The 975175-nt window shown below is 50.8% G+C and overlaps 34 protein-coding genes, 4 long non-coding RNA genes, 6 other non-coding genes and 1 pseudogene across 120 annotated transcripts; 24 read left to right on the top strand and 21 right to left on the bottom strand.

The window, feature by feature from the left end:
- The first annotated feature begins 439 nt into the window (after positions 1–439).
- Positions 440–18843, top strand: PKM (pyruvate kinase M1/2). Of its 3 annotated transcripts, XM_048081476.2 has the most exons (12): positions 531–596; positions 4972–5031; positions 5244–5413; positions 5841–5932; positions 8267–8398; positions 8615–8801; positions 9623–9893; positions 10150–10300; positions 11128–11280; positions 15103–15269; positions 17569–17750; positions 18056–18843. In XM_048081476.2, exons 2-12 carry the CDS (start codon positions 4991–4993, stop codon positions 18160–18162), a joined length of 1653 nt encoding a protein of 550 aa, XP_047937433.1. In that variant the 5' UTR covers positions 531–596; positions 4972–4990; the 3' UTR covers positions 18163–18843. The 3 variants fall into 3 exon arrangements, with proteins under 3 accessions (XP_047937436.1, XP_047937433.1, XP_047937434.1); XM_048081479.2 differs by lacking the exon at positions 4972–5031 and having other exon boundaries at positions 440–596; XM_048081477.2 differs by lacking the exons at positions 531–596; positions 15103–15269 and adding an exon at positions 14435–14601.
- Positions 18844–19010: 167 nt separating this feature from the next.
- GRAMD2A (GRAM domain containing 2A) lies at positions 19011–27017 on the top strand. Its single transcript, XM_067004005.1, has 11 exons — positions 19011–19137; positions 19344–19457; positions 19661–19709; positions 21883–21955; positions 22034–22137; positions 22885–22983; positions 23917–23988; positions 25092–25154; positions 26493–26646; positions 26719–26818; positions 26906–27017. The coding sequence occupies exons 1-11, from the start codon at positions 19031–19033 to the stop codon at positions 27015–27017; spliced, it is 1047 nt and encodes a 348-aa protein (XP_066860106.1). The 5' UTR covers positions 19011–19030.
- Positions 27018–28806: 1789 nt separating this feature from the next.
- LOC125185084 (uncharacterized) lies at positions 28807–35906 on the top strand. The gene is made up of 3 exons (XR_007170032.2): positions 28807–29636; positions 29978–30092; positions 34826–35906. It is a non-coding gene; the product is annotated as an uncharacterized lncRNA (long non-coding RNA).
- SENP8 (SUMO peptidase family member, NEDD8 specific) lies at positions 30125–36703 on the bottom strand. Of its 5 annotated transcripts, XM_067004008.1 has the most exons (4): positions 36548–36703; positions 36143–36280; positions 35015–35106; positions 30125–32762 (listed from the first exon to the last, which is right to left on the bottom strand). In XM_067004008.1, the coding sequence occupies exon 4, from the start codon at positions 32717–32719 to the stop codon at positions 32081–32083; it is 639 nt and encodes a 212-aa protein (XP_066860109.1). In that variant the 5' UTR covers positions 32720–32762; positions 35015–35106; positions 36143–36280; positions 36548–36703; the 3' UTR covers positions 30125–32080. The 5 variants fall into 5 exon arrangements, with proteins under 5 accessions (XP_066860109.1, XP_066860108.1, XP_066860111.1 ...); XM_067004007.1 differs by lacking the exon at positions 35015–35106 and having other exon boundaries at positions 36122–36280; XM_067004010.1 differs by lacking the exon at positions 35015–35106 and having other exon boundaries at positions 36145–36280.
- Positions 36704–36794: 91 nt separating this feature from the next.
- On the top strand, positions 36795–225069 carry MYO9A (myosin IXA). Of its 14 annotated transcripts, none has more exons than XM_067003998.1 (44): positions 36795–36894; positions 72336–73256; positions 101821–101915; positions 105632–105694; positions 108126–108225; positions 110961–111017; positions 115140–115237; positions 117901–118027; positions 125611–125700; positions 145434–145550; positions 152766–152900; positions 168238–168359; positions 169561–169702; positions 170490–170685; positions 174971–175090; positions 180006–180081; positions 184496–184639; positions 185465–185504; positions 187211–187333; positions 191189–191269; positions 192367–192477; positions 193761–193883; positions 194210–194359; positions 194615–194925; positions 195906–197564; positions 198851–198929; positions 199475–199687; positions 205494–205606; positions 206035–206192; positions 207287–207510; positions 208005–208121; positions 208812–209003; positions 209976–210023; positions 210753–210864; positions 211756–211817; positions 214570–214762; positions 215201–215329; positions 216136–216241; positions 216357–216488; positions 217762–217885; positions 218958–219011; positions 221673–221875; positions 222075–222217; positions 222399–225069. In XM_067003998.1, the coding sequence occupies exons 2-44, from the start codon at positions 72414–72416 to the stop codon at positions 222848–222850; spliced, it is 7977 nt and encodes a 2658-aa protein (XP_066860099.1). In that variant the 5' UTR covers positions 36795–36894; positions 72336–72413; the 3' UTR covers positions 222851–225069. The 14 variants fall into 14 exon arrangements, with proteins under 14 accessions (XP_066860099.1, XP_066860098.1, XP_066860096.1 ...); XM_067003997.1 differs by having other exon boundaries at positions 199472–199687; positions 208812–209000; XM_067003995.1 differs by having other exon boundaries at positions 199472–199687.
- On the bottom strand, positions 109671–114980 carry LOC136791722 (uncharacterized). The gene is made up of 3 exons (XR_010834284.1): positions 114809–114980; positions 111635–111839; positions 109671–109789 (listed from the first exon to the last, which is right to left on the bottom strand). It is a non-coding gene; the product is annotated as an uncharacterized lncRNA (long non-coding RNA).
- Positions 225070–225540: 471 nt separating the features above from the next.
- NR2E3 (nuclear receptor subfamily 2 group E member 3) lies at positions 225541–228094 on the bottom strand. The gene is made up of 7 exons (XM_067004012.1): positions 228037–228094; positions 227376–227724; positions 226911–227014; positions 226579–226833; positions 226319–226500; positions 225756–226168; positions 225541–225673 (listed from the first exon to the last, which is right to left on the bottom strand). The coding sequence occupies exons 1-7, from the start codon at positions 228092–228094 to the stop codon at positions 225541–225543; spliced, it is 1494 nt and encodes a 497-aa protein (XP_066860113.1).
- Positions 228095–234961: 6867 nt separating this feature from the next.
- LOC136791674 (uncharacterized) lies at positions 234962–236962 on the top strand. 2 transcript variants are annotated; one of them, XM_067003651.1, is made up of 4 exons: positions 234962–235785; positions 235871–236103; positions 236181–236216; positions 236519–236962. In XM_067003651.1, exons 1-4 carry the CDS (start codon positions 235617–235619, stop codon positions 236558–236560), a joined length of 480 nt encoding a protein of 159 aa, XP_066859752.1. In that variant the 5' UTR covers positions 234962–235616; the 3' UTR covers positions 236561–236962. The 2 variants fall into 2 exon arrangements, with proteins under 2 accessions (XP_066859752.1, XP_066859751.1); XM_067003650.1 differs by having other exon boundaries at positions 235871–236216.
- An 824-nt stretch (positions 236963–237786) lies between these two features.
- AP3B2 (adaptor related protein complex 3 subunit beta 2) lies at positions 237787–248664 on the top strand. Of its 3 annotated transcripts, none has more exons than XM_048081516.2 (28): positions 237787–238129; positions 240023–240098; positions 240182–240256; positions 240364–240459; positions 240545–240705; positions 240898–240964; positions 241122–241304; positions 241455–241631; positions 241866–241963; positions 242196–242250; positions 242406–242477; positions 242643–242705; positions 242927–243059; positions 243141–243250; positions 243327–243503; positions 243602–243788; positions 243889–244007; positions 244220–244331; positions 244593–244791; positions 244866–245043; positions 245127–245181; positions 245731–245837; positions 245933–246164; positions 246263–246347; positions 246867–246964; positions 247063–247086; positions 247767–247905; positions 248232–248664. In XM_048081516.2, the coding sequence occupies exons 1-28, from the start codon at positions 238017–238019 to the stop codon at positions 248380–248382; spliced, it is 3342 nt and encodes a 1113-aa protein (XP_047937473.2). In that variant the 5' UTR covers positions 237787–238016; the 3' UTR covers positions 248383–248664. The 3 variants fall into 3 exon arrangements, with proteins under 3 accessions (XP_047937473.2, XP_047937472.2, XP_047937474.2); XM_048081515.2 differs by having other exon boundaries at positions 237788–238129; positions 244866–245046; XM_048081517.2 differs by lacking the exon at positions 247063–247086 and having other exon boundaries at positions 237788–238129; positions 244866–245046.
- Positions 248665–249757: 1093 nt separating this feature from the next.
- Positions 249758–286008, top strand: CPEB1 (cytoplasmic polyadenylation element binding protein 1). Of its 12 annotated transcripts, none has more exons than XM_067003638.1 (12): positions 249758–249810; positions 254512–254689; positions 263673–263861; positions 278066–278292; positions 279258–279507; positions 279759–279872; positions 280170–280259; positions 281225–281361; positions 282230–282428; positions 283809–283903; positions 284111–284191; positions 284747–286008. In XM_067003638.1, exons 1-12 carry the CDS (start codon positions 249796–249798, stop codon positions 284855–284857), a joined length of 1686 nt encoding a protein of 561 aa, XP_066859739.1. In that variant the 5' UTR covers positions 249758–249795; the 3' UTR covers positions 284858–286008. The 12 variants fall into 12 exon arrangements, with proteins under 12 accessions (XP_066859739.1, XP_066859738.1, XP_066859743.1 ...); XM_067003637.1 differs by having other exon boundaries at positions 280170–280274; XM_067003642.1 differs by lacking the exon at positions 249758–249810 and adding an exon at positions 249978–249996 and having other exon boundaries at positions 280170–280274.
- Positions 286009–286409: 401 nt separating this feature from the next.
- Positions 286410–289191, top strand: RPS17 (ribosomal protein S17). Its single transcript, XM_067003722.1, has 5 exons — positions 286410–286560; positions 286761–286912; positions 287234–287339; positions 288902–288967; positions 289066–289191. The coding sequence occupies exons 1-5, from the start codon at positions 286558–286560 to the stop codon at positions 289144–289146; spliced, it is 408 nt and encodes a 135-aa protein (XP_066859823.1). The 5' UTR covers positions 286410–286557; the 3' UTR covers positions 289147–289191.
- On the top strand, positions 287909–288041 carry LOC125185091 (small nucleolar RNA SNORA71). The gene has a single exon (XR_007170039.1). It is a non-coding gene; the product is annotated as a small nucleolar RNA SNORA71 (small nucleolar RNA).
- A 687-nt stretch (positions 289192–289878) lies between the features above and the next one.
- TERB2 (telomere repeat binding bouquet formation protein 2) lies at positions 289879–297529 on the bottom strand. Of its 2 annotated transcripts, none has more exons than XM_013198915.3 (7): positions 294967–297529; positions 293830–293911; positions 292280–292425; positions 291954–292015; positions 291389–291501; positions 291203–291294; positions 289879–290693 (listed from the first exon to the last, which is right to left on the bottom strand). In XM_013198915.3, the coding sequence occupies exons 1-7, from the start codon at positions 295028–295030 to the stop codon at positions 290548–290550; spliced, it is 705 nt and encodes a 234-aa protein (XP_013054369.2). In that variant the 5' UTR covers positions 295031–297529; the 3' UTR covers positions 289879–290547. The 2 variants fall into 2 exon arrangements, with proteins under 2 accessions (XP_013054369.2, XP_047937495.1); XM_048081538.2 differs by having other exon boundaries at positions 291389–291498.
- Positions 297530–297678: 149 nt separating this feature from the next.
- B2M (beta-2-microglobulin) lies at positions 297679–301095 on the bottom strand. Its single transcript, XM_048081539.2, has 4 exons — positions 300936–301095; positions 300548–300826; positions 299734–299775; positions 297679–298391 (listed from the first exon to the last, which is right to left on the bottom strand). The coding sequence occupies exons 1-3, from the start codon at positions 301009–301011 to the stop codon at positions 299762–299764; spliced, it is 369 nt and encodes a 122-aa protein (XP_047937496.1). The 5' UTR covers positions 301012–301095; the 3' UTR covers positions 297679–298391; positions 299734–299761.
- A 251-nt stretch (positions 301096–301346) lies between these two features.
- On the top strand, positions 301347–307586 carry PATL2 (PAT1 homolog 2). 3 transcript variants are annotated; one of them, XM_067003721.1, is made up of 19 exons: positions 301347–301456; positions 301960–302062; positions 302256–302548; positions 302758–302826; positions 302913–302978; positions 303065–303232; positions 303413–303496; positions 303892–304046; positions 304358–304441; positions 304524–304662; positions 304839–304959; positions 305038–305135; positions 305443–305487; positions 305616–305749; positions 305983–306142; positions 306481–306621; positions 306703–306800; positions 306879–307028; positions 307269–307586. In XM_067003721.1, the coding sequence occupies exons 1-19, from the start codon at positions 301433–301435 to the stop codon at positions 307306–307308; spliced, it is 2172 nt and encodes a 723-aa protein (XP_066859822.1). In that variant the 5' UTR covers positions 301347–301432; the 3' UTR covers positions 307309–307586. The 3 variants fall into 3 exon arrangements, with proteins under 3 accessions (XP_066859822.1, XP_047937493.1, XP_047937494.1); XM_048081536.2 differs by having other exon boundaries at positions 303410–303496; XM_048081537.2 differs by lacking the exon at positions 301347–301456 and adding an exon at positions 301494–301665 and having other exon boundaries at positions 303410–303496.
- A 2915-nt stretch (positions 307587–310501) lies between these two features.
- On the top strand, positions 310502–323950 carry SNX1 (sorting nexin 1). Its single transcript, XM_048081531.2, has 15 exons — positions 310502–310673; positions 312659–312761; positions 313681–313817; positions 315095–315161; positions 316304–316347; positions 317287–317428; positions 317954–318032; positions 318767–318842; positions 319793–319906; positions 320030–320123; positions 320684–320889; positions 322143–322286; positions 322629–322709; positions 323138–323209; positions 323539–323950. Exons 1-15 carry the CDS (start codon positions 310539–310541, stop codon positions 323587–323589), a joined length of 1545 nt encoding a protein of 514 aa, XP_047937488.1. The 5' UTR covers positions 310502–310538; the 3' UTR covers positions 323590–323950.
- A 64-nt stretch (positions 323951–324014) lies between these two features.
- Positions 324015–326854, top strand: SNX22 (sorting nexin 22). 4 transcript variants are annotated; one of them, XM_048081533.2, is made up of 6 exons: positions 324015–324554; positions 324835–324918; positions 325042–325146; positions 325216–325310; positions 325390–325460; positions 325602–326854. In XM_048081533.2, exons 1-6 carry the CDS (start codon positions 324486–324488, stop codon positions 325703–325705), a joined length of 528 nt encoding a protein of 175 aa, XP_047937490.2. In that variant the 5' UTR covers positions 324015–324485; the 3' UTR covers positions 325706–326854. The 4 variants fall into 4 exon arrangements, with proteins under 4 accessions (XP_047937490.2, XP_013054390.2, XP_013054389.2 ...); XM_013198934.3 differs by having other exon boundaries at positions 324099–324554; positions 325387–325460; XM_013198936.3 differs by lacking the exon at positions 324835–324918 and having other exon boundaries at positions 325387–325460.
- PPIB (peptidylprolyl isomerase B) lies at positions 326247–328273 on the bottom strand. Its single transcript, XM_067003723.1, has 5 exons — positions 328086–328273; positions 327609–327722; positions 327425–327518; positions 326707–326891; positions 326247–326617 (listed from the first exon to the last, which is right to left on the bottom strand). Exons 1-5 carry the CDS (start codon positions 328239–328241, stop codon positions 326495–326497), a joined length of 672 nt encoding a protein of 223 aa, XP_066859824.1. The 5' UTR covers positions 328242–328273; the 3' UTR covers positions 326247–326494.
- Positions 328274–329764: 1491 nt separating this feature from the next.
- Positions 329765–480123, bottom strand: CSNK1G1 (casein kinase 1 gamma 1). 4 transcript variants are annotated; one of them, XM_067003977.1, is made up of 14 exons: positions 480024–480123; positions 462243–462350; positions 390291–390707; positions 384405–384445; positions 379589–379658; positions 359510–359661; positions 352233–352467; positions 349993–350078; positions 347816–347900; positions 346432–346580; positions 344747–344851; positions 340766–340873; positions 338306–338412; positions 329765–333048 (listed from the first exon to the last, which is right to left on the bottom strand). In XM_067003977.1, exons 3-14 carry the CDS (start codon positions 390466–390468, stop codon positions 332994–332996), a joined length of 1371 nt encoding a protein of 456 aa, XP_066860078.1. In that variant the 5' UTR covers positions 390469–390707; positions 462243–462350; positions 480024–480123; the 3' UTR covers positions 329765–332993. The 4 variants fall into 4 exon arrangements, with proteins under 4 accessions (XP_066860078.1, XP_047937348.1, XP_066860079.1 ...); XM_048081391.2 differs by lacking the exon at positions 480024–480123 and adding an exon at positions 463441–463811; XM_067003978.1 differs by lacking the exons at positions 462243–462350; positions 480024–480123 and adding an exon at positions 393662–393684.
- Positions 480124–486049: 5926 nt separating this feature from the next.
- Positions 486050–518373, top strand: TRIP4 (thyroid hormone receptor interactor 4). Of its 2 annotated transcripts, XM_048081385.2 has the most exons (14): positions 486050–486208; positions 486982–487148; positions 487356–487492; positions 490303–490536; positions 491460–491538; positions 493286–493415; positions 493741–493956; positions 494494–494620; positions 495350–495537; positions 496709–496833; positions 498021–498112; positions 514262–514364; positions 515724–515892; positions 518139–518373. In XM_048081385.2, the coding sequence occupies exons 1-13, from the start codon at positions 486123–486125 to the stop codon at positions 515867–515869; spliced, it is 1830 nt and encodes a 609-aa protein (XP_047937342.2). In that variant the 5' UTR covers positions 486050–486122; the 3' UTR covers positions 515870–515892; positions 518139–518373. The 2 variants fall into 2 exon arrangements, with proteins under 2 accessions (XP_047937342.2, XP_013054355.3); XM_013198901.3 differs by lacking the exon at positions 515724–515892.
- A 1504-nt stretch (positions 518374–519877) lies between these two features.
- Positions 519878–575231, top strand: ZNF609 (zinc finger protein 609). 5 transcript variants are annotated; one of them, XM_067004117.1, is made up of 10 exons: positions 519878–520048; positions 531899–532771; positions 558290–558515; positions 566406–566493; positions 566615–568967; positions 569265–569628; positions 569930–570105; positions 570589–570805; positions 570920–570989; positions 572792–575231. In XM_067004117.1, the coding sequence occupies exons 2-10, from the start codon at positions 532025–532027 to the stop codon at positions 573132–573134; spliced, it is 4584 nt and encodes a 1527-aa protein (XP_066860218.1). In that variant the 5' UTR covers positions 519878–520048; positions 531899–532024; the 3' UTR covers positions 573135–575231. The 5 variants fall into 5 exon arrangements, with proteins under 5 accessions (XP_066860218.1, XP_066860217.1, XP_066860221.1 ...); XM_067004116.1 differs by having other exon boundaries at positions 531896–532771; XM_067004120.1 differs by having other exon boundaries at positions 519880–520048; positions 531896–532771; positions 570920–570998; positions 572792–572915.
- OAZ2 (ornithine decarboxylase antizyme 2) lies at positions 573987–587534 on the bottom strand. The gene is given in 6 exon segments (XM_067004121.1): positions 573987–575472; positions 577096–577181; positions 578915–579090; positions 584345–584425; positions 584427–584502; positions 587500–587534. Coding segments are annotated over 6 exon segments (573 nt in total). The 5' UTR covers positions 587520–587534; the 3' UTR covers positions 573987–575338.
- Positions 587535–587675: 141 nt separating this feature from the next.
- On the top strand, positions 587676–595497 carry LOC125185069 (uncharacterized). Of its 2 annotated transcripts, none has more exons than XR_010834321.1 (2): positions 587676–593451; positions 594340–595497. It is a non-coding gene; the product is annotated as an uncharacterized lncRNA (long non-coding RNA). The 2 variants fall into 2 exon arrangements; XR_010834320.1 differs by having other exon boundaries at positions 587676–593804.
- A 14651-nt stretch (positions 595498–610148) lies between these two features.
- On the top strand, positions 610149–635468 carry RBPMS2 (RNA binding protein, mRNA processing factor 2). Of its 4 annotated transcripts, none has more exons than XR_010834172.1 (9): positions 610149–610547; positions 621506–621583; positions 622612–622650; positions 623212–623274; positions 624137–624287; positions 624893–625041; positions 627890–628052; positions 633967–634036; positions 634279–635468. XR_010834172.1 is itself a non-coding variant. In XM_048081542.2 (8 exons), exons 1-7 carry the CDS (start codon positions 610488–610490, stop codon positions 634027–634029), a joined length of 603 nt encoding a protein of 200 aa, XP_047937499.1. In that variant the 5' UTR covers positions 610149–610487; the 3' UTR covers positions 634030–634036; positions 634279–635468. The 4 variants fall into 4 exon arrangements, 2 of the variants coding, with proteins under 2 accessions (XP_047937499.1, XP_047937498.1); XR_010834171.1 differs by having other exon boundaries at positions 633967–634040; XM_048081542.2 differs by lacking the exon at positions 627890–628052.
- A 19191-nt stretch (positions 635469–654659) lies between these two features.
- Positions 654660–676197, top strand: SORD (sorbitol dehydrogenase). Of its 2 annotated transcripts, none has more exons than XM_067003611.1 (9): positions 654660–654875; positions 658652–658685; positions 659407–659571; positions 661742–661901; positions 664206–664324; positions 664781–664846; positions 671039–671169; positions 671986–672107; positions 674924–676197. In XM_067003611.1, exons 1-9 carry the CDS (start codon positions 654816–654818, stop codon positions 675087–675089), a joined length of 1023 nt encoding a protein of 340 aa, XP_066859712.1. In that variant the 5' UTR covers positions 654660–654815; the 3' UTR covers positions 675090–676197. The 2 variants fall into 2 exon arrangements, with proteins under 2 accessions (XP_066859712.1, XP_066859710.1); XM_067003609.1 differs by having other exon boundaries at positions 654674–654875; positions 670994–671169.
- A 554-nt stretch (positions 676198–676751) lies between these two features.
- DUOX2 (dual oxidase 2) lies at positions 676752–702063 on the bottom strand. The gene is made up of 34 exons (XM_067003608.1): positions 702002–702063; positions 696881–696969; positions 696128–696211; positions 694750–694914; positions 693738–693925; positions 692182–692383; positions 691336–691502; positions 691203–691263; positions 690983–691079; positions 690743–690830; positions 689917–690019; positions 689411–689574; positions 688819–688985; positions 688491–688609; positions 687217–687354; positions 686951–687061; positions 686047–686249; positions 685424–685609; positions 684772–684997; positions 683988–684081; positions 683581–683756; positions 683250–683316; positions 682660–682755; positions 681677–681855; positions 680626–680856; positions 680320–680419; positions 680153–680202; positions 679934–680061; positions 679595–679748; positions 678840–679072; positions 678527–678685; positions 678242–678397; positions 678032–678160; positions 676752–677621 (listed from the first exon to the last, which is right to left on the bottom strand). The coding sequence occupies exons 2-34, from the start codon at positions 696939–696941 to the stop codon at positions 677499–677501; spliced, it is 4605 nt and encodes a 1534-aa protein (XP_066859709.1). The 5' UTR covers positions 696942–696969; positions 702002–702063; the 3' UTR covers positions 676752–677498.
- Positions 702064–702091: 28 nt separating this feature from the next.
- Positions 702092–709798, top strand: DUOXA2 (dual oxidase maturation factor 2). Of its 3 annotated transcripts, none has more exons than XM_067003613.1 (8): positions 702092–702131; positions 703232–703326; positions 704809–704972; positions 705094–705151; positions 707021–707155; positions 707344–707557; positions 707845–708059; positions 708510–709796. In XM_067003613.1, the coding sequence occupies exons 3-8, from the start codon at positions 704826–704828 to the stop codon at positions 708707–708709; spliced, it is 969 nt and encodes a 322-aa protein (XP_066859714.1). In that variant the 5' UTR covers positions 702092–702131; positions 703232–703326; positions 704809–704825; the 3' UTR covers positions 708710–709796. The 3 variants fall into 3 exon arrangements, with proteins under 3 accessions (XP_066859714.1, XP_066859713.1, XP_066859715.1); XM_067003612.1 differs by having other exon boundaries at positions 704676–704972; positions 708510–709794; XM_067003614.1 differs by lacking the exon at positions 704809–704972 and having other exon boundaries at positions 702113–702131; positions 708510–709798.
- Positions 709799–712069: 2271 nt separating this feature from the next.
- LOC106047427 (dual oxidase maturation factor 1) lies at positions 712070–718677 on the bottom strand. Its single transcript, XM_013198893.3, has 7 exons — positions 717750–718677; positions 717132–717286; positions 716240–716297; positions 715507–715641; positions 715174–715387; positions 713207–713421; positions 712070–712472 (listed from the first exon to the last, which is right to left on the bottom strand). Exons 2-7 carry the CDS (start codon positions 717276–717278, stop codon positions 712258–712260), a joined length of 984 nt encoding a protein of 327 aa, XP_013054347.3. The 5' UTR covers positions 717279–717286; positions 717750–718677; the 3' UTR covers positions 712070–712257.
- A 7317-nt stretch (positions 718678–725994) lies between these two features.
- On the bottom strand, positions 725995–730215 carry NMB (neuromedin B). 7 transcript variants are annotated; one of them, XR_007170022.2, is made up of 6 exons: positions 730033–730214; positions 729400–729602; positions 728539–728580; positions 728320–728406; positions 728038–728211; positions 725995–726270 (listed from the first exon to the last, which is right to left on the bottom strand). XR_007170022.2 is itself a non-coding variant. In XM_048081457.2 (3 exons), exons 1-3 carry the CDS (start codon positions 730166–730168, stop codon positions 726223–726225), a joined length of 387 nt encoding a protein of 128 aa, XP_047937414.1. In that variant the 5' UTR covers positions 730169–730210; the 3' UTR covers positions 725995–726222. The 7 variants fall into 7 exon arrangements, 1 of the variants encoding a protein (XP_047937414.1); XR_010834101.1 differs by lacking the exon at positions 728539–728580 and having other exon boundaries at positions 730033–730215; XR_010834102.1 differs by having other exon boundaries at positions 728038–728406; positions 729295–729602.
- An 11635-nt stretch (positions 730216–741850) lies between these two features.
- Positions 741851–750873, bottom strand: SEC11A (SEC11 homolog A, signal peptidase complex subunit). Its single transcript, XM_048081456.2, has 6 exons — positions 750714–750873; positions 750512–750621; positions 747957–748106; positions 744148–744267; positions 742490–742547; positions 741851–742330 (listed from the first exon to the last, which is right to left on the bottom strand). Exons 1-6 carry the CDS (start codon positions 750762–750764, stop codon positions 742280–742282), a joined length of 540 nt encoding a protein of 179 aa, XP_047937413.1. The 5' UTR covers positions 750765–750873; the 3' UTR covers positions 741851–742279.
- A 110-nt stretch (positions 750874–750983) lies between these two features.
- Positions 750984–792889, bottom strand: ZNF592 (zinc finger protein 592). 2 transcript variants are annotated; one of them, XM_067003516.1, is made up of 10 exons: positions 792735–792889; positions 791694–791805; positions 785358–787696; positions 769696–769874; positions 765147–765323; positions 764201–764360; positions 759577–759855; positions 758068–758180; positions 754178–754313; positions 750984–752886 (listed from the first exon to the last, which is right to left on the bottom strand). In XM_067003516.1, the coding sequence occupies exons 3-10, from the start codon at positions 787686–787688 to the stop codon at positions 752356–752358; spliced, it is 3906 nt and encodes a 1301-aa protein (XP_066859617.1). In that variant the 5' UTR covers positions 787689–787696; positions 791694–791805; positions 792735–792889; the 3' UTR covers positions 750984–752355. The 2 variants fall into 2 exon arrangements, with proteins under 2 accessions (XP_066859617.1, XP_066859618.1); XM_067003517.1 differs by lacking the exon at positions 754178–754313 and having other exon boundaries at positions 752555–752886.
- A 15546-nt stretch (positions 792890–808435) lies between these two features.
- Positions 808436–836686, bottom strand: LOC106047451 (mucosa-associated lymphoid tissue lymphoma translocation protein 1-like). Of its 5 annotated transcripts, none has more exons than XM_067003920.1 (16): positions 836569–836644; positions 835697–835785; positions 835431–835534; positions 834829–834947; positions 834331–834484; positions 833496–833674; positions 831908–832004; positions 829618–829644; positions 828595–828798; positions 823612–823789; positions 819965–820039; positions 819241–819368; positions 818838–818969; positions 818558–818709; positions 812254–812379; positions 808436–810727 (listed from the first exon to the last, which is right to left on the bottom strand). In XM_067003920.1, the coding sequence occupies exons 3-16, from the start codon at positions 835438–835440 to the stop codon at positions 810401–810403; spliced, it is 1908 nt and encodes a 635-aa protein (XP_066860021.1). In that variant the 5' UTR covers positions 835441–835534; positions 835697–835785; positions 836569–836644; the 3' UTR covers positions 808436–810400. The 5 variants fall into 5 exon arrangements, with proteins under 5 accessions (XP_066860021.1, XP_066860020.1, XP_047937385.1 ...); XM_067003919.1 differs by lacking the exon at positions 836569–836644 and adding an exon at positions 835942–836001; XM_048081428.2 differs by lacking the exon at positions 835697–835785 and having other exon boundaries at positions 836569–836686.
- A 312-nt stretch (positions 836687–836998) lies between these two features.
- On the bottom strand, positions 836999–843590 carry LOC106047418 (uncharacterized). The gene is made up of 5 exons (XR_010834263.1): positions 843224–843590; positions 842555–842611; positions 842181–842445; positions 837943–838041; positions 836999–837510 (listed from the first exon to the last, which is right to left on the bottom strand). It is a non-coding gene; the product is annotated as an uncharacterized lncRNA (long non-coding RNA).
- ALPK3 (alpha kinase 3) lies at positions 842995–877437 on the top strand. The gene is given in 15 exon segments (XM_067003914.1): positions 842995–843045; positions 843047–843249; positions 853069–853107; positions 856271–856392; positions 863411–863528; positions 864787–865813; positions 868887–871152; positions 872116–872263; positions 873724–873851; positions 874123–874158; positions 874266–874540; positions 874880–874968; positions 875198–875415; positions 875616–875664; positions 875824–877437. Coding segments are annotated over 15 exon segments (5076 nt in total). The 5' UTR covers positions 842995–843009; the 3' UTR covers positions 876146–877437.
- A 228-nt stretch (positions 877438–877665) lies between these two features.
- On the bottom strand, positions 877666–887782 carry LOC106047460 (sodium/nucleoside cotransporter 1-like). Of its 3 annotated transcripts, XM_067003915.1 has the most exons (18): positions 887230–887782; positions 885911–886034; positions 885735–885832; positions 885538–885629; positions 884912–885101; positions 884414–884555; positions 883545–883658; positions 883074–883151; positions 882671–882751; positions 882240–882320; positions 881981–882106; positions 880653–880783; positions 880278–880446; positions 879900–880097; positions 879373–879454; positions 878769–878867; positions 878299–878410; positions 877666–878005 (listed from the first exon to the last, which is right to left on the bottom strand). In XM_067003915.1, exons 2-18 carry the CDS (start codon positions 885992–885994, stop codon positions 877888–877890), a joined length of 1995 nt encoding a protein of 664 aa, XP_066860016.1. In that variant the 5' UTR covers positions 885995–886034; positions 887230–887782; the 3' UTR covers positions 877666–877887. The 3 variants fall into 3 exon arrangements, with proteins under 3 accessions (XP_066860016.1, XP_066860017.1, XP_066860018.1); XM_067003916.1 differs by lacking the exon at positions 884414–884555 and having other exon boundaries at positions 884974–885101; positions 887230–887781; XM_067003917.1 differs by lacking the exons at positions 884414–884555; positions 885735–885832; positions 885911–886034; positions 887230–887782 and having other exon boundaries at positions 885538–885655.
- A 60-nt stretch (positions 887783–887842) lies between these two features.
- On the top strand, positions 887843–887914 carry TRNAH-GUG (transfer RNA histidin (anticodon GUG)). Its single transcript has one exon. It is a non-coding gene; the product is annotated as a tRNA-His (tRNA).
- A 478-nt stretch (positions 887915–888392) lies between these two features.
- On the bottom strand, positions 888393–888464 carry TRNAH-GUG (transfer RNA histidin (anticodon GUG)). Its single transcript has one exon. It is a non-coding gene; the product is annotated as a tRNA-His (tRNA).
- Positions 888465–898922: 10458 nt separating this feature from the next.
- On the top strand, positions 898923–917744 carry SHF (Src homology 2 domain containing F). 3 transcript variants are annotated; one of them, XM_067003922.1, is made up of 7 exons: positions 898923–899572; positions 907261–907390; positions 908409–908627; positions 910075–910212; positions 913065–913236; positions 913572–913705; positions 916962–917098. In XM_067003922.1, exons 1-6 carry the CDS (start codon positions 899102–899104, stop codon positions 913693–913695), a joined length of 1254 nt encoding a protein of 417 aa, XP_066860023.1. In that variant the 5' UTR covers positions 898923–899101; the 3' UTR covers positions 913696–913705; positions 916962–917098. The 3 variants fall into 3 exon arrangements, with proteins under 3 accessions (XP_066860023.1, XP_047937501.2, XP_047937503.2); XM_048081544.2 differs by having other exon boundaries at positions 898926–899572; positions 913572–913691; positions 916962–917744; XM_048081546.2 differs by lacking the exon at positions 910075–910212 and having other exon boundaries at positions 898927–899572; positions 913572–913691; positions 916962–917744.
- Positions 917745–925418: 7674 nt separating this feature from the next.
- On the top strand, positions 925419–936861 carry LOC125185080 (mitotic-spindle organizing protein 2B-like). Of its 7 annotated transcripts, none has more exons than XR_010834261.1 (6): positions 925419–925600; positions 925690–925835; positions 927154–927301; positions 928829–928990; positions 929084–929254; positions 936598–936816. XR_010834261.1 is itself a non-coding variant. In XM_067003924.1 (3 exons), exons 1-3 carry the CDS (start codon positions 925470–925472, stop codon positions 936753–936755), a joined length of 435 nt encoding a protein of 144 aa, XP_066860025.1. In that variant the 5' UTR covers positions 925419–925469; the 3' UTR covers positions 936756–936861. The 7 variants fall into 7 exon arrangements, 2 of the variants coding, with proteins under 2 accessions (XP_066860025.1, XP_066860024.1); XR_010834262.1 differs by having other exon boundaries at positions 929070–929254; XR_010834260.1 differs by lacking the exons at positions 929084–929254; positions 936598–936816 and adding exons at positions 929326–929952; positions 930042–930239.
- A 2716-nt stretch (positions 936862–939577) lies between these two features.
- Positions 939578–939649, top strand: TRNAM-CAU (transfer RNA methionine (anticodon CAU)). Its single transcript has one exon. It is a non-coding gene; the product is annotated as a tRNA-Met (tRNA).
- A 305-nt stretch (positions 939650–939954) lies between these two features.
- TRNAI-AAU (transfer RNA isoleucine (anticodon AAU)) lies at positions 939955–940028 on the bottom strand. The gene has a single exon. It is a non-coding gene; the product is annotated as a tRNA-Ile (tRNA).
- A 131-nt stretch (positions 940029–940159) lies between these two features.
- On the bottom strand, positions 940160–940231 carry TRNAM-CAU (transfer RNA methionine (anticodon CAU)). The gene has a single exon. It is a non-coding gene; the product is annotated as a tRNA-Met (tRNA).
- A 5170-nt stretch (positions 940232–945401) lies between these two features.
- LOC106047428 (olfactory receptor 10A7-like) lies at positions 945402–946510 on the bottom strand. The gene has a single exon (XM_067003880.1). The coding sequence runs from the start codon at positions 946362–946364 to the stop codon at positions 945402–945404; it is 963 nt and encodes a 320-aa protein (XP_066859981.1). The 5' UTR covers positions 946365–946510.
- Positions 946511–962801: 16291 nt separating this feature from the next.
- LOC106047430 (olfactory receptor 10A7-like) lies at positions 962802–963821 on the bottom strand (annotated as a pseudogene).
- A 4715-nt stretch (positions 963822–968536) lies between these two features.
- Positions 968537–972502, top strand: LOC106047431 (olfactory receptor 12D3-like). Of its 2 annotated transcripts, XR_010834278.1 has the most exons (3): positions 968537–969547; positions 971112–971171; positions 971789–971918. XR_010834278.1 is itself a non-coding variant. In XM_048081558.2 (2 exons), the coding sequence occupies exon 2, from the start codon at positions 971114–971116 to the stop codon at positions 972143–972145; it is 1032 nt and encodes a 343-aa protein (XP_047937515.2). In that variant the 5' UTR covers positions 968537–969547; positions 971112–971113; the 3' UTR covers positions 972146–972502. The 2 variants fall into 2 exon arrangements, 1 of the variants encoding a protein (XP_047937515.2); XM_048081558.2 differs by having other exon boundaries at positions 971112–972502.
- The last annotated feature ends 2673 nt before the right edge of the window (positions 972503–975175 follow it).

Genomic DNA, 975175 nt, shown 5'->3' with positions numbered 1-975175 from the left:
GGCGTGTGCCCCCCGCTGCCTCCACCTCCCGTGGGGTGCCGCGGCGTGTAGGGCACCGTGCGGGACCGAGCTGCGTGGGCACGGGGCCTTTTTTTCCCCAGAACGGCTGTTTTGTCCCCAAAACTTGGGGACAACCATAAGGACAGCCGGGGGACACCGCGGGGCGGCCGGGGGGGCGGCGGGAAGCACCCCACGGTGCCCCCCGGCCGCCCAGCGCTTCTGCAGGTACCGCGGGCAGCGGGCGCGGGGGGGGTCAATTGAGGGGCGCGGCGCCTTTAAGAGCGGCGCGGCCCCTTTAAGATAGGCGCGGCCCCTTTAAGAGCGGCGGCCACTCTCCTCCGGCGTGCCCGCCTGCTGCGCCGCCGCCTGATTGGCTGCGGGGCGCGTGAGCCGCCTCGCTCCTCAACCGCAGCTTGCGCGTCCGCCGGAGAAAGAAGTCCCCGCTTCTCCCCCGCGGCGCGAAGCCGGCGGAGGGATCCGTGGGGGCGGTGCTGCGGCCGGGATCACCTTGGCGGCGCGGGGCGGCCACGCGCAGAGGAGCGGCGGCTCTCGGGCAGGACGGGTGCGGGGCGTGGCGGCGGGAGCAGCACCAGGAGGTAACGGCGGCCCCGGACAGGGAAAGAAGAGGCGGCGGGCGGGCACCGGGGGCCGCCGCCATCTCCGGTGCCCGTGGGTCCCCGTGCCGAGCCGGGGGCCTCCCCGCGGGGCCGGCCACTAGGGGGGAGCGGCCGCTGAGGGGAGCGGGGCCGCTGAGGGGAGCGGCCGTTAGTGGGGAGCGGTCCCTGAGGGGCCGCTGAGGGGCGCGGGCGGCCCCGCGTGTCCCTGGAGGGGTGCCCGGCCTTGCGCCGCCGCCCCGAGCCGCTCCCTGCCCCCGGGCGCTGAGGCAGAGGCGCGGCAGCGCTCGTGTCGGCGGCCCCGGGCCCTTCCCGCTGCCCCCCCCCAGGCCGGGGGCTCCGGGGGCCGCTTCGCAGCGGGTTTGGGGCCGGGGGGGCGGGGATGGGGCGGGGGGGGAGGAGGGGGCGGGCCGCGGGAGCCCCTCGGCTGCCTCCCCCGAGCAGTAAAAGCAGCAGCCGAGGTCTGAAACGTGCTTTGTTCCGGCCTCGGCGCTACCCATCCGGCAGGCCCGGGGATGCGTCCGGGGGAGCCCCCGGGATGTCGGTGACTAACGCGCCGGGAAGCGGCCGCCCCCCGCTGCCAGGACGGCTCCTGACGGCGGCTGGCACCGGCGCCCGAAGGCTGGGCTGGGCGGCGAGGAGCTGCTCTGCTGAACTTAGTGCCTCCGGGGAAGCTCCGGGGCCGGTTGTGCAACCCCAAGGGCTGAACTGAAAAACCCCACCGTCGTAAGCACGTTTTTGTGCCCCGTTTCCGAAGCAGGACTTAAGTTAAAGTATCTCTAGGAAGAAGCCCGCACGTGGTGCTGCGAGAGCGCTAGGTGTGCTCGAGGGAGGGACAGCCCTGCGGTTGCGGTTCGGTGGCCCCATGTGCCGTGCTGCTGCGGCCGGGTTAAAAACCATCTTTTCTTTCAGCACAGGGCGCTCTGCTGCTGGCCAGGTGTTGGACGCCGTGATTCAGGGCAAAACCCTCCCCAGAAACTTTGCTTTCACTCGAAAGCACGCTTCCTGCTGCTGGCAGAGACCGCAGTGCCGCATCCGGGCCTCCCACTGGAGCCGTCTGTTTTTTCTCCAACTAAACACACGTTTTATTAAAACCTTTAATTTATTGCCGTTAGCCGGAGCGCCGCGAAGCCGGCGTTAATTCCCCTTCTGTGCCCCGAGCTGGTAATTCAATTTAACACAGACAAAATGTTCCTCCGGCTGAGCAGGCGGGATGGGCCACGTGCTAATCCTTTATCTCCCTGCGTCCCTGGCCGGGGCTGTCCCTGAGGGCAGCCGGTGGCTGCTGGGAGGGGGCCGGGGCGGCTGCAGCATGCTGTGATGGCCGGCACGTAGGGAATGGGGCTGCAGTACCCTGCTGCCGCCGCTGCCAGACCCTGCGCACAACATCTCCATCCCCAGGCTGCTCACGCGGTTGGGCAGCGTGTGGCTGGGGGAGCTCAGTTTCCACCCCCAACTATGCATAAATTTAAAGGAAAAAAGGCCTTTTTTTGTAGTGTTATAAAGATCTCCACTTGATAGCGGGCAGGTTTGGTTTGTGCTGGTGTGGCTGGAGGGCTGCTTGGCCTGTGCTGGAGCACCGCAAGGTGAAGTTGGTAGGTGTGTTTGCTCCGGCTGTATCCTCTAGATAAGTTCTTCCTTGTCACCAGCAAACACCTGATAATCACTGATAGTACTGATTTATTTTACTTTAAGCCTGCTGCGTACCTTTGCCCTCTGGGGAAGGCAGGCGCAGCCAAGCCGTATGTGGCTCTGACAGCTCACCCACTGGCACACAAGGAAAGCGCCGGTGTCACCCAGCACTGTTGGGGTGAGCACGTCCTCCCCAGTCCCAGCAACCAGTTTACTGCAGCCCAAGCCATGGGAGAGCTGCGGGCGTGCTTGGGGTCGCAGCCGGTCTCCAAAAGCCTCGCATTTTGGGAGGCATCCCACAGTTGCGTAAGGATGTGGCGTGGCATCCTGCTGCAGCTGGGAGTTGTCCTTCCCTCCCTGGAAGAGGAGCTGACCCTGTTAAAAGCCTGTTTTGCAACAGAATTTGATTTTTATTGCAGCTGAGACCCTGAAGCAGGGAACCATCGTTGCCCGGCGTTGCGGTGGTTAACGCCGGCCATGCAAAGTCACACTTCCCTCTGTTGCAGGCTGAGATAACAGCGAAGGGGGTTGCAGCAGCGGGGATTGCCGCTCTGCGCAGCCTCTGCTTTCTTCCTCCCCCGGGGCAGGGCTGGAGATGCCGTAGACGTAACGTTTCTTGCTGCCGACCGCAGGATGAGGCGGCTCGACTTAGTCACCTTGCTGCTGAAACCGGTCACGCCGATCTCAAACGGTCCCGGCTTTCTAGAACGTTCAACGGCAAGGGAGACGCCAGCCATCTTTAGTGCACCCTGCCTGAAGCACAGACAGCTCGCAATCAGCGTGGGGATTTATGAGTTGTGCCCCGAGGAAGGAAATGAGATTTATCCAGGGAATCAGGCTTTGCAGGGTATTACTTTCCCCCTTCCTAGCTCCGCTCAGACTGAGTGCACAGTGCCTTCAGGTGTCCGTGAAGTCCTGCTTTCCCATTACTTTTATGAAATGCCAGACATTCCTGCCAGTTTTATAAAACTGGTCCTTCCAGGAGAATTCAGTAGGCGCTTTGTGAACGCGTGGTAAAGGGAGGCAGGAGGAAGTAGAAGAACAAGAAGCTTGCTGGTAGCAGGCAGATGAGTTTTTTGGTTTTTTTTTTGCTGCTGCTTTTCTTGTCTCCCCCTCAGACAAGGCCACAGCACCGCAGTTTTTCTGATCTCCCTGGGTTTGCAGGAAAATCTTGGAAAGGGGATTCTGACTCAAGGCAATTTCACTTTCCCTTTTAGTAAATTTGTAGAGCCTTTGGGGGTTAAAAAATTAGCATTACAAATGGCTCGAGTGGGTGGGGGACTTCCAGGAGACAGGAGCCGCTTATGAAATAGCGAGGCAGAGCTCCTCCGCGTGTTCTCAAAGTTGCACCAGTGGTGCTCTGGCTGCAGCCTCTGTCTCATCTTCCTCCACATCCTCTTCGGAGGTGCGTGGAGGCCGTTTCCCAGCAGAGCCTCTTAGCTCGTGCTTGGTGCTGTCAGACAGGTGCTCCGGGATGCGGCAGCAGCAGTTAGAGGGCTGAAACACAGTGTTCAGGTCTGACCAGCGGGCATTCCCGTAATAACGTGACTTTGTCGAGGCTTTTTATGTGGGCAGGCTTTCTTGTTCTGACTGCAGTGAATCAGCAGCTTCTGGCAGGGCTGAGGTGAAGGACGCTTGCCAGGACAAATTATGGTTTTTGCTGGCCTGTCTCCTCGCTCCGTTCGGCGAGGCGATGAGGCGAGGGTGACTCAGGGCTGCCTGCGAGAGGATCCGCACGTAGGTGGGGAGGGAGGGAGGGCCTGGCAGCACAGCGCCGGAGCAGGCAGGCGCGGCGGGGTCTCGGGGGACCTCCCTGCCCCTGCGTTAGAAGCACGGTTTCATTCTTCTGCAGAGCTGTCAGCTTCCTAGCGCTCTGCTTCAAAGCTGGAGGCCCTGGGCTACCTGGCATGCACAGCGAGCACCATTTTGTGTGCTCGGGGCAGGCAGAAAACCCCATGTTGCTTAACGAAACCTCGCATCACACGTTTGCTGACAGCTTTTTGAATGCAGAGGTGGTGAAATACTTCTGCAGGTGATAGCACCAGCAAAGCAGCTGAGCCTTGCCCAGCCAGAGGGTAGGAGTGCAGCCAGGCCGTCTTTTACCTGGGTGTAAAAGCAGAAGGAAGATGGGAGGTAGAAGAGGACACGGTTGTGAACGGGGTGCCCTCCCATCACAGTAGACATCTGTGAGATTCATTTTTGCTTTCTTATGGGATGGGGATCTTCCCCACTCTTCTGGGGATGCTGTTGTCCTGTACAAGTGAGCAGGCGGAGCTCACAGTTTGTTATCCCAAAAAAAAAAAAACAGTCTCGAGCCCTGCGGTGGCTTTCTGCCACCCTGGGTGAGGGTGAACATAGGGGGTGGGAGCAGCCATGTTGTGTCTTTGGTTTGAAGAGAGACCTTGAGGAGGATGTTAAAGGAATCTTCAGTCCTTTCCATGTTCTCTGCCACGGTGTTGTGTTTAATCAACTCAAGTCTACTTATCTGTGCAGGCTACAGGACGGGTGTTAAGCTTAGGTGGACCCCGCTGTGATTAGGTGCATCCCTGCAGAAGATTGCCTGCGTAGAGCACGTCTGCGGCCGCGCTAGCAGCGAGCTGCTGTGGCCACACTTGGGACAGGCACCGCAGTCGAGGCTTGTAGGAGAGAGGACTTGAGAGCTGGGAGGGAGGAGGCAGAACGCTGCCTGTGTGCTGAAGTGCTTGAATTTTGTTGCGTTGTGTAGCTCCAGGGGAAGACTGGCAATGAAGAGAAGCTATGAAGGGAACTTCTGCATAGAAGGCAGGTGAGCTTTGGGTGGTCTATGTGGGGAATGACATTTGAATAGAAGTGTGTCTTGCCTGTATCCGAGACTCTCAAGTAGGAACATAAAGATAGTATGACCCAGTAGCAGCTTTCTTGTTACCTCCATATTCATCACGTGGGTGTGTTGGTGTCTCTGCTTGACGAGCAAGCGTGGGTGATCCCTAAACCTGGCAAGGCTTCCTTCTCTTCCAGACACAAGACTCCAGTAACGATGTCGAAGCACCACGATGCGGGGACTGCTTTCATCCAGACGCAGCAGCTGCACGCTGCCATGGCGGACACCTTCCTGGAGCACATGTGCCGCCTGGACATCGACTCCGAGCCAACCATTGCGAGGAACACCGGCATCATCTGTACCATCGGTAGGTGGTTCCTAGATAACAGGGAGCTGCAGCTCTCCGCAGCAATTAAGCTGCGAACCCCTGTGCTGGTGAAACTTGCTGCGGAAATTGTGGGACGACTTGAGCCTTCATCCCTTGCCAAGGCTGGCTCCGTGTGTTGAAACAGCACGACTTTCCCATGCCTGCCCAACCCGTAGTATTGCTAGGAGTGGATCCAGTAGCCAGGGAAGTCTGGACTGGTTGGGTTCAAATGCACTCCCAAAGGCAAGTTAAAACAATACTTGCTGCTGTAGAAATGAGCTGTTTCGGCGTTGAGTAAGTCTGTATCCACCATGCCTTACTTATCCCTTCCACATGAAACGGTCTTGACGTCTGTGGGTTATCTCATTATTATATTTTTCTTTTTTTTTTTTACAAAGTTAATATTCTAACTGCTTCCTTCTTCCAGGCCCAGCCTCCCGCTCCGTGGAGAAGCTGAAGGAAATGATTAAATCTGGAATGAATGTTGCCCGCCTCAACTTCTCTCACGGCACCCACGAGGTAAGGGTGGCGGTTGAGCTGATGCTGCCCTGAGCAGGCCCTTACGTGTGTCTGCTGACCCCTTCCCTCGTGGAAGAGGATACAAAGGGAAGCCCAGCCTGCTCCAGAGCAGCCATAGTCATGAGGCAAGACAAGACTGAGCTCTGCCTTTGGGGAAAGCATGCCAGATGTAAATACTGAGCCTGTGAGACTGCTAGTAACACCTTAGTGCGCTTTCCAAGCCCTTTTGGACGCAGATCAGGTTGGTTCCACACCCTTCTGTGCACCCACCTGTACCCGGGAGCCAGGTAGCTGATGTTAGAGACGTGTGTGCCAGCTGCTCGCCGTGAGGTCCTTCACTTCTTCCTCATGCCCTGCTGCTCACTTCACGAGGCTGCTGCTCCCCAGTTAATTGCGGAAGCTGAGAGCTATTTCACGGTGCTGGGCACCTCAGCAGGAGTACACAACTGTCCTGTTGATCTTGCTTTACTGCTGGGGGCTTTGCAAGCGGGTGATCAATGAGTGACCTTGTCTCAAAAGAAAACTATTAGCAGTTTGAAGTCACAACTGTGCCTATTTGGAAGAGCTGAACTCCTGGGTTTGCTTGGCTAACCAGCTGCTCAGGTTATGCTCCTGGTGGTCATGGGGCTAGCACCACGGTACGCAGGTCTTGGGGCGATAAACTTATAAGAATAAGGTCAAAAGAAATCAACACTGAGGACGACGAGCCCTTATTGATAAAAATAGATGAGATCCTTAGCGATGCTGGGGGAGCCAAGGATCCCATTCCAGCTTGCCTCGAATGCTGCCCTGAGTGTTGAGGCTGCGTTTTTACGCTGGCTGCCCTCCAGCTTTCAAAATGTCAAACAGTAACCAAGTGACAGCTGTAGGTGGCTTTGCTTACTGAACCAGGAGCTTCGAGGTGCGTAATAGCTCGGCCTGTCACCCTTGTGGCCTTTAAAGGCCACAGGGCACTGTAGAAACCAAAAGGTCTGGTGCTTAGCTGTGGACAGCCGTCGGACCTTGACTCGATTAAATACTGAATTTTCACACAGTGCTGCCACTGTGGCTTGTGTGCTTGTTAGCTGGGGTGAAGGACAGGGAGTGTGGCTTGCTTTTGGGTGAAGGACAGGGAGCGTGGCTTGGTTTTGGGTGAAGTCCCTTCTAATTGTGTGTTTCGTACAGATGAGGTTAGGTGACAGCAGTTTGTCTTGCTGTCATCTCTTGTTTAGTCTGACTGTCAAGTGTAGCCAGGCTAAGTCTGTGTTCCCTGCTGCTTCCTCTGAAGCACTCAATTCTCCAGTGAAGTCAGGGGTTTTCATGTGCTGCATGTGTTTCAGTTACAGTGTTTATCCTAAAACACTCAATAAGGCTTGAATTACCAACTTAAAGCCCCAGCACCTGGCAGCAGTTGTTTTATAGAGGAAGTTGGCTTTTACTTCATCTGTCTGCATTCCTGTTTGGCGTACGTCATTCTTCAGGAAGTCAGCCTCCCTAGGAGGCAGTCATTGATCTGTATCAAAAATAAATAAATTCCAGGTGACTAGGGCCAGATAAACCTAATGGCTCTGTTCAGGCGCATTTCCTGTCCTGCGTCTCTATAGGCTGTGGCATATGGAAGGATCAGGGGCCTCCTCAGTCTCAGCTTGCACGCTTGATCAGTAAATACCTTAATTTTTCCTTCCTCTAAAGAGTTAGCTGCGGCATATCTCTGGCCGAGGGCATGCAGCCCAACTTGAGCACAGTCTGTTCCTGTTCCTTGCTGGTGCTGGATTCTGGTCCCGAGGCCGAGCACGAGGCAGGTTATTATGGGGGCAGTCGCACGTTTCCGGGTGAGCCAGGCCATGCACTGTCAGCCCGTGGCACGGAGAGGGGAAAGGACATTTCTTATCTTCAAAAGTTGTCAAGTGTTGCATCACTTTGTCAAGGTTATCTCTAATATTGTTTAAACTAGAAAGTAAATTGACCTGCTGATCATCTGAAGCTCATTCAAGGTAATTGAGATGGGAATTTCCCCGCAAAAGTGTCTGAAACCAGCAGTATTAGCAGGATGTGAGCACGTGAAAGGGTTTTGAAGCCTGGTGCACGGTGCTGGAGTCCTGAACTTCCGCCTGCGATTGCTTTAGCTCCTGAAATATAATTGGATAATATCCTCTGAGTAAATCCCTTATCTGTACAGGAGATTTAAGCCAGAGCTGTAAAAACTAAAAACGTTTGTCCATCTGCCTGACAGTGGAATCCTAGACCCGGTCATGCTGCTGTTCTGCCACGTTGAATGGTAGCTTGGGCGGTTTTTGGGGTACACAGTGGTAGAGTAGAAGTGAGGTTAAAGTTTCCATCTCTTTTCCTTGCCAGTATCATGAGGGCACAATCAAGAACGTGCGAGAAGCTACAGAGAGCTTCGCCTCTGATCCGATCACCTACAGACCTGTGGCTATTGCACTGGATACCAAGGGACCTGAAATCCGAACTGGACTCATCAAGGGAGTAAGTTGATTTTTTTCCACCCTTTTCAGTGCATAAGACTACATAATGTTGTTCCTGTGTCCTGCTTTCCCCAGACAAATGACGTTTTGTGAGAACAAAGTAACTGTGTGCATTATCTGGCATTTGTACCAAAAGTTAAGATGAACTGCTGCAAGCTGGGAGGCAGTTGGGTGCCTGTTTGTGCTGGTTTTGCTGAAAATGTGTGTTTTGACACAGAGTGGCACAGCAGAAGTGGAACTCAAGAAGGGTGCAGCTCTTAAAGTGACCCTGGATGATGCCTTCATGGAGAAATGCGATGAGAACGTGCTGTGGCTGGACTACAAGAATCTCACCAAAGTTGTAGATGTTGGCAGCAAAATCTACGTGGATGATGGTCTCATTTCCTTGCTGGTTAAGGAGAAAGGTGTGTAACAGCCCTTCCAGGATTTGCCAGCTCTGCTTGTTTGCTCATTCCTAAGAACATCTTTGTGACTTTTCTTTCAGCAACTGTTGTTTAACTTGCAGTTTTCCATTAAAGAAGGGAACACTTTGCTGCCAGACTTAATGCTGTAGCAAGACTTTGAGCAAAACTATCTCTACTTCAATTGTAGCAAGCTCTCAGTCACTAACTTGAGCAGGGTTTCACCAGACTGATCTAAAACTCTCTTCAGAGGTGTGGGGGGGGTGTACCTGTGCTTGTAACCTACACCTGTTCAGGCAGGCTATTTCATTCTTTTTATGCAGGATTTAATATTTTATAACATAAACCCCAAGTTTTGTAGCTAGAGATGGAACTAGCTTTAGTGGTAATGTTGGGGCAAGGTGAGTTCCACGCCACTCCCTTGGTGGTGGTGCATAAACTGTTTCAGCGTGGAGGTGTTGCCTCCAATCCCAGAGGGTGCAGGAGTGGGGAGGTGAGGCTCTCGGGTACTCGGTTTGATGTTACGGGGTGCCTACATGCAGAAATGCAGCCTGGCAGCCCTTCAGGGAGGCAGCCCCATTCCTGCATGGAACAAATGGCGTCTTCCCCCAGAGCAGCATAGAAGTGGTTTTAAACTGGTCTGCTGTGCTTCTCTGGGTGAATTGCAAGTTCGTGTGTTACACGAGCCCACTGAAGAGAAGCACTGGTGTGCATTCATCGCATCGATGCTGTTAGTGGTGCTGTTCTCAGGCAGGTGGTGGTGTGGGAGCTGGCAGCGGGGAGCTTGCTGGTAAACGCTGACTGTGGGAGCACTTCTGTTCCAGGCAAGGACTATGTCATGACCGAGATCGAGAACGGTGGCATGCTTGGCAGCAAGAAGGGCGTGAACCTCCCTGGTGCTGCGGTCGACCTGCCTGCCGTCTCTGAAAAGGACATTCAGGACCTGAAATTCGGTGTGGAGCAGAACGTGGACATGGTGTTTGCATCCTTCATCCGTAAAGCTGCTGATGTCCATGCTGTCAGGAAGGTGCTAGGGGAAAAGGGAAAGAACATCAAGATCATCAGCAAGATTGAGAACCACGAGGGTGTGCGCAGGTGAGCGATCAACTCATGCTCCTCCTGATGGGTTTTTTTGTATAGCTTTGTAAACTATCTATGTCCTATGGTCTTGTTTTTTTCCCTCTTACTGCGGTGTTACAGGGTACCAAAATGGCACCTGGAAGGGCAGAGTGCCCATGGCATTGCAGTGCACTGCGCTCTAGAGCAGTGCTCCCTTTCAGAAGGGGGAGGACAGAGCAGGCAGTCTGCCCTCAGGACAAAAGGGATAACGAACCTCTTCTCTTGCTGCCAGGTTTGATGAGATCATGGAGGCCAGCGATGGCATTATGGTGGCCCGTGGTGACCTGGGAATTGAGATCCCTGCTGAGAAAGTTTTCCTTGCCCAGAAGATGATGATTGGGCGCTGCAACAGGGCTGGCAAACCCATCATTTGTGCCACTCAGGTACTTGAAACATAAAGCTAGCTCGTAACTGCCAGAGTGTCTGTGGGTCTGGCAGGGCATGAGTGTCAGTAGCTGTCACCCCGTGCTGTGGGGGGCACGCTGGGGGCACGTCCTCGATGGCATTTGGTAGAGGATGAGGAACCAAGAGCAAAGAGGCATTGCAGTGGCTGAATAGCTCAACTTGAGGCACTTGTTCAGAGATTTGTTATCTGTCCCAGTAAGGTCACAGGGACTCTTGCAAGGGACATGGCAACTCTGAGCAAGTTGCACCCACACTGCTGCATCAGAAGGAAATGGGGGAGGGAAGTCACCTTAGCCTGGGAGCTGCCACTCCTCAGCTTTATGTATTCCAGTAGGGATCATGAACAAATATTTTTCAGACAGTTTTCAGGTGCTGGCAGGGCTCACTTCTGAGCTGTGCTTCCTCTGTGCACACTGCAGCGGGGGTAAAGCTGAGCACCTGAGGAAGACACGAGCTGGCCAGCCTGTGATACAGCAATATGTGGAGTTGCACCAGCTTCTGGGAGAAGGGTAGGAAGAGCTCTGCTCAGGAAGCAGTCTGATTTCATGCTTTAGTATGGGTGCTGACATTATCAGCTGTACTAAGGTTGAGCCTTTACATACCCTGTATTAAAAAAAAAAAAACATCCTGTGTTAGATGAAAATTACTTTAGTTGGTGCAGACCTGCTGTTGACCTGGTTTTAGATGAAAAAACAACAAACCACAACCCCAAAGCAAACCTCCTCGATGCCATCAGTCAAGTGTCTAGTGAAAAAGCAGCTGATTCCTTCCGTGGTGCCCTGACTTCGGGTTTTTTCTCCTGCAGATGCTGGAAAGCATGATCAAGAAACCTCGCCCAACCCGTGCCGAGGGCAGTGACGTTGCCAACGCTGTCCTGGACGGAGCGGACTGCATCATGCTGTCCGGAGAGACCGCCAAGGGAGACTACCCGCTGGAGGCTGTGCGCATGCAGCACGCTGTGAGTAGCGCTCTGGGTGGGAGCCCAGCCCGCAGGTGGAGGTGGCAGCACGCTGTCTTTGATCTGAGCCTGCATCTGAAGATCTAAACATGTCTCGTGCTAGGTGGCAGCACCTAGCAGCATAAACCAGCCATTTTTTGGTTCATGCTCCCTCTATGGGGTTTCCTTTACTGTAGCATGGTCCTGAGGGGCCTGAAACCTCACAAGGTGTGCTGCATGCTATTGCCAGGCAGAGCTGAGCACTGCTTTGCAGTGCTCTGAGTCCTAAAATTTTCCTAATGCTAATTTTGACTTAAGGCCAAGGTCAAGTTTTTTTGCTGTTACCTTGGTATAGGTTTCTTCAAAGGCCCTCTTCCTTTTAGTGTATTAAATTCCTTAAACTTCTCCAAGGTCAGGAAGCTGCTTAAGCAGTTTATCTCTAGATACTGAAAAGTATCAGCTAACTCCTCTGGGTTGTGGGAGGGAACGAGGGAGGCTGGTGAGTCTGATTTACAGCACTGTTGTTGCATTTGGCACCTGGTGCTTTTGGTGGGGGTGTTTGTTGCATGACTACTGACAGCACCGTATTTTTACATGCCTGAACTGCCAGAAACCTCTGCTCTGCTTCAAGTTCACCCAGCTTGTGTTTCAGTTGATAAAAAGCGTGATGCCAAGCATCTAGAGATACTGGTTCTCCCCAGTTACCAGGGCTGTGAATCACAGCAGCTTCACCTGCAGTTCAGGTTATATAGATGAATAAACCGAGCGACTGTTTGTGTTTGCAGTGCGTTACCTAAATGCCTTTTATCTGGCCAGTATGGAGTGGTGTTCTTTGCACATGGCAGATGCAAAATATGACCTGATGATCACCGGGCAGTGACTGCTGGCTTACAAGCCAAATTCTAACCTAAAAAGTTCCTCAGTTTTTCACCCCGAAATTGTGGTGGCTGACTTCCTACAAAGATTTGGAAACTTGCTACAGCAAATTGTGGCATTAAAGCTTCAGCACAGGCAGGTTGTGCTGTGCCTGTAGTCTGAGCCCAGTACCCACTGCCTGTGCTTCCCTCTTCTCTGGACCCAGGAGTAACAGTGTTCGTTCTGCCAGGCCCCCGGAGAAATACAGAAGGTTTTTACCCTAATATTTCTATCTGAAGTGGCCAGGCAGTCACAGTGCAGAGAGAGCACCTTGCCTCAGGCATGGAGCAGCTCTTGTATATGTTGTCTGGTCTCAGGCTGGTCTAGGCTCATGGTTTGCTTACCCAGCCCTGCCACAGGAGTATTTCAGGTAAAGCTTTCTCCCTAAGGAGATGCAGACCACAAACATGGGCTGTGACACTGAGAACAAGCAGCGTCTGCTTTGTAGTGCCATTGCACCTCTGTCTCAGTGACTTGACCTGTCTATGCCAGTGGTTTGTGGGGTTGCTGCAGTGGTTTCAAGTAGCAATCGCTTTCCAGCCAGCTTCCCAGAAGTGAGCTTCCTGTTCCCTGACTGGCATCTCTGTGACAAAAACAATTGCCTTGAGTTTGGTAGCAAGTTTCCAAATATTGGGCAGGCCGTTTCCTACTTGTGGGAGTGGGCTTCCTTCCAATTCCAGTTCATGATCCACGATTGCCTTAGTCTTCAAGTGCTGCCCTGGCCATTTGACAGGACCAGGGTGTACAGGGTGCTCCTCTCCTTCCACTTCTCCCACTTCTACCCACTATCTCTGCCCGCATGCCAACTGCAAACCCTGTAGCCATTTCCATGCAAATAGAGCCAGCTGTGGTGTGGAGTGAAGAATTGCTGTGCCCTTCTGTAGCCATTGTCAGAGCAGGAACACGTACACACGTATTCTGACTCTGCAAACGGGGGATGTAGGCTTCCTGCTGAACTCAGGCTCACTTTGCATGTTGTGCAAAGCTGCCTGCCTCTGGACCAGGAGCTGACGACGTACTGCCTGGCTGCCAGCGCTTGTGTTTGGAGTAAGTGTTGTGAGGTGGACACGCACGTTTCATTTATCTGACAGAAGCGTGAAGCCGGCAGTAACAAAACTGACCACTTCAGTCCTGGTGTTGGCACTGCACTCCTGTTCTGCCAGTCACGTGTGCAGTTATATTTAGCCATAAGACACTTAACTGCTTTGGCTTAAACTGATATCTGTGGAAGAGGGATAATTCTCAGCATCATGAAAAGTAATCCATTAACACTAGAGTAGCAAAATTCTTATTTGGAAGGGGTCTAACTACAAAGCTTTCATGACAATGGCACTACAGTCTCTGCTTAAACATCAGCTTGTCATGCTTTGTGTAGCAGCTGTTCAGCTTTGGGAGTAACTGAATGAAGTTGTCCTTGAAAAGATGATCAGCCTTTGCATGCTTTTCTAGTCTCTGCAAGCCTTCTTTATCGGGTTGTCAAGGGCAAGTGCAGCCTTCTGAGATGAGAGTTGTCCTTAAATGTGAGCAGTTCTCAGCACAGCGGGATGAATGAGTTACAGAGCTTGTTGCAAATGCGTGGTCGGTGACCAGAAAGCCCTTCTTTGTGCACTTCTGGTCTGAATCTGGCACTGCACAAACACCCCAGCATATGCGGTGTGACAGCCCTGTAAGGAAGGCTTGTTTCTGTTGTTCCTCTCTTACTGGAAGAAGTTGGTATAGCACTCAGAGGTGAAACTTCATTGGCTCTGAAACTAAACAAAGGTGGGAAGGAGCCCATCTCCCCTTTCTGGGGGTGAGGTAGGAAACAAGTTGCTCACCTGTTGGCTCAGAGTATGAAGGGGGCATGAACAGCTTCAGAGAGTACTTTAAAGGCATTGTGGGCAAGGAAGTAAAACAAGCACCTGCAACAAAGTGTTTTCTGAACTGGCTTGCTCTGGTCCTTGAGAAGCGATCTGCATTTGGTTGCTCTGAAAGGACTCCAAATTACAGCCAGAATGCCACCTTCGAAATGCCTGCCTAGCTCACGGGGGCCCCCGGATAAATGGTGTGGTGGAGCAGCCTGTGCAGCCCTGGTGTGGTAGACAGTTGCATTCAACTAGCTCACAACCTGAGAGCCAATGAGCGTTTCACAGCCTGTCCTTTAGTATCCTCTTGCATGCATTACTATGAAAATTAAGTAAATTAACGTGATCTCATGTTACTCTGGTCTACCTTTCCTTTTCTTTCCTCTTTTCTCCTCCCTTCTTACTTGGGCCTGCAGATCGCTCGTGAGGCTGAGGCCGCAATGTTTCATCGTCAGCTGTTCGAAGAAATTTTCCGCCTCAATGTAAACAACAGGGACCCTGCTGATGCCATGGCAGTAGGCGCAGTGGAGGCTTCTTTTAAGTGCTTAGCTGCAGCTCTGATAGTTCTGACCGAGTCCGGCAGGTAGGGCTCAGAGAGGGGAGAGGTTTAGGCTCTGTAAGATAACTGACGCTCATTCCCAGCATGTGGGTTAGGTGCTCAGAGTGCCAACACGTGCTTTGTGACAGTTGTTTCAGGAAATAAAATCACGCTCCATGCTAACACTGCAAACATTCAGCAAGCAGCATGCAGCTCTGTGTCAGCTGCGCATACCCGCAGGGCAGGACTCAGGTAGGTAGGAGCAGAGCACGAGTGCCTGGCAGTTGGGCATGGATGTCACCTGAGTGTGGGATCAGCGGGGTGAGGTGCCTCCAATCCAGAAGAGAAATCTTGAGAATCAAAGGGTTCCTTTGCTGGGGTGGTGACCCCATCACCATGGCGCAGAGCTGAATTTGGCTAATTGGCGACTCTTCTGAACATCAGCAGCTGGCAGCATTCGCTTGCTGACAGCACCTCACCTTCCCCTGTGCTGTCCTGAGTGACTGACGTGAGTGTTGTCTTCCCGAACGCGTGTTGCTCTTGTAGATTGCCCGCGAGGCCGAGGCCGCCATCTTTCACAGGCAGTTGTTTGAGGAACTGCGTCGTCTGACCTCCCTGAACTGCGACCCCACTGAGGCCGCTGCTGTTGGCGCTGTGGAAGCGTCCTTCAAGTGCTGCAGCGGGGCCATTATTGTCCTCACCAAGTCTGGAAGGTAGGAGGCGACAGGTTCCCTCAGGTCACACGGACTTCGTGACCGGGTGGGGGAAGGAGACGTGCAAAAAGAGCTCTTTGAAAGCCCAGAGCTGTAACGGTGAAGCTTGGGTTTTGGCAGCGACTCAGAGCCCGGGCTGCCTGTCTGCAGTGCCAGTTCCTCGGGAGATGGGCAGACATCTCAGACATCTGCACGTACGCAAGCACCGAGTTGCTGAGCCTGCCCCTGCCAGCGTGGCACCAGCACCAGGCCCTGCCTCCTCTTCCTGTTCTGCACGGCATCTCTGCCAGCAGTGCTGGCTGGAAGAGTAGAGGGAAAATAAGTGTTGCAGCTTCATTCAAACATCTTAGCAAGGAAAGCAAGGAATCGTCAACTTAGCTGTAAGACAGAAGTTCAGCAGAGGCAGATTTTTATTATTATTTTTTTAATCAAGGCCTTAGCCTTTCATTGTATCGTCCAAACTAGACGTCCCTTGCTGAACCTTCCGGGCATCAGCACAGCTTGCCTAAGCCCTGGGGCGAAGAGGGAATGTGAAAGTGTTGCAAGTTTCCTTCCTCATGCCTGCCTGCGAGTAGCCTCGCTGAAAGAGGCGGGCACCCAGCAGCCAAGTGCCTGCCTGCACTGTGAGGTTAGCTCAGCGCCTTGGCTGCAGGTGAGCTGCATAGCTGGGGATTTCTGTCCAGCGATGGTGACAACTGCTGTGTAGAGACTCGCTCTTCCAGTTGTGGAGAGGAAGCAAAGTAGAGAGCTGCAGCCTTGCTGCGATCAGCTCTTCCATCTAGAGGAACCAGGCTGCCCCATGTTCAAAGCGCGTTGGACCGTAAGTCTCGGGCTGCTTTCTGGAAGAGTCTGAATTTGGAACAGAACTAGTGCTGCGGCAGAGACGTGACAGTGTGCATGCTGGGCACGGTCTACCTGAAGAACCAGACCATCAGTGAATCCTCCACGTAAATTTACAGCTTAAAATGATTTGAAGTAGCTGCTTTCTGGAGAGATGAGGAACGACTGAGTTTCGGGATACTCCTGTACTTCTAAAGTTTCTTTGTAAAAGGTTCCAGTCTTACACTTGACCTTTTTGAAAAGACTTGAACTCTGATATTTGAATATTTTTAGCCTTGGATTCTGTTACAGCTTTTGAGTACCTGGGTCCCGTAGAGCTACTGGGCAGCTCCGTGGTCAGTGTGGGAAGGATTGTCTGAGAGCTGGCACGTGTGACTGGGCGCTTCAAGCAGGCTGCTGCCTATTTCCAAGCAGCGGTCTTTGAATCAGAGTGTTGCTGAGCTTGGCTCTGGGAAACGAGGTCGCAAAAACTAGCAAAGCTGCTGGCATGCTAGTCAGAACCATGGAGCTCTAAATGTCCTGGCCTTGCAGCTTTAACCTCATTTTTTTGCAGGTGCCTTCTGTAAGCAAGCAGTGTCGGAGGGGCGAGCTGCTGTCCCCGCCCAGAGCGTGCTGCTCGCCATGTTAAGGCATCGGCGTCCCCACCCGGGGGTGGCAGCAGTTCCTCTTGGAGAGGAGCCTGGTGGCTGCCTGGCTCCCCCGGTGTACGGGACCCCCATTTTGGGATGAGAGGCACTTGTCTGCATGGCTTCCAGAGGGGAATGGCTTTGTTTCTGGCTGGGTGGGAGTACAAATGTACGGGGTTGTACATTGGCTGCCACTCCTCTGGGATCAAGCGATCGGTGTAGTCAAACCCGTTTCTGGGGCAGCTCTGCTTTTCCCTGACACAGTTTCCCCTGTAGCGATGCTTCTGAAAGCATCCTCCCTGGCAAGCTCTGGATAGCCCTGCTGGCGCAGGCGCTCGCCATCCCATAAAGCGGGAGCTCATCAAAACAGCAGGAACTTGCAGGGACCCCACTGAGATGCCAAGGGCTGCTTGCAGAGGCCGGAATAAATGGCTCCTAGCCACCTTTACATAGCAACCGAGACAAATAAGCGCTTGTTTTCGGGACCAAAATGTGCAGATGGCACTGCCGGAACTCGGTGCTGAGGCCATCTCCCTCCCCAAGACTGGAGTAGGGTCTGTTGCCTTCTGGTGTTGATCCACCCAGTTGCTAAATTTGGAATTCACTTGAGCATCAAGCTCTGTCGGTAGAGCTTGGCTCTTGCGAAACACTGTGCCAGCATCCCCCTGGTCATCCCCAGCATGGTTTTGGGGTTGCAAAGGCCTCAGAGGAGGGGCAGTTTGCTCCTGGTGCTGGAGTGGAGGTGCCCCTCGGGTTGTACAGGGGCTCCCTCAAGTGCTCTGGGACAGCTGTAACGTGATGCTTCACCTCGTGCCTGCTGTCCTTCCTTCCAGGTCAGCGCACCTGGTGTCCCGGTACCGCCCGCGGGCTCCCATCATCGCTGTCACCCGCAATGACCAGACGGCACGCCAGGCCCACCTCTACCGGGGCATCTTCCCCGTCCTGTGCAAAGAGCCGGCCCATGACGCCTGGGCAGAGGACGTGGATCTCCGCGTGAACCTGGGCATGAATGTTGGTGAGTGGCGCTGCTCCCACCTTGGCTTTCCTGGTCTGGGGTCGCCCTGAGCCCAGAAGGGGTGCTCTGGGAACCCTCATTTTGGGGAAGGCAGGCAGCTGCTGGTTGGGAGATGGGGGCCAGCGGTTGCATAAGCGCACTGCATCTAACTAGGAAATGGGACGGGTTTCGTCACGGCAGCCTTTAAATAGCATCCAGCAGAGAACCAGGTTTATTTTAACAAGCACATGAAGGGGGGGTGATGCTCCCCTCGCTGCGAAGGAGCCCCTGAGCCCTGACATCTTCCTCCTCTCCTTCTCCCCTAGGCAAAGCGCGTGGATTCTTCAAGAGCGGCGACCTGGTGATCGTGCTGACCGGCTGGCGCCCCGGCTCTGGCTACACCAACACCATGCGGGTGGTGCCCGTTCCCTGAAGCGCTGCCTCAACCAGCACCGTCTTCCTTCCCCCCGCTCCCCCTCCCCGTGCATTAGGCCAGCAGTCGCTTGCGATGTTCTCCTTGTCTCTAGAGTTGGATTTAGGTTGCTCCACGCCACCGAGTGCAGCAGCAGGGGGAAGAAACCTTCCATCACTACCGATACTTGAAGTGTTTAGTTTTTTTCCACCCTCTCCCCGTAGTTTCTCTGTCGGAGCAGGTTCGGGAGGATCCTGCATGCTGATGGGACTCTGCTCCTCCACCTCCCCGTAGCCTAGTGCCTGTCCTCAGGGTGTGCCGTGCCTCTCCTTGCCCTCGTAGTGGGTGATGGGGGAGGGAACAGGCGCGGTGTGGTGAACGGTTCCGCTGTAACACTCCGCAGCTCCCCCGCCTTGTGCCCGCAGCAGCACCTCATGTGGTTTGGTCCCCGTGTGCGCGGGGTCCGGGTGGCCTCGGCACACCCCGACCCCGCGCTCGGGACACGCTGCTATTTGTCCCCGTGGGGGGACGCGAGGCTGCAGCGGGCTCGTGGGCGCGCTTCCCTCGCCGTGTCGCAGCCGTGCGTGTCGTCGCCTTCCCCCGAGTCTCTCCCTGCCCGCGTGTCCGGGCGCTGCGCACTCCCGCGGGTGTACGGGGCCGCGGGGCGCCGCGCGCGTCAATAAAGAGCTGAGCACCCCTGCACGGCCCGGCTGCTGCTGCTGCGCGCGGGGCGGGGCGGGGCGGGCCCTTTAAGGGGCGGGGCGTGCGGCGGAGGGGGCGGGGCCTACGGTAGAAGGGGGCGGGGCCGTAGCAGGCTCCTCCTCCCTGCCCCGAGGGGGCGGAGCGCGCGCGTGAGGCGATGCGGGGCGGTGGCGGGGGGCGGCGGCCAATGGGGGCGCGGGGCGGGGGCGGGGCGGAGCGGCGGGCGGCCAATGGGCGGGCGGCGTGGCGCCGCGAGGCAGCGACGGCGCCGGGCAGCGCGGGGCGGCCGCGCAGGTGGGGGCCGGGGCCGGGGGGCGCTGAGAGGGGCGGGGGGGGGCGCGGCGGGGGCCGGGGTCCCGCGGGGCCGCGCTCGTCCCGGTGCGGGGCCGCGGGCGGTGCCCGAGCCCGGTCCCGGTCCCGGCCCCGGCGCCCCTTTCCTTCCCCGGGCGGTCGGGCCCCGGTGCCGCGGCCCCCGCAGCGCTCAGCGCCTCCCCCCGCAGCGCCGCGCCCATGCACGAGAAGGCGGCGCCCCCGCGGAGCCCCGAGCCCATGCCCGGCCGCCACAAGCTGGAGGCAGCGCGCGGCCACCGGAGCCTGGAGTCCCTCGACGGCAGGTGAGGGCCGGGGGGCGCGGACGGCTCCTGCGGCCCCCCCCCCCCCTTCCCGGGGAGCGAGGCTGTGGCAGCCGCGGCCCCGTCCCCGTAAGGCCGCTGGGCTCAGCGCACGGGGCCCGGCCCCTCCCCGTGCCCCCCAGCCTCCGGGGGCGGGCGGCAGCCCCGCGGCTCCCCGCTCACCCGGCTCTCGTCTTGTCGCGCAGCCTCGAAGCCCTGAAGGACGAGGACATCAAGAAATGCCCCCGGGAGGCGGTAAGTCGGGGCACAGCCCCCCGTGCCCGCCGCGGGGCCGGAGGTGCCCCACGCAGCAGAGCCAGACCCGCGGCACCGCCCCGCGCCCCGCGCCCCGCACCGCTGCCTTCCCGAGCTCGGTCCCTGCAGGCCCGGCTCCTGCCCCGGCCTGCTCCCCGCTGACGAAGCCAGCCCCGCGCTCCCACCTCCCGCACCTGCAGGCGCGGAGGCTGGCGGCTCCCCACCCGCGGCCATCTGGGCCCTCTGCATCACGCCTGCCCCGTGCCCCTCGCCGGCAGCCCCGGCTCCGGCTGCTTGCCGCGTCGCAGAGCGCGAGCGTGCCAGAGGAGAGGAGCCCGCGGGGCCTCGGGCTTCGCCCTGGGCTGCGGGAGCTGAAGGTGAAGCAGCAGCGGCCTGGGTCAGGGGGAGCCGGCGGCCGTTTCGTGTCTGTGTGCGACCCACGACCTGCCCTGCAAACGTTTTGGGGGTTTTCTCTCCAGAGCAAAGGAGGAAGCCGAAAGTTTGACTGTAAGCGAATCAATTTACTTCCAGTTGAGCCTTTTTGGCTGCTCAAATCGCATCTGAGGTAGAACTTTTCACTCACTGACAAAAGCAATTCAGGAAGAGAAAGGAGTGGAGGAGACCTCTCCCCGCTGGGCTTTGCGGCTCTGAAAGCAATTCAGGGAGGACCTGACCAGCGGACGGAGCCCTGTCCCCACGCAGCAGCTCCCCAGACAGACCCCGCTCCGTGTGCTCGGACCAGGGCAGTCCTTGGCCGTGGGACCATGGTGGCAAAGCCGAACCCGCTCCAGCTGGCGGCGTGACGCAGGAGATCATCCCAGGTAATCCAAAGCCTCCGTACGAGCAGGCGGACATCTGGAGCGGCAGCAGACCCGTGCCCAGGAGAAGCTCTTTAACGTAGCAGGAGCCTGGGGCTGGCACCCGGGCTGCCCCGCGTGGCGGGGTGTCGCTGCGTCGGGAAGGGGCTGGCATGGAGAAATTCCTCTTCCCCCACACACAGAGCCACCCCTGCTTGCTCCTAATCCCGTCGTTTATTTTTCATTTTTTGAGGGCCCGGGTGTGTTTTCTTCGGAAATGAGCCCAGCCTTGCTGGGAATTGACCCCTCCTTCGGCCTCGCTCGGGGGTTTCTCAGGAGAACAGGCGGCCTGTCCCACTTCTGCCTCGCCTCCTGCGCTTGGCAGGGAGCAGGCGCGTTGCTGCCCGCGCCCGGCGAGGACGTTCCTCATCCCGCTGCGCCGGAGCGGATATATTTAGCAAAATATTTTGCCGATTATTCAGAGGCATCTGGGAGGATTCTGAGTGCCGGGCAGGCCGCCAGGCCAGCTGGGTGCTTCTCCTGAGATGGCAACGGGTTTGTGCTGGGACTGGAGGTGCTTTGTGGGCTGAAGAGACGTCCAGGGGTGGCTTGGTCCCCTTTGTCCCCCCTAAAAGCCCTGAGAAGCTCCCACCGATGTTCACCACCAGCCTGGCGGCTCTCTGGAGGGTGCCTAAGCCGCCCCCAGGTGATGCTGAGCCTTGATCCTCTTAAAACCCAGCTCATCCAGTGACAAGGTGCGCGGGGCGGGGGTGACCTTGTCGCAGGAGGGCTGTGCTGGATTTCTCCGTGTCCTGGGAAAGCATCTTTTCCCTCGTGCATTTGCCCTGGATTTCAGCTGTGCCGGCGGAGGGACAGGGGTGCAAATCTGCCCGCACAGCCTTGGAGGAGCAATTGAGCGGATGTAACGTGAAGAGCTGAACTTCCGCTGTGCATTTACCTGGCGTTCAGCGTTATTTAACCGCCGTGTCAAGGCGCAAACCGCTGCCGAGCCGCACATCGAGGAGGCACCAGGACTATAAATAGCGGGATGGCGCGGCGCGATGGGCGCAAAGCAAGTGTCGTCGCCGTGCCCAGCATCGGGGGAGAGCTGGCGGAAGGAGAGAGAATCCGCTGGGCAAAATAAATGGGCTGCAGATGAGCCCAGCAGAAAACTATCCTAGCAGAAACTTGGGCGTCTCCTTAGATAAACGCTTGGTGGAAATGTTTTTGGGAGGGCGGTGTTTGCTGTTGCAGATCCTCCTGAGCCCCTTGTCCTCGTGGTGCCGGGTCCCGATGTCCCCAGCCTGGGTACATTTGCAGCAGGGTGGTTTTGGGTTTCCTCATCATCGGGTAATTTTGCTCTGCTCTCTTTCCAGGCCGCCAGCAAGTACAACTCGCAGTACCACAAGCTGTTCAAGGACATCCCGACGGAGGAGAGCGTGCTGAAAGGTGGGCAGCGCGGCGAGGGGAGGGCAGCGAGGGGCCGACGGGGTCTGGCGCCCGGCCTGACCCTGCTCTGCCTTGCAGTTTGCTCCTGTGCGCTCCAGAGGGACATCCTCATCCAGGGACGGCTTTACATCTCCCCCAACTGGCTCTGCTTCTATGCGAACCTTTTCGGGAAGGACATCAAGGTAATGCTGTGCATGGGTGCAGGGTGCCCCGCGTGTCCCTCGCCCCGTCCCAAACAGCTCTTGTGGCAGCCTGCTTATCCCTTCCCACACCCAAGTGCCACTGGAATTGCCTTCAGAAGCCTCCGATGCAACGGGGAGAGCTGCTTGCATCGAGTGTGGCTCTGCCTCTTCCGATAACCTGCAGGATCCGCCTCGGGAAAACAAATATTGGTTTGGTGTAAAATTCCCCAATGCAAAACCTCATAAAAGCCGCAACGGTGTCTGAAGGAAGATCAAAGGTTTCCAGAGGATTCGGGGGGAGATTTGAATCTCTTTTCACTTTTCTGCTTGATTTACATTCTGACGTTTCCCAGTTAACGTTGTGGCTGACGGGAATCTTTGGGAGAAATGACTTCCTTTAAAGCTGGGCTGAAGAACTGAATTATTTATATTGGCAGCTTTAAACAAATATATCTGATGGAAGTGAGGTGCTGCACTTCCAAAGCTAAGCACGTTTCGATGAAGTTATTCTGCCACAGATTGCAGCTTGCCTTGTTTTTAACCCTGCTTACAGGAACTCTTGCAATGAGCCTTAAGGACTTGCTGTGTTTGTGTTGGGTGATGGTTTCCCCGCGTCCTCGCTGTTTTCATCAAGCAGAGATCGACTCCACGCTGAGCTTAACGTTGGGGGGTTGCCATGACCTTTAGTGAAGACAAACCCATCTCGGGGAAACGCTAAATCCCCTCGCCCTGTGTTTTCCCCTCCAGGTGGTCATCCCGGTGGTCTCCGTCCAGCTCATCAAAAAGCACAAGACGGCGCGGCTGCTGCCCAACGGCCTGGCCATCACCACCACCGCCAGCAGGAAGGTAACGCGGCCCTCCCCGGGGATCCCTGCGGCGTTTATGGGGGGACGAAGGTCTCGCATCACTGGCTGAAGCCGCGGGCTGTTTAGGGAGTGAGCGCAGCTCTTTGTGCTGGCAGCTGGCCAGGGCAAACACTGCAGCTCTGCTTTTGTTCCTGAATTTCACTTTGTTTCTGGCTGAAGCAAACCCCAAGCAAAACCCGGCCGAGCCTGGCAGATCCTTGCCAGGCTTGAGTAAAACCTTTAAACTTCTTAAACCCGAGGAGGGGATAGGGTTTGGGCCACAATACAACCTAAGCTGGCGGAGAACTTGGTTAATGGGCTGAGTCTGAGCTGTGGTTGAGCTTTTAAAATGCGCTGCTTGTTTTCTGCTGAAATGTGCTGACGTAGTCCTGCTCAGTGCTCCGAGTCCTTGCCTGCCAAGGCTGCTGCTCGTGGCAACGTTACGCGGATGGCATTTTAGCAGGGGGTAACACAGCACAGGATTTGGGCATTTAAATCCATCTGCCCTTTGCAGCCGTCCTGGCTGCGCCGTGCATCCTGTGGGCTCTGCGTGTCGGACCGAGCCATGGTCTGGGGGATGCTTTTGGTCTCTCCTGACCCCGTTCTCCACCACGTCCTGCTCAGAGCCTGTGGGGACAGCAGCTGAGCAAAACTGGCCCTGAAAAATCTGCTCCGTGTTTTAGCAGGCAGCAAAAATAGCAGCTGAAAAACTCAGCAGGGAGATAAATACCTGGGGGAGGGCAGGGGGACGCAGCTCCCGAAGGGGGAAGATTGAAGGGCGGGACGTCTCCGCCTGTCCCTGTCTTTGGAGCACTGGTGCTCCAGCAAACCCCTGGCAGCAGAAATTGTTCGGCCACGTCAGACCGCTTTTGGAGGAAGGATCAGACTCGGGGTGGTGGGAGACGTCTCCCAGCATCTTCTCTCTGTTTTTCAGTACATCTTTGTGTCGCTGATCTCCCGTGACAGCGTGTACGACGTGCTGCGGAGAGTCTGCACGCACCTGCAGGTACCCCATGCCACGCCGCGGCTCCGCGTCCCGCTGTCCCCGTCCTGTGTCTCAGTGTCACGGTGGCTGTGTCCTGCTTTGGGACGTGCTGGTGAGCATCGCGGGGCCAGACCCGCGCTCAGCATCCCAGCAGGACAGAGCCTGTCCCTGTCGCGTGGGTGTCACGGAGGTGTCCTGTCCCCGTGAGCCACCAGGGACCTGTTCTGGGTCACGGTTGAGTGGGGCAGAGCCCGCAGCGTTTCTCCTCTCGCTTTCCCAGGGTGTGTAGATGCAATATTTATAATCTGCTAGCAGTACTTGTTCTGCCAGTATGCGCATCGCTGACTTTTCCCCAGATCTTCTAAAGTTTGTGGGGGGTGGGAAATGCCATAAAGTAAAATAAAATTAAAAAAAAAATCTGAATTAAAAAGCCTGCGGTGGGGAAGAAATCCATCAGTCCTCGGGCTGGAGGTGAGGATTACCACGAATCTCCTTCTCCCTGCCTTTGAAGTGCGTGGGAAGTGGTGCTGGAGCCATTCCTGCCCGGATGGGTGTCCCCTGGGTGTGCGGGGACAGCGATTTGGGTGACTCAGCCCTGTCCCTGACCCAGTGGGACACAGCAGCTCTGCCCCCGAAACTCCTGCGTGGATATTTATCCAGTGGAAATACTGGTTTGCCATTAAGAAACATTTTACAGGTTGTGTGCTGCCAGAAGCTCAGTGCGACTTCCCAAATATGAGATTTCTCAGGGTAGCTTTTCACCTGGTGGATGAAAAGTTGTGAGAAACCTGGGTCAGAAACCCAGCTCTGTTCTAACATTCCCTTTTCCCCCTATTTGCTGGTTCATCCCCTCTGCCTGGCTGGGACCCTTTGCATTTCACTGTTTTTTGGGTTTTGGGTGTTGTGTTTTTGTTTTGTTTTGTTTTGTTTTTTTGAAATGGGAAGCAACTCCATCAGATGCTTGTAAGCTTTAAAGCAGCTCATCTTCATAGACTCGCTGGAACCAGTGAACCAGTTGAAAACCTCAAAATCTAATTTTGTAACTCCAGCTGGAGCAGGGAGAGGGGTGGCAGGCGGTAAGAGGAGGAAGGTGGGTCGTAACGCCCGTCTTGTTCTCCCTCCAGGTTTCGAGTAAGAAGAGCTTGAGCTTGAAGGAGTTCACGGAGGAGCCTGATGCCGTGTCCCTGGTAAGGCTTGGGGCTCACCCACGGCTCTGGCAGAGCCCAGGGCACTGCAGGAGCAATCTGTCGTGATGGGGCAGAAACAGCTTTAAAAAAAACAAGAGAGTCAAGAGAAGGATTTGGGAAGTCTGCAGCAGAACGCCAGCCACCGGCACAGCCAGCCACTCCCTGGGGTTTGTTTATAGCCATAAAATTCCGACTGGAGTGCAAAACGCTTCTCAGCTCTCACTGCGACCTCTGAAACTGATGCAGCTCCCAGCTGCGAACACCGATAATACTTTGTGAATGTGATTGGATTACCCCAAAAAAAGAAAGTGTTTTATTTTCTGTTCTGGCTGGTCCTCAGGGAGCTGCTGGCTGGAAGTGCCCGGCGGCTGTGGCAGCGTTGTGCTGGTCCCGCGTGGCTTTGGGAGCACGGTGACACTGCTGGGAGCACCGAGCCATCGCGGGGCTGGGCTGCAGTGGGGCTGCTGGTCCGAACCTTCGGCGTTGTACCCACGCTGGACCAGGAGGTGACAAGTGGGGTGTCTGCTGTGTCTTGGTGGCCCTGCTGCGTCCAAAAGCAAGGGCCGTGCTGGTCCCTGGCCCAGCAGGAGGCAGGCAAGGGGCTGCGACGTGAGAGGCAGGCTGGTGACAAGGACAAGGCGAGCTCCGAGCCAGGCGGTAGGCGAAGGGGACGAACCGTTTGCTGCCCTCCCCAGCGTCTCTTGGCACCGAACGCAGTTTTGGCTGGGAGTGGGTTTTCCGCTTAGCCTGGGATGAGCTGTGCAGCGTCTGTGTAATTTTTCTGTCAAAACATTTAGAAAGCGAGTGCGTTTCTGCGGCGCGCAGCTTGAGAGGAGCTGTGGGCGCGCGGCTAGGTCTGGCAGGTGTGTGGTGGGCGAGAGCTCGGCTGGCAGCTTGGAGAGCAACGCGAAGGTCCTCGACTGCACTGGGGAACAGCCCTCGGGTGTTTTAAATGCGGGTTTAAAGGTGAGGGGAGTGCCGTGTCCTCTGCTGGACATGCTCAGGAGGCTGCTGTGGTGCCAGCAGCTCCCCAGTAAACGTGATGGAGATGTCCCAAAACTTTCCCTAGCCCAAGCTTGGGAAGTTCATCACTCCTTGGCGAGGCCACGGGTACGCAGCTGGGAGCTGCATGGGGCATCCCAGGGGTTGAAAACATTTTTCCAGGCGTGACTTGTGGCTGGCAGCAATCTCCTGGTGCTTCCACGGGACCTTTGTCCCTGTGGAGGACATCACGGAGGACGTCACGATGATGCATTGGACGTGGTTGTGCTCAGTGGAGCTGCGTGAGGGTTCGGGTGTGAATCCGGCCCCCTTGGCACCGCCGGTTCCTCCCCACAGGAGGTGATCGTCCCCGAGGGCAAGTGGAGGAAGGTGTCGCCTGCGTCGCTCTCCCTGTCCCTGCCGGACGCCGACTACCAGTGCATCCACCGGGCCTCCGTCAGCAGCCTCAGCGCCAAGGAGAGCTTCACCTCCGAGGAGCCCCTGGCCTCAGGTGAGGGCTGCGCCCGGCTGGGGACGCGGTGTGGGAGGAGGCGCGGAAACTGACTCTCGGCTTGCGTTGCAGAAAGTGCAATAAACACGGAGGAGGAGCTGGAGGTGGAGCAGAGCTGCGTGGCGGAGCTGAGACCCTCCGACTACCAGCTCCTGAAGATCTTCATCGTGCTGTAAGCGTGCCGCGGGCGGCCGTGGTCTGGGGAGGGTGGGGCACGCAGGGTGTGCTTGAGCACTGGTGCTTGTTCCTCCTCTCCCAGGATCTGCCTCCTGGTCGTGTCCTCCTCCTACCTGGCGTTCCGCATTTTCCGCCTGGAGCAGCAGCTCTGCTCCCTGAACCGGGACTACCTCTCCCGCGGGCACAGGAGGTGAGGACCCTCGGGGCAGCGCGAGCGCCGCAGACGGGGTTGTTTTTGGGAGGCGGGTTGTGCTCACCCCATCTCACCCCGCTCTCTGCCTCCAGGTGACCGTCACCCCCAGCACAGGACGAGGACCAGACGGTAGCACTTTGTGTACAGGGCCAGCATGGCTGTGGCGTCCCTCCAGGGGGGACCGGTGCCGTCTTCCAGCCGAACCCCGCGACTCGCACGCGGCCCGGCTTCCCCTCAGCCGGTAAAACGGGACCAAACACCTCTCCTCCTGCCTCCTGCTCCCCGCAGGACTGCCCGGCCGGCTCGCGGCCGCGGGTGCCAACTCCCCCTACCACTACGAACCCCTTTCCTCCCCGCGACGCCGATGTGCCCTAGCACCGGATGATGGCTCGGGGAGGGAAGCGAGCCCCCCCTTAAGACTTGCTGCTAAAATGGTCACTGGTTTTTACTCCAGACGTGGGTTTTTGTGTTGAAAGATGACCTGAGGCTCACCGGGAGCCCTGTAAACATGGATGAGCTGCGTCTGCCCTGGGTGAAGCTCTGGGGCACGTGCAGCTGCACCGGCCTGTTTGTCCCTCTCTGTGAGCCCCTCCTGCAGCCCAGACACCGCGGGGATGGGGGCGCAGCCTGGGCTCCCCCCAGCCCCTTCTGTCCTGGAGTAAAGGGGCCTCTTGGGGCGCGCGGCCCCACGCAAAGCACTTTAGGGTCCTCCACAACAGGCGTCCTCTGCAGGGACCGTGCCTGGGAATGGTGCTGGACCAAGGGCTCGTTAGCCCCGCTCGCCTCGTTAAGATGTCCCAAAAGGCCTGGCTGTCACGGGTGAACAGCCGGGATGGCGACGTCCCCTTCGTGTGTTAACCCTCGTCACTGCGCGGAACGAGCAGGATTTGTCTGAACCCTTCCCTTGTGTGGCGTGTCGGGAAGGCAGGGGATACCTGTGCTATTTCTTTGTGTTTTTTTTTTTGTTTTTCCTGTTTTTTGGGAACTAAAAGTGCTGATGGGGCCAAATCCCTGAGCCCTGGGGAAAGAGCTCGCTGCCTGGCTCAAGGCTGTGAAAGTATTTTAAATGAAATAAAACCACGATTTTCTAGCACTGCCGCGAGCATCCTTGTGTCGATGCCGGGGTTGGGGAAGGGCTGCGAGCCCTGGGGCGGGGTGCTCGGTGCTCCCGCGTGTTTGGGCTGTCCCAGGAGCTTTGGCTCATTGCTGACCGTGTCCCTTCTGTGCAAGGAGGGCGAGGAGACAGCTTACATTTTGGTGTTGGGAGGAGGTCCTGGTTATCGTCCTCATGCCATGGCTTGGGACCGGTGGCATCCCTTTGGGCCAGCCCTAGCTGGGCCAGCCCTGGCAGACGTCTCTTCAGCCCCAAACGTCACCGTGTAGGAGAGGCCAGGAGGTACACGGAGTGCTCTGGCACCGTTTGGGGGACGCTGGGATGTGCGTGGGGCGCTCAGTGCCATTTCTCCAGCGCCAGGTAAGTGCCACGAAGGGTCCTCAGGGATCTCCGGACAGGTTCCCCGGGGTTTATCTCCAAATTACAGGGCCAGGGACAGCTTTTGGGAAACCCAGAGCATGGGGAGCAGGGGGTGAAGTGCTAGGGAGGGATTTTTCACTAGGTGGCAGCAAAGACTACGGGACTGCCGCTACAGCGCGTGGCAGGGGCACCTTGGGGACAGTGTCAGCCTGCTGGTGGGGTGCTGAGCTGCTGGGGCCCGGGGGGACAGGCTCGAGCTGCCTCTTCCTCCTCCTCCTCCTCCTCCTCATTAAGCAACCACAGCAGAAATCCCCCTCCCAGCCTGGCCCTACAGTACTCAGCGCCGCCCTTGACCCTCAGCACGTGTTTTGGGGGCACAGCAAGAATGGGATGAGGCCAGGTGGCACCTCACCACCTTGGTTTTTGGGGAGATTTCAGCACCCTGGGGTGCTCCTCATCCTTCACTGGCACAGGAAAGGCACCGCGATGCTTTCTTCAGGGGCTCGTTCTCGTTTGGCTGGCACAGCTCCCTGAATGGTTATTTGTGCAATGCCAAGCTCTTTTTGTTATTATTTTCTTGTATTTGCACAGTTCTGGGTGGTTTTAGCCCAGCAGGGAGTGTGTTTGGTGGCTGAACCGAAGGCAGGGATGCTGCAAAAAGGTTTTGGCTCGGTCACGGCAGTGGGCAGGCAGAAGCGAAGGGCCGTTTGGGTAAATGCAGGACCTGGCTTATTTGGGCTAGCACCGCAGGGACTGGATAAAACCTCACATGGGAAAGGAGGCTTCTGGAGCAGGTTTCCATGCTGACCTGTTTGTACTTCAGGAAGGGCATCCCACAGCGAACGCAAAGTAGGAGAAACTGAACCATCTCCCCCCGCTTCTCCCTCAAAAACCACCTTTTTGGGTTTTGTTTCCCAGCCATGAAGGTGAGCGCAGCGGCGAGGTGCCTGGCCAGAGCCACGGGGCGCTGCCACCACCCCGCGCCTGCCCCATGGGCGTACGCAAGTGCTCACGGGGTGATTAGGTAAGGCGTGTGTGAGCACTGCACGCACTCTCTGGAGGCTGTGTAGGAATTTTCTCTGTCCCAGCACTGGGAACTTGCCCCTCCTGGTTTCCCCTGCTCTCCCGTATATGCTTGCAGAGAAGGTTTGGAGTTTTTCTAATTTTTTTGGGACCCTGGTGTGATTTGGGAGCTCCTTTCTACCGGAAGCCGGTTGCTTTCTTTTCTGGAGGGTGTTTGTCTGCTCCTGTTTGTTCTCCTGAGCTCGGTGACGCCTGGTTGAGCGTATTTACTTTTCTTTGTGTAAAGAAACACCACGTAAAAGCCTGGGGTGCACCAACCGTCTCCGGCAGCCTCCTGGCGTGGGACAGAGGCTCGGGCAGGCGGATGTCCATCGTGAGCGGTTGAATCAGACCACACAGGCTCCACGAGGTGCTGGTGGAGTTTCTGCACTCACCGGCTCCACAAATCTCTACTGTTTTACCAGCCCCAGGAGCGGTGCCTGCACAGAGGAGGACTCTACCACCGAGTCACAGCCACCACAGACGCGATGCCACGGTGCTGCGGGACAGCCGGAGCCACCGCTCTGCTAGGTGCTGGCTGTAAGTACTCTCAAAAGAAAGGACGACAAGTGTAGGGCTTAAATTAAATTTTATTCATGGTTCCCCCAGGAAGAAGGGGGACCCAGGAGGTGTTTTCTTCCTTCACTCCCTCCTCTTGCTTGGGCAGGGAGGAAGATGAGGGAGTTGATGTTGTCACAGCACAGACAGAAGTATTCATTTGCATTCGATGAGCAGCTCATCTGCAGTCTCTGAGCAGTGATTGTCTGCACTCAGTGCTGCGGGGCAGGCGGTGGGGCGTGGAGGTGTTACACCTGGGTAATGGCACTCTCAGCCTTGGCGGCAGTGGTGTAGCTCCGTCTCAGCCACGTGGGCCCCGTGCTCAAAAAGAAATCGCCTTGGCAAGCAACTCGATGCCCTTTTGGGCAACTTTTGTGTTTTTGGATCTGTCTGAGGGGTGGAGGTGATTTTCCAGGGAGGGCTGGTGCTGGGAGGAGAGCCCCGTGCTGCTGGCTGCTTGCTGTCAGTAATGGCTCGGAGCCTCGTTTCACCCCACCACTGTCTGTGATGGTTTGCTTGGGTTCTGGAGGAGCCTGTGGGGCTGCATCTACTTACCTTTTTCTTAAAAACAAGGGAAATTGATGTTTCCGCCCCATCCTACAGTTGGCCATACTCTGTGCTGGTACCAGCACTTCGGGGGCTGGGCTGTGGATGAGCCAGGTGAGGAGCTGCAGGTTGAAAACAAACCCTCACCTCTTCCGCGGGTTATTTTTACCCTGGATTTCCCTGATCCAGTTGGCACCAGAGGTGTGGTTGCTCTGCCAGACACCACCCAAACAACTGGCTCCTCGTTTCTCAGGAGGTTGTAGGTTATTCCTTATCCTGCAACGCCATCTTGTTTGCTTTCTCGCTGCCAGTCCTGTCTCTTACTAACAGGATCTGCTCTTAGATCCCCTTTGGAGTCCAGCACTGGAGGAAAAGGTGTGTTTCGTGTAGGCCGATCGTGAGAGAAGTATATTAAGGACTGAATCTTGAGCTTCAAGGAGACCGCGCTTATCTTTGGCTTTTATACCTCAAATTCTGCCCCTTTGTTCTCCCTGGTATGTTTTTTTTTTTAATCTGGAGCAATGCAAGAACTGGTTTTGTGCTAGAGAAAGCACAGCAAATGATAACAAGAGTTGGGGGAGCACTGCAGAACCCTCCCCACCAAACAGAGATGACCTAAAATTGTAATGAGAAAAGAAACTTCAAAGCCTGAGTGTCACTTTCCATCTCAATTAAGTTTCCTTTCCTAGGATTTGTTTTCTCAGCTTCCTATTAATCTTCCAGCAGCTCAGAGGCAGGCTTTAATTTGTAATCAGAGCAGGCAGGGGTGGGGACGGGGGAAAAAAGGGTGAGGGGAAAAAAAAAAAGGCAACCTTCACGCAGCTTAGGAGCACCTATCTGAAGAACACAGCTTTTTTTTTTTTCCTGCCCCAATCTTTAATTAATCACAGCATTCTTTTTTGAGTCTCACTACTTGACACAATCATCTCAGCGTCATGCATTCTGCAGCCTTGCTGCTAAATCCTAGGCTTCTCAAACACACTGAGCTGTAGGCACAAATTAGGAAAGCCCATAACAAAGTGTTTTGGACTTGGTTTTAAAGGGGATTGCTAAACCTGGCCAGAAGAGCAATGCCCACAGCTAATTAAAGCCACCTAATGAGGGCGTGTTGCCTGCTGGGCAGAGGTGGAGAACTATCTTTAGCACCTCATTTTGCCACAGCAATTAGTGTAAAATAAATAAATAAATAAATAAATCAGCACTGATAGGAAGATTCCTTTGAAAGCAAAGGGGCTTTACTGGTGGGAAGTTCAAAGGCCAGCGATTTCCAGAGGAGACTAAGGCTTTGGGAGGAGGGCACTGCGGGTTGTGGCAGTGCTGGAGGGGTTACATTCTTCTTTGGGGGAAAATCCTGCGCGTGGGCACCTCCCTCAGGCACTGGGGGGGGTGACTGCGGACAGGAGAGGCGGTGGTGGGGACGAGCATCACTTCTGGGCGAGCTTGGTGATGAGGGCTTTCCAGTCTGCTCTCTTCTGCGTGATGTAGGAGGGGGTGAGGAGCTGCAGCAAAGGCTCTTGGTGGCCCCTGAAGTATCCCTGGCACAGAGCCTCAGCGTTACATATCACATACATCCCACAGTCATAGCTGTTCTGCTGGGCCGGCGCCTTCTCCTCCACGAAGGTCACTTTGCCCCCTTTTTTGCCCAAAAAGGCCTCCAGCTTTCCCGCCACCTGCTTGGCGTGGACAGAGTTGCACTTACTGTGGGAATCATAGTGGGCGAAGCACTTTTTGTCCCTGAAGTAAACCAGCAGGCTCCAGTGCGTGCCCCCAGCAGCCTGGTTGGAGTTGTCGTTGATGGGCAAGAACACCAGCTTCTTGTGGAGAAGGTCTAGCGGTTGAAGGAATATGGCTATTTCTTCCTGGCTAAGGGCACATTTGATGAACTGAGCCACTTCGGGGCTGATAAAGCAAACCTGATCGCTAAATTCTTGGAACTGGTCGCTGGCAAAGTACTCGAAGGCAAAGCCAATGATGTGATCGTTAAGCCAGTTCGGGGGCTCCAGCAAGGCAAGGTCTGACTGCCGCAGCAAGCTGTCCATGTAGCTGAGAACAACAGGGTCCATCCTGCGCGGGTAGGGGCCGCTGCGCTCCAGGAAACTTCAGAAGCTGCAACACAGAAAGGGTAGAAGAGAAATTAGGCAATTAGACCATGCCTTTGACAAGACACAGAGCCACAGCTGTCTCGTGTTCCTTCTCAGCTAGCAGAAGACCAAGTCTCCCAGGCTGAAAGAGCAGCACTGGCACCACCTGCCAGAGGGCAAGGCTGAGGACGGGCTCCTCGTCTGCAGCATGTGACAGGCTGAGCTGGCCCCTCGTGCTGCTCTAGGAGCAGTGTGTGTCTCTGATGAGATAAAAGTCTCATGGTTACAATCTTCATTTGTGCTGTGGGTGATTTCAAAGCAGTTCCTGCTCAGAAACTGCCGGCATTCCTTCAGCTCCGTGCTTTGCACAGAAAAAAGAACCACATAAATCTTCACCTAGGAGAAATCAGTCACTATTGCAGTGTTTTACCTGCGTAGTGACCACCACTGTAATGCTTTGCACCACTGGTATTCATTAGAAAAAGTCTTTTCAAGTCTGACTGATGGCATACGTCCCCCTTCGCCCAGCAGACAGTACCGCAGCTCTGTGCCAGACGCATGAGCTGTTCCAGGAAAACCTGCTGGTCCACCAGCACAGGAGGCACGGCAGCGGTGAGTAAGGAGAAGCCAAGCACAACAGGATCACAAACAAACCAGTTCCCTACTGTGGGAATTTTTAGGACAATTCTCTAGATACCTGCTAGAGATATCAGTAGTTCTTGTACTAGCGAAGCTCTGAAGTCCGCCAAGTATCTCTGTCTTTCAGCTTGGGTTTTAACTCACCAAAATTTTGCTCATAAAAGACATCTTATACCGATTATTGTAAGCTTCCTGAATTTTGGTTCAGGAAGTTCTCTTGCACCAGGTGTATTATCATGGCTATGAAGGTGTCTTGAGAAGGGAAGAGTGTCAGTACTGCGTCAGACCCTCCCATCTCTGGTAGCAGGGAAACCTGGTGAAGGGCACAGCAACCGGCCACATGGATCAGATGCCTCAAGCTCTCCCAGCTCCAAGCTGTTTTGAAATTGAGCACGGACACAGGTTGAGTCACTCCATCTTGTTTTTGAAGCCCTTTTGCTCGTCTTCGCTGTTGGCCGTCGCAGGCAAATGCGGCCACCTGGCTGCTCACCACCCTCCCCCATCAGTCTGGACGCGCTGAGCGCTCACATCCCTCCAGACAGAAGCGGGGCCTCGCCCTGACCCGCTCTGTTCGAGCTTTTCCTCCTTGTTTGTCCAGGCTACACTCTGCCCTCTTAATCTGTGCCTGCTTACCACAAACAGTGGCCGCTTATCCTTAGGAGCCATCTGGAAATGCGAGCAGACGCTAGCACCTCGGTCTCCCCACCCACATGTTTGAGGACATCTCCAGGGGACTCGCCTGGGTTTGCCAGGCAAGCCGTCTGCCTCTTTTCTGCTTTGTTTTATTTGTGCACCCACTAATTCTGTTCTTTCCTGTTTCCTACCGCTCAGCCCAGCGACAGGGCCACCTCTATCTTACATACAGCTCCTTCTCAGAAGCTGCTGCCTTCCTGGCTGGGAGGATTAAAGTGTTTTCAGGAGAAGGTTGGGCAGCACGCTAGGAGGTGCTGCTCAGCAGGCGATGGTGAACCATCTGCGACCAGAGGGGGGTTTAGCCATTGGATCTTATGAACAGAAACAGCTGCTTTCACCCCACTGCAGCAGCCCTATTTTCCTTCCACTCCCCCGTCCTCTGCCTGGGCTGCTCCGCTGCTGCAATGCACCATCGGCCCCCAGGCTTCTCTTTGGCCGTCTGGGAGTAAAGCGGCTCAGGACGGCAGCAGTGCTGTTGCCTCACCCTTTCCTCGTCTGTGTGAAACGCGGCACGAAAACATCTTGGGGTTTCTTGAAGCGCTGTGTGCAAACTAATAATGATAAGATTGCTTCGGTATGATTCACTGTAAAGAAGACACTAATTATCCGTTATGATAGGGGAAAGAAATCACGTGTTGTTGTTTACACCTCAGGAAGATGATTTGTGCTTCTCACTGCAATGTGAATCATGAAAAAGCCTTTCCTGTCCAGGTATGCATAAACTGAGAGAGATTTATATCTAATAACTCTTGGCAGGGCCGCAGCACACGTGACTTGCAAGTAACAGAACGGCTGAAACATGCTGCATGTGTCATACGTCGGAAGGAAGGGCCGAGGTAGAACGTCTTGACGAGCTAATAACTATTTGTGTATCACCGATAGATCCAGCACATGCCAAGCTGCAGGAGTCACTGAAAAGGAAGGGGAGCACTCATTGTTACTTACACTGAGTCAAGCACAATGGTATTTGGACACGCTTCCTATGTTAATGAACTCAAACCATTTCCAAGTTTATGGAGCAAATCCTTTGCAACAGCCTGTGGTATAAAAACAACACAAAAAATCCAAACCAAGTCCCAGAAACACAGTACCGTGCCTAATTATAACCCTGTTTCTTGCACCGTACATCACGCAAACCTAAAGTGACCAGTTTAAGGGGGTCAGAGGATCACTGCTCACATAATTTTACACATACCCATACGGAGCCCCAAGTTCTCCTTTACCACATTTTTTTTCTGCGTCATTATCTCCCAGAGATGTACAAAATACACCCAGTAGCTTTCCAGGCAAGTTGAAATGAGATTATAGGCAATGGACAGATGCGGGCATCCTGTGTTCTGTTAATTTTCCACTCTGCAGCAACACAGCCTTATTTATTTTTTTGTCAAGGATAAAAAAAAGAGACATTTGGCCTCCTCCTACAGTCAGGAAGGGAGAATGGTTATAGCAAGTGCCTTACCACCACGAGCTACTACTTGTAATTTCGCCGCCATCTGGCACTTGTGAAGCTGCTTGTGAGTTGCGTTGGGTACCTCACAGGAAAACCCTCCGCAGCCCCACGCGCCCTTCAGAGTTGCTCGAGGCCAGCGGCAAGGACCAAAAGCACCGTGTCGCGGAAGGCATCCGCTGTTGGAGAGCTCCCGCTGATGGTAAAGGCGAACTCACAGAGGAGCCAGGATGTGGATCCCATTGCATCCAGCATTAAGGGGCTTTGGGCTCCAAGTGTCTCGGCTCGAACCCAGCCAGGATTTGCCTCCTTGAAGGCTTTGGCATGCTCTGTTCAAAGATTTTCATGAAAATAGGAATAAACACTGATGCAGGCCTGGAACGTTTGTTCTGGGTTGGAGTCTGGCAGGAGTCTGGCTCCTTCGCTTTATTTGCGCGTCAGCAGCTGGGATTTGTGAAAGCCGTCATCCCCTGCTCCTCAGAGCCGTGTTGGCTTACCTGATTTTGACAGGAGCAGTGGGGAGAGGGATAAAGAATCACTTCAGCCACAACCCAGCCCCAGGAGCAAGCCCACCCGCGCGCTGGGACCCCCGCAGGGTTACCGACCCGACAAGGCCGCGCTCTTACACGGGTCCCGCAGGCGGCCGCCGTCCTCGCATCTCCGGGTCGCCGCGGCGGGACGAGGGGGCCGCGGCTGCCGGCCCCAGCTTGCTCCGTGACCGGCTGGGGCTCCTGATGCGAGGCAGAGCCTGGGTTTTGAAGCAGCTGGCAACAGAAGGCGCAGGGCTGTTGTTTTGGGGCGTTCCGGGCACCGCCTCACGCTGCCTGCGGCCGGTTCCTGAGGGCTGAGGAGGGCCCGGGGGGGCTGGGACCTGCGGGGCCGCCCCTCCCGCTCCCCCCTCAGCCTCCCCGGCAAGCAAACACCCCCAGAGCAACGCGGGCACCCCGCTGCCCGTCCCCATCACCCGCCCCCCCCCCCCCAGCCCCTTTTTCCCCGCTTTTCGCCCCAAAACCGCGGGGCCGCTCCCTCACCTGCCGCCTCGGCGCCGGCCGGTTGCCGGGCGCTGCCGTAAAGCGAGCGGGCGGCGCGTCGTAAAGCGGGCGGGGCCGGGGCGAGCGGGGCGGGGCTGCCCGGTAGTGGGCGTGGCTAGCGGGGGTGGGCGTGGCTCGCGCGGGGTGGGCGTGTCCCTCCCCAGCGCCTCCCCCCTCCCCTCCCGTCCCCACCCGGCGGCGCGCGGGCAGGCGGGCGGGCAGCGCGCGAGCCGCCCCCCCCCGCCCCTCCCTCCCTCCCTCCCTCCCTCCCCGCCGCCCCCCCCCGCCCGCGGCGCGAGGCCCCTCAGCGGCGGCGGCCGGGATGCGCCGCGCCCGGCACCCCCCAGGTGAGCGGCGGGGGCTGAGGGGGGCCGAGGGGGGGCCGGGGGGGGTCCCCCCGCACCCCGCGCCTTTGTTCCGCCCGCGGAGGTACCGGCGGGGAGGGAGCGGGAAGGCGCTGGGGGGGGCTGACAGCGCCGGGGGAGCGGCCGTGGGGCCGGGCGGCGTGTCCGGGGGAGCGCCCCGCGGCGAATCGGTCCTCGGCGCGGCACCCCGGTGTCCTCCGGTACCCCCCCGGTGTCCTCCGGTATCCCCCCGGCACCCCTCGTCACCCCCCGGTTCCCCCTCGGCACCCCCCGGTCCTCCCTCGGCATCCCCCGGTCCCCCCCCAGTCACCCCCGGCACCCCCCGGCCCCCCCCCTTGATCCCCTCCCCGGTCCCCTCCGCCTCCCCCGGGACCCCCCCGGTCCCCTCAGCACCCCCCGTCCCCCCGTCGCCCCCCCGCCATCCCCGTGCCCCCGCTCCCCTGCGCCTCCCTCCGCGGCCCCCCAGACCCTTCCCGGGGAGGTGCGGGCACTGTTGCTTTCTGGAATTTTCCTAAATCTGTGAGAATCGTCCCCTTTTTCGCTCCCGTCAGGAATACCCCTCGCGACGAGGCGGGGACGTGCCCCGAGCCGGGCACGCGGGCGGCTGGTTGCCTTTTGTTGCGGGCTTCGCCTCGCAGATCCTCGCAGCCTCCTTCTGTGGCGCTCCGTGCCCCGGAGCCGGGCCGGGCATTGCTCGGAGCGGGGGTCGCGGCTCGCCCAGCCCCTGCTGCAGCCCACGCCGCCCGGTGCGCCAAGGAGGGAGCGATTTCAGGAGAACTCGGCGTGGCGGCGAGGAGAGCTCCGTTCCGGGGAGAGAGCCCCAGCGCGGCGTTGCGCCAAACCCATAACGCGGCCGCCCGCGCTTGAACGAACCGTTCCGTCGCCGTAAATAGGTTATTAGCTGGGGAAATGGCTTTCGGGCTGACTTTGCGGGTTCTCCTCCCCGAGGAGCGCTTGGAGGCGACGCGTGAGTGTCGCCTTCCCGTGCGTGGCGGCGGCGGGGATGACGGGAGCGAGGGACGAGGCCGGAGCACCGCCGTGCCGGGCTGCCTTTGGGGTCAAAGAGGCAGGCGTTATCGCCAGGCGGCATCTCCTCCTCGGTCACTTGCTCCGGGGCCGCGTGATAATCACGCTTGCCCTGACGTTTTTGGGTAAATGTCAATTGTGGCGGCTTATCCAGTCGTTTAAATTTAAGTGAAAAATTGCGCTCTTCTCCCTTATCGAGGGCTGTTCTGCGCCGGGATGCCCGCGCCGTGCTCTGGGGTGTTTCCCTGTGCTTCCTGCCCTAGAGGACCTGCGGGCTGACCTCCTTGCTCTGCTCATGGCAGCTCTCCCTTCTGGCCCCGTTTTTCCATCCTCAAGGCTGTTTTGAAAGCTCTTGGTCCGGGCTGCTTGGAGCAGGGGAGATAATTGAGCAGCGTGACAGGCGAGTGATAAGCTCTTGTTTCCCGGTCTATCAATGATGGTGCGACTCGATACTAGCAGTGTACGAACGGGGATGACGTTACAGATTAAAATCCCATTCAGTGGCAACTTTGATGAATCTGAAGGGAACCAAGCTGCTGCCTCATTTGGGTCGCTTGATTCTCTTATTTCTTAAAGAGTATGAAAATGTAGATTCAGCTTTGCAGTGTGTGCGTGCCTCAGAGTTATTTCTTCTATGCGCCCACAGCTCCAGTTATGATTTGTAAAGTTCAGTTTTGCCTTTTTTCTTTTTTCTTTTTTGGGGATCTGCATTGTAAGATTTAAAGGTATCAAGTGGCTGACATGACGTCTGCTGTTGCAGTATCTTTTAAAAACACGGGTGCTTCCATGTGCCACCTAGTAGTACTCTGCTCAAATCTTTGGGAACCTTTGATTCCATTTTTCATATTGGGCCAAACATCTAAATGCTGTGCGCCGGAATTATTTCTTCTCATGTCCGTTTTAGTGAGCATTCATCAGGTTTGCAAGAAAACCTCTGAGAATGTTAAGCATGCGAGGTCAGGCGCCCGAGAAACACGAAACCTGAGGTTACCTGTACAGCCATAATTTAGCCCATTTCGAGGCAGGGCTGTACCAGAAATCCTAATTGCCTGTCCGCCACTTGATTTCCCTAAGGATGGTTTCCAGCTCCGGCACCTCGGGATCCCAGTGGGGATGGATCCATCGCTCCTTCGCGTCGGCCGCGAGTCAACAGGGGGAGTACTGGGAGCACAGGGACGATGCTGCTCCCCGCGCTGGTTCCGCGGCTCCACACGCAAAGCCAGCAACGAAGAATGGGGTCAGGGACCAAGCTTGCTCCATAATCCCGAAGTTTTCGTGGTCTCGAGCTGCCAGCGTTTAGCAAAACTGTGAGCAGAAGTGATGTGAGTGTTTCTCAAGGCATTTGTCAGGTTTGGAGTTGTTTTTTCTTAGTGGGCACAACAAGCAGCGTGTCTCTGATTAGAAGGCCATTTTCTGCCAAATTCTGGTTCTCATTCAAACCGTGGAGCTGTTGAGTACAATTCCTTTAAAAGTACATTTATTGGGGGGGGAACGATGCTGTTGAGCTATTTCCGCTGAAGCGTCCTAGCTGGTTTAACTTGATTTGTAGAAATTCCCACTTCCAGTTCTTTCCTAAATAAAATGGAATTGCGGTTCCGCTGGCATGTGAAATACTTGAGAAGTAGTAACACAAACCAAGTGCTTCAGAAGAGCTGCTGTCTGCAGGAAGAAACCCGACCGTTCCTTAGATGAATTGTTTTGCTGCTGTGTGACCGTGAGGCTCAAAACACGCTCGTCGGGTCGTTTATGAGACGTTTGGCCGCGTTCTGCAGGCTGGCTCCCCAGGAGGGGATGGGTGCAGGTTCCGGCTTCAGAAGAAGAGATTTTTTTTTTCTTTTTTTTTTTTTTTCTGAGGTTAAAAAGAGTGCCTTATTTTCTCAGGCTTCAGTCCTGTGTGCCTACATTTGCTTAACTTCCTCTTAAGTGAATGGGATTTCTCTCTTTTCTAAAAGTAAACATGAGCATAAATATTTAAAGGCTGGCGGCTCAAGTTTGCAAATTCGAGACTTTCTCTAGCATTCCTTTAGACAAGAGCAGGATAATAAGAGATTTTCGGTTGTGTCTGGAGAGCTCCTTGCTCCGAGGCGCAGCTTGTTAATTGTTGGGACTTCCTCCTACGTGGTGGTGGTTAAAATGCTGCGCCGTGTTTTCAGGTGGGGCGGCTGGGATTATCGCTCGCAGGGAGCCGTGAGAGTCAAGTGCTGCTGATGGGATGTGCGTAGAGCGTCACGACTGTCTCCTGGTCGAGGTCAATTTTATGGTCAGTTTTCTGTGTTTATTTTTACACAGGCCAAATTTTTCTGTATGCTTCCGATAGGTGTGGACACACAGGTGCCTGGGATTTAGCCTATGTAAGCTACACAGGTGAAATGCTTGTCAAGGATGAAGGGGGAAAAAAAGGAATTGCAATTGTCTTTGTGTTCTGGGTAGGACTTGGTATTATCTTGCCGTCCTGGTCAGCAGGTTGAGCACCACAGTGATGCACTTCTCACTGGTGTGACTGCACGAAATGCTTTACCTCTGTATCTTAAGCAAACACAAGCCATGTGTCCTCAGAAAATGTCAAAATTCAAAAAGGGAGGCACATTGCGGGGTGATTTTTAGAACTGAAGTGATTCGTGTATCTGTTCTAGAATATTAGCAAGAGTTGGGGCTCTGTGAGTAGCGATTTTCTTCTGTGGGGAGGAACTGTGCAGCAAGCAGATACCCACGGAAAAGTTTTATAGGCAAGGTGAGACCTGTCCGTCTTTGCCACAAATGCTTTTTGTTGTTTTTTTTTTTTTTAAACCACAAACTTTAATGCTGCGCAATTGTGTATTGTTGCTTCTAGCTTTTTTTCCTCTACAGTGCAACCACTTTCCTTCCGATGGAACAAAAGCTGCTTTGCAGCGAGTGGGGTGCCGATGAGCTGCCTCATCATTTTCCCTGCACCCCCTTGCATTCCTGCGTTCACAGGACGCAGGGATCATCAGGGTCGGAAGCGACCCGAGCAGGTCACTTGGTCCAAAATCCTGCCTGTGGCTGTAGCTGGCTCACATCGGTCCTCCTTGCCCTGTGGCTTGCAGGTTGCAATAAAAGAAGGGCAGGGAGCAGTACGGGCATCCGAGTGCTGGATGAAAAGTGTCGGGGGAGAGCAGGGTTATCCCTGATCCCTGCTTTGTGGAGCTCTGCAGGGCGCATCCCTCGCTTGCTGCCCACCGGCACGACGTGCTGCCACCTTGCACGGCATTTCTGTGCTGCCGTTAAGCTGATGGAGCTGTAGACTCCTGCCCAAAGAGGATCTGAGCTGGCTGAAGTTAATCGTGGGAGGGGAAAGGAGAGAGCTCTCAGCCGGATCAGTTTGCTGATACCTCCTCGCTCAGCGGTCTGAAGCTGGCAGGCGGGCAGCTCTGCCCGCTGACGGTGCTGAGCTCTTTGGGGGTGAAACGATCGTGCTCCGGGTGGTCGTGCTCCATTTTTCTAGGTGAAACGACACAAATAAACAATACACACCTGCTCCTTCAAGAACTGTCATTGCTCACTACTTGCCATTAAATTGAGGGGTCTCATTGTTGCTTTTGAGCCCCACTGGGCACCCACGCAACCCCGGGCACCTTGGGTGCAGCACGGTAGGCTTTGGTGCAGGACAGGGCCGTGTGTTATGTGTGCTCACGTGCCGCTTCCGTGCGGTTGGGAGAGGATTAGCAGCGACTTCTGCATTTGCGTTTTCTGGTTTTCCTTTTGCCCTTGTGACTGGGAGCCGAGTTAAGCCTTTGAAACGAAATGGGCCGAGAGCCCCACGATGCGAGGGATGCTCTGTCAGTCCCATGACACCGCAGCTCGCTGGGCCGTTGACTGCTGTAGGCTGCTCCATTTCCTTGCTCTGATTTCGTTTTGTCGGCAGGGCCTCAGCACGGCACCGAAACAACACGTGTAGTGTTTTAACAGTGAGGTCCCCACCGTTCCTCACCGTGGCACAAGCCTGCCGCACGGGGAAGAGGGCTGAAGCTCGTTTTCCTCGCCTTGGGAAATGCACCGACTCGGCACACGATGCTGTTGCAGAGAAGAAGGTGGGTGGGGGCAATGCGAACTGGTGAGGCACCAACTTATCCCGCTCTTGTCATGCAGCCAGACGGATTGCGTGTTCCAGTTTGGCTGCGGCCTCGAAACCCGCTCTCAATTTGTGCGTATCGGGCCCTTCCAGCCCCTGCTGGTGTTGATACCAGTGTTTTTTTTAGGGCTGGTGGGGAACAAGCCAGTGGGCTGCCCCCTTGGATCCTGCGTGCAGCAGCAGAAGACAAATGTGTTATAAAAATAACCAACGTAATGCGTGTAGGTACTGCGTTCGGTGTGTAATGGGCTGGTGTTCAATATTTCTGCTACCTGAAACTAAAGTAGTGAGGACCTAACTAAACATACAAAGAATGCTTTATTATTTTTATGATTTATTATTTTTTTCTCCTGTGTCAGCTGCTGCTTTGGTTACCGTCTTTATTAATGTTAAGGAAAAAAATAATCTACGGGCTTCTCTGTCAGGTGTGAATCTTCTCTGCTGCTGTCTCACCTTGAATCACATCTGGTGTACCGCAACGTGACCTTGAGTCTGTTGTAGAGTTGTTCCCTCTCCGGATGGCTGTTTAGAGTCCCTGCTTATGTCCATCAAATGCTGATCATCTGACAGCCTCTATGCTGTTTTTAATCAAAATTCTCAAGACTATATTACTTGTAAAGAATGACCTTTAAGTTACACACGATCCCAGATATACTGTGTTGGCCAGTGGTGGCTGAGTGTTAATGGGAGCGGAGTGTCTAATCCATGCAGATATCTTTGAAAAACCTGAACTCTTAAGGAAAAAGAAATAAAAAACAACCAACAACGCACATTATGAATGTTTTTGATAGACAGCCAAGCATTCTTTTATTGTGTTCCACATCTTCGTGTTGGTTTTGTTTAGAGTGATGAACTTAAAACAGTTAAAATATTTACTTTAGAAGGCTTCCGTAAGCCTACTGTTTTTTCTTCCGTTGCATAAGTACATAGACTGAAGTACAATTCTTAAAAACATTGACGTTTTTACTTTTGTAAGGCTTGTCTGAGGTAAAGAACTGTTACGTTGGTTTGTGCTTGTTGGGTGTGTAGGACAACCTCTCCTGGAAGGAATTAGGCAATGATTTAATTGTGGAGGAATGTGGTCCCATTAGGTGCAAAAAAAAATTAAAAAAAATTGAAGGCAATAAATCATTAGAAATTTAGCACTCGATTGAAATGACGTTAAGCAACTTTTTAAGTTTTGGAATTAGTGCCGTTGGAAGAGCAGGGTTGTGTTTGTAAATAATCCTTTTGGGGGTTTCTTTGACAAACCAAGTGCCGGAGAGCTGTGTAGGAGGCTGCTCCCCGCACCTTCGGGCTGTGTTCAGCCTCCATTTGCCAATCATTCAGCAAGCGGTGGATAATTTTGTGGGTTTTGTTGCTGCTGTCGGTGGCAAGGGCCTCTGAACAACTCCTGTTTGAAGAGGGATTTTGGTGGGTGTCATCTAAAAGCGGGACCATTTTTTCTTCCGTTTCTTTTCATCAGAGAATAAAGATACTGCCGGCTGAGATGGCCAGGGCCTGCAGGAATTTGGAGAAGGATGCAGCAGGCAGGCAGCTTGTTTTGGGTTTGGGCCATCCTACTTGCAGAGTGAGGTGAAACGTCTCGGTGAGCAAAAAGGGCACGCGTGACGTGCTTATCCTCCGAAGTTCCATGGGAAGACTGTTTGAGAGGTAATCCGTGCGGGCAGGCGTTTGGGCTTCACGTCAGGAGAGCAGACTTGTTCGCCGTGGTCATCACCTCAGATAATCTTATCCAGAGACACTTCGCCGTGCCTGGAAGGTAAGCACGGAGGTCAGGAGACAATGCAGAGCAGAGGCTGGGGTAGATTTGCTTGCGGCAGATAAATCCCTGAGGAGAGGTTTGTGCTGTGGGGGGTTTCTGATGGCTGCAGCTGGATTCGGGACATTGCTGCAGACAGACCCAGAGGTGGTTCAAATAGGTAGAAGTGAGGGAGGTTTGTCGTTTTTTGGGGGGAACATGGGCTTTCCTTGCCAGCTGAAGAAGGTGGGAAGCAGTATGCGAGCTCGTTGCTGTTTAGGAATGTAATGCCAGTGAGGAATCTTAAGAGTCTCACTAAATCATGAATGGAATTAACTACCCAAAAGCAATCAAGGAGTCTGCAGGTATGATTTTCTAAACAAAGAATTGCTTTTCCTGCTGACTACATACCCTTGTCTTGTTCACCTCTAAATAGGGGATTGTCAAATTCATCATGACTTGTCAAAGCACAGGATCCATTTCAAGGCTGATGCCGTAGTTATGCTTCTCCTAATACATCTCTGTGATCTCACTGCTCTATGCAGAGATTTGATGAAGGAATTTATTAACCTTGAGCTGTAATATTTCTTCCTGCAGGACTGAAATCATACCTCTAAGCAGTAAATTACCAAGAGGAATTACTTACCAGCAATTGCCCATCACTTGCCCCTACCACTCTGTAGAAGTGTTGTGGATTCACGTGCATTGTTTCACTCTCAAATCCCTTTTTAATTACAGAAAGGGAATGGCGAGCCTGCTTCGAAAAGTATTGTTTCTGAGTTCAGTTTTACTATACATTCTGTTCCTATCCCTCTCCCTCCATTTATTTGATTTAAATGCTTTTCCAGTGCTGTTGCTATATTCAGCTGTGATAAACAATACAATAAACACGAGGGAAAATAAATAAAGCACCTCCAGTGAATGGGGGAAGAATAATGAAATACAGAATAAGCTGAGCACTGAAGAACATGCCTGGTTTGGGGTATTGAGAATTCATCATCACACCTAAAAGTCTTTGCGGGAGAGAAAGATGATCTGAAAACTAGAACAGGGAAAGACGTATTCCTATATTTTTCTTGTATTTTTTTTCTTCCTGAAAGAAGATCTGAGCATCACCTGTAGTGTTGGAGGGCCACTTGGCTTTTGGATTTTTATATTTTGTTAAGGTTTCCTCTTCTGGTTTACCTCTCATCAGTGCTGCTGCCCTATTTTAATGCAAGCCCTCATGCTGCTTTCATTTTTGGTTTGTTCAGGAGCCTGTGAAACTTGAGGATTAAAGCTGAATGAAGAGTTTTATGCAATTGTTGTTGTTTGAAGAATGGCTCCGGTGTGAGCTCTCTGGTGCTGAATATGGATGCTTTTCAATTACACAGAAAGCTCATTTAAACCTCAGTTTAGAAGTAGCTCAGTGTCTGAGACTTGGTATGAAGATTGCACTCTTGTCTCTTGCACTGTGTTTTTTTAGTAAAAGTGAATTCCTTGGAAGAATCTCTTCTTTCGAGCAAAAAACAAACAAACAAAAAAAAACCAGTGCCTTTTTGAAATTAAACCCCAACCTGTAGACATGGATTGCAAGTGTTTTGTGTGCAGTTTTTCTGTATGCCACGTGCTTTTTAAGTTTACTCTACTCAAGCGTGGACTGAAAGGGAGATTTTGGAGGACTTTGGTGTGGAGTGACTTTCTCTTCTTGTGTTTAGGTTTTCTGGGAGCGTTAATCTACATACTTTTGTTTCAGGTATGCTGTTCAGGGGGTGGAGGGGACAAGTATTCAAAAAACTTGAACAATTTTCCTTAGGTGAAGGATCATTACAGGTGTAGATCCCGCTGTTATTAGTGAGACTCCTGTCAGCTACCATTTAACTTTCTACATGTCAAAATTCCTGCTTATGATATGCTCTCCTGCATCTTGATGTGACCTTTTCTAAGAGTCCTTGAGCTTCTTAAGGTCTGGAGACTTGAAGTGTCTGTTGAATGCTGCAGGATGAGCAAGAAAAGTGACTATTTCAGTTAAGTTGCACAAACATTTCCATTGTAAAAAGTTATTTTTGGCTGCGCAGGTTTGTTGGAGCTGATTTTAAGATGGGGCTGAGCAGACACTTTCAGCTAAGGAAGAGTTTTCTTTTCCTTCTCCCTCCATCCCCATTTATCCCCTGAATTCGTTTGTAGTCTAGGCTATATTGGACCATTTTAAGGTAAGATATGAGATTGGAAGCTTTGTGGATCTAGATTATAAATTTAAAACCACAGGGACTTCTAAAGCAAGAGAGAGACAAAGGTGAGAAAATTCCCACTTGAGATGGGAGTAATCCTTACTTATAAGCATGTCCTGTTTGATCTGAGGGAAAACTAGATGGGTTACGACTCTTACCCTACGTGAACATTGAACTGTGACTTATAATTAAAAAGGTTTTTTGCTGCGCGGGGCAAGCTGGAGTCTGGGCAGCATGGGGCATTTTCCACTGGCAGTCCTTTAGGATTTTACTGCGTGTAATCTTCATGTTTCAGAGCTAAAAACCTCATTTTAGAGTAAGCGAAGACTGTGTGGCCATTACAGAAGCATGCATATTTGTGTGCTTTAGGGAGCTATAGCTCTGAAAGTCTGGAATAATATTTAGCTAAGTACTGCAGATGAATTCGAAGACGAGAACTTCAGTCTCAGCTGTGATTAGGCAGTAAGTACGTGGTAATGCGAGTTCATCTTCCAAAAGGCAAAGGCTTCTGGTTCTGAGCTCTGTGAGGCTAAAAGCTTCGTGGGGCAGTCTGTCTGCAGAATTATGGTAAAAATTCGAGTTGCAAAGGCAAGCGTGAAAACTGAGCAGCAAGTTAGCTCTTCGCTGCACCCGGTATCATCCCCATTTGAGCCCAAGCATCGGGGCAGTTGTTAATTTCAAAATTCTGTGATCTTCCTGCAGGTACTGGGAGCTGCTCAGCGCTTGGGGAAGAAGCAGGCGACCTCAGCGCTTCGCCTCTCCCCAAGTGTGGGGTTACAGGCTGCTTCTACCTAAGCTGGAGGGAAACAAAGCTCAAAATCCTCTCATTTAGCTGAGATTTGTTGGTTAGGCTGTAGTGTTATCCTTACATGAATGCAAAGATGAAGATGGAAAGACCCACGGGGTGATGGAGGGTGCTGAGCTCTGGGCTTTTCCTCGAGCTCCCCACGTTTTGCTGGCGCTACTGGGGCCAATGCTGTACCTGCTGGGGCACAGCACCTCTGCCAACTGGGGCCCGAACTGGCTTTTCTGCCCAGGTACCTGAAAATAAACAAAACTTTGGTCACCTGGCAGGGATCATAGCCAATTGTAGAGGCAAGTAGGAAAATAAGACTTTTTTTTTTTTGCATTTCCCTTCCTCATTCTCTACGTGCCGTCTAATTTCTCAAGCAAATAAGGTGTGGGTCCTTCTGGTGCCTTACTCGACGCGTAGCTGAGTTGTTCTCTACATTTTGTGCTTGTTAAAATATGCAGCAGTGCAAGTCGTATGTACGTGAATTCAGTGCTGGCTATTATTTTGTATTTGTATCAGTTACGCTCGTGTTGTTCTGAAGTATCCCCAGCAGATTAGTGTTGCAGGTGAAATTTTCACTTGGGTTAGCTGCCTCGGTTACTCCACTGTGCCTGAAAATGATGGAGACACGTTTGCTCTTTCTTTTTTTTTTTTTTTTCTTTTTCAATTTTGTTTCTGTCCCGAAGCAGTTAATGCAGAGAGATGTTGATTTGGGCAAACAATACGAGCCAGTTGCTGTGGTCTGCAGGGTGTGGCTGCGAAAGGTCTTGTTTCTGGTTCTGTTTGCTAGGCTGAGCTGGAAAGGGCTAATTATAGAGACAAACTGGGGAAGGAAGAGAACAGGGTCAATTAGAGCATCCAGCACAGCTTCCTTTAAATTAGTAGTTGGGCTGAAGAGATAAAAACAATAAAGAAGCATGGAGTGAGATTTCAACTGCTCTGGTGCGGAGTCCTGCCAGCAGCTACAGCAGATGATGTTTTGCAATTTCGGTTTGGTTTGTAAGTAAAGAACGTGTTGAATGAGTAGTTGTGTTACTGAATTGCCAGATTGCTTTGGGACTGAAAAGATGTTACCACTGCTTTTCCTTTAATAGGCTTCCCAACGGCAACCGGTCGTGACCGTGGTTTGAATGAAGCGAGGGAATGCCATGCCCCCAGCATATGAGTAATGTGGACTTGTGTGAGGAAGGAATTGTCTTCTGCACTCAAGATGCTGTATTTTAATTTATAAAAAAAAAAAAAAAAAGACTAAGCCATATGTCTATGTAAATGTGAAATGGATCAATCTGAGGTGTGTTTTATCCCCAGTTTGAGAGCATACTGGGGGTAGGGTTGTCTTTCTTGACGTTGTCTTCAGGGTTTAGAAGCTTTTTTCCTGGATTTATGTGTGAACTAACTCCGATTAGAGGAAATGGTATTTAAAGAGGTGATGTAGAAGCAGTATGAGCTTTTGGCTTGTAGTTGCACAGGTGTGGAAAGTAATAAACTGCTGTGCTGCCTGGAATTCATAATTCATACAAGCCAGTAAAGAAGACCTTCTGCTGCACTCTTACCAGATGACCCTTTAGTCCTTTAACACACCCTTGTCTCAGTTTTTCTCCTTTTAGGAAAAAAAAAAAAAAAAGGCACAGATTGGCACACCCTCCCCACTTCTGCGGTGTATTTTTGCTTTTCTTTGGCTGGTTTGACCATCCTGCAGCGTGCAATTACTCAGAATTACTGTGCAGGAACTAATATGGTGGAGCAGGGAGGAAAAGCGGGGAGAAAATGCAAAGTTCTGTTCATGCTTTTCCATCCAGATTGGCAAGTTCCTTCTGCCGGTGCTGTGACTCATCCCAGGCTTCCTCGCTGGAGGCGACTTCTGGCAGCGCATCAAAGCAGAAGCCCATGCTTTTAGACCGTAGTTGAACCAGGACTTTCCTTGAGTGAAGGCTGTTTTGCTTGTCCTGGAACCTTTCATGTGCAGGAGACTGCAGGATGCGCCCATCTCTCAGGGAAATTCGTGGTGAAGTCGGGTAATTCAGGTCGAGAAAGGTTTCTTCTCGCTGCTTTGAGCAAGGCACCTGCTTGTCCAGAGGGTCTTGCCCACCCCTCCCAGATCTATGATACCATTGGAGAGCAGAGCTGGTTTTCCTCTTTGTTTCTTGTTTTCGTAGAGTTCATATTTAGGGTTTTAGCTCAATTTCCAGGCTAAAAAAATTGTCAGCTAAAAAATTCCTGGACTAGGAAGGGAATTTATTTTTCCTGAAGGTACAGGTAGAGCTGCTCTCTGCTCGGAGCTATGATGCCAGCAGAGTTTCCTGCCCTCCTCTCCTTCACCCTGGCAAAACTAAAAATATCAACGCTTCTCTCTCATTATAGTTAAAACCAAGATTGCTGTAAGCCTTAAAAATGGCATTTTTTTTTTCATAAGCTTATTCTGAGCAAGATGGCTCGGGAGCATGAGCAGTTCCACCTGGAGGAATTTGGGATGGTGCCACCGGCAGGGAAAGACAGGGCTGGATCCAGGAGAGGATGTCAGTCTGCAGCTTGAAGGATGTGCAGCACGGATTTTGGAAGAAGGTTTGTTTTGGAATTTAGGGCTGCCTTGTGGAAAGCTTGGGGATTTTGGGGAATATATTGCCAGTGACTTGCATGATACAAGCACCTCCTCATTATGGGGCCTACTCCAGTTCTTAGGGATTTTTTTCAACTGAAATGTACTCTTAATGTTTTGAGGGATTCTTTTATGGCTTACAGTATTATATAGTATTTGTAGACTTTTTTTTTACTTACTGCATAGCCTGTGTGTCCCAGTTACAACCCAGCATCTCTTAGAGAGAAGAAAAGTTGGTTGCTGCTGCGAACAGCTTCATCACATGCATAGGGCAGCGAAACAGCAGCCAAAAGGTCCGGGTAGGTGTGGGCACTGCCCTAACTGGGGGATTTCTTTTCTGTAGGTGTCACGCAAGGAAGGGAAATGCTGGAGAGAACGTGAGAAGGATGGGTAAATGCTTAGAGGCTGCTTCTCTCAAACGGGCAAAGGAAGGCTCTTGGAAAACCATGAAAGTGGTTGTTGTTTTTTTCGTAATGGGTTGGAAATGGAGATTGGCATCCTGAGCCGGCAGAGGAGCCAGCCTCTCGGTAGGGATCTTAAGTTACACACGAGGAAGAGCCTTAAAGGTGCAGATAAAAATGTAAAATGAATTCAGTAAGAATGCATTAGGGTGCAAGAAAAGAGTGTTGTGGTCATAGAGAAAAAAATAAATTATTTTTGCAGCAACTTTTTGTCAGGTTGAGACAGAGTTAGATTGCCATGGTCAGAGGGAAGCTGCTCAGGCAGCCAACATTAGTGCCTGTGATGAGAGTTTTACAAGTGTGGATGAACGTGAAAAACCTTTATCTTTAGATTTTTGTATGCTAAGGGAAAAGGACAAAACTGGATAGATGTGGTTTTAAATACTGGCATCGTGAAGTTGTATCTGAGCTCCAGAACTTGGTCTGTGCTGTTCTTGCTTAACAGTGAGACCTTTTTTTACTGTCTCTATTATATTAGCCCCCTCAATTTTTATTTTGAAAGTGACATTTTAATGATGGGATCGTTCTGGTTCCCCTTTTGCTGCCACACTGCACACACATTTCTTTCCTTCACCCACATCTTAATTGTTTCCTCTGCGTGACAAAGTCCACAGGCCAGAGCTGCTTGGGAGAGGTGTGGTTTTTTTTTATCACCTGCTTACCCTGCATCTGACATTGGGCAATCCCTGGAGTTTTGGAGGGCTGCTATAATACTTACAGGTATATTTAAGCACTTTTTCGTCCTTTTTTCAGATGGTGTTTGTGTGTCGGTTTGTGTGTTCCCTTCTCCGTTTGTGTGCTATGTTTTGGGACAATCAGGGCATTTTACATCCAACTTTCCTACAAAATCATCAAAGCTTCAGGTTTTATTTAGGCTTGTTTTCTGCAGAGAGCAACGCGCGATTGGCAGCGACAGCACTGAGTTTCTTTTCCACGTGCCTCTGATCTGTCAGCACAACTGTTGAGAAGTGTTTGAACAAGTGAGATTTCACTGCATTGCAGTTCTTAAACTGCATTATTTTTACACTGTTAGTACAGAATACAGGGTAAGCTTTGGGGTATTCGAAAGTCTGCAGTGGTTGAAGCATGTGCTTTCCTGGGAGCAGAGTCAAGTGAAGAACTGGAGATGTGTATTATTCCTGTGGCTTAACCTGTGGTTCTTCTGCCAGTCAGTTTTTCAAGTATTCATTTAGGTGAGAGCATTTAATAGCAACGTATTAGGATTTGTGAGATGCTCAGGGTAGCTGACAACCAAGATAGCTCTACTTCTGTCTCTAATTGAGATTTTTGCATGGTCCCCTTTAGAAAGGAACACTTTAAAACTACCCAAGCCTGCAAAGTGGCTTTCAGTAGGTATGTGCGCTGAAGAAGATAATTCTCACTACTTTGCTAGGTCTGTGTTAATGATTTGAATAAATGAGGGTCTTATTTAATTTTGTATGACTCTAGGTTTCTGGTCAGGCTCAGCACTATGATTGATAGACTTTTTTTTTTCCTCCTACAATATGCTCAGCCCAGTCAAAATGTTATAACCAGCTTTAGTTTTCTCCGTTTCCTATGATTCTGAGTTAACCCTCTTTTCAGGAAATTAGTGGCTTCCTGTAGACTATTTGTAGTTGCTGCTGGCGGAGAAGAGTGAGGTGATGTCTATGCAATGAAATATGATAAAGTGTTTGGGAGGATTAGCTCTTTCCTTTTCTAGGATTAGCATGATACAGCCGGGCACGATAGCGGTTTGAGACAGATGCCACGTGCGATTTCTGCTCCCGTTAGAGTGCTCCGCTTGGGACGGCGCAGCTGCCAGCGGCCGGTGGAGGAGCAGGGCTCTCCATACCCTCCGGCTGATCGCCTTCCTCCTCGCGCTGTTGCAGCTTGCTTTTGGATTCTGTGGATGAGCCAAAACTAAGTGTTTTTGTTCCGTTGATTCATTGGCTTCTTTAATTAGTTTGGAGGTACCGGGGTGTTGGTTTTTTTTTGTTGGCGTAGGAAAACAAAACCAAAACGAAATCTGCTGAGAATCACTCTTACTTAGGGAACTGTCAGCGGAGACAGAGACCGTGGTGCCGGTTCTCGGCCGCTTCAGAGACCCCGCTGGTGCCATTTCTTGCCCTGGGAACTCATGCTGAGGCTTCTCCTTCCTGCTTTGCGTTCAGCTGCACGCTCAGGACAGGAAGCAGCGAAGGCTGAGCATATCTCAGGGCGCTCGCATTTAATACATTTGTGCAAGAACAGGAGAGTTGGGATTAAGGGCGGGCTGCAGCCTTGTCTCGGAGGGAAAATGCCTGTTTTCAGTGCTTTGCCAAAAGCAGAAGACTTTTAAGACCGCAGCATTAAGGCTTGACCTACTTGTAGCTGCTTGGACATCTTCATGAGGAGGTGAGGATGAAACAAAGCATTGTAGCTTCTTAATAGCAGAAACATGACACACGAATAACGTGCGTGGCTTGGCAGCATTTCAGAGGAAGTCTGAGTAGACATGTCTTACCGGAGGCACAGGAATCACTGGGGATGGCATTCAGGTTGTTCCTAGTGGTCTGTCTGTCTGCCCCGCTCTGCTGTGCCCTTTTCCTGCTCTTTGGAGGCATTGTTGAGGGGAAAATTCGCAGTAGTGGCACTCACGCTTATCTTATTTACTGTTGTTCAAAGAATATCTGATGCTATTGTCTGCTCCTTCATACGTGAAATCTAATCTCTGCTTCAATTAGCCTTGGTAATAAGGCTCCTGCTTGATAAGCGAGTAGACAAATATTAGCGCATTACCACCAAGGTCTTTATCCTTTGCCGAGATACGGTGGTTGAGCTTGAACGCAGGTTATTTATGCACAGAGAACAAACTTATCTGCGTTCCTGAATTACCCCTCTCGCAAAGTGAGCGCTCCTGCCCCTGAACAAAGCCAGATTCGGCTAGATGGCCGCTTCCAGCCCCTTCCCTGTCACACAAGTAAAATATTTTTCCCACTTTTCCACGTGTGCAATATTTCTGGTGCTGCCTACGGCGTGCACGCAGAAAAATGCATAAAGAATCCAGTGTTTGTGGGCAGCTCTGCACCAGGCTGGGCTTTCCAGCAACGCGTCTGAAATATGCGCAGCTCGTTCACGCGGCGCCTCCGCAGCCCAGTGACCTGGTGAGGAGGAGGATGGCGGGGGCCAGCAGCAGATTGTTGCCATTGCAAATAAAACCACTCATCCATCCCGCAGCCCCGTCCCGAGCCCAGATATCCCAGAGGTCGGGCAGTGGAGCAGAGCAAGTGAGTTGAGCTGTGCAGAGCCTCGAAGCTTCAAGGAGATAGCACCAGAGTGCTGCTGGTGGCAATGGGGATCTCTTTGGCATTTCTTTGGTAAGGGGAAGAGGAAGAGAAAATTGCTTCCAGAGATGATCCTGCAGCTGATGGGAGAGATCTGCTGAGGGAGCATGTGGGTGGAAGTGGCAGGTGTCACGGACAGATGAGGTGTCTTGTTCTTATGCAAAATTCATGTCCGAGGTTTATGGTGCAGGGTAACCTTTTCTAAAATAACACCAAGACAGCCCTTGGAAGGCTTCCCACCTTTGCAAAACATAACCCAACCCACTAAATGGTGTTTGCTTGTTTTTCTTTTTTTCCTTTTTCTTTTTTTTTACATATTTCTTTGTAAAAATAGCTAACCTTTTCCATTTTATATTTCTCCTCATTCCTGCTTTAAATGTCCTAGTGCCATCATTTGGTGCCTTTAACATCTAACTCAATCATTCTTTCCACTGGCTGGGAAAGCACTGCTGGTGCTTCAGTTTGCTCTGGATGTGTTGCAGCACAAAGGAGCCTCCATAACCTCCGGGAGGTGAGGGAGTACTGAAGGTGATATTGCAGACCCCGTGGTTGGTGAAATTACTAACCAGCTCAGCGTTCTGGAGACGGTTGCATGATATACAAAGCAGTCATCATTAATTTAGGTAATTTGAGAGGAAGCACTTCAAAATTCCTTTTGTGTGCATCAAAAATTCCATGTTAATTTTGAAAGCTTCTTTGCATCAGGGTCTTTGCTTGGTTTTCGTCTCACTTGTGCTCCTGAGGATGCTTGCCAGCAGAACTGGTAGGGCTGCAGCTGCCTAACATCTTCTCGTTGCTCTCGGGTGAGTTGTCTTCTACTTGTGTCGTCCACCTTAAAATTAAACTGATAGAGGAGTTGGAAACTACCTTCTTTGTGTGCCTGGGGCAGGGAGAAGAAAGGCAAGCTGATGCATGCTTTCCTTCGGAAATTTCCCTGGATCTGTCTGGTTGCTCTGTAGGCACCAGGAGAAGCCTCTCTCAGACAAACTGGGTGTCTGGTGGTGGGTGTGATGGGCATCCCCCTGGCTCGTTGGAGGGAGCCAGCCCTCCTCCACCTGGTGTCCCACTGAGGACACTTTCAGCCAGGTGTTTGTACTCTTAGTGCATGAAATGTTTAAAAAACTAAAAACTTGACATCTCCTTAAAGCTCAGCTTGGGAATCCCTAGAGACCTTCCCAGCCTCTTATGACTCCCCGGTGAGCCCACTAGAGTTTTGTGTACCCCGTTTCGGAAAGCGATGGTCTCATGAGAATGGGAATGAGAGTGGTGGAGGATGTCACCTCCTCTGCAGGAACATGCTGTGCCTGTGGATGTCCTTGGCTTCTTCCAGTGCCTCTCATCTACTGAAAAAGCAGCTGGTCTAACTTTTACAAGTGAAGATTGACACGTTTTCCCCGCAAACACACCAAGAAACAAACAAAGCCTGGCAAACCAGTAAGGGTCGACCTGAAAGGAGATGTCATCCATTCCATACTTGCATGGAGGGCTGCGACTAGGATCTGCTGGGGTCCAGATTATTCAGCAGGACTGTAAAAATAAATTAAAAGCATATTTTTCATGAGTGCTTGTCGAAGAAGCCTTTTTGATTTATGTTCCTGGATCTTTTACATGTATGCATCTGAGATGAAAACCAGCGTGGCTAAATGATGAGGTTCAGGTTGATATGAGCCAAACAGATGCACTTCAGAAAAAAATGAAACTTCAATCTTAAATTTACTTAGCTCATTTCCTAGTGTCATTACATTATCCTGATGATGAATGTTCTTCAGTTGTGTGATCCTACACTGAATATATTTTTAAACATTTCTTCACGCTTCCTTCTGTTGATCTCATCACATAGCAAAGTTAATAGATTTAAGGCAGTTTCATTTCCATACCATATGCTCTCTAAGACATTTTGGACGGATAATGATAATGCTTATACATTTTATTTTATCACACGATACCAGAATGTACGCCGTTTTTCAGGTAACAGAGGTAGGAGGTCTTCAGAGAAGCTCTGAGCAAGATGCTTTGTTTTTTCCCCTGAGTGGTGCCGTCTCCCGTTGTCTTTCAGAGCAGTCAGGAAGGATGGCACCTGGGACGTGAGGACTTCTTTAACCCCCTAGCCCTTCACTGTGACCTTGATGAATGACTTCTAAACCTTAATTTATGTAACATTGATTATTGCAAAAGGAGGAGTTCATGCAGCAGCTGTAAGTGTCACAGCGAGTTTAAAGGTCCAGGGCCATAGCAAGGAGAGGGAAAAGCAGCATTCCCTGCAGCGCTGGAACGCAGCGGCGCTGGATTTCCTTCAGCTCAGGTTGGAAAAGGGGCTTTGCTTCAGATTTCTTGGAGAAAAGTGTTTGGGGCTGCACGCTACATTGCTTGTAAAAGACTCCGGGAATGGCTTTTTAAATTGCCATAGTTAACTGTAAGCGTAAATCACAAAATTGAATTGCGTACTCTGGGAAAACACGATCTCATTTGGGAAGGATGCGATTTCTCCTATCTAAGAAACTCTGATCGGTGCCTGAAGATTAAGCTGAGCTGCAATTACAAGCTGCCCCTGATGCTTCACTAAAACACCAAATTTTGCTAAATCACCAGAGTAAGGTACTGAAGCTGACAAATTTAACATCATCTGGAGGGTACTAAATACTTTCTTTAAACATGTGCAGTAGTTTAAGTGGTTTTGTGCTGGAGATGAATAGGTTGTCCTTAGACTCAAGAAGTGACTAAAGTTGATTTGTAAATTTGATTATTTGGTAACATAGGTTGGGAAACGTGTTCACATATACTTCATTAGTGCTTTTTTGTTTGTTTTGTAGAAATTAGTGTCCTTAAATATAAATGCTAAACTTTGTGGTCTTAGTAGAGGAGAAATCTTGAAACGCTCTGAAAATATGTTTGCTAATAATTGGCATTAGAAAATAAATTTGAAATTGTCTAATTAAAGAAAGTAGTGTTCTGTTACTGAGAGTAACTTTACTCTGTGAAATCTATTACCATATTTTAGGTTATTGAAGCTGAAACCTCTCACTAGAAGATTTCAGGCCTGTGACTGGGATCTAAGTGCTGTCCCCTCCTTTTCTGGTTCTTAGAGGATTGCCAGATTTTATTTTTTTTTTTTTTTGGGGGGGGGGGGGGCGGGGTGAAAAGCAGTTTGTGTAGCTTTCCTGGCTGTCTTTGAGTGAATTAACCATCATTGTCCAAAAGGCTGAAAGATGTGACCAAGATTTTCGCATTTTATGAAGGGAAACTATGTGAAATAGTGTGGTACTGGGTGTTCTGCGGAACTAATAGTTTTTTAAACCATAACCTAAAATCAGGGTGGCTCGATGTTACAGATGACTGAAAAATCAATGTGCAATGTTATCTAGAAAATGTCCGTCTGTCCTTTCTTGGGAAATGGTTGTAAAGTATTTGTTGCCTGTGTCTTTTGACCCCCAAATCTCATTGGATTCTCTTTTTTAAAGAAGTTTTCTCTTGGAGATCAGTGCCAAATAGAAGGTGGTTTGCCACTGTGGAACCTGCTCTTGCTCCTCTTGAATGTGGAAGAGATGTCCCAGCAGTTCAGTTCCCAACAGAAAGTGGGTTTGATGTTACCAAGGGTGACGAGGGAGGCTTTGAAGAAGGGACACGAAATTGGTTAGGAGGGTAAAACTGGGAAATTCCTTTAGTAGCGGTGGTTTGGAAGATGGAGATGTAGTTGGTGCCTCCCCGTCGAAAACCTGAGAGCTTGGGATGAGTTTTGAGGAGGGGGAAGTGCAAAACAGCAGCTTATGGATTAGAATGATGAATAAGGCAACAAAATTTACAATAATATTATGTATCTGAAGGAGCAGTTGGCAAGGTAGTGGGAGAAATGGGCAAATGTGGCAGAAGCTGAAAGGACAAGGACAATAAAATGTCCCGGAGTCTGAGACCTGGAGGTGTTGTCAGCTTCGTGCAGCTTACTAGTGTTTTATTGGTGTCTAAGCTCTTTAAATCCTTATTTCTGGTCTCGCATTTCATTCCATCAAAACAAAAGCCGACCTCAGTTTCAGACAACCATGTTTAAAAACAGGCAACAAAAAGCCCTCTGCCTTCATTCTTTTAAAAACTTGTGGTCTGTCAAACCTGATTACCCTTTAAAAGTTAGGGTTAATGATGCTGCTTTTAGTCAAACTGAAGATGAGTTTCACTGCAGGCTTGATTGGAAAGGATCAAGGAGAGCGGAAAATCGATGAGACTCGAGTCAGAGGCTGAAGTCAATTAGAATAACCAAGAACACAACAAATGGTTTTCCGTGCGTGTGTCAGATGCCAAACATTAACAGCTAAAAACCATTGATGCCCTTAAATGGGTGTGAAACTTCTGATATTAGTTTCTGCCTGCGATTGAGGTATTGATAACAACAATAATAAGCTGGTTAAAATGCATTTTCTCTAGAAAGTGACTTTTGGGCTGAGTCCAAGCATGGAAAACTTCATCAGTTTTGTCAGGGAAAATCAAGGCTGTGTTGTGAGTGGGAAATGCCCGACTGCTGCTGCCTGACCTCAGCCTCCGGCAGCTCCTGAGCACTCCAAAATGGCAAGAGCAGCACATATCGCCTTTCAGAAAAGTCAGCGAAATCTCGGATTTCTGATCTGAATCTTGGGCTGTGATTCCTGTGCATGCAGCAGAGGTGGAGGTGGTGTATCAGGGACAGCATTTTATGGAGGGGGGTGAAAAAGCTCTTTAAAGCTTATTGCCAATGAACAGATAGAAAGACAATATGAGAAGTTCTTCTTATCTTTCAAATAATACAGCCTGCGTGTAAAGCGGTGATGGTGAAGAAATAGCGAGATCTATTTCAGCCCTCTGAACAATGCGAGTTAATTAGTGGCAACTTGGCTTTCGCTCGTCCCTTTTCTGCCAGTGCATTTACGGTAACAGAAAACGGATGCCTCTTGGTATTCCTGTGGCATTTTCTTGATGCGATGAACTACGATGAGTCCTAAAAACCTTGCTGTGAGATCAGCCAGCGCGCCTCATGATTTCCTTGCTGAGTGCATTCCCAAATTTGCAGGAGGAGAGACAACACACCTGCACTCGCTTCCAACACACGTTTGGAGGGTCCGTGAGTGCAGCATCTCGTCTTGGGAGCTGGCCGTGCATCTGGCGAGTGCCGTGTCTCCGTGTGTCTGATGAGAGCTGAGAGGCAGCATCTGCTCTGTGCCCGACCCGCTATCGCCGTAGCGAAAGCCTGCAGGAGGAAGGATGGCTTGTTGTGTGTTATGGCCCCGGGCAGCTGCCTGTTGTGGCGAGCGCTGATGTCCTAATATTTCTAATTCTGCCAGTGAAATGGAGTGCAAGTAATTGGGGGAGAAAAAAAATGATAGGTTAAATCTTCTGATTTTTATTTTATTTTATTGCTGTGTCTCCACTCCATCCCTCCTCCCCGTTTCATAATGAACTTGCCTTGCCTCTGGCCAGAAAATCGAACTAATGTTGTTTACTTGTCTTTTTAAATACTTGTTATTGGATTTCGCTGACCTCTTTCTCTGATGGAGAGTCCTGCTGGCTTCATGCCAGCTGAATACTTTGTTGTAACCTGGAAGCATTCGGTTAACATGGGTTACGTTAAATTCTCAGCACCCCCTCCCCTTACTTCTGCTTGCAACGCGTGAAGCTTTTAGGTACTGCTGGTGTAGTTGGGTGGATGAGTATTGTGAAATTAATCTTGTGAGTATGGAAGATGTATCAAAAAGGTATGCAGTATGCACACACAAAGTTGAAAATGCTTCAGCTGAAAATTTTACGTGTTAAACGTAAATTTTTACATGTGGACGTTTGGTATCCCGGATGTGACAGCAAGAGTTGGGGCAACGCTTTGAAAAATGTGGTCTGCTCGTGGAAATGATCCTCTGTAGGGTTTGGATTGAATCCGGGTTCCCTTACAGAAACAGAGGTGGTCATTCCAGGGACCTTGCTTCTTTATGGAGCCCTTCTCTTAGGAAATGTGGAGATAGAAAACAAGCTTGATAAATCATTTCAAACTTACGTAAGTCATCTGGTTGCTCTCTAATTTAGAAGTCCTAATAATCGGAAAAATAAACATAAAGGAGTGTGTAATCAGTTGTTAATTCTGCATTTAGCAAAAACGCAATAGTCTTTCTTACTGGTGGTGTCTTTATACTAGCAAAGAAAGCATCTCAAAGATACTGCTACTGTTCTTTACAAAAAAAGAGATTTAAGACGCCGGTGTCTTGCAGCTTGTTGAGGGATGTCTGTATCTCATCTTCCGTGTCCGTGGCACTGATAGTTTTTGGCACTGGTGCTGGGAGGGGGCCGAGACAGCTGCAGGATTCGTGGCGAAGATGCCTCTGCTTCTTCTGTAAGGGGTAAAAGAGAAATCAGGAGACAGATTGCCTGTGATGGGAAGTAGGAGGGGAAAGGGAGGGCACAGGGCAGCTGAAGGAGCCAGCATTATGGTGAAAACCAGAGAAATGCAAGAAGGCTCTGCAAGGTACAACACACACAAATGTTTCTAGCGGGCTCCTAATACGTCGGTAGAGATGGACGGTGAGGTTTTCTTAGGTGCCTGCCTGTGTGGGCTCCTCTGAGACGTTCAGACTGACTTCCCCTGGGAATAACCCTGTAACAGCAACTGAAGGTAGCACTCATGGAATAATGAGAAGAATCACCTCTGAAACGTTCCAGACCAAAATATCCTCAGGGAGGCTTTAAGATTTATAGCAGATCTTAAAGAAAATGAATATGTGAGGTGGGAGATTTTTCTCATATTGCATTTGGCACCCCTCAAAGCAGCAGCGAGCAGTTTGGGGATAAATGTGATTATCCACCGCCTGCAATTAGGGCAAATGCCGTTGCTGAAGCAGCTTTAGGAGCCGCTGGGTGGTAAATGCCTGAACAGATGTCGAAGAAGCACTTCTGCAGGCCTCGCTTAACAGCCCCTCTTCCTCCCCGAGATATTTCTGCTCAGGATGTGGAATCGTCTTTGAGGTTGGGGTACTCTTCTGTTGCAATCTCGTCTAATTTCTCAAGTCATTGGGGGATGCTTGACCTTTATCGGTGCCGGCTGCCTGAGCTGTGTGCTCCATGCCTGTTTTTTTTAAATGCTGTCTTTCTGAGGATGGACCAGGTCAGAATTTTATGTTTCTGGCTGGGTGAATCTGTTCTGTTACTTGAGGGGATGAGGTGGAGGGAAAGGCCTGTCTTCTGCTATGGCTTTTAGTGTTGGTCTATTCTAATGAGGAATTACGCCTGCCAATAGAAGAAAGTGGGATGCTTACCTCCCACCTCCCTCGTGCCTTCTTATTCTGGGTGGAAAGTAGCCTTTCTGAGGATGGGGCTGGCTTGTGGAAGTGTCAGGCAGTCTGGCTGGGAGAGAAAAAGCAGATAGCTTCTGCTGGTTCCAGCTGAATATGCTCACTTCAATTTGTGCCCACTGAAGCGTGGAAATCATTCCGCTGCCGATCTTGTGAATGTTGCTAGTTTTTGTTGTTTCATCTCCAAAGAAACCAGATCTCCAACCATCAGATGAGACAGGCTTGTTTTTTTTTTTTATTTTTTTTTTCGGAGAACACATTGAGGCTCAGGCTGTTACCTCAGTCAGCTTTATTCTTACCTTACTGGACTGATTCTGTGATTTTTTTTTTTTTTTTTTCCAGAACCTAGAATTGTACTTTGGAACTTTATTTACTCTAGATGGGTCTGGAGTTCAGGATGCATTCTTCCTCATCCTTCTCAGCAATGTACCATTAGCAAAAGGCGTATGAAGGCCAATGAAACCTGAAGGGCTTGTATCCTAAAATCCGTGTTTATGATGGCTGTGCGCTGTGTCGTAGCTCTGCTGTAAATACTTGGTCATTTTCATTGTAAAGAGCAGTAAAGATGATTTCTGGTGCTTTGATTTCTCATTATGTGGGCCTTTTCTGCAGGCTTGGGGTTGTTGTGTTCATAAGGATGGTGCCGTCTGTTAAGAATCCCCATTTGGGATTCTTTTGCGGAGAACTTTGTCTTTTTTGTTTTGATTTGAGATCAGGAGGGAGCGCACTCGGTATGATAGGTGTTTGTCGGCTTCTGATCATGAGGCTGACTTCTGTTTTCATTTTCCCAACCAGCTTTCACTGTCTCTGGTGCACTTAGCTTGCCATGCCGCAATGCGAGTGAGTTAATCTGCTGTCTGACGGCATTACAGAAGATAGGGGCTTGGAGCAAGGCATCTTTCTCATGCATTAGTGTGTCAGATCCATTTTTCAAAACGCAGCTTGACTTCCCAGTCTCTCTTTGCTCTGTGTGCATGTACATAGACGAGCAGTGGAGGTGAAAACTTTCTCAACTCACCTCCTATATTAGAAAGATCACTAATTCCCCCAAATATTCCCTTCTTACAGGCTGCCCAGTTGTTGCCTTCTCTATTAAAAATGTTGGCAGTGCTGCCAGGATGGCATCCAATTTGCTTTGGCCTTCCGAAGAAATGCACAGCTCGTTTCACATACACCATGAAAAACTAAAACAGCCGCTGATTGCAGTTCTGTGTCCTCTCGTGGGAGCTGCCCGCTCGCTCCTGCAGCTGCAGAACCCAGAAACAAGCGGGGAATTTAGGAAACACAAAACTCTTGTAGGAAACCTTGCCCCTGTTGGGGCTTAGTGGGCAAAAGACTTGCTGCCATGCAGAGAGTCGAGCTGGAAGTGGTAATTGGGGTAACCTGGATGAGAGCAAATGCTGAGTGGTATTTGGAACAAGCTATCCCTTCAGTTTTAAAATAGTGATTGAAACAGTGGATTTGAAATATTTTTGCAAAAGGCAGGTGGTATACATTATTAAATACTTGCATGTCGCCCCCCTCCCTTTTTTTTTGCTTCTCCTTTAGATATTAATGTTTTCCAAGAACTACAAAGCCTGTGTTGTCAGATACCTGACAATTACTATTTTTAGTGAAGCTGTCATCTATAATTCAAGGTATTTTCAGTACTTCCTGGACTGCAAGAAAGCTTTGTTTTCAGTTTCATGTCCCACTGCATTCAGAGTACTCATCTTCACGTTTAAAAGGCACACTGGTGTTGTGGCACTTAGCTGACAATTTAATTTTGAGTTTGATTATATTGTTTTGTGGTTAGTTTAAATGCAACAACCTATTCGTGCCCTTGTAAATTATCATAATCTGTGGGATAAGGTTTGTTTTTTTTTTTTTTTTTTTTGAAATATGGCCTTTAGAGGAAAAAGACTTCTTTTTTCGTAAACTAGTTGCTGGAAGTCTTGTTTAAAATATGATTCACCCTTCTTGTTTGTTTTTAAGGTAACCGAGCAGATCTGGCAGTACAGTTTTAATATTCCTTTTCCTCTCATGTCTGATAACGTGTTCAGAAATGTGCCAAGACTTTTTCTTTGCTGTTCTGGAGAGCACGGAGGCTGAAGTCGCTCCAGACCGCACACGGGCTCGCAGCGTGCAGGTGACGGGACGGGGTACCTGCCACTTACGTGGACCTTTTGCTCCTTTCTGCCTCTGCCAAGAGGCTCTGCACTGGTTTTGTAGGATGCTGTTGGAGTGTACTCCATTTATCGGGGTGGAAGCTCCTCTGTGTCTCTCTGTGTCTGCAATTTCTAAAATCAGAGGTCCTTCTGGGGCTTCCAGCTTTCGGTGATGGTGAGAAAGGGGGAGGGAAGGAAACCGGCCTCTGCCTCGCCGTGTCTTGTCTGATGTCCCTCTGCTTAAAGCGTGCTCCGCTTGGCTAAGAGGGTCAGAACAAACAGCTTTCTGGTCAATTTGTAGAAGGGGAAAATAATCCGCGGCTTCTAATTTAGTAAGTATTTTTGTTGTGTTTTTTTTTTTTTTTTTTTTCCATATAAACTACTTGTTAAGTAGCTGTGAAGCTTACCATGTTGGAAGAAACCCTGCTGACCCTCTGAAAACAATTGCTCTGGTTGATGCAAATCTCTGCGAGCATCCAAAGCAGTTGAACATTTACTGCCTTGTACTAAAAGGAGCAATGGAACAAGTGTTTCTCTTGCTTCTGTCTGTAGAGTTTTGATTGCTGAAACTCTTGGTTAAAGCTGGTCTTGGTAATGTTAAGGAACAGCGAATTGCAGGAGGAACCTGAAGGTGAGGGAGGAGAAGGTTGAAGGCTGCAGGATGAGTTAGCTCGTCCAGAGCGTGCCAGGAGGGGTACTGTGAGATGGCCACCTGGAGAAGGTGTCCTGCTAGGGGCTTCCCTGTGGCTGGACACCACTGAGTCCCCCACGGAAAGGGAAACCTCTCTCCACAAGTGCCTTGGCTCGCAGCACCCCGTGCTTGGCACACAATCGTTCAGGATTATTGTGTTCCTGGGATCAAGTCCTCGATGGTGCGGTGTTTAGAGGATCGGTGCTCCCATGTACATTATTTTCCCCTTAGCTAATGATGCTGTAGCTGCTGGCTTGGGGTGTACGAGGCTGTTTGGGCTGCTGAACTCTGAGATGGGCGCGTTAGGGTGATGCATGGTGTCGTCTCTCACTTAATGCGAACCTTAGCTCCAGCCAGGAGCAGCTGCTTTTTTTCTGGTGAGGCTGCAGTCATTGCTGCTGAGGGCTGGCTTTCATTTACCGCAGAGGAGATTATTCTCTTTTGGGAAATGATTTCATCGGCGGATTGAAAACGGGAAGGTGAAGCAAGCAGAAGTGGCAAACAGGAAGGTGAAACCCATACGCGCTTTGCAGCGAGGCGAGGGTTGCCTTCATTCATAACGTTATGGAAATGACATTTGAGGATTTGGAGGATTTTGAAAGAACCTGGGTGGATGGTGTCCAAGCCTTGCTGATTCGTACTTCCAAAGTGAGAGTTGCAGCAAAAGAAACCACTGCTTGGAAATGACATTGCAAGAGAGTTTGAACTGAACTGTAGTGTCACTTAAGGGATAGGAGACAAATGGAACAGAAAAGGTTTTTGTTGGAGAATTGGCTATTTGAACTGCAGTTTATTAAAAGGTATGTTGTACTTAAAATGTAGCACTTTTTTTTATAAAGTATTTGGCCTAAGGCCAATGAGAGTTGGCTTTTATCATTTGTTTTAATCTCAGCGTATGTATTTTCAGGATGTATCCTATCAGTAGGAGAGCTGGAAATGTCTTTCTGGCGGAAGAGGAAGCTCAGGTTTTTATGTATTGATGGATCTCCGGGAGCAGATGGGTAATAATTTTTTGTGCAATGTAGTAAAATTGACTTGGGAACACTGGAATATTGTATTTGAATATGACAGATAGCCAAAAAGACTTTTCAGTGAGAAGGCTGTAAAACCCTTCCTTTTCCACTGTCGGTTGCATCTGTAGTCCTTGAGGAAGGAGAGACCTGCAATCGTGAAGCTGCAGCTCCTCCCAGCACTATTGCACGTGAATTTGACTTTGCAGCCTGATTGTGTGAACCTCTGCCAGATAACATCAGTGCTCCTGAAATCTCTGGGGAGAAGAAAACACCCTGAAATCATCATGAGATTATTTGACTCACTACTCAAAAACGGCGCGGTGACATTGTGTTACGCAAATCGCCGATTTCACTTAACTTCTGACATTTTCTAATGCAGCGATGCAGTGACACCTGGGCACTAGTGTCGTGCAGTCGTGTGAGATGTAATGCTTCTGCATAGGCAGGGATCATCTTTGCCCATCTCCTGCTTCAGGCCTGTTTGTTCTGTACCAAGGGTGCTGCCTCCCCTGCTGCAGTTGCATCCTTCAGCACGCTTTCCAGGTGGCTGTAGCCAGGTTCTCTTAACACCAGTGCCTGCATGGCTGGATTAGAAGGTGCAGGATGCCTTCGTTCTCCTGGGCTCGAAGCTCTTGAGCTCCGTAGGATAGAAGCATCTTGTCTTTAACACCTGTGTAATCCCTGAGCTCCGAAATAGGTGTTCTTGGTGTCTGTTTTGGGGCTGGTGGGATGTCCTCAGCGTGAACTCCTGTGACACTTGGCAGTCTCTCTCTGCTCTAACACTCTATATCCTTCATTTTTAGCAGGTTCCCTGAGATTTTTATTGTAAACACTGGGTGTTTTTTTTTCAGGCTTGATACGTGAAATTTTAGCTGTAAACAAATATAAATAACTACAGATGTGCTTCATGAAATGACAGGAAGATGCTATGTGCATTCAGAGTATTTCAGCAAATATTTCTGGGATCTCTGGTGGCTGCGCTAAAGGCATAGCACTGGCACGCCTCCTTTGATTTTATTCCTTATTTTTTCTTGGCTGCGCTTCTTTCTGGCCCCTGTGGTCCTGGATTATCACCCATCCATCACAGGGTGGGTTTTCTGGTTCTGAAGACCAGTCACTCTGTTTGCTCATTTGTGACCACAGTCTAATTTATATTAGAAACACAAACCATAGTATTACGTAGGTAACATTATATGTGTAAGGTCCAACTTTCAGAAGCTAGGAAACATCTAAGAAAAAGGAGTTTCTGCAGAAATGCTGATGGATGCTGGATGATGACGCTGCTTCCAGCTGCTTTTATTAGGGTTTCCCCCCCCAAAAAAAAGCAACATACGCCTCTGCTTCAGCTGCTGTGACTCAAGTTGGGATCTTAAGAAAGAGGAACAGCTGGGGCTGTCTGCGTCGGGTTTTGTTTGCACCGCTCCTTTTGCCTCCCAGCATCATGCAGAAAGCGTGTGACGGAAGCAGGGATGGAAGGCACTTCTCTCATTCAGTTGCCTGAATCACAAGACCGCAATTTGCCTTCCTGTAGTCCCTTTTTTCTGTTTTACAGCGTGCCTTCTTCTGTGCCTACTGTAGCTTCTCCAGCGAGCGAGGCAGGAACCCCGCAGACAAGAGCTTCATTCACGGTGCGGCCGTGATTAATTCCTTGAACACTGATTCATTCTCTGCACAGAAGGTGCTTTGACCTTAAGGGGAAGAGTAAGTGATTGTGATATTATTCATGCCTTAATTCAGTTCCTCGTTTGCAGCGGTCTCTAGGAGTGATTTGCTTTGCAACAGTTTTTTCCTGTGGGTTTTTTAGGTGTGTATATCTAGATACTTTTCCTTTTCATTTTGTCTTGGAGAAAAGTTGGCTGTAATCTGACAGATTTCCACACGAGACATCAGCAAGAGGATGATTAATGGGTACCAGTGTCCTAGCCCTGCTTCCAGCTGCTAGGAGAGGAACTGTTGAGCAGTGTTCATAGCTCTTGGAGCACAGGGGAATAGCAAAACCTCAATGCGGGGTAATTCCAGGTTCTGGAAGGGGGAGTCATCTGCAGAGGTATTCTGTGTATCCATGGGCCTCTTAAATAGGTGTAAGCCTCATTGTTTAGGATGGAATAAACAAGATGCTGATGCCATTGCTGAAAGTGATGAATAAAAATGTAAACACAGGAAAAATAAGCCTGAGATGACTTTTCTCAATTTTCAAGTCAATGAAAAAGCCAGTGAGCTTAGGAGCAGCTCACAAAGCGCTTGCAACCTGTTTTAGGTTATACTTAACGTGGGCAACTGCAAACCTTTGGGAACTATTTACATGGTTTTAGCTGAGTGTTCACAAATCCTTTCATATTCTGGGAATCTTCTTTTGGGCAGGGTGCACATCTCTGACCCCAAAGGCATGGCAGTGGTGGGTGACCCCTGCTTGTGGAAATACTTCCACCTTCTTCCCCCTACCAGAGGGATGGAGGTTAATGCCTGCCAAATGCTGTTTCTCCTTTTCTCATGACAATAACAGCCAAAAAAACAACTTCTGGGGTTTACGAGTCTGCCTTGGATTGCAGGCTTCGAGAGAATCGTTTGGGTTTGCTGAGGTGCAGGAAGTGAGGGGACACCAGGTTTGTTAGGTGGCTGTGGCAGTCGCGTATCAGTTCTTGCTTGACACCTGACAGTCCAAATAAGCTACTCTGAAACTTATCTGAGAGAGCTTTTCTCTGAATATGGAGAATCTTGGAGGGCTGAGTTCTTTGCTTTCCAAGTTTCTTATGCCTTCTGAAGAGCTCGGTTTGACCTGTGATTACAAACTGGCACAACAACGCTTACAAGTCTCACTTTTCCTGTGTTCATTTTAATTCCTTTGGTGGTTGTAATTCTTTCTGGATGTAACTCTTCTTACGGAGCTCTTGCAGACAGCTTTACTGCAAGGCACCCCCCTTTACACCTCCTGTTGTCCCTGCACCAATACCTGGGCACAGAAATGCTAGTTTTAGGTAGCATGTGCACCATGAGGTTCTTAGAGAGTTTCACTGAAGTCATTGACTAAGTTACCATGGGATATTTCTCTTCCATCGTGGAAAGAAGAAAATCAGGGTGAGCAAGGAAGAGAGAGACCATAAAAAGGAGAGGATTAGCACTGTATAGGTTGCCAAATGAATGGGTTTGTAAAACTGTACGCAATAACCGTGTTCGGGATGACTGAAACCATCCAGACTGTGTGTGACTGATGCACATTTTTGTTTGTAAATGAAGGGAGCTCTCTGCCCTTATTTTTCTCCTCCTTGTGTAAGGAGAGGTGTGCCATCTAGATGGGCTTTTCTGCCTTTCTGGATGCTGTAGTTTTCCAGCGGCAGCTGTCACAGTCGTTTTGGTCTGGTAACGCTTGCGTGGCAGGGAGTTGCTCTGCCTGTGTTTCAGGCAGCGGCGGCCCTGGACCATTTGCTGCTGCCTAAGAGAATTTCAGAGAGCTCTCAGGCCAGTATGTTCAGGTTAAACGGTGAAGTATGTTTAAATTGGCTGTTTCGGATTTTTAAGTTATCTATTTCAGGAATTTCGGCGGCACGCGGTATGTGTTTTGACGTACCAACGGAGGGGTGAACCCAGTCTGTCTTGAGCAACCCAGGCCGTTGCAGTCGTCTGAGGATTAGGAAGGGGGAGAAAGTTTTGCTATTTTTGTAGCCACTTGTCTGGGTTATGTGATGCTATAATACAGCAAAGTGAACTTTGCTTCCAGAGTTGCTCTTTTAGCAGTCTCAACACTGACACTACTCTTTTTTTTGGTCATTCAACATTTGGCAAACCCTGGCCATGATTTCAAGCTATAGCTGTCTCAAATTATTTATGGCGGGTACTGATGCTTCCACTAGACAGTTTATTTTGGCTTTTTGCTGCATGTTTCTTACGCTGTCCCTGAAAAGGGAAATACTAAGATTTGTCTTTCTGGGCAGAAAAGCAGGAAACAGCACAACCAAAAGCTTCCATTCATGCACTTTGTGGTAAATACTTTTATCACAGAGGCCCCAGCCCCCTTTTCTCCCTGCTTTTTACCTATCTGGCCCCATAAAATTTGCAGTGCTTCCTTGTGCCTGCTCATAGACAGTGAGCAGTGTGCTCTGGAGCATCCTGCTAGCAGTGTACTGGCCTGGCTTGGTTTGTTGCAGTGGCTTTGTCCCAGTTGGTCTAAACACTGCTCCCTTCCGAAGGTAATTGAACCATTGCATTTCGTTTGATATCTCTTAGAGAATAACACTTGCTTGAAAATGCATTTTCCAATACAAAAACACTCCCTATATACAGTCATATATGTTTCCTTTAAGAAAGCACGTTTACTACCAGTGTTTAAGTACCGTAAGCTATGGTCAACTAATGAAAGATTGCCTGTAGTGTGGATTTAAAACACCATGTGCAAGTTCAGTGTATGCACAAAGCCTAGTTGACCGCCAGAATTTTAATATACTTTTTCTGTCAACCTGTTCAGCATGTCATCAGATCTTTGTTGTGATTTTTATATGGGATTCTGTGTTCCTTGTAAATATGAATCTGCTTTGTTAGGTAGGAGGGCATAAGGCTTAGTTTGCAGCCTCGCATTTGTGCCCAGGTCGTGCTTTGTATGTTGCAAGTAGATTTATGTTATAGCAAAGTGAGCAAAAGCAGCGTGCAGGGTCAATTTGAGTAAGAGTCTTCATCCAAATACAGAAAATGTAAACAAATACAGAAAATATTAAGATGAAAGCATATAGGTTAAAATGCCATAAATTTCCAAACCCTTCCTTTCACAGCAATGCATAATCCAAACGTTTTGGCCAAAGATTTTTGCATTTATTTGTCATGCATCCTCCAGCTGTCAGTCTCTGCAGCATCAGCATCCTTCATCCTTGCCAAAGCCAGTGTGCTAGTGAAGCAGTTGAAAGATAGCTTGGTGGTGAAGTCAGGTACTCCTAAAATCTGCCACTGATTGGGTCTGGAGACAGGCATCCTGTTTTAGTAAGATAATAGCTTTTCGTAAGAGGCCTGCCTACTTAGATGTATCGTCATCTTTGATCCGCTCTCATTTAAATGCAAACACACAGCGACACTGGATGTCTGTAATTAAAGCAGTGTGTAGGGCAGGTGCTCAGGGATTGCAGAGCGCCTCTTCTTGTTTTGTACTTTTCATGACCATATTTAAAGTATTTGCATCCGAACGCAAAAACAGTGTTTAGTTAGAAAAAAAAGCTGATTATGACGGCCTGTTAGAGCACCTTTCACGAAGAGAGCCCCTCTCCCGACACCTGCTAATTACCATTTACTCGTGTTTCAGTGCAATGTTTTCTCCAACATGGTTTTAAAACGCGCTGTCTGCTGGAGGCGCGTTTGATGTTGAGCAGAGCCAGGCTTTTGCACCTCAGCGGCCGGGAGACCACAAGCAATTACCTTCCTTAACGTCTCTTTGACCTGACACAATACTCCGAGCCGCGTTTAACGTCATTAAAAGCAAATCACGTAGCCTGCCTCCTGGGATTTATAAGGCTCAAATTAACGCCTCTTCACTTTCTCACCTTGCCGAATTTCTGTGTGGTTGGTGGAAGCTCTTGGCGCTGGAGCAGCTCCGGGAGACTTGGCCCTGGCTCTGCAGGAGGTTTGCGCTTTTGGCACTCGGTCCTGGAGCTGTTTGGGTGCAGGTGGAGTAAGCATCTGTAGGGATGAAAGCTTTAGGGGAGGTGGGGGAGAGTGGCAGGCTGCTGATGCTGCTTTATGAAGAACTTACTGGGCTTGTGAGTATCTGGAGGAGGGAGGAGGCAGCAGGGAAGGAGGCTTTGCTCTGGATGGCTGACTTGCAGTACTGTTTGCAGCTCTCATGTGAGTCAGCAGCCTTCGATACGCTCAAATAACCTGAACAAAAATAGCCAACCATCTTGTGGTAAGCTTTGAAGTGAGATCTTGGTGAGGAATTACTGAGCTTAAGTGTTTTTTTTTTCCTCCTTAAAGAAAGGCTGATACCGGAGTCGAGGAGCTAGACAAAGAAAGCCCAACCCAGCACTTAACTGACATCATCTCTGCTGCATCTGTGCGTAGCCTAAACCTATAGGAAAGCAGCTGGAGCCCTTCCCAGTATATTATATATGTCCTGCTACCAAGCATTGCACTGCGGAGCCACGCCAGATGTATTTCACTGTGACATATTAATTTCTTTGCTTCAAATAGCGTGTGGCTAGGGATAATACACTTGGTGAAATATTGGAGCAAGAAACAATGCAACATAAAATAATGCTTTTCATTTGAGGACCTCAGAAACGTGCACAATAAATCAAACAAATAGCCCAGTCTCTGCCTCATGTTGCTGCAGAACACGAGGGTGGAGGTGCTCGGACGGGGGCCTCGGCTCCGGGTGCCAACGGTGACTTTGGGAAGAGCGCAGGGAAGGGGTGAGCATTCGAAACCCTCCCTGTGAATGTTTCCCAACACCGACTTCCTGAAGCTCAGGCGTACCCCAAACCCAGTTGGGCTTTGACCTCTTTTTTTTAACCACTACTAACTTCTTGTTGGTGCTGTCAGGGAGCAGTAATAGATGCAGGATCTCACTCCTATGGGGCAGAGCTCGATGGAAAGCTCAGCGTGAGGTTGTCCATTACACAAACCTTTATCTGTATTAAATTTCACCTGCTTTGGTTCTCTTCTGTCTTCATGCTGGAATAACTTGGAGATCTTTGAGGGGAGTGGTGTATTTGTTACAGCATCCCATCGCTGGAGAGCTGTGGACTGCTAAGTCTGGAATTGCCTTTATTTGGGGCCAGTGGTGGGGTGCCTTGTTCTCATAGGGATTGGGAAGTTATCTGCATTGCATGTTTCAACACTGGAGGTTTGAGTTCTCTGGTTTTTAAGCAGCAAGAGAGAAAGAAAATGAGATTGTATGAGTGAGTTGGCTGTAACATTTCACATCTGATGTTAATGTGGACACCTTGGAAGAAGGTGGACATCGTGGGGGAAAAGGGCCATTGATAGGGTGGCAATACCCTGCAACTTGAAGGTGTTGTGTTCCATAAATACACGCTATAACTTGGTGATTCTTACTGCAGTCTGGATTTCAGAGCAGCGGTCAGAGGAGGTAGATTAAATCGATACAAGTTCCTGGTCCCATTAGTGCTGCAGCAAAGCGTTGGGCATATCAGCAGTTTGTGTTCTTAGAGCAACGCAGGAATTGTGTGATGTCTTACAGCCTGAGACAACGTGAAGCTTGTGACAGCTGAGTAATCAACTTTTTTTTTTTTTTAAAACTTGTGACTGGGCAAATCATTGTTTCAAGAGTCTAAATGCTGTTCAGCATTCCTGTTCAGGCCTTTGAGTTGACAAAGGTGGCATTTTCCTTTCATTTGGAACATGCCTGCAAGGTGACACATCAGAGCTTTGTAAGTTAGCATTTTATGCAACTGTTCAAAATCTCAAGAGGTTTAATTCTCTTCCAGTGTCTAGAAAATACGTAGTTTGTGTGCACGGGAAGTCAGCGTTGGGAAAATCATGGAGTGTTTTCCAAAGTCACAGTTAGCTGAGCCATACTTTGCCTGGGTTTTCATGCAGTGCGTGAACATGGAAGTAGAGGCACTAATTCTCAAGAAGTTATTTGGTAATGCTGATTAAACCGAACCAACTTTTGACGTGAGCAGAATGCCACTGTTGATTCGGATTCGGTGTGCTGTCCAGTATGTTGTTCACAAAATAATGCTTTTCTTGTTGATTTTATTCTCAGTAAGGTATGTTGATGGAAAAGCAGAGGGTCTGCTTGCATCTTTGATGCCTCAGGGTCAGGGAAAAACTGATCAAAGTTTGAGGTGATGAGGGTGGCTGTGTCTGGGTAGAACTGAGCCTGTGTTTGGGTGTCAAATGCGTGCGGACTGTGTGGGGTTTATTTTTGGCCACAGCTTTGGTATATTAAGTTGTTTTTTTTTTTTGTATATTACCCTGCTCTCTTTTCAGGTGTCAGTTGGGAATGATCGGTTACTTTTAGGTGCTTGGTATCGTTACTTAGCTGCTGCGTTGCACTGCATCTCATAGATAAAGATAAAATACTTAACCTATTTGTTTATTTTTCATTTTCAGTGCTGATAACATGATGACCTGACAAGGTACAGGACGTCCTAACTATGCAGTGCAGGTACTGATGGGAAAGGATCCAATATGAGTGTAAATGATGTTGGAGGCAGACGACGCTTTGAGGATAGCGAGTACACGTTGCACATATACCCCGGGAGTATCGCAGAAGGGACAATCTATTGCCCCATCACCGCCAGGAAAACGTCCACGGCTGCCGAGGTGATCGATTCGCTCATCAATAAACTCCAGCTCGAGAAAACAAAATGTTACGTCCTTGCAGAAGTGAAGGAGTTCGGTGGGGAGGAATGGATCCTCAACCCTACGGACTGCCCAGTCCAGCGCATGATGCTGTGGCCTCGCATGGCCCTGGAGAACAGGATAAGTGGCGAGGATTACCGCTTCCTTCTGCGGGAGAAGAACCTCGATGGGTCCATCCACTACGGGAGCCTGCAGTCATGGCTGCGGGTGACGGAGGAGCGCCGCAGGATGGTGGAACGGGGCTTTCTGCCCCAGCCGCAGCAGAAGGACTATGATGACTTGTGCAGCCTGCCGGACTTAAATGAGAAAACGCTCTTGGAAAATCTCAGAAACCGCTTTAAGCAAGAAAAAATCTACACCTACGTAGGCAGCATCCTAATAGTTATTAACCCGTTCAAGTTTCTACCTATTTATAATCCTAAATATGTCAAAATGTATGATAACCATCAGCTGGGAAAGCTGGAGCCCCATATTTATGCCGTGGCAGACGTGGCCTACCATGCCATGCTTCAGCGGAGGAAGAACCAGTGCATCGTGATTTCGGGAGAAAGTGGGTCAGGAAAAACACAGAGCACAAACTTTCTGATTCATCACCTCACTGCCCTCAGCCAGAAGGGATTTGCTAGCGGAGTAGAACAGATTATTCTTGGAGCTGGACCAGTGCTTGAGGTAAGATGAAAATGATAGTGGTGTGGAAACTTTTAATGGTGTAAAAAAAAAAACAGCACACACACAACAAACCCAAGTAGTTGTGGTTTTATTACGTTTTTATCTAGTAAACACTGATAATAAACAGAGTTACAACAGAATGAGTAATGAGAGGGGGTAGCCTCTCTGCCTAAGGAACACTACGTGATTCAAAACAGGGAAAAGAATTGCAGTAAGTGGCTTTGACAGATTTATTAATGCATGTATTTTCACTCAAGTGTTCTTTCATACCAAGGTATCTCAGTGATTTTTCAGTTGGAAAATGGAAATGAAAAAACCTTTCATGAATTAACGGTGGCCTCTTACATAGTATGTTGCAAACTGAGCTGACGTCGGGTAGCGTATGGATAGCGTCGGATTTGGGTGGTTTTCTGTACCCGCAGCTTGACTGAGCTGAGGAATAGATCAAAAGTGATTTTAATAGTCAAAAGTTTATTTTCTAATAATTAGTGCTTGGTTTAGCCTGTGTGAGTGGGTACTTTATGAGGATTTCTCCTGGTGATGAAAGGAGATGAGATAACTGGATCATTAATGTCACAGGTATGAAACTCTACAGGTGGGATACGAGTAGTCATTAGTTAATTTGCTTTGAGCCAGCTGTGTAATTCTTGGAAACAGCCTCCCTTAGGATTGTCCATTTTTGCTTGCAGAAGGAGCTCTGTTGGTGCAGCCTGGCTGCGCAGGGCTCGGTGCGGGCGGCGGGCTCACGTCGGCGTGGAAGAGCTGCCTCAGCTGGGCCAGGTTCCCTCCCGAAACCCAGGGCACAGGCTGGCTTTCTAAGAAAAGGCAGCTGCTGTCGGGCGGGGAAAACACTCCTCTCGCCTCAGAAAAGCTCGCAGTCAGCTCCCCGGTGGATTATTTCGAAGCGAACGTTCAGCTGTTATTGCAAACCGTGTTTTTGGCTGCGTCTGTGTGAGGGCTGCCTCAGTCAAAGAGGCAACCAAGCAAAATTCTCAGTCCGAGTGACAATGATGAAACCTCTGCATGGATGTCACAGGAGCCCTGGCCTCACTTAGCTACAAACCTCTAGCAATTTCTCTGTGTGTTTTTCTTTTTAAGAAGGAAATGCTGGATTGCATTTTCTTGTCTTAAAAAATGGCTTTGACCGTGTCTTCTAAAAATAGTAAAACTCACGGTTTGGTTGGTTTGTTTGCATTTTATTTTGAAAACTGTTTGTTTGGGAATATTCTAATTCCTGACAGTTGTCTTGGGATTTGTCCCTGAAGCACTGATGGTTCAGGGAATGCTGGCTGGTTCTGCTTTGGGGACAGAAGCTTGCATTCTTCAGCTCCGGCAGCTGTGCTTCTTTCTTGCACTTCAGCTGCCTCCAGGTCGCTCTGAGAAAGTCAGGTTAATCCAGAATTTCTTCTGGTCTGCCGCTTCAGTTCAAAATAGTCACAAATCAAGCAGTCTGAAAGATAAGATGTGCATACCTCTGTTTTTTCCCTGCTTCCTAAAGTTGCCTAAAAAAGGGATCTTCAAAGAAGATCAGCTCTCATGGCTTGTGTTACCCTGAGAGCAGTTTGCAGGTTGACCTCTTTTGATTCCTTCCATTTGTGGTTGATGCTAAACTTGTGCATCTCATTTACGTTTCCTCTTTCTTCCCATTCTTCTCCCTTTCTCCAGAAGCCTTCTTGGACCCTCTCATTCTCTCTCCTTCTGCTCATTTAAAATGAAATTGTGTTGGGCTCAGGCTTGCCTTTTGGGAGGCACATGTGCTGCAACATACCTGTTGGTGGGTCGACCCCTGTTATTTCGGGGCTGGAGCACAGCAAATCAGAGCGTGTTCGCTCCTGTCGAGCTCTCTGCCTGCTTGCAGAGCATTTCCAGCAGCACGAGCTCTTCCCCCCATCCCTGGGAATGCCTTTGCAGCCGTGCTCGCATGGAAGGAGCGGAAGCGTGGCCAACTTAAGGTTTTCTGCAGCTTCGCTGTTTTCCCAGGTTAGCCTTTTGGAATAGCCCAAGGCTATTGTTTTGTTGTGTTTTTTTTTTTTTTTTTTTTTTTTTTTCTTGCAGAGGTCATTACGAGATTCCTGTGAGCCTTGTCCAAGCTGTGCTTTTTGGGATGGCTGTCAAGGCAAGCTGTTATTGCCATCTAGGTGTGGTGGTGTCATCCAAGAGCCGTATACAGCAGCGGCTAGCACTGTGCGTTGGACATGAGGCCACAGTATGCCTGCAGAAGGTCCATTTTCCAGTAGGGTATTAGTAGAGCTGAGTTGGCCAAAGTTTTGCTCTGCCTTTTTTAGTTTCAGTGCTAAATTCAGTTCTTAAGTTCAGGTGTTTTATGCAGATATCAGAGGAATAATTGCATGTGCAATTGAGTTCTGTTTCTGATCTACTTCATGCAGTACTACAGATGAAAACTTCATTACACTCAGCTTGATGTTCCATCAGGGACCCGGAGTGCATAGCTTTGCTGCTTAATTTCCATATAGATTGTTACTTTTCATTTAGATGCCAACCCTGATACTATTTAAGGAAGCATCAAGGAAGTGTGCCAGGCGTTCGTGTGCATGTAGGTTTGTATATATGTCCTTTAGTGAAACATTTTACTCCAATAATTTCTCTCTTTTTTTTTTTTTTTGGAGAGAAATAAGCAACACACAGAACAAGAGATTTTTCCACTTCCATTTGCATTCCAAAAGCTGCGGTTAAAGGTTTGCTCTACAGAAAAGTGCTGTTATCGCAGGATTTTCCAGACACTAGTGTGTCTAACCTAGTGTAAAATAGCGGAACTCCATGGAATAAACATCACGTGCAAAGCGGTTGCTCCCCTCTAGTTATCTTGCACTGAAAAATTAAGGTATTTTGTGTGTATTATATGGTCTTTTAATGACTGTTGCCAGTTTTGTAACAATCATCTCTACCTTACAAATCTGTTCAAATCACTTAGGGTCCCACTACGATATTTCGTCCTGAGATGGAAGCAGAGGTGGGTTTCTTGAGGTCTTCCTATGCAGTGTTGCCACGCCTCACTCTTTTATCTTCAGGAGCATGTGCATTGGCAGAGCTGCTGCTCAGCCTCTCTTGATGGCATTAATTCACTGAATTAATTCACCTAACCCAAATATTCACAGCTCACAGTCCAAACTGAATAGGTCAGAGCTACTTGGCCAGAACTGTCCAAGCCTGATGTCATAGATTGACTGGAGTTGAGTGATTTTGGGGTGTTTTTTTTTCCTACACGTCGTTCAGCATCAAAACCTGTTCTTCTCCATGCTGTAATCACCAGACCGTTTTCCAACTTAGGTTTGGACTTGAAGCTTGCCAGTTTTGACAGAAATTATGGAATATTTGGGAAGAACATGCATGCAATAAAATGGCACTTGCTCTTGATTCCGTTTCTGCTGCTTACACCGCACACGAAGCATTTATTCAGAACCACTAAGCTGTGGCTCTCCAGCATGGAGTCAGCGAACTGTGGCTCCAGAAGTTATGCAGGATCCGATTCCTTTTCAAGGGGAGGTTTTTAATAGTGCGTTATCTCTGCAGCAGGGGAGTCGATGGGGAGAAGTTATGGGACCCACTTTAATTCCCAGATAGTTGAGCTAGGGTATAATTAGCTAAGACTCAAGCATATAAAAGCACGAGCTTGTCTGAAATTAGATCTCTCTCTCCTATCTAAATAAGAGATGAAAATTGTGCCAGTGTTTGATATAAATACTAACCCGAAGGTGCAAGGTATGAAGGTGAAGTTAAGATTTTAGATATACGCTAATAGTTCAAGGGCTTATTACTTGTCAAGAACATTAGACATTTTTATTGCAAATGGGGCTTCATTACTTTCCATGTTGGGGGAAGACCAGGAAACCTAGGTCTCCTGTCTTTCTTACCTTGGAACTCTTGACTTGAAAGGTGCAATGCACGCCACAGCCGCGCTTCACTCTCATCCGTCAAGGTCTGTTGGAGACGGATCATGGTCATGTAAACCTTGGGAGCCAGAGGCTAGTGGCTTCAGGGAATGTCCAGCTGGAAAATAGCCCTTGGGTGGCTCACCTTCATAAAATCATAGAGGCTTTCAGGTTGGTTCTAAGCTCCTCTAGTCCTAACTTTAAGCTAGTGTTTTGAAAGAAAATCGGAATGTTACGGATTTTCTTTTCAGGTAGGGAGACCTGCTCCTGGTGGCTGCCTCAGCAGGGTGAGGAGGAAGGCAAGAGGGTCAGGTCTTCCTTTTTTTCTTACAGTGGCTTCAGACTAGGAATGCTTATAAGTTCTGAAGAGCTTTTCCTAGTGGCCATACAAACTTTGGGAGGCTAACTGGATTTTATTTTATTTCTTGAAAGCGTTCCTTTGGCTTTGGGAAAGTCATTATCCACTGCTATGGGTCTTGAGGAGAAGGAAGAAGTCTGGAAGCATCCCCGTATTTTCTGTTAACTTCTGGGGGTGGATCTCTGCAAGCTGGTACAAAACAGCTTTGTAGACAATGCACGTTTGGTTTTTGCAAAGCATTTAATGGAGGAGTTCAAGTTCGTACCGTAGACGCTTGATCTTTGTGACGTGGCAGTAACTTCACTCTTGGGATTTTCTTCCAGATTTTTCCATTAAATGGTAGCAGCGTTTGAAATCTTGTATGTAGAGTTGTAATGCAGGAGCGTTTTACTGTTAACTATCGTTTCATTCTACTTCTAATCAATACGAACTTTAAAAAGTTGTTTATGACAGTGGCTGAAGATGCTGGTTTCCCTTTAATTATATTAGCTAAAAACATCAGGATGAACTTTTATTTTCATAGTCTTAAATCTTGTACAGGTGGAAAGCCCAGCCCCAGCAGGATCATGAGTGTCCTCCTCCGCTCAGGACAGCGAGAGACAAACCGCACGTGTCAGCTCCACTGGAGTGGCCTGAGTGCAAGTTGATTTATCAGACCATGTGATTTTTCTTTATTTCTCAGCATAAATGCAAACAGTAGTAAACTGCCCCCTGGCCCTGGTATGGCCACATGTCCCCAGGCAGGTTTGGGACATGCCCGGAGCTCCAGGAGCCTGTGCCGGATCGATCCAGCAGCCGGAGCTTTGCTGACATCTCAGTTGTCGCAAGAAGCACTGCAGCTACGAAAACCAGACGTGTTTTCTAAGCAGCTGTTTGCATGCATCTTAAAAATGTCCCAGTGGGGATTTCTCAATTGCTTTTGAAAAAAAAAGAATAACAAAAAGAAATGTTTCTGTGACAGGCTAACGATCACTGCTGGCTGTGGATGGGAGCTGTTGCTGTCATTCACTGATGTGTGGTTGCATCGTCTGTGCCAAAAAAAAAAAAAAAAAGAATTGGTGGCTTGAATTGCGTTTAGAAAATAACAGCCAGCCTTTCGTAGTGGTGGCAATGCTACGTGCCTTCCCAATAGGTGGGGGGTTGTACTGAGATGTTACGAACAGCGCCGTAGCAATGTCTTTTTTTAATTTCTGGAACAATTTTACACCTCCAGCAGATCTGTGAAAGTTACAGCTTCAACCTTTAGGCCTGGAAGTCTAGCATCTTTTCTTTTTCTTCTACTTGTTAGATTGCTGGAGGAATACGTAAGCAGCAATTAAAAGGTATTTAATTTTATTGTATAGAACTTGGCCGTTGTCACGAGCAGGCTCCGTCCCTCCTCTTCCTGAGCTGAGTCAAGCCAGGGAGCTGCTCGCAGCAGTTGAGGAGCTGGCTGAGGCTAGGAGAAAACACTGCTTCCCTGCCAGAAGTGCAGTAGATGCTTCTGAATGCTTCAGAGCGCAACAAAGAGCTTTTGAATGGAGCAAAAAATCAGTGAGCTCCAAGATTTGGGCATGTGCTGGACCTTTGGGGTACCTGAGCAGCACGGGACAAGGTTGTCACCAGAAGCCAACTGCACGCAGCATTTCAAGTCATGAGGTTGTGCCAAGTGTCTCGAGAGGTTTTACATCTGAAATAGGGATTTACATCCGCTCTTTGCTTGCTCTTGATAACTTTTGGCCTGTAGTATGTACAATTATTACTGATCTCATGTGTGGTCTGAGTTAGGCATGGAAGTTTGGTGCAGCAGCTGGGATTTGAGCATTGCTTTCGCCTCTTCCAAATGCACGGGAAGGCCAGAGGGGAAACAGCTCGCAGAGATTATACAGATTATGTCTAATGTGAGAAGAATTCATGCAGGCCTCTGACAGCAGCAGCGACACAAAGGAGCCATACAGCAATGCCCATGCACTAAATGCTTTTCAGCAGTCCTTCCAAAATGCTGTTATTCTTTAGCTCGTGATATTTTACACTTTCTGCCTCTGTGTCAGAGTGTGCCATTCATCCACTTCTCCGGTTCGGAATTACTCAGTCCTTTTTCTTTAGAGGCTGTGGAACAGCCAGATTGACTGCATCGGTGGTGGAATTTGACTTTTCTTTTTCTCCATTATTTGCTATCCTCAGCAAATATTTCACTACCCCAATTCAAAAGCCATGTTATTATGTTCGAATGACGGAAATGGTGATTTCTGACCTGAGGTGGCTGCAGGAAAATCGATCAGTTACTAAAGCAGGTTTATGGGAAAGGGCCTTTTTCTCTACCCCTAAGAATAAGCAGCTATTTTGTTTCCCCTGGTGGAAACAACAAGTAAAGCCCTGACCTTGATGAGTGCAGTGCTTTTTATTGAACCTTCAAGTCCAAATATCCCGTTTTTTCCCCACGTCCTTGTCTTTTCCTCCCTCCTGTGTTCCTTAGCCCCCTCACCATCTTTTTTGGGCAAATTACTTTGCTTTGCCATTTGCTCTCATTCATACCCTTCCATTTTTATCCTCTTTCTTTAGTTTTCTTTCATTCTTTCAGGGTTTCACCTTTTTCCTCTACTGAGGTATATAATCCTGAGTCTGTCCCTAGCAGGGGGCCGTGTGTTCATGCTTATGTGCTACCATAGTGAATCCAGATTAATACTTCTGGTTTGAAAGCATGTGCATTGTCACCCTCAGAATTATTTTGCAGCAGCATTTTTTTAATTACGTCAGCGTTATATGGTATTAGAGGACTGTTGATTTTTCATTAACGCTTTTTTTTTCTTCTAGTGGCTTAGCCTGTATATTTCTTCAGTTTATCTGTTATTTGGTTTTGCGTTAAGCTTTTTATTTTAACCTGAATTTGAAAGCGCACACTTTATGAAGCTTTTCTTTCATTTCCACGAGATTGTGCAGTGATAACGTAGCACCTGGTAAGTGATGTTTTAAAGGAAGATCGAGCTGCTGCTACTCAGTGAGGCTTCTATGAGGAATCAGTATCGATAACAGAGGTGCAGAAGTCCCAGCCCTTATGTAGTTGGTACAGCACTGGAAAAAGCCGTGGTGTTCTAGTTACAGAATAATTGGTAATTAACGCAAAATAGCAGTTGATGAATTTTGGCTTTTTAATTGTTTCTGCTGTCCATGTGGCTGTTACAGGCACACAACATGAGTGCTCCCCATTAAACCTCTCTGGAGAGTGCAGGGTTTCGCTGCCAAACCCTGCGTGTTGCCCAAGGACCCATACCCTACGATAGCCCCTTGCCTGCTTGAAGACTCAGCTACAGCATCCTCCTGAGCACTGGGAATGCCAACACATTGCTTTCCAAGACAGCAGATAAAAGCTTCGGAGTCAAGTCTCAGTGTCCTCAAGTCATGGAATCACAGAATGGCTTGGGTTGGAAGACACCTAGAGATCATCTGGTTCCAACCCCCCTGCCCTTGCTATTTATAATATGGTAGCTGGTTTTGTTACTTCATTTTTGCTGTGCAGTGGAGACAGAGTAAGCATGATTAATTAACTATTTTTCTTCTAAATCAACCTTTTTTCTGTATAAACCTAAGCGACCAGGGCTGCTTTCAGAGTGGGTGCACATGCCTGGCTTTTGTTCCTGTTCCTCCTTTGCTTTGCTTCTCTGTATGAGCTGGGGCAGGTCTGCAAGCACTGTTATTTTTAAAGGTACTGTACTACCTAGCTGCCCTTGATGGGAATTAGAAGATAAGTACGCAAGCATATGTTACGGGGCGCGTATATATAGTACGTGTACGTTAGCAAGCAGTTCAGCACCGCAGGGAGCTGTTGTGCTGAGGGAAGCAGCCAAGGCCGAGTCCACACGTGTGTCTCCAGAGTTTTAGTTCTGATGAGCCCCAACCTGGTCCTGTGGCTGAACGCCTCCTATTGCACTGTACTCTGATAAAAACATGGATTTTGTTTGGGTCTGAGCGGTCTCGGAACACTGAAACTCAGGTGGGGTTGGCCAGGAGGTTCCCTTTGAAGACCCACCTGGGAGCCAACTGAATCCACGCGACGTTTCTGCTTGATTTCCCTTACATCTTCCTGTAAGAAGAGCGAAGTCAGCGTGTTCTTTAATGACTGCAAGTAGAACATGAACATCTGTGGGAATAATGACCATTATTTAGGTTTATATTTAAAAAAAAAAAGTCTAAAACCAAGACTTACCAAATGAGCAGTTGTCACCATCTCATGGAGCCCTGAAGCTGTAGGTCTGCTGTTGCTCTGGTCTCTTCCGCAGCTTGGAGAAGATTGCTGCTTCGTCATGGTCCCAGCACCTGCTAAATACAAAGCCAAACAAAGTATGTCACGCGCTGACCAAACAGCTCTGCTGCTGGCGGTTTTAACAGGAATCAGATCAGTGAGTGGGGCAGCGCAGCGGGGCATAGGCAGGTAGCTGCTTAGCTGCTGCAGCCCCCAAAGTTAAATATTGCTCGGAGGTCAAGCCCAGTTAAAGCTGGGCATGTGGAGAGGGCGAGGGAACAATCCTTCCCCCAAATGATGTTCCACAAGGTCCTGTTCCTTCCCTACAGCTGGGAAGTCTGGGCTGCGCGATGAAGGCTTCACCTCATCCTTCCTCGTGTCCTTGGGAAGCAGAGTGAGCAGGGCAGGTGATGCTTCCCTGCTGGCCCATGGCTTTCAGTCACCTGGGGCTCAGGGAATCCCTCGTTTGGCGTCAGAAATCAGTGTGGTAGGTCTGGATGGACTTTAGGGGGTCTATTGGACTACGTGAAGTCTGTGGTGACTGCTGTCAGTGATCTTGATCCAGGCAGCACCACCGGCGCGCTGCCTGCTGTTGTGCTCCCGGCTGCTAAGCCAGTAAGGGTTTCCTATTTTCAACCCTGCAGCAGTTCCATAAAAACTCAGCTTACAGCTACGTGACACTTAACATTTTTGGTATGACTGCAGAGCCGATGCAACGAACAGCGCCTAGAGGAAGGACCGGCAGTCATCCTCTGCGGGTGTGCTCGTCCAGACCCGAGATGAATAATTCAGTTCCTTCTTGTGAGAGCTGAGCAGGTTTCAGAGGATGTGTTTCAGTTTTCAAGAGTCTTAACCCTGACAACAGGCGTGGGTAAAGCCAGAATAGAAGCAGAGATGTTGCAATGTTTTTTAAGAATTGAAATCATGTTCCAAACTTAGCCAAATTGGGGCAGTTTGCAGTTATGGAGAACCATTACTTACAGTCATGAGGGCTGATTGTGTCAGCTTCATTACAAAAGGTACCGAGAAACCATATAATCCACTAATCCTACTAGGAGAAGTAGGAATTAGGATTATTTCTGATTTTTTTAAGCATTTTTGGATGTGTTAAATACTTTTATCAAAGTGGTCAATTTAGTGTGGGGCAGTACAGTCTGCTATGGGCAGACTGGTAGCAGGGTGTACTGTAATGGTTGTCAAGCAGTTCCTATTAAAATACTTAAGAAGTGCTAATGCCACACACAAAGTATGAATTTCAAGAAAAAAGCGATTAAGAAAAAATTTAAGAGTGCATGAAATTTATTTTTATATATCTTAGGTGCCTTGCAGTGAATGAAGAATTATTACGTTCAGCCCAGCAGTGCAAAATCTGTAACTTTGTTTGAAAGGCTCTCACTGTGTCAAAAACTCCCCTCATTGCCACTTTCAGGAAAGCGAGGTTTTGCAGAGAGAGAGCACGTCTCAGAAAATGGGTGGCTGTACCAGTAACTGTGGGGGAAGAGGATGAGTTTGGTGACAGGGAGAGAAAGCTGAAAAAAAAGCAATTTCTGGTTCTGAAAGCAATTTCTGGCCATAGTGCAATAACAAAATGTGGTTGTATTTTGTCAGCATTTTCCAGATCTGTAGCATCCTTGTGTTTGGTTGAAGGGAATGAAAGCAGAGACATGGGATTCCTATGCAGCAACTGTAGTAGGGATCAAATATCTGCAGATTGCCCCAAAGTACGCAGATGTACTTACTTATTTTTCATCAGGATCGTGGACAAGGAGCTGCGTGAGGGACACCAGATGAGAATGAAAGCAGGTGAATAAAAATGCTTGTGTCCAAGGTGAGGGCCAAGTGTTAAAGCCTTCATCTGCTTCAAATCTGAGGGCTGCCTTGGGAAGTGGAAGTGGTTTCAGGAGAGTTTGAGGAAGGAGTGATGCTGCGTGCTTGCCGGCGATAGCTGCAACTGGGCTTGCACATGCAAAAACTGGTCCAGCCTCTGGTTTCCAAAATAATTAAAATTTACAGATGACCCTTGCGGTGTCAGCAATGCCGTTGTTCTGTGGAATTCTACCAAATTTGGAGGAAAGGATAAAATTCTGACGTCACCTTTTTGGTTCTTACATTTTTTTGTGATAGGCAACTTATAATGGTTCATAGTTGTTTGGTAGTACCACCGCATCCCTGTTGTTCCCTCCTTGCTCACATTGAACTGACTGAGGAAGAGACCAAGCTAATTTCAATAAAATATGAAACTAGTTTCTCTATTGCAGAATTCCTGCTTTCTTTATATTTGTAGTTACAGAAATGCAGGCTGGTGGGGGCAGATACAGGGGGCAATGCTGAGTCTCTCCGCTACAGGTGTGTGGGGTTCATTTAGGGATTTTCTTCCCACAGCTTCCAAATTTCACTGTGAAACTACCGAATTTATGTGCTGCACTGGTGGCTTCTAATGAAGGAGATCTTGTTGCTCTAGAAAGTCATCCTGAGGAGCAGAAAATTCTGGTGTTTTTTGTTTGTTTCCAAAACATAAATGAAAATGTCAGAGGAAAGAGCGTCTGCTGCTGTTAATAGATACTTAGTGACAAATATCAGGCAAGTCAGCATTTCTTCCACCTCTGAATTGAGTGGGGCAAGCCCCACTTTATTTACAACCTGCAGAACCATATTCCTGTGTGCAGCTTGCATTTGCCGAGTGCTGCAGCCTGATCGACGACTCTGCCTCTCTCTGCCCTTTTGCATATGCTGCCAGCTTGGCGTTCTGAATTCTCCAGACTCTGCAGATCCTCGTCTTGACTGTAAATGCTCCTCACCCTGCAGATAAGAAGCGAGCTCTGAAGTGAGTACAATGAGACTTCTTGTAAGGCATTATTCAAGGGAGAGATATGAATCAGCTGCGTGGTAGGTGGAGTAGGCTGTGTCTGATGGAGCTGAGGAAGATTTGGGTTGCCTCCCCTAAGCAGGAAATTAAATGCCCTTCTGTGCAAGGCTTGTATCCACTCCTTAATTGAAAATAAACTCTGTGAGCTTTGGCAATAATGCTCTGCCATTTAGTTTAAGGCTCTGAAAAGGTAGGGGTGCCTTCTAGTAAGTTGTGTCCTTATTGCTGAAGTAACTCGATCATTTGCAAAAACAGAAAAAAATGTTGCGGGTGTCTCATCACAGCTGTGCTTCAGAGCAAGCCCTGAAATCACTGCTGTCAGACAGTGATGGTCTCATAATGCATAAAATGGATATTTTGCCTCTTGTGGATTAATCAAACCTCTTATTTTCACCAGAGTACCTTTCTGTTCTTGCTAAATTTTGTTTCTTCATTGTCTAGGCTCTAGCTCCAGTGATGCTAAAAGAGGAATGTATCCAAGGTATCTGCCTGAACTTTGCATTTGTGGGCCAGAGTTGTCTTGGTATTTGGAGGCCTCTGGGATAGCGGTAAACTTGCCAGCAGTTCATAAATTTTAGCCAGGCTTTTTACCTTAGTCAGGAAATTCATGTTTGAACTTTATTAAGGGGCTTAAGCTGGGATTCGCAGTGATCTAATACCAGCCTGCTGCCAAACGTAACATGCAATTTTTGCATTTGGTTGCTCTTGTTAATTCTAGCTCGCTCCCCTCCGTCCCAGAGCAGATGAGCCCTGCAGAAGGGGACACGGGCACTGCTCTTCCCTGTGTGCCTCATGGGGCCCGGCTGGTGCGCAGCACAAGCTGCTTGCCAGGAGAAACTACAGCACGGAAACATTTCCACCTTCGCCGGATCTCAGCTTGAGGAGGGCACACGCTGGTGTTCTGCATGCATTGAGATCATGGATGCTGAACGCGAGGCTGCGTCGCAGGTGCCATGTGGGAGGCCAAAAAATGGTCAATCACCTAAAACCAAGAAAATTTTCTGTGTGTGCTTTGGCATCCTCCTCCTAAAACGCAGTACCTAAACTTAATTCTCAAGCTGCGGAGGAACGCAGATGATAACATAAGCGAAGCCTTTTGTTGTGATGGGAAAGCGCATCCATCTGTGGAGGACACAGAAAATATTTTGGTGAAACGTCCCTGCTGTTTTACCTGCCGTGTTTGACTGAAGGCGAGGGGTGTTACTGCTCGCAGGTGGCCCTGCTGAGGAGCTGAAGGTGGGACTGCAGGACACGTGTGTGTAACTGGCAGCTGAATAGGATGTCAAAACTAGCTTGCTGTTGGTGTATTTTAAGTATTAAGTCAGTTTTGAAGAAATCAGGTGAATTGCCCAAAATAAGAGCTCTGTATCCCGATGGTGATCTGTGATTGCCATTGAGCATTGCTGTCTATGCATAGGCTGCCTGTATACAGGCACGTATTGGCCATTGATTTTTGTGCAGCAAATCCAGCCTGACAGGGCTTGTTTCTCCACTCACTTTTCTTTTTCTGCAAACTGTAGCAGAGAAGAACCTGTTCCTGTGTTCTGCATCGCAGCTGCTCTTAATGGCCCTCGTACGAGTGATTCTAGTCCGAGAGCTCTGTTGCCAAAACCTTTGGGTGAGCAAAGATGGAGCAGTTTGCAGGAAAACTGTGCCCTCCTGGGGATGTGCGCCTGGAGATTCACCGAGGTCAGGTCACCTGCCCTGCTGTTGCCCACGTGTGTAGACAGGCAGTGTGCGAATCACTTGTGATTTTTCTCTCACTCCCTGTTTTTGCATCAGGCAGCTGCCCACTGCCAGTACAGCTCCGTTCCCGATGCAGACTGTAAATGAAGAATCACCTTCAGTATTCCCTGAAAAACACGTGTGGCGATAACCTCCTGAATTGCCTTGTGTGTGTGTGCGCAGGCTCCTTTCCTTTTTTTCCTGTTGTAAGTACAGCAAGTGGGCATCCAAGAGCCAGTAAGCCTGGATTAATACTGGGCTTGGGCTGCTTCAAAAGGGATTACAAACCATAATATTGGCATTAATGTCGCAAAATGTGAGTGAAGCTTTTGAAAGTGCTTATGCAGCACAAAGAAACTTTGCTGGAGCCTTTTAACTTGCTTGCTGCTTTCTCCTTTCCTCTGCTACAGAGGAGAAAATTGTGGTTTCCAGAATTACATCACAATTATAATATTTGTAATAATAGAGATGCAATATAAATAGCCTTATGGCATGAGTGAAATATAGGGGTAATGAATGGGTGGGACCTGCTTGTTGCTGTCTTGGTTTCTCCTGGCTTGTGCAGCCATTCACTCTGTAGGACATCTGGTTTTCATCTGGTACAGGAAAGCTGAATAATTTCAATAAAGCTGGGAGAAAAGAGAAAGATTTTGGGAGAGAAAAAAAAAAGCACTTATTGAAGTTTGCCTGGTTTTCAAGCGGGGTTATTAATTAAATTTATCAGCCTGGGTTATTGACAGAGTGGACGCTTACTTGGATGAGTAAATGTGTCTGCTGACGGACTGTGCAATTACAGCTTAATGAGGTCAGAGCTCCAGGCTTTTCCTGTTGTTGGTACCATGCGAGGGTGTGAAATGATAAATAACTGGGATTGGGGTTGCTCTGAGTTTTGGGAAACCACCGTGCTGTCGTTTCAGCCAAGCACTAATGCAGTCACAACCCCGTGTATCACAGCCTCATCTTGGTGGGACTGTCTGCATCCATGCAAGAATTACCCGCTCGAGAATATCTGCATGGTGTGAGCCTGGAGCTGGATGCATTTAAAAATGGTAGAATACAAAATGTAGTGCTTTTTCTTTACGTCTCTGCCTCTAAGTTTGATCGCAATGGCAAGCTTGTCCCTTAGGCTAATTTTAGAGTTTAGAGGAAATGTTGGGTCAGCGTCTGCTTAATCTCTATGGCATTAGTGGACCCCTTTGACTAAGTTTTTAAATTGCATTTTATTGATTGCTAGGCTTTTAAAGAACTCCATAAGCTATTAGCGAGGGCTTCGCTGTGTGAAAATGGAGTGTTTGTCGTGCTACGAGCAATATTGACCCGAACAGTTGGGCACTCTAGGAATGTTTAGTCTTTTTTTCCCCTATTTAGGTTGCAAAACTCTTGTGGATCAATTAGATCAGTTGTTTCTGCCCTCACTGTTTCTTGATGCTGGGAAAATTTCATTAAAGTATAATCATAAATAAGCAAAATATTTCTATTTTTCTGTATTAATTGCATCTAGTCAGCAGGAAAATTGCATGTAGCTAGCTGAGAGGAGAAATGGCTATTGAGAAGAGAGGGTTTCTGGTTATTCCTACTCTGACAGAGTACGAAGCGTTCTGAATAACTAGGTTGTCCTAAGCATTAGCTTATAAAGGATCTGTGTGAGCTGTGCTGAAGTCTGCAGGAGTCATAAGTTTGCGTTTGGACTTCAATGGTTGTAATTCTTAAATTGCTTTATGGTTGTAGTGTTGAAAGATCTTAAGCACTAATTTTTCCTGAGAGTTTAATTAAGTCGCTAGCTTTCAATTGGAAATTTGAGAAGTAAAATAGGTCTTAACTTAATAGTAAGTTCTGTACTTGGAGAGAAACCTCTGCATTTCTACCTTTCTAGTTTGCTTTCACTGCTTCCCGAGTAGCCGGATCCACACATTATTTTGCTCATGAGATAGCAAAAGTAGCATTTCTCTGGAAAAGGAAGCATCATTGGATAGGGCACTTGCACATGCTGACAGTTTCTTAATGAGAAATTAGGGAAACGTTTTCTTTTTGGGTGCCATTTTGTTCCTCACAGCCGAATTGCACATCAGCCCAGTTCCTTGTGCCCATCTTGCTGTAGTCCGGTGCCGTGGGCTGGGTTAGGGGGTGTGCAAGGCTAATAGTTCGGTGAGTCGGTGCTAAAATCCGTCAGTAATTCAAGGTAGAGATGTTAATACCTGCTTCTGCCTATCACATGAGTTATCTCTGATGCATTTGTTTTCTGGTATGGCATGGAGAGAATTTCAAGTGCAGTAATACTCCCTGAACTACTTAAGTATGCAGTAGCTTATAAATGCACTTATAAATGCAGTAACCTATACATGCAGCTTCTTTTCGATTTCTAATATGACTTTAGGCAGAGAGTACCCGGTGAGCGGAGAAAATACACTGAATGTGATTTTATTTGTGTGAATTCACCTGCACAGTCATTGCCTCTGAAGAAAAAGTCTTTCTGAGGACAGATTGCCACGTTAAATGAGGTAGCGTCTGAGACAGAGGCAAGTAGAAAAGGACAAGGCTTAACAAAACAAATACAAACCATGATGTGTCACTAAATGTTTCATGTTAGAGAAAAAAGCTGCCCCTGTGGGGTGTTTTAGAGTACTGGGTCTAAATGCATTGTTTTTAGGCTCATTCGGGATCTTGATCCCGTTCACAGCATGGTGCCCAGGTGTGACCCCCTAATGGTGATGCTCTTGTTCAGCACCACTGATCTTCAAACAATGTTTTTAGGTACATGCAGCTCCTCAGCACTCATTCCCCTCCTTTCCCCCCCTTTTTTTTCCTTTTCTGTACAATCCCTGACAACGTGGGATTTTTTCCATGCCTTGTTTCAGCTTCCACCTCACTTTTAATTATTACAGCCACTTTGAGCCAGGCAGCTGATGAATTTTCAGCAGATCCTGCGTGCCTGGATGGCATCCAAAGGGAGAGACAGGGAAGAAATGGCAGAAAGGAGAGACTGCCAGAGTAAAAGCGTCGTGTATCTGATGCCAGGGGCCGAATGACCAAAGCATTCCTGCTGAAAGCAGGCCAGCGCGAGGTAGGACAATCGTGCTGCTGTTCTGCCCAGTGGTTATAAACAAGCGGATGAAGGCTCAGCAATGCCCACTTAGCAGAGAGAAAGGTTTCATTCTGTACTTTTCCTTTTTGTCAGTTTTTAGCTTCCTTTGCCATTCCTCCTCCTTAAAATGCAGGCAGAGCTATGTAGAGAAGAAATGCTGTTTTCAGATGCGTTTAATTTTTTAATGTAGTGTTTTGCTTGCTGATTAAAGTCAATAAAGAGATGCATTTAATACTCTTCAAAGACAAAGATGCAAGCAAACTCCCCTTAGCTACCACTAATGGTCTTCTTATTTTATAAGGCTGAAGCAGCATCCCTGTGCTTCCCATTCGGAACAAATAAATGTGCTCCAGCAATTTCTGCTGGGTGCTGCATGCATCTTTTATATGCAAAAAGGAAACAGAATTCTAAGTGGTTTCCAAATCAATTCACATCATCCCAAATGCAAACAGAGTGGCTGAGTTTGTCACTTGAACTCCACTTCAGGACAGCATGTCCTGTGTTGTTTAAGGGAAAGTTCCTTCAGTTCTACCCCAAGAAACCTTTCCAGATCACTCCAAGTGATGCACGTGGAGATTTTTGGCTGCGCAGAGCCACCGTTCTCCCTCGCCATAGGCATTGCTTCCAGCATTTAGTTCTTGGAGGTTGGTGTGAAGTGCGGATAATGGCTAGCACTGTGGCGGGCACTGCAGAACGCTTGAGCAGTCACCTCCTTGGTTTCCTCATCGGCTTCAGCACGTTGGGGCGGTGTGTAACGAGAACAGATTGCTGCCTGCCATCCGATTCAGGGCTTCAGAAGCGGGTGATGCACGAAGGAGCAAGTAAACTCTGCTTCTCACCTGGGAAGGATGCTCGTACCCTCGGCATTGTGTGTCGCTCTCCGGCCTCAGTCCTGCTGGGAGGGATTCGGCACAGCCCCTTCCCATCCAGGGAACAAGTGCAATCCTTCCCTTGCCTTGCAAATGTGGCTTCACAGTTCATTTTTTTTACAAGATAAGCATGGTTATCTGTGGCCCACTCTTTATTCCGATGTGGTGCAGCCGTTGCTATGTGTTATGTAGCCACCCACTTCCAAATAACAGAAGAAAATGTGTTTTTATGTAGGGTATAAATTGCATATCGCTGCTTAGCACAGGGAGTGCTGGGTTTCGCCCTTCCTGGCTCCCTTTTTCACATTCCTGTGCTCCTCTGGCTAAGGGTTTTTTCTCCCACTGGGTTCTACCAATGAATCTCGTGCTAAATTGAGAAAAACTACTCTGAATTTGTATGCGAGCTTTGAGGTTTGCTGCAGGCTGGCAAAAGGCCTGTGTGTATGTGAAACCTTGTTCGCTTTTCCAGTTGTTTCAATGACAGACAAATTTACTTTCGCCTACAAAATTTGTTGCACATCTATCTTTATCCCATTCCAGCTACCACAACGCTAGTATCAGGCCGTGATTTTTCTTGCTTTACAATGTGTTTTGTTAGAGAAGAACTGCTGAAATGCTTCAGCACGCTGTGGTGGTTCTTGAAAGCTTGAAAGAAGGAAGGTCGGTGTAAATAGTAATGGTGCAGAGCTTGCAGGCTTCTACAAGGGGAGCAAATTGAGTGCACTGTTTGTGTAACTACACAGAGATGGAGCGCGATGGCTGTTTCCCATCTCGAAGACCTCTAGCCAGAGAGGGTTTATCAGGCAGTTGAACAGAAAAGAGGTTACAGAAGCTCTGCATACAGCTGTCAGCTGGAAGCCCCACTTTGGGAAAATAGGGAATGTCACGAGCGTGTACTCGAGTGAAGGCGTCTTTGGAGCAGCCATCGCTTATTCGCAGGAAATTATTTGGAAAACCAAGTGTGAGTTCCCGTTAACTCACTAGTGAAAGGCAAGTAGCATCCCCGTGAATTTCCCAGTGTCTTTTCCTCGTATTTTGTGCTGTCAGGCACGTGAGTGTTGCAGCATGGAATAAAGGTGCACGGCTCCTGGCGCACAAGCAGCAGAACATCACTCATCCTGAGCAAGCCATGGTCTGTCCGGCCATCGCACACCCTTATTTCTGAAAATTTTATGATTTAAATGCACGCACACTGTATTGTACTTCTAGCAGTGGCTACATTCTTTTGAAGAACAATCAGGATTTAAATGGTTGCTCTCCCCAAAACGAGTGAAAGCCATTACATATGAAGGCTGAAGAGATTGCAAAGCTAAGTGCTATTAAATGCCTCTGGAGACGTAATTTGCGCTGCGGTTTGTAGGCATCCTTGAGGATGCAGCATGTTCCTCCTGGCTCCCTGCAGCTGGGGATCGGTTAATTCGTGCAGTAAAACGAGCTTACTGCTGGGAGGACCCCAGTTTCCTTCGCTGCAAAATTTTGGAAATGTTTCCCAACGTAAGGAGGGAGATCCCAAAAGGAGGGTTGATGGCTCACAGATGTGGCTCTAGGAAAAAAAAAAAAAAAAAAAAAAAACTGCGCTCCTTCGCCTTTGGTTTGCTCTGCTACCCATCAAACCTCCACTGCAAACTTGATGACTTCAGTACTTGAAGCGAAGTCCCAAATGCTCACCTTTCAGCAAAGCTAGGCTAGAAAACGGTGGACGAGCATCCGCATTGGTTTTGTGTTTGATGCAGCATGGCTCGCTGCCATGAAAACTTGAGCACGAGTCTTAGCATGCTCCCCTTCGTTTGATTCATTCAGGGCTTTATTTTTTCAGATTTTTTTTTTTAACTCATAAATACTGGCCTCAATGGCAATGGAAAATAATGTGCAAAGCCGAGCAGGGGATTTGGGCAGGGCGTGCTCTGCGGTGAGAGCCGATGCTCTGCTGGGAGGCATGGCAGAGCGCTCTGGTGCCGTGCCCGTGCTGCACCGCTTCTGCGCCACGCATCGCAGCTGCTCCTTCCTCCGCAGGTAGCCAACGGGGCGGTGTCGTGTTCACCCTGCCCTCGCAACCTTTTCCATTTCATAGGAAATATCTCCATCACAGCCTCAGAAATGCTCCAATCCTATGCTGTTGGAAAATGGAAAGCAATACCTGTTAAATTCTCTGTTTTGCTTTACCTAATGGCTGAAAATACATTTTTTTAAGCAATCACGTCCTCTGATCAGACAAATTATCTGTTTGTTTTAGGTCAATAAAAATATATTGATCTCTGAGACTTCCCTTTTGCTGCTTGTGAGCAGCCAGTGCCAGCCCTTGATTTTCCCAGGGTTTATCAAATATTCTGGTCACAGATGAGCCAGTTGTTCCTTTTTTTTATTTATTTATTTTGCTCAGTGCTACCCAGAGAGAAGATTGTGGTCCATTGTAAATACTTAGCAATAGCCATGTTCAAGTTCCCTTTCCTCCCATTTGACTGCTCGAACTGCGCTGCAGAAGGGGAAAAGGCGTTCTTGTGGCTGGGCTGGATGACAGGAACTGCCTCTGAAGTGTTGCAATCGGCAGAAAACACCAAGCACGTGAAGCTGCTGTTGGGTGAGCAAGCCATCCTCCCTGGGCATGCTGCGCCCAACTCTGATGCGGCGCGTACACAAACAGCACTTGAAATCTGGGAATCTCCTCAAGAGAAGGTGCGGATTATTTATATAATCCAGGAGAAGATCAGCGATGAGGTGGAGGCTTCTGTCTTGCCGTTTCACCACGTCCTTTCTTGTGCAACATGGCTTTCCATGGCAGAGTTTAAATGTGTTTTTTATTGCGTCGGCTCAATGGCAGAGCTCGGACAGTTTTTTAGGGGAGGGTGTATTATTTTTGCCTGTAACTAGCAAAAAGTAGCCGAGGTCTAAAAGGAAGGATAACACGCGCAGAAGCCAAGCTGGGTTTCCTATTACAGTGGTATGTTTTTGTTGCTGCTAACGTGTTTTTGTTTTTATTCATTACACATATTTCTCTTGGGAAAATCACAAAAATATGTGTGTAAAATATACATAACGACCCCGTGCCTCCGCTAAGAGCTTCCAGATGGAAGGTTTGACGTTAGGGACGCTTTCTCCTGCATTTTGGTTTGTGGCACTGATTTTGGTGACAAACTACAGGAAAACTTGTGTCAGGCCTGAGCAGGGAACACTTCAGTTTCTAGTGCTGTCGGGGCTGTCCAAGTATGTAGTGGGAAGCTGAAACTTGGCTTCTAGACGTTTATGGCCCCTTGTGGAATCATTACTTGAAAAAAAGAGGAAAAAACAGGGCTTTGAAGGGACCTTGAGAGGCCTCCTCCAGGGGCTGGCGGGTGTCCAGGGGGAGTGTGCCAGACCGTGTCCCTCTCCCTAAATTAGAGGCTGAGGGTTGGTCTTGTGCCAAGCAGCGCGCCGGAGGACCCGCGCCACCCCACTCCTGGAAGCACGTGAGGCGCTGGGCGAGGGCTGCCTCTGCACAGCTCGACGCAGTGCCCGATGAGCTCCAAAGCTATGGGAGATGCTCGGGCAGCAGCGCCAGACCCCAGCATGAGCCGAGCACCGAGCTGCGTGGCCGCTCAGTTTTGGAAGTGGAGAAATTGTGTCATTCGTAGCGGCAGCTTCAGGGCAGGTGAGATGTGGGTGGCCAGCAGCTCTGGAGACGACGAAGCCTCTACCAAGAGAAGAGGCAAGCCCAGCACTGAGTGGCATGTCTCAGGGTCTCTGGCCTGTATGAAATGCTTTTTGAGATTTGGGTCTTGTTAATTTTTCAATATTTTCAATAGCTCTGCCAGCAAGGGCAGCCTCAGTGCCACATGCGTCATCCTGTACGCATCTCGAGGGAACGAGCCGTCGCGTTACTTGCAGTGGGGCACGTACTGGCCTTTGTGAAGGAATTCTGTCCTGGCACATGCTGGTGTTGTTTCTAGAAATCACAGGAGAGTTTTAATTGTAGAATCAGCTCTTCGTGATAGATCACCGTGCTCAACCTCGGTCTGTAAAAATTGATTTTGCAAGGTGGGGAACCTGTGGTATGGCTTGATGCTGTAATATATTACATAACCTATTTGCCAGTCACTTTAAGTATATATTAAGTGTTTTTCATCTGTCAGTATTCTGTTACAGGCTGCTTTTCCTTCTCTTGTGCTCAGTGGGGATGCTTGCGTTGCATGCTGGGGGAGAGGAAAGTCTCCTCCTTGAGCTGTGTCTTGTTTTCAGCCTCTCATAGTTCTGTGGTTATTTTTTATCTCCATCGGTATGAAAAAGCTATTTGAAGCTCTAGTTAAGGAGATTTTTCTTGATCCTGGAACTTGCCAGACGCTTACTATCTGCATCAGCCAGCTGATGTAGTAAAATGTTCTTTTACTCCAAATAACCATGTGGAGCTGAGAAGCCTAAACATCCCCTGGGTCAGGGAGACCGGCACAACACCAGTGAGCTACCAAGCACCGTTTTGGGATACTTTATAAATACGAAGCAGAACCTGAGCTGAAGTTTCTCCACCAAAACGGTTGTTTACCAATGTGTCTGAAATTGCTGGAAAACACCTGTGTTTGGCTGCTCTGCCCAGGGCCATCCACTATGTGCATGAAAACCTTACAGATTTGGCAGCCTCTGCCTCCCGGATCCATCCGTGCCAGCATCTGCCGATGCCTGCTGAGTGCTCAGCCACCTTTTTTTCCCCATTACAGTGTGTGGAGGGAAAGCATCCCCATTTGGGAAGAGGACTCAAGTAGGAGGCCTTGGTTTGGTATTGGTTTTGTTCCTTTGTGGTTACGTGGCAATTCCTTGATCCTTTGCCTAAGCACTAACCTGGAAAAGAAGGAACGTGCTGCCAAGGTTGGAGCATTTGCCCTTAATGCTGGCATTAAATCCTATTTCTTACATGACTGATAGAACACCTGCATCAGCAGAGCTTGAAATCTCCCCCCAAATTGTGTATTGTAATCACTTTTATAATAATTGTATCTAGAGTATCTTATTGAGTTTACGTAATGGTTCTCTTGAAAGCTGCATTGCATACACTGGAACTTGTTATTCAGTTCAGTTGACACCCAAAGCTTCTCCATTGGAGTACTCGCAGATTAAAAGTAATTTTCTCCCTTATCTCAGTTTGGGAGTGTGAACTTGAAGTGCATAAAGATAAGTGGTCATAACTGACCCTCTATCTTAAGCCTAATTGCTGCAAAAGATTTTTTTTGTTAATTGCTCAGTTCCAGGGTGGTCGTGTGGTTTGGGAGAGGGGAGGAATTTCTTCCCCCAGATATTCTGTTTTGCTGTGGTCAGGGGGCTATTTAGTGCAAATGCTTTAGAATGACAAGACACTTAGAGCTGGCAGACACTTAGCAGTAAAATAAATATTAAAAGCCAGGTGCTTCATAGCCTGTATCATGAAAAAGTGGTATTTTATATATGGTTTAAATTACAAAAAGTAATTTAATTTGGTAGAACTCATTTGGCTTCCACCCAGTGACGGTCCTTTTCCAGCTGTTACTCTGAACTGTTCTTAACATACCTGATGTGCTTTATGCTGAAAGAACACACCGTGTTTAATCCTGCACAGGGTAAGCCTATGGCGGTTGCGCTGCCCTTGACCTATAAAATTTTGTTCTAGGCACTGTGTAGAGCTGCCCTCTGTGCCAGAAGGGCAAGTAACGTGGGTAGATTTGTGAAACTAGGACGGCTGAGGTTGGCAGGCATCTCTGGGAGTCCCCTGGTCCAGCTGTGCAGGTCAAGTGGCGTCAGAGGAGTGTTGAGTATCCCCAGAGAGGGAAATCCCACAGCTGTTTTGGGCCCTGTTCTAGTATTTGGTTGCCCTCATGCTGAAAACATTCCTCTCTTCCATATAATCAGAAATTTCCTTCTGTGACTTGTGCCTGTTGCTGATCCATCTCCGAGCCTCCGTGGGTGTTTCAGGGAGGACCAGCCCCCAGCCAGCTCAGCAGCCTGAGCTCCTCTGTGTTAAGTTTATCCTGTACCGAGGAGCCCAAAACTGAAGCCAATTTTGGTGCATTCAGGGTTTCCACTCTCCTGTGCTGTGCAAGTAACCACCTTCCTCTCCAGTAGCAGTTGCTGAAGCGGAGCTGGATTCCTGCGATGGATCCAGTCACCAGCAGCCTCGTTAGCTGCTGCTGGGCAAACGACTTCTGCAGGGCTTGCAGAGATTTGAGTGCCCTTCAGTTCTTCTGGGCATGGCAACAGCCGGGAGAGGTTTTTTCTAGAATAATCAAGGACAAACACCATCGGTTTGTAATGTAAAAAATAAAAGCATTTTCTCATTATAGACCTTAAGTCTAAGCTGCTTTAGCACCTTTGAGGTTTGAAATGGAAAATTGTGTTGTGGTTATGCGATGTGTTTCAGTGACCGGTTGAGGGATGAATAATGCTGTTTTGATGTGTAGGCATAATATATTGATGTGCAAATGTTATAGGTTGTCGTATACATATGCTGCATGTTGACTAAAGGAGAAATGTTTAGAAGTTAGCCCAAAGATGAAGCAGATTTGTGCTGCCAGGTCTGGACAGCGTTGCAGGTCCGTTCTTGGCAAGAGCTCAGCTCAAGCATCGCAGCACATGCATTATAAATACTTGGTGGTTTGTGCTGGTTACGATAAAAGCATAAATGGTTTCATTAGCCTGTGTGAAGCGCCAAGCCCTAGTGAGGAGAATTAAAGGGTGAGGTGTCAGCACTCGGCCTGGTATTTAATTGCTGTAGCCTAGACATTGAGTGCTGGTGCTTGCCCATGCAGAACAATGTCCCGCAAGATGAACATAATAAACGTAAATCCTCTTTTGCTTTGCAGGAACTCGAGTTGCACCTCATGCTTTTTGGCTTCAGCGCTTGTTTCGCTGCCCTGCTCTCTGCTGCACACAGGTTATGGAAACTGAAAGTCGGGTGAGGTTTGTTGGAGCGATCGAGCAGTGCAGTTCAGGTTGACGGGCTATATCATGCAGTGAGCTGCAGGCTTAAAAGAAGTATTTCTTCTAAATGGAAGTCTTCAAACAAGAGAATTTAAAATAAAAGTATTTAAATAAAAGAAATACTTTTGCCGTTATTGTGGCAGATATAACGAGAGAAAATTTAGGGAAGCTCTAACTCAAGTCATCCAGGTGCATTTTGGGTGATGAAGTGATCGCTGTTCTGGTCCCAGTTCAGTGCATTTCTGTTAAAAAAAAAGATTCCTGTCAGGATGGATGCTGTGAAATTGGTCGCAGATTGAACCAAATCAAGCAAAAAGTTGTCTTTAACATCTGCATATTTATGTCTGAAGATGCAGAAAGGAGTTCCTAACTGCAGAGGCTAAGTTAAAAACCCCATGAGTGCTCTGTGTGGTGCTCACACAGACATAGCAGTGTTAGCAGCATGGAGAAATGTAAAGATGCATTTTTTTTTTCCTGTGGGCTGTTCTTTCCTGCATAGAAGTTAGTTGACTTGCTTTGCAAAGGGAACTTCCTGCTATTAATCACTTTTTGTGATGATGTGCTTGTTTTATTGTGCTCAGTAGCTATTGTTACAGGTCAGCAAACACAATATTAATGATATATATATATTTTAATAACAGAGTCTTTGTTCTGTCAGGGTTTTTAATTAAGTTTTATGGAGGCTCTCTTTGAAATAAGTGTCCCTAGCATTGCGCAGCTTTTGTCCTGTCCACCTCCTTCTGGCTCTGTCCTTTGCTGAACCTATTTGATGGCAAATAGGCTTTTCCAATTTCATCTTTTTTTCCTCCTCTCCACTGCATTCCCCATGTCTTAGGGCTTGGGCTCTTTGGGCATCTGGTTGGGCGGACTCGTCACCTTGCTGCTGTGCTTTAACAGCACCGATGTATGTGGGGATTTAAACATGTGGCTGTGACAGCAAACGTCATGCTCAGTGGTCTAAGTTCAGTCTTGGGTTTTGTTACGCCCACGCTTTGAGTTTCCTCCTGGTTTACGCAGTAGCTGTAAGCAGTCCTGCTTTACTCAGAGGCTTTATTCGTGAATCTCTGTGCCAATTTCATAGTCTTTGCCACGCTGTGCATGTCAGGCGTTTTCAAACTTTTGCCTGTTAATACATAGCTCTAAATAACAAAGATAAAATGCTGGATTTGTTTAGTTTTCACTCTAAGGGCAGCAGCATCAAAAATAGATCTGAGTGCTGGAGGCTCATCTGCAAAGGGCTGTGCAAAAAAAGGGACCTTAAATACCCGAGAGAAGGCATGTACCTTCCTACCCGCTCTGCTCTGCAGAAGCTCTTACTCTATGCAGGGGTGATATTCGGGTAGAATTACCTATAAAATGCCATGTTACTGTCATTACAGGAGAGCAAGGTAGTGCAGTGTTTTCCTAGATGCAGGTGTTTGGAAAACAAATTTATTTCAGGAAAGACCCAGAGATAGTCCTTATTCCAGATCGTCGTTCCAGATTGCATTGGTATCGAGTCCAAAATGAAGAGACCGTGAGCACTGGGGATCAGGAGAGGAGGGAGGGCAGGTACTGAGCCACGAAAACGTTAGTGGTTTTTTTTCCTGCCTCCTGGGCCCCATGAATGAGCAAACGCTGAGCGTTCCTGAAGGCGACGGAGCAGATTATAGCTGAACAAGGAGGTTTTGAGATTCAATCAGATGCAGTTGCACAATTTCGGGAACACAGCTCATTTTTGAGTCTTCATCGCCAACAATATTGCCTGGTGAATTAGCCTGTGGTGCAAACGTTCAGCTCCCAGCCCGGTCCACGATAAGCATCTCTTTGTGCAGAAGTGCTGTAGGAGGTACCAGGAATGGGGCTGCCTGCTCCTCTGCGTTTGCCGAGCCGTTGGAGCACCAGCAGCCGCTCCAGACGGACGCGTTGCTCGCACAGAGGAGCGTATTGAATTCGTTTCCTTCAGAGCGTTGAGCTCCAGCCAGGACAAGCTTTGGTCTCCCCAAGAATTTGAGGAATGCTGTTACTGAGTTTTTCCGCTAAGCGTCGAACAGCTTAGAATCGACGGGTTAGAAAAGTGAAATAATGTGAACAGAACCTAATTTTAGTGAAGCAGTTGTAACTCATTCTCTGTTTTCCGAGGCTGAACAATGTTGTGCCCCATCATCACTGGCTGCAGAAGAATGTGGGTTGTCGTTCAAGCATATGTAGACTAGATGTGCATAAATTGAATTAATAGTGCTTTTTTTTTTTTATCTGCTAGTTCTGTTAAAGAAATGCGGTGAGTAAAACTAACAAAAATGTATTAAGTTGTCTCAAGTTAAACATCAGACATGTCTTGAGCTACTTACTGGCCCTTTACCAGCATGCCTATGCCGTAGAGTAAGCTTAAGCTTTAACAAGGCAGGATGCAGAGAGCTTTCTCATTTACGCAAGGAATACAGAAAATCCCTGAAAGAGTGATACTATGGCTTACGATTTCTGTGGGTGTTTGGGTTATAGAATATAACGTGATTTGGCGTATTAATCCAGAAAAAGCCATGAAACCTATTCCTCATTTAAAAAAAAAAAAAGGAATCCTGCAGTTTCCCACTCCCACATTCGACACATTTTATCCTGAATCTGTTTTAACAGAAATAAGAGAAGTCCACCCTGTTGGGACGTGAGGGGATTCAGGAATTTGCCGATACAACATCACATTGAGGTAGAAGCCCTGCCGCATGGAGGTGGGGCTGCGATCACCGCGGGTCCCGCGCCCGCTCAAGGAGGAAGCATCGCAGCTGGTGGGAAGCTTTCTCTGTTTTATTCTCTTCTCAAAGAAATCCCAATAAACAGACTTGCTTCTCCCCTTGGGCCATTTCCTTGTCCTATAGCACAGGGAGCTGAACCAGAAAACCCTTTTAATATTGTTGTGTTGAATATCACCGTATTCTGCTTAAACACTGCTGCATGTGCTTGCTGAGCTGTTCAGCTGAAACACCTGCAAGGGACAGGTAAATCCTTTGGCAACACTGAAATAACTTTAGACTTTTAATCTGAAAATGCACATTCTAGGGAAGCGGATGCCTGAGTTTCAGTGGCCAGGAGGTGGTTTTGGGGGCATGGGGAGGGTTCCAGGGCTCTTGCAGGAGACGATGAGGGTGCTGGGGGAAAAGCCACTGTGTGCAGCAGTGATGTGGAGGGAAAAATCAGAAAACAAAGTATGTACAGCCTGAAAAGGTTGGAAACCTGTGTATAGGAACACTCATTAGTGTTACGAAACCAGCCTCTCTGTGCAAGCACAACCATCAGCTGCTCGTTTGGCAGGTTTCTGCTATTGCAGAACTTGTTTTAGTCAACCGAGACAAATTCATATGCAACAGCATGAGCTGAAACAAATGCGTGTATTCAGATGGGGTGGAGGTCCGTCACTATTATGCTAGCAAACCTGCAGTTCCGGGGCTGGGATGTAACACTGTGCGTGATTATTGGTGCCACCCGAGGGATATGGTGACACTGGGCCGGGCACCCACATCTCTGCAGCCTGGAGCCACTCCACTGTGACCCGCTGATGGGGAGCCCGTGATGCATGGGAGGTGGCAAGTGCCTTCAAGGAGTGCCTTTCCTTTCATTAAGCCTTTCTTTTTTAGCTTTTAGGTGCAAAATAAAACCTGCAAAGGTCATTTGAGAAGGTTGGGATTATAGATGTAAAGCCTTTTTAATCTTTTCTAATAAATAGCTGAGTAGGAAATAAATCTGCTGGGAGCTCGGAGCTGAACACTAATGTTGAACATCAGCACAAAATGTGTCTGTGAATCAATGTACATATGCAGCTCCAGGAACTACTCTGTGTATAACTGCCTTAAATAGGTTTGGCTTAGGAGTAAAGGTGAATGATTACCAAAACCGATGTAATAAATGAAGCATTAATTGTACCTGGCAGCACGACAGTTTCTGTCACCGTGGGCCAGATTATTAAAGTGATTTAGGCACAATTGCAAATACCAGTTCTCAATTAAGCTGGTTTGAGATGCAGCTCTTATGGGTTTGCAATAGTTCTTGTGGTTAGGGATTTCTTTTAACCAATGGTAAATGAGTCTGTATTAGGTGCTTCAGTAAGGCAGGGTTTTAATGAAAGCTTTGTGTCATAAAGCCTTAAAAGCATTTCAGTTTTGGAAAAACAGTGGCGACAAATCGAAGCGACAGTGTCTGAAATACTGAGGATACTACAGGCTATGTCGGTGTTACATATAACGTTGTCGAACATCTGAGAAGCCTTCAAAGTGTTTTCCCCTAATTCCATATATAATTAAAAAGCAGCTTCCTTTAGCTCATTAAAGTTAGTCTTGTCGGAGCAGCATACTTTTATATCTATTTAAATGAATAAAGTGTAACCTGAATATAGAATATAATAACTTCAAATATTAAATCTCATGTATAGCTGTGCTTTACTTTTAAAGAGTGTTTATCTGTCCTTCATGAATCCCAAACTGAAAATGAATGTGATCCCCAGAAGCTCATCATATTATTTCGTAGCCCATTCAACTAACTTTTGCCATGTGTTTTTTATTAATGATACGATGACAACAAAATCTGGAAAGCCAGTTGTTAGCGATGAGCGTATAAATAAGGAAAGGTGGTGGCTTTTCAAACGTCCTGATGGTATCTCTTTCTTTTAACAGGCTTTTGGAAATGCAAAAACCGCGCATAACAACAACTCAAGTCGCTTTGGAAAATTTATTCAAGTGAATTATCAGGAGACGGGCACTGTGCGAGGGTAAGCGGAAATCGGATTCACAGCGTATATTTTTTAGCATATTTAAATGTTATGAAAATGTTGGCGTACCTATGCTGCACATTAAAGTATGAATACACCTGAGCTGGCTTTAAGCCAGTCCAGCTCTCATTAATCATGATGTCAACTTTGTAATTAAGCTGAAATAGAATTTTTCTTCCAAAGAAGAAGAAACATTTTCTGCTGGCAAGGCAGGAAGGGGATTGTTTTAGCTAGGGTGGGCCACAAGGACGGGCTGGGGGACTGGAGCGTGCAATGGGCAGGAAGAGGCTGGATGCAGTCTCCTGAAGAGAAAGCCAAGGGGGATTTAATCTCCCAGCTGCCTGCTGGGTGTTACGGAGAAGATGGAGCCAGACTACTTAGCATCGTGGTCTAATTTTCCATATGCTTCTGTCTCTACCCTGAAGTGCCTCTTGAACCAAACCCATGACCAGTTAGGGCATCTTTTTCCGTGGGCTGTTGCAAGGAGATGCTTGTCTCCATCGTGTTTTTCCACTCTACCACCACGGGATTTATTTCCAGTGTTGCTGCTGCTTCCCAAAGCTGCAGCTGGATGAAGGCTTCTGGGTGGCAGATCTGGACCCGGATTTCTCTTTGGCCTCTCCTAAGGGTGTCAGCGTATCGTGAAGCAACTCAAACTAGCTCTAAGAGAGCAGTGCTGCCTTAACTCTGCCTTTTGGCTGGGTTAATTAACTCAGTTGGAGAAGCGAAGAGTAGATGTGGCATTCCAGGGGCTGGGTAATTTTTGCAGCTAGCTAAGAGATCTCTTGCTGGGACTTCATTGTTATTGTAGAGAATGGCTTTTAAATTTTTTTCTTTCTTACTTTCCAGCAAACAGTATCACACAAATAGATGCCATTAATTTTTCAAATGAGCTTGGGTACTCTGCGTACTTTGCAGTCAGGCAACTGCTTTTTTCATCCAACTTCTAATCTGATGTTCTTTTCCTTTTCTCTTCTTCTGTTATTAGCTCTGGTGAACAGTTCTCTTAAAAGGATAAGCCTCAATTGTTTTTAATACCTACTTAAACGGAAGCATAGGGTAGAATCCAGCAAATGCCATAACAATATATTATCTTGGCATGCTGTGCCAGCTCTCTGGTAGTGGCCTCTATTGATGGTTGGCAGTTACCTGCAAATAGCATTGCATTTGTATGCTCCAGTCCTAAAAATAAAGATAATTTTTCTCCCTTTTCTTAAAAACAAACAAACCAAAAACAACAACAACAAATAAAAAAAAACAACTTGTGAGCTGTTCCAGGCCTATGACAGTAAATTTTTTTTTCCGTAATCTTAGGAGGAAGATCACAAGTACTCTTTTAAAATTTGTCAGACTGTGTGCTTAAAATCTGTGCTTACACAAATCAGCTCTGTCCCCATTTTGTGCATGCAATTTGCTTTGTTAATGTAAGTGCAATTTGCAGTACCGAATCAGAATTTTGCTCCGTTCATAGGCTGAAAATAGCAGTTGGATATTTGATTACAAACTGTATGCAGATAATGACCCAAACTTGAAGGGAATTTCAACTTAAGAGATGTAATAGCTGAGAGATTTAGTAGCAGCCAACCCCACCCCACGAAATGAAGCCTTTGAAGATGCGTTTGAAATCAGTGGAGCATGAGCAATGGCTACGTTGAAGTGTGTTCCCATAAGGCTTTATGAATTTATTATGTCCTGTTCAGTGATAAGTGAACTGGGAGGAAGGTCGTTGCAACGTGTTCAGTCCTCCTAAGATGATCAAAAGCCTCAACATCTTACATACTCCTTAAAATTGCAGAACAGCCAGATGGGGAGACATTTTAATTAAATTTGCGCAGCAGCATGGGGCTGTATCACAAACAGCAAGAGGCAGCACTTTCAAACACAGTACTTGGGTATTTTGCATGGTGGTATTTGTATGCGAAATTCATTCTCAAGTTTCGGTTGATATTACCTGGTATACCAGGTACAGGTTCTGTAGCGTGGTTAAATGAATATTTTGCATGAAATCATACTCTCAAAAACTCTTTACTGTTAAAACTGTGAGTAATGATAAGGTAGTTTCTATATCATTGACAGCAGTAAATAGAAAGAAAACATTTTGAGGGGATTTGCTGTTTTATACATTGGTTCTTTTCCTTTTCACTATCCTATTGAAATAAGGGGGCATAGTTTCTTCCTTGGACGTGTATTCTTTATGGCCTTCTCTCTGAGCAAAGAACATCTTACCAGAACAGCATTTGCGTGCATCTACCCCCCATCCCACCTCAAAAAAAAAGAAAAATTGGCCCTGCTTTCAGTACTGGGTTGGACCAGATGACCTCCAGAGGAGCCTTCCAACCTAAATTATTGTATAAGACTTTTTTTGGGTCTATAATAAGAGCAGAAATCACAGGGGAAGGGATTAAACGTCAGGAACAGTGGACTCAATCCAATTCATCCTACAGCAGACGTTCTGATACCTTCCTGGGTCACCCTATCTACTCCCTGAGTCTACAGGGAACCTCATGTCCTGGCTTGAAAACTTGGTAAAACACGAGCCCGTGCTTAAGATTAGAAGGGGGATGCAAAGGAAACCTCTTGGCGAGGAATATCCATAGCTGTTGTCAGCTTCCTCACTGGGAATAAACAAGAAAAAACCTTTTGGTGCACAGCATGCAAAGGAAAATGGTGCTGTGCCTGTCTGCCCGTCCTTACTCCTTCTGCACAGCAAGAGCCTCCCAAGGGTGTGCCTCTTCCAGTGGCCTCTCCTCAGTGCTGCCTGCCCTAGGAGTCTTCGAACACCTTTGGGCACGACCACATGGCTGATTTTTCCATGAAGGCAGAGGAGAGGGACTGAGCCCCCAGTAACATCCTCCCCATTGGAGGTGGAGATGCAAGCACTGCGTTGTCCCACCATGTCCAAGCTTCCTTGGGTTCTGGGCTTGCACCTTGCTGCCTGTGTCAGTGCCACCCCGTTGCGAGCTGGTAGCTGGAAAAGCACAGCCTCTGCTTTTGTGTTTCATGTTACATCATCGCCGTTGGCAATTATAGCTCCGGTTTCTAAATCCCTATCGTTACTGGTTGGTATTGCACAGAAAACAAACAAACAAACAGAGAACACGCCAAAGCTTGTTTCAGCTAGCAAAGCTTTGTATTAATATGTAGATGAAATAAGTTCATTATGAGGCTGTTAGGATAAATGTAAGCGCCAGTAAGGAGCTTCTGCAGTTGTTTGTTTTCTGACCATAGCCAGAAGTTAATAACCCAGGTTTTTGTTGAGAAGTGGCTGTTGTGGGAGAAGGGGTGGTAATTTGGGTAATGAATCTGCAGCTAAATCTTATCTTGCAAACTTCTGCATCCAGATGTATTTCTTGTTGAACTAGGGTTTGTGCATGAATTTAAGTCTGCAAGCGATTTTATTTTGCTGGCTTTGGATTAAATAGGTATCAGAGATTCTTAGTTTCTGTCAGAATTTCCCCCTGCACTCCCTGCCCATAGGCTAACTCATCTGAGATCATGTTTTTCATATCCAAGTTAGTTTTGGCTTTGTATCAAACCAAAAAACCTCAAAAGCCAAACATAATATTGGGCTTGTTCTGCCTAGGAAGAAATTTATATAACTAAGTGAAACAAGGCTGAAACTTTTTTGTGTACTAAAACTGAAAAGTCCCAGTAAAGCTGTGTTCATTTAAGTTGAATATTGGGTCAATGAATAACGCTTTTATTTCTCCTTCCAGTGCTTATGTTGAAAAGTATCTGCTGGAGAAGTCCAGACTCGTCTACCAGGAGCACAACGAACGGTAGGTGTCTGTGTTTTGCTTCCATGGTTGGCTTTGACTCCTGAATGTGTTGATAGCGTGGCGCAGATGGCTTAAATCCCTGTTTGAACTGGCATGGGGAATCGGGATTTTCGCACTTCTAACCATGTGCTTCGCGGATAAAGTCCCTGTTTACATTTTGCACCATCTTGGCTTGAGGAGACAAGCCCAAACTCCAACAGCTCTGCTAGTGTGGGTTCAGAGTGGGTGACACTAAGTTGTATCATCGCATGGGCTGGCCCCCTGAAAACGTCTTTTATCCAAAAAAAGCCATCAGTGGTCACGCACACTGTAACGACTCAGTGAAGCAGCAAATACCAGTGCATGGAGGGAAGGACGCTGCCAAAAACTTGCTGAGATAACTGAGCAGGATTTGCATCTTTCAAATGGTGGTGGCTGCAGGCACTGGGTCTGCTGTTATAGCCTGGAGAACAGCAGCCAAGGGGGAATGGTGTTTTGCTCTCTGCAGCCAGGGCTGTTGGAAACTTGCCTCTCCCGTTTCCGAAGGGAGCATCCCGTGGGATGGGGCAGTAAAGAGCATGGGGTGCATTGTGCCAGCCAGCAAGCCTGCGGGCACCCAGCTGCTGGGCTGGAAAGCTCCAGCCCTGCGGCACGTTTCCTGGTTGCATGGGGTTAAAGCATAAAAGCAATCCTCGTAACAGGTCCTGCATTAAATCTTCATCAAACCCTCCTTGTTTGGTCATCTTCAAGGCCTAAGACTTTGTGCTTCTTGAAGGCCCAGGCAGATGGAGGAGGCTGCGACCAGAACCACTGGTAGTGCTCTGGGTGATGGGGAAGGTGTATCTGAAACTGAAAAATAAATCCTATTCATTGCAATTTTTGTTATGTTTACTCCTGCTGTTTTTTTATTATATTTATATGCATGTGTTTATTCATAATTTTGGACTGAGGCACCAAAGTCTGTCTAGTTTCAGGCTTTGTTTCCTAAGATGCTGTCTGGCCACAGAAGCCTGTTTTTGCTGTCTCCTTGCCTGTTTGGGGAAGAATGTACTACCGAGGGAAAAGAGACTTTGTTATTTTATTAACAGTCCTTGACTTATATTTTCCATTGTCTGTATGATTAATGTCATATGGATTATCACATACCATTTGTTTTCTTGCACAACTTGTAAACTACTTAATATCTAATTTGGGGACAAGATGACATTTTAATTCTATTTTATAGCTCTTAACAGATTGAAAACATCAGAAAGGCCTCTAGAAAAAGCTAAGATTATATAGACAACAAATTTAAGCAAATTATTCTTTCCTAATTGCAACATATTAATTGCTGTGTCCTCTTCAGTAACTGTTTATTCTGATTGTAACAAATTTGCTGCTTCTAACTCTCCATCATCTGTTGTCTTTCAACTACTGGCACTTGTGTCTGTGCTTCCTTTTTGGGATAGATGTGCGGGAAGTTTTCTCTAATGCTGATGGATTGATCCCAAAGTTAGATGGCACACACAGCCTCAGCCTTGATAAATGCGCTGTTGGGTGCTGTAATTATTAATTTGATTTCTCTTGGAAAATGTCTGGCATAAACCAAAGTTGTGGTTTTACATTCTGTTATGCTGTTAGCATTAATCCATGTCATAGTTGTTTTGAAGCAAAACAGATGAGTGTCACTTGTGTTTTTTTTAGTAATATTCAGGTATTCCAAGTATTTGAGTAACCATAAAAATTGAAGATTTTTCCATTCTGTCATACAGAACTGCAACTGCAAAAGTATTACTTTGTTGTGGCAATGAAGTATTAAAAAGTAATAATTTCTGCATTGCAAAAGTGTTTTGATTCCAATAAATATGTAGGCCTTGCACATGTTTCTGGAGGAAAACACGACGATGTCAGCTAGGAATTCTTCAAGTATATTCTTGGAGAGTGGGCGTCCTTGAATGGAGAGGCGGATCTAATTCTCCATTAATTGGTTTAATCTTTTGCATCAGTGTACAGTGGTCTCAGGCCATTCCTAAACCACCATCAGGGTTGAGCGTTCCAGTCATTGCAGAAGGCTTTATTGTATATTTATATGTTGGATCTACAAAAATCTTTGTAAATCATCTTTGGAGCTTTCATCTGTTTCCGCATCAAAGCGAGATCAGACCAATACTAGATGGAGATTGGGCTTGTCTCTTATCTGGAGGGCTTTGGTGACATGGGACTCAGTGGCTGTTATCCTTTCCAAATTTATGAGTTTTTTAGTTCATTTTGCTGTTCTATTCCCTAAAATTCTAATTTAATTCAAAATTGCCCTACTAGCTAAAAACCACAGGACTTCTCCCTATCTGTGAGTTAAAACTACACACAGATCTAAGTTCAGAAGCTGGAAAATGAAGTTATGAGGTTTATGTGTTTCCCTACTCAATGCTGCTGGTTGTTTTCAAGTTTAACATCTTTTTTTCTTTGTCACCAGGAACTACCATGTATTTTATTACCTCCTGGCAGGAGCGAGCGAGGAAGAGAGATCAGCATTTCATCTTAAGCAGCCTGAGGAATATCATTACCTCAACCAGGTGGGAATACTCTACCAGTAGTGCTGGCAGTACAAGGTCTTGCCTTTTCCACCACTGAAGCTTAATGCTAATGAAGAAAATGTGTGCAGTAATGAAAATGGGTTGTCTCAGTGCTCTAAAGGCAGTGGTCCGACATTGGAAATTAATCTGCGTTGGCAATCTGAACGCCTGATAGTATGGAAAAATCAGTGTTTTCCATTTTCTGTCCCCTAACTGGGATATGTTAAATAGATGACTATAAACACAATGCATATAAGGGAGAAACAGTAGTAACCTACCTGTTCTCTGAATGAATGTTTAGTCATTAACATCTGTCTGCTGAACAGAAGAAAAGAGAAAAATGTGTGATGCCAGTAGACCATTAAGAAGTAGTATCTTAAATGAGATAGTCCTAATTTTGGCTGGCTGTTTGCATGAGACTTTGAATTTAACAATACAAGAAGTTTAATGTAAAAACATAAAAACTATTGAAAATGTCAGAATTAAAAATGTGTGAGGTATTACCAATGGCCAATTAACTTCAAACTTTAGAAAATCTAATTTACGTCAGGTGTTTAATATGCATTGATGCTTGTAAAGAAATTTACTGCTTTTTGTTCAAAAACATAATTAATGGAGTAGGATGACATGGAACAGCACTTAGGTTACATGTTGATTTTTAACTGTAATTGCTGTTTTCTTGGACTTGAGACATGATTAGCAATAGAGACTGATTTAGCCCACAAGTTGGAGAGCAACTTATGTGCAGTGTGCAATGCAAATAACTTTTAGTCTTTCTAGAAATATAATTTAGCTCTGTAATATATCTCAATTACCCAGGGCTTTTTAAAGATTTTTAAAGTGGACTATCAAAGCCAAAATATATTGTGATATTAATGACTACCACCCACTCTTAGCAGGATCAGGAAATTTGCTCAGATGAAGAACATACTAAGAGTTTAAGGCTTCTGCTCTCTCTGTTTGTGCCTCCTGTGCTCGGAAGCAGTGCAGAGGTTGGAGAACGTGGTGTGTTCTTTGCGACCATCTGCGCTGCAGTTTTGCAGCTCAAAAGTGCCAAGATAATTTGGATGGAATGTTTTGTCAGATTCACAGATTTTGTTGGGCAATCCGGTAGTTCTATGTTAGCCTAAAATATTGCTTTTAATTATAGTCCTTCCCTTTATTTAGTAGCATTTTAATGTTTAAGGTCATTAATATTTAAAGCATAATAATGAATTTCATGGTGCGTAGTGTGTAGATCTGATAGGAGTGTGATATTTTAGGTTGAAGTGTTTATTTTAATCAAAATTACGCTGCTGTGGGTGAGAAGGCTGCAGGAGGATGCTGAGGTACATCCAGCAGATGATGGAAGCAGACTCCGGACTTACCTGAACACAGTTTATGGAGAGTAGTAACATTTGGGGGTTTGGGGTATTTTGATTATAATCATTTTACTGCATTTAGTGTTCATGTTAGGGAGACCAGGTAACACTGACAACTATGAGAAAATGGCTCCTAAAGATGAGTTCAGTGCGTTGTTTAATATTTAGGATTCCCAACAATGCAGTAACTGCCTTCCTGTGTCCTGTAGGAAAAAGGGAAAAAAGGAAAATGAGGAGGAGGAAGGAAAAAGTAGTAATGGAGGAATGGGGAGAGAAACTCTGCAGACATAAAAGGGAAAACTAATAAAATGATCCTTGAGCATTCTCAGTAAGTTCTTGAATGTGTCCTAGAGAAATCCCTGCCTTTTAGAGAGGGAAAAGAACAAGCCCAGAAGTGAGCATAAGCGTGTAACTAAAATTAAATACTAAAATTTAAAAGCTATAAAATACTGAACCAGGCCCCTTAAGTCAAGGACTGACTCAATCCTCAACTCAAGCATTATTTTATTTTCCCAGGTTCTTCAACTCACATTGTTATGCAAAATAAAAATGTATTTTGCATTTCATATGAGAAATAATCTATTCAGATACTTCAACGAAATAACAGAGCATTTTGTTGATCTGTAAATGTAGGAAGCAGGTTGGACAAAAAATATTTTCACTTTTGTTTTTTTAAAAGCAAATCTACTTAAAATATCCCCTGAGTTTGGATGACGTCTCAGTCTCATACCAATGATAAGAGGCCTACCCTGCAATTTGCTAAATATTTTCTGTGTTCTACATCCATATTTATCCATTCTGGAATTAGTAATTTGCAGGATTAGATCCTTATTTAATTGCATCAGGAGCTGCGGTGCTGTGTCTGCCTCCCTCACAGGAGCACCAAGTGCTGAGCCTGGGCAAGTCCTGCACTCCTGTGATGCCTTTCAAGTCTGTCACTGTCTGATAGGAAAAAGTTGGAAACTCAGAAAAAGATGGTGCTTTCAACCAAGAACTCAGTTTTGCAGCACATATATGGGTCTAGAGAGAGATTGAGAGTGGAAACAAAAATCAACTCTGCTTGAATATCTCTCTGCTCTAGGCAAAGCAAAGATTTTTCCAACCATGGTAGTTGAATTCTCTTAAAAAATCATTAAGCTGATAGCCTGAGAAATCCCCACTACCTTGAAAATACTAGGAGCAGAAATCAGAGCATCACAGGCCTTGAAAAGAACTATAAATCTTACTTCATGCTGAAAAAGATCAGGAATGACTGCACAGAATAATAACAATTATTTTACTTGGGAGGTCGCCATTGCTGCTCTGCCTGAAGAGCCGGTGGTGGGAGTCATGTTTGGTCTGAATGCTACTTAACTCGGTCTGCCTTGCTTTCAGATGACAAAGAAACCCCTCAGACAGAGCTGGGATGAGTATTGCTATGACTCTGAGCCGGTCAGTACAAGTACACGCGTCTTCTGTGTTGCTGGTGCAGGGCTGCTCCTTTTGCTCACTTGAATTTGGGAGGTGCACCAAACCACAAGCAGAAATGAAATGAAATTTAACCTGTTAATGACCCTCTCCCCTGCCCTGCGGTGGTGCTGCTTGTGTGTTAGCTGGTGACAACATGGATGCTCTTTCTGTTACCCTTTTTTGCTTACTTCCATCTGGAAAGCTTCTTCAGCAGCTTGGTTTGGATTCGGTCACCTAGTTTTCACAGTCGTTCCTTCCTGGTATATAATACACATTGTTTCATGTAAATTGGTCATCACACAGTAATTTGTGATGTGGAAGCATTGTGAGAAGTGTAATTGCTTCCTGATACAACTGCAAATCAGCCCCTGGAAGTGCTAAGAGAGGGCTTGTTTAGCATCAGCTCATGGTGATTGTCGCAGCCTATCTGCCGTCCAGTTTCCAGGAAAAGGACAACAAAACCAAAAGCACCCCTCAGCCATCTATGGGACAATCAAATCCTGCTATTACTGAGAATGCAAACAATTCCTTCTCCTAAAATAGTTCTGCTGTCCTTTCCATATGGATCTACCCAAAAAAGGGACCGTGATGCTTCTTACCTTCCCCAGCTCCTCTTTTGCATCTAAGGCAGAGGCGGTGGCTTTGGTCAGTGGTGTGCTTTGGGTTTGTGTGGCCTGCAGCTGTGTCCCCGTGATGGTCTGTGTCAGTTGTGTCTTGCACCAGAAAGCATGTTTTCAACCAGCTGCATGTTGTCCTTGCTAATTTTGCTGTTCACTTGATGGTTGCCAAACCCAGTGAATGTATCTGGAAGAAGAGGTGATCTGGGGAGGAACTGTGGTTCTCTGAGGCTAAATCAGCACAGTACCAGCACGCCTTCAGATGCAAACCCTCGTTAGGAGAGGAGGAAGGGAAGGGAGTCTAGCCTCTGGAGGTTTAAAAATGTCAAATATTGTATTAGCATCGTCATGAGGCCCTATGAGACCAGGGAGCAAAGAGTGGATGCTTCTCTGTATGCCTCAGGATGCTGTAATGAGTTGCAAAGCCTTTAATCGCTTTAGGAGTGGGTTAGGACAATCGACTGGAGGAATGCCAAGAAAACCAAGCCCCAGGTTTGTTGCCTTATTTTGCATAGCAAAACTGTGCGCCCTTACAATTTGGCTGTTGATCTGGTATTTTATTTGCTCAGGGTTGTTTTCCATGATGTTCCTGGTATATCACTTCTTGGCTTCAGTGAAGATTTGCTCTTAAACATCCTCTGGCCTTTTCCCTCCAAGGAACTAGTGGCAAAAGGAATGGGCTCTACCTGCTGCAGACTTTCAGCTTATAAAGAAACCCTTCTGTATCTTCTTTAAGGGTTTCCTGGAAATCCAGGGATTGCTTCAGTTTGATAGTAAGCAGGGAACTCACTGTTGTTTCGAAGTGTTGAACGCTCTGGGAAACTAATTGGCCCAGCAGAATATTAATAAATATTCTGGTACATGGGCATAGATTTTATAACACTTGTCTGCCCTAATATCAGTGAAACTCATATATATGTATGTGTATTTACACACACACACACTATATATATATATATACACACACACATATATGTGTATATATATGTATTTGTGTGTGTGTGTGTATATATATACATATATAAAATCATCCATTAGGAAACAGTACCTAGCACAGACCTGGAATACTATCGAGTGCATCTGCTTTTAAGTAGATAATTTCCAAAAAGCTTTTCCATACAGATTAATGAGTTTGGGAATTGTTATGTAAATTGTTCATTAAATTGCCTTTGGCGTAGATTGTACTACTTTTGAGTTAGCTATGGTATTTCAGTGTTGTCTTGTGACTCAATTTTGGATGAATGATGCCACAAAATGAAATTGTTTCTGGGAATGTGGATGGCCAGTAGAAGTGGCACTTTTTATCCCTTTAAAAAGATTTTTAAAAAGACCTTATTTATAGAGTTTGCGAGGCATTTTTTGTTCTGCAGCCTCCAGGTCCTGCCTTAGTGAGGGTGAAAACTCCTCCAAGTTATCTGCAGCGTATTTGTAGTGACCAAGGATGCCAGGATCCTTTTATCCTGGTATTGTATGATTTATATAACCCCATTGCTGGTCCCTACTGATATATAGTGTAGTTGTCAATGCAGCACTCCTTTCAATAAATCGTGCAAATAGCCTATACATCTGTTACAAAGGGCACATTTCAATAGCCTGTAACAAAAGGTGAAAGGTTCAATCATTAACGAGTGTTTCTTAAGAACAGGCAGACATGGTATTTTCTAGTTTAGTTTAAAACTCTGTGTTCATTGATTGTTGGTATGGTTTTAAAAATTACACAAAATGGTTCTACTGTTCATCAACATCTCTAGATTGGCAGTGCAGTAGTGACTTGTTGCCCCTGAGGATCGATGATAGATTTTATTTTTGGTTATCTGGGTTTATGGCAATGCTCTGAGCTTCTCAAATGTTTAGTTGAGGGGACAGGGCTACTGTTTGAGGAATTACCTATGTTGGCATAAATATCTTAAATAAGAATTTCTCTCTATAATTGGTAGCTATCACTGTACTGATACTACCTAGTGGGATGAAGAACATACCACTGATACCCCAGTAAGGCTTAAAATGTCTGCTTTGCATCTACTGTGAGATGCAAAGCTGATATGATAAAATAATTCTATATATTCTACATTTATGTTTTACGTATTTTAAGACTACTTTGTATCTGTTCAATGTTGTTCACTGTTGTATTCATGTAGCTTTGCTTAGCGCAGATTTTGTGATCTGTTTGTGCAGAAGTCTGTGCACACTTGCTCATAGTGTAAGGATGATTCACAGACAAATGACCAAAAGAATATGGGGATGCAGCTGCTTTAATTCATTGTTACTGCAGCAGCAGCTACAATTTTTAAATTATACACCTGGATTAACTTGTAGAAAGTCTCTATTTAAGTGTTACTAAATATTTTGATGCTTAAGATAACACTATATTGTGTGATACATAATAATCTAATTGGAGATCCGGGATTTCTGTAGCTAGCAATGGGAAAAAATATTAAATCTGGGCTATGAAGAGAGAGAATAATAAATAATGCAAGGGGACCCAAGGTGAGTCAAACCCTGCAAAAGGTTCTTGGCATTGTTAGTTCCTTTACTAAGTTAAGGAGAGTAAGTTTCACTTTGTTCTCTAAATATCGGTGTAGGTCGGTGTTATTTGGACTCAGAAAGTCATCTGATTTCTTTGAAAGCATCAGTGACTGCCATCAGTTTGGGGAGAATCTGGATAACTAAAGCATTCAGCCATGGCACGTTAGCCTCTGGGAGATATAAAAAGTGGTGGACTTCAAATTCCCTAAGAAAATGCACCAGTATTTAGAATAGTGATTAAAATGTTTGAAACTTTTCCTTCCTTATGCAGCATTTCACTCACTGGTTAGTTTACATGGAATTACATGCATTTTATTTTGAAGCAGTTTAAAACAGAACTCTTCCATTTACTTACAGGAACTCTTAATGGACCGGGACTTAATGTGGAATAAACTGCCTGTAAATGTTAACAATGCACAGCATATTGTTGTTAATTCACGGCCTTTCTATATGTTTTTTGTCCAAAACTCTTGCCAAGTAGTGCTACTTTAAATATGACAACTCTGATTTGCTTATACAGAGACTACTGAAAAACTGATTCTCCTAGACAGCTTGATTATTGTTATTTATTATTTGATTTTAAATTGTGTACATGCTTTCCAATATTTAAGAAGAAAAATTCTGCCTTACCACTGGAGCTAATCCTGGATTTTTATTGCATCGCATATGTGCTTCTTGCTCTGTCTGCTGTGGTGCTGTGCATTCGTGCTCTGTCTCGGGAAGGATTCAGAGCAGTGTCCGAGGGGGTGGGTGTCGGGTAATTAGCCACCATTAGTCTGCATCGTGTTAACAGGGCCTCCTGTATATCTCATTTTCCCAGTGCCAGATTGGAAATGTCCTAGTTGCCGATAAAAGGCTTGGAAGTCACAGGATGATATTTATGAAGTGCTGAGTTGGCCATCTGGACCTGTTCTGACCTCAATTTGTGTCAATGCTTAATCTTTCTCTTTGACCCCAACAGGACTGCTTTTCCGTTGAAGGGGAGGACTTGAAGCATGACTTTGAGCGTCTACAACTCGCCATGGAGATGGTGGGGTTTCTTCCCAAGACTCGCAGACAGTGAGTTTCTTTTCCATATTAACATATATTAACATATTAGAGATTATATTGATTAATTGAAATAATATGATAGTATAAAATACGTATAAAATATTACTGTAAATATAATCTCCCTAGTTAGTGAGAAAAAAATCACATAATTTTTGCTAACATAACTGTTTTGCTCTGCATAACGTTTCAGGCTGGAGAGAAAGAAGAATGGTGCTTGACCATTCGTACAATAAAGAAGTAAAATATAAAGACATAAGCAAACTATGCCCATCATTAGTGTAGTTAATGACTCTTTATGTAAATTGAGTGTTGGCAGGAAGTTGGTACCTGGAAATATTTTTTGTACTGTTCATGAATAGTTATGCTTTATTCTGCATGTCATGAATCCAGATCCCGTTTTAATTAGAAATCCGGATTATTAGTCATCATGCTTAATCCCTTTCCATGCAATTGCTGGTTTTGAGGGCTCATTTCCAATTGGCCTTCATTCACCAACACAGTGAAGGTGCCAGTTGAAAACCTGGATTTTTGTAGTTGGCTTGCAATACTGTCTTCCACCGAGTGCAAGGAATTACATGCTTTACATGAAGATTGTTCTTCACTGAAACCACAAAGTAATTCCTGTTGTGTTAATCGTTGACTGACTTCATTGTTCCAAAGTCTCAAGTAGGTTTGAATGAACTTGACAAGTAAGTTACTAAGGTTAGGAACGGGCTTAGAAAAATAGGTATTGAAAAATGATCTTACAGTGAGTTTGTTGTGTTTTTTGTTTTTTTTTTTTTTGACATCATAATTATTGCTGAAAGGCAAATCAGTAGCTGGAACACAGTGAGAAAGCTTGTGCTTTTTTAGGTAAAAATGTTCAAATGGTAATTTAATGAACCTTGTTCCTTTATCGGAAATCCTGGAGGTTTATGTGGGAACAAGGAATTACTGCTTTGTGCTAATGGCACTTTGAAACCCTTGGGTAGATGACATTTAAGATGCTAACATCTAACATTATTTTGCAATTGGGTGGATTACCTCCCTCCTTTTTTAAGCATTGTTTTTCTTTCCTTTTAACACGTGTCTGAGCCAGCAGCTAGAAGCCCTTAAGTGTGAGACATTGTCCTGCATTTTGTTCCAATAAGAACTTGTTTCACCTACCCAAAAATAATTTTCGTAAGCTCATGCTTTATCCCAAGCATAACAAATTAATTCTGAAATCAATACTGCTTTTTCTCTATATATTCCACACAAATAGATAAGCCAAGTATACATGCTTTTACTATGAATAGGGTATGTGTCAGTATAGGTCCTTATTCTTCACGTGTGTCTGCTTTGCACCAAGCACACACTCATGTTCTCCTGCAAGCATCACGCATCTTCGCTCCATGAGCAAATGCCACTGCAGCCCACTTGAGACAAAGCTGCTTTGCAGATACTGCAGCAGCAAGGAGCTAACAGCGCAGAACCAAATTGCTTCCTGTATTCTGCCCCGGGTGACTTGTTACGCAGCAAGAATCAGGTTTCAGAGACAAGGGTTTTCTAAAGCCTGCTTACAGCTCAGGGTTGCAGTACGGCAAGGTACTTTAATTGGCAGAGTAAAGCAATCAGTAAGTGTCTGGACTGAATGGAGTAGGATGTCATTTTGATTTACTGTGCAATAACTTTACTCGGCGGACAAGTTCTTGTATTTCTGCTAGTGCGTGTTGTCAAAAGCATGTCTGCCTCTCTTAAAAAAAATGTAGCAGATTCTTCGCTGTATGAGCAAATCTGTTCTACTTGGCATTGTGCAACTTCAACAAGAAAAAGTAACCACCTCCAGCTGAGCAAAAAAGGGAAGGGCATTTTAAGTGCTGTTATTACTTTCTAAAGTGATTGTTTATAGCAAAGCATGGGCTTTCACCTTTGTGGAAACAGCTACAGAAGAAAATTGTTTATAAAGGCATTCAAGTAATTCATGAAGAGGAATCAGTATCCCCATTTTAGAGATAATGAAGGACAGGCTTGGAGTGGTGAAGTTGTGTTGTCCAGACGCAATGGTGACATGGCTAGGAATCAAATTCAATTTTAATCATTTTTAGCTCCCCAGAGTGTGTAGAATGAGGGACAAATGGAGTATATAGCTGAAGTCAGCCATCATTCATCCCTGATGATTTCATTTTGTAGTTCATATGGGGTGCCATTTTGTAACCATGGGTTCAATGTGTTGAACTTCAGGCTGAGAATTAGGTGACCTGAATGATTTTGCAGAATACTTCTCAAGAAGGCTGTACTGATGCAAGTTTAGTACTTGACTAAATGGAAAAAAAAAATACAAAGTGGATGCTTATTTTGAGCATCATTTTTAAGAAACACTTGGAGATTTGGGACAGAAACTGCTTCAGACTAAAAATTAGAGGATGAGTCAAATATGAAGATGGCACTTGGATGTCTGGGAATTGAAGGGATTGTGGAAAGGGCAGGATATTTTGTACAAGACGTGGACTGAGAAGTGCTGCATTCTTTTAAACAGAATTTGGAAGTGTTTTTGTAGCTTTTCAGCTTTCATGGTGATGGGATCCTGATAAATATTTGAAAATGTTTTGCAACCAAGTTTGGCATTGAACATGTGGTTTGCTTTTTCATTAGCTTTAAGAAGAAAGGAAAGAAAAAAAAGTGAAAATGAGATCTCTCTATTTTCTTTTTAGAATTTTTTCTCTCTTGTCTGCAATACTACATCTGGGAAACATCCGTTATAAAAAGAAGACCTATCGGGATGATTCCATCGATATTTGTAACCCTGAGATACTGCCTATCGTGTCGGACCTGCTGGAGGTAAGTCTTTGCTTTCTGTCCTGTGACTTTCACACTTAATGAACTACCTTTATTTTATAATAGAACTTGTTTCCAGTTACAATGAATGGTAAGTTGTCTTATGTTAATATAGCCTGTTTGTGTTTGCCAGTGAGACGTTACAAGGATTTTCTTATGAGGCTTTTCATGTGAAGTTTTTTCTTCCTAATCTTCAGCTTCAATACACTTATTCAATTGACTGAAAATAGTGTTACCTTGATTAAAATTTGAAAGATTGCAAGCCAGTTCTAGGTGGAAAGAAAACCTGCCATTCAACGTGCTATTTTCTTTAATTGCCAACCATTAGCTCCCTCACCAGAATTCCCCAATGCTCCTGAAATCTGTTCCAGTATTTGTGTTAGAAACAATTCAAGAAACTGGAGCAATTGTAAGATCCACTCTTCTGTTTCAGGTAGTGGCAATAGGAGATTCTGAGTGAATTCAACACGTTTTGCAGTCTATTGTTACTCTGCCAGCATCCACAAAGGTCGTGGTAGACTTGCTGGAGGGTGCATCTCAGTCTGCTTCCTGTAGTACCCATTTATGGACTTACTATCCGTGCATTTATCTAATTCTGTTTTGAGCCTGATGATGCTATCTGCTGTTTCTCTGTGTAAGAGCCTTTACAAAGAGGATTTTGTTCTCTGCGGATGACTGCTGTGCCAGTGTCATTTGGGACAGGTTTCAGTGTCTCAGCCTTGATGGTCCTGGGCCATATCCAGTTATGCAGGTCAGCGCAGAAGTTCTTAACCAGATTGCCCTGTTAGCTTGTGCAGGTTATGAAATTGTGGCATTATTTGCTCAGGAGTTTTTACTGCAGCGAGCCAAGTTGTCCTGTGCTTGCTTTCTGTGTTCAAGAGCAATGGGCAAAACCTCTTGATGTGGATACAGAGGGCCAGAAGCAATCCTTGCCATCTAAGCCACTTGCAGCTCCAAGTGATCCTGAAATGTTATCCTTGTAGTTGGTTAAAACAACTGTGCAATCTCTGCTCCTTTGTTATTGTCCTTGTCGCATCTCACCTGACCAATTCCCATTGTATCCAAACTTGCTGAAACAGAGGAAAGCACTCTAACTCCAGCTGTCTTGGATTTCCTTGGTCCCTCTCAAAACTTGCTGGACGGTGTGGAAGGTTAACTTCTGCTAATTTTATGTTCCTATCAGAAGATAACTTGTTGTCCTTTCATGCACATGTGAGGCTCTCTCATTCCTTCCCTCAAACAGCTGTTGTGCTGTCTTACTCCTTGAACTCTTGGGAGTTGGCTTGCAGATTTTCGTAGCACTTCATTAATGCTCTGAATTTAGGGAGGGGAAAGCTTCTGTAAAATATGGGTGTAAGCAGCTGGATGCTCTTTGCATTTTGGACTTCAGACTGCAGAAATAAACAGAAGGAAAATATGAGTTTGGACTAGAATGTTGTTGATCTGACCCTGTTAAAAATGGCCATATCAAGTTGTAGCAAGAGAGCCAAGTCATTTAAGAAGTAATCATTTTTTAAAAAAGCTTTGAATAAGAGAGTGACTTAGAGATCTGAAGAAGTTCCAGGCTTTGGGTCTTTGCCCTGGCTTTCTTCTGCAAACAAATTCTTTTGCAACATCTGTGTGCTGTAAGGTATCAGGGTATTTTCTGCACGTGTGCATTTGAAATTATGCATCAGTTGAGACATACAAATCCAACGGTGGCTTAGTGCCATGCTCTGGTACAGCACAGGTATGGACACCATGCTCACTTGCAGATAGTGTCAACAATGTTTAGAAAATATACATATGTACATACTTATATATAAACATTACTATTTTGAAAAGCACTAGAATCTGGTGTAGCTGAGCAAAATGATCTCTTTCTGTTGCTCTTGGTAAGTCTTTTGCAAGCAAACTGATCCTATACAGTATGAAAAGCTTGTTAATTAGGTAACGGCAGTGCAGATCTCAGGTATGTTGTGAAAGGTGATGCTGTGTTTGGGTAAGCGGTGTTGCTTGTTCTTTAAGTTGCATTTATTTGGATGGAAGTGCAGACGTTGCCTGCAGGTGTAAAATTTCTGATAGACCCACTCCCCGATCAGCCAAAATAAAGGCAGCAAATGCCTTTTAAGAAGAAGCTGATTTGTTTCTGAAATGCTCAGCATTTGCAGACCTGAATAAATCTTTTGCAATGTTTATTCAGTTTTGACCAAAGGGAGGACTAAAGGGTTCAGACAGATGAAGCATTATTACATTGCACTTAGTTAGCTACTTAAAGCTGTCCAAATTAAGTGTGGTGAAATCTTAGCCAGAGACCAAAAATATTGGTTGAAACAATCTGACACTTTGTATTTTTGTCTCATTTGGGTAATTAATTTTATTTATTTATTTTGTGGTCATTGAAAAGTATACAGTTCTGCTTTTCATGCCATTGTTACTAAAAATATGAATTGGCTTTAAAAAGTTACTAATTCCTTCCCTAGCTCTTGCTGTTACTTACCAAGACTGAAAAACCATCTCAGAAGAAAATTAATATTAGTTGACAAATACTTCAATTTCTTTTCATACAGCCACTGGGTGCTTGACAGGACAGGCAGGGGTGTAGCAAAATGATGCAAGGAACCATCTATTCTGTGTCTGACACAGACAAAAATCCTGTGTTTTTTTTTTTTTTTCTTAAATGACTTGCTCAATTTGTCCATTCAAGGATTTGATGAGAAAAAGAGAAGAAAAAAAATCTAATTGGGTTTGGTGAAAGGGCACCGAATTGGTTGTATCTGAGAGCTGCCAAGAAGGGATCCAGAGGTCCTGATGCACAAAACCAAGGGGTGGTTGCTTTCTTGGGGAGAGGAACAACCAGCCTGTCTGCAGTGAAACAAATAGGCAAAATTAGCCATGTTTTCCCCCCTCCAAAGGCAAGTCTGACCAAAAGTATCATGAGCTTGCTGTTCTACATTAGAAAGAATGGAGCCTTTGAGTTTCTAAGGACAATTGGGGAAACTTCAGTAGTTAATGCAACAGCACTGAATCACCCTTCTTTCTCTCCCTCGTTTTCTCTTTCTTTCTCTCTTTCTGATACATATCCTTCCACTGTATCAAGAGACTTCTGATCCTATAAAATGAAGCTAATATGCAGATTTTTGAAGGAATCTGGGAGGAGTTGATGACCTGAGATGGATTTTATTTTTCTTAGATACTGACAGCCCAGTCCAATATGTTTTTAGTTTATTAAAACGTTCAGACCAGCATTTGTTGAAAAAGCAAACTGCAATATAGGATTTTGGCCAGACTCCGTGGATCATTGTTTCATTTACAGTAAGACCCTGATTCCTTTCCTCAAGAATAGACATAGCGTGCGGATTATGTGAGGGTTTTGGCAGGTTTTTCTCGGCCTTTGTTTAAACTTTGCTGAAATACGGCGCTGTAGCGTGATGTCAGTTCTGCCTGATGGATTGAACAGACGTGGAAGTCTGTGCAAGCAGTGAAATTATTGCAGGCAGAGGGAGAAATCCTCTTCAGAAACCATGGAGGATTGTGTAAAACTCTTCTGGGGAAAAACCTGGAAGTGCTCCTTCTGTGGGCTTATTGGTATCCATCTCTTTCCATCAGTCCAAACAAAAAAATTCTCCGGCCTCTCAACATGGACTTAAAACAGCAGGGGTTTTGTATTTGGATGTGTAATTCATCCTGAGCTGTATTTCAGCTTGAGGAGCTGTTTGTTCAGAACTCATAGCTGAACTCAATCTTTGGGCTGCAAGTCGGCAAGGATCTGTGGGTTTATTAAACTATTGTGGTATGTTTCTGATTTGTGAATTCCTAAGAATAATTATCAAAAGTCATCCATTAGAAATGATCGAGTGTTAGATCACCCTAAAGTTTACTGTTTTTTTTATTAGAAGAGCAAGAATGTTTTAATTATGTGCATTTACTAATACTGGAAATTATTTCCATGGAGAACACTGAATAAGGAAGACAAATTCTGTCTTCACTGAATAGTTTTATACTCAATTGTTAGGCTTAGATAACCAGACTCAATGCAAATAATGGTAAATATAAGTTATGAGCTATCCAAAATCAGTTTTGCCAATTCTCTTTTACATTGACTATGTTGGCTTTTGCAGCCAACATCTACCTCCACAGGAAACTGTGGTGAAGCTTTTTTTCTACTAAAAAGTTATCTTTGGCTGCGCAGAGGAATCCCACAGACAGCGTGCTCCTCATGTGATAGACATCTCAGAAAGTAACAGAGCGGGGGAAACGAGGTGAGGTTTATGGGGCAGCTGGCGCTTTGCGCTCAGCATGGCATCCAGCCTTTTCTTCTGCATCCCTTCTCTGGTTAAGTTTGGGGTTGTGAAGCTCTGAGCCAGATCTCCAGTCAGATAGCTTGGCTTGAAAGAAAGTCAGAATAGAAAGTTCTGCTCTTTCTCAGGAAGAGCTGATAGAAAATAAAGTCCATCCTAGCACTGCCTGAATTTATGTTCCATACCAAGCAGCTTTTGAATGAGCACTGAACATCTCAATCCTGTTCTCAAATATGGAAGCAACTGGAAGGAGAGAGAAAAAGATAAGATTTCTTGCTCTCAAGCTGGAAATGGTTCCTTTTACTTCATAACACAATACCCTAGCATTACAGAAGAAGTAATCGCAGCCTGCCTGGGCTCCTGCCTAGTCTTTGCGGGAGGCTGCCCGGCTGTCCCTGCTGTTCCTACTGCCTCCCTCTCTTGACATTTACAGCAGTGGCAGGGTTGCAGGTCATCCTTCACTGCATTTTAGAGGTCTAGTCATCTAGTCATCCAGCCATCCCAGCATCCGTTCAACTTGCATGTGGCATTCAACTCTAACATCTGTATTTTGTCCCTGTAATTAAGGTAGGAACTCCTACAGGCCATGTAGCTTTTTTGAGACTTGCCCTTTTAGCACTGGAAAGCAAACATCCATGAAACGTAACCTAAAAGTATGACTCCCAGGGAACAAACTAAAGGAATAAGTTGCGTTTTCTTCTTTGCTCATCTCCTAGGTTAGTTTTGTCTCCATTTTAGTATATCATGCATACTGAATGCCAGAGGAAGCTTGGGATGCATGCTTTGGAAACTGCAACCATGTGCACCAGGCATCTTTAGTCATTGGCATATGCTGAATTCATCTTTAGAAAGCTCCTATGGACATCAGAAATCAGACACCTTAAAGCTCTGACCTTCAATTAAAGTTTGGCGAAGTCAGCAGTGCTTCTTGTCAGGTGTTGGCTCTCAGCAGTGAAGTAATCAGACCAAGCTCTGCTGGGCATTAGTTGTAGGCAGAGACCTGGAGGATCCCCTTCTGGGGCTGAATTTCCCATCTTTGCCAAGTATGTTTTCTCATGAAAAGATCATCAGCAGGGTTGGGATGTAGGACACACATCTGCAGGTCTTACCCATCCGGAGAGCTCAGGGAGAGGAAGCTATGGAGAACCACAGACACATGGGGAGGGCGAAGGGTACGGGTAGTTGTTCAAACCATTTAAAATGCCTATGTTTACTGACAAATCCAAGACTTGGAAGCATTCAGGCTGTTTAGTCTGGGCACCAAGAATATTGCATTGGACTGTTTTGATTAGTAACCATCTGATACCCCTCTGCCTATTGCTTTTTTTAGTTTAAAAAAAAAAGCCAGCATGCAGGCTGTGGGTTTGCAGCAGTCCTCCCTTGTTCCTACTTCAGTGCATTTGCTGTTCATGCGGCAAAATGGACAGTGTAAAAGTCACTTTTGTTCCAGGCTTTGCAATTGAGGGATGTCAGCTGATGTCCTGCAGTTGCAAGCTGCTGAAAAATTGTCCACATTTTGCTTTTGGCTGCGTGCTCGAGTCAGCAAATGACCCAACTGCATTCAATGAGATGTGAGCCTGGGACTGAAGAGGAACCGAGTGGGAACCTGGAGCCGAGACGAGGACTGGGTCGATTCAGGTCGTGCTTTAGTGGCACATGCAGAAAATGATCAGTCGTTCTGGCTGGAGAACCTAGCAAATTGCCATTTTGGTGTATGTAGAGGAATAGAAACCAAATGTGAAAACTTGCTGTGGATTTCCAGGCTAACCAGAAGATACTTTTTTCCCCCACTTTGTTTTGAAAGGCAAAATAAGATTGCAATAACCAGGGGCTCTAGGCTATTAACTGAGGACAAGTGAAATTAATCTCAAGGTGTTGAAGTTTGATTCCTCATGGTAAGGACTTGTTGGTAGTTGAAGGCTGTGGCCAGGTGACTTGCTGTTTTCTGCTTCTCTGACGCAAAAAGTTTTTGTTACTGGGTGTTGCAGGAAAAAACAGTTGTATACAAATGCATTGGAGTGTATCAGGGAAACTCCTGTGACAGTACATCTGGTACAAAGAAATATTTTTTTTGTCCAGAGTGGAATCATTTTTGCAATGGTTTGTGAGCTTAGGCTCAACTGGCTTATTTGCATTGATCTCAACACTCATTATTGGGTTGAACCAATAAGTCAAAGTACATGAACTGCTAAGTTTAGCATCATCAATGTCAAATCATAAATGGATGTACCTGTGTTTAAAAATAAATAAAAATAAAAAAGGCCTAGGGTGGTTTCAGAAATATGGATTTGGTGCTTCTAACCTTCCATACAGATGATGTGAACAGGTCTGGTGTCCACATTGGGTTGTTCAGTTAGGGTAGGCAGCTTGTACAGCCTGCGTTACATATCCTCCAATGGCAGTATCTCTGGGTCAAGCCATAGCCGCTAAGTCCTGGCTCAAAGATTTTCACCAAGATGAAGAATTTCTGTTTTGACATTGGAATTTAGCAAAGAGAGGAGTGAATGACTCAAAGTATTTAGGTCTAACTTATGCATGAGCATATATCATCATCTACTCTGGTAGACAGGACACGCTTTGGGATTTCTCGAGAAGATGAAAATAACAGGGACTTGAATCTTGGGGAGCAGGAGGCTTTCTCCTGACAATTAGTAGCAGGGAATGTTTAATTTGTTGGCACCGTTTACCTGTTTGCCCAAGTGTCTGTGTTTATACAACTGACTTTTCTGCAAATGGCTGATTAGCAAGTGGTTGTCACCTGGTTGGGAACTGGTTTCTTTAGGGAGTTAAATATCAGGCGTGAATATTAGAGCAAATATCAGGTGCTTTTCTTTTCAAAAGGTTTCTTTCTCCTTCTAATTCCTGCCTTCTTCCCACCCTGAAAAACAGAAAACAAAACAAGAATTTAAAACCCAATCCCATCCAGATATATCTCTTAAACCAGTGACACTGTTTGGTTTGTTTGTAGAGTAATTTGTATGATGTCATCTTGATAACACTAGAAAGTTGAGTTATTTTGCCAACAAAGGGGAAAAAAGCATGGGAGGGAGGAGCTACAGCAGGAACAAAGGAGGCCAATGGGAACTTGCTAGAAATGAGGTGGCTGAATGCAGAAAATCAGGTTCCCTTGAATACTGTGGTGTCTGTTTTCTGATGCTGGATTTATGGGCTGAATTATCTTCTCCCAGTATCTAGCTCATTCTTATGCATGGAACATTAACTTTGTGAAGGCTGGTGAAACAGAATGGATTTTTTTTAAAAAACTTATTCCTAGAATAATTGTTAACATCAAGATTTTTGTTTCAGGTGAAAGAAGAAATGCTCTTTGAGGCCCTGGTTACCAGAAAGACAGTGACAGTAGGAGAGAAGCTCATCCTACCCTACAAACTAGCAGAGGTCTGTACATGATGTTTATTTTTATAAGGAAAACTCTTGGGATGGTTTTCAAAGCTTTGAAATGAGTTTGAAACATACACTTAGCTCTGGTAGAGTTTCTTTTAGTATTTATTTATTTACAGAAAAATAAGTAAATGTAGGAGAAGCTGATGTGTGTGGAGCTAGAAAACAGTTGACTTTGCCTTCTACTCTGTTCTTGGAAAGCAGATTTACGTATTGTTCTGTGATAGCATTTAACTGTTTTAATGACTTACAGTTGTGTAAATGTTCTCCAGAGCAGAGTTGTGCATCACTGAATGTATGTGAGTGATACGAGTTAAGTAGTAGTCTTCACACATCGTTGCCTAAACTGCAGCACTGATTCATCCCACAACAGAAAGGTGATCTAAGACCTCCAGGACATTTTTGGTGTGGTTCTGAAGTGCCTACATTAGTCACGGTTCCTGTATGGGAGGAGCTGGAGATCCTCTGCAGAAAATTCCCATTATCGTTTTTGCAGACCTTTCCTGTCCTTGGCCCTTGCGCAGTGCTTTGGGGTGGCCACGACTTGATCAGCCTCTCTCAGCTTGTTCCAAGGGTAGTCTGTGCTGCTGCTAGCCTTGGGGATGGCACTGCATGAAGTAACTTCTTTATTATGGTCTGTCTTGGATTATAATGTCAGCAAATTTGTGTTTTTCCTAAATACATGGTTTCCAGGAATTCTGAATTACATTCTGTGGCTGGTAAACAGAAATACTTCTCTTTTCTTCTTATATTCTCCAAAGTATATCAGCTCTGTTCTGCTGCAAGACTAGTTTTGGCTGTTTCTGCACCTACTGTTGTTGTATTCCTCAATTTAAGAGCGTAGAGCGTGGCCCAAGCTGGTTCCTTCTTGTTGTCATATGGCTGTATGAGAATGTGCAATGCCTTGAGCAATGTCCGTGAGATCAGTCTGTTATGTTGCAATTAGGTAAATGCTTAATGTGATGTATTTAGGGTCGGCTGTAAATATTTTGATTTTTGTGTTGTTCTTTTTCCCCTTTTGAGATCATTTGTTCAAGTTCAGTAACTGAAACCAAAGTCTCATGTTGAAAATTATTTCCTATGTGCAAAGTTTGAATCTCTCCTAGCAAAGGGCACATATGCTCTTATTGCGTCTTTGTGATGGATGTATAATAAATGTGGGGTTTTTATTTTTTTTATTTTTTCCCCTTATGGCTTGGGCACAGATTTAGGAAATTGCTGGAACAGTTTAAAACATTGCCACCCTTTTGCTGGAGGTTACTTCCCAGTAGCAGTGAGCATGGAACAAAATGCACCACTGCTCCTTCAGCCACCTCACCTCACAACTTGGCAGGTTGGATTAAACTGTTTCTTCTAATATTTTATGCTTAGTCACCAGACACTGTACGAAACAGTCTTACTTATATGTTTCTTCTGTGGAGATCAAGGACCCCTGTTGCTACCAAAACTCTCTGAGCATGAATTTCAGAGGTGCTTTCCAAAATGTTCTTGGTGATGTCTCTGGTCACAAATCTCAGGTATTCACTGATAAAGGTTTGTTACTAATATCTGGTTTAAAAAAGAAAAAAAAAAAAGAAAAAGAAAAATCAGGGTGTGGTGAGGGGGAAGACAGAGGAGCATCAGACTCCAGTGGCTCATTACATGATGATTATGTTCTAAAGTAATCTCATGACTAAATCACTAAGTAAGAAGCCATGAATTTCATCGAGAAAACACAGGCATTGCACGCACTTTCTGTCCACTGTCCCTACAGCATTAGTGCCCTGGCTGCCAAAATGTATTTGCCAATGAGCTCTGTGGTTCACCACCGACTGGCTTTTGCTCCGTAGCCTAGAGCAGGATTTGAGCTGCTCTAACTGCAACGTCACTGCACTAAGAGGTCTCCTCCTGGTCTTGGGGAGCAGGAGAGGAGACATCCCAATCTGTCTGAATGAGGAAGGAAGCGTAGGATTTGTGGGACGTTTTAGGGCTTTGCACAGGACACCACTATCTGATCGTCCCACTCATGACTAATTGGACCAGCAGCACAGTTGGCCTTAGTGGGATCCAAGCGACCGGTTATTTTTGTGTGCTTTACAAAAGAGCATTACAGTTGGCTCAAATGGATGGAGTGCTTGAGGTTTGAGGATTTGCAGACATGACTGTCCCACCACGACTCCTACAGCTCATAGCTGTCTTTCCTGATAAAGCAATGATGTGTGTAGCAGCTACATTATTTTCCAGATGCTAAAATGCTTGATGCTTTTTTCATAGATCATTGATAGTCTGAAAATTTTAGTGGAATTCAATGGAATTTGTCTGGAAAAGGCTATACGGCAGTGGCTCTCAAAAAAGGACTGTAAAAATGTTATCTTGGCATATACTTGCTCTTTCACACCATCAAGAAGAGCAGCTTGGATCTACTAAGTGCCTTGTAAGGCTTTGAAGAATTTTATATGCGCAGCCTGCACCCAAATGACTGGACAGAGCAGCAGTCACTAAAAGAAGTGCAAAAACTCAGCGAACGTTACGCTGAAAGAAGGGACTCTAAGAAGTGAGGTTTATGGTCCTGAAACCCGTTGTGTAAACTGTGAGTGGAAATAGCAACTTTTGGGGCTCTGGGGGTAGCACTGGGCATCTACCTCCAGTACCACTGATGAGATTCCTTGGCACAGTGAGAAAGGTGGTGTGTCCCCTGCTGCAGACCAGGCACCTCCAGACCTTGGTTGTCTTGTGCTTCTTGGGCTTTGGTTATTGGAGAGGAGTTATAAGTAAGGAGCTCTAATTTCAAATAAGTATTTTTCATACATAGAAAGCGTGCTTCCAGCCCGGGTTCAGGAACCGTTTCTCTGTGAGCACTGCCCGGGGGCTGATGTTTGCTGATCTCTTCCATCAAACAGCATTGGAATATATGTGGCTGACAAGTTGACATGGGAAATACCATATGTGAAATGGCAAATGCTCTCTGTCTGATTGCAGCCCGGCTGCTGTGAGGTCTGTAACCTCAGGGTCCCACCGTGACAATTGCCACCCCACCTTAATAGTCTTGAATGGGCAGAGGAGATGCAGCCAGCCTGGAGTAATCCTTTCATTCAGAGGCTTGGAAGCATCAGAGTTGAGATCGGGCTTTATTATACAAAGTTAAGTCTTTTCTCTTCGATTGTCCCGAGCTGCAGCCCCACAAAGAGGATGCCTTTGTTGGATTTGCAGCGATGCCGCATTCCTCCCCATCCGCATGCTTGCTCGCTGCGTTGTTATTGTACGCTGATTAGAAACACTGTTGTGTGGTTTGGGGCTTTTTTTGAAACTGTGGTTCGAGCACTTGGCAGCTCCTCGTTTGAAATATTCTCCTTCATAACAGTTCTAAATTTATATCAGACTCTTTTTGTAAGCCTGTTCTGTTCGTCTCTGCAGTAATTTAAGTAAAACTAGATATTTTATTCTGACATCTTTTGATGCTTCAGTAAAAGGTATTGCAAAATGTCCTCGAGCAGTGTTTGTGATGACAATTTATAACGGGAGATCCCAGTGGCCTGAAGCCCATGGCATTGAAGATGACAGCTGCAACTGTCTCTGTGTTTATTCGTATTGTACTTCTTTATTACAACATTTCTTGTTGGCTTTATTCTTAAGAGTTGCATGCCATTTTTCAGTTAGGCAGAAATGCTGGCTTTGTCGACTCTGGGTTTCTTTTCATAAGATGGGTGGCCTTGGAGGATCTCAATCAGATTAACATATAATTATTCAACTCCAATAGGAAGGTGAGACTCCAGCAAAAAGCAAAAGCGCTGCCCTCCCATGCCCCAGCAGCTGCTGGTGCTGTTTTCAGCTGAGCAAGTTCTTCCCAACGTGTACAGATTTCATCTTACTTGTGTCACACAGGTAGATGCAAGATGTGTGACAGCAGCACCTATTGAGCAGGGATGCAACCAGGAGTGGAAAGACTGTTGTGAACAGAGTTCCCAGTTCAAGCTGCCTGTCCTCAGGCTATTACAAGGTAAAAATCAACCCTGCTTTGTAGTTGCAATCCTTTTTTTGGAACTGATGGAAAACGTGGGCTTGATTGGACCCCCTGTGTAGCTGAGCCCTGTGGGGAGCGAGTTTCCTGTACACATCCAGTCTGCATCTTCAATGGCTGTCGAAATTCAGATGAGCAAGGACACCACATCCATAAATAATGCTTATATTTACCTCTGGCAGCTGCCTCTTATCTTCAGACCCACAGTGGGCTGTCTGCCGTGGAGCTGCCTCCTGGAACCATTCATTTTTCCTTTTATAGCAGCTTGATGGTATTTTAATGCAGTGTTTGAAATGACTGCATAATTTGGTCTAGCGCTAAGGTTCAGAAGCTCTGTGCTGCAGATAAACTTAGAAAAGGCTGCACAGACATAAAATGCTGTAGTTTTGTTCGGAGGTCTAGGTTCATTGCCCAAAACAGCTGCTAACGTCTTTATCAGGAGCGAGCCTGTGTATTAACGTAGCCAGCAGCAGTTAATGGATTTCCAGAGAAACCACGGTGTGTCTGTGCGGGGCGAGCGCTGTGTTTGATAACAGTGAGCTGGCCAATTCCTCTTGAGTGAGCAAACAAAATGCGACAGTGAGGACCCTTTGAAAAGAGAAGATCTGACTACGGGAGCAAAAGAGCAGTCGGTGATTTCTCGGGTGGTGTTTTGCTTCAGGTTTGCCTTCCCCGTGGCTGCAGAAATGCCCACGTGGTTCTCCTTCCTAACAAGGTGAACTGCAACAGGCACGTAAATGAAATGGAGAAAAATGGGACTTTAATGGTAGCAGAACAGTAATGTCTTCTGAGAGTTGCTGTGCCCCTCAACTCCAGACTTTGTTTCTTCATCTATCATTACATGTGTTTTTGCAGCCTCCCCGACAGGTCGAAAAGTTTCATAAGCCACATTTCAGGTGTCCAAAAGAAAAAACAACAGACGTACTGAATGCTAAGCGGCTTGACTTATAGTCTGGTAGGGAACATGCAGCGGGTCCAGCAGCAAAGCACTTTAATCAAAGCTTTGTTGTAGAACCTGGGGGCTGCTAGCAAAAAAAAAAAATTCGCTCTTCCTTATGTGTGTAATCTGAGCATCATCTTAAGCTTAATCTGTGCAAAGAACTGCCCTTCTGGGCCACATCTGTCTTCCTGCTTCTATCTAAATAATTCAAAGAATTCAGTTGCTTTTTTCCACCTCAGCTTACTGCAGGGCTCCGAGACAATTGTTTTGTGCCTTGTCTAATCTAGTCTTTTACCTCTCTGAAATCCATCTTGACTGGTGTTTCTCTCTCTGATCGACCACCGCATTCTTCAGCTTGTTCCCCCTGTCCGTGGCGCCGGAGTCAAGCCCCGTATCGGAGCTCATCACCCGTCCCCACCTCGTTTCCATCCCGTTTGTTCTGCTTATCGTGCTGGCATCTGTCACCTGCTTCTCTGTTTTTCACCAGAGCCTCAGTGTTTTTTTTTCCATGTTCTTCATCAGATGACGAAAGAAACTCGTTATCAAAGTAAATACGTCTGTTAATGAATCCTCTTTTACATCTTTCCAGAAAACAGATTTTTCCATGATGCCTTCAATTCATTTAGTTCCGTTGGCATTACTTAAGCCAATGACTTTGCAAAAAGACTTTGTTTTAACAGACCTGTATAGTTGTCAGCTATTTGTGACCAAGGAGGTTTTATCCCTGAAGGGTTAGTTAATTAATCAATTTACACTTTCTGAAGAAGTCTGATGTGAAAACACCAAAGAGAAGGGAAATGAAAGATGTGAGACAACTTCTTGGGCAACAAGTAACCCGAATCTTCAATTCCTTCAAGTCTGGAAAGCTGTTAGGAACTGCTTGTTTGATGTGATGAGTGTCACTACATGTCTTCTGGTTAACTGAATGTGTATTCGTCGTTGTAAATGGAAAATAGCCATCTTAAAAGCCAGAGGACCTGAAAGGGACTGGGTGGTGTGTCCTAGGCTATCCCTGCAAGCAGAGGTGGTGGAGCACAACAGAAGGAAGGCAGGCAGTTTCCTGCCACTGTGGCACTTGTCTTTATGGTGACAGCAAGACCTGGGATGCAAACAGTTCTTTTAGTCCCTTTGCGTGGCTGTGAGTGTCCCTAGATCTAAAACTCCATGTAGCGATAATATTTTTTTGGAAATGTTTATTTCCAAGCTCATACAGGATATAACGTGCTGTCATTATCTTTGCTTAAATGGCTACATGCCAGTAACTCAGCACATGGCTCTTAGATGCAGGCCATGTGCATGGCCATGGAAGCACACTGTAACCGTTCTGTGATGGATGCTGAATGCCCAAATTGCAATTGAATGTATTCTCAATCTGCAAAATGCTTTTTATTCTGCATAATTACGTGCAGCTGTAGGTCCGTGTGAAATCATCTGATGATTACTTGGAAAAGCGCTTATGCAATTCAGGTCAGAGTTGCTAACAGGCTCGTGAAAATCTACTAGGTACAGAAAAGACCAGAGAGCGATGAGCATTGAACCTGCGTACTCAGTGGGATGAAAAAGCAGGAGGTGGCAGTTCGGCAGTCCCTCTGAGGATGATGTGAAGAGGGGCTGAGGTTACTTGCCTCTTGCTGCTTGCTATTCTCTTTGTCATCCCTGGGGCTGTGCTGACTCAATTAGCCAGCCTGGAGAGAGTCTGAGAGCAGAGGCACCACTGGATTTGTGTCCTTCGGCTAAGTTCAGTTGGTTCAAAAAAAGGCCAGCAAGCACCAGCCTTGTGCTGGGTTCAGAAAAGGAGAAAGGAGCCAGGACCAGGGGTGGCTGATGGGGCTGGCACATCCCTCCCTGCTGGTAACACTAAGCCATCGGATCTCTTCTTCATGTCATGATGTGTGACTTCACCCCAGCTGTCTTTACTTGGGATGAATTTTGGTGTGTTCATGGAGATACTCCCAAGATGGTTATTTCAGATGATAAACTGTGCTGTGTTTGTGGGTTGAGCTTGCAGGGAACACTTTATTTTCAGCGAGGTAACAGTTAATTGGTAGAAATGCAAGATAGCGAAGCCTTGTGGAGCAGACCTTAATGAGAGGAAAAAAGTATTCCATTACAGCAAAGAGCTGAGTGATGTTTCATTAGCTCATGTGCTAGTGGTGGTACTGTCTGATGCCTTTTTCAGACCATTGTAGAGAGAAAAGGAATGGAGTTTCACGGCCAAGTTTTCAAATGGCATGACATTATCTAAGATGTTAAAAAAAAAGCACAAAGGAAAATATCATAGTTGCAACTAACTATGAATACTTAACAGACTGAAAATAACAGAGGGGAAAAAGTGGGAAGGAGACAAAATAATAGCATGCAAAAAATGGGATGAATATTCTCAGTCCTGAAGTATAAGGACACTTAATAAAGTAGAAAGGAGCAAAACTGCTGGAAGCACCTACTTATACCAGGCACCATTAGCTTATGAGACTCATTGTCACCACAGGTCATTAACGTTTGGAGCTTAGCAGGATTCCTTTGAAGAGTTGGTACGCTGATGAGTATATTCAGAATTACAGAAAAATATTAATAGAATAAGCCTGGAACCCCACAAAGCTTAGAAGAGACCTGCAAGCGTCTCTGCTTCAGGATATGAAGGCACTGTCGATGCAGAACTTCAAAAGAAACTTCTTTACGGGATTAGGTTTTTCATTTTCTCTTCAAAATGCCAGGAACAGACGTGCTCGGTGGCAGAGCATGGACTAGCCAAGACTCCTGGTTTTCTAGGATGGGTGGGCTGCACATATTTCGTTGTGAGATGCAGCATCCTTCCTTTGTTAGGAAGACCAAGTCCATCAATGACAGGTCTTTTTTAACCTGCTTTGATGATTTTTTTTACAGTATAATGTGATTATGTGCCCTCATGTTTCCATGAAGCTGTGCATGGCAGATGTTGCAGAGATTTGGCTGAATGGAGCTCGTGTCTATGAGAATTTCCCAAAGCTGCAGAGCTTCACGGTGACAGCATCTATCTGAACACTGCCGTGCTAGAGCTGTTCAGTTCATTCCTCTCCTCTGTGCCCATGCAGCCCTGTAAATTCTTGTGTATCAGCAGTGTTTGTGCTATCAAGTTGGCACTGGTGTTTGGAAAATAGAAGACTCAGCTTTCTGGAATTCTGAGCAGACTCCAAAAATAAGGACTTTAGGAAGAGAAATGGTGACTTTCCATGGAGTGCTCTGCCCATCGTCAGCCTCCCCACTCCAGATGCCCTTTCTGTCATCAAATCCATTCTAGACTCTTTTAAAGGTTCTTTTAATTATATTTGATTACTGAAAAGGTGCTTTAATTTCATAGAGTCCCCTTAGTATGTGTCCTCAGTAGTTTCTTGATTTAAATTTACACTAAACTCAAAGCTTTGTAAGAATGGAAACCACCCATTCCTGAATTAGCAAGTCAGCTTTTCCCACGCAGCATGAAATTTTGGTATTGTTGGTAGGAATATGGGATTTTCTATATAATCTCAATATGGGTAAATTCAGGTTGATTTCTCAGCCATCTGATAAGGCCGTTCATCAGCACGTGATGTAGCACGAGGGGTAGAAGCTCAGTGGCTGGATGGAGTGTGTGGCACAGACCGTGCCTCCGTAGCTGGAGCAGTTGAGGTGTGATGAGGACGCACTTCACATTGAGGAGGCTTGCCAAAAAAAAACAAAACAAAACAAACAAAAAAAACAACAACAAAAAAAAACACCTGTGGTGAGGACAATGATAGACTGGCAAAACAAGTTTTTTTACGATCGCATCTTTTGCTTGGGGAGGGCCAACAGAAAGCAGGATTTGGCTGTTATAGCTGAAGTGCTATTTTTGGCCATGTGTTGTGCTTCACAGTTGGAATGCTGGTACATGGTGCCCGTGAGCTTGGGAACAAATTTCCTTAAGTGTAGCCTATGGTTTCCTCCTCGGGTTAGGTCACATGCCTTGTGTTGTGTCACTGAGTAACCTATTAATTTATTTATGTACCAGTTCCACTGTGAAAACACGGACAAAGAAGACCTGGAAGTCTGAGTGGGATCTCAGTTGTTGATACAACAGACTCTGGGTGAACACAGGTGGAGAAAAGCACTTCTCTTTTCCTTCGCCTTCAAATTTGACTGCCTGGTGACTTTGTTCTTCGGCAGCTCTTTATGCTGAGCTCACGATCGCCCCTTCAGTAGGACATCTCTCCTTGCATCCTTGCCTCCATGGGGAGAAGTGAGAACCATGGACTTGTTTTCTGGAGGAGTTTTATTTCAGAAGAGAGGGTATTTTTGTTCCTTTTCTCTTTTAATTTGTTACAGATCACATTTTCTAACCACATTGTACAAAGGCTGGAGACTGACTAAAATCTTTTTAGGAAGATGACATTTGCAACCACATGGCTCCATCGTGGAGACTGAGAAAATCACTGAAAAGATCTTTGTTGATTTAGTTTGGTTCTGACTGTAACCTGGGTGATTTTTCTGAAAAGCATGACCAGAGCATGTTACAAATATTCATCTCCAATACAACAATATTAAAGACGGGAGCTTGCAAAACAGCTCTAAAAATAAATAGCAGGCAGGCTGCAGTTCGTGATAGGAATGACGGGTCTCCCATCTGTCCTCTTCAGTCCTGCCTACCATCAGCTGAGATACAATTGACACCCACAGGAGATGTTGTTGTTCTTGTTTCAGATTTTCCACTTCGTTTTCCCTATTTATGTACATATGATGACAGGAGGGATGAGTAAGGAGGGGAAGGTTATTCCTTGGGAGTCGTGTTAGTACAGGAACGGCGATTTCAGTGGGAACATAAGTGAGATAGAGAGTGGAGCAAGGATGAGCAAATTAACACATGATGAAAAGAGTGGAATGACATTTTAAAAAAAAAAAAAAAGTTAATAATAATAAAGGTTGGGTTTTCCTGTTTGCTAGACTAACAGGTAAGCTCTGAAGGACTGTCTTGTTAACCTAATGGTATATTGAGACAGGAAGACTGTCTCACTGGGCAGAACCACTGATTTTACTTCTCTGGTTGTGGTTTGGATTTTCTGGGAAGTGTCTGCGTGGTTTGAACACCTCTGAGCAATACAGGCAGGCGGATGGGAGACAGGCCATCCGATGGAAGAGATCGGGGAAGGCGCTGGGAAATGAGGGCTAGTGAAGGGAGAGCACAAGACGAGTTAAAGTTAATAAGCATTTGATAAGTAAGTTGGAAGCTAGTACAATAAAAAGCTTTGCCTCTTATAAGTGACTTAAAAATATCTCTAATACCTAAAATGCTTCTTTCAGTGTTGCACTGGAGAACGATTCAGTGTTGCAATGACATTTCAGTCTATTTTTTTCTCATTGTAAAGTCCACCAAATGATAAGCAAGCTCTGGAAAGCATGAGGGACACTTATACCTTCTGGGTTTACTGATCCCCTGGCAGGCCACCCCCTGCTGTCCCCTGGCTTCAGGGTGACAGCAGGAGGTTTCTGCAGGTACATGGCAGCCAGCTGGGAGCTCAGACACCAGCACTTGGGGCAGTGCAGGGCTTAGGGTTTTTTTTGGGGGTATATTGTTTGCTGCTACATTCATAGAAATAAAACCTAAAAATGAACCTTTATAGAAAAGCTCATAGCATTTCAAAACTAACTTTTCCTTTTTGGTGATTAAACTCCTCTTACATCTGCTGCTCCCTCTCTTCTTCCTGTGACCCTTCTAAAGATTTTCCTTGTCCTTAATCAATGCAAACAAAAATCATAAAAAGCCTTTTCCAGCCTCAAGTCAGCATGATGCATTAACAATCCGAGGTCTCTTAGGAAAAGCAAGCCAGAGAACGACAGGATTTTAATATGATGCTAAGATAAAATATGAGCATGGAAAATTACATCATACTTGCTTAGCCTGAGTATGATATAATACTCCTTGATGCCAAGATAGGGATTAAGCTCAAGTCTGATATCCTGCAAGAGTACTTTCCTCTGGGTGTTAAGCCCCTGTTTAAAAAAAAAAAAAAAAAAAAAAGCTAAGGCCGCCTGTCTCAGCCTATGTCCTGTGACCCAAAGGGGAACCACAAAAGCTGCTTAATCTATCTCTTGCCCCAGGACGCGGCTGTGAATGCAAACCAGACGCATGACACTTTGGGTAATGCACAGACAGTGAGCAGAGCAGCAGGAAGCCTTCGTTCTCCGTGCACACGTGTGTGACTTGGGACCCACTGAACCCGACATTAGATAAGAGTTAGTCACCGAAACCTGCACTTGGACAAAAAGACCTTGCCTAATACCAGCAGCTTATAGCTTATGCATCTGTCTTGCAGACCTGGCAGACCAGTGACATGCTGTCCCAGCTTCGGTGAGCCACAGAGAGGATCTGATGCACAGCCAGGCTTTGTATGCAGTGCTACCACACTTCATCACCAGCCTGCTTGTCTTCTGCTCCTTCCCTAGCTCAGCCTCACAGTCTCTCCCTTTCTTATCTGCCGCTCCACTTCAGAGCGGGGGTGACAGACCTAACAACCAGTGCCTCAGCTGTTCTCCTGTCCATTCAAGTGCCAAAAAAGCCAAATCCACCTTACAAATGTTTTTCTTCCCCAGCCCTCACTGAGCAGTAACAGCAGCAGAGATGAACATTTAATTTTAACATTATTGCGGTACTCCCCCAACACGAGCACTCCACGTGCATGCACGCTCGGTCTTATTAGTAACCTGATAATTGAGCACCTCTGAGATAGTTTTAAGTAAAACTGTATTTTGTGTCTGCTTTATGTGCTCACGTAATTCATGCTAGCTGCAGAGAATGTCATTGCCTAGGTGCCTGAGTGTGCTGAATGCCCAAGACCTGCTCCTGTTGATTCAGCCCCTCTATGAGATGAAAAGTAGGTGTGTTACAGGAGCTGGCAGTGCTCTTGTTTCTGCTGTTTCTGATCTCGCTGGTTATCCATTGCCAATCACACTGGCTAAGCATTGCCAATATTAAAGTAAAATGTTTTTAAGAACAAGAGCTGATTTATTCCAGCGTTTACTTACACATGCAGCATAATTCTGTGGATACTTTGAGTGCAATAAGATAACAAATATATTTCTTTTCCTGTTTTTTCCCCCTACTTGAAAATTATAGATATTGCTCAAACCCACAGCAGTGACTGAAGGAGGCAACAGCAGAAAACATTAGTTGAATACCAAGGGCAAAATTCAGTGTGTATTAAAATGTGGTTTTTCCTCTGAGTCATCTTGGAATAAGATATTTATATTAGAATTAGTACAAATGTAATTATGAAGCTGAATTTCACCTTGGAGAATAAATGGGGAAAAAAGGGGAACGGCTGATAAGGATTTTAAAACAGACATCAAATTATAACAAAAATCAAATCCTGTGTATGATCTGCAGATAATAGCTCTCTAAATTTTTTTGTAGGCTATCAGCAGGTTCCTGGGTTTTACTGCCAAATCCCTGCGAGCAGAAATGAGAATTGATTCATTGGATAACACACAGAAAATGTATTCCACATATTAAAAGAAAAACAAACAAACAAAGCCCCCATAGAGCCACTATAAATATGTATACAGATTGGATTTTTGAGGGATTTCCTGAAGAGGAAGAATCCTGATTTTTTTTTTCCTGAATATTTCATTGGAAGCACCGTTCATTCTTGTGTAGAAATGATAGGAAGTCTATCAAAGGCCCTAAGGAAGAGCGGGATATTTCCTCTCTTCCTGCATTCATATCTTATTTCCTGTAGAGAATAGGAATCTCCATTTCTGTTGTACACAAGCAGCAAACCTTAAGTGTTTTATGGTGGGTGGCTTTACTTAAAGAAATTAACATGCGCCTTTACAGCGTTTTACATAAACTCTCGCAAACTTCGCACTCATCGCAAAGAAATGTTACTTGTCATCTTGGAACTGCTGTGATTGGTTTTGTAAGTATTTGATAATCCCAGCCTGAAAGGAGAGCGGGTGCTGCTTGTTTTCTTCCTGGAGGGCAGGAAACACATGAACACGTGTGTTTGTAGCTCCGTATGTGCTACGGCGGATTTCTGGCTTTAGTGAGAGACGAAAGTTCATAGGTAGTTTCTGTGGCTGTATTGAGAGCATTTATGTTCTAACAAATTGATTTGGGGAGATCAGTGCAAGTTCTTATGGGGAAGTTTGCAGTAAGAGTTGCTCGTGAAGTCAGATTTTTGGGGGATGAGTGGGAATTTTGCATTTGTAGAATACAAGGGCTGGCTACGGGCTTTTATCCTGCGTGAGCAAATAACACCGACAGTGTCTATCATGAGATGCACACACACACACATAAGGAACCACAGAAAAATGGACAAAGAGGGACCTTGATACACAAAGCACATTTCTAACATGTTTGCTCTTTTAGACCCTGTGAATTTGTGCCTGAGAAATGGCATTTAAACATCCTGTTTTCAAGTACTCGTGGCTTTTAGCAATTCTGGAGTGGATGCATTGACCTCGCTCCTGGGTCTGCTTTGTCCCCTGGTGAAAAATGGGGAGAGGATGTAATAACATCAAGTTGACCCAAAATTGCTGAATTATTAACATTGTGTTGACCAACAGCATTGTTCAGCACATCTTTGTGGATGTTTCATAGTTTTGTTTAATGCTGAAGAAGCAGGATAAGGGTTGCCCACTATTAAACTCTATAGGGTTTTAATCTAACCCAGGGCTTCAGTTCAGTTTGGTGCTTACATTTGCTTTCCTGTTCTGCTTTTTAATTTCACTTCTGATAATCCGAGCCTGTACTTAGTAAGCAGGGTCAAAAAAAAAAAGTGCCACCTTTCTTCCAATAGTGACCCAAAAGCTGCAATAACAGATTTCTGCTGTCCAATGTGCCTGGCTTAAAGGGAGCCACTCAGTGGAAATTAGATTTCAAACTGGTGATAAGATCTGCCTCTGCCTGTACCCAAGTGTCCATCACCCAGCCTTTTCAGTGCATTGATGCAACGCGCTTCCCAAGCGATAGCAAAAGCGATGAACCTCATTTTGCTTCTGCTGCCTTTAATTTTTGGAGGCTCTGTGTCGAGTGATGCACCGTGCAGAAATGGTTATTTATTTTGTGCAGGCATTTTTTAAACAGAATGTTAGTGGAAGTGTTTATACTGGTTGCAAGAGGCCTTTATGCTGTGTTTTTGTTTTGGTCAAAATGTTTAAAGTTGGATGTCGGAGGCCGGTTGCTGTTACAGATACGGGCTTTGGTTTGTTTGGTTTGGACAGAGTAGGTGGGGAGAGGATTTTGAATTTGTCTCACTCTAGATATCACTGGAGATCATGGGGTCTGCACTCCAGAAAATGCTCGTCTTGGCCACAGGAGCACCTGATTAAAACCATATCGCTTCCATATCGTCTTACTCATTTTTTCTGCAGCAGGTTCTGTTTGTCTTCTGGTCCCTGTGCAGCCCCTGGGATGTTGCTGCAGTTCTGCATGACGAACTGGCGCTCTTTGCCTTTAAAAGCCCTTCAGGATTTGTTTTCCCCCACCCTCCATTCTCCCGGCTTTTATTCCTTTAGGCTGAAAACTTTCTAAAGATTTATGGTTTTGCTGTTCGAACTGAAATCACGCTTGCTGACACATTAGGTTGGTAAAGGGCGAGGAGCCAGCGTTGGCATCACTGCGACTGAGGGCTCTGTGTGACGGCACAAGGGCGTCTCAAAGTCACCCGTGCCTGCGGGGAGCTGAAAATCCCAAAGCAGGGCACGATGTGGAGGTCTGACACCACCTCCTCTTCTCAAATGGGTTCTGTCGAGAGTATGAAGTCAAGAGCTGTGTTTGGTAAGGATTCACTGGGCACCAAATGCATCCAGCCCTATAAATGAGTAACAAGCGGAATGAGCTCAGCTGAGATGTGACGGGCTACCTTGCTGGCAGCCTGCATTTCATTTTGGTGTGTTTTGGGATAGATTTCCCATCAGATTGCATGCTGACAGGTAGATGCAGCTTAAGTGCAGGTGCTACCCCCATAGCCTGCCTTAATGATGCGTTGGGGTCACAGAGCTGAGCTGCAGGACTGCCCTGGTTTTGGCTCCAGGATCAAGTCCAGAGCCTACAAAACAGGCAGCTTGTGACACTGCGGTGACAGCGTGGACTTTGCACAAATACTAGCCCCAAGCAGGAGTTTCACAATTTCTGGCAGTATTGGAGCTCTGAGTATGTTCAGGGAGGCACGCTGGGGAAAGACGTGAGGTTTAAAGAGGAATAAGAAGTAAGAATAATTTTTTTACTCAGATTTTTAGATTTGGTACCTCCAGTGCACAAGCATGAAAGTGAAGGGACACATTTGCTCATGAAGCACTAAATTTGTGGCATTTTTTCTTTTCAGTATTTGAAGCCATAAAATTAACCTGGCTAAACTGCAGTTTCTTGCATTAAATTATTTCCCTTCAATTATTATTTTTTTAAAGCAAAGATTGTGTCAGAATGAGTAAAAAGCTGCTGGTTTAACCAGGGGTTTAGGAAACAAAAAGGATGCTTTCAACTAGGTTGTCTATGTGTAAGCTGCTGCGGTTTCTGAATACGTTACAAGGTGAAAGAAACTATTCTGGCATTTATTAACAACCTGAGTTCTTCTTGTACCAGCTCTGCCCGTCCCGCCCGCTGTACAGGCTTCGACAGTGCCTCACAGAAGCTGTGCAGAAAGAGGGTGTGCTAAAATACCACCCTGTACGTCACCACGTACAGCCTTTTTCTGGTTTCTGCTGTTTGAGTCATTGCTTCTGAGCAGGGCAGCAGGAATTTGAGAGGCCAGTGCCAGGGCGATGGTGCTGGGGGTGGCAGATACGGCGTCTGGTGAGCACCAGCAGACAGAAGATGAGCTCGTATGTCAAGAGACTTTGTAATCTTAGGAATTAACAACCTGAATGTCTACCAATGTGTTTCGCAGAGGCTTTTAATTTGAGCAAATTTGGTTTTCTGAGATTATATCTTCTGCCATCTCTAAAACACAGGCTGCCGCTACCGAGACTTGAAGTCCGTGCTCCAAAACGCTTCAAAGAGATTGTAATTCTTCAGTCTGTCGCCCCTTGTTCATTGTGGCAGAAGACGTTTCCAAAAGTAGATCTGCTTTTAAATTAGCCTGAATCTAATGCCCATCATGAAAACTCATGGGCCATTTGCTTTGGCAGTGCAATCTTACAAACAAAACCAAGCATCTTAGGAGGGAATGTCAGCCAGCCCTAGCAAGTGGCACCTCTAGCGTCTAAGCAGCAATGCCTGTAATCAAATATTCTTCCTTGCCAGTCCTATCTGCAGGAAACCTATTGATTAAAACCTTGTCTTCAGTTTATTTCCTGCATCACCATGTTCAAGTGCGTTTGATCTATTTTGTTTTTGAATCAGTAAGCAATATTTCTGTGTGTGTGCAAGATGTTGTGCTTGCTTTGATCCCAGAGAGATTGTTTTGGCATTGCATGAGCTATTTTTATTTTGCTTTGTGAGTGAATTTTATGAGTGTCGCAGTGTTAGAGATCTGCCTAAATGGTCACGTAACGAGACATGCAAGAGACAAGAAGCTGGAGATGACAAATGCTGCTTCAAAATACCAAGCAGGAATTTTGAGATGAACCATTCCCTGGAAGAACTTCATGGGACTATTTATTTTCACAATTGCAAAGACCAAAGAAACTGGTGGAGCAGCCTGTAGAGCTTCTATTTGTTTTTATGTAGTTGAGAGTTTGCTGCAAGCAAGTTTTTTGCCTTTTTTCAGTTTAAAAATCTGAGTTAAATCAGAAGGACTTCTAAGGTGGTGATCTTAGAGGAGTTAGGTTATAAATCAGTGAAAGCAAAGGAAGGGAGGCTAGGTGGAGACAAGCCATACATACTATGTGGCAAGTATTTCAAAGGGCATCCCCAGTTAACATACGTATGAGTTAAAAGCTGTGTGCTGCCTTCAGCAGGCCATGCGTGTTCATTCTCTTACTTCTATAATAAATCCAGGTACAAACTGTTTCAGCTGCGTATGATGCACACAGCATTTCCATGTTGTGAGCTTGGTGGCATTGATTACATCCAAGCGCCGGCAGTTTGGAAAGAAACAAATTCCATCACTAAGTCACCCAGGAAAAGTTAAAGTCTTTAAAGCCTCAGATAGAAAGGATGTGTAAGCATGTATTTTAAATGTTCTGCTGTATCAGAGTGGATGTGAGTGTGTGGCTCAATCTTTTCTTGAGTAATTATGCGCAAGTCCTGAATATTGCACACCAGATTGTGCTGTGAACAATTGGGAGGTTTGGGCAGGCAGAGCATCCTTTACGCTGCCTCTCCTCAGCAGTGCTACCCCACTGAGCAGAGAAAATAAGAGCGAGACGTGCTGAAGGGGACAAGTTGCCGTGTGGGTTTTCTTTTAGCCTTTCTGTATTTAAAGGACTTTATGGGATGACATTATTTTAAACTGTCTGCACGGTGGCATGTGGCAATGCAAGATGAATGCCACAGATGAAAAAGAAAAGGAAAAAAAAAGGAGGTGGAAGACTTGTTTCCAAAGCGATCCATTCCAGCAATTTAGGGGAAAGCTTGATATCATGTTCTTGAAATTGTAGCAGCTCCTTAATTTGGAAAGAAACAATATTCCCTCATGCAGTTTATATGTTACTGAAGTGGGAAGAAGTGCTAAAAACCAGAGTCAGCTGCAATAGGTGCACGTCTCTGCAGGTGTTGCATAGTTCGATGCTGCGTGCGCGGGGCCAGGCGCTGCGGCAAGCCTGGGGTGGCAGCATGGCTGCCGAGAGTTATCGGGATTTGTTGGTACAAATGAGAGAAGAAATTGGCTTATAAGGAGCCAACAAGTTTGCAAATGAGATCCATGTGTACATACGCATCCCCCCGCCTCTTACTCTATATACGTTGCTTTTGCCAGCTCGTATGCTACAGCCACTGTGTCTAAAAATAACTGTTGAAAATCAGAGATCGGGGTTTTTTGTCATGCTGGGGCTCCTGGGTCCGGAGCAGAGCAAGGAGAGCAGTTCTCCGTCATAACACGGGGGAAAAAAACAGTCTCTTGTAATAGAAAACCATATGGGACTGTACAGAGGAAACAATGCTCTTCTTCATTGGCTTTATATAGAAATGTTTTTTGGTTTTAACTGCATGCCTTTGTGTCAGACCAGTTAAAAAATACCCCTTCCATATTGCTTATAATATAAACAAGAAAAATTCTGAACTCCCCCAAGCCTTTTCTTCAGTAAAGGGAAGAGAAAGCTGTTATTGGAAAATATACAGCCCTGTGTGCATTTCCAGGTGCCAGCTGTTTTCCAGTGCTCTTGTTGGATAACCCCGATGTTTCAGCAGCTCGCCCAGGGCCTTTGAAGGCACCGTGCTGGTCTGCAGCACAACAAGCCCACTCAGCCCTGCTGCTCACATATTTCCATCCTGCCCTTGGTTTTGGTTCATTGCAGTTCTGGTTTGGGACAAGTGATTCCCCAAATGATTCCTTGTTAATTGTTGTAATGTTTCATAATTAGCCCTCCTACATTGCTTATCTGGCAGTGTTTATTGCCACTGAGCAAGAGATGGCTGTGGCCACATCAGGCTGACGGTCAACGTTGTACGGAGGCACAGATTTGTGAACATCCTCAGGCTGGCATGCTTGGGCTCCTGGTACCCCACTTGCAACCTACTAGACAGAGACCACAGACTGGATTAATTGCACGTAGGAGCAAAACATTGGCAGAAGAGCATGCAATCACGGTTAAAGATGTCATCCCAAAATATTTAGGGGAAAAGAGGGAGCTTTTGGTGGAAGCAAGCTGAGAGAAAACAAATGATGCTACGTGAGCTTTCCTCTTTTGCTTCAGGTCGGTGTCATGAGGCCACACAGCTCTTATATTTTGGTTAGAGGTCTGGTGGGAAGGGTTTCAATGCGATGTATACAAAGCTGCTGATTTGTTATGGTTCAAGGTTTTACTGAAGCAGTTGTGTATGAACCCTGTTTCCTTGTTTCTTCTTACATAGCAGCTAAAACCAAGCCATGACTTGGTCACTGCTGGTATTGCAAGGTTTTGGGTGACTAGTATGTGCAGAAGCACCATAATACAACTCAATGTAAAAATTTAAACCAAGGAATCACAAGCAAAGATAGCCCTTAAGTATGAATTTCTGCTTTCTGGCTTGGTGTGTAACTTACCTGTGCCAAAGCACGCGTGGTGTGGAGAAACGTGGGCTGGTGACCCTCCTTCGCACGTCTTCTTCATCACTGTCAATTGAGAGAAATCTCTCACGTCGTGGTTGAGAGGACTGCGATGTTGAGGCCCCTCTGGGGAAGCGTTAGTTCTCTTTCTAGGAGATCTGTAGTGCCTGGAAAGCTTGGGATATTCAGCACCATTCACAGATCTACTGTGTGGGTTTCAGACTCCCACTGGCACCAGGCGGTGCCTGCCCCGACACACGCTTCCAACCCTGCTGGATGGTTGCTGTGCAGTATTCCCCCTCCTCTTCTCTTCTCCCCAAATAAATCTGCGGTCATCTTGGTGAAGTTAAATACACGTTTTGTTTTTATTTCCTTTCTCCATTGGTGATGGGATTTATTGCGTGATCTCATGCATCATCCACTTGAATGCACCAGAGTAAGCCAAGCTAAAGTCCAGGGCACATCTCATGGTTCGGCTGAGCAGAACAGTGCAGGGATCACAGCAAACACCCGACGGCTTCAGGACCAGTAGTGTATGCAACATAAACTAGAATAGTAGACAAAAGCTTTGGCGAGGGCGAAATACGAACATTGTACGTGGTTGCTTAAGAAGTGAAACACGTTTCAGTGCAGAGCATGAATCATTTCCAATCGCCCTTTTCTTTTTTTCTTTCAGGCTGTGACCGTGCGAAACTCCATGGCTAAATCATTATACAGTGCCCTCTTCGACTGGATAGTTTTCAGGATTAACCATGCACTCCTGAACTCGAAGGACATGGAGGAAAGCACCAAGGTAACGTCTTGCCAGCTATTTTGGCTATGCACTTCAGTTTTAAAATAGGTAACTACGGGATAAAACATTACACAAGCTGCTAATGGCAAATTGCTTAACGTAAAGTTAACTTTTCCTCGTGGAACATTGCTGTTAATATTTCGGACCGAGTATATAGTTATTTTAAGTGGTGTTTGCTGAGCCAGGAACAGAGAAGCGCCTCGAATAATATATCCTCAAAGCAGCTGGGAAAAAGGGTTTGGTTTAGTCACAAAAGCCTAGTCCCCCACCCCCTCCAGGAGCAATGCCAAGTCCTTCTTCCTCCTCATGTAAGTCTATAGGACCCTATGTAATTGAGGGAAAAACTGGAAATCTTGCTAACGCGAGGTGTTTTGATGAGGTTGTTCAATAAGAATAATCCGAAAAAGTGAAAAACCTGCCGCATTGGGAGATAGCAAGGTTGGAGATCTCTCTGACTTGCAGAAGAGCAAAGTTAGGAAAAAGCTCTATGACGGGAAGAGTGAAGTCAGCACGGTGCCTAACCAATTTCCCAAAGAATTTATGGAAGGGATTACAGGACGTTTCCTGCGATAGCAGGGGCTGGACACGGTGACCCAGGACATCCTCTCTGCTCCAGTGTTCCCGAACCTGTCCCACGTTCATCCACGCTCGGAGCAGGGGCTGACCCTTGAGAAGCTCTCTGAGCGTGTACATGTATATATGTGGACACGCACTCACGCGCTTGCAGCTCGCCAGCTACCCTTGGCTTGGAAATTTTGGGCGCAGGCCAGCACTGTGTTTTTTGTGTTTTTTTTTTTTTTTTTTTTTTTTCTGGGTCATACATCCAGGCTGAAGCTGCCAAGAGGATTGTTTCGCTGAGTGCTAACGTGTTTGAATCATGCTGGAGGACTGAGCGAAGTCACAGCGGCTTGCAGTGTAGCCAATCCTTCATTTAACTGCACAGAAATGCTTGTGGTGATTAGAGGAGAGTAATTATAGGCCGCAAATAAATGTGTTTTTATAAAGTTTGTTTTTAATATGTGGCGGTGACACTACTGACGAGAAGTTTTTTAAAACTGTTGATATCCAGTGAATCTTCAGACTGCACGTGCTTCTTCTCCTGTTTAACGTTTTACAGAAAACACTGTGTTCTTCCCTGATTTTTTTCAAGTCATCAAAAGTTTTGTCTGGGCCATCAGGAAAAAAGACAGTTGTGTATTTGGTGAAACACGAAAGGTAGATTCCTTTGGCAAGGAGATGCATCTCGGATACTGATTGTTTTGTTTAATGATCCAATATTGGTGATTTTCTTTTTCAGATAGTATGTGTTCCATAATATTTACGTACAAAATCAGACTGGGACATTACCATTTGCTTGCAATCAGCCTGTTGCAGCAGGGCAGAACTGTAGATGCTTACAGGCCATTAGACTTTGGGTCTCAAACTCAGTATAACATCACTTCTAGCAAGCTGCTAAAGGTGCCCACGGCTCTGCTGAGATGCACAACTGTTCCTTAACACTGTCTCACTCCTCTGTCCCGCAGGAACCAAGCTGACGGTGCTTTCTGTTTTTTTCCCACCACTTCACAGTTCACATGTGGTCCTGGGGCTTGTCAACATGAACAAGTAGCTGGGAGGTGGGCTGGGAGCAGGGGCATCTCCAGACCATGGGAAGAGCTCCTCTCCGTGAAGGCAAGAAGCCAGCACTTGGATTGCAACGTTTACAGCTTTGAATGCTGGCATCTGCCAGCACCCCAAACAAATACACATTTAGTCCCTGCTTTCTAAAAGAAAAGTGTAGCCTTGCACCCTTCCACAAAAGGTTGCTGACTCCAAATTTTGCAGGGAATTGTGTGCAACTCAGTCTGCAGCAAGTGCGCTGGGTAACCCTAACCCTAACCATGCTTGTCACCAGTGTTAGTTTGGCTTTTAAGACGTTCTTTCTAATAATCCTGCGGTTTTTGAAGGTTTTGAAAGTTGTCAAATGATGTTTTTTTTGGCAGAGGTCTGTCTTGTGTGGCAGGCATGTTTTGCATAGGTAAAATACGACTCAAAACCATCTGAACTCAGAGTGTATGTGGGAGCAGAACTGTATCTGAGGCTGGTGACAGAAGTGAAGATGAAAGGATGTCTATGAGCATAAAGTCTGATTTCAGTGCTCGTACTCAGCTGCCCTTTAAAAGCCCTTGATTCCAGCTCGTATAGGCTTTGCAGGAGCAGGCTTGACCAGACGTGTCATTCGCATGGTCGTGGTAGATCAGGATTTTGCTGGTGCATGATGGAAGTTGGAGAAAGAGACAAATATTTCAAACACATAGCTGTGTCTTCGTCAGGCACACGAAATACTGCATTGCTCCCTGCTCTGCATGAAGTAAAAACTTATCTCTGTACCCTGCAAAGCCTTTTTGCTGGGGCAGAGCAGCATTGTGCCAGCCACCGAAGCCAACCTCTGTAGACCAAGACTTGGCCAAACTGGTGGTGGTTTTTGAATCTCTGGAGGACTGTTTTGTTGATAGGTGGGAAGAAGACCTAGGTCCTAACAAAGTCCGTGGCCCCAGGAGAACTTGGGACAATGGGAATGGAGAGATTTTTTATATCCCAGTATGTGTGTTTATTTGTTATCAGCAGTAAGGAGAAGATCAAGAGATGAAGCTAGATTTAAAAAAAATAAACACTTGGTCATCACTCTTCCACTGTTTTTCAAGCTAGTATTTGCAAGATGTAAATCAGACCTTTGATATCCAAATTCAGTTAAATGTACAGTGAATTATTTTGGGAAAGCACAGTGGGATTTGGCTTATCTTGCTTGCTGGCAGGAATTATAGTGCATTATTTCTGAGCTGAGTTGTGAATAGTCATTTGAAACAGGCTGTTTTATGCTTACAGCAGCACTGCTACGTACGGGTTTCTCTATGACTTGCTGCTGGTGTGTTCTCCGTTTTCCTTGGTCTTCTCCCTCTAGCTTTTAGTTTCTGTTCTGATAATGGCTTTTCTCGTGATACCCTACAAGCTGTCCGAAATTTGACCTTTATTAACGAGGTCGGAGACATTTCTTCCTCATGAGAACTAGATTACTAAACCTCAGAGAGTCTTTTATTTAATTTCCCCTCCATAAATTAGGTTAAGAATTGTTAGAGGTCCGTCTTGCCGCTTAAAATGATGATATAGTACAGATCATGTTTGAATGAGAGACGTTTCTTTCAAGGGGGTTTTTAAGCTTTCCCATTTGGTTCTTGTGAAGCATCTTCCTTTCTTGCTAAATAACCCCATTGTGTTCAGTGGAGGTGCTCTGTAAGTGTTTATGATGGTGAATGTGAATTCATGGCCTCTAAATAATTTAAATTAATCAACTAAGTTCATTCCTGGCTGTCTGACCTGAAACAGAGGAAGAATTGCTGAGTGCTTCATGGGTTTAGCGCGCATCTGTTCATCGTTTTCAGGTCCCAACTTCCAAATTCATAGCAAATCTCCGCCTCGCACTTGATATCATATGTCACCGTGTATGTTATGGTGATATAAATTGGAGTAATCCTTTTAGATTTATTGGTGATGGTTTTCTGTATTTACAGTATTGGCTTGCATTGGAATATTGTTTAATTTTATTCCTTTTCCCCAGAATTTGAAACAAACCCATTTGTAATTGCCAAAGCGTACCTCAGCACTGGAATGACATCACCAGCGTGCATTCAGGGTAACATAAGTCAGCTCTGACAGTCAATGTTTATAGGTAATTTGGGAGCTGTGGAGCACTGAGCTCCAAGGCTGTCATTTGCAGAATGCCCTCGAGGCCCCTGCGTGGCATTTAGCTCCCTGGTTCACAGCTGTGGCATTTCCAGAAAAGAGCGAGGCAACTTTAGCTCAACTACAGAGTGATTCCTAGCCCAGGGCTCGCACAAATTTCAAAATCCTTGTAGACGTAGGCTTTTAATTACAAGAGTTTTGCTATAGATTGGTACACTGGTGTGCTCGTCTGCTGCTGGTCCTGCTGCAGGCTTTCGCACTCGCAGGCTTGTCACTGCTGTGCACTTGTTCTCTTTAAATGTTAGTTTCAGTAAAGGAACAAGATTAAGACATAAGGTAGACTTGGGCTCGTGAAATCTAAATTATGTTGCATCTTGGCATGATTTCCACATGGCACTTGTTCGAAGTCTGAATTCGAAACTGAAGCATTAGAGATTTTTAAATTTAAAACTCCTTAGATTATTTTCATTATATATTGGACTGTAAACTTAATCCCAGATTACATGCTTTCAGGAGTCTGGCACTTTAACAGAATAATTTCAGTTATTCATACCTCAATGGAAATCATTTTTTCAACTTTCTGTAAGAAGAGGCTGTATTGGTGAAAGGTTTTGTACTGTTTTATAATGGAAAAAACAATACAACCCTTTTGTGTGTACATAGAGTGAGATTTTTGGAGGATAGCAGCTTGGGAGGCAGAGAAATAGACAAATTCCTGATTTCTTGTTTTCAAAAGTTTGACCAACTTGAACGCGTTGACCTCTTTCTTTTGGGAACTCCACAGCTCTGCCTCCCACACCAGAAAGCAAACCACAGAGCACTGCCCTTGTTTCTCCTGCGTGAATGTGTGTGGCTAAAGCCACACTGCAAACTTCCTGGTTTGGAGGCAGTCAGGAGCTGGGCACAACTGAGGTGAGAAGAGGGAACTGCTGCTTTGCCCAGTGGGACAACCAGGGCAGCCCCAACCATGCTCATCTTGTACGGCTGCAGTGATGTCAAATACAGCATTGTTTGAGCATCTTACTTCTGAGCTTGTTGTTCGTGGCACTTTCATAGAAACCTGTAGGAAAGGAACTTTAAAATATAATATGTTTTTAATAGGCTTCTTCTTTTACAAGTGAAATAGTCACTTTTTCTATATCTAATAACTCCTCTATTTTGCTTTATAAACTTATTTGCATACAGCACATTAAAAAGTATTTCAGTAGCAGTTTGGACACAGTAACTTAATCAGCACTAAAAACGGGGAGGTTATTTGTGCTCAGCTATTTCATGTTAAATTTTGTTGTGAAAGGCTGTCTGTGTTTAATTTGAAGTGTTCACTTGTGGTAGGGGCTTAGCAATGTCCACACAGCATCAACGCAATGCTTATGAAAACACGTGCAGCTGGCATAGGCGCTAGGATGAGGACTCTGAAAGTGGGAGCAGTTATTTCTTTTAAGTCTTGTTTTCAGTCACAGTAATAGAGACGCTGATCTTGAGTCACTTTGGGAGCTCTTTTACATTGTACAGAAAAGCTTGAATGGGAGTGGAAGAGTTGGGGTTGTGATTTGCCTACACAAGGGCGATACGGATGGCTGATCAGTACCGTGGATTCAAAATAGTCACTATCTGGTGTTTCCATCAGCATCTTTATGTATCCCGTAGATAAAACAAGTGATCTGCTAACTAAAGGAGATTTTTAAAAAAAAATATGATATTTACCTCTCAGTCTGAGGGTTAACAAATGGTCTGTGAACCAATTGTTAGGATGTGCAGGGGAAGGAGCACGAGACGATCACTCTGCCAGGCTCCATCCTTGGTCCTGAGGCTTCCAATTTCCATCTCCTGGCCAAATGGCTGTTTCTTGCAGGCGTCTTGCCAGGGGATTCAAACCTCTGGGAAGCTGGCCAAGGGCTCTCAACAGTCGTCCTTGTAACAGGCAAGGCTGCGGGTGAGGAGGTAAAACCCATCCAGCCCTGGAATAGGGAGGAAAACCTCAACATCAGGCAAGAGGAGGATAAAGGGGCCAAAGACCTTTTGGAAAAATGGGCTAGGCACACTTGGGAATGTTCTTGCTGTGTTTTATATGCTTTTTCAGTTGTGCTTTTGCGTGTATGACTGTTAGCATAGCCACAGCCCCCAGAGCTTCAACTCACAAGCCGTGTGGCTTCCCAGCTCACGGCAGCTGCATTTCCTTCAGTTTTAGGTGTCTCTCTGTTTAAGGACCCAGCACAGAAGGAATATTTTACTGCCACATTATGTGATCTGTTGAAAACTGTCAAACTGCAGCGTGGAGAGCCTTGTGGGTAGTCTGGTTTATATTTCTGGCAGTGGAATAACACCAGCCTTAGGAAGGAAGTTTTATAAAATCCTTAGCATAGATAAGACCAATAAAATTAAAAACATAATGCCCAGCAGCTCGTGGGTTCTTATGGGTGGAGCAGAGAGGTGTTTTTCCTCCTTGCTTGAGCTTTGGGTCACTTGACCAGTGCTTTTACTTCTCTAACTATTATTTTAATTTAATTAATTATAATGTATGAACAGAGCTCTTTGTGCACAAGTGGGATGATGGTTAGACGTGGGAGCTCGTTGCAGAGCAAAGGCTGCTAATGGTGAGCTGCTGGAGCTCTGTGCACGTGCCCTTCATGCTCTGTGCTCTTCTTGGAGGTGGCAATAGACTTGTTAGATGGGGACAAGCTGAGTTTTATTCGTAACTGATTATTAATTACTTGTTTGATGGAACAGTTCTATACAGGCTTGAATGCTGCAGCAGGAATTATGCTTACTTCAGCTGCCCTTTACCAAGGCGAGCAAGGTTTATATGCTGCCACATCCCCACTTCCCTCTTCCCTTGCACTCCTCAAATCCATCTGACAGCAGAGGTTCTGGATTCTCAAGTTTTGTGAAAGACAGGAACCACGTATAGCAGAAACAGGTTGCAAAGAAAGCTGTGAACTCACAGTGATGTCGAACAGGCAACATCGTGTAAAAACCCCTGGTGCACCCACGTCTTGATGCCTGTCTCAAGAAGTCGTGGCAGGCTAGAGGAAGTTCAGGGGAGCAGTTTGGAAGGCTTACAACTGGGCTGTGTTTACTTAGACACCCTCTATCTATCTTGTAAGCCAGTTTCTATGCACTGTCTTCATGGTGCGAGCTTCTTTTCCAATCCTATCCTCATTTTTCCCCAAACTGCTATATTAGATCCAATAGAATAACCTGGAACTGGGTTCAAGTTTCTTCAAAGATGGCCATTTTTCCATAAATAATCTCTGAAAGGACTTTTATTTTAGAAAAAGGCCATCTGTCCAGACATCTAAAGTTACATGTTGTCTCTCTGATGTAAGTGAAGTCTTCCAGATGGTGTAATATTAACAGTTCCAATAAAAATTAAAAGTCCTGCTATTAAGTATATTTAACTATGTTTATACGCCTTTGATGATATACTGCATACAAATAATCCATTTACTCTGGGTCTTGTTTTTTTTCTAAACTGCATTCGTATTTTCCTTCCAGACTTTATCCATTGGAGTACTTGATATTTTTGGGTTTGAAGACTATGAGAATAACAGTTTTGAACAATTCTGCATTAACTTTGCCAACGAACGCTTGCAGCACTACTTCAACCAACACATCTTTAAACTTGAACAGGTAGGTCTGTAAACATTTACTCTGTAATGCAGTGAGCCTAGGCATGAATTTGTGGCACCAATGGACCCAGAGTTCTTCAACTGTGTCATTAATTCCTTTGTTTAAAAGTGTAAATTATTCATATTTACCTTCTATCATCATGTTTTTATGTATCAGATTACTTACTGCTACCTGTAAGATAAAATCCAGAGATTTGCTGTTGCAAATTAATGCTTGCTTTCCTGGCCCTTTGTGAGTGCAGAACAGAAGCTAGCCCCAAACATCATGGAGACCTGAACTGTTGTTCTTTTGTCTCTTTATTATAAGCTCGGAGGATTTGTCAATGAGCAATTTCTTTCTTGCCTTTGTCTGGACTTGCTGCTGTATAATTTAATATCTCATGTACTATATGTCTGCATCTATTGAAAATTTATCACATCCTGCAAGGTCGGACTTGAGATCCTTCTGATAGCAGTGTCACGTTAGGAGAGGTTGAACTTTAAGCTTTACTTTATGTTCGTCAAGACTGGGTGTTTCTTTTCAGCCTCAGATTAATGGGCTGTGAGAGAGATGACAAAAGTACAGGCTATAATTTAACAGGTAACATATACCACAAAATGACATAGCTTCTCAGTAGGGTGAGAGGAGGCTTTTCCAAACATCATTTGTTAGTTACTAACAAGCAAGACACGACAACTGCTAAAGTACATGTCATTTTTTGAATGCACAGTGCATAATTGGGCTGAATAAAAGGCAGTCTGTCTTCTGTAGTGTCCTGTCTCTGACAGTGACTGATAGAAGATGCCTTGAGAAGAATTAAATATATATATAATATGAATATATATATATATAAAGAAATATTAAAAAGTACAGTAAATGTTATAGACCTTCAAAATGCTTTTTATTTTTTTTAAATGCCAGTCCACATGCCCTTCTTTCAGGTGAAATTCTTCTTTGGGTGGGGTCAATGGAAATCCTCCTTATCATTAGTTTCGTCAGAGCTGGTATTTGATGAACTGCACTCTGCAGCCTGAGTCCAGCTGAGATCAGAGAATTAAGCCAGCCCTTCCCAGAAACTCTGATAGCTTTTCTTTGGGCCCCTGCATTATAAGAGATAAGCAATACAAGAGATCTGGAAAGCCAGAAAAGGGATGGGCATACAGGAAGGGCAAAAATGAGCAATGTAGCCCCAGATGGATCATTTGCGGGCTGTTTGCTGCAGAGCTTGACCCTTCTGTCTTAGCTCTCTTCATCAAGAAGATGGAGTGGAGCTACTAAATGTTTTATTTCAGTTTTGTAGCTCGTTCTTTATATTCTGATGCACCCTTCAATGGATGCTGTGAGAAGCTATTGAGGAAACCTGACTGTATTTGTAGGAAACAGGTCTGGGTTACAATTAGCCACAATAAAAGAACAAACTAAGAGACTGCTGCAAAATCAATATAGCTATTTTTATTTCTATGAAGGTAACCAATAGACCTTCTAGAAGGGATTTGGGTAGGAAGGACCCTTCCTGAAAGCTGGAGGGAGGATGCACGTTGGTGAGGTGCGATTTCAGGGCAGTCGCGGGAGCAAGCTGAGATGCCAGCGTCCCTAAGGGAATTCCTGTGCTCGGGCTGGGATTTCTTAGCAGGTCAGCGCTCCTCCCTGGGTCTGGGGTATATACAGAGCTCCTGACGGCAGCAGTTCGGTGGAAGGAATGTGCCCCTAATTCTCCTTGGGCCAGCTTATAACCAATGACCTAATTAGCTTTCTACTATAAATCTGTCAAGTGCATGAAGTCATTGAAGTCCATATTTTCTATATGGACAAGAGGAACAGTTTCAGGGGCATCTGTTTCCCAAGTGCTCATTCCAATTCTTAATGCTGGAGCACGTCATTTGCAGTCTCTGCCAGTGGAAAATATGCTCATCTCTTCATTTTTTGCTTCCTGCAAGTATAAATACACTGCACAGCCGCATGAGTGCTAATTCCTGGTTGACTTTCACAGTTAAATCATTTTCTCTTGTTCTCCTGAGGGTTATGTGCTGCATGTAGAGGAATGCATCTGATGAGAAGAAAAGTGTTGATACATATTCAGATTCTGGGACTTGAGAACATCCTTCATTCCCTGTTGGCCCAAAGATTAATCTGCTTTTTAATAATAATAGCCAGTCTACAAATGAAGACGGGGTAGTTAATATTGTGTTTCAAGATAGCAAAGTAGTTGCATATCCTTGAGCTGCAAATGTCTGAGATACTTGGTGCTTGCAAGGGTTTATTTGATGTCTTCTGTGCTGAAAAACTAGTGGGGTTATTGGTGATGTGCAGGTGTCCTCTGCTTCCACAGAGAGGCTTCTTGTATCTTCAGAGCTCACAGGAAGTGGCAGACAGCATGATCCAAGCTATTTGGACATTTCTGCCAGAAGAAAGGACAAATTCAAGTAATCACCAAGGGTTTTTCTTAAAGTTCTAGTAGAATTTGTGTGCAAGAACGGTATTTAGCAATGATGTAATTGTTGCTATGACATACCCCTTATGTTATGGAAACCAGAATCCCCACCGCAAAGCGATCTAGCGCAGGGGTGGGATTATTTTAACCTCATTTTCTTTTTTTCCTTCTATGATTCCTGGTGAAACCTAACACAATGTGCATTGCGAATCTTTTTTTAAACCGTCTGTCTGAAGACAGCGCTATTTCCAGCTGTTCACAAACAACCGTCCGAGGCATCCTCTGGCCGTCTGTCTTCAGCCTGGTGCCTCTTGTCAGTGTGGCCGCGGTTGTGCTGTGCGCCGGGAGCCTGCTCCAGGCCGGGGCAGATGCAAAGACCTCATTGACAGCCAGCCCCTGACTGGATAGCTAAGGAAGACCCGGTGGTGATTCACAATGCATGGCAATGCGCTTTAGCAGATGACAGCAGAGTGCAGGAGAGACCAGCGCTAACCACGCGGTGAAGCCTGGGCTCATAAATTCTGGTATATTTGTGTAGGCAAACTTGCGGATTCAGAAGGGTAATGATTTACAGACAGAAAGATAGTTATTGCAGGAATGCCTCACCGTTCAGCTGGGGTGGTTTTCTCCTTCCCGTGTGCCCCACAGAGCAGGTCGTCGTCCGCAGGCTGTTTGAGGGGCTGTGCTCCTGCCGCTGCTGGCTGCTAGGGGTGTTCCCCCAATCAGTGCCGTGCCCTCTGGGTGGCAGAAGGATGCGTGTCCTTTGGCAGTCTCCTCACAAAGCGAGGACGTGGTTTGCTCTTCCAGATGGCCTCCCCCTGACTGGTGCGGCCCTAGTGTAAGGCAAGATGTCCTCACGGTGCTTTGTCTCGTTAGCTGCCCTCAGAGCATCTCGCTTCTGCTGCAGAACTCTACTCTGAGTACCGAGTCTTCAGATCCTTGGCACTTAGAGGGCCAGGAACGCAGGGGTTTATTTCGTTACGTATCCCATGCTGTCCTGATGGTTAGGCAGCCTTCTGGTACTCATTGTTTTGGCTCACCCCTACCCTCCTCTTCCTGTTTTCAGCTGATTTTTTTGCAAAGTTTGAGAAGTCCTGCAGCTTTCCATCCCACGGGCATTGCTGCTGAAACTTCTCTGCCTAATTTTCTACTTCGCGGTTTGTTTAAATGCCAGATTTCAATTTCGAGGACATCCTTTTATTGTTTTAAAAATTGATGAATAACTGAGGTTGAGCCTCAAAAAAAAAAAAAAAAAAAGACTTGGAGCATGATCAACTGGCACGTGCTCAGGTGTTGAGCAAAGTCTATTTTCTGGCATGGTCCCTGGTGAGTTTGATGTCCCAGCCAGCTCACACAGAAAAACTTAATTTCATAAAGATAACATGTCCTGCAAAATGTTTGCTCAGTCACCTAAAGCTCTGCAAATATTTCCAGAGCTATAGAGGTTTTACTGTTTCTGGAAAATAGGTGGAGAAGGTTGACAGTCTGGACTATATCGTGGATGATGTAAAAATTTGTTCATCACGGTGGGAGTGAATTAAAAGAACAAAAAACAGCAACAACAAAAACAACAACAACAAAACACACACACACACAAACAAACATGAAAAACCCCAACAACAAAAAACAAACGCAAAAAGTCCTGAATTTGTTGCAGGATGGGGTGATATGCAGTTTATATGGTCTGTGAAATGTCTGTAGCCATGGTTATCACCTGCAATGTTTTAAAGCATCTTGGATATTCAGGATTTCTCATGCGGCTCCATATCCCAGCAGCCTTCCGTGCATGTCATTTAGGGAAAACAGAAGAGAAATAACTAATGAAAAAGGCTCTTTCTCCTAATGTGTGGAGGGCTTTTTCCCTCCCCTCCAGTGGCTCATCGCTCCACTTAGGCATGAATGTATTTCATCTTTATCGTGGCCGGAGACAAGAGGCGACCATCAGAAGTGAAGCGTCGAGTGCTGGGAGGCTGGGTTCGGGTTTCTGTTTTCGTTGGAGATGGGCTGGCGGGTGCTCACTGAAAAATGCTGTGCTCAGCTCTATTCCACATGACACGCGGAGAAATAACAAGCTGCAGAAGTTATTGATTTATTATTTGGAAATATGCCATCCTACATAACTCACACGTGGAGGGGGGGAAAAAAAGAATGCTTTGACTTGCTTAAACATTATCTTCAGAATAGGAAGATTGAAAGAAAATCTGTCTCTGTTTGCCACCAGCCCCCTAAAATGTTTTCTGTGGCCAGTCCCCTCCTGGGACAAGAGGAGCTGGGGTCTGCAGGGGCTGTGTTGGCCTCCGGCCCATTCCCAGGCTCCTTCAAGCAATGAGCACGTGCCGGATGCGGTGATTCACTTCTATTTTGGCAAAGGTCCGAGCAGGAGAGGGGCAGGGGAGAGCTTAGGGTTGGGGGTAGCACAAAAAATGTTTGGAAAAGCATATTTTGATTTTATTAAATCTGCACAGCAGCGTCCTAGGTAGGCAAATTGGAAAACGTGCTTAAAATATTATTAGAAAATGTTCTGGGAAGCTCTCATGGAGTGATGTAGTGGCTTAAAGGACTCCAAGGCTTTTTGCATCTTTTCTACACTAGGTCTAGCTATCCATAAGAAACAGTTTGGGGTGCTTTGGGTTGTTTTTGTCCTTGTTTTTTGATTCCTTGACACTTGCTTAAAGCCCAATGTAGAGAAGTACTGTGTCTGTGAAGCCCACTAAGGATTTAGTTTTTGTGCAAATATCATCATTATGGTTGGCCGTGTAAAACTCACAAGGTAAACGCACCGAGAGCTCCAATTTGCAGGCTGGGGAGTGTGTTAATTTTAAGGCTCAAGCTCCTATTTTGGTTAGCAGAAAGAGGAAGAAGCAGAATTGATTTGGGATTCAAATAACAGAAGGACCAAGCTTCTTTAAAAAGTAAATTAAAAAATGCTACTGTACTGATATTACGTATATTATGCAACAGAGACAAAAATAGGTATTAAAAAAGGACCAGATAAAGATGAAATAAACACTTCTGTAACTTTTATTTTATATTTAATGGTACAGAACTATTTTCTTTCCACATCCCAATGGACCTCAGGTGCTTTGGGTCCAAGCCTTGAGTCTTTGACCAGAGCTATGGTTATAGGGAAATTCGTGCACATTCTCTGTACCTTTTGGTTAGACTAGGCAAGGATTTAATGAAATACTTGATTATTTCAGCTAAAAGTCACTAGCAAGTATCTGTAAACAATGGCTTTTCTTAAAAAATCTGGATGCATCTTGGCGGATTTTCCTAAGCAGGATGGGGGTCCAACAGGTCCAACGTGAGTGCCCTTCTTTTTGGGCACGATGATGAGCGAGGAAACGGTGGAAGCAGAAAGCCTCTGAAATATTTCGGTTTGTCTGAAACGATGCCTTATCGAGGCAGGAACGGCTGGTCTGCTATGTGCGAGATTCCTGCCTGGACAGCTGGCTTGGCACTGTAACAAGATTTTATAGGGGCAGCCTAAGATGACTTTTATAACAGGGAGAGCTGTGAGCCCACTGCAAGAGTAGATGAATGTAAGAGGAAATGGGAGAGCGTGTATTTATTGACACAAGGGGAAGGTGGCATTTAGCTGGGGTTCCCCTCACATTGTCCAAGCCTGATGGTGAAAACCACTGCTATATACATTTTTTCCTCTATGGTTTCAATACAAGTTACCCACAGATCATGTGGCATCGTCAGACTCTTGCTTTACCTGGCTGTAGGGACAGAGTTAGGAAAAAGGATGCTAAAGAAGTGAGTGGGACCGTGGCAATGTGTGTTTTGCAACCTGAATGACACAAACCCAGTTTTCCATCTTTTGAGAGCAAAACACAATTTCTGAGCAACACCTTCTGCTGCCACTAGTGTAGGAAACTGATATGGGCTCATATGGAGAGCCCGTATACCACAAAACCCTGGCTTCGGATTGGGTTGAATAACGGCGAACCCAAGGGCATCAGCTCGTGCTTGTCGGCTGCTGGTGGTGCTGCTGGCTGGAGCGCAGGGCATGATGTCTGCATACAAACCCTGGCAGTTATTTCCCCGTGATTTTCTAATTGTGATTTAATGACAGCTCAGTGTTCATCTCAGGTGCTTTGAATACAAAATGGTAATTCACTTTTTTTTTTTTTCTTTAAATAAAAGTAGCTTGTTCTCTTACAAAGGTCCCATGGGGATTTGATGTCTCCGATGCAAAACCATGTGCTGCATGCAAGCAGGCAAGTTTTTGCAGGCACCCAAAGGCATGATGACTTGGTTGTTTATAGCTTGAATGGTCCACAGTGAAGGTTGTTTATCAGAACCCCTGCATCACCAGATGGTGTCATTAAAAATAGCACAGTTTATAAACCTGTTTATGGATGGTGTATTTATACAGCATGTGGATATGTATTTATATATGCTGTCTGTGGGCGCTTTTAAAAAAAAATGCTGTGTGTATAAATTCCTTTTCTACTTAGCTTGAGAACAAACAAAAAATACTTGGCGAGCTCCTAAATGAAGCATTGGCATCGTCAGCCTTGGCACGCACGTCTGGAGGGGCGTCAGGAACTCAAGGCATCTGTGTCATCTGCTGCCCGCGGCCGTGGGTCTCCTTCGTTCGGGAGCTCGCTCACAGCGACGTTTTCCCATCTTGAGGATTTGTCACCTTAGGGTCATTTTAATGAATACATTGCACCGGGATGATTTTGCTTCAGTTCTGTGTTGTAGAAGATGGACTTCAGGAGCTCTAGCTACCTTTGCTAGCCCTTCCCTAGGACAGCTTTTGGCTCTTCTGGTTTGCTGTGTTATCTGTCAGTGATTTTGCAGGAAAAGCAATATTTTTTAAATATATTTAAGTATTTTTAAATGTAAGCAAAAAATGCAGTGATAGTAAATAAGACTTTTCATGAATCCTTACTCACTTAGAGGAGAACAAAACCTTTTAGCTGTAAAGATCAAAGCTTCTTTTAAAAAGCATGAGATTGCCAGGGATCAGAGTGAAGTTTCTTTCACCATGGTTTGGTTTCCCCTGAAAAGCTTTTTCTTTTGCTGGGTCCTTCTGAGTCCCAGCTGATGCTCTCTCGTTGGCCACAACCACAAAAGCATCAGCACAAATACATTGTGAAATTCCAGATTGACATATCCAGAAAGTTCCAGAGAGGAGCTTTTAAGGAACCTTTTAGAAAGTTTAGCTTGTTTAGTGTATCATATGATGCTGACCTATTTTGATGTAATTTTTAGAAAAATAATATGTTCTTTCCCAGAAGTTTTTCATATAGAATGAAAAATAAGGATTCTGTTCCAGTTTTTGAACCGGGCTCTCTTAGATGTTTCACCTTTTTCATCCATCAGAATCTGCACAGCTGATGGGTTGTTATCGGGTAAGCAATCAAGAGAAGCAGATGAAATGCTTGGGTTTGCTGGCTATAAGCTTGTATTTGCAGAAAGCTTGTGTTTTGGTGGATGTTGAATCAACTTGTGATATTTTTTAAGCAAGCTGGGGACGCCGACTAGGAATGAAGCGAGATATGGAAGTGGTTTCATTCCTCCTTTCTCACTTTGTAAATGTCATCTCAAACCAAAGCAGACGGTGCTAGAGCCAAGTAGAATTTCACAGCCTTCTGTTCAGTTGTAAATTTTTGGGAAAAACGCATTCGTACAGAAACCCCGAAGCGTCTGTCTGTTGATGGCATCCGAGCGCAGTGTACGGCATTGGGCGTGGGTTATGGGAGGTTATTCACGAGCAGCCTGTGATGGTAGTAAGCTACTCTGGAAGAAGGATTTTCAGCTGATTTCCCTCTTTATTTGGGGAATTTTCATGTGGAAACAAGGCTTTCTTATGCTTCGGTAATGAAAGTCGTCAGATCAGCTCTGGCAGATAAACTCCGGGGGCTTATCTGGCTCCATCTGGGAAGGAAACGAATGAGCCAGTCAGGTTTTCCTCTGCTTTGGGGATTTACTCCAGCATTACAGGCATTTTCCTGCTTTTGGAAAACAGCAAATGCCATATGGAACCTGCACACAATTCTATGCAAATAACAAATCATTTTGCTTTACATTTCCTTGTTAATCTGCTCTAATTTTGCAGTTGGACTCGATAAAAGCTGGAATAGCACCACATGCTAGGTAGTGGTTTGCCCCTTTGGTTTCACCCCTCTTTTTTATCTTCATCCTTGCCCCATTCTAAGGAAAGAGGAGAGAACGCTGTGCCTGATGGGGACATGCCAAAGAGAGATGAAGCCCCAGATTTGAGGGCCTTTCACACGTTTCCCTGCTTTCTAAACCAGCTTTGATAGCTTTTGCATCTGGATCATGAACAGCTCCGAGTCACGTACCTCTGCACAGCTCAGGAACAGCACAATGAGCGTGGACTTTCTGATGGGACGAGAAGGAGAAGGTGCAAAACCATTTCAGCAACAACCAACCTGTCACCTTCTCTTTGTCGGGGCTCTTTGGGTTATAAGTGTTATCTTTTTGGGCTGCTTCCCAGTCTGCACCTTATGGCAGTAGCTGTGCTGCATGATACAACCGTATCGTGGTCACCAGAGTTTTCAGATGTTTTGTGCTCGTGGCTTGCAGGCTGGGCACTTGAATGCCCAAAACACTCCAGACGTGTTTAGATTGTGACAAATTTTTGACCTTTGATATCCGTCGATAGGGCAACAAATTCCATACATCGTGGAAACCCCCCTGCCTTTGTATTCAGGCCTGAATTTTTCACTGCCTTTTGATTTCATTTCCCACTCCCTTGGTTTTGTGCTTTAAGACAGATGGGAAACTTCTGTTTATTATGTTTTCTTCATGCTGCTTTTTGTTTTGTATTTATATCACGTCTCTCCTGCTTCACTTCTCTGATATAGGTGGTCTCAGGGTTTCCATGCTCCCCTTCTGTAAGTTTTTCAAGCACCAGTTCACTCCTTCTGACCATCTCTTAATTTCACCTTATGGTTTGGGAAGCAATAGCCCCCTTTCATTCTCCTTTTTAGCATTTGGTATCCCTTACTGTTGACTGTAGCTGGATGTGGAGCAATTCCTAGTTGTTGCAAGACTTAGATTATAAATGTGTTGTTCTCCCTGGAGGAAATGAATTTAGTTCTGATGCTGAATGCAGAAGTGAAAATCCCAAGCATCATCTTTTTTCTCACTCATCCTGGAAATTGCAGAGACAGAGAAGAGAGAAATCACACGTGTTCAATGTCAGTTCATTATTGTGCACTGCATCCTTGTATACTGGCATAAGCAGTTCTTTCAGTGTTTGCACTCTGGTCAGCTGTAGGCAGGCAGTGCTTCTCTTTAATACTGCTTAGCTGTCTGATTGCTATATTTCCTTTAATTTTCACACATGAAGATGTTGGAAATTCTGCCACGTTCTGTTTACTTGGTACCCCAAATTTTACATGCTTATACTCCTCAAATAATGTCATACTGAATTCAGTAGAGACTTGGGCTGTCATTTTGTGTGCATTTCAACATCAGGACCCTCATTTTTATTTTTCTTCTACTTGAACATTGCAAATTATGTTTTGTGTCACGGCATTCAGATCAGTCTGAGCATTTTAAGCTCTCAAAAATGCCTTGCAAGCAAGAAAAATTCAAGGAGCCAGCTCCTTGCCTAGCCACATCTTTCTAAATATTGAATGCAGTTATGAAGTGCACATGTAAGTATTTTTTTTCCCTAGTGAGAGGTGAGATGAAGTCACTGACCCCCTTCTCCCCCGAGCTTCAGCTGAGGTCAAGTCCATCTTATGCAACCTTGCTGACCGGGCTGCGTTAGCAAGCTCGCTGATGCAGCTATGGCAACAAAACTCCGCTCCGTCACTTTGGGTTACGTCGCTTGAGAAGCCCTTGTGTTTGTGCCAGCAGAACAACTCCCTCCGCTGACGCGTGGTGCGCGTCCCCGCAGACACCCTGTCACCACGCCGGCCTGGCCGGAACAGCAGAGGAGCTTCTAGAGGCAAAATCGACAGGCAGTTGTCTTCGTGGGGGTGCTCGAGAGGAGAGCAGTCAGTAATTTCTTGCCTGATAGGGTTAAATATGGAGCTGCTGGACTCTGCAAAACCTGAGTGCATGCTTTTGGCTCGTTGCTCAATTCCTTTCGCTGAGTTTTGTGTTTGGGAGCTCAGAGCATGGCCAAAGCTCCACACTCCTCTCCAGCAAACCTGCACTGCTTCTCCTCCCAGCAGAGCAGGTTTCAGTGGGCTGGGGCTGGGAAGAGTAAGGCTGTGCGTTTTTCCTGGAAGTAACAGTGCCAAAAATAGGAATCTCTGGATGTTACTGCACTAGAAAGTTTTGTAGATCCTGGTGATGTCGATGGTTTATTTGGTTGTTTATAACTGACTCGCTGTCAGGGGTCCTTGTTGTAAGTGTGAGTCTCAAAAAGTTGGGTTTTTTACCCACAGAACTGATATAATTGATGCTGGCAAAAGAACTGAGACCTGTGCTTCCATCAAGGAGCCAAGTGGACAACAAATCCTTGGCAGCGCCGTTTGTCAGCATCAAACCCTTCCCCGCCCAGCCCATACCTCAGGGTGCTGAGAAACAAACCTGGCTGTGAGATGGCTGCGGGGAGTCTGTGGTGATCCGTGAATGTGGTGTGTAAATGCTGCGATTCACCTTCCCGTAGCATGTTGTCCAGCAGCCAAGCACCGTGATGAATGATCTGTCACTCCCAGCTGCTGGATCAGGATGGAGAGATGCAGATGTTGTCATCCCCCAGGGGTCTGAGAATACCCTGCGTGTTGTCGACTCGCTTCTTACAGCACAAAAATATGGAAATTTCTTCTCCAGAGTTAACCTCTCCCCAGCCACTGTCAGACAGGGCTGTGGTCCCACCATCAGGAAGGACAACGGGCTGTTGGTGGGATGCACAAAGGTCTCTCCCTGGAGCTGTGGTCCTGCTTCTGCAAGGCACAGTGCTCTTGGCAAGGCTACAGGGAGCGATGCCTGCCTTCATCCACATTCTCTGCTGCAGGATGCTGCTGGAGGGGCCACACGCAGACAGGAGACATGGCAGGTCGTTCCTTCTGCTGAGAAAAGCAATTTTGTCCACTCTTACTCAGGGCTGATAATTTGGCAGTCCATGCAAGAGTCATCCAAACAGGCCTGGAGTTCCCAGGGGTTGCTGATTTTGGATACCAAATAAGTCCTAAGACATTGTTTCAAAAGAGCCCTGTTGAGAATGGGATATGACAGTGTCTTATACTTTAAAAAAAGGAAATTTTAATTTGTCTTTAAAGATAACTTAGTTTTAATTTGAAGTATAAACTGTAGCAGATTTTTAATTGCAAGGTGTTAATCTCTGGTATGAGAGTTTTTCTCTTTGAATGGCCTTATACATGTTTTGTTTCATCTTCATCTCAACCGTATGTTTGTTAAATGAAAACCTGATGTTGGTTTGCTATAATTCCTTCATCTTCAAGTGCTCTGTGGGGACCCCGCATCCATCAAAAAGGGCACAGACTTCTTCGTGGTACTTAGAGATGAAGGAATTTTTGAAGGTAGCTTTTAAGGATGTCTCCCAAATTCTGCAGAAAGACAGTTACTGCTGTATTGAAGATTAGTAACTGAAGCTTAAGAGAGTAAATTTAACATGTACATATGGACAGCAAGAATGTTCCCCCAAAGCTGCTGTTTTCTTATGCACAATTTTCATCGTGTTCTGCAGGCCAGCAAAGGTCCAAGAAATTATATTGGTAGATCACAAAATCATAGTTATTTCTCCTGGACTGTGACTCCTTCTAAAGATAACCAAACTGATAACTGGAAAAATGCTAGGAAAAAAAAATAAAGGGAACTTTTTTTCCACTTGTGCTTTGGAACAAATGCTCTGGTGTAGTTACTGCTGCGTATACGCCTGTCCTGAAATGAGAGCTTACATCCAAGCTCTTGTGGAAAAGGTTGTTCTTTGAGGACTTTAATCCCAATTCATATTTGGCCAGAAGTTGAACTGGGGATGGAAGGGAGGGAGCAACAGATGGACAGATGTGGGGAATAAATCCACGGCCTGAGAATGATGGGGAAAAATAGCAAAGAAGAGCACGTTTCTAGCCAAAATTCTGCAGTTGAGGAAACTGAGGCCAGGAGGTACATGATGTTTTGTCTCGGGTCACGCACACACTGTGGCAGAGCTGAAGAGGAGCCTGAATAAGTGGAGTTCTGGTGCAAGCATTAATCATTAGATAATTTTTCCCCAGCCAGTAATAGTAACAAGCAACTTGAAGTGTGAATAAACTGATAAACCACAGTATACTCAGTGGTATTTTTTGGTCATTTACTGAGGTCTACTAAGGAAAAACAGCTCGCATTGCTAATTAGTAATTTTGTACAAATCTTTGGATTAGCAGAACTTTTTAGGAAGAATTTCACAGCAACATCAGCTGTGCAGCTGCTGACCATCCCATGCAGAACAGTGTACACCAGCTGAAATGGCTTTCAGGAAAACATGTAGAGCAGAGCAATGGCATGTGCCCAGTTTAGGTTTATGCAGACTTAAAGATCTAGGTGATTTTTTTGGGGAAAAAACCCACATGTAGAGCTCCTCTTTTATTGCTGCCTGGGTGCTCAGTGCTGCAGAAAGGACCTGTCCTGAGCAGGCAAAGCTGGGGCTAATGGACCCTGCATCCCATTAAGCAGCTGTCAGGAGCAGGCGGCTGATGAATGGTGCTGGCTCTCGTTACCATTGCATGCATCGCCGTCTCTCCCTCCTGAATCACTCAGGAAAAGCTCACGCTTGCTCAAGAAATACTCATTCTTCTACAGTTGGCGGGGTTTCCAAATAAGTATATTTTTTCAATGCCTATAGTTTAGCAGGGACCTGTGAAAGTCCTGCTGTTCTACATGCCTGCCGTGTTCTGGTTGCTCCACAGAGACCTGAGATGCAAAAACAAATACAAAATTCATAACGCAGAGTTGTTGCTTATTATCGGGAGTTTTGTTCCAGTGGGTGGGATGTGTTCTGTTTTGAACACAGAAGGCTTTATCCTCCATACTTCACTGGGATTGCCGAGGGAAACTGTTCTGATTGCTCGCTGTTGTCTGTCAGCACAGCAGAGATGGAAGGGGTTTATGGGCTGACAGTCTTCCAAAAGAGTATTTTTACTGTCAAAAGCATCTGTTGGTCAAAATTGGGAAAGGTTTGCTAGGAGCACATCACCTCCTAGGTTTGAAGTGAGGTGTGTTTGCTTTTCAGAACAAAATAGCGGTTTCCATTTCCAACTCTACCATTTTCAAAATTCTTCTACGCGTGCACACCTGTGCATGCAATGGGTGGTTTTGGTGTGATGCTGTATGAAGCCTCAAATACTGAATTCAGCATACAGCTTGATTGGCCTGGGGTGAATGCTGTCAGAATTTCAGTTCCTGAGATTTTGGGAAAAGCTTTTTCTCATGGCAATGGAAAATCACCCTCCACCTTCTGTGTGTAGGTGCAACATTTCTAGAAAGATTTATTGACTGTGGGGATTCTGAAATCTGTTCCTTTAGAACACTTTCTACTTAAAAACAACTTGAAAAGCTCACTCTTCTGAGGTTCAGTTAAGTCATAAAACCAAGCCAAGCCTCAATCTTGAGCATCATTGCATGATTGATATTGAATACCATTGATCGTGACGTGACATACCTTGATTTTCTTTTTTTTTAGCAAAAATTTCATTGTGGGATGTCCCAAAGCTATCTAGTTCCTTGAAATAATATATGAAGGGTTTGTGCTAATTTTGGGTAAGACATGTTGGATAGTTGGAAGAATATACTTATTTTTTAAAGTTTGCACTCAACAGTAAAAGCAGAAGGAGCAATAAAAATGAATTGGATTGGTATAAATGTGCACATTATTAGTGCAACTGAGATTTTTCTTTTTTAGTTCTTTTTTTTTTCTCCAACTCTATCATCATAACATCTTACAATAGAGAAGTAAAAATGCAGCTTGGAGTGGTGATACTTTTTCCAACACATGGAATAACACGCATTTTCAATATCACTCTTTCGAGAGTGAGTCACAAGTTGTTACTTAAAGGCATATGATAAAGATTATGATTTTTATGAGCAGAGCAGTTCTACTTTCTTCCAGATGCGCTAAAATAATTTCTCCAGAAGACTTTTCTAGGTAATACAGTTGCAGATCCATCTTGGCGGAGATAACCTCTTACAGAAGAGCAAGGATCAGAGTTGTCTGGCAGAAAATAAATTGCTTGCTCTTTTTCCCCAATGTGAATCTGGGGACAGACCCTCATTTTCACTGTAAAGCTCTGTGGCTCTGCTGACGTGGGAGTGGTGATTTATGCTCGCTGGAGACCCCTCTGTTAGCCTTTATAGCACCAGCCATTAATATTGTTAGATACAGAAGGGGAGAGCCCAGTCAAGCAGGAAAGGGAGTTATACTGCTTTTTCCATGTAATTAAATGAATGTATTGTACCACCATTTTCTTTCAGTAATTTCGTGTGCACTTAAATGCTGTCATAGTAGTTTCCTGAAGTTGATGTTGCTGTCTCGTATGATGCTTTAACAGCAAGTCAGAAAAAGGAAAGCAATAAAAAACGATGTGTAGCATGCCATATCTTCACTAGGCATGGTCTGCAACATAGCTAGCCTACCTCAGAGAGAAAGCAGGTAAAAATCAGAATTGTTTTTTATTGCAGTTTAAAGAAACGTAGGGTCAAAAGTGATTATTCTTTCCAAAAAGTGCCAACCCTGCTATCCGCGAAGCAATTTTAAAGATTGCTGCACCTGAAATTGTAAAATGCCATGCAGTTCCCTGTGATTGAAGTTGTGCAGATGTTCCAGTCCTGTTTTTTCCTGCATCAGAAAAAATGGATGACATATTAATGGAAGAGCGGGTTTGGTTTGCTAAATGATGCATCGCTTTCTTTGCCACCCTTTAGCCTTATGATTTTTTTTTACTTGCACCCAATATCGTTGTAACATCTAATTGTTCTTCTTTGTAGGAGGAATACAGAGCAGAAGGGATTAGCTGGCACAACATCGACTACATAGACAACTCTGGCTGCATAAACCTTATCAGCAAGAAGCCGACGGGCCTGCTCCATCTGCTGGATGAGGAAAGCAAGTAAGTGGGAGCCAGGCATGCTGAACCTGTCCCCGAGTCAGGGCTGATAATTGCTCTGCACGGAGTCCCACACGAGCAGGGCAAAGAAATGCTGTGCCTTAGTAGAGGGGAAACATCCAAAAGTGGTGTTTCTGCTAATGGTGTTTGACCTTCACCTAGGAAGAGTTTATCCTCAAGTCGTATCTCCTCTTGTGATTTTTCTCACAAGGATGCTCTTAGCCATCTGGGCTGATTTATCCTCTTAGGTCTCTTGTTTCCAGAGTGGTAACACGAAACAGTGAAGAATCAGCAAGCTAAGTCCCTGACAAAATCATAATTAAAATTATATTTCAATAATTTTCTCTGTTAGAGGGAAGGACAAAGGCTGCCTTTGCTTTGCTTCTATCTCCCTCTCTCGGGGGGGTAACAACATGAAGATGCTTGAAGTTAAACAGAGTGAATGGAGAATCCAAGCGTATGCACTAAGGCTGTATGGATGTTGTTATTCAGCTATAAGGTGGCTTCATCAATTCAATCCTAAATTTAAGCCTGAGTGAACCAAGGGCACTTTTACATAGGGATGGCCCTTCTGTAGGGTTTGATACACATCAGGGATGCGGCTGAGAATCACACACTCAGGTGTTTGTTGTGAAATGCCCCCCCCTCACGTTGCAGGTTTATGTGAGGTTTGAGGATGAAGAATTGACTTGCTGTCATCAAGAGGTGGGGCTCACACTCTCTTTTTTCCTTCCTCTTTCCTATGCCAGGATCAGTTGGCCAGCTCCTGTAATTGAAGTTGCATTTGTAGGTAAAATGGCTCAGGATTTCCTTGACATATGAATTCCCCATAGACCTAGGACTTAGCATTCAAAGCCTCAAAACCAATGACAGAAACACTGAACTTCACATACATGCAGCTACCTCAAAGAATTTACATGCAATGGGGGAGTACAGTGCAGTATCCCTCAATAAATATATGCCTATTTATACTTTTATAAGTGATTTCAGACCACTACTAAGTCAATTAAGAGTTCTTCAGACACCGTGTATATCTTGTATTTGTATATAACCATTGACAGTATACAAAATAGCACTCAGTGTGTGTTTAGCATCTGCAAGCACTGAAGTGGAGGCTTGGAATATTTCTATTTAATATTTGTGGTCAAGGAAGAAGTGAAGTTCTTTCATTGTGTTTACAGCTGTCCTCTTTAATTCTTTCCAGCTTTCCTCAAGCTACCAACCAGACTCTGCTGGACAAGTTTAAGCGACAACACGAAGGCAACTCCTACATTGAATTTCCAGCAGTGATGGAGCCAGCTTTCATCATCAAACACTATGCAGGCAAAGTCAAGTATGGAGTGAAGGTCTGTCACCCAGCTGTTCCCCAGTGGTTGCTTTCATTTAAAGCATCTTGTTATGGGATAGAGAGCACCAAAGGCTCTGTAAAGATGTTTTGAAGAGTACTTGGCTAGAGAAAAGAAGCAGACTGTGGGAGAGAAGTGTTTGGTGAAAAGCTTGGCTAAAATATGCAAGGGGAAGGTGGTGGTGGGGATTGTGTCTTCCTGTTCTCTTCCATGTTGCAAACTCTTGGTATTTTGGAGAAGAATTAAGGACATGCACTCAGGCTGACGCTACATCCCAGCAATGCATTGAAATTTGGTGTATGGTAGCATTTTTGGGCTTGGTTCATCTAGAGAACGTAATGTCTTTTACAGTTTCATCATTAGCCTTAGAGCATAGAGGTTATGTGAGCACAGGTCTCATCATCTCAGTGATGCAGGTAATGTTAAAATCCCATGCAAATGTTTTCAAAGTTGATCCCATTTACCTGCATGCCAACTGAGTTTTTAGCAGAAGGATTTTTGATGGGAAGATGAACTTGTATAAGAAACTGCATTGGTGTTTACAATTGCAAATCTGTAATCATGCTTTTGATGCAATAATTACACATGAGAAACTTAAGCATCATCTCTGAGATGCTTCAGGGACAGTGCCTTGGAATAAAACATTTATTCTCTGGAGATAAAGAAGTGTCTGATATGGAGGCAGAAAAAAAGATAAAAGCATGACTCAGTAGCCCTGTTCCTTAATGTATCTTGCAGATATTCTTTATTTCACTCCTTTCTCCTCCTTGTTTCTCTTTCTCCCTAGGATTTCCGTGAGAAAAACACAGATCATATGCGTCCAGACATTGTAGCTCTCCTGCGAAGCAGCAAAAACGCCTTTATCTGTGGGATGATAGGGATTGACCCGGTGGCTGTGTTCCGATGGGCAGTCCTCAGGGCGTTTTTCAGGGCAATGGTTGCTTTTAGGGAGGCTGGGAAACGACACATTGAGAAGAAAACTGGTAAGTGTGCCAATTTCCTGACTCTAGTGTATGTTTTCCACCAGCAGCATGGATCTGATATGTTACTACAATATTTTAAATTGCCAGACTGACTTATCAGGAGATAAAAATGACTACCAGAAATATTTAGATAGCTGATATCCAAACGTTACATTTACAGTTGTGTTTGCAGTAGGATTTTAGCACTCTAAGAAAAGATATTAATTTTATTGCTGCTCCAACTTTTCTTTTTTTTTGTAGAATGCATGCATAGGAAATCCAGAAAGATTCAAACAGAAGCATAAAAATTATTCAGCAAATAAGGCAAATTCTTTTTAGTTAGGAGTTCTTTAGCTGTTAAGGTTACATCTGGAAGAAAATGGGACGCAATTCTTCTTTAGAGTTTTTCAAGCTGTTCACCCTTTGAGCTGAAAGAGAGCGTGTCTCTTGTCTAGCAAAATTCATTGCTTCGCAGTCATGCAGAACCACCTATCCGTCCTCATGCAGAACATGGGGGCATTAAATTAAAGGAAAGTAATGGTGCATCATCATGCTGTGGCAGGCAATACTTGGCTGTGCTTTTAGAACATTTCTCTGCATTAAAGCAATTTTGGAAAGACGGGTACAAGCTATTACTATTAATTTCCGCGCACAAGAGGGCTTGAAATTCATGATGAAATTAGAACATCAGCAGGGAAAGCGTCAGCTGAGTTAAAATTAAGCACAGAGCTGCCCCATTCATTTTCAGTTTGAGACGTGGCGAGGTGTGCGTCAGGAGAGCCAAGGGACAAGAATCATAGATAGGGAAGCTGTTCAAGCAGGAAGAATAATTTTCTTGTTTGGGGAGAATAATACCAGCCTCTTGGTCAAATACCAAGAACAGCAGGAGACAAAACCGGCTTTCAGCTATTGAGGCTCTCCCCCAAACTGCTCCGGAGGGGAATGAGAAAGGACATTTCTCATGAACCTGTGTCTGCCTGGCACATCAAGGCGGCACTTCGACATCGGTGTTTTGCCATGCCAAAAGGAGGGTGGCAGGGACGTTTCACACCGCAGCCTCCCTGCGCACTGGAGCTTTCTTGAAGCTTCTCATTGGCACTGGGAGAAAGGCCGCTCAAATGAGCTGGCTTTGAAAATCTCAATTTGCATTTTCCTAGCATCACCTCTTAATCTTTTACAAATCCCAGGCTGAGCTACAGCAAGCTGTTCAAGGAAATAAATATATATATATATATGTTCAAGCTCTGAAAGTAAGAGCTCTTCCCCGGCTGGTTTCAAGCTCTGCTTTGCTTTCTCTGCCTCTTGCTGTGCTTGTCTCCATAGCCAGCTTTCTGCCTTCCCAGCCTTGAGTTTGTGGCAGTGACTTGCTTATGTCTATATAGATCAATGTATAGATATAAATCAGAGTCCAGGAGGTTTTCAGACAATTTTGGAAAACTCAGTTCTTGCACCACCTTCTTTTTCCAACTAACCAGTACCCGGTAATGCTGAGTCAATTTCAAGCTTTTTCTGGCACACAGTGCTGCTATTTTATCTGTCTTAGATAATTTGGACCACTTTCAAGTGTCATTGCCCCACTTTTTGCTTCAAAGCCTCTATTTTTTCAAAGTTAAAAAGACAGAAAAGAAAAAAAAACACCAAGAATTCTCAAAATGACGGATAGATTAGGTTCACATTAAACTTCCTGATAATCCTCCGACAATTCATATGCTGAATTTCTGCCCACATGCAGGATGTTACTGAATAATTCCTGAACTGGGAAAGTGTCGTGGAAATTCACCATTCTGTAGACAGAAGTAATGGGAAGAGTTTGCCTAAAGCTTAATTCCTGTGATGAAGTAAACCTTAATTTGTCAGAGAACATCTCTTGCTTCCCCTTCAAGCAATGGCTGAGCAGGGGCAGTGACAGTGCCTGGGTCTCTGCAGAGGACGTAGCTGGTATAAAATCCCATCTGTCTTGCAGAAGCATCCCAAAGCAAAAGGCTTTCGAGGAGACGTAGTTGAGCAGAAGGCTTGGCCAGTGTCTAGGACTATCAACCCTCCTGCTCCCCAAAATAATGTTGAAAAGCCACAACATGACGCTTTGGATGGGGCACCTACGGCAGAAGGCATTTATAAATTATTAAAGAGTCATTTGGCACTAAACTTACCTGGTAATTGTTCTGGAAAATGCAGGCAACTGAAGACAGCATATGTTTTAAGTTTATTTTATTTTTACCAAACCTTACTGGCTTTAATTAGCCTGATTTGAATGCCTGAGTGCCTGTGAATGTGGAGCTTTTGTTGAAATTATGGTGGATTAGCTGAGAAGAACCTCACACAAATAACCTTGTACATTCACGCTAGTGTGGCATGCGTTATAATTTTATGCAATTTGTTAAAAGGCGTGCTGCCCAGCTCTTGGTTTCTGAAGCCCTGTCTGCTGCTGCTACAATCCATCGGGCAGGTGTAACTAATGAACAGAAAAATGCCTGAAGCATGTTGCTTTTTTTCAAGCCTCTTTGTATTCTTTTGTCTTCACCACAAATTGATCTGCACTGCTTCTACCTGTCTGAAGGCCTGTCCGAGTCATGCTTGCAATACCCAGTGGGGATTTTCGTGAAAAAAAAATCTGTAGCCTGTGCATAAGCAGCTTTTCAAAATTTGCTCTGCTTTCTTTTTCCATCAGCCTTTCAGTTATCTTCTCTGTGCCAGCAGTGCCAAGCGGTGCTGTAAGATCTGTGCTGCTGCAGGGATGACTGCACTTGCTTCCCGCTGTGTTTTTGGGGCTCTCCTTTTTCTTTTTCATGCTCCTAATATTCTCGTAGTGCAGCTTTTAGCGACTGTGTGACTGTCCCTGTTAACTTGGAGGCAAATAGCAGCAAAGCAGCATAACTGCAAGCTTTCTTCTCCCCAAGAGATAGCTCTCAAGGTGCTGCTGACCCTCCGCAAATGAACCACTCCTTGATCTGGCCAGATGCAATTAGCTGAAGCGTGGACTCTTTCCATAGTTGGATGTTGTTATTATTATTATTTAATTTATCAGGGAGGATTGAGATAGTCCAAAAGAACTATACGTTGGAAGTAGATTTGTTTTTAATGAACTTTGATGAAAGGAACATTATCAAGCTTTTTAGGAAAGAAATTTGGCTGATTGACAATATTTTGTGGTCTGCTATATCATTGCTATGAATTTATTATGCAAAAAAAAAATACTTTTGCTAGTGAAAACTTAGAAGAGTTGGTGCTGTTCATATAAATCAGGCTATTGGGACTCCGAGCTTTCCCATTTGTTTTTTGCTGGAGTTGGGATGCCATCCAGCCCCATCGCCCAGCTGTCTTGTCATGAGGTAAATAAAGTTAAACTGCAAAAAATGATCGTGGAGGTTCCACTGAGCAGTAAGAAAGGGTGTTAATGGAGAAGGACGACCCTTGACAGTGTTCCTCTGTAAAGTTCAGCTCGGTCCTTTCTGATGTTTTAATGCATTGGTATAAATGCTTCCGTACGTGCTGGCACAAGGTAACTCCTCAGTGACCTCATCACACAGGAGCATGATGTATCTCGGGGGGTTCTGACTGCCTTGATCAATTAATTGAACGCCGACGGAGAGGTGCTGCCTGGTCGCAGTGTGGCACCCGCATAACCTCTCCTCCAACACGGGGCTGGAGCTGGGCCATCAAAGTCCTCCCAGAGATGGTTTCTTCCAGCTGCTGGCCTCAACCCAACACTGTTTCTGTCTCCTTAAAAACAGTCCCACCTCAATCCAGTCAATGTCCCTTAAGGAATACCGAATCCTTGTTAATACAAGTAATTTCTTTTTTCCCTTTATTTGTCAATATCCGAGCAAAGCCCAGAACTGGGATGAGATGAGAATTTGAGGTGGCCGTGCCTGGAAGCATCTGTGCAGGAAATTACAGCTAACAGCTGGCAGAGGCACGGAAAGGATTTTGAATAGCAGTTAATAAAAGCAAAGATTTGTGTAATCATTTATTTTATGTCCAAATAATCTTGGAGTAATTACGAAGTTATTGTGCTCTGGCTAATAAAGACCGTACGGCGCTGGGGAGTGCTGGAGTTGGGATGCCATCCAGCCCCATCGCCCCGCTGCCGTGTCATGAGGTAACTGAAGTTAAATTGTGTCCTCGCTGCATGTGGTCCGAACTGCTGCAATTTAGGGAAGCTCTGATCCGGGCGCAAGAAGCGCGCGGCTCTCGAGCTCTCATGTCCCTCGGGCAGTTGGCAGCATTGTTCTTCACTCTCTCCTGATTTCTGCTTATGTAATCTTTCTCTTCTCTCCGTTTTTTTGTTTTTATTTTGCTTCCCAAGGGCATGATGATGCAGTGCCATGTGCGGTTTTGAAAAGTGTGGATAGTTTTAGCTTTCTCCATCACCCAGTTCACCAGAGGAGCTTAGAGATCCTGCAGAGATGCAAGGAGGAGAAGTACAGTAAGGCTCCACATCCCGCCCTTCTCTCTGATACCACACTCACACGTCAGGAAATGGAAACCAGGTGCATTTGGCATAGAAAGGGTGACAACACCCAAGGAGCCTTCCAGGACAACCTGCTGGTTGCCACAAGAAATTTTGAGCGCATCGGAAATTATTAGGCAGAGCTTGGAGAGTAAAATCAAACACAAACCCATGCCTCTTTAGACATGGGGTGGATTTGCTAAGTGCTTTCCCTGTTGCTGACCTAAGTCAGGATGCTGAAGCTCGGGGTATTCTTGTTCTGTTGTTATCACACGTCTGATATTAAGCCCAAAGAGCTGCAGATGCATTAGGAATATCTCTGCATGTGGCTTGATGCAGTTGAATATGACTTCAGGCTTGCAGACAGATCTCATTCTGGTTTGATTTGTTTCTCGATTGCACCTCCATTAATTTCATCAGACTCTAAAAATAATGGTAGCTTGTGAAAGCACCAACGTGGTCTCCAAGGGCTTTTACTTATAAAGCATTTGGCAATGTTAAAAGAATGAGCAGGTAAAGATGCACTTGGTCTCCATTTCTGCCTCCTCACTCCTCTGTCATGTAATAAACTAGTTCTGCATGACAACACGTACACTTCTGCCTGCGCTACTAATTCCCAGGGCTGGACTTGTGTGGTGGGAGGAGAAGGGAGTCTGAGCATAACCTTGTGCTGTGGAGCTGGCACGGGGCCGGTCAGTGGCATAACACTGCGCAGGGACGTCCTGCTGCTCGTGAGCACGGTGCCACTGCATCACTTGAGAGGCCACTTCCAGCTGCAGACCCTGTAATTAGCAGTCGGAGAATAGGAAACGATGTAATTTTAGGAGTGGCCTCACTGCTTTCAGGGAGTGATGCAAAAACCTACAGGTGAACCTTCAGAAGTATGTGTATGTGTATATATATATGGATGTATTATTTCGTGCTTGCAGCTTTAGATGTATGATTTTGTGCCATTATTATCTTCCATCATTTTGCATATCAAAGCTTACAGAAATGCAGCATTGCTATATGCAGTCAAGGGCAAATTCTCTGCCCAAGTTGCTAACTTTGCCATCATTGCAACTTAGGCGTGAATGCAAAATTTTGAGGTTTGTTTCTGCAGAAATGAGCATGGTAAGTACAGCAGTTGCATGTTAACTCTCCACAGATGTGCAATTTCTTGCTAGAAACTTCAGATCAGGTTTCTCTTTTCTGCTTTCTGCAGCACTCGGGGAGCAGAGGAAGAATGCTAATTCTTAATTTAGACTTTTGTCTACCCATGTGATTTTTCCTGCAACTTCCCACCGTTGCTTTTATTACTACAAGGAAATACAAAGCAATGGAGCAAACACAGCAATAGATTTTCTGAAGTAGCATTGTGCTAAGTGTCCTTAGTGAAGGCAATTGTCAATTGAGCAATTTTAACTGCAGGTAAAGATGTGTAGGTTAGCTCAGCAGTATAGGAAATCTGTTTTGTTGTTGTTGTTTTTAATTTGCAGTTTGCTTGGGAATAAAGAGGGGATTCATACAGAGCTACTTTGAAACACAGTCTTAAATTAATGTGAGGCAGGGAAGTCATATGTATATGGCTGTTGAGCTCACTGCTCTAAAACCTTGTTCATTACGGACTAGTCTAGTAGTCCATGCAGTTTGTGATACAGGTCCCTCAAATAAGAACAAGACATGGATCCACAAGCAACATTGCCACGGTCTTGTGAATTGGCCAAGAGCAGCTGACCTGACAAACGAGTACTTCATGTTCTCCTTTTAGAAATCATTCTGGTCTGCCCCTGCCTTGCCCCTCCCTGAGCACGCTGGCCATTTCACTGGTATCTTTGTGTCCTTGTCTTCAAGAACAATGCCCAGGGGTTAGACATCTCAGTTTAAGACCATGTCTCTGCTGGTTGATGCTCATAAGCAGTGAGCAAACTGGGCATTGTCCAAAGCTCTTCCCAGTGAAAACGTCCCTTAGGCAAATCAGTATATCTGAAACTACAGTTGAGGAAAAGGGAATAGGTTTTAGAGATGGGAATAATTTTGTTCCTGAAACATAAAATTGATCATCCTGCATCTGAGCTGGGTGCAGGGAATGAGTTGTTCCTACTCGCACCATTGTTCCTTGGCATGCAGCATATTAGTATGTACAACTTGTTAACCCATAATAATTTTACATAATTCTGTAAGCCATACACAAATCATCTGATTAAAATCATCTGATTCATAGGAAGCCCTCTCTGTTTCCCAGAAGAGGGGCTACATCAGTATGGCAACTTTTATTTGGCTTTGGCGTGTATAGAATCATAGAATCATAAAGGTTGGAAGAGACCTCCATGATCATCTGGTTTGACCATCACCCTACTACCAATATCACCATATGTATTATGTCCCTAAGCGCCAGGTCCAACCTCTCCTTGAACACCCCCAGGGATGGTGATGCCACCACTTCTCTGGGCAACCTGTTCCAGTGCCTGACTACTCTAGGTCTGCTTTTGAGAACCAAGGGGTGGCATGCTGTAGTCTTTTTGTTGTATGTCGAAATCAAGCCTCTTTAACCCAGCTTGTACCATTGTGCACTGTAACTTTTATTAATCAAAAAGTCACTTAAGGTGCAAAGCTGGCAGAATTACAATGCAGTTCTAATGCAGCTATTATCTGGAAGCCTGAAAGAACAAATCCCTTTTCCTGATCAATGCCGGGTGCAGATGCAGTGATATTTTGATGCAGCCTTGCCTTCGTAAGTTTGGTCTGACCTATTTGGTTGGATGGTGACTTGGGATTTTTGTTTTAGGGATTTCTTTGGTGGGGAATGAAGGAGGGGACAGAGTTTGCTCCAAAAAGGAGAGAAAAAAAAATTTGCAGTACCAGTGAAAGCTCATTGTTTGTGATTGCTAGAATGGGTCACTAAACACTGCAAGCAAAGTGAAGTGCTTTAGGTTAAAGGAGCTTTCTGTGCATTAATGGGCAAGCATCAAGGCGTGTGTGCTATATAAAAAATAGACACAGCCAGACATTAGGTGCTTTCCTATTGTAAAGGTAACTGCAAAAAATAATAAGACAGTATTTTAAGGAGGGAAAAAAAATCAGCAAATAGTGGAAAAGTCCTCAAAGAGGAGAAGGACAGATACCTAAACAGTGCCTGAAACCACCCACCTCTAGCAGAATCACTGCTCCTCTGCTGGCATTGCAGTTCTCTGGGCTTGGGCCCCAGAAACAGAAGTCTGAAGGTTTATTATTGCAGATTTCTGACTATTTTCTTTTTTTTTTTTTCTTGGGTTTCTGTCTAAAGAAGCAATTTGTACCACAGAAATGCAAGTCTTGAAAGAGGTATAAGAATGCACCTCTGATGTTGAGTAATGTAACAGAAAAAATGGCTTAAATTGCAACAATGAGATTTCAAAGAGAGCTTTAAACTCTAGGCATAGCTAAGCACTAGAATAGATTATCTGGCCTGCTTTTGAAAAATCTTCAGTTAGAGACTGCAAAACCTCCTGAGCAGGAATTGTTTCTGCCTTGGAGCAAGGGAAGCTTTAGATGGCCTGTGGCAGCACAGTCCCAATTTTTTTCACTCAGATTTCAAGGATATTTGGACACTTGCACCTTTAGACGTAATATTAACCAAGTGTACTGTTAGCTTTTTTCTGTCTGGTGTTCAGGCTCCATACTATAATGTCTCAGGAGGTGGAAGAGGCCAGCAGGTGTCCCGTTGGAGGGATGCTGCATGCTGAGGTTTGCTGGGAGCTCAGCTTCTCTTTGGGAACCAGCCTGTAAGGAGTGGATTGGGGCTGGCTCCAATCTCCGTGTGCTCACTTCTGTCTTCAGCTTCAGAAAAGATCCCTATGGCAACTCTTAGCTCAGAAACTGGGCTGTACGAGAGAGAAAAATGATAAATCTGGGCAGGGAATATGCTATTGTTTCTTCCTATTCAGCTACAAACTATATTTTAGACTTCTTTTCTGTTTAATTTTTTTTTTCTCCAGTTTTGTCCCACTAGAGAAGTGTCAGGGTAAAGGAATATACACTTTTCTTGTGTTTAAACGAGTGCTACAATGTTTCCTGTCTCACAACAGAGATTTCAAGACAGTTAAAAATTGCTTGGCTGTTTTCTTGTCAAATCCAAGCTTTGTGGGTCTTTAAATATCTGTAGTTTAGTGACTTGAAAGGTGTTTTGTTTTCTACAGAAATTGCCTTCTGTCATTGTAAATGCTTGGTTACAAAACATTTTCACTTTGGGGAAGGTAACAGACGAAACATCTGCTTCTGTAGCCGTGCGTGATGGCTTCCTTGGCTATTTCTTATGTATGGTGCTCTAAAACTACCCCTGTCAAAGGATATAGCTCAGTAACATCTCCTCGCGCAGCACGACTTGCTGTGCACATCCATACCCATTTATCTGCAAGAGGGGAAGAAGCATACAAGGAAAAATATTACCATTTCCCTGCAGTGATCTGAATACCCATCTTTCTCCAAGCACCGTATTTATAGGCAGGTATTTTGCCTGTGTAAGCAACCACGCTGTCCCATGGGCAGTGGGGACCTTGTGTTACTGTTTAGGAGTATTTTGGACGTGCAGGAAATGGGTGGCCAGTCCCCAGCGTCACAGCAGTGCTTCCTTCACCCCTTTTGCTTACAAGCCAGGACAACGTGTCCCTAACATGAGGTGCGTATGTGGGAGGGAAAGCAATATGCTTGAGCAAACAGTGTTACTCATAAGGATGATGACTCGGGGGCAGAGAGGTACGATGTAGTAGATGAAGGGTATGTCAGCATCCTTGGCACCCTTGTTTGTATGCCCAGCATGTGCCATGACACGTACATACTCCTCCTCGCTGTAGTCAACACTAAGCTATGGCTCTGCTAATTGCATTCTGGTGAAGAGCCAGGTAGAAACTTCTCTCTTGATGTGCTGCTTTAGGTATTACCCGGAAAAGCCCACGAACACCGCTCTCAGATCTCCAGGGAGTCAATACCATCAACGAGAGGACCCAGCGGTAAGTCTCTTTGCTTTTACATTGCCACGCATGGAAATGTCAGATGGGAGAGCACTATCGGTTGTTACAAATGACTGTATTAATGTTTCTCCCAGCATGCTTATTAATTTTGTCTTCTCTTCATTCTCGTGCTGCCATGTGGTCATAGCGAAATATCTTTATGTGACTTAACAGCAGGCACAGAAAGCAACTTTCCTCGGTCACAAGGCAGAAGTTGTAGGGGGTCTGATGTACAAGGTGGTAAGAAGCATGCAAAAAAAAAAAAGAGAAGTGCCAATATCAAGGAAAAAATAATTAAATAGTTTACTGAGCATCTTGATTGCTTGGAGCTGCGGACATCCAGGTGTGCCTTCATGGCTGCTCTGAGTTTCATGAGAAGAACAGAACAAGTCCAGAGGATGCTCACCAAACACCATGGTGCCTGCATCTCAGTGTATTGTTTCTTTTGTGTGTGTGTGACACAAAATAGCCTCCAAATATCTTATGAAATCTCTGGTTTAGTTACTTTAATGTCAAATGGCCAAGATAGAAATTACAGAAAAGCAAGAATATCTAGGGGAACAAAAGGGCCTTTTATTGTCTGTTTTTGTTTGTCTGTTTTGTTGAACACATGCCCTCGGAATTTCCCTGAATTTCTTCCCTTTGAGAGAGGTGGTATGAGCATACTGCTGATCATGCACGGCACCCTGCTGAAGGAGCACTGAATATTCTCAAACAACAAGTTGGCTTATTTTGTGGCCAAAGAGGATGCTATTTCTGTGAAGTTGTTACCTAAAAGGACTGAGCCATTCAGACAGGAACGTCTTGCTGCAGAGTAACACCTTTTCTACAGGGAGCAAGGCAGGCTGGTAGAGGATGTGCAGCTGTAAAGCTGATACGTGATCCTTTAGGAATTCAATCCATCCCTGCAAATTTGTGACACTTCATGGCTTTGTGCAGAAATCCTGCTTTCGAAAACAATCTCATCCTCTGGTGGAAAGGAGATTACTACCTTGTCTTTCCTTATGCTAGTCTTTCCCACCTCTCCTTTTGTTTTTCCTGCTGCTACAGATCTGATCCGTTGGGTTACATAGAGCAGGCGTATGGCAGCATTTGAAGCAGAGAAGGTTGTTGTCTCCAGAAATGATGGTTCTCTCTTTCTAGCTTCTCTGGTTGCACAGGTTTCCCTAAATGTGATGTAACATGAAACTTTGTCGCTGTGAAGATCTTGGGTAGATAAGAGGCGTTCTGCAGTTTCTCTAGCTGCAATCTCGCAGCAGTCTGAAGGAGGATGCTTATTGGAAGAAAGCCTTCAGATGTGATGTTGGTGCTTGGATCACGTCTCTGGAGTAAGACGGGGCTTTTCAGGTTGTACAGCTCCAACTTCAGGGCCTGTCAGTGTGGCAGTATTTTCATAGCCCAAAACATTTTAATTATCTGGAGATGTTGATAGCACATCTTGTAAAGGCCGGGGAACTCCTACTGTCCCAGGGAACAAGGAGGATGTATTTGTTTACTACTCGCTGTGGAGTTCAGTCTGTGGTCAGCTGTATTTATTTGGCTTAAAACAAGCCAGCACAGCCCACAAGTTCCCTTGAACAGCCAGGATCAAGGGTAGCAACTGCTGTGCCTTCCGTGTCTTCCTTCCTTCATCCTGAGAAGTTGTATCCTAACAATAGTCAGGACAGACATTTATTCCTTTGACAGACACGTTTGCAGTGACTGGCAGAAAATGTATTTTTAAGGGCGTTGTAACGCCTATGTTTCTCCCGGTGAGGTGGTTCAGCGGTATGGGCCATAATCTTGGCATCCTTGGGTGATGCAGCCTTGGGCATCATGAGTGACCAGTCCCCAGTCATCGTCTGTGCCCTTTCCATCTGAAAGTGCAAACCAGAGTGTGATGTGTCAAGATATCTTTAAAATCCAGAATGGGTTTTTGGAGTAGGCACGTCACTTTAATACCTTTTATTGTGGGTAGTTTTGATCTGAAGTGGTGTGAATTACACTTTGTAAAAGCAGGTTTTTTGTTTAAATTGCACTTGTCGGAAAAGAGGGGCTAACTACAGAGATAAAGGTAACACCTATAGAAAAGAGATTTACTTTAACAGCCCTGCTGATTGATTAGCCCTCATTTCAGAAGTGCAGAGTTGTAGCTTCCTAATACTTCCCAACAGATAAGCAGGTGAGTGATTTACAGAGCTAAATTAAGCAGAGGAGTCCTCTTTTAAAGACATCTCATTATCATGTGGTGGCTGATAAGTCTGCCTTGTACATCCAACCCACAGGATAGCCCCGGGCTCTCGTCTAAAAGCAAATTTCAGGCATGACATCATGCAGGAAGTCATGGGGAGGGCTTAGCGAGCCTTGCTCTCTCTTCTGATCTCCTTGGAAGAAAGTGGCCGTGTGGTTCACACATGCTGCGACGTCAGCGGGAGGAAACCAGGCTTCAGCAGAGCATCGGGGAGCCGGCATGCCTTGGAAGTGCCTCCAACGGCCACCGAGTAATGAAAGCCATGCCATCGCTAACCAGAAGCGCTTGGGCTGTCTGTTTTTGTGCAGCAGAAGCCGTTTTAAGTTCCTTGATGTCTGCACAGCATGCGGGGAGGCAGGTGTTGATCAGTCCACCTTGAAACAGTTGGTTCTGCCCGGTGAGATGATTGCCTTCCCAAGCACCAAGACAGCTGCGCTGGTCACTGTGTGGATTTGTCCCAAAGTGTCCATAATAAAGAGGGTTGTTCTCTCCTCTGTTTTTTTTAAACTTCATGGAAATTCCTAGGGTTTTCTTTTTTTAGCCTCATTCAGAGTCCGTATAACTACAACCTGTCTTAAGCTAGAGAGTATGTTATGGTTGGCCAAATTAATGACAGGTTGTAGATCCCAAAAGTGGCCATTGAGGTTTAGGGGAACTGGTCAACTGGTAATGTTTTTTCCCTGCAAGCAGGAGGCTTTGGGGACCTTAGTTGTGAAGGTAAAGAAGGTGGCCTGGAGACATCACTTGGTCATTAAAGCTTCTCACTGGCCTTCCTTGCATTGAATGGGACGCTTAAAAAAAAAAAAAAAGCAGATCCTTGAGTGCTCCATCACAGGTTTGCTTTGCTGTGATTCATCCTTTCTTTTAATAGCAGTACATGTCAAAATAAAGATTTAATGGAACTAGGAAGGAGTTTTAAAAGCACTGCGGCAAGGTAATAAGGGGACTTGGACTTCAATATTATGTTGCTCCAAGGATCTGGCTATAGGCTTTGAGCTGGCTGAATTAACAACTTTACCTGCTTAATTTCTTCTTTCCATGTGGCACTTGATGATATTTCCCCTTCCTTCAAAACAAGACTTGAAGGCAAATAACTGCTTCATTGCTAGATCTCAGAAGTGATGCCCGAGACCCCATTTAAATCAACATGTCCATCAGCATCTTCATAACCAGAAAACTGAGGCTGCATTACTGGTGTCCTCCGTGTGCTGGGTCTCTTCCTATTCCTGTATCTCCAGGGGTCTTGCAGACCCCACATCCCTCCTTAGACCAGCTTACAGCATTATTTCATGTGGCGGTTTCTGCAAGGCTGGTACAGAATTACAAAAACAAACAAAGTATTGCAGCCCAGGGAGAGGCTTTGTGTAACCCCAGGCACTGGAGGGAGGCTCCTCTTGGCCTCCGCAACCCTTGAAGTTATTTTCCTTGACATGAAGCTTTGTCAAGGCTTTCCCTTCCTCCAAGGGAGGAATTTGGTTCCTCTCGCCATCCCCTTCAGTCCTGCTGCGAGCCAGGGCTGCCAGGGGAGCGTTCCTGGGTACCAGCATGTCTCAGCTCCACGGCAGAGAGGAACGAACTGGGTGAGTGGGTGGCGTGATGGTTTCACAGTCGGGTACCACTGAGCGATTCCGGGCTGACCCCTCTGTCCTGCTGGGACTGACATCCTCAGCTTCTGGAGAACAATTAGTTTATTGCAAATGCTATTTTCTTTTTCTTTTCATAGTGAAAGTACTGCATGAATTAGAAAAGACAGGGTCAGCAGCAGCAGCATCTAAAGTAGTGAATGCTATTAATGACAGCAAGGCTGCTAAGCAGAGGTCATAGCCTCGTATTCTTCGGGCCACCAGAGTATCTGCAGAGCCAAGCATTCTGGCATAGAGCACAGGAAGTTATCCTGTTGACAGATAGATCCTTTTATGAATACTTGAGTTTTGGAAAATGCTTAACTAGTCAGTCACTTCACATGCTGCATCTGGCATCGCGACCTCATCATTTGGGAGTGAACAAATGGTGAAAAGAATAAATCGGTGACTGTCATTTTCTATTGTTGTTAATTTTATGATCTTCCACTTTAGAAAGCGGTGGTGGTTACTAAGTGAATGCTCCGAAAGCTTTTTTCTGTCCTAGAACCACCTTTTATATATGTTCCTAAACCTGCATTGACTGCCCTGTTTGGCGTTTCAGGGATGCCTACGCAGTCGGCTGGAATGGCCGGATGGGGATGAGGCACAGCAGGCTCGCCAGCCCCAGCTCCTTCCTAGACAAAGATGGGATATTCGTGAACACAACCAACAGCAAGCTGCTGGAAAGAGCCCACGGCATTCTCATGTTAGTACAAAAGGAGTGGATTTTGGCTTTATTTCTAGAGTATAGTGAGTAGTATGGGTAATAAGAGGAATGTAAATAGCCAAAACAACAACAACAAAAAATTCAAGTTTCGAGTGGACTTGGACACAGTTGGGTCAGAGCGACCCTGGTATGTTTTATGCGTCTGATTTATTCATTTCTTATCGTCCATTTATAATGACAGACACAGGAAGGTGGTACGGGGAAGCAAGAGAAGGGATGAGTCTTGTTAAACCAGTCTAAAGAGATGACAGTGATGTTATGCAGTAACATTTTTTAACATGATATCAAAGTTTCCATTACAAATGAGATGTGGAAATGATGTTGATGAATCAGGCTACAGCCTCATCAGAAGTTTCAGAAAATATCACCAGGGTGCCTGGAGGTAACATGCGGCATGAGAAAGCAGGGTGGTCAGTTGTTCTGTGATGCCGCTCCCTGTTCTACCCAAATTACCAGTCAGCCCTTCGTTCCTGATGTAACAGTTTGCTTTAATTGAATGCCTTCCTCTCCAAGCTGTGGAGATAAATTTGGAAAACTAGTTTGCAGCTTGCGGAAGGAACCTCATTTCAGTGCAGGTTGTAGGAAGGAGTTTCTAAAGGGGATTTTGAAGGGCTTGTTTCAGAAACTTGTATTTTTCTGAATCTTCTGTTATTGCTTGTACAGTGTCACAGTAAAGAAAAAAGAAAAAAATTATTTCTAAATGGTAGAAGTTGAGCTGTCCTATTGTAATACCGCAATGGTAACCATACACGCTCTTCTGCAGTTGCAACATGGATTAATCTGAGCCATTTATTATCTCCCCAGGCGAAATAAGAACTTCAAAGCCAAACCCAGTCTCCCAAAGGTGAGAGAGAAGCAACGTTTTGACCTTGCCAGTCCCTGGGTTAAGGCTGTAGGTACAGTGTTGAGATGCTTATGTGTGTGTAAGGAAGGTGGCTGTGGCTGCTTTCAGGACCATCATCATCTCTGCTCTGTTTTGCTCTGTTCAGAGTTCTTTAATTTCTGTAAAACCGAAGGATTTCTGATTTCTGCTGGGAGAGGACTGTGTGAGCACTCACACCCTCCTTTCTCTGACCTGCTCAGGCTCCTTTTTTCCTCCTGAGGGAGGAGTATGTACATGCTGGGGAAATTTGATAATTAAATCTCTAAAATGAGCAAGTAGGTTATGCAAGATGGCTGGTACCTGACAGACAAAGTTGTTTCCATGAGGCCTACCCAGTTTTGTCTGAAGAAAATCTCAAAATTTCCACCCTACCCTACAGCATGGCTGCATGCTGTGTGTGACTTAGAGTCCCCGTAATCTTTTAATAGCTTGTCTAATTCTCAGGTTCCCTCCACTTTGGCTGCATTTACTGTACTGTAAGACAAGAGATGCTGAGAAATCTGTTTTAACTGGAAGAATAATGGTTTTTGTGGTCACTGCCTGGCTTCTGATAAGGATTTTACTTGCAGAGGGCTCAGGATAATGGCAGAATGAAGCAGGCTACAGCTTCAAGCAGGACTAATATGTGCCCAAAACTTCTGTCTTGCCCATTACTAAATGATCTCTGGATAAAAAGAGCGGCTCGGCACAAATTGCCCTGGCAGGCTTGGTGCAGCCCAGACCAGAGCATCCTTGTACTAAGACCCATGTAACTTCTACGCAGGCAGATATTACTCCTTTACTCCTTTGATTGACATTACAGATTGTGCAGTTATGAAATAGTTTTCGGTCCACCTCCGTCTTCTGTTAGCCCAAAGCACTGACACTGGCTGCCCTTTGTTCTCAGTTTTGATTTCTGCCTCTCCAAAAGGATGAGAAGGAACAAAATTTAGTTTTATTTTCCTACATGCAAATTGCACCAGGAGAGACACAGAAGCAGTTAATAAATGAACTCTTCATTAATAGTGAATGAATTGGGTGTGATGAAGCAACTGTTTCATAGCAGTTACAAGGAAAGAGGCTTTCAGTAGGTTTTGTGGGCTGATGCCTTCATGGTTCTGGCTCACTCAAGTGAACTTCTCTGCTAGTTCTTGCACAATGTGCATTTCAGGCAAGCCCAGTCCTCCTGTGGACTTTCTCATACCCCCACACTTATTCAAAGAGGAGATACTTGTGCCCTGCTGGCAAGCACGTGGTTTCCATCCATGGTTTCCTGTTCAAAGGAATGAAGCCCCCGGGCTTGCTAATTATGGCTGATGTCTCATTTTCTATATGCGTGTGATGAATTATTTGCAGTGGCCACAATTCAAGACTGTTGTTAACATGCCGTGAAAATAATCAACACAGGGTCAGCTTTCCAGCGATGTATTTATGTTTGTCTGCAACTGCACGTTAGTGGGTCAGAAAGCCAAAATTCACATGGTCAGAAATGCCCTTGGCAAGTCCTCGGAGACCAAATAGAGCAGGCGTTTTCAGCTGTTCCTTGATCTTGATGTTTTTCATTGAGATGAAATAGGATAGGGTGGTTACCCTAAGGAAGCCCTGCAGAGGGTATGAAGGGGGGCATAGCATGGCGGTAAGACCTAGTTTTATTTATAAAGAACAAACTAAGCCCCTCTCTTCTGCAGCACCTGCTGGACGTGAAATCTCTGAAGCACCTGACCAACCTAACGCTGCATGACCGCATTACAAAATCCCTTCTCCATCTCCATAAGAAGAAGAAACCACCCAGCATCAGTGCCCAGTTCCAGGTAATGCAGCACCCTGTGTGGTTTTGAATAATAGGCAGATACCTGCTCTGGCTCCCCACAGGAGCACTTGCAGGCACAGTGCAGTCCCATCTTCACCACTATTTGTTTAGGACATTAATTCAGCTAAAGATGGGGTTTGGGGAAGCTGGGATGGAGTGCAGCGCCTTGCATTTGTCCAAATGATGGAAATGAAGAGAAGCAAGTTATGGCAGGTGTTGTGATGAGCAGGGGGGTGATGTGCCAAGACAGCATTGGTGAGACATGAGGATGAGCTGCAGAACAGAATTTAATCTGCTGCAGAAGGTGGCTGGGAGAAAGGCAGTCACATCTGTGTAAAATCAGTGGGCAAAGCAGCAGGGAAAGCATTGTGTTGGGGTGGATTGATTCTGGTCTCCTTCATGTCTGCGATTTTTTAAGTGCCCTTGTAGTGACATACCCGACCAAACTGATGCATGTAGCATGTAGCTCTGTGTGCTCGCATGCCCTCTTCTCTGGTGCCTTGCTCTCAAGGCAATCACATCGTGGTGTTTGCTCTGCTGTATCTAGAAATCTAGTAAAAATCTGCAATGACATTTTAAAGTGTTCTTTTACTTGCATTCAGCATCTGAAATTCAATCTGTTTTCAAGTCAGCCAGAATGTGAATTTTAATAGGTGCAGAAAGGTCAAAATATTGCTGCATTATCTCAAGGCACGCAGAGGAATTCAGAGGAGGGATCAATACAGCATTTGTTGTGTTGGCAGTGCTGTGTGCCAGCCAGCCTTCCCTGGGAATAGCTGCAGCTAAAATAATTCTCAGAAATGTGCATCAGGGCTTGGAAATTGGTACAAGACACATGCACGAGCATGTGGTAATATTAGAAAGCAGCATTTCAGTTAAAAATCATTTTCTAAGGAAGTCTGGCTTGTTTTTCTACTTTTCTTTTTCTTTTTGAGAAGTGAGTCATTTTTAGAAAGTCTCCATGCATAGATCTGGGTAAGATTAAGTAATTTAATATATATATATATATGTATGTATATCTGTGTATATATAATACGCAGAATGCACATCTGTATATATATATATTAAGCTTAGTCTAGTCTAATGGTATGCTGGTTAAAATAAATGTCTGCAGAGTTTAAGTCATACATAATTAATACATACATGGGGGAGCTGAAGTGAGGATGTCTTCCTGAAACCCATTCATCGTTCCAAGGAAATGTGGAAAAGCACCAGGGTGCAGGATTGAGATTCCGATATATTTTCCAGCACATAAAAATTACAGAGCTCTGAACACCATGAAGATTCCCCCTTTCTCCTGTGCAGCAAAGCAGAGCCTTCAAATAGCAAATATGCTTTCTGACATTCCCCAGCAGTGACTTGACAACGTAGGAGCTGTGCCTACAACACATCCTCTTTTATTTAAATGAATGAAACCATATTTAAGTCGGAGGCAGTGTGCTGGCTTCTGGTGTTACTGCCTGCTTCTCCTTTTAGAAAAATGCTGGGCGCTCCAGCCCTAATTTCATTTAACACTCGTAAGGGAGAAGTATTTTCTCTAGAGACCAGCCTGGTGCAAGCCTGCCACATAGCTTTTTATCAAGAGCACGCTAATAAAATTGCAGAGCATGCAACTGGGTCACAGACAGGAAATACAAATGTTTCCTATCATGGGGTTTTTGTTTTGTTTTGTTTTTCAGATAAATGCTGCCTTGTGGCTAATGCCTGGACAGGGAGCTTGCAGCTGCGCTGTCTCGTATTGATTTTAACCATGCCTTAAGTTATGCTGCGCTATGGGCAAAATAGCTCTGAGTCATTGCTGCCTGTATTTAGTGGACACTGATGGCTTTCTTGGTAAAAAAACTAAACGGAAGGACAGGGATTTGTACAGGCTTCCCTGTTACCCGGCTTTCAGGTGTTTTTCCCTGGCAAAAGGAGGCTGCTCTTGCTTGCGCAGGGTGATGCAGAAATGACGAATCGCACCCTGCAAGGCTGAGTCCCAGCAGTGCGAGAGCATGAGCCAAGGAGGTTTTGCGGACAGCGGACAAAGGAGCAGGGCAGGGAGTTAATCCGTGGACCCCGCCTGTGCCTTACGGATTCCCGATGCTCCCGATGCTCGGGGCAGGCCAGATGGCGGCAGGGGGCATGCGGCGGGGGGACCATCTGCCACGCACGGTGTGGCGGTGGCTGCCGATGGGACGGAAACACCGCGCTCTGCTGCAATTCCCAGCACCACCCATGTACGTCGCTGCTGGTTATTTCTTAATAGAAATTGATTTTTTTTTTTTCCAATCTACCTTCCGCAAAAGACACCCAGAGGCAGAAATCCAGGAACACGCCCACCCCCGCTGAGGTCTGCGGCATCGCAGCCTCCCTGGGATGGGAGCGGGGGGGCTGTTTGGTGTTTGGCATAACCGGGGGCTCAGCTGCACCACACGTGTGTGCTTCACCAGTTCCTCTTCCCCAGATGCTGCATGCAGATAAACATTTATTAACATGAAAGGCTTCCCATAAGGGTGGCTTTAAAATGATCAGAAGTAGAATAAAAGGCTTTCTGCAAGCCAGTCTTTAGACAACATGCATCTTGCTAATATTATGCACTTGTGCACACAGGTTTATGACCATGTATATTCATAAATTTGTAGCTGCATATAGTAAATACACAACAGAATACCCTTTAAATAACTGAGTTTTAGATGCTATTAAAATCGGGTCATTGCTGTGAGTAATCAACTCCGGAGCACGTTATTAATACCACATCAGTAAAGTGCTCTGCAATTAGAGACATCCAAAGCATTTACAGGGCACATAAAAAAAATAAAATGCAGAATGCAGTCAAGGAGTTGGTCCAGCCGCAGAATGACTCAGTGACTGTGTGTGCTCTGATCTAAGGCGGTCAATGTGTTGTTATTTCAGAGAGCTTGTGCTTTGTTGCGTTTTTGCAAGTCAGAGGCATAACTTGGGATGACATCCCACTGAAGGGGTTGTATGAAGCAGTGATACCAATACCAATTCACTTTCATGGTCTACGCTTTTAATAATTGCACAGAAATTAAGGGAAATGAAAATGCCATGAAATCTCAGTGTCAGAAATGGGAAGCTGGCAAAACCTTGATTCTCGGTGATCACAGCTGTATTTTTCAGCAGACAAGTATGGCCAGGAGTATGCCAGCTTTGAAACTACTTTCATGTCAAAGCAGCCTATGAAGTTTTTAGGGTTTGCAACTTTAAAAATCATTGTAAATCCAGTTATTTGACAGAATGGGAGTTCAATCAGGAAGAACGGGGCAGGCAAGCTCTAGAAAGCGGTTATTTCGGCAAGCAGTCAGGTTGACTTCCTGTTCCAGAACTATCATTAAGAGAATTTCTTTCTAGGCCAGTAATGATGTTCTCAGAATTAAGAAGTGGAATAATTTTTGACAGCTGAAAATTCTCTTTGTCTTTTAAAGACATCAGCAACCATTGGGTACAAAAGGGTTAGGTCATTATCTTGGAGCACCCACTCAATACCTGTACGTGGCTTACTGGTGCGGAGCAGGAGGTGACTTTGGGATCCAGTGGCAGATTCAGAAATGTCAAACTGGGGGTCTCAAAATACATTTCTGCCCAGTGTAGTGCTGTGAGTGCCGTCCTGGCTTCTGCAGGAGCCCTGAACAAACAGGGTTGTATTTCCCTGTTGCTAATTTGTTGGGTACAAAGACAAAAGCAGCCAAGTTGTAGCACATCTGAGATGCTTGTTTCAGAGAACAATTTCCTATCTGCGTGGTTTACTCATCATTAGTTCAAAATTTTGTTTTCTGACATAAGTGCCTGGTTTTTCATTATTCTTTATGTTCCCTTCTCTGTTTCCCAACTGAAGATGTCTCCTCTATTGCAGGCATCGCTCAACAAGCTGATGGAGACTCTTGGCCAGGCAGAGCCTTATTTTGTCAAGTGCATTCGATCCAATGCTGAAAAGGTAAACCCTGACCTGTAAGATCAGTGCTGTGAAGGGTGTGATTGCAAAACCCGCTCTCGGTGTTTGTTTGTGCGTAACTGATTCCTTCTGTCACTGTTTGGAGATAACAACCCAAACTTGTAATGTTTTGGAAATAGAGATCCTTCTGCAGCATAGCTACTGGGTTTGGAAGCAAATAGTGAAATTGACTAGAGTTGGTCTTTAGTTCCTGATCTCCTGTTTAAAAATAAAAATTTTAAAAATATTTTGTAAGTGTGTAATTGAAAAAAAAAAAAGAAATGAAAGCTCAAAATCAAGTTGGATTTATAAGGTATTTGTACCTTAGTAATGGAAAGCATGGACATTATCACTTGGGTGTAGGATCGCTCTTGATAAAGTGCACTGTCTTTTCTTGTAATAGAAACACCTAGATGAAAAATCTTTAGTAAACCAATCTGACTCCTCTGAAGCTTCTGCCACCTGTAATAGAAATTTACAGATTTGTGAATTCATTTGTGCCCCTACTGAACTCTAATGCTTTTTTTTTTTTAAATTATTTGTAAAAGCACATTTTTTTCAGAATAATCCATGTTATTCAGGCTGATTCAGAGATAAAGCCAAATTCGAGAAATATGATGTAGAGACTCATTTGTCTCATGGGATAAGGATCCTTAATTTAAAAACAAGGCTGTAGAAACATTTTTTTTTTACATTAGTCCTTTGGAGTCTTATCCAGACATTTAAAAATACGAGGTGAAGCTTTATGCCGAGCAGATTGTTTCATTACGCACAATCTTACCTTACTCGTTGGCTATGCCGTTGAGGGGATCTTTTTTATTCAGTTCAGCAGATCCATAAAACCTTTGCGGTAGCTTTCCGTCTAATTAGATGTTTGAAAGTCTCCATCTGATGGCTCTTCGGAAACACAGAGGATTCAACCCTGGTGGTATTAGTGTGGTTCCTGGAAACCCACATTCCCTCTCAACATCGTTGCCAACGTGCATGTGATGCAGATGTGTTACATGTGCTGAAACCATTGACCCATTTGCATGTTTAGAAGTTTCACCAAGTGCTTGGAGTTCAAGGAAATATTGGCTGTAAATATTTTTCCCTTCCAGCTGCCCCTGCGGTTCAGCGATAGCCTGGTGCTCAGACAGCTGCGGTACACGGGCATGCTGGAGACTGTTCGGATTCGCCAGTCAGGATACAGCTGCAAGTACTCTTTCCAGGTTGGCTAAACATTTTCAGTCTTTCACCACTTTTATCATCACTATCACAGTTGTCTGAGTGTTGCTAGCTTGTAAGTATATTTGTGTTTTACAAAGTAATGAATTTATGGCTTGTGCAAGGCAGTGGATGTAATTGGATGACATTGGGAAGGGAGTAGTCATGGGCTGTTTTGCTACGCCTGAGTTATTGCAAGCTGCTCTAGAACAAAGGCTACAAGTCCTTCTGCAGATAACTTTATGGTTTTTGAACAAAAGCAGTGTTTTTTTCATAATGCATGCAGTATTTTTTCATAATGTATGCAAAATCACTTAGACAAATGTATATCCCTTCAGAGTGATAATGAGAAGTTCAGACTAATGATGGCTGATCCCTGTCTGAGCTGTAACAGGCCAGGTCAACAAAATGTAAGAGTTAAGATATGGGTTCCTTTAGATCAATATTAAAAGCTTTATGAATGTTTTGTAGGAGACACCTCCTCAGTGTGACCCAGACAAGTGACAAAGTCCCTTCTCTTACGTTTAAGCCTACCGTTGGCCATTGAGCTGCTTTTCGATGCTCGTTTCCTTTGTTTCTTTGGGAGCAGCATTCTCCCTGTTGTTTTGCCACTGGCTGCATCCCATCAGGAGGCTGATGGGGATCCTCTAAATCACTCAGGAGTTAGCCAGCTTCTCTTTTTTTTGCTTTTCCATATTTTTGCCAGCTTTTGTGCACATGTCAGTTCTTTCATGATTTGCTGTTGCTGATTTGTTTCCTGCTGGCAGCTCCTTTCAGCCAGATGTCATGTCCGTGCAGCAGCTGTTAAGAAAGGAGGACTGCTTAGGGTTTTTTTTTTGCCATAAGAATGAATCCCAACCTTACTTGGGAGGATCACTCATCTGATACCTCTGCTCTCTGAGTCCTCACAGCAGCAACGATTGAAGCAACCTCTTTCTTGTGATGTATTGCAGATTCTGGTAACTCCCTTTTGTAGTGGCCATTCCTGAGAATTTGTAGCATTTTTGCTCAAAATGACCTCTGCAGATTGTGCAGAGTCTCTCCTCCCACACTGAAAGACGTTTGAATGTTCCTGGGCCTCTGCTTTGATGTGTTTTCCATGCAATTTTGAACCACAAACGGAGGAAACTTGGTGTTTTCCAGTCCATAAAATGCTATCTGTCCTTCTGCTCCTTGACAGATCTTTTTTCATGTGCCCAGTGGCGCAAATCCAAGTTACTTATGCAAAAAGGTGACACAGCAGTACCTATCCCATTTAATCCAATCTTGTGTGTTTTTTTTTCTTCAGGATTTTGTGAATCATTTCCATGTCCTTCTGCCACAAGGAATCAGCCCGTCTAAGCACAATATCCATGATTTCTTCAGGAAAATAAAACTCAATCCAGACAACTACCAAGTTGGAAGAACCATGGTAAATGTTTATCAGTTTAAGATAAAGATATGCCTGCATTTGTGCACAGTTATATTAACATCTTCATATATGTTTTTAACTAATGAAACTATTTTTTATTCTGTTTGCAAGAAGCCAATGACTTAATTGATGCTTTGAATATTGTTAACACAAAATAGTGAGGAACATTGTTGTTTTCTTCTGACCAAGTCACAGTGGTCAGGTTATAACAAGGTAGCCTTTCAAACTCATCTGTGTGCGGACAAATGATTGTTGTTATCATTTTGTCTCCCCAGAGGGGAAGGCAAAGGCTTTGTAATTCATGACTGATGTGTTTTTTTTTCCAGGTTTTTGTGAAGGAGCGAGAGCGGCAGCTTCTGCAGGACCTGCTCCATCAGGAGGTACTGCGCAGGATCACACTGCTGCAGCGCTGGTTCCGCAGCATGCTCTGCAGGAGGCAGTTCCTGAGCTTAAGGCAAGCAGCAGTAATCATACAGGTAGGTGGTGGTGCCTAATTTCATCACAAATTACAGTCTGTAAGTCCTGTAGATACAGCTCTGGCTGTAGCTGGTGTATCTGAGGCATAAAATCAGTTCCCCTCTCCTAGGAAGGAGCTTACCATCAGAGTTTGACTCCTAGAAGAGTGGTAATTCGGGCATGGGAGAGACAGAGCTGGAAAGCTTGCATAGAGGCAGGTGCTCTCCAGTTCCCAAATCATTCATGTTTCAAGGAGCTGCCTGCTGTGTTTGCAGAGATTCTGGCGTAGTTATCAGAGCCGAAAGCAAGGCGAACCATCCCCAGACCCCCTGGTACTCAGCAAAGCCGCAGTTGTGCTCCAGACCCACTGGCGAGGCTTCGTGGAGAGGCGGAGGTTTCTGCAGATGCAGTTTGCTGCTCACCTCATCCAGAGCTGCTGGCGGGAGCACTCGAAGCGGAGGCACGATGCAGCCACCAGCATCCAGGCAGCCTGGCGAGGGCACTGCGCAAAGCGGCTTTACAGAGTCAGCAGAAGCAAAATCATCAGTTTGCAAGCAGCATGCAGAGGATATCTAGCACGACAAAGGTAACATTGATCTTAAAATAAATGAATAAAGAAAAGTAAAGAAGTGCTTTCTGATAGTGCCCAATGGGGAGAAGTAAGGTCGATGTGAATTCTGGCACTGCTGAGACCACTGTAACTTACAGATGATGGTGTCCCTTCATAGCATCGTTGACACTGTCCTGACCTGCCCTGATCCTTCACTTGTCCACGCTTTCTAACAGAGGAGTTCAGTTAGCTGCACATCCTACTCTAAGAATAAGCAGAGCCTATTTCAGGTTAGAGCACGTAGGCAGTGGAAAGCCGAGGACATAAATACTTGTGAGTTGCTTTTTTTCTTGGCAGCAGCACCAGTTTAAGTAGCCTATTTTTAACTCAGATTGGCTGCCAATCTGGTTGCTGCACTGTCTCACAGACAATCAGTCAGCAAGTGGGGTGAGGGCAGAAGCAGAGACAGGAGTTACTCGAGCCAGCTGCTGCGAGGAGAAAAACATTTGCTGCCATGCCTTGGCTCGCTGGCTGTAGGGCAAGTCTTGGTTCACTCTCAGGAAGCACTGCCTGTAAGGTGTGGAATGACTGACAAAGAATTGGGAGCTGGAAATAGTTCTTAGTGCAGGGTATGAGTGCCTGTTAGCTGTGCCAGAGGCATCCCAGGCATGATGGTGAAGATGAGGAAGCCAAGGTGATGCAATGTGTTACGGTTTCCTGGCTTACAAACTGTCTACACCAGGGATGAAGTCTGGAACTGCTGTCATTGGCACAGGAGAAGCTTTCAGGTGTGTTGGTGCAATTCTTGAGTAGCTGAGATTGCAAAAGAGAAGACTGAAAGTGCACTTGGTGCATTGACCACGAACTTGCGTCATCTTGCACCTGACTGGCGAGGAGGATTTTTCGAGATGCTGATGGTGGTGAGATGATGGTGATGAGATGCCTCCAGTGTGGTGCCTTGGAACAATGTGAATGGGCACGGGGTTACAATGTACTGCTTTTCTGCTTTCTTGCAGGTTTAGAGCTTTGAAAGAGCAGAGGTTAAAAGAGATGCAGCTGGAGAATGGCCTGTCAATTAGCGAAGAGGATGGACTGGAGGCAGATGGTGCTTTGGAAATTAAGGGCTCCGACCCATCCAAGTGGGAGGATGGCTCATTTGAAGAGAGAGTGAGAGCTGTAGAGGAACATAAATCACTGATGGAGAATAATCGGGTGAATCATGTGGATCCACTGGACACTTCTGCAAATTTATTGTACAAAAGGCACGAGAGAGCCAGTAGCCAGAGTGGTATGGACACTGAAGAGGAAGTAATTGTGAGAGAGAGACCCAAGTCACTGGAGGATCTTAACCAGAAGAAAGTTGTTCGTGCAAAAAGGGAAAGCCGGAGAATGCGTGAGCTGGAACAGGCAAAATTCAGCTTGGAATTGCTTAAGGTCCGGTCCACCGGAGGGCTGTCGCCTTCAGAAGAGCGACGGTGGTCTACCGAGCTGGTATCAGAGGCACTTCATTCCCCTCAGGGAACCCCGGAGAGTGAAAGCTCTCAAGGGAGCTTAGAGATGTTAAGCTGTGAAGATACCCCAAGTAAACTCGTTTCCTTAGTTTTAGATGAGCAAGATGTGCAGTCGTTTTCCCCTGAGACTCAGGACTCCGTGCCTAGCAGTCCCCAGCCCAATCTGCAGGACAAGTCTTTCTGCACAGCTGATGTGAACAGCAATTTATCCAGTTGCAGAAGGATGCTTTCAGACTCTGAGCTGCCCGATAACCACACTGCAAAGGAGCATGTGGTCTGTGACCCCCAGAATTACCTATACAAGATGCATCCAAGAGAAACTTTCCTTTCTAGTAACCTACCTACTTTCTACATTCCACCACAGGACAACATGAAGGTAAAGCAGTCACTGGTGGAGAATAACTTGAGGAATAAAGCAGTGGAAAGAGAGGAGAAAACAGTTACGTTCTCAGAGATCAGGAAGGACTCTGAGCAAGACCAGGGCAAAGCCTTGGGAAGGGAGGAAGGAGAAAAGTCTTCTGCCAAGAGAGAGGAACGTGGGACAGCTGCTGCGACACAGACCCATTCTCCAGACTCCGTCATCAAGAGACTGGAGAAGCTCAATGTGGAGAAGGAAGAGCGACAAAAGCAACTTCAGCTGCAAAATGAGAGGGAGATGATGGAGCAGATCCGTCAGCAGAAGGAAATTCTGGAGAGACAGCGCAAAGCCTTCGAGCAGCTTGAGAAGCAAGGCCGTGTGGAGGCTTTGCAGAGGGCTGAGCTGAGCAGAACGAAGGACCCCACTTTGAAACCATCCAAAAAACCAGACAGCCGGCCTCAGTCAGCCCTCATCCTGCACCCCCAGGGCACAACCACAGCTGGAACGCCAACCTCATCAGTGGACATCAAAGGTCTCACCGTTGGGAACAGGGGAGGCTCTCCAGCCCATGGTGCTGCCAAAGACAGACCTGTCAGCATGTTCATGGAGCGAAGGGAGGGTCAGGCGGGGACGGCGCTGGAGTCACGTTGCAGCTCCAGGCTGGCTCCGGACCCCAGGGATGTCCCGGGCAGCCCCTTCTCTAGGACAGAGCGCCTCCGGCAGCCCCGAGTGCCACACCAGGCCACGGAGGAGACGAGGGCAAGCACCCTGTTCTTCACACCGAAAGATAATCCCTTCGGCCTCCAGTGAGTAAAAATATGATGGGCTTTCCGTGTAGGCCTTTGTTGGGTAAAATAGTCTCTGGCAGAATGTGGTTTCTGGAGATTGAAAAAAAACAACAACCCAACTATTGAAACAGACCAGTGTCAGGTTTTATGATCTTAAAGCAGTGAGTGGGCAGAAATCAGGGGACAAAGAAAAAGAGCTTGAAATGCTATTTCTAAGTTTCCTGTGTGTTGGGCATTATATAAGCCAGGGGAGATATTCATAGCTATTAGCAGGTGAAAGGCGTTAATAGCAAGAGAGAGTTGACACTTGTTTCATTTACCCTAAGTATGAACAGTGATACGGGTTTCTTTTGAAAGGTAAAAAATTAAGAGGAAAAAAAAAAAAACAACAAAGCATTTTTGGGTGGCCAGAGCAGGAATGACTAGACAAGTCAGAATATTTCAGGATTTTTCTTGCTAATTGTAGAATTAAAATAATCAGCAAAGGTGATTATACGATTGCTGAGAAAAAGCAGCAACTGTCCAAAGGGAGTTTAGGATGTGGATGCACTTTGCCACTGTATCACTTGCATAAAAAGTTACACATATAATGGATTTAGCAGTCTTTAACAGTCGATGAAAATACTCCTTTGTCCCCAATAGAGCCAGCAGCATCCCATGAGCAGGAAGGCAGTGAAGGGCTTTATGGAGCCCTCACTCATGGGCATGGTAGAGTTTTGTTCAGAAATGATGGCAGAAAGAGTGAGCTGAGCAAAGAGCAAGTTAAATGGGAATGTTTTTGAATGCTGTGTTAGATGCAAAGTGAGGATGCTCTCCTTCTGAGCCAGTTTAGTTGAAATCTGCAGGAGGTCCTGGAGAATTGCTTTGAAAGTGAGTATTTGAGAACAGTCTTCTCCCCACGCTCCTTTCAGTTTCTTTTCCTGGCTTGTTCATGCACAGAACAAGCAAGAGGAAAAGGAAAAATATATCAAAAATCCTCATCTTTAGTTTGCTCGGAACTTAAAAAATTTTAATGCTGCAACAGAGCAATCACATTTCAGAGTACAGAACTGGAAAGATACCATCAGTAACCACCATGAAGGGTAGAGTGCAGCTCTGGCAAAAAGAAATTCATATCTTCTTGTCCTTTGGTATTAAGTCAAATCCTGAAGAATTTGAAGCAGTTCTGAAAACCTGTGACCTCAAACAGTGATTTGTTCTTGATTGCTTGGGCTGCATACTTCTGCGTTGCTGAGAGCTGGGCTGGCGCAGTGGGAAAGCTTTTAGAGAAAATGAAACATCTCTGTTTTGTTGCCTTTCAGCAGGGAAGCAAGTCATCAATGCCTTCCCAAGGGTGAGCTAACTAGGAAGCCATTTAAGATGCCTGGGTCTGGCAGAGGGGAGGTAAGTTGCAGCTTTCTTATTTTCTCTTTTAATTGAAAAGGGGAAAAAAAATCCCAAACCTTTATTCTGCCAGCTTTCCCTCAAGTGCTTTGGAGAAGTACAAAGCACAAGGGTTGCACAGGGTTCTTGGGGATGGGGGGGATGTCACACTAAGGCAACTTTCACACCTTCTCTTGAAAAAAGCCCCCATAGCATTAATGGGTAGCAGCACAGAATTGCTCTGGATGAAAAGGATCTTGCAGTCCTGATGGCAAACACTGTAGTACGCAGTCTTGTCCTGTTTGCTTTAATGTCCATTTTAGTAACATCCATTATTGTCCCATTTTCTCCGTGCTGTCTTGGCTTTTGTTTTCCTGGTTGTTTTTGCACTACATGTAATAGTGTGTGTCCTCTGTGGAGTGCAGTGTTACTCAGCGATGTTGTAAGGCTGTACTTGAGCTACGCTATGATGCCAAACACTGGTAGAATCTCCTTTTATAGAATCTCCTTTTATTTTTAAAACCTTTTTTTTTGTTGTTGTTATGTTTTATCATTTGGTCAAGCAGGTTCCCAGACCGACCCATAAAAAGAAAGCCCGCATGGCGCGGACGCGCTCCGATTTCTTGACTAGAGGTACTTTTGCTGATGGGGAGGGGGATACGGAGGAAGATGATTACGATGGCAATTTTGAGTTCCTTCTCTCCTCTGACCAACCTCCTCATCCTGAGACAGGGCCTGCAGCCCGGCTCGGGCAGGCCTGTTACAGTGACTCCGAAATGGTAATTTTCCAACTTGTTGGGGCTGGAAAAAAAAAGGGAGCAAGCAGATCTGCGGGAGCATTTCTTTGCTAACCTTAGCTGCACGGATCCTACACCGCTTCTTCTCCCACTCACACGGATGTTGTAGATGGGTAAACTCAGAGAACACAGCAGAAATGAGTACAAAACATAAAGGGAAATTATTTGAATTTCTGTCAGCCATGGGGATGTTTGCTGGCATGATTTGAGAGTAGCTTCCATGGTTTCCATAGGTTTTATGTAGCATTGCAACTCATCGCACAGCTACCTTGTTTGTTTTTTTAACTAGGATTTTTAACTAGGATTACCTCCATTACAAAGTCCCACTAGGATCCTTTGGCTCTAGCAAAATTATCTACAGAAATGCATAGAAAAGATCAAGGCAAACACTGGACAAAAAAGTAACAGAGAACAAAGAAAACAATATGAACCTTGCACCTCCTATAACTTTTGATTTGGTATCCTTACCTAGGGTATCTGATGATTATTCAGTCCTCAATTATTGGAGTAATACTGGCAGATATTGTCTTTGAGAAACAAAAACCTGTAAATTGGGCAATAAAACATAGCGTGATTTAAAAAAAAAAGAGAAAAAGCATGTTAGTGGTTTTGTTCAGGAGAGATGGCAGCCTGGATAAGCTGTGTTCAGAAAACCATGAACTGAGAGGTTTCAGGAGTGGAAGAGGACAGTGACTTCCACCTCTCTCCCAGTTTTTCTGCGGCAGGAGGTAGCAGAGGTGTCCACGTAGATGTGCGGATAAACCCAAGGCAGTGTCTCGTGCCATAAGTGCTCACATTGCCACAGATCCAGCAAATATCTCGTGTGATCCTAAAATCTGCCTTTGCAAGAAAGTCAGATGGCTAAGGAGGGCTTTTCATGACTTTTCTGTTAGCAGTTTTTATTATAAACAACACGTTTTTCCTCACTGGGAAGGGGCAGAGTTTCACAAATTCCCTGAATTTTTAAGGTTACTCATGATAAATTTTCAAGGGTTTTGAGCCAGGAATACTTCAAGTGCTGTCTGGCAGAAACATGGTTGAAAGACGTGGCTCTTTGAACTGAACTCACTTGGCTGTGCTTTAGTTCATCTCCCTATTTTTATAATAGGAAAGGGAGAATTTTACAGAGGAGTAATATCAGGACCAGCTTTTATTTTTTGTCCCCTATTTGACGAGAAGTCAGCTTAAATAAACTTGCACATGAAAATGCAGTGCCTCCTATCCTGCACCTTTACATTCACTTGAGGCATGCATTTGAAGACACAATGAGAAAGAAAATGTTCAACTTCCTTACACTAAAGAACCAAAGACTCTCCATTAAGATGGGAAAAAAGATAGATAGGGAGGAACAGGAAGCCAAATCTGGAGGTGTAGGTCCAAAACCACCTGCGGACCTGTAGGAAAGCCGCGCTTGCCCGGAGTGTCCCTCTGTAAATGCTCGGTGCGTGCAGCCAGGAGCCCGAGGGAGCCTTGGCAAGAAGGCAACAAACTTTTCCTTGGTTGATGCTAAATGCCAGCATTTTCATCTGGACTTCCTTCTGCCGCAGTCTCGCTTCCTGGTCTAATGGCACATGGACCTGGTCCCTGCAAATGCTGGAAGGAGCAGCTCAAAAGCGTGGCAAGAGTCCTGGGCTTTGCCATGCTGTGTTCCTGGAGGCTACCCTGTTACAAAGCCCTAGTCTTTTAGCCGTAGAAGTCTTTTCCACTGGCAATCTCTGCTGAGACGCAAAAGGTGCTGGGCTAACGCTTGGGAAACTCCATCCTTGGGAGGGACCTGGCTCATCCCACTCATTAGAGATGCTCCTGGGCCTCTGCTCACTTTGTTTAACAGCTCTCACTGCATGCAAGTAGTAGTAGGTGCCAACTGTATCGTCTCTCCTCCTGTATCCCTCTTCTCTGCGCTCCATCACTAGCTCTAACTGGTGGTCAGGCTTAGCCAGCGGTTTCGCCTTGACGCAACCCTTTGTGCGGTTGAGTTCTGCTTTCTAGCAAACGCTGCTCGTAAAGTTGTGTGCCCAGTGGTATCGTATGTCTGTATGTCTTGACCACATGTACAGTGTTTCCGTCTGTATTCTGTATTGCAGGTTTGGGACCAGCTCTTTGGCTTGTGGCTTCTTTGTGTCAGGATCGCCACACCCGTAGGGCAGAGCTCTTTAAAGCAGCAAAATCCAGCTGCTTATTCATATTTATTAGCAGAGCCTGCTCGGGTGTTGCAAATGATGAAGCAGCCTATAATAGGGCAGTACTGGTGCATGTTGGTTTGGGTTCAAGTAGGTGAATGTGTGTGTAGCCATATCCCTCATGTCTTGTGATGCTCACATGAAGACGCACCAGGCAGTTGTCACGCGCAGGCTGGTTGCCCTCCTACTGAATAGTTTATTCATAGGGTTCCTGCCCCCAGCTACGACTTTCCAAAAAGCCCCTTTTGATGTGCTGCCCAATGGCCGAGGGCTGCTGGATACACAACAAAGATCAAGTGTGACTTTGTGAAGTTAAGCATGTGATGAGACTCCTCGCTGGTGCGAACCCGGCTGTTTTACCCATTGGTTTCACGACCACTAAGTCAATGGTTGAGTGTCACCAGCTGGTACGTGTGGGGCCACCAGAGACTGATGCTCCTGACCTAAGTGCAGGGTAGCCCAGAGCATCTTCAGCCAGAGCTGAAGTCCAAGGTGCACCAGTATACAAGCTGGCTGCTTAAGGTACAGTTATCTGCAAAGAGCCAAGGTGTCTTTAAGGATAAAGGGCTTCCTGACGAGACCAAGCCTTCAAAGGTTGCTTGAGTTTTTTGGCCAAGGATATACCTGCCTTGCCGTGAGACAAGTACAAGTGGGAGGAATAGCTTCTGGCTGTGGTCAGTGCATATTAATACCACTTGTGTTTTGCACCTACGCCTGGAGAACTTCCCTCCAGCAGATAGAAAGAAAGCCTTGGTTAAAGAAACCACACCAGAAATACCTTCCGCATATATTTCCCTTCAGCAGAGCCTCTTAGAGAGGGCCCTGGATATTGAAGCAGTGATATATTTTGCTCCAACGTCCGTACTAAAGCCATGAATTGACAAACAGCAGTCTGAGTATCTCTGTCATTTGTCACCAGCTGATCCCAAGCATCCCTGAAGAGCCAGCCATGGAAGAAGAGCTCTTGTCCTCAGCTGTTCAGAGGGAGCGTTGCACTTTAGGAAGCCCTTCAACACAGCACGTAGCACTGCTGCCTGCTGGGACAAGTCATCTCGCTTGGCCTCTTTCTAGCATGGGCAAGCAAAATAGAGGTTGTTCTTTCAGAGTTAAAAAAAAAAAAATGGTCCCCTTTTGCTCTATGGGATGAGTACGGACCCCCTGGATATCGCGGTTTGCACGCACATGGTGCTTTGTGGTGTTCCCTGCATGGAAGAGGGCTTGTCTTGGGAGCTGAGAAAGTTTCCCATCCAGCTGAGGACCTTGCCCTTCACAACTTCTTGGAAGGGTCCCTCAAACAGAAGGGTCTCGTGCCAAAAATGCCTTCAGTCCTTCTTTCAAAGCCTGTAGAATTTGCAGTGGTAGCAGAAGAAACACTGATCTATAATAGATCAAAAATAGGGGCAGAGCAGGGAGAGATTGTAGTGGTAATGGCCAGAGGGTGATGGGGAGGTGAGGTCTGGTAGGAAGTCTCATCTCCCCACAAAGCCTGCCTTCAGAGAGAGGCATGCAGTCTCTGAGGCGTCTACATGGGATGAAAGTAAGTCCAAAGCCTTATCTTTAATCTTAACGACAAGGCTGTATGCCACTTGCATCCTGTCATATGCTCTGATGTCAGGGAGCATTTCTTCTCCACAGTTTTATTCCACACTGGTAAAGATGAGGACCGTTTTCAGACCCTATCCGTTAACATCCAGTGGGCAGTGATGTCCGTGCTGCGTTTTGCTTTACAAAAAGCCCTTTTCAACAGAATTTCACAGAGTCTTTTTCCCCTCTCTGCCCTGAAATGCGTCCCCTTATCTCTCAGACAAGCCAAGGCAATTCCAGGAAAACACGCCGAATCGCCTGCACAGAGCAATCACAATGTCCATTACGCCTCTATATTCAAGTACTTCATTGCTTGTATTATTTGGCATCCAGTTATTCCTTAGTTATTTAATTACCCCAGGTCATTTTAACTTTGGTCCTTGGCTCACGGATATATCCCCTTGATGAAGAACAGGATTTGTATCATATTTTGATTAATAATAATAAGAAAAAAAAAATCCTTCAGTTTTGTTTAAAAAGTGCATTACAGATGTTATATCATGGGGGCAAATATTTTAATAGGGTCACTGGATGGAAATCACCTTCATGGGTTTTGAGGTCCTTTTTTCCCTTGCAAGTCTCCACAATTTATATGTAATCATCACCTAAATGTAAGAACAACAGGAACAAAAAAACCTATGATGAAAGCAGCTTTTTCTTTTGCAGTGGCAGTTTTGCCTTGTGTGCTGCCATCTTCTGGCTGGCAGGGAGGTTAGTACAGGGGTGAAAAATAAAGAATGGGAGAGTAAGTGTGGTAAATGTGACTGCCCTGCAGCCCATAATTTATTGAATTTTATGTGAAATGTTTTTTTTGGTGAAAAGGAAATGCTTAAAAGCACGGTGCATTCAGCTGAAACATCTATGTGAAGGGAAAGCTGAAGAAGAGATCTCCCAAATCATTTCATACAGCCTGACTCCCTGCTTTCATTGTGCTGAAAGGCTCTCCTTCAAGAGCCAAAATGTATTAATATATATATATATATGGCAAGAATATTTCTGGGCTGCACGCTGCCAGGCTGCCTTTGGATGGCTTCCTCCTCCATGCTGGGTAAACAAAGAGAGATTTTAGTAATATTTCCCAAGATAAAAAACATTGCTCATATAACACAGTGGTGGAGGCTTTGTGAGCGTGTGACAAGAGAGGGACTAAGGTAACATCTCCATTTTTGCTGCCTCTTGGGACATGCTTTTTGGATAGCAACTGCCAGTCATTAAAATACAGCGTCATGGCTGTGGCCTCTGCGGCCTCTGGGGAGAGGAGGAAAGCACCATCGCTTGCCTTGTTTCCTACCGAGTGCAAGATAATAGAAATGGTGCAAAACTTATCATTGTATAATGCAGAATAATTTAAACCCACATTTTTAGAACTTAGTAGATATTATTATTCATGGAACCCTGTTAACATCTGATTATTGCAAATTCCTGTCACCCTTAAAAATGAGCTGGGGGCATTTAAAGAGGTGACAAAGGCAGAAAGCCTTTGTATTAAAGCTGCTTAATCTCTTATTTCATAAGGGTACATTTTAATGTGTCCTTGGCACAAAGATTTATTTTTTTTCCTTCTGCAAAGTCTCCAACGGAGGCTGATGGCAGGCACAAGGTTGAAGTGGGGAACACCACAAATCACTTAAGTGTGGCTAACGATTGCGGCTAACGGGGCTCTTCTCGGCCAGAGAGCCGGGCTGCCCAGAGCAAGGTGGCTGAGCAGTTCTGCGTGCTTGGTGATGAGGGCCTATGGCTCAGTGCACACCGACTTCCAGCATTTGTTGCTAAAGGAGGAAGAAGGTTGGACCTCGAGATAGAATTGGAGTAAGAGAAATGTCCTTCTGTTTTAGAAGCCATTAAAATATTTCTGTAGTTGCAGGAGCTGCAGCTAGCTCGACAGGGACATAGATTTTTACCCGTAGGCAGATAGAAATAAAGATTTCATTCGTAACAGGTGAAATGTCTAATTTTTGCTTAAAGAGTTCTGGAATTCCAAGAACTGTCTCATTTTTGAATGATTCATCCTTGAATTGTTACAGACGGTGCAGCGGTTCACCTCTGGGGAAGGCCAAACAAAACTCCATAAAACCATGTCTCAGGGGGAGATCGGGAAGCTGGCGGCCGCGCAGAAGACCCTGGCCCCAGACGGGAGGTATGGAACGTGGCTGGAGCTGGGGGACGAGTCCACCCCGAGCCCTTTTTGATTTCCTTCACACTGCTGAGCTGCACTAGTCCCCAGCTTGGTGGTTTTGGCTCAACCAGCCAAAATCAGAATGAGTTACTCGTCACATCTCTTCATAAGTGACCACGAACACACCCAGTTAGAAGGGGTGATAAAGTTCATGTCACAACAAAGTTTTGAAGCCGTATGCCAGGCATCCCATCCCAAACCACCCAACAGCATACATGAAACTTGGAGTTTCCTGCATTTCCCGGGGACAAATAGCCTGGTTTTCCTGTAAGCAGTTGTACACATTTAGCTCCTACTAAAAGGACATGAAGGTCTGGGAGACTTTAGGTGGTTTTGGCTTGAAGGACACTTTCCCGGTTAAGGCAGTTCTTTCCACAAATTATTTCCAGGCCTCAACGAGCCAAGATGAGATTTTGGGTGAAGGGAAAGCAGGGGGAGAAGAAGACCCCTCGGGAGAAGCTTGCTACACAGTCTGAGCTGCTGGAGCTGTACGCGGAGCAAGAAGCACCCAACAGAGAGGTGATTTCTGGCTTGCAGCTTGGTGAAGGTGAGTGCTGGGCGAGCACGCAGCAGGATCACATGTGTTGTAAGGGGCAGAGAAATTGCATTTGCTGTCATGGCAGAGATAAAATGTGTAGCTGTTTTAAGCCTGGCTTTGCACTACCTTTAAGTGTAGCCCCGTGTATGGTGGCTTGGGTTAAGATGCAGAACTGATAAGTTCATTTATCTGTAGGGTTAGGATACCTGTAAATTAGAATATCATGTATGATTGTATGGTCTAGCTGAGGATGGTGTAGGAGAATGAATTGGAAAACTGCACAAATAGAAATGACGAGCTGGTTCACTTCTCTTGCCTTCATGGGTGACATGAACACGAAACAGCAGCAAGGAAGTTAGATTCTATGGCACAAAATGGGTCTGAAGGAATTCAGAAAACATTCAGAAAAGATAGTATGCGGCAAACCAAACAAATACTATTTCTTTCAAAATTTCTATGAAATTTTACAAGTAGGGGTTGTCACTTTGTTCTGGGAGGCAGGGGACAAGGACAGAGGACAAACTCTTGTACATGACCCCCTGAAGCCAGCTGTGTGCTGTCACCAGCACCTTCCATCTTCCACTGTGGAGCTAATCCTCCAGGCAGCTGTCTGGACACCAACAGATGTTTCCCCTCTTGATAGAGGAAGTAACCAATGGAGAAGTGACATTTAATCTTCCTATAAGCACTGCACAGTACTTTTCTCCTCTGCAGGTTTATTCTGAAGCCTGTCCCGTTATTTTAGTGACAGGACTATTTTTCCGTTGTGCTACCTTCCCGTCTTGCTGCCAGTGCAGCTCTGGGAGATGACCCTAGATTTTTTACTTACTGAGAATTCATCTGGAGCCACAGAATTTTATTATTACCTGAGAACAAACCCTACTTCTCTTTCATGCCATGCATGGAGCATGGAGAAAAGCATTTTTATTGCTTACAGCTTTATCTCACCTAATTCAGGAGATGCTGAAAAGCAAAACATATTGCAGAGCTTCAGTGAAATCAAATACCAAACAAACATTGCTACAGCATTTTTGGTCAGGCAGAGAGCAAGTTAACTAATCTGCATTTTGTTCGTTTTCTTCTTTATTAATTACCACCCGTAGAGTTGGGTCCTCACCATCTGACACCCCCGCGGAGTCCTGAGCTGTCAGGAATCTACCGGAGGGAATTTAAGGAGAACAAGGAGCCCTCTCCCAAAGTGAAACGCAAGCGCAGCGTCAAAATCAGCAACGTGGCTCTGGAGCCCGTGCAATGGCAGAATGACTCCCTGCAGATCATAACCAGTGCTAGCGACCTGAAGAGCATGGATGAGTTTCTCCTGAAAAAGGTAATGCCTGTCATTGCCCCTCCAGCTAAATCATCAGGGAGCGGATGGAGACAACAAAACAGTATTATCTTGAAGGCAGCAAGGTGAAACTTATAATCCACCTAGGGGAGAGCTTTAGTTGCACTCCCAAAACTGCGAAGAGTGCACAGTGTGCACCAGGGCAGGCTTGGGAGAGAAGATGGGTGCATTGTGCACGCACAGCACGGTCGTTTTATGGGAGCACAGTAGCTTTGGTACTTCCACTGCTTTGAGCAGCCCCTGGTGGCATCAGAAATGGGTGACCCAAGAGGGCGGAAGCTGAAGGCTCCAGGGAAGCATTCATGTTTTTACGTGCTAAGTTTGCATGCAGGAGAAACTGCCTTGTAGACACACGTAGTTATTAACATCACCTGCCCGTGGTGGAGCAGCTGCTCATTTAGTAGTGCTCCACCTAATGCAGTGCTCTGCCACAGCACAGTCACATCGGTGCATAACACCCTTTGGTTTCTTCCCAGATGAATGAGCTGGATAATGAGGACAGCAAGAAGGACACGCTGGTGGATGTAGTGTTCAAGAAAGCGCTGAAGGAATTCCGACAAAACATCTTCAGCTTTTACTCCTCAGCGTTAGCGGTAAGTGCCTGGACAGCAGGTGGGAACTTCCACCTCCAGGAGAAATGAGATGCTGTGAGTCCTGGTGGTAGAGATGTTGCTGAGCCTTATTCCTGATCTCCTTATCCCAAAGGGAAGATGCTTTTCCTTTGTATTCAGTCCCACAAAGCTGTAAACTTGGACTAATGCTTCTTCATTAGCCAGCTCTCAGTATACTTTGAGAAGAGATTTCTAGTCCCTTCCGTACAGCTTGCTCTCAGTCAAAGGGAGATGACAGTAAGTCAATAAACTCCCGTTTGACACCCAACTTGTCTGGAAACCTGTGGGTTAAAGTTGTGAGTTGTGAACATCTGAGGAATGTGGTGCTCTGCTCTTCTGCTGCTCCGAATCCTAGCAGTGATTTCTGAGCCAAGCCATTTCATTGTCCAGATTGCGTGAAAAGTTCCCTCTGTGGTAATATTTGATCTGTCATTTTTTTTGGCTTACAGCAGCTGCCTAGATTTCTGTCCGTATGCTCTGTGCGCTGAGAAGCCACCCTGACAAAGGTCACGAACAACTCTCCATTAAATATTTTTTTTCTGTCTTTTAATCATAATTGTATTTTCCCCAAGCAGTTGGAAGCCAGTCAAACTAAAATAATTGTCTGGAGCAGAAGAGGCAGTCTAATGTGTATAAAAATCCTTTTTCTTTTTGCTTCTGTTTCTATAAAAGATGGATGATGGGAAAAGCATCCGCTATAAGGACCTGTACGCCTTATTCGAGCAGATCCTTGAGAAGACCATGAGGCTTGAACAGAGGGACTGGAGTGAGTCTCCAGTGAAAGTCTGGGTCAATACCTTCAAAGTCTTCCTGGACGAATATATGATAGAGTACAAACCCCTGGACTACACCGCAGTGAAGGTAGCCAGCATTTTCTCAAGGTCCTTGAAGATTTTGAGCTCTCTTTCTGTGGGGCTGTGCTCTGTGCAGACACCTTGAAGTCTGTTGTCTTCTCTCCTTTTGTAAGCTGGGGTGGACAACATAAGCCAGCACAAGAGGAGTGAGTCATTGGTTGTGTTTCACCGAGCTCAGCAAGCCTGAGCTCACATCTGGGTTGAGCTGGGTCTTGGCCACTGCCAATACGTGAACTTTGTCTCCAGGGCAAATCTGCAACCATCTGTGGATGGTTGGAAAGGCAGCTCCCGTCTTTGAGGGATGTGTGAAAGCATCGTCTTGTTTTTCTATGAGATGTTGTGCTTTCCTAGTCTCTTGAGCTTTTCCCAAGTGACCACATGCATCGCTCTTGGTCTGGTGGCAGGAGCAGGCTACATGGTAGTGACTGTCCTCAGGGTCTAGGTGCAGTTGGTCAAGCAGTCGGAGCTCGCACTGTCTGTTACAAACCTGAGCTCCTTGCTTTCTTCTCCCTGCTGTCTGCAGGGACCACCCCTGGGTCTCAGGCTGGGCTTGGGAGATGGTGTTTCTTGTGGAACAGGGAAAGCAAATATCCCGTTCTCCAGCTCTTCTGCTGCAAGTCCTCCCCAGGCTCTCTGCACAGGATTTCTTGTGAGCAGGCTGAGCATCAGCTCCGGCTGCAGTGCTGTGCCCTTGAGTGTCTTGCCTGAGATCAGAGAGCTTTAGGTCACAGGTGCTGGACTTGGAGCCAGAGCAGCAGCTAATCCCAGCTCTGAGATGGAGACGGAGACAGTTAGCCAGGGGATTTCTGAACACCGGGCGGCTGGTTGCAGTAGGAGCATTTCTTGGAGTGGATTTCATGGGGCCGCAGGTGCACTGGAGGATGGGGCTGGAAAGAGGTAGAAAAAGTTAGATAAGGGACCTTTGCAGGCTTTACTTGTGGGAATTGCCCATAAATACGCTTGACTCTCTTTTTAACACCAGGTGCCAAAAACGGAACGAAAAAAGAGAAGGAAAAAAGAAGCGGATGTGGTGAGTTGAGCACTCTGGGCCTGTGCATTAAAGAATTAATGTCCTTTTGGCCAGAATTACAAGTGATAAGAGACGTGCTCATGACATATCCTATGGTGAGATCTGAACATCCCACCCCAGTGCACATGCAGTCTTGAAAAGATGTGCTAGAAAGATGGACAAGGTGAATTTAGTTTGCTTGCGAATGGCTGTAGGCAAAAACAAGAGCCTGTAAATCAGCATTTCTGTTCATATCAAGGACTGCTATAGGTTGTTCTCTGGAAACATGTCCCACATCAGTCAAGACAGTAAATATAATGTCAGGAATTATTATAGAAGAACTGGGAATGAAGCAGAAAGTGTTGCTCTGGGTTACTTCGTAAACTTAGCACGTATCTTACATCTCTGATAGAGGTTTTTGTCCTAAAGGATATAATAGCACTGGGAAAGATGCAGAGCAAAAAGGGGCAGTGGATGCACAGAAGTGCCTTTCAACATGGAGAGGTTGACCTGTCAACCACAGTCAAATGCAGCTGTTTTCTAACCTGCTTACAGGAAGGTTTGTTTCCTATGCAGGCAGGATTTCTGTCTGAGCTGTCCACAGGGTTATTGGTCCAAAAAGGAAACACAAATAGCAGGCTGGTTCTATGTAAAAGCCCACATTGGAGAGCAGGCCATGTCGGGCTCCCTGTTTTGCAACAGACTCTGCATCCAGCTCTTTTTCTCACCACTGAATCTTTTTCATCGCAGGTGGAAGAGCACAATGGGCACATTTTTAAGGCGACCCAGTACAGCATCCCCACCTACTGTGAATATTGTTCTTCCTTGATCTGGATAATGGACAGGGCTTCTGTTTGTAAATGTAAGCATGCTCCATTTGGCTTTTTTTCATGAGTTTCTGTTACAGTCTTGGGGTTCTGGGCTCTGAAAGGTGTTTGCTACTGTTTCCTGTAACCCCACTCTCAAATATTTGGGATTTTTCACATTAGAATAGCTTTTGAGACAAACCTTAAGGATTTCTGAAGTCCACTGGTAATTTCATGCTGGCATTCCTTCCAGAACCTACATTATGGTTAGTTCTGTGCGTGGGAGCTTTGCATTACGGATATTAACCCAAGTCTTCAAACTGTTCAAACCACGTTTAAGTTGTGCTTTCAGAAGGGATGGTAAAGAGAGTCTGTGGCAGGTATGGCAAACGTACCCCATGGCTTCAGCCTGTGGGATGGATGCTGTGAGTCTCGTGACCATCACAAGTTCATTGGACTTAGACCATTTGACCTCTGGGTACTTGAACTTTTGGGGAGCCCAGGAAAGTGGAGGAGGAACAGGCAAGGTTGAGACATTTTTTTTTAATTTTAATTTTTTCAATGATTCTCTTATTAGGTTGAAAATATCAGCCCTGTGGTGTTTCAGGCTGGTATCCAGTGCAGGAAGAATACAAACTAGGTGCTCTTTCCAACCTATGAGTTATATGCATGTCTGATAGCTCAGAGTGACTCATGGGCTATTTTCTGAGTTGATCTGTCAAGTCGTTTTTTTAACGTTTCAGGAACTTAAATATAGGGCCTTTAAAATTAAAGGCTTCTTTTTCTTTTTTTTTTTTTTGAGTCAATCTAATATAGACTTGGCCCCTGAAGAATGCAAATTCAACATGCTTTTGACATGCACAAATTCTAAGAAGAGCTACTTAATTCACATTTGTGCAGAGGTCTGAAGTTTTGAATTATTAAAAACTATTTTTTCTTCGTTGCAGTATGTAAATATGCTTGTCACAAGAAGTGCTGTCTTAAAACCACGACCAAGTGCTCCAAAAAGGTAAGTTTCTCTCATTCCTTTTCTCTCATTAAATACCTCTCTGACTGTCATCCCAATCTTTTTTAGCCTTTTTTAACAAACACTTACGAGCACAGAACTTGGTACAATGCTGGCAATAACCCTTCATCGAGAGAAGGTTGGGCTGGAGCTCCCTGGAGGTTTCTCCAGCCACTGCTTCTGTGACTGCTTGTATTTCAGTAGTAATACAGAGATGCATCAAGATAGACATCTGCCCAGTCATGCAGCACCTCTTGCAGTGATGTTCTTGGCTTGTAACCGTGCTGAATAATTGAAAGCTGCCTCATTTTATAGCTTTCGAGTACTTCAAAATGTGGTTGGTATAAAAAGATAACGTTTTTGAACAGAGTCGGTGCTACACAGAGAACTCTCAATGTCCAGCGCATTTCATGGTGCGCAATTTTTTTTGTTCTGTGGTGCTGCAGTTTTGGCTGCCATGGTTTTATGTTTATTCTTAGAAGGTCAGGATGCTCCCCTGTGGCCGGTGGGGTTCTTGCAATCCACAGCCAGAAGCATAACCCGCTGCAGCACCCCCAGCCCTAGTTTTGCAAGGCTGAAGCCTTTGTTCCCAGTACAAAAGGCAAAAATACAGGTTGTTCTTCACCCTGCTGCTCCCTGATAGGGCTCCCCACACAGTCCCCAAACAGCCGTGGCACTGCAGCTGAGGATGGGGACAGCGAGAGGAGAAGGGTGGGTGGATGGTGCTGAAGCACTTACTCTGCTCATTAGAGGTGAATTAAGTATTGTTTACCTCATTCAAGGATATGTTTGACAGTGAATGAATGCAGCAGGTCGCCCCAGCTAACAATGAGTCATCAAGCTTTCTTTTTTTGTTTTGAATAGTTTATTTTGTGCTGCATATGCCCCCAAAATAATAATGCAGGCAGGATAATAATGTGTGCAAAGCTTTATCAGACCCTAAGAGGCTTCTCAGGTGTACAGCCTCCATAAAGCCTTATGATTACATTTTTCCCAAGGAATAATCTGAAAAAAAAAATATATATATATATATATAAGTATGTATATATGAATATATTTGCTTTGATACAATATTTCTTCTGCAATTTCTCTCGTTCTGGCAGTCCACCTTTGTAAGAGTTGGGAATGGGTTCTCTGAGGTTTTGTTCTACAAATCTGAGAAGTTTAATGAGATCACTGATTTTTTCAAAGACGTTGCCTTGCATATTTTTAGACCTTTTGCATCTGTGATTTGAGATCTGAACAACCGAGCCTCCTGTTTACAGGGAGGAGACCTTTAGGCTTTGCTAGATGCCACTATTTCACAGGCTGGTCCTCATGCTCTTGGGTCTGCAGTCCGAGCCCATCACCTTGGCCATGGTTCCATGACACCCACCCAGAAATGGAGCAGGAAGGGAGCTGAGGCCATGAAATTTTTGCAGGACAATAGGGGAATTTTGCAGGAAAATAGCACTATTTGAAGTGAGTTTCTTATTTAAATGTTGTGAAAGAGATACTGATGTGTTTTGCCTAAGTTGATCTTTCAGTCCTTTTTCGTTCCTCTCCATGAAAAATGAAACCTAAAAATAATTGCAGCTCTAAATGGTTGCTCAGAGATGTTTGGAACCTTCTCATTTCCTGTTTTTTTTTTGTTTGTTTGTTTTTCTGCACAACAAAGTTTTTGTGCAGTCCACGAGGAAATAAATTTACAGTGTCTCCGTTCGGGCAGTTTGAGGTCCTCCTGTAGGAAGGCTCTGGCTTGTCTGTGCTTGGTGGATTAACTTTTTTTGGGTTGTTTTCAGCAACAGAGTGCCACAAGCTGTGTATTATGCTTTAAGAAGGATGTCTTTTGTTTTCCGGCAATGGCTGATTTTGTAACTGCTTTCTAACCTTCTCCCGGAGTAGATCTGTTTCTCCAGATTTACAGTGGTGAGCTTGAGCAAATGCTGAGCTCATCTCTCTTGGTGGACGTGGAACTGCTTTTGCCCTTGCTTTGTCCATGTCTCTGAATTAACTTGACTTCCCACTGGAGTGAAGTAGGCTGCAGCATTTGTGGCATTACATCTGATGGTGGTTTCAGCAGCCAAGTGGGCTGGTAGAAGAGCAGACCATGAATTTCAGCTGGTAGCTGGGACTAGATGTTCCCCACCTGCTTCTTGGGGCGTTTTTGCTGCAGAGCATACCATGGTCATCTTCCTCACATCATCTCATGAGGTTGATAATGTTTTCTTTGATGAAAGGACAACATTGAATGGGAAAAGCAAAGGTGTAGGAGTGGTTGTAAGAGGAGCTGTGACCTGTTTCAGGGTCATCTTGCCCATCACTGCATTCCAGTGCATGCTGTGTCACATTGCCTTTGCCGGGACTGGGTATTTGTGTCAAAATTTTGTTAGGTCTGCTTTGTGCATCATCTTCGGGCAGTGAAGTCATTCCTGGAGATGGTGCTGGAGGAGCAGGAGGTAAGAGGACCATGCCCAGCTGCATTTGGCTAAAAACACTGTAACCACGGTGCGGTGGTTAAACAAAGAAAACCCAAATGTTTATGACTTCAGGTGCATGCCCAGAGTCTGATTTTGTGTTGCAAGCTGGGACTATGCACATTTATGGGGCTGCTGGTAATAGCAAAACATCAGGTTGAGGTTAAGGTCCAGGGGTGTCCTGTCGTCCTTGGCTTGTGACTTGCAGGTAACCTGGATCAGTTGAAACAGCCTGAACATTGACACATTGCTTTCTGGAAGGCATTTAGGCCCTTTTGCGTTTTTCTCTTCCCCATCAGTATGATCCCGAGCTCTCGTCTCGGCAGTTCGGCGTGGAGCTCTCCCGGCTGACCAGTGAGGAGCGAGCTGTGCCAGTGCTGGTGGAGAAGCTGATCAACTACATAGAAATGCATGGGCTGTACACAGAGGGCATTTACAGAAAATCAGGGTCCACCAACAAGATCAAGGAGTTGCGGCAAGGACTCGATACAGGTAAAAGGGAAAAAAGACAGAAGAAAAATCTCTGCCACGGCAGGGTTTGGTGTAAGCAAGCGTTGCTTTCACGTCTCCAACCAAGTGCTCAAACCAAAATCTGTTTTTGAGTCACTGGCTTGTTCTTTTTGGGTGCAACGCAGAAAAAAAATATAGTTGAGGGAAAGCTCCGTCTTAGAAATGGTGCCAGCAAGAAAAGAAATCCTGATCCCACCCAAGGTTCCTTGCTCTGGAAAATGTGTTTTCCTCTAGTCTTAATGTGTAAAGCTGAAATAAGATGCCAGATTTCCTGCTGCTGAATGCAGTGTGGTGGCACGTGGATGTTTTCTGTCATAGAGGTATAGCTTATCCACACACTGGCTTCACTTACAGTTTAATATTGATCATTATCTCTTGTTTTTATGCCTTCTCAATGCACTGCTGAACCCCAATGAACAGACATTGATAATGTGAATTTAGATGACTACAACATCCACGTCATTGCCAGTGTCTTCAAGCAGTGGCTCCGAGACTTGCCCAACCCTCTCATGACCTTTGAGCTGTACGAGGAGTTTCTGCGGGCGATGGGTAAGGAGCATCCTTTGCCACTGAAAGAGGGTAGATTTAGACTGGGTATAAGGAAGAATTTTTTCACTCTGGGCAACATCTTCCCAGGTCTCACCACCCTCAAAGAAGTTGTGGAGCCCCCCCCCATCCCTGGAAGTGTTCAAGGCCAAGTTGGATGGGGCTTTGGGCAACCTGGTCTTGTGGGAGGTGTCCGTGCCTATGGTGAGGCATTGGATAAGATGATCTTTAAAGGACGGATCATCTCCAGATCATCATTTCCTAAGGGAAATGTCAGCTGCTTTATGTGCCTAACTCTTTGCTTGCTCTTCAGTCCCAAAGCATCTGATTTGCCCCAGTCTTATTTGTCCCGTTTCAAAGTCTGTTTTTTGCTGTAAGGTTTTGTTTTGTTTTATTTTTACTCAAAGCCACAGGCAGTTCAGCCCTGTGTTTGGTAGCATCCATTTCCATCAGAGTTCAGCAGATTTCAACCTGCTCTCCAGGTCTGTCTTTTAAATGGTGATAGTAAGCATGAAGAATGTACCATTTTAAACAGGAGAAAGAAGTAGAAACATCATTTTTAGCAGTACAGTATACTTTCCAGCTCCCAGCTGTAACAAACAACCCTTTCAAAAAAAAAAAAAAAAAGAAATCAGTGTGTCTGAGAGTGTGCCAAGTGCAAGGAGGGCAGAGAGAGCCTGCTGAGAGAGGAATGAGAGGGAGGAGAGCCCTTGCCGCGGCCCCCATGGCTTGGAGATGTCTTACTGGTGGCAGGGGCTGCAGTGAGGATTCCAGCAGTGCCTGTGACAAGGGTGGTGTGTTCTCTGCAGGCCTGCAGGAGAGGAAGGAGACGGTGCGGGGAGTCTACTCGGTCATCGACCAGCTCTCCCGCACCCATCTGAGCACCTTGGAGCGCCTCATCTTCCACCTCGTCAGGTACACGGGACCAGTGGGGAGGCTGCAACTCCTCGTTGCCAGTGGCAGAGGCGAAGGAGCTGCCTTCATCCCTGGCTTCTCCAGTAATCCTTGTATTTTTTATTTTTTTTTTTAGGATTGCCCTCCAGGAAGAGACCAACCGAATGTCAGCTAATGCTTTGGCCATCGTCTTCGCTCCCTGCATCCTCCGCTGCCCCGATACGACGGACCCGCTGCAGAGCGTTCAGGACATAAGTAAAACAACCACGTAAGGATGTGGCGCTGGGCGGGATGGTCCAGCTCCTGCTCTGTGACTGCGGCCACGTCACCACTTACGACTCAATAACCTTTAGTACCGTCAGATGGCTCAAAAATAGAGAGCTTTAGCCTGGAAATGACAAACACTGTACAGCTTTGCATATTAACTGCATCTTAAGGAAGTATTTAATGTTTTCTCAACAGCCAAGCGGTGGTTAATGGGGATTATTAAGTAAGGGAGGATCCACCAGAGCAGATCAACTCGCTCTCCAGGATTTTAAAACATGCTCTCTGCACCCTTCATGCCCAGCAGATCTTAGCAGGAATAAGTGGAGTTTGTGCTGATGTGGTTAATCTTATTTAGACAACTAAGTCTTTATTCTTACTTAATTTGCTGGGATTTTTTTGTTTGTTTGTGGTTGTGTTTTGTTTTTTGAGGAGAAGATGAGGTTTTTTGGTAGGCAGCAATACTGTGTACTTAGATTTCTTTAAGGTATTTGACATAATTGCAAAGGTTTTACAAAAAGTGAAGCACTTGCACAAATTCAGTCTGGCTCACTAAATAGATTTAAAAATGGATAATGGAGACATCTGAGATGAACTGTAGTGGGAAACCATCCAGCGAAGGGCTGGGCTACTTAAAGAGGTTTTTTGCCTCCAGTAAGTGTATTAAATTGTTGAAGAGCAGAACATGCTTGGAGACCCACCTGGTGGGACCCTTTTTGGCCTTAAATACCAAAAACATTCCTGCTAGACTCCCTTGCCTACCTCTGAGTGAGTTTGAATAAATCTCCTAAACTTGTCCCAGCAAGGGATTTCATTGTACTTTCTCTTGTAGACTTCAGCTATAGCACATCCTGTAATTTTATTACACGGAAAGTTTTTCCACAAACACAATCCCAACAGCATTAAAAAGTCAGCTCAGACAGCTAAATGAGCTTGTGTTGCTGTGTTACTGTCTCAGCTGCATGCAAACAAGTCTGCGTGCATTTGCAGCTCAGAAGCAACCTGCCTTTCACAGGTTTGCATCTTCCTTTCCTTGTCCCATCCCTCCGTTCCCAGGGCAGGAGTTTCTCTGCTTTAACCCTTGGGGGTCTTTAATTCCCCTAGTCCAAGTTCCTTGGTCCATCTGAAGTTCTTTACCACCCTTTTTAGGGAATTTCCTTGGGTTTTTCCATCCTTGCACGCTGGAGCTCTCAAGCAAGGCAGATCTTTGTGCCAGGGAGGGGCAGCTCAGATAAAATCCATTCCGACACCAATTTTGTCTTTTCTTTACCCCCCAGCTGCGTAGAACTAATTGTCATCGAGCAGATGAACAAATACAAGGCTCGCCTCAAGGACATCAACAGCCTGGAGTTCGCTGAGAACAAAGCCAAGAGCCGCCTGTCCCTGATCCGCAGGTCGATGGTGAGATGCTGCGCCCGTCCCTGCTGCTCACAGACTCGTGTCCCCTTCCCTGCTCCAAGGGAATTTGCAGCCAGGAGGAGATCGGGTGTTCCCATGGTGTGTCCGTCACAGCCCCGGAGGATTTCTGTCTTGCTGCAGGGAAAGTCAGACCTCCCTCTGGCTCTGATGCTCTCTTCTCTCCTGTCCTCTCCTCTCACCCAAAGGAACCCTGCCGTACCTCCCCCTGCTTATTCCAGCCTCCCTGCCCCCTTGCACCTGCCAAACCATCCCACCCCAGGCAGCACAGGACCCGTGTCCAGCCCTATGGCAGCTCCCCGGGTTTTCAGGGAGTTTTACAAAAACAAGAGTTCAGCAAAGGCGATGGGAAAAGTCTGCCAGAAGCCTGAGAGAAGGCACCGTGGAGATGTAGTCGCTTGAGATCAGAGGCTCCTGGTTACATTTCAGGCTTTATTTTGCTCACTTGAACAATTGGGTCCTAAGTTGAATCAAGCCTTTGGTTGCCCTCTGCTTACAACCACCTTGCTGTCACCTCATGCACAAACACCAGGGAGACCTGGACCGAAGCAACCCATAACCACGGCCTTGCTTTGTCCTCTTTTTGGTGCAGACGAGCTCAATAATGCTATCCAAACCCAAACCGAGCTCCCCCAAGGCTCCTTCCTGAACCATCTCATCGAGCTTCCATGCTTCTGGGGTGAGCGACAGCGGGGTCTGGGTCCGTCTCGCCCCGGCACACCAGCGGGCTGCCGACACACGCTACGTTTGGCTTTTTGGCTGTGGGATCAGGACAGACTCGGCCTGGGTTTGTGCTACGGGGCCGAGCTGCCCGCTGTTGCCCTCGAGGCACTTCTGACCACAGGTGCTGCTTCTGGGACTAAGCCCAAGCAATTCCCAGAGTCATTTTGCCAAGCTTGGGGCTCGGCCGTGCGCTGGCGCAGATGCAGCAGAGAGCTGCCTCACTCGTCCCGGTTAAAAAAAAAAGACAAAAATGAACAAAAAATGGTTCTTTTGGAGGGCGATGGCATGTGCACTCTAACCTTCTGCTTTCCTTTTCATGTCCTCTCTAATCCAGAAACCCGTACTAATTGCAGTTAGATTTATGAGCATAACCCGCAGTTCAATCCCGGTATGTATTAACTGCACGGTGCTCTGTGCCAGCCGCGTCCCTCCATTGTGTGTGACCGCCGCTCATTCCAGTCCCGTGCCACCGGCCATTGTCCGTGACGTTCCCGTCTTGTCCCCGTGCAGGCGCCTCTCTCGGACCAGCTGGTTCCCACCCAGGAGCAGGAGCGGTCGCATCTGCCGGGCTCCCCTGAGGGCTGCCCTCGCCCCTGCATGCAGCTTCGTGAAAAGCAGCTTTTGCCCTCACATCTTGTTTTTCTTTAGTGTTTTTGTTTCTGTGCTTCTCTGACTTCAGCTTTCTTTGACTCTTCCCTTCCATCCACGATTTCTGCTCGGGATGCGTTTAGGCACCGTGCCATGAAGGCGTTGCGTTGGCTATGGTGGGTAAATCCCGCAGGCTGTGGGGAGGGCGAGGCATCCACCAAAAGGCTCTGGATGTGAGGCCAGCTGCACCCTGATGGCTGGGACAGCCCAGGATGAATCTGGGGACCTAGCAGCTCCTAATGTCCCCACCCCTCCCTCACCTCTCTATCCCAACATGAGCCACTGCAGCAATGCGCTCCTCAGTGAGACCATGATAGACATAGGATAGACACAGACCGCAAACACTGCCCTAGGATGACAGGGAAGCTTGTGGAGCTTTACACCACTTTCAGCCCATGATGCTTCTCCCCACCCTTCTGCATCCACAATTGTTTGGGGAAAAAGGAGACCTGGGTTTGAACCATGCCACCCTGGACACTGTTTTGCAAGCCCTCTGCTCAGGGGCTTTTGGAGCAAACACCAGTCTTAGCAGACACATTAAATAGACCAGAAAGTGGTGTGGCCTTCCTCATTTTAGCCCAGACAAGCGCTCGGCTGACGCAGCAAAGCCAGCAGCGGAGGCGCAAGCCCTTGTGCTGTGAGCAAACGCACATCCGAGCCGCCAGGAAATTTTCCACTCGTGGCAGCTGGGAGAGAAGAGGGCTTTGCTGAAAGCCCACGTGTACGTCGTCACCGCAGCATCCGCTCGCTGCTGACCACCCCGTAGGCAGGGAGGGCAATACACGAGGTGCTGGGGATCTTTGGGAGCTCAGGGGTTTTTGCTAATAGGATTCAGGTGGCTGTGCCTCAGCTCAGGAGCCCACGTGATGAGGTTGCCATCAGAGTAACGTTGCTCTGGGGCGCAGAAGCTTCTTTGCAGCTGGAGAAAGCTCTCCCAGGTGCGACACTGGGAGATGAAAGGGTAAAATGGAGCAAATCTCATGTCTCAGCACCAAGCAGCAGCATTTGTACGGGGTGGAGAACTTAACAGACACTGCAGATGGGAGAAATGCTCAGCATTGCCTCCCACACAAGCTGTGTCCCATTGACATCAGTATAGGGATGCTTTGTAGCTTGAAGAAAGATCCCTGCTCACATTTCTGATAGTTTTTTGCTTTCAAAGAAGAAAAAAAAAAGAGTCTCTTTTACTGTGTTCTGGGCATGTGGGTTATGAGAAAGACCAAGAGATGTCCCAGCTACAGTGCTTAGATAGCCTTATAGGAAGAGAAGATGCATTGCAATGAGCTTGTGAACAGGGCAGAGCACAGCAAGAACTAGAAGGGGGATCTGTATTCACCACCTAAGAAATAATATGATCGGTTGAAGGACGAGGGCAGCTTTTGAGTGGAGTGGAGGCAAGTGACGGGTTTTCCGCCTTGCACTGGTGTCCTAAGACCTGGTCATCTCAGGATCCTGAATTCGGATGATGGGTTGTGTTCAGTTACGACTCAGTCGTGATTAAAATCTTTCTAACGTGTGAGCCCCGGCAGCTACTCCACAGCATCCTTCGTATCAAAAAAACAGCATTTTCCTTTTACCCTGTGGAGCAAGTCTGTGGAGCTGTTCCTCCAAAGTTAAAGCAGAGTCCAGCTGCATGTGTAATATTCCTCCATCCATGATACCCTTATTTGAGACCATTTTCATAGTCAGAAGTTTTAATACTAGTAAAAATACATGATTCCTCAGGGCTCTTCAGCACAGGGGGGGCTGCTGGCACAGCTGCATTAAATCTTCCCTTAACTCCAGGTGGAAGTCAGTAGCTCTGGCACTGCTGCATTTGACAGGTGTCCTGCAGGGGCTTGTACTTTTGAAGGATGCTCACAGATGTTTCTCAACCATTCATTTTTGCTGCTCTCCAGCTGTTCCTCACCCAGTTTTCTCATGCAGCACTTCCTCCCATTTTCCACCTGGTTAGCAGACCCTCCTCTTCAACCTGCCGTCCCGTTGCACCATTGTGTTGAGTCTTGTGATACCTCCCTGCCAGGGAGGGTGAGCACCCCAAGAACAGGCAGTGTCCCCATGTGCATGCCCGCATTTCCTTCCATCCAAAGCCAACACCGTTGTTCACACCGCCCAGATTTGTAGAAGCAGCATGTGCTTGGCTTTTTTTGGGTCATGCGTAGCTGGTCAAGGTGCATTGGCTTCATCTCCACCTTCCCCAGTGCGTTGAGTGCTCCTGGTACATCTCCTAGCTGGGCATGAGATTTGAAGCCTCTGGGGTGCAAGTGGAGGCTGGGGCCATCTCCTCCACTCCTTGGGAGTGGAGCACTCAGGGGAGAAAGCTGGTGGCACCTGAGATGTCCTGCAGGCTTGCCAAATAATCCTGTTTGGGGTCTTGCTTGACACCAACATTTATCTCCAGGGCAAAGGACGCATACGGCGTGGCACCTACCCCAGCCCAACGTCTCCCGTCGCCGTACGCCTGCCCTCGGTGTCAGATGTCCCTGAGGAGACCATGAGCAGCGAGGAGGCCATGGAGATGGACGTCACGGAGCAGCAGCAAGCAGCCATGCAGCAGGAGGAGAGGGTGCTGACTGAGCAGATCGAAAGCCTGCAGAAGGAAAAGTGAGTCTGGCCTTCAGTTCAAGCCATGCTCGCTCCCACGCCTGATGCCTATAGGTTCAGTTTGGGCATGACTTGAGCGCGGTTGCATTCCAGGGTTGGTGTGCTGTTCCTGGGATGAGCTGGAGGACTTCTCCATGTCCCTCTTGTTTTCCTTCCCCCCTTTTTCAGTCCTGTTGGGTCACGGGATTGGTTTTCACAGGGAGGAGCTGACGTTTGAGATGCTGACGCTCGAGCCCCGTGCCTCTGATGATGAAACGCTCGAATCCGAAGCCTCCATCGGCACTGCTGACAGCTCTGAAAACCTAAACTTTGACTCTGAAGGAGCCATCTCCGATCGTTCGGGTGAGTAAAAGCCTCCCTGGAACTGTTTTTTTTTTTTTTTTGGTTAAGCCATTCCACAGTCAGCCTGCCTGCTCTGCACGTAGCAGCGTGGTTGGCGTTAGTGAGATGGGCGAGCAGTAACAAGGTGCCTGTCAAAGGCCAGATCCAGGCCATTAACCCTCCTGTGGTCCCTGTTCCTCAGAGCGAAGCGTAGCACTTAGCTCCCTGCGTCCCACCAAGGCAGAGGGGCACAGCCGGCTGCGAAGGCACCCCAGGACGCGGCCGGACGTGGTGGACACGGCGGATGCCTCCATCGTCTCCTCCTCCTCCTCCTCCCAGTCATCCACCTCCTGCTTACCCCACCTGCCTCGCAAGCGCTTCCAGATGTACTCCAAATCGCCCTTCTACCGAGCGGGGGGGTCAGGCGAACCCCCCGAGCCCACCTCGGGGCAACCCGACGACCGCCCCCAGTTCACCACCCGCGGGACCTTCAACCCAGAGAAGGGCAAGCAGAAACTGAAGAGTGTGAAGAACTCCCCCCCGAAAACCAAAGAGCCACCGGAGGGGGGCACGGGCCGCAAGAGAAACCCCGAGGCCGACCGGGCCGCCGGCCAGCAGCTCGTCCTCCTGGGGAACAATGAGTTCATGGTGTGAGGTGCGAGCCCCTGGCCCTGTGGCGAAGCCTCGAGCATCCCCTGTTGTCACCATCATTATCGTCACCATCTTCCTCACCAATTGCTTGGGCGCCAGCGCCAGAGGAAGACGAGCGCTCAATCCAGAAGGCTGGTGGGGACGGATTCAGCAGTGGCCTTAACGGTGTGGGGTTGGGAGCGGCCGGGGCAGGTGGCCTGGGGACAAGAGGGACAGAGGAGGGACAGAGGGATGTCGGTGGGGAAATGGAAAGCCCTGGGTCCCGTCTCGGGAAGGGCGCGTTGCTCTTTGTCCGGGCGACAGCGCTGCAGCCGAACCCTTGTGCCGGGCCGCCCGTGGACGGAGGTCCCATCATCAAGCGAGGAAGTAGGAATGCATAGAAAGCAAAGCCCAAAAGCCCACAGAGGCGCCTGCGTCCGGCCGCGCTGCCGGCAGGAGTGGGCTCTGAGACCCCTGCGCTGTAATCATGTCATTCAAGCAAAAGCCAAGTGCATGGAAAAGTGTTAAGGAAATCTGCCAAAAGTCATATTTTTTGTTTGTTTGTTTTTCAATGTGACCTAACCACCCTCCTCTTATTTTTTTGTTTTGTTTTGTTTTTTGAGACCATCAGTATTAAAAAAATGATAATAATAATCAAGGACTTACTTGAAGCTCTATCTGTTTATATTCTGGCTTACTGGAGTTTATTGTAAATATTTTTTTATAGTTTTTTTTTTTAACTATTTTTCCCCAGACAGGAGTTTTATTTTTCTGTGCCAGGGCAAGGGAAGTGATGGGCAAAGTGGGGTCACCACGGGCATCCCACTGTCCCTACCCGTCACCTGGCGCCAGCGCGCACGTCACTGCGCACATCGTCTTTGGCGAGAAATCCACCGGGCTGTAATTAGCGTCACTTGGAAGCAGTGCCCGCAATAGCGCTAATTATCAGTGCTCGCTAACAACCGGGGGCTTAATCCCTCCCGCACCAGCTCGGTTGCAGCCGGGGTGCTCGGAGATGCACCACGGTCGCTGGAAGAGAGGAGAGATTAGGAGCCCGGGGACGCTAATTGGATTAATAAATGCTGGATCTGCCCTTTCGCATAGGCTGCTTGTTCCGTGCGTGTGCGGGCTGAGGCTCAGCTCCTTTCCCTAAACACCAAGAAGAGGGAAAATACCAATAATTGCGTCTTCCTGGGTATTTTGCATTAGTTTGACTGGGGCTGGGGATGCTCGGCTCCTTCCAGTCTTGCTCCTGCCCTCGGCGCTCGCGGCATTGGTTCGGTCCTGCAGTGCAGCCCCCTCTTCCCAGCCCAAGTGCCAGTTATTTCAAGGGATGTTTTATTTATTTCTTTCATTTCTTTTTTTTTCTTTCCTTTTTTTTTTTTTTTAATTTGGAAAGGAGAAATGATTTAAGCTGCATGGGGGAAGAAAGAGTTGTCCCTGCTCTGCCTCCCCGCGTGGGAGCGGGAGGAATGAAACCCCCGTCGCTGGGCGAAATGGGCCGGGGCCCTGCTAGGACCGGAGTGGGGCGCGGTGGGAGGGCGGCGATGCTCACAAGGGCAGGAATTTACTGGGGAAAAGCCTGGAAACGGCGCGAGCACCCAGCAAGAGCCTGGTGCAGTCAGCGTTAGGTCCCCAGAAATCATGGAAAATTGGGTGTTTGAGCCGCTTCCCACCCGGCATGGATCCAGCGCCCAGCTGCTCCCCCTCAAGGGTAAATGGCCGTTTTTTGGGGGCAAAAGGTTAGGTTTTGAAGACGATCCGCTCCTCGTACCAAGTGAATGTACTTACTACTGGAAAGGACATGGGCTGCGTGTTGTTAATTATTATTTTTAACAGAAATTTTTTTAAGTAATTTATAAGTATGCTGAGTGTAAATTAAAAAGAAAAAAAACAAAGTATGTATTGTAAGAGGATATATTATCCTGTGTCATACTCGCTATAAATTTTACCTGTTAAAAAAAAAGAAAAAAAAAAAGAAATAAAAGCGTAATTATATAAAGGAGAATGATTTATCTCTCCCCCGGCACCGGGGAGGGGGGCAGCTGGCAAGCTGTCATGTCGCGTCCGCGGTTCTCTTTAATTTCTTAATTAATGTTGTTCCCTTCCCTTCTGCAATAAGGCCGTCATTCTGTATAAAGTGCAATTTTTGTGTAATATTTCTCCGACGTATACCGTGTGGCTGTACAAAGCGGCTTGGTGGCCGAGTGAACCCCTCGCTTATTAAAGAGCTGTAACGAGGAGCGCCTGGCACTGGGTGATGTCTTTGGTGCAGGGGGGATGCTTGGGGGGCTGACGCCGTGGGGACGTGCCCCAGAAAGGTGACATTTTCTCCCGTTGCCATGTCCTCGGGTGGGTTTTGCTTCTTGGCTTTCCGCTTGGTGCTGGAAATCTGTTTTTTCTGCTGGTTTTTCAACCGGCCACCCCAGCCTGGTGTCCCCTGTGTCCCCACTGCCAGACCCCAAACAAAGGGCAGGAGGAGACTGGCTGCAAAAGCCCTCTTTATTCTGAGTACAAAATGGGGGGTGGGCTGCGAGCCCCCCAGGGTTGGGAGCTGGTCCGCGAGGTGCATCCCATGGACCTGGCCGCCACCTCGGGCATGTTCAGGCCAGGATGAGGAGCCCCAGGGAGTGACAAGGGGACAAACAGCCCTGGGGTGTGATGGGGGGGTCCCGAAAGCCAACGAGCAATGGCCGGGTGGCGGCGGGGGGTGGTCAGTTCTTGAACATGTCGCAGAGCAGCTTCTCCATGGGGGTGTTGCCGATGGTGCGGCGGAAGAAGAGCAGCTCCACGCGCTCGGAGGAGAGGAAGCGCAGCGCCGGCAGGAGCAGCAGCAGCTTCCCGAACCTGAGGGACAGAGGGGATGGTGGTGGGTGGTGTCACCACCCCCAGTGTCCCTGGCACCTGCTGGGGATGGGGACGGCCATACCTGACGGGCTGCCCTGGGTAGTGGGAGCGGTTGTGCTGGCCCAGCATCACCTGCGACTGGTCCTGCAGGTTCTCTACCTGCTCAGGGTCCTTCAGGCCACGGGTCTCTGTGAGGACAGCAGGTGTTGGGGGGGGGGGGGTTTTGGGGACAGGCCATGGGGGACCCAGGCGTGTCCCCTCACCTGGCTTGAAGAGCACCACAGCCTTCATGCAGGCGAATTCGGTGGGGTCGACTGCCAGCGCCTTGAAGCGCCCGAGGGTCTCCTGCAGCACCCGGACATCCATGGTGGCAGGCAGCAGCTTGCCGGGGGATGGCTCGGGGACAGCCAGCAGTGGGCAGCTCTCCAGGGGCATGGACCACTGGATGGCGCAGAGCAGGAACAGCTCGCTCCATGCTTCCTCCAGCAGGATCACCTTGGGGGGTGACCAAAACCCTATCAACCCCCCTTGGAGCACCCGCAGGTGGGCAGAGGAACATCCCCCATGGCCAGGAAGGGACACCTCAGGGAGGCTCCAACCGTTCCCATCCCGCTGCCACCTTTCATGTATTGGGGTGGTCCCCACCTGGTCACGGAAGGGCAGGTTGGAGAAGACAGGCAGGTTCTTGGCCCACTTGACAGCCATGAAGAGGAGGCGTGCTGAGGTCTCATAGACGTTTTCGGGGCCAGCCGCCGGGTACGGCGCCACCTGGTACTCACCACCCGCCCGCTCGGGCTCGCCACCCGTCACATCCACCGTCTCATCGGCTGTGGGGATGGTGGCATGGTGTCACCCTGCCGTGGGGACGCAACCCCCGTGTCCCCCCACTGCCGGCAGCCACCCACCGTCCTCAGGCTCCAGCTTGGCGCAGGTCTCAGCCGTCATCAGGCTGGCCATGAAGCGGTGGTTGGTGGGCGGCGTGGGTGCGCGGGGGACGGTGGTGGCAGCAGCAGTGGCCCCGGGGCCACGCGGGGCTGGGCAGGGGACCGAGGGGACCTCGCGTGTGGCAGCCACATGCTCGGGGGGCAGCTCGGTGTCCAGCTCGATGCTGTCCAGCCGGATCTGGGCCGTGCTGCGGGGCTGACGCTCGTTCTGCACGGCTGGGGGGACACGGTGGCATCAACAACGGCCACCCCCCCATTGTCACCTCCCTCCCTGCCGCGTCCCCCGTGCTCACCATCCTTGTTCATGCCGGCTTGCAGGCACTTCTTGAGCCGGCAGGCCTGGCACTGGTTGCGGTGCGCCTTGTCCACCGGGCACAGCCCCGTCCCCGCCTGGCACCTGCGGGGAGAGGTGGCACCCGGCTGTGCCTGCAGGGGTGGCCCTGTCCCCCCCAGGGGTGTCCCATGCTGGGAGCGCTTTGTCCCTGCTGGGTGTCTTGTCCTCTGGGGGGTGGCCTCTACCCAGTGAACATTCTTGTCCCCATGGGTGTCCTGTCCCCCATGGGTGTCCTGTCCCAGTCAGCCTTGTCCCCTCTAGGTGCCCTGTGCCCTACAGGTGCCCTGTCCCAGTGAAAACCCTCCCTTGGTGGGTGTCCTACCCCAGTGAATGCCATGTCCCCATCTGTACCCCCAGTCTCTGTCCATCCCCACAGACCCCTGCCCGCTGGCTGTCCCCCGGTCCCCGTCCCCCCGCTGCCCACCTGTAGATGAGCTTCCTGCGGACGCTGCGCTTGAAGAAGCCGCTGCAGCCGTTGCAGGCGTAGATGCCGTAGTGCTTCCCGCTGCTGGTGTCCCCGCACACCTTGCACAGCAGCACAGGGCTCAGTGCCTTGCCGGGGGCCGGGCTCAGCCCTGCAGGAGCAGAGCCACAATGCTTGGGGTGACTGGGGGCACCCCCGTGTCCCTTGTCCCCCTCCACCATTCCCCACTGTCCCCAGCACCCAGGTGATGCGGTCACTCCCACCTCCACAGGTCCAGCCCGGGGGACCTCAGATGTCCCAGAGGGCAGGAACAGGGACTCCACAGGGCTCAGCATCTCCCCGGGATGCCCTGTGATGAGCTCTCACAGGACTTTTAAATGGGGAAGGAACGGTGTTCCTAGGGCTGGGGACACTGGGTGTCCCAGCAAGGGGCTGTGCTCGGGGACCACAGGCAATCCAGAGAAGGGGCACAGCAGGGGGCTGCAGGGACCCTGACAGGAGACCGGGGACTATCCAGAAGAAGGACGGGGGACCCTGGGCATCGCGGAGAAGGACCATCACTGGGGACCCCAGGCATCCCTGAGAAGGACCACGGTGGAGGACCCCGAGCATCCCGAAGGACAGCGGTGGCAGACCCGTGCAGCGGGGCACTGGCTCTTACCCGAGGGGCTGTCCTCCAGCCCGGCGCTCACCACCGACCCCTCCGGCGACGCAGCCATGCCGGGCTGTCCCCGTCCCTGTCCCCGCCGCGGGGCTGCTCCCACCGCCAGGCAGCTCTGCGGGCTGGGGGCCGTGGCCGTGCTCTCTTCAAGGCAGATTAGCGCCGGGCGCTGTGTAAGCAGCCGCCTGTTTGTCACCGTCTTAATCTTTAGTGTCTGCGCGGGGGGGGGCGATCAATCAGCCACGCAATGAAGAATTAAAAAGGTGCTGAGCCCCAGCCCGGCCGCCTCCCTGTAACCCTAAACCCCGCGACACCAAAGCCACCAAAGCCACCTGTGGCGGGACATGGGGCAGGGGGGGGGGGGCACTGCCATGCAGCCGCCCCCAAAAGTGGAGGGCTGAGATTGCGGGAGGGAGGTTGGGGTGGGGGGGGTGTCCTGGCCCCCCCCATCCATGCTGCGCCCACCAGGCCCTGTAAGCGCATAAGCCCCTTGCTAAGGAGTTTAGAGGGGAATAACAACAAAAAAAAGGTAATTACGGGGGGGGGGGGGGGGGGGGGCGACACTCCCCCCTTCCCTGCTCCCAAGCAATTAATTACAAGCCCTGATCGAGGGAGATGATTGAAGCCCCCCCCCCACACACACACCCCAAGCAGCTTATTGCTGGTGCGTGGGGCTGTGCCCCACATCCATGTCCCCGATTCCCCCCCTCCTTGAGGCCAGCAGCCTTGGTGTCCCCCCCGGGGGGGCTCCCGGGGCTTTGGGCCGCGGCTGCTGACGCGGCAGCGCGGGGGCCAGGTGGCCCCGGGGTTATGCAACGGCCGCTAAACCCTTGCCGTGACAGGGCAGCACAATTTGGGATTTGAGGGCTTTAGGTGCTAAAACCCCCCCGTGGCCACTGGAGATGGGATGGGGGGGGTGGCGTTGGGGGGGACTGGGACGGGATGGGATGGGATGGGATGGGATGAGGACTGAATGGAATGGGATGGGATTGGGATGGGGTGGGATTGGGATAGGGTGGGATGAGGGTTGAATGGGAATGGGGATGGGGAGGGGATGGGATGGGATGAGGATTGAATGGGAATGTGGATGGGATGGGATAGGATGGGCTTGGGATGAGGAGGGAATGGGATGCGATGGGATGGGGATGGGATGGGATTGGGACGAGGAGGGGATGCGATGGGATGAAGAGGGGATGGGATGGGATTGGGATGAGGATGAGGATGGGATGGGATGGGATGGGATGGGATTGGGATGAGGATGAGGATGGGATGGGATGGGATGGGATGAGGATGAGGATGGGATGGGATGGGATGGAGATGGGGATGGGGATGGGGAATGGGATGGGGTTGGATGTGGTGCTTAGGGACATGTTCTACTGGGTAATATTGGTGGTAGGGGGATGTTTGGACCAGATGATCTTGAAGGTTCTTTTCCAACCTTAATGATTCTATGTGTGTGGGGGGGGAAACGGCATAAAGGGGCACCCCCATGGCGGTGGGGCTTTCAGCCCCGTGCGGATGGCAATAGGCACTGACTCGGCTAATTTGTCGCCCCACCGCACTCTGCTCTGTGCCGCCGGTAAAAAGCCAGCTCCGGAGCCAGGATTTGGGAGGGGGATTAGCCCCAGCAGCCATCTGCTGCCGGCCAATAATCATCACACCGAGGAAATCCAATAATTACAAAAATATTGCTCCCACCCCCGCTTTTGCCCTTGCACCCATCTGTGGGTCCCCCACCCATGGGTTCCCACTGCAGTGTCCCCACCAGCACCCCATTGGGGCAGCGGGGCCAGTCAGGGACCTGGCGGTGCCTGATGCCACCGCCGAGGGGCTGCCAGTGGCCCCAGTGCTGGGGTCCCCACGTGAAGGAGCAAACGTTAAAGCCCGTGACCCAGCTCCGTGACAGATGCCGCGGGATTACCCAGCCTAAAACCTTGGGATCGCCCCCCCCCCCTTCTCCCCAGCATTTAATTACTAATTTACTAATTACCCCTAGATACTGCTGGCGGTCTTGAGACCCGTGCCCTAATCCCAGCAGCCATGGGGAGCACACGGATGTTCTCCAGTCAGGGGATGGCTCAGCTGGGGACATTGGAAGCCCTGCTCCTTCTGGTGGTTGCAGGAGATGGTGGGGATCTGAAGGGGGTGGTGGGGACCCAGGGGACAAGGTGGGGACCAGGAGTGGGTGATGGGGGCCAGAAGGGATCAATGGTGGAGACCAAGAGGAGACGATGAGGACTGGGGGGGGGAGTGATGAGGACAAGGAGGAGGTGACAGGGACCAAGAGGAGGTGATGGGGACCAGAAGGGGATGATGGGGCCTGGGAGCTGGTGGTAGCGACCAGGAGGGGACAACAAGGCTCAGGCAGGGGTGATGGTGACCAGAAGGGCCTGATGGAGACCACAGAGAGATGGTGAAGCACAGCTGGAGACAGTGGGGACCAGAAGGGGATGGTGGGGACCAGGAGGCGATAACAGAGCCCAAAAGGGCACAACAAGGATCGGGGGGCAGGTGATGATGACCAGAAAGGCCTGACTGGCTCTGGGAGGGGATGAGGGGATCAGGAGGGGTCAACAGAAACCTGGAGGATTTTATAGTGACCAGAAGATGATGATGGAGCATGGGAGAGGATGGTGGGGACTAGGAGGTGACAACAGGGACTGGGGGGGGACAATGGGAACCAGGAGGAGTTGACAAAGATCAGGAGGAGGCAGTGAGGTGCAGGAGGGCATGGTGCGGACCACGATGGGATGATGGGGACCAGGAGCTGGTGGTGGGGATCAGGAGGGGACAAAAGCAACCAGAAGAAAACAAGAAGTTCTAGAAGGGGACAAGAGGGATGTGGGACTCTGCCGGCCTGGCGCAGCCCCTGGTGGCACCAGTGGTAGCTGTGATGGGTTAACGCAGACACCGGCACTCAGCCGTGTCGAGGCCAGGCTCCGGTTTCACCCATCATTAGCTCTCCTTTACCGGAGGCTCCTTTTCCCTTTGTGCCCTTGCTGTGACAAATGACGCCGGGTGGCAGCGGGCAGGGGGTGGTGACAGCTCCCAGGTCACCCACGCCGATCCTTGCCAAAGCCTTTGCTGACCCCCAGCTAAAACTTTAATGTGGCTCCAGGGTTGACCCGGCCGTGAAACCAGGCCCCAGGGGCAAGTGTCTCCCTGGGGACATTCTGGTGGCCATAGGCGGGTGGCAGCACCACCCCAGTGGCATTGGGCTCAGGTCCATCATTGAGGGCATCTTGCGACAACTTCACGGTCACCCAAGGAGTTTGCTGAAGAAATGTCCCACTGGGGGGGACGCCCCTGGGAGGGCCCCGTGTCACCAGGATGGGGCGGGTTCGTTGGCAGTGGTGGGGCCGGTCGGGACAGTCTGGGCACATTCCTGGGCACGGGCACTGCCAGCAAGTCGGGGTCCTGCGGCTTGGGGACCGCAGCAGAACCAGGGGACAACGGAGGCGATCCCAAGGTAAGGGTGGCGAGGGGGGGCACAGGCGAAGCCACGTCCCCAGTGATGGCACAGTGCCCGAGGCCAGGGCTCAGTGCTCAGTGACGTGGCACCACCGAAGACTTGGGGACACCACTGTCCCCAAGCTGGGGCTGGCACAGCACCATGGCCCCCACCATGTCTGTCCTTGCAGATGAACCTCCTGGCACAGGTAGCTGGGGAGCCACCAAGGAGGCCACCGCATCCCGTCCCCATGGTGTCACCCTGGGGTCCTGACACCCTGCACCATCTGCATTGAGTTTGGGGGCAAGGGACCGTGGGTGCATGGGGAGGGTGTTGAGGATGAGGTGGGTGCCACAAGGGATGGGTGCCACCAGGATTTGTGACACCAGGGTAGCTCTGGTCCAACTCTCTCCCCCCAGGTGAGCTCCATGCTGCAGATCCTGCAGAACAAGGTCCCACCATTCCTCGAGCCCTGGCACTGGCTGCGCTCCTGGGTGCGGCAGGTTCGGGTGGCACTGCTCAGGTTGGGGGGGGGGGGGGGGGGGGGGGGGGGGTGGTTGACATCAAGGGACACACGTTGGTGACGCTGCCCCAAATTTGTCTGCATCTGGGGCAGGTTGGGTCCCAGTGCCACCGGGGTGACCGTGAGTATTTGTCCTTCCAGGTGAGCAGCTCCAAGCAGGTAAGTGCCAGTGTCCCCCCTGCGTTCCACACCACCCATCCCATCACATAACAGGGCAAAACTGGCTTTTACTCAGCACCCATGGGTGCTCTGGACCTAGTCTACTTGTGCTAGCTGGAGATGACTTCCAAATCCTTTTCCTGGTCCATGGAAACCCAAAACCACTGTGGGATGAGGACAAGCCAGTGGGACAGTGCTCCACCCACAGCACCTGGCTGGAGGTGACACATGGTGGTGTCCCCAGGCAGTGGCAGGAGTGGCGAGCACGGCGGCATTCTTCCTCTGTGAGGGGCTGCTCAGTCAACACTTTGATGTTGTGCCCAACGGGGTGGTGGAGCCTCAGCCTGGGGACCTCTTTCTCTTCCCACTGGCCTCGGGTGGCCCTGGCTGGTGGGGTGCCCATGCCGGTGTCTATTGTGGCAACGGGGAGATCATCCACCTGGAAGGTGAGTGGCAGGGGGAGCATCCCTGCACAAGGGACATGGGGCATAGCATCTCCTCCTTGGTGACCTCAACCCTCCTTGGGGACCTCAACCCTACTCAGTGACCTCAACCTTCCTTGGGAACCCAACCCTCTTGGTGTCCCCAGCCCCCCCCCCTACCTGGGGACCCTAATGCCCTTGGTGCCCCCCAAACCTGTTTGATAGCCCCAACTCTGCTTGGGGACCTAACCCTCTTGGTGTCCCCAACCCTCTTTGATAACCCCAACCCTCCTTGTGGACATCAACCCTCCTGGGGACCCAACCCTCCTTGGGCACCTCAACCTTATTTGGAGACCAAACCCTCCTGGTGACCTCAACCCTCTTCAATGACCCTAATCCTCCTTGGGCACCTCAACCCTCTCTGATGACTCCCAGCTCTCCTTGGGCACCTCAACCCTTTTTGATGACCCCAAACCTCCTTGGGGACATCAATCCTGTTTGGGGACCCAACCTCCTGGTGACCCCAATGCTTCTTGGTGACCCCAACCTTCCCTGGGGGACATCACCTCCACCCCACAGGTGCCTTGGGAACGTCCCCAACAGGGATCGTGGCCAAGCACAGTAAGAGCCACCTCCTGCGGACACGGGGCCCTGCCAAGGTGCTGCGGATGAAGCAGGGGCTGGATGTGGCCACCCTGCAGCAGCGGGTCCAGGCAGCCATGGACATGGTGCTGGAGTATGATGCTGTCACTTGCAACTGTGTCCACTTCGCTCTTGCCCTGCTCGGGCTGGGCCAGCTCGCTGGGGACATGGTGGGTGCCATCATCCCAAAGCCTACGGGACCACAATACCCACCCCGGCTGAGTGTCACTGGAGCTGTCTTCTCTCCTAGATGTCCCTAGAGCTGCAGTGAAGAAGGTGGTGATGCGACCTGGGAAGCACACAGGGCTGGAGCATCCTTTCTGGGCCACCAGCGGGATGTGGGATAAAGGCTGGAGGGTGTGGGGTATGGGATGTGGGGTGCAGGCCAAGGATGTGAGCTGGGGGATGCAGGGTGCAGGTGGGATGCAGGCTTTGTGGTGTGGGATGCGGGACATTGGATGCAAGGTGTGGGATGCAGGGTGTGGATGTGGGGTGCAGGATTGGGTGCAGGGTGTGGATGTGGGTGCTGGCATGTGCCCACAGCTTTTCAATAAAAGGTTGCATGTGAAAGCCCACACTACTGCAGCATGAGGACACCACAGCAACTTGTCTGTCATGGGGACAAATGCTGGCTTTAAGCCCCTCGGCCACCGCCTGCCCCAGCAGGAGATGCCCAGCACCAGCATTGGCTTTTCCACTTTTGCTTTCCCTTCTGAGGAGCCCAACGCCACCACCCCTTCCTGCCTTCCAAGAAGAGAGTGGCTGCTTCCTGGTGTCCCCTGCAGATAAACTCACCTCTGCCCTTCAGATTGCTGCCTCTTGCCTGGAGGAGAGAGGGTAGAGGAGCCCCGATGTCATGGTTTGTTCCCAGTCCCCCCAGCTCCTTGTGCACTCCCCGCCTCCTCACTCACAGAGCAGCAGAAGAAGCAGAAATGTCCTCAGCTCTGTGTGCACTGCTCTGCAGCAACCGAACTACCAGTGTGTTTCTACCACTATTTTCATCAAAAATCCCAAACACAGCATCATACCAGCCTCTACAAAGAAAATTAACTGTCTCCCAGCCAAAACCATGACAATATCCACCCTTTATTCCATACCACTTACACCATGCTCAGGTCCCACGCTTTCTAAGACATTCTTATTAACCACCACCCTTTGATCAATACACAAAGATAATTGCCATAGTCTATGGACCACCCCTGCCGAATGTCCATAAAATGTCTGTTGAGTTCTTTTAGTCCATGATTAGCTTCTATCTGTTACGGCAGTCACTCGGGACAGGAGGGGCGGTGTGTTGCATGGAGCTATTGGATGCCAAAGCCATCTCAGGTCAGGTCACTGCTGTTCTTGCACTGCTTCTTGTGAGGCCCATCCACCTCAGTCCTATAGTCCTGATACAGGACTTCCTATAACACGCAACTCAGATCATGGGTTACAACAATTTAAAGGCATTTCCATTACAGTCTCCACCCCTTGCTCTTTTGGACCAGGCCATAGGGTTTAACATTGCAATTAACTCCAACCCTTGTCCCTGCTCCAGCCTGGGATTTTCCTTTGGCCACAGTCCCTTAGGGGTGTACCTGTTCTGGTGTGGCCTTATCCATGAGCCACAGTCCCTTAGAGGTCTACTTGCTGTGTCATGGACTAATCCACGGCTGAAGATGCTTCAAGGTCTACCTGTCCTGGTGTGGAATTTTTCCAGAGTAGATGTCACAGGCACTTCAGGGGATGCATGCTGCCGCGTGGACTCATCCACAGGTGACAGTCCCAGTGGCTTGAGCTCAGTCTGGGTCCCAGGATGTCCAGCCAAAACCACAACAGCTGCTCCAGGTCTCTCTGGGCTTTCTTCTGGGGACTTGGTCAGCTCCCACACCCATGGGAGAGCTCCTGGGCTGCTTCATGCCCATGAAAGGGTTCCCGAGGGAGGAGAAAATGTCCCTGTGGCTTGGGAAGGAGGAATCAGCAGAAAGGAGCAGCTCTGTGCCAAAGGGCATCAGGACAGGGGCAGGATGGATCAGGTGTGCTGAAAACCAGCCCTACAATCAGAGATTGCAAGGGTAAAGTGCAGGTTTGGGCCCATCCCTGAGCACACAAAGAACCAGGGCAGGACAGCCTGGTGCAGGGTAGCTCTTCTTCACTCCCAGTGTGGGCCTGAGGATGTCGTACATTTTTGTGAGTAGAATGATTTGGGATTTCTCACCTTTCCTCCAAGTGCTTCTGCAGGGGATGTGCTGTCCTGGGGCAGGGTACACAGAGAGACCTCCACTGGCAGTGTTTTGGGGCAATGAGGGCCACTTCTGCCCCATGTTGAAGCTGCATATTCCCTTTCTCTCCTAAGCGTTCTTCCTGGAGAGCGAGTGAGGCAACCAAGTTCCTGTTCCAGATGACTGTGCCTTGGTTCACAACAAATTTTGAAGAGGTGCCGCTGGAGAGCAAACTGCAGCCCGGGGACATCCTGCTCTTCTCCATACAGGACAAATATGAAATTTTCCCAAGACTCTTCAGGCATGCTGCTGTCTACTGTGGGGATGAAGAGGTCATCCACTTCCAGAGTGAGCCCATACTCCCCATCTTCCATTCAGGTCATGGCCGTGGCCAGTGAAAGCACATGGTAATGGCCAGCTCTTTCCTTTCCAGACACAGACAATCATGCAAATGGAGGACAAATCAGCAAGGAAGGCTTCCATGCTATGTTAAATAAGAGGGGGGAATGCCAGATTTATAGGAAAAAGGCTGGGGTTGACCTTGATGCTTTCCAGAAAAAAGTCAAGGAGGTGATAAACAGCACAGCCCAGTACAGTCTCACGGAAAACAACTGCATCCACTTCGCACTCTACCTGCTGGACTTGGCAGATTTCTACTTAGAGGCGGTGGGTATGGAGACAGGGCAGTGCATGTGCAGTGGGCCAGACGAGTCCCCAGACAAACGGACATGTTTTTCCTGCAGGTTAAAATCGAGAAGAATGATGGCCATGGCAGTGATGTGAGTGTTTGCATGAGTGTCACTGCTCCCTCCAGGGCTGGGTCTCCAGGGAGGGCTGAGGTCCCCAAGGAGGGCTGGAGTCCACAAGGAGGGATGCGGTTCATAAGGAGGGCTGGGGTCCCTAAGGAGATTTGGGTTCCCCAAGAGGCTCCTGGTCCATAAGAACGTCACAGAATCATAGAATACCCCAGGTTGGAAGTGACCCACAAGGATCATAGGGTCCAACCCCTGGCTCCACATAGGACTATCTAAAAATGAAACTATTTCTGAGAGTTGTCTAAATGCTTCCTGATCTCTGGCAGGCTCCGTGCAGTGACCCTGGCAGATCCTGTTCCATTTTCTGACCACCCTCCTGGTAAAGAACCTTTTCCCGACACCAAGCCTGACCGTCCCCTGTCCCAGCTCCATGCCGTCCCCTCGGGTCCTGTCGCTGTCCCCAGAGAGCAGAGCTCAGCGCCTGCCCCTCCGCTCCCCTCGTGAGGGAGCTGCAGGCCGCCATGAGGCCTCCCCTCAGCCTGCTCTGCTCTGGGCTGAACAAACCAAGGGACCTCAGCCACTACTCATACAGCTTGTCCCCAGACCCTCACCACCTTTGCTGCTCTCCTTTGGACGCCTTCTAAAGGTTTTAGGTCCCCCTTATATTGTCTGGGTCCCCAGGAGGGCTGGGCCCCCAAGGAGTTGCTGGGGTCTCCAAGGAGGGTTGAGGTCACCAGGCCGCTCGTGTTGCAGGGGAGCAAGCAGATGGTGTGAGGGGGTGGCCAGCGGCCTGTTCCCCAGCACGTCCAGGGCAGCCATGTCCCTTCGTCCCCACGCTTTGCCTTTCCACACATCTGCTTCCTGCAAACCGTGACTTTTTGGGGGTGTTCCTTTCTAGATTTTGCGCTGGATCATTTCAAAGACACCACTCAGCACCCTCTGCGTGGGGAAAGAAACATTAATCAGCTGCTTTATTAATTATTTCCACCTAGTCTGCTTATATTTGCTGCTTCATATCCTGAGTGATTGGGTGAAATAACTGCCCAGCTGAAAGACATTGTTTCTGTGCTTAAAATATGAAGTAAAAAATGTTAAAATGTGGAAAAAAAAAGAATTTCTGAATTATCTGCAAATAATGATGATATCCTGAATTCTCTGAAAATACTGATTATTTGTTAATAGTAATGAGGCTTATCTCTGAACAGCATTACTTATCTGTAAATAATAAAAATAACAATGGTAGTAATAATTTTAGTAATAATAAATGATGATAATAGTAGATGATGATGATAATAATAGTAAATAATAATAGTAAGCGATAATAATAATAATGATAGTGATGATGATGGTGAAAATCACAGCAATGATAATAATAATATTCTGAATAATAATAAAGATATCCTGACATAATATCCCAAATAATATCCCAAATAATGATATCCCAAATAATGATATCGCAAATAGTAAAAACAAGTGTCCGAAATAACAAGATCCCAAGCGATGCCCACTTTTAAAACGCAGGACTGGGGACCACCCCATTCTGGGGGAGCAAACCCACCTCTCCTATCCTTTTTTTATATTTGGGGGGAGGGGGGGAGCCACGTGGGAGCATCCCCCAGAACCACACGGCCCCGCTACGCCGAGCATCCCCCCAGGGTGCCGTGGGTGCCGCAGGTGCCGCGGGTGCTGCGGGTGCTGTGGGTAGGGTGGGTGCCGTGGGTACCCACTCTCCCCGGTGCCTTTAAGCGGTGGCCGTCCCCGCACGACGCTGACATCAGTGCCGGCGTCCGCGGCCTGCGCATCCCAGCCTGCGCCAGCACCGCCATGGCGGCCAGCCCGGCCTACGGCGAGGAGAAGGGGGGCTCCTCCAGCCTGGGGGAGCCTGAGTACGGCCACGACCCCGCCAGCGGCGGCATCTTCGCCTCCGACTACAAGAGGTGGGGATGGGGCCGGGGGGGGGACGCGGGGACACCTTGGGGACAATAGCAGCAGGCTGGTGGTGCCCCCCCCGCCTTGGGATGGAGACACGCCTGGGGATAAGGATGGGGACGCATCACTTTTTGCAAAGGCCACCGGGATGCAGTGGCGGTTTGAGGGGAAAAAGCTGGGTTTTGGACCAGGGGATCGGGGGGGGGGAGGGGGGGGAGATCGGAGATCTGAGATCTGCTGCGGCACGGGGGGGCTGCAGAGTCCCCATGCCCCCCACCCACGCCAAGCCCGCGGTCCCAGCAGCACGGGGGCGGCGGATGTCACCTGTGGCCAGCAGCTGCTGGGGGGGCACAGGGATGCAGAACAGCGGGGGGGGGGGGGGGGGGGGGGGGGGGGGGACGGGGGACAGGGGAGGAGGCAGTGTAAAAGGGGAAAGTGGGGTTCCTTGTGTCCCCCTCCCCAGCCCCTGCAGCATCCCCCACTCTGTCACTCTCCCCCTGCCCCCCCCCCCCCCCCCCCAGCAGTGTCCCTCAGCCTGGCGGTGTCCCTTACCCCAAACCCCTGCAGCATCCCCCACACTGTCACCATCTCCCCCCCCTCACGCCCTGGCCGTCCCCCTGCTGGCACTGTCCCTCATCACTGACCCCCTGGCAATGTCCCCCACTTTGTCACTTTCCCCCCACTCCAGCAGTGTCTCCCACTCTGTCACTCTCCCCAGCTCTGAGCCCCTGGCAATGTCCCCTAGCCTGGCAGTGTCCATGCTGGATCTGTCATTGTCCCCGTGCCCCCCAGGTGCCACCCCATCACCCAGCTGGGACACCCACATCTGTCCCATCCCCTTGGGGATGTCCCCACCTGCAGATGAGCCACTGGAAGTCCCCGGGGAAGCATGTCCCTGCCATGTCCCCCTAGCTGTGGGGCAGGTGGCACTTGGGACCGCGAGACCCCGTGGTGGCCTTCTTGGGTTGACACCGCAACCCAACCCAGCCCAGCATCAGGTTTCAGGAGGAGGAGCAGGGCCACAGCCCTGCCACTGTCCCTGCTGTCCCCAGTGCCACCCCTGGCCGCAGCGATGCTCTCGCTGCCACCCGTGCAGAAGCTGCTGCGGCCAAAAACAGTGGGAGGTGGTGACGCGGCCGAGGAGGTGACCAGCCCAGTGCTGGCCACTGAGGCCGGGCCACCCACCTGCTACAGCGCCCTGCGCGCCGACGAGCTGCGGCCACTGGCTGTCCCCAAGGACGAGGTGGCCACCAGCACCGGGCAGCCGCCGCGGTAAGACCTCCCCCCAGGGAGCCCCCCCCGAGGATGGTGGCAGCGGTGGCTGGGGCTGAGCATCTTTCCAGCAGGCTTTGGGATGTGGCATGCCCCAGAAGGGTGTCACTAAATGCTGGGGCTGGTTTGGTGCAAATCTGTGCTCTTTGGGGAAAATTGCTGTCCCTTGATGATGATGGGGCTGTTGTGGGTGGATGCAGACTTGCAGCGCCCCCCCCGCACCCTCCCCTCTGGTTTGGTGGGGACAGATGTGCCTTATAAAAGGAACATAGATGGCAAACAGCCTTATAAGAAATAACAACGGTGACAAAAGTGCTGGATTTGACCATTCCAGGGCACTCTTTGTTAGGGTGCACTGGCACATCTGCACCATCATGCCCAGGAGGGGACAAGGGATGTCCAGCTGATGGCCGGGATGGGGACAGAGCTGGTGGCCAGTGCCATGCAAGTCCCTTCGGTTACTTTTTCATACGGCTGTAACCCAACTCCTGCCCCATCAATATTGCACGGCACTGGAGGGTCAGGTTGCTGGCACGGCGCAGGCATCTCTCCCACGGGATAGGGCCAAAAAAAAGGAATAAAAATGGCTAGAAATGGTCTATGGGACTTTCCACCCTGGTACGGTGCAGGCATGATGACCTCAAGGAGATGCTGGATAGCAACAAGGACTCACTCAAGCTGGAGGCCATGAAGAGGATCGTGGCGGTGAGCTGCTGCATGCCATGCCGTGCTGTGCCGTGCCATGCTGTGCCAGCCACCCCATGTCACACTGCTCCTTCATTCCCTAGATGATCGCCCGGGGGAAAAATGCCTCTGACCTCTTCCCGGCCGTGGTGAAGAATGTCGCTTGCAAGAACATTGAGGTGAGGTTGCACCCATGGGTGTCCCTGGGGCTTGGGATGCTCCCTGTTTGGGAGGGTTTTGCGGGTGTTTGGGGGTCCCTGCCACCTTGGCCAACTCCACCCCGCAGGTGAAGAAGTTGGTGTACGTGTACCTGGTGCGCTACGCGGAGGAGCAGCAGGATCTGGCCCTACTCTCCATCTCCACCTTCCAGCGAGGACTCAAGGTGGGCATGCTGGATGCTTTGGGGGGCAAAAGGGGAGGCTGCGAGGCTGTCCCAGCTCGCTTCAGCAATGCCTATGTCCCTGCAGGACCCCAACCAGCTGATCCGTGCCAGCGCGCTACGTGTCCTCTCCAGCATCCGTGTACCCATCATCGTACCCATCATGATGCTGGCCATCAAGGAGGCCGCATCAGACATGTCCCCATACGTGCGTAAGACGGCTGCCCATGCCATCCCCAAGCTCTACAGGTAATGGGGGGATGTGAGACGGCTGCTGAGAACAGGGAAAACTCATGGAAGGCTTTGTGCGTCTTTCTGTTGCTAAATTTTGGGAATGCAGACCCTGGTGGGGGGGTCCCAGCTGCTTGGTGCCAGCAGGGGTGGAGGAGTTGAGGGTCTGGATGTGTTCCCACCCGCACCAATCTCACTCTTCCCTCACAGCCTCGACTCGGACCAGAAGGACCAGCTCATCGAAGTCATTGAGAAGCTGCTGGCGGACAAGACCACGGTGAGCAGGGCGCCATGTCTTCCGTCCCCCAAAATGTGGGGGTGACAATGTCCCCACCAAGCCATCCCCTCAAGGGGATGTCACCATCCCCACCAAACCAGCATCCCTGTGGAGATGCCACCAACCCAGTGAGCAACCCTGAGCTTTCCCTCTGCAGTTGGTGGCCGGCAGCGTGGTGATGGCATTTGAGGAGGTCTGCCCAGAGCGCATCGACCTCATCCACAAGAACTACCGCAAGCTCTGCAACCTGCTCATCGACGTGGAGGAGTGGGGCCAAGTGGTGATCATCAACATGCTGACCCGCTACGCGCGCACCCAGTTCCTCAGCCCCAACCAGAACGTGAGTTTGGGAGCCTCAGGGTGTCCTGGACGCCTTAGGGTGCCCCCGGCCACCTTGGTACCAAGGATGCTCTGGTGTCACGGTGCATCCTGCTGCTCTGCCACTGTGGTTGGGGTGGGGTGGTGGGGTGAAGATGAGTGCTGCTGGCAGGAATCCCTGCTGGAGGAGAGTGCCGAGAAGGCTTTCTATGGCTCTGAGGAAGAGGACACCAAGGATGCCAAGGCGGAGGCAGCCTCATTGGCCAAGCGCAAGCCCTATGTCATGGACCCTGACCACCGCTTGCTCCTGCGCAACACCAAGCCCCTGCTGCAGAGCCGCAACGCTGCGGTGAGCTCCCGCCCTGTCCCCAAGGCCACCAGTAGTGTCCAACCTGGGCTTATGATGTCCCCACCAGCCAAGAAGCCACCAGGGTGTTGGGGAAGTCTTGAGGGAACCTCCAGTGGTAGACTTCCCAAGGGCTGGGTTTCCTCTGGCAGTTGCTGGGTGGGACACTGGGGGACACAGCTGTCCCCTGGGATGTCCCCATGTCCACATGTGTGACATGCAGGTGTCTCCCCACAGGTGGTGATGGCTGTGGCACAGCTTTACTTCCACCTGGCACCCAAGGCAGAGGTTGGTGTCATCGCCAAGGCACTGGTGCGGCTCCTGCGGAGTCACAGGTCTGTGGCACCTGGGTTTTGGTGGTCTCCCACCCCACAGAACATGGCCAGTGGGACCCATGGGAGCCCCAAGACCCTGGGGGAGACTCCCAAACATCCCAACCCAGATAAAGGGTGGGAGCATCACGGTGGCATCACCCTGGTGGTGGGTCCTGCTCTGTCTTCATGCGGACATGCTGGGAGGGACGTCTGGCTTGCCCCGCTGATGGCAGTCCCCTCTCTGTCTCCACAGCGAGGTCCAGTATGTTGTGCTGCAGAATGTGGCCACCATGTCCATTAAAAGGCGGGTGAGTCTTGGCCCTGGTACGGGAGCAGTCAGCCCCATTAACTCTGGAGTGAAATGAGGGCTGGCCGGCAGCTGACTGCCAGGGCCACCTGCCCATGGGTGGCCTTAGCATGTTGGGAACATCAGTGTCACTAATACTGCTGGCTCTCTGCACAGGGGATGTTTGAGCCCTATCTGAAGAGTTTCTACATCCGTTCCACAGACCCCACACAGATCAAGATCCTCAAGGTGAGTTGGAAACACCTGGCATGACCCATCACTGGTGGTTGTGGGCTCCATGGAGCTCTTTCCCATGGAGCAGCCATCTTCCATGTTCTGGGGACAGGAGGACACTGTGAATCTGGTGTCCTTGGGACATGTCTCAAGCTGACAGTCTTTCTCTTCTTCCTGCAGCTGGAGGTCCTCACCAACCTGGCCAACGAGACCAACATCTCCACCATCCTGCGTGAGTTTCAGGTATGCTGAGACCCCAGGCAGTCTGAGGGTGCAACTCTGTCGTGGCTATGGATGCCAAAATACTTCCTTGGGGGGGGATGGGGGGGATGGAGAAGAATCCCACTGGGAGGAAAGGACTGATGTGCTAACTCCATGAATGGCTCCAAAAGCCCTGATGTGTGGCCACCACATGCGGGGGACACCCAGTGCTGGCACACGGGTGACATGCTGTGCCTGCACAGACCTACATCCGCAGCATGGACAAGGACTTCGTGGCAGCCACCATCCAAGCCATCGGGCGCTGTGCCACCAACATCGGGAAAGTGCGGGACACCTGCCTCAACGGCCTCGTCCAGCTCCTCTCCAACCGGGATGGTGAGCACTCATGGCAGGGGTGAAATGGGGGCTCCATCTCCCTCAGGGAGGACTCCGCTGAGGCCAGGTCTCTGCTCACAGAGCTGGTGGTGGCTGAATCCGTGGTGGTCATCAAGAAGCTGCTGCAGATGCAGCCGGCTCAGCACAGCGAGATCATCAAGCACATGGCCAAGCTCACCGACAACATCCAGGTGGGTTGGGGCATTGCGTGGCACCCAGGACCAGAGGGGGTGACAGCGACGCCACACTCCCGAGGGCGTTTTGCAGGTGCCGATGGCACGGGCCAGCATCCTGTGGCTGATTGGCGAGTATTGTGAGCACGTGCCCAAGATAGCACCCGATGTGCTGCGCAAGATGGCCAAGTCCTTCACCAATGAGGAGGACATCGTCAAGCTGCAGGTCATCAACCTGGCGGCCAAGCTCTACCTGACCAACTCCAAGCAGGTACCTGGGGACATGTTCCTGGGGACACAGTCCCATGGCCTGCCTCAGTTTCCCCAGTGGGAGGAAGAGGCTGGCCCTGAGCGTGCCCCTTGATGCAGAGCAAGCTGCTGACCCAGTACGTGCTCAACCTGGCCAAGTACGACCAGAATTATGACATCCGCGACCGGGCTCGCTTCATCCGCCAGCTCATTGTGCCCACCGAGAAGAGCGGGGCCCTCAACAAGTATGCCAAGAAGCTCTTCCTGGCCCAAAAACCTGCTCCCATCCTGGAGTCCTCCTTCAAAGGTACCCACCCTGCTTGCAGGGCATGGGGACACAGGGAGAGATGTCACCCTGGTGCTGCACAGCTGGCCCTGAGCTGCCGCCACCTCTCGTCCTGCCATAGATCGGGACCATTTCCAGCTGGGCTCCCTGTCCCACCTGCTCAACACCAAGGCTGTTGGGTACCAGGAGCTGCCGGACTGGCCAGATGAAGCCCCTGACCCCTCCGTGAGGAATGTGGAGGTGCGTGGGGCAACCTGGGCTGCATGAGGGACTATGGTGGGGTGGTCACACTGGGGCCCTGGGAGAGCCCCAGAAGGGGCCCAGGTGCTGCTCAGATGCCCCATGTCCCCTCTCTGGTGACCACGCAACTGCCTGGGGGCAGGAGCAGGGTGAAGGCGGTGGTTTAGGACCCCACCCAAGGGTGACAACCCTGACAAGCCCTGTGCCAGCAGGTTCCCGAGTGGACCAAGTGCACCAGCCGGGAGAAGAGGAAGGAGAAAGTGGAGAAACCTTTCTACTCTGACTCAGAGGGAGAGTCAGGGCCCACCGAGTCTGCAGACAGTGGTGAGGACCTGGTGATGCCACCATGGTGGGACACCAGGCAGGGGACACCATGATGAGAACATCCCATCGTGGTGGGGATGGGGGACATGGAGGGATCTGGCAGGGGGAAGCAGGGATGTGGGGGGAGATGTGGGGACGCTGTAAGGCACCATGGGCAGCTGTGGGGACATGGGACACAGTGGAGGGATGTGGTGGGACACAGCGAAGAATGGTGGAGACGTGGGGGGACGCAGCAGCACGGCTGAGTTGTGTTCCTTGCAGAGCCTGAGTCCGTCAGCGAGGAGAGCGGCAGCAGCAGCAGCTCCGGCAGCTCCAGCTCCAGCAGCGAGGAGGAGGATGAGGAGGATGAGGAGGAAGGCAGCGGGGAGTCAGAGGACAAGGAGGAGGAGGAGGAGAAGAGGAAGAAGACGAAGGAGAAGGGAGGCCCCCGGAAGGCCTCCTCCCCGGGGAGTGCGGGCAGGTACCCCAAGGAGGCTGTGGCCCCCCCGGCTGAGCTGTTGTGGTGGCCTCCCCTAAAGCCTCCTCTCCCTGCAGCCCCAGCGAGGAGGAGGAGGAGACTGAGGGGAAGAAGGTCAAGAAGGCAGCAGGACCTCAGGGGAGGAAGGGCCATGCAGAGACCTCGTCAGAGGAGGCCAGCGCCTCCGAGAGCAGCTCTTCAGGGTCAGAATCTGGCACTGAGGCACCAGCCATGGTGGAGGCTAAGCGGAGGAAGGTGGTGAGGACCGGGCTGGGAGGGAGGCCAGGGAGACCCCAGCCCCCCTGCTCACCCCTCCCCATTTCTCTGCCTCTTTGTAGCCCCCCAGCAGCAGGGCTGGCCCCAAGGAGATCTCGCTGCTTGACCTGGATGACTGTGAGTGGCCGCAGGGGACATGGGATGGTCACGGTGTTGGCTTTGGGGAAACTGAGGCACAGACACCTGGGGTGGGGAGGTACAAGGCTGTGTGGAGTCTTTGGGTGAGCAGGAACGTGGGGACTTGGGGGTTGGATGGCCCCTGTCCCATGAGGATGGCTGTGGAGCAGATGGCTGAGCCACCACGGCTGTCCCCATGGGATTGTCCCCACGTGCCTGTCCTTGTGGGTGGTATCTGAGGGGCTTCCCCCCTGCAACTGTGCCACTAGGGCTGTCTCCACATGGCTGTCCCCATGGAGCTGTACCCATGGGGTTACACCGCTGAGGCTGTCCCCATGTGGTGTCCCCATGGGGCTGTCCCCAACGGGCTATAGCACTGAGGCTGTCCCCACGTGGTGTCCCCATGGGGCTATGCCACTGAGGCTGTCCCCATGTGATGTCCCCATGGGGCTGTCCCCAGGGGGCTATAGCACCGAGGCTGTCCCCATGTGGTGTCCCCATGGGGTTGTGGCTCATCGGAGCTTTGTTAAATCTTTCCTCTCCCTGCAGTCACTCCCCCACCTCCCCAGCCTGTCCCCTCCACCAGCATCGTCTCCACCAGCCTGGTGACCGACCTGGAGGGCCTCACACTCACCGACACCTCCCTGGCACCCACCGTAAGTGTCCCTCACATCCCCTTGCGGGTCCCTAACACCCAACGGGTGCCATGGGGTGGGCTCAGTGGCCCACATCGTCCCTCGGTCCCCGGCAGCTGATGAGCCCGGCGTTCGGTGCGGTGAGGACCTACGAGCTGCTGCACCGCATGGCGGGCGAGGGGCTCTCAGTTGAGTACTGCTTCAGCCGCCGGCCCTTCCCGGGGGACCCCCACATGGTGGCCGTCCAGATCCACATCTCCAACAACACCGACGCCGAGGTGAAGAGCCTGCGGGTCAGCGAGCCCAAGCCGCTCTCGGGCATGCGGATCCAGGAGTTCCCTGAGATCGGTACGACACGGCACGGCACAGCACTGGTGCTCGGGAGGGATGGGGGGGGACAGCCCGCGGAGGGGAGGTGGGACATGGTGACAGCTGTGTGCTTTCAGAGTGCCTGGCGCCTGGGGACACGACCAGCGTGGTGATGGGCATCGACTTCTGCGACTCCACTCAGGCAGCCAACTTCCAGCTGTGGTGAGTGCCCAGCGCCAGGCGGGAGGGGACAGGGTGGGTGTCCCAGGGGATGGGGACAGTGGGATGGGCACTGACATCTCTCCAAGGGACATGGAACTGCAGGGGACAAAGACAGCAGGATGAGGCATTGGGGGACAGAAGGATAGGACGTGGGGTCCTCCAGGGCACTGGGGAGAGCTGGGTGGGCACTGGGGGACAAGGGACAGCAGCACAGGGTATGAGGAGCTCCAGGGGACAGTGAGACAAGTACAGGGTTTCTCCAGGGGATGGGGACACCAGGATGCGCCCCAGGGTCTTTCCAGGGGAGAGGGGACACTGGGATGGACATGGGGTGCTCTAGGGGACAGTGAGACAGGCACCAGGGGACAAGGAGGTGGCAGCAGTCCCAGGTCCAGCCTGATGGGTTCCCTATTCCTGAGCCATTTTGTGCCTCAGTTTCCCTCCAGCTGTCCCTCTGCCTGAGGCAGGGGGAGGGGGAGGTCCTCACGTGCATCCCCTCTCACCTGCCTGTGTCCCCAGCACCCACACGCGTCACTTCTACGTCTCCATCCAGCCGCCAGTGGGGGAGCTGATGGCCCCCGTCTTCATGAGCGAGAACGAGTTCAGGAAGGAGCAGGGTGAGTGGGGGCCGGGGCCAGGGTGGGGGGCCACCCACTGTCCCCACGGTGGCACTCACTGCATGCTTTGTCCCCCTGCCACCCGTGCCGTGGCACAGAGCACCTCACGCGGCAGGGCAAGGGTAAGTGGCAGCTCGGCTGGCCCTAGAGTAGCTCCCCTTGTTCCCTTCTGGGCACCGGGGTGCCCCAATGGGGTGTGGGGGCGGTGGGACACCCCCATGTCCCGTCCTGCCCCACAGTGCCACGGGGCTGCACGGGGTCCCCAAACCTCTGCCCAGCACAGGAACCTCATGTCACCCTGTGGCAAGTGACGGGGACACCCTGGCCTTCCGTCACCACGCTCCCAGAGCAGACGGGGTCTGTGGTGAGCTGGAGATGCTGGGGTGTGCTCAGTGCCCTGTGGTACCTGGCTCCATCGCCCCGCAGTGCTGCTGCCTGCAGGAGCCCGTCTCTAGGGACGTGGCTGCAGGCTGCTGCCACCGGGCATGGTGACAGGGACAAGCCCGGAAAGGGTCACGGAGGAAAGGTTTTTCCTAAATCCATCTCTGCCAAGCTGGAGAGGAGCAAGCAGGACAGCATGTTGGGACCTCATGGGAACCTGGATGTGAGGCCATGCGCAAACCATAGGAACAAGGTGGCCTGGGACAGAGCTCAGCCTGGGGCAGGACAGGAGGGGACAGGAGCCAGGGCTTGATTTGGGGACAGCAAAATGGGAGCTGGTGGGGATACGACTGCTGTCAGTGGTGGGCGCAGGGTTGGGTGCATGGCCAGAGACAGGCAGGGGCTCTGCTGCCTGCTCCAGGGAAGCTCACGGGCATGAGCGAGATCACGGAGAAGCTGACGTTGCCTGAGAAATGCCGGAGTGACCACGCCATCGTCCAGCAAGTGACCTCGGCTGCCAACGTGGGACGTGTGCCCTGCGGAGCTGACAATGAATACAGGTAACCAGACACCCCAGGGGACCTCAGCTCCCTGGGGACTGTGCCATGCCAGTGACCCACTGCAAGGTCCAGCCTGGGGACTGGGCAGGCACTGTCACCCCTGCAGTCCGACCCAAATCAAATCAGCTCAGTTATGGGGACGCTCAGAGCTTCCATAAGGACAAGGAGCATGCAGGAACCTGCACCCAGACCCACTGTGACAGTGGCTGTTGGTGGCAGACACCTCCCCAGCCCCCACTGGAGCATCCCAGGGGCTGGGGACAGGGGACAGGAGGGTGACAGAGGAGCACAGCTCACCTTGATGCCCTGTGTTTGCTGGCGGGCAGGTTTGCGGCCAAGACGGTGACCAGTGGCAGCCTGGTGCTCGTCACCCTGGAGCGGCGAGAGGGAGCCGCAGCCCAGCTGACCGTCAACAGCGAGAAGATGGTGATCGGCACCATGCTGGTGAAGGACATCGTCCAGGCCCTGGCGCAGTGACAGCCAGGCCCTGCCACACACCCCCATCCCCTCTGCCCCACACCACTCCCCAAAACCCTCCTGTCCCTGTTCCGGGGTTATTCCCCACCCCAGTACTCATGGCGGCACAAGTGGGACAGGAGGCAGTGATACCCAGGCTGGCTTTGCCTCTGGGAAGAAGGAGCAGGATAGGACAATGTCCTGCTCGGTGAGGACACGGTGGCTCTAGTCCCTCACCTCTTGCCACAGTCACCCAGTGTAACCTTATTTATTATGGCCAATAAAGCTCTCCTCAAACCCGCACCCTTCTCTACTCTGTGTGTATAGTGGCAGGGCCAGTCCCCAAATGTCCCCCGCCGGGCTCTGCTGCAGGGACATCAGGGACACCTGCACTTGCTTGGCAGAGGGCAGGAGGCTTGGCCCTGACCTGAGGAGACCTGGGAGGCTTCCAGGCGTCTGTTCAAAGCAGAATCACTGGTGTTTTGACTGCAGAAATGCCTGCTACGTGAGGGCTGTGTCTGTTCTGCCATGCCACTGCAGGGCCGGCACCAGGAGGCATTTCGTCTCTAAACTCGAGAGAAAAAGAAGGAAAAACGTCTCTTTATCCAGCTCTCCCCTCCCAGCAATTGGGTGAGATTCCAGAGAGCCCCAGTTTTGCCTTCAGCCCTTGACAAGCCCTGGGAGCCGGGCACAGGGGGGGAGAGAACGAGCACAGGCTACGCCGGACCACAGAACCACAGGGTGGTTTGGGTTGGACGGGACCTCTGGGAGACGTGGTCCAACCCCTGCTCTAGCGGGGCCACTGGAGCGGGTTGCCCAGGACCGTGTCCAGGTGGGATGTGAATCTCCACGGAGACTCCACATCCCTGGGCAGCCTGCGCCAGTGCTCCACCACCGGCACAGCACAGCGTTTCCCGATGTTCAGACGGAAATCCTGCTGGGCTCCAGCTTGCGCCCAGCGCCTCTGGTCCTGGCACTGCTGACAAGAGCCTGGCTCCGTCCCCTCCGCACCCTCCCCTGGGTATTTACAGCCAGGGACGAGCCCCCCCCCCCCGATCCCCCTCTCCAGGCTGCGCAGCCCCAGCCCTCCCAGCCTCTCCTCACAGCAGGGCTGCTCAGCCCCTTGATCCGGACTCCCTCTCGTACCGGGGCTCCCAGAGCTGCACCCCAGGCGCCGAGCGGAGCCGACGCAGCCCGCACCCAGCCCTCACCGTCCCCCCCCCCCCCGTCAGGAGCCGCCCAACGGCCGCCGGCCGTCGTGAGGGGGCGCGAGGCGGCGGCGGCGTCGTGAGGGGGCGCGAGGCGGCCGCGCGGGACAGCGCCGCCACGCGCATGCGCCGCGGCCGCGTTAAAAACCCGGCGGGGGGCCGGAGCCCGGCGCTGCCGCCGGTCCCTCGAGACCCGCCCCCCCCCCCCCCGCCCTGTGCAGCGCCCATGGCGTTCCCGCCGGTGAGCGAGCGAGCGAGCGCCGTGCTGAGGCGGCGCGCGGCGGGCGGGAAGAGGAGGAGGAGGGGGGGGGGGGGGGGGGGGAGAAGGGGCGGGGCGGCGCGGCGCGCGGTCTCCTCCTCCTCTTCCCCCTCCTCGCCGCGCCCGCCGCCCCCTCACGTGGCTTCGCACGTTGGCGGCGCGCGGCGGGTGAGCGCTGGGCGGGAAGGGGCGCTGAGGAGATTGGGCGGGAAAAGGGGGCGCTGAGGAGATTTCAGGGGCGACCCCGCGGGCGGGGGGGTTTCGCCTCAGCGCTACGCGCTGAGGCGAAACCCCCCCGCCCGCGGGGTCTCCCCTGAAGAGTTGTTGGTGTATCATGGTCTCACTTAATGGCTTAAAACCCCTTTTTGTAGGCAGAGGGAGGTCTGCGTGTTTTTTACTTAGTAGTAGTTTGCACCCTCTCTGTGCTCCCACACCTGTGCGGAGTGTTCTCCAGGCTTCACTTCTTTTTTTTTTTTTTTAATACCCAGCTAAACTCAGTGCTCGTTGAGGTGGGTTGGTTAATAGGCTAGCCGTGTGGCAACAGAAGGGGATGCAAGCGGTGGCAGCTGCAGCTGTGCGAAGGGTGGAGGTGATGCTTTGGTAATGTTTCATTCAGGTAATGTTCAGGGCTCTTAGGTTTTCCAGCTGGAGTGCTCTCCCTGGGCCTTCTTCTATGTTGATAGTGTGCTGAAGCCTCTGTTTGGGTTGCTACTTGTTTCTAAGGCAGCTTGGATAATAGTTTCGAAGTATTCAGTTCTGGGAAAAAAAAAAAAAACAAACTACCAAAAAGTAGGTGCTTAGCAGTGAAACTTCTTTCAAAACAGGAATTTTGGTAAAACTGGTGTAATTCTGAAGTCAGCGCTCCCACGTAAAAGTAAATCCAACGAAGTCTTTTCCAAACAGGGTTGTTTCCAGGCAGATGTGTTCGAGGCTCTCTCCATGCAAACCATGGAGCAGTTGCTGAAGTGTGGCCCCGCTGGTGGTGAGAGCGCTGGACAGGATGGGCTGGGCATGTTAAATTGTTGCTTCATTAAGCAGCGTTGATTTGTAGGAACAGTTGCATCAGAGTAGTGCTTTCTGTTGGTGTACCTGACTTTGGTTTGGGAAGCAAAGCATGCCAGTAAGAGACTTCTGGAGCTGCTTTTGATTGAAGTGTAGAGCCATCTTGATTTAGTTATGTTGAAACTCATGCTATTTTAACAACGTCTTAAATTTTCAGGATTCAAGACCCTCTTGGCTGAGAACCCCTTCAGGCATCAGCATGATGCTGCCTCTGTGGGATTTCCATGGAAAGCATAATGAGTAAAGGCTGAATCGCAGCTGGGGTGGACGAGCCTTGCCTGTTCCTAAGGAGCTAATGCACATCTTGGTTATGCTGGCAGCTGAGCTGTGTTTAATAGCTTCCCTCAGGATTAGGATATCCTAATCCTGCACAGTGCTGGGGGTGCTTCCTGGCCATGGGATTTCATTATCTGCTGTTTAAATGCTAGGTTTCCTTCAGGTGTGTCTATGTCAGAGCTGTGGAGGTGCCTTTGTTTCCACTTAGATATCTTTAGTGGCTTTTGCTTACGTGAGCAGACATTGTTCCATGGACTGAGTTGCTGCAGGTCCGTGTCTTGTGGGTGTCCTGTGTGGGATCTCCTTTAAGTGCTGCTGCAGTCATGGCTTTGAGGGGTTGATAAGACATGAACCCCAGGGACCTGATGGCTGCAGGTACAATGATGTTTTGGCTGCCAGCTTCTGGATGCAGAGCAAGCAGGTGAGGTGGCACGCTAGTTGTCTTTCTGCTGCTCTCTGGGAGCAGAAACAACTTCTTGCCTTGTTTCACATCAAGCCAGGTGCTCCCCATCTTGCCCAGGTGGCTTTTGTTTGGAGTGTGGTGCTACAAGTGTCTGGCACCTGATGGTCCCTCCCTGGGGCTTCAGAGCCTTGTAGCGCACTGGGCACAGATCTTCATGCCTTGGTGAAGGCGGGGGGGGCAGCTTCAAGTGTGGGCTGTGGCTGTAGTTGCTGTGGTGTGGTCCAGAGGAGCAAGAGTGTAACTGTTGATGTATTGCTCTGGTCAGCAAAGTCCTTCAAGATAGTGTTGAAAGCTAATCCTCGCTGCATTCAAAAATGCTTCTTTGCTCAAGGTGAGAATGGAGCAGGTTCTGGAGCACGCAGCCTCAAACATTTCCCTGTGCTTTGGTGTTAACTCCTGGTGAGACTAAGGGATGTGGATGTTTTCTCCAGCTATGTATTGTGAATTCCTTCTGTTCAGCAGCCTGTGTAGTCTAGTCGTTTGGACCCTGCATGCTTCAGAGACCTGCAGAGCTCTTTTAAAGGAGTATTTTTGGCTTGGGGGGCCAGGGAGGTGGGTGAGCTTCACCAGGGAAGATGCAGAGACACGAGCCACTGCCTACACAAAGTGTTGGATGCCAGCTCTGAAGTCGGTGGTGCCTGCAGTATCTCTAGGATATCCTTCAGTCTTTAAAGTTAAAAGCTCTTTAAGTAAAAGGAAATTCTGTAAAAATGCTTGGCGATCCTCTTGCTGTTTTTTGTTCTTGTTTGTGGCAGGACTGGTGCTGCCAGCTGTGGGAAGCATCAAATGCTAAATGAGCAGGAACAGGTCAGGCATTTGGTTGGCCACTGGAGTTTATTTTTGTCCTGCTAGCACAAACTCTGAGGAAAAAGCTTTGCCTCCTGCTTTAAGAGGTTCTGTAGCAGTAACATGAGGAGAATATGGCATTTCACGCTTGTGCCAGAACAGCCTGATGCGGCACTCCTTTTTATTAAAGATGACTGGCAATACTCTCTTAAATTGAGCTTCTGTACTCCTCAGCTGCTTTTTATAAAGATGACCTAAAGCTTGCTCTGCCTGTTTACTCTTGCCTGAAGCTTGCTTTGAGCCCTACCTGTTTATTCTTGGCTTGTAAATGCTCCTGTGCTGTGCTGACAGAGTTCCAGGGCCTTATCTGAGGGTGGGCTGGGTCTTTTTCCAGACAAATATCCCAGGCAGTGGTGCTGAATTAGATGCAATAGTCTTAAGCAGGCTGAAATCCTGAATCAGTTGCTTGCCTCCTACCTGGAGGCATCACAGGAGTTGACAATTCCCTGGCTTATTGCTGCCTCCTCCAGGATGGGTTTGTTTGCTTGTAGTTGACCGGGACGTGGAAAACTGAGAGTGCTTTATGGCAGTAAAACTGCCCACAAGGTGGGGAATGGGGGAAATGTGAGTCCCGTGCTCAGGCTGGGCCAAGTTCCCATTTCCATGTGAAATTTGGTTTAGGCTTGCCTCTTGCATCCAGTTACAGGCCACATGCTGGAAAGATCAGTACAGGATCATTTGAAAAGGAAAACCAGCTTGGTGCTTCAGGCGTGCTGCTGGGCAGAGCAGAAGTGTGGGGAAGGCAGGCCCCAAACTTGCAGGATCACATCCAAATGGCGGATGGATTAAACGGCTCCTTGACAAATACAGATGGCCCAATTTAAAGCTATAGGCTCTTGTGTGTCTTGGAGTAGCAGAGGCCTTGTTTGCCAGCCTAGCTGTGATTCAGTTCTTTGAATTTGGCTCCAGCTAGATTTGCTTAATGGCAGGGATTCTGGTCCAGAGGCCAAAACCGGAGTGGCTGTGCCTTCCTGCGCTTCTCTTTAATGTGCGTCTTAATTGATGGCAATACTGCTTGCTCAGCGTGTTCAGGAGCAGGGTTCTGCTGCAGTAGCTTTTGGGTGGCGGGGAGACTTGCCTGTGGTCCAAAAATGCTGGATGGAGATTGTTTAGCAGCTTCTAGAGTGGCAAGGGCTTGAGTGCTGTGCAGCTGCACTGAAGCAAGCCTGGGTGTGGAAGTGGCTTGCAGGCAGAGCTGGGGGAAGCAGCTGCTGCTGCTGGGTCTCTGGACTGGCACCAAGAAGCAGGAGGGTTTTGCTCTTGGCATGCAGAAGAAGCTTTACTGGGAGCCCTGGCTTGTAGTAGGATGGTCAGACCCAAAAAACCTTGAAACTGGTAGGTCGGTGCTGGTGGAGGATTGTGATAAAGCAGAGCTGTTGTTGGGTAACCCCCTTCTGATAAGCAGCTGCTAACTAAAGAGAAGACTGGGATTCATTTCACCTTGCTGAGTGACACCTCAGGACTTTGGGGCTGTTCGATTAGCTGGGAACTCTGGCTTTTTCCATAAGCCTGAAGCGTTTGCGTGGCTGCTGACTTGGCTTTTCCAAGATGTTGTCCGGAGCTCCAAAATGAGAGCGGTGAAGTGAGCTGTACCGTGTGCGGGAGGAACCCCCGTGGTGTCAGGTGGTGGCTGCCTTGACCATGAGTGTCCCCCGGTGTCAGGAAGCTGATCCTGGGGAGGAGGAGTGCGGTCTGTGCCTCAGTGTGAAGTGCTGTGCGGAAGGAAGGCAGGGAGCTTGTGTTAGCAGTTGAATGGGTTTGGGTGCTGTGGCTCTTGGTCTAAAGTTCACCCAGTTTCAGTGAGCTGGTGCCTGCTTGTGACTGGGGCGGCCCTGGTCTGGCGTGCAGTGCTGGCAAATTGCTGACCCTTTTGCTTAACTGTTTCTTTAGTGCAAAGAATTGTGTCTGAACCTTGCGAAGACCTGGAGCTAAAGCTAATATGAGTATTGGAGGCAATCCAGGCTTTCCACAATGTGTTGAAAGTAGGGTGGTGAGTAGTAGCGTGCTTAACACTAATGCTTCTTCTTTCTTACCAGAAGGAAGATACTGGGAGGAGCATAAAAGACTGCTGGGATAGCCCGGATGCCCCTGCTCTTTCCACGTGCAGCAATGCAGATATATTTCGCCGAATAAACGCCATGCTGGACAACTCTTTGGATTTCAGTGGAGTCTGCACCACTCCTGTCACAAAAAGCAAACGTGACGTCTTGCCAGGTGATGTGTTTGGCTGGGTTAGAGGCGAGTTTGAGGGCCAGGGGTTGGTAGGATGGGGAAGTTGCTCAGTGGGACCTGGCAAACATGGTATGCTCCTTGGTGGTGTGGTGGTTGGCACCTGCTTGTGAACAAAGAGCTGCTTGAAGTTGGGGCTAATGCTTTTTTGGTGATGGGGGGCTTTGTGAGCCTGAGATGGGTAACCCTGTGTTCCCTGGCAGTGTGGAGGTGCCTGGGAAGGCTGGCTTCATGTTCCCCCAGGTCCTGTGTGGGCAGGATGTGAGCTCTCGCTGCCTGACCTGTGTGTAATGCATCATCTGCCAGCTGCTTTTGGCATAGGTGGTTCCAGCAGTAAAGCAGTCTGCCTTTCCTGGAGGCAGGATTATATCTCTTGGTGGCTCCTATGGCTGATCTGCTGCATACATAAAATGCAAAAGGCTTTTGAATAACCGTGTTTGGTTTGCTACAGCTTAGTTAATCTCGTGTTGAAGAACACACAGAGCAGTGCATGTAGAAGACTTTCTCTCAAAGAGGAGCTTGAGATTATGAAATCAGTTCCGCAAGTTCCTGCTTTGTGCGGGCTGAGGGCGGTGGGAATATTCTGCTGCCTTGCACTTGATTTGCCTCAAAACAGGAGGCTCTGTGCCAAAGCAAAGAGTACTGGGTCCAGACTTATTTTTATGTAACTGAAGGACGTGCTTTTGTCCCTTTACAGTGGACGAGATCTGCCAGTAAATGTACCTGCCCAGAGCCTGCTGTTCCTCTTGCCAGTGCACTTCTGTGCCAAGGATTTGGGTGCTTGAAAGAGATTGCTGTTGCTCCTCCAGCCTCTGAATTATAGGGTCAATAAACACTTTTGCCATTATTGGAAGCAAACTGACCCTCTGGACTTGTCCCAAAACAAAGTGGGAAGTAAAGGAAAAACCTCACCAGCTGGTGACCTTGCAGGCCGCTGCAAGCTCTCTTTGTAGCCGCTTGTGCCGGTGGATAGCCTCAACCAAACGGGCACGGAAAGCTCCAGACTGGTTTCTGGACACCTTGTGGTCAGGTTGGGCACTTGTGCAGTGCGACGTTGTGCTGGCCTAGTGAAACGACTGCTACCAGATGACTTCCAGTGCAGCTTAATCTCCTGCGTATTGAAGGGTTTAGCGCTGTGGACCAGGGGCTGATCTGGCCATGTGATCCTGTGCTGGCGCTGCAGAAATGCTGGAGGAAGTGAATTGTTCGCTTCTGGGTACGAATCTATACCCAGCATTGCTTGAAGCATGGCAAGCAAAACAGTTCTGGAGGATATGCTGTTTACTTTTGAGCAGTTGCATAGAGAATATTAACTCATTCAGGTCAGTGGTGTGTATAAGTGGTGCTTTTTTTGAGATTGCTGTTGTACTGAGCTGGTTAGAAATTTTTGTCCCTTAAAACAGTGGTTGTCAGTGTTGCATCTGACCTTGATGTGCTGGAATAATAAGGGAGGATTAAACCTAAAATAAATGAAAATACACTCATTGGGTTCATGAGGGCTCCTTCTGGCTGCTTCATTGAAGTCTTAGCTATAGCCCTTCATATTCTGTTTTTAATTGTGAATGGAGCACTTCCTAATTAATGCTGGCAAGTAAGCTGAAACTTAACTTAGTTGGATGTACTTCATCCCACCAGAGCAGATTCACCTGGTGAAGATGTGGGTTAGTTCTGGCTTTAGGTCTGGGCTTAGAGCTGGTGTAACAACGCTGATTTACAGTGCTGTCTTCCAAAGCTCTTGTCTGAAGGACTGGCATGAAATGAACCTGCTTATGACCCTCTGCATGTAAATCTCTCTTGGTCTGTCAGTTGCTGTGGTATTTCTTAGATGAAGTGGGGTCTTTCCTGTCACAGGGCTGCTGAGGTGGAGTCTTAATTGGGAAGTGGGTAAATTTCCCTTCTGTGGTGCTCAGCTGCGTGCTTCAGGCTGTCAGCAAGTTACTTCTGTGGAAGACCATCCTGTAGGACAGGTATGATGGTACTTCTCCATGAAAAAGGAGGCTTCCAGTAGCGTGTTATTTCTGCTGTGGTGCAAGCAAAGTTGTGCTTTCTGGGACATCCTAATAAATGTTTCTTGTTCCTGCTTGGCGGGTGAGGCTGGTCTCACAGGTAGGTGCTGACAGCTGGCACAGTGCAGTTTGGGGACCAGTGTGGGGGCCCATCTCAGCACCCTGATGGAGGTTTTGGGCTTGCATTGAGTTTCTTGTGCAGCTGCATGGATGTGTGCGATGGCACAAGGAGAGGTGGGACTTGCTTCCTGGTGATGCTGGGTGCTGCTGAGCCAGGGCTACGAAGTGGCTGCTTTTGGTGCCTTCACCATTTAATGGGAACGTGACTTTTCCAGAAGCTGCCTCTGGGCTGCACAAGAGACTGAAAATAAGTAACCTGAGCTGTCCTGACTGGTCCAGCAACTGCCAACTGCAAATATTTGGAGTGGGTCAGCGTCTGTCTGGTGCATGTTGTTAGCCCACCAGCAGTCCTGGCCTTGCCTCGTTAGTCTGCACTGGGACCTCTCAGGAGGTAGCAAGGGCCTGAGTGCTGCAGTTCTACAGGTCAGTTCTCCATGTTCCTGAGTGAACAGGACAAGGCTCTGCTGGATCAGGGTCTTTTAGTGAGCCTGGCTTTTGGGTAGGTGGCCTTGCAAAGCTGTCCCTTGGTCAGAGCTGGGGACTTCTCATGTAGTGACTTGGCTCTGGGTTAAATCACTCCTGATGAATTCGTGAGTCTGGTGCTTTTACTCAGTGCAAGAACAGCTTGTGCATTGTGCATAGTAGTTAGGCTACATTAACATAAAGCTCATAGCTCCTGCAGTCCTCGCTACTGCCTCTTAACTTAACGAGCCTGGAGATCCACCCTTAATGTAGTAGCTGTAGCAGTTAAAAGTACTGCCTTTGTTCAACTTCCCCTCTTTCAGTGGGAGGGCTTAGGGAAGAGATGTATTCCAGTGGGGGAAACTTGTACTTTTAATCTGTTCGTGGTCCCTCCAGCTTTTCAGTTGTCTTCCTCAGGTCAAACTAAATTTATCCTGGATTGGATGTGTGTTTAAGAAGCCCCATTCAGCCTTAAGAGGATTACGAGTGGTGGAGGAGGGACTGCAGAAGTTCATGACCTTTCACTAATGCTATTGGGGAGACACGTGTGGAGATGCCCTGCTTGGTGTGGTGAAGTGCGCAGCAAGGCAGCACGGAGATGGACGCGGCATCGGTCTGAGCAATGTGAGACAACGAGCTTATTCAGGGCCCTGTTCCTGGCACAGGTGGAGAGTTATCCAGATGGCGGAAGGGACTGCCACTGGAGACTTAAGTGGGCATACCTAATGTTAAATCTCTATAAAGATCAGTTTGCAGTTAATGATAATCCTTGGTGAACTTAATTGCCTCGTCAAAATGATCTGAGCTGTCAGGCCCAGCCTGACACCACAGTCGTTTATGGGTGCTTGCTCCAGGAGTTTCCGAAACACAAGGCTTAGGTCAGGCCCAAACTGAAGGGTACAGCGCAGCAGCACAGTGGCTGCTGGCCATGAAGGCTGTAATTGTGGAACCTGTCTGGTTGCTTCCGAGACAGGATCGTGCGGTGCTTCAAAACACCTGCCTCTCTTCAGAGAGCACTGAATCAGCCTGAAAGGCAAAACTTCTTCAGCATGGCTGCATGTCACGCAGACATCAGCTTGTTGTGGCCCTGCGTGCCACAGCTTCTGGTGTTGGTTCTACTCCCTGAAATGTAAAGCTAATATGTGTGCTCGCTGCCAGTCCGGGTAAGAACATGAGCGAAGCCGTTCTCTTTGGGTAGCTTTTGTTGCACAGATGTTCAGGTGGCTTTCTTTGCCAGGCTTCAAAGCCTGGCCTTGCTGGGTGGAAGGTGCAGCTACTAGATCTGGGTAGGAAAGCCCAACCAGCTTTTGAAATCCCCAGGGTGTTCTGTAGGGACAACTTCCAGCTTAAGTGGAACAGCAAGTAAAGCTCCTTCTCTTTAGCCTTTGTATGCCGTATGCCCATTTATTCACCTGGTTAAACGGACTTGTTTCAACTAAAGGCAATGTGGACTGAAAACAAGGGCTTGAAATGGCTGTAGGTACCCCAAATGTAGCCGTGTGTTGTCTGTAAACTGACAGTCCATTGTTCAGAGGATTGGGGGATGCTTAAACCACTTCCTGTGGCTTGAGGTGCCCAGATGAGTGTAAAGGCTGCTAGCTGAGACCCATCAGCCCTTAATGATTCTGGGGAGTTCCTTTATTTAAGGAAAGCTAAAGGACAAATGCTGACCAAGACTAAATCAGCTTGTTACCTGCCATCAGTTGCTGTTAATGGCATCCCTTGTTTAGCCACCCAAAAAGTCCTCCCTGGTACTGTAATGTAAATGCCTCTGTCCTTCACTGCCCTGCAGCCACCAGGACTGAAGCACTGGATAGATGACATCTGGGATGAGGAAACAAAATATTTTGGACGGTGACCCAAAGCATAGCACCATTTGCCTCGAGTTCGTGGGGTTAGCAGGGTGCCTGAACCAGGGCAAGGCTGTGGCTTGCCCCAGATAAGTGCCATATGCCCAGGACACAAACCCAGGAGAGCTGAATGGGATGTCGCTGCAGATCCAGCAGGTTTCCTGAGGGTTTCCTGACATGCTATGCTGAGATGGTGTTTGGTTGTTCAGGTTTTTGGGCACTAATCCTGTGGCAGTATCTCAGAAGTAGGTAGAGCAGTGAGCCTAAGTTGCAGCTGCTCTTAGTTTCTTAAATAGTTGGTTGCTAGCTCTTGAAGTGCTTGTGGTTACCAAAAGAAGTCAAACTCCTTCAGCTGGCTGTGAAATGGTTCATGCAGCAACAAATTTCTCCACTTGAGGAGTTTTTCAGATTACAGGGAAGATGCTTAGTTGTGTATTAGAAAAACCTCTTGTAACTAGTAGGTTTATGCCTAACAAGAGCTTTCCTAAGCCCCTGATGATCCCCGGTGTACCTGAGGAATACAATTGGCTCATCCTCTACAGGATTTCGCTCAAGATTTGTTGTAGTCTGCCTTGTACGCAAAATGTATTTGAGAAGCTTAATTTTCATGGATGCAATTCCTAGCCTTTGAAACCGGAGGGATAAAAAGGTGTGAAAGGCAAAAGGGCACTCCTGCTGTGAGCTGCCTTTCCGCTTGTGACCCGAAGGGCTTAGCAGGGTTTGCCTGGCCTCCTGCTTCTCTAGATTTGATCTGAAAGTTCAGAGCTATAGCTTGCGATGCTGCTGCACGCAAAGATGCCTTGGAGCTGCATCTCTTGGTGAAGAGAGCTCCTTCCGCTCTGTTTTACAGCAGAGCTCTTATCCCTCCCCTGTGCCCACGCTTGTTTGTGGAGGGGCTTCCTCTGCATTCAGGCTCCGCTAGAAATTAGTGTGTGGGAGGGAAGGGGGACCTTGCATGGCCACAGCAGCAGGAGGAGCGTTTGGTTTGTGTGTGCTTAACCATTCTGCTTCCTTTTTTTCCCCTCTGAATTTTCCCAGTTTTCAAGACAAAGCGTGCTTGCTGGATTTTAGCTGGCTTTGCAGGTGGCCTGCGTCTGGAGGGCTTGGATGTCTGAATGCCTTGGTGCTTGCATGTATCAGTTTGCAGAACAAGTCTGGCACTGAGGGGATGCTGCTGCTATGGGGCAGGGCCTGGCTTGCGCTCAGCTCCCCGTGCTGCCTTAACCCCTCTGCTGCAAGCTGCCTGTGGGCCGTGGTGCTTGGTGCCAGTCCTCCCTTGTCTTCTCCACTCAGGCTTAAGCTGTAATTTTCTAAATATTTTCCTGTTTGAAATGCCTGGCTGGTGCAGCCACACTGCATACCAGATGGAGGAAACGAGCCAGGCTAAAACTAACTCCTGGTGGCGCGGCTTTAACCAGATCCGTGCCCCAGCCCAGCTTCCAGGGTGGAAGCTCATCTGCCTAAACTGGTGTGAGTGGGGAGGGAGTGCTGGGGTGGGGACAAGTGGCTGGGGCTTGCGTAAGCCTGCTGGTAGGGTTGAGCTGCAAGTTAAGGGCTGAGCTGCGTGGAGATGCTCCTTGTTAAGAAGCCTTTGAAATGCCTTAAATGCGGGGCTAACATCTGAAGTCTGAAAAATGCAGCTTTCTGTCGGGGCGACAGTGTGGAAAGCTGCCCAGCCTGTGCTGCCGTGTGCCCTGGCTCTGGGGACGTCCCGGACCGGTGGGAGGACGTTGCCTGGGAGAGCTGCCGAGACTCGCACAGGAGCGCTTTGCTAAGGACCTGCTTCTCAGGATGCTGCTGAAACAAAACCCGACCGGCTCGGGCACGAGCCCAGCACAGCAGCACGGCTCCCTCTGCCACGATGGTTGGGTTCCAGGGGCAACTCCAGGGAAAAACCCAGGTTGGAAAGATTCGGGCTGGTTCTCGGGGCTTGGAAAAGTCTGCGGCAAAGCATTTGGGCTGGGCCGGGCTGGGTCAGATTGCAAAGTGAAACTAATATTTGGTAGGCATGTACTTGCAACTAACTTGAGGTTGTGACTCTTCAGACTGGATTTCTGTAGGAAATTAATTCCTCCTGCCCTACATCCTATTAGTTTTACATGTGTGCCATTAACAATCGTCTGCTTTGTAACAAATTTCCATTCTGAGTTTGAAAATAAGCATTCCAGAAATCTATTTTAAATTCCCTTTTTAAGTTTTTTCCTTGATGACCCATATCCATCTTTCAGCGTGGCTGTTTGCCGTTAAAGGGGAAGCAGGCTTGTGCTGGCTGTTTGCTTCGGTTGGGAGAAGGTCTAATTAAGAAATGCTGGTTATCTAAGTAAATCCTGCTTTGTGTTTCAGCAGCTATGCACGTAAACTGAATTGCAGAGAGCTCATCTTCAGTGTAGGTTGAAGTCGTCAGAAGGAAACATGGCTCTGAACCCAAATCTGACTGGGTTCAATTAAACAAAATAGCTTATTTCCTGAGAAATAGGGATAGCGAGGGAAAGCTGGCATGTCTGGCTTAGGATGCTGTGGCATGAGCGCTTTGAGTTTGTTCCCTCTTTTCCTGATTTGTTCAGTGGTAGGTTTTTCCAGAGGGGCTCTGGATGGGATTTGAGTTCTGCTGTCTGTCAGTACTTTCCGCTTGTGTCCATGCTTGTCCGAGCATCAGGTGTGGTGGGAGTTGGTGGTGAAGATGGTACAAAACCTGTGAGATTCTGCTCCCCAGGCGCATGGTAGCCTCTTCCAGCCAGGGATGGGGACTCAGGCAGAGCACTTGTGCATTTCCATAAACACAGAAATGTTGCATATTCATATGGGCAAGTTATGGTTGCTGTGGGAACTGAGTTGTCTGAGCAATGTGCCTTTATCCTCTCCTCCCTACAGCTGCATTATAAATGTTTTTAGGGCCTGTCCAAAACGAGCAATCTGAAAACTGTACAGGAGGAATTAATGCAGTAAAATACCCAGCCGAAGATGCGGCACGATGCTTTCAGAGAAATGCTCGATGCTGTTACAGGCGCCTGGTAGCGATGCGACTGAATTGGCGTGCTACAGCTCGTACTAGCACTACTAGGGGAGTAGGAAAAGCCGTGTGGATGCTATGCCAGCGAAGTACCATGGAGGAGGCTGTGGCCAGGGAGGCAGCTGGTTGTCAGCAGGTACAGTTTCAGCTGGTTGCATCCTGACTGTGGTGTTTTAGCTGCTGAAACCACTGCGGGGCGAAGGCAAGGGCCCCACCTCGGTGCCTGGCTGTGCTGGGTGGTGAGTGAGGAGGGATCCGGCCATGGGTGCAGAAAAGGAGGCCTGTGGAGGCCGGCAGGCTGCCTGGGATGGCCGGGGCCGCACGTGAGGGATAACGTGACAGGCTGGAGTCGCTGAAGAGCCGCGAGCAGCGTGTGCACGAGGTGCACATCTGATGGCACAGTGGGAGGGAAGGGGGCAGGGGGAGGAGGAGGAGACAGCTGCCACTGCCTGGAGCTGGCTTATAAATGCCCTCTGACTCAGATTTCGGGTAGCACGGCTGAGCATCTTGTGGTTTCATCAGCCCCCAGATCCCGCATTAAGCTGGAATTCGTAGACTATGAACCTGCTGCATTTCCTTAGGCTGTTGGCACGGGCTTAAACCGAGGCAGGAATCCGGCGTCTCCAGTACCGTAGGCTTGCGCACCTCCCGCAGGGGAAGGGAGGGCTCAGGGCAGGGGGGGGACCGGGCAGGCGGAAGGGAAATAAATAGGCCACGGAAATTCCCAATGAGAAACGGGTCCTGCGCTCCCTACGCTGGTGTGATGTGCCCACGCGGACCGGACAGGGATAACGCGCTTCCCTCTGGGTAGCGGGGAGGGGGTGAAGGTTATCCTTGTTACTCAGTGGTAAACAATGCAGAGTCAGGGAGGCAGAGTGGCCGAGCTGAACCGAATAGATTATGCTAGCAGAATTGTGAAGCTTTGCATCGGGCTCTGAACTGGAGCCAGCAGCTGGAGGCTGTCCAGGACTAAAGTGTTTTTGGGTTTTGTGGGTGGAGGGAGGCGGGGACAGGAGAGCTGGGTAGCACTAAAACTAACTGTCTGCTCTGTCGCTGCTGCGATCGTCGTCGCTGGGGGGATCGCTGTCTGCTGTGCTGTGGAGCTCTGCTTTTGTGCTGCCTGGCTTACCGGAGCTGCACCCCTTTCCTCCTGCCTGCCGCCTTGTCTTTCGGGGGAATCCATCCTTTCTTCTTACCCCTATTTTGTAAGAGCTGATGCGGTTCTGTTGCATGGCTGAGTGACGTCACTGTCAGCACAGTAAGCATCAGCAGCCTGGTCACATGCTGACCCAGTCAGTAATGCAGGCGGGATAGGAAGGTGGAGGGGCTGAGGGGGGTGGGGGGCTGGTTTCTGGACATATGGTAGCCCTCCCTTTTGGGGTGCAACCGCTGGCTGCAGTGGCAGTGGCTTCAGAGCAGCGCCAGACCTGCCTTGGGGTTTAACGCTTCAGAAAACTCCTTCTTTCGAAAGAAAAGCAGCCCTGAACTCTCAAGCTTCTGTTTGTTCTCAATCTGAGCAGACTTCCAGGACTCTGAAGAAGCAGTGGCAAGCAGGATGCTTTTCCCCACATCCACGCAAGAGTCTTCCCGTGGCCTCCCCGACACCAACGACCTGTGCCTTGGCCTGCAGTCCCTCAACCTGACGGGGTGGGACAGACCCTGGAGCACCCAGGACTCTGATGCTGCAGCACAAACCAGCACACAGTCCGGTGAGTCTGACACACGCAGCAACAGTTGCTGGATTCCTTTTTTATTTTTTTGCCCTTTTAAAGCTAATGCAGTGATAGCTTGTGTAACGGGGTGCTGGCAGTTTCCGATGGGGGCTCGTTGCCCTGTAGTGCTTGTGTAACGTGGTGGCGAGGGTAGGGTTGAGTTGGGGAGGCTGTGGCTGGCTGTGCCACAGCCCCCTCTGCTCTGCCGTCAGTTCATTGCAGGCAGAAGTGCCCGGGCTTATCTTTCGCTGTTGCTGTGAGGCCACTGGAGGAATAACGCAGCCGAGAGGAGAAGAGAAATCCTCTCCCTCAGCCTGCATGGAGTGGGTGGGGGGTGTGGTGCTAGGGCGCTGAGCATGCCGCCTGCGAGCACGGCCCAACTTCGCTCCGGTGGCCAGAGAAAATCCCCAGCGGCAGGCAGGGCGCGTTGCAGCCGTGTGTTTGCGGAGAGACCCCCTGCCTGGCCGCGAGAGTCCCGGCGGCAGTGCTCGCCCCTGCGCCACAGCAGTGCTTGGCCGCACGACTGCCTCTGGGGTGTGGTAGGTGCAGCCAGCACCTGGCAAACAACTTCAGCCTGGAGGATTCGGAGGGAGCCTTCCCTGGCTGGAAGCATCGGTCCGCTCCGAGCAGCGGGCTGGAGGAGGTGCAGCGGAATGGCTTCTCGCTTGAACCCCTGTGGTCCGGCGCAAACCTACATGATCGGCAGGGTGTGGGCTTACAGCCGTGCTGCTGGCTTCCCTTCCCCTAGTGCTGCATCCCCAGCTGGGATGGGAGGGGAGTCCTGGGGGTGCTGGGCGCTCCCCAGCACCACACAAGGCTCGGTTAACTCCTGCAGAGGTACCGGCCTTCTCTGTCAAACCGTGTGCGCGCAGGATGAGGAAGGGGCGCCTCATGCACAAACTCGATGCAGCTCCCTGTCGCGGGGCAGGGGGTGTGGTAGAGAGGGATGTGTTCATTTCCCAGCCTTGTGGGGCTGTAAGGACCGGCTTCTCCAGCGCTGGCGTGCTCATTCAAGTAGCAGTCCATGGAAAGATCTAGTGCTTTGGCAGAGTTTGTACAAGTTCAGCCTGGTTGCTACAGAAACTCATCCCTTTATAGCAGCACGCTGCTGCTTTGTTAAAAGGGTAGTGCATCTCTGCGCAGACTTGGGTGACACAAGAGGCCCCAGGCATGAAGTTGCTGCTGACAGGAATGTAGATAGCCCCTGGGCAGTGCCGTGCGGGTGTTTGGGGGGGCCAGGGGGTGCTGCAGACCACCTCCAATGCCCAGCTGCTTACACTGTGTGCTCTGACGGGGTGCTGCCCCTGGACAGGCAGAGCTGAGCTTTTGGGACACAGCACAGCATGTCACTGCATCGGTCGTAAAAATCGCTCGTGGGGTGGCGGAGTTTGAAATGACAGCTTTGTCAGCGCAGCTCGCTCGAGTTCCCACATCCAGTTTCCGCAAGACAGAGCTCACGGGCCCTAGCGCAGGCAACCAGGGTCTGCTACGGTCGGGCTGCGGTTGCTGTATGAAGTCTCCAGCACATGGTTCTCTGGGCTTCCCTGAACGAGCCAGGGAACACCACGCTCACTGCGTGTCCTGTACCTGATTCACTGCCAGCTCAACCCCCGCTGAAGCATCGCGGGGGGATGGAGGAATGGGAGTTATCGGTGCTGCAGGCTGGACAGATGCCTTAGAACAGGCTGTGCACAGAGCCCCGTATGGCAGCCAGCAGACTATAGGGCCCTGAGCTGTGTTATAGGACCATAATGTAAAGGATCACTTAAAGGAGGCCGTGTCGGTGCTGAACCGTCCCTCCAGCACTAACCATGGCATGTGGGGCTGGGGGTAGCGCTGCAGAGCTGGGGCTGTCACGCACTGGGGTGGCTGCTCTGTGCTGGTGTCCCAGCCCCACCTGATGTGGTGCGGCCGTCCCCAGCCCTCTCTTGGCCAGCTTCCTGCCAGGCTGCGTTGGCAGAGGTGCGGACGTCTCTGCAGCGCTCTGCCAGGCAGGCAGCAGTGCTTGCACGAGCTTGTGGCAGGCTTCTGTGTGCCGCAGGCTGAGCTGCGTAGACTGTGGTGCTGGGGGATGTGTGCGCTTCCAAGGGTGGGGGGCTTCTGGTTTTGTAAGGGAGGTGAATTTTGGGGGTGATTTGGAGGTGCTGTGGTGACCTCCCTGCGAGCAGAGGCTGTGCCTAGTGCCCCTGCGGACTGCAGTGTGTTGTGCTGAAGCTCCTGCCACAGAGGCTTGGGAGGAGCGGTGGAAAGGGGCTGTGCCTGGGTGGCCTGCAGCCTCTGGGTGCTTGTGGTAGCAGCAGCTGTTAGGAGGTGGCACCCGGCATTGTCTGGAGAAGACTTCCTCACTTTCACTCCTGGTATTCCCTCGGTATAGGAGGTGGGGATGACTGGGGCATAAACCAGCCCAAATGCAGCTGAGGCTCCTCCAGGGAAGCAACACAGGCCTTCGGAGCGCCCCTGCTGTATGGTTGGGGTGTCCTGAGACCGCATTCCACCTGTCCATCCCACCCTCCCTTCCAGGACATGCAGCAGCTAGGCCAGGCGTGCTCCTTGGCCTGCCCAGTTGTTCCAGTCCCTTTCCAAGCGCTGTGGGGATGGTATCTGCTCACTGGGGAAGTGAAATGTTGGGGTCTGTGTGCGACTGTGGTACGGCTTCAGCCTGCCTATGCCCCCTGCGGCTGCAGAGCCACGGCTGCCTGCTCTGCCAGGGCCCTGGAGCAGCAGTGTGAAGCTCCGTGGGAGGGGAGGCCGTGTAGCTCAGGAGCACCTCCTGAAAACTGGGGAGCTCCTCTCCGGGTGGCAGAGGAGCGCTCCTGGGGCTGTGAGCTGTGTAGATCTGAGGAGCTGGCGGACGTTCATGGGTGGCCTCGCCATGCTGTAGCTGAAAGGAGGACATGGGCCGGGTGCTTTCATGTCCAGGCACTCCTAGCGCCCAGTGTTGCAACCTAGGAGGCTGCATGAGCCTGCTCCCCAGGGCTGGGATCTCTTTTGGGGGTGTTCTGCGGGCAGGTGAGGCTGTGTCAGTGCTGGGCAGTCTCTAGGGGCTGGGGAGGGAAGGTGCTGCTGGCACCCAATGCCTTTGGAAGGTTCCAGCAGTGACTCAGCTGCGCAGACCCATGGGGAGGTGGTTGGGAGGGTGGAAGTGCAAAAAGGAAAAAAAAACAGTAACAATCAGGCTAAAAATACTGCTGATGTGGTCCCCTGCAGTGCCTGTGCTTGAGCACTGACGAGCTGGGACCTCCTCTGCTGCCTGTCGTCCCTGCCAGTGCGGAGCTCTGAGCCAAAGGGAAGGACCCGCTGGCTGCACACCCTCCTGGTGTCACCTTGTGCACCCGGGGCGGTGGCATGGCACGGCTTGGCGCAGCGGGACCCGATGCAACACCAGAGGAGGCCAGGGTGCAGTGAGGCCGGTTTGTACGCTCTGCTCCTGCCTCTGTCCCCCTTCCCAAAGGGATGCTGGAATGGCTGTGCTGGACCAGGCTGTTTGTAACGCGCCTTCCTTCTGGGTGCAGCACCGTAACGCACCGAGGATGGGTACTTAGCCCTTGAGAGCGTGCCAGACGCGCTGCCAGCCCCTGAAGCTGGTGTCTGGAGAGAGCCTCCCCGGGAGGCAGCAGCTGCTGCAGGCTGGAGCCGCCTGCATTTATTGGCTGTAGGAGTGAACTGCTGTCTCATAGCTGGGAAGGCACATCAAACCCGCTGCTGCCACTAGATCTGTCAGGCTGGAAGTACTTCATCGAGCCCCAGAAAGCTGCTCGGTGGCCTGGGGAGGGGCTTTTGCAGGAAACTGGCCTTAAGCACTTCCAGTGCTGGCATCCCAGCTGTCTTTCTGGAGGCAGCGTTTCCCCTTTACAGCATCCCAGCAGCAGGCAGCCGCTTGCCTCAAGACCTCTGTGTTCCTCCCTCTGCAGAGGCAAGGAAGGGGTAAGAGGCAGCAAGGCAGGACTGCCCTCGGTGGCATCCTTTATCCTTCCTGTTCCTAAAGGAGCACGAGCAAACGGGGTCCTGTTCCAGTTCTTGCCCAGAGAACCGGTGACAGCAGCACCCAGGCAGTGTGGATTTCACGGCTCCCTCACCGGTGTTCTGCCTGTGTGCCAGCTGCTTGGTCTGGCTGGCCTGGTCTGCCCTATATTGGGTTAGTCTCAGCCTCCCTATGTGGGACAGGCAGACTCGCCCACTGGGAAATCATCCTAAAACCAGTCTGTTAATGTGAAGCTTGCCACTGTACCAGTGCACCGGAGGAGCTTTCTGTCCTGTTCCCTGAGCTGAGTGTGGCCTCTATAGGCTCTAGCACAGGTGTGAGCAGTGCTTGGTGTCAGTTTCAGACTTTGCTCTTATGTCTCTGTAAAGAGAGGGCTTGATCCTTCAGCCCCTCTTCAGAGATCTGCAGTCTCTGAGGCTTTTTGCTGAGCACAGGCTCTTGGGGGGGGCGGGACGACACTGCCAGGGTGTTTTCAGGAGGGTCAGCTCTGCTCTGCGATGTCACCCTTGTTGTTCCCTTGCCCCTAAATAAGTTCTGAACGCTGCTATCAGTGTCTTGGGAAATTGCTGATGGTGGCTTTGCCTCCATCCTGGAGGCTGGGATGCTGTCTTTGGGTGAGTACAGCCTGAGCAGATGTGCAGTTCCTAAATGTCACCGAATTCTTAAGCATCGCCCTGAAGCTGCTGGTGCGGCAACAGATTCGGATTTGGTCTTGGATCCCCTCTTGAGGCTGCAGCTCCAGCCATGTCCGTCTCAGAATGAGGCCAGCTCATTCTTGAGCCTGAAAGTTACGGCTCTGGAGCTGGGGCAGCGGGCTGTGGTGGGGCAGCGCTGCTGGATGTCCCCAGCCCTCGGTTCCGCTGCTTCCCAGAGCACAGCGACTTCTTTCTGTAGTAAGTGTGAATGTGCTGGTCATCTGCGGCTGCTTAAAGTCTGCTGGGCTAGGGCTGCAGGCCGTCTGTGCGCTGCCTGGCAGGGAGCCGGGGCCTTTGTTAGGAGGCTCTAAAGCCTGCAAGGCAAAAGCCCATCATCTCCTGAAGGGGGATGTCTTTCAAGACACAAGACCTGTTGCACAGGAAGAAGCACGTCTGTTTCCATGGACTCCTAGCCTTTCCTCCTGATAACAGCCAGAGGGACCTGCACATTGCTCCCCCAGGACCGGCTGTTCGCAGACTGTCTTCAACACGCTGTATCTGTGGTGGCAGGCACCTGAGAAAACACCACCTCCAGAGCTGGTTAGCTTTGGCAGAAGGAAGCACCCCTCTTTCTGCAGGGTGATCCAGACTCTGTCCTGGTGTGTGCCATGGCCACAGAGGAGGTTGGTGAGTGGTGCTGATCAGTCTGGGGTGGTTGTTGCTAACGAGCACGACACAGCTGGTGCTGCCCTTCCTGCAGGGCTGGAGCTGCTTGCTTGGAGTGCTCAGCTGCAGAGCTTGAGGAAGACCCTGGAGGGACAGGATCTGGGTGAGGAAGTCCCCAGGGCATCCATTCTGTTTAATCTGCTGCTGGGCTAACCTGTGCTGCAGCATGGTGTGAAGTGCCTGCTCCCAAGCAGGGCAGCAGCTTGGTGCTTTCTCCAGTGCCCCTCTGCTTGTCCAGGTGTCCACCTGCTGCGTTGTGGACAAGTGGCTTCAGCAGCCAGTCTGCAGGAAAGGTCTTGTTTTGTGCTAGAGGAGGCTTTCTGGGTGACAAGAGCTCAGCATCAGATAACTCCAGGTTATTGTGTGCCACTAGAGCACCTGGGAAGGACTTTTCTAACTCCCTAGTGATGGGGGAGCCTGTCTGGAAAGACTCAAAATATCTGTTGTGCTGGCCCAAGGTGGTGATCACCTCCTGCTGGCCTCAGACCTGTGTGTGACTCGGGCAATGCAATAACCAGAGGCTTGCTGGTGCTGGGGATCCTGGATCTCGCGTGATCCTGGGTCTCGTGTGCTCAGCACCTTTCCTCTTCAGAAGAGAATGAGCTGCCTGGTGGCTCTATGTTGAGCCCTGGCCCTTCTGGGGAAGCCTGCCTGCTGTTCAGGGCTTGCTGGTGGAGTACAAACACAGTTGCAGTGCCTCATATGTGGAGATTAGTTATAATAACGCAATAAGGGAGGATATCCAGTTTTCCAAGCTGGAAGCTGGCTTGCCTCGCAGGATCTCCTGTGTGCCCATTGTACTGCAGCGGTGCCTATGCAACGGCCTGCCTAAAAGCTTGCCCTGTGCCCTCTTAGCTCCTGTAGGGCTTTTCTGAGGACGTACTTGGTGTGGATGCTTAATGGGCACTTGTTTCTTGAGGATGTCTTGGTAAGGGCTGATCACACTCCACGGGCTGATTTCTCAGCTGCTGGCCAGAGCTGGCCGTGCTGAGGAGCAGAAAGCCTGGAGCACTTGATAGCTGCAGGCTGTTCATGCGGCAGCAGTGCTTGATCCTTAACAGAATAACTTATGTATCAAATAAGTAAAATAAGTATCCAAACTCCAAGTTTGCAATTAGTTTCTAATGGAAGCTGCTCTTAATCCAGCTTTTAGATCTGCCATTTGAGCAGCTTCTCCTAAACAGATTTATTTTTTTTGCACTGATGCTATAAGGCAGAAGATGCAAATAGGTGAGCAACTTGAACAGGAACCTACCCAGCATCTCTGCCTGCATCCTGCAGGAGCTAAAGTGGGTCAGGGCAGCTTCCTGGCTTGTGCTGGAGATGGCTTGCAGGAGCAGGCACGCCCCACCAAAAATCCTTTCCCTTGGTTTCTCCTGGGAGGGAAGGATGTTTGAGTGGGCTCTCCTGAGCATCCGAGGGGCTGTTGCTGCTGCCTGGCCACCGAGCCTGTGGAGGTAATGGCAGATGAGTGTGGGTGCAAGGAAGGCACAGACTTCTCAAGCATCTGATTGTTGGTGGAGGTGTGGTGGAGAAAATGCTCCAGCACTGGCAGATCTCCACCCTTCATAGACAAGCTGTCTGTTGCTTCATCGCCTGGTGATGCCGGTGTGTACAAATACACGGGGCTTGTGGAGCTTCCCTATAAGCTTTTGACACCAGATTGTAGTTCGAAGCGTGTGCCTCTCATCTAGCTGCTGAAATGAGCCTTACAAGTGTGTGCCCTCCCAAGGAGAGCATTGGAGCTGCTCCTCGGTGGCTCTGAGCAGCCCTAGGCGACTAGCAGCTTAGTCTTTTTTCTACTGTGATTGATATTGGAGGTGGTGGCAGGGTGTTTCAGATGATGTGTGCAAGCTCTGGCCTGGGGTAAAATTCATCCCCAAAATTGTGCCAATCAAATGAGGGATAGGGCAGACAGGTTTTCTTCCAGCCCTTGAGCTGCTAGGTGTCTAAGCAGTGGAAGGGCTGCTTACTTGCTGGGCAGAGCGAGGTATGAAAGGCTCTGTCTGCTGCAGCTCATCTGTTGTAACATGATAGCTCTTAGAAGAAGTCCCGAATGTGTTTTTATCTCCGTGCCTTGTTACAAACCCTGCAGTGTGTGCAAGGCTGAGTGCTTCCACCTGGAGCTGTGTGAGGGCACTGCTGGAGGGCAGCTGGTCTGAACCTGCCTGCCTGTGGGCTCAAGACAAATTGCCTTCTCTGAGACTCCGCATGGGGAATGGGACAGGCTGGGAAAAGCAGCGTAGCCCAAGGAGGCTGAAGAAAAAGAAACATTCTTTGGGCCAGCACGGAGCATCTCCAGCCAGCACCACGTCCTGAGGCTCAGCACCTCATGTCTGCGCCTCTTGTGCACAGTCCCTTAGGTGCTGGCAGAACAGCTGAATCACAGGTGAGGGCTGTGCTGCTGCCAGCTCAGGCTGCTCTCGGGCACAGCAGCCGCCATCCCTGTGAGATGGCCATGGAGAAATGCCCGGCTCCCCTCCTTGTGTGCCATTTCCCAAAGAGGCTTGTGTTTGGGGCAACAGCCTGTTTTAGTTGCTCTCCCTTTGCCCAGAGGGGTTTTTCCAGCATGCTGCTCCCCCATCGTTCTCCAAAGAGCTCTCCCTTTTCCTCAAGCTGGTATCCTGATCGACTTGACACCCCACAAACTGTGATACAGCTGAGCAGCGAAAATGAGTCAGCCTCAGCCTTGTTATCACGGAAACTAACACATGCTGCGGAGTTTGCACCCTGGACGCTGCAGCAGATAATTGAGAGGAGTTTAGTACTTAAATATAGAAGTGTTTGTTCTTGAGGCTTGCAAAACTGAAGCTTGTTGTGCAGAATTTGACCTGAATATGTTGGCTTTTAAATATCTCTGGGACTGATACGTGTTAAACCTTGCTGTATTTCACTGTTCTGATCTCTTAAGACGAATGCAGTTGTGGCAGTCTGCTTAGTGAATGCAATTACCTGCGCGCTTCTAAAATCCTGAATCATGTTTTAGCTGTCCTTGCTGATTTTACATCTACCTCGGGCATCCATTTTCCCCTCCCAGAAACATCGTAGTAAATTCCCTGCCTCAAGAAGCAGTTAAGCTTGCTGTCAGCCAGGTCCTGCACACTCGGAGCAGGAGGAGGACCTGTGCTCTCAAACATTAATGCAATAAGCCTCTGTTCCTGGTTCTGCTGCTGTTTCCATTTTTCAGGGCACGCCGGGGAAGTGACTTACCATGTTGGTGCCAGAACCAAGAATAGACCTCAGGTGTCCTGACTCTAATTCTGCGGTTCAGCTGTGGGATCATGCTGCTTTTTTTTATTCCCCTGCCCCTTCTTAGCAAACCAGAAATAGCTGCCTGAATATCCTCAGTTCTTCTTTGTCCCAAATGAAGAATCCGTCAGGGCAGAGTTCCTCTTCTGTAGTTCAGAAAAAAAAAAAGGGCTGTGTGATGTCTCTTGATTAGACAGTGGTTACTGCTGGCAAAGTGGATGCTTGATCACATCTGGTCTGGGCTCTACTTTTCTTGAATGTTGGCATTTGGTTTGAGATGACTGAGACTTGTGTTGTGATGTGCAGCTCTGTGCCTCTGCCTTCAGGTAGCTCTTCTTGTAACAGCGGTGACTCTTCCCCATGTGGAGTGATGGGAGCGTAATGGAAGGAGGAGGATTTCAGCAAGACCTCGGGAGGTATCCGTGCTGCCGCTCTGATCAGTAGCACTAGGTCTTGCTTGGGTGAGCTCTGAACACTTAAGGCTGCAGATCCCCCTTTTCCATTCCAGGCACTGTCCCATTGCTTCTCTCCTTAGGAGGAAGGATTTTTCTTTTGCCATTAGCAGTTCTTTGCAGATTTTACCTGTTTCTTTGTGATCCTGGGTCTCTTTTGTAACTGCAGGCATGCTGGCTCCCCCAGGCAGCATAAGGTGCCATGGATGCAGGTGAGAAGTGCAGAAACCCCGTTTGAGGTTAGTCTGGAGTACAGATCCCCCCTTCCCTGTGCTGAGCAGGCCGAGTTCTAAGCAGCTTGGTGCTTGTTTGTGATGGAGGGGGAAAACTCACCCTGGCAGCCTGTCTGGCTGTGTCGCTGCCGTAACTACAGAGACGTTGGCTGTAACTGTAGGAGGTGGTTAAGGTGCCCGTTTGCCTTTCAGACATGCAAATGTTTCTCATGCCATGAAGCTGCTTCGTGTCTGTAGGAGGTGCTGCTTTTTGGCTGACTAAAACAGTCAGCCTGCTCCCACCCCACATGGGTAGAGTCTGGCTGGGCGGTAAAAACTGCAGACAAGCTGTTTTTCTGGAACTGCAGCAGGCTATTGTTTGGGACATCAGCCTTTTTTCCCCTCTACAAGCTTATTTGGCGAATGACAAAGAAACTGCACTGTGTTCAGTCTCCAGGGCCTTGGTCACGCTGCTTCCCTCCTCCGCCGCCGTGCCCCAAATGTGCATGCAGCTCTGCAGCCTCTGGGCATGGCAGGTGTCACCGAGTGGAAGCAGAAGTGCTGTGGCTCTGAAAATCATCTCCTCTGCTCCTCCTGGTGAGAGTTCTCCTATTGATCTCTTCACCCCTGCCTCCAAAAGGAGATCAGGGCAGAGGGGTAGGCTTGCAATGTGAGTAGTGTTTGGAGATTGAAATGTCCCTACCTCTACCCTTGCTGGTGGTGCCAGCCAGCAGAAGCGACCATCTCAGCGTTGTTGACCTGCTTGTACAAGTTCTGGTCCCTTCTAAATAGGCTTCCTCCAGCCCTGCAGCGAGCTTTCAAAGGCTGAAATATGTATTCAGAGCACGACTTCAAAAAGTGGGTGCCTGTGCTCATCTAGCACTCGGTGCCACTGCCAAAAGCGGTGTCTGACTGCACGCACATTAAGCATGCAGGTGCCAGACGTTGCCTGTAATGCAGGAATCTGGGGCCTGGCACTCTGCTCGGCAGAACGGGAGTCTCTTGTGTGTGTGCGTGCACGCGGCTACCTGCAATTGTGAGGGGGCTGAGAGCAGTGTGTGCTGCCCTGCGGCAAAGTTCTTCTGTGGGGAAGCCTCCACTGGTGTTCCGATGGCATGGGGAAGATCTTGAGCAGAGGGATGTGAGAAGAGTGACATGAGTGCCTTTGCTCTGGGCAAGACTGTTTCTGGGTAACTTGCCTAGAACAGATGCACCACAGGGCAGAGGCGCTGCTCTGCTAGCAGCTGTGTCGAACGTGCTGTAGGCTCCTTCTGCTGGGTGGTCTCCTGCAGCCCAAAGCTGAGGCCGGAGTCCTCGAGAACAGCTTAATGGTGGCAGGGCTTTTTGTCAGCTTGAGTCACCGGGAATAAAAATTCAGTGGCTGCTCTGTCTCTAGTGTTCTGCTTATCTTAAGGTCTTATTCAAGGCAGTAAAGCGTCATTTGTCATCAGCATAGCGGTAAGGTGGTTTATTTGCCCAGAGTCCTTCCCTGAACCGCTGGCAGTGGTAAGCCTGGCTGCTCAGGGCTCATCTTTACAGCCATTTCTTGTAAAATAGGCTTGGTCAAAACTACCAGGAAGGTCTAATCCTTAAGTGGCTGTAAATAACAGTATGCGGGGAAGAAAGCCATATGCTTCAAGATCCTGAGCAGGTGCTGAAAATCTTAAATTGTAAATCTAACTGGAGCATGCAAGAATAAAAGCTCTTCTGAGTCTGGCTGCGTTGGGTGTTGGACGCCTTGCTGTTGGGGCTCCTTTCCCAGGGAGCGCATTGCAAACAGCGGCTTGTGCTGGGGGAGTTGGTGGTCTGAGATGGGGTGGGCTCATGTGAAACGTGGCTGTAAGCAGGGCCAAGAGATGACTTGTGGTCTGCAGGACGGAGTTGGCTGAAAGAGTTAAGCCTGGCCGTGGCTGTGGGCTGTGTAGCTGCGTACTTCTGCTGTGAAACGTGTGGCTTGGGTGTGATGGGTCCGAGATGCTCGTACCTCTCGGGGCCCCAGGATGATGCAGGAATTAAGAGGGCACACTGCAGCAGCAGTGTCCTGATGGCATTTACTAGGAAAAGCAGGACTGGATCTTCCAATGCTCATTCTCTAGAGAGCGTCCTGAGCGCCTGCGATCTGGAAGAGTGCCATGCGGGTGTCGAGACTGCTCCACAGAGCTCTTAAATCTGTCGGCGTTTGGCTGACGTGCTCAGAGATGGAGCATGCTGGCTCCGAATTCAGTCATTAAAGCTGCAGCAGTGAGTCAAAAGTCAGAGCGGAGTTTCTATTAAAAGCTACTGGTTTTGCTGTCCCCTGCAAAGGAGAGTTGGCATGTGCCTCTCTTGCAGCTCCGAGCGGTGGCCTGAAAAGTTCCAGAAGCTTTCTGCCACCCATCGTGCTCTGGACGCTGGGGCTGCTGTGTGAGCAGGTGGATGGGAATCGTGTGGACCCTTAGGCTGGAATTTCCCACATAAGTGTGAAAAATACTTGATTGTTTGCTTTTAACTGCTTAGACTAAGAAGAAAATGATCTGGTGTCTGCTGTTCCACTTCAGGATCTCCAGGGATGCTCCTGACACCGGAAATTGCTGATGCATCTTGCTTATGCACTAAAGATGGTTAAAGTCTCCTCTCCTGCAGGCTCCCTGTTTGGGAGGAGGGGAGACGAGGCAACATCCCTGGATGTCTGTCGAGTGGTCCAAATGACTTGAGAGGTTCTGTTTGGGTGGGTGGCTTTTTCTGGTGGGGCTCTCCCTGAGGAGGGGGCTCAGCGGGTGACCCTGCCAGCAGGGAGCTGTGTGTGAGCGCTCCAGGTTGGTGGAGGGGTGCAGCGAGAAACAAGATCTGGTCTCCAGTGCGGATGTTTCCTAGGCTACCTGCAAGGGCTGGCTTCAGGGGATGCAACCTGATCGCTCAGTGAGCATGAAGGAGCAAATGCCAAGCCTGGCTGGCAGCTCTTCCTCCCCGTGGCTCTGTGAGCGGCTGTAGGTGCTGAGATGAGCCCTCGGACCCACTGGGGCGTGGGGGTCTCCCACAAGCTCAGCACAGCCCGTAGCTCAGTGCTGCCTGTGGGATCTGTCGGAAAGCTGCTGGAGTGGATGGAGTCCTGTCTGCATTAACAGCAGGATGCCAGCGCTTCCTGGCCAGAGGTCAGGAGTGGGTCAGTTGTAGCCAGTGTGGTGGTAGGTGCTGAAACTCAGGTGCCCCGTGCTCTTCAGACACCTGAGCACTCGATCCTTTTAAGGCCAGTAATTACGCTTCTTGCGGACACTGGATTCGGCCTCGTTGTTTTTCTATTTCTAGCTGCAGTGACATCCCAGCAATCCTGGGAGCAAATGTGTAAGCTGCGGCTGTAGCAAGCCAGCGTGGTGGCGGAGATGAGGGGTGACACTACCGATAGCCCCGTAACACCTCCGGGGGCTGCTGATGTGCCCCTGACTCCTTGCTGGTCCTGCCTGGATGGGGTTCTGGTCCTGAACCTCCAAAAGTGGCGCTGTAGCCAGGAGAGGAGGCACAGGACTGCGTTGCCTGCGAGCTGTCAGCATGGTGTTTGCTGTAGCACTCCAGGAGTGCCATCGCACACGGGGTCGGTGTGGGGCTGCTTGCTGACCGGTGCTACGAACCTGCTGAGCCTGGTGGAGGAGGGCATCAGTGCTGGAGCATTTGTCAGCTGTGCGGCTTGGGCCGTGGGATCAGCTGCTTTGCTTTGACTCTTGTACTGTTTAGTGACTAATCAGATTTTTGAGCCTGTTTAACAAATTCAGCTGTCTCCCTTGAACAATACGCTGGCTGTATTTTTAAACACATCACGTGGCTTCAGAGAAGTCAGCGAACCAGCGTAGTGCGGCTCGCCTGGGCTGGGAGATGCTCTGCTCTGCCCTGCTCTGTGCTGCGACGAGGAGGGAGCAGTCTCCTCCCCGGCTTCAGCCGTCTGCAGCAGCTTTCCCTCGGCTTCCTGCTGCTCGCGGGGCTGCTCCGCTCGAGCTCCGCCGACAGTAAGTACTGCTGAGGCTTCCTGTGGCTGCGGGGTCAGTCTGGCTTTTGCTGGTTTGTCTGTGTGTTGGGGGGAGCTAAGCAGATATTTTTGAAAAGCTCCCTGTGACCTTACCCTGCAGATGGTCTCTTTCCAAGTCTCCTTTTAGCACAGTGCTGAGTTCAGTCCTGTGCCACAGCTGAAATGGGGGAAGGAAGAGGTCTGTGCTCTTCCTGGGGAAATTCTTGGGGATAAAGCTCCGCAAATGCAGGGAGGTGCTGTGGATAGGTGCTGTGGATGGAGCTGAGAGCTCCTGCGGACCGGCTCTGCCTCAGATAGATGCCTCGAGGACCTGCCTGTGCCTGGCTGAGTTTTCTGTTGCTGTTTTGAGGCTCCTCACTGCAGTGTGAGGTTAGAGGTGCCAGCTCCCAGCAGGCGTGGGGCTTGGGGCAGGTACATCCCAGCGCTGCGCGTACCCTCGGCAGCTCTCTGGCACTGGGGTGACACCAGTGTCTAGTGGCTGTAGTGCACCTCAGTGTGATAGCACTTCTTTTAATGTCTGGTTTGGGCAGCATTTTAGACTGTTACTCCTCTTCTGTACCAGAGCTCCTGAAAACCTGGGTTAAAACCTTGTGAGGCTGAGGATATTGTGTGTATCCCGAACTTGCTTTGCTGAAAACTGAAAGCTTCAGGGCAGGCTGCCTTGTCTCGCAGCCTCTGAATAATTAAAACCATTTCTGAATGCTTTGCTCTTGTCATTTGATTTGGGGACGTGTTCAGCTTGCTGAGACTTGTTCCTCTTGTCCAGAGCTGGCTGGAGCCATGCCCCCGTGGGATCCCACGTGGGTGGGTCAGGCCTTGCTCTTCCCAGCCTGCCACCTCCCTCACCGCCCGCATGCAGGGCGATGGCACCCAGCATCTCCTGGGCCCTGCCCAGGAGGAAGGAGGCGTTGTGCTGCGGCACTGACAGGCTGCGTTTCTCTGTTGCAGTTCTCAGCATGCTGAGTAACCCTCTGGGGAACGTCCTGGGGAAGCCCCCGATGGGTTTCCTGCCCCTAGACCCCATCGGCTCAGACCTGTCGGAAAAGTTTTCCACTCCAGCGCTGAGGAACTCCCGCCTGGATTCCCGCTCCCTCCTGGACTCACGCTCCAGCAGCCCGTCCGACTCAGACACCAGCGGGTTCAGCTCGGGCTCCGACCACCTCTCGGACTTGATTGTAAGTCGGGGGCCTGCACCTGCTCCCTGCAGCCTGGGCTCTGGTGCGTGGTGTCTCCTGCATTTCTGGAGAGCGCAGGAGACATGTGGGGCTGCGGCCTGCCTGCTTGGGAGGGGAATGCTGAGGGAGCTGTCATGCATGCAGTGATGCAGCAAGGCTCTCCTGCAGCCCAGGGTTTGGAAGAAGGGCTGCTTGTGCGGTCCTCCCTCAGAACAGCCTAGTAGAATCCTTATTTTTCTAAATGTTTTGCTGCTCTGTACCTGCTGCCCTAGTGCCTGCAGCCCTAATGGGTTAAGGCAGCTCCCAGAGCGCCTGAGTGCTTGAGCTGGTGTGTGGCAGGGTGTCTGTCCTGCTTCTGCTAGTGAGGTGGCCGAGTAGTGCAGCTGCCTCTAGCTTGGGCTTCTTGAGAGCTCCAGTCTCTGCCTTTCCTTGCCCTTCCACTTTGACTGCGCTCCTCCATCGCAGGCCTGCTTCTTCCACAGCAAACTGGGTCTAGCCTGCTTGTGCTCCCTAAAGCGCAGCTAAATTTGGAAGCCGGCAAGCGAGGCGAGCGCCTGTCTCGCTGACCCAGTCTGCGCAGCTGGGTCCGCCCGCGTTGCAGTGTGAGCAGCAGCTCCGGGTGCCAGCAGGGTGCCCTGTGCTTCCGCACATGGCGTGGGCTGCTCCTCCGTGGGACTGGAGTGTAAAGCCAGGGCCTCAGCTGCACCTGGCTCTGCTCTGGCACTGCTGCTTCCTTAACTCCCGTATGGGGTGGGGATTGGGATCTCTGGTGGCAGGCAGCACAACTCTCCTCTGGGAAGGTCAGGTCTTCCCCAGTGAGGTGAGGCAGTGGCTTTCCTGCCTTTGCCAGACCTCAGTCAGAGCAGGAGCATCCCCAGAGCCTCCTCTCCTGGTGTGGTGCATGACTTCAAGTGCTACGTCCTCCTGCTGGGAAGCTGGGTTTTAATGTGGAGTTTCTCTTGCAGTCAAGCCTTCGCATCTCCCCGCCTCTGCCCTTCCTGCCCCTCAGTGGGGTGTCAAGAGACCCCCTCAAGATGGGAGTGGGGTCACGGCTGGATCAAGATCAAGCTGCCTTGGCTGCAGCAACTTCCTCCCCAGCCAGTGCATCGAAAAGATGGCCTGGAGCTTCTGCGTGGCCTTCCTGGGATCTCCTGGACTCTCCAGAAGACCCCTTCAGTATTGAAAGAGAAGCCAGGCTGCATAGGCAAGCAGCAGGTAAGTCAGGTGGTGGGTCTCAGCAGCCTTCAGTGCCTGGTGGTGGCTTGTGGGAGGGGACCAGGTGGCCTGGCCCTGAGCTTGCAGCAGCTCAGACCTTCCATGCAGGCCTCCAGGGTCCATGAGCTGGTGGAAAAACAGGCAGAGGCTGTTTGGGCAGCTGCCTCACTGCTGGTGCAGCTCTGCTGAATGGGTAACTGGGGGGATATGGTCCTTACGGTCCTCCTCTGAGTGCTGCCTGTTTGTCCAAGCTGTGAATGAAGCAACCTGCACCTGGAGCGGGCAGCTGCCTCCCCGAAACTACAAGAACCCTGTCTACTCCTGCAAAGTGTTCCTAGGTGGAGTCCCCTGGGACATTACGGAAGGTGAGCAGGCCGTGGCCATGCACGCGGGCCTTGGGTTTTGGCATCAGGTGGGCTCCCATCCTCCCTGGGGTGCTGCTGCCAGTTCCCCTAGAGCTTGGGGGTAGGGAAGGAGCTTGAAGCTGTGTGAAAAGAGCCACAACTCCCACTGGAGTTGCCAGCACATGGTGGCGCAGTGGACGGTTGCACGTGGCACGGTGTGTGTACAGCTTGCTCAGGCCTTCAGGAGAGCCCTGTGAGGAGGTGGCTGCAGGGGGGAGCCATCTGAGGGGGCACTGACTTCTCTCCTTCCGTGTGTAGCTGGACTGATCAACACCTTCCGTGTGTTTGGCTCACTGAGTGTGGAGTGGCCTGGTAAGGATGGCAAACACCCACGCTGCCCTCCCAAAGGTAATATGCCTAAAGGTAATAGCGACACGGTAGGGTTACTTTTTTCCCATGCTATGTTACAGCACGGATGCTGGGATGGTACAGCTGCATGCTGGTGACTGGATGGTACAGAGCACCCTAGGGTAAATGTCCCGCTCGCACTGGGGTCAGCACCAGGGTTGCGGAGCACTGTCACCTCTAACCTGTCCCTAGGAGGGCTGGGTGGAAGCGTGGGGGTGCAGAACCCCTGTTTGGTGCTTCCAGAGCCCAGCGTGGGGCTGTCCTGCTCTAGTGGTGGCTGTTAGCCTCCTCTGCTGGTGCAGGCACACAAGGCATGTGTGCCCCTGGTGTAAAGCACCCACAGTGAATACTAATGTGCTCGCAGCAAGCTGCGGGCACCAGCGAGTTGAATGGCCCCGTGGCTTAATCCTGTCTGAAATAGTTGGGCTGATGTGTAAGCAGTAATGAGTTAAAGCATAACGAACGCGGTGGCTGGTTTGTAGCCTTGCAGTGCCTAGTGGCCTTGCTCAGCCACCAAAGCAATGCGAGGCACAGTGTTGGCACTGACAGTGGTATAAAGCTCTGTGTTGATGTTCCTGGGATGAGACTTCTGAAGTGTGAAGCTGAGCCTGCCCTCCTGCGGCCCGTGCTGTGGCTGGGCTGGCTGCGGCCACGTGCCATGTCTAGATGTGCCTGCAGGAGGCGGTGGCCCAGATGTCCCTGAGCACGGTGACCTCTGATGGAGAGGAGCAGCCCCGTGCTGCAGGGGGCTCTTCCCCAGCTCTGTGCATCAGCAGTGGATCCTGTATGTGGTGCTCGAGCAGGAGTAACGCTGCCTCCCAAGAGGAAGGGTTGGGGACTGCAAGGGAGATTCAGTGCAGATACTTTGAGTGCTATCTGAGAGTGGTTTTGAAGGTGTTTGCAAGCTGGGATGGTCTTCCCCCACTGCAGTTCTAACAGTGGTTCCTCTCCCTTCATCTCTAAAGGATATGTTTACCTGGTGTTTGAGTCAGAGAAATCTGTGCGTGCTCTGCTCCAGGCATGCTCCCAGGACCTGCTGAGTCCTGACGGGCTCAGTGAATACTACTTCAAGATGTCCAGCCGCAGGATGCGCTGCAAAGAGGTGAGCAGGCCCATCAGTTCTGCATCCCTTTGTTTGCAGAGACACTTCCATCCCTTCGGTTCTCTTAGACCTTGCCTGCTCGCAGAATGGATGGCTCCTGTGCATGCTGCAGGCAGATATTTTGGATCTGCAGTTGCTGCCCAGCGCAGCCCTGGCTGGCTGACCGGTGCGCTGGCGGTGGAGGCGCTGTGGCAGCCAAGGGCTTGGACTGGCACACTGGTGTGCGGGGCCTTAGCTGTAGATCAGGTACAGCTGCACAAGTTTGTAGAGTTAAAGAATTGAGATTCAGGTCTTATCTGGACAGGCGCAAACTAATTGCACTCCAGACAGCTCTCCCGGTGTCTGGCTATTGGCAGCACTTTTGTGCCTGGTGATTTAGCTCTGGCAGAAGTTTCTCCTCTTCAGAGCCCTATATCAGCTGTCTAGCAGATGGAAGCTCCTGTTGAAATTGGCAGTGGGTGGGTTGTTTCATCGATCCCTTCCAACAATAGGCTTCTGTGCAGGGAGGCATCTGACTGGGCTGTAAACATAGGTGCAGGCAGTAGGTAAAATCGGTCATGCCTGGATTGTTTCCTGGCTGCCAGCCCCAATGGACTGGTGTTTTGGATTCCAGTTTGGCTGAAACAGAGCAGCATGGAGTGTTTGTGTTCCCTTGGCAGGCCCCAGCTCTCCTGAGGTGTCTGAAGCTCCAGAGCTATTATGTCCTGGATGTGGATCCTAAACAGCAATAACTGAAGGGGTGTTTGCAGATTGGGGATGAAGTCTTGAGGGCCTGGGAGGGTTCCTGCCCTCAGTTGAGGGTGCAGGATCAGCCTGGTGGTGGGATCACAGGCCCTTGGCCTGCTGACCTGTTCGTGTTTGCTTTCAGGTGCAGGTGATCCCGTGGGTGCTGGCAGACAGCAACTTTGTGCGCAGCCCGTCGCAGCGGCTGGATCCCAGCAAGACAGTGTTCGTGGGGGCTCTGCACGGGATGCTGAATGCAGAGGCCCTGGCAGCCGTCATGTATGACCTGTTCGGAGGGGTGGTCTACGCTGGCATCGACACGGACAAGCACAAGTACCCGATCGGTGAGTGCTGCTCCTGCCAGGGAGCGCTCTGAGGAGACGCGCAGGCTGCAGCGGTGCCCGTTGCTTGGTCCCTTCCCAGGGTGCTGAGCTCTGCAGGACAAGCAGCCAGCAGGACAGATGGCCATCTGCCTCCCCCTCTCTGGGAGCAGATGTCCAGCCAGCTTCTTTCACCAGCAGCGTTCCTCACCTGGCTGTGGGGATGCGAGACAAGCCTCGGGGGTGCTGGCAGAGATGATGTGCCTGGCACCTTCCAGTTCCCAGATTATTCCGCAGCAGCTCAAGGTTTTTAATGCCTCTTCAAGTGTTGCCAAAGGGTTTTCTGCCTTGGTTCAGTGCTGTGCACAGACAGTCAGCTGCTAATGATCCTTAGATGCTGCTTGAGCTCTTCTTCCATCCCCAGAGCAGGGACAGCTGTGGCTGTTACGCAGCTGGGGCAAACTCAAGCCTGCTGGCTGCTGACCTCAGCACTGAAGGCGCTGGTCTGTGTGGGGAAAACCCTGCAACAGAACATCAGGAGCAGTTTTCCAGGCTCAAGCTATGGGAAGGCTGCAGTGGTCCCTGTGTTTTGGAAGGGACCGTGAGTCTCTTGGTTGTCACTAGGCAGGAACAACTTCAGAGTTGGCTAATGCTGAGCTGCCTGCTGCTCATCACTGTCCATGGACAGCGTTCTGGCTTTTCTGTTGAAGGCTAGGTGCAGGCCTGGGTTTGGGATGTGCTCGTGGCACTGCTGAAGTGGCTTTTGGGGGCAGTCCCAAGAGATCCCAGTAAGAGGTTGAAGGGACCCTTGTAGAGAGGAAGGGTCCCCAGATCTGATCTCTGTGCCCCAGACCAGATCCAGGTCTCCCAGCCTCTGTCCTGTGACGCTGGGTGAGCACTGAGGGGACAACATAAATGTGTTCTGGGTGGCACTTTGCGCTGTGCCCATCCCTGCTGCTTTCAGCTTTAGCTGCCAGCACGCAGGAGCGTCGTGTAACAGCCAAAGCTCTTATTACTCTAAGAAAGGAAACTCGTAGGTGAGCACAGATAGGTTTTTCTGCAGCATAACGAAACTCGGCTGGAAATGAGTGGTGCAGGAGCACTGCTGACTGGCAGTGAAGATGCAAAAACGCAAGACTCTGCGATGAGTGGGAGGCTTAAAATAAAAGCTGCTGAGCTGTCTCGGCACCGGCTTATTTCAGGTGCAGGCGTGGAGCTTGCTGCTCCCGCTCCTCCTGTCCTGGCCCCAGAGCTCGTGCAGGCGTGGAAGATCCTTTCTGCTCTCAGCTGCCTGCTGTGCCTGCCTGGTGGAGGAGGCAGGCGGTGTGTGGGGCTCCTCATCTCCCCTGGCTCCTGCCTGGGGGCGTGGGCTTGGTGTAATGCTCGTGGTCTGGCTTCTTCCAGGGTCTGGCCGTGTCACCTTTAACAACCAGCGCAGTTACCTGAAGGCGGTGACCGCTGCCTTTGTGGAAATCAAAACTACCAAGTTTACTAAAAAGGTGAGGAGCTGGTGGGGAGAGGCTTTGGGGCAGCCCAGGGAGCTGGACGTGTGTGTGTGTGTGTGATGGGCGATGCTGCTGGGAGCACCCCAATCAGCACAGCCTGCCCCGTGTCCCTGTGAGGGGTGCTGGTGACCCGTGTGGCGTGGCCCTGCTGGGGCTGCCCGGAGCCACCGCTTTGTGCCAGCTGCCTGGTTTCTTGCGCAGGTTCAGATTGACCCATACCTGGAGGACTCCATGTGCCAAGTCTGCAGCGCTCAGCCTGGCCCTTTCTTCTGCAGAGACCAGGTAATGCTTTCCCTTGGCGCCATTCCTGCTCCTGGCAGCCCCATGCAGGGACTTCCTCAAGGAGGAGCGGGTTCCGCTCCTCGTGGCTGCGGTGTTTGTGGTTCCCTGTTGTCCGTGCTCCCCCACAGGGGAGGATGTGTTGAAGCAAGAGCTCTGGAGGAGGCAGTCCTCCTGCTGCTCGCCAGGGCAGAGGCAGCCTTCCACTGCTGTCCTGAGCCTGCTCAAAATGTAGAGGACGCCATCTGACCTCTGCTCACTGCTGAAGGAGCTGGGCCAGAGTCCAGCAGCTCCCTGTTGGAGTCTCAATGGCAGATGGAGCAGCAGCAGCATGCTCTGCTCCACCTCACCAAGAGGAGATGGGAGTGGGAGAGCAGCGAGTGCTGGCGGAGCCCTCCGACAGCATTGCTGGAATTCCCTCCCTCTGCTCAGGCAGCCCTCGGAGCTGCTGCGTTGGTGTGGGCTGTGAAACCAGGGAGGGGGCTGCCAGCCCGCAGGCTGCTGTGCGCTGTGTCCGCCCGTCCTGACCGGTGGCGTTGCCCTCTGCTCTCCCCGCAGATCTGCTTCAAGTACTTCTGTCGCTCCTGCTGGCACTGGCAGCACTCCATGGAGGTCCTGCGTCACCACCGCCCGCTGATGCGCAACCAGAAGAACAGAGACTCCAGCTAAAGCGGCCACCGGGGCTCGGGGGCCGCCGCGGGCGCAGGAGAAAGTCCTTTTGTTAACCTGCCAAGTGGAGAGCGCACGAGCGTGCCTGCTGGTGCCAGACCCAGGCTGGGAACGCGCTTCCTGAGGACTAATGGGGAAATCTTACATTCACGTTTGCACTTGCTGGTCTTTTTGTTTCTGCACTAATGCACAGTGAATTTTGTCGGGTTTTGTTTGGGGTTTTTGAGGGGGGGAGCACCCCTCAAGCGATTCTGCAGTTCCCAGACTTTGGTTCCTAGTTTGCTGACGAGAAGCAAAAAGGGCCGCGTGTTGAGAAGGTGTTTATGCAGATGCCTTCACCTAGGTTTTTTATTTATTAAAGGCGCTTTTTTACATTCCTTGCAATACTGATGGTAATAATGCAGGTCTCATTGGCTCCATTTTTTTGCAGTTGCCATACAGTGCCTTTCCATTCATTTAACCCCCATCTGAACGGCATAAACTGAATGTTCAGCTGGTGTTTTTTACTGTAACAACAAGGAGACTTTGCTCTTCATTTAAACCAAATCATATTTCATATTTTACGCTCGAGGGTTTTTACCAGTTCCTTTTTACACTCTTAAACAGTTTTTAAGTCGTTTGAAACGAGAGATTTTTCTTTCCTGGCAGCTTTTAACATTATTGCAATTTGTGTCTGGGGGCTGCTGGTGGAAAGTTGTAAATCGAGGTGTTTGCAACAGAACAGGACAGGATTTTTGGATTTGAAACTGGACCGGATAAATGATCTCTGAGCTGCTGTATATAGTTTTAAATAGTTTGTTGCACTTTTTTAAGTTGCACTTAAGGGGGGTTGATAGAGGTTTTTAATCACAAAGTCACAGGACTTACTTTTCTTTTGTAACTAGCTAAAAAAGGGCTGCGTTTCGGTGGACAGATGAAGGTTCATAGGAGCCCTTTCTCTTAGAGGGGACAAGTACTTTTCCTTTTGTTTAAGAAATGTATGAAGTAACGGTGCAGTCGATTGAAATGCTGCTGGGATTTGAGAACTTTATAGTTATTTTTTTTTACTTTCCCCTCTATCGGAAGCTGTGTGCCAAAGAACCAGTGTCATAATTTCTCCCTCTTTCCTGCTGAGCTGATGTTGCATTGTTGCATATCCCAGCTGCTCTTTGTGGGTTTTCGTGAAGCTGTGTGTGAAGTCTCTACCTCATTGTAGTATATGCAGGCAAGACTGCACTCTCCTACAGATGCGTGGAGTAAGCTGTGGTGTAGTTTTTGGCACATAATAAACACGTTGCAGCAAAAAAAAATAATCTTGTGTGCTCCCTCTTTGCTGCCCATGTGCGCTTTGGGGATGGGTGTCCTGCCCGCTGAGGGGGGGGGGGGGACACAGAGCAGGGCTGTGAACAGAGGGGCTCCTGGGGGCAAGGAGGTGGTGTGGGGGCGAAGCGTGGGGCTGGGGCGGTGACCGAGGGCGGCTCCCTGGTGGGCGAGGTGAGAGGGGGCCGGGGGAGGCTGCAGGGCGGGGAGGCGCCGGGGCGGGACCCCGAGGGCGGGCGGGGGGACCCGGGGGCGCGCCGGGGGCGGGGCCACAGCACCAAGCCCCGTCCCCGAGCTCCCCCGGGCCGCCAGGGGGCGCTGTGGGCGCCGCCCGCTCCCGGCGTCCCCTCGCGCCTCCCGCCCGCCCCTGCGCTCTCTCTCTCTGCGCGGCCGCCGCCGACATGGTGAGTGCCGCCGCCATCCGCCCCCATCGGCCGCCATCCGCCGCCATCCGCGGCCCCGCCGCCTGCGGCCGGCCCCGGGGAGCGGGGGGGAGCGGGGCGGGGGCCGCGGGGCGCGGCGGGGCCCCCGGGGGCGGCGGGCGGGGGGCGGCGGCGGGCGGAGCGGGGCCGGCGGCGGCAGCGAGCGGTGCCTGCCCCCGCAGGGACGCGTGCGGACGAAGACGGTGAAGAAGGCGGCGCGGGTGATCATCGAGAAGTACTACACGCGGCTGGGCAACGACTTCCACACCAACAAGCGGGTGTGCGAGGAGATCGCCATCATCCCCAGCAAGAAGCTGCGCAACAAGATCGCGGGGTGAGGCTTCCCAAGCGCTTCCCCCTTTTCCTGCGCGTTTTCCCTATTTTTCCTACACGTTTTCCCCTTTTTCCTATATGCTTTCCTTTTTTTCCTACACATTTCCCCTTTTTCTACGTGTTTCCCTTTCTCCTACGTTTTCCCTTTTCCTGCATGTTTTCCCCTTTTTTCCCTGTAAATTTCTCCTTTTTCCTACCCGCTTTCCCGTTATTCCTGCACGTTTTCCCTTTTTTCCCACGCGCCCGGTGCTCTCGGAGGTGCCGAGGACCCCGAGCTGGGGCGGTGTCGCCCCCCGGCCCCTGGCAGCCCCGTGTCCCGCAGGTATGTCACCCACCTGATGAAGCGGATCCAGAGGGGACCCGTCAGAGGCATCTCCATCAAACTCCAGGAGGAGGAGAGGGAGAGGAGGGACAACTACGTCCCAGAGGTGAGCTCGCGGCCGCGCTCAAGTGCCCGGTTCGGCGGCTGTCTTCACACACGGACACCGTAGGGCCTGCCCATCCTGCTTTGGGGTGTCTTCTGTCACAGGGGTGCTAAAGAGCACCCAGGCGCAATGTTTTCCCATTACTGGCTCCAGACATCTTTAAACATCGCTGAGGAGGAACTGAGGAGGGCTTGGGTCAAAGGAGGAGGGCTGAAGCAGATTCTGGCCTCCTCCCTGAGGGCTTTTCCTCAAAAACTCCGTGGCATGGGATGGGAAGAGCAGCTGACTTCTTGCGTTTCAGCTCTGCTGCCGGTCAGATGATGATACCCATCCTCCATTTTCCTCGCTTTAAATGAAAGAAATAACCAGATACACAGAAAAATATTTCAGAGCGGCTTAAAGCCAGCTGTGCAGTAGATGTCGCTAAAGAGAGGCGATCGGTAAAATCCCAGTGAGCTGACCCGGTTGGTGGAGGGGCAGCAGGACCCCGACCTCCGGCCAGGCGGCGCGTTGCCTACACGTAGCTCTGGTGGTCCTCGCGCGGAAGTGCCCTCCCCGGTCCCTCTTCCTGAACCTGCATTCGAAAGTGATCAAGGTCTGGTGCGTGGCCTGGTCATTGATAGTGCAGGGAGAGGAATTCTGAAAGCGTTTCCCGTGTTTGGTGGGTTTGCTCCTGTCCCTCCCAAACCCTGTAGCATTCAGACAAGCTGTTCCTCGCTGCTCTTCCGCATCTCCTTAATCAATTGCTTGTAATGCTGTTACCTTCTGTGTTGTACAAGAAGTGGTCGGTCTGACCATTATCTCTGCTCTTCAGCTCTCCAAAATTTTTGGTGCTGGGGTTTGGCACAGGGTTTGGTTATGTGGAAGATTGATTTTATTGATGTTCAGAGTCTGGGTCGGGGAAGAACAGGTAGTTTTGTAGCCCAAGGTGGGATGACGAGCCTGGTGCCACAGCTTGGTGTGACTCCTCGCTCCTGGCATCCAGAAATGACTCAGGAAATACCAGCGGCTCTATGTGCTCTCACGTCCCCCAAATTTCAGGTGTGACCACAGCTGTGCTGACCTGAAGAGCTGTCTCCTGCAGTACGCTGCAGGTAGCAGAGGTCTGGAGGAAACAGCTGGGGTGTTTTACACCAGCTGCCTTTCAAAGGCCGGGTGTGGTAATGCTGGTGAAAGAAGTCACCCTGAAGCTCACAGCTCTTCCTGAGCATTGAAGGAGCGTTGGTGCTGTAGCTGTGTTAGCTGAACGTGGGTTATTCGTTGTTTCTTAGGAAGATGCTGGTGATACCTAGCCTTCTGTGGAAGGGAGCACGCAGAGACCAAGGGTTAGGGTCTGGAGAGGGGAATTGAGATGGTTCCGCAGTGTTTTGGTCGGGGTACTCCTGGCTCATCCTGGTGAGGGCACTGGAGCTGCTCACCATGCTGGTCAGCAGGGCTCACGACGAGGAGGATGCTGCTGGGCCGTGCTGGGTGGGGGCTTCGCAGTGGTAGCGCGGACTTGGCCCCTGGGGCTTCCTGCTGGACTGTGCGGCACCGCCCAACCACTGTCTCGCCTCTGTCCCCAGGTCTCTGCCCTCGATCAGGAGATCATCGAAGTGGACCCAGACACCAAGGAAATGCTGAAGCTTCTGGTGAGTAGCTTGAGCCGTACTCGCTGGGAGGGATTTGCCTCCTCCCTCAGCAGGGTTAGGGCAGGCAGTGCGGTGACTGACCCCAGTCTCTTTTCCAGGACTTCGGCAGCCTGTCCAACCTGCAGGTCACACAGCCCACGGTGGGGATGAACTTCAAAACACCCCGAGGAGCTCTCTGAGGCGGTCGCTCTTATGTCACTTTTCCAATAAACGTGGGAAACCAACTCGGACTGCTTGGTCTTTCGAAGCCTGTGTGCGCAGGGGTGAGGAGGGGAGGGTAGTTTTTCTTGGGGTGCCGTATCTGAGGCATCACTGTGTGAAGAGGACTTGACACCTTCACATTTGTGAGTGCCTTTTGGGGGTCTTTTCTTGGGGCATGAGGTGCAAAGCTGTTACTTTACAGGTTTTCCTGCAGGCATGCATGCTTGCTGCTCTCAGGATGGCGGTGCGCAGCCAGGAGAGGGCGAGCGTGGTGTGTCCTCTCCATCAGCGCCTCCCAGCTTTGTGCTGTGCTGCTTGTGAGTGGGTAGCTCTCAGGGTCGTGCTGTGCCAGAATAAAAGTTGCCTTTTATAACCGCGTTTGTGACTTTTAGTGCTTAAATGAAAGAGGGAGAAATCTGATTTTATTTCTATGAGGGGAACAAACTGGGCTGAGCAGAGCACTGTGTCTGGGGGTGGAAGCTCCCCCGTGGAGACAGGCCCCAAAGCCCCCAGCAAGACACCCCATCCACTAGCGATGTCCCCAGGGGGCATCAGGTGTGGGAGAGCTGTGACCTTCACCCCCAAGACTTCTCCCATCCTGTATGCACAGGCAGAGGACCTACAAGTCCCTGCCGTGGCTGTTGGCATCATCCAGCACCACAGCCTGTGGTCACGGTGCCCTGGGCACCCCTGGTGAGGCGAGGGGTCTTGGCACAACCACCTGCAGTGCTCAGTGCACCTGTGACTGGTGTGGGTTTTACTGAGGGGAGGTTTAGGGCCTGCGCTCAAAACCCATACAAGCCCACGAGTGCTGTGGGGCACTGGGTCCTACAGGCAGGGCTGTGATGAGAAGCCACTTCCTTCTCTGCTCTGCGTGTTCTTCCAAGGCTGCTGTTTGCAGCCATGGGTCGACTGACTTAAGTACTCCATACAAATAAAAAGGCAAAGGGTTTGGTCTTTTGGAGATGCGTCTATATTTGTGTGTTCTGTGGAATTTGTTTTAAATAGTTAGGAATAAAATGTTTACAACAAATGTAGCCGGGTATTTGAATGTACACTGAACATGCTGAGCTGTAGTCAGGATGAACCAAACAGGGCTAATTTATAAAGTCCCCCAAACACCATGGAGATTTAACCACAGAATTCTCAGCTCAATACCACCAATCTCTTCACTATTTAACTAAAACACGGTGAGAACACAGACTGACTGACAGTAAAAATAACCATAAGTCTGCATCAGAAAATCTAACTGCGGGATGTTGCTAACCAGAATTGAATTGCCGTACATGGCTGACAGCATTTTGGCAGCACTCAGTTAAGCTGAGTTACAGCTGTTACTTACAGCTACTTACAGCTACTTACAGCTGTTAACCTGTTACTTACAATTTTCTTTTCATTTTTGTTTTCACATCAGAGTAAACTTTGATTTCATTTTGAATCCAGTACGCTGTGTAACCCGAGGTGCCAGGAATGAAATCACGTAGCTCTCCGACGTACTTCTTCATGTCACGAGCAGAGGTGTAGCCTAGGAATGGAAAGTGCTGGTCTCACCGCGGGAGCCCTGAGCTACCTAATTTCTCATTTCTCAGCTGAAATGAGAACTATGGAAAATGAGAAGTGCTGAGGGGAAGGGACCAATTCCAGCTGTGCCCTCGGAATTACAGCAAAGGCTGATCGCGCTCTCAAGTTTCTAATGACTGGAAATTGGTGTCAGATAACGTCTAGGGAAACAGAGCTCTGATCTACCACCCAGGAATTTCAACCTTCTTACCCTACACAACTGCTGCACCACTTCAGATATTTGCACATGCCATGCAAATTAGGACAATGAGCAATAAGCAGTTTCCATCAGAAACAAGCAGTGTCTACAAAAAAACTACAATCTTTCAGGTTAAACCTGTAGCCATTTTTGAGTCCAGCAAGAGTAAAAGGGAAAAGAGCAATCCCAAGGGGTGAGTATGACTTCATCAGCACCCACAGCTGTTTTCGGGCAAATTTTCCACTTATTACAAGCCTACCTATGCTACACATTACCTGTCACCATGTTATTCATTGGGTATTCCTTAAGTGCATGGTATGAAAATTCCCCCTGGGTCGATGCTCTTGAGCCTGGGTTTTCTTCACTGCTGTATTGGGGGAGAAAGATGTTATTTCCTTCATGTTGGATGTCTTCTGAAAGGCAAGGGCATATCCAAATCCTACCATCGAGGCCTGAAATACCTTTCAGAGAGGTTCAGTACATCCTCCATCACATCTTGCTTGCAGTCTTTTCTCACCATCTCTGCTTCGTCCGGCAGATCTTCATTAGGTTGAAGACCTTCATTAGGTCTCTGCTAGTGTCAGCACAGAGTTAGTTTAAAATTGCGCCGAGTCCATTTGACTTGAGGCAGTTTTAGAAATCCTGATTTCCAGCATATTTTATAATAAAGTTTTAAAGATGATGATGAATTTTGATTCAAAAGTACTGAGAAATCCTTTCAAGAAGACAGCACACAGTAGGAATTGTCATGGGGAAAGAAAATGCTGCACCAAAAGGGCTGGACTCAGACCTCAGCAACAGGCAGTCCCCAGAAGAATGTGCAGACTGTGCGCCTGCATGGGCAAGAGAGAAAATCCCTCCTGCATGTCCTAATATTCTGTCCCTGGGTTGTCACACTGAGAGGGACACATGCAGCAAAAGTGCAAGAACATTTCATCCCATATTTGGGTTGAGGGTCTGGGATGAAAACCAGTTGCTACAACTGATTTTTACATCACCTCCTGCAGTATGTATTTCTCATCTTACCTGTTCTGCAAGGGAATCATCCATCTGCTCCCAAATAAAGCCACCAGTTTTTCTTCTGATTTCTGCCATGAACAAAAGTAAATGACTGTAAAAGCATGAAATAAGAAGACTGCCCAGTGGTGCAGGAGCTCACCGAGTGGCGTTGCTCCCTAACACAGTATAATAGATGGAGCATTAACTCCTCAGCCTCAGGGAGGAAGAATTGTTCCCAGCAGAAGGAAATCCCCCACCCTCAGGGCAGAGGGGACCAAGGATTGATGCCGGTTGGCACCCCTGTGTGTACTGGGGAATAGAGAGCGCAGCACCCACCTGGTGTTCTCCCTCACCTTCTTGCAGGCAGGCAGGAGGCAGAACAAAGTGGCCCAGAACCACTGACTCCTTCATTTCTGCACTGGTGTTTGCCCATGCAGAGAGGTAGCAGGAATGGAAAACTGTAGCTCTGCCGTCCAAGTACTCCAGGCTCTCGTGTATTCTGAAAAAGAATGGTTCCTAAAGGTAAGCCTGAAATAAAAGCAGAACAGAAACAGCTTTGGCTTCGATCAATCTGGAGATACAGGGCTAGGGGGCAGCTTTGGGTAAAACAAGTGTAAAAGGATGTGTGTTGTCATTAAAACTGACCTGCTTGGATCTTTTTGCCCTTTTGCAGGGTGAAAAAGTACCCTAGGAAAGACTGTTATTTTCTAACTCTGAGACTCTACCAGCAATGTCCTGTTCCAGCAGGATGGGCCAGGGAATGCTGTGGCTGAAGGAAGGGCTTTGTTTAAGGATCTGCTGGATTCCACTCCCAAAGCTGGCCTCGGTGTCTGAAAGCTTACAAAATCTAAGCCAATTCTAAGCAATAATGTGTTAAAACAACCTGCTTATTTCAGCCACTAGGAAAGCCTGGTGCAGAGGATCAGGAGAAACCATTCTCTCTCACATAAATATATTTGCGTGATAAGTTACACAGCTATTCACTAGGTGGAGGAAGACCCTGAATAGTCTTCTCTTACTTCTGTAGTTCTCCTGTAAAAACATTGTCAAGCTCTCTTACTTTTTATATGAAGCAGAAGGAAAATATCAATTCAACCCTTTTCCTGCTGGATTATTCTTGTCTCCAGTTTTGCTTTCACAATGTTCCGCCCTGGCTTTTTTTGCCTGTGGTTACTTCCTTGTTTACCCTGTGGCCTTGGGAATAGTGTCAGCTCTGTTTTAGACCCTGAGCTTTTTTAGCATGTCAGGTCAAAGGTAGCAAGAACAAAGCAGCACCATTACTTTGATTTACACAACTGAAGGCATCTTTTATCACTTGTTTCTGTGCAGAGGTCTTGTACCAGCGCTAAGCGTAGGTGGGTTTTATTTTTGCTAGTACTGCTTGGAGTGTGAATGCAGTTTTATCAGCTCCTACCTTGCTCCGCTTCCCACACAAAAAGCTATGCCAGTATCAGCGCCGTCCTTTTCTCACAACACCGTCCCCAGTGCTGGCTTGAAGCCAGCCTCAAGCATGGAAAGCTGCATTATTTTCACAGCCATTTTATGTTTTGTCTGGGATAGCTCTGGATACACTTTATTGTGGGTACAGGTTTTCACATGCATGAGCTCTGTATCAGACCAGACTAAGCAGTAAAACCCCAGCAGACCGCAGCAGTAACTGTACAAAGCACTTCCAAAACACCACCCTGACCTGCAGAGGATGTTTACACCCATTAAATACTGGGCTAACACAACTGTTAGCTGTGCTTTTACTTTTGCTGTCTCTACATGGCCGCACGGCTGAGCCCCTCCAGCACACCACGCATGCAATGGAAGGGGCTAACAGTGACCACAGACACTTCCCAAGCATGTGCCGGGCAGCGAGGAGGTGGCAGTGGCGGGGACAGCTGGGGAGAGGGACAACCTGCGGGTGTCGGGGTGGGCGGCATCGCTGCTGAAGAGGTAGTCGGCATCCTGCCAGCGGGTGAGCAGCCCTCCGCCAGCCACTGCAGGAGGAAGAACCAGGGTGAGGATGACGGGAGGCAACCCAGTGTGTGTCCACACACTCCAAGACATCCTCAGACCCCGATTTGTCCCCACATTCCATTATGTCCCCAATGTGTCCCTGCACACCCCAACATGTTCCTAGACACCAACGAATTTCCACACACCCCCATTTCCATGCACCCCCACTGTGCCCCCCCAAACACACTCCATGTCGCCACATACCCTCAACATGTCCCCACATATCCCAGTGTGTTCACCCACATCCCAGTGTGCCCCCCAACACGTCCCCCCCACACAATACCCCCAACACACCAATGGATCCCCACATCTCAATGTGCCACCCCCCTCATGTGTCCCCTGCACCCCAAGACAGCCCCACACACCCCAACATGACCCCAGACCCTCAGTGTGTCCCCACACACCCTAAACACGTCCCCATATGCCCCAATGTGTCTCCACACCCCCAATGTGTTCCCCCACACACACCTCAGTGTGCCCCCCAGTGTGTCCCCATAGACCAGTGTGCCCCCACACACCCCAAGACAACCCCACAGCCCCCCAATGTGTCCCCCCCACACACCTGTGGGTCTCCACATACTCCATGGCTCGACACGCCATTGCATCCCCACACCCCAATGTGTCTCCATACCACCATGTCCCCACATACCCCAATGTGCCCCCCCACTAATGTGCCCCCCACCTCGATGTCCCTACACATGCCACGAGAGCCCTCCCCACCCCATTTTGTCCCCAAACACCCCAACACATTCCCACACATCCCAATGTTTCCCCAAGCCCCACTCATTCCAATGTGTCCCCACACCCCAGTGTGTCCCCCCACCACCCCAATGTGTCCCCACACACACCAGTGGGGCACTACATACCCCTTGTCCCCACACCCTGACACATCGCCACACCCCAAACATGTCCCCACACACCCCAGTGCGCCTGGGGTATCCCAGGCCAGGCCCCATTATGGGCCCCACAGCCATGGGTCTCCCCGTGACCCATCCTGGGCTCCTCAAAGGGGGTCCCTGCCCCACTGAGGGCTCACCCCACAGCTGCTGAGGGCCGGGCTGGACGCTGCGGGAGAACCAGGCACGGCGGCCCCGGAACATCGCAGGGGAAGCCCTGAGGGGTGGCAGGCGCTGAGGTGAGGCGGGAACCTGAGGGGCAATGGTGGCGGCGGGAAGCGCTGAGGGGCAGCCGGGCGGGGAGGCGGGAAGGGACCTGCTGAGGGCTCTGAGCGCCTCTGGAGCCCCAAAATAGCTCAGGATGGTTTCAGCTAGACACACAGATGGGCCAAGTGGGACTTTTTAACCAGCTGAGGTAGGTTTACGTACAAGGCTTGACCACCATGTCCTCCAGAAATGCTCCATGACTTAGCCTGGCTGGTGACACCTCTGGAAACCTGAACAGAGTTGAATATGCCCCAAACAGGCAAGTGATATGTCAGCAGTACTGAAAAGTGAAGCAGAAAGCCCTGGTCTTTGATTCATACTCATTTTTCATCAGGTTTTTACACAATCTGAAGTTGTAAAGATAAGCATTTGGAGGTGCACCAGCATCTGGAGATTTCTGCTTGTTTCCACTTTTCCAGGAGGACATCTATATTCAGTTGTCTTGAAAGATTTTCCCCTCCTCCTGTACCTGAGCCCTTCGTTTTTTTTTCTCCCTGTCATGCAGGAACTGGGGAAGTGTCAGAGACTCTAAGGGGACGTGATGTTGAAGAAGTAACCCGTTCTAAAAACACATCCTTGGTTGATCTGGGAAACAGCTTGCTTTCAGCAAAACTGCTCGTAATTCATAAAGCACAAATGAGGCTTGTTTCATGCTTCATACTTGCCAAGATATCCCTCAACAACTCCATCCCCTAGGAACTCGCACTGAAAAAACTGCAGCAGTAGTGCAAGTACATCCCAGATACCTCTGGACTACCCCCCCCCCCCCCCCAGCTGGACCCCCCTCAAACAGAGAACATTTTTCTAGAAATGATCCCAAAATTCAGGTGTTAGCCAAAATTCGCCAGCCTTTGGGACTGCCATGCATCATACTCCCCAGAAAGGGGATTTTTGAGTACGCTGACAAAATAATTCCTAAGTAATACCACAAAAAGCCCACAGATGCAATCAGGGCAACAACTTCCCTAGTGCAGCATGATGTTGTTGGATGTTTCCTTCAGCAATGTGGTCTTTTTGCACCACCTGTGCCGTAGCATTTTCAGCTTGTGCAGAGCTCACGTCTTAATTAGGAGGAGGTTTTCCTATTGGTGCAATACACCCGGCATCACTGGATGCATTTGCAGCCAGTAAAGGGGAAGCCAGGGTGGTGGCAGGTACCTGGTGGCTCTCCATTAATCAGAGGAGGCCAGGACACGGTCTGTGGCTCAAGCCACCTTGGGTTCTTGCAGCAGGCTGTGCTGCTCCAGAAGGGTCTCTGGAGGGAAACTCCCAACCTTGTCTTCCTTCCCAAACCATCTTCTACCACTGGTGCGGATGGCTGATATTCAGAGCATGGCTGACTTTGCAAGCTGAGCTCTGCAGTGGCTTGGGTGAGCTCTGCTGTCCCAGGCTGGGCAATGTGTGTTTTGCATGGCCACCCAGGCGTGACATCCTGGTTTGAATGCTCCTGAGGGTTCCCCTTGCTCCTGCAGAGGACAGCGCCTCAGACCGACACCCCTCCCCCCCCCCCCAAGGTCCTGAACCCATCTTTGTACTCACACAGGATTTTTCTGGATAGGGAACATGTAACCCACCACCAACACCCCAGTGGAGACCCCAAGGTCTTCATCTGCCTCCTCCACCTGAGACTGTTGGGTTGAACAAAGGGTCCGGAAGAAGATGGACAGCAACCCCTGGGTAAGACCAGTGCCCCACCAGCACACCTTTCCTGCTGGATAGAAATTCCCAGAGCAGCTAGCATTTCCTGACTGATTCTAATCCGAGGCTAGGAGAGTGTGCCCCTTGTAGTAAACAATTTGAGTAAAACATAGTTTCAAGCAAAGCAGAAAGCCAGAGGTTTGCATATGGCAGGTTCTCTTCTCCGTGTTCATCATGGAAAGTGCAAATGTAACAGAAAAGGCTGTGAAGTAAACTGAGATTGGGTAAACCTTGAGTATGTGATGCCTTGGCATATGCAAGCCTCAGTGAATCTTTACCCATGAGAGCAAGTGCAATAAACCACACACACCAGGTAGCCAGGAATCTTTGTTCAGGTATGAGCTCTGTGCTAACCAGATCCCCCTTGATCTAGCAGGACCAAGGAATCACAACAGCTGCTTCATAAAATTAAAGCAGGCTGCCCAGCTGTGCAGCACAGCTCCTGCAGTATCACCATTTTTGGGTAATGCCATCAAATTCTTGTTGAGCTTGAGGTGTGACAGAACAGCCCCCACAAGGCCATGTGCTGTAGCTAGCCCGTTGCAGAATTAAAAAAAAAAAAAAAGAAAAAAAAGAGGAAATGAAACTAGCTGATACATCCTGCTTCCCCTCAGTCCATCTTTGACACCACATGCCGTGAAAAGCCTTAGCCAGATGTCCTGTTTTTGTTTGTTTTTTCCCCTTTGAGGGACTAAGTGTCTCCCCCCCGAAAGGAAAGTGTGCTTGCACCTTCTCAGTGGGGGAAAAAAAGTGCAGCCAAGTGCAGCTCCACCATACTCTGGATCAGCCCATGACCCAGCAGCCAGCAGAGTCCAAAAAATTGGTTCAGGCTGGTACAGGACTCTGGAGAAATACTTTAAAGACAAATACACTTCAGAAAGACAGACTCCTTTTAAGTTTTCTGATTGTATTTAGATAAAAATTACGTACACTTCAGACCACTAAAGAGCTACAATTTTCTAATGGGTAATGCAGACACTTATACCTATGTGCTCAGAAAAGCCTAGTTAGCATACTAGTTTGGGGTGAAGGATATTTTAATGATAAGCTGTAATAATAGTTCTTTAATAATGATTCTACAAAACCAACCAATTGTCGCTACAGCCAGACATGTTTATGGAGAGCAGATGTTAGAGGTTGTTTTTTTTAATTATATTACTGGGGGGGGTAGTTATGCACACGTTTTGAAGGTGTGAATTTGCATTACAAATCTCCTGGTACATAGCCAAATTTTCAGAATTCCCCCCTCCTTCCCCCCAGATCAGCTCACTTTGCATCTCCATTCTAACCACCAGGTCAGGGTGGTTCAACAGCACAGCATGACTGCGCTTGCAGAACATCTGCCACATGCCTCAGTGTTCAAGCCCTCCCTCCCTCCCTCCGCCCACTTTTCCTCTCAATTCCTCAGCATTTTAATTTCATAGTGAAAAAGGCCAGGAACATAATACAGCGAGTTCAGACAACCACTGTTAACTGTAGGTGACCCCTAGCATTGTAAAGAGAAGGAATTTCATGATGAAGACAATTGCTCTTTTCCATCATATGCAGAAAGGACAGAAGCTCAAATTCATTTTGACTTGCAGGGCAAAAATCTTCAGACCTGCATGGGAGAGAGAAGACTAGCATCAGTCACTCTGCATAGCTTCAATCGTAATTTTTTAGGAAGAGCTTTCCACAGGGGAATTCTAACTGCAGAGTCCCAGCTACAGGCACACAGACCCACCGTTGAACACTGCAGAAACCACTTTCAATCCCTTCTGCCCTGGGGGTTCAGACTTCAACAAGCTTAGATGATCAGTGCTCTGCACCCTAAACACTGTCTGCACAGACATTCTTGCTTTATCCTGCTCTCGCCTCCTCTAACCCAGCTCTGCAAATCCTTACCCCCAGACTCCAACAAAGTCAGGACTGTCGCTGCCCTACAGTCCAGCCCAACCAAGCTTGGCATCCCTCACCATCAGCAACCTTCATGCAGACATCCCACTAAAACCACTGGGGCACGGCATACCCCAGGCCCAGCTCTAGGGCTGGGTCTCCATCCCCAGGAAAGTGGCAGAGGTACCATATCATTTGTCTGAGCTCTGTAACCCAGAATTGTCTGTACTGCATCGAATCACAGGCCCATTTACCTCAGCAACGTGTCCCAGGCAGCAGCTACAAGAAAGTATCTAACCGCTTGTGGCATCCCTTCTAAATATTCTTCCAATCCAACCATTTTCCACTCTGGGTGAATTTCCTGAGCCTTTCCCCATCCCTCAGTACCACACACATTTCTGCTGCTAATTAAGAGTATATCCTGTTCCTCATCCCAGAAAGCTGGTGACCTCACCTCCAGTTTTCTGTCCCTGAAGACCAACACCCCTCCCAGCCTTTGTTGGAGACCTTTAGGGAAAACAGCACTAGACAGTGGCAAGGAAAGGACTCTGATCTTTCTACATCTTACGAAGCGATGCCCAAGGGTTTTTCCAAAGTCCATGTGACTCATGACTCAGTCTCAGTCTTTGTTAACATTTTCTGAACCAACGGGAGGGACGGGGGTAATTCCTGTAAGGCCTGGCAAAGGCTTGTCCTGCACATCGTCAATAATTATCCAGCCTCAACCGGAGTACTCAACAGAGGAGTTTCAGTTTCAGCTGGCACCGCAGCTCTTACAGCCACACATCCTCAATTTTCTCTATCAAGAGCTAAGCTAGCTGTTTACACCGATCTGTGCCTCGCACATCACAAGTTACCAAAATAACACCCTATGCCCAGCGCAGGATTAACCATATTTAGTAAGTAGTAAGAGCTTCAGAATAGCTCTGTCCCCATTCAGTGGCAACACGAGGGGTTTTTGTGGTCACTCTTTTTGTTCCTCAACTCTGCAAGCTACATACTTCCCTCCACAGAGAGCAGTCCACGTTCCCTTTACCACCGGCACACAAAATACGAGTGTAACTCACCGTGATTATCACATGTGATAAGCACATCTTAGTAGTCTGGATCTACAAGAAAGAAATATAGAGCATTAGGCTTCAGAGCAAACAGCAGTCCCTCCCTGCAGTCACTGTAGAGCCCACCCTTGTGGGGAACAGCCTCACAGAGCTACCCTTGCTTGGCTTTGTGCTTCCTGCCACCAACCACAGACCAGGTCACCAAAAATCACTCCCCACTGTTGCATTCTTCTTTATGTTCACCCCAGGCATCACGCTTTACTCTTAGAAGGCTTCACCCAACAACCAAGGGCTGGAAAGATCTTGGTTTGCCTCAGGAGATGCCCAGCAGCCCTCAGACCAGAACTTCATGCTCACGTGCTGCCATCAGCATTAAGAGGAGCACCAGAAGTCTTGGCTTGGAAGACAAGAATTTCAGTAAGCGTGATCTAAACAGTGTCATTCTTTACCACTAGATTAAAGCCAAAAATCATTGCATCACCCATCTTTTTTAGATAAATCCACCCAGAGAATTCCATTAACAGTTGTCAGGCACAGCACAGGCAGGCCAGGAAGCCAGGGACCAACTACCTAGAGAACCTTTGGCAATACCAAAGCAAACCTTTCCTATCTGCTGCGAACTAACTCTCGCATGGGTTTGGAACAGTCTTTTCAGGCCTTGGCTGAAACCAAGTTAATTTTGCTGGTGCTCACATATGTCTAGAACAAGCCCTTCAAAACGCACCCCGTTACAGCACCCTGTTTCTAGAGAGGCTGAGATAGAAATCAGTGAAGCTTGGCTTCTGGACAAGAACAACAGTGACAAGCAGAGAGGAAACCATACCCCATCTGAAGGACTGGGGCTCCGTGAAGGCCTCGTGGTCCACCCTGCAGGTGTAGACGTCGCTCTTGGTGGGCGTGAAGGTGGCGTACACCAGGCGGTGGAAGGTCCAGTCGTCGTTGAAGGACATGTCGGAATACTTGACGTTCTTCATGGGCTCCCCATTCTTCAGCAAGGTGATGTCGATCTTGGGGGGGTGGAAGCCCTCCACGTAGCAGTTGAGGACGTTCTCGGAGCCCGCGGTGACAGGGTGCCGGGAGTACACCTGCACCTTGGGTGCCGCTGCGGGGGGCAAGGCAGCGCTGAGCGCCGGGGCCACCGGGGACGGCGAAGTCCCGGGGGCGGCCCCGTCACCGCCGCTACCGCGCCCCTCGCGGCGCCGGGCACTCACCCTTGGCCTGCCCCAGGCCGAGCAGCGCCACCAGCGCCACCAGCGCCACGATCGCCGCCTTGGCCGCCAGCTCCATGTCTCCGCCACCCGACCCGCGCCTCTCCGTTCTCCTCGATGAATGGCTCCGCCCGCGCGCCCGCTCCTATTTATCACCGCCGCGGCGCGCGGCCAATGGCGAGGCGGCTTCTCCGCCGCGTCACTGGTATCCATGCAGACGGGCAGCACTGAGGTTGGAGAAACCAGCCGGCGGCGCGGCGCGCGTGCGCAGTGCGTGCCTTTCGCTTTCGCTTTCGTTTCCACCGCCCTAACGGGAGCCCCGCAACCGCAGCCCCGCCCCGCCCCGCCCTCGGACCCCCGCGGGGCACGAGGGGGGGCGTGGCCTGTCCGAGGGGGCGGGGCGGGGCGGCCGCGCATGCGCGGTGCCGGCGGCCGGTAAAAGGCGGCGGCGGGGGCAGCGCGGCCCCGTAGAGGGAGGCGGGGGCGGGCGGTGCCGCGGCATGGCGGAGGGCGGCGAGCCGGTTGTGAGTGCCCGCCCTGCCCTGCCCTGCCCTGTCCCGCTCCGCCCCGGCACGGCTCTGCTCGGGGCAGCCTTCCCTCCGCTGTCCCTCTCGCTGCCGCGGCGGGGTGTTCACTCTGAAGCCTAATGGTGGCGCGTGGGGACCGCTAGGGTTCTTCACGGCACTCTTTGCTGGCAGCTGCGGTGCTGGTGCTCTCGTGTCAGGGTGTTTCTGTGGGTGTTTGTGCTGTGCTGAGCTCAGCGGGTCCTCGCTGGGTTAGGCTTGGTCCCTGGGAGCCACAAGTGGCAGGGCTGGGGAGCAGGTGGGCCCTGGCACCGGGCTGACCCGTGCTGGTGCCTGGGGGTTGCTCCTGCTCTTCTCTTCCAGCTGTGGGGCAGCCATGAGCTGTGGGACTAGCAGCAAGGAAGGGCTGGGTTTCCCCCCGTTATGGGGGCTGGTTAGGGTTTCTTCTTCCCCAGCTGTCTCCTTTGGTGGTGTCCATGCTGCTTTTGCCTTCTCACCCCCAGATCCTTGAGGACTACCTGCTAGTGGAAGATGTGCCTCTGCTGCAGGAGATGGCCGAGGAGGATGAGGAGCTTGACCTGTACAATGAGATGACATTTGGGTTGGGTAAGGTTAAGGGGAGCCCCAGACTTGGGCTGACCAGCCAGCACCTGGTGGGATGAGGATAGAGGTTGGGGGTGAGGAAGGTGTTCCCCAGGTGGGGTGTGTCCTTATGCCTAACAAAGAGTTCAGTAGGGAGCCTGGTGGCATTTTCCTGGGCACTTATTTACCCCCAACACGCTCTGCTTTCCCCTGCAAGACCGTGACTCCACTGAGGAGGATGCTGCGAAAACCCAAGTGCCTTTGGAGAGGAGCCCTGAGCTTGTGGAGACCAAGGAGGAGCCCCAAGCAGATGAGGGGCAGCCACCATCAGAGGAGCAGGGAGAGCCCCAGAGTGAAGGTGGGATGGAGCCAGAGGCTGAGCAGGTGGGCTCCGAGGAGGAAGAAGAAGAGGAAGAAGAGTTGGGGGCTGAGGAACAGCATGAGGATGAGCCCAACGACTTGGGAGACCCAGCGGTGATGAGAGCTGTGCAGAGCAAGCCCACACTGGAGGTGATGCCTGAGTGGGGTGGGAGGGGGACCCAGGTGCTGAGCCCCCAGTGTCCAAGCAAAGATACTGATATGGACCTGCCGCTTGTCCTTCCATCCACACACTGTGGGTTGTGCCCTACAGAGGGCAAGGAGTGGTTCTGGGAGGGACAAGGGCAGGCCCATGGTGCTGTGGCCAAGTGTGTGCCATTAACTGTCCTTTTTGCTCCCAGAGCCAGGACTCAGCAGTGCTGGACAGCAGGATTGGCTCTGTCTGGGCAGAATTCGGCAAAGAGGACATGGTAAAAATGTCCCCTCCTCATTGGTAACAGGGTCTGAGTGTTCCCTGCCCCTCTTCTCCCCATGCTGACCTCTCTCTGTCTTCCAGCTGGCCATGGAGCCCATGGTGTGGGGCTCCTGCCCCAGTAGCATCACAGCCCACCACATGCTGGAGGTGGGTCCTAGGGGTATCCCCACCTGTCCCCTGTTGTGGCATGTGGACAGGGCTGCATTCCCATCTCTTGCTGCTTCTTCCCACAGGACAAAGCCATCCTGCAGGTCCTGGAGACGCCCCCTCCTGCCGCCAACGTGGCCCTCGACTTCCTCGGCTCCCCTGTGCAGAGGGGGTATGCGGGCTCTCCCCGGCTCAAGCGCCCCGACTTCAGAGGGATGTCCCCCAAGTCTTTCCCCCAGCGCTTCCTCCGGCAGGTACGGGCTCTCAGGGTGTCTTGCTCACCCCTTCCTCTGCCCTCTCTGCTCCAGAAGCTGTCCCCAGCTCTGCGATGCCTCTGTCCCCTATGAAACCCACCATCAGGCTGGGATTCGTGGCTGTGACCACATTACCAGTGCCCAGCTGGTCCCAGTAATGTCTACTTGTCCCTGCAGCAGCCGCCTTTGATGCCGCGCTCCACGTGCTCCCCTCGGCCCTTCCCACCAGCCCGCAGAGCTTCTTCTCTCTTTGCTTCCAACCAGGTAATGCAGCAGGCCACCACTGTCCCCACAGATGGTACCATGTCCTGGAAGAGCCACCTCCAAGCACAGCTCAGCACCTCCCCAGGCAGCAGCTTTTCCATCTTGGTCTCATCCTGGGTGCCCTTCTCCATACATGATGGGGAGGGTGTAGCTATGGCTTCATGAACCTGTTTATTCTGATGTCCCTGCATTGGGTGTGACCTTGTGCTTGGTGGCATGTTGGAGCACTGCTGATGGATCTGGGGTGTGCTGGGCAGCAGCATGACGCCAGGGTACCCTTGCCTGGGATGGGAGCATGAAATGTGACATTGGCAGAATCAGGCCATCCCTCCAGGAGCCCTTGGAGGTGACAGCAGGGTGTCCTGCCACCTGACTGCTTCTTCCTTCCTTTCCAGTCCACGGGGTACGCACCTCCAACCCCTTTCAGGCCCCTGTCACCCAACATTGGCACCCCGCCGCGGCCCCTTGCCATGCACTTCGGCCCGATGTCTCCGTCTCTGGACCCCTCTCCCTTCTTCAGCCCCTCGGCCAGCAGCCAGTTCAACTTCAGGTAGAAGGGGCGGCGAGTCGGGTTTTGAAGCTGGGTGCAGGGGAGGGGTGCTGCAGCCCCCAGAGAAGCTGGTGGCTCCATGGGGATGGCTCAAGTGTGGGTGCTGAGCCCTGCTTGTGATGGCAAGGAGGTTTTTGGTCCGAGTGAGTTCAGGATGGACAGGAGTGCCATGAGCACATCACTGCCCACCATTGCAAACCAAAGGAGTTGGGGGCCCTTGTGGGACCATGCTGAGAACAGACCAGGGGATGTTCCAGGGGATGCGCTGGAGCCACCGCAGTGTCTTCAGCCTTCGCTGTCGCCCTTCCCAGCATGCCCAGCCACCTCACCCAGCTGCACCCCCAGCACCAGCGCATCCTGACCCAGCGGCAGCAGCAAGGCGGGACGGTGCAGAGGTATGGAGGGCCCGGGGGTCTTGGGAGTGCCCCGGGGGGGGCTCTGGGTGCTTACGGCAGGCTGTGGTCTCCCCCGTGACAGTGTCTCCCCTAAGAAGCTGTGGTCCCCTAAAGCTGACCCTTATGCTGGGCTGATGACCTGCAAGGAAAAGGATTGGGTCATCAAGGTGGAGATGATCCAGCTGCAGAGTGAGAACATGGATGATGACTACTACTACCAGGTGAGCCTCTACCATAGGTCCTGTGGGTCACGCAGCTCCTTGGGGCTGTGGCTTCCCACCCTGGGGAGCTGGAGGGAGCTGGGGCTTGGGGTGCTGAGCCCCATCCAGAAATGGGCTTGGCACAGGGGGCAAAAGGGCTTGGATGGTGCCAAGCTGCCCTCCTGGCTCCCACGCAGACCTACTACCATCGGCTGGAGCGCAAGCAGGCGGAAGAGGAGCTCCTGGGTGGGCGCAACAAGCAGGAGCCCCCGAAGCTGGTGACACCCTTCATCCAGAAAGTAGAGACCTACAACTCTGGTGAGGGGCTGTGGTGGTGGCCGGGGTGGGGTGTGGGACGTGGGGCACACTCTCACTGTGCCCCCCGCTCTCTTCCAGTGGTGCGCATTGCTGGCTCGCTGGGCCAGGTCGCTGTGTCCACCTGCTACAGCCCCCGCCGAGCCATTGATGCTGTGCACCATGCCCTGGTGGAGGAGGTAGGTGAGGGGACACTGGGCTCCAGGTCTTCCAGGTCTTGGAGCAATTTAGCAGGAGCAATAGGAGCTGCAGCGTGGGTGTTGCTTTGGCTCTGGGTATGGGATGGGGTGCACAGCTGGATTGGGTGACACATTGGTGGCATCAGCAGGGTGGGATGGGGCAGCCGGAGGTGGCCGTGGCTTCCGTGTGGGGTTGGTCTTTGTCCTGAAGTCACTTTGATCCCCAGGGAGCAGCTGGCCCAGTGCTCTGCTGGCGGCGGTGTCTGGTGCTGGCTGTAACTGTGCCTTCCTTTCTCCCCTCCTGAAGGCTGCGGGGAGCCACCGGCTTCGAGCGCTGCACAGGATTGAGAGGGTGAGTGGCCAGGGTCCTGATTTGGGGGCATGGTGCTGATGTAGCAGGGGCTTGGGTCTTGTCCAAGGAGCTCTGTGGGGAATGTCTGATGTTCCAAGCTGACACCTTATCCCATGTTATTCCTCCAGCTCTTCCTGCAGCTGCTGGAGGTGGAGGAGATGCAGCGGAAGGTGTCCCTGGCCCCAGAGGAGCAGGAGCAGAAGACCCAGGAAGCGGGGCGTATCTACCAGGCCCTGAAAATCAGAGCTTGCAGCAGTGAGGAGTGAGTTTGGGCTGTGGTGAGGTGGGGGTGGGCAGTGTGTCCTGGTCCTAGCTGAGTTCCAAGTCATAGGTGATGGGCTCTCGTCCTCCATACTCTGTAGTGACCCTACATACAAGTCTTGTCTTCCACTGGAGCTATGCAGGAGTGAGGGAGGTGATGCTGGTTCCTCACCCAGATGGGCAGAGGGGCTTCAGGTCCCTCAGAGTCTGTGCCAACAGAGCCTTTGTCCCCAGGGAGGCAGAGGATGAGTTCCTGCAGGTCCTGTGTGTGCGGAAAGGCAAGAAGCTCACAGCGCGGCTGCTGCCCCACCTGGCCTCAGAGCAAGCAGAGAAGATCCTGCTGACCATCACCCACCACCTGCCCTTCCTCATGAAGAAAGACGCATTGGATGAGGCGAGCACCTCCAGCTGGGGCAGGGGGTTACTGGGCTGCATCCTTTCCCTGTCACCCTGCCTGTGGGCATCCATCTTGATGGGTCCCAGCAAGGCTGGGTAGATGGTGGGGTCGACATGGGAAGAGGCTGCTGTGAAGGGCAGGTTCAGGGCTTTGCTTCTGCCCTTGTGGGGAGGAGGAAGAAAGGTCTTCAGGAGGAATTAAAGCAGTCCTGGTGGCTGTATACTCCTGGGATATGCAGCATCATCCTGAAACCCTGAAGGTGGGGTGGAGATGGGGCTGTGTCCATGGTGGGTTGAGCGGTCTCAGATCCCTGCTCTCCCCTCTGCCCTGCCCAGTCTCTTCCCCTGCTCTACAGCCCTTTGAATGAGGTGGTGGGCAGGATGACCTTCAGCAGGCTCATCGAGGTCCTGCAGGAGATTACCAGGCCCCTGCCTGAGTCCGACGAGTTTCCGCTCGCTATGGCCTTGAAGAACCAGGTATGTTGGGCATCCCCAGCATGCAGGGGGCATCATGGATGGACACACAGCCATGATGCTCCTCCTGGTGCTTCTCTGCAGTTTGGCATCACCTTGCTCTACTCCCTGCTGAGCCGTGGTGAGGGGCTGCTGTCTTCTGAGACACCACTGGAGCCACATGGCAGAGACTTTGAGACATGGTGAGGGGATGGGGCCATGTGAGTAGGGTTGGGATTGGCTGCCCAACAGGGCACTCACTGTCCCCTTGGTGTCTCCAGGACAGACACAGTGTTCTTGGTCGCTCGGGAGCTGTCACAAGTCCCCAAGGCCTCGTTGGTAGAGCCACTCTTCTTGCCCAGCAACCTCCTCTCACTCTTCTGCCGCTACCTGGACAAGCAGACTGTCCACCACCTGGAGGCCAAGATGGAGTGAGTACCACCTAGCACTGCCCCGTGCCCACCGTCCCTCTTGGATGGAGAGAGGGGACCTGGCGGGGGGACACCACGTCCCTGGGAGAGGAGCGATGGTTGGTGCTGGTGGCTCTCACTGCCCTGTTGGACATGAGTCTACAAAACTCTGTTGTGCTGAAGGACACAAGTCCATGTTGTCCAGTTTGCCCCTGCGATGGTGTGACAGCCTGATGCTTCAACCTTGCTCCTTCCTCACAGGTGCTCCCCGTTGCCATCGGAGGCTGCCATGCCATGCTAAGCCCTGAGAGTGGGGCAGGGCCTGATAAAAGGACTTTGAGTTTTGAAGCAACCAGAACTTGGGTGTGGGGCACTTTGGGTGAGCCATGGTGCACTGGCAGGGAACACGGGTAATTTATTTCGGCCTCACGCCCTGCAGCAGTGTGTGGCGGGTGCTGAGGCCGGTCTGCACAGGGGCACTGGGAGCACCTATGGGGGTGAATTTCTGTACAGCACTTGGAATAAAATAAAAAGGTGATTAACAAGCGCCTGTGGCTCCTGTGGGCAGCCACCGCTGTGCCTGAGTCCCCTGGCTCTAACAGAGGCATCACTGGAGCATGGGCCCTGAGACCCCCTGGTTGGGGATGGAGGGGAATCCAAGAGGGCAGAAAAGACAGCAAAGGGGGGGGAAGACCCAGAGGACCCAGGAAGAGGATATAGGGGGATGGAGGAGAAGGCAATGATGAAAATGGACCTGATGGGAAACAGGGGAGGGGGGGAAAAAAAGCCCATCAGCAGGGGAGAGGTTGTGGTCAGAGCTTGCATGGAGGCCAATGTCAGATGAGTGCGTATAAGGGGAAAGGAAAGGTCTATGCACACAGGAGGGGACATAGAGGGCATCTGGGTGTGCACAGAGGATGGGGGTCTGAATACGTGGCTAGGGACAAAGAACCTCTTTCTGCTGAGGTCTTAGTCTAAGACATCTAGAGACATGGTCATGACAGAACACCTTGAAGTTACCACGTCTTCCTTGAGATACCTTAATAGACCATGATTGCTTGTGTTAGGACTAAAAACCCCGTTAGGTTGGCCCGGTGTGAAACTGCAGCACTTGTAAGACAAACATTCTGTGGAAAGCCCTGTCGTGCTGTTGTGACACGAACAAGGTGGAACTCTGTCCTTGTGATAACGCATGTTGTTTGTTCAGCAGATATGGTGCCAGGCCGTAAGTCATCTGGTGTGGAAAAAATTACTGCCATCAGCACCGCACACGCTGGCCACTTGTGCTGTGCATAATTGCAGTAACCTATCAGGGGCTGCTGGGTGCTCCCTGGGACCAGGGCTGCCAATCGGTGCCCGCTCCAGGTCTGGGAGCGTGCAGGGGTATAAACGGAGCAAATTGCTCTGTGTCCCGTGAGGCAGGAACATCAACTGAGGTCAGCATTGCCTCTGCGGGGGCACCCACAAGATGTTGATGCCTACTGCACCGGCAGGATGCCGACCACAACCTGCCTAAGTATCTATGGACTATTGGGTCTCACGGTGTTGGACACCAATGACTGGGAAAAGCACCGTGCTCATCGGTACCCTTGTCATCACCCTGGGGCTGGTATGTATGTAAATAGCTCATAGGAAAGCTTGCTTGCTTTATATATATACACACACAGCTCTTGTCTGATCCTTGCTGAGCTGCACCTTCAGCTTCAGCCCCCAGAATCTAACTAGAACGCTGCTACAAGCTTATCCTCAGGTCCTCATCTAGGCATGAGAGGGTGCCTAGCCATAATGTTTGGTCTTAGTGTAGAAATTTTTGTGCTTCCTGCCTGGCTTCCAGCTGTGCAGTGGGATTTCTCCTAATCCTATGGGAGATTCCTTCTTCTTGTGCAAAGGAGACACCCATTTGCTCTTCTCATACAAACTGGGACACCCGAAGTGTTTTAGGACACCTATGTTTAAGCATCTGGATGGACGTCTATGGCACACAGAGGTCTAAACTTGACCCCCAAAGCTTCCTCTATATTCAAAAGAGGTTTTCACACCAGAAAGTCATCTTATCCTCTGGCTAATAGCAATAGTATATATTCCAAGCTCCAATCCTATGTAAATTAGAGTAGATTAATCTATTCCCTCAAGATGATCTCCTCTAGTGTCCACCCTGGATGGTGACCCTTATATTGAGCCCTGTAATGTACATCCTCAGAAATAAGGCAGTGTAAAATGAGAATGAAGCATTTAACCTCCAAATCTGTGGTCTGCTGAACAGCCACCAACTGATCTGTCACTTCAAGGGGGTGACACTTGGCAGGTTGTCTTCAGGGCATGGGAAAAAGGGTCAAGGGAAGTCAGATACTCAGAAGATAAAACTAGTAAGGTGAACCAGTGTGGAAAAGCATCAGCTTTAACGTTCTGGTAATGTCCCTGCATCATTTTTATGGCTTTGCAGAAAGAAAGGAGGATAGCAGAGAGGCCTTCAAGATAAGGATAAGCGGTGTTTTGTTTTTGTTTCACAGAGGAGCCTAGCACAGGCGCAGCCCTAGCACCAACATTCCTCTCCTCACAGCCAGTAGGGATGGAGGAGAAAAGGGACACAGGACACTTGCAGTCACATATGACACCAAATACTCAAATGCAAACGGTGCAGAAAACTGAAAGCCTTGAGCCTCTTGCCTGGCTCTGCTTTACCGATAGTCTGTTCCTCCTGATATTTCCCCGAAAGAGCTGCCAGCCCCATGGGCTGGTGGTGACACCGATCATCGTGAGTCACTGTGAGCAGCTGGACAAAGGGAGGTTGCTGTCTTAGGTACAGAGGAGCTATGCTGGTGTGTCTTGGAGACGAGCACCCACCTCCGAGGTGGGAAGCAGCGTGGGGGGGGGGGGGTGCCCTGTGATGGGGCAGAGGACGGATCCCCAGAACACCCACCGAGGGCTGGGCTGGGAGCAAGGGGGTTCCATCGGTGGTGAGGAGCTGTTGGCTGAGGTGAGACATGGCCGGGTGGTCACGGTGTGACACGATGGCAGCCACCCTGGCTGTGGTGCTGAGGGCAGCACAGCCATGTTGGTCACGGCATTGAGGGGGTGGCGGCCAGCTCGGCTGCGGTGCTTAAGAGACTACGGTCGGGTACTGGGGTGGTGGTTGTGTTGGCAGGAGCGGTGTGGGGACCGTTTCGGCTGGGACCCGCAGCAGCGGGGTCCCCACGCCGAGGCCTGGCGGCCGTGTACGCTCCCCTCAGCGCAGGGGCCGGGACCCCCGGTGTGGGCGGGACCACCCGGGCCGTCCCTCAGCGCGGCTTCCCGCCCCTCCCTCAGCTCGGGGCTCGTCCACTGCTGGGGGGGGGCTTCTCCCCCCCCTTCCCCGGTGCAATGGTACGGCCCGACGCCGAACAGCGGCGCTCATTGGCTCCCCCTGGTGGCCGAGAGGCGGCTTCGTCCAATCGCGGAGCCCCGCCCGCCTCTTCGCCCCGCCCCCGCGGTTTAAGTGGCGGCGGCGGCTTCCGGTCCCGGCTGTGGCAGGGCGGAAGCGGCGGCGCGGAGATGGCGTCGGGCGGCGCCGGCGGCTCCCGCTCCCCCTCCCCCGGGCCGCATCTGCCCCCGCCCTTTCCCCCGCCCCACGGCGACGGCGAGGCCGCCGACAGCGACACGGAGGGGGAGGACATCTTCGCCGGCACCGTGAGTGCGGGGCGGGGCCGGGGAGGCGGGTCCGGAGCCGGGGCCTGGCGGAGGCCCCGCCGTTGGGGCTGGGGGCGGCAGCTCGGGCCCAGGCGCTGAGTGCTGGGCTGGGGCGGGTGCCTCAAACCGAGAAGCAGCCGCCCCCCGGCCCCGACCACGGCTTTGGGGGCTCTGGGGGGGGGGGGGCGTCGCACGGCAGCTCCTGTCCCGGCCGCTCTCCCGGAGGGTTGCCCCCCCCTCCTCTGCACCCAGCCACTGCTTCTTGGGTTCGGAGGCTGAGCTGAGTGGCAGCCTCTGCTAAAGGCAGCCGGGAGGCCAGCTCCTCAGGCAGGTGCCGGGACTGATCTCTTCAGCCCTATGAGCCAAGGCTGAGCGTGTCGTCCCCTCTGATTGCCAACACCGTGGTCTGCGTGGTGCACTCGGTTTTTCCAGCCTGCTCCAGCAGGCAAGGCAGGAATCTTCCCCAAAGCCGTCACCTGTTTACAGTTTCCCAGCCCAGGTATTTGCCCAGGGCACAGATCTCACTCTCCTTTGAGTTGGCCCAAAGACACAAAGCTGTCCACCACCAGGGAACGGAGCTGCGTGTCACTGCTGGTGGCTTCGCAGCAGAGAAGAGGGCAGTTTGGGACGTGCCTCTTATCCACACGCTGCCCTGTGTCTGCTTGTGAGGGTGAAGCTCTTGTGTTGGTCTGGGCAGAACAGAGCAGTCCCATGTTTTGAAAATAACACGGGAAAGCATGGTCCTGACTTGACAGCAGGTGCCCAAAAATGCTGGGACCTGTTGCCAGCACCAGGACATGGTGATGGTCTGGAGCTTCTCAGGACCGTTCTTCACTGAAGAAATGGAAAATCTTTGTGGCTCGTTGCTTTGTGGTGGGGGCAGCCTGCTAAAGCAGATGGGTGTTGACCACTACAGGCTTTTGTGCAAATCAGGTGGCCCTTAGCAGAATCTGAAGTCTGTTAAGCTAAAGCAGCTTATCAAGTGCTTAATGTTGTTGTTGAAGCAACTGTCATAACTAATACTTGGCTCTTTTGCATGCCCTGGTGGCTTTGTTTGTCTCTCTGCCCTTGAGTGTTAGCAAAACACTCCCTGTGCAGTCGGGGAGCTGCTGGCAAGGCAGAGCTGTGGGCGTTGGGGGTGGCAGCGAGGAAATGTTTGGGGCCAGCGTATTTTTAACCAGAGCTGGAACTTATCTGTTTGTGAAGCATCAATCCCTGCTGGCCACAAAACTCTAGCGAGGGGTTTGAGCGGTCAGCTCCAAGATCTGCTCCCCTGTGGGAAGCATCAGGCTGATATCGGGGGGCCTCGGGGTGGTCAGGGGGTGCTCCCTGTTGGGCCTCGGATGTGGTGGGCGTTGTGTCATGGGCTGCTCTGAAAGAGGCTGCAGCTCTTAACTTCCGTGCTAACAGATGGAGAAGTGGAACAGGGCGTGATACTTTCTTGTTCCTAGAAACTTTCCATCTTTGAGAGCTGCAAGGCTCGTAGGGAAACTTCAGTGCCTGCCTCACCCTGCCCACAGAGAGTTTCTTCCCAGCTCGAGGAGCCCCTGCAGGAGCAGAGGACCCAAATGACTCCCCGATGCACCTAACGTGGGGCTGGGGGTAGCGCCCCTGTTTGCTTGGCCACAGGCTGGCGGAGGGGGCACGAGCTGGGAAGCAAATCGCCGTGGGTCTCTGCCACTGACAGCAAAAGCTTGGTTTTCCTGAGAGGTCTGCTAAGCCCCATGTAGCTCTTGTGCACGAGGCTCCAGGTGCCGCCAACAGCATGGCCAGGCCTGTCGTGGCTGTCGCAATATGTGTACTCTGCTGGGACCGCAGGGGGGCGGAAGGGAAGCAGAGGGAAGCAGCCTGCGATGTCCTCTGTCCGCACTGGGTCTGCAGTGGTGGCCCTGTGTGGTAGTGGCCAGGAAAGTGGGCCGTTTGGTCCCCCACCATCTGTTTCTCAGCAGAGATAACCTCTTTGTGTTCTTTAAATTCTTTTTCAGAGCAAGCCCCCGGCTCCAAAAAGGGAATCACTTCTCCCTGTGAGCAGCAGCTCCAAAGAAAATGGGGTTCGCGTAGAGCAAGATGATCAGGACTTATTTGCAGGTGAGTCTGTTTGTCCTGAGCACTCCCCGGGGCTTTCCGCACTCTGAGCCGGGAGTCATCTGCAGTCTAGCCGTGACCTGCGAGTGGCTAGACCGTGCTTACTGTGGAGTATCGCTGGTCCTTATCTGAAGTTTGTGTTGCAGTCTGCTCTGGGAGCACTGAGCGCTAGCGGTGGTTTTGGGAAGGTCCATGCCGCCTCCTCCAGGTCTCTAGCTTAATCGTGCAGCAGGATTAACTGTTTAGAAGCTGAAAATGCCTAAAAATGGGGTTCACTTGAATTTTGTTAAACTGCAAGGCAGTGTCCTCCCAGAGTTGAAGGGCTTTTTGTTCTCTACCTTCTCCTCCTTCCATGCAGGTGGAGGAAGCATCTCTAGCTGAGACGTGGCTGTTCCCAGGACAGGGAACGTAACGACCCTCAGCAGGGGAAACAAGGAGGGTCAGACCTCCCCTAGCAGCCCTGCTCCTCGGCTAGGTGTGGCACCTCTGGCAGAGACATCTGAAAGTCAGCTCTGGAGATGCCTGGTAACAGAGGGAAGCTTTGGCTTCCTCTGGGTGGAGAAACGTCCTGGGAAGGAGCAGGTTTACGTGCTGTGTAAAAATCCAGCTCGCCTGTAGCTGCTCTAGTGTGCAGCTGCTGCTGCACGCACGCAGCAAGGAACTGTTGCCTGGCTGTCCCTAGAATAAGAAGTCTGTTGGATTAACGAAACGTTCTCCAGCAGGTTTGATCAGATGCTCTGGCTGCAGCGAAGGTGCATGAAGTCATGCTCTTGCCGATGCATACGGATGTCCTCCCTGTGTTTTTTTTTTGTGCTAATTAAGACTACTGTTACTGCCTAGATCCCATGAACTTCTCTGAGAATATTGAAATTTCCAGCAACACAAAGTAGAGAGGCTGACCCTTGCAAACTTCTCTTGACAGATGCCACTGTAGAGCTGTCTCTAGACAGCACGCAAAACAACCAGAAGAAGGAACTGGCCAAAGCATCCAATCCTGCCCCCTCATTAGAAGTAGCTGCAAGCTCTTCTTCTAGAAACCCTCCAAAGAGCTATGAGGAGGTGAGAATTGCTCTGAGCTTTCCAACTTGCCCTGCTGGTTTGGGACTGTAATTGGCAGGAACCTGTCTGTTTACTTCGATGTAAACCTGCATCTTAAACGATGCAGTTAATGTAATTGGCATATTGGATGCCCTGGCTTCTATCTCAGGCCATCGGTCTGGGGCTGATACCACCGAAGCGGGTTGAGGTCAGCCTGTCAGCATTCTCGCTCATGTGGAAACGCGCTGGTGCAGGCTGCTGCCAGTGCTGGAAGAGCAAGCAGCTGACCTGGTCCCTGGGGGTCTGAGCTCGGATTCAGAGCTCTAGCACCCCCTGTTGCCACAGATGGGGCAGGTGGTGTAACCGCTCTTACGTGTGTTTAAATAAGTCTCCTGGGCAACACGGGAGTGCAGACTCCTTCAGCGGAACTTGTGGTCTGGTTGCCAAGCCTAGCTAGGTGACACTTGGCCTAATTCTGTGTCCTCTCCTGTATGGAGACTAAAACTATTTTGGAGATGAATAAAGAGCTCCTCTTTTGCCCCAAGCACCTCTGAGCTTGTGAGGACTGACTCGCTGTCAGTGTGTCTCAGGCCAGCTCCCAGCCAGCTCAAGTGAAGAAGCAGTGCAGAACTAGGGCAGGATGCTGAGCTGATCGGTGAACTGAGACGCTCTCACCTTAAGGCTCTTAAACCAGGGGCCGTGTGAGGCCTGGTGCTTTACCATCCTGCTAACAAGGAAGCATAATGCTCTCTGAGCAAGCCTGAAGCCCCCGTGGGCTGTCAGAGGCAGTACTTTTGCTGTTGCCGCCTGCTGACCTTCAGCAAAGCAGGATTTGACTGAAAGACCAGCGCAGACTGGGTCTGCCGGTTGCTGTCGTGGCTCTCCATCCCTGCGTGCCTGCGCAGTATAACTTACCTTCTGTGTGCATTCAGTGTCTTCTGCAGTTTCAAATGAAAACAGAAATCATGACGTAAAGGAGCCCAGAGGGAACCATCTTGCGCAGAGCTGGGCTGAGGCTCCACTCCGCAGAGTTTCCGCTTAGCACTGGTCAGTTTGTGCACCAGTCTGAGCAGACAGCATTGTAAAGACAAAGCCTGTTTGGGATACTTGGGACGCGGAGACTCAACATAAGTGAGAAGCCCAAGGGCTTTACAGAGCTACCTTGGCTAGACTGAAATACCAAAGATGCCTCGGCAGTACGACAAGCGCAGTAACGTGTGGGACTTCGTGGTTTGGAGTGGACTGAAGCCTGGATTTCTAGTGTTAACTTGCTGTCCTTGTGTGCTTACTTTAAACAGCTGGAAGAAGAGGAACAGGAGGACAAATTTGAACTGACTGTAGGAGTGAGTGACCCAGAGAAAGTTGGTGAGTTACCGTCCTGTCTTGCTGCATGGGGTGAAGCACAGTTAGGCAAGCGAGGCTTGGCGGTAGGACTGAGTGCAGCTACTGTCCCCACACGTCATGCTTTCGAGCTGTCTCTGCAAACACAAACCTGACTGTTGAGTGACTTCCGCAAAACTTCTTCCAACATCTCGAGGAAATGAAGCGAAAGAAAGCAAAAAGTGTAGGACCAACAAGCAAGGTGGCAGCAGGTTCAGTAAACCAGGCAGCTCGAAAGCAGAGACCCAGGCATGGGTTTTAGGAGGGGGAAGCATGATGCTCAAACTCTGCTCAAACACTAGCAGAGTTTGGTGTCTGGGATTATGGTGACAACTCTGCTTGACCTCTAGGCAGCGCTGTCCTGTGTGCAGCTGGCAAGGAGGAGGCAGAACTTCCTCAGCCTAAAATCAAGTGTATTGTCCCATGTTCTGGCACCTTCCCCAGCAGCTGTGGGGCTCTGAGAAGCACGAGGCTTTCTCTGTTGATAGTGGGGATCAGAGCAACTTAGCCAGCTCCAGGGCAGTCTGCAGAGAACCCACCTGAGCCCAGCCAGCTTGTGACGTCCGGAGCTGGGAGGTGCGCTGACCTCTAAATCAGAGGTGTATTGGGTCGGTATCTGATTTCTGAGGATGCCCTTTGATTGAACTACCAGGTAAACCCTCCTTTCCCCAGACAAGGGGATTTCTGTATTAGCTGGAGAAAAAAACTGCCTGTGATGTCTCGGAATCAAACCACACGCAGCCAGGGGCCGTCTGACTTGCATCCTCTGAATAGACTACTTCATGTGCTGCACAGCCGCTGAATTGTTACGTGCTGAGCAGATGTGTGGAGTTAGCCCAAACGCCATCAGCTTAACAAGCATCTGATTGTCAGCGTTGGCTGCCTGGGGAAGGAAAAGGAGAGCTAAGCAGTCAGGTTGGGGAAATGCCTAGTGGGCAGGGGTCCAGGGTCCTGCAGAAGGATGCCGCCTGAGGATCTGCATGCAGATTTGGGGCTCGGATCAGAACCAGTGAAGCAGGCAAAGGCCAGGAGATGGCTGGCACCTGGTGCTTTGCAGTCACCGAAGCCTCCAGGTGATGCAAAAGTCTGATGTTGGGTTACTAACGCCTTGTTTTTGTTTCCCATAGGGGATGGCATGAATGCGTACGTAGCCTACAAAGTGTCAACACAGGTAGGTGTAACTCGTTGCTTCTGAGATAAGATGCCTTTTTTTCCCTGCTCTGAGGCAGCTGGGTTGTCCTTTCCACATCAAGTCAACAGTGACCTAAATAGATGGGAGGTCTGAATCTACATGGATTCGTGAGTTATAATCCACTCCTACAGATCAAAGGATGAGCCTAGCTGAGAAATAGGTTTGAATCTATTTGGAAAGGGACTGACTTTCAGCCAGTTCCAGCCACTGCAGTCCTGGCTGATACCTCCGCTCAGCATTGGATTGAGCAGCAGGAATAGCATCTGCTAGGGAGAGCCCCAGATGCTGGCTCTGTGGCTGATGTGAACACAGCTCTTGCTAGCTAGCCTCTTGTCAGGACCTGTTCTCTTGGGCTAGTCGCAAGAAATCAAGCTTTCTGCAGCTGCTGCCCTGCTTTGGAGCTTTGGGCACTTCTCTGAGCTCTCCAAAAAGCCTTTCCTAGCTGTCTGTCCAGCAGCTGTTGGGCCACAGGCACTGCGTCTTGTGGTGCAAAGGTGCTGGTGTGTGATGGGGACAGGGGATTTGTTAGCCTCCAGCCTTGCTCTGCAAATACTGTCAAAAGCTGCTGATGGCCCCTGAAGCCTTATGTGCAACCTAACAGTGGTCCCTGTTCTTGTGGGGAGCAGGGATGATGGGATTAGGCAGTGGGCAGGGTTTAGCAGGCTTCCTGTGGCCACAGTAACAGCTGCTCTGTTATTTAGTGGCGTTAACACTGCAGCATCACCACAGGGAGGGCTCTTAGGAGGTGATTTGCTGAAAACCTAGGCCAAAGCTTGCTCAGTGCAGCCTGGCGTGCTCCTCCAATCCCACAGAGCTCAAGCTGTCCTATTTCCATCCCCAGAAGTGACAGTGCACATAGTGCATGCACAGGCAAGCTTCCCTGGCTGAGTCTGACCTGAGTCTCGTCTCTTCCCTCAGACGAGCATGCCAATGTTCAGGAGCAAGCAGTTTTCAGTGAAAAGGAGGTTCAGTGACTTTCTGGGTCTCTATGAGAAGTTGTCGGAGAAGCATGCCCAAAATGGGTTCATCGTGCCTCCACCGCCTGAGAAGAGTCTCATAGGTGAGTGGTGGAGGTGCAGAGCGCTGCTGTAGATCTCATCCTTCTGATGTTGAGCCTTGTGCCCCAAAAACAGGCCTGCCTGCAGTCTCCAAGCTGAGAGGCAAGCTGCAGAGCAGTATGGGAAGCAGGCACATAAAATAATGTGGGTTCTGTGGCACAAACAAAACTCTGCTGGCTCCATACTTGGAGCTCTGGGCTTAAAGCCTTGTTAAATTTGATGGGTGGCTCTGCATCTGCTTGAAGCAGAGTACAACCTTGTCCTCTGCACTGTCACTGAATTGTTGGTCACTTGGGTCTGGACCTGTAGGCCCTCAAATCTTGCTTAGCATTGCTCTGTCTCTCTTCTGGATGCAGATTTGTGCTAGATGTAGGCATAAGCAGATTTTAATTTTCCAAGTAGCTCTTGTTGATGTAAGGTCAGAATCCTCTACCATCACCCTGGTAGTCTGTACTCTGTAACAGACCTCACAGCCTTGTACGTTCAGTTTGAAGCCACTCCTTAATTGCGCCTTCCTTCTATGCTAGGAATGACCAAAGTGAAAGTTGGGAAAGAAGATTCCTCCTCTGCAGAGTTCCTAGAAAAAAGACGGGCTGCTCTAGAGAGGTACAGATCCCAACAGCTATCCCCTCGTGCCTGAGCCAAGCAAGGCACCTCTGAAAGGTCAGCCTGGCTGCACTCTCCTCCCTACACGAGAAAAGCAGTCTGGTGCTAGGCTTAGAGTGAACCTGAAGGCCACTGAAGAGTTGCAACTGGAAGGTTGCTTTGACTTTAAAACTGTCTCCTGCTTCAAAAGCCCCTGCTGGTGCTTGATCCAAATCTGGCCAAATTCTGCTGACAAGGCAGAGAGGAAACTGAGCTGTCTTGAGCCAAAAAATATGGATGTTAAATAGCAGTACAAACAGAGCAGATCAGGTGAGAAATATCTTGGTCTCTTTAACTGCCACCCTAACTATCCAGCCACCAGTGGCCTTTGCTCTGCCACCTGAATTGACTGCTGTAGTTAGCATCAGGATGCTGTACACCTCCAGCTTCAGCCTCCGAAGATCTGGTAAAAGTGTCATTGTAAAGGAATGTAAGACTGGATCTCGGTCAGTTGTTGTATCAAGTAACCTTGATACAGAGAGTATTAGTGCGGGCCTGGTCTTGCTGACTCGTCTCACAAGAGTCCCCAGGGAGGGAGGGCTCTTGGTGGGAGGATGAGAACAGCTTGTTGGGTCTGGCTTCAGCTACTGAACTGCCATTTCGGAGTAAATAACAAGCATGCTGCAGCTCACCGAGATGTCTCGGAGCCAGGCTTGCTCCAACAGAGGTAACTCTTGGTGCGTTCCTTTCCCCAGGTACCTACGGAGAGTTGTCAGCCATCCAACCATGCTGCAAGACCCAGACGTCAGGGAGTTCTTGGAAAAGGAGGAGGTCAGTGGGGTGGAATGATGTAGCTATGAGTACCTTGGGAGCACAGAAGCTAACAGTGCACAAGAAGTTAACAAGGCGTGATGCTTCAAAGCTCAGTGAGAAGCAGCAGGATCCTCTAAGAGCTCTTAACCAGCGATGGGGAGAACAGGACCTCTTCTGTGTGTTAGTGCATATCTAAAAACTATACACGGATAACAAGCTGTGGCCAAGCTTGTTTACATCATGGTGGGGACACACGTTGAGGACAGGGGTTGAGTGTTCTGAAATTCACGGTGGGAGCGTAGCCTGCTGTTTGAGGTGAGCGGGGCTGGTGCTGACTTGCCTGATGCTCAGCTGTTAGGGGGGAGCTGCCTCTGCTGAACTGGGTGGCTGAGGTGGTCCCTGCTCCCGCAAGGAGAGCACGACCATTCCAGACTGAGCATCTGGGCAATGCTGTGCTGAAGGGCTCTGGCGTAGGAGCAGACTTCATGGAAATGCCTCACTTCTAACCAGCGGTCTGAAAAATGACAGTGGCAGAGTATTTCGCAGCATGAAGGCACACTCTGCTAGAGTGTCCCCAGCGGTGTGAGCTGCTGCTGGCTTTTGGAGGGATTCTCCAAAGCACTTGTGTGCCTGCATGACCTGTGGAAGCTTGGGTTGCTGGTTCAGGGATTCAGGAAGGACAGCTGGTTCTTGCAGATGTGTTACCTTGGCCAAGCAGACCAGACAGACCCAGATACAGTGTAGGGTTCAGGAACTCCTTACTTGCTTGAAAACTCCAGTCCCATTATTTGAAATGCTCTGCAGGCTGTGCCACTGCTTGGGCAGTGTCTGGCTAATCCTTTGCCATAGCTGTGCTGCAGAAACACCAACGTCCAGGGGCCCACATACGGAAATAATGCCACTGTGGTGGCTGCTCTCAAAAGTGACTTTTATCTCCTGGCAGAGCAAACTTCCCTATTTCTCTACAGCTGCCGAGAGCAGTAGGCACCCAGGCCCTGAGTGGAGCAGGAATACTGAAGATGTTCAACAAAGCTACCGATGCTGTCAGTAAAATGACCATTAAGATGAATGAATCGGACATAGTAAGTATTGGGATACCTCTGGGCTGTCCTCATCCTTGCTCTCAGCTTTTGGTGAGAGATGCAAGGACAGCTCTGCAGCCCTGCAGAGGATGTGGGAACCAGCTCTGGGTCTGTCCATTTCAGTGGTTCGAGGAGAAGCTGCAGGAGGTGGAATGTGAGGAGCAGCGGCTACGGAAGCTGCATGCTGTTGTGGAAACGCTAGTGAACCACAGGAAAGGTAACGAGCTTGGTACCACTTGCTCTGTAGCTTGGGCCGTAACAGTTAAGCCGTGTGCAATGCCTGGCTGGAGACCACCGGTGATCAGGTGTGAGAAGATACGGCAGTGCTTCCTTGCTATAAGGGACTCTTGGCCTCTTTGTCATGGGAAACAGAAGTAAAATGATAATTTCATATGTCTTCTGTCCAGTTGTACAAGCTTAGGATGTGAAATAGTGCCCTGGTGGGTGAAAGCTGCTGTAGCAAACCAGAGCAGAGCTGATCTTGTTGCTAATTGCCAAGCTGTCCTCTGGCAAGGAGCAGGAATGTTTTTCCTTCCTCTGCATGTCTTTTCTGACTTCCGCAAACCTGTGCCTGTCCTCCCACTGCTGCCTCTCCTGGCTGGGGTTCCCAACGTCCTGCAGAAGCTGCCAGCTCTCAGGTGGTGCTGGCTCTGCCTGCTGATGTTTCCTGGGGCTAGAGAAAAGCAGCTCCCAGGGCTGAACTCTAGGCTGGGGCTTGTCTCACGGAGCACCCGGTGTGGCAGAGCCCGTGGTTGACTCTTTTATTCCATTCACCAGAGCTAGCGTTGAATACAGCACAGTTTGCAAAGAGTCTGGCCATGCTGGGGAGCTCGGAGGACAACACGGCCCTGTCCCGGGCACTGTCCCAGCTGGCTGAGGTGGAAGAGAAGATTGAACAGCTGCACCAGGAACAGGCTAACAATGACTTCTTCCTCCTGGCTGAGCTCCTGGGAGACTACATCCGCCTCCTCTCAGTTGTAAGGGTAAGCACGCCGTTGGGGTAATCCTCAGAGCCAAGCTGTAGGGCAAACCACTGGTGCTAGTGCAGATCTTAAGCCTAGGTGTGCCAGGAGGCAGCTGGTCCTCTGAGTACAAGTGCAGGGCATGGTACCTCTGATCTCTCCAGGCAGAGGGCAAACTTGCTGCTGCATCAGGAAAGCAGGGTAGGTGAGACCTGGCTATGCTGTTGTCCTTCAGGGGGATAAGGAGCAAGCTCGTGGCATGTAGGTGGCCTCAGCCCTTCCAGAGAAGGCTGCAGGTGCTGCAAAGTATGATCTGTGTTGCAAATAGAGCTGCCAGGCACCTGCTGGGGAACAGCCCGGGTCTTGAAGTCTTTGCGGCCTGCCTGGTGCGCAGGCTGCTGTGCTGGAGGCTGAATGGTACAAGCCCCAAGTGACCTCCAGGTCTGGCAGGCTGACTTGGTTCTGCCCCAAACTTGTCCCATCTCGGAGCATCTGTTTCTGGAACCTGCAGAGGCCAGAACGCAGCCTGCTTGGTCTGCTGTGCTCCTTACTGGGAGAGGTGGGTGCTGCAGGGCAGGACCAAGACCTCTGATAGTGCTGGAGGTAACAGGACTCGTCTGGGATGTTCTGCTAAGGAGCTGTAACATTGCCTCAGACTTCACCTGTCTTTTGGCTGCTCTGTCCTTTTGACCAGGCTGTCAGGCACTGCTTTCTGTTCTTCTGGCTCTTCCCCACCATCTGGCTGGATGCACTCAGAAATTTGATGGATCTTCCTTGCTTGGGCTGGTGGTTTACAAAAAGTATTTCCTGGCAGGTGCTCAGGTGCTCTGCAGTGACTCGTGGTCACTGTGCTCTGCAGGGGAACCAATGTGGGACTGGTGAAGGCAGCTCCTTGCCCTGGATGTTCCCAGTGAAGTAATAAAAGGGGCTCTGTACCGAGGGAGGCCTTGGAGCTGCTCCTGAAGCTGGTTGCTGTAGTGCCTGGGCTCCTTCCCTGGCAGAGCAGCGAGGAAAAACCTCCGTGTTCTGGCCTTTTTGGGAGCTTCAGTTGTGCTCAGGTCCAGGACCTGGCTGATGAAGCAGTTCTGCCGTTAGCTGGTGTCCCCCTCGCCGATGGCGTGGATGTCACTGTCACCAGCACAGCTGCTGTGAGGTGGCACAGGGTACAGCTGTGCTGCTCACGGGCTGCCCTGGTGCTGAGCCCTGCGCACCCGAGGCGCTGCTCCCAGCTTGTTTGGGGACGTGCCAGCTCAGCCTCTGCTCCTTCCTTTCAGGGAGCTTTTGACCAGCGCATGAAGACCTGGCAGCGGTGGCAGGACGCCCAGACCATGCTGCAGAAGAAGAGGGAGATGGAGGCCAGGCTGCTCTGGGCCAACAAACCTGACAAGCTGCAGCAGGCCAAAGAGGAGATTTCAGAGGTGAGGCGTGCTGTGCTCTCTGAGCAGTGTGAGAGGAGACGTTTTGAGCTGGAGGGGTGGGTATCTCTTGCCAGGCTTGCAAAGAGGAGAAGCCAGCCTTTAGCAAGGCCTCGGGAAGCCGCAAAAGCTGCAGGAGGGGCTGGTTATGGTCCCGCTTTGTGTGGCTTTGCATAAGGGGTGCTGGGCTCGCAGCAAGCTCAGACACAGGATGCAGCCATGCAGCAAGTCGATGTGAGGACCAGAAGTGCTGGCATCAGCTCTCTTGCGAGCAGTCAAAAACTATTCAGACAGGAAGCGAAAAGCTTCCTTACCCTGGAAACAGCGTGCTTCCTCTCTCTGCAGTGGGAGTCTCGCGTGACGCAGTATGAAAGGGACTTTGAACGGATTTCTGCCGTGATCCGCAAGGAAGTGATACGGTTCGAGGTAGGTGAGCCCCAAACCTCGGTGTGTGATTTTCCCACAGCAGCTGGCAATATTTGCAAATTCAGGCACGTTTGAATGGGGCATCATTGCAGCAGAGCTGCTGTTGTTGGCTAAAGAGGGATTTTCTCCTGCTCAAAGTATGCAGGTGAGCACGTTCATCAAAATAAGGGCAGGTTGTGCAAAACTCCTCCGGGCCTGCTCATCTGTCCTGCTGCTGTCACAGCCAGGGCTGAGCTTCACCCTGTGCGTTTCCAGCTCTTGTGCTGGTCACTCGGCATGTAGGCAGCTGGGACCCTCCGACATGGCCCCAGGAGGAACAGGAAAATCCTGTTGGTCTCTTCCCCCTGAATTTCATCCTCCCCGCAAAGGCCAGAGGGTTTTGGTGGTTGCTGCAGCTTTCTGCTCACTTCTGCAACTGTCTCTTGCAGAAAGAGAAATCCAAGGACTTCAGAAAACACGTGACTAAGTACCTTGAGACGTTACTAAACTCTCAGCAGCAGGTGAGTGTCCCCGATGCCGGCAGCCAGCCCTCCTTTACCTCCTGGAGCTCCATGTGAGCCCCCACAGGCACAAACCCCTGCGGTGGTGAGCATCCCGCTCCCCTCTGCCCCCCACGTTGCCCACAGCAGCTAACGGGAGAGCTGCACGTTGAAAAATTGCACCCTGCTGGATGCCTGACTTTTTTGGGGGGCTGCACACCCTGCCCTGACTGCAAGCTGTGTGTGTTGGAGGAGCTTCTGCCTCCCTAAAAGCTTCTCAGTCCTGCTGAAAGCTCATTAGTGCTGGACTTGAGCTGTGCTGGCTCCTGACTCTTTCTTTCTCTCTGCAGCTGGTGAAGTACTGGGAAGCGTTCCTGCCTGAAGCCAAGGCCATTTCTTAATTGGACCAAGCAAACGAGCACACCTGAACTTTGCCTTTTTATACACTATACCTCTGTCTTTTACATGTGAACGAACCCTAGTTAAACACGCGGGAGCTGGTAGAGGTTTAACCCCCCCAACAAGCAGCTTACGAGCCAGTAACTCTTCTAACTGTATATTTTTCATTTAGCAACATATATTTTCTTACTGAAGAGAAACTAGTTTCCTGCTTTCTGACCAGCCCTGCAGTAGGCGAAGAGCGAGGGGGGGTTAACGACATATGTAAATGTATATTTTTCAGGCTGGGTTTTAGGGCTCTAACGACTATCTTACTCCTGCAGTGCCATTACGACTATGTAATAAAACTTGTATCAGGGCAAACAGGCGTGTGGTGTGCTGGGAGAGGGCTGGGAGGGACAAGGGCTGGCGGGGGAGAGAGAGGCTGGTGGGAGGCTGCGGTGCCTCCGGCTTTGTTGTGACCAAGAAACCCCTGACCTTGGGCCTGGCCGAGCCACCTGTCTCGGCTTCTGATTAAGCTCTCTCAATAAGGCCAGGCGGCTGTTTTTAGGCTCTGAGCTCAGCCTGGGGCGGGAGCTGGCGCTGCAGGAGCCTGGGGCTGCGATGCTCCTCTCCCCGCGATAGAGGGAACGCCTTCAAGCCCCAGCTCTGAGGCTGCAGCAGCTCTGATCAAAACCGATACCGAGTCTTCTGCCTTGAAGAAAACAACTGAAAAAGAGAAAGCGAGCTTGTGCTGACTTCCCACTTTCCTTTCCTCTTATCCCTGCGTTACCTTCGGGCTGCAAAACACGAAGGCTCCCAGGAGGCAGCTCTGCTACTGGGCCTGGCCCCCGGCAGCCGGGGCGGGACGGGGCGGCCCCTCAGGAGCTGGTCCCGGTGGCGGTGGTGGCAGCGGGCGATGATCGTCGTCTCCATACCTGCAGCGGAGCCCGAGGCGACGGCGCGCAGCCCCGAGAAGGCGCACACGGTGAGGGGTGCGGGGTGGTGGTGGTGGAGGTCCCTGCTTGTCCCCTGGGGTGCCCCGTCTACCCTGTCAGACAATGGTCCCCGTCTGCCCCATGTGGTGGTGGTGGCCCCATGGTCTCCAGGGGCTTTGAGGACCCTGACCCCACTGTTGAAGGGGCTGGGGGGGCTGTTGGTCCCTGCAAGCCCCCCTTGGTCCTGGGGTTGGGGTGTCCCACCTGTCCCAAGGATGGGTTTGGGGGCTCCTGCCCTGGGAGGGTGAGGGTGAGGATGAGGAGGTGCAGGTGTTCCTGGTGGAGGTGCTGTGCAATGGCCGGCGGCACACGGTGGCGAAGCGCTACAGCGAGTTCCAGGCGCTGCACAAGCGGGTGAGGACCTGGGGCCAACGGGACAAGGGGCAGCGTTTGGGGCGTGTGTCCCCAGCCAGGGACCCTCCTGGGGGACACACAGCGCCCGGCCCTTGGTCCATGCTGCGTCCTGCTCCGCCCCAGATCAAGAAGACCTGCAAGGTGCCCGACTTCCCCCCGCGGCGGGTCCCCAACTGGGTGCCCAAGGTGCTGGAGCAGCGCCGGCAGGGCCTGGAGCTCTACATCCAGGTGAGGCACCAGCGGGCGGCGGCGGCACCCCGTGTCCTGGGGGTGCTGATATCCCCGTCCCTGCCTCAGGGCGTCCTGTGCCGCAACAAGGAGCTGCCCCAGGACGTGCTGGACTTCCTGAAGGTGCGGCGCTGCCAGCAGGACCCCAAGGGCAGCAGCCCCCCGTGAGTCTGAGGGGTTCCCCCTTCCCCAGGGTGGAAGCAGGGCACTGCAGGTGCTGAGGTTCTTCTCCCACCGCAGCAGCAGCCACCCGCCCTCCCAGCGACCTGTCCTTGGCTTCCACACTGACCCCTACGTGCGGCTGCCAGGCACAGGTAAGGCGCAGGGCCATGGGTGACACTGCTGTCCCCTGGTGCTGTCCCCCGGTGCTGGGCATTGTGCTGTGCCTCGCCCTCCATTTAACGGGGCTGCGAGGGGGGGGGGGCACAGAGCAGTGCCTGCTCCTCTCGTTGCAGATGCACTCCCCGACACCGTGCTGAGCGGGGTGCTGCAGGGCCTCTACGCCCCGTGGAGCTGCTGCCCCCGTGCAGCTGTGTCCCAGGGACAGCCGGGCTCCTGAGCACCCCCAGCGCGGAGGGCAGGGACGTGCTGGTAGGATCACGTGAAGGATCTTGGCAGTAACACCTTGCCTGCGGAGTGAGCGCTGATGAGGGTGCGGTGGGAGAAGCCCCGCCACAGCGACTTTCCAACAACGTGCCTTAGCGTGGCATGCAGGAGCGCTGTGTCGGGGTTGTGGGAGAAGCCTTTGGGGGGGGGGGGGGGGGGGCTGAACCACGCCAAGAAAAACTCTCAGCACCTGGGTTTCTGTGCAATAAATCACTGCGGTTCCAGTGGCCAAAGGTGGCTGTGTCTGACTTCTGCAATGTGAGGCCAGAGCCGTGGTGCTGCTCTGAGACCCAGGAGAAGGGGGGAGAGGGCTGGCAGCACGAGGGTGGGCTTGTGGGGAAAGTGCTGGGAGGCACAAGCCCAGCCAACCTGACCGGTGGCGGTCCGTTCTCAGTGCCTAGGAGAACCAGAAGGAACAAGGAGGCCCCCTTGTCTGCTTCGCTGGGGCCTCCACATGCAACCCACCCCCTGACAGAGCAGACAAGGCACCTCTATAAAAAACACATTGGTCACATTTATTGGTGCATGTGCTTCTTACAAAAGTGTTGGAAAGAGGAGCCAGCGTTCCGTCCTGCCTGCTGGCCAGCTGGAAGGCCAGGAGCAGGGGCTCAGCGGCTGCCCGTGCTCCGGGAGGCCGCGGGGGAATGCGCAGGGGCAGCAGGGCCGCCCCAGGCCCGCAGCCCTTTGCAGCCGGGTCCCCACAGCGCAGGGCCCCGCCGCGTCGCTGAGCCAGCGGGGTGGATCACTCCTTGGCGATGGCGAAGGGCTTTTCCACCTCGATGGTGCCGCAATCGGCGATGGTGACATCCTTCAGGGGCTTGTCCCTGCTGTCTGTCTTGGTGTTCTCCACCTTCCTCACCACGTCCTGGGGAGAGCAGAGATGTGAGAGGAATAACAGTGGTCGTGTGCACCTCCCAGCGTGCCCTCCCACGCTGGTGCTGCTCTCCCCCTTACCATGCCCTCCAGCACTTTGCCGAACACCACGTGCTTGCCGTCCAGCCACGGTGTCTTCACTGTGGTGATGAAGAACTGGGAACCGTTGGTGTCCTTGCCAGCGTTGGCCATGCTCACCCAGCCTGGGCCATAGTGCTTCAGCTTGAAATTCTCATCAGGGAAGCGGTCCCCATAGATACTCTTCCCTAAGGTGGGGGAAAAGACTGCATTGCACTTTTGGAAATATGTCAGGATTTGAGTACTGGGGGGGGAATGGGGGGGGTGCTAAGCACATCTATGCACCAGCACCACAAGGTTGCTGGGAGCCACAAGAAACTGGCAGCTGGAGCTAAAAGCATGAGCTGGATGGAAGGGGCTGTGCCCCCAAATTAGTGGTGCAAGAGGCTGTGCAAGAGCAGACCTGACTCCACACACCCCAGGCTGCAGCGTGACAAGGAGGTCAGGCAAGAGCTAACAAGCCCAAAACACTCCGCTGCTGACATTATTGATTTCACTGATGTTTGCTAAGTGCTGGTAGGAGGCTTGTCGATACCAGACCAAATGCGACCTAGCAGCTGGGACACCCAGGTCCTGCAGCCGGCCACCCCTCCCCAGCTTTAAGCACCACTCTAAAGCCAGGTCCCCCAAGCCGCATCCCCCGGGGCCGTGAGCTGTCCCCACCGTGGCACCACGCTCCACCTCCCAACCATCTCCCCAAGGCCTCTGCAGGCCGAGTTACCTCCAGTGCCATCTCCACGGGTGAAGTCTCCTCCCTGGATCATGAAGTCCTTGATCACACGGTGGAACTTGCTGCCCTTGAAGCCGAACCCTTTCTGCGGCGGGGGAGAGAAGCGGGGTCAGACCCAGGGAGGGCCCAGGGCACCCACGCGGCCCCCCCAGGGCTGCCCACCCGCCGTCCTCACCTCTCCAGTGGCCAACGCAACGAAGTTCTCCACTGTCTTGGGCACCGTCTTGCCGAAGAGCCCGATGACGACGCGGCCCACGTCCTCCTCGCCCAGGCGGAGGTCGAAGAAGACCTTGGGGGCGGCAGGGGCGTTACCCGGGGCCCGCCGGGACACAAAGGGCTGACCGCTACCCGCGGGCCTACCGCGGTTACCTCAGCCCGGCGGCTCCCCGGTACCTCAGCGATGCCCCCCCCCTCAGCTCCGGTACCTCAGCGATGCCCTCACCTCAGCCCGGCCCCCCCGGTTACCTCGGTTACCTCGGCCCCGGTACCTCAGCGATGCCCCCCCCCGGTTACCTCAGCCCCGGTACCTCAGCGATGCTCCCCCCCCGGTTACCTCAGCCCCGCCCTCCCCCCGTTACCTCAGGCCCGGCCGCTCCCCGTTACCTCAGGCCCGCCCCCCCCACACCCCCACACTCCGGCCGCTCCCGCCGACCTTCGCCGTGACCTTGGGCCCCTTCTTGCGCTCGTCGGCCCGCGAGGCGGCGGGCAGCAGGAGCAGGAGCGCTGCGCCCAGCGCCGCCGCCGCCACCAGCGCCTTCATCCTCCGCCGCTCGCAGCCCGGCCGCAACGCCCGCCGCGCCGCCTGCATCCGGCCCCTCCCCGCCGCGTCCTCCCCCCCCCCGCCGCGCCAGGTGGTGCGGTCCCGGCCCCGCCGCGCGCACGCCCGGGCGCGACCAACGACGGAGGGCGCGGGGGGGGGGGGGGGACGGGACTAGGGGGAGCGGGGCGGGGCCGGCGCGGGCCGCCCGGCGGCTGCCACGTTGCCCCCGCGTTGGTGCGGCCAATGAGGAGCGGGGGCGGGGCGCGGCGGACGCTGATTGGGGGGGAGGGGAGGGGGCGGGCTCCCGGCGGGCTCCGCGCACCGCCCCCCCCCCCGTCCCTCCCGTCGGGCCGTGAGGGGGCGCCGTGAGGGGGCGCCGTGAGGGGAGCCCTGAGGGGAGCCCTGAGGGGGAGCCCTGAGGCGGCCCCCCCGGGGCTGTCAGGGCGGGAGCCGCCCCCCCACCGCGTCCTTTTCCATCGCCTGTTGCCCACGGGGCGGCCCAGGCGCGCACACGGTGGCTACTGGGCTGGCTGCTGCCTTCGCAGCACGGCTCCTGGGGGGGTTTAACCGCCCCTTCCTCCAAACCAGCCAGGGGCACGCTCAGCTAACGCTTACCGGTACACAGCCGAGCGCCAGCCCCCGCACACCCAGCACCGGAGCCAAATACCCCGCACGTTACCCGCACATCTGTTACCAGAAGCAACTGTTAAAGGAATTGCCTGGTGGAGATGCAAATTTCCGAGGGCCAGGGGAAGAAATGCTGAGGTTTCTCTTCCTTCTCGGAGCACAAATGTCCCCAGGCTGATTTTTGGGAACAGGAAATGAAAGCTCACGCTTAAAACATTACATTTAAAAACAGAATAAAAGTGTCCCAGTGAAGATCCTATTTGAAGGATCTTCGAAGATCCAGCTATTTGCATGCTGGAAACCCTCAGAGTCACAGCAGTCGATTCCTTCCAGCCCGTCACAGAAGTGACTCAGGGCTTGCTACGCAAGAGCCTGTGAGGTGGGAAGAGTGGCAGAGGAAGAAGGCACTCGGGGCAACGGCGGCTGGGGCTGGGTCATCGCCACCCCTGCAGGCACAGCGCGCCCCGAGCGACGCGGCGGGGGCTGGTCCCGCTGCAGCCGGGTCCCCAAAGCTTCCCGCGTGCCCTGGCCAGGAGGCAAGCCTTCCACTCGGGGGAGACACACTTGAAGCCGTGTCACTATGGCAGTAGCTGCGGATGCACAGGGACCATATGGCAGCACGTTTTTGATTAGTTTGCATCCTCGTGTTCCAAGTAAGCCATTCTGCTACCCAGGATGCTTGAGGTGGGAACGTGCAGGCACCGGGAGAAGAGAACTCGGTGCCACCTCTCCTTGGCCAAGCGCTGTGGGGCTGAGCTGTCCATGGCTGTCAAGCACAAAGTGGTCAGAGGCTCCCATGAGATCCCACGCGTGCATCATCCCCTCAGAGGGGGGCTCAAAGTGTCCCGCTGAAAGGGAAGGTTACCAAGAGAGCCCAACAGAGGCAGAGGAAAAGAAGACACTCGGCGAGCAATGTTTTCAGGAAGGGGTAATAAATACATCTATTCATGGAGAACAATGCAGCAGTGCAATGTTTTATTGAAAAAAAAATATCTCACTTGACACCTCAGAAGACTGCATCGCAACGTTGGTGGGCCACACTGCAGGAGGGCTATGCCTGGGAGGCCGGTGCAGCGCCAGGCGCTCCCCGCCAGGCTGCTCAGAGCTGACCCGAGCCCCCCGTGCACCCCGGGGGTCTCCCAGGTGCTAGCGACTTCCAGCGAGGAAAGGGGAGCTTGCCCAGGTAGGATTAATGCCCTACTTCCTAGCACTGAACAGTTGGCTCAGTCTGGCTTGTGTCTCCTCATCACCTCCAGACTCCCTGGGGACAGCAGATTCCTCAAGCACGGGACTTACTGTTAACCTGCATTCTTTCCTTTTTTTTAAAAAAAAAACACACAACAACATCTTTGCCCTTTCGAAGAGTCCAACGTACGATTATAGTGCAAGAGGGCTTGGTACAAGTGAGCATTACCAGCATGCCGTGGGGGGACAGTCCTCCCCTACAAACACATCTTCATAGGATTAAAAGAACATCGTATCTCCAGAGATAAGCAGTAGCGGGTCATCGTGAAATAGCTTTCAAACCAACCCACTTAAAAACAAGGTCAGGAAAGTTTCTAAACAATCAAATACATTCACTTTAAAAAAAACATTTAAGAACAAAAACTGTTGAGATGGCCCCTTTCCCCCCGCCCTCCCTCACCCTGCAAACACTTACATATGCTGCAACTACAAGCTGCTCCTTGAGCGGACGCAGCGAGGAATGACCAAACACGGCAGGAGATGCAGAAGGAATCGAGTTCTGGTGACAGGCACTTAGTGGGGCTTGGGAGGGCAGCAACAGAAGTGTCTCAGGGCCCGGCTCCATCTGCAGCACACGGGGCCGCTCCCCAGGGAGCGCCTGTGCCCCCTTCCCCCCCAAGACGCCAAACCATGGTTTCCTACAGCTGAGAGGTTTCCTACAGCCTGTGCCAGAGACGTGGGACTTCTGGGAGCCACCCGCAGCGGAGGAGCTCGAAAAGAGAAGGGTGGAACACAGCCGGTCCCTGTCCTCCCTCTAGTGGGAGGGGAAGAGAGAACAAAGTGCCCCGGCACTTGCATGCAGGAGATGGACGGTCCCTTCCTGCCCCGGGCCACGTTACACCTGGAGGAAAGCACTTTGCAGAGCGAGAACGGGGGTGCACGCATCTCCTGGTGGGTGCGCAAGCGGAGAGCAAGCCAGCCTGCAGCCTAGGGTGCTGCCGGGGAGAGGAAGGTGCAGCCACACCTGAGAGCCGTGCTCCGTCAGGGTAAGGCATCGAGAGAACTTGGCAGAGGATGGCTACGAGACACCCAAAAGGGATCCTGGCCAAGAAGCGAGGCTTTGCCATGCTGATGCCGCACCGCTGCGTGCCTGCTTTGAGGAAGCACAGAGAGCGAGCCCAGGGGCTCCCTGCTCAGGATGATCTCCTGCCCCCTCAGCCTGCTTCTGCCCAGCAAGGGGAACCAAACCTTCCGTGAGTGCCGCTACGCGAGCTCCAAGCTGCACAGATCATCGTTTAAGAACAGGTAATGAGATCCAGTCTCGCCCTTTCCTCCCTTCATACTCTCCAGGGAATTCAGGGACTGGGGTGAGCCAGGCCTGAGTTTACAAGTGAAGGCCCTCAAGCGAACAGTCCCAGCCTGGTCAGGTGTCACGCGTGAAAAGAAAGCACAAGGAACCTATTCACAACCTCCCCAAAAGGTGCTCGAGTTCACCGAGAGCCCTGCCACATCCACGATAACCCTCGAGCAACCTCAGCCTCCTCAAGGTGGAAACGCTGCAGCAGGATGCAAGGTTTTACGCCTGCACAAAGTGCCCCAAGCCCTTTGCTAGCTATGGGTTTGGCTCAAAAGCGGTGCATGAGAACCGTGGCTTCCTCTGCAGGGCGGGAGCTCGCAGAGGGGACGTGAAGGCTGTTCCAGTCAAACCCATCTGACCATCTGGAGATGAAATCAGTATTAAGGCAGTGAAGCATTCCCACCTCTGCTGGGGAAGCTTTGCTCCTGCTAACGTTTTCTCGCAGAAGGTGCGTGTTCACAACCACCCTACCAGAGGGGTTTGAGAAGGCTGCCCGGTTACGCACCGAGAGGTGCCTGCGGTTTGGGAAACACCGGGTTCCCAGGTACCTCAATCCTGATCTGCCCCTTTGGCCAGAGCGACCTCCTCCAGCTCAGCAAAGCTGACACCACTCCCTCCTGCCAACACCCGGCGGCGGCCTTTCCTCTCCAGGCTGCTTGGGTCAGGCACGGCGTAGGAAACCATGGTAGGGACATTCACTGGCAGCTAGAAAGGGTGACTGAAAATTCAAGTAATGCTTTCCTCAGCGCACGGCCCAAGGCGGGCTTTGAGAGCCCCAAACTGGCACGAGGGTTGTGCGGATGCTGTCAACATCCCCACTTGTGGGCATTCTCTGCACCCCACCGCATTCCCAGCTGAATGTCTGTCTGCGCTGGCACCACTTGTCCACGCAGAAATCCACAGATACAATGTGCATCTGTAATGCTAAAAATAATAAAAAGTGCAACAACGTCAGTTTCTTTAAAACAATCCACATTGCTCTGTTACCGTCAGAGGAGGGAGGTGTCGAGGGGAGCCAGAAAACCTAACTGGAACAGTAGATTGCAAATTTCTCACAGCTTGCACATTACAGTGTAACTGTTCCCAAGGAGCCTAAAAGGGAACCTGTGTCTTACTGCTGCAGCAGTCAGGCCCTTCTCCCACGCGACTCTCTCGCCCAGACTGCATCCTCCTGCCCTCTCGAGAGCCAATCGAGCCGACAGTATTTCTTTTCTTAATTAAGGAGGGAGGAGGACGGAGGAGCCGAGAGCGCAGGGGAGGGAGGGGAGTAAAGTGAGCAGGAACTAAGCACAGTCCTCAGGTTTGCATGAACGATGCCTTCGCCGTAAACAACGGGAAGGAGGGTCAGCCAGCCAGCCCCCCTCCCAGGGCGACCAAGACCTGAGCCAGCCACAGTCCTGGTCCCAAAAGGAGCTTCAGGCTTGGAGTGAACGAGGGAGACCATTCAGCAGATCCACCCCAGAGTGGTTTGTTTTGGAACGTTTTCTTCTCTTTTTGGTTTAAAATGTCACTTTTTTTTTTTCTCTTCCTCCTATGCCTCCTCCTCCCCCCTAAAGAGAAGCCCCTTCCAGTTAGACAGGGCAGGAGCCGCAGGTGCAGGTGGCGTTCCTGCAAGGCCCAGGAGGCACCGGTCACTTGTGACGCTGAGCTGTCTTCTTCCGTTTCCTCTTGAAGAAGCAGCAGCACCTGGAGCACAAAGAAGAAGGACAGTTAGCCCCACGCACGTCTCCCCGGCCAGCCCCCGCCACCCGGCGCCCGCGGCGGCCTTCCCTCCGCTCGCTGACATGCAACAGCAGCTCCGCACGCCCGGCCCCAGGCCCCGCTGGACCTGCCCGCGAGGTGGGCAGCAGCTCGCGGATGGACGGCCGACGCGTGCCTGGGCAAACGCCAGCGGCCGAACGCTGCGGGTCCTGGTCCTGCTGCCCACGGGCAACAGCGGGGCACAGCCCGGTGAGAGCCCCGGAGCCGGGCTGACATCCTCTAGAGGCTCAACTGGGGCAGGAACAAGAGGAGCCAAATGGGAAAGCAATGAAACAAGGATCCAGATACTCCGTTCCCTCTTGGCCAGAGGGACAGTGAGCCTTGGCGGCTCTTCCCCGCTATGAGACACAGGGGTTCAACACTGCTCACTAAAAAGACAAGTTCCAAAGAGATCTTGGATCAGGGACCAGGTTTCTTTACTGAACCTTTCACAATAACCAGAGCTTCCACCTTTGATAAAGCGTTATTCAGTGCAGGTATGCAGAACACCTGCTTCTTCCCTCGTCCAACGCGAGGGAGATGCACAGTGCCCGGGGACTAGGAGAAGCAAAGGATGGAGAGTGGAGACTGAGGTGGTGAGAAAAACATTCAGCACAGCTGAACCTTGAGCAGCGGTGGCTTCACTTATGGGAGAATACTGAAAGCAGTCGCCCAGGTTTTCTAGTCCTGCTGGCTTCCTACTGAATGACTTGGCATTTAAGATATGTTTGTCTTCCTAACCTCGGTCTGCTGTCAGGAACCCTCTGCACAGAAGAAACGTGTTCATTCTGTGCAAGTTTTGCTCCTGAGCTATGGTATCTTTCTCTTTCTGCCATTACAGCCATCTCCAGAGAAGCCCGGGTGAAGCTGAAAGCCCCCTTTGCCAGGCTGGTGGAAGGGACATGGCGCTAAGCAGCAAGAGCAGATGTGAGTATGCAACAACCATTTTTTCCTACAAGCATCTTTTACCAACAGCCAGACCGAAAGTGTTCAAAAACACTGCAACGTCTCCAAATTACTTTCAGCTGGGTCCTTCACAGCTCTGAAAAGCCGGCACTAAGCTTCTGTCCTCTCAGCACTAGAGGAATAGATTCTCACCTTCACCCCAGAGCGTGCTTGCCCCCGGAAGCACGAGCCTTACCTCGGGGTGCAAAAGCAGTGGTGACCACCACCACCACATGAGCCAAGCCTGCCAGCATAGATCGTCTGCTGGGGAGGCTGAAATCCCCTGCAACATTCAGAGCTCAAAGCCACAGCTGTAGGAGGACGACCTCCCATCACACACTCCTGCATGGACTGAGAGCCGGGGGCAGGTTAATGTCCATGATTTGGCTTTAGGTTTCTTTTAGGCACTCCTAACAGGTCCAGTCTGGAGGTGAGCCGAGAATAAACGTAACACACTTGTCCTTCCAGGAACGCTGTCCCAGAGCGACCTGTCAGCTGTGGTGACTCCATCACTACTACCTGGTCTGATGCTTGCAGCGTGCTGTCTGAAGCTTTATGATCACCCAGCACAGGCTCCTGCACACTACTGGCACTGTCTCCCCCCTGCTCCAGGACTGGGCATGTATTTTATTGTCCCAGTCCACCTGCCACCCTCTCTAGTTAACCTGTCACAGTATTTCTCTCCCACAGCAACCACCTTCCTTCGTGATTTGGGCAATGGTAAGTAGGGGGGAGGACTGTTACGGGGAGAGGTGATGGAAATGCACGAGTTATGATTTGACATGCAGCTGGGAAGGGAAGAGGGCTGAGCAGCGCTTGTTTCCTTGGGCACTGTACGAAGGGAGCTGGCTGACTTTTGGCTGTTTTTCTTTGAGACTGTCTTTTTAGGCTGTTACTCAGCGGTCCAGGGAAGGGTTCAGGAAAGGAAGTCCTGGCAGTTCAGACAGGCAGAGGCAGAACACCAAAACAAAAGAATAAGGCAGGCCGACAATTACAGAACGTGATCTCTGTGCATGCAGACAATGCCCAAGAGAACAGCCCCAGACTATGACATACAGAGAAGCCAGAGATGCCAGAGGTATCGGAGGCAATGCCTATGGAGAGCAGGGCAGAGGCGGGTCAGTCTCTCATCAAACAAGGACAATCCTCACCACACAGCGGCGTTACCACCTCACTCTGCAGCAATTCCCACCCACCAGCACCCCAGGGTGCCGCCTGGGCCTAAAACGCCTCCAGCCTCGGCTCAGCACCTAGTGTCCCCGCTCACCTCCACGGGCCAATTTGATGCCGGGATTAGCGCTTGCAGAGCCTGATAAACTGTACCTGTACCTGAGCTGGGCTTGGACTGACGTTAACCCCAAACCCTCTGCGGACAGTTGACCTGCGCTCTCATCTGCAGGGCTTTTTCCCACCCCGAGTCGTCAGCCTGCTTGGGAAGCAGCCATCTCCCCCCCGCTCTCTCCAAGCAGTAGCTCTAGCTGGGTGTCTGTCACAAATGTCATGAATGAATGTAATTTCTTTACACCCTCTCTAACGATGCAAGCCCTGGACTGTGTTTTTGTAGGAACCTCTCCTAGGAAGTGACTGCTCCCCTCCCCTCCATACCCAGAGCAAGGCTTTCCCTTCGTAACCGTCTGCGTGAGGAATTCCTGCAAGATGCCTGGCAAGCCTGGTCCCAGCTCTGCCCAGCTCCATTAGACATCATCTGCACACGGACGTAACAGTTTGGGGGAGATGGTAAGCCAAATAGAAGAGGATTAAAATCTGTCTTTTGCATAGATCAATTCAAAGATCAGTCTGATTGCTCGGCCTAATGCGGCCTCTCAGACACAGCCCACACCCTCCCCAGTATTGCATGTGGTTCTCAGCAGAGTCCTAAATCAAAACAGCCCTGGGTTGGCTTTGAATTTGTGCCTTTTTATGGCTTGGTTGGTTGGATTTTGCCAACCCCAGTCTAGTCTGGTCCGCTCCCCCTTGCATGTGGACTGGAGAGAGGGACTCACCACAAGTTGAGCATTTTCAGGCAGCTACAGAGAGTGTAGAGAAAAAACACAGAAAGGAAGAAAGAGCAATTAGTTCACAGAGGTGGGATGAAAGCATGTCACTGCAGCCATGCAAACATGCAGTGCAGACTGGCAGACACACACCATGCCTGCCCACCACCCGCCCCCAGCCCTCATACCACCTCTGCCCTTGCCACGGTGCCGCTGAGAATTGCCAAGTTTTGCGGGGTTTTGAGGCCTTGGGTAAATAGTGCACGTTCTCCAGGGAGGCACAGGCCCCGTGAGGTTCTTTTCAGGGGCTGAGATCAAAGAGGGTTCTGGGCCACCAGAAGAGGAGACTGCTCTGTCCCCTGCAGCTCCAACCGCAGGAAGGCCAGAGCATGGATGGACGTGTGTGCCCCGCTGTTCAGTGAAACCCAAGGCTGGGATTGGCAGCTTGTCTCCAGAGTACCCCAAGCAGCACTGCACAGCTCCTCTGCCTGCCGGGAGTGCCAGGGTCTTTCCCTTTCCAGCATTGCACCTCATCTCGAAACACAGAGCCCGAACTCCATCTAGTTCTAACTCTTTTTGGCCCGCTTTACTGCAAAGCAGTTTTTTTGAGTCTGAAAATCCAAGGGGATTTATGATCACAGATGCAAGGAAAGATGAAGGCAGCCCTCCTCGTGGCAAGAGGAATGAAGCACTAGGGAATCAGCACACTAGGGAATTATGACAGGAGTCCCCCAGACCTGTTGGTGCAGAGCAGCCTGTGCTCTGCTGCACAGTAACCTGTTAAACCCTCCAAAACCAATTGTGAACCACCCAGACAGGGCCTGGAAAGGGACAGAACAAACCTCAAAACGCAGCTTGGGCAACACAGCCCTTGCACGCTTCTTTTCATCCGTCTTGATGCTTCTCTGGTGGCGATTTGCCCCGTCCTTCCCAGGAGCAGCCCCAAGCCACGTACCCAGGAGGCCCCAGTTCAGTCATCCTGACCAAGACACGGCCTGTGATGCTGAGCCTGCATTCTCTGCAGGCCACGCTACCCAAATTTAAGAGGCGTATTTTCCACTCTGCAAGTAGCACCTCAAGACCTCCCCCTCCCTGCCACGCTTTAGGAGGAGCCTGTACCAAACCCACGGCTCGCTCCTTTGGCTGGGAGGAGAAAGCATATTCATTGCTCGGACAGTTCACTGCCAGGATCACGCCAGGCCAGCAACCAGCAAGGAACAGCACACGGGAGTGCTTCCCGAGGGACGGAGGAACAGACAGCAAAAGACCTTCAGCACAACAGTGATGAGGTGGGAAAGCAGGCCTCGGCCTGACAGATACCTAGGGACGGTTTCCATCAACACACCCTTCCTCGCAGCTGCCAGTTTTCCTTTCTACGCTCCCACAAGTCATTCCTAACAAAAGAGTCCACAAAGGCTGAGACAAGCAGCACCGACACCATCAAGTCAGATCATAACCAGGCACTTGGGTGACGTGACAGCACCGACCAGCTCAAGGGCCTGCTTACCCCTCGTACTGGGAAGCTGGGATTACACCGTGACCCTGCTGTGGTCCTGCTCTAGCTCAGAGGCACCAAGAAGGTCTCCTGTTGAGGATCATGCAAAAGGTGATATTGATGGTGCCAGATGGAGGCCAAAATGGTCAAAGCAGCAACTTTGTACATCAGTTCTCACTCTTTGCCACAAGCTATGGAGGAGAGGTCTGCTCAGAGCGAGCACACGGTTCCCCATGAGCAGAAGGGCTGCTACTGTTTTCTCTCTCAGCTTCTAGAGAACTGGACCGAGAGAATTCAGAGAAAAAAAATCAAGTCCCTACAAGAACTACTTTAGGACCATTATGGATACCTGGCATCCACTTCTTGCAGCCAGAAATAAAGTGTTAACCTTCAGACCAACAACTCCTTCACTGAGCTGTGTTCAAGCTACTCCTACGCTCTCAGCATGAGCGTACAGTGAGTTCTCCTTTTGGAACAGGGGATGCTCACCGGGATTCCTGAAATAATTCACATTACCTTGGTATTTCTGCTACTGTCTATTTTGCAACACATGCTCTGAGTAAGAGTTACGTTCTCCAGCCACGACAAGTGTAAAAAGAAGCAGCAGCAGCAGCACCGAAGGCACCATGCACAAAAGCAGCAATATGCAGGAAAAGGTCATGGGACACGAGCATCGAGTACTTCACCACGGGTAAATATCCCCACTCGTTTCACAGGAGGAGGATAAATGACCACACCAGTGGAAAGCCTGTTTGTAAAGCGAACGTACTTAGCTTCCTCCACCACTTCCACCTCTGCCTGCGCCGTTATGGGTGCATTGGAGTGTGCCCCCGTCGGGTCGTCCACGTTCAGCTCCCCGTTGGTCGAGCTAACCACCTGGAAGAGAAACAAACGCCCCGTTAACAAAGCCCCTGGACACAGCACGGTGGCACGTGACTTGTCTCCACTTGCCTCAACAAGGGATACTGTAGGAACGGAAAGTCTGCGAAATGATTTCTGTTCCTGTCTCCCGGCACCCTCTTAGCAGGCTGTGGGATTCCTGGGATGCCTTGAAATCATGTGCTGTGTTTCCAGCAGCCATTTGGAGAGAATAATCTGGCTTGTGAGAGCAGAACGCCAGGCAGGGAACTCTGTGTTCACTACTTCACACTTGTGCTGTGCCCAGCACAGGTCTGAATGTCTGTGGGAGGTTAAGCTACAATTTGGGGTCTTATGAAGAAAAATCGGTGTGAAGACTAATCGACAGCCTTATATGCACTGCACTGTGTTGACTGCATTCTCCTGACACCTTTAGAGGTGAGTGACTCAGTCCTGTCACCTGCCACTAGTGTGGGGTAAACTCACTCCAGAGCCCCCAAATCTCACTCCGTACACAGCCAGATTCTGGAATTACCTCCTTGCCCAAAAGCTATTTGTATGATCCCTTTCTGCTTCAGTTTGCATTATGGCTTACTTCAACATTCCCATTACAGGGATAACTATCCAGATCCCCAGCTGTCAGCAGCTGTTCCTCTGCCAGGAGAACACCAATTTTCTGGATAATTCATGATTGCTCTATTGCAGGTGGCAGTGCCACTAAGCACCAGAGATGAAGGGAAAGAAGCCAGATCTATAAAGATGTCTCCTCACGATTAAGTGCATCTGCACATTTGTTTTGAATACTCAAGTCCTACCAGCAGTTGCTGTTTCTGCAGATCAAGTCCCATGCCCAGTCTCTGCACCAAGGGAAGTCAGGACCAAGCTCGTTGGGTTTTCAGAGCTCTCCTCTCAAGTGAGCCCCTCAGCTTCTCTTCATGCCCCCTTCCCAGACCCATCACAGTGTAGGCCCACCCAGGCTCTCCAGGCCCTCGCACTTCTCACACAACTTTGATAAACACGAGCAGTTAATTGTGCTATTCCCAGTGACCTTCCCACACTTTCTTCAGCTACTTCTTGTTAAATTTCAATTTACAAAAGTCTCTGATTTTCTTCCTCCTTTTTTTAACATGCTGCCACTTCATTCTGATGTGGCCAATTCAACCGTTCCCTTAACGAAAACAGCCTCTTGAAACTACTGACTTCCCAGGGGTTCAGCATTAGCTGGGGCATCTGTTGAGAAAAAATTTAAGCATCCATCACGCTGCAGGCAGAGCAGCCATGCACAGCAGAAGACTTCCCATTCTTGGCTGCAGATAAGCAGAATTTTAATGCTCACAGTAGCACATACGCTTGTAAGCTGCCCAGGTAGGCGACCCTCATGGTCAAATTCAGAGTAGGACTGCCTTATTGCTGTAATTACTCTGGCAAGGCATTGTTTGTGGGGAGATGAAGCTCATGCTGGCGTTGCGCAAGTAAACTGTTCCCCTTATGTAAAACGATACCAATAAAGACACCCACTCTGTAGTTCCTGAGGGCTACAGGAACTCCCGTTTACCGCCTGCTCTCATCCGAGATCAGAGCTATACATACATTGGTTCCTCCTTATCTATGAATTTCTCAGCATTTGGCTTTTCCCAAGCATTTGGTCTCATACTGGCATAATAGTAGTCTCAAGACATATTTAGGAAGAGTACACAACAAACTAGACAGTTGTAAGACGCAGACACTGCTCCAGAAGTAATTCCTCCCGTCTCCTCAGCTCAGCCCTGTCTCACACCAGGCTCTACTTCCCCTTTCACCACAGCCAATTTTCAAAGTCACACTAGAGTTGTGTCTGGCACTGGAACCAGCTCTTACAGGCAAACCTCTGCCAAGGAGTTCACCTCGCCAGCAATATTAGACAGTTCTTGTTTGCTTGAATGAGCCTTGCATCTTTTCTCTAGCATTCCCAGCCATCTTACTCTGGCAATACTGCAAGAATATTAGCCAGCCTGAGCGACGACCAGAGGCAGGCGTATTTTCAGGATCACAAGCAGTCTTTTCAGGAATTTCAGAACTTAGCTGTAGTGCACCTTTTAATGCTGTCACTGTCACTCATCCTCTGCTCCTCCACCTTCTACAGTGCCATCACCCAGCACTCACTGGTCCTAAACAGCTCTCAGAGGAAAGGCTTCACAGAAGCAGTAACAGCAGCTGTGTTGGACACCACAGCCTGGACCCCACAAAACGTGAGCGCTACGTTCAGGACAGGACCAGTGTCCTGTGAAACTGCCTTCCTGGCCCCAGTGTTATAACTGCAATTCAAGGAGACTTCAGGGCATTTAACACAGATTCTCACAACAAGGCTGTGCAGACCATGGGAAGAAGGTACCTGTACTGATCCTCCATGCCGATCTGCAGCCAAATGAGATGTCAAGTACGAGGTATTCGTCTGCCGGCTTGGCTGGATCTCCCACTCTCCTCGGCGATCTGATGACGCCTGCTCGCAAGTCCAGAAGCAGGAGAGAAACAGAAGAGAGGGCAACAGGTGAATGAGGTGAAGAAATGAAAGGGTGCTTGTTAGTGAGTTAGTAGTGCTTTGTTTTGTTTGTCTTTGCAAAAAGCAAGGCATTTAAACATTCAGCTAGGCTAAAATTTCACTTTACCAAGTACACACCATTCCTTACTTTAGCTGTCTCTATCCACTGCAGCAGTGGATTTCTTCTCCTCTAGGTAATAAATGACGAGAAAGCTCAGATCTACTCAGCAAGTTATTTCTTTACACGGCTTCATTTCCATGTGTTTCAGCATAGAAATAAACATGCTGACAATATGTTTGTCCATGTCAGGTCACGCACCAGAGAACTGGACATGGCAGCAAGTTTGGATACACAAGCTTGACCTCCCTAAAATATACATTTTTTAAACTCAAATTTGCAACCTTAAATGAAGCCACATTTTATTTCACCAAAAGCCAGTTCCACACATTAATTCACCTGTACAATGCAGAAGGAAACATCCACCACATCTCCTCTACTGGAGTTGGTGTTTTCTTGTTTTTCTGCAGAAAACTACAGCAGAAACTTTCACTATCAGGTTTCCTTTTCATCCCCAATAGATACAAAGAAATTATTAGAATTGGATTTGTTTTATTAGAAGAACCATTGTGCACATGCACGTGAAGCTGCTTAGGGGTTGTCCAGCATTGATGATACACATCCATCGATCACCTAGCACCAATGTACCTCAGTGCAGCTAAAGCCAGGTGGCCAGCTGAAGGAATACATCTGCTTCCCAAGACCAGGAAGCACAGAACAAACAGGCAGATCTGTGTCAGGTCTCACGCCAATGGCAGAGGATGTAGTCAAGCAAGAAGTTACTGATTGGACACATTTAAAAGGTGTCTCCTTGGACACCATATAAAAATGTAAGCAAAGGTTTCAAAGCTGAAGCACAAATGCAAAAGAAGAGAGGGCAGAGAAGCAGAGTCCCCACAGCGCACACGCACCTGGCAGAATGGATGCTGAACAGACATCATGGACCTGGCCAGCACAAACGAGCTTTAATCCAGCTAGAGGGCAGGAAACAAGAGGCTCAAGCGAATAAACACCAAGTTATCAGCAGTGAAGCTGAATTGGCTACTCAAAGAGAGGTGCCCAGACTCTGCCTTTCCCCAGCACTGCTTTGTGTTACTCCCTGCAGTTGCAGAAGATGAGCCTGAGTCAAAGCAAAAAAGAAAAAGGAAAAAAAAAAAAGAGACTGCAAGCAGTTCCACACAGGATGACTCCAGAAACCTTTCAATAAACTTGTACAACACTAACTAGCAGACTGTCACTGCACTGGAGCAAGAGCATGTGCAAAAAGAAGCAGAACAGAAAAGAAGTCTGCTTGCATTTCATACAGCATGAGCCACCATTTCCTTTGCGAGTGACCTGTGAGTCCCCCTCTGAGCTACTCATAGTGCATCTCCTCCATCCGAGCAGTCACCAAATCCAGTTCATAGGCAGTATTTCCCTAGAGGTGGCTTTGTCCAGGCTTGTCCTCGTAAATCTTTTTAAATGTTCGCCCCACCAGCCTGAGACGCTGCTTACACTTTTTGTACTTGGTAGCACTGAAAGGAGTTACCGGAGAAGCACTTTCCTTGGAATTCTTCTTTAGCTGCTGCAGGTCACAAGAATATGGATGACTGGAGAACTTAAATTCAGGTTTTAAGAGCTAGTAGAAGACGAATCTTGAGTGCTGCTTCCTACAAAGCACTATACCACCAGGCCGCTTGGTCAGCCCAGGTGCTGAAGTTGTATCACCTATGTCAGTACGGGGAGGAGCACGCTTCTGCCTAGGAGCCTGGAAGCAGTTTCTAGGAAAGGCTTTAGAAACCACAAGAGCCAGATTTTTGTCTTTTGGCTCTATACCCAAGTACGTGGGTTCAAAACTGGTTTTGAAGTAGGGTTGAGCTGAGCAGCCCACAACGCAGCCCGAACAATGGCACCGAGGAAGTGATGCCTGTGAATTTGAGAGCATCAAGTTCCCGTCAACACTCATCACCTTCCTACCAGCTACCAGATCTCAAGACATGACTGGCATCTAAAAACAGACGGGGCAGGGCTCACCCATGTTTGATAGAGAGTATCTTCTCTTCCTACAGGAAAAGGCTACAACAAGGAGACCACTCTCTTGTCAGTGTCTTTACTGGGAAACCAAATATTATAAAAGAGAATCTGCTGTTAGTATACTTGGAAATAAAAATAAAGCTGTTAACTCTGGAGATCTAGGCAGTTACTTGACCCAAACCCATGTCTCCAATCCACTGCTCTAGAAATTTAGTTTTTCTCCTTTTTTTTTTAAGAGAAATAGTTTTCTCAACAGTTAAAAGGAATATCCCTTGGAAGAGAACTGTTTAAGTTTTGGCAAGGGGAAACTTATTTGCAGTGTATATCAGGAATGTTACATAATTCAGCATATCCTAAATAATGTCTAGGTGAAAACGATGACAGAAGGTGCCCGCAGTACAGCATTAAGATAATTTGAGAAGCTCAGAAGAACAAGGATTGAAGGTTGTCTGAATAGTATTTTAGGAATATGACAGCTGTCTTTGTACTACATACTATAATTTGTGGACTAATATGCTTGAAAATGAAGCCAGGCGTCATTGTCTGTTAAAGGAAACAAGATGCCTCGTGTACACAACGTGAAGGTCTGTTGTCAAAGCGGACAACTAGAAACTACCACCCAAAAAGGGGGTTAATGCATTAATCAGGCAATATATTAAAGCAGATTATTCTACTAGTACTCTCATACCAGTCCACACTAATAAGCATGCATAAATACAGTACTGCGCACATGCTTCAAACAATCCAGCTTCTTACAAGCAACACTTCTAATGAGGGATGTTCATCCTGATTGTAGCTGATGACTTTAGATGTATTCTAGTCTATATTAAGTGCTCTATCATTCAGAGCCCAGCTGCATGGAGCAAGGAGAGTTGAGCCCAGACAGGTTATTTCATCTCACACTCAATTCTGTGCCCGCAAACCCCAGCTTGCATGAGCTGCGTGGGCACAGAGACCACAGACGAGGAGCTAGAACAGCACACAGCAGTTAGAGGAGCAGAGCGAGCCCAGAACCACTCACTGGGAGGGAGGTAAGAGCACCAATAGCTCTAGCTAGGAGCCAGCAGTTGGAGATCTACTGAACTTCTGATCAGCTCTGTTAATACAGAAAATCCAGACTCTCAACAACACCAACAAAGTATTACGACTAGAAAGAAAAAAACGGGGAAATTCAGAAACTAGAAGTTTGTCTGGACCATGATGCCCAGCCTCCCCACAGGACCCTACGCTGGCAGTCCTTTTTGCTGTGCAACACCCGTGCCACCAACAGGACACCCCGAGCTGGATATAGTGCGTGTCCATGGGACATCTTATTACAGCTGCACGGTCCTTGGAAAGAGGGCAGCTGGGAGCAGGCTACCATAGCCACAACTGTTGGTCTGCTCCACAGTCCATGTGCTGTGAGTAAAAGCACCCAAAAGAATGTTCTTGGCCAGGTTGGTCAGGTAGTCTGACCAGGCCGGACAGCTGAAATGAAGAGCTTACCCACAAACTATGACCCATTCCAAGTTGTACTCTGTTTGGCTCACGGTCCTGAGGAATTCCACTGGCCGACAGAGTATTTCAGCAATTTGTTGCTTTGACAAAGTCTTGCTCAGATCACAGTCTTCCTAAATTAAGCAAGAAACGCACTTGCCACAAACAAAGCAAGAATCAGCCCCAGCTATTTCTACTGGCACAGGGTTTCTGCTTCTCCAGACCAAGAGGAATTCAGAAAGATGCCAAACAACGCAGTCCTGCCAAAGCAGCGGTGAACAACGCACCTGATTGCGAAGGGCCTGCTGCGATGGTCGATCCCTATGGACGTGGCTGTCTCTTGTTACTGCAGACGTCCCAGAATCTACGTGAACCGATCCCACTGGAGTAGGCTGGAAAATAAAGCGTTTGTTAGGATGATGCCAATGCCTACAACACATCTCTCTTCACGTGTGTACAAACCTAACTTGTGGGATGGCTCCCATCATGCAAGGACAATGCAGGAAAACATCAAAATGCTGCCCACAAGTACTGACAGCAACCAAGGATAATTACAGTAAGGGCCATGAAATCCCTGTGATTTGGTGGCTTGCTGGATACCAGCACCAAACATCTTACAGAAAACTGAATCAAAAAGATATAGCTGCGTATCTGTACCAATGGCAGATCACTCCAAATGTGCCTCAAATAAGATTATTGTGACTGCAAATATGCAGGCTTATTTTCCTCATCTCGTTGTCTTGCAACTTTTAAAAACCACACTTGCATAGAAACAGGACGTGTTAAAATTAAAGCTTCATCTGCTCTGTTCTCACCAAAGTCGTAATCCCTGCTCACAACATCAAATCTCCATAGCAACCACTGCAGTTGTCAGCAACAGCCAGCTTGTCTTACAGGGGGCTTTTTTATCAATTGCCTTTGTAATTAAACAAAAACGAGGAGAAAAATCACGTAATGATTTCACGGAATGATTTCTTATTAAAATGAACCAGTTTGGGCACGGTAAACATTGGTAACGCTAAATATAGTTGGGACTGGAAATCACCGGCAACGGCACCAGGTTTAGCGCCGAAGGCATTTGATCTGGCACCAGTGACAATTAATTTACGGGCGCCTTTGCCATTGGCGGCGCACAGTGACTGTCTATTAGCAAGAAGGCTATCAGCAGCACAACACAAAATACAAGCGACAGGCTGCACCACGGACACAAATCAGACAGGCAGCCAGCGGAAGAGCTTTAGACACTTTTATCAGATTTCCCCATGACACATCTTTTGGCCAAGGTTTTCCTGAATACAAATGGCTTTTGACAATAGAAGAGATGGATCAGGATCACAGTTGTGTTCCACCTGGTGTCATGAAGCTGCTAAATGGAGCTTGGATACTCCCACATTTCCTTGCCATGTGCTTTATTTAGAGCTGGCCCAGGCTCTGGAATGGGGTAAGCCCCAGGATCTTTTGAGATCAGAATGGGTTTGTTGTTTACTGTTTTCTGAGCGTTTGTCAGAGCCCTGCCCAGATCTGTACTTCTCTATGAGAACCCAAGCGTTAGGGAGGTCTTCCATCATTCAGTGCTGAGGTAGCAAGTATGCTCTCCTGCTGTAAGATGGATGTCTTTAGATATCGATTACAAAGGTCTCCAATCCTGCACTAGACCGGAGCAAATTAAGTCTAGTCCTGTTCACGGCCTCAAGTGAGAAAATCAGGTTTGAACAACCCACGCCAGGGTAAACCCAAAGAAGTGGGAAGGGGCCTTCTGCTCCTTAGGGAAACGTAGGGCACCACAAGAACCCCCAAACACAACGTCAAGGCTTCTCACTGTGTTCAGCCTGTGCTAGCTAGAGAAAAGATGTGAACGATTTGATCCTGAGCTCGCTGGCACTAATTGGGATTATTCGGACAAACCAAGAGCCGGGTGGCTGGGATGCAGCACCTGGAAGGCAAAACACTGCATTTTGCAGGACCGACTTACAATTGGCCTGCCGACCCAGTCATAGGCGTAGTCAAAGGTGTAGCCTTTCTTTTCAAACAGCTCTGTGAAGATGGTTCGTAAATAATCGTAGTCTGGTCTCTCAAAGAAGTCTAATCGCCTAACATAACGGAGGTACGTGGCCATCTCCTCTGTTAAAAAAGGGGAAAACAGAAGCAGCGTTAGCTCTGCTCACACACGAGCTGCATCACTTGCAAGCCTCTCAGCAGAGGCTACACGCGCATGCTGGAAACGTGCTTCTCCATTAACTCCAGCGAGGCCTTGCCATGGCACTACGCAAGGCACTGCTCGAAGTTGGACCCACAACCAGATCCCCAGAGCCGAGAATTGTCCAGGCTCCACCAAATTCAGGTGAGCCCCATAGACTGATAGAAGCTGAGGATATCCAGCAGGTCTTTACCCTCAGTGACCTACCCAGTCTTTTATTGCTCGATGAATCTCACTCAGCTCTCTAGAGCCCTCCTGCCCTGCCCAAAGTCTAATAATAGTCTGTTTTTATTCTGAATCTTCTCAATGAGTGGCTATAAACCAAGGGCTGTGTTGCAGCATTGAGCCTCACGCTGTGAGAGGATTGTCTGGGCTGCCAGTTCTAACCCCGGCCTTCCTTTAAAAAGCACTGTTTTTTTGCTGTGGTCTGCAATGCAAATCAATTCAAATGCTTCTCAGACAAAGCTGGAAGTCCCACACTTGCTCCAGAGAGCTGCTGCTCTACCTTGAATCTGAGTTTCACAACAAGTTGTATTCTATACCTTTGTATAAAACAAACACTAAAACACACTGTACAATAAATGACGACTCAGTGAGCCTGCCAACAGGATGCTCGTGCATACGCCTGCTCACACAGACATAAAATAGCCACAGCAATTTCATCTGAATGCTCAGCAACCAGGTGGGGAAGGAAAGCAGGAGATGCTGGTGTGCACCCTGGAGCACCCCTGAGCTCCAGCAGCAACGAGGCTCTGGCTGCCCAGATATCATCCCATCTTCTAAGCTGGCCACCTAAAATTTTAGCACATGTAAATCCTTTCATTTGGAAAAGGTTAATTCAGTAGATTGAACACAGTCACTTGAGAGAAGGACAGTAACGAGGTCCTCTTGGGGAAGGAAGCCAAAAAGAAAAGAAGCAACATGAGGCATTGTCTGGCCTCCTCAATGAGAAAAGTTATGCTCATTACAAGCCGCAGTCACAAGCTCACAGGATGTGCTAATTTATAGCAGCAGCTCCAGTTGTTTGCCTGCTTGAGGGACGACGACGTAACAGATGCACATCATCAGAATACTTTCTGCCAGAACTGCTCAGAACCATTCTACTTAACAAGGTATGTCCATCTCCAGCTGCACTCCAGTGATCCCATCAGGGCTTTACCTGGAAAGTTCTCACAGAGAACTTCAACCGGAGTGTTTCTCTTTGTGTCCCCGATCTTCTGATACCTCTCTTTTAAGGTGTCAGCCTGTAGCGCACAAAGACAAAACAGTTGTGGAGAAAGAGTTCAACCATGTGATAAACGACATGCTGTATGGGAAGAAAAACAAAGTATTTAATATTGAGCCTCGGTAGTACCAGACAATGTTACTTGTAGCTGAACTGCATCCTAGACTACACTACCAGGAATACCGTTGTAATTCTCCCTGTACATTTTCCATCAGCAAAGAATATCCAGTGATGCTTTCAAAATAGCTTCAGTGCTTGAAAGAGAGTACATTGGTTAGTGTCTCACAGGGCTAATTTCTTACCAACCCAGTCCTGAAGACTGTATAGGGAAGCTTGCATGGGACAAGAAAAAAAAATGTATATACTTTGATAGCACATCAGGATCCTGACACTCTAGCAAAGAACAGACCGAGGCTTAGAGCCATCTGCAACCACAACAGCTTCATAAGCAACTGTAAAAGTAGTTAAATTGTTACGATTTTGACACATTGGGTTTTTACTGAGCCACCACAAAGTCAAACAACCAGTTTATATCAGTCACAATTCTCCCAAATCCCATGCTACTTCCATACCACCTGTCCTTTCACCCCCAAAGTGCCTATCACTTAGCATTGATTAAACAGCCGGTCGCCAAGAAAAATGAAACAATCTTCAATTATGGTTTCCCCACCTGAATCCCTCCTGAAGCAGAGCACTACTCCAGTTGGCACCCTAAGAACATGTTTTATTGCCTCAGTTTCAAAATATGCCAGTTAGACCTGCCAGCCACACAATTAGCATTGTAAGCTGTCCTCTCAAGACTTCAGAATTGATAGTAGAGACCAAAAGAATAAGCTGAAGAAACCTAGAAGAGTGAAGACACCATATTCTAGATTGAGCTGAAGAGTTTGGGTGTGCTCTGGAGCTAAAGAAATGCAGGACTTCAAAAAGCAGTCTCAGCACTAATCTGAGGAAATTCTCCTGAGCCTTGTCTAAACCTGGGATTATTTTTGAGTAATTTTCAGGATCAATTTAAAGCAGATAATTTCAACTGAACCAGAAGCAAAATATATTATTAGAGTAACAAACTCAGAGTTACCATAGGAGGCGCACCTAACGTCAGAGAGATTCTGATTCCTTTCAGAAGCATTTTCATGCTTGAAGAACCCTCTTGTGCTTTTCTGAGTTGTCACTGACATTTCCGCACGTCTGACAAGGCAAAGCTGAGGCTAACTCTGGATTGATGGTGACAGAGCAGCTTAGCAGCTTCAGTCATGCCACTGACCATAGCAGCACTCTGCTGAGGAGCCTGTGAGCCCAAAGGCTCATCTGCCTTTTCAAACGCTACTAACAGGCCTACCAGGAGTCACTGTCTTCACTAATAAACCCTCTCCTAACCTGATCACATTCAGTCCCTTCACTCACTCCAATTCCAAAGGTGAATGCAGTAGCTTCATCATCAGGAAGGCGACAGAAGATGCAACTACCAACATCCCCAGAGCCAGCAGACGACTTACGACTACTTCGTTCAGCGGACAGATGGTAGCTGCACTTGCCATAACTCAATTGCTTGCAACCTTCCACATGGTACGTGATATTTCATAAACTTCTAATCCAGAACTAAGCAGCGAGTGTCCAGTGTCTCTGGAAGGAAGCCAAGCTCCATACTTGCACCAGAAAAACGTCTTTTCAGGCTGAACTCCATCTGCACGTCTAAAACCATCAAACGGCTCCCATTATAAACACGATCGCAGATGCAGCTGGGGCATTGCGTGCCGTAACGGGAATTTCATAAACAACCGTTGTGTTCCCAGGGCAGGTTCACATTACAGCTAAGCCGCTCCGACAGCTCAGCAGCCCTCTCATTACTGTCCCTGTCCCAGTCGCTCATTTGCCTCTGCTGCATCTTCTCTCCAGAGCTGTACTGACCCAGTGAAGCTACAGAAACCCGATGTGATAGGAAACATGCTTCTGTCCCGGTACCTTCTGTAGGTAAAGCTAACGCCTTGTTGGCAGACAGACAGAGAGGACAGTTCTTCTGCTTGGATTCTGCAAACTTTCTCCTGCCAGATTCACATTTTGGCAGAAACCAAGTAAAGTTTTGAAGGGCAAAACCTAAAACTCAAGCCTACCTTCAGTCCTTGCCAGGGTAGACTGCCTCGGAGGAAATACATAAACATATGGCCAAGGGCTTCCAAGTCATCTCGACGACTTTGCTCTAAAAACAGAAGAGATGACAAATTATTGCTGCAGCTGCAGAATGGGATCTGACCAGTAGCCAGACATATTTCGGAGATATCACAGGGAAATTCACTTGCTGTCTGCAGCTCGGAGTAGAAGTACCTGAAAACTTATTACAACAGACACAAAATACATGAACATATCAGCTAAACAACGTGAGGCAGCACAGAACTGCAAGCCAGACTGCCCAGCATTAGGCACAAAGGGTGGGAGATGGAGGTATTAATTGCAGAGGAATAAAGCAGTTCCCCAGTTGTTCCCAGGACTGCCAGTGCTCACAGTACAGCCGCGATGTTGCGCTGGATTGTGTTATTTCCTCTGAACTATGCAGAACAGGCAGGGGACACTTGCAGCCAGCTGCAGGGAACTACTGTGCTGCATAGTGCCAGCCCTCTCCCGACTGCTTCTGTAGCTCATCGCATCAGAGCGGATTAAAAATAGCTCCTTTTAGTACTGCTTTGCTTGTGAGACACTTGCTGCTGTTGCCATGCAGATGTTATGATTATAGACGAGGGGAAAAAAGAGGGGCCTCACGCCAAAGGAAAAGCATCCTTAAACGCCCCAAGCAGGCTGCCCTCGTGGCAGCGTGACCCTTTGGCTTGCTTGGTGAGCAAATAGCCCTGGAGCTCCTCAACAGCACGGGGACCCCAAAATCTGTCATCTGCTGTCTCTGGCTTCCCAGCGTGCTGCAGAGAAGTGTTTACAGGGAAGGCCAGAGCGCTGCAGTTCGGGCCCTTCTCCCAGGGAGCACCAGACTGGGGTTCACAGAGCTTGCAGAGTGCTTTGGTGCAACCTCCTCCCCTGCCAGCCTCCACCTGCAGGCAGATAACGCGTTCAGAACCCGCAGTACGGAGCAGATCGAGTCATGCAGCCCACACACCAAAACAAACTGCGCGTGAGCTGTCCCCGATGCTGCATAATCTGCAAGGGGAGAAACAGGCAGCGCTTTGCACAGCATGACTCCCCTTCATGTAGCAGCAAATGTAACTTGCAAAACGGTCTGGAGGTGAGAAGGCTCAGCATAAGGGAATCAGGATAATGGCTCCTGCATGTCACCCTGATACAGCTGTAAAAAGGAGGGGAAAAAAAAAAGAGAGCTCGGTAATTTAGTGCAATGATGCAGATAAACTTCTCAGGGAGATGGCTGAAAGCACTTGTCTTTCTGAAAAACTGTAATCAATCTGCTTTACTTTGCTCAGTCCTGAAATGCGGAAGGGACAACTCCACCACTCCTTCCCAATCCTCCCACACGATGAAAGCAGGGGATGAGAAAACGCATCGGCATGCTGGTGGCTGCGGCTGGCCGTGGGGACGGAAAGGTCACTCGCCAGTAGGTGGTGGCAGTGCCGTGCCCTGCAGATAATCCCACCCGCAGCCTCCAAGCCTGGCGAGCGGCCTGTTCCCACTGCAGCCTCTCACTTCCTCCATCCCTTCCTGAATCTCCGCTGGGTTTTCCAAAAATAGAAATTGGGCCCGTCCCTTCTTAATGCCCAAAGAGAGAGCTCTCCGAGAGATCCGAAAGCCAGCAACGCCCTGATCTCCTAGCTGGGAGGCTGCTCAAGGAATATTCCATTATCTTACTACCCTTACGAGCTTAAGTGAATATAAACAATTTTTATTTTTTTTTGCCTTTCAGCCACAGAAATGTAATTTTCTAATATGAAAGAGAGATGCAAGACAGTGAGGAGAAGAGACAGAAGACAGGTTTAAAATGAGTTAAATCATTAAGGAAAACATTATTAATTTTCTCCAACCGATTATTAGGTCAGGGAACGTGGAACTGTAACACCTGAAACTGAAAGGTACCCGTGCAGGGCTGTGCTATAAAAATCTATTTGGTCATCATTTAGTGCAGCAGTTACTACCCGCCTACTTGCCTTTTATCAGACCAGGGTTGCTACCAGTTGTTTAGTTCCTAATAAAAACTATAATTACAAGGCTTCCAGTTCCAACATTTTAGCTGTCTCAATGCCTCAAAAAAGCCCCAAACTGTAAAACCTCACAGCTGTAAACAGCATCACCATGCTGCATGGTTTGCAAAGACCTCAAAAGGCACAACAGAACTGTAAACCAAGCTACAATCAGAGCTCTACAGTACTCGGAATGGCAAACTCGCGCCGACTGCACAGACCTTTGCCAAGATGAGTGTTGATGGACATGTATCTTGCTGTTCCAGTTAAGCTCTTGTGTTCCCTGTAAGGTATGTGTTTTTTGGTTTCTGGATCAATGTACTCCTTCGCCAATCCAAAGTCTATGATGTGAATGACGTGGTCTTTCTTATTGCCTTGCCGGCCAATAAGGAAGTTTTCTGGCTTGACATCTCGGTAGATGAGGTTCTTCGAATGCACATATTCCATTCGAGATATCTGCAAAAGGATGAGGCAAAAGTTATTCCCAAGCAGACCGGCTGTTATGTTCTCCCAACTAGCACAGCAAGGTTTTGCCAGCCTATCACAAAATCTCCTGAAAGTGCTTGGTGCTATCTGAGAACTCAGATATCCTACAAGAAACACAACAGATGGAGTACACCAAGGCAGAAGTTACTGTTTGAGCTGGGTCACGTTAATCGGCGCAGAGCTGGAAAAAGAATTTGTCATCCCCTCCTTTCTCCAGCTACCACACTGTGCTCCCTGACTTGAACTGAAAAGAAATTGGACAGGCTCGTTCTGAAACGCTACCACCAGAACACCGTTCTTGGAAGGATTCCACAGAGGATTGCAGCAGCAGCCTTTTGATATTGATTTTAAATATACTGGTTACTAAGAGCTCTTCAACTGGTTACCAAGAGCTCTTCCCTTGCCCACAGCCTTCCCTTGTTGCTCTGTGTCTTACCACCTTCCTCCCTTGACCCATATGTTGGCTTAGACATACCAGATCCTCCACGGAGGGGGATTCTGGGCAGGTAGGAGTCTTACGCTCCTTGATGCTGACCAAAAATAATAATTCATCTCACCAGTTGTCAACCAGAAATAGCTGGAATATTTTCCAGCTTTTGACTAACTTTGTTCTTCCCCTGAAGAGGAAGTAAACAGTCAGGTACCCCCAGGTCCAAGGGCTGAAGGGGCCATTCCCCCTCTCACCACCCTCCTTATTCAGATGCTCACCATTAACAGCACTTTTGAAAATAAATATGTTGCAGGTGATTTTAGAGTAGGTCTGCAAGCAGTTCTCTTCTGTGTTCCTGACTTATCAGATGATTCCAAGTGAAGATAATTAACAACTTACTTCCATTTATTCCGTGTTTATTTCCTCTTTAGGTTTTAATTGAAAAGATCTAAATCCCCTTTTAAGGCTACCTTGGTCCACGGCTGCCCCACACATCAGAGGGTACGTATTTTTTAGCAAGACACTTTGGAAAGGCCGTTTAGACCTATCCATCTGCATGCAGGCTCATGATGCTATAAAAAACATGGCAAAGCTCTCACAAACTCCAGATTTGGTATTAACGAGCGTCAGTCCGCAGAGGTCACTGCCACACCACCGCAGCGGCCTCACGGCGTGATGGCAGCAGACTCAGGGGCCTGCTCCGGCTGCGAGCTGGGGTCGGCCGACAGACCCCGACTGCTGTCTGTTTCTTGCTGAATCCGGACGCATCCTCAGCGCTCAAACCCATCTCTCTCATTTTCTTTCCAGATCTTGGATGCCTGCCTGGCTGAAGGCTCCACCTGCCCGGATCTGACAGCCCGGGTGCCATTTCAGGCACCTAAGTACGTTTGCCAAGACAAAACAAATGAAGCTCTTTAATTCTGCAGGCAGTGAAATCAGAGCCTCGTCCCTGCAGGGGCACGTGAGATTACTCTATCCTGCTCCCAGAGGTTTATCAGACACCTTGTTTTTAAGGAAAACTTGCTGCATTTTCACCATTTGCAAAGAAGTAACAGGCAGAAGGGTGCAGCTCTCCTAATAAAAACAAAGTTCTGCACAGGGAGGGCAGGCGACAGGAAAAAACTGACTACAGGTGCCTCGGTCTTAAGAAAAAAAACAGGACTGTTAAAAGGCTCTTCAAAGACGGTAACAGCACGTGTTACAGTTCCCCTCCTCTCTCATTTTAAGTAGTGATTTATTTCAATGTACTGAGAAAATGGGTTCCTCGGCTAAGAGCCATTATTTCTAATCAATTACAGGATGATGCAGAACAGAGCAGATGCTCTGCACTTCAGCCATTCTTCACGCTTTAAATCACCTACATGACACATCAGCAGGTTTGAAGACAAAAAGGTATATGGGGAGGCAATTCAAATTAAGATGCAACCCTTAAAATGGGGACAAAGGGTTTCCTAGCCTCTCCATACATAACAAGCTTTCAGGCATAGCCTGACTACCTCATTTGATTTGCCTCTGCTACCGGAGAAGCCCAGTTGTTGAAACAGACAACAGCAATTACACAACTGTGGAAAAAAAGCTTTTTTTTTTTTTTTTTTAATTGACAGCAAGTTGCTCTGGCCAGGACAACAATCTGGATGGCTGAGATGTCTGCTGAAACAATACACTCCAGCAGCACTCCGAGATATTTATGTACTTGCCTTTTTTGCTCCCATCACACAGACACACGCTGTCAGGTCTTTCATTGTCCTTTTTCTTTATTTCCATCTGCCTGGACACCTCCTGATGTGCTGCTGGAAAACCACACACAGCCAGGGATGGCTGAAAGAGGCTCTCCACGTCAGAAAGATGCTTCCTGAAGCAGCCTCAGTGCTTTATTTGGTGTGACAGGATGTGTGCCCTCCTTATGTCTGCTGGGGATGGGGAGCTGGTGCCTATCTGTGCTGCATCTCCCCTTCAGGCTTGCTGAGAAGAAACGTGCCGTGCCGCTGCAGCAGCTGCTCCCCAGAGCGAGCGGGCACGGCCTTGGCCTAGACATGGTGCAGCTGAAGAAGAAGAGGTCAGTGCAGGAGCGGAGACTAGCGTGAGTTCCCAGTCCAGAGGTGGGATGGAGCAGAGCCACAGTGCCCACTGGTGCGTGTTTGAGCTACAGGCTCTAATACCCGCCTGTTTGTCCTTCCACATACAGACAGGCCACTGCAAGGAGCTCGGACTAATGGTTGGAATTGCTTTTACGCTGAAAAACAGTGACTGTGAAGCAGCGTTAACATCTGCTCTGTTATTTTAACAATAATTAGAACAGGCTATGGCATTTTGTCTTAGGGCAAAGGAACAGTAACAGTGTGTGGGAGATTCTGCTCGTGACTTGTAGCAGGATTTCCACATCCACAGCTGGCCGAGTTACTCAGGGGTCCATCTCTGGAGCCACAAATATCCATTTCAGATATCAGAGAACCCCCTGGGAGGGGAGAGCATCCCCTGGCACACAGCAGAACCCCTGCCCTGTGGCTGAGAAATGCAAGGATATTTGTGACATTTAACCAGATGCCAATAAAACCATGCTTTTATTTTCCTTTCTCATGTCAAGGAGAACTGTGATAAACCCTCTTTACCCCAAAAAGTAGCTGCTGATCATCTGATCTTGCTGTCAGTCTTATCTGTACATCCTCGTGATAAATCTCAGCCCTTTTTCTGCAGATCACCTCCTTGAATACGGATCAGATCAGCAGAGATTAGCAATTCTTCACGTTTAATGGCCAGAGTTTGATGGTCACCGGTCACTTTTCACCACAACTTGGTCTAGATCGCAGCCAGAAGTACTTGCACAATGCCTGACACAAGGGGCCTTGTGCTCCTTGGTTCCGACAGCGAGCACGTACAGCAAGGGTGAAAATCACGTTATTCCTGACAAATTGAGTTGTCAATGCAGCATCACAGATGTTGGATGCATCCAAGAGTGAAAAATCGAAGCCAGAGTAAAAAGTGTTCTTCTCCAGCCCGATCACTGAGTCAGCTCCGCAAAGCTAAGATTTCTTCTGCTTTAAGGGCTTTACGGACTGGCATCAGTGAACCCATTTTTAATTTCCATGTGTTGTGCAGCTAAGGAACGCCAGCCACTCGATCTGTTCAGCTGCACGTGGAGGACGAGATTCCCATTTGATACTCTTAACAGAACAAAGTGAAGCATCATGAATGCACGAGTTACAGGAGTAACAGAGCTCCAAAACTTCCACTGGGGAAGGAAAAGCAGAGGAGGAGGACTCCTTTGACACAGGTTTTCACTGAGATGTGTGAAGCAGTGAATTAGGCTAAGAAAAAGTGCTTCTGGTTCCACCAAGCTGTGCTTGCTGAGCTGCTGCCACAGCTCCGAGCACAGCACACGCCTACCAGAAAAACACCCAAGTCTAGTGACAAACCTGAGGGCTGTGTCTCATCCCCGGCCGAGGCGGACTTCCCCACTGTGTCATCTGACCAGAAAATACTCCGAATGGGTTCTCCTTTTTCTTTGAAGATTCATCATCATCCAGGCTCTATCTCCCTCAGCCAGCAGACTCTTCTTGACGTGAAACGAAGTTTAAATTCTCCCTTAATCTCAAGCTACACTCCTTAAAACCATCACCAGGTGTTTGTTTCTCCTTGAGGGCTTTTCTTTCTCCTAAAATCTGTGGAGTTAAAGGGTTCTGCCCAGCCCCGAGCTGCTGCTACCTGTCAAGCTAAGACCAGCCAAGCATGTATGCTTATTAAAAAAAACCATCTTTTGTGTATGCCTCTGGTTAAAAATTGACCACTGGACACAGGAAAAGGAGATGGAGTGCCATCACACTGCATTCAATCTTCCTTCCTACCTTTAGCAGCCGGCATAAGCACGGATGAGTCGGAGACGTGCTGTGCAGAGCGGTCAGGCTGCCAGGGGAGCACGGGGAGAAGGGAGCTGAAGGGGAGGTGGAAAACAGCAGCTGGCTGCTGCCGGGCTGAGCCTGCCACAGGCAGCAGCAGGGAGCACACAGACAGCAGAGGAGTGACTGCACCCCCCCTGTGGTCATGGGGATGCAAGCGAGGGGAGAAAAAATTAGGGGACAGAGGAGCGCACGCTGTTATTATCCCACTAGCTCAGGGACAGCACGCTTTTACTGCAGAAACCTGCTGTGAACTAGCAAAGGGAAGAATGACACATGCTGCTGCTGCTCCACATGTGCAAAATTATCCACAGTACACCTCTCCTTCCTCCCCTCCAGAAGGGACCAAGCCCAAGGCAGGAAAGGCACTGCAAAAGCAGCTCCTGGCACTGGGGACATCTCCAGAGAGCTCCCAGAGCGTTGCGGAGGGGCCTCACCAACCAGTAACACTGCTTTACCTCTGGGTGGTCTTCCTGGGCTAAAAAACAGTGATTTGATGGCATTTTGTCAAGAACCAAACTGGAACACCACTGCTCTGTGAAGTCCCTCCCTCCCTGCATCAGGGCAGGTGCTCTCTGCGTGGTACCACGCTGCTCACGTTTTTGGAAGTCTCCCTGGACATTCGGCTTTGTTAACGGCCATGTCAAACATCAGAAGAGAGAAATGCTGCTGGTGCAGTGCACTGAATTCTGGCAGTGAAGTTTTATGTCTCCTTGTGACTGAGATTAGAACAGCAGCAGCTTAAGCAGCCTTGGCTGGTCAAAAACAACAGCAAAACAATTTACGGAGGCAAAACCACTGAACGTGACATTCAACTCCTTTTATGTCTCCCTCACAATGGAGTGTGACAGAGTGACTGTAATGATTTAGCGTAGGAACTGAGATAAATCCAAGACAATTTTCCCCATAGCCTTGTGGTTGGAGTGAAGGGCTTTTGTTCCAGTCGAGCATCAAGTGGCAATCCCTTCGGAAAACACTTCAGGGCCAGCTGAGCCCTTGTCCCAGGAAACCTTCCAGGGAAGGAGATGGGGCACACCTGAAGCTGCTAAACGTGTCTCCTTAATGCATACACTCCAAGCTGGTATCTCATGAAATCTTTCTGAAAAGATTGAAAAGGTCCTAACGCATCTCCCCAGGGAAAATGGAGAACGACTGCCTACAGAGAAAATTGGCTCCGTTTGTGATTGCATTTCCTGTCCTTCACCTCGAGCATCCATTTCCCGAACTGGTGTCAGTGTCACGATGAGCTGGCAGGCCAGGCGAGGTCACATCAGCAGACGATGCCAGCGAAGACCCTCTGAGTACAGAACTAACCTGCAACCACAGGGCTTGCTAAAAGGCAGAGGGACCCTTCTGTGTTGGTCTCTATTTCCTCAGTGGCCTCACAGAAATAAAAGTATTCCTACAAGTACTAGGAAATTTCACTAGCACAACTGTAGGAGATGTAAGTCTGTCAAATTCGACTGACGTAGGTTGTTCCAGCCCAATTTTGCCCTATGTTATATACATGCACTTAAAAATATATCCATGTTGCTATTCTGTTCCCGCTGCTTATGAGAAGGACTATGAGTTTTTTTAAACACTTGCAGAAAAGCTACCCAAAATGGTAATGCTGTTTCTGGAGTGCACCCTCACAATGGAAAGGTTACACAAATTGTATCCCAGGCTTTGCCAACTGATGCCATTTGACTTAACCAAAAACAGAACTCTAAGTTGGTTTTCCAGTGATGAAGGACCACTCAAACCCAACAAAATCGGACTGCTCGGCCATGTGCACCCAATACCAGGCCAGCACAATTCAAACCTGTTCATCTGTGACTAAATTTTCCACTTGAGATTCTGTCAAGTGGCAAAGTTCAGTTTATTTAGAATAGTATCACGCTCTCTGCTCCTTTACTTTTTCTGTTAACACTCGTATCCACAGATCCGTTTACGTGAACACATGGTTCTACCTCTGCAATGCCACTTAGGTATCTGCAGGCCACAGGTTGAAGCTGAGCAAGCCAACCCAAAATTAGAAGTGACTGGCACAACCCACTTGTGGAAGTCCACTCACCACGTTTAGTATTTTCAATTTTCATGTGGTTCACTCAAACACAGTTCAAAGCTACCCCTTTTAACTAGGTTTCCTTAGGCAAAAAGAGTCTCCGTGATGGTGCCCACAGATATATCATCTTCCAACTATTAGCTTTTTAAACACATTGGCCAATTTTGACCAAATCTGACCAAGAGAGACTTCAAATGCCGGTATTCTGGTTAAGGACAGCTCAGCTCTCGCTGCCCTGAAAGGCTTCAGACTTTGAGCACCCTGGTAGCACTAAACCAGTAAAACTGGTGGGAGTGCAGGAGGATGCTATGCTCCCCGTGTCGTGGGTAAGAAATAAGATGTTGTGGGGGATGTCCCGGCAGAGAGAAGGAGCTGGGGTAGGTGCTGTGGCAGGGGCATGCGGGGCACACAGGACAGGTCCATAGGAATCCAGCTTCACTGGTTCTGCTGTTCAAGGTTGCTCTGAGCATAAGCTAACCTTCCCCTCCTGAGCAAGAGTTTTTCCTCTCTTCTCTGGAGGACGACTCTCTCCAGCCAGCAGACATCCCCGAACCTCACGCTGTGCCAGCCCGACCCTTCGGCTAATGCAGACCTGACACAAGCACAGGTTGTTTCGCGGAGGCTGCCGTGCCTACTACTCACCAGCTGGATGGCTATCATTAATACCGTCTTCAGAGTGAACGTCCTATCACAGAGGTCAAATAAGTCTTCCAAGCTAGGACCAAGCAGCTCTAGTACCATGGCGTTGTACTTTCCACACGGTCCGAAGTAATAAACCTGGGGAAGCCCTTCAGCTGGAAGAACATGAAAAGAATTGAAATCAGTCAGTGGTACGACGTTAATACCCTTCCTCCTGGGTGTAAGTCTTTTGCTGTGCAGAGCCTTTGTTTTTACCTCTCGAGTGTCCTTTCTGTTTGATCTCACCCAGTGAGCAAATAAGTTTCAGCATGTACCATGAACGAACCAAAGGCCAAATCAGTGCAGGCTTTTCTCAGCTACACCCCTGAACAGACAAATGCATTTCAAAGCACTAACACGACCACATGAAAGCGTCTAGCTTTGGCAGCACAAAGGCTTGGGCTTCGTGTAACAAGACAAGGAGTTCCCTGCATTGCACTAACACCAGGCAGAGCACAACCCGAATGTGGGCCTGACTTCTCTGATGAGTGTCAGAAGATGACAGCCCTTGCAGAACATCAGGCACGTCCAAAAACAGGCAGCTTTTTAAACAAAGTTAATCCATTGTTGCTATTCAGCACAATCTTACATAAAATTTACGTGTATTACATTCATAAGAAAGGAAAACAAAAGTTTTCCATTAAAAAAGAGCGAAGGTTTAAATTTTCATTCATCACCACATAAAAATAAACAAGCGCAGTCATTAAGCATATGTGTAAAACATCCTGCTAAGCTGCACACAGAACTCGGCACAACTGGTAGGAGTCAGAGCCCACCCTTCCCACCTAACAGCTCAGCAATGGATTTCTCAGCAAGAGCATGCAATATTTATGCCCAGCTGACAGCGTCTTTGTGCCGAGTGGCTTTCTGAAAGGCACCAGCAAAGGCAAGAAACAGTCGCTGTGTCTGAACACTCACCGAGCCGCACAGCACTACCCGAATCACCTTTTAGTCAAAAAGAAAAGTCAGACCAGCCCACAGAGGGGAGGACACAGTGCAGAGCTAACTGCAAATTTTTCTAATCAGCGTCTAGCATAGGCGCTCAGCCTCCTGGCATCAGCATCAAGCTGTGCATCAGACTTTTTTGTCAGCGTACTTCCAGCCTATGTCTCATAAGCACTTCCAAAGCACAATGGAAGGATTTTAATTTGGAAATACACGTCTTTGTCCTATGTCAAAACACCATCTTTGCTTGAGCGCATGGAGGTACAGTGCCCTGCTGCTTGGTGCAATGGCTGAGCACGGGGAGCACTACAACGCATGCAGCCTGTTTGCACAAAACAAGTTCCTTGGAGGTCCATAAATCGTACAGCATGGGGCCTGAAAGGACAGCATTTAGAAGCTTCATCACACACTTTGTGTTTACATAAGAAATAAATATTAAAGGTAGAAAAAGAAACTCACTATTTATCAGACACCAGAATTAGATGATTGCTTTTATCTGCCCTGTGTTGTGCTCAGGCAGCCTAGCTCAGCAGAGGTAAAGGCAGCAAATCAGGGAAACACCAGAACTGGAGATGTCAGAAACACAACAGCTTTACCCCTGCTGCAGGCTCAGAAAGCTAGTTAACCTGCCCAGTGGCGCTCATCAACCCACCAATACAATAAATGTGGCACTGAGATTACTAACGCTTAAATACTACAGAACTTATACTCTCATGAATTACTCAAAAAGAACAAAATACGGTATGACAAAGGTTACTGTAGGATGGTTTTAATCTCGTTAAGTCACATGCTTGGGGAATCATATTAGGCATCAGTCGTCAGGATGCATTAATGAGGTATTACGGAGTATTGCAGGAATTCCCAGTCCAGCCAGAGTTCATGTCCTGCGTAAAACATTTACCCAGACTGGCACTGGCAATCCCAGCTTGGGAGGCTGCTGCTCTTACCAGAGCTTTGCATTTTAGTGAGCATTAACAGCAGTAAGGTCCTCTGAGAAAACGGGGCTCTGACATAGAAGCAATTCAGAAAGCAATGATGGGATGTGACCCAGGCAGCTCTAAACCATTTTCAAATACCCCAAACAAACATAAATGATAATTTAACGCCATCAGCTCAGGCTTGAACAACTGCAATAGATCTTGAAGTAGCTTACAGAGAGCCATCATGTTTTCAGTAAAACCTGATGAGGACTTACCTATGTTACTTTGTAAAAAGGACTGAACACACAAAGGACTCAGAACTGAAACAAACCTGTATTTCAGCACCAAAAAAGGCAGCCATAATGGCAGACAATCAAAACAGAATTGCTGTTTTGTTTTCAAAAACATTCTCTAATACTAAAAATCATCTACTTTTTAGAAAATAATAGAATATTCTACGAGAAGTTCAAACTGAGACCATTATAAATTCAAGTTGTCTATACACTGAGTACTTGTACCACAGTTTCTCCATCAGGAGAACGGTCTTGAAAAGTGCAAATCAGGAAGGAAACCACTCAGGCTAGGAGTGTGCTAATTACGGAATAGCAGAGAATAAAATTGCAGAAAGGCTCTTAAGGATGGCAAAGAATCCCATTCCCAGAGCAAGGGGAAAAGGAATAAATTTACTGCCTTACTTGGTAAAGAGAGTTCACTGCAATTAAAATTAAATTCCTACTGGACACAAGAACCAGGAAGATAGATTACAGCAAGACCCAGAAGACGGGGATTTCACGTGGGAAAGGAAGCAACGCAGCCACTTAGTGCTCTCTGGGGTCCCAGCCCCTCGAGTTCGCTTCACCATCAACTGCGAGTGCTTTGAGCCACGAGCCTGGAGCACCCTGCCCAGCCTCCGCAGCAGGACAAAGCCTCAGGAAGGCTCTGCCCTAGGTGGGAGCTCCTGCAAGGTGAAGCTGTAGCTAAGAACATTAAAAAAAGCATCCTAAGTGCCAGCCTACAGAGGACATTATTAGTTCCAGGCATATTTTAAGGGTTCGATTTTTCTCTGAGGGTTTTCGGCAGAGCTGCTGCCAGCTCTGCAGTCAAGAACTTACAGACTGGCTTTGCTAGAATAAAAACGCCGCAAAACATCTCTCCTTTCCAGAGGGTGTTTGGAGGAATCTGCCCCGTGCTGCATCGCTCACGCATCCTGGCTCCAGAGGAGCATCACTGGCCGGCCTTTTGGGGCCCCCCAGCCCAAGCCAGGGCTCCTCAGCTCTGCACTTGCGATAAAGTTAGGAGGAAGGCAGGGTAACACAGCCTCAGCTCACTCAAACATAAGTCAATATGCAGTATCTTTTTAGGAAGGGGCACGGCTGGAAGCAGAAGTTGTGGTATTAATGGTGCCTGCTACCTGCAGGGCCTGAGCAGGCCGACCAGGCTAGACGGCTTCAGGGTGGTCCTCGGCAAGTTTAAGATAGAGGCATCTCCAAACCGATTCTTCCTACAAACCTAGGAAAATCTGTGTAAAATTTAATTTAATCAGAGCTCAGTTGTGTAATTCAGAGTGCAGCTCGGCTCTATTTCAGTAACAAGCAACGTGTCCTGATCCCCCCCAAGTCCATTGCCACAGGAGCCTCACAAACATCACCCGTAGATCTGCAAATACTTGAGAAGAACTTTTTAACAAGAGATTGATTGAAGGAGGAGTATCTTTTGTTTGGGCAGTCAAACTTGAGGTTTTTAATGCAAAGCAGTGGTGCTGGCAGGGGACTGGAAAGGTCGAGGGAAGAGGCTGTGCTGTGAAGCAGCCTGTCCTTGGTGAGCACGCCTGGAGTCAAGGAGTGCAGGATGAAAAGCCACGGGCAGAGCAGAGTCTTATTTGGAGGATTCAATGATACAACTCAACACTTCAAATACAAACCATGACCAGTTTAACCCAATTAATGCACGAAATAACTTCTAAAGAAGTCATTTCTGCACGGCGCTAAACAAGACCAACACATTAACACAAGAAAATCCAGGCATGACACGTGCAGGTTCTCCTCTGGAGAAAAAAGCAGCCTGTTACAGTTGAGAAGTCATCGGAATTTGTTTAACGGCTTCAGTTGTGCTGCTGAGTGGTTTGGCTTGACGATTTGTAAGAGGTCCCTCTCCACCTTTGCTCTTGCAGAAAGTTTATCAACGCAATAAACAGAGACTGATCACTGCGCTGGAATCCACAGGCAAATCCTGCTAATTCAGCAGTGCGGTGTCTTGGAAGAAATTCAAGCTGAGCGCAGCGAAAACCTAGCATAGCATTTCAGAGATTAAAGCATCATTGCTGGAATGAGAGCAAACGCAAACATCAAAGCCCAAACTCAAGCTTTGCTGCCACCACCACGTTCCCGTGCTGCCACGCGACTCCGGCCCTGGGTTTCCCAAGGTGCTGCAACTGCGCAGCTCCCGAGGGCTGCCACCAAAAGGGACAGGCGGAAGAGCGGGGCAGTGCAGATGGGACCAACAGCCCCAGAAACTCATCCAACATTCGGCATGCTCCAACAAGCCGCGTCAGTCCAGGCGTCAGCTGTGCAAGCCATGCAGGCAGTCCAAAGCGGCTTCCAGCACCAGTTATGAAATGGGGAACGGCAGAGATGCCAATCAAAGGATATGCCCAAGGGAAATCTGATTTTGTAGCATCTGCTCCACGTGGAAGGCACGGAAAGCAAAAACCATCTGCTGTGAATACAAAGAATACGTACTGATGCTCTCAGAGGCTAAGACAAAGCCTAGTGCAACAGTGAGCAACCTAAACTGCACCCAAGAAGAGGTGAGCACAGAAAGCTATACGTGGCATCTACATCAGATGAGGTGCAAAACCTGAGTCCCCATCCACCAGTTCAACAGGAAACAGCCACATTTCATAAAAGGTGAACAAAACTGTTAGCTTCTGAATCACCATTTTTTTTCCTCCCACTGTAAGTTGGCTTACGCTGCCCTCAGACGTAGTGTGGCCAAATACCAAGGAGCTGAGGTCTTCAGCTTCAAGAGCAATTACAGCTTGATTCCTCTATTAAGGCTCATACAGGCTTCAAAACTGAAAACTATAGCGGGGAAGGTCACTGCTAAGAAAGCCCAAATGAGATACCCGGAGACAGAGGGAAGGGGGAGCAATCCAACATCAAGCAAACGGCTGATGCTCCATGCAGGAACGTGCTCTACGTGAGCAGCAAGAACAAGTCCTCATAAAAACTCATCCAGAGACACAACAGTCCCCCTGCAGCATTAACGCACAAAAAGTTCTGCAAGATTTTAAAGCAGCACTGATGAATAGGATGTAGATTGTCACAGAATTCTCATTCAGAGCAAAAAGGTTTATTTTTACAAATCACAGAACACAAAATTACATGATAAACAGCATAAATAGCAACTGTGCGAGAGCTGAACATTTATAGCTAAAATTAAACATGTTTCAAACAAATTAAACAAATTGCTTTAGAGTAGTCAACCCATTTAAGCTGATTACACTAATGAGGATCTACCCTTCTCTTAATTTTCAAATCAGAATAACATCCTAGCCGAAACAGAAGCTTTGCTATCAACATCAGCTGGGCCAAGATCTCTTCTTTTAACCTCTTGAAACACACCCTGCAGCAGCAGCTTTAAATTTACCCGAGTATGTTGGTTAACAGGTTACGTCTACGAGCCATGTTTTGTAGGCTGAAATTACAAAGGTTCATTCTGACCTTCAGGTTTCTGAAGGATCTACTTAAAAAATAGAAACAGAGGTGAAAAATTAAGATAGATTTGTTACTTGGAATAAAGTTGTCTGAAAGGTCTTTCAAACATTTGATGGTAGGTTTCGGAGATGTCTTATATCCAAGTGAGACTGCAAAGGCTTTTCAGTACAGCCCCTCACCAAGGCTGCTTCCGTTTCAGGTCTGAAACAAAGCTTTAGGCAAAAAATAAAAATAGAAAATAGCACACGTTGCTTGTCTTTAGCATGTTTGAGTGTCATCTGAGCAATCACTACCAACGGCGGATGAAATTAAGCTGAATGCTTTCATTCCCTAAAGTCAGCAGCAGGTACTTTGCTGTGTCCATGACAACACACTGATGAAAATTTTGGAATATGCCAAAAGCTGGCCACAGGACACTCAGTGAAGCTGCACTGATTTAACGCCCGATTTCTGTGCGTGGGCTGCAAGACATATGCGGCTGCAGACCAGGTTGACCTTGGGGATGCAGCTGAAAACCAGCCCCAGCGAGCCCTCACACGGATCCGAGCGCTCGGAGGGACCAGTGGCTAAAGAGAAGGTGGAAATGCCGCAGCCACAACACGGGCTGAGCGGGACTTCCACCGACAGTCTGCATTGGGACCTCAGTGACAGCAATGAGGAGATGAGACATGGCAGCGTGAAGCACACATCGTGTACATCCACAGCTTTCTGGAAAGACCATTTCGGAGTGCTGTTGGCAGACAGAACCAGGTCCAGACATATCTGGTGCTCCTCCCTCTTCATGCCAGCCTCCAAGCTCCTCTACAGGAGAGGGATGGGGAACTTTTGTTGCAGAAGTTTCAAAGCCCAGGAAGAAGGCTTTAAGCCTCAAGCCAATTAGCCAGCAAGACAAAGGCATGGCTTTCAAACGACAGCAACTTGAACCTTCCTGGATTTCAATAACGAGCAAGCAATGTTAAGGGCTCCTCACAACCTAACTCCCTTCAAGCTGTCATTAGGTCCCTCAACATCACCTCTTTCCAGCACGGTTATTTAGAAAAATCAGCTGCGTGTTCACTGTGGTTCACTCTTCAAGCTCAAGTGATTAAAAGTAAATCTGTAACTGAGCCGAGAACAGGCAGCCTTTCAACCCGAACTGCTGCAGTGGAGAATCATTAACAGTAAGGACTGAAAGATACCCAAGTCCCGAGAGTCTAGGAAAAGGAAGTCAACACACTGCTTTAAAAATAGCCTATTTTTAGCCCAGTGATATCCAATTCAGCTGAAGAGGCTGCAGTGGATGAAGCTTTTGCTCACGCTGCTAACCCGAGGAAAGCCTGCAGTAGCCCAGGTTTAGCCCAGGAGCACGCTGACTCCAAACTGGATGTGCTGTAAAAGTCTTCCACAAGACAGGATGGAGCCTTGTGAGTTTTCTTACAAACAGATTTTACTACACCTCCTAAACCTCCTGTCGGTGTTGCTGCTGATCGCCTAAGGCCCTTGCTTTGCAGGAAGGTCACATTTGGTGAGGTCCAGACCCGTGGCCATGTGGCACTGCTTTAAGAGGCCTACTGTAGGAGCCAGTGAAACCTCTCATTAACAGGTGAAACTAAACTGTTCAGACCAAAAAGTCTGTGTGACAAGGATGGTGATCCAGTCACCTGCAAAGATCCCAGCAGTCAGATCTGTCAGCGAGGAGCATCTTCCACTCAAGCCGAGTCCTTAGAATACCTAGCAAAGTGCTCGATATGCCATTCGTCACCAGGCACTTACTACAAGCACGATCAAGTGCTCTTAATCTCTTCAGGAAATTTAAAACATGATAAATGGTTTAATTAAGATTCTCATTTTAACCTCCTTCATTCCTCAGAGGTACACCCTTAATGGGAACAGCCTGGGATGGAGACAGCTCCCTGCTCCCTTCCCGCTGCTCTGATGGAGATCACAGAGGTGACCAACCCTGCCTGGGAATCGTGAGTGCTTTCAGCCCAGCTTAGGGCTGCAAAGCTTCTGGATTATTTTCCTGCCCTCCTCAGCTTCAACAGTCTGCTTTGAGAGCCCCGATTTACCCTCCGTTCACTTATCTGAACGGGGAGAAGAGCAACTGGACCTGCCCAGAGCATCCTCATCTCCTGTCCCCTTCCTCCTTTGGCTCCTCAGGGAGAAGGGCACTCAAAGCATCGCTGAAGTGAGAGCCCACCCAGCTCCCTCACTCACAGCCTACCAAGGAAGGCAGCCGAGGGGGCTGCTGCTAAGACAAGCCACCTCCTCGAAGCTCAACTGGCCTTGGTGCTGACTTTCTCTGTTCCCAGCCCCATTTATTCTAGACATCACCGTAACACGGAGCTCAAACTGCTCCCCCTGCTCCAGATGTCATCTCAGCAGCCCTTTTACAGCACCATTACGAGCTCCTCTTATTCATGTTCCCCCCAACATCCCCATGTTCTGTTTGCTCCAACTGCTGCCAGACACCAAGCTCTCCGTTGCCAGCTTTTTGCAACATCTTTCTCCTGCTTCAGTTGGGCAATGAATCATCTCCTTTCTAGCAAATGCCAAGTGCCTTAGTGTTACTGCCCAGCAGGAGTAGCTGCAGCAGGACTTGCTGCTTGGCTGCAGCAGAGAGCCCACGGGGAACAGAGCAAGGGAAAATGTCCCAAAACCGTAGTTTGACCAATTCCCCTTCCCCTGATGATCACAGAGCAACCAAGCCAGACGTTTTTGAAGGGAAGAGATAGCACTCAGAGGTACAGCAGTCGTGTTCGAGCCACCAGCAGACAGAACTGCTCCCATTTCAACATGTTTGCAAGTTAAGTGTGGCTGCTACACAGACTTCAAGACTCCAAATTAATTCCAGAAAGCTAGCAGATTTTGTGCCTCTTCTCAGGACATACAGGATGTATTGAGTCCCCGCTGTGTTTTGAGTAGCTTGTGTTTGAATCTACAAAAAAAAAAGGTACGGGAAAAGGAACAGAAGAAAAACAGACATGGGAAGGACAGAAGGAAGAACATATTTGTTCTTTCTGCTGGTATAAATCCAAACAATTTAATTTTATTTCAGTTACAGAAAAACAATTTTCACAATCGTTGTGTTATTAACATGGGGCAGCATTTCATTTTCCTGGAGTTGTACAAGCTGGTTTCCTGATAACATGGCTAGATTCTATTAAACCACTTTTCACATCCACAAAGAAGCAGTTTTAGCGAGACTACCCAGAGGATGCTCAAATTTGTATTCATAAAGTCAAATCCAGCCGTGCAGTAAAACCAACACTTTTTGCTCAGCCTTTGGCTACCACAAGCGCTCACCTTTCAAAGCCTTGCAGAAGTTCAAAGCCAGTTGCACTGATGACCCAGCTAAAACAAACTTTTATCCTGAGATTATTTCAAACAGATACAATGCACAGTAAGAGAGAGCTCTGCTCAAACGCTATCAGCATGGCATTAGATGACTGAAGTACACCAGCACTTGATCTGGCCAAAAGATAGGGAGGAGAATTAGCCCTTGCTGGGAAGGCTAAGCTGCAGGAAGGCTTTCAAATCTGTTAGGCACAAAATCTACCCAAAAACACCTGTTCATGGGCAGGTTTTTTTAGCTGTAAGTGAGTAAACTACAGACGAGTGAATTTGTTTCAGTTCTTTACAAAGACAAAAGCACAACACAACGACCTGCTTTTTTGGCAAGTTTCGGGAGACCGAATTCCACATTTCACCTCCAGGGCTCAAGGGAAATGATTTCACTCAAGTCTCCACATTACTGCTGCATTTTATGCTGCTAAACTCTTTGCACATTCTCTTGTTCCAGCAACAGCAGCAGCTGGCACATAAGGCAACAGCTCAGCAGGAGGATCAAAACACTAGAATTTTAGAATAGTTATGTTAAACCACCCCAAAAAGTTCTGGCTTAAGGTAATTACCTACCTTTTCCCACGTACCTGCAAACACAGGGACATGGATGGAAGAAAATATCAAAAGGTTTAACTTCATGTAATTATTGCTCTACCCTCATGTTCCAGTCTGCGTTGCTTTCTGGGTTTCTTTCTGTACTCAGCGGAGCCTGTGTCTCTGCTGAAAGGCGTGAGAAGCTGTGGTGCTGCCGTTTCTGAACTTCTTGCAGGTTAAGTGAAGGGTTACAGCAGCCTGCTGAAGGCAGTGGGATTCGCACAAAGAAGCTCTTGTGCAATTAAAATACAGCCACATAGTGAATCAGCTTCCCAGGCTGTTTTTAAGCTCCCATACAGCAGAAAAAGGTCACTTTTCAGATCGCTAGGATCCAACCATCAAAATTACCTCCAAAGCCTCTCTCTAAAGCCATCAAAAGCCAAGTGCCTGCACAATAGCACTTAAAACGAACACAGCAGTTCGGTGGCCACAGTGTCACACCTTGAACACAACGCTACGGCCACGAGCAGCAGCTCAAAGCCCTTTCATCACCAGCTACAGCCACATCACAACGCTTCTCCCTTCAAGGCGTACGTCGCTCCACCGTGCCGCCTCCTGCTCCCGCTGTGCCACCGGCCACGCGCTGGAGGAGTTTTGCCCTGCTGGTGCAAATCTGGATCATGTCTGTGATGACTGACTTGGTTCTGCTGGTTAGTAGCATAGAAACTGTTTGCCATTTTTTCCTTTGCTGTGCAATTCTGGCATTGGAACAGCTCTAGCTGCTGGAAGGGAATGAAGCAGCAGGCTTTGGCTCCTTCATTTTTAAGGGGAGTTCAGACAACTAAGGGCATCCTCTGTTGACTGTACTCTGTGCTTTGAGAACAAGTTATGTGCATTATGTCACGTATAATCTACAGGTTACTTAACAGAGCTTCTAGGCTGCAAGAGAGCGCTCAGCTGCACACAAATTTAACTTCAGAAGCACTGGCAAGGAAGAGGCTACTCAATCCTGGGGAGATAAAAATGCTAAGAAAGCAGCAATAATAAAATACCTCTGCTGAATCGCTCCTCTGCTGTCCAGAGAAACATTTTGATTTGATCCCACCAAATCCCAGGTGGCCCCTGCCCTTCATCAGCTCCTCTCCACTGGAGACTGTCAGCTGGAGGCTGAGCTCCTACTGGCGTCTACTTCCTCCCCATCCGCATGCCAAAAACCTATCGTGTGAGTGAGGTGATACTTAAAGCTTACAGCGTGCCGGCCAGCTGCAAAATAGGGTGACACTGCTGCTGCCTCGCAGTGCTACCGCAGAAGGAATTTGACAGCGTAAATCACAGCTCAGCTACAACCCACGTCTCTGCGCAGTGACCAGGAGCTGTTCTAGACAGGATGGTACAGCAACATAAGGCAAAGCTGGCATGTACGATCAGCATCAGCGGCTGATCCAACAACATTTGGTTCTTGGATGACAGATCAGACAGGTCCAATGTAGCTGGATAAAGCCTAACAGGCACGAGCCCCAGCTTTGAGTGCCCAGGAGCGAGACAATACTCAGCCACCCTTGAAGCTGGCCAGACCCCGCACACCCGATCACAGGGGGACAGGCTGCGTGGCATTGCTGGCACCCGTGCAGCTCAGCCACATGAACCCTCCTGTGCCAGTGTTGCCATCAAAGCTGCTTTATTGCAGGACCCAACAGAGCAACTGATTGAAAAGCCACGAGATCGACGTTCGCTCCTGCAATAGCATCAAACTAGTAGGTGATGGATGCTGAGAGTCAAACACACCTAAGCTGTTCACAACAATTCAAAAGGTTGGCATTCGTCAGTCCCACTATACAAACAGTTGTAGTTTTTGAGGGGTAAAAAAGAATTTGTCAGATTAGTAGGTAAGTGTTACCCACACAGTCCTCTAAGACTGATGGAAAGCCTCCCAGCCCCTCCTGTTACAGAAGGTTCTCCTGCAGGACAAATTCAGATGCACTAAATAATATAATACTTCCAGGTATTGTGTCATCGCTTCACCTTAAGAAAGCTTAGTACAAGCGGGTGAGAAGAGAGTTTTGAAGGAAAAATGATGCCACTTTCAGACAAAAGCTTTATGGAACCACAAGCCTCCATGCAGGGCAGACCTCGCTGACCAGTCTGCTGTCATAGCTTGACCCCGTACAGATGCAGGGGCAGAGTCAATGGCTCCTCTTTTAGAGATGGGAGAAGGAAGAGGAGCACAGTTTGACTGGCAGGCAGGGCAGAGCTTGGAAATGCAAACTCCAAACCAATATGGGAAAGGATCCCACTAAATCGGGGATTGAATCGAGACAGTACTCAACACGGGCTCTTAAAAAACTGATCTGTTTTTACAGCTGTGTACCTGAAGCATCTCACAAAGACAGCCGGATCGCTGCAGCAGCTGAGCAAGCAGCACATCGCACAGCCTGCCCTTGCTAGGCTGTTTGTCCGTCAGAGCAACCTGCGGAGGCATCTGGATGACTTGGCAGAGCCTGGCTGTGACAGATTTACGACCACCGCTGCCGGCACATCAGGCTTCGAGGAAAACTGTCTGCCGGAAGGGCATTTCTCAGCTTCCCAGCACGCTGCCTTTCCCAGCCTTCCCCCTCCCTGCGCTGCATGGTGTCGCCGGGTTCTGACTTGCAATTACTGCAACGAATACCGGAAGAGTAGGAGATGCATAAGGACTTTCTGAAATATAAAAAGGAAACTGCCCTAATCTCATATTCAAATATTAATGGCCTTGCTGTAAAAGCATCTGATAGCTTCCAATTGACAAAGCCTAAATTTAGACCAAGGAAGTTAAAACTTCTGATGTTAAAAGAGATGCTGAAGTGTGCATGTTCAGTAAGCCCTTCCTAGCAATGCAACTGCCACATTTAAAAAATATATGTATATATTTTTAGATAGCAAAATATTATGCCTCAGAGATCAACAGCAAGCCTGCTTTGAAAGCAGGCAGGCCATAGCTAGGTATGTTACAGTACTCCACTGTGTTTCATTTTGCAAATCAAAAGCTCTGAAGTTAGTGATCCCACAGGCTCAGCATTTCATTGGACTACCCTGACTTTATAACGAACACATACAAATGGTTGGAGATGTTGATCATCATTCTTCAAGGGCACAGCTAACCTTGTCAGGGACCTCTGTATGTTGCCCATTGTTTAAACAAACTAATTTTCAATTGAATAAAAGCCATACCTGTTACCACGTCTTGCTGAGGCATCTCAGACTTATACTTCAATGGCAAGCTTCTTTGCAACACCTCGCAAGATTTGAGAATGAAGGTACAAGAGTTTTTGCTTGCTGTTAGAAAATAAACCCAACAGCTTTAAAGTATAGCTTAGTGTCTATACCAGGGATTTGAAATAGGGAACTGCTTAAACATGGGATGTGATCCAAAAGAAAAAGTTGCTTTCAGTGTAAGTGGATGTCAACTTTGTATTATCTTGCACAGAAAGAAGTTGCCGATCAAATACTTACAGCAACTAAGCATTTACATTCGAAGGTATTTCCAAATACCCCGAACTACAAGGTTGCAGTACTCATCTAGAGTTTTCACTGCGATGGCTACAAACTACGTTTGCTCTACAAGGAAGCAGGGCACAAGCTTGCTTCAGGTCTTGTGTCACTCCGCGCCAGCACAAATCCCCTCCGCAGCCCAGAGGGGCACCCCGGCACGCCCCAGACCAGCTCCCTGATCACCACCCGGCCATGGAAGCGCTTCTGGCACTTCAAAGCAGGTGGCAAACACGAGTGGGATTTCTGAAGATTAAAGCGACCACAGCAACAGCTAACGCGTATGTTTGCGCTCGTTAATTAGGCAGGGGTGTAGACATCTTGCATTAGCCCTCACTTACGCAGCCCCAAGTTACTCCCGCTCCCTCGGGGAAGAGCATTGCACACAGGGAGTTCCCCACGAAACAGCAGGTATTGGCAGCACGCTCCACCACGGTAACTTGTTTACAGCCATCCACGTAGCAGGTCTTACTGAAATGACCCCTGTCTAATTGCTGATGAATGACGGCGTTGTGCAACCGGCACGGAAAGAATTTCTCTACAGAGACCAGTACGTACCAAGTGTGCAGCAGGTCAGGAGTAAAGCAAGATCAACACAGGATGAGAAAAATGTGTTAAACGTAGGCAATCCTGAAAAGCAACTTAATACACAGTATGGAGTAGCAGACAGCTACAGCTACATTGAAAAATATACATGCAAATATTGACTAGACTATGTAAAAGGCTCGGTTATTTATACCACCTTCACTTTTCTTGGTCCTGCTTCCTGACAAGTAAACAGACTGCTTCACTCCAGCGAGTTGTGCAACAGAAAGAGGTCCAAAAGTAAACACACAGACTCGATACTTCATTAGAGGTGAACTTGTTTACAGAGCAAGGATTAAAACAAAACTACAGAACCCTTCGATATTCTATATGTAACAACATATCCCTCCCTGACTCAGTATATTCTGCTTTGCTTATATGCTGTGACTCATGTACTGCGTGGGCTGGGGAGAGAGGAGATGTTCTCGGTTTCCTGGGATTCTCCAGTGCATCCGGCTCCTCTCCGACATGACACCATAGAGGCTAATTACGCTTGACATCCACTTGCCAATATTACCAACCCGTCCTGGGGAAGAGCGTTGGCTACAGCCCGTCAGCCGAGCCATCGCGTGAAACTCGAACGCGTGTTGACACCGGGCTGTGATGAATCACATGTGTCAAGGTGGGACTGCGAGGGAGTTGGGAATGGCGTGACTCATCTGCCAGCTGATACAAAAATAAGCTACTACTGAATCAAAAATGCATGACTTCCTTCACACCATGTGCACAGGCAGAAGCTGTCACTATGCAGGAACTCAATCATCAGCTCCACGCAGCCAGCAGAAACCTGAAAATAAGCAGCACTCCATCTTACCTCCCAAACGCAGAGCTTATGGGGAAGGCTTTAGGTATGTTGTTAACAACTACAGGGGAGAGGTGCCAGGGATGCTTTGAAATGTAGTAACAAAAATTCAGTCCTGTACATCTCCTGGTCACTGCTGGAAAGTCAATACTTCCCAGGCCCACGGTGAATTATTTATTTGCGGAGAAGCACAAGATCAAAAAGCAGTTTCCTGACTGCTTGGAGATGTTTTTCAGCCATGATCACATCCTTAGAGAGAGGAAGTGGGCTAAAAGCAATACAGCAACTCTCTTGTGGCAGCGGGCTCCTCATCCTCAGGAAAAGGCTTAGAGTTTGCTGACAAACATGCTGAACTTTGGGGAAATAGTTAAAGCTTCGTGAGGATATATCCATGCAGCAGAGATGTTTGCCTCTATTACTCAGCAAAGCAAGGCTTATAGGAGGAGATAACCCCTTTTTCCCCTCCAACCAGCACAGCTGGAAAGGAGAACAGCTTTTGGACAAAGATTGCCTCGAGGTCTCCATAATTGGCCTCCATTTCGGCTGAGCTACATTGGATATGACAGTGGCTGGATCAGGAGAGGCATCAGCTTTGTGGCTGCACAAGCACACGACGCAGCTCCAGATATCTCACTGCAGCACACGAAGTGATGTGGAACAGCCTCGTGGCTGTGCCGCAGCCTCCAGGAGAGTGGGGCTGCCTGGCTCCCCAGTGTGCAGACAGCTTCACCATGCTCCTGTGCCTTTGAACGCAATGGTTTTCTGCATGCAGTCATGAACAGAGTCTTCAGCTTCCCATTGGCAAAGTGATGTTAAACACTTAGCAGATGAGAGATGTGCTTATGGCACTGAGTAGGAACATGGAGGTTCCAGACTCCATTTGATCTTTAATTCCATCTAAAGTAATGGCTGGTGTTTAAGAGGTGTTCTAAAACATCTCTGTATTCACTATATTAGCCCTTCAGCTCCAGCAACTTAACTACAGCAGGAAACACAGCAGCGTTTTAAGTTTACAAATACAGAACACATTTGGAGAGTTTTCCAGCAGAGCGCAGAGCAGGAGGATCCACCTTTCACACAACAGGCTTGAGCAGCGCTGCTTGCTCCTCGCTGCCGCCCAGATCGTGATCAGAGCAGCCAGCAAACAGGAGAGTCCAGTATCTCCACGTGTAACAGCCTAGCTGGCTGGGAATGCCAGCAGATGCAAAGGAGGAGCCGCTGCAGATTGTGGCCAAAATCCAAATGATGGGATGGGCTGAGAGAAAAAATGTGGCCACGTTCTCCTGTATGCCCACATTACGCATGGGAAAGAGCGGCTCAAGCCGAAGGCTGCTGACGGCTGAGAAAGACTGGGAAATACGGGCACTATTTGCTGATAAAAGATGAGTTTCCAGTAAAAACTTTGGAAGAGATGTCCTCCTTGAGAAGTCTGTAGGAGAGTTTAATCTGAAGGAAAGGTGAGAATCTAGAATTCACATAGAAAAAATAAGACCGTTTCCGCTTAAGTTCCTAAAACCAGGCCAATAAGCAAAAAGAGCCCACAAGAAAGTCAGTGCAACTGCTAAGACCTTCGTGTGCCACCAGGTACTGAAGGTGGCCCAACAGGGCTCCAGAGCAATCCTGCAGCCTGCACGAACTGCTTTATTCCCCCCCACACACCAAGGAGAGTTCCCTGGGATGCTGCTGGATGAGCAGGGGTCCAATCTAGCAAAGCAAAAGCTTTGCCCTTTGGTGCACCGCCCAGGAAACACAACCATCGCAGGAGCGCGGAGCTGGGTCTGTTTGACCATGGGCAAAGCAATCAGTTTGCTCTCCCAACATGAGCTTTCAGCACCCCAGCACTCACGGGGAACCAGGCACTAACACCAGCCTGCAGTGGGGACGAAGCTCCTCCACTTGCCATCCTGCGGGCTGCATGGCCTGATGATGCAAAATTTTCTGTGAATGATAAGAAAACAGGCCTTCACTCCACAAACTTGAAGTACAGAGAGGACAAATTATGTGGTCAAATGTCTCATCCAGGGAAACGCACTGGAGAACTGAACTTCTGGCAGCCATGGGAGATACAGCAGCACCCAGTGGAGTCAGAGGGTGAGCTCACCTCATCCCCAAGGCACAGAAGCAGCAGATTTAAGTGGCTGTACACAAGATAAGTTTGGGGGAATACCCAGCACACTTGGACATATGTGGACAGCTGCACTACTCACATTTGCTGGTAGCTGCTATTCAGCAAGAAAAAAAAAATTGGGACCGACACACACAGACCTTAACACCAGCCATGGAGTGAGATGCAGCAGCGAGGCAAGACCGAAGCCCATACGTATGTCAGGATGTTCGTGCACGCTCACCCGGACTTTACAGCAAAGAACCATGGAACAGTTCAGCGTATGACACCAGCATCTTGCAGGACTGATGATAGAGCAACACCAGAAATTTGCGCAGAAATTGGTAAAACTACTCCAGTTTTCTTGCAAACAGAATCTCCCAGACTACCTGAAACCTAACGGAATACTCACCCTTTCCTGAGGCACCATATGGACTGGCCATCAGGAGTTTGACTCCATGCCTGTGTTTTTTGCTTGATTTTCACTCGTTTCATTGCATACATTAAGGTAAAGCAGTCATACACTACTTTAGGTTATTAAATATTTAATTCCACAGTGAGACAGAAGAACCCAGCAGATGGTCACCGTGCAGCAGGCCCCTGCCTCTTCTCTTCAGAGGGGTAGCAAAGTTAAAGGAACAATCACGAAAACACATCTTTACTTCCAAAAGAGTCATAAATCCCAGTGCTGTGCCAGAGGACAGGGTGGAAAAGGAGATGAGGGCGAACCCAGCAGCTCACTAGCAGCTCCTGGGCAACAGCTACCCATGTCCCCACTAGCAAACCACCTTCACCGGACACATCCACTCGCCTGCTAGGCATGAAATACATCATAGACCCACATACATGCAGACACCCTATAAAAACGTTCCTGCTTGATCCATGGTAGGCTGCTACCTTCCAACCTAGCTTTTCCCATGATTTTATAGTAATATACTTTAAAAATGTTTGTTCTGAGCATCCAGGGAAATCACCAAAGCTGTTCTCATTTGAAAAAATACCTTCTGTCTGCAAGTACTGCACATAAAAGCCAGTGATGACGATTTTGACTTCTCCTAGAGATGCTGCTCACTGAGACCATCTGGTTGTACAGGCAGTTGAACGCAGCAGTTGCACTAACAAGAGGACGACGCTGCTACTGCTGCGGTGCAGCAATGCTTTTACTAGTATTACTTCTCAGGTTAACGGTGGGAGGTTCACAGTCAGACACATTATTTGGCAAGATTAATTGGCTGATTTATTGAACAGTATGTCACACGCAACACTACTGTTGTTCTCAGCTGAGTCATACACACCATGGGTTTGGCCACTTTTAGCCTCAATTTGGCAAGTCTAAGATAATTTAAAGTAACCAGTCCTGCTTACTGGAGGCTCAAGGCTGGCTGCTTGAGCAGTTGAAATTTTTGAAGCAAGGACCTCTGAAGAGAGCCTGGCACTAACGATATCACTGAGAACAGTCCCAGCTATTTCTCCAAGGCTGGCACACTCGTAGCACCAATCTGTTTTTACAGACAGACGGTCTTCCCCTAAATCTCTGCATGGTATGCAGGCACCAAGTGAAGACTCCCTGGTCCTGGCAGTCTGACTCCACCAAAATTTATTTTGTTAAGCTTCCAAGTTTCATGGAGAGACCAGAGATACAGCTCAGATCCTCCAACCTTGCTTCTGGCCTATTTCCAGTTGTTTTAGCAAAACTATAGCCTGAGAGCTTCTAATGGCATTCAACAGGTTATCAGAGCCGGGTTTGTGATGCCTGTGGGACCATACAGAGTTAGAAATTAAAGTCATGTCCTTCAGGAGACCTCCCAACAGTCTCTTGACAAACACTGGCAAAGAGCTCGAGATGACAGACATCCTCCCATGTAATGAGAAGAGAGATCTTGAAGGCAAGATTTCCATGTCTGATGGCAGCATATTCAGAAATACTTCCATCAGCATGCACAGGATCAGACGGGGCAGAAATCTGGGTGAGTGTTGCATGATGAGACATTTAAATTCATTATGAACTGGAGAAAACCCATTAAAAAATACTTAGTCTAAACAAAATAAAGCCTCCATCATTCAATTAGTTTTTAAGTTCCTCAATAACATCTTTAAAGAGTGGTAGAAAGCTGGCAGGTGTAGAAAAAGCACACTGAGATTCATTCATGTGTCATGAGACATGTCCACTGCGGTATTACAGAGACCACATGCATCAACAAAACTCAAGAAGGGAAAGAAGGGCAGAATTCACTCTGTGAACCTACATTTGACTTATCTATAAAGGCTTCAGCAGAAATGCACTAAGTCTTAAAAGCAGAGGTAACTGTAATTAAGTGATGACATTAACCTATCGCAAGTTTTGTGTGCAAACACCAGAATATAAAGTACATAGGAAACAGCACCATATTTTAGTGGACAATACCTGTTGAAAAAGAGAAAAATAGAAATCAACAACAATACTTTAGTTTTTCTAACAGTGCCAACTCACTTCGTTTCCACATCCCAGATTTTGCATGCTATGAGGAGAACAAAGCTGCAAAAAAAAGAGTACAATAGTACCCCAGACACCAGAGGATGTGGTACACAAGATTTAGTAAACTGATTAGAAAAAATTAGAACAAGCAAAATAAAGCTGTGGGATGACTGCTCAGGTACTGCATTTTATGAGCTCAGAGCAGATCTACCTTTCATTCTGTTCAGCTTAGTATTTTGTTACCACTTGGTGGTATGAGAACACATCCTCTGCGAGTGAAAGTCGGGTCCATCCAGGGAAGACAAGGCAAAAATCAGAAGCGTAAGAAAAATTACAGTGACTTAAGAAGCTTGCCAAAAAACAATGGCTATATATTATCAAGGCACAGAAAAAGCAGAGATGATCTTCCTTGTGCAGCTGTGGAAATCCTCCCCATTGGAAACAGTGCGTGTTAAAAGTCTACACAGGTTTAAAGAGCAACCATAAATTCACAGAATAAAAATCTAAATGCTATTTAGACACAAGCTCAAGCCTCATATTTGGGAAATCAAAGAGCTTACTGTTGTTCCCCCCCGATCCCCCAACCAAAACCAACAAAAGAACCCCACAATTTTGGTTTATTGTATTTTTCCTCATATTTTATATATGCTACTGTCACACTGAGCTAGTGGGCTTTTAGACACATTTATGATTTAGTAAATCTCAAATAAAAAGGTATTTCAGTATTTTATTAGAAAAGCTCCATGCTTCTTGCACGGCTTCCTAGATTTTTAAGAGTTTACATCACTTTTCTGAAGCATCGTTCTATACAGAAATAAATTCCCATCCATTGAAGGTCCCTGTGTTTTCACAGATGCACTTAAATGGGTATTTCCCATATCAACCAATCCTCACTAACACAATAACCGGTTTACTAATGATAGTTTCTAGGTCTGAATAATTATCCAGTATCATTATGACGTTATTCTGACCAAATCTCTTCCAAAAACTTGCATGTGACTAAAAGAACTTGCTCAAATCAGTAAGTTCAAGTTAGAGGTTTCAAGTTAGAGGTCCACAACAAACATGATGGCAACGTTTGATTTAACAAAGAAATCACAAGCCTTCTATAAGCTTAAGGTAGGTTTACTTACCTGCACTTCCAAGTTGTTTATAAAATCTGTATTCTAAATGGAGTTGCGGTGCTCGTGATTTTATTGGTTCCTAGAAGAAAAAAAAGTTGCCTGAAATATTTGAAAAAACTTTATTATATACTTATATTAATTACTTAATATTTATATACTTAATTATATGCTTAGAGTTTTGTGACAATACATAGTGCTTCAAGTTTCTAGATAAAACATCCTAGACGTAGTCTAACAATTGACTTCACCCTTAAGACGTCATTTAAACAAATAGAGAACAAAAAGATGAAAAGAAAGACTTGCAATATGCGCTCTGGAGGAGAATTAACTTCCTTATTTAAAAAAAACTCATTCATGGAAGTCAAATTCAACAACTGTTCAACAAAGCTCCTGATCCTCGAAGAATGACCCTGAACAGGCAGTACATCTGTAGGAGGAAAGTCAAAGCTGCAAAAGATTAAGTCACACGTTCAGTCTGTGGACTTGTGGTTGCCCACAATATTTCTGTTGGTCACTAGCCTGTATTTCTGAAAAATACTGAGTCATACACCGTGCTTTAAATCAGACCGCAGTTACATAAACGTATAATCTTGTTTGCAACAAGCACGACAGCACAGCCAGAGATCTGACAAAAATGCAGGGAGAAGTCTCTCCACTAGCAGGTGTCATTCAGACATTTCAAAGCACTCAAGAATATTCCGTCTTTATACACAGGATAAAAATTGGATAAGCCTGCAACACACCCAAAATGCTACACTTCTCAGCTGCCACTCACCTGCACAAAACTTAATGCCTACAATCTGCAGTGCATTAACATGCATGATTACAGAGCTTCTAAAAATACGAAGTTAACATGGAGAAGATTAAGAGACCTGAGTAATTACATTTTCAATAACACCGCACTTGTAGGCAGTGATGGGGATTCACCTCCTGCCCAGACATCTTGGAACTGAAGTTAATCCTGGCCTCAATTTTGTTGTTGTTGCTGCCGCTGCTTTCTTGCATGTCAGAAGATAAATGTTCCATGCTCAAACTACATAAAATTCATCTCACGGCACCAAAACTAGTCTAAATTTAAAAACCTTGCTGAGTAGCCCTAAAATGATGTTTCATATCAGCTCCAGTGAGTTACAGCAAGAGCACCCAGAGGAAGTTCAGCCCAGCCAGGAGTCTGAGATAGCACCTTCAGCAACTCTGCTGTACGCAGGAGAACACAAGGCTTTAGCATATCCACTTGTCTTGTTCCACCTGTGGTCTGTACTCTAAGATTAATGTCCACATTTGGCCTGAATTCCACATTAAAGACTTTTTTTCAGATTAAAAGAACAATTTTTGTACAGGAATTCTGGCAACTGGACTTCAGCCAAGCTGTTCATCACCTGCTCAAGTCATGCCCTGTTCGCCAGCAAGGGGAATATTGCTCCTGGTTGCTTCTCAACCTTGATATTTAAAAGGTTCACTAGTCACACATGGCTATTTAGAAAGTATTCGAAAGGCAAAACTGATCCTGCACTGAACACAGATACAAAGAAATGCAAAAACCCGTTTGCTGTACAATCACTATCACATGAAGATAACTGTCAATGCTGGTTTGATGGAGAGTCTTCAGACACCTCCACAGCAAAGACATTTAGGGCAACAGGAGCTCAAGCCTATGCAGCGAGCAGTACATTTGTTCAAACAGGTGGAGGGATTAATGTGTGAGGATGTGAGGCTGCTTGGGACAAAGCACAGGAAAGCCAAGCCCGAGCCCCTCCGCATCAGGAGCTGCTGGAGCCGCAGCTCTGGATGCTTGCCAGTCGTGGCAGCTCCTGAGAAGATCGTACCGGAGCAGATGGCTGTCCCGCAGGCCAAGGACTTAAGGACGCTGGCAGATGTTGCATTTGTGCTGAAAATAATGGAATTGCTGCTGCCCAGCATACAAAACCCACAGCTCAAACTGACGGGCATCATCGGGAGCTTTGTAGAAACTCCTACGACATACAAGTCAGCATTAAAAACCTCTGGAAGATTAAGCTAGTAAACATGGCTAATGCATTTTGCCTCCTCCACACTCTAGATGCCCATAACCAAACGATCTTCAGCTGACAAGCAGGACAAGGAGCTGTGCAGGGACACCACACTAGCCAGAGGACAGGCAGCATTCCCCACTTTCCAAGACGCAGCACAATCTCAGACATCCTCACCCCCTGCAGACAAGCCAAGAGATGAGCACAGAATTTCAGAGCGTTTTCTGATCAACTCTTTGGCACCCATCACATAGTTCTCTAATTTTTCCTCCATTCATCTTTAACATAATGACGGGAGGAGGAAACAGCTGGGACAGCAGGGTTGCAGTTGCAGAAGAATCTCAGGCAGCTAGAAGGATTTTGAGCAGAGCTTTGAGTTGGTCCAACGATGCAGATAAAATAGAAAATGTTGCCTTCAAACACAGCAAATGCAGCCACTAGTCTGCAGATTACCTGAAGTATAAAGAAAATCTTTGGAAATTTAGCAGGTTGTTACAAAAAAAGTTGAAAACAAGATCTAATGCAGGTATTCCCTAGGGAAGAAAGCAAGACTACTTATAACTGTTTTTGGTCTCAAGCTCTCCTGACCTTTTCCCCCTGCATTTAACCTGGCTTTGTAAATGCCATTTTGTTTAGAAAAATATTTGAAAAGCAGGAATGTTATTTTTACTCAAGCCCCAGAACGACACATTGGAAATGGGCACAAAGTCGATTAGCTCACTGATTTCTTGCATCACGTTGTCTAGAGCCGAAGCGCTGCCTCAAAGAACTGGAGTTCTCTCTGTCAAAAGAAGCACTTCTTCCCCTGAGCTTGCTATCCACAATGTAGTCACAGGGGAAGCAGGGTGTCCCTGGCATTAGGCAGCAGGTCACTGCCTAGCCTGGAAGAAAATACATCTCCCACCTAAGAAGTACTTGCTTCCCTCGTGATCACAGTTAAATACACACAAAGAAACACATTTGCTGCTGAGGAGGAAGAGTAATTCCCACTCCTGGGGAACATGGTCCAAGATTAGGAGACAAAAAAAAATCCTTGCTTCTGATCCCTCATTGATCTTCTCAAAACTGGCAACGGTATGCAGGACAGCACAGGATGGCAATTACAGTCCTTCGAATCAGGGTCGGAGGTTTTGAAGCATGAATTGTAACAGCGCAAATAAAATGTGGGGAAAAGCAACTGTGCTAACACTCAACCACTCAGATACTTTGAAAAAAAGAGAAGAAATGCTATTGGGAAAAATGGATTAGCTTTATTGCTGCCTGTGTCTTATGCCACCTGGCTATTGAAAGGCTTCAGGTTACGGGGAGGTGTCACTGCGGGCAGTGCTGTGAGAGAAGCAAGCATCCTGTAAACAAACACAGCTGCATGTTTGCCGTATTCTTACTTCCTTGCTCCTTCCAAGGCTGTAACTCTGTGGGATTATCTTTGAAAGCAAAAAAATTAGAAGCACTATTGATTCAATGAAACACCACACAACCACATTTTCTGTTGTCCAATCTGCCTACAGAGCGAGCTACGCAACAAGCACCAGTCCTTCTTCCTGATGTGGAGCCATATCCAAACACACCTTAAGCTGCACTGCAAACATTTATTTTGTTATTTTAGGGATTATATTCTGACATTTGCCAACGGGCTTCAAAACAAGTCCTTTCTGCAGAGCACTAATTATTTTTCAGCTACTACGCATCATATAAGGAGAACACTAGAGATGTAAGATCTGTGGCATCTGAACATGAATCAGAATTAATGCATCAAGTCCATCTTGATCTTCTTTAATGTGAATGACTGCTGTCATTTTTCCAGACATCGATTGGAAAAACAGGCACACTTGCTGCTAATACCAAATTAGTGTTACAACTTTAACTTCAGATTCTAGGGTTTGGATCTGTGATTAAAGAACACGCAGATGAAAGAAGAGCACTGGGTATTTTCAGCATCAAATTTCAAAGCCCCCCAAGAGACTACTGAAAGTCTTAGTTTACAGACAGTTAAGGCATAAAAACAAACTCCCAGGGTACGGTTTTATAAATTTGGCGGAGCTAGGAGCATCCCCATCCCTTAGACTCCTGCTTCAAACCACAGCTGACCACAGTGCCCTCATGCCCTGATGCTCCTTCAGAAGAGGAGCGTTACCTGAGCCAGCCAGGGCACTGCAGAAACGTGAACACTGCTACCACATCCACCTGGGGAGGGACGCATCAACTGCAAGGCAGAAAAACTGATAACTGGGTACCGAGGCTGGTAGAACTGGATGAGGAGTTGTGAACTTGATTTCATGTGCAAATTCTGAAGTTTGCTACTGTTGGGGCCAAGGTTTTGTTTTTAAATGCAATCCCTGCCATGCTCTGGTGAGCTGGTTTGATTCATTTTTACCATCCTGTAATGTAAAAGGAAAGAATCACACTGAAGAGGCTGTGACCATATATCCTTGGACATCCAAATCAGAGGGAGGATTCACTGGATTGGATCTTGTTTTGCCTGTTGCATCTGCAGGTTCATGGTCCAGAGAATTGATGGGGTCTGCAACAGAAAGGCTTGGTCCTGGGGATGAGGAAGGGGTGACAAACCTGCCACCAGTGCTGTCTGCCACCTTGGGAAGAGGAACAAGGCGCTCGCAGCTACTGACCATTTACATACTGTGAAGGGCTGGGTGCTTTCCTAGTTCACAGCATTCTCAAGAACTTATCTCTGTTTAAACCTGTTAATCTGGCTGAGATCAAGAGCAGCAATAAGCACCAAGTGGGGAAGCTGCTTTTTGTCTGAGTTTCTAGCACCAGGTACGAGTGATTTAAGAACACCCGAAGCTCCTACTTACCAGTTTGATCGCTACATATTCATTGGTGTAGAGATTTTTGCCTGTGAAGGAAAAAGAAAAATCTTTTAGTTGCACATTCAACACTTCCAGCTAGGAAGACAACACAGAATAGTGTCACTGATCACTGACTGCAAAGATCTGTCTGTCTTTTCTCAATTACTCTCTCAGCTTCATGCCTTCAACTGTTTCAGTCTCAAAGTAAGAAGCTGCAGCAGCTCACCAGGACAGACAAACAGCATTTTATACCCAGCACAAGGTAACTGTGTTTTACAGTAGCAGTTATGTTCAGTGCAAGCATTTGAGGAGGTATCGCAGACATATGTTTTATTATCCACACCACGCTAAAAAAAAGCCCAGAGAACAAAAAAAAAACAAGAGTCAGTATCATTTCTTTCAGAAGTGGCTTGATTCTGCCGGACACTGAGCAATTTTATCCTATGATCTATAGGGAGCTTCACCAGCATAATTGTGCTACGGATCAGAGACTACTGCAAGTAGGCAACACAAACAGCTTCCGTACCAACACACGGCTTTTGTTTCTTCCTCTACGAACAGGCAGGCGCGACAGGCAAAACGCTGCCTTCGTGGCAGCAGAAAGGCAGTCCTCATCATCTGCTACGGCCAGCAGCTCTCACACAACACCGTACCAGCAAACTACGCAGCTGTTCCCAGGATGTTAAAAGTTACACTAGAAGAACAAAACTCGTTCTCGAGACCCCAAACACACCCTACTATTTCTTCAGATCTGTTATGAAAAGCTATGAACTCCAGGCTGGTAGAAAGCAGGTTTGCAGCTGCATCAAGAACGCTCAGGAGCTGGAAGGTGGCTTCAGAGCACGGCCTGGGAGAGCCTGAAGGCCAAAACAGCACACTGGCAGGTGGTGGGATAAATGGCTTCACCTTCTGGGACAGGCAAGGGCTCCAGCCTGATGCTATCCGAAGGCTAGCAGGAGGAGAACTTGCAAGGGTACAATGAGAAGGCAGCCTAAGTACACTTTGATTATCTGCTCCCTACTAGCGACCAGAGATCGAGCCCTACCAGCAGCTCCAGCTCTCCCACTGACACTTCCCCCCCTCCTTCAAGGAGGATTGAGCTCGCTTCGAGATGCTCAGTTTGAGGATGCTGAGACAGACTAAGGGAAGCTCCAGCCCAGGCACCTGAGGCAGTTACACGCCTCAAGCAGCAGAACAAGAATAATCCAGGCAGCACGGGTGCCCTGCGGACTGCAGGACCCTCACCGCAGCTTCAGCACGCAGGGGTACGGCTCATCCAGGGCCCCCCAGCCTGCTCCTGGGCTCTCCCACCCAAACAGCAAAATGACACTGGGAAAACAGCGTCCCTTCAACTCATTGCAAGGTGAAGAAGGACACTGACAGCAGCCTCCATGTACGGGGGGCCGTAATCCAGGCTGTTGCGGTCTGGCTCATAAGGGCAAGAACTAAGCAGAAGAGAATTTTGAGAGTGAAATCCTTGAGAGTGAAATCCCCAGCTGAAAACCTGGGACTGGCAAAACTCTAGCATGAGATGCAAGGCCAGCAGCCAGAGGTAAGGGAAGGAATTCATCCTCCAGCTCAGCCCTTTCGCAGCAGTCGTGGGGCAGACTCTGACCATGAAGGTGCTACCAGGTCCACCTTCAGACCTCCAAAACCCTTCCTACAGCTGCAGTGGGAGAGGCTTTGCCAGCTATGACAGCAAGTCCAAGTGCCAGAGACCTCTCCACCGGCTCGCTCCAGACAGATCTGCCCCTGGGTTTTGCCATCACACTGCACAAGGTGTCATGTTTTCTTCTTCCTCCTTACACAAAGCTGAAAAGGTTTTAAATGGAAGAGTGAAGGCTGTACTGCTCACAGGACAGAGCTGCACAGAACAGTAAGTCATGAAGGGAAGCTGCATCTTATCTCTGCCAGCAGGGAGCTGTAATACAACCGAGATGATACAACTGTGCTAACAAAGGCCCTTCAAGTTCAGGCAAAGCTTTTGATGGGGCAGCGATTAACTCCATGCCTCAGTTTTGGGAAGATCCACTGACAATTAAGAACCATATGTCCTAAATGAGATGCGATGCTTTAACGTGGGAAACCTGGCAGCGTGGATTTCCCAAGCCCTGGCAGCAAGATGCGCCAAGCACATGGGCACATTCCCACAGGTCAAAGTGAAAAGCCGTAAGTGCAAACCTCCTGTGACTGAGACGAGTCATGCCTCGACCTTTCAGTCCAGCTCAAAACTGTATGGATGACATTTTGGTGACAGCTCAGGGCTGGGCAGTGGAGCAAACGCCCACCCAGCCGTCCTGAAGACCAGGCAGAGCTTGCCCCAGACAGCACTGCGTCTGCTGCGACCATATCCCAAGGGAACCTGAAACACGAGGTCACACTGATTTTGTAGCACCACATTCACTATCGCTTCTAGAGGGATAGTCTTTCCAAAAAAGGGACAGTAGCGTAGATCCTTCCTATACTCTACTCTTAACCCATCTAGCACTATTCCAGCCCGGCAGGCACATGACAATTTTATTATTAGGGCAAAGACATAACCAGCCCCAGTATCAGATGCCGTTATAATTTTTTCCTTTTTTAAAGCAGGATTTCAAGCTGCAGCACAGGGCTCTGCTGGGCAGTTCTTGCTCCCAGCAAGGTGCCTTCCCAGATCTCATCCACCTGCACTGAGCAAGCGAGCAGCCTGTCCTCCCTTGGGGCTCACGGATCACCGCCTCGCTGATGAGATGTTGGATCTTCATGAGATCTGCGCACGACTCAGGCCACCACCTGACTTCAGAACACTACACCATTTCTCTGGGTAACATGCTTCTCCAAAAATCCCTTTGTATCCTCTCTTAATAAGCTACAGCACCAATCAACAGACTGGATCCAGCTCTCCTAACATTTTTTTTCCTTCAAACAGGGAGAAAAGCTGTATGAGCTCATTTTTACATAAGTGGATGCGGAGTTTTGAAAATGCCAGGTTATGTTTGCATTGGAGCAAAAAGATCTGGGCTCCAGTCTACATCTCTGCATTAAAATAAGCCACTGGTCTGTCCAGAACTTCATGCTTATTTAAAAAGAAGGAAACCTATAGAATCTCAAATAATTTTACATTAGCATCTGTTTTATGCTTTACTAAATAAGAGTGCCAAACACTGGGGGAAAAATGAGACCATTGTAGAGGTTTATTTATCCTTAACATTTCTTATGGTTCAGGATTTCAGGTAAGTACAGACGTGACAGTCGATGCATTGAACCTGCCCACAAGCTGTTTAAGCTCCAGAGGTTTTTCCAGTGAAGACAGAAAAAATCCATTTGGTGAGTTCTGAGGTCAACCCAAGGATTTGAGCAGCTTGCCCAAGGAAACAGCCATCAGTTAAGCGTGTTTTGTCTTACCCCGGGGCCAGGCACTGATTTTTGTGCTCACTTCCCTCCCATCCCAGCTCGTCTGCAGGCTGGAATCCAACTGCACTGCTCCACGTGACCAACAGCTTCAACAAAGTAATACCCCCGGGGCTATCTGTATTTGGAGCAAGAGATCAACCCAAAGCAGCTCAGCTGGCGTTCACAGAAGTGCCTCGATGCACGGCACCTCCCTCCCTCCCCCGGAGCCATCAGCCCTCTGTCTGGTGCTCGGGAAGAGCTTTGAGTGAAAACACAGCACCTGAAAAGAGAAATCCTTCGGAGAATTGGAAAATGTATTTTCCCCTTGCTCGTCAGTCTACAGGCTGTGCACAACTTTGTTCTTCCTGCGTTACTAAAAGCATTCGCTGACACTTTACTTCTCTGAAATCATGTTTAAAAAAAAAGCAGAGGGCACGCCATTCATCTTTGCAGAACAAAACTGTTATCAGGGACTTGTTTGCTCCTATTTCAAACTGACACACTGCTTCTCCTTCCCCACTGCACAACTCAGCAATCATTAGCATCACATCTGTGCAACAGAAAGATCTGATAATTAACCAAAAAGGAGTTGAGGAGTTCTTACAGTTATAGTGACTGGCAAAAAGTAATAGAAGTTAAAAAAACATATATAGCTTCTATACAGACTTCCTGTCTAATTGCCATTATCAGTATGTACAGCCCGCTGCCCAAATGTAGCGGGCTGCAGCATATTTGGTTAACACATATTAGCAAAACATTTACCAGTGTACCAAAAAAACCCCAACCCCAAACCACTGAACCAAAAAAAAAAAAAAAAAAGACCACTCAATTAAGAGGTGTTTTTTTCCTCTGATTAAAACCAAATTTCTCTGTAAACTGATCTTCTCACAAGTGAAATCTCTTACATGAAGTCCTTCGAAACAATATGTTAGTACAGAAATCCAATACTGCTCAGAGAAATGTGGGGAGAAGAGCAACCACAGAGACAAAAAGCAGCATTTGGGCTCCAGCTGAACAAAAGCAGGAACCATTTACCTGCGGAGAACCAACACAGCTGCCGAATGCTCGATGCTGTGTGGATGGCAAAGCAATTAAATGGCTCTTTCCATATGGATCTTGCTATATTGTGACATTTGCTGTTTGGGGGGGGGTCTTTGAAAATGCTACGAAGCTACGCAAGTTATGTTACTGTAAGGATCCAGACTGTACTATCTTCAGCTGTAGATAATGTGCATTCACATTCAGGAAATTGGAAAATTTTGTCCCTCCCTTGGTTTCTTGGAGCATTTCCGCCTTTGGAGCATTATCTCTGCTCTTGCAAATCAATAAAACTTCTCTGATGTAATGCTGAAACCAAGACCACCCATTTACCAATACAAGCCGGTTGATCTTCATCCTGCGGAGAAGCCACGTGTCCTACAGATGCGGTAACTACACCTCGGAATGACAGATTAATCACACAGATTCGGAACAGGAACCTACAGAGATGCCATGGGTAGTTATGCGTTATAACCCTTTGGTTACCTGAAGCAACTGCCCGATCAATTTATCTATCATCCCTTGTGCCTGACACACAGACTTTTTCAGTTCTGAGTAGATACCACGGCTGGGGAAAGCGGTATTTATATCAGCCAACCTGCCTCCAGCACCCTCGAGTTTATTAGCACAGCAAACCACTTTGTTCAGCAGACAGAAGGAAAATGCAGCTGTTTTAAGGCAATCAAGACCACCGCAAGCTGCTGCTTCTGATCTGAAAAAGCTACCCCAAAACCACACACTGGGAGCTCAGGAGCATGTAATTAAAAACACAGCCTGCTTCCCCCACCTCATTTAAAAAACAACCAAACGCACCACTAACGGGCCTTTTGTCTAGGCTGACTTACAAGCCCAACAGGCAGCAGCCCACAAAGCCATCTGTCTGGGCGGCCAGCTGCAAGGCACAGGGTCAGAAAACCAACAGACCAAGAAAAAAGCAGGGGCCGTGATGCAGGCAGACGAAGCGGCCAGATGGGCAGGCTGCACGCCCCGCTCCTCGCCAGCCAGCGCTCAGACACGGGGGGCAGGTCAGGGAGCAGGCAACAGGGCAGAAAATGGGGCTCTGGGGACAGTGAAGGACGTGGAACTGGGAAGATGAGAGTGCTAGGAAACAGGTCTCAGTCATTACTTTCATAGGGTGTCCTAGCTTACGAAAAAGAGATTGAGAGCAAGATTTAGCAATCCAGACAGTCAGAGAGATTTTTCACCTTAGGCAAGACATTCAGCGTTGAGAACAGTCTTCATTGTTGGGATTGTTCAAAATTTGCATCTTTGGCCTCTCCAGTGTATTCACTTTGACTTTATGCAAATAAAAACAATGCTAACAGTTACATCTTCTGAGTCAGAAGCTTCAGGTAAGGTAGCTCGACACTTGGGAAACAAGCACATGCTGTTCTCAAGCCAGGGTAAGTTTTTATGTATTTATATTCCAGTGGTGAAATGCTAATCTGGATAATGCAGGCCACTACAACAGCTAGTTCTTACCTAGTCTGAGTTCTCCAAAGTTCCCACACCCAATCTTCTTGCCCACTCTGAAGTTGGGCCCCACCATAAGAACGCCTGAAGACGCAGATGAGCTCGGCCGAGAACCATGACCGCTCCTCCCCGGCATCCCTTTCGTCGTCCGCTGCCTTTCATCCTTTTCCCTATTGGGATGGTCCATGATCTTAGAAAAATCTCTCTGCCAGCGAGCTGGCAGAAAGGAATCTGAGCGTGCACTCTTGTCCTTGGAATAGAAATAGGTAATCCAAAAGTATCTCAGTCAGGGTCCAAGAGAGTCATGGAAACGCGTGGAGTTCTTTTGGCACCGTATCCAGTTTCCTAATGCATCTTTATAGTGTACCAAGTGGTCGATTATGTTCTTGAGAACTCAATAAAGGCAAGTTGCTTTTGGTTTCTCACCTGGGGAAAATAAAAAAAAAAAAAGATATATGAAGTAAAAATCATTATTTTAAAATACCAAGCAAGAAATGTACAATATGGCAAACCTCCAGTACTTTCCAAAGCTATTTAGGCCTCGAGGAAATTAACAGCTATATAGGAACTTTATCGTTTTCTTAACAGTTTTCTGATAAAAAGCCTTAACATCACGATGGGAAGTAAGTGCTGCCCATCCACCACTTGCTGCTGGAGTTGTCAGGACAAACACTGCCCATAATGACAAAAGCGATTTCTATCACAATGGTGCGTCAGGTGGAAGCCACAAGGCGATCACGTTCCATCTTTAAAGCAACTGTTAAATTTTTTTTTCTTCTTGCTTCATACATATTTAAAGGATTATACAAAAGTCAGACAAAAAATAGAAAGGAGCAATGGAGAGGTGTCAAGAAAAGAAAATACTGAAGCACTTACAAAGTTGCATGCATCTATCACACTAAAAAGTCAAATTCCCCTTCATTTTAGGTCCTTAAGTTGACCTCCAACATACTTGCCAATTGAAGCTAGTGTATCAGAGATGACCAAAATGAGTAAACAAAGCAGTATTATTTGCAACTAGAATCAACATAGCTGGAAATATCCCCCCACATCCCAGGGCTACAGGCGCTGGGTTGTGTCCCTCTAGGTCTGCGTTCTTACTTCCGCGTGGACGCTGAAGTTTCAGCGCTTGCATGGAAGTCAGGAGACACCTCAACAGTCAGCAGAGATGTGCTGCATGAAACCACGGAACAGGAGTCACCGTGGAAGGACACCAGCAGTAGAACACCATCAGGTACGCCCAGAAACCCAACCATATTTACGAGGGGTCAAAAGTTACTACGGCAATAGACTCAGTCCTCCTGGAGCAATGTATTTGTAGCTTATTTTTCAGAGGATTTAGCCAGGCTTTGCCTGGTTGTTTTATGAAATTAAATGAAGCTAACCTACTTACTTCCAGTCCTCCAAAAATGAAAGGCAAGAATTATTACACATCCACAAACCAGTGGCACAGAACAAAAGCATTAACTCTTTTGAAATATGAGTATGTTCTCCCTAACCTTCAGCTGTGGTGTGCTTTTATTTCTTGAAACTTTGTTTTGATCTGAGGCATCTGTATACAAGGCAGAAGTCATCCACAACGGGTCCTGCAGAGCATGCAGGTCGCTAGCTACAAGCTGGAAATTCCAACTTCTGAACACTAAACTAGCCTTTAGCACAACTCTGACCTTTTCTGTTCGTTTCCATTTGCAGTTCTGCCTGCTCACGCAAAATAAAAGGTACAGTTCTCCCCAGCCTGAGCTCCCTCCCCTAAATCAGAAGTCCCTCCCCTAGATGAGAAATACGTCTGCAAAAAAAGCAAAGATTAAACAAGGAGAACGCGCAGCTCTAACACCACTTTGCAGTTACTTTTTACTGCCTTTGTTCATACGTCACTGGAGGCTTCTATATTGGACAGGGAGTTTGCAGCAGGACTCTGAAGAGACTCCCCTCTTCTAAGGAAGGTGCTAGTCTGCAGTGTATTAGAAAACCTTCAGTACTGAAGAGGAGCTAGTAACAGAGTCAGGAAATACCCACACGCATGGATCTGCTTCATGCAGGATGACAGTCCCACAAAAACACCCACCTTTAACTGTGTATCTACTAATGCTAGGAGCCTAGTTCAGGCTGCACAGGCTACAACCCACAGGATGTTGTATCGAGCCCGTGACTCAGCAGCCTCTTCTCCAGAGAGAAAAGCAGATGAGGTCTTGCTACCATCCGAGAACTGTGCTGCGCCTGTCGTACACCAGCAGCACGTAGCTCCCAGCGAGCTGCCAGCCACGGTCGGGCACCGCTGGCCCAGCCAGAGAGAGAACAGTTGAAGATGCTCACCTGCAAGGAACCCAGTGCTCAGCATTACCGGGCTGTAGCTGCACCTCCACCACACGTAATTCAAGCTTCAACACTTAAAACTGAATATGGATTAGCAGGAAGTAACCGTTAGAGGCAAACAGGACGAACTGGTTCCCATCACAGATATCCCCAGCAGACCCTCCAGCGGCAGCACTTACTGCGACAGGGTGAGGTAGCACTCCTTCTCAAAGCTGTTTACGTAGATGCCAGCATGGTTTTATTTGCTTTGTGAAATCAGCTTGCAGGAGCGATGACGATGCTCTACCAGACATCAGAACAGCACATGGACTGGGACCCACCCCAGTCTGCCCTGGGAGAAGACTTGCTTCAAAAACCAACCCACAAAAAAGGGTCCCTCACTGGAACTAAGGAAGAACACAAATCGAGTATCTGAGGATGAAGGGGTGCTTCTGGGGCTGGACTACAGACTAGCAAGATGAGCAGAACAGAGGAATCCCACGAATGAAAAAGTTAAGAAAACACCCTTGATCCTACCAAAGCCAGAGGGGAATTTTTTTCTCCCTGCAGACAGAAGTCATTATTTTCATCTAGGCTGGAAAATCCATGGGCAACAACTGCAAACCTCACAAAAGGGTAACAAAAAACCCTCTAGCAAGAGCTAGATCCCTTCCCAGTTTACTGTTGGAAAAAAAATCAATGCACACAGCTTTGTAGACTGAGGAGACACTTGGAAGGTGGGCTGAAAACTTTGAGAGGAAGAAACAAAATCTGCATGACAGGGACTGATTAGAGCAAAGGAAGGACGAATGATACAATTTTGGTAAAGTCACAAGTTCCTTTTCTTTCTTGAGACTTTCTTGCTCATTCAGCTAACAGTTACCCAGCCAGCAGAAAGAATAAGAAAAGTCAATATAAGCTGAAGCCACCAGAAATGGCTTCAGAACAACCGTGATGAGCATTAGGTGGACTGGGCAGAGACTGACTGCTGAACGATGCACCACAGCTCACTGTTTTACTGTACGATGTCAGAAACCTTTTAACCTTCTTTCTGCCTGTTCTGCCATGAAGAACTACCAGCTTCCTACCTGAGAGCAGACGCGTCCCAATAACGAGGTTGTTTTGCAGCAGAACCTGATGCCTGGGCGCAGATCTGTTCAAAGCGCCGGGCTACCTGCTGGCAAAAGACGGCAATGATACAGGAGGCATTTCACTGGCTATTGTAAAGTGGAGCCGAAAGCCACCAAGGGCAGAGACAGTTTAACATATTTCAAACAGCTGATATTTGAGTTGTCCTCAGCTTGAAGTGGCTGCTTGGTCACTGCTCCATGACACAAGGACGTTATTCCCATAAGGGCTGCTCAAGCCTCTCGCAAGCACAAGCCCCTCTGAGCCTCAACAAACACGGCTTCCCCCTCCTCCAGGCTCAAGTCCCAGCTCAGCCCAAGCTCCATGTGCCAGGTTTCAGATCCGAGAGCAGAAATACGCTGCTCTGTTTGATGCTTGCACCATCCTGCTCGCTGCTCCTCAGGCAGGACAAGCACCTCTGTTCTTCGCAGGCAGATGAAGCACACAGAGCTCCACCATGCATTTTCTGGCTTGTGAAATAAGATTTTAACAGTTACAAGCTCCTACACCCCCATCCTTCCCCAGCGTTTCGCTAATTTGTATAAGGTCTTCCCAAGGGGAAGGATGGAAAGGTCACGCCTGAATCTGAGAACACGAAACATCCTCTTTCTTAGCTGAAGCCTCCTGCAAACAGGAATTCAGATCAGCAGTGAATAAGAGGTTTGACAACATCTTTATTACGGCCATCCTGATCCCAGTTGTCAGTACACCAAATTGCAAAAAGATCTTTCACTATTGCTACTACATGCTAACAGTATACTAAGAGCATATAGTAGCAATAGTGAAAGTAGTAGTATCTGGCATCAAACATGGCTTTTGAAGGCTAACAAAGTAAAAGCACTTGGTTTTGGAAGAGGGGTGGCAGAAGAATGAAGACTAGACCGTAATTTGAAGTCAGTCGCATTAAAATTTAAAGACTACTCAGAACACCAGGACTATTTCCTGCCACGATTCAAACTTTTTCATAATGATTCTCCTTCCTACCCTTCCACCCACTCAGCAAGATTGCTCCCGAAAGTTACGTGCATTTAAAGAAAGCTGCAGGAACATATTTGCCTAATGGTGACTCAGTTCAATTCCAGTATTCATTTCACTACAATGTGCTCAAAGACAGGGGAACAGTTATTTAATAAAAGACACAGGCTTGAAAGGAAATTACTTAAAGCACAGTTAGCTAAATAAAGCAACCAACTTAGTATCTTACACGCTTCCAAACACTTAGGACTTGAGATGTAAATCACTACCGCTCCTGCACCAATAAAACCACCCGGCTAGAGCTGCACGCCAGCTACCAGCCGGCGGGGAAGGCAGCTGTCATTCCCCTTGCGATCAGCCGCAGCACGAAGAAAGGCTCATGAAGAAAGGCTCACTGCTCGCTGAGCGCTCCGTACAGCACGGGCACGCCACAGCTCTGCTTCAGTACAGACACTGCTTGTAGCCACCCTGTTTCCCCAACAAAGTCCCTCAGTTTGAAAGCAGCAGTAGCGAAGGACAAAGCAAATGACACTAGCGCAAACAAGTCAGAGCAATCCTTACTTCTACCCTTCGAAGGCAAAGCTTGCTTCCCGTGCACCAAAAATTTCTTTGACCTGCTTGAGATGCTCCGGAGACCTCTGAGACAAGGACAAGAGCTGTCAGTCTTGCTTTGTGGCACAGTTTCAGACAGTATCTGTCTGAATCAATATCGCAAGTGAATCCTTTCCTCAAATCAAATCAAGCAGGCCTGATCCAGCTCCATGTGCACTTTCGATTCACAAGGGATTCAAAATGTACTAGGCCGCAAACGCGTGGTGTATGGGTTACCCAGCTAACAAGTGGAAGCACTTCAACCCTACAATTCCTTTATCCTCCTTTTTAAAGCCAAGATCTTGAAGAAAGCCCCATATTCTGTTGGGATGAGTGACCTCATCCCACTCTGTATGAAAACAGGGACTCCATTTCTCAAAGCATCTCCACAACTCTTGCTTTAGGACATGGCACGTGCCTTCCCACTGTTTCCTCCAACGTCCACCCCATGTGCGCACGCAATACTTTCGGTAAGTGTCTTGATCTGGGGAGTGTTTTCCAGGCAAGATCTGCTCTTTTTCATGTGACTTCAAACACTATAAAATCCTCCAGGGCTCTCAACTGAGATGTTATAAATGTACGGATATGAGACCACCAACTTGCACGCTCATTCCATGCAAAAAGTGAAGCCTTCAGCTGCACAAAGCTTCACTTGCTCTGCCGCGGATCGGGACAAGCCCTCCACCCTCTGGAGAAGGTCTAACAGCCAGTGCGAAGGTTATGAGTTTGGTTTGTTTTTTTTTTTTGAAACCAGGACACATGATGCGTTCACACACATTCTCAGCACCTGTCAACTCCTTTTATTAGCTTACACTCTTAAGTTTAGAGGAACAAGCTGGCTTTGTGTCCCGTGTTTCACTGCATACATTAACAGCTTCCCAGGCATCAGCGCTCTTCCTTTATTAAAATGAGATTAGCAAACCTTTCACTTACAGCTTTGCTTTCTTCCACACAAACACCTCCATCAGCTTCAGCGCCTTCACGCCTCCTCATCCCAGCGCCTCACCTCGTCCTTCCATGACCTCCCACCTCTTGTCCTGCCTCTGCCCGTGCTACTTCCCAACTGGCCCCAACAAAAAATATTTCTTTTTTTTCAGAGCCACAAACAGCACTAGAGTGACCTGGTTTTAGCGTCCTCAATGTTGTGAAAAACAACAGAAAAACTGGAAAAAGTAGGTTAATATTCTCTGTTTCAGTTTAAAGCTGGTAGTGGCAAAGCTGGTTGCAGACTGCAGCAGGCGGCTGCATGCCATGTCAGATGTCCCACATGTGGGAGGCTCCTTCCACAACAATGCTACAGATGCTTTTTAAGCACTACGAGTCGCTTCTGTTGAATCACTTGACCAAATGACTTAATCTTCAGCTTATGCAGTTAGTTTTGTTCAGTGCTTCATAGGCAGGGGGGGAAAAAAAAAGGTGAGGCATACAAACAGTATTTAAGTCTAAATTGTTGGGAAGGGACAGGGATGGACAACCGCAGAGCACGACACTCACTCCTTACTCACGGATGCACAGGGCTGTCAAGCTGACATACTACAATTCCAGTTTTCACAGGAAGGGGTGAACCCAAATGAAGTCTCACTTCCCCTACTTGGGAAGCAAACTGACTGAAGTCTTTCCCAAGATCCTGTGAACTTCCTAAAAATGTTAACTGTGTAACCCCCATCTGAACACGTTGCCAGGTGACTTCTCTAAGTGAGGCTCAGGCTGGATGTTGATCATCTCACCAAGAGCAGCACCAAGAGCATCCTGTACGTTCATTCCTGAACTCTGTTCTCCAAAGACTTTATACAAGTTCAGTGTGAAAGCTGGGAACATTACAGAGGAAAAAAGTAACCTAGTTCTTCCACATGCAGAATCTCGGAACAAAACAGACCATTTTCGGGGAGGTGGTTTGTGTGATGCAGGGCAGAGTCTTCGACTCCCCTTCCCCACTCATGTTTAAGCCAAACGTTTGCAGCAGCCACGTGTGTGTATTCCTACACACGTAACAAAGGGCTAAAGACCTCAGTCTGCCAGAAAGAGAGGGTTAGTGCACTTCATTAGGAGTTGCATGGAGCTGGAACAGCTAGACGAACAGTTGAATGCTTAAAACGAGAAAAAATCCCCTAATGAAACCTGAGGCTTTGTTTGTTTGTTTAGGCTGGGAAGGGGAAGAAAGACGAAGAGCAACTGCCGGCCCAGCTCCAGCCCATCTTCCGAGGCTTGCTGCACACGTCAGACGCACAGCCCCCTGCATAAAGGCCTGACAGCCAGCCAAACCCGCTGCAAACGGTGCAGGTGCGCTGCCCACACACAGCTGCACGCACAACCCCGGCGCTGCAGCCCGATGAGGGAACCGTCGCATACACACTGTTTTTGAGATCTACACCTTGATATTACAGTCACCAACCCCAGCCTCTGCAAGGCTCCCACAGACCAGCAGAAGCATGACATTTAAGATACCATCTGCTTGCAAAAACAGGCTGCGTAAAGCCGTGCGGGATCAGGTTCCAGCAGAAACAGATATTTATGAGGATGCTATAGAGGAAATGAGACAAAAATTGGCAGTGGTGAAGGGTCTGTAAAAGACACTGAGCAGGACAAGAACTCAGCAGACGTCCTCTTCTGAATCTGGCCTCCACACATACCTATTTTTTTTCTTTTCCCAATCTTAAAATACCAGGTTACCTAACAGCAAAAAGAGCTTCAGGCACACCTATGCCACCTCCTTCCTTTCAAGCAATGGTTTTTGAAGGAAAAAGGGGCAAGCCTACCAAAGAATAGGTTACTTCCAGATAGCCACATGCATCTCCAAGGAATAAGCCCCATCAGGCAAATTCAGGTGCTCCGATGGCATACGGCGGCTGCGGGACGTAGTTTGCACTTACTGGTACCACCAACGAGCGCAGTCCTCACTCGATGAGACCACCGCTGCGGCTTCACCTGTGGAGCAGGCTGGGATCACTGGGAGTAATGCTGCTTTTGCAGATTTATAGCGTAATTTAACACAGATGCACCTCAATAGTCTGAGACTGTTTCATCTGCCTGGCAAGGAAAAGCAGCCTGGAGGATGAATTGCAGACAGGCTTGGAGAGCTTGAAAAGACTGGTGATTTGGCAGTTAAAGGCAAGAAAAAAAAAAATCCTTTGCACTATCCAAACCATGAAATGCCTTTTTTCTGCTTTCAGAGAAGAACGCGAGTATCATGTTCAGAGCCAACACGGCTTTCACGGTGTGCGCGTGCGGGGGGAAATGCCTCTTATTAGAAGAAAAGTCCTCCTGAACTTGAACAGAGAGGGTCACAGAAAACCAATGACCCTTTAATAGCAAGGAGTAAGTAGAAGTCGTGCTAATTAAACACAGCTCGAGCTGACAGGCAGCCCTGACTAATCCAAAGTGATGCTGAGAAGCACATTCTGACCTGGCTGCGCACCAAAATGAACATGCACACTCATCAGGTACACGTTTCCCCTGTGAAAGAGCAAGCTCATGTCAAGTGCCACCTACTAGCAATAAGAACAGCATCATTACTAAATAGCAACCAAATGGAACTCAGATGGAGGCTGGAAGGCCCCAGGTCCCCAGACTCCAGAGTTCCACGGGGCAGTCACAAGGACGCCCGTTGCCTTTCCTCTGACCCACCAACACTCAGGGTGCCTCAAAAAGAGCACGAATGATCGGAGTAGCCTCTTGGTTGTCTTGGATCAGGAGGATACTAAATCTCTGCCAAGGCGCACATCTCTTAAAAAGAACTTCAGACACTGCTGGTCAGATGCAGGATCCACAATCGAGTTACTTACATACATAGCACAATGCCCTGAACACAGCTGCAAAGACCAAGAGACAGCCAGCCGAGGGGGAAAACGTCCTGGTGATCCTGCTGAGCACCTGACGGCTCAGGAGACACAGGGAAGCTCGTCTGGCCTCGCTGGGCACTGAGCCCTACGCATCTGCACGCCGTCCCAGCAGCAGCACGCTCACCGTCGACGAGCTGGGTAAGGCTTTGCCAGCACTGCAGGAGGCAGTAAAGCCTTCGAGAAGCTACTACTTGCGTGAGAAAGGAATGAAGTTATGAAGGTGCATCAACAGCAGGTCCCTCCGGAAGGAGCTTTATGCGCGTCTCTAGCTCTGTACAAGGATTTAGGCGCTGAGAAGAGACACACGCCATAAACCAGGCAGGATTAATCCCTGCAGGCTCTCGGAGTTGCCCAGCGGATGTCTCTTGGTCCCTGCCTCTGGGCAGCTCGGCACTGGAAACTCCTCCCAGGAGCTGGTTAACAGAATGGAATTGCAGCGGAGAGATGGCTGGCTCTTAAAAAACAGTCATGGCGATGCCAAAAGGGGACACAATAGCATAGTAAGAGGGAACATATAAAAATACTGAGCAATTTTAGCATATATAATCTTTTCATTTTAATGCCTGAACTCCACCCTCTCCTTACGTGAAGGGGCTGCCTTTTCCAGCAGCCACAGGGCCATGCCCTCGCTTCATATAATTAGATTAGACATTTGGCAGGAATTCAACTGACGTTACCTACATTTTGTTTGCAGCTAAGCTACTTCTCAAGGAGGAAACCATGTACCTGAGAGCACACGGAGAGAAATCTCCCGAAGCCCTTAACGCACTGTTAGGACGCAGGCAGAGGTGACAAACCTTGCAGCCACATGCACAGGTCAGAGAGCACAATGCAGCAGAATAGGAAAGAATCGCTGCTCATGGTTAAGAAATGATGCTTGTTTAGGGCTGATAAATATGCTGCTACAGTATAAGCAAATCTAAAAGCTACATTCAAGAAAGGGCAGCAGCTCCCAGCACACCAATTCCCTGCCGTAAGCACCTCATTCTCCCCCAGTCCTCTGTTTTTGTAGGGCCAGGTTTTTACTGGTACAGCTCACTTCAGTTAAAAAGGGATTCTGTAGCACTAAGCAGGCAGGCAAAAAAGTTGACTAGAAGTGTCTGCATTGTCTTCTTCAGTCCTTTGTTAACCCCAGGAACAATTTTTACAGACAGAGCTTAATACTTAAGGCACTGTTACACTCGGAGCCTGAAACCTGCCGCAGCAATCTGTCTGCCCTTACCATTAAGGGATTATAAAAACTTCATGAAGTCTTTGCTGCAGCTGTGCTATACTCCCAAAACAAGCTGTCAAAAAACCCCAAGCCCACCTATCCTACAGGGTAGCATCCTTATAGCCCATCAAGAATAACCTTTTCCTTTCTCTGAAATTTAAGATTTGCTTTTTTCCAAGCTCTCAACTGTGTATCCTTATGAAGCAGTTTAGCTGTCAAAAGAGACTGATTTTGATAGTTACACAATTGAAAAGGTGCCAAGAGTGACATACAGACAAAGCAAAATACCTGCTGGAGATGTACAGCCCCCTTGCAGGAGGGCTACGAGATGCTTAGGAGCTCTGTGACAGTTTTGTGGAATAATCCAGCCTCTCGCTTTTTTACCAAGCAAAGGTCACTGCTGCAGTTTTGCTGGCAGCTACAAGCTGCCTCCTCCCAGTGCAAGGTACAGGCTTGGTTACTGGTTTCGTTCTGTGCCCACCAGCGGCAGGACAGGCTACACCTACGCAAACACTGCCAGCTCCATAAAAACCTGCACTTCCTCAGCAGAGCAATTAGATATCATATTTTCAAGATACACAATTAGACAATTACATATGCTCAGAGAGTTAACGTTTGTACCTAGTTACTCCCTTGATATGGCTAGGGCCCAGCCCGGATCACTGACCCACAGGGAAAGCCAAGATGAAGTTGACAGCAGTTTGAAAATTTTCATGTGCTGGAAGAGTGCTTCTTCCAGATGTAGCAGAAGGAACTGTCGTTCTTCTACTCGTGCTTCACGAGGCACAGCTTCTTGGTAAAGGCACTCGCAGGAGGTCTGCGTGGCACGCTGTGCTGACAGACGTGACGCAGAGCTGCTCGACGCCTGGGTGGCACGAGGAGAGCAAGAGATAGCAACAAGTACTATCTGGTTTCTCAAACTTGTCTTGAGATAAGCTGTGGAGATTGCTTTCAGCTATACCCATTTAGCCAACACAGTCAAGTTTCTCCCTTTTCTTAAGGACACAGTAATTGTACAAACTCAGTAATGCAGACCTCTGCAGCTGGTACCAATACCCCTCTGTCTGCATCCCAGCACCACACAATGCTTATTTCTACGATAAAGAAATGCTATTTTATTAGTAAATAAACATCTCAGCTGCCTTAACGCATTTGCCAGGCCATCTTGCCTCCTTCTACCCAGATTTAAACCCCCCGGGCCAGAGGAGGTCACCACTGAGGTTACCGAATGCGGAGAACAAGCACACCACGAGGTGCCTGCCGTTCCCCTCGCCCCGAACGGGCATTTCCACGCGTTGCATCAGAACCGACACGACGGGATGCCCACCTACAGCGCACTCGGTTTCGAGCAATGACTGCGAGCAGCAGAAACAAGCAGCACTGACACAATCGTTCAGGCTTGCAGGCATTTGATGTAGCAATGTCAGCTTAAGGAAATGGTGTGCAGGTTAGCAGGGGAAAAGGGGAGAAGAGATTTTTCCAGTTTCGAAGAGACAATTTCACAAGCCAGCTTTTCCTTGTTCTCTTCTTTCCCTCATGTTACGGACTTTGCACAGCTCATGACCTAGCTCCTCTGTTTGCTGTAAACTTGAGAAATGCCTGTATAAAGCAAACATTATGCCAAAACAAACAAATCATCCACCCACTTATGGTCCGGCAATTTATTCAGAAGGAAAGGCAAGGCACGTACCTATAGAGGCCAGCCAGTATGAACATGAGTAAAGCCAAGTCTTGCTGTTAAAAAAAGGAAGCACTTTGCTCCATTCCTAAAGAAATCAGATTTGTGTTGGCCTCAGATGTGTCAGTATTCCTGTTTTGCAAGCTTCTGAACCCATTCATGCGTTTCAATCCCATCTGACGTAGTTTTCAAAGACCTTCCATTTCTGCAGCTGTTCTGACAAAGCCAGAAGAGAGATCCACACGTTCCCTCACCAAAGAAATAACGAAGCACGAGCCCCATTACACAGCAGAACACAAAGGAATGCACATGGGAGAAGAGTCCCAACAGCACACAAAAGAGCTACAGGAAAAGAGTGACCGTCGGTCCCCAGAGAAGCTCCTGAGGGATGCTCCCAGCCTATATCGATGCCTGCCCCGTTCAGGGAAGTCCCAAAGTGAAAGCTTGATGAAAGTCTATTGCCCTAAAGTTTGTGGAGTACAGCAAACAATGAAATTTAAGATGAATTTCAATGGGTTTTTTGAGCAGCCAAATCCAGAGCCATTCCTTAAGAACAGGATTGCTGAGGGATGAGTGAACAGAAAAGGGAAAAAGGAAGCTGAGAAGCATTTTGACGGTCCAATTGAAAACAAGCATCCAGTGCAATCTTATGATAAGAAGGCTTGTACTATCCTTTGGTCTCCAAAACAGAACACCACAAAAACACAAGGAAGTTTTAACTGTAGTAAGAAGAGCTCCACGCAACTGTATTTCCCATCCAGTAATGGAATCAGTTAGCAACATGGCAGAGAGAAGCCTAACGATTCCTCAAGAACCCAAACAACTCCCTGTAACAACACGAAGACATGACTTTGGCATAAAGAGATTAGAAGACATCTCGTGCCTTCCCCTGAATTACCAATGGGGAGAAACAAAGCCAATGCCCACAGAAATACACAACACGCAAGGAGCGACGAGCAGAGGCAGCCACTGGTTCCTGAAGCCCAAGGACAACGTGGATACATTTGGGGAAAATATTTCTCGCTATGAATCGTGCCTGGCTACACCGACTGACTTTTAAATTGGAAACCAGACTAGCTGAACGCATGCCTCTTCCCATTTTGCTTATCCATAATATCAGCCTCCAGGATTTTCTGCCGATTTGACATTTTGCTGCTCAAAGCCTAGCCTTCTGAAGTCCCAAACATCAGCCTCGCAACAACCGGCAGCCGTTCCAGCTTCCCATGCAGCTACAAAGAGGAAACCAAAAAGATTCTTGAAAGCCCTCTATTCTGCACTTTCACACCCATCTAGATTTCAAGTTGCTTGAGAGAGTCCAGCACAGAACCACGAGGATGACTAAGGAAGTGGAGCAGCTCCCTGACAAGGGAAGGCTGAGGGAGCTGGCTCTCTTTAGCTTGGAGAAAAGGACACTGACGGGGGACCTTACTGATCTTTGTAAATATGGAAAGGGTGAGTGTCAGGAGGATGGAGCCAGGCTCTTCTCGGTGACGTCCAACGACAGGACACGGGGCAATGGGTGCCAGCTGGAACACACGAGGTTCCACTTAAATACGAGACAAAACCTTTTCACGGTAAGGGTGACAGAGCACCTTCAGCCTGGAGTTTGGGGATAGAGGTGAGTCTTCTCACGACGCAAGGCCAATACAACGCTTAAGCAATCTCAGACATCCCTTCAGGTTATTGTTACACATTTTGTGCTTTATACTCGTTGGTTCCATGCTCTCTTCAGGATGTCTCCGACGCTCGGGTGTCCAGCTGCGCGTCAAGGACATCCCCGGCTCCCAGGGGCAGTTCCCAGGCCGCGGGACGAGCTCCTGGCCTGGACCCCAGCCTGGCAGACACGGCTCCTGTCAGCGTGGAGCAGCCATCTCACATCACCATTGTCTCACCGCAGCCAGGCAACCTCTGGCACTGCTGACATCAGGGCCACCTCGAGACCCTTGTGATGCCATCGCTGAGTCACTGTCACCCTACGGCCTCACAAAAGGTGGCTGGCCATAAGTGCCTTGAGCAGCGCGCCCCCGGCCAGTCCAGCTGGTGGTACTCGCGAGCTCGAGGTCCCACTGCTGGAAGGCGAGAGGCGGAGCTGTTGCACGAGGCACACGCAAAGCCCTTCTTTCTGCACACGAGCCATCGAGGTCCTTCGGTAATGTTATCGAATATCTGTACCTCTATGGACCTCACCTATCCTAAGTATAGTCTTGCCTTCGAAGTATAACCTATCATAAGCAGAGCTGCCATTGTAACAGCAATGCCTGTAGTCCATACTAAGAATCTTTCCCGCTCTAGTACTATAGACAACTTGGATGAACCTAGAAAGTTCGTGTATACTTGCTGCTAGAATATTTTCTTCCTGCTTCTCTCTGTACTAGTCCTGCCGGTGGCACGCGAGGCGGCGAGGTCCAGCCAGCGAGACGCGAGGCGGCGAGGTCCTGCCGGCGAGACGCGAGGCGGCGCTGAGCCATCCTGACCGCAGGCTGCTGATAACCACCTGGCACCAGGGCAGCCTACCCCAGGGGAAGACCATCTCTACGCCAGGGCAGCTGCAGGCGCCATGAGCCAGCAACAGCACGAGCAGCCAGAGGAGGCCCCTGGGGACGAGACGTGCCCCATCTGCCTGGGCCAGCTGGCCAACACGGCTTGTGTGGACCCCTGCAGGCACTCCTTCTGCCTGCACTGCATCCAGCCCTGGGCCGCTCAAAGAGCCACCTGCCCGCTGTGCCGCGGGCCTATTGCGGACATCGTGCGCCTGCTGCCGCCCGCCCAGCGCGACGCCTCGGCCCACCAGCCCCGCGGAAGACTGCATCGCGACGCGGGGATGGGGCGGCAGCAGCAGCAGCGGCGCCACAGGAGCCCTTCCAGCTACCGCTCCCGCAGCATCTCGCCCCGGCGCAGGGAGCGCAGCCCTGACGAAGCACAACAGTTCTTCCGCAGCCGCTCCTGGCGCTTGCAGCGGGACAGACACCTGCTGCCACAGCCCCTGTGGTACGTCGACGATGACGACGACCTAGCCTGGCTACGTTGGATCCAAGAGGAGGAGCTGGGCTCTGGCGACCACGCGGGCCGCCAGGCCAGGCGCCGCAACTGAGCGGGCGGCCGCGCCTCACGTGGGGACGGGCTGGGGGTGGCAGCCACAATTAACCCACTATTAAATTATGACTTTTCCACCCTGCAAAGCCTCTGCCTGCGCTTCTTCCTGCATAGGTCGGGGGGAGGGGGGGGGAGGGGAGCGGTGCTGAACGCAGCCCTCTCCCGCTGTCCGTGCCGCAAAGTGGTGGTTTGGGGATGTCTGCTGTTGACGGGGAATGCCTGCGAGTGGCGGGTCCCCAAGTGAGACTTGGGGATGAGAAGTCATTTGGGGGATGAGAAGTCATCATGGGAATGGGAAAGCGTTGGGGATGGGAGCGGCCACAAAGGTGACCTGGCCCGACTGGGAAAAAGGCTGACAGCAAAAGTCTCCTAAAAGCCTGGCAGAAGAGAATGCTTGCCAGCTGGGGAACCGCGCCTGGCAACGCGCAGCATCCTTGCAAGGCGCTGCTGGCCTCCTGCAAGTGCAGCCTAAGGGTACCTAAGAACCAGAGACTTCCTGAAGACACCACCACCAAGGGCAAAAGGAAGCAACTAGAAGAGCAACGGGCTGTCTGAGAAGGAGGAATTGCTCTGCGAAAGGTGCCATTCTCAGAGACTAGGAAGCAGCGGTGCCTATCGCTTGTCTCAGGTGAAACACAGAAATTAGCAGCGTCTTTCAGCTGCTCAAAGGAGGTGGTGTCCTATGTCTTCTTCTGTCTCTTTTGATAGAAAAAGGACTCCTTTTCCACCCAAAATGGAGCGCCTCTCTCCCTCAGAGCTTCCTGCGCTGCACAAACTGTTCTTGCCTACACGCCATCCGAAACCCACTGAACCTTTGCTGGGGATGCGTGCCTGACTCCCAGCTCCGTGATGGGAGTCTCACGTCTCTGAAGTGACACTTTGTTCTTGATTCGTCGGGGCCCACTCCTGGGTTCGGTCTCTTCCGAGATGGCTTTTCGTAATTAGCCTGATACCTCTCTCAATGCTTGCCTTTAATCACAGAACATTGCCTAGTGGTGACTTGTGGTCAACGGCTGCCCAGGGGGTTGTGGAGTCTCCTTCTCTGGAGACTTTCAAAATCCGCTTGGACGAGTTCCTTTGTGGCCTCATTTAGGTGTTCCTGCTCCAGCAGGGGGACCGGACTACAGGAGCTTTCACGGTCCCTTCCAATCCCCAACATTCTGTGATTCTGTGAAAAGTTCACCTTTTAAATTAACAACAGGTATTTGCAGAAAATGCAGATCCTGATGATGACATCACTTTGCCCTAAAACACGTGGCCTTTTGCCTGAAGATTTCTTCAGGTGGAGCTTTCACATTCCTTTCATGAGTGCCGATCTCATGGAGCACAGACAAGATCTTATTCCACCCCGTTACTCTTAATACCATAGCACAAATTATTTTCTCTTCCCTCCTTCACCACCAAAACCACTAGTGCAATGACCCTGCAGGCTGCCAAAAAAACCCGAAAAATAGTTAAATTAGGAGTATAAAGCAACCTAAGGTTCCAAATTGACTCCTAAGGCCAGCAGATTGCTTGTTTCAATCATCTGGGGGTTAAATTCTTCCATAGGAAGCCCAAAGCTCTCTCGGACAAACCAGTACAGAGCTGTTAATAATAAAAACACACAAGGTTGCGATCAATCAGAAGTGATATTTTGTCCCATGCAAACTTACCTCCTAACCACAGACAAGTCATACCACTCGTGCTACCAAACGTCTTTCTGTCCTCTGAAAGGCACCCGAGTCCCATCCAAACCCTTCCCCACAAACAAGTCTTTGGGTAAATTAAGGAACGGCTGACCCTCTGAAACCCTGCCTCCCAGAACTGCAGATCATGTTTGGGCACTATCTTTAAACTCTACTTTTCAAGATCAAGTGACTTCATTACTCTGTCCGTTCCCTTCCACGCAAACAATATTTTTTTCAGCCTTCTCGAGGGTTTAAGTCCAATTCTTCAGCCTACAAAGCAGCTCTTCCACAAGGCAAAATAAAGGAGCAGGGCAGCATCTCTTGATAGCATCTGTATACAATGCCCAATATTCGCCTGTACATCGCCCGTCAAAATTGTCAAAAGTCACCTTTTGTGCTTTGCAACCTGAAAGCTGGTGTGGCCAGCTTAGACGTCCGCAGCAGAAAACTCCCTTCTTTTGCTAAGTGACATTTCCATTGATAGAGAAGAACAAGAAGCAACAGAACAAGAACTGGAGGACACTGTTCTCCCACAGACACCGTACGAATTTGATTCCCTTTCAGCTGGAGGAAGAAGCTGAGGAGAGACGGGCACTGAGGACAATCTGACATCTGCTTCCTTTCAAGGAAATGCTAAAAACTGGACTTCAACATTAAAACAAAATAAACTCTCCATCACGGTGGTCTGACACTCATACCTCTGCGGAACGAGCCTGTGCGTGGAAGACGGGAAAGCCTACCTAAATGAAGCCCAAGGACAACGTGGATACATTTGGGGAAAATATTTCTCGCTATGAATCGTGCCTGGCTACACCGACTGACTTTTAAATTGGAAACCAGACTAGCTGAACGCATGCCTCTTCCCATTTTGCTTATCCATAATATCAGCCTCCAGGATTTTCTGCCGATTTGACATTTTGCTGCTCAAAGCCTAGCCTTCTGAAGTCCCAAACATCAGCCTCGCAACAACCGGCAGCCGTTCCAGCTTCCCATGCAGCTACAAAGAGGAAACCAAAAAGATTCTTGAAAGCCCTCTATTCTGCACTTTCACACCCATCTAGATTTCAAGTTGCTTGAGAGAGTCCAGCACAGAACCACGAGGATGACTAAGGAAGTGGAGCAGCTCCCTGACAAGGGAAGGCTGAGGGAGCTGGCTCTCTTTAGCTTGGAGAAAAGGACACTGACGGGGGACCTTACTGATCTTTGTAAATATGGAAAGGGTGAGTGTCAGGAGGATGGAGCCAGGCTCTTCTCGGTGACGTCCAACGACAGGACACGGGGCAATGGGTGCCAGCTGGAACACACGAGGTTCCACTTAAATACGAGACAAAACTTTTTCACGGTAAGGGTGACAGAGCACCTTCAGCCTGGAGTTTGGGGATAGAGGTGAGTCTTCTCACGACGCAAGGCCAATACAACGCTTAAGCAATCTCAGACATCCCTTCAGGTTATTGTTACACATTTTGTGCTTTATACTCGTTGGTTCCATGCTCTCTTCAGGATGTCTCCGACGCTCGGGTGTCCAGCTGCGCGTCAAGGACATCCCCGGCTCCCAGGGGCAGTTCCCAGGCCGCGGGACGAGCTCCTGGCCTGGACCCCAGCCTGGCAGACACGGCTCCTGTCAGCGTGGAGCAGCCATCTCACATCACCATTGTCTCACCGCAGCCAGGCAACCTCTGGCACTGCTGACATCAGGGCCACCTCGAGACCCTTGTGATGCCATCGCTGAGTCACTGTCACCCTACGGCCTCACAAAAGGTGGCTGGCCATAAGTGCCTTGAGCAGCGCGCCCCCGGCCAGTCCAGCTGGTGGTACTCGCGAGCTCGAGGTCCCACTGCTGGAAGGCGAGAGGCGGAGCTGTTGCACGAGGCACACGCAAAGCCCTTCTTTCTGCACACGAGCCATCGAGGTCCTTCGGTAATGTTATCGAATATCTGTACCTCTATGGACCTCACCTATCCTAAGTATAGTCTTGCCTTCGAAGTATAACCTATCATAAGCAGAGCTGCCATTGTAACAGCAATGCCTGTAGTCCATACTAAGAATCTTTCCCGCTCTAGTACTATAGACAACTTGGATGAACCTAGAAAGTTCGTGTATACTTGCTGCTAGAATATTTTCTTCCTGCTTCTCTCTGTACTAGTCCTGCCGGTGGCACGCGAGGCGGCGAGGTCCAGCCAGCGAGACGCGAGGCGGCGAGGTCCTGCCGGCGAGACGCGAGGCGGCGCTGAGCCATCCTGACCGCAGGCTGCTGATAACCACCTGGCACCAGGGCAGCCTACCCCAGGGGAAGACCATCTCTACGCCAGGGCAGCTGCAGGCGCCATGAGCCAGCAACAGCACGAGCAGCCAGAGGAGGCCCCTGGGGACGAGACGTGCCCCATCTGCCTGGGCCAGCTGGCCAACACGGCTTGTGTGGACCCCTGCAGGCACTCCTTCTGCCTGCACTGCATCCAGCCCTGGGCCGCTCAAAGAGCCACCTGCCCGCTGTGCCGCGGGCCTATTGCGGACATCGTGCGCCTGCTGCCGCCCGCCCAGCGCGACGCCTCGGCCCACCAGCCCCGCGGAAGACTGCATCGCGACGCGGGGATGGGGCGGCAGCAGCAGCAGCGGCGCCACAGGAGCCCTTCCAGCTACCGCTCCCGCAGCATCTCGCCCCGGCGCAGGGAGCGCGGCCCTGACGAAGCACAACAGTTCTTCCGCAGCCGCTCCTGGCGCTTGCAGCGGGACAGACACATGCTGCCACAGCCCCTGTGGTACGTCGACGATGACGACGACCTAGCCTGGCTACGTTGGATCCAAGAGGAGGAGCTGGGCTCTGGCGACCACGCGGGCCGCCAGGCCAGGCGCCGCAACTGAGCGGGCGGCCGCGCCTCACGTGGGGACGGGCTGGGGGTGGCAGCCACAATTAACCCACTATTAAATTATGACTTTTCCACCCTGCAAAGCCTCTGCCTGCGCTTCTTCCTGCATAGGTCGGGGGGAGGGGGGGGGAGGGGAGCGGTGCTGAACGCAGCCCTCTCCCGCTGTCCGTGCCGCAAAGTGGTGGTTTGGGGATGTCTGCTGTTGACGGGGAATGCCTGCGAGTGGCGGGTCCCCAAGTGAGACTTGGGGATGAGAAGTCATTTGGGGGATGAGAAGTCATCATGGGAATGGGAAAGCGTTGGGGATGGGAGCGGCCACAAAGGTGACCTGGCCCGACTGGGAAAAAGGCTGACAGCAAAAGTCTCCTAAAAGCCTGGCAGAAGAGAATGCTTGCCAGCTGGGGAACCGCGCCTGGCAACGCGCAGCATCCTTGCAAGGCGCTGCTGGCCTCCTGCAAGTGCAGCCTAAGGGTACCTAAGAACCAGAGACTTCCTGAAGACACCACCACCAAGGGCAAAAGGAAGCAACTAGAAGAGCAACGGGCTGTCTGAGAAGGAGGAATTGCTCTGCGAAAGGTGCCATTCTCAGAGACTAGGAAGCAGCGGTGCCTATCGCTTGTCTCAGGTGAAACACAGAAATTAGCAGCGTCTTTCAGCTGCTCAAAGGAGGTGGTGTCCTATGTCTTCTTCTGTCTCTTTTGATAGAAAAAGGACTCCTTTTCCACCCAAAATGGAGCGCCTCTCTCCCTCAGAGCTTCCTGCGCTGCACAAACTGTTCTTGCCTACACGCCATCCGAAACCCACTGAACCTTTGCTGGGGATGCGTGCCTGACTCCCAGCTCCGTGATGGGAGTCTCACGTCTCTGAAGTGACACTTTGTTCTTGATTCGTCGGGGCCCACTCCTGGGTTCGGTCTCTTCCGAGATGGCTTTTCGTAATTAGCCTGATACCTCTCTCAATGCTTGCCTTTAATCACAGAACATTGCCTAGTGGTGACTTGTGGTCAACGGCTGCCCAGGGGGTTGTGGAGTCTCCTTCTCTGGAGACTTTCAAAATCCGCTTGGACGAGTTCCTTTGTGGCCTCATTTAGGTGTTCCTGCTCCAGCAGGGGGACCGGACTACAGGAGCTTTCACGGTCCCTTCCAATCCCCAACATTCTGTGATTCTGTGAAAAGTTCACCTTTTAAATTAACAACAGGTATTTGCAGAAAATGCAGATCCTGATGATGACATCACTTTGCCCTAAAACACGTGGCCTTTTGCCTGAAGATTTCTTCAGGTGGAGCTTTCACATTCCTTTCATGAGTGCCGATCTCATGGAGCACAGACAAGATCTTATTCCACCCCGTTACTCTTAATACCATAGCACAAATTATTTTCTCTTCCCTCCTTCACCACCAAAACCACTAGTGCAATGACCCTGCAGGCTGCCAAAAAAACCCGAAAAATAGTTAAATTAGGAGTATAAAGCAACCTAAGGTTCCAAATTGACTCCTAAGGCCAGCAGATTGCTTGTTTCAATCATCTGGGGGTTAAATTCTTCCATAGGAAGCCCAAAGCTCTCTCGGACAAACCAGTACAGAGCTGTTAATAATAAAAACACACAAGGTTGCGATCAATCAGAAGTGATATTTTGTCCCATGCAAACTTACCTCCTAACCACAGACAAGTCATACCACTCGTGCTACCAAACGTCTTTCTGTCCTCTGAAAGGCACCCGAGTCCCATCCAAACCCTTCCCCACAAACAAGTCTTTGGGTAAATTAAGGAACGGCTGACCCTCTGAAACCCTGCCTCCCAGAACTGCAGATCATGTTTGGGCACTATCTTTAAACTCTACTTTTCAAGATCAAGTGACTTCATTACTCTGTCCGTTCCCTTCCACGCAAACAATATTTTTTTCAGCCTTCTCGAGGGTTTAAGTCCAATTCTTCAGCCTACAAAGCAGCTCTTCCACAAGGCAAAATAAAGGAGCAGGGCAGCATCTCTTGATAGCATCTGTATACAATGCCCAATATTCGCCTGTACATCGCCCGTCAAAATTGTCAAAAGTCACCTTTTGTGCTTTGCAACCTGAAAGCTGGTGTGGCCAGCTTAGACGTCCGCAGCAGAAAACTCCCTTCTTTTGCTAAGTGACATTTCCATTGATAGAGAAGAACAAGAAGCAACAGAACAAGAACTGGAGGACACTGTTCTCCCACAGACACCGTACGAATTTGATTCCCTTTCAGCTGGAGGAAGAAGCTGAGGAGAGACGGGCACTGAGGACAATCTGACATCTGCTTCCTTTCAAGGAAATGCTAAAAACTGGACTTCAACATTAAAACAAAATAAACTCTCCATCACGGTGGTCTGACACTCATACCTCTGCGGAACGAGCCTGTGCGTGGAAGACGGGAAAGCCTACCTAAATGAAGCCCAAGGACAACGTGGATACATTTGGGGAAAATATTTCTCGCTATGAATCGTGCCTGGCTACACCGACTGACTTTTAAATTGGAAACCAGACTAGCTGAACGCATGCCTCTTCCCATTTTGCTTATCCATAATATCAGCCTCCAGGATTTTCTGCCGATTTGACATTTTGCTGCTCAAAGCCTAGCCTTCTGAAGTCCCAAACATCAGCCTCGCAACAACCGGCAGCCGTTCCAGCTTCCCATGCAGCTACAAAGAGGAAACCAAAAAGATTCTTGAAAGCCCTCTATTCTGCACTTTCACACCCATCTAGATTTCAAGTTGCTTGAGAGAGTCCAGCACAGAACCACGAGGATGACTAAGGAAGTGGAGCAGCTCCCTGACAAGGGAAGGCTGAGGGAGCTGGCTCTCTTTAGCTTGGAGAAAAGGACACTGACGGGGGACCTTACTGATCTTTGTAAATATGGAAAGGGTGAGTGTCAGGAGGATGGAGCCAGGCTCTTCTCGGTGACGTCCAACGACAGGACACGGGGCAATGGGTGCCAGCTGGAACACACGAGGTTCCACTTAAATACGAGACAAAACTTTTTCACGGTAAGGGTGACAGAGCACCTTCAGCCTGGAGTTTGGGGATAGAGGTGAGTCTTCTCACGACGCAAGGCCAATACAACGCTTAAGCAATCTCAGACATCCCTTCAGGTTATTGTTACACATTTTGTGCTTTATACTCGTTGGTTCCATGCTCTCTTCAGGATGTCTCCGACGCTCGGGTGTCCAGCTGCGCGTCAAGGACATCCCCGGCTCCCAGGGGCAGTTCCCAGGCCGCGGGACGAGCTCCTGGCCTGGACCCCAGCCTGGCAGACACGGCTCCTGTCAGCGTGGAGCAGCCATCTCACATCACCATTGTCTCACCGCAGCCAGGCAACCTCTGGCACTGCTGACATCAGGGCCACCTCGAGACCCTTGTGATGCCATCGCTGAGTCACTGTCACCCTACGGCCTCACAAAAGGTGGCTGGCCATAAGTGCCTTGAGCAGCGCGCCCCCGGCCAGTCCAGCTGGTGGTACTCGCGAGCTCGAGGTCCCACTGCTGGAAGGCGAGAGGCGGAGCTGTTGCACGAGGCACACGCAAAGCCCTTCTTTCTGCACACGAGCCATCGAGGTCCTTCGGTAATGTTATCGAATATCTGTACCTCTATGGACCTCACCTATCCTAAGTATAGTCTTGCCTTCGAAGTATAACCTATCATAAGCAGAGCTGCCATTGTAACAGCAATGCCTGTAGTCCATACTAAGAATCTTTCCCGCTCTAGTACTATAGACAACTTGGATGAACCTAGAAAGTTCGTGTATACTTGCTGCTAGAATATTTTCTTCCTGCTTCTCTCTGTACTAGTCCTGCCGGTGGCACGCGAGGCGGCGAGGTCCAGCCAGCGAGACGCGAGGCGGCGAGGTCCTGCCGGCGAGACGCGAGGCGGCGCTGAGCCATCCTGACCGCAGGCTGCTGATAACCACCTGGCACCAGGGCAGCCTACCCCAGGGGAAGACCATCTCTACGCCAGGGCAGCTGCAGGCGCCATGAGCCAGCAACAGCACGAGCAGCCAGAGGAGGCCCCTGGGGACGAGACGTGCCCCATCTGCCTGGGCCAGCTGGCCAACACGGCTTGTGTGGACCCCTGCAGGCACTCCTTCTGCCTGCACTGCATCCAGCCCTGGGCCGCTCAAAGAGCCACCTGCCCGCTGTGCCGCGGGCCTATTGCGGACATCGTGCGCCTGCTGCCGCCCGCCCAGCGCGACGCCTCGGCCCACCAGCCCCGCGGAAGACTGCATCGCGACGCGGGGATGGGGCGGCAGCAGCAGCAGCGGCGCCACAGGAGCCCTTCCAGCTACCGCTCCCGCAGCATCTCGCCCCGGCGCAGGGAGCGCGGCCCTGACGAAGCACAACAGTTCTTCCGCAGCCGCTCCTGGCGCTTGCAGCGGGACAGACACATGCTGCCACAGCCCCTGTGGTACGTCGACGATGACGACGACCTAGCCTGGCTACGTTGGATCCAAGAGGAGGAGCTGGGCTCTGGCGACCACGCGGGCCGCCAGGCCAGGCGCCGCAACTGAGCGGGCGGCCGCGCCTCACGTGGGGACGGGCTGGGGGTGGCAGCCACAATTAACCCACTATTAAATTATGACTTTTCCACCCTGCAAAGCCTCTGCCTGCGCTTCTTCCTGCATAGGTCGGGGGGAGGGGGGGGGAGGGGAGCGGTGCTGAACGCAGCCCTCTCCCGCTGTCCGTGCCGCAAAGTGGTGGTTTGGGGATGTCTGCTGTTGACGGGGAATGCCTGCGAGTGGCGGGTCCCCAAGTGAGACTTGGGGATGAGAAGTCATTTGGGGGATGAGAAGTCATCATGGGAATGGGAAAGCGTTGGGGATGGGAGCGGCCACAAAGGTGACCTGGCCCGACTGGGAAAAAGGCTGACAGCAAAAGTCTCCTAAAAGCCTGGCAGAAGAGAATGCTTGCCAGCTGGGGAACCGCGCCTGGCAACGCGCAGCATCCTTGCAAGGCGCTGCTGGCCTCCTGCAAGTGCAGCCTAAGGGTACCTAAGAACCAGAGACTTCCTGAAGACACCACCACCAAGGGCAAAAGGAAGCAACTAGAAGAGCAACGGGCTGTCTGAGAAGGAGGAATTGCTCTGCGAAAGGTGCCATTCTCAGAGACTAGGAAGCAGCGGTGCCTATCGCTTGTCTCAGGTGAAACACAGAAATTAGCAGCGTCTTTCAGCTGCTCAAAGGAGGTGGTGTCCTATGTCTTCTTCTGTCTCTTTTGATAGAAAAAGGACTCCTTTTCCACCCAAAATGGAGCGCCTCTCTCCCTCAGAGCTTCCTGCGCTGCACAAACTGTTCTTGCCTACACGCCATCCGAAACCCACTGAACCTTTGCTGGGGATGCGTGCCTGACTCCCAGCTCCGTGATGGGAGTCTCACGTCTCTGAAGTGACACTTTGTTCTTGATTCGTTGGGGCCCACTCCTGGGTTCGGTCTCTTCCGAGATGGCTTTTCGTAATTAGCCTGATACCTCTCTCAATGCTTGCCTTTAATCACAGAACATTGCCTAGTGGTGACTTGTGGTCAACGGCTGCCCAGGGGGTTGGGGAGTCTCCTTCTCTGGAGACTTTCAAAATCCGCTTGGACGAGTTCCTTTGTGGCCTCATTTAGGTGTTCCTGCTCCAGCAGGGGGACCGGACTACAGGAGCTTTCACGGTCCCTTCCAATCCCCAACATTCTGTGATTCTGTGAAAAGTTCACCTTTTAAATTAACAACAGGTATTTGCAGAAAATGCAGATCCTGATGATGACATCACTTTGCCCTAAAACACGTGGCCTTTTGCCTGAAGATTTCTTCAGGTGGAGCTTTCACATTCCTTTCATGAGTGCCGATCTCATGGAGCACAGACAAGATCTTATTCCACCCCGTTACTCTTAATACCATAGCACAAATTATTTTCTCTTCCCTCCTTCACCACCAAAACCACTAGTGCAATGACCCTGCAGGCTGCCAAAAAAACCCGAAAAATAGTTAAATTAGGAGTATAAAGCAACCTAAGGTTCCAAATTGACTCCTAAGGCCAGCAGATTGCTTGTTTCAATCATCTGGGGGTTAAATTCTTCCATAGGAAGCCCAAAGCTCTCTCGGACAAACCAGTACAGAGCTGTTAATAATAAAAACACACAAGGTTGCGATCAATCAGAAGTGATATTTTGTCCCATGCAAACTTACCTCCTAACCACAGACAAGTCATACCACTCGTGCTACCAAACGTCTTTCTGTCCTCTGAAAGGCACCCGAGTCCCATCCAAACCCTTCCCCACAAACAAGTCTTTGGGTAAATTAAGGAACGGCTGACCCTCTGAAACCCTGCCTCCCAGAACTGCAGATCATGTTTGGGCACTATCTTTAAACTCTACTTTTCAAGATCAAGTGACTTCATTACTCTGTCCGTTCCCTTCCACGCAAACAATATTTTTTTCAGCCTTCTCGAGGGTTTAAGTCCAATTCTTCAGCCTACAAAGCAGCTCTTCCACAAGGCAAAATAAAGGAGCAGGGCAGCATCTCTTGATAGCATCTCTATACAATGCCCAATATTCGCCTGTACATCGCCCGTCAAAATTGTCAAAAGTCACCTTTTGTGCTTTGCAACCTGAAAGCTGGTGTGGCCAGCTTAGACGTCCGCAGCAGAAAACTCCCTTCTTTTGCTAAGTGACATTTCCATTGATAGAGAAGAACAAGAAGCAACAGAACAAGAACTGGAGGACACTGTTCTCCCACAGACACCGTACGAATTTGATTCCCTTTCAGCTGGAGGAAGAAGCTGAGGAGAGACGGGCACTGAGGACAATCTGACATCTGCTTCCTTTCAAGGAAATGCTAAAAACTGGACTTCAACATTAAAACAAAATAAACTCTCCATCACGGTGGTCTGACACTCATACCTCTGCGGAACGAGCCTGTGCGTGGAAGACGGGAAAGCCTACCTAAATGAAGCCCAAGGACAACGTGGATACATTTGGGGAAAATATTTCTCGCTATGAATCGTGCCTGGCTACACCGACTGACTTTTAAATTGGAAACCAGACTAGCTGAACGCATGCCTCTTCCCATTTTGCTTATCCATAATATCAGCCTCCAGGATTTTCTGCCGATTTGACATTTTGCTGCTCAAAGCCTAGCCTTCTGAAGTCCCAAACATCAGCCTCGCAACAACCGGCAGCCGTTCCAGCTTCCCATGCAGCTACAAAGAGGAAACCAAAAAGATTCTTGAAAGCCCTCTATTCTGCACTTTCACACCCATCTAGATTTCAAGTTGCTTGAGAGAGTCCAGCACAGAACCACGAGGATGACTAAGGAAGTGGAGCAGCTCCCTGACAAGGGAAGGCTGAGGGAGCTGGCTCTCTTTAGCTTGGAGAAAAGGACACTGACGGGGGACCTTACTGATCTTTGTAAATATGGAAAGGGTGAGTGTCAGGAGGATGGAGCCAGGCTCTTCTCGGTGACGTCCAACGACAGGACACGGGGCAATGGGTGCCAGCTGGAACACACGAGGTTCCACTTAAATACGAGACAAAACTTTTTCACGGTAAGGGTGACAGAGCACCTTCAGCCTGGATTTTGGGGATAGAGGTGAGTCTTCTCACGACGCAAGGCCAATACAACGCTTAAGCAATCTCAGACATCCCTTCAGGTTATTGTTACACATTTTGTGCTTTATACTCGTTGGTTCCATGCTCTCTTCAGGATGTCTCCGACGCTCGGGTGTCCAGCTGCGCGTCAAGGACATCCCCGGCTCCCAGGGGCAGTTCCCAGGCCGCGGGACGAGCTCCTGGCCTGGACCCCAGCCTGGCAGACACGGCTCCTGTCAGCGTGGAGCAGCCATCTCACATCACCATTGTCTCACCGCAGCCAGGCAACCTCTGGCACTGCTGACATCAGGGCCACCTCGAGACCCTTGTGATGCCATCGCTGAGTCACTGTCACCCTACGGCCTCACAAAAGGTGGCTGGCCATAAGTGCCTTGAGCAGCGCGCCCCCGGCCAGTCCAGCTGGTGGTACTCGCGAGCTCGAGGTCCCACTGCTGGAAGGCGAGAGGCGGAGCTGTTGCACGAGGCACACGCAAAGCCCTTCTTTCTGCACACGAGCCATCGAGGTCCTTCGGTAATGTTATCGAATATCTGTACCTCTATGGACCTCACCTATCCTAAGTATAGCCTTGCCTTCGAAGTATAACCTATCATAAGCAGAGCTGCCATTGTAACAGCAATGCCTGTAGTCCATACTAAGAATCTTTCCCGCTCTAGTACTATAGACAACTTGGATGAACCTAGAAAGTTCGTGTATACTTGCTGCTAGAATATTTTCTTCCTGCTTCTCTCTGTACTAGTCCTGCCGGTGGCACGCGAGGCGGCGAGGTCCAGCCAGCGAGACGCGAGGCGGCGAGGTCCTGCCGGCGAGACGCGAGGCGGCGCTGAGCCATCCTGACCGCAGGCTGCTGATAACCACCTGGCACCAGGGCAGCCTACCCCAGGGGAAGACCATCTCTACGCCAGGGCAGCTGCAGGCGCCATGAGCCAGCAACAGCACGAGCAGCCAGAGGAGGCCCCTGGGGACGAGACGTGCCCCATCTGCCTGGGCCAGCTGGCCAACACGGCTTGTGTGGACCCCTGCAGGCACTCCTTCTGCCTGCACTGCATCCAGCCCTGGGCCGCTCAAAGAGCCACCTGCCCGCTGTGCCGCGGGCCTATTGCGGACATCGTGCGCCTGCTGCCGCCCGCCCAGCGCGACGCCTCGGCCCACCAGCCCCGCGGAAGACTGCATCGCGACGCGGGGATGGGGCGGCAGCAGCAGCAGCGGCGCCACAGGAGCCCTTCCAGCTACCGCTCCCGCAGCATCTCGCCCCGGCGCAGGGAGCGCGGCCCTGACGAAGCACAACAGTTCTTCCGCAGCCGCTCCTGGCGCTTGCAGCGGGACAGACACATGCTGCCACAGCCCCTGTGGTACGTCGACGATGACGACGACCTAGCCTGGCTACGTTGGATCCAAGAGGAGGAGCTGGGCTCTGGCGACCACGCGGGCCGCCAGGCCAGGCGCCGCAACTGAGCGGGCGGCCGCGCCTCACGTGGGGACGGGCTGGGGGTGGCAGCCACAATTAACCCACTATTAAATTATGACTTTTCCACCCTGCAAAGCCTCTGCCTGCGCTTCTTCCTGCATAGGTCGGGGGGAGGGGGGGGGAGGGGAGCGGTGCTGAACGCAGCCCTCTCCCGCTGTCCGTGCCGCAAAGTGGTGGTTTGGGGATGTCTGCTGTTGACGGGGAATGCCTGCGAGTGGCGGGTCCCCAAGTGAGACTTGGGGATGAGAAGTCATTTGGGGGATGAGAAGTCATCATGGGAATGGGAAAGCGTTGGGGATGGGAGCGGCCACAAAGGTGACCTGGCCCGACTGGGAAAAAGGCTGACAGCAAAAGTCTCCTAAAAGCCTGGCAGAAGAGAATGCTTGCCAGCTGGGGAACCGCGCCTGGCAACGCGCAGCATCCTTGCAAGGCGCTGCTGGCCTCCTGCAAGTGCAGCCTAAGGGTACCTAAGAACCAGAGACTTCCTGAAGACACCACCACCAAGGGCAAAAGGAAGCAACTAGAAGAGCAACGGGCTGTCTGAGAAGGAGGAATTGCTCTGCGAAAGGTGCCATTCTCAGAGACTAGGAAGCAGCGGTGCCTATCGCTTGTCTCAGGTGAAACACAGAAATTAGCAGCGTCTTTCAGCTGCTCAAAGGAGGTGGTGTCCTATGTCTTCTTCTGTCTCTTTTGATAGAAAAAGGACTCCTTTTCCACCCAAAATGGAGCGCCTCTCTCCCTCAGAGCTTCCTGCGCTGCACAAACTGTTCTTGCCTACACGCCATCCGAAACCCACTGAACCTTTGCTGGGGATGCGTGCCTGACTCCCAGCTCCGTGATGGGAGTCTCACGTCTCTGAAGTGACACTTTGTTCTTGATTCGTCGGGGCCCACTCCTGGGTTCGGTCTCTTCCGAGATGGCTTTTCGTAATTAGCCTGATACCTCTCTCAATGCTTGCCTTTAATCACAGAACATTGCCTAGTGGTGACTTGTGGTCAACGGCTGCCCAGGGGGTTGTGGAGTCTCCTTCTCTGGAGACTTTCAAAATCCGCTTGGACGAGTTCCTTTGTGGCCTCATTTAGGTGTTCCTGCTCCAGCAGGGGGACCGGACTACAGGAGCTTTCACGGTCCCTTCCAATCCCCAACATTCTGTGATTCTGTGAAAAGTTCACCTTTTAAATTAACAACAGGTATTTGCAGAAAATGCAGATCCTGATGATGACATCACTTTGCCCTAAAACACGTGGCCTTTTGCCTGAAGATTTCTTCAGGTGGAGCTTTCACATTCCTTTCATGAGTGCCGATCTCATGGAGCACAGACAAGATCTTATTCCACCCCGTTACTCTTAATACCATAGCACAAATTATTTTCTCTTCCCTCCTTCACCACCAAAACCACTAGTGCAATGACCCTGCAGGCTGCCAAAAAAACCCGAAAAATAGTTAAATTAGGAGTATAAAGCAACCTAAGGTTCCAAATTGACTCCTAAGGCCAGCAGATTGCTTGTTTCAATCATCTGGGGGTTAAATTCTTCCATAGGAAGCCCAAAGCTCTCTCGGACAAACCAGTACAGAGCTGTTAATAATAAAAACACACAAGGTTGCGATCAATCAGAAGTGATATTTTGTCCCATGCAAACTTACCTCCTAACCACAGACAAGTCATACCACTCGTGCTACCAAACGTCTTTCTGTCCTCTGAAAGGCACCCGAGTCCCATCCAAACCCTTCCCCACAAACAAGTCTTTGGGTAAATTAAGGAACGGCTGACCCTCTGAAACCCTGCCTCCCAGAACTGCAGATCATGTTTGGGCACTATCTTTAAACTCTACTTTTCAAGATCAAGTGACTTCATTACTCTGTCCGTTCCCTTCCACGCAAACAATATTTTTTTCAGCCTTCTCGAGGGTTTAAGTCCAATTCTTCAGCCTACAAAGCAGCTCTTCCACAAGGCAAAATAAAGGAGCAGGGCAGCATCTCTTGATAGCATCTGTATACAATGCCCAATATTCGCCTGTACATCGCCCGTCAAAATTGTCAAAAGTCACCTTTTGTGCTTTGCAACCTGAAAGCTGGTGTGGCCAGCTTAGACGTCCGCAGCAGAAAACTCCCTTCTTTTGCTAAGTGACATTTCCATTGATAGAGAAGAACAAGAAGCAACAGAACAAGAACTGGAGGACACTGTTCTCCCACAGACACCGTACGAATTTGATTCCCTTTCAGCTGGAGGAAGAAGCTGAGGAGAGACGGGCACTGAGGACAATCTGACATCTGCTTCCTTTCAAGGAAATGCTAAAAACTGGACTTCAACATTAAAACAAAATAAACTCTCCATCACGGTGGTCTGACACTCATACCTCTGCGGAACGAGCCTGTGCGTGGAAGACGGGAAAGCCTACCTAAATGAAGCCCAAGGACAACGTGGATACATTTGGGGAAAATATTTCTCGCTATGAATCGTGCCTGGCTACACCGACTGACTTTTAAATTGGAAACCAGACTAGCTGAACGCATGCCTCTTCCCATTTTGCTTATCCATAATATCAGCCTCCAGGATTTTCTGCCGATTTGACATTTTGCTGCTCAAAGCCTAGCCTTCTGAAGTCCCAAACATCAGCCTCGCAACAACCGGCAGCCGTTCCAGCTTCCCATGCAGCTACAAAGAGGAAACCAAAAAGATTCTTGAAAGCCCTCTATTCTGCACTTTCACACCCATCTAGATTTCAAGTTGCTTGAGAGAGTCCAGCACAGAACCACGAGGATGACTAAGGAAGTGGAGCAGCTCCCTGACAAGGGAAGGCTGAGGGAGCTGGCTCTCTTTAGCTTGGAGAAAAGGACACTGACGGGGGACCTTACTGATCTTTGTAAATATGGAAAGGGTGAGTGTCAGGAGGATGGAGCCAGGCTCTTCTCGGTGACGTCCAACGACAGGACACGGGGCAATGGGTGCCAGCTGGAACACACGAGGTTCCACTTAAATACGAGACAAAACTTTTTCACGGTAAGGGTGACAGAGCACCTTCAGCCTGGATTTTGGGGATAGAGGTGAGTCTTCTCACGACGCAAGGCCAATACAACGCTTAAGCAATCTCAGACATCGCTTCAGGTTATTGTTACACATTTTGTGCTTTATACTCGTTGGTTCCATGCTCTCTTCAGGATGTCTCCGACGCTCGGGTGTCCAGCTGCGCGTCAAGGACATCCCCGGCTCCCAGGGGCAGTTCCCAGGCCGCGGGACGAGCTCCTGGCCTGGACCCCAGCCTGGCAGACACGGCTCCTGTCAGCGTGGAGCAGCCATCTCACATCACCATTGTCTCACCGCAGCCAGGCAACCTCTGGCACTGCTGACATCAGGGCCACCTCGAGACCCTTGTGATGCCATCGCTGAGTCACTGTCACCCTACGGCCTCACAAAAGGTGGCTGGCCATAAGTGCCTTGAGCAGCGCGCCCCCGGCCAGTCCAGCTGGTGGTACTCGCGAGCTCGAGGTCCCACTGCTGGAAGGCGAGAGGCGGAGCTGTTGCACGAGGCACACGCAAAGCCCTTCTTTCTGCACACGAGCCATCGAGGTCCTTCGGTAATGTTATCGAATATCTGTACCTCTATGGACCTCACCTATCCTAAGTATAGTCTTGCCTTCGAAGTATAACCTATCATAAGCAGAGCTGCCATTGTAACAGCAATGCCTGTAGTCCATACTAAGAATCTTTCCCGCTCTAGTACTATAGACAACTTGGATGAACCTAGAAAGTTCGTGTATACTTGCTGCTAGAATATTTTCTTCCTGCTTCTCTCTGTACTAGTCCTGCCGGTGGCACGCGAGGCGGCGAGGTCCAGCCAGCGAGACGCGAGGCGGCGAGGTCCTGCCGGCGAGACGCGAGGCGGCGCTGAGCCATCCTGACCGCAGGCTGCTGATAACCACCTGGCACCAGGGCAGCCTACCCCAGGGGAAGACCATCTCTACGCCAGGGCAGCTGCAGGCGCCATGAGCCAGCAACAGCACGAGCAGCCAGAGGAGGCCCCTGGGGACGAGACGTGCCCCATCTGCCTGGGCCAGCTGGCCAACACGGCTTGTGTGGACCCCTGCAGGCACTCCTTCTGCCTGCACTGCATCCAGCCCTGGGCCGCTCAAAGAGCCACCTGCCCGCTGTGCCGCGGGCCTATTGCGGACATCGTGCGCCTGCTGCCGCCCGCCCAGCGCGACGCCTCGGCCCACCAGCCCCGCGGAAGACTGCATCGCGACGCGGGGATGGGGCGGCAGCAGCAGCAGCGGCGCCACAGGAGCCCTTCCAGCTACCGCTCCCGCAGCATCTCGCCCCGGCGCAGGGAGCGCGGCCCTGACGAAGCACAACAGTTCTTCCGCAGCCGCTCCTGGCGCTTGCAGCGGGACAGACACATGCTGCCACAGCCCCTGTGGTACGTCGACGATGACGACGACCTAGCCTGGCTACGTTGGATCCAAGAGGAGGAGCTGGGCTCTGGCGACCACGCGGGCCGCCAGGCCAGGCGCCGCAACTGAGCGGGCGGCCGCGCCTCACGTGGGGACGGGCTGGGGGTGGCAGCCACAATTAACCCACTATTAAATTATGACTTTTCCACCCTGCAAAGCCTCTGCCTGCGCTTCTTCCTGCATAGGTCGGGGGGAGGGGGGGGGAGGGGAGCGGTGCTGAACGCAGCCCTCTCCCGCTGTCCGTGCCGCAAAGTGGTGGTTTGGGGATGTCTGCTGTTGACGGGGAATGCCTGCGAGTGGCGGGTCCCCAAGTAAGACTTGGGGATGAGAAGTCATTTGGGGGATGAGAAGTCATCATGGGAATGGGAAAGCGTTGGGGATGGGAGCGGCCACAAAGGTGACCTGGCCCGACTGGGAAAAAGGCTGACAGCAAAAGTCTCCTAAAAGCCTGGCAGAAGAGAATGCTTGCCAGCTGGGGAACCGCGCCTGGCAACGCGCAGCATCCTTGCAAGGCGCTGCTGGCCTCCTGCAAGTGCAGCCTAAGGGTACCTAAGAACCAGAGACTTCCTGAAGACACCACCACCAAGGGCAAAAGGAAGCAACTAGAAGAGCAACGGGCTGTCTGAGAAGGAGGAATTGCTCTGCGAAAGGTGCCATTCTCAGAGACTAGGAAGCAGCGGTGCCTATCGCTTGTCTCAGGTGAAACACAGAAATTAGCAGCGTCTTTCAGCTGCTCAAAGGAGGTGGTGTCCTATGTCTTCTTCTGTCTCTTTTGATAGAAAAAGGACTCCTTTTCCACCCAAAATGGAGCGCCTCTCTCCCTCAGAGCTTCCTGCGCTGCACAAACTGTTCTTGCCTACACGCCATCCGAAACCCACTGAACCTTTGCTGGGGATGCGTGCCTGACTCCCAGCTCCGTGATGGGAGTCTCACGTCTCTGAAGTGACACTTTGTTCTTGATTCGTTGGGGCCCACTCCTGGGTTCGGTCTCTTCCGAGATGGCTTTTCGTAATTAGCCTGATACCTCTCTCAATGCTTGCCTTTAATCACAGAACATTGCCTAGTGGTGACTTGTGGTCAACGGCTGCCCAGGGGGTTGGGGAGTCTCCTTCTCTGGAGACTTTCAAAATCCGCTTGGACGAGTTCCTTTGTGGCCTCATTTAGGTGTTCCTGCTCCAGCAGGGGGACCGGACTACAGGAGCTTTCACGGTCCCTTCCAATCCCCAACATTCTGTGATTCTGTGAAAAGTTCACCTTTTAAATTAACAACAGGTATTTGCAGAAAATGCAGATCCTGATGATGACATCACTTTGCCCTAAAACACGTGGCCTTTTGCCTGAAGATTTCTTCAGGTGGAGCTTTCACATTCCTTTCATGAGTGCCGATCTCATGGAGCACAGACAAGATCTTATTCCACCCCGTTACTCTTAATACCATAGCACAAATTATTTTCTCTTCCCTCCTTCACCACCAAAACCACTAGTGCAATGACCCTGCAGGCTGCCAAAAAAACCCGAAAAATAGTTAAATTAGGAGTATAAAGCAACCTAAGGTTCCAAATTGACTCCTAAGGCCAGCAGATTGCTTGTTTCAATCATCTGGGGGTTAAATTCTTCCATAGGAAGCCCAAAGCTCTCTCGGACAAACCAGTACAGAGCTGTTAATAATAAAAACACACAAGGTTGCGATCAATCAGAAGTGATATTTTGTCCCATGCAAACTTACCTCCTAACCACAGACAAGTCATACCACTCGTGCTACCAAACGTCTTTCTGTCCTCTGAAAGGCACCCGAGTCCCATCCAAACCCTTCCCCACAAACAAGTCTTTGGGTAAATTAAGGAACGGCTGACCCTCTGAAACCCTGCCTCCCAGAACTGCAGATCATGTTTGGGCACTATCTTTAAACTCTACTTTTCAAGATCAAGTGACTTCATTACTCTGTCCGTTCCCTTCCACGCAAACAATATTTTTTTCAGCCTTCTCGAGGGTTTAAGTCCAATTCTTCAGCCTACAAAGCAGCTCTTCCACAAGGCAAAATAAAGGAGCAGGGCAGCATCTCTTGATAGCATCTGTATACAATGCCCAATATTCGCCTGTACATCGCCCGTCAAAATTGTCAAAAGTCACCTTTTGTGCTTTGCAACCTGAAAGCTGGTGTGGCCAGCTTAGACGTCCGCAGCAGAAAACTCCCTTCTTTTGCTAAGTGACATTTCCATTGATAGAGAAGAACAAGAAGCAACAGAACAAGAACTGGAGGACACTGTTCTCCCACAGACACCGTACGAATTTGATTCCCTTTCAGCTGGAGGAAGAAGCTGAGGAGAGACGGGCACTGAGGACAATCTGACATCTGCTTCCTTTCAAGGAAATGCTAAAAACTGGACTTCAACATTAAAACAAAATAAACTCTCCATCACGGTGGTCTGACACTCATACCTCTGCGGAACGAGCCTGTGCGTGGAAGACGGGAAAGCCTACCTAAATGAAGCCCAAGGACAACGTGGATACATTTGGGGAAAATATTTCTCGCTATGAATCGTGCCTGGCTACACCGACTGACTTTTAAATTGGAAACCAGACTAGCTGAACGCATGCCTCTTCCCATTTTGCTTATCCATAATATCAGCCTCCAGGATTTTCTGCCGATTTGACATTTTGCTGCTCAAAGCCTAGCCTTCTGAAGTCCCAAACATCAGCCTCGCAACAACCGGCAGCCGTTCCAGCTTCCCATGCAGCTACAAAGAGGAAACCAAAAAGATTCTTGAAAGCCCTCTATTCTGCACTTTCACACCCATCTAGATTTCAAGTTGCTTGAGAGAGTCCAGCACAGAACCACGAGGATGACTAAGGAAGTGGAGCAGCTCCCTGACAAGGGAAGGCTGAGGGAGCTGGCTCTCTTTAGCTTGGAGAAAAGGACACTGACGGGGGACCTTACTGATCTTTGTAAATATGGAAAGGGTGAGTGTCAGGAGGATGGAGCCAGGCTCTTCTCGGTGACGTCCAACGACAGGACACGGGGCAATGGGTGCCAGCTGGAACACACGAGGTTCCACTTAAATACGAGACAAAACTTTTTCACGGTAAGGGTGACAGAGCACCTTCAGCCTGGATTTTGGGGATAGAGGTGAGTCTTCTCACGACGCAAGGCCAATACAACGCTTAAGCAATCTCAGACATCCCTTCAGGTTATTGTTACACATTTTGTGCTTTATACTCGTTGGTTCCATGCTCTCTTCAGGATGTCTCCGACGCTCGGGTGTCCAGCTGCGCGTCAAGGACATCCCCGGCTCCCAGGGGCAGTTCCCAGGCCGCGGGACGAGCTCCTGGCCTGGACCCCAGCCTGGCAGACACGGCTCCTGTCAGCGTGGAGCAGCCATCTCACATCACCATTGTCTCACCGCAGCCAGGCAACCTCTGGCACTGCTGACATCAGGGCCACCTCGAGACCCTTGTGATGCCATCGCTGAGTCACTGTCACCCTACGGCCTCACAAAAGGTGGCTGGCCATAAGTGCCTTGAGCAGCGCGCCCCCGGCCAGTCCAGCTGGTGGTACTCGCGAGCTCGAGGTCCCACTGCTGGAAGGCGAGAGGCGGAGCTGTTGCACGAGGCACACGCAAAGCCCTTCTTTCTGCACACGAGCCATCGAGGTCCTTCGGTAATGTTATCGAATATCTGTACCTCTATGGACCTCACCTATCCTAAGTATAGTCTTGCCTTCGAAGTATAACCTATCATAAGCAGAGCTGCCATTGTAACAGCAATGCCTGTAGTCCATACTAAGAATCTTTCCCGCTCTAGTACTATAGACAACTTGGATGAACCTAGAAAGTTCGTGTATACTTGCTGCTAGAATATTTTCTTCCTGCTTCTCTCTGTACTAGTCCTGCCGGTGGCACGCGAGGCGGCGAGGTCCAGCCAGCGAGACGCGAGGCGGCGAGGTCCTGCCGGCGAGACGCGAGGCGGCGCTGAGCCATCCTGACCGCAGGCTGCTGATAACCACCTGGCACCAGGGCAGCCTACCCCAGGGGAAGACCATCTCTACGCCAGGGCAGCTGCAGGCGCCATGAGCCAGCAACAGCACGAGCAGCCAGAGGAGGCCCCTGGGGACGAGACGTGCCCCATCTGCCTGGGCCAGCTGGCCAACACGGCTTGTGTGGACCCCTGCAGGCACTCCTTCTGCCTGCACTGCATCCAGCCCTGGGCCGCTCAAAGAGCCACCTGCCCGCTGTGCCGCGGGCCTATTGCGGACATCGTGCGCCTGCTGCCGCCCGCCCAGCGCGACGCCTCGGCCCACCAGCCCCGCGGAAGACTGCATCGCGACGCGGGGATGGGGCGGCAGCAGCAGCAGCGGCGCCACAGGAGCCCTTCCAGCTACCGCTCCCGCAGCATCTCGCCCCGGCGCAGGGAGCGCGGCCCTGACGAAGCACAACAGTTCTTCCGCAGCCGCTCCTGGCGCTTGCAGCGGGACAGACACATGCTGCCACAGCCCCTGTGGTACGTCGACGATGACGACGACCTAGCCTGGCTACGTTGGATCCAAGAGGAGGAGCTGGGCTCTGGCGACCACGCGGGCCGCCAGGCCAGGCGCCGCAACTGAGCGGGCGGCCGCGCCTCACGTGGGGACGGGCTGGGGGTGGCAGCCACAATTAACCCACTATTAAATTATGACTTTTCCACCCTGCAAAGCCTCTGCCTGCGCTTCTTCCTGCATAGGTCGGGGGGAGGGGGGGGGAGGGGAGCGGTGCTGAACGCAGCCCTCTCCCGCTGTCCGTGCCGCAAAGTGGTGGTTTGGGGATGTCTGCTGTTGACGGGGAATGCCTGCGAGTGGCGGGTCCCCAAGTGAGACTTGGGGATGAGAAGTCATTTGGGGGATGAGAAGTCATCATGGGAATGGGAAAGCGTTGGGGATGGGAGCGGCCACAAAGGTGACCTGGCCCGACTGGGAAAAAGGCTGACAGCAAAAGTCTCCTAAAAGCCTGGCAGAAGAGAATGCTTGCCAGCTGGGGAACCGCGCCTGGCAACGCGCAGCATCCTTGCAAGGCGCTGCTGGCCTCCTGCAAGTGCAGCCTAAGGGTACCTAAGAACCAGAGACTTCCTGAAGACACCACCACCAAGGGCAAAAGGAAGCAACTAGAAGAGCAACGGGCTGTCTGAGAAGGAGGAATTGCTCTGCGAAAGGTGCCATTCTCAGAGACTAGGAAGCAGCGGTGCCTATCGCTTGTCTCAGGTGAAACACAGAAATTAGCAGCGTCTTTCAGCTGCTCAAAGGAGGTGGTGTCCTATGTCTTCTTCTGTCTCTTTTGATAGAAAAAGGACTCCTTTTCCACCCAAAATGGAGCGCCTCTCTCCCTCAGAGCTTCCTGCGCTGCACAAACTGTTCTTGCCTACACGCCATCCGAAACCCACTGAACCTTTGCTGGGGATGCGTGCCTGACTCCCAGCTCCGTGATGGGAGTCTCACGTCTCTGAAGTGACACTTTGTTCTTGATTCGTTGGGGCCCACTCCTGGGTTCGGTCTCTTCCGAGATGGCTTTTCGTAATTAGCCTGATACCTCTCTCAATGCTTGCCTTTAATCACAGAACATTGCCTAGTGGTGACTTGTGGTCAACGGCTGCCCAGGGGGTTGGGGAGTCTCCTTCTCTGGAGACTTTCAAAATCCGCTTGGACGAGTTCCTTTGTGGCCTCATTTAGGTGTTCCTGCTCCAGCAGGGGGACCGGACTACAGGAGCTTTCACGGTCCCTTCCAATCCCCAACATTCTGTGATTCTGTGAAAAGTTCACCTTTTAAATTAACAACAGGTATTTGCAGAAAATGCAGATCCTGATGATGACATCACTTTGCCCTAAAACACGTGGCCTTTTGCCTGAAGATTTCTTCAGGTGGAGCTTTCACATTCCTTTCATGAGTGCCGATCTCATGGAGCACAGACAAGATCTTATTCCACCCCGTTACTCTTAATACCATAGCACAAATTATTTTCTCTTCCCTCCTTCACCACCAAAACCACTAGTGCAATGACCCTGCAGGCTGCCAAAAAAACCCGAAAAATAGTTAAATTAGGAGTATAAAGCAACCTAAGGTTCCAAATTGACTCCTAAGGCCAGCAGATTGCTTGTTTCAATCATCTGGGGGTTAAATTCTTCCATAGGAAGCCCAAAGCTCTCTCGGACAAACCAGTACAGAGCTGTTAATAATAAAAACACACAAGGTTGCGATCAATCAGAAGTGATATTTTGTCCCATGCAAACTTACCTCCTAACCACAGACAAGTCATACCACTCGTGCTACCAAACGTCTTTCTGTCCTCTGAAAGGCACCCGAGTCCCATCCAAACCCTTCCCCACAAACAAGTCTTTGGGTAAATTAAGGAACGGCTGACCCTCTGAAACCCTGCCTCCCAGAACTGCAGATCATGTTTGGGCACTATCTTTAAACTCTACTTTTCAAGATCAAGTGACTTCATTACTCTGTCCGTTCCCTTCCACGCAAACAATATTTTTTTCAGCCTTCTCGAGGGTTTAAGTCCAATTCTTCAGCCTACAAAGCAGCTCTTCCACAAGGCAAAATAAAGGAGCAGGGCAGCATCTCTTGATAGCATCTGTATACAATGCCCAATATTCGCCTGTACATCGCCCGTCAAAATTGTCAAAAGTCACCTTTTGTGCTTTGCAACCTGAAAGCTGGTGTGGCCAGCTTAGACGTCCGCAGCAGAAAACTCCCTTCTTTTGCTAAGTGACATTTCCATTGATAGAGAAGAACAAGAAGCAACAGAACAAGAACTGGAGGACACTGTTCTCCCACAGACACCGTACGAATTTGATTCCCTTTCAGCTGGAGGAAGAAGCTGAGGAGAGACGGGCACTGAGGACAATCTGACATCTGCTTCCTTTCAAGGAAATGCTAAAAACTGGACTTCAACATTAAAACAAAATAAACTCTCCATCACGGTGGTCTGACACTCATACCTCTGCGGAACGAGCCTGTGCGTGGAAGACGGGAAAGCCTACCTAAATGAAGCCCAAGGACAACGTGGATACATTTGGGGAAAATATTTCTCGCTATGAATCGTGCCTGGCTACACCGACTGACTTTTAAATTGGAAACCAGACTAGCTGAACGCATGCCTCTTCCCATTTTGCTTATCCATAATATCAGCCTCCAGGATTTTCTGCCGATTTGACATTTTGCTGCTCAAAGCCTAGCCTTCTGAAGTCCCAAACATCAGCCTCGCAACAACCGGCAGCCGTTCCAGCTTCCCATGCAGCTACAAAGAGGAAACCAAAAAGATTCTTGAAAGCCCTCTATTCTGCACTTTCACACCCATCTAGATTTCAAGTTGCTTGAGAGAGTCCAGCACAGAACCACGAGGATGACTAAGGAAGTGGAGCAGCTCCCTGACAAGGGAAGGCTGAGGGAGCTGGCTCTCTTTAGCTTGGAGAAAAGGACACTGACGGGGGACCTTACTGATCTTTGTAAATATGGAAAGGGTGAGTGTCAGGAGGATGGAGCCAGGCTCTTCTCGGTGACGTCCAACGACAGGACACGGGGCAATGGGTGCCAGCTGGAACACACGAGGTTCCACTTAAATACGAGACAAAACTTTTTCACGGTAAGGGTGACAGAGCACCTTCAGCCTGGAGTTTGGGGATAGAGGTGAGTCTTCTCACGACGCAAGGCCAATACAACGCTTAAGCAATCTCAGACATCCCTTCAGGTTATTGTTACACATTTTGTGCTTTATACTCGTTGGTTCCATGCTCTCTTCAGGATGTCTCCGACGCTCGGGTGTCCAGCTGCGCGTCAAGGACATCCCCGGCTCCCAGGGGCAGTTCCCAGGCCGCGGGACGAGCTCCTGGCCTGGACCCCAGCCTGGCAGACACGGCTCCTGTCAGCGTGGAGCAGCCATCTCACATCACCATTGTCTCACCGCAGCCAGGCAACCTCTGGCACTGCTGACATCAGGGCCACCTCGAGACCCTTGTGATGCCATCGCTGAGTCACTGTCACCCTACGGCCTCACAAAAGGTGGCTGGCCATAAGTGCCTTGAGCAGCGCGCCCCCGGCCAGTCCAGCTGGTGGTACTCGCGAGCTCGAGGTCCCACTGCTGGAAGGCGAGAGGCGGAGCTGTTGCACGAGGCACACGCAAAGCCCTTCTTTCTGCACACGAGCCATCGAGGTCCTTCGGTAATGTTATCGAATATCTGTACCTCTATGGACCTCACCTATCCTAAGTATAGTCTTGCCTTCGAAGTATAACCTATCATAAGCAGAGCTGCCATTGTAACAGCAATGCCTGTAGTCCATACTAAGAATCTTTCCCGCTCTAGTACTATAGACAACTTGGATGAACCTAGAAAGTTCGTGTATACTTGCTGCTAGAATATTTTCTTCCTGCTTCTCTCTGTACTAGTCCTGCCGGTGGCACGCGAGGCGGCGAGGTCCAGCCAGCGAGACGCGAGGCGGCGAGGTCCTGCCGGCGAGACGCGAGGCGGCGCTGAGCCATCCTGACCGCAGGCTGCTGATAACCACCTGGCACCAGGGCAGCCTACCCCAGGGGAAGACCATCTCTACGCCAGGGCAGCTGCAGGCGCCATGAGCCAGCAACAGCACGAGCAGCCAGAGGAGGCCCCTGGGGACGAGACGTGCCCCATCTGCCTGGGCCAGCTGGCCAACACGGCTTGTGTGGACCCCTGCAGGCACTCCTTCTGCCTGCACTGCATCCAGCCCTGGGCCGCTCAAAGAGCCACCTGCCCGCTGTGCCGCGGGCCTATTGCGGACATCGTGCGCCTGCTGCCGCCCGCCCAGCGCGACGCCTCGGCCCACCAGCCCCGCGGAAGACTGCATCGCGACGCGGGGATGGGGCGGCAGCAGCAGCAGCGGCGCCACAGGAGCCCTTCCAGCTACCGCTCCCGCAGCATCTCGCCCCGGCGCAGGGAGCGCGGCCCTGACGAAGCACAACAGTTCTTCCGCAGCCGCTCCTGGCGCTTGCAGCGGGACAGACACATGCTGCCACAGCCCCTGTGGTACGTCGACGATGACGACGACCTAGCCTGGCTACGTTGGATCCAAGAGGAGGAGCTGGGCTCTGGCGACCACGCGGGCCGCCAGGCCAGGCGCCGCAACTGAGCGGGCGGCCGCGCCTCACGTGGGGACGGGCTGGGGGTGGCAGCCACAATTAACCCACTATTAAATTATGACTTTTCCACCCTGCAAAGCCTCTGCCTGCGCTTCTTCCTGCATAGGTCGGGGGGAGGGGGGGGGAGGGGAGCGGTGCTGAACGCAGCCCTCTCCCGCTGTCCGTGCCGCAAAGTGGTGGTTTGGGGATGTCTGCTGTTGACGGGGAATGCCTGCGAGTGGCGGGTCCCCAAGTGAGACTTGGGGATGAGAAGTCATTTGGGGGATGAGAAGTCATCATGGGAATGGGAAAGCGTTGGGGATGGGAGCGGCCACAAAGGTGACCTGGCCCGACTGGGAAAAAGGCTGACAGCAAAAGTCTCCTAAAAGCCTGGCAGAAGAGAATGCTTGCCAGCTGGGGAACCGCGCCTGGCAACGCGCAGCATCCTTGCAAGGCGCTGCTGGCCTCCTGCAAGTGCAGCCTAAGGGTACCTAAGAACCAGAGACTTCCTGAAGACACCACCACCAAGGGCAAAAGGAAGCAACTAGAAGAGCAACGGGCTGTCTGAGAAGGAGGAATTGCTCTGCGAAAGGTGCCATTCTCAGAGACTAGGAAGCAGCGGTGCCTATCGCTTGTCTCAGGTGAAACACAGAAATTAGCAGCGTCTTTCAGCTGCTCAAAGGAGGTGGTGTCCTATGTCTTCTTCTGTCTCTTTTGATAGAAAAAGGACTCCTTTTCCACCCAAAATGGAGCGCCTCTCTCCCTCAGAGCTTCCTGCGCTGCACAAACTGTTCTTGCCTACACGCCATCCGAAACCCACTGAACCTTTGCTGGGGATGCGTGCCTGACTCCCAGCTCCGTGATGGGAGTCTCACGTCTCTGAAGTGACACTTTGTTCTTGATTCGTTGGGGCCCACTCCTGGGTTCGGTCTCTTCCGAGATGGCTTTTCGTAATTAGCCTGATACCTCTCTCAATGCTTGCCTTTAATCACAGAACATTGCCTAGTGGTGACTTGTGGTCAACGGCTGCCCAGGGGGTTGTGGAGTCTCCTTCTCTGGAGACTTTCAAAATCCGCTTGGACGAGTTCCTTTGTGGCCTCATTTAGGTGTTCCTGCTCCAGCAGGGGGACCGGACTACAGGAGCTTTCACGGTCCCTTCCAATCCCCAACATTCTGTGATTCTGTGAAAAGTTCACCTTTTAAATTAACAACAGGTATTTGCAGAAAATGCAGATCCTGATGATGACATCACTTTGCCCTAAAACACGTGGCCTTTTGCCTGAAGATTTCTTCAGGTGGAGCTTTCACATTCCTTTCATGAGTGCCGATCTCATGGAGCACAGACAAGATCTTATTCCACCCCGTTACTCTTAATACCATAGCACAAATTATTTTCTCTTCCCTCCTTCACCACCAAAACCACTAGTGCAATGACCCTGCAGGCTGCCAAAAAAACCCGAAAAATAGTTAAATTAGGAGTATAAAGCAACCTAAGGTTCCAAATTGACTCCTAAGGCCAGCAGATTGCTTGTTTCAATCATCTGGGGGTTAAATTCTTCCATAGGAAGCCCAAAGCTCTCTCGGACAAACCAGTACAGAGCTGTTAATAATAAAAACACACAAGGTTGCGATCAATCAGAAGTGATATTTTGTCCCATGCAAACTTACCTCCTAACCACAGACAAGTCATACCACTCGTGCTACCAAACGTCTTTCTGTCCTCTGAAAGGCACCCGAGTCCCATCCAAACCCTTCCCCACAAACAAGTCTTTGGGTAAATTAAGGAACGGCTGACCCTCTGAAACCCTGCCTCCCAGAACTGCAGATCATGTTTGGGCACTATCTTTAAACTCTACTTTTCAAGATCAAGTGACTTCATTACTCTGTCCGTTCCCTTCCACGCAAACAATATTTTTTTCAGCCTTCTCGAGGGTTTAAGTCCAATTCTTCAGCCTACAAAGCAGCTCTTCCACAAGGCAAAATAAAGGAGCAGGGCAGCATCTCTTGATAGCATCTGTATACAATGCCCAATATTCGCCTGTACATCGCCCGTCAAAATTGTCAAAAGTCACCTTTTGTGCTTTGGAACCTGAAAGCTGGTGTGGCCAGCTTAGACGTCCGCAGCAGAAAACTCCCTTCTTTTGCTAAGTGACATTTCCATTGATAGAGAAGAACAAGAAGCAACAGAACAAGAACTGGAGGACACTGTTCTCCCACAGACACCGTACGAATTTGATTCCCTTTCAGCTGGAGGAAGAAGCTGAGGAGAGACGGGCACTGAGGACAATCTGACATCTGCTTCCTTTCAAGGAAATGCTAAAAACTGGACTTCAACATTAAAACAAAATAAACTCTCCATCACGGTGGTCTGACACTCATACCTCTGCGGAACGAGCCTGTGCGTGGAAGACGGGAAAGCCTACCTAAATGAAGCCCAAGGACAACGTGGATACATTTGGGGAAAATATTTCTCGCTATGAATCGTGCCTGGCTACACCGACTGACTTTTAAATTGGAAACCAGACTAGCTGAACGCATGCCTCTTCCCATTTTGCTTATCCATAATATCAGCCTCCAGGATTTTCTGCCGATTTGACATTTTGCTGCTCAAAGCCTAGCCTTCTGAAGTCCCAAACATCAGCCTCGCAACAACCGGCAGCCGTTCCAGCTTCCCATGCAGCTACAAAGAGGAAACCAAAAAGATTCTTGAAAGCCCTCTATTCTGCACTTTCACACCCATCTAGATTTCAAGTTGCTTGAGAGAGTCCAGCACAGAACCACGAGGATGACTAAGGAAGTGGAGCAGCTCCCTGACAAGGGAAGGCTGAGGGAGCTGGCTCTCTTTAGCTTGGAGAAAAGGACACTGACGGGGGACCTTACTGATCTTTGTAAATATGGAAAGGGTGAGTGTCAGGAGGATGGAGCCAGGCTCTTCTCGGTGACGTCCAACGACAGGACACGGGGCAATGGGTGCCAGCTGGAACACACGAGGTTCCACTTAAATACGAGACAAAACCTTTTCACGGTAAGGGTGACAGAGCACCTTCAGCCTGGATTTTGGGGATAGAGGTGAGTCTTCTCACGACGCAAGGCCAATACAACGCTTAAGCAATCTCAGACATCCCTTCAGGTTATTGTTACACATTTTGTGCTTTATACTCGTTGGTTCCATGCTCTCTTCAGGATGTCTCCGACGCTCGGGTGTCCAGCTGCGCGTCAAGGACATCCCCGGCTCCCAGGGGCAGTTCCCAGGCCGCGGGACGAGCTCCTGGCCTGGACCCCAGCCTGGCAGACACGGCTCCTGTCAGCGTGGAGCAGCCATCTCACATCACCATTGTCTCACCGCAGCCAGGCAACCTCTGGCACTGCTGACATCAGGGCCACCTCGAGACCCTTGTGATGCCATCGCTGAGTCACTGTCACCCTACGGCCTCACAAAAGGTGGCTGGCCATAAGTGCCTTGAGCAGCGCGCCCCCGGCCAGTCCAGCTGGTGGTACTCGCGAGCTCGAGGTCCCACTGCTGGAAGGCGAGAGGCGGAGCTGTTGCACGAGGCACACGCAAAGCCCTTCTTTCTGCACACGAGCCATCGAGGTCCTTCGGTAATGTTATCGAATATCTGTACCTCTATGGACCTCACCTATCCTAAGTATAGTCTTGCCTTCGAAGTATAACCTATCATAAGCAGAGCTGCCATTGTAACAGCAATGCCTGTAGTCCATACTAAGAATCTTTCCCGCTCTAGTACTATAGACAACTTGGATGAACCTAGAAAGTTCGTGTATACTTGCTGCTAGAATATTTTCTTCCTGCTTCTCTCTGTACTAGTCCTGCCGGTGGCACGCGAGGCGGCGAGGTCCAGCCAGCGAGACGCGAGGCGGCGAGGTCCTGCCGGCGAGACGCGAGGCGGCGCTGAGCCATCCTGACCGCAGGCTGCTGATAACCACCTGGCACCAGGGCAGCCTACCCCAGGGGAAGACCATCTCTACGCCAGGGCAGCTGCAGGCGCCATGAGCCAGCAACAGCACGAGCAGCCAGAGGAGGCCCCTGGGGACGAGACGTGCCCCATCTGCCTGGGCCAGCTGGCCAACACGGCTTGTGTGGACCCCTGCAGGCACTCCTTCTGCCTGCACTGCATCCAGCCCTGGGCCGCTCAAAGAGCCACCTGCCCGCTGTGCCGCGGGCCTATTGCGGACATCGTGCGCCTGCTGCCGCCCGCCCAGCGCGACGCCTCGGCCCACCAGCCCCGCGGAAGACTGCATCGCGACGCGGGGATGGGGCGGCAGCAGCAGCAGCGGCGCCACAGGAGCCCTTCCAGCTACCGCTCCCGCAGCATCTCGCCCCGGCGCAGGGAGCGCAGCCCTGATGAAGCACAACAGTTCTTCCGCAGCCGCTCCTGGCGCTTGCAGCGGGACAGACACATGCTGCCACAGCCCCTGTGGTACGTCGACGATGACGACGACCTAGCCTGGCTACGTTGGATCCAAGAGGAGGAGCTGGGCTCTGGCGACCACGCGGGCCGCCAGGCCAGGCGCCGCAACTGAGCGGGCGGCCGCGCCTCACGTGGGGACGGGCTGGGGGTGGCAGCCACAATTAACCCACTATTAAATTATGACTTTTCCACCCTGCAAAGCCTCTGCCTGCGCTTCTTCCTGCATAGGTCGGGGGGAGGGGGGGGGAGGGGAGCGGTGCTGAACGCAGCCCTCTCCCGCTGTCCGTGCCGCAAAGTGGTGGTTTGGGGATGTCTGCTGTTGACGGGGAATGCCTGCGAGTGGCGGGTCCCCAAGTGAGACTTGGGGATGAGAAGTCATTTGGGGGATGAGAAGTCATCATGGGAATGGGAAAGCGTTGGGGATGGGAGCGGCCACAAAGGTGACCTGGCCCGACTGGGAAAAAGGCTGACAGCAAAAGTCTCCTAAAAGCCTGGCAGAAGAGAATGCTTGCCAGCTGGGGAACCGCGCCTGGCAACGCGCAGCATCCTTGCAAGGCGCTGCTGGCCTCCTGCAAGTGCAGCCTAAGGGTACCTAAGAACCAGAGACTTCCTGAAGACACCACCACCAAGGGCAAAAGGAAGCAACTAGAAGAGCAACAGGCTGTCTGAGAAGGAGGAATTGCTCTGCGAAAGGTGCCATTCTCAGAGACTAGGAAGCAGCGGTGCCTATCGCTTGTCTCAGGTGAAACACAGAAATTAGCAGCGTCTTTCAGCTGCTCAAAGGAGGTGGTGTCCTATGTCTTCTTCTGTCTCTTTTGATAGAAAAAGGACTCCTTTTCCACCCAAAATGGAGCGCCTCTCTCCCTCAGAGCTTCCTGCGCTGCACAAACTGTTCTTGCCTACACGCCATCCGAAACCCACTGAACCTTTGCTGGGGATGCGTGCCTGACTCCCAGCTCCGTGATGGGAGTCTCACGTCTCTGAAGTGACACTTTGTTCTTGATTCGTCGGGGCCCACTCCTGGGTTCGGTCTCTTCCGAGATGGCTTTTCGTAATTAGCCTGATACCTCTCTCAATGCTTGCCTTTAATCACAGAACATTGCCTAGTGGTGACTTGTGGTCAACGGCTGCCCAGGGGGTTGTGGAGTCTCCTTCTCTGGAGACTTTCAAAATCCGCTTGGACGAGTTCCTTTGTGGCCTCATTTAGGTGTTCCTGCTCCAGCAGGGGGACCGGACTACAGGAGCTTTCACGGTCCCTTCCAATCCCCAACATTCTGTGATTCTGTGAAAAGTTCACCTTTTAAATTAACAACAGGTATTTGCAGAAAATGCAGATCCTGATGATGACATCACTTTGCCCTAAAACACGTGGCCTTTTGCCTGAAGATTTCTTCAGGTGGAGCTTTCACATTCCTTTCATGAGTGCCGATCTCATGGAGCACAGACAAGATCTTATTCCACCCCGTTACTCTTAATACCATAGCACAAATTATTTTCTCTTCCCTCCTTCACCACCAAAACCACTAGTGCAATGACCCTGCAGGCTGCCAAAAAAACCCGAAAAATAGTTAAATTAGGAGTATAAAGCAACCTAAGGTTCCAAATTGACTCCTAAGGCCAGCAGATTGCTTGTTTCAATCATCTGGGGGTTAAATTCTTCCATAGGAAGCCCAAAGCTCTCTCGGACAAACCAGTACAGAGCTGTTAATAATAAAAACACACAAGGTTGCGATCAATCAGAAGTGATATTTTGTCCCATGCAAACTTACCTCCTAACCACAGACAAGTCATACCACTCGTGCTACCAAACGTCTTTCTGTCCTCTGAAAGGCACCCGAGTCCCATCCAAACCCTTCCCCACAAACAAATCTTTGGGTAAATTAAGGAACGGCTGACCCTCTGAAACCCTGCCTCCCAGAACTGCAGATCATGTTTGGGCACTATCTTTAAACTCTACTTTTCAAGATAAGTGACTTCATTACTCTGTCCGTTCCCTTCCACGCAAACAATATTTTTTTCAGCCTTCTCGAGGGTTTAAGTCCAATTCTTCAGCCTACAAAGCAGCTCTTCCACAAGGCAAAATAAAGGAGCAGGGCAGCATCTCTTGATAGCATCTGTATACAATGCCCAATATTCGCCTGTACATCGCCCGTCAAAATTGTCAAAAGTCACCTTTTGTGCTTTGGAACCTGAAAGCTGGTGTGGCCAGCTTAGACGTCCGCAGCAGAAAACTCCCTTCTTTTGCTAAGTGACATTTCCATTGATAGAGAAGAACAAGAAGCAACAGAACAAGAACTGGAGGACACTGTTCTCCCACAGACACCGTACGAATTTGATTCCCTTTCAGCTGGAGGAAGAAGCTGAGGAGAGACGGGCACTGAGGACAATCTGACATCTGCTTCCTTTCAAGGAAATGCTAAAAACTGGACTTCAACATTAAAACAAAATAAACTCTCCATCACGGTGGTCTGACACTCATACCTCTGCGGAACGAGCCTGTGCGTGGAAGACGGGAAAGCCTACCTAAATGAAGCCCAAGGACAACGTGGATACATTTGGGGAAAATATTTCTCGCTATGAATCGTGCCTGGCTACACCGACTGACTTTTAAATTGGAAACCAGACTAGCTGAACGCATGCCTCTTCCCATTTTGCTTATCCATAATATCAGCCTCCAGGATTTTCTGCCGATTTGACATTTTGCTGCTCAAAGCCTAGCCTTCTGAAGTCCCAAACATCAGCCTCGCAACAACCGGCAGCCGTTCCAGCTTCCCATGCAGCTACAAAGAGGAAACCAAAAAGATTCTTGAAAGCCCTCTATTCTGCACTTTCACACCCATCTAGATTTCAAGTTGCTTGAGAGAGTCCAGCACAGAACCACGAGGATGACTAAGGAAGTGGAGCAGCTCCCTGACAAGGGAAGGCTGAGGGAGCTGGCTCTCTTTAGCTTGGAGAAAAGGACACTGACGGGGGACCTTACTGATCTTTGTAAATATGGAAAGGGTGAGTGTCAGGAGGATGGAGCCAGGCTCTTCTCGGTGACGTCCAACGACAGGACACGGGGCAATGGGTGCCAGCTGGAACACACGAGGTTCCACTTAAATACGAGACAAAACCTTTTCACGGTAAGGGTGACAGAGCACCTTCAGCCTGGATTTTGGGGATAGAGGTGAGTCTTCTCACGACGCAAGGCCAATACAACGCTTAAGCAATCTCAGACATCCCTTCAGGTTATTGTTACACATTTTGTGCTTTATACTCGTTGGTTCCATGCTCTCTTCAGGATGTCTCCGACGCTCGGGTGTCCAGCTGCGCGTCAAGGACATCCCCGGCTCCCAGGGGCAGTTCCCAGGCCGCGGGACGAGCTCCTGGCCTGGACCCCAGCCTGGCAGACACGGCTCCTGTCAGCGTGGAGCAGCCATCTCACATCACCATTGTCTCACCGCAGCCAGGCAACCTCTGGCACTGCTGACATCAGGGCCACCTCGAGACCCTTGTGATGCCATCGCTGAGTCACTGTCACCCTACGGCCTCACAAAAGGTGGCTGGCCATAAGTGCCTTGAGCAGCGCGCCCCCGGCCAGTCCAGCTGGTGGTACTCGCGAGCTCGAGGTCCCACTGCTGGAAGGCGAGAGGCGGAGCTGTTGCACGAGGCACACGCAAAGCCCTTCTTTCTGCACACGAGCCATCGAGGTCCTTCGGTAATGTTATCGAATATCTGTACCTCTATGGACCTCACCTATCCTAAGTATAGTCTTGCCTTCGAAGTATAACCTATCATAAGCAGAGCTGCCATTGTAACAGCAATGCCTGTAGTCCATACTAAGAATCTTTCCCGCTCTAGTACTATAGACAACTTGGATGAACCTAGAAAGTTCGTGTATACTTGCTGCTAGAATATTTTCTTCCTGCTTCTCTCTGTACTAGTCCTGCCGGTGGCACGCGAGGCGGCGAGGTCCAGCCAGCGAGACGCGAGGCGGCGAGGTCCTGCCGGCGAGACGCGAGGCGGCGCTGAGCCATCCTGACCGCAGGCTGCTGATAACCACCTGGCACCAGGGCAGCCTACCCCAGGGGAAGACCATCTCTACGCCAGGGCAGCTGCAGGCGCCATGAGCCAGCAACAGCACGAGCAGCCAGAGGAGGCCCCTGGGGACGAGACGTGCCCCATCTGCCTGGGCCAGCTGGCCAACACGGCTTGTGTGGACCCCTGCAGGCACTCCTTCTGCCTGCACTGCATCCAGCCCTGGGCCGCTCAAAGAGCCACCTGCCCGCTGTGCCGCGGGCCTATTGCGGACATCGTGCGCCTGCTGCCGCCCGCCCAGCGCGACGCCTCGGCCCACCAGCCCCGCGGAAGACTGCATCGCGACGCGGGGATGGGGCGGCAGCAGCAGCAGCGGCGCCACAGGAGCCCTTCCAGCTACCGCTCCCGCAGCATCTCGCCCCGGCGCAGGGAGCGCGGCCCTGACGAAGCACAACAGTTCTTCCGCAGCCGCTCCTGGCGCTTGCAGCGGGACAGACACCTGCTGCCACAGCCCCTGTGGTACGTCGACGATGACGACGACCTAGCCTGGCTACGTTGGATCCAAGAGGAGGAGCTGGGCTCTGGCGACCACGCGGGCCGCCAGGCCAGGCGCCGCAACTGAGCGGGCGGCCGCGCCTCACGTGGGGACGGGCTGGGGGTGGCAGCCACAATTAACCCACTATTAAATTATGACTTTTCCACCCTGCAAAGCCTCTGCCTGCGCTTCTTCCTGCATAGGTCGGGGGGAGGGGGGGGGAGGGGAGCGGTGCTGAACGCAGCCCTCTCCCGCTGTCCGTGCCGCAAAGTGGTGGTTTGGGGATGTCTGCTGTTGACGGGGAATGCCTGCGAGTGGCGGGTCCCCAAGTGAGACTTGGGGATGAGAAGTCATTTGGGGGATGAGAAGTCATCATGGGAATGGGAAAGCGTTGGGGATGGGAGCGGCCACAAAGGTGACCTGGCCCGACTGGGAAAAAGGCTGACAGCAAAAGTCTCCTAAAAGCCTGGCAGAAGAGAATGCTTGCCAGCTGGGGAACCGCGCCTGGCAACGCGCAGCATCCTTGCAAGGCGCTGCTGGCCTCCTGCAAGTGCAGCCTAAGGGTACCTAAGAACCAGAGACTTCCTGAAGACACCACCACCAAGGGCAAAAGGAAGCAACTAGAAGAGCAACGGGCTGTCTGAGCAGGAGGAATTGCTCTGCGAAAGGTGCCATTCTCAGAGACTAGGAAGCAGCGGTGCCTATCGCTTGTCTCAGGTGAAACACAGAAATTAGCAGCGTCTTTCAGCTGCTCAAAGGAGGTGGTGTCCTATGTCTTCTTCTGTCTCTTTTGATAGAAAAAGGACTCCTTTTCCACCCAAAATGGAGCGCCTCTCTCCCTCAGAGCTTCCTGCGCTGCACAAACTGTTCTTGCCTACACGCCATCCGAAACCCACTGAACCTTTGCTGGGGATGCGTGCCTGACTCCCAGCTCCGTGATGGGAGTCTCACGTCTCTGAAGTGACACTTTGTTCTTGATTCGTCGGGGCCCACTCCTGGGTTCGGTCTCTTCCGAGATGGCTTTTCGTAATTAGCCTGATACCTCTCTCAATGCTTGCCTTTAATCACAGAACATTGCCTAGTGGTGACTTGTGGTCAACGGCTGCCCAGGGGGTTGTGGAGTCTCCTTCTCTGGAGACTTTCAAAATCCGCTTGGACGAGTTCCTTTGTGGCCTCATTTAGGTGTTCCTGCTCCAGCAGGGGGACCGGACTACAGGAGCTTTCACGGTCCCTTCCAATCCCCAACATTCTGTGATTCTGTGAAAAGTTCACCTTTTAAATTAACAACAGGTATTTGCAGAAAATGCAGATCCTGATGATGACATCACTTTGCCCTAAAACACGTGGCCTTTTGCCTGAAGATTTCTTCAGGTGGAGCTTTCACATTCCTTTCATGAGTGCCGATCTCATGGAGCACAGACAAGATCTTATTCCACCCCGTTACTCTTAATACCATAGCACAAATTATTTTCTCTTCCCTCCTTCACCACCAAAACCACTAGTGCAATGACCCTGCAGGCTGCCAAAAAAACCCGAAAAATAGTTAAATTAGGAGTATAAAGCAACCTAAGGTTCCAAATTGACTCCTAAGGCCAGCAGATTGCTTGTTTCAATCATCTGGGGGCTAAATTCTTCCATAGGAAGCCCAAAGCTCTCTCGGACAAACCAGTACAGAGCTGTTAATAATAAAAACACACAAGGTTGCGATCAATCAGAAGTGATATTTTGTCCCATGCAAACTTACCTCCTAACCACAGACAAGTCATACCACTCGTGCTACCAAACGTCTTTCTGTCCTCTGAAAGGCACCCGAGTCCCATCCAAACCCTTCCCCACAAACAAGTCTTTGGGTAAATTAAGGAACGGCTGACCCTCTGAAACCCTGCCTCCCAGAACTGCAGATCATGTTTGGGCACTATCTTTAAACTCTACTTTTCAAGATCAAGTGACTTCATTACTCTGTCCGTTCCCTTCCACGCAAACAATATTTTTTTCAGCCTTCTCGAGGGTTTAAGTCCAATTCTTCAGCCTACAAAGCAGCTCTTCCACAAGGCAAAATAAAGGAGCAGGGCAGCATCTCTTGATAGCATCTGTATACAATGCCCAATATTCGCCTGTACATCGCCCGTCAAAATTGTCAAAAGTCACCTTTTGTGCTTTGCAACCTGAAAGCTGGTGTGGCCAGCTTAGACGTCCGCAGCAGAAAACTCCCTTCTTTTGCTAAGTGACATTTCCATTGATAGAGAAGAACAAGAAGCAACAGAACAAGAACTGGAGGACACTGTTCTCCCACAGACACCGTACGAATTTGATTCCCTTTCAGCTGGAGGAAGAAGCTGAGGAGAGACGGGCACTGAGGACAATCTGACATCTGCTTCCTTTCAAGGAAATGCTAAAAACTGGACTTCAACATTAAAACAAAATAAACTCTCCATCACGGTGGTCTGACACTCATACCTCTGCGGAACGAGCCTGTGCGTGGAAGACGGGAAAGCCTACCTAAATGAAGCCCAAGGACAACGTGGATACATTTGGGGAAAATATTTCTCGCTATGAATCGTGCCTGGCTACACCGACTGACTTTTAAATTGGAAACCAGACTAGCTGAACGCATGCCTCTTCCCATTTTGCTTATCCATAATATCAGCCTCCAGGATTTTCTGCCGATTTGACATTTTGCTGCTCAAAGCCTAGCCTTCTGAAGTCCCAAACATCAGCCTCGCAACAACCGGCAGCCGTTCCAGCTTCCCATGCAGCTACAAAGAGGAAACCAAAAAGATTCTTGAAAGCCCTCTATTCTGCACTTTCACACCCATCTAGATTTCAAGTTGCTTGAGAGAGTCCAGCACAGAACCACGAGGATGACTAAGGAAGTGGAGCAGCTCCCTGACAAGGGAAGGCTGAGGGAGCTGGCTCTCTTTAGCTTGGAGAAAAGGACACTGACGGGGGACCTTACTGATCTTTGTAAATATGGAAAGGGTGAGTGTCAGGAGGATGGAGCCAGGCTCTTCTCGGTGACGTCCAACGACAGGACACGGGGCAATGGGTGCCAGCTGGAACACACGAGGTTCCACTTAAATACGAGACAAAACCTTTTCACGGTAAGGGTGACAGAGCACCTTCAGCCTGGAGTTTGGGGATAGAGGTGAGTCTTCTCACGACGCAAGGCCAATACAACGCTTAAGCAATCTCAGACATCCCTTCAGGTTATTGTTACACATTTTGTGCTTTATACTCGTTGGTTCCATGCTCTCTTCAGGATGTCTCCGACGCTCGGGTGTCCAGCTGCGCGTCAAGGACATCCCCGGCTCCCAGGGGCAGTTCCCAGGCCGCGGGACGAGCTCCTGGCCTGGACCCCAGCCTGGCAGACACGGCTCCTGTCAGCGTGGAGCAGCCATCTCACATCACCATTGTCTCACCGCAGCCAGGCAACCTCTGGCACTGCTGACATCAGGGCCACCTCGAGACCCTTGTGATGCCATCGCTGAGTCACTGTCACCCTACGGCCTCACAAAAGGTGGCTGGCCATAAGTGCCTTGAGCAGCGCGCCCCCGGCCAGTCCAGCTGGTGGTACTCGCGAGCTCGAGGTCCCACTGCTGGAAGGCGAGAGGCGGAGCTGTTGCACGAGGCACACGCAAAGCCCTTCTTTCTGCACACGAGCCATCGAGGTCCTTCGGTAATGTTATCGAATATCTGTACCTCTATGGACCTCACCTATCCTAAGTATAGTCTTGCCTTCGAAGTATAACCTATCATAAGCAGAGCTGCCATTGTAACAGCAATGCCTGTAGTCCATACTAAGAATCTTTCCCGCTCTAGTACTATAGACAACTTGGATGAACCTAGAAAGTTCGTGTATACTTGCTGCTAGAATATTTTCTTCCTGCTTCTCTCTGTACTAGTCCTGCCGGTGGCACGCGAGGCGGCGAGGTCCAGCCAGCGAGACGCGAGGCGGCGAGGTCCTGCCGGCGAGACGCGAGGCGGCGCTGAGCCATCCTGACCGCAGGCTGCTGATAACCACCTGGCACCAGGGCAGCCTACCCCAGGGGAAGACCATCTCTACGCCAGGGCAGCTGCAGGCGCCATGAGCCAGCAACAGCACGAGCAGCCAGAGGAGGCCCCTGGGGACGAGACGTGCCCCATCTGCCTGGGCCAGCTGGCCAACACGGCTTGTGTGGACCCCTGCAGGCACTCCTTCTGCCTGCACTGCATCCAGCCCTGGGCCGCTCAAAGAGCCACCTGCCCGCTGTGCCGCGGGCCTATTGCGGACATCGTGCGCCTGCTGCCGCCCGCCCAGCGCGACGCCTCGGCCCACCAGCCCCGCGGAAGACTGCATCGCGACGCGGGGATGGGGCGGCAGCAGCAGCAGCGGCGCCACAGGAGCCCTTCCAGCTACCGCTCCCGCAGCATCTCGCCCCGGCGCAGGGAGCGCAGCCCTGACGAAGCACAACAGTTCTTCCGCAGCCGCTCCTGGCGCTTGCAGCGGGACAGACACCTGCTGCCACAGCCCCTGTGGTACGTCGACGATGACGACGACCTAGCCTGGCTACGTTGGATCCAAGAGGAGGAGCTGGGCTCTGGCGACCACGCGGGCCGCCAGGCCAGGCGCCGCAACTGAGCGGGCGGCCGCGCCTCACGTGGGGACGGGCTGGGGGTGGCAGCCACAATTAACCCACTATTAAATTATGACTTTTCCACCCTGCAAAGCCTCTGCCTGCGCTTCTTCCTGCATAGGTCGGGGGGAGGGGGGGGGAGGGGAGCGGTGCTGAACGCAGCCCTCTCCCGCTGTCCGTGCCGCAAAGTGGTGGTTTGGGGATGTCTGCTGTTGACGGGGAATGCCTGCGAGTGGCGGGTCCCCAAGTGAGACTTGGGGATGAGAAGTCATTTGGGGGATGAGAAGTCATCATGGGAATGGGAAAGCGTTGGGGATGGGAGCGGCCACAAAGGTGACCTGGCCCGACTGGGAAAAAGGCTGACAGCAAAAGTCTCCTAAAAGCCTGGCAGAAGAGAATGCTTGCCAGCTGGGGAACCGCGCCTGGCAACGCGCAGCATCCTTGCAAGGCGCTGCTGGCCTCCTGCAAGTGCAGCCTAAGGGTACCTAAGAACCAGAGACTTCCTGAAGACACCACCACCAAGGGCAAAAGGAAGCAACTAGAAGAGCAACGGGCTGTCTGAGAAGGAGGAATTGCTCTGCGAAAGGTGCCATTCTCAGAGACTAGGAAGCAGCGGTGCCTATCGCTTGTCTCAGGTGAAACACAGAAATTAGCAGCGTCTTTCAGCTGCTCAAAGGAGGTGGTGTCCTATGTCTTCTTCTGTCTCTTTTGATAGAAAAAGGACTCCTTTTCCACCCAAAATGGAGCGCCTCTCTCCCTCAGAGCTTCCTGCGCTGCACAAACTGTTCTTGCCTACACGCCATCCGAAACCCACTGAACCTTTGCTGGGGATGCGTGCCTGACTCCCAGCTCCGTGATGGGAGTCTCACGTCTCTGAAGTGACACTTTGTTCTTGATTCGTCGGGGCCCACTCCTGGGTTCGGTCTCTTCCGAGATGGCTTTTCGTAATTAGCCTGATACCTCTCTCAATGCTTGCCTTTAATCACAGAACATTGCCTAGTGGTGACTTGTGGTCAACGGCTGCCCAGGGGGTTGTGGAGTCTCCTTCTCTGGAGACTTTCAAAATCCGCTTGGACGAGTTCCTTTGTGGCCTCATTTAGGTGTTCCTGCTCCAGCAGGGGGACCGGACTACAGGAGCTTTCACGGTCCCTTCCAATCCCCAACATTCTGTGATTCTGTGAAAAGTTCACCTTTTAAATTAACAACAGGTATTTGCAGAAAATGCAGATCCTGATGATGACATCACTTTGCCCTAAAACACGTGGCCTTTTGCCTGAAGATTTCTTCAGGTGGAGCTTTCACATTCCTTTCATGAGTGCCGATCTCATGGAGCACAGACAAGATCTTATTCCACCCCGTTACTCTTAATACCATAGCACAAATTATTTTCTCTTCCCTCCTTCACCACCAAAACCACTAGTGCAATGACCCTGCAGGCTGCCAAAAAAACCCGAAAAATAGTTAAATTAGGAGTATAAAGCAACCTAAGGTTCCAAATTGACTCCTAAGGCCAGCAGATTGCTTGTTTCAATCATCTGGGGGTTAAATTCTTCCATAGGAAGCCCAAAGCTCTCTCGGACAAACCAGTACAGAGCTGTTAATAATAAAAACACACAAGGTTGCGATCAATCAGAAGTGATATTTTGTCCCATGCAAACTTACCTCCTAACCACAGACAAGTCATACCACTCGTGCTACCAAACGTCTTTCTGTCCTCTGAAAGGCACCCGAGTCCCATCCAAACCCTTCCCCACAAACAAGTCTTTGGGTAAATTAAGGAACGGCTGACCCTCTGAAACCCTGCCTCCCAGAACTGCAGATCATGTTTGGGCACTATCTTTAAACTCTACTTTTCAAGATCAAGTGACTTCATTACTCTGTCCGTTCCCTTCCACGCAAACAATATTTTTTTCAGCCTTCTCGAGGGTTTAAGTCCAATTCTTCAGCCTACAAAGCAGCTCTTCCACAAGGCAAAATAAAGGAGCAGGGCAGCATCTCTTGATAGCATCTGTATACAATGCCCAATATTCGCCTGTACATCGCCCGTCAAAATTGTCAAAAGTCACCTTTTGTGCTTTGCAACCTGAAAGCTGGTGTGGCCAGCTTAGACGTCCGCAGCAGAAAACTCCCTTCTTTTGCTAAGTGACATTTCCATTGATAGAGAAGAACAAGAAGCAACAGAACAAGAACTGGAGGACACTGTTCTCCCACAGACACCGTACGAATTTGATTCCCTTTCAGCTGGAGGAAGAAGCTGAGGAGAGACGGGCACTGAGGACAATCTGACATCTGCTTCCTTTCAAGGAAATGCTAAAAACTGGACTTCAACATTAAAACAAAATAAACTCTCCATCACGGTGGTCTGACACTCATACCTCTGCGGAACGAGCCTGTGCGTGGAAGACGGGAAAGCCTACCTAAATGAAGCCCAAGGACAACGTGGATACATTTGGGGAAAATATTTCTCGCTATGAATCGTGCCTGGCTACACCGACTGACTTTTAAATTGGAAACCAGACTAGCTGAACGCATGCCTCTTCCCATTTTGCTTATCCATAATATCAGCCTCCAGGATTTTCTGCCGATTTGACATTTTGCTGCTCAAAGCCTAGCCTTCTGAAGTCCCAAACATCAGCCTCGCAACAACCGGCAGCCGTTCCAGCTTCCCATGCAGCTACAAAGAGGAAACCAAAAAGATTCTTGAAAGCCCTCTATTCTGCACTTTCACACCCATCTAGATTTCAAGTTGCTTGAGAGAGTCCAGCACAGAACCACGAGGATGACTAAGGAAGTGGAGCAGCTCCCTGACAAGGGAAGGCTGAGGGAGCTGGCTCTCTTTAGCTTGGAGAAAAGGACACTGACGGGGGACCTTACTGATCTTTGTAAATATGGAAAGGGTGAGTGTCAGGAGGATGGAGCCAGGCTCTTCTCGGTGACGTCCAACGACAGGACACGGGGCAATGGGTGCCAGCTGGAACACACGAGGTTCCACTTAAATACGAGACAAAACTTTTTCACGGTAAGGGTGACAGAGCACCTTCAGCCTGGAGTTTGGGGATAGAGGTGAGTCTTCTCACGACGCAAGGCCAATACAACGCTTAAGCAATCTCAGACATCCCTTCAGGTTATTGTTACACATTTTGTGCTTTATACTCGTTGGTTCCATGCTCTCTTCAGGATGTCTCCGACGCTCGGGTGTCCAGCTGCGCGTCAAGGACATCCCCGGCTCCCAGGGGCAGTTCCCAGGCCGCGGGACGAGCTCCTGGCCTGGACCCCAGCCTGGCAGACACGGCTCCTGTCAGCGTGGAGCAGCCATCTCACATCACCATTGTCTCACCGCAGCCAGGCAACCTCTGGCACTGCTGACATCAGGGCCACCTCGAGACCCTTGTGATGCCATCGCTGAGTCACTGTCACCCTACGGCCTCACAAAAGGTGGCTGGCCATAAGTGCCTTGAGCAGCGCGCCCCCGGCCAGTCCAGCTGGTGGTACTCGCGAGCTCGAGGTCCCACTGCTGGAAGGCGAGAGGCGGAGCTGTTGCACGAGGCACACGCAAAGCCCTTCTTTCTGCACACGAGCCATCGAGGTCCTTCGGTAATGTTATCGAATATCTGTACCTCTATGGACCTCACCTATCCTAAGTATAGTCTTGCCTTCGAAGTATAACCTATCATAAGCAGAGCTGCCATTGTAACAGCAATGCCTGTAGTCCATACTAAGAATCTTTCCCGCTCTAGTACTATAGACAACTTGGATGAACCTAGAAAGTTCGTGTATACTTGCTGCTAGAATATTTTCTTCCTGCTTCTCTCTGTACTAGTCCTGCCGGTGGCACGCGAGGCGGCGAGGTCCAGCCAGCGAGACGCGAGGCGGCGAGGTCCTGCCGGCGAGACGCGAGGCGGCGCTGAGCCATCCTGACCGCAGGCTGCTGATAACCACCTGGCACCAGGGCAGCCTACCCCAGGGGAAGACCATCTCTACGCCAGGGCAGCTGCAGGCGCCATGAGCCAGCAACAGCACGAGCAGCCAGAGGAGGCCCCTGGGGACGAGACGTGCCCCATCTGCCTGGGCCAGCTGGCCAACACGGCTTGTGTGGACCCCTGCAGGCACTCCTTCTGCCTGCACTGCATCCAGCCCTGGGCCGCTCAAAGAGCCACCTGCCCGCTGTGCCGCGGGCCTATTGCGGACATCGTGCGCCTGCTGCCGCCCGCCCAGCGCGACGCCTCGGCCCACCAGCCCCGCGGAAGACTGCATCGCGACGCGGGGATGGGGCGGCAGCAGCAGCAGCGGCGCCACAGGAGCCCTTCCAGCTACCGCTCCCGCAGCATCTCGCCCCGGCGCAGGGAGCGCGGCCCTGACGAAGCACAACAGTTCTTCCGCAGCCGCTCCTGGCGCTTGCAGCGGGACAGACACATGCTGCCACAGCCCCTGTGGTACGTCGACGATGACGACGACCTAGCCTGGCTACGTTGGATCCAAGAGGAGGAGCTGGGCTCTGGCGACCACGCGGGCCGCCAGGCCAGGCGCCGCAACTGAGCGGGCGGCCGCGCCTCACGTGGGGACGGGCTGGGGGTGGCAGCCACAATTAACCCACTATTAAATTATGACTTTTCCACCCTGCAAAGCCTCTGCCTGCGCTTCTTCCTGCATAGGTCGGGGGGAGGGGGGGGGAGGGGAGCGGTGCTGAACGCAGCCCTCTCCCGCTGTCCGTGCCGCAAAGTGGTGGTTTGGGGATGTCTGCTGTTGACGGGGAATGCCTGCGAGTGGCGGGTCCCCAAGTGAGACTTGGGGATGAGAAGTCATTTGGGGGATGAGAAGTCATCATGGGAATGGGAAAGCGTTGGGGATGGGAGCGGCCACAAAGGTGACCTGGCCCGACTGGGAAAAAGGCTGACAGCAAAAGTCTCCTAAAAGCCTGGCAGAAGAGAATGCTTGCCAGCTGGGGAACCGCGCCTGGCAACGCGCAGCATCCTTGCAAGGCGCTGCTGGCCTCCTGCAAGTGCAGCCTAAGGGTACCTAAGAACCAGAGACTTCCTGAAGACACCACCACCAAGGGCAAAAGGAAGCAACTAGAAGAGCAACGGGCTGTCTGAGAAGGAGGAATTGCTCTGCGAAAGGTGCCATTCTCAGAGACTAGGAAGCAGCGGTGCCTATCGCTTGTCTCAGGTGAAACACAGAAATTAGCAGCGTCTTTCAGCTGCTCAAAGGAGGTGGTGTCCTATGTCTTCTTCTGTCTCTTTTGATAGAAAAAGGACTCCTTTTCCACCCAAAATGGAGCGCCTCTCTCCCTCAGAGCTTCCTGCGCTGCACAAACTGTTCTTGCCTACACGCCATCCGAAACCCACTGAACCTTTGCTGGGGATGCGTGCCTGACTCCCAGCTCCGTGATGGGAGTCTCACGTCTCTGAAGTGACACTTTGTTCTTGATTCGTCGGGGCCCACTCCTGGGTTCGGTCTCTTCCGAGATGGCTTTTCGTAATTAGCCTGATACCTCTCTCAATGCTTGCCTTTAATCACAGAACATTGCCTAGTGGTGACTTGTGGTCAACGGCTGCCCAGGGGGTTGTGGAGTCTCCTTCTCTGGAGACTTTCAAAATCCGCTTGGACGAGTTCCTTTGTGGCCTCATTTAGGTGTTCCTGCTCCAGCAGGGGGACCGGACTACAGGAGCTTTCACGGTCCCTTCCAATCCCCAACATTCTGTGATTCTGTGAAAAGTTCACCTTTTAAATTAACAACAGGTATTTGCAGAAAATGCAGATCCTGATGATGACATCACTTTGCCCTAAAACACGTGGCCTTTTGCCTGAAGATTTCTTCAGGTGGAGCTTTCACATTCCTTTCATGAGTGCCGATCTCATGGAGCACAGACAAGATCTTATTCCACCCCGTTACTCTTAATACCATAGCACAAATTATTTTCTCTTCCCTCCTTCACCACCAAAACCACTAGTGCAATGACCCTGCAGGCTGCCAAAAAAACCCGAAAAATAGTTAAATTAGGAGTATAAAGCAACCTAAGGTTCCAAATTGACTCCTAAGGCCAGCAGATTGCTTGTTTCAATCATCTGGGGGTTAAATTCTTCCATAGGAAGCCCAAAGCTCTCTCGGACAAACCAGTACAGAGCTGTTAATAATAAAAACACACAAGGTTGCGATCAATCAGAAGTGATATTTTGTCCCATGCAAACTTACCTCCTAACCACAGACAAGTCATACCACTCGTGCTACCAAACGTCTTTCTGTCCTCTGAAAGGCACCCGAGTCCCATCCAAACCCTTCCCCACAAACAAGTCTTTGGGTAAATTAAGGAACGGCTGACCCTCTGAAACCCTGCCTCCCAGAACTGCAGATCATGTTTGGGCACTATCTTTAAACTCTACTTTTCAAGATCAAGTGACTTCATTACTCTGTCCGTTCCCTTCCACGCAAACAATATTTTTTTCAGCCTTCTCGAGGGTTTAAGTCCAATTCTTCAGCCTACAAAGCAGCTCTTCCACAAGGCAAAATAAAGGAGCAGGGCAGCATCTCTTGATAGCATCTGTATACAATGCCCAATATTCGCCTGTACATCGCCCGTCAAAATTGTCAAAAGTCACCTTTTGTGCTTTGCAACCTGAAAGCTGGTGTGGCCAGCTTAGACGTCCGCAGCAGAAAACTCCCTTCTTTTGCTAAGTGACATTTCCATTGATAGAGAAGAACAAGAAGCAACAGAACAAGAACTGGAGGACACTGTTCTCCCACAGACACCGTACGAATTTGATTCCCTTTCAGCTGGAGGAAGAAGCTGAGGAGAGACGGGCACTGAGGACAATCTGACATCTGCTTCCTTTCAAGGAAATGCTAAAAACTGGACTTCAACATTAAAACAAAATAAACTCTCCATCACGGTGGTCTGACACTCATACCTCTGCGGAACGAGCCTGTGCGTGGAAGACGGGAAAGCCTACCTAAATGAAGCCCAAGGACAACGTGGATACATTTGGGGAAAATATTTCTCGCTATGAATCGTGCCTGGCTACACCGACTGACTTTTAAATTGGAAACCAGACTAGCTGAACGCATGCCTCTTCCCATTTTGCTTATCCATAATATCAGCCTCCAGGATTTTCTGCCGATTTGACATTTTGCTGCTCAAAGCCTAGCCTTCTGAAGTCCCAAACATCAGCCTCGCAACAACCGGCAGCCGTTCCAGCTTCCCATGCAGCTACAAAGAGGAAACCAAAAAGATTCTTGAAAGCCCTCTATTCTGCACTTTCACACCCATCTAGATTTCAAGTTGCTTGAGAGAGTCCAGCACAGAACCACGAGGATGACTAAGGAAGTGGAGCAGCTCCCTGACAAGGGAAGGCTGAGGGAGCTGGCTCTCTTTAGCTTGGAGAAAAGGACACTGACGGGGGACCTTACTGATCTTTGTAAATATGGAAAGGGTGAGTGTCAGGAGGATGGAGCCAGGCTCTTCTCGGTGACGTCCAACGACAGGACACGGGGCAATGGGTGCCAGCTGGAACACACGAGGTTCCACTTAAATACGAGACAAAACTTTTTCACGGTAAGGGTGACAGAGCACCTTCAGCCTGGAGTTTGGGGATAGAGGTGAGTCTTCTCACGACGCAAGGCCAATACAACGCTTAAGCAATCTCAGACATCCCTTCAGGTTATTGTTACACATTTTGTGCTTTATACTCGTTGGTTCCATGCTCTCTTCAGGATGTCTCCGACGCTCGGGTGTCCAGCTGCGCGTCAAGGACATCCCCGGCTCCCAGGGGCAGTTCCCAGGCCGCGGGACGAGCTCCTGGCCTGGACCCCAGCCTGGCAGACACGGCTCCTGTCAGCGTGGAGCAGCCATCTCACATCACCATTGTCTCACCGCAGCCAGGCAACCTCTGGCACTGCTGACATCAGGGCCACCTCGAGACCCTTGTGATGCCATCGCTGAGTCACTGTCACCCTACGGCCTCACAAAAGGTGGCTGGCCATAAGTGCCTTGAGCAGCGCGCCCCCGGCCAGTCCAGCTGGTGGTACTCGCGAGCTCGAGGTCCCACTGCTGGAAGGCGAGAGGCGGAGCTGTTGCACGAGGCACACGCAAAGCCCTTCTTTCTGCACACGAGCCATCGAGGTCCTTCGGTAATGTTATCGAATATCTGTACCTCTATGGACCTCACCTATCCTAAGTATAGTCTTGCCTTCGAAGTATAACCTATCATAAGCAGAGCTGCCATTGTAACAGCAATGCCTGTAGTCCATACTAAGAATCTTTCCCGCTCTAGTACTATAGACAACTTGGATGAACCTAGAAAGTTCGTGTATACTTGCTGCTAGAATATTTTCTTCCTGCTTCTCTCTGTACTAGTCCTGCCGGTGGCACGCGAGGCGGCGAGGTCCAGCCAGCGAGACGCGAGGCGGCGAGGTCCTGCCGGCGAGACGCGAGGCGGCGCTGAGCCATCCTGACCGCAGGCTGCTGATAACCACCTGGCACCAGGGCAGCCTACCCCAGGGGAAGACCATCTCTACGCCAGGGCAGCTGCAGGCGCCATGAGCCAGCAACAGCACGAGCAGCCAGAGGAGGCCCCTGGGGACGAGACGTGCCCCATCTGCCTGGGCCAGCTGGCCAACACGGCTTGTGTGGACCCCTGCAGGCACTCCTTCTGCCTGCACTGCATCCAGCCCTGGGCCGCTCAAAGAGCCACCTGCCCGCTGTGCCGTGGGCCTATTGCGGACATCGTGCGCCTGCTGCCGCCCGCCCAGCGCGACGCCTCGGCCCACCAGCCCCGCGGAAGACTGCATCGCGACGCGGGGATGGGGCGGCAGCAGCAGCAGCGGCGCCACAGGAGCCCTTCCAGCTACCGCTCCCGCAGCATCTCGCCCCGGCGCAGGGAGCGCGGCCCTGACGAAGCACAACAGTTCTTCCGCAGCCGCTCCTGGCGCTTGCAGCGGGACAGACACATGCTGCCACAGCCCCTGTGGTACGTCGACGATGACGACGACCTAGCCTGGCTACGTTGGATCCAAGAGGAGGAGCTGGGCTCTGGCGACCACGCGGGCCGCCAGGCCAGGCGCCGCAACTGAGCGGGCGGCCGCGCCTCACGTGGGGACGGGCTGGGGGTGGCAGCCACAATTAACCCACTATTAAATTATGACTTTTCCACCCTGCAAAGCCTCTGCCTGCGCTTCTTCCTGCATAGGTCGGGGGGAGGGGGGGGGAGGGGAGCGGTGCTGAACGCAGCCCTCTCCCGCTGTCCGTGCCGCAAAGTGGTGGTTTGGGGATGTCTGCTGTTGACGGGGAATGCCTGCGAGTGGCGGGTCCCCAAGTGAGACTTGGGGATGAGAAGTCATTTGGGGGATGAGAAGTCATCATGGGAATGGGAAAGCGTTGGGGATGGGAGCGGCCACAAAGGTGACCTGGCCCGACTGGGAAAAAGGCTGACAGCAAAAGTCTCCTAAAAGCCTGGCAGAAGAGAATGCTTGCCAGCTGGGGAACCGCGCCTGGCAACGCGCAGCATCCTTGCAAGGCGCTGCTGGCCTCCTGCAAGTGCAGCCTAAGGGTACCTAAGAACCAGAGACTTCCTGAAGACACCACCACCAAGGGCAAAAGGAAGCAACTAGAAGAGCAACGGGCTGTCTGAGAAGGAGGAATTGAGGGGAAAGCCTACCTAAATTGATTCCATCGTGATCTGGGGCGGATCCTTGCTTGACCACGTCTACAGAGCCCAGACGGATGTCAAGCAACTGCCACAGCCTTGGGAGGTGAGCTACAGAAGCTTCATTACCTACCCTTGTTACTGTGATGAGGTACAAGATTTCAAACTTCTGCAGCTGCTAGAGGAAGAGCAGACAACAGCAACTGTGTATTTGCCTTTAGAAATTGCTTAATCCAGGAATTATTGCTGGATTACTGTGCTAGGTGGATGTTAGTGGTGGGTTTTTGTTTTTACAAAACATCAGTTACCATACAACAGTTTTTCCAATTTGAGTATTTGTATAAGAAAGCAGATTATACCTGATCCACCTGGTGATCATATACATATTATATGAATTAATTAGCTTTCGTTTTCCTGGTGTTCCCGCCACACACAAACCCTCTCTGAGCAAAATCAGTGAGGCTAAGCAAGCATCCATGCATTGCCTGAAAACAGCCTTCCCAGATCTATTTATGACAGCGTAACGACAGAGTTTGGGTGCGAGTGAAAGCTCCATATGTACTCTGTTTCTGGTTTTTGGTTTTGTTCTTACAGCAGCTCGGATACATGGTGACATGTTTAATATTCCATAAGCTGTAAGTGCTGAAGCACAGTGAGAAGGTTCAAGGTGACGAGAAAAACTTCCAAAGCCTTCAAAGTGAAACACAATTAAGCATTTACCTCCAGATTTCTCATAACCTGAGGGAAGAAAGCTGCATGCAAACCTTTCTCAGCCAGCCATCTGTTTATCCCTGTAACATTTTCTATCTGTTTTTCACATTGTTCTTAGTGGCCAACTTCAGGTGAATCCCCAAGCGGCTCCACAAAACCTCTAAAGCACCCAGCAAGTCTGAAACGCTGCCTCCATACCACAGTTCAGACTTCTCCACCCCATCCCCAGGGATGTAGCACACCATGATTAGTCTAGGCTGCAACAACCTTCGTAGTTTAGCAGCCAGACCAAGGCGTGAAAACTGAAATTAAGTAGAGACAAGGCAACTCCAGCCCCAAGAGGCCTCCCAGAGCCAGAAGCCTTAGGTCAGGGTCACGGCTTTTCAGCCAAAAGCTCGGAGGCAGCACCCTGCCCACAAGGCAGAGCAGCTTCACAGGCGGTACCAGCCGATGTGCCTGGGGACAGACCTGCAGCTCCCCAGGCAATGGGAGGCGCCAAGTATGAATGTTCCCAAGCCGCCGCCACCTCCCTGCTCCCATGCACTGCATCCTGACCTTGCCTGGTGCTAGCCTCCGACCTGCCCACGTCCCAGGAGGGAGGACAATGCAAGCCAAAGCCAGGCTTCAGCTGCCTCCTGGGGGCTGCAAGAGACAGACGAGCTGGTTAGAAGGGGCAGGGAGTGCTCAGCACAATCACGGAACGGTTTGCGTTGGAAGGGACTCAAAGCCCATCTAGCTCCAGCCCCCTGCCATGGGCAGGGATGCTTCGCACCAGCCCAGGCTGCCCAAAGCCCCATCCAGCCTGGCCTTGGGCACTTTTGTGGTCCATATACACCAGAAGTGTTTTAAAGACTGCTTAACCCATTTAACGTCTACTTACCCTCAAAGGCACACTCCTGCTCCTCCATCCATCAAACCCTCTCAGTCTCTCCAGGCTCTAGCACTCATTTGACCTCTCGGCAAGCCAATTCACCTACCAGAATTGAACGGCTTTCCATCAGGTTCCTGAGCTGAATCCCTACTGAGAGGTTAAAAAAGCCTTGGAGAAAGCCTGAGGAAAGCTACAGGTGGATGCTATCATCCTTCTCAGCAACAGCAAGCTGTCACAGCGCTGTTCTGTTAAATGAATAGTTAAGGAGCTTGCAGACAATTGGACATTATGATTCCTCTAACAACTCAAAACAGACGCATGTTTGAGGAGTTTAGCTACTGAAAATTACCAAACAGGGGAAGCGCTTTTTGTGCGCTGCATAATAGCAGCATGCCAAGGACATAAAGGCTTTCCTTTGTGTTAACTGCAGTAGCAACAGCTTTTGCTAGAACTGCAGCCACATCTTCCACCCTCACACGTTTTTGAAATGCTAGGATGTGGCACAGCCTCCCTCCCCCTTCCCACTGGGGGAAGCTAGGACAGCAGACACTGAACTTCAATTATTTAGTTGATGTTTCAATTCAATGTAATATTTCAGTTATCAACTTCAAATAGTAAGCAAAATAATTCAATACCATCTCCTTTTTGATATCTAGAATATACTTAAAGGAGGAGCTTGTTGTGCAAGGATGACAACATCAGGTGACAGCAGTAAAATCCAGCAAGTAGCCAGCGAGCACATTGCTCACAAGCTCATTTTAGCAAGGCCTTACTGTAAGTATCATCATGCACTGGTTCTGAAAATTACTGAAAGTACGAGCCTGATGCAAGCAGCACAAGGGGATAGGAGTTTGAAGCATTACTGTGAGTACCAGCCTCACACCTCACTAGAAAAGAAGGATATTCAAGTTACCTCCCCCTTAAGCTGTGTCAAAACTTTGTGGGAGGCATCTAGAATTTCTGAAAGAGCACCAAAACAAAGGCTAACACATGCTGGAATCCCTAAACGAGAAGGCTGGAGCATGTGCACCATGTCCTGAAGCATTTCTGGTACTAGATAATCATCATTTCCAGCAGAAGCATCTCTAACCTAAACCAGCAGATACTGAGACCTCTGAAACCATTTGCAGAGCTGTACTTCTCCACCCCACATGCACTTCTCAAGTACAGACAAATAAAGAATTTCTAATGTCTAAGTCTAAACCTATTAAAAACAGTTTAAAATTGTTACCCCTTGTCCTGTCTTTATCCCCCCTAAAACACTGGGGCACTCTTTCCACCCACCACTGAAACTGAGACAGGAGTCAGTTTCCTCTGGAACTGTGAAATAATCAGCCCAGCAAAGACCAAGGGCTGACAAGAGGTGACCTTCAGGTATGTAAGACACCTTGCTGACAACCAGAATTCATCGCAGGATCTGCACGGCTGCAGATGCACCAGACAGACCCAGCCCATACAGCCTTAATTGCCCAAGCCATGTTAACCCTCATTAGACAGCTCGACTTCCCTCCTCCCGACCCACCTTAAAACACCTTAAAACACATAATGTTTTATGGAAACATTAAAAACCATAGAAAAGGCCTTGTACCACAAAAAATAAGGATCCATCGTTGCTAAATGAAACTGCAAGGCTTGCACTGGGTTCTTAGTGAGAAAATGGAAATCATGCTGACATACAATTGTTCCACCCCCGGGTTCGCCTTCACACATTTCTTACAGGTCAATTTTAAAGAATTAAGTCTTGTTCAGCTAAACATCTGGTGGCTGTTGCTAGAGGAAACAGACTATCTGCAACATTTGAGCAAAAATAATGAGTTACATAAAAGCCAGACCGCATAAGGAAGAACAAGCGTTTTGCCAGCCTACGAATCTCAAACATTACAGGAACCTGTGTGTTTAATTTTGGGGTTAGAATATCATGAAGTTAACTTGTATGCATTACAAAAGCAATAAAGATTCAAGTTTTTGCTAAATGTATGGAAATATAATCGTGCTGTATTGTAATTAACCTTCTGGCTAGCAGCTGTCCTCGAGACCTTCCTTAGGCAGTCTGCTAGAGATGAGTTACAGCTTGGGGTGGACCAGTTCAGCTCCAGGCATTTTCAGGCTCAGATCAAGTCTGTACAAGCTGAAGAGTTAAACAGGGTGGTTTTGGTCATTAACAGTTTGAGTTAGGCCCCCCATACTTTGTGGAAGAATATTTTCCTGTAGCTGCTGAGCACCTTTTTGGTCACTGTCCCCTTGCCCTTCTGGGTATATCAGTGCTTTACAACCAACACCCAACAGGTGAAGCCACACTGTGCCGAACTGGAGGCGCGACTGTGGAAAGAGTTCATAGCTGAAAAGGAACCCTAATGGCATCACCATTTGAGTCCCCAAGACACCTTATAAGATTACAGATCTTTGATACAGGCTCTACAAATCACGAAGTCCCACAACAGGGGAGGCAGCATTCCCAAGAACATCTCAAACCGCGTAACTTGAATATACTGGAATTGCACTTCACATTATGTACCTTTCTACAAATAGATATTGCTGTTCTTTGAGGAGAGCTTCAGCACTTAAATAATCCAGAAGCCTGATGGATGACTAATACAACTAGAAAGCTTCGCGTGCAGAAGGATATTTTAGCTACCACACATCATCAGGATGACTCTCAGTGCACAGCCCCAGAGCAGCAGAGGCACCTATGGGTTTCACTGCTGTCCCCCTTTTTGGGCATCGAGGCTCAGGCTTTGGGTCCAGCTGGCTTGCGTTGGTATTGCATGGAGAAGTCCACCTGCAACCCACCCCAATCGATTTGATGGCACAGTACCGTCCGGCACAAGCCGCCACTGGTCCAGGTCTACCACATACTGGCACACACCGCATCTACTACAAGGCAGAAAGCCACTCCAAAGCTCCACTTACTGAGCACAGCAGAGATGTGCCACACAAGCAACTGCTCAATCTGGGAATTTCACCATTTAATCAGCTGCTGTTGCTCCTGTTCATCTGTGCCACCTGGGATAAAATCTGGTCCTAAAGCCACACTCCTGAAACTTAAGGTGGCACTGCAGGTTCACCAAGCATACTGGAGGAAAACAGGGCAGGCTGGGGAGCTAGCCCCTCTCTTGTACAGCCAAAGCCTGTTTTTGCAGCATAGACACACAAGCAGAAGGGCCTGGCACAGGTTTCACTGGAGCTGGGAAGAGTCATGCCGGTGTGCCTCTGCTTGGGGATCCCAACAGAGGGAGCGTGCAGATGGAGGCTCCCTGAATGGGTAAGGTGCTGGCTTACAGAGGAGCATGGGAGAATGAAAGTCGTGAAATAGGAAAACCAGAGCTGGTTTAAGTGTTAAAATACACAGAAAGATAAGACAGGAGGCAGGAACAGGATACAAGCGTAGGCAGCTCAGGAGCAAGATCTGTGGCTGAGACAGCAGCACTTTTCAGTGTCTTGGAACCGATAAAGAGTTTCAGTAATGCATTATCAACAATCAGAAAACAACATGCACTTGGGTCTCCTCAGCATCTGATCTCACGTTCACATTGCCTAGCAGTCTGTGCTAAAAATCTACATCTTTGTGTCAGTGGCTGAACAGAAAGCAAGCGAGGGAGGCAAGTTAAACATTGTGAGCTGGGCAGAAGCTTCTCTCAAGCTGAAAAGCACACTATGATCCCAAACCCCATGGAAACAGTTTCATCTGATAAAGTTCTCAAGATCCCAGACTTGCAGGTAGGGAAGAAGAAAAACAAGCCAGTGACTTCTGTCATGAAAGAAACCCTCCGCAACATCACATCAACAAAGTGGGCTGCTTCAGACTCCAGGGCCTTGCTTATCTTTAAGACAAAATAATATAAAAACAAAGCAGAGTCAGATGCCTACAGACTGCTGCGTTCACATGAAGATATTAAAAGCACTGTACTGCACCAGCCTGAATTGCTCAAACTAAAGACTTTTCAAACAATTAATGGCACTCCTACTACTGGCACCAAAAAGAGATAAATCAGTTTCAGGGGATGAAACTGCATAATAATTGGACATACCATACAAAGCAAAATTGAAAACCGATTTCTCTTCCAGGCTTGAAGCTACTGAAAGCATCAAACTATCAGCTGCTCATTTGTTCCCCCTGCCCCCATTGAAATTACCAAAAGTCAAAAGTTTATTAGGCTATCTACACAAAGTTTAACCACACAAAGTTTAAAATGAAAATTACAATTTAGAAAGAATTTGTTTTGTGAAGCCATTTTGTTCAAAAGTAGAAACAGTACCCCAAAAGGATGAGACCATTAAGATCTGAAACCAAAGACCCAAAGCATTTAATCACTATTACTTAGTCTGCACTGGCTTACGTTCAAACAACAGAAAAAATTTGTTGCCTTTTTTCAGAAGCCCAAAAAGGAAACTGTAGTGCCACTTTCACTCCTGCAGTACTCATTACAAACACCCCAAAAATGCATGCCAAGCAGAGGCACATTGCTCTCTAAAGGTCCTCTCTTATCAAACCAAAACTCTTGCTTTTTTTTGTTTTGTTTACTTTCATCACTACCACCTATTTTGTGAAGTCAAGGTATCTATCCACACTGACATCAAATACCCACCTATGAACGTTACTTCCTTTGCTTTCTCTGTTCTGGAGAAGAAAACTCAGCATCTTTTGAGTTTTTTTATTAAAATTAACCAATGAAACAAGCAGAATAGGTAACCCAGCCCATATTTTACACATCACACCAGAACAAATGCTCATTTACAAAGCACGTCAATTCTCCTCCTGGTAACAGAGTTAAAACACTTGTCTAGAGGCTTCAGCTCCTTACAAAAGACTTTGGACTCTCCCTGACTATCCTGCCCCATTTCCTTGTTGAAGATATTCATTGTTGACAGGCAGCATTGCAGCTACCTAGTTTTCAGCTCAACATGCACATTTCTAAAAATAAATAAAGCTACGGAAAGTAGATCAGAGATGCAAGTTCCCAGAGAAGTTACTTCAGGTAAGAAAAATGCTCGCAAAACTGAGAGAAAATACTAAAAAGGAAATAAGGCATAGGAATTGAACTACTTGCATTTGAGTCTCCTGGCATAACTCCACAGACTTAATAATTAGATACTTCTTAGGAACAGAGGAAAGAGCTGCATGCTAAGACCCTCCAGAATATGAAGCCACATGGTACTCACCACACGTGTTGCAATTCACTTCTTGTGTCTGCTATCTGAAATCAGAGGGCAGGAAGTGCTGGGGCATAGGAGCAGCACAGCAGCTAGCCAGTCATATCTGTAATGAATCTGGAAGGCAAAAGAAAACATTTTAGAAAATCTAAAGGCAACAGCTAAAGCTAGCAACTTCCAATCTTGCTTTATTCTGCTAAGAAATAAAAGCACGGTTTACAGTTTTCAGTTTAATACAACTTCCATGTGTACTGCATAAGAAACTGAGCCGAACAGCACTTCCTACAGAAAAAATCTAGTATTTCTTCTTACCCCTGTGTCTCGGCAAACTAACAGCCTTCTGTGCAACAACATGAACCTCAGTTCAGAAGACAACAGGGTTTTCTTAAAACACAAGTTTCCGTCTCTGGAAATTCTGCCTTTTGTTTTTGGTAAACTGCATTTCCCCACCTTGGGAAACAGGTTCCCAAACATGCAGCAGCATCCCTGGGCTGACTACACCACCTGCGATGCTCCGGGCAGTTTGGTCAGCACAAGAGGCTTTGTTTGTTTGCGCCTTTTTCCTCAAAAAAAAAAAACACCCTCCAGTACATGTAGCCCCTGCGACAGGGAGGTGAAGGTTGAACCGAAATGAAACTGTTCAAAAATATTTCTGGAAAGCTCTGCTTCGAATGAGCAAATACAGGTTACTCTGTTCTGCATTCAAAACTTAGGTGCTTAACTTCCTTTGGAGAAAGAGCATGGGCTGTTCTAACCAAAATCATGATTATAAAAGCAACCTCAAGTTCCAAGAAAACTGACAGTCCGCTCAAAACAGGCCCCAAAACGCTGCAGTGCCATGTCAGACTCCCTTACACGTGCTGCTCTGCAATGGACTACAAGCAACCAGGCTCCCTAATGTCCAGGGGTATGCAGAGCTAGCACTTTTATTTTCATAACTATCACAGGAGGGAAAGTTTAAGGGTCTATACGGCCCCCTCCATCCGCTTGTTCTGTAGGCACATGGGGAGAACTGGTCCCCCTACGCTGGCCACTGCAGCAGGGGATGTCTGTCACTTGGCCTGCACTCCATGTCAGCCAGGAACGTATTTCTCCCATTTCCAACATCAAGTACAAGATACAAAGTCATCACCGTGCTGCCAGGAGGCACCACTTTGACCAAAGCACACAAGGTTTTGGTCCCCCTCTGCCCTGTGCTGTTACAAACCTGTTGTCAGCCCAGCCTCAGTCACGCACACGTTCCTCCAGAGGCGTTCACCACCTCTCTCCTCGAGGAACTACGGGGATTGCTCATTGGCGTTGCACAGGACTTCAGAAGTCCCACTGAGCTCACAGCAGGCGTCGTTATTAATCCTCGCCTACAATTACCCAGCACCAGCTTGTCAAGGAAGCCACCCAGGCGAGGAAAACACAGCGCAGCCCGACCACTCCAGCGCACAGCCATTCCAGTGGAATGAAGAGGCGTGAGGTTGAGTACATCCCCCAATATTTTATTGCAAAGCACGTAAGGCAAACTTCAAGTAGAAGTGTTTTACGTGATTTGACCAGGCCAAAGGCTACAGCAAGGAAGAACCGGCCAAACTCGTCCCAATCCAAGCCCTACAAGAAACAGAAAATTGTGAGTCCTCTATTCACAGCAGAGGAGGGGTTGCAGCGTCCTCCAGTTGCTTGACAAAGTACCGAGCAGCACTCCTGGGCAAAGGGTAGGAGCAGCCCATTAACATGGCAGTCCACATATTTAAACGCTGAGCACCTTTAGCCCAGTGAAGCTTGCTCTTTCACCACCTTGAACGTGCCCTAGTTAAACTTACAAGGAAAACAGAAGCAACGCACTCAAATTCCTAACAGGGATCATTGACCAAAGACTGCCTCGGTATCTCCACATAAATACCAACTTCTACTGAGAACTGGCATCTCCCAACAAGGAAGCTAGACAGGAGACTATTTATAACCTGCTCCACGTCACAGTGATTTACTTTAGGAATAAAACTAAATCATTTCACGCTCTGCTAAGGCTAAAGTTTGAACCAGGGGTTAGACATTATTCACATTCTGCTTGAAGAACGGGAACGCTGGCACAGTACAAAAGAGGCAAAGTACAACGTAAGAAGATCCCCAGCGCAGGTCCATCCCTGCCATTTCCTGCTGGCAAAGTCAAGTTACGAAAACCCGTCCCCACCTCGCACAAGACATTCGCTAACAGACCTTTCGACCTGCAGCACAGCAAACACAGCTCCTCCTGTATTCACATAACAGCGCCTCCTCGGACGGACTCCAGCCTCCTAGGAGCATTTGAAGCTCAAAAGATGGAGCTCATTTTCCAGCCTTAACCCAGCCACGCACTGACGATGCTGGGCTCACCCAGAAGTGCGCTCTGGAGCGAGATCGCTCAAGCAACGTGTGGAGGACCCCGGAGTAATGGGAGGATCCAGCTCACGGCTGCAACATACGTTAAACCTGGACTAGAAGCCAGCAACCTCGTTCAGCTGTTAAGCATGGCACAAAATTAAGCCGCCTCTTGGAGTGAGGAAAAGCAATGGTTAACACGCAAGAATATGTGGACAACCCGGTTGGAGCACAAGTTTATTATGGTAATGAGCTCCAGCCTTTCCACGTTCAGAGAGCCTCACGGCCCAAAACCTAAAATTATGCAGAAGACAGGTGAGCGCATCTGTTCTTTATGGGAAGACTGAGGCTGCTACAGAAAGAAGGAATGAGAATGAAAGGCTGTCCAAAACCACAAACAGCAAGACAGACCCCTTCCAGCTTTTGACAGATAATTAAATTTTTGTGTGCTTAATTAGTACCTCCAGACACTTGGCGCACTTCCTGTGACATCTCCTTGATGGCACTAGCTATAGGCCTTAGGCTTGGGGACATACATCTCAGCTTGAAAGCAACAGACCTTGGCTTTGCATGGCCATGCAGAAATAATGCAGAATCCTTCAACCAGGTCGCTCTGGTTCCCACCAAGCAACTGACTTCAGGAAGAGGAAACTTATTTTGGAGTGCCATAAGCAGAGAGATAGGAAGCATTCAGGGGTGTGAAACCGTGTCTAGATATCATATTGTTCAGGCAAGCCCCATGGACACCCAAACGCCCTTCTAGCTGTCAGTGAGAGGAAGAGGACACACCAGAGGTTTTCAGTATCGCTAGATATTTTTCCCCATTACTTCTCAAAGCAAGGAGCAGTCAAGAAGCCAACTTTGCAGTTTGTTTTAGGTTCAGAGTCAAAACTAACATCCCTGAAGGCACCTCATGAATAGCTGAATTTGCTACCTTAATGTACATGGCCAGATCTTTCATCTCCTCGTGGGGCCGTGGCAATCTCTGACAGTCAGAACCAAGAGATGAGATTTCCAAAGCGAGTTCAGGGCATACCGCTGACGCCACTCGGCTCCCAGGGGAGGACCTCGCTTCCGCCAGGGCAGGGAAGATGACTCCACAAAACCCCTCCTTACAGGCGCTCTCGGGAAGCTGGTACACAGACAGGTTTTGGATCTGTTGTACTTTACCTCATTATTCTTTTATTGCCAGTTAGCAGCACAAAGCTCTGGATAACACTGGAAAAACACGCGCTTATCTTTAGGCTTGAGGCTTCTACAGCCTTACAAATTAAAGCATGGGAGCAATAGCAAAATTCGGGCCCAATGGATGTACCCCACTCCCAAGTCTTCACACCATCCATCCAGCACTGCAAAAGGGTAGAAAGGCTCCCAGAGGCACTAGGAGGGAGCAAAACCTCAAGGGCAAACACACCACTCCAGCGCTTGCATCAAGTTTGAACAAGGAGAAATTTGACTGGTCACGTGCAGAATTTGTAGCTCCACAGAAACAAGTGCTTAATTTGAAAAATCACCCATCAGACCTGGATCGACATTCATTTAGGTCAGCAGATTTTTAACCAGAGAGCTCCACACCCACATGGAAAAACACGGCTTCTGTAGGCCACTGCTGGCGCGCAGGAGACTTTTCAGGAGACCTCAATGCTGTTGGACAGTTTGGGCATAAAAACCTGAAACATTTCTATTCCAAGTCAAACGTATAAGTGTTCAAAAGCTTTGTCTGGAGAAAGGCTCGCCTTCCCTACTGGAAGACATCATTTCTCTTCACAAGAGCGAGCAATCCGCAGGTACACACCGCGCTCCTGGTCTTTGCCTCGTGGCCCTGTATTACACTCTCCTCTCACACAGGCCTTTAGCCAGAGCATTAAAAGAAAACCTGGGACACTTCAAACAGCAGAGACAAACCCCAGATGTTAAGTTTCAGAACCTGGAAACGTACGGAGGTTTCTGAAGCCTCCACAGGTACGAAGGTCCGGCAGCGGCTGGGGGAAGGCTCGCGGAAGGAGAGCCCAGGAGCGGGGAAAGAAGAGGGCAAGCACGCGTAACGCCTCCACGCACCCCTCCGGCCCCCGCTGCGCTTAGCTCTGGGCCTTCCCACCTCAGTCTGGCCTTTTGGCTATTCAGCACAGCCTCCTCGCAGGCATAAAATCCACTGCATAGATTAAATAAGCAGCATTGTGTGCCAGCTATCAGTGAATAATTAGCAAATGCTGCTTATTTATCAGGAGATATTAAAACCTATGCCTAGCGGACATAAAAGCAGAAAAGACTCAAGCCGCACATTAAGGCTGTCTGCCTGCAGAATGTGGAAAGTAGCTGTGTCAAGAAGAAAAATCTTACCTTGTCAGGTATTCTCCTGTCTTTTCACTAGAAATAAATACTTGCATTCAACACCTGGAGAAGAGCTGGGCACGCAGCTCTCAGCCTTAACCACTACACTTGAAGCAAAGCCCCTGTGTGGATTCAGTAATTTGCAAATTCCTCTCTGAATACGCCCCAAAGCTGACATCTACATTTATTCTGCTCAACTGGAGAATAAAAAGTCAGCTTTTATTCTGGCACTGTACTTGGGCAGTGCTCAGAACAGTATTTATCGTCTGACACCTGGGTAAAAACAAGTTTAAAAAAAAACACACTGCTGCTTGCAAAGCCTTGCAAATACCATTCAACTTCTCTCTCTCGATTCCCTCAAGTCTCATGAGTAGCCCACACATTTCAAATGTAGCAGAGTACAGCAAGCAGGTCTCGATCTCAATTTTCCCTTTACAAAAGCAGAACAGCAACCAAAACTTGGCGTTACGCTGCAGCATGCCAAACTGCAATCTCTGCACACACAAGCTGCAGACAACTGCTGAAACCTGCACGTACTTCTAATAGCCTGCGTAGCAGGAAGCCTACATTTTGTTAGCAGCAAAGTGCTGAGGACTTCAAATCTGATGCCAATGGCCTGCATGATGAAAGGGAACAGAACAGTGCCATGAATAAGTCAAGGAGACCATAAAATTCAGAGAAAACACGCAGACAAGTTCAGATAGCCCTGCTTACAGCACGTGAACGTCATGAAAGGAAATTCTTTAAATCTTGAATCATTCAGAGCAGCGCCCTGCTTACTCTAAATTTCATTAAGTGAAGTTTTCACTGCCTATACTTACTTGAGGTGTTCCCGACAGGCAGCTAGACCACACATTTCCAGTGGCAATGAATCATTTGGTATTAGGTGGCTCAGTGACACCTCAGCCTGAGTGGACAAAGATGTTACAGCCTCACGGAAGATGTTCACAAAAATAATTGTGTTTTATCCTTCAGACACCAGCCTCTGCTCCCGAAACCTTGACCTGCTTAACACAGCCTCCAAAGCTGGAAAAATCAAATGGGCAAAGCCCACCCAAGCAGTATTTCACTTCTCGCTTCCAGATGACTTAACCTTTCCCCCAGACAACTGCAGAAGCTGTGCAAGAAACAGGAGTCTGAAAGATGTGTGTGGCTCCAGGAGAAACAAGCACGCACCCGAACACAAAACATCCACTTTTCACTCACACAGAGGCTGCTATGGAGACAGTTAGCTTGACAGCCCTATTCTGATGACAAAAATATACCAGAGTGATAGGTGAGAAGTTAGAACAGGGCTGCCCTCCTTGCCTATAAGGACCCAAATCAACCACAGAGCAGAGAACGAGCCTCCTGTTTGGCTTCCCTGAAGCAGGAGCAGAGGGCCACCAACCAAACCACACCGATTAACGGTCTGAGCGCGAGGCGAGCTCAGAGAAAAGGACTGAAATAGAACACACACCTTGACCAAACACGACGTATATATAGCCAGTTATATTTAGAAGTGGGATTTTGAACTTTCGTTATCTTATCAAAGCAGGCATTAAGGAACACTCTGACCACAGTTGGTCTGAAGTGCCTCCACTCACCTGGCACCTTCCTCTGAAGCACCCAGTACCCAGATCACGCTGTGTGTTACCATTAACCACGTACGTTACCGTGCACATTGCTCAGACTTTGGATTTCCCTCCCCTAGGATCCCTTTCCAGGTTACACAGCCTATACTCTCCTGAAGTTGACAACATCCATACAAGGAGTATTTCCACTCCCCAGTCCCTCCTAGAAAGGGTTGGAAATCCCTCTGAAGTCTAAAAGAAGTCATGTCAAACGGGATTTGTCTTATTACACAAGTTCACACTCCTAGATTTCAATCCCAGCCTAGAACATGCAAGCACATATCTAAAGAAAAATTAAGAATCTCATCTAGTCCAAGTTTTCTTGCAAGATGCCTTTGATTGACACCTGATGATGAGATACTTCAGTTCTTCATGCACTTTTGAAGAAAAGTGTAATCAAGCTGTTAGAGCACCTACCTCTCCTAGCTGTGATGATTTGCTCAACGTTCCCCCACTTCATACGCTGCTTCACCAAGTCATTAACACTCCTAACATTCTGCAGCATAGCTGCCCGCTCAGCTGATACTCCTCCTGCAGCACAAGCCAGTAACGTACAAGCTGCTATTTGGGGTCTGCTCTCCCTACCTGACAGGCTCAGGCCATGACCATGGCAGAGCACAAAGCTTGTCACGTACTTGGGTGACACCTTCCAGAAGAAGACCACGAGTCTCCATTCATCAGCACTTGTGCTGCTCCTCAAGAGCTTCGTTCCAGCAGACTTTAGGTTCTCCACAGCTTCTCGTTATCTCTCCTGGTTCTCCTCCTCCACTTGTTGTCTCCTTCTAGTGGAGGCCAACAACACAGTTAACAACTACTAGCCAGCCAGATGGCTTTATTAAGTGCCTATCAGGTTGGAAACTTGTGATACTTCCCTCAATTAAACTCACATAGTTGTGGCTAATGGTAGTTAAAAAAAAAAATCATGTGAGAATATTAAGAGCCTACAAAAATAAATGCGTAATACACTCTAGAAACTGGGGAGATGCCTGCAATATGGAACTCACACAAAGACGCAACACAATCTTTGAAGACGACTCAAAGCGTGCTCCCCACAAAACGCAGCAAACCCAAGCGCTGCAGCAACCCCGAGCAGAACTCCTGCTGGTTTCTCTTATCAGCCTGCTTGTGAAGGAGTCTGCCTCATTACAATAACAGGAGAAAAACAACCCAACCATACCCGGAGAGTTTTGTGCCAGGTTAGAGGCAGAGCAGCTCACAAACAGGTTTGACGAGCACCAGAAGCAGTGCATGGGAACGGCAGGACCCAAACCTCCACTTCTGGGCACAGCACTGGGAGCCGCAGCCTTCAGGAGCTTTCTGCTCCACCGCTGCACGCTTCAGTCCCAAGCGAGGATTAAGCTCCGCGGGGTTAGTGTCTAGGCGCAAAGCTACATCGACAGCTCCTCAAACGTGCTGAAAAGACCCCAGGCACGTTCTCACTGGTAAGCGCACGCTTTGACAGCCCAGTTTCTGATTGGAAGTAGATTTTCAGCAGGCGTGGATCAGGAAGCCGAGAAACCACAAGAGCAATCCCCAGCTGGGCAGCCACGCCACGAGCACCAGCCAAACAGCACTGGTGAAGTGTTGTGATCATCGCTGTGGGGACCTTATGTAATTCGTATGACACAGAGCAGGACATTAGGAGGTGCATGCCTTGCTGGTTATTGTGACGACCCAGTTCTGGGCTATTAGCCCATCACCGCCTGCGAAGGAACGCCTGATTGTCTGCTGCTCACAATCCCACACTAGGCGAGCTGAAGAGAAGCATTATGATCACCTCCTCCCACTCGCTGCACAAAAGAGGTGGAATCTAAAGAATCTTCCCTTTTAAAGTGACCGAGAACTTCTTGTTCAATCACCTAATTTGTCCCTTTCTAAAATTTCTCCAGTTTCAGTTTCTACCCATCCCACCTTGAAATGCCTTTACACATAAACCACAGTATGCTGTACGAAATCTCCTCTGCTTATGCACAGACGGGAGAGCTGCAGCTATGTACGGCATGCTGAGAAGCACCTCGAGAGCTCCCCTCTTCTAGGTATCCATAAGCCATCCTCCCGAGCTCTTCGCAAGTATTTTCTCCCCGATATTTCCAAAGAAGGGGGTTCATGAAGCAGGAATAGTTGAACACAACAAGAAATCCTCTGCTGGTGTTCTGTCCCTCCACGACAGCGCGGAGCAGTGAGCTCAGCCAGCTCCTGCAGCAGATCACAGATGCTGGCACGGACATGCCTGCCCCGTCCTACCAGCGTTCATCTTGTGGACCGCGGGTTTCTCTGACCACTTTTTGAACACATCTAAGCCGGCAGCCTCCACAGACTCCTAGAACAGTGAGATCCAGAGCTTTGTTGCCTGCTCTTCAAAGAAATGCTTCCAAACTGTAGAGGCTCAGGCATTTCAGACGCTCCACTGCCTCCAGCTGCCCTTCTCTGTGTTTCCCACTGAAGATGCAACAGGCAGAAACGCACAACGCAATACGTTTACACAGACATTCACGCACTGAAATTCCTTCAGCGTTACTCAATGACCGTAGTACTTAATCAGATTAAGATTTCATCCCTCCAAAAAATTAAAACAACAACACATACTACCTGTAGCAAGAGACCAGCATGCCAACAACAACCCAGTCAAGGGCAGAGAGAATAGATAAATCCTGTCAGCCCCAAACAGCAAGCCGTGCCCTTGCTAAGGGCTTTGCCCACTCACCTGCAAAGAGTTTCCTTCACAAGCCAAAAAACCACACCACTCACTGCACTCCTGCACACAATGAAGCACAGCAGACACTCGAAAATCCTGTTCTACTTCCCAGCACCAGCTTCTCCCATTCAGCTGGCAGCGTGCTACCATCTGCAGAGAAGTGTGGCATTTTTCAGGGACGGCAGAAGAGCTCCAGAAACCCCATTATACATTAAGGTAACCTCCTTATTACACTCGTAGGACGAGTTATGAATTTAATTAGAATCAGCTGTAACAAAAAGCTGTTAAGGTGAACACAGAGGATCAGGCAGACAGCACACAGAGCTGGGCAGCTCTGGCACGTGCTGTGCCGTGTGGATTTACCTCCTTGTGCAAAGCGAGACCATCTCACACCCTGACAACTTCTCCCAGAAGCTGGAATAATGCACTGCTTTGTACAGATGAATTTAACCTCACCCTGAATGCAAATATTACCATTCACAGGCTTCGGAAATCGCACCCATATGAAGACACTTTGATTCAACTTCCACTTCCCATCCCTAATCTTCAGCATAGCTGTCAATTGGAAGTGTTCATTACCAAGTAATCCCCACTACACACCACGTCATCCCTGTCCTCTTTGAAGCCTTAATACCCATCGGTGAGGATCACTTTGTACCAGCAGATCACTTGTAGGCCTTCTGAACCGCATCCAGACACGGAATTACTGCCAGCAGCAGCACTGCAAGCAGCAGCCGATTATCCAACACAAAAAGCTTTTCAGCGTCACTGATCCCCAAAGCTCTGTCCACCACAGAAATTCGGCCTTTACATTCTGATTTAGGCATCTATAGATGAGTGGAAAAAGTCCTTGTTGTTACAAGGTCATACCTAGCTTGCGAGAAGACTAAATTTAGCCACCTGTGCCTCAGGCAATTCTACTAGTTCTGGGAAGAAAGGGTACTGGTGTTGAGCAGGGGTCCAAGGGTAAATTCCCCGGAAGACGTGACTCCATTTAATTGCAGATGATCTCAAAGCTATTAGCAGGGAGCCCAATCGCAATTCATCGAAAGAGGAGACATTTAAATACTGCACAGAACTAGCATCAGGACGCCGCCGCTCCGTTTTAAGGTAGGTTTGTTCAAGTGGCGTAAACTATTACTACGTTCAGTTTTAGATTTGGTAAGAGAGGAGTTCAAGAAGGTTTAACAGATGGGGTTTCAGCACAAATGTATTTTAGAACACCTCCTTAGCAAGCATATTTCCGACTCTAACACGCCGTGCACTACAAGCGTAACGCCATGGAAGAGCTGATCAACACAGGGATTTCTCCAAGCTTTTGTAAATGTTACCAGAGACTGACTGAACAGTTTGCGAAGACAAGCTCCAGTTTACCAAAAGGTGTCACAGCAAACAGCTTTGTGACACATTTACTAATTTCCCAAGCCAGAAAGACGGGGATGACTCAGATTCTCCAGCAGCAGCACTAGCTGTGTTGGGTCTTCGGATCAGTATCAGCAGCAAGCCCACGGAAGCATCACAGCGCTCAAGCGAGGTTCGAAGTCCAGGATCACTGCAAGCGTTCGAGAGAACCTACACTCAAAATGGAAGTTAGAGAATTTGGTATGAAGACTTCACTGAGGAATACAACTACGCCGTCTGTCTCAGCCCTGACGACTTCACAGACCCTGAAGAACCTACTTTGGTGCAAAACACTTGAACAGGAGCATTAGTTCAATCACACTTAATAGAACAAAATTAGGATTACTGAGATCACTGCCCCAAATCAACAAGAGCATAAGGTTTCTCGTGCTGGATGTTGAGCACGCAGGGTCCAGCTAGACACCCGTAAGTCACGCTCCATTCCCTTGAGTCTTCGAAAACAGGAGGCTGCCTGAACATCCGACCTTCACCCCTGCAGCTCCTTGCACCTGAGCCCACCACTGCAGCACCCCCAGCCAGGAGGGATCCCCAGAGCCTGCCGTAGATCGCGTTGTCTCCTTGCTGTCGAAGCTCTGTTTTCTGCAGAGACCCGAAAGAACAGAACAAGTGGTTCCAGCACACCACGCCCCAAACCATAGATCTCGACAAGCGAAGGCACTCTGGCACACACAGTAACTGCTAACACAAGCGATAAAAAAACACCGAGTACCAGTGCTGTAGCCAGTAAGTCCAGACAAAAACAAAGGGCTGCGTAGTGGTTTGGAGCCTAATACCAGCTTTGAATCTCAACCACTGAATAACATAAATTTCAGCACAGACACTCTGCAGGAGCTCTGATTTACCAGCACTGGTGTTGCATCTATCACCAGTAAAACTGAAGCTTTAGCGTTGCCAACACTGCACAGAGCTTTTTCAGGATTAGAAACCTGTCAAAACCTCTCCAAATAGAGGACAGCTGGGAAGCAATATCAGATGCCTGAGTGGCTGCAGGCCTGATCTCGGCCCCAGGATGATGACCCAGAGAACCTGAGGACCCCCAAACCATCGGACCTGGCACCGATGCTCCGGAGCTCACTAAGCCAGCCAAGGTAATCCACACCCAGCAAGGTGAACGTGTAAACAGGCAGCAAGCACTTTCTGGCACGGGGAAGAACCGCACTGCCTGGTGGAAGCACACGGAGCATTTTGGAATTTCCTCCCAAAGCATCCAAGGAGTTGCTTAATGCAAGCGCTGCCGCAGTCCCTCCCTCCCACGGCAAAGCAGCGCGGTGCTACCTGGTGCTTCAGCCCTGCCAAAAGCGCTCTGCCGCGGAGCAACAGCAGGAGCCAGCCTCCATCAGCCTCCCGAAGGTGAGACCTTTGAAGTCTAACACACTTGAAAAGAGACAACTACAAAGTGTGCGGTCTCTGCCTCATTAAAGTAAGATGTTACAGGTTAATAAGTTTCATTTGTTCGCTCAAACTTGTTCTCTTAAGATCTAGGAAATAAAACGAAGCTGTAGAAGTCAGCCTTGTGCATTACAAGAACAGTTAGAAGGTACCTAAGGACAGCCAGAGTAGCTAAAGCAGGGTTGCTGCAGGACTTGGAATTAAGCAACTTGCACCAAATTTCAGAGAAGCTGAATTGTTTCATTACACTTGCCAGAACTATGACTGTCAATGGAACAACTTTATAAGCCACATTTTACAGGACTTCCCCTCATTTTTATATTTTTTAATAGACCTAAATAAACAGAAGTCAAACCTACAAGGAATTCTGACTGACAAGGAATGAAGACTTGAAAACCCAGCAAGACAGACGCTGAGACTGCTACACATCAGAAACTCGCTGAAAAAACACTGTCAAAGATTAGTAACTCGATTCCTATTCCTCTCCTTGCCATGAGCAAGACTAGACATATGCAAACAAATTGCCTGTAGTGTTTTTTCCTGTAGTGTTCTCTATTAATGTGAAAGGGAAAAAAAAGGCTGCATATGAATGCACCCTCTGATTTGTAACTCAGTGAATGTGCAAAGGAACAGTTTGTTTGTTATTTCTGCAAACAGGACGTTACCCTCATTACAGGTGTAACAAAGGCAAGTATTTGAGAAGAAGCTCATGCAGTTTTCAACCTCATAAGCAGGCAAGATTTACTGCCACCTAAGACAATTTAAATTATGAATTGAGCTCCGCAGCAAATTGCTAAGATAGAAGTTACCATATTCTGCAACATAAAACGAATAGCTTTGAGAAATACATGCTTCAAGCAGGTTGGCTTCACAGAGTTTAAGTACATTTCTCCTACAACTTCCTTAACCGAACTTTGGCACTAAAATAGTGATTTCTCATGAACTGGGAAAAATAGGAGTTGTTCTGCAGACTACTGCTATTCCAGATATTTCTCAGCTTTATCACAAGCCACAGACTTGTCAGGACTCATCAATATACATTAAAACACACGTAGGGGACAACAACTACTCAAGATATTAATAAATTCTGTGGCCTTCTGTAATGTACCATGTGCTATATGGCCAACTCACCTTAGAAGACTACAGAAACATGACAGCTTCAGAAAAATGACTGCAGATTCAGGACTGCGAAGAAAACTTCACTTTATAAACAGCTGCAATTTTGCCAGCCTAAAGGAATGTCATAATACAATCATAAGGGAGAAAAAGAGGAGCAGGAAAGCAGAGGCAGACAGGAAAACAGTTTCTCCATCTCACAAACGAATACCTCCAATTTCTGCATTAAATGCTAAGAGGAACGCATCCACGCCATTCAATTGTCTTCCACAAAGCACAAACTGTCAGACTAATGTTCTGGGTAGAATTGCTGTCAACTCCTTAGGCTATTAAGTTATTATCCAGAAGAGATTTGCTCACAGACGAGCAAACCAAAACAGAAGATTCAGACAGGTAAGAGACACCCATCCATTTCTCAGAGCGAGCCTCTCTAAATAGATTTTAAAGGAAGAAATAACATATGAAGAGCCAGGAGAAAATGGTGGTGATCTCACCCTGATTAGCAGCGTTTCAGTGCTGGTTTTGTCAACTGCCTTATTTCTATAAGCGGCCTTTCAAAAGGTAGAAGCGTCTGATGAACCAGAAATCTAAGAGACATTTTAGCAAGGCGTTAGAATACCTCCTCCCTCTAAGAGAAAGGTCATGGGGATTTAGTATGAAATATAACAACTAAGGAGGCACAAGTCTGAGATTTTACCTCGCCATAGCATACCCTGCAGCCTGCGCTCTCTACACCACTAGACCCCGAAGCCTCTGGTCTTCTCGGCTCTCTGCAGATCAAGACGACCACGCGATGACCATCATTTCCTCAGTGCCATGAGCCCCGCGTAGCCCCAGGTGGGGGTCTGTCCAGCAGCCGCCTGTTTCTGGAGGAACGCGCTCTTAAATAACGTTGGGAAGGAGCTGCTGGTCGTGGTCCACAGGAGCGAGCGCTGCTGTCATATGAGGAAGGGAAGTTTCTGGGGGCTGAGAATGGGAAGTTGATGACCAAGAGTTCTGTGACAGCATTTTAAAGAACTGCTCCCACACTCAGGCTCCGACTCATTAGGAACCGAGAAGTTTTGGGGAAAATTGGAAGAACGAGAAGTCTGAATTAATCAAAATAGCACCAGGATACTGGCACTCGAAATCAAGATTAAAGACTCCTCTGACACTTCAGCAGAGAGCCAGCAGCTAGAAGAGCACATGTCTGAGGATGATGCAGCTTTTGGGGGAAGAGAAGCTGATTCACAAGAACCTCATCTCCTCAAAAAAATCCTACTGGGATTACGGTTAGTAACACGAAAATCAAAGCTAGAAAAAACAAAAATCAGTATGGTACAAGTGACACGACAGAGTCAGGAACAGAGAGCAATTCAGAGGTATCTGAGCAGCCGCAAACCAGGCAGCCACACCGGGCAAGTCAGAATTGTCCTAAAGAGCAGACTAAATGGACACTGGGCTAATTATATTTTATAAAATGAAGTCATGTCTCAGGAGTAGTTAAGAGTTGTTTTTTTTTTTTTTCCTCCCCTGAAGGAGAGAGAGTACATGAAAGAGGCAGCTGATATATTTCATTAAAAAAAAAGTATACTAAATAACAAGATCCTTCACCAGAGCTCTTCAGGGAACAAAACTACCGTGGAATAAAAGGAAAAATTCTTCACATATATAAGCAACCTGTTTAAGAAAAAAAAATTGGGAAAGAAAAGCATCACTGGTCAGTTCTGTAGCGGAGGGGACTCACCGCAGCACCCTGCTCAACTCTACTGAACTGTGCAAGGGAAGGCAATACCGAGATGACAACATTTGCTACCCTGAATAATTTAACATTATCAGTAAATAAGAGCAATGACTCTAAGGAATTGCAGTAAAACCTCAGGATACGAGTGGGTGATAGAGTCAAAGCACAGCACGCCAGGAACGACGAACTTCAAATATGAAAAGCGACAGAGGGAGCTCAGGCCAACGCCCAGGACCGGGACACCAGGGCTACCGCAGCGTATTCCACAAAAAACAGCAGCACCGCGGCTTTTGATCACTGAGGGACAGGCAGAGGGCCTGTAATTATGAAGACAATAACAGAGAATGAAATACAAATCCACAGCATATGACGTTTTCGAAAGAGACACCAGCTGACGGGATGACCAGCCTCGCACCGAGTGCCATCCATCCCCTTGGCAGGAAGGCTGCAGCGTGGCCGGGAGCGAGGAGAAGAGCGAGAAGAGATGTGGAAAGGAAAGTCTGAGCAGAGCAGCACAGCTCAGACAGGACAAGAGACCGCCAGGATGAAAAGCAGCTTCCTACAATCCCAAACGTTGTGGGGAAAGCGAGGAAGGAATTTGTTCTGAATTTGCTTCTTGTCAGTTTTTTATTATTAACTTTTTATTTATGAAACTTATTAAGTTGACAACCTTGTTCTTGTTTTTTGTCCCTTCCTTGTGTGTAGGCTACAGGCTCAGCATCCAGCTTTGTGCCTCCCTGCGAAAACCACGATGATTCAAAGTGAGTGGGCAGATCTGTGGAAGGGCACTAAATTCAAGTGTTATGACCTCGAAGTTCATGAACTGCTGGAATGAGGAAAAATTAGAGCATTATTTCCCCAGATTAGATCTGCCACGTTTGTGCGCTCCCATCCCCGGGCATCTGCTGCTGGTTCCCAGTTAGCTGGACGCTGGGCCAGATGGATCACCGGTCTCCCCTGGAAGCCCTTTTTCGGGCATCATACAGGACTCCATCTCTTAACCTGAGGACATGCAGTAACCAGTTGTTTCACAAGAGCTGGAATTCAGTTTAAAAGATATCCACCACAAAAAAAGGGTAAATTAGCCTAGGTAGGCAGCAACTAGCCATGGACAAGGCTGCCCTCAGCCAGCTAACAATTCCCCTCGCAGTGCTGTTCTCCAGCCCTGGCTGCTAGATCAGTCTTACCTGAATACTTTGCAACAGTGACTTTGGCACAAAAAGTTGAATTGTTGGCAATACAGAGAGCTGGAACAGCATAAAGCCTCCTACGGAAGAGAAATATAGATGGGACAGGACGGAACAAGGTAAGGCCAGGTGCTTCAGGCTTTGCAAAAAGCTGGACTAGCAACTGGAAGCTCTTTAATCCAAGGGAAAGAGACACGGGATATACGCTTTCTGCTGTGACCTGAGAGCCACCGACCTGAATGAGTGGTGAGAGACACTGGCACAAAGGAATGATCCGTGACACCGCGCGGCATCCCCGTGAGACCTGCCCCCGCACCGCACGCCCTGCTCTGGCCAGTCACGTTCAGGGATTAGTTTAAAGAAACACGCGTGGAGCAGAGATCTGCAGATAATCTGGAAAAAAGCAACTAGGAGGCTGGGGCAGGTGGCTTGGAAATAAGAAGCCAAGAGCAGAGCACTCTTGGAAAAGTGCTGGAGGAAAGGAGAGATGTTTTCAAAAAGGCAACGCTGGTGCAAAGACAGGGGCACATACCGCCTGGAAATAAGTTTGCCGTAAGAATCCGAAGCGAGTTCTCCACCGTCATGGCCAGAGGAGAGCAGAAGAGTTTTCCCATGCAGAACAACACAGCAGGAAACCCAGACTGGCCTAAACCAGGGCGGGCTTTAGGTAAGCGACTGAAAACACTCTGCTAGGGGGACTCCCAGAGCAAGCTCTCCGCAGGGCTGCGCCTCGTCTTCGCAACCCAACAGCTCTTCCAAAAAAAGAGCAACAAGGAAAAGGCACCAGCTGGGCGCTTTGCTGAGTCCAGAAAAAGCAATTTCAGGGCAAGCAGCATTTGAAGAAACACTTGTACCTAAACAGAGCACAGCTACGTATGCAAGACGCGAGTGTACGGCACCGATTTTGTCACCTGAGGGTCTAATGTTTCATTAGAGTCAGCGCGCTTTTTGCCAAAAGGTTTCTGTGCCACCTGTCCTGGGGTACCACCACGCCGGTAGCAGCAACTTCAGCACCGAGAGCAGATTTTCCTGGCGGTTCCTCACTGGTATCCTCCAAGTTCTCTAAGCACGCCTTTCTTTTTAAACCTCGCTGAAGCGGAATTCCCTTTTGCCGAACGCCCCGACGGTTACACTGGGGATCCTGACAGCCGCACCTCACCGGCGGTCACCGAGATTCCCCACCGGCAGCACCTCCGGCAGCTCCCCAGGCCTGCCCACGGCGAAGACCTCCGCGCGTCCGCGCACGACGAGAGGAGCCCGCAGGGTAAGAGCAGAGCCCCGCCGCCAGCAGCGCTTCCCCGCGCAGGCAGCGCCTCCAGAACCTGGGCAGCGAGGGGCCGCTCCCCGGCCTCCAGAGCCGTGAGGCGGCGACCCCCCGGCCGCCGGGGCTCAAAGGCGCTCTTTGTGCCTTCGGGACGCGGCCGGGGCAGAGCGCTGCTAACGTCTGGCACGGGCTCGGGAGGGAACAAAGCTTCCCCTTCTCCGCTCGCCCACCGCCGCGGCCAGCGGGATGCCGGCCGGGGGGCGCAGCGCGCGGCCCGGCCCCGGCCCCGGCCCCAGCCCGGGGGGGGCTCTGCGGGCGCGGATCGCGGCCGGCAGCCGGGCAGCGGCACAGCCGCTCCCACCCGCGCCGGGTCACGGGTAAAGGAGAGGACCGGGGCCGGGCTCAGCCCCGCGGCTCCGCTGCGCCCGGGCCGCTCGGGGACCGGCGGCGAGCCCCGGGGCAGGGCCGGTGGGAGGGGGGGTGCGGGGGCAGCGGGCGAGGCCGGGCCGGGCCCTGCTGGCTGCGGGCACCGCGCCCCCGAGCCCCGGCCCCGGCGCGCACAAAGGAGCCGGCGGAACGCGGGGCGGAACGCGGGGCGAGCCCGGGCCGCCCAGCCCCGGCCACCCCCTGCCCGCCCGCAGCCCCCCGGCGGCGGGGAGCCGAGCGGAGCGCCGGGGAACCCCCCCCCGGCCCCCGGGCCCTACCTGGCGGCGGCAGCGGCGGCGCGGGGCTGGGCTGGGCTGGGCCGGGCCGGGCCCGCCGCTGCTCCTCCCTCCGCCGCGCTCGCCGGGGCGGGCGCTGACCCGGAAACGGCCGGCGCGGCCCGGCCCCCCCGGCGGGCACCGCCCTATGGCAGGGAAGCGGCGGGGCCGCCCGGCTCCGCTTCCGGGCCGCGGGGGCGGCGGGCCCGGCCTGGCGACGGCGTGCGGTTGCCATGCGGAAGCGGGCGGCGGGGCCCGGCCGGCAGCGGGGGGGGGGAACAAGGGACGGGGAGGGGGCGAAACAAGCGGCCCCCGCGTCTGCCCGGCTCCGTGCGGGCACGCGGGGCTCGATCGGGCTCCCGCAGCACCTGGCGGAGCACCCCCGTGACGCCCGGCCCCGGGAGCCCTGCTGTTGTGGGGTGATTTGGGAGAAGAGCTGGGAGCAGGGGGAGAGAACGAGGGTAAAAGGGCTGAAAAGCGGCTCCCCTCGTGCGCCCAGCGCCAGGGTGGCAGCGGGAGGCCGGCGGGAGGCCGGCTCTCGTCCTGCCCTGGCGGTAACCGGTAACCGGCCCATCCAGAGCAGGACGCGCGGTCCCCCAGGCCTCACGTTTACATAAATCCATAGGAACCGTGCGAGGCAGGGCGCTTTGTGCAGCCCCTTTGCCGTCTGAACCCGCAGCCGCAGTTTCGGCAGCGGGGAGGCCTCGTTCCCGGGAGGAGGCAGGGAAGGCCAGCGGTGGGGCGCAGACACCAGGCACGCCGTGGCACAGCCCGCTAACAGCCGTGTTCCCCTAGGGAATCACAAAACCGCCTGCGAACGCGGGCTGCAGGCAGCTTGGCCCCAACAGCCGTGGCCCTACAGCCGCAGGGTCACACGGCAGCTGGCGGCCCCTTCCCCTCCTCCCCATCTGCCTCCTTGCCGTGGGGACGTCAGCTCCCACACCCAGCGGCCTCCTCCCCGTGCGGCCTCCTTCCAGAGGCAGAAGGTGCTTCCAGCCCGGCCCACGTCGATCACAAAGCGCCATCTGCTCCGTCCCGCTCCCGGCACGAGGGCTCCCTGGCTGTGCTGCCCAAACAAAGACAATTTTGCAGCGTAGGACCTCAAGTTCAATGCGTTACGCCCTTTTCCTTACCTTCTAAACGTCACCCTTTCCTTTTCTCAGCACCGTTTGTGCTTTTTGCAGATGCTTTTGGAGCATCCAGGAGCTCCTCCAGAAGCACGCAGGCCCTCTGCCCAGCAGCTAACCCCACCAGCATCTCCCCATCTCCACGCTGCCCTCCCTGCTCTTTCCCCTGCCTCCCTCCGAGCCCTCTTCCCCTTCCGTCCCCACATCGCCGCATCCCCAGGAGCGGCAGTGCAGAGGGAGAAGAGGAATTTGGGCCACCCCAGTGGTGACCAACCCTCTTCCTTGCTTTCTGCAGGCACAGGTTGGTTTGATGGCCCAAAACCCACCAAGGGGGTGGGACCAGCAATGAGATGAGATGATGGTGGGACCACCCAGGGGATGAGGCTGGGCCAACACTACCCCGAGAAGGTCCCGGTGCTCCTTCTAACCAGGGCTGGGGCACCTGGACCTGTCACACGTGGGTGGGCATCCCAGTGGGGGCCCCTCAGGGCAGCTCAGCACTCATCCATGCTCTCTTGGCTGTGACGTTCTCAAGATCAGGGCTCAGAAAACCAAGCCAGACTCTCTGGAGAACACTCCCCACGTCAGAGATGAGAGCAGGTCTGGTGGGGGAGCAGGCTCCCTCCCGTGCCGGGTTTGGGAAACCCGCAGCAATTTAGGCAGCAAAATGGGAGATTTTGGTGACACTGTTACCTGTTGTGAAATGCCGAGTCTCAGGAAACAATCAGCAGCTCCAGTCCCACATCCCGCTGCTTACATGTTCCGCACGTATCACCTACACAGATGCCCCTTTCCTACGTGCCATCAAATCTCTTCACAGCACGGACACTTTTTGGTACAGAAAAGGGCAAAATGTGTGCTGCCCTAACCACTGGCACGGCCCAGTACCTGATAGCTGGAGATGCTGCTGACATCTATTGTCAGTGCGGGGTATTTCTTTTTTGTTTTCTTTGTGGATGTTCATACGTGTGTTAATGAGTTGAGATTAATAAATCAGCCAGTGCTGGGACACAGTAATTGGTTTTACATTTGCTGGCATTTCCCTGCTTGCCCCTATTTTGTTAACTAAATCTTAGAACCTCCTTACGCAGGGCACTCAAGACCACTGGATTTTAGCTGGTTTTGTGTTTTCCTCCTCCCCGCTCCCCCCCCCCCATTAAAAAAGTAGCAGCGTTCATCTGGATTTAAACAAGAGAGTATTGCTATCAAGTAATCCTTTAAACTTACAACAATTGAGAAGTGGCGTCAGGAACCTGAAACTCCAAAGTGAATACTACCTCACAGTAATCGTAGCAATAATAACACTCAATTTGCAGCTGACGGATTTTCCTAAGAAGTTCTCTAGAAAACAGTGTTTGCCCCAAAGTGCTGGAAGTCCCACAGCATGGGGGAATCTCTGTCATGTGGTGCAGTCACACAAAGCACAGGCACACAGCCAGTTTATCCTCGTCTTGAATTTGTTTTCAACACCATACTATTTCAGCTCTTCAGTGACCTGTGTGTCAGAGCAACCCAGAGGCTGTGCTACTCTTCCCCTGGGACAAACATTAGAACAACACAGTTGGTTTTTAATTCAACCTCACCTTTAACCTCTAGCAAGCCAAACAGCTTGTGAGGGGTGGGAAGGATCCTCTTTCCTCTCAGCAGGGAGAGGACAGGGCTCCTCGCACCAGCACACTGCCGTATCCCACTCTAATTAAGTCACATCCTCTTTTGAGCTCAGAACTTTTTGCAGTAATTTATTTTCCTTTAAAATGCATGAGTACTTGGTGTCTCCCTCCGGTGAAGTGTTCTGAGGCTCTGGCCCCATCCCCAAGCCCATCTTTTCACCCCGCTGCTCCCTGGGACGTGCACACACTGTGTTTGTGTACCGGGGTGCGGTACAAGATGTTAGCAAGTGACAACTCCCCTTACACCTCAACTTTTTTTTGTCCCATTCCAAATCCAGATTTCCCCTATTCTGAAAAAGAGGTTGTCATTAACAATTTCTAATTCAATAAAGACATGACAGATGGACTTTCAGAATGCTTCTGTGTATTAGAAAATCAGAGATCTGTGTTTTAAAAACAGAAACAGCATGATCATGCAAGTCTCAGACAAGCGAAAAGCAATTAAAAGATAAGTGCAGGAGTCACTGAGGAAGTCAAGGAACCAAGGTAAAAATTAAAGCAGTGACTCATTCTGAATGCTAAGCTTCAAAAACATATATTAATTTCACAATAATTTTACCGCAATTTTCTTGTGCTCTGTAAAACTTACACTTTTGGTTCTGTTCAACAGCTGGACATAAGCCATAACAACTCTTAAGTTTAGTAACAAATGTAAACAACAAATTTTTAAAAAACTATATACACAGACAGAGGGCGTGATGTGTTATGGAAGTCGGGGTCAGATCACGCCTGCTCTTCTTCAGAGGACGTGCCATCTTCTGCAGGGTCCGGTGGCAGGGGGCGAGCTCTGTAAGAAGTGTTAGCAATGCAAGAGTTAGCAGGACTTGACCGGCAGCTGCTTGCAAGGCTCCAATAATGATAAAAAAAGTTGCAGAATTGAGTAAGCACAGCTCCTGCTTCTTCCAGAACACCTTGGGAGGATGTACATTGTTTTAGAAGGGGACTGAGTGTTCTCTATAGTGTTTTCAGCACCCAGTCCTAACTCAGACAAACAAATTGCAAGTGGAAGAAGAGAAAGCTTTGGAGCACTAGAGCACAAGCATCTCTCATTTCTCCAAGAGGTAGGAGGCGATTAAAAGTCTTTCTGTTCATTTGCTTTGCGGGGCCTTCAAGATAATTTGGGAGAGCTTCTTACAGGGCCTCCCTAACAGCTTAGGGTTATCTGTATTTGTGAAACACTCAAGTTCTTTGAGAAGAGAACAGAGATATTGTCTTAAAGAATGTTTCACACCATTACCTCTTTCGTCAGTAGCACTGACTACAAGTTGATCTTTGAAGTGTCAGCTAGGTAGAGCAATTGTTTCAGAAACACAAAACTTGCTGGCAGTCCCCAAAGCTTTTCTGAAACAGGGCTGACAGCTCTGGAGACTCGCACTGTTGCTGCCTTCATGCAAACACAGCCTGTCTGAGCACAGAGAATTTGCCTGAACTACCAATTACCGCACCCATTTTTAGGCACCCCCCCGACATCGTTGGATACCAAAGCTGAGTTTCACCAGAAGAGACTGTTCATAGCGAGACATTATTTCTCCGAGGACACAAAGGTATCGCCCCAGGCGCGGTTCTGCACCTCCCGCAGCTTCACCTCATCGCACACCCGCTCGGCAGGGTCCGGCCGGCTGGGTCAGAGCTCTGCAGGAAGACCGAACCCCGGCCCCGTGCAGGACGCGGGTGGGCACCCACCTCCTCCTGCTGGGGCGGCGTGCCCCTGGCCCCCCTCCCTTCACAGGCCAGAGCGCTGCCGAAGGCCTCCGGTGCTTGCCGCAGCTGGTTGCTGGGCCTCTGGGCCAGGCTGAGCAGCCCCGGCGGGTCCCCAGGCAGGAGGTGGCAGCCAGCTCTCCTCAGGGCTGCCCTTCCACTGAGGCACAGCCTGGGAGCTGAGGCTAAGTGCTGCCCCACAGACGGCCACCCCCAGGCTGGAGCAGCGTTAGGGCACGCTGCCCTCTGTCCCGGCTCCTCGCACTTCTGGCAGCTCAGCTCTGTCCCAGAGGCAGCATCAGCCTCTCCTGCTCTGCGGGCACTTCCCTTCCTCCCCGTCACTTAATTTAAGGGCACAATCACGCTCTCGCAGTTGTTTCGCAGTCTGTGCTTGGCTTGGAGCAATGATGCTATTGTCTCTCTGTGGGAGGTGTCTGACAGGAATCGTTATTTTTTCCAAACGAAAACTTTGTTCCACCATTTTTTTTTGAACAGTGCAAATTTGGATGAACTGACAGAGGAGAAGGAGTGACACTGCTCCCCGCTGCGACCAGCCCTGATGGCTGTGCTCAGCTGCCAGGCAGTGCCGCCAACACCGGCAAGGGAAGTTTGTTCCCATCCAAGGCACTCGCAGATGTGAAAGCCTTAGCTCCAAACAGTTTGCTGTCTGCCTACAGCATTTTTTAAAAGAAGTCAGAGAGCCACCCTGGCTGGGAGCATGGAAAGCCCCACAACGTGTCACATTTTGGTCCAAGACTGCACTTCGTTTCCAACACCAGACTTCAAGTGGTTCCCAGATGCTTGGCGGGCACACAGGGACCGGGGGGGAGAACTGCTCTGCCTGAGGAAGGATGGCTCTTCATTTCATCCCACCACGCGTGGAGCCCAGACACTGGGGGGTGGTTTCAGTGGAAGATTGTGCTCCAACAAGTTCATCGTGGTCTCCCTGATGTGAATCTCCCAGCTGCGCCCTACAGGCGTGGGCAGGCGAGGGCCTCGCTGTGCCGCCTCTGTTACTTGTGTTATGAAGAGACCTCGCTCCCTTTCTGCAATGTGCCCAATGTTTCAGCAGATGTTGGTTGCAAACACACTCCCTCCCTTTCCAACAGTTATTGCTCCCTTATCTAAAAGTGTTTTTATGTTCACGTTAATGCCTCTTTTCCTAATCGGGCTTTTAGTGTCGTCTTTTTTTTCTTTAATGGTGGATTAATTCCCCATTCCCTTCTCTCTCCTGGTGCTGGCGCACACGGAACAGACCCGTGAGCTAAGAACCATGTGTTATCACTCTGTTTTGGGTGTCTTTTTGTTTGCTTTTCAAAAAGCGGACTATGGCACAAGCTGCAGAGGACCACCTGCTGTTTATTGCGTTGCCCAAAGCAGCAAGCCCTTTGAAATGCGCGAATGGAAACATAAACACGTATATACGCGTGTATACATGACAAATAGCTTAACAACCGCTGCCTACTGGCCGACAGACCGATCTCTGTGTAGGGGTGGTTTTAGGGAGCCGGGGGCCGGGAAGGGCCCGGAACGGCAGCGCCGCGGCCGCGTTTCCGAGGGGAGCGCCCGGGCGCGGTGCGGCGCCGCTTCCCGGCCCCCCGCAGAAGATGGCGGCGCCCAGCCCGCTGCTGGCCTGGTGCGTCCAGCACCTGCGCGGCGACTTCGGGCTGGACGTGGGCGAGGAGGTCGTGCGGTGAGCGGCCGCGGGAGCCGGCGGGGCCGTGCGGGCTCCGCTCGGCGCCCTCAACCCTTGCCGAGACCCAGCGGGCCCTCCTGCCGCTGCCAGCTGTCACTCGCGGCGCTTCTGGGTCCTCGGTCCCTGCCCTGGGGTCCCCCTGCTCCCCCTCAGCTCCCCCCCCCTCCGGCCCTTGGTCCCCTTCAGCTTCCTCGGTTTGTCCTTTGGTCCTCCTGGGTTTTCTCCCCGTTTCCCCTCAGCCTCTGCGGGCCAACACAGACGGGAAATATTGTGCCGCGGGTTGTTCTTGGTTTTGGCGTCCCTTGAGATGTGAGGGCACCGGGAGGTGGCAGGGAGGGGAGAGGGGGGTGATGCTGGCTCCGTGTGGTTAACCAGGAGCTTGTCGTTGGTTTATTTTTATATATTTATTTATTTATTTTGTGTGTGTTGTACTAGAAGAAGCAATGTCTGAGTGAGAGTTTTTTAGTATTTGGCAGAAGGGGCAGTGGGAATGTCAATTTGCCCAGGAAAGGGGGAAGAAAGATAGCTTGTTCCCCTCCTCCCATTTTATATTTTATTTTTATTTTTTCAGGGAAGGCCGTAATGGATTTCCCCTAGTGTCTGTCTCAGTATTTCTCTTAGAAAACCTTTTCCTTACCATAAACTACACAGAAACCTGTTACAAAGAGGGGAGATGCATATGGAGCTAGTAGAACTTACAGGATCAGGCTGCCGGTGCCCTCAGAACCAAGGCCCCCTTACCCGTTCCTCTGCATCCTGCCCCCTTGCAGCTACATCTTGTCAATAACAAACGAGGACGAGATCCGGGAGTACGTCGTTGACCTCCTCCAGGGGACCGAGGGGAAGAAGAGTCGGTTTGTAGAAGAACTGCTGTCCAGGTGGCGGAAATCCTCACAGCTGCCTTCTGAGCCCTTACCAGCGTATCGGAAAAAGGATGGTGAGTGGTATGGGGAGGGAGGAATTGCAAAATCAAGTGAGCTTGCCTCAGTTATTCTGTTTATAGAGAATTATTTGCCGTGAATGCCAGTGGCCGATCCTATTTGTGAAGTCAGTTTTCATTCCCCAACTGAACGCGGGGGATCAGGGACGTATTCCTCTTGCTGTCAGTTCCCGAGCCTTTCTTTGTGCTTACGGACTTTTCCAGAGACTTCAGAAGTGCCTCGGGCTGGAGACCAAGCGAAAAAGGGGAAACGCAAAGGCAGGAACAAACAGGAAACACCTGCGTATGTGGAGCCAAGCGCACATGTGGAGGAAGTAAAAACTCCCCTCGACCTGGCCAAGGTGGGTGCAGCTGGTACGTGAGCACCAGCCTTGTGGGGCGGCGCGTCCCAGTGGATGGGGAGGGGCGGCCACTCCGGTGCAGCAGCTCGATTCGAAGCTGACTGCAATCTGGACAGGCAGCGCTCATACTGTGTGCGTGTGTCTGTCTGTATGCGTCCGGGGGTCTTTCACTGCCATGGGGCAGAGAAAAGACCTGGAGAGGGCGAGAGCGGAGTTCTGAAGGTTGTGGAGTTAAAGAATCCATCACGTGGGTGAAACATTCCTCCTTGCTCAATTTAAAACTTGCCAGTCATACCAAATAAAGCTCCAATTGACAACTGACACATTTCTGGCTGCCAGGCTCCTGCTGCTGCAGAGAGGAGGCCTTGACTGCCAGGCAGAGGAACCTGAGAGCTAAGGCTGGGTTTGGTTTGGCAGTCCGGCTTGGCTGTTTCCCTCCTGAGATGCTGTTCGATTCCGTGGACAAACACTTGAAGTGTGCATAAATTCCAACAAAAGAACTTGCAGAATATGAGAATCCTGCGGTTTCCAGGCAGCACAAACCCATGCAGCAAGTGTTCATTGCCTTTCTTTTTGTTAGTTAACACATTTTGTAGCAGACTTGTTTTCCATTCAACAGAACTGTTTCTGAGGGTAAGCACATCAAACGTGGTGATCTCTGAGGTCAAATATTGTGATAGTTGCCCAGGCTGAGTTTCTGGATTTTATTTCTTCTACAGTGGGCTTTGACCCAGAGCGTTACAGCTACTTGCTGGGAACCTGAGCTCCTTCCTTAGGTGGATCCAGCTGGAGAGCTGCGCTCCTGCTCTGTATCAAATGCAGCAGATCACCGCGTCGCTGTCTGAAGCGTACGAGTGTGCTCCGTGGAAATAAGTGTGTGGAAGCGTGCTGCGTTGGACTTGCCTTGTTAGATTTGCAGTGAGATTTAGTGTCCTTTGTGCTGCAAATGTCAAGCGCGTTGCACATCCCAAAGCTGAATCCTGTGATTTATCCAGGTGCAACCCTGCCACGAAGTTGTGGAGCATCATCCAAATCCTAAAAGCCAGGGCTGCACCTGAATAAATAGCGGAACTTAGTTATGTTTTTAAACTGATGTTTTTGTAGTGGGGAAAGTGCGAGTGCTTAAAATGTTTGTAGAGGTTAAAAAAAAATAACTTTTTTTGGAACTGTGCAGTTAAAAATGGACATTGATGTGCCATTTCCTTGCAGTTATCTTTCAACTTAGTAAAAATGCTGAGAACGCTCTGTCAAGGTTTGCTAACCAAGGTTGATTTATCTGCTTATGTTTCTTCTGAGTAGTAGTGTTTGGATCTGGTAGTGGCAACAAAGCCAATTGGGCAGAGCTGGAGGAACTGGAAACGCGTTGTCTCCTTGTCTCTAAACTAGTAGCGTGGCTGAGAGCGGGGCGTGGAGGAAGCTGGTGAAAGCAGTCAGGACAAAAGGTGTCCTAATGCCACAGCTCGGCGCCCTTGTTGGGAAAAGTGACATGGGAGCTAGAGGCTGGGTCAGGGAGCGGGTTGATTCTTGAGTGTGCTGCAAGGAGGGAGGGAGTTGTTGTTCAGGGGTGAAAGAAAACAGGCGTTCTGGATCCTAGAAATCCTCTTTACTGTCACTGAGAGAGGCAAAGAGATGCTGTGCTTGAGCTGCAAGAGAAATTTCAGGTGTCATAGGTAGGACAAGTAAAGGCTGGAGAGTGCATTTATGTAGGGGTGATGCTTGCTGAAATAGGCAAGGGCAGTAAGTCCTGTTTTTTCTTCGTCATGGCTAGTGTGTAATTCTTGGTTGAAACCAGCCTCAACTAGTGTTACGAGATGGGTTTGTGCCTGGAGTCTGTTGGGCTTATTTTCAAAGCATCTGGTTTTGAGTATTGCCAGAAAAAAAACAGTAGCAGGATTGATGTGGCTTTGTTCTGTCCCTCTGGAATGATTTCTGCGCTGGATTAACTCCTCCAGACCTATTTGCTTCTCAGCTGGTACCTGCTGGAGACGTCAGGTGGGTGGGGGAATGATTTGTTTCTTTGATCAAGACGGAAAGGCTGAGGGAGAAAATAGAGAATTCCACTGTCAGGTTATTAATTCAGCCATCGTCTAAAGTATCTTACTTCATTTCTGATCAGGATTTCTCTATTTCAGCCTAATCCAAAACCCATATGCGTGGTCCCTGATTGAAACTCAGAGCAGTGAATTATAGCATCACTGATGCCAAGTCATGAACGGGAAGACTTTACATTGCAGCTAAAAACTTGAACATGCAGGGCATGGCAAACCTCTGCCCCAGTGGCTGTGCTGGGCGGAAAACACAAACAATTCTTGCTGGTGAACTGGCTGTGAGGGAAGAGGTCCCATCTGCCAACAGCAGCTCTGTTTCTGGGGACAGGCGCACACAGGACTTCACAGTTACAAAGAGGGGGTTGCTGTAATCTAAATAGCCCGTGAGAGTGTGTGTCTGGGAGTAGCTGAGCTGCTGTTTGAAGCTGTTAAATACCAGAGGGTTGATAACACCGGGCCAGAGGACAGACGGCACACCTGCCATCCAGGCCCAAGCAATTTCAGCTTTCAGAGGCAGCAAAGAGATCAAATGGGCCTGCAACGTCCTCATGTCCTTGCTTTGCTAAGAGCCCTTGGACTGTTTCTGGCGGGTCTAAGCTTGCCTTTCAGTTGTCTTGATGTGAATCTGGGGAAGTTTCATTCCATTTAGGCAGAATAATGATTATCTGAGTCTCTTCAGCCTGCTCAGGTGTCAATGCTTGTCTCTTTGCTGCTGATATTACAGTCTGAATACAGTTTGTTCCTTTTATTTTTGCTTCTCAGGCACAGGAGAACAGCACTGGAGTCGGCAGCAGCAACAATTCCTGTAAGAAAAAGGCCAAATATGTCAACCTGTATACCAAGGAAGGGCAAGACAGGCTGGCCGTCCTGATCCCCGGCCGTCACGCCTGCGAGTGCCTGGGCCAGAAGCACAAGCTCATCAACAACTGCTTGGTTTGCGGGCGCATTGTCTGTGAGCAGGAGGGCTCCGGACCCTGCTTGTTTTGTGGCTCGCTGGTTAGTAATGAGGTGTTTTGTTTTTTTATTTGCCGTGCTGGAATGCAGCGGGGTTTGCTCAGGGTTTGGAAATGGCGTGGGGCTGAATTAGCCTCTCTGCTCAGATCAAAGCTCCCTTAGCAAAGTGCTCGAAAATCTGAAGCTGTGCAGGAAAGAACCTGTACCATCTCCTTCCAGGGGAAGAAGAACCGTTGTGGTTTTAAGTCACTTTTGTGTTGGTTTTATGATGTGCGGCTTCAGAGAGCGGAGAGGTTGCCCTTATAATTTGCATCGCTTTGAAGCTTGCCTGATTTATGGCTGTCTCCTGTGCAGCAGTGCCCAAAATGCATGTGCGACTTCAGCCGCTTCCTGGGCGCAGCCATGGTAGGCTTGTAAGGGAGAGAAGACATGGCCAGGGTAACGTGCTGTTTCCTTCAGCACTTGTGCTGTGTGCGTCATTTGGGATGTCTCTTGTGTCCTGTATTGTGAGAAAGGGGGCAAGGTAGTGACTACAGGCTCAGTAAGGTTAATTTCAGCAGAGAGGAAATGTTGGTTGGATGAAGAAAACATTAGAAATCAGATTTGTTGCTCTTTTCAAAGATCTGTTTAACTCCTAGCGGTCAACCAAGAGAAAGGACCCATGAGTTAAGCATTGTTTATCTGCTCAGGGAAGCTCAGAGTGCATTTCTTGTCCTTTGAGAGACCCCGGCGGTGTGTCTGTCCACAGAACCAATTAAAGGCAGGCTGTACAGATTTCAGGGATTGTTTGTAGTAAAGAGCAAGCTTTCAGGATTCTGCCCACGTAGATGATGCAGAAGGAGGAAAGGCATGGGCTACGTTGGCCACCTTAAACAGCTTTCTTTGAACAGTTGCCCCAAGCTCTGATGCTGGTCATGCATGCAATGTCCTTCCTAGCCTTCTTTGTTGTTGTTTTTTCCCCTTAGGTATGCACTAAAGAAGAGCAGGACATTCTTCAGCGGGACTCAAACAAGAGCCAGAAGCTGCTGAAGAAGCTCATGGCAGGTTAGTAGCAAGCTGTAAAGTAATAAATCCAATCCCTTGTGCAGCAGCAGGAGCCCTGCTGTGCTTCGCTCTGCTACTTGTCGGACTTGCCTTGATGTGAAGGAACGAGCGTCTGTGTCGTGGTGTATAAGGTGTTTAGATCTGTTCACCTGAGTTATAAAGAACTGCCAGCAAAATCTAAGGGAAATATTTTCTTGTGGGCTGGCACCTTAATGTTTCTCGGGGACATAAATTGCCAGGACAGGCTGTGAGCTGTGTTTGCTTCAGGCTTCACTGAGCCACTTGCCTCCATTGCTGCCTGGTGTACAAGGGTAGCGGGGATGTTGGCTCGTTGTATCCGCTCGACAGCATCTCTGGACTTCAGCGGAGGCGATAAGTGCAAGTGTCAGATGGCAGCGTGTAATGTCCTTACCTCAGAGGCCCCAAGGCTGCTTGTTAGGCATTCCTGAATCAATCATATGAACTGGATCGCTGCAGCAGTCCTTGAAAATTAGGATAAGTCCCATGTGGAATGTGTGCTGTGGAAGATGAAGTGCTGCTATCTGATTTGCTGGGTCTAGAGAGGTGTTGGTTAATATTTTCTAATGGCTTTTCTCATCTAACACTTATCTTGGGAGCTAAAAATAAGAACAGAGTAAAGGAAAGCAAAAGGAAATAATACCCAGTCTCCCAGTGAAGACCTGTGCGTTACGGGGATGTTTGTCTGAGTTTAGTTGAAATATAGCCAAGGTCACGGTGTTCTTGGTTGAAAAATAAACTTTGCTGAGGAGCTGGGGAAGTATTTACTTTGTGTCTCGGTGTCAATTTCTGAATAGAGCTGCAGGAGGTCCTGTAAGTCCTCGGGAATAATAGCTGGTCAGTCGGTCTGTTTATAATCTTCCTGTAGAGATCCTGTTGTACTTCAGGATCCCACTTTGTTACATATTTTATTGGCCTTCACTTCTGCTCTGCTGGATCTTGCTTTGTTAACGTTATCTGTGTAGGTGAAGGCTGAAATGTGGATAGCTGTTTGGCTCAGGAGTGGAAAAATGGGGATTGGTGGAGATAGGGGAATACAGGCCTTTTTGTTTCCCTGAAATAAAGGCGTTGCGCTGCGTGTTGCTTCTGTGAAATACGTTGGCTTGTTCCATTGTGGCTGTGAGGCAGACCTTCTCTCCTTTTGTTTGTTTGGTTGGGTTTTGGCTCCTTGCCAGAAATGGTAAGAAATAAGAGGTCATTGCTGGGAATATATTTCTTCCTCTAACAATAGCTGGTCTCAAAAACCTGCTGAGGTGTATTGGGGGAGGATTTCATTTGTGAGAAGCTCATACAGCAGCAGATGCAAGGCTTGCTCTGTGCGCAACTAGCGTTTGGCAGCGATCTATTGTGGCCAAGAGTCTCTTTGTAGCAGTAACAATGCTTAGGAGGTAATTTGGCCTGCGGTTGACAATGGGCAAAGTTTGCATTGACCAAATTGTTAGGGAAAGGCTAACAGAGACTCAAATGCTAAGATTTTCTCTCTAAACACTGCCTTGACATTGTCACTAGCATTTAAGTGCTTTCTCCTCTTTGGAGGAAGGAGTCTGTGAAAAGGGGCTAGAGGGAAAATCAAAACCTGGTTTAGAAAGGTGCCGATCCCAGTGCCTCTTTTTGCTCCTTGAATGGCATTTGTTTTAGGGGGCATTTCTGCAGCCAGCCTCACCAAGACCAGGCTTTAAACAACTATCCCGTCCCTGAATATTGAATTGTGATTTATTTTTTCTCTCAGGTGCTGAAAGTTCAGGGAATTTGGATGCCATAAGCAAAGACTTACTGCCTCGGCAAGAAGCTAGACTCAAAGCAGGCCTGGAGATGGCTGTGAAACACAAAGACAAGTTGTTGGAATTTGACAGGACAAGGTAAGGTACTAGCTGTGACTATAGTGAAATAAATTATCTGGCAGGCAAAGCTGCCTCTAACAGAAATGTTGTGGAGTTCCTTCCGTAATATAAAACCTGGGCAGTAGCTACCAACACCTTAACGTTGGACTTTGGTGTTCACGTTCACTGAAACAAGAGTGAGCCCCTGAAATGTGTCCTGTTTGGATGTCCTTGCTTTGTGTCCCTGACAGTCCAGCTCTCTGGAGAGAGCAGGAGGGAGCAGGTAGAAGGGAAGCTTTGGGGCAGGCAGCGCTGCATGCCTGTCCTGCTGTGCTGATCTGCCATCGCATTTGTTTCTTGCCAGTGTGCGTCGAACCCAGGTCATTGACGATGAATCGGATTATTTTGCTACGGACTCCAACCAGTGGCTCTCCAAGCAAGAAAGGGAGGCCCTCCAGAAGAGAGAGCAGGAGCTGCGGGAGCTGCGCCATGCCTCCCGGCTTGCCAAAAAAATCACTATCGACTTTGCTGGTAGACAGATCCTGGAGGAGGACAGCGGTATGGCTGAATACCACAGCAAGTGAGTGAGAACTGGCAGCACAAAGGCATGCCTCAGAGCAGGGAGGTGAAAATCATTACAGATGGTGGTCTGGCTGAATCCAGACGAGCAAGTGTAAGGAAAGCTGAACAAGCCATTCTCTTGAAGGGCACCTCTCATGCTAGGATGCCCTCCTCCATCCTTTTCTTTTCCGGGGTCTCTTTGGCTTGCAACATATCTCTTCCAGCACAGGTCTGCTGAGATGCCCACCTGTGTGAGACTTGCACAGAGCTGGCATTGTTAAAAATAAAGCTGCTCTGGAAAGAGATGTTGCAGGACTATCTCACCAGAACCAAGTAGTCACATCTTCCAACCAGGCCGAGTTTCTGTGATAGATAAGACTGGCTGTTCAAATTAAGCAAGGAAATTGTCTAGTTAGGGGAGGTGGTAAAAAAAAAAAAAAAAAAAAAAGAGAGAGAGAGAAATAAATGCCTTGGGTCAGAATTGTTTGCTCAGGGAGGAGGGAGATGTTGCCAGAGGGAAGCAGGATATTCTCATGCCTCTTGTTTGTGTTTGCAGACTGGATGAAACCATTGAAGCCATTAACTGCGGCACACTGAGCAAGCCAGCCGGGAGCCCAGAAACAAAGATGACTCCGAGTTCTGGTGTTTTAGTGAATCCCCATCTTCTTCAGCCTGCTCCTTTGGTCAGTATGGGATGAATGTTTTACACCAGAGAGCTGGCTAATCTGGGGGGAGCTGAGTTTAAGAATTGTGAATTCTAGCATGTCTGTAGTAGCTCCTCGTTCCTCCCCTGTCTCAGAGATCCTCATTAGCCATCTGAGTTGGAGATAGAGTAGGGCACTGGCAAACCTCTGTTCCCAGCCCTTGAGAGGTTTGGTTTATCTGGGTTTTAGTCTCCTGCCTCCTCTTCAGGAGTTTGGAAGAATTCCTAAGGCAGTGTCACTTTGCAGCTCTATTAATGAAGCCTTTTCTGCCAGATTTCCAGTTCTCAGTGGGCATAATCTCTAGCCTCTAATTCCAGTTCAATCATGACATGATGGGTATGTGCTAAGCATTTTGGAAATTGGATGATTACCAGTTTTGGGTGTTGTCAGCAGTGATTATGCTTTTTTGTATCTTCCTATGAATACTTTGAGACACCAGCATGCAGTTTTTTTCTTTAAATCCATCGTTTAGCTGCAATGAATAGAAAGGAAGAGCCACGCAGTGGATTCACTACCTTGCTTTTCCTTCTGCCAAAGTATGGCGTGTAAGTGCGGCATCCTGCTTGTTAGGAAGAAAGAATGATCCCCATGAGAATATTAACGCTGTCCTTAAGGGAAGGGAAACTTCAAATAGTATTTGCACTTGATATATGTACGTTGGTACTAGAGAGGTACTAACCTTTTTCTTGTTTATTTTGAAAACTGAAGTGGGTGGACCAAACTGGTTTGCTCCCACACAGGAAAGCCATCCGGTCCATGGACGCTGGAGATGAACTTAGCTCGGAGCGGAACAGGTTGCGGATTCAGGATCGAGAGTTACAGGAGATCTCAGATGATGGCTGGTGCCTCAGCATGCACCAGCCTTGGGCGTCCTTGCTCACAAGAGGAATCAAAAGGTAAAGGGGTAGCACGAACCGTGGCTTACTCTGACCAGCTCTTGTTTCACATCTTGCAAGATGTGAAGTTCCTCGGAGGACCTTTGCAGACTCGCTTTGTACAATGGCTGTACAGAGCTGGTTTTTGCCAGCTGTTAATCCACCTAGGCTTACCTAGCACTCGAAACATTCCTTTTCTTGAGAGGAAAACAACTGTGAGGGATGTGTAAAATGGGAAGCTGTGCTTCCTTATCCAGCATACTGGTGGTTGGAGAAAACAGATTCACCAGCTTTTCATGAAAGTAGCTAAGCTGGAAGGTACAAGCTTCTTATAGAGGGTAAATTTAGAGAGAGGCTGAGGTTTCTGCAGTATAGTCAGGGCATACCTTTCTGTGACTTGAAAGGTAAATAAGATGAAAATGTTCTTTTGGTCTTTTTGTCCATCATAAATAAGCTGATAGTGGCACCGGCTTTTGTTATAGACAACAATCAAAAAACAAACACCCCACATCTTGCCATCACCTTTCCCCTCTGGCCTAGGAATCGGATTCCAACGAGAAGCTCCTTCAACCTGGGGCGTCTCTGGCATGTTAACTCGCCTTTCCTGCCATTAATGTAGAACAAGGATTCTTCTTTAGTCTTTATTCTCCTTTCCTTCAAAGAATGTTTCATGTTAGAGAGCAAAGCTTTTTCACTTCCCCAGCTAAAGATGCCAAAAATCTTAGCTGCATCGAGGTGGGCTGGGGATGCTGTCAGCTGCTCTGATACAGCCGCAGCATTGATGTCGAGTGCCCATGCTGGGATCCCTGAGAGCCGCCGCTAACGACTGCTTCATACGGATGTGTGGTCCTTTATTAGTCCCTAGACTGCATGCTCACTGTGCGTAACTTTTGGAGCTTGAAGGCAAATTGTATGAGCAGATTGTCCTGCTCGCATCCGACATACTGTTGTATTTGCAGGGGATTGATGTCCCTTCTTGCTGTTACTCTAAAGGAATGAGGACATGCTCTGCTTGTGGCGTTATTTCTTGCCCCTCTCAGCTTTTCTCTGTAGTGCTGACGAGTTGCTTGAGGTTTATATAGTGAGGACAATGCTTAGCAACAGGAATTACATAGCGAAACTATAGGTTGAAAATCTGTCCGTGTGGGATTTCTGTTGAAATATAAGTCCTAAATTCTCCTTTGTTCTCTAGGGTGGAGGGCAGGACCTGGTACACATCTCATAGAGGGCGGTTATGGATTGCAGCTACTGCTAAAAGACCTTCCCCTCAGGAGATCTCTGAACTGGAGACCACCTACAGAATGCTGCTCCGGAAAGGTGAACTTCTCTCCTTGGATCTTTGTATTATTTGGTACATTGAGCCACGTAATGAGCAGTGTCAGAAAGCCCTCTCTGCTGAGCAGTTATTGCTACTTCACTTTTTAACCTTCTGTTCTTGAAATTCTCTTCATCCTTTCTGCATTTCATCAGCTGAATGGGTACGGAAGCAGACTTTAGCTCGTCCTTAGACTGGTCAGATACTCCAAGCACAAACACTGACAAATTGCACCTGACTTCCGTGGTAACTTATGACAGCAAAGGACTTTATTTTATTCTGGGCTCACGCAATAAGATACTGAGTGTGTGCTTGTGTGTGTGTGAAGTGGCTTGTGCTTCAGTCTGTTCACAGTGATGTTAAAGGCTTTTCATGTGTTCTGACCTTGCGGGAATCAGGATGGAAAAGCTGCAGGTTACCGTGGTGTTATTCTCTCACATGGGTAGGTGAATGCGGGTGGCTGCACTGTACACTTGTTTGTGCAGTGTTCCTGCACATCGCCCAACTTAAAGTCATGCAGCATGATTGTCTGCTCCCTCGTCAGAGCAAGGAGCTTTTCTTGCACTACGTCTTCCTTTCTCAGAAGCGAAACAGAGAAGGTTGTGTATGTCATTCTTTCTCCCAGCCCTCATCCTGTCATGGTGAGGATCCTGAGCTTCATTCTGTTCTTGACCCTTCCTCTTCATTTGCTTCGATGTGCAAGTTTACTTTGTGAAACCTCTTGCTGTGCTTGGAAGTAAATGAGTGCTTTGGTTGTGGGTCTGTGTGGATGTCTGGCTGTTGCTGTCTGTGGGCTGCTGAGTCGGATTGATCCCTTAAGATCCCCCTGAGCTATCAAACTGAGACTGGTAAAATGGAGCATCTAAGCTTGAGAGCAGGGCACGCTGATGAAAACCCCCAGCCCTGCACACGCCAGGCTCAGGATGTGTGAGGAGAGCTGTGCACACCCTTTAACTTTATCAGCACGTGTGGCTTATGACAGAGCCCTAGTGCTAGGCTGTCCTGCGTGGTGTGCTCTTTCTCCTCCAAAAATGGAAAAAAGAACTACGGAGTGTTAAAATTGCTTTGTTTTCTTGTGCTTCAGAAAGTACAAGTGCATGGAGGGAGGGAAGGGCGCCTGGGGATTGGAAGGACCCCAGCTGTGTGTGTAGGGATGTGGAGCCCTTAAAAGATGTTTCTTTTGATGCAGATATGGAATTTCCAAGCGATTATCCCTCGGGGTGCCTCCTAGGCTGTGTGGACATAACTGATTGTTTATCACAAGAGCAATTTAATGAGCAGGTAAGTACAGCAAATAGACCTTTACAAGCCTGCATTAGCAGCAAACTTTTAAAGTGGTATGACTTGCTTCTGTGAGATGCTCTAGAGAAGGCGGTGAATAAAAATCTTAAAGCGCGATGAGAGAAGACGCTGCTACCATGCGGGCCCGTGTGGCTAGCCAGCGGCTGTGCAAGGTAATGTGTTTGAGCAGCGCTGGAAGGGCGCGGTGGGCTAATAAAGACTCAGTCTCCGGCCAGCCTCTCTGGCAGCGAGACGGTTGCGTTGGAACTAGTGTCTCACGTGCTGTGACGCTCTTTTCAATAAGGACTTGTAGCTGTTTAATTAAACCAACGCTAGCTTGAGAGACCATGCTGCAGTGGCTCTTGACAGCTGTTGCTTCCCTTGCTGCACAGACAGATGTGCCCCGGAATGCTGTGGCTGTGAGGAACTGTGGAAAATGGGCATGCGTTAATGTATTTCTGGTTTTCATCCTCGTTTGGCAAATTCAGGGAGCTTACATCTCACGTGGATGTGACTTCTTCTAAAGCACCTATTGTTTCTCTTAAATAAACTTCATGGGATCCTGACAGGAAGAATGGCTCAAAGTTTTGCCTAGCCAGACTGGATAACTATACTGATCTTCCCATCTTGGGGAGGACTCTGCACTAGGAAGGGTCAAGTACCTGTCTGGCTGGTTTTGGAGGACAGCGAACCACTCCCTGAGTGCGGCCAGCAGAGACTGCAGGTATTACAGTGATTTGTCGACATCCTGAGCCCCTAGGTGCAGCGAAGGGGGGAAGCTGGAGAATACAGTGGGTCAAGACACCCGAGGGAGTCAAGGGAGGCTTAAGTGCGGCTTCTGCTGAATGAAGCAGGTGATTTGGTGACCAGGGACACAGGTACGGTTGAGGCTTCAGCAACGAGGTCTCCCCGAGATCTTGTCCCTAGCGGCAAGGTTCAAGGAGAACAGCAGCTACCCGTAGTGCAGGGGTGTTGAGTTAGGAATGTCTCAAAATCTCAGCCTGTACAGGTCTGTGGGTGCTGATGTTGCGCATCCAAAATTGCTGAGAGAGTTGGCAGATGTTTTTGAGGCCACTCATCTTTGTAAGGTTGTGGAGATCAGAAGAGGACCCCAATACCTGGAGAAAGGTGAATATTACATCCATGTTTAGAAGGGGCAAGAGGGATGATCCCGGGCACTTCAGGCCTGCCAACTTCACTTTGGTCCTTTGAAATTGCTAGAGCTCTTGTAATGGCTCCTGGAAGCCATTTTGGAGAACACGAGAGAGACTGGGAATAGCCAGTGTTGATTTACCTAGGGTAAGTCGTGCTTCATTAATCTGGCTGCCTTCTATGATCAAACGGTTAGAGCAGTGAATGTCTTCTACTCTGTATTTAGCAAGGCTTTCTGTGGGATCCCCTGCAACGTGCATGTATCCAAGATGAGCCATTATAGCCTGGGGAGGTGGACTGCCAGGGTTAAAAACTGGCTGGGCCGTTCATCTCCAAGTGTGGTGGTGGCTGGCTTGTAACCTCCCTGGAGGCAAGCTGCAGGTGGTGTTCCTCAGGTTTTTTCCCTCAAACCTCCTGTTTAATGGATTTAGCAGTGGCCTGGAGGGCAAGGTGGAGTTCTGGAACTAGCAGCATCCTGGGCTGCATCAGCAGCAGGATTACGGCCATCAGAAGTGATTATTCCCTGGTGCTCAGCATCATTTAAACCACACCTCGATTGCTGTGGTTACAAAGCAGGCTGATAAACTGAAGTGAGTCCAGTGGAGGCTTCTGAGGTGGTCAGGGGCTGGAGCACGCGCCCTGAGAGGATGGGCTGAGGAAGAAGACTTTGTAGAGACCTTCCACTGCCTACCAGGAACTTACAGAGGGACAGAGCCAGGCTCTTTTCTGATGTATGTTGCAGGAGGATGAGGGCAGAGGTTGTAAATTGGAAGATGAGGTTTCAGTGTGACTTAAGACAACATATTTCTCTGTGAGAGCAGGCCTTGCCCAGAGAGGTTGTGCAGTCTCCACCCTTGGAGGTTTCCAAGACCTGGCAGGACAAAGCCTTGAGAGACCTCGCTTGAATTCAGTGTTGACCTTGCTTTGATCAGGAGGTCCAGAGGCCTCCTGGAGTCTGAGTGTTCTGTGATGCTGTGACTTGCCTCCATAGCCCAAATCTGGAGTAACTGCTTTCCTCAGGGCGCATTTTATTAACTTACAAAGCCTGTGCTCAGTACCATGCACAGCAGGGCTGTTCTCGATACTGCATCGTGTCTGTTCATTCCGCTGCCCCTTGTACAGCTCAGGTTTGGTCTGGTGGGAGTCACCAGACACCGACACGTAGGGCTAGGTAGTGAACGAGACTGGCTTTTGAGAAAGAATAAATGGATTATTTGGGCCAGAGAAGGAGAACGCACCAGGCTGGTGGGTGCCTCCTAGCCATGAAGAGTTGGAGAGGCATCAGAGGTTGGGGGCTGTTTCTCGTGAAGTGCTTTTCTGGCCTTCCCATAACCCCTGAGGTTTTGTCAAGCAGAAGTTACGAGAGATGCCTGGAAACTACAGATAAAGAGAATATTTCTGATGAGGCTGCCTCTCTGTTCATCCAGGGGCAGTTTTCTCAGGAAGGGGGAGAGGTTAGAGTACGAGCAGCAGAGGGAGCATTGGGACTGGATTACAACAATCTGCACGTATTTGGCCTTTGTATGGGAGCAAACCTTGGCAGAGAGAAGAGGAAAGGACACTGGGGTCAGTGTAGGATTTTTCCCCCTGTATCTTGCACTATCAACCACCATTCCTCCTCTTCCTTTGTGTTTGTTCTTTAGGCATCGGTAAAATGGTAGCTACAACTTCTTAAAATCTTGAAATCGAGCTATAGGTAACTAGTCTTTAATCTTCCCACAGAGAAACCTCACAATAAATAATGTTCCCTATAAATTTCTCCCAGTTTGCTGACACAGTGTGGCTGCAGAGGTACTAGGAAAAGAGTAGCATATTCCAGGAGCGCTGTTATGAGGCCTACGGGCAACAGATTTTCTTCTCTCCTTGGTGCCACAAAGCCATGGCACATGCAGGTTTATATCTCAACAGCTTTTTGCTGCTCCTATATTGCAAAATTTTTATAATTCCTAATTTGTTGTCTTATTTGGGTGCTTTCGTAAATCTTTTTCCCAGGCTCGCTATATGCAGTGTTCCGTTCTCTAGCTTGTAAGATTGAATTCAGAGATGTGAGCATCCTTCTGAAGTTGGTTTTTGAGAAAATGTGTGTGTTTTTGGAGTAGCATGAGCAGCAAGTGCATCTGAAAGAAGCTGAGATTAATTTAATTGCAAGTGCTAGCAAGATGAAAATGTGTGGAGCGCCAACTCAGAAATCCGAGTTGGATTTCGCTGGGAGCAGGAAATCCCTGTTGATCACACTGATGATTCAGCTGAGGTTCATCAGCAAGCAGCACCGAAGCCACTTGTCAGCAGCATAATCCAGCAATTTCTTGTGTACGAAGACTCCTCCGAGCTTCTGGGGGAGCAGGAAAGGAGAATGTTGTTGTTTTTTTTCCCCCCACTTACAGCATGCAAAAACATTGCCAATTTTCTCAAGACCCGCAGTATGTTAGCGGGTAAGTGACGTGGTGCCGCAGCAGGGACCTCTCGGAGATGAAGCCACAGCAGAGCTCTTTTCAAGCGCTGTGCTTAGACTCACACCTCTCCTCTTTGCCAACTTTTATGTGAAGCTTCTGCGTTTTCCAGAAGAAACCATTTCACAAGTACAGGGCAAACCACATTTGTGGATTATACCCACCAGCTGAAGATGAAATAGTTTCCTGTCGTGCTCATTGTCTGTTGATGGTGGCCCTGCCTTTTTCTGCAGCCGCGGGAGTTTGTTTTGACTCTTATGACCATTCTTTCCCATAAGCAAAGGAGACTCTTCCTGGGCCGTCCCTCCTGTGACTGTTGTTATTTCTCTGTCCTTTTGATGTTGTCATCCACTCCCTGTTTAGTACCATCTGCAGATTTAATTTCCTTGCTGTTTGCATCCTCTGTCAGGTTGTTAATGAAGATGTTAGTGGCACCCTGCTAGTATTTTTCTATCATTATCATCGTTTAATATTTTTCACACGTGTGCTCAAAAACCAAAATCATGCAATGGTGCCTCTTTTCACAGAGCGCTGCGCTAACAGAGTCGGACCAAATCCCAGCCCCGAGAGCTTGCCTTATTATTAGGGACTGGTTGTTTATCCGCATTATTACTGGACACACACGTCTGGCCTCGTGTAACCCCTTTGGAGGGGTCTGCCCTGCAGCTCTCCCCTGTGCACAGTGTTTGAAGGCAGATTGACTTTGTTGAAGTGCTTTGCAGATCTGCAGGGCTGTGCGAAAAGTGATGACAGAACAAGATCTCGTATGCAGTAGCTGGCAGGGAGCAGAGGAAGATGTTTTCTGAGGAGAGATGTCCTTGTGATTAAAGTCAGCATCATGTCAGATGACATTGCCCTAATCCCAGTTGTGCTACTTACTGTGTGGACTAGTTAAATCAGTTCCTCTGGGTGTCTTTCCCACGTGTCAAATAAAGCACTGCTTCCCTGTCGGAGATTACATACACCTAATTTTGTAGCTCGAAGCTGTGCTCTGATCTTTGGGTAGAGGCTGCTCTCGGAGCCCAAGTTATTACCGAGTAGGAGAGTCCACCCAGGGTACTCGGGGCAGCTTGCTTTGTGCACAGGGGAGTGGAGCAAAAGCTGCTTTCTGATTCCAGCCCGCTGCTGAGGGCGGGTGGTTAGCTGGTGCCAGGAGATCCTCCGTGTGGCTCTTAAATCTCAGTATTTCCAGTGGAGCTTTAGACATCTCGCACCTCCTTGGAGTGCCTTCTGGACTCATTTCTGAACTCATTTCCTCCTATTAATGGCAGCCACCCAAAAAGCGTTGGTTCAGATCAGAATGATCCCTTTGTTACGCTTTTCGGCGCGAAAGGTGACCTGGAAACTTTTCCCCTGTCAAGATCTGAGCGTTAACGACCGCTTTTCCTTGCTGCGGGCTGACGTCACCGACACCTCGAGCAGAGCAAGGAGCTGCCTTTCTTTTCTTGCATTAGGTGTCGGTGACTTCAGCAGCGGTAACTGGGGAAACACGGGATGGTGCAGGCAGGGCTTGGCGAGAGTCTAAAGCAAGCACAGAACGATTTACGTTTATGCTGCTTTAACGTGCTCTGAAGTCCACGTTCATTTTGCTAATGACTTTGATCAGAGAGGCTGTGATTTTAACTGGAAAAAGAACATTTCCGTTGCTGCTATTTTAGTAGTTGATAGGTGTGTTTGGGCTTATTTTAAATGCAGGCACACACAGATACTGATACCTAGCGGTAGCTATAATCTTGGATTGAAATATCAGGTAATTATGTTTGACGGGTGTAAAGTGTTTATTTTTCATTCCGAGGTGATCGCTTAGTGTCCTAAATCTGCACAAGGGAACATGTCTAAGCTATTTTTGTGCCACGAGATTGCAACTATCATTTAAATAGGCTCTTTCTTACCCCCTCAGGAAATTTACATTTAATCTCTTGTCCTCCTCTTCCCTCCCCAATGAAAATAGCAGCAGAAAAATGAGACTTGGGCGACAAGTGTACAGGGCTCGATTTAATTTTTCCTATAGGAGTGAAGAAGGGAGGTAGAAATTTTCTGTATTTAGAATCCAGAAGGTGCCTTTTTAGATTATCTGCAGATAAAGGAACAATAGCAAGCTAGTAGTGTTTTCCCAAGAAATAGGTTAATGAGAGGGAGAAACGTGAATGCGTACACTGAAGTGTACTTTGGAGAACAGTATAAATATGTAGAGATTTAAGTATGACTTTTTACGAGGACCTTCTCCCTGACGTAAAGGCTTCCCAGCACGGGCTGCAAGCGAGACAAATGTTTTGTCTTGTAGTGGTCTGGCTGTCCGGCACGCGTTGGCAGGAAACACCTTTGCTCGCCCCTGCCAACGGGATGTTTGCCTTCTGGTTCCCGTGGCTTGGTTATCGCGCCTCTGCCAATGCATGATTTTTAGCAGGGTATCAGGGTTTTGAGGACTAGATCAGATTGTTACAGAAGGAGAGATATCTAGGTGGCTGTTAATGATTGCAACCGACAGAAAGGCCTTTGAACTTTACAGGTCCCTGAGTTCTCCTAAGCTGAATTTGTCTCTCACGTGGAGCCTGATGCAAGATCCAGTGGTATTAGGCATTAGCCTGGCTTGCAGGGCCCTACAGGTGACGCGTATCTTTATTCAGTTTCTCACTGTACTTCCTCAAGGCATAAAGCACCTCTGGTTCTTGGTTATAGAAGCAGAGCAGAGTAGGCATGCAGCTGGTTTGGATTATAGATGGTAAGAGACGGGGGAGTTTTTCCGCATGTGAAGTGCTTTGGTTTTCATCAGAGGCTGTTCTAATGCTCCAGCTGCCTTGCATAAGCCAGCAGGTTTACTGAGGCCACTGCTCAGTCTGTTAAGATGAAGGAGAGATTGTCACTTGATGATGATTAATTTAGGAATGCATTAACATGCCAAAGAAATCGAATGATAGAGGCTAGCTTGCCCTCTCCTCTGGTTTCATAGACCCTAGGGAAAAAAACGAAGCCAAGGCTGAAGCATATGACTTAATTAATGATGACTGTGGACTTAGCCTCTGCTACCATTTTTAACAAACTAGTCAGTGATCTGGGAATTTTTTTCTTTCAGATGTGGTCACTGATACTTGCCTTCTTCTTGCTGTTTGGTTTTTATTAATCCTGAAACCAAGGATTAGATAAAATCGACCTCAAGCCTGGCTGCTGCTCAGGTGCCCTGCGCCCTGGCTTTCCAGTTGTAGTTCCGCTGGGCTGAGCCGTGACCATGCTTTAGGTGGTGACCCTAAATGGGTGGGGAGGGCGCTGGCAGCTACAAAATACAGCCGCTGCCGTAAGCCTGCGAGGGCTCGAGGACTACGCTTGCTTCAGCTTTCATCCACATGGCATCGATTTCCTAACCCCGAGCAGACCGGCCATTCAGATGCATATCCTGGTTCTGTCACACCTTCGACCGTGAGAAGCGGCGCAGCGTTGGTGTGAGTGAATCGATAGCACAGGCAGCCTGCCGCCGGCGTCGTGCCTCCTCGGGGGGTAGCAGCAAGGGTCACGGTGGGTTGCTGAAATAAAGCAGGGCAGGGATGTGGACGCTTTATCTGCGCAGAGCTGTGTTCACCAAAGTTAGATTTTTTCAAAGTTCAAATAATCTTCCTCACCTGCTGAGCTTGGCTGTGCTGGTCTTCCATAAATCAGAGTTTCAAAGCGAGGGGTAAGGATTTTATGAAGCTGATTGAAAATGCCTGGCTGCATCTAGCAGGGTGCAGGCGCTCTGAGTGGCTTGAGCAGAAGCAGGTGCCCTGGTTTCCCCTCACTCCCCGCCCCCCCTTTTGCCTCTTTCCTCCTTATTGCCGTGGTTTCGTCTGACAGCGTGAGCAGTGGGGCTGCATTGCAGCTGAGGTTAGCCCTGCCTCCACGGTCCCTTGGCACAGGAGGATGAAATGGTTCTTTCAGCTGAGCCTATTACACTACTGAATATTTTTCCAAGTCCACCCAGTTTCCCCCGATGGTCGTCAGGCACTCTATAAATGTCTCGGGCCCTTCTTGTGCTGCTCGTAGGTTTACCACGGGCGGGTGCTCTCTCAGGCTGAGATTTGAGCCGCAAAAGGGTGTTGGTGGCTCTGGGTCCTGTGTCGCGTGCTGGCTCTGGGAGAGCAGAGGGGATGCGACGTGCCCTGCCTTTGCTGGCACCGTTGGGTTCCCCGGGTCTCCCTGAGGACCGGGGCCCTGGCAGACTGCTCAGTGCTTAAAATCGAGCGCACCAGAACGAGCTTAAATATTAAATCTACATTTCAAAGTCCTGTTATTAGTTATTACATTTTAATTGCTTCCCCTGCCCTTTGAATCAAAGTACAGCTTGTGGTGTAGAAGCACAACTCGAGCCGGGCTGGGAGGCGGAGAACACCCACCGGATGGATCAGACCGTCCGGGGGCAGGATCCTGCGGGGATCCCAGCTTGCCATCCCTGCTGCCTGCGCATCTGCTCGCGTACCAGCTAGGCGTGCGAGGGGCAGAACAGGCAACAACTGACAGGCATCGTTGTGGGAAGAAGGGGAAAGGAAGGCAGGCTAGCAAAATTCCTTGTGCATTCTCATGAAGGGAGCCTATGCCAGCACATTATCTGCCAGCAGCAGATGTAAGCTCTCAAAAACAGCAGGGAGGATGTTGACTGCAACAATGCATCAAGGCTGCGGTTTGTAACCTCAATAGTAAGGCAGTTAACTTTTTTTTTTAACAAAGACATTTTGATTGCCAAATCCATAACCATTAGCAGCTGTGGTTTTGAGCTGTTCCTTCCTCACACGTTGCAGTCTAGACCTGACAGGCTTTCAAACAAAAGTTTGGCTGCCGGCTTTTGTTTTTGTTTTTTGCCATCCTGCTTTTTTCTTTTGCCTCTTCTCTTGATTTGGATCAAACGTGGCTGAGCATCCCTTTTCTAACCCAGCCTTCCCTTCTGTCTCTCTGCGGTGGTCTTTGCCCAAGAGCTGTGTGCCGAGCTCCTCAGGTGCCTGTTCTCAAGGCTGCAGTACTGGATGTTTCTGCCTCAGGCTATAAAATCTGGCATTTCTAGAAATTTGGATCTGCTTTGGGATTTCTGTTTAGGAAAACGTTGTGTTTGTCATGGGCCGGAAGCCTGTTTGGCCTGGGCTGAGGCAGCGGGAATGGGTCCTTAAAAGATGATGGCTGAACGCTTGCTGAAAGTTGGACGTGTGATGCAAGACCCTGTTGTGAGGGAGATCAAAACTCACAGCAAAGCACTTGGTCTTCTGCGAGCACTTCCCAAAACTGGCCGCCGGGAAGAGGCCGCACGGAGCAGCAGCAAACCCGCGTCCCTTGGCTCAGGTGGTGGCTCCTGCTGCCAGTCGGAGTCGTCTTTGCTGCGCCCTCGAGCGCTTCAGCGTGCAGGCTGGTTTGCGAAGATTGGTTAGATAATCCCCAAAAGTGACCGTCCGTGTAACGAGGCGGTGGAGACGACCGCTGTCAGAACAACAGATGGGGAAAAGCTGCTTCAACGTGCCTGTCCTTGGACAAGCGACAAGGAAGGACGCTGCTGGGGCTGTCTGTCACCGAAGGTTGGACCCGCACACAGCGAGAAACGGGGGAATGTTTTTTGCTTGGTGTTAAATAACTCCTACCTGCTGATTGATCGCAGGGCTGTTGACTGAGCTTCAAGCACTGGATCCGTTTTGTCTGCAGCTGTACCTAAGCCGCTCTTTTGCAGCCCGCAGGGCAGCTGTGAGCAGGGCACTGGGTTATTGCTGATGGCGCACGAACTGGAATCGGGGAGTTTGCAGCACTGGCAGCTACGCGGCTAGATAAGTGCCCTCGTTCTCGGTTTTGAGGACTCTGTTTCTCCCGAATCCTACAGGCACAGGGACTAGCGTCCATGCCGCGAGCATTGCCATAAATGCCCCCATTTGGCCGCAGCAGCCCTGTTGCTTGCCAGGAACTACTGAGTTTCTTTTCTCTTTTTGCAAACCACTAAAGAAACATTTTCTAGCTGGATGGTGAGCAATTTCCCTCAGGAGAGGAGGAGAAAATGGCTGTTTAGTAGTTAATTACCTGTTATGTTAGTCTGACAGCTATGAAGCTTATGAGGCATGAAAGAAGAGTGGATCTGCCTTTCCCACAAATCACGAGGAGAACTGGGTGAAGGAAGTTGCGCGGAGGCCGGACGCGCTCGCAGACCTCCCCGAGCCTTCCCCCTCGCAGGCACAGCGCTCTGCTGCTCTGCTTCCTGCTCCCCTTGCTCGCGCGCGGCCCAGCGGCTTCTCGTAACTCTTGGAGCGCTCCGGGCAGAGCCCGGTGCGTGTTTCTGCCTGCTGGGGGAGGCTGATTTATTGCTGCGCGCGGGCCTGCTTACAGCAGCCCAGCTCTTTTGGAGGGACACCGTCTCTGCCAAGATTTTTTTTTTCTTTCTTGAATGTGTTTTACGGTGAGGAATAATCAAGCGCTCTTGCCAACACATCGGTTCTGCTCGCTTTTATTCTTTCCAGACAGCCTTGCTTTCCAGTGCTGCCTCTTTTATTTTGAAGCTCTTAGAGAGCAGCGGGGGAAGCGAAGGCCAGGGCTCGAGCTGGTGTCCTGGACCAGCGCTGCCTGGCAGCACCGGCTGCGTTTCCCTCACAGCGCTCCGCGGAGGCATGCCAGGAAAATGATTCACCCGTTTCCGCCGCTCACCCCGGGGAACGCCTCTGTCCCCTCGGCGCGACCTCCTTTTTGTGCTCCGCTGGGGTCACCCGAGCGGCCCCCCTGCCCCAGCGGCCGTAAGATGGAGCGAGGGCAGCCGGCCCAGCGGGACTACAGGTTCCAGAGTGCAATTCTGCGCCGCCGCGCTCCGGCGAAGCCGGGCCGCCTGCCGGGGCCTGCACGCCATGGGCTGTGCCGCCGCGCTCAGCGAGCGAGGAGAGCAGGCCGCATTGCAGAGCTCTGGGTTTGAGGTGGGGGGGGGGAACGCCGGGGCTGTTTCCACACAGTATTTTTAGCCTTCGATCTCCTGCGTGGCTCCTGTTTGTTTCCTTCGGCTTTTTGTGTCTTTATAAGACCGAAAGAGGAGCTCGAAAGGTCGCCAGCGGAGCTGCCGGGGAATGTTTTTGCTCTGCGCTTTGTGCTGCGCAGAACCTCTGCTCCGTCGCACGTGGCGCCTTTGTTCCTGCGTTGGATTCACCGGAGCAGAGCTCATCTAGTTAGCGACGGCTCTGCTCCCCTGGCACGTTTTCCTTTGGTTGCTTCAGTCCCTTGCCTTCTGTTCGAGGCGCTTGGGTTCGAGCAAATGCAGCTTTAGGGAGAGCGGTGAAGAAATAGAGGGCAGGAGGGTGCGAGCGGGCTGGCCCAAGGGCAGCGCTCTTGCGGGTTCCCAAAGAAACAGCGTCCGTGCTGCTTCGCCTGGCAGCCAGCCGCTCGCCCTGGGAGCTCTGGGAGGGACAGGCAGCAAGGGAGAAACGGGAGGAAAGCGGGGATATCGTCTGGGAGGAAAAATGTCCAGTGGGGTCTGGGCGACCCTGCATGGCACCCACATCCAGCTGGGGAAAATTAGGGGGAAAAATAGTTACTTAACAGATTGGTGGGGGAAAAACTGCAGAGAAATACGAATTTTTCTTTGAATGTCAGAGAGGATGGGTTCATTTCTGTGCTGACTCTGAGCTCCTCCTTTGCTCTTTGCTGTGGGCTGTGGAGTGGGGAGGCAAGGCAGGCCTGCTGCTATTTCTGGCCTTGACAAGCTGGTGATGGGAGATGAGGGACGGCGAAAACAAAGTGTAGGGAACATTCATTAGCAATTATCCCTGCCTGCAGCCTGATTGGGGTGGCTGTTGGGGACATCTGATAGCCACTTAATGCATGTTCAAAGCGCTGGCTCCAGAGAGAGGGCGGGCGCTGGCGAATCTGGTGGCTGGCTTTTGGAGGAGCCCAGCACGCAGCTCCCTTTTCCAGCTCGTGCTCAGATGCTCCATTTAACCTCGAGCTCTCTCTGTGTGTTAAGCTGCCTTGAGATCTGTTTTTTTGTTGTTGTTGTCTTTTTTTTTTTTTTTCCTCCCTGCTAATCTCTTCACAGCTAGGATCTTACAAACCTGTTAGCAGCAAATGGAAGCCTGAGTGGCGTGCTTGCGGAGATGGGAGTTTGCATCTGCTTGTGGCTGGGGTGAGCAAGGAGGGCGGTGGTTGCGCTGATGCAGCCGCATGCGGAGCGTACGTGGGGCTTTCGACCGCGCGGAGACGTGGGCTGGAGCAGCAGTTGGCAAACCGTGCCTGCTGTTTGCAGCCCACGGTGCCCACCGTCCTCCCAACAGCCGTGTTGCAAGCCTGCTACGAGGTGGCAGAAGGGCTGGAAGGAGACTAAATTATTTTTTACGCTGTCGTTACATAGTGCAACCCCTTTCTGTAGAGCTTTCTGGCTTATCCGCAGAACTGGAGGGTGGGTTTTTTCCCTTTTTGAGGGGCAACCTGGCCTCTGGGCTTGTGGAGAGCCTTTTTAGCCACCTTCTCCTAAATGCCGAACTGATTCCCCGGAGAGGCAATGCCAGAGCCCTGGAGTACTGGCACCTGTCTTACTTAACACGTTCAAGATTAATATGACAAGCGCATTGGAAAGGAACATCCCCCATGAAAACTCCTGGTTAGGTTGGATTCTTGACCTCTTGCAGTGAGGGAGTGCAGTTTGCCCTTTCTCTTCACCTTGGAGTTTTATTTAAAGAAAAAAAAGCTGTTGCATGCCCTCTTTACCGGGGATATGCTCTGTCTTCTTTCTCTGGCACTCTAGATTTGGCTTTTGGCCTTTTCCTACAAGTCTCACACTTGCTGAAGCGCTGATGGGTAGCAGTTGCTGTCTGTGGGCCATGGTAGTTGGAAGTAGATATTTTTTTTCCTTTGCCTCCTAAGCTTACTGCGTTGTAGGTTGTAGACTGACTCGGCTGACCTCTTGCAGCCCAAAGCAGAAGCATTGAGGGGTCAGTTGTTGGTCCAGAAAAGCTGCACACAGTTGATAAAAACAGTGGGATGGAAACCCCATTGCCTCGGGGAAATGGTTTTTGGGAGAGGGAGGAATCAGAGTATTGTTTGAGGAGGAAATTGGATGGGAAGAATTGCATAAACCTGAACAGAAGGAGAACTTTCTCAGCGTGGCCAAGGAGTGTAACCGCCATTAAAAGCCATCCAAAGCGCCAAAGGCACTTTGAGAAACAAGTTTTGTACTCATTAGGCACTTGGGCAGCTGTGGAAAATTTAACAGAGACAAATATATGTGTTCCACGTCCTGGTGCCAGTGGCTGAGATGAGAAAATAAGTCAACCAGTAGTCGCCGATAGGAGAGACATCTTCAGAGCGTGGCGGGTGGGAACTGATTTCCTAGCACTGAGCTAAGCTGCGGGGAGAGCCTGCTGTGCTGCCACAATGTCTGTCGTGGTCCTGTTGCTGGCTGGACAGGATAGCCTGGCGCTGGTATGGTAGGTACGGTGTCTACAGATGGCTTCTTTATGTTGCTCTTCCCTGGGATGGTGACTGCACGATGCTGCAGGAGGGTGCTGGTGGTGGGACTAAATAGCAAGTGAGAGATCTCAGCTAGGAAATATGAAGTGCTCTAGCGATCTTTGGGAATGAAGTCCATGGAGGTAGTTTCTAAACACATCAAACACCAGTTACACGTGCACCAGGTAGAGGCTGTGCTCTAGGTCCTAGTGACGCACGTGGCAAAAGAATATTTGGCCATTTCTCTGCTTAGTTTGCAGGCAGACATTTCAAGGAAGCAAAGGGCACAGGCTTTGCCAGAAGCCTCCCTAACTTTCTGCAGGACGAATGAGTTGAATCAACGTGCCAGAAGGGACCGGTGAGTCCCTGGGACGTGCCTGTGCATCTGGGAGCAGGGGAAGAGCGGGGCCTGGCCCTTCGAGAGGCTCAGCTGCCTGTGAAGGCACAGCCCCCGTTTCTCCACCTGAGTGCATCGCGCTGTAAGCAGATGAAAGGATGACGGCTTTTTCTTGGCCCCAGGAGGCAGGAATATTCCGCCTTTGTTGCTCACCAGAACGGGGCAGGAGACTTCTGGGGTAGGTACAACAGGGAGCCTGAGACCGGAGCCCCTCGCTAAGGCGCTCTTCCCTGCCTCCTGGGGGCGAGATGCCAGAGGAAGGGCCGAGGCTTTTAAAATGCGGGACACGGAGGCTGCGCAGCTTTGGCGCACGTACAGAAATATACCCTGGGAGAGGAGATGAAAGGCTGTGGCATGGAAGCGTAAACCCAAGTCACAGCTGTGGCATCCGTCTCGGCCTTGGGGTTGGATTGAGCTTTGAGCGTTTGGAACTGAAGGTTTGAGCCTGGTTTTGGATGAAATCTGTCAGCGGAGAAAGCAGCCTGGCTGCTTCTTGGCTGCCAGTGCCTGGATGCCTGTTAGGAGGATATTCCCCACTGGGGGGGCCTGTGAGAGGGGCGAGGGGGACACTCTGCTGTTCAGGTCCACCTGGGAGGGATTCGGGAAGCCACTGCAGGCAGCAAGCCCTCCGTGGCACATCTATGCTGGATGTGCAACCTGGCTGAAGAAGCCGGGGCCGATCCACGTGTCGCGGAGCAGGGACACGCCACCTCTGTCACCAGAGGGTTTGGGAGGGGGCTGAGTCTCCCCCCAGCTTGATGGGGTGAGCTTCAGAGACGCCGCTGGTGTGGGAGCTGCTGGGGAAGTCAGATGCCTGGCTGTGAAGAGCGACCAGTTGCCCGTGTGATACCGAGAGCAATAAAGCTGGGCTAGCATTTCGCACTCACCAGGCGTTGGCCGGGGATATTCACATTGGCGCTTTGTAACCTTCCAAGATCCTCCCTCCCTGCAGATGGGAAATGAAAATCCTTGGCATCGGCGTGGAGCCATGGAAGCAAGTCAAGTAACGTGGCTTAGAGAAAAAAAAAAAAAAGAAAGGAAGAAACCTGTCCAATGCCAGATCAGTGCAGCAGGGCGTCTGCATGCTGCACAGACGAGTGCAGCTCTTTCTCTCCCAGCGCGGGTGTTGCACAGAGCAGTTAAGTGCGTGTACATCTCTCTCGCTCGGCGAACGTGGCCCACGCTGTTGTAAAATGAGGGGGCTGGAAACACTTTCCAGTTGATCCACTCCTAGTGTCAGGCTTCTGTAAATCTCCCCTAACTGCCGGCAGCGCTGCCAAACCCTGCTACAGCGCAGGAAAAGTGGGTTGCTCCCTGCTCTGCTCTCCATGCCCAGCTGTTCCAGGGCAAATCCAAACTCATCTTGGCAGATCTGTGAGAGAGGGAGAGCTTTTCAAACACTCAGCCTAGAAGTCATTTGTTAGTAACAAATGGGGGATTTGCCAGGACACACTGCTCCATCTGGTTTGGCATCCTCTCCCGTACACCAGCCTCAGCGGATCTGCTGGAGGAAGGCAGGGGAGAAAAAGGCAGCTTTCCCCTGGAAGGGAAACAGCTTCCCCTGCCTGTTTCTACAGCGTTTCCTGGGCTGGAGCTCCTTCGTTGCCCTCACCCGCAGGGGCAGATAGCACGCCTGTCAGCACAAGGTCTGTGACTAATGGAGGGTCTGAAGGGATGGTTGGTATTTGCATTTTTTTGTCACAGTTTGCATTTCCCTTGTAACACCAGCGAGGTTGAGCTGCATCCAGACAGGACTTCCATGCACTTCTCTCACCAAGTGTTGTTTTTTTCCCCTTTCCCTGTGGTTAACGAGAGAAGTGCTCACTTTACACTCTTCCTGTGAAATTCCCTGATGTTTTCACCACAGTGAAATCTCTCAGGAGACCTTGGTGTGAGCTCCTGTCCCGAGGTGCCTGGCCCAGAGGAGCCAGCCTCGTTGCAAGCTGTGTAAGGGCGCCGGGGCCGAGCTGTTGCTGTACCATAAAGCCCCGTTTCCTACCCGCTGCTCTTGGTTGCTCTCCCGTTAGATGCAGATGATTCTCGAGGGTCGTGTCGCACAGCAGGACGGTGCACACTCTCCAAATCAGTGTGGTTGGACCAAGCACGGATCTGCTTCGCGGGGAGTGGATGGGGATGTAGCTGGAGCTGGGAGGGCTGCTTCAGCAGAAGAGGTTGCTGCTGTTCTGGTGGTCATCGCCTCGTTGGGTTGGCTGGCCAGGCTCTTTTGGCTGAAGTGCCGGTGTGCTGTTTGCAGTCAGCTGGGGTTTAGCCACATCTGGGAGTGCATCAGGCTGAGAATCACTTGTGCTTGTTAGAGCCAGCACAAAGTAGGCGGTGAGCCGGCGAGCTCGGGAGGGCAGAGCCTTTTAGCGACAGCCCACGCTTTAGGTCAGCGTAAGCCAAGCGTGAAACCACACCTTTAGGCAGCGAAACGCAGGTCTGTGCTGAGCAGGGCGAGGGAGTGTGCAGGGATCTGCTCTGTGGGCGGCTCCAAACAGAGGGCGAACCCCAGCAGAGGCAAAATGAGAAGGGGCAAACCTGCAATCGTACCGCTTTCATTAAAAGTTCTTGAACTGGCTCAGTCAGAGCTGGTACAGCCTATATATAGCTGATCGCTTAAATAATGGTTTGTCTGGAAGCGCTTCCTTTTGTGCTGCTCCCGACTGTTGAGCTCTTTTCACACCCGCTGCAGTTTGTCTGACTGTTTTGTGTGTGTGTGTCTGTGTTTTGCAGTATCCGGATTTGAGCCAGGAGTCTGGGTCTCCATTTGTCTTTATCTGCACTAATCCCCAGGAGATGGTTGTGAAGTTTCCCATCAAAGGAAAACCCAAAATCTGTAAGTAGTAAAGTTTCCACAGATGCCCCCCTTGGCCTTTCTTGCCTGCTCTCATCACCACCTCTGCTTGCCTTTGCCATATGAGTTCACAACCTCTGCCCCGCGCTCTTTGATCTGTAGGTGTTTGTTTAATGATTCAAATACATCTGTAATATTTTTGTCTTCAGTTCCCCTTTCCCCAGATGTTGTTTCCTCCTAAATACATGCCTCTTCCTGCCTCTGCAAGCACTCGGGAGTCAAAGAGTGCTCACGTGCTCTGAGGAAACGCATGTCTGCAGCTGATCTGCGTCTGGCACGAGCTCTCAGAGCCCGGGTCAGGATGCGAGGCAGAAGCCTCCCTTTATCCTCACAAGAGGAGGGGGGCGTGACGGTGCCGAGGCCGACCCGTGCTGGCTGCCTGCCCTCCTTTCAGAACCGCCTGTGAGGAGGTGAGGGCCGGGCTGAGGCAGCGAGGGCTGCGGGTCCAGATGGATGCACGGCCCCGGCCCAGCCGCGGGCCGGCGGGATGGGATGTCCTGGCAGAGCTCGCAGGGAAGCGCTACAGCATCTGTCCGCGCTCTGCTTGCCAGTGTTGTTAGTCCCTTTTACGAGCCACCAGCCCTCCGCAGGCTGCCAGTTACTCCTGCCCGCTGCTGTAAAAAGAATGGAGGACGGATGCGGCAGCTGGGGAGTCTGCAGTCAGCTCCATCCTTATTAGCAGCTTCCCCACCACACAGCCTGGGGAAGGCACCGTACATGCTTTCAGGGGATGTGAAAAATTAATTTGACAGGCTAAAAGCAGCATAAGCAGAAATAGTCTTGGCTGTTTGTTTAGCAGAGCTGATGGCTGGGTTTTCTTTCTCATTTGCAGCGTGGTTCTCAGGGAGTAGTTATCTAGTGGCGCAGGAGCGGCAGGGCTTCTCAGGACTGGTTAATAAGGCCTTTTGAAGCACGGTGTGGGTTTTTGTCTTGTTTTTGAGGTGTTTTTTTTTCCTCCTTCTCCACTCACAGGAGCGCTGTTCTCCCATGGCTTCGATCTCTCCCTGGGCGTTCGGCGTATACCTTCCCTGCAGTGGTACCGAGCAGGTGGAAGGGCAAAACAATTTGGTTTATTCCCTGGCTTTTGTAGCAACATCTGGGAGGTGCATTCAGCCGATGGCAACAAACAATGCTCGGTGATCTGCAGCTGCAGAGCTCATGTGAGGGCTTGGATCTTGCTAGCGGCACTGTCCTCCCCCGGGGACGGGTCTTTTCCAGCACGCCGGTGAGCCGTCAGGGCTGTGCTGAGTTATTTGGGATGTAAATGTGTGTGCTGCGGTACAACAGCCTCATCGCTGGAACAGCTGCTGTGTCCTTCATTTTATTTTATTTTTTTTTCAGCTTCTCTCCGCTCTCATTCAGGCTCTGGCCACCATGCCCCTTCCCCTTCACATCTGCCTCCGTGGAGCTGCGGTCGGGGGAGCTGCCCGCCGGCTGCGGTGGCTGAAGGGGAAGCGGCTGCATCGTGCCAGCGCAGGGCTGGCTGACTCCTGCACGTCTGCCTCTCCGGGTACGGGCGCTGCCTGCCCCCCCATCTGTCACATCGTCTCCTTTGTGTTGTGACAGTTTCCTGCTTGGAGCAGGATCAGCCTAACAGCCTGGAAGGAAGCCGGCTGCGCTCGCGGCTGCCCGCGTGGCCCGCTCCCGCTGCTGGACTCGCCTCCCCTGCCCTCCTCCCGACAGGACCTGTCACGAGAGCGCGGGAGCTGCGGCGCAGAGGTCGTGGAGCTGCACGTCCCCCTCAGGGGGAGACGCAGTCGTTCAGGTCGCGCAGACAATATTTGTGACGGATGGGGGAAGGAGCGGGGGAGCCTTTGACCTTTCGTTGTAGTGGCACACCGTTTTACGAGGAGGTGGCTTCGCATGCGATCCGGTCAAAAGCGTGCCTCTCCGAGCTGGGAGCGCAGGCACCGGCTCGCGTCCCCACCTGAGCTCGCTGGCTGCCCCAGTCTCCTTGAAGCCTGGCTCAACCGTGACAAAATGCCAGTTTGTCTTGTTGGGAAGCCAAGCCGGAGCGGCTTTCCTTGCCAGATAACAGCATGGACCTCACCGCAATGACATCTGAATGCCTCTCCGTTGCAAATTAGTCGTTTCTAGCAGCCTGGGGAAGGAAGAAAGAAACAGAGCTCGATTTGCTGCCAGGGTTATTGTTTGCATGGAAGGGATGGGCACAGTGTTTGTGTCACATTTGTGACCATGGCTTTCCCCAAACATGTCCCTGCTTAGTCTCAGCGTGTGAGGACAAAGCTCATCCGTGGCTCTCGTGGGAGATTTCCTTGAATCTGGGCAAAGCTCCCCCTGGAGCAGCGCTCCCAAACCTCCCTTGAACAGCCGATGGCTGGAAGAACGTGGTAGTGGGGCTGGGAGAGGGGACACATCACGGTACTGACTGCGAGATGAGAGTCCTTAAATCACTGAGCGTAAAGAGAAGGGGACCCTGGGGCCGTTGCCTTATTTTTAGCCTTTTCTTAAAGGTTACCCACGTGACGTTTTATCTTTGCCAGCTGATAGAGCAGAGGAGCCTACTGATCACTTCTGGGACCCGGGAGGAGCAGGCAGGCATGCTAAGTACGAAGCTAACAGCTCTGGACGTGACAGAGCTTTGGCAGTGGGAGACCAGAGCACGGAGCGAGCACGAACTCGCCACCTTTCCCCAAACCCCACAGTTTGGTGACTCGGAGGTCTGACGCGCTGCATCCGGACGCTCTGGCTCGGCCCCGCTGGGTGCCTGGTCTTTTGCTGTTTATTTCTGATGGCAGCAGCAGCACGGAGGAGTTTTGCAGACACCCTGCTGTGTCCTGGGAGCTGCAGAGTGGGAGGCAGCGGCAGCACCTGGTTCCTGCAACCAATTTCAACCCCAGCCATAGCCTCGTGTAGGCATCTGTGGGGCGATGGCGCAGTGAATTGCAAGTGCTCGCTCGTGGGTTTTTGTGCACGTTTATGGTTTCTGTATTCAGAGAGGAGCAAGGCTGACCCATGACTCAAGCTGAAGGAAGGAGGCAGTTTCAGGGAGGCTGGGGGGTTGTCCTAATGGGATATCATGAGCAAAGCGGCTTTGTCATCTGCCTCTCCTGGAAAAAAGCGCTGTCAGGCTCTTCTGTGAGCTAAAACAAGAAGTTTTCTCAGCGTGATGAGAAGGCGACGCTCTCTGACTGGATGAGAGCTGTTGTCTCTGGCCAAGTTTCTGCTTCTCCTGGCACACTGGCATTTACCAGCAGTTTTAGGAGCCGTGCCCAAAGGTTTGGAGCCCGGGCCATCTCATCCCCAGGAGCTCCCTTGGCCGTGCTGTAGCTGGGCTGGAGACCAACCTTGCTTTGGAGAAATTGGGGTCTGGGCAGGGAGAGGGGGACGGGGCTGCTCCCCTGCAGTAGCGCGCCACCCTCCCCGCCTGCTGGCTGTGCCGCGTCCCTGCCACGGCGCTTGTCCCCGCTCTCTGCGGGCTTCCTTCGAACGTGTTGACACGCATCCTGGGGGCGAGCAAAGAGATCGCTTTCCTCCTGGATGTTAATTTGCTCTCCTCCTTGCTGGAGCCCCCCCGGCGCCTGTGTGCTGCGCGCTGCCCCGGCTCCCGTGTCGCGCCTGCGGAGGAAAGCCATGGCGGCTGGAAACGCCTGGCTCCTCAAGCACGATAATTGAATGTGACAGCAACACACTAACTAGGAGACCTCGCTGCCTCCAGCTGATTTGCAATGCAAATAGCATTTAAAAATAAAGAGTGATGAGGGTTGTTTTTTTTTCTTCCCCCCCCCTCTACAGGGAAGCTGGATTCAAAGATCCATCAGGGAGCAAAGAAGGGGTTAATGAAGCAGAAAGCGGTGGTGTGAGCTGCCACGTTCCCACGCGGGCACTGCCACCGGGACCGCCACCCGCGGGTGCTGCCGTGGCCCTCGACTCTGGAAGCAGGTGCTCGCGGGAAGAAGGATCCGCCGCCGCCGTTGGGTATCGCTCTGTCTGTTGTACTTGAAAAGCATTAAAAGGAGAAGTGTTTTCACCAAGCTTTTTCCCTGCCCAGGGCCCAGCGCCACGGAAAGGGGTGGGTGGGAGATGGAGCCGATGCGATGACACATTTGAGTGCTGGCGTCTGTCCCCGATGGGGACGCAGCAGTCCCACGACTGGTCCCAGGGAGCACGTGGGCAGCAGCCAGCACGGCCTCCGGCCACCGTCCCAGCCCGTCGGAGCTGTCTCTGTCCCGGCTGTGGCGGCGTCCCGCTCCTCGGGCAGCTCGGCGAAGAGGCAGCTTGTGCCTTTTAGCTGGACTGGGACACGTGGTGGCACCGGCCCTGCAGGACAGCGCGCCATGACTGCTCCTAGGTGCTTGGCGGGGCTTGCAGTGCACGATGGCTTCTGCTGGGCCAAGAAAGCACGTGGGGCTCATGGGCTGCCTCCAGCCAGCTGGGATGCCTGTGCCCTCCAGCCCCACAGCACATCTAGGGGATCGGGGGTGAGAGGTGGGCTCTGGTCCGTGCCTGCTCGGAGGCTTGGTGCGTGAGGCTGCCAGCGGGAGCGCGCCCTTGCAGCTCCTGGTGCCTTTGGGACGTGCCCGGCCGTGCATCTCTCTCTCCCGGTTTGTATCGAAGCCGCAGCCTCCCTGCAAAAGCTGCTCCTGCTGCAGCTGCGTGTGCAAGTTAAAAACCCTCTGTGCCTTGCGAACAAGATTAATTTCCCCCTTTCTTTAATCCTTCATATTCAGCATCTCCCCGCATTGACGTGCCCGTGCTCATTACGCGCTGGTGCTCTCTGGGCTGTGAGCCCCACGTGCCGCCTTGCTCCAGGCTCTGCCTCACCGTGCCCCCGCTGTTCCCAAGTCCCTGGAGGCCCCCTGGCTCCAGGGGGTCCGCAGCCACCTCCTCCTCCCCGGGGGCGCTCCCGGACCCCCCCCGCAACCTGCCCCGAGCGAGGTGCCCGGTGCCGGGAGGCGGCCTCTGGCCCTTCTTCTGCCGCCTGTGGGGGGCTGGAGCTGGCGAACGGGCCCCAGGCGCCCGCCTGCTGCCCTGCCCTGGGTCCCCGCGGGTGCCGTCGGGGCTCTCCTCGCCTGGGGGCTGTGCCGGGCTGCCCGGCTTCGGAGCGAGCGGGACCCGCGGCTGCTGCGGGCAGCCAGGGCCTCCCAGGGAGAACTTCTGCCTCGCACCTGCCCTGCGTCTCCCCCTCAGCTTGCCCCGCTACCCCGGCTCCGGTCCCCGCGCCCCAACGAGTCCCTCCGCGGAGCCTCCTCCTCCCCCCGGCCCGGCCCCGGGCAGCGATGCCCCAGCCCCGCGGCCCCTCTCCGTGCCCCCCGCTCCTCGCCGCGCTCACTCCCGCTCCGCGTTTTGCGGCCGGCCGCCGGGGGGGGGGGGGGGGGGGGGGGGGGGAAGGCGGCGCGCTCCGGCTCCGCGCTCCGGGCTCCGGGCTGCACCGCCGAGCCGAGCGGGGCCGAGCGGGGCCGAGCGGAGCCGAACGCGGCCGAGCGGAGCCGAGCGGGGCCGAGCGGAGCCGATCCCGCGGCCCCGCGCCCCGCCCCGCCCCGCCCCGCCAGGCGGACACCGGCGCGGCCTGCCCGAGCGGCGCGGCGCGGCGGGCCCAGCGCGGCGGCATGGCGGGCCCGGCGGCCCGGCCCTAGCTGCCCGCAGCGGAGCCCCGCGGCCCCATGGAGGAGACCTAGGGCCGCCCGGGACGCGAGCGGAGCCGGGTGAGTGCCGGCCCGGACCGGCCGTGCCCCGCGGCGCCCCGACTACCGGGGGGGGTGGGGGGGGGCGGAGAACGGCGTCGGCTCCGGCGGAGCGGGAGGGGGCGGATTTGGGCCCCCCCGCGGGGATCGTCACGGGGCGAGCCCGTTCCGACCCCCCCCCTGCAGCCGTTGGGGCTGGGACCCCCCCTCCCTTCCCCTCCCCTCCCCCTCCGCCGGTGACCGTTGGGCCGCCCCCTCCCCCCCAGCGGCCGTTGGGGCCGGGGTCTCCCCGCTGCCCCCCCCCCCCCCCCCCCGGCACCGTTGGGGCCGGGACCCCCCCCCCCCCGGTCCCTCCTCCCCCGGGCCGTTGGTCCCGGCTCCCCCTCACGCCCCCCCCTTTCCCGTGGCCGTTGCCCCCCCCCCCCCCAGCCCCTCGGTGTCGGGGGGGCCTCGCGTTGTGCGCGGAGCCCCCGGGTACCGAGAGGGGGGGGGGGGGTGCAGGGGCCGCCCGGCACGGAGCCCCCCGTGTCCGCGGGGCCCCGGCTGCCGTGGGGACCGCGGCTCGTCCCCGCCGTGCCCCGGCTCCTCGGGCCGGGGTGCCCGGAGCCCCCCGGGGGGCGGCTTTTGGGGGGGGGCCGCTCCCCTCGCGCCCGTGAGGCCGCAGCGCCGCGGGGACCGCGCGTGTGTGTCCCCCCCCCCCCCCCGGCAGCAGGCGAAACCCTCCTGGCAGGCGGTTTCCCGTTGTAAGCCGTGGCTGCGGGCCGGGGGGGGACCGCCGGAGGGCCCGGGGCTCCCCCCAGCTGCCCTTCCTTCAGGGCACGGCGTGCAGGGCCCCGCACCCCCCGCACCCCGCGCCGGAGCCGCCGGCCCCCTTGCAGCCCCGTCCCGCTGAGGGTGCGTGGGGCCGGGCCCGCAGCCCCCGAGCCCCCCCCCGAGCCCCCGCCGCCGCGGTGAGCCCCGAAGCTGCCGGCCGGGCACGGCGGCCGCGGACGGCTCCGGTTTTCTCCGGGTGCAGCGGAGGGGTGAGAACGGCCGCTCCTGAGATAAAGCGCTGCCTCCCGCCCATTGTGTACACAGGGAAGGTCACAGGTTCAGGTCTTGTCTGTCAGACTTGGCTCCCCTCCACCTCCCAGCAGGCCTCTTTTTTTCCTCTTTTTTTTTTTTTTTTTTATTTCCCTCCTTCCCCCCCCGTTCTGGGTAGGCCCGTTCCCTCGGAGGAGGTGTTAGACAAATTTTTTTGTGTGACGTACGGCCGAGAGCTCGCGGGCCCTTTTTTCCCCCTCCAGAAGAATAAGGATGCCGGTGTCGGGGCCGACTTTCAGAGCAGGGGCGATGCTGGTGCGCGAGCCTTCCTCGCCTGGACATCCTCAGGAAAACCTATTTCCACGCTTTGTGTGATGACTCCGGCGTAGGATTATGCCGCACATTTCTGGCTCTTTGTTGGCAGTACACAGCCGTGCACGGCGCTCGAAAAATCCAGCCAGCTTATTTTATTGATTGGCTTCTGAACGGGATAATTTATAATTTATTGTTCCGAAGCCGTTTTGGTCTTGAAAACAAAAATCCTCGTCCTTTTTCCGCCCTCTGTAATCCACCAGCGTTTTCTGCTCTCCCCGCGGGGTAGAGCTCGCTGAGGAAGGCAGACGTGCAGAGCGCCAGGAGCGTGGCCATCTCGCTGGTGCGAAAGAACAAGGATTTAATGTTTTACCTAAACCGGCCTCGCGTTCAGGACGAGGGCCCCGAGCCAGTTTAGAGCCACCAGAGGAAATTAATTATCAAGCAAGTTGTAATGACCTGTAATTGAGTATGACCGGGGCGCTGGGGTTTTTTTCGTGCTTGGACTTCATTTCCAGCGGAGGCCCCGTGTGCTTTGCGAGTCGCCATTCGGCTGCTCGCTCGCTGGAGGTGCCGCTGCGTGCGCGGAGGTGTCTCAGCGCACGCGGTACCCCGTCGCCGCGTCCTCTGCGCGCGTGGAAGGCAGCGAGCGTTATTTTTTGCAGAGCGTGGCTTGGGGGGAGAAGCTGTCGCGAATAAGGGGCGCGCATCCATCTGCAGCCCTGCGCCGTGGGCCGGGTGGTAACGGCGGATAATTTCTCCCTCCATGCAGTCGCGAGGTTGCAAAGTCCCCGTGCAGGAACCGCAGCCATGCGGCCGTGACCCCGGGTCGCAACTCTGCGGCCACCAGAGCTTCTCCTCTTAAGTCGTTTGGCTCTCTGGAAGCGTTTGCAGGAAGAAATGGCTCACGAGGTAGGAGGGCAGTGGGGGGATGCTGAAGCCACGTCGAAGCTACCTAGCAGCTTGTGTGTCTTTATGATGTATGAACAAGGTCGGTCAGGTTTGTTCTCTTTGAGAACTGGGCACCGCTGAATTTAAATCTGCCTCTAGGTTTGCATTCGCAGTATTTTTTATGTTCTTTGCCTTTCGCATAAGTTAAAGAACGCCAGGAGCTGCCTCGTGGACCTGGCGCTTCTGCGCGGGCGTCCCTGCGCACGTGGATCGCTGTCCATGTGCGCGGCTGGTAACCGTGGCTGTGACAAAGGCTGGGAGCTGCCGCTGGGGCCGCTCAGCCGCCTGGCGAAGGCAGCGGTCTCTGGCACCGCGACTGCCTTGGTATTTCCCGGGCGCACTTTCCCTCTGCTTGCTCGTCGAGGCGGTGGGCAGAGCCGGGCTGAGCCGCATCGCTCTCGACCCCGCGGTCGCTCCGGCGGGCCGGAGCCTCGCTGCATTCCCACGCGGCCGTGCTCGGATTCGGATTAAGGCCTCGGGGCGCTGATGCAATGCTGGTGCCAGCTGTAAGGCAGTAAGCCTCTTTGTCCCCTTTATCCGGAGCCTTATGTAAAGAGGATGGTATTTATGGTCCCAGGTATGTTGTTTCAGGGAAGCCTGGTGGTGCGTGCTGTGGGACGTGGACGGCAGTTTCCCCGGTTTGTGTTGCGAGGGTCACTGGGCTGTTCCCAAACCCGCCTCGTGTTTCCCAGCAGCTGGTGGCTGTTCATGGGAAGACTTTTTGAGATGTCTGTGCACGCCGACCTTCCCAAAGCTCCTGGAGATGGCCAGGCGGCGTTAGTCTGTGGTTCCCCCTTGGCACCTCTCTTCTGCTGATGCTCTGTGGGCACGAGCGAAGCGTGAGGGAGCTCTGCGGAGCTCTGCTGGCTCGGGTGGGTCCCTGAGGTGGCCTCGGAGCGCACGGGTACTTTGGCTGCCCTTGCAGCAGGTGAGGAGCCAGCGAGCTCATTTGGCACCCAGCCCGATGGTCCCGTTCGTCCTCCCCAGCTCTCGGGGTCGCTCTGCAGGACGGGTGCAGACCGGAGCGGTGCGACCTCGGCAGCTCTCGTGCGAGGGAAGGAAAAGAAAAGATCCGTCGGGACACGGCAGCTGGCGATCACACGAAAAACGCGCTTTCCTGCTAACTGGGATCGGTGCCTCGTGGTACAGCGTGGTTTCAGGGAAAAGGCTAAGTTTGTGCTCTGATGGCCTTGTAGTAAGGGAAAAGGGGACGGCTGTCTGTCTGGGAAACGTGGCTGTGACTTTGGCTGCTTCTGAGATTTCTTTTTTTTGTGTGTCAAATTTATTAATTTCTTTGAAGGAAATGCCTATTTCACTTCTGGGTCCCGGTAAAAAAGAAAATCTGTTTCCTAATTGAAGCTGAGATGTTGTTTTGCTTTTTTTGCAGCCGAGCGTCCTTCACATGCAAAGAAATCTCTGATGTACCTGTTTAAACATCAGCTCTGATGCCGCGTGGGGGGGGGGGTGTGTGTGCAGAGAGGTACGGAAGGATGCGAGCGCATGGTTGTGGATGAGGAAAGATAACTTGAGGAAAATCTTGATCTTGTATTTAAGCATTAAGTGCTCAACTTCTGCAATTCATTTCCTTGTTTTCTGGAGCAAGAAAAGAGACAAGGAGAGGAAAGATGAAGTCCCTTTTCGCTGCTCTGTCACCGAGTGTGTCGTGGGCACGGAGAAGTTTTTCAGCATCAGATCTTCCCTTTGAGCTGTTGGTGGGTCTGCTCGGCCTCTCGTGACAGCTGGAAGACCGTTGGCTGCGGACTGCGCTTCGTCGGGTGCGCCATCTCTTCGTTTTGCATGGGTACGGTGATTTACCGGTAACAAAACAGGGCGATTTTAGAACGCTGTTAGTAAACCTGGGGAGCCCCTCCTGGGTTTTGGTGAAATGGAGCATCTCTGGTTGGCTGACTCTCAAGATTTGGCTCTGAGTTCCCCCGGGATCTGGGGCTCCAACGAAAGCTCAGGAGCCTGCCCGCAGCTTCTAAAGGCGCGAGGGGGGCTGGCGCAAACTGCCCCGGCTCCGGATGAAGAGGTGGAGGCTCACTGGTCTCCATGAATTCTCCTTCCCAAAAGGTTTGGTGGGCGATGCGGCAGTGAAGGTTCTTGTCCTGAAGATTTTCTCTTCATTTTTTCTGGTTTAGCATCTAATCCATACCTTCCCTTTGTACTTATTGCCGCAAGTAATTACAGCTGGACTACAGCTACCAAAATAAGCCAAGTACACTTTGATGCATGATTCTTGCCTTTTTTTTTTTTTGTATTGTATTCCTTTACGTGCTGGCTAATTCACAAAATTCGGTAATTTGCAATGGGCCATTAGCGTGAATTAGCAACTTTCTGATGTATATCATAGCTTTGCAAATGTGCTTTATTAATCTGTGAAACACACCTATTTATTATCCCTCTCGTTTAAAAAAAAAAAAAAAAAAGGTGGTGGGGAAATAAAGCGCTGGAGGGATTTCTTGGTCTGGTACTCCCTGTGCCTGCGTTCGTCCCTGTCTGCGTCTGCCTTCCCTCCTCCCGCACTTTGCAGTCTGGCTGGTTTTTCCCAAAGTGTTCCCAGGCTGATGGCTTGACAGCAAGAGGGATTACAGCCGCACGTACAGTCTTCTGCTGCAAATGAAGCCTTTGCTTGTGTAGCCAAGGTGCCCTAATTGGTTATTGAATGAGGGGAATTAAAGGCATTAATAGGGGAAGTGGCGGCTCCTTCATTTTTGGAGCGGCGGAGAGATGTTCTTCCTCCTCTGACGCCTGGGAAAGGGCCAAGGCTGCCAGTGCTCTCTCCTCAAGTTAAAATAAGACCTAGGAGCTCGCTGCCTCTGCTCTGCAGTCCCGGGAGCGGTCGGGACGCAGCGCTCCCTCCTCCTCCGTGGAGAAGCATCGTGCTGCCCGGCCCTGGCGTGCGCTCGGTGCCTCCTTTGTGTCGATACCCAGGTGGGAGCGTGGCCGGGAGCTGGTGCAGAGCCCTTGGTTTGCATCGCCCCGGGGCTCTCCCTTGGGGTGGCGAAGGCAGAAGGGAGAGGTTGGCTTGTGCGCTGCCCCCCTGCCCGGGCGCTCTCCCACCGGCGTCTCCGATGCTCGCGGCATGGCGGGGGGCGAGGCGAGGAGCCTCCCTGCCTCCGAAGGCCCGGAGAGGAAGGGCGCAGCTCGCTGCCGAGACGTGCCCGGTCTGCTCCCACCAACGCCCAGCAGCTCGGGCTGCTGCCAAAACTGCCGGTGCGCTTCTGCAGCCCTGCGGATGGCGTTGGGTGAGCGGAGGGGAAGGCCGAGCTGCTTTTTTCCCAGCGCTTGCTCCGCCAGTTGTTTATGCCCATCGCACGCCTCCGCTCGGTGCCAGCTTTTCTCTCTTCCCATCTCCGTGACTGATGTTTCAGGGATCTTTCCTGATCACATCCATCTTGCTGCTTCCTTTTGCTGCCGACTTTTGCAGGCTGTTGGCGTCCCTCCAGCCTGCGCGGAGCTTTATCTGAAATTTGTAAGCTGCCTTGGTTATTTCTAAGTGCTCTCTGGCCCGGTCCCCCTTGGAGGTTGTGGGCGAGGACAGGCCACCAGTTCAGATATCTCTAAGCCTCTCATAAATCAGCTCGTTTCTGCGTTGGGGTTAGCAGGGGTGTAACCAGACCGGTTTGAAATCCGCACGGCTGCGTTAGTTCCAGTTTCCTAATGGAGAACAGCTCCGTGGATGAGGGAGAATCAACCCCCAGATTTGTCCCATATGTCCCTGTGGGAAGCGTCACGATGCACAGCTCGGTGCCAGTCAAACGGCTTCGCTCAGATGTCCCGTTTCGAGTGTTTCATGTTATTTTTGGACGCAGCCGGCAGCGGCGTGGCTGACTGGGTGCAACGGGAGCGAGCTGCGGCGTGCTAGGAGAGCACCCGTGCTGGGTCTGGCGCTGCTGGTAGCACCCATCCTGCTCTGCAGGCTGCTCCGAAGCGTTTCCGAGCTCATCCTGGCCAGGTGGTGCTCGCAGGGACTGCTCGTGCCACCACGTAGCTGCCAGCGCCTGCAAGGCCTGTGCTCGGAGCTGGCGGCACCTGCGATCCCCACCGACGGGGCAGGGGCTGTGGGTTTTGGGTGAGGACGGTGCTGTAATTCTGGTTATTGTCGGACCGTCACGTGCCAGTCGAGGTGGAGCTTTGGTGCAAGGGGTAGATCCCTGCTGAGCACCCCTAATTCACGTACGTTCCCCGTGTGCGTGTTGGTGAGCTGGGCAGGTGCCAAGCCGGGTATCGGGGGTGACTCCGTGTTTGTGGGTAAGCGGAGAGCAAGCGGGAGGGCCAAGAAGGTGACGTGTGTCTGTTGTCCTGTATCGCAATGGAAGGAGGTGGTGTTTGGTGCCTTCACGTGGGTTTGTAGGTGCCTTCTGTTGATGGTGCCGAGGATCGTGCGTGTGAGCGATGTTTCTCTCGCCATTCGTTGCCTTGAAATAGGAAGCTCTTGGATTTCCCTGCGTATCGGCGGAGGAAGCCTGTGTTTGATTCAGTGCAGAGGTAGGTAGCTTGAAAAAAATGCGAGGGCTGAGAAGCACCAGAATGAAATACCTGTAAATCTGAAGAACCGCGGGCTCTCAAGGCACGAACAAACAGAAGATTGTGACTTTGGTGCTGACACTTCCAAGAGCGATGGGAGGATTAAAGAAGAGCTTGTTCCACTTTTCCTGTTTCCTGATACAAGGAAGGCCTGAAACGTTTCCTCCCTTTCGTTCCCCCCTTTCTGTGTGCCTCACGCACCGGTGACGTCGCTGCCGGTCGCGTTTGGCTTGTTCGGGGCTGAGGGGAGCGTGTGCATGCGCGGGGGTCCGCCGGGGCTGGCTTTGCTCTTGAGCCTTGTTCGAGAATGCTGGGGGTTTTCAGCCGCCGACTGAGCTTCTCCTAAATGCCTCTTTGGCGTCGGTGTTAAATAAGTGTCAGGAGAGGTAAATGCCGAGTTGTAGCTAACCCAGCAAAGCGTTTCCTTCAGACCTGGCGCCGTGTACCTCTATCTTGTGGCACCTCTGGTTTTGCTGTGCTTCTTTGTAATAATCTCAACTGAATGTTGCCGCTAAGGTTGTGTTTTAAGGTTCCCAGCAGATACAGGGGTGGATGCGAGCTTGAGTTTTGATCTGAACCACGTTTTTTGACTGATGCCGAGTGTTATGTCGACGCTTACGCGGGCGTTTGGGTGCAGGTGGGTGTCACGACTGATAACCCTCCGAAACTCCGCCGCGGGCAGGCCGGGGCACCCGGGCAGAGACGCCTGGCCTCCCCTCGGCTAAAGGCTCCCCGCTCCCATCCTTCCCCGGCCTGCGCTCGGACGCCGCAGGCTTTCCTACCGAGCGCCAGCAAATGACTCATGCCCCGCGTCAGGTTCATCTCTGGTGTCAAGGCTCAGCCGACGGAAACTTGGAGTCCCGGCACAAGTTTCTGGAGCGCTCGCCGGGCGCTGCAGCTGCATTGCATGCTGGAAGATGTAGTCTCAGTGGGGTGCACCTCCATATTAAACGAGAAGGGTGGCTCCATTTTATTCAAATTGGGCTCAGCCTGCTGGCTCCTGGCAGCTCGCCCGCGCCGTCCCGCTGGAGCCGGGAGCCACCGAAGTTTTCCCGGTGCGCGGAGGCAGGAGCGCGGCTCCTCCGCTCGGGTCGTGCCCGGTTCCGCGCTGAGCAGCTGGTTTCGAAGCCCCGCGCCTCGGCGCGTTTCGCAACGTCGCGGGCTCCCGCCGCGCGGACGCAATCGAGGAACCCTGCCCCTGTCGGGTGGCAGTTCTGGAGGGTGTCATGGTAAATCTCCTTTGTCTGCTTCGGCTTGACTGATGCACGGGGGAGAGCAAACCCTCCTCCCCTGCCGGATTTCTGGAGCTGAAAGCAGCAAGTGAGTGAGGAAGCTCCTTTGTGCAGATTTCTCCGTCTCCTCTTGTGCGTGCCAGCTGGCTCTCATTCAACATTTCTCTTTTTTTTTTTCTCTCTTCCCCCCCCCCCCCATCTCTAGAGAGAGGGGGCGGGGAGAAAAGGAACATCTTAAAAAGAAATCTGCAGAAAAGACACGGGAGTTGCTTAACAAAAATCCAACCCAAACAAGCCCAGCTGGGGGATTACGAACGCGGCGGTAGGAGGCGAGCGGGGAGAGAGCGCGGCGGCCCTGGAAAGGGAGGCGCGTCCCCTCGGAGTTTGCTTTAGTCGTAAAAGGAAACAAAAAGGGATCTGGTGTTGAGGCGGCGTATGGGGAAAGCTGCAGGCTGGCTGCCAGCGAGGGGCGGCGGGAGGAAAGGCCTCGTGGCACACGGGGACCACGCTCCCGCGTCGCCCCGCGCCTCCCCGGGGATGCCCGCGAGACCAGCTCGCCGGAGCCCTCCGCTCCCAGCCGGAGGAAGCGCCGCATCCAGGAGATTTTTCCGTCCTCTTTGCCGCTCCTTCTCACGGGCATTCCTGAAAGTTAATCAGGGTGAAAATTGCAGTCAGTCATGTCTGGAAGCCACCAGGGGCTGATCCTGGAGCGCTGCGGGCTGGAGCACATGGGTATGAGACAGCCTTTCTACGTGTGGGCCGGCTGCATTGTCGCCAGGAGAAGCGCTTTCTCCTGCACCTCGCCCCCCTTGGCCTTCCAGCCGATGCCCAGCTTGGTTTCTTGGCCTCTGGTAGCGCCACGGCGAGCCGGGCTCGGCCGACGCGCTGCGGAGCATCCTGCGCGTATTTTAGCACAAAGAGCCGGGGCTCATGCGGTTTCCCAGCTCTCTGCTTGGTGCTTTTTGAAGTGCTCCCTGGCCCTGTTTGAATAGCTTTCTCTAGGTGTGTTTGCAGTTGGCTGCTAGCTCAGAAAGTGAACTTTCAGGTTTGTCTCTAATACGTTGGCTCCTTCCCAGTGCGGAGATGTGGATTGTAGAGGTCTCGGCACCTAATGGAGCTGAATTATTCATGTCTGGTGCTGTGTGTGTGCAGCATTCCCAAGCAGAAAGCTGTCTCCTTGTCGGATCTGTGCTCCAGGACTGCTCTTAAAACGCTTTGCTGGCAGGTCTCCAGGCCAACAAGTGAGCACATGCTTTTCATGTTGTGCGGGGATCAATCCTGCAATGGCAGGAGGTAAGGGGAAGGCCACGTTTATAGCTGGATCAATCCCTTTGGTCTGCTCTGTGAGGCGCCGGGGTTTGCGGCGGTGCCGCTCTCGACAGGAGAGCGGGGAGCACCCGAGCAGCACCTGGCATTTGGGGGAGCTGTGGGAAATGCTTTGGACCCACGTATGCAGGCTGGCTTGCGAGGGAGCCACCAACCCAAATCTCATTTTGGGGTCGTAGCCTTCAACCGCAGGCTGGAACGCACGGATCCCCGCTCGCTCTTCCGGCAGCGGCACGTCTGGAGGCCGGCTCCTGCAGCGCTTGCGGCACGACGCGCCTCTCCTTCCCTATTGCAGACCCAGCCTGTTCTTGTTTGTCCTGTTTGCGGTTCCCTTCCCTGCCCTAGCAGGGCCCGGGCTCCCTTTTGCCGCCTCCTGCGTCGGGTGAATGTTTTCTCCTCTTGTTTGCTAAACCTTCGATTGTTCCTGGCTCTCCGGTGGACTTGTGGGCTCGTTCCTTTTGTTGTGGGAGGAATCAGACGCTGCTGCTGTTTGCGTAGCTTCAGACCAAAGTCCTCCTCATCTGCTCCTCTTGTTTTCTGTATAAAAATAATACTTGTCTGCAGTGTCTTCGTTCACGTGCAGCAGGTGACGCTGGGCCGCCTGCAGTACGGCCCGGCAGACTGCGCATCGCCTGCTGGAGGCTGCGGGGCCGGATCTCTGCCCCTTCGGCCAGCGTCCGACCCACGCGTGGCCCTTTGCTCCTCGGTCTCGAGCCTCACTACCTCCTGCGCCGGTCCCACGTCCCCGAGCCCTTGTGTGCCTGGGGAACGGGACCGCTGCCGGCTCTAAGTCTGGGCCGCCTGGCTCCTCGTCCTTCGCCCCTCCATCCGAAGGAATCGCCGCGGGCGCCACGGCACAGAGGGAGGCCGTGCTGTGCCCCCGAGGAGCCGCGGCCTTCCTCGGCCTGGCGGTGATTCGGGGAGCTCGGCCGGGGAGAGGGGCTCTGGGGATGCTGGTGAGTCGGGCCTCCGGGAGAGGAGGAGGAGGAGGAGGAAGAGGAGGCGAGAGAAACGCGCGGGGTGGCTTTGGCAAGCCGTTAGCGACTCCGGTGCACAAAGTGATCTCCTGATTCGGCACTTTCCCTGCCGCTGAAACAAGAGGTCAGTGCTTTTCATTTTCAGCTTGCATGCTAGCCCCTGGCTCCTGGGGTTAAAAATCTCCGTAATGACCTGTCAGAGAGTGGATTATTAGCTGTGCAGAGCTGGGGATGCTGTGGGGAGCAGATGGAAAATGGTCTGGCTGCGGCAGCCTGTCTGATGAAAGAATCCTTGGCATTTTTACAGTGTTTGCATCTCTGGAAACGCACCATGAAGCTGCTTTCCAGGCTCCTGCCTGCTGGGGTTTGAAGAAATTTGTGTGTGCGTGCGTGTGTTTTTTCTCGTTTCTCTTTAAGTCACCTGTTTTTTGAAGTGCTGCTCGTAAATAGTAGCAGGAGCAGGCCTCGAGCTCGGCGGGAAGGGGAAGGACGATGGTGCTGGAGAGGAGCTTCGTCCAAATGGGTGGTCAAGGATTTCTTCTGGGATCTGGAGAGCGGGCGGCTGCACGGCTGGGGCCGGGTGGCTGCTGGGAAGAGGCCGTTTCATGTGTTAATTACGTCTCGTAAATGTAATTGCCACCAGCTCATTGCAGTGAGCGACTTCGGCGCTTTCCCGGCTTGCGTTGGCTTTTCTTTTTTTGTTCTCCTTGCCCCCCCCCCCCCCCGCCGCCTCCAGGGACGTGTCGGTGTGCAGTGCCTCGGGAGCCGGCCCTGCGCTGTCTGAAAACCAGGTACCCGTGTGGCATGGCCCGGCCTTCCCCCTCGTTCGGGGCGAGACGGTTCGGAGCACGGCCCTAAAGCACGGTGCCGCCTCTCGCCGTCCCGGCTTGGGGCATGTGAGATGGAGAGCCCGCGCTTTCCTCTGCGATTTGGCCTTCGGTGACGGCTCTCATGCTTCCAAGTGCCGGTTGCGTCGTGGGTGCCCCAGGGCTGGGATTTATTTGCCACCAAGGCACTAAACCTCGTCCCTGGCAGCAGGGAGGAGCCCCCCCCAAGCAGCCCCTGGCCGTGGGTGGCATTGGCAGGAGAGGAATCAATCCTCCATCCCAGGGGCAGCACGCGGGGAGCGCTCAATAATTCAGAGGGAAATGGCGAGCGGGGAATGTGTGAGTAATGTCTTGTTGGAGCCGGGAGCCGTGACCTGCCAGGGCCTCGTATCGATCGAGGGACCGATGCCAGATGGCTCCTGCTGCAGGGACGGCGAGGAGGGGACGCGGCGGGGATGCAGCGGGAGCCTGCTGCCTGGCGGTGGAGGTTTGGCTGGGCCCGACGCGGGGTTTGGGTAATGGGGGATGCAAAGCGACACCGGTGGCCTGGAGGGGACCTGGTGCGCGGGGACGGCTTGGTCCCGGTCCCCTGCCTGCACGCCGCCCGTGGTGCGTCTCCCTGCCCAGAGGGGTTGTCTGGTGCCCGCCGTGCTCTTCGCCTGTAACTCTTCTCTCTGCTCTCCCTTTCAGCAGCGATGCCGTCACCTGGGCAGACCCCGACCGCTGGCAGCCCAAGGACGTAGGTGCAGCCGCGCTGCGGACCCCCGGGGCGTGGAGGCAGGGAAGAGCCTTGAACCGTGAGGGGCCGTTAACTCTAAGATGTCCTTGAGCAGCGGAGCTTCCGGAGGGAAAGGAATCGATGCGAACCCGGTAGAGACGTACGACAGCGGGGATGAATGGGACATTGGCGTAGGGAATCTCATCATTGATCTGGACGCTGATTTGGAGAAGGATCAGCAGAAGTTGGAAATGTCGGGCTCCAAAGAGGTGGGGCTGCCGGCACCCAACGCGGTGGCGACCCTGCCCGATAACATCAAGTTTGTGAGCCCGGTGCCAGGCCCGCAGGGCAAGGAGGGCAAATCCAAGTCGAAAAGGAGCAAGAGTGGTAAGGACAGTGGCAAGCCAGCCCCGGGGACCTCCTTGTTCACCCCCAGCGAGGGAGCTGGCGGCAAGAAGGAGGCTCAAGGACGCTCTGGGGACGGCGCAAACTCTGGTGGCTTGGTGCCTGCCGTCACCCCCAAGGGCTCGGAGAAGTCGGCCAAGGCATCTCGCAGCGTGGCCGGCTCCAAGAAGGACAAGGAGGGTGGTTCATCCAAAAGCAAGAAGGAAAGGAGTGAGGGTGCGGGGGCTCCGCCGGAGAAGGAGCCTGGTGTGCTGCAGCCCCTGGCCCTGGCGGTGAGGGTGGGACAGTACGATGGTGGCCAGGGAACAGAGCCTGCTGCTGCCGAGCAGCTTGGGAGTATAGCTATTGACACGGGAGCTGCGCTCAATCCCTTGGGAGTTAAGTCGGAGCTGGAGGACGGGGAAAGCGAGTGCCGGCAGCTGAAAAAGGTCAAATCGGAGAAGGTAAGAAAGGGGCCGGGGCGCGGGTGGAGGCGGTGGCGGTGCCGAGCACCTGTGAGACCCCCAGTCCCTGCAGCTGTGCAGGAGGAGCCTGGGCAGATGGGAGGGCGATGCCCTGCTCCCGTGCCACCTCCAGCAGAGCAGGGCACTGCGGGTTTCCAGTCTGCTGGCTGCCACGCTCCGCTTCCCAGCGGCCTCACCCCGCCTGTTGGAGCTCCCCGCAGCTCCCCGAGGAATCTGTTTCTCTCCAGTTGCATCATGTGCAGAGGAGACCTTCGTGTGTTCGTAAACGCGGGATCCGTGTGGGCGTGCGAGCAAGCACAAGGTGCAGGGCTGACAGGAGCCTCCTTGCTTGGCCTGCTGTTGGTACGTGGGCTTTGTCCCGCTCGCAGTGACAATCAGCCTGGGGCCACCGTGTTGCCGTGGGTGGTTTCTACGTGCTGCTCCTCTGCTAATGTGCAGCAGCGATGCCGAGCTGGTGCTGTGTCTGGGCAGGAGCAGCCTACAGACGCCCTCTGCTCTTCCAGGAGCCCCGCAGCTCCTGCTGGTGGAGCGTGCCCTGGCCTCGTGTCTGTCCGTCTGTCTGAGCAGCGCTTTGGCTACTCTCAGGTACGCGCATCTCTGTGTTCATGCCTACAAAAGCTCATTTGCGCCGGTCGCACGCGCGGTGTCACCGTGCCCCTGAATCCCAGCGGTCCCGGTGCGCCCACGGGTCGATTTTCTTGTCGATGCACGTGGCGAGCAGGGGAGCTGTGGCTGGCAGGTGCGCGGTGCGGCCTTGGCCTGCGCCCCGAAGGGTTGCTCCTGCACATGCTCTCGTGGCGTGACGGGGGGATTTTGGGCACCAGGAAGGGATTGGTGCATGCAAGGAGGGGCCGCGCTCAGCAGATTTGGGAGAGTTGCTGAGATCAGCAAGATGTTGGGGAGGTATCTGCAAAAAGAAAACCAGCATAGAGCATGAAAATCTGGAGCAAAGGCTGGTGGGGATGGTGGGTCACGGGGCGAGAAGCTACTGAGTGTGTCAGGGAAGGAGACTCCTGGGGCAGTCGGCTGAAGCTTGTAAAATGAAGGAGTGGCGTGGGAAAGGCGCGTTGTTTCCGTGTTCTGTCCAGCAGCAGACCTGGGGTGAATGGTTCCGGGAAGAGGAGCGGATGCTCTTCTGCGTGATGGGTTTGAATGGCCGCAAAAAGCCGCGGGTGCTGAACGTTTACTGGTGCTCTCGGGCGCCGGGGCGGGTTTGTGGAGGAGGAATGCTTTGGGCGCTTGTTTGGGGCAACATCTTTGGCTTGAGGAGACCCCGAGGGGGGCCGGAGCCTGGGAAGTGTCACAGCGTGCTTGGCTGCTACGCTCCTGAGCAGCCATCTGCTGCTGGCTGCCGCCAAAGCCCGCGTGGGAGCTGGCTGGACCTTCGGTCGTACCCCGTACAGCCTCGTCTGCATTTTGCAGTTCAAATTGTATTTCTGTCACCGATTCAGCTGCAGAAGCCCTACCTGTGGGTAGAAGTGCCGAGGTGAGGTAGGGATTGTGAAGACAGGGAGCAAACGTCATCCAGCTGCACCGGGAGGCCAGCCGTGCTGCTTTACCTGCACCGATTCGGGCAAAACCACGTAGGTGGAGGCACAGCCGGGAGGGGCTGAGCCCCGTTTGAACAGCCTGGGTCCGGAGGAAGGTCTGTGGGGTTTGGGCTGGGGAGGAAAGCTGCCGGTACCCATCTACAACGGCACGCGGGGTCTGGAGAGCGAGCGGAGGTACGTGCCGGCTGCGGGAGGGCGACGGCTTCCTGCCCGCCCCGAGGCAAACCCTGCTGGGAAGCGAGAAACTCGCTCAGAGCGAAACAGGAACGGTCACGGCGTGACTCAGCCCAACCTTTGGGCTCCGGCAACCTGTCCTCCGCTTCACCCTGCGCTGCGCCCGCTTCTGTCTGGGCTGCAGCGCGTGGCGGGGAGGCTGCTTTCCGTCCAGGGAGCGAGAGGGGCGAAGAAGAGGGGCAGGGACCCCGCGTGCACTGAGCCGCCAGCCTGCGGCCAGGAGGTTTCGATGTGCCTTCCCGGCTGGATTCAAGAGCACTTTTCGCAGCGAGTATTTTTTCTTGACAAGGTACTTTGGTGCCACAGGCACATCGCCGTTTGCCCCTCCTTCCTCTTTTGTGCTCTTTAAATACCTCACGGTAGGGTGTTGCAGCCCTCGAGTCCTTGCCGGGTGTAGAAGGGAGCCTTGCGTTGGTTTTCCGACATCCTCTCACATCTGTGCGTCGCGGCAGCGAACCGAGCAGGAGATGTTTGCCGCTGTGACCAGATGTCTGCTGTGGTTGCTGCTGCCCGGGGTGAAGCTGCCATGCTGTACCCGGCGCCGACAGCCCCAGCACCCTTTTTCTAGGTGTGTATCTGCGCTTGGCCACATCCAGCCCTCCCCGGCGAAGTGCCCTGTCCCCCCACGTGCCCTCCTCTAGCTTGGGCACAAGTCTTGCAGGCGCTGCCCCTCCCCAGATATGTTTGTGGGGGCAGGATCGGGAGCCTAATGCTCGCAGGGAGCCTTGTGCTGCTTCGCCCGTCTCTGGTGCGTGCGGACCAGTGCCTGGGCTCGCTGATGCTGGGGCACGGCATTTTGGGGAGGGGGGCATGGCATTTTGGGGGAGCACGGCGGTGCTGGCCGGCCAGGGGACGTCAAGCATTGAACAAAAGAGCCTCCCAGCTCTTGGCTGCTGCTCCGGCTTTGTTTTGATTGAGAGGTTGTTCAGCAGGAGGAGGGCGTTTTTGCTGACGAGTGTCCAGATGTGACGCTGCTGCAAACGAGGAAAAGGCAAACAGAAGCCGCTGGAGATGCGGCCCTTCAGAAAACCCTCGCTGTGTCACATGCGCTGCGGTTTCGGGCAGCGAGGGGGGTGGGTCTGGTCATTTTGGTCAGAAGCCACCGGTGCATTTTCGCCCTGCATTTCCCCTCCACGTAGGGACGTTTCTCTACTTTGGATATTGCATTTTCTTGCAGCTTTGCATCTCAAAGAGGTTGATGCTCTGTGCGGAGCCCAGGGACTGCTGTGGGCTTGGACCCGACCCGATTTTGGGAGCAGCGCGTTGCACGCGGCCCTCAACCCTGTGCCGCTGCCTTGCTTCATCCCGCTGGTGTAAGCGGCTCCGTCTCCGCCACGGTGTCTCAGCCATCGCCAGCTTCTGGCTTGCCCCCTTCTTGGCTGGCTGATGACGGCACAGGTAGAGCGGCATGGCACATTCACGTCGCTCGTAGCTTCCAGCTTTGTTGTCCGCACACCATTTATTGGCCTCAATATTTACCCCGCTGTGGGCAGATCTTTTGCTCTGATACCAAATGATTCAAGCAGCTTCTCTGCCTTAACCTGCAAAACCCTCCGAGCTCACTGCCGTGCCGTGTGAGGCTTTGGCAAGACCCGGGCCACTCTGACGGCGAGTCCCATCGCGCTGAGGATGAAGAGGGTGCCCTTGGAAGCAGATGTGGTGTCGTGTGCTTGCCCCAGCCTCGTGCTTGGGCGTACGCTTGAGATTTTGACCCGTGTGTGATGGATGGGCAGTGCCCATCGTGGGCTTGCTTCTGTCGGGGCTGAAGTGAGGAAGGAAAAGCTCCGAAGGGAAAACACTTGGTGCTTCATGGCTGGCTGCGTGCGTCTCGCTGTGCACACGAAGGCCGGTGTCTGTCCCCTCTTGTGCCTCGTCTCCCGCAGGGATTTGGGGGCACGCAGGGCAGCCCCTCGCGCGCCCGACTCCTACGCTCCCAGCCCAGCGAGCCGCTTGAGGCCGAGGCTTCGCACCGCTCCCCACCCTCGCCCCGGCTCCTTCCAGGGAGCGGCAGCTGGAGCAGCTTTGGCAGCCCCGGCCGAGGCCGAGCCAAGGGCGCCCGGGAGGCGGCGGGGAGCGCGCGGCAGCAGCTGCCGGCTCCTCTCGCTGCGGTTTCCTTTCTCCAGCCATGCTTGAGTAAGCCGCCTCCGGAGCTGCTGACAGGGCTGCGTTTGGAGGCCTTGGAAATTACACTGCTCATTTCCTTATCGTCCCCTGACCTGCAGTGCAGAGCCTTCTGCTGCAGGAACAAGGCGAGGAGGGGGCACGCAGCCAACATGTGTCAAGAGCTACAAAGGAGGAAATTGGACTTGTTCACTTAAAACCATGGGGTTAGTCTTTGAGTTTTGGCTCCTACTGAGAGGTTATTTATATGTGTGCATTTTTTTCTTTTTTTTAAAGCTGCTAGATGTAGCAGGCTGGGAGTTTTGGCTGATCCCACCTCGTAAGATTCCATAGTGGAGGCAGGGGAAAACTGCATCTCCTCCCGTTGGATTTCCCCGCGTTAGCGCTGGGAAGGAAGGGCGAGTCAAGGCGCTGAGGTAGCTTCCACGCACGACCCGTTTGCGTTGCCGTAGCCGACCGAACAGCTCCGGGGTCTCACCTCAAAGCGCAGCCCCGTCGCGGCGCACGTCCCCGGCGCTCCGGAGGCGAAGACCGGCGGCTCCCCGTCGAGGCCACGGCGGTACGAAGCACGGCCGCGCTGGAGGAGCTGGGAAAGCACAGGGGCAGAATGACAACGCGGGAGCGAGGAGGTTGAAGGAGGCGGGGGGGCTCCGCGTCGGGGGGGTTTGCACTGGGTGCACGCTGCTTCCCTGGCTCAGAAAAGCTATCAGTCCGCTCCGTTGCGCGCTTTGCGGCTCCCCAGACACTTTGCGATTTGAGATTTGGATGAAAAGGCCAGCGTGTGACCTATCCTGCTGACTCATGTGCCCGGTTTCTCCTCCAAAGGAGACTCCTTAGCAGATGGTAACTGCTTGAGATGGGTCAGATTTGGAGGCTAACTGGCTTTGGTAGATTCTCTTGTGTTTGTTGCTTTGCTTCCAGGCTGGCGGTGGCTGCTTATTAGCCTAATGACCCCTGCTACACAGCACCATTTATCTGGCTGAGCGAGATTTCTTTAAAGGAAGATTCGCTGGCGTCTCCAGCGCTTCGCAACCCCGAAGGCTTCAAAACCGGCGAGCTGCTCTCGCAGCCCTTCCGGGGAGCTGATGCAAGGGGAGTGTGCCAGGAATAATCCGCTAATGAGCAAATCTGCTCCTCCACCTGGCAGCCGGGGAGGCCGCTGGGAAGGGCCGCGGAGCAGGAGCACAGCACTCTATGCCTTCTCCTTCCCCTTGCTTTTTAAGGCTGCCTCGTCGAGCACTTGCCACCTTCCCCAGGTTTCCTGCGAGTGCAGTGTCCTTGGTGCCATTCACTCCCCACGCCGTTGTGGCTCTGCGTTCCCGCTGCTCTGCTGGAGCTGCGATACCTCATCTGTGAGCGCGGGGCCACGGCCAGGTGGCTTCAGAGCATCCTTGTTGGGCAGCCGGGCAAATCTGTGGCCGACCTCATGGCCACTGAGCCAGAGGTCACTGCGAGATCCGAGCTGACTGAGACAGTCCCGGGTCCGTCCTGGCGTGCTGTGGCCAGGCATGTCCCTTTGCAGGATGAAGTTAACCACAAAGCTTTTTCATACGCTGTGGTAACAGCGCGTGCTCCTATCTGATGATGTTTCCCCTGCTCTTGACACTGAAATTGGTTTAAAACTCGTTAATTGTCTAGATTGATCTTAAAATATTGCCTGTCCCTTGTGCGCTTGGGGTCCCTGGAAACACGCTGCAGTGAGTCGCATGGGGAGCAAGCAGAGCAAGCAAGAGGAGGTCGTCACGTTCCCCACCCCTTCAGAGGGCTGGGATGCGATGCAACTCCAAGGCGGTTTGCATCCAAGAGGAGTCCTCGCTGCTCTCGGTTGCCCTTCCTGGGGGTGAATGTGGAGCCGCTGCCGCCTTCTCCCTGCCTCAGTTTCCCCCCGCCGCAGGGAGCCGCGGCGCCGTGCCGAACGCAGCGGGATGCGCGCCGGGAGCCGGCGGGCTGGCAGGTGCTGCAGGTGGGGAGCGCACAATTACAGCTACAAATGGTGGTTGCGTTTTTTATTTTTCTTCTTTTTATTTTTTTTTTTCTTTTTCCTACCCCAAGCCAGAAAGCAATTTCATTCCAGGAAGCTCGCTCCCCCAATTAGCTATGTAAATGCGATGTGATTTTTCCCAGGTGCTATGCAAATGAGCGCTGTTCCCAGCGTCCCCTCTCGCCCCCGTCCCTGCCTCCAGTCGTTCGGGTGCCGGTTCGCTGCCTTTGTGCTGGGCGCAGCCCCTCTCATCCTTCGAATGGCCGGACGGCTCAGCCGGGGCAGAACCGCACGCCGGCTGGCCCAGCACGGAAACCTCCACGTGGTGCGGTGGTGGAGCCGCGCCGTCCCGCGCTGGGCATGCCGAGGGATGCAGCTAACGCAGCCGTACCGGCTCTGAGCGAGTATTTCCAGCTGGCCTGGCAGCGTGGGAGCCCTCCCTGCCCTCCCTGCTCCTGCATCTCCTCCGGCACAGATGAGGTGACCTTGGCGAGTCCGAGGGAGCACGGGCACCAAAGCCGAGCTGGGAGGTAGGCTTGAAAGAAGAGGAAAGCTCTGGGGCGAGGCCGGGAAACCTCTTTTGAAGGCTGAAAAGGATCCTGTAAGGGGAGGATGGCGAGGAGCCAGCGGGCTCTTTGAGGTGGTAACGAAGTCATCAGCAAGAGCTGGCGAAGCCAGCCTGGCCCGGCCAGGGGAGCCGAGAGCATCTATGGGGCGCCTTGTGAGCGGGGCGGCGATTCGGCGCTTCGCGTGCTGTTTGCTGTTCTGTGGCTTGGAGGGGAGGAAGGCAAGCGTGTATATATATCACAGACCCGAGCAGTTTGCTAACAGGAAGGCTTCTTCTTTTTTTTTTTTTTGCTTAGCATTAACATTTCAAGGCACAGGAACCCTTTAGGTATTTAGTGTTTTATGGTCTTCCAGGCCGGCTATTAATACTCCACTTTGTGTACAAGGGTGAAGGGAGCTGGAGGGGCTGAGCCTTTGCAGGAAGGGCTGTGAATGCCTCTTTGAAGGAAAGCAGCCTTTCCGTAGAAACCCTACAGCCACGAGCAGAGCATTTTGTAGCTGCCCAGACTTGGGGGAAGAGCCACGGCCCCTGGCGAGGTCGGATCTTGCATTGAAAAACAACAACAGAAAGGCTGTGTGCACGAAACCACCCTCAAATGTGCCTGGTCAGCTGGGATCGCTCCTGGTGGAGCTGTGTCCCAGCCGGGAGGCAGCAGGTCGCCGCCGCCGAGGGACTCGCAGCCTCCCTTCTTCTCCACCACCTTCTACGGCCGCAGAAGGCAGGAGCTCTTCCCCGATGGGTAACCCAGCGGGAGCTCGGACCTGCACGCATCCTGCCCGAGTGGGGCTGCGCCTCTCTGTAGGTGGGTTTGGCACGTGGGGATTAAAACCAAAACAAAAATGGCAATTCTGGGATTTCCAGGCTGCGTACGCGGCGCAGCCTTGGCTCCTGGCAGGAGCGCCTCCCTCTGTGGGGCCCTTCAGAGGCGGAGGGCGCGGTGGAAGGGGCAGCGGCAGATCCCGTTTTTTCTGTTTTTTCCTGTGTGAATGCGGGCTGCTTCGGGGTTCCTGCTGCTCTGCCTTTGGGACCTGTGCGAGCCCTCGGGTCGAAGACCCCAGGGAAGGGGCTTCCCTCGCTCCTGGCTGAGCGGTGCCGCACCTTCACGGCGTCCCTCGCGTCTCCAGCCTTCGGCGGCAAGAACGAGCGCGACCGGGCTCGCAGGTGCCTGGTGTCTGGGCAGGAGACCAACCGCCTCAGCCTGCGGCCCACCGAAGCAGCCAGATTTTCTGGGCAAGGCGGGCCGTGGTTTGGCACGGACTCCAAACTTGATGGCACGTAACGAGAGTTCGGCTTGGCAGGGCTCAGTGCTGGCAGGGAGATCTGTTCCGAAGCCACCAGCGCCGAGCAGAGTGTGTGGGATTTTGGTGGAGCTGGCCGTTCCTGGGCAGCGGGACCCCTATTGCGGTGCCTTCGGGAGCCCTCGTCCCTCGTCAAACCTTTCCAAACCCGGCACCGAAGCGGTACCCGGAGGTGCTACGTGAGACGGGCCCACGTCGACAGAGCGCTTCGAGCATCGCACGAGCAGGGCTATTAAAACCCAGTCTCCTCTGGGAGCTGATGGCCTGATAGGGGAGATGGGAAGAGAATCGCTTTCAATTTCCCATTGATCCTAACGAGCCTGCGTGGGAGCCTGAGATGGCCCGGCCGCGTCGGTGGCTATTAACGCTGGCACTCAGCGCCGCTATCAGGACTGCTTTACTTCTCAGTTCTAGGAAATCGAATAAAGAGAAAACCACTTAGGAGGATTTTAATCAGAACTTGGCAGAAGAATTTAAGGAAATCCAAGAAATCTTCTGACAACCCCGCTTCGTGCTGAGACTGCTGATGAATGGAAAGGGTGAAAATAGGGGCTGCGGCCGGCGCAGGGCCGGGTTGGGTTTCTTCTGGCCCGTTAAAGCGGATCATTTAGCACTTCTGCTGCCCGCACGCTGGGAGAGGGGACCAAGAAGTGAGCTTTGTTCCCAGCGCTGGAGGCTTGCTGTCAGCTGATGAAAGGCATCCCAGATCTGCTGGAGATGTCCAGCACCAGCTTGGGAGAAGAGGATGGCTTAATTTACAGAAATAACTGCTTTAGTGGCCGTGCAGATCGGGGCGATAGTGTGATATGGTTGGGTTTCTTCGAGAAGTTGTTGGTAGCAGGGGTAAATGCTGGCGGGACTGGGGAATGCTGGTGTGAGGTCCAGAGCATCCGTGGATGGCCAGCGAAGGAGAGCTTCCAGCAGTGGGTCGTGGGGTCTGCAGCCAGCCCAGCACCAGAAGATCCGTCCTCCTGCTCGGACAAAGCCGCTGCTGCGACGGAGCCCTCCAGACCTGGTCGAGAACTGGTGGCGACTCTCTCATGGTGTTCTCGCGGCTCGAGTTCCTCATCTGAGGCTTTGACTCTTCTGTGATTCCTCCTGCAAATCTTTATTTTGGGAAATTTGATTAAAAATCCATGTAGCAGTACGAGTTGCTTGACCAGTGAGGGGAAAGAGAGCTGCAGGAGCATTTTTGTGCACGTGTCCGGCAGATGGGTAACCCAAGGCAACTTTTATTTCCAATTCCAGGTGAGGTGAGCATGTAGATTTGGTTTATGAGAGCAAACCCCCCCCCCAAGTTGTTTATTTATAACGGGCTTTTCAAAACTGCATTGTACCGCTGCTTTGTGTTTTATTGATACTCCGACATCTGGACTGTTCTTCTAAATGTGCTTTCATCCAAGAAGAGGTGAAGGGAGTGAGAGCTGTTCTGATAAACCTGCCAAAAATAATCTTTGCTTGAGACAAAGTGCCGCTCTCAGGGCTTTCTCTTGTAAAACCCGTTGTGTGTGGGCATGACGAACAGCCGGAGGAAGCCCCCGAGTGCTCCCGCTGAGGGTCACAGGACTGTAACTGCTCTGCGAGCGCATCTGAGTTTGTCACCTGCTTGGCGAGGTGATCGCAGAGCGGCCAGGGAAGCTGCGGGGGGCTTGCGGCTGGCTCCTTGCGAGGAGGGGCCCGAGCGCATGCGGTCAGGCTGGTGGGGACGGCGAGGAGCCTGCTGAGCCGTGTGTCCCCCTGCGCACCGAATTGCTCCGCCAGGACAACGTCGGATCCTGCGCCAAGCCAAAGCGCCGAGCCCGACAGCTGGCAGAGCGTTCGGGTGTTGAGGAGGCAGCGGTGACGACGCGACACAGATACCTGCGGGTATGGTGTGAGAGGGGAGCCGTCCGAGAAGTAGGTTGGTGCGGTACCGGCGCTGAGTGTTTGGCGCTCTGCACCTGGGAGGTGCAGGGCTGAGCTGAGTGCAGCAGCCTCAACTCTGCCCCCTTAGTCATGTTCCTTCTGGCAGTGTTTGCACTAAAAATCACACGTCCGTATGCTCTGACTTTGTTTGACAACTACGGCGCAGTGACAAGGAGCTACACTCCTCCCTGCCGAGCCGTGTAGGTACACGCAGCATGTGTTCTCCAAAGCGGCGTGGCCGTGAAGCAAAGTACTTCCAAAATACAGTAATGCAGCAAAACCGCATAAAGCCACGTGCTTTGGGGGATCTGCCGGAGGGAGCTCCGCGCTCTCCTGACTCGCAGGGGCTCCAGCCCAGGCCTGGAGACGCGCTCTGCCTCTCCTGTCGGCTGCCGCATCAGTTGGGCTGGGCGTGCGCATCCCGTCACGCCATGGGGTTTGTGTTTGGCATCTGGCCTTCCCAGTGACAATGTCAGCGGCCGTCAGATCCCGGTGAGCAGTTCACCTCCCGGGCCTTGAGCTTGCCACCGCTGTGCTTCATTTAAAGCGATGGCGGCGCCGGAGGGAGCGGGAGCAAAGCGCGAGCGCAGCCGGGAGTTGTTGGAGATGTGCAGAGGACTAAAACTGGGACCAACTCTGAGCGCCTCGATTCCATAAACGATTTTGCTGCTAACCCAGAGGAGGCCCTCCGAGCTCCGGAGGGAGCCACTGTTTGGTCGGGGCCAAGAATTTGGAGGGGCTGATGGATCCGTCCTGGCAGCGGGCTGCAGCGTGGCTCCAGCCCCGGATTTATTGCTGTTGGCAGGCGGTCGCGCCCGGCGCAGCTTCTGCAGCTTGTGCCTTCCCGGGGACGGGGGGGCAAACACTGTTTGCTTTTTCTAGTCTAAAATTGAAATCTCAGGGTTGTGTTGCTCATTTGTTTTCTGTTCCCTCCGTTTGCAGTTTAGTCTGAGGGCTGACCTGCTCGAATCGCAGCGGGATGCGGGAGTGTGGACGTGAGCAGGGTTGTTCTGGAAGGCGCTGGAGGTGGCTTCCCCCCTGTCCAAGCCTGCCTTCATGTCTCCGACTGCTTCAGTGCTCTGCTTCCTCCAGCTATCCCCAAGGAGGAAGCACGTAGACACGGTTCCACCTTTGGTATCTCATTTGCAAAGCCCCTCGGACGGGCAGTGCCACGAGGGCTGGAGATGGTTGCTCTGGGATTCACCGGTAAGGGAGGCACGCTGGTTCGGTGACTCGCTCCTCTTCACCTGCCCCACTGGTGGGGTCTCCACCAACGCCAACTCGCACGGGAAAGCAGCAGCATCAGGCTGTGGGCACCTCTTGGAAGACAAGGAACCTCGAGGGGAAATCTCTTTCCAGCACGTGCTCAGCGTGGGCTCGGGCATGGGAGCTTTTCTGCGTCCTTGTGCGGTCATTGGGGCGTCGCGGGAGGTGTCCTGGCCATCACGTCCTCCCACACTGATGCTCGAGGGTTTGTGCAGCCATGTGGGGAACTGGGTCAGGGAAATGATCCAATTAAAAGCTATGCCGAGCAGCAAAAAAAAGGCAGGTTTTAACCAGGCGGGTTCCCAGGGCTGCACAAACGTGTTGGTAAAAGAGGGCTTGGGGTAGGAACGAGCAGGGTGGAGCACGGCGGGATGCTTTCTCCTGGTGTTGGTGCCAGCGGTCCCCGAAGACTTGCTGAACTTGTGCTGGTAGGCAACCGCAGGGGCAACGAGCCTGGTGAGAGCTGGCGAGCCTTCTTTTTCTTCCTGGAAAGCGCAGCCTTGCTCCCCTGCGGATGGGTTGAGGTTGCAGGGCTGCCGTCGCTCACAGAGAGCATCCTTGTTCGGGGGGCAGCTCCTCTCCGGAGGGCTGTGGGTGCAGGAGGGGAACGCTGCACCCTGGCTGCCTGGTGCCAGGGGGGTTGCCTTCAGTAATCCCGACTAATCCTTTAATCTGTATCAACACTGATAGGTATTAAAGCAGCAGATAAGATTCAGACCGTGGCTTCAAGCTCAGCGATCTCCCCACCCTCTTCCAGCTAAATCCGCGTGGATGGTGCTTGCCCTTAAGGGGGCCGTGCTCGTTTGCCGAGCGGCTGGAATGGGTTGAGCGGGCGGATTAGCCGCTCCCAGCTGGAGCACGTCCTTGTCGCAGGGCTCCAGCCTGCCAGACGAGCCCATCGATCCGTCCGCATCTGCTCCCAAGCCCCGTCGGGCTCGGTGACGGACATCTTGTGCTAGGAGGAACCTCTCCAGTGGCATCTTCCTCTGCGTGTGGCCAATCTGGAGCAGATCCGCCTCCTGCTGCCTTTTCTCTCCGATATCCTCCTGGAGGTGAGCCTGATCTGGCTGTAAACGCCTTGCCTGTACAGCATCTGGGCACCTTTGGTTCCCCGAATGACGGGGCTCAGTCCCAGCACTCTCCCGTGAAGATGAGACCCTGCACCTGGTTGTCCTTAGGCTTTCCCTGTATCTTCTGGGCTGGTAACGCTGGGAAGAGCAGCTCCCCGTCAAGTTCACTGTGCAAAGCAGGCCGTCCCTGCTGGTTTTGCTCTCCTTTCCCCATCCTCCTCCAGCTTCTCCCCATGTGTATGGGATTGCTCCGAGTTTGCCACCGGTTCTCTCATCAGCAAAGCCATGGTTAATCCTTCCCTTAAATCCTTTAAGCTGTCAGCAAACAAACCCCTTCTTAAACTTCTAGCACGCAAGCCCTGCTGGGACAGAGCCTGGCTCGCAAACCCAAGGTTTTATTTCTCTTCCCGGATCCTCGAGCTCCCATTTTCTGCCAGCACCGGAGCTTCTGCTCCCCATGGCTGCAGCCCGGTGCAGTGGGTGGCTTGATTGCGGCATGACCTGCAGTGATAGATCCTGGGTGTGAAAATTCAGGTTCCTAATTACCTAATGACAGGTTCCCGGCGTGCAGCCGCCTTTGAAGTCGCAGGTGAAGATTTGTTATTTAGATGCGGGGCAGCTCAGGCTTCAGCCCTTCGAGGAGCCTCGTGGAGCGTGTGTTGCTTCTGCTCTGCTTGGGCTGGACAGTGCAGCTCGGGGGCTACAGGCTGGAAAACTTGGCTCCCTGTACGTCAGCCCACAAATCTGTACTTAGAGGTTTCACTCCGAGCAACGGTGATGATGGTGTGTGGGCTGCTTGGGTCTTCCAGGCCTATGGATTCCTTCAAAACACAAGGTCATGCTGTTTTGGTCTGGGTTTTCAGAGGTGGTTAGGAAGGGCGCTCTGGTTATTTGTGTGCCCTGTTTTTGGGGAGCTCTGAATATCCACCCTCAGAAAATCGGCACCCTCTGAGGTGCTCGGCAGAACCCGAGGGAACAAAAAGCACCAAGCACTTCTGAAGTCGCACTGCCGTCGTTTCCTGACTTTCTCTTCCATGTAATTCAGTTTCTCTCTTAAAAGTCTGGATGAAACACTCTTCGCAGTGCTAAGATTTGCATTGTACTTGCTCTCTAGGGCTGTCAAAGGAGCACCACGAACCTTTTCCCACTCTTGATCCCAAGGGGAGGAAACGCTCTGATGCTCCCCAAGGAGTACGAAATGGCATCGTGTGCTGAGTACTTGTGTCTGGGGAGCACGCGGTAGAAGAGGGAGTCAGAGAGGTTAACACGGTGGTAGCACCCGTGAGAGCTTGCGCCCCACAAGCCGAGATGGTTTTCTCAGCGACTCCCATCCAGCTGGTGCCAGGAGCACGAGACAACCGCCAGCACCAGCCCTTTGGCCGCACCGACAGCGAGATTCGGGGAGCAGCCAGTGGAGCCGTAAGGCTGCCAGCGCCCCGGGGCTGATGTCGGGGTGAGTCGGGAGGGGGCTGCCCCGCTGGCAGCGCTCCTGCCTGCTGCTCTCCATCGCTCTTTCCAGGAGTGCGAGGGAGGATCAGCCTCCAGGCATTACATGCTTTAACGCAGGCTGATGTGCTTGCTCACCTTCCGCAGGCAAGCAAGGGCTTGAACACAAGCCGGTTGCCTGCATCCGAGTTGTTTTTTTTTTTTTTTTTTTTCATAGCAAACAAGCTGGGTGATCTCGGCCGGGCTGTTGGCACTGCATCTTGCAGCATATGACGGATAATCGGCCTGGCTCCCCGCCCGCGGCGGAGGCGAGGCTCCTATCGATAGGTGACCCGGAATGGCACGCGGTCCGCGCAGGTCGCTGTGTCGCGCCTCTCTCCTGCCCCGTGGCGCTGCCCCTCCGCAGAGCTCACCGTCGCTCCTCGTTGCTGGGCGAGCGCGCCGCGACCCAGAGCAATCTCGAAGATCTCCACATCTTTAAAAGCCTGGGTTCGGAGAGCAAAGGGAGGTTTGGTGTTGGTTTTGCTGTAGTGAAGCTTGGGTTCCTAGTGTTTGCCTGGTGCTCAGACTGGGGGTGCATCAGGTTTCCAGCCCGTAGGGGTTAAAGTGTGCCAGCAACCACGTGCTGCAAGCGGGGTTTGTGCATCCCTGCTAAAAGCCGATCCTTTTCCTCCCCCATTAGAAACAGGGAGATCAATGCAGCAAAACTGGTCTGGAGTATCCTTGGTGGGTGCAGGCGGGGGAGAAACCTCTGCTCCCATGCAGGCTGGATAGGACCTGGCTGCTTTCTAGCGTGCGGCAGCTTTCTCCTCTCCTCCTCCTGAATTTGAAGCCCAGCTCTCTGGGGAGGGGGTTTTGGATCTGCCAGCAGGTTTGTTAACAAGAGCCAGAGGATTTGGGATCTGGCCCAGCACTTGGGAAGGATTCAGCTTGCCCCCGTGCTGGATGATGGATCACCGGAGCTGAGTTTTGGGGTGTCTCAGGCTTTTAGGAAGCAGGGGAAATGAGCAAAGGGAGCGTTGTAAATGTGACATCCCAGTGCTGGTCTGGAGGCGTACGTGCTTGCAGCGCTTTCCAGCCGGTGAGGATGGAGCAGCTCTGACTTCCCTTGATCTCGGCAGGCTCGTTAATGAGCTGAAAGCCATTTCATGTCGCTGGATGAACTGCAGGCGGATTCGCTTGGCGGGGGCACAGTCAGGCCCTGAGCTTTGCGAGCGCTGGCAGGCACCGGCACTCACTATAAACAGAGCAAAAAATCACCGTATTGCTTTATTCCAACAGCAGCAGGAGCTGCGGCGTGGGGAGGCTGCAGCCACCGGGCCTGGCGGGGCTGCCGGATGCGACGAGGAGGAAGGTTAGGCGAGAAGGCTGCAAACCATCCGGTGGCCTGTGCCCATGGATGCTCTCCTCACCTGTCTGCCTGCCACCCGAGGCTGGCTTTTCCAGCTGTGGATCAGACCAGTAGCTCCCGCTCGATTCCCTTGCCTCCGAGGTTTTTGCTCCAGCTGTCGGTGCTGCTGTCTTGGGGCTTTTCCTTCAGCACCTGCTCCTCGTGGCTGAAGGATGCAGCAAGGCCCATCTCTGTCCCTGTTACGGCTCCTGGCGCTGCTCCACTTGCTCCTGGCCGGCGATCTTTGTGTGGGTTCTGCCCTCCCGGCTCCTCCGCTTTCCGTCCCGTTGGCAGGAGGCTCGAGCTCTGGTCCCCGCTTGTCCGTGGTGGGGATGCTTTCCTGAGCCAGGGGCTTGCGGTGGCTCGTGGCTCCTGGGAAGCGTGCGAGAGCTTTGTCACACGGGGAAGGGTCGGTTGCTGCATCCCTTCCTCTCTGCTGCCCTACACCTCCTCCTCCTCCTTCTCCTCCCTGCCGTTAATTGCTTAGCAATTGCTGATGCAATTAACACAAGATATGTCTGCAGCCTCCACGCTCGCATCCACCCTCCTCGCTCTCCTCTGCCTGCCGGGGCGAGGAGGAGGCCGAGCAGCACCTCAGCCAAGCAGCACAGGTACCGCTGCTTGCTGGCCTCCCGGGGGGCTCCTGCAGGAAGCAGGAGCTGCTCTTTGTGCTGCACTGTGGGCAGAAGTAGGGCTCCCCGCCGCGTTCCCAGCTTCCCGCAGCCTGCGCCGAGGCTTTCATCCCTGCACGCCTTGAGTTCTTGTGCCAGACTCCCCCCATCCAGCATCATTGCTGTTATCTGCCAGCCATCACCTTTCTTCTCCGAGACGGTGCCCTTCGAACGCGGGTGTTTTGTCTCCTGCCTCCACGACAGAGAAGCGTATCTCGGCGCTGATGCGCCCGCCGTCTCCCTTTCTTGTCCTGGCAGGCTTTGCTTCCGCGCGCGTTTGATCCCTTGGGCAGCAGCCTCCCTCCCTGCCTTCAGGTCCGGAGCAGCCCGATGCCTTGAACTGCTGCTCTTTGCCTTGGAGCTCGCAGCTGGTGCCTGGGGCCCTCTCCCTCAGTCCGTATTGCACCTTGTGTGGCTTTTCCCGGCTAAAGCATTATCCTTCCTTTCCATCGGGTACGAGGCAGGAGCGGGTGAGTGCTAACGGATGCGCCCGCTCTGTGTTTTCAGGGTGTAGCTGGAGGTCAGAGGGGTTTATTGCAGGGATCTGGGGGCAGAAATGTTTTTTTTTTGCTTCTTCAGGCTGAAGTGGAGGTATCCAGTGCTGTTGGCCAACCGTTGCGGTAGTCAGAGGTCTGTCCCGTAGGTAACGGGGAATCCTCTCCTGCAGGGTCGCGGCACCCATACGTGACAGCTGGTGACGGTGGCATTCCCGGGAGGGTCTGTGATGCCCCAGTCATCTTGGTTTTGTGTTTTTGGTTCCTCCACACCTCAGGAACCCAGACTGGGAAGAAGACCCCAGTTTAGGAACCAAAGATGAAGAATTGTGGGGGTGTGGGGGATTTGGAGACATGTTCCCGAGGAGCCTGGGGACATGGTGCTGTGGGGCAGCAGGGTCCCTGTCTGGTAAGGACTCCCCTTTACAGAATAACGCCCGGCCGCGGCCTCCAGGCCAGCACTGAACCCTTGGTGTTTACTCCCCGATGCTGGGACCGGGGCGAAGCAGCCCGACGCAGATGCTGCTGGTGTGGTGCCAGGCACGGGCTGCCGCTGTGCGGGTGCACCGGCTCCCCCCGACACGGGCTGAGCACAGCGGCTCTCCGCCAGGCAGCGCTCGGCGGAGAGAAGAGGGCAGCAGCACCCTGGCTGCAAGGGTTTGGTGCTAAAAATGCCCGTCTTTTTATTGTCCTGCTCCTTCTCACCACGTTAGGTGGGCTTGCTCTGTCTGACAGCATCTTTGCTTTGTTTTAGGGGTGCCAGCTACAAATCCCACGCGCCAGCCGAGCGTGACCCGGGCTGCGGTTCCGCCCCAGCGTGCGTGCCCATGTGCGTGGCGGGGTCGTGGTTCCCTGGGTGGGAAGAGAAATACTGCCTGTCAGGCACGGCCACTGCTGGCATGGGATGGGATTGTTTTCGGCGGCGACCATCTTCTGTCTTGTTAAAAGCAAGTGTCGGGCTTCGTTCCGTGGCGAAGGAGAGCAATTACTCATTAGCTTAAATTTGGCGATGGGTTTCTCCGTGCGCAGGCTGAGAAATGCACGGTTGGAGGGTAAAAAGCTTCCTGGGGCTTATCTGGGCTGGAGGAGAGCTTTGTCTGGGTGGTGTCAGCGTCCCCTTGCTCCCATCCCTGTGGAGCTTCTCAGGGTCCCCCTGCTTATTTGGATTTCAGATCTTGAGCTCTTTCCCTTGCTGCAGACCAGAGGAGCTGATGAAGCAGTCACTTGAAGATGTTTTTCTATTTTTACATCGAGTGCTCTCAAGGAGAAGCATGGCTGCAAGTGTAACAGTGCTGCCGTTTGAAGCACAGAGCTGCTCCGCGCTCTTACAGCTGCTGAAAACATCCAGCCTGGCTGCGCCGCGCTTGGCCCGTGCCGGAGGCAGCCGGTGAGGCTGCGGGCAGGACGAGCACCGGGCTGCTCTGCCTCCAGCTCTTCTCCCCAGCTGCCCCGCGAGCGCTCCTCTGCTGTCGGGGCTGGCAGGTTTGACGAATTCGGGCTTGACGAATTTCCCGTCTAAATTGCCGTGTCCTGCGGGCACCGACGCCTGCCTGTTCCCAACCTGAGAGCCGCCACCGGATGGACAGGGGCAGCGTGGCGTGCGTTGACCTGAGCGTGGGCGTTGTCCCGCGCTGCTTTCAAAGCAGGGAGTTTTGGAAAGGTTGCTGGGGTGTGGGGAGCTGGGGGAGACGCAGGACCCGCAGCGCAGGAAGGCAGCACGAGGGAAGGTGTTTGTCATCTCCTGACATGGGTGCGTGATGCCGTCCTCCTCTTGCTTGCCCCCATCCGTGGATATCATGGGATTTGGCTTATTTCTCGCTCGCTCCCCTCCTGTAATCTCCCGATCAGGCCATCAGACAGAGCTGGCTTTGTGACTAGAAACCACGAGCATCTCTCCTGGCAACTCGAGCAAAACCTACAAAGAAGAAGAGATAAGAGCCAAGCGGGCAGCTTCCTAAACGTGCAGCCTGCAAGGACTGGGACGTGAAAATCATACCAAAATAGCTCTTTAATATTAAATAGATGGAAGGAAGATGTCTCCTCTTGCCTGAGGGATAAATAGATCTGAAACTCCTTGTAGACTTTGCCGCTTATCACATTGAAATACGTCTCTCTCGCCCTGGAATTGAGCCTCTCCAGGAGCCTCGAATACCCAGCTACGACAGGTGTGTGCAACGCTTTTGCGACGTGCGTGCAACGTGCCGGCACGACTCCAAACACAGCGCCTGGCAGACGGGTTTGCTTATTTCCCCCCAGATCCGTAGTGGCCCGGACAGGGCAGAGAGCCGCGGCACTTCTCGGCGTGCTGCCGGGGCAGGTGCCCTCCGAGCAGAGCTCTCAGGCGGCAGAGCTGCCCCAGGAGCTGCGCCGGTGCCTCCGGAGGTGCGTCCTGCTTTGCAGAGACCTCGTTTCATCTCCTTCCCTTCTATCCCCAGCCCCAAACAGATTTTCTACGCCTGAGTGCTGAGCGCACAGCTTGGCTTCTCCTGCCTCGGAGCCAGGAGGCCACGAGACCTTAAAATACCCAGCGCTGCTTGTAGCTGCAGGCAGTTGGGTTTCTTGCCCAGGAGAGCTGCTTAGAACACACTCCAGCTCGCCAACTGCTGTTTGTAGATAGGCCGCTGAGATGAATGAAGGATTTTTTTTTGTATCTGCTTGTTTATGAACCTCCTCGTCCAGCAGTGGAGGGACGTGGGGAGGAGGAGGAGGAGAGCGGGGAAGGATGAAGGATTTTCCCGCTTGGAAAGCACTCGTGTGCTCAGGAACAGTTTCACTGCCAGGAGGCTGTGGCCAATGCCTTTCTTAAACATTGCCATCCTTAATTCATCCCATTCCTCCTTGCTCTTACCCTCTGCATCACCCTGCGCAATTCCTCTCCTCCTGCTTGTTTTCATTCCTCACGGAATTGTCGATTACGGCCGTGTCCCCTGTTAGCTGTCACTGAACCAAGTTATCCATATTTTTAGCTCTTTAATTGCCTCTTCCAGATCAATCCCTTCAGCCTCCTCCTTGTTTTTGTCCTCTTCTCGGAACTTCCTCCAATTTATCCGTATCCTCTTTGGGAACGAGATGTCCAGAGCTGAGCACAATCGCTGCTCTCCCGGCAGCCACCAGGACAAAACCATCAAATTCTCCTCCTCTGGTACTGCGTCCAAACCGAGTCGGGGCTGGGAGAGGCGAGGAGGGTTTGGTGTCCTGAGCAAAGCCCCGTCTGCTGCTCCTGCACCAGCTCTCCTGCAAGCTGCTCTCGCCGCTTCAGCTCCTGGTTCTGAGACTGGTCTGCATCTGGTCAAGCTATTTTTTAAGATTTTATAGTCATATAAATACTTCTAAGGAATATTTTTTAGAAATACTAGAAATACTTCTAAGACTTTGTGGTCTTAGAGATACTGCAGTCTTGGAAATACTGCTGCCGGATATGTCCTCCTCCTAAGACTTTGTAGTCGTAGGGATACTGCGGCTTTCTAAAGAGAAGAACTTGGACTGTGCAAGACTTCGTGCTTGGATGAGCATCATTAATTAATGAAACGACTTAATTATTAACGCTCCCAGTTTGCACGCTGCCGTGTGTGCCTGTGTAGTCGTGCCATGGTGCGAAGTGCTGGGGCTGAGCAAGGTTTAGACTCGCGAGATTGAGGTAGGAAAACTGGGGGGAAAAACAACGAAAAGGGTGAACCAAGGAAGCGGAGCTGCGCCGTTGTCCTGCCGCCGGCCGAGCGGCCCTGCCAGCTTCCCGCACCCAGCAAGCGTCTGCCACGGGCTGAGGTCGTTAGTGGCTGATCCTGACGAAGGTTTTCTGTGAACTTCTGGATTCCCATCACCTCCCCAGGGCACGTAGGGAACGCTGCGTTCTCACCTCTTCCAAGACAGCAAGGTCTTCACCTGCACACTGAAAGGTCTTCTCCAGGAAGGACCGGGCCTGGGGTGTTCCCAGCCGGTTTGTCCTGATGCCTAGGATGTGCGGATTTGGACTTCAGGGTGGGCTCTAGCTTGGCTGTTCGCAGCCCCTGCGTCCTTCGGCCGGGTTTTATGTACCTGGTGGTTGTCAGCCTGCTTTTAAAGGCTGCCGGGCCGCTTCGTTTGGTTTGTGAGAGGCTGGCCAGATGCCATGGGAAGGAGGGGGCCAAAGGATGCTCGCGGCCGTCCGCGGTTGGGCCCTGCGTGTCCACCCAGCTCCGTCCTCCCTTGGCCTGGCATCCCAGCGTCTGTCCCCTTCCCTGCACCGACCTCGCAGTGTCGGAGCGAGCCGTGGTGCTTTTCGCAACGCCTGCTGCGCCTCCCGTCGGAGTGCAGACGGGTTGGTGGCGGCAGGTGGCCCGAGACCCAAACCCGTTGTCACCCCGCAGGGCTGCCATCCGGGCCTTCTCCTTCCCCACTCCTCCTGCTCATGTCACCTGTCCCCTCTGTCGCTGCTCTTTGCCACCTCTCTCCTATACGAGGCACTTTTTTTTTTTCTTTTGCTAGAGCAGCTCTGGTAGTCTCGTAAATGGTTGGAGCAGGTGACTCGGTGCCAGCACGTCTGTCTTGGGTACTATTCCTGGCTTTATTGAAGGCACAGGAACATGCAAGACTGTGGCTCTGCGGCGTCTGCCTCCTCTTGATCTCGAAATGCTGCAAGTGCTGAGATAAGCCTGGTTGTGTTCAAGCAGGGATTTACCCAGCGGAGAGCAGCGACGGGGAGAGAAAGCACGGCGCAGGTCTGCGGGGGGGCGGCGATGAAGCCTGGGGGCTGCTCCCGAAAGGGGGCAATTTCCCAGCTCTGCTGCAAGGATGCACGTGGCTCCATCCCCCGTGTGGAGCTGAGACCTGGTGGCTTTCCTTGGGAAGGGAAATCTCTCCTGCTGGGCTGCTGGTTTCCCAGGTGTCCACCCCAAATCTCTCTGCCTGGTGGGCCCACCTTCTCGCAGAGGGCAGCTGGGGCAGCGCCGCGATCCCTGAGAAGCGGGAGCCGGTTGCCTCATTGCTATTGTCGGGAAGAAACCGGAGAGACCTAATCCTGTGGTTTTGGGCTCGCTGACTCCCTCCCAGCTCAGGGCTGGCACCGGCGATGCTGCACTTGACCCAGCAGCTCCCAGCGACGAGCCGGCGAGGAGGGAAATCTGGGCCAAGAAATGCTCCTTAGAGGACTCTGCACGCTGAGCAGCAGGGGCTGGAAAAATCCTCATCTCCTACCCAAACAGCATTTAATTATGCATTAAAATGTCTGACGTGAGGCTTGAAGCTGGCTTTTGTCCAGGATGGGGAAGGGGAAATTTCTCCTAAAATGTGTTTTGTTTTTTTTTTCTCCTATCTTGATGTCAGCAGCCTCCCTCTCCCTCTCCAGTGGGCAGGAGGGAAGGGCAGCGGGCAGCAGCGCTGGGGTCGGGGCCTGGGACCCTGCTGCCGGCTGCGTCCTTGCTCCCAGGGTTGTGCCAGTGGCATTTGGTGACACTGGGGTGCAGGACACGGTCCACAGGAACCTGGCAGCTCCTTGCCACAGAGATGCTCGACTCCTCCTGTCCCCAGCGTGCTCTGCAAGTGGTTCATGCTCTGCACACCCAACTTTGGGGGTCAGGGTGGAGAAGAACTCTTAGAAATCCTTGGAAAGCCGAGGTCACCTGCATGGGGCAGAGGCACCTCAGGTGCCGTGGTTTTCAGGTTTGGAGATGCCAACCAAAGGTGCTCATCTGAGGGATGAATCTCCTCCACGGTTACCTCACCTCAAGGAGACTGAAACTCTTGTTCCCAGGCCGTAAGATGAAAAAGCAGAGCTGCTGGGGATGCGGTGACCAGGCAGGACAGGAGTGACAACACTGAAGCTCCCAAACGCTGGGCTGAGCCTTGCGAGGACGTGGGAAGCGTTGGCTGCATCCTCAAGCAACTCTTCTGTGATGGAGCAGTTCTGGTCCGCATGTGGTCCTCGCCACCCAGGTTGTGACCAGCACTTACACTCTTTTATTGTCTCCGGTTTTGCAGGACCCTTCTAGACGAGAAAAAGGGGCTGCCGTGCTGCCTAGCCGGTCAGCGTGGGGCAGCCTGACGCTGCCGCGGGTGCACGAGCAGTCTCACGCTGCGAGACGCTGGCTGACGAGCGCGTCGTGGTGCAGCTCCGCCGGCACGCTGACACCGCGCGGCCGCTAACACCTCTGCCCTCCGAGGTGCAGTGCCGGTTGCCCTCCTTGTTTTTGGCGCACCTCTTGGCTTTCGGTGCTCAGAAACGCACTGTTCGTGCCTGGATGACTTTGGTTACTGGGAGCGAATGAAAATATTGATAAATACCAGTCCTGCTTTTACCCTGCACGAAGCAAGGTGGTTCAGAGGTTGGCACCAAAACTAGCACCGTGTTTTTATTTTTTCGTGCCCATCCCTCTCTCTCCCATTAGCTGATCGCTGCCCTGAAGACGCAGCGTCCCCTTAACGGCAACGGACGCTAACGAGGCCGCGGCGGCGGAGCCCGTGCGGCTCCAGGATGGCAGGAGCTGCATTTTCCCATCGTGCTGGCTGCCGCTCGCTGGGCTTGGCTGCGTTCCACCTCTGTCCTCGGCGGCGGTGAGAGCACGTTCCTCGTGATGGGAAAGCCTCCGCGAGGAACACAAAGGGCTTTCATTAGCGAGGCTTCGGCTGGGGCGGGTGGACGGCCGGAGCCGGCATGGGAAACATCGTCCTGCTTGAACTCTTGTTGGAAGACAAACAAGCTCCCTCCGGCTGCGTTTGCGCTCCCAAATCTTAGCACTTACCCTGCAAGGAAAGAGAAAGAAATGCCCTTCTGCCAAAAGGGGATCCCGGGCCCAGGAACACCAAGGGATTTGCCCAGGGGAGTGTGTGTCGGATGCTGGAAGCCGCAACAGCGCAGGGCTTGCTCTAAGGAGCCTGCTCCATTCCCCAGCCCCACGCTCGCTGGCTGGGGGAGATGCCAGAGGCACCGGCACCTCCTGGCACCCGGCCCCATAGGGAATGGCACGGCAGAGGGTGAGGGTGGTCGATGGTACTGGGGCCCCCGTGCCACGCAGTTTTTCACACGGCGAGACTAACAAGTGCCTGCCTCTCTCCTTTCCCACATCAGTCCTCGTGCGCTGCCTCTCTGCCCCCAGCCTCGAGCAGGCGAATCGCCTCGCCTCGATAAAGCAGGAGGATGAAAAGCTGCGGCACTGGGAGATAAGAGGCATGTGGGGGGTGGCGGGGGGGAACTTGGGGATTGATCTGCCTGCCCGCTTCTTCCTCTGCCTTGGCTTTCAGGTTTGTCGCCTGCCTGGGACGTGTCCCCAGCTCTGGGGGCTTTGCTCCTGCCCGGCCGCCGGGCTTTTTTTGCTCTCGAGCTCTGGGCAAGAGCAGGCAAGCTGCCTCTTTTCCCAATGGCTGATAAATGAGGCTCTGTTTGTTCCAGTGCAGGGTGAAATATGAAATCCCATAAAGCCTCCTCGCTTATTAGAGAGATCGCAGCGAGCTGCTTATTATGCGCTGTGGCGTAATGCAGATTACAAATGTGACCAAGCGATAATTAGCAGAGCTGGAACTGTAATTAAACGCTCCTGTGCTGCACTGTGGTTTCTGTTGCAAAGTGGAAGGAAGCTGAACAGTTTCAAAACCCACAGGTGCCCTTCCTCTCCTCCGCACGCACAAGCAAGCAGCTGGCTGCTGCTCGCAGGCTCAGGGTGCTGGGGGCGAGGGCTCCACCGAAGCCAGGCATCCCTTCCCTGCTCCTCTCCATGTATTTTATTGCAGCGGATTCGGAAAACATAGCGTTCAGGAGCAGTTTGCTTTCTTGGACCCCCTCCAAAGGAGCCTGCTGCCTCCTTCAAGCATCTTTCTTGCCCTGGATCCGCTGAGATGCACAGGATGGGCTTGGCGTGCTTGGGGGGCTGAGCTGTCTGTGGATGAGCTTTCTCTGCCAAAAACCTCCTGCAGGACTAGCTGGCCCTTGGGTGGCCTCGGAGGCTGCGCCGGAGACCTGGGGAAGGGCTCCTGGGGGAGCTGGTCCTGCCGGCACGCAGAGCAAGCGAGCGTGGTCCAGCCACTGCTGCCTTAAACCTCCGGGCCGTCGTTAATGCTTCGCGGGCTGGAAGCGCTCCGATGAGCCATGCAGGAGGAGGACGGATGTGGGAGGACACGGCTGGAAGCACAAACATCCACCAGAGCCTGAAGACCTCTGCGTTGTCCGAGAGGGACACACTCGTGTCCCCTGCTGGCAGACGCGATCCGCTCCGTCAGACGGTTACTGCGGCGCAGAGGTCTGCTGCTCGTGCCTTTGCTCCTTCTTGGGTGCTTTGCATCGCCGAGGATTTGGAGAGGCTTTGCAGCTCACCTGGGGGTACGGGAAGCTGCAGTGTGGCCGCGTGTAAACCGTGGGGCAGGATGGTGTAACGTGTGAGCTTCCACCGGTGCCGAGAGTGTGAACAGGTAATTTTGGCAGCTGGCGCCAGTTCAGGCTGACGATTTTGTGCTCAGTGGTGTTGGCCAAGGAGAGCCAGCAGTGAGGTTGGATGTGGCCATGGGGGTGTCCGTGTCCCCTCGGTGACCAGCAAGCTTGGCCTCTGCAGGGCCGTAATCATCTCATCTCAGCAGAGGCTTCGGAAGACATCTCTCAGTGCAGGGCTGGGTGCTGTAGAGAGATCATCCCCTGATTGAAACCGAAACCCAGGTCAGCGCTTGCTGATGATTTGATTATTTTCCGCAGCCTGCTTCTGTTCTGAGGTTGCTCGGCGTCTTATCGAGATTGTAAACCTTCTTGTGAGAGTGGGGACCTGAGCAGGGGAGGAGCAGCCAGCCCCACAGCTGCTGCCTGCCTGCGGGCGGCTTGGCTTGAAGGACCAGCAGAAAAAGCAGCGCCAGTCATCCCTCTCCTAACGCCGTCGTTCCCGTAGCGTGGCAGAGCAGCCGAGGAGCTCGGCCGTGACTTGGCCACGGCCACGCTTGGCGTGTCGGGCTGCTGGCTTTCCAAGCTTTCTGCGTGCGAGGAGAGCGAGGTGGCTGGCGCTCGGTATCCAGAGCCGATGCTCGCATGGAGGAGGGGGATGTGTGCCTCTGCATGGTCACGGGGTAGATGTGGGAGGAGGAGGATGTTGGTTTTCATGGGCACTGCAGAGAGACCGCTGCTCGTTGGTCCTGTCCTGCCAGTTGAGCAGAAGCCTGTAATTTTTTTCTAATGAGCCATTGGGTCCAAAGTCGTTGACTGCGTTAACATCTGAGCGATAGCCAAAAGGCATGCTGACCAGCAACAGCGGTCGGGGAAGGAACTTGGCACCAGCTTTCAACAGCAGAGCTGATATCTCCCGCGGAGGGACTAGGGGCGTGATCTGCATGACTACAAAGCGCTGGCTTTTCGGGGTTACGTGGCTGTGGGCACGCCAGGGTGGGAAAGACCAACGAGATCCTTGTCCTCTGTTGGGGTGTGGGACTCGAACCGCCTCCTGGCATAGGCGTTAAGAAGGCGCTCGCCCTGGGCTTGAGGTTCTCCAGAAATGTAGATGCCTGTTGATACTTGTTCCCCTCCCGGTGGTGACCGGCGTGTTTCTCCTTCCCTGCAGATGGAGTCTCCGGTCTCCACGCCCGCGGTGTTGCCCTTGCACCTCCTCGTCCCCGTTGTCAACAACGACATCTCGTCGCCTTGCGAGCAGATCATGGTGCGCACCCGCTCCGTGGGGGTGAATACCTGCGACGTGGCCCTGGCCACCGAGCCCGAGTGCCTCGGCCCCTGCGAGCCTGGGACCAGCGTGAACCTGGAGGGCATCGTCTGGCAGGAGACTGAGGACGGTAAGTGGCACCGGCCAGCTTTTTGCTCTCTGACGATGAAATTTCGGAGTTCGGGCAATCCCTTTCTTCCTCTGTCCCTGCTGTGCTGCTCGTTGGCACATCTTGGGCTTTCTGCTGCAATTTGGGTGGTCAGGACAGAGTAGCTGCGTGGGAGCAGCTCTTAGTCTGCGCAGCAAAGGGAGTAACAGGCCAAAACTTGCGTCAGCCCAGCGCGTTGTGTTATCCTGTCGCCCAGACAGTGGGCGAAAATCTAAGCTGCCATTTCTCTGCCTTTCTGCAAGAGCTAACTTGCTCCTGGAGGTGCCAGAGGAGAGGCCATGCCAGCCTGAATGGGAACTCGACAGAGTTGACTTCATTTCTACTTGGCAACCTGCAGGTCTGTCACAAAAGCGCTCAAGCCCTGGGAGGCAGCAGAAATCTCCTGCTGGATTAAAAAACCCCAGCGGAGCTTTCAAAATAGACTCGACAGGAGATCAGGCTCTCGTCTCTCTTGCCAAGCCAATCGAACCTTTTTCCGCTGGAGCTCGTCTCATCTGCGCACAGCTTGGTTTGCTTTCCCAGCTCCTTTGATGGGTTTTAGTTGCTGTTGGGGCTCTGCCAAGCAACACAGGGATGAATAGGTGGCTCAGTGGACCACGGCGAGCGCTGGAACCTGGCCTTCCCTCCAGCCTCCTCGGGACATGGGAGGTTTCTGCTTCTGGAGGCCTGGGGTGAACTCCTCGTGTTTGTCTGGCTTCAGCTGGGTCTGGAAGCAGAAGCAGAGCCCAGAGGCACAAAGGTGAGGAGGAGCAGAGGTGACAGGGGCCAGCCGACAGGTTCCCTCGGCCAGTAACCACGAGCTCCTTCGGAGGCCTGCTTCCAGCACAGCTTGGGATGGGGACCTCCAGCTATCTCACGCTCCTCAGCCCTCCCTGCTTTCCCTTCTGCTCGCTATGGAAAAATTCGTCTGAATTGAGACAGCGGGGAGCCGTCAGTGTGTTTTTTCTGCTGCTCCCGAGGCAGGAGGAAGCCACGGGCTGTAAAATCGGACCCCGGGGATCCCCGTCTTGGAGCTCGCCTTGCTGGTAGGGACAAGGGAACAAGCGGCTGTGCTCGGGATGCAGCTGCTGCTCTGCTGGTCCCAGGGCTGTGGGATCTGCCTGGGAAGCCGTCAGGGTCAGCACCAGCACGGCAGCAGTGCTTCCAAGGTTATGAGGTCCTGTGTGACTCCAGAAACCCCCTGAGCTGCAGCTGGAAAGCCCCAGGGCTCTGGTTTTACTGACGCTGTTGGAACCCCCCATGGGGAGGGGTGATGAGAGCTTGGAGAGCTTTTTTTTTTTTTTTTTTGGTGGAAATCAGAAAACGGTGCGTGTGGTGGATAGAGGAGCCCACGTTGGCCCTGCAAGGAGGAACAAACAGAGCATCCTCAATGCCACAGGAGGCCGGGAGCCAAAACATCTCCCCGCAACCCCCTCGGCTGGCTGGGAGGCGTTGAAGTGCGAGCAGCGGAGCAGGATTTGTCCAGGCTTTCGTGGCTGGGGGTTTACGAGAGGCACGTTAGGGAGCTGCGTACAAGTGCTAACCGTCTGCGCGTGCCAGCGCCACGCTCCGCGTTCACAGCGGCTCCGGATCGCTCCATAAAGCGCGCGAGCCCTGGTGGCTGCGCGGGGCCCTCCAGTCCTTCAAAGGAGGCGGCCGCGCCGCTGGTTTCCCAGCGCCATTCTCCCGCAGCGTCGGCGCTGGGCGTTTCTTTCCAGCCTCCCCTTCCTCCCGAGCTGCCGCGCTCTGCAGCCTGTCTGCCTGTCCTTCCGCATCACCCCTCGCTTGTGCAGCTATCGGTTCAGACCCTGCCTCGGAGGCGCGCTGCGATTCCTGCAGCTCGGCTATTTTTAGTCCGCAGTAATTCAATGAACTTGTGCAAAGATCCTTCTCTGCCTGCCTCTGCTGGCTGCGGCTTGGTTCCTGCTGTCAGGAGCGATGGCTTTTGCAGCAAACCCTGCACTCCTGTCATGCAGAATGCAAATCCTGCTGTTTCCTTCGGTCGTTTCCAGTCTGCCACGTACATCAGCTCCCCTAGCAGTGGCACCGCTCGTGCTCGGTTGTGTACACCTGGAAGCTCGGGGTGAAACCATCCCCTTCTCACCAATTCCCTGCCTGGCATCTCTCTCCTGGCAGGGTTAGGGGCGTTGCTGGAGGAGATGTGGCGAGCCTCTCTCCTCGCCCCACTGATTGAGAAGGGCTGCAGGGCAAGGCACGTCTGCAAAGCCAAGCGAGGTGTCCTTCGGCACGGCTGAGTCCCTCTGCGTGGCCCGAGTCCATCCCCAAGAGGGGAGGCTGAAGTTGCCATCGGGTTACTCGTGTAAGCTGCAATTTACCCCTGGGGCATGCCGGCCCCCTGCGTCTCTCCTGGCTGGACGTGTCCTCCTTGTCCTGCTGGGCTGAGCAGCACCTCCCATCTCCACCCCACCACGCTCCGTCTCTGCCCCCATCCTCGCGATGCCACAGCCTCAGCAGAGCCTCCGTGGGCCGCAGCCTCACCGGGCAGTGCGGAAAGGCAGTGGGAGCAGCGGCGAAGCTCGGCTGTGTGAGCCGGCCTTCAGGGTTCGCTGCCCCGCGGTAGTCGCTCCAACACTGACCTTTTTGCCAGCTGCTCTTCTCCACTCGCTCCTGACCACGTCAAGAAGCTGAGGGGATCAGCGCTGCTCTGTGCATGCCGGCAAAAGTGTGTTTGAGCTCATCCAGCTTCACAGCTCCTCTTCCAGTGCGTTTGCCTCACGGCTGGCTCTGGCTGCTGAAGATGTGAACTCTTGCTTGGAAGGGGTCGGCTGCACAGAGGAAGGCAACGTGGCTCCCTTTTCATACAAAATGCTTTTTGGGTTGTCCTCATGGCCATGAAATTGTGGAGAAGGTGTCATAAAGACAAAGCCTGCTGCATCCTCGGAAGGACAAGCAGAGCCAGTACATCAGAGGAGGGAGCGTGAAGCTCCGAGGAGCTCCATGACATCCTCCTACCTTGTCCAATGGGTCTCGTGGCCACGACCGTCGTCTTCTCCACCCCTGGCCACATGTGCTGTCCCACCACCGCGATGGTGAAGCTTCCATGCACGGCCGCCCCTTCACCGAGCCCGTCTTGTGCAGGGAATGTGTTTCGTTAAATGCCTTTCATGGGAGCAGCTGTCTTGGCAGTTTCCCTAATTCTGTTAGGTGCGATTTCGATCTGCAGGAACTATTAACTGATCTAATTATACCGGAGAGCATCGCTCCGCTCGCTGCCTCGTTAGCTCTCGGCTCTCCGTCATCCTCCTCGCTGGTGTCACCTGGCTCAGCGTGTGTCACCCGTGGGCCAGCAGATCCCTGCCCGTGCTCAGCAGGAGCAGCGACCAGACCGGATCCCTCCTGGCGGGGCTGTATGCAGCCCGAACAAGCCGGTGTCTGGGCTTCAAACCCTTGTAGCAACGAGGAACATAGCGTGGCGATGGGGCTGTGCAAAGGAAATGGTGGCAAGCTCTCTCTGTGTCCCTCCTCCAGCTCCGTGCCGGGACGGCTGGTGCAGGGCCCCCGTGGCACGCTCCAGAGGTTTGGGGTTGCACTTCTGGAAGCGTCTCCTTGGGGTATGCGGATGCCATGCTCAGTCCTAAGAGAGGGAGGAAGCGGTGGGGCAGGGCTCGCTGTGCAAACCTCATGAGGTTCACCAAGGAGAAGTGCAGAGTCTTGCTTGTGGGGAGAACTGGGGCACCCAGCTGGGAAGAGAGAAGGCCCTGGGGGTCTTCGTGGACACCAAGGTGAGCAGGAGCCAGCAGGAGGAGGGAGGGGATCCTGCCCCTCTGCTCAGCACTGGGGAGGCCACGCCAGGAGCACTGGGTCCGGTGCCGGGCTCCTCACCAGCAGAGAGCAACAGGCGTACTTCAGGGAGTCCAAGGAAGGACACGGGGAAGCTGAAGGGCCTGGAGCATCTCCGCTGTGAGGAGAGGCTGAGAGAGCCAGAGATCTTCAAACCTCACCTGGACGTGGTGAGGGGCAACCTACTCTGGGTGGCCCTGCTTGGGCAGGGGTTGGAGCAGATGGACCCAGAGGTGCCTCCAACCTCAACCGTGCTATGATCCTGTGCAGCTCCCACTGCTTTTCCCTCGCAGCCCTGCACCGTGCCCGGTCCTGCAGCACTGCTCCCCTCCCCAGCTGCGCTGTGCAGCCCTCAGGACATTCTCAGCTGCCACCAGGCTCAGTCGGCCCCTTCCGCATGAAAGTTTCTGCCCCGCTCTCGTGCACGTTGTGCCTTTGCTCTCTGAGCCCTCCTCTTTCTGCCCAACCTGCAAAATCCCAGCACGAGCTTGGATACGTGGTGTGAGCTGAGGGAGGAGCAGGAGGGATGCAGTGGGTTGGGAGGTGATAGGGATGGGCAGGGTTGGAGGCGAGGGCAGGCACTGGAAGGTCTCACCATGACCAGGAGGGAGCCCTCTCCCAAACTGCTGGCTTTGCATACCCGGTGTGCTGCCTCGCTGGTACCCGCAGCCTTAACTTGCGGCTGGGAGTGTCATTGCTGCTGAGGGTCCTGTTGGGGCTGTTTTAAATGGGGGTGGGCCACAACTGCGCTGCTCGTAGCTGGGCTTTGGGGCTTCAGAGCTGGGTACACAATCCCCTGTGAGCAAAATCCGTCATTTGTAGCCATGAGAACTTGAACCCAGAAACAGATGAGTTTTTAAGCATTATGCAGCAAGGGAGAGGAGCCTGGGAATGTGGATTTCTCATTTGCTTTAATGGCATTTCCAAAAGTCATGAGCGATTGTAAATCCCCTCCAAGGTTGCCGAGCCATTCAGCAGGCTGCCCGGGCTCAGCGCAGTCCTTTGAAGCCTCCAAAAACCATTACGGCATGGCCGTGACCGCTCTCGGCTTCAGATCAGCGATGTCAGGTGAAGGGACGCCTCCTCCCCGGTGCTGCCGTCCCCTTTCACCCGCAGAAGGGGAAGCATCAGCCCTGGAAGCGAGGCGGCTGCTCGCACGTCGCCGTAGAGAAGTGGAGCTTTATTATGCATAATTTCCTGGTACTCCCACAGCGCGGCCGCTTCCTATCTAATATTTGCTGGCAGAATGCTTGACAGTGTGGGGAGGCAGGGAGCTCGAGAAGAGCTAATGCACTGCTTATCACTCTCAAAGCACTGTTTATTTCAGCATCTGTCAGCTTTGTATGAAGGCTGTTTTATCAACAGGTGAGCAATATTCTGCTCCAGACAGGACTGTTGCTGGTGTCGAACTCCCTAAGGCACGCATGTAGCTGCCCTAGGTAACAGCAGCTGCGCTCGCCTTAAGCACCGGGCGCTGGATTAAAGGACTTGTTTACAAGGAGGCTCTTGAGCTGCGACCTGCTGTGCCACGCTTCTCTGGGGGCTCAGCTGGGGTCGATTGTCCGGGAGGGCGAGGAGGGGGGCTTGGTGCAACCCCTGGGGCCCCGCTCCATCCCTGACCATCCTGGGAGCATCTTCTGGAGGAGCTTCAGGCCACGGGGAGAGGGCTCCCTTTGCAGCACGGATCCTCCAGCAGCGTTGCACAGCCTTGCTGGCTCTCGTCCCTTGGGCTGAAGCTGGTGCGACCTAAGCTGAAGCATCCATCACAGGGCCCCGCTCCCGTGCCAGCTCCCCCGGCTTTGCGCAGGCTGCCTCTCCCTGGCTTTATTTGTGGAGCAAAACAGCAAAAACCACTGCCGCCTTCCTCAGCAGCAGCCCAGCAGCGTCAGCCCTCCTTTAATTCCCCTGCCGGGTGTGACTCTGCCCTGCTGCAGTGACATTAGCGCTTTGCAGCCAGGCTTGGGCGGTATCGATCGCTGGAGCGCTCCGAAAGTGTCACCTTCCCGTGAAAGCAGGTGGGGCTGGAGTCATCCCAGCGGGCTTCGCACAGCACGGCAGCATCGCAAGGGCTGCAGGCTGCTGGCTCTTTGTGCCTCAGCATCTCCAGCCCTCCGAGGGAACGGGGAGAGCTTCCTAAAGCAGAGCCCGATGCATCCAAGGGCTTTTCTGCTCAAGGACAAAGGCTGATGGGGACACCAGTGACATGTTGCCATCCTACACCGAGCGCAGGGCTTCGCTCCTTGCTCTCCGTCCTTGCATCCGCGAGCATCCTCTCCAGCCGCAGGGGACGGCGGGTTAAAAAGCTGCTTAGCATCTATCCCCGTGCTTTAAATTGTCCTGGGTTATTGTCGGAGGATTAGGAGGGGATTTGGTGCGATTGGTTGCAGCGGGTTAAATATAGGCTGGTACGTGTCGGAGGGTTTGTGCTGCGCCCCGCGCCAGGCTGCTGCTGCGGAGGGGAGGAAGGGGCGGCCGCTGAGCGTGCCGGCCTGCGCCAGCCCCCGTCTTTCATCTGCCGCGCTCGCGGCAGCGGGGAGGAACGCCAGAACGTCCTTTCTAATATCACACGCCGGCCCTGGGATGTGCAGAGCCTCTGGTGGCTTGTCACGCAATTAACTTCTAGCAGCACGCGGGAAGGCGGAGGGGGACGTGCGGCTGATGTCTCTGGCTGCAGCTTGCCTTCAAAGAGCTGGCGGGGGGAAGGATGAGCTGTGCTGGGGCACAGGGCGAGGACCGGGCGTCGTGGGCACCCTTCGTGCTGGGATCGGCATCCCCTCTCTCCCCACGTTCTCCTCGTGTGGGGCTGTGGGCCCCCACATCGGTTTTGCTGCTCGTTTCTCGCCTGCTGTGTTCTCTGCGTGCGTCCTGCCCGCATCCGCTGCCTCACGAGGTCTGCGCCTTGCTCCGGAGCCAGGACGCGTCCTCCCCTCCTGCTGATCTGCTTCCCCTTCCCGTGACCTGCTGCCATTGGGGCTGCCAGTGTGTTTCAGGAGGAGGAACAGAGAGGACTTGGCTTTTGTTTGTTGTTTAGGAAACCCGCGTTTCGGGCCACAGCTCCGCGAACATCTCTCCGTTTCATACATTATCACTCCAAAGCCTGCAGCTGGCTGCTGGCACCTCGCAAGCGGGGATGTGGACCGAGATTTACAAATGTGCTTCAGGCACAGCTGCTCTGGGCTCGCTTGGCTCCATCCATCTTCCAGGGCTGTGCGGCTGTATATCTAGCTGCACTCGTCTGCCCTTGTAAATGAGATTTCTATCTCCCAAGTTTTACCTTGCTCAGATAAATGCACTCAGCGCAATGGACTCTGCTCCTGGTCAAATTAGTTATGCAGTAATCAGAGCAGTCCATCGCTGGGAGGAAATATCCACTTGAGTTTCACTCCGCTAATGGCCTGAGATTATTTAGTGTAATTGCTTTCTTGTGGAAGCACTTGCAGCTTGCTGGCCACGAGAGGCCAGTGAAGGTGCTAGTGCCGGGGTGGGCGCGGGCTGGGTCCTCCCTATTTGCAGCAGTGGGGAGGGCTGCGAGATGCTGCACAAGACCCCCAAGAAAGAGGCTGAGGCTGCATCCTTGGCAGGGCTCTCCTCCGGCCCTGGGCTCGCTAGGCTGTTTCTCTTCCTTGCCAAAAGCTGAAACGTCCACTCGCCCGGTGGTTTTCAATATCGGCGTTGCACAGCTTTGCCTGACACCTTTGCACGGCCCCAGGCACGGCAGCGCGGGGCTGACGCCTCGCCGGGGGTCTCGCTGGTTGTCCTGGGGCAGCGCAGGAGCAAAGCGAAGCAGCGGACTGGGCTTTTCCCCAAAGCTGGCTTCCCCTTGCCCCAGTGCGGGGCCCTGGGGTGGCCATCAGAGGCGGGCAGCTGCGCAGGGACGCCGGGCTCAGCTTGCCATCTAGTGGCGGTAGCGTCCCCTCCGCCGGCCTTTCCGTGGGGACACGGGCAACCCTCGCTCCCTGGAGGTCGCCTTCCCCACCGCCACCACCACCCGTGGAGCCCGGGGACTTTCAGCTCCGTTCGTGGTGCCCCCCAAGCCGTGAATGCGTGTGACGCTGTCCCCTCGCCTTGCAGGTATGCTGGTGGTTAACGTGACCTGGAGGAACAAGACGTACGTGGGGACGCTGCTCGACTGCACGCAGCACGACTGGGCGCCTCCCCGGTAAGCGCCCGGCGGGTCCGGCAGCACCGTGGGTGCTCAGCCCCATCCGCCTTTGGGCCCCTTCCCCTGGGAAGCGTGGCATGGCAGTCGTGTGATAAAATTCTCATCCTCCTCTCCGCAGGTTCTGCGACTCTCCCACCAGCGACCTGGAGATGCGCAACGGCCGGGGCAGAGGCAAGCGCATGCGCCCCAACAGCAACACGCCCGTGAACGAGACGGCTGCCGCCTCGGACAGCAAAGGGACCAGCAACAGCAGCAAGACCCGGGCAGGAGCCAACAGCAAAGGGCGCCGGGGAAGCCAGAACTCCTCGGACCACCGCACGCCGCCCAGCGGCACGGCGGAGGACGTGAAGGCCAGTCCCTCCTCTGTCACCAAGCGGAAGAGCAAACCCCTCTCCGACATGGAGCTGAACTCCAGCTCGGAGGACTCCAAGGGCAGCAAACGCATCCGCACAAACTCGATGGGCTCGGCGGCGGTGCCCCCCGCCACGGTCAAGGTGGAGCCGGCTGTCCTCGACCGAAACTGCCCTTCTCCCATCCTCATCGACTGTCCCCACCCGAACTGTAACAAGAAGTACAAGCACATCAACGGGCTGAAGTACCACCAGGCCCACGCACACACGGATGACGACAGCAAGCTGGAGGCAGATGTGGACAGCGAGTACGGCGAGGAGCCCTCCCTGCACACGGACATCGGGAGCTGCAACGGTGCTGCCGTCTCGCAGAAGGGCTCACTCTCACCGGCTCGCTCGGCCACCCCCAAGGTCCGTTTGATGGAGCCCCACAGTCCGTCCCCGTCGAGCAAGTTCAGCGCCAAGGTCCCCTGCAAGAAGAAGCTGGGGGGGGAAGGAGACACCGACCCGGGTGCCCTGTCCAACGATGGCTCTGAGGACGGTCCCTCGGTGGCCGATGAAACGAGTAACGATGGTTTCGACTCGCTGGAGAAGAGGTGCGTTGATAAGGACAAGTCCAAGAAGGCATCTGGTGCTAAGCAGGAAAAGATGCCTTCCAAAAGCTTGAAGTCTGCTAGACCCATTGCACCAGCCATTCCCCCCCAGCCGATTTACACCTTCCAGACAGCCACCCTCACCGCAGCCAGCCCCGGGTCCTCCACGGGCCTCACCACCGCCGTGGTCCAGACCATGCCCAACAGCCCTCAGCTCAAACCCATCCAGCCCAAGCCTACGGTGATGGGAGAGCCCTTCACTGTCAACCCTGCCCTCACCCCTTCCAAGGAGAAGAAGAAGAAGGACAAGAAGAAGAAGGAGCCCAAAGAGGTAGAAAATCCTCTGACTCCTGGCAAGGTCTGCAGAGCAGAGGAAGGCAAGAGCCCTTTCCGGGGAGAATCCAGTGACCTTGGGACGAAAGGTGAGGGACTGCTGAACGGTTCGTCCGACCCCCACCAGAGCCGGCTTGCCAGCATCAAGGCTGAAGCAGATAAGATCTACAGCTTCACTGACAACGCCCCAAGCCCCTCCATCGGTGGTGCCAGCAGGCTGGAGAACACCAACCCGGCCCAACCCATGACCCCGCTTCACGTCGTCACCCAGAATGGGGCAGAGGCGAGCTCAGTGAAAACCAACAGCCCAGCCTACTCGGACATCTCTGACGCCGGGGAGGATGGGGAGGGCAAGCTGGAGAGCGTGAAGGTGAAGGACCCAGAGCAGCTGGTCAAGGAAGGCGCCAAAAAAGCTCTTTTCCCCCCACAACCACAGAGCAAAGAATCCCCCTATTACCAAGGCTTTGAAACCTACTACTCCCCTGGCTACCCCCAGGCAAGCCCAGGTCCCTTGAACCCCAGCAGCCAGGCTGCGGCCGAGACACAAGCCTTGAAGCTGAAGAAGGATGAGGAACAGGAGAACCCAGAGGTGAAGGTGAAGAGTGAGGGCAGTGAAGAGAAGAAGGCAGAGCTCAGCAGCTCCAGCCAGCAGCCCTCGGTCATCCAGCAGCGTCCCAACATGTACATGCAGTCCCTCTACTACAACCAGTATGCCTACGTGCCGCCCTACGGCTACAACGAGCAGGGCTACCACGCTCACCTGCTGAGCACCAACCCTGCCTACCGCCAGCAGTATGAGGAGCAGCAGAAGCAGCGGCAGAGCCTGGAGCAGCAGCAGCAGCGAGGGCTGGAGAAGAAAGCGGAGCTGGGCTTGAAGGAGAGGGAGGCAGCTCTCAAGGAGGAGTGGAAGCAAAAGCCGCCCATGCCCCCAACGCTCACCAAGGCCCCGAGCCTCACGGACCTCGTCAAGTCGGGGCTGAGCAAGGCCAAGGAGCAGGGAGGTGCCGACATGGCCAAATCTGTCATCATCCCCAAGCTGGAGGACTCATCTAAGCTGTCTGGCAGCCAGGTGGCTGAGGGACTGAAGGTGAAGCTGAGCGAGGCCGGCCACCTCGGAAAGGAGACCGCTGAGACGAAAGCTGGCTCCGAGTGTGGCCGGCAAGCGGAGGTGGACCCCGTGCTCTGGTACAGACAGGTAACGTAATGTTCTTTCACTGCCTGCTCGGTGGGGTTGGCTGGGGCCGTCAGTGTGGAGGACGTGTGTTGTCCTCTGCTCCAGGACTTGCTCCTGCCGTGATGGGACTCCACGAGATTCTCTTGGGGCTGGCAAGGATGAGGCTGGGAGTCCATGGGGCCGATGGGCCACCAAGGAGAGCCTGGAGCCTGGGGAAGGGGGGAGGGCTGCTCTGGTCTCTTCCCAGTCCAGCCCAGTTTTGGGGCACACGGAACCAGGGGAAGGCAGCTGCTCTGACGTTTATCTTTTTTCTTGCAGGAAGCAGAGCCCCGTATGTGGACCTATGTTTACCCTGCGAAGTACTCGGACATCAAGACAGAGGATGAGCGGTGGAAAGAGGAGCGGGACAGAAAGTTGAAGGAAGAAAGAAATCGAAGCAAAGACGTGTCCAAGGAGGATGGGAAAGAGAGCACCAGCTCCGAGTGCAAACTGACCCCCACCGAGGAGGCTCGCATGGTGGGAAAGGACCCCAGACCCAGTGTCCACGTCCCCGTGTCCTCACCCCTCACACAGCATCAGTCCTACATCCCCTACATGCACGGCTACTCCTACAGCCAGTCGTACGACCCCAACCACCCCAGCTACCGGGCCATGCCCACGGTCATGATGCAGAATTACCCAGGTAGGGGGCCACGGCCATCTCAGGGACATCTCACCCTGGGGGGACATCCTTTCCCGGGCTGTGCCTGTGTCCCGCCCGTGCTCCTGGAGCAGGGGATGGCTGCGGGACGGAGCTGCGGTAGTCTTTGTGGGCCAGGCTCTGGGAGCAACCAGGGGGTGGGCAGGGGAGCCTCTGCTGGGGTCTTTGTGCCGCTGCTGCTGGGATGTTCACCAGGTTGTAGCCACAACTTACTGGCTCCTGTGCTGGACAGAGCAGCAAACCCACTCTGTCCCCATGCCCTGACTGCCTTCTTTCCCCCCAGGATCGTACCTTCCCTCCAGCTATTCCTTCTCCCCGTATGGGAGCAAGGCATCCGGGAGCGATGACAGCGACAAGTCCCGAGCCAGCCCCAGCGTCAGCTGTAAATCCAGCTCTGAGTCCAAGGCCCTGGACATCCTGCAGCAGCACGCCAGCCACTACAAGAGCAAATCGCCCACGGTGAGGTTCAGGAGGACGCTGGCTTTGCCTAGCTCTGTGCAGCAGCTTCAGGAAGGTGCCTGGAGCAACTCCTGCAGGAGACGTGGGGCTGTAGGGTAGTCCCATGATGCAGCCCTTTTTGGGATGGATGAGCCAAATGTGCTGGTCCAGAGGCACTGGGACAACTCCATGTGTCCTCAGCCCTGGAGTGACCCCTGGTTTGGGTCCCAGCTGCTTGGCTGGGATCTGCTGACCAGCTCTGCATCCTCCCCATAGCTTTTGGGCTGGTTGCCACCTATCCCATCACCTCCACTCTGTGCCAGCAGCGCCGTGGGGAGCCTTTAGACAAGGCAGGGACGATATTGTCCCAGCGGGGCAGCCTTGGCACGGTGGAGCAGCCGCTCGGACGGCTGTGCAGCCCGGGGTGCCCATGCCAAGCCGGGGTGGTGGGGACGGAGCCGGCCTCAGTGCATCCCTCAGCGCCCGGTGTTCTCTCCTCTGCAGATAAGCGAGAAGACATCTCAGGAGAGGGACCGTGGCGGCTGCGGAGTGGTGGGGGGCAGCGGGAGCTGCAGCAGCGTCGGGGGAGCTGGCAGCGGGGAGAGGAGCGCGGACCGTCCCCGGACCTCACCATCTCAGCGCCTGCTCTCGACACATCACCACCACCACCACCTCGGGTACTCGCTGCTGCCGGCGCAGTACAACCTGCCCTATGCAACAGGTGAGAGCCTCACCTCGTCCCTGGAGGGGCTTGGGGAGCCAGAGCCCCTGCGGCAAGCTCTGCTTTGGCCGCCTCCAGCGCTCCCCAGCCTCCTGACGCGGCCTCTCCCTGCAGGTCTGTCCTCCACAGCCATCGTGGCCAGCCAGCAGGGCTCCGCTCCCTCCCTATACCCGCCGCCCCGGAGGTGAGAATGGTAAGGCTGCCTGTGAGGGGGTGGGGGACACGGGGCCGCCTCGAGCCGCAGGTTTGGGGTTCGCCCCTCGGCGGGGGCTGGCAAAGGCAGGGGCTGACAGGGCCTTGGGTTCGGCAGGACGTGAGGCCGGGACGCCTGGGCTGTACGAGACATGTGACTGGCTCACATGGGGACACGCTGGAGACTCCTTTAGACATCAGTTGAATGGTGTTAATTGTTCTGCTTGACGTTCCTGCCGTGATCTGAGGCAGACTCTGTCTTCTCCCCCCGTCGGACACACACTGAATCCCCCCCTCACCCCCCCCCACCCTCCCCTTTGGCGAGTGGGCAAGCTGGTACCTACGGAAATATTTATTCTACTGGGCACCGGCACTTGGGATGGAAGTGAATCGCCTGCCTGGTGCATATGAAGAGGAAACGGAAGCACTGAGGTTTCTCCATGGATTTGTGGCCCTGCTGTGTCCCTGCGAGTCGCCGCGTCACCGTCGGGGCTGAGCGTCACAGGACTTGGGGCGGGCGGTGCAGGCTGGGACGCTGCCGCCTGCGCCCCCCGTGAGGCTCGACCCGCGGGGCCGATCGCCGAGGGGAGGCACGGTCTCAGGAGAGGAAGTTCCAGCAGCACCGCGTGGGTGACACAGAGCCAAGGCAGGGGACGGGGATGGGGGGGGACGGCAGCTTCGCGGGATGCAGCCATGGGGTGCGGGGGGGGGGTGGTGCACATCAGCGGGTCAAGCGATCCTGCTTGCATCGGCCTCAGCCCCTCTCCAGGCGCCTCCGCCCTCTCCCAGCCCCACAGCTCCGGGCCGGGCAGCGGGACGGGGCGCGGGGGGCTGCCGCCAGCAGCACCCACCACCCGGCCCTGCTGCCAGGGTTTCTCCCCAGTGCCTTGTTACGGTCCAGCCCTGACTGAAGCTCCTTTCCAAGGCTTCCAAGTTGGTTTCTGAGCTGTGACTCTGCAACCCACCCACCCTGCCCCGGGCCTTTCCTCTGCCCTGCGCCCCAGGGAAAGCGGCTATACTTCGCATCCTCTCTTCCCTGTCTCCATTGACTTCCCCAGGCTGCGAGCAGAGCTCAGCGAGGAACAAGCACACTTAGGCTCTGCCGGAGGCACCTGGGGCTGCGCAAGCCCCGTGCCGGGGTGCAGGGCACCAGCCCCCCGAAGCCGCTTCCCGGCGCCCCAGGACAGGGGCTTTCTGGTCCTCTGCCCGCCCCAGCCGCGGTGTGGCTCCCCCCGGGCCGGCTCGCTACCTCGGCCCGCGGCCGCCCCGGCTCTCCCCACCATCCCTGCCCGCCGCCATCCCTTCCAGGCTGGGGGAGTGCCGGGGGGGGTCCCCTCGGTCTGCGGCAGTCTCCGTCGTGTGCGTGCGCGCGCGTCACACCCGGCCCTGAGGGGTCGCTGTACCGGGATGCTCTGCCCGCCGGGCTCTGTACATACTGTAAAAAGCAATTGTTTGAAAGCTGTTGTTTTTGGGTTTTGTTTTCTTTCCCCTGTCCCGTCCCATCCTCCCGGCCCTTTCCCCTCACCCACTTTACCTGGTTGGAGAGACGCTCGCTGGCCCCGGTTCTGACCATGGCAGCGTGGTGGCCCCAGCCTGCTCTCCTCGACGCCTCTTAGTTCGACTCAGTTTTTTTTTCTTCCTCTCTTCGTTGACTTTGCAAGGTGGTGGGGTCAGGGCGACGTGGGGAGCCCCTCGGTGCACCCCGCTGAGGCTGCTCCAGTGCACGAGGAGGGTGCCTGGGTGGGTGGGGGGCTGCTCCCCGCCTCCTTGGGACCTGGTTGCCTCTCCCTTTAGGTGTCAAGTGAGCCAGCAGCTGAAGCAGAACAGGGCCGTTGGACGTTCCCAGGGCCAAATCCTGCCCGCGGGGCCCCCAGCCCCCTGGGGCCCTGTCCCCAGCCTCTGCCCGCGAGCGGGCACCCGCCCGGGTGTTGCACCGTTGATGTTTATAGCGCTCGTTTCCATTGGAGTTGCTGTGTTGGGTTTCATTTCAGTCTTCCTGATTCTGCCCTTCTGTAAAGTGTACATTATTACCAAGTTCCTTGTTTTTTATATATATATATATAAATATATATATATACAAACTGTACTCTTCTTGCCTTTGTACATTTGGGCAAGGAGAGAGAATAAATCTTTTTAAGAGACAATCACAAACCTGTGAGGGTGGCTTTTTCTTCCTGTCCCTGCTCCCCCTGACTCCTCCATCCCCAGCCAACACGGACGCTGGGCTTTGGGGTGGGGGGGACATGGGGGCCATCACTGCCATCACGGCCTCGGTCTCCATGCCCAGGCAGCGTCCCCAAGGTGGATGCACATGGCCCGAGGACAATGGGCAGCTGCTGGTGCCCAGCCTGGGGACCCAGCCTGTGGGGACCTGCCAGCACAGCATCCCAGTGCCATTAAAAGCCCTAGAAATGCAGCTGAAGGGATAACTGATGAGGGACTTGTCAGGAAGGTCCGCTGCTGAGAATAATTGAGGCTTTACAGGAGTAATTGAGGCTTTAATAGGCAACAGCTATTTAATGGGACGGGTGTGCTGGAACTGGGGCAGTGAGAGCCCTGACCAGGCACGCACAGCGGGGTCCTGTCCTCCTCCGAAACCAGCCCCGCAGCCTCAGCCCTTCACCAGGGCCGCCACGCTGCAGGTCCAGAATGCCAGGGACAGTGCCAGCAGCTGCGAGAGCGTGGGGTGCCTGCGGGAGAGGCACCGATAACTGCAGGTCCTTAACGAACTCAGGATAACAGCCACACCTGGGACCTCATGCCCCACCAGCATGGAAGGAGCACAGCAGTTCCCACCCCGGCAGGTTAGGGACAGGGAGAGACAGAGGTGGACAAGCAGCATCCACCCGATTTTAAACCACCACCAGAAGGTCCAGACATGGGGGCTTGAAGTCCCCTTCTAAAAGGGATTAGAGCCCCCAGCTCCTCGCCCCTTGAGCCCACGTCTGTCCTGCTTTCACTGTTGGAGGGGAAGGAGGGCAAAGAGACACAAACTTTAAGATGATTTATTCACACAAACTTGTAGCCCGGCCCCACCTCTCTCCCCCAGACAGAAAACACTGACCACGATGTTTATGGAATGGCTTGGCTTCAGCTTTTAACAAAATCCTCCACAGAAGAGTGAGAGCATAACAAAGCACACACGGACAATTCCACACGCAAGCAGCCAGGCCAGGAAGAGAGTTCGCGACACGTCTCCAGGGCCCGGTTTATAAATACACCCTTCTCATGTGGTGCTCGAAGGAAGCCAGCCAGGTTACATCCACGTGGCACGAAGACAAGAGCACAGCCTCGCTCTCCAGTGCTACGAGTGAAACGCGAGCTGCCCCCCGCACGACTCCCTTTGCTTTCGGTACAGCTGTTCTCTCCTCTCGGGGCTCGAGCGTGTCTCTTTGGAAGGGCCCGCAGGACGGAGGTGTGAGGGCAGCCCCTCGCCTGCTCCTCGCCCTGCCTTGGGCAGGAGACCCAAGGCTCACGTGCTCTTTGAACCACGGAAAGTGCGACTCCAGCAGGTGAAGGGAGCGCTCCCCCAGACCCGAGGCATTGCTCCAAACGCTCGCTTGACCCTACCAGAGCAGAGTACCATCGCAGCACGAAAAAGGCTCCGTTCCTTTTAAATAAGCAGCCCCAGCTGGGTGAAGTTAATCTGAATGCCCCTTTTATTAAATGCTGTGATAGTGCAGTGGTAACATTGAACAGAGTAAGACTGTTTAAACAAAAGCTGGAAGAGCAAGAAGGTTTTGTGTTTTTTCTTAAAAAAAAAAAAAAAGTTAGATGAATTAAAACAGCATTGGTTGCCCCAAAGCAGAGATGCACAGGGGTTTTAATGTAGTGTTAAAGGTTAACTCACGTCTCCGTGCGTCTAACTCCCCAAACATGCCTTATACTTAAGAGTCTGAGTGAAAATTAAAAAGTAGCCGGTCAGATGAGCGTACACCGCACATCAGGTGATGGGGAAAGAACCAACACTGATGTGGAGAAGTCAAGGAGTTGATGATGCTGCATCTACCGCTGTGCTCCCCTACGCTGCCGGGCCCCCACGTGGCCGGGGCATGAGGCGCCTCTAGGCTAACACACCACACAGCTGCATGTAAAGAGCTCCTATGCCAGTTCATAAACATCTTCCATTTACTATTTGGTGATTACATGTGTGTATATATAGTTCTCTAGGCAACACGTTTCAATGAGATAGTCAACTCTGAGGATACACAGGCCAATCTAACAATGAGAAATGCAGTTTCAGTCCAACAGAAGCTTGTTTTCCCTTTCCTCAAGAAAGGAGATGTAACCCTCTCTCCCCTCAAAAGCATTTTCAGGTCACACGCGCGTCCCCCGCTGCAACTATTCTTCATCAGAGGAAGAGTTCTGATCCAGGGGGTACACCATGAACATCACATCTGGCCGCGATGGGACAGAGGGGTGACCAGGCCTCACGATTTCAAAGCCCAAGAAGCTGAACGTCTTCAGGAGCGGAGCTACCAAAGAGAAGGAAATCCGTTACCATCAGGAATAATCCTCTGTACCTGTGTTGCCCTAGAAGCCACGACCATCACTCCTGGCCAAGAGGGGGACTTGAGCTGTGCACTCCACTGCGGCAGCCCAGCTACCCACCAGCTGCACAGCCCCGCTGCCGGGACGCACGCAGCCAGCCCGCAGCACGTTGATGTCTCTGTTCTGTGCTTAACTGGGGGGCTGCACCCAGCACCCGCTGAGCCCTGACAGCGGGTCGTGCAGCAGCGGACGGGAACCTGCTTGCTCAGGGAGCAGTCAGAGATCTGCTGTCTCCATGAGGAGGACCTGGAGCTCGCTGCAGCCTCAGCTCAGCTGCGCATGTTGCCCCAGGGAAGCTGCAGCCCAGGAGCCCCACGCATGCTCATCTGGGTCAGGCGAGGTTACGTGGCACTAGCGGGGCATGCATCCCCTTGTTACTACAGCGGCCGCTCCCCTGTGACCTGTGAGAGCCACCCTGCCACAGCACCTCATCGCTGCAACACCTTCTGGTGACTGGCCTCAGAGCTCTGCGCAGTCATGCAGAGCAGCTCCTACGTGCCTTCAAGGCGACGCTGAAGTTCAGCTGTACAAAGACTCAGAGCCTGGAGCACTCTAGAGCTCGTACAAACAAGCCAGGTTCAATGGCAACACTCCCCGTGCTTTTTAAAAACGAGCAAAACCCAGCATCAGATGTCCCCTGTAAACAGCCACCATGGAGGTCACCTACGCAGCCACTGCTGGTGACACACTAGAGCAAGAACTCTGTTTGGAAATTAATCTTGGTATTGTAACGTGGAGCGACATCTTCCTGGGGTCAGCACAGCTTAGCTGTAATAACGTGCTTCACTTCAGAGAAGGCAGTGCAGCTTGCAAAGCAGCAGAGTAAAATTAGAATTAAGATTTGAATTATTCCTGCCATGGTAATTGCTTGGTTACTAGCCTGCGTCTAGTAGGATTTGAAGTGACACATACGTAGCTTGGTACCTCATCACAAATCTCAAACTTCCGTGCTCTAATCGCTCATCCGACACATCTATCTTTAGATCCTAATGCAGCCCCCTTAAGCCCTAAGCATCTCTAGCCAGGGTCAGGATTACCTGTAGGTCTAGGAAGGGCAAAAGTGCCAGGAGATCTTTAAAAAGCAGATGAGCACAAGGGCAACAAGCTACCAGTATTCGTTTACCATGCATTAACCTCTCCTGGGTTTCCCCTTGCAAATCACAGATGATCACGGAATCCTGGTGCCAAATGCCTTCACTCCTTACCCAAGAAGGATTATTAACCACCTTCTGGACAGGAAAGTACTCCAAGTTACTCAGGAGCAGCTTTCTCCTTGAGAGTACTAGTAATAATTTACCTGCAGGACAGTAAAGCATATCCAGCTGGAGAAATCAAGATATTCTTTCTCCCTCAGTCTCAAGACAGGGCTTATTTACTGCATGAGAAACCACTTCTGATTTGTAAGAACACCACAGAAATTCTGCACATAACAATTCCTGCAGCAGGAAGTGTCCCCTGAAGCCCTGGGATGACCAGATTTTCGTACAGATCCAGCAGCACCATTTTAGATCTAAGGAGCAAACCTCACAGCAGGGCTGATTTCTCACCTCTATCTTCTCTGCTTTTTCTGAAGCAAATAAAGACGTAGTTCACTTTCATTTTTTCTTCAGCAAATTCCAACAGTGCTGATAACCTGCCAAGGAGGAAGAAGACAAAAGAACATCAGCTATAGGAAGTCCTGTCCTGAGGAAGCCACTGAGCACTATCAACTGTTTGGATGTTGTCAGGCAGAAAGATTACTTGTTTACAGATGCCTTCCAGCGAACAATGGGTGCTGAAACAATGGACTTCCTGCTTTCATGTCCAGCCCTGCAAAACCAAGAGCTGTCCTCCACCAAGTCACCCAACAAGTCCGTGTCCTTGGCACCCGCCTGCCAGCACGCACAGCCCCACCAGCCAGGAGTTTTGCATACAAGTCTTCAGACGTGGGAAGCTGAATATTGCAGCTGTTTACATTCCCTTCACTGGCACCACACAGGATCTCTAAGTTTTACACTTCACGTAAAGATTTAAAAAAATAGAATAAAATAAAAGAGCTCATGCCAGCCAGAAGAGAAGAGAAAACCATCGCTGCAGGAGCATGTGCACAGGCAAAGCTGTTTCCTGAACATATCATCTGGATGGCACAGCTGAGAAGCTGCATCGTGAAACCCAGCTTCCTTCCAGCTGAATTATTTCTGCCCTCTCTCTTGACGGGAGCACAGCGGCACTGACCCCATCCGAGCCCCAGGGATCTGCGCGGTGCTGCCACCGCGGTCGCTGCCGGCCTTGTAACCATTTCCGATGCAGGCTGCTAGAGCGGTGACAAACAGGGCTCGAATCGAGATCTAATTAAACAGCAGTCAGTGAGACTGGAGTGCACCGAGGGAGATTAAATTTGCAAGGATTTTGTTAATATGGTAATGAACTACTTTAATTATAGCCTCTACTAGGCTGTTTTACCTAGCTAAAAATAATCTTGCAAAATCGTGCTTTAAGTCATGATGAGCTGGGCGGGTAAATACCCCCACGGAAGAACCTGCTCCCAAGAGATCAGGCACACAGCCGGCCAAAGGATTTACGGGCTGACTGCGGAAATTATGCAGAAACGTTTATCTGGACTCAGATTCCAAGGAGACGAGCATGAGACAGCAGGAATACTGGCACTTATTGAAGGTGCCCAATGATGTTTTTTTGTAATTAGCTCGTGTCATTTGCTGGTAAAACCTATTTGGAAATTTAGGAGGACTTCAGAGAGCTCTGCACAGGAATCTGGTGAAGCCACATCTACGCTGCAGCGCTCCCTGCCAGCAGAGATCTCTGGTGAAGCACTTGGCAGGAAGTAGCTGCTCTGGAAGCTGCGTTTACACAAACTTCCCAGAGCAGAGCTGTCTGGACAAAACACTACCGTATTCTGCCAGCAGAGAAAAATCAGATTCTGGCAGAGCCAGAAGCCTGCGTGGCAGCAGCCCAAGAGCAGAACCACCTACTGATGAGAAGGAGCACATCAATATAATGGAGTTTTTCCCTGAAAGAGAGGAAGACACTTGCCAAAATAAATACTTGCCAATTGGCCAGCGGAACAGAATTTTCCACAAAGTATGCAAAGAATCACTCCACTCATTTCTTGCTTATTTTTCATTAGCACAGGACCTCAAAAACAGTAACTCGTCTCAAATGATCTCTAAGGGGGGAAAAAATACATATGGAGGACTAACAGGACACTTCCCTGAAGACAAGGCAGCAAAGACATGCTTTAGCTGTGCAGGTCAGGAAGAGAAGTGCCACCCACATGTACAGCTCGTTCTCCCCACACATGGGAGGAACATCACCAGCATAAGAGAAACGCTGCTCCCTGCGGGCACAGCTCCGGGATGCCAAACTCACCCTTCTTTGCTTCCATCAGCTAATAATCCATCAGGGATTTCCACAAAGAGGCTCTGATTCGAGAGCACTGCATCCCAGGAGGAGGTCTTCACCTCTGTGACCTTGTACTGGAAGTGGACAATATGAGGCTTCCCTTCGTGCACTGGGACATCTTGGTTAACAGTGATCTTCTCATCCTAGACAGAGGAGGGAGGAGAGCTCGTGAAACATGCTTTAAGGTTAAAGAAAACTAAGTATGAAACTACAGACCAGAAGTGTAAGAGACCATGCTTAAGTGAACATGCAAAGGGGCTGTGCTTTCAATGGGAGTGCCCTCCCAAAAAACTGGGATCAGCCCTTGCACACCGGTGTGTGTCTGAAGTCTCGCCAGCCACTAAAATTCAGCCCCGTGAGACCCACCACAGCTCACAAAGGTATGCACCATGAGGCACAAACTCAGACCCGAGTCTCAGCGCTCCTCACACCCCCAAGGGGTTGAGCCATTGTTTTAAGCTGCCTGTATTTCCCAGAACACCTTGCTTTTATTCTGGTCTAACAAAGAAATAGGAGTGAAAAGTAAAACCCTACATCCTAACAGGCAGGGGAGATGCAAATGCAAAATAAATGCTATAATAATTTTACTGAGAACATTATACTTTTCCCTTCCCCTTTCATTGGCTCGGGGACGCACCAAAACGAGTATTCCGGCCTTGGAGTGATTTTCTAGTCATGCTTTTCTGTTCAAGAGAATGCAGCTTTGCATATTCCCATTATATTCAATTTCTGGGCAGCAAGAGTCCATTCATTCACCGCAGCTCCCAGCCACATCTTTGCAGGGCGGTTCATGAACTACCCTTCAAAGAACACAACCGACAAGCTGCAATAGCATCTGCTGTGGCAGCCTGACCGCTTTTGTCTCCCCAGTCCCCAGCACAGTCTTTTTGTTTAAGGGATGACCACAAATTGCTTTCCCAGATTTTACAACCAACTGGTATGGCAAATGGCTTGCCTCCCGGTATAAGGGAGGAGAATACATAGCACAGAGAGACCCCCAAAATAGACAGAAGCTACGCGGATGTGAAAATTGTGACAAAGTCTTTTCCAGAGACCACAAGCGTACATGTCCCCTCTAACACTTCTCTAACAAGCGTGCAGCCAGCCTCAAATTCAGCTTAGCAATTCCTAGAAAACAATTCCGTGGTTAAATGCCATTCCTTCTCCTGGCAGTCTCTGTAGGCAGTTGGCTCGCCCAATAATGTTTTCCACATTTAACTTCGAAAAGCCCCAGTGAAACAACTACAGAAATTCATTAGGCTCCAGAGTTAACACTGTCAACTCCAGCAAAGGCTAAATCGTTCCCACGTGCTGGGCTGCAGGCTTGTGCACGCTGTCCCATGCACATCACTTGTGCAGCTCTGACGGGCAGGAGCAAACCAGGGAGGAGAAGCCAAGCCTGTGCTGCTCCCGAGTTTCAGGAACACCTGGGTGGGAAGTGCTTTACCCCACAGGGTCACTGGGCAGGTGTCCGTCCAGCCTCTGGGCATTTTATTTTATCAGGGTGAGTAACTGAGCAGCTCATTATGAGCTCTGATCTGCTGACCGGCAGCTGGGCTGACAGCAGAACAAGTGCTTTGGCTGCATTATGACAGCACCTCACCGGACTGTCCTTATAAATCCCATATAGGCACACCTACACATCTCCGACCACAGCGCCCGCACTCGGGGACATTTAGTGCAGCTTGGTGGGCGGGGGATATTGCCTTGTAGGTGTTTTATACTACTAAGGTGTAAGCTTTGCAGAAAGGGCAATGCTCAGCAAAACCATCTGAGAACATTCCTGGGCTCCTCCACCCTGTTTCCCAGTGTTTTAACCCCTATTACCACATATATTGAAATAGTCCAACTCTCTTGGTTTGACTGCTGTGACAAGGGAGAAGCCATCGGGCATGTTAATGCTGGCGACAAGGTTAGCTCTGCATGTAAATCAGGAACTGCCTGGCTCTGGTAACCGGAGCAGAGGAAGCTGCCGTTTGTTTGAAGCACACAAAGCTGAGCGCAGGCCCACTGCAAAACAAGTTTACACTTCATCGGAGTAAATATCCTGTAGGAAATAAGTTTATTCATTGAGTTTGAAAGGAGCCTGCGTGGTTGTGCCTGCTGTCAGGTTTCACCATGGTTTTAAGCCAAGTGCAGCAAGAAGCCCACCAACAGCTGCTCCAGGAGAGGTTAAACCAGACAGCTGCCGATCGAGCCACAACAGAGCCGCGGCAAGAGTCGGGTTTGAGCCCAGCGAGAGCTCTGCACCGCAAAGGTCTATTTAAAAACAGAGCAAAACAAGGGGATTACGCACATCTTTCACCAGTGACTTCATGGGAGCCTTTTACAGTTGTTTTCCTGTGCAGAGAACGTCTCCATTTCAGAAGAGATCTCTCTCAAGCAAGAAAAGCTCACAGATGCTTTTCTCATACTTCACAAAAACAAGAACAGGGCGAGGAAGCTGAGTAAAGCAGGCTGGGATTGACACGCTGGAGGGGGAGGCACACGCGTGCGTTTGTGTGGGAAGGCTGGCAGAAGCCTGCAAGAGCAGGGGAAGAGCTTTTCTGTCGTCACGTAGCCCTGCTGCAACCAGAAGTCGGGCGCTTCCGAAGCCTTCCCCAGGCTCCCAGCCTCGGGAGCTTTTTCCGAGCCCCCCGATACACAGCCCGCTATTGCGAAGGCAGCGTAACCGCAGGGATTAATAGAACCAGTTCCCCTGGTTCTGTGAGAGTTATGCTTACGCAGCCTGTCTCGGGCAGCTGGTGTTTTATTCCCGTGTATCAAAATAGAGCTAGCGAGATCCCGAGGAGAGGAGCTGTTCCTGGGAAGCAGCAGCCCAGAGTTCACTGGAACCTGCTCAGAGCACAACCCCGTTCACGCATCATTTGGTTTCAGCCCACCCCTGCCAAACGCCCCCGCCACGCTGCCTTGTACCCCCAGCTGCCCAAATCCCCGCTCTGCAACCCCGGGCTCCATTTCAGCGACTCGAGGCCGTGAGGACCGGCTTCCCCTCAGCTACAGTTCACCAAGAGCTGGGTTTTCCAACCCAGTTACGCTCCTTGAGCACCCCGATCAGGATGGAGGGAGGCCCCTAGGTGCTGGCAGGGAGGGAAGGATGTACGCCGTGACCTGCCACAGCCAGGCGGCTCCAGAAGCCCACGCAAGCAGCCTGCTGTCAGCACACGCTACACCTGCAGCCTCCTGCCAAGTTTGCTAGCCAGAGCACGGCCGTTTGTCAAAGCCCCTCCTGGCTGTCCAGCACTGACTCCCACCACCGTAGCTTTCCCAGCTCTACAAAGCTCCCTCGACAAAGGGCCGAGCATCAAGTCTCTTAAAGTAAAAATACCAACAGCTATCGGGAGCCCCAGCTGCCTAATTCGTACCACTGCTGTACACAAGCGCTGTGCTGCATACTCAGGAGGAGGCAGGCTCGTTCAGAAAGGTCACCCCTTGAACTGGAACAGCTGACACAGCTGGAAAAAAGTACTTAAGCTTTTGGGCCCAGATGCCTTTCCAGGTCACGCTGGCTGAAAAGCCCAGCCTGCCATACCTGCTGTGCCACCGGCTTGAGTGTGCTGCGGAGAGGGGCAGAGAATCACAGAACCGTTCAGGTTGGAGAAGGCCTCTAAGATCACTGAGTCCAACCCTGAACCTTGCATTGGCAAGCCTACCACTAAGCCATGCTTCAAAGTCCTACAGGTACATGTTTCTTGGAGACCTCTAGGGATGGTGACTCAGCCTGTTCCAACGCCACACAGCGCTTTCAGTAAAGACTTCTCCTAATATCCAACCAACTCCCTGCCACACCAGCACAACTTGAGGCCATTTCCCATTGCCACATCAGAGGTGGGACTTTAAACCACTGGAGGTGGTTTAAAAATGCAACCTGTTCCACCCTGGGCTGAGCTACATTAAGGAAGGGGCCAATCCTCTGACAGATTCTGGTGGCAAGGTAGGTTTTGTCAGCAAAACCCTGGAAGAAGTTGTGTTCTTACTTCTGAGAAGCAGCTATCTGGACGAGATCTCCACAGGCAGCAAGCCCTGCCTACACACCACCACCGAAAGCTTCTGTGCTAATTCAAGGCTGTACTGAAATCAAGTACTTCAAAGCCTCCAAACTGTGACTCTTTCCACCAGCATCTCCTCCACGTCTAGACTATTTTCCACCTCTGGTCTTGCTCGGTGTGTATACAAGGGCTGGCAAATTTGGCCTGCAGGAGTTTAAGTTGCAGGGTCACCTCTTTGTCATCCATCAGACCCTGACAGAATACACTTCACGTCCTGAGCCCTCCTGAAGCTGCTCACGTCTCTTCTTTGTGTGAAATGAAGCCAGCTGAGCTGCTTGCCGCCTCTCTGGACTTCACATCCCTCTAACATCTGCGACAATTCAATTCAGCAGCATTAAGCTGATGTCGCATTGTTATTAAGAGGCTAGAGCTTGACGTTTATTCACAAGGCAAGCAGGCAAGGCACATGCTACAAATTCACCAGCTCTGCAGTAAAGCAAACTTCTCTGAAAGCAGCTGTGAGGTCTCTCGTTTCTCATGAATTTCCACAGGAGACTTTGGTAGCTGCGACCTGAAAGGGCCCGCATACTTTCATCATACGAAGGCTGCTTGCCTCCCACGGGGTAATTAAAATCAAGTCTAACACCTATGACAGCAATTCCGTCTGAGCAGCCGAATCTGCAAGCTTAGCATAAATTCAGGCAGCCTCATCTGATAGCACTTTACACCCTGGCTTGGGGAAAAACAGTGCCTGTCCCAGAAGGGAGACAGATGTGCAGCACTGTAACGTAACACAGAGAAGCTGCACAAGTGCCGATTATTCCCCAGAAAGAGCCAATTCATCTGAAAGCCAAGAGGAAAGATCCTTTAGGATGAGGGTGGCCACGGAACAAAAGCGACACAGACCCACGTACTCCTAGGCAAGTTTGCAGACACGAACACCCTCTGTGTGCATTCCAGAAACGTTCCAGTTTGTGAGCCTCCTGCTTTTGTGAGGTTCAGCCAGCGTTACCTTCCGGACCAGGGCACGGGAAGGAGCTTATCGACCCTTCTCTCTCGGCATTTCACCTTTCTGCTTCCCACTTCCTCTTTTCACACAAGATGTAAGAAGTTGCTTCACATGCTGATAATGCCAGCTCCGCAGGCAGCAGCTGAAACAGGCTCTGGGAACTGGGCTGGCCAGTCATTTGCTGCACACCTCTGATAAGAAGTTTCTTAATAAACAGGTGATACTTAAGCAAGGCAGAGCTGCATGCAGCTCAGTAATCTGCCAGCAGGGCTGCCGAAAAAGCTAACAGTTTCCCCATTTATTACCTTGAAGACTTTTGCATTTATTCCCATCAGGCTGCGGAAGGAAGCGAGCAGATTTGTTACATGGATCATTGTTTAGACATCAAATCTTTCTCACCTTATATATCAGAGCTGAAAGAGAAGGATCCCTGCTACCCCCTCGCCCACCGGGGATCTTCGACAGTGGGTGAGGGGCATCAGGAGCACCACAGAGGCCCTGGAACGATGTGCCTGCAGCACTGCAGCTGGGGACAGTTACTCAAAGGTAAGATACTACTGCAAGACAAAAAGGGACAACAAAAGAAACACCAGGTTATGTTAGCAGGGGTCAAAGTTTCTGATACTCCAGCTCCCCATGACCCCAAACCGCCTGTATTCCTGCTCCCCTGCGGCACGTGAGGGGCAGCTACCGAGCTCTGGTAGCTGCCCCTGGTAGCCTGGAGGACTACGGTAAAACACTTCGCTGCCCAAGCGCTGTCGTATCGCAGAAGGGCAGCGTCCTGTTAGAAATGGAGGAGGGGCTTTGCAGCCGAGATCCCAGAGAGTGCTGAGCAACCTCATGCTAATAAGGGACGCCTGGAAGACTGCCAATAGCAGATGGCTGGAAACGCATGACCAGATGAGCACACATTTTCTGTAGACAAATATCTACAAATAGATCAACAGGGCCCAGAAGGAGGAGGTTTAAGTTTCACATTTTCAAAACAGGGAGGAGGCGAAAGGGCTGGTTCTTCAGATACCTTGAGCATACTCCGCAGCATCCCAGTTGACATTTTCACATGCACGTGAAACACCGTACAAGCATCCTTCAGCCCAACCCTAAATATTAGGGTTCACCCCGCAGACTTTGTCCTAAGATCTATTTTAAGAGCTTAACGCAAGAAGAAAAAGTTCCCCTTGTGGTCTTTGAGTTTGCTGGGATCTCATCTGTATGCTCTTTTAGGATCACTTCTAACACAGGCTTTAACATCAGCTTTCAGCACATTCATGGAATCAAATTATTTTACTCCTGGAGCGCTGCTTCCTTTACCAGCACCATAAAAGCTCTTTGCCAAGGCACGGGGCAGCAGCAGTTACTCCGCTCCCAAAGCCTGCAAAAGCAACGCAAAGACGCCAGTCATTCTCCAGCATTCCCACGATGAAACACACCAGCACAGAGCTATGCAAACATCACCTTGTCACAGCTTTCCTGAGAAATAAAGGGGAACGGGAGGGTTTTCAGTAGGCAAACTAACAGAGGAACACGGCTGTACGGGACAGCCTCTGCAGAAGCATTCACAACCGGCTGGCTGTCCTGAAACTGCCCAGGTGAGGTGTTTCCAGGATGGTGTTTTTCACCCCAGGGCCTCTCCAGGAGCGAGGCAGTCCTCGGTATCAAAGGACCAAGCACTGAGCTGCGCCACCTAAACAGCACGCAGGGAACACACACCAACAGCCTGCAAACAAACTACCGAAGCATTTACGGATGCCAAAAAAAACACCAACCCAACAGCCTGCCAACATGGTTACGCCACAGGCAGAATCTGCTAAGATCTTGGCTATCCACCTCATACCGAACTAATCTTTCTACAGGAAACACAAATATTCTTCCTCCACGTGTTTCCTTCTCCCCCAGGTTTGCTAGGCAGGGCTCTCCAGAGGTGCTCCCACGCGGCTGCGGCGTATAGCCGATGCTGCTTGCAGAAAAGGCTGCTCAGACACACTCGGAAGAGCTATTTAAGCAGTTGCATCGAAGATGTCTGAGGGCAAAATCCCTTCCACACATGCTCAGTTGCGCTCTGTATTAATACAGTCCCTCCGCACGGCATGACTGGGGCTATCAATGGACCAGTGTGTATTCAGTAGTAGTGGATGTGGAGAGGCATGACAAAGCACTTTGCTGTGCAATTCCCCACCCCCAGAAAGCTGTTGGCAGCTTTGTTTTTCCCTTCCCTCCTCCCTCACCCCCCAGCTAACAATGTACTATTGATAGCTCTCTCCAACTTGCGGCCAATGCATCAAGAAGCTGGATAATGAAGTGTAGTTGTGGGAAAAAAAATTAAAAAAAAAAAGAGGCAGCAGTTTTCATGCAAAGCAGCTCAAGGCACTTCCCAGTTTTGCTTCCTCTGGCACACGCAGAAGTCAAAACACAAGACCCCTTCAAGCGCTGAGCCCTCCAGGGCTTTGCCTAGCCCAGACCTGCACGCTGCCTCTCTCCTCCCACCAAACTCTGCAGCTGCAGCCAGGCAGGGCCCTAAAAGCAGCCCCAGGGCACAAGCATGTGCAGGGGGCACAAATTAAGAGGTTTTGCTTCATCCTGATGTGCATCGGCAGCAGTCCTGCAAAGAACTTCATGCAACGGCCCAGCAAAGCCTCGTCCCTCGACGCACCCCGTTTAGAGCTTAAAATTAGGAACTGCGCTCCCATCTGCTGCAGCCCCTCTTCTTTTTGCTTTCCAGCAGCCCAGGGTAAAAGGCGTCGAGCTCAGCAAGCGCCTTGCGCTGAAGTGGCTCCCAGAGCTTCTTGACCAAGTCCTGCCTGAAACAGGAGCTGCTGGCGAGCGCGCCTGCCCAGCCGGCGGGTGTCATTTCAACTCGCCGCGCTGCCAGCGGTCCCAGATCCGTGCCCCGGCCCTGGGCAGCGCAGGGGACGACGACTCCACTCCTCAGCCCGCTCCCGCTGGCTCTCCACCACCTCCAGGCCGCTGCCGCTTTCTGTCCATGCCAACAACTGGCACCGCTGGGTCTAAAAGGCTCCGCATTTGGTTGTGGTTGGGTTTTTGTGTTCTTTTTTTTTGCTTGCGCCGAAGACTCGTGCCAGGTGGACAGACCCACGCAGCCCCCTGGCATTACAGAAACAAACCTGTTTTCTTTTTAAAGGCGGCTCTGAGGATGCAGATGAGCGCAGCCCAGAAAAACAAGCTCCTGCGCTGTCAGCCCCACACGGAGGAGCCTCAGCAGAGGAGCACCTCGCAAACACCCCGCAGGAGCCCAGCACGGCCCGGTGCCGGCCCCGCGGGCAGCAGGGCACGCACCGCCCGCAGCCCCTCACCGCCGGGCCGGGGGGGGGCACGGGGACAGCCCCCGCGGCCCGGGGGAGCCCCCCGCCGGGGATGCCCGCGTCCCCCCGGGCTCGGAGCCGCCCCGCAGGGCGCTGCCCGCACACCGGGCCCGGCCGCCCCCCGCCCGCCTACCGCCGGGGGAAGGCCGCGGCCCGCCGGGCCCACCCGGCCGGGGCTCCCCGAACCCAGCAGCCGCGGCCCGCCGAGGAGCCGAGCCGAGCCGAGCCGCGCACCTGTCCTGGGTGTTTATCATCCTCGGCTGCCTCCGGCTGCGCTGGGCTCCGCTCCGCTCCGCACCTCCGCCCTCCACCGCCGCCGCGCTCCAACTGACCCCGCCGCGCGCCGCGCCACGCCCCCTTCCCCCCGCGCGCGTGGCCCCGCCCACCCCGCGTGGCCCCGCCCACCGCGCTCCCCCCCCCCCCCCCTCCCCAGCGCGCCGGGCCCGCTGGGTAACGCCGCCGCCCCAAACAAAGGCGCGCGTGGCGCATGCGCGCTGCGCTCCTCTCGCCCCCTCCTCACCCCCGCCCCTCGGCGCCGCCTGAGGAGCCCTGAGGGGAGCGGAGCGCGGGGGGGGGGGCTCGGGGCGCTGGGGGTGCGGGTCCCAGCACGGCTCGGGCTGGAGGGGACCGCAAGGGTCACCCAGTTCCAACCCCCTGCCTCAGGCAGGGAGGCTGCCCGCTAGGTGAGGTTGCTCAGAGCCTCACCTAACCTGGTCCTGAACACCTCCAGGGATGGGGCGTCCACAGCTCCTCTGGGCAGCCTGTGCCTCACCGCCCTCTGAGTGAAAAACTTCCTCCTAATCTCTAATCTAAATCTCTTTTAGCTAAAAACCACTCCCCCTCGTCCTGTCAATATCCGATTGAGCAAAGAGTCCCTTTACATCTTTTTTACAAGACCCCTTCAAGTACTGAAAGGTTGCCATGAGGTCACCCCAGAGCCTTCTCTCCCGCAGGCTGAACGCCCCCAGCTCCCTCAGCCTTTCTTCACAGGAGAGGTGCTCCCTCCCCTTCATCATCTTCGTGGCCCTCCTCCAGACCCGCTCGAACAGCCCCACGTCCTTGTGCTGGAGCGTTTGCCAAGGAGCAGGGGACGTGCGGTGTGCCGTGGGGCTGCGTGGTGGTGGGGTGAGGCGGCTCCGCACCTCTCCTGCCTGTGGAGGAGCCCGGGGTTGTTGCAGGGAGGGCTTTCTGGAAGGGTTTTGTTGGGTGTGAGACAAGGCTGGGGAGCCAGGCTCTCTTTAGTTGTGCCCAGGGCCAGGATGAGAGGCACTGGGCACAAACTGGAGTGCAGGAGGTGGCCTCTGAATGTCAGGAAGTGCTTTTCTTACTGTGCGGGTGACAGAGCTGCCCAGAGAGGTCGTGGAGTCTCCCTCCTGAGAGATCTTCAAACCCCACCTGGACATGGCCCTGGGCAACTTGTTCCAGGTGTCCCTGCTTGAGCAGGGGTTGGTGCAGATAGACCCAGAGGTGCCTCCAGCCTCAACCATTCTGTGCGATTCTGTGAAGTAATTGGGCCCAGGTGGTGTCTCTGCAGACCCCGCCACTGGCTGAGCTGTGCGATACCCTGCTTAGAATATGAAGATGCTCCTTCAGACGTGATCTGAGGACGTACAGACCTACAGATGAGTAGGAGCTAGAAGCAGGACAAGAGGAATGTGGATACCAGTGTGCTGAGCTGCCCATCGCAGGGCTCTGCAGGCTCTCGTGATGAGCAGCATCTCCTAAGGGAACGGCAGTGCCGGCCATTTGGGCGAAGACACGGAGCCTGGTGAGCAAGCTGCAGGCTTCGGTGGGCTCAGGAAGCAGGCAGCCTTCTGGAAGAGAAGTTCTTCAGGCCTTTGAGACACAGGTTGGAGAACATCTTGGGAAACCTCACACCTACTCGCCCGCCCCCATGCTTCCTTGTCCTCATCTGCGGGCTCGTAGCCTGCGGGGTCTGACAGGCAGCGCTCGGTCGGGGCTTCCTGATTCCCAGAGCCGCCGCAGCGCGTGTGTTGGTTTGTCAGGAAGTGACCAGCTGTTGTGCAGGGAGCTGGCCTCCTGCCAGGGCCCGAGTTCAAACGGAGCCCATTAAATGGCCTCGCAGCCGTAATTCTATTTATAATACCCAGGAAAAGCGAGCTGAGACTTTCCCACAGTGCCTGCTTCTCAGGCGATTGTTGTTCGGGAAGCTGGAATGTACACGATATTATTTTTGTATCCCCCGGGAAGGGTTTTATTGCGCGTCCCTTCATGTCCCCATCTGCGCCAAGGAAGGTTTGCCGAGCACGAGGTCTCTCGCTGCTGCTTGCAGCTCTCCAAACGCTTTGCTGAGACGGTTCGTGTGTCTCTGCCTGCGTATGCCTGTGTCCGTAGCATGCCCACATCTGTAATTCCCACACCTCTGGATGTTTTGCAGAGCAGAGACGTGCTGTTTGGACTCTTATCCCAGCCTCGCTCCCGAGGCACTTGGTGCCTGCCAGCGGTTTTTGTGGCACTTGTCGCTTTTCCCTTCGCCTGCTCTGGAAAGCTAGGCACCGCTGCTGTCCTTAGGGTGTTGCTGCTGTCCCTTGTTTGCTGTCCTTGCCAAACAGCTGTGAGGCTCTGCAGGGCACCGGCACCCTTCTCCCTGGTGAGCTGTCAACCTTCTCTCCATTTTACTTCTCAAATAAAAGCCAGTTGCCGGCAGCTTCCCAGGTCCCGAAGCGCATTATTTTAGCACAACATCCTGCATGGCACTCCAGCAGAGCTCTGGCTGGTTCTCCTGTATCTTCTCCCGGCTTGGGAACGCTTCTTGTGCTGCAACCAGTCCAAGGTAGGGCCGAATAGCCTTGCTGTTCGTCATGCCGGTTTTAGGATCAGTTATCCCAGATTCCAGATGTGGAACGGATGGGATCTGAGGGGCTGGCAGGCAGGTAGCACCAGCCTCGTGGAGCTGCCTGAGCCAGAAGACACTAGGTGGAGACAGGCGAGGAGAAGAGGACAGGAGGACAGCTGCTTGGTCACAGCCCTCTTGCACGTGGGGCTGACAGCAGAGACGCTACCCAGATGTTGGGGCCTGAGGAGGACAGCGGGTCCCTGCGGGACGGGCCATCCCTCGAACATTCGCTCTGTGCTCTTCCTTGGCAGCAATCCCAGCTGCGCTGTCCTCGAGTTCGTGTGAGAAACGTCCAGGAGCGCGTTCACCCTCTCTGACCGGCTCCATGGCAATGCAGTCACCGGGTCTCCTGCTGACCTCACGGAGATGCAGCCGCTCAGATAAGGCAAGCAGCACTGCTGCAGAGGCAGGGTAACAGGGAAGCTTTCCCCTGCTTCCTCCCCCGGTGGGTACCGTGTGCCTTTCCCTTGGCTCTGCCCTCCCCTTTGGAGCCAGAGCCTCTGAGCCCGTCCCTCGGTACCCACAGCCGCCTTGCCTAGCTGCCTGTGCTGGAAGGGTGTTGCCTAATGCAAAACACTTCCAAACAGAGGCTTCAAAATGAAGATAGAAAAAGGTTGGTAGCTTTCCACGGAATTAATAACCTGTAGTTATTTAAAAAAACATCTTTAGAAACATGTCATTCAGAACTTTTTAGGGCTGAAAACGTATCTGGGAATGTAATTATGTTTTCGACAGCAGCCTTTTCATCCCCGCTCCTGTGATTGCTCTTTTTCTACATTAGGATCTTGTTTTGCTAGGAGAAAAAAAAAAAAAAAACAAACACGCTGCCAGGGAATTTTGTTTTCATACCTCGGTCCTCCCAGCCTGGCTGCCAGCTCGGCCTTCCTGTGCCGACACGTCTGGATCGTGTTACAACTGTAGCAGCACCAGGAGCGTTCCTGACACCTGATTTTGGCTTCCCGTGTTTCTGGGTGAGCCGCGGACAAGTTCATGGAAGCTGGTCCGTCTGTACAGCTGGGAGCCTGGAATCGCGTCTCAAGGTTTTCATGTGAGAGTCTACCTCAGAGATGGATTTTAATGATTGAAGCAAGCTGTGCTGATACGGCGTTCTGCTGTTCCTTCACATTTCCATGCGAGGAGTTGATTCCCTGGCAGACCTGCCTGGAGCTGGGGGTCAGAACTGAGGCACGCTGCTGCCGTCGATGGCTTTCTTTTTTTAATGAGCTTTGTCAGAATTTGTTACTTAGCCATTAAGTGGTGCCAGTGAAGAGTTCATGCATGAGCTAAGTTGAAAATCTGCTAGGTGTGAATTAGTGATGAGAGAAAAGCAGGTCAAGGAACGTGTTGTCTCAGAGCACGCTGAGCTTCAAGCTTAGCAGAGGCGATACTGGTGCATCCAAGGTCTCGAACAGGCAGAAGAAGAATGTAGACATCATGGCATCGGATGGCTTTCCTCTGCTGTGCTGGGGTGAGGCACATCATCCCTCTTCCTGCATCAGCAGCAAGTGCAGGTCATGCTGTGCAGCACAAATTTAGGGCGTGGGGGGGAAGAAAAAGGAGCTGGATGGCATCATGGGGATGAGAGCGTGTGACAAGACCCACCACGAGATGGTCCGTCGTGATCTTGTGTATCAGTGATGAGCCCCACGCCCTATGAAGGTGCTCTGGGCCAGCCCCAGCACCTTTGCAGACACCAGCGAGGGCTCTGCTTGAATCGATGGGATGGCCATGGGGTGAGATGCTGCTAAGAGACATGCCGGAGCAAGTCCCCAGCAAACCTGTGCAAAGCGTTGGGATTGGTTGCCCTGGAGAGGCGGGCAGGGTTTTTCCTCAAATACTGGAAAAAGGCAGTTCCTCCACCCTTGACTGCCTGGCATAACACAACCTGGGAACGGGGCGTGATGGAAAAAGTAAGCCTTGAAGTACAAAGCCTGCAGCAAAGACAGGAACATGTAGGTGCGAGGTTCGGGCATGTGGCTCCCAGCTTGCGGCTGCGTCGGCCGAGAGCAGTTGGCTGGCAGCAACGCAAGGTTAGCTCGCTCCTCTCTCGGTCAGAATAAAGGCTTCTGTGTTTCTCTGCCTCGCTTTGCCAGGACGGGAGGATGCCCACAGCTTCTTCTCTGCATCATCTCAGCATCCCCTCTCTTGTGTGCCCAGAGCCCTTTTTCCTTGGCTGCTCACGGAGTAGGTCGCGCCCCCAGATCTGGCCAAAACCTCTCAGTGCAGGGTCTGGTGGCTGGTCCCAAGTACCAACAATGAGCCTTGGGGAAACAGCTGAGGGCAAATTGGTAACGAAGAGAGAGGGGTGCTCTGCTGGAGAGACCTGCTCAGGGAAAAGGAGGCATTTGGAAAGCTAAATATTTTGTTAAAAATGTAAACCCGGGAACATGGTTCCTGGCATTACAGAAACACGCGTGTGCCTCCAGCTAATGTCAAGCAAGCTGCCTGTTTTTGTTGCACACTGATGGGTGCGAAGGAAATGCTGTGGCTGTCAGAAGGCAAAAAGGCTGGTGGATGTGGCATGGACAATAATGGAAAGCAGACAGGGGCTGTGAGGAGGTGTCTTGCGGCTGACACGTTGCACATCTGAAGCCAGCTAGGTCTTTGTATTGATTTTTGTAATAGCCCTTTCAATTATTTTTGCAATGAGCTCATCCTTTCTGGCACATCTCCACTCCCTTGCTCATTTAACACAGGCATGGCAGGCTTCGTTGCACCTCTCTTTAGTCGTCCACACGTGAGCTGGGAACAAGCAGCTCCGCTTGCTGTCCTCGGGGAGAAACAGGCACTGTCAGGGTGTCTCGTCTCGGCCACTTCTCGACACAGTGTGAAGACGGGTTGAGTGGAGCCCGAGGTGTTTCTAATCGAGCTGTCAGATCTTAGCCCAAACCAGGCTGTACTGTGTTCTCCGCACTGGCACAACGAGACTCGCTCGGAAGCTGGTTTTACTTCTGTTTTGGCGCTGGGGGCCGGGTTTCAGGGATGGGAGGTGGTGCCGGATGCTTTGGCTTGGCCGTTCCCCTGGGCAGCCTGATGGCTCCGGGACCATGGGTTTGCTCGTGGCTGCACAGTGCCTGCCTGCTGACACCTCCCGAGCTGGCGGTGAAGCTGCTGGAAACAAAGAGCCGAGGAGCTCAAGGACCTGTCCAGGCAAAGCGCCTCCTCTGTTTGCTGTAATAATATTGTTTTTCTCAATTCTACACCCCCATAATAATGTGTCCGGGCCTGTTTTCATGCTCTGGATCACTCAGAGGCTGCAGCTGAGGTCTCGTATCCGGATATTTCCCGAATATTGCCTCTGTCCCATCCCGTGCACTGCTCTGGAGAAGGTAACATCGTTCCTCTTTTTCCATGTTGCTTGTGCACGTGAGCTTGGGGATGCGCTCTCTGCAAAACCCCCGACCTGTGTGCTCACATTCATCTCTCTCGTGGCTTTTTGCACGTGCAAGGGCTTCTGCTCGGTGCCTTTCTGTTCCCGTGCGGTTGGATTCATAAAGTTCATGTTTTTGTGGCCCCACAGGAATTTGCAGGCTCAGTGAAATCGCTCGGGGCTCCCCGCTGAGGCTGGCTGTGTGTTCACCCTCCAGATCGCTTGGGAACAGAGGCACAGAGAAGAAAACTGTCCCACAAAGTCGCATGCCTCGCTCGCAGCCTGGGAGCCCAAGCGCGGCTTCTGACTCTGGTCTGTGGCTGCTGCGTCTCGACTGCAAGCCAGGGTGCTGGCTAACCATGAAGTTGCTGATTTTCTTGAGATGGGCCCCTTTATATCTTCTAAATACTGTTAAAACTGCTCTCTGGATGATTTTAGTATGAATGAGAATAAATAGGCATAAGTACTTGTCTCCTAGAATTTTCTTCTTTAAGGTTTAATGGATATTTTTCTAAGTGAGGCAGGTCAATTGTTTATTCATGACATAGCTAAATTGCTTGATGCAAATACGAATTTACAAGCTTTTCTATTGGCTGCCTCAAAACCACCAAATTCACTTTTACTAGTGTTTCAGAGTTGCTATATTCTGAGGGTTTTTTTTTTAGATGCATTTTAAATTACTTTTATAAAATTGCATTCTTTATTTGAAACAATCTCAGAAATCACTGCTTAGGCATGCAGAGAGGAAGAAACCTCTTGTACTCTGGAGAAGTAAAATGAAATGTCTGTTTCTCTGGTAGGTTCCTTTTAAGACAGGTGATGAGTGGCTCTGTTTTTTATCTTGCAGGTGGCAGAAAGGAACACAAATTAAAAGGTTTCGGGAGAGGAGGATCACCATCACATTTCACAGAATGGTTGAGGCTGGATGGGACCTCTGGAGGTCATCTGATCCAAGCCCCTGCTCAAGCAGGGCCACCCAGAGCCTCGTCCAGGTGGCTTTTGAAGATCTCCATGGGTGGAGACTCCACAACATCTCCGGGTGGCCTGTGCCAGTGCTCGGTCACCCACGGAGAGGTGCTTCCTGGTGCTCCAGTTTGTGCCCAGCACCTCCGGTCCCAGCACTGGCACCATTGACAAGAGCCTGGCTCCAACCTCTCTGCACCCTCCCTGCAGGTGGAGATTGGTGAGCGCCCCCCCGAGTCTCCGCTTCTCCAAACCGAGCAGCCCCAGCTCTCTCAGCCTCTCCTCCTAGGCGAGGTGCCCGTTTCTCCATTTATTTGCCTCGCAGAGCAGCCACAGATGCCTGTACGTGCCTGAGGTGAGGCTGGGTGCTCTGCTGCCTGCGTCCGCCCGACGTGCAGCGCCTGCCCCGTCTCGTGTGAGCGCTCTTGCTGGCGGGTTCTCTGCAGGGGTGTGTGCTGAACATTGTTTTCCAGCATTGTTAGAAGAGCAATGGAAAACTGGTGAGGGTTTCTCAGCTCAGAACACGTTCAGATGCCAAAACTTTTCATACTGATTACCTTGCAGTTCTCCTTGTTCCTGGGAAGTGTTGTTTGAACAAAGCTTTGCACGAAGAATGGAGAGAGGAAAGAAATGAGGGGGAGACAGGAAAAGGGCCTCTCTGGGTTCTGCACAGCTTTGCACAGATTTGGGACAGAAACACCTTTGTGTTGCAGGTGCGTCAGCTGCTGAGGAGTCCCTAAGAAACCAAAAACCTTTCCTTCAAGAGCCGACATCTAAAAATATCTCCAGGGACCTCTCTCCTTTACAGGTGTGACCCAAATCTGTGCACGTCTGTGCTGCAGGGCTGTTGTCTTCACATGCAGCCTGTAGTGCTTGGGGCTCCAATTCCAGCTGCCCAGAAAACCTGAGCTTGGGAAAAGCCTAAATATTTTGCATGGAAGAACTTCAGAAAATGCCCATCGAACATCTGAGAAAGGGATTTGTGAGCAGGCTCTCTGTAGTCCTTTGAAACACTGATTAAAAGCTCCATGAGATACCTTCATGGAGGACTTTCCCAAATACGGTACCGAAAGCTACACTCCACAGCGTACGCATCATGCTGGAGCTCTCACATGTGCTTAGGCTATGGATGAAGGTATTAAACCCTCTGGAAATGGCATAATAATTGAGAGTATTTGCTGGTAGAAGAGCGTGGTGTCATGCAGAAGGGACTCGTGAAGTTGCTGCAAGGGGCAGCTGTCACTGGGATCCTTTGGCTTTGCTTTTTTTTTGGTAGCTCTGTCCCAGTGCGTGTGTGACCAGTACCCACGATAGGTGCCGATGGCCGCTGCGTGCAAACGGGGCTGAGCCCGGTGGGAAAGCGTCCTGCCTCCTCCTGCACCTCTTTGTGCAGCACCGGCATCCGCCTCCCGGCGTGGCCCCTCCGGCCCAAGCTTTGGGAGCGAGAGGATGTGGCTTTGGGCTGGAGCCAACGCTGGGGACTCGCGGCCAGCCCCACACGCAGCCTGGCTCCCTCGCAGGCACCTGTGAGACGCGGCAGGCTGGCGGGTTCGCCCTGCAGCTCTCAGCCTCGCTCATCCTGGAGAAATGCAGCGGTTGTTTTTAACGCAGCGTGCCGAAACCGCGATGGGAGATCCTCACGTTGGGCATAACCTGCTGCCCGCGCTCTCGCCGAGCATCCGCGCACAAGTCGGGCACCACGGGGCCAACGTGCGGAGCGGACCCGGCCCCAGGTGCCGTGGCCGGCGGTGCGGGGGAAGTGCTGGTCCCGGCCATCCCCACGGATCCCATCCCCGCGGATCCCAGCGTTTCCGCCTCTGTGTCCCAGGGCCATGAGGAACAGGAAGCGCGGAGGGTCGTGGGAACCGGCCCTGGCGGCTGCGGCACGGATCCTGCCTGTGTTCCCCCGCTGAAATGTGCCCTGCTCCCTGCTCGGCCGTCATCGCAGCATCCGTACCCGTCTGGTCGCTGTGTGAAGCCAGGCTAAGGGACGGGTTGTTAGGAACCAGCTGAAAGATTTCATGTGCCTTTCATCATTTTCCTTTTTTTTTTTTTAATTAAGTTTAGAGGATCTTCTGAACACTAAAACCTCCAAATATTCCACAGAATATTAAAGTGTCACTTTAGGATCTGCTAGCGTGTTTTTTTTAAAGGAAGCTATTTGCCAAGTCCTGCTTTCAGGTGATCTAAAAGGCTGAGTTTTGGTGTCTGTCCTCCGCAAAATCTCTCCTGGGGCCCCCATCCTTCCACAAGAGCCCCTGGGGCTGGGGATACAGCAGTGCTCCTCCCTTCACCCTCTGTGCCCCTAAGCTCGCACTAGTGTCTTTTCTTCCATTTTATGGGGTTTATTTCACCTCCCGCATGGTTTTCCTGTGGCTGCCTGGGGACACGGGCAGCAGGAAGCCTCCTGGTCCCGGGGAGGTGACAGCAGGAACCGGGCTGGGTGCGTTCTGGTCTCCAAAACATTTTCAAACATCTTAATGCAAAACCAGGTCCCCCTCCAAACCAGACCCTTGCAGCCCTTTCTGCCTGGCCAAACCCCACTGACCTCCCTGCCTCACCGACAGCACCCCGTGACTTCTGTCCCTGTCTCGCATCTCCCCGCAGCGGATTTCCGACGCCTCGCCTTGCTCTCGCCGTCCCGCCTGGCTGAGACGCGGCGGAGATTTCCTCCCAGCACGACGGTTGGGGTCACTCTTTCACAACGAGCGTTTTCCTCCCGGCACGACGAGCTTAGTATTGCATCCCGCTAACGTCCAGCCAGGATTTCGAGCTCTCAGGGCTGCCTTCCCTGGAAAAAGATCAACAGCGCCTTTGGTTTTAAAGAGCGCAAGCGTGCGGGAATAAGCTTTTTCGTGTGGATTCAGCAGTTTGCTAAAATAGTGTACAAGCTCCCTGGGTTTCTCTGGGTCTGGATCCAGCAAGGGAGCTGGGATCTGTTCACTGCCCGGCCGCCCCATGCTGCCGCTGCTGGGGTGGCGTTGCCGTGGCTGCCTCCCCCCGTGGCATTTGTCACTGTCCCTGCAGCCCCCTCCTGGGCACCCCAAACCCCGGATGGCGGGGTGCTGGCTGCTGCCTCCCCCAGCTCGCCCCTTCCCCAGCTGCTCCCTTCCCCCTGCAGTCCCCAAAACACCTCCCTGGTGTCACCATGGTGGGAGAGGAGCTGGTGTCACCGCGTTGAGCAGCTCGGCCTCAGCACTGACCAGGCTGATGCCGCAGTCCGCTCCCCGGTGGCCGAGGGGACGGGGGCGGCAGGTCGGGAGCATCCTCAGGGGGTCCGGCCACGCTGCCGTCCCGTGTGAAAGCCGCCCCGGGGTAGGCGAGACCACGGGAACTTCCTGACCCTTTGGAGGGGGCGGAGGGGAAGGGGGGAGCGGCCGGCGGTGGGAACCGATAACACGAGGAGGGGGCTGCGCCGCTGCATTCAGTGGCGGCGAAAGAGCCCAGCTGGGGCTGAGCGTGCCAAATCTTGGCCTGCCCGGCTGCCGTCCACGTGTCCCGGCCTCGCTGCGTGGCAGGGGCACGGGAAGCGCTGCTTTTGCTCAGGCGCAAATGTTTTCTTCTCTGGGTTTTTTATTTTTCCTCAAGCAGAGGCAGTGCTGGATGCTGCTCCCTCAGGAGGTGGCGTTGGCACAGAGGCTTTGGTGCTGCTCTTGGTGTGTTTCCCCGCGCTGCGTCGTGCCAGGCCTGGAAATCCCATCCTCCATCCCTTCCTTCAGCATACACGCTGTGGGACCAGGCGGGGTGACGGCTCACCTCGTGCTGCAGCGCCTAACCCATCCCTCTGCCCCCTCCTTGTCCCTACATCCCATTTCTCTGCAGATGCGCGAAGACGTTCACGTGCCCACGCAATCACTTCACCCTCTCCTCGTGCTTTGGACCAGCCACAGACACCCAGCTTCTTCCGACAGCTCTGCTTTCACTGGTGACTTTCCCCCCACCTCTTTGTGCCGAGCAAAACCACCCGCGCTTGGTTCCTGCACTGGGTGAACGCTTGCCCTGTTATCTATTAACCCGCTTTAGTCTTGTAACCATAGTGCTCGACTAAATATTGTTCAAGCCTGTAAACCCGAGCCTCGCGTCCTTCCTTTCTGTAGGCGGCAGCAGCGCGGGGGCGAGCTGGATTGTGGGGTCCGGGAAGGATTTGCGGGCAGTGGCTGAGCCTTGGTACGAGGGGCTTGCTTTGGGGTTGAATGCCGTCGGTTTTGGGGTGCCCGGAGCACAGAGGACACGCGGACACCCCTTCCATCCCTGCTTTGCCCTGCCTGGTGCCGGCGTACCGCTGTTCCTTCCGCCTGGCCGAGCGGCCCAAGACAGACCCTGTTAATTCAGCAAGTCATGAATTTGTAATGCTTATTTACCACGCAGGGCCATGAATATTTGATAGCGGCCACTGGCTCGTGCAGGAAAAGCTGGGGGGGGCTGGCATGGAGTGGGGCTAGCGGGGCCGTGCCAAAACGGGGACGGAGGGATGTGGTGTCCCCCTGCCAAGCCCTGCAAAGCTGTGGGCAGAGGCTGCGGGGGCATCAAGAGATGTGTGGGGGCCGGGCCGGCAGCTGGAGGCTGTCATCGGGTCGAGGGAGGAATGAGGCAGGGAGCTGAGGGGGAGACCAGAGACTGGGGAAGGGAAGGAGGTGAATTTGGAGAGCATGGGGAGGCGGGGGTTTGGGCACCCTGAAGATTGCCTCTTGCATCGCCCCAGCGCGGGCGGCTCTCCCTTTGAGAAGAGGGCAGGGGAGCAGGGGCTGAGTGCTCGGCAGCCGGCTGAGCCTGATGGGATGCGACTGCTCCAGCCGGGCGTGCGGCCGCACTCGGGGCCGCTGCTGGGCTCTGCCTGCTTGCCCCGTGCCTGTCCTTGGCATCCTCGGCCCCGTCGCGGGTGACACAACTCAGGGATGCTCCGGTGGCCGAGGCAGGCGGCTCCTCGCCACGCCGATAAGGTGGCATCAAGCCACCAGGGCTGCGGTGGCAGCCGCTCGCTGAGTGATGCACAGCTCCTCCTGCAGCGCTGACACAAGCCAGGCCAGCCCGAGTGACAGGACAACCCTTTTACGGTAGCAAGGACCCCAGCCGGTGCTTTTATCTGTCCCTGGGGAATGCGGCCCCAGCGCCGGCTCAGCAGCGATGCTGCCTGCCCCAGATTTCACTGCCAGGCTCCCAGACCTGTGTCCGTGGTCCTCACCAGACCAAGGATGCTGTGCATGTCCCCGAGTCCTGGGGGAGAAGCTGCTGGCGGGGATTTCCTCCATGGGGCGACCCCGAGGACTCGCAGCTCCTCTCCAGCTTGAGGAGTGAGAATTAAAGCCACTTCCAGCACCGTGGGGTCGTGCAGCAGAGGGGACATCCCAGCGGTGGCTTGGCCGCAGGACGGGGGAGGGCAGGGTGCCAGCCTTTGTACCGGTGCAGCACCCCAGCACCTGCAGCCCTCCACGTGCACCTCCTGCTCGGGGCCGAACTTTTTGCAACGGACGTGACTCTGCTCACGCCGGTACCGGCAGGGCTGCTATCGGGGCTGCGGCTTAGGGGATGTGGGAGCGTGGCAGGCTCGGGCAGCTCTGCTGCAATTTATGGTTGTGAATGTTTATGGGCCTCGTGCAAAAGCCCACGCTTCATCCACCTCTGTGGTCATCTTCCTCCTATTCCAGCGAGGACAGGGTGGATTGCCAAGGGCTAGTGCGGGCAGAGGGGTTTTCCCTGAGGGTGCGTACATCCCTTGTGCCAAGCACTGCTGCCTCCTCCCTTCAACCCCCAGAGAGCCCAAAAATAGTGGAGTGACAGTGTAGGAGCAGAGCGACCTCCAAGGGGGTGAGCGGGGCAGGGATCCCGAATTGGTGTTCACCGCAAAGCCCAGATCCCCCCCAGAACCAGCGATGTCCCACACGCCTGCCTGCTCCCTGTGTCACCTCACAGCCACATCCCCTGTCCTCTTCCTCTCCCCTGGCTGCAATATTTTGGGACCATGGCACTCCTGTGAGCATCAAAGCTCACGGGGACGGGCGGAAGGACTCAATGGGGACACCAGAGCAGCGGGAGCGGGTGGGAGGTTGCTTTGCCCGCCCCGCTGGGTGTTCGGGGTCTGGGGTGGCAGTGCCTGCAGTTTTGGGTGCAAGCGTCAGGGTGACGTGGATTGCAGCCTTTGGTGGAGAGGCAGGGTGCAGGGACCAGCCAGGCACGCAGGCATCGGCGATGTTGCAAGGGTTTGGGATTAGCCGGTGGTGGGTGCAGGGGTTAGCAGGGGTGCGGGGACTTTGGGGAGCGCAGGCACCAGCAGCACCACAGGGATCAGCAAAGGGTGCACTGGCAGCTCTGCCTTCCCCCATCCGAGCGCTGCAGCGGAGTGCTCGGAGGCACCCACGTTATTCATTATTCTGATTAATGCATCAGCAGCTTTGACCAAATAAGTCAAGAAAGTGGAAAAATATCTGAATAGCTTCTTGCCCCTTGCTGTCCTGCCTGGAGCGGGGCTGGGAGCTGTGGCTGCGGTGCTGAGGCCGGACCCTGTCCCCTCTGCCGGCACTGTTTTTGCTGGTCTTGGGGATGGGGACGGAGGGACGTGGGGACTGCCCGCCCTGGGGACACAGAGGCACGTGTCCGGCCCCATCCCAGTGCCTCGCCCCACTCCTCTGGGGGCTCTTCCTCCACCTCCTTTCTCCAGGAGTTAAAACCTTCCCCCCCGGCCTGGCGCCGCTCATGGAAAGTTTATATATAGCCTTTTGTTTTTGCCAGTGTCCCTCTTGAGTTTAAATAGCTCTGCCCCGTCCCTGGTGGTGACCCCGGATGTATTTATAGAGAGCTATCAGATCCGTGCTCAGCACTGAGCAAACCCAGCTCGTGTCATGCCCCGCGGGATGCTGTTGCATCAGCGCGGCTCCTCGCCCCTATGGAGGGGGCCTCGAGGGCTGGAGTGGGGCAGCCTGGGGGGCTCACTGCTTGGGGCTACATAGCCAGGGCCGTGCTGGGCTGCGGGGGCTCCCTTGGGGGCAGACACACAGTAGCTGCTCCAACGTAGTCCACCAAACAGCTTTTTGAATTGCCATCATTAGGCTTCAGAGTGAACACTGGCTCGTGAGAGCCAGCTACATTTCTCCCAAGGCTGCCGTTTTGTGCGCTTCAGACATGCCAGCCTGTTCTCTCCCCGCTGTGACCGGCGGGGAAGCGTCTGCGGTGCCGGGGGCATGAGCAGCACCCAAGGGTTAACCGGGAGCCTGCTGCCACCTCTCCCCCCGCTGGTTCCCCCCGCGGTGCCCGGCTCCGCTCCCACCCCGGAGGTCTGCGCCGCTGCCGGCCTCCCCTCCAATCTCAGCTCTTGCCTATTTAAGGCAAATCTCCTCGCTGGACTTTAAACAAAACCCGGCTCCTCTCGCTCTCCTCGTTTTAAATAACTCGCCTGGCGTAAACATAACGAGGCACAAGCCTATAAATCAGCTGTTCCCAGGACCTGCCTGGCAGGGCGCGTGCATGGGGGGCTCGCTGGACCCCCAAGCTCCCCAGGCTCGGACGGGAGCTTTTTGGGCGCCTCGGCGAGCGGGTGTAGAAGGAGAGAGACCAGGGCTGTTGTGGGTCAGGCGCTCCGAGGAGGCGCGGAGACCGATGAGATAACGGGGCGAGAGGCACTGCCGGGGCTGCCAGCGTTGGGGTAGAACAACGAAGGTTGCAAAACAGTTTCCATCACAGCCCCTTGCCTGTTGTTCCCTGCTGAGGCTGGAATTTTCCAGGCCATATTCCCTTCCTGAAGATGGATGATTCCTGGGAAGTTTGCGCATAAACACTTTGGGGTGGGAGGAAGGGGAAACGGTGGGGCTGGAGGTGGTGGGGAACCATGGATGGGGAGACACTGGAGGGGTGGTGGGGAAACAAGTGAAGTTTTACTCTTTACCAGAGTAAAGCTCTGTCCTGGAAGTGCCGTCGATGCTCAGAGCATTGATGGCCAGTGATGCAGCGGGTGTTTCCCGGGAATTTGGGATTTGGGGAAATGCCTAGAGGCAGGCATCAGCCCGGCATGCAGCCCGGGGCTGGTGGGGACATGCAGCTTGTCCCCTCCTGCCCCATCAGCTGAAACGATCAATAGCGGCCAGCCCTGGAAAATCAGCGCTCACTGCCGTCGGTGTTTATGTGCTGTGGTCAAAGCAGAGCAGAATTAATTACAGCTCATCCCAGGGACCGTCCCATGATAAAACTCTTTGTTTTCTGTGGTTTCAGGGCTGTGCCAAGCTTTAATCGCGAGCTGAAGTCTTTCATGCTGGGTGTCCAACATACCAACGTAAACGGGTTCATCTAAACAGCCCATTTTAAACAAGTCTGGCATTTCTGGGACTAAGGATTGGAAAGATAGATGGCTTTGGTTTGCTGCCAAGGCTTGAAATGCCAAGAGGAGAAGCTTGGGGTGCCCTGGGGACAGAGACGGGATGTTCCCTGCTCCCGTCAGGAACCCCCTGGCTTTGGCCAAGCCACAAGAGCCCTTGAAAGCCCCTGCACAGGCTCCTCGGCTTGGCCAAAGCCGTGGCAAGGGTATTCTGCACAGGGGTGGCACGAGGGGCTGCGGGATGGTGCTGCCGTGCCATGGTGGCTTTCCTACCCCCACCTCGTGGAGGCCGTCTGCGCGCGCTGCCCTCTGGATCCAGACTGGCAGCATCGATAGAGCAGCTGCTTCCAAGGCGGTGGTGATGCTTCATTTAGCTCCCATCCTCCCCTGACTTGCTAATCCCTCGTTATCCACATGACCGAGGAGCAGCCAGCAACCCCTGAATGGGAAGCGTTGGCTCCGGGAGGAGGGCATGGGTGGCTCTGGCCAGTGAGGCAGGACCTGGGAGGCCAAAGCCACCAGGAGGTCTCCATGCCATGCTTGGTGGTGCTGTTATTTCCCCTGTGGTGGGGCTGAGGATTGAGGTGTCCTCAGCGACGCTCAGCACTTCGCCGCCCAACAGGACTTCACACTCACCCAGAGAACAGCAAGGAGGAGGAACGAGGCTGCGAGGAGGCTCCTTCCCTACCCTTGAAGCCACCCGTGGACACGTGCACTGAGTGCAGGGGCCCTGTGGGAGCACCGAGGGTGCTGGGGAAGGACATGAGACAGAGAAAGCAGCCCACAGCGGGCTCCAGGCTGGAGCGACAGCCGCCCTGCACGTCCCATCCCGCTCGCCTGCTTGCTCCGCTGGGCTCCGCGAGCCACGGCGCACCCCAGCCCGCGGCCGCAGTCACGGCGCCAGGGGAGCCGAGTGACGCTGCGTGCGGTGGGATTGCTCGCTTGGGTTTTTGGCCATCTGTTTTCCAAGTCGGAAGGTCATGTGTATGTTGGCCGTGTTGCCAAGGATTCATCCACAACAAGTCCTTTTGTTTTGTTTTACAAGGTCTCCAGTGCATAAAAGGGCTGGACATTAATACCCTGCGTGAAAATGGGCCGCCTTTTCTCTTGGAAGAGATCTGGTCCTCTTTTCTGGGATGACCAGGGAATGTATCATGCAACCCCTCTCGACTTGTAGCTGCTTAATGGCGAATGCTGGGAGCACTTCTGCCTTCAGCATGTTCTGCGATGTCTGCTGGTTAGGTCCGAAGATGATTTAACAGAGGGTGCAGGTCGGGAGAGAATTAATGGTCAGTGGGCCTGCTGAGCAGGACGGCACACGGTCCATCCGCTCCCATCCGAGGGCAGGGGGTGATCCTGGCTGGGATCAGGGGCTGCTGCTTGCTGCTGCTGACACCCAGAAGTGTCCCAGCACGGTGCCCTCCTCCACAAGTGCTTGCCACCAGGGAGAGCTGGGTCTGGGACCTTTAACAAGGGTCTGTATAAAAAATTCCCGCTGCTTCGTTCCCCTGTAATTAATATGACAGCTCGAACAACACATTAATTATGAAACTAACGGGATAACAACGCGTTGTTGAAGCACTGCACAAGCTTGGGGAAATGCTGTGACTTTTTTTTTTTTCCCCTGCGTATTTCACCCTCAAGGTAAAAAAAGAAAAAAAAAAAAAAAAAGAGGAATTCTGGGGCAGACTAAAGCGAGATCTTCATTTCCTGGGTGAATAAACTGCAAAAGCTCTCCTCTTCTTCCGCCGGGGGACTGCAGGCATGCTGCATCTGCAACCCATCAGGGAAAAGCGTGTGGGCTCATTGTTCACGCTCCTGGCTCCAGAGAGGCATTTCTGTTTGGCGCATTTTTTATTCAAATTTCGTAAACACGAGCTCTCCTCGCCCCTTTTTGGGCCGAAGCCCACTCAGCGGCCTCGAAACGTCACGGGGCGCGGCGAGCGGAGAACATCCCCGGCCCTCGGCTCCGGCGGCGCTGCCAGGAGCTGCTCCGAAATGCCCATAAAAGCCGCTTTGCAGCGATCTGGTGCGTCTGAGCAAGCATTTGCGCACACCTCCGAGCCCCTGTCTTTCTTGGTTAGCTTCAGCGCGTCCTCCTGGGGCAAGGCAGAGCCGGAGAAGACGGGCAGTGACGTGCGGGAAGGAATTAAAATTTGAAAGCGCTCGCTGCCACCCTCGGAGTAGCTGCTGCAGGCGTACGATGCTGGATGAGCCCCGCTATCCCCCTGTCTCTGCCCAGCACCCTTGCTGCTTTATGGGCCACCCCAAATCCTGCACTGCTTGGGCCGTTTGCATCCCGTCATTCGGTACCCAGGTGCCCCCAAATCCCAGCCGTGCTCGGTGCCGGTTTTCCTGCCACGACTCTCACCCTTCGCCCTTCAGCCGTGCTGCTGTCGCTCCTCGGGATGCAGCGGGCTGCAGAGGGGAGCGCGGCCACCGGCGCCTCGCTGAGCTGACCGGTTTGGGGCACAGAGCAGCCCGAGTGGGGTGACTGCTGCAGTGCTGCCTTCGGGCAGCCTTCTGCTGCCCTGGAGCCCTTGTGCTATTTGCAATCACCCTGTCTGTGTCAGTGTTTCAGTCTCCGGAGAGGCCACGGCACTTTTGCTTACCAGCTCCGTGATGCTGGATGCTCTAGGCCTCAGTTTCCCCATCTGTAAAATGGGCATCACTGTGATAAGTTGATTTTTAAAAAGTGCTAGCCAGGAAATGAGATTTAGTACCAACAGACCTGAAGCACGCTCAGAAATTAAACTCGTGGTGATCTCACAAACACAAAGCTGTAAAGTGCCAGAGCAGGGCTCACGCGTTGGAGTAGATGGTCCAGGCCAATACACGTCCACCTGGGCCTCGTGGGAGCGGTGCGGCCACGCGGTGCTCAGCCCAACGCATGCAGAGGGTTGGGGGCTGCTCTCAGCCTTGCCCTGCCTGGCTGCCGTCCCCACTGCGGCGGGTTGGGAAGGTGTAAAGGGGTTGTGGGGCCAGAGGGAACTCCCTGCGCAGGTTGGGGATGGGAATGGGAGGTGGAGGAACCGCGGAAGGGTCACCAAGGATCTGGGCTGGGCTAATCTGGCCAAAAAGAGGTTAAAAGGGGGCCTGATAGCAGCTTACAGCTCCTGGGCTGGCATTCAGAAAGCTGATGGAGCTACACGTCCCTTGGGAGTGGTAGATGACACAACGTGGGACAGCGGCCACAGCTGGTGGCTTGGAAGGGTTTGGTGGGTGTTAGGGAAGGCTTCTTCCCCACAGGAAGGTACAGCCCTGTGATGGGCACCTGGGGGGGTGGGGGGGCATTCTGGGGGGTTCCAGGGTGGCAGGGAGGTTGGAGCTAGATGACCTTTAAGGTCCCTTCCAGCCCAAGCCATTCTGTGATAATGAGTCTCCAGACATTTGGATGTCAATTAATACCAAAAGCATCGTCTCAGCCCTAAAGCCTCCTCCTGCTGGTGGCCAGAAAGGTCTCCAAGAGCTAATTTATGGTCCCATAAAGAGGCTTTGGTGACCCCAGCACCCAGCTTGCACGTGCCCATCGCTCCCCACAGCAGTGTCAGCACGGTGGGGTTGGCTGCTCTGCTCTGCTCACTTGGAAACTGGGGATTTTCCAGGGCAGGATGGAGCAGAGCAGCAGAGCGGTGCTGGCTGGAGTGGTCTGGGGAGACACGAAGCTTTCCAGACAAGGGTGAGAGGAGGAGAAATCGGAGTCAGCAGTGAGCAGAGGAAATCCCCCCATGTTGTGCCTGGAGGACGAGCACTTTCCCATCCCCATACCTCAAACACACGGGAACGTCCTCTCTGCTCCGGGACAAGTGCCAAGGCTCAGCTGTTGCCCCAGATAAGCAGCGAGAAATAGCAAAACAGCACAGCAAAGTGTAGCACAGCCTGTGATGGGCTCGGGGCTAGCAGGCACCCGAGGCACCCTCCATGACAACCCCCAAGGTCCCCCAGGTAAAACTTTTTGCATCCCTACAGAGGGGTGAACGACTCCCAGTTGTTCCACAGAACCACAGACTGGCTGGGGCTGGAAGGGACCTCTGGAGGGCACCTGGTCCAACCCCTGCTCAGGCAGGGCCACCGAGAGACATGTCCAGGTGGGATTTGAATCTCTCCATGGTTGGAGACCGCACAGGCTCTCTGGGCAGCCTGTGCCAGTGCTCCATCACCTGCACAGCACAGGAGTGCTTCCTGGTGCTCACATGGAGCCTCCTGTGCTCCCGCTTGTGCCCAGTGCCTCTGCGTCCTGACACCTCCCTCTGCCTGCAGCGCTTTGCCTGATGCAGTGCAGGACACCGTTTTACTCCTTTGGGCATGTTGCTGGCTCCTGCTCACCTTGGTGTCCACCAGGACCCCCAGGACCTTCTCCACCAGGCTGCTTCCCAGCTGGGTGCCCCCAGCATGTCCTGGGCCTGTTTTCCCCAGGGCAGGACTTTGCACTTCTCCTTGGTGAACCTCACCAGGTTTCACCTTGATTTCTCAGCTGATTGCAAACTATTTTAACCTAAAGTACTTAAGCAATACCCTCCCCAGGACCTGCTTGATGGTTGTGAGCACCTGACAGCTGAGCACCTTTCCCTGGTGAGTGCCATCACCAAATTCCCATCATTTACAGGACACAGCGATGTACCTGCATGGGACAGGCAGCGGGGCAGGCCCCTGTGCACGCCGCACATCCCTGTGTTTGAAGAAGCAGGAGGAGACCTGGGGGTTGCTCTGGAGATGGAAATACAGTTTTCCAGCTGACAGTGAGTGCTGGCTACTCCAAGCCCTGTTGGTGTTGCCTCCCAGCACCTGCCAGAGTGGGCCCTGCCCCACAGGAAGCCACGTGGAAGAGGCTGGTGGGGGTCATCTCTGCCCTTCTCACCACTGCATCACCAAGGATGGTACGGCAAGGACACTGCCCCGATGCAGGCCTTGGCCAGACTGCAGAGGTAGATACTGTTGGACAGGAGGTGCTCCAGGGTGCAAAGTGCTGGCATGAAAACATGTTGCTGTAAAGCTTGTCCTGAACCAGTGTCACCCAGGTCCAGCTGATGTGGTCTCGATGCAGCTGAAGCTGAGCAGCTCCACTGGATGCGGGGAGTGGAGAGCAACCCAAAGAAAAAGTCCTCAGTCCAAATCCCACACTTTTCTGGTGGACTGGCTCTCCTGCACAAGCTGGAAGCAGCAACCGCATCATTTGTCCCAGCTTTTGTCCACCCTTGTGAGCTTGTTGGGATGGGAAGCATCATCTTCTCCCCATGGAGAAGAAATTGGACCAGCAGGGGCTCCTCGCTGCAGCACACGCCGCTTCACTGAAGCCCCTTGGGAGGGGACAGGCTGCCTGGTTGTGACACTGCTGGGGATATCAGTGGGACTTAGGAGCCACAGGACACTGGGACATCGGGATGCTGCCAGCGAATGCAGCTCTGAGGGGTGGCTGTGCAAGCACGATGCTTCTCTCTTGCCCAAGAACCCCACAAGGAACTTTCCTACCAAGTGAACCACCTTGCCCACATCGGATGGCCAAGCTTAGGCTGCCACCTACAATAAGGGAGAGAAGTGTCACCTGGAAGAACCCGGGTGGTCCATCAGCTGCTCAAAGCAGGCATCCTGCCAACACCAGAGCCGGGCAGAGCTCCGTGTCTGCTCAACATTCTTGCGCTGCATCGCTGCTGAGCGGAGAAGCGGCCACCCCTGTCCTGGCGATGACCCGGCTGTGGGGGTGGATTGGGGGCTCTCCCTTGGTTTGGCAGGGCTGGGGGTGTAAAGGTGAAAAAAAATACCATAGATCAGCACTGTAAATAATTGGTTTTCTTAATTAAAAAGGGCTTTTTTGTTTTTCCTTCCCCCCCTCCTGGAGGACAGCATCCTGGCAGGGATCAGGCTCTCGGGTTTAGAAGCTCATTGCATAGCCTTACAAAAAGAAGCCATCTCCTTGCCACTGGCCACATGAGAACCACGACACCTCCCATGAAGACATGGCCTAGTGGGCACTTGCTTGACTACGGGAACCCTTGGTGATGGTGCTGGACCCAAAGCTCCTTGGTCATACTAGTGGCTGAGTTTAGGGTGAAATTTTCTTGACGAGCCTCTGCGTACCCAGGTGGAGAAGCAAGTCAGGAGCGGGAGCTTGAACAGGGCACCAAACCCAGGTGTCAGCAGAGAAATCAGCTGTGATTGCACCCAGCCACACTCACACCTCTTCACAACACACACATGAACTAAATGTTATCCCCGAGCTGCTGCTGGAAGCAAAGCATTGGTTGGAGTCTGTCATGGACTAAGTTTGATTTTGCAGTGATGGTTGTGGGGCTGGGTGAAGGAAGCCACCAACGTGGTCAAAGGACTCGAACATCTCTGCTAGAAGATGGAGTCAGGCTCTCGTCAATGGTGCCAGTGCCAGGAGCAGAGGCACTGGGCACAAGCTGGAGCTCGGAAGGCTCCATCTGAACATCAGGAAGCACTCCTGTGCTGTGCAGGTGATGGAGCACTGGCACAGGCTGCCCAGAGAGCCTGTGGGGTCTCCATCCGTGGGGATCTTCAAAAGCTGCCTGGACGTGGTCCTGGGCAACCTGCTCTGGGTCTCCCTGCTTGGGCAGGGGTTGGAGCACATGGACCCAGAGGTGCCTCCAACCTCAACCGTGCTGCGATCCTGCGATTTTGTGACCAGTGATGCTGCTCAGCCTGGGCGTGAGAGCACTTCCAGGCGGGGCCAACCCTAGAAGCCAAGGACTGGGAGCACGCATTGCTCGGGGGAGCAGTGGGACCACGGGGGACAGAATAGGGCTGACATTTCCCCTCCTTTCACCCAGTCTTGGAGCTGAGCAGGCGATCAGCGCTGGCTGAGAGGCTGAGAGCGGGGCTGTGCGCCTGGGACACGGGGCTGCTCTTGCAGGAGGACTGGGGCTGCTGTCCTAGGGAATTAGGGACTGCTGGCCTAGGGATGTGGGGCTGCTGCCCTGGGGATGCTGTTCTAGGGTACAGGACCCGCATCCTGAGCCCGCGGGGTGCGTGCCGGGGGCTCGGGGCTCTCACGGGGGTAACGGCGGCGCTCGGAGCTGCAGCCCCGAGCTCCTTGGAGCCCCAGGGGGGAGCCCAGCGCCTTCCCCCGGCCCCGGGGGCAGCCCGGAGCGATCGGTCCCGGCTCGGGGGCCGCCGGTCCCTTTAAGAAAGTTGAAGCCCGAAAGTTCATCAAAGTTGAGAAAGTTTTTCGTGGAAAGGGAGGGGAAAAAAAAAAGGCAACAGCGACAACAAGAAAAAACCCGAACCCGCAACAAAAAAACAACAGAACCCGACCAAAAAAGCCCCGCGACACCCCCCACCCCCTCGACGGCCGGGGGCGGGCCGGGCCGGGATTGGCGGCGGGCGGCCCGGGGGCGGCCCCGGGGCCGGCGGGGCGGGGGCGGGCGGGTCCCGGCCCCGCTGCTCGGTGCGCGGCGGCGGCGGCACCGGGAGCGGCGGCACCGGGAGCGGCGGGGGCTGGCGCTGGGGCTGGGGCGCGTCGGCCCCGCAGCTGCGGCTCGTTGAGCTCCGCCCGGCCCGGCCCGGCCCGGCCCGGTCCTTAACAGCGGAGCGGGGCCCGGGGGTCACCGCATGTGAACCGGGAGGGCAGCGCCGCACCGCCCCGCACCGCCCCCGAGCACCGGCACCGCTCCCCGCCCGGCCCCGCCGAGCCCCGGAGCAGCTGTGCCCCCTCCCCTTCGCCCCTCTCTTTCTCTCTGTCTCTCTCTTCCCCCCTTCCCCGGTCCCACACCATGAGCAACCTCAACAAGGACACCGAGCACACCAACGGCGGCGGCAACGTCGAGGAGGAGGTGGGAGCTCACGGCGGGGCCGCGAACCGGGGCGTCGGGGGCCCGGAGCGCTGGGAGCGGGGGGCACCGGAGCCTCGGGGGTCCGGGGTTTTGGGGATCTGGAGCATCGGGGTGGGGTGTGGGGGTGTTGAGGGACCCTTCGTTGGGCTGCGGAACCGAGGTCCAGCTGCAGGAGCTGGAGATTTGGGGGGGTCAGGGAGCTGGGGCTGGAACACGGTGGGCATCGGGGTTATCGAGGGCAGGGTGTTCTGACTGACAGCGCCGATGTGGTGAGCCCTGGGAGAGAGCAGCCCCGTGGTCTCGTAGCCTCACGGGACAGGGACTTTGCTGCCCTGGGGGAGGGAGTCCTGTTCCCAAGTCCCCATGGCTGGTGGGACCAGGCTCTGGCATCCAGGCTCCAGTGTGGGCTGTAGGGACAGACAAATCTGGGTGATGGAACCCGTGCCATGTGTGCTGGCAGCTTGGCTGGGGCTGGAGAGGGCTGGGAGCCGCCCTGGCTGCCGTCCCTATCCCTCGGACAGCCGTCATGAGCCGGATCCTGCGCTGGGAGGGCTCACGAGGGTCGCTCGTTCATAGCCACTTGCCGAAGCACATGGAGCCCAGCCCTCAAGGCTGCGGGTCCGCTCTGGCCACTGGCTGGGCATCAGCATCGTCGCTACCGCTGCGCCTTGGGGCGACGTTGGTCTGGTGGGGCTGCCTGCTCTCCTCCATCTTGGAGACGCCGTTGGAAAAAGCCTCGGCAGCCTTTTGCTGCAGTCCTCCGCACCCAGCCCTGGGGAGCGGGGAGATGCTCTGCCCCCTCCCCTCGCTCTCCTCCAGCGCGCCGTGCGCTCGCGCCGCCGCAACATGGCGCCCGGGCCGCTCTGCCACCCCTGGGGCTGGACAGCCCCCGTGCACCAGCTGCCTGGGGGCCCTTGCGACCCTTGGCGTGGAGTCCCGGGTAATGGGGTGGAATGGATGGGCAGGTGGTGGCCGCGGCTCAGCTTCTGCTGAGCAAGGCTTAGGTGACGCGATGGGACGTGGCTGTGATGCTGCTGGTGGCGCGTCCCTGCCTCACTGGGCGGCACTGGTGTGTGTGGGTGGAGAGGGAGCACCCGGGGCCCCACGCAGCTTTCTGGGTGCTCAGTACCAGGGGGTGTCACGTGCGCACAGAAGACTCAATGCGGCTCCTTGATCCGATTGTTCACTGGCCTGCAAAGCTTTCCGAGGCTGATGCCGCGTGGTGCATCGCAGCTCTGGCTCGGTGGTGGCCGGGTGAGCTCGTGGTGCTCAGGGAGCCTGGCGGTGGCTTGGCCACTTGGGTGCTGGAAGCTGGCCTGTCCTTATTATGTTTCGGGAGTCTGGTGTTCTCCAGGGTTATGCTTAGTGGCTGAAAACCAGAATTAAAGAGTGTGGGGCTGGCTCTGTGGCAGAGGTGTCCCTGCTCTCCATCGTGCCGCCTCCGGCTGTGTGTGGGGAGGGGGACAGTCAGGCCCACCCTGCTAGCTCTGCATCGTGGTTGTGTTCGTCACCCTGCCCCCAGGGGTGCGGAGGATGTCTGACCGTCCTGGAGGTGGCTCAGGACGACTGGGAGGTGATGGGCTGGTGGGGGTGTCCCTGTGCCTGGTGGGGTTGCTGTTGGGAAGCCCTCCTCTGGGGTCCTGCTGTCACCACGAATTATGGTGTTAGCTGCTCGTTGGGCTCCCCGGTGGCCACTCTGAGCCCTCCAAAGGTTTTTTTTGTGGCTGAGCAGAAGCCATCCTCTCAGCAGAGGAAGCTAATGGTGACACAAGAACCAGGAGCGGCCTTGTGTTCAGGGTACTGCTGTGGTCCGGGGCTCAGCTGTGTTCTGGGCTAGCCCAGATGCTTGCCCAGAGCTCCCCTTGCTCTGGATCTGTTTGCTCCCTTCTGTCAATAATTGCATTTAATGCAAAGGCGAGTCCTTCAATCCCAACACAAGTAGCAGGGAATGCCAGAATATCTTCCCAAGCTGCATTGATAATGCCGCCAGATCCTGGTGCTGTGGATGCACCCCGCCCCAAGCCTCCTCTGCTGCTTCCCAGAGCATTCTCAGAAGGGCACTGTGTGCCCCAGATGCAGTGGTATGAAGCTCCCAAATTCAGCCTCTCCCTTTATCTAATCTGCAAGCCCCCGCATCTCGCAGCCCCTTCCTGCCCGGTGACATGCGGAGGACAGGAATGCCTCTTGCTCCTCTCTGGGTCGTTAATGGGAATGTTAAACAAACAGGGCCGAATGTCAGTCCCTGCTGTTCCTCACCCGACACCTCCCCAAAGCCGATCCCTCCCCACTTGCTGCTATCTTCTGTTTAGTTTTCCAGGCAGCCGCCAATCTGCATGACAGCATATGTCCCCGCACTCCCTAGGGGTAGCGCGAGACTGGCAGCTGCCTAGGTGCTGCGTGCCCTCGTCGCGCAGCCGGGGGAGCTTGCGTGCTCACCACCGTGCGTTGTGTTCGGGGCCTCTCTGCTGGGAGAGGGGCATCTTCCCTGCTGGTCCATGGCGAGGCTGTGGTGGTATCCAGCAGTTGGAGAATACCCTGCTCTGGGAGGCAGGAGGCTCTTGGCATCCGTGCAGCCTCCAGAAGGAGGACGGGCAGAGCTCTGGTTGGGCACGGGTAGCGAGTACTTCGTCCCTGGCCTTTCTTAGCTCTGTAGCATGCTGGGGCTGCCAGAAGCATCCAGGAATGCCACTGGTGAGCAGCCTGTGTTACGTGCTGGGTGGCTGTAGCCCTTCATGGACTGGTGCCAGACACTTCTTGATTTCTGTAATCTCTACTTGAGTGGACCTAGATACCTCTTGCATGCATGGATTCTAGCTCTCTGACTTGAAACAAATAAGATTAATGTGATTTCTGAAGTCAAATGACTTTGTGATGCTGCTCTTTGCTATGCGGAGCTTGCGGGTGCAGGGGCTGTGGTCACTACTTGGTAATCTTCTTCTGCTCTGGCTGGCTGGTGATTCACTTCAGAGATGTTTCTGTGCATTGTGAGAGTATCTTCGATGTTAAACGCGGCTTTCTGTTACTGACAGATAGTTGGCCCAGCAAATACCCTGAAGTCACCATGCACGTGGAGGGTCTGGGAACTGGAGTGTTCCCATTCCTCTTGGTCTACCAATGAGCTGCCCTTCCTGGGAGAGGGATGTGGGAGTCTCCCTGTTATCTCCTCCTGTCCCGGTGCCCTGTCTTTGCTAGAAGAATTGGCACTGTGTGAAGTCGAGCATGACTCCTCAGTGCTGGTACAGAACGCTTTTGGAGCTAGAAGTTCTCGTGGGCTTGCTGGTCTCCGCCAGGTTAAGCTTTGCTGAGTCACGAAGACTGAGCTGCTTGGATCGTGGAGCAATGCTTCATTCTGCCTGTCCTGGCCCCGAGTGCCTGAAATAAAGGCTCAGGCGCTTCACCTCCTCTCTAGGAGACCTGGCCTGGGAGCTGGTCTTTTCAGATCTGGAGGAGAGTGATCTTGAAAGCTTTTATCCTGTGGAATCCTAGAATCCTTTGGATTGGAAAGGGCTCAAAGACCATCTAATTCTACCTCCCTGCTGTGGGCAGGGACCCCTCCCACCAGCCCAGGCTGCCCAAATCCCACCCAGCCTGGCCTTGGGCACTGCCAGGGATGGGGCACCCACAGCTTCTCTGGGCAGCCTGGGCCAGGGCCTCACCGCCCTCCGAGTGAAGAATTTCTTCCTTATATCTAATCTAAATCTACCCTCTTTCAGCTTAAAGCCTTTACCCCTTGTCCTATCACCACGCCCTGACAAAAAGTCTCCCCCCCATCTCTCCTGCAGCCCCCTTTAGCATGGGCAGACCGCTGTGAGGTCTCCCCAGGGCCTTTCCTTCTCCAGGCTGAGCACCCCAGCTCCCTCAGCCTGTCAGGAGGCCCTGAGGTGTCTGTTCCCCATGTGTCCCTACACCACAGGCCACCTCTGGAAGAGGGCAGTGCCTTCTGCAGCAGCAGTCACTGTTACACAGGGATGTCTCATGTGGCAGAGGCCATAAGTGGGAAGAATCCGTTTGTGCTTTAAAACACCCATATGCCACATGGGATGTCTGAAGCTGAATCCCTCCTGTGTGTCGGGTGCTGTGAAGTCCCTCCTGGTTAGGGAGCAGGGCAGAGGGGTGCAGCCCCAGTGCTGGAGATGCTGGGTTGGGGTCACACTGCTGTGCATAAGCATAGTTGTGGTCCTGAGGCAGCCCAGTGCGTCTGGTGAGGAGAGACCCTGGGGAAGTGGTGGCCCTCATGCCGTGAGTGCGTCTGTGCCAGGTGAACCTGCCCTCAGTGTGGCAAAAGCAGAGACCATGAGCTTGGCAAGGGTGTTTTGGCTGCTGTCCTGTAGGGTCCTGGCGTGGCTGGGAGGCCTGAGGGCCTGCTGTCCCCCTTGGTTCAGCCCCGATGAAGGGTGTTGTGTTGCAATGCTTTGGATGGTGGCAGGTGTGGAGGTAGGGCACTTCTGCGAGCTCTGGGCTCTGCCTGGTGTGTCCAGGGTGGCGAGGACTTCTTTGGCCCTGGGGCTCCCTCAGTTGCTTGGATATGTAGACAGGAAGAGGATGTTGACCTCTGCTGCGTGCCCTATGGGAAGGAATGGTCTCAAGCCCAACCAGGCGGATGTTATCCCCCTGGTAGAACAGGGAGGCAGGATGTTGGTATGAGTTCCTGCCTCCAGCCTTTCCTTGGTGTGCTCGGTGCTTGCTGGGGTGTGTGCCTCTGGATCATGGTTGCATGGCACCACGTGTGCTGGCCTCACACAATGCTCTCCTCTGTTCCTGGGCACAGGCTGTGGTTGCTCAAAACCAAGGGACCGGTAGGACAGCCTTACTCATGCGGAGGACCTCCAGCCCTGCTGCGTAGCTCAGAACAGGCTGTGGACTGGTTGCACCTCCCGGTTTGGGATGGCATGTTCCCTGATAAGGACATGGCGGTGGGTTCTCGTGTTAGTGTGGGGTGAGGTCCTAGTACTTGGCTGCATATCAAAGCTGTTGTCTTGGGGGCTAACAGAAGTTCTCCGTCTGGGCTGATAGTCTTGCCTCTGCCTTGTTTTCTGTTTCTTACAGGCTGGCTGCCCACTTGGGGTCATGTGGGGAAGAGTGCTGTGTGGAGGCCAGGGCTTGGTGCTGCTTAGGGTTGGCATTTAGGGTCTGTTCTTGGGTAGCATGGCCTCTCCCCACTGTCTAGTAGCCCTGTCTTGCCCGGAACTGGACTAATGCAATGGTGGCTCAGTGCTGTGGCATCCTACTGATAATCCCAAAAGGTTCCCTGGGATCAGGGTGATGGTCCCATAGCTATCATTAATAGCAGAGAGCTGCTGCAGCCCTTCAGCTCACCATTGCTCAGGTTTTGTGGAAGACTTGCTTGGTGTTGGCCCATGGAGATGCGAAGCGTGGCCAGAAGTGTGCTGCCCTACATCAGGCTGGTTTGAGGAGAGGGTCGTGTGCCTCCAGTCGTGCTCTGTATGTGTGAGTAGAGGAGATGCAGGACTGAAGGGTGCCCAGGAATCTGACTTGTGGCTGGGCAGAGACCTTGGGCACAGATACCCTTGCTTGAGGACCCAAGGGGAGAATATTCCTCTTGAGGGTCCTGCATACAGACCAACACCCTGCTGTCAGGGCAGGAACTTGTCACATCTCCGTGTCTCCCGCCAGGAGAACAAATGCTTGGGTGCGGGCAGGAGGAGCTGGTCTGTAGAAGCTTTCCGTGGTGCGTGTGCTCCTGAGCCCCCCCATGGGTGAGGCCCATGGCTCCAGCTGCTGGTGAGGGGTCTGTAGGTCCCTTGCCACCTCATGGTGGCACATAGGCTGCTGGAGCCCATGGGCTGGGTGGTACCAGTGTGGAGGTGGGCGTCCAGTGTGTTGTCTGTGCCACTCGTGTGTCTCCTAGCCCAGCAGACCTCTTGGCCAGGTGGAAGGAAGGGGGGGTTGCTGTGTTGGCATCTTCCTGAGCTGGGGAGCTGCCCCGCTGGGACAGTAACTGGCAGCACTTCCTCTGCCCCGGCCACGTCCTATTCTTGGGTGCTGCCCCGTTGTGCCTGGACTTATCGGCACCCATGTGCTTCCTGCTCCTCCAGGCAGGGGCTGGTGCCTCTCCATGCTTCCCCCCTTGCTTGAGCTGCTTCCTGCCCTGACCACAGGGGTGGCTGAGCCCCGGTGGTGTCCCCCTGCCTGCTGCGGGTTTGTTGGAGAAGGGTTGATCCAGCTGGGAGCAGAGCTGTGCAGAACACTCCAGCCTCGGGGGACTAGTGCTGGTGCCCAACTCCTGGTCTGATCCTGCCCTGGGGCTCAGTGGTAGCCAGCCCATGAGCTGCAGATCAGCTGCCTCTCTTCTGTTTTCTTTATTTGTGGGGGGTGTTTGATGTGCAGAAGAGCAAAACTGCCCAGGGCTTGCTCCACCTGGAGCAGTGGCAGGAGCCCTGCAGCCCATCTGGAGCGTCCCCATCGGTTTTCAGCTCCAGCAGCAGTGCTCCTGAGCCTTCCCCTCTCTGCAGCAGAGTTTTGCACGCTTGGCTCCCCGCCTTTCCCATCCATGCCTTATAAGTCCCTGCTCCTGGGGCTGCCTGCAGCCTCGCTGCATTCCAGCAGCCTCGTGTCAAGTGGCCCCAGACACATCGCGGCCGCTGGGGCTCAGCAACATCATGGGGGCTGCAGCCCCAGTCCTTGGGGTGCTGGGTGCCCAGCTGGGGTTGCGTTCCCACAGGAATAGCTGTGGTGCAGGACGTGGCTATGGGGCAGCTTGGCTCAGCCAGCAGGGCATCACAGAGACAGGGGACGGGTGATGGGCTTGCATGCCTGGAGTGGGGACAGCTTTTGGGATGCGGTCTGAGCTTGTTGGGTGCTGGGCTCCCTTCCTATGTCGGCACGACCCCAGGGCTCTGCTGGGAGCTGGAGTGGCCACAGCTTTGTGAAAGCAGGGATGTGGGAAATGCAGCTAAAAGCCTCATCCTGCAGAACCTCCCCTTCTGCCTTGCTTGCTTGTGGGAGGATTTGGAGAAATCTCTTAATGAAAGCCCAGAGAACTACCAGAGCAGCCTTGCAGGAGACGGGTGCTTGTGCTTTTGCATTTTTGACATAACTTGACCCTTGCTGGGCTGCAGGGCAGCGTCTGGCAGCTCTCAGGACTCCCCTTCGATCGCTTATTTAAAGCAGACATAGTCAGGAGATGCAGATGTAACAGGACTTGTGCTGGCCTGAAACTTTGCTGCTAAGCACCTGGCTATGCTTGCACTGGATGTGTTTCTCTTCTGGGAGATGCAGCTGTGCAAGGACTGCTTTAGAGCCTCTGAGGATCTGAGCACTGACTGGCTTTGTCCTTGTCCCTCCCTGCTCCTGCGTGGGAAGCTGTGCTGGGATCCTCCCTCTTTAAGAGATGGCCTAGATGGTCTTGTCCCTCCTGGCACGAATCCTGTTTTCCATGGCTCTTCTCCATCTCTGCCGGGTGTTTGGACTGGGGACATCCCCAGAGGGGGCAGGGACAGGGAAGGGAGCGCGTTTTCTGCAGGGCCTCCAGCAGCGTGACCCTGCTGGGCTGTCCTAGGCAAGAGCTGCTCTGCTTCTCTGGTTGTGTGCATGGTGAGGAGCAGCTTGGGCGAGAAGGGGCTGCTCCAAGCTGCTGCCTCCGCTCTGCTGCTGGTCACTTGAGTCTCAGAGCATCAGAACAAGGTATTCCTGGAGAGCTTTCTGTCGTATCTTCTCCAAACTCCTGCTGAACATCCACTTTGACTTAGGTACTTTCTGATCTAGCCCTGTACACACACACACACGCATATGTTTGCCCTGTGGCTTTTCCGGCTGCTCTGTGGGTAAGCTGAATGTCAAAGTGGATCCGGTGTTTGGTGAAGCAGGGCAGGCTGATTAAAGCACCCCGTTGTGGCATGACGAGTGTAAGGGCCAGAAGGGTGGATGTGTCACTCCTGGTGACCTCCAAGCCTGCAGGACTTGAGCCGCGAAGGGGTGTCTTGAGAGTCCCAGTGCAGTTAATACACTGGAAGATGCATGTCCAAACCCTTTATTGATGCTCTTCTATATAATTCCTCTTTCTTGGGTGTAGGAGGCTGGACCAGGACTGCCCACAGTGCATGCCCAATGCTTAGACTGGCGAGATGCCTCCTGCTCTCTTCCTGTTGGAACACTGTAGATCTCCTTTGCTGAGTGGTTGCTGCTCATCTTATGCTCACACCTGGTCTGAGGAATGGTCTCTGGCTTGCCTTGCCCTGTTTATGAGCCTTGACTGGGTCTCTCACCAGCCCCAGGCTCTCCTCCCTGAATTACTTGGTCCCACTTCCCCCTGCCCTCTGCCAGATCACTCTCAGATGTGCTGAATTGCAGGGATCTTGGAAAACCATCCACTTGGTCTCATCTCCTTTCCTAACCTGTTCTTCTGAGCAGGGCCCTTCCCTAGTCTGTCTTCAAGACCCTTGGGGAAACCTCACTTGCAGATCCTAGCTGGTGGCATGCAGGACTGGCCAGGCTTGCTCTGGGGCAATGCCGGTCCTTGGAGGGTGCTGTGGGTCCCCCTTCTAAAGCCATGTGCAGTGACAAACTGAATCTGGAGGCCAAGGGAAGCTTTGAAGCTTGTGAAATAAGGTCTCCTGTTCCTGTCCTTGGCAGCAACTGATGGGGACAGCATTAGGAGCTTGTTGCCTCTGACAAAGAGCTTTCCTAGGCACCTGTGCTGCTCTGTTCAGGCTGTTGTAAGGGCTCTGAGTAGCTGACTTTCTCCCTCCCCAAGCAACTGCACATCTTCTATTCTGTCACGCCTGTCGCAAGGACTTACCCAGCCGCACATCACGGGACCATTTAGAGACCCAACAGGGATGCAGATTTCTATCTGCTTGGAAGAAACATCCATTCTGGGGGCTGAACGCACTCAAATCCTGAAATATTGAAAAGGGATGGTGCTTTCACATGGCTGAGGCACATGTGTGCCACCGTGCTCCACGCAGTCCTCCCCTGCAAGAGATGGCTGTGCGTCTTCTGGGAACGCGCAGCAGCCGCGCTGCATAGCTCAGGCTGAAGCCCGAAGTCTTTGAGGTGCTGTCGTGGCTTGCTGGCTGCCACTGCCTGCTCTGCCTGGGTATAAAATGGCCCCAGAGGAATGCACTGAGATGTCACCCGAGGTGCTGGGTGGGATGGGAAGACCCCAGGACTGAGCCTGGGAATGCTGGGACTTGGGATAGGAGGGATGCTCAGTGGCTGCATCCCAGATGTGCTGGACTGGAGAAGGGCTCTGTGCATTAACGGGGGTGGTGGCAGCCTTTGGTCTCAGGTCGTAGAGAGAAAGAGGGGCAGAGCACCCCAAGACTTGATGATCACTGTCCATCCTGGAGGGCTTACGCTGCCACTTGGGCTGATGTGATGGGTGTCGCTGACCTGGGCAGAGGAGCACAAGGAGATAGGTACTTCCTGTGGCAAAACAGCAGAAGCTTCCTTGCTTGGAGGAGTCTGTATCTGGCTACTCCCAAAGACCCACAGGGTGTGGAGGCTGTGCTGCATGCCTCTGTTTTTTTTGGGTGTCCACAGCTTCCAGCCCAGGAGCAGGGCAAGAGTGTGCTGCTCACTTTGGTGGGAAAAGAGGTTTAACGAGGTGTCAGGTACAACCCCCTTCCTCTGGGGAAGGGGAAATGCCCAAGCAAAAACTGAAGTGTGGGAGCAGAATGCTTCTGCCATGGGAACGTAATGGGAGTGTAAACTCCTGACTGGAAGTGGGCCAGGAGAAAGGCTCTGCTCGTGCTGTGTCCACCCCAAATGCGTCTGGTGCAGTTTGGCGTCACTCTGAGCGCTGATGCCCTACTGCTGTCCCATGACCTTCCAGAGACGTGTTTGGGATTGCTTCAGTGGGTGGCATAGCCAGGTAATTAAGAGCAAGGAATGAAGAGCTCCATCTTGTTCCCATAGTTTTCTGCCTTCCTTGCTTCTCTGGTGCTGGCTGAGTTGAGCTTGCGGTCTCCTGGTCCTTATTAACGATGACTAGTGTCTTGGTGACCTCTGTAGTGCATAACTTCCCTTTCCAGCTCAGTGCTGACTTACAAGAAATCTTGGCAGCTTCATTGTGCTGCTTCCTATGGAAATAGGCTGGCAGCCAACATCTCCCAGTGCAGGGAGAAGGTGGCTGCGATGGTCTGACTTCAGCAATGTTCTCCATCAGCCTTTAATACTGCTTCAGCTTCCTGGCTATTCATGTGAATTCTATTGCTGTCGGTTGAAATTTTCCTCTGGTACTGGATTCGTGCTTGTACAAATGTCTTTGGATTTGTTGCGTGATCTCTACGGCTTGGAAGGAGCAGCGGTCTCCTTGGACTTGGTGCAGCACAGCTGGCTCACGGCTGGCTGTAGCAGGATGGACACTATGAGTTGGTTTGAGAGTGACTCCTGAAAGGTCTGGGGTGTGTTGGTGAAGGAGCTGGGGTGGACCCAAAATCACCCTCCCAGTGATGTTCTGGGGCTCTTGCAGAAGTAAAAGATGTGCATGTAGTAGTGAGGTGGCTCGCAAAATTGAGGGCTGTCTCTGAATTCATGGCTGAAGTGAGGTGCCAGGATGGGCTAGGGAAAGGAGATCGAGATCTAGCACTTCATGTCATAGGAAGAGCTAGAGAGACTAGTGGGGGTTGTACCAGTCTCTCCTGGAGCTGTGAGGTGTGTTACCCTCGGCTTTAGTGCTTTGGACAGTGTACGGTCTTGTCTTAGTCATCAAGGTCCAGTCAAAGACTGGGGCTGCTGTCCATACCCTATTCAATCCAAACTGTTCTAGAGTCTGAATTTTTGGGAAGGTCTAAGTCCTCTGGGGAAAGAAGAAAAGGGCTGGGTGCATCTCATCTGTGACAATCCTCTAATATAGGGAAGTGTGAGTGCCTGCGAGGCCACCTTTGGTGCGAGATGCCCTGCCTCCATCACACAGAGCTTCTGAACTGTCCTCTGTATTCCCACTTCAGTACTAAACGTCTCCTTTCAGTACATCTCATTGACCTCTCTCCTAGGTACGGACTCTGTTTGTCAGTGGTCTTCCTGTGGACATCAAACCCAGAGAGCTCTACCTACTCTTCCGACCATTCAAGGTAAGAAAGTCTTCAGATTTGGGCTTTGGAGGGAAAGATGCTATCTTATGGCCAGCCTCGCAGAAAAGACCTCTGCCAGAAGGAAGCAAGGGTGAAGTGGGAAGCGAGGCCTTTTGTGAAAGCTTTGGGAACCTGTTAGGAAATGGGGCTGGTATCCTGTGGGTTGTGCTCAGCTTGGCAGCCTCCCTTAGAGCCTGTTGTTGGAATCATGCTGTCTCCAAGCCTGATGCTGACTGTTTGGTCAGCACTGCTGCCTGGCTGGACCAGCCCTTCCTCTACCATTTGTCCTGACCCAGTTACTATCCAGCCTTCACTAGGTGTCTCCTGTCTGGCCGCCTTGGGGTCTGGGGTAGCATTTCTCCTCCCATGTACTGCTGCTCCCCAGTGCTGGTGGCTCTGTGCAGCTGCTGGAAGTGGCCAGCTCGAGGTTCTGGAAGGTCTGGTCTTAATGTCCTGGAAGTCCTTCTGCAGTCTGCCTAGTTGTGGGTGGTTGGCTCTGAGTGTTTAGTGTAGGTGAGCTGGCTGTACCTGGTCTGGGACCTGTGCTGTACTGCTTCAGTGATGCTGCGTACAAATCAACCTGCTGCTGCTTGCAGCTCATTTCTGTGCAGGACCTGGGAAGCTGGGGAATGGGGAGAGAAATTTACATCAAAATGAACCTCTTCCCCAGGAGTCCTTGTTTGCATTCCTCTAGCACAGGGTGCTCTGTGCTCCCTGCGTGCTACCCAGGCAAGGGTTTCATATCTTAATAGCTTGACAAGGAGCTGGAAAAGAGGGTTTCTTACTGAGCGGACTAAAAGAATGTGTTAGTTGAGATACCTGCTCTGCTTTGTGACTGATCTGTCTCTTTGGTGGGAAAGAGAAGGATGCCTCCCTGGGAGATGGGTTAATGTATCTACCTCTGCTGCAGACCTTGCCTTGTGGAGGGTTTGGTGCTGCAGGAACTCCTGGAGCTGTTGCATCATGTCTCAGTTGTAGCTTGGCTCCTTCAGGAACCTGACACCGACTCCATTTCTTCCTTTCTCTAGGGTTATGAAGGGTCACTGATCAAGCTAACATCAAAGCAGGTACCTCCTTTTTCCAGTGCTGGGATATTTTTGGCTTCTGCTAGATGTGCTGGGAGGGAAGGGGTGCAGATGCCACTTCACTGTTTAAAGCGTTGTCTGTGTTCAGCGCCACGTACGCAGCTGGGTTCTGCTCACTGCCTCCTATCCTGGTGGCCCCAAGCTCTCAGCATGTGCTGAGCATTCCCATATTGCCCATGGCTGGCTGTGTTGATGGGGGCTGCAGGAGGAATGGTACTTCAGCCTCACACCAGAAAACCTTCCCTAGACCCATCCTAACCAAGGCAGCAACAGTTCCCTTTGAGGGCAAGGGGGACCTTTGCTGAGGGGCTGCTAGGGTGAAAAGTGCCCACTCGTGTAGGAATGCCAAAGCACTTTGGTGTGGTGGGAGCAGACAGAGCAGGGGTCATTGACCCAAGTCCCTTCGAGCTCTGCCTGAAAGCCCTGTGCAGCTTCATGTGGTTTCTTCTGCTTCCTATAAGCTGTCTAGGTGAGAGAGGGTGTCAGGGTGGTCTGAGGAGTGGGAAGAGGCTTCCAAACTGAAATCGGCATTGTTTCTTTTAGCCAGTTGGTTTTGTGACCTTTGACAGCCGGGCTGGTGCTGAAGCAGCAAAGAACGCCTTAAATGTGAGTACTGGGAGGGCTGGGGGCTGTACACCCTGCAGTCACTAGACCTGGAGCTGTGGGCAGGGGTGATACGTGGCTTCTCTGTAGCATGGGAAGGGTCAGGGAGTCTCAGCTGTGCCCACAAATACGAAAGATAAATGGTCCTGCAGCACCAGGCAGGCAGGAGAGCTAGTCATGTTTAGGGCTGATGTCAGTCGTGCTTGGCTCGGGGTACCTGATGCAGGGTCCTCTGGGAGGCCAAGCCTCAGCGAACAGGTACAGCAACACCCAGTGCTCTGTCGTGGCCTGTGGTGCTCAGCCTGTGTTCCGCAGCAGTTCTGTGGGGCTCTAGGTTGGCTCACCAGCCTAGCTGGGCAGTGAAGCAGGCTCGCTGCAAAGCTCTGTCAAATGGCCGTAAGGCTTGCTTGGTGCTGGCGGCCTCGTTTAAAGCCTCACTTACCAAATGTCCTGATGGAAAGCATGTTAGTTCAGCAGAGCAGGTCCTTGTCCCGCACTCTGGACTGCCAGGATCTCTGCAGCCAGAAGGTACCTGCTCTAGAAAGATGTGGCAGAGGAGAGCAGCCTTCCAAACTGATATTTCCATGGCAGAAGATGAGGCATCTTTCCTGACCAGCACTACATCACTGCTCTGCTGGCTGGCAAACTGCACTTAAAGAGCAAAGCTGTGTCCCTCATCTTGGAAGTAGTGGCCTTGGGCCAGCTAAACATGGAAATGCAAACATGAGGTGACAAGAACTGGGTGTGTGACTGCAGGGGGGTGGCCCTGATCCCCTGGTTGGGCTCTGCTCTGTGAGTAGCTGCGTCCTGTGCTTGGATGGGAAACCTTTCCTCTGAGAGATTCCTGTGCTTTCTTCTGTGACAGGGCATCCGCTTTGACCCAGAGAACCCTCAGACCTTGCGGTTAGAGTTTGCTAAAGCCAACACAAAGATGGCCAAGAGCAAGCTGATGGCCACACCAAACCCCACCAATATCCACCCTGCCCTGGGCGCACACTTCATTGCACGGGACCCCTGTGAGTATGCTGGGGGGGCAGCTTGAGGCAGTGTCTGGCCCAGCCTGGGAGATGCCTGGCACTGGGAATGCTGGTGTCAGAGCCTGGTGCAGCCAGGGTAGCAAGGGAACCGTAGCCACCTATGCTCTGGCTGAAATCTGTCAGCATATTGGGGTTGCAGGAGAACAACAGGCATCTGCCAAGGCTTCTGGCTAACAGCAACACTAGAAGCATCGGGAGAGCAGAGTTGGTTCTGGTAGCTGAAGTGGTACTGCTCAAGTGCTTTAAGCTAGATGCAAAGCATAAAGGGCTGGTCCTGCGCCATGCACCCTCAGCGTGCCCTGGTGGGGCAAGCAGCCCTGCTGAGGCTTGGTGGTGGCCCAGGCACGAAGCCTAGCGCCCATGTGGGGTGCGGAGTAGGGATGGGACATGCTCCTGGCCTCTGCTGGCAAGGCTGGGAGGCCAGAGGAGCAGAATGCAGGGGACTACCTGCATTATATATTTTAAACCTTGCTGGGACAGCAGTGCAGAGTTTTAGTTTGGGGTGAAAAATCCAGAGTCCATCCCTGAAGCAGGCTGTTGGCTCCGGCAACTGAGAGGCTGTCACCTTGTCTCCCCCTGTCCAGATGACCTGACTGGAGCAGCTCTTATTCCAGCATCCCCAGAAGCGTGGGCTCCCTACCCCCTGTACACCACGGAGCTAACCCCAGCCATCCCCCATGCCGCCTTCACGTACCCAGCGGCCGCTGCTGCGGCCGCTGCTCTTCACGCTCAGGTGAGTTGCTCGCCAAGAACTGCGCTCTCCTCTCCCCCCTTCCCCTGGTTCTTGCTTTCTCGGGGTTCTGCTTGGCCAGCTCGACCCTGGCCTCTGCACCTTGACTCCTGGGCAAAGCCTCTTCCCAGTTGCCATGTGCAGGGGCCCCCAGCCCTGAACAAAGCACAGGGCAGATGTCGAAGCCATAGCCTGTTGAATAAATAGGTGACCTGAGTGCAGCCAGAGCTCTGCGCTGGTTTCTGACCCTGCAGGTCCAACCTTCCTCTGGTGCCAGGCAGGCGAGCTGGAGAAAGTCAGTGCTCAATTTTTGGCTGGCTTTGGTACCTTTGGCCAGAGAACCTTGTGTGACTGCTGGTAGGATGCCCGATGTGCCAGCAAGTAGAATAGCTAGGAGATGTCCTCCTTGAAGTGAAGGCTTAGCTCAGTGCTGAAGCTCAGGGGCTCAGCTGGAACCCTGTGGGCCAGGTAACTTAGAAACAATTCTGAAGCTGGAGGGGAATGTCCTGTAGGGGATGAGTGACCAGAGCCCTGCCAGAGCAAGGAGCTCTGGTCACCATTAGCTCCTCTGGGCGCAGGCTAGAGAGGGTCACTTGTGTGTGGGCCTATGGAGATGCTGGTGGTGGCGCATCCAGCTGCCTGGTGTCCCTGGGGTATGCTTGCTGACAGCAGGAGGTGTAGGGGTACCTGTACTGGTTTGGTACTGGAATGTTTTGATGTACTGAGACACCACCACCCCTGTTGAGTATAACATCTCCTGAAGCTGGGGAAATGCAAAAAGAAAGCCAAAGCAGAGAAGATATGTCATCACCCCAGGTTAAGGTGCTTTGTTTGGAGAACTTGTGTAGGAGAACCTGGAGCCCCTGTCCCTACCCTGCTTGGTGTTATCACCAGCTGTGCTCTGCCTGCTTCTGTCTCTGCTCCTGTAACAGTGCCAGTGGGGCCAGGACAGTGGGGCTCTGGGCTTAGTCCCCAGAGCATCGGGGTTTAGCCTCTGCTATTTCTGCCCCACCAAGCAGGGCATTTAGCTCTGCTCTCCCCTGCTTAGCTTGAAAGGAAGAAGAGCTGTGTCCCATCACCTTGTCTACCTGGCCAGCAGTTGAGCTGGCCCTTCATCATCCTCTTGCTCCTGCCAGCATCTTGACTGTAACTGAATGGCTTCAACCCCAGCTTGTGTCCAAATGCAATATGGAAACACTGGAGGGGATGCAAGCTTCTGGCCTGCATAGGCTTGTCCTCTGCTGCTTTTGGCCTTCTGCTGGTGAGCTAGCAGTGGGCTGAAGCTCCTGCAGGGTAGGCAAGCGGTATGTGGGGCCTAGGGCAGGACCAGACACTGGTCCCATCTTTCAAAGGCCTCCAGGTAGGCTGGTCCTTCACTAGGTCCGTACCAGTCAGGAGGTTTTGTTTGCTGGTGTTCTCCAAGAGCTATTGATGGTGCCCACAGCTCCTGGAGCATCTGAATGTGCTCTGCTCCTGGGCAGCCCAGGGGAGCAGAAGTCTCTCCTTTCCATCCCTGCCCCTTGCATAGGGTGGAGGAGCCAAGGGCTGTTGCTGCCAGAATTGCCCCAGCAGGGAGGGCCAGGAACACTCCCTCCGTTGACAAGCAGGGGACAATTGAGGAAGGTGAAACCATTACTGTGGTTCCTTCAAGGATGATCATCAGTGACTGTGCAGGGACAGAAGGGTTAGACACAAAACTTTATGGTGTGTGCTGGGCGGAGGAAAGAACTCAGCTCTCCCAAAACGAAGGAGGCCTTCAGCCAGATCTTCTCCCACTGGGGTTTGAGCTCATGTCCTCCAGCTGGTAAGATACTTGCTCTGGGCAGGCAGCTTAGCTATCAAATAAGTCTTTTGGCCTGCAGGATGACCCCTGAGCTCCAGGGAGCTCTCAGGAGGACAAGGGACTCCCTGCCCAAGCAGGTCTGTAACAGGGTATGCTCCTGTAAGCCCTAGGGAGCCAGTGTAGCCCCTCCAAACTGCAGCCAGGGCCGGCCCTCTTCTGAAGAGCAGCAGGCAGGCTGGCCGAGCAGCCATGGCTGCTCCTCGCTGCGTCGTGCTTGAGCTGGCGGTGACCTCGCAGGAGACATTCTGGCGCAGTATACGTTACCAATAAAGTTTTATGGGGTTAAACATTACTCAGGGTGGCCGCTCTGAGCTGCCTGATCTCTAGGCTGGAGGCCTTTCCCTTGCAGAGCTGAGGCAGGGTGGAGTTGAGTCAGCGTGAGATGAGATGACTTTTGCTCTCAAACTGGGCTGAAAGCTGTAGCCTTGGTCCTGGTGTGCTGAGCCCTGTGTTCTCACTGGTAAGGCTGGTTCACCTCGCTGTCAGTGTGGTGGACACATGGGCTGTTCTCCAGGGCAGCAGCAGTTCTTCCTCTGGAGACTGGTGTTGGCTGGAGGGCATTCATGGGGTGCCTGGAGCTGCAGCAGCTCCATTAATCGCGGAGGGAGCGTGTAGGTGGAGGCAGCAGCTAAAGAGAGCTTGTGGCAAAAGGTTTAAACTAAGAGCTCATCCTCTCGCATCTCTGTGCTCAAGTCTGAGAGGAGAGTGGCTGCCATCTGTGCTGCACCAATGCGGCCTTCTGAAGAGCTGCTCGGAGGGCTGGCAGGAGGTGGCATGAGGCTGCTGGCCCTGGCTCATGCACCGGGTGCCCTCGGGAAGCCGCGCGCAGAAGACTGACCGCTGCTCCCGGCACCGCTGTGTTGCGGGGATGGGGTCCCTCCGTGCTGCCGGTGTGACTGTGGCACTGCTGAAAGCCTCTACCTGCGGGGACGCCACTGACTTTAAGACTGTCCCATCTGCCTTCCCTCCCTCCCACCCTCTCTCAAATCCCTCCTTTGATGTCCCTAGTGAACTCCAGCCATGATGCCAGCGCAGGCTAGCCCTGAAGCTCAGAGCTGTCCCTGGAGATGGGACTCCCTAGTGATGCCTTATTGCAGCTAGTGGAGTGGCTGTACTACAGCTCCATTCCTAGAAGTGTTAAGCATGATGGCAGCCCCGTCTGGAAAGACTGGTAAGGTAACCATCTCTCCTCCAAGGTGCACCGTGGGATTTGCAAGCTTCTGCCCATCTCTTTAGCCCGTATCTCCTTGCCCACCCAGTGCATGGGCCTCACGCTACCCACCCACCAGAGCCTGGGGAATGAGATACCAGGCCTTCTTTCTAACCCACATCTCCAACTTGGCAGCACATGACATGGCGCACACAGCATGGCACCATCTTACATCAACTCCTCCCAGCTGAGCCAGGCTCAGCCAGGTCCTGCCGGCGGGAGGGGAGCAGCCTGGTTGAGCCGCGGCAGAGATGATCCTGCCCCTCGGCAGGAAAGAAACCTGGTTTCTCCCCAACCACGACCCTTCGAGGGCAACCAGAAATACACCTTGACCTCACTCCTGGCACACGGTGGGGGAGGTGAGTGACGTGGTAGTGATAGCACACGACTAAATTCTACCGGGCACGTTAGACAACAGCACTTGCCGGTCACTTTTGTTCCAGAATTGCATATCGGGACAGACCCTGCTCCTACTCATGGGTCTAATCTCACCTCTTTCCTCTCCAGTTACTGGAAATGGAGCAAGTTCCTACCTGGAGCTTGGCTTCTCTTTGCAGCCTGAAATCACAGGCAGGATGTAGGTCTCGTGAGCTGCAACGAGGGAAAACTGTGGCCTGGGAGTGGTGTAGGGAACTGGGAGGCTGGGAAGAGGGAAGGTGGCCCAGCCTGGGACTGGCTGGCAGGGAGGATGGTTGCTGTGGTCATCTACTGAAGGAACTGAGTCTGGGATCACTTCTCCTTGCAGTGGTTCTGGGTAGACTTTTTTTTTCCCCTCCCCTTCTTTGTGGTAGTGATGTTGGGGAAAGACGTCATCAAGGATGGGGGCTGAGGTCTGCCTTTGTCCTTGGGAGATTGTGGGATGCACAGATGTGCTGAGACGGTGCCCTGGGAAGAGGGAGGTCTTTCCACCAGGGTGGAAACCTGTTCTCTCTAGACCTGTTGCACTGTTTCATCTAGCGTCTGTGTGACCATGTCTCTGATGTGGAACTATGGTCTTTAGAGTGTCCCTAAGCCAGCCTCTGAGCGAGCACTAGGAGACACCAGGGGCTCTCAGTGCTCTTCTGCAAAGTGATGCTTCCAGCTGTGGCAGCACCCCTGAGGGCAGTACTTGCCCCGAGATCAGCATAGAGGAGCATCTCGTAAACTTGTGGGTAAGGCTGGTGGCAGTCGCTGCATGGTGCATGCAGGACACCAGACAGGTGCTGGGTACCCAGCAGGCAGGCTGTGGCTGATGCTTCCAAGGCAGGGAGGAGATCATGGACTGAAAGCTCCCAGCTGCCCATCCTGTTGGGGTTAGGCCGCCTGAGGTGCCATCAGAGCCTCAAAGCTGCTGCCAGCAGCAGAAACATGGGCTGGAGGCTTTAAGGAGATGGTGAAGGTGGGCTTCTGAAGCTGGGACTGCCCAAGGGAGTGGAAGGTGCAGTCCCAGCTCTGCTTCGTGGCTGTGTGGTGGTGACACAGAGCCCAGCAGGACCCTGAGTCTTCCCAGCATAGAGCTGAGGCAGAGCCCATCGATGGAAGAGGAAGCCAGTGCTCTGAGTAATTCTCCAACCTTCCCCTCTCGATCGCTGCCCAAGCTTGCCTAGGGCAAGCTGGATCTCCTGAGCTGTGGCTGCTGTTGTGGATGGACATGAGGCTGGTCCCAATGGCTGTTACCGGGTGCTGGTCCTAAAGAGCTGAGAGCATGGAGCAGATCTGCTGGGAGGGGTTCAGGTGCTGCACTTCTCCTCCAGTACCTGCCTCCTGTTGGGATGCTGCTGTCTGCTGTGATGTGACCACCTGGGTGCCACCAGCCTGGCAGAGTCTGGGAGCGGTGGGCAGCACGGCAATCTGCAGACCATGGGCATTTCCCTTTGTGTACCACTTGGCTTGATCTCGGGGTCCCGTCTGCAAACTCTGCTGGACTTCATATTGTGGCAGCTGAGCTGTGATGGACCCTCCCTGCGATGGGAGGTTGGAAGCCACGGTGGATTTCCTGTGCATAATAACCCATTGCCTGTTTGGGGCTGTCACATAGGATTTACCAGGATTATTTTTTCAGGGCTTGGATCCTTATAAGTGTGAAGAGTACTTCAAGAACTTCATGGCTGTGGTGTTTGCCTAAAATCCAGTGACTTAATGCTGGCTAAGGAGCCCTGAGCAAGTTCTCCCCGAGCCATTTGTTTCCTCCTAGACAGAGAAAAATGTGAGACGCTCTTAGCTCTTTAGGGTACCTGCTGAGCAGCCGCTCTGTCACACCTGAGGAGTGAACTGGACCAAGATGCTGTCAGAAGGGACTTCCTGAACTGCAACTGGCACAGCTCTCCCTGGCTCAACAAATGGAAGCAGCCCACCTCATTTCTGCTCTGGGAAAAGGACACATGCTTGCTCGAGGTCTCCAGTATCTGCAGCATAGGCAGTTGACCCAGAAGGTTTCAAAGCGTTGGATGCTTGTTGAAATTCCCCTTCTGAGGAACAGGGCTGGATTGCTGCCTGTCCTCCTCCATGTGTTTCTCAGCACGGCGCAGGATGTGCAGACCCTCCCTGACAGCAGCCGCATGGGGAGCGCTCGGTTCAGCTGCAGTGAGGTTTTTCTCGGTAGGCTGAGCTGCTTGGGTCTTGCAGAGCATGCAAGTGCTCGCGTGCTCGTCTCCTCAAGCCAGCCCTCTTGCAGGACCCTGGATGCAGGAGGCTTGGCTGAAGTGAGACTGGAAGTGTCCGGAGAGCCCTGCTGGCTGGTGTCAGTGCTTGTGGTGTACCTCTGCAGGCTGCCCTTGCCTGTTGCGGGTCGTGTTCCTCTCTGCTCTGCTTCCAGCTGGAGCAGAGCAGCTCTTGAGTGAGCTGCTGAGGTCCTACCAGCTCCCGGGAGCCCAGAGAAGGGGCTGCTTTGTCCTTGCCACACAGGGAGGCCTTTCTGGTACCTGGGGAGCTGCCGGGTCTGTTCCGGGGGTAGGTACGGCTCTGAGCTCCCTGAGAGACTGGGGCTGACTGCGGGGCAGACCTAGAAGTAACTAAGGAGGAAGGACGGGCTGTCTAAGCTAAAGATGGCTTGAGGATGGCCATGTGTATTTGGCCTGCTCTTCCTGCTCTCCATAAGGAAGGCAATCAAGAGAAGGGGCTGTTAAATTCTGACGAGCACAACCAGGAGAGCTGAAGCAGACCTTCACAAGGAGATTGGAGCCCTGATGGGGCATGTCTCTGCCCCCATGTGCTGATCCTGTTGTTTCCCCCGGCTTTGTGAAGGTGGCAAGTGGAGGCACACATTGCTCTTCTCCAGCTGTTTTCTGGGACCTGAGGCAGGCCGCAGCTGGCTGGCGGTGTCTGTCATGTCCCTGTGGGCAGGCGAGCAGGGGATGTTTGCAGTGGTGTGGCCAGACTCCCTTCCAACTGTGAGCTCATGCAGCTCCAGAAACAACTGCGTGTCTTCCAGTAAAAGCCTCCCTTGCTCTACTTCCCTAGCCCCATGTTGGATATCTGTCCCCATTCCCTGCCTCAGCTTCCCACATGACGGATAGTCCCCTTGGAGAGACAGCAGACCTCCCCGAAGCCCTCAGATACGGGCTCTGACCTGGCTTGGTGCATCACAGTCCTTGAGACAACCCTGCCACGTCCTTGTGTACCTGGCCTCCTCCTTCAGGTGGCTGCAGTGCCCCCATTTGCAGCACCTCTGCTTCCCGGGACAAGCAAGGTGCCCAAGAGAGATGTGAAGAGAAAACTGTCCTGATGGGCTGTTGTTTCCAGCAGTGTCCCCCCTTGGCTAGCAGATCTGGTTCTTCTGGTGCTTCCCGCTGGTTCCTAGCCTGGGATGTCCCTGCCCGGCATGGAGAGGAGGGCCAGCAGAGATGAAGGTTAATTTGTGCCAGAGCTGTGAACAAGCAGGATTTCTGTTGAACTGGAGGTGCTGGAGGCTGTGGGTTGCATATGGGGCAGGAGCTGGTTTGGACCCCCTGTGGAGGGGTGGGAGAGCCACCAGGTTTGGGGACCGGGGTGGCTGCCTTGCATGTGCTTGCACCAAACTGGGCAGGCGCAGGATGGTGGCTGCTCTCAGGGTTAAGCACTCGCAGCCTTGTGAAGGACGGGGGAGTTTCCTGTTGCTGCTGGGCAGGAGGAAACTGCTTCCAGCTGTCGAGGGGAGGGTGCTGGAGTGGGAGATGTCAGCCAGTGGAGGAGGACCTGGGCTGTGGCTCTGCTGAGCAAGCACCTCCTGGTGATGGGGGGGAAGGGGCTGATCCTGCCCTGTCCTGGTGCTGGCAGCAGCTGTGGCAGCCCCCTGGGTGCGTCAGCCCTCTCCAGGCCATAGCAGCACTGGGAGCCTGCCTGGCCTGTGCTGGTGCAAGGAGATGGCTGCGCCCTGGGGCAGCGTGGTGGCAGCGGAGCGAGGATGTGGCTGAGCTGGGTCCATCTGATGCAGGCACCAGAGCCTGGCTTCCAGCAGCCCTCGCCTAGCTGAGGAAACCTGCAGGGCTCTCTCCTTCTGGGAAGCATCACAAGAAGGACCCCAAGTCCTCAAGCTCCTGCTTGGGACTGTTCTGTTAGTGGTGTCACAGCTCTTGTGCTGGTGGAGGGAGGATGCAACCGTCGCAGGCAGCTGTGTTTTCTGGGAGGTGTGACCTTGTTGTCCCTTCCAGCCTCTGTAAGGAGGCTGCCTTATCAAGGTCTTGGCACTTGCTGTGTGTTTCTGTGTTACAGCAGTGCGTGCAAAGCCTTTCCATCAACAGACAGACCTCTGCTTCTCCCAGGGAGTGGGGTTTGGAGGGGCTATCAAAGATGTTCCTATCTTGAAGAGTAATTCCAGGGCTGTCACTGAGCCTCTGGCTGTCTTCAGAGCTCTGAAGACCTGTGCACAGCCCTTGGAAGGTCTCGTGCAGCTGGGGTCAGGGACACAGGTCTGCATCTCCACTGCTGGATGACTTTGCAGCAAGATTTCTGCTGCATGCACCCCAGTGCATCTGTTAGGCAGCGTGCTGGCTGCAGGAGCAGCCACCTCCTGGTCCCCTGCATCGCCAGCTGCCATCCCAGCCTGCAGTGGCCCAGCCCCACGTACTGGTCTTGCAAACTGAACGTGAGCATCTGGATGTCTTGATGCTATTCTGCTGGATGTTGCCAGCTTGCTGCCTCTACTGACAGGCTGGAAGTGCCTGTTTGGTTTCTGTACCCGTCTGCTTTTTGGGTCCTTCCTTGCCAAGGAGCAGCCCTGAGCAGCAGATGCTGCTGCAAAGACCAGGGAAGCCTCTGTGTCTTGCTGGCTTGGTGCTCTGCCTGGAGCCTCTTTGGATGGCCGGATCATTGCTCCGGGTCTCTTCCATTGCAGATGAGGCAGGTCTTAATCGTGCCAAGTAGAGGTTGCCTGGTTTAAGTGTGTGGCCTTGTGGTGGCTGAAGGCAGAGCAACCACCACACTGAGGCGTTGTGTGCCTGCTACGAGCCTCCTCTGCCCTGCCTGAGCCTGCACTGGGAGGGAGAGCTGTAAATTTGGGATGTAAATCTGGGGTGTGCCCCCTCACGCACAGCTCCGAAGCAATAAGCTTCCCATGTGGCTTGGTGGTGAGGACCCTTCCTAGCCTGGATGGTGCTGCCCAGCACGCTGTAGCGAGCTGGGTGTGAGTTTGGACGCTATTTTCTGTCTATGGAAAATACTGGGGATGTTGAGGCAGGCCATGAGAGGGGGGAGCCAGCTCCCTTCAGAGCTGTGGGATCCTGCTGTGCTCCTTAAGGGAGGACGTGGTAAGGTCCCGGTGCCTCTCTGAGCCTCCAGCCCTTGGGGTGCTCCTTGGGGCACATCCTTTCCCATGCTGGAGCCTTCTCCGCTCAGGGCGCCTCTCAGGCGGCCTAATGGAGCTGAAGGTTTGCAATTATTCTGGATCACGGACCTCTGGCGTGGCTTTCTTTTCTTCCAGATGCGCTGGTATCCTCCCTCTGAAGCTACCCAGCAAGGATGGAAGTCTCGTCAGTTTTGTTAGTTTGTTAGTAAGTAAGTAATCGCTCCTGGAGCCCTGTCCTTGTCCTGCCTGTCCTTGAGCTCCGGTGGGAGGAGGGATGGGAGCTTGGGCCGCCGCCAGCCCTACGCACCCCACGAAGGACGTGCTTGGGTCTCGTTAACGGGTGGCGGGGTCAAGCCCCGCTCCCCGGGTGGGCACGGGGGGGCATGAGGTGACGGGGCTGGGGCACGGATGCGTCCGGCCCCGCTCACTGCTGCCCCTCTCCCGCAGCGTCTCTCCTCGGCTCGTGTTCCTCCTCCCTGCCTCTCCGCGGAGGGATGTGCCAGGGACGATTGCTCCAACTCCTCTCGCTTTGGTTTGCGGCCAGCGGACAAGGCGCCCGGCCCCGGCGCATCCCCCTCCGGACTGTGAAGCTGCCGCGCGCCGCCTCCGTCCCGCTGTCCCTCCGTCCATCCATCCCCAGGACCTCTTCCCTGGCTGAGCTTCACTGTCCGGCCGCGCCGAAACCCGGCCGGGGTGGCAGGGGCTTGGTGCCGGGCTCGCCTTGCCCGCGGCTCGGCTGAAGGAAACGAAAGGCAAATCGGGTTTTGCATGTTTTCTGGCATGAATTAAAACACTTAACTTGTGTATGTGTGAGTGTAAGTTTGTTTGTTCTAGCGTTTGTGTAACCGTTAGCAACAGGTCTTGGCCCAACGGATTGATCCATCAAGGTTTTCATCTTGCGTCGGTGAAGACTTGGCTCTGAGAAATACTAACTGTCCTTGTCTCACCCCTTCGCCCACCTCCGCCCTCCCCCTTCCCAGTACAACCAGAAGAATTTGAAAAATGTTTTTTTATTTTTTTTTTCCTCCAAGTACGATGCACTGGGTTTCTGTTCTCATCCATTCTCCTGTTTTAAAGTCAGGGTTCTTATATTATTTTTTCAGACTGCTATATATAGAAAGGCTGTAAAATATCTAACCTCTTTTCTTTTTTTCCACATCCCTCTGATTGGAGAGCATCCAGTCCTGCCAAATAATCAGCCATCCTTATGGGAATACCGAACAAAAAAAAAAAGTACGAGTATTTTTGTACCATGTGTAATAAGGAAATATTTATGCATCATAAAGAATTTCTTGTGTGTTTGTGTGCAATTAATTATTATTATTATTAAAAGAGAAATTGTAATCCTGTAAGATAAGTTAATGTTTAGTTAAAAGCTTGAACAGAGAAGGGTTGTCTTCTGTAACAATGATTCAGTCAGGCATAGTAAACAAGAAATTGTGCAATTTTTGTTTTAGCATCTTATTGCTTGGTATTGAAGTGCTTTAAGTATTATATGACCATGGCTGTCTCGCTTGTATTAAAAGATTTGAGAATAAGTTGCTCTATACTTGCTGATCCTATGAGAATGTGAAACTGGATAATATATGAAATGCAACAAACAAAAAAAAATATACCCAGAGGCTGCTGTGACTCTTTCTGGTGGTCTGGAGTGTTTTCTTCTGGGGCCGGGCAGGGCATGGGGCAGTGTGTGGGGCTTCTGTCCGCTGCCAGTGGTGCTTGGGGGGCTTCCTTTTACCCCCCCAGCACAGGGCAGCGTGGTCAAGGGGCTGTTGGTGCTGAGCTTCTCCAGGAGGCCTCTAAGAACAGGCAACCACGCTGGGCTTGGGTGTTTTTCTTCCCCCTCCCTGGGGCCTGGGGTGGCCTCTGCTCCGTGCCAGCGCAGTTCCTTGCTGCAGAGATGTCCATAGAAGGCAAAACGGCCGGGGAGCTGCAGCAGCGCCCAGCTCCTCCTCCAGTGCCGGGCTCGGGGCGAGCTGGGGCTGCAGGAGGGCGAGAGGTTCCCCCGGCGCTTCTGCCCTTATCAATACCTGCCGGAGCAGCCCTGGGAGCAGCGGCCCTGGAGGAGGGGTAGTTGCTTTTTCACTGGCCCTGACAGCAGGAAATCATTGCTGGGGGCTTCTCGCTGTGCCGGGAGGGCAGTCCCGTGCTTGTAAAGGAGCTTCCCCCACCCCTGCCACCCTACGAGGGCCTTTTCCCCATCAGTGCAGCAGGAGGGGCTGCCACCCGTGGCTTTCCTGCGTGGCGCAGCGCCCGGGGTGGGCTGTGGTGGCAGTGGGACCCTGTGCAGCATCCTGCCCCGGGGCTCGGTGTTTTCCTCTCTTCCCCAGGGCTTCAAGGCTGCTTGGCCAAGGCGAGGAGCGGGAGGAAAATAAACCAAAAAAAAAAAAAAAATAGAAAAAGGCGGCTCTAAAAATAGCTCCACTGGCCACCGTGCCTGGGAACAGGCTCGGCCGCACGGGGAAGCGGCTCAGAGCAGGGTCATGGGGTGAAGCAAGCGGGGCCAGTGGTTGCCCTCCCTGCTGCTGCCTGAATCGGGGCCGGCTTGGCTGCAGGGCAGCTCTGCCCTGCCAGCTCCACCCGCATCTCACAGAGCTGCTCGCCTAAGCGGAAACACCTCTGGAGAGCATCCGCGGCGATGGGAGCGTGCGAGGCTTTAAATTATAAAGGAGATTTTCTTTTTTTTTGGAAAAAAAAAAAAAAAGAAAGCCTTTAGCACATGCATTAACATGGCCAGGCAATGAATAATTTATGCCTGGCTCTATTAAGCTTTTACACCAGGACCGGCGCAGCGTGGCTCGCCTCGCAGCTAAAGTAGGTCATGTCTGCGCCGAGGGTCCCTGGGCCTGTGCCACCACGGGTGGGCGAGGAGTGGGCACGTGTCTGTGTCCACGTGGGCGTGTGTGGGGCACAGCACCGTGCGTGCACCAGCGATGCCCCTGCCCTGCTGCGTTCCAGGGGTGCGGAGCCGTGGTGCTGCTGGCTTTTACCCTGACCCCAACGCCGGCTGTGACTTGTGTCCTGCATGAAGGGCCGCCTGGGGCAGGGGATGTCTGCGGGTGGCACGGAGCTCCAGGGCGCAGAGCTTGGGCAGCTCAGCCACGCTTGTAGCAAGCCAGGGCCTCTTCATGGAGGCCAGTGGGACATCCGGGTGCAAAACTTAGTTCCTGCTTGAAAGGGGGTTCATAGGAAAGGATAGCAAACATTTAACGCCCGTGTTTGTCCACAGACCAGCTGATCGCAGGGGACCACAGCTCCTGTCCCTGAGGCCAGGAGTGTTTGGCAGAGCTGCTGCTCTCTCGGTGCTGTTGCTGTCACTGGTCTTTGAGAGTGCCCAGATGCCTCTAGGCCGCACAGGTCGCGTGCTCTGGCACCTTCACCCCATTTCTGCTGATGAAAGCAATGCAAACAGCTTCTGCAAGTAATTAAAATGGCTCCTGCAAAGCCCGGCAGCTTCCATCTGCTGGTCTGCAGCGGCAGCGCAGGCAGAAAAGCCTCTCTCACGGTCTTTCCCCATGACATCCTTCCTCTCTCAGGCCAAAGTCCTTCATGGCTGAAGACCATTTTACCTCAGGCTGGAGGACAACACTTGTGAGCCTCCAAGGCCCAAGACAGGGCTGTCTCTAAAGCCGAGCACTGCGTTCAGTGCGGCACTGCTGCTGTTACCTCCAGTCCTGCTGGTGGCCCCTCTCCTGCAGATGCTATCAGGTGGCTCAGCTGGCTGGAAAGCCAAGCTCTGCGGGACCAGTGATGTCCTCCAGTTCCTCATATGCTGCACAGACGTCAACAGCCTCAGCCACGAGGAGATGTCTCAGATGGCTCCAGATCAGAGATTGCCAAAATTTCTGCCATCAGCAGATGCTGCTCCCCAGTGACCTCCAGGAAGCCGCAGCTCACGTAACGGTGGTGGGAATTCCCTGGCAAGCCTGCGTGGACCTGCTCCATGGGATGGGGAGAAGGTCTGTATGCCCAGGGAGCAGCACGTGGACCAGCTCTGTAGAGCCCCAGCCCAGCCACTGCACGTGGGGCTGAATAAAAATTGACTGGCCAAGCTGCTTAGTGATGGAGGCGCTTGATACCACACCTCTGGAAGAGGTGGGTTTGGCTGGTGGACATACAGGTAGGCTAACCCAAGCCAGAAACATCACTGTGAGGGCAGAAAGAGTCGGGATATGCTGGAGAACATGCAGGGAACACGCTGTTTGCACCCTGTCTTGCATTTCCTTATTGCACAGTGCCCCCTTTAATGAGTTTTGCTTACCTGCCAGGCTGGTATATCAGCAGACTGTCTTACAGCTCCAGAAATCCCTCTGATTTGCTATTTCCCTAACCACCCACGTGTTAAATTATTCCCCAACCCCACAAGAAGTCTGTCGAGACTTGGATGCAGCATCCCAATATCCCAAACAGGGAGCACAGAAGGACACAGGTGAAACGTAAGAGACTGCACGGGGGTCATATAAAACCTGTAGGTACAAATTGTCGTGACGGGAAAGGCCCTTGCCGTGTGCATTGAGACAAGCAGCCTGGAGTCAAGGCGCATTAATGAGCTGCACAGTACAGTGGGAAAGCCAGGAGGTGGCATCCAAGACCTGAGCACATGATAGCTGGACACATTTCTGAAGCAAGAACTTAGCAGGAGGTTGCAGCTTGGGATGGCAAGGGGGCAAGGGAAACACACACCTGGATTTTGTCCTGCACCTTCCCCTTCCCCTTGGGAGGGGCAAAGTGTAGGCACTTAGACAAAGACACTTTGTATTATGTGAACAGAGGAAGAGCTCACTTTTTTTTTCTTTTTTTTGTTTCTTTTTTTTTGTTTCTTTTTTTTTTTTTTGGGGGGGGGGGGGGTCAGCTATAGCAACTCCACCCAAAAAAAATCCACTGGATCTCAGTGGGCTTGCTGGGAGGCTCTCGGACAGGTGTAGCCCAATCTGTCTGCAGTGCGACTGGCACCAGCACTGTCCGAGGTCGGGGGGGGACCCCAGAGGATGGAAAGCCCCCCGGGTGCGTGTCCCAGGGAGCAGCTTCTGGTATTCCTTGTTAAAATCAAAAGGCAGAAAACCACAGCAGCCTTATGTGATGACATGGCAATTCATTAGGAACCGTGGTGTAGCGATCACACAGTCCTCCACCCCACGGGCCTTTGGGGTCCTTTTTCCTGAAAAAGAGGAGAGAAAATGTCAGGGGGCCAACGGGGCTTAGCAGTGGGCAAACTGGTCCATCTCTTTTTGAAAGTGAGGATGAGGAGACGACGGGTGTTACCACCACCCTACGGCGGTGTTGGGGTGAGGCAGCAGATGGCACTAGGAGATCAGGAAGGACAGAGCAGGCCAGGATGCCTGGAGGGAGCAGAAGCCACCTCTGGACTTGCAGCTCATGGACCCTAATGCTGCCGGGCAGGAGATCAAGAGGAAAGAATCGACTGCAGCAACCCAAGCCCCGGGCCAGAGAGAGCATGGGAGCACCAGACCCTGATAGACCCCTAGAAGTGTCTGCAAATGTATGCAAAAACATCCTGCTCCCTTCATCCAGAGCATTCAAAACAGGAGAAATCCCAGCTTCTCTATGATGCAGATGGGTTGGGGTCTCCTGGATGTTTGTCCTGCTATGGGAATCCACAGCTCACCCCTTCCCTCCATTTCCCACACCCTCCAGGCATGGCAGACCGAGCACATGTTACCTGGTTGGCCTCATCCACTGGGCTTCATCTGGTGGGCTTCATCCCCTGAGCATCACTGTGACTGACACACTCTTGGTGTCCTCCTCCAAGTCACTGGAGTGACTGAGAACCCTCAAAAATCTCCTGGGAACCAAATCTCCGTGCCGCTCACCCAGGATGGGAATTTCAGCAGGCAAGGTGAGGATTTCAGCTTGGGCAAAAATGTCAAAGCCAAATGGCATAGTCTTCCTCGTGTTTCCTTGGTGAGGTGGGTACCTGCTTCTTCTGCAGAGGCTTCCCCTTCTCTGTCCAACCCCAGTGGTGGGCCAAGCTCATGCAGGATGTGCTGGAGTTTCTCAGGAGATCGTCCGGCCCCACCAAAAGGCAGCCAGGAGCTGATCTCATGGCGCCTACAGGACCAGCGCTGGGGAGTCGTGAGCCAGGCCTCAGGCCCACACTTTTGGTCTTTTTGGGTATTTCCAGCTGGGAAATTGTGGGCGCAGTACTGGAAGTTCCCCTGAAAACGGCTTTTCTGGCTGTTTTCCAAGGCAGCAGGGGAAAAGCCGTGCCCGTACTTCTGCACCGTGGCACTCGGTGGCACAGAGGTGGCTGTAGGGAAAGATGAAAGCAATGGGTGAGCTGAGAGAAGTTTAGGTGGAAAAACCTGGCCCTTGCAAACGTCTGGGAGAAGCCATTGAGCTGAGGGTGCCCACGCAGGGCCCTGTATGAGGTGCCTGCTGGCGCCGGTGGCTCCAGCCCCTTCCTCCCAGCGCCTTGCTCTGGGAACAGGCCCTGGTGCTGCTGACAGGCCGAGCCGCGGGTGCCATCACTGGCCAAAGTCAACAGCAGCCAGCACCGCTTCCGCGTGCCTGGCTCCTTAAGGCAGCTAATGAGTTGATAGGCGGCCTGATAAGCACATCCCTGTACTGCAGGAAGCTTTGTGGCTTCACCCACCTTCCTGCCAGCCTCTCACAGCCAGCGTTTTGGCTTTTAAGTCCCAGGCCTGACTGCCATGTGGAAATATGGCTTCTGTGCTGGAGGAATGCTTCCCGAAATGCCAGGGTTGGGCAGTCGGCAGCAGGACCTGGGTGAAAATGGCTCCCCAGGGGTGCTTGTCGTTTCCAAGATGCTGAAGCACGCGGCCCTCGTGGTGCCCAGGGGTTTGGGAAGCAGGCGTCACCTCCGGTGTCACCGCCGCATGGGGAAACGTGCTGAAGATCTCTGCTGCTCTGTCTGTGAGGCCAGACCACTCAACAAAACCCTTTGGTTTTCATCCTTGCTCTTGGATGAATCAAGGCCAGCCAGGGATGAAGGCTTTGCAGGTGGAGTGGCTGAGAGCTTTGGGCATGGAAAGCGCTGCCTTGCTGAATCGCCTGCACGGAGCGAGTTTTTCACCCAGAAATGAATGCATCTATCAGGCTTACCACCACCCCCCACACCCCATGGCTGAGTCTTTATGAGGATATTACTTAAGAAGAGCATCTCCAGTCCCAGGGGCTCATCTCTGCAAGAAAAGTGCTCCCGAGCAAATCACTGACCACAAGTTGTGACTCTGCTGTTCCTGAACCACTCCTTGCATTTGTGTCCTGAGCACATCAAAATGCTGACAAGGAGAAAGGGTAAAACTTGATTACATTTCAATTTAATACCCGTGTTTTTGGATTACCCCTCTGGTGTAGGCACTTAAAGATGGGGATCAGTAAGGAAACATTGCTTTTCCAGGGAAATTGCCACCTGCAAGGACATTCCCTATTTTACAGAGGTGTTTTTGGGGTGGTCTGGGGAAACTGAGATGAACTATTTCTCTTTTGCAGATCAGCCCAGATGCAGCAGCATCTTTCTAAAACACAATCACTGCGTTTTTCAACAGCTGCATCTTAAACCGGCCATCTCTTGGCTTGAGCTGAGCACTTGGACAGGGACTTTTCTCAAGGTCCAAAAACAAACAAAAAAAAGGTTTTCTTGGAAATCCCAGGGACCACTGGGCCTGTTGTCCTGGTTTCCTTTCTCAAAACAAAAGAAAATGAAACAAAATGAAAACAAAACAAAACAAACAAACAAACAACAACAACACAAAACAAACAAACAAAACCCTTACCATTGTTAAAGATTGAAAGATAATAACTTGGGAAGTATTGAGTTCAGAAGATGGATATGGCTTTATTAAACAGACAAAAGAAAGCTTGTATCTGATAGACGTAAAAAACAAACAGACAAAAAACAGGTCATAGAAGCTTAAAACTATTTTAATACTGTGCTAAGGCTAAATAGTCTTTCTTAACATTTATCTTAAGCGTCTCTGTTCTATTTTAAAATGTTTAGTTTTTACTTCTGATGGAGAAATCCTGTGGTTAGGGAAAAAACAAAACCCCTTGGGAAAGAAGGGGAATTTCCAGTTGGATATAAGGGAAAAAATTCACATTGAGATTGATGGAGCTGCCTGACAGGGACAGGGAAGTGAAGTGGGATCTCCAACCTCGGAGACTTACAATGCATGCCTGGAGAAGGCCTTGGGCATCCTGCCTTGACTTGGAGCAGGAGTGTGGACCGAGCTCCCCGGAGATCCCTTCAGCCCTCAGACTTTCTCTGATTCCTGCACTTTATGGAGACATTGAAGGGGAGAAGGGATACATCTGGCTGAGCAGTTCTCTCTGGCCACGCTCCATAGGAAGTCATTTATCACTTAATACATGTGGATAAACTTTGTTTTAACAGCTCTTTGCTCTAAAAAGTAAGTTTCTAGCTCAGAACAAAAAATACATACTGTTTTAGAGATTACATTTATCTTACCCTCTGAATGCAGCCAGTATTTTCTGGAGAATTTAAGCATTTCTTAGTGTTTAGGCACTTCTCATCACACATGCCCTTACAAAAGCACTATGTAAATGGAAAATGGAAGCTAACAGCTTTTTGAACTGTCTATATTCTTAAGAAATATTATTACACACATACACACACAAAGCTAAAGCCGGTAAGTGCCTAGGGTGTCTAAAATATTTTGTGGTTACGTGAAAGGCGATCTCCCAGAGGTATTTGTTTGTATATCGGATCAGAGTAAAGCTGCGGAGCACTTAAGGATCTTGATCTAGAAAGTGGAAGCAAACACTGGTGACACTCACAGAAGATGGTGTTGAGTGAGGCTTGGAAAAAACAAGACAGGTTTTCTCACATTTTCTGAGTGGGGATAGCCAAAACTATGGGGCTTTTGTTTCTGGGCAAAGTCCTGAGTGTGAATGTTAGATTGGAAGCATCTGCAGGGGTAGCTCCAAAGGACAGGGAGGAGATGGCCAAGGTCAAAGTCAAGATGAGAAGGGGAGACCTGGGCTGAGCTGCTGTGGATAAAACCATCCCCAGCCACCACAACTAATTTTTTATTTTTTATTTTTTTTCAGCAGACTGTGGAAAACAGTATAGTTATAGCTACTTCCATTTCAATTCAGACTGTTCATGTCATTCCAATGTAACCTTCTTGCACGAACAAGGCAGGATGCGAGGCAGTTTTGGGGCAGCTACAGAAGAAACCCAAGTGACAGAGGACTTCTATGAACTAGAGAGGAACACCTTCTCCTGAGCTCATGATGATGGGGAGGTACTAGGAGAGAAGATGCTGACTTCTAGTCAGCATCTAGTGGAGCATGTGCTCTTCCTTGGACAAGAAGGTCCAAGGTCCACCAAACTTCTTCTCAGGAAGACTTATGGATCTAGGGAAAAGTGCACCTTGATCTCCAGCATCAGAACATGCTGCTGTGTCTGTTTTCCTCCCGTGGATTTTGGACAGATTCCCAAATGCCCTCTGCCTGTCATTCACATCCCACTCTTTTACTCTTTTCCTAGGCTCTCCCACTGCTGTGGATATTTCACTATGTAAATGCGTATCAGCTCTTTGTGGGGAAAAATGATGTCGTCTGTTTTAAATAATTTTGAAAATATTCTTTTAGGAAATTGTGCATATAGACTTAATACCAGCATCGATGCACGTGTGACTGGGACCATTGGGAGCAAAGCCTGGGCTAAAGAACAAAGAAACGTTGTGCAGGAAAACAAGTATTTTGGTAGAGAAATGCTACATGGGCCATTTGTTTCAAAATAATGTCATTAAAAATAACCCTGTAAGAAGATGACTATAGAAAAATAAAAGCAAATGCACAGAATGCATTTTCCTCATTTTCAGGACTAAACAGCCTCTCTGTGCCATTATGTGTATAAATCAATTTTCTCCTAATAATCGCACAAAGATCTCCAGCAGAGAGGATAAGCCGAACTGGTGAGTCAGGCACATTGCGCAGGACCGAGGTCATGCTCGACTCACACAGAAGTGGCCTCTCTAGATATTTTCCAGTGTGAAAAAATCACAAAACTGAAGGACTGGGTTTCATTTGCCCCAGCGGAGCACTTTCAGAGTGCTGCAAGCAATTCAGTGTGTCTCTGTGACTCGTGCTCTCTCACAGGTACCTGGGCCTTTGCTCTCCTCGCTCCTTGCTTGCCCCCACGACAGCCCCTCCTGGGCGAGGCTCAAGCACCACGATGCTCATCTCACTGCCAACAGTGGCAACCTGCAGGAGCAGGAGGAGGTGGGACCTGACGGGTGGTGATGGAGGTATTTGTTAAGTCGGTGCTGCCTTGCTTGCGAGGTGTCTCAAAGCAGCCTCTCCTTTCCAGTCTGATGGAAACAACGGGCAACTTGGTGCAGCTCACAGTAACAAACAAACAAACAAAAACCAAAAACCAACACAAAACCTCTGCTGTCTTCTTGGAGAGGGTGGCTCCTCCACCCGTGGAGCCACACCGTGCCTTTCCCTTTGAGTCATCTTTGCCAACAGCCAGACCAGGTTCTTCTTCTCTTCCTCAGATGAAGTATTTTGGACTATCCCAGCAGTAGGGGAAGGCTCTGGGCTTTTTCCCAGCTCTGATATCTCATTTTCTTCCGACCCTTTGCATCCTGAGATCCCCCCTGGCCTTGCTCCTCCAAAACCGCATGGCTGCCCTTCCCCATGGGCTGTTTCCCAGCTAGGAAGGACACTTCTGGACACATCCATGTCAACAGGGACTTTGCCTCGCAGAGCTGCAGCTGTACTGGTGGGACAGGAGATACCATGGGTGTCAGCAGTGATCCAGGCTGGGCCTGGGACATGGGGTCTCCATGCATGCCGAGCAGACAAATCCTGCAGGACTTTGTGCTGGAGAAGTTTCTACTGCAAACTCAGATTGTTAAGTAGAGAATTAGCCCCCAGGCTCAGGCAAGAAACATCTGTGTATTAAAACTTCTGCTAAAGTCCTAGAGAGAAGCACAGCTTGTCCTACTGCACGCCAGGTCCCATAGTAACAAATGCCAGTGAAATCCTCATTATTGTCCTGGTGCAGTCTTCTCCCATCCCTCAGCTGGTGATGGGTATGCAGGGATCCTGACCAAATGGGTTCCTGGCAGGGAGGTTAGAAAACAACGTTTTCTACATTAGAAAAAAAAATGCAAGCTGCAATTCTGTCAGAGGCTCACTGTAGGTTTGTAAAGCTAATTGCCAAAAGCCCTGTGTAGAAGGAGCCATTGCCAAGATCAAGAAGGATCCAAAGCAGGGTGGCTGAATCCAAGGCACGCGATCATTTTCACTGAGATTTTAATTCTACTGTACTCAAGTCTAAAACTACATATTTTTTTTTATCACCAATATTCATCTCTAAGAACCCCAAAGCACTCTGGATTATGGCCAGAGATGGTTTTCTGCCCCCCCTGTGTGGCTAACATTGTGAGAATACAGAAATAACAGATCTAGGGAAGGAGACGCATGGCCTTGCCAAAACAGGATGGCAATGCAAACTGTGGGCAAGAGCTGCAGTGCTCTGTTGAGTTTGTCCCGAGGAGTAAGCAGTGAGCAGGTAAACAAGGACACAGGCCTGGTGTTCAATTACGAAAGAGCTTCTCTAATAAGATGAGCAGCTTCCAGCTCAGTCAGTGCTTTAGTAGACAAGAAAATACAGGAGTGAGTCAATCCTGAAATCTCTTAATGTGTAACCCAACTGCTATGCTGGAAAGATGAAGGGGATGAGCAGGTCATACGTGGCATCTTAAAGACCAAGCAGTTACCGACAGTCTGCAAGTTAGGGCCAGACTTGACATCTTCCTGGCCACTTTCCATCTTAGCCCAGGGATGTAAAAGGTGGCCGTCTGCCAAGGGTTAAAAGAGCAGCCTCCATACTGTGTCACCAATCCACCAAACAAGTTTGATGCAGCCTTTGCAGGGTTTCTCAAGCACCATCCTGTTTCTTTCTAGGCTCTGGGCTTCTACTTCTTGCTGGGGCATGTTGCAGGCGAGTCAGCCAAAACTTTAGGGTGGATCTCAGAGTTCCCAACACACCATGAAGACATATCATGGCATAGCAAACCCAGCTATAAACTGGAAGAGATCATTCTTCAACTAAAGGGAATCAAAGTAGTAAGGCTGGAATCAAAAAATAAGAGGTTTATAAGAAATTTCCTCCTTGCAGTTGACCTTGCCTCCAGACTTGGGTTTAGTGAGCTCCATGGCTTTGAGTCCAGCTCTGCGTGGGGCCACCAGTCCTTTCCCATCACCCTGATGCCTGCTCCCTGCTCTTCCTTGCAGCTGCTTCTGGAGGTGCAGCTTCCCAGATCCTTATTGTGGTTATTGGTCCCGGGCTTTCTCCCCAGACAGGCTTAACTGCTCCCTGGGGAAGGAGCCAACCAGTCGCTGCTTTCCAGAAGGAACATGATGTGCAAAATTAGAAGAAGCAAATCACACAGTGCTAAGAGTTGTCTGGGGGAAGCCTTGCAGATAGGCTCTTGGACTGGTCTCCAGGGCAAGCTTCGGCATAGGATGCATCACCCTACATGAGCAGGTCAGTTCAGCTATGCAGACGAGTTGCAGCCCATGGGTATCTTCTGCCACTGGGAGAAGTTGGTAGCCCACACGCTGAAAAAAGCTGAACATTCATCAGAGCTACCTCGTATTCCAGCTGGCAGCCTGACATCTTCTCTGGCTTGCGGCTCCCTACGTTGGGACAGCTCTTGCTTTAATGTCCTGGCATGCATGGTTTTCCTCCTCAGCTCAACTCAAACTGTTTTTCCATGCTCAGCCTCCTCCTTCAGCACTTGCTCTTCCAGCACTTGCTCTTCCACTGCATTTCTCAAGGAATGCCATTTGTATGTGAACTGTGCGCTGTTCTCACCAAGCCCAGCTCACCTTTCCAACCACACCCAGCTTTTAGTTGTTTGGCCCAAAAAGGATGCTCCAGATCATACCAGCTTCTCACAGTGTGAGGGTGAGTATGCAAGTCCCACATACCTATCATAAAAGTAATGCCTAGTCTCTGGCACCTCCTAATACAAACACCTCAGAAAAAAAGCCGACAGTAAATGGAAAAAATATGTAGCAAGGCCAGTATGTGAGAGATCAGCAGCTTCACACCTCCAAAAGTGTCCAGAGAAAAATGTGGGAACACCAAGAACGTCAGAATATCTGGCCAAGATAGTTTCCATAAGCTGGAGGTACTACAAGACTTTCTGAAGTCACGCTGCGGAACAATACTTGGATGGGGAAAATTTAATCATCGATCCCTACAGACTGGTAGAGAGCCACTCAGGACTGAGACAGTAGATTAGCAAAAAAGAGATGCAGAGATCTGGGACTCCCCATGTCTTGCAGAGGAGACAGGGAACATGCCCCATACCTGTAGGTGACAGGACCAGGAGGAACCAAAAGAGAAGCCAAGGGAGAACTCCGGCAGGAGTGGGGAATGAGGCAGTGGGTGACTGCAGAGAGATATTTGCACTTTGGGTGTTACCTTTGAGGGCAAGGGACAGGGCTGTATGCGACTCTCCACAAGACTGCAAAGAGGCAAGAGGGTTGAGAGGAAGGAGAGGAGGGGGACTTGCAGGAAAAGAGGAGGTTCCCTAGAAGGACATTTGGCATCGTCTGGAAAGGGGAAATACTTCCCAATATGAGGTCTGGAAGGGTGGGATGATATGCCAGGGACAGGACGGGAATGCCATTTAGCAGTAGACAAGAGAGGGACTGAATGGGAACTGTGTTTCCCTTGTGGCTGAATATTTCAGAGTGGACAGTGCTTTGTGACCTCCCTGGGCTGCTCTTCCCCCTTGGCAGAGGTACTCCTTGAGTCCTTGGCAGTCCTGACAGCAATCAGGAACTACATCTGCTTTTAGAAGATCAACAGTCTTTGGGAAGGAGATTATTTGTCCCCAATCTTTGCTGCTGTCATCAGTAAGAGAGTTTCCCTGAGTCCTTCTGATGCTTCAGGAGCTGGACTTCTGTGCAACACTCAGGCGGACTTAAGGTGGCACCAGGGTTTGTCCCATGTTTGCAGGGCTCCTGCTGTCTGGGGAGATTTTTACGTCAGTGGCATCCTACCCTGCCCAAGAGCAATCTCCCCTGGACCCAGGAGGCATTCAGGAGCCCTCTGGGCCCCAACACTGGGCACATTCCAAGTCCCTGCTCCTGGGGACATTCACAGCATGGACCACTTGTGTTCATCTCATCTGCTCACGGTGCAGAATTGTTTCTTTCCTCAGCATCTTTCCCCTGGACATTTACCCAAATACTCTAAATTGTTTTTGTTGAAATCTCAACCTATTTTGACCATATGGACTGTTAACACTGTCTGGGGACCAAGATGGGGAAATCCCACTGGGGCCAACACTTATCCTCCTACTCATACTGGTCTCAGAAACTGGGTCCACATGACAGATTAGAAACGAGAGCCTCACCTCCTAAGAAGAGGAAGTTATTCAGGCCCCTGTGTGATCCAGAATTCATTTCTAGCCCTGGGTGGTTGAATTCATTGTAAATAGGTCACTTTGTTTAACAAGAAGTAATGTCAACATATTTTTTTTTCTAACTTCCCAAACAAACCTTGAGCGGTAGGTCAATAACCTGGTACCTAGCTTCCTTGCTGCACTTGGTGTTTTTGTTTCCCTCTGTTTCCTCATCTGTTGAGGGAGTGTGGTTTATGACTCATTTCACAGCACTTAGATATTTGAGATGTGTTTAAAGACGTGATGTTTTTATGGCATCCCTTTGCACTGCTGGTGTTGTACTTCACCATGGATGGTGCAGGCATGGATGAGATATGACTACAAAGCAAAGCAAACAACTGCCTCCAGCCTGCTGCTGCTAGTGCTAAAAAAGGCCAGGCTCTTCCAGGAAACATGCTGTGGGGAATGGCCTGGCACGAGGAAGAGACAAAATGCAAAATCTGATACCAACCACAGCCTACTTTGGGGTATTGATCCCTGCTGAGAAGCAGCTCGGTTTTCCGAGTAGCCTGGTTCCTGTGTGGAGAACGTGGTAACTTCCTTATGCGTTATCCATGCTTTGCTGCTGCTCCTCACCACCCTCCCTGTCTCCAGCACATGGTCCAGCGTTCCCTGTCTGCCTCCAAGCCTCCTTGTAGCTATTCCTTCTCTGGTCATCAGTCCACAGCTCTCACCAAGCCCTGCTTGTTTTGTGGTCTGTTATCCCATGTCTCTCCTCCACCTGCAGGGAACTTTCTGCTCTTTCATCCAGTCCCGCAGGTACGAAACAGCTCCTCCCAAACTGGCCACATCTCTCTTGCATGGATCTATCTATCAGTGCCCAGCTTCCCATGAGGACTTAATGGTGATTTCCAGGCTGTGCCACTAGCCTGGAAAAAGCTCTGATAAGCATCCAAGCAGCTTCTCTGTCCTTCCATCATCAAAGGACATGGCTCTTTCTTCTGGAAAAAGACGGTGACATACAAACAGCCCCAAATTTAGGCTGTTGACTGTATTGCTGAACTGTGCTTTGTAGTCATATGTGTCAAGCTGTTTCTCTGTGGGTGAATGCAAATACCACATGGCTAGGTCTTAAACCATTCTGGTATTAATGGTGTGTGAAGAGAAGCAGAAGAAACTGAAGAAAGGCAAAGAGATGAGCACGATAATCATGCTTATACAGGCAGGTAGCTTCAGGGCTGTACACAAAGAAAGGGATGCCACAACAGAGGGGAAGTAACGTCACTGACTGCTTGACTTTGCCTGCGTTCATGGAATCAGGATCCAGCAGAGGATCACTAATATGGCTGAGGCTGGAGAACATGGTATATGAGGAGATGCTGCAGCAGCTGGGCATGTCTCACCCGGAAAAAGAAAGTTTCTGGGGAATGCAGTTGCTGCCTTCAGTTACCTATAGAGAAGACAGAACCAGACTTTTCTCAGAGGTGCCCAGAGAAAGGACAAGAGACAACTGCTCAAACGGCAGTAGGGACACTCTGGTTGGACATAGGGAAAAAACTGTCACCATGTGTGGTGCAGCTGTGGGACAAGCCCAAAGATTTGGAAGGAGATCGCCACCCATGAGGACATCTCCAACCAAACTGGAGAAGGCCCCAATCAACCTGATGTAGCTTTGAAGTTAACCCTGCCTTTGCCAGGAGACCCCTGCTGGGTCCTTTTAGGTTACATCTCTCTGTGATTGTATGATGACAAACTTTGATAACTGCATTTGTTTGCCCCACTTATCTCATCTTAATTTGACGAGTAAAACTCCTGTGGGGCCAGAAAGGATCAGGTAACTAGATTTTATTTTGTTGTTTTGATGTGTTCTGTATTAGAGAGGCCACTGCTCATAGGGCATTAAAAACTTGACTGCTGGTGTCTCCTGCTCACCTTTGCAGGGTTAATACTGAAATTGAATTCAGGCAGGAATTTCAGTAGGGCATGTGGATGATTGTGGATTAAACATTACCAGTTAATCCAGGCGACTCTCCTGGATGAAGACACTTGCTGCCCAATTGCCACATCTGGGCAGCTGGCTTGGACCAACCTCCCATGCTTAGCTCTCATGCATGGTGGAGAGGTGGGGAGGCAAGTTGCTAGAAGAGATTTGGCAGTGTCTTTTGTGAAAACTGGATGTAAAGTCAGTAAAATTGTACTTCAGAAAAAAAAAAAAAAAGAAAAAGAGTGGAGCAGGGAGTCACAGGAAAACTGATAACAGAATGTTGCTATTGCATGGGCATGCTATGCTGGGCTTGACCTGACTTTGGGGTGACAATGTCAGACTTTGAAATGCACTAGCAAACAAATCTTGCTGCTTGTAAAGCTATTTTATGACTGCAGACACCTGGGAGAAAAGTTTGCCCTTTAAGCTTCCGGGAGCAGGACCAGAGCCTGGGGCTCTCTGCTCCAATTAGCCTTGGGTTCAAACCCTTCTCTATATGTACTTGAGATAGTGCTTCTACCACTAGGTACTTACGTAAATGTAGAGAGATTTGCCACCATCCAATGGCTTAGAAAATCTGGCTGAAGAGGGGTGTTTCTAGGCAAGTGAAGTAGGAGTTGGTCACGGAGTAAAGCAGAGCCTCTCTGGGTTGAAGCCCTGGCCTTGGATCACTAAATGCCACCAAATTGTTTTGGGTGACTACTGGGCAGTTTGCTCCTGCCTTTGAGACAAAAGCTACAGCCACCTCTGCCAGAACAGGAGAAAGAGCATGCCCTTCATGCTCCTGAAAGGCTGCCACAAGCTCTCCAAATAACTGTCTCACAATGAGATTGCAAATGATTGTCTGACCATTACAGGAAAAAAAAAAAAAAAGTGAAAAAAAAAGTTTAAATATTAGTTGATGGGAGGATCTGAAGTGTGATGTTCTGTAAGTGTGGATAAGGAAGTGAGCAGCTGAGGATCAGTTCCAATGAAATCATAATCACAAGCTATGCAAATAACTGTAAGTTTAGGAGATTCCTAATTGATTGAATCACAGCATCCACGGAAAAGGCAGAGTGAGTGATGGCACGTACACACAACAATAGGTGAAGGTCTTGACTCAGAGCAGAATGATGCTGCAAAAATTGATAACCAGTAGCCACAAAATCTCCCAGGATGGATCTTCTCTTGTCATTACCCAGCTATCTGGGCAGTTAGAAATGTTGTATCTCCCTGTATTCCTCTATCTGTCTTCCTGATGGAGCATCTTGTGAAGTGCTCGGAGGACAAGGAGCAGAAGCAAACTCTGTGGAGCCCTCAAAACCCAAATAGAGGAAAGGAATTGCTTTGGAGTGTCTGGTTGTGGGTGCGTAAATATTTTAAAGTAAGGAATGCTGGTAGATATTTTGAGCTCCAGCCCTGTTTGCATGTTTGGCAACAGAGGATCACATTTTTGGAAGAAATCCTCTCGAGATAAAACTATGAGGGCTTGATGATGACTTTATGGCTGAGAAGTAGTCATGGAATTTCCTTTCTTCAGGAGAGAGAACTTCCTACTGTGTTTTTTGACTGATTTCTAACTGTTGACAAAGGTGCTGGTAGATCTGAACAAGTGTTTTAGCATTTTCTGCTTAAATCCGGAAGAAAACTTTTGCTCCAGTTTGTCAGAAATAGAATTGTTATGCTGGGATGTGCAAGAAGCCACAGAGGAACCCTGTTGAGCATGACAATACTTCCTAGAGAAGGGAAACATGCTATTTTCTGAGGGAAATAAGAAGGGAAATAGAATTAGATAGCTCCAACATAGGTCTTGCTTGAGCTATGCATGGAAATGGAAAGCTTACAGATGTAGAGAAATTGGCTACAGGGAATTCAGCCATGAATTCAAGCCATGTTTTGGAGCGGGCAGAGGCTTGCACTGAAAGTCGAAGCTCACAGCAGGTATTTGGCTGCTCCACACAAGGCCCCCAAGCCAACATGAGGGAGACCCAAGGCTGCCCCATCATTTGGGACAGCTGCAGTAGCTACCTCCTACCTACTGCAGGGAGCCTGGGGTCCGAGGAACTGTCCTCTTCCTCAGTGTGGAGAACCAGCGGGTGTGCAACCTGTAATGCTGCTCTTTGCTTCCTCTCGCTCAGTCACTGGGCGTCTTCCTCCAAGACCCGTGGATGAGTCCCCTGAGCCCATGCCACCACTCTCCACATCTGAAATGGTCCAGGAGTGTTTCATAACTTGCAAACAAGGAAAATGCTGATATTGACCGATATAAGTGAACAGAGTTACAGTCATGTCAACAAAGACTTATCTTCTCATCAAGCAGGGCAACAATGATTCTATTTAGGTAAACATATTTCTGTTAAGCTAATACAAAAAAAAAAAAAAAAAGCTGTTCTGTCAAAAAGGATTGTTTTGCAAGGTCAATTTATGATTAAAATATGACCTTTGTAGCACCACTACTGTGTGCCCGAGGGAAATATGTATGACCTCTGTGGTTAGAAAAAGTTGGATGCCCGTATGCTTCTATGAAAAAGAAACAAATGTGGAACTAAGTCCTAAGTCTGTTTTGTTTACAGCTTTCTTTGGCTGGCAGTCAAAAGACCTTGCCAGGTAGTTATGAAGGCAAACAAAGAGAAATAGGCCATGGCAAGAGCTTCAAAACTGCTTTTAAAACAGGATGCCTGAGGACTTTATTGAAGCTGGCAAAGTCCTTATGATCTTGAAGCAAGAGCAGACTCAGTCTGCACACTGGACCTACCTGCCAGGCAGCAAATACTGGCAGAGAAAATATGGAAAATGTGAAGTGCACCTGATCCAGAAGGAAAGTGGGAAAGAGAAGGGGAGGACATCAAAGACCCGGTGCTGACAGTCATAGCAGAGGGGAGCAGAAAAGCTGAAGGGACCAGTTCTCCTGCCTCAACAAAAAGGTGCTTGTCTGCCCAAACGCTGGCAAGGATCCACCTTCCTCCACATCTTGCTGCAGGGCAGGGAGCAGAGGCTGTCTGGCCACGTGGCCGTGTTGGCTGAGGGTATCACTGCACCTTGAGAAGAGCCAGCACCACCAGTTCCTCCTGGAAGAGGAGAAGACGGCACTGAAGAACTTTAAATCTGCTGGGCTCTTCAAAGCATCCCCTGGTGCGCAAAAGCACATTTAAGCAGCAGAAAAGTCACTTCTGCAGTAAGGCAAAGCACATGGTGACTGAAAGACGCTTTTTTTAGCTTGCTGAATGCACCTGCCATCAGCCTGGCCTGTCGCTCTGGGCCCGTTTGTTACACACAGAGGAAATCTTGGTGTGCGCTGCAAAATGCAAGGAGCCCGAGCTGCTATCGCAAGGGGACTCCGAGAAATGGGAGTGGTTTCAAACAGAGAAATTATCCGGGACAAACATTGAGCCTGTGAGAAATTTCCTGTGACAAAAGGAGGGATTAGGCTGCATGGAAATCGCCAGCTTCATAGGCATCCCTGGTCATGCTTGATTCTGGACAACTCTGCTTATTCAGGGTTTTATTTGAAAATCAGCGGTTTTCTCTGCAAAGCGTAGTTTGGAGGCTAACAGCACTACGTCCCACAAAGGGGAGCCATGAGCTGGTGCCTCAAAAAAACGAGCGTGTGCAGGAGGAGGTGGCCTCTCACCGTCTTTCTGCAATTTGCAGAAATGTAAATACTCTGGCTTGTTCCACTGAGGACTCAGCAGGAGCTGTATTGGTGTGTAAACACTGAGTAACACATTTCATCACGGCTTCCCTCGTACACACACTCCTGCGCTTGTTATAACCACAGGGACTGCTCATGGCCACTAATTACAAGCTGACTATTGCTCCGATAAGCATTGCCATGAATGACTGATACAGCTGACCCTGATATGAAGACGAGAAACGTTATCAGCCCCGGTCTGCCTTCAAGGTCACATGCAGTTACAAAAACAAAAGCAAGTTCATAGATACTCCCATTCCTGTAAACAAGCAAATACAGCAGGAAAACGTAGTAGCATTAGAAATTCAAGTTATTTTTAAATGGTTCTGTCAACTGTTGCATGACACATCCTGAGCATTTTTTATTATTATTATTTTTCCAAGGAAGTGCCAGTTCAAAAAGCTTTCGCTTCAGGCTGCTTGGGGACACTGGCGTGAACGACCTCCTTGATATCTCTGCCAACTCCGCTCGCAAAAGATCCCAGGTGGAAAAGCATCTTATCCCTGAAACCTCCTGAAATCTCAAGCTTTTTCCCAAAAAGCGATCCTGGCCACCGAGCTCTCCTCGTCCAAACGATGCTCAGACGAGCGCTCCGCGTGGCGCAGGCCAGGCCTCGGGCCCGCACTTCGCCGACTTCCTGCCGAATTCCGCGGGGTGCCCCCGCTCGTCTCGCACCGGGGGGACGAGGCCCGAGGCAGGGCCGGGGCTGGGGACACCGAGCCCGCTCTCCCCCGCCGCCCGCGGGTGCCGGGAGGGCGGAGCGGGGCTCCCCGGCTGCCCCCGCGGAGGGACGAGCCCCGGCGGCGGAGGGGCCGCGGGGCCCGCGGGGCCTGGGGGCGGCGCCGGGCCCTGCGCGGAGGGCGGCCGGGGGCAGAGGGCGGCCCCGCCGGCGGAGGCCCCGCCGCCGGCCCTTGGACCCGGGCGCCGAGCCGAGCCGAGCCGAGCCATGGCGGCGCCGGGGCAGAACCTGGCCGTGGTGGTGCACCGAGCCGGGGACCTGCGCCTGGTACGGGCCGGGGGGGAGCGGGCCCGGGGCTCGGCTCGGCTCGGCGGGGCCCGGGCGGAGGGACCGGGACCGGGAGCGGGGCTCGGGGACGGCCCCGCTGCGCCGCGGCCGGGCCCGGGCTGGCGGCGGGGGGGGGGGGAAGCGGGCAGGGCCCGCGGGGCCGGGGGGAGGCGGCGCGGCCTCCCCGGGGCGCCCGGCGGCGCACAAGGCGGCAGCGGCGCGGCCTGCGCTGGGTGGAAGGAGGGGACGGAGCCCCTGCTCCCGGCGGGCACTCCCGAGCAAAGGCGTTCCCAGCAAGCGAGAGGTGACATGCTGCTGCCGGCTGCCGCACGCAAACGCTGCTCGGCAGGAGGGTTCGGAGGAGCCGAGCCCTGTGCGCCTCTCAGCGCAGCCTTGCAGGCGGGCAGGGGGGCGTTTGCTTTTCACCGGGGCTTCAAACTGTGCCTGCTTCTCCGGGGCGCTCCCGGGTGGCGAGGCGGGTGTGGGGCTGCCGGGGGTTTGTACCTCGGCGGTTCGGTGTGTGCCAAGTCAGAGCGGTGAGGTTTGCGTGGACAAACAGTGACAGGCAGTTTTCTGTACAAACGGAGTTGGCAGGAGAGCTGTCACGAACTTTGGACACCTAAGCAGCTCGCCTGGGGGGCTGATTGCTAAGGAAACAGTTGATTTTTTACCATATCTGCACAACACAAGCAGCACGTGCCAAAGGCCAGGCGGTGTTCGTGTGGGTAATTCCTGCGTGGCTCCCTGCCAGCTTTGACACATCTGCAGTCTTCGCTTGAAGAACGTACGGCAGCGGCCTGACTCCTACTAGGAGTAAAAGGCATTGCCACGGGAAGTGAGAATTGGGTCGGTCCCTCTATTGGAGGAACACGTTCCCAGAGTCGTGCGATTCAGAAAGGTGTATGAGACTTGTGACAGCGGATGCTGGCTCATCCCATCTGTGTTGTGGTTTCTGAAGGGGCTTACACCCAGACATGAATTTTCTTTGGGATTTTCTTACTGCTAGAGACATCAGAGGTGGTCATCAGTGCTCCCCTGGCACTGCGGGCAGCCCTCCCGAGCTGTGATCCTCTCAGGCTTCTCTGTGTTTCTTTGCCACAGCGTGAATGGCCCTCATAGCTTTGCCCCACTGATCACGTAAGGAGTTTAGACAGTAAACTCTGAGCTTTTTATCTGCATTATTGATGGCTAAAGTTAGGTGAGACATCTTTCCTGTAATGCGCACCCCACACCCTTCTTCAATCCTGGGCACCTGTTTGCCATCGGAGAGTCACCGTGAGTCATTCAGTAGCTGGGCTGTGTTATGTGAAAATGTATTGGCGTCTGTTTTGTTAATTCTTCTCTAGATCTTGTACAGTTGCAATGGGCTCTCATTTGCTGCCACCTCAGGTTGTATTGTTTCTCATGCATTTACCATGTCTTCACTAAATATGTCTCCTTTCACAGAAAACGTTTGCTACATCTCCTTTACTTCCTCACTTACACCTGTTGCTGTCTCTGAACTTCTCCATGAACAATGGACAGCAAACAGAATGTGTGTCCAGAAAATGCTTCCAGCTGGGTCACTCTATTTTTTACAAATCCGGCTGGAGGATTCACTTTCCACCAAAACATCTTGTTTTCAGTACAGATATTACTGAAGAAAGAAATATTTTTTTTTTTTTTGAGAGGGGAGCTGTGAAATCCCACATATACATTTTCAGCCAAAAGTTGGCTTTTTTTTTTTTTTATTTAATCTCTAGCCATGGACTGTTCTGTTTGATCTCTTTGAGATATCTGAGGCAGTCTGTACCTTTGATGTGTTACCAGACTGCACACACATTAGACGTTTTTTACATAAGGGGCTACATCTAGATCAACTTCTTTTAAAACTGATGTTCTGTACTGTGTCCTTGGTGGGACAAAACAAACATCCCCCACAAACATAAGTGCAGTTCTAAGCATTGAAAATTTCAGTAGGTTGGGCTGTGCTTCAGTTTATGTTCTCGTCAACAGAATTTGGGCCATCCTGACCACAGGCAGCACTGTAGCTATTCGGCAGGTGTTTTAATAGAGCTGCACTGTGTGAGCTGCACATATGCATCAGGTTTTGTCCAGCTTTCCCTTCCTTGCCCCATTTACGCGTCCCCTGGTTCTCAGTTGTGATGCAGTCCCTGTGTAATCAGTCGGCGGGGTTGCGGTCTTGGTAACAGATGAGCTTCAGGATTGTTGTGTCTGTTTTTGCACTCATTAAATTTCATTTTGTTGCCAGAATTTTAATTTTCTAGATTTTTTTTGCTTTTCTGATATTTAGATTAGTGAAGTACGATGAATGGGTTGAGAAGTATCGCCGGGGTTGAGAATGCAATTTAATTAGCTTAAATGCAAAACAGCACTCCTCAAAAGCAGGGAGGAGTACCCCACTTTCTCTGCAGTAGAGCAGCAGAAAATCCCATGTTGTTGTGTGGCAGCTTCTAATTGGTGTAGTTAGAAGCTATAAAGTGATTGTTCATCGCATGAATCCAGGCGTCAATTGCCTTGCTAAGATGCTCTTGCAGAAAGATACAGCCAGAGGTAACGCTGCAAGGGACGATAACCAGCCATGGGCTCACTGTTGTGATGTCCACCAAATTCTTCCTATTAGCTGCAGGTTTTAAACAGGAGCCCTGTCAATAAGAGGTCTGCTCAAAGGTCTTGTGCTCAGTTTTGGGCTGTGGGCAAAGGGCGTGAGGATGCATGAAGATGTGAGCAGCAAGTGGGTTCTAAAGAGTTCGTGGTTAGCACAGCAAACTTTGGTGGGGACTTTCTTAGAGGTGTGACCCTAAAGGTGGGTTTTAGGTGGATTTCTTGTTGATTTGAAAACAAATGGAATGTATTCCCATTTTCTTTCTTGAGGTTAGGAAGAAATGTATGGCTGAGCCTGTTTAAAGCAGGGAAATTCGTGGGTCCTTTCTGTGTTGCAGTAGTTCCTTCACCCTAAACTTCAGAGGTGTTTGGAAGTGCTGTGTGCAGTGGTGCAACATTGCATCATGCCGTCTTGGTGTTGTAAAACCCAACAAAATTATTCCTTTGTCTTTTGAAGTAGCTGGGGGAGTTCAGTGAAGAAGAAATGTTTTTAGACCTTTGGGGTGGAAGGATGACTTGTGGCCAACAGCCAGCCCTCTGCAACTATTTCTATAAGCCGGCATTTATCATTTATCCCATGCAGATCTGTCATGCCAATTACAAGAAGACATGACTTTAAATGTGGTTTACACTATATTTACAATTGTTTTATACAGTTAGTTGTTATTCTATAGTAAAAAATATTTTCTGTTATTTATAATATTACAGACATTGAAATATTACCACTTCACAGAAATACATAGCTCGGAATCTTCCCGATTATGTAAGATTGATTTTTTATTTATTTTTTTTCAGTGAGTGGGGTGAGGGCTTCAGCTGAAACTTGAGGCTGTGCCAGGGCAGGAAGGTTTAGTACATGGCTCTTGTCTGTGCAGGGAAGGGGAAGTTACTGCAAAGTAAGTTAGAGAGTGGGTTTACAAACTGACTGTGCTCATTCCTGGATGCTCACGTTACGCCTCTGTGCAAGAAAAATAAGGTGAGCTTAGCGAGGAAGTGTGGACTGCACATTTATATCCTGCCTTGTTCCACAGCAGTGTCTTACCAAGCAGGCAGAACCAAAAACCTGATCAGCATGTGGACTTGACTGATGCAACCTGGACTGACTTTCCACAAGGTTTTCCCGTTGCTGTGCACAAGCACCTGAATCCCTTTCTTTTTCTGTTTGTCCACAGGAAAACCGTCCGATCCCAGAACCGGGTCCCAATGGTAGGTCTAGAGGTGACTGCTTCTGCCTGCTGCCTTTGCCAGTCTGTTTTCTTTTCTCATTCTCTTTTGTATCTCCATGGTACTATAAAAATAAAATATTTCTGAGAAAGTATAAAATAATCCAAGAAAAAAAAATCTGCAGCTGAAGCAGATAATGCTGTGTTTCCCTTTGAAAAGAATTGCTGGAGCAGCCACAGATACATCCCATTATCCAGCTTTTTTTTGCATCCCGTTTCATCAGTTCATGTATTTGACATGACACAGCTCTTGGGACTGGTCAAGTGATCTAATTGTAGGACTAAATATTAGTAGACCAGGTGTATAGGCTGATAGGAATTTGATTCACTAACTCTCTCCAGGGATGAAATTGTAGCTTAGGGAGAAATTAAATGGGCTTGCTCTTTTCTTTTTGCTCCAATAATAGTCGTGCCCCTCCTAGATTGTACTAGCTTTCATTGACAGGGGTCTCCCCATATTTTAAGCTTTCCTGAGGTGCAAATCCTTCTGTAGTTTTATATTTCAGCAGGCGTCTCATGAATATGCCATCTGTCCTAAAGCGTGTATGTGTGGTTCTGGTACGTTTATTCAATGCTGGTAAATGTGGATGTTTCATCGCTGGTTTGGCCATGGTTCTGGGGTGCAGGGACAGCAAACATGACTCTCTCCCAGTGCTCAAGAAGGTAAGTTTTTCTACAAGGTACTTTTCATCCTGTTCTGGCAGAGGTCCTCCTGCGGATGCATTCTGTTGGGATCTGCGGATCTGATGTGCACTACTGGCAGCATGGTCGAATTGGGGATTTTGTTGTAAAGGATCCTATGGTGTTGGGGCATGAAGGTTCCGGGACTGTCGTCAAAGTGGGATCAGGAGTAACTCATCTGAAACCAGGTGACAGGAATCAAATTTCTCTTTTTATTTGCTTTCCTGCTAATCGGTTCCTGTGAATGCAGTGATAGCAGGCTGTGCCTTTCCGTGGTAGTGATTTATCTGCTGTGAGCTGCATGGTCTGACCTTCTCCTTCCAAGAGTGCTGCAGTGCTATGCATCACCCAACTTGGCTGCAGTGGCGTATGGTGTTTTTTAGGAATATCTTGATATCTTACTATATCTTGAGCTGCTCTGATCTTATTTTAATGCAGGTCAGAGTGCACAACGATAAAAGGTGCCTTTTGAATAAGCTAGAGAAAGCTTCAGAAACCATGTACTCTTGCCAACAACCTGCTGTTAATGTTTTTTTCACTGTGTGTGTTTGTGAAGGAGCAATGGACCTCCTGCAGTGGAGAGAGGTCACTGGAGCAACTGGACCAGGCCCTGTGTTGTGACCTCTACAGTTTGCTGTGCTCATGAATGTCCTAGAAAATGGAATTTTGCAGTTTGCTGATGACAGCAAGTTAGGCGGAGTGAAGAGGACAAGGGAGAGTTAGTAGGCATTGCAGAGAGACTTTAAGGGTGCCTGGGCAATGGGGTGCAGGTGAAATTCAATGCAGATAAACATAAAGTGGTGCCCATGGCAGAAGAAAAAAAACCAGCTTTGTACCTTAAAATGATGGGCTGACCATCACTGCTGACGAGTGAGGCTGTTGGCTCCGACACAGTGCGTGGGGTTGTTGGCTCAGTAAGGGAGAAAATGCAAATCAGCGTTAGGAAAGGCTCAGAGGCTCAGAGTATGTCATTGCACCCTGTGTGCACCCCCACATCTGGAGCTCTGCATGCAGGTCTTTTCTCCTCCTTTCCATAGCAATGTAAAAGAAGTGAAAAAGATTCAGAGGACAACGAGGTGGTCGGAGATGTGGAGCAGCAGATCATTGACAACTGACTAAGCTAGGAGCTCAAGCTAGGAGCTAAATGGACAACTCCAGGTTACATGACAGACGTCTGAAAGCTGATGGAGGACAGGGAGAGGGTTGTAATATTAAACAACCTTTGTTTTCTAAAGATTATAATTCTTAAATACTATCTTAAAGATAATAAAGATCACGTTTTCTCTGGTTCTTCCAATGTAAGAGCAAAGGACAATAGAATCTGGGTGTGGTGTTCACCTAAGATGTAGCAGACCTACCGGTCTCCTTGGCAGAGGATCATGAAAGATGATAAAAGATTACGTGGTGGAAGTTGACAGAGAAATTGGTGAGGGTTGCTAAATACAGAGAAACCACATGCTTGCGAGTCCCCAGAAGTGAATGTAATGAGGCTGGGAGAACATTCAGCATATCCTGCTCCTCTTCTTACTGGATGTTCCCTGTGTGCCATATCTCCAACGGTGTAGTGGGCTAGAATGGATCTTTACTTTGATCCATCCTCTTGTTTGTCACTGTGCCTGATTAAGAGCCTGGTGGAGAGGTATACTGAGAGATTTGGCATTGGCTGGCTTCCTCTGCCAAATAAAAAGGGCTGTCTTGTGTCCCTTGTGTACTTGCAGGTTGCAATGTGGTCCCACTGTTGTCTACCTTAGTCCATTCTGCCTTGTAATTGCAATTAAATAATTATTCTTTGTCCTGCAATGTGTCCTTCCAGCCACCTGGACTACAGTATTGTAGCATCAAGATACCTCTGTTCCCTGTTGAGTTCTGCCTGGTTCCTGGGTGCCACTTCTGCATCTTGAGTTCCCCTGCCAAGGAGCAGGTCTTTCCAGCTGGCAGCTTGGTGGCCAGCAGAGCTCCCCTGCTCTGGCATAATTATTTCCTGTTCTGACTAGAGATTCTGAACAAAATGTGATCACCATGCGATTGCTTGGGGTGAGGGCTGCCTTTTCATCTGCTAAGATTGAGTGCATGGCAGCTGGAGAGAGGTTTGTATGTGACTGAGCCTCCATCTGCTCGGTGTCTGTGCCTCCGAAACACCAACTCTTTTCATGTAACTGTGAAGATCTTGGTGGTGAGGCCACTGTAAAGGAAGTGTTAGGAACTTGCCTGCTGTGTGCAGTGTGATCTTTCTCAGTTAGCAGATGTCCCTCATGCTTCTGTGCCAGGGTTTCATGCTCTCTTCTGTGGTTGTTCTCAGCTACTTGTACCTGTGTGCCCACCTTTTCCCTGACTGACAGTCTCCTTTCATCCTGGCAGGTGATCGAGTGGCCATCGAGCCCGGCGTCCCGAGAGAAACAGACGAGTTCTGCAAAACTGGCCGCTATAACCTGTCTCCAACCATCTTCTTCTGCGCGACGCCTCCTGACGATGGGAACTTGTGCCGCTACTACAAGCACAGTGCCAGTTACTGCTACAAGTCAGTCGCTGCGCCCTCTGCGGAGCAATAGATACTCCCCGGGGGGAATAGCTGAAGCAATTGCCCTTGGCCCTTTTGAGTGTCACAGTGAGCGTTCTTTACTTGAACACAATTTTTATTGCTTTCTGATCCATGAGTAACACGTATAAGGCTCGGATGGTAGCCACTTTGCAAAGGGTTTATCAGGCAGGTGTAGCTATCCCCTCTGGTGCCAGACATAAACAGACATTTCTAGCATGTTTCTTGGGATGTCACTGTTGTTTTACCCTATAATTACTTTCCTTTTCTTATTTGGTCCCTGCCTTCGATTTCTTTTCTGTTGTCTTTTTATATCTTTGCCTTCTTACACCGGTGCCTGAAGGTCTTTGTCTGGTTGTTTGAGCTGAGCTGGCTTTATTGTTGCTTCTTAGGAAGCACTGTATCAACTGCTGACACTTCGCTCTAGCATTTGAAACAAAGTCATCCTAGTTACAGCAAAAGAGGAGGAGAAAGCAGTGTCCTTGCTAAGCTCATCTTTTTATGTGCCCCTGAGAGGCTCCACTAAGCTGCCAGCATCACACATCAGTTTTCATATCCACTTGATCAAACTTGAGTGTGTTTTTAATTGTGGCAGGACTGACGCGTTTGCTTAAACGCAAGTGTGTGTTTAAGTCCTCTGGCAAATTAATATGTTAGAAATTTGCATAAGCCTCTGCAACGTTGTACCCACCTAAATATATTTACACAGGGAGTTAAAATAGTGTAAGGTAGTGGTCGTATGAGACTGGTCTCTCTCTGGAGCTTTTGTTTCTCAGACTGCGTGGAGCTTGTTCTTCCATGAGAAGGAAGGGAGGAGCAGCTCCTTGCACATCCTCAGGATTTGTCTTTGGTGTCTGCAGAGGTAGCGTTCAGGATCAAGTTATCCTGAAGGAGGCATTTGAATGCTTTTACTTCTCATGAGAGTCTTCAGGCAGGAAGCTCCTTTCTAAGTGGGTCACAGGCAGCTGCTGCAGAATGAGATGCTGGTCTGCATGGGCCCAGCTTCTTGCTGCCCAGACCCCCTGTCACTGGTTCTTGTGTTCCAGTAAAATAACATTTGCTAACAACATATCACAAGTTTTTGCTTGGGAGGAACTGGCTGGTTTGTAGCTGTCTTCTAAGGAAAGATCTGCTTTTTTTCCCCCAGTGTGAATAACTGGGGATATTACTTGGCTAAACGTTTTTGCTTAAGCTGTGAAATACAAAGCCTGGTGCTCCTGGGTTCAGCTCAGCAATGCCATGGCCATCTGAAGCAGAGCATCAAGAGCAGGAAGTTGTTCTGCACAGATTTTCCAAGAAAAGTTGATGGTAGAGCTCAGTGGGCTTTTGCACATTTGGGCAGGTATTGTCTGTCCTTCTGAAGGATGTTATGCCAAGCTCTCAGGCAACCAAACTCTTGGAGTCAGCCTCCTGGAGATAAGGGACATGTGGATGTCTTACAGCTGCCTTCCCATAACTGTCATTTACGTTACTTTGGCTTCTTTTGGCCTGGCTGATCTCTGACCTCAAGCTTCCCAGGACTGTCCTGGTACCTGCTGTGTGAGAGGCCACACTGGTGGTTTTCTGGAAGTCTGGGATTTATTTGTCACTTCAGAGGAGTTTCACACCACTCTGCTTTTTTCTGTCACTTCTGCTTGCTGCATTACACTGCTGTTTCTGTCCAAAAGGTGTTTTGATACCTTCTGTACACATTTACCCTGGTTGCTGGGAGGGTGCACAGCTGAAACCAGTCCACTGTTTGAAACACTTGATGCATCATATCCAGGGCACAATGAGGAGAGCTGGTTCTGGCTGCCTTTGCTTTACGTGTCATTGCCATTGGCTTGTTGCAGGCAGCAAGATGTTTGCTGAACTGTGGAGGTAGATGACTTGGCCCAAATGAGGGGGCTGGGATCTCACCGATGGGTCCCAGATGTAGCGCAGCATTTGGGGTGATGCATTTGCAGCTGTGTGGTTTATTCCAAATGGAAGGAGCAGCAAAAGAGTTTTAGTGTTGACTTGCCAAGCACCAGACAGATGGTATGGGGAAGTTTGTGGGTCCCTCTGTTTGGTGCTTAGGCAGACCTCATTGGTAAATGGCTGAAATGTACTTGATGGTACTTCAGAGTGGGGAAAAAAGAAAACATAACCTGGAATGCCTTCCAGCCCTGCACCTCTCAGGCCATGGGTAAGAGTGTATTTTGCAGCTGTGATTTAGACCCGTGTTTGGTTTTCAGGTATCACTGCTTTCCTCATCACCTTCATAAACCTCCTCGGTGACTGTTGTTTTGTGTCTGGCTCTTGCAGGCTTCCAGATAATGTCACCTTTGAAGAAGGGGCCCTTATTGAGCCCCTTTCGGTGGGAATCCATGCCTGCAAAAGAGCGGGAGTCACTCTGGGAAGCAAAGTCTTCGTGTGTGGCTCTGGTATGGTGGAACATACTCAGTCCTTGGGTTCTCTGCCAGCTGTGGTGTGGGGGGCGATGGACAGGGTGCACGCTGTGGTTCTAGGCTCAGCTGTAAGTGTGGGTCATGGCAGAGTTACGGGGGTGCCGCGGGTCCTCAAGTCTGTTCTTGCCCATGCTGCGCTATAACGCTGCATTTCGAGCAGCCCGAAGACAAAGTACAAGGGGCACACTGCTCCTTCCACCTTGAGGGAGCAGAGGATTGGGTGGTGTTTTCATTGCAGAGTCCCTCTTGTAGCAATACTTTGTCTCACTACCCTGGGATTGAGGTGATGCTGTGATCCCAGAGCTGCCCACCTGGAAACACTTTCAGAGCTTCCTTTAGCCCAAGAACATGGCGAGCTCTGGGCACCTTCAGAGCCTATGGCTGGTGCTGTCTGACAGTTGTATATGTTCTTTTCCTCCCCTTTGTACCCAGGACCAATTGGCCTTGTTAATGTGATTGTTGCCAAGATGATGGGTGCAGCAACTGTGGTAGTTACAGGTAAGTTCTTTAAACACTTACTAGTGTGCCTTTTTCCCATAATACAGCAAACACTTTGACTAGTTCCTTAATATTCCATTGGGCATCCCAAGCACATCTCATTCCCCAGGAGAAGACATTGATCTTTGCACTAATTGGAATCTATAAAACATACAGGTTGCAACTGGTATTTCTCTGCTAGGTCAGCGGACCAGGCTAATTACTTCTCCTTTCTAGCAGAGACAGGTTGTGCGGGTGGAGTTGCTACAGTGCTTTAAGAATAAACCAGAGGCTAGTGAGTGGTCCTTGGATCAAGCCCTAGACTTCTGTCAGACTTTGAGGAGGTCTATTGAGAAGAGGCAATGCATCTGTATGACAGGCCTTGTAGTTACAGATGCTGTTCTTGCTCATGGTGCCTCTGATCACTGGCTCTTTTCTTTTTATTTCTGTTTTGATCTCTTCTTGACCTCAGCTTTCAGCTTTTGGTTTGTGTTGTGCCTTTGATTTATAGATAAAGTTTTCTTGCTTATTATATTTCGTGCTTATTATATTTTCCTCTTCTATGTCATGCCTATAAACATTAATTTTATCTGCTTCTAATCTTCACCTTGATAAGGCAGGCAGATCCAGCATATTTTATACCCTGCTTGGTGCTATTCTTGGAACTTTGCTACGAGCAGAGTTTTATCTCTTGTTGTGCTAAGTGGTGGCCTGTACATAGTATTTTCACAGTCCTTTCTGTGTCCAGCCACATTGTCCCTCTCCAGTCCTCCTTTGCTGTTCTTGCTGCTGTCCTGCTGGGGGGTTCATTTTCCACTGGTTATCTGCAGTGATCAAAATGGCCTTTTCAGGCTCCCTGCATTTCAGAAATCCTGTGTCCTGGAGATATCTAGTCCAACTAGTGCTTGCTGCCATGTTTTTGTTTGGCTCGGTCTGGATAACCTCTGAAGTTGGGGAACCCACCTGTCTGGGTACCTATTCCAGGACTGCACCACCTCCTAATGAAGAAGCTTTTCCTGGGGCCCATTCTGAACCTCCCAGACTGCAATTTGTGGCTCTTTCCCTTTTCATTTTCTGCAGCAACTGAAATGAGTTTGTCTTCATCCTCTTTGCAGCTGTTGGTTGCAGACAGCTGTTCGATCCCCCCTTCTCTTTGCCATGCTAACCCAGCCCAGCTCCCTCCACCTCTACTCAAAGGTCAAGCTCTTCTCTGCGTATCTTGCCCAGAAGAACTGACAGCTGGAGTAACCTCATAAGGTTCCCTCATTAAAATTTCCACCTGAACATGGCCTGGAAATGGTATTTCCATCTCCCACTGCTACTCTTTGAACCTTTCTGAGTGATGGTGGCTGGGAGGAGCAGTTACAGGTATGACTAGACAACAAGCAGAGGTTGCTGAAGTGTTCATAGGATGAAGTCCCAACCTGGTCCTTTCAGAAGGCTGTTCCTCAATCTTTCTGCTTTGAACGAAGCTTACTTTGACCTCTCAGTTATTGTTTTCCAGTCTTCAAGTTGAGAGACAGAATTAAGGTTCCACCCTCTTGCCTTTGCGGAAGCATCCTTCAGTAGTAGCTTGTGTCAAAACCTAAGGCAGATTATTGCCTTCTCCTCCCCAAATCCTCTTGCTGCCGAGTCTGGGGCATATTTTGCTCTGCTGGCCCCACCCTGCTGGGGTGTGCTTAGTGGATGTAATCAGTCCAGGCCTTACGTTTTGCTAAGTGTTGTCATCTGAGGATGATGGTTGCTATAGCAGGAAGATCAACTCTACCTCTTGAATCACATCTGAGGAACCTTGCTGCAGAGCTGAGCTGGTGCTGGGGCTGGTGGGTGACCCAGTCCTTGGGTGGGGAAGGGACTGGTGAGCTGGCAGGGGGTGGTAGGGCTGCTGGTTCATCCTGCTGCCGCAGCCCTGCTCCTGTCTGGTCATATTCTTCCCTGCAGAGCAGGGAGCTGCTGTTGCCTCAGTTTGTGAACTGCTCCTGGGGCCTTTGGCAGTCAGATCTGAACAGTACGTGCCACCGGGCTCCAGGCGGCCATAAGAAACCAGGTACCGTTCCTGGTACCTGGTTTGTAGGGTGAGCAAGCTTGGCTATGTGAATTAAACCCTTTTTATCTTTGAGCCTTTGTCTAGCTAATGATCTGGACCTGTAGGCATCTCCACATCCCCCACCTGGCAGGCTGAGATGCTCGAAGACACCCGTGTAGGTGCTGTCTCTAGTCAAATATTTGTACATTACACGAGCTGAGAAAAGAGTTTAGTTTGGCTTGTTGCCTCTGGGGAATTTGCTGTGCTTCTCAAGGAACTGCTTTTTGCGTCAGCTTCAGGAGCCCATACCTGTGAGGTGACTGTCTGCTCACAAAGGCTCTCTTGTCCTTTGCTATCAAATTCTTTTAATTCACCGCACAGAGCTTTTATGATGTGTTTGTCTGTGAAGAGCTTTGTCTGTGCAGCACACTGAAAGCTCATTATTTTAAATGTTTGTGTTTGTTTTGAAAAATTACACGCAAATGTAGAAATAGCTAGAAGAGCTTTCTTCTGACCTGGGGAGAACTCACCTCCTATGACTGTATTGAGTGCCTTTGGCATAGCTGGATTCAGTGAATTTGAGAAAGCTTCATCGCTGCTGAGGGGTCGGGTCCCTTCTCTGTGACTCCTTAAGAAAGGCTGGCTTTTCCAAGAGACTTAACAATTGGCCATACCTTTCCCAAAGGCTTGTGTGAACCAGAACTTGGCTTTCTTACTAGCTATGGCAGCTTACCTGGTACAAAGTATTAGTTCTTCTGATAACCTTTGCACTTCTCCCAGAAGGCTGACATTTTTCCTTTTTGGGAGGCTTTTGATGTATTTAATGACTGGTGGTTGGGTGCTGAAGCTGAATTTGTGCATGGCTCCTTGTTTCCTATTCTCTAGGATCTACAGCTTTCTCCACTCCATTGCTAAGGGTGTGCTTGATATTTATGGGCAACCTTCTCCTGTCCTGCTGCCTTGCTGTGGACACTGTTGTTGCTCTGAAAAGCTGCTTTTCTCCTTAAAGGCATGTAAAAGAGCAGCCTTATACCCAGCAAGTGAAGTGACAGTTTGGGTATTTGTATGACAGTATCAGGCTGTCTTGCTTTGCTCTGTCACTTAAAGTACACTTAATATTTCCTAATTAAGGGAAATTATTCCGCTTGTACTGTATAAGTCTGAAGTCCTGGGTGCCAATGCCTCTGAAAATCCTGGAAGTCAATGTTAGGGAAGATGAATAACTGGACTGAATGCAGCTCCTTTATGAAGGATGATCAACATAGAATATGTAACAGCTTCAAGGATATTTGCTGGTTAAATTTACTTATTGGCTTAAGTACGATTTGATAACTTCTGTGGGAGTAGAGACACAAGACTGGGCCACTTAGTCTGGCAGTGAAAACGTTAATTAGCTCCAGCAGCCAGGAAGTGAAAACAAATTTCTGCCTAAAGGCAAGATGCAACCCTTTAATTCTGTAATTGAACAGTTGCCCAAGAGCTATGTGGGGTTCTGCCACAGTAACGTTTAGAACCTGAACGACTCCGTCCTTCAAGTGTCTGAGCTCTGGACATTACGATAGCCTTCTCATTTGATAATGTGCAGATCTAGCAGCTTTAGTAAATGCTGAACAGTGATTCACTTAGGCCAAGTGCACAAAGATGTTACCAGAGTCCTGACTGAGTCTGATGGTATTGTTGCTGTGTCCTGCATTCCTCTCCTATGCAAAGACTTCCTTGACAAGTGGGTCAGAAAACTAGATGCCAACTGCAGAAGTGTGGGTTTTCTCCAGAGACTTTGGAGCCTGGGAGCTCCTTTTGTGGTCAGTTTGAAATGCATTGGCTGGCAGGGTGGGCTGTCTCTTCCTTTGCTGCAGGACACCGCCTCTGGGTGTATTTCTGCCAAAGAGACAGTATAAAATACATTAGCAAATGGGTAGGTAATGCAAACGGTTGGATCCAGCTACGTGTGCTGCAGTCTGGGGTGCTTCACAGGGAGCATCCTTGCTGTACTGTGAGATTTGGGAGACACCAGCCATGCCAGGCAGAACTGCTCCTTAGCTCTTCAAGTGCTTCAAAAATACCAGCTCTTGCTGGCTCTGGGTGCAGCTCTATGTCAAGCGTGACCATACACGTGGCCCGGGGCCCAACGCTCGGAGCTTGGGAAGGGCAGAGGTGACTAATGCCTCCTGCTGCCACAGGAGAGGAAGCTCACGGCAGGGCTTCCAGGGTGATGTTGCGCTTAGTTTCCATCCTTGGGTTTTCCTACATAGTCTGCATTTTATTACCCTTTGTTCTCCCTTCTTGAAACTCCCTCCGCAGCTTTCCTGGGTGCTCATGTCGGTGGGTGTGCCTGCAGCTGGCCTCCCGAGCCCTCTCGCTGCCGGCAGGGACACGTCCATCGCCTGCCCTGGCAGTAACGTCACGTTCCCCACATGAGGAGCAGGGCAGGTCCTCTGGCCTTGCCTCCTTCCAGTGCTGGGGCTGAGTCAGAGCAGCTCGTGTCAGAGCAGCAGCCTCGCCACGGTTATAGCTCTGTCTCCAGTTCTCCTTCTCTTCTTCCTTAATAGTTTCCTCCACTCCAGCCCCATCTCTGACTTCTCTGAAGCTGGAAGAGATGCTGTGTCCTGGTGAGAAGGGTATTTTCCTCTTTGTGGTGGGTGTGCTGTGTGTCCTGGAGAGAAGTGTTCCTCTGGGAAAGGCGTGATTTTCTCTGTCTTCAAGCCTAGGACCTCTGGCAGGAGACATTGCCAACCCCTCAACCTTGGGTCTACTGCTGTAGCCCAGTTTCTACCTTCGATCCAAACTTCTTTTCTAGTGCAAACACACGCCCCTCTAGACAACTGCTTTGGCAGGCAGAGAGATCATTTCTGCCTGAGAAATGCTTCTTCTTTTCTTCTGTCCACCTCCTCATCTCTGGAGATGTCCTGATCCCCAGTGGTGCCTGAGAGGTTTGGGTAGCATCATGTGAAAGAAAGGACACACAGATCATCTGTGGGCATTGGGGAGCAAAGTCAAAGTGACCATGTCTTGGTCTGCAGATGCCCTTTAGAGAGATGTGCTTGATGGTGTCAGCAATAGCCAAGCACCTTGAGAGCCAGGGAAGGAAAATGCAAAAGAAGTGAGTGTTGGGATGTTGCCTCACTGCAGGTTAACTCGCTGAGCGTGTGCACTGTGTTTTTCATACCATCCCTTTTCACTAGTGGACTGAGGTTCCACGTGAATTAGTGAAGCTGCCTCATGAAAGGGTGATTGCCAAGAGGCACTGAGCAGCAGCAGGATTAGGCAGTGGTAGCTTTGCAAAGACACCGCAGCACTTCAAGCAGGATGAGCGTTGTTCCTGTACTGCCTTTTGCCTTTTCCTGCACTGAGGTTCCTCTGCTCTGCTGTGAGCATCAGGACTGTGGCACTCATTAGCCCAGGTCAGGCATGGCAGCACAGGTAGGATTTGTGTGCCAGTGCTTGGCCGTGGCTGTTTCTGCTTGCAGGATCGATGCACACACCCTTTGAAGTTAAGCTTGGCTTGCAGATTTGTCTTAGCACTCTGGCCTCTTGGTGCTTCGTCGGTGCTGAAGTGAATTTGAGAAATCTATGAACTGATCTTAGAAGACACACCTTGAGTCTAGTGGTGGCAGCTCTTCCTTCACTTGGACCCTGCTTCGTGTGGTGTGAATTTTGTTTGTGAGGTTTTAGTCTAGCATCTTTGAAGGACACCTTCCCCTGTAGGAAGGACTTTGGCATCTCCTGGGTCTTTCAAGTGTCTTCATTGCTCATACTTCTCTGCTTTCCCAAAAAAATGAACAGGTCTCCTCCTTACCTCCTCACTGAAGCCTGAGTGAATTTCAGGGAGGAAATGTAGATAGACTGTTTCCTTTCCTAGTTGTGTGCTGCCCTGTGAACCCATGTTCAGACCGCAGAGAAGTATGCTTCCAGCAGGGCTCCTTGATGGTGGTCATTGACTTACATCAAGGCTGGGAAGCCCTTTGGTCTGGGTGGGCTGCATAAATCCTTGAGAACTATCTTGAGGTACTTGACAGCTGGTCACCGAACGAGGTCGCCCTGCTGAGACGTCAGATGGGCAGGAAGCAGATTGCAAGCTGAGGTCCTTGCTCCCCCTCTGGTTTTTATAATGCTCCAGTTCATGACATTTTGTCTTTCCGCAGATTTATCTGCCTCTCGCCTGCAAAAAGCCAAGGAGGTGGGGGCAGATTTCACCATTCAGGTAAAGAACGAGACCCCGCAGGAGGTGGCCTCCAAAGTGGAAAGTCTGCTTGGCTGCATGCCTGAGATAACTGTGGAGTGCACAGGAGTGCAAGCCTGCATCCAGGCTGGCATTTACGTGAGTACCACTTGTCCCCAGGCTAGAGCAGTGCTGGCTTTTGCTTTCTCTTTCTGGGCTGCAGTGGTGAGTGATGGTTGTTTCACTACCCCTGTGCTTATTTCAGTCTTTTTAGTGCAGGGGAGAGAAGATGCTTGTTAGACTACAAACCAGGAGAGGTGATTCAAAAAAATTGGTCTTTGCAGACAGCATGCAGATAATTGTCTGATTTACTGTTTACCAAAGAGACCACAGTAACACCCCAGACCGAAGCATGGCAACACAGCAGCGTCAGGGAGCTGGTACAAATAGGACAGGGTCTTTCGTTATGTCCCAGTAAGGAGAATAATTAATAAAATTAATTCCATCAGGTGGAGAAAGCAGTTAAGGACAGGATAATTTGTTGTCATGAACTGCATAAAGGGAGGATGTGGAGAAGACTCTTCTTAGAGGTTGGCAGTGAAAGGACAAGAGACAAATGGGGCAGGCTGCCAAAACAAAAATTCCAGTGAAGCATCAGCCCCTTAGATGTTTTAAATCTCTGCGACTGAAACCCAAAAGTACTTATTGTACTTCTAAGTGCCAGTCATTTTTCAGAATGAGATTTAGATACCAAAATCCTTCAGGGATTTTGGAAAGATTGTTTTTAAGCCTTGTTTATCACATGTTTCACACTTAGAGCCTCCTGACAGCATCCTGCCTCTCCCCAGCTTCTCCACCGTGCCCCAGGCGGTCCATCATACAAGAACAGCTTTATTTTTTTACAGACAGCTGAGCAGGCTCTGGCGACTAATTGCATTTTGCAAAATATAATGCATTTGTGTGTCTTTTCTTCAGGCCACTCGTTCTGGTGGGACACTGGTGCTGGTTGGGCTGGGGCCTGAGATGGTGACCGTGCCCATCGTGAACGCTGCTGTGCGGGAGGTGGATATCCGGGGGATATTCCGCTACTGCAACACGTGAGTCTTGTGCAGGGCTGGGTGGGCTGATGTGTCTCTGAGTCTTTCATCCTCGATGTCCTTAAGAAATTCTTGCTCTCCACAAAGAGAGAGGGCATGGAAAAGGCTGTTTTTCCATACAGTTGGTTAAACCTCATTTCACTCACTCTGAAATACCAGCGCTGCAGTGCAGGCTGTCTGTCTGATATGTCTTGCATTCTATCCCTTGGTTCCTGGAAGAGCCCTTCACTACAGACTTGACCACAACAACCAGCCCACCTACAGTCCCATTTCACGCACCATTTGGCATAAAGAGAGGTACAGACACAAAAAAAACCTTGCTCTGTGGCAAGCAAGCAGGCCAAAATTAAAAAAAAATACGTAGTTAACATTTGTGCCTTCAACTCCTGTGCCCTGTAGAAAGGAAAGTCGAGGTACTAGAGGTGTTTTGAATGAGACTGACTTGTCCACAAGTGAGCTGACTCATTGAGAAGACTGCCTGAGAGCAACAAAGCTTTTAGCTGCTTTCAACCCTTTGTGCTGGGAGGTATCTAAGCAGCAGCTTGGCCTGGTACCGGCCCTCCACACTGCTTTGTGAAAAGCTGTCTGCATGCTGGCATCTGCCTTCCTAAGTGTTGTATTGTCCATTTTGAGGCAAAGGATATGGGGAATCTTAATTCTGGGCAAAGAGTCAGAATCCCAAATGCCACATCCTGTGCCAAGCCATGCATACCCAGCCTTGCTGGTGGTGCCTGGCTCTGCTCGCCTTGCTCGTCATGGAAGGAAACCACATCATCAGTCTTGGTGGAGATCAGTGCATACTTGCATGAGCAAGAGCCATGTTTAGTCTTCATATTTTGCTGGAGCTGAAGATATGGCATGAGCCAGTTTGAAGGCATATGCACTCTCTACGGAGAACTGAACTGCACAGCTTGCAGACAAGCAGGTCTTTGAGTGTACTGAAAGTTGGCCTAGCACTGAAGGCAGGAGAAACCCAGCTGTCCTCTTTAGTCTTGTTACGGGGCTTGAGACACAGCATTGCACATTTGCAGCCTGGCTTCTGCTCTGCTCAGAGCTTCCGTTTCTTGCTAGCTGAGCAAGAATCATTGTCTGGTCTTTAGAGGTTGATTTCCAGGAAAGCTTTATAGGATTTAGTCTTAGCCACTGCCAAGCTCCTTAAAATGAGAGATGTCTTTAAGTATGTAGTTTGGGAATTGGATTAGCTGCTGCATCTCCCATCGCTCTAATTTGGCCCATTGAAATGGAATGGCAAGGCAATCAAATTGAGTGAGTCTCTGCCAAAGAAGAGGTTGGAAGCTGACGAAATTCTCTTTTCTTCTCCCTGCACTGAGTTGGTGAGTTTGAACTCCACAGCAATCAGTCTGCAAGCAAGGAGGGAGAACAAGAGGAGAGCAGCACGCAGCAATTTTGCTTTTCATTCAGTGCTTCAAATATCCTTTTTTTTCCTGTGATTTTCACTTACTCAGCCTCTTGAGGGTGTGTATTGGGTTTATGTGGCAAGGACTTGGTAGCAGGGGGGCTGTAGGGGTGGCATCTGTGAGAAAAGCCCAGCAGCTGCCCCATGTCAGATCGGAGCCAGCTCCAGACAGTTCAAAAAGGGACCAGCAGCTGGCCAGAGCTGAGCCATGAGCGATGCTGGTTGTGCCTCTACGAGAGGAGATTTAAGAAAGGGAAAAACAAACAAAAAAACCACACAACTGCTGCACAACAGCAGCTGGGAGAGAAGAGTGAGAACCAACCCTGCAGCCTCCAAGGTGAGTGCAGCAGGAGAGCAGGAGGTGCTCCAGGCACGCAGCAGCAGTTCCCCTTCAGCCTGTGGAGAGGCCCCTGGTGGAGCAGGCTGTCCCCCTGCAGCCCATGGGTCCCACACGGAGCAGATCCCCACGCTGCAGCCCGTGGAGGAGCCCCCGGTGGAGCAGGTGGATGTGGCCTGGAGGAGGCTGCGGCCCATGGAGAGCCCCCGCAGGAGCAGGCCCCGGGCTGGAGCTGCAGCCCGTGGAGAGGAGCCCACGCAGGAGCAGGGGGTCTGGGGGGAGCTGCTGCCTGTGGGGGACCCGTGCTGGAGCAGTTTGCTCCTGGGGGATGGACCCCGTGGTACGGAGCCGTGTGGGAGCAGTTGTTGAAGAGCTGCTGCCTGTGGGCAGCCCCCACAGGCTCAGTTTGGGCAGGACAGCATCCCGTGGGAGGGACCCCACGTGCAGCAGGGGCAGGGAGGGACCGTGAAGGAGCGGTGGAGACGAAGTGTTAGGGACTGACTGCAGCCCCCATTCCTCTGTCCCCTGTGCTGCTCAGGGGCAGGATGTAGGAGAGGGTGTGTGAGGGAAGGTGTTTTTAGTTTGTTTTTAGTTTCTCACTGCTCTAGTCTGCTAGTGATGGACAATAAATGACATCAGTCTCCCTATGCTGAGTCTGTTTGCCCATGACGATAATTGTGATCTCCCTGTCCTTATCTCAACCTTTGAGCCCTTTTCATCATATTTTCTCCCCCTTTTCCTCTAAGGAGGGGAAGTGAGAGTGGCTGTGGTGGACTTTAGCTGCCCAGCGTGGTAAAAACACCCCAGGGTGAAGCACAGCCAGCTGTCTGCGTATAGCCCTGCCTGCCTTTATGGTGCTTGACAGCCTGAAGCAGTTGGCGTGTCCCAGCTCACGTACCTGATGCTTGAGGTTCCCTCTCCAGAAGATCATTTCCAGGCAAAACTCCCTTGGTTGCCTGGGCTGAGGAAATTACTGTAATGAAGCCAGGCTCCTCTATGCTCTTTCCTTAGGGCTCCAAGCTGGTGACTGCTCTCATCTTCTGCTCGCTATTTCTCTTGCAGGTGGCCTGTGGCAATTTTCTTGCTGGCATCCAAGCGGATCAATGTCAAGCCCTTGGTTACACACCGCTTCCCCCTGGAAAAGGCTCTTGAGGCATTTGAGGCCACGAAGAGGGGTGAGGGGGTAAAAGTTATGCTGAAGTGTGACCCCACTGACCACAACCCCTGATATGCCGCGGTGCCCGGCCCTCTCCCCATCACACCGCCTGCCTGAGATGTGAAGCATGAAGCCACAGGAGGCTGATGTATGGCTGATGCATGTTTACACAGTCACCTTATGCAGGCAGTGCTTTGTAATAGAGCTAAAAAATCCAGTGATAATGAGGGTGGATGGCACTGAGGGGTACATGATTCAAGTATTAGCAGGCACATACAAATGGAGAACCAATAGGAACTAGTTTGAATCAAAACACTGCTCTTTGATTAGATGGATCACACAGACGGCTCTTCTCCAGCAGACCACACATGTGGATGAGCCTGGGTCTCTCTGCGTGTGCCATACACAGCCTCCTGCGTGGCCACGGGTTTGTCTGCACAGGCAGACTGTGGGAGGCTGTCACCAGTCACACGGGTGAAGCGAGGACCGAGGTGCTTGCTGAAGCTCTTCCTACGTGGCAATCCCTGGGCAGGGAATGGCCTTGTGTGAGCACCCTGCCTTGCAGTTGCACATTCCCTCAGGGATGCTCAGGGACTGTAACAGCCTATGGAACAAAACCCAGCCAGCCTGTCTTGGCGGGGTGCATCTGTGCAGTCAGATCGTTCTCCCCATGCTCTTTACAAACAGCAAACTGCAGGCCCCAAAAGCCCAGGGCTTGGTTAAGGAGAAGCTAGGCTGGAGGCCAGCTGGGACCATATCTGCTGTGTAGTCCTCCCCCAGCAGCTCCCTGTGGGGCAGAAATGACCGCTACAGAGCGGGCTGGAGTGTTTGCAAGGACCCTGCCCTGTCTTTGGCTTGGACACCAGATCCTGGTCCTTACATGGCTCCCAAGGAAGGGCTGCTGGTGGGGGCCACAGCTTGCTTTTAGCATGGGGGGACATAGTAGGAGCACAGCATCACTCAGAGGTTTTACCACTATGAAGGAATTGTAACTCCTCGGGTGTATCAGTCCTTCCTGCTGAGTTAGTGAGCCATGAACGAGGTACTAAGCGAGGGGACACGTTGCAGGTAAAATATAATCTTAGATTACAGTCATGCTAATTTTAATACTAGGAGATCAATCTGAGATCCCTTTCTTGGGCCGGTACTGGACTTTCCACAATAAATGCTACCTACCTGGTGTCTCTGTGTCCTCTGAAGCGTGGGGTGGGTGGTTTGAAGGGGGTCTGTGACTTTGGGCCCCAGGGATGGTGTAGCACCTGGGCTGCTGTGCTGCTAAGTCCCACCAGGCTGTGGGAGAGCTCAGTGAAACCTTACATGTCCCAAGTGCTTATGCATCAGGGCTGACTGCAGAGGTGGCAAAGGCGATTAGGCAGAGGAAAAGCCTGCAACGTCATGCTGTGTTTTATGGGGATGGTACAGCCTGGGCAGACTTCCCTTAGTCGTTGTAGAAGTGGTCAAAGTACCGCTCAGGATAACTGGGTTAACATATCCTGAGCGAGGTTTCACTGGGAGCATTGCCAACTGCAGGGGCGTTGCTGAGGATGCTAAGACACAGTCTATGGGGCTCAAGTCCTTATCCCTCCCACCCCCAGCCCTTCTGTATTACCAGTGGAGGGGAAACTTGCTTCTGTTCAATGTGTTTCCCAGTGGGATGGTGCAAATGCTCTGTAATGGGAGCAAGGCCAACATGATGCTGTAAGTATTGCAAGTCTGCAGGTGACTGAGACCCAACACAGGACCCAGAAAGTGATTTAAAACTTCAGTCAACTTTATTTAAGCAAAGATAAAATCCTATTGCTCAATCACAGCCTGTGAGAGCAGCAGCCCAGCGATGCATAGCCAGGCATTAGTTAAACAAGCAAAAATGATCCCTGATCAAAGGGATGGGGATGCTGCTGAAAGAAGCCAACACAAACACTGCTAAGGCCCTAAGCAAACCCAGGGAAGGCTCAGAGCACTGATGAACACGTACAGTAGCGAAGCTGAGCCCGTTTGCAGGAGAAGGGCGGTGGGGAGCTAGCTCACTGCCTCCTCACCCCATGTGTGTGCCCCCTGCCCAGGTCTGTGGGCAGAGTGCTGTGAATTGGAGTTGTGCAGGCACCAAGCCCCTTTCCTGAAGTTGTTCAGAGCCATTCCCCCGTGACCCCACAGAGCACGGCCTCCGGCTTGCAGGATCAAGGTTGCGAATCTGGGCTTGAACCGAATTCTGGGTTTCCTGCACTGAGACACACAAGCCGCCAGCACGTGGGACTCAGTGGGGCGATGCCAGGAAGGCAGTGTTCTGCCAGTGCACCGAGTACCGTGTCGCAGCTCCTGTGTGTGCCAGGCTGCTCATGGTCATGGGTGGGTTTCTTCCAGGGTTGGCAGCAGGTGGGAGCCTGGGACCACAACCACCCGAAGCCTCGCTGCATGGGTGCTGGGGTCAAACACACATTTCCCATGGCAACTGCAGCCCACGGGAGTAAAACGGGGGTAGGGTTAGAAATTCTCGTAGTGATGTGAAAAGTAGGCCTGGTCCTTCTTGTTCAGCTGCTGACAAGCCTTCTCCACGCTCTTCGTCATTCCAGGTGGACCACAGCTGAACACCCCGATCTTGTGCACCTGGGGGAGGAGGGCAGCCAAGGGGGTCAGCCTGCTCTGGCCGCGTGCCCTCCAGCAGCTTCAGGCACGGACACCAGCCTGAGGAGGCTCTTGGGGAGGTTGTCACCTCCCTGGGGAGTTACAGGGGCATGGGGGAAGGATGGGGACCTCAGGTTTGGAGCCCTGGGGCCTCTGCCAGCTACAGGCACTGGAGGGGCACATATGGCTGTGGTGGGGCATTGTTGACCCTCACGGCTCATCCCAGCACTGGAGGGAAAGCAGGGTTTATGGCCCTTCTGCCCTCCTTTCAGTGCAGGTGTCACTGAGGTTTCCAAGGACCTTGGGGAAAGGCTGGGAGTGGTGCCATGAGTGTCCTCCACACTTGCAGGTGGGTGTCCCCCTCCTGCCCCAAGCACATTGGTGGCACTAACCTCGGGGTGCACCTCCTGCAGCGAGTCGAAGAAGGGTACGAATGGCGGGCGCCCGAAATGGGTGATGGAGCGCAGCCCTGTGAACAGGCTCTTGTTCAGCACCTTCTGGAAGTGCCGCTCGCAGATGTACTGAAAGAGAGATCAGCGCACGTCAGGTGGCCCAGTACGGCCTGGCAGCCTCCCCACGGGTGGTCCTGGCACGGGGCTCACCAGCATGGTGGTGCGCAGGTCAAACTTCTCAGCCAGCTGCGTGATGTAGATGTGCACGGAGACCAGCTCGTTCTTGTCTGCCTCCTCCACCTCGCGGATGATGTCCGCCAGCCACTCGAACTGCCGCTGCGTGCGTGTCACCCAGATGAAATAGATCTGCGGAAGAGAGGGATGAGGCTCTGTATAGGGCTGGGAGCCCTCCATAGATCCATGGGGCTCTTCTCAGCTGGGTAACGGGGGATTTTATCTCAGGAGGGCTCTTGCCCTCCAGATGCTTCCCCTTACCTTCTTACACATCAGCTTGGAGTTGATGGATGACTTGAAGACCAGGTCCTTGAGGATGGACGCGAAGGGCGTCACCCCAATGCCTCCTCCCACCAACACAGACACCTCAAACTTGTGCCACTCCTGGTGGCCCTCCCCGAAGGGCCCGTCCAGATAGAGCTAGAAAGGAGCCAGCCATCAGCAGAGCATCTCCCTCCTCTGCTTGCCCAGGGATCGGTCACCTTCAGGGCTAGAGAAGTGTTTTGGCCCAGGCACAAACGGGCACCGAAATGCCCTTGGCTTGGGTGTTCCCATCCCCAGAGAGATGCCTCACCTTGGGCAGCTTGCCGAGGAGAGCCAGGCTCTCCGGGGCATAGAGCTCCCGCAGGCGGGTGGTCCAGGGCCCCACGGCACGGATGTGCAGGCTCAAAGTGTCCTCATGGGGCGCCGAGGTCAGGGTGAAGGGGTGGTACTCGGTGGTGCCCAGGGCCATGCAGGCGATGCGCACCCACTGCCCGGACTTGTAGTCAAAGTCCTGCGGCCGCTGGAACCGCAGGTGGGTGACGCCTGGAGGGGGGACAGGGACTTCGTTACCTCTGTCGTTAAGGTGGAGATGTTGAGTGGAGGAAAGGCTCAAGGAAAGACAGGGCGCTAGAGCAGTCCTAATGATGGCTGGGACAGAGCTTGAGGACAAACGGTGGAGCCAGGCACAGTGCTCAGGATGCTGGAGAGGCTGTGCTGGGCTTGGGTGTGATGGCCTGAGCTCTGTGCCTCAGTTTCCCTAACTCTGGGAGATGCAGAAGAGACCCTTGCCATGCAGGCATGCTGCGAAAGCATCAGGGGATCGTGTAGTGGGACGTGGCTGCCTCTTGGAGGTGCCAATCCAAGCCACCAGCCTGCAGGACAATCAGCAAGCGAATTTCCGGGGCCAGAGTCACCTGCATGCCACCGGGTTGGGGACTGCTGCCATGCAGCACCCCACAGACCCCCACCCTGGGGGAGCTGTGGTTCCTCCAACCCCTGCAGCCTCCACACTCTTGTAAAGGGCCTGGGCTGACCTGGCACTGTGCGGCCAGGGGGATGCAGTACCTGAGGGCAGGAGCTCGGCTTTCACCACATTGATCTCCACTTTCTTCCTGCTCAGGCTGAGCAGCTTGTCTGCACCGTAGATGAGAGCTGGGATGATGAAGTAGATGTGGAAGCGGGGCTGCTGGACCAGAGCGTAGCTGCCATGGATGATGACCTGGGCAAGGGCAGGGGGCAGCCCTCATCAGCACAGGGCTTGGCACAGCCTTTGCTGGTTCGGTGGCAGCTCAGGAGCAGTGGGGTGCTAGGACTGGGGCCCTTGGGTCCCTTGGGAGCTCCCACGGGCTTGTGGTACATTGACGCTGCCCCTCCCTCTGTCCCTCCCCATCCCATAGGTTTTACCAGGACGTAGAGCAGCACGTAGAGATGGTGGGTGATCCAGAAGGCCTGGAAGCTGACGCGTCGGAAGTGGTGGGTGGCGAACACATACATGATGGCCAGAATGATGAGCAGCAGCACGCCTGTCATGCCTGTGAAAGGGGTTGGGAGGTGCTGGTGGGGATCTGGGATGCCCCACGGGGCTCCCCTGGAGCAGGGCAGAGGACTGCCTGCCATCCTCACCTGGAATGGTCTGGAAGACCCACCAGTAATACTTCTGAGGGAGCTGTGACCTAGGGGGGGACAAGAAATTGCACCAGGGAGTCAGCAGACCTGGGAGAAACCAAACTCCTGGCTTCCACTTTCACTCCCATCTACGCTTAACATGCTCTACTTTAAACTTCACCTACCCGTCATTCATAAAGACACTGGAGAAGAGGCAGGACAAGACGCTGAGAGGCATGACTGAGAAGATGTAGACGTTCACTATGTGACCCGCAGTGTGGAGCACTGTAAGAGACAGAAACCATGAGAGAAAAGCATCACCGCTGCAGTGGGTGGAGATCTGGCAACCCTGCTGTTGTGCCAGGGACATGGTGATTCCTCCTCTTTTCCGGGGCCTGCGTATCTCCATGCTCCACAAGAGTCTTCAAGCTCCTACCTGGTCCTGCTGTGCCATGATGTCCTCCTGTTCCCCCTGCCAGCAGCTCACCCACCTGAGAAAATCAGGGCTGCCATGGCAATCCAGCGGTGGAAATCCACGGCGGCATCAAAGGGGATGTAGTGATTGAGGAATGTCTCCCGCAGGGTGGTGATGAGGTTGCGGCACATGGTGAGCAGGATGTAGGAGTACATGAAGGAGATGCAGGCAGCTGATCCTCGGGAGATGATGATCCCGACAAAGGTGGTCTGCGCAATTCCAGTGCTGGGGGATGCAAAGGCGTAGTCTGAGGGGAAGAGAGCAGAGTGCACGTCACGTGCCTGGTGGTGAGGACCATGCCCCTTCCTGCACCAAGGGGACAGCCACTTGTGTGGCTCCACCAAGAAAATGTCATCTGGATGGGGCTGTGTGGGACCAGAGGCATGATACGCTGCGTCAGGCCCAGACATGCTGCTACTGGGTGACAGGGTCTCCTTGGAGAAAGGAGGTGAGTGGTCTCCTCTGTAGGGCACTGAGATTCTGCGGCTTGATATCGTGTCCGGAGTTGGGCACTCCAATACAAGAGAGGCATCAGTGAATGGGAACAAGCCCAGCAGAGGCCACCAGGATGGGTGGGAGCTGGGGCATGTCCCACAGGGCAGAGGGTGAGGGAAATGGGCTTGGTCAGGCTGGAGAAGATGGGGCAGGGACCACATTGCTGTATGCCACAACTTAGTGGGTGTTACAGAGGGGAAAGAGCCATGCTCTTTTTCAGAGCTGCACAGTGAAAGGATGAGAGGCAACAACATGACTGTCACAGAAGGAAATTCAAGTTAGACGTAAAATAAAAACACTTCACAGGGAAGATGACCAAACACTGGCACAGGCCTGGCAAGGCAGTGAGCTCTCCAACCTAACAGCTCCTGAAGCCCTCTCTAGATAGCAGCCTGGTTCGGCTTTGAAACTGGACCCCCAATGGTCCCTTCTGACCTCAGTAATTCTTTGGTTATCCCAGAGGAAGACCAATGCTGTTGTTCAAAGCTGTGCCCGGACCTTTCGCACCCCGGCGTGCCCCACGCAGCGAGCAGCTCCTCCAAAGGAGCGTCTGGGGCTGGGGGGACACTCACAGTATGCCCTCTCCACGAACAAGCCGGCGGTGATGGCAGAGAACAGGACCACGCAGACGATGTGGCGCCGGTAATTCTCAATGAAACGCTTGAACTCCTGGATCTTCTGCTGAACTTTGTTTCGCTGGTACTTCTTCCGTTGTGCTTCGGTGTACAAATGCAGCTGGTACTGATTTGCCCTGGCAAAAACGGGAAGACTGGTGTCATTTTGAGGTTCAACCAAAGGCTGCAGGGTCCAGATTAATGCATCTTCCTCCCTCTGCAGCACCACAACCACCTCTGCACGGCAGCCACTGCAGTGACCTGCAACACACGGTACCAGCAGATGATCTCAGGCCATCAGTTGGTCTACGTGAAAGATCATAACAAATCATCAGGTAGTGACTCACAAATGAAACCACAGATAAGAACCATAAAAGATGATTCTCGTTGTAATATTTAAACCTTCAAAAATATCCCAGGGTCAGGTAAGGTTCTTGGAACTGTTAAGGCAAACCAGGTTATTGTAAAGAACGTATTACTTCTGGCCATGAAAAACAGCCATTGAACTGCTTCCTTGTGGAAGTATTTGGCAGTGACACAGTGGTGAGGACAGGAGCCTCTCCTGCAGCTCTTGCAGACAGCCCACATGTGAATAAGCAGAGTCTCAAGGGGCAGAGGAGAGAAGGCAGGACTTGCTATGAGATGTCCCTCTCCATGGGTAAGACATACACCCCAAAAACTAGTCATGTTCTCCAGAGCTGACCACTTCGTTATTATTTGTTTTTGTCATCAGAGAGACACCAACACCTCTCCAGCTACAGCAGGAAAGCAGCCAGCCCTTTGCTGCCCCCACAGTAGGTGCTCAGCAAGGGCTTGATGTGCCTGCTGGGGCTGGAGCATCCCCTGCAGTGATGGTCTGGCACCCCCTCCCTGCAGCCCTGCCACTTGACCTATGGTGTGAACAGACACAAGAAACCCGAGGAGGAGAGGAGCATACTCACTTTCTGCCTGGTCTCTTCCTCAGCTCTTGCCCTTCTCGATCCTTGTAGTGGGCCACTGTGTCCAGGTTTGGGTCTTTCTCCCCGTCTGAGACGGTTCTGCCAGAAAGAGGGGTATGTCTCACCTAAAGCTGTCCGTGCACAAAGGGCCGTCGGTCAGCCAGCAGCCAGCCTGGCCTCGCCAAAATTTTCCCTACTACCACCCCATGGACACTTTCCATCTCAGGCTCAGCTGCCAAGGTGTCCTGCTGGTGTGAACCCTAACTGCCCAGCACACGGGGTGGATTCACTCCAAGACAACCCGCTGTCCCTCTGACAAGCGAGGCCGGACTCCCACCGCCGCTCCGAGACACCCCAGCCGTGCAGGAGATGCAGCGGGGGCTCTGCAGGAGCCACGGGAGGGCAGAGGGCAACAGCCCCGCAGTGGTGGCGTGCTCACAGCCATGTCCCCACATGGTGGCCCCCCATCCCCAGCACTGGGGGGTGCAAAGGCCTGGGAGGAGCGTTTGCTGGAGAAGCTCTGGTGAAGGATGGATGTGCAAAAGGGCAGAAAGAGGAGAAGAAATAGCAGCGGCACGAGTAAGAGCGCTTACCCTCTGGGCTCTTTCTTTATGAAGGAGACACGGTTGTGTAGGTTTTTCTTGAACACCTCGGGGACACCTTTCAGGAGCCAAAAGGACAAAACAGCCAATTACAGTGGGATGATGTGGTGGACAAAGTGTTGGCACCTCTGCTGGGCAGGGCTACATTGGGGAGAGGCTCTGCACAGAGCAAAATGTGTCATGCGAGGAGTGACAGCCCATGCCCGCTTACTGCCCCACGGAGAACTGGGATTGGAAAGACCGATAGGACAAGACTGGGGAGCTATGTACAGATGCTGCTGGCCCTGGGGCGACCCAGAGCTCCTGCCCATTTCCCACTGACCTTTGATGCAGAGCTGGGTGAAACGAAGCTCGCTGTCGTGGTCCCGTAGCATGTAGTGGAAATCCTCCCACGTCAGTTCATCCCTGTCCTGAAACCCTGAGGCCTGGAACATGGACTCGGTCACCTGCTCTGCTTGCTCCCTTGACAGGCAGTTGTTGGAGATCTCAATGAAGGACCTGGAGCAAGGAGGAGAGATGAGAACTTCAGAGGACCATAGCTTGAGTCCTTGAAATAACACAGGGCAGAGCCCCAGACAAGTTTCACGGGAGAAATGGGCTCCTGGCTGTCAGTATTGAGCCCAGGGGCTCTCGTGTAACTTCCTTGGGGTCTGAGGCACAGAAGTTGCTTGTGAAGACACCTGTAACTTCAGACATTGTGAAAATGTCTAGCGGGCTGAAGAGAAGTACCTGAGCATCCTCAGAAACTCCTCCTTAGAGAGGAACCCGTTCTCATCAATGTCATACATCCTGAACATCACCTTGGACTTCTCCTCTGAGGACCCTGGTGGCAAGGGAGAGAGGTAAAGTAACAACAAGATCCTAGTTTCACCAACAAAGGTGCTTTCAGACATGTCTTCGAGAGTCTGGACCAGCATCAGTGACGCCACACAGCTCTAAACAGTCTGAAACCACACTGCTGATCAGTCTGAATGGCAGCTGAATTTGCTTTCAGAGCCCTGTGCTGCCCTTCTGCTTGACTTTCTCAAGTGCAAGGTGAAAAGTTGGGTAAATACACATTGTTTGTTGGGCATTATTTTGCAAACTCAGAACGCGCTTTTGCATAGCAAAGAATTATTCTGGGAGCTGCTGTGATTGAATCTGGCATTCACCACCTCCACCTATGAATCTGTCTTTCCAGTGGTCATTAGGGAGGATGAGAATTGATATCAGATATGGCTGTTATCAGCGGTCAAGGATAGCTGCATGATACATTCTCGAGGTAGGGCAGAGTTGCACATGGAAGGTCACTGATCAGCAAATCGCTGCTCTGAGACAGCTCCCCTCATGAACAGCCTCACAGAAAACATCATTACATTGTCACTGCCCCTTGAAGGGAATTGTAACCTGTAGAAGTGCCTACAGATTGACCTGCTGGATGGATCTTGTCCTTCACTCTGCTGGTGGCATTGCCACAGCCTAGAAACGGGGCTCAGGGCAACAGATGAAGACACTAACCCCCACCAGTTCCCACCTTTCATGAAGACCACCAAGATGTCCAGGAACTCCCTGAAGGAGATGTAGCCATTGCCATCCTTGTCCGCCAAGGAGAACATGGAGGCCACAAACATGGAGTGGGCTTTGAGCCCAAGGGCCTCGGCGAACTCAGCCCTGCTCAGCTCACATGTCAGAGACTCCTTTGCCTTCTGTGAAGACTCAAAGTTGAGCTCTCCAGCATCGGATTTGTCAATGTCCAGCACCTGCAGGTTGTATCCCACAAAACAAATCTCATGAGTGCTGGCAGAGCAGCAGGTTGGTGCTCACATGGAAAACCTATTGCACAAAGACTGGTGGCTCTCTTGGCACAGAATTCATGGCAGATACCACGGGGAAGTCCTGTATTTCTCCTGCACAATACAACTTTTACACTAAACATCACTGACCATAACAGAGACCATGGCTGAATCACCCAAAAGTCTCTTTGCAACTTTAACCATCTGTATCACCACAGCAGAAATCCCTTTGTTTTCTGCAAGGGAAAAGGTCCCTTGGTCCTGAAAGTGTTGGCAGCTTCCTTGTGCATGGCTTACCAGCTCTTACGGAGCCCAACAGCAGCAACATTCATTGCTCAGTCAATACAGAAATACCTTCCTCCGTGCATCAGAGCCTGCCACACCCAAACATACCTGAGCAAACAGGTGCCTAAAGAAAGTCTCCAGAATTTGTTTCCTCTGCTCCTGGGTGACTGCCCGTTTCAGCAGGCTCTGCTCCTTCATCTCAGACACAAGCAGATCAAGGCAGCTCTTTCTCAAGTATTCTCGTAGCTTCCCCATGAAGTTGCTCCTATCTGCCTCCTCGTTGAAAAGCAGCACCTGCACGAGGCCCCACCAAATGCTGTGAGTGGCAGAGGCTCAGCCAGGCTGGGGCTGGACATTGCACCCAACCAGCTAAAAGCCCATGCTCTCCTCAACAGATTTTAGTGTCTGTTTCCAAGCTGGCCTGACCTCCCCTACCAAATCCACCCCCTGCATGCCATTTCTGTGTCCACGGGTATCACCCAAGACCCAGTTTGCTAAAGTCTGGAGGAAGGTGTCTTCCCCCAGCTTGGTACAAACATCTGCTGCTGTTCACCACCGTGGACACTCCATGGTATGAGCTGGACCTGGTGGTTCTCAGGAGGCCACAACCACCCTTCAGGGACCTACCCTGCCCTGGGATCCCAGAGCCAAGGTCTGAATGGTGCCATGAGCAGCAGCAGAGGATGGTGGAGGGTCCAGAGGAGGCTCTCTCCAGGCGTCATGGTACTCACCAGGTCATACTCCTTGGGGCTCTTCAGCAGCAGAGCTTTGTTCCCTTTGTTGCTGGAGAGGATCACCTCCACCTTTCCATGGGCTTTCAGGCTGATGCTCCGCAACACCGACCCTCTCCCATCCAGCACTTTGAGCACTTTGTCAGCTTGGAGCTGAATGTAGACAGGAGAGCTGTCTGTCTTGGGACCGTGCCACTCCATGGCTGAGGGGACAGAGCACAGCACGCAGTCGGAAAGGTGCACCTGCGCTTCTGTTCGTCCCAGCACCTCCTTCGCGCCAATGTGGCTTGTGAGAAATTGCATTCAGCTTGCGACCTAGGGCTGGCAACCCTTCATTCCTTCCCTGCCAGTGCTGCGCACTACAGACACGGCACAGAAAACAGTCAGGGGGCCACCTGGGTTGCTACCGCACAGCCTGCCTTTGCTGCAATAACTGTGCCATCGCTGGTGCAATGGTACAAGTGTGCACAAGTCTTAGCTGTGTCAGGGGTAAGCTCTCCCATCCGATTTCTTAAAATTTAGTCTAGCAGTTCTCAGTTTTATTTATTCTCTAACTGCTGGCTGAGCATCTGCCAGGAGACCAGGCTCATGTTAAAATGATGATCTCCCAAACACAGACCTCAAGTGCATGGGCATGGAGCTCACGTACAGCTCATGGAGCAGGGAGGCAAGATTTTTCCAGTGTCCAGAGCAAGAGATACAGTGCCTGTTCTGTAGCTACTAGTGCAATTGCCTACATGGATTTCCTTCAGGTAAGGAGCAATCTGGGTCAGAGGATGGCTTGGGTTGGCATATATCCAGTTTAGCTATAAGCTCCAAGCCAAATAGCTGTGATGCTTGGATATGTGCCCTGACTTCAGGAACATCACCAGGCACCACCATGGGATCGACAATGCCACCTCACCATGTATCGCCTCGCTGGCCACCTCCCGCCGCACGCTGGCCTTCTTCTTCTCCAGTTTCTTGAAATCCCTCTTGCGGAGAACGGCAACGATCCAGGCAACAAACAGGCTCACTGAGGACACACGGGAGGAGGAGGCATGAGATGCCCCAAAGCTCCTTCCTGCTTTGGCAGCATCACTTGTATGATAAAGGTGGGCAGGGGCCCACGGCCACTCAGCCCCTTTCTCCAGTAGAAGAGGAGATGGGTAAAGAAATGGGGAGGCAAACCTAAAGGCAGGCAGAAGAGGACAACGATGATGATCCCAAAGCCTGCGCCACTGCCTTCAAAGTAGTCCAGGACGGTCATGGGCGTGCAGTTGGCCAGGAGTTGAGATGTCAGCTGCTGGGGCTGGGGGCACGGGTCCCCTGCATGGGGGGAGACAGGCAGTGAGTGTCACAGCGCTTTTACCCTTCTCACCTCCATTGTCTCCTGGAACCTCTGCGACTGAGGTGCTGGTGAGGTTCGTTGCCAAGTGACCCAGCAAATGGGGCTGCTCGAGATCTTTAGGAGACAAGCCTTGTTTTCAGGCTGAACCTTCGCATGTCACACCAAACCGCATGCAGAACTGGGCTCTGTGGAGCTCAGCACCATCACCTCTCCAATGACTAAAAAGCACCTTGGGCCATGGCAAGCTGGGGCTCAGGGCCTCTGCTTGTCTGGGCTGCCAGCTGGGTGCTGCAAATCCAGGGAGTCCTCCTGGTGCACTGCCAAGGGACCAAAACGCCTTGCAAGGGCTGGAATGTGCGCTAGATAAAAGGCTCTCAGTACATGGAAAAGGCGTGGCCGAATCCCAAGAGGAAAAGACAGGCTGTGGATAGTGCCAGGAGTCTCTGGGTCTCAGTGGGGAAAGAAAACCTCATTGCAAGGATGGCACAGGAGGTAACCCAGGTGATGGACCGCATAAGTGCGGGACTTGGGGCTTTAAGGCTGCTCCTAGCCTGATGGGAACTCAAAACTGCACAGGAACGCAAGCCCTGAGCCCTCAGCGGGCTGAAATCTGGCTGGTGCAGTTCACGGTGTTGTTGCAACCACAGTTCCAGGAAAGCCTTGCCAGCCCTCCCAGCAGCCCCAGTTAACCAACCCCAGGCAGCCGATGAAGGGCAGAAGGAGGCAGAGTTACACAGTTACGGTACGCAAGGCTTAAGTCATCTACAGAACTTCATTGTGTTTCAGGTTGCTCACGTTTAACCTGCAGACCTGTGTGTGCATGTATATGAAAGCAGAAAAAGGACACGTCAGTGAGGAGCATGACACAGCACGGGGTAGCCAGAGGCCAAGCCTTAACCTCAGCACAACCTCCCGGGGCATCGTTGCATCTTTTGTACCTGGGGATCCTTCCAGGACTCGTGCAATGCAGATGCCTGGACTTCAGCCCACTTTCAACAGCAGCGCTGCCTGCCTTGCTTACAAGCAACTCGTGCGTTTTGCATGCTCCTCGCTGTCACGCATTGCAGCCTGGTGCCGTTTGCCCCCTTGCCCTGGCATGGCAGGCAGCACTCACCCTCCCTCCAGACGAACACGTTGCTCTGGAAGTCTGCAAGGTTTGCAGAGGTGACTGCAGCCAGGACGTCACGGAATGTGGTGTTACGGATGTCCCTGGCTTCTGCCGCTGTGAAGAGCCTGGGGAAACAGTGGCGGAGCCAAGCATGGCCCCGGGGTGCCGCAGCTCAGCCCAGAGACCTGGGGAGCTGGGGTTTGCTCCCCATGCTGCATTAGGAACCGAGGGAGCTGGAGGCTGGTTTCTCCTCCAGCCCCAGCAGCTGTCTCGCGGGAGTTGGTAGAGCAGTGGGCAGCCTGCTCTGCCCACCCGATGGAGAAGAGGCATTTACCCATTCTTGGTGTTTTCAAACCAGAACCTGTCGCCATCGCGCAGGCGCACAAACTGGTCCAGGATGATGGCACTGAAGAGGGGGCTATCAGCCTCCAGCATGCCTCCGGGGAGCATCTCCAGCCTGGCCGTGTTGTTGGCATACAGGTCAGCAACGTTCTTCAGGACCTGGCCAGAAACCCAGATCACACACATGTGAGCAGAGGGGATTTTGTCAGGGCTTCAGAAAGTCCTGGCAAGCCTCAGAAGGAGCAAGGAAAATGCACTTGCCAGCCATCATGTCTGTGGGCTGGGAGATTGCTCAGCCCCATGCAGCCTTGAGCTCATAGCTTGGACATGAGCAACTAAACATCCGCCCCAGGAGGAGCAGAGCACACAGCAGCACAGGAGCTCAGCACCAGGGCATGACAGATTTATTCCTACCATGTAACTGCATGGCTACCCCAGTGCAGCAGCCCCATGGGCACAGAAGCTGGAGCAGGATGCGCACTGATGTCCCTCTCCACACGCTGCTGGAGAGGCCAGCTACCGCTTGGACTGCCCCAAGATGCCCCGACATGCACGGTTTCCATGCCGGGCCAGTTTCCTGTTACCTCTTGCTCCAGATGTGGGGCAAGGTCCATCCAGTTCTGGAGAGGCTGCAAACCAAACCGCTCCCGGGCTTGGTTATAGGTGGGCAGGCCAAGGTCGCGCCCGCGCTGCAGCCAGCTGGCCATGAAGTCAGTGCGGGAGTACTTCAGAGGCCCGTACCAGTAATCTGCAGGTTGAACCAAAACCACCGTGATGGTAAGGTAGAGCTGAAATGGCAACCCCAACTGTTCTGGATGCCTAGCTGGCCTTGTCGCTCTGCCACAGGCCTTGAAGAACATAGAGATCACCTCCACGCCCTTGTGAGGATGGCCCCAGGGACACGCTTTCGCATGCCCTGTGGCTTCTCTGCCCGTCCGTTAACAGGGTTGAAGCTGGTTGGAGCAAGTGGTTGGGTGCTGACAGCAGTGGGGATGGGACCTGCCGCCCCTCTTTGTCCCCCACATGGCCCCAGGAGAGAGGGTTCCCCCCCTCAAAAAATGCACCAGCTGAGGTGTAGAGGAGTGCAGACCTTGGAGATCTTCCACCAAAATGTTGTCCTCCCGCTCAGCAATCTGTGAGCTCATCCCCAGCAGGAGGCCATCCACATCTTCTGCCTGCTGCATCCCAGTGCTCTGAGGGGAGAGGGGAAGACAAGGACAAGATAAAGGATGTGGGGCTGCCCCACACCCTTGAACCAGTGCCCAAAGTGGTACAGGCTCCAGGCAAAGGGGGACCCGTGGGTCTTCCAGGCTCATCTCCTCTATGTCACCTCAACCTTGAGGTCTTAAGGCCACTGTGGCTAAAGAAGGTATCTGGGGATGTCTGGATGAGGAGGTTCTCACACTCTGTGTTTGGCCATCACACTCTGTGCCCAGTTTCCCTTTCAGCCCCCTGTGTGGTCCTCCATAATGTAAAGCACTGAATGAAGCCCCCCGGTCATTCTGCCAGCTTTAGTACAGACTGCCCAAGCAGGGCACATCCACCACAGACCCAAGTGACCACTGGACTTTCCTGGCCATGGCACATATGTCCTGAAGAGCCTGGGGACACAGCTGGATCCACCACCACCAGCCATGGAGCCAAGAGGGACCCAACCTGGACCAAGCTGGAAAATAACCCCAAAGCAGGGGATAGGAGGTAGAGCTGCTCTTCAGACCAGCACTTCTCAGCAGTAACTGTTTTGTTTCTGCACCATGCAGAGAGATTTTGTCCTCACATCCCTGACCTCGTCAGCTGAAGGAATGATGGTCCCTTCTCTTTGTGGGAAATGACTCTTCAGAGGGATCTTCCCAATGAAAAGACAATCTGGGGAGAAATGGAGCTTCCACCGCATGTTGTCACTCCCCTCTCCGTACCTCTCTGCTCCAGTAGCTGTTGCAGAGCCGCATCGCTGGGAAGGGGCCACCAGGGCTGGACACATTCTGGAACTGGCAGCTGGGGTCCCTGAGACAGCAGAGAAGGGCTGGACACATAGCCCCTGGCCAGGGATGTTCCCAAGCTGGGGCCGGGCAGGGACCATCCCCAGCCCCGACCCCAATCTCAGGCATCCCCTCCCCTGGCATCATGCTCCCACTGCCCAGCTGAGATGCTCCTACCTCTTGTAGACACCCGGTGGCACCATGGTGGCCAGAAAAAGCCCCGCTGCCGCCACGAACTCCGGCGAAAGGCTGGGGTCCATGTGCTGCTGGTAACCTGCAGGGTGGCAGCAGTGGCTGGATCCAGCACCCAGGACGGAGGGAAAGGGGACCAAGCCCTGACCCCAAGCTCCCCCAGTCCCTACACACCCCTTGTTCCCACTGCTGCTGTGACTCTCACCTGTGTACTCCGGGACAGCTCTCCCCAGCAGTGTCGGCAGCCACTCGTACAGCACGATGCTCTAGGGCACAGGGAGCCAGGTCAGGGACGTGACCAGGGAGAATGCTGGGGACCGTGGGGTCACACCCCTTACCTGGAAGGTGGCGATGACCCTCTTGCGGGTGTGCTGGAAGATGTCCTCATCGGACCAGCTGGGGTGCGCCTGGGCCAGCTCCGTGGCCAGGTGGTTGTGGTACCGAAACCAAGCGATGCTCTCGGCCTGCAGGAAGCGGTTCTCATTCCCCCAGGCGTTCCCCAGGTCTGCAAGAGCCACCGGGGACATCAGAAGGAGACGCAGCCATGGGTGGAGACTTGGGCAGCTCCTGCCTTCACCTCCTGCTCCCCATCCAGGGGTTTTCCATGCCCATGGTTTGAGAGGCTCCCAGCCCCATGCCCTTTTCCCCTCACCATTTCTCGCTGGGGAAGTGAGCAACCTGAGCAAGCAAGAGGCAGCACAAGCCCCAAGCACTGACCGAAGGTCAGGCAGATAAGGAATTCAAAGCAAGCTGAGCCGGTTTTTATCATCTTCATCCTCTTTCCCAAGAGGAGATTGCTTCGGATCCAAGGCACGAGCACCCGCCAGCCTCCACGCACATGCTGGAAAATGACTCAATGCCTTCTGGGGACACAGCACCTCCAGTTCCCAGCACATCTTTGCCAGACATGCATCTTCCTCCCCCTCGGGCTAGGATGCTGCCTTCTGTCCCACGGGGCTCCCGTACCCCCCGCCCCGTACTTGGGTCACCTTCAGGCATTGCCCTGGCCATGCTCATTAACGGCCATGGCTCCCTGCCAAGATGAGGGGGAGGATGCTGCAAGGCAGCACTGGGTGACCCCTTCCTTGACTCATCCCACCCCGAGATGGGGAAAGCCTCCACTGAGTCACTCGGTTGGGGCGAACGTGAGAAAACCACCAGGGAAGCTGCAGGTTGCCCCTTACCGTAGATCCCATGAGGACCACCCAGTCCGGTGGATGGATCCAGAGCTTTCCACATGGGGACCCTCCCATCCGTCTCCTTGGGGAAGCGCCCATCGGGCCCTGATGCCAGCTGTCCCTCCGAGAAGCTCCGCAGGGCATCGCTCCAGGAGTGCGAGGGGCCATAGATGGAGCTGCCATCCAGCCAGCCTGTCACCTCGTTGGTCTAGAGAACGAGCGTCAAAAGGTGCAAAACATCTGAAAAGTCCCATCCCGACCCGTCTGGTCTTGCAAGCCACCCCATCCCCTCTTTTTAGGGCAAGCTATCAGGGTGAAAGTACAAACACAGCCAACCTCTGTGCAACCTGATGGACTAACTAGGAGTTAGTGACAAGTACAGGAAAAGACTATCACAGGGTTTTCAAAAGTACACATATATGTACTTTTATATTATATAATAGTAAATAATATGAATAATCATACATATATAGACATATATATTTTCCCTGATTATTTTTGGCTGTACCCAGAACTGGATGTCAGTGAATCCCTAACGTAGGCAAGGCAGGGCTGGAAAGGGGCTAAATTCATTTCTGGGGATACTGGAAACATTGCGGTTGTGCCCTCTGGGGATTCCTGTCCTCACAGCCGGCAGTCCTACCACCCTAGCAGCACGTTGAAGTATCTCCTCTGCCAAATATTTCCTTGAAAACATCATTTTTCTTTTGAAAGCATGCTGGAGTTTTCACTTTTCTAAGGTTCGAAATACTGCTGAAAATGTGACCTGCTAATCTGGTCTCATCATGCTTTGTCATGTGAAAGGTTTGGGGCAGAGTGGTTTTGCTTCAGCAATTTTGGCTGGGAAACTTCCCAGATTTAAAAGAAACAGCATATTTGACTTTGGAACACATCCAACCTCGGCACAGCAAAGTATGGTGACGTGGAAATCAAGAGGCTTTACAACTTTATGACAGTACCAACTCAGTTTCGTGATACATTTTTAAAGAACAGAGTTGCCTAGTATGTATGTCTTAATTACTGATCTTCTAGAGTGGTACAAATGTAAAAATCTGTTACTGAAGTTCTTTACATGTGCCATAAAAAGGTCTTGGCTATCACTTGTTTCACCAGTTTCTTATCCAGTACCAACGGACTTATCTTTGATCATTTTGATTGAAGCAATAAAAACTCTGGCAGCCAAGGAAGACCGTGAACTGTTCCTTTACATTTTCTCTTCTGCTCTTGCTAAACCATGCCAGATACTCAAATGTGCATTAAAATAAGATTAAAATAAGTGTCATGAGCAGATCTAGAGTATCTTTCCTTTTTTTCCCCCCCACCAAAAAAAAGCTCTGACCTTGAGCAACAACAGCTGTTGCTCCATGCAAAGCAACACCTTGGGAGGCTGTGCTTTGGGTTCATCTGTAATCAGTTCAAACACTAGAGAGAATTATCTTTTTAAAGAAACAGCAGCGCTCTCCTTTTCTTTGGAAATGCTATCTCAGCTTCTATAATTCTAAACATCGGGTGAAGAGGAATTTAGCCAAAAGGAGAAGAGCAAAGGAGATGCAATCTCCTACCTGCTCTCGGGGGCTGTTGGGGCTCTGCCCCGTCTCCAGCGCCCAGTGGATGCGCTGAAAGGGCAGGACCACGTCGCCAGTTCCTGCAGGGTCAAACACGAGGTCCCCGGACGGGATGTGGATGTTCAGGAACTCAGCGGGACAGCCAGGTTTCTCTGTCCCCAGGATGTCCGAGAGAACATGGAAACCTGCCAGAGAACCAAGCAGGAGCAGCTGTTGGGAGGATGGTCACTGGCACCTGGAGCAGATGGTGCTCCTGGTGCTCCTAGCCAGACACCATGAGCAGGGAAGGATCATCCAGGGACCAGGGTGGATAAATTCAGTCAGTGGTTCAGCAGCTGGACCATCTGTAGGCCACCATTTCTCCAGGAATAAGGCTCAGCCATTACTTCCCTGAGCTCTTCCATGCTGGTGGCCTTCAACACCAATGGTTGCTGCTGATGTTGAGCTCAGTGGCTGCTGCTGCTGTTGGCAAACTTAAGGTTTAGTGGGACGGGAATATCTGCCTCCAGGGAGAAGTTCAATGGTACTGTACAACAGTTTTCTGTCCCTTAGTGGCCCATCTTGGGGCATCTGGGGACGTGTAAGAACTTTGTGCTCCACATCTTTGACAAATTCAGCCTTTTTCCTCAATGAGCCAACAGTATTTCCCAGTGACCAAAGACCCCTCCAGCCTCCTGAGCAACAGCAGAAACTGCTCTGACTTGTAGCAATTCTGCCCAGCAATCACTCACTGTGTGGCTCTCATCAAGTCTGTTGGATGTTTTGCAATGAGATAACTCTACCGCTAAAACAAACGTGGAAGTTTCCAAATGACAAATATCAGCATTTGGGGCAACTGTCAAAGGTCACCAAAATTCATGCTGGACAGCACTGTGGTTGGCAATATGCAAGGCTTTATCTTTTGGGTGTGGGTCTGCTCTGAAGCAGTAGGTGTGAGGACTGCTCTGATGTGCAGTCTGGGGCATAGGAAACCTACGTCTTCCTCCTGTTGGCAGCCCCCAGCTCTTACCGAAGAAGACGGCCAGCACGGTTGTGTTCCTCCTGGAGGGCAGTCCAGAGGGTCCCCGTGCCACCACGTTGCTGAGCTGGCGAGCGTTGGGCACATGGGGCTCCTGCAGAGCCTGGTAGACACCATCCGCATAGTTGGCCGGCAGGAGACGCAGCAGCCGGGCACCTGAGGCACCAGAGCAACATGGTGTGGGGCCAGCGGCACATGACACATGGAGCCATGGTAGCAGCAGGGTGCACCAGTGTGTGTGAAGGTATAAAAGAGACTGGAGGCACTTATAGTGGCCAAGGACATGCAAGTTTTGGTGCTGATACCAACTCCCCAAACTTCTTACAGCACAGGGATCAGTCCTCTTAAAATGAGGGATCCTTTGTGGGCATGTTACTTTCTGGTTGTCCTTCTCCTCTCCCTCTGCATCCCCTTTGCTTTCTGGGCACCTGGGGAGCTCAGTGGTGCGCTCCAGGTGGTAACTGGAGTGCTGTTGAGCTGCCAGTATTTATTATACAATCGTGTGTAAACATGGCAATTGCCAACATTGTAGGAAACGGGAGCAGTAACAGCCACAGAAGTGCAGAAATGAGGGAGAAGAGCACCCTGATTTGGCACCCGCTGCTTGACCCATAACTGAAAAGCTGGGAGGTGGGGGCTCGTTTCTCACTGATGAGCAAATTCGTTTCAAAAGACTCTTCAAAAAGACTTTCAAAAGACTCTTCATTTCAAAAGACTCTGTGCGGTGGGCATCTCCATTGAAGGGGATCCCTAAAACTGGGGGAAATCCTGAATTTACTGACTTAGTTTCGGGTTTAGGTTTGTTTTGAAATATTAAGGGTTGACCTGTGTGCTCTGGTAAAGAGAAATCTTGTTTGTCAGGACCCACTGGAACTCCCTGATGGGCTTTCATGTCACAAGAATAGTCTGCACAATGCCTGGACGGTGAACTTGTCTGTCTCTGACTTGGTGTCGAATGCTGCTCAAACAGAATGCTGGTTTTGGCTCATGAAGCCTTTTCCTGGCTCTGGGATCCCTGACCATCACTGAAATGCCTGCTGGGAACAGCTGTGTCCACCCTACCTCAGATATTTTGAACTGGCCCACAATGGCTCTACTCTGGCATAATCCAGCCCCAGCACAGCCCGCAGATGGTGCCTGTGCAGACGGGAAGAGTGACGCAGCCACAGCACTAAAGCTGGGCTGCTTGGCCCCCTCGGGCTGCTCTAACAGGGCTGTCAGGCGCATCTAGGGATCTACCACGAGCGACAGGAATTACCTGGTCACCTCCTGGGTTTGGGCTCAAGTGGGAAAGGGTTTCTCTCTCGGTCCGGATGTCAAAGTGCCAGCTCTCCCCACCCCTCCACTCCCATCCCCACCTGGCACTCACCCACCGAGCCACGGCTGTGGTGCAGCAGGTTGTTGTACCAGCCATCATAGCGCTGGACCTCCCAGAAGATGTTTTCCTGGGCACCTGGAAAAGACCAGATCCATCTGGTGAGCAGCGCAAAACACGCATGAAAAGAGTATCTCCATTACAGAACTATATTGTACTATTTTCCCATATTCTTTCTGAAACCTTCTGTCCAAATAGGTATTTTGAGAATTTCCTTCTTTTGAGGGATAAGGAATGTCTAAGATAAGAAATTCATGCTTGTGATCCCGTTGTTCCCAAATCAGTGCGTAAGGTTTCTGGCTCCCACCAGTCTACTCCCGAAGGATCTTCATTTTCTCCTCTGTGTCAGAGGTATTCCCTGACTTCTCACCCCCACATTACCTACGTGAGTCAAGTGAAAGCCTTGACACTGAGGTTATGCTCTTCTATTTGCATTGTGTTTTAAGAGCAAACCTTTGTCAATAACTATTTGCCTTGTTTCCTTTCTGTTAATTTTCATTTATTCCATTATAACACTAGGAAGAAGCTCCATTTCCTGATTACAAGCTGTGTACACACACAAAACACGCTAGGGGAGTCTCCCAGACTGCAGGATCCACACAGTCAGGATTTTGCTCAGTTTTCTTATCAAAGTTTTCTTATCTTTTCACACAAACAGAATCATCCCCACCTCTAATATGATACCCGATGAAACTACTTTGGATCCAGGATCTACTCTTGGACCCCCTTCCCAGGAACTGTCCTTACCCCCCAAGGTCCAGGTCACCAGTAGAACCACAGTCAAACACAACATCTCTGTGGGCTGCATTGGCCACTGGATCCTTGGAAGAAACAACCTGCAAATAAAGAGGACAAGGAGCGAGCTGGAGCGGGGCTGTTCCAACAGTCTGGGAACATCGACAGACCACGACGTCAGCTCCCTCTTGTGGTTCCTACTTTCCAGTGAAACCTCCGCTGCCACCCATCAGCAGCATCGCCCGATTCAGGCTGCGGGATGGTGGCAGGGGCCATATGGGAGCCCATCACCCTGGGAAAGCTCTGTCAGGAGGCACCATCTGGCCTGAGATGGCCTTTCTGATGAGGCAGGACCAGCACCCCTGCCTCGGGGTAGCTTCAGATGTGGGTTCACAATTCATCATCTACGGCAGGAAGATGTTAAGCCCTGCCAGCTCAGTTAAGAGAAGTATGCTCTTCCTTACAGAAACAGACACGTTTAAACTGGCAGTTTCTCTGCACGCACATTATCCCATCCAAACAAAATCCAGCTGTGAACATGATGGGAACACCCTCAGCATGCAGCCAGGTGCCCCCAAATGTGCGAATACTGCAGTAAGGATCTCTTGGTCATCCTTGGGTTATCTCCAAGCAAGTGTCCAACACCACTGACTCAAGACCAGCCATTCTCATGATGTTTTACCATCTTACTTTCCACAAAGATCCTGAATCCAGAGCAAATGTCATCAGTGGGACATGAACCTTCAGATCCCCAGCCAACACATAACAGAACAGAGAGATTCCCGGCCATAAAAAGCAAAGGTTACATTTTTCAGCCACAAATGCTATGAAGCTGCCACTGGCTTTCCATGCACAGAAATGCTAAACATGGATTTAACTCCAGGATAGGGCTTTCAACTAAACATGGTCTTTGCCCACTTGTTCCAACACTATGGCTAAGTAGCAGAACTGTAGAGGCATATCCAAAGGCTAACATCATGTTGGATGAGCTGCATTGACAAGAAATGCGGAGATGCACAGGTTTCTCTGTGTCAAACATCTCTTCTTCCTACATTGCTCTGTCACAAAGCATCCTTTTAGCTTCTTTTTGTCATTGTTTTAATCAAACCTTAAGAAACACTGGTTTCAGGAAGGCTTACACATTGCCAGTAGTTCTGTAGGTTTTATTTTTGATTACCTGGGAATCGCAATGGGGATTTATCACTGATAATTATCAGTGGTGCAAATTACAGCATACAGGTAACTAAGTACCTTATCCACTTCAGAAATGAAGTGGTTTGAGATTTAAATGCTATCATTTGTGCTCACAGTTTGTTGCATTTGTAAAACTGGACGTTCATTGCCAGGCTGTGAGTATATCATATGAACCATGTTAACCCACTTCCATCAAAGATTTCTGTACTTTTGGCCTTTTACATTAGAAAAGGAGGTGTTTCTCAATGAGTAACATTTCCCTGTTCCTCCTCCTTCACAACAGCTCACCTTCTCTCTACAAGTCACAGAATGTTCTTACAAACCGCTCTATTATCTTTTCATAACATGGATTTTAAAATTAAACCACTGTTGAAATACCTCAGCACTGATTGCTTTTTCAGTTCTGTTCTCACCTCCATGTGCATAGCAGTGCGGTGTCCAGCCCACACCTGGCTCTATGGGAAAACTTTGTGGGACGCCCGCAAAGAGCCGCATGCCCTGAGGTGGCTCTTTCTCGCCAGCAAACCCTGCAGTTTCACAGCAGCACAATGTGCCAGGGTGGCTGTGTGGTGCTTGGGTTATCCTGCAGCTCCCCTGCAGCATGCACCTGGCAAACGGCTCAGGCACAGTCCCTCAGCTGTGCCCCAGGGCTAACAGCAGGTCTGTGCTGCGCTGGGGGCTGCAGCAAGCCTCGGAGCTGCTAAGGATGTCATCAGAGGGTGGCCCCAGGCACACAGTGCTGTCCCTGCCCTCCTGAAGTACCCCATTGTGAAAGGGGCCCCACAGCTCTTCCACCCTACAGCCCTCTGCTGGGCTGGTCTTGAGGATGTGAGATTTGGGTTGTGCAGCTGGTGGGAACCACAGACGAAACTCAAAAGTCTGTCCAATGGGTGAACTGCCATGATGCTTGGGACCTCTGCCAGGAGTGGCAGAGCCCAGCCACCATCACCACACAGGACTTTTGTACCAGAGATATTTCCTCTTCCCTGCTGAAATCAACGCAAAGGGCTGCATGTCTGGAGACAACCTGAGCAACCAGCAGCACCTGTGATTTCCTTGTGCGCAGAAGTCCGCATGACCTCCCAGGCTGTAGGAAAGGGAGACCCCAAAGACACAGCTGGACTTATCTCCTGCTGATCTGCAGTGTACAGAGCTGAAACCCTCATCTACAGCTGAGACGTGAAGGTGAAGATTTACCAAAGTCACTCAGGAAATGTGGGGTGAAGCCAAGACTCAAACTACATCACCATAGTCACTGTTCTCCTTCCCCTTACTTCTTCTTGCAGGGCTCCAGAAGAAAGTAATTTTGAAAATCCCCTCTGTCACTGAGCAAACCTCCCATTTCCTCAGCTGTGAGAATTACTCTTGATTCAAGTCAAGAGGCAACATGCCAGTGCTCACACATTTCTCATCTGTCAGTGGACTGGCACTGAAAACCCATTTATTGCCTGGTCAGTCTCACACACTGTGGAGTCCTTGGAGATCTTCCAGCCTTGGGTAGAACAAGCTGTGGCCAGCATGATACAGTGACAGTGGTGTTGTTGCTCCAAGCAGTAGGTTGGACTATAGACTCCTGAAATATAGATTCTTTTCTACCCACGTTGAACTTCTCTTCTATATCTTTCCATTACCTTTAAGTCTTCCCATGACATATTTGGCATATCTGCGGCGTGTCTCTCCCAGCCAAACTTCAAGAGCCATTTCCCTTTTCCAGGAGCACCTCTTCATGGCAGTATTTGGACTGTGCAGGCATGACACTACATCTCCCCTATCAGACTTTCTCCAGCCATTGCTGGGAACTTCCTCAAAGGCAAGACTGAGTAACATGAATCTTTATAGGACACTCTCAAGAAGGGGAAGACGCACATCTGAGCTTGGGGCCCCATGCCCAAGGAAGACAGGCATCCCATGAGCAGCACTCAGCTGTCCTACAGGATGCTTTGCCATGCTGCAGCTGAGAGCTCCACCTTCACTCTCTCCAGTGTGTTCTCCGTGTTTCGAGGACCCATCACCTGGCTTCTCCAGAAAGAGCCTCCTGCTCTCAGATCTGCCTCCAAACCTGCCAATCCACCCAGGAGCTTCCCTGACATAACAAAATGTGGCTGACCTTGGAAGCCCATGGTGCAGCTTGCCAATTGAAAGTTTTGCAAGCTTGGATTAGCTCGATAGTCTTATCAAGTTTACCAATAAGTTTGTAAGGTCTGATGAGCCCTCCAGGCTTTGCTGTTCCACAGATTCCTGTGCCACCTTGGGAAAGTCACTCCCTCCATCTGCACCTAGTGGAAGGAAGTACCAGCTTCCCAAGCCCTGTCTTTTCCCATTAGAGAGCAAACCTGTGCCCTATCTTAAACCTGTTTTTTTTCACATCCCTGAGTATGTTGAAACCCTGCTGCAGAGGGTGCATGCATGTGGCTTCCCCCAGAGCCAGAACCTCCAGCTTAACTGATCTCAGCAGATTTGGCTCCCCCAGAGTTAAGGCTTCATCCTTCAAACATCTCCTGAGCTCTCCCCAGAGGCATGTGTCAGCTGGGACTGTGAACCCCGTCAGCATACCGGAGGAGTGGCAGTGCTGTGGCTGAGTTGAGGGCGACCATACAGGTAAAGCAGACTCAAGGCGTCTGAGAAGCTTGGAGCCTTGTCCTTATGGCCCCTGTTAGTCACAGCTTTTTTCTCTCCTCCCCACCCCAGTCTTGGTGGGACAGGCTGGGGGACCGCCACCTTCCCCCACCAGCCAGCCAGCCCTGGGGTTTGAGAACAGACTGCATCTCTCCAGCCTTGGATGTTGTCCACAAAAACCCAAACCTGGGCACACACTATGGACAGTGATGACACAGGGGCCCGCAGCGCCTCCAGCTTGTCCACCTCAGGTCACCACAGAGCACAGCAGGGACTCCCTCCTCTGGTGGGACATAAGTCCCAGGGGGGTCCTACCTGCATAGCCCAAATCTCATGTCCTCAGCCCACCTTGTCCTATGGCTCCAAACCCTGACAGGCAGGGATATGCAGGGCTCCATTGCACCCTGCAGGAGGGGGACATGTATGACCCCATCCTACTCTGCTGTCACACAGCCCCCCCAGTTCTCCACGCAGGCAGGGACACGGGTGGTCCCAACCTCCTAGTACCCTGTACAAGTGCATACGCCAAGCAGGCAGGGACACCAGTAGCCCTGGCCCCTAGGTCTCCTGTGTAGATGGGGACATGTACCCCATCTCACCCTGTCCCCTAATAAACAGGTAGGGACACCAGTGGCCTGGTTGCCCAGCTCCCATGGAGGTGGCGACATAAGGCCTTATCTCACCCCATACCTCACACAGGTGAGAAACATATGGCCCAGCCCCTTCCATATGCCACACAGCCAAGGACATGTATGGCCCCATCACACTTTGCCCCCCGTGTCAGAGGAGAGGAGTAGCACAACCCCCTGCCCCCCCACCGGGCAACAACACGCGCACAGCTCAACCCGCACCACGCCTCGGCAGGCAGCAACATGCGCAGCCCTAGCTCCTGCTCCCCCACGCGGGGGGACAAGCGTGGCCCCGATCCCCCTGACTCCACACCAACGGGGAAGACGCGTGGAAGCGATCCCCTGGCACCTCCTACCCAGTCGGGGACACTCGTGGCTCTGGCCCCATTACCCCACGCACCCCACGCTCGGTGGGGACACGCATGGTGCTGACCCCAGAGCCCCCCCAACCAAACAGCAACACGTACAGCTCCGACCCCCATCACCCCCACGCGGAAGTGGACACGCGAGGAACCCATCCACAGCCCCCACGCAGGCAGGGCCACGCGTGGAACCCATCCACAGCCCCCCACGAAGGCGGGGCCAGGCGCAGCCGCAGCCCCCCGAGGTCCCCGATCCCCCCCCCCCCATCACCCCCGCGGCCCCCAGGCGGGCGGGACACGCGTGGCCGCGGTCCCCGAGCCGCGGCACTCACCGTGTTGGCGGTGCTGCGGGCTGTGCGGCGGGGCGGGCGGCGCCGGCATTTACATAGGGCTCCGCGCCCGCCGCCGCCTATAAGAGCGCTGCGCGGGCCGGTACCACCCGAGCGCCGCCGCCGCCAGCAGGTAGGTGCCTGGGGAAGGGCCGCCGCCCCCCGCGCCGGCTCGCCCGCGCCCCGCTGCCCGCCGCCGGCGCCTCGCCGCGGGGCGCCCCGCTGCTGCCCCAGCCCTTGGCGAGCTCCGGGGAGCAGCCCCTGGTGCTCGCTACCCTGCCTAAGGGGTCCCGGATGGGTGAGGGTGGGGAGGAAAGGACGGGTCTCCATCCTGAACTAACGCGGAAGTTTTTCCTTAAACTGATTTGACTTTTTTTTTTTTTTTTCTTTAGGGGTGGGATAGTACAGGGGGTCCCCACACCCCTGAACTTCCAAGAGAATGCCCTTGGAAATTTTGATGGGAAATATCAATCTGCAGCCCCCAGCAACCCAATCTAGGGTTGCTGTTGCCTCTGCTGCGAGGTTTGGGCTGGAGTCCTCTGAAAGTTCCCTTCCAGCCTGACTCATTCTATGACAGGAAAACGTGGTTGCTAGTCCAGAATATTTTAAACGAAATATATACTTTTATGTCCATTTCTACTAAATTACTGAACCTTTCCTTGAAGATGTCTCTAGACTTTGTCTCCATGCATCGATAGAGGAGATGACAAGGGCTCTAGGGCACATACTTGTTTCTGCATGGAGGTTGCTTTCCAAGGTGCAACAACTTCAACTTCTTCTGCCCTGAGCTGCGGGCCCCAGTTTTCCACTTCAAAGCAGTGAAAATGCCAAGGAACTGGTCTTCCATGCAGGAAATTCAAAGAAAGATTGGACAGGCAGCAACAGAAAGCACTGTTTCCCTAGGAGTTCCCCCCAGAACTGTTCTTATAAATTATATTGTAGACAAAGTATAAACATCCCTTGATATTGTTTGAAAGTTAAATTAGATTAAAAAAGGAAACATTTTCCATGTTACATTCCGTGTTTTCAATTCTTATATATCACTGGTTTTTTGATGACTGTTTTAAGCTGCAAAGAGTTGCATTTCAGTCAATGCAGACTTGGAAAGTGTCCCTTCCCAAGTGTTTCCATCTTTTGAAGTTTGGACAAAGATAAAATGAAAACAGTGAAATTAAAGAAAACAAGAGTTAACTAGTCGTAGTCTAAACTGGTTGTTTATTCTTTCTCTTACAGCCTCTCAGACTGTGGGCACGTTTGCTGATCTGGGAACCCTGGACTTCAGTTTGATATTGTAACATTGGGACTCAATTACAGCTCCTGCTCATCAGGTAATCCTAGTAGGAATGGTGATTGAAGGCTGTCCTGCTCCGTGCTTGGCTGTCCATGGAAATATGCCGGAATAATTACAACAAAACAATATGAAACAAGATTTATAGGTATACTTGATAGCTCTGTTATTCTGGAACAGAGAGTCTAGATAAGATGAGAGCTAGATCAGTTGTGAGCCAGACAATTTCCCTGTAAAACTCAATGTCTGTTAAACTGTTTGCTGTAATGATCTGGGTTTCTTGACAGAGATTTATTCTGAAACAAAATATTGCTTTATGGATTGAAAAGTGACTTCAGCTGCCCTGGTAAATCGTTTTAAGATACTTACAGTAATCACCACCCACTTCTAGGGATTTGAGACCTGCGCTTTTGTGGCTGAATTGCTTTGGTTTGGATCTTATCTAAAAATATGATTATTACTGTTTTCAGAAAATAAGAATAAAATCAACTCCTCCATGCAAGGATAGAATGAAATTATATTTGGCTGTGAGTCATGTTAGTTCTGGCATTCCTTGACTTTTGAAGACTTCCCAGGGTAGTTACATGCAGAGATGCTATTAAATAAGCAAAATGAAAGGACTAAGAATGTAATCAGTTTTGGTAGAAAATATCTAGCCCAGAAATGGGTGAATTTCTGTAATTGTCGGAACTAAAGTGCTGGTGGGAGTTCAAAGCAATCTTTTGGAACTGCACACTTTGCCATTTGATTTTGTATAGCTCAGTCTCCTATAACCTACAGACTTGCCCCTGATGCTTATGCGTGCCAGTGCTCCATTCTTGGACCCACATCCCAGGTCCACAGGTTGCTTCTGTTCCTTTGGAACCACTCTGGACCGAGCATAGAAAGAGATCATACTTTGCTACTCCTAAGACTGTACTTTGCAGTTCCTGGGGAAAAACCTCTCTGAGGAGGGGGGGTGGCAATGGAGGTAGTGGGCTTTGCTGTGCTTGGTGATGGTGCCCCTGGCTGGGATAATTTTGCTTTTGTGAAGTCAATGTTCTCAGTAGTTCATTGTCATTTTGGAGGAAGTCTGCATGTGCCAGCTTGGAGGAGCAGTGGTTGCTGTCTTGCAGACTTCCTCGAAGGGCACACCACAACGTGGAAAGCCCTGGCCACATCTGCTGGAGGGAAAAACCTGGCTCTGTCTGGGGAGGAGCTGCTTGGCAGGTTTCTGGGTCTGGGCTGTTCCTCAAGCTGCAGCAGGACAGCACCTTGCGGTTCCCCACACAGCCACAAACCCCTCAGGCTGGCTAAGCCCTGACCCAGGCACTTCCTCTCCTCCCCTGAGGGCTTTGGGTGGCATGTTTCTCTTCTGGGGAGTATTTCATCGCGTCCATTTCCTTGCAGCGTCATTTCCTTGAGTTTTGAGGTGGACCTCCCGCAGCTGGTTATTCCAGAGCTGAGTTGGAGCTGGTGACCACAGGCTCAAGAAGCGAACGAGGCAGTCTGAGCCTCTGCCGTGACTGCCTCTCTCCCCCAGGCTCCTGGAGGTGCAGAATGACTCTCTTCGACGGCGTCTACCCCTTCTACCTGCAGCAGAGGAAGCACTTTGTGTTCGATGTCAGCACCATCATAGTGATTATTGTCTTCCTGACGTTCGCTTCCAGCTTTCTGCTCATCATCCCAGGCATCCGTGGACGGGCGGTGTGTGACCCTTCCTCCCGGGGATAAGCGTCCACTGCCCATGTTTTGGATGCTGGGGCGAGGCGGGAGGACGGCCAGGGGCTGTTCCTCCGTGCCTGACATCCCACCTCTCTCCATGCAGAGGCTGTACTGGATGCTCCGAGTTCTCCTCAGCCTGGTGGTGGGAGTGGTGATTGTTGGTAAGTGCTGCGCATCCCTTCGAGGGCGGGCACAGGGCAGGATTTGACCCTGGGGCAGGGTCTCTGTCTGGGGAGTATGAGCCAGTGATCACAGCCGTGGCTTGGCAGAGGCTGTTTGCCCTTCCCTTACTATGCAAAGCAGCCGTGCAGCTCCTCAGTTGGGCTCCCCCACCACTCGCACAGGGGCTGAGAGCTCTTAGAGGTGCCCGAGCTCACTTCTGAATTGGGAAGGCACTTTGCTTGCTCTAACTGCACCGAGGAGGTCAAAGAGCCCCATGTTCCTCCAGCTGCACAAGCCTTCCTGAGCCACCTGGTGCCACGGGAGCACAGATAAGTAGCTCGGGCTGCGGCCAGGCAAAACTGGAGGGTGAAAGTGATGTAGAGAGCAGGACAAACTAAAATGTAGTCAGGATGAAAGCAGGGGGTACAGACTTTCCAAGGAGCAAGGCAGGAGTACGCAAAGGAGAGGATTTGATTGAGCAGAAAACAGGAAATCTTCTGTAATAAATGGGACTGACAGCTGGAACCTGCAAAGTCCAGGCTGTGGGCATTTCAAATTTGGACAGGGCTACAGGGTATATAAGCAGCAGTGAGGAGAGGGAAGGTGATGGGCGGGGAGAGCAACCAGTCCTGACCCTAAATCAAAGAAACCCTAGCTTTAAAGTACAGGACTGATAAGACTGCTTGGAGTGGGATGATGAAGCACAGCTGAAATGAGAAACGACTTGAGGATAAAAGTGGATAGAAGTGGATAGCCGAACTGTGACCAGCTGCTTGACTCTGCTACCTGACACATGGGTTATGGGGCCCAGTCTGGCATGTGGTGGTCGTCCACCTGGGGGTGTCTAAGTGCTGGGAGATGCCACCAGAGCTGCCAGGGAACACGGTGCCAGGTTGCAGCTGGAGGAGGGGAGGAGATCGTGGCTTGCTCCACAGCCTGAACCAGTTCAGCACTCACTCAGCTCTGGAGAGCCATACAGTGCTGTTCTCAGTACAAGGATGCAGCCAGGTGCTGCTTGGGTACACAAGAGGAATTAATTGTTGTAAAGCCAGCATCAGGATTTCTGTCTTCAGTTGGGCACACTCAACCCTGCAGCTAGAAAATGTTCCTACAAAGCTGCAACCGGATCAGTGCTCTCACAAGTTGATTCAGCAGCTGAACTTATTTTCAGGCAGGTTTGAAAGGTCTTGTGCAGCCTGAGATTCAATCATTGTCTTTACATTCAGCTTTTATTATTGCTGGAAAATTAAGTCCACGGCAAAGTGAAAGTGTTTCAGAAAAACAAGCTTTTTTTCAAAATAAGTATACCAAAAATGGTTCAAGTTTTTCTTCTTTCCCCAACTGAAATGACAAGCAAAAGCTGCAATGGTGCTTGCCACCCCTCTCAACCACCTCTATTTGACAAAAATTCTAGTCAATTTTTGCTATTAGTGCTATATGCTGCTTCCTAGGGAGCTTAATAATGGCAATGAAACTCACCCCTGTTCCTGAGGCTGAGGAGTGGGCTCATTTCTGAGCCCTGTCCTTGGGGGCTGTGGTGCTTGCCATGGTGGGGAGCTTGCAGGGAAGTCCTGAAGAGAATGTCCAAGGAGGAATCAGGTCTTGGGGTTCGTTCCTGGGAATCTGAGCTCCCCCCCTCCAGGACTGAGGGAGTGGATGCTCAGCAAGAGGAGGACAAGAGCTCTGCCAGGGCGTGGGAGCTGGTTGAGGCACGTCCTTACGGCTGAGTCATTTCTCCTGCCCTTCTTACACTCCCTTGCGGTGCCACAGAAGGAAGGCGGCAGCTTGAGCTCATCCCAGGCCCACCTGGAGTACAGCAAGGTCCGAGACCAACCCTTCTTTAACCGCCCTTCAATTGTTTCTGGCAGCTGTCCAGTTCACGGGGGACTGGGAGAGCGGTTGGGTGACAGCGAACACCTCCTACAAGTCCTTCAGCAGTGCCATGGTGAAGGCGGACATCGGGCTGCACGTTGGCCTGGCAGGGGTGAACGTCACGCTGGTGGGTGAGTCTGATGTCCCTGCCTGTAGTTCTGGAGGCCATGGCCTTGGGAGGTCTCCAAGTGCTTTGTGGATGGCCTTGCTTTTACTGGAGGCTTCTGAGCCGATGTCATCACTGGGTTGCCTGTGCTCCTGGCTGGCAGTGCCCAGCCTGCTGGGACACAGCAAGACCTTAGTCTTCCTCCTCTGGCAGGAAACCCGGTGAATCAGGTCAATGAGACCATCAACTACAACGAGCACTTTGCCTGGAGCTTTGATGCAGACTACGACCACAGCTACAACGAAGGCCTGGAGAAGGGGCTGCCCAGCCCCATCCTCTACGTGGCGGAGAAGTTCACCACAGAAAGCCCCTGCAACATGCACAGGCAGTACCGCATCTCCGGCCACTACGCGTCGGCCACTCTCTGGTGAGTCCTTCTCTGCAGGGGAGATGCAAGGACATGGGAAACAAAGAATCATAGAATGGCTCGAGTTGGAAGGGACCTTAAAGACCACCCAGTTCCAACCCCGCTGTCATGGGCAGTGACACCACCCACTAGATCAGGTTACCCAGGGCCTCATCCAGCCTGGCCTTGAACACCTCCAGGGATGGGGCATGATGACCACGAATCTCTGCTTCCACATGGAAATCCTCACGTAGAACTTCCTAGGCTATGGCACTTCATCTTATCCAGTGGTCTTTTCTTGTTTCCAGGGTGGCCTTTTGCACGTGGCTCATCTCCAACATGCTCTTCTCCATGCCTGTCCTAGTCTATGGAGGCTACATGGTCCTGATCACAGGGGCTTTCATGATCTTTTCATTGCTTTCCTTCTCCACTGTGAGGAACTCCCTGTTATGCCCGATCCAATTTGGGACCGCATCCCTGCTCATAGACTATGGGGGATCTTTCTGGCTCACGCTAGTGATTGGTAAGTACAAGCTACAACAGGACTCACCGCAGAGTCTGTCTGGGTTTGCAAGAGTTCCAGATTTTTTTCCTCATAAATGGAGGCAAGAGAGCTTGGGGAGTGCAGCCCAGTGGAGGCTCACCCTGTGTCTTGGCACAGCAGCTCCCAGCAGAGATATGGAGAGGGCTGGCAAAACTGGGAGCACCGTCCCTGTCTTGAGGGCGGTGGAGGGGTTTTTAGTCCCTAAATTGCAGCAGTGCAAGGAATTGGGGACCATAAGCCTGGGATTTAAGACACATACTTGTTTTTTATGATGCTCAGCACAGAAGCTGACGTGACCTCATACAGTAGTATGCCATCTTTCATAGGAGAAGTTATTGTCCCTCAATAGGGGGCCATCAGAGTAGAATATGGGGAGGGAAATGTGCTGGTGTTTACAGGATCGCTCTCAGAGAGCACATTGTCTTCCAGGCTTGCTCTGTTTTGTGGCTGGGATTACTATTGTCGCACTGCACTACTTCAACTCAGACCTACTGAAAACTTTCTTTGACCTCCATGAGGTCAGAGCAGAAGACTGCCAAGAGATGACTGAAGTGTACATCAACCCTCAGTTCATGAGCAACGCACGATCTCCTCCTCAGCCCTCCAGAATTAGCCCTGGTGGCATGTAGAAGAAAGCTTTTCCCATTCCTTCCCTGAAGGCAGGCCCAAGAGGGCAGAGCTCAAACCCTTCTTGGTGTCTCCCAACACCCATCTCCCTGTCCATCTGCCTTTAAAAAGTGCATGAGTCCATGATGGGATGGGGACTTGCTCAGAAGTACCTTTGCAGATTCTCTTTCCCTGATTGTCCTCTCTGGGAAAAGGGCAGGCTTTGCAACGAGCCAGCAGGCTGCGATCTGAGTAGCTCAGATCCCCAGCAAGTTGAGCCATATGCTCACCTGGGAATCTGTCCCAAGGAGGAGTGCCCATTCCTGCTACAGCTTGGTGCAGGGAGTCTGTGGTGGCCAGTTCCCATACCAGCAACTGAGTTTTCTGGAGAGATTTCTCATGGGGAGCACCTGTGACTCCAAAAACCAGTGATCAAACCTGTTCAGTTTTTCTTTACCAAGCACTGATGTAGACTGCGTAGAACTTTAAATGTACCTAGGAAGGCCAGGCACAGACCCAGACTCCCCCAGGCTGGATGCTGCATGAGCTAGAGTAAAAAAGCTGCTCCTAAAATAAAGACTGAGTAAACATACCGTGGAGCTTGCCAGGGGGAAAGTGGTGATGTGATTGTTTTCACTTTCAAACTTGGGCTTTCTTAGATAAGAACTGTAGCCTAACATGGGCCAAAAAAGATGCCAGAGGGGAAGGAAGAATGAAATTACACCCGTCCAGCTGGAGCACGCTTGTACTGGCTGGGCTTACCACGAAATGCAACCCTGAGTCAGACCCAGCCTGCTTGTAGCCGAGGTCAGAAATGAAGTGCACCAAGCTGCACAATTACAAATAAAAGATGGGCTCTGGAACCAAATCCATCAGCCCCACAAGGTGTCCACTGGCATGTGCAAGGTGATAGTCATATCTGGATGATGCCTGAAGAGCTTTAGTCCAGTTAATTGTAAAGGAGACAATTTCAGTATTTTGACTCTTTTCTTCCTGAGAAAAGACTCTTGCTGTTAAGTTAGACTACTTATTCCTTTGACAAGATGGTTATGTTGCTTTAGCATGATTTGTTACTGGCAAGAATTACTATTTTTAATAAATTTTTATTTAAAAGTACTTCTTGGAAACATGTTGGGTATTTTCTGGGGCTGTTTTCTTCTGTGGGGGCTGTGGGCCTTGTCTGCAGGCAAATGCTTGTGAGCTCCCAGCGGTGGCATCCTTTCCATGGGGGTTGCCCTGGCAGAGGCACCCCCAGGAAGGATGAGACTCACAGGCTTTACATTACACTTACATTACAAGATGTAAAGTGATTGCCAACAAAGCCCTGGTTCTCAGCCCAGGCTGCTTCTGGCCCCATGCTGCCCAGATTGGGTCTGATGGCTGGACAGAACCTGGCATCTCACCAGACAGCCAGTGCAACAGACAGAGCAAACACCATTAAGCAACTTGGAGAGCACAGCTTCTGGGGCTCTGTAAGGACCACGGTCCCCGTGCCTGGAGGTAATCAGTGCCCCAGGACATGCAGCCATCGTGCCACCTAGCAAGCACCAGAGCTGCCTGCTACCTTGCCCCCAGGATGGGCTGCAAGGGGGAACACACTTGAATTTCAATTTGATAAATAAAAGTCTTTTGTTACACCTTGCATCTTTAGGCTGAAGCATCTCCTAGTAGACACCTTTGGGAATGTCCTGGCTGAGGTCTCCAAGACGAAGGGAGTTCAGCTCCAGCCTCTTTGTAAATGCCTCTTGGGTCTTCGAGGTCCTTGTTGAAGGGTCTTCCATCTGGAGTGGGGTGGGACGAGTTGTCATGCCTAAACACCCCTCTTCCCCCCCCCCCCCAGGGCCTGCCCCACGGTGGTCTGTCTGCAAACCTGTGCTGGGCTGGGGATTGCTCCCATCAAGACCTCCTCATGTCCAGGATCACTCCAGCCCTCCCATATCCCACCTGCCTGATGTTGCTCTGATACTCTGCTTCCCAAGTGTCAGCTTGCCCCTGTAGCCCTGAACTGACTAGCCATGGTCAGATGTCCCATACTGAACCACAAAAAGGCTCTGCCTGTGACTTCTTCCCTATCCTATGACGGCCATGTCAAAGGAACAGCGTCCCCAGCCCTCCAGCCCTCAGAGGGACTACTTTATTGACAGAAAAGAGAAAGACTGAGTCCAAATTATTTTACTAAGACAGAGGGAACAGCAAGTGAATACAATACAGGGAAAAAAAAAAAAAGCGTTGCATAGAGTTGAAGGAATGCAAGCCTGAAGCGCATTCCCTCCCCAGCCTCCCTGCACGGCCAAGGTACCTGCTTGCTGCTGGTAGCTGGGAGTGGGTGGCCACATCCACCCTGGATTTGCAGGATTCCAGCTTTGCATGCCCCATGACAAGTTCATTTCCACAGCTAAGAAGGGCGAAACTAGCCTCCCAGACGCTCACCTCTTGCACGTTGCTTACAGCCACTCTGCGGGGCACTGTAGCACCTCCATTCCCATCTCATCCTCTCCCTCCCTCCCACTGGAATGTTTTGTCTTCCTGTCAGAGGGCTGCAAGAGTGCTGGTATCTCACTTTCTGTGACCATCGATGATGTTCCAGCCTTTGACACCAAACGTGAGTGAAACTGCATCCAGAGCTTTGTACAGAGCCAGGGAGGGGAGCAGGGTGAGGAGACGGCCCTGGGCCCCCTCCTGGCTCTTTGTAGGGCAGGGCAGGTGGTTTGATGCTCCTTTGTGATCCAGCCTCCTAGGCTGCTCACAGGCTCGTGGTATGGGGTGTTTGTAAGCAGTGTAAGAAGCAGGAGCCTACCAACCAACTCTGACTGCTCTGCTTCCAGCCCAGCATGCAGCCCAGCAGGTCTCTGACCCACCGCCCATGAGCCTCAGCAGTGGGGTGCTTGGATGTGTCTGAAATCCAGGATGCCTCCAGAAATTGGTGCCTCCAGCATTCAGGACGCCATCGGGGTTTGGGACATCCAACGTGGCACTAAATCATGGGCCTCCTTGACAACCCATCCTTCACTCCAGACCACGAGGTGATGGATACAGGGCACCCTGGTGACCACGGCTCTGCTCCGTCTTACTGCCTGACAACGGGCAGAGTGGGCCTCTTGGAGGCCTTTGGGGTAATAATGCTATCGGGGGCACGCTGCTCCTCCTTTCGTTCATATTCGTGCTTCTGCAATTATTTGGTTTATCTCTAGTTTCTTCTGGTTTAATTTCCATATCGTAGGGAGCGCTCCCAGGTGTTGTTGCGGATGGATGGGCTAAAGGGAAGGGCAGTAGCCCAGTGTCTGTAACTGGGCAGCCAGGGACAGGACAAGGATTCACCTCACCCTAAAATCTCTTCCAGCTGCTGGTGAGTTCAACAATTGAAAAAAATTAAACGGGGGGAGGGGGGGGGGAAAGGGGGCGAGGGGAGGGGGATACAACTGCTGTTTTTGAGGAATCTTTCCAGATTTTGATATTCTTTTCAGTCAGCTCTTGATGTGTCTCTTTTCACCTGGGCTCCTGGGGGTTTGGACCTGAACACGTATTCGGGGGGGACAGTGTCCTCCTTCTCCTGCCCCCCCACAACTGTGCCTTACAGCTGGGTGGTCGTCACCTCGCAAAGCTCATTTAGGGGGACCATCAGCACATCCTGCTCAGAGGAGCTGGACTCATCTGGCAGGTGGGGCTTGTCCCACCCTTCTGCTTTTACTCCCTTTCCCTCATCCAGGTTAAAGACAAGCTTCAGCTTCTGTGGCCGCACGGAGTTGAGGATGATCACGCCCAGCCCCAGCAGCAGGCACAGCAGCCCTGAAACACACAGTGTGAAGACAAGCGTTGGCCCCTGTGCTTCCTCCTAACATGTCCCATCCCACCCAGACCCAGACCTGGGGATGGAGGCCAGACCTGGGAGGTCAAGGGAAGGGTAATTTCCCTTCTCACCTTCCTACTGCACCTCCACATCTGGACACTGCTGTCAGTTTGGGCTCTCCAGCACAAGAAACTAGCCAGTAAACTGGGGCAGAAGGCCAAGACAGATGGGGCTGGAGCCCACCATGTATGGGGAACGTCTGGAGGAGCTGGGCTTGCTTAGCCAGGTAAAGAGGAGTCTTCAGGGGAACCTCTGCTGAACAAAAGCCAGTCCCTTCTCAGAGGTGCACAGGTGCAACAGGGGAAATTCCACCTTGATATACAGAAAAAAATTGCTCTCCATGAGTGGAACAGCCGTGGGACAGGTTCTGAAAGGCGGAGGGGGTCTCTGACCATGGGGATATCCACCACCAGACCGAACAAGGCCCTGGACAACCTGATGTGGCTTTGTGGTTAACCCTGCTCTGGGCAAGGGCTGTGTGAGAGATATCCAAGGGACCTTCCAGGCCAGGTCTTTCCCCAGCTTAGTGATTCAGGACTTTCATAGCACTTCCCAGCGCACACCTCCGCACAGGTAACTGGGGTCACTCAGATGCGTGTGGACAAAGTACTTTGGGGGCATCATTGGTGCAGAGATGGGCAACAAAAGCCCCAGCAGCAAGGTGAGCACTCACCTGTTGCTAATGTCAGCCAAAAGGATCCACCGTAGTCTGTTTTCAGGGAGGCTGGTCCGAACTGGATGGGACACTTCGGGGTGTTCCTCGCAGTGACAAAGAAGAGCAGTGAGAAGAGCATCAGTGCGGCAGTGAGCAGGAGCATGTAGCCACCATAAAGGAGGATGGGCATGGAGAAGAGCAAGATGGAAATGAGCCAGGTGCATAAGGCCATCCTGTGAAAGGACCACAAAACTGAGCTGCACGCATCACACTTGGGCACGAAAATTCCTGCGGTGGTAGAGGGGCCTCTCCGCACCCAGGGGCATTCAGCACTAAACTGCACAAGGCCCCGAGCACCCTGATCTGGCTTTGACACCAGCCCTGCTCTGAAGCGGGGGCACATCTGGAAACTTCCAAAGGTCCCCTCCAAATTAAGCCTTTCTCTGACCATGTAGTCCTCCACGACTGGCCAACTCCAGGTGGTTCCCACCTATTCAAAGGGAGAATGGCAGAAAGGGAGACCTTTGTAGGAAAAACCAAACAAGAAGCCCTGCCTGCCTCTGATTCAGCATCTGGAGTGAACCCAGCTCCCAGCCCTGCCCTGTGCGTGCTGTTTGCGTTTATCTCACGGGTAGGTGAGAAGTTACTCTGATTCCAAGAACAATAAAGAAGAATACTTTTACATCAACTTCCTTGCCTTGAAATAACTCCCTTCTCAATAGCAGAGAGGTTTAGGCATGGCCAGTTACTTTTGAGAATGAAGAGGGGGACGTGAGCTGGGGCTGGGTGCTGGCACCCTTGCAAGGATTACAAGGCCCTTGTCCCTGCAGCCTTTCTCATGATCTCTGAGACACATGGGGATGCTCCGAGACCCTGCAGTCACAGCGCACACAAAGGATCCCTGTTTTATGCCACAAACAGCTCCTGAGCACCCTCTCGATGTTCCCTCCTGCTACCCTCCAGCATGTCTCACGCCTGCTCCAGCTTGCTGGAGGGACCCCCACAGCGGTCTCAGCAGGGCTCTGCGTCTTCAGCCAGGTGGCCTGGGAGAGGACCTTGCGCCAGAAGCCTCATGAAGTGCACCGGGCCTGGCGGGGATGGAGTTAACTTTCCCTGCAGCAGCCCATACAGTGCTGTGCCTGCACTTGTAGCTAGAACAGCACTGGTATCACACCAGTGTTGTGTCTGCTGCTGAGCAGTGCTGGCACAGCACTGGGACTCCCTCCAAAGCCCCCCAAAGCCAGTAGGTAGGCAGTGGGCAAGAGGTGGGGAGGGGATATCACTGGGGCAGCTGACCTAAACTGGCCAAAGGGATATTCCATACTGCATGGTGTCACACCCAGCAATTAAACGTGGGGAAGGGGAAGGGGGGGAGGGTCTCGTTATGAAGACATCTGTCCTCCCAGACAGCTGCTATGCATATTGAGGTCCTGCTTCCCAGGACATGGCAGAATATCAATCAATGATGGGAAGTAGAGAATTTTTTTTCCTCTCCTTGTGCTTCAGCACAGCCTTTGCTTGTTGTTGTTGTTGTTTTTTTCTTTTCTTTTTTTCCTCTTCCATTTCCCTTTAATTAAATTATCTTTGTCTCAACCCTTGAGCCTTTTTTTTTTCCATTCCAACATACTTTCTTCTCGCCCTCTTCTGAGGAGGGGAGGTGATGGAACGGTTGTGGTGGAGTTCATCAGGCCAGGAAGGAAAAAACACTACATGAAGCTTCCTGTGCTTTCCTTTAGATAATGCAGAATATTTTCACCATCTTGCTGCATTAGGGTGCAGGAGTTAGAAAAGGACTACAGGGGAGATGGCCAATCATGGGTGCGAGCATCTCTAATTCTTCAGAAGGGAGGGTCCCTGAGACCAGCCAAGGCTTTGTTGTGGACTTCCAAGGAAGAGAGCAGCTCCACCAAGCATTCTTGGCTCTACTCGGTTCTTCCTACTTCCTGACTAAGCAGAGATGGCACTGACCTCCTGCTCCACCTTACCACAGCGTGATGGACGCGTAGTGGCCGGAGATGCGGTACTGCCTGTGCATGTTGCAGGGGCTTTCTGTGGTGAACTTCTCCACCACGTAGAGGATGGGGCTGGGCAGCCCCTTCTCCAGGCCCTCGCTGTAGCTGTGGTCATAGTCCGCATCGAAGCTCCAGGCAAAGTGCTCGTTGTAGTTGATGGTCTCATTGACCTGATTCACCGGGTTTCCTGCCAGAGGAGGAAGCCTAAGGTCTTCTCTCAGCCTTGGAGGCAGCTCCAAGATTTCCCGGTACGTGCAGGGTAGCCAAGCGTGTGCCCAATCCCTTCCGTTTGCGACACGCACTCACCCACCAGCGTGACGTTCACCCCCGCCAGGCCGATGTGCAGCCCGATGTCCGCCTTCACCATGGCACTGCTGAAGGACTTGTAGGAGGTGTTTGCTGTCACCCAGCCGCTCTCCCAGTCCCTGGTGAACTGTATGGCTGTAAAGACAGGTTAGCCACGGCCTGGTGGCCAGCCATCTAGTGATAATGTCCGTGGGAGTACCTGCTGTGACTGCCATCATGGCCTGAACACCATCCCAAGGGTGAAGCCTAGGTTGTAAGCCTGGCTTGTGAGCAGAAGGTACACGTGCTTGCGTGTCATCTCCCCAACACCTACCCATGAGCTCAGGAGCCCCATTTGGGATGGTTTCTCCCAGCTCAGCCCCCCAGACCTACTGGCAATGGGGCTGGTTTGTGGGCACCCTTCAGGCTTTGGTCCCCATCTAAATACCTGCCAGTTTGTTTGGGTCCCCTGGCAGATGGCAGCAAGCTTTCGTTGTCTGTGCTAGAGATGCTCTGTGCATCTGACCACCAACCTTTAGAGAGGAGATGGCTCCCACGACTTGCTGATTGCCCTGAGGGAGCCAGGTCCTGGGCACAGAAATGGGTTGGTCTTCCCTGTGAGCTCATCCTGCAGGCTGGGCTTGGCTGCTCCATTCATTTCATCCCCCCACACCTTGCTCCTCCATGCCACACATCTTGGACATTCTTGCTCTTCCCCACCTGGCTCTGAGTGCCCCTGGACCCCCGTACTCACTGAGGACCACCGCTCCGATGAAGAGTCCCATCATCACCCGCAGGAGCCAGAAGAGTCGCTGCAAGTGGGAAGCAGAGGTCTCAGATTTTGTGACTTGGACCTCAGCTCCAAGCATGTCCCACCAGAAATGGGTCCATCCTTAGCCTGGGGAGCGACCCCACAGGCTCTGTGGGTGAGTAGGAGAGGAGAAGGACCCATGGCTTGGGCTTCCCTTCCATGGCATGGGGACAGCTGGGGGGAGAAGGCAGAAGGGAGGTCAAGGAAGGGCAAGAAGGTCAAAACAGCCCATTTGGGAAAACTGTGCCTTTCCCTTTCTGAGAAAGATGGAGCCACTCCCTTTAATAGTCCTGAGTAGAAGTTTCCACACTTATCCAAACCTCATGTGTTTTTATGTGCTGGCAGCTGGCCACAGCCAGAGACAAAAGCAGTGGGGCAGTGGGTTTTCTGGGTGGGAAACACCTTTCTGCAGGCTTGTGATGTGCGAGCGGTGGGGTCAGGGCAAGGTGGGTTTGCTACACATCCCCCTGGGCTTGTCTGACAGTGCTGAGGCATGCACAGTGCACACCGCCTGTTTTTTTGGGGATTCAGGAAGGTGGAGCAAGCTCTTTGTGCCTCACCCAGTGAAATCATTCAGGCTAAATCTAACCGAGAACTTGCCAAGCTCAGATCTGGGCTGTCTGTAAATTTGGGGTGGTGGAGTCTGGCTCCTCCGGCATGGGAGCTGGGCTGGAGCTCGTCCTCAGGGCTCGCTGGAGATCCCATAGCCCTGGCCATCGGCAGGCCCCTGCCCCAGGGCCGTGTTTGCTCCCGGGTCTGCTGTAGAGGCAGGGAAGGGGGCGGCACATGGGGTGCACCCAGCATGGGGCTGAGCCCTCCCAGCCCCTCCACTTACCCCCTTTCCTCGGATGCCCGGAAGGATGATGATGGAAGTGGCCAGCGCAGAGAGGAAGACGGAGGCGATGACGGCCGAGGTGGTGTTGAAGGGGAAGCAAGCATTGGTGCCAGGGTAGAAGGGGAAGGAGCCATTCCACAGAGTCATCCTGCTGCCTGGGGGGTTGGAAATTGGCACCTGGATCCCCCACTATGAACATCACCACCTCGCATCTGGGAGTGCATTCAGGCACCCCCCATTGGACCCAGCCTGGGCTCCCACCCTGCCTTGGGCTGGCTTCTCATCAGAAAATCCAGCTTCTGCTTGTGGGTGCAGGGGGCACTCGGTGCATCGGGGCTGCCCCTCTCCAAGCCCCAGACAGAGGCAACCCCAAGGGAACAGGACTAATGAAGAGGCAACGGAGAAGCTGCCCTGTGTCACTACTTCCAACCCTGCATCCTCAGAGCTGGCTGGCAGCAGCACCGTGCCACAGCAAGCAGAGAACTTGGAAAACAAGCATGCTGTCATGGTTTTGGCCAAGGCATTTGGCCAAGACACTGCTGGACACCCCTGGGCAGTGGGGACCATCTGAGCAGCACCTGCAGAAGCACCCGCGCCCCTTCCCCGTGCTGAGCCTACCTCTGCCGCGGCGATGCTGGAGCGCCCGCCGATCCCCAGGGCCGGCTGCTGCTCAGAGGTGCTGCCTCCCCGCCTGCCCACGCCGCCTCCCGGGACTGCGGGCAAGAAGCCAGCCTGGCGTGTTTCTCCCAGCAGTTTTCTTGTGCTTCCAACCCCCTTGGCGGAGGGAGGTTAAAACCACGTCTTGTTTTTTACCAAGTTCATGCCCAGCAGGAAATGAGGCATTCCTGGTCAGACTTTGCCATGTCCCCTCAAGTCCCAGACTGTTGCTACTCAATCTGAACACTGAATCCCTCCCTGGGGGTTGTTTAAAAAGAAAAAAAAAAAAAAAGAACAAAGGGGTGGCAAAGGTGACGTGGCTGGGAAACATGTGCAGAACTGTGCTGCGGGCGCATCTGCTGGCGCAGGCAATGCCTGGATGTGGAGTCAGCTCCAGATCCAGAAGCATCTGCAAAGCAAGGGAGATGTGGGCTTCAGAGCAAATGGGGCAGGTGCTGGGGGGCGATCGCTGGAGTTTGTGGCTTTGGGCCTCTTGGAGAGGTGTGGGAGTGGGATAACCACGGAGCTGCCCGGTCCAGCTGTTGGAATCCCGCTTCCCAGAGACAGGATTTCCCTGAATTTCCACTTAGCACACAACCCTTTTCCCCCATGGGGTGGGAGCTGATGGTTCACGCACAGCACAGCTGTGCTTCTCCCTGGAGAAGAACCCTGCGAGATGGAGCTGCCGTCCTTCCCCAGTGACCCCCGTCCTCAGCGGCGATGGGAGCGTGGTGGATGGGAGCGTGGTGTGGCAGTGGCTGGGGGATGCTGCATGCACTCCTCTGGGCTGCTGGTGGGGTCATGGGAGTACAGCTGGCTTTGCCTTTCCCCAGCACTCTGCATCCACAGAGAGGTCTTATGGGAAGACTGAGGCCACGATGATAGCTCAAGCTTTTTTTTTTTTTTTTTTCCCCCCTCTCCTTTCAATGCTCTGGGTATTTCTCCTGTTTTCTGGGGACAATGGTGGTGCAGTCATGCCATTCGCCAGGCACCTTCCAGGGAGCAGGTCTAGGGGTGAGTTTTAGGTGCAGGAGCTCACAGCCACATGCCCAGGGCACTGCTCCTGCCACGAGCACCCTGCCCACAGTTTGAGAGACATCTTTTATCAAGCTGCTTCTGCTTCATCCTGTTTCCAGTGATGGATGAGGGTGAGTCACCCCACCCAGGCCACGGGAGGGAGGGGGGCGGTGGGAGCAGCCCCTCTTGTGCAAGCAGCCTCACTGTTTCATGCAGTGCTGGGAGCCAAGGCGGGGACAGCGTGGGGATGTGCTTAGGCAAGGAGGTGGCTTTAGGGACACATCAGGAGCCCAGGAGGACACCACAAGGGATTTGTGCCCGACCTGTTGGAGCCAATGGGGTAGATGTGATATTTGTGTCCAAGTGTCACCCTAGCCATCCCCATTCCTGGTCCCAAGCATGGACACGGACACCTCAGCTGGGGCCTGGCTGCGGCTCTGTTGTGGTGCAGCCCATCTAACGTCCCGTATCCAACATCCCATCGCTGAAAGAGGTCTGGGTGTCAGAGGGAAAGGCCTCCTGTTGGCCAGCCCAAGGGAAACCTGCCGGCATCTCCCCAGCAGAGGGTGCCCGCCAGGTAGGCAATGGCGTGGTGTCCATGGAACCACAAAGGTGATCACCATGAAGGTGATGCGGGGCAGGCGCTTGCGGCTGCTGTGGTGCCAAACATGAGAGGAAAAGGCCAGGCATCTCAGCACGTGAGACCTGCAAAACAAGACCGGCCAAGAGGCCAGGGCACGGCATGGCTCCTCTCCCCTCCCTGTGACTGCTGCCTGTCTCAGCTCCTGACTCGTGGCCTCCATCCACGGCAGGCTCATCCCAGCAGCCTGGCCTGGGCAGCAGGCTGGTCGCACCTCCAACGTGCATCATGCCGTGCATCACGTCCCTGCACACCTGCTTCCTGGGCAGCGGTGCTGAGGACACGGGGAGCAGCTCTGATTAGACACCCATCTCTTCCACCAGCCACAGCTCCTGCCAGGCCCACTACCGGCTGGCCTTACCAGCTTGGGTACCTTCACCGGCCAGGGAGTGGAGAAATGCCCCAGACTGACTGGGTTGAAGTTTCTCCAACTCCCTTATCCAGAGGGATGATAGACTTGGCTCTCTCCCTACCAGCAAATGCAGACCCATGAGCCAGGGCTGCCTAGAATGCCAAAAGCTAAACAGGCCAACCTGGATTATTTCATACTTCATCCTAGTGCAAAACCCCGAAAGCAAGATCATGCTCCTGTGCCAGTCCACACTGCTGAACAGGTATAAAAGTTCAAAGACTTGTCCTTGCACACATATGGCTAATAAGAAGGAGGCAAGAGCTACCATGATCTTTGCTTCCAAAGCCAGTACACTGCTTGACCTGGCCCTGGCAAAAGCCAGCCATTGCACCAAGGTCTTCCTGTGCAGTTGCTTTGCTCCAAGGAGCATCAGGAGTGAGCTTGGTGGCCAGATTGCAGCATGGGGTGAGGGATGGGATCAGGACAGGAGAAGGCTGCCAGTGGGTGGGATCATTGCTGGGTGCTGGGATGCAGCTACACGCCAGGGATTAGTATCTTGTGATGGAGACACAGGAGGGCTAACAGGGAGATGGAGCTCAGCAGGAGCCTTCATCCTCCCAGCAGGAGGTGACAAAGGCATGAGACTTTGGGACACGTTTCATCATGGATTTCACCACCTCAGCTTGGATAACCCCTTCCTGGAGATAACAACCCTTTCTGTCAGATTGACGTAGCAAAGAGGGAGCTGCCTCTTTCCAAGCTTTGCTGGGGCTTGTTGACGATGCACTATGTGGTAATTAGCACTTTCAGCCCAGGCTGCAATTTAGAGAGAAGCTTTCTCTCATAATCCCTGCTGTTAGAGGCCTAACTGAAGCGATACCCATTTTTCCATGGAACTCCTGTGTTGAGTGTCACCACACCAGCCTTGAAATTAATGAACAGAGCTGTGCTGTCCTACCTAGGATTCAGGTCTGTGTCCAAGCACACACAAGCACTCTACACCCCATATCCTATCTGTGGGTAGAAGATCATCTGAATATCTGCATCCTCCATCCAGGCAAAAATGCCAATAGCACATGGTGTAACAGAAAACCATTCCAAAGTGGTGGAAAGTCCTGAGGGCTGCTCTGCAGTGTGTGGGTAGAAGGTAACTTGCAACCAACTGCTTGCTTAATATTTAAATAATAATAATAATCATCATCATCATCATCAATAGGATCAAGGTAGTCTGCAAGCAGAGACAAGGTTGCCTTAGCTTAGACGCAACAAATAGCTGCAAATAGTGCTGACTCCAGCTGGAACTGGCACAGATTTCTGGAGGGATTGTGGAAAGGAAACTTCCCAAAGTTTACTGGGAGCTTTGTTTGTCCTTATCCTGGTGGAGGAAAATTGAGAGAAAGGAATGTCCTAAATTCATTTTTTCTAAAGCAGACCTGGAAGGAGGGAACACACGCTATAGGAACAGTGCTGCACAAAGCAACTCCCGTGTGCTACATCAAGTTTATCCCTCTCAAGATATTTTATAAACCGTGAGCTCGAAAAACCAATTAATATATGAATATTTTATTCTTATTCCTGGTTATTATCACCATGCAGAAATTAAAACTGTGGCATAAGTATATAGAAAATGGAAATGACATTATGACAGACCTCTCCCCCTCCACACATCATCACCCTGATGGGTTTGGGGGCCTGCTGGACACAGGAAGGCTCTTACCTGGCCCTGTGTCTGGTTTTGCCCCTGCTGCTCTAGAAACTTTTCCATCCGTTGAAGACTTATTTCTGTCTGCCAGGAACAAATGCTGCAAAGAAAGCCTGTAAAAAGTTTTTGTGGGTCTGTAGCTGGGAAGGTCTCTCTATCTCTCTCTAGCCTTGGGCAGCAACATCTGCTGCATGGACATTGCAAGACTGTCCTGAGCGCTTCACATAGGGGACCTTGGGTGAGACACAGTCCTGAGATGGCCCAAAGCCTCCCGAACTAGCAGGGAGATGCAATTCCCTCAGTGCAAACAGCTGCAGAAATAACCAGATTTCCAGACACTGTGTTTCAGGATGTCCTTGTTTCAGTTGCTTGTCCACAGACCACCCAAATCCAGAACAAGCTGTGCTGTTTGCTTGGGGCTCTCTTGTGGGGAGATCTGGCTTGGGACAAGCAATGCTGGAGTCACTTCATGCTCCAGAATGCATCTCCAGGACTGAAGGAAAGGAATAAGAGAAGTTTCCCACAAAGAGCTGAGTGGTAAGAACAGGCTGCACGTCACGTTTTATGGAATGGGACCAGGGGAGTGTGGCTCCCTCATTTCCGAGTGAAATTGGGTGGCTGTTGAGATTGTTGGGCAGCTCTCCAGTGTGAGATGGAGCCATTTTCTGAACTGCCAGGGTTCCCATGGAGGTAGATCTCTGTCAGGCCAGAACACAGCTCCTGCTCATCTTCAGCTGACCCGCTTCCTGGGGGCCTCAGGTGGAAGGACCTGATGCAATGCAAAGCTAAATCCACATCGGGGTCCCATACCTGTTTTCTTCCAAAGTGCTTCTGCCATGCTCCAGACAGGCGGGAAGAGCTGGTACATGGCTTAAATCTCCCTTCTCTTCAGCTCCCAGGTGAGCCCATCCTCAGTCCCAAAAGCTGACCAAGGAAAGCTGGCCACATGTGCGCCGATGATGGGGCTGGACTATGACGAAAACAGTGCTGGATTCAGGGTACAAATACTTGCTCTCTGCTCTTTGCCATTTGGTGAGATCCCTCTGGGCCCTTCTTGTCATCCTACCATCATACCCTTGATGGAGCTACCCAGATGGTTTGCACCCCTACTCTGCATTTTGCCTTGGCTCCTCTGCACCAGGATGTCCTGCTCCCTGGAAATCATTTTCAAGACAATAGGGGTGCCAAGCACTGGACACTCACTTTCTGAAGCTGTCTCAGCATTTGGATTAATTGGGTTTAACTTGTTCAGGTCAGATTTAAGTGGCCATATCAGGATGAGAGGGGCTTCCCTGGAGGTGCATGGGGGGGTGGCAATGGTGTTTAGAAGACGAAGATCATTTTTGCCTCTTGATGACAAGCTGATTTCCTTTCTGCCCCTTTCTCCCTCTTCTTCATTGCCTGGTTTCTTGGTCTCCTATGGAAGAGGGGTCTCAAAACACTGCAGAGGAAGGAGCAGACCAACCTGAGGCCTGACGCCTTTGCTGAGGTTGGAGAAGAGCCAGTCCTATGCAACTGAGCATGACAGGGAGCAATTCACTAAGCCTGGGACACTAATGACACCAAGTGGTAGCAGTGAACCTTCAACCACATAGCTCTGAGCCAGCTCCTCCTCACGGGGCAGTCCCACAACTAAATAGAAACAAATGTCAGGGGTGACAGTGGCTTATCGCTTTTTCTCTTGTCATTTCACACCCCTTTCCCATCTCTGCAGTCATGCCGTGGCTACAGGGATGGGGGAAGTCCAGGAGACCTGCTGTGATCACTTTGCAGACACCCATGCTCCGAACTGCCTCCGATGCTGAGGGTCTGTGCAGGCTGGGGGCATCCCAGGGACCAGTCAAGTCAGTGGCTGCATTGCACCTCTGCTCACGATGTGCAGAAGTGGCCAGCTCTGCTCTGAGCAGGTTCTGGAAAACATTGAGGCACGAGAGCCTGGAGAGCAGGAGTCCGAGCTGCAACGTGGAGGAGTGGCAAGGGGAGCAAATGCAAAGCTGGAAAAAATGAAAATAATAATAATAATAAAAATAAAATGCTAGTTTCCCTAGCCTGGATGCAAGGGCTTGGTCCTGGAAACTCCCAAAGAGTATGACCTGGTAAGCGAAGGGAACTTGTGCCTGGAGGTTGTGAATGCTGTGGCCCAGCAACCAGATCAGGAAAGCAGAGCCCAGGGCAGAACAGGGAGGTTGCCAAATTTGGGGATTTCTCAGATATTATCTTTTTTTTTTTCTGACTTCCTCAGTTTTAATCAAAACTGAAGAAAGACTGGAGGCTTTGGGCTTGATTGTTTGCTTGCCAGTAAGAGTGCGCGAGAAACAATGAAACAGCTAAGTGGTGGAGCAGCAGGTCCAGTACTGGGCTATGCAGCCTTCATCCCCAGAGGTTTTCAAGACCCGACAAGACAAAGCCCTGAGCAACCTGGTCTGACCCCAGAGCTGGCCCTCCTTTGAGCAGGTGGCTGGACTAGAGACCTGCTGAGGTCCTCTCCACCCCAAATTATCCTGTGGTCCTAGGATGGTGCCCAAGGCAGGTTTCTTTCTGTGCAACACAGGGCTCTGCGGGGCCAACACAGCTCCAGGGGTCTTACATGGCAGCTCGACGTGGCCTGGATCTCTGGATCCTCTACCCAACAGAGACCTCTCTTGTGTCTTGACCTGCAGCCCTGGTGCACTACGTATGAAGATGTATGCGTCCTCTGCCACCTCATGCTCCAGAGATGAAGAATAGGTCTGGCAAGAAGTACCTGTGTCTTCTAGCTGATCTGCATTCAGAGAGACTCTGCTCGGACAACCACCTTTCCTAGGCGCTCAGCACCTGAATCAGTATTCAAATACTTATATTACATTAACTGGCAATACATTAAGTTCCCCAAATAATACATCAATTTCCCTCAATCGAGTCTGTTTTGCCTGTGATAATAATTGCTAAGTGACCAATTCATCTCTATCTTGGGGTCTGGGGCAGACAATGGACAGACAGACAGACAGGTAAAATGGAGAGGTTCTTGCTGGGAGAGGGAGGCTCTCACCTCGGTATCTCATGGCAGGTTTCTGCTGTGACATCCAGAAACCTGCCTACCCTCCCCTGAGCCTCCGTGGGCAAGCTGTGAGCTGGCAGTCCCACTCCGTGGCGCGTCATGAGACAGCTGAGCATCAGGTCAGGAATCCCATAAGGCTGTCACTCCATCACACTGCCGCCTGAGAGGCATCTGGTCTGCTCCAGCGTCAAACATGATAAGCTATGTCATTATTTTTCTTGCTCATAATTAGCTTATAAGACAAGGCTTCGATACAGCTAATGATAGGCAAGCTTGGGGTCACCCACAACCCAGCACACAGCAACAAGCTGGGGGAAAAAATTAAAAAATTAACTGAAGAAAGGTGCCTCCCAGAAAACATCTCCCCAAAGTACGAAGTACCCTTGTGCTGGGGCGTTTGATGGGGAGCACCAAGTTTTGGAGACAATGCTGGGGGCAAACCAGTTGTAGGACATTTGGTTTTCACCTACCAAAACCAACCTTCAAATAGCTGAGAAAACTCCAACGGCTTGAAAGCTGGGCTATAAGTGGGAGAGAAAAGATGCTCTTTTATTGGTCTAAAACCTGTATTTGGTGTGTATTTGCACTGGGGATACTGGGTCCCTGTTACACCTGGGCAATCGCTGCCAGCAAACCCCAGGAGTGAGTGACATGTAAAGGACAGAAGGGCATCACGCAGGCACTTGGACAAACAGAAAATTCTGCCAACAGCCTGCAGGCTCATTTTCTGCAAACATGAGCAGTGCAAATGCACCTGGACTGGTTGCACCCACAACAGGCTCCAAACCCTAAGACTGAAGACTCCTACCATGGCTTTCCCCTCCCTCTGCACACATCAGCATGTGCCCAGGGTGGCTGGGAGCACTCATGTATGAGCAGCAGCTTCAGAAGCAAAAGAACCTCGGACACAGGTTCTGCTATTTCTCTTTGCAAGGCTCATTTCCCAGACTTCAGCACCTCAAAGGCAGCACAATCACCGTTTTAACCACATCGTAAAAACAATATAAAAGAATAATTAAAAAGTAGCCTGCCTTCTTCAGCTGTCCTAGAGGACCCTGGGGCTGTACATGTGCAGGATGGCTTAGCTGAGAGGACAAAAGATCATCCCAAATCAGGATGAGTGGTCACAGCCTGCACCCTGAAGGACAGCAGAGGAATGTAGTAAACCCTGGGGTTCTGCTCAAACCAGAAATCACCATGATATAAAGATGCTTTTTGTTTTCACAGGAACGTGCTGATAATCTCTCCAGCAAGGAGGGTTTATAGGGTGCTTCAGTAGCACGGTGCTGTAAGAACTTACCCACGCTTGTAATTTTATCCAACAGCAGTGAGCACGGGCAGCAGGGAACATATCCTCTTGCCTCCTGGTTGCTGAGATCCAGGAGCCTCCCTCCATTCCCCATTCTTCCTTCACAAGCCATGGGATCAACCTTTCCACCCCCAAATAAAAGTCTGAGCTGCTGTTTGCAAAGAGCTAATTTTATTTGCAGGGGCACATCAGATATCAAGAAAGCAGAAAACATACAGGAAATATACAGGGTGGCTCTGCTCTTCATACAAGCAATCACTATTCAGAAAGAATAAATAAAAAGTGATGTTGCTACAGTAACCCACAAGGATTATGATCTCCTCCGTTTGCCGTGCATGGCCAAGCCTACAGACTCCATCCTCCACTGCTCTGCTCCTTCAGTTTGAAAAATACTTCTCCAGCACCTTTGTCAAAAGCCCAGTCTCCTGCAAGAAAAGGCACAACAGTGAGCCACTGGTCCCATACGCAGCCTTAGTTCACATCATCTGTCTGGGCAGCATGGGGCTCAACAGCTGGATCACAGCTGACATCGGAGGTGAACTGTGCTGACGCTGAGACAGCCACCACTGCCTTGGGTTTCAGGGATGAGGGCAGCCTCAGGGCCCAATCCAGCAGGGAGCTACATGAGAAGGCAAAAAATACACAAAACACAGCAGAGAGAAGTTGTAGATGGATTTTGAGGGATTGCATACTGACCAGAGCTACATAGAGCAGCATTTATTTTCACCCAGAGGGGTTCTCCCCCTACCCTGGAGTCATCACACTCCACACACGGATCTCACCGTGGTTGCCTCCAGAAGAAATGTTGCCACGCACACAAGGAGATGCCAGCCCTTCCCACTGAGGATCCTCCCCTCCCAGACAAAGATTTGTCACACGCAGCACTGGGGCGGCACCAGGAACCCCGAGTGCAAGCCCTGCCTATTGCATGTAGTTAGAAAGATTAAGAAAAAAAATACTGTTTGCAAACCCCTTCTGCTCTGTGAGACTTCTTCCATCACTAACCATGAAATACATGCTCCTGCTTTGGGAAGGGACATCTTGGGATAAATCCCACTGGCAACAGGTAGGGCTTACCCATGTAAAGGTAGGGCAAGCAAAAATATTAAGCCCTGGGACTTGTTTAATGTCTAGAGGAGCCCCATAGAAAGGAAGAACCATTCTGTGAATGATCAGCAACAGCCTCAGAAAGGGAAAGGTCTGCTTGTTTTTTCATTAAGTCTGCATTCTCTTGCTAGTTATCCTGCTACAAAGGACAGCTTGTGTGTTGGAGCAGCAGAGCAACACGTAGCACGTTAATTCTTGTCCTGCTGACCAGCAGGTCCCAACGAAGGGGGAAGCATCTTGGCTTTTCTAAACCGCGTCAGGATGTAAATGACAGACCCCAAGTAGAGGGCACATAGAGAGTTTCACAACATAAAGCTCTTAAGCACCTTCTTAGGCAGGCAGCAAACTCTGCACACAGATCAGTTCAGGCACACACTGGCTGCTGACCCCAGGTGTCCAACAACAGTCAGAGTGAGGGAGAAAGCAGTAAAAGTGGCAGGAATTTGCACTGGCATCGTGTCACCCACAAGGGCAAAAAGTATAGTCCCACAGAAAAGTGTAACGAGAGCAGTGCTCAAAGGCACCACGGAGAACTAACATCAACCAGCAGCTCTGAGGCAAGGACACCCCAGAGGGCGAGAAGGCAGGGGTAGGAAGGCAGGAGCTGAGTCCAGAGAGGTGCTCAGGGGTGCTTGAAAGACACAACCAGGCAAAACGCCTGCAAAGAGCAAGGTCCCTGCTGTCACCAGGATGGCTGGTATCTGCCAGGTCAAGGCAGGAGAGGCAAGAGGCTCCGGGAAGAGACTGAGGGACAGGAGCCAGCTGCACACCAGGCACCTAAGCTGCAACACCACCTCCCACACAGCCACCAGAGGCATCAGAGCAATGAGGCAGGCAGCTGACCAGTGTCTGCTTCATGGTGAGCCAAACTGCTCTCCAGCAATGGAGCTTCGACACCCAGATCACGCGCCAACGGTGAATGTTTAACAGTGGGTGCTAACCCTGGCCAGGACCTGCTTTTGAGCACTGAGAATGAGCACGGCTGTGGCTGGCAGAGCACAGACACCCCCAGCTGGCAGCCTAAGCCACGGGACCAGTGTTTGAGGAAACATCCACCCAAGCGCACCTGCGACAGAGCGACTTACCTACACAGAGGAGATCCACGAGGATCACACATCCAGCTCTCACATCTCAGATAGCTAATGCAGCAAATACCCTCCTCCTCCTCAAAGGTTCCCCAGGCTGGTTGAGGAAGAGTCCAGGACCTGCAGAGCCTTCTCCTCCCTTGCAGCTGCATCTAAGAAGCGCAAGCTGCGGCACTGCAGTGGACAGCACAACGTGAGGGGAGCAGGATGTCTTCGGCCACATCCAGCTTCTATCCCTCTCTATCCCACTGGGACTAGTTCCCTAGGAGAGCCTCAGTTTACCTTAATCTGAAGAAATCAAGTCAGGAAGGTGCTTGAATATACCACTCAGGCTGACCTCCCTGCAGCTGTGCTCCACCTGTGCCTTCCCTACAAAAAAGCAAATAATAGGAGCAAGAACTGCCTAAACCTGGATGACAGAAGCAGCTTTACCTGTATTCACTGTTACTGGATAAGCTCCTCAAGCAAGCAGCTCAGTGGTACAGCACACACAGGACCCACCTAAGTGGATTTCATCCCTTCAAGGCTCTCTGTTACTTCCTGCTGTGAATAGAAATGGCAAGACACCAGGGAAGCATACATGAGGCAGCAAATGGGCAGAACCACATGGACCAAGCAATTCCATCTCTATGTTTTAAGTGAGGATCCAGGCTCGCTTTGCTCCCAGTGGCTTAATTTTCCACTAGGAGTTGGGTGAGCTCTCAGGCAAAAGCCATACCAAGGAGCTAAAAGAGGAGGCTGAGGACCTGCTGACATACAACACCAACGGAGCTCCTGCTGCAGACAGAGCACTTGCCTGCTGCCTGATTCCCACTCTGTGGCAGAATAGCACACACCTCCCTTCTGCAAGGGACACAACCACCCCAAAAGGGGGAATCAGAAGCCCAAGACCTCTACAGGGCAGACTCTTTTCCCTGTACATGCAAAGCCACGTCCCTCTTTGCCTTTCTCTATAGAAAGCGAGGGGAGGCAGGATTTCCATGTCCTTGCAGTGGCTGGGTAAGGAGACATTTCTTTATGAGAGCCGCAGTGGCCAGCCATCCTCTTCTGCACCTGAGGAGGACCCAGATGCTCACTAACAACCCCTGGGCTGGAGATCATGACATCCCCTGCCCAGCCTCACACCCTTCCCAAATATTTGGGACTACTAGCCGCTGTCCAGCTGGACGCAAGCCTTGACAGATTTATCTGCTCCTTTGTGGCTGCTCTAGGGAAGTAGTTTAAGGAGGGTTAAAGGGAGCAAGAGGGGAAACAAACCTATAGCAGCTGTACAGGTGTTCCCAGCAAGGCTGGCTGTTGCAGATTAACATCACAACCACCTCCCTGCTCTGGGCATCTCCTTCCATATTAGTCAATATTCACCTGATCAGTGAGGTCATATTTTCCTTGGTTCTCATCCAAAAGTCTTTCTTGCAAGAGGATTTTCAGGAGCTCACGGGTAAGCAGTTCCATCATGTCCTCCAGCAAGGCTCTGAGCGAGGGACCAAAAACCATGGGCGCTGCAGGCTCTTCTGGTGACTCCAGGCGCGGAGTGCCCGTGACGCTCTTCTTCCCCATGAAGTGGCCTGCAATACAATGCACTTGTGTGTCTACACAAATGGCTGGAGAGAGCGGCAGAGGCTCTGGCTGAATGACATTAAGCTGTTATCTGCGACCGCATGCTGACACCATTCAGCGAGACGCACCAAGCAAGCCTAACGTCTAAAATAGCCGAATGCAATGCAGCGAGGAGAAACCCAGAAATCCCAGGTCCTCGTTCCACACCAGACTTCAGGGGACTGAAGTTACCATCCCCGAGAGATGTTACCTGCTTCGTGATTGTGCAGGCAGGTACCCCAAGTCCCACGTCCCCCTGCCACCACCTCAAACGACAGCGTGACCAGAGACCCCCCCAACCCTCCTCCTGGATGGGAACCACCCCGGGACCCCCCGCCGCAGCCCCGCTCGGCCAGGGGCACCAGCCCTCGCCGCCAGCCCCACGGGGAGCCGCGGTACCTGTGGCCCAGAGGTTGCCGCGGGGGTTGACCTTGATCTTGGCCGCCTGGCTGCGGTGCTCGGCGAAGTCGAGGTGCACGGCGGGCCCCAGCGCGGCGCCGCACAGCAGCAGCAGGAGGCAGCGCAGCGCCGCCATGGCCGCCTCGGCGGGACCCGCTCCCGCCTGGCGCCGCCGCCGCCGCCGCCCCGGCTTATATAGGGCGGGGGGCGGGGCCTCGCTGCGCCACGCCCCCAGCGCGTGGGCTTCCCGCCCTTCCCGCCACGCGCCCCCCCCCCCCCCCCGCCGACCGTTGGGCTCCTCGCGCTTCCCGCCCGTGGCGCCGCGCGCGCCCCCTCAGCCGCCCGCCTGCCGCCCTCCGCGCCCCCTCAGCGGGACGGCCCCTGCGGAGCCCGCCTGTGACCCGTTAGCCACAGCCCCGGGACCGACATCCTGTCCCTACGCACCCCTCTGGCGCCCACCCGTCCCGAACCCTAACACAAACGTGGTGGGAGGTGGTGCTGGGTCTGCTGCTGAGGAGGATGGCGACGCTGCTGTGCCCTCGCCCAGTAATCCACCCCGTGGTTCAGTCACAGGAGGTGACCGAGATGGGTCACACTGCTCCCCATAGCCTCCCGCTTCTCCATCTGCCCACAAACGTGCTCCAGCAGGGCTTGCTCTGGGATTTTCTTCATGATCTTAAGGGAGTGGCCTCGCAAGGACATCAAGCAGTACCAGTGGCTAGCTCTCAGCACCTTCAGACAACGCCCATCTCAACTCTCAGCCACTGCTGGTTTTCTGTGAACCCTGCCTCCAGGTGCAGAGCCTAGGAGACCCTGTTGGTAAAGGCTGATGCAAGGAAAGCACCGAGGAACCTCAGCTTCCCCTATGTCCGCTACTGCTTGCGCCGTTCAGCTGAGGTCCCACAATTTCCCTGCTCAGCCTTTTACAACTGAAGTAGCAGCAGAAGACCTGATACATGCCAACAAACTGAGCTCTGGATTTCCTATCATTATCCCTACACGTCTGCATGTTTCCAAATCTCTATAGCCTGTCCCTGCTTCCATCTCCTGCATATAGCCTGCTGACATTGGAGCTCAGTCACAAGCTCCCAGCTTAGCCAAGACATCTTCCAGTACATTTTTACCTGGTTATTGGGATGGCCTTGGAAGAATCTGTCCTTAAACCTACCAGCCCTCCTGAGCTCCTTTACTGTTTTGGTCTGTGGCTTCCTATGGGAAGCAGATCTGTTTCCCAAAGCAAAGGGTGGCTGCTTGCCTTTTTAAGTCACTTCAGGATATTGAAGACCTTACCACTACAGCCACACCTGCTATAGGTTATCACATTCCACAAAAAATTGTCTTTCTTGCATTAATAGGGTAGAGCCATGCATACCCAGCAACAGCATGGATGAGATTGTGCACACCCTGCCATGGCAGGAGCGGTGATAGTAAGGGCCTGAAGCAGTGACTGCTGAGTACAGTGAAATCCACGTAAAACTTGATCAGAGAGGACCCCGAGACACAGATTGTGCTTGGTTTCTTCTGCAGCCCACAGGGATTTTAAGGATCCTCCAGGTTCCTCAACCATACCAAGGTGTTCTCAGTGAATAGCAAGGTGCAAGAGAAACCTGTAAGTGCAAAGATAAGCTACAGTGCCCAGAAAACTCACCTGGTGTGCTGGGTTTTGAATGATTCCCCTTTTGTGCAGTACACAGAGACCAGTGCCAGGGAGCAAAAGGTCTGAAGGGATGGGGCTGAGCGGGACCTGTTGGCCTGCCAAGGCCCAGTCCCACCAGGAGGGAAGCAATGCAGGCAGAGATAGTCACCAGGTTCAGCCAGGAGCTCAGGTCATCAGGCAGGTTCACAGTGAAGAGGCAAGTCTCAGGTCAACCTACAGGTTAGGATGAGATCTGGTGAGGGTAAGCATGGCCTGGCACAGCCCAGCAGTCACCACCAGTTCCATAGCAATGAGGCAGGTCTGAGATCAAGCCAAGAAGTCAGTCCATAGCCAGGCACTGCTAAGCTGGAGAGCAGCACCCCCCACTACATAGCTTAAGGAGAGAATGAAGGCCCAGGGCTGAGCTTAAATCAGTTCCTGGGGCCATGAGCCCAGGTGGGACCCATTAACATCTATCAGTGCCCCCAGGGCCCTGACAGATTCTGCCAAATTTACAGCTCCACGACTTTGCAAGGGGGTGCTGGCTTGTGGGGGAGGAGATGCCTGAGATGACCCAGTTCTCCTGGGAGGTGGCACAGGGAAGGCTTATTAGCAATGCCCTTCTCAGGTTTTACTGCTGCGAAAGAGAAAAGGTCTCAGGGAGATTCATTCCTCTGCCACAGCAGGGGGTAGAGACAAAACTGCAAATGTAGCTTTAACGTTACAAGAAGAAAAAAAAAAACTGATATGAAATACTCCTGTACAAGGCATGCATACTTCTTAATTGTGTGTGTCCCTGGATGCCGGCTGGCTATTCAGAAGGTGCAGACTTCCCCAGAGGTGGCTCACTTATCATTGTGGGCTCCCTTTCTGTCAGGGAGGTGTGCCGTGCTGATGGGCCTGCAGGCCAGCTAGGAGACATGCCCTTCCAGTGGGTCCCACCGGGGAGGCAGCCGCCTCCGCCAGCCCCATGCCTGTGTGTGCTGGTGGCCCTGGGCCGCAGCAGGGAATCTCGTGCCTCTTTCTCCCCACGCTCCTTCCCTGACTCTCTGCAGCCAGAGTTCTCCACCGCATGTTCTCCTCCACCAGGAGAGCTGAGGGAAGAGCCAAAAAGCCCTCAGGCTGCTTTCCTGACGTGGCTGTGACCACAGCTTTGGCTCTGATGTCCCATGTCACTCCTCACAAGCCCTGTGGGAAGCTTTCACTAGCATTGGAGCTGCCTGGGGTGATGTGATCCCCGTGATCCCACCCTGGTCTGATTTTAACTAGATACAGTACCAGAACCGACACAGAACTTTCCTCCGTTTTAACTGGCAGCTGCAGACCGCACACGTTATCTCAGTCAGGGTGCAAGAGGAGGAACAGGTATTTCTGATCCAAGGTTGCTCTGTACAACCCCGGCTGCACCACTGCCTCCTTGAGAAGGCAGCAGGAGAAGGCAGGGCAGTTGCACCGGTGCTCCAGCTGCACACGCAGGCTTCTTACCCCTTTCCTCTTGCAGCCTGTGTTCCTCCTCCAGTACCCTGCGCTGCCACTAAAACATAGCTCAAAGCATGTCGTTTCCGTTTTAAAGTCACCCATGGATGCAAAAGTGCTGGAGATTCGTGGTGTTATCTGGGAAGCAGAGCTCGGTTCCTCTGCGAATGCTTTGGTGCTGCTGGCTCCATGCACGTGCAAATGATTCTTCTACTGCTTTCCCCCCAGATACCGAGGCTTTACTGGGGCAGCTGTGGTGTGCTCAGCCCAGCGGTCTTGTGGAGGAGCTGCACAACAAAGGTGTGTGGAAAATTCTCCCTGTGGCAGAGTCCAAAGCCAGCAGGACTGGGTCTGGCACTTGCATGAGCTGCTGTGTCACTGCACGCGAGCAGCAGCGGGTTAGAGCGAGACAAGGAGATACCTGTAGGATTACGGAGGATGAAGCTGGGGATGAAGTGATACCAATTACAGAGAGGGCAGAGAAACAAGTCGTGGGCAATTACAGCACCTACTGAAGTGTGACAGGGTTAAGTCCTGCACCTGCAGGGCAGCGCAGTGCTCCTGGGAGATTAACTGAGAGGGGAAGGCAGCCGAGGGACAGGGACTGTCACCTTCCAAGCAGCAGGAATCAGCACAGCATTTCAATCAGGGTGAAGGCTTTTGTTCTGATCTGATTTTAACTAGACACACAGCCAAACTGACAAAGATCTTTCCTCTTTTTCAGCTGGCATCTGCAGGTGTTACCTCAGCCAGGGTGTGAGAGGAGGAATGGATATTTCTGATCCCCACGCTACTGATGAGGGACTGCAAGGCACAACGTTTCAAGCCAGGCTTGGGAAAGGCTGGGAAAAGGAAAGTGGGGAGCTTTCCCATCAGAGCATAGTAACAAATGCTCAGAAACTGACGGTACGCTGTGTTAATTGCCGAGTACTGAGGCTTGGCCAGATGGGGTGTGGGGAGGTTTGAGTGACACGGGCCCGTAACCCTGCTTTCAAGCCGGAACAGCTGCTCAGGGGCTTGGTGCGGGCTGGAAGTGGGAGCACGATTCATGGCAGCTAGTGGGGTTTTATGGAAAACCGTTTGTGAAAGTGACCCGAGCTCACTGCTTGCTGAGCAGCTGCGTTGGTGCTAAAGGAAGCTCTGCAGGCAGGGTTTGACTTCAGCCTCTGCAGTGGTCTTGTTAAAATTGAGTGTGGGGCTGGGGTGAGCTGGTCACACTGCAGCGAAGTCACTCCCTTCCTGAGCAGGCAAGAGGGCTGCTTCCTCCATTGTCACCATGAGACTGAACAAATGCAGCTTGACAGGCGGCTGCAACAAAAATGACTTTGTTTACAAATGGAGACCAGGTTTCCTCAATGTTTTTTAATCCACATCGTCTCTGCAAAGAGGTGATGTTGTTCCTAATTCGGGAAACATAACTGGCACCCACACTTGAGGGCACCTGCCTGGGGAGGCATGGCGACCCAAACTCCTGTCCCTGGTGTGGTTTGTGATACATTTTCTGCCTCTGCCTTCCTTCAGCTTTGGCGTGCAGAGCTGGGCTCCCCAGGGGCTGCACACCCCTCTGCTGCGCAGCGGGGCAGCCGGTGCCTGGTGGCAGTGGGGGCTGGAGCCTGCTGATGGGACAGCCTTGGTCTGGGCCCTGCTGGGACCTCCAGCACTTGGGACAGGAATTGTCACGCCAGTGCTCCTCCGTGGCTTGCTCTCTGCAACTCAGCAGTTCACTTCACCAACTGCTACCAGCCGCCAAAGAAATCTTCCCAGCTAATATATTAAAAAAAGGCAGTACAAATTCTATTTTAGAAATTGATTTTACCAGCAAAGGTCACCACACTGGCTTCCGCAGGTGGTTGCCTGTCAGCCACCAGCTTCCTGCAAGTGCCTTGCAGTGGAGCCGGGGAAGGACAGAGGTGACTCAGCATACACTGGACTTCTGATAGATGGCTTTGTCCGTGAGGCAGCGTGTCTGCACAGAACTCACCATCCCCTTTCCCAGCAGGATTAACCCCCAGGGCTGGGCTAGAGCAGCCTGCAGGCACCTCTCTGCAGCCCTACATGGATCCACACCCTCCAGGAGCTGTTCCATCTCACCCAAAGTAGCCTAAAGTCTCTAAAGATCCTTCAGCTTGCACCGTTGGCTCCCCCTGATGCCTCCAGTTGGAGGAAACAGAGATGGTCTGTTTTGCTCTCTATTTTTCCCTAATGATTCTCACTTGTGATTTATTTTCTCGATGGCTACTGACCACTGAAATGACATTTTCATAGCACAGTCTGTTACAACCCCAGCGTTCCAGATGGTAACACTTAACTCAGAACCCGTTGTTTTATAAATAGAGTTAAAATTGTTTTTTCCCCATGTGCACCATTTTATATTTATGTACATTTGAATTTCATTTTTTTATTGCCCAGTCTCTTTGCACAGTTGGCCTTCATCCACACAACCCTGAAGAACTTTGTATCAGCACCAAACTTCAATATTTGCCTTCTTTTGCTGATCATTTTTGAATATGCTGAGAGCAGTCCCTGCACAGCTCCCTGGTGTTTTCTGCTACAGAAACAGATTGTTTCCTCCTACCTTTTGTTCCTTACCTTTTAGCAAACGATTTCTCCCTCTAAAGACCTCCCCTCCTATTCCAGGTCTGCTTCCTGTCTTTAGGAGCCTTTGCTGATGAACCTTGCCAAACACCTTTGAGAAATGCAGGTGGATGATCCCAGTGGGCTCACTTGCCCACACACCTCCTGAATCCTTCAATGAGATCCCAGCTTACTTTGACAAGAAGTCCTACTTCTTTCCAGCCCACAGATCTGGTTTATAGCCTGCAGATCCCCATGTCTCCAGCCCAGCCATCTCTCTGTCCCCTGGTGCCATGGTGGGTTTTACAGGACAGGTATTCGCCACAGCTAATAGCTTGACGCTTTCAGGTTTGCGTCCCATCTGAGCCCACGAGCAGCTCCATCCAGGCCTGGGTCTTTGTTGTCATTCTCTCAATCACTGATTTCTTCTGCAGGTTCTTCTACTGCCGGTGTCCAGAAGCTGATGGCAGCACACTACACCTGGGGTGTCCCCTTCCTTATCAAAGAGCAATGTTTGTCTGTGTAGGGCTGATGTGAGTACTAACAGACCTGTGAAACAGGCACTAGTAAAAAATCCTCCAGATGCACCAAAGACAAAGCAAGTTTTCACCAGGGAAAGCATAGCTACCTTCCCATAGCTATGCAAAACAAACGTATCAAAAAACTGCACAGCTAAGAAGGCCTTGCTAACACTGAGCTAAGAGCGGGCAAACTTAATAGACCAATCTGGAAATGTCATGGTTCATAGGGTTTAAAGCAAGGTCCATTTTGTGTCTTCCCTATTGAATTACACTTTGATACTTTGGCATTGACTAATGCATCTCCCAGTGAGGTGGCCAGTCTGGCCTGGGAGGGACTCTGAGCTGGAGAGCTCCAGAAACACAGTGCAGATGCTCCCAGGCCCTGAAAATATCTACTGGGCAGGCAAATGCATACTCAAAACCGATGGCTCTAATAAAAAACAAAGAGCAAAGGCCTCAAATCCCCCTATATGTAACTCTCAGAGCTCCTGGTGCCAATAAAACTCTTAGCAGCAGCTACATTCTTTCGGCTTCCTCTTTGCTGCTTCTCCAAAGCCAGGTCAAATTTAAAGTCCTGTCGTATGCCCGAGGGTCTGTTTTGATGCATTTGTCTCTTATTTACAAAAGATTAAATCCCTCTGTTACATTCATTCTTCCACAGGCAACAACTGTTGTTTATAAAAGATAAATCTTGAAATCTCGCACATCTTGTTTTCAACTCTTTTTCAATTTTCATTTAAGCAGTAAATGAGTTGTGGTTTTCCCTGAGGTTTCCCACTCACTCCACACCCACTGGACATGGTACAAATAACGGCTTTGCAAGAAGACTTAGAAGAAAATCTTGTTTTCTTGCAGGCAAATCCAGGCCTAGCTCAGAAGTGTCCCAACCAGAATTACGTGGCAGAAGTCTGACATCCCTGTTTGAGTGAAGTGAGGCTTAGAGAAATTAAATTGAAGTTCATTTTCTCTACATTATTTTTACTTTTGTCTCTCTGGAAACTAAAGCCCTGCAAGGCTGGTTTCTATAGGAGAATGAGAGATTGGAGAGGAAAAGCGATAGCAAGATACTCAGCAGAAAGTGCTCCAGGAAGTGCTTTTAAATTATTAAAAAGAATGAGCAGAAAAGTCGAGATGAGGAGCTCGGCAGAGAGAGCAAGAGCTAGCGAGTGTGTCTGCACAGTCCTGGATCACAGGGGGTACATTTCTAATCTGTCCCTAATCAGGCAGCTCTCTGTGCAGAGATTTGATTTCCCCCAAGGTTTAGGGAGCTCTGCTAGATCAAGCATTCAGAAGACCTGCTGGAACTGAACATGTGCAGGAACTGCCCTGTGAGCAGGACAGCTTCCACTCCTAACACAACGATGTGCTCAGCCAGCAGGACCCACAGGCAGGCTGTGCACCGTGGTGAGGTGGGACTGTGCGCAAAGGAGCATTTGTTGCAGGACCTGAGAGGCAAGTGGGGCCAAGGACACGGCACCAGCAAAGCCACACGAGGGGCTTCTCATGGCTGGGCAGGCTACCAACAGCGGTGGAGCCACCTGGCTATGGCTAAGAAGATCCAACAAGATCCACCTTGCTCCTTCCCACACGCTGACTCCGGATCTGCTGTTTTCTGGTGGGTGAGCAAGTGGAGTGGCCGCGTGCCTAGGGCAGAAAGGGATGGAAGTATTGCAAGGGAGGGCAGAAGGTAAAGGAGGCAGGAAGCTATTAAATTGGCCCAAGACGCAATGTAGGTGCTGTTTCTCTTTTCCCAGCAGCCAGAGCTGAGACATGCGGACCAGTCATCTACTACACATCAGCCAGCACCAGGACCTGCTGACATGGATGGGAACTGAAGGCTGTGCCTGTCTGGCATCACCCAGGCGCACCTGGCAGTCGGAGGACTGGAACCAGGACACTCCTCATCTGATTCAGCCACTGAGTCACCCGCACCGTGTGGGTCCTCAGCTGGGGAGATGGACGCATCTGCTCTGCGTTGGCACAGGAGCTACCTCTGAGTGACGAGCTCTGCCTAAGCCACCTCTCCTCACTTGGTACCTCTGCTTAGCTTGTCCCAGGAGCTGCATGGTGGGTTTGCGGTCACGCATTTCTCTAGCAGGAAGCTGTCTTCTAACCATACACAAACAAGGCTTTGCCTTGCAGAGTCTTCTCTGAAGAACTAAGGTTGACCTCTTCTGGTTATAAAGGCAGTAAAGCCACCATGAGATCACCAGGTCTTTTTAAAGAAAGCACGCAACCAATCACCTTACAAATCCAACCTCTAGAACCACTCTGCTAAGCAATACGCCTTGGCAGATCTAGATGAAAACAGGGTAAAGCTGATCACTGCTTAACTGACAACCATGCATTCAAGCATCATAAACCTACAAAGACAGCCTTTGTCTCGAGGAGCTTCAATTTTCAGCATGTTACTCCTTACAGCTCACTTCCCATCCATCGTGCTTTCGCTTAAGCATTCAGTTTTCCTTTGAAAAAAAGAGTTCACCAACAGAATTCTAGCAGTGATCAGAAACACTCCAGCACTGCTTTGCTCTGATGAGACAGCTCCTGCCCATGAAGGAATCTGTACATTGCAGAACTGTGCCCTGAACTGCGGATGTGAAGGAGCAGTAATTAGGCAATGACATTGTCTACCAGAAAACCTGCTCTGTTTGGCTGTAACCACAACAGAGCCTGTGGCAGTCTTAGACCTGGTGGATTTTTTTCCTTTTATTTATTTTTTTTTGGTCTTTATAAACCAGACCTTTCAACACCCACATACTTTACAAACAAATCCCATTCCTGCTGTGACACAAAGGTCTCCATGTTTCCTAAGCCACCCTGAGATCCTTAAGTCTCAAAGGTTTTGCTGCAACCGGCCAGGCAGCTTCACCTTTAAAAGAAGAATAAAACTGAAATAAGACACAAAGACACAGCATGTCCTAGCAGCAAAACCCCTGGCTCTGCGGGAGTACAACAGCACTCACCAGACATTTCAGCATTAGCACCCAGCTGAACCAGAGATCCTGCATGCTCCGTAGCTTTTCTGCTCAGCAAAGCAGAATAAGAGATGGGGACAGAGCCAGCAGCAACTCTTTGTCATCCTGCCCCCACGTTCCCAGTTTCCAGCCTGTGCAGGCTCGTCCCCGGCACCTTCCCTTCTCACAGCAGCAGGAGAGGCATTACACGGATGCGGGATGTGATGTGGGAGGCAGTGCGGGAGCTGGTGGGTGTTCGAGCTGTGAGTGGATTAACTGCTTATTTATCCTCGCTCTAATTAGAGTCAACACTTCATTTCATGACTGCAGATAACACAGAACCACGTTGTCAGCTACACTGAGCTGAAAATAGGCAGAACATGGGCCATAGAAGTAATTTCCCAAATGGCCCTGACAAACACTGAAGCTGGGGGCTGCAGTGGGAAATACTCTACCCTTTACCCCAGCCACCCTGCGTGTTTGAAACTCTTCCTGCTCAATTACACCGTATGGCACCATGCAAGAGCAAGCCTGGGAAAGGCACACCTTCCTGCGAGAGCCCAAGCGTGGCCTTGCACCCACGTTTGCAAGGAGCATGTCCTCAGCCGCACTGACTGCTGACACCTGCTGCCAGCAGCCCGCAGCGCCAGCAGGGTGACCACAACCAGGACAGGTGCGTTGTTATTTCCAAACAACTAAAATGACCACTTCTCATCTCTCGGAGCTGGGGTTCTGCAGATGCTCTTTCAGAGCTAATCCTTACTTCCCCTACAATCAGAATTCCTTTGCATTTTAGCTTTTTTTTTTTTGTTGTTAAATTCTCAGTGACAGTAATACAACTGCTTCTGTGTGCTCAGGTTTTTGCAAAAGGTGTGAAAGCGAGAGGACTCAGAGAACAGCACCTGCAGCACTTTCAACAGGCTTTCACTGAGAGGTGTTGATTAGCAGACTTCAGAAAAGCTTGACTCCGTCCTTTATATGATACCAAGTTAAAACAATCTTTGCACAAAGCAATTCAAGCCAAAGGCAAAATGGGGAACAGAGCCTCAGCTTCAACGCTACCTCCAGATGCAGAAACATTGCTCCAAGTCCTCAGGAAGGTGCTCAGCAGCCCTCAAAGAGAGATTTTATGTTCCCTCACTGCTGCCTGGGTCTGTCTTTGACAAAACATCCCCTCCCTCACTCCAGCATCTTGTACAAACTGTGTCCGAATTGTCTTCTCAAGGACTCCAACACTGGAGTGGCAGATACAGACTTTTATTACTGAGTAACATAAGTTAGAAAAAACAAAGAGCCACAAGGCCCAAGGCTCAGTGCTAGCGGCTGGACCTTTTTGTAGACTCTTAGCACTGTCCTAAACATAAGATACTTCCTTGCTGCAGCCTACCCAGGGAACAAACCACATGGTTAAACCAACTGTCTCTACTCATTTTGGGATACCACAGGTCAGCACAGCTACCAAGTGTTAAACAAATGGCCCCACGGTCATGGCTAACAGCACAATCCACCTCTACAGGTGGCACAAGCCTAGCAAGGTACATATGCAAGAATCTGAAAACAGACCATAAATGCCCTGTTGGGTTTTGTCCTTACCCTTCCTGACTGCTTTTACCCTACACAAGCTGCGTGTGTGACAGCAGTAATCATCTTCAGTGATCCCTGTTGCTGTGCAATCCTAGAGCAGTCATGAAGAAGAGGAAATAGAGGATGCGGTGAAATGCACCTGAAGTAAAACCTGCTTTGAACTCTCAGCAGGTTTTGTAAGATCGAGAAGAGAGCTGTTGATCCAGGGAGAGCACAAGGGGGGAGGAGACAGGCTCCTGCTGCCAGGGGAAGCTGTCTAGTGAGGCAACTGGTAAGTAAACTGCACAAGGGGTCAGACAGCCTGAGATGGAGGCAGCAATTGCAGCGCGATGCCAGTGGCTGTTCTCATGAAGATCTGCCCTAACAAAAGGAAAGTAAAGTCTTTCCATAAGTCAGTATAGATAGCACAGAGGTAAGTTATAATGGTCACACACTCCGTGCAAGTAGCACAAATTTGCTTAGAAGCAGATAACTACTGAGCCTCTGCTTTATACCTCCTCCTCAGACTCTCCTGTGACACCACATCTACACAAGCACGATCACTAACCAGACTGGGAAGCTCAGAAAACAAGCAATTGCACATGGCAATGAGTGTTTTCTTCTTTAAAACCTCTGTGCAGTTGGGGTTCAGCCAGAAAGTAGCTTCCAGATGAGCTGTAAGACATGGCCAGCTGTGGAGACCCAAATCCCATTTCCAAAGTGTAAAAAAAATGCCTATTCCATCCTACTAAATCATCCCTGCTAAACAGCTGTGGATATTTCCCATCACAATTCTTCTGTTACTTAGTGCCACTCTGGAAGCTTGTGCACAAAGTAATCCTTTGTCATCTTCTGCCCAAAAGACATTGCAGTCCTTAAGCAGATTATTTCGGTGTGATTTACAGGAACACAGAAAAGTTGAACGGATCTACAGCTCAGGACTGCTTATTCTCCAAAAACAAATGAGAGGAGCAGCTGCCCATCTGTAAAGAGAGGACAAGCCAACTCACTGGGCTCTAGGAGTCAGTCTGCGATGGCAAAGCCCACCCCCCTCACAGGGAAGCTGGGCAATAACGAAGAACATGGCGGGCTTATACTGGGCGAGATGCAAAATCTTTATTCCAGTTCTGAATTGGAAAAAAAAAAATCACCTCCACATGTCGCTATTTGACAGTTCAGTCAGCATGGGGAGAGGTCTTGCCCAGTGGAGGCACAGACTTAGAGGACACAGTCCTGTAGGCACTTGGAGAGGAAGCTCAGCTTCAAAGTACAAACACTGAACAGTTTGGCTTAAACTTTTAATATAAAAACTCACTAAAAATGCTAAAATGTGACAAACCATTGGAAATACTGTGACAAACATTTGCCCTTACGCAGTATAAAACAAAACAAACCCAAACTTGCAAGAAGCTTTGAAATGTATGTTTTCTTCTTCCTCCCGGCACACTGGACCATCACCTACTTAAAATGTTCCTCTACAAAATCCATGGCATCTTCGCTGCGTACTTCACTGCAACAGGCTACTCTCGATGGACGAGCACAAATAAACCCAGTAGAAAGAGGACTGCATACTGCAAGAGAAAGCAGAAGAGACAAGAGTGTGCACTCACATCTAAAGATGCAGAAACAGCAGCAAACACACAGGGCAAACAGCACTCTGCTTACCAAGTTCTCATGAGGTAATTTTAGCTGGGGTGGGAGAAGCAGGGAAAAGATGAAAGAACTCTTACCTTAAATTTTGGATAATCATTCATTAAGATGGTCACTATTCCAATATAGGGCACAAATCTACAACGACAGAAATAAAAATAAAAAATAGAGTATTCAGGGTTGCATACAGAATAGGCACTGCCCTGTACAAAGAAAGTGTTTGCTGTACAAGCATGCTTTGTATAGCTGGCTGCTATGGTTAAACATCTTGGGATTCTTCCTGACAAGCAGGGAAGCCACAGCAGCAGGCACTGAGTGGATATGCAACCCCAGTGCGTGTTTTAGCCTCTGCCTTCTTCGGCAGAGGTGGAGAAGCAGGCTGCCTTCATTCCTGCCTGATGGGGTTCTTTACCTCTACTAACATAACTGGTGATTTTTTCCTATCAACCCTTTAGGTTCTTGGCCCTCAAGAGCTCAATGGCACCTTGGAGCAATCAGACCTATTGAGGTACTGCTGGGAAAAAGGTTATCCATTTCACCCGTGCTCCCTTGCTTGCACCTTCAAACAGGCTAGCTTTCCTGAGGGCCACTGTAAAAGGAGCAGAGGCCTGGCCAAAAGGCAGGTTCCCTTGGATCAAACAAGGCAGAGTCAATCAAATTGCTCATTATGCTTGGTGTGCTGCAAGGCAATTCAACCAAGTTCAGCAGTCACCACCTGCAGCTTGTCACTGGTCCTGTTTCCCCAGCTCCTTTCAGCACAGTAAATCCACATCCAGGTGCCAGCAGGCTCCTAACATCAACCACTGGAAATAAAACGTGGCTGTAATACCAGCTTGTTTTCTGAGGAGGGAGGGAGGGGTAATCAGTATCAGGTTTGCAAAGAATCGATTTAAAATAAATGAACAACAGTGGACCTGCCTTGGGATAGATGGATTTGGCACAAAAACAGTTTAGCTCGTAGAAACCTTAGCGACTGCTATACTGAAGAGCAAAATCTAAACAGCCCTGAGTCAGCTATCTAATCCCAATTATTCTAATACTCTTGATGGCTAACTAAAGTGACATGCTTATGCATGATCTGGGATGTGAAAAAAAGCTTAATGGTGAGGGGAGGGGTTTTGTTTTGATTTTTGTTTGTTTTTGTTTTAATTTTAGTGCAATTATCAGGATGACCAAGTTCTGTCAATATTGTGAGTACTGGAGCTCTTTTGTCTAACTGAAGGAAGGTCCTCAGGAAAAAGGACAACTCTTAGAAGAAAAGACCAAGCAAGCCATGGAGATTAGAAACAGGTGGTTGTTTCCTCCTATGAGAAGGAGGAAAGAAATACTGAGCAAGCAGGCTCTCGGGCCTCCATCAACTGATGATAACCTGTACCACTTGAGAACCTTATCTTGCACACAGGGGATTCCACATTAGAAATTTGGATTTCGCTTCCCTGGAAAAGCTCTGACTTGCAAAATAATTTTGATAAAATTCTCATCGTGCCTTAATGCCTGAGCATGCACTGCCTTTGCACTGGTGTCCACTCAACGTCAAAATCTCAGGATGCAGCTCGCAGCTTGATGCCTTCACTTAAACAAGCTCAGAACTGAATTACCTTCGTCTTTTAACTCTCACTGGTACCTTTTGAAATGGTCACAAAAACCCAGCAGGGTGAGTTCAACGAGAGAGGGAGATTAACAGCCGGCGTTGGGGAAGAGCAATGCAAAAAGCTGCAACTTCCTCAATTTCACTTACCCTCTTGCTCTTCCTACTACGTCCTTTTTCTCCAGCCAATGTTGCCCTCGTTTGTACAGCCCTCTGTCATCAACAGCATTATTGTCTCCCTTTGTCAAAAATTTGATGTCACCGTTTTGCCTAGCAAAGATAGGATGGACAGATAAGTCAGAGAAAAAGAACTTTTCAAGAGCTGTTTTAGAGCAAGCATGTTGAGACTAACAAAGATATTAAAGCAATTGTGTTCTCGATGTTTGAGTAGGATGAAAGAGGGAAACTCTTGAGTGCAGAGGAAAGAAGATTGTTTGAGGGAAAAAAATGCAAATGGAAGAATGAATTCTGGCCCCAGCCAAGCTTTCCTGCAGAGTTTAAGAACAGAACCAGCAGGATGAGCCATTTCTAGTGAAAGTGTAGCTATTGTCTCTTTGCTTTTGACCTCTCTCATATTGATGCTTGTCGTGCTTTATATACATATGTTGGACTCTGGGCTCTGCACTACCATCCAAAATGTGATTCTGGGGTTCAAGGATATAGCTCTACTCAGCAGCAGTCAGAAGCAAGCTGAAGCTTAGAAATTATTAAGAAAGGGGGACAGAACAAAACAAACAATACCATTATGATACTGTATGAACTCACGATGTGCCTGCATCTTGAATGCTCTGTGTAGTTCTGAACCCCCTACATCCTTTTCTGAAATGGAGAGGGAAACTGGCAAAGGTTCAGAAATAGTTAACGAGGTCTGGAACCATTTCCATACAAGAAGCAACAGACCAGGACTCTTCAGCCTGGAACAGACAGGACTGATGAGAGAGATGGTGGTAGTCCAATTTAAATGAGCAACTATCAAGCAGCTTTTCACTGCCTCTTCTGATACAACACCTACAGGACATCAAACAAAACTCAGAGGTAACAAGTTAAAACAAGTGAGAGAAAGTACAATGCATAACTAACGCAGTGCAAACTAAACCACGTCTCTGTGGTGGGATAGTCTGGATGGCAAAAAATTACATCAGTTCAAAAAGTGACTAGATATCCCACGTAAAGGAGTAAGTGGGGCCATTAATACAGATCTATCACTTCTTGCTTGAAACCGTAATTTGCAGAAAGCAGGGAAATTGCCACTGCACACTCTCCAGTTTTCAGTTCGTCCTTAGGTGAATTAGTTAGCTTGTCAGAAACAGGATCCAGTGGTAGACAAACCTTTGCTCTGACCCGGAAACAGCTGCTGTTATGCAAAGCATGGTGTGTAAAGCTAGAGCACACTTCCACAGGCATTTCCATCCTGTTTGCTGGACACCTGGCAATGCTTGTTTTGAAGCAGCAGCTTGTGCCACCGCTCAGGGATCAGCTGGCCCGTCATCTCCCTGTGTCACCCGAAGGCAGATGCTGAGCGGCAGCGTTCCTGTTGCTCGATTCTGTCGGCTTCCTCACAGAAACAACAGATCAAATACAGCATGGGAAAGCAGGCAGACCTTCAGAGCTCCTACCGTTTTCATCACGTCCAAATACCAACCTGTGTTACTTGACATGAGAAGCTTGGAAGGGAAAAAGAGGAGGAAAAAAAAAGGACAGATCTCTCTTCAAAGCACATCTGGCTCACAGTGTGGGGACAGCAAAAAACCTAGGAGCTTACAGATACGGTCTGGAAGAAGATGAAGATACCCAAAGGTGCAGATAATGTAGTTTCAATTCTGAAGACTAATGGTGAAGGAGCACAACATCTTACTGAAAAGGTTCAATGCTGTATCACGAACCAGTGTGAGAATCTCTCAGTAGAGTTGCTCTGCTGTCCGAAAGGTGAAGTGAAAGCTGGTCTGGCTTTCCTGCACCAAAACCACTAAGTACATAACTTGGCAGACTCTGTGCTTAGTGATAAAGAACGAACCCCATTTCACTCTGAACATGAAGAAAAGGCTAGCAAGTAAAAAACATTTTTGCACTGAAACAATACTGATGTGAACTGGAACCCAAGTTGCTGCAAAATCACGGGCAACAGGGTTGTCCTGTTTTCCTTCATTTTGACACTCCCGTTAGGTTTCACATAGACTTTTCACAGTTTTCATACTGTCCATGACTACAGAAAGAAACTGGACTCTGCCTACTCCGAGGACACTCTTGAATTCCAAATTCTCACTAGAAAAATATTCTTCAACTAGTGAGAGAAGCAACTGATACCTCAGAGTATGAGCTGCTTTCGATGCCCAGCTTCAGGTCACAGTACTCATTTTTCAGTTTTATCTTTACTAACCCAAGGATTAGTTTTGGGTTTGTCTTATTTTAAAATGAAAGGAAAAATACAGGAGAATGGCTTGATTTCACAAAATCTAGGACTGCTACTATGGTCCTGTTACATTTTAATAAAAAAAAAAAAAAAAAGAGATGCTGGATACCTTAAGACCTAGTGCTGAGATAAAGCCAGGCAAAAAAGAAAGGTGGCAATTATATGGAGACAAACTGTCACACCACGTGTAGATTTCTGCTCCTCCTTCCCATACACTGAGAGCAGAGAGAGGACCCTGACTTTTCTCGCCTCTTGAATCATCAGTCCAAGCAGCGACACTGGAGCCCAGATGAGGCTTTTGTATGTAACAGGGGAGAAGGAAAGTAGTGTTTCACTTAAAAGCGTTCCCAAGACATCTCAAAAAGCGCATGTGCAGCGTTAGATACCAGATTTACCACACACAATGAGCTTATTTTGATTTTTAAATTAATGGTATTAAAACCAGTACTTTGAAAACTGACTAAACCATCATTGCAAATTTTGGGTGCAGAACAACTCGGTACAGCAATCTGTTCTGTCAACTGGGGAAGATGTCACCCTCTCTTAGCCAAGATTTAAACTGAACTATTTACATGCATGAAGCTGTTTGAGCTTGAAATTGGGTCAGACAAGTGGTCTGCATGTCCCAGTAGCTGTGAATGCTACAAATGCTTGGGGGAACAGAACCTCCCCATCCCATCAACCTCATTTGTCTACAGCAACCCTCAAATGCCACCTTTACACATGATTCAGGTGATTCACTAAATCTATGAACAGATCTCTGAGCCCTGGTACAGCTCCAGTCCATTCATAATGCAGCAGGCATTTACTCAGCAGAAGCAGGTGCTGGGATGCCATCCAGTTGTTGCCCTCTTCTCAGAGCTTGCTTGAAGAAAGAGGGATTTGGTTCAAGGTTTAGTTTTCACCCGAATCCCTCACGGGGCTGGCTCATATCCCCCTGGACTGCCCTTGAAGGCCTACAACTGCAGAGAAAGCCTTGCTTGGAAAACCAAACCGGAATGACATTGTTTCAGCCCTTCAGACATGCACCCTGCTAAACATTTTGAGAATGAAGAGTACACAGATAATGCAGCGCATCTAGAGGCCCTAAGCATAGCAATGCAAAAATTCCTACAGAAACACTCTGCGCCTGTATGAGAGCAGGAACCTGGACCAAAAAAACAAGCTTTGAATAGTAGTATATGCTACACACAAAATGCCCTTCTTCCATAAAGTTCTACCTCTACAAACAAGAGTCACTTCACACATCCAAACCCAGCTACACCTAGAGGAGACAACACAGCAATTTGGGGTGGAAACCATGGCACAGGAGACATTAAGTGACACAGGGAGCTCGGGATACTAGTACAGACTCCCCAGCTTGTGAACTCTGCCAGCTGACCTTCATAAGGAAACCAAAGAGGCTAGATTTGGTCTGTCTGAAACTTCGATGTTACTTCCGACAGCAGGATATCCGTTACTGAACTTTCACCGTTCATTTAGCCAGGGAGATGAGGAAAAATACAATTAATTGGATAACTGCAATAAAAGCCAGCAAATTTTGACATACTTCTCATGAATTTTCAGGACACGATGGACTATAGGAATTTCCCTTCCTTCTATCCTAAAGACCACGATTTCTCCCACTCTGATTGGATCTTCAATTCGGTTTGTTAGAAACAGGAGATCTCCTCTGTGAAACGCAGGCTCCATGCTTCCACTGCAAAAGAGAAGAGGAGCAATTGAGCAATATTTAAACACTCAGAATCAGGCTTTGGAGTTCATAGTCTTTTAAGAAAGATCTTGCAATGTCCTTAACTTAGACTTGTTAGGAAAAGAGCACTGCCAGAAGTCAGTGTTAAGAACATACCAAACAGGAAAAGCCTTCTGCTCTCTTCGTAACAGCTGGGCTGACGACAAGCAGCAGCAACTCTGCTTCTGAGCTCTCAGCTCGTAGTGCTACACTGGCAGTACTACAGTGGTGGGTAGCATTTTAAATTTTACTTTTTTACAGGTAGATACACGGTCTTTGTGAGCAAAGCACTGAAAACATACCGGCATTTATATTCCCATCCGGAACAAACAGACAGGTGTGCTAAAATTTCATTATTGTGATTCATCACTTCGCTTAACGTCTCATCCCAGGCACTGCTATTCAAGTTATTTTTCTCCTGTCTTGTAAATGGCAACTGTTACAAAATACTTAACCTTCTTAATTCCAAATAAATAACGCAGCACAAAAGGAAATGATGAACTTTAAGTACCGCGTGTATTTCTGTTTTATCACAAGACAGTGCAGGAGCTGCTCTTCAGAAGATAAGATCGCATCGCCGAAGAAGGGATGTGACATAACGGCCCCTGTCTTACTCACTGGGAGGTGCAGGGCGGAACGTCTCCCCTGAACTTCACAGATCCATCAGGAGTGCCACTTCCTTTAATTTGTATGAGTCTTGCTAAATGGCACGCTGCAATTAATGCTGATGTAGAAATGCACCGAAAGGCCAAGGCAGCTACAGAACATGACCTGTGCAATACGCACGCAGCGCCTGACAGTGCCAGCACCCAACGGCTGCCTGAGAACTCCAGCAACGGGAATTTGTCCCAGTAAGCAGGAGGACACGAATAACAGTGGTAGTACCCACGGCATCATGCTTTTGTGAGGCAATGTGCAACATCTGAAACACATCCACTGACGGTGATATCCTTTATTTTCAGCCACACATATATGAGGGCACGGCTACAGCTCCCCTTTTCCTGGCACTACTACAGCTCGCGAGAAGACCAGGGAAAAAAATGAGCAGCCGTGAAAGGACAGTTAGTGGATACTTGTGAGGATGCAACGTAACACTAATAACGCTCACTGGGTATTTTAGCAGCAAGCCAGTTCCCATTCAAAGATAAACTCCTCCTCACTGTAAGAGTTTATTTCCTGGCATCTCAAAGATTTCAACCTCTTTTTACATTAATCCAGACTCGTCACATACTTCAACTATTCATGTAGCAGCAACAAGAGAGACAGGCAGGAGGTAACTGCACTGCGATGTCCTGCTGCTACAGCCTGTACCGGGGGACTGCCAGCCATTAGCCTCGCTGAGAAGGCGAGCTCCGCCACAAACTCCGCTTTCATACAGCGGTGATGCCCCAAGCAGCAGCTCTGTCACTGGTGCCAGGCCCCCTGCTCCAAGGCCTTCCTTCCCCACATCTGCCTTCACCCATGCTGCCGAGTGTTTTTCCCCAAGATTCGGCAGAAGCGGCTGGGTGGAGCTCCTGACGTATTTCTTTGAAGTCCTCCAGTTTCTTCTGTGTCCCCTTCCTCAGGATTACCCCCGTAACACACGTTTGCCAGCTGACAGAAGCAGAAAAGTAAGATGTTATTCTTACATCAGGCAACACATTCTGCCTACCTACTCCACAGAACGGCTGAGGTTGGAAGGGACTTCTGGAGGCCATCTGGTCCAAACCCTGCTCAAGCAGGGACACCAAGAGCAGGTCGCCCAGGTCCATGTCCAGGTGGGTTTGAAGATCCAAGGAAAGAGACTCCACAGTCTCTCTGGGCAACTGTGCCAGCGCTCAGTGACTCACACAGCACAGGAGTGCTTCCTGACATTGAAAGGTCCTGACACTGGGCACCACCGAGGAGATCCTGACACCAACCTCTCTGCAGCCTCCCTTGTATTACTTCTTCTTCCCTCTTAGAGAGGCTCTTGCGCAGCCAGGGCCCGGCAGCTGGGCTGCAGGCAGGGTCTGCTGCTGCCCTGTGTCTCTAGATAATGTCCTCCAGCGGGGCTGGAGAGCCTGGAGCACCACCACCACGACCATGACCACAACCACGACCACCCTGAGCAGGACCATGACTGTGCCCATGGCCATGGCCATGACCACCACCACGACCACGACCGTGCCCGTGCCCACGACCACAACCATGAACGACCGTGACTGTGACCACCGTCATGCCCGTGCCCACCACCACGACTGTGCCCATGACCACAACCACGAATGACCGTGGCTACCTCCGTGGCCACGACCATCACCCCCACCATGACCACGACCATGACCATGACCGTGACCACCACCACGCCGACCCCCCCGCCCAGGCCGCCGCCCGCGGCAGGCCCGCGGCTGTACCTGAGCACCACCACGATGGGGCTCTCGCTGCCCGTCACCACCATCAGCCCCTTCCAGATCATGAGCGCGGACGAGACGATCATGCCGAAGTTCAGCACCTGGTAGTAGAGCTGGGGGGGAGGGAGGGGGAAGGCAACAAGGGGCGGCGCGGTCAGCCCGGGCCCTGCCGGCGCCCCCCGCCCGGCCCCGCCGCGCCCCGCACCTGCCGCCGGTTCATGCGCCGCACATCGTCCAGAAAGTCCAGCGACAGCATCGCCGCACCACGCCGGGCCCCGCGCCTCTTCCGCTTCCCCCCGCTTCCCCCCGCCGCTTCCGATCCCGCCCCGCCGCGGGGAGGAGACAGGGGCGGCCCCGGGGCCCCACCGGAGGAGGCGGGGACGGGGCAGGAGGCGGCCGCCGCCCGCCCCTCGGCTCCCTTCGTCGCCCCCGGCGCCCCCCCGCCGCCACCAAGCAAGCACGGAGCGCGGGCGGGCACTGTTGGATGCTTTTATTTGAAATACTTTGAAGTAAACATCGTAGCAAGGCACAAACGCCGCTGCGGATTAAATAGATTATGTGATGGCTTGGGAGTGCCCCCCGCTATCGTTACTCTACGTAGGCTACCTCGTAAAACATTCCCTAGGCTAATGTACACAGTATCAAAAAATACAAAGAGTCCAAACTGTTCGTATCAAAACACATTGAGACAAGAAAGTGAGCAATTCGAATGCAATAAGATAAATAGTTCTTAAATTATTTAAACATTGTCATAGTAAACAATAACGAGCAGGATTCTGGCTCAACATAAAAAATGGTACAGGAGATAACTATATTACACGAAGCATGTGTGTGCCGGGGGGACGAGCGAGGGAACAGCAGGGGCAAAGTCAATATGACCACGGGGAAATAAACGCCTCCGAAGAAATGGATGACACCGAGCTGGGGGGAGAAGCGCTACGGAAGGGGCGTGAGCCCAAGGGTGAGGTGGCAGCGGGGGCAGCCCGGCTCTGCCAGCACCTCTCCGGGGACCTCTCCCCACTGAACCCCGCCAGGACGCGGGCACCTCAGCCACCCAGAGACACCGCGGTCACGGGCAGCCCTGGGGGGGGGAGATTTTCTGCTCTGGGGACCACAACACCCCGTCCCCATTGCACCTCCCAGGCGCAGAGGCAAAGTGCCATACCCACCCACTCTCGCACAGGATGACAGCGACTGCGAAACTCTCCTTCAGGGCGAGTAAGATTTGTGACATTTCATTAAATTACCTTTCAGAAAATAAGATTGTTATTAGGGCAGTAAAATAAACGGAAGCTGGAGTACAGCTTGAGCCTGTCCTGCGGAACACAGACGATCTCAGATGGGCCAGTGCGGTCCTGACGAGTGTGTTCTGCTGAGACAGCATTATGAATTAAAATGAGTAAAAAAAGGCAGGATGGGAAGAGAAAAATAAGTCATAAATAGGAGAAGAAAGAAAGCGAGACAGGGAAGGCAAGGCAGGGGCTCTGGGCAGAGGCTGAGGCAGTGCACGCTCAAAGGAGGAGAGCTCATCTTTAGGAAACTGCAACTGCAGAAAGTGCTCCTTGATCCTCAGGAGCTGGACAAGCTCCAGCGAGGATTCTCGCCCTGCTTTCCCTTTTCACCTCTCTGATCTGGCAGAGAGTTAGTGCTTAGGATGAAATGGCAGGGTTTTTTCTTTTTTAAATTTCCCTTACAAATGGAAGTTAACGGAAAGCAATGTCCATCCCGAGAAATCAACAGAATATTTCAATGATTTGCCCCATCCCCACCCAGTATTTTAAGTAAAAACCCCCGAACAAAAAACCCCAACAGACCAAAAGGGTTTTTGTTTCATTTTGTTTTTGTTTTTAAGTCTTAAGAGACTTTGAATGATTGTTCTGAGAGGTGCTATTAGGACCCTCCACACCACACGTCTGCCTGTGTTCACAAAGAGCTGAGTCAGTTTTGCACTCTTTGCATTTCAGGTTTTCTTCCACCGTAGTGTTCATCTCGCCATTATACCCCTCATGTCCGTTCTCATTCATCTCTGCTTGTAACTTCGCCCTTTCCTCTTCTTCCTCCTCCTGCTCCTCCTCCTCTTCTTCCTCCTCCTCCTCCTCCTCTTCCTCCTCATCTTTTACTTTGTGAACGATGAAGAGGTGTCTGTTCAGAGAGATGTGAGACGTGTAACACAAGCCGCAGAACAAGCACTGATACGTGGAGCTGTCTGTCTTGTGCTGAGGTATGTGTTCCTGAAACTCAGTACTGATGTCTGTTGCAAATCCGCATTTAGCACATTTCCAATGCGCTTTCAGTTTTTTGGCTGACGGCGCGTCTGAACCTGCAGTGGTCTCTGCCTGACCCAGCTCATCCGTTGCCATCCTCTTTGGAGATCTTGCCTTAAAAAGTAAGATGGAAAAAATTACATTATTGTTTGAAACCATGTAAGAATAAGTGTCTTAGACTGCTGAACTCCACACATGCATTTGAAAACATCTGAGGGCGAATATATGTATGTATTTTGTTACGAACTAAATAATGGCATGCCTATGGGCTCTTCTTGCATTGTCTTCCCTAACAACACCTAAACACCTCGGGGTTACTGCAATGCCTAGTCCATCCTTCATCCCAACACACAGGATCTCAGCTGCTGTCCTGCAAAGTGAGATGGGAGCTCTGGGAGGGGCTGGCTGGGCAGAAACACGATGGGAAGGTGAACTTGAACATTTTCCCCTCTACTCAGGCTTTTTCTTTGTGCCATCTCTCATTAACTCATCCCCTCTGCCTTATAATCCCGCAGCGTGCTTTTCCTCCCACGAGGATGGCTCGCTCGCATATGTCCCTTCATGTGATTTTGTTATCTCCTTATCCAGCAGGATTGTGCAGTCTTTGTTTTGCACACACTTAGGCTTGTATTTGCAGACACAGCTAGAGCTGTACGAAGCAAACTGCCCTAGACACATCAGCTCTGCTTGGAGAAAGCAGCCACCAGCTCATGGAAGTGAATTCCAGGTTTCCCTTTCACTATGCCTGTGACCACAATACAAATACAGCATAAATACAGAGGGGACTCAGTCTTGGTTGCAGTCCCTCTGTGCTATGGTACTGATGAATGACAAACAGCAGTAATAAGGAAAACCTACTTCCTATTTTTAAAGTAAATGGAACAAAGAAACCCAGTCAGGGAATCCTCCACTCCAAATCAACACAAAATAAAATCAGTTGAACATTTGCTGAAAAAAAAATGCATAGTCCTACTTAGGAGGAACACCATACGGTAACATATAGTAAAAAAAACAAGGGAGAAAGCAGAAAAATGTACCATGCGCATACATCTAAACAAAACAACACCATGGCAAGGGAAAATGAGTGTAAAAACAGACCTAAATTAGCTCTGGTTACAAAGCAGCCTGGAAAAAGGTCAGTTAGAGACAGGGCCACACATTCAAAAATAATCAAAAAATGCAAAATACATTGCCCTGGTGCTGCCACAGCTCAGCTGCGCTTTCAGTTCAAATCACAACACTTCTAGATAGCAACAAACTGTATGGAGTTTACAGAAGAGGAGGGCAATCTGCCCAATGGACGTGAGAGGGCTTTACTGCCGCAAGGCTGCAGCTCGACACAACACCCCAAGTGGACAGCTGCTCGCCAGGTACGCTTATTTTTTTTAACAAAAATATCAGTTACTTCTGCTGCGTCTCTCTCTGGAGCTTTTGCTTTGGCCATCTGGGATAAGTCTGGGTTTTTGATGCCATGCATGAGGCTGATGTGATTCTCCAGCATGAATGGCTGAGGAAATGTCTGATTTTCATCTGTGCAGTACCTTGGAAACAAAAAAGGAAGAAAATTTATTAAGGGAGATGCCCAACTGTTCATTTCATCCTAACAGCTCTTCGTTATGTGCCAAACCAAGAGGTGTCGTTGAAGACAGAAGCTGGTGAGTAATGTACTATTAGATTACCAAAAGAGGCAGCAAATCACCGTTTTAATAATACAATGTTATCCCTGACAGAAATCTAGAACAGTTTAGAGTTTACCACAGGAAGTATGAATGAGAACGAAAGTAGGACACACATTATTTACAGTACAGTACTTAATAAATACAGGGATGAGTGGAGATCAGGCCCGCTGTGATACATGCCACACAAGCACAAGGTAAATAATCAAGATGGAAAAAGAATGGGAGAAGAACAGCTCTCAGTTGAGAGACCTCATGACCTGTGGAACACAGAGGAGCCTTGCAGCAGAACCAGGCCTGCACCCAGAACTCCCACGCACCAGTGCAGCACCGCATCCACAAGACAATATTTATCACAGCACACTTAAAAATTCTTACAAACCCCCTGCACTTCCAGCCTTGATAACAAGAATCTAGTCAGGAACACTCACAAATGCATCATTTATGCGTAATCGCACCTTAAAACTTGGATGGCTTCAAGAGGTGCCAGAAACCACGGTGACATTTCAAAAGGAGATGTGGAAGGGTTGAGCCAGCTATTCACTGGCCCTCCTGGGTGACCAAGGTCTACTTGCAAGTAAGTGCCAGGTCTCGCAGGCACATAAACCACCCCTCTGCAGCATGGTCAAGCACGCAGAGTAGTACTCCGTTAGCAGCTGGGACACCCAGGATGGACTTTGTGCTCTTCTGCAGACTGCCAGCACGACATAGGGAAGGTCCGTAAGCTATGCATTGACCCGAGCAATGAGGCAAGTAACATCAGACTTCTCTGAAATGCACAAATTGCACTTGAAACGTAGGCAGCAGGGGATGAAAAGCAGCACATCGGAGATTAAGTGTCTCTGGGCAACAAAGACATTTTTAACAGCAGACAAGAAGACGATTCCTACTGATCTTCCAGCTTCTCTACTGGATGGAAATTAAACAACTGTCATTAACAATATGAAAATACAGAAGTGCTCACAGAATATTTCCGTTTTTTAACAGGAACTGTTTGGATGATAAATCAATATTTAATAATGATGGAATTTTTCTCCCTCATGAAGGCAAGACAAGAGGTTATTAAGTGGCATTTATCAAAACCAAACAAGTTGAAAATCAAGCGTTCCAGACAGTTTGTACTTAAGACTTGGAAAATAAGAGCAAGTTCCGATAACAATAACCAAGTGCATTATGAAAGAAAATACATAAAACATCAGAATATTTTGCAATTTGTTTTAATTTGGAATTCTTTTCATTGGAAAAGATGCTAAAAGCTGGGAAAAGTTGCTAAAAGATGCTTTCCTAATTATTCCAGTGACAAACTTTGCATGAGGGTATTTAATCAAATCCTCCAGCACTGATTTCTCCCTACAAAGTTAACAGAAGGCAGAGGCCTAAGCATGGCCGCGGGAGAAGGGGAAATCACAGCTTGAAATGTTAGCAATGAGAGGGCAACTACAAGACAGCACACTGGAGTCTCAGAAATACTTGACTAATGGATTCAATAACAAATTTCACTTATACTTCTGGCCTTCATGTGGAAATTTAGAAGTAGAGGATGATGTGAAGTTAAGGCACCAGGACTGATACAAAGTTCTTGGTAGGAAAAAGAAAAACAACAGCACTCAAGCAAAAAGGAAAGCAGCAGCAGAGACGTGATGCGTTACAGAGTGCAGAAAGGAGCCAAAGAGGAATTCAAAGAGATGAAGGAATCACAAGTGGTAGTAATGAAGGTGAGTTTTATAACAGCACTCTGCACAACCTAAAAGGGATTGAACCAGTTCAGAAACAGGTTTTGGAAAAGACCCAAGGGACGGAGAGTCTTCCGCATCTCCTGGTGTAGAGGCCGTTCTCAGGTCTAAGGCACACAGGCATGAAGGCAGCTGGAGGAGACACCAAGGGCAGACAAAGACAGGGTAAGTAGATAGGGAGGAGCATGTCCACAGAGGCTCGGTAATGAGATGCACTGAGGTCAACTAGCTGACAAAGGGAAGACCATCCAGAAGACCTTGGTTCCAAATAAAGAGCAGCTGTTGGAGACTCTGGCATAAGATCTTCAAGGAAGAGACCTAATGTGAAGGGTGCTATGATTTCAGTAAGTCTTCCGCTAGAACAATTAAAGAGGGCACCACCACTGTCCAATTATGACTTCATCAACAGATTTTGAGAAGGAGCAACTACAAACTTGAGAATTAAATACAACCACAATTCACTTGAATTTGTAGCTGTGTCTGCTGTAAATATAGGATGACCACAAACCCTTGGGTAAACTATGGATCCACAACTGCATGCTGAGAAGTAACAGAAAAACTGGATTCTAGGGTCTGTACAAGTTAACGCATCTAATCTAGTAGGTTGGCACACCCCAGGTTGTTATTTGTACACAAATCCTTCCCGGCTAGGCCTCATGTTCATTTTGATTCTGATACACCCCACTTTAAAAACAACCGATCCAGAGAGAATAGATTTATACAAACCAAGTGCACAAAAAGACCATCTCCAAAGACTCCAAAGACCATCGTCCACAAACTTAAGGCAGAATGAATACGGGGAATACTGGGAGCCAATGTTTTATTTCCTCCAGAGGCTGCAAGTCACAGCGCAGTTACAAGAAATGGAAAATTTAGAAGTCCTGGCCGGAAAATGAGTTGGGAATTTACTCCTATCAGGCCCTGTGGTGATGCCAATACTTCATCCATTTTTAAAAAGCTACTGTGGCTCACTATTCAGTCCATAGACATAGAGTACATGAGAGATGTACTCTTCAGAATAGGCTTTTAGTAATTTAAGTGCAGTAAAGCTATAGCACACTCTTCAGAAACACTTGCATTAAGCCAAAATTTTAGTTAAAAAAAATCCCCTACCCTACATCACTGCAAACTTCCTTTCATACACAAATGTGCTTTAATTCTGTGTTTTTTAGAAGTATATCTGAGAACCTGAGACAGGAATCAAGTCTGCATGATTGCTCACTGTATGACTTATTCTGCAACAGTAGATGAGAACAGTTGCAGAGGCAGTTTTGTAACCACTGGGCTCTGTCCTTAACTGACATTGTATTCACAGTTAAAATATGTTCACCGGCAACAACTTTCATTCACTGCTGATTCACATAGCTCATCTGAAGTCTCCAAATCCATTTTCCAATTTTGAGGTGCATCTGCTGAAACAAACCCAGGAAGCTTAATTCTCCACTGCCCTGCAGTTTGTGCAGTCAGTTCTGCCTGTGCAAAGTGGTGGCAAGACCTAGTGCCCTGATTCATTAGCAGTTTACACACCTTTTTTCCAAGGGGAAGGCCCAAGAGTGACGCACAATTACACAAGCCACAAAGCAGCAAAGGATTGGCCCCAGATTTTATCAGCTGTTCCACAAGGCCATGCAACTTAATTCTCATTTTGCACCTGCAGATCTCAAATCAAACCTTACCCTAAGTTTCCAAAAGGTATTATGCAGTCCAAACCAAGGACTTATTTTAGCCACCAAGTCTCTCATGTTTAAAATAGTCTTCTCATTCTCTCTCAGTAATTTCTATCCTGGAGTAGATAGGAGCAGACACGATCTATTACAAATGGCTCTGGACTTGAAAGATTAGCCTGCCATTGAGTAAAAATTTGAAACGTGGTATTCAGTACGTACCAGCAAGTGTAAACTTTCTTTGCTGTGTCATGATTATTGCGGATGTGTCTACGCAGACTGTTGGAGGCATTAAATGAGCGTTCACACTGTCGACAGGGATACCTCTTCACAGCCTAGCAGAAGAACAGAAATACCTTTTAGTAACAGGGAGACAAAAGGTACTGACCGGATTCTAACTTTCCCATGCTGTACATCTGGACCTTACCTCTCAGGTGCAAAATATTCCTCTTACACTGATAAAGGTAATTGATATTTTGGGGTTTCACTTACTCAGCCCAACAGTTGGTTAATTATAAAAACCAGGATTAGTTAAAGCATATGCTTGATTTTTTATTATTATTATTTTTAAATGGGAATTGCATTAGATGTTTCTGCTGTGGGCTCATTTCACTACAGGACTCTGCAGAATTAATTCAGGGGAAGGTCCCTTCTCACCCAGAAAAAGGCAAGACCCCAGTGCGAAGTACAAATCTGCCAAGTCTACCCTTCCCTCTCCTCCTAACTCAGAAAAACAAAAGGGCAGGATGTTAGAGAGCATCACACAATATTGCTCGTTATCCATTTATGATACCCATGTTTTCCTACACAACTCTGCCTTGTAGCTAGCCTCCTCCTCCTTTTCCTACAGTCCTTCATATAACCTGTGTGCATTCCATTTAAAACCTCCTTAGACTTTTTAAATAAATACATGTATTTATTGAACTGAAATATTTGGCAAATCTCCTACACCTATAGAATTCAAATGGCACTCTCAACCTACCCTAATCTTCTTCTCTTGATATTTGTCAGGTGGACAACCTAGCATTCCATTCCCCCAGTCAAGCTAGAAGGAATCAAAGACAATGATCCAGATTTTGACAGCCTCTGCTCATGGGACTCAAAACAGGGTGACTCAGTACATCAAACAAGATGTCCTGATGCCAAAGTACTACGAAATCTGGTGCACACGACATCTTGGCCTGTGTTCTGCAAGCAAGTTAAGAATTAACTTGACAGAACTAGGTCAAGGCAACACAAGGCCTGAGCTGGATAAAACCAACAAAATTGAGATTTATGGTTCCTATAATGACACCTCTGCACACTGCATGTATCTGTTACAGAAGTCTTCCCCAATTAGATGTACTGTGATATCTACCAAATAATATGGTGTCACTAGAGAGGAACTGTGTGTCCTTCTGCAGCTTTGTTTAGACCAGACTGTTGAACCAGCAACTGGAGAAGACACGACTTTCCATCCACTTACCCAAACAACGAAGCCTGGCATTAGATGTAATGGGAGAAGGAACAAAAAAAAACAATAAGGCACACAGGTTGTAGAGTATATGATCAAGGACAGAAAGTATGCTTACAACAGGCTACATCGATTTTTTCTTCTGGCTCTGTTCTTATTCCTCAGTGAGCTGGCAAACAGATTATCAGTTTCTTTTTGCCTCAAATATTAATGATTATCAGTCTGTGTTGCTAAGAATTTTGTGTTACCTAGCTGAAGTGTTTCATAAGAGTCCTTACCCTTCCATGACTTCTCTTCATGTGGGACACGTAGGTTTCCCGATCAGGAATCCACTGTGAACACTCCTTGCAAGTCCAACCAGTTCTTCTCAGTCTGGACTTGGATTCGGGATTGTGTCCTCCCATCCTCATGTCCTTCCTCGGCAGAGACAAGTGGGAAGTCCCGTTGGCTACTGACAGCTCCTTTGGTAGGTTATGAACCTGGTTCCTTGATGACTTCTCAGACTTCTGGCGAAAGCTTAAAAGCTCCTCAGGATTCTGGGGGACTCCATGAACACCCTGGATAACAAAAAAAATCAAATCAAACATAGCATTAATATATAATTTGTATTATACACCTTTATCTATAAATAACTAACACCTATTATCTAAATAAATAATTTAAGCCCCCCTCCAAACGCTATGTTAATGTCTTACTGTTGTATATTGTCCCACTTCCCCTTGAAGCTGGCTGCAGTATTTTCCCCAACAAGAGATTTTCCCAAGAAACATGAAGCTTCTATTTATGTTTCCTGCGTGACAACAGCAGCTCCTTGGTGCTGTCTGTTTAACATTTTGGATGAGCTCTGGGAACTCTGGTTAAAAAGGGAAGATGTAATGAGAGAGAAATGCTAATTGTCATTATTTCAAGAGCCTAAGCTCTAAAAACACATTGCTTTGGTAAATGCTGAGTGAAATGTTTGCTGTTATCTTGGGGGCTGCAAAGCTGCTTGATCTTTGCTCAGGGGAAGGGAAGAGACAACCTCTCTGTTTCTCCAACCCTATTTTCTTTAATTCCACAATGCCTACTGCTATTTACATTTTCACAGTTCAAAACTTTGCTCTTGACAAATAAAAGCAAGCACAAAGCCAGAAACCAGCCTTATATGGAATACGTTTTCAGGCTCTTTGGTTGTTCAACAGGCCAAAATCCCTGTCCCCCAAAAAGTTATTTTAACAAAGAAAATTGAACATAAAGAAAATAATCCAGAATTGAAGAGCTGTGGGAAACCAAAAGGAAATAAAATAGCAACATACCAAAGAAACCTCAAGAAATTCCCCTAGGAACAACAACAGTTCATCCACACAAAAGGATAATTTAGAGGTTTAATTGTGCACAGTAATTAACAACGGGTAAGGTTTCAACACACGAAGGCCCCAGGCCTTTGGAAGTCTTTCCTTGGGTTAGACACCGAACACACTTCAAAACACAAAATCTCATCTGAGAAGACTGTGCTTTGCACCTGATCCAGCTGCTGTCCGCAGAAGCTCCTTCACGCAATCGCAGGGCAATGGCAGCTGCTCCGCAGCATGGCCAGCTATTTAGGGTAACATGAACACTTCACCTTTATCCCCATCTGGAACTCTCAGGAGTGTTTTATGAGCAAGGAGTACATTAGCACCCATTACCCCATCCCTCCTATTATTACACCACTGGAGGAAAAAGAAGGGAGCACAGAAAAGTGAACTGACTTCATTGCAGAATCAATAACAGGACCCAGACCTTCCAACTCCTCTTTTATGCTTTAACAACGGAAAGTCAGGAAAGATGAGAAGGCACACGGTTTCTTTGTTTTTCATGTGGGCACAAATCAGACAACACCTCCTACAAACGCTATACTGCATAAAGGACTGGGATCAAATAGGAGAAGTGATGGGTTAATGCAATTACTACCCTGCCACAGCCAAAAAGCCTTTTTCAATTAAAATCTCAAAGACATGTTGATGGCCAAATACAGCACGGTGGTTAAAATGGTTTTACAAGTTTTGTACTGTCGATGTCAGGGTGCTGGTGCACAAACTGCTGCAGGCAGGTCCCTGGGCCTGGCATCTGCAAATGAGCTGCAACAAGCCGAGTACTTCAGCTCAAGCCCAGCCATCAGCATTGGGGCTGAATGCCTCTTTGAAGGTCCCAGCCTTAATCTCAACTCTGTTTTCCCAGTTATAATACAGGAAGATTAGCAATCATCAGCTTCACAAGAGGGCTTCAAGTTTTAATTCGTTAACACATGCAAAGACTTTCCAGATTTGCACGTTAAAGGCAAAGGGGGAGAGAGCAAAGTAGTAGTTTTGAATGCTTTTCTCTTTTAGGAGTGAGCTAATGAATCTTCTGGCTTTTTTAAGTGCAAGTATAAACAAAGTCACGAATTAAAAAAAAAAAAAACGTCACTGTTTTTTCAAATCAAAGGGAAATAAGACTTTGCAAGCTCTTTCTTCAGAATGACACCAGCAAGTCTTCCAAGAGGATTTTCACTCCAGTGTTGTTAGATACTGTGCACAGAAATATACTGACTTAAACAACAGGAAAACATGGTGCTGACGTTCACGGAATAATCGATTCTGCAAGCCCTCATATGCATCCTGCTAAAAATCACCACCAAATGGGCAATAACATGCTTTTCATACATGTATCATAGAATCACACAACGTTTTGGGTTGGAAGGGACTCAAAGACCATCTGGTTCCACCCCTATTCCGTGGGCAGGGACCCCTCCCACCAGCCCAGGCTGCCCAAATCCCACCCAGCCTGGCCTTGGGCACTGCCAGGGATGGGGCACCCACAGCTTCTCTGGGCAGCCTGGGCCAGGGCCTCACCGCCCTCCGAGTGAAGAATTTCTTCCTTATATCTAATCTAAATCTACCCTCTTGCAGTTTAAAGCCTTTACCCCTTGTCTTCTCCCTACACTCCCAACAAAGAGTCCCCCCCATCTCTCCTGCAGCCCCTTCAGGTACTGGCAGGACGCTGTGAGGTCTCCCCAGGGCCTTCTTTCCTTCGGGCCGAGCACCCCCAACTCCCTTAGCCTGGCTCCATAGCAGAGTGGCTCCAGCCTCTGACCACGCTCGTGGCCTCCTCTGACTTGCACCAATAGGTCCATGCCCTTACGCTGGGTGTCCCAGAGCTGAATACAGGACTCCGGGTGGGGTCTCACGAGAGCAGAGAAGAGGGGGACCATCCCCTCCCTCACCCTGCTGGCCACACTGCTATTGTTGCAGCCCAGGATGTGGTTGGCCTTCTGGGCTGCAAGCGCACGTTGCTGGCTCATGTTGAGCTTCCCATCAACCAACACCCCCCCAGGTCCTTCTCCTCAGGGCTGCTCTTGATCCATGCTCTGCCCAGCCTGCGTTTGTGCTTGGGTTTGCCCCAGTCCCCGTGCAGAACCTTGCACTTGGCCATGTCGAACCTCAAGAGGTTTGCACAGGCCCGGCTCTCACGCCTGCCCAGGTCCCTCTGGATAGCATCCCTTCCCTCCAGCACGTCGACCACACCACACAGCTTGGTTTCATCAGCAAACCTGCTGAGGGTGCACTGTCCATGTCACCAACAAAGATGTTAAACAGCACTGGTCCCAATACCAATCTCTGACGAACATCACCGGTCTCCACCTGGACACTGAGCTGTTGACCACAACTCTGAGTGCAACCATCCAGCCAGTTCCTTACCCACAGAATGGTCCGTCCACCAAACCCATGTCTCTCCAATTTAGAGACAAGGATATCATGGGGGACAGCGCCAAATGCTTTACACAAGTCCAGGTAGATGATGTCAGTTGCTCTTCCCTTATCCACCAATGCTGTAACCCTGCTGTAGAAGGCCACCAGATTTGTCAGGCATGATTTGCACTTAGTGAAGCCATGTTGGCTGTCATGAATCACCTGTTTTCCATGTTCCTTAGCATGGTTTCCAAGAGGATCTGCTTCATGGTCTTGCTGGGCACAGAGGTGAGACTGACTGGCGTGTAGTTCCTGGATCTTCCTTTTGTCCCGTTTTAAAAACGGGTGTTATGTCTCCCTCTTCCAGCCACCTGGAACTTCACTGGACTGCCACAACTTATCAAATATGATGGACAGTGGCGTAGCAACTTCACCCACCAGTATAACCGAACTAGGAATGGCAGTGAAATTTTGCTCATACTGCATTGCTTATTGCAATATGAGCTATTACTGTGGGAGTGCAGACTTGGAGCGCTCTCTGGACCACCACTTCCACCAAGTTTTTGGGCTGACCCAGACCTATCACTCTTCAGACCATCTCCTTAAGCATGCCATGCTGTGCTGGGCCTGCCATGGAGCGGTGCCAGCAGGGACACACAGGGCAGGGGACCCTAATCCCAATGGGTGGCAACTCCAGGGCAATTATTTCTGCCTTGGTCATTCCCATCTCGTGATCTGCTGTGATTTTGCAGGCAAGTGGAGCAGCTGGGGAAGTGGCCAAAGAGCCAAAGCTCTTCTTTTTTTCTGAGTATCAGAAAGGGGAGATCCAGCTTTTCTTATATAAATCCAGCAATACCATGAGCAGAGAACACTTCTCCCTGCCTCCCAAGCAAAGATAGAGCTTCCTACCAAATTTAATCACTTCCTTGGCTTTAATATAGAATACTTGAACAATCAAAAAGATTTACCTGTAGAAAGTAAGCCTTTGTCACAAAGCTAAATTAGATATAGATGAGAGTAACTGCCTGCAATATTACCAACTAATTGCTCAACTGATGTATCCAGATAATACTGTAAATTTTTGCAGTCTATTTTTCCACTATTGCTCAAGAACCTTCCGCTTCTTCAACCAATTTCCTTTAACAGTTGACACAAACTCTCCGTGAACTCAAAAACTAGGACCTCATGTCAGTAAGTGGTGGGAGTTACCTACCTTAACATGCTGCATTAACTGCTGTTTCTGCATATACACCAGCTGACACTGCGGACACTTAAACACGCCCACTAACAACTTGCTGGTATTCTGCTGAAAGTGCTCTTGGAGCAGCTTCTTCTTGTTAAAGACAGTCTCACAAGAACATTTGTAGATCACCCTGGAACAATTTAAAAAAGAAAACTCACTCTCTCTTCGTTAGTTATCTTGAGAAGACAGCGGAAGAAGTTATCTCAGCAAGTTAACTTCAAAAAGGGATGGGCTTCTAATGAGGGCTGCGCTCTCAACGTATTGTCAACACACACCCACGTGGACCACCAAACCATTAACTCAACTGGGAAGAATTACAAAATGCCCCAGGCACATACCACAGCTTGCTAAAAATAAGTTTACTTTTATGCATAACTACCTACACGTTTGTGTCACTAAGCGCAGACGGAGGGGAGCAGACTCAAAAAGTATACTAGCTACACATTACTTTCAATCCTCCCTTTCCATGGTTCCTCCCTTACACATTTTTGGCTCTAGCTCAGGGCTTGATACAGAGTGGAAAAAACAGGAGGTTTCTCTCCAGCGATTTTTTGCAGCAATGCTGCATGGCACAGCTTTCTCTTCCCTTTGAGTGCCAGGTTCAGCAGTTACCCTGGAGCCATCTACCACGAGGTGCCACTCTGACTCCTGCTGGACAAAGCGTAACAATTAAGATCCTTTTACAGATGTACACAAAACCCGGAGCCCAAACTCCTCTCCCCCTACCCGAGCAGACTGCATTCGTATCAAGGAGAGTACGCTGTTGTTAGGATCAAACCACTGCCTGCAGACAAAGTGGCAGCCCTTCTTCTGATATGAGGACAGAAACCAAAAAAAAGGAAAAAAATGGGATGGAAAGGGGGAGTTCTGGAACTAGCCAGCAAAGGAAAAGAACAGATAATAACAAAATACTCACTGAGTCGTCTTGTGAGGCTCTCCTGGGTGCTGGCTGGTCATGTGAGCCGTGGTGCTGTCCGCTGACTTGAAGGCCATTGGGCAAAAAGAACACTTGTGGAAGACTTCGCAGTGTTTCTCATGAATGTGCACTTTCAGCAATGCGAGGGTCATGAAGACAACGCCACAATGGATGCACCTGGGGGACACATGAAGAAGAAGCTGAGTTACAGCTGAAATATTGCTTCCAAAAGGCATACACCAAGGGAAAGCACCACAGAGGGAGGCAAGCACCAGGCTATGGCAGGTCCTCGTTTAGTCTCTTCAGTAACAGCACAGAAGAATCAAGGAGGAATACGATACAGGAATTCACAAGCTGGGCAGATCTTACAAATTGGCAAGTGAGCGCATCTATAAAAGAAGCCTTCAGAGACTACAATGATGTGGAAAGAACAAAGGAAGACGTGGTACAGCAAAATGCAGTCCTGTATCTCTGAAAGCCAATTCTGTTACAGGTGCACACGAAGAACTGAAGTAGAAGTATCTGATGAGGTCTCCAGGTAGTAACAAGCATCATAAACAAAGTTAATCCCCAGCACACTCACACACACAAAGATTATTCAGCTAAGAAATCTTCAGTAACCCTGCACAATTGCTTTTCTCATACGACACTAAGCAACAGCAAATGATGACAGCAACAGCAAAGGTACTGAAAACAGCAACAGAAACTGATTAGGCTCATTAAAATCATTAAGACCCAGGTGCTGCCTGGATATTGCTTGTCTGGGAGCTGGGGGGACGCTCTGGGAGGACTGCGACGAAGAAGCAGAGGTTGCAGGTGGAGCCAGAGAATTCTTCTCGGCAGCCTAAAACAAAGCCCTGGGGCCAGGAGGAGGGCCAGGGTCACCCAGCACGCTCCTGTGACAGGCCTGCCCCGAGATAGCAACAACTGCCTGCAGCCGCACTATATTTAGGCTTCAGCGCTCCTCCCGAGCACCCACCCTGCTGCTGGGAAGCCACATGCCGACACTTCAGGGGCACATGAGGATGCAGGCACCTGCCCTCGCCTGCGCCAGCTGCAGGGGTCACCATCCCCGTGGCCAGAATAGCTGCTGCTAAGAAGATTCAGTCAAAACGAGCAGCAGCAGAGCTCTGCTCGAGCCAAACGCTGCACGTCCTGACTGCAGCAACGAAGGAACTTTCCCGTGAGGAGCCCGGCTGGGCGCGTGTGGGGCCAACTCTTGTGCTGGTGGGATGCGAAAGGCACGTAAGGGGTAATTTCCTCCAGCGAGGCTGGAGATAAGCTGCTTTATGAATGTTTTTTTCCTTCGTTCTGAGGTTTGCCGTTTGCCCGTGGTGCTGTCAGCGTTCGTGCGTTCAGCAGTGCCGCGGCACAAACGCCACACCAGCGGCACCGCCGCAGATGGACCCCAGCTATCTAGCAACTGGAAGAGCTCCAAGCCCGTATCAAAAACAAACAAGCCACTAGATTATCCTTCCCTCCAAATGAGCCTCCCGACAGCGCTTAGGAAACCAGTCTGCGCTTTGAAGTTGTACTTCAAAAGATCCTTAGGCAGAAGCCAGCCCAGAGGAGTCGAACCCTCTCCCCCCAAAATACACACAGAAACACTCTTTTCTGGAATTTAGAGAGGGAAGCGGTGACAACAGCTGGTATCGTCCATGGAAAAACATGAAAATATTCTGCTCGGGTAGTTCTGCCTTCAAGCCTGATCCTCAATCATGTGAGCCAGGGAGAGAGACTTCTATTATAGTAACACCAAGAACCCTGTTATTATGGAAGAATAAATTTCCAAGTATAAATGGGAGAAAAAGCACTAATCCTGCCAGTAAGCTCTAGCTGGTACACCCAGGAATATTCAACAGGCTTCTTCTACAAACACTTCCCGAATCAACAAGAAATGGTTCTGCAGTACGTTCAGTTTTGGCAAGCACTGAAGACTTCATAAAGAATTAGGGATGAAATAAGTTCTAACTTGGGGTCAAATGATCACAAGTTAATTTAATTTACAGTACATGGAAGTTTAAACAAAAGCCACTTTGTAATCAAGAATCCCAGTGCCAGAAGGACAAACTTTGATAAAGTAAACTAATTAGCAGAGCAAAGTGGATGGAGGATGTCAGAGGCTTGCCATGTAATTTCTGTAAATTACAAATTCTGCTATCATATCCCAAGCACGGGGGAATAGCTTGCAAGAAAAGACTCCAGGATAGCCTCAGGGCAAGGAAGGGTGGCGTACAAGTCTTGGAAAGAATCCTGCGAGAGGAGATAAGGCTACAAGATGTTGTTTTAACCTTCTGAATATTTCCTACGCTGTCATCATCCAGCCCCTGAACACTCCCGGTGGTACCGAGAAGGAAAACGGGTACTACATGGTGCCACATCTGTGGGGACAGCTGGACAGTGCTTGGAAAGGGGGGGAGGTGACACTTGGAGCCAAGTGGAAAGCAGCATTTAGGACAGTCTTGTTAATTTTAACGTTAAACTGCAGAAGACCTTTCTCATCTTCAATGTAATCCACACCTAAAACTCAAATTCAAACAACCGTACTCCAAACTTCATTGGATGCATTGGGATATCAGCAGAAAAGAAGACAGAACAAGGACCGATCAGAAAAACAAAACCAAACATACGTATCAGAAATTCAGGAAAAATAGATATATATTGTGAAGCAGCAAAAAGTTGAACTGACCCTGGAGAGGATTTAAAAGAAATCCTTGGCTTTGCAGTTCTGCAAGTAACAAAAACAAAAAGAAAGAACAAAAGTCCCTACGTGACCATAGGACAGATGCCACGGATTATCTAGATACCGTTCTACAACTTGAATTTATTTCTTCTGTTTTCAACAATGGCAATGACATCAACCCCGCAGCAGGGACAGGAAGGGTAACAAGGATGGCACAGCCAGATGTTCATCCACTTAGTGGATTCAGTTTTCAAAGATGAACTTCAGAAGATACAAATTGGAGAAGTTAAAGAAATTTAACTTCTAGAGAAACCGGTTAAAGCTCAAACACCGTAAGTACCATTCTTGAGCTCTGTCTTGTTTTAGATCTTCATTACTGTCCCTAGCACAGAAAGCAGATATTTGCTTATGACATCTGTAGATGGATGGAAGCTGGCATTGCTGACAAGCATTAAGGAGGCATCATAAAGATATTACTGTATACATCTGGAATGAATAATGTTTAAAAAAAAATGCAAGATCACACAAGAATCAGGAGCAACCTCTGCTGTTGGTTGCTGTTGACTGTGAGCCCATTAACTGGAAACAGAAGAGAAAGGACCAGCACTGGATCCTTGCTAAAAGAGCAAGCTCAGGCCAGAGTAACCCTGTGACCCGCTACTGACCAGGGCATTTCCAGAGATGGGGATGCTACGCAAGTGGCTCAGCCCAACGAAGCTATGCCTGAATTTGGGATTCTCAAGTGCCAGTGAAGTACAAACAACTACATTAAAACCACAGCTAGTCTTCTGACATCTACTCCCATTCACATTTTTCCATCTCAGGGAAAAGTTTGTTTGTTTGTTTTTTCCAGCATTCTTCCTTCCTCCTTCTCACAAATTAATTCATTTTTCAAACAGCCTCAGTATCAGAGCCATTTAATTTGCAATGGAATTAATTCTTCATTGTGGGCTGTGCACCCTCAGATCAGATCCCACATTAAAAAAAAAACTGTTTATAATTAAATTCAGAATCAGTTGGATATATCTCTTGTCTTCATGGTCGAAAGAAAACACCCTTGAAAACTTAAGTGTGATTTTAGAAGAAGCCACACAGTGGAAGCTTCCTGAATTTGTAATTTTAAAAGAACAGCTCCAAGAGCAGAAATTGCCCTACGCACTCTACATTTCATAGTATTTAACAGTAATCGGAGAAAAAACAGGACTTTAAGGAATCTTGAAAGGTCACCTAGTCCATCATTCATCTCCTGAGCAAATCATCTGCATCTCAGCATGAGCCGTATTGCAGCTGAGGTGATCTACACATACAGAGCAGGAAAGGCTTGTAGGGAAAAGTAATGTCTTTTATTAAAGCAATCAATTTGGCTGGAAAAAGGACAGCACGAGCACACACACACACCACCTTGGGAGCCTTCCTCCATTTCTCTCAGCTCATGAGAAGCATTTGCAGAGTTTTAGGGACGTACAGTAAAATAATCTGTGTCTTTCCTGTGAGGGCACATATCCCTCAGACCATTATAACTGACATATATATAAGTTCTACCCTTAAAGAGATTTAGAGGATTAAGTTCTGCAATCTTTTTGCTGTAAATATCAATCCTGAGAGGACCGCCTGCAACTTGAAGTTAATACAAGCATCTTTCAACTTAAAGCTGCCTCAAAATCATTTCTGTGCTCAGAAACCTCCCCTTAAATTCTTTTAGTCATTTCCCGTTCCAAATGTGTTTCGCCCCATAGAGAACCACGTGGTCCTGTGACACATCCCCTTTTGTTTCTGCCACAAGCAAGACACGTTTCCAAAGACCAAAATCCAACGTCCCCCTCCCTCTTGCCACCCCGGTGCAGACCTTCTGGAGCTTGCACAAACCTGAATCCGACTTTGCGGGAGTAATGCAGGCAGTTCTCTTTGACGTGAGTCTGGAAATAGGCAGAGCGGCAGACGGCCCCGCACTCCGGGCAGCAGTACGGGGACTTGTGAGCGTGGATCCTCTGGTGAGCGCAGTAGCTGCACTGGTTGGGCAGCATCATCTGGCACACTTGGCAAGTCTGATGGAAGAAAGGTTATGTTATGTTATTTATTTATTCTCTATTTGCTTTCCCTCCCCCTAATTCATCCTAGAAATCTTTCAGGTTTAGGGGAAGCTCCAGCACGTTCCCCTACCTACCTGGCATTAGCTCTACGACACACTTTGGCCTGCCTTTGTCATCTTTTTCCACAACAAACCTAACAACTTCTCTAATTAGCCATTTCAAGTGTGTGTATCCATTCTAAAACCACACCCTCTATGATTTATTTTCCTTTTTTCTTCTATAAAAAGAAAACAAAAACTTTCAGCTCTTAGCTCTGAAAACCTACGCAGTCACTGCCCTCATTTCAGCATTACGACGTTTGAGAAGGAAAGCACTTTCCTCAACATGCCCACGTCCTGCACCAAAATCACCAAAAACGCAGACGAACTCCCCTACACACTGGCTCAGAACGCTTACCACTGAACGCAGCGCAGTGCTGACGTGCCTTCCCTACCAAAACCACATCTAGGTCTCCTGCAAAATTTCTTCTAACTGGACCAAATCTGAACTTTTAAAGAACACGAGCCACGTGTGCTGTGACATCCTTACAGGTGCTTCTTGATAACCTTGTATTGGAAATGATGCAAAGACGCTTTTTCTCCCTGTTTCTGTGCCTCTTATGAAATCCAATTTTTTCTTCCTGCTGTTAGAAGGGCCACACTTCATAGCAACACAGATCTGCAGAACAAGCATCGTTTACGTGATACATAAAGTTCAGTACCATAACAGTACGTACATATGAACAGCCATAATAGCTACCTACCTTCCGATCTGAGCCCTCTAGGAGCTTAAACTCTCTTCTGTCGTTAATAAACACATGCAAAATTATTCCTCTGCTCCTAACTCCAGCTTAAGAATGAGCTACAGCAAGCAGCTAATTATGGATTATCAAATTGGATAATTTAACTGCATCATTTCTTCCACTCCAGTTAAAGAAGGCTCTGAAGAAGGAAGTATGTCTTTGGGGCCAAGTGAAGCTTTTAATGTAGCATGTGCACACCTAGGTGGACCAGCCTAAGTCCTTCAGACTTCACCGCTGGCAACCAGGGTAGAAACCTGGGAGAGAATCCCCTAAATATGACAGAAAGTAAAATAAAACCAAATGCTGCGAGGGTCAGCTATGTTTTCTACAGCGTTGGTACTTCATGGAACATCTCTGATGCTCCAGTACCTAGTGCCTGTTAGGGAATTGTCGGAACTACTGCAGGTATCAGAAAACATCATTTATAATAAAATGCAAAGCTACAACAAATCCAAAAAGGATTATTTTTTTTTTTGGAGGGGGAGGGGGGAATAAAAAATTAGGCCCTCGAAGAAGGAGGAAACTTCAGAAATTGCCAAACTATCCAAAAGACATGATTTGAGATGTTACAAAATAAATTTAAAGCAGAAAAGATTTTCATAGGAAAGAGAAGAACAGCTGGAAGGAACTATATTGTAGAATCCCCACGCAGACACCCAAACCTAAACCACATTCAAGGGTATTTTAGCCCTTCCCAAAAATGCCCTAATTTCAGCAAGGAACAACAGCACTACTCAGCCATGGTCTGAACCCGTTAAATACAAGTGGCAATGGGAAAATGGGAAATTAAAATACCCCCAGGACTTCTAGGCAAGGAATATTTTAACTTCTGAGCTCAACTTTAAATTCTCCAAAGCACTCTCAAATCACCAAAGAAGAGCTACAAGTAGAAACTGATGTTCAGGGCAGTCTCAGCTTTCTTTATTGTCTTTTACAGAATTTTTTTTAACTGGGTTTCGATTTGCAGTGGGAAATGCCACTTTTTGGTGCTGTTAGGACTCTTCAACTTTGATCCCACCTAGTATTTAAAGCAGACTCAGCACAAACACAAGTAGAAAGCACCTTTGCCCTCATGTTGTAGCGAGAAATACCTTCTCCACAAATCCCCAAAACTGCCTTGTCAAGGCTGATTAAATTTTGGTTTTAAGGCAGCAAAGAGACAGTTTGGGGCTCACCTCTTGCATCCCAACATGCCCTATCTTGCACCCCTAAAGGCTCCCTTGGCCCCTGGGCAACCAACACACAGAAAAACCTGAATCTTCACTGCCTAGAGTGCTTGTGCTTGATCCGAAACGTGCCCCAGTCACCCTTCTGCCTGCAGCGTTTAATGGGCTTTGTGTCGGGCAGTGCTGCCTGGGGATGCGCAGGCTACACCCAGAAGCAGTGAGCTTCCCCACTACGTGAAAGGCTGTCAACGACCCAAAATATGCTGACATAGGATAGAAATGTTTGAGGGCCAGCTTGCAAGAGGCATCAACGCTAATGGTTATCTTCTTCAGACCCTGCAAGAGCAGGAAGGCTGCCAGAGAGTGCACATGCATGATAGGGGAATAAAAAGCAAGAGTCTGGTGAGGATAAGGAGAAATGAATTTATTGCGTCTACGAATGCCGTGGCAGAAGCTGGAAGGATTCCCACACTGACACCATGCTGCGGAGTGGGGACAAAACAAAAAAACAACAAGCCTCCGAGTTCAGATTGTCTCATGGAAGAGACGAGAATTTACGGAGCAGACAAAATGAAGAGCAATGAGTCACGGACAAATTAGTAAGAATAATGAAAACTGTCATCTTTAACCAGCGTTACTTGTACAGTACTTGGGAAAAGTCAACACGGCTTCTCCCTCCCTGCTTCATCCAAGTTCTCCAAAGGGCTCCAAAACCACAAGGGTAAGGAAGATGTGACCTCCAGATGGGTCAATCTACCTGGATTTCCAAAAAGAGTTTTGCAACACCCTTCTCCAAAGGCTTTCAAGGGAACTAGCTGCTAGGGCATAAACAAAGATGACTTATGCATTGATAAATCACTGGTCAGAAGACAGAAAGAAACAGCTCTTTCATGGAGGAAGGGGTCCAGGAAAGGTCTGCTGGAATTTGGGCTCTTCAAAATATTCGCAAAATATCTGGGAAAGGGAACAAACAGTAAAATGGCAAAGAACGCTGATGATACCCTGGTTAACTCAGAGTATTACAAATAAGAACTGGCCACAAAAAACTGCAAAAAGACCACACAGGACTGAGTATCCAGGTAAGCACATGGCAGGTTACATTTGGCTATCGAATCAAAGTGAGCTACATGGGAAAAAGCAGTCTTAGCTTTACGCACGTAGTGACAGTCTGCAAGCTGAGCATTGCCACTACAGGAAGGAGACACTCCTGAGAAAACATCAGCACAGTGTTCTGCAGCAATCAGAAAAAAAAAATATGTCAGGATTGAATTAAAAAAAGCAAAAAAACAGCATGGAATGAGACAGAAAACATCTCCCCCCTGTACATAATTCCCACAGTTCACTTCTGTATGAATCGGGGTCACCTCCTTCACTCCAAGGTATACAGCAGAGCTGAAAAAGGTTCAGTGGAGGAAAATAAAACCAGTAACTAATACCTTTAAGCTTATTCTCATCCTTTCCTTAAGGCCTGCAAAAGACTTGAGGCCAGAAATCCTGCCATTCAGCTGCCCAGAGGCAGTGCAGGAGCACGCACCCATCTGTTTCAGACCAGGAGCAGCCGCATTTCTCAGGGGCAAAGGGGCAGCCCCGTTTCAGCTCCCCACATCCCCAAGGCTTTATCTTGGAGCCCAAGTGGCGTTTTCTTTTGCAACGCTTCTGCTTTGCACGAGAAATTTTAACTTGGTTCCAGATGTCACATTTTTATCTCTCTCCTAGTTTTCCATGACTTTTCAAAGAAGTCTGGCAGCAATTTGAGACATTCATTAGTCAGTTATTTCTAAAGCGTGTTACCAGGATATGATTTTGAGTTGTGTAATGTCTGCGTTTCTCGTATACTCCCATAACCTACACTTTAATCAAGAGTTATTTATTACAAGTTTTATTTAATTCTGGTTCGCCTGCCACACAGCATTCGGGCTTTTCTTTCAGAAGTCACAATCACACACACAGACAAATGCTCAGAAGCTCACACACTTCAGAATACTTAATTTTATTCCCATTTCTATTTATTAACATCTTCAGAAGGGAAAAAAAACACCAAATACTCACTGAAGTAGAGTTAAGGTTGAAAAAAAAACCATACTAGACCAACTCTTTCAGAGTGCTAACTGCAATCCTGAAGCCACAAAGGTATTTGTGAATCAGGAAATTCGAAGATAAAGCCCAGTTTTGCTGTGGGAAGTGCCTGCATAGAGACAGCGTCATTGACCCTTCTGCTTCATTAAAACAATTGACTAAATGACTCTGCCTCACATTTGATCCGTTTACAAGCATGTTTTCTTCTAGCCCAGCTGTGCACAGCACACCGGATCAGAAAGTCAGAGCAATCTCCCTTCTCACACACAGGCATCGCCGCAAAATCCCGGCGGGCAATTTTCCCAACGGTTACAGGCTTTGTCTGTAACCAGCCAGGGCACGATCCCATTAACGCCCCACTGGAGGCTGAACCTGGGGCACTAAACCCTTCGCTTTCACTACTCCTGACACAAACCGAAAGGGAACCAGCTTCAGTGCAAGCAAAGACACTTCACATTAGGTTCAGACCCTCTTTGCTGCTATAGAAAGTTAAACGATGCCGACAAAATTCACATATATTTAATGAGAAGCCCCCAGACTCCTTGACATGACCACTGTGTAGCTTCAGCTGGAAACATGGGGTCATGCTGACTGCAAGGCATGGAACCTCAGCTACAAAAGAGGAAAAATTTCATAAGGCTAACAACCTCTACGTTAAAAAAAAAATCATTAAGGACTCAGAGTGAAACAGTTAGAGGGGAAGAGAACTGGTATTTTTGGAACGCAAGTGTTTTAAAGAGCACTTGTCCTTTACATATTCATACCAAAAATCCCCCACCAGAGGTGCCCCAAAGCCCCAGTCCTTCCCAAATCCAGCCTTTCAATAGCTTTTATTTTTTCTGCTTTAGCAGAACTGAAGGGACAACCAATACTTCTGGCAGCCAAGGGACCGCAGGCAGTTTGAGCAGCGCAATGTAGATTAGCAGGATGTTTCTGCTATTAAAAAAAAAAATAGAAGGGAATTACCACTTAAGAGTTAACCGTTAACTTTGCATTAGCTTTCACTTACTGCCTCACTGGGCTGAACGCCAGCAGCCTGCATCCTTCGGCACGGCTGTGCGGTGCTGTGTGGCACGCTGGCTCCGGCAGCCTGCAGCTCCAGCCCTCACCTTCAGCTCCACACCTCCCGCGGGCACAGCTTTTTGCCAGCCCACCCTGCAGTCAACGTCTCTGAGCAAACCAGACGCCTGGAGGGTGATTTTTCACTTGGATGGTTTCAAGTTTATAATGTTGCTACACAAAATTTTACCTATGCGAGCAGAAGTGGCCAGCTGAGAATTTCTTCTGCAGTCTTTGTGATAGCTAAGCTGTATCCTTCCCCCAGGCTTTCTTTAAATGAATAGGTATCATTTCATTAGCACGTTCAACTTAAAGATCTGAAAAGCTACACGAGAAACCTAAAGTTATTAATTAAAAGAAAAATCTGGAACCAAAGTGATATCCTAAGACCAATGCATTCAAGTTTTGGTGAAGGAACATGCAAGTCCAGCCCTAACATGGACATTTTTAACCTAATTAACTCCATACTCTCAGGGAGTACAAAGATACTTCTGTTTCCTTGGTTATAGCTGCCTGTTTTAACGTGTCAGCCTAGAGGGCCAATGCCGCCACGGGAACCTGCTTGGCCGTCAGCCTAAAGGACTTAATTACAATTCAATGCGGAACTTTTCCATCTATCCCCTCTTCTGCTCGCTCTGGCTCACTCCCCCTCTCCACCGCACGTCTGCTCTTCTTCGTTGCATCCCACCTCCCCTGTTCACTCTCATCAGTGCTCCTGCACCTCGTCCACCGCCCAACGCTCCCAAACCCAGCGTCCTTCTCACACCCCCACCAAGACTGACCCCTCCACACACACACCCCTAAATATTCCCAAGACACCAGGGTGGTTAAGCCCCAGTCATCTAAGGCATTCAAGTAACACCTGATTCCCTGGAAGTTAAGGCTCTTCGATAACCACAAAATACATTTTTGCACTTGCAGAAAAATGTGTAGATCTAGGAATTGACAGCTGTAGGAAACAGTGGAATTTCAATGCAAAATGAAATTTCACACCAGTATCCCATGTATAGACAATGCTGCATCAAATAAACTTAATTCTGAACCCTCACAGTCTGCAGAACTTTTCTCCTGATGTCAGCCATAATTTTAAGAATTTCAGTTTCCACATCTTTTCTTCTGAGCCACCAACCAACCACTCTGCCTCTCGCATTGCGACTCGAAACCTGAACTCCCAGTTGCTAAAATAATCCCTCACTGGATGACACTGGGCTTTCACATCCCCACTTTCAAGTCATCAGTACGTCCCTTAAGACTGCATGGCACTTTTCCTTCTCCTTTCTTATGACAGTAATGTTAAAGCCCTCTGCTTGCCCTCCACCCTGCAGGGCAGATTTCCACCCATCCATCGGTTGATGCCCATCTAGTCTCTCAGCTCTGCTTCTTTCTTTTCACCCTGCATTTCCTTGTGCTTTGTGTCCTAGCAAAGACAGAAGGACAGCAGTTCACGCACCATTTTTGCTGTGATCTTCACCACTTTGCTTTTTCACTGACTCCCTTCCTACTTCACCAGCCAAATATTTGCTAATCCCAACTACAAGATCCCAGCCATTGCCACAGAAGGAAGGTGCGTAGGGTCCCCTCCCTCCACCTGCAGTGCTGTGCCTGACACAGCCCAGGACACCATTTTACTCCTTGGGCACGTTGCTGGTTCACGGTCACCTTGGTGTTCCTCAGGACTCCCCCCCGGGCCTTCTGTGCTGGGCTGCTTCCCAGCTGGGTGCCCCAGCATGTCCTGGGGCTGGGTTTTGGGGGTGCTCCCCAGGGCAGGACTTTGCACTTCTCATCGGGTTCCTGCCAGCCCACGTCTCCAGCCTGCCCAGGTCCCCCTGGATGGCAGCATGACCCTCTGGTGCACCAGCCACTCCTCCCGGTTTGGTGGCACCTGCAAAGGTGCTTAGGGTACAACGTACCCCATCACCCAGACCATTAATGAAGCTGTTCAACAGGCCTGGACCCAGCACTAACCCTTGCACACTGCTAGTAAGTAACTGGCCTCCAGCTAGACTTTGTACTTGCGCACCACCCCTCCAGGCCTGGCTACACAACCAGCTTTCAGCCCGCAGCACTGTTTGCTCATCCAGCCCATACTTCACAGCTTTTCTAGGAGGTTCCTGAAGAGGACAGCAACAACAGCTGCACCGAAGTCAAGCTGGACAGCACACACTGCTCCCCCCTCATCTACCATGACAGAAGGCCATCAGCTTGGCCAAGCACGAGCCAGCAACGCGCCCTTGCCGGGCAGGCGGCGAGCAGCAGCCTGGGCTGGAGGCAGGGGACGGATCCTGCCCTGCTCAGCTCTGGGGAGGCCATGCCGGGAGCGCCGGGTCCCATGCTGGGCTCCTCAACACAAGGGAGACCTGGACAGGCTGGAGAGAGTCCAGCAAAGGGCCATGGAGATGACAAAGGGACTGAGCACCTCTCCTGTGAGGAGAGGCTGGGACTGCTCGGCCCGGAGAAGTGGGGGTCAGGGGGAGCTTTACCAACGTCTGTACATAGCTGAAGGGAGGGTGTAAAGAGGACTGAGGCAGGCTCTTCTCTGTGGTGCCCAGTGCCAGGACAAGAGGCACTGGGCACAAACTGGAACACAGAAGCTTACGTCTGAACATCAGGAAGTGCTTCTTTACTGTGTGGGTGACAGAGCACTGGCACGGGCTGCCCAGAGAGGTTGTGGTCTCCCTCCCTGGAGATCTTCAAAAGCCATCTGGACGTGGTCCTGGGCAACTTGTTCCAGGTGTCCCTGCTTGAGCAGGGGTTGGAGCAGATGGACCCCGAGGTGCCTCCAACCCGAACAATTTTGTGACTCTTTCAAGCAGATCCTAACGAGGCCTAAGTCTGCTCCCCTGAAGTCCAGATTTGTAAGCTGCTTCTTCACACTTCTCCCTGCCCTCAGAATCCTGAGCTCCACAATCTCATGGACACCGCAGCCAAGGCTGCTTTTGACCTTCACACTTCCAAGAAGCCATTTGTTGGAACCCCTTTCACTTGGGTCAGGAGGTTGTCATTGACGCTGTCCAGGGGTCTCCTGGACTGCTTATGCCCTCCAGCGCTGCAGATGTTAGGTGGCTGCAGTCCCCCACGAGGACCCGGTCCTGTGAGCACGAGGCTGCTACCAGCTGCCTGTACAGGGCCTCGCCTGCCTGTTCTTCCCGTACAGCCAACCTGTAGCAGATATCCATTACCATGTCATCCTTACTCATCTTCTCTCTCATCCTAAGCCACAAGCTCTCAGTTACCCATCACCAGGAAGCGCTCCACGTGTTCCAGCTGCTCTCTCACACAAAGGAGAACTCTTTCCCTTCACAGCCTGTTCTTCCCACAGCAGCTGTATCCCTCTGATGCAGCAATCCAGTCACGCAGGCCATCCTACCGTACCTCCATGATCCCCACGGGATCACAGCCCCGCGACTGCACGCACACCTGCAATTCCTCGTATATTCTCCCCGTGCTGCGTGCGTTGGTGCACAGGCACTTCAGAAGGACACCTCCTCCTCCTCCTCGCACCCTTCCCTGCACCAGCAGGATTTGAGACCACCACCACCACCCAGCCCTTCTGCCCCCGGCGCTCTGTCAGTGTCACTGGTGCCCATATGGAGGAACAACAAGGGAGAAGGAGCCTTCCATCTTGGTGCCAGAAGCCATCAGCTTCCAGCCTCACAGCTTCCACGCACCATCCTGCTGGGGACACACTCTGCCTCCGATCCCCTCCTTGCCCTCGTGCTGGTTCCCCTGCGTGCCCCTTCCTCCGTGCTGACCTCCGTCCCCTGGGGGCTGTGGGGCTGCCAGGGCTGGGAGACCGAACGAGGGTGGGATTGTCACCCTGTGTGGCAGCAGCCCACACGCTGATTTAAGCGGACCATAGAGCTGCACCCTAACCTCCTTCCTCCCCAGCCTCTCCTCCTCCTCATCGCAACGCGCTGTTCTGGCCTCAGGGTACGGGCTCTGGCTCCTATCCTGCCGCTCATCTCTTTGTCTGCGCTCCCAGCAATCCCTGCCTGCAGCTTCATTCCCTCAATGTGCTTTCACCATAACATCCTCCAACCCTTCGCTTCCATAAAATCCAGAGGGAAAACCTCCATACAAAAACAAAACAAAATCAGCCTTTGCTGGTACCTAGGAACTGCATTAATCGCAGTTGGTTTGGGAGAGGAAGAAAGCAGTACTCTCCAGGGCCACGAGAATTTTTATTGATTTTCGATCTTCTTGTTTTCCAAATTAAAACATGAAAATGAAGGAAAAAAAAGGAAAAAAGGAAATAAAAGCAGAGATATAGCTGCTTTCTTACTTGCTACTTTACTGCTGGGAGATTACCAGTGCAGCATGTGGTCCTACTAGCTTCTGGCAAGTTTTAGCCAATAAATTATAAAACATTGATTTAAGAGGGGGAAGGAAGAAGAAACAGAAAAGGCAGCCATAAAATTGCTTTTAAGTAACTCTAGTGTAGGTGGTGCATAAACAGGATACGTCATGTCTCACTGAAAAAATCTTATTGGACAAATAAAGAACAACAGAAGAAGAAAGAGAGGGGGAAGAACAAAAGCACAGAGGTGGAAGAAAATTCAGAGGTCCTTAGTTTACGTGTTGTATTTCAAGTCTTAGCTACCTCTGTGGATTTTGGATGGTATCAAAAAAGACAAAATGAAATAGGAAATCTCTCTGGTTACTAGTAGATGGACAATTATGCCCAAGAGGGTCAGAAAGTACTTTGAATTCTTGCACATTATTGTGCACTGTTCTGTCCTTGCCAAAAAAACAAATAAGCTCTGTCTCAAAACCAGTTTGTATCCTTTGTTCGTTACTTCTATGGGAAACCTTTTCCAGAATTCATTCCTCTGATGATGACAAACCATCTCCCAATTTTCCATGTAAATCTATCTGAGCCTGTTCTCGCATCAATGTTGCCTGTAGGTTTAAAAAGCTCCACTCTGTAAACATCATAGTGAACACAGAGCAGCCTCGCACACTCTCACTTTGTGAGGAAAAGCAGACCTATAATGAAAGCATGAGGATCTGCATGGTTTTTGTTCATCTGGAATTTGAGCTCAGTTCCGAAAAGGCTACAAGAACTGTCTGATGCTGACAAACTACAGAGGGTGATCCCTGAGGGGCAACACTTCATTTTTGAAGATTTGATTTCTGGAAGAAAGTGCCACAACCCTCACCTTTAATATTGTGTCTTGCGTGGTACTGAAGGAGACCCATTGTAATGTTTCAGTTCTTTGCCAAGCTAAACTCATAAAGGTCTTTTAATTTCCCCTTATAACATCATCTTTCCATTTCCCCAGTCGTTCAGTCTTCATTTATTCCAGTTTCTCCCTGATAAATGTGGAACAATACATGTTTCTCCTGGTAAGTAATTGCTAGCAGCGACAGGGAGCATTAACAAGACCCTGGCTGGTACTGCAGGTTAACTCAAATCCCTTGCACAGATCGATTGTTCAGAGCCTTCCTGTGACCAAACACATACCCTGATTTTCAATTGCTTCTTCCGATTCCTATGCAGTCTTCATGACCACCTAGGTCCTCCTGTAAAACATCCAGTTTTCCCCCTGATGACTTCTTACTCTGTTGGTTCCACAAGTTTTACCAGCACATTCAGCCTCCAAGGTCCTTAATACGACCATCAACTAGGGTGTTTGAGCTGGATAAAGCCACCCCTAGGGGAGTCCTACAGGCAACCTGTCCCCACTTGCAGTTCCCTCCTCTTTTACCTGGTTCTGCTCCAACCTCTTAACTTTACTTCTTCAGTACAGCCGTTCCCCACACAGCACTCTTGTCAGCCATTTCACTGAACATCTGGACAATTAGGATCTACCTATTTCTCCAATCCAAAAATAAATTGTAGAACACGCATATCAGATTAATTTGGCATAATCTAGCAACTATTTAATCACACCCCCCCCCAAAAAAAACAAACAACTTGCTCTAGAACATAACACTGCCATAGTCAGACCAAACAGACCTGAAGTTACAAGAAACATCTGCTTCCACTTTTTGAACAACTGGATAAACATAATACCTGCATGCAGCACAGCATCCCCTGTGATCAAAATCCAACCTACCAGATATTCAAGTTCGCATACTGTTTTCTTCTTGTGCTTCTGCAACAGAGGAGGAGTAAATAAACCCTATCAAGTGACGATTGCAAAAATGGCCTCACAAGTCTCCAAAAAAAAAAAAAGGTAAAAATAACTGAGATCCATTAATACGATCCACTTAAAGCACACATCCAGTAAGTCCTGTTCTTTCTATTTCTGAAATGGATTAACTCATAGCTCGTAATCCTATATCCTCACTAAAAGCCGGAGAGCCCACCTTGGTATTTAGCTGCCTTCGTCTTACGCATATTCTATATGAAACTAAGTCCAGTAGGATTTCCCTGCTGTACTTGGAGTAACTGCAACCATGTAGCCACTGAAAGCCCAAAATGTAATATTACAGTCAAGCTCTCAATCATTTCTCTAAAGGTCTTTCCGCTCCACCTTCTCAATCCAGCATCATCGCCTTCTCATCCTCATAGTTGCTCCCAATCTCCTCCTTTCCCCACTGTCTGGGCCACATCCACATTCCTCTTCCCTTCCCCAAAACAACCAGGATCCACCTATGTCATTCACATTTTGGCCTCACCTAGGAAACTCATTTACCTGTTATCAGTCCCATTAATACGGACTTTACCCAAGGCCATTCAGAAAGATAAGACACGGTATTTTCCAAACCACTGGCAGGAACGAACAAACCATTTGCCTTACTTTCCTTTTGAACAGATACAAGAAACATGAAGATGTCTAAGTAATTCAAAAAGTCGCGGTAAGAAATTCCAATTAAAGTGAGAAGCCTTAAGTATCGATACAGGATAAGTTTTCTCATGGAGCGAAGCCAGCTTAAGCTGTGTCCCCTCTCCAATGCGATCATTCCTGCCTCTCGCTGCAGCTCACTTGTCCTTCGGTTATTTCACTGTAGCGTGGAACTGGGTGACTGGAAAGTATCATACTGAAAAAATTAGCTTTCTACTTCTTTTCTTGAACAGCCCTGTCGGATAAGACATCTTCCCTGCCTTCCAAACAAGGTGACATTCTTGTTCCATACCAAGCTAGAAAGCTTTTTATTTTCTTGTTTCTCAGGTTATGCAAACATTAGATTGGCACGTGTCATAGTTAATAATCCAAATTTAGTGTCATTTAACACAAGCTGTAAAGAACACCAATCAAATATCAACCCAGCTTACTTTCCATTTGTCAGAGGTCACCATCCTTTAGTACAGACCTGGGAACAGCAATTATGCCACTGCCACCCTTTGTCTTCAGCCACTGACCTTTCCCAAGAATTCCCTTTCTTGGGATAATCTGGAACCAGGTACCTGAATAATCACTAATGATAACCTTTAGGCAATAACACAATGGGGACCTGCTCTGCTACAACCAAAGCTAAAGGGATTTTTTTTTCTGTTTCTTGAAGCTCTTTAGAATATGTAAGCCAAGCCACAACTTTACTTTGAAAATATCAAGATACTCAGTCCCAGAATTCAGACACAAGCTCTTCTCCACGCATCCTGAGGAAGGCACGGAGCAAGATATTGAAAAACACCAAAAAAATCCAAAACACTATAGTGCGATTTCTGCTAGCTTTAAGAAACGATGACAATGTTTCTCCATCCCAAAGACAGCTGTTTAAATCAACTTCTCAGTGCACTGAGAAGAACGTCAGGGACAAAAGTAGTACACAAGAGTTTTTGCTCAAATGCTTAAAATTACAACAAATACTAGATAATTAGTCTCTTGAGACATGGGGTTGTGGTTCATGTCTGAGGTTGTCCACAACTCTTTATACCACCTCTGCATGTTGGCATTGTCCCGCAACAGGAGCACGCTCCAGATCAAGCACAGGCACACAACTATGTGCTGAATTCACTGGAGCATACAATATGGAAATTATGTCCAATTTAGGCTTCTACATTACCTGCAAGAGGGGAGAAAATATTTCAGGAGTATTTTGTGGCTGCTTCTACCACCTAAGAAAGTGTTTGTGAAACTAGTTGTTAGGTCATCTCCTGCTCCTACCAACGTTCCTCTTTTTTTTCTGATCTATGTAAGAGTAGCAATCTCAAGTAAATGCAGAGCTGGTGGTATCCCTGCCCAAGGGGGCTGGAATTAGATGACCGCTAGGGTCGCTCCCAACCCAAACCATTCCATGAAATGTAAAGCCTTCAGCTCCTTCCTGCCCCAAGCACACCATGTCGGCACCTTTTCGGCGTGATGACTTAGAGAAGTTGAGTGTGCCACCCACCTCCTGCATGGGCCCCCTCCAAGACCAGCTAATTTCACTAACACTTTCAGCTCTCAGTCCAGTGACACAAAATACCTTGGGGACTGCTACAAGGCAGAGGGACGTCTTCCACGAGCTACTGCTAAAGCGGGACACAAACAGTAACGGGCATACAGGCCCAAGTCCTTTTTTCCTTTAGAAACGTTAACAGTCTTGCTGAAACGGATGTTCTGTTGGATAGGTTGGTTTAGGTTGGATATTAGGAGAAATGTCTTTACTGAAAGGGCTGTGCAGCTCTGGAACAGGCTGCCCAGGGAAGTGGCTGAGTGACCACCCATTGAGGCCTTCAAGAAACACGTAGACGTAGAACTCCACCGCATGGGTTATTGCTGGACTCGTCAGTACTAGGCTCAAGGTTGGACCTGGTGATCTCACAGACCTTTTCCAACCTGAATGATTCTGTGATTCTGGGAAGGGAACAGGGCACCAGGGGGTAATGGGGAGCGACGACAGGAGATGCGCTGAAAAGGGACTCCCAACACAACACTGCAGAGAGGATGAATGCACCCCTTCGAGTGTAAGCAGGGGAAGACCAAATAGGGAGGAGAGGGCTTTGCAAGCTCTCATGTTCCCTCTTTTTCTAGTTTTTCAACAATTATATTCAGAAAAGCACTTCAAAAAAAAGATCTCACATCTAACAAACCTAACTCAAAGTGAGAGGCATAAACTTTTCTTGGTTAAGTTACGGAATAAATTATTTGATTACAGTCTAAAAATACTATCAGCCATTTGTTCTCTCTTTAAGGAGCTCTTGAATTGATAATCCCACAACAAAAATAGGAAATACATTTTTAATGCCACTGATTAACATTTTAGCTCACTTAGGAGCACTCACTGTATCCCCGCACCTGAAGGCTTTTCATTCCAGACTGCTGACATTTCCTAGAAATGTATTATAGTTCAAAACCAAGTTATGGTGTTGATAAGAGTGCAGTGCTTACTGGTCTGCCTCAGGTAAGAAATGTGATTATGTGGCCACGTCAATCCCTTCTGGCCTTGCTATTTTTCATGACAAAACCATTCAGCCATAATCTATTTTTTGCTGCTGATGAATTTAAGAGAAAGATAAAGCATCGAAACGGGGCCACTGTATGCCCATGCTAGTAACCTCAATGTTCCTGGTAGACATTTAACAAGTAAAGGGAGGCTCTGGAGCATGCAGACACCGCAATGGCCATGGCAGAAAACAGTGGTCAAACCCCAAAAGGTCACTTGGTGGCATGGTGTCTTCATTCACAGAGCTCATGGAGGAGAGCACTGGGAGTGGAGCTGGCAGCCAGATGCATGTGGAGAGCTTTCATTTCACGCAAAGAAACAAGCAAAAAGGATTCCTCCTCCTGTTCAACTTCAGGGTGGTTCATAGTTAAGTGGGATTGACCATATCCTCTAAAATTAAAAACAAACAGCAACCACAACAAAAACCCCTACACACACACACCAAAGCGTATCGTCATAGTATGTAATGAAGAGCATCCCCTTCCTATTCATCAGGAGAGGCTGCTAGCCTCTCAGCTAGTTCCATCCCAATATACGCTTTACCAGTCTAAAAGTAAAAAAAAAAAAAAAAAAAAACAGCACCAAAAGTTTCAAAGTATAATGCAAAGATTTTGGCACACATTCTAGGAAAGGCAAAATTAAGCTCTGTCAGATTTCCTGTACCCAAGCCTAGAGCACAAAAGCCTGTTCAAGGCACTGCTCAGCACTTGATGTGCTTGCTGGTGATCTCTGATCTCCAACACCATCTTTCTTTGATGCTCGAAGATCTCCGTAGTCTCCCTCCAGCTCTTTTCTTGTCATCCCCATAATTAAAGACACTACCCACTTTTTACTGGCAAAGGGTAAAAAGAAGGTAAGCAAGCAACGCTAAGACATCTCTTCAGACGCACACATCCGGGTCCACACATATCCCAAACGTTCCCTGCAAGCACTTTTTTCTTAAACAAAGCAACTCATTTGCCACTATGACACCTACTTTTTTCCTAGAGGACAGTGTCTTTAAACTCAGATTTAACTAATAACATTAAAATGATGACTTACCAGTCTCTCATTATCTTCTGAGGTTCTCTGGTAATGAGCCGCTAAAGCAACGTAATCCTGCGCCTGCTTGTTACATTCTAAACACTTAAGTCCTTGACGGATTAGTCGCAATGGGTCCGTGTACAGAGGCAAAGCGGGCTGAGTGTTAGTAGAAATTCCTACCCCGTTTCCTGAAGTAGCATTGGGTTTACGTGAAGGAGAGGGCGAGTGCAAAGTCTGAGGAGCCGAAGATGCTGAAGAGCTTGTAGAAGGTGAAAACATTTGGTCTAAGGAAATTGGTTTCATCAACAGCTGAGAACACTGCATGATAAATCCTTTGCTCTTATGATCTCTTGCATGTTTAAGCAAGCTACACTTATTAAAAAAAAGTAGCATAGTTGAACACTGAGTGCACATGACTTCAATGTGAACGCTTCGCCTACTATAGTGTTGAGTCAGGCTTTTCTCTAAGGCAAACGAATCCCCACATTCCAGGCAACAGTACCCAGAGGCAGGTAAATTAATACTGGTGTCAGGTGGAGGGCTAAGGTTTGGAGTATATATTGGCACCGGATTGGCACTGTGCAGTACTTTGTTAAATGCCTCCACTATGACAGGAGCAGCTTTCTTTACTTGATGCACCAGCGGCACAGACATTTGAGTCACCTGAGGCTGATTCCGCCTCTGCGCTGATGACTTCGCCGTAACAGACGCAGCAACACTGTGCGGAACTAAGTTGAGATTTGCCAAGTGCACAGCTTTGGGAAGAAGGCTGGAGGTGGTCACGCTGGATGGCTGCACCACGATACTCTGCTGCTGTCTCTTGCTCAGCTGCTGCCCAGTGATACCTACTTTTATGGCACCGCCGCTGCAGTTTGGCAGTGGAGATAAAGACACGGCAGATGTGCTGTTTCCAGCAAGATCTGTTTTCATACTATCTGTGTAAGGACTCGCTATGTTTGACAGCTGGATAGCCAAAGCAGCCCCATTTTTGGCTGAGTTCTTGCTAGCCTCGCTTTCCATAACTGCGCTAGTGTCAGGGGAAGGGAAGGATTTGATAAACTCTTCAGCGGATGAGGTTTCTGCAGGTGACTCTTCTAACGATTTACCCAGCTCATCGTTTTCTGGCAAAATTCTAGTTATAGTTCTTTTGATTTCACCAGAGGATGTCTTGATAGTCTTTATTCTAACTTTGGGAATAGCTGGTGGAGAGCCGGCTGCCATGGAAGGCGAGCCTTTCCCACTGCTGTCGCTGCACACGCTTCGAGGACTCTCGGGCTGCTTGCTGGCCTTCCTCACCACCTCTAAGGGGCTTCGCGGACTCTTTGGCGACTTGGGCATTTTTGGACTTCCCTTTGTCCCATCTTTAAAAGGACCAGGTTCCTTTGTAAGATTCGGCTGATCGCCTTTTGGAATACAGGCAACCTTTTTGGCCTGAAGAGCTACTAACGCAGCCACGCAGGATGACAACTTTGAATGAGTTGGCTTTAACCTCTGGCGAGGTGGTACTGACGAAGACATGTTCAGATCGGGCACAGACCCTTTATCTTCTCCTAAATTATTGTGAGGGAGATCTCCAAACACCAAGCCTTCTCCAAGGAAGCTATTAGTATCTACCAAGTCCTTGCCTGACTCCACAAACCTCTCTGCTGCTTTGTCTTGGTCTCTCCTGCTCATTTCCAGCCTACTATCTGGCTGGAAGTGGATCTCCATCTTTTGATCCTTTTTACAGTATTGATCAAACATGCTTAATTCAGGCTCTGGTACCTTCCTAAAATGATCTAGTACTGAAGCTCCTGTTGGTATATACATGGAAGGTGGTGGAAAATACGGAGTTTGGGCATGTTTCAGTTTATCACCAATACTGTTCTCTTTGAATGCATCCTCTGGTTCAGGGCTGGAAATTGGGCTAAACTGACTGAATGTTGGCAAAGGCTCTGATTTGGACTGGTCCAATTTTTCAGAGTAACTTCTTGAGCTATCACCATTAATAAAAGTCGACTCAAACTTCCCATAATTATGCACTAAAGCATGAGCCTCTGATGGCAGATCAGACCCACGAAACCCGTTGTGTAGCAGACCAGTCCCCAGGTGATTTCCCTCCTTTTCTGCTTCAAAGGACTCCTGGCGACTTGTGTTCTTCACTATTACACTCACAACAGGAGCATCAGAGGGAGGCAAAGAGTGGGACAAGGACACATTTTCATCTATACAGATTCCCGATGACTTCAGGTGATTCTCGTTCTCCTCCCCAGCTGACGGGATGGTCTCCTTGGCATCAAGGCTTGTCGGATCAGGGATGTCAAAAGCAGCCAAGAGGTCATCAAAGTCTGGGGTTTTCATGTCCCCCATGATGAAAGCTACAATTAAAAGCAAAATACGTTGTCAGTTGTTATGGAATAATTGCCAGAGGTGACTTAGAAATTAAACTTATATTCACATTTTAAAGAAAAGGTACATCACTGAAGAAGCCTCCAGGGCAGAGTGTAGCTGCATTCCACAGAAGTTCCCTAGGCCTCTAACTTTAGATGTTGACCACACCAGAGGTACCTGGTATGCTGACTTTAAGAGGAAATGTACAGAGGGTGGAGTGGAGTGGAGATGCCGTAGCCAGGCTCTGTGATAAGATGGGAACTTGAAGGTACATCGGAACCGATAAGCTGCATATTTGCTACCCTGGGCCAACAGCCTGCCATAGTTTTGACAAAATGCTGTCCTTTTGATAAACTTTGTCCATTACAATACCAAAACACACCTCCATCCCAAAAGCTACCTGCCTCCAAGGTGTAACCACACCTCCCTGGGTTATGCCAAGTACCTCCCTGGGAAACTTAGAAATCTCTACAGAGTCACTTGATATCTTTTCATGCGTTTGTAGCCAGGCAGTGTTACTCATACTCTCGGTATTTGCACGTGCTTTGCAGACAGTGAATTTATCACCAGCAATCCAAAAAACCTGTGCGTCTGTTGCTTTAATAAATTGCACTACTTGTTAATCTAGCCATGGTAGTTCTCACTGAACATGACCAAACTCTTCAAGCGTGGCCGCGGTAGCTCATGGAGCACGACTAGATTAAGGGTGTATTACGCTATTTGTGCATCTGTAATCGTGATGGTTCAGTGCTCTGAATGCAACCGGATTTATAACAACGAATTGAGCATCGCTCCCAATAAATTTAACCTTTAATGCGGTAGGCATATTTCTCTCAAGGACAAACTTTGTAAGATGTTGATGCAAATGAGTCTTATGTGACAAAAAACACAACTACCCAAAACACAAACGCAGCATGGTACAAAGGCTAGAAACATCCGCTGCAGACACTTTCAACTTCCATTTCAACTACTCCAAGATTGACTGTTTACACACAAAGATATTCACCCTGTGGGATCCACTTTTTTTAAGCACAGCTTGCTTGGCACAAAGGTATTCAGGCCAAGCAAGCTCTCTAGGGAGAGGGAAACTCGCTCTGGCTCCTCCAGGCCCATCAATGACCAGTATTCGTTCAAACTGCGGCCACCAGGCAATTTTCACCACACCGAGGGTCTCCCACTAGCGTCAGTTCTCAGTTTGTGTCATCTTCACCCCTTCTGCCGTGCTGCTTTGGAGGGCAACATGGGGAAGGAACCTCTTCTACCTGAACTGCTCCTGGACAATCAGCGAAAGCTCAGTTCCCATCCTGCTCAAGCCGCAGAGGCAGATGACAAATGACAGGAGCTGTTCATCTACAGTCCTGCAACACCACCTCTCCTCTCCAGGCTGTCTGCAGAGCTGCTCCTGGTGTTGCAAGCAAAGCAGTGGGAGATAGCATCCCCTTCACCTCTGGTCCAAACGCAACCTTTTAAACGTCACCGAGCCCATGTGGAAGACGTTCTCTCAACCTGATACCTCATTGCTCCAAGAACAACTGTCATCATGAACTTCAACTGAAAAGATTCAGAAGTACATTACTGCCTTTTTTTTTTTTTTGAGAGCTAATAATCTGAAGAATTCAGTCCTCCTTCAGGGAAGAAAAGCTAGAGGTAAACAGGCAGGCAAAGAGAAATAGGCCTGAAAACTGAGATGACTCTCTACCCTACGAAGGGCAATTTAAATAATACAAGTCTTCAGTAAATATTTCAGTACAGCAGCTCAAAGCACTGTAAACCAAGCGGGGGTTATTTGAAACAGGGGGCAATCCTTAATTAGGTAATGATGCCACCAGGCCAAAACTGCCCAAAGACAAAGTAAAGGATCGCATCCGGATCGTAACAAGAAGCGACGTTCCCAGCCAGTTCTCTTCACAAGCCCTCCAGAAGGGAGCAGGGCTTAGACACTAGCCACAGAGACCTACGACAGCAATAATAAAGCTCTGATGAGATGCATGATGAAAACTGACAGCACAGAATTGCTTGAACATTTATGCTCACTACTGTGCGGAATACTGGGTTTGCCCCCACATTTAACCAAAACGTTGGTGAAATAAATAGACTTCCCAAGCTTTTAATGAGCCATCATCTTAACACGTTTCATTTGAAAGCCACGTTTACGCAACCTGATGTATGAGGGGAGGAAAAGGCCCAAAGAGCACCAAGTAAGCTTGCAGAGCACCAGTTCCTGCTTGGCAAGGAGCACCCACAGGCAAAGTCAGTCCCGCCACACTCACTTGACTTGGGCTGCATCCGCGCTGCCAAAGCCAGCAGCAAGTGAGAGAGACGGAAGGAGTGGCAAGAGCCCAAAAGAAGGGGGAAGAGCAGAAAGCAGAGGTGCAGGCAGGGAGGAATAAGCACCCCGGGATGAGGGAGAGAAAGTAGCTGTTTGACACCTTCCCCAACAGGCGGGAGCTGCTAATTGAAGGCTGTTTTCATTATTTGTGACCGGGTTAAAAAAGTTCATCAAACGCCACATTTAAAAAGCAAACAAAACACAACTCTTCCTGCCAGACTGCTGGTACAGGGAACCAGCATTTCTATTTCTAGAGCTGGGCCAGGAGAAATCACCGCAGCACAGAACAACAGGGCATGCTGGTCTTTGAGCGTTAGTTCAGTTGTGCCTACAGACAAGCCCTGGAGGTGTTGCTTTGGTTAATCTACTCCAACACACTTCTGTGGAGATTTACTTGGCTTAAAAGTGGCTCGCTGTGGTTTAGCTTAAACTTGTTCTCATTCTTAAATTAAACCACAAATGTGAATGTCCAGACAGGGCTCTGCAGTAATTTACAAGTCCCATCCCACAGGAAGGTAGGGCAACGGTGCTTTGAGTCAAGTCCCCAAAGCCCAGAGGATTACCCATATGCTTCAAATCACCAGCACTTGATAATGAGTTTAGAAACATCACAGATTATTACAGTTGGCAAGGAGCGCAGACCTGAAACCTCCCTTTCCTTCGGGTGGGAAAACTTGTGCCAGTTGGGCAGGAGCTAGGCATCATTCAGCTGCTGAGATTTCTGGCACACAAATCCCTACGCGAGGAAGACATTGTGTTCCATAACCTGGAACGCCCAAGTTTTATATACAGAAAAATCAGCTTGCCAATCACTCGACCCTTCTCTTCTCACCGCCAAACACCTATCCACATCTCTGGATGCGTATTTTAAAACGCAAGGCAAAATAAATCCAAGGTATCCGCAGCATTACAAAATAAGCTTTTCTTGGAAGAAACCCTGCATTTTCAGATTTCGTGTACGTCTTCAGGCCTATAAAAGACCGGTTTATGCTCTTTGCTATTATGAGAAGAGGCCTCTATTCAAACATTTCTACACAAAACTGCATCTTAAACTTGTCAAAGCTACAATTCCTTAAGAAAAGCAAAGTTGGACACAAATTCTAGAGAAGACCGCATACGCATCTTGCCAATGGAAGAGATTTTAAGTGACATAAATTTAAAACTCTGAGTAAACACCACTTATTTCTGCTCTTAGATAACAAACGGGACAAGTATATTGAAGAAATTCTGCCCAAACTTTCCACGAACTGGCTTGTGAGGAAAGCAGAAAATAAGGACTTCCATCCTTACTCCATCCTTCCACTGCTAAAGACTTGCCTTAGAAACAAAGCTCTGAAGCCAAGTTTCTCTCTCTACTTGCCTATAAAAGACATGGAGGTTGAGACTTGCAAAGCAACGGGTTAGATCAGTAACATACGGAGAGAACAAGGACTCACAGAGTAAAATACATGTATTTCACTTTGCAAAGCCAACCGCAGAACAGCATGTTTCTCCAGGAGGCAGGGAACCTAGATGTCTCCACGCCATCCCCAAAACCCATGAACTTGCTGCAGGCGCTATGGCAAAGCCTAGGGCCTTCTGCTCTGGCTTCAGCTTCCCAACTCCGCAGAGGTACCTCAGTACCGGCGTCTCCCGCACACGCAGTATATACGAACCTTTCAGCAGCAGCGTTATTCCTGCGGACTTTGGGAGATCCGCAGCGGCTCCTCTGCAGACTTCAAACCAGCGTGTAACATGCTGCTCAAGGAGGAAGTTCAAGATTGCCACCTAATATGAGAGAATGAAAATGCAATTACACGAGGCTAGGCGTCTTCAAACAATAAATATTCATAAATCCGCAAGACAACAGTTAGGTACAACGGAAAACATCCGCCAACGGCGGCTCCCGGTGCGACTCCGGGCCCAGAAAAAGCAGGCTTTTCCTGGAGGGGGTGCGGAGGCAGGCCGGGACTGCTCGCCAGGGGAGCGCCTGGGGAAGGCTGGGATGTCAGGAGCGGGGAAGCGTGGGGAGCACACGCCAGCTGGCAGCGGCCGAGGCAGCCCCAGCCTGCCGAGGAGCGCGGCCGGCCAGGGGCTGTCAGGAGGGAGCGCGTTTGGGGAGGCTGAAGCGCGGCAAACTCCGCCGGCCGGCGGGAGGCTCCGGCCGGGGGCACCGCCGCGCAGCCGGCAGCGGGGGCAGCGCCATCGCACGCACCCAACTTTGAGCAGCCCCGCGAGGGGACGCGGGGCCGAGCCCGCGGGGGGCAGCGGGGGGCAGCGCTCAGGCCCCGGCCCCGCCGCCCCCGGCAGCGCCCGCTCCCCGCGCGGCCCGCCCGACACAAAGGGCAGGCGGCCGCCCGCCCGCCCGCCCGCCCGCCCGCTCGCTCGACCCCGGCCCGGCCCCGGCCGCCGCCGCGCTGTCAGCCCCGCCGCGGCCCAGCCCCGCGGCCCCGCACGTGGGCGAGCCCCGCCGAAGTTTGCTCGCCGGGGCCGGGCCGCGGAGGCCGGCCGGGAGCCTCCCGCCGCCGCCGCTCCCGGGGCGGGCGGAGCGGAGCGGGGCGGCCCGGAGCGCCGAGAGCGCAGGGCTCCGGCTGCCGGCGGCGGGGCCGCCCGCCCTGCCCGCGGGGCGGCAGCAGCGGCGGCGGCGGGAGGCACCCGCGGGGAGGGCGGAGGGCGAGCGGGAGGGGCGGGCCCCGGCGCGGCCGGGCGGCACTCACCCACGCAGGCGGCTCCTCCGCGGGCCACCGCCGCCGCCGGGGCCCCGCGCAGGCCTCACCCCGCACCGGGCACCAACGGCCGCAACATGGCGGCGGCGGCGGCGGGCGGGGCCGGGGGCGGGGCGGGGCCGGGACGGGGCACGGCGAGACCGCCCCCCCCACCCCCCCTCTCCCGGCCCCGCGCCGCCGCCGGGCCCCGCCGCCGCCGCCCCCGCCCCGCCTGAGGCGCCGCGGCCGGGCCGGGCCTGCGGGGACGGGGCCTCGGCCGGGGCGGGCCCTGCCTGGCACCGGGAGGCCCCGCTCCGTGCCCGGCTCCCCCCCACCCCCCAGGCAGCAGGCCCCGCTTCGAGGCGCTCCGTGCCTCCGTTGTTAACGTTCGCTCGCCAAAACCCGGCTTCTAGAACGGCAGGCTGCTCATTAGCACCTAATTAATTCCTTATTTTTTTCCTTGTCCTACCCCAAACCGACATTTACATAGTTTTATTTATGGTTCTTGTTAGGTTAGTGGGTCTAGACTTCACATCCTCCCACTTGCTTTTCACAAATGTGAGTACAGGGGTGGGTTTTTCCCCTGATCCTATGGAGCTTGACCAAGTCGTTAGGATTTATTGACTATTGATTTTAATTGCTCAGTGACTTCCTTAACTGCTAACACTTTGGGGTACTCGTTATTAAATCCTACAGTTAAAAAAAAAAAAAAAAAAGAGTTTATTGTAATGGCTTGTGCTCAATGTTTTCTGTAGTTACGGATAGATTCGGAAGCACCAGTTAGCCCACACCTGGAGCGCTGGGGCCGGTGCTGGGCTCCTCACCAGAAGAGAACAACAGGCGTACTTCACAGAATCATCGAGGCTGGAAGAGACCTCCAAGGTCACCCAGTCCAACCTCTGACCTAACACTAACAAGCCCTCCACTAAACCACGTCACTAAGCTCTACATCTAAACGTCTTTTAGAGACCTCCAGGGATGGTGACTCAACCACTTCCCTGGGCAGCCCATTCCAATGCCTAACAGCCCTTTCGGTAAAGAAGTTCTTCCTAACATCCAACCTTCAGAGAGTCCAAGGAAGGACATGGGGAAGCTGAAGGGCCTGGAGCATCTCCGCTGTGAGGAGAGGCTGAGAGAGCTGGGGCTGCTCAGCCTGGAGAAGGGGAGGCTCAGGGGGCGCTCACCAACGTCTGTAACCACCCACGGGCAGGGTGCGGAGAGGTTGGAGCCAGGCGCTTGTCAGCGGTGCCAGTGCCAGGAGCAGAGGCACTGGGCACAAGCTGGAGCTCGGAAGGCTCCATCTGAACATCAGGAAGCACTCCTGTGCTGTGCAGGTGATGGAGCACTGGCACAGGCTGCCCAGAGAGCCTGTGGGGTCTCCATCCGTGGGGATCTTCAAAAGCCGCCTGGACGTGGTCCTGGGCATGCTCTTGAGTCACGCAGCTTGAGCAGGGAGATTCAGCCAGATGACTTCCAGACTTGCCTCCAACCTCAACAAGTCTGAATCTGTGAAGCATTTTGTGTTAAGGTGTGACTGTGCCATTCTCCTTCTGTTGTAAATAAAAGCCAGAAATAATTATTGTTTGTCTTCCTTGTGACACGACAACCTTACCATCTATATCGCGTACTGCATGTACAGTACTGTTCATATTGCATTTGTTTCTCATTCAGTTAAGTAACTTTGTTTTCCTTGTCCCCAGTCCAGTGGGTAATATATATACATATATTATATATAGACGTGTATATATATTATATGTAGACATATATATGTGTACACTCACCGCTTCTCTTCCTTCATTTCTGAATCGGTGTTATCACCTTTCTCCTTTTGGAGGTGACAGTCAGTCCCTTGAAACTAATGAAAGGGCAAAGGAAGTTGCACTAAGAAAAGAGTTTCAATATCACGACTGGTACCTATATTTTTAGCACGTCTTTTTCTCTATAAAAAGCTACTTGGGAGCTGTAAGCTATAACTACTAAGATAGCTGACATTTCTTATACAATGTATGAAGAGCTGCCACAGTCCTGAACACGTTGTGGCTTGCAGGGAAGCCACTGTAATTTGAGTGATTGTGCTAATTAAGAAATATAATGCCAATGGGAATTTAGCTCCATCCCAAATGGATGAGGAGGAAAGGCAGCCATAGAGTGCCTGGCTGAGAGGCTAATTCCTCTCCACATGACAGCAGAAACTCAAAAAGATTAAAAGATGCTGCAAAGAGCAGCTTCCGTGGGCACAGCTGTGCTCTGGTGGCACCTGGATGGGACCTGTGCTCTGCTGGACCTGGATGGGCCTGTAACAGGCAGCTCCTGCCCAAGGGAATCACGCTTCCCACTACAGCATGAGCTGGCTTTAGGAGCAGGATGAGGAGGAGGATTCAGAATGGGGTTTTTACTGCTCTCCACTCCATCCACTTGGCCAAGGTGAGCTGACAAGTCAAGCAGCTATCCATCCCAGTTTTTTGGGCAGAGAAAGGAAACACTCTTGCAAGTGATGTCCAGCTGTCTGAGAGCCTCGCTTTCAACTTTTTCTCCTGCTTGAGGTTGTTCGAGCTTGCACTTGGCTGGGGGAGGTGGGCTCTTCCCAGGTGCAAGCTGTGTCAGAGGGTGTGCGTGTGCGTATGTAGGCAAGCGGGCTGGCAAGCACGATGAGACCCATTTTATTTATTCATAACAAACATAACAAAGTCTTGAGCACTCATGCCTAGGCAACTGTCATTTTTCAAATCAGCGATTAATTTGTTTCTGTCAGAGTGTGGTGTTATAGAGAATTACCTTGAGCTGGTTGCAAAACTTGCGTGTTACAAAATTGTAATTAATGTTTCAGAAACTCCAGGGAAGGTTTATTATTGGCAGGGTGAGAACGAATCCCCAGACACAAACATTTCTCTAAGATAACAGTGTAGCCTTCGGCATTGTCTACACGCACACACACAAAAAAAATCAGTGTAACTTAAATCAAGGTAATTAATTATACAGATGTCATCTGTATGCATTTAAAACCATTTACACCTTTCACTCTGGCTTTTTGGTCTCCGCGACTCCAAGGGCATGCCCCAAACAGATTTTTCTCCCTTTGGCTTCTTGGCGTGTACACCAACAAGCCAACATGACTCCTCAACAAAGAGTGCCCCGTACAACCACTGATCAACCACCAACACGGAAAATCTTGCCCTTGCTCCAGATCCATTCGTGCATCAAATCAAACAGAGCAAAGCTCTGTATCCCTGGGATTTTACGAATTGCAGTGAGAACCCTAATTCGGGTTCTCCCCCTTAGATTTTGGGATTAGAGAAGTACTGTTTTGTGCCCTGCCGTTCTTCTGATTCCCATTTACTGGGGTTGGAGATGTGGTGAGACTGGCTGATTTTTCACGAGGAGGTTGTAGTCAAGGGCTGCTGGAATGGCTTTGTGCAACTTTCCTGTACCAGCTATCACTGGCGCAATAGCAAACACGTTTTACTACTCAGCTAGAAAACTGGAGGAATAACATCCAGACAGCCTTCTTCACCCATGAGAGCTGCAGGCTCCGGTGCAGTACGGACATGCTCCAAGGCCTGGGCAGGCAAAGTCCCTTGCACAATCCTCCGTGCTGACAGCAGAAACAGTGCAAAGCCCTGCGCTCTGCGTGGCTTTGCCTCAGTGGTGCTGACACAACCGCTTGTGGGGCTCTGCACCTGATTGCTGAATGTGATCCGGGTGCAGAATGACCTGGCGACAAGGCTGGCTTGAGCTGTTCTCACCTCTGTGCCCCCAGTGGAACAATGTGATGGCAGCTGGACCACTCTACGGACAAGAGAGCTGATCCAGACGTTATAAACCTCTTTGGAGAAGAAATTAAACTTCACTACTTCCCCCATCATCTTTCATGTAGTCCCACAAGTGGTCATGTGGGCAAAAATGAGGAGTGGGGCATTGGCACCCAGGTGGGAACCAGCCCTAGTGGGAGCTGCTGGGGCAGGAAGGCCAGACCAGCAGCATCAGAAGCTGCAGCCCACATCGCTCCTGGAAACTCTCCTGAGCTTTGCCGAAAAGTTTAACCAAAGCTTGAAAAAATGCAAAAAGAATAATTCTGCAAGGGCTCCCTGTCCTAAATTGCCTGTAGCATGCTCGCGGCATTTTTAGTGCAGTTGTACCTAGAAAAGCATTGCCAAGAAAGCTCAAAAAGTTGCTTTGCACACTCACAAGCAGGAGAGAGCAATGTAGGTGCAGACGTGGGGACACTCCGTGCTGCTGGTGTGGGATTTTCCTCAGCAGGGACTGGCAGGCACCTGAGCAGTTTGACCTCCAGCCGTACTGTGCTGGGCAGCTTTGTGCCCACACCAAGGCCTCGTCCCACACGTAGCACGGCTGGATGTAAAACCGCTCCCCGTCTGAGGCAGGGGCTTCTCCTCGTAGCTAGGGATGAAAACAGCCAAGAGGATTTGTAGCTGGGCAATACAACACCTTCAGCCTCTTCTTGCTCTCCAAGCATTGCCAGTTTCTAGGAATCCCACGGGAGGCAGAAATCCTCCGTGCTCGATCTCTCATGGAATCGCAGGATCACAGCATGGTTGAGGCTGGGGGCACCCCTGGGTCTAACCCCTGCTCCCCTGTCCAGGGCCGCCTCCAGACATTTTTGGAAGATCCCCGTGGATGGAGACCCCTTCTGCCCTGCCTGTAACGCTGCTGGGTTCGGCACCGCCAGCCCCACGTGCTGTGGCAGGGCAGAGCTGTGTCAGCTCGGGGCAGCCCAGCATGAGGCTCGGAGCTCCTCCGTAGGCCTTACCGAGAAAAACCTCGAGCAGAAGGCTGGTGTTAAGCAGCAATAATTACATCCCTGGAGAGGTCGCAGCCTTCAGCAACCCCTATCAGCCCTGCAGTACTTGCATGTGAGATGCAAAATCTGTTTCCTAAAAGTTGATCTTCGCTTGTCAGTGGCTTTCTCCTCCTTCTTCTCCAGACCTTTGGTTTTGCGGTCCCTAGGGAGAGAAGGACCTTGGGAATTTATCCTCCATATCTTTCCATTCTCGTTTTGCTTTGTCCTTAAATTCAAACCTGATTTTAAGTGAGATTACTGGTGGTGCGTCTCATGTGTCCTGGAGGCTTTCGCTGCTTTGTTTAACAATAGAAGCTATCTTGTCTGTTTACAAGTCCATTATGAAAGAAGAAAGAAAAAAATAACACTGTGAATGAGTACACAGCATCTCATAAGAGGTGCATGAGGCTGAGTATTTTTTGCTCAAACCAAGCTTTGGTAGGAAAATGAAGAAAGATAGGAAACTAAAAGGGGCTGTGACAAACGGGTTTTTCAGAAAGAAAAAAATAAGAACAATTGTAGGATTTGTTGTGGTGACTTTTATTTTTTATTTTTTTAATTTAATTTAATTTTATTTTATTTTGTTTTGTTTTGTTCTGTTTTGTTTTATATATTTAATGCCTTAAAAACACTAGGAACTCTGATGATAAGAAAGCATTGTACTAGCATAGTCAAAAGTCATCTGAAGATATAGTTGTCTACAATAGGCCTCCTTTGACCCCATTAACTGTGGACATTAGAGTATTTCATGTTCTTTTTTATCCTGTTAGGCATCCGCTGGGCCATCAGTTATGCTGTGCTGTCACTCAGGGTGCTAAGTGATGGGCTGTGGTTGCTGTGATATGTCAGTGAAAGACATTTAAGGGTAGGACAAACAAATGTCTCTGGCCTTCAAGAAACAATTTTCCAAAGGTTGAACTCACATTGACTCATTCCAGCGCAGCAGAGAGCTGTGCTAAGCACTCTTATTGCAGTCTACCTGGAAGCAGAAGTGTTTCCTGCAAGAGAAAATTGTGGAGAGGAGCCAGGAATGAATAAGCTGCCTTATTTCATTGCTGAATTACAGGAAAAAAAAAAAAAAAAAAAAACAAAAAACCACCTTTTCCAATGAAAGGGCCAAGTAGAACTCATTAAAACATTGATAAAGTCAAAGAGTAAAATTACACTGGGGTAGACAGGGCAAAATTATAACCTATGGCTTTGAGGTAGGAAGAAAACAGGCAATAAATGAATTGGCCTGTGCGGGAGGTGGAGGTTTCTCAAGTCTTCCCCTGGAGCATCTTGCCGTGTCGCATTGCTGCAGGTGAAGAACTGAGCTGAAAGCGATCCTGGTGACTGTCCTTTCCATTCCTGTATCCCCTTTCCTTGGGGCATCTCCTTCCAGGCTGCACGGAGTCCTTTCTGAGCATCAGTGCTTTGCCCTCTAACACCACTGTTAGCATCACAGTTTCCTACAACCCCCAGATTTAAGGCACTTTTCAAAGGTGGGAGGTAGAGGGGGTTGATCTGGTAGGTCCCATGTCCAGGATCAGCACCCATTCGTCATGGCCAAAACACGCCTGTACTCAAAGCATGGTGAGGAGGGTCTGGAGTGGATGGTGGTCTCTTTTCAGACCTACCCTTCTGCATTTCTCCACAGTGGTCACCAGGGCAGGGAGCAGGAGCAATGCATTGCTCTGCAGCCAGGCTTAGGCCTGGTTTGGGTCAGGCCCTGCAGAGTCAGGGCCAGCAAAAAGGGGTGCACGCTATGCAAGCACTTCAGGACAAGCACTTCTGCGGGTTGCGTGGGGACCGCTGGTGTCTGAGACAGTCCTTTTGATTCAGCCACTTGAAAGGAAGCCTCCCGAGCCTGCTGACATGCTGTGGGATTGCAATGCGTTTGCTGATTTCCAGCTGGAGGAGTTGAGGTGCGTTGCCTGCGCTGACGTCAAAGGCAAGAGCGTTAAACAGGCTCTTGCTCTGTCTCACTGAGTGGTAAGCATCCATCACCTGAGGTACTTTAAAGTCTGACAGAATAAGCATGCAGACCACTTGGAGGGATCGATTTTATGCCTTCCATGAATTTTCTCTTTATCTGAAAAACCAAGATCCTTCCATTTTTCCTCATGGAGTGCATTCTCCAGCATTCTTCTTGGTGTTCTCTATCACATCCTCAGTAGCGCTGTCCCAAAACAGTGCCAAGACTGGACCTCCAGATGAGATCTCACCTCTCATGTGAAGCTTCTAACTTTGACCCTACCGTTTCACGAGCAAGATGCACAGAAGAGTTGACAGTGCATGGGCACCCAAAATTCACTGAAATCTGAGCCCTGGGTGAGGTTGCTCCCTGCCCACAGTGCTGCTCCAGGGAGCTGGCTGGAGCTTGGTCCATCTTGCTGCTCCTTGTGATCTTGTGGGTCTCAGCAGTCTTGGGAGGGAATTCAGTGGCTCTGTTATGTCAGCAATGCAATTGAAAGGATGATCTCAAGACTGGAAATGTTGAGTTAATAATTAGATTTCAGGCTTTCTTTAATTAACACAGGTGCCGGGGAGACTCTATTGAAAGATGTATAGGAAAAGAAAGGATGAGAGCAACTCAGCAGCAGTGGGGCTTTGGGAAGCAGCATAGGGAATGAAGGTATTAATTTAGCAGGAGCGGTGGTGGTTTAAGGACATAACTTGGCAAGGGCTGTCTGCCTTCTGAAGCCTTTTCCCTCCTCTCCCTTCAAACACACCAAAACGATCATCCAAAACAGCCTGGTGGGGAGCAGCAGTCACACAGAAGCACGCAAATACTGTCCATGCACCTCTGCAGACGTGGCCAAGATCACGGCCTGTTAGGGTACGATCAAACTGTGGGCTTCCCCTGCTGTGTGATTCTCCAGTCTGGGAGGATTCAAACGGTCTCACTGAAGTTAGGTGAGAAATTAGGTGAGAAAACCAAACCTATTATCTGAATTTGCATAGCCAACGTGCATCAGAAACCCCCCATCGGCAGCAAGCGGTCTGTCCTCCCAAAGCAGCTGCTCTGCGCCGTCTCTGACCTCTCAGGCATGATCCTCCAGGGACACCAACAAAATAACTTCGAAAGAGAGAATTACAACTTTTAGCAACAGCATTTACAATTCGTATCTCCGTTGAACCCCAGGAATGCACCCGTTTTGCTGCCCATGCTCTTTGCTAAATGAGCAAATGTTGCTCTTTGCAACACGCAGCGACAGCCACTGTCTCTTTCTCTTTGAAAGATGTCATCCTGGCTGTCCTACCTAATGTGCCCCCCTGCTCTCCAGGACCTCTTATTCCTCTCAATCTGATGTGTTAACACAATAAAGTTACACTTAGAACAATTGTTCCCAAACTACCATCTTCCTCCCACCGCCTACACCAAGGGAACCAATAAAAGAATTTTTTAGGAAAAATGTGAATCCCCATCCTATGGCTCTGGCAACCCCCAGGGTATCAGCACAAGCCCATCTGCCACTGACTACCGTGAAAGACCCAGAGCAACATGAAGTTTTAGGTGGTATGGGCAGGGAATGGTGACCTTGCCTTGGCCACATACCCGGTTTTATCTTCTCTTCATCTCTTTCAGGAGAGCATACAAAGGCAGGAGACCACAGCCAAGCATAATTTTGCAGCAATTTTTCTAGATTCCTCGAAGGACCCAGGGTGGAAGGCCACTCTGGAGGTCCCCAGGCCAACCTCCCACTCAAAGAGAGGCTGCTGACAGAGTGGCAGCCGCTTGCTCAGAGCCTGATGCCTACGAGGTTTGTGACCCCATCCCTCACGACAGTGCCAGCCTACAGGAATGCATTCATCAGCCCACACAGAGGCAGGGCTGGGGGGGTGCTCCAGTGAGAAGAGATTATTTTCTGACGTTTCTGGTGTTGGAAATTATCGCAGAATTGTAGAATGTCCTGAGTTGGAAGGGACCCAGAAGGGTCATCGAGTCCAACCCCTGGCTTCGCACAGGACCACCCAAATTCTGACAGTCTGTCGGTACACTGCTGCTCTCTGGAAAGCAACACGGCTACCAGGCCATCACAAGCCCTCCGCATGTCACTGGGATGCTTTTGGGATGCAAGGGAGTGAATTGGTAAAAATCAAAGGCCTGGGCAGAAAAGCAAAAACAAAAAAAAATGGAGGAAAATATGCACCTGGAAGCACCCTCCCAGAGAACAGAGTGGAGGGCACTCCGCAGTTACTTCTGCAGCTGTCTCTGGCTCATGAGCTACGCTTCTTACTCAGCCTGTCGCTTCTGCACGCTGTGGTGAAGGCCCGTCTAGACTGGAGGTCGCACGCGGGGACCGTGCCGCGCTACTTGCTCATCGCAAGAGCCGCGTGCGCTCATGCGTGCATCCTAGCACAGGCTCACAGACAGAAGCCTCCAAGAAAGCAATCCAGGAGACGGAGCCCCAGGCTGCACGTGCGGACACCGGTGCGCAGACGTACCGCAGGAGCACGCCGGGCCCATGGGTGCGAGCTCCCAGATGCTTGTAATGAAAAATGCAGAAGGGCATGTAACCCGGGGCATCTAGGCATACACATCAAACCCTTGCCAGACGCCCAGGACTCTCTGCTCCGCCAGCTCTCCTCCAGATCTCTAACGTGACAGTGCAGATACGTTTATCTTCTCCATGATGTTCCCCCCCATACTCAGCCCTAGGACTCTGCGAGTGAGCACCCGAGAAGACACATAGGCCTTATACCTGGAGATAAAAGCAGTCATTAAAAAGGCACAAACAAAGGGCATTGTGACTGTTTTGCCATGTCTCCAGTCTTGAGAGGAGGCTGAAATAACCTTTATATAATCCCATTAGCATTTCCAGTGAAAACAACAGCATTTGAGGAGGGAGAACAATGTATTTTCTTATCATCCAGAAAGGCCAAAGGTATTTATCTGATTTAATATTTTATAATTGATATTAAGCAACACAGATGGATCTGACAGGCAGGCTGGAGATAGCTGCAGCTCTGCAGTGACATGGCAGAAGCTGCCCTCTACTTTTCCAGTAATGTATTGCCCAGGTCGGGGCTCAACAGCCCTCCTCTACAGACCCCATAGAAAAAAAGGATTTCCCTCAAGCCCGTCTGTGGCAAGGACCCAGATTCAGAGGCAGGCTCCTCCAAGCTCACACTGTCACCACGTAGCACTGTGCCAGCGTCACATCCCTGCATGAGGTGGTGCTCCAGCCGCTGCAACCCCAGGGGAAGAGAAGTGCTCAGCCTGCCTGTGATCTGCCCTTCCCCTGGTTAGGTATGGTCCGACAGCCCTGCCCAAACTGCTGCGCCCTCGACGGTGGGAAGGGTGAGACGAAATGGAAAGCTGTGGAGAAGATGCGCTGCAGATGGGGGAGGATGAGAAAAGAGGCAGGGCACAGAGGTGGGGGGGCTCAGAAATAGGTGGTGATGCCCAGCAGGAACCCAGGCACACACCTGAACGTCCAGCAACACTCTTCACAATGATGGCTTTGCCTCCAAGGGTAGCAGCAGGTCAGGACCAGCACCCCTTCTCTGGGCCCACCAACTGCTCCATCAACTGCTTGACCTTCAAGCAGAGGCATTACAGTGGGTGCAAGTTGGCCCCACTGGTGCACGAGATCTGCGACCGCACAACGCTTGGGCAAGTACCTCGTATCTTTCATCTCCAGTAGGGAATGGAAATTAGGTTATTCTTTGCTGAAACATTCTGGAAAGTCATAGCTGAAATCTCTCACTTGCCTCTTCCATCTGTTTATTTTTACCACTTAATAACACGTCTGTCTCGTCAACTATTCCTGACACCATGGCAAGAAAATCAAACTTGGTGAAGACAGCTTTATCAAAGAGACATTAGCTCATCGTTACTGTGTGACACCGCGTCAGTGCTTCTCACATATATGAAGTCTGGTCTGTAATTTCAAAGAGAGTCTTCCATCTCTTTGAGGAGCTGATATGACCAATACATTTGAAATTGTTGATTACTATGCAAAAGGTTATCCAAGCTGTGAAGATAAGACGCAGCTTCAAGCATTTCAAGGAGTCTCATTTGTTCGGTGATATGCTTTTCTCTTCACTGCCACATGATGTCACAGACCCAATTTCAAGCGATTAGTAACAATGGCAAAGCAGTCACTGAAATAATCTTTGATAGAGGAGAGAGCTCTGTGACCATGTGAGGAGGCTGTGCTATCAATAATTTTATCACCATTGATGAAGTCTTAGTATGCAGGCTTTACCATGCCACCAAACCTGCCCCTGCCTTTGCTTTCCAAAGAGGCATGCCAGCGGTCTGCAGAAGGATAGCTTGCCTCAATGCAGATCAACCCTTTTAATTTGAGCAGTCTTGGGTTTATTGCCTTCATGGTGGATGACTTCACTCACCCTTTTTACTTAAAACCATCCTCCTGGCTTCATTACTGAACAATCTGCTTCTTGAGGAAGCCTGGAATGACTGAATTTGAACCATCTCACATTTTCAAATGAGCTGTTTCACCACCTTTCCCTTGTCTTCTAGATCTGATCTATTTTTATTTTTATTTTTATTTTTATTTTTATTTTTATTTTTATTTTTATTTTTATTTTTATTTTTATTTTTATTTTTATTTTTATTTTTATTTTTATTTTTATTTTTATTTATTTTTTATTTTATTTTGAAACAAAGTTTCAGAACCAGTTGAGCTGAACCGTTGTCCTTGTTTGCCTTTTGGACAGGCAGCAGGGATATTTCACAGTCTTGCATCTCCCAGCCTGCCTGCTGTTCGGAGTCACCCAGAACATGTATACTCTTTTGGACATATGATCTGGTAGGAGAATCACAGAAGCGTTGGTTGGAAGGGACCTAGTCCAACCTCCTGTTCAAAGCAGGATGATTGCCAGCGTTAGGAGAGAGGAGAACACAGCCGTGGGTGTCAGCATGTGCAAGGCATGATGGATAAAGGCCATCTGGGACATGCTGCCTTTGAGAGCACCACCCGAATCCAACGATTCAAGAGCTCCCTGCTAGTCCTGAGTCTGCTGTCTTTGATTACCATCTTGTGTACGGTCCTGCTGTGCCTGTAGGAAGTCGACTGCCACTGCCTCCTATTTCAGAAGTCACGAACTATGACAGTGCTTTAGAAATGTTAAGCATGAGCGCTTTAGAAATAGAGAAGTTCCTCTACGAGATCATGTCATTATCTTATTCAATCCTTGTCTACAAGAAAGGGACCGTCACCACTAAAGAAAATGATAAACTGTCCTTTTGGAAACTCCTTTCCCTGGGAAGGAATGACTAGCTAATGCCTTCGGGATCCTTCCTGGCTACATGAGGAGCTGCTTCCAAAAACTAGGGAAAGAGGACTAACCAGGCATTCTCAAGTCTTGCAGTTCGTTAATACGTGCTTCCGTATGTTCTGCTACACTACATGCATCCTTTCCATAAGGTGCTGTCAAGGCCCGGACCGACTGGGTTGCCTACATAGCAGGAGGCTGGAGTAAAAGAAAAAATTCTCAAGCTTGCATAACGGTGGGAAAGGGCAGAAAACAGCCTGAGGTTGGCCCATGACACACAAAATTTCAGCTCAACAGTTTGAAAGCTATAAGCAACAGTTAACAGTGTCTGTGGTGGGAGATAAATGAGCAGGTAAGTGAAACAGCTCAACATTCCTCCATATAGATATTTCTCTCCCTAGAAACAGCTCTTGAGGGGTCATTATGCTTTAGCCAGTGCCCCGGGTGTGCTGACACACTGCTGCATGGCAGACGTTTTGCGACCCCGTCTAGGGCTTTCCCTCAGCTCCCAGGAGCTGGTCTGGGCTGCTCCCTTGGTGCCCTGCCACCACGCAGACCTGCACGTTGGCAGCGTCACCCTGGGAAAGCAAACAACGAGCAGCCGCTCTGCACGAAGGATACATTTCCCCCTGTGCTGAAGCCACTTTGGTAAGTCCATGCAACTTTCAGTGCTCTCAAAAATGTGGTTTGATTATTGGGTGATCCTGTGTGGAACCAGGAGTTGGACTGGGTGATCCCAGGGGTCCCTTCCAACATGGGATGTTCTATCGTCCTGTGATCCATCAGTCTCATCTGCACAATATTTACCACTCTATAAGGTATGCTTATTATTTTCACTTTATGCTGACAGCATACATGCTGGCCATTTTTCTGTGTCCTACCCAAGACACAGCACAGCTTGCAAATCCTCCTGGTCAGCTGGGCTGTTGAAGTTACAAGCAGTCACCTAAGTATCACTGTTTCTTACTGGATAGGCTGCAGAACTCAACCGCAGGTGAACACAGCTGGGATGTGAGCTTGTCGTTTCTGGTCCCACTAAGATGACTGTGCTGAGAGGTGACCCAGGAGCTGGTGGAGGCATTTCTGTCCCTCTGTTGCACACTGTTGATAGGTAAGAATGAGAAGAACCTGCCTATGCACTACAGAGGATGGGAATGTTCACAGACAGGCATCAGTGGATCCCAGGCTCTCTCCTGTGCAGTTTTGATGAGTCCAGTAGGAAACAGCTCTTACCCAGAGCAAACGGGGATGAATCCAGGCGGGATTGGCAGCCAGTGAGGGGCTGTTCTAACCCAGAAACAACCCACGTTCTGCCCCACCTCCACGCTGCTTCTTGGGTACGTGGCATCAATGCCCCGGTGGTGTGGCGTGCTGATGTCTCAGCTACCCAAAGGTGCCAGGAAGATCTGTTTGGCATGGAGACACGCTCCGTAGAGCTGCTGATATGGAAGGCCCAAAGCTACCGGGCATGATACGTTCATCTGGATGAAGAGAGCTGGTGATCAGATGCAGCTCTTTCAGAGGCAGCTCCCATTGCCAACACATGGCAGCAGCAGCTCGTGCCACCAGACAAGAATAGCTGGTGTCCCTGTCCTGAGACACGAACCCATTGCTTCTGCTCTCTTCTTATCCCTAACTTGGGAGTTTACAGGCATGATCAGTTCTTCAGGTGCAGAGAGAGCTGCCTTACACTTAGCTCTCTGGCTGTGTCTGGAGAGTGGCTGATCTGGGACAAATCCACCCTTTCATTGCTTCATTCACAAAAAAGCCAGCTGAGACCAAACCTTGAAGAATCTGCTGCCTATGGAAGCACGCCAGGTTCGGGTATATATGCCAGCCCACACAAAACACAATTCTCAACTGCGTGCTGGGCCAGTGATTTTCCAGCAACTAAATAAAACAGACAAAATGGCATTTCCCTGCTTTTTACTGCCTTGTTTTCTCACCCTATTTGGGTGCATCTGCCTTGTTTTGTCAGGAACTGCCAAACATCAGCAGAAAAAAACCTGAGAACTGATCCCAGACAAACCGTGTAGCACAGGACGAGCACATCAGGCTGTTAAGCAAGGTCCTTCCCTTCAACACATTTGTAAGAAGAGAGAGGAAAAAAAGTGAAAATTAACCCCCAAATTACTGAACGTTTAGATGATGCTATTTTCATCGGAGTTTAATGACTGTTTAAAGCTTCAGTTCACTAGTTAAAAAAGCATAGTAGACTTTGGCAAAGGGAAGTCAGCTTTATTACCTACTTAAATGCTTCAAAATGCTACGCTCGAGTTGTTGTTCTTAGCCCCTGGGCATGAACTGGCCAAGGAACAGCCCCAGGCAGAGGGTGGTGGCCATGGTTATATGGAGGTATGGAGGCAGAGAGGGAATGTAATTGGAGCTGATTTGGGGTCCCACCTTGCCTGTAGCTGTGCAGCTCATGAGGGAGCCCAGCCTTCAGTGGGTCTTGTGGTCCTCGGAGAAACAGACTAAGTAATGGGGTGGTTTTCTCAGTAAAGGTAGCGTGAATTAGATAGACAGGTGAGCCCACCTGTACTGCTCAGCCATAGGATCTGCCCAAGCTTTGACCCCGTAACGAAATGCAGTGGGATAGCATCAAAGTTCCAGGTCTCTAAGCTTGGAGGCATCACCAACTACTTCAGAAAATGTACAAACAGGCATGGAAATCTACTCAAAACTGATGGGGGTGCAGGGATAACCTGAAATGACACAGAAAGGTGGGTGGGATACGTGCTGTCAGGTGAGAAAGGGATGCAGCAAGAGGAACGGCCACAGGCCGCAGGGTCGGTGCTGGGCCAGGATCAGGATAAGCAGAGGACGACGGTGACGGAACCACAGATTGAAGGGAAAACTTACTGGCGCTAAACATTTATCCCACCACAGCATTTCATGTGTACGGTAGGGTACGGTACGGTAGGAATACAGAAACAGCTTCACCTTTTCCTACAATGAATCCAGGCCTGCATGGGAGTGACCATCAAGCTGGCTGGGGATGACCCTGACCTCTGGGTGAAGCAGATGCAGGACCTCCTCGAGGGTGAATGCAGAGTGCTGGCAAGACTGAAGAACAGGCTAATAATGTTCAGCTCACATTGTAGACAAAAACGGGCAGATGGGAAGGATCTTCCAGTTGCAGAGGCTGATCGCTGACACAACTGGCGGCAGGGGAGCAGGCTGTCATAGTCAGAGGTCCAGGACGCAAACTCCACCTCTGCAATTCAGCTTTGCAAGTGCTTGCAGTAACACACTGTCAACTGAGGCACGTGGAAACATGGTGGTAGGGCTGGGCTTGGCTGCAGGGTCTCCTGGAATCAGCAGGAGAGTTGCTGAGAGAGACAAGTCCCCGTCCTAGAGTTGGCACCAGGACAGGAGGCCTGCTAAGCCTGGCTCTGCCACCTGAGGGCCACCCTTTACAAAGGAGGTGGATAATTCACGACGAATGCTGACATTATCTCTGCATTTCATCTGACATTATTTTATCCTATCTAATGGCATTTGATCCACTTGCTAAATCCACACTTCAGTACACAGTTACCTAAAGGAAGCAGTCCTCATGCATAAAATCCTAGAAGACACAGTTCAAAGCATAAAAAGCATTAGGGCAAGATTAAATCACACATCACACCCTGGCACTTAGAGGGAAAAACAAAGACCATTAACTTAGAGCCACACGAAACTATGCATTCAAAAACACCAAGTGTTTTATTTAGAAAAAATAAACAGCCTTGCTTTGAATGAGATTTACATTCACATGAGATGACATCTGCCATAATTACACGAGCCAGAGACACGCTTTGCCCCACCAGTATAGAAGGGTGTGTATAATCCCTCCTTCTGAGTACCATACTCCTCCTAAATGGCTCCATAGCAATTCCCACTGACCTGTCTTAAATTTCTGCTGGTGTTGATTTAATCTTTGGTTCTCCCCTCAGTTAGTTTATTATTTTCTGGTTTACTTTCTCTATCAGTCCATCTTATTTAAACTTCATCCTGTAATTTATTTATTTTTTTTGAGCTTTACTTTTTTTTCCTAGAAGACTTTCTAGACTTCAGCCAGATGGGGCCTCTCTTCTTTCCCTTGGCTCTACTCACTGTGAGGAGAATAAAAGCCTCCTCTGTTCTCTTTGGACAGGCTTCCAGCATTTGTAGGATGGTTTATCTGGAAGAAGCATTTCATATTTTTCCATGCTGCAATAGGCAGTCCCCACTGTACACTGATATGCTGTTATCTTCACTGCTGAGGAAGAACCAAAACTCAGAAAATGTTCTCCCCACCCCTCTTTTAGAACAAGACAGCAGAGAGAGCTCAGGCACTCTCCCCATCTCACCCCACCATCCTTGACTTCTCAAGAAGTCTTTGAGCTCCAAATTCCTTCTGCCACAGGTTCACAATTACCAGAAGGGTTGTCTGGAGCTCTCTGGTAGAGCTCCCTGCTCCAAGCAAGGCCAACTTCCATCAGTTCAGCAGCACCTTCTCCAGTCCGGAGGGGACTGTCTCCAGGGATGGAGAAGCCACGCCTCAGTGGGGTCACTGGCCTCCATGTGCTTTTTGATTGTCCTCCCAGGCCCTTATTAAAGAAAAATTAGAGAAGCAGGCAGGGAGGAGACTGCAACCACTCAGGCTGGGCCTCCTCACCTGTGTTCCTCCCTGGACGGCTGGTTCTCCACAGAAAGTAGTGCTTCAGGCTGCCCACAGTGCATGCGCACTGAGACAGGCACTTACAAAACAAAACAAACAAACAACAAAAAACCAGTTGCAGTAATAGCTATTTTTGAGGTTCTTCCTTCTCCATCCTGGTCTTTTCCATCTCCCACATGTAGAGATTCTGTATCTGAGAGGAACTCAGGACCACGCAGAATTTAACACCCTTTTATGCCCCACTGTAACATGCTACAAGGGGCATGCAGAAATGTACCTGCCCAGGGGCTACTACTGATGGAAAACCAGCCTCCACTGTAAACATGCACCCGACAGGACATCTGAGCCTCCTTTTCCTAGCAAGCACTTTTCTTGCCTCAAGTATAAATACATTCTGTAGAAATATATAAACACATAATTTAAAACCTGCTTGGACACAAGCAGGACTTGCAAGGAAGGAAACCCCCAGTGGGAAACCCCAGGGGAAAGCTTACACATTCACACAGTTTTATCTGGGTCCCTTGGTCATTCCTTGTGTCCTTGGCACAAGCAGTAACAGCAGTTGTGGGCTTTGAGATGGTGTCTCTGCTGTAGTGCAGGACTGTAGTGTTTGTGGGTTTCTCAACACAATTAATGCTGCAACGCTTGCTTTCAGGCACTTGCTTCGCGAACTCTGATTCGCAGAAAACACCATCCCGTGCCCTTGACTGTGAGCATGGTTGGGTTCTGCCTGGCAATGTTATGACTTGTCGGGTGGCCGGGTCCTCCGCCAGATGTGACGGTGACTCCTTGGTGATGCCTACAGCCTCGTGTGGGACAGGGGTCGTTTCCAGCAGGCTTCAGGACCAGATGGGAGAAGCCTTTCCAAAAAAGCAGCCTTGGCCTCATTTGGACAGGGTGATCGCTGAGGCTGGGAAGCAGATAAATTCTGCCGCGTTCAGCACTTGAATAACTGCTGCCTCTACAAGGCAGCCACCCCTCAGCTGCGCACGCCAGCCTGCAGGGTCACGGATGGTCCTGCCCGGGGCCAGCCCGCAGCAGTGCCGAGCAGAGCTCGCTCAGGCTGCTCTCGTCATTCTCCTCCGGCTCGCTGCTGGAGTTGGAGGGGTTGCTGCTGGGCAAGCTGTGGCCAGCACCTGTCCTCAAGGATGCCTGCTGCCCCTTCGGGTCTGCCCAGGCGGGAGTGTTCTGGTACTTTGGCTGGGCATAGTTCCTCTGGCTGAAAAACTGCCCCAGCAGAGATTTTGGGAGGATTTTCTGAAGGCTTTCACAAGTCCTTTTCTTTGTGCTCAGCTGGGTGTAATGCAAATCCAACTGCAGGACCACATCCACCTAGAAGGGGAGAGCAAAGGACACAAGGTGAATCAGAGACCAAGACTTGAAACAGAGCTTTTTTGCTCAGTCAAAAATCCTGACGGACTCTGCTGGCTGTTCTGCAGGCTCACAGCCCCATGCTGTGGTGTGCTGGAGCAATGCTGCTGCCACAGAAGATGAGCTGTTACATACACTTGTGGCATTCGAGGGCCTGAGCCACGGTTTCTGGATTTCAGGACTTCTCCTGAGATCAGGCCACCTCACTTAAGACCTCATCAGTGCAGGACAGCATCACCCCAGGGCGCTGGTGCAGGGGAGCAGGAGGGGACAGGGACTGCGCCCAGGCAAACTGCACCCACACAAGGAAGGCCATGACGTCTGTCCTGGTCATGATGTCCGTCCTGGCCACAGTACGGCACTGCGCACACAGAGGGAGGCATGCAAGGGCAGGGATATGAATCATTTATATAAAACACACATCACAGAGTGAAAAATGAGAGTTTAAAACAGCAATGCTCTGCAGGGATCCATTTGCAGTCTAGCACTACTTTAGATCTCTATAAAATAGGGTGAAAAAAAAACAGAAAATAGCAGTTTCATGGCAGCCAAATCCCTGAACGTGAAACCCTAGCGTGGGGCTGTGCCTGAGATGCCTGGCTGTACAAAGCAGGGAAATGTATCATGCAGCAAGGAGATTTTTCCTGTGTGCCTGGCAGGCAACACAGGGTCCAGCTCTCATGTCTGCATTTAACAGCTTGGGAAGGGTTCAAGAAAAGAGCTCCAGGAACAATCAAGGGCTGAAAGAGCTGCCATATGCCGAGGCACGTACTGTACTCAGCAAACGGAGCTCGCTACAGGCAGATCCACACAGCAGCTCAAGAGCAATGTTCAGGGTGAGCCTGCATGGAGCAGAGCAGATAAGCACCTGGCAAGATCCACTGGCTGGGTGGTAGAGGGAGAAAAAAATAAGGGAGAAACCAGGTGCATGCTGCTATTTGCAAAGACAGAATCTGTTGGAAGAGACAAGGCAGGCAACTAGCAATTCTGCCTTCTCATGGTCTTTAAATAGTTTGAGAGTCTTTTGAAGTGTGCCAGAGAGGCACAGTTTGGCTCAGGTTTGGTAGTATCACTGACAGCAGGGGATAAACTCTCCTGCTGCTCGAGCTCCTGGCCAGCCTATGTGCCCATCTCTCAGGCAAGCACAACGCTTAGTGAGATATCCTTCATCCAAAACATTTGGGCTAGTCCTGACCTCTGCGAGGTTGCTACAGGCAAGGAACAGCCTCCCTGGCCAGACAGCACAGAAGGACAGGATAAACCAAGAGAAAGAAGTCAGCTTTTGTGGCCTAGAGACCAACAAGCTCCTCTAACATCAATATGGGCATTACACTGCAACACAGGAGGGTCTCAGCCCAGATGCCGGCCACTTTCTGCATGGAGCCAAGAGATGCACGGTCAGAGGGGCACAGCCAGTGGGGATGGGGAGTACCAGTTGTGTGAGGGGGAAAGGGAACAGCAGAGATTTGCACATGCCAGCCCTCTACCTGAATTTTCTGTAGTCCACAGAGCTGGAAGATGCAGTCCTGCTCCTCCTGCTTGCAAACAGATGCGAGCAGAGATTCCACTTGGTCCGGGCGGCTCTCCTCCAGGTTGGCCACATCATCCACCTCCTGGGTCAGAAAGACAAAGGAAATGTAAGGAAATTTCAGTGTCAGCTTAGGCCTGGAGGAACAACTGCCCATCAGACATGCTGCTTCTCTACACAGCAGGGACCGGGGCTGGCCTGTGCCCTTGCCACCTGGGCTAGTGGCAATGCTGCGTACCCTAATGGAAGTACTACAGAGTGCAAACAGCAGAAATACAGAGATTTTACACACTTGCCTTGTGTATATCAATGGGAAAACCTAGCCAAACATCCCCAGAGGGCAGCAACAGGAAATTTGTGGTGTAATGGGATTTCCAGCAGTATAGATAGCAGCAACAGCCCATATCACAACCACCTGTAGTGTAAGGGGTGTGTCGAGGAGGGAGGAAGGAGTTTTCTGATGGCAGATCTGGAGGAAGCTCTGAACTGTGCTGGGTGCTGAGCTAGCCTCTGCCATCTACAGAACTGTCAATTCTTGCCTAATTACTCAAACTTTTCTAGAACAGCTCCCTCTCTATGAGATCCTCTTCAGAAACCATCGTCTCTTGGAGCCTCCCCTGAACCGCTGCCTGCAAAAGGCCAAAGCAATTTGTTTCTGGCCAGAATACTGGGGGTGGAAGCAAAAACGCTGGATCCCAAATGCTGGCTGGGATCTACGGGCATCAGAGTCACCTTTGCCTGCAAGGCTGGCAGAACAGGAGTAAACAGTCCATCATCTGTCTGTTGCTGATCCAGCAGGTCGACCAGAGGCAGGCTGAAGAAACAGCATTTATCTCTGGACAAAGCAAAGCCAAATCCCATCTCTGCACTTGGCTACTCATTACTGGAAAGATAAAGAGAAACTGGAGGGTGTTTAGGAGAGATCAGCGCAGCAAATGGAGTTGCAAAAAGGGGGATGGCTGTGCCAACAAAGGGAGGACACAGCTCATAGGGGGATGGAACAGCTCTCCTGCTCAGGGAGCCTCATCATGGTTCCTTCAGCCAGCATGAACCGAGTCTGAAACAGAAGAGAGACTGCAATGCAGAGCACCTTCTGCAAATGAACACTGCCCTCTCCTGCCCTCTCCTTCTTTGGCTCATCCCATCAGGTATCTGCTCCGAGCTCCCTCAACTCAGCCACTGCTGTGCTGCGCTCAGCAGCCGGGTTAAGCTAAACCTGGAGACCAAACAGAGGGACAAAGCAGATCAGCCTGGAAGCCACCAATGCAGGGCTTCAGCAGGAGGACCGCAAAAAGGAGCAGAGTGCTCCTACCACACCCAGCCAGCTTCACCTCACCTGATGCTGCTGACATTGCACTGCAATGGAAGGACAGGGCAAGCATGCAGTCAGCCCTGCCTTGGGCAAGCCTACCCTGCCAGCCTCCTGCCATGGGAAAATCACCAACTTTTCGAGTTAAAGGTTGTGCCTGTGCTTTCAGTAGCATCTCTGGACTGTTACGAAGGTGCCAAAGTTATCTTTGAACCTTGCTAGACTTCGTAATATCTACAACATCCCAATAACTAAGAGAAAAATAATCCAGTTCATGGCCAGAATTCCTCCTCAGTCACCCACCACTAGTCTCCTCTCCTCCCCATACGTGGTCTCTGATGTGTCATTCTCCTCCAGCCTTCTCCACAGCTGCCTCTTTGTTGTTTCCACAAGCGGTTTTTGGCTTCTGCAGCCCTGCCTTCCCCAGCGCATCCCCACATCCACAACCTCTGTCCCAGAGTGCCTCCTCTGGGATCCATCAGCCTGTTGGAGCTGGGGTTGGGCCATGTTCCCTTCTTTCTCCTTGCAGCCACGGATGTGCTGTGGATCAGATGACTTCTAAGTGCCTACTTTTGCAATTGCATTACCAGCCTTTGTGGACACCGTGAATCCTTGGCGATTAACATCGCAATTTGGTTCACACTAGCAGGACAGGGATGCTCAGATCTGTTCTAATGCACGGGACTCTTCTCCTGAACATCTATTGTTCTGCATTTTCAAGCCCCTTGCAGCGGGGCTACCCTTTTTTTCAACCTAAGAAAAAAGCAAATATTGCAGATGTGACTAGCAGGAATACAATACTCCAATGCAAGTTAAAACTTGGTGCGTGAAAAGCCAAGCAGCACCAGGAATCTGGGATGGAGAGAACCACGCAGCCTCCCTGAACGGGACAAAGCCATTCCTTAGCGTTGAACATCCAGATCAGACGTGCTGTTTCTCTCTGGCACAGACCGGGGGAGCAAATGGACCCAAACGAGGACCCAGTGCTCCAGCCTCAGCAACACTGAGGAGAGCCAGAGAGGACACAAACCTGGGAGCTCTTGGCAGAGTTTTCTGCCCTGCTTTGGTTGCACCAATCATTGTGGACTGACCAGAGCAACTGAGTCATTTCCCATCCCATGCTTATTCTCATGCTTGCTTCTGCCTATGCACAGGACCTTGCACCTGCCAAGTAACAGCCTTGCTGTCAGATTGCATCTCCAGCTTATCCAAATCTTTCTAAAATCCAACCCTGTTTTTTTAGCACATTGCAGTGCTCCCCATGTTACGGGATCTGCACATTAAATAAGCTCATGCTATGGCACATCACTGATGTCATTAATGAAAACAGAAAGTAATGCCACAGCCCTGGTTTTCCAGAAGAAACATATTCAATCACCCTGAGAGTATGAGAGTAGAAAGGTTTTCTGTGAAGTTTAAGTGGAGCCCCCCATGCTCCAGCTTGTGCCCAGTGCCTCTGCTCCTGGCACTGGCACCGCTGACAAGCGCCTGGCTCCAACCTCTCCGCACCCTGCCCGTGGGTGGTTACAGACGTTGGTGAGCGCCCCCTGAGCCTCCCCTTCTCCAGGCCGAGCAGCCCCAGCTCTCTCAGCCTCTCCTCACAGCGGAGATGCTCCAGGCATCAGCTTCCCCGTGTCCTTCCTTGGACTCCCTGAAGTACGCCTGTTGCTCTCTTCTGGTGAGGAGCCCGGCACCGGACCCAGTGCTCCTGGCGTGGCCTCCCCAGTTCTGAGCAGAGGGGCAGGATCCCCTCCCTCCTCCTGCTGGCTCCTGCTCACCTTGGATCCCCAGGGCCTTCTCCACCAGGCTGCTTCCCAGCTGGGTGTCCACAGCATGTCCCTGGGCTGGGCTGGGCTGGGCACTCACAACCTCTTGAACCTGGCAATTGAGTCTGTTTTCAATCTACTTCACCGTCCACTTATCTAGTCTGTTATCTCATCAGCGTTATCTCAGCACGTCTATGAGGAAGTTATGTGAGAGACTGTTAAAAGCCTTTCGACAAAGGCTATCAGGTTATCAGGCATGGCTTCCCCTTGGTAGTCCACACCGTAGTCCACACTGGCTGATTCCAGTTGTATACCTTGTCCTTACTGTGTTTGGAAATGGCTTCCAGGATTATTTGCTCCATCACCTTCCCAGATCTTTACTCTTGCCCTTCTAAAAGACAGGAGGGATGCTGGCTTTCTTCCAAGCCTCAGGAACTTCCATTGACCACCATGAGCTGACAGTGGCCTCGCAGTGACATCTGGCAAATCCTTTAGCACTCGTGGCATGGTTTATGTCCTAGTTTCTTTAAGTGCTCCATGATCTGATTCTCCTCCACCAGGGGAAAGTTCTCCTTGCCCCAGAGTTCCCCTCTGGTGTCTGGGAGTCCTGAAGGCCGCTCTGAACAGTAAAGACTGAGGCAAAGAAGGTACAGAGTACCTTGTCCTTTACCATGTCCTGTGTCACCAGGGTCTGTGCCCCATTTAGCAGGGGCCTGTATTTTACTTGCCTTCTTTTGCTGATGTAGAAGCCCTTCTTGCTGCCACCAGATTCAATTCCAGACAGGCTTTGGCTTTCCTAACCCCATCCCTGAATCCATGTCTCTACAGTCCTCCTGTGCCATCTGCCCTTCCTTCTACCTCTCGCATTCCTGCTTGTCATGTCTGAGCTCAGTTAGGAGCCCCTCGCACATCCATGCAGGCTTCCTGCTGCCTTTGCCTGCTCATTGGGATTCCTGAGCTTACAGGAGGGGAAAAAAAAAAAAAAACCAGCAACAAAAAAAACCCACCAGCTCTGCTGGACCTCTCATCTCTCCAGGACTGTGTCTCACAGAAAATAGCTCTTGAGCCTGGTGACCTTCAAGACATTCATCTGGGCAAGGAGTGACCTAGTCTCAAGGGATCAATTAAAGCCTTGACATACGAGACTCAGAGCTTCTCTGCCGACAGCAACTTGTTATCCACAAGTATATGCACTCTGCTAAATTCCCAGCCTCTGTAGCCTCCTGTGCCAATGACTTCCACAATCTAATTACAATGCACACAGGCAAGTATTTCCTTCCATTAGTCTCCTTTATCATTTCTGGCTGGGTAGGAGTCAGGAAATGGAGAAAAGGATTTTCTGAATTAATATTTATATTCCATTCATAATTACAGACAAATGTTTCCCCATGATGGAATGTATTATTTAATGAGGATGATGTCCCGGAATTGGCGAGGCCAGAGTTTTGGTGTGCCCAGAGATTCAGGTACTCTAAGTAATATGGGGAGAAGGTGAATGGGGAGACCATTAGGTCAAACAGCTCCAGATCAAGTGACTTGACTTGAAAATATGGAGATTCAACACAAAAGTTTAAAAAAGTAGGCATTTAAACAGTACAGAGGAAAAAAAAATGGAATGCCTTAGCTCTCAGCATCACTCATTTCCAACTATGTCCTAAAATAGCTTCTCTCTCTGAGGACAGTGAAAATGCAAGACAAGGGACAGGAAAGAACACTACCACTGGACAATTAAAGAAAATGAAACAATGTTGGAAAAGCCCATCATAATTATCTCTGACAAGCCCTACATCAAGCCCAGGCTCTCTGCTGAAGTCGCTTTGATAGTCAGAATATGGCAAATGTTATAAAAACTGCCATTTCCTCAGCCAAACGGCTCCCTGGACTCATTTCCCAGGGCTTAAAACATACACCTCACATCACGCCTGCGTTTGCCTGCCTTCAGCCTCCAGCTCCTGCATCTCAGCAGTGTGGCTCACAGTCCTCTGGCTCCTCTCAGTGTCCCTGGCAAGCAAGGATGCAGCCAGAGTGCCCAGATCCCCAAAGGTGCCCGGTGCCCTCCTACAGACACCCCTGAATCTCTGGGTTCGTCCCAAGGGTGAGTGTGGGTGGCCTCACTGTGGATGGCTAGGGTGCCCGATGAACTGCAACCGTGTGAGGATGTGCTGCCATGTCAGCAGACACCACTGGAGGTCAGTGTAGGCTAGCACCGCCATGGAGCAGGACGGGGACACAGGATCCTACCACTCCAGCGTTCCTGGGTCCCTTTTTTGTCTCCCTAATCCCTCTTGCACTAGTCTGGGACACAGGAGCAAGCAGATGGGTCTCCCTTTTCCCACAAGTGCTGCTGTGGCATGGATACACGCACCCATACAGAAAATTTTCAGGTGTGTTTTGGGAGTTCACAAGGGGAAACGATGATCTGGTTTTGTAAGGGGCAGGATCAGGCTCCAAACCTCCCGCTGGACGCACTGCTCCGCATCAGTGACCACAACGTACTTAGGGGCAGCATCCCTCCATGAGCAGCAAGGGCCAAAAGATCCACCACAGTCATGCTACGCTTCAGCAAAGGGACTACAGAAAAATGAGGAAGATTGTTAGCAAAAAGGATCAGCAAGAGAATTAAATCCTTAGCAATAGCGTGGAGGCCACTGGAAAAGACCACGCTGTGAGCATGGTCTGTTAGAAAAGGTGTGAGAAGGGGTATGAGGAAGCTGGTATAGCTCAACAGGGAGCAAGTCCATGAGAATATATCATTGCGTTGAGATCTTTTAGCACAGTGGGTTAAGGCGGGATCATTCAGAAAGCCAGACCTGCTTCCAAACACAGAAAACAGACAGGCTCTTCATCTCAATCAGATTAAATGCAATAATTTAATCAGGCAGGCCAGAAATCAGTCTGAGGAGTAACTGGTTAAAGGCATTGAAACTGGCACTAAATCCTTTTCACAATGCATTAGGAGCAAGGCAGGCAGTCTGCCAGCCACTGACGTGTGGAAGGAGCATTTAAAGAGCACAAAGCTCTTGCAGGGAGGTGGTGTCAGCAGTAACAGTGGAGGGGATCCTATTTCACATGGGTTCAGCCTTTTCCAGCCCCTGGGACTCGTCGGGCTCACCATAACCCCCTTTCCCTCTCCTGCCCCAGTGGGAATCAAGGGGAACGGGACCAGCATCTCCCCATTCAAGACTCACGGTGGGCTGGCGGAGCATGAGGTGGGCATCAGCGACATGGGCCGGGGGGTCCTGCAGCTTGGCGCAGACAGACATCACATTGGAGAAAAGGTGTTGGAAGCGGAGCTCCGCCCGCGCCCCACAGGGGAACGTCACTGTTTCTCTCGGTGGCTCTGCATGGGGAAGCAGAGTGGGGTCAGCATTCAGTTCCTCCAGTGATCCCACTGCTGCCTCCCTGCAGAGAGGCGCCTCTGAGGGGCACAGCGACCCCCCCTGCTCCCTCCATCCCTGCACAGCTCACCGTGGCCACAACCCCAGCGCTCCACGGCTGCTCCCAAGGGACGGATGGGGTCTGTCAGGGAGCGGGCTTCCTTCAGAGTGTGTTTGATCTCCATCACCTGCTTCCCAGTGACCAAGGGATCCCGGCCGATGTCTGGAGGAGACAATTTAGAGGCACAAGGGTCACTCCAGGTTCCTTACTTGCCACCCTGCCTTTCAGACACTACATTAGCATCCTGGTCCCACTGCCAGGTTACTAAAACCTTCCATGGGGCATGGCCCACAACTTGATTTTGGGGGCAGGGGGGGTGTGGGTGTTCATCCTCCCTGTCCCCCTTGCTGGGACTTGGCTTCTGCTGATCTCTCTTCTCATCCCTGCTGCTGAAATGAATGGTTTCTAACTCGGGTTAAAAGCACTCCTTTACCTTCTAACACATCCTCCAGCATGTGTGTAACCTTCTTCTCCTGCAAAATATGTTTCTTCAAATATTTCATGAAGATCCCAGAGCTGAACTCCCCATCCTGCAACTCATAGGCTTCCGCATCTTCACTCCTGCAAGGGTAATGATTCATCTTTACTCTTCTGCAATGGGGAGGAAGTCCTGGGGGTGAATCAGGGTTTGTTGGCTGAGTCTAAGTTAGCTCCTCAAGCAATACTGCCAAGTGCTTGACGTTAGCCCCAGAGAGGATGAGAAGGGCATGGGATGGGAAAAAGTAGTGAAAGGGGACAGGAGAAAAGAGCACAACTTCTTTTGTCAGCCCAGCTGGGTGACAGCAGCTGAGCAGCCTCTAAGGCTAGCACCAGAACAGTAAGCAATGCTCATCTTCATCTCGGGAGGCTTCTGGTGACCTGCTCGTGGCACACATGCCTTGGGAATCAGGCTCAGGTCTAGAAGGACAGATGACAGGAGCTTCACAGGTAACCTGTAACTGATAAACAGGCTACCACTAGCAATGTCAGGAGGAAGAGAAGAAGTGTTCAAACGGGAAATGCTAGAGATAAGGGTAAGAGCCAGAGAAAACATGAGAAATGCAGTCTCAAGCCTCCAAAGCCCCCAGGCATGAAGGTATGAAAATAGCTGGGACAGTGCCAGCTCCTGCCAGTATTTGAGCCTGTGTCACAGTGTGGGCACAGCAAAATACACTTACGTGGCGTAGCCATACACAATATTGCCCCAGGGCTCCAGCGGCTGTACCTGGGAGAGGGCACACTCTAAGTTGTACCTGTAAGAGGAGATGAAAGTACCAGTCAGTATTGAGAGCAACAGTGTGTGCCTGGAGGGGAGAGCCAGTGTGCTCCACAAAATCCACCTCCTGTGGTTGGCAATAATATTAACACCCATGTCAAATATACTCATGTTACTTGGGCAGCAACTGAAACTAAAGCTAGGAGTCCTAAGAACCCAAACCATGGGAAAACGAGCAGATAGGGCCACCTCTGACCTATCTACACTGGTAACTGCTCTCTATCCTGCAAGTGAGCCCAGAGCTGTGGGTGCAACCATGCCTCCTCCCTTCTGAGGCTAGTTTTTCACAAATTCAAGCAGCAGCACACTGCAGAGAATGCGTGGGCTTACCATGGCGCAAGGGACTGCTGTCTCTGAAGGACTTGGAGGTGCGCACCGAAGCACAGCTTGTGGCTATGGCTTGACTGCCTGCCTCAGGGTTCTGGGGTGCTCCACAGCTCTCTTCCAGCCCACACACATACCTTCTGCCCCAAGAAACCAAAGCTAATACATGGCCAGGTCTCACTGAGAGATGGGATCAGTACAGCTGGAAGCCCAGTATTGGTTCTGACACCAGGGTGAGCACAGGCCTGTTATTTTCAAAATCAGTTATATCTGAAGTGATAGTCCTGGTTTCCACCAAAATAGATGTCCTGGTAGCACCCTTGGCAAGCCTTACCTAGGAGCTCGCCCAAATCAAGACATATTGGAGAGCACAAGCACTGGTTGCTTCTGAGGTAGGAGGTCTACACCAGTGATTTGGAGCTGTTCCCAATCGCACAGGGATAAAAGCCAGGCACAGAGATGGCATTATTTGGTGTTATTCAATTCCAGCATAGCTTGCTGGGGCTGAAGCTGGCACGCTAAGGCGAGCAGAAGGGATCATTGTATTGCCAGCAGCCAGTGAGTTACCTACTACTGGTAGCACAGCCTGTAGAAGATGTTCAATGGCACTATTCATCTGGGTTGTATAAGTTTTCTAAAGATGATCAAAAGAGAAAATGTTGAAAAGGAGATACACTTCTAAATATGAACACTGAATGGAGAGATTTATCTGTCTCCCAGGTGCTCCTAAATGAATATAGAAATCTGGGATGCCAGGTTGAAGAAGAAATGAGACATCACATCCCAAAATAAGCCTGTTGTCCACATGCTGGGGACATCCACCCGAGGCTGCACAGACAAAAGCTGATGCAAATCTTTTGTGATGGCATCAGCAGGCATCCACAGCTCCAGATGCAGCTGGTGCATGCAGCAGAAGTTCTGGCCATGGTTCCCTGCCCCATGAGAAGACAAAGTTTTTCCAAACCATGACTAAACACAGGAAGATGTCTGACATCAGAGAAGGTGGCAGCGCTCCCTCCTGCCTCAGGCCCCAGTAGAGGCTCATTCACACAGCACTTCTCATACAACCCAGTTCTGATCTGCACCCCAGACAGAAGACAGTGTCCTCCTCCTGTCCTAAGCAGCACACTCTAGAAACCTTCATAAATCAGGGAATTCCTGGAAGAGGCAATCGCATCCACCCAAAACGAACACATAAATGTACTAGGTTACACATAGGCTCCTTGTTCCTGGTTCGTCCTGTGCTGAAGCTGAACATCTGCCACCACTTGGCAAAGGAATATGCATTTCTCATCGCCTTGGCATTTCTGATGCCGACATATGGGGCGAAGAGATACTCCGCGTGAGATCCCTCTTAGCACACACATAGCTCCTCCTGCTTCACGGACAGCTGGGCAAGCCACCAAAAGACAACAGCTATCTGCAATTCACAACATCAGTTTAACCAAAAGGGCGTTGGGAAAGGAGGCCCTGTGAGCCCTGTTTTACTGATTGATATAAACACATCCATTTATGAAATCCAGATGCTTTGCTGAGCTGAAGCAGTGACTTCTTAAGAAAAACAAGCCCAGCAGAGAGCTTCTGCAGCAAACCCCTGTGAGCCCAGGGATAACACCTTCTGCACTAAGTGCTGCACTTGCTGTGGGAAAGGGTAGAAAAGAAGTGTGAGATTGGGGGAGGAAGAGAGAAAAACAGCCACATAGCCACGCTTAAACATCACAGCAGATCTCACATCGCATCCTTTTCCCAAAGCGCCGGAAGAATTCACGGAGCACATAAACAGCCAGCAACACCAAGGACGGAGGTATCAGCTCTAAAGCCACTTCATGGATTATCGCTGTTTGTGTTAGAAATCCCAGTGCAGTACTGCCCTGCTCTTTCCAGGTGGAGCATTTGACATTTGGGTGAGTTCCTGGCCTGACCTCCGCCCTCAGATTTGGCAGGAGCTGCGCTGATGATTCAGCAGTGCCCCTCAGCAAGGGCTCTCAGCAGCACGGGGCAGGGAATCAAGGCGCTCTGCTCCCGCTGTGTGCTGGCAGTAGCAGTGAGACAGCAGGAGGAGAGGGATGCTTCGCTATGGGGCTTTTGGGGCGTGTATCACAGGACAGCAAGCTCTATCAATGTTGGCAACTCAGAGCTGCAAAATGCAGGATAAGTCCCAGTGCAACCAGCTTGCCAGCAATTCAAAGCAAGTGTTCCCACCTCTGCAGCTAAAAGATGTCAAAGATCTAATGTCTTTCTAGGGGCTAGCGGTTCTTTTGGGACAGCGCCATCAAAATCTTTACTGTCTTTCCATTGCTCAGTGCAGGAACCGCAGAAGGAAGAGGGAGAATTTTCTGCCTTTGACCTCCAGGTCCTTCCTGTCCTGTAAATCCACCTCAGGAGCCCCAAATAAATGAAACGATCACAGCTTCTACTAGCTAAGCCTAACTACCTTTGTTGGAAATGGGCAAGTAGTAACTTTCTGCAGCCCAAAAGATGCACCATGGAGATCTGCGGGCCAAGGCAGGATGATAGGTTTTCTACAATGAGAAGAAAAAAGCTGATTCCCGACCTCAGCAGCAGCCTTGGTCCCACTTCACACGACGACTTCAGAAGCCTTTAAGGCCAGTAAAATCAAGTGGCATGGCTTAAGATATTTTCCACATTGTGTTGCGCTCTTCTTACTGAGATGTTAACAAAAACACAGCCGAGAGAAAGAGATGAGCTAAATGGCCCCAGGCTGAGCATGCGGGGCAACTCAGTGAGATGACATGGGGACACTGCTACAGCCTGCCTGGTCGGGTGGGTCAGTGCAGGTGGCTGAGACATAAAAGGCCAATCTGTACTATAGCTACGCTGAGTTTCAGCTAGCGCTTTACGCCGAAGTAGAGCCAGCCCTTTGCAGACTGCAGTTGACTTGCCTGAATAGCCTATATTTGTCAGGCTTTTTCATTCCCCTTCTCTCCAGCACGTCTCAGGCAGGATCTGATGCTTACAAAACTGCATCTAGCACGTGACTGACTGTGCTTCCCATGAGACCCTGCAAGACCTGACAGCCTTACTGATTTTATGACACAGACGGATAACCTTTCACAGAGGCCTCAGCAGTGCAACAGAGGACAAACATCTCATGTGGCTGTGCAGGAGCCCATTGCTGAAGGGGGGATGAGGCTGGCAGCTGTTTCCCCAAGCCCTCGAGATGCCACAATCTGTCCCACTGAGGAAGGGGGAAGAGCACCCTACCATTTTCTGCAGGTGTCCAGCAGGATGAGGTTCAGGGCCGTCTGCTGCTGCTGCATCTTCTGGAGGATCCTCTGCACGCTGATGCAGTTCTCAGGGGCATACGGTTGTGGAGCATCAATGGGGACCATGTAGTTCCTCCCCAGATGTTCATAGCCATGCCCAGCGTAGTAGAATATAGCTGGAAACGAGGAGAGGAGAGGATGAGTCACGGTGCAAACCTGTAGGCCTGTAACCAGCTTCCCATGGCCATCTTCCACCTCCTGCGCTGAAGGGATACTGGCGTGGGACAGACTTACACCAGTAGCACTTACAAATGGAAAACTTAAGCCATGTTGACCTCACAGTCTCAACTTTTTTCAAATCCATTCCCTTCAGCAGAGCTGACAGTAGCCCCAAGAAGCTCTCCTGTACTTGTGGTTTCCAGCAGTTCTTCAGGAGACACCAAAGTCACCGGGTATACATTAGCTAAACTGTAATCATTTGTGCTACAACACATTAACAACCTTTTAAATAAGAAACACCTCAGCTTCCTAGTTTTGGAGGAGAGACAATCAACAGCTTAGGTGACGGGAAACATTCCTGTGGTTTCAAAAGTCTGCCTGTATTTATACAACTATGAGCCAGTGAAAAATGAGATTCAGAAAGACAGAGAGAGATGAGTTCTCCAGATGTCCAGATCATGTGAACCATGTGCTTCAACAATCTCAAACCAGATACCAGCCCTGTAAGGTGGGAGAGGAGTCAGGACTCATCCAGACATTGGTGGGAAGTCCAACATCCAATGTGAATTTCGGTTTTGAGTTTTACTCTTGAGCATATGAAACATAACAATGGTTTCTACCTTTACAAGAGACAGCAACACGGGAACATCCAGCTTGGAAAGCCAGCACTGAGGAAGGTGACACAGCCAAAGCTGGTGCTTCTCCAGCCCCTGCACACGTGCTCAGGGATGAGCTCTCCTTCTGCCCAGGGGCCCCCAGGTGGGCTGTAGCTTCCCAAAAGGAAGCTGCGCAGTGGCTGTCTACCCCTTCCCAGCACTGATAAAACTGCTTGTGGGATGCTGTCGAAAGGCAACTTGGGGAACTGAAATCTGCTAAAAATAGCTCCATGAGGTGACGCAAACAGTTGCACTACCGCAATTGAAGGACAGTGAAGAATGAGAGGTCAGAAACGGGAACAAGCAGCTAAGAGGCAAAAGTAAGAGAAATTCGTAAGTCAGACTCCCTGCCAAAGCCCACGCTTCATTAAGTAACCTCTCCTCTATTTTCCTTCCCCTCTTCCTGCCCCTGTAGTCTGCAGGAAATTCACTTTGATCTCTGATGCTGGAAGGGATGCAATGAGTGGGGCAGGAGCTGAAGGACTGAAAGCATGATCTCATCGTATGGAGGCCTAAAGTCATCAGGGGTTTCCATTCTCAGAGTACAATGGAAAGTTACTCAAATAGATGTTTTCACAGGTGCCCACAAGGTTTGGGTTCCTCTTCTTATGGATTGCCAGCCAGAGACAGAGGGCTCTGACTTGCAGAAGTTTAAAACTTTCATAACTCACAAATCAAAGCCACAGAAGCCTACTCCAAAAAAGAGTATAAAATGGGAAGCATTCTGGAAAAATCAGATGCAGGCATTTCAGGCTTGGACTCTAAAGTAGTCAAGCACTTCTGGCTTTTGTCTGTCTGCCTCCATTTCTGTACATAAAATGGAGGTGATGACATCCTTTACCTGACAGTGTCACTGACACTTGGAAAAACCTGAAATATTACAGAAAAGCCCATAAGGGATCATTAAATCATTAAATCCCCTAACTTTGGGGGTCCTATTTTGCACCCTGAATACACTGTTGAACGCTCCCTGTGCTACATAAACCACAAAGACTTAAGTTCAAACAGAAAGACAGGTTCTTTATATCAGCTGAACAACCTTGCTGCAAATCTTTCCTAGACTTAATCTCTCTTCCTGAACAGGAACATCAACATTTTGCCTAGAGGGGGAAAAGGTATTTTTTCATTTGTTTGTTTTTTTGTTTTGTTTTGTTTTCCCCGAGACACATTTCAGTGCTCTTCCCACATCTTGTGAGTCAAAACTGCTGATCAGAGACAAGCTTCCGAGTACCAAATTAAAAAGGGGAAGCTCCAGGCACCGCTTATAATACAGGAAATGTCAGCATGCTGCTTAATTAACGCATGACAGCTTATTCCTAGTATTTCACTTGTAACTTTCTGCTCTTATTGCATTTCCGACATCATTTTTTTGACTCAGGACTTTTTAGGACGCTTGAAATAACCACTAGGGAGATTCCTTGTTTATCTGAGGACTATATAATTAGACTATTCAGGGGATGTCTGGGGCCTTCAAAATCATCATTTCTAAGAGGAGGTCTGGAGGAAAAGCAGCCAGATGAGCCACCACCTCCATGTAGTGAATTAGAGAAGCCTTTGAATCACCTCCAACATCCAGACATACGATACCTCTGTGCATAACAACGAAGCCTGGTTTTGTTCTGCGATGGAGAAATCTCGGATGAGGCTCAATAACATAAGAGTACAAAGTCCAGCAAAGTCCAGGTAACCCCAGGCAGTGCTTTGTCCGGGGCTGAGCGCTGATCGAACAGCGATGCTGGAGATAAGGACCTGGGGTCACAGCAGACACCCTGCTAAAGATGAGCCAGCACCTGGGAACAGAGCTATGTTAGGACATGCAGGACCAGCAGGGCAAGGGAAGTTCTTGGCACTCTCCTTGGCCCTAAGGAGACCCCACTTAGGTCCTGTGTCCAGTTTTAGGGACTTCAGTTCAAGAAGAAGGTGGAGAAGCTAGAAAAAGGACAGTGGGAGCTACTGAGATGCTGGGGTCCAGGGCCTGGGAAGAAAGCAGGGAGAGATGGGGTGGGATGGTGACGTGGAGGTGAAGGGAGGGTCTAACAAGAGCCTGCAACTGCTGTAGGAGCAATTAAAGAGACAGCAAAGCCCAGCTCTCCTCATCGGCACAGGCCATACAACACAGGGCAACCTCAGCTCCAGAGGGTCAGGAAAGACTTCCCAGGAGGAAGTCTGCCCTGAAAAGGGAATGTGGAGAAGTGGGGGGCTCCATGCTTGGGAGTCTCCAAAAAAGAAAACACCCACAGGTGGAGGCACTGAGATGTCTCTGTGCAGGTGCACGTCCAGCACACCCACGTGGATGTACAGGACCGGTTCCCACGTGGGCACCCCTGGGATCTTTGAAGTTTTAACAGGCTACCTAGATTGTGACTGGAACTGCAGCCTCACTACCATCATCCAGCACGTACAAGTTGCATGAAACCTGAACTTCTCAATCAGTTCTAGGTGTTTATCCTGGAGCTAGTGCCTTGAAAAATGGGCATATAGGGTTTAGGAGGAGTTGTTGGCTTCCTTGTAAATATGCATTAACAAGACAAGTTAATTTAAAGGATTTGTGCTTCACCTGTTTTTTTAATCTCATGCAAGAAAACAGCTGAAAAACTACTGGAAGATGCATCACAGCGAGATGCAGCACAGTTCAGGTGGAGAAGCCCTGGGGCAATCAGCAGGCAGACTGACCCAACACCCCACCCTAAGCCTGGATGCCACCCAACTACTGCAAGAGTCTTCCACTCAAATACAGGGCTGGGACCAGCCTGTGCCAAGGTTCACTGCCTCAGAATAATAGCAGACCACTCAGCTTAGAAAGCTGTAAAGAAAACTACTATTTGAAGCAGGCTATGCCTAGCAAACACTTGAGGATTATCAAGGTTCAGTAACTCAGCTGTTAATGTTTTCCTTGCCAGTGCACAAAATCAATTTTGCCAGGAAGGATCAATGGCCACAAATGCAGAAAAGCACTGGAAGTTTAAATAAGGCATGACAGCATGAAAGGTTTGCCATTTCCAAATCTTTTTCTTCTCCATTGCTTACGAAAACAGGGGAATTGTCATGGAAAAAAATGCCGTTTGGTCCTTGTGTGCTACAGATAGCAGGTAGGAATGGCAGTGCCTTACACAGACGTGGAAAAAGCACAGCACCTCCCCAGGGAGGACACTGGCCCAGGAGAGGCAAAGCCTCAGATGCAAGGGGATTTCAGACAGCAATCACAAAAGGAAGCTGCAGGTGAAGTCATAGGAATACGCTGTCATCAGATGACACACGGCTGGAGCAGCAAGAACTGCATGATGCCTTTCCCTGCCAGCTCAGCCTCCCTGAGTGAGTCAGTGCCTCCCGGAACAAGGTAGCTTTGCAATGTTTCCATCTGTGGCCTTGTCCCTGTCCATTGCACAACCTCCCAACCTCACACCGAGTGCTGGAGTTGGCCTGTGTTGACTTTTGCTGTCTCAATACCCTGGTTCACCATGCAGCTGAGAGGGTGGTGACGATAAGCACTTTCCAAAGCAGGCTGTGCCTCATGCTGAGGTTTCAAAGAAAAAAAAAAAAAACATCTGCCAGGTGTTTTGAGGGTATCCATCAGGCTGGAAGACCCTTAGAAACCTAAAGGAAGCTACTTTCACCACCAAAATCTGAACACCTGCTTTAAGACCCACAAGATCTGCTCTTTGGTTTTATGTTTAAGGAACACTTCCCATTGAAGCCCAGCCCCAAAGCCATCTGCAGCTGGGAATATGTGCTTCTGCAAAAAGGCTGTCAGAGGCTCAAACTGGACCACGAGGAATGAGAAACAAGCAAATTGTGGCCAGCTGTAGCCATGACAGATCAACAGGAGCTCCTGTCCTGGCAAAGGACCAGGTGGGGCAATCAACAACCTCCTGAATTTTAAAACACCCTCTCCCATTCACAATTGGAAGCACTGACTCCCCAAAACATCAGCAGAAACCCATGCTAATTGAGCCAAAGGGTAGCCATGTGACAGTGAAAAACCTGTTCTGCTTGCCTGTAACCTAGACAAAACGTTTACCTGAAAAGGTAATTTTTTTTATTTTTTTATTTTTTTTGCTCCTCCCTTGTATCAACCACTGCTACATGTACATAAACGGATGCCTTACCATAGACTCCTTTTCCCAGGAGCTGCAGGAACCGACTGACTGCTGTCACCATCTCAGCCTTGTTCAGGTCCAGAAGAGAGACAACTTGGAAGCCCAGCTGCTTCAGAAGAACACTCAGCTCAAACACGTCTGTGACGGGAGCCATCAGGTTTGGATGATGCTGGTAGCGGTTGTTGCCCACTAAAAGTGCTATCTTGCCTGTAGCTAACAGAAACACCAAGTGAAAAAGCTGTAAGCACACAGCAAGTGGCAAGGTCTCACTTCCTTCGGTTGGTGTGAGGACAGGGGAAATTTTTCTCAGTTTTAGGCAGGAAGGTTAGACCTTACCCTGTCACGAGCCTGGAATGCCCTCCAGAAAGCACTCAGCTTTCTGAACGCTTTGACAAAACATGCAAGGCATCATTTTGAAAGAAAGACCTGAGAAGTTTCCATGTGGAAAGCAAAACCGCAGGAGTGGAGGAGGATCTGCACTACTGAGGCTATTTGGCACCAGCCCTACTGTGACTGTTACGCATGCTGGCGGCCCCTGGGAGGGGGAAGCTCTGAGCCAGAGGTCCTTTCCCCCCACAGGGCTGAAGGAGGGAAAGCCAAGCCTCTTGCTTTCACTTCAGCCCCCAGCTTCCCCTGTAGGAAAATCAGATTGGCTTTCAGCAGCTGTGGGAGAAGGAGCTTTGCTCTGGTCCAAGGAGGTATTTAAAAGAAGGGAAAAGGCGTTGTGTGACCCAGACTTCATAAAGTCATTTGGCAAGTGCAGAGGTTGAGATTGGGTTACTCATTAGGAATAATCTTACTCCACTGGCTGAGACTGATCAGGTCTTGGCAGGGAAAAAGACTCTCATCCTGTGCCTCACAGCTCTGATCCAGAAAGCACAGAGCCAGTGGAGCCTGTGACAAAGTGGCCATAAAGGCTTGAAATGGCCTCTGCAAGAAAAGCACCCCTATGCCCTGCCCTCCCATGCACCCTGGAGCTTGCCTTTTAATTCAGGGAATAATTGCTTAGGAAGAAATGATGACAGTACTCACCAAAAAACTTCTCTGAACGACAGGAACCTGGAAAAGAAAGAGGGGAACAATAAGCCAGTGCTCAGCACTCAGCATCCCAGTGCCAGCCCCTACAACAGGTCTGAAACCTGTTCCCATGGCCCCTGGCAATGCAAAGCTGGATCATGCGGTGCATCTGCATCTCATCCGCATCTGTAGAAGTAAAACAGGCTGCTCCTTGGGCAAGTTTTTCACTGCCTGCTTGGTAACCTTAAAGACACTTGTCTGCTGATTTCAGGAGCCTGCCTGAGCTGGCCTTTGGGAGGTACCTGAAACCCCGTGTCAGCAGCAAACAGGAACAGCAAGTGGTTAGAGTTGAAAGGTAGGGCATGCAGGGAAGGAGGGTGCCTGTGTGTGAGTAGCCAGGAAGCAAAGCTGAGAGAAGGGGCAGGCAGGAGAGCCACCGTGGAGGAGCTGGTGCCTATCAGGACATCTGTGCTGCTTGGATCAGCCCTGCCTGGACTGCTGTGCTTCCCAAGATGCCGGTGCTGCTCCTTCGCTGCAGCGAAAGCAAAGGAAACAGGATGACTCCAGGAAGAAACTCAGTCAACATAAGCTTCAGAAGTGAGAGCTGCTCCCCACAAGCGGGAAGGAAGCTGGCTGTTTGCTCTTGGTGGTGATAATATTCCCAGCACCTTCAACACCCTGGTTTGTCTTTTCCTGCCTTTCAGCAGTTCCAGCTCAGGAAGGCCACCCCAAAATGTGACTCACTTTCATGAGCTTCATCAGCTCCCCTGTCCAAGCACTGCGCTTTGTGGGTGCTGGTGTGCCTGTGGGGCATCCATGCAGGAATCCCACCCCTCAATGCTCCCAGCATGCAGTCTCTGAAAACCATCGTTACCCTGACAGCTCCAGATTTCCCTATTAAAAAAAAAAATCCAGCACAGGAGAAAAGCCTGAAACCCTACAGGCTCTAAATGAAGAAAGAGCATATTTTTAATTGCATAAATCTTCTGAGTCTGGAAGACCTGAACACACAGTGATGACGGTGCTGGTAATGCTCCAGGGAAATCTATCAGAACAAGCTTATTTGTCCTTTTCTGCCTCTGACAGAGCCACCTGTTGCATTTTAAAGCTACTCAGGCATAGCATTTTGAACCCAACCCAGTCTGATGTCCCTTTCATGCTGAGTGTTACTCCTGGGTGCTGTTTTGCCAGACGCAAGAAGGCAGGGAGAGTACACAACACTCTCTGATTATACAGGACCAGTTTGCTCCCTGGAGAGGTTTTAAAGACAGACTGTAAGGCCAGATGAGAAGTTTATAGCATAGAAAAATCTCTAGATGGAGTAAAGAGCCCACAAAGCTATTCCTGACTCACTGCAAAGGCAGATGGCCAAAGCAGCCATCACACTGGAGGTGGAGCATGCCCGAGGCTCCGGGGATCCATCTTCTCCCCAGGATCCATCAGGTCACACAGCACGCGCTGCATCAGCCCCAGGCTGCCAGCCTGATGGGCCTGAACCTTCCTGAAATAAACACCATCCTCTCCAGCTCCATGTGTCTGAGCACATCACTTTGTCTTGGCAAGGCTGTGCATTAGTTTTAACGAAGGACTCCATTGCAATTTGTTGAGAGATCTACTAAACCCGCACCTCGGCAGGGCAAGAAAAACTGCAGTGAGCATCTGAGAGTGCAGCCTAATGTGGCTGTTTTCCTACCATCTGCAGGACCCAGCAGCGTCCCAAGCCACAGTACAGCCAGGCAGACAGAATGCTGCTTTTTTTCTTTTACAGTTGCCACTTCCCTCGCCAAATCTGAACCCCGTTATCAAGTAATCCCATTTATCATGGGGCAGGCCGATGCCTGCATTCCCAGCTCAGTAGGGTTTACGCAGCTCTGCTGAGATCACCCAGTATATCCAGGGTGTGAAACTGTGCTCTGCAGGCTGCTCCCGTGACAGCTGCCACAGGACTGCCAGGACACTCCCGTGTTTCTGCAGAGCCCCACGCTGCCTCTCCACTCTGAAGTGTCTTATGTTCAGCTCCCCACATCAGTGTTATTTAAAACCAATGGTATTTTTTTGTGTTACTAAAAGTCCGTTCAAGCTGGAGAAAGGTGTGAGTGGCAAAGCCATGCACCCTACTTCTCCTAATCCCACACCCCTCAGCCCAGCTTCCCCTGCACAAAGTGAGCCCCAGGGTAACACCCTGGCACTGGCCTCCTTGTCCACCGGCCTGGCATTTCCAGACAAGAGCACTGAAGTCCTCTTAACTACTTCTCAAGCTAGAAGATGATTTGCAGCAAAGCAGATGTGGGTTGGCTCTGCTCACCTATGTGAATGTCCACTGCGTTGGTCCAGTGCTCTCCGTGGCTATTGGAGGCACAGCAGAGGTACGTGCCGGAGTCACTGACTTTGGCGTGGGTGATCTAGACAGATCAAAAGTTAAATCTCATTATTTATGGTGACAGTTTGCATCCTCTCAACAGTATCTGCTAAATGCACCCTTGTTTCGGGAATAAAATATATTTTTTTTTGCTGCTTCCTGCAACCTCATTTATTGCCTCAGAAAGATATCTAAGATTGCTTTTCCATGACTTTTGTCTTTCTAAGAAGCTCAGCAAGGCCACACGCTAAGGTCTGCTGCAAACCCCAGCTTCTAGAGAGCAAGAATGCTCTGCCCTGATGCCCTCTTTTCTTTATCCAGCAGCCCTGAAACGCTGTGTCATAGCCATACTCTGCCCCATGAACCACACTAGCAGGACAGCACATGGCCAACTTCAGAAGGTTGTCCATTTTTCCTCTTAGGTGGCATTTTCTAGATATCCATCATGCCCATTGCTCTCTTCTAGCAAGTTTCTCATTCATATCCGTCCCGCCTGAAGCAGGACAAGAATGCCAGCAGTTCTGGCTGGCAAGGACCTCTGCAGTTCTCCAGCCCAGCCTAGCCTCCTGCTCAGAGAGGAACTAAAGGCACAAGCGGGTCAAAGCAGCTGTGGCTCTGTCTAGACAAGTCTTAAAAACCTCTGATGACAGAGATCTTGTGGCCTCTCTGTGTACAGGCTCCACCACTGCACCCACCCCAAAGTGAAGAATCTATTCCTAGTCCCCATGCTGAACTTCCCTGGGAAAAGTTCTGTTTGAGGCCACTGTCCCTCGTAACACCACCTAAGAAGAGCTTGGCTCCTTTACCATGCTTTAAGTGATGCCCCAGGAGGAAGTCTGCCTTTCTTGCACAGAAGACAGCACCGACTAGACAGCACATTCAGCCAGTGACTGACCACAAAACCCGACCTTTTTCTGACTCCCTGACTCTTTCCTGTTGTAACTAACCACTTTTCCTTCTAGCTTTCCTGCAGGCAGACACTGTTCCTGCAGCTCCATCACTTTACACCCGCAGCCCCCTGCACGTACATACAATAGCTGTTCTTGTGCCACTGCAAAAAAGCACAAGAGGCCTGCTGAGAGCCCTCAATGCCAGCACAAGGCATCAATCTCTTATTTCTTACAGAAACATCCACAGCTTTGGAAGAAGCCCATAAAATGTATTCCCTCTTCAACCATAGTCCTTCAGTCAGGGCTATCAAAGCAACAGGAGTAATCTGTGGACTGCAGGGAAACACGGCTGAGCGTGAGGTTGTTTCTCAAGGGCTGAAGAGAGGGGGAGGACAGGCAAGAAGAGACTGCTTTCTGACCGCATTCACCTGATGGCACAGATCAAAGCATGCCTGAGCCTTTACACACAGGTAAGAGCCAGGCTTAAGGACTGTGACCTGTCATATCAAGGATGACAACAGCATAGAATTTTCAGCAGTCTCTCCAAGGCTTCTGAAGCCCTCTCACACTCACCGTCCCATCGGGCTTCTCCCATCACCCAGCCCAGTAGCCAAAGTTTCTGAACCATCCCGAGGTAACATTACCCAGAGCTTTTTTTTCTTCTGGTGTTCCAGCACGTTCCCATTGCAGTACCACTGGTAGCTGGGGGCTGGGACCCCCATGGCAGCACACTGCAGCAGTAGTGGCTTCCCAACTTCCACCTTCTGCTCAGTGGGGTTGAGGATGATGACCGGTTCTCCTTGCCAGAGCTGAGGGAGCAGTCCTATGAAGCAGGAACACAAAATTGGTTCCCCATCCATGAGAAGAGAAAACAAGGGTATTTTTGTATCCTGCAGTCTGTGTGCATTGCCAGAGCAGTGAACCTTTTTCCATCCGCACCAAGAGATGCCATCCCATGGGGTGGCTGTAGTTGCAGCATCACCGCTGCACCCTTCTGCAGGGAATCCTTGAGAGCAACACCCACAACAGAACATGACACACCAAAGCACTGCCTCTTGCTTCCCAGTCCCAAACATGCCCTGGCTCCTGGTGATGCTCACCCTTTCCTGTCAAGGGTGCAGTCAACACCCAGAGGTATTTTTGCCAGATTGCCTCTTCCAGTCCCTCTGTCCAATGCAAAACAACACACACCCAGTATAACCTCCCTCTGGTAAACCCATGGCGAGTGATCAACAGGAGGAGCAGGTAAATACAGCTGGGGTTACTGGGATCATGACAGGGACCTGAAATATCCACAGCATGGACACAGTAGTCTGGCTAAGACCTGCAGGCTCACATCACTGGGGTGATCTTTCTGTATAGTGCTTTTCAAGCTGGGAGGACACACTGTCCCAGGAACCACAGAGGACCACTGTAGTGATGTCTGGCAATATCTGTGCAAAGCAGAAAACAGAGAAAAGCTGCAAGACATGTTAGTACCTCTGGCAACACACGGATGGACCTCCACCTTCACCCAGTCAGAGAAGACGGCATTTCTGTAGAGATCATTGATTCTGCAGGTGTAGAGTTGGGTCTGCTGTGCAGTGATGGGCAAGTCTTGCTTGGTAGCACCAGGAATCTGGCAGCAGACAGACTAAAAGGAAAACACAGGCGGTGGGCAGCGAGTTGCCACTCACTGCTGGGAGCAGAAGGGACCAGCAGGCTCCTGCTAAAAGCAGGAAAAGCAGGGATCCCTGGTTCTGTCACCTCCTCCAGCCACAGGGATACAGGGAGAAGGATGTTTTCTATGGCACTCCCCATGGCACCTGCTGAAGCCCTTAGCATGGTCATGTAACCGCATCCTGTCCCCCCTCCTCTTTTCTCTTCTAGCCTCCTGCTTCCCACCCAGTCTACCCACAGAGGGCTATCTCCACCATGCCGCAGGGCAGGGAGCAAGCCCGACACAAGAACTGGGGTAATCTCTGCTCACAGCATTACCTGGCGCTGACAAAACCACTGGTACTGTAGTGATGTACGAGCCTCGGCTCTGCACCGCAGCGTGAAGGAATAACCAACGGGGACAGAGACGGAGACCGGCTGCTCGGTGATCACAATGGCTACGAAGAAAGAGGTGTGAGTTTGCAACAGGAGCATGGACACAACCCGGGAGGCATTGCAAGCGTCACTCCTTCTCCTTCAGAGGAGAAACACTCCAGCATAACCCACGGTGCTCGACCACTCACAATAGGGGTGAGGCCCCCAGTGCAGACAGGGCCCATCCTACCAAGGAAGGGAGGTTTTGGAAAATGAGCATGCTTGACCCCCCCGTGGGTTGCCACACTGTTTTAAAAGTGGCTTCTGGGAGCTCAAACGCAGGCAGGGGCACCCTGCGGTGCACGGTTTGTGCCGCAGCTGGATGGGCGGCATTGCAGGCGTTTCTTGGGCGCAGCTCACCCGGCCTGCCCAAGCGCCAACCCGCGACCCCAGCGCCACTGCCGCCGACGTGCCGGTGGCTCCCTGCCGGCGCGGCTCGCTGAGAACCGCACAACACCCCGAGCTGCAAGGGCGCCGCCAGGGTCACCCAGCCCAACACCGCTCACCTGTCTGCATCGCTCTACCGACGCCTCGTCCCCCGCACCGCACCTGCCCCGGCCGCCCTCAGCAGCCGCCGGCCTCGCAGGCGGCTCCTCGCCCCGCCGAGCACCTGCGGAGGGGAGAAGCAGCGGCACGAGGTCGTGAGGCGGCCCCCGGCCCCCGGCCCGGCCCCGGGCGGCGTGGCGGAGCCCGAGCCGCCCGCTCTCCCCGCTCCCCTCGGCGGCGGCCTCCCCGGGCCGGGCCGGGCCGGGCCGCGGTGCGGGGCTCTCACCTGCCGGCATGGTGGCCTCCGAGGAGCCGCCGTCCTCGGGGGGCAGCGCCGGGCTCAGGCTCCCCGGGCCGGCCGGGCTCCCGCGGGCCCTGCGGAGAGGCGGAGGCGCTCACCGGGGCTCGCCCCGCCACGGCCCCCGAGCTCCTCCGGGGGCCACCCGGGTGTCTCCCCCTCCGGGCTTAGACCGCGGTACCGCAGGCCCGGTGCCCGCGGGCCTGGGCCCGGGGACGCGGCCCCGGACTCACCTGCCGCCGGCCCCGCCGCCCGGGGAAGGCCCTGCCGGGCCCCAGCTGCCGCACTTCCGCGCCGCCGGGCCCGCCCCGCAGCCCCGCTCCGAAAGCGAAACGGCGCCCAGCGGCTCCGCCCGGGGCCGGGGCCGGGGCCGGGGCCGGGGCCGGGGCCGGGGCCGGGGCCGGGGCCGCCTCTCGGCCCGGGCCGGGGCTGCTCCGTCGGGGGCAGCGGCGGGAGGCGCCACCAGCCGGGCCCCGGGCTGCCCACGGCTATTGTCACCCTGTGCCCACGGGTACCCGCAGCCTGTCCCCACGGGTGTCCGCAGCCCTGTCCCCGTGGGTGTCCTCAGCCCGTCCCCTCAGTTGTCCTTGCCCCATCCATTCAGGTGTCCTCATCCCCAACGCCTCAGTTGGCCGTATCGTGTCCCCTCAGTTGTCCTCGTCCCCATCCCCACACAAACCCTCACCGTTGTCCCCATGGGTGTCTTCACCCGTCGCTACACCAACCCTTGCTTTCATCTTCATCCCCACTCTCGCTTCCACCCCCATCCCCACCACCTCCCTCGCCACCATCCCCACGACCACCCTCATCGCTGTCCTCACAGCCCCCCTCCCCTCATCCCCACGGCCGGCCGGCCCCACCTCTGTCCCCGAGGCCACAGCCCGGGGTCTCATGGTGGAACCCCAGATGTGCTGTCCCTGCTCCTTCAGCTGGGAGAAGTGGGGCGAGACCCAGCCCGCGCTGACGACAACCTGCCAGGCTGTTTCCGCCGAGAAATCCCCCGCCGCCTGGGCTGGGTATCACGAGGGCTCTAGGGGAAGTGTCGCTGGGCCAGCCCGCCCAGAGGTTGCACAAGACCCTTCTGGACAGGGCAGAAAGCCGACAGATGGGGACAACTGGGAACAGCCTGGCCCCACAGCCCAGCCCCGCAGGGCCGGTGCTGTGAGCTCTGGAGCCTGGGCTGGGAACTGGCCCTATTCATAGTCTCCGAGTTATTTGATTTTCTACTCAAAGCCCAAACTTAACCTTTCTGGTGAAGGAAAAATGTGAAATTGCTCCCCTGGTTCCTGAAATCTCCCTCCTTGGCCATGGAAATGGGTCTGAGGATTCATTAATAAAGCAGCCAATTGATTTAGGAGTTAATTTCAGAGAGGCCTTCTGAGACCAGAACACTTGTGCCTGTCGGATTTCTATCGCAAACAGTCCTTTATAGCAGGATGAGAGATCCTTCGAGCCCTTCTAGAGCTACAGCTTAATGAAATGAATTACACTCGGATGCAGGCTGTACTTGGAGAAGCAGAATGTACCGATTGTTATCGCTGTGCTGTGATTTTTATTTACACAGTTAGGACAAAAGGCAGAATCTCCTCTGCCGCCAGTATCTCAGGTGAGGCTGCAAATGTGTCCAGAACAATGAAATAAAAAGGATTCGCCATCATTATATTTCGTTACATTTAATTTTGCTACATGGCCCTATGGCACAACCAAGTCGTGGTTAGTTGCTCTCCCTTGCAGAACGATGCTGTGGTGTTAGAGATGGTACATGAAGCGTGATGAAGGCGATGTGAGGTCTGGAGTGGCATCTGTAAGAACAGACTCATTAAACCAAAACTCACCACCTTTCAAAAGACCAGACCAAGTGGAAAGGAGCTGGAGCTGAACCTGAGCTCTGTGCAATTGTGAATGGAGAGAACACAGGGAGAAGAGGGGGGGGCTGTAATTCCCAACAAACTTGTTGCTCTCCGATGTGACCAGGCAGGGAATGTGACACAAAACCAATGGGGATGAAACAGGTCTGGGCTCAGGACCAGCGTGGACAAATTCCCACCAGCAGACAAATTCCCACTGGGTCTCTCCCTCAGCTCTTGCCACAAGTACCTTCACTAGCAGTATGGAAGGATGCAGATGGATGTCTGGATGGCAGGGGGAAGCTGTTATGGCTGAGAGAAAAGGGCTGGAGAGAGGGTGTGCAGGAGGAGCCTGGGCACAAGGGGGGACCACCACCATGTGCTTACCTGGGGAAGGAGCAAAGCTGAGCCATGCCTCTCCAGGGATGTGACTCTTCCTGCTGCTTTTCTCTTCAAAAGGATGGGGATGCAGTTTGTAGGAAAAAGCTAAAACCAACAGAATTGGTGGATGGAAGAAGGATGTTCTCCCTCCACATATATTTAGAAATATACCCTACATGTTTAAAATACAGATATTAATGTATTGCAAATGAAGGTTCTGTCTGAACGTGTTCCAGTAGCTCTGTCACATCTCATGCAGAGTCAACATAAATACAGCACAGGTAGCTTACAAAAGTGATCATTAAATTAACCTGAACACTTTCCGTGAGCTAAAGATGACACTTCTGATTGATGCAGTGTCTTTTCAATCAGCTAGAGGTTGCTGCATTCGCCATAGATCGCTTCTTTGGGTTTCAAGGCTAACATCCTCTATTATATGCCTAGTCTGTTCTGCTTGTCCTTGGGTCATTAAAAGCCCTGCCACGGCACATTCTGCATGAATATTTGGTCAAGAATATGTTTTTTTCTGCATGCCAATGGTGGTAGTTTGTTGACATTGTGCTGGAGAGCAGGAAGAAGCCTGTTATTTTAGAAAGGGAGGAACCCATGTGTATGTGTGCAGGATGAGAAAGGGAAGGATATACTGTGTGAGAGGAGTGAGAAAACATCTGTGACGCTTGCTGTGAGTCAGCGCTGGATTTGCAGGCAGAGGACGAAAGCTTTGCTAACAAGGCTTGAAGCCTTGTGGCTGACTGGCTTAGACTTCAAAAACTAAATGCTGCGAGAGCGAGTTTCCAAATGGAGACAGGAGCAGAGGGCACTGTCACTCTGCAAACAGAATGACTAGAGAGCAAATGCTGTAAGAGAAAGCTCTGTCTCAGCAGGGTAACTGGCACAGGAACCATACGGTGCCTGAAAGGGCAGAAAAATATACATTCACCATGTGTCTAGGGGAAGGCTCAAACACTGCAGCAGGATTCATCCCACCGCACTTAAGTTGGTAGGTGCTAAACCTGCTCCTACCACCCAGGTTTCCGTTTGCTAGTGGGGTGAGGTGCACAACCACAGTGTAACTGGGGTGAGAAGGAGCACCTCCGGGTCTCTGATTCAGCCCCTCACTCCAAGCAGGACCTGTATCTGTCGCCCAGCATCTTGTTCCATCCACATTTAACTATCTCCAAGGATGGAGATCGCTTACCTCTTGGCCCCTGTTGCATTGTTTGATCCCACTCACGGGGCAATTTATTTATTTATTTTTCCTTAACATCTAATCTGAATTTTCCTCCTTGCAGCTTGTCTTTGTTGCCTCTCAGTCTATCACTCTGGACCTCTGGGAAGTGGCTGGCTCCGTTTGGTCTGTGCCCACCCATGAGGTACTGAACACAGCAAGAAGGTCTCCATTTAGACCTCTGATTAAGATGTAAGCCTAGTTCCCTCAGGCTCTCCTTGTATGGCATGTGCCTGAGATCCCTTAATTGTCTTGGTGGTCTTCACTGGACTCACTCCAGTATATCAATGTCTTTCCTGTATTGGAGAGTCTGAAACTGGACACAGTTTCAGCCCCAACACAAAGACTCACCTCTTCTGCACACCCTTCTCAAGGCGAGTGTCTTTTCTATCAGGGCAACACCCCGAAAGATAGGGCTCAGCGTGATGGCATGGTGAAATGACATCCGTAATTCATATCATGGGACTTAAGTTCAGGTTTCCTGAAGCTGTGGGACCTGAAAGTCCTCCTTTCAGAAAAAGAAATGGGGACAGGAGAATGACACATTGGGCCTCCCAGCCTAGCATCCTGCCTGTCACGCTGGGCAGCAGCTGAAGCACAGCATAGGGTGTGAGGTTGGTGCACGCACACAGCAAATATTCTTCTTTCATATTCTTCTTCTTTCATATTCTTCTTCTTCTCATAGCTTGAACACTTCTTTAAGCTTTTTAAAGCAAAGCTAGTATCTTTGTCCTGAGGAAATCTCAAGAGATTTGCCTTCCACAGATTTGTCCTATTTTTTTTTAAGCTCACTAACATTCAGCAACCACAGCAATGTATGGAAGCAGCTTAACGCCAAGGTGTATAAGGAAGCACCTCTCTTTTACTGACTTTACCTCCTGCTAACTTCACTTGATGCCCATGAACTTATTTTGATAGACACTCTCTCCCTGTCCCTCGGGACTGTGCGTACCTCTGTCATATACACCTCAGTTGTTCCTTCCAGGCTGAGGAGCCCCAGCCTATGCAGGTATTCTCCAAGTGGCAGCCAGTTCTGGTCTCTGATCATCCTTCCTGCCCTTCTGTGAGTTGTGTTTTTTGTTTGTTTGGTTGGTTGATTGGTTTTGGTTTTGGTTTGGTTTGGATTTTTTTTCCCTTTTCTTTTCAGGTCTGCTATATTCTGTTTGAGATGGATTCTTCCTGAGTGGCATTAGCCCATGCAGACCCCACCACTGCCTATGGAAAATGCCTGTCATTGCTTCCTCTATGAATCATGTTACATTTGTCATCACGGGCTTTCATCTGTTATTTTACTGCCTGGTGAGATCTTCAGTCAGCCCTCTCAGACCACCCTTTCTCCCCATATTTCCTAGGAACAAATCCAAAAGTCTGATGGGGTCCATCTCCTTTGCATTTGCCAAGACCAAGTATGCTCTCTGGTGTCACACATCCAGCTATTTACATGCTTGATAGCACAATCACCTGTTACAGAGATCTGCAATAAGCAAACTCCAGTACCTACACCTGAAATGACACAAGGCTCCTTCCAAAACACTGCCCAAATGCAAGATTGTGCTGAGATCTGAGCTAAGAAATGTATTTCACCACGGCTTGAGTGGAGAACTGCAACTCTGTTCAGGCCACTAGAAAACAACTGGATGTATCCAGATCTGGGTTGCGTCGGACCAGATTATAACTTCTGTAAGCTTAAAAAAAAATTGTTGACCCAGTATACACTGACTCTGACAAGTTAACAGGATCCAAGAAACCTTATATGATAGAAAAATTCACCCGGGGGTCCTGGCTTTGGATCTGGTGTTGTCTGCAAGTGCTGCTCTACTAGACTGCATGTCTGGATTCCCCTAATACTCCTTGCAACCTTCTCCCCCCACCTTGGCCCACAGATGTCAGCACCCTCCCCTCTAAGCAGGCTTGGGCATCTGCTGGGCTTGATAACTTCCATGGGGGCCATCAGTTTCTCTACATGCATACCTGGCTCAAGTTGTAACCTCCCTTTCCACTTGGCTCAAGGTTTGATATACCAGTGACAAAAAGCATTTGAGGTCCAGACTGAGTTACATCAACCTGCTGTTGCTGCACATCTGTGTTGTGGCTTCGTGTCCAGGTGTCACCCAGCACCTTTGCTGTTTTTAGTGTCCTTTCTGGGGTTCCTGGCTGATCGGGGCCTGTTGACTTCTCCCTTCCATGTGCCACGCACACTGATACTGTGTTTCCATCATAAACCTGGGGAGAAGTAAACTATCCATGGGACTCCAGAACAGGATAACAGAGCAGGAACGTTTCTGTCTGAATAAACCAGCCAGGGGACCCCAGCCTGGTTCCTTCCAGGGCTGTCCCAGGACAGTCGCCAACCCTATGGCCTGGGGGTGGCACCAGTCATGCTGAGAGGTAAGAGACTCATCAGGGAATGCAAGGGAAAAACATGTGCAAGACTTCATGTGGGATGCTTAGGGGAGGAACTAAAGGTGGAGGAAGGGAGGAAATCAGGGTGGTCTGGGGAAGCACAAGTGTGGGAAAACACAGGGTAGTAAGAGAACAAAAGGGGCTGTTTGCACCTAAAGCAGAGTGGTCAGTATGCTTGTCTGGCCATGCCCTGTGCCTCATCAGTGCAGTCCAGCCTGGCTTCTAAATAAACTCCTTTTCCAACTATTCATCTGGCTGAGGGGCTCTCTATTCTGTGTGGTTGTGTGCATACAGGGGACTGAGTGCCAATAGTAAGTCACACTCTGGGTAATAAGGATTTGTGTCTGTGATGCCCAGATGAACTGTAGGTAGATGTATCAGAGACCCGCTTGCATGTGTGCATGTCTCAGCGGGAGGCAATGGGAAAAAGAGGGTGCAGGTGCCAGCTCCTGGCATGCTGAGTGCATGAGCTCAGGTCCTGGAGGGATCCGGGTGTATAGCTGACGCACACAGTCGTGCCAGTCCCTATCAGAGGTCACCTTCCAAACCACAATGTTTGCTGGGGATGAGGAGCTGGGGATGTCCTGCACCGAGTGACCCACGCAGCCCTCACCTGCCTCGCTGCTTGTTGTCACGTTCATTCTCTCTCCTGCCCAGGCAGGGATCAGCTCAAAGCCTGTTGTCTTTCCCAGTCTGGACCTCTCTGCCACGATCTCGTCTCTTTTGCAGCAATGCCTGCTGTTGTTTTCTTCTTGCAGACTCCAGGCACACAGCCGTGGGCAGACCGCCGATGCACAGCCAAGCTGTTCTATCCGTCAATCCCGCTCCGCAGAGCCGCAGTGTCACCAGCGACGTGCCTGCGGCGCTCAATACAACCGCTTGACAGGCAAGATGAAGGTGGAACAAGAGGAAATTCAATTCTATTATGGGTTATGTTTTCATCTGGTATTAAATCACTCTCACTAATCTTTTGTGACGTGTACCCACCTCTTACAGCCCTGTTTCACGCTGTCCTCTTCAGGGAGACCGAATAAATACCAGCACCTTGGGAACCCAAGGGAAAAACAGCTGCCAAAGCGTGAAACGCTCCTGGGACCGCCACCAGGACGTGACCGCAACGATCGCAGCGCACAGCGCTGCCAGCCACGGCACAACGATCGTGCCTTTGAAGCCACAAGGCGTTTTGCAGCCGACCCTCAGCTACCTTTGAGAAACCCCAAACCCCCAAACTGACCAACGCGTTGGGGGCAGGGAGGGAGTTACGATTAACAAAACCAACGCTTGAACGTCGCGCGTTTCGTCCCCAGAGGGGGAGGAGGGGTGGAGGGGGGCCGGGGCCGGGCCACCTCACACCGAGGGACCCGGGGCTGGCGGGGGGGAGCCCGGGGCCGCGTCACGGCTCCGCCGCCCGACTGACAGCGCCATGTGCGGGGCGGCTATAAATGCCGGCCGTGATTGACAGGGCCGGCAGCGGCGGCGGCGCCGGGCAGGGGCAGCCGGAGCCCGGCCGCCGCCATGGGCTCGCCGCGCCGGGCCCTCAGCAACTCGTACGCGGGCAACGGGAGGCTGTCGCCGCCGCTTCGGCCGGGCAGCGTCGAGGGCGCGGAGGAGGCGGAAAACGCGGCCTGGGCCTCTCGGCCCAACCGGCGCAGCTACCTGCTCAGCATCCGGCCCCAGAACAGGTGAGGGCGGCCGGGGGCGGCGGGGCCCTGCCGGGGGCGGCGAGCCCGGGGTGCCGCGGGGAGCTGAGGGGCTCTGCTCGCCCCGCGCCGGGGCCGTTAGCCCTGGGCTCGTCGCCACCCGAAGCCAGGGAGCGCCCGGGGCGGCCGCGGGGACGGGGATGAGTGTGCTGGCGGGGGCACCCCCAGGGCTGGCACCTCTCCTGTTTGCCCCCTAAGCGCTGGGCAGGGCAGTGCTGCCTACGGACAAACTTCCAAGGACGGTGGAGAACCAAAATGACTGGATAAAGAGACGCGGGAGCTGGGGAGGTGAAATCAAGCTGTGTTAAAAGGTGGAGCAGAAGGGCTGCCGCCAGCGCTGCGCCGGGGGCGGAAGGCCGGGCTGGTGTCCCGGGCAGCGGGCGGCCGTCCAGCCCGGAGCCAGGGCCGCACGGCGGGGCACACCCGGGTGGCGAGCGGCTGGAGGCTGCCTGGCGCTCCTGAAGGCGAAGGCAGCGCACGAAACTGGAAGCGCCGTGTCTGCCTGCCCCCGGAGGCCCTTCCAGGGTTAGAGCAGGATAGCAGAGGCGAGCTGGAGCGATGGGACGCTCTCGGGTTCTCAAAAGCGATGTGGTGCGTGCTCGCTGCAGGAGGGCTGGCTCCTCGCTTCCCTGAAGACGGGGGTGTATTTCTGTGGCTGTTGCTGGGGCAGGGGTTGTCAGCATCGTGCATCTTTTTATAACAGGGCTGAGCTGACTTTCGTGCTGAGAAATCCTGACAGACACAAGCTTCTGTCTTTCTTCTTCTTCTTCCTCTTTTTTTTTTTTTAAACCTCAGAATATTCGAGGTTAAACTTGCCTACAGGATACTGCCCTGCCCTTTCTGGCTTCATAGTAGTGAAACTGCTTGTGTTATCTACACCAGACTCCATGCAAGGGGCCCGCTGTGCGGGTGCCTTATCTTATTGCCAAAAAGGCATTTCTACTATGTAGATATGGGCTGAGCAGTGACGAGAACTACATTCCTGGGTTAGAAATGGCCTCAGGCAGGAGGTCTGTGGTAGGAATGAGGCTTTGTTCTCAGGGGAGAAGGTATGATAAACATGTTGTTAACTCAGACCGGTTGAGGTTAGTGAATACAAGGCAACGTGCCAGTGAAGGCGAAGGTGTTGGTTACAGCATTAGTTGTTCAAAATAAAGCCTTTAAATTACTTTGAATTTGCTATGAGCACTCTTCAACCCGTAAGCTCTTGAATTGAGTGTGCATCTTCCTTATTGACGATTTATAAATAATGCATTTCCAGCATGTCAAGGGTTGGTGCCTGAAATAATCTGAGATTTGTGAAAATAAATACAGCACCAAAAGAGACGGAAACATGCTGCCTGGCAGTCAGATGTTAAAGCTGGGGTAATGCCAAAGTTAAGTTGCCTTAATTCAGTTCCTTTGTGCTTGTATTGTAGTGTGCAATCTAATTGCAATCTGGCTGTGTACCCCAGCGTCTTCAGTACCAAGAAATACACATGCAGCATTCACAACCAACCTGTGACCTCAGACCATGCTTAATGTTGCAAAGGAAATGTGTAATTGAGTCCAGTACCTCCATTCTACAGATTAAAGGTAGAGAGTCTTTAGTAAGATGTTGAGGACTTTTGATTGCCTAGAGCTTGATTCTCTATTCACCCTTCCCCCCCCCCCCCCCCCCAATATGTTCAAATTGCAGCTTTAATCTGTTTAGCCATAAGGAAGGGTTCAGCAGTCCTCAACTAATACTTCCAGTGTTCCCAGCTGGCTTGCCCAGATCCCAGAAATTTTGCTCGAGGCCACTGAGGAAGATGCAGAGTGATGTGATGTGGGTGAGCCTGGCATCTCCTGGATGTGTTGACTCTGCTGCTCAAGCACAGCAATACTGCTCTGTGACCGCAAAGCTCCTAGCCCTGAACACCTTGATCTTGCCATGCTAGCACTGTGTGTTGGCTGTACCCGTTTCTATTCGTAGGAGTCTTATGCTTTTGCAGAAAAAGTGACACTGTACTGCAAAGATTAAATTGGCAGTGGATTCATTTTCCACAAATTGTTCAATTCCTTTTTCAACCCATTCAAGTACTTGGTCATCGAAGCCTATGGCAAGGTAATTTCATTTTGCCATTTAACTTCAGTGGCTGCCCCTTCTGTTGTAAGAAGCAGTGAATAGATATTTGCTAAATAGCAAAACTGACCTTTCCCTGTATTTGTGACATCTTCCAGTTTCCGCTAATGAACAGGGGAGGAGTAATATAGAAGTCTTGCTCCCTGCACAGCCTAGAGTATGTCTGCAAGTGCAGAAGATTTGAGCGAGGCTGTGTGGAAACTTGCTGTGAAACTGCATCGCTGTCTATGATGCAGGGCAAGGGTTTGAATGAAGTGGGGCTTTTTGTCCTGTAATTAAATAATGTATCATAACAATTCTGGAAAGCGAGTGAGTGGGAATGATGTAGCGAGGAGGCTTTCAGAAAGCAATTATGAATTTAATTAAATCCAGGAACATCTGGAGAGCTTGCCTGGGAGAACTTGAAAAGCAAGATGAGTGATGTGCAGAACAGCAGATAACATTCAGCAGTTTTCTTTAATGCAGAATGTATTTGAATTTGGTAGGTTTGAAGCTGACAAGCATGAGACAAGTGATACAGACACAGAATTGCAGTGGGAGGCTGTTTTGGTGTTTGGAAAGCAGAAATGGATACAGTGATCCAAAGAAAGTATGTGGGTTTTTTCAGGCTTCTCTATTGCTGTCTCTGTATGTATTTGTGGAGTGTTTAGCTGAAATACTTGCATGCTCTCATCACCAATTCCCAATGGAAATTACTAGAGAGAGTAGTAACATGACAGAGGTACCTGCAGATGAGGAAATCTTCGTGAAAATAAACTGAGGTTAGGAACCCGTACTTTGGGACAACACATGAAAAAGTTTCACCAGCATACTCGCATTAATGAGCCATGTAGAGAATAGTCTGGATGGTCTTAGTTGGCCTCCCTAAGCCCATAGTAGGAAAGTGATGTGTAAATTGAAGAATTCCTGTTTGGAAACTGGTATGTGCTTTTCCCATTTTTTAACTTAGAGAAATCATGGGGGTGATGCTATAGAATTCAGAAGAACAGAGGTGTTGAGAATGACTGACTGTATATTCATGGACTGTCCTGAGTTGGAAGAGACCCGCAAGGATCATGGAGTCTAACTCCTGGCTCCACACAGGACCACGCAAAAATCAGACCACGTGTCTGAGTGTTGTCCAAATGCTTCTTGAACCCCAGCACACTCAATGCCTTGACCAGTGCCCGACCACCCTCTCTGTGAAGAACCTCTTCCTGACACCCAGCCTGACCGTCCCCCGTCCCAGCTCCATGCCGTCCCCTCGGGTCCTGTCGCTGTCCCCAGAGAGCAGAGCTCAGCGCCTGCCCCTCCGCTCCCCTCGTGAGGGGGCTGCAGGCCGCCACGAGGCCTCCCTTTAGCCTCCTCTTCTCTGGGCTGAGCAAACCAAGTGACTTAAGCTGCTCCTCATACATCTCGCCCTCCAGACCCTTCACCATCTTTGTTGCGCTCTTTTGGGCACTCTCTAATAGGCTTATGTCCTTCTTATTTTGTGGCACCTCAAACTGCACACAGCTCTCAAGGTGAGGCCACACCAGCGCAGAGCAGGAAAATCACTGCCATTGACCGACCAGCAATGCTGTGCCTCATGCACCCCATGATAAAGAATATCATCCCTTTATTAAAGAGAGTATCCAGGATATTTACCTTTTGTGCAGTTGAGAACTGGTCTTTTAAGAGGAGTCTTTCCCTTTGAACAGACAGTTCAGAGACCATAAATTACTGGCTCTCCTCTGTCTTTTAATTTATCTGATAACGGACAATGAGGAGCAGCAGGTATGGTGACTTACCTTGCCCTTGCAGTCACCAAGTGGTTTTGTTTTTGTCGTTTTTTAAACTCTTATGTCTTAAAGCACTGGGCTATAATTACTTTACAAAGTGAGAGGAAAAGCTGCCAGTCCTGTCCAGGATCTGCCTTAGCTGCATTCATGGGCCATAACTTCAAAAAGTCTCTATTAGTGTCCTTTTTGTAAGAAATAGCTGACTTTGGAAGACATCTAGTGCGGAGAGATACTCTTTTTTTTTTTTTTTTGTAAAAACTTATGACAAAGGCTTCATTTGAGTGCTAGGCCAACCCTTCTCTTGGAAACGATCAGTACCTCTCATCTAGCGCAGATGTCTGCTACTAGGTCTTGTTAAAGCATTGCCTCCTTGCTTAAATATCTTCCTGCTGTCATAGCTTCGTCATATGCAGATATTTATAGAGTATAGTGACATTCCCTCTGATCTTTTCTTGGACAGCCGTTTCTGGCTGTGGTGGCAGATGAGTTTAAGAGAGTGCCTTGCCATCATTTTTCTATGCACCTGGCTTTTCTGGCTAAGAACGGTTCCCTATCTTCTATCTCTTGCTTTGCACATAATAACAAATTAAGGTGAAAAGAGCTGTTAGTATAATAAAGTGAGCTGAAAATGCAGGGCTGCTTAGCTCCTGAAAAGCATGGCTAGCTTTCTTAGTTCAGAGGAATTCCCTCTTCAGCAGCTGGGCATCTGTAACTTCTTGTGAGACCTCGCTCTTGGCAATGATCTGTATAAATTCCTGACAGGAAACCAACTGTGGCTTCGGGGAGAATTTGGTGCATCTCTTGTCTAATGGAAGTGTCCCAAATTTTGAAGGAAGCTCATCCAATACTTCTTCAAAAGACAAAAATGAAGGCATCAATGGGCCGATCTCCAGTCTGTAGGCTCCTGAGGGTAGAGGTGTCACTTTCCTATAGGTACGACTGTATGTGCGGTCATGCCTGGTTTGAGTGGGCTCCTTGACAGCTGTATGCTATGAATAATAATCCCAAGCTGTGTTTTCTTCAGTCCTTTCTAAGGTGTCCTGTCCTCATCTGTTAGAAAGTTAGGTAAAGTTGGTTGTGTAGACTGATAAGGCGATAACCGAAGCTGAAAGATCAAGATGTGGAGCTGAACAAACAGTGTCCTTCAAGAGCACTGCTCAAATTTAAAATATATCACAGGTATGAACTTCGCTATTCTTCAGAAACCTCGTAAATGGAGACGTTTCCCAGACCTGCAATCCCCTTTCATTGCGTAGAGGGAGGTTGCGTTGTCTCCTCCAAAACAGAGGCAGATTCCGGGAGCAGAAATTAAAATCTGCTCCATCCTCGCCCTGTCTCAGCTAGGGAAGGAAGGGCTTGGATGAATGAGGCTGTTATTTCACAGTCTGTCTCTCATGTCTTATAGCATCAGCTGGTCTGAGAAGGGGGAGATAGAAGAGCCTTTTGTTCTTTCTTGTTTCTTGATGTCTTTCTTCTAGCTACTAGTTAATTTGGATAATAAAGGCAGTGATACTTGTGAGTTAAAATACACAGCATCTTCTGAGTGTTACAGCGGTTGATACAGGAACATGTAACTCAATTTGTTTTCCACCTTCCCTGTTAATGAAATCTAGCTCTGAATTGTAACATTCCAGTCCATGTTCATTTGTCTCGGAGCAAATTACTTGCAGAAAAATACCATATTTCTCCAGCTCTCACATCGATTTGTTCTGTGACCTTGACAAGTAAAGACTCAATACATCCATTTTCCAGTCTGTAAAATAACAACGTGTCTTGTACAACTCCACAGCACTCACAGCTAGTTTATCACAAGATAGCTGATAATTACTGCCACGGTGTATGAAACACAAACACACTTTTTCCGTGTGTGCATGAAGTGCTTGATAAGAAGCGGGACACATGGCAGGAAAGAAGCCTTAAGCATAACCACATGTACATGAAAGCTTCATTGTCGTCTTTCAAAAATCAAAAATGCTTGGCTACTGACAGCTGAGAAAATGCTCAGAGTGGCTTGTGTTTGTCTCAAGTAGTATTAACCTTGGAGGCAGAGAAGTTCATGTGAAATCTTATCCTTAGGAGACTGCATGTGCAAAACATGCCCAGTAATATCACGGGTCAGAGGGGCGGTGGGAGGGAGCATCTGCACGGGACGGTCAGGGCAGTCCCTCTGTCCTGGGGGTGTTCTGCCCCGTTCTCCGTGGGTTCTTCTGCAGAGTTTTCTGCAATGCTGTTTTCTTCAAAACATAACTCGGGGGTCTTGGGCTTGCTGTCATTGATGCATTTCTCTGTTCCAGTGCTGCACTGGACAGCTAGTGCAGCTCAGTCTTCATGCTGTGGAAGAGCACTGAAATGTATGAGTGACTGTTGAAGCTCGAGCAGATCGAGTCCATGTCCATGTGTGGATGGAGCTACTGCAAGGCATATTGCAGCGTCTCATGAGCTCCTGTTGACTTCCATATGAGGACCTGAGCTGGAAGGCGAATGCTTTCTTCACCCCCAGATAAAGAAATAGAGAAATGGGGATTTTGTGCAGTGAGTGCATGAGAGGGATTAGAAAAGATACTGGATTTAAAGTCTGTTTTTAAAGGAATTAACCTGTCCTTCCTAGTGGGGTGATGTACCAGAGTAGGGCATCAATTTGAGCAATATTTTTAGTGATTAGGAAGTGAGTGGTGTTGACGGTTCTACCTCCTGCCCTTGCAGCAAGACTGAAATTCAGCAAGTGCATGAAAAATGGGGGAGACCGTCTTCATTTCTGAAGGAAATTACAAGCAGGTGAAGGGCTAAAACCTATAAAAGGATGATAAACGTCCAAAGAAGTTTGGAAGCATCTGATGAAAGGAAATTTAAGAAGAGCTGAGGCTGAGCAGCGGGTTGTAATTCTCATGGGCTGGTGCAACAGCGGTTGATAACCAAACCTGTACTTTTGGGGCTAGCTTTTACCAAGCTGTCCCTTACCTCATAGATGAGATGCCTGCAGACTTTCCTCCCACCAGTGTTGGGCATGCATGGAGCAGACCTCTCCAACCTAAGCATCCAGAGCCCCCTTTCTCCAGTGGAGAGAAACCAGTGCCTTTAGACCTTGATTCATCTGCTTTAGACTCAGGATAAGCTAAGCTGCTGCCTTCATCCTACATCCCTCAAGCTTGCTCAGAGGAGACACATCCGCTGTAGATGCTGCATTTAATTAGCAGAATCCTGCGCTGTGTACACTAACAAGTCTCTGGAGAGCTGAGGATACGGACAGCCCAATCCCAAGGCGTATCAAGCTAGGCGTGCTGGGGTATCTGTCGTGCCTTGCACAGGAGTCCCGCATTTCCAAGTTAATAGGTTTGGTTTAGACTCTTATGTAGTTATGCTGGTGCAGCTCTGTGTGGGTATGCTGTAAACTTAATTAAAATGAAGTGAAACGCCAGCTGCCTGCAGGCAGGGCTGTTGTAGCTGGAGCTTTTAGAATTTGATCTTACTCTCTCTGGGCTTAAATCTCCAGTCTGTTAAAAAAGAAAAAAGAAAAATTTGCTTAGTTCCTTAGCGTACTGAGGTTAAACTTTAGTCAATGCCTGTGCTCTTAATGGTGGTGTCTTTCTTTTTTTTTGATAGCATCAAGGCTCCTCAAGAGACCATCAGTCCAATATTTAGCATAATGTTTCAGGACATGCAGTGAATAAAGCCTGGGCTGTGTGCTGTACGCTGGGAATTAAAAGTGCTGACTGTGTTCACTGCTTGATCACGTACGTGAGCAGAAGGGGGTTGTGTCACAGGCACCCTTCGTTCTGACTCTTGCCTTTTGAATGATTCGCTTTACGTTGGAGACAAGGCACCTCCCCGTTGGTCTTATGCAAGAAAGCATGATTGAAACGCTGCTTCTGCTTATGATAGCACTCTCCAGCAAGCATTTTAGGATCTCCTGGCTCCTCAAGCAATGCCTGTGTCCTTTATATTTCTGGAGGTCAAAAGGAGATGGTTTCCCTTTTAGTGGTTATGCAAAACACTTTTGGGTTCCTTTACTGTTGGAAAGCGGCTCAAAGAGGAATTGGAGCTCTCCTAAAGCGTTGGGCTGGGTAGGAGTGGTGAAGGCAAAGCGATGTGCTGGTCAGTAAGGCAGGTACTGCCAGGGCATGCCTTGTAGTGCTGGAAAGGGCTTGGAGCTCAACGGGATGCCCCAGGTGCTGGAGCTCAACTGCAAAAGCCAAAGGCTGAAGTTCCTTGGACTTCTCCCATGGACCAACCCACCGCATGCAAGGTGGATCAGGCAGCTGATCATCGACCTGTTCTGGTTAGTGTTTGATGCTTTTTCCAGCCAGATGGCTCCTGATCCACTCATCCTCTGGTGGCAGGAACAGCCGTGCTGGCACTGGGAAGGATCAGGATCATGTGGCTGGGGGTGGAGAGGGTGAAGCTGCTGCTGAAAGGGCAAGTGCCACCCGTGTTTGCTGGGTTAGAGCCGCTCCTGAGTGGCTGCCTAAAACTTCTTCTGTCTGATCTGTCCTTGCTCCCCTGATCTGAGCAAAAGGCTTCAGTGAGCTCTTCAGAAGGCTGTTCTTCTAGTAAATGTCTCTATGCATGCAATTAAAGTGCAGGGCCTTTAAGCTGAACTACTTTTTTAGTTGTTATTTGCATGGAAGTACTTCAACCACAGGTGGAAGTGCTGCAGGGTTGGCAGTAGCAGTTCTCAGAGGCCCTCTGTAGTCATTTTTAGGACAAGACTGAGTTCTGCTGGCTTCCGTGCAACTGGGAGTTGTGCAGAGCCCAGATGTGGTAATTTGGGTAGGAGACCTGGAAGTGTTCACCTTTCTTAGCTCTTTATGCTGTCCATCATCATAAAGCCCAGCAGTTTGGCTGCTCAGTACTGCTCCAGTGTCCCAGGCTGATAAGGTCTGATCCATCTGCATGTACCAGTGTGGGAATGTGATGCCTTACAGCCCACAGGGCATGTCCCCACTCCAGTCACCTCTGAGGCCATATGGCGAGGTTGTAGTAGACATAACGATCATATATCTCAGTGTGATTAAGTCAGTGAGCTTGCATGCTGCAGACTAGCTGGTACCTAGCTTTAGACTTCTGATTCTTATGTAGATGGACTCAGGGCACAGTCTGATGAACCACTCCTGGCTGCTGTGGGTCTGTGCTGAGTTTATTTCCTACAGCCCGCAAGGGCTGCTGCTGCCACAAAATGACAGTGTGGGTATTTGGCTGCGGATGTGAGCCCCTGAAGACACTCCTCTGGGAGAGCTGGTGGCTGTTGGTAAGTAACTCACCTGGGTGCCTCTTGTGTAGGGTTTGGTGTTGGATTTTGTTCCCTGAAATGGCTGATTTTATACAATCTTCCTGCAAAGAAGACAAAACCTGTAGATTCCTGAAAAGTCTGTATTTTATTTTAATGTTTTGTTTTTAATTTTTTTGTTTGTTTGTTTTTTTTGGTCAGCCATTAGTGACTTGGCTGACAAACCAGAAAGCAGTGTATAGTGACCGGAGCATTTTCAGCTTCTCCAAAACTCTGGTACCTCTGTCCTTGGAAGCATGGAGGCGACCAGCTCAGGCCACCTGCTTGCGGGCAGGCAAGCGGGTTTGCAGCAGGCTGTACTCTTGAGGGCCATTTAACTGAATATCTCCTGGGTGGAGCTGCCTGCTTCGAGCACAACGCTGCAGATGGTGCATGGAAGGCTCAGGTGCTGCTTCTTGGAAACCTACTTGTATAAATGTCCTTACACTTATTCTCTGCAGTTAATGAATGTTTCATTTTTACAGCCTTTGATTTCAATTTACAATGTGGCTTGCTCGTCCTGGCAGTCAGCCTGAGTAAGGCAGCTGTACCTTCTTTTAAAAGGAACTATGACCTGTGCAAAACAACTCACATTAATACGTCTCTGTAACAGTTTATTTCAGCTCCTTTCCATGCTTTTTTGTCTAATGGTTTTTATGCTGTTTTTTGCTTAGCTTATCAAGCAGCAGATTCTCTCTCTCCAGTTTAGGAAGGTAAAACTACATTGCATTAAACTTCTCTGACCAAACACTTTGCTGGATCTGGCTGCACACGATTAATCTGTAATGCTTTAGTACTAATTAAAGAGAGCCCTGGAGTGGTCTAACAGTTTTATCCTGCATGAATGCATCCCTAATACTTGCCTGAACTGCAGACAGCAAAGTGAATGTTCATTGTAATTCCTGTGGTAAGGTGCAAGAAATATTCATATTCCTTAGCCAAAGGATGGGTGTACAGTTTGTTCAGCTACTTCTTGATATTAAAGTGAGACTTCCATACAGAGACCTTAAAAATCAGATGTTCCTGCCCTGACGCTTTCAAAGAAGGAATTTTCTTCTTTCCCCATCACCCTCTGCCTTATCATGAGGATCCTCTTTCATTCGGACTCTGCCATGAAATGCACTTGTACAGTGGAACTTTAGCAAAAGAGCACATTTGGAAGTCAGTGGGCATTCCTGGTTTGCTGCAGAAGCAGGTAGAGGATTGACTGTGGATGGAAAGGCCTCTCCAGAACACCCCTGTAGCTGTGGGATTGTTAACCAAAAGGTCAGGAAAAGAAAACTGGTGAAGAAGAAAACACTTCTCAGATCTTGTTTTCCTGCAGGCTACTTTTGTATGGAAATCCCTCTTTAATGTAAAAAGGCTACTGAATTGCTGGTGTCCTATTCCTAGTCTACAGGGCTTTTTCTGCAGCAAAGGTGCCGCTTCAGGAAGGCTCAGAGGAAGAGTGGCTGCTGCCTTGTATCAGATTTCTTGAATGCTCTGAATTACTGGTTTAGAAAGCAATTTGAATTGGACAAGTCTCGTTGCAGCTGGAATGAGTCAGCTGAGAGCCCCACAGTGCTGCAGTCTCTAAAATCCGCCTGTGACTAATACAATGGTTTCTTTGAAAGATTAAAGAGACTTTCCAGGGCTCTCTGCCAAGTGAGCATTGGGCAAGTCTCGTCTGATTCATCTGCTGTGCCTGTGGAGTCCCCAGCTTCTGGTGATGCTGCTTTCCTAGAGCATTCAGTAGCCTTTGCTGTATTTCTCCTGACTCTGGGATTTGCACTGAAAGGACCAGGCTTACTCGCAGTGCTGCAGTGGCGTGCTACTGGGATTAAACTTGGTCCTGAGTGTGTCACTATGTGTGTGCACATCACCTTTTATTTTTTAAGATGCTGATCCTGTTGCTCTCTTGCTGGTGTATGAAATGGTCATTGATGCTTGGGACATTTTAACTTCATTATGTGGATCTAAAAAGGCATTTACTGGTCTAGGGATAGGAATCCTTAATGAAAAGGCCATCAAACCCCAACAGTAACTGCCTTGGCACTGGATTTTCTGCCTTGCTCTTTGGAAATGGGAGTTATTTTTCTCCTGGGTTTGGGGTATGGAAAGGTTTCTCTGCTTTGGCATCCACAGCCCTTTTGTGGCCACGTGGTTGGGTAGAGAGTTGCTTGCCAGGACCAGTCTTTGGGGACCATTGATTTCTGCAGAAAGGAGTCCAAGCTGTGGCATCGGCTTTTTACCCTCTGTCCCACAAGTGTGTTTGGATATAGCCAATGCTCATAACCCTTGCTCAATAGATGAGTCAAGTTTGCAACAGCCCTAGCTGCTGCCCCCTTCCCTTCCCCTCGCCCAACGCAAAGTGCCTGGGAGCTGGGTGAGGCTCACGCGGCACACCAGCTGTTTGCTGCTCAGGGATTCATCTCCCTGCGTCTCTCATAAACTGATGCTGGTGGGAAGCCAGAGTGAAAATCGCAGCACTGCAACCTCCAGGTAAGTTTTCTGGGTGGATGAAACAAGCAGTTGCTGTGGCTGGAGCTCTCCTGGCACCTCCAGCCGTGCGTGCAACTCATTCCATGCTGCAGTGCCTGTCAGCGCACCTGCCCTTGCCGGGTTCATGCTAAGTGTGGATTTTGTTTTCTCCTGAAGCAGACTGCTTCCCCAGCAGGTAGAGCATGAGTAGCAACAGTGCCAGCATCCTGCCTGCGAGCTGGGGGCTGCTTGTGAGGCTGGGGTCTTCCTCATGGAGCCCTCACTACGTGCTGAGAGCCCTTCTGCTCGTGGTGGAGCTGTGTCAGGAATGATCTGGGGGTTTGTTCCACCTCTTGCATGTCTTTAGAAGCTGATCATTTGTTTAAGGAATGTGTCTTCCACTGCTGAAAATGATGTAAGTAGAGCTGCTGGGTACCAGTTACATTACAATACTTGCTGTTTCTCCTAAGGTCCTGGTGCTTGAGAACTTGGGGTCCTCTCTTACAGTGTAAACGTGTAGTGTGTTAATTGCAGAGGAGAAAATGAAAGAAGTTCTTCCCTTCCAAGAGAGCCAGAGTACTATCCAAATGAAGATCCAAGTCGGAATTAAATTCTTTTCCTTTTTTAAGGAAGACCAAATCTTCTGGAGCCTCTCTTGGTGATGCTCCAACAGGGTTGGCTGTAGGAATACATTGATTTAGTGCCACCCCTGAATAGTATTTAAATGACTGGAGAATCTATGGTTCATTTTCATGAGCTTCACAGATGGTACTGGCTATTTGGGTGGTTCTGGCTACTTGCTTGTCCCAGCCTGAACTTTGGGGGCAGTGCATGGACTCATGGAGTACATAGCATGAGTGCCTACCCGCAGCAGCAGGTGTCAGCTTTGGATATAATTCCTGAGCTCAGAAGGGTGCGAGCCAGGTTCAAGTGCCACATGTTCAGGAGCCACGTTCAGTTCACACTTGGCCTGAAACTGCCATATAAAATCTTCACAAATGAAATAAAATCCCAGTATAGAGCACAACGCTTGAAACGCTGATAGTGCAGTATCAGGACTGCGAAGCTAACTTTGTTAGTGTCTTAGTTTGAGCCTGCTGGCTGATCAAAGAAATGCTCAAGTATAATCCAGAACTAAAATGATTCTTGACATTCATTACCCTGATAGCTTCATATACAAAGGGGTTGTCTCCCAAATGACACTTTAAATTGACAGAATCATCTTAGCAGTGAAAAAACAGTCAAATACCATGCCTCTTGACTTGTAAAAAGCCTACTGTAGGGATGATGGGAGGGAAGGAGGGCATCGATAGCAAGAACACAGCACAGACATATTTCTGAGATGAGATAGGTAGGGGACCCTTTGATTTCTTTCCAGTACTTTGATCTCTAAGAAATGCTTCTTGAATCTTCCAGGAGCACCTTCTGCGCAATCATTTCTCAGCTGACGGAGGAAACCCAGCCACTATTTGAAACCACTATCAAATCCCGTTCTGTGTCCGAGGACTCTGATGCTAGATTCACGTGCATAGTGACAGGTAACAGCGTCTTCAGTGAATAACCTGGTCCTGCCTCACTTGCTGGACTTGCGCTAGTTAAACTCTAGAGCAAGTGATAACAAGGCAGCACATAACAAGCACAATGTTGTCAGGCTGCCAAGTAAAGATTCAGCAATTGCATGGTGATTGCAGATGATTTCAGCTTTAATTTAAGGGGGGAAGGTGGGGAAACACTTGAGCTTATAAAGAAGCAAAGGCATAACGTAACATCTTAAGCAGAGCAGATTAAAGACCAGAAAATGTAATATGATGATTACTTCTTGGGCCAGTGACGTTTTATCGTCCTAATCTCTGCTTCTTTCCTAATCCTGGACTCCATAATTTAGGAATGTGCAGTTCTAAAGACTAAATCTGTTATACTGGAGCCACCTTCAGCTCTGGTTGCTGGCTGTAAATTTGCATTGGTGACAAATGTGTATATCTGTCAATGTCTGAAATAAAGACCAATTTCTACCCAGTGAGCTTAAATCTAACCCTGAGCAGGAACAGTTTAGGCCAATAAGAGGGGAAAAGGGGGAGACTGAAAAAAGAGGGTATTATGGTGATGGGGCATGGCAACGCACTGGTATAAAGGCACGCAACTCCTTTGATGGTGAGCTTTTGTCTTTTAAATATAGGGATGCTAAAACCTTTTTTCTTTTTTTCATAGTATTTATCTGTTTATGACACTGATCCTTCCTGGTATTGCATATGTTACTTATTCAGACAGGTTACTCAGGGAGAGAACAAGCTTGCAAGTTCTGGAAGGAGGAGGTTATCTCCAGTGAGCCTCTTAGTCACAAGTACCACAACTTGCTTAAGATTTAGGGGATCTAGTTTGCCATTATAACGATGCTGTAAATAAGCTGTATACAAAGAAGAGCATACTGAAGCACTTCTCTGAAAGACGCCCGCTTTGAATTCTTGGCTCTTCTCATATGATACACTTGTTTTACAGGTCTGACTTTCTGAACTTGCAAGGCTACAACTGGTACATTTACTTCATTAATGCTTAACTTTAATAGACCACTTCCTGCTTCTGTGGTAAAACTGGGCTGCTAGGGATGCCTCCAAGCCATGCCCTTCAGTGCTTCATTACAAGAGCTTTCCGATTGAAGTTATTTAAAAGGAGAAGCTTTACATATTGTGCAGTGGCATGTAACTCACCATTTTGCAAGCCAAGAGTATCACAGGTCAAAAGCTGAGTGATGTTTGGATGCGTTATGAAATCCTGAGTAATAGCAGACACAGTTCTCTCCTCATCCTTGCCTGAAAGTGGGGAGGTGTGCGAACCCAGGGCATGCCTGCTTCCTGTAGAGACATGCAATAGCACTGCTTTACCTTTCAGGATTTCTTGTCCCTTTTTAAAATGCCTAGTCCTGGCTTAAGTCTCCACCAGCTGCATTTTGGGGAGGACAGTTGCCTCTAATAAGCCTTGTTTCTTCTGAAGTCCAGATGATACTTTCAGCTCCATGTGGGCCCTGCTAAGGTGAGAGGTGCATGTGTGCAGCTGAGCTCTAGTTCAGTTGTAGTTATACTGGAAGTTGGCTGTCAGGGTAGGAAGTGCACTGCGCATTTGAGGACAACAGTCTGGGTGTGATTTTAGGAGAGGGGAGAGGTACTTCAGTCAGCCTTCTAAAGGCCACGTCCATATCCTCTCCAGCTGTTCCAGGAGAGATGCTGGAGAAACTCTTCACTGTGCAGGAAACATGCTGCCAAGGAATAACAGCGTCTGCTTGTACCAAACGGAAGTACATCTACAGACAGACATGGTCTTTCTCCTGTCTATAGCCTTTCCTGTGGTCCGCCCTTGCTGTCTGTAGGCAGGAGGCTGCCTTCCTGCTTTGGCTGACCTGCTGGTGCTGTGTAGCACAACCTGACGTGTTACACCAAGTTGAAAACTTGACCCGATACTTGTCTCACTTCCTAATAAAGTGAAGGAAAGCATCAAATGAACACCTTCAGCATGTAACCTATTGCAGTATTTTTACACCTAGTAAATTAGACTGGGGAGCATCTTTATGCGTTTAAATGAAGAGACGCCCTTCCCCAGTTAGGAATTTTCACAGAATAGCCCTTAAGCATCTTGGAGCACCTGTTCCACTTCGAATGTCTTGCATGTGGGCTGCTTATCTTGGGATCTCTTTGGGACAGAGGGGCATGAGGTGGAAATCAAACTCCTGTTGTAAAGTCTAATCAGGAGTTCAGATATCTCCCCTGCTATGATGTTTACATTCAGCTGGGAGATACTACAGGGAGAAAGGAAGTGGCGATTGCATCCCTGGCCAGTGACCAGTGTGGAAACAGCTCAGTCCCACTGCTGTGGCTGGAGTCCAGGGACACTTTGGTTCATAGCCCTACAGGAGGCAAAGGGCAGACTGTCAGCTGCTCCTGTTGTGACTCTCAAGCCCCATACACAGATACGTGACCTACAATAACATCTTCATATTTTTTTGCTGCTTCTTGACTGATAACAAGTTCCAGGGCAGTCCCACATCTGTGAATACCAGAGACTCGCTGGTCACGTCCTAGGAAGGCAGTGTTTGAAGAATCAGCCTCCAAATTTGCTGGGAGCTGCAAGCAAGAAAATAAGTCTGGGGCAGACTTCCTGATGCTCTTGGGTGGTCACACAACCCCTCCTTTCCTCCAGCACTGTTCTGCCTGCTACCAGAGCGCCTAATAAGTCTGACTTGATTGTTTTGGGTCAAATCGTGCATCAGTTATGACATATTCTCATTTTTTTAGACAAAATGAGTTCAGCTTTTATTCTCTGAGAATAAAGGGAACAGCAACGCTTCCTTTTCTTGCATGATTTCTTACAGAGCAGAGCGCGCCCTACTTCTCTGCACCAAGTGGTTTCCTTGGTGGGTCTGGCTGGACTTCAAGACCTCAGGGGCCTCATCCTGCAGATCCTTTCCTATCAGTAGCCATTGGGCTCTTCTCTTTAGAGAGTGCCCTTTACTGAATGTAGTGCTACAAGGATTTTACAACTTTTCAGTTATACTCTGTATAGGGAAGGGCGATGCATGCTGATGAAGTGTAGGGGCTCGGATGAGGGGGCCTGGGTCTGTAACCGCTTGTTAGGGAGTGAGGCAGTGACTGCCTCCAGCCAAGGCCGTTACGTCAGTACTAGGGAGTGCCAGCTTACACTTGCAGCACCATTTCAGCCCTCCTTAAGCAGGTTCTACCCCTCTGACCTTGCTGCCCAAATCAATGGCTCGGGAGCTCATTCCCGTGACTCGTTCCGTGGGTCAGTGCTTGTGCTGAACAAGTGCCCGGCCTGGTAACTCACCCGCACTCTGCAGATGCTGGATCAACGCTGCCATCTGCGCTGTGGCGCTTGTGCAGGGTGGCCCATCCCCGGAGGGGATGGAAACAAAGCAAAGTGCCCAGAATCGGTGCGGTTTCATCACAGAGCTATGGGGAGGAAAGGGCACTGCCTGCAGCTGGGGGAAGGGGGCTGGAGGTGGAGCGAGCGGGCAGTGCAGTGGATGGGGGACGGAACGAGCATCAAGGATTTCAGCTTGTTGCATCTGTGGGAGCCCTCCTAGGGAAACTTCTGTCTCATGAGAGGAAAGTGCTTGGATCAAGGATGTGTGGAGAGACATGGGGGCTGTGAAGAGGGGTGGACGGGTGGGTCTGAGGAAGGGGTAGGTAACAAGCAGAGGTGGGAGATGCAATGCCTGGGTTTGGGACAGCCAGCAAGAGAGAAGAATGGGGAGCAAGTGGCACTCACAGACCGGGGGCATGGAGAGGTACTTCTTTTGGCGAGCGTCTGTCCCCCTGTCAGCATTACTGGAAGTCTCCTAGCCTTGGGTAGGGGTGGTGGGGATCTTTAAATTCATGAAGCCAGAAAGGGCCAGGTCTTAGTGTGACTTTTCCTCTCCAAACTGCCTGAAGCCCTCAAATAGCTTGTGTAGAGCAGAAACAGAAAACCAAGATTATGTGCAATTGTTTCCGAACTCTTTTCACCTTCCCAAGTTTCAGAAGCTTAACTTCCCCCTCCTCTGCCCTGTAAAATAATAATAAAAAATTGCTTTAAACATACTCTCTAAGTGATTTTGGATGGCTGATTCAAGAGCTGTTTTGGATAAGGTCACAAAAGCTTTGAAGGCTTCCCAGACTTTAACAGCTTCAGGAAAAAGAGCGTTTGATCTAAACTTGGCAATTTCTCCATGAAAAATCCCTGCTTAGAAGGTCTTCCAGGCCGTGCAGTGCAGTGCCTGGCTGTCATGCTGGAGCAATGCCGCCGGAAGACACACTTCCCAAAAGCTTTTGCTGGGCCTGAAGACACCCGGGGAACGCGGCGGGAGCCTGCCCTCCTCCCCAGGAATGTGTGGCACCTTTCTGTCTGTAAATTTCGGGCGCTCGCTGGTGAACGCAGCAGACCAGCTGCTGGCAAATCCCTCTGAGCACCAGCTGCATGGGGGCTGCGAGAGGGACAGGCTTGGGGAGGGAGAGTGCCTGGTTTGTGAATGGCTGCTCTGTCTTGAAAGGGGCCGTTTGCAGCCGCCGCCGCGCTGTGGATGGATGCTGTAGCTGCCGGCATGACCAGTGGTGCAAAGCACCTACCGGGGGCAAAGCCTACCCTAAATTTATTAGCTTGTCTGACAGAAGATGGATGCCTGTGCCTGCAATGCCAGCAGCAGCTCCCTTCCCCAGGCAGGATTAGGCTCCCTGGCGTGCCCATCTCACCATCCCCTGCTTGACTCCTGTTACAGCCCCTGGGGAGGGATGGCTGGCAGTCACAGGCAGGCAGCTGGGCTCTGCTGTTCCCAAACGCTCGACTGGGCTGTGCGTGGGGTTGGGAAGCCTTTCAGCCTGCGGGTTTCCAACCAGTGCTTGCCCGTAGCTCCATTTTGCTGCCAGCTGGGGTGTTCAGTGGGGGCTGGTCCCTCGCTTTGCGGGCTGGCACGGTGGTAGCTCCTGGTGGGGAGCAGGTAGCCTTGTGTATGCAAGTGCAATGAGCCAGAGAGAGTTCAGGCTTAACAGAAGGAAAAGCCTTTCATCGAGGCACGGTGCAGCTATAGAAATTATAGTTCTTTCCGGCAGATGTCAGCTGGGAATGGGAATCAGATGCAGAGGCCACGGGGGGACATCACAGGACTTCTTGGAAATGATACGTTTGCAGTTCCCAGAATGAAGTGCTGTGGTGGCTGTTCACACAATATTAGGAAAATCTACCTGCCAGCTAGCTGTGCTAATAGCCGGGGGGGCCCCCTGAAAGTCTTGTGTGCAAGACAGCCCTTGGCAAGGGTAGGATTGCCCCGGATGAAGTGTGAACTGTGTATGAAAACTATTTTGTTCCTTGTCCCTGGAACAGAAAGGAAAGAAACCACCATGGGGTCGTTTGGTCCACAGCCCTGCTGCCAAGTGTAGTCAGTAGCTAATGTTTATGGAAAATATAAGCAGCAGGGTCAATCCATGGTGATTCCTTTGCTAGGATACTCTTGTGGCTTCCTGCGGTTAGCAGTTTAGGGTTCGTTCACTTCAACCACACGTATGTGGGGGTCTAGGGGAGAGCTTTGCATGAAGGGCTTTGGGGAGAAAGTCATGACTTGGCTCGCTGCAGAAGAGGAGGGAGCACTAATGAACACTAACCAAATGAAAACCAGAGCTGCTGATGGCAGCAGTGGAGGGTGAATGAGGCAGCAAAGGGTGTGAGAGATCTAAGGGCAGTGAGGGTGGAAAGGGATGCCAGAGGCAGTGCAGGGTGAGAGACCTCAGTGAGGAAAGGAAGAGAACAGAGTAAAATCTGGGCTGTGGGAATGACTGGGTCACAGGGGTGGCTGTCGTTCTCATCTGATAGCAGAGCAGGAAAGGAAAACTCCTCCGAGAGTATTTTCCCAGCCTTGTTCTGGTCGGAGCAGGATGAGTCCTAGGAAAGGCCAGAAGATGGTGGAGAGCCCTAATGAGTGAGGGGATGGGAACATGGAGTGTGTTGGAAAGCGGATGGTGAGGAAAACAAATGATAAATGGGGAGGAGATTTGGTACATCCTGGTTTAGCTCTGTCTGGTCAAAGGCATTTTGAGTCAGCCAGCACCAGAGCCAATGCATGCTGATGAGTCTTTGCTCCCACTTTTTGCTCCTGCTATGGGACCTTCTTTATGGGAACAGACGTAAGCTGGGCTCAGGCATTGCTGCAGGTTCACGGCTCTTCTGGCTGGTGCAAACAGGAGGCTTCTCACCCTGGAGATTAAAAGGGGCCTGGCCAGCCCTGAAATCTGTGGGCTAGCCATTGGGAAGCGTCCAGGAATGAATGGTGGCCGCTTGCTCAAGCAGTTTTCCCCTGAAAAATGCGCTGCTCCTGTTCCGAGCTAGCACTGCGGTGGGTGGGAGGCGCTGGCTGTGGCCAGCTCTGGTCTGTGTGCTCACCCCGGCTGATCCACCACCGCCGAGTGCGGTGGGGAAGGTGGCCGAGCGCCCAGCTCGCTGGCCAGCCAGTCACACACGTCATGATGTCATTCTACGGAAAAGGCAGGTGACATCTGTTGTCAAGTGACATTTGTAGGACACCAAGCTGGCTGTGATGCAATCAAGGTTGCTTCTGTTCAATGGAAACTTTTGGATCAGTTTACAGGCTGTGACACTTAGCAAAATGTTGAGGGCTTCATGGAGGGGCGAATGCCTGTTTTCTAACCTTAGCCTTAATCTCATCAAAACATGCCTCTTCACCTAAAAGCGACAGTGCGCTCACCTTCTGCTCCCAGCCAGTGTTACAGGAGATGGCCATGTGATTCGCTCTCCTCTGTTCAGGAATGAAGTGTTGGGATTTTTTTCTCAAAAATAGACCTATTCCTAGGAGTGATAAAGGACTTGGATAAGCCCATCTGTTTTCCACTCACAATACTTTTTCTGCTGTGTGATTTAAAGAATGCGATGAGCCCAGAATAACACATATCCTGTTCTGCCAGAGCGTTTTGTTTTGCTGATGATTCCTTGTCCCCGCAAGAGCAGACTTGCTGTGCGGCTGGTTGCAGTGTTCCTCACGCTGATGTCCATCTGTCTCCTCCGCAGGGTACCCGCAGCCAGAGGTGACATGGTACAAGGATGATGAAGAGATGGACCGCTACTGTGGCTTACCTAAGTATGAGATTTTCCGCCATGGAAATCGCCACACCCTGCAGCTGTACAAGTGAGTAAGGAAGCTGGAGAGTAGTTGGATTTGCTGGTGGGAGCATGTTTTCGTGACTTGGAGAAGCTGGCTGTCAGCAGTGATCCCCCCAGTGCCAGTGCTCCCCATTGCAGTGTTCCCAGCCAACCCTTCCCAGTCAGCTCTTCACTCTGATGACTCCCAGATCACATCAGGATGAGTCCATTACTGCATCCAGGGACAGCAGCCATGCTGGAAGCAAGAGGAAGGTCGGGAGAAATTCCCCTCCCTGGAGCCTTCCAGTGCTGTAACAGTGCGTGCTGTTGCTGCAAGAGACGGGAGCAGAGTGTTAGGACTAACCCCAGGTGAGCGAAGGGAAAGCACTGGCTACATCCAGGATGATGATGATGGTTCAGGGATCAAGCAGAATAAGGACAGAAGCAGTTCATACAAGTGTCCTGAGCAAAGACAAAAGAGGGAAAAGGGCTGTAGCCCTGCCCCAGGAGGGCCTTTCCTAGCTTCCACTGAGAGGACAGGGAAAGGAAGGGCTGCTTTGGCACTGCACTGAAAGAGTCGAGGGCCTCCTTTATTCAGCCCAGGCTACCAGCTTCCTTTAACTTTAGGCAAGGACTGTGTTTCTGGAGAGCCAGGGGCATCATGTCCTCAGCAAGCAGAGACCTGTTGCAGCTTGAGTCCTGGATTTGGGATGTCAGACAGAGACCTGTATTGCTGATAGTCCTGCGATCCTTGTGATTCCAGCGTGGGCTTTTCTGCCGCTCCAGGTTTCCACGTGGCTCAGTTCTTGCAGGAGCGGGGAGCTCCGTGGGCCAGGAGTTCCAGGGGGTGAAGGCAGAGGTGTGCGTGTACTTGCGCCTGCAAAGTTAGGTGAGAAGGCTCTGGTAAGGCAGCAGGATAGAGGAAGAGCAGGAATGTAAGAAGCAAAGTTAGTCTGTGAAAAGCTGAGAGGAGAAGATCTTGTGGAAGAATGTGGCTGAGAACAGTCAGGAAGCATGGTGCTGGCCGTTCCTCCTTCATCTCAGCCCTCTGTTACCAGAGTTAAAGCCCAAAGGGAACTGGGCACTGGTTTACATCCGGGTTGCTTATCTGTTAGTGCTGAGAGCAGGCAGAGCCCAGGGACAGAGGCCAGTCCCAGGCCTCCAGACCTACCGCAGGCACCTTGGGCCAACATCTGCATCTTCTGGCCCCTCTGTGGCAAGAAGTGGGAGAGGGCATGTGTGTGTACGCAGCTGTAGTGCTTGGGGAGGACGGGCAGGTCTCATGCAGAGCTTTTGGTTTCCAGGTGCCGAGAGGAAGATGCAGGCATTTACCAGGCCTCAGCTAGAAATAACAAAGGCATCGTGTCCTGCTCAGGCGTGCTGGAAGTGGGAACCATGACGGAGTTCAAAATCCATCAGAAGTGGTTTGCCAAAATTAAGAGAAAAGCTGAAGAAAAACTGCGAGAGATAGAACAGAGCAAGAAACGAGGGAAAGAGAATGTGGAGGTGGAGAATGTGCAGGGAATGAGCCCCGATCGGCTCCAGAGAAAGCGGAGGCTGGCCAGGGATCTGAATCTCCGGTCGGGAGCCTCTCTATGGGAGAAAGAGGATGCAGCAAAAGTGCATGTCGGTGATTCTCAGTCCAGATTCCACGAGGCTGAGTTGAAGGAACAGTCAGTAAACACGATGACTGGCTTACCAAACAAACTGGTAGCACCTTTGAAAGCAGAGGTGACCACCAATGGAGATGCCTGTTTGGAAAGTGCAGAAGAGAATGGGAATGGCTTTCTTGCGTACATCTACGAGACAGTGGAAGACCTAGTGGCTAAGCCAATGGCCAAAGACTCCGCAGCTAAAAAGAAGAAGAAAGTGGAGGATGCTCCAGCAGCAAAGCAGGAAGTTTCAAAGCGAGAGGAAAGTGGGAGAGACAGGACAAAACCCTCAGCAAATCCAAGGTTTGCCCCTCCCGTCCCCTTACGCAGGAATGCACATCTGAGGGTGGCAAATGATCAAGAAGTGGAAAATATTCCAAAGATCAAAGAGTCTGGGAAAGCTGTGAATCAGGATGCTAAAATTAATGGTGATGTGCACTTCTCTTTGAAAGAGATGTATTTTGATAATCAAGTGAAAGCAGCAGCAGAGAAGGAGGAGGCAGGAGCCAAGGAAGAGGCTGCGAGAGAGGCTGCCCTGCAGCCCGCGGGTGTCAGCAGGCAGACAGAGGGTGCTTCACCATCCTCAAAGGTGTCAAAGGCAGGACCTGCACCACCTGAGGGAAGGAAGAGCCAGCACACAGCACAGAAGTCGGAGGGACATAAAGCCGTCGGTCCAGAGGTAACTAGAACAGATCTCAGCCAACGTGGTTGTGGTGCAGCACCAGCCCTGGGAGGCTGTGTGCACCCCAAGGGAGCTGCTGCTGCAGCTTCGCAGGTCTCCTCCAGCAAAAACACCCAGGAAACTGTCTGGGCTTTGTGTGCCCAAGTGGCAGACCTTCCAGCTGAGCACCCCATCTCCGAATAAATGTCAGACGAGGTGGCGAGGAGAGATGTACGTCAGGCCCTGCGGCTGGACAGCTGGTCGGCGAGCGGCCCGGGGCGTGCTGCGAGCTCTCCGGTTTAATCGGCAGCCTGACCTCATGCAGAATGCTTCCAAATCAGTTAAGCAGGGAGCTGTGAATGGCTATTTTTAGCTGGGGGTGGATGCCTTGTGTGTACGTGAGACTGATGACATCTGTTCAGTTTAGCAATTGAGCCTGAGCTTCAGCCGGCGTTTAATGAGCCCCCCATGCAAATGAGCGCAGCGTGCCAGGTATGCCACGTGAGCTGTGCCGGGCAGGGCATTGAATTTTGTTTACAGTGCAACATGTATACAGTAGATCTGGGCTATTTTTTGGCTCTCCCCTGTTGGAAAAACTCTCTTGCAAGACTCATTGTGGTGGCCATGCAGAGCCAGAGCACCGCACCTGCTCCTGACCCTCACTACGTCTTTTAGTCAACTTCTATTTTTGTCACTTAACCACTTAACCTGAAGCATTTTTCATGAAAATATTAGACTGGAGGCTACCAGTTTTTTGTTTGTTTGTTTGTTTTGTGTTCTTTTTTAAATTGGATGAAGCCTCCTGTGGTAAAGGGTTCTCTGAGTCCAATTTGCAGATGCCATCAGGATCTGGCATCTGAGCAAGGGTAGGTGCACACTCTCAGTACAGACCAAGGCTATCGGGCGATGCACTCCGGGTGTAGCACGTCTCCCTCAGTAGGTAACGCAATACGTCTGGATGTGGGGACATCCATGGTATGGAAAGTGGGACTGCCGGCTGCTCCAGTAAAAAAAAAATCCTTTCTTCCTCTTCTAGATTTCTTTAACCATAGATAGGAGCACTTTTTATTCTCAGAAATATGCTGCTTTATGCAGTGAATTGAGCGTCTGGGTCCGGGGCTTAAAGCAGTGAAGCCCACTTTAACCCATCAGCATCACACATTGCTGCATTAATTATTGCTGTGTGTGTAAGCCCATGGAAAAGCAATTCTTTTTCTCTCTCTCCTGCATTATTCTGCCCCTTGCTCTTAAGGAGGGTGGAACTTTGTGTATGGCAGCCAGGCTGTCATCCCTCAGCTTTTGACAATACATCAAGGTATTTTCCTCTTCAAAAACCCACTCACAGAGGAAACCTGTAACTTGACAGCTAGTGTGCTTTTTGAGCAGACAAAAAGCTTTTGATTTGAATTTGAATGCTTCAGCTAGTTAGTGTTGCTGGGGGAAGTACTGAGGCTTTTGTGTGACCAAATAAGCCATTTTAAAATCCTTTGTAGCTGACTCCAAGTGTGTTTGAGAATACTTATGCTCTCCAGGACAAAGATTGCTTTTTATTTTATTTTTTAAATCTTTCCCGCAAGCCAGACAGAGCCTTAGCAGTGTTTTCCTGGTCTTGGGACCTATCTGGTCCTTGTGCTCACGACTTCTCTTTGAGCTGGATTTATCTGTAGCAGAAGAACTTTATAAAACGTCAGCCACTAGCCAGGTTCTGAACATCCACATGCACAAGGGCAGAGGTAATACTGGGTTTGAATGAAAATCACCCTTGCAGTAGTTCTTGTATAATTTTGAAAATGGTGTTTTTATCGTATTTCTTTTATATGCCCCTAGTTTAGGTGTTTCACAGTTACTTTAGGAGAGGTGCTTTTCTAAAAAGCCCCCAGCAAGCTCTTCTGAATGAGCTTTAGTTCCTGTGCCCCCAAGCCCCAGCTCCTGTTCAACCAAAGAGATGCCTCCCTTGGCAGCACTGTGGCACAGAGCTCACTCTGAGCGTCCATCTGTGAACCTTGTTTTCCCCAAGCTTCCTCTGTGTGCCGTGATCCTTCACACTCTTTGCATTTGAACAGACGGACTGGGGCTGTGCAGTGACCATCCCCATCCCTTTCTGTGCCACTGAGGACCAAAAACTGCAGTCCTAAGTATGAAGTGCCACAACCCTCTTTACCCATGGACCTCATTTTGGAGGCTTAAAACTCCTTCAGGAGAAAAACTTGAGCAGCTCTCATCCTCTGCAGGCAGGACATCCTCTGCAGAGATGGGGAGGACAGGCAGGTCTATATATAGGGGATGGGGAAGCTGTTGTATGACTGCCCCATTCCCATGCTTTTGTCCTGAAGCTGCTAGCTGAGCACCAAACAGGCACAGCGTATATTGGTGGTATCGCTACCTCCCCTGAGCCTTATCCTACAGAAACAGGTAGTGTCCCTTGGCTGGAAGAGTTCACCAGATCTCCTCGGGATAAAGCTCAGCCATCGCAGTGGGCAGCTTGCTGAAATGTCTGCTAGTGTGCAGCTGCAGTCGGAAACATTTGAGCTTCCCGAATGTCAAAGAAACAGGATGGTCAAATAGCACAGATAACGTCAGGGTGTACAATTTCGCTATAAATCATTTAGGCGGCCTCATCCAGATACTGTGTGACATGCCAATCGCCCCATCTCAGAGTGGAGATTGCAGATATAGTGTCAGGGGAGTACTGACTTAAAAAAGAGCATGAATTTTATACAAGGTCTTAGCTGTTGAAAACGGGAAAGCGTTGCTCCTTGGACAAGTGCTGTGTTGAAGGAGCTTATATTTAAAGCCACTGAGTGTTTTCGAGAAGCAGATCTCCTGCCTCTTGGTTGTACTGCTGTGTGTTGAAAGGCAGCAGAGTTGGAGCTGACAATGAAAAACCACTTTGTGCAGTGTGACAGGGTGCTGTGGGGCTCACTACCATGGGACGATGGCGAAGCAGCAAGGCCCTGGATGAGTGAGTACCAGCAATACCAGGTTTGCAGAGTTAAGATTCAGGATTCGATGGACCATACAGATGGACCATAAGCACCACTGAGCAGACCCAGACAGTAAAATAATGTTTCCCTTTTTCTTCTTCGACTAGGTTGCAGGAGCAGTGGGACAGTCTGCTAGTGACCTAAAACATCCAGTGTCTGGCCCAACAGTAGATACCGGTCAGCAAGCCAACAAGTTAGAGGAGCCCAAGAAGGAGACTCCAGTTTGCCAGGAGACCAGGGGGTCTGGAAAAAGGACGAACCCCAGGTTGAGGCCTCGGGAGCCACCAAAGCCACCACCAGCAGACCACACACAGCCCCACAAGGAGCATCCTCCCTCTAGGAAACGGTCAGAAGGACATTCCCATACTCTTGAGGGCAGAGAGGCCCAACAAGGACTGTCAAATCAAAATGTCAAGAGCCAAGGTAATAAAGAGCCATTGCCAAAGAAACTGAGTCCTCCAGAGCCTGGAGAAAATACTCCTCCTGAGCAAAATGCACATCAGGCGATGGTAAAGGATGGGAAGAGCAAAGAGGCAGGCTTAGAGACATCTGGGAGTGAGCCCTGCGCAGAGGCAAGAGGGAGCAGTGTAGCAGAGTCATCCCCTGTGGTGGGAGGGACACGTCTGGGGCTTCGGGAGGCTGAAACACCAGCTCCTGCTTCAGTACAAGTGGCCAAGGAAGAGTCGTCCCCTGTGGTAGGAGGGAAAACTCTGGGGCTTCGGGAGGCTGAAACATCAGCTCCTGCTTTAGTACAAGTGGCCAAGGAAGAGTCGTCCCCTGTGGTGGGAGGAACACCTCTGGGGCTTCAGGAGGCTGAAACACCAGCTCCTGCTTCAGTACGAGTGGCCAAGGAAGAGTCGTCCCCTGTGGTAGGAGGGAAAACTCTGGGGCTTCGGGAGGCTGAAACATCAGCTCCTGCTTTAGTACAAGTGGCCAAGGAAGAGTCGTCCCCTGTGGTGGGAGGAACACCTCTGGGGCTTCAGGAGGCTGAAACACCAGCTCCTGCTTCAGTACGAGTGGCCAAGGAAGAGTCGTCCCCTGTGGTGGGAGGAACACCTCTGGGGCTTCAGGAGGCTGAAACACCAGCTCCTGCTTCAGTACAAGTGGCCAAAGAAGAGCCAGTCCCCACTCTTGCAGCGGGGACGTTGGCGGCACAGGAGGCACTGCCTGCAGCTCACAGCAGTCAAGGGAAGGAGTCTGCTGCAGGGGAGGCCCCGTCTGGAGCCCAGCTGCTGCCTCCTGCGAGCAAAGCCACGGAAACCAAAAAGGCAGATGGATCTGCCCCACAGGAAGAGTTTCCAGCCAGTGCTTCAGGGGAGGAGAGTGCCAAACAGGTGCCTGTAGTACCTCAGAGGAAGGAAGGAGCAGAGCAAACAGCTGCAGCTCCAAACCAGGAGCCAGCAGCACCTTCGGGCACTTTTGAAAGAGGCACTGAGGTTCAGCCACAAGCACCACTGGTCCTGCCAAGCCCCGAGAAACCTCAGGAAATGACTTTGGAGGAGAAGATGCAGCACAAAAACCTTGTTTCCTCCTTGAAGAGCTACCTCCTGCTGCTTTTAAAAATGTCAGATAGCAGCAACAGTGACACAAAAGAAGATGCTGAGCCCAGGGATGAGGAGCAGCCCACTGCAGAGGAAGCTGCGCTCCCAGAGATAGGCATTGCAGGCCTGAGCCCCCGCACCTCAAGGAGAGTTTTGGAAAAGGTACAAAACAACCAGCTCTTCCAGACAGCAGAGAATTTGCCTCTGACACCCAGGACAACCAGGCGGATCACAGGCCTGATTCATGAGGAATTTGTTACCAGCAAAGAGATGCTGGCTTGCAGGCCTGTGCCACCAAAGAGACGTACAAAGGTGGCTCCCGAAGCAGAGGGGTCATCCCAGCTCTCTGTGCCATCCATCGTGGTGGGCAGCGTGCCAGCAGCAGGAGCGGGACAGCCTCCTAATAATGCTCCCAACTTGCCTCCAGTGAGCCCTGAGAAAGAGAGCCCTAGTGACCCTTTGGTTGCGCTACCTTGTGCCACACCAGAGGAGCTTGCTTCTGGGGCCCGTCGCAAAATATACCTGCCAAAAACGAAGCAAGCTGGGGAGGAAGAGGAGGCAACCCCGGAGAGCCAAGGGCATGCAAGAAGCCCTACTGTTTCACCGCGGCAATCCAGAAAGAACGCAGCCCTGTTGCAGACACCTGCCCAGGCTCCATCCCCTCCAGCAGAGCAACGCTCGCCAACCCTCATGAGGAAGATGGCCACGTTGGAGGTTCCTAAGCTGTATGATGAACCCACAGGTGACAGCAGCAATGATCCCGAAGTCCCTGAAGATGCTAAGCTGGAAGGGCAGCCAGCAGAATCCAAGAAAGCAAATAACCCGTTTAAAGGTAAGGAAAGAGGTAATCCCCATGAAGCACATTTCCCTGTTGCCTATGAAGGGAGCCTGGCCAACCAAGCTGGTGAGAGCCACCTGGGGCCATGTGAGTTTTGTGCATTTGCAGGGTTTTCAACATTGTCTTTTGTCCGCATGAAAGCCCAAAGTGTGCTCCAAGTATTTGCAAAGTCAGATGTAGCTGGGTAAGATGGGCCAGATGCTCATCTGCCCGAGCACAAGAGATGCACAAGCACATCTGCTGCCACCGTTCCCTGCCGCGGTTAGCACAGAGGAGGCAGAGGAAGGCCAGAGAGAGTAGCGCTGAGACTGGCTGTGTCCACAGCCTGGACTTCCCAACCCAAGGGAATGACAGAACTAACTCTCTTGTTCTTGGCCAGCATGCCCTGTTCCTCATGGTGCCTCGTGCTGGTCAGGGCTCCAGTGGGTGTAAGCAGGGTGCACACGCCTCTTCCGCCTCTGTGGTCCATGCTGATGTGTTCCCTGGTGGCAATGACTTAGAAAAGGCTTAATCCTGGTGTTGAGGTGCTTGCAGGAGCCAGCTGATAGCCTCACTGAAATCAGCACTCTTAGAATCATAGAATCACTTAGGTTGGAAAAGACCTCTAAAATCCAGTTCTTGCAAAAGTAAGGGTAACCTTACTGAATACCCACCTTAGTAGATAAATGTTTCCTCCTACATTGCCTAGTGTTCTTCTGCTTTGCCTCTGGCTGAGCCCCACTAGGCATTGCAGTGCTGTGCCGTTGAGAACATTTGTACCACTTACATCCCATCATATTTAGAGCTCCAAGACCTTCTCTGGGAAAGCAACGTTGTACCAGGCGACGCTGTGCTGATGTACTTGTGATACCCACCACCTAAGTCCAATGCAGCAGCACTGGGGTAGGCTGGCCTGTCCCCAGAGCTGCAGCCAGCATTGTGTGTCTCACCATCAATCTCTTTGCACCCTGTCCTTAGCTCCACAGGTGATTCGTAAGATCAGGGCTGAACAATTTTCCGATGCATCAGGAAACCTGAAACTTTGGTGCCAGTTCTTCAATATTTTGAGTGATTCTAAGCTGATGTGGTACAAGGACGAGATCCCTGTAGCAGAAGCACAAAGGAGGTAACCTGCCAGCTCCACTTCATTGTAGTCCTTGTGCATAGCCCTGGGTTCATGTGTTAAATCCAGCTCTGGCCATTGTGTTTACTGCGGTAAAGGTGCCCCTTTTCTTAAGGCTGCATGGGAAGCTCGTTGCATGGCACGGTACGTTGTGAACTTTATTTGCCCAGTGCCCTGGGAGGGAGGATTGCTCAGACAGGGAACTGCTGCCCTACTTGTCCTACTGATGCTTCATCTAGAGTCTGGCTCAAGGGCTGATGCTTTGAGTCACGGAGCCCAGGGGAGGGCAGGGGCTGATCCAGACCTTGGAGAGGGCAGGGAAAGTGTTGTGCCCATCTCAGAGCTTGAAAGCTGGGAGCAAACTACAGAACTGGGACCCCAAGTGATACAGGGGAGGGGAGGGCTGGTAGCTGTGCTGGGAGGGCCTGCACACTGCACTTCCATGCAACCAACACTGGCAAGCACCAAAGGAGAAAAAAGTAGCTCTGGTTTTGCTCTCCCTACCCCTTGCCACTGCCCTTGCACAGGAAAAGAACTTCTGTGTGGCTTGTATCTGGGATGCTTCTTTGGGTGTGTTATGGAGAACAGCTTGTGCTCAAGCCCAGGTGAGCTCTCGCTTGTGTGAGAACATCATCCACATTGGATGAGATTTGCCTGATGCCTCTAAGAGTCATGTGAGTGAGGATCCTTTAAAATGGGCAGTCAGAAAGAGATGCTTCTGGGATACCAGTGATGTCCTGCGGCAGATACTTGAGCTGAGGCAGATGGACTAGGAGTGTCCGTTTCCTTCTAGCTGAACAGTGTGGCCAGCTCAGCCGTGGGTCTCGGGATGAACGTCTCACCTCCTTCCTCTGCAACCTGTTATCCCCTTGCCAGTTCACGCTGGCCATGCAAGGCAGAAACGGGCTTTTGGTTCTTGTGGGGACCAGTCTGCCCGGTGTGCTGCCACCTTGGCCAGGGGATGCCAGCCCAAAGCTTGGTTCTGCAGGTTCATGTTTTATTGGTTCCTTGGAAAGGGAGAGGTTGCAGGGTGGGGAGTAGTGTCTGCCCTCACTCCTGAATGGCTGAAAACGTGGCAGGAAGCTGGACATCTCTGTGTTTGGCTTCCAGCTATCTCATCCAGACAAGCATTTATTAGCCAGATACAGCCCTGACCTAGCCACACTCAGAGGCAACCACCTTTATCAGCATGTAGCCCAACCCTGGCCAGAGTTTGCAGGGCTTGCCTGGGAGATGTGCACGTCCGTGAGTATGAAGGGCAAGCCTCCTGATGCCGTGAGGTGCCAGGGGAGCAGCTAGGATGCTCCTGCCTTCCTGCATGCCCGCAGGCTGGCTTCCTTTCCAGCCCTCTGCCTGCCCTTCAAAGTCAGCACGGTGCCCACCGCAGCGCCCTGGCTGGTGACGGGGCTCCAGGTGTCCCCGTGCACTGCATGAGGCTGACACCTTGCTCTGATTTCTTCCAGTGCTGGCGATGAGGGCCAGGCAGCCTTGGCCATCGTGCAGGCATCCCAGAAGGACTGCGGGGTCTACCGCTGTGTGATCAGCAATGAGTACGGCACTGACTCCACTGATTTCCTGCTCAGCCCAGAAGGTGAGGAGCCTTCAGCAGCCTGGTGGGCTCTTACAGCTGCCGGGGTGTGCGGTGGGGTGGCACGGCGAGCCACAGGGAGGGTTTGGTGCTGGGCTGCAGAGCGGGAGCCCTGCAAGCCACCTTGGCAAGGTGCATCTGCCTCCACGTGCTGCTTTGTGAGCAGTTCGTGCCTTCCTCCTTGCCATCCCTCCGTGTGGAAGTGCGTGGGCCCTGAGGCAGGATGGGATCCTGGGTGAACCCTGACTCCTCTCCTGCTTTGTGTCTCCTCCAGTGCTGTCAGGATTTATCTTGCGGGAAGAGATCGAAGGTAAGGGTGATGTGCTGACAAGCTGCTGCCCCCACCACCCCACCTTGCTGTGGTGTGGGCAGGACGTGCCTGCGTTGTCCCTTCTCACCAGCTCTTCCCTCCACCAGTTGGAGAGGAGATCGAGATGACGCCCATGGTGTTTGCGAAGGGCTTGGCTGACGCAGGCTACTGGGGGGATAAGTTCTTCGGGCGTGTGGTGAGTGAGGACATGGAAGTGGGTGCTGGCTTCCTGCGCAAAGCCTGCCGTGCCAGAGCCATCTACGGCCTAGAGCCCATCTTCGAGTCCGGCCACACCTGCGTCATCAAAGTGCACAATTTTATTGTCTTTGGGACCAAGAATGAGAACAGCCTCATCGAGAAGAACTATGATATCACCATACAGGTGGGCACTGCAGGCTGGCACTCTTGTGGGGATACCCCACTTTTTCCCCATCTGTTGGCACCACGGTCCCCAGCTCTATGCCTGCCTTCTTTATTTCCTTCCAGTTTTTGAATGCTTTGGAGGGGTCAAGCCATATCCCTGTGGGCTTCAGCCCTTCTCTCTGAGCAACGCAGAGCTGCTCAGAGCTTTCCTGACACTTGTCCTTTGACTGCTGGGACAGGGGAACAACTGGGAGCGGGCCCAAGGGATGCTTTCCCGGGAGGGGGGTCCCAGGGCTTTGTTGCAGGCTGGTTGGCACAAGGAGGGACAGGGCCCTGACTCTCCTGCTTGAATCTCCAGGAATGTAAAATCCAGAACTCTAGCCGTGAGTACTGCAAGATCTTTGCTGCTGAGGCACGAGCCGTCCCTGATTTTGGAGCAGTGCCTGAGTAAGTAGGGTGCTGCAGCCCCTTGGGCTTGACAGTGGGGCAGAGCTTCTTGGGAGATGGTGGGAGGGTTCTCCATGGGGCACTGGGGACATACCAGAGGGCAGCAACTTCTCCTGCTCTCAAGCAGGAGACATTTTGGGGGAAGGCAAAAGCCAGAGACTGATGTGTGGATCTCCATTTGCTGAGCTGGGAAAGCTGGTGCTTACCCCAGCTGTGTGTTACCACACAGGATAATTCCTCTGTACCTGATCTACCGACCGGCTAACAACATCCCTTACGCCACAATGGAGGAGGATCTGGGTGGGCCCTGTGAGCAGTACTGTGTCACCGAGAGAGATGGCAGCTTGGTGGCACGAGGCACCTCAGAGATTGTGCTCAAATGCTGTGCCTTCCAGCATTGGGTATACCAGTGGACGAATGGAAACATCCTTGTGACTGACATGGAAGGTAAAGGGATATTCCCACCCAATTCCCGTGGCCCTTCACCACTCATGGGCTTGCAAAAGGAGGAGAACTAGCCCCAGCCTTGCCCTCCTGACTGTTTCCCTATGTGCCTTGGAGCCCTGCTTCAAGGGTGATGAGCTGCCCTTGGCTCCAGTGCCCATCCTTGCCTGGGCAGGGACTGGTTGTCCTCCCTTTCATTGCAGGAGTGGGCTGGAAGATGACCAACGTGCGGATAGCTACCAACCTCAAAGGGTGAGTGACCCTCCAGATGGTGGCATGGGGTGGCCTCAGGCTGTCCCCAGCTCCGCTGCTGGCGTGGGGCACGATAGTAAGCGTGGCCGGGCTCCATCCTCGCCATCCAGTGGGACGTCTCCGAGCACGAGGTGAGGCTGAGTGTGTCTGTGTTGGCAGGTACCAGGGGCTGAAGGAAAGCTGCTTCCCCTCCCTGTTGGAGCAATTCGCAGCCACTCACCAGTGCAACCATTACTGCAGCATCCTGGGCCTGAAGACTCTGGAGCCGGCCAAGCCCAAGGGCTCCAAGAGCCCCTCCACAGGCAGGAAATCAACCCAGTCCAGCCCCCAGCTTCCGAAGAAGGGGATGGCCAGTCCCCAGGGCACCCGGAAGGCTACTGTGAGCCCCAGGAGCTCCCGGAGAGCAGTGGAAGCAGGGGAGGCCCAAGCAGCCTCCAAACTCAGGTCTGGAGAGGGCAGCGGGTCTGGTTGCCCGCAGTAGTCGAAGCTGCGGCCGTGGGGACCCCCGCTCCACCCACCAGCCCAAGCAGCCGGAGGGCAGCGTGCGACTGCGTGCTGCAGCTGCTCTCATCCCTTTGCTCCTGCCCCGGCTCGTCACGTTTGTGTTGTGTGGTGTGTGCTAGCGCAAGCCACTCGACTGGCTTCGCAGCAGGGCCGGCACAGCTATGGGTATTGCGGCACCCACCCGTGGGCCCCCTCTCACAGACCGCTCTGTAAAAGCTGCGTGGGGCCGTGCACGCCCCTGCACTGGGACTTGCTTTCCACTCCTGCCTCTTTCCATTTGGCTTGCTTGAACTGGTGCATTCAAGACATGGGCCGTCAGACCAGCTGCCTCAGGCTTTGCCTATACCGTGCCCCATTCCTGGCGGTGCCCCAGCGCTCCCCTGAGCTGAGCAGGAGTATGGGCTCTCCTCCTGGCTTCCAGCTCTTTTCTGCTCCCCCAGCACGCGTCACCACTCCTGTCCCTCTTCATGTCCTCCGTAAAGCCCAGACAGTGCTCGGTGTCAGGGGTGTGAACCAAACCAGAGCCTGACTGGTCCTTTGCATGCTGATTTAAATTGTTTTGCTGCAGTGGGGTTTAGCGGTGAGCTGCAGCACTTGTGCTTGCCTGCTGCTATTGCTTGGGGCTCTGGGGTGCAGGCCAGCCCCGTGGCAGGGTGCTGGTGTCAGTGCCAGCAGCTGCATGGGGCCAGAGTTGCACCCCTCTCCTGGCCTCCCTGGCCGGGTGGATGCTGAGGGCGGTGGTGCTGCTACAGGTAAGGATGCTCTACCTCACATGGGGCGCCCAGGAGCGGGCAATGCTGGCCGCGTGTGGTTAGCGTCAGCCCCGCTTGGCGCAGTTACCCCAGTGGCAGTGTCTGCCCCTGTCCCTGCTGCCCTGGTGCCAGACAGAGGCCAGTTCTGGGCCCCAGGGCCGTGTGCTCTGGCCGTGGTGGGAGGCATCGACGAGTGGGCAGCGGTGCTCCTGCTGCGAAGTAAAGCTCCCCACAGTGGGACAAGCCTCCTTCGTCCCACCCCATCACCTTCCCTAGGGCTTTGGAGAGGCGTGCTGGGTGACAGCAGTGCCACACCTAAGCATGGCGAGGGTGGTGGCATCCGAAACGGTGACTCCCTGCAGCCTGGCAGAGGAGGGAAGGGGCTGGGCCGGGAGTGAGGTGTGCTCCAGTGCCCTGGTGCTGTCGTCAGATCATTGTAAAATAATGGTGTACATACATGGCCGCCTTGGCAAATGGGTGTGCTCGAGTGCAATAAAGTGAGAAGGACTGGCCTGTTCCCCGGTGCTGTGGTCGCTATGGAAAAGATGAACCCAAGCACGGCGGGACGGGGAGGCTTGTGTCTGGGGAAGGAAGCAGCTTCAGCTGACAGCTTTACCCCATCTACGCCTGTTGTGGGGAGAGGAGACGGGCTGGGGCTGGGGCTGGGCCCGGGCCCTGAAGCTGGCACCTGGTGGAGGCTCGGCTTGCAAGGTTTGCAGCAAAAAACAGCCATGGGGAGCTTCAGTCATGGGTACGTACAGCCTGAGGTTTATTTTGGAGCAGTTCCCCTGTGTCCAGGGGCCAACACCCAGGGCTGCTGGTTGCAAGGTGCATGGTGCTGTCTTTCATCACTGGAGTGGAGAAGACCAGACATACATATCCATGCTGGTTTTTTCGTGCCTCTGGGACTGGCACATGCAGACCCCGATGTCCCTTTGAGCCGGCAGCAGCCTGTGAGTTTCAGAGTTCACCATGTGCAGGATGTGTGGTTGTAGTGCCCGCAGCACTGCGTCAGGCATCGCATGCTCTCCGCCTGGCCATCCCAGACTCCAGTGAAGGAGAGTGTCCCGTTCTCCAGCACCGTGCTGAAAGGAGAGAGAGGCACGGTCAGGCCTAGAGCCACCCTACCACCCCCATCCCAAAACTGATGGTTCAGAGGCTCACGCCGGGCTCCTCATCCTCCCAGATGAGAGAGCCAGAGAGCTGGCTTGCTGGGTGCCCACTGTGCCCAGCTGCCTGAGGGTGAAGGAGATGGGATGTGCGGGCGAGCTACACGAGCCAGCCCCATCCCAGCCCTGTCTGCCACCCCCATGCACACGGGTCCCCAGGCAAGACCACATAGCTCCAGACCCTTCCCAGGGCCTGGCCACACACCCACCTAGCAAAGAGTTGCTTGCAGCACGTGTATATGGGGTAGCTGGTAGAGGTGAAGTTGGCGGTGCTGAGGAAGGTCACGCAGTCGCTCACCTCCTTTGGCATGTACATGAGGCCTGCGGGACAAGGCCTCGCGGTTTGGTCTCTGAGGGACCACACACTCAAATCCCACACCCTGACCAAGCTTGCACCCAGCCCCATGCACCACATCCTCCCAGCTGGCTGCAGCAGCGGGAGCTCCTCACAGTGCCTCAGAATCCACCCTTGAAATATCCCAGTTGCAGCCCAGATGAGGGTGAGGAGCCCCAGCAGAGCAACGGGATTTGGGGGATGCTGACAAACTGCCGCAGGGGGGAGAGAGCAGAGGGTTTGGAGGCCCTGTCAGAGCCGTGGGGGCGGCAGCCAGCCTTCCTACACCTGCACCAGCATTCGTAGGGGTGTTCAGCCCTTCGCCCGTTCTCCCCAGGGACCTACCTGCCAGGCAGGAGTTGAGCATGGAGACGCAGATGCCGGTGAGCAGCGCTCGCAGCACAACGGAGGCAAAGTCGCCCTTACGGTGGGGAACAAGGGAGGCTGCGGGGACAAAGCAGAGAATAGGGCAAGTCGGATCCTTGCTCTGCTTCTGGCCCCAGTCAGGGACACAGAAGAGACATGTCCCAGGTCCCCATCTGGCTCTGCCATCCAGTGCCCTGCCCAACCACGCTGGTGTAACATCGTGTTTGGTGGTCCTGGCCATGGCCCAGCCTGTCTGCCCAGCCTGTGGTGGGGGGTGTTGGCAGAGTGCCGTGCCCGCCCTGCACCCGTGAGGGATCAATCAGAGCCCTTTGGGCTGGAGTCTCTGTTCCTTGCTTTGAACTTTGAACTTTGAACCTCTGTTCATGGCGACACCTCAGCTTGTGGGATGTGCAGGTGACCTTGCCCATGGTACGCTGCAAAATCATCTGTATCTCATGTAAGTCCCATTCCTTAGCTGCGTGCTATCAGAGACTGAACGCTGAGGCTTGAAGGCAGCAAACTCCTCCCGCCCACAGGTCCCACTGCCCCATGCCCAAGCCCCCAGGACATGGGTCACACTCACTCAGGCCTCCCAGCATGATCCCGATGGAGCTGAGGTTGGCGAATCCACAGAGTGCAAAGGTGGTGATGGTCTCGGCACGCTCCTGGAGGGCACAAAGGCAGGGGACAGTCACCTCAGCCCAGCAGCAGCCCCACAGCACCCTGTGCTGGTCACTGTGTTGTAGCTCCCAGCCCAGCTAGCCGGGATGGAGATAAGTCCCCACCCCAATCCTTTCTACTTCAGCCTTTTTTTTTTGCAGCAAGGAGGTAAGGGAGGGACAGCCTGCCTGTGGAAGAGGTCGGGCTGGCACCATGGGGGAGGCCCTACAGCATCATGATCTGCCCTGCCGGAGAGCAGAACCAGTGGGATGTGACTTCAGTGGGTCCTTCAGGATGACCCCGAACCCAGTAGCGAGTGGACGTTCAAGTCTAGTTGGCTGTAGGTGTCCTCCCATCCCCCTAACCATCACCCCCCATGCCAGGCCCCGTGCCCCGTTTCAGCTGGCTCCATCACTGCCCTGTGCCCGGCGGGGTGGCAGTTGCCCTCACAGATATCCACTGCTTCTGGCCCCCGTTCCACTCCTCCAGGCCTTCCAGCCGATTCTTCTTGTATGTGGCCAGCTGCTGGTATGCCACGAACTCGTTCAGGAAGATCTTGATCCCCAGGAGCTCGGCCACCACTGGTGAGTCTGCCCAGTCTGCCCCCATGAGAAAGGCCACGGGCATGAGGACGTAGGAGCAGATCATCTGGGAAGAGCGCGCCAGGAGGGAGCAACGCAGAGCTGAGCCTCTGCGTAGCCCCCAGCTTGGGCACCCGCCGCCAGCGTTTGCCAAGCACCAGCAAGGTGAACGCTAGGCAAGGAGGGGTCTCAGCAGTCTACTGAGGCAGCGGGCAAAGGTGGGGATGGGCAGGGGGTTTGGGGATACCTGAAAGGAGAGGCCTTTGATGTTCACCATCTCCCCGAACCAGAGTAAGGCAGCATTGATGAACTCCAGCACCGCCAAGAAGGCGATGAGGTTGGCCGCGATGTTGGCCACGAGCCCCACCGAGGCAGCAGCCCCGCTGCTAGCAGCTTCCAGGATGTTCTGCTCTTCCCTGGGAGAAAAAAGACCCAGACAGGCTCACGTGGCCAGGCATCTCCAGTGTAAGGTTGGTCTTGCTCTGTGGATGTACTGCGCTGTCTGCACGCCACAGGGTCTCCCAACCTTCTGCCACCTGCGATACCCGAATTACTCCCGCAACTTCCCTGCTGTGGCAGGATGTGTGCGACCCCACTGCCCCATCCCTCTGCTCCCACTCACCCGCCGGAGATGTGGATGCTTTCTTTGCCCTTGAACTTGGACTCTTCCACCTCAGGGTAGACCAGTTTGGACATAGCGAGGGCACAGGGTGCAGCCATCACGGAGGCCGCAATCAGCGATGCTGCGTCTATCTGCAACAGGCAGACCGTGGGCTCAGGCGCTGCACCTCCGTGCAAGGCTGCACAGGGCTGCCCCAGGACATGGCCAGCAAGGGCCAGCAACACCTGGAGCAGTGCAGGGCTCTCTGTTTGCTCAGGGTCAGAAAATGTCTCTACATTTCCCATCTTGGCCATTGAAGGTGTGTAGGTCTGGATGGAGACATTGCTGGAGCCGCAGCAATCATAACCTCAGAGATGTTAATCTGTTGTTGTCTGACTTAATCTTGATGATTTTTGTCCCCTCCCTGTCCCTTTCTATCATTATCAGAGCCGTAAGTTGTGCAACATTGTGAACTTCTACCCCCGACGAACAGCCAAGCTCCCAGCAGGAGCAGTGTATTACCGTAACAGCCTTGTCTCACCCCTCCCCTGCCCTCTGCGTGGCAATTTCTCATTTCTCTGTCCTTTCACCCTTGGCTCCCTCCTTAAGGAGCCTAATTAATGTTTAAATAGCAGTAGCTCAGCCAGAAGGTCAAGGGGAAGGTTTATTCCCCATTATGGAGCACTGATGAGGCCACATCTGGGCACCACGTCCATCTCTGAGAAAACGATGAACTGGTGAGAGCATTCCCAGAGGGCTGCGGCACAGGACAGCCAAGGAGATGCTGGAGGAGCTGGGCTTGTTCGGCTGGGAGAAAAGAGAGCCGAGCAGGTGGGAGCTGCAGTTCCCATGTACTTTAAAGGGGGCTGAAGGGAAGACACTTCTCAGAGGTGCCTGGTGAAAGGGTGAGAAGCACAGTACAGGATGCAGTGGGGAAATTCCTGCTGGACATAAGGAAAAAATTGTTCCCAGTGAATTGGGGCATCTGTGGGGCAGACCGGAGAGGTGTGGGGGGGTGATGATAACCTGGATGAGCATCCTGCTCGGGCTTTGCCATTACCCAGTCTGGGCAAGAGGGTGGACCAGAGACCTCCAAAGGGGTCTTCCAGGCTAAATTATTCCCTGATTCAATGAGAAGATTTACCCTGATTGCTGTGGGAGGGTCCCTAGCAGAGCTCTGGGGTTTTGGCGAGGCCAGCAGAGGTGAGGTGAGACTGGGCATGGAGGCCCCTTGCCCCCTATGGAAGAGGACCACAGTGGGTCTTTTTCCCCCACAATCTGAGGGCAGTTCTGGCATGTCAGGACCCCTGAGCAGGGAAAACGTGGCTTATATCTGCCCATGCACTCACCCCAAAGGATATATAGGCTCCCATCACGCTGCCTGCAATGGTGGAAAAGCCCCCAGTCATCACAGCATGAATTTCTGAATAGGTCATGTCCGCAAGGTACGGGCGGATGAGCAGTGGGGCTTCGGTCTGTGTGAAAGAAAAGCCTCTGTTGTCACCATGCAGGGCTGTAGGTCTCCTGGGAAGGGAGGAGAAGACCCTTCCTCTGGGGCAGGCTCAGCTGCAAGGATTGAGGAGCTACATCTCCTGCCCAGAGCCTTACCTGTCCCACAAAAATGTTCCCCGCCACGCTCAGGGTCTCAGTAGGGGTGGTGCCCATTGAGATCTGAAGCAGCCAGGAGATCTGGGGAAAGACAAGGCCACTGTGTTCCCAAAGGCTCCTGACACCCTACCACCCACCCTGTGAAGCAGAGCACTGTTTGGTCCTCCAGCCGGCCCTTGCCAAGCTGCATGGTGGTGATCTCCAGAAGTGCCCAAAGACCAACTAGCATCATCAACCCCAGGGCTGGGCTTTCTCAGGAAGATGTGCACAAAAGAGGGGTCCTGTGTCTATCATTTTATCAGGACAAGTCAAACCAAATTAGCACCATCCCAGTTTTCCAGGGACATCCATCAACTTTTCATTGTGGCTGCAGAAACCACCAGCTCCTTCTCCTTTCCACCACCATCACAGAGCTAGACACGAGGCCCTACCTTCAGGATGAGCCACTGCATGGCACCGAGGTAATAGAGGATGGACATCACACAGCTGAAGAAAACAACGATGGGCAGAGTCTGCAGACGAGACACCAGGGTGCAGGATTAAAGGGGAGTTGAGCAGCGCATCTAAGTACACTTGGGGACCAGGCTCCCCTGCCACATGGGCTGGGCATAGCATGGTGTTGCATATCCAGCCCACGCTATTGGGGTGCCACAACACTGGGCCAGGCCAGCAGGAGAGACAGGGACCAGTATAAATTCCCCATGGCTCTGAGGAGGTCCATGGGTGGGAACAAAGCTAAGGGAGACCCATCCTTGAGCTGGCTGAGCTCTGGACAAGGCCAGAAGAAAACCAGGCTCTGCCTCTCCCTCCCCACATCCCATTCCCCAAGCTGACCTGAAAGGCAAAGACTTCTTCAACGAGCGTGTTCCCAAAGACAAAGACGGAGCCAGCTTTGGTGTAGCCCAGGAAGATCTGCAATTGGGGATGTCGTATGGTAAGAGGGAGATCTCCATGAGCTCTTCCCCTGACGTCTGTCTTCTGCCTAGCAGGTGACTGCCCCCGCAATCCCACAGCTAGATTCATTGCCCCAGCAGATAAAGACCCCGTGAAACCTAAGCTGGGGGTAGTGGTGGGGTGTCCCTGAGGCACGGGGAACTACTCCAGCCTGCAAGGGACACTGTGCCAAAGGGCCTGGGCTGTGCCACAGAACCAGGAAAGAGCTGGCTTTTCTCCAGTCTCATTAAGAATGCTGGCGTGCATTCCCTGTCGCTCCTCCAGCCCATGCCACGCTCAGCTCTACTTACTGGTCGCAAGGGGAGCTACCTGGAGGGCTTAAGCATGGGATGGGGTGAGCAGAAACAGTACCTGGATCTGGTCACCCAGCCACTGGAAAGCTTGGATGCCAGGGGTTGTTCGGAGGATGAAGAGTCCAATTAAGAATTCCAAGGCAAGACCCCAGAAAACAGCTCTCCAGGACACCTGGGGACCAAGAGTAGAATGAGGACCAAAGTGTTACCAAAGCCTACAGACTTACCTCTCTGGCTTCCTGCCCTTTCAGTAGCTCTTGGGTGATGGTCATGGGGATGCTATTTGGCAGAAATCCCCTCAGAAACCAGGTTGGTGATAGAGGAAGGAGACAAGTTGGTGGGACTCAGGAAATGGCAGGTGAAATGTAACCTTCCAGGCTTGCCAGGGAGGAGAAGAGCAGTGGAGACCTTCTTGTGGTAGTACAGACCCCCTAGAGCAAAACTGCCTGTTCACTAACACTTTGGAGGAAGGGGATGGAGGGATTGCCCGAAACATTGAAAAGGGCAGGGTTGGAAACCCCTGGGACTTCAATCACTTCTGCCCCTCCACCCACAGGCACCTGAAGCTCAGGTACGGGTCTGGTGCTGGGTCTCTGGGTCTGCCCCAGTACGAAAGACATGGTGGAAAACAGGATGGGGGTACCACGGGGGAGCCCTGGGTTGAGCAGCAGGCAGGAGAGCAGTATGGTGGCTTTGGGGCTCCAGCCATCCAGCCTGGGCTCTGCTTCCCAGGCTGTGACCAGCTCTGCCCAGGGGCCCTGCTGGGTTTTTGTGTCCTCCAGGGGGCCAGTGGACTTCTCCCCTGCTCCAGCCATGGGCCATCAGGGGATGATAATGGGAAAGAAGCATTTGTTCCCCACATCCTCCTCAGCTCTCAGTGCTGGGTGGCCACCTCTTGTGAGGCCATGCCACACCTGAAACACATACTGCGCTGTGGTGCTTGGAGAAGATGAACAGAAACAGCAAAATAAAGCAGAAGCCAGCTAATGAGATGAGCTGCTCTGGATTTCTGGCGGTGTCCAAAGCCAGCCACGTGACCAGGCCGCCCAGGAGGACCACGCTCAGCAGCCTGCAAAGTAAATCCCAGACTGTCACAGAGAGGAAGTCCCCATGAAGGCAGGAGCTAATTGTGCGGGAGATGTCACCCTACGGGACATGCATCTGATGAAACCTGGGGCTCAGATGCAAATGAGGGGTACAACTAGCCGTCAGGCTACTGAGGTAGAGAGGTGGCGGCAAGCCATTTCTGCCATGGCTTTTACGTGGCAGGGCCGTGCCTCATCACCCATGAGGTGCCTGCACAACACCAGGGCACATGCCCAGTGCCACCAGCTATCGGTCACGCCTGCCCTGCTCTGGCCGGACGACCACAGGATAGGGGACCCAGGCTCTGGGGAGATGCGGCCCTGTCTCTTCCTCACTCACCATTTCAGCCATGGCCAGGACTTTTGGAAGCATTTCTGAACGGGGCTGAGGAGCAGCAATACCTTTGCCCCACAGTACTTCTTGAAGAGGCTCCATAAGATGAAGAAGACAACCACAGCAGTTATGATGAGCAAGGCAAGGGCTCGCTGGAAGTTGAGCCAACAGGCCGCAATCAGGTAGCACAGGTAGGCTGGAGAAGGCACGCAGGGGGTCAGAAACATCAGGACCATAGGGATTCACAATACTAACTGTGGCAAACAGTGAGGTCTGTTTCCTCAAAACATCCTTCCCTGGCCACCCTTGAGGCTCTCGTTTATGCGTGGGGAGGATTTAGGTGGCACCACCTGAGCAGCCAGGCTCCTTGGTGACAGCATCTCAGCTGTCTGGGTGCACACGGAGTGAGAAGAGGCCGAGCAAACTCTTTGTGTAAGTGGAGAAAGGGGAGGACAGTGAGGTGCAGGTAGCTCTCATGGACAGGAGCAGCGGGGTGAGGGGGACTTGGACAATGGGGCTGGTGAGCATAGACACAACCTCCATGTGAGCAGTGGTGCCTGGTGCTCAGAGGCTGGGGGCACAGCCAGCCCAGGGGATGTGGAGATGGGGTCTCAGTGCTGGGAAGTCCTCACCTGCTCCAAGGATCCCCCAGAAGACCATCCGCAGTACCTTGGCATGAGCCTTGCAGAAGCGCTTTGCCTTGGATGCTGGCTGCAGAGCCTTCCTGGGGAGAGTCACACACCATTTATCCTGAAGATCAGCCCAATTTCGGACTTGCTATGACCACTGGAAATACTTTACATGCACGAATCTACAGGGGTTATCCTACCTGCAGTATGAGGAGACTCTCCCTTTCCCTTCTCCTCGCCTTTCCTCCTTGCTCCCACCACGCGGACCATCATGGTCCTCATGGAGTCTCTCCTCACCCTGGAAAACACTGTTAGCTGGAGCACCCCAAGCTGCTCCTGTGGCCCTGTGGGAGGGGAAGGGGGGGGGGGGGGTTACCAGGGATTCGAAAGCTGGGTTGTCTATGCCCTTCTCAAAGTTGTCCAGGGATATCTGGTTTTCTTCCATCTCCTGGTGCGCCATTGCTTCACTGCATTAGAGAAACAGCACGACGAGGGACCATCTGGCCAGGGAGAGAAAGCTGGAATCAGTTCTGGGAGGGACAAATATCTGACCCCTGATGACAGTTTGGGGTCTCTGAGGAGAACACCCTTTGTAGTTAGCATTCAGAGCATCTCCTGCTCCAACAAAGCACCAGACCATCCCGTGGTGTCCTCAAGCCATGGGGCTGGTGCGCTGGCTTGCTTGTTCTCCTGTAACTATGGGAGGCTCCTTGCTCTTCCATGCTTCCGAAGAATTACAGGAGAGGATTAGACCCCAGCAATGCTGCAGGAAGAGCTAGCACCCCTCCTCCAAGGTGGAGAAGATGTTTGCAAAAATGTTGTGGGGGTTTGCGAAAAATAAGAGTGGTCGCATGTCCCATCAAGAGCTCTTGGAGCACCCGTGTCCTTCAGACGAGGATAAGGAAGGTCTTTTCCTGATGGTAACTAGTACAGCACAGGAGTGATGGGTAGGAGTAAACTGTGATTTGCATGGGGACTAGTCCTAAAGGAGGATTGTACTGGGAGAACTGGTCCAGCAAAGCTAGAAGAACCAGTGTTCCCACCAGTGCAGGGCTCCTTGCAGCATCTCGTTTGGGCACCCTCCCGCTATCTCTACCTGGAGAAGAACAGGGGAAGTGCAGAGAGCAGAGAAGTCACAGAGAAGGCAGCGGGTGACTGCAGGAGCACCTTTGCGTGAGGACAGAGGGAATGGCGAGGAGTCCTTGCTCTGGAGGTGTGTGTGTCAGGACGGCAAGGACAAGGCGGAGAGGCCAGGCTCACATCTCGCTTCCCACGGCGCAAGAATCGGGCTCCATCAAGGACAGCAGGCCCTCTCCAGCCCAGGGACCCCCCCAGCACCTCCCAGTCCCAGGGTCTGGGGACCCCCTTGGGGCTTCCCCAGTGCTCCCAGCTCCCCCCAGAGCTGCAGGCACTTGTACCCTGAGGCGGGGGGGTTCCAGTGCCCACTCCCCTCCCCCAATGGCTCTGCTGCCTTTTATTTTGCCAAGGCCTCCTTGGCCGCCCTCCTCCCTGGGAGTGGTGCCGGGTGGGCAGGCAGACAATCAACACCCCCCTCCCATGCCCCCTGTGCCCCCTGTGTGGGGACATGGTGCCCCCCGTGGTCCCCGCCCGGCCGTGGGACAGCACAGCCACGCGTAGGGCCCTCGTCCATGTCCCCCACCCCAGTCCCCGTGCCCACCGGGCCCCAGCGCTCACCCGCCAGCCCCGCAGCTCCGGCCTGGTGCCGTGCGGTTACGGATTAACAGCTCAGTCCAAAGAGCTGGGTCAGCCCATAGCGATAGCTCGGCTCCTCCCGGGCTCACGCCCTGGCACCCGGCCCTGGCTGCACCCGTCAGCCGCGAGGGTGCTCGGAGGAGCGCGGCGGGGCAGCCACGGCAGCACCCTGCGGCCAAACCCCTGCGGTGCTCCCGTCCCAGCAGGGAGCTTTGCAGGAAGCGAGCTGGAAGAAGAAACGCCGGGAAAAAATTCTAAAAGGGTGCTAGGCAGAGGGATGCGGCGGCGCGAAGTCGCGTTAGGCGGAGGGACGCAGGGTGGACAGCCAAAGCCTGGCTTGGAAACAGCTTTTCAAGGCACGACGTTGCAGGGTGCGCCCCCGCGGGCACGCACGGCGCCGGCATGGCCCCGCTGCGCCGAGTGCCCGCTGCCGTGGTCAGCCCCGAGCGGCAGCGGCGGGGGTTTTGCACCTCCCGGGCACGGGCCGCAGGGAGCCGGGCCCCCAGGCGCTGCCCGCAGGGGGCCCCCCCGGCCCCGCCCCCCCCGCGCTTAACAGCGCGCCCGGCGAGCTCGGCGCCCAGAGCCCCGGTAGCGCGCCGTGATCGTATAGTGGTTAGTACTCTGCGTTGTGGCCGCAGCAACCTCGGTTCGAATCCGAGTCACGGCATCGCCCCGGCGGTACCACGGCACACGGGCTCCGAAATTTTCTTTTTCTTTTTTTTTCTTTTTTCTCATTCCTCTGCTTTCAACATGCGCCAGCGCGCCCCTAATCGCATCGCCCCCGTCGCGCCTTGCACGCCCGTCCCGCGCGGTTCACGCGATTTTCGCTATGGGGAGACCCGCGGCGGTGGCGCGGCCTCGGGGGCCGGCGGGGGGCCTGGCTCCGGTCCCCGGCCGTGCCCGGCAGCTGCGGCAGGGCCCCCGGGCGCCTTCCCCGGCCTCGGCCCGGCCCCGCAGCCCCCGGCGAGGCGGCGGAGGGAGCCGGCGGGGGTAGCGGTGGCGGCGGGGGGAACGAGCGAAAATCGTGCAAAAAGCGGGGCGAAAGTGTGAAAGGCGAACGCGCAGGGCGCGCTGGAACGTGTGGGGAAGTGAGCGGAATGAGGGGAAAAAAAGAGAGCCCGTGTGCCGTGGTACCGCCGGGGCGATGCCGTGACTCGGATTCGAACCGAGGTTGCTGCGGCCACAACGCAGAGTACTAACCACTATACGATCACGGCGCGCTACCGGGGCTCTGGGCGCCGAGCTCGCCGGGCGCGCTGTTAAGCGCAGGGGGCGCTGAGCTCACGGCGGGGCGGGCCGAGAGGCGTTGCCATGGCGACGCGGAGGGGGGAAGGGGGCGGCCCCTTCCTCCGCTGGGCCGTGTGCGCCTGCGCGCCCCGCGCGGCCGTGCCCTCAGCGCCGTGTGGGCTGGTGGCGGTCCTGGGGTCTGTCACAGCGTTGTCACGTTCATAACAACCATCTAGTTCTGGTTGGATTTGATAAAACCAAGGCTCACAACAAAGGAGCTCTGCGTCAGAGGAGGCGCTCCTCTCGCTCCGTGCCTGCACACCAAAAGAGCTCGGAGGTGTGAAGGGAGATGGAACGGGCCTTTTCCGGCCCCCCTTTGCCCACGTCCATCTCCTTCTTTCCTCAGCCTCTGCTGTTAACGTGCCCCAGGCCCTGGTGTATGTGCTGGTCCCTCAGTGGCGGTGGGAACCGCTGCGCCTCCACAACACCAAACCCGGGAGCTGGTGGATGAGGGGCTCTCTGGTGGTATCTCTGAATGCCCCGCGTGTCTGGGTGGCTTTTGGCCGCCTCCTGCCCCAGCGCTGCCTTTCACCTTCCCTTGTCTGCACCCAAAGGGTCCCGGTCCACCCCTCCCACAGGGCTACAGGGGTGCTCCTGCTCATCCGTGGCCAACCTTGTCGCCATCTGTGTCCTCGTGCTGGGCCTGGAGTGGGTGCAGCATGCCTGGTGAGAGGTGTGTGTGTCTGCTCTCATGACTGGCGAGTTTAACGCTGTCGTCAGCCCCACGGAGACACGAAGATACAAAGACAGGACAGGCGTCACTGAGCGGTGCAGGTGGGGTCATCACAACCCCTGAAACTCAAGGCATGGGATAGTGGAGGGAGAAGTCCTTGTCCTGTTCTGTGCCTGGCCTCTTGTGCCTTCTTCCACACCCAGCTGGTGGTGGCACAATGTCACTGAGCTGGGTTTGTCACAGGGACAGGACAAGCTTGGCTCCACTGCGTCAGTGGCCTGCTGACACACATGGCCCTGGGCAATTGCTGTGTTGGACCAGCACGGCTGTGGTGGGGAAGAAGCAACCAAAAGAGAAGGTGGGATGGTGTGGAGATGCAGAACATCTCTGGCAGGACATGCTGTCTGTGCCTGGTGGGGATGGAGGACCTCCAGCGATGCACGCAGCGAGCAGGGGATTCCTCCCTGAGCGTGGTGTCCACCAAGGCCTTGATCCTGATCCTCAGCCTGAGCTGGGCGTTCGCCCGGCTGCACGCTGGGTGCTGCACACTCGGTGTGCATGGTGCTGGTTTCTCTGCAGGCAGGAAGGAGGTGGCGGGGCTCATGCTTCGGATGCTCGGCTGTCAGAATAACAATGATCTCAGCTGCTGGAACAGACACCACCAAGATAAACACTGTGGTGATAAGGAGGAATCAGCCAAACATGGAAGTGATCAGGGAGGTGGCGAGTGGATGTGGAGATAAGTCAGGGCCTGGCAGGTGTGGATAAGGAGGTGTGAAGCTGCTGCCACCCGTTACTGGCAGTGGTGGGGCTGTCCCAGCACAGCTTCCTGCCCATGGGATGCCTTCCCCAGTGGGATTTGGATGTGAGCACTCCTAAAGAAATCATGCCGGGTTTTCGGGACCCCAACAGGTTTTTTACTGCGTAGTTTTGTCCACAGGATGTTGCTGATCTCCCTGGGTGGTTTGGACCTGCCAAGGCATGTAGGGGAAAAGGGGCGCGTGGTATGGGGGGACTGTCCATCTGCTGGGTGACCTGGTCCCTTTGGCCTCTGCTCAGCACCTGGGCAGCATGCTTGCTCCAGGCAGGCTCCTGAGCTCTACCCATCCTCTGTGTCCCTCGGTGGCTTTCCTCCACGCCATCTGATGCCTGTGGGCTGTGTTTGAAAGGATTTTAGAGGTGCCTTCAATGTCGAAATGCTGGTGCAGCCAGGCAGAGCACTGCCAGGCCCAGACGTTGCCACTCCGTGGCACAAACATAAATCTTCCGGCTGGCACAGGGACAAGAGCAATTCATCACCGTGCGGCTGTCTCAGCTGCTCTGCCCCTACAGCGGCCTCTCCAGCTGTTCCCTCACTGGGGCAGCCCCCCACCTGCTTTCCCCACCCCAGGGAGGCAGAGCCTTCCCCACCACTGCCTCTTTCAGTCCTGAGCCTGCCTCAGATCCCCAAAACATCCCCAGGAATGGTGCCGGTGCCCGGGGAAGCAGGAGGGATGGCCAGTGCTGTGAGGAGGAACTCCAGCTTTCCCTGGTGATATAGAACCATGCACTGATGCAGGCCATCACCATCGTACTCATAGGCCATAAATGCAGCTTAAAATTTGCAGGGTGCAGCAGCAAGAAGAAAGGTCTGGGATGATTTTGAAGGCAAAGGTTAAGGTGGGATTTGGGAGGTGAAGGAAAGCACGTCTGTGAGATGTGTGAGCGGTACAAACAACCTGACGTGGTTCTGTCCCCACCGTCCAACTCCCCATTTCCTTTTAGCTCTAAGATGTGTGCTGAGAACTGAAGGAGAAGGACTCAAGCTTTTCTTGATAGGAATTTTCAGCTGTGGGTCTCTTGAGAGGCTTTATGAGCCCACAACAGTGCATGAGATGTTCTCCTGGTTCTTCCAAGCCCTGACTAAAAAGACCTTTTTCCAGTTTAACCATGCTACATAGGGCAGGCAAACAGGCTACATCAGACTGATTTTGTGCTTTGCTCTGTCTGGGATCTCCTTCCTTGGCTCCGATCTCCAGAGATCAAGGCAAATGGTCCCCAAAATGCATGGAGTAGGGATTCCCCAGGGCTGTTGCTTCTGACCTGCAGGGAGCACAAAGCTCCTTGAGCCCTTTCACGGTGGGTCCAGCCTCCAGCGGGAGCTGGGATGTGATGACAGCATCGCAGGGGAAGGCGAGCCGCCCCACAGCCCCGCATAAATGCTGCCACGTGTCTGCATCTGCCCTGCCTGGCTCCAGCTGCCAGCCTGAGCTCTCGCTCTGCCTTTGTCTGCACCACAAGCGGAGCCTCCTCCCGCAGCAGGGATTTACAGCCTGCACACAGCCACCTCTCAACCCTTCTTTGTGATGCTGAGCGGGCAGAAAACAGGCAGGCAGCACCGCCAGGCAGCCCGCCCAGTCCTCCTCTCCTCACCACTTGCACTCCCCTCTGAATTCATCTTCATTTTCTACCTCCTACCCCTTTTGGAGACGTGGGGCCGGGCTGGTGGCAAAACCACCTGTATGGGGGAATGGCCCCTGTTTTGTTCCTGTGCACCATTCCCATCCTCCTGCTGGCTGATGACAGCCCTTTTAAGAGATACAGGGGGGATACCAGGGTAGTTCACAGCCCCTAGGCGATGTAAAGCCAGCGAGAGCATCTGTCTGGGGAAGGACTCAGTCCTGTGAGCATGGCCATTGCAGCTGGATTAATCAAACCCGCCATTAACACTTTCCTGGGGTGCACAGGTCCCCTGCCAGCCCCCGAGCACTGGCCTCCAAGCGGCACGTCACTTTGATTGACCTGCAGATGCTTGGCTCCTTAGTTTGCCCTGCCTCAGATCGATGAGTGCAGGCGGCTCCAATCAATTCCACTTTACTGCTTGCTATCAGGCTCAGATCTGCACTCTCCCAGCTGGTCCCAGCTTGCTTTGTTTGTTCAGGAGAGGAATTTGGGTATCTCATCCCACTTGGAGGCTGCTGTGCCCTTGCAAGGCCAAGCCCCACAGATGCAGATGTTCCTCCCTGCCCTCCCCACTGGCCCTCAGGACCCGGTGCTGAAGGGGGTGAATTTGTGCTGTGACTTGGAGCCCTAAAAGAGTCAGCCTGGCTGAGGAGCATGAAAGCGGGTAGCTGGATGAGGCCATGATATCTGCATAATATTACATGGTTGTTGCCACCAAGCCAGCATCTGGCATGAGGTTTCCCTGCCACGAGCCTGGTTTTGCTGGGGAAATACCAAAGGCAGCTGCAGAGAGGCCCTGTGGCTTGGCTCCCCATCCCCAAGAGCACCAAATGTGGCTGCAGTTCTCAGGGGCTTGAGCCCATGCACAGTCATTTTAAAGGGGGGAAAAAAAATAAGCCCAAAGAGTTTGCACAGTGGATGTTTGGAAATTTCCCTCGATCCCGTACTTGGCATTTGTTGGTGAGAGAGGCATTTCTCACACCGTGCATAAGTCCTGAAGTCATTTTTCTCTCGTCTCTGTCACCCAGCTTTCTTGTTGGCCAGTTTCCAGGGTGCAGCGCCTGGATTTGTGGAAATGAAGCTCCCCACGGCTCTCCACACCTTGTCAAGTGTTAATGAAATAACGGATCACACCAAGGAGCGGTTGTGATGCTCACGGCCATGGACGTGCAGGGGGCTGTCAGAGCTGAGAGCAGAGGCAGAGAAGGCGCTTGGTGCCGCTGGGGCTAGACCAATGTATTTCACTGGCAGATGTCTGTCAACAAGTTGTCGACTCTTCTTTTGGTCAATTAGCATAGTTTCAATTACATTATCAACTGCATAATGATTTATTTGACAGAAAGGTTGGGGAGCTGCAAAAAATATCTGCCAGAATTTGCCCCACTTGGTAAACGAGCATGCTTTGGGCATATCCAGCCTGTCTGGACACAGCAACCAAGCGGCCCAAACACTCTTACTTATCTGGGTCTGCATCACTTGTAGATGCAGAGATGTCCTACTTAATGATGCTTGGGAGGAGAAAAATGTCACATCATATAAAGGACTTGGCACGGGCCCCTGTTCTCCATTGCCTCCTCCAAGCAAATCGCTCGGTTTGGGCTCTCGCCACCGCTGTGCAACTCAGTGCAGCGCGCTGGGGCAAGCAGAGGCTGCAGAGCACCTTGTGCAGAGCATCCCTTCTGTGCCAGCCTGCTCCCTGCCCTCCCTGGGCACCCTTAATAATTTAAATTTAATAATTTAAAGCAATATATACATATATGTTTATATTTATATATATAAAGCGCCTATTACCATATTGATAAACACTCTTTGGAAGGGGTAAGAATCGGAGTTGGCCTATGAGTACCTCAGCACTTCTGTTTCCAACCAATTCTTAAGGCTGAGTCAGTGGACCTCCTGGACTCTTTCCAAGTTTCAGAAGATCACCAGACAGAAATACATGTCAGTTATAAATATATCATGTCAGTTTGGGGGGAGGTGGGGAAAAATTTAGAATGGGTAAAGGGGAGAGAGAAAGGAAGAAGACATCTTACATTTCCAGTACTGCAAACAACAGTTTTGACCCCACACAATAAGTCAGTGGACCTTTTAAATAGTCTTATCTAAATCGTATCTATGAAAATCTCTACTCTAAATACAAAGACTTTCTTTCTGTGGATTTGTAGTGGGTTTACATGGCAAGGTTTTGGTAGCAGGGGGCCATAGGGGTGGCTTCTGTGAGAAGGATCTAGAAGCTGCCCCATGTTTGGTAAGGGCCCCACTGCTGACCAGAGCTGAGCCAATAAGTGAGGTTGTTTTGCACCTCTGTGAGAGCATATTTAAGACAGGGAAAAACAAAACAAAACAAAACAAAACGCTGCGCCACACAGCAGCTGGGAGAGTGAGAGGGGTGAGGAACAGCCTTGCAGGTGCCAAGGTCAGTGAAGAAGGAGGGGGAGAGGTGCTCCAGGCGCCGGAGCAGAAGTCCCCTGCGGCCTGTGGCGAGGACCATGGTGAAGCAGGCTGTCCCCCTGCAGCCCACGGAGTACCGCGGTGGAGCAGGGTTCCACACTGCAGCCTGTGGAGGAGACCACGGTGGAGCAGGTGGGCCTGCACCGATGGAGGCTGCGGCCTTTGGAAGACCCCTGCCGGAGCAGATTCCGGGCCGGAGCTGCAGCCTGTGGAGAGGAGCCCACGCAGGAGCAGGTGAGCTGGCAGGAGCTGCTGCCCGTGGGGGATCCAGGTTGGAGCAGTTTGCTCCTGAGGGATGGACCCTGTGGTACGGACCCATATCTGGAGCAGTTCTTGAAGAGCTGCTGCCTGTGGGCAGCCCATGCAGGATCAGTTCAGCAAGGACTGCATCCCGTGGGGGGGACCCCACGGCACAGGGGACGAGAGTGATCGAGAAGGAGCGGCGGAGAAGCAGCGCTACAGACTGACCATAACCCCCATTCCCCCGTTCCCCTGCGCCGCTCGGGGGGAGGAGGTAGAAGAGGGTGGATGGGGGGGAAGGTGCTTTTGGTTTCTTTCCTTTGTTTCTCGCTTCTCTAGCTTGTTAGTAATAGGCAATAAATCTTACTATCTCCCGATGCTGATCCTGTTTGGCCTGTCACGATAATTACTGCGCGATCTCCTCATCCTTATCTCAACCCTTGAGCCCTTTTCATTGTATTTTCTCGCTGTTCCTCTTTGAGGAGGGGGAGTGAGAGAGCAGTTGTGGTGGAGCTCGGCCGCCCACCCGAGTAAAACCACCACAGGATTTGAAGGATTTCTTTCTGTGGATGTGTCTGGTCTTGTTCCTAAACCACGTAGCATCTGCAGCAGCCCATGGAGGGAGGGTCACTGTGCACAGTCTCCTCCTCGTGCTTCTCTCAACTACTGCTCTCTCCCCACTCAGCCAAGCCGTGCAGCTCTCTGCCCTGTGCTCCTGCTCATCTCTTTTCCATGCCAAAGTCCCAGTCCATCACACACCCCACGTGCAGAAACCTTTGTTCATCCTCTCACCCTTCTCTGCACATTTTCCTGTTCTGCTGTGTCCTTGGGATGGGGGGACCAAGACCACACACAGCGCTTGAGCATGGGTACCTGGGACTGCCCCAGAGGATGGTGGTACCTCTGATGTTGTCTCTACCTTTTTGTAACCTTTCCTATCAGTTTTGATTGAGAAGTTTTGCAGTTCTGGCCTCTGCTGATTGCTGAGGGTACGTTTTCACAGCTGTCAGCTTCTGGTCTCAGAATCCATCACTTTAGACACTGAGGCCAGGGTTGGTTTCTCCATGTGTGTCACTTCACTGGCACTGGCTTTCATCTTGTTTAGTTGCCAGGTTGCTCAGGCTCTTAAAAGTCCTCCTGCAATTCTTAGCACTCATCCACAGTATCCAGAATAATTCAATAATACTAGCAGATTTTGTCACTTCTCCACTGATCTCTCATCAAACAATCAGCTTGTAGAAATGCAGGTGACCTCTCAGTTGGATCTCCCTCAGGTGCCCACTGCTTTTTCCATGAAAGCCACTAGCTTTGGAAGAAAGAAACTCCCTTTAAAAGAGCTGTGCTGACTCCTTCCCAGTATGTCATATTTATCCATCTGTCCCCTAACGATGCCAGTTTCCTACTCCTTATGCCAGTTTTTGTTCATTTGCAGAGAACAGATGTGTCATTTATCAGTCTGTGGCTCCCTGGCCGCCTCCTTGGAAGCATTTTTAGCGTCACAGTCTTCACCTCCCAGTCCTCATGTCCCTTGCTTTGCCCAGACCTCAGGGAAAGCTGTGCATGGCCAGCAGCTGTAGGATCCTCTTGGTCCATCTTGGTTTGTGTGGGGTGCTCCCACGGAGAGAAGGGGCTGGAGATGCTACAGGCATTTCTAAGCACCCGGAGGAGGCTGGGTGGTTTTTATTCAAAGCTGCTGAAGAAGCACCTGAAGATTCAAGGGGCTGCACACTTCCCTGCAAGCCAGGGGAGATACTGGTGTCAGGGGTAGCGGCTGACCCAGTGCCTGACTCAAGTGACATGGTAGTGAGTGTCAAATGCCAAATTCAGCCCCCACATCATTTGTGGGTGAATCTTCTTCTGGCACCTCCTCCAGAGCATGCAGGAGCAGAGACGTCACCTGAGTCACCAAAATCCAGAGTCATGAGTGGGGCACCAAACCCAGGCCTCTGCTGGCTGTGGAGCCTGGGGCGTGCTGAGCTGCGTCCGTGCAGGCCAGCACTAAACTGGAAGGGAAGGTTTACTGGGGCCATGCAGCCGGGGCCCTCCTTGACTCCTGGGAGGGTCCCGTGTCTTGTTCTTGCCCTGGGGAGCCAAAAAGGGCTCCCATCCCCAGCTGTGGGTGAGCCCAAGTAGCACTCAGAGTGGCTGAAGCAGCTCCTCACACCACCCAGGAGGACGGACGAGGGCTGAGGACACATGCAGCTCTCCACAGGGCTGGAAGGAGCCTGGAAGACTTTGCCTGGCTTTTTCTTCCTGGCTCATGCTCCAACCTGCCCGGGAAGTGTTTACCCAGGAGAGAGGGCCATGCTGTGAACTCCAGCCCAATGACAACAGAGAAGAGCTCCTGGACCCTCCTGAGATGGAGGTAGATGGTGCAAGATGGAGGCTGGGAGCAGAGCTCCTGCGGGTGGACATCCTTCCCTGAGGTCCATACAGGCCACCGCAGGCAGCCTTCTGTCTCACCCATTCATGCAGTCTGTAAGTGGGCCAAAAATCACTTCCGCACAGCCAGGGCTTTTTCTCCTCCCAGCTGCAAATAGTGGCCCCACTGCCATCCTTCCCTGGGGCTAAGTGGGCCGAGGGCAGCACAAGCATCCCACTGGGGGCCACTCGCCACAACTGCACGGGAAAGCAGATGAAATGTTGAGTCTGGCACGCAAGCGTGCTCCCTGGTCCTCTCCCATCTGCCAGTCCCCACACGAGCAATGCTACGTGACAGCCATCTGTCACGGCAATGCGCCCGGCCGTGGGGACTTGCAGGCAAAACGGCATCAGGGCCACGGATGTGGCACCAGAGCCAGCCTCTACGGTGCAGGCATCAAGCCCGAGTTCCAACATGCATCAGAGACGACGGATATTAACAGTTGGGGATTGGAGCAACACCAGCTGCAGCGAGAGACGCAGATGGAGCTCGGCTTTGGCAGTGTGAATGCAGAAATCTGTCGCTGCTTCTTCAGACCTGAAATGCACTGCTGTGAATGGAGAGATGTCGCCAGTGTCTCATTGCAACTGCAGAAAAGATATGAGCAGCACATGCCTGTGCTGAGCCTTGCGGGGTGTAAAAAGTTCACTTGGTCAGCCCCTGGCTGCCCTTTAAATCTCTCCAAGCACAAAGATGTCTCCCAAGGGGGCTCTCACCCCAGCTATGGTCCATTCACCCCGCTGCCCTGTGTTGCTGTATGGGCGGTTTGGCCTCTTCCCTTAGGAAAGGGAAGATAACATCGTGCTCAAATCTGAAGGCTCAGCTGTGTCCTGGGATATTCCTCCTTGATGCCCCTTCAGGCTCTGCTGAAGCCTCAGGTGAAAGCAGGATGCCCCACAGGGCCGAGACATGAGAGCGGGCCTACCTTGTGCCAGGTGCCCACCTGCCAAAAGGTATTTGGAAGAAAAACAGCCCCAGCAAATGGTGAGGAGGTGCTGGAGCCATAGGTGTGCTCAGACTGCAGACCTTCTTCCACTCCTAGCACGGCCACAATGCAGCCGCCTCACCAAGAAGGGAGCGATGGGAGGGATGTGACAGCACAGGACGGGAGGGAAAGACCTCTGCAATTCCTCCAGTATGGCAGTCATTTTAAAAAAAAAAAAAAAAAAAAAGACATCACAGAGAGCTAGATCCCTCCTTGGTCACCTCTGAGGGGATGCAGAGCGTGCGTTTTCCAGGCCTGAGGATTTAACGAGAGCCATCGCTAACATGTTGCTGAATGTTCCCCTCGGCTCCTGACAGTCCGTGGAAGTACTCTCACTCTCATGTGCCATCAAGCCCTGCATCCTGCTTCCTTCCAAATGCCGGCCGGACAGATTTATTGAGAACCTCTGCCTTTTCTGCACTTTAATAACAATTCCATCATCTCCATCTGCCAGGATTTAGTTTGCTGCTGCTAGAGTGTAAATGCTGCCTTGGTATTCACTCTGTTCCTGGCAGTTTTTCTCCTCCTGAAGTCTTTTGCGTCCCGTATTCCCCACTATGAAATTTCTCATTTACTTCTAACCACAGCTGCTGAGCTGTGTCCTCGTCTGAGGCTCGGGGACGAGCCGCAGCGGTGGCAGTCTGTGGGGACAGTGGGTGTTGGGGAAGGGGTGCGGAGGAGGATTCAGGGGCGGAGGTCCGGGGACGGGGCTGGGAGCTGCTACCGAGGGGTAGGTGGCCACGGGGAAACAGTTGGTCCTGGGTCCGCGGGCGAGCAGGGCTGGTGATGTGTGCGGGCAGCCGCGGCCCGCCGCTCGCCGCCTCCCCGCGCAGCCCAGCCCCGCACGCCCCGGCCCCAGCACGCGGCCCGGGGCCTCGGCCCCTGCCCCTCTGCTGCTGCCATCTCTCGCCGGCAGCCACCCCGGCGAGCCCGGCGGGCCCGGGCCCGGCTGCGAGGCTTGCGGGACTCGCTCCGGGGCAGCCCGGAGCGCGCCGAGGGAGCGACGGGGCCGGGCCCCGGGGGAGCCCCGCGGCGCCGAGCGAGGCCGTTCCGGCTGCGCGGAGCCGAGCGGGGCTGAGGGGAGCGGGGCGGGCCCGGGCCGGGCGCCGCGGAGGGCGGGCCCGGGCGCAGGGGGAGCGGGGCGGGCCCCGGGGGAGGCGGGCCGGGCGCGGGGGGAAGCCGGGCCGGGCGCCGGGGGAGCGGGGGGGAGCCGGGCGCGCAGCTCGGCGCCCCGCTCGGAGCAGCCGGCGCCGCGGCTCCGGCAGGTGGCACTGGCCGCCTCCCTCGGCCGCCTCCCCCGCTCTCCCCCCCGCCCGGCCCGGGCTCCGCCGCCGCGCTCAGTCCGCCAGTGCCGATGCTGCTGAGCGGAGCGGCGGCCGGCTCGGAGCGCGGCGCCGGGGCCGGGGCCGGGGCGGGCGGCGGTGCCGGCGGGGCCCCGCAGTGCGTGGGCACCATGGCCCGCTGGCTCCGCGAGCACCTCGGCTTCCGCAGCGCCAAGCCCGCGCCGCCCGCGCCGCCCAAGCCCGACTACCGCGCCGGGCCGCCTCAGCCGCCCCCGCCGCCGGGGGGCGCCGCCGAGCCGCTGGCCGCGGCCCAGCCCGACATCGTGGCCGCGTACCGCCTGCAGAAGGAGCGCGACTTCGAGGACCCCTACAGCGGGGCGCCGCCGAGCGCCGCCCCCGACGGGCCCCGCTACGTCTCGCCCAAGCACCGGCTCATCAAGGTGGAGGCGGCCGAGAAGGCGCCCGCCAGCCCGACGCCTCCCCCCGCCGCCCCCGGCTCGCCCCCCGCCGGCCCCGAGCCGCCCGACGAGCCGCCGCAGGAGGTGAGTGGCCCGGCCGCGGGTCCCCGGCCGCGGGTCCGCGGGGGCGGGCAGGAGCGGGCTGTGCCCCCTGCAGCAGCCAGCCCCCGGGGGGGCTCCTGCCCTGCGACGTGCCGGCCGGCAGCAGCAGCAGCAGCAGCACGGGGGCTGCTCCCGGGGCTCCCCGCCGCAGGTACAGCGCTGGGTGTGCGGGCTCAGGCCCTGCTGGCCCCTCACACGGCCTCCTGCTGCCTGCCCCCTTTTGCTCCCTCTTTGCAGCCCGGTGCTTGTTGCTCCGCGGAGGCGACGACCTCCCGGCCCAGGGAGGCCCCACGCAGCTCGGGACATCTCCAGAGGCCCGTGACGGTCGGACCGGCCGCCCCGGGCCTCCTCCTGCCCCGCGTGTGGCGGCGCGGATCTCCTCGGTGAGCCTGCCAGGGCCTGCCCAGGCTGTGCCAGCTGCAGCCGGGCTCCTCGGAGCTGCTTTGTCAGGAGGCGCCCGTGCCTCTTTGTCTGACGCCTCAGAGCTGCCTTCTCGGGGTGAGAGCAGCGCTGGGTGCTGCCCGTGCCTCCCACTCCAGGAGCGGGGCCGCTGCGGCAGGCAGGCTGGCGAGGAGGCCAGAAAAGTCCTCGCCGGGCAGCGGACGGGAGCGGGGAGAGGCTTCCTGCGGGAGGCAGGAGCCGTGTGGCACCGGGACCCTGCCGAGGGGCAAACCCCGAGGGGCCGCGGCCGTGGGCACTGGGCCTCCTCGCGGAGAGGCTGATACGGGGACTGCGCAAATAAAGGCAGGAGGGCTCATTAGCGCCCGTCAGCGCCGCAGCCTGCAAGATGGGGCTTGTCAAGTGAACTTGACGAGATTGCAGATCTGGCTGATGGAGGGAATTGTTGATACAATAATCACAGACTCGGGCTTGGCGTTGCCTGACGTGCTGAGGAAACACACACCGAGCAAAATCCGCTCGGGAGTATTTTACGCAGATGAAGAACTTGTAGCTGGCGGATCTTTGAAAGTTGCTCTTAATGAGCAAGCGCCGCTGGGAGGTTTCCAGAGGGGCCCGTTCAGTTCCCTGGTCCTCCTTCAGGTCCTCCAAGTTCCCTGCTGCAGGCAGTGGAGGAGGAAGAGGAGGAGGGTGCTGGCAGAGGGCACTGAAGGTGCTGTTGCAGGGGTTTGTTTTGCTGAGGCAGGCTCCTGGCACCTAGATGATTTTGAAAGGGACCAGGGGAAGGCTGCACTTCTTGGAGGGACGTGGGCTTTGGTATGTGAAGGGCCGAGCAGGAACTGTGTGGAGTAGGGACTGCTGGCCAGTCCAGCCGCGCCTGGCTCGGGCTCCCTGGGCATCAGAGCACGGGGGTGAAGCTGGAAAGCTCAGTGAAGAGCCAAGAGCTGGGAGGCATCTGGGGAAGCCCAGCTAACAGTGGGAGGCTGAAGAAGACCCTTTGTTGTATCTGTGGCAGACCGTGATTAGGTTATCTCCCAGTCTCATGCGTGCCTCTGAGGGGAGGAGGTTTCTAATTCTTCAGGGCTTCGGTAGGTGATGGACAAAGGCAGAGCTCCAAAGGCCGGTTGAGACAGAAATAAGGTAGGAATATTTGATAGGGCACGCAGCTAGTCATTGAAACAATTTCCCTGGAGGAGCAGGGGAGTGTTCACCATGTGGAGCGCTTCTGCCAGGCTTGGGCACCCTTTCTGGCTCCCATCTGCTGGCATTGAAGTTGGGCTGGGTGGTGGGAGGATTCCCTGGCCCCGGCAAGGGCGTGATGCTCACGGTGGTCCTTTCTGGAGGTGGTCCAGGGGGATGGAGGGTGCTTGCTGGATACTTGCTCTTGGTGACAAAACATCAAAGTGTCCTGGAGCAGGGAAGGCACGTCAGGGCTGGGAGAGAACCCTGATGAGCTCTTTATGCCAAAATGGGGTTGTGGCAGGCTCGGTGCTCCCGCTCTCAGAAGGAGGTGGTGGGCCCTGTTCCCAGCTCTATTCCATGTCCGCAGTGGGAAGCGGGACTCCAAAAAGCGCTCGCGTGTGAGTCCTGAGTTGTGGTGATGTCGAAGGTGAAGGGCGAAGTTTAATTATAGGTACAGGCAAGGCTCTGCTGGAGCAGAGAGGTTTTTTGTTAAGAGTTACACTGAAAAGCACGCTAATAAAATGTGCCGCCCTTCCAAGCGGGAAGGACAAGGAGGGACGGAAGAGGAAGGAGCAGCCACTGGCTCGTGGCTGTGTGGGCAGGCTGAGGCAGTGTGGGTTGTGCCACAGGTGCTGCATTGAGGCAGGGGGACCACGTTCCCTGGGAGCCCTGTGCCTGTGTAGTGCCGTGCCTTCCCTCTCTGGAGAACTGAAGAAGGGGCAGGAATGTCTTGGCAGCAGCATCCCTCCTGCCCCGGCCATGAGTACGTGCTATGTGATTTGCTGTCATCAGGTCGTGCTGCGGTACGTGGGGTTTGCAGCATCTCGTGGGGACGTGCTTAGGGTGAGCTCTGCGGTAGCTCCCTTCCCATCACAAAAGCTTGCTGGAGGTGGCGGGGACCAGCAGGGGTCCTTCAGCAGTCCTTCCCCTCCAGCAGCAGACAGTGGGCTGATACCACTCGCCTGTGCAAGGGGGACCCTTGAGATGTCTTCCGTGCCGCATTTGGAAGAGACGCAAGAAACGGTGTCACCAGGGCTCCCCTTGATGCACGCGGGTGAGGTTCAGCCTGTTCTCAGTGAAGGGACCTCCTTCATGGGAGCGTGGGGACACCGTGCCTCAGCCCCGGGCACGACGTGCTTGGGGTTGGGGTTGTTTCTCTGCGCTGTTGCTCCACATGTGGCTTTACCCATGTCAAGGCTGGAGCCTTGCTGGAGTGTTGCTTTGTGTCATGCGTGTCGGGACCGGCCGGTGGCTCTTGCAGTTGGCCCTGTGCTGCTGGCTGCAGGCCAGGCCCTTTGCAGAGCACTGGGAGCCTGTCCTGCTCAGTGACACCTTACTCTTCCTCAGGATCTGCCTCTCCTCTTCAAGCTGCTGCACGCCAGTGACGATGGGGACAAGGTTGTGCGGCGCAGGGGTGCGTGGCTTCGGGTGCTGCCAGTTGCCTGCGGTTTGCCAGCGTTCAGTTGCAGTGTGATTAGGGTCAGACCCAAAGTCTGGGGCTCCAGATGCAACGTTTGTGCTCAGAGGGCAGGGTCAGTACCGTGGGGTGTGGGAATGGCTGGCCAGGAAGCTCCTGGGCGTGTGTCTTTCCTGAGAGAACCTCCCCGAACTGAGTCATCCTGCAAGATGCTGTGCTGTCTGCCCCGGGCTCCCTCCTCCTCCTGTGCCCTGGGTGCAGCGTGTCCGGCTCCTCAGGCAGGGAATCCGACCCTTCTTGGACAGCCGGCTTTTGGTTTACCTAAAAGTGTGGCTTTGGCACCCACTAAAAGCTGAGCGGCAAGGTGATACCTTTGGGAAAAGGTCCTGGGGGTAAAACTGGGGAAATCTTGCACCCAAAGGAGAGAATGAACTGGGTTAAATTAGAACTCGGAGTGCCTCCGGTGTGAAACACGGGGACTTCCTAGGGAACTACAAACACACGCATCTCCAGCCACTTGTTTATAAAGTGAAGGATCTGCCCAGGTGTCCTCTGGCTGGAGACAGACCTCTGTATGAAGTGGAGCGTCTTGTTATGGCAAAAGGCAGTGGCAGGTAGGGCGTTTGTAGGTGAGGTAGTGCAGAGCCTCAGGTCTGCCCTGGGATTTCGGTGTCTGAGCCACGATCTCTCTCATGGAGAGCTGCTGTCTGTCCCCTTCCCTGGTGTGCTGCGTAAAAACACTTTTAACACTAGAACCCGGCCCTTACCTTTAATTTTGGTTTGTTTTCCTTTCATACAGTGGGCATAAATAATAGAGTGAGACTAGCCTCAGTGCGGCAGCAGGGATCTGGGTGTGTGTTGCCGTGGCAGATTAATGCATGAAACGTACTCGTGGGCACAGAGAGGACGTGTCGGGGGGTCCAGGTGCTGATTTGCCCAGCTGTTCTCCAAAAGATTGCTCTGCACCAAGAGCCGTCCCGTGGTGCTGGCTTTGCAGGTCAGGCATGCCCTTTGCACCAAAATTGTTTCAAACACAGCAAAGGCTTCAGCCCATGTATGGGAGGGAGCAAGTGTGCATCGGGGCTTCTTGCTCTGGAGCCCTGCACCGTTCATGATGTCCGGCGCTCGGATTAGGAAATGTCAAAGATGCAGTTTCCCAGGCAACCTTAATTCGGCCCCACGTGCCAGTGCATTGGGATACAGTCAGCAACTGCGTGGTTGCTGCAGTTCGTCCTCCAGGAGCCCTGCCTCGCTTTCAGCGCTGGGTGTGCAGTGCTCCCCTCCTCGGTGCCTGCGCTGCGTTGCCACTTGCTTGGTGTTGCACCCTGAGTGTGCCTGCTCCTGTGTGTGGTTCGCAGTTCCCTTCTCAGCTTTTCCATGCCTTGCCTCTTTGCCGTAGTGCCTGACCAGTTCAGATATGAAAGTGTTTACGTTCTGAGTGCCCTGTGGGCTCGACTCTTACCAAGAGGTATCTTTGAGGTAGTGGAGGAATAAAGCCAGCGTGGCAAGAAAAAACACCAAACCCAGGGAGCCTGGGGACTCAAGCACCTGACCTGGGCCGTTAGTTCTGTGCCTGACCGAAGCCCAGCAGACCACATCCCACCTGCACAGGGCCATCTGATTGCTCCAGAGCATCTCTGCAGCGCCCTGCAAGCAAAACGCCCAGTTTTAGGACGCTTGGGCTCTCAGCAGAGATGCTTTGGATCGGGCCCCACAGTCCTCTAGACCTGGAGTGTGTCCCTCCCTCCCCAGGGAGCCAGACCCAGGCACCCAGGGGGTGCAGAAAGGGCTTTCCTCCTGTTTGGAAGAGCGAACACTGCGTGCGGAGGAGCCTCTTGGCTGCAAAGCTGCTGTGCTGGCGCCCTGTCTTGTCTGAAGCTGCTCTGTTCATGGGGTAGGAGAGGGAGGGTCCAGGACTGGTGCCAGCAGCAAGCCAGGTGTCTGTCTATCTAGTAAAACACATCTAGGAAATAGGCTTTGTGGCAGGTTTTAATGCAGGCGGGTTTGGCTGAGGACAGGAGGAACGAGCAGGCAGCCCCTTCCTGACCCCGGGAGGATCAGCCTGCTGCATTCACAGCCCTGCAGCCACCTCGGAGCTGGGAGAGCCCTTTGTAAAGGGCGAGCGCTGAGCACGGTGTCTCTGAAGGCACAGAACCAGGCAAACGTGGGCGCTGGGTCGCTCCTTGTCGGCGTGCCTGGCACGGCGAGCCCCTGCCCCTGTGCATGTCGGGGTGCATGTCTGCGTGTTCGTGCCTCCCTCGGCACTGGTGCTTGTGCAGATGAGGTGTCACCGGCTCCGGGCTGTGCTCTGCAGAAGTCCTTGCAGCAGTGGCTGGGTTTTTGCGGCTTTCCAGGACGTGTGCTCAGCCTGCGGGATGCTCTTTGGAGTGGTGGGCACCAACCTGCTCAGTATCGCCCAGGCAGCATCCGACTAGCAGGCTGAGCCCCTGTCTGCCTTGCAGAGGGTGAGGGTGTCCAGAAAACAGCTCTTTGAGGGGCTTCTCAAAGGCAGGCATTAACACAAACCAGGATTTCAGCAGCAGCGCCGGCTTGCATTCGGGTTTCATGCTGACGCCCCTAGCCCATGCTGGGGAGGGAGGGCAGCTCGAGCAGACGAGCGGCTGCAAAAGCCACTGGCAGCTCAGATTTCCCTGGGCGGTTTTGCCCCAGTGGTGGTGAGCAAAAGGCTGCAGCCCTTGGGCTCGGTATTGCCCCTGGGTCCCATGGGGCCCCGTGAGCCTACATCACCCTTGGCTGAGGGAGGCAAAAGCAGCCACAGCAGATTTCCTGGCTGTTCCTGGAGCCCCGACGTGGCATGCTGGCACTGGGCCCTGCCTGCAGACGTTTTGCTCTTTCCATCTTATCCAGAGAAGCTGATGCTCTGAGCAGACATCTGCTGCTGCTGCTTTCACACCAGTGCTGAGCAGCGTGGGCATTGTCTCGCTACCACATCCGAACCCTCGCCGTGCATCCATCCAGGGTGTCTGCAAGCCCTGGGGCTGGCCGTCTTTGCTCGGGGGATGACGCTCTGCTGTTTGTGCCTCATTGTGGCAGGGCTGGGCTGGGAGAGCTGCCCTGGGGTGAGCGAGAGCTGCCCGGGAAGCCCACAGCCCGCCAGAGGAGGCAGGTAGGTGACAGAGGAGCTGCCTCTTTCCTCCCGCAGCCTGGAGAGATGCAAAGGCTCCAGGCAGCAGGGAGGTGTTTACAGCTCCAGTTCCTGTCCCCTTTTCCTGCTGTGTTTTGTTGCTCGAGGCTATTGTCAGATGCTTTTCACAGGAAGGAGGAAGAGGGGTTTTGTTTTAAACGGAATACGGGAGCCTGAGATTAATTTGCAAGCTGCCCAGGTCAGTACCGCTGGCTCTGCCCGGGGCAGCAGGGTGCAGTGACACTGGGCTTGTGGGGACCGAGACCAGGATGGGTTTTGGCTGCTGCCACACTGTGCTCAGGTTCGTGCTGCGGAAGCTCAGCAGAGCCAGCATTGTGGTCAACAAACCTTGCTGGATGTCCCAGCATGGCAGGTGAGCTGGCAACAGACAAGATGCTTGGGTGTGCTCAGACCCATCCAGAAATATCTCCGTGGCCCTATTTTAGTCGCAGATGCTGGGGCTTGAGGTGGCACGTGCGGCTCCTGGCTTGTAACGGGCTACGGCGTTGTGTGATGGGAGCGCTCCTGCCGGGAAGCCGCTGAGATGCTGGGGCAGGAGCGTGGCTCTGGGGACGGGTGGGGACCGAGCTCCAGGTCATCCCTCCTGTCTGCCACAGGGTTGTGTCTCTGTTGCTCATAAGGACAAACCTTGGTGTTTTTTTTGTTTTGTTTGGTTTTTGTTTTCCTTGAGATACTGTACCTGAGAGGCTCTTGGTGCTGTTTTCTGCTGACTCCTGGTTGCATGGAGGAGCCCGTCCGACATCACTTGGCATGTGTGGAGATGCTGCAGGGTCCTGGGAGAGGAATGGAGATGAAGCTGCAGGCTGTTCGTAGCCCTTTTGTTAAGGAATGTCTCCAAAGGAGCCTGCAGGAGCCCTGGAAAATAACCAGCAAGCTCCCAGTTGTGCCAGCTGACACCCCTGTACTGGGATCTGGCCTGCTTTGGACGAGAAAATGCGGCTGTGCGTGGGGAGCTGATGTCAGTGCTTTCGGAGAGGACCTTGCTGGGGCATCCGTTCAGGCGCTGGCGGCTTTGCTGGTGCCAAGCCGCTGCTAACGGAGGAGGCTGGGCCGCCTTCTGCTCTGCTTGGCTCCGGCCCAGCTTTCGGGACAAAGGCTGGAGCGTTTCCACCGCTGAGAGCCTCGCGCGGGTGCCTGGAAAGCTGCCGGCTGCCAGCACCTGCTCGGCAGGGCTCTGGTGCTGCGAAGCCCACTCAGCGCCCTTGTTCCAAAAGAGGATACGAAAGGGGCAAGCGAGGGGTGGCAGCAGCCCTGTCCCAGGCCCCCGGTGCTGGTGCTCTTTACCGTGGTTGCGCTGGCGATCCTGGGCTCCTGCTTGCTTCACTCCCTCTCCCAGGACTTGTGGCGTGAAGGCACATCCGTCCCCCTTCCCTTTGGGGCTTGGGGTCCCGGGTGCCTCTCTGGCTTCTCCTAGCAGAGCTGGTGGTGAGGTGTGGTATTTGAAGGGGATTCAGCTGGTCCCTACCCCCCCCCCCCCTAAACTTTTGCTTTCCTCCCCTTTTCCAGCTGGCTGTCCTGGAGGACTATGCAGACCCCTTTGACGCTGCACAGGTGGCTGGTAGCCAGGCAGGGCTGGAGAAGGTGACGGAGAATGATGGATATATGGAGCCATACGAAGCCCAGAAGATGATGGCTGGTAAGGTGGAAAGCTTTGCGCAAAGGCCACTGTGCTCTTTGCGGCTTGGGTCCCTGCTGCTCTGTGAATTTGGTGGCCACTATGCTCTGTTCCTTACAGCTTGAGGTGGCACCAGGTCGCCCAGACAAGGCTTCTGAGGGCTGGCTGGCAAACCTGTGTGATTGCTGCAGTGGTGCAACAGCTACTTTGCAGCCAAATTTTCACAGGTTCTTGCACGTGGGATGGGCTGGCCATAGCCAGAGCACTTGCGAAGGCTACCCAAGCATTAAAGGCACCTCGATACTTCTGCTTGCGGTGCTGCCCGTGAGGCTAAGCCAGGAGAGACATGACATTCGATGCATCTGGCATAAAACAAGACGGATGTGGGAGCTGTTTAATTCGGTTATGATGGGTCCAGAGCGTGCCGTTGTCTGCTGCAGCAGCAGGGTCCCCAGCGGTCTCGTTTATGGCTTGAAAGCAGGCGAGGTGAGAGCACACGCTCCCAAAGGCATTGCTCTTACTGCTGCAGCGCATGCAGGGCCGCTGTGCTGGCGTGTCTGCTCCAGGCTCTGGCTCTGCTTTGTAGTCCCGTGGTTTTCCTGGAGCAAATGGTTTCTGGAAAGCTCACATGGCTTTTGGAGGAGACTGTTGCTTTTTTGGAAAAATCAGCAAGCGACAAAGAGTCTCGTGTCTGCAGAGAGGCTTCAGTTTTGCTCAAGGGAAGGGCATTTTATTAAACCAGTCACACTGGATGTTCAGGGGAGAAAAGCAGCCGTGCTGCTTGTGGGGACTTATTTCCTGGGACGGTCTGTCCCCATGGACCCCGCTTTGCAGGGAGACACTGCAACGTGGGGAGAGAAGGCATCCTGGTGCTGGGGACCGCTTAGGACCCAGCAGCTTTGCTGCTTGTTTAAGGCACCTGCTGGAGGTTTGGGGTCTGCTCCATCACCAATGCTCCCTGTGTTGCCCTTGGGTGAAACTCAGCCCTTGGGGAGCATGGCCAGGTGAAAAGTTTGTGGTCCCTTCCCTCTTCCGCTAGAGATCCGCCAGAAGGGCCTGCGGGAGGCTCCGTCCCGGCCACTGCACCTCTACGACACTCCCTATGAGCCCGTGACCGGAGGGCTGGAGGCAGACAGCGACCGCCCCGCCTGCCCCAGGCCCAGGGAGTCCCGGCTGCCTGAGGATGACGAGCGGCCTCCAGAGGAGTACGACCAGCCCTGGGAGTGGAAGAAGGAGAGGATCTCCAAAGCCTTCGCAGGTGAGCCAGGATGGAGGCAGCGGTAGCTGTGTAGTGTTTTGCAAGGGGGAAGATGGGTCCTTGGTGTGCCTTTATCCTTGTCGGATTGGCAGTGTCAGCCTCCCCGTTCCCATGGCTCGGGGAGCGCTCCTTGACTCGCAGTGGCTACTTTTCTTCAGCAGGGCTGGTGGGAGCCAGGCTGGGGGGAGTGGTGAGGGAGCTGCCTCGGCAGCCTGTCCGCTGCTCATCTCCGGTTGCTGTTCCCCTTACTGTCTGATCTGCACCTCTGGTGCAAGCTGACCTCCGTCTCCCACCCCAAATTGCAGGGCTGGGGCTCCATCCTCAGCTCAGGCAGAGCCCTCCTCCTTCGGGACTCCCTTTGTATGGACAGGAGCTGGGCACCCCCCAGGAGCCTTTGGCCCCGCAAACGTCCAGCCTCCTGACCTATTTATCCGTGCTGCAGGATCGATTGTGTTTGTGTTTGTTAATGAGGAAATCCATGCTGTGCATTAGCGCTGGCTCCTCCGCCAGCACTGGCTAATTGCCACGCTCATATCTAGGATGCATTTTAATTGCAGCATTGTCTGTCCGCACTGCTGCCAGCAAGCACAAGGCGCTCGAGACAGTGTTTGTTGGCGCTGCGCGGGGATGGCGGTGAAGAGGTGTGGAGATTCGGGCTTGGGAGTGACTCCTCACCTTTTGGGTGAATGCATGTGCCAGACCGGACGCTGCAGTGTCTGGTTGTGCCTATGGGAGGCCAGGACCTGGGTCCCAGCACAGTTGTGCCAAGATTTCAGCTTCTTGGGCTCTGCTGTGAATCACTGGGCTGGGTTTGCGTGGAGGGGTGTGCGCTGCAGATTCGCTCGATGCCCCTGGGTGGAGGAGGTGTGCTCATGGACCTGCCCCATGCGTGGGTTCTGCCCGGGCTGCTCCAGGTTTGCTCTGAGTCTGGAGGAAATTTGCACGTGGCGAAGCAGGTTGCGGTGCCATGGAGCTGCAGTGTGTTTTCTCCCGGCTCCAGAGCAGGTCCTGCTATGGCTTCTGGAGTGTTTCTCCTTTCCTGAGAAGCTGGGAGCTCTCTGCTGGCCCCTCTGCGAGCCCCCTGATGGGCACCTGGTACTGGCATGAGGCTAATCCATGGCGAGCAGAGTCTGCACGCCCTTCTCTGCCGCTGCCGCAGCCTGCCTGCAGCCCCACGGTCATGGACAGCAGCTTGTCCTCGGGTGGCCTGGCTGTCCCCGGGAGCTCTGCTGGGGTACTGGGTACCCCTGTGTGTGTCCCAGCAAGCCTTAGCTGGCATAGGGCCCCTGGGAATTCAGACCTTAGATCTTCACCCTCCCAGCTGCTGTCTTTCTCCCTGGGCTTGGTGTTGCTGACTTTTTTTTTCTAAGCCCTCTCTTTCTCTCTCTCTCTCTCTCTTTCTCTCTCTCTTTCCACCCTCCCCACCTTCATCCCTCCCCTTATCCAGTTGAAATCAAGGTCATTAAAGACCTGCCGTGGCCACCGCCGGTGGGACAGCTCGACAGTGGTGAAACACCCCCGGACGGTGAGGCTGGTGCCCCCGGCCCCCCGCAGCACGGCCAGCAGAACTACGAAGACGCCAACGGTGGGTCTTGCATGACAGTGGGGTGTCCGGGGTGGGCTGTGGCCAGTGCCCGCCACAACCCTGCCCTGCTGCCTGCCAGCACTGGGACACTGCCACGCTGGAGCTTGTCTGGACCTGGCAGGGCTGCCTGTGGATGGATGCTGCCGGCTCTGTGCTGAGCAGTGCAGATCCACCCTCCTCCTCCTCCTCTTTCTCTTTCTTCTCCTCCACCTTTCCCCAGCTCCTCCTGGCCCCTTGCTTGTCCTGCGCAGGATGCCAGACCTTTGTCCTTGCCTCTTCTGTGCCTCCTCCGGTTACCTGATACCTCCTTGCACATGGTAGTTGAGCTGCACCAGGGGATTATTCGGTGGCAGAGCTATTATCGTCTGCTTTGTTCTCTCTTCTTTGCCTCCAAATTCCCATCTGATGGCTGCTTTTACTTTTTTTGACAACTGCTGAGCATTTAGCTGATGTTTTCTTGTGACTCTTAATACCCAGGTCACTTACAGGCATGGTAACCACTAATTCAGATCCAACCACTGAAGTTTGGGGTTGTTTTTTTCCCCAAGTGCATCACTTCATCATTTAGCACTGCTCTGTTTCATCTGCTTTCTTTATTGCCTTGCTGCTCAATGGCAGGGGATCCCTTTGGATTCCTGGCTCTCGCTTTTGCTGGCCTGAACAGCTATATCTCCCAAGGCACACTTTGTCGTCTCAGGTTCGCCTTGTAGCGAAGCCCTTTTTGCATACACTGAAAGGCAGAGCCCCTGGCAAATCCCCCTTGGACTCTGCTGGTTGTCTCGCTTATGAAAATCAATGACTGCTGCTTCTCTTTTGACCCGTTATTAATTTTTTAAGGACCTTGCTCTTACGCCATGGTAGATTAGTGGTTTTTTTTCCCAACAGCGTCAGGTAAGGGGCTTCTGTCAAAAACCCACCCGGGCTTTCAGGGCTGGCCTTGTTCACGTGCCACCGCTCTTGCGGAGAACTGGGATGGATCTGTGAGACGTGACTCTGTTCTGCAAACCGACGGCTCTGCCCCGGTGTGCCGTGCCGCCTGTGCGTCACTAACACTGCTCCTGATAGGCGCTGCGACGTGCCAGGTGCAGATGTCTGATTTCCTTATCTGCAATTACCCAGGTCCCTGCAGAGCTTCGTAAAAAAAATTGTATGGCTTTTGCTAAGTTCCCAGGTGGGTTTGAGCACGAGGTTGCACGTGACTGCTGATTTTGCTGCGTGCTGTAGGGATGCCCCCGAGCAGTGCAGCTGATCTGCCAGCGCCATGTCCCGGTACTGTCCCAAATGTTCTCTTAGGGATGCTACAGGCTGAAGTAATCCCCAAAAAAGAAAGGTCTAATGGAAACTTCCTGCTCCTCTTTGTACAATAAATGCAGGCGTCATGAAGAATTAATTTCTGTGCTATACAGCCTCTGCTCTTACCCCATCATTTTTTATCCTCACAGTCACTCTGACACGCACCCTGCTCCTGATGAACACATCAGTTTGTCATTTTTCCTGGCTTTAGCAACACAAATTCTCGTTTTTATTTTGATTTGCTTTGTTGTGTTAAGTTTATCTTGCCAGAGTTTTGTGTTATTCTCTACTTTGCCTGTCTGGGGCTGAATTGAACTTCTTGAAGGATGTCTTCTTACTCCTAGGGGCTTGTTTTTAATATCCTGTTTAATCATGTGCATGCTTCTGCTGCTCTCTGACAGGTGCAATGTATTTCTTCTGAGCCTCCAATATGATGACTTTGTGCAGCCAGCAAACACTTCAGTGTTTTGATTGTCTGCCTTTTTAACGATTGTCCCAATTTTTTAAGGTGATGAGTTGAAATTGAAGTCTGGCTGTTATGGGCAAGAGCCAACCTCTGCAGAGGCACGGCTTGCCTAGCCGTAATGCTGGGCACTTCGGCCCTGAGCAACTCCTGGGGGAATTTAAGCCGTGCTAAGCTGTGGAGGTTGTGGAGAGCTGACAAAACCATGCCAAACACGCCCACCAAGCAGCCAGGGCATCCCTTGGGCCGGGGTCCCGCTTGTCCTGGAGCTCGGCCACCCCCAGGCTGTCTGTGCCTCTGCGGCAGCAGCTACCGGCAGCCTTGCATCAGGGCAGTTCTGACAGATCGATAAGTAATTTGTGCGAGGGGGCTCTCCTTGCAGGGGAGCAATAATGAACTCTCTGGAGGAGGGAGAAACAATATTATTAATGCTGAAATCATCCTGCACGGAAATAACATTCAGTGGGAGGCTGGGTCCCCAGGGCACATCTCAGTTAATCCCTTGCTGGGCGGCGTGCGCTGGACCACTGCGGTTCGTCGGTGTGCAGGGTGGTGTCAGGGAGGCATCTCTCAGAGGAAACGTCTCCCTTCCCCTCCAGGGATTTTTTTTTTTCCACCGCAACAGAGGTGGAAATGTGTCCCTTGTTTTCAAACTGCCTGCCTCTCCTTTAAGCTCCATCTTTCCCACTCCTCTTTTTTTATGCAAGATTGGAGAGCCTCTCAGTACTAATTCTCTTGATGGAAATGCCTAATTGTATGCCGCAGCCACTGAATCTCTTGTCACATTAGCCACACCTCTCTGTGTTTATGAAACCTCCCTGAAAAATATATCTAGGGGCTCAGGAGCCCAGTCTGCACCAAGTCCTGACTTGATGTGGATGCACACTTAAGCATCCCCAGGTGCCACTGAGAGCTGCCCTGCCCCTTATTTAGAGCAGGGCATCAGGGCACTGAGAGGGGACCCAGTGATGTGACATTTCTGGCCACCTCCACAGCCCCCTGCTGTGTGGGGAAAGCTGGCAGCATGGTGGGTTTATAATTAGTCCAGCCCGTCAGCCTGTCCCCACGGCCGCTGTGACGTCCGTCTGTCTTGCAGGGCCATCGGATGGGCTGGGGTATGGCCGCACCTCGCCCTGCAGGGAGGAGAAGGCCAGGGCTGGCCTCAGACACGGCACCAGCAGCCTCAAGAGCACCAAGACGCTGAGTGCGGAGCCTGGCCCCTTCCTTGGAGAGAGGATTGACCCTGCCCTGCCCCTGGAGAGCCAGTGGTGAGTCCTGCCTGCCCTCCCCCTGTCCACGTTGTGATGCTGCAGGGTGGCAGACCTGCTTCTTGCCCTTGCCTTCTACCCCGGCACCATGTTTTTCCCACCTGCTGCTTTTCCCTTCTGCCCTCCTCCGAGTCCTGCTGTCCCCTTGTGCCCTCCGCATCCCCCAGGCTGCCCCGCTGTGAGCCCAGCAGCCCTTTGTCCCCCAGCCCCAGTGTTGCCACCCGCATCCTTTACCCCCAGCACTGCGGCCGGCATCGCTGCTGCCCGGGGCTCAGCCTGTGCAGGCTCTGTCGTGCCCAGGGTGTGCACACAGCTGGTCCCACTCCTGCCTGCAGCTGGTACCACGGGGCCATCAGCCGGACGGATGCAGAGACGCTGCTGAGGCTCTGCAAGGAGGCGAGCTACTTGGTGCGCAACAGCGAGACCAGCAAGAACGACTTCTCCCTCTCCTTGAAGTGAGTGAGTCCGGGTGAGCTGCAGGGCGGGCGCACCTTCGGGGCCGTGCTGCTCTCGTACGTGCAGCACAGGTGGCACTGCCGTGTGGCACTGAGCGTAAACGCCTGGCCGAGGGCACCCAGAATAAGGTGACTGCCTGCAGCAAGCCCAGCCCAGAAATATTCTGCCTGGGTGGATGGTTGCAGGCTCCCTGTAGGCTGCGCTCAGCCACCAGAGGTGGCTAGGTGGTGCAGAAGGTGAGCCTTAGGCTTTGGGTGGTGGCTCACATCTGGATTTGTACCCGTATGGTGCTGTTTCACATGCATCCAGCTGCACTCTGCGGGGGGGCACACGAACTGGCTGCCGGCGTGCCTGTGCCCCCAGCGCTGTGGGTGCTTGGCACCTGTGGGTGGGCGCATGGCTTTGTGCTGGGGTGCCCACGTGAGTGGGGGCCTGTGCCGTGGGGAGAGGGGGTGGCTTGGACACAACTGTGGGGCAGTTTCTGCATTTCTTTGTGGGATGGCACGGGCTTTTGACATTTGGTTTGGTGTCTGGCAGAAGCATCTCTCGGGAAGACTTGCAGAGCTGGAGGCAGGCTGCTTTTCCCTTGGCAGTGCTAGTAATCCCTCAGACGGATAAAATGATGGGCCTTATTACTCACTTGAATGTGTCTGATTACAGCTTCCAGCTCTGGCTTTTTGCTTCCCTCCATTCGTAGCTGAGTTTTATGAGAAAATAAAGTCTGTACAATGCCATTATTTATGAAAATGTGGGTACCCATCCCTTCCTCCCCAGCCCACATAACCATCGAAGCTTTCACTCAACCACATGGTAGAGAGGGCATTGCGCTGCTTTGGTTTCTCAGCAGGGAATCCTCACCCCCCACAGCACAGCTTGGTTTCTGCTTGGGTTTTGGAGGGTAATCTTAGCACCTTCCCTGAGTTTTGCAGCTTCCCTGAGAGCCAAAACTGCATGAAGCATTGAGGTATGTGCCCAGAGCAACTTGCTCAGCTCTTTTGGGAGTACTGGGGCAGCCTGAACTCCCCCAAAACAAAGCTGTTCTTGTCCAGCAAATGATGATGGATTAGGAAATACCTTCTTGCCCTTCTGCAGGATGAGTATATTAGCTCTCTTCCTGGCAAGCATGAAGAAAGTATTTATTGAGCACTTCAGTCATCTCTACCCAACAGCAGCCCACATATCCCTATGCTTTTCTCAATATACTTTTAAGTTTTCCCAGTGGTCTCTGTACCTGCATTTCTCCCTGGCGATTTCAGCCTCCCCCATTTATTTCCCGGTGCCACAATTGTGAATTAGATTGCTCCATCTCTCTAGTTTTTACGCTTTACTGCTGCCTTCAGCACCAAAGTAGGGCAGATGTTTAGCTGAAAAAAAATCATTCTTCCTTCTGCAGTTGTAGCTTTTAGATCAGACGTCAAGCTTTTTGGAAGAGCTCCCTGTTTTCATGTATTTGTTAGAATTTTTACTGACGTTTTAATTTTCTCAGTCATTTTTTCTTGCCTTGGATTGTGAGCTCCTTCGAAGCAACAGCTTCTAGTGGCCAGTGAGTTGTGTTTGAGAGGTGGTGTTGGGGTTGGTGGAGCTTCCTCCCTTTCCAGTGTGGAAAGCACCAATACTGCACATTTCTCCCTTTTCATTACCTCTACAAGCCAGTCATCCTTTTTTTTTTTTTTTCTCCCCCTCCCCCCCTCCAGTTCTTCCTACCCATCCTTAGCCTCATGGCAAAAATGGCCAAGTCCTCTTCTCAAATGGTGTGGGTGGGTAGGATGTGGCTTTGCAGCAGTGTGCTTCTGCCCGCAGGAGACTGCATCCCATCCAAGAGCTGCTCAGGCGATGTCCACCAGCCATGCTTGCAGAGAGTACACAGCCTCAGGAACATGATTTTTACTGCACTGCCTATCTCTATAGAGCCTTTTCAAGGAAAATCCCTAGGGATGCTTTTTATATAGCTGTAAGCTGGTTGCCTGCATCTCTTTTTTTTTTTTTTCCGAACTCTTTTTTTCTTGAGGAAGGAGGAGCAGCTGAGGAGATGGTCTGAAAGGAGAGCTCAGTGCTGACCTCCAGTCCTTTTGTGCTGCCTTAAAGGAAAATGTGCACAAAAGAGGGCAGCAGGAGCATGTCAGGTAGCTGGGAGGTTTAACCCTGCCGTGACAGGCCTGGCTGGGCCACCCCGTGCTGCCTGTCACGGGCAGGGCTGTACTGCCTTAAATGCCCGGAGGACGATTGCCCCGTGGCTCGTGCCTCCACGAGAGGGGCTGAAGCCATGGTGTGGAGACCCAGGGAGTGATTTGGGCAAAACCCAGCCTGCTTTACCTCTTTTCCTGCTCTGGACCTGGCACTAATGCTGCACTGGACTCCTACGGGGTGCAGCACCTGCGGGCAGCCATGTGCCGGTTGGCGGTGCGTCCCTGCCGTGTGTGCACGCTGCCGGGGGGGCTGTGTGCGGTGCAGCCCCCACAGCTCCACTGCTGGGGTGCAGGACCCCCCGGGTCTGCAGCCAGGGCGCTCCCAGCAGCACGGCAGCCCCCCGAGCCTGGTCCCTGGCAGGGAGCCGCCGTGCCGCTTCCTCTGCTGTCCCCAGGGGTCCGGCTCCCTGCTGATCAGCTCCTAAATGGATTGCAAACCCATTCTGCTAATGCAGCCGCTCTGTCCATTACGGGCACCATCTCCTGCCGGGGGGATGGGACTGGCCTGCGCGGAGCTGGAAGCGGCTCAGCATTGCTGATGAGGTCCTGTCTGCTTTTAAGTCATCAATATTTTGCCGTAATGTGCATTCCAGACGCTGCAGACAGGCTGTGGCTCTCCTCGGAGACGCAAATTAATAGCAACAGGGCCATTAGCCCGTCACTTGGAATCAGCGCTCGTGGCAGTATCTGCCTGCGCAGCCGCGCAAGGCTCGGTGCCCGTGCTGTGCCGGGAAATGGCCTCACTACGCTGAGCAGGTTTTATGGAGCCTGCAGTGGTGGTGTGGAGTTGGGGGGGCCTGGAGGGGGGGGGGGGGGTTGCGTGGCTGGCCACTGCCCAAAGGAGAAAATCTTGCTTTGCCACAGTAAGGCTGGCCAGTGCAGCAGTCCAGCTCCTCCTGGCACAGCTGCTGTGTGAGCCAGGGTGGTTGTAAAAGGGGTTTTGCCACAGGTTAAAGGGTTAAAACGCTGTCTCTGCGTCACCCTGCGGCTGCAGGGATGGGCTGCCCAGCTCAGGGGAAGGAGCTGGTGGGGGGGTGGGGGCCAGCTGTCCCCCCCTAACCTTGCCTTCATCTCTCCTTGCAGGAGCAGCCAGGGCTTCATGCACATGAAACTGTCCCGGACCCAAGAGAACAAGTACGTGCTGGGTCAGCACAGCCCACCGTTCGACAGCGTGCCGGAGATCATTCATCACTATGCCAGCCGCAAGCTGCCCATCAAGGGGGCCGAGCACATGTCCTTGCTTTACCCGGTGGCTATCCGCACCCTATAGTCCTCACCCTGCACAAGCCGGGCTGGAGGCTGGGTGGACCCAAAGCTGGCCCGTCTGCAGGGCCGAGCGCTGCGGTGCCGAGGATGGGCTCTGGATCAGCGAGCTGGGCACGGACGGTGCTATCGGGGGTCACAGCAGCTGGACCCCTCATCCAGCTCCCTCGTACGGTGGTTCCTGTGTGCTGGTTTGCCTGCTGGGATGATGGCAGGGGGGCCCAGCACGAGGAGCTGAGCAGGGTTGGCCGCCTGCTGCCCTCGCCCCCTCCGGGAAGAGCTTGGGAAGCAAGGACTGGAACTGGGGCCATGGAGAGGACCTGGGGGGAGCAAGGTGCGGGAAAAGGGGGAGAAAGCATCCCAAGGTGTGTCCTGAGGGTGCCTGGTTCTGCCCACGTCCTGTGAGGGAGAGGACAGCCCTGTGCCCACAGGAGAGGAGGCTGGTGCTGTCCCCGGCGGGGGCACGGGGTATGAGTGAGGCCCGGGGGGCAGGTGCTCGGTACTGGTACTCACTGCCATCATTTGCCAAATGTATATAGTGACCGGTCTCGGCCGCACGTGCAGCACCACTGCCTAATAAAGCGGTGCATGGTCGTCTCCTGCTCCGTGGTGTCCCTGTGCCCTTGCCCCGCCACCTGGGCGGGGGATCAGTGTCGCACTATGCCGTGCAAAACCGCAGGGAGGGGGGATTCTATTAAGCAAAATTACTTGTTTTTTTTCACTCCCTCACACACAGAGGCCCATGCACCTGAGTGGTCCAGCCAGCTTACTCTCGTACGTGGGGGACCAGGCACGCCACTGGTCTTGTCCTGGCAATGTCTTTGAGGTCCTTTGTGGGCAGCAATGAGCTGATTTTTGGACGTAACTGTTATGCTCTGCAGAGAGGGATGCTCTTTGGGATCTTTTGCCTCCTTGTTTTGTTTCACCCCTTGTAATTAGGCAAAACACCTGAATTTCACAGGTCTGTTCTCTGGGCATTTAGTAGCTCCAGTCCTGTTCTTCGTCTTCCTGGCACCTTGTCTCTGGGCCGGTTTGTTCCTCCTCTTCCTATGGCTGAAGTTACATCTGGTGCTCTGCAGCAGTTGCTGCGTACCTTGCCTTTTAACCTTGGTTCTGGTGGTTGCTTGCTACCATGCCCGTGCACATATCTTCCCATCTGGGCTTCGTGTTAAGCTCAGCTTCTCCACGACGACCCTGACAGTGCGTTCCCTTTCCCCTTCTCTCTCTGGGGTGGCCCTGCCACATGCAACAGAGGGGCTGGCTGGGGCAAGTCCGCTGCTGGACCAGCAAAACATTTTTTGTCTGCTGAGCATCGGCAGAGCGAAGCGCTGGGGCCGTTGGTGCCCCGCCGAGTGGCTGTGTGAGAAACGATGGCCCTCCCCATCGCCTGCTCCCAAGAAATAACTGGCCCTGCTGGTTTGCTGGGGGTATGGAGATGGTTGTGGAACCATGGGGACTTAGCGTGGGCTCTGGGGTTTTCAGGACTCGGCCTGTAGCTGGGGGATTGCTGTCCCATCGCAGTTTTGGGCCGCTCTCGGGGCATTGCGCGAGGCTGGCGTGCTCCCTGGAGCCTGCAGAAGCTGTGGTGGTTTGTTCCCGGATGTTCAGCCTCCCCCGCTCCCTAAAAGGCTGCGGTTTGAGCTCATCAAGCGCTCGGTGTCTGCTTCCAGCAGTGCTTGGCTGCTGGCAGCCCCTGCTGCCTCTCCCCAGCCTTTTCCAGTGGGGATGGAGTTTTGGCTAGAGGGTTTTTTCTCCTGGCCCTGCCTCTGCGGGGGCTGGCGAGCACCAGAGCCCACGGAAAAGGCTGGAGGTGCAGGAATACATTTGCAGAGATGCTCTTAGATGCCCTTGTTGCATTTTAAAAGGTGTCAAGGGGCCCCGCTGTGTGCTGATGGCCCCAGCGCAGTGCTTGTCCCCGGGGGGATTGCCCTCTATGACTGTGGCAAGGAAAGCAGAGGCCACCTGAGTCTGTACACCCAGGGAACAAAGGCACAGGAGAGCCTCGCCATGTGGTTTTCTTTTTTTTTTTTTTTTTTTTTTCTCGAGAAATGGTGGCAAAGAGCAAACAGCCTGATGGTGAAATCCCACCCCCGCAGCCTGGCTGTGTCTTGGGGGTGTCCCTGCCAAGCGCACGGCAACTTCTGCGATTATTTCTCTGGAGCTGGTTTAAACAAGGGACAAGGTGTGACTGGACTGGTGTTCAATGGACACTCGTGGGCGTGTAGGTCCTGGCACTCCCCCCGCCATCATTTGCCCCCGGGGACTTCTGGTTCTTGCTTCAAAAGGCTGATCACGGTGGAGGATTTTGCCTGTAGCGTTTGGCCTGTTGCGCTGAAGGGGGATGCTGGGGATGCCTCCCTGAGCTGCAGGGAAGGAGTTGACCTGTACAACCACCCCAGTATTTCACATCAGGCAAGGAAGCAGCTCCAGTGGGGCCTGGCACCTACTCCTGATGCTGTGGAGGTGAAGGCTCAGCAAATTGGCCTCCCAGGACCCGGGAATGGGAAGAGCAGAAACTTTTTTCTTTTGCTTGAGTCCAGCTACTGTCTCTAATGCAGTTGGTGCTGTTGCCTCTCGTCTTTTGGCTGGGTAACTCTGAGATGCGACTCACTCCATCTTCCTTACCACACCGCTATGGGTAGTTGGGAATGGAAATGACATTCTTCCTCAGCCCTCTTTTCTTCTTGTTAAAGAAGCCCAGCTTTTCTAGCATCTCCTTGTACATCATGTTCTCCAGCCCTTGCCACCCCAGTGACCCTCTGCAGGCCACACCTCTGTACTGTACCTTCCAAGCAGGGTTAGCCTTGAGGTCAGGCCAGAGTCAAGGGCTATTTTGGAGAGCAGCAGAACTTCCCTAGGCCCAGCTAGGCTTTTGCCCCTCTTCACAGCATTCCCAGAAGGTACTGGGCAGCAGGCATAAAGAGGGCTTCCCGTTCACTGCGACGTGAGGACAGCACCTCAGCCCAGCTGGCTGCCCCTCACACAGCAGAGGAGATTCTGCAGGGAAGGGCATGCAGAACACAGAGATGTAGCAAAAAGCCAGCCCGCAGCTTGACGTTGGGTCAGCGGATGGACCTGAGCTGCTCAAATCAAGCAGATCCATGCAGGTCCTGTACATTTTGGGTCTGACTTGTGGATTCCCAGGGGAAGTACATTGCTCTGGACTTAACTCTGGGTCTGGCCAACGTGTTGCATCCTCTGTGATGGGAGCTGAACTTCAGGGGCTCCCCAGAAAATTTCGATGGACTGAATCCCTCTTCAACTGGTACTTTAGTGCTACATTTGCTCTCCTGTGGCTGAAATGAGTGTTGTTTGGAAATAAAAGTGGGACAGGCGTGTAACAGGGCTAGAGGGATGACAGGGGATTCCCATTCATGAGTATGCTCATGCCCAGGGTGGACAAAGGCCTGAGAAGCCTGATGTGGCTCTGAGATTAACCCCACTGAGGGCATGAAGGTGGAGCAAAGACCTTCCTTTGTAGCAATTCCCACCCCACTTGTCGCAGCAATCCCCCATGCCCTCCCAGCTGCCTCTGTTCCCCATCCCTGCTCCCTGTCAGTGAAACAGCTCTGTCATTCATCACCTGATCTCTAGTCCCTTGCTAAGCCCTCCATAATCGCCAAGCTGTTTTAGCATGCTGCAGGCCCTGATAATGAAAGAAGTTTGTTTCGTAATTGGATTAGTGCTGCTGGGAGCATGCTCTTGCACGGTGGTCGGGTCAGAACTGGCACAGCCCCCGAGCCCTGTGCTGTTCCGCCTGGTTTTGGGCCAGCTCAGGGCTGCGCTCACTCCTGCACAAAACGCCACTGGCCAGAAGACAGTCTTGCAGAAGGAAGGCAGCGCGGAGGGGTGAAAAGCTGATTCAGGGCAGAATTTGAGCCTGCCCTCCTTGGAAGCTGGAGTGTGTTTGCTGAAACTCCATTACAACCCCTAACATCTCCCACCTGCTGGGAACGAAGCACACTGGTTAGCACCAAGCCTTGCCTGGGTTTCATCACCCTTCCCAGCATGAGCCATCAGGGCTCCTGAACGCCTCACCAATAACCGGCCCTTGCAGGGCTGGGTAAAACCCTTAGATGGGTGTAGGGAGTTGTCCATCATCCATCCCCCCTCCCGGCTCCCCTGGCCTGGAAAAGCCCCTTTAAACCCAAGTCTAGTGATTAGTTTAAACCCCAGCCCTCCCAGCAACGCCTGCATCACTTGAATGTCTCTGAAAACAGTGCCCGGTATTCTGTTTCCAGCCACAGCAGTCTCCAGTGCTGCAGGAGGAGGATCAAATAACCCCGAAGCTCCGCTGCCAAAGTTTATAGCAAAGTGGAGAAAATTGTTCCCGATCCCTGCAGGCTACCAGCAAAACGTGCGGTGTAGCACATACGTAGCACACACATGCATATGGCACGCACATGGCCCAGCTGAATGCCTCCTTTCAAATCTTGTGGAGACCAACTTATTTGACACAAGGGGCAAGTTTCAGCTCACAATTCAGAGACCACCCTTGCTCGGTCCTTTTGGTGAACTTCCCCAGCATCATCTCAAAGCAGCTACTTGCTCCTGGTGCTGTTTAAAAACTGTTGAAAAATATCTGTGCTTGGATGCCTCCACCTCATTTTCAGTCTCCGCTTGTGATGAGTTCCGCCCTTTTCCTTGCACAATTTTGGAGGGATGTCTCCAAACAGCATGCTTGGGCAGATCTTTTAGGTGAGTTCTTCCCAGTGCCTTGCTACTGATGCAGCTGTGTCCCTCCCGAAAACTCACCCTCACTCACCCCTGAACTGTTTGCTGTTCGTATTAGTGGGGTCGCTCTGAGACGGGGGGTGGAGAAGAAGTGCTAGAAATATCTCTGCTCGGAGACACTACTGTTAATACAACCCATCATTTATTTAATTAGCTGGTTCCTCTGCTGTAACCATAACCATCACTTCCATCACTGGAAACTGGTTCCTACTGAGTGGCAAATCAAACTTTCCTTAACTCCAACCAGCCTAAACATGCTGCATCTTCTTGTCTAAGAAGTCAATTATGAAAGAAAAATCATTATATTAAACTGACGCAATGTATCTGTGAGAAATTCTGTTTCCATTTGCCTTCCTATCTTGAAGGATTTCCTTCAAAACATGGGTCAGAGCCTCACAAGGTTACGAAAGCCTATATATGTTTTAGTCTCCCTTTTCCCTATTCTGGATGTGGGAGGCACATTAGCTCAATTTCTTTGCTATTTGAGCTCTATCCAGGTAATCCTAAATCTGATCCTTCTTTCACAGTGAGATGACCTTGCTCCTTTCCTCCTTGCTCTCACACAGCACCTCCTGGTTGAGCCTCATCTCATGCATTTGAAGTGTGTCCTCATCTGGTGGTTGTGCCTCAGGCACTCTCTCCATCACATCTTGTTCAGCCTGATGACCTGCACAGCTACAAGTCTTTCATTTCCAGGATAAATTTATGCATACTGATTTTTTCTCTGTTAAATGGCAGCGCACAGCAAGTCCTGATTTGTGTCTGTGTGGGACCGATGGCTCTGCACATGCGTGTCCTCTCTCACTGTTCATGTTCGGGGTGGGCTTGCTGTGCGGGTACAGTGCACTGTGATTTACTGCCCATATGCAGCATTATGGCTTCTCTGCGCATGCACAGCATGTCCTGATTTACTGCACGCATTAAGGGCTACCTCTCTGCACATTCACAGCATGTCTGGTTCTAGTGCCTGTGCTCAGCGCGCGCTCTCTGACCATGCATATAGTATGTGCTGATTTACGGGGCAGGGTCTTCCACCTCTTTGCCTCATGCAGAGTACCTTGACGTGCTGCTCTTACATGCCACTGCCTCTCTCCAAGGGGAACAGTCTGCCTGATTTGCCACTTGTGCACAGGGCAGTCTCAGATTTACAGCGCGTGCGATGGGAAGCCACTCCATGTGGTGTAGTGTGGCCTCCATGTGTTCACGACATCCAAATTTATCACGTGTGTTAGTGACGGGTCCTGGTTTCCCATGCATGTGCTGTGCAATCCCTGTGCAGGCGCAGTGCAGTGCTACTTTCTCTGTGTGTGCAAGCACTATCACCGTGTCCTGACATCTGAGCACCCCCCCCACTTCCAGCTAGCAATTTATGGTAAAGTCTTGGGGGCTCTGTGCTGCACGCAATTCCCTTTTCCTTCCACACATGGGCTGTCTGAGACGTCTCTGCCCATGACCATCTGCCCTGCCCCTCTCATAACTGTGTCTTACAAGGGCTGAGATGCAGCCTTGCACCACCACCCTTGGCTGCCCTGGCTGATGGCCTGCTCTGGAAACCATGGGCTGCAAGGGTGTTAAAAGTCCTGCCAGAGGTAGTGGAGGGTGTCTCTGGGGGGCAAATGTCCAGCAGGCGTCATTTGACCAGAGCTTCAGGTGCCACTCAGATTGCAGCTCCAGGAACTGAAGGCTTTCCAGAGGATGTTTGTGGGCTGCCAATGACTTCCTCTACAGACCTGTTGGCTTGGTAGAGCAAAGGGGAAAACTGTCCTATCAGAGACACCAGAAGTGCTTCAGAGAGCAGAGGAGACCATGCGACATGTCCAACAGCCCAGAGGAGACTGCTGTCACTCAAAAAAAAAATTGCAGAACATGCCTATCCAGGCTTACACCAAGGAAAGTGAGGAAGTTGTGACCCACAGCTACGACCTACGACAGCCCATGAGGGAAACATGGGAGAGGCAGGATCTCCCATCACTTGCCCTGGGAAGGTTTTCACCCCTGGCTGTGGTACTGGCAGCCAGAGCATGCAGGGAGAGCTTTCAGCTCCAATTTGTTGCAGGGAAGGTGTTTTCTGGTATTTTTTTTTTTCCAGAGGGTTGAGCTAAAAAGCATCCTGCCCTGTTCTGCTGTGACTTGTAGCTGAGCACTCAGATGCCACATTGGAAGTAGTCCAGGTGGGATCAGGAAGGGCTGGGGAGTGCATCACCTACACAGTGAGGGCTCTTGCCCTTGCATTTGACTTCCAGCCATTCCCACAGTGCTTCCTGCACATCATATACCTGAGCAAGCAGGAGAGTAAGCACGAGGACGTCACCCAGTCTTCTCACCAACACAGACCCCAAACTGCCCCACTCAGCTGAAGGCCCTTCCAGAAGTCCATCGTTCAGGGCTACCTCATGCTTTGCAGCTGTGGCGCTGCTGGTCCACAGACAGCATGGTAATTCACACTGGCAGCTGCTGCTCCCGTTATCAGTGCTGTGATAATTGTCCCCGCTGGGCTGGTCCCGCTCAGGGCCATTAGCAGCAAGGTCCTTTTTTTATCATCATACGTCTTGTTCCTGTCTTGGCAGCTACAGTAAATACCTGTCTGTTACTGAGGCTGAACGCCCGTAAGGACACACGGTCAGGTCACCCTGTGGCGGGTGCTGATTTTTGCACAGTTGCAGCTTTCTTGGGGTGCGAAGCAGCAGCGTACATCGCCTGTGGCTTACTGCAGGGATGGGCTGGGGTCTCCTGCGGTGGTGCCTGGGGGTGACATCCCTGCATCGTGCCCTCGCTCCAGCTCTGCCATCCGTTCATCCGTGCAGCTGGTCTGTCTGCGGTCTCCGCCTGCACGGAGGTGGGGGGAGCGGGGTAGGCGATCTCCCCTGATGGTGGAGGCGATGCTGATTTCCATTTAGATAGAAGAATTTCAATCTCAGCTTGACGTCTCCTCGCAACTCAAGACCCAAATTTCCAATTTGCTTCCTCACACGAAGCCAGATGCTCCCTGCTGGCTTGGGAACTGAAGCACGTTAGAGGCACTGGAGCCCTGCAAAGGTGGACAGCCAGGTGTGTGAATGCGGCCAGTTATCGATATTCAGGCCCCTGGGGCAGCTGGCACACGTGGCTGCACGGCTCCTTCCACACACCCCGGTCTGCTGCCCTGCCTGGGGCCCAAAGCGCTCCCTTCACCCATAGGCCTGCCCCCCGCAGCCCTTGTCCGGGGTGAGGGGAGTAAAACCAGCACCCCGCGCCGGCCCCCACAGCGCAGGATCCAGGTGGCTCAAGAAAAGAAACACGGCAAGAAATTCGGCCACGGGGGCGTCCCAGGGGGCTGCCTCCCTCGGGCGCGTGCCCGCAGGTGGGCACCTCACAGGGCTCGCACTCGTGACCGCCGCCGCGAGGCCACGGCCCACCAAAGCCCTCCAGCTCTTCACCACAGGGGGGACGAGGGGAACCGGGGGCCCAGAGAACCCCGCCGAGCCTCCGCCGCCGGGGAGGCCGCCGCGGGGCCGGGGGCTGAGGCGCGGCTGCCCCCTGCCGGCCGCGGGCGGCGGGGCCGCGGGGCGGTGCCGGGCCGGGAGGGGCGCGGCGAGGCGGCGGCACGGGGCCGCCATGTCGGGAGTGACGCTGGGCAAGGTGGCGGCGGCGGCGCGGCCGCGGCGGAAGGTGCTGAGCGCGGAGGAGGCGGAGCTGTTCGAGCTGGCGCAGGCGGCGGGCAGCGGGCTGGACCCGGAGGTGTTCAAGTGAGCGGCGGGGCGGGCGGCGCGGGGCGCGGCGGAGCTCCCCTCCCCCGGAGCCTCCCCGGAGCCCCCCGCTGACGGCCGCCCCGCAGGGTGCTGCTGGACCTGCTGCGCATGAACGTGGCGCCGCTCGCCGTCTTCCAGGTGCTCAAGTCCATGTGCGCCGGGCAGCGGCTGCCGGCGGGCACCGAGAGCGGAGCCCCCGCCGCGCCGGCGCCGCTCCCCGCCGACGGCCGAGGTAGGCGGCGGGCAGGCGGGCGGGGGCCGGGCGGGGGGCGGCGGCGGGCCCTGACCTCTCTGTGTCTCTCCCGCCCAGAGCCCCTGGAGGAGCCGCTCGCCTTCGCCTCCGCCCTGCGGCTTCCGCGGCCCGCCGGCGTCCGCCCGCCCGCCGCCTGCTGCCGCCCGCTGCCCCGCTGCGTCTCCGCGCCGCCCGCCGGCCGCGCCGCGGGCTCGGCGCCGGGGGCTCGCCCGATCGGGCCGCCGGCGGCCCCGGGGCGCGGGGTGAGGGCCGGGCGGCAGGGCCTGCGGCTGCTGGCGGCGCGGCCCGGCGGCGCGGCCGGGCCCCGGGGGCCGCCTCCTCCGCGGGAGGCCCGCGGCGCCCGCTCCGTGTGAGGCGGCGGGGCCCGGCCGCGCCTCCCGGCCCGAGCGGAGCCCCGCGGGCGCTGTCGCAGCCCGGTGTTTTACCCGTGCTTCGCTCCCTCCGCGGAGGGAGCAGCTCGCGAGGAGCGGGAGCGGCGCGGGGTGTCAGGAAAAGGAAGGGGTCGCTGAGGTGACTCGCGCTGGGTTTCCTACCTGCGTAGGCTGGCGGCCTGCCTCGCTCCTCTGAGGCTTCCAAGCAGCCTAACCCCCCGAATATGTAATGCTGCATAACGCTGTTTCGATTTTGTATTTAGCTCTCAGAAACACGAGTTTCTGGTATGCTAGGAATCACTGAAAACAGGAGCTGTGGTGCTTCATCTGCTCCATCCACGTGTGGTAGCACAGCAGCTTGTGCTGCTCACCCGTCGGGTTCCTGTGCCCGAATGAATGTTTTTTTTCGTGGGAATGTGAAATGGAAAGGGGAGGCTGGGTGGAGCTGTCAACTATAGCAGTGACTGCTTTGGAATATAATTATTCTTACTGCTCTGACCTCAGAGGTCAGTAACAAATGTAGCCCTGAAGCTGTGCCATATTTTTTCCAAGCCAATTCTAATAAAACTTTATTCCCTCTACTTTCTGAAGTGGCTTTTGGCTGGTAGTGTGACACATCTGTGGGTTACTTGTAAAAGGTTCGAAAGGCTTAACTAAAATGTCTGCTGTCACTAAGCTTAAATTCAGTGCGCAGGAGAGCTCTCACTTCTTCTGAGGTTAGTAACGTAGTAAAAAGGGGTAATGGCCAAAACAGCGTGGTTTCATGGATGATTTGCGCAGTTGCCAAGAACAAAACTACGCTGAAAGATAGGTTTGCTTCACACCTCAGGATTGCATGGGGGTTTGATGGTTGCTCAGTGGGAGTGTAGAGATGGATGAGGTCAAGCTGAATTTTATTGTTGTGTTCTGTTCTCCCTTCTTCTCAGTGTTCCAGGGCGAAAACTTCACTGTAGCTGATGAGTATTTGTTGACCCGTGAAGAATTCTGTAGTAAAACTGAAAAAGAAAACTTTTGCCAGCAGCCACTGTGTTGGGAACACAGAACGATGGAAAAAAGAAAACCTTGGCTGTCAGTGTAGGTAACAAGTAAGGCTGAGGGCAAGTAAGGTTCTCCTGTCATGATATCGTACTGCAGCTTAGTCTAGTCTCACTGCCGAGACTGCGTTGGTGATAGGGAGTGCTTATTCTGTACGGCAGCTGGCTGTGCTTGCAGGCCTGTGTACCTGATGGCGCGTCCTACAGAGAGCAGATCTGAAAGGCAAGATTCACTTGAATATCTTCAAGCAGTCTGTTTCAGGGTAAGACTGATTATGCACCTTCACAGTAGCAGAGCGTGCTACTTCTAGTGTGTATTTCCACATGGTAAATGGGTGCAGTTCGCCTCATTGAGCAGCTGGGGGTAGCATGGATGCTGAGGAAGTTTACTAAAGCCTTAACTGGAATTTGGGTGTGCAGATAAGGTGTCCTGGACTCCCAGGACCTGATGGTTCCTCTTTCTTGCTGAAAGAGGTGTTCTTGATTAAAAGTTTCCTGGTGAGAGGATGTGAGTGGTAAAGAGAACAGACTTGCGTATGAGATTTTTAAAGATGCACAGAGGAAAAAGAAGACACCTGGCTATTTTTCTGGAGCAAAGTGAGAGGGGCACAGCACTTGGATATTTTAAGAAAGCAGCAGATTGCTGTTCCTTGCCACGTTGAGAGGAAATGTCTCAAAATAAGAGAGTAGCAATTCCGAACAAAAGATGCTTTAAATCCTGCTCTCTTGTTCTAGTTTGGTGCTTCAGGTGTGACGGGCCCTGCAAACTATGAAGGAACTTTGGGTGATGTTTGTTCCTGTTTGTCTGTTAATATGGAGTAGCTTTTCTTCTCTCATAATGCTGTTTAGTACTTTAGTACGTAGTACTTCGTGTAAAAAAACAAACAAACAAAAAAACAGCTTCTTCTAATACTGGGCCACTGCCATGAGCTACTTCTAGCTAGTTGTAGGCCAGCTCCAGTTTGAAATGGTTAGATGGTGACTCCTCTGTTAATGAGCATTAAATTCCTCAAGAGGAAGTCAGAAACCCTATGGCAGAGTTGATCTGCCCTCAGTAGTTGCCTTCTACAGCTAGAGGTAGTGCAAATACATTAAAGAGCCTGAGTTTCTAGGACTTAACATCCGTCTTGGGGTCTTAAATCAGTTTTCCCGTTATCAGTCCAAGATGTTCGTTCTGCATCTTTAAGCAGAGCATCTCCTGGTCCAAGACATGCCCAAGCCTGACTGCATTCTTACTGTCTCAGGCCCCTGGTGCTGCCAGTCCTTAATGTCTGTAGTTTCTCTTTAAAATTACCACGTTGAAACCCTTGAGGACATTGTGACGAGCTGTCTGAACTGAGGGTGAAGTGTAGCGAAAATCAGAGAAAGATGAGCCTAGCTCTATGTTGCTTATGGTAAATACATTGTTAGTTTGGGCTTTTGTGCTTTATTTCACATTTCTGCTTCATTTCATGAGTCTAACACATGTCTTCAGGGCTACGTAATGCACTGTGATCACTGGATCGTATGTGGCTTACTGAGACAGGAGGATCACCCCCATTAAGCCACAGTTTTAGTGTTCTCGCAGGTACCTGCAGAGAATGCTGGCCTTGGATTTTCACTGAGCTGGTGCTTAGTACTGGTGTTAGAGGAGAGCTTTGGCCTCCTCTCCCAACACATTCATCCCTGGCCCAATGCTGATGGGCAGTGCTGTGCTTGCCAGAAGGTTTGGTCTTCCCAGTTGTGTCAGGTGTGTTTTTTATTTTATTTAATTTTCTGGAAGGTTTTGCTGCATTAGGGCTCATAGCAGTAGCTAACTTTAAATGAAGATTTCTCGTTTTAGTTTGTCAGCCTAAGTGACTTTGTCATCACCCAGCACCTCCTGATGATGACCAGCGACTAATGCCCTTGTGAATAAATTCACCACTGAAAGCTAAATCTCTGGAAATTCTTTGGGCAGAACTTTACATCTGATAGTGTTTTATCACAATCTTACTCCTGCATCCTCACTTCTGTGAGTATAAGAAGTGCCAGTGAGATCTCATTAACATTGAGAAGAGCATGTTTTTTTTTTTTTTTTTCTAGACGTCCTTGTGAGGATTTATTTCTGTCCCCTCTCAGAAGGGAGATGTTTGTGCTTGCTGTGACTCAGTCAAGGAGGGGCTGTGTTAGTGGAGTGCTTAGCCTGACCGAAGATGGTCCTCAAGTGCAAGCTAACAGTCTTGTGCCACCTTAACTGCAATTTTGTACGATTCTGGCTGTCTTATGTCTGATACCACAGTGCGGTGTAGGCACCTGGAGCAATGTGCATGGAGTGTTGGAGGAAGATGTGTGGGATTCACGGTCGAAGGTTGTGAAAACAGACTTCCAGAGGTTTCGGTTTGTGGGATCTGGTAATGCAGTAAAGCAGAACTGGACCATCAGTGCCAGCCTTGTCTGTGTTTCCCTTGACCACATGAGGCTGTGTTAGGATTTGAACTATCTGCATGTCAAGGCAGCAGCTTGTTTTACTGAAGTTCTTAGAGGAAGGGGTGTTGCTGACATACAAATCCCTTTAAAATCAATGTATCTTCAGGCTAATTTTCTCTCCTTAAATTGGAGAAGCAAGTAGTTAGCTCAGACTGAAGAGGAGGAGGAATCAGGCTTACTCATTCACTGAACTTTCTGGTTCTGAACGCAGTCCATCATCAATGCCTCAGTTCAGGAGTTGGGGTAAGTGTTAACAGGGTGACCGGGGGTGTCCTCTGGGCTGGATCCGTTCTGCAGGGGTTTTTGGTTTGCCTTGCCTTCTTTTCCTTCAGGAGCTGCCGTGGGGAAGGGGAACCAAAGCTGTATCTGCTGTTGGCCCTGCCATCTCTTGTTGGAAGATGCTGCTTATTTTTAAGAAGAGGATGGCGTGGCTTCTGCGCAGGACAAGGCGTTTGGAGATGGGAGATGCCTCCTCTGCATAGCTGGGACTTGTCTGCTGACGTAGCCAGAGCTCCTTGCGCTGATGCAGAGAACAGCAATTGTTGTACATAAGCTTGCCCAGCTGCTTTGCACAGTGTCGTTCAGCTCTGCATATTTGCTCTTTCTCCTGTGCTTCCTCCTTTGTCAGAAGACAGACAAGTGGCTGAAGTAATCCAGGTCTCACTATACATCAGCTGAGTCTGCTTCCTTCAATTTTTATCAGTAACAGTGAGATATCGGCTTAAGCTTCTCAGCTCATCATGGTACAGAGAGGTTTTTTAAAGCAGTTAAAAAAAAAAAAGACTTACTCTGATAAGCATTGCTGGGGGTAGGGGTAAGAAAGCACATTGCTTTCCTCCCCTCACCTCTGTAGTTATTTCAGCTTTTTTACAGCTAAGGCTCTTAAGCAGCAGGGGATCATAGAAATGACTTTATGTTATGTTTTCAATAGAATTTAACAGTGGCACAGAGGTGTTTGTTGGTAACAATTCATAACTGCCTCAAAATTACTGTTTGACTATTAGACCATCCATCTGGCATACTTAGCTAGATACAGCTTCATGCAAGCTGCATTCAAAACTGGTCCTCGCAATAATTGATTTGGGAGAGAAAGAGCTTATTTTAAAAGGAAGGCATGTTCTTTGGGCAATTTCTTCCCATAAATGCAAGGGAGAGTTGTGCACACCCATTAGGACAGTGGTGTAGGGTTTAGTTTAGACTAGGCATTTGTATAATTTGCTGTTGTGTACTTCAATATGGCTTTATGTATTGTTCCATGCTTGCTTTTCCCGTCAGCTCACCTCACCCTCAAGCCGCTGGTGATTTTTCTGCAGTTTTCTACCCCTCTGTTAACATGCATTTGTCAATGCCCTGCTCTTTTTTTTTTTCCTAGACTAGTGAATATTCTTTGACGGTCCTCCTCTTTTCACTTCCACTATTTTTTCCACGTTTTCCCACTCTCCAGCCCAAATGCTTTCCATAAAGTTACTTTCCAGGGCTTTGCCCCAACTATTTTTTTGTACCAAATGATTTGTTAACATAAGCTTGCTTTTCACTGTGCTCTCACCTGGTTTGTGGATTTTTTCAGGCTGCATGGCACCAGTGCAATCTCCTAGTCTGTGCAGGAGATAGAATGCTTTCCTGATTAAGAAATGATTAAGAAACTTCTCAGCTTTTTGCTTTCTTGGCTGGTTAAAAAATGTAGTTCCTCTTCTCTACCAGGGAGCTACCAAATCTTCGTATGACCAAAATGCAGATGACAGTGAAGTGGTTATCCTTAGTTGCAGAAACAGAACACAAAGCTTTTATTTTCTTTTCCTTGTCCTGCAAGTAACTTACAGAAAGTCTAGGCTGTTGGCTGCAACACTCTAAACCTGATGTAGACCTAGTCTTGAAAGAATAGGTGGCTTCACTACCTAGAGCAAAATATTTTTGTGGAAATAATGTGCTCTCAAAACTGAAGTGTAGACTTTATATATGTCATTTTATTGAATCTTGTGAGTGGGAAAAATCTGTATTGGATGCTGTGACTCAGCATGCACTACTGTGTTTTGGGGGAGAAGTCTATAACATATTCCTTCCCATCTGAGTATCTTTTTTTAAAGGGAAAAAGGCATTACCAGGGATGTAATTTTTTTTAGGTGTCCTATATTATTTGCAGTGCTATGCATGTAGTGGGAGCTTGATATCAACTTAGCAAATAACTTAGTTACAAATGCATGGCAGTGTCCATTGCAGAAGCTAGCAGCTTTTGAACAGACTATGTTTCAGTGGGAAACACTGTTGTAAAATTGAGTTCCCTGAAATATTGGGATCCCTAGAGCAGCCCGGGTTGTCCTGTGTAATGTTTTTACATATGCTCTGGGTGTGATGGTCATGGATCGGGAAGTTAATGCGCGTGGATGATTAAAGCCAGGACTTGTGGCATTGACCATGCTGCCAACATGAACAGGTAGCAAAGAGCATTGGTCATCTCTGGTCAGTGTAGATGTCCCTTCTGTCTGGTTTCCTGTGCAGGAGGTTTACAGCCTTACCTAAAGCTGTAAGGCTTTCTCTGTGCTGGATACTTGAGCTAACTCTCTGCTGTACTGTGAGCTAGCTATCACTGTGCTGGGATAATTTTTAGTATACCTTCTGGGGATTGCTTCCAAGCTCTTTTTCTTTTTGACACTCTGTCTGTGTGAGGCAAAAACTGACAAAGAAATGGGATTTAGAGGAATACTCTAAATGCCAGACTTGTCATTTGACTTTGGCAAAGTAATGAGATGTGAGTTCATCATGAGCAGCAAATCATTCTTTTTCTCCCCCCTCAACCAACCAAAAAACGCCCAGGAAATCTTGACTGAATAAAGTGCTGTGAGGAAAAACAAGTAATGTTTTCTCTATGTTCTTTCTATAATCTATGTCCAAGAGAAGTGGAGGAAATGACTCTTCCATGTGTGGTGATGAAGGTCAGCAAAATGGGAAACAGACGGGAACGGTATGCTTTCAGACCTGTTCACAGAGTTGCCTCGGAAGAGACCCAGTACAGAGGTCTGTCAGACTTGGGGTGTAGAGGGAGACTGCTCTGTGCCTTAACCTGCCTTCAGACATCTCTTTTTGAGGGTTCTTACCCAGTGTGTAAAACTGAGGTGTTTGCACGCCTCAGGACACTTACCGAATGATTTGGCTACAAATGTGTTGTTTGTGTCCATTACAGAAGCTAGAGGCTTTAGAACAGGCGACAGTTCAATAGGAAACACTGTCAGATTGTATTCCCTGGAAGTTATTGAATAGGATCTGGGATTTATGTTAATTTCAGCTTGTTTTTGTAGTGCTAGTAATGAAGTTGAATACCTAGCCTGTTTCAAGTGAACAGGCATGTTAGAGAAGTGAGGTTATAAGTTCTGTGCAGGTGAATTGGGGGCCTGTGTAGGTCGCAGATTACTTTCTGTTCTCTTCCTTCTACACATTCTTCTTGTCAGGTAAGTGTGAAACTGTGTACTTTCACATGTAAGTGTGAAAGAGAGAAAGTGTGTGTTCAAATAATGATCCGTTGCTCCATTTGCCTTAATGCATACTGAAGGTCTTAGAAAATGACTTTTGCATTTGAAAACTTATTTTTCCTCTTCCTCTGTTTCAGAACTAGTTGGATGGATTTGTTGAAGCACCTTTTGCCAGTTGTACCTGGCCTCCTGACTGTGTCTTCTCAGCGAGGCTGCGTTAGCTGGGATGATGTTTTAGCCAGTGTGCCTTGTTGTGTATGAGCTGTTACAAATACCTCGACAGCTTTGGAGGCCTTGAGAACCTGCCAGTTTGTGTGGTGAAGGACTGAGAATGAGAGCCATAAGTGCTTTGAAGAGTGAGGTCTAGCTGCGGCTGAGATTTGATTTCAAATTTCATCACTTCCCAATCATGAAAAAAGTCCCATTGCTGTGCCAGCCACCAGTGGGTGGGCAAAAGTTTAGTCCTTCTGGTAACCACGTCACGATTGCAAGATTCCAATCTTACAAGCTGTTTTTTTCATCCAGACTTGAGTCTTTGTTCATCTTGGAAGGCCAGCTGGCTTCCTGTGCCTAATGTAAGCCCTACTGAGAGACAGAAACAGGAGCAGGACTGTGGAGAATTTAAATCTACTCTAGCCCATAGTCATTGCCCATACGCTGTAAAGGAGGTGTTAGAGATTGTTGCAGCCCGGACATGCTAATCCTCCCTGACTGCATTACAAATAAAGGTACTCACAGCAGCACCTGATGGCTTCTCCCTCTTTTTCATGCCAGAGGGAAGAAATTTTGCAGTTCCTGTTACTGCTCAGAAGTGGGAAAGGATCCCCTGAGGAAGGTACAGAAGACTGAGGAGAGAATAGACTGTAGGAGAAGAACTTTATATTTCCAATTCTGAAAGCATATTTGGGGTTCCTTTCCTAAGTTTGTTTGGTCTTCACTTGCTTCCTGAAATAATCAAAGAGAGTGTTTCTTCCCTCTGCCTCTTAAGACTCTCTCTTCTTGCCCTGCAGGCTCCTCTCTTGGTATCTGGTGAAAGTTTGGAGTGGTGGTGGTCTCCTAGAGGTAGCTGTAGCGTTTTCTATTGCATTTTTGTTAGAGGTGTTTGGCATTAATGTGTTCAGTGAGCAGCCTATGCACAACTTGCACTGGTCTTTTAAAAGCAAAGAGAACTAGCGGTCAGAGGTAGACAGTGCACACACATCCATTCCTCTCAAACTATGTAAGGTTCTTGAGGAGGCGCACATGTAACTGCTGCTTCTGGGGTCGTCTTTGGGCAGAGAGGTTATTGGAGAAATCTCTTGACTTGACTCTTGCATCTGTAACTACTTGGGCTACAGTTGTTCTGGAACAGCCAGACACCTTGGAGATAAGGGCATCTTGTGTCAGTGACGTAAATGGCAGTGGAATCCACAATCCTGTAGTGCTTGAATTGCAGAGGGTAAACTTTTTGTGCTTTGCACTAGTGGACCCTTATACTCCTGATAGTGGAAGTTCACAAACCATGTCTGTTCCTGCACGCTTGATGAGCTGCTCTTGTCCAGTGCACAGGCCTAGAGATGATGCTTTCAAAAATACAGGTGATTTTTCTGCTGTTGGAAGTAACTGGTTTGTTTTAGTGTGATTTCAAGGCTGTGAAGATGGAGGGCATGTTTTATCTGAGCATAGCTTTTCTTTACAGAGTGAATCTTTCTCCCCAAGTCATTTCAGCTAGGTCAGAAGATCAAGGACCTGACTCCTGGTAGCACTTAACGGTACAGTTGTTTGTATGTGTACATGGTTAGAGGTATCATACAGAGGCTGGGAACCTGCACTCTTATTTGATATATGCACGTGAGGAAGAGGAGAACACTCATATAGAGATGTACTGGACTGCTAAAAGCATCATGGTGAACTCTAATGCTTTGTTTGAGATGTTAAGAGACTTTTCTCTTAAATACTGTGAGATCGTGTATTGCCTTTGCGCAATTTGTTTGTTTTCATAGACAGCACTTGCATTAGTAAAACTGCTTAAGTGCTTACAAGCTTGAGCTTTACAAAGAAAAATTGCAAGGCTGATTGGCTGGCTTGGGCTGATGACTGTTGGCAGATCACTAGTGTGGTTTACAATAATAGATTTTTTTTTAAGAACACCTGATTTGGCTGGGATAAGTGAATGTATTTCTTTTTCTACCCTAGTTTGTCAAATTTTACAGATGTGAAAGGGCCACATACTCTTATCTAGAAGTTTACAGGTTGTCCTTCCAGTAATGTGAGGCATTAGTTTGTAGTATTGATGGGAGTGCTGTTTTCAGACAGTTACTCCAAGGAGAGACAGGTCAGTTCAGTAAGCAAAACAGACATATCTCCAGTGTGTGCCCTGCTGGCAGCACAGATCCAAGGTGATCCAGATGGCCATGGAGACTCTCGTGTGGGGAGTAGCTATTGGCATTCTGCAATTTGCTCTGACGTGATTACTAAAATGTCGCTCTCCGTTTTAATTGCATGCATGTAACTATAGATACTCAGGGAAAAACAGCTCACTGGATTTCTTGTGTTTTGTTTGCTCCTTACTATATTCATGTTTAGTGGTGCTTCTTGGTGCTTGCTATCTTTAATAAAAGCCGTGACTATCTTGAGCCCTTCTACATAATTTCCTTGTTCTTTATTTTTATCTTTCCTAATGCAAGTATTACTTCTCATCTGAAGTAATTCTCTCTGCCAGGAAACATCAGTCTTCCTCGCTTTTCCCTTGCAGTCACTTGTTTGCAGCACATCTTGGTCTGTCAGTCTTTCTCCCGTGGCTGAATCTGGCAGGGTGGACTGTATGCCCCTTGCTTCCTTCAACTTGTACCTTTCTACCCATTGTTGTCTCTGCTGTCATATTGCATTATAGAGATGGTCAGCTGCACCTACAGAAGGGCAGCTCTGTTATCTTCTGAACCCAGCAAGAAAATCTGAGAGTAACTGATTTTGTGTAGGCGTCTGAATTCCCGGATACCCCAGAAAATGATAGGAAACCCAAACTTGCTCGTCAAATTACAAGTGACATGAGTAGGAGGTTTTCTGATCTGACACTGACTGCAGGCTTTAGAAGGAGGTGGGCGATGGCGCATCAGTTCACTTATCCCAGCCTTGAGGTGTTAGGTGCTCTTCATGTTTTTGAATTGCTGTTTGCGGTGCTGGTATTCCTGTGCCAAATGAAAGCAGGTATTTAAAGAACAAAGTGGCTGGTTACTTTGTATATTAAAACTAATAATGCTCCTACTGCAACTTATTTTGTTCTTGTGGCCCTGATTTCACGAACTTGCTTTCTGTGTTGGATGCTGGATACATTTGCGACATCTAATACAATTTTGCCTTTAGCATGATTTCTTAAACAGTTGCAGCTTAAATGCTGTATGGGTGACACAGGGCTGACACTAATGTATGTATTTCATTCATTCAGGGAGAAATAAAACCAGTTCTGCTGTCAGCGGGACCCAGGTTATAGCAGAAAGGAGCAGCAGGGAAGGATCTGCCCAGAGGATGCCTCGGCAACCAAGTGCAAGCCGGCTGCAGAAAGCAGGAGCATCTGGGAAGAGCAGTGGAGGCAACAGTAACTAAGACCTTGGCACTGGTGTATTTTGATGCTTGAAGATGTATATAAACTGTGCTTGGAAAATTGTGTTGTGTGTATTAATCTGGCAAACATGATTTGTAACACATAGAACAGAGCTGTTGTTTCTTATTTCCAAAAATTCTGCTGGCAACTGCTGTGGTTTAACCCAGCAGGCAGCACAGCACTACGCAGCCATTTGCTCGCCCCTCTCCCACCTGCAGTGGGATGGGGCAGAGAATAAGGGGAAAGAAAAGTAAAAAGCTTGTGGGTTGAAATAAAGACAGTTTAATAGGACAGAAAATAAATATGTACAAAACAAGTGCTGCACAATACGGTTGTTCACCACCCACTGACCGATCAATGCCATTCCCTGAGCAGTGGTGTTCCCCTCCCTCCCCCGGCCAGCCACCCCATATTGATTGCTCAGCATCATGTCATGTGGCATGCACTATCCCTTTGGCTGGTTTTGGGTCAGCTGTCCTCGTTCTTTCCCTTCCTGGCTCCTGGTGCACCCCCAGCCTGCCTGCTGGCAGGGCTGTATGAGAAGCTGAAAACTCCTTGACTCAGTGTAAGCATGCCTCTGCAACACTTAAAACATCAGCATGTTATCAACATTATTCTCATCCTAAATCTAAAACACAGCACCACACCAGCTACAAGGAGGAAAATTAACTCTATCCTAGCTGAAAGCAGGACAGCAGTGCAGTCTTCTAAGACTACCTGAAGGTGGATGAAGAAAGAGGTGGGAAGCCTAAGAAGACCTGAAGTAATGCTCAGGTTGCTCCAGGCAGGTTATGACTCATCTTATAAACCAATGCATCTCACTGATTCCTTCCCCAAAACTCAGCTTGGTATATTTGCTCTAGTTTCAGCAGCAGAAAATCTGTTTGGCTGAATTAAGAGATGAGGTAAGTGCTGAGCTAGGTCATATATTGTTAAAGGAAGAGCCGTACAACGATTGTAGCTTGCAGTGGAAACCTCACTGTCTGATGGGGGTATGTTCTTGTACTGTAACTGATGGTTGCCCTATTCACTTCATGTGCATGCTCAGGTGAGTTTTAGCATTTTAATCTGAAAACCACTTTGACCCCTCACGTAGTGTAGTCATGTAACATTTAGTTTTTCTAATGATGGTAAAGTGATTATTTATTTTTTAAAGATACAGAACCCTTTGCCTAATGAGCCAGGTTAAATGAGGGCATTGTGCCAAACAAAGGGAGAAAATAGCTTCATCACTTTACAGTAAGGTACATGCAAGTAGCTAAAACAGGTAAGTGGATTTATTAGTGTTAAGTGTTGTCATTCATCATTCCAGGGCCTATGCAGGCAGTGGGGGTACTTGCTATGGCCTAAGTAGCTCAGGAGCTGTTAGTGAAATCCACTTCACTGATTAGGAGAAATTGCTTCCATTCTTGGTGGGGGATAGATAACGTTTCCAAGAGTCATGGAGATCTCATGAATATTTTGGACTATCTGTCAGTCCAGCACAGTTACGGGGTTTTGCTGTGTTGGTATGTGTAAGAAAAGCCCTGCTGGAGAACTAGCTGTGGAAGTCATGAGTCTGCAACCCATCTGTGGAGATCAGAACTTTTCAAGGGTAGGAGTTAGAAATGGGAGTGAATTAGTTAATATCTTGCAGTAGTACGCTTTGAAGGACATCTAAGTGAGAGTTTATGAGCTTTTTCATCATTGGCAAGGTCTGGGTTTTTCCTGCTGTGATCTTGCAAGAAAGTGCACCTATTCCCACCCTCACACCCCCAGGAAAAAACATCTGAAACTGAACCATGCCGCCTAGTAGAGGCAAATGTATTGGTTATCCTAGTTGAATTTGCTGGCAAAAGAGAGCAGATGAAGGGCTGCTTTTTCCATGGAATACAAGTGAGCAGGCTTGAGATATGACTCAAACTCTGTGAAGTACGTTGACCTTCTTTGAGAATAAACAGTACCTAACAACAGAGGTTTTGCCTGCAGGGTCACTGCCTCCTCTCTCTTTAGTTCCGTGTCTGCATTTTTTCTGTTTATCCTGCTGCAGCTCAGGGTACCTCCCGTGTTGTACCTACCCACCTGCTTCCAGGCGACTACAACATCCTCCTACTGCATTCTCCTCAGTCTTGTGGATCATCACTTTTCCTTTCCTGATGTCCAGTTTTCCTGGGTAGACTCTCCTGTTCTCCTTTCCATGCTATCAAGCTGAAAAAAGTGTGCAGTGCATTCTTTCATATCCCTTTTCTTCAAAGCTTTTGCGCAGGTGAGGCACAGTGACTCCCTGCTGTGGGGGACAGCTTGACCTGTTGTCTAGAGGAGTGTGCTACTTGCTGGAGACCCAGATCTGGGATGTTCTGGAGGAACTACTAAAACTCACCTGACCCTCTTGACTTAGGAAGGGAAACCTATCCAGAGGCCAGTTGGCACAAGAAGCACTGCAGTTGCCTAGGTCTCACCTCCAGTGCAGCAGGCTGTGATGATGACATGGTGATGGTGATCATATATTTTTCAGAGTCACCATTGCTTTTTTTCATTTTGACAGTATTTGGTACTTAATCGGGTATATGTGTTGCACCCTGATTAGTCGCTTTCTGTACAAAGCGATTTTTGACATTTTTCCGCTGCTTGTATGAGCGCTGTTGGCTTTAGTATGCAGTGAACATTCTTTTTCAAATATGAATGAAAACCTTCAGGAGGATAGTGAGAGACCTGAGTGAAAGTTCTCCTGGGGAACATCCCCCAAGGAATGTAAGAACATCCTCAAAGGCTGAAAAGAACCTAAAAAAAAACGGGACTTATCGGTATGTATATAAAGGACTGGGGAAGAAATTTGAAACCGACCAGCAGAGTGGCGCAGCGGAAGCGTGCTGGGCCCATAACCCAGAGGTCGATGGATCGAAACCATCCTCTGCTAGTGGTAGCTTTTCTCTTTGTTTCCATATTAGATTTTTTTATTTAATTATGTTATTATTATTATTGTTATTATTACACGATTTTTTCTATTAAGTGGTGGATTTGTGTGTGTGTATTATTTTTTTTCTTTTTTCTTTTTTTTTATTTAGAACTGTCACCCTGAGCTGCTTTCCCCACGCGTCCTGTGTTGCACGGTGCTGGTGCTGGCCCTTCCGGTGCATTTTCTATCGGTATCAGCTGCTGGCCGAACGCAAACGAGACCGGGAGAGGAAAAAAGAGGAAAAAAGAGGAAAGAAAACTGATTTCTGGCCCGTACGGGGATCGAACCCGCGACCTTGGCGTTATTAGCACCACGCTCTAACCAACTGAGCTAACCGGCCCTGTCGGCCAGTGGGTTTTTCGGCGCCTCTATTGCGCCTTTCCCGGGTTCTGCCTTTTCCGCATAAGATGCTGGTGGAGGGGGACAGCTCCTCCTGTCATCTTGGCAATTAATACAGCGGTACAAAACGTATAGCAGAGGATGGTTTCGATCCATCGACCTCTGGGTTATGGGCCCAGCACGCTTCCGCTGCGCCACTCTGCTCCTACAATCATTCTTTTGTTGGAGTTGCATATCCACCTTTCCGTGGTTGTTGCTGCTTTCGCTGCACAGCCCGGGGGGCGCCCCCACGGGGTGGGGGATGCTGCAGCGGTGTGGTCCCGTGGGGCTCAGTGCGCAGCGCGGTGCTCTCACCCCAGCAGCACAGCCACCCAGCGGTGCGAGCCGACATAACAGCCCCGCTGGCCTTCAAAACCGGGCGAGTACGGACAAATGCGTGGCTGCCCCATCTTCTGTGAGTAACAACCTTGAACGTCTCCTGGGGACGGGGATCAAAGTCCCCTGGCATGTTGCCAAAGGTGAGCAGCAAAAATGCCTATCAGTGATCTTCGCCTGTTTTCCGGACAGCCTGGTGTTAACTGCCATCCCAGTGTTGGCTCCTACTGCCTTTGCACAGGATTTTAGGAAAGAAGTTAATTATCTTACGCAGAATGTTAAAGAATCAAAGAATGGTTTGGATATAAAGGGACCTTAAAGATCATCTAATTTCAACCCCGCTACCAGGGGCAGGGATACTTTCCACTAGACCAGGTTGCTCAAAGTTTCTCACAAATTTTGGTTTTGCAGAAATGGCAGTTTGAAGAGTTAACTGTTTAATTGTTTTTGGAAAAACAACAACAACAACAACAACCTTCCCCCGTCCCCCCAAAAACCAAACAAACCACCACATACATACAAAAGAGAACAACAAACCTGGACTACTCAGCACATCACACACCTTGTATCTACCTTAAAGCATATCAGTGTATTCACAACAGCTCCATGTGTGCAGAAGGAAGACACCTCAACAGTGCTGCAGTTTGGCTCCTCATACTGAAGGAGAAGCTGGGACTCTTGCCCACATGGCTCCCCTGCTATGAAGCCTGTTTGGCCTTGTGGTGGGTTTTTGGCAATGACTGCCCAGCTTCCTCCCTCCTTGCTCTCACAGGTCATTTCCAATGTGTGCAAGGAAGTGGAGGGGACCTTGTGGGGGGGTTAATGCTATACAACATCTGTGGTACACAGATCTTCTGGTTAATCCATTTCCTCTTTTTGTCTCCTGGGATGACAGACCCAAAGGTTGCCGACTCTATCAAGATGATCAGGCACCTTGTGTAATTTCACTGCTGCACTTGGTTGCTAGCATCTGGTCAGCGGGGTAACAGACTTTTTTCTGGAGCCAAAGATAGACCCTTCACAAGTCACATCTATGTCCTCTGGGTCTGCCTGCTTAAACTACTTGGATGTGCAGGACCTAGAAAGACTAGAAGGGCTCTGGGCCAACCAGCTGCCACATACCATCTCACAAATGCTTCACCTTCATCACCCAAGGAGGCCAGCCAAGCACTTAAGAAGGGCTTGATATGTGTACTAGCAACTCTGGCTCATGGGGCACTTGCTGCCTGGCTGGTGAGACTCTGGACCTTGTCCCTGTGGGTGTATGTAAGTACTGGCTATGCACCAGGGCCATGCTCAGAGAGTGGGACCTCTCATGTTTGTGTCATGTCTAAGTCCAAGACCTGTGTCACTGGAGAAACAGGTACAGACTGTGTATAAGGGCAAACATTTTGACCCTGAGGACAGTCAAGCAGGGAGCAGGTTTTGCAGGAAGGTAGTGTAGTGCCTCTCCTTTCAGGATCTGGATGTATGAATCCAAGAATAATGTGGTCTGATCCCAAGAGCTGACCCTGCTTTGAGGATGAGGTGGGACTTTAAAGCTCCTGGGGTCCCTCCACTCATCTAGGGGCTATTCTGTCTCAGCCTGTGTCTATATGCTCTTCTCACTCATGGGGGAGCCTGCTGGCTCCTGGAGCCCTTGCCCATATCCTTCCCTTAGAGCCACACTGTTTGCTCTGCCTCTTCCCCACAAGAAAGTGCCTGCATTTGCCAGTACTCCACACTTCTGCCACTTGCTGGAGCAGCATCCCTCATCTTAGATTTGAGTCACTATATAGCAGACGTTTGCATTTTTTTTCTGTTCAAGATTGACAGAAGATGGACACACATCATGGGAAAACACTTGGTGAAGTGAAAGGACCTGGATTTCCTGTTTAAAATGTGGGAAATTTCCACACTTTTCATGTAATTTCTCCTCTCGCCTGTCCATCCCCTCCCCATGCACCCATGCCAGTTCCATATCTAAAACTCATTTCTCCCCAAATGTCCCTGCTCAAACATGTGGCTGTTCAGTACAAAGTACAGAATCATAGAACTCTTTGGGTGGGAAGGGACCTTTAAAGATCATCTAGTCCAACCCTTTGCCATTGGCAGGGACATCTCTTACTAGATCAGGCTGCCCAAGGCCCCATCCAACCTGGTCTTGAACGCTTCCAGGGATGGGGCATCTACAGCTTACCTGGACAACCTGTTGTGCCTCACCACCCTCTGAGTGAAGAGTTTCTTCCTAACATCTAATCTAAATCTACCCCCTTTTAGCTTAATAATTGTTATCCCTTGTTCTATCACTACATGCCCTTGTAAAAAGTCTCTCCCCATATTTCTTACAGCTCCCCTTTAAATATTGAATGGTCTCCCCAGAGCCTTCTCTTCTCCAAGTTGAACAACCCCAACTCTCTCAGCCTTTCATTGCAGGAGAGGAGCTCCATCCTTCTGATCATTTTTGTGGCCTTGCTCTGGACCTGCTTGAACAGGTCCATGTCTTTCTTGTGCTGGGGGCCCCAGAGCTGAGCGCAGTACTCCAGGTGGGGTGTCACGAGAGCAGAGCAGTGGGGGAGAATCCCCTCCTTTGACCTTCTGGCCATGCTTGTTGTTATGCAGCCCAGGACACCAGTGGCTTTTTGCTAGTATGCACTGCCAGCTCATGTCCAATTTTTCATCTACAGTACTCTCAAGTCCATCTCCACAGGGTTGCTCTCAATCCATTCGTCTTTCAGTCTGTACTGATGTTTGGGATTGCCTAACCCAGGTGTAGCACCTTGCACTTTGACTTGTTAAACTTGTTGAGGTTCACATGGGCCCACTTCTCAAGCCTGTCCAGGTCCCTCTGGATGGCCTCCCTTCCTTCTGTCATGTCAACTGCACCACTCATCTTGGTGTTGTCTGCAAACATGCTGAGGGGTGCACTCGATCCCATTGTCTATGTCACTAATAATGATATTAAACAGCACAAGTCCCAGTACAGATCTCCGAGGAACACCATTCATCACTGATCTCCGCTTGGACACAAAGCCATTGACCACAACTCTCTGGAAGTGGCCATCCAGCCAGTTTCTTACCCACCAAACGGTCCACCCTTCAAATCCATATCTCTCCAATTCAGAGAAAATAATGTTTTATAGGACACATCCTGATGCCTGCTTACCTATGCAGACACCCCAATAGATAATTTCTGTTCTCCTAAGCTTCCTTTCTTTCTTTGGGCATTTCCTAATACTCCCTCTGCTCCTTTACCCTCAGACTGTTGAGTCCAGGCAACATGGAGACAAGGATGCAGAAAAGAGGTATGAACTCACATTTGCAACCCAAGTGTCCACTGTCAGCAGTCCTTCAACCCTCTGCAGTGCCTTCCCAACGGCAGGGTCTGATGTCAGAGCTGTTAAAGCCCTTGTGGGAGATGGTCTCTTAAAGGCCCACAGGAAACCACAAGTTTCTTGCCTCAAGCGCAGGATCTAAGCCATGGTGAGGCCCTGCCCAGTGTATCTTCCACCAATCACTTTGCCAGGGTGTTCCTCCAATATTTTGACACACAGGCAAGTCATCTGCAGACACCCTTGCATCTACAGCCTTGTCGCTCCCATTGCACAGCCTAACAGCCCAGGGAAGTCCTTCTTCTCAAGGGGTCCTCTTTAAGACAAGTCTTCCTGGAGGTGCCTCTGCTTTGTCACTCCACTGCTGCACCCCAAAATGCTGTTTTCCTTCATAACCATATTCCCACACTGCACAGATGGGGTGGGAGTTGCACCATCATTTGCTCTCTGATATGGTTGTGAGCTGTTCTGGAGTAATTCTTCCTGGTGTTGGTTTGCAACTCTGTGACACAGCAATACTCGCTTCTGATTGCCTGTGGGATCACCATGGGGATTCTCAAAAGCCATCTGGACATGGTCCTGGGCAAGCAGCTATAGGTGACCCTGCTTAAGCAGGTGGGTTGAATCAGGTGACCTTAAGAGGTCCCTTCCAACCTCAGCCACTGAGTGATTCTAAGATCTCATGCAGCAGGATCCCTAACCACCTCCCATGCCATCAGAGAAATACCACAGTCGTGTGTCATCCTCCCCCTGGCCCCCCAAAGGGCTAAAGGGCCATGGACACTGGATTCAGTTTCTTGACACTCTTCTGGAGTGATAGCTGGAGTCCTTTTGGGTTACACCACAGTGCTTAAGCATTCCTTAACTATGCTGCAATATAGGCGTGATCTGAAACCTCCTTGGCTGCCTGAAATCCCCAGGGTTATCTGCTACATTTGGACTGGCAGATATATCACAGACTTATGGGAAAGTCACACTGTTTTGCACTAGAAGCAAAACAGGATGATGTAGGACTTTTATAGCACTGCTAGATATCTGTCTTCAAGCAACCAAATCAAGTTTCTTTCAGCTGTTCAACCAAATCACTCCTTAAATGCTGATGATTGTGCTGATTAGATTGTCATTGACTTTGATGGGGGTGTAGGTGCTGACTTACCTATAGACATCTACAGTCAGATATCATAATCTTGAACTGAATCCCAGCCATATATCCAGTCATCTGAATCTCTCTACTTCATTTTTACTCTCTGTTGGAAGTAAATTATGTCCATGGGACAAGCAATCTTTTGGCATATTCTTCCTAAAAATATGCAATTTTGTTTTCTGACTTTGATGGTACTTTGCTACCCATTAGGTTTACGTATTTTGGAGTCATGTGTTCTTATGACAGTGATTTATTTTATATACGCTTTAAAGCTGAACAGTGTGTAGAAAAAGGGCGAGAGGCCTAAACATATTGTAATTAATATAATGAATTGATGGCTTATTTCTGTAGTCTCTGTAATGTTTTGGACAGTTACATTAAACATAGTATTTATTCAGTACATAGAGAATGTATATTTCTCAGTATTAAAAAAAAAAAAAAAAAAAAAGATAAAATGTCCAAACTCCTTATAGACTTTGAGGAAAACATTCATTCTTTGATTTTATCCTTTCAAGTGCGAACAATTTTTAGAAAATAAGTGAGTCTATCTGGGCAGATCCATCTTGCTGAACTGTCTCTTTCCAAACGTCTTTCTCAGAGCATGCTTTACCTCTTTGTTTCGTAAGCTGTAGATGATTGGGTTCAGCATAGGAGTTACTACTGTGTAAGAAAGAGCCACCAGTTTCCTGCTCTTTACCAAGAGTCTGGACTTTGGCTTTAAATGTATCAAGCCAGTTGTGCAGTAGAACAGCGTCACCACCACCAGGTGAGCAATGCAGGTGAAGAAAGCCTTGCGCCTTCCTTCAGAAGATGGCATTTGGAGGATGGCATGGATTATCTGGATGTAAGACGCTGCTATCAAGACAAATGGAATCAAAACAATTACAACAGTGGCGATGAACGCAAGAAGCTCGAATAAGTATGTGTCTGAACAGACCAGATCTAGAACAGGAGCAATATCGCAAAAGAAATGCTTAATCTCCTTTGAGCCACAAAAGGGGTAGCTAAACAGCCAGCCAGTGAGTCCTACAGAAAGTGGAATACCAGCAATCCAGCATGCTATGACCATATGAAGACACACTCTCCTGTTCATTGTGGTGGTGTAGTGCAAGGGATGGCATATAGCCACATATCGATCATATGCCATGGCACCTAAGAGGAAACACTCAGAAGTGACAAAGAATATGACAAAGTAAAGTTGCAGGGCACAAGCAGAAAAGGAGATGACCTTTCTCTCCAAGAGCAAATCCACAAGCATCTTGGGTACTATGTTCAATGTAAAGCAAATTTCAATTAAAGCCAGGTTTTTGAGAAAATAGTACATGGGGGTATGCAAGGCAGGGTCAGTGGTTGCAACTAAAATGATGAGAAAGTTCCCTGTCATTGTGATTAGGAACATCAGGAGGATTCCCTCAAAGAGGAAGACCTGAAGAGTGGCGAGGTGCGAGAACCCCTGCAAGGTGAAGTATGTCTGGTTTTTGAGACCCAGTTCTTCGTCTGCTTCCATGTGAAAGAACAACCCAGCCTGTATCAGCCAATAAGAAAGACATGAAGAAGAAAAATCTTTATAGGGATGAAGATAAAATACTGAGTGTGTCTGAAATCTGTTCCATAAACTAAGTGGGATGAACAAATATAGATGGGCATATAACATTTTGAGAAGCACACTAAAAAAAGTAAAATATCATAAAAATAAGGTAATAAGAAAAAACGTGTGCTTAAGTGCAGAAGAGCTAGGATTTTCTTTGCTGTTTTCCTACTTCCCTTTTTAATTAAGCTAAAATATTGCCACATCTACATCAATTCAACCAGTATTTTCTCAGACATGTTTTCATCAGTAGTTCATGTATTTTATTTTCTGTTTGTGAAATGTGAGTTTATTTCCTACTGAACTGAAATCTAATTAAATTCTCTGCTTTACTTTTGGAAAAAATATTTTCCCTTATTTTCACACATACATACATATATATGCATAACTAAATTTCAAATAAATAAAGGACAATAAAATTGTTGATGGTACAGCCATACTTTTGATAGCTTGAAGAGTGGACAGAATGCATACTTTTGGTCTCGTCACTGCTAAAATATAAAACAATGATGACCTACTAACCTTTTTTTTTTTTTTAAAAATCTATCATTGCTCTTTATTCAGCTCTACTGTCAGTTGTTTATGAATTCAGTATTCTAAGAAACTTTCCTCTTTCAGTTAATCTGCAATCTATCAGTCCTTATTTAGCTAACTGAAATGTAGATAACCATATTCAAGATAAACATTTGAAGTACCTTTTCTGTTTATACCAGCTACAATAGCAAGTCAGAAACCTATACTGTATTTTTCATTGAGTCCTGTTATTTTCATTGGTTTCCCTATCTGGGAGTGCTTATTGTTCTCTGTTTATTAGCACAGAAAGGAGCAGCTACAGGAACTGCAGAAAGCAATATTAGCTGAGAAAGATCCTACCTGACAGCTTGAACTTAAGGCACCCTCTGACATGCACTTTGATCATCAGCACTGTTCGACCTTCTTATGTTTCTTCACAGTAAACTGGAGTTATAAATCTGCATTCTTATACAACACAATCCCTTTCAGGATGTTACCATCTTGACCTGTGTTCCCTCTGATCATTTTAGTGGCCCTATTTTGAACTCTCTTCAAATCATCCGTCTCTTTCATGTACTGAGGGACTCCAAAATGGGACATCTTTCTCCACAGGTGGCCTCACACATGCAAAGCAGAGGGGAATGGGTGCTTCCCTTGACAAGCTGGCTGGCTCTTGCTAACACAGGTGGCTAGGTGGTTATTCCTCTCCACTGCAGGGATACCCTGCTGGCTGACGCTCAGTTTGCCATACGCCAGGACTCACACATCCCTTTCTGCAGAACTACTCCCCAGACTGTCAATGCCAATCTGATTCATCATTTGTGCCAGGGCCATGACTTGGCATTTATCTTCATGACATTCCTGTGTATGGACCTTTTCCCCTATTCCCAAATTGCTGGCATCTGGAAACTCCCGAGGGTGTTCTCCTCCATCACATCTTCCCAGTCACTGACGGAGATGTGAAGAAGCATTAGTCTCAGTATCAGTCCATGAAGAATGCCTCTTAGAGCCAGCTACCACCTAGACTCATATTGTTGAATGTACCTGTGAAAGCTTGATGGTCCAAACATTTTTTTTTTTTTCACTCACCAATTAGTTTTTTCATCCAGTTCCTATCTTCCCAATTTGGCTACAAGGCTATAGTGTCAAGAATTGCTGAAGTCATTAAATGACATCTACCACTTTCCCCTGTAGTCAGTCATCTCATCACTATCACACCCACTCTGAGCCAGTCATGTCAGTGTGATGGTCAGGCATGACTTATTTTTGGTAAATCTGTGCATTAACAAATTCCTTCTTTCCCTTCATTTTCTTGGACATGGCTTCCAGGAAGATTTGCTTCATATTCTTCCCTTGGGCCTGAGGTGAAACTGACATTCCTCAGATCTTCCTTCTTGGCTTCTTGGCTTACTTGAAGATGGACACATTTTTTTTTTTATTTTTTTTTTCTGTCACTGGGAAACTCCCCCAATGACCTTGACCTGTCAAAGACGACAAATAGTAATCTGGTAATGACATCAGCCAGTTCTCTCAGCACCATCCACTGCATCCAGTCCCATGGACTTCAGTGGGTTCAGCTTACTGAAGTACTCTATAACCTGATTGTCCTCTGCTATGGGTAGCACCTCCCTTTTCCAAAGTGTGCAACTACTTTGTTTCTTTAAAAAATATTCTTTTTCAGAGCAAAAAAATCTGTCTTCTTACAAGGCATTTTACTGAATGATCAAGAAAAACTCTTGTGTTATTTCTGCAAACATCTGTATGACAAAACAGCAGCTGAGAAAACCGTTTAAATTTCCCTTATAATCTATGAATAGGAAAGAGAACTCTCAGATGTTCTTTTTGTTCATCCTTTGGAAGTAATATCTCTCTTACATCTCAGTCAGTCCTAAATAATATGTAAATATAAAAATATTTAATTATATATATATAAAATAAATATGGCTCAGACATTGTATGCATTACAAATATCTAGAGTTTTTAGATGCATGCTATTCTGCCCTTTAAAATCAAATTATTTTTTCTTGAGCCATCTATATTAACACCATTTTTTGACAGTTTTTGTTACCAAAAAGTCCAGAAAATACCCATATACCTCAATTTTCATGAGAAGCCATCTAGAGCTTCTGATATGACGCCTTTGTTCGTGAGTTCAGATACTGGGATACCTTCTTCTGCCTTTTGGGCAACACTTCAAGTCTGTAAAGAGTTTCATGTAGGATCCTGAAGAGACAGTGAGGTTTCGCTGTTTTGAACTACATTTTATCTTATATTGCTTTCTGAGATCGCAACTCCTCTCTGGCTTCATTACCAAGTATACTCAGAAGACAAAACACCTCCCTTGGTATTGCAGCAGACAAAGAACAATTTAAATTAATGAAAGTTATTATTTTTTAATCTTAAATGCACAGAAGCAATAAGTTTGTTAAGGGAGATATAGAGCAATCTGAAGATGGCGGACTCCTCCAGTTGTCCTGTCCCAGGACTTTTTCTGCCCAGCCCCTGATGCCCACCCTGGTGCGCGGACACCCTGAGCTCTCTGCCCAGGCTGGGGGATGTGGCTGCCACTTTCCCCTTTTCAGGTTCAGCTGGTAGCAAAGCTGAATGTTGTGTCCCAGATCCACACAGAAACACCAGATAGACACAGGACACTGACATGACAGGTCGGAAGGGCTGCCTTCAACAACACACAGGACTCTTGTAAATGTAGAGACCAAGAGTCAAGACCCTTCCCCCTCTGGCTGGTAGAGATAGAAGTTCACTAGTGAAGGCACACACAGAGCACTCTCCAAGTTCACGCACACATGCATTTGCAGATCCTTTGAGTACCTGGCACGGCCCCTCTGTCCACTCAGCAGCCCTGCCCATACTCCTGGGCCCCTTTACCCCCTTCACACGTCACCTTCTCGCTGGCCAGCCCAGCTTGAAGTTCGCTGCAGATGCACACACTCACACAGCTGTCCCTCAGGCACACCATGTCCCCGAGTCCCTCTGAGTGTACCAGTACAGACCCCTACCCAGATGCAAGGCCCCCCCTACTTGCTGGCTGGTCCAGCTTAAAGTTTGCTAGTGAATACACACACACACCCCACGCATACAAGGTTGGGGAAGATACAGACACTCAGTCTGCCGGCAGCAGGCAGCAGGCACACGGGCTGTGACCTGCAGCCCTGTTCCAGCCACTAGTGAGGAGTCTGTGCTCACACCAGTGCCCTGAGTAGCTGCTTTGGGAACAAACACCACTCCCGCCCCATGGCTGGGAGTAAAAGACTCACATTCACTCCAACTACTGATGCTAAGACCTCGGTCACTCTAGCAGCGGGCACCATAGGGCAAAGGTGCCCCTTGTCTGGCTCCAGTTGCTGGCAGCCAGTCCACTCACACAGTTCCCTCCCAGCAACTGGCACTCCATGCTCAAAGTCTGTAGGACCCTTTCAGATCCGGAGAGCTCTGGCCCCACCCATTCCTGATGTTAGGATCCCCACGTGCTCCAGCAGATGGCACCAATTCCACTTGCACACACACACACACACACACCCAAGTCACATCAGTGACTGCTGCAGAGACATCCTCACTTGCTCCAGCAGCTGACACCACAGGCTGGGGTGCCTGCCCTGCCTTGACCTAACTGCAGTAGCTGGCACTGAGGGTCATGCAGAGTTTTTGTTACAGATGTATAAATATTAATTAGCTTTCTGGATAGACATTATAGTAAATTAAGTGATATAGACATTTCTGGGCCTGGTTAATTTGACCTATTTATGTGACAGATAGATGTCACTGAGTTCTTGAATTAGGAACTCTGATGATATATATTACCCAGACATATAAGGCAGACATATAAAATAGATCAGATGAACGACTTTCAAACAAATTTTTCTCACGCTCTTCATTTGCAATTGAGGAAGACCAGACAACTATCTTTGATATAGGCATCTACACCACAGATATAAGAACTAAGAGTAATCTAGAACTTAACATTACTAAAGAACTGGTCTATCCACTATAAATTGAGTTTCATCTTATTCTGTACTGAGTTTCAGCTGTATCAAATGAAAAAAAAAAAAAAAAAAAGACAAGCAGGCTGACAAGAAGATATCACAGAATCATAGAATGGCCTGGGTTGGAAGGGACCTCAAAAATCATCTCGTTCCAACCCCCCTGCCTTAGGCAGGGATGCCACCCACTAGAAGAGGTTGCTAACCTGGTCTTGAACACCTCCAGGGATGGGGCATCCACAACTTCTATGGGCAACCTGTGCCAGTGCCTCACCACCCTCTGAGTGAGAAACTTCCTCCTAATCTCTAATCTAAATCTCCTCTCTTTTAGTTAAAAACAATTCCCCCTTGTCCTGTCATTAGTTCATTGAGCTAAGAGTCCCTCTCCATCTTTTTTATAAGACCCCTTCAAGTACTGAAAGTTTGCAATGAGGTGCAGGCTGAACAGCCCCACCTCTCTCAGCCTTTCTTCGTAGGAGAGGTGCTCCAGCCCGTTGATCATCTTTGTGGCCCTCCTCTGGGCCTATTCTAACAGATCCACAAGCTTCTTGTGCTGGGGGCCCCACACCTGGACACAGTGCTCCAAGTGGGGCCTCAGAAGGGCAGAGCAGAGGGGCACAATCACCCCCCTCGACCTGCTGCCCACTCCTCTTTTGATGCAGCCCAGGACGCAGATGCCCTTCGGGGCTGCAGGCACGCACTGCTGGCTCATGTTGAGCTTTTCATCCACCATAACCCCCAAGTCCTTCTCTGCAGGACTGCTCTCAATGAGTTCTTCTCCCAGTCTGTACTCACGTTTGGGATTGCCGCAGCTCATGTGCAGCACCTTGCACTTGGACTTGTTGAACCTCATTAGGTTCACGTGGGACAATTCTCTAGCTTGTCCATGTCATGTTGGATGGCATCCCTTCCTTCTATTGTAGCGACTACACCACTCAGCTTGGTGTCATGTGAAAATTTGCTGAGGGTGCACACTTGATCCCACTGTCTACGTCATTAATAAAGATATTAAACAGTACCAGTCCAAGGACAGACCCCTGAAGTACACCACTCAACACAGGCCCCCTGAGGCCATGATTTTATTAAAAGACATGATTTTATTATGCCAATTGCATCTTTATCTGTAAGACACAGTAATTTGTAAATGATGAGGCATTGAGAAAACTGAATAAATTCCATATATGTAATGTGAGACAGTCCTTTCCTAAGCTTATTATTTCCCTACCCTGGGAAACCAACTGGGTCACTCAAGTTTCAGAATTTAAGAAAGCTTGTGTGAAGATTGGCTGTTTGGGAAACTGGTGATGTGACTTCAAGCTAAAACCACAGGTCAGATGTAAGTAGTTTGTAATAACTTGCCCTGTATTAGCATAGCTGGGTTATCTGCAAAGGACTGTAAGTACATAAAAGCATATCCAGAGCACAGAAAATAGGACTTGGGGTTTGTTCCTACAAGACAGTGAAATAAGCCAGAACACAGAGACAAAAAATAACATGTATTCATCCATATTTCTCAGAGAAGAAGAAAACAGTCATGTCCCTGAGGCTTATCAACTATTATTGAAACTGAGGAAAGATTATTTGGATTTTTTTTCACATTGCCAAAACATTTTAAGAGTTGGAATTTTAAATATGCTACTAGGATATAGAGATTGGATCCAAAGATTGATTTGAATGGTGTGTCTATCTTTACATACATGCATGGAAAACAGTTTTTAAATTTTTTACGTTACATTTCAATATTTGCTTTACCCAAGCTTCAGCATGGTATCAGTTATAGGAAAACAAAATCAAACCAACTTTACAGAATTCATGCTCCTGGGATTTGGCAGTTTCCCTGACCTTCAGGCTCCTCTCTTCCTTCTCTTGCTGGTGATCTACATGGTGACGATGGCGGGCACTGGACTATAAAAATATAAAATATTGGAGGTAATTTCTTCAACAAGCATATGGTCATTGATGTGATGATTTGCCCAGTCACAAGTGGAGCTGAGTGGTGGTTTGAAATACATATATGTTTTTGGTTAAACTGAAATAAGTTTATTACAAAAAACTGTAAAACTAAACAAGTTTATTTAAAACTAAACAATTTTGATTAAACTGAAAACTTCTTTGTCATGTTTTTAAATTATATCAATTACTTAGAAGTCAAAAGCCGCAAGAATTAAAAATGTGTTGTATGACACAAAAGATGACCTGGGCCAAATGCTATGTGGTGTGTGTATGAAGGACAGGATTCAGCTGCCTGAATGCAGAGATATGGTGTCCTTTAGGTGCTGTTGGGATGCCTAGCTGTACTACACCTACTGCTCTGAAAGCACGTAGATCCCTCATAAGGCACAGGTCATTTTTCCCTGCCTTGTGAACACGTCTTGGATGTCTGAGTGCTTCTCCTGTACTCTACGTGCCCATGCCAGAAGGAACTTGTGGCAGTGTGGGTGAGAGCTAGCCTGCTCTACCTGTCCAGGTGTTGGGTACCACTTCCTGAGGAGGCACCTTTAGCACCTTGGCAATACTTCCCCGGGGTCAAAAATGATAAAGACATTTGTACCTGTGACTCTATTTAGTGACTCTATTCTTTCAGATAGAAAGGAACCTGAAAATTAAAGGTCTGTCTGCTCTCACCACAATAGATTGGGTTAACTTGAAGGTCATGGAAAAAAATAGGCTTTGCCAAGAAGGGAACATTCAAACCCATCAGTAGTGCCACTGTCCCTTCACCAATTACTTGGGGATCAGGAGGAAGCTGCACACTACAGGTGTGTGGCCAGGGGTGGCCACCTTTTCTACTATGGTTAGCCAACTAAGCAAGAAGAGCTGTACCTATGCCAGAAATGCAAAGGCTCCTCAGAAGTCAGTGGAATGCCACAAACACCTCTCCTGCATGTGATTATATAAGTAAAGTGGTGTAAGATGATAAAACGCATTGTTTTCCAGTGTTGACAAAAAGGTGACTGAAAATAGGGTTCATACGACCTAGTTTTATATGTAGAAGTTCAGACCCCGAGCTCATTCCCTTGGCTCCCTTTATGACGAGAGGTGATGAAGAGTCTTCTCTGGAAAAGTACTAGTTTGCTCTTCATATCAAACTACTCTTCACAACTACTGACTGTAAAGGAAACTAGGATGACTAGCTCAGAGCCTGCATATCCAATTTTTATGTTTAAGAATGCAGTAAATTAATCCAATATCAGTAAGACACTTACACTTCAGCTTTTGGTTCCCTTAATATACAACAGCCAGAAAAGGTACTTTTAGGATGAAATTAAATGACTAAATTATGTCTTCTGTAGGAGGAGATGAATCTAATACCAGGTTGTGCTCTCTGTACTGACTTTATCTAGTCCAAAAAAAAGGGAGCTAAGGGCCAGATACAGACACCTATGCCACAGATATCCCTACCAAGTTAAATAACCCTTCCGAATTAGTCAACTGGACTTCCCCTCTCATTCTCTTGGTAAGCAATAGACATGCCTCAAGAAAGATTGATCCCGTTGTAACTTTCAGGTAGCTTATAAGAACTGACAAGCAACTGCAGACAGAATCATGTGCAAAAATATCCGAGAGACCTGATTTTCACATTGATTTTAAACCTGGAAGTGAGTGTAATGAATCCTCAAAATAATTTCCTATTTTATTGTTGCTGCTCATTATCTTTAGTTAAACAATACAGAACTGTCTAGATTAAATACCAAACCTTTGGGTACATATACAGGATTCAACTTGTCCATTTCTTTGCAACTAGTTCCCTCTGGAACAGACAAGCCGTGCCCTTACTGCTGCTCAAGCTTGTATTTATTCAATAGTTTCTCGTAGCTTTTTGTGAATACCAACTACGGCACTGTTTTTCAAGTTTGCATGTTGGTTCCCATTGTTGTCTGAAACACAGCTCACTGTTAGATCTTTTTCGTTAATTTAGATAGCTTTGCTTTCGCGTGTATCTGAATTCCTCAGCGCAAACCAATCTGCCTTAACACTGAGTGAGGCCTGCCTTAACCTGCCTTCAGTCCTGAGACATTTAAATGTTCTTTAATTTCCCTCTCCGTTTCCTAAGCTTGTGCTAGGATGGTGTGGTTGAAGAGGCAGGTTCTACAAGCAGAAAGATGTTGCATGTAGACATGTGAAGATGAAAAATCTGCTCAGATACTTTGCAAATGTACTTTTATTGTGTTTGTGGACTGAAACAGAGAGAGAAATGTGGTTTCCAAGCAAGCTGGTGCAGAATGTCTCTTATCTGCATTGCAAGGGTAGATGGTGGATGCTGAAATTCAAAATCTGGCATCACCTGCAGTAGCAGCTTCTGTAAGCAGACCTCTGTGAATTTTGCAGTTTACTGAAATAACAGTGACAACGTCTTGGTTCATCTCATGTTAGCTTCTGCTGCTATGATAAAAACTCATAAGTGTGCAGGGATCTTCAGAACTGCTGTTATTCATTCCACAGAAGATAAAGGGCAGAGTCAATCTCATGGAGAAGGCATAGGAGCTACTGCACTTTCATCTACACTAGGCAGCCTTATGCAAATGGTGGTAAACACAGCTTGGGCAGAAGGGCATAACTAACCCTGGAGTTCTCCAGTGTAAATAAGTGCAAATACAAAGACTCCCTTTATACAAAGACATTCTCACTTCTTAGGTGTGATTCATCCCATCCTTAAATAGAAATCTGAAATAATCTTCTCTAATAATAACATCCTCATTTCATTTGCTAAAATTTCTTTCATATAATCCAATATATGCTGTACATTGCCTTAGAATCCCATTCCTTCTGCTTATCTCACCCTTCAACCATGTGTGTTTTGGGAATAATTATAGATGCCAGAATAGTACTATTTTTCTAACAAAGCTTTAACCTGGGAAGATACAATTTGGATTTTAGATGGGAGAGAAGCTAATATCCTATGAATGTGACATATTTCTTTCTCACTTTTCTGAAATGTTTTCCTCTGACAACAGAGACAAAAGTACTAATCAAGGTATAAATAGACAGCAAAATCAGAAATTGTTTAACTGAAATATTTATTGTGGAATTTAATGGTCATGCAATCTGAATTGATACTCCTGTTTAAGTTAAGAAATATGAATAGAACTGATGAAATAGAAAGCTGTAATTTTACTGTATGTGTTGGAAATTTGAAATCTACATCTTAAGAATTCTTTTTTATTGGGGAGGAGAAGGCTGTTTCCTGCTGAAATCTGGATATTGTGAAACTTTCTAAATAAGGAAATTAAAAAAAAAAAAAGAAGAAGAAAAGAAGAAATGAAGAAAGATAATTGATGTCACAGAAAACTTTTAGAAAAATATCCATAATGATATGTCTTAGGTGGGCTGGTGAGGATTTTGGAGCAGTCCAAGCCTTTGCAATCAGGATGAAGATATCAGATGAGTAGTCAGAGACCAGGTTTTCCTGTTTCCTGAAGAAGATGGTCCCAAGGGAGTTGCTAACAGTATGAGTTAGATGATTCTAGAAAACAGTGTCCTGTCTGCTTGGCCTAGCATGTTCATTAACAAAGCAGGAACACCGTCCTTGGGGTAAGCTGTCTGTCTAGAAGCCGATGGAGAAGTGTTCCTGGAGGATATTCAGATATCAGACACCAAACATTGTAAGAATTTTAACAAAGACGTGTAAGATCCTGCATCTGGGATAACATGATCAAAGAGCCCCATACACCTTTTCTGAAAGGGACCTGGGGGTCCTGATGGACAGCAAACTGAGTATGAGTCAGCAGCGTGCTGATCCAGCAGCAAAGGCAAATTAGATCCTGGGCTGCATCCAAACGGGCATTGCTAGCAGAGACAGAAATGCGATCATTCCACTCAGCAATTGTCAGGCTGCACTGGGAGCACTGCATCTAGTTCTGGTTCCCACAGTTCAGAAAAGATGCAGACAGACTGAAGAAGATCCAAAGGAGGACCATGAAGATGATCAGAGGGCTGGAAAACCTGCCCTATAAATAAAGACTGAAGGAGTTCTGTGATTCTGAGTTAGGTCTTTTCACCCTGGAGAATAGAAGGCTTAGGGAGGACCTCATCATAGTATTCCGGTACTTAAAGGAAGGCTACAAAGTGGATGAAAGCTCTCTTTTCACAAGAAGCCACATAACAGAAGACGAGAACAACAGTGCTGCACGAGCTGCACTGGGAGAGGTTTTGTCTTGATATGAAAGAAATTTTTCACAGTGAGAACAATCAATACTGGAACAACAACAGGGAGGTGGTAGAATCCCTGTCACTGGAGATTTTCAAGATGCAATTTGACAAGGTGCTAGATAATCACTTCTAGGCTCCCTTTTCCCATGAAAGGTTAGACCTGATGATGAACCTTCTGAGGTGCTTTGCAACCTGGGCTGTTTTATGATCTTAGGATTTATATGTGCCTGCAGGTGACCACAGCTGTCTTTTATGAGTCCCCAGGATACAATTCCAGGACTACAACACTACCACTGGTCGTATTTTGTCAACTCTGCTTTTCTTCCTTCCTTCCTTCCTTCCTTCCTTCCTTCCTTCCTTCCTTCCTTCCTTCCTTCCTTCCTTCCTTCCTTCCTTCCTTCCTTCCTTCCTTCCTTCCTTCCTTCCTTCCTTCCTTCCTTCCTTCCTTCCTTCCTTCCTTCCTTCCTTCCTTCCTTCCTTCCTTCCTTCCTTCCTTCCTTCCTTCCTTCCTTCCTTCCTTCCTTTCTTCCTTCCTTCCTTTCTTTCTTCCTTTCTTTCTTTCTCTCTCTCTTTCTCTCTCTCTCTCTTTCTTTCTCTTTCTCTCTCTTTCTTTCTCTTTCTCTCTCTTTTTTCCTTCCTTCCTTCCTTCCTTCCTTCCTTCCTTCCTTCCTTCCTTCCTTCCTTCCTTCCTTCCTTCCTTCCTTCCTTCCTTCCTTCCTTCCTTCCTTCCTTCCTTCCTTCCTTCCTTCCTTCCTTCCTTCCTTCCTTCCTTCCTTCCTTCCTTCCTTCCTTCCTTCCTTCCTTCCTTCCTTCCTTCCTTCCTATTAAACCTCCCACCAGAGATTTAATACTGGTCTGAGATGTCTTTTCTGAACTGTCTGCAGATTCTGAGCTTTCTCAGCTAAGACATATTTATTGTCTGCAAAAGATGAGATAAAAATCAGCCTAACTTCAAATACTCCATCCTCTTTTCTGTTTATGATTTGCAAGCTGTGCCTTTATAGAATCATAGAATATCAGAGTTGGAAGGGACCCACAAGAATTATTGAGTCCAATACCTGGGTCCCCAAAGGACCATTAAAAAAAAAATCAGATCACATGTCTGAGAGCATTGTCCAAATACTTATTGAACTCTGGCAGGCTCTGTGCCATGACCACTGCCCTGGGGAGCCTGTTCCATTGCCCAACTGCCCTCTTGGTGAAGAATCTTTTCCTGATACCCAACCTGAACCTCCCCTGTCATTCTGTGGTGAAATAGATCAGATTTCACTTGTCTCAGAGGTTGTTATTTGATGCATGTATCCCTAAGATTTGTGAATCCAGGCCCAAAGACATTGTGGGCAGACATTACTTTTAGACAGTGACAGAGGCCTGGAACTGCAGTTTTTGAGCACCCACATCATAACATGTATGCATTTTGCTCTGAAAACAACACTTTCTAGTGGAGTGGAACTCATAACCTGGTCTCAGACAAATAAAATGTTTACAATGGCCCTTTGAAAGAGTCATTTCCAGAGGTGAATTGAACATCCCATTGGGGACCCATGTAGAATTGTGATGGCAGTTCATTGAGGAACACTGGGTGAGCTGGGCACCTCTGAGGTGGGTGGATCTGGGTGGGCAGTATTTCAGGGAATTGGTCAAGGCTTTGGGATGGGGAAGAGGGTATGATGCAAAATGGGAGCTGAGTGGAGCTGGGTGGTAGGAATGAGACAACTGGGACCTGAAAGTTGTTATAGGGTGATACCACATCACCTAGGAGAAGGTGGTCTAGCCATCCATTTCTGGAAAGCTAGGGAAATGGTCTTTGGCAAGTGGAAGTTTAGGGGTTGCAGGGGCAGTCTACAAAGCACCACTGAAATAATGGGGTCTGATGGGGTGGGAAATTGGCCTGGGGCAGGCAAAGCTTTATGTGGAGAATCTGGCTACCATCTCTGTGAGGCTGGACTGCTGGGGGCCTGCAGGTTAGGCTAGAGGTGTATCGGGAAAACTGAGTCTGAGGGCTCTGTTTTAGGACTGAGCAGCAGTGCTTGAGGCGGGGGAGCACAGGAGAGGAGGGTAGTCCCACAGCTGGGATAGCAGTGATGTGTAGGCCAGACAGATACCAGCTGTGTGGGTGTAGGAGATATGGGACAGGAGTCAACAGTGATTGTAGTTGAAGAGGAGCATCATTGGGCCATACTGTGACAGGGAGGTCTGTCCCTTTCACAGACCCTTGGCTGCTTTTTTCCTGCAGCAGCAGGGCAAGCAGGAAGAGATCTTTGCTCAGACACCTTTACTGTGCTGCCTCTGCACCCTCCAGGATCCTGGGAGTGCAGAGGCAATCTCCTTTTCATGCTCCATGCTGATCAGAAAGAAACCTCAGGCAGGCAGGGGCTGCAAAAGTTGAGCATCCTTGCTCCTTTCTTTGACAGGACACCTCACAGGGGCTGCTTCATGAAAGCATTTTTTCGTTCTTTTCTTTACCTGTAACCATGCTCTGTTTTTCTGCTCTAATCAGCTCCTCCCTGGAGGGCCATTTGGATCTCCTGCAACAGCTCTATCTCTAACAGCCTCAGAAGGCCCCATTAAAACTTCAGGAAACTTTACTCCTGTGTTTGCCCTTCACACTCTGTAAATATTACCTAATGGCTTATTAAACCAAGCAAATAATAAGTGTCCCCCCCCGCCTCCCCCCCTCAATTTTTTGTACCATCATTAGAGAGCTAATAGGAGAAATCATATTTGATGAAAAGTTTTTCTAGACTTGAGGTTTTAAATAGGCACATGACACAACAGTGCATTTCTTGTTTTATATTTAAGCCTAATGACATTGAATTAATAGGTTCCAAATGAACTTAATAAATGTACAGTTCCAGCACGGGCTGACACTGTCAAAATTAACCTAAACATATTTATGGTCAAGCATCTTGTGGACTGTGTGCCTTCAGCTGTATCTCTCAGAAGACATGATGTTATCAGAGATGTCCCTGTTGACATCTCCTTCCATAGCAGAAACAACACTGCATTGCAAAGGCTGTAACAGCTCCAATTCCCTCCAGTGCTGTTCTGTATAATCACCTGCACACTCAGCTGGGATGAAAAAATACATGTCTGTACCAAAACTCATGATTACTATAGAATTATCAAAATGGAATACCATTTTACAACATTGATTGTAAGATATATGAACAAAATGAACCCTGTCTGCATTGCTAGACAGAAGACACATGAATCAATACATAGATATTAACACCCTAATATGACAGAGAGAAGATTAGAGATGGGAATTAGTGATGATACATGCACAAGAATTAAACAGACAAATATTAGGTAGTACAAATATCAATATGATGGAAAAAAATGTTTAATAGATAGGCAGGCAAATAGACATTTTTATAAATAGAGAAAAAGGCAGAAGAAAATTCAGTTGATATTTAGCCAGATAAAGTATTAAGAATACAAACGTATCATGTACACAGAGATATTTTTCTTTCAACAAATGAAAAATATAATTATACAAGCATAGGGAATATTTGTAAGATTCTGGTAAGTTTTAGAAAATCATTCTGGGCAACAAAATTAATGGATTAAAGTTCAAGAGAGATATTGATGTTCATTATTTTTTAATATTTTTAATTTCCAAACATATTTTTTTTCTTTTAGATTTGGGCTGATATGTATATTTTAAATAAAAGGTTAATTTTAAAACATTAAATGGATATGAACAAGCCATAAGATTTTGTTTCAGGATGAGTGACAGCAAGTGATCATAGCCCAAATTAAAATGGGGAATGATCTGACTTGTCAGGAAACACAAAAATGAGCAGGTGAATAGACTAGATAACCCCTTAAGGTCATTGCCAAGCTGCTTACTCTAGCATGGCTATAATTGTAGCCCACACAAGGGAACTTTCATGAGCTTGTATTACTGGTAGTTGAAATTAGAGATTTTCCTGGTATTTTCAGGAGGGTTGAAATATTTTGTTCTTCCTATGTTCTTTCTCTGACCTGAGGATGAATATAAGACTTAAAGGACTTGCCTTGCCTGAACTGAGAGGAAAATACAATGGGATGTCTGCAGTGATCAAGGCAGCTACGGTCTTGGGCAGGATGGTAGAGAACTAGAGCAGGCCTTCAAGAACTAAGTCAAGATTCCCAGTGAATGAGAGCATAACAAAACCAGAACAGTGGTGAGGACATTTCTAGTCATGGTCGTCATATAAGTAATTAAATGCAATAGGAAAAGAGGAATGAACAGTTCAGACACATTCCCCAGTCCCAAGACAATTAATTCTGTCATGCATTATTGATTTCCTTCCTTGTCTTTTTCCAAACAGTAGAAATTTTAAGCATTAAATTGTAATATAATCAATGAATAAAGTACTGTTTGCTTATAATTCAATGGTGTGGAAAGAAGGGGAGCTGAAAAGAGACTATGTGGGTGGCACTGTGCTGTGCAGCTGTGTTCTCTGTGATTGCAGTTAAGGAAGGAGGACTGCCTTGCCTGTTGGGGCTTGGCTTCGAGTAGATGATGAACTATTCCTTTTTGTTCACACTTCCTCAACCTGCCTTACTGCTTTAAAAAAAAGAAAAGAAAAAGAGCAACTCATTATGAGTGATGGGAAAACCAAGCTTTTTAGACTGTGTCTCAAGCTGAATTGCTATGTACCTAGACAGATACATATGGGGTTTCTGCCACAAAATAAACCGAGGGTAAGACACTTCTGTGGGAAGAGAGATGCGGAAAGCCTAAATTTGGATGGTTAGATGAACAGATCATTCTGTGATGTAAAAAGCTGAATGGCTCTAGGGAAAAATGTTACTTCTGGTCAAAGAGAAGTAGATGTAAATTAGGTATTAATCACACAAATTGAAGGAGACTATGCTGCTCAGATATAAGCAACACCAGAATTTGTGTGGAACTTAGAAATAAGCAGAGAGAAAATAAAAGCACAAACCATATTTCACTTTAATGAACACTCCTTCTGGCAAGCCAGAACAAGATTCAGACAGAAAGTATCAAGTTCAATGAGTTAAACAATCCCCTCAAGTAACTTTCTTTCAGCCTACATGAAAAGGGAAATAATTAAAACAAAGCTACTGCAGATAGCTGGCAATGGTTCAGTTTATCATTTCTGTTTTAAACAGGGCAAGTTACTTGCTAGTTGCAAAAGAGAACTTTGTTCTGAGAGAAAGAAAATCAAATCAAGTCTAGACTTGATCCCAGTCTCTACAATCAGTGGGAAGGAGAATTCCAGGAGACAGTTTCTGTCTTGCAATCATAAGGTACTAACTTGTTTCTCAACTCATTTCAACCCCCCCTTTTATTCTTTTATTTTTTTAATGGGAAAAATTTCCGGGCTATCACTTTTCCTTTGATTGAGGAGGAAAACTTTTTTTAAGGTAGTGGCTTTTCAAATTTATGGACATAAGTTATAATGATGGGGGATGATTATAACTTTATAATGAAGATATCCACTTTTTGAATATTCCTATTCTTAGTCAGGTTTACTTAGTTGTTTACAAGACCAGAGGTACGATCACGATAATTTATTTTGATATGCTGAGTAAAAAAAGGCTTGATATTGAATGGATTTAACAGTAAAGTATTGCTAAAATAGCACAGATCTTTTTGAAAGACACTTAACTAAAAATTTCCTTAAGAATTTTTCCTAGGGAAACACTTATTTCCTGCACAGATACAAAGAATGCATCACCTGGACGGAGAAAAGATGGCTGTCTGCTTCCTAAGCAGCCTTTTGTCAATGCATCTTCTCAGGCTTTGCTTAAGTTTCTGATTCCTCAAGCTGTAGATTATGGGGTTAAGCATGGGCGTGACAACTGTGTAAGAGAGGGCAACCATTTTCTTCATATTGGGTGAGAGGCTGGACTTAGGTCGCAGGTGAATGATGCCAGCTGTGCTGTAGAAAAGAGTTACTACCAATGGGTGAGCTGCACGGGTGGAAAAGGCCCGCCTCTGGCCCAGAGCTGAGGTTATCTGTAGAACAGCATGGATAATGTGAAGGTAAGAAATAACTATCAGTGAAAAGGGAACCATCGCTACCATGACAGTATCAATAAAAATCAGTAGTTTAAACAAGGCTGTATCTGCTCACACCAGCTTCAACATAGGAGAAACATCGCAAAAAAAATGATCAATGTTGTTTGTCCCATAGAAGGGTAAGGTAAACAACCATATGGTGAAGACCAGAGCAACAGGTACACCAGTAAGCCAAGACCCAACAGCCATCCTGAAGCAGAGATCCCTGTTCATCATGGTGAACTAATGCAGAGGGTGGCATATTGACACTTGCCGATCATAAGCCATTGCACCTGAGAGGAAACACAAGTGACAAAAAGAATAGCACAACCGAGTTGCAGGGCACAGGCTGTGAAGCAAGTAATTTTTCTCTCCATCAGCAGAATCAAGAGCATCTTGGGCACAGTGCTTAAGCTGTAGTAGATTTCTGTCAAGGCAAGATTCATTGGGAAGTAGTACATGGAATTGTGTAGGACAGAGTCAATGGTTGTGATCTCTGCAATTAAGAGTTACCTATAAAGATGCACAGGAACGTGATGGAAATCATTATGAAAAATAGGAGCTGCATCTTGCCATGTAGGGTAAACCCCAGAAGCAAGAAATGAGTGACAATGGTTTGGTTTCCTGGCTTCGTTTCCTCAACAAGACCCATCCTAAAAGAAAACAGCAAAAACAAACAAACAAACAAACAAAAAAAACCAACAACCAACCAACCAAACAAAAACAACAACAAAAAAACCAAAACCAACCAACCTACCAAACAAAAAAAAAACAACAAACCCCCCCCCCCCACACACACACACTACTAAAAGATTAGTAGCTTAGAACAGACTTATGGTCTTGGAAATAGCTACAGCTGCAAGTAAGATGAGGCTTAAAACATGAGATGAGGCTTAAAATTGGATATGACAGTGACCCCGGAGTAAAAGAGCTCGGTTGGGGAACCTGTACAAGCACATCTTCAACAGTCACAGGCTGAGAATCATCTCTAAATTAGGTGAAGAGAAAAGAGACATACACATTTCTAATAACCATTTGGAACTTACTTTATATAGAAAGGAGTAGATACCTCCAAAGTGCAGGTCATCTTATCATATGGGTGACATCTATGACGAGCCAGAATTTCACCTTTGGATGGGCTGGATGTCTCTCCGTTAACTTCAGTGTCTAAATGTCTAGAGTCACCTAAATGTGAATCAGTCAACTTAAAAACAATTTATATTTAATGAAGAGAAATATAGCATAATACAGAAACACAATTTATTTGTAAGATGAATACAGAATAGATCAAGTCAAGTTTAAATTTATAAAAATGTTCACAGAATCACAGAATCATCTAGGTTGGAAGAGACCTCCAAGATCATCTAGTCCAACCTCTGCCCTAACACTAACAAGTCCTCCACTAAACCACTTCACTAAGGGCTACATCTAAACGTCTTTTAAAGACCTCCAGGGATGGCGACTCAACCACTTCCCTGGGCAGCCCATTCCAATGCCTAACAACCCTTTCAGTAAAGAAGTTCTTCCTAACATCCAACCTAAACCTCCCCTGGCGCAACTTTAGCCCATTCCCCCTCGTCCTGTCACCAGGCACGTGGGAGAATAGACCAACCCCCACCTCTCTACAGCCTCCTTTAAGGTACCTATAGAGAGCGATGAGGTCTCCCCTGAGCCTCCTCTTCTCCAGGCTGAACAACCCCAGCTCCCTCAGCGGCTCCTCGTAAGACTTGTTCTCCAGACCCCTCACCAGCTTCGTTGCCCTTCTCTGGACTCTCTCGAGCACCTCCATGTCCTTCTTGTAGCGAGGGGCCCAAAACTGAACACAGTACTCGAGGTGCGGCCTCACCAGAGCCGAGTACAGGGGGACAATCACCTCCTTAGACCTGCTGGCCACACTGCTAAACCTTTTCCTTCAATTACCTTGTCCCATGGGATTTCCCCTAGCGATTGCTTGAAAAGGCCAAAGTCCTCCATACTGAAGTCCAGGGTTGCGATTCTGCTCAGTATTCTGTTCCTGCCACATGAGATCCTGTACTCCTCCATCTCATGGACACTGCAAGCAAGGCTGCCCTCAACTTTCATCACTTAAACCAGCTCCTCCTTGTTAGTGAGGACAAGATCCAGCAGCGCTCCTCTCCTAGTTGGCACATCCACCATTTGCACCAGGAAGTGATCATCAGTACACTGGAGGAACCTCCTGGACTGCGGATGGCTGGCTGAGTAGGCCTTCCAGCAAATGTCAGGGTAGTTGAAATCCCCCACAATAATCAAGGCTTGTGATTGCGAGGCTGCTATCAGCTGCCTGTAGAAGGCCTCGTCAACTTCCTCATCCTGATCTGGTGGCTGGTAACAGACACCCACAACAGAATTCCCCATGCCAGACTGTCACTTAATTGTCACCCACAGACTCTCAACTCACTCCTCATCCACCCCTGGACAGTGCTCGATACAATGTAGTTGTTCTCTCATGTAAAGAGCAACTCCACCACCTCACCTTGCTGGCCTGTCTTTCCTGAGCAGGGCATACCCATCCATGACCACATTCCAGTCATGTGAGCCGTCCCACCATGTCTCTGTAATTGCCACCAGATCATAATCTCCAGACCAAACATGGATTTCTAACTTCTCCTGCTTGTTCCCCGTGCATTGGTGTACAGGCACTTCAGAGAGCAAGCTGAGCATGCCGATTTCACCCTAGGGGGGTGGGAGGTCTCCCAGTCTTCATCACTGCTAGAGCACTGCCCCACTGGTGCAAGCCCAGCTACAACCCCATCCCCCTTTGAATCTAGTTTAAAGCTTTCCAAATGAATCCTGCTAATTGATTTCTCAGAACCCTTTTGCCCCTGTGAGATAAACCTTTCCTGCATATTACTGTCAGGCTTGGAGTCTTATAAAACCAGCCATTATCAAAGAACCCAAAGCCTTGCCTGTAGCACCAATCACATAGCCAAGCATTTAGACCGAATCCTTCTCTTCCATTCCTTGTCATCATCCCAGAATGGAAGAAGGGAAGAGAAAATAACTTGTGTCCCAGACTCTTTCACCAACCGTCCCAAGGCCTTGAAGGCTTTCTTTATTCCCCTCAGACTATGGAATGCAGCTTCCTCCCCACCTGCCCAGAAGATCAGTAGTGGTTAGTAGCCTGTTGAGCACACCAGGCTGGGGAGTGTCCTGGTGATATCCCTAATCTGGGCTCCAGGTAGACTGCAGACTTCCCTATGATGAGGGTCAACTTTGCACATCTGGCCCTTTGTTCCTCTCAGAAGGGAATCTCCTACTACAATTACCTTCCTTCCTTCCTTCCTTCCTTCCTTCCTTCCTTCCTTCCTTCCTTCCTTCCTTCCTTCCTTCCTTCCTTCCTTCCTTCCTTCCTTCCTTCCTTCCTTCCTTCCTTCCTTCCTTCCTTCCTTCCTTCCTTCCTTCCTTCCTTCCTTCCTTCCTTCCTTCCTTCCGGAGGCAGTCTTGAGGCATGGTGTTGACTGCTTCTTCTGATGAGACCTCATAGGTTGGCCTTTGACCACAATCCTTGCCTATCTCTCCTTCAACATCCAGGACCTCAAACCTATTACAGAGGGGCACCTGGGGAAGCAGGGTAGGTAGGGAGGGGGGTTGCCTGCGACGCTGAACTGGGGCTCACTTCCAACCCGCCTCGTCTTTTTGGTCTCTTCCATCTGCCCAACAGTGCCAGGGCAAGGGCTCCATCACCCTCTAGGGGGCATCCCACCAGTGCTCTTCTCTCTGGCTCGCCAGGGAGTTACTCCACCAATCAATCTCCTGCTTACACACCCTGATGCTCCTTAGTCTTTCCACCTCCCCCTTGAGCTCAGCCACCACCGGTGAGCAGACCTTCCCCCTGAGAACAGGCGGTCTCCCCACTGCCCTCCCTTGGCAGTGGCAGGCTTGGGCACTCCCTACAGCCAGAGGCCTGAACAGCCATGTCTCTGGGCAGGCCTCTGTCTGGGTCGCCACAATCTTTTTGGAGTGAGCTCTCTGCCTAGTGGACACCATGGTAAGTGCGTGATCTTGCAAACTGACAATAGTTGGTGCAGAGGTCCCAGGCCCTGACACACCAGCTACACACCAGTGCGCATGTGCTGCTGGCTCCTCCCTGTTTGAGGTGTCCAGCTGCACTTCAAAGGCACCACCTGCACCCTTCAAAGAGGCCTCTGGTTCCCAAGCCAAGTTCCCAGGCAGCAAAGGCCAAATTTCCAGGCCTAGTTCCCAGACTAATTTCCCAGGCTGAAGGGCATTTTCACCTGACAGTTTTTAGCAGTCGTTTTATGTCTGTTTTCTCATGATGGTCAGGTTACATCCGTAACTGCTCCTATCAGGGGCTAGGTGGACAAAAAATTAGATGTGTGTCAGCAGTGTACCCTTGCTGCAAGGAAGGCCAAGTGCATCTTGGGCTACACCGGCACAAGCATGGACAACAGACAGATAAAGGGTGGGGATCATTCCCCTTCTGAGATCACACTTGGAACAGTGTGTCCAGTTTTTGGACTGCCCAGTACTGGAAAGACATGGCCTAGTGGAGTGAGTGCAGTGGAAGAACACAAGAACACCAGGGTGATTAGTGGTCTGACACACCTGGAGGACAAGGAGAGGCTGGGAGACTGTTTTTTTCATCCTTAGGAAGGGAAGTCTCACAGATCTTGTTGCTGTCTACTACTACATGGTATGGCATAGGTGTAGAGAAAATGGAGGCAAATACTTCTCAGAGGAGCACAGTGATAAGATGAGAGGTGATCTGTGCAAGTTGAAACATGGGAAATTTGAATTGGGTACTAGGGAATACTTCTTCACCCTTAGGGTATTTGGACAACTGAACTAGTTGCCTGGAGAGTTTGCTTAAATGTCCTTGAAATTGTTGAAAACTTTACTGGACAAGACACAGTGCATTTGGCTTGTTTTGATCAGGGGAAGGAGAGTAAGCCTGCCGAGGTTCTACGTGTCTACAAAACTACTTTGAACATACTGGGTTTTAAAACCCAAAACCAATCTGGAGCTGAGCTGCCAGGAGCTTTATAGAGGAAAAGTAAAAGCCAAATTCCTAGAAAGATGCATCTTTGTGATTTAAAAGTTTCTGTAGGATTTACACCCGCACATTTGAACTTCTTGAACTAAAATTGAACACATTATTTATGTAAGCAGCTGCAACTTTTCCATAAGATTGAAAATTAAGCTTAAGATGTGATTATTTTTTTTTTTGACTACGTGGCTAGAAATTCCTTCTTATCTGTAAAATAACAATAAAAATAAAACATCAAAAATCCTAACAGATCATAACAAAAATGGAACACATACTTGGTTTCACAAATTTGAATATTTGAAGGAGATTTAGGAAATGCAGTGGCCAAAACACTGCTCCTGTTCAGCTGAGGTTGTCATCTGCTTCCACTTTTTTTTCTTTAGTTTTGCAGGTGACTCATACATGCATTATGTTCAGGGAGTGCTTGGTTCTTTGTTTTGCAACTCTGCGCTGAGTCACAAAGCTAATCTCAAGAGACCGATGAAAGCAGTAGGAAAGTTATTTCCCCCATGATGGATATTTTGTACATTCTGAACATGATAAAAACAAAAAAAAAACAAAAAAAAAAAAACATTTTTTTTCCCCCATCAGAAATTTCTAGTAGAGTTTGCAAAGCTTCCTCCTTGTGTCTTACCTGAATATACATGGAAGTCTTTTTCATCATGGCCACAGTATTAATCTCTCATCTAAAAAAATAAGGTATGAAAGAAAATAGCAAGACAGAAATTCTTAATCTTTGAATTCAGAAATTCAGAATAGGTTGTTTTGTCCTCAGCTTTGTTTTCTGGCTTTCCCATTCCCTCATGGTCAGAGAGCTCTACTACAATCAGAAAAATACTGATTGGTGGTGATGTGAGGCTTGTGCAGAAAAAAAAATAATTTATACAGTTGGAAAAATGGGCAACCTTCAGCATGCAAAGACTTTTATTTGCATTTATATTTGAGCAAGTGTCTTCCCCACATGCCTGAAAAACAAAAATAAAAACCAACCAACCAAACAAAAAACTTTGGGACTTCCTCCACCCCTGGAAAAACAAACAAACAAACAAACAAAAAACTTTGGGACATCTGTTTTCCTTTGACTGGATGTGTTTCTCCATTCACTGGAGAAAAGATTAGTCAGCATCTGTGAAATAGAAGGGAAATGTTAGACATAGAAGAAAAAAATATCGTTAAAGGAGTAGAAGAAAGTGATTAGATCACCTGTAGTTAACTGAGAATAACAGGCAGAATCAGAGGGCATTGTGGGACACACCTTAATGGAGTGATGTTTTTCCCCAGATGGATTTCAGTGAGAAACACTTCTATGCTTAAAGGTGGCAAATAACATGTAAGAAACTGAAGTGTTTGTATTTCATAGAGAATAACATCTCTAACTCTTCAAATGCAGGTGACTAACATTTTGACAAATCTAGAACAATATTAAATCTAATGTTTCAAATATATATTATTCAAAAGATAATGCTAAAAGTATTTTTAGCCAAATATGATCAGTTTTTTAGAGTGGATGCATATATGCAGAAATTACCTTAGGCTACATGCTCGCATTCTTTTATTATGAAAACATTTTAAAAGTGTTTTGTTAGTTTATTGTTTTCATGCTAAAAGGGTAAGCTAAAGTAGCATGAGAAAGAGAGTGACTGGGTTGGAGATATATCATAATGACTTCTAGCAACTACTTATTTTCAGTAAAAGTATGTAGTGGAATGACGAAGAAAGGCTATGAAATGTATCTATATGTGTTTTAACCTTTACAAGAAATATCTTGAAAGTAATATTTTTTCCATTGTTTATATTCGTCAGTATTAATCATTGCTATGTTCAATACACAAAGAAAAATTCTCAGTTTGCAGAATTTGCAGTCTGTACTTTAAGCTAGAAATACCTGTGCCTATCTGCCCTAGCAAAATAATTTCGGGACTTTGCTTTTTATTCTATATGTTCAGAAATTATACATAGTGCTAAGAAAACTTATTTGAAACAAAAAAAGTGAGAGCATGTGCTTGCTCACTTGCATTTTAAAAGACTAGAGATACTGACAGTACTGATCATTAATGTCACAGTGGGGACAGTATGATCAGCTTTCAGTGTGATGAGCAAATTTGGCTAAGAACTTGCGCTAGCTAATTTGGCTCCTACAAACTCACTGTTGCTCCATCACAGTATTGTAGGAGATCAGATGCTGGCTTTTGTTCCATTCATGTGCTGCTACTCAACGAAAAGATGTTGTTTAGGCAAAATATATAGTTCAATAACAGAAACAGCATGTGATCACATGCTAAGGCATCATCTTCTTTTATTGACAGCAATGTACAAAAGAAATGTTGCTTATTGTATGGAACCTTGGAGCACCTTCTGGTGTCTGTTTTTGATTTAAAAAAATGGAAATTGCACATTTTTAAAGATCAAAGAACTATCTGGAAGAAATAGTAACCATTAGAAATGGGAAAGTTGAAATTGGCTTAAAGAAATGTAGGCACAATAGTAAAAAGAAAACATCAAGAGTGATTCACATTGTGAATCTTTATGAATTATGAAGTTTTATTGGTGAGATTAAAGGTTATAGCAGGGAGTTACAGATGGGCAGAACTGAAATATGAATGTGGCTGAAGGTGAAGAAGCAGCAATGTTTCATATCTTACATATTGTCCTTACATATTCTTCTATATTATACACAGATGGAAGTTTTTATTTTAATATTTAATCTCTGTAATTTTTTCACTTTTTTCTTTGTTTTTGTTCTAGACAAATTAGAAGACTGTACTACACTTACTTTTGTTTGTGTTAAATTCTTGTGTTTGTATTCAGCTTTTATGTTTGGTTGCATATATAATGTTTTGCTCTTTCCTTCATTTGCTTGTATTAAAATAGCACAGAAAAGAATAAGTATTGTAATACAGCATTTCTCACACTGTGAAACCTTGACATTTTGCCTTTGCTTCCTATTTTTCTAGCAATGCTGAACCACTCAGAGGTCAGTGAGTTCATCCTTTTGGGCCTCACCGATATCCAAGGTCTACAATACTTTTTCTTCATCTCCTTCCTGTTGCTCTACCTAACTAGTCTTCTGGGAAATGGTGTCATTGTGACCATGGTGATATCTGAGCCGCAGCTCCACACACCGATGTACTTCTTCCTGGGGAACCTTTCCTGCCTGGACATTTTTTACTCTACAGTTACTGTTCCCAAGATGCTGACTGGTTTTCTCTTTGGGCATCAGCCTATTTCTCTTGCTGGGTGCTTGGCCCAGCTCTACTTCTTCCACTTTCTGGGCAGTACTGAGGCTGTGCTCCTGGCCACCATGGCTTATGACCGCTATGTGGCCATTTGCAACCCGCTGTGCTACACCCTTGTCATGAGCCCAAGGACTTGTCTGCTGCTGGCTGTGGCCAGCTGGTCCATTGGTTTTGTACATGCCATGATGCATTCAATTATGACCTCTCAACTGAGTTTCTGTGGGCATAACCAAATTCATCACTTTTTCTGTGATATCAAGCCACTGTTGAATTTGGCTTGTAGTAGTACCAGCCTCAACATGATCCTCCTTAATGTTGTCACCACATCTATTGCTCTAGGCCCATTCATTCTCATAGTCCTTTCCTATCTATACATCATCTCCTTCCTCTTCCAGAAAGTCCAGTCTCAGGAAGGAAGATGGAAGCCCTTCTCCACCTGTGCCTCTCACCTTACGGTTGTGGCACTAATGTACATACCACTGTTCTTCAATTATACACCTCCATCCTCAGGCAGCTCCTCTATAATGGACATGCAGGTGTCTGTCATGTACAGTGCCATCACCCCAGCTCTGAACCCCTTGATCTACACTCTTAGGAACCAGGAGGTGAGATCTGCCCTGAATAAAATATTAGGGAGAAAACTCTCCTGGTGGAAAGTGACCAAAACAGGAACAAGATTCAGAATGTGGTTACTCCACCATTCATATTTACAAGAGAAGAGATCAAAAGGATGCTGTATTACAAGAGACTAAAAAAATCACTCATTATCTCATGTAGTTCAGCACATTACAATTTAATTGCTTAGATGTAAATCAGGGGAGATATTTAAGGCCTTGATCTTTATTCTGTCAGTGTAGATGTCTTATTGTAGCCCATCTAGTCTCCAGCATCCGATACAGAAGCATGTTTGTCTCTTGCAGGATATGAGCCAAAGCTGACAGTCCCATTCAGTAGTCCTGGATAATACAAAGTATTACATTATTACTTGATGGCTATGTTTAGGAAGCTGAATGACTCTCCTCACATCCAGAAAATCTGTATATCCCAAGAGAGCTACTATGTGTTACATTTTGAGTGTTGCATAGACTGAGAATTTTGCCAACATTTGACTCGAGTCATCTCTTTTTGGGGGATCCACATCTTTTCATGAAGTATAAGGGGAGCCTTACTAATGAACGTGTATTTAAATGTATGCTTAAAAATGGAGATGAGCATGAAGTGTACATTTTTAGACAACTACATCGAGACCTTTCACCTGAATTCCACTCTCCTGCCTATCTTCTACTCTTCTGCCCATCTTACTTACTCCTGACTGTGCTAAATACTTTCCTCAAGATTTCAAAAAATGCTGACCCCCAACTTCTAAAAAAGGCATCATGAACAAGGCAGACATTCTTGCTGTCATCACACCAAACCCATCACACTGAACAGTCAGCTAGGAATTCCGCACCCACTCTGAGAACTCAGATGCTCCTTCCAGCACTCTTGGACTTTAAGAACAACTGCACCTGAGGCAGACAGAAGACTTGACAAGCTTTTTTATATACACTCAGAAGAAACGGTATGTTGTGGCGTAATGTTTTGTGACAATGCTTGTAGGAAGATACAAGAGAAATTTCAACACCAGCTTTACTGCAATGCAGGGTGAATAGGAATGAGCAGGAATCAAGTATATAGCTAACATCAGCACTCGGACATACAGTCCATGAGTCCGTGAAATTTTTTTTATTTTTATTTTTTTTTAGCTGGAAAGTTGTGAAGGAACTGTTTCCCTCCTTGCAAGACCTGTCTGGTGTTCAGTTCTGCACTGGTGCAGAAAGAAACTGTAACTCTACACCAAGCTTGCAAAGGCTATATGTGTGCTGTCTTTGAGAACAAACCAGAGGGAGATCTCAGCTACCAACTTGGTATGCAAACTGGCATTTGCCCCAAAAATGATAGTTTGCACCTCATGGAATAAGCTACCTGTAATCACATGGCATATGGTTAGATCTCTTTTGGGTCACATCTTGTAAGCAGCCATCTAGCACAACCCAAAAATGTTGATGTTCTTATTTATAATTCTCAGTTCAAAAAAGGGAGTTTGTTTGTTTGTTTGTTTGTTTGTTTGTTTTTTTGTTTTGGCCACTATCTCTGCCCTGTGTCCCTGGAGGTAACATGAAGAAAGGGATAGGGTGTTTGAGAATGCCGTAGAAAAGAAATGTGGGAAATTCTTACTGGTTATGTAAGAACTCAGTGCCCTGTGATAGGAATGGAATTAAAGAGTGATACAGTGTAAGGTAGTCTATTCTTTTTGCAAAAGGGTAGAGGAACAAAAGGGAAGTTTGGAACCATGTATTTTTTTCATGGACTAGTTTCTACCTACTGGAACTTTCTATTTTGTTTTTGCTGATGGTATGTCATGAGTATATACTCATGCTAAAGCATTTGGAAAACTGAATTTCAACTGCATGTTACGAACGAACTATATGAATCTTCATCACCAAACTGAGCCTGTGATTATTGCTATTGTGTTGAGACTAGGAGACTATCCAAACCTCTACAAAAGTCCACACTGAACATCCATGGACTTACTTAGAATTGTATAATCATAGAATGGTACCCAAACATTGGTCAAAGACAAGAACAATTGAGAACACTGTTGCATTATAATCGATGGATATTGATTTATCTGCTGTATCTCATATAGCCAACTTCAAATTTGATGAATTTAAAGAGATTCTTAGAGCTGTTCTCAAGTATGTATTAAGAGTAGCTGCATCCAGCGTATTCCTGCAGTCCTGGGCAGGTGAGTGGAATGATTGCTCTTTATCCTGTGGTGTTTTTACCCTGCTGGGCAGCTAAACTCCACCACAACCACTCTCTCACTCCTCCTCCTCGAAGGAAAAAAGGGGAGAAAATACAATGAAAAGAGCTCAAGGGTTGAGATAATTGGGAGACCACCCAGCAATTACCATCACAGACAAAACAGACTCAGCATAGGGATATTAATATAATTTATTGCCTATAACTAGCAGACTAGAACAGTGAATAAATCAAAGCAAACTAAAAAACTTTCCCCCCATCCACCGTCTCCTATGTCCTCCCCCCGAGTGGTGCAGAAGAATGGGGGCTGCAGTCAGCCTGTAACACTTCATCTCTGCCGCTCCATTGTTGCTCTCTTCCTCTGCTCCAATGCAGGGTCCTTCCCGCAGGATGCCATCCTTCAAAAATTGATCCTGTGTGGGCTCCCCACAGACTGCATCTCTTCAAGAAATGCTCCAGTATGGGTCTGTACCACAGGGTCCATCCATCAGGAGCAAACTGCTCCAACATGGGTCTCCCATGGGTGGCAGCTCCTCTCCACAGCCTGCAACTCTGGCCTGGAGCCTGCTCCTGCGGGGGCTCTCCATGGGCTGCAGCCTAATTCAGGCCACATCCACCTGCTCCACCATGGGGTCCTCCACAAGCCACAGTGGAACTTCTGCTCTGTGCCTGGAGCACCTCCTGCCCTCCTTCTGCACTAACCTTGGTGTATGTAGTGCTGTTTCTCACTCCTCTCTCCCAGCTGCTGTTGCACAGCAGTTTTCTTTTTCCCTTTCTTAAATCTGCTCTCACAGAGGCGTAACCAACATTGCTTATTGGCTCGACTCTGTCCAGCAACAGATCTCTTTTTGAGCTGCCTGGAACTGGTGTCTATCTAACACGGGGCAGCTTCTGTATTCTTCTCACAAAGGCCACTAGCCACCCCTCCAGCCCCCCTGTTACTAAGCCCTTGCCATATAAACCCAATACATATCCCT

Source organism: Anser cygnoides, chromosome 11 (genome assembly GCF_040182565.1).
Source record: "Anser cygnoides isolate HZ-2024a breed goose chromosome 11, Taihu_goose_T2T_genome, whole genome shotgun sequence".
Lineage (NCBI taxonomy): Eukaryota > Metazoa > Chordata > Aves > Anseriformes > Anatidae > Anser > Anser cygnoides.
The sequence above is the reverse complement of the archived record's forward strand: the minus strand, read 5'-3'. Positions and strand labels throughout refer to the sequence as shown.

Bases quoted from the DNA above. Each gene is read 5' to 3' on its own strand.
- PKM (XM_048081476.2), top strand. From the start codon at position 4,991: ATGAAGAGAAGCTATGAAGGGAACTTCTGCATAGAAGGCAG. The intron at 5,414-5,840 runs GTAGGTGGTTCC...TCCTTCTTCCAG, and splicing joins CGGCATCATCTGTACCATCG to GCCCAGCCTCCCGCTCCGTG. The intron at 8,802-9,622 runs GTGTGTAACAGC...CTTCTGTTCCAG, and splicing joins CTTGCTGGTTAAGGAGAAAG to GCAAGGACTATGTCATGACC.
- GRAMD2A (XM_067004005.1), top strand. From the start codon at position 19,031: ATGGGGGCGCGGGGCGGGGGCGGGGCGGAGCGGCGGGCGGCCAATGGG. The intron at 19,710-21,882 runs GTAAGTCGGGGC...CTCTCTTTCCAG, and splicing joins AGAAATGCCCCCGGGAGGCG to GCCGCCAGCAAGTACAACTC. The intron at 22,984-23,916 runs GTAACGCGGCCC...TCTGTTTTTCAG, and splicing joins CCACCACCGCCAGCAGGAAG to TACATCTTTGTGTCGCTGAT.
- SENP8 (XM_067004007.1), bottom strand. From the start codon at position 32,719: ATGGACCCTGTTGTTCTCAGCTACATGGACAGCTTGCTGCGGCAGTCA.
- MYO9A (XM_067003991.1), top strand. From the start codon at position 72,414: ATGAGTGTAAATGATGTTGGAGGCAGACGACGCTTTGAGGATAGCGAG. The intron at 197,565-198,847 runs GTGAGTAAAAAT...GTTGCCTTTCAG, and splicing joins GATAATCCCTTCGGCCTCCA to CAGGGAAGCAAGTCATCAAT. The intron at 211,818-214,569 runs GTAAGTTTCTCT...CTTCCCCATCAG, and splicing joins CGACCAAGTGCTCCAAAAAG to TATGATCCCGAGCTCTCGTC.
- NR2E3 (XM_067004012.1), bottom strand. From the start codon at position 228,094: ATGGCTGCGTCGCCGGAGGGGTCGGTGGTGAGCGCCGGGCTGGAGGAC. The intron at 227,725-228,036 runs GTAAGAGCCAGT...AGCTCATCACAG, and splicing joins GCTGGAGGACAGCCCCTCGG to GGCATCCCGGGGAGATGCTG. The intron at 226,501-226,578 runs GTGGGTGGCTGC...CCATCCCCACAG, and splicing joins CAAGCTGGAGCCTGAGGACG to CCGATGAGACGGTGGATGTG.
- LOC136791674 (XM_067003650.1), top strand. From the start codon at position 235,617: ATGACTGTGCCTTGGTTCACAACAAATTTTGAAGAGGTGCCGCTGGAG. The intron at 235,786-235,870 runs GTGAGCCCATAC...TTTCCTTTCCAG, and splicing joins AGAGGTCATCCACTTCCAGA to ACACAGACAATCATGCAAAT. The intron at 236,217-236,518 runs GTGAGTGTTTGC...GATCTCTGGCAG, and splicing joins ATGATGGCCATGGCAGTGAT to GCTCCGTGCAGTGACCCTGG.
- AP3B2 (XM_048081515.2), top strand. From the start codon at position 238,017: ATGGCGGCCAGCCCGGCCTACGGCGAGGAGAAGGGGGGCTCCTCCAGC. The intron at 245,838-245,932 runs GTAAGTGTCCCT...GGTCCCCGGCAG, and splicing joins ACACCTCCCTGGCACCCACC to CTGATGAGCCCGGCGTTCGG. The intron at 247,906-248,231 runs GTAACCAGACAC...GCTGGCGGGCAG, and splicing joins GGAGCTGACAATGAATACAG to GTTTGCGGCCAAGACGGTGA.
- CPEB1 (XM_067003637.1), top strand. The intron at 280,275-281,224 runs GTAATAGCGACA...TCATCTCTAAAG, and splicing joins CAAAGGTAATATGCCTAAAG to GATATGTTTACCTGGTGTTT. The intron at 283,904-284,110 runs GTGAGGAGCTGG...TTTCTTGCGCAG, and splicing joins CTACCAAGTTTACTAAAAAG to GTTCAGATTGACCCATACCT.
- RPS17 (XM_067003722.1), top strand. The intron at 287,340-288,901 runs GTGAGCTCGCGG...CTCTGTCCCCAG, and splicing joins GGGACAACTACGTCCCAGAG to GTCTCTGCCCTCGATCAGGA. The intron at 288,968-289,065 runs GTGAGTAGCTTG...TCTCTTTTCCAG, and splicing joins AGGAAATGCTGAAGCTTCTG to GACTTCGGCAGCCTGTCCAA.
- TERB2 (XM_013198915.3), bottom strand. From the start codon at position 295,030: ATGTTCCGGGGCCGCCGTGCCTGGTTCTCCCGCAGCGTCCAGCCCGGC. The intron at 293,912-294,966 runs GTGAGCCCTCAG...TTCCTCCTGCAG, and splicing joins CGGCCCTCAGCAGCTGTGGG to TGGCTGGCGGAGGGCTGCTC. The intron at 292,016-292,279 runs GTGAGGGAGAAC...TGTTCATGGCAG, and splicing joins TCCTGCCTGCCTGCAAGAAG to AAATCAGAAGAAAAACTGGT.
- B2M (XM_048081539.2), bottom strand. From the start codon at position 301,011: ATGGAGCTGGCGGCCAAGGCGGCGATCGTGGCGCTGGTGGCGCTGGTG. The intron at 300,827-300,935 runs GTGAGTGCCCGG...TGCCCCCCGCAG, and splicing joins CGGCCTGGGGCAGGCCAAGG to CGGCACCCAAGGTGCAGGTG.
- PATL2 (XM_048081536.2), top strand. From the start codon at position 301,433: ATGGCGGAGGGCGGCGAGCCGGTT. The intron at 302,063-302,255 runs GTAAGGTTAAGG...TTCCCCTGCAAG, and splicing joins TGAGATGACATTTGGGTTGG to ACCGTGACTCCACTGAGGAG. The intron at 303,497-303,891 runs GTAATGCAGCAG...CTTCCTTTCCAG, and splicing joins CTCTCTTTGCTTCCAACCAG to TCCACGGGGTACGCACCTCC.
- SNX1 (XM_048081531.2), top strand. From the start codon at position 310,539: ATGGCGTCGGGCGGCGCCGGCGGCTCCCGCTCCCCCTCCCCCGGGCCG. The intron at 319,907-320,029 runs GTAAGTATTGGG...TGTCCATTTCAG, and splicing joins AGATGAATGAATCGGACATA to TGGTTCGAGGAGAAGCTGCA. The intron at 320,890-322,142 runs GTAAGCACGCCG...CCTTCCTTTCAG, and splicing joins GCCTCCTCTCAGTTGTAAGG to GGAGCTTTTGACCAGCGCAT.
- SNX22 (XM_013198934.3), top strand. From the start codon at position 324,486: ATGATCGTCGTCTCCATACCTGCAGCGGAGCCCGAGGCGACGGCGCGC. The intron at 325,147-325,215 runs GTGAGGCACCAG...TCCCTGCCTCAG, and splicing joins GCCTGGAGCTCTACATCCAG to GGCGTCCTGTGCCGCAACAA. The intron at 325,311-325,386 runs GTGAGTCTGAGG...CTCCCACCGCAG, and splicing joins CCCAAGGGCAGCAGCCCCCC to CAGCAGCCACCCGCCCTCCC.
- PPIB (XM_067003723.1), bottom strand. From the start codon at position 328,241: ATGCAGGCGGCGCGGCGGGCGTTGCGGCCGGGCTGCGAGCGGCGGAGG. The intron at 327,723-328,085 runs GTCGGCGGGAGC...GCCGCCCCCAAG, and splicing joins GGCCCAAGGTCACGGCGAAG to GTCTTCTTCGACCTCCGCCT. The intron at 327,519-327,608 runs GTGAGGACGGCG...CCCCCGCCGCAG, and splicing joins TTGCGTTGGCCACTGGAGAG to AAAGGGTTCGGCTTCAAGGG.
- CSNK1G1 (XM_067003977.1), bottom strand. From the start codon at position 390,468: ATGGACCATCCCAATAGGGAAAAGGATGAAAGGCAGCGGACGACGAAA. The intron at 384,446-390,290 runs GTAAGAACTAGC...TTTCCTTCACAG, and splicing joins CTTTGGAGAACTCAGACTAG to GCAAAAATCTCTACACCAAT. The intron at 359,662-379,588 runs GTAAGTAAACCT...ATGTTCTTCCAG, and splicing joins TAAACAACTTGGAAGTGCAG to CTGAAGGGCTTCCCCAGGTT.
- TRIP4 (XM_048081385.2), top strand. From the start codon at position 486,123: ATGGCGGCGCCCAGCCCGCTGCTGGCCTGGTGCGTCCAGCACCTGCGC. The intron at 493,416-493,740 runs GTAAGGTACTAG...GTTTCTTGCCAG, and splicing joins TTGGAATTTGACAGGACAAG to TGTGCGTCGAACCCAGGTCA. The intron at 493,957-494,493 runs GTGAGTGAGAAC...TTGTGTTTGCAG, and splicing joins ATGGCTGAATACCACAGCAA to ACTGGATGAAACCATTGAAG.
- ZNF609 (XM_067004117.1), top strand. From the start codon at position 532,025: ATGTCCTTGAGCAGCGGAGCTTCCGGAGGGAAAGGAATCGATGCGAAC. The intron at 558,516-566,405 runs GTAAGTGGCACC...CTCGCCTTGCAG, and splicing joins CTGGCAGGAGACTGAGGACG to GTATGCTGGTGGTTAACGTG. The intron at 570,990-572,791 runs GTGAGAATGGTA...CTCTCCCTTTAG, and splicing joins CTATACCCGCCGCCCCGGAG to GTGTCAAGTGAGCCAGCAGC.
- RBPMS2 (XM_048081542.2), top strand. From the start codon at position 610,488: ATGAGCAACCTCAACAAGGACACCGAGCACACCAACGGCGGCGGCAAC. The intron at 624,288-624,892 runs GTGAGTATGCTG...CCCCCTGTCCAG, and splicing joins CTTCATTGCACGGGACCCCT to ATGACCTGACTGGAGCAGCT. The intron at 625,042-633,966 runs GTGAGTTGCTCG...CTTTTCTTCCAG, and splicing joins CCGCTGCTCTTCACGCTCAG to ATGCGCTGGTATCCTCCCTC.
- SORD (XM_067003609.1), top strand. From the start codon at position 654,816: ATGGCGGCGCCGGGGCAGAACCTGGCCGTGGTGGTGCACCGAGCCGGG. The intron at 661,902-664,205 runs GTCAGTCGCTGC...TGGCTCTTGCAG, and splicing joins AGTGCCAGTTACTGCTACAA to GCTTCCAGATAATGTCACCT. The intron at 664,847-670,993 runs GTAAGTTCTTTA...GTCTTTCCGCAG, and splicing joins AGCAACTGTGGTAGTTACAG to ATTTATCTGCCTCTCGCCTG.
- DUOX2 (XM_067003608.1), bottom strand. From the start codon at position 696,941: ATGCAGCCCACAGAGATGTTGTGTTTGACTGTGGTTCTACTGGTGACC. The intron at 687,355-688,490 runs GTGAGTGCTGCC...CCCCCCATGCAG, and splicing joins CGTGTTCGTCTGGAGGGAGG to GGGACCCGTGCCCCCAGCCC. The intron at 686,250-686,950 runs GTGAGGTGGCAT...CTGTCCCCTCAG, and splicing joins GGCCAGCGAGGCGATACATG to CCATGGAGTGGCACGGTCCC.
- DUOXA2 (XM_067003613.1), top strand. From the start codon at position 704,826: ATGACTCTCTTCGACGGCGTCTACCCCTTCTACCTGCAGCAGAGGAAG. The intron at 704,973-705,093 runs GTGTGTGACCCT...CTCTCCATGCAG, and splicing joins CAGGCATCCGTGGACGGGCG to AGGCTGTACTGGATGCTCCG. The intron at 705,152-707,020 runs GTAAGTGCTGCG...TGTTTCTGGCAG, and splicing joins GGTGGGAGTGGTGATTGTTG to CTGTCCAGTTCACGGGGGAC.
- LOC106047427 (XM_013198893.3), bottom strand. From the start codon at position 717,278: ATGACTCTGTGGAATGGCTCCTTCCCCTTCTACCCTGGCACCAATGCT. The intron at 715,642-716,239 runs GTGAGTACGGGG...CTGTCTTTACAG, and splicing joins CATCGGAGCGGTGGTCCTCA to CCATACAGTTCACCAGGGAC. The intron at 713,422-715,173 runs GTAAGGTGGAGC...GTCCTTTCACAG, and splicing joins TACGCGTCCATCACGCTGTG to GATGGCCTTATGCACCTGGC.
- NMB (XM_048081457.2), bottom strand. From the start codon at position 730,168: ATGGCGGCGCTGCGCTGCCTCCTGCTGCTGCTGTGCGGCGCCGCGCTG. The intron at 729,603-730,032 runs GTACCGCGGCTC...ATTGTATTGCAG, and splicing joins CGGCAACCTCTGGGCCACAG to GCCACTTCATGGGGAAGAAG. The intron at 726,271-729,399 runs GTGAATATTGAC...CTTTTCTTGCAG, and splicing joins AATATGACCTCACTGATCAG to GAGACTGGGCTTTTGACAAA.
- SEC11A (XM_048081456.2), bottom strand. From the start codon at position 750,764: ATGCTGTCGCTGGACTTTCTGGACGATGTGCGGCGCATGAACCGGCGG. The intron at 748,107-750,511 runs GTACAGCCGCGG...TCTCTTTTGCAG, and splicing joins CCCATCGTGGTGGTGCTCAG to TGGAAGCATGGAGCCTGCGT. The intron at 742,331-742,489 runs GTAAGAGTTCTT...TTTCTCTTGCAG, and splicing joins ATGATTATCCAAAATTTAAG to TATGCAGTCCTCTTTCTACT.
- ZNF592 (XM_067003516.1), bottom strand. From the start codon at position 787,688: ATGGGGGACATGAAAACCCCAGACTTTGATGACCTCTTGGCTGCTTTT. The intron at 764,361-765,146 runs GTGAGTATTTTG...AAATTGTTCCAG, and splicing joins GAGCCTCACAAGACGACTCA to GGTGATCTACAAATGTTCTT. The intron at 758,181-759,576 runs GTAAGGACTCTT...TTCTTCTGCTAG, and splicing joins TGAAGAGAAGTCATGGAAGG to GCTGTGAAGAGGTATCCCTG.
- LOC106047451 (XM_048081428.2), bottom strand. The intron at 833,675-834,330 runs GTACTAACATGT...CCTGCTTCATAG, and splicing joins CCATCCGTGTGTTGCCAGAG to GACTGCTCCCTCAGCTCTGG. The intron at 829,645-831,907 runs GTGAGCAGAGCC...TTTCTTTTCCAG, and splicing joins CGCAGTGGACATTCACATAG to GTTCCTGTCGTTCAGAGAAG.
- LOC106047460 (XM_067003915.1), bottom strand. From the start codon at position 885,994: ATGGCGCACCAGGAGATGGAAGAAAACCAGATATCCCTGGACAACTTT. The intron at 885,102-885,537 runs GTGAGGACTTCC...TGCCTTCTCCAG, and splicing joins CTGGGGGATCCTTGGAGCAG to CCTACCTGTGCTACCTGATT. The intron at 882,107-882,239 runs GTAAGGCTCTGG...TCTTTCACACAG, and splicing joins GGAACATTTTTGTGGGACAG to ACCGAAGCCCCACTGCTCAT.
- SHF (XM_048081544.2), top strand. From the start codon at position 899,102: ATGCTGCTGAGCGGAGCGGCGGCCGGCTCGGAGCGCGGCGCCGGGGCC. The intron at 908,628-910,074 runs GTGAGCCAGGAT...CCCCTTATCCAG, and splicing joins GATCTCCAAAGCCTTCGCAG to TTGAAATCAAGGTCATTAAA. The intron at 910,213-913,064 runs GTGGGTCTTGCA...TCTGTCTTGCAG, and splicing joins GAACTACGAAGACGCCAACG to GGCCATCGGATGGGCTGGGG.
- LOC125185080 (XM_067003923.1), top strand. From the start codon at position 925,470: ATGTCGGGAGTGACGCTGGGCAAGGTGGCGGCGGCGGCGCGGCCGCGG. The intron at 925,601-925,689 runs GTGAGCGGCGGG...GCCGCCCCGCAG, and splicing joins CTGGACCCGGAGGTGTTCAA to GGTGCTGCTGGACCTGCTGC. The intron at 925,836-925,913 runs GTAGGCGGCGGG...TCTCCCGCCCAG, and splicing joins GCTCCCCGCCGACGGCCGAG to AGCCCCTGGAGGAGCCGCTC.
- LOC106047428 (XM_067003880.1), bottom strand. From the start codon at position 946,364: ATGGAAGCAGACGAAGAACTGGGTCTCAAAAACCAGACATACTTCACC.
- LOC106047431 (XM_048081558.2), top strand. From the start codon at position 971,114: ATGCTGAACCACTCAGAGGTCAGTGAGTTCATCCTTTTGGGCCTCACC.